We start from the raw sequence: 1,153,433 nt of genomic DNA, 5'->3' as shown, positions 1-1,153,433 counted from the left end.
AAATATGTTCCTAGATCCCTCCTCATCTAGATGTCCTTTCTGTCTGTCAGTATCCGTTGTAAAGAGTTAAACCCATGGCTGACCACTGTGCCACATCATTGGTATTGATGTGGAGTCTGCAGGACCCTTCTCAGTGATGACATGGAATCTCTGTTTCTCCACTCTAAGCCCACACATCTTTTTGCATCTCTTTATTTTCTACTGAGCTTGTAGTCAATTAAAATTCATAAGCCCTTTACACATTATGAAGTATTTTCCTATATCCTGTCAATCTAGATTTGGGTGTCATCTCCGATCTCAATATAAAAATTTGCATTAAATCTGTATTTTTAAATATTTTGTTAGACCATCTTATACTTTCAGCCAATACATTAGTTTCCTTTTGCTGCTTGTAATAAATTGTCACAAGCTCAGGGTTTTATAACAGCACAAATTTATATCTTATAGTTCTAGATAGCAGAAGTCCAAAATGGGCTTCACTGAGCTAAAATCAAGGTGTGGAGGCACTAGGATAAAATCGGTTTCCTTGCCTTTAGAACTAGAGGTTCTAAAAACCTCTAGTTTTTAGAGGTTTCCCACATTCCTTGGCTCACCATCCCTTTTTTCATCTTTAAGGCCAGTAGCAAAGCATCTTGAGACTTCACCTTGCCTCTATTTCTGTCAGCACATCTCCTTCTCTGACTCTGAAGGGTTCTTATCCTTACACCCAGATAAACCAGGATAATTTCCCCTTCTCAAGGTATTTAAGGTAATAACATCTGCAAGTTACCTTTTGCCACATAAGGTAACATATTCATAGGTTCCAGGGAATAGTAGCTGAACATTTTCTGGGGCGAGGGTCACATTATTCTTTCACAGCCAGCAAAGATTTTTTGTCCTGATTCTTTCACTTAATATCTTAATTATTCCCATTAATAGTATAGCATCTGTCAAATTGGATAACATCAAGTTATTGTTCTTATCCAAATTATTGATTAAAATGTTAATATAGATTGAACACTAAGATCCTTCTTCAGGCTGATGCTGATTCATTAATGTTAGGTAGTTAGAATAGGAAACAGGAGTCCAGAATGGCAGCGGCTAAAAGACAAGGAAGGGAAAAGCCTGTGAAAATAGAACAAAGGAAGGTCCGAGGACCAGAGTGAGGACCTCAGGTAGAACAAACAGCGCTCCTGGCTAGCCCAATTTACATAGGGCAGGCCCAGGGGGAGGAAAAAACATCAGAAGAGGAGCCACAGGGCCAGGGGTTTCTTCTCTCTCTCTCTCTCTCTGCCCGCCTCTCCCCCCGCCACGCGCTGGAGCACTCCCCCACTCTCTTCTCTTCGCCTCTTTGGGTCGGCATGCCCTCACACCTGGAGGATGGCTTTTCCTGCTATTTTCTAAATAAAATAGAGCTGTAAAACGGAGCTGTAACACTGATTTGTCTAAGAGCTATAACACGGTCTGTTGGAGACCTGAGAGCTGTGACGCGCCGAGGGCTTTAATGTCTGTCACTCCAAATCTTTGTTGTGATGAGACAGAACTGAGGAGCATACACTCGCCTGACAATTTAATAAACACTTTTTATGATTATTCAAATAAATAAAAGTCTATAGAGAGCTTTCCTTTTCCCCTTCCTTCCTTTCTGCCTTTCCTCCCTTCCTCATATAAATCCAATTTGTACGAGTACTCCACTAAGTTCCTAAATATAGGAAGGGAAAATATAGAAACTGTCCCATTCAAGTTGGATCTTACGGTATATTGGTGGAGAAATATTATTCAGAAATTATACTAGTTAATATTAGATGTGGCAGTGCCTGCAAGAGATCCAACTTCAATGTCTTAAACAAAAACCTGTTTGCTTTTTTCCCCAAGAGAGAAAACTAAAGGAAGGCAGCCAGAGATAGTAGATGCATATTTATTTTATTTGAAAGATACACATTTATTTCTGTTTTAAGAAACTTATTTTTTTTATATTACTACATAAAAAAGTCTAAAGTTACTCAAACTATTTACTCTTTTCTACGTATGATGATCAATCACACTCAAATTTTTATTAATACACTACTTTCCAAATTTTATTCCCATTGGAGGAGGTCGCCATTAACCCCACCATAGAGCTGCCAGAATTTACATAGGACTGGGAAATAGACTCTTGGAGGGCACAACAGATCCTTGTGCACCAGGACCCAGGAGAAGGGAACAGTGACCCCAAAGGAGACTTGGCTGTGGGTGTCCGGGGGTCTCTGGCAAAGGCGTGGGTTGGTGGTGGCCTGCTGCAAGGCTGGGGTAGGAGTACATGCATGGAATCTTTTGAGGGATAGTCACCATTATCTTTATTACCTCCACCATAGTCTGGCCCCAGGTAAACAGGAGGGAATATCTTTCCCTTTCTCCTTTGCTTTTCACTTTTCTCATTTTCACAGCTATTTGTAAGGCCTCCTCAGACAACCATTTTGCCTTTTTGCATTGCTTTTCCATGGGGATGGTCTTAATCCCTGTCTCCTGTACAATGTCATGAACCTCCATCCATAGTTCATCAGGCACTCTGTCTATCAGATCTAGTCCCTTAAATCTATTTCTCACTTCCACTATATAGTCATAAAGGATTTGATTTAGGACATACCTGAATGGTCTAGTGGTTTTCCCTACTTTCTTCAATTTAAGTCTGAATTCGGTAATAAGGAGTTCATGATCTGAGCCACAGTCGGCTACCAGTCTTGTTTTTGCTGACTGTATAGAAACTTCTCCATCTTTGGCTGGAAAGAATATAATCAATCTGATTTCAGTGTTGACCATATGGTGATGTCCATGTGTAGAGTCTTCTCTTGTGTTGTTGGAAGAGGGTGTTTGCCATGACCAGTGCGTTCTCTTGGCAAAACTCTATCAGCCTTTGCCCTGCTTCGCTCCATACTCCAAGGCCAAATTTTTCTGTTACTCCAGGTGTTTCTTGACTTGCTACTTTTGCATTCCAGTCCCCTATAATGAAAAGGACATCTTTTCGGGGTGTTAGTTCTAAAAGGTCTTGTAAGTCTTCATAGAACCATTCAACTTCAGCTTCTTCAGCATTACTGGTTGGGGCATAGGCTTGGATTACCAAGAGAAATATCAATAACCTCAGATATGCAGATGATACCACCTTTATGGCAGAAAGTGAAGAGGAACTAAAAAGCCTTTTGATGAAAGTGAAAGAGAAGAGTGAAAAAGTTGGCTTAAAGCTCAACATTCAGAAAACTAAGATCATGGCATCTCGTCCCATCACTTCATGGGAAATAGATGGGGAAACAGTGGAAACAGTGTCAGATTTTATTTTTGGGGGCTCCAAAATCACTGCAGATGGTGATTGCAGCCATGAAATTAATAGATGCTTACTCTTTGGAAGCAAAGTTATGACCAACCTAGATAGCATATTAAAAAGCAGAGACATTACTTTGCCAATAAGGTCCATCTAGTCCAGGCTATGGTTTTTCCAGTGGTCATGTATGGATGTGAGAGTTGGACTATGAAGAAAGCTGAGTGCTGAAAAATTGATGCTTTTGTACTGCGGTGTTGGAGAAGACTCTTCAGAGTCCCTTGGACTGCAAGGAGATCCAACCAGTCCATCCTAAAGGAGATCAGTCCTGAGTGTTCATTGGAAGGACTGATGCTGAAGCTGAAACTCCAATCTTTTAGTCACCTTATGTGAAGTGTTGACTCATTGGAAAAGACCCTGATGCTGGGAAGGATTGGGGGCAGGAGGAGAAGGGGACGACAGAGGATGAGATGGCTGGATGGTATCACCAACTCAATGGACATGAGTTTGAGTAAACTCTGGGAGTTGGTGATGGACAGGGAGCCCTGGCCTGATGTGATTCATGGGGTGGCAAAGAGTTGGACACGACTGAGCAACTGAACTGAACTGAAATAGTAGGGAGGGAACACAGCTCCACCCATCAACATAAAATTGGATTAAAGATTTACTGATGGCCCCACCCATCAGAACAAGACACAGTATCCCCCTCAGTCAGTCTATCCCATCGGGAAGCTTTTATAAGCCTCTTATCCTTCTCCATCAGAGGGCAGACAAACTGAAAACCACAATCACAGAAAACTAACCAATCTAATCACATGGACCACAGTCTTGTCTAACTCAATGAAACTATGAGCCATGCCGTGTAGGGCCACCCAAGATGGACCGGTCATTGTGGAGAGTTCTGACAAAACATGGTCCACTGGAGAAGGGCCTGGCAAACCACTTCAGTATTCCTGTCTTGAGAACCCCATGAACAGTATGAAAAGGCAAAAAGATAGGATACTGAAAGATGAACTCCCCAGGTTGGTAGGTGCCCAATATGCTACTGGGGATCAGTGGAGAAATAACTCCAGAAAGAATGAAGAGATGGAGCCAAAGCAAAAACAACACCCAGTTGTGGATGTGACTAGTGATGGAAGCAAGGTCCAATGCTATAAAGAGCAATATTGCATAGGAACCTGGAATGTTAGGTCCATGAATCAAGGCAAATTGGAAGTGATCAGACAGGAGATGGCAAGAATGAACACTGATTCAAATGAATCAGTGTTCATTCTTATCAGTTCTAATGAGATGGATGAAACTGGAGCCCATTATACAGAGCAAAGTAAGCCAGAAAGATAAAGACCATTACAGTATACTATCACATATATATGGGATTTAGAAAGATGGTAACGATAACCCTATATGCAAAACAGAAAAAGAGACTCAGATGTATAGAACAGACTTGTGGACTCTGGGAGAAGGCGAGGGTGGGATGTTTCAAGAGAACAGCATTGAAACATGTATATTATCTAGGGTGAAACAGATCACCAGCCCAGGTTGGGTGCATGAGACAAGTGCTCGGGCCTGGTGCACTGGGAAGACCCAGAGGGATCGGGTGGAGAGGGAGGTGGGAGGGGGGACCGGGATGGGGAATACATGTAAATCCATGGCTAATTCATTTCAATGTATGACAAAAACTACTGTAATGATGTAAAGTAACTAGCCTCCAACTAATAAAAATAAATGGGGAAAAAAAAAAGAATGAACACTGACATTTTAGGAATCAGCGAATTAAAATGGACTGTAATGGATGAATTTAACTCAGATGACCATTATATCTACTACTGTGGGCAAGAATCCCTTAGAAGAAATGGAGTAGCCATCATAGTCAACAAGAGTCTGAAATGCAGTACTTGGATGCAGTCTCAGGAACGACAGAATGATCTCTATTTGTTTCCAAGACAAACCATTCAATATCGTGATAATCCAAGTCTATGCCCCAACCAGTAATGCTGAATAAGCTGAATTTGAACGGTTCTATGAAGACCTACAAAATGTTCTAGAATTAACACCCCCAAAAGATGTCCTTTTCAATATAGGGGACTGGAATGCGAAAGTAGGAAATAAAGAAACACCTAGGGTAACAGGCAAATTTGGGCTTGGAGTACAGAATGAAGCAGGGCAAAGGCTAATAGAGTTCTGCCAAGAGAATACACTGGTCATAGCAAACACCCTCTTCCAACAACACAAGAGAAGACTCTACACATGGACATCACCATATGGTCAACACTGAAATCAGATTGATTGTATTCTTTGCAGTCAAAGATGGAGAAGTTCTATATAGTCAGCAAAAACAAGACCAGGAGCTGACTGTAGCTCAGATCATGAACTCCTTATTACCAAATTCAGACTTAAATTGAAGAAAGTAGGGAAAACCACTAGACCATTCAGGTATGACCTAAATCAAATCCCTAAGGATTATACAGTGGAAGTGAGAAATAGATTTAAGGGACTAGATCTGATAGACAGAGTGCCTGATGAACTATGGATGGAGGTTCATGACATTGTACAGGAGACAGGGAGCAAGATCATCCCCAAGAAAAAGAAATGCAAAAAAGCATAACAGTTTTCTGAGGAGGCCTTACAAATATCCGTGAAAAAAAGAGAAATGAAAAGCAAAGGAGAATAGCAAGGAGAGATAAGAAAGCTTTGTCAGTGATCAGTGCAAATAAATAGAGGAAAACAATAGGCTGGGAAAGACTAGAGATCTCTTCAAGAAAATTAGCAATACAGAGGGAACATTTCATGCAAAGATGGGCTTGATAAAGGACAGAAATGGTATGGACCAAACAGAAGCAGAAGATATTAAGAAGAGGTGGCAAGAATACACAGAAGAACTCTACAAAAAAGATCTTCATGACCCAGATAATCACGATGGTGTGATCACTCACCTCGAGCCAGACATTCTGGAATGTGAAGTCAAGTGGGCCTTAGGACCCATCACTACAAACAAAGTCAGTGGAGGTGATGGAATTCCAGTTGAGCTATTTCAAATTCTAAAAGATGATGCCATGAAAGTGCTGCACTCAATATGGAAGCGAATTTGGAAAACTCAGCAGTGGCCACAGGACTGGAAAAGGTCAGTTTTCATTCCAATCCCTAAGAAAGGCAATGCCAAAGAATGCTCAAACTACCGCACAATTGCACTCATCTCACACGCTAGTAAAGTAATGTTCAAAATTCTCCAAGCCATGCTTCAACAATACATGAACCATGAACTTCCAGATGTTCAAGGTGGTTTTAGAAAAGGCAGAGGAACCAGAGATCAAATTGCCAACATCCGCTGGATCATCGAAAAAGCAAGAGAGTTCCAGAAAAACATCTATTTCTGCTTTATTGACTATGCCAAAGCCTTTGACTGTGTGGATCACAATAAACTGTGGAAAATTCTGAAAGAGGTAAGCATACCAAACCATCTGACCTGCCTCTTGAGAAACCTGTATGCAGGTCAGGAAGAAACAGTTAGAACTGGACATGGAAAAACAGACTTGTTCCAAATGGGAAAAGGAGTACGTCAAGGCTGTATGTTGTCACCCTGCTTGTTTAACTTCTTTGCAGAGTACATCATGAGAAACGCTGAGCTGGATGAAGCACAAGCTGGAATCAAGATCGCCAGGAGAAATATCAATAACTTCAGATATGCAGATGACACCACCCTTATGGCAGGAAGTGAAGAAGAACTAAAGAGCCTCTGATGAAAGTGAAAGAAGAGAGTGAAAAAGTTGGTTTAAAACTCAACATTCAGAAAACTAAGATCATGGCATCTGGTCCCATCACTTCATGGCAAATAGATGGGGAAACAGTGGAAACAGTGGCTGACTTTATTTTTTGGGGCTTCAAAATCACTGCAGATGGTGACTGTAGCCATAAAATAAAAAGACATTTGTTCCTTGGAAGCAAAGTTATGACCAACCTAGATAGCATATTAAAAAGCAGAGACATTACTTTGCTAACAAAGGTCCATCTAGTCGAGGCTATTTTGTTTCCAGTAGTCATGTATGGATGTGAGAAGAAAGCTAAGTGCTGAAGAATTGATGCTTTTGTACTGTGGTGTTGGAGAAGACTCTTGAGAGTCCCTTGAACTGCAAAGAGATACACCAGTCCATCCAAAAGGAAATCAGTCCTGGGTTTTTATTGGAAGGACTGATGTTGAAGCTGAAACTCCAATACTTTGGCCACCTGATGTGGAGAGCTGACTCATTTGAAAAGTCCCTGATGCTGGGAAAGATCAAAGGTGAGAGGAGAAGGGGATGACAGAGGATGAGATGGCTGGATGGCATCACCAACTCGATGGACATGAGTTTGAGTAAACTCCGGGAGTTGGTGATGGACAGGGAGGCCTGGGGTGCTGCAGTCCATGGGGTCACAAAGAGTCGGACACGACTGAGTGACTGAACTGATGTAATACCCCAAAATTAGCCCTCAAAATAATTGTTATTTTATAGTATCAATTCTTGTTTAGATTTACCTATAAGTTGATCAATTTCTTTGCTCATTGTAGTTTCTTACATCCCATTACTAACTTGTGGGTTTAATTTCTTTTCTCCTGAAAATCACTCTTCAATATTTTTTTTGCAGTGAGGTCCTGTAATAGTATATACATCTTATGTCTTTTTGAATAGATTATTTAATTTTCAATTTTTAATTATATATTAGTTAGGTATAGAATTGTAGTTGATAAGTACCCTCATTACTTTGAAGATGATCCAATTGTCAACTGACATCTGTTGTTGATGATGAGAACTCTGATGTCAGTTTAAATGCTGTTCCTTTGTGAGTAACCTATTTTTTCTCTCTGGCTATTTTTCAGTATTTCCTTTCTATCTTTTTGGTTCTGTAATTTCATTATGATGTGTCTAGATGTGGATTTCTTTTTATATTTTATTTCCTGAATATGTCATGCCTTTTATAAAGAACATGGAAAGTTCTTAGCCATTATCTTCAGATATTCTCTCTCTCATTCACTGTTCTCCTATTCAAAAACCTGTATTAGAAATATGTTGTATTTTCTGGTTCTCCCCTCCACATTTCTTAAACTCTCATGTGTTTTTTCCAGTTATGTTTATTTCTGTCCTGTAATTTGGGTAATATTCTCAGAACTGTCTTCCAGTTTGCTAATTCTCTCTTCAGCTATATTTAAAGGGCTTATTTAAAGGGCTCATGCATTGAGTTTTTAATTTTGTTGATTCTGTTTATTTATTTCTAAAAGTTCTACTTGGTTTCTTTTAAGGTAATCTGATCATTTTTTAGAGGGAATTTTTGTTTTAGTCATATATTTAATTTTTGTGTTTTTAATTAAAATGTATATTTTATAGTATCAATTTGATAGTTTTATTACCTGAATTCTTAACAGTCTAATTCAACTACTTGTTGCTTTTTTTTACTACTTCTTGCTCATGACAGAATTTTTTCCTTTCTGAATTTTATTTTTAGTGTATCTTTATTTATAGGAATTTAGTGCTGGGTTGGAATCTATAGGAATCTATCTGGGTTGACTACTTGATCATCAGAGATTTTGTGTTTGCTTCTTCCAGGCATCTTAGGGATTTCATGGGGATGGAACTGCTTTTCATGAGAATCATTCAAGAGTGAATCAAGCCCAGATTTGCATAAAGGCAAGTGACTGATTAAACATTCTCAGAGATTAATTTCTTCCTGTATCTAGATCATAGATGGAGAAAGAAGGTAGTTAAGCCTCATTCTTTTCTACTCTTGCACTAAGGGTACATCCTATGATCTTGGCATTATGAAGAATGATAAATTCCAGCTCCCTAGCCTTAGGGGATAGTTTTCCTGGCCCCATGTGAGCATTAAAACCCTAGTTTCTTAATTCTTGAGTTTTAGAAACCCCTAATGTTATGAGACTATTCAAAACATATCCTTTAACCTTGCTGGAAATTCAACCAACTTCTTTCACATAATGGAAAAATAGATAAAAATAGAGAAACTTAACATTTTGAAGAAACTTAAGCTTTCTATTGAGTGTAACTGTATTTAATTCTCAGAGAAACTGTTAAGACAAATATAATTCTCATTTTACAGATGAGGAAAACAAAGCCTTAGGTTCAGTAATTTTCTCAAAGTTACACATTTAGTAAATTGCCTAGACAGACTTTAATCTTAAGTTTGATAGATGCCACAGTTCAAGCTTTCTTTCATTGTGTATATATTTTAACATAAAACCATCAAATATTGTAAAGCAATTATCCTCCAATTAAAATAAATAAATATTAAAAAAAAATTCTACTCTTTCCATCTTAGAAAATATGCCTTCCATCATCTGTGCTTCCCATCAACTAATGCCCTCATTCTCAACCTAATTACAAAACAAAGGTTTTTGAAAGATTGATGTATTATGACCCCTATTCAATCCTCTTTACTATCAAACTTCCCCTCCCATTGTACTCCAAAACCACTTCTTCTCTGGTCTCCAGTGAATGTCCTGTCTGCTACACCTATGGCCCTTATCCTCTTTGATTTTGGCAGATTTTTTTTTTTTTGTTGTTGTTGTTCCTTGACTTCTTATTGGAGGACTTCCTCCTTTGACTTCTTGAGTTCCACTGATCCTTCATTTGCTCCTTTGCTTTACGTCGCTTCTTCTTTTCCACTTTCAGAGCATCTTTTCCCACTTTTCCTCACATTCTCCTTGACCCTTACTTTACTCTTTTCATTTCCTGATGGTCTCACCAATCCCATGGCTCTGACCTCTACCTCTAAGCAGGTGACTCTCGAATTTCTGTCTCCAGCCTGGACCTCATACTACAACTTCAGATCCCTATGTTCAACAACCTACCAGACATCTCCACAGGATGACTCACAGATATCTCAAATTCAGTGTACCCAAACCTCTACTTCCTCCTAAAACATGCCTTGATCCCGTCAGAGAAAACACTATCAGTTCCCATTCATGCTTAGATCTCTGGTCTTCCCATACTTTCTACGGCTTGAACATCACCTAACAAAATTTCTCAGCCCATAACTTATTCTAAGTTTCCACTTAGGTCCTGTGGTCTTGCTTCCATGATTTTACTCTTACTACTGCCTTTTTTCTTGAATGCTCTTCTTGTTTTTGTTTTCAAATCTTAACCAATCTTCAAATTCCACCTCAAATTTAGCTCCAATATGCACCATTCCTGATCTCCGTCTCCTTGAAACAAACTTCTTACTACATTGTAACAGATGCTGTCCCTGCACATATCCTTTTGCCCTTTACATTTTAGTGCATTCTGGCTCAACTTCCAACCAACAGCACTCACACTTATTTTCCTGTGGGGTTTCTCTGATTACCGGTAGCTTTGTTCTCTGTGTTAGAGGCTAGAAGTATTGGGGTATTAACACTCCTTGAAAATAACTCTCAACCAATAAAATACCCAGATCCCTTACTCTTGGGTAAAATAACTGAAAGAGTGTCTTCTGTTGGCCCCCACAAAGCCCCCAGTAGAGTTAAACTCTAGTGGCCCACAATTGTAGCTAGCTTGTAAGGGCACCCAATGACTGCTCTCCATTTCCTGTCTCATGCCCCCCCCTCCAATACTGGCTTTTTCAGAAAACACCTCTCAAATAAACTACCTCACTTAAATCCTTGTCTCAGGTTCTGCTTCTGGGAAACCCCGATTAGGATGCATGTGGTCTGTGGCTCTTGTGGCACTCTTGACATTTGGAGGAACCAGGCTGGCCTTTAATTTCCTTCCCTAGCAATGGTTCAGCTTCTGCCCATCAAGGATGAGGAAACGACAGTTTAATAGAGGCTTTGGAGGTTACAGAAAAATAAGCTAGCTCCAATTCATGGTGTGTCCTGTATGTCAGAAGGAGGATGCCGGACTCTCACCGCAGGCTTGTGGGTACTGCTGAAGCCATATGTGCGGGAGAACACCCAGGGAAGAAGGGTGGGGGTCTGGTGATGTAGAGACCAGCCTGGAAAGGCACAGACAAAAATCAATGACAGAGAAATGGCTCCAGAAAGCCAAAATGAGACAGGTGAGTCTGAGAGTCAAGGGTAGAGAAGAGGGGAAGATTTATCCTAAAAAAGCAAACGATACACCTTAAAGAATCCTACCACAATCTGAACATGTCAGTTTCATCTCTGTCCCAAGTAAGCCCCACTTTACTACTGCAGCCTTGTAAGTTTTCTCCAGGCCAGTGGCGAGCACAGAGAGCTCCATGCCCCGGGCACTTGCCAGCCCGTCAGCACCTATTCTTGGTGAACCAGTGCCTCTCCTGGGACCCCAGGACTCCTCCAGGGACTAGATAGCAGGACTCAGCCTCCTTAATACCCCCCAAATCAGGCACTTTCTAAATGTCTGTTCTGTTGTTACCCCAATCTTCACCTCTGAGCTGTTCCTGACTCATGCTGGTCATCTCCTCTCTGTCCCTCCAGGACAGGCCTGGCAGTCCAGTGGGGCTAGAGACCTTCTGAATGAAGAGAGTATTTCAGGCCCTCAGTGCTGCCCTCTACTCTCCAGCAGTCTGGGATCATACACACTGCACACTCCTTCCAACAAATATCCCAAACTCATCCATATTCACCTCACCCGCAGTGCAGAGGCCCTGGTCCAGAGCAGGTTTGAAAAGTGTCAGGATTGACCAAGGGGATGGGAGCAATGCCAGAAGGCCAGGCCTTGGGCCAGCATTTGGCTGGGGTGCCTTCCTACTTGCCCCAGAGACAAGGATCTCAGACAACTCTCGCCCAGCCTGCCCAGGGCTGAAAACGTGAATGCTGCAGAAAAGTTCCAGCTCTATAATGATAAACGGTGTTGGAGGGAGGCAGATGGGGAGCAGCGTGGAGTAAAGACGTCTGTGAAGCTTTTGAAGAATTGGTCCCAGGAACGCCACCCACTAACCCAGAGCTTTAAACTACATAGAAGCTGTGTAGCTTCAAAGTAAGGCACCCAAAAGGACATTTCTGAAAGTCAATTTAACAAGACAGTTTTGGTCACCTGCTCTAGACTGTCTATGACAGAAACAAGGGAAGAAGACATCTTTACCACATGAGGGAGACATCCTTATTATCTTTTCCCTCCGGCTCCCTAGATCCTTCCCCCAACCCTGGGGTTAGAGGCAGAGGAGACCCTTCTCTTGGGAAAGGGTCATCTCTCCTTCCATGTCCCTTACTCAGACCCGGCTCCTTGTCATCCCTTAGGTCTCGGCTCTGATTCCATCTCCCCACAAGGACTTTCGGTCTTCATCAGGCCCCCCTTCATCGTGTCCCCATATCACTCCCGGAATGATATTATATATTTACTTGTCCATTCTCTCCTCTTCTTTCTTCCTGTATTCCTGCTAGAAGTCAGATCTCCTCTCTCAAGCCCTGCCACTAGAATGCACCTCAGGACTCAGGTCATGGCCAAGAAAGCCAGAGGGGAAGAGGCATCAGTGAGAAGTAGCAGGCCTGTGGGGAGGGTGGGAGGGGTGGAGGCTGGGAAGGGCTGTGGCAGGGGTGGAGCTGCGGTGAGTGACCCCACCCAGCAAACCACCTCCTTCCAGTCACTCTTCCTGGAGTGTCCCCTCGGCAGGGACTTGGTTTGGATGATAGGCCCCCTGGGAGAGGCATCTCAGGCCTCAGGTCCCAAGCCTCAATTCCACAGACCTGACTTGAAAACCACAGGCCTGGGAGAAGTTGGACAGTTTTCCCTGGTGCTGACTGTGAAGCTGTGATTACTCAGGGCTCCTGGCGAAGCTTCTGGCAGAAATCCTAGGAAGTGACTGGTATGGTAATTAGAGTGACTGAGCAGTCCAAGCCCCAGTTCAGATCTAGGGTGGAGTCATTCCCATTGTTCTGCTTCTCATCTCCTCTTTTTGGCCACAGGCAGAACATCTATCGGCCTCCGCAGGCCGGAGTTTGACCCCGATTCTTAGTGTGACTGGGATTCCCACTGTTCCCCAATATCTGGTCTCCTCACCTTCTAGGCAAATGAAGATTGAGCTTCCCCAACCCTTATAAATTAAGTGTGGTCACATGACTGGCTTTGGCCAGTGAAATGTGAGCAGAAGGAAGGTCCACCCACTTCTGGGTAGAAAATTAAATTAAACTCTCCATCTTTCTCTCTCATTGTTGTGGTGATCATGCAGTTGTCGTTGATAAGAAAGTGCAACATTAAGACGATATGTAGAAGGAAGACTCTGCCCAGCAGAGTCACTCTGACTTTTGCTATGTAAGTCACTGATATTTCAGGGCTATTTGTCACTGTATCATAATCTGGCCTGTTCTGACTGATACCAAGCTGAATCCAATGAACCTTCTAGGGGTATGGGGTGGGAAGGGAAGAAAAGATAGAAGAACCACTTCCAGAAGGTTTATAAAGCAGCTGGGAGAAATGGAATAGTTAGATTTAGTTCTTATCAGCAAGAAGAAACAAAGTAGAACATTGAAAGTGCGAATAATTTTGATGAATAGTGATGTGTAGCTAGAGAGATTTTGAAAAGCTCTGGGAAAAATATTCGTTCATTAATTCAGGCATTTGGTCTATTTATTTGTCCAACAGTTACTTACTGAGTGCCAGGCATGATGCTATGATGTAGGATGCCAACATAGAAGGTGAGGCTACCCCTTGAGAAGTTCATAGAGAACAGAGGCCTTTACAACTTAGAATCCCAAGGGAAATGCTGCCCAGAGAATCTTGAATGGCCATGATAGTGAAAGGAAAAAGAAAGAGCTCAAGGTTAGAAGAGGCAAGGACAGATGCAGAAGGTGGAAAGAAGCTCACAGCCCAAGTTGAGAAAGTTCAAAGTGGTCAGGGATTCTGCAGACACTTACTGAGCATCTGTTATGGGCTAGACATTGCTCTAGATGTCAGGAGGATGCAAAGGGAAGCAAAGCCTGGGGCGAATCAACATGCAATATTGGTTTAATAACGTATTGGTGAGCATCAATGTGGTAAGTATATGATAAAAAATATGAATAGGGGTTATTATGGAGTGAGTGACTCTATCCGGGCACTGGAAAAGGGCCTTGGTGTGTGAAGACTGAATAGGAGTTTACTGTTCACTGCTCATTTGTTCATTAAATCTCTCTTCGGGGCCCTGGTCAACCTAGATGCAGACTGCCTGCAAGGGGCTCCACCCACATGCAAGGGCCCAGGGCCAGGCTGAGTCAGGGGCATCTCGACAGCACTGCTGCCATACGACTCTGCATCCTGGTTACAGGGTGAAGCCACCAGCCAGAGTGAAAAATGGCTGCTTGAGGTGAGGGCTTTGAAAGGAGACAACACAAGGTCAAAATGTGAATAAAACCAGGGTAGGGTCAGAAAGGGGAAGCCTTTAGGGAGAGGCCTGAACCATGAACCACGGCAGGATGAGGGAGCGACTCTTATCACTCTGCAAATGGCCTGTGAGAGGCTATGTCCCAAGGTATAAGCTTGGGTTCTGACCATGGGTCTGGATGAGTATTAAGCAGTGACCAAGACCTGAGCTTCCCTGACTAGGGCCAACAGATCACCTGACTCACACCTTAAGAAGATCTGAGAGCTGCCAGGGCTTCCTGAAAGGCCTCAAAAGAAGCTGACCTCCAAAGGCCCAGCTTCTGGGGGCCCAGGAACCTTGTTCCCAGACTTCCCTACTCTTAGGCCAGGACTCCAAGGCTGTCAAGGCCATTTTCACATGTGTGTGTGATTTCTTGGTTTATGTTGGTCTCTTTCTGTCTTTAATTAAATTCCTTTTGGAAAAAAAAAATCCATCTTTGCAGAACCAAGGGATGAAAAGCTTTCAATTTTGTTTTTGAGTTTTGTTTTCACCCCCTCCATGCTATGGTTTCAGGGCCCTTCGTGACAGATTTTCATGCTTTTGGGGACAGCAGGCACCTGATTGAACTGTGTGTAGGGGGGAGGGGTGTTGAGCGAGGGAAGTACGCGAGGCCAGACAGGTGGACAAGCCAAGGAAAATCTCTTCCTCTCAGCTTTCCCAAATGCCCACCTCTGGGAGCTTCCCGGAGAACCTGAGCCCCAAACACCCTTTGCTGTCAGCCCTGACTACCTCCACTTAGGCCCCCACCCTCCCAGCCTCTCTCCTCTCCTCCTGTGTGGCCACGTCCCAGCCTGGACATTCCATCTTCAAAGGAAGAAGACAAAGCCTGCTTGTTGCTCTGTATTTGTCTTGGGAGCTCCTGTTCCTAGGAGAGCCTCCTGGTCTCCCAGGCCAGGAATAGCACTGAGTCTTCGGGGCCAGCCAGCCTGCTTGCCCCGCCAGACCTTCTGAATTGCTTGTTTTTATTAAAATTCTTCTGCACGCGCAATCCCGGACGGTGTGTGGATCTTGGATGAGGTGGTGTGGGGGGACCTGGGGAGAGCAAGGCCTCAGGCTTATTCGGCCTAGTGTTTATTTGGCCTGCCTTTCCAGAGCGGGAGAGAATGGAAGCCCATAAAAGCCCCCCGAGACTGGTGTCTCAGAGTGTGGTGGGGTGTGACAGGGGCCCTGGCAGGCCTCGGCCGGGATCTGGGCTGCCAGCCCCTGACGTTACAGGAAACGCTCAGGAGAGCTGTGGGGGCAGAAAAAGGACAGGGCCCAGCCCCGTGAGGCGAAGCTTAAAAGGACCATTCCCTCTCAGCTCTTACCTGCAGACTCCTGCAGGGTGACTGCCGGCCTGGCAGCTGTCCCCTGGCCACAAGCACTATTCTGAGGCAGGCGAGGGCTGCCTGGGACAACTTCAGCCATACGAGCGTGTTGTGAGAAACGCTGGGCTCCTGGCTTCCATTTCTTTCTCAAGTGCTGGCCCGGTCCCAGGCTCTGATCCCAGTACTCTGCAGGGCTACATGTGTCAGTTTCTCAGGCCCAGATATCCCTCAGTGTTCCCTTATCTGGTCTTGGAAGGTAGCACTGGTCCCCAAACTCCAGAGTCATTTGGTTCTGTGTGGTTGGAGTCGTGCAGAGAAAATTCTGTTCCCGTCATTCTAGCCCATTTACCTGGAGATTGGTTTCTTTCTCGCCCACTGATCTCTATTCTCCTGGGAGGGCCTTGGGGAGACAAGCTGGGGGCTTCTAGCTGAAGGGTGCCCTTTGCCATATCACAGGTGAAGACCTAGCATTATGCTCCCAACAGTCTGAACTCTGCACCCGTGCTGAGGTGACCACCCCATTAGACCTGCAAGGGGATGTGGTGGAGGGTGCAGGGGTGGGGGAGCAGTTTTTGAGTCAGGAAATTGCAAAAGTTCCAGTGTCTGCAGCCAAAGTCTCAGTGTGGAAAATTTCAGGCTCCAAGCAGGGTTCCAGAGGAGGGGGAAAGGAGCCTTGGGCCCAAGATGCTTGTCCCGGGCTTCCCAGACCTGGGCCGTCCCGCCAGGGGAGGAGGTGTGGTGAGGGCACACGGCAGTATACTCCGGGGCAGAAACCCAGGGAGTGAAGGACTGCTAACTCACATACCTTCCCTGCCCTTACACCAGGTAGAAAAAAAAAATACAGAAGGATCCTAGATCCTAAGGGAGGGCTATAGAGGAACCCCAGACCTTAATGTTCAAAGGGAAACTGAGGCACAATGAGAAATAATTTTCTCTAGACCAGACCAGGGTTTCAGTGTGGGGATGGCTTCTCCCATGTAAGGGGTGAGCATCCCAGCAGGCATAGGAAGAGGTGTAGTCCTGGGGGAAGATTTAGGGAGTGGGGTGGTCTGGGCGGAGGGCACTTCCCCTCTCCTTGGATTCACTGCCAGGCCCTCCACTAGAAAAAGCTGAGGCTCAGGATATCCAGGAAGATGAAAGGATGAAATGAAATGGGGAAAGGGGTGCCAGCCATAGAGGCCAAGAGTGGCTGCAGCCTTGGCCAAGCTGCCAGCCTAGACCCCAGCCCTGCCTGGCCCAGCCAGCAGTGCTGCATCCCCTGCAAGGGCCCTGCTCTGCTTGGTGGCCTCGCTCCAAGTGTCAAGGCTCCCACCTGTCATCAGGAATCACCAGGGCCCCACACGCACCATGCTGACCCTGCGTCCGGTCCCGGGACCATTTGACCAGACCTGGGGGGAGCCGCCCGCCGCCACCACCAGCATCTCCGCTGCCTGCTCAGGCCTCCTCAGGGCTCCTGGAGCCAGGCCGAGAGCGTGCAGCCTGCCGGCTTGCGGCTGGGGATTTCACTCGGAGCCGCTACATTTGGAACCCATTATTTAATCATTAATTTCCTCCTCTCATCGACCCCTTCCACCCCGCCTCAGCTCGGCGCCCCCGCCCCAGATTAGATCTCCACGTGGTGCTTTGCAGTGATCCCTGACAGGGGCTTCTGTGCTGGGGATGGGGAGGCAGGGAGGGGAGTGAGCCAGCGGCTAGGGCTGTCCCAGGCCTGCTCAGCGAATGGGGCAGCCCAGGCCCTGGATGTGTGGGACTAGAGGGTCCAAAGTGTCCAGACCCTGGCCCCAGAACTCAGGGTACAAGTTGTGGCCTGCCTGGGGCAGAGGAGGGAGCCTTCCCCAAGATTGAGGGAGTCTAGCCAGCCCTGCTCTGGCGCTTTTGCAGGCCAAGGGCTCCTGAAGCTCCTCTATGGGGGAGCCTCCACAGCTGGATGAGACTCAGCGTGCCTCTTTCTGACCCCAGCCCCTGCCCACTTCTCCCCCGGGGGCTTCATGGAGGTAGAGAGAAGGGGAGCAGGGTGGGGAGACCTATGCTTGGTAAGGCTGTGGTTAGGGACCTCCACTGTTCTAAGGACCATCCCTGGCCCCGAGTCCAGCCAGGTAACAGGCCCATCCCTCTCCCCAGGGAGCTCCCAGTCCAGGTGAGGAGCAGAGACTCACCAGGAGCCTAGACCTGGCAGGGCATGCGGAGCACTAGTGCAGTCCCAGGGAGCCCGGGGTCTCTGGGGCTAAACCAGGGAAGCAGAGCCTCTATTGGGCTTCTCGGGACATGAAAGCAGGTGAGGTTGAGGGTGCACAGCCTTCCCCTGCTCCTCCACATACCCTGCATTGTAGGCTGTAAGACCTGAGGAGTGGCCATGACCACAGCAAGTCCCATTCCTGGGGAGAGGCAGTCCTGAGGACTGTGCACCTTGGGAGGGAGGAGAGGCCGTGAAATCAAAGAAAGAGGGGAGGAGAAAGCATTTGCATGCATGCTTGCTTAGTTGCTCAGCTGCGTCCAACTCTGTGACACTTTGCACTGTAGTCCACCAGGCTCCTCTGTCCCTGGGATTCTCCAGGCAATAACACTGAAGTGGATTGCCATGCCTTCCTCCAGGGGTTCTTCCTGACCCAGGAATCGAACCAGCATCTCTTGTGTCTCCTGAATTGCGGGAGGGTTCTTTACCAGCTGAGCCACTGGGGAAGCCCTGGAGAAAATTTTAACGGGAGTCTACTCTGGGCCTTATCTATGTGCTAGGTTCTTTACCGCAATCATCATCCTGTCATCAGTAGTAATAGCATAGCTAACCTTATATAGTGCATTTATGTGCATCAGTGTTCTAAGCAATTTACATCTGGACCAGATGTAAATCCTCCCAGCAGACCAATGATGGAAGCACCATTATTTTGGTTACATTAAGGATGGGGACATTGAGGTTTAGAGATATGAAGTAACTTGGTCTAAGTGGGAAGAGGCAGGATGAGGAACTTAAGTCTGTGCTCACCCCAGCACCTAGAGAGTTTCTGGATGTCAAGTTATCTGGGCTCAGTCTGAATGCAGGTTGCCATTATTCTCCCTCTCCACCCCCCACCCCAGCCTTGGGGAAAGCTGGCCAGCCCAGGACGCACTGGGAGAGCTCCGCAGGAAATGGAGAAGGGACAGGGGCCTCCTCTTGCCCATCACCCTACTCACAGCAGCATGCCTTCTGCATCCCCCATCCCGAACCTTCTACCTTCTTCCAAGACCCAGCTCAGTCTTCTCTGTCATCCCCAATCCCTTCTCTGAAGTCTTCATAACTCTTAAAGGCTGAGACCCATCACTCTCCCCTGCTGTTCTAAAGAAGTTCCCGGTAGGTGAGATTTTCTTTACCCAGAAGCCCTTGAGAGCAGGAAAAACATCAGAAGAACCACCTGGGGCTGGAGGCCAGGATGCTCAGGTCCGGCTCTGGATCTCACTGCCTCACCACTACCTGAGGTGTATAAACAGGGGTGGGAACCCCAGGGACAGGCCTGTCTCTCTTTCTTCACATATTCTCTAACTGCACTAGCTGCACGTTGCCTTCTGAGCCTCTGGATGGACTTTTATCCTTTTTTAAAAAAAATTTTTTGCTTCTTAGCCTCTGAACACCTTTCCTGTGCTTGAAGGAATCCCTGACTGAATGAATCCTGGTGAAAGACAGGTCCTGTTTCTTACTGCAGATGCTGGAGTCATGTGCAACTGATTCCAGAGCATCTGACCTGGGCCTATTGGAGGCACCCTGCCTGGACTTGAAACCCAGGAAAGAGAAGAATTACTCTGGTGGTGGCTGGTGGCAGCAGCAGTGGCAGTTGTGGTACCAGTGTGCAGGGCAGCAGGTGTTAGGATTCCTTCTGCTGCATGCTTTGGGCTGTGCTATGGCTTTTTGACCTCCCCTGCTGCCTGTTGTCTTCTGAGTCTATCTTTCCAACTCTGGGCAATTCTCAGAAACCCTGAATAGACTTTCTCAGCTTTAATCAGTCAAACTAAGTTTTTGTTGCTTGCAACCAGAGCAGTCTGGATTCTCAGAGCCTTCTTTGCCCATCTTACACCCACACTGTGGAGTCTACTTGGTTTGCAGTCAGATATGTAAGGACAAGTCAACAAGCTGACATTATTTCCAGTATTGGTTTCCCAAATCAGACACCCTTTCTTTCTGAGAAGACTCTAAGGGGGTGGGGGCGGGGGAAAGGACACCTGATGTAATGGATGAGGAGAGGCTTCAGCATATTCAGACCTAGGGTTGAGATCCTGCCCTAGATTTTCACAAGTGATATATTGCTAGCCTTTTGGAGAAACAGATCTTTAAATCTACAAAGTAAATATAATAAAATATGCTTCATATCAGTTGTTTCAAAGATTGATTAATAAACTAACGAATTCATTATTAATGAACAAAAAGTGCCTAAGTGAAGCTTGACATATAATAGGCACTCAATATTTATTTATCCAGCTAGTATTTTCTAATCATTGGTTCCAATTTTCACTCCTCTCTATGTCCATGCACTTTGCCATGTGATTTTGTGGGTCCTCCCACTAGAAGTACAGTTTGCCGGCCCTCAACTGTTTGGGCTCTTCTACATGACTTGCTTTGGTTAATGGGATGTTAGCAGATTTGATGCAAATCAGATGTGATGCAGTTCAGTTCAGTTGCTCAGTCATGTCTGTCTTTTTGCGACCCCATGGACTGCAGCATGCCAGGCTTCCCTGTCCATCACCAGTTCCCGGAGCTTGCTCAAACTCACATCCATCGAGTCAGTGATGCTATTTAACCATCTCACCCTCTGTTGTCCTCATCTCCTCCTGCCTTCAATTTTTCCCAGCATTAGGGTCTTTTCCAGTAAGTCTGTCCTTTGCATCAGGTGGCCAAAGTATTGTAGCTTCAGCTTCAGCATCAGTCCTTCCAATGAATATTCAGGACTGATTTCCTTTAAGATTGACTGGTTTGACCCCCTTGCATTCCAAAGGACTCTCAAGAGTCTTCTCCAACACCACAGTTCAAAAGCATCAATTCTTCAGTGCTCAGCTTTCTTTATGGTCCAACTGTCACATCCATACATGACTACTGGAAAAACCATAACTGATACAAATAGAGACCTGAAATGTGCTTGTACAGTTGAGCTTGGCCCCTTGTGATTCTACTGTCATTATAGGAGAACATGCCCTGGGTTAAGTGCTAGTCATAGAAGGAAGAGATGTTTATGGAGTTGATCCATCTGCAGCTTGGAGCTAAGGTCAGCTGACCCTCAGATGCGCATGAAAATGAATGACCTTTTGTAAAAGCTGTTCAGTTTGGGGATGATTTGTTATACAGCCCAGTAGTGACAGTTGTTGACTGACACACTTAATAACAAGAAGTTTAAAGAAGCAATCCAGGAATGACAGAGTCTGGCCTCCAACGTGCTATTAGAGACCCAAGCTTTTGCTACCTCTCTGCTTTGCTATCCTTAGTGTATGACATTTGGCTTCATTGTTTCAAAGTATAGTTCCTGTACCTCTGAAGATCATGTCCATGTTCTAGGCAGGAAGAAAGATGAAAGGTGAAGTGTGAGAGTGAAGGGCAAAAGCTGAAAAAGAACATGCCTATTGAGTCTGTTCCTTCAATAAACTTTCCCAGAAGTCCTACCCACTACGTATTTTATATTATATATATTATGTGCATGCATGCTTAATCACTCATTCATGTCCTCCTCTTTGTGAACCTATGGACTGTAACCCGCCAGTCTCCTCTGTCCATGGGATTCTCCAGGCAAGAATATGGAGTGGGTTGCCATTCCCTTCTCTATATACATTATATTATCCCACTTATGCTTTATGATCCAAAACACTATTGTAATGTGACCCTAGATGCAAGAGATTCTGTTAAAGCTGAATATTTAAAATGCATCACAATGCGTCTTTGAACAGATTTGAGGTTCTATAGGGAAGATGAGGGGACTATCTGCCTTGGATTTGTTGAGAAGTTATTAATATAATGTGCCAGGGAGTATGCTAAGAGGTGGAGATGCAGCTGGCCCTGGGCTCCTGGCTGAGTGTGAAAGAGAGGTGAGCACAACAGGGATTCACATTCTTCCCTACTGTCCTGTGGGAAGGAACATCTTGGGTCTGTTCTGTCAAGTGTGAAATGGGTGTGAGGCGATTTCCTTCCCCAGCACCCCATCCCTGGGATAGTGCACTGTTTATGGGGGTCCAACTTTTTTGAGTTGGATGGGGATTGAGGACACAGAGCACAGAGGAGGCTTCCCTCTCCCTGGATGGCCAATAGGCAGTGTTCTGTCTGTTGCCCATAACAGGTGCTGTCCAGATAGCAGACAGCTCCTAGGAGGTCCACTCAAGTAGAGATCGGGGAGTTTGAGGTTGTACCAACTTGGCTCCCACATGGCTGCCTGCTGTTGGTAATGAATGTTGCCTACCAAGGGGCCAGCCATTTCTAGATGCTGATCCCACCCTTGGACACTCTGATCCTCTGGGTTCAGTGCACTCCTTGTGTTCAGGCCCCACTCCTTGCCTCATGCCTCCCTCTCACTCCTTTCGCTTTAGTCTGGCGCATCCTAACCACATTCATCACTTCTTCCATCCTCTCAAGATCTATGCTTTTAATTCCCTAAAGTCTATTTCTGCTTTTTCTACTGAAGCGGGCTTTCCTGGAGGCATACATGACTCACAATCTAGCTTCAGTGAGAGAAAGCCATGGAATGAAAATAAATACTGAGATAAAAGAGTACATCAATGCAGATGCTGAAATCCTATCATCCACATAAGCGATCAGGCTATTCCAGTATAATGTGACAAAAGCTAGGGAGGCCTAACCCAGCTAGAGATGCCTAACTTAGCCCATGGGAAGGGAGGGAGGGCAGAGACTGAAAAATTCATTCAGTTATCATTATTCATTGGCACCTATTCGGTGCCAGGCGCTGTCCTTGGTGCTGGTATGAGAGGAGTTAATCGGGTGCATGACAGAGGGTACTTTCCTGGCAGGAGGGACAGCCAGTGGGGGTGGGGGGCAGGGAAAGAGCAGGACACTCAGATAATTATGAGTGGTGTGAAGTGGGTCCAGGAAGATGGGTAAAGCGGGGGTGTTAGGACATGGCGTTGGAGCAGTAGGAAGGCACCTGGTCTGGTGGGACCTTTGGGAACATACTTGGAAACTTGACCTCTATCCTGAGAGCTGAGGGAAAATATTGGTAGGTTTTGATGTGAAGCAGGTATTAATATCTGAAGGGAGGAAGAGGGCTCTGGCTGTGATGTGGGGAGTGGCTCTGAGAGGTGCACACAGCAGGGCTGGTTAAGGGGTGTTGCCACGTGGTATTTCAGGGCTCCCACCCCGCCCGGAAGCATGGGCATGAGAGAGGGGGGTGGGTGAGCGAGGCAGTAAAGGCAGAGGAGCTCTGGTGTGTCTGCTCCTCCTTTTCAGAAAAGTCAATAGGGCAGCCTTTCTGCTCCTTTCGATACCCCCCTGCCGTATTTTCCTTCTTGGGACCCAGGTCCAGTGTTCCTCCGGGTGAGACTCATGCAGGCGTGGGGAGATGGGGGTGGGGGCCGAAGAGAGTTCTAGGCTAGAAGGAGCGGGCACACAGGACTGGGGAGCCCCAAGCACTGAGCTACTCCGCCCAGGCCAGTCGCCGCCTTCCCCCTCCTGCCCTCCGCCAGCCTCAGTGCCCTCCTGCCTCCTGGGGGTTCCTCCCCAGCCTTAGGTGTCTCCATTCAGCCATGTTCAGGCTCTAACCTCCCAGGAGCCCACTGTGAGGAGACCAGCTCTCAACCTGCCTTCTCCCACTGCTCTGAGGCCAGACAGGACGCCCTTTTCCTTGGCTCCCTAGTCCGGGGCCTCCTGCAGATCTCTGCCCATGGCCTCCTTCTGGCCTTCACGGCATCACTTCATTTTCTTTGGCTGTTGCTTTTTCCTCTTTCCACATACCTGGTTGGCTTCCAGGATCAGCCGAGGCTCAGACTTGGCTACGTGGAAATAGAGATAGACACAGTCTCTCTATTATTTAATTTAGTGAAAAAATTTTTTTTAAAGAAGGGAGAATTCTTGGCTAGGTTGGTACCTCTTAAGCCAGGATAGCCTACCAAAGACCCTGGGAGCTTGGACGGGAAGTGGCCGGCAAGAATCCCCTTTCCAAGCTTGAAGGGCCTCCCCGCCCCCGCCTCAGGTCTCCTCTGGCAGGCTCCAAGCCTCTCGGCTGCCCTCTGCCTCCCACCTCCTGAGCCTCTCTTGCTCCCAACCCCCCAGGGCTGCGGCCCTTGCCAAGGCCTGGCAGTGACACATTGCTTAGCCCCCGCCTGGGGCCCTCCCAGCTCCAGCGACCTCTGGATGCCCCCCCAGGCCCACCACACACAATGGGCTGTTCCAGCCGAAATTCCCTTGCACTCTGGAAAGAGGAAATGAGAGCAGGGGTGGGGGCAAGGGATAGCAGAAAAAAATTAAATGAGATGTAACCAAGTCCTGGAAGGAGCGAGAGATGAAGGAGGAAGGAGACGAGGATTAGCTGGCTTGGTTAGGGGCTATCCCTGGGGCCATGGCAGTGGGTCTTGTCAGGTCATACCCAGCCAAAAATGGGTACCCACACCACCCCTGGGACAATGTCTAAAGGCAGATCTTGCCTTGGTCTGGGCTTGCATGAGTCTTCAGCCCTGCCTCCTCTTGAGTAAGCACTACCATCCATGAGAGCTGGCCAAAGTACCTGAAGTGTCGGAGGCGCCCGAGGAAGCCGGGGATGTATCTGGGCTGCATGGCCCCACAGGAGGAGCTCTGGCACGGTGGCCCTTACCACAGTGTCCTAGCAAGCTTGGCATCCCTGGCTTCCCCTCACTCTCTGATCCCTGATTCCCAGCACTCCACTCTTGGGGCCTTTCACACTCCACTGCCCTCTCCCTTCCCCAACAAAAGCATTCCACCCTCTAAATTCCACAGCTCCTTGTCATTTTGCATCTTTATTAACCAACTATATCTTTCCAAAATGCATCATGGTGATTGGGTAACTACTATATTGTCTCTACAAGACTGCGGCTCTTGGGGAATGGGCTCTGTTCCCACCAGTGGGGCTCTCTGATGTCACCGCATCAGGGAGCAGAGCAGATGTCCTACTGCTCACCTGAGTGGAGGCAGAGGCACCGGAGAACAACCCAACCCCAGGCCGGGGGGCCCAGGGGACATCAAACCCTCACAAACCTTAACAGTGGTAGAGACAGTACTGGATTATTGCTTAATGAATTGAGTGAATTTATAAAAGCAGCGCATTAAATTAACCTATGCTAAGATATAAATGACTAAGAACCTAATTAGTCTCCCCAGACAAAATGCTCCTATTTGTGATGAAAATGCTCAATAAACTAGGGAGAGGGAAATTTCCCCAACCTGAGAAGCTTGGTAGGGGTGATAGAAATCTTCTAAAGCTGGGTTGTGGTGGTGATTGTGCAACACTATGAATTTACTAAAATCATTGATGATACTGTGTTACAAGTGAATTTTATGTAAAATGTACCTCAGTAAAGCTGTAAGAAAACCAGAAAGATGTTGCTGATTAATCTAGGTGTGTCCTCCATGGAGTAATTCCTTCCAGCACAGTAGAGACCTGTGGGTCAGATGAGGGCAGACTGGTGACACCCTGCTGTCCCCTGGATCTGTCTGCCAGGGCTCAGGTTACTGCAGGTAAGAGGTAAGACATCCTTCTCTGTTCCCGATCCAACGGCACCAGGAAATGCTGCTCTTGGGAATTATTGGGATTCTGACTCTGGGTGCTGATGCCCTTTTGACTCCCAGGAGATTAGAAATAGAGGGTACATGGGTGAGCATATGAGTGTGTGTAACAGTATATGTCAGTGTGTATGTGAATGAGTGTGGGTGTAGATGAGTGTGTGAATATGTGTGTTCATGTTTGTGATCTGTATCCCAAACCTCCAACAGTGACTACCTACTCTGCAGTTAGAGAAGCTCAGCAGAGGAAATAGCTGATCAGGTGAACTGGCCAGCAGGGAGGGATGACTAAGGGTTGACAGCAGCCTGAAGCCAGCTTAGGAGAAAAGGGTCGCTTGAGGTTCCTCTCCTGCCCCATTCACTTTGCCATCTCACTCACATATACACACACAGACACAGTCACATACACACACACACACACACACACTGTTATGGATGTTGAGGCCACAGTCATCAAGAGGGCCACAGCTGTTTCTGGATCTCCAGACACTAAGAAGAAGATTCTGAATTCTTCCTTTGATCCTCCTGCTACCATCACACCCTCTTTAAGGAAACAAAAATCACAAGCATATGATCCTCAAATTTTTTTAAGTTTGATGCAGGATACATCTTTAATCTAGTGTCTGGTAGAGAGAGAGGAGGACACACCATTTTGGGGGTCTTGGCCAGCATCTCTTGCTCCCTCCCCCATAATATTGGAGCATAAAAAAATATATTGGAGCATATATAACAAGGTCCAGCTATTTTGCAGGCATTCATCTCTCCACCCATCCATCCACCCATCCACCCATCTACCCATCCATCCATCCATCTACCCATCCTTCTGTCTACACATTCATTTGCTGAGTGAACTTTTTACTAGGCACCCACCAGATGCTGGGCGCCATGCTGGGTCCTGAGAACTCAGTGGTAGAGGATCCCAGGTTGCTTCCCTTAAGGAGCTCACATCTGCTGAAGAAGACAGAGAAACTAGATCTACACAGTTGCAGATGTTTATTTGTGTTTGCATATGTGTGCAGAGAGAGGGGTGGGTAGTACCCTAGAGGTCACAGAGCAGGGTCATCTGACTGAGCCTCAGAGAAGGGATGCTGGTTAAGAGAAGATTTCCACAAGAGGCGGTGCCACATGTATTCTAGTGTTCATAAACAGCACTATTTACACTAGGTAGGACATGGAAGCAATCTAGATGTCCTTGGACAGGTGAATGAATAAAGATGTGGTACATATACACAATGGAATATTACTTGACCATAAAAAGTAATGAATTTGAGTCAGTTCTAGGAAGGTGGATGAACCTGGAGTCTATTACACAGAGTGAAGTAAGTCAGAATAAGAAAAACAAATATATATTAATGCATATATGTGGAATCTAGAGAAAAGGTACTGATGAACTTATTTGCATGGAAGGAATAGAGACACAGATGTAGAGAATGGACTTGTGGACACAGTAGGGGAAGGAAAGAGTAAGATGAATGGAGAAAGTAGCATTGAAATATATATACTACCACGTATAAAATAGATAGCTGGTGAGAAGTTGTGGTATAACATAAGCGGCCCAGCCTGGTGCTCTGTGATGACCAGGGGGTGGGATGGGGGGAGAGGAGGGAGGCTAAAGAGAGAGGTGATATATGTATAATTATGGCTGATTTGTGATGTTGTACAGCAGAAACTAACACACATTGTAAAGGAATTTTATAACCAAATTGTAAAGGAATTTTCCTCCAATTAAAAAATAGATTAAAACAATAAGATGTGGTGCTAGCGGAACAGGACAGAACAGCTTCTGTAAACTCAACAGGTAAGATGAACCTTGACTTGTGGTGGGGACTATAGGCAGTTGGGGGATGGATGGTGGCCTCAACAGGCTCCTTGACATGCTGGAGGAAGAGACAGTCTTTGGGCTTGAGATTAAGGCAACAAAGGCACCCAAGTGCCCCAGTCCCTGGGAGTCCTCGCCAGACTCCCTGCTATATCTGCAGAGGCTGGAGCCACTCAGATGTGCTTCTGTTTATAAGGTTTAGGATGAAAGAAATGTGGAGGAGGAAAATCTTCCCTGGCCCTGTGCCTGTCGTGGACTGGTGGTTGGGAAATGCTGGGCGAGAGGCTCACTAACATTCCATCAAGCTAATGTTCTTGCCTTCCTGGTAGGGGAGCTGCAGTACTAAGTCCTTTTCTCCATAACGTCAGGGAATGGGGCTGGGGGGGTGAAGTGGACCGAAGAGTGCGAGAGAGCACAGACCACAGGCTTCCCTGGGGGTCCCAGGTGGTGGCATCACGGTCCCTGCCCTGGGGCATCACCATCTGAGGGAGAAGGCATCAGACCTTTTCTGGGTCCCTCAAAAACAGTCAAGAAGATCTAAGGGCAGGGGAGGTCCCACCTGGGAATTGTGAGGCCCAGGCCATACAGTGACCCTAAGGACTGGGCTCTGGGCTGCAGGCACCCACGCAGCTCCTCTCAGCCCCCGAAACGATCGCAGGATGTTTCAAATCCCTTAATCCCATCAAATAGGTTACCAAAGCTTTCATTTTTAAAAAATGTGCCTCAAACATGAGCACTATCTGAAGTATAATGGGATGTGAAACGCGGAGATGTTTGAGAGAAGAGGAGAGTGCGGGGAAGTTAGATACATCATGTTCTTTGCAGATGTCTTCAAGAAGGTGGACAGGAGGTAAGCCAAGATCCCTGTGATGGTGAGAGCACGGCCTCACCCAGAACAAGAGAATCTGAATGTCTGCCTTTCCAGTGAAGTGAAAGCACAGTTCAGTTCGGTTCAGTTGCTCAGTCGTGTCCGACTCTTTGTGACTGCATGGACTGCAGCATGCCAGGCTTCCCTGTCCATCACTAACAATCAACCTTAACTCTACACAGAGCTGTGAATAGACAGGGCTGTGTTCATTTCACTTCCCAAGACTTTGACCACATTACCAGTCCAGCTGGAGCTCCATCCCCGCTTTGCTCCCATCCACATGCCAAGGCCGGCTCTGGTCCTATTTTCTCCAACCCTCTGAGGGTCCACACGGCTCTCGTGTGACTTGGAAGAGTTGCCAGCTCCTCTCTAAGAGCTCTCAGAGGGCAGATGGCCATTTGTTCTTCATGTCCCTGATGCCCACCTATCACATGCCCAACACCAACACATACAGGGATGCCTAACTAATGTTTCTCTGATAAGATTAGATAGAGGCTTTTGTATTTCCTCCTGTATGACTCATGTCCCCCTCCAGGTGAGTTCCCCTAGGTTGCAAACATTATCTTCTCAGCCATCAGTCACTCAGTCGTGTCCGACTCTTTGTGACCCCATGAATCGCAGCACACCAGGCCTCCCTGTCCATTACCAACTCCCGGAGTTCACTCAAACTCATGTCCATCAAGTCGGTGATGCCCTCCAGCCATCTCATCCTCAGTTGTCCCCTTCTCCCCCTGTCCCCAATCCCTCCCAGCATCAGAGTCTTTTCCAATGAGTCAACTTTTCGCATGAGGTGGCCAAAGTACTGGAGTTTCAGCTTCAGCATCAGTCCTTCCAAAGAACACCCAGGACTGATCTCCTTTAGGATGGACTGGTTGGATCTCCTTGCAGTCCAAGGGACTCTCAAGAGTCTTCTCCAACACCACAGTTCACACTTCTCAGCCACAGTGGAAATAAAACAGGGCTATGCTCCTTCCTCTTTTGTTTCTTAGAGCCCAGGGCCGAGCTGGAAAGTTCTCTCAGAAATCATCTGTGGCCTCTTAGATTTACTCTGGAGAAAACTAGACCCCAGGGCAGGAAAGTGTGGTAGAAGGAAGAGTACCTGGGTGTGTAGTGTCAGATCTACTCTTAATCCTTCATCAAATATGCGATGCTTTCCAAAGCATCACACATCGTGAACCTTGCTTTTCTCATCTGTGAAAGTGGGTATTAATTCTAATCTCATAGGTGCTGGGAATAAAAACCAGGGAACAGCATGTGTTTTCCAGCTCCTACTAGTACTTCAATTTTGCACAAAGGCAAATATTTTTAACACTTTGATGGATTTTATTTCTTTCCTTCTGCCATGACTTTTTTTGTATGATAGTGACCATGTGGCATATATCAAGTTGGATATATTGATTTTTTCATTGTCATTACTTATTTAAAATCTGTCATTGCAGAATTTATTTCCTCTTTATCCCAAGAGTTATTTAGGAGACTACATGCAAATTCCTAGGTAGTTGCACTTTTTGTTATTAATATCCAATTTTATTGCAATGTTGTTAGAGAATGTGGTCTGTACAGTTTCTACTTTGAGGATTTTATTTGGAAGCATTCTTTGTGGCCAACAAATATGATCATTTTTTAATGTATTATGAATGTTTTAATGGGAAGTGTATTCTGTCTGTAGGATGTGATGCTTATAAGCATATTAATCTGACTTTATTAGCTGGGTCATTCAGATACTCTTGCTTTTGTAATTATTTTATTAGTTTGATGATGACATGTACATATTAAATCTCCCCTTTGGCCCCATTCCTATCAATCTTTCCTTGTTTGTTTAGCAGATATTGCTCTATCAAGTTCAATAGTGTGTTAATTGTGCATAAAGTTTTATGAATAGTGAAGCAGATGTAACCTTTAGCATTTATCAAGTGAAGCTTTGTCCAATCAAATTGCTTGGCTTCATACTCCTGTGGCTTTTGCATTTTTGCTGTTTCCTCAATTGTTTGGCATCCTTTTATTCATTCTATTAATGCTGGTTTTTAAAAAGTCTGTTTATTTATTTGGTTGCATCAGATCTTAGTTGCAGCGCACGAGATATTCATTGCCACATGTGATATCTCTGTTATGGCGTGTGGGATCTTTAGTTGAGACACCTGAGGTTTAGTTTCTCTGACCAAGGATTGAACCTGGACCCCCTGCTTTGGGAGTGTGGAACATTAACCACTGGGCCACCAGGGAAGTCCCAACTCACTCAATTACTTCCAAATCTTCTGTATCACTTTAGTATAGGTGTGTCTTTTGTGACTGGCATAAAATTGAATTTATTGTCACATTTTTGTTATCATAGATAGTCATACTTCATTCATGTTGTTTATAATTCCTCTTAGGGCTCTGTTCCATGTTGTTTTAGCTTTCATTTGCTATATGCACTATATTTCCTTGCTTCCCCCTACCCCTAGTTGGCTTCAAGTTTTTACAGGAAGAAAAGAAAAGAAAAGGGATGCTATCTGGGTAAGACAGCCCATATCTGGGGCACTCTTGGGAGATTTGTCAACGGTTTTGAATCCTAAGGGCAGTGTAATAAGGAAGAACACAGCTGATCACATATTAGAGCTGTTCCTTTTACTTTATTCTTCATATTCTATTGCTTTTGCTACAAGAATGTTGCATATAGCCTGAAATATACAGATGTCAGTAGCATGTCAGCATGTCTAGATGTCACTAGATGTCAGTAGCAACCCCCCTTCCTAGGCTGTGGCTACAAAGCACACCTCTGTCTTCAGTTACCCCGGTGTCCCTTACTTACTTAACCTAGTTGTTACCACAGACACCTATCGCGTGCTAGCCCCCCTCCTGACCTTCCTCCCTTCCCTCTTCCAAGGAAGGTCTAAGGAGATCTCTTCAACCCTGAACTTTTATGGGACCAGATGGACGCAGACGATTTTACACACACTTGCCATTTGCTTCAAAGTGGGGAAGTGCTCTGACTCTTTTTACAGCTTCTCTAGGGGCTGAAATTACTGGCCATGGTGAGCATCAGCTGCAACTCTATTATGTCATTTGAGGGCAATGAACAAGTCTCCCTATGTTCTGTAGCAGCAACATCTAACAAACTGACACAGTTTGAGACAGAGTAATTTCTCTTTGTAAAATTCACCTTTAGGGAAAAGTGCACATGGATTCTAGAGCCACTGACCTCTTTACAATAGAAAGCTGTTAAAGTTTGTTAATCTCATTTACTCTTGAGATAAATATATGAATAAATTCTATGATGAGAACTATGGGGCTTTAGCTGTCACGGCAAGTAAGTGCTACCAAATTCTACAGCTTGTGAGAACAAAGATGCCCTAAATTCTTGTCAATTAATTCAGAAAGAGAAAGAGATGGTGGTATCATTGGCTGCCTTTAGAAGACAGACAGAACAGTATGGTGGGGCAGGTGGGCCTAGGGCAGCCTTGGGGAGCTGTGGGGTGTGGGAGTGACCATTCTGGTCAGCAGGCTGCCTAACGAGTCCAGGGGTCCTGCGGAGACTGAGTCCACTGGTTTTCCTCCTATGTTAGGGTACCAGGTCACAAACAGGAGAGGGGCGGCTAACGACAGATTCATCCCTTACTCACCGGCAGGCCCTAGTATCTGTGGGGATCGATGTAGGAAAAGGCAAGGGATTTCTGAGCAGTGGTAAGAAGTGGAAGTTATCCACTCATTTCTGGCGATTGTAAACAGGAGTCTTTTGCCCAGCTTATGGCAAATCCTATGGCAAAATTTCCTTGCCTTGCCGAGGGAAGGTATTCCCTTTTCCCTTGCAGAGAAATCCACCATATTTCTCTAGAAACTAGGCTTGGTAATAAAGAATGGGCCAGGGTCAATGAACTCTGCAAACCAGGCAAGAAAATATCCCAGTAGCAGTTGGCTCTCACTCTGGGCAGAGGCAGAGGCTATGGAAGAAGGGTGGAAGAAGGCAGGACAGCAAAGTCTAAATCATAACACTGGGCAGGTTGTGCACTACACAAGTGCAACGGAGTCAAGGGGATATTATTTAATCTTAGTCGTCAAAGACAGTATATTTATTGCTAGAGTTTTTAAGAGATGGAAGTAAAGGCTCTTGAGATGTCCCTTTCTACCTTGCACTAAGATGTCACGTGGACAACACCCCCGAAGACACCCCTTTAATGGCATTTCTTCCTGGTGGTGGGAATTCCAGTGCTTTCAATATCAATGGGCTTTTTTGTCTTTTCACTTTATGTATTTTTAATGGAGGTATAATTTATATGTGATTAAATCTTAAGTACTAAATTTTAATCTTAATTTTTACTTTTGGATATACCTATATAAACACTACTTGTATCAAGGTAGCATATTAATGGCTTAGGGAGTTCTTTCTGGTCAAAGAATTAATGAATCTAGAATAGAATCTGTACATAGAAATGGCCACCTAGGTCCCAGAAGTTCACTCCAGTTTTAGAGAGGGACAGTCATTTTTCTCCAAACCATATTAACTGTGATTATTTAGATCTAAGTCTGTATTCAATAGTGCTCACTGTCCTTTCTTGAGTTCATTATTGGTTGGATTATACGTTCAGGTGAATTATATTTTATATATACTTGAAATAAATATATATATAAATATAATATATGTATATATATTTACATTGTTCTAGATAGGGTACATGGATGCAATACTCTGAATGCTTTCATATCTGACAATGGCCTCTACACATAAATGACAACTTGGCTGGTTTGTGTTTCCAATCACAGACTTTTTCTCTTGAAAGTTCATAAGACCTCGCTCCCTTATTTTTTTGCATTAAACAGAAAAGAAGTATGATTTTTCCTCTTTTGTAAGTAACCTATTTTCTTTTTCATCATGATGTTCTTCATCTTTCAATTTTAGAAATTTCATTGGGAGTATATCCAATGTGTCCTTTTCAGATCTTTCTTTAACCCAGGAAAGTCTTGTTTCTGTTGTTGTTGTAGTGGACTTATTTGGTTCTGATGAAATTGATTTCAGGATTATCAATTAATTTCATGCACATTGGATTCTGTTCTTTCCTTCCACAATGCCCTGTTCTCTTTTTTTTTCTCTCCTTTTAAAAAAGACTTTATTTTTCATAGCAGTTTCAGTTTCAGAGGAAAAGTGATCAGAAAGTACAGAGAACCCCCTCCTCCAGCGTCCTGCAGTATCATTACCCATACCTAAGTGGTACTTTTGTGACAATAAATGAACTTTCTTTGACACTTCAATATCACTCAAAGTCCATAGTTCACGTTAGGGTGCATTCTGGGTATTGCACTTTCTATGAGTTTTGAAAAATGTATGATGACATCTATCCACCATTTTAGTTTCATCCTACTATACAGTATCACAGAATAGTTTCACTGCCCTAAAAATCCTCTGTGCTCCTAATCAGCCCTCCCTCCAGGATAACCCCAGCAGCCACTAGTCTTTCTACTCTCTCCATACGTCATATGGTTGGAATCATACATTCTATTATCTTTTCAGATTGACTTCTTTCACTTAGTAATAAACATTTAAGTTTTACCCATGTCTTTTCATGGCTTGATAGCTTATTTTTTTAAGCACTGTATACTATTCCATAGCCTGGATATACCACAGTTTCATCCATTTACCTACTGAAGGACATCTTGGTTGCTTCCAAGTTGTAGCAATTATGAATAAAGCTGCTGTAAGCATTCCTCTGCAAGTTTTTGTGCGGACGTAATTTTTCAACTTATTTGGGTAAACACCACAGAGCAAAATTGCTGGTTATATAGTGGGAGCACTTTTAGTTTTGTAAGAAACTGTTAAGCTGTCTTCCAAAATGGCTGTTCCACTTTTCATTCTCACCAAAAATGAGAGTTCCTGTCACTTCACATTCTTACCAGCTCGCTGGTGCTGCAAGTGTTTTGAATTTTGGCCATTCTATTAGGTATGTAGTGATGCTTCATTCTTTTAATTTGAGCTTCCCTGATGACGTATTGCCAACATCCGCTGGATCATCAAAAAAGCAACAGAGTTCCAGAGAAACATCTATTTCTGCTTTATTGACTATGCCAAAGCCTTTGACTGTGTAGATCACAGTAAACTGTTGAAAATTCTGAAAGATATGGGAATACCAGATCACTTGATCTGCCTCTTGAGAAACCTTTATGCAGGTCAGGAAGCAACAGTTAGAACTGGACATGGAACAACAGACTGGTTCCAAATAGGAAAAGGAGTACGTCAAGACTGTATATTGTCACCCTGCTTATTTAACTTACATGCAGCGTACATCATGAGAAACGCTGGGCTGGAGGAAGCACAAGTTGGAATCAAGATTGCCAGGAGAAATATCAATAACCTCAGATATGCAGATGACACCACCCTTATAGCAAAAAGTGAAGAACTAAAGAGCCTCTTGAAGAAAGTGAAAGAGGAGAGTGAAAAAGTTGGTTTAAAACTCAACATTCAGAAAACTAAGATCATGGCATCTGGTCCCACCACTTCATGGCAAATAGATGGGGAGACAGTGGAAACAGTGGATGACTTTATTTTGGGGGCTCCAAAATCACTGCAGATGGTGATTGCAGCCATGAAATTAAAAGACGCTTACTCCTTGGAAGGAAACTGATGACCAACCTAGACAGCATATTAAAAAGCAGAGACATTACTTTGCCAAAAAAGGCCCATCTAGTCAAGGCTATGGTTTTTCCAGTGGTCATGTATGGATGTGAGAGTTAGACTATAAAGAAAGCTGAGCACCAAAGAATTGATGCTTTTGAACTGTGGTGTTGGAGAAGACTCTTGAGAGTCCCTTGGACTGCAAGGAAAGCCAACAAGTCCATCCTAAAGGAGATCAGTCCTGGGTGTCCATTGGGAGGATTGATGTTGAAGCTGAATCTCCAATACTTTGGCCACCTGATGCGAAGAGCTGACTCATTTGAAAAGACCCTGATGCTGGGAAAGATTGTGGGCAGGAGGAGAAGGGGATGACAGAGGATGTGGTGGTTGGATGGCATCACCGACTCAATGGACAGGGGTTTGGGTGGACTCCAGGAGTTGGTGATGGACAGGGAGGCCTGACGTGCTGTGGTTCATAGGGTTTCAAAGAGTCAGATATGACTGAGCAACTGAGCTGAACTGCTGACATATGATGTGGAGCATTATCTAATATACTTATTTGATATCTGCAGTGGTAAGGTGTCTGTTCAAGTCTTTTGTTAATTTTCTTAGTTTTGAGTTTTAAAAATTCCTTGCGTGTTTTGAATAACAGTTCTTTATCATAAGTGTCTTTTGAAAACATTTTCTCCCAGCTTGTGGTTTGTCTTTTCATTTTCTTAACAGTATCTTTCCCAAGCAGAAGTTTTTGGTTTCAAAGAAGTTGAGCTTATCAATTTCTTTCTTCATGGATTGTGACTTTAGTGTTGTAGCAAAAAAAAACCTCATTGTCAAATTCTAGTCATCTGGTTTTTCTCTTCTATTATCTTCTAGAGGTTTTATAGTTTTGCAGTTTTACATTAGGTCTATGATCAATTTTGAGCTCATATTTGTGAAATCTGAAGATCTGTGTCTGATTCATTTTTAGCTTGTAAATATCCAGTTATTCAGCACTATTTGTTGAAAAGACTGTCTTTGTTCCATTGTATTGTCTTTGTTCCTTTATAATATATCAGGTAAGTATATTGATGGAGGTCCATTTCTTGGTTCTCTAATCTGTTCCAGTGAGTTGTCTACTCTTCCATCAGTACCACACTGACTTGATTACTGTAGCTTTATAGCAAGACTCTTTTTTCTTTAAACAGCCCTATTTATTTGTTTTTAAAAAACTTTTGCTGTCCTAGGTCTTCACTGCAGTGGATTTTCTCTAGTTGAAGTGCACGGGCTTCTCACTGTGCTGACTTTTCTCGTTGCAGACATGGGCTCTGGGGCACACAGGCTTCGGTAGTTGAAATTCCTGGGCTCTAAAGCACAAACTCAATTGTTGTGGCGCATGAGCACAGTTGCTCCACGGCATACGGGATCTTCCTGGACCAGGGATCAAACTCTTGTCTATTGCATTGGCAGATGGGTTCTTTACCACTGAGCCACCAGGGAAGTCTATAATAAGTCTTGTCATCCGGTACTGTCAATCCAAAAGCTTTGTTCTTCTTCAATATTGTGTTGGCTCTTCTGGATCTTTTTGCCTTTTCACATCAACTTTTTACAATCAGTTTTTCAATATCAACAAAGCAACTTGCTTGGACTTTGACTGGGATATAGATCACGTTGGAAAGAACTGACCTCTTAACAATATCGAGTCTTCCTAGCCACAAAAATCCATGTTCTCTTTTGATCATTCTATCTTCATATTCTTCTCCTTGGCATTCATAGAACATTTCTCAAATATCCTTCACATTATTAATTCTATTTTATTCTGTGTCAAATACTCCTTTCCATTTCTAGTGATTTCAATTCTTTATGGCATTTCTAGTTTCCTTACTCTCTTTCCCCATCACCAGACTCCACTTCTCTTTAAACCCTTAGTCTTACGCTTTTCATTTCAGAGTAATATTTTATGATCTCATCTGTTACCTCTTCTTTCATAGAGTTTACCTTTAAAAAAATTTTTGAGAACACAAAGTAGCTATTCCATAACAGTTCTTTCAGTTCCTTAAGAAATATTTGACCCAAGCATATGTATCATCTGTATCTTGATTGTGGTGCTTTATTTTGCAGAAACTCTCTGGCCTGTGGTGCCTTCTTTAGCTTCCTTCTGAGGACAAAGAAAAATAAAATCTGGTGTTTTGCCAGTTACTACAACCAATGAGTGGGTTGTTCTCAGTTCTTATCACTTCTTTGGGTTGCTGTATAAATGATTCTGACAGATCTTAAGCTGGAGAGGTGGCTGGCAATAATTTACATAATCAATTCCGAGTGGCAGACAGGCAGAGCTGTGAGTGGTCCTATCAGGAATTGTGTGTCTTGGACCCTAGCTCAGGCTCTGGGGAAGCTATTTTCTACTTCTGTTTTCCTGTTAGATCTGGTCTTCCCACCAGGTGTAAACCACTGCTGGATGCACCCTCCTTCCGTGGGTCATTGCCCACTTTACCAGAGGTGAACTCCCCTGCAGGCTTTCTGTGAGAGGATGCTGCCACTCAAAACCAGGAGTCCCCCAGTGCTTCTTACGCAGGCTGCTGCTCTGAAATATGGAGGGAAGACACATGATGTTTGCCTCCTCTGCTCCCAGACCTTCTTCTCTTATAAACCTCATCCCTCAAGTCAGCATGTGGTGGTAGTATCTGCAGGCTCTCTTCTCCTCACTTCCGTATAAGTAAGTGTGCTGCTTCTTAGATGGGGCCACTGAAGGCTGGTTTTGCTGCTGTGATTCAATCTGCATTCACACAATCCCCACCCTTAACTTTCCGGATGTAAGGGGTGCTTTTCCATATTATCAGTGATCCTGCACATTTCCTATTTCCATATTTCTAATATTTTGATCATGTCAATGACAATCTTGGGTAAAGTGAGCAGGTGGTGAACAGAGATGAGACATCAGTACTCATATTATCGTCTTATTCAGATCTCCGTTGGTTGGTCCATCCACTCATCCATCCAGTTAACTGTCATCAAGTTCAGATCTCCGTGAATTTGGACCAAGTCTCATCATCTTGCTATTTCCTTCTGATTCAGCTCCCATGGTCTCATCCTCCCTTTCCCACACTGGGAAACTGCCCCGATAGTTCTAGACATGTCTTTTTGTGTCTCAAGATTATCAGATGTTATGGCCTTATATTACTGACCTAAAAAAATTGACTTAAAAAAATTAAATCAAGTTCAGTTAAAACCAAAATGTATGGATGGACCAGAGACTTTTCCTTAGAGAGGAAAAGGCACAGTCTTAATGAGGATAGGGTTGTGGTCAGGCTTCTAACTTCACCATTAATAGGCAAGACCGTCCAAGGAAATATCCTTCTTTTTATGGGATCTCAAATTTACTCCATTGTTAAACAAGAAGGTTGAATCTTCAAGGCTTCTCTCCATCTGGTATTTTTGGATTTTGCAGTGAGCCAAACTCTGCTGTAGAAAACACAAGAGAAAGTTCAGCTCATATTTCTGGTTACAGAGGCCAGACTTATGCTTGCAGGAGTTTGCGGAGCCTGTTAACATCAGGTGAAACTAAACTTTGCTAGGAAATATGGGATGTTTAATATTTTGTTGAGAAAAGGAAGAGGAAGGGACCAAAAGAGGGACACGGAGAAACTGGATGAGAAAAAAGAGAGATGATGTGAAAAAGTAGAGAGATTGGAAGTAAGAAAGTGAGAGGAGGAGAATGAGAGGGAGAGAAATGGAGAGAGAATGAAATGATGTGGAGAGAGAGGGACAGAGGAGAGCCACGCAAGGATGGTGTGGCTGTGAGTGAGGCTCTGGACTGGTGGGCGCAGGGGAAGAGATGAATTGAGGAGGGTTTCATTCATGCTGGTCACTGCCTGAGGTGACAGGCAGAAGCTGCAAAGGACATGTCCTAGTGGCTGCCTCCTACTCACATCACCACTCAAAACTGCCAGCTCATCTCTGAGCGCTGGAGATGCAGCTGGTGCAGTGACATCCGGGCCCCACTGGGTGGCCGCGGGCCTCCCTTGAACTCCAGCATAGAATTCCTCTCCTGGTGATCTGAGATCCATTTCCTAATTTCCTCAGTCCCCTGGAGAAGTTGGGATAGAACTGTGATGAAAGGAATCCTAAACAGAATAAAGGACACACACACGCACATCTTTATGGAAGCAGTTGCTGTATGTGAAAACGATAACCACCTCAGAGAGGCTGAGTCTGGCCTCCATAGCTTCTTAGTTGGTTTTCCTTAGCAACCAATGACTTTCTCTAAAAGCCAGCAGATAGTTTGGGGAGCTCAAACCCAGTGCTCTGTGACAACCTAGAGGGGTAGAATGCGGTTGGGAGGTGGGAGGGAGGTTCCAGAGGGAGGAGATACATATGTGCCTGTGGCTGACTCATGTTGATGTTTGACAGAAACCAACACAATACTGTAAAGCAATTTTCCTCCAATTAAAAATAATTTTTTTTTTTTTAAACCGCAGGTAGAGTTGGGTGCTGGGTTACAGTCCAGGATTAGAATCTACCCTTGGCTACAGTTCGATTCAGTCCACAGTCAGTGTTAGGATCAGTGTGAGGCCAGGCTCTGATTGAGGTGGGAGTTGGAGTTATTCTGTAACTGGGAATAGAGTGACTATAAGACAAATAAGTGACCCCATGACACTTTGAACTCTGTTCTCTAAGAGAAAAAACCAGGGATGATTTCCTAGAGAGAATAGATTTCTAGTGAGATTTTGAAGAAGAAACTTGAAACCCTGAGGGACGAGAGAGGGGCTGGACACAATTGAATGTAACGGTAGGAAAAGTCCCCAAATGATGGTGTCTCCTGGTCAGGGTCCAGCTCGTCAACAGATGCCTGGACTCCCAGGTCATCTTCTCTCACCTTTGGGAAAAGCAGACTCTCTACTGGCTTTGGCCAAGGGCACTTCTCCACACATTCCTAGCTCCAAGCACTACTGGTCTCCGAGTCTGCACTCCGGGTTGCCAGGGCAGGGGCTGGCGTCAGGCAGGGTTGACACAACCTGGAAACAGGGAGTGGCCATGGAAACAATGTGAGTCCAGCATGTACCCTCCAGACACTCCCAGGCTGGCGATGGGCAGGGTTGAGATTGAGGGAGCCAGAGCCCTAGGGCGGGAGCTGCGAGGTGGCCACTCGGCCCAGAGCCACCTTCTCCAGGCCACCTCCTTACCAGGTGGCCACCCCGATGTGGCAGCTGCAGCAGGCCAAGGGCCATTCCCCTGTTCCGTGGCACTTTTCACTGCAGTTTTCAGGACACATCTTAGCTCTGTTTTGTCAAATGAGAGCCTTGGTAAAGCACATCCATTCCTTAGCAGTTCCATTCCTTCTGCACCTGTTAGCAGCCTCTGACCTCCCTGAGGTTATGGCCTTTATCCCTTAGTCACAGGCCTACCTAAAGAGAGTCCACCTGTCAGAAGATGGCTCTCTGGGAAGGCCTTCCTGTCGACGTGGGGAGGGAGATTCCTGAGGAAATGCCTCCACCTCGGTATGGAGATACTTCTTCCAACAGTCTAGAGGTTCCTTAAGATGATATCTCCTTCAAGTCTCCATCTACCTGGGTAATCAATGAAGGATCTTCTCCACTGTGCAGCCCTTGAGAGTAGGTCTGTCCAGTAGTCTGGGGTCCGTGGGGATGTCATCACCCCCAGCAGACTGGACAGCCCCTGCAAGTTCCTGGACAAGAGCAATCATAGCGAGATGGAGGCATCAACCACAAAGCCAAGTCAGGCTCGAGTGAAGGTCAGGACAGGATGTCAGTCATGCCCAGGTAGAGGTTATAAAGGTGAGGGCAGACATAATAGTTCTTGTGATGTTGGTAATTGAGGGGATAGTGGGAGTCATGGAAAAAGGGATATGGCCTTGGTGGTGGTTATTGCAGTGGAGGTGACCATGTGATGAGGAGCCCGGGTAGTGGAGGGGGCAGAGGCTTCAAACCACCACCACTCTCCCCAGAGGGAAGGATCCTGGAGCAAGGAGAGTAAAGAGCTGGGGAAGGAGAAGGGTGATCTAGAATAGCTGGGAGAGGAACTAAAACATAACTTGTTTTTTGTTTTCTTTTGTAAAGGGCAAAAAAAGCACTTTTGAATGGAAGTGGTTCAAATTCAACCTGAAACAGGAACACCAGTTACAGAGCCCAAGGCTGTGGGTTTTACAAGACATGAGCTGAGAATGAGCAGAAGAAAAGCCCACAGGACCAAGACTATGGACCCGAGAGGGGAGAAGGGCCGCTTTGATGGCGACTTTGCAGGGTGAAGACCCTGAAGCCAAAGATGAGGAAGGCGAGGAGGCCTCCATGCCTCCGGAAGGTCCAGAGGAGGCCGAAGTGCCTGGGGCTGCCCAGAGCCGACTGGATGGGGAAGGACTGAGGCCAGGTGGCAAAGTTCTCTTGTCCTTCAACCTCTTTTGTTTTCCACTCAGGGGAAGGTGGAGCCGTGTGAAAGACATCAGAATCAGCTGGTGAATGTTAAAAATATAAACATACCTCTTCACAGCATGTCCTGGGTGTTCTGACTCAGTTTCCAGGGTGGGGCCTGGGCATACGTATTTTTAAGAAGCTCCTAAGGTGATGGTGATACACACACACGTCAAGACCGGTTACCAGATACTATATTCAGCATCCCCCACCTCTGTGGCTGGGGTATTTATAGCCGAAGGCAATAATATCTCCATATCATCACATTCTCACCTGCCCCACCCAAAACGCCTTGGAGCCTCAGGTGACTGCCTGGTATGAGAGGACAAGAGGCGGGGGGCAGGACTGCAGCCAGGCCCAGGATGGTCATTTCCCAATAAAGACCCGACGCCAGCCTCAAAGAGGAAAGGCAAACTGTGGGTGCCCAGACGTGACTGCATGCCGACCCCCTGGATTTCCCAGAGAGGAGACTGGGGGGCGGGGGCTGGAGGTTGGGGGAAGGATGCAAGGAGCCCCCAGAGGGTGAAAGCTGAAGGAAGAGGAGGCTAAGGCGGCAGTGATGCTGAGGTAGCTGGACAGGGTGGTCCGGGCTCAGTCCACCAGCCCTTTGAGGGAGCTGTGCTTTGCGCTCCTACCACTTGCCTGCTCTTCCAGGCCAGCTCCCACCTGGGCTGGTCCATGAAGCCCTCCAGGCCCCAGGGACTGCAGGGCACTTCTCCTCAACTTGGCGCCTAGGGCGTGTTCTCTGTATTTGAGATTAGACACATCCGGTTCTCATATTTTACTGGTCCTGACAGTTTTTCTGTGGTGTCCTCACAGATGGCTTTCCCCACTCCCCAACTGATTGCCTTTTCTGACCTTCAGGCACGGGTGCCCCATGTTAACTGTGGGGAGCATTTATTAAGATGTGATGTTTTGATGCAAGGGTGGGACGAGCACCCAATGGGAAGGGAGGGCTCTTGAGTTCTAGCCCCAGTCTGCCCCTTCCTGGCTCCTGGGGACTCACTCCAAAGGAAGAGACAGCAGTAGCTTGTTTCTGCCTCTTCTCATTTCCTCAAGCCTGGCAACTCTGTGTCCCTTGTTCTAACATTGAAGCCCCATCCCTGCAGTAACTGAAAGCTTAGCCCTGACTCGGGGCTCAACACTGTTCTGACTGCAGGCAGATGGGGAGACTGAGGCAGTCTCTGAGATGCTGACAATCCTAGTCTCTCCCTCTGAGGCTCTCCAAGGGGGTCACTTCAGGTCACAGGCCTTGTGAACAGAGCTAAGGTTGGCAGTTCAGGTTAAGGGAGGGACTTAAGCTGATCAAAAGACAAAAGGAGGACAGAGTGAGAAAGGCCTTGGGAGTAGACATCTCACTTTGAGGATGGGGAGGCCCTGAGTTGAACAGGGGGTGGCCTGTGGCAGAGTGAGCTGGGGAGAGAGCGGATCTGAAGATCGGCTTGTCCATCTGGTGACCCCAACTGCAGGGACAAGGCAGGGAGGGTCAGAGCGGAAGGTTTGGGCACAGAGAAATGCGAGGTCCAAGGTCCAGAGGGAGGGGATTAGGCTGCAGGTTTAAAGCAGCTCAGATACTGACAGGGTTTTTCAAAGTCCTCCACATCAGCTGCTCTCTCAGTGGCCCCACTGTCACCTGAAGTCTGGCCGGAGAAGCTGCTCCAGGGCAGGAACACAAGACTTTAGGGCAAAACCCACCGCCTCTGCCAGGAGGCCCATCTCTGAGGGCTTCTGCAGAGACACACACAGGTGGTGTTGGGCAGCTTTATCTGGAGTAGCCTCAAGATGGAAACAGTCCAAATACTCATCGACAGGTGCATGGATAAACAGCTCCTGGTAAATCAATCCAGTGGAACACTAGTCAGCAATAAAAAGGAACAAATGACTGATTCATTCCACAGCTTGGACAAATCTCAAGATAATTATGCTGAGTGAAAAAAGCCAGGCCACAAAAGGGTGCATGCTGTAGGATTCCATTTATATAAAACTCTAGAAAATGCAAACTAATCTATAGTGACAGAAGGCAGAGCAGAGGTTGTCTGGGGACAGGGAAGGTATTGGGAAGGGTGGAAGGAAGGAGGACAAAGGGTGGAGGAAACTTTTCAAGAGGATGAAGGTGTGCATTATCTTTTGAAGAGGACAGAGGTGTTCATTATTTTGACTGTGGTGATGGTATACAGATATCAGAAATGGTCCAACTGTGCACCTTGAATAGGTCCGTTTACTATACATTAGTTATACCTCAATAAAGACTTCCCTGGTGGCTCAGCGGTAAAGAATCTGCCTGCCAATGAAAGAGATGTGGGTTCAATCCCTAGGTCAGGGAGACCCCCTGGAGAAGGAAATGGCAACTCAGTACTCTTGCCTGTTAAATCTCATGGACAGAGGAGCCTGGAGGACTACAGTCCACGGAGACCCAAAGAACTGGACAAGACTTGGTGAAAACAACAATAAAAATGAATGCCTCAATAAAGCTGTTTGAAAAACAGCTTGGTGATGGTGACAAAGTTGACTCGAAAGTTGCAGACAGTCTCAGGCATGAACAAGGTCACCACTTTCTGTAGTGATAAACTGTGGGGATGGGCAGGGGATGGTGCTTCATCACTCCTGTCCCCAGCATTCTGCAGAGGGCTCACCATGCAACAGGCACACAATGAAGAGTCCATTTGTTCATCTTGGCAATGACAACTCAGCATGAGAAATGCTACAATACGAGAAGTCCAGGGGACTGTGGGAGCCCAGAGGAGCAACACATGGCCCAGGAAGGCTTCCTGGAAAAGGTCATGTCTGAGCTGAGACTGGATGGGCAAGCAGGGGCTTCTGGGGCCAAGAAGGCTTGGTTGTGGGGGCAGCGTTTCAAATGTAGGACACAGCTTGTGTCAAGGTCTGGAAGCTTCACAGAACAAAAAGCACTAAGGAAGTTCAGGGTGAAGGGAGTTGGGGTAGGAAAAGGGAGGAGCAGGATGTCAGATGAGTTTGTTAATAGATGGAAGGATGGATGGATGGATGGATGGACAGATGGATGGATGAGTTGGTCATGTCTGCAAAGCCATAGGGAGCTCCTACCATGAAGTGTGTATGGAGATTGAGACTGGGACGTGACAATGGTGCCCCAGAGGTTTCCTTCAGATGTCAGAGAGACCTCTGCCACTTCAAGTGAGCTTCTTGGGTCCAGCACTCATGTGCCCATCCTGGGACCAGCTTATCAAAAGCAGGGATAAGGATGTATGCTTTTGTAGAGACAACCTTCCCACCACACATAATCCCAGTCCTTACCTGCTATCCCTCCTCACTGGAGGAGAGAGGGTCTGTGACTCTGGGGACGGTTCTGAGCAGTGGATTTCCTCCTGGGTAGTGCTATGAGGCCCCCCTCAAATCCTTCGCCTGCATCCTGCCATGTTCAGATCTGGAACAGTGGTGTGAATAAGATAGGGCTGTATAGGGGTGAGGTGGGGGGCATCCTTCTCTGAGAGCTGTCAGCTGGAATGACCTGGGCTGGCCCTGCCGGTCCCTGGGGGCAACAGGAATGAAGTGAGAAGAATGCAGACTATGCTGGACTCTTCCAGGCAGCCCAGCTGTGCTCCCCACACAAGGGGTGGCCTTGGGCAGCACAGCCAGACCTGCTCTGAGGCCTGGGGTGAGCCAGCAAGGTAACCTCTTGCCCTGGCTCAAGCCCACCCCGTGTGTGGCCTCGCTTCCCCAGCACACAGCCTGCCTTGCACCCTGGCTCAGCCTCGTTTTTGTAGGGTGCAGCCACCCACCAGAGCCGGACCCTGCCACCCATCCTGAGGACCGATTTTCCCCAGCATCCTGTGACTGGGGGCTGCAGAGACCACCTGTCTATGGGTGAGGAGAGCCCAGAGGAGTAGATTTGTCTTGACATCCGTAGCCGCTCGCTCTTCCCTCTGGATCCATGGTTCCTGATCACCCTTCCTTCTACATAGCTCTCCCTCTTGTCCCTGACACTACCTAAAGCCCTCTTTGGCCCACCCCACTCCCACCCCGTGGCTTCTTGTCACCTCCCAGCTCAAGCCCAAGCAATGGCTACCAGCCACTCTCCGTGTGATGAGCCCTGACTGACTGGAGTATCTGTTCACACCCTTTGTGGATTCGTGGAACTGCCACCAGCTGTATCCACTAAGGACTGGAGCATTTGAAAGCCATCCTGCCCTGCTGCTTTCTCCTGGACTGGTTGCTTTGTCCAATTAGCCTTTGGGCTCCAGGGAGGGCAGGCTGTCCCAGGGATGCTGCGGCTGCAGAGAAGGCTCTCGGCCCTCCCTGGCCTCTGCCAGCTTTGCCCAGCGTGAGTCAAGGGGTGGAAGCAGTACCCATCCTCCCTGCCCAGGCCTACCCCCAGTGCCCCCTTGCTCCCTGCCTCCCTGGAGGAGAGCTTTCCAAAGGCCTGCTCCCCAGTGGCCCTTGTTGACTTCACCCAGTCCTGGGGAGAAACTGGGTCAGTCCGTTTCCATGGTGGTTCCAGGGGTGCCCATAAACTCATGTGTTCCAAGCCCCAGGCCCTGCAGACTATTCCATTCATGGTTCACAGCTCCTCAGGGCCCATGTCTCTGTGCATTCTCAGGGAAGAAGAGGAGAGAAGGAAGAAGGAGTGTTGTGGCTACCACCACATCCCTATGCCAGGGACTCTGAAGTCTTTGGGGACAGTGCCAACCAGAACCAAAGCCTGAGGGCAGCTGGGTTGGGGCCAGGGACCATCTCTGATGGCTGTTGGCAGAAATCACATGGTTTCACAAGAAATCAACCTCTCCCTTCCCCCTACTTCTTCTTTCCTGCCCTCTCTACAGTGCGGACCAGGGATGCTGGATGGCCTTTGCTCCCCTCTACAACTGCCTCCAGGATGCAGACTGGGAAGGAAGCTTCAGTTCAGTTCAGTCGCTCAGTCGTGTCTGACTCATTGTGACCCCATGGACTGCAGCACGCCAGGCTTCCCTAGCCATTACCAACTCCCAGAATTTCCTCAAACTCACGTCCATTGAGTCACTAATACCATCCAACCATCTCATCTTCTGTTGTCTCCTTCTCCTCCTGCTATTCAGTCTTTCCCAGGATCAGGGTCTTTTCCAATGAGTCCATTCTTCACATCAGGTGGCCAAAGTATTGGAGCTTCAGTTTCGGCCTCAGCTCTTCCATTGAATATTCAGGACTAATTTTCTTTAGGATTGACTGATTTGATCTCCTTGCAGTCCAAGGGACTCTCAGATAAGCTAAGGCTATGTCTGAAAGGGCAAGTGCACTTGAGTAGCTGAACTGGGAAAGCCAGCCTGAGGCTGAGACACTAACAGGCTGTCAAGTACAAATGCCCATCTTACAGATGGGGAAGTTGAGTTCTGCCAGCCCTGGTCTGAGATTTCTGAAGGCAGGGCCCTGGATCCCTATGAAATATCCAGACCTGTACTTCCCAAGCTCTCTCTCCACACACATAGACAGTTCATGGGACACTGAGCCCTTAGTGGATTTAAGACTGTGAAAGTGACATGAAACATACAAATGGTGCATCTCTTATTCTTGCATTGAGGCCATCATAACTCCAAATGTTCAGTGAAATCTGAGCAGCCATAGCAAGGCATGGGCAGAGCTGGCTGCACCCGGCCACCACCTGAACTGGGTTTCCCTATGAAACAGAAAGCTGGGTTTAAGCCATTTAGATGGGGAGGATGGATATTAATAAAATGAGAGAAGGTTTGGGGTACATCAGAGTGGACCCCAAAGAAGGGAATCCCCAGTCACTGTTGGTAGCCCAGGCTCTAAGCCTGAGAAATGGAGGGCTCCGCCCCTGCTCTGCATTGCCCAGTTGGTTAGGAAGCAGAGAGAAGAAGCTGGTAGCCAGGAAAACATCTTGGACCATTTTTTTCCACTGGTGAATCAGAGGAGAATGGTAATGGGAGCCAGGCTGACCTGACCCCAGTCACCTCCATGAGTCATAGCTGAGGTTGCTGTGCTAATCTTAACCCCTCCAAGAGAACTTGTTGGGACTTGCCATTGAGACTTGACTGCCAAAATACTCTTGGAGCTGATGTCACCCGGGGAAGGCCTGGCCCACTCTGGCAGGGTTGGAACCAGAGTTGGGAGGAGCTGGTTAGGGTGTTAGGTTCTGCCTCCAGCTCACCTGTGACCCTGACCAGGTATCTGTGAGGAGTTCAGCTCCCACAGCTCCCAGCTCTGACATTCCCCCAGAGCTCAGCTGAGCTGGGATCTGAGAGGGCCAGCAGGAATCCTTCAGGCCACTGTCCTCATCATCAGCAATTGCCCACTAAGGCCCTGACTCCTAAGGATGGGTGGCAAGTTATGGCCCATCCTGGGTGGGGGGCCCAGCTGCTCCCCAAATTTGTTGTGTAACTTTGGACCAATTGCTTCCCAAAGCCCTTTTCTACACTAGAGGCAGCACAGCTTGGGTTTAAGGCATTGAACTAGCTTGGGGCAGAATCTCTGTTATAACACTTAGTAGTTGGGTATCCTGGGGCAAGGCATTTAACCTTACCCAGACTCTGTTTTCAGGTTTGTAGAATGGGAAGAATGACAGTACATTTCTCAGGGGATTGTTGTGTGGATTCAGTTCAGCCATTCAATAGTGTCAGACTCTTTGTGACTCCATGGATTAAATAGATGTAAAATGCTCAGCCCACAGCAAATATTCAGTAGATCCTCATACTGTAACTGCCAGCTACTACCTCTGGGCCTCAATTACATCCCTGAACAAAAAAAGAGATGGTGAGAATGATTTCTACGACCCTTTCTCTAGTCATCCTTTTCTCAAATCAACTTACCTAGCCTGTGCCATCAGTCCAGGTACCAGGACTTGTGGGGAATGAGGAAGCCATGGGGTGTGGAAAGATCTCCAGAGCTGTAGAGAAGGGATGGGGAGGTGACAGAGGACCTGCGGCTAGGCAAGAATGAGCTCCAGAGAGACTGGGTGGAGAGAAACTCAGCACGCTTCCACCCTCAGGGGCAGGAGCACAGGTGGCCCTGACTTCTGGGAGGAAGTCTCCTCCTTAGCCGGCACTCAAGCTTCCCCTGCATTCCAGCAGAAGCATCTTCTCACAGTTTCTCTAGGTGGTCTTTTCATCATGCTCTTAACCACAGTTACATCAAACATGTGCTACTAGAGGAGTTGGTTAGGAGTGTGCTCCCCTACCTTACCTCCTGGCTTTCTGAGGTGTGTGTGTGCGCGCGCGTGTGTGTGACAGAGAGAGGTCTGGGACTATCCACCAATGTCCTGTTGGGTCATCTGAACAGACAGATATGGGCATCTTTGCCGTCTGTCAGGGAAGTGGGGCAGCCATGGAGCTGTGTCCTGGTGATCAGGTCAGGACACGGAGGCCTGGAAGATTGGGCCACAATCTCCAGAATCCTGTTCAGGCCCGTAAAGGGCCCTGTTCCTTTCCTAGCCAACAGTAGGACTGCCCCCCCAGCATCTTTGGAGACCAGGAAAGAAGAGAAGCCCCCTTCGCCCTGGAAGAATAGCTGTGGATGGGGTTCAGGGCCAGGGCCAGGGTAGGACAAATGGAGATAACCCTCCCTTGGGAAGATGAGGCCACATGGAGACCCTGGAAGGAACGTGTCTCTTGGGAGCGAGGAGGAGATGGGTCTGGAGCACCTCATCTGGGTGGACTTGTCTTATCCCAGTCAGGAGGATTCTGGAACACTTAGAGGGCCTGGGTACCTTTAGGGGGGTTGGGGGGAAACCAACCTGGAGAATCTGCGAAGCAGGTGCTGGGGGCACGATGAAGACATGGTGGGCATCAGTGCTGGAGTCTATAGAGGGTGCTAAGGAGCTGGAGGTGAGAGAAAACAGCAGTGAAAAGGCAGCCTGGGACCCTCTCAGTTCCCGTCCTCATAGGATGGGGGAGGAGAAAGAGAGGGTGGGGAGGGCCAAGGGCAATCCCTAGACATAGACAGCTTTGACCCAGGGGTCAAGGGAACAGCTGGGAAAGCCACGGGCACATCTGGCCGGGCTGGGCTGGAGGAGGGTTAGCCTGTGCCGGCAGGAAGCCAGGGACTGGTGGAGAGAGATAGGGCCGGTGTTTATTGCCCAGCCGGCGAGGTGTTGCAACAGGAAGAGGGCTGGGGGAGGAGAAGGCAGCTCAGGCGGAAACAATTTATCTGGAGCACGAGGAACAGCTGGGGAGGGAGGCCAGCTCCGCTGCTCTCCAAGGCCAAGTGAGACGTGAGGAACGGATGCCTGGTGCCAACGCAGCCAGCAGGCCCGTCTCCTGCCCTCTGCTTCCCTGCCGCCTTGGAATCCAGCCCCTCCGTCCTCAGCAGGGTCATCGTCAGCCGCTCCCCAGTCCTCATCCCCTGCTCCGGCTGCCTGGAAGCAGTGGGCTGCCCCCCCCAGACAGCAGGCTTTACCTACTGCTGAAAGCACAGCACCGCACAGTCCGTTACCGTGTGGCCTGTGAGACAGGCATGTGCTTCATTTTCCAGAGATGGAAACACAGGAGTCATAAGTGATTTGTCCAGGGCTACACAGTGAAGAACTTGAGCCCCAGAGTCTTGTTTCCAGAATCACTCAGATGCCACTGGGCACCTGGAGGTGGGCTATGGGCTTGACCTTGGTCCTCTGCGACAGCCTCTCCCTCCTCAGCCCAGTCTTGGGACCGCTTCCCCCCACCCAGCTCACAGCCCACCTCCTCAGCCCCTGTCTCCCCTCCGGGGACTGATCAAGCTATCATTTGCTGCTCCTAAGTCTCCATGCCCACAGCCAGACACATGGAGAAAGCAGCAACCTCAGAACCAAGATTTCTGGAGCCCAAGCAAGGAAGAGGACCCAGAGCTGGCAGAGTTCTCCTGAAACTCTCCCCCACCTCTTGAGATGGATGTCCAGAATGACATGAGCAGCTGGGACAGTCATGAACCACTGACTTCCCTCCTGGAGCAAACTTGGAGGATGGCAGGGCAAAGGAGCAAAGTGGGCGCCACTTAGGAAGGCTCCTTGAGTTACACCCATTTTTGAGATGAGGCAGGCTTGGGAAGCCCTGACAAATCGGGAAGGGCAGACCTTATCTCCTCTCCACTTTTAAGGCCCACCAGCCAAAAAACTGGGACACTACAGCCATACATTCAGCCAGTCCTTAGGGAATGTCATTTCCCACCCTCAAGGATATCACAGAACCCAGCTCACTTTGTGCCATGCATGAAACTGGACACCCTCCAGGTCAGGCTCTTTACTGCCTACCTCTTTATGTCTTATTCATGAAATGGAAGTGACATGAACAAGATTTGTCTGTGTCTCATACCAAGCCAAGTACTGCCACATTCAGTCCTTGCAACAATCCTATAAATAAAGCAAGTGTAAACACTCCCAGTTTTTAGATGGAGACACTGAGGCCTAGAGAGAAAAGGACTGGCCCAGGGTCAAATAACCAGTCAGTAGCTATAATTTAAATGGATGTGTATCAAGCACATACTGTGTACTGGTAAAAATATGTGATGTTATGCTGCAGTGACAAACAGCTCAAAATTTTTGCTATAAGCAGTTTTATTATTCTGTCACTCAAACTGCAGCTGGACTCTTCAGAGTAGCTGTCATCCACTCTTGTTGCAGGCTGCTTTGAGCTGGGGCTCTGTCATCTCATCATCAGCTTCACAAGGTGGGGGGTGAGATAGTTCATTGTTAGAACTAGACCCAGGGTCCTTCTTCCCTTTAAGGGGGTGAGGACAGTTGTGGGGCGAGTGGAATGCTGGTGAGCACCACTGCCTCCGCACAGACACCATGATCCAAGCTGGGCTTCAGTCATCAGTGCTGGATCCTACCCAGTTCCCGAGCCCCCGGGCAGTGCTCTCAGCATGAATGTTCTACATGGTCCCTGGGTTCTGCAATAGGCTCCAACCAGACTGGGCTCCTTCAGCTGGTTTGAGGTTAGGGCTCAGCCTCAGGTGAGCCTAGAAGAACGCATGATATGAACCCATCTTGCACAAGTCCATTTCAAAGTCCTACTTCCTCAGAGGCTGCTTCTCCAGGTAACCACCCACTGGGATCGCTTCCACAGCATGAGGTGAAAGTTCTTTCCTTCTCCATGTCCTCTAATCCCTTCCCTGCCACGGCCTGGCCAGCAGGTTTCCCCACCATGGGCATTGGCTATCCACAGAGAGGCCTCAGGGGAATGAGAAATCCGCCCCCTGCCTCAAGTCAGCTTGTCCTTAGCAAGAGGGGAACTCTCTCTCACACCTGTCTCCCTGGTTCAGTCTCAGCTTTCTCCCTTGACCAAGTACTGTAGCTATTTCTCTGGTGCCCCAACTCCCTGGGGAAGCACAGCTCTTTGCATCTGGGCTCCAGGTCTCCTCATGTGTCTGGGTTGAACTGTTCTCCCAAGAACCTCCAGACTCAGAGCTTCCATTTTTCTGCTTCCTGAATTTCACTAGATCAGACTCGAAGTCCACCTCCCACAGAGGGGCTGTAAAAGTCACCTGGTTGCTCTCCAGCCTCCCTTGCAGCTAAGATATGGACATATGACTTCATCCTGATCAAAGGACATAGGAAAAATTCTTCTCTCTACTAAAACAGGCTCATGAATGGAAACTCTGCTCTTCTCTGGCCAGAAGTTTGCATCCAGAGGTAGTGTCTAGACTTTCAGCAGCCTTTGTGACCATGAGGGAACAACTCTGATGTGCAAACTCTATTGCATCGTTAATTATTTGATTGGACAAATGAACTAATCCTGGGATCTCTGGGCTTATTGCTACATGAGTAAACACACATCTTTATTCTAAATCACTTCTGGCTAGGTATTCTGTTCCTTGTAGCTGAAATCATTGTAACACCTCAAAGTCAATAAATCCATTAATAAACTCATCAACTCCTTCCCAAATCACTCTTCCTCTAAAGTTTCTCATCTCAGCAAATGATGCTTTCTTTTGCCAGAAGCTCTAGTAACCACCTCGACTTCCTTTCCAAAGTCTCTTTGGTAGGTTGCCCCTGCCAGGATCATGGTGACCATGGCCTGCTGGTTCTCCTTGACTCTTATTTCAGTCTGCTGAGTGTCTCTCTGTTTTCATGGAGGAGCATGTGGGACCAGAAATATTGCTGTGACCATTTTTTGGAAAATGCAGTCCCACGAGCTGTCTATTTTACACATGGTAGTGTATGTATGTCAATCCCAATCTCCCAGTCTGTTGCTCCCTCCTCTTCCCCCGCTGTGCCCACACTTTTGTTCTCTACATCTGGGTCTCTGTTCCTGCCTTGGAAATGGGTTCATCTGCACCATTTTTCTAGACTTCACATAAGTGCATTAATGGTATTTTAAGTCAACTCTTTTGGCTCCCACACTCCCTAAACTGTCTTGAGTCTTCCTTGTGAGACCTTGTGTCCAGTCCTCTAGGATCCTCTCTTCGTGCTGTGCTTCTCTACACAATGTGGTTTAAACGTGGTTCAGCGGAGCGAGCAAAACTGCAAGAAGCTGGGTTTGTGACCCAGCTCTGCCACTGTCTGATTCTACGACCCTGGATGAGTTATTAAAATTCCGTGGGTCTTGCTTTTTCTCTCAGTAAACAAGGAGCTGAGGAGGCCTCCCCAGCAACCTCGAAGGACTGTGCTCAGGGTTAAAGGAGGGTGGTGCTGAGGGTGGCAGTCTTGGAGGCCAGGGCAGAGCACACAGGCAGCTCGTGTCCATCAGGGATCAGTAGGAAATAGATGATACCAAAGCGACATTAAGCGGAAGGGATGGAACACAGGTAATCAGGGGAGCAGGATAAAGGCTGACTTTCTGAGAAATCCTTCCTGGATGTGGCCAGGGGGCTCGTAGTCTGCCAAGACCAGGGTGGCTAGGAAGCTGGAGGCTGCTGAGTGATTGGGACCGAGGAAGTGCCCCGGCCACTCCACAGCTGCCCTGCAGTATTCTGGAAGCTGATGACTAGTGTGCTGGTCATTTGGGTTTCACCAAACGGCTCCACTTCTCGCCCCGTCACATGGTAGGATGAGCATTCTCTGCCCCCAGAGTTAAGTGATCACGAGACTCTGTGGCTTATGTGTCATCTCCTAGTGGAAGCTTTAAGTGCTGCGGTGTAATTTTCTGTACTCTTTGTTTCTCTTGTCACAGTGACCCATGTTCTCCACATTCTAGTTGCTTTACCAGCCTGTGTCCCTAAGCGGTGAAAGCAGTGGTCAGCTCCCCAGTCACTCCTGTGATGTGGTGACCAGTTCAGTTCAGTTGCTCAGTTGTGTCTGACTCTTTGTGACCCCATGGACTGCAGCACACCAGGCCTCCCTGTCCATCATCAACTTGTGGAGTTTACTCAAACTCATGTCCATTGAGTTGGTCATGCCATCCAACCATCTCATCCTCTGTCATCCCCTTCTCCTCCCACCTTCAATCTTTCCCAACATCAGGGTCTTTTCCAACCAGTCACTTCTTTGCATCAGGTGGCCAAAGTATTGGAATTTCAGCTTCAGCATCAGTCCTTGGAATGAATATTCAGGACTCATTTCCTTTAGGATGGACTGGTTGGATCTCTAGCTGTCCAAGGGACTCTCAAGAGTCTTTTCCAACACCACAGTTCAAAAACATTAATTCTTTGTCACTCAGCTTCCTTTATGGTCCAACTCTCACATCCATACACGACTGCTGGAAAAACCATAGCTTTGACTATATCAACTTTTGTCAGCAAGGTGATATCTCTGCCTTATAATATTGCTGTTTAGGTTTGTCATAGTCTTTCTTCCAAGGAGCAAGCATCTTTTAATTTCAAGGGCAGGTGGAGGAGAGGAAATCTGTATTAAATTTCCACCTCAAATAAAGACCACCACAGTACCAATGAAGACACACAGTGTGTGTGTTTGAGCGTGTGTGTGATGTTCATGTGTTTCCTGAGAACATTTAAAGTCCCTAAGCACAGCTGACAGAATATATTTTAGCTTTCTAAGTTTTGCTTTCTAAATTATTAAATGTTATGTGAAATCTGAACACTATTGATATCCCTAGGCTGCGACTTGACTCCCATGCGTGCCAGGAACTTGTCTCATTTATCTGTGTATCCTCTGCAACTAGCACAATGTTGGGCATGTAGTGGGCATTCAATAAATGTTTTATGAAGAAATGAGTTTGTCCGTGTTTCACTGAAAAACTGACTTAGAGAACTTGACTCGATGTTCCCATTGTGGTCTGATCAGAGCCTGGGAGCCTCCTCCCCTGGTCTTAATATTAGACTTCTCTTAACATGGCCCAACATTCTATTAGTCTCCTTGGCAGGCACACAGCACAGATGATTCATATTGAGCTTGAGGTCAACTGTAGTCTCTGGGTCTGTTTCACATGAACAGCTATTAAGTAAGGCAGGGCTTCCCCATCCTGTCCATATGCAGTTGATTTCTTTAACTAAATGCCTTATGTAACATTTCATCCTGCTGAACGATAGTCCATTCTTCTAACTTCTCAAGATCTATTCCAGTCTTGTCTTTTAACTCAGCATATTGTTCATCTCTCTAATTGGGACACAAGAGCAATCTGCTTCTTCATCCATCCATCCATCCATGGATCCATCCACCCATCATCCATTGTTGTTCAATAACAAAAATGCTGAACAAGTCAGGCCACCAAAGATCTCCTGGCTTATGGACATCAACTTTTAAATCAGTAGAACTGATGAATGCTAATTTAGCCATCTCTGATCCTATCTGTGTTCTCATCCATTTTGTCCTCAAAGTATGACCAGAGTGTGTGCAAGCTGAAACAATGACATATACAGAATCCCCTTGCCTCTGGTACCTATGAGAGATGAGAGAATGGAGACTTCCAGGTTTCCTTTGCTCTCTGCAAAGTGATGCTGGTTCCTAGGCATCTTCACTTTCTCTTTATAGGCTGTCAAAGTCATTTATTTTATTGCTACTTATTAAGAACCATGAAGTCGTTCAAATTCTTAGACCTGATAACCCCACCACAATGCTAACAGCTGTGTCCTAAGAGCCCAAGACTCAGGGAAATGGCAAAGTCGATTGTGATACATCCTCTCCATGGAAAAGCACTGGCAGCATTAAAGGAATAATATTTTTTTTAAACATTTGTGGTAACACAGGGGGAAAATATAGATATAATATGAACTCAGAAAAGAAATCTACAAAATTATGTGAAACTCATGAAAGTAAGCATCTTCCCTGGTGGCTCAGTTGGTAAAGAGTCTGCTTGCAATGTGGGAGACCTGGGTTCAATCCCTGGGTCAGAAAGATCTCCTCTAGAAGGAAATGGCAACCCACTCCAGTATTCTTGCCTGGAGAAGTCCATGGACAGAGGAGCCTGGTGGGCTACAGTCCATGGCGTCATGAGAGTAAATACGTAAAACAATGTGTGTACATGAGGAATTTCTCAATATTGTAGAAGTTGAGTCAGGGAGATAGGAATGGGTGACTTGTTTCTTTGTTTAGTTACCAAGTCATGTCCAATTCTTTGCAACCCCATGGACTGTAGCCCGCCCTGCTCCTCTGTCCATGGGATTTCCCAGACAAGAACACTGGAGTGGGTTGCTATTTCCTTCTGCAGGGGATCTTCCTGACTCAGGGATCAAATTCAGGTCTCCTGAATTGCTTACGTATTCTTTACCAACTGAACCACCAGGAAAGCCTTAGGCTCTCTGCTTTCTAAACTTTACATCACTCTGCAGAAAGCAGTTTCTGAGACAAAGGTTAGCTGAAGGCATCTTATTGAGGACTGTGCCCAGAGAGCGGGAGGGTGGGACAGGGAATGAAGTGGGCAAAAGAGAGCTGGCCTCTCCCACTGCCTGTCTCTGGGCTCCACAGGGCTGCCCCAGGAGCTGTACAAAACGTACTTCAGGGCTGCTTGCCTGTCAGGGGAAGCAGGAACACCCATCAGCTCCAGCTTCACCCTGGGAGTTCACACGCCTGCACTCCTAGTTCCACATTGGGGGGCACCCAGAAGGGGCCTGGGGGTGCTCCTGCTGCAGCAAGTGTGCCCCAGAGCACTCTGTGGGGTGTGGGAGGTTAGGGTTAGGACACCAGGTGGTGCCCATGTGAGTGTGGCAGGCAGGGCAGCACCAACCCTGCGGCTGGGCTGGGGGCAGAGCTAGGTGAGACTCAAGAGAGCCCAGGGGGCTGCACGGGGCGGGTCTGCCCAGCTGCATCCACCATTTATAATCACAACCTGCTCCTGTCTACTGTGGGACTTGCTTCATTATCTGCATCCACCATTTATAATCACAACCTGCTCCTGTCTACTGTGGGACTTGCTTCATTGTCTGCATCAACCATTTATAATCACAACCTGCTCTTGTCTACTGTGGGACTTGCTTCATTGTCTCCACCTTCCAAGTTCCATCTGGAAGATCAGGAGAATCTTCATCCATCTCTCATCTTCAGCTCTCCTCTTATCACAGGATTCCAGCAGCAATTTTTCCCAGAACTGAAAGTCATTTCACCTGGGCCCATGTACCTCTCACCTCTCTGGGCATCAGGTTGCTACCCCCATGTTCAGACTGTTCCCAGGGATGTTGACTGTTCAAGGAAGACCAGAATGATTTTAGAAGGCAAACGTTCAGCCACTCTATCAAAGGTCCTTTTCAGCTCTGACGCTTTCTGGCTGGGGTGTTCCTGACATACACTCTACTGTCTGATCTGAGTGGGGGGTGTGTTGTCTGGTTTTGTTCTGTCAATATGCTGCACTGCCCCTTCCCCCACCATCTTTTTCCTTGTTTGTTGCTGTCAGTCACAATCTTTGCCTTTCTTTTCTATTTTGAGTTTTTCAAGGGGCCACATTGATCTTTTGAGTCATCTTTTCAGGGCCACTATATTTTCTCTATTTGGAAACTATCTACTTTCTCAAGGCCCACCCTACATAACTGGTAGGTTATGAGGTTTTGCTCACCACTCCCTTCCTGTGACATTGTCAATGCTAGGATGATAAAGTCCTTTTCTTCCCAGGCTTCTATCACTTTTGTTTCACCACTGCATCCCTCTTAGCTGATTAGAATTTGGTGTATCCTGTCAGTTCTGCTTGTTTCTTTTCAAGAGATTAAATTATTAGCCAGGCAAGAATGTTGCAAGCATCCTGGCTTCAGCAGACGTCCTTGTAGTCCCATCACTCTGGCAAGGTTTGGGCTTCTCTAAGTTTCGGGGAACCTGATCTTGGATGTGGAAAAATGCTTCTTCTAAGGAGAGGTCTGGGAGAGGACAGTTGTTTAACGTGGCTGGTTCCCCAGAGTAAGTCTTCCAATTCATTGGAAGCCACTCATCGACTGTGTGACTTTGGGCAAGTTACTAAACCTCTCTGGGCACCAGTTTCCATATCTGTAGATACTGGAACTCTCTGGATCTTTTTAGAAAGTGTCAGTGTCAGGGGAAGTTTTTCCACACACAGCCACCATGACTGCTGCCTAACTGACAGTGATCAAAAGATGCCTTTGACTGTGTTCTGATTTCAGAGAAGCTAGTGTGTGAAAAGAAACTGTGCATCTTAGACCAGGTGAAACAGAGTAGTAATTGCTCATTAGGGTCATTGTGAGAGTTACATGATTTAAAATATGCAAAGCACGGAGGGCAGGCCAGAATGTAACATGTGTGTGTGTGTGCGTGTGTGTGTACATGAGTGTGTGTGTGTGTGTGTTAGCTATTTGGGTAGCGAGGAGGAGGATGGCAAGGATGAAGGCCTCTGGGGAGTGAATAGTGAGATGGTTTATTCTCCACTGTCCCTCTCTGTAGAACAGAGGTATTTTTTTTTTTTCTGGCTATCAACTGCCCAGTGAGGATGGGCCCCAGCCCTCCTTTCATCCAGATGTACTATCTGCTCTGTGACTAATTCTCACCAACAGTAGAGAAGTGATCACTTCCCAGTTAAGTGGTTTCGAAAGGCATGTGTGCGTTATCCACATTCTGCTCATTTGCTGTACATATGGAGAGGCCTCAAGGCCCTGAGGGATGATGAGGCCACAGATGAAAAAAGCCGTGTCCCTGAGTCACCACCTGGAGGAAAGGCACAGGCCTGCCAAGAACATCCATGTTGAACTGTCACGTAAGTGAGCCACAAACTACCCTGAAAGGGTGCTTTCAGCCACAAAGCACCCTGAGGCCACTGAAATTTAGGGGTTAATTTATGACAGCATGTAGCATCACCTTGACCAAACCCCTGGCTAGTGTGGGAGGCAGTCGGGGAAGGATGCCTGTGGAAGAGCCCTTCAGAGCAATCTGAGTCAGGCAGTCACTCATCCATCGGATGCTAGCGCCTCAGAAAACAGTTGACAACATCCAGCCCTCCACTCGCTGCCCCCACACAGCGCTGACCATATCGAAGTTTTCATCAATGGACCATTCATTCAACATGCCCTGTGTCCCTCCCCTGTGTTAGCACAGAGTCCCAGTGCACCAGGCTTGCTGGGTGTGGTCCCCGCACGGCCCCCATCCTGTGGTCAGGCCCACTCCTGCAGCCCATTCATCATCCTGACATCCAGAAGAGACCCCATCAATCACAACACCTCATTTGCTAATGTGATTTCCCTCAGTTGCATTCTGCCAGGGAGGGAGACACGCTGTCCTGCAGTGAGTGGAAGTCGGGGACAGCAGCCTGCACCCTGCAGACCCACAGCAGGGCTTCTGAGCCTGAGTTATGGACCTTGGGGATAGGTCCCCCTAAGTGTCTGTCTCTGGCCAGGTCACCACAGCTGAACTGCAAGCTTCCCCCCAGGCAGCTTCCTGGAGCCAGGGACAGTCCCACGTCCACCTGGAAGGCTGCAAAACTCCAGCACCATTACCTGAATTGAGCTGGGAGTTTTATTTCTTCTTTATTAAAAAAAATTTTTTTTAAAACGCAAACCCTTTTGTCTGTGTTTTCGTTCAGTATGTTAGGATGAAGATTAAATCGTCTGTGCCTGCTCCCCAGTTCACCTCTCAGATCATAAAACCTCTGTCGTGACTGAAAGCAGGAGGCCATCAAGTGACTTTCTGTTCTCCTCCTCTGTCCCCCCAGGGCTAGTTACCAGGAATCCAAGTTACAAAGTACAGGCGCCCCACGGCCTGGCCCCAGGGGACCTCAGAAGTTCCCCCTGCCTGGGATGAGGGTCTCATAACCCCAGGTCCGGAATTGGGTGTGACAGGTTGACCCAGGCTGACCCAGGGTTTCCCGAGGCACCTCTCTCAGACTCCAGACTGGGGTCTTTTCCCCCAGCCTGAGCCCTTGGTTCAGTGGCAAAGCTCTGGCTTAGCAGGCAGGGCAGCTGGAGGAAGGACCAGCCAGAAGAGCCTACCCCAGCCCCTCCCTCTAGGAAGCTCAGTCTCCCCAACCCCGCCACCCACCCCACCCCCGCTTCCCTGCATGGCTTGACTGTAAACATTTCATGGCAAAGCAAACCCTACAAAGTCAAGTATTTGGGACCCATAAACTCTACCCATCAAACTGTTGTGAGCTGGGAAAAATTAAGTTGCTCCAAAATACAAAAGAGCAAAATTGGAAATAGTAAATTTTTAATGAATACATTCAAACATCATTAATTGTCCAATTAGGTATCATGAAAATCTCCCTCCATTTGAAAACAATTTGTACCTTCGATTCCCTCGCCTTGTACAGATTTCTGAGTATGCGTGAGGAGGACTGGGAAGTCGGAGCAGATCATAAACTAAATGAGTAAACTTCAGCCAAATAATTTCAAAAGCAAAATTATAAAAATTCTTTCCAAGTATTTTATAGCAAAATAATTCTATTTAATGTGGGATGCGGGTACATTTTAATTCTTTTATACACTCTGGGGTGGGACCTACAAAAATAAGATTGTCTGGTACCCACAAAGGCCTTGCCCCTCCTTTCTTTCTCTCCCTCTTCTCTCTTCTTTATCCCTCTTCTCAGATGTCTTCTTCTCTGCATCTTCAAGGAAGTATTAACAGAATCTCCTGCTAAAAATATTGACTTTTATGAAGATACTGATTCCTTTTTTTTTCTTTTCCAATGTGGTCTATGACAGGATATTGAATATAGTTCCCTGTGCTGTACAGTAGGACCTGTTGTTTATTTTATACATGAAAAGTGAAAGTGAAGTCGCTCAGTCGTGTCCGACTCTTTTGCGACCCCATGGGACTATAGCCTATTAGGCACCTCAGTCCACGGAATTTTTCAGGCAAGAGTACTGGAGTGGGTTGCCATTTCCTTCTCCAGGGGATCTTTCTAACCCAGGGATTGAACCCGGGTCTCCCGCATTGCGGGCAGACACTTTACCATCTAAGCCACGAGGGAAGCCCTATTTTTTGTATAGTAGTGTGTATTTGCTAATCTTAAACTTCCAATTTATCCATCACCCATCCTTTTTCCACTTCGGTAACCATGAGTTTATTTTCTATGTCTGTGAGTCTGTTTTTGTTTTGTAAATAAGTTCATTGGTATCATTTTTTAGGTTTGGACCTAACAGAAGCAGAAGATATTAAGAAGAGGTGGCAAGAATACACAGAAGAACTGTACAAAAAAGATTTTCATGACCCAGATAATCGTGATGGTTTGATCACTCACCTAGAGCCAGACATTCTGGAATGTGAAGTCAAGTGGGCCTTAGGAAGCATTACTACGAACAAAGTCAGTGCAGGTGATGGAATACCAGTTGAGCCATTTCAAATCCTAAAAGATGCTGTGAAAGTGCTGCACTCAATATGCCAGCAAATTTGGAAAACTCAGCACTGGCCACAGGACTGGAAAATTTCAGTTTTCATTCCAGTCCCAAAGAAAGGCAATGCCAAAGAATGCTCAAACTACCACACAATTACACTCATCTCACACGCTAGTAGAGTAATGCTCAAAATTCTCCAAGCCAGGCTTCAACAATGTGTGAATCGTGAACTTCCAGATGTCCAAGCTGGTTTTAGAAAAGGCAGAGGAAGCAGAGATCAAATTGACAATGTTTGCTGGATCATTGAAAAAGCAAGAGAGTTCCAGAAAAAACATCTATTTTTGCTTTATTGACTATGACAAAGCCTTTGACTGTGTGGATCACAACAAACTGTGGAAAATTCTTCAAGAGATGGGAACACCAGACCACCTGACCAGCCTCTTGAGAAATCTGTATGCAGGTCAGAAAGCAACAGTTAGAACTGGACATGGAACAACAGACTGGTTCCAAATAGGAAAAGGAGTACGTCAAGGCTGTATGTTGTCACCCTGCTTATTTAACTTATATGTAGAGTACATCATGAGGAACACTGGGCTGGAGGAAGCACAAGCTGGAATCAATATTGCCAGGAGAAATATCAATAACCTCACATATGCAGATGACACCACCCTTATAGCAAAAAGTGAAGAACTAAAGAGCCTCTTGATGAAAATGAAAGAGGAGAGTGAAAAAGTTGGCTTAAAACTCAACATTCAGAAAACAAAGATCACGGCATCCGGTCCCATCATTTCATGGGAAATAGATGGGGAAGCAGTGGAAACAGTGTCTAACTTTATTTTTTGGGCTCCAAAATCACTGCAGATGGTGACTGCAGCCATGAAAATAGAAGACGTTTACTCCTTGGAAGGAAAGTTATGACCAACCTAGACAGCAGATTAAAAAGCAGAGGCATTACTTTGCCAATAAAGGTCCATCTAGTCAAGGCTATGGTTTTTCCAGTGATCATGTATGGATGTGAGAGTTGTACTATAAAGAAAGCTGAGCACCAAAGAATTGATGCTTTTGAACTATGGTGTTGGAGAAGACTCTTGAGAGTCCCTTGGACTGCAAGGAGATCCAACCAGTCCATCCTAAAGGAGATCAATCCTGAGTGTTCATTGGAAGGACTGATGTTGAAGCTGAAAGTCCAATACTTTGGCCACCTGAAGCAAAGAACTGACTCATTTGAAAAGACCCTGGTGCTGGGAAAGATTGAAGGTGGGAGGAGAAGAGGACGATAGAGGATGAGATGGTTGGACAGCATCACCAACTCAGTGGACATGAATTTGGGTAAACTCCAAGAATTGGTGATGGACAGGGCAGCCTGGAATGCTGCTGTCCATGGGGTCGCAATGAGTCGGACACTACTGAATGACTGAACTGAACTGAATGAAATCTAATTAAGCTTTTGAGCTTTTTTTTTTTCCTCAGTCAGACTTTTTATTGTTGTTACAAACCTCTGCCTCTACAGTGGGCTTTTGTAGTTTTCCTTTTTCTTTTTTTTATTTTAATTTTTAAAACCTATTATTATTTTTTCTTACATTTATTCCTTTGTTTGCTTTTCCTACTGTTATTTTCCCCTTGCAGTTAATATCTAATGTATATAAATCTTCTTTATCTACCTCTATTTAACTTTGCATATCTAGTCTTTCTTTCTTTTCTTTCTCTGCTTTCCTCTCAAAATATTTGTTAGTCTTATTTTCATTGCTTTATTCCCCAATTGGCACCTTGCATTAGTTTCATTCTCCAGTTTGTGCTTTAGTTAGTCTTGTTTTTAACTGGTAAATATAATTTTTTGTTTCCTTTGTTCTCCAGGTCAATCTACTGTATTTTATTTTTGTTGGATTGTTTTGACTTTGGTCATGGGTATACATGCATATGTGTATATTCCATTATTTTAATTATTATTTGCCAGATTTCATAACTGCCATTTGTTTGGAGTTCATCTCTGGTTTCTCATTTTTGGATGTTTGTTTTGATCTCACTTAATGACATAAGAAAACCACTTGTGGAATCTTCGTTCCTGACCAGAGATCCAGCCCTGAGCCTCTGGAGTGGGAGCATTGAGCCCAAGACCTTAGGAGCATCAGATCGTGAGAACTCACACACGAAACTCCTGAATACAAGACCCAGGCTCACCCAGCCACCAGCAGCACCCTCTGCAGGACACCTCATCTAAGCAACAGCAAAACAAAAACACAAACCCAGTCATCAGCAGACAGGATTGTTTCCTCACTCAGCCCTGCCCATCAGAGGAAAAACAAACAAACAACAGCTCAGCACAAATCTCACCCTACACAACACTTACACAAACCACTGGACCAGCCTTAGGAGGGAGAAACCAAAAGGAAGAAAGAATTCAACCGTCTTCAAGAAAAGAGCTCAACTTTCCTTGAAGCCTGGGAAAAGGAGACCTCAAACACAGTAAGTTAAAAAAGAAAGAAAGAAAGAAAAGGCGGAGAAACACTACACAAATGAAGGAACAAACTAGAAACACAAAAGATCAAATAAATGAAGAAGAAATTGACAAACTACCTGAAAAAGAATTCAGAACAATGATAGTAAAGATGATCAAAAACCTTGAAAACAAAATGGAGAAAATGCAAGAATCAGTTAACAAAGACCTAGAAGAATTAAAGAATAAACATACATACAGGGACAAACAACACAATTACTGAAATTAAAAATACTCTAGAAGGAATCAATAGCAGAATATCTGAAGCAAAAGAATGAATCAGTGAACTGGAAGATAAAATGGTGGAAATAACTTCTGAAGAGCTGAATAAAGTAAAAAGGATGAAAAGAACTGAGGATAGTCTCAGAGACTTCCGGGACCATATTAAACACACCAAGATTCGAATTATAGGGGTCCCAGAGGAAGAAGAGAAAAAGAAAGGGTATGAGAAAAATTTTGAAGAGATTATAGTTGAAAATTTCCCCAACATGGAAAAGGAAATAATCAATCAAGTCGAAGAGGTACAAAGAGTCCCATACAGAATAAACCCAAGGAGAAACATGCCAAAGCACATACTAATCAAATGAACAACGACTAAACACAAAGAAAGAATGTTAAAAGCAGTGAGGGAGAAGCAACAGGTAACACACAAGGGAAACCCCAAACGTTTAACAGCTGATCTTTCAGCAGAAACTCTGCAGGCCAGAAGGGAACGGCAGGATATATTTAAGGTACTGAAAGGGAAAAATCTACAACCAAGGTTACTGTACCCGAGGATCTCATTCAAAATTGCTGGAGAAATAAAAAGCTTTTCAGACAAGCAAAAGTTAAGAGAATTCAGTACCACCAAACCAGCTTTACCACAAATGTTAAAGGGAGTTATATAGTCAAGAAATACAAGAGAAGAAAAAAGATCTACAAAATCAACCACAAACTATTAAGAAAATGGCAATAGAAACATATATCAATAATTACTTTAAACAGAAATGGATTAAATGCTACAACCAAAAGACACAGATTGGCTGAATGGATACAAAAACAAGACCCATATATATGCTGTCTACAAGAAACCCACTTCAGACCTCAAGACACATATAGACTGAAAATGAGAGGATGGAAAAATATATTCAATGCAAATGGGAAGAAAAAGAAAGCTGGAGTAGCAGTCCTCATATAAGACAAAATAGACCTTAAAATAAGATTACAAGAGAAAAGGAAAGACACTACATAATGATCAAGGGATCAACCCAAGAGAAAGACATAACCATTATAAATATCTGTGCACCCAACAAAGGAGCACCTCAATACATAAAACAAACACTAACAGATATAAAAGGAAAAATTGACAGTAACACAATAATAGTAGGAGAATTTAACACCCCATTCACACCAATGGACAGATCATCAAAATAGAAAATTAATAAGGAAACACAAGTCTTAAATGATATGTTAGATGAGATGGATCTCATTGATATCTCCAGGACATTCCATCCAAATGCAGAATACACCTTCTTCTCAAGTGCACATGGAACATTCTCCAGGATAGACCACATCTTGAGTCACAAACCAAACCTCAGTAGATTGAAGAAATTGAAATCATGTCAAGCATCTTCTCCAACCACAAAGCTGTGAGACTAGATATCAATTACAAGAAAAAAAAAAGAAGAAAACTGCAAGAAACACAAACACATGGAGATTAAACAACACATTTTAAAATAACAAACAGGTTACTGAAGAAATCAAAAGGGAAATCAAAAAATTTCTAGAAACAAATGATAATGAAAACATGATAACTAAAAACCTATGGGATGCAGCAAAATCAGTTCTAAGAGGGAAGTTAATAGCAGTAGAATCCTACCTCAAGAAACAAGAAAAACACCAATAGACAACGTAACTTTACACCTAAAGCAAGAGGAAAACGAAGAACAAAAACCTCCCAAAATTAGTAGAAGGAAAGAAATTATAAAGATCTGAGCGGAAATAAATGAAAAAGAAATGAAAGAAACAATAGTAAAGATTAATAAAACTAAAAGCTAGTTCTTTGAGAAGATAAACAAAATTGACAAACTTTAGCCAGATTCATCAAGAAAAAAAGAGAGACAAATCAAATCAACAAAATTAGAAATGAAAAAGGAGAGGTTACAACAGACAGTGCAGAAACACAAAGGATTATAAGAGACTATTATGAACAACTATATGGCAATAAATAGATAACCTGGAAGAAATGGACATATTCTTAGAAAAAGTTCTTCAAGACTGAACCAGGAAAAAATAGAAATTATGAACAACCCAATTACAGCCACTGAAATTGAAGCTGTGATCAAAAATCTCCCAAAAAACAAAAGCCCAGGACTAGATGGCTTCACAGGAGAATTCTATCAAGCATTTAGAGAAGAGCTAATATCTATCCTTCTAAAACTCTTTCAAAAAACTGCAGAGGAAGAAACACTTCCAAACTCATTCTACGAGGCCACCATCTCCCTGATACTAAAACCAGACAAAGAACACACAAAAAAGAAAGCTACAGGCCAATATCACTGATGAACATAGGTGCAAAAATTCTCAACAAAATTTTAGCTAACAGAATTCAGCAACACATTAAAAAGCTCATACACCATGGTCAAGTTGGGTTTGTTCCAGGGATGCAAGGATTCTTCAATTTATGCAAATCAATCAATGTGATGCACTGTATTAACAAATTGAAAGATAAAAACCATATGATAATCTCAGTAGATGCAGATAAAGCCTTTGGCAAAATTCAGCACCCATTTATGATTAAAACTCTTCAAAAAATGGGCATAGAAGGAACTAGAAGGAACCTACCTCAACATAGTAAAGGCCATATGTGATAAGCCTACAGCAAACATTATTCTCAATGGTGAAAAACTGAAAGTATTCCCCCAAAGGTCAGAGTCAAGACAAGGGTGTCCAGTTTTGCCACTATTATTCAACATAGTTCTGGAAGTCCTAGCTACCGCAATCAGAGAAGAAAAAGAAGGAATCCAGATAGGAAAAGAAGAAGTAAAGCTCTCACTGTCTGCAGATGACATGATAGTGTATATAGAAAACCCTAAAGATAGTATCAGAAAATTACTAGAGCTAATCAGTGAATTTAGCAAAGTTGCAGGGTACAAAATCAATACACAGAAATCACTAGCATTTCTATATACTAACAATGAAAAATCAGAAAGAGAAATTAAGGAATCAATCCTATTTACCATTGCAACAAAAAGAATGAAATATCTAGGAATAAACTTACCTAAGGAGACAAAAGGACTGTACATAGAAAATTATAAGACACTAATGACAGAAATCAAAGATGACATAAACAGATGGAGAGATAGTCCATGTTCCTGGATAGGAAGAATCAATATTGTAAAAATGACTATACTACCAAATGCAATCTACAGATTCAATGTGATCCCTGTCAAATTACCAATGGCATTTTTCACAGAACTAGTACAAGAAATTTCACAATTTGTATGGAAACACAAAAGACCCTGAATAGCCAAAGCAGTCTTGAGAAGAATGGAGCTGGAGGAATCAACCTTCCTGATTTCAGATTATACTACAAAGCCACAGTCATCAAGACAGTATGGTACCAGCACAAAAACAGATATATAAACCAATGGAACAAGATAGAAAGCCCAGAAATAAACCCATGCACCTATGGGTACCTTATTTCTGACAAAGGAGGCAAGAATATACAATGGGGCAAAGACAGCCTCTTCAATAAATGGTGCTTGGAAAATTGGACAGCTACATGTAAAAGAATGAAATTAGAATACTTCCTAACACCATACACAAAGATAAACTCAAAATGGATTAAAGACCTAGATGTAAGACCAGAAAATATAAAACTCTTAGAGGAAAACATAGGCAGAACACTCAAAGCAAGACTCTCTATGACCCACCTCCTACAGTAATGGAAATAAAAACAAAAGTAAACAAGTGGGATCTGATTAAACTTAAAAGGTTTTGCACAGCAAAGGAAACTATGAACAAAGTGAGAAGACAACCCTCAGAAGGGAAAAAATAATAGCAAATGAAACAACTGACACAGGATTAATTTCCAAAATACATAAGCAGCTCATACAACTCAATACCAGAAAAACAAACAACCCAATCAAAAAGTGGGAAAAAGACCTAAACAGACATTTCTCCACAGAAGACATACAGATGGCTAACAAACACAAGAAAAGAAGCTCAACACTGCTCTTTATTAGAGAAATGCAAATCAAAACTACAACGAGATATCACCTCACACTGGTCAGAATGGCCATCATCAAAAAGTCTACAAACAATAAATGCTGGAGAAGGTGTGGAAAAAACGGAATGCTCTTGCACTGTTGGTGGGAATGTAAATCGATACAGCCACTATGGAAGACGGTATGGAGATTTCTTCAAAAACTAGGAATAAAACCACCATATGACCCAGCAATCCCACTCCTAGGCATATACCCTGAGGAAATCAAAATGGAAAGAGACACATGTATCCCATTGTTCATTGCAGCATTATTTACAATAGCTAGAACGTGGAAGCAAGCTAGATGTCCATTGACAGATGAATGGATAAAGAAGTTGTGGTACATATACACAATGGAGTATTACTCAGGTGTAAAAAGGAGCACATTTTTATGCATTCAGTTCTAATGAGGTGACTGAACCTAGAACCTATTATACAGAGTGAAGTAAGTCAGAAAGAGAAAGATAAGTATTGTATTCTAACACATATCTACAGAATCTAGAAAATAGTACTGAAGAATTTATTTACAGGGCAACAGTGGAGAAACAGACATAGAGAACAGACTTATGGACATGGGGAGAGGGGAGGAGAGGGTGAGATGTATGGAAAGAGTAACATGGAAACTTGCATTACCATATGTAAAATAGATAGCCAACGGGAATTTGCTGTATGGCTCAGGAAACTCAAACAGGGCTCTGTATCAACATAGAGGAGTGGGATGGGGAGGGAGACGGGAGGGAGGGTCTAAAGGGAAGGGATGTATGTATACCTATGGCTGATTCATGTTGAGGTTTGACAGAAAACAACAGAATTCTGTAAAGCAATTATCCTTCAATTAAAAGACAAACTAATTAAAAAAAATAATGGGTATTTCTGCATAAGGCACAAAAAGTTGCATTAAGAGAGATCTACTAGATGTTATAATTTTAAAAAAACACACAGTGGCAAGATGAGGGTGGTTTTCAAAGGCTTGTTTTAAAGGCATCTGCAGAGAAAAAGCAGTTCCTTCTATCCATCCATTATACTTGGCTGGTATTTCAAGGCCCTGTTGGTCCCCTACTCCAGAAAGCCTTCCCTCTGACTGTCCCAGCACACAGCCCCTTCCTCTCAATTCTTCCTGCTCCTGTCCTAAGTGCCGCATAAATAAGTGCAGTGACCAGGCCGAGGGTGGACATGGGGCCTGGAGCAGATACCCCTCCATGCTCTGGTGCTGGGCTCTGATGGTTCCCGTGGCTGAGTCTGGGCCTCCCTGTCATCTCTTATCTTGTCCACAGCATGCTCCAGGGAAGAACAAGAGGTCACCTGTTGCCAGCCCAGCTGGGGGCACATGTCTGGAATCACTTGTCAGCATGAACCAGCTGAACCACATGTCAGCTGAGCCAGTCAGGCTGGTCAGCCAGCTCTCCAGGTCTGCCGCTCATCTTTTCTCTGTTCACCTGGACAGGACCTCTCTGGCCTTGTGCTTGGAGAGGCTTGAAAAAGCTCCCTGCTCCCTGTCTCCCGAGTGCAAAATTCATCCACGCAGGACCGATGGGAGCCAGCCCATCTCTCCTTGACACTAGCCAAGCTCTTTGCCCTTTACCCACTTTACATTTGAAAACATTCTCTTTTCTGGCTCCTCAGGTCTCCACAGAGGTGGGGAGCAATGTTGTCCTCCTCCCAGATCTGCCCCCAACTCAGTGCCTTTTTATTCTCTCTCTTTCCTGAATCCCTGCTTCCGTGGCCAGCCTTCTCAGCCAGGAGGCACCCAAAGAACTCCACTGGTGTCTGAGAGCCTCTGTCTCCTCCCAGGTGAGAAGCAAAGGGCTACCCCAAAGCAGGAGGCAGTCACCATCCCATCTCACTTGGCTTCGGCAGCCTCATAGGGCACCCGTTCCCTCTGGAGACCCCACAGGCCCTGGGGCCTCAGATGCTTCTGAGGGGCATATGTCTGTCTTCACCTCCCTCTCTCTTTGCTTCTTCCACAGCCTTCCCCAATCCCTCCTCCTCATGCCACCCAGAATAAGGTTTCTGTCAAGGTTTCTGTCTCATGTGATGCATGAGGTAAGGAGTGGGGTTCCCTGTGATTCCCTCATAGGTTCTAAAGCCTAAATGGCTGTGGCCATCACCCAAGGCACTTGTTGTCCTAGAGGATTCCCTGGCACTCTGCCCAGTGAGTCCAGAGTAGGGCCTGGGGTTCTGAATTTTTAACCAGCCCCCAGGTCCCACCCTCTTGCCTCTAAGCCTCATGTTCAGTAGCAGCATGAAGGAGGAAAGGGAGGAAATGAGGTTGCTACACCCAGGGGTGCCCCTACTGCCCTGGTGCACAATAGGGAGCCAATCAGTCACTGGAACCTGGGCCCAGCATGGGGCAATGAATTTAATGTGCTTTCAGAGTGGGGCAAGATGAGGGAAGCATTTGAAGGTGGCTTCTTTGATGGAGCAGGACTTGGCTGTATTGAGGGCCTGATGGAGCTTGAATCTAGAGAGGAGTACAGAGGCATCCAGCACCAACTTGAGGAACGGTGGCTCCAAGGGAAGGAAGTACAACAGTGGTGTTTCAGACGCTCTGATGGGCTGACAAATCGACCACTTACGCCCTTTATCAGGATCAGACCTTGGAAGGATTAGCAAAAGAAGAGGGAGAGAGTAGAGAAGATAAAATGGATTCCAAGAAAGATTGTAACTGAGGGTTTTGAATATCTAGATGAGCCCTGAATTCCCAGTTCGGATGCCATGTCTGTCTTTCAGGCCCTTGCTGGGGTCAGAGTACAGAAGCAGCCAGGCCTGGCAGAAGGAGAAGAGCCAGGTGTGGTCCTGGGCCTGGGCAGGGGTCCCACGGCCCCACAGCACCCTTTCCTTGGTCCTGCACCCAATGTCAGACTTCTCTGGCCAACTAGAACGGCTGAGCTCTGATCATGTAAGTATCTTGGAGACCTGCTTTGAGGGTTCGAGACTGGCTGCGGCCCACCTCCCTGTCCTGCCACCAGCCTCAGGGACTGGCCTTAACTTCCTGATGAATGACTCCCTGCACCACCATCCCTCCTGCCCCCGTCCCATCTGTGTTCGAGAACCCCCTCCCCTGCACAAGCTCAGGGAGTGCTGATGAAAGCTAGTTCCTGCTCGAGGTGCAAGACAGTGAGGAATGCACCCAGGACCTCCAGCAGAAGGCACTCTGGCCAGGGCACCCCAGACCGAGGTTCTGGTCATGTCTCTGTCCTGTGGTCTTGGGCTGGCCTTGCCTCTCTGGGCCTCGGATCTCTTTTCTGTAAAATGAAGGGGTTGAAATACCTCATCCTGCTCCAGAGAGCTGTGTCTGGGGAAAGACTTAACAAGGAGAGCGCTGAAGACTAGACCTTGTGGAGTGCCCCTGGCTCTAGGGCAGCCATCCTGATCTCCCCACATTCCTGCCCATGGAGCCCGTCCTGTGGATGTGGAAGGTCCTGGGCCCCCCACACAGAGGCTCCATCAGCACCCCGGGCCAAACCATCACTAGCTAAAACACAGCTGGAGTGGTTCAGAATAAATTGGCCTCTTCAAGGAAGAAGAGTGGCAGGAGGGAGGCCCAGGATGGCTAAACTTGGTTCAACTTCTCGACTGACAGCTGACCTCTGGGAGAGGGACTGCTGGGGACAGGATCGTGCTTTGTGTCTTTTTTCAGGAATCGCTTTTCAGTGAGTGAAGCGTAAAATAGAAATTAAAATTCTATTTTAAATAAAACAGAATTAAATTTTAATTCTGTTTCATTATATTTCAAATATTAATTAACATTTTTGGATGCAGCATGTGCCAGGAACTGTTTTAAGTATGTCATATTCATAAGCCCATTGCATTCTCACAATAACTCTATGAAATAGGTATGACTGTTATTATCTCCACATTTGTCTAATGTAGAAACTGAAGCACAGAGACAAAAGTGACTCACCCAAGGTCATGTAGACAGTGAGAGACTGAGCAAGGACTCACGTGGAAGAGATGCGCACTTGACCAGGACCTCACAAGGCAGGTACAGCCCTTGGTGCCACATATTCTATGGGTTTCTGCAGAACCCAGGTTAGAACTGACTCAAATACATCCCTTTTTGTGGCTAAGTAATATTCCATCGTGTATATATATATATCACAGCTTCTTTATCCATTCATCTCTCGATGAGCATCTAGATGCTTCCATGTCCTAGCTGTTGTAAATAGTGCTGCAATGAACATTGGGGTACATGTCTTTTGCAATTATGGTTTCCTCAGGGTATATGCCCATTAGTGGGATTGTTGGGTCACATGGTAGTTTTATTCCTAGTTTTTTAAAGAATCTCCAAACTGTTCTCCATAGTGACTGTATCCATTTGCATTCCCACCAACAATGCAAGAAGATTTCCTTTTCACCACACCCTCTCCAGCAATTACTGTTTGTAGACTTTTTGATGATGGCCATTCTGACCAGTGTGAGGTAATACCTCATTGTAGTTTTGATTTGCATTTCTCTAATTATAAGCAATGTTGAGCATCTTTTCATGTGTTATTGGCTATCTGTATGTCTTGTTTGGAGAAATGTCTGTTTAGGTCTTCTGCCCACTTTTTGATTGGGTTGTTTTTCTGGTATCGAGCTGCGGCGTGAGCTGTTTGCATATTTTGGAGATTAATCCTTTACCAGTTGTCATGTATGTTTTAATAGCAATGCTACAGTGTATGTTCATAAATGATAAATGTGACATTGTTTTCCACACTTAAAGTTTTGAAACTTACATGAACAAAATTGAAATTTAGGTGTCCTATAATTTGCTTCTGGTCAACATTGTTTTTTTTTTTTAATCTACAGTCTTCATTTTTTTTTCCCATTTATTTTTATTAGTTGGAGGCTAATTACTTTACAACATTGCAGTGGTTTTTGTCATACATTGACATGAATCAGCCATGGATTTACATGTATTCCCCATCCCGGTCCCCACTCCCACCTCCTTCTCCATCCGATCCCTCTGGATCTTCCCAGTGCACCAGGCCCGAGCACTTGTCTCATGCATCCAACCTGGGCTGGTGATCTGTTTCACCCTAGATAGTACACATGTTTCGATGCTGTTCTCTTGAAACATCCCACCCTCGCCTTCTCCCACAGAGTCCACAAGTCTGTTCTATACATCTGAGTCTCTTTTTCTGTTTTGCATATAGGGTTATTGTTACCATCTTTCTAAATTCCATATATATGTGTTAGTATACTGTAATGGTCTTTATCTTTCTGGCTTACTTCGCTCTGTATAATGGGCTCCAGTTTCATCCATCTCATTAGAACTGATTCAAATGAATTCTTTTTAATGGCTGAGTAATATTCCATGGTGTATATGTCCCACAGCTTCCTCATCCATTCATCTGCTGATGGGCATCTAGGTTGCTTCCATGTCCTGGCTATGATAAACAGTGCTGCGATGAACATTGGGGTGCACGTGTCTCTTTCAGATCTGGTTTCCTTGGTGTGTATGCCCAGAAGTGGGATTGCTGGGTCATATGGCAGTTCTATTTCCAGCTTTTTAAGAAATCTCCACACTGTTTTCCATAGTGGCTGTACTAATTTGCATTCCCACCAACACTGTAAGAGGGTTCCCTTTTCTCCACACCCTCTCTAGCATTTATTGCTTGTAGACTTTTGGATAGCAGCCATCCTGACTGGCGTGTAATGGTACCTCATTGTGGTTTTGATTTGCATTTCTCTGATAATGAGTGATGTTGAGCATCTTTTCATGTGTTTGTTAGTCATCTGTATGTCTTCCTTGGAGAAATGTCTGTTTAGATCTTTGGCCCATTTTTTGATTGGGTCATTTATTTTTCTGGAGTTGAGCTGGAGGAGTTGCTTGTATATTTTTGAGATTAATCCTTTGTCTGTTGCTTCATTTGCTATTATTTTCTCCCAATCTGAGGGCTGTCTTTTCACCTTGCTTATAGTTTCCTTTGTTGTGCAAAAGCTTTTAAGTTTCATTAGGTCCCATTTGTTTATTTTTGCTTTTTTTTCTAAAATTCTGGGATGTGGGTCATAGAGGATCCTGCTGTGATTTATGTCGGAGAGTGTTTTGCCTATGTTCTCCTCTAGGAGTTTGATAGTTTCTGGTCTTACATTTAGATCTTTAATCCATTTTGAGTTTATTTTCGTGTATGGTGTTAGAGAGTGTTCTAGTTTCATTCTTTTACAGATGGTTGACCAGTTTTCCCAGCACCACTTGTTAAAGAGGTTGTCTTTTTTCCATTGTATATCCTTGCCTCCTTTGTCGAAGATAAGGTGACCATAGGTTCGTGGATTTATCTCTGGGCTTTCTATTCTGTTCCATTGATCTATATTTCTGTCTTTGTGCCAGTACCATACTGTCCTATGACTGTGGCTTTGTAGTATAGTCTGAAGTCAGGCAGGTTGATTCCTTCAGTTCCATTCTTCTTTCTCAAGGTTACTTTGGCTATTTGAGGTTTTTTGTATTTCCATACAAATTGTGAAATTATTTGTTCTAGTTCTGTGAAAAATACCATTGGTAGTTTGATGGGGATTGCATTGAATCTATAGATTGCTTTGGGTAGTATAGCCATTTTGACAATATTGATTCTTCCAATCCATGAACACGGTATATTTCTCCATCTGTTTGTGTCCTCTTTGATTTCTTTCATCAGTGTTTTATAGTTTTCTATATACAGGCCTTTTGTTTCTTTAGGTAGATATACTCCTAAGTATTTTATTCTTTTTGTTGCAATGGTGAATGGTATTGTTTCCTTAATTTCTCTTTCTGTTTTCTCATTGTTAGTGTATAGGAATGCAAGAGATTTCTGTGTGTTAATTTTATATCCTGCAACTTTACTGTATTTGTTGATTAGCTCTAGTAATTTTCTGGTAGAGTCTTTAGGGTTTTCTATGTAGAGGATCATGTCATCTGCAAACAGAGAGAGTTTCACTTCTTTTCCTATCTGGATTCCTTTTACTTCTTTTTCTGCCCTGATTGCTGTGGCCAACACTTCCAAAACTATGTTGAATAGTAGTGGTGAGAGTGGGCACCCTTGTCTTGTTCCTGATTTCAGGGGAAATGCTTTCAATTTTTCACCATTGAGGGTGATGCTTGCTGTGGGTTTGTCATATATAGCTTTTATTATGTTGAGGTATGTTCCTTCTATTCCTGCTTTCTGGAGAGTTTTAATCATAAATGGATGTTGAATTTTGTCAAAGGCTTTTTCTGCATCTATTGAGATAATCATATGGTTTTTATCTTTCAATTTGTTAATGTGGTGTATTACATTGATTGATTTGCAGATATTAAGGAATCCTTGCATTCCTGGGATAAAGCCCACTTGGTCATGGTGTATGATTTTTTTAATATGTTGTTGGATTCTGTTTGCTAGAATTTTGTTAAGGATTTTTGCATCTATGTTCATCAGTGATATTGGCCTGTAGTTTTCTTTTTTTGTGGCATCTTTGTCTGGTTTTGGAATTAGGGTGATGGTGGCCTCATAGAATGAGTTTGGAAGTTTACCTTCTTCTGCAATTTTCTGGAAGAGTTTGAGTAAGACAGGTGTTAGCTCTTCTCTAAATTTTTGGTAGAATTCAGCTGTGAAGCCATCTGGTCCTGGGCTTTTGTTTGCTGGAAGATTTCTGATTACAGTTTCGATTTCCTTGCTTGTGATGGGTTTGTTAAGATCTTCTATTTCTTCCTGGTTCAGTTTTGGAAAGTTATACTTCTCTAAGAACTTGTCCATTTCTTCCAAGTTGTCCATTTTATTGGCATAGAGCTGCCGGTAGTAGTCTCTTATGATCCTTTGTATTTCAGTGTTGTCTGTTGTGATCTCTCCATTTTCATTTCTAATTTTGTTAATTTGGTTCTTCTCCCTTTGTTTCTTAATGAGTCTTGCTAATGGTTTGTCAATTTTGTTTATTTTTTCAAAAAACCAGCTTTTAGCTTTGTTGATTTTTGCTATGGTCTCTTTAGTTTATTTTGCATTTATTTCTGCCCTATTTTTTAAGATTTCTTTCCTTCTACTAACCCTGGGGTTCTTCATTTCTTCCTTCTCTAGTTGCTTTAGGTGTAGAGTTAGGTTATTTATTTGACTTTTTTCTTGTTTCTTGAGGTAGGCCTGTAATGCTATGAATCTTCCCCTTAGCACTGCTTTTACAGTGTCCCATAGGTTTTGGGTTGTTGTGTTTTCATTTTCATTCATTTCTATGCATATTTTGATTTTTTTTATTTCTTCTATGATTTGTTGGTTATTCAGAAGCGTGTTGTTTAGCCTCCATATGTTTGAATTTTTAATAATTTTTTTCCTGTAATTGAGATCTAATCTTACTGCACTGTGGTCAGAAAAGATGACTGGAATGATTTCAATATTTTTGAATTTACCAAGACTAGATTTATGGCCCAGGAAGTGATCTATTCTGGAGAAGGTTCCGTATGCACTTGAGAAAAAGGTGAAGTTGATTGTTTTGAGGTGAAATGTCCTATAGATGTCAATTAGGTCTAGCTGGTCCATTGTGTCCTTTAAAGTTTGTGTTTCCTTGTTCATTTTCTGTTTAGTTGATCTATCCATAGTTGTGAGTGGGGTATTAAAGTCTCCCACTATTACTGTGTTACTATTAATTTCCTCTTTCATACTTGTTAGCGTTTGCCTTACATATTGCGGTGCTCCTATGTTGGGTGCATATATATTTATAATTGTTATATCTTCTTCTTGGATTGATCCTTTGATCATTATGTAGTGTCCATCTTTGTCTCTTTTCACAGCCTTTATTTGAAAGTCTATTTTATCTGATATGAGTATTGGGACTCCTGCTTTCTTTTGGTCTCTGTTTGCATGGAATATTTTTTTCCAGCCCTTCACTTTTAGTCTGTATGTGTCCCTTGTTTTGAGGTGGGTCTCTTGTAGACAGCATATATAGGGGTCTTGCTTTTGTATCCGTTCAGCTAGCCTTTGTCTTTTGGTTGGGGCATTCAACCCATTTACATTTAAGGTAACTATTGATAGGTATGTTCCTGTTGCCATTTATTTTGTTGTTTGGGGTTCACGTTTACACCACCTTTCTGTGTTTCCTGTCTAGAGAAGATCCTTTAGTATTTGTTGAAGAGCTGGTTTGGTGGTGCTGAATTCTCTCAGCTTTTGCTTGTCTGTAAAGCTTTTGAGTTCTCCTTCATATCTGAATGAGATCCTTGCTGGGTAGAGTAATCTAGGTTGTAGGTTATTCTCTTTCATTACTTTAAGTATGTCCTGCCATTCCCTTCTGGCCTGAAGGGTTTCTATTGATAGATCAGCTGTTATCCTTATGGGAATCCCTTTGTGTGTTATTTGTTGTTTCTCCCTTGCTGCTTTTAATATTTGTTCTTTGTGTTTGATCTTTGTTAATTTGATTAATATGTGTCTTGGGGTGTTTCGCCTTGGGTTTATCCTGTTTGGGACTCTCTGGGTTTCTTGGACTTGGGTGGCTATTTCCTTCCCCATTTTAGGGAAGTTTTCAGCTATTATCTCCTCGAGTAACTTCTCATGGCCTTTCTTTTTGTCTTCTTCTTCTGGGACTCCTATGATTCAAATGTTGAGGCGTTTCACATTGTCCCAGAGGTCTCTGATGTTGTCCTCATTTCTTTTGATTCTTTTTTCTTTTTTCCTCTCTGCTTCATTTATTTCCATTTTATCTTCTAACTCACTTATCCTATCTTCTGTCTCTGTTATTCTACTCATGGTTCCCTCCAGAGTGTTTTTGATCTCATTTGTTTCATTATTAATTTTTAATTGACTTTTTAAAAATTTCTTCTAGGTCCTTGTTAAACATTTTTGCATCTTCTCAATCTTTGTCTCCAGGCTATTTGTTTGTAACTCCATTTTGTTTTCAAGATTTTGGATCATTTTTATTATCATTATTCTAAATTCTTTTTCAGGAAGATTCCCTATTTCCTCCTCTTTTGTTTGACTTGGTGGGCTTTTTTCATGTTCCTTTACTTGTTGGATATTTCTCTGCCTTTTCATCTTGTTTAGATTGCTGTGTCTGGAGTGGGCTTTCTGTATTCTTGTGGTCTGTGGTTCCTTTTTATTGTGGAGGTTTCACCCAGTGGGTGGGGTTGGACGATTGGTTTGTCAAGGTTTCCTGGTTAGGGAAGCTTGTGTCAGCGTTCTGGTGCGTGGAATTGGATTTCTTCTCTCTGGAGTGCAATGGAGTGCCCAGTAATGAGTTTTGCGATGGGTCTATGTGTTAGGTGTGACTATGGGCAGCCTGTATGTTGACACTCAGGTCTATGTTCCTGCGTTGCTAAAGAATTTGCGTGGTACGTCTTGTACTGGAGCTTCTTGGCTCTTGGGTGGTGGTTGGTTTTTGTGTAGGTATGGAGGCTTTTGGATGGTCTCTTATTCCTTAATGTTCTGTGTAGTCAGGAGTTTTCTGGTTTTCTCGGGTTTTGGGCTTAAGTCTCCTGCCTCTGGATTTCAGTTTTATTCTTCCAATAGTCTCAAGACTTCTCCAACTATACAGCACTGATAATAAAACTTCTAGGTTAATGGTGAAAAGGTTCTCCACCGTGAGAGACAGAGAAGTTCACAGAGTTACATGAAGAATAGGAGAGGGAGGAAGGATATAGAGGTGAGCAGGGGGAGAAAAAGGGGACTCAAGAGGAGAGAGACAGATCTACGCAGTTATCTGTTCCCAAAGTGTTCTCCGTAGCCCAGACACCCACACAGATTCACAGAATTGGATTGGGAAAAGAAGGGGAAAGGAGGAAATAGAGGTGTTCTGAGGTAGAAAACAGAGAGTCAAAAGTGGGAGAGTAATCACCACACTCCTGAATAGAAATGGGAACTGAATATTGGATTCTTAAATGTCCAAAATTTATATCACATACTGAAAAACAAAGATTAAAAATCTAGTGTAGAGGTTAGACTCTTTGAAATACAATATTTAAAAACAAAAACACAAAAAAAATTTAGAAATGTATATGAAGTTCGGTTTAAAAATAGGGTTTTTCTCTCTCTCTCTCTTTTTTTGGCAAGGTTATAGTGAAATGAAAATGAAAATTAAGGAATAATAGAGGAGTATTAGAGGACTTTAAAAGGAAATAGGAGAGAAAAACAAGAAAAAGAAAAAAAGAAAAAAAATTTTTCCCCTAATTAAAAAAATCGTAAAAATATATGAAAATGAAAGTTGAGGAGTAATGGGGGAGTAATAGGGAATTTTAAAAGAAAATAAAAGAGAAAAAAAATAAAAAAAAAGGAAAGAAAAAAATTTTTTTTTAATTAAAAATATATATACATATATATGTAGGAATTTCTCTGGGGTTGTTGTGGTCAGTGTAGGTTCAGTTCAATTTCAGATAGCTCCTCTTTCCAGCTTACACTTCTCGATATCTATAGGCCCCTTCCGGTGTAGTCGGTGTTACCTTCAGGGATTTTAATCTGTTGCACCGGTCCTTTCTGAAGCGGTTCCCTTTGTTTATTTGGCTTCTGTTTGCCGTCTCTTCGGTGTCTAATTTCCGCCCTGACAGAGGCGGGCGGAGGTGATCTCTTATTTAGGTTCGCTAGTTCAGTTCAGTCCTGCTACGGGGAGGGCGGGGCGCTGCAGACAGATATCGCTGTGTGTGGACAGCACTCACCGTGTTCCGGCCACACTGGGTTTGCCCCGCTCACGGGCGTCAGTGCTTTCGCCGTCTACACTGCTCAGGCTCCCGGCTGCTCTATATGGAGCGGGCCCTGCGTTGAGTGCGGTTCCAGTTTTTGGGTACTCCACAAAAGCGCGGATTCGGTTGCACCTGCGTTTTGTGCCTTCCCCGGCCTGAGCGGCCCAGGCAGCCAGAGGCTTGGGCGCACTCTCCCGGGTGCAGCGCGCCTTTTCCCTCCGCGGCGAGCGGCCCAGGCAGCCAGAGGCTTGGGCGCAATCTCCCCGGGTACGGCGCGCTTTTTCCCTCCGCAGCCCCAGCGCGCGCCACCAGTCGGGTCTCAGGAAGTCTTTAGATAGGAACCGGGGGCCTGTTTGCAGTGTAGGAGGGGGTGGCTTCTCAGTGGCTGAGTTTACCCTTTTCCCCTCCCCCGTGCCTCCTACCTCCAGCGGGGATGGGCCGGCTCTTCTCTGGAGTTTCTCAGTCCCTTTGTTTTGCGAACCACCGGCAGTGTGTTCGGGTCGGTTAATTTTGTCCCTTGCTATCCCACAGTATAAAAAAGCTCCCTCCGATTGCTCTCAGGGTCTTCGGGCCGGTCCTTACCCTAAGCAATGCCGCCCACTCCCCAACGTTCCGCCCCCGCTTGTTGCTGGTGGGTACGAGCGTCTGGGGTACTTTTCTGCTGGGAGTTGCTTTTAGGCACGTAAACTGTGGGCCTTGTTTAAATTTTCCTCCCAGTTAGATTGCCGAAAACTTCCCTCAGTCCCGCCAGTGCGAGGGTTTCCTGGTGATTGGAAACTTCCTCTATTAAGACTCCCTTCCCGGGACGGGTCTCCGTCCGTAGCTCTTTTGACTGGCTTTTAATCTTTTATATTTTGTCCCACCTCCCTTTGAAGACAATGGGCTGCTTTTCTGGGCGCCTGATCTCTGCTAGAGATCAGAAGTTGTTTTGTGAAATTTGCTCAGCGTTCAAATGTTCTTTCGATGAATTTGTAGGGGAGAAAGTGGTCTCCCCGTCCTATTCCTCCACCATCTTGGCTCCTCAACATTGTGTTTTAGAAATATATTTGTATTGAAATATACAGCTGTATTTCATTCATTTTAATGGAGGCATACTGTTCTATTTTATAAATACATCACAACTTATTGCTGGGCTCTTAGGGTTTTTCCTTCTAAATTTTCATTATAAGAACATTTCATTGAATATTATTGCATGTGGCTCTTGTGTGTGTGTGTGCAAGGTGTGGACTTGCATGTACTTCTCCGCGTACATGCCAAGATGTGGACTGTCTGGGTAGCTGGTGTGCACGTTTTCAAATTCCCTGCGTGCATGTGTGCTTGCTGTCTCTTCAGCCTTGTCCAACTCTTCGCGACCCCATGGACTGTAGCCTTCTAGGCTCCTCTGTCCATGGGATTCTCCAGGCAAGAATACTGGAGTGGGCTGCCATGTCCTCCTCCAGGGGATTTTCCCAACCCAGGGATTGAACCCAGGTCTCCTGCTTTGCAGGCAGATTCTTTACTGCTGAGCCACCAGGGAAACCATTTCAGATTCCCTGTGTGTGTGTGCTCAGTCACTCAGTGGTGTCCGACTCTTTGTGATCCCATGGACTGTAGCCCTCCAGGCGTCTCTGTCCGTGGGATTCTGCAGGCAAGAATACTGGAGACCCAGGAATCAAACTGGGGTCTCCTGCATTGCAGGCGGATTCTTTACCGCTGAGCTGCCATGGAAGCCTTTCAGATTCCCTGGATGGTGCCAAATAGCTCTCCAAAGCAGTGTTGCCATTGTATCCTCACAAACATATTGTTTCCCTACTCCAGCTCACAGTATTATCTGACTTTTTGTTCTTGCTAATATTATGGGTAAAAATGTTATCTCGATGTTTATTTTTATATTTGCCTAATCCCGAGTCAATTTGTCTATCCTTGCGCACATTTTTTTGTACATTACGCTTCCTTTTTGTGTAAATCCTCATGCATTTTGCCCATTCTTCTATTTATTTTTCTAGTTCAATTGTAGTATTCCGTTCCTTGTTGCAGATTGTTTTACAACTGGTGGTTGGCTTAGTAAATTTGTATAGTGTGTTTTCTGAGAAAAATCTTCAACTTTAATGTAATCTTACTATCAGTCTTCCTCTTCAGGGTATGGGCTGTGTGTGTGTTTTAATTTTGGCTTTCCCTTTCCAAAGATCATAAATCTAGTGGCATACATTTTCTTGTAAAAGTTAAAAAGCTTTGTTTTTTATATTTGATCTACCTGGAGTTTTGAGTTTTTTTTTTTTTTTTTTTAACTGTGGTGTGAGATAGGGATCTAATATTCTTTTTTCCATATGGATAACCTAGTATTCCGGCACCATTTGTTAAGTCATTCATTTTGCCACTGGTTTGTTATTTCCCTTTTGTCATATTAACTTTCTGTATATGACTGAGTCTGTTTCTGTGCTATTATATTGCATTGGTCTCCTTGTCAATCCTTCAGCTACAACACAATATATTAATTATACCTTTATAATATCTTTATACACGGTCAAAAGAGTCCCTGTATCAATTTTTTTCAAAAGTTGTTTTGAAGTACAGTTAAGTATAATATTTTCCCCCTTGTATTTAGTCTTATATTTGTGAAAGCATGCCCATGCCAAGATCACAAAAATGTCAGAGGGATAATGTTTAAACATTTGATAGCTTCCCTACGTTCCTCCATACCAAAGATTATTCTGTCTGTTTATATTCCTGATTTGTGTGTGTGTGTGTGTGTGTTTACAAATGCTTCATAGAAAGAGCTGCAGAATCAGAAGGATGTAGAAGAGGGGTTGGATATGTTTACGTAGGAAAGAGAATTCTAGCAGAAGAAAAATGTATATCCATAGAAAAGAAGGAGTGGAAGAATTGAGCCATGCATTCTCAGTTTCAAAATGAATTTTGACTGAGTGGAACAAATACTAAATTTTGTAGTTACCAGCTGTTGTATTGGAGAAGGCAATGGCACCTCACTCCAGTACTCTGGCCTGGAAAATCCCATGGATGGAGGAGCCTGGTGGGCTGCCGTCCATGGGGTCGCTAAGAGTCGGACACGACTGAGCGACTTCACTTTCACTTTTCACTTTCATCCATCGGAGGAGGAAATGGCAACCCACTCCAGTGTTCTTGCCTGGAGAATCCCAGGGACGGGGGAGCCTGGTGGGCTGCCGTCTATGGGGTCGCACAGAGTCGGACTCGACTGAAGCGACTTAGCAGCAGCAGCAGCTGTTGTACATGTGGAGAACACAGAAAATGGCAGAGATGGGAGAGAATTTTTTTTAATGTTTCGTGGTTCCTTAAAAATGTGCTTCTTTCACACAGGCACACACTATCACTACAGCCCGCTGGTATTTACCCAAGAGTAAGGTCTAAATTCTTTTTAATTCCATTTTCTACAAAGGTTCTATTTAACTGTTAATCTGTGTTAAGATTGAACTATGAAACTACCCAGGTTTTATTTGGATAAATAATCACCTGTCTTTTCTAGTACTTTCACAATTCCATAATTTATTTATAAATGCACATGGTAGAAAGTAGATTTCTCTTTCATACTGTTCCCCAGTATCCAATTTGTATTCTTCAGAAGCAAATTGTGTGACCAGTTTCTTAGGTAACTTTCCAGAGATATTCTGCTGCTGCTGCTAAGTCATGTCAGTCCTGTCCGACTCTGTGCAACCCCATAGACAGCAGTCCACCAGGCTCCACTGTCCCTGGGATTCTCCAGCCAAGAACACTGGAGTCGGTTGCCATTGCCTTCTCCGAAATATACACTTAATGTTCCCTCAACCCTTTTTTCCCTACTTATGGTAGCACACTCCATAAAGTGTTCTATTTTTTGCTTTTGTCCCCACTGAATGTTTTATTTGGAGATCATTCCTTATCAGAACATAAAAAGCCTTCCTCATTATTTTTAACAATAGCATAATATCTTACTATATGGACACATAAGTGTATTTATCCAGCCCTTTTTGGTGGACTTTTAAGTTTTCCCAGTGTTTTACTGCTGTAACTGGTATGTTCAACAAGCATTCCTCATGACATAATAAAAATAAAATTTTATTTTTTCTTCCATCATCCCCTTAAAAGTATTTCTTTAGATTAATATTTCCTGTGTATATTTGAAAACACTGGAAGTTCTTGTAGGTTTTCAATTTTTGGTCAAACACGGCCCCAATTCAGAAATTATAATATCTATTCCCACATAATAAACCAACCCTCTGAACTTGATTTAATATTATATCTTGTTCCCTCCCCCAGACACTGGCCAGCTTCCAAAAGGAAGCCTGCAGTGGAGTAGGGGCTTCGGTCCATCTGCTTCTCTTCATCATCGCTCCACTAGTTGCTGCTTTATTCCCCATAAGAGTCAAAATGAAAGTAGGGGGAAAATGAACAAGGAAAAGTAAAGGAATGAGATGGCTGTTATCATTTGGCGGGGGTGATTTTGAGTTCTGTGCCCCTAGCAGATGGCTCATACTGCCTCTTTCTCTTGGGGAGCTTTGGGGGTGTCATTGAAGGCCCCCTAGAAAGCCCCTCTTCCCTGAAGTTTTCCTGGCCTGTCCCTCATGGTCACTTGGGCCTCATTCCTTGGTGTGAGCATATGGAGGTATTGCCGTCTTGTTCTACCTTGGTCTTCTGGGCAGCTTTACTAAACCAGACCCAGGGGAACCCCATGCTGGCCCTCTCTCTGGCACATGACCCATAACCCCCTTGAATCATTTGTGTATCCCTTGTCCTAAAAACCTCTGATCCCAACACAGTGGCAGTTGTAGGGCTTTGCCCCCATAACGAAGGCCTTCCTTGACTTCTGAATTTCTTGGGAAAGTCAGCCCCTGGCCCCAGGCCACATTAACATTTCCCCAATCCTGGGCCAGACATCGGTCTTCTGTGTCTCCCACTGCTGGCATATTCTCTGGAAGCTCTCCAAGAGGTTTCTTAAAACCCCTTCCCAGTCTTGACAGTAGCCTTCCTCACTGGTCCCCCAAATGTCAGTGAGGACCCCAAAAGACAACATTTCTCTCTAAAAAATGCCCTCCTGAAATGCCCCACCCTTGTAGTCTCAGAGCTTGTTTTCATCCTTGATGTGGCTGAGTAGCTGAAGAACCGTTGAACAGATTCTTGGCCAAATTTCTTTGTCAATTTATGGAGAGGGCAGAGTGTATGACACATTCAGTTTGGTGTTCTGAGCCAAGAAGAGTTCTGTTCTAATATTATGTTACACTATCATAAATAATGCTGTCACTAGTATTCTTGCCTGAGAATATTTATTTGTGTATATGGACCAGTATATCTATAGAGTACCAGATGAATTAACAGAAGAGGAATTGTTGGGTATTGCCAAATTGTCCTCCAAAGAGTTATACAAATTGCTCTTCACTAAAAATATATGAGAGTGCCTGTTTTCCACTCCCTTTAAGCTTAATGTTTTACATTTAAGCCTTTAATCTACCTGAATTTATTCTGACATAAATTATGCATTAACTCCTTACATATTCCTTGTCCCAAAATACTTTAGATAGTAAATTCAAATTTGTTTATTAAATAAATTCATCCTTTCTCCTCTGACTTAAAATGCTGCTTTAACTTGCAATACTTTCTTGAATACTTTTGGACGTTTTCAGGGCTCTGTTGTTTGCTCCAATAATCTATTTTGTATTCCTGCACTGGTTTCATATGATTGTGATTATTATAACTTTATTATTATACATTTTAATATCTGGTAGGGAAACTCCCATATCATTAACTCTCCTTCAAATCCCCTCTGGATCTTCCCAAAGTATTTTCTCGGTGGTTTTTAGAATCATTTTGTCTCTTTCTAAAAAAATCCCATATAGATTTTGGTGAGGATTTCAAACAATTTATAGCCTAATTCATGGGAAATAGACAGCTTTCCACTACTAAATGTTCCCAAATTAGAACATAGTGTTCTCCCTCATTAATTAAACATTCAAATTAACTTTGAGTTTTACATATATATGTGTGTGTGTCATTACATATATTTGTTGCTATTATAATCAAGATATTTATCCCATTATATTTTCTAATTAGTTAACATTGACATACAGAAATCTTCTTTTTGCAAAATCATACCATCTCCAGTCATTTTTAGTTTATTTTCTTGAGTTTTCTAAATAGGCAATCAATCATATTATCTGTACATAATGATAACATTTCCAGCTCTATTCCAAGATTTCTACTACTTATTTTTCTTTTATTTAATTACTAAGGCTTGTACACTATACTACAAAGTTAAAGTTATAAATCCATATCCATGAGTGTCACCAAATATAGAAAATAGTTGTGAAGAAACACATCAAAATATTAACAGTGGTTATTATGTTTGTCATAACTTCTGTATTTTGGTAATATTTATAGTAAATACACAAGAAATCAACAGACAATTTCTGCAACTTATTTAACTCTATAGTTCTATAATTATCCAAGTCAAGAAGGGAAAGAGTATCTACTCTTCCACTTTCAGTGATGATGGATTAACAGGGATAGGGCTTACCCTCCTACCTTAAACAACTAGAACCTAGAAAAATATATGAAACAACCACTTTCAGATTTTGAACAACAGGCAGCTCAAGACTGTGGCCCCAGGAAGGCAGGGAACAAATAAGGAGACCTGTATGATTGCCCTGGCTTCTGCTTGGAGGTACATTCTGGACTACAGAAGAGGGAGGGTTATCCCAAGCTGTGTATGGCAGTCTCACTAGGAAGAGAAAGCAGAAATTTGAGTTAAGGGAGTCTGAGGTAGCTGAGTACTGAGAAGAATTCCCAGATGGAGTAAGCAACCTAGAAAAGAGCTTGAGAAATTTGCATATGTAGGGCCCTCTGCGTTTTTGATGAATACTAAGATGGTTATGTGTAAAGTTCCATGAGCATGGGAAAAGAATAATCAGGAAGTCATACACTGAACAGTTTTAAGATATTACACAGGACAGGAAGAGTCCTTGTTGAACACGTAGAACATTTAGCAGAGAACCTAAGAAGACTCACACATTAATAGTAGGACTAAACTTAGATCAAAGGCTCAGTAGAAAAATGCTTAAAAATAAGTCTTGAGAGGATGAGCTAAGACACTAGGCATTTCACAGGTTACTGCAACAAAGCGCAGTGTTCTTTAAAGGAAGACAAACATCCAGCCTCCAGTATAAAATGTGATCCATGCTGGGGAAAAAAAACAAAACACTCAATAGAAAGAGATTCAGATGGTATAGATGATGGATGCTTAAGGAGATATTATTAATATGTTCAAGAATTTAAATAAAATGGAATAAACATATAATATATTGCTATCAAATGGAATATTTGAAATGAAATTTTTCCTGAATGAGATTAATAGTGTGTTAGAAACAGCAAAAGAAAAATTAGCAAACTTAAAGATTGGAAGCTACAAATGAAGCAGAGAGAGAAAAAAGATAGGGGACAGGGTTTGGAGCCTTAGTGCTGTGTGAGGTAATACTGAGGGATCAAGAGCATAACATACCCATATGCTAATAGAATCTCAAGGAAAAAAGAGGGGGTGGAAAAGTATTTGATGATATTATAATTTAAAAATGTCAAAAATTTGATGAAAACTATAAACCCACAGCCCTTCCCCACAATTTAACAGACTCCACAAAAGATTAATACAAAGGAAAAACCATTATAAAATTTCTAAAAAGTGATGTTAAAGAGGAAATCTTAAATATATCAAGTGAAAAAAGATACATTATATACAGACAAAGCTAATCATATAATCACAGATCTCTCATCAAAGACTTTCAAGCCAGAAAACAATGAAATGAGATTTCTAAAGTGCTAAGACAAAGTGTAAAACTAGAATTCTAAATTCAGTGAATATTTATTTTAAAACTGTAAGTACAACTAAATCTTTTTAGACAAAAGCTGAGATAATTCATTATATACTTCACTACAGGAAGTGTTAAAGGAAGTAGTTCAAGTGGAAGGAAAATGATACCAGATGAAAATTGTAATCTATATGAAGGAATGAAGAACAGTGAAAAGGGTATAAACATAAATTATTTTTCTTATTTTGAATTTCCTTAGGGTGAGTGGCCAAGATTTCAGAGTAGGAAAACCCCGAGTTTACCTCCTACCATTGGCATACCAAAATTACAACTTTTTTTTCATTGATTTTTATTAGTTGGAGGCTAATTACTTTACAATATTGTAGTGGTTTTTGCCATACTTTGACATGAATCAGCCATGGATTTACACGTGTTCCCCATCCTGATCCTCCCTCCAGCCTCCCTCCCCATCCCATCCCTCTGGGTCTTCCCAGTGCACCAGCCCTGAAGCACTTGTCTCCTGCGTCCAACCTGGACTGGTGATCTGTTGGTCTGCCTCTCAGTCATGTCCGACCCCTTGTGACCCCATGGCCTGCAACTTGCCAGGCTTCTCTGTCCATCACCAACTCCCAGAGCTTGCTCAAACTCCTGTCCATCAAGTCAGTGATGCCATCCAAGCATCTCGTCCTCTGTCGTCCCCTTCTACAACTATTTACAGAACAACTATTGATGGGGAAAACCAGAAGACTAGCAGAAAAGATATTCTACAACTAAAGATGTAAAGAAGGGTCAACAGTGGGGCTTGTAGGAGGGTCAGAGGCATGATACAATGAAACCTCATTCTCCTAGGTGGGAGACACACAAATAGAAAGATAATTACAAATGTGGAGGTTCTCCCCAAGGAGTGAGCAGTCTGCACCTTACACCAGGCTCTCTAAACTGGGAGATGTCCTGCACTGGAAAGATGAGCCCTTAGAAAATTTGGCTTTGAAAGTCAGTGGGGCTAACTTTTGGGAGAGCCAGAGAGCCATGGGAATCTATAGAGACTACACTCTTAAAGGGCACATACAAAATCTAACACACTCTGGGACCCAGGGCAGAGACAATAATTTGAAAGGACCTGGGGTGGGTGGAAGCAGAGGGAGGAGGAGAGGCAGGAGGCAACTTGAGCTCAGCCTGGGGACACAAGCGCTGGAGGCAGTCATTTTTGTGAACTCATTCTACCGTGAGAACATTGGCGCTGGCGAACACCATTTTGGAATCTCCCTCTAGCTTATTAGTGTCTGGACCTAGTCCCACTCACCAGGACTGGGATGCCTCAGATCAAGCAGCTAGCCAGGTGGGGACACAGCCCTACTCACAGGCAGACTGAATGCTTAAGATGCCTGAGTGAATAGAAGCCCTGCGACCTAGCACTATCCACTAGAAGGCCCAAGACCTGCCCCCCCACCAATGCATGGGCACTAGCCCTGGAATCCCTGGGGTCCTGCAGCCAGAGACCCTGGGACCTGACTCCTATACAGCAGCTGGCTGACACAAGCTGCAAGACCAGTTTCATCTACCAGTGAGCAGGCATGAGCCCCAGGATCATATCCAACCATCTCATCCTCTGTCGTCCCCTTCTCCTCTTGCCCTCAATCTTTCCCAGCATCGGTCTTTTCCAATGAGTTGGCTCTTTGCATCAGGAGGCCAAACTATTGGAGCTTCAGCATCAGTACTTCTAAAGGATATTCACAGTTGATTTCCTTTAGGATTGACTAATTTGATCTCCTTGCTGTCCAAGGGACTCTCAAGACTCTTCTCCAGCACCACAATTTGAAAGCATTAGTTCTTCAGTTAGTCTTCTTTACTGTCCAACTCTCACATCCCTACATGACTTCTGGAAAAACCATAGCTTTGACTATATGGACCTTTGTCAGCAAAGTTATATTTCTCCTTTTTAATACACTGTCTAGGTTTGTCATAGCTTTCCTTCCAAGGAATGAAGCATCTTTTAATTTTATGACTGGAGTCACCATCTGCAGTGATTTTTGAGCCCAGGAAAATAAAATCTGTCACCGCTTTCACTTTTTCTTCTTCTGTTTGCCATGAAATGATGGGACAGAGTACACACTCACAATGGGACTGCATGCCAAAATCTTAGGTTTTGAATGTTGAGTTTTGATCCAGTTTTTCCACTCTCCTGTTTCATCCTCATCAAGAAGCTCTTTAGTTCCTCTTAACTTTCTGCCATTAGTGTGGTATCATCTGCATATCTGACACTGTTGATGTTTCTCCTGGCCATCTTATTTCCTGCTTGTGATTCATCCAGCCTAGCATTTTGCATGAATTACTCTGCATAGAAGTTAAATAAGCAGGGTGATAACATACAGCGTTTTTGTAACTCCCTTCCCAATTTGGAACCAGACAATTGTTCCATGTCTGGTTCTAACTCCTGGTTCTTGGTCCACATATAGGTTTCTCAGGAGGCAGGTAAGGTGGTCTGAAATTCTCATCTCATTAAGAGTTTTCTGCAGTGTGTTTCAATCCACACAAAGGCCTTAGCATAGTCAATGAAGCAGAAGTTGACGTATTTCTGAAATTCCCTTGGTTTCTCCATGATCCGGCAAACGTTGGCAATTTGATCTCTGGTTCCTCTGTCTCTTCAAAATCCACCTTGTATATCTGGACGTCCTCAGTTCATGTACTATTGAAGCCTAGCTTGAAGGATTTTGAGCATAACCTTGCTAGCATGTGAAATAAGCACAACTGTGTGATAGTTTGAACATTCTTTGCCATTGCCCTTCTTTGGGATTGGAATGAAAACTGACCTTTTCCAGTCCCATGGCCACTGCTGAGTTTTCCTAATTTGCTCACATATTGAGTGCAGCACTTTAACAGTATTATCTTTTAGGATTTGAAATAGCTCAGCTGGATTTCTATCACCTCCACTACCTTTGTTCGTAATAATGCTTTCAAAGGCCCACTTGGCTTCACACTCCAGGACATCCAGCGCTAGATGAGTGACCACACCTTCGTGGTTATCTGGGTCATTAAGCCCTTTTCTGTATCATTTTCCTGTGTATTCTTGCCACCTCTTCTTAATCTCTTCTGCTTCTGTTAGTTCCTTACAATTTCTGTCCTTTTTCTTGCCCATCCTTGCATGAAATGTTCCCTTGATACTGCCAATTTTCTTGAAGAGCTCTCTAGTCTTTCCCTGAATATGTTTCCCTCTATTTCTTACGTTGTTTATTTAGGATGGCCTTCTTATCTCTCCTTGCTAGTCTCTGGAACTCTGCATTCAGTTGGCTACATCTTTCCCTTTCCCCCTTGCCTATCACTTTTCTTCTTTCCTCAGCTATTCATAAAGCCTCCTCAGACAATCTCTTTCTGTTTGGTATGATGTTGGTCACTGCCTCCTATACAATGTTATGCACCTCTGTCCATGATTCTTCAGGAATTCTGTCCATGAGATCTAATCTTTTGAATCTAATTCATCACCTCCACTGTGTAATCGTAAAGAACTTGATTTAGGTCATACCTGAATTACCTAGTGGTTTCCCCTACTTTCTTTAATTTAAGCCTGAAAATTGCAATAAGGAACTTATTATCTGAGCCACAGTCAGCTCCAGGTCTTATTTTTACTGACTGTATAGAGCTTCTTCATGTTTGGAGGCAAGGAACATAATCAATCTGATTTTAGTGTTGACCATCTAGTGATGTCCATGTATAGAGCCATCTCTTGTGTTGCTGGATAAGGATATTTGCTATTACCTGTGTGTTCTCTGAACAAACCTCTGTTAGACTTTGCCCTGCTTCATCTTGTACTTCAAGGTCAAACTTGCCTGTTATTCTGGGTGTCTCTTGACTTCCTACTTTTGCATTCCAATCCCTTATGATGAAAGGGACATCTTTGTGTGTGTGTGTGTGTGTGTGTGTGTGTTAGTTCTAGAGGGTGTTGTAGGTATTCACAGAACAAGTCAATTTTAGTTTCTTCGGCATCAGTGGTTGGGTCATACATTTGGATTACTGTGATGTTGTGTGGTTTGCCTTGAAAAGAAACAAGATTATCCTGTTACTTTTGCAGTTGCACCCAAGTACTACATTTTGGACTCTTTTTTTGACCATGAAGTCTATTCCATTTCTTCTAAGGGATTCTTGCCCACAGTGGTAGATATAGTGGCTATCTGAATTAAATTCACCTTTTTAGTTCACTGATTCCTAACATGTAAATGTTCCATCTTGCCATCTCCTGCTTGACCACATCCAATTTACCTTGATTCATGGAACTAACATTCCAGGTTCTTATGCAATATTGTTCTTTGTAGCAGTAGACTTTACTTTCCCCACCAGATATGCCCACAACTGAGCATTGTCCCACTTTGGTACAGTCACTCCATTCTTTCTGGAGCTATTTGTAATTGTCCTTCAGTGTTCCCCAGTAGGATACTGGACATCTTCTGACCTGGGGTGTTCATCTTCCAGTGTCATATCTTTTTGCCTTTTCATACTGTCCATGGGGTTCTCCAGGCAAGAATGCTGGAATGGATTGCTGTTTCCTTCTCCAGGGGACCACATTTGTCAGACTCTTCACTAAGAGCTGTCTGTTTTGTGTGGCCCTGCACAGCATGGCTCGGAGCCTCAGCGAGTGACATGAGCCCCTTCTCCACGGCAAAATCGCGATACATGAAGGGATAACAACTACATACCTATCAATAGTTACTTTAAATGTAAATGGCTAAATGCTTCATTCAAAAGACTACAGTGGGTGAGTGATATAAAAAACAAGATCTATATGTATGCTGCCTCCAGGGGACTCACTTCAGATCTAAACATACATACGGACTAAAAGAGAAGGGATGGGAAAAGCTGTCCCATGCAAATGGAAATCAAAAGAAAGATGGAGTGGAAATACTTATATCAGACAAAGGAGACTTTAAAGCAAAGACAAGGGATAAAGACGGACGTTACATAATGATCAAGGGATCAATTAAACAAGAAGATGTAACAGTTGTAAATATATATGCTCTCAACATAGGAGCACCTAAATACCTAAAGCAAACATTAACAGTCATAAAGGGATAAATTGACAGTAATGCAATAATAGTAGGGCACTTTAACACCATTTACATCAATGTACAGGTCATCCAGACAGAAAGTCAACAAGGAGACACTGGCCTTAAATGGTATATTAAACATAGACGTATATATATATATATATATATATATATATATATATATGTGAAATAGAAATAAATTTAAGAAAACTGATATCACATAAAGCATCTTTTCTGACCACAACACTATGAGAACAGAAATCAACTTTGAGGGAAAAAACCTGCAAATCCCACAAACATGCAGAATCTATAGAATATGCTAATAAACAACAAGTGGGTCTGTGATGAAATCCAAAATTAATTAAAGAAATAGTTGGAGACACACCAAAAAAATAAAAAAGAAATACAACAATCCAAAAATCTATGGGCTGCAACAAAGATGTTTTAAGAGGGTAGTTTAGAAGCACAAATCTCAAATAAACAATCTAAATTTACATCTAAAGGAACTAGAAAAAGAAGAACAAATGATACTCAAAGTTAGTGGAAGGAAAGAAATAATAAAGATCAGAGCAGAAGACAATTGGAGACATTTTAAAAATAGAAAAGATCCATGAAAGCAAAAGCTGTTTCTTTGAAAGAAAAAAGAACAAACAAACCCAAAGTTATTAGAAGGGAAGAAATCATAAAGATCAGAACAGAAGAAAAACAAAGATTTTTTTTTTTTAAAAATAGGAAAGGTCAATGAAAGCAAAAGCTGTTTCTTTGAAAGATATACGGTGTTCATGGATTGAAAGAATTAATATTGCTAAAATGACCATACTATCCAAGGCAACCTACAGATTAAAAGTTATCCCTGTCAAAATGACATTTGCATTTTTCACAGAACTAGAACAAATAATTCTAAAATTTGTTTGGAAATATAAATGATTCTGACTAGCCAAAACTTTTTTGAGAAAGAGCAAATCTGGAGGTATCATGCTCCCTGATTTCAAGCTTTACTACAAAGCTGCAGTCATCAAAGCAATATAGTACTGGCACAAAAATAGACACACAGATTAATGAAACTATTCTGAGAGGATTCAGAAAGGAACTCACACTTTAATGGGCAACTAGTGGGACAACAAACTGGTTCCAAATAGGGAAAGGAGTACGTCAAGGCTGTATATTGTCACTCTGCTTATTTAACTTATATGCAGAGTACATCATGAGAAACACTGGGCTGGAAGAAGCACAAGCTGGAATCAAGATTGCCAGGAGAAATATCGATAACCTCAGATATGCAGATGACACCACACTTATGGCAGAGAGTGAAGAGGAACTAAAAAGCCTCTTGATGAAAGTGAAAGAGGAGAGTGAAAAAGTTGGCTTAAAGCTCAACATTCAGAAAACTAAGATCATGGCATCTCGTCCCATCACTTCATGGAAAATAGATGGGGAAACAGTGAAAGCAGTGTCAGACTTTATTTTTTTGGGTTCCAAAATCACTGCGGATGGTGATTGCAGCCATGAAATTAAAAGATGCTTACTCCTTGGAAGGAAACTGATGACCAACCTAGACAGCATATTAAAAAGCAGAGACATTACTTTGCCAACAAAGGTCCATCTAGTCAAGGCTATGATTTTTCCAGTGGTCATGTATGGATGTGAGAGTTGGACTATAAAGAAAACTGAGTGCTGAAGAATTGATGCTTTTGAACTGTGGTGTTGGAGAAGACTCTTCAGAGTCCCTTGGACTGCAAGGAGATCCAACCAGTCCATCCTAAAGGAGATCAGTCCTGGGTGTTCATTGGAAGGAATGATGCTGAAGTTGAAACTCCAATACTTTACCAGCCTCATGCAAAGAGTCGACTCATTGGAAAAGACCCTGATGCTGGGAGGGATTTGTGGCAGGAGGAGAAGGGGATGACAGAGGATCAGATGGTTGGATGGCATCACCGACTCAATGGACATGAATTTGAGTAAACTCTGGGAGTTGGTGATGGACAGGGAGGCCTGGTGTGCTGTGATTCATGGGGTCGCAAAGAGTCGGACACGACTGAGTGACTGAACTGAACTGAACTGAATCTGTGATAAAGCAGGCAAGAATATACAATGACAAAAGACCTCTCTTCAGGAAATAGTGTAAGGACAAATGGACAGTTACATGAAAAATAATCAAAGTGGTCTACTGTCTCACAGCATGCACAAAGTTAAATTACAACAGATTGAAGAGTTAAATGTAAGACCTCAAACCATAAAACGTCAAGAACAACAGTACTCTCTTTGACATAGGTCTTAATAACATTTTCTAATATGTCTCCTCAGGGAAGAAAAACAAAGTAAAAAATAAGCAAATGGGACTATCTCAAACTAAAAAGCTTTTTCACAGTGAGGGAAACAAAATGAAAAGTAGCCTAATAAATTGGAGAAGATATTTGCAAATGATTCATCTGTTAAAGGGTTAGTATCCAAACTATACAAGCAATACAGGCAACTCAACATTAAAAACAAACTTGCTGTTGCTCTGTTGCTAAGTCATGTCTGACTCTGAGATCCCATGGACAGCAGCACATCCTTCACTATCTCCTGAAATTTGCTCAAACTCATGTCCATTGAGTTGGTGATGCCATGCAACCCTCTCATCCTCTATCGTCCCCTTCTCCTGCCCTCAGTCTTTCCCAGTATTGGGATCTTTTCCAATGAGTTGACTCTTCACATCAGATGGCCAAAGTATTGGAACTTTAACATCAGTCCTTCCAATGAATATTCATGGTTGGTTTCCTGTAGGATTGACTGGTTTTGATCTTGCAGTCCAAGGGACTCTCAAGAATGTTCTCCAGCACCACATTTCAAACACATCAATTCTTCTGTGCTCAGCCTTCTTTATGGTCCAACTCTCACATCCATACATGAGTACTGGAAAAACTATAGCTTTGACTATACAGACCTTTGTCAGGAAAGTGGTATCTTTGCTTTTTAATACACTGTCTAGGTTTGTCATAGCTTTTCTTCCAAGGAGCAAGCATCTTTTAATTTCATGACTTCAGTCTATCTCTGCAGTGATTTTGGAGCCCAAGAAAATAAAGTCTTTCACTGTTTCCCCATATGTTTGCCATGAAGTGATGGGACCAGCTGCCATGGTCTTAGTTTTTTTTTTTAAATGTTGAGTTTTAAACCAGCTTTTTTACTTTCTTCTTTCACCTTCATAAAGAAGCTCCTTTGCTTTCTGCCATTAGAGTGGTATTACGTGCGTATCTGAGGTTATTGATATTTCTCCCAGCAATCTTGATTCCAGTTTGTGATTCACCCAGCACTTTGCATGATGTACTCTGTATATAAGTTAAATAAGCAGGGTGACAATATACAGTCTTGATGTACTCCTTTCCCAATTTGAAACCAGTCCAATGTTCCATGTCCTATTCTAATTGTTGCTTCTTGAACTGCATACAGCTTTCTCAGGAGTCAGGTAAAGTGGTCTGGTATTCCCATCTCTTTAAGAATTTTCTGCAGTTTGTTGTGATCTACACAGTCAAAGGCTTTAGTGTAGTCAATGAAATAGAAGTAGATGTCTTTTTTACCATAGGAGATTGGAATGAAAAAGTAGGAAGTCAAGAGATACCTGGAGTAACAGGCAAATTTGACCTTGGAGTACAAAATGAAGCAGGGAAAAGGCTAACAGAGCTTTACTGAGAGAGCACACTGGTCATAACAGAAAACAAATAATCTGACTTTAAAATGGGCAGAGGCTCTAAATAGACATTTTTCCAAGAAGACACACAGATGGCCAACAGGCTCATGTAAAGATGTTCAACATCACTAATCATCAGGGAAATGCAAATCAAAATCAGAATGAGATATCACCTCACACCTGTCAGAATGACTACTATCAAAAAGATAACAAATAGCAAGTGTTGGTGAGGATGTGGAGAAAAAGAAAACCTCATGCACTGTTGGTGGGAATGTAAATTGGTACAACCACTATGGAGTATCCTCAAAAATTAAAAATAGAAGTACCACATAATCCAGTAATCCTACTCTTGAATATTTATCCAAAGAGAAAACAAAGACAATTAATTAGAAAAGATATATGCACCCTTATGTTCATTGTAAGTGAAGTGAAGTGAAACTTCCTCAGTCATGTCTGACTCTTTGCGAACTTATGGACTATACAGTCCATGAAATTCTCCAGGCCAGAATACTGGAGTGGGTTGCCTCTCCTTTCCCCAGGGGATCTTCCCAACCCAGGGATCGAACCCAGACCTCCAACACTGCAGGAGGATTCTTTACCAGCTGAGCCACAAGGGAAGTCCAAGAATACTGGAGTGGGTAGCCTATCTGTTCTCCAGTGGATCTTCCCAACCCAGGAATTGAACCAGGGTTCTACATTGCAGGTGGATTCTTTACCAACTGAGCTATCAGGGAAGCCCATGTTCATTGTAGTACTATTTATAATAACCAAGATATGGATGCAACCTAAATTCTCATTAATAGATAAATAGGTAAAGAGGATGTGATGCATATACACAATTGGCTATATAACTCAGCCATAATCAAGAATGAAACTGTGTCATTTGCAGAGATGTGGATGGACCTGGAGACTGTCATACGAGTGAAGTGATTCAGAAAGAGGAAAACAAACATTGTTTATTAACACATATGTGGAATCTAGAAAAGTAGTATAGATAAACTTATTTGCAAAGGAGAAATAGATATACAGACCTAGCGAACAAATATATATAAGGAACAAATATGTATATATCAAGGGGAGATGAATCGGGAAATTGGGATTCACATGTATACACTGGAACTAGAATGTGTGTGTTAGCTGCTCAGTCATGTCTGATTCTTTGCAACCCCATGGACTCTAGCCCACCAGGCTCCTCTGTCCACGTAATTCTCCAGGCAAGAATACTGGAGTGGGTGGACATTTCCTTCTCCAGGGGATCCTTCTGACCAAGGGATCGAACCCAGGTCTCTGGCATTGCGGGCAGAATCTTTACTATCTGAACTACAGGGAAGTCCCATGGCTCATACAAGAAAGTCCTACATATATACTACTATGTATAAAATAGATAATTAATGAGAACATACTTATAACACAGGGAACTCTACTCAGTGCTCCACGATGATTTAAGTAGGAAGGAAGTCCTAAAAAGAGGGGATGTATGTATATTTATGGCTGATTCGTTTTGTTGTAGAGCAGAAACTAACACAACAGTGTAAGCAACTATATTTCAATAAAAAGAAATTAAAAAATAAAATGGGAAGTCTCTGAATACATGTTTTCCAAAAAAGACACACAGATGGCCAGGAGGAACATGAAAAGATGCTCTACATCACTAACCAGCAGGGAAATGAAAATCAAAATCACAGTGAGATATCACCTCATACCTGTTAGAATGACTATTATCAAAGACAACAAGTAACAAGTGTTGGTGAGGATAAGGAGAAAAGGAAAACCTCATGCACTGTTGGTAGAAATGTAAATGTAGCATAGCATAGGTTATGGAGAGTCCTCAAAAAAAGAGTATGGAGAGCTCTCAAAAATTAAAAATTAAAGTACCATATAATCCAGCAATTCACTCTTGAATATTTATCCAAACAAAACAAAAATACTAACTAGAAAAGATACACGCACCCCTATGTTCATTATAGCATTATTTATAATAACCAAGATATGGAAGCAACCTAAATATATATACACACATATACATATATGTCTGTTATATGCATTATACATACATATATATATGAATATTAGCCTTAAAAATGAATGAAGTCTTGCCATTTGTGACAACATGCATGGACCTAGAGGGTATCATGCTACATGAAATGTCAGATGGAAAAAGATAAGTACTGTATGATTTTACTTATATGTGGAATCTAAAGAACAAAACAAACGAACAAATATAGAAAAACAGAAACATCATTATAAATACAGAGAACAAACAGGTGGTTGCCAGAGGTGCAGTGAGTGGAGGAGGAAAGAAATAGGTGAGGTAGATTAGATTAAGGGGTCCAGTTGAAACTCCAACTGAAAAACAAATGAGTCATGGGTATGAAATGTACAGTGTGTGTAATATAGTCAGTAACTGTAATATCTCTGTGTGGTGGCATATCATAACTACTCATTGTGATCATCATTTTGAAATGCATAGAAATATTGAATCACTATGTTGTGTAATGAGAAACAACATAGTGTTGTAGGTCAATTATACTTCAAAAACAAGTGAACAAATTGACAAAAAAAAAGATCAATTTATGGTTACCAGAGGTGGGTGTGGGGGAGGGGGGGGCGGTGGATGAAGGCAGTCAAAAAGGTACAAACTTTCAGTTATAAGATAAATTGGTTCTAGGGATGCAATGTACAACATGATAAATATAATTAACACTGCTGTATATTACATATGAAAGTTGTTAAGAAAGTACATCCTAACAGTTCTTATCATAAGAAAATCTTGTTTCTATTTCTTTAATTTTGTATCTATATATGATTATGAATGCTCACCAAACTTGTGATAACCCTTTCTTGATGTATGTAAGTCAACTTATTATGCTATACACCTTAATTGTATACAGTACATGCATACTTGATCACTTCAGGTATGTTCACCTCTTTGTGACGCTACAGACTGTAGCCTGCCAGCCTCCTCTGTCCATGGGATTCTTCAAGCAAGAATACTGGAGTGGGTTGCCCTGTCTTCCTTGAGAGGATCTTCCCAATCCAGGGATCAAACCTGAGTCTTACATCTCCTGCATTTGTAGGAGGGTTCTTTACCACTAGCACCACCCAGGAAGTCTAAGTGTATACAGTACTGTATATCAATTATATCTCAATAAAACTGGAAGGAAAAAATAAATTTCTTTAAAATATAATTGATTGGTTAAAAATAATAAGAATGTAATGTGGGGTTTATAACTCATCAGGTGGTAAAACTCATTAGGGGGCACCACTGACTCAATGGACATGAGTTTAAGCAAACTCTGGGAAACAGTGAAGAACTGGGAAACCTGGAGTTCTGTGGCCCATGGGGTCACAAAAAGTCGGACACAACTGAGCTACTGAACGACAACAAGGTGGTAAAATGCATACCAACAACAAGACAGTGAACAGGGAAATAGGAAGTATTTTGTAAGGTTTTATGTAATACATAAAACAGTGTAATGGTATCTTAGGTCTTCCCAGATGGCTGAGTGGTAAACAATCTCCCTGCCAATGCAGGAAACAGAGAAGATATGGGTTTGATCCCTGGGATGGGGAAATCCCCTGGAGGAGGAAATGGCAACCCAATCCAGGGTTCTTGCCTGGAGAATCCCATGGACAGAGAAGCCTGGCAGGCTATAGTCCATAGAGTCACAAAGGGTTGGACACAACTGAGCAACTGAGCACACACGGTATCTGAGGGAAGGCTGTGATTAAAGACGCATATTAAAAAACACTACAGCAATCTTTAAAAACAAAGAAGCATAGCTAATGAAACATAGTGGAGCCAAAGTAGAATTTTAAAAAATAATTAACTTACAGGAAGGTGAAAAAGTATAAATGGGACAAAAAGAAAAATGCTAAGGTGGTAGATTTATATACAACTGAATTGATAATCATATTCAGTGTAAATAGTCAAAACCAGAATGTGTAAACATTTATTTAAAGGGCCAGACAGTAAATATTTTAGGCTTTTGTGGGTCATACAGTCAATGTCACAGGTGGTCAATGCATAAAAGTAGTGATAGACAATATGTAAATGAATGATTACAATTATCAGGATGTAATTTGCTGACTTCTAATTCCAACAATTCCAATTTGCTGACAATTCCAACAAAAGACAGAAAATTTGTCTAGATGAAAAATCAAATTTCAACATTATGCTCTAACCATTTAAAATACAAATTCCACAGGGCTTACTTGGTGGCTCAGATGGTAAAGAATCTGCCTGCAATGCAGGAGTCCAGGTTCAATCTATGGGTCAGGAAAATTCCCTGGAGGAGGAAATGGCAACCCATTTTGGTATTCTTGCCTGGAGAATTCCCTGGACGGGCTATATAGTCCATGGGGTTGCAAAGAGTTGGATATGACTGAGTAACTAACACACCAGTTGCAGAAAAGTGAAAAGATATATGCCATATATGCATGAAAAGATATATGCCATACAAACATGAATCACAAGAAAACTGGGTTAGCTATTTTAGTAACAAGCTTAACTTAATAAGAAGTAACATTATCAGGCATAAAGAAGGGCATTTCATAATGATGAAAAGGTAATGCATAAAAAAGTTATGACAATCATAAATGTTCTGATGCCCACCAACACAGCATCAAAATAAATGAGGCCAAAACTAACAGAAATGAATGGAAAAATAGAGAAATCTATTACTAATTAGAATTTTGAACACATGTTTCTCAGTAACTGAAAGAACAAGGAGGGTGACATTACCAAGTTGGAGGGTAAAGAAGTTCCAATGCTCATCTTCTTCCGTGAAACCAATAAAGAAACAACTTCAAACTTATGAATATACCTCAGGACTACAAAGAACCATCAACAAAAATCCTGCAGAGCTCAAAAATTGAGGATAGACACATAGAAAAGTATAGCACTCATTATACCTGCATTACCCCTTCTCCTATTTCAGAGCATCTCATAGCCAAGAGGGATCCCCTTAGAGGCATTTTACCCCATGAGATAAAGAAGAGAGGCAAATCCCAGCAAATCTCACCTTGTGGGCATTTGCAGCCTTTGATTCTGAGCACTCTACATTCTTTACCAACACTGATACTAGTTGTTGATGCTGCCCGATGTTCCTGCCACTGCATCTCTTCCCAGGGACTGGAACTATTGCTGAAGTGATACCTGCACTCCGGAGCCCAGTTGCCTCTGTGCCTGCCTCTCCAGAATCAGGATGCTATAACACCTCACCATACATGGAAATGAAGCTGCTTTTGTTCTGTGCCCCACCACCACCACCCCCCACCCCAGTCCATGCTTTGTCCCACCATTACTACCCCAGTCACTGCTGCTCTGAGCAGGAATAAAATGAGAAGTTCAACAATGAGATAGAAATCATGAAAAGAATCAAATAAATTCTGATGCTGAAAAATACAATCAACAAAATGAAGAATGCAATAGAGAGCTTCAACAACAAGCTCAATCAGGCAAAAGAAAGAATTTGTAAACTTGAAGACAGATCAGTTGATACTATCCAGTCAGAGAAAAAAGAATTTAGAATTAAAAAGAGTAAATAAAATTTACATAAATTATGAGGCACCATCAAATAAAACAATAGATGCTTCTGGGAGTCTCAGAAGGATAAGAGAGAAAGAGATAGAAAATTAAAAAAAAAATAATGGCTAAAAACTTTGTAAATATGGGAGGAGATGTGGTTAACTGGAGACATGAAGCTCAATACTCAAAGAGTTTCAACCCGAAGAGATCTTCACTGGGACACAGTGAATCAAGGTCTCAAAAGACAAAGAGAATTTTGAAAGCAGAAAAAGGAAAAAGACTCATCACAAACAAGGAAATCCCAAAAAGGCTATCAGCAAATTTCTAGGCAGAAATCTTGCAGTCCAGGAGAGAATGGGATATTCAAAGCGACCAAGAAAAAAATCTGTCAACCAAGTATACTTTACTCAGCAAAGTTGTCCTTCAGAAATGAAAGAGAGGAAAAGACTTTCCCAGGAAATTATTAAAAATTATTAACACATCTGAAGAAAAACCCACCTGAAACATATCCCAGGATAAATCATACTATAGGTCACAAAGCAAGATTCAATAAATTTTAATATATTGAAATCATATCAAGTATCTTTTCTGAACACAATGGTATAAAACTAGAAATCAATAGCAGCAGGAAAGCTGGGAAATTCACGAATATGTAGAAATTAAATGAATAACTAATGGGTCAAAAAAGAAATCAAAAGAGAAATTAAAAAATATGTTGAGGAAAAACAAAAATGGAAACACAACATAATAAACTTTGGAGATGCAGCAAAAGTAGTCCCAAGTGGGAAGTTTGCAACAACAAATATTTAATTAAGAAAAAGTAAGATCATAAATAGAAAAGCTAAACTTACATCCCAAGAAACTAAAAAAGGAAGAAAAAGCTAAACCCAAAGTTAGCAGAGTAAAGTAAAGATTAGAGCAGAAATTAATAAATTAGAGACTAGAATGACAATGGAAAAGACCAACAAAAACTAAGAGCTGTGTTTTTTGAAAAGAAAAACAAAATTGACAGACCTTTAGCCAGACTAAGAAAAAAAGGATGATTCAAGTTAATAACATTATAAATGAAAGAAGAGACATTACAACTGACACCACAGAAATACAAAGAACCATAAGAAACGAGTAAGAACAATTATATGCCAACAAATGAGAAAACTTAGAAAAAATGAATACATTCCTAGAAAAATACAGTTTACCTAGATAGAAGCTTGAAGTAGTAGAAAAACCAATCAGATCAATAATGTACAATGAGATTGAACTTGTAATGAAAAATCTCCCAACAAATAAAAGCTCAGGATGAGATGACTTCACTGGTTGGTTCTACCAAATATTTAAAGAATAATTACTACCAATCCTTCTCAAACTTCCAAAAAATTGAAGAGAAAGGAATACTTGCAAATTCATTTTGTGAGGTCAGCACTACGCTGATACTAAAGCCAGAAGAATAATACAAGAAAATAAAATTACAGACCAATATCTCTGATGAACTGAGATACAAAATTCTCAACAAAATGTTAGCAAACCAAGTTCAAGAGCATAGTAAAAGGATCATACACTATGATCAAGTGGGAGTCATCCCTAATATGCAAGAATGGTTTAACTTAATGCAAGCAATGAGTATGATACCTCACATTAACAGAATGAAAAATTAATATAGTGTAGTAATTTCAATAGATGCAGGAAATGCTCTTGACAAAATTAAACATCTTTTTGTGATAAAAACTCTCAACAAATTAGGTATATAAGGGATGTTCCTCAACATAGTAAAGGCCACATCAGGCCACAGCTAACATCATACTCAATAGTGAAAGATTAAAAATCACTTCTCTAAGGTTAGGTACCATTCAAGAATATCCACTCTGATTTCTAGTCAACAGTGCTAGAAGTTCTAGCCAGAGCAATTAGGCAAGAATAAAGAATAATAAGCATCCATACTGGAAAGGAATAAGTAAAATCATCTCTGCTTTCAGGTGACAAGTCCTTATATACTGGAAATCCTAAAGACACCACCAAAAACTGTTAGATCTAATATATTCAATAAATAAAATTGGCAAATTTGCAGGATACAAAATCAACATATAGGAATCAGCTGTGTTTCTATACACCAACAACAAACTATTTGAAAGAGAAATTAATAAAGCAATCTCACTTACAATAGTACCAAAAACAATAAAACCCTTAAGAATAAATTTAATCAAGAAGTACACTGAAAACTATACAACACTGATGAAGGACTGAAAACAACACAAAACAAATGGAACAGTATCCTGTGTTCTTGGACTGGAATAATTAATACTGTGAATATATCCATACTACCAAAAGCAAGATATGGATTCAATACAATATCTATCAAAATTTCAATGACATTTTTTCACAGAAATAGTTAAAAACTATCCTAAAATTGGTATGGAACTACAAAAGATCCCATATATCTGAGGCAATTCTGAGAAAGAATAACAAAGCTGGAAGTATCATACTTCTTGACTTCAAACTACATCGCAAAGCTAGTTATTAAAACAGCATCGTACTGGCATAAAAGTTGGCACATAGACCAGTGGAACAGAATAGAGAGCCCAGTTATAAGCCCACTCATGTACACTCAATTTTTGGCAAGAGCATTAAGAACACATACAGGAAAATGAAGTGTCTTCAATAAATGGTGCTGAGAAAGTTGGATATCCAAATGGAAAAACTATAAATGGACACCTATCTTACACCACTCAAAAAAATTAACTTGAAATGAATAAAACACTTCAATGTAAGGCCTGAAACCATAAAACCCTGAGAAGAAAACATAGGGGCAAATATCCTTGACATTAGATTCAGTAATGATTTTTTCATAAAACACTATAAACACAAGCAACATAAACAAGAACAAACAAGTGGAACTACATCAAACTACAGAGCTTCTGCACAACAAAGGAAACAATCTATAAATTGAAAATACAAACTAGATGGAGAGAAAATATTCCCAAACCACATATCTGTAAGTGGTTAATATCTAAAATATATAAATAACTCATACAACACAAAAAGGAGAGTGAAGAAATAAGAGAGAGAAAAGGCTGGCTTAAAACTCAACATTAAAAAGAGCTAAGATTATGGCATATGGTTCCATTGCTTCAAGGCAAATAGAAAGGGGAAAAGTGGATGCAGTGACAGATTTCATTTTCTTGGGCTCCAAAATCACTGCAGACAGTGACTGCAGCCATGAAATTAAAAGGCACTTGCTCCTTGGAAGGAAAGTTATGACAAAACTAGACAGCATATTAAAAAGCAGACATAATTTTGCCGACAAAGGTCTGCATAGTCAAAACTATGGTTTTTCCAGCAGTCATGCATGAATGTGAGAGTTGGACCATAAACAAGGCTGAGCACTGAAGAACTGATGGTTTTGAATTGTGGTGTGGGAGACGACTTTTGAGAGTCCCTTGGACTGCAAGGAAATCCAACCAGTCAACCCTAAAAAAAATCGATACTGAATATTCAATCGAAGGACTGATGCTAAAGTTGAAGCTTCAATAGTTTGGCCACTTGATGCAGAGTCAACTCATTGGACAAGACCCTGACGCTGGGAAGGATTGAGGCAAAAGGAGAAGGGGATAGCAGAGGATGAGAAGGTTAGATGGCATCACTGACTCAATGGACGTGTATCTGAGCAAGCTCTGGGTGATAGCGAAGGACAGGGGAGCTTGCTGTGCTGCAGTCCACGGGGTCACAAATTGTTGGGCATAACTTTACAACTGAACAACAACATACAACACAATAGCAAAAAAGAAAATAATCCAATTTAAAAATGGGAAAGTTAGCTAGACATTTTTCCAAAGAAGACATATGAATGGCCAATAGATATGTGAAAGTCTGCTCAACTTAATTAGTTATGCATGTGTGTGTGCTAACTTGCTTCAGTCACATCTGACTCTTTGTGACCCCATGAATGATAACCCACCAGGCTCCCTTGTCCATGGGATTCTCCAGGCAAGAATACTTCAGTGGGTTGCCATGCCCTCCTCAACTAATCATGAGAGAAACGCAAAAATAAATATCACAGTGAGATATCATCTTACACCTGTTAAAATGACTATTTTCTAAAAGAGAAGAAATAATAAATGCTGGAAAGAATTGGATAAAAGAGAACACTTATACACTGTTGATGGGAATGTAAATTGGTACAATCGTTATGGAAAACAGTATGGCAGTTCCTCAAAGAATATTGACTACTCTATGGTCCAGCAATCCTACTCCTAGGTATATATATCCAAAGGAATTGAAACTAACATCTCAAAGAGATATCTACATACCTGTGTTCACTGCAGAATTTTACACTATAGTCGAGATATGGAAGCAATATATAATTCAGCCATAAAAGAGAAGGGTAATCCTGTCATTTGTAACAGTGTGGATTAATGTGGAGGGCATTATGTCAAGTGAAATAATCAGACACAAAAAAGCAAATATTGTATGATATCACTTATATGTGGTATTTTTTAAAGTCAATTTTATAGAAACAGAATAGGAAGGTTGTTACCAGAATCTGAGGTAGGGAGAAATAAAGTGGGTATATTAAAGCGCCCACATCTTTAATTACAAGAAGAATAAGTTCTAGATATCTCATGTATATCATGGTGACTATAGTTAATAACACAGTACTGTATACTTGAAAGTTGCTGAGAGTAGATCTTAATTATTTTCATTACATAAACAAAAGTGAGATGATGTAGTGTTAATTAATTTGACACTAGTAACATTTCACAATGCATGTGTGTATCAAATCATCACATCATACATTTTAAATACATAAAATTATTCTTGTCAATCTTTCCTCAGTTTAAAAAAACCAAGTAGGCAGGAAGTCAGAAAGTATATAGAAAAGCTGAATAACACTACTGAGCAACATGACCTAGTTGAAGTTATAGTGAAACATACATCAATGCAGAATAAGCATTCTTTTAAAGAGTTCATGGAATGTTAACCAAGATAGGCCACATTACATATACAAAAGAATAAAAATTATACAATGTCTGCTCTTTGATGACAGTGAAATTAAACTAGCAATTAATGAAAGAAAGACAATTAGAGAACCCCAAAATACATGGAGATTAAATGACACACTTCTAAATAACACATGTATCAAAGAAGAAATCTCAAGTGAAATTTAAAAATATTTTAAACTAAATGAAAACGCTAGTTATCAGGTTTTGTGGAATACAGTGAAAGCAGTACTTAGAAGGATACTTATGTCATTAAATGTATATTAGGAAAGAAGAAAGATCTAAAATAGATCATCTAAGTTTCCACCTTAGCAAAATAGAAGAAAGAAGAAAAAACTAAATCAAAAGCAGGCAGAAAAAGTCTTCAGGTTCAAGGTGGTGGAGTAGAAGGATGTGTGCTCATCTCCTTTTGCAATAGCACCAAAATCACAACTAGCTGTTGAACAACCATTGACAGGAGTGTGCTGGAAAAAGTCAAACCCCATACCCATCGGGTAGATGACCCACAAACTGGGGAACAGTATTACCAAAGAAACTCTCCCACTGTTGTGAAGGTATTGAGCCCCATGTCAAGCTTCCTAGCCTGGGGATCCAAAAATGGACTGGGAATCCCAGGGAATCTGGCCTTGAAGGCCAATGGGATTTGATTACAGGACTTCCACAGGACTGGAAGACTAGAGACTCCAGTCTTAGAGGGTACAAAGAAAATTTTGTTCTCACCAATACCGAGATGAAAGGAGCAGTGACCCCATAGAAGACTGAACTTAAACTACCTGCTAGTGTTGGAGGTTCTCCTATGGAGGCATGTGTTGGCAGGGGCTCATCTCAGGGACAGGGGTACTGGTAGCAGCACTCCTGGAAGATCCCCCTTGGTGTAAACTCTCTCGGAGGTCACCATTAACCCTACCATAGAGCCTGTAGACTCCAGGGCTGGGTCACCTCAGGCGGACCAACTAACAGAGAGGGACAATCTCACCCATCAGCAGATAATTGGATTAAAAGCTTTACCAGGCAAGGCCCTACCTCCCAGAGCAAGGTTTAGTTTTTTCCCATCCTGTCCCTCCCATCAAGAAGCTTTTAGAAACTTCTTAGCCTCATCCACCAGAGGGTACACAGAAGAAGCCAGAAAAACCACAATACCACAGTGGCTATAACAAAAACCACATTACAGAAAGTTAATCAGGATGAAGAAGCAGAGTTATGTTCCAGATGAAGGAGCAAGACAAAACCCCAGGAAAGCAACAAAATGAAGTGGAGATAGGCAATCTTTCAGAAAAGAATTCAGAATAATGATAGTGAAGATGATCCAGGATCAAGGAAATAGAATGGAGAAGATGCAAGAAATGTTTACCAAGGACCTAGAAGAACTAAAAACAAGCAGACTGAGATGAACAATACACTAGAACAAATAATAGCAGAATGACTGAGACAGAAGAAGGGATAAGCGACTTGGAGGACAAAATGGTAGAAATCACTTGACAAAGTAGAATATAGAAAAAAGAATAAAAAAAATCAATATAGCCTAAGAGACCTTTGAGACAACATTAAATGCACCAACATTCACATTATACAGGTCCCAGAAGGAGAAGAGAGAGAGAAAGAACCTGGGAAAATATCAAAAGAGATAATAGCTGAATACATCCATAACATGGGAAAGGATATAGTCAACCAAGCCCAGAAAGCTCAGAGAGTCCCAGGCAGGGTAAACCAGGGAGGAACGGTCCAAGACACACAGTAATTAAACTAACAAAAATTAAAGACAAAGATAAAATATTAAAAGCAACAAGTGAAAAGTGACAAATCACATACAAGGGAATCCCATCAGGGTATCAGCTGATTTCTCAACAGAAACTCTACAAGCCGAAGGGAATGGCATGATATATTTAAAGTGATGGAAGAGAAGAACCTGCAACCAAGAATACTCTACCCAGCAAGACTCATTCAGATTTGACGGAGAAATCAAAAGCTTTCCAGACAAGCAAAGGTTAAGGGAATTCAGCACCACCAAACCAGCTTTACAACAAATGTTAAGGGAACTTCTCTAGGCAGGAAACATAAGAGAAGGAAAAGACCTACAGAAAATAAGCCCAGAACAATAAAGAAAATGGTAATAGGGTCATGCATGTCGATAACTACCTTAAATGTAAATAGATTAAATGCACCAACCAAAAGACACAGACTGACTGGGCAGATGAAAGCATGTGCATGTATGCACTTCCACTTACCATATTAGTCTGCTTGACCCCCCAAATTGTATGTAATTATTTTATATTGTTAGGTTAATCATGTTCCCATTATGATTTGCAATTGTGATTCTCTTTTATTTTTTGTAAGGCTATTGATTGTGAAAACTGATAAGCATCTACTATCATGATTATGTAACTATTACTCACTTAACACCATCATATGATTGATCAACAGAAAATAATAGAATTCTGTATCACCAAAACCCAGACAAAAACATTACAGAAAAGAAAGAAAATTACATGCCAGTATATCTCAAGAGCATAGTGTAAAAATTCTCAACAATATCTTAGCAAATAAAATTCAACACTGTATAAAGAGAATTGTACACCTTGATCAAGTGGAATTTATCTATATATGCAAGGCTAGTTCAGCATTCAAAAATCAATTATGTAATCCATCACATCAATAGATTTAAAAAGAAAAATCACATGATCATGTTAATAAATGCAGAATAAGCATTTGACAAAATTCAGCACCCATTCACCATAAAAACTCTCAGTAAACTAGGAATATAGGGGAAATCCCTCAATTTGACAAAGAATATCTACCCCAAAACCCTACACTTAATGGTAAGAAACTGTAAGCTTTCCCATTAGGATCAAGAATAAGGCAATCTGTATGTCTTCCTTGGAGAAATGTCTGTTTAGTTCTTTGGCCCATTTTTTGATTGGGTCATTTATTTTTCTGGAGTTGGGCTGCAGGAGTTGCTTGCATATTTTTGAGATTAATCCTTTGTCTATTGCTTCATTTGCTATTATTTTCTCCCAATCTGAGGGCTGTCTTTTCACCTTGCTTATAGTTTCCTTTGTTGTGCAAAAGCTTTTAAGTTTCATTAGGTCCCATTTGTTTATTTTTGCTTTTGTTTCTAAAATTCTGGGATGTGGGTCATAGAGGATCCTGCTGTGATTTATGTTGGAGAGTGTTTTGCCTATGTTCTCCTCTAGGAGTTTTATAGTTTCTGGTCTTACATTTAGATCTTTAATCCATTTTTAGTTTATTTTTGTGTATGGTGTTAGAAAGTGTTCTAGTTTCATTCTTTTACAGGTGGTTGACCAGTTTTCGCAGCACCACTTGTTAAAGAGGTTGTCTTTTTTCCATTGTATATCCTTGCCTCCTTTGTCAAAGATAAGGTGACCGTAGGTACATGGATTTATCTCTGGGCTTTCTATTCTGTTCCATTGATCTATATTTCTGTATTTGTGCCAGTACCATACTGTCTTGATGACTGTGGCTTTGTAGTATAGTCTGAAGTCAGGCAGGTTGATTCCTCCAGTTCCATTCTTCTTTCTCAAGGTTACTTTGGCTATTCGAGATTTTTTTGTATTTCCATACAAATTGTGAAATTATTTGTTATAGTTCTGTGAAAAATACCGTTGGTAGTTTGATAGGGATTGCATTGAATCTATAGATTGCTTTGGGTAGTATAGCCATTTTGACAATATTGATTGTTCCAATCCATGAACACGGTATATTTCTCCATCTGTTTGTGTCCTCTTTGATTTCTTTCATCAGTGTTTTATAGTTTTCTATGTATAGGTCTTTTGTTTCTTTAGGTAGATATACTCCTAAGTATTTTATTCTTTTTGTTGCAATGGTGAATGGTATTGTTTCCTTAATTTCTCTTTCTGTTTTCTCATTGTTAGTGTATAGGAATGCAAGAGATTTCTGTGTGTTAATTTTATATCCTGCAACTTGACTGTATTTGTTGATTAGCTCTAGTAATTTTCTGGTAGAGTCTTTAGGGTTTTCTATGTAGAGGATCATGTCATCTGCAAACAGAGAGAGTTTCACTTCTTCTTTTCCTATCTGGATTCCTTTTACTTCTTTTTCTGCTCTGATTGCTATGGCACATGAAAAGATGCTCAACATCACTCATTATCAGAGAAATGCAAATCAAAACCACAATGAGGTACCATTACACGCCAGTCAGGATGGCTGCTATCCAAAAGTCTACAAGCAATAAATGCTGGAGAGGGTGTGGAGAAAAGGGAACCCTCTTACAGTGTTGGTGGGAGTGCAAATTAGTACAGCCACTATGGAAAACAGTGTGGAGATTTCTTAAAAAGCTGGAAATAGAACTGCCATATGACCCAGCAATCCCACTTCTGGGCATACACACCAAGGAAACCAGATCTGAAAGAGACACGTGCACCCCAATGTTCATCGTAGCACTGTTTATCATAGCCAGGACATGGAAGCAACTTAGATGCCCACCAGCAGACGAATGGATGAGGAAGCTCTGGGACATATACACCATGGAATATTACTCAGCCATTAAAAAGAATTCATTTGAATCAGTTCTAATGAGATGGATGAAACTGGAGCCCATTATACAGAGCGAAGTAAGCCAGAAAGATAAAGACCATTACAGTATACTAACACATATATATGGAATTTAGAAAGATGGTAACGATAACCCTATGTGCAAAACAGAAAAAGAGACTCAGATGTATGGAACAGACTTGTGGACTCTGGGATAAGGTGAGGGTGGGATGTTTCAAGAGAAGAGCATCGAAACATGTGTATTATCTAGGGTGAAACAGATCACCAGCCCAGGTTGGATGCATGAGACAAGTGCTCGGGCCTGGTGCACTGGGAAGACCCAGAGGGATCGGGTGGAGACGGAGGTGGGGGGGGGGGAACGGGATGGGGAATATATGTAAATCCATTAATTCATTTCAATGTATGACAAAAACCACTGCAATGATGTAAAGTAATTAGCCTCCAACTAATAAAAATAAATGAAAAAAATAGAAAAAAAAAAAAAGAATAAGGCAAGACTGCCCCACTTCCCTCTCCTTTTCAACATCATACTGAAACTACTAGCTAAAGATGAGAAAAGGTGGGGAAGAGCATACAGGTGGGGAAGAGCATACAGATTGAGAAGGAAAAATTATAACTGTTCACAGATGACATGACAGTCTATGTAGATAATCTGAAGGAATCAACAGCAAAAAATCCTGGAATTTGTAAAAGATTATAGCAAGGCTGTAAGATAGAAGATTAATATATCAATACAAATGTCCATTGCTTTCCTATATACCAGCAATAGACAAGCAAAACTTGAAATTAAAAACTTAATGCCATTTACATTTGTACCCCAAAAACTTAAATGCTTGGATATAATCTAGCAAATATGTATAAGATTTGCATGAGGAAAGCTGCAAAACTCTGAAGAAGAAAATTTTAAAACTAAATAGAAAGATATTCAATGTTCATGGATAGGAAAACTCAATATTGTCAAGATGTTAGTCCTTTCCAATTTGATCTATATATTCAATGCAATCCCAGTAAAAATCACAGCAAGTTATTTTGTGGATATGAACAGGCTATTTCTAAAGTTTATATGGAGAGACAAAAGACCCAGAGCACCCAACACAATATTGAAAAACAAAACTGGAAGACTGATGCTACTGCAAGAAGACTTATAAAGCTACAGTGATCAAGACATGTGGTATCAGCAGAAGAACAGACAAATAAAACAGAATAGAGAGTCCAGGAATAGACCCCTGTTGACATTGTGAGTTGATCTTTGATACAGAAGAAAAGGCAATGCAATGAGTTAAAGATAGTCTTTTCAACAAATGGTGATGGTACATACAACTGGACGTTCACATGAAAAAAATAATCTAGACACAGACCTTAAATCCTTCAAAAAAATTAATTCAAAATGAATCATAAAGATAAGCATAAAACAAAACAATGCAACTCCTAGAAAATAACAAGAGAGAAAACCTAGATGACATTGGGTATGGCACTTATTCTTTACATGTAACATCAAAGGCAGAACTCACAAAATAAATAATTTACAACCAGAGCTTCATTAAAAATGTCTGCTTTGTGAAAATCACTGTCAAAAGAATAAAAAGACAAGCCACAGACTGAGAGAAATTACTTGTAAAAGATGTATCTGATAAAGAACTATTATCTAAAATACATGAGGAATTTGTAAAACAATAAGAAAAGAAACAACCTGATTTTAAAATATGCCAAATACCTTAACATCTCACCAAAGAAGATACACAGATAGAAAATAAGCATATGACAAAATGCTCCATATCATATGCCATTACAGAATTGCAAATTAAAACAAGAAGATATCACTATATACCTATTTTAAAAGCCAAAAGTCAGAACACTGATATCAAATGCTGGCAAGAATGTGGAACAATAGAAACTCTTATTTATTTATGATGGGAATGCAAAATGGTACATCTGCTTCAGAGGATAGCTTAGCAGTTTCTTACAAAATTAAATATACTCTCATCATAGAGCCCAATAATTGCAGTCGGTGGCATTTACCCCAATTAGTTGAAACCTTGTGTCCACACAAAAACCTACACATGAATGCTTATAGAAGTGTTATTAATAATTGCCAAAACTTGGAGGTAACCAATATGTCTTTCAGTCAGTCAGTCAGTCAGTTCAGTCACTCAGTCATGTCTGACTCTTTGTGACCCCATGAATTGCAGCACGCCAGGCTCCCTGTCCATCACCAACTCCCCGAGTCCACCCAAACCCATGTCCATTGAGTCGGTGATGCCATCCAACCATCTCATCCTCTGTCATCCCCTTCTCCTCCTGCCCCCAATCCCTCCCAGCATCAGGGTCTTTTCCAATGAGTCAACTCTTCGCATGAGGTGGCCAAAGTATTGGAGTTTCAGCTTCAGCATCAGTCCTTCCAATGTCTTTCAGTAGGTGAATGGATAAGCAAACTGTGGAACATCTAGACAATTGAATATTGTACAGAACTAAATAAATAAGCTATCAAGCCAAGAAAAGACCTGGAGAAACCTTAAATGCATGCTACTAAATGAAAGAATCTAATCTGAAAAGGCAACAGAGTGTATGATTCCAACTATATAATACTACAGAAAAAGTAAAACTATGGAGACAGTTAAAAAGAATCAGTGATTGCTATGGATTGAGGAGATGCATAGGTACAGCATAGAGGAATTATAGGGCAGTGAAAATATTCTGAATGATAGTACAATGATAAATATGTGTTATTATACTTTTGCTCAAGCATGTAGTTATAAACAGCCAAGAGTGAATCCTAATGTAAACTATGGACTTTAGGTAATTATGTGTCAATGTAGGTTCATCAGTTGTAACAAAAGTAGCATTGAGGACAGGCTTCCCTGTCCTCACCATCTCCCAGAGTTTGCCCAAATTCATGTCCATTGAATCGGTGATGCCATCCAACCATTTCATCCTCTATTGCCCTCTTCTCCTAGCAAGTACAATAAGGCAATAAAAAGAAACAAAAGGGATATAGTTTTGATAAGTATTAGTTAAGCTCTGTTTATGGATGACATAGTTAGGTTCATAAAACAAGGAATCAATCTACAAAAATCCTACTGAAGTGAATAAGCAAATTAGAAATGTTTCAGAACAAAATGTCAATAAACAAATATACATTGTATTTTCATATATTAGCAGTGGATTACTTGGAATTAAACTTTTAAAAATATCATTTATATCACCATTAAAATATGAAATATTTAGACATAAAATTAAAACATATAGAACACCGCTAAGAAAAATTAAAGAAAATTTAAGTAAGTGGATAAAAAAGAGGTCATATTCATGTATTGGAAGACTCCGGATGTTAAGATGCATTTTCTGCCTAAATCAATTTATAGATTCAATAGGAAATTTAACCAAAATTCTAGTAGGTTTTAAAAATAGAATTGACAAGTTGATTCTAAAAGTTACATGAATAGATAAAGGAACTAGGACAGATAAAATGATTTTGCTAAAAAAAAAAAAAAAAGAACAAAGTTGGAGAATTTATAATATTTGATGTCAAACCTTACTAATTATAGTGAAGAAAAGAAGCCAGGTGCAAAAGAGTATATACTACATGATTCCATTTATATTAAACTCTAGAAAAACTAATCTAGAGAGATAGATAACAAATTAATGGTTTCCTGAGGTCAGGGAGGGGTAGAAGGTAGTGATTAACTGGGAAAGGCCACAAGGAAACCTTCTAGGCAAGTAAAATGCCTTACACCTTGTCTATGGTGGTGGTCATATTGCTTTATACATTTGACAAAACTCATTGGCCCATATACTTAAAATGTGTGTGTTTTATCATAACAAATTATACCCCAATGAAAACTATCTTTAAAAATAATATCTATTAAGATATCCCTATGAAAGATAAAGAACTGGTACACATTTACTTCAGATTTCCCTAAATTCCTCTTCTTAATATTTGTCAAAAGGATTTGGTAATTTTGCCTCAATTTTATCATTGTCAAGTCATTATTGTTTTTATATTGTTATCTTTTTAAAATCAACTAAGAAAGGAGTTTGCTTCAAAACAATAATGACAATAATTTAGACGGTTCTGTGTTTACATTACTTCAACAATCACCAGTTTCTTTTATATCATGACTTCCCTATTTGTGAAGTCTTGTTTTATCTACTTGTTAGCTGGTTTATATTTTTAAATAAGTAATTTTCCAGAAAACATAGATATGGTGTTTTTCCTGAATATGTATGTAACTGAGAATTTATGTTGACTGCCTTCATATGCAATGGCATCTTACCTTTTATATAGAATTCTTGAATCTCAACTTTCCTTTAAAAATTCTGGATAGATTACTTCTAGTTTCTTCTGCTCTCTAACATGGCAAAGAAATATGAGCCCGGCTTGATTACTGTCAATATTGAGAAATTCTTCTTCCTTTGGTCCCAGACCTCCTGATGTTCCATATTTCTCAGGATGTTCATTTTCACGGTCCTTTTTAATACTCCTTCCTCCTCTGATCTTGAATACTGATGTTCCTTCAGCCTCGGTCTCAGCTCTCTTTCCTTCTCATGCTGAGCCAAGGGTTGCAAACTCAGTCAAGTCGACAAGTTAAAGCACTCAATAAGACAAATTATTTTCTTGGGAAATACAAATTGCCACCAGGAGTTAAAGCAATATAAAGCCTTAAAAGACCAATAATTAAGGAAAAGGTGGAGAAGATTGATGTAGAACTACTTCCAAAAATGGTGCAATGACCTGAATGCTTTACCAGTTCATGGAATGGAGGATTTATATGCCACATAAACTTTGAGAGAAAAAAGAAAAAGATGCAAAAGATCACAGTTTATTCTATCAATGTAGATAATTATTATACAAAAACACAATAAATAAAGTAACAAACCTAAATTACTTAATAGCACTATAAAATCAAGTCCAGTATACTATAGTAAAGGAATAATATGAGACAATGGGCCTTACTCAAATAAGTAAATATGATTTAATAGGAAATAATACATTAATATGGACTTTCCTGGTGGCTCAGATGGTAAGGAATCTGCCTGCAGAGGAGGAGACCTCGGTTCAATCCCTGAGTCGGGAAGATCCCCTAGAGAAGGAAGTGGCTACCCACTCCAGGATTCTTGCCTGAAGAACTCCATGGACAGAGGAGCCTGGCAGGCTACAGTCCATGGGGTCACACGCAAAGTTGGATATGGCTGAGCAATTAACACACACACAATACATTAATAAAATTTACTGCATCCTTAGGCAACAGGAGAAAACCCTATGATAGATCTGAAAAGGCAAGAAAAATCTGCTTTCTCTTGGGATGCAGAAAATGACAAGGGAACACTGCTTCCCCTCATAAAAAATGGTTTAAGAAAAGCCAGATAAACTATAAGATTATCAGTCTACCTGAACCCAGCAGTGAACTGATGTCATAGGTGAAACATGAACTAGATATCAAAGAGTGAAAAGCCCATTTGAGGAGAAACAGAATATGCAAACTGTTTCCTTTTGGCAGAGGGCAGAAAGAAGGGGCAGTTGTACAAGTAGCAGTGGTCCAAGGCTAGAGGAATTTGCAAGATGTGACATTGTGAAGACAGCTATAGCAAGAAATACTCAAATCCAGCTCAAACAGAAATTAGATTAACTCAACAACTTCCCCTCACACACATACACACACACATATGTACTAATGGTCTCACAGAAAAAGTCACGTCCATCTCAGGCAGAAGAACTATTTGTCTCGGTCTGTGCTATTTTCTTCACACCATGTCCAACATTCAACAGAAAATTACAAGATGCATTTTTAAAAGCTATAAAAAATTGTCAAGAGATAAGGCAATCCATAGGACCAGACCAAGAGATGACCCAGATGTTGGAATGATCACCTTAAAATAACTGATTAATTCATTAAAGGATCTAGTGAGAAAAGCATGCTTAAATAGATGGGGAATTTAAACATAGAGATGAAAACTGTTTAAAAAATCAGGCAGAAATACTGAGGTGGGGAAGACATGATTATATCAGAGATGCAGAAGAATTTCTTTGATAGGTTTATCAGTAGACTAGACATAGAAAAGAATCACTGAACTTAAAGGTAGGTCAATAGCTGTTTTCCAAACTGAGGTACAGAGAGAACATAAAGAATATTCTAAAGCTTTAGGATAATATCAAATTGAGTTACAAAAGAAGAGAGAATGAACTTACAAGAAGACATATTTCAAGAGGTAGTGGCTGAGAACTTTTCCAAATTATTGAAGGACAACAAACCACAGAGTCAAGAAACTTAGAGGAAAAATATTAAAAAGAAATCCCAACAGAAATCCCAGTACGTTTTTGGTAGAAATTGGCAAGATAGCCCTAAAATTTACTGGCATGCCATGTTCAGTTGTGCTTTGCTTTATTGTGCCTTGCAGATATTGTATTATTTTTTTTTTAATAAATTGAAGGCTTGTGGCAACCCTGCACTGAGCAGGTGCAACAGTGCCATTTTCCCAACAACATTTGCTCACTTCATGTCTCTTACATTTTGGTAATTCTTGCAATATTTCAGATATTTTCATTATGATTGTATTTGTCACGGTGATCTGTAATCAGTGATTTTTGATGTCACTAAAGATCTAAACAGACATTTCTCCAAAGAAGACATACAGATGGCTAACAAACACATGAAAAGATGCTCAACATCACTCATTATCAGAGAAATGCAAATCAAAACCACAATGAGGTACCATTACACGCCAGTCAGGATGGCTGCTATCCAAAAGTCTACAACCAATAAATGCTGGAGAGGGTGTGGAGAAAAGGGAACCCTCTTACACTGTTGGTGGGAATGCAAATTAGTACAGCCACTATGGAAAACAGTGTGGAGATTTCTTAAAAAGCTGGAAATAGAACTGCCATATGACCCAGCAATCCCACTTCTGGGCATACACACCAAGGAAACCAGATCTGAAAGAGCCACATGCACCCCAATGTTCATCGCAGCACTGTTTATAATAGCCAGGACATGGAAGCAACCCAGATGCCCATCAGCAGATGAATGGATGAGGAAGCTGTGGTACATATACACCATGGAATACTACTCAGCCATTAAAAAGAATTCATTTGAATCAGTTCTAATGAGATGGATGAAACTGGAGCCCATTATACAGAGCGAAGTAAGCCAGAAAGATAAAGACCATTACAGTATACTAACACATATATATGGACTTTAGAAAGATGGTAACGATAACCCTATATGCAAAACAGAAAAAGAGACTCAGATGTATGGAACAGACTTGTGGACTCTGGGAGAAGGAGAGGGTGGGATGTTTCAGGAGAACAGCATTGAAACATGTATATTATCTAGGGTGAAACGGATAACCAGCTCAGGTTGGGTACATGAGACAAGTGCTCGGGCCTGGTGCACTGGGAAGACCCAGAGGGATCGGGTGGAGAGGGAGGTGGGAGGGGGGACTGGGATGGGGAATACATGTAAATCCATGGCTAATTCATATCAATGTATAACAAAAACTACTGTAATGATGTAAAGTAATTAGCCTCCAACTAATAAAAATTAAAAAAAAAAAAATAGAAGTATTTTGGGCACCACAATCCATGCCCATTTAAGACAGTAAACTTAACTGATATATATTGTATGTGTTCTTACTGCTGCACCCACTGGCTGTTCCTCTATCTCTTTCCCTCTTCTTGAGCCTCTCCTATCCTCTGAGACACAACAATATTGAGATTAGGTCAACTGATACCCCTACAATGGCGTCTAACTGCTCCAGTGAAAGGAAGAATCTTGTGTCTCTCACCTTAAATCAAAAGCTAGAAATGATTAAGCTTAGTGAGGAAGGCATGTCAAGGTTGAGACAGGCCAAAACCTAGGCCTCTTGCACAAGTTAATCAAGTTAACTTATGAATGCAAAGGAGAAGAAGTTCTAGAGGGAAGCCAAAAGTGCCACTGCAGTGAACACATGAATAATAAGAACGTGAGACAGTTTTATTGCTGATGGATAAAGTTTTAGTGGCCTGGATAGAAGTTCAAACCAGTCACCACATTCCCCTGAGCCACAGTCTAATCCTGAGTAAGGCTCTAACTCTCTTCAATACTGTGAAGACAGAGAGGAGAGGAGGCTGCAGAAGAAAAGTTTGAAGCTAGCAGAGGTTGGTTCCTGAAATTTAAGAAAAGAAACCATCTTAATAACATAAAATTGCAAAAGGAAGCTGCAAGTACTGATGCAGAAGCTGCAACAAGTTTTCCAGAAAATCCAGCTAATATAATTAACAAAGGTTAATTGTAGTTAATATCCACTAAATAACAGATTTTCAATGTAGATGAAACGTCCTTGCAACCACGTTGGACTTTCATAGCTACAGAGATGTGAATGCCTGGCTTTGAAGTTTCAAAGGACAGGCTGACACTCTTGTTGGGGGTTAATGAAGCTGGTGACTTTAAGTTGAAGCCAATGCTCACTTACCAAATGGAAAATCCCAGGACCCTTAAGAATTTTGCTAATCTACTCTGTCTGTGCTCTAGAAAAAAAACAACAAAGCCTGGGTGACAGAAAATCTGTTTACAATATGGTTTATTGGATATTTTAAGCCCGCTCTTGAGACCTACTGGTCAGGAAAAAGTATTCCTTTCAAAATGGTATTGTTCACTGATAATATACCTGACCACCCAAGAGATCTTATTGAATATACAATAGATTAATCTTTTTATTCCAGCTACCACAGCATCCACTTTGCAGTTCATGGATCAAAGAGTAATTTTAATTTTCAAGTTTTATTATTTAAGAAATACATTTTGGAAGACTCTAGCTGCCATAGATAGTGATCCCTTGGATGGATCTGAGCCAAGTAAATTGGAAGTCTTCTGGAAATGCTTCACCATTCTAGATGTCATTAAGAACATCTGTGATTCATGGAAAGATGTAAAATATCAACATTAACAGGAGCTTGGAAGAAGTTGATGCCAACCCTCACAGGTGACTTTGAGGGACTCAAGATTTCCATGAAGGAAGCAATTGTACATATGATGGAAATAAGCAAGCAAACTAGAATTAGAAGTGGGAGACTGAAGCTGTGGCTAAATTTCTATAATTTTTATAATAAAACTTTTCATGGATGGGGAGTTTCTTCTTACCAATGTAAGAATTGCACACACATAACCTAGGCTATAGTATAGTGTAAATACAACTTTATGTACACTGAGAAACCAAAAAATTCATGTGACTTGCTTTACTGAGATATTCACTTTATTGTGGTGATCTGGAATAAAACCTGCAATATCTCTGAGGTACGCCTACATATGGAAAAACAAAGGAACTAAAATAGCCTAAATAATTTTGAAAAAGAAAGTTGAAAGACTCACACTATCTGATTTCAAGATTCATATAAAGCTATAGTAATTAAGATAGTGATGTTGGTGAAAAGACAGAAACTATGATCAACAGAACAAAATAAAGATACAACCTCACAAATATGGTTAACTGATTTTTTGTGAAGGATTAAAAATGATTCATTAGATAAAGGATAGCTTTTTCAACAAATGGTGCTGAAATAATTAGGCATCTATATGCAAAATAATTTACTTCAATCCATACTTCACTCCATATGAAAATTAACTCAAAATGTATCACAAACCTAAATATAAATTCTAAAACTATAAAACTTCTAGAAAAAAATTTAGAGAAAATATTTGTGAGTTTGGGCTGAGTAAGGTTTTTTAGCTATAACCTAAAAAACACAATTCATAAAAGAAAAAAACCAATAAATTAGACTTCATCTAATTAAAATATTCTGCTATTCAAAAGGCACAGTTTAGAAAATGAAAAGCCAGGACACAGATTGTAAAGAAATACTTGCAAAACATATATACAATAAAGAATTTGTGTCCCGAATATATAAGGAATACTTATAACTTAATAATAGGAAAATAACCCAATCAAAAAATGTACAAATGATTTTTAAGCACTTAACCAAAGAACATGTATGGATAGCAAATAAGCACATAAAAAGAGGCTCAACATCATTAATGGTTAGGAAAAAGTAAATTAAAAACACAATATGGTACCACTACATTTCTATTAGAATGGCTAAAGTTTTAAAAACTGATAATACCAAGTGCTGCTGAGGAATATGATTAATCAGAAGTCTAAAACATTTTTTGGTGGAAATGCAAAATAATACAGCCTCTGAGGAAAATGTTTGGCAGTTTCTTATACAGTTAAAAGATACATTTACTCTTATATGTGACTCAGAAATTCTATTCCTAGGAATTTACTCAAGATGAATGAAAACATATGACTACTCAATGACTGGAATGTAAATTTTTAGGAGCTTTATTTATAATAGGCCCAAATTGGAACCGTCTTACACTGTTTGTGGGAATATAAATTGGTGCAGCCACTATGGAAAACAGTATGGTGGTTCCTCAGAAAATTAAAAATACAGTTGCCATATGATCCAGCAGTCCGACTCCTGGGCATATACCCAGGAAAAAACTATAATTTGAGAAGATACATATACCCCTATGTTCACAGCAATGCTATTTACAATAGCCAAGACACGTAAGCAACCTAAATGCCCATCAAAAGATGAACGGATAAAGAAGATGGGGTGTGTGTGTGTGTGAGAGAGAGTAATGGAATATTACTCAGCCATCAAAAAGAATGAAATAAAATGCCATTTGCAGCAACATGGATGGACCTAGAGATTATCATACTAAGCGAAGTAAATCAGAAAAAGACAAATACCATATGATAGTCACTTACATGTAGAGTCTAAAATACGACGCAAATCAACATATCTACAAAACAAAAACAGGCTCACAGATATGGAGAACAAACTTATGGCTGCCAAGCAGGGTGGATGGGAGTTCGGGATTAGCAGATGCAAACTAATATACATAGGCTAGATAAACAACGTGGTCTTATTATACAGCATTCAGTATCTACTTTCAATATCCTGTGAGAAACCATAATAGAAAAGAATATGAAGGAGAATATATGTATGCATGACTGAGTCATTTTGCTGTACAGAAGAAATTAACACAATGTTGTATACTATATTTCAATAAAATTTAAAAAATAATAGGCCCAAATTGGAAATAATACAAAGGTTTATCAACTAGTAAATGGATAAGCAAATTATGTTACATCCATACAATGGAATACTACACGGCAGTAGAAAGAAATGCAGTATTGATATATGAATGAATCTTAAAAGTATTATGCAAAATGAAAGAAGCCAGATACAAAACAACATGTACAATATGATTCCATTCATTTGACATTCTAGGAAAGGCAAAACTATGGGGATTAGAAATCTCCAACATATCCTCTAAGTTCATAAGCATAGATATTCTCCAAGTTAATTTTCTTCAGGCAAATTAACTTATACAAAAATAAACTTGTGTGACAACAAATCAAACTCAAGTTTGTGCCCTTTTAGAATGCAGAAGGATGTTCATCACTGCACTATTTATAATAGATGCTTAAAGGAAAAAGTTGGTCAAATAATGTATGATAAGAATACAGCCATTCAATCATGTTCTAGAGAATATTAATGATATATGGAAATGTTGATGTCATACATATAGGAGGAAAAGACAGGATACACAATAGGAACACTAAAAGCTAACAACTGTTGTGTAGTTACTATATGCTGGGACTCCTCTAAGTGCTCTATAAATGCTATCCCATTCATTTCTGGCAACTACCATATTATTATTGTCATTGTTGTTAGCAACTTGAGATTCAGAACCTGAAGTTTAGGGAAAGTGATCTAACATGCAGCAAGTGGTGGAGCTTGGATCTGAATCGAGGTTGTCTAGTCCTGGACCCCAATTCTAACCAGTAAGCTTTGTTGTCTGCATCCTGCATGACTCTCAATGTGTATTTTTAAAAAAACACACAACATGGGCCTGGAAGCAGCTGTACCAAAATGCTAACACACTCACATTTTGGTGGGGTTACAGAGAACCTTTATTTTACTTTTCTATGCTTTTAAGATTTACACCAAAAGAAAAAAAAAGTTTATAAAAAGAAGTAAAATAATGTATGACATTTAAATAGGTGAAGACCTGGTCTTGCCTGGAAAGATTGCCTCCTCATGAGACACCACACTCTAAGAGGGGGTCTAGTCCCTGTGTGTCCCTGGGAGCTATCCTATAAGGGCCTTGCACACTTCCTGGCTCTGCCCTCCCACCTGGGGTCACCCACCTCAGAAGTCTAGGATGAGCTGAGAAACACAGTCGTCTCCAGAGAAAAGCCCTCCAGCTGCTTCTGCCAGTCATCCTGGACGGCCGCCTGGAGGGAGGCTGGGAGCATCCAGATCTTTTTGAGTCTGACGCCGGCAGGGCTGGCCCCGGGTCCACCACTGAGCATGGGCAGCACAGACCCCAGCTTCCCACCCCTGGAGCTGGGATTGGGGAGATGGTGGAGGACAAGGAGCCCCAGGGCACTGGTGGCAAATGTTAAATGAAAAAAAGAAGACCTGTTTGATTAGACACGAAAGAAGAAAGAAAGAAAGACATGTCTTTCTTCCCCCAAGCTCCCCTCCTTTCCCCCACCCTACCCTCCCGGAGCTGTGTTCAAACCCCATTGCATTTGGAGGGAAATCCAACCCATGTGTTTCTGATTCATTTACACTTAACTCATCAAAACCCTGTTTTGAAAGAGACCATTGGATGGTCTACAAAGTCTGAGCAGAGCTCCCGCTGCTGCGGGCTGGTTGTGGGCTCACCAAACACCCCTTCTAATCCACCAGGCCTGTGCGCAGGCTCTGCCCTATGACGAGGGCTGTCTGAACCGCACTTCCTGGACTGGCCCCCTTGGAGCCCTTCCCCACCGCCTTCCATTTCTTTGGGAGCTCAGGCTGCCTGCGAGGGTCTGGGAAACTCACATGGCATGGGGAGGAGCCCCAAACGTGCCATCCTTCTTGGGGTAAGGCTGGGTTTGAGATGAGCTTGTAGAGGAAAACTCGAAAGAAGAACATTAACAGTGAGGTTCCAGGCAGAGAAATCACATTTGGGGGCAAAGTACCCTGTGTGGGATGTCCATCACAGTGGACCTGCACCTATCTCAGAGAAAGTGATGAGAGGAAGAAGGAGGGTGCCTTGCTGCCCACATCTGTCTCTCCCATCACTTCTCAGCCTCATACCAGCTTGCACTGGATTTGAATAAAGAGATCATCTTTCATCAAGAAGCACCTACTCACCATCACCAGGCCCAGAAGGTTTTCTTGAGTCAATGTGGGTGGTGCTCAGGGTCAACTATGAGTACGAAGGCAAGTTCTCCCAAGCAGACACTTGGGAGTCATTCAGACAAAAATGGTTGTCTCAGATGCAAAGCACACCAGAGCTAGGAAAGACCTCCAAGAACGTTGCGGTTCAGCCCCCACGTTTATAGATCAATTCCCATGAGATCCTCCTCCAGAAGGATTTTCAGTAAGCCAAGCTCCTTGCTCCACTCACTTGCTGCTTTGGAAGAGCACAGGGTGTGGTCAGAAGACACCAGAAAGGCTTGGCTCCTTCCGAACAACGCCTACAATGAAACACATGGCAGCGAGAACGGAACCAAGAGAGTGGAAACCGAGCTTGTGTCAGCATCACGACGACATCCGTTTGTGTCTCCATCACGACGACATCCGTTACGACTGATGCAGTAGCCCCCTTCTCTGTGTGCATGCCGCTCCCTCCCTGCTTTGGTACTGGCGGGAAGCAAGTAGTGCCCTCTGGGGACCTGAGGGGGGGCATCAGGGACTGAATGAGACAAGGGGGCAGAAGACAGATGCCACTAGTGACCTTTTATGGGGAGGTCCTTTAATCAGGAGGCTCAGAAAGGTTCAGTCATTCACTCCATGTCACCAGCTAGTAGGTTTTGACACCAGCCTCAAAATCTGCATCTTTCTGACTCTAAAACCCATGCAACCAAAGAAACAGGATGGGAAGATAGAGCGGGGAAGCTAGAGATGGCTCTGGGCTCCTGTTGTGCAGGGTTGATAGACAAGGAAGCTCCCAGAAGGAGGTGCTGTTATGCAGGCCCTGAAAGAAGGAGAGGCGGAGGGCTTACTGCGGAGGGGAGCGGGATGGTCCAAACGGATGAATCAAGGACCCTGCCAGTGGGGCGCTCAGAGGCTCTGGACACTGACGGTGCAGGGCAGTTGCACCAGAAACCCACCAGCAGGTGGCAGTATTTCAGAACAAGAAGGTGACAAGTTAAGACCATAGCAGAAAGAGGAATTACTGAGCTCTTACTATGTGCCAGGTATGGCCATAAATGTTTCATACAGAGCATCTCACTGAACCTTCACAACAATGCAGTGCAGGCAGTACTATTATTAGCCTCACTTTACACATGAGAAGGGTTTAGTAATTTGTTCAAAGCCGCAGAGCCAGGAAGTACTGGAACTCAGATTCTTACCCAGGCAGCCAACTCTAGATCCAGACCTAAACTCTATACAGATGTAACATCATGCCTCAGTCCACAGCATACGCTGAATTTTCATCATGGATTAAGTGTTGTGCAGGGGGTTAGAGACCCCAGAGTGGTCTAGACAGCATCCCACTCAGACTCTGATTCTCCGGGATGATGGAGGTAGGTCGCAGCTAAGGGGCCGGGCACTGCCTGGGTCCTCAGTTCTGGCTCAAGTTTGGCTCCTCCGCTCACTGTGGGGTGGCCTTGGTAACTGACAGATGTCTCAGGCCTTCAGGTTTTAATCTGTCTATAACTAGGTAAAATATACACCTCATAGGGTCAAGTGGGAGAAGAATCAGGCATGGAGTAGGCTGTGTGCTTTACTGAAACGACCGCAAATATCAAACATGAAAGGCACAGAGTGTCCACAGTGGGGGCCACGAGATGAGTTTCCCAGGTGCAGGTGACTGACAGGAGGATGAGAATCCCAGGGGTTGCCCTTCTGTCCCACGAAGCCAGGACTGGGAAATGTGATCATCAGAGGGTCTCACAGCGAGCCAGACTCTAACAAGGAAGTGGAGGGCTTGGAGCGCCCCAGTCTGCAGACCATGGTTTAACAAGCATTTTGTGGGCCTCGTAAGGGCCAGATACCAGTCTTGTGTTGGCTCAGCCTGGGTCTTTCCTCTGTATTATAGATGTGTCCTAACAGATGTGCACAGCACTGTCTTGCCATCATTTGCATCCAGGCCCATCTCCCATCTCTGCCCCTCACATCTGTGAGTAACCTGGACCTGTCAGAAGTTCTCTGCGTGCTCTGTACAATCCACTCCACCGTCACACCTGCAGGAGGAGAGGGGTATCCACCAGGGCAGGAAATGGCAAGATAGTTTCCACTCCCTGAGATGGCATAGGGCTTGACTCTGCCTCTCTGCCCACGGTCCCTCACCTGCCACAACGCTCAGGGGCAGGCATCCTCTGAATGCCTCCGCCATCCCAGGGAGTGGGAAAGAGGATGCCTTCCCCTCAGCATGGTGGGAGGTAAGGGACAGTGGGCAGAGAGGCAGAGTCAAGCCCTATGTACCTGTGAACACGGTGCCACCTGAGGCTGCCACCTGAGCTTGAAGAAGTAGGGAGGTGCTCAGACAGCAGGGCCTGCCACTCCTTCCCTCTGCTTCCATTTTTGACTTGCAAATATTCAGAAGCGGACATCCTCCCATCCGCTCCAACACGACTCTCCCACACATGCCCCGTGCTTCTAGCCTTCCTTCTCAAGATATGGCAAGAACAAAGGCGAGCGGCTCTTCAGGGTGGGTGGGGGGTGACGGGAGTGCATGTCTGGCTCTAGCGTTATCTGCACAGAGGCACATTCTTTCCCTGGCCCGCACCCCCACCCAGAAACATCATTATTCATTCCATCACACACACAGCTGGGGCTGGGGGAGGCCATGACAGGTGGGCCAGCCAGGGAGGTGAGGATGGGGCGCCTTGGTCTTCTCCCCACCCCACAAACAAGACAGATATGTCCCCTCTGAACATGCTGGGGGAGATTATTTTAACAAGCACTTTTGTACCAGGAAATCAGTGTGTTTAACCTAACAAGCAAAGAACAGCCCAGTGGGGCCCATAAATCCCGTTCCCACCTATTAATTTTACGGCCTACATAAAGCAGTGTTGAAGTCCAAAGTATATGTGACCTAAAAAGGCATTGCTCATTCTGACACATATACGACGTGGCCAGGACTCGAACTCTGACCCTGACCCTCACTCCAGGAAGCCAGCTCCCAAGCCTCACAGGGTGCAGGGGCTCACACTGCAGAAACCTACCCAGCCTCCTCTGGAAGGTCAGGACAGCAGGGGGAGGGGTGGACGATGCTGCGTCAGTGGGGGTCCCAGCTCAGAGACCCCAGGGCTGACATACACGTTGGTCACTGCCTGAAGGAACCCACACAAACAGAAGTGAGGGCTCAAGTGCACTCACGTTCTGTTCACCACACCTGTCCCCTTGGGCAGGGCGACATCTGCCCAGAGCAGGGCATTTTTAGAACCCACACAAAGGTGCTGTGTGATTGGCAGCCATGCTCACAGATCCCTTGGGTAAATCCAGATCTCTACCTTAACTGCTTCAAATACTGACTCCCAAATCCAGTGACCCACTGTACTCCCAAATTTCATAGCCCTTCCACCAGCAAAATCCATGACAACCCTCAAGTCCTGACATCAGAAACCGGCTGATCCCCTCGGTCCTAAGTGCGCTGCGATTGTCCACTCACCATACAAGGACCAAAACTGGTCATCCCATAGCGATTGCACATCGATTCCCACAAAGCCACCAGGATACAGACCACCCCCCCCAAATGTCACTGTTCTCTAAGCCGAGCCACCTCAGTCCCCGACTGACTTTATAGAAGAGGAGATCTCACTGTCACGCGCACTGTACCCCAGCCACAGGCCGACCCACAGACTCAAGTGCACAGCTGTGCTCAGAATCTTCCAGTCCCCCTCCCCTGCTGCCAGATTCCTGCCCCATCCTTCTCTGTGCTGTCTGTGCTCAGGAAGCTGACCTCTAGGGACTGCATTGTGGACCCCCTTGCCCTCTGACTTACAACCAGATTCTCAAATTAGAGTTCCTTTTGGTGAGGTGAGGGAGGGCTTCCCCGTTTGCTCAGATGAGAAAAGTTCTTCCTGCAATGCAGGAGACCTGGGTTTGATCCCTGGGTCTGGAAGATCCCCTGGAGAAGGGAATGGCTACCCACTCCAGGGTTCTTGCCTCGAGAATCCCATGAACTGAGGAGTCTGGTGGGCTACAGTCCATGGGGTTGCAAAGAGTTGGAACCACTGAGTGAATAACACTTTTCACTTTGGTGAGCCGCCAGGAGCATGCCCAACCCTCTATCCTAGTTTTTGCGTTACCTTGAAAAGTCATGTGAAATTCAAGCTCCATTACGTATCTTTGTTAGCTTTATTATAAAAAATGTTCCTCTTATGTTGGGTTCCCCAGCAGTAAACCCAAGACAAGGATATGAGGGCAAGGTGATCCTTGTGATCCTATGTGATCCTGGGAAGCACAATGGGAGAGTGGGGACATCAGATGTGAGCCAGGATGGGGAAGGAAGGCCACACATGGTGCTTCATGAGCAAGGGGCTCCTTGGGAAAGGGGCTCAGTCCTGCTGAGGACCCGAAGCCGGGGTATTTCTCTCTCAATTCCTGCCCATCATGAGTGCTGGGCTGTCACTGAGGGCACCTGCCTGCTGAGAAAAGATCCTGCCCCCACAGCTGGACCACACACCCAAGCAGGGCTGCAGCGCAAAAGCCATCAGTGTATAAGGAATGGTGAGTACCAGGGGGCGTGGGCAGGCAACGGTATAATTTATTACAGTAGTTTTACCCAAATATTCAAGTAAACTTGACGCCTATATATCCCCTGGTTTCTGCACGCTCTAAGAAGCTCAGTTTGAAAAGATCACACCCAGAACTCTCCACCCCAAACAAGGCAATGACTCTCCAAATACACTCTTTCTACCAACTCCTAGGACCCTTTCTTGCCCTCATAGTCACATGCTGACCAGCTGACCTGTAAACCCCACTGTGTGTGGAACCTATTGCCAAAATCACAAACTGATGCTGACACAGCCTTGGAATCTCTGCTTACAATTCTCCCTTCCTCTGGTAGCCTTCCTGGGAGACCATTCATCCATCCCCATCCCAACTTCCTCCATATCCTAACTACTCTCACTGGAACTCAAAATGACCAACTGATCCCCAACCCACACTGACCACCCAAATCTGCCTGCATCTTGTTCTTCCAACCTAATAACACAACTTGCAAAGACCCACACCCTGCAAGACCCACTGCGTGTTGAATTCTCAACCATGAATGACCCGAAACCACACTGATTCCCCCAATACCAACCACACATGAATGCCTCAGTGCCATCCCTGGCTACACTGACCCACAGACACAACCACAGTGGAATACCTAGCCCAGCCACACATTTATCTCTGAACGCAGTCACACATGTGGTACCCCAACCCCCAATACACACCGTAGGGAAAGAGCAAGTTAGCCAAGATGGCAGTGGTCAGGCTCCTTTGCCCCATGGCCTCTCGCTTTTGCCTCACGTCTGGTAGATAATGAGTATGTAACAACTGAGATCATTTGTGGCACTGCGCACGCACATCATGGTGTGGTCCTATGTAATCACCACCTGAAAAGCCCTTGTGGCTGCATCCACTTGCTCAACCACCAGGGAATACAGCATGTCTGCTGCCACAGCTGCTGCGCCAGTCAGGATGGAATGAACATGTTTGCAGTTCTCACAGCTCCTCGCATTTCCTTCCAGCTTCCCTACTTGCGCCTCGCCTACCCTGCGTTCAATGAACAGTAAGATACAGCAAGACAGTTGGCGTAGTTGGCAGGATCATCAAGACACACATAAGTTTCCCAGTACCAAACAGCACATGGCTTCCCTGATAGCTCAGTTGGTAAAGAATCCACATGTAACTCAGGAGACCCTGGTTTGATTCCTGGGTTGGAAAGATCCCCTGGAGAAGAGATAGGCTACCCATTCCGATATTCTCGGGCTTCTCCGGTGACTCAACTGGTAAAGAGTCCACCTGCAATGTGGGAGACCTGGGCCCGATCCCTGGGTTGGGAAGATTCCCTGAAGAAGGGAAAGGCTATCCACTCCAGTATTCTGACCTAGAGAATTCCATGGACTGTATAGTCCATGGGCTGGCAAAGAGTCAGACACGACCAAGTGACTTTCACTTTCACTTTCAAACAGCACATACACTAACCCTCTCAATGCAACATGACACTGATCCACTAAAGCCCAAAGAGGGCTGACTGCCAGCTTTCCAACCACAAGCTGACCCCCATCCCAATCACTGCCTGTCACTCCTATCTCAAGCCCCCCATGGATGCCCACCACCCAGTTAGAGCCACTGGCATAGACACCCCAACCTGAATATTCATTGAGCGCATGACCTTCAACCAATGACTTGAATTCCAGCCAGGACCATCAAGCAAACAAAGACCTCAATCCTAGCTACCTCAAACCAGCCATTCCAACCCCCAAACCCCAAGTGCAGAACTTCATCTCACTCTCAGCCCAACAACGTGTGATCCACCAAACTTAACCTCAAAGTGAACATGTCCCAAGCATACACTGACCCCCACTCTCCCTCCATGCTCTTAACCCCAGCACAAGCCAGCAAAGACTTGCTGACCCCAGAGCTAAACACCACCCTAACCCCCAACCTGGACTGATGCTGAAGCTGAAACTCCAATACTTTGGCTACCTGATGCGAAGAACTGACTCATTTGAAAAGACCCTGATGCTGGGAAAGATTAAAGGCGGGAGAAGAAAGGAATGACAGAGGATCAGATGGTTGGAGGCATCACTGACTCAATGGACATGAGTTTGAGTAAATTCTGGGAGTTGGTGATGGACAGGGAGGCCTGGCATGCTGCAGTCCATGGGGTCACAAATAGTTGGACACAACTGAGCAACTGAACTAGACTGAAGCCCTAACCTCATTACAAGCTGAACACACTATTCCAAACCTCACTGCCCCTCCAGAGAGAAAGGGCACTCTTGATAGCACTGTAAGTTCACACACTGTTCACTGGTTCCTCCAACCACACTGAACCTCCAGCTACATGGGGCCTTCAACTCCTGTCCACACACCAACCCACCACAAAACACTGCCAGCCCAGCCTCACTCTGTGCCCTTCAACCTCACTCACACCTGAAGGGGCCTGAGATTCCATCTTCACAGAGACCACCCAAGTTCAACTGTACCCTATTTTCCAATACAACCTGGCCCCATTGATTCTGTGACCCCACACAAGCCAGTACACACAGGGATGATACTCAGGGCTTCTCTCCAGACTCCTGTGGGCAGCAATGCCTAGACCTAGGGCCTTGATGTTCTTCTTATGGCCCAGCCCCATGACCCAGGGAAGGCACCAGAAGTTCTTACTCAGCAACACTGAGACCGCTGGCTACATTCCTCCTGTTATTTCTAATTCTAACTAGACCAAGTCTCAAATTTCTCTCCAGCTTTGAGCATACTGACCTCTTCTTTGGGCTACAATTTCCTGATGCTGAGCCACGTCTCCAGGGAGCCATCTCAGGCATTGCACTGATCTGGGTCACAGCCACCCCTGGGTGAGGGGTCAGGAACCTGGACAACCATCCTGCTCACTTGCCCACAGGTTGTGTGATCTCAGCTGATCACTTCACCTCCCTGGAACTCACGTGATGCCATTCCCTTCTCCAGGGGATCTTCCCGACCCAGGGATTGAACCTGCGTCTCTCACATTGCGGGCAGATTCTTTACTGTCTGAGCCACCAGGAAAGCCCTCCTATACTTCAGGGGTCAGCAAACTACTGCAGTTGGAGCAGACCCAGCCATGCCCTCCCTCTCAGGTACCTGTTGGCCATGGCTGCCTTCCCCCAACAGCCACAGACTTGAGTTGTGGCAATAGAAACAATACGGGGCTCAAAGTCAAAAAGATTTACTATCTGCTCTTGCAGAAAAGGTGTGCCACCTCTGATGCACAACCTCTACCTTTCTCCCAGAGGGTCTAATCACACTGGAGGATTCTGTGTGTGAGTGCAGGAGACCTCCCCTCCTGTTCTGCGCTTCTCAAAAAGATGCTCCTAAATAATGTGTGGATTGTTCATTATGCTGAGAGTAAAACCCGTGATTGCCTGCCCCCAACCTGTGGAGGAGGGGCAGAAGAAAGATCACAGGGTCAGAGAAAAAGCCTCAGGGCTTGGGTAGCAATATTGGGATGCCCCAGTCTCTGTTTAGTGTAGAGGCTCTTCCAACCTTATTGCTTTTGTTTATTGAAACCCAACCCCCATGGCACTCAGCACCCTTGGCAGTGGGCCCAGACCTGCCCAGGCCCCAGCCTGCCAGGCCTGGCCAAGAGGACTGGGGGTGGAGGGCGCACTGGCCAGGCCCCATTCCAGGAGCCCTGCCTGCTTACAGCCTGAGGCACTACCCCCACCCCCTTCTTAACGTCTTGCTTACAAGACAGCATTTGGAGACAATTTCTCATCAGAACTTCTTGTAAACATCCTCCTGGATGAAGCAAGCCTGAAGGAGCCCTTATTAGAAACACCTGCGCCAGACGGCGGGCCTGGTGAATGACAGCTTGCAGAGCTGCCACTGCCCACCCCCCATCCATCCTGGGGCTGGCGAAAAGGGTGGTACGGGAGAGGGGGGTAAGGGTTTGGGTGAGGTTGTGTCTTCCATCCCTCTCCCCTCCTCCCTAAGCCCCCACGGGGCCAGCATTGCCAAGGCAGCACCCTTCCTGTTGTCACATGGCACTCGGGTGTCAGGAAGGCTCAGTAACAGGAATCTCTCGTCAGCTGGTTCTTGCAGTGGCCAACCCTGCCCCCCACCATAAGTCATCCCCTGAGTTAGTCACTGCCCTCTTGAGGTTCTCTAAGTAAGATGGTAGCCACCCTTCTTTATCATCCTTACTTCCCAGAAGTGTCCACATAGTGAGTGCCTTACCACTTTAAGTCGATGAGAATTTTCAAGACTTTCGGCACTAAGTTGGAGTGGAGATATCTGGGGTGAGGAGGGTGGGAGGCTCCATACATGGAATTCCCATGTCAGTAATCTTGGCATGCCGGCAAAGATACAGAAAAACCAAGTCAGCTACCAAAGGCCACACTGTCTGCAATAAGGCAGGTTCAAGTTATATTCCCTGCTCCAACCAACCATTTTGGCTGACGCTGCTCTGAATCCTCATTTTGCTAAGAGAAAGCAGCAGGAGAAGGGGGAGGAGGGGAATGAAGGGAGTCTATATAAACTGGACCTGGAACTTGTAAGAAATCAACTCTTGTCCCGTGAGCATTCTGCCGTCAGTCTTTGATGGAACCTTCTAGCACTCTCTGCACTCCTCCCACCCCACCTCACCTGGGACTCCTGGCCAAGCACACCAAAGCTCTTCCTGCAATCCTGTTGGCAGAACCGCTTTGCCACTGTCTGCTGACCCATCCTGGGACCAGCCAAGCTCATCCTTGGCTTTCCACGGGGCCTCGAAAGGGATCGTCTTCTGCTTCTGGGCTGGCCACCCTGTTCCAGCATCCTTCCTAAGGTGGACTGGATAGTTCCAGAGTGAGTAAAGGCATGACCCCGACCTCCTAGCAGGCCATAGAGCTGCTCTGGGGCTGAAGTGGAGGAGACCCGAGTAGGGTGGCTGGAAGAAAACCTGTCTTTAATGAGTTGGGCAGAAAGAGGAAGCATGAGGCTCCATGAAATAAATTAGTGAAATCTCAATTCCGATAAATCCAGTTTCTTAAAAAAAAAAAAAAAAAACAACAGCAACTGGTAGGAAAAGAAAATGTAATTTATGCCCATTGAAAGGAGGCCAGGTTTAAATTGATGAAGTCTCCTGTTTATGTAATAAATCCATTTCCATTCATGTCACCAATATATTTATCCACACATCCTGGTCCAAGTCAAATCTTCATTATTTTATTATTCAACAGGGGGCAGAGGGGAGGGCAGGGGAACAGAGTTCTGTGTCGAATTAATAAAGTCTCACTCTCTCCCCCAGACCCCTCCTTACACAGGGACAATTTATTCCTAAGAAGGAGGCAGAAGAACTGGATGCAATTTATGTGCTTTGAAAGAGACCCAAACGTAATTAGGCAAAGTCTCAAGTTCACCGAGAAATAAATCCCAGAGAAAGTAGCCGGGGGTAAAATTTACGTTCCCTGAAAGTCTGAAAGCCTCTCTCCCACCGGCCTCCTCCTCCTCCCCCTCCCCCAGGTCCCCGCGCCGGGTTCCCAAAGCCGGCCTGGCCCAGGGATTCTCTCAGCTCCCCCACTTCCCAGGGGCCCCGACGTGTCCACACAGCACCCCCCCAGCCCACAGGTCTCTGGGGTGTTCCCTGCCTTTCTACGCCTCCTCTTGACACACACACACACCCCCTTTGGGACACAGTCCATTTTCTCTGCAGAGTCAGTCATGTCTGTCAATAAACCTATGGGACTTGGCCCGCAAGGGCATTTGCCCCAGAGAAATGAAGAATTCCTAGGAGCGCTGCGCCTCACCAGAGGGTTTGGAGGGGAGCAAGATAGATTCCCCAAGATAAACCACCACAGGCAGCTCCTCTGAAAGACCAGGGATCTCATGACGCTCCCGAGGCCCCAGCATTGTTCATTCGGGAGAGAAGGTGCAGAAGAGGCTTTTTTCCCAAGAAGTTGGATGTCTGGTGGTTGGGCCAGGGATGGTTCAGGATTTTCAAAACAATCAATCTGGAGCCTCGGGCGTGGCTGGGCTCGGGGACAGTGATCTGGGGTGGGGCCTGTGTCACTGAGGGGCTGCTGTGCTGGTGGGGGCAGGGCAGGACTCTCCACGCCTGGGGAGGCACGAGCTCTGTGTAGTGTGCATCCATACGAGGCCACAGTTGGGGACCCCGCCCCACTCCTCCACCCACCAGACAAGTCTCTTGCATGGCCATGGAGTGAAGACACCCCCAGGATTGAGTCTGCCTGGGTGCGAGGCTTCTGCACATATACAGTCAACACAGGAAGGCTCGCATCACTCTGGAGAGACTGTGGGATCTTAACCTGGGACCAGAAGTATTTCTTTGGGTTCCATTAGCAAGGAGCTAGGCTTGTGGCCCACTCCCAGCCCTGCCCTTTTTCTCTCTCAAGGAGCAGGCACCCTGCTCTGGGCACTCAGAGGCAAAAGCTCTCTGAGAGGGGTTGGAATGGGAAGATGGGGCCTGCGTGGAGCCCAGGCCCTGGCCACAGAGACTAAGGACAGAAGTGACGGGTCATGTGTGGGGAAACCCAACGGGGCTCGGTGCAGGGCCAAGGAGTGAAAGGGCAAGAGATGGGGGCAGTGTCCTGGGTTCTGCTGTGAGTGCCTGTATAGTCAGCGATGCTGTTAGCTGTGATGGGGATGCTGGGGGAGAAGGAGCCGGGTGGGTACAAAATATAATGGGCTTAATGAGGAAGAGTGGGTTTGGGGGAAAGTGGGGATAAGATGGGTTTCGTTCAGGGCAGGTGAGCTGGCCAAGACTTTGCCAGATTCCCAGGGGGATGTCCGGGAGGGGCACTGTCAGGAGTAAGCACAGGGAGCTGGAGTCACAGAGAAGGTGACTGGCGTCAGGTCACAGCCCAGCCCTTCATGTCCCGGGAGAGTGAGAACAGTGAGGCAAGAGGGGCCCAGGCCAAGAGCTGAGGACAAAGGGCCTGCAAAAGACAAGGAAGCACGGCCAGGAGGTGGTGGGGACAGGGAAGGTGGTGTCAAGACGGGGGACACGTCCAACAGCTTCCAAGACTGAGATAGGACAAGGCGCTGGCAACTGAGATGCCTCTCTCCCTGGTGGCAGTGGGCACCAAGGGCCTCTGTGGTGTGAGTGGACAGGGCAGAGGCCAGACCTCAGTGGTGGGCGGAACAGACTGGTCCCACGTGTCACTCTGGGGATGAGATTAACGTCACAGGCTGACGTGGGGTCACAAAACCAAGTGCTGGGACAAGGTCTCAGAGAAGACCCCAGAGGGCTGGTTCTCGGAGCAGAAGGCCCCTGCAGCCTTGGAGAACACGCTAGACAATTTTTCCTCTGAAATGGGAAGGAAGGTGCTTCTGAACTGGAGGAGGAGGGCTGTGCCCAGCTGGTGGAAGGGCAGGGAGTGGGTGGGGTTAGAATGTGTGGCGAGCCCCGGGCCCTTCTTTCCAAGCTGATGTTCTTTGTAAGAACCCTGGATTTTCTGCTTTTGCCGGCCAGTGACTGACAAGGTGACCAGCTGGCCAGCCAGCTGCCCTGCCCTTGGAGGATGTCAGGCACTTGATTGAGCCGGAAAAGACCAGTTTCAGGGTCTGTGTTCCTTTGTCGCCATTCAAGGGAGGCTCCTCAGGTGCACGGTCCCAGTTTCCCCATCCAGCTCCCTCCTGATTGCCATGCTAATTGAAAGTGACCTGGGTGTCAGGAATACTGGCTAAAAGGCCCAGGTTGAACCCCATCTTTGGGCAAGCTGCCTACAAAGACCGTCTCCCTGTGGGCCACACCTCTGAGAAAGTCATAGTGACTGAAGGTGGCCATCTGATCCAACTGACACATTATTGCTCAACACAGCCCATCACACACGTTGATGGGAAATGGGCTCACAGGTCAGCCAAAGGGCTGGTGTCTTTGATGGTACAATTGCCACATCTCTGACATGGGCATTCTAGAGGCTTCCAAAAAAAGGAGCCCATCTTCTCACAAACTCCTTCTGCACATGGGTGGACTTGGATCAATTCTGGGTGACCTGGACAGGCCCAGTCAGGTGCTCATGAAGACACTGGGGAGGTTGGGACCACCCAGCATCTGAGGGGCCAATGCGTGCTCACTGCTGGGCCTCGCCATGGTGCTTTCCCTGTGGCCACGCAGCACCAGTGGGGCTGCTTGATTGTCTGTCTGACTTCTCTGATCTGGGCAGCAGACTCTGGCTATAAAATTCTTGTTTTACGAGGTTCTCTGGGAAGCCAGAAGTCCCCTGGCAAGCCTACCAGGGCAGCCCCAGAGGAACCCAGTGGACGAGGCCAGAATGTGCTGCATCTCAGTCACTTGATAAGCAATGCATTTCTCAAAAGCCTCGACACCCAGCCAGTTGTCACAGGTCTTAGAGGAGGTCCTTGGCTGCATCGTGAAAGACTGGCAATTCATAGAGACCCCAGGATGCTGCTGCCCTTGACCCAGGCAGAGTGAGAGGAATGAGGTGTGGGGGGACAAGTCAGTGCAAGCCTAGGTCTCCTTCTTTCTACATCAGGCCCCAGAAAGGCCCCTTCGTGGACCTGCTGTCCCTCAGGATCAGAACCTGAGATGGAGATTCATGTGCAAGTGATTCATGAAGGTCAGAGAGAAGTTCAGTAACAGTGTAATTTCAGGTAAGTCCCAGCCTCTGCCTGATCCTGCAGGGAGCTCTAGGGCATAAATTACATCACAGAGTTTCTCCTCACAGAGATAAGGAAACCAGGCTGCCATATTCCTCAAGCAGTTAGGCAGTAGCTTCAGTCTGCCCCAGGGGAAATAGAAACTCAGCATATCCAGATCTCTAGGAGTCCTGCTGATGTGGCTCCAGTTGACCCACTGGTAACCTTCAAAGGTGCCAACTCTTAGAAGTGAAGCTCACGAGAGCTAGGAGACGGGCACAAAGAACGGGCAAAGGGCATGTGGGTGGAGCCCCAAGTCATCCTATTCACCTGGTGATGTCATCGATTAAAGATTGCTTCCTGGAGCTGAGGAATGCCACAGAAGGACCTCTGTGCTTTCAGAGTTCTTGAACTTCTGCCCTAAACTGTGGGGCCAAATTCCTGCAAACTGTCTATTCTGTGTGCTGGGTGAGTAACAAAGGCTGAGCCAAAAGCAGGTTCTCATGTCACCAAAGGAAGGGACAGCTCTTCTCTATGTAACAGAACTAACAGATCTTTCAAGTTTTCAAGCTGCTTTCAAGCTTAGCAGGAGGTGGATAGTCCTCTTCTGTGAGCTCCAAATCTGGGATGGCAACACCCTCTCGCTGATGCCCATCACCCTCTTCCACCCAACATGGGCAACAGCTAAAAACAGGGCATCCTCTTCCTAGTCTGGGTCCCACTGTCTCTGTCTTTAACTTCTAGGCAGGAACCACTTTGGGGCCAATTATGTAGTTTTAGTATGGCTCAGGCATGTCCTGAGAACCTCTCTGACCATCCTACTACACTGGGAATCCTAGGAGAAACCATCTGACAGAGAGTGTCCCTTTTTGAAATGCAATAAAGGAAGACTGATTTTGAGACACCTCCTTGCCCTGAACCCAGTATTGTTACAGCTTTTGTCTTGACCATTAAAAAGACTGAGGTAAAAGCACAAGGCAAGTACTCATTCCTCTAGGGGCTCCTAGCCTTGCTCACGAACCACCAATCTGGGCACTTGGACCATGGCCTAGATCTTTCAGAACAAATGTCAGTGAGCTCCTGTGGAGAAGAAATGTAATACAGCACTGCATGTGGTCACTGTCCATTTTCCCTTAGGCTGTAAGGAAGCTGCTATCAAAAGTTTGTGATTAGGAACCAGCCATAGCTTGCAGTTATGTGATTTCTTGATATAACTTTCCCTTATTTACTTATATCCCCTCTACACACCTCTGGCCTTTTATTTTGGCCTTTTATACATAGCAAAACTCAGGCTTAAACTAAAGAAAGCTAGGAAAAATAGTCCAGCCAAGTATGACTTAAGTCAAATCCCGTATGAATTCACAGTAGTGATAACGAATAGATTCAAGGGATTAGACCTAGTTAACAGTGTTCCTGAAGACCTGTGGACAGAGGTCTGTAATATTGTACATGAGGTGGCAAACAAAACCACCCCAAAGAAAAACAAGAAGGTGAAGTGGTTATCTGAGGAGGCTTTACAAATAGCGGGAGAATGAAGAGAAGTGAAAAGCAACGGAGAGAGAGGAAAGTACATTCAATTAAACACGGAGTTTCAAAAAATAGCTAGAAGAGACAAGAAGGCCTTCTTCAATGAACAGTGCTTACTAATAGAAGAGAACAATAAAAAGAGGAAAGACTAGAGATCTCTTCAGGAAAGTTGGAAATATCAAGGGAGCATTCCGCCCAAAGTTGGGCACAATAAAGGATAAAAATGGTAGAGACCTAGTAGATGCTGAACAGATCAAGAAGAGATGGAAAGAATATATGGAAGAACAGTATAAAAAAGATCCGGATTACTACGATGATGTGGTTAGTCACCGAGAGCCAGATTCTGGATTGTGAAGTCAAGTGGGCCTTAAGAAGCACTGCTGTTAATAAAACAAATGGATGTGATGAAATTCCAGCAGAACTATTCAAATCCTCAAAGATGATGCTATCAAAGTTCTACATTCATTGTGTCAGCAAATCTGGAAGACCCAGCAGTGGCCACAAAACTGGAAGAGGTCAGTCCTCATCCTAGTCCCCAAGAAGGGTGGTACCAAAGGATGTGCTGACCATCGGACAGTTGCACTCCTCTCCCATGCTAGTAAGGTCACGCTTAAAATCTTGCATGCTAGGCTTCAGGATTATGTGAACCAAGAACTTCCTTGTGTCCAAGCTGGGTTTAGAAAAGGAAGAGGAACTAGAGATCAGATTGTCAACATTCACTGGATTATAAAGAAAGCATGGGAATTTCAGAAAAACATCTATCTCTGTTTCATCAACTATGCTAAAGCCTTTGACTCTGTGGATCATGACGAACTGTGGAGAGCTCTAAGAGGGGTGGGGATACCAGACCATTTTACCTGTCTCCTGAGAAACCTGTATGCAGGCCAAGAAGCAACAGTTAGAACCCTGTATGGAACAACTGATTGATTAGGGTCAAGAAGGGAGTACGACAGGGCTGTCTGCTGTTGCCCTGTTTGCTTAACCTATACGCTGAGCACATCATGAGAAATGCCACGCTGGATCTGTTACAAGCTGGAATCAAGATAGGTGGGAGAAACATCAACAATCTCAGGTATGTGGATGATACCAGTCTAATGGCAGGAAGCGAAGAGGAATTAAAGAGCCTCTTGATGAAGGTGAAGGGGGAGAGTGAAAGAGTTGGCTTAAAACTGAATATTAAAAAAACTAAGATTATGGCATCTGATCCCATTACTGCATGGCAAATAGAAGGGGAAAAGGTGGAAGTAGTGACCGATTTCCTCTTCTTGGGCTCTAAAATCACTGCAGATGGTGACTGCAGACATGAAATCAGAAGACAATTGCTTCTTGGCAGGAAAGCAATGATAAATCTAGACAGTGTGTAGAAAAGCAGAGACATTATTCTGCCAATAAAGGTCTGTATAGTCAAGGCTGTGGTCTTCCCAGTGGTCATGTATAGTTGTGAGAGCTGGACTGTAAAGAAGGCAGAATGCCAAAGAACCGATGCCTTTGAGCTGCGGTGCTGGAGAAGACACCTGAAAGTCCCTTGGACAGCAAGGAGATTAAACCAGTCAATCTTAAGGGAGATCAACCCTGAATATCCACTGGAAGGACTGATGCTGAAGCTGAAGCTGAACCTCCAATATTTTGGTCATCTTATGTGAACAGACAACACATTGGAAAAGTCCCTCGTGCTAGGAAAGATTGAGGGTGGAAACAGAAGAGGGCCCCAGAGGATGAGTGGCTGTATGGCATCACCAATGCAATGAACATGAACTTGGGCAAACTCCGGGAGATAACAAGGGACAGGGAGGCCTGGTGAGCTGCAGTCCACGGGGTTGCAAAGGGTTGGACACGACTGGGCGACTGAACAACAACAACACACACCTTTGGATTTGGGGCTAGCTATCTAGACACTGTTCCCTCGAGGACTCCTTCATTTTTATGAAAAGACAGCCATTTTCTTGCTTATGTCATTAACACAGCTCATGGTTAGTGCCTTAAATCAATAGTAGAGGTTATCTTCACTCTGGTTGCTTGCCTGATATTATAACCTGAACTCTCTGCTATTTAGCTCTATTCAGAAGCTTGCTTTGAAGAAATGGTCATCATGGGGGCAGGGAGTGAGGTTCCTGGTAATACTAAAATTCTTATTCCTGAATTAAGCCAGGCTATCTTAAGCCACTGGAGAGCTCATACATGGACCACATGGCTTTGAACTCTCTCTCATAATTGCTGATACTGAACTGCCTTTTGAGCCTCTGCTTGAATTTCATTCTTATAATCGATAGTAAGTTTCACATGACTGCATATGTGCTTTGAAATTTAGTGGTATCCAATTTACTATTTATTATGGGAAGGTTGCATAAGATCTTTTCTATTACAGTGGACATTGCTCCCAGGAGCAATTCAGAGGATAACATTTTCTCCAACCTCATGGCCAAAAGCCAGAGCATTTTATTATTATATGGGCATTGAGAATCTTGTAGTTAATCATCTGCTCCTCTTTGCAATGGCAAGTAAGAAGTTCAGAGCCAGATTAGCATCCCTCCTGTATCAGTTGTGCATGTGTGAGAGTTTCTATAGTGCAGCTGGGTCCTCATCTTCAGTTTTATTAGATATTGTCAAATTGTTGTCCAAGGAGGTTGAAGCTATTAACCCTCCCATCAAGAAACCCAGAGTTCCTGTTTCTCCCTCTTTTCACCAACACTGGATATCATCACAATGTCTAGTTTTTGCCAAGATGAATAATTTGGCATTTCCTCGAAGGAGTGGTTATCTCATTCTTTATTTAAACTTCATTTCTCTAATTACTCAGGGGCATCTTTTTCATGTATGCACTGGCCTTAGAGTTAACTCACTTGGAAGATATCTGCTCAGAGCCTTTGTCTCATTATTCTATTGGAAATTATTCTTTTTCTGTAAGATTAGCAAGACTTGTTGACTTTCTTTTACTCTTGACATCATCTTATCTCCCTAGTCTGTTTTGCCCCCATCTTGATTTCCTTAACTGTTTATATTTCTATCCTTGGCATGCATGCATGCGTGCTAAAAGTCACTTCAGTCATGTATGAATCTGTGCAAATCTATGGAATGTAACCCACAAGGCTCCTCTCCTTTGTGGGGATTCCCCAGGAAAGAATACTGGAGTAGGTTACCATGCCCTCCTCCAGGGATCTTTCTGATCAAGGGATCGAACTAGCCTCTCTTACGTCTCCTGCATTGGCAGGAAGGTTCTTTGTGACCAGCACTGCCTGGGAAACCCAGGTGATTCCAGGCTGGAAGCACACATATGTATGCATGTGTGTGTGTGTGTGTGTGTGTGTGTGTGTGTGTGTGTGTATGCTGTGTAAGTACTCTTAGGGTTGTAATAATCAGCATAGGATCACCTTACTGAACGTGGTTTAACAGAAATTAGAGTTTCTTTCTCTCTACTATAGCAATCCAATCCAGTGCAAGCATTGCTGATTGGGTGACTCTCCTTCTATTGTGATTCAAGGACCTGGAATCTGCCAACTCCAGAGTTCCAGAGTTCTCTGCTGGACTCTCCATATCCAGCCAGGATGGGATATTGTCAGGGAGGTTCTCAGGGCCAGGCCTGGAGTGCCCTCCATCATGTCTGCTCATATCACATCAGTCAGAATTTAGTCTCTACAAGGAGGTGGGAGATGCCTGGTCCAGGAGGCAGAGGGAGTGAGGTCTGGAGAACATATTACCATCTCTGCCATTCTGAATATAAACACACTGACTTTATCTTTCACTCTATGTTGATGGCTCAGCGCAATTGGGGTAATTGGATGTGAAAGCAGGAAAGCAGAACATGCAGGCATGGTAGAAGGACAGCCATGTGGAAGGTCCACAAAGGGGGACCTTTCTCAGAACTGCCTTGAGTTGGAATCACCTTGAAGTGCTGTGAATTTCCATCTCTGTTACGAAGGGTGAAGAAAAGGAGTAGCCAGAGCAAGGGAAAAAAAATCTAGGAAAATAGTGACACAGACAAAAAGAAAAATTTATTTCTAGAAATAGGGAGTGGTCTGCATTATCAGGCATTGAAAGAGTGAGCCAAATAAAGAATAGCTATTAGGGTCACAGGTGGCCTGAGAGGCAGGAAGCAGGCTGTTGCGGGGCTGAGGAGGCCTTAAGGAAGCAGAGGGTCGAGACTAGAGGCCTTTCCTTTGACAGGAGGGAGCCCGTGGGCATGGCTGGAGGGCACGTGTCTGGGGACTGCTGGGAGCTGTCCCGACAGCTGTTCCCTCCTGAGCCAAGGTGGAGAAAGCAAACGAGGTGAGTAGAGGCCCTGCCCCCGGGGGCGTGCTGTCTGGAAGGACAGACATATCCTCAACTGATTACACCCAGACCTAGATAAATCATGCAATAAAGCTGTTACCAAGCTTCTAGCAGGACAGAAATCAGGGAAACAGATTCTGCCAAGAGGGATGAGAGGCATTTACACTGGGCTTTAAAAGATGAGTGGAATGTGCAACAGGTGGACAAGGGGAAATGGGGAGAAGCCTGCAGATAAGGCTCCCTGTACAAAGCCAGTCCACCTACAATATGCACTTCAGCATATATTACTGTACTGATTCTCTCACAACCATGATACACTATTGTTAGCCCCTGTTTATTGATGAGAAAACAGAGGGGTGACAACATGTGAGGACACTTGTGTGGAAGCTCAGTCAGAACGTGGCAGAGCTGGCAGAAGAAAGCATTGAGTAAGGGCATGAAGGGCAGAAAGCACAGGGTGTGTTTGCTCCAGGGTGTCACTCAATTCTCTTCTGCCTCTCAGACCCGGAGACTCCGCGGTGGTGTCCACCAGGACCAGACCCAGCCTCTCCTCTGATAGGGTCCAGCTTACCTCCAGGGCTGGGGTGTGGGACAAGACCCTCTGCCCAGCAGGTGCCAGACCCTCCCTAGGAGTCCAATCCCCATGCCAGCTCTGGGCCTGGAGGTGAGGGCTGTTCCAAGTATGGTAAATGGGGGAGTGTGGTGAAAGAGCAGGGGCTCTAGAGTCAGACAGGCAGGGGTTCAAAATCTGCCTCAGACCCTTCCCAGCCTATGACCTCCAGTTATGTTGCTAGCTCTTCCGGTTCACGAGATGGTGATAATGATGGTGTGTTGCTGGGCCGTGTGAGGATTCAATAGGGAAACGAGATGTAGATGCCTGTGGGCTTGGGGGTTACCGAGTCTCAGTTGTGTGAGATATTTCTGGGCAGAGGGGTCTCTCCAGGGCCCCTCTCGCTGCCCCTAGTTAGCAATTCTGGCCTTAGAAGGATTTTCAGCTCTACATGTCTACTATCTGCCCTGCAGTGGGGCTGAACCTCTGTAGCCAGTCAATCTCCAGGTCTCACACTCAGCACCCCCGGCTCCAGCTTGATTCACTGGAGTGGCTGCAGACCATCACGCCGAACCTCGATCACAGGCCCTCCTTGCTCACAACAGGCAATGACTCCCAGTTAAGACTGAGCCCCTCTCCCTGAAGCTGGAACTTTCACATCCCGTCCCATTACTATATCTTCACACTGCCCACCACCCCCTCTCTCCAGCAGGGACCTGAGCTCTCACCTTCCCGCTGCCACACCAATGTTCATGCATTTATCCATGCTCTCCAACACTCCTGTTGGCATGACTTAACTGGGCACTCCTTCCACCTGAGCCCAGTCCCACTGGGAGCCTGGCCCAAGCATCTGGGACCAGGAAGGATGGACAAAACTACCTGAGCCATCTCTGTCTCTAGCTTGCGGGGCCTCCCTTGCCTTCCGGCCAGAGAACAGGGCAAGAGGAGGCAGCAGCCGGCAGAGGGACTGTCATCCTCTCACACTGGACAGGAGAGTCCAATGTGGGGGGCACCTACTTTGAGTTCATTTGACCCAACCTCCTCTTTTTATTGGGGCAAGTGTAGCCCAGAAGGGCCAGTGGCTGGCTCAAGTCCCAACAGACAAGAGCTCTCTGCCAGGCCCACAAACCCCTAGTTACTGTCAAGGGAACACATGTCCGCAACTCCAGGGAAGATAAGATAGAGTGGATTGCAGGCTTCCTGTCACCAAATCTATTTGAAAACTGTGAATGGATCTGAGATGCTTAGGAGGAGGCAGAGGGAGGCCAGTAATGGTCTAGTCTTAGCAAAATAAAATTTTATGTTCCTTAAATACATGAAGTCACCCTGAACGGCCATTAACAAAACATGGTCAAGGAAAGGTGCTGGCTGCTTCAGAGATGAGGTCAGAGTTCACTTGTGATTGGCATGCTAACTGTTCCCTTTCAATCAGGTGTTGCCGAAGGGCCCAGCACTCTCTCTGCCATCTGGAACACAACCCGAGCTCGGAGGCTGGGAGCTCCTGTTATTATTATCTCGTTCCCACTAGGAGTTTGTTCAGCGCACATTCCAATCAGCAGGGTCCAATTCCTCTCTGGCCCTGAGAAAGCATCACAAATTCTAAATTAGAGGTGTCTGAGTGAACAAGAGCCTCTATACTCTTCTTAAGTTTCTTCCATTATGTGTTTCTCATCCCCACCACCATCCACCAGCCAGATCTTAAATTCCATGGAGACAGGGACCATGTCTTCTATTTCATCCATTCAACAAGTACTGATTGACCACCTGCTATGGGTGGTACCAGGCGCCCTGGGGAATATAAAACATGGGAAAACCAGTCTTTGCCTGCAAGGAAGAGGCAATGACCTTGTTGTGAATACATTGTCTTGCTTTAAGTAGCCATCAGTATTTTCAAGGCCATTCTAGACATGAGCTCATTTGGATGTCATGATAATCCTGAGGGGGAGACAGAGCTAGTATTGTTCCCATTTGTCTGTCAAGTAAACTGAGACCCAAAGAGGCTAACTCTCCCAGAGCCACTATTGGCAATGGAGCTTGGGCTATAACCCCTGGTTCCTCCTTCTGCCAACAGGGGCTGGTGGGACACGTGCGTGCTCACCCACACGGCCTTCTCTGTCTGCTCAGCCCTGCCCAGTATAGCACCAAATCCCCCACCCCCACCCAGTGCCTCCTGTAGGGCTCAGCCAAGAGCCCCACCAAATAGGGGCTCCAGGAAGGAGTGGCCCTTCAGTGGGCGACTATTGCTTGTGGTTTTAAAGAAAACAGGGACGCTGGTTGGAGTTAACATAGTCATACGTGCTCCCTAGGGGCAATGAAGCTGTCCCATCCCAGGAAGCAGCCAGCAGACAACTGATTTTGTCTGTGATGCACACCAGCCTTTCACCTCTACCTTACAGGAACCTAGCACCATGCCAATGGCTTGGTGTTGCCCCTCTCCAGGGCGAGGAGCAGGGTTCTGGGGAAGGGGGAGCTGGATAAACTGAACTGGAATGGGGCCATCGGGGTACCCCACTTCCCTTTTCACAAGCCATCTCATTTATTCCGCTGCCTGGAATGTTCTCCATGAACAGAGCTGGCTTCTCTGCGGACCCTGCATGGATGTGGCAGGACAGGCTGGGTGGGGTGGGTGGGGGGAGAAGGCGGCAGATGCAGCCACCTGGCTTTCACTCCCACAGCCCCGGGTGGGGCGGGAGTGGGCAGTAAACTTGAAGAGCTACAGAGTCCATATGGGCGGAAATGACTGCTGGGGAGGAGCAGGGTTAGGCCCTGGAGCTTCCCCTCAGGGGCGGCGGCAGAAGAGAAACATCCCCCCTTTCTAGGGAAGTTTTGTCTCAGGACCCCTGCTTCCCACCCCCAGGGCGTAGGGCAGTGTATGAAAACACTGATTCCAAGGCCCCACCCTCAGAGTCGCTGATTCAGCAGGTCTGGGGTGGGGGTCCGAGAATGTTTGCTTCTAACAAGTTCACAGGTTGCTGCTGATGCTACTGATCTGGGTCCACACCTTGAGAATCGCCGGAGCTTTCTAGAGGCATGGACCAGCTGACCTGCCATGTGGGGAAGCTCAGAACAGAAGGTCAGCAAATGGCTGTCTTCAAAGATCTTTTAGCTGACCCTCTGGGGGCGGTCTGGGATGGTGAGGCAGACAAGTGGACAACTGACTAGTCCATCTCCTTCCTTCTTCCCACCCCACTGGGGAACAGGGAGGCATATGGCTGAGGTGAGAAATCAGGGGTGGCCTCCTGGAAGTACACATGCTTGTGCATGCATGTGGGTGCATGCATGTGTATATATGTGTGTGTGTGAGTGGGAGAGAGAGAGAGAGAGAGGGCACACATAATGGAACTGGCACTAGCTTTTCCCTGCCTCAGGGGCTCATCCGAACTGCTGACTCTTCCTCCACTTCCCACTGTTTGACCTCAAATAAGTGTCCACAGCTTTCTAGGACTCTCTTTGTCTTCCATGGAAGTAATTTCATGGGGATTCCCCTCCTGGTCTCTCTGCTGCTCAGCTCACACCCATCTCTCATGCCAAGCCAAATACCTGCCTCCTCCAGGAAGGTCTCCCTGGCTGCTCAGTCCCTTCTCTGCCCGTGCCCCCAGCTGTCCTCATGCCACAATAGCTGGACCCCACATGCTCCTTCTCCTGTTTAGCCCACAGTGCCTTCATGTGGCTGAGCCACAGCAGGTGCTCGGTAAATAATTCTGAGGCAAGTTTGATTTAGGGTAGAGCTGGGAGAACCAGGAGTGGGAGGCAAGGAATGGCAAGGCCACGGGCTCCCAACTGCTGAGCTAAAAGTGGAAAGTACAATCACAGCGGCGGAGGCTTGGCCTTCTTCCTTCTTTCACCATCTGTTTTGCAAGGAAGGGAGCAGAGAGAGGCCACAGCATGTGTTACTCACTTGCTGGAGTCACGGGTTGCAGCAGAGATGGGGTTAGGGAAGGAGATGACCTTCCTGTCCCAGGGAAGGGCCCCTCCAGCTACCCTGCTTAGCCAGTCCCCAAACTTAGGACCCTCCTCACCCCACACACCCACCTTCAATCCCACAGGAAGTCCTGGTGTCTTTCTCCAGCATGTCCTCAAATCCACCCGCTTCTCTCTGGCAGTGCCCTTGTCCAGGCCACCTTCTCCACCCACCTGGGGCCCCGAAAGAGTCTTCTCTCACGATGCTCTGCTCCACTTGTTTCTCCCAACCCACTCCAGCCAGAGGGATGCTGCAAAAATGTCAGTCACGTCACTTTCCAGCTTAGAGCCTTTCAAACTGTCCCCACCACTCTTCACATTGAGTCCAGACTCCTGGCCACAGCCTTCCAGAGCCTTCCTGGGTCGGTCCCCGCTCCAACCTCACACCTCTTGGTTCCCCTGCCACCACCCTTCCTGCTGCCTGTGCCAGGGCCACATCCGACCCCTGCCGTCCAGCCTTTCCCCCTGGCCTTTCTGCTCTGACCCTTCCTCTGTCAGGACACCCACCCTGAGACTCCGTATCTGGCAGCCTGTTCACCCACAATTCAGGAGCACACTGCAAGGTGCTGGCCACCACTGGTTGGATGACTGAGTGACTGGTTGTGAGAGACACTCTCACCCCTGGAGGGATTAAAAATGAAGGATTTCCAGCCCCAGGGCAATCCAGAGGACAAAGTTTTCAAATATAAGTGGATGCCTAATTTTTTACCCCTCCTGTTAGAAGACCCAGACTCATCTGAGTCCCTAGATGAACAGGGCTTCCTCACCTCGCCCTGAGGAGGAGGAGGTCCCGCCTCCTGCATGTGCGGGCAGCAGGAAGTCTCTGTGAGGGGCTGGGGGTGTCACTCACATCACTGAATGCTGCCCCTGGGGCTGTTGGGCATAGGGCCATTCATAGCACCCCAAGGATGTTATTGCTAGAGTCTTTTTTGGGGAGCTGGGAAAGAGACCAATGATGCCTTTGTCCTGGGAGGAGAGGGCAGGGAAGAAAGAGAATGCATGGCCACTTTCATGTCTTCACACAGTGGTTTCTGCAGGGACAGTTTTATGTTTTTTTTTTTCTTTTTTCTTTTTGCTACAAAAAATCTCTGGTTAAGATACTAAATCTTAAGTGGTCAATAAAAGGCAAAAAGACAATGTCTGACCCCATCCTCCCTCCCATCCTGCAAGATGGTAAACTAATAGACCAACACTGCCCCCTTTACAGGTGTTGGGAGGACTTTAATAGCTGTAGAGATCCCCACCCCCCACCAACGCAGGGTCCGTCACAGGTATTATTGTTGTGTGTTCCGTGGATGGGGTGGGTGCAGGGTGGGGGATATTGGAAGAGGAGGACTTCCTGGCACCTCTAAAATTATACTGCAAAGAGAAAGAATTCAAAGAAAGGACAGAAAAAGGGGGGAAATGACAGTATTGCTTCTCGATATGCTTCTAATTTGGAGATCCTGGCAAAAGGCTGGGAGACAGCGTGGCAGGGTGAGTGGAGTGCTGACCCAGAGCCAGGAGACTGGGTCTACATGCCACCCTGTCCCAGCCTGGGGGCCTGCCACCATCTCCCTACATCTCCACATCCCCTCTGCCCACGAAGGGGCCAAGGGGAGAGCCCCCAGCCTGGCTCCCGCCTGTGCTGCGAGTCTGGGATTCTATTTAAGAACACGCAGCCCATCTGGTTCCCATTGAGCAGGCTGCGTTTTCTCAAGTGCTGCCCCCACCCCGCTCCCCCCCTCATTGCAATCCAGATTCCCACCATGTGACCCCATCTTCTCCCAATGGTGTTCTGTTTTATGGCTTGTTGTTCTGTGTGCGTGATTTGAGTTTGGGGACTTTTTTTTATCCCCCACACACAGATTTCCCTCCCTCTTCCAGAAAATGTGGAGCCTGAACTTTTGACTGCCTGCAACTCTCGAGGGGATGGCGAGGAGGACAGAGGGCAGGAGGAGATGAATGTCCCCGCCTGTCTCCTCCTGCCGATTTCTCAGCTGCTTCGTTTGTTCCTTCTGTTTGAAGCGCTGCTGCTGATGGCCCCTTACATGAACCAGTCGAGAGCTGAGGCTAGAAAGGAGGCTAGAGAGAAGGAATTGGTTTAGTTCAACAGTTCAATCAACATTTATTGAGCTGCCCGGGCCTGTGTGTGCTGGAGCTGCTGAGGGGAGAGGCTGGGCTCAGGACTGGAGGAGGCCACACACTGGTGGAAGAGACAGGAAGGCATGAAAATCACCCAGCTCCTGGTTGAGCGCTCCCACTGGGTTGTTTGCAGGGCCCAGGAAAGGGAAACAGTGAAGACCAGGATCTCAACCAGGGCCAGGAGGGGTCACAGAGATGGCCTCCTGGAAGCTGTAAACCAGTCGTTGGTTCCTTCAGTCATCCCATAGTTAATCAGGAGCCCCGGTGTGGGTGCCAGACCCTGTGCTGGGTATACTGTGTATGGAGTGGCGAGCAAAGCAGATGTGGTTCCGGTACTCATGGAAGGGGGTCCCTCTAGGAAGAGGGACATCAAGCAAATAGCAAACACATATATAGTTATAAAGTGTGAAAATGCTAACAGCATTTATAAAGGGGTCTCATTATTTTTTATTTTTTCATGTATAAATATTTAATAGATGGAACAAATACCACACACATCTCTACCCCTGGCCATTGGGCCACATGCAGTCTGCTTAATTCTAGGTACAGGGGTCTAACTGAAATGAGCTGATCCTAAAGGAAAGATTGAAAGAAAGAGCAGAGTTTGCAGGGAAAGTGTTCCTGGCAGGGGCAAGTATTTGCTGGGGTTCTGACTCCTGGAGGACCTTTATTCCTTGAAGCGACTGAAAGAAGGCTCATGAGGCAGGAACATGGGGGGATGGGGTACAAGGGGAGAGGCAAGCCAGGAGAGGCAGGCTGGGGCCAGTCCATCTGGGCTACGGCGAGGCCAGGGGTCATTCTGAGGTCAAGTTTAAGGGTCAGTCTGAAGCTGGGCTTAGTGAGCAGGCACCAGAGCAAGAGGCTGTGCTCAGGCTGTGGCCAGGGTTAGGCCTTCGATGCCAGAATTAGGGGTTGGTCTGCGGCCAAGGTTAAAGTCAGTCTGAATTCAAGGCCAGAGTCATTCTGAGGTCAAGTTTAGGGGTCAATCCGGGGACAGTGTTAAGATCAGTCATCTATTAAACATTCACTGAGCGTCTCCCTGGCTGACTCCCGAGGAGTGCAGTGATGTGCCTGACAGCATCCCCTGTCTTCCTGGAACTCAGAGTCAAATGGGAAAGACAGTTAAGAAATCGTCTGATAGTGGGGTCATTAATTACCATTGCACCCCGTGCTATGGAAGAGAACAAGGTATCGTGCAGTTATTGTGGCCGTGGAGCAAATGACCCCATAACTTTGTAGCTTCAGACAACCATTTGTTATGCTCACAGACTCTGTGGGCTGGGACTTGGAAAGCCTGGTGGGGGTGGCTGGTCTCTGCTCTGCGCTGTCTGGGGTTCATCTGGGCAGATCCCAAGGCTGGGAGTGGCTCTACGGCTGGGGACTAGACTCAACTGATGGCTCCTCAGTCACACGTCTGGCACTTGGGTCATGACCATTGGCCAGAGCACCTGCATGTGGCCTTGCCACGTGGCTTGGCTTCCTCCTGGAGTGGCGGCTGGCCTCAAGGTGTCTGGATTTCTTCCACGAGCCCCTAAGTTACAGGAAATAGGCAGAAGTTGCATCACCTTCTCTGACCCAGCCTCAGAAGCATCACTTTCACTGTGCTCTATTGTTCAAGCAATCAAGGGCAGGGGAGGAAATAAGAAACAAGGGAAGGGGAATTAGATTCCATGGTCCATGGGGGTGTGGCATGGTCATGGAGTAGGACAGGTGGATCAGAGATATTTGGAAGTCTCCGAAAAATACCATCTGCCACAGATACCAGCAGAGGGCAGGTCAGATTGGACTGTGGTTTGGGCTTTCTGAGCAGCGTTTAGAAAGAGGGCAAGAGAGTTTGTTTCTGGAATGTACACTGGCCTCTGACACAATGGGAGCCCCAGCCCACAGGACTCATGGGACTAGAGGAGAGGATTCAGACAAGGAGAAGCTTTGCCTGGACCAGATCCCCAGCACACCCTTCCCCTGCACAGTGGAGCCTGATCTTGGCTCTAATTCTTTACTCCAACATCAGTTTTTGCTTTATGAAATGGGGGTTATATTCTCCCAATTTGGGCAGATTGGAGGCTGGCATAGTCCAAATTGATTTGGGGTTCCCTGAAGCTTGAAGAACCCACAGACAGGCCTGGCTTTAATGAGATGCCACATTTTTAAAAAACTCTGGTGTCTTACAGATGGTAATTGTTAATAGCATTTTGCTGATGAAATTAGACGGTTTGTGAATCAAATTCCATATGAAATACACCAGGAACTCCTTGCTTTAATGAACTCCTATGGTAAAGTCTGCTCTAAAATGAAGAGTAGTTTGTGAAGTGAAGAATTTCTCCAGCTGTGGTTCTTTTTTTTTTTTTAAATACAGATTTGTGTCCGCCTGGTCAGGGGAACCAGAGGCTACCTTCCCTGGCTCCAGTTCCTTTGCTCACATGGGTTTTTTTCCTGCCATCTGGAGCTTTGCCGTCTGTCCTGGGGGGGTGAGAGGGAAAGAAATGGTTTCCAACAGCAGCAAAGATTTAAATCTGAAGTGGACAGAGCCTGAGTTATGTGGGTCTCTAGGAAAAATAGAAACAGCTGGAGCAAGCACCAACCTGGATATGGTGAGGATGAAATCTGGGCAAGACTGCCTCAGAGGTTCTGCATGTGGGGTGCAAAGGGCCTTCTACTGCAACCCCCAGTGCATATTGGGGCCTCTCTCTGGGTCTCAGTTCCCCGCCTCAGCTGAGATCCATTCCACGGCTCTTAGACCCTGACTCTAACAGCACATATCCCACCCACCTCCACCCACTTTGCAGTGGCTGGAGCACTACAATAGTCAGGGCATGACCCCCTTCCTTGCTGGCCTTGGAAACCCCCTGAACTTGGCCCCAGGGCCAGGGTCAGGCGGGAAGTGTGGCCCAGATGACCTCATGCTGGGCTACTGCTCTGTCATTCATCTGTTCATCTCTCGGCAGGCAGCTCGGTGACTCACCTCAGGGGGAGAGAGCCAAGGCCATTTGAAAATTGAAGCCCTGTGGGGCCCTTTCCATCCAAGGGCTTCAAGAGCAGACCTTTGGCAGCTCTGAACTCTTCCCTTCCCAGGGATGCAGAATGGAAGACTAGACGTGTTCCAGCCAGGGCTGTTGTTCCCCAAGGGCATATGGAGCATCCACTTTCCCCTTCCCTCTTCCCTAAGCCAGCACTTCGAGACTCCAGCCTGGCTGTGTGTACTCCTTGCCCTCTCTGGGCCTGCCTCTGCATCTCTAAGGTACAATCCCTCTGCACTATCTCATTCCACCCCCACCCTTCCTCTCCACCCAGAGTATCTCAGTCTTCACTCCCCGCAAAGTTGCAAGCATCTTAGCCTCGGAAAGTTTTGACTGCACTTAGAAGAGTTCTGTGGCAAAGCTATTTTTTGCTCTCTGAATATTCATGGGGTCCCGAACCTTTTCTAGAAGCCTTGCACTTAGGTTGGGCCTGGTGTCCAGTTGTGACCAACGATGACTCCTTGGCTGAGCACAGGCAGGTAGGCACAATCCTCCACATACTCTCTCCTCCTGAAGGTAAACACGGAGACCTCATAGAACAGCTCTGCACTGCCAAATGTGGTAGCCATGTGTGACAATTTAAATTACTTATAATTAAATGGAATTTCAAATTCTGTGTCTTAGTCACACTAGCCCCATTTCAAGTTCTTGATAGTTACATGCGGCAAACCGAGGTGCAGAGATGGCATTGCACGGCACATCCAGGACATCTCCATCCTCGCAGAAAGTTCTACTAGATAACACCACCCGAGGTGGTGAAGCTCCAAGATTTCAGTCACTATCAGCCCAGGTCCTCAAGTAAAAAGGGAGCAGAACCCCCCAGCAGCCCACAGGAGACACTGAGCATCAGCAAGAAGTAAACTTGCATTATGTGAAGCTACTGAGATTTCAGGGTGAAGGTTTATCTACCCTAAAGCCCAACCTTCCAGGCTAGTCAAACTAGCACAGCCCATTGCACAAAATGAACGGGGAGCAGCAAAATCAGGCCAAACAAGACCAAGTTCTAGCTTGTTGGGTAAATGCCATATGCAACCCAAACAATCCATGTGATCCAGAGTTGGGCACCCTCCTGGTCTTGCAGGGGGAGCTGGCTAAAGCATAATCATGGGAAAGCCCCTGGAGGAGGTGAAACTAGGGATGGGCCTTGGAAAATGGGCAGGGCTCGCATAGCCTTGTGGTTTTCAACCTACAAGAATTATCGGCTGCCCACCTGGGGAAGCTGAGATAAGCCAGGAGAAGGGAGCACATCCCAGCAGAAGCACCATGATGGGCCAAACGTGAACAAAAATGTGGGTGAGAACTTAAAGGACTGGGCCATGTGATTTTCCCTGGGGTTGCAAGGGAGCCTTAGGGAAGCTCAGGAGATAAATCAGATGGGATTTGAGAGGTGAGTTTCCCTGTATGTTTCCACCCAGAGCTGGAAGAGGAGGTAGACGTGTAGAGAATGAAGGATGAACTAATGTTGTTCTTACTGATAGTCAAGGGTGGGGTTGAGCTGAGGAATGACAAGTCAAAATTCAGTAACTGGGGTGGCAGGGCTTGACTGGGAAGTGTGGGAATTCACAGAGGAGGCATTTTGCTTGTAGGATAATAAGTTAATTGTTGATGAATTCATACCAGAAGCTAGTTAACCCCAGAATGCCTCCCTTTTGAGTTCCAGGCTTAACTTTCCAATTCTCCACTTGGCTCCTTGAGATTAATCTATTAGCACCTGGACCTGGTCAAATTGATCCACACCTCTTACCCACACGTGGACCAAACTCCACAATCATCTAAGAGTGTCCTGGGCCTTGGGATCCTTTAAGATTCACACAAGCACCAGCACACACGCACATACACCCTGCTCAACTCTCAACAAGTTTCACTGGGGCCTCTGCCAGCGGTGCCCCAGCCTCTTCTCCTCCCGAACCTCCCTGCCTCCACCATAATCACACCTGTGTTCCTCCTAGACCACAGCAGCCTTGGCACTACTGGCCCCGCCTCCTATCTCTCCACCCTGCCAATTCATCCTGCATTCCAGAACATATTGATGTGGGTCTGTTTGCTGAGAGGACTTCGAGACTCTCCAAAGAAATAGCATTACATTTCTGAGCCTCTTTTCACACACACACACACACACACACACACACACACACACACTGTCTGCTTTTTTTCCTCCTACGGCATTTTGCTCACAGTAAAGATTCACCAAAGACGCAGGTGGGAGGCACTTGAGGCCTCTGGGTGCAGCATTTCTGGCACCTCGAATACCCCGTGGGAGCTGAAAGCTCTCGCCTGCCTCCCACGTCAGTCTGTACATCCCTAGACCCACAGGAGGACAGCCCTTCACTGCACCTGGCATCTGCCTGCAGGCAATGCTGTGATCCTGCAGGGCAGCCTGAGAGCCCAGAGGAGGAAACCCGGGGTCCTTCTGTTTCCAGCTGTTCCCTGGAAGGCATTCCTGGGTGCAGAGAAACCAAATGGAAAGGGAGGCTGGGAGTGGTGGGGCAGACTTCTGTTTCCACTTCATGACAAGATGGGTCACCTTATCATTGCCAGGAGGAGGCCTCCACGCACAAACCTCTGCCATTCACGGCATGGCAGCCAAGAGCTTCCTATCTGCGCCCAGAATAAAACCCAAACTTTTTACTGCCACACACAAGGCCCTGTGTGGTTGGCCCCTGCCAGCCTCCCCCGTCTCCTCCTCCTCCACCCCTCTCCATCTCTGTGTCCTGCTGTCCAGGCGGCCCTCTGCTTCTTGGAACAGCCCACTTCTGGCTCCTGAGGACCTTCCACGTGCTGTTCCCTCAGCTTCGAATCCTACACAGCCCTGGTGAAAGTCACCTAGGTGTCAGGTCCCAGCTCCCCAGAGCCCCAGCCACTGCACTCTCCACACTTCAGGATCCTCGTTATAGGCTCTCATGATGCACAGTTGTCCCCCTCTGTAGCTCTTCCAGGGTTCCCCCTTACATACTGGCACACCTGTTTGTTTATGGTGTGTCTGTCCCACAGAATGTAAGCTCTGTGGGGCCAGGACCAGACCTATTTTACTCTGCAGAGAGCGTGCCATATATAGGTGCTCAGTAAAGATTTGGGGACTGAATGAATGGGAAAATGAGATAATTTTTTAAATCATGCTAAAGATCCTTACTGTCACAAGGGTCAGCCTTCCCTCTGGGCCCATCTCCCCAGATCCCCTCCACACTCCTGCCCTCACCCCTCACTTGCCCACACCTTGCTCATCCTCATGGGATGCAGCGAAAGGGGCTGCTCCACACGGCTTCAGTTGGCCTGGGCCCCACATGGAGCCCCGCCGGGCTGGCCTTGTGGAGAATAAACAGATCTCATCCAGACAGACCTCACTTTGCACAGGAGCTGGGGCTTAGACACGTCGACTTCTGTGAAGCTGACTTCCCTAGGCCACAGGGCCCTCCAGGAGCAGCGGCCGCGGCTCGCCCGGTGGGGCCGCTGGACAGGAGCCAAGCTCTGCCACCCTCAGGGGTCTTTCACCCTCCCACGGCTCTTGGGCCCCTCAGCTCATAATCTCTCCTCCAAGAAGTAAAAATATGTTTCAAGGCACTAACTAGGGAGGTCATTACTTCAAAGACCCTCTTGGCAAATTCTTTTATTGGCCCCAGTTTAAAGAGCCAGAGTCGTCTCACAAGGGGGCTCCTCACAGCAGGGCCCACCTGTGAGAACGGCTTCTCTGGGGACTGCCCCTGGTGGGAGGGTGGGCCAGGTCCTCGGCTATCCCCTGAGGAAGCATGGGAATAGGCTCAGAAGAGCTTCAGAAATGGTCTTTTCCTAAAAATGGGAAACTGCTCTTGGCCAAAGACTCTGGATGGGAATTAACACTTTCAAGGTCTAGTTGAGGGACCAGCAACATTCTGGCCTCAGGAGGTGCCCTCCTTAGGAAGAATTCAGTGCACTAGTGGGACAGGAGCCAAAAACATTCATCCCACCGCTGCCCAGCTCTCGGAGCAGATGGCCTTGGCTCCCACCTCCCCGGGAGGGGAAGCAGAGGAATGTTAATTCCCCAGAGCTCCTGTCCCCAGACACACAGGGCTCCCTGCACCAGCCTATCACGACCTTGGTCTTCTGCTCATTAACATGGGGGAGCTGTCTGGCCCAAGCCTCTGCTCCCTCAGGGCTCCATCCCCACTGAGAGTCACAGGGGTGTCCTCTCTGCCTCCTTGGAGCCATCCCTCTTGCAATTAGCACCTCAGCCCCCCTGCCTGATTTAATCTCTGCTCTCTTGGGCTTCCCTGGTGGCTCACATGGTAAAGAATCCACCTGCATTGCTGGAGACCTGGGTGGGATCCCTGGGTTGGGAAGATCCCCTGGAGGAGGGCATGGCAACCCACTTCAGTATTCTTGCCTGGAGAATCCCCATGGACAGAGGAGCCTGGCAGGCTAGAGTCCAGGGGGTCAGAAAGAATCAGACACGACTGAGTGACTAAGCATAGCACAATATTTGCCCCTCCCATCAGCATTTATGATGTTAAAGCATCTGCCATGTTAAAATGACACGGTGCCAGCTGCCACCCTCCCTGCTTTCTCCCTTTTACAGCTGACTTCCTGGAAGTACACACTCTTGCTGGCTTTCCTTCTGCAACTTTTCTTTCTCCTTAGTCCATAGTAGTGTGGCTTCTGTCCCCACCACTTTCCTGAAACTTCTCTCTGAACAGTCAAAGGCTTTCTTGCTGCTAAATCTGATTTCAGCAGCATGTGGCCCCAACCTCTCCAGCTCACTGTGCTGCTACCCCTATCTTTCTGGCACAGCACCCCTGATTTGGCTCTTACCTCTGGCTGTGTCTCCATCATGGGCCCTTTTCAGAATTCTGGATTTGACCCTCCTCCTTTTCCCTTTTCACTCCACACTCTCCATAGGGTGATCTCATACACTTCCATGGCCTCAGTGACTAGAACCTTCATCCACAGCCCAGAGCTCTCTCCTGAACTTACACACTCACTCATTCATGCCCTCACTCACTCAAACAGATTGTCCACCTACCATGAACCAGGAACTGCTGTCAGGAACAAAACAGATCAAGCCCCTGCACTTGGGGGCCTCACAGTGTGGCAGAGACACGCTTGATATGGGGAGACAAGACCAGTCCATGCAGGATAAGCGTCAACAGTGTGACTGGGGGCTGCATTCGTGAGGATGAATCAGGAAGCAGAGGCGCTGTGGGCATTAAGAAATGGGGGTACGCTATAGGAATAAGACACTACAATGGTGTGGGGAAATCTAGGGGGCAGCAGTCCTAAAGGGGGAGCTGGAAGATCAGAAGAAAGTCACCAAACAGTCCCCTGAATCAGGTGTACGCAGCCAGGAGAAGGCCCCAAGGAAAGTCCGTGGAGAAGCCTGTGGAAGGCTGCTTCTTCTACACATGGTGGGGAGCTGAAGGGGAGGAGACAGGTCAGAAATGCACCGGCTTTCACCGGAGTACTGCCAGGGGTCCTGGGCCTTCTCCCTGACTATTCTCACCCCACCCCAGTGTGCCGGTTACAGCACAGCCTAGGCAATCCTTCCACAGCGCAGCCCTAACCTGTCCCTCCCTTTCTTAAAGCCCTTCCTGCTCCCCATTGCCTTCCAGGCAGTGAGCACACTCCTGGGCAAGGCTGGCAGGGACTGCCGTGCCCCCTCCCCCACACTGGGCCCCCCTCTCGCTCCTCCCTCTTATGAAGACCGCCCCCATCTGTGCTCACACCCCGGCTCTCCATATGCTCCATAGAGCAAACTTTCTCCACTTGCTCATGCTCTCACTCTCTCCCAGACCCCCGGACACTCTTTTCTTCCTTCACCTTCTTTTCTTGGCCAAGTCTTACTCACCCTGCAGGACTCAGCTTAGCCACCGCCTCCTCCAAGAAGCTTCTGTGACACTCGTCCCACAGACATCTGCGCCCCTTGTACGGGCGCCCCCAGAGCCTGTGTTCCCTCCCTGGCCGTTGGCTCACACGGGCACCTGCAGCCTTCATGTCCTCATGCCTCAGTGCTTCACTTGACTGTTAACGCCACGAGGGAAGAGGCCTCACTGGGACTGGCCCATACCTGGGCATTGTAGGTGTTGGATGAATATATGCTGTGCAGTGGAGCATAAATATGACTATTCTGTAATACTCCAGTAAAAAGCAGAATACAAAATTTTGTGTCTATTAAGACTGCAATTTGAAAAATAAAAAGAATAAAAATGTATGTACAGTTAAAATAAGTGGAGTATGGGAGGAATTTGACAGTAATTGTTAATAAAGTTCATTTCTGGCTTGTGGGGCTAGCAGTGACTTTCCTTCTTTCTACATTTCAATTTCAAACTGCTCTTTAAAGTAAAAAAAAAAATAAACTTAACCATTAAATATTTTTCAAAAGCAATAAATTGCTCTCTTACCACCTGCTTCTATTTTTACATCCACATTCCTTTCTGACCACATTTGTTCTACACTTCCAAGAATGAAGATCTCTGTCTTGGGCAGAGAAAGCCAATTTTTTCCTTTCAGTAGGAGTTGACTGACCTGTCTTCTCTTTGTCATCTGTTCCCAGATACCATCTGTCAGAAAACATGTTCCTATCCCTTCCTTATTCCTCTTGCTTTGTCTGACACAAAGTAATCATGAGAGTTTTGAGTTGTATCAGAATGATATACTGATAAGCACATGGAGACAGAAGTGGCCTAGGTATGGCTTCCCTAATTTGGCTTTCAACAATATGCTTTCCCCAGACTCTCCCAAAGGGAAGATTAAGCACAAAGAAGACAAAATCAGGCAAAGGAGCCCTTTGTTTCCAGTGGGGACTTTGTCCCAGACCCCAGCGCACGGCAGAGCCAGGGGTCCCTTGTCTACCCTGGGACCTTTCCTCTCCAGGTGAGCCCCGTCTCAGATCCTGGAGCTGTTGCCATGCGAGGAAGGGCAATTCTGAGCATATCTGTCCAGGGAGAAGAGGAGGGTGTGCAGTAAAGAAGATGTTGGCCCTAAAACCCAGATCAGCAGTGATCCAGGAGGCCCACCCAGCGGTAGGAGCATCACCAGATCTACCCAACTTGCCATTTCCGTGAAAGTTAAATCACCACTGAATTCAAGAGAGAAAGAAGACCATACCTCTGGCCCTGTAGCGCAGTCTTAAACCTTGAGTATCCTCATTAAAGGGGGGGAAAAAATCAGATAAAACCCTGGTCCTTCCACTGAAGATCAATAATTAAGGTAGTGTTTTGCACTTTTCTTCAAGCTTGAGTCCTTCCTGAAATCTGGTTTTCCTTGGCTGCACTGGTCTCCATCTTGGTTTATGTCTTATTTTATCTCTGTTCATGAAAGAATTCCTTTGGGAGCTTGGCCATTTGAAATAATTTCTGAACACCTCCTACCCATCTTAGAACACCCTATTCTTATCATTTTGTCATTTCAGGCTATGTTAAGACATTTGGATTTAATCCTATAGGAAAAGGGTGAGCCTTGAAAGTTGCTTGAAAGCAGTAGATGAACTTGGCAGATTTAGTGTCCTGAAAAGTACTCTCTGACATCAATGTGGAGTATAGGATAGGCTGAGAACTTTGGCAGGGGTTTTGTTAAGAGGCTGTTGCAGTTTTTCAGTGAGAGATAACAAAAGTCTGACCTAGCATAATTTGAGGGGGTGTAGGTTCAAGAGAGTAGCAAAAAGTTTGAGAGCCATTTCTGAGATAAAATCGATGGGATTAGAGGGGGAGTTAAGGTTATGTCTAAGGTTATAGCTTGGGAAATCCAGTGCATGGTGACAATTCCATGCAAGAAGAAGTAGATATCTGAGGAGAGGATAATGAGTTTGAGACATCTGAGAGATAGCCAGGGAGACATTTCAATACATATTTGAAGATATGAGCCTGAAACTTAAGGCAGAGATTGGGGATACAGATGATAGAAATGTAGATGTGGATGTAGACATAAATACAGACACAGATATCAATGTAGTTATATATGAGAGACTGAAATAGATAGACCTAAATTGATCTCAACACATAGCACAAAGAACCCAATACAGGATGACTACAAGAATTTTTAAAGGAAGAAATAGTATTAATTGGTGATCACTTCACATTGACAGAAACAAAAAATACCATGTTGTTGGGGACAAATGATGACTGGTTTCAGAGTTTTTGAGCCTGGAATCATGTTGGGAGGTAAAACTGTGAACACTAGGTAGGCAGGTTTTGGACCAGAGCTTTGACTAGTTCAGCCTAGAGAGATAGAATTTGGAATCATAATATTTAAAAATGTTAGAGCTGGAAAGAATTTTGGGCTTCATCGAATTCAATTCTTCCTTTTATTGATGAGGGGATAGAGACCCACATACATTCAAGGCTATCCTCAAGTTCACACAGCTTTTGCTAGCTCTTTCTATCTGACAGTGGTAGAATCCTGGTCTCTATTCTGAGTCCAGAACTTCTGTACCTTCAGAGGGATGGGTACTGAGAATATGAAGGCCGATAAGACAGCTTCCAGAGGTAGGTATGCAAAGGACTATTGTAATGTTAAATCATGGGGACTCTGAGAGCTCTGGAATAGTTATATTAGAGCACTGGGTTGATAGTGTCAGAAATTCATTTCAAACTGATTCAAAGTGTTAAAGGGGAAATTCATGTAATCAATTCATAGTGAGGCTGGGAATGGAACTGGCTTTCAGGGAGAACTGGGTTGAGGGACCAAATACCATCTGACTGTTTCTTTCATGTGTCTCTTTTCTCTGTGTATGAACTAGATTCTCTCAGCCTGATTTTCACACAGGATGGGCTACCTGGCCACAGGCAAACTCCAGACTCCTCGTTATAGCTTTCGCCCACGAAGGAAAAGGGCGTTCTCAGAAAGAGGCTTTGATTGACCAACTTGCATCACATTTCATTACCTAACCAAAACACTATGGTATACATGACATTGCATGACTATGACGTCATAGGAAATTTGGAAGTAAGGATGGGGGTGAGCAATGCTGGGGAGAAAGAATCAAGAGCTCCTCTGATACTCTCAAAAAAAGCTTTGAGCACAGACCAGAAAGCCTGAGCATCCAGGATAGGCAACATGAGAGGAATGAAAGAGGGAAGGCTCAGGGAATAAACCATGTGATTTTTAGGTGGAGAGTCTGGGGAACCATAGAAGATGTCTGTGAAGAATGACATATGAGGGAGGGAAAATTAGGAAAAGGTTAGGTGAGCTTAGTCTCTCAGTTGTGTCCAATTCTTTTCGACCCCATGGACTGCAGCCCATCAGGCTCCTCGTTTCACAAGATTCTCCAGGCAAGAATATTGGAGTGGATAGCCATTCCCTTCTCCAGGGGCTCTTCCCAACCCAGGGACAACCCAGGGATTGAACCCAGGTCTCCTGCACTGCAGGTGGATTCTCTACCATCTGAGTTACCAGGAAAACCTAGAGCAGGATAAAAGAGGAGAGAAAATAGATAATTAGTGTGTCAAGCACCACTTGAAATTGTTGCTGTTGTTCAGTTGCCAGGTTGTGTCTTGAAATGGAGGTCACGCTAAATCCAGACTCTCTGCCTACAGAAGAGCCAGAAAGCGTTCTCTTCCTCAAGGACAGGAAGGCATAGAAAGTGAACCATGATTGGTCAGATGAGCTAGGTGAACTGAGGGGAGGAGCTGGTAGAGAGATCTAGACTAGGTTCTCTAGGAAATAAGTAGTCATCCTTAAGGCCCATAGAAATATGGCTCATTCTTTGATAGGGTTACTAGCTTAATAGACAAGGAAAATAGAGAAAACATCAAGGTGCAAAAAAAAAAAAAAAAAACCTGTTATCACAGTTGCCAGCAGTGATACTATTAAATTTCATATTACTTTTATTTTTTTCCCAATTATTTTTATTAGTTGGAGGCTAATTACTTTACAATATTGTAGTGGTTTTTGCCATACATTGACATTAATCAGCCATAGATTTACATGTGTTCCCCATCCTGAACCCCTCTTCCACCTCCCTCCCCATCCTATCCCTCTGGTCATCCCAGTGCACCAGCCCCAAGCACTTGTCTCATGCATCCAACCTGGACTGACGATCTGTTTCACACTTGATAATATACCTGTTTCGATGCTGTTCTCTCAGATCATCCCACCCTCACTTTCTCCCATAGAGTCCAAAGTCTGTTCTAAATATCTGTGTCTGTTTTTCTGTCTTGCATATAGGGTTATCATTACCATCTTTCTAAATTCCATATATATTCATTAGTATACTGTATTAGTGTTTTTCTTTCTGGCTTACTTCACTCTGTATAATGGGCTCCTGTTTCATCCATCTCATTAGAACTGATTCAAATGTATTCTTTTTAATGGCTGAGTAATATTCCATGGTGTATATGTACCACAGCTTTCTTATCCATTCGTCTGCTGATGGACATCTAGGTTGCTTCCATGTCCTGGCTATTGTAAACAGTGCTGCGATGAACATTGGGGTACACGTGTCTCTTTCAGATCTGGTTTCCTCAGTGTGTATGCCCAGCAGTGGGATTGCTGGGTCATATGGCAGTTCTGTTTCCAGCTTTTTAAGGAATCGCCACACTGTTCTCCATAGTGGCTGTACTAGTTTGCATTCCCACCAACAGTGTAAGAAGGTTCCCTTTTCTCCACACCCTCTCCAGCATTTATTGCTTGTAGACTTTTGGATAGCAGCCATTCTGACTGGCGTGTAATGGTACCTTATTGAGGTTTTGATTTGCATTTCTCTGATAATGAGTGATGCTGAGCATCTTTTCATGTGTTTGTTAGCCATCTTTATGTCTTCTTTGGAGAAATGTCTGTTTAGATCTTTGGCCCATTTTTTGATCGGGTCATTTATTTTTCTGGAATTGAGCTGCAGGAGTTGCTTGTATATTTTTGAGATTAATCCTTTTTCTGTTTCTTCATTTGCTATTATTTTCCCCCATTCTGAAGTCTGTCTTTTCACCTTGCTTATAGTTTCCTTTGTTGTGCAAAAGCTTTTAAGTTTCATTAGGTTCCGTTTGTTTATTTTTGCTTTTATTTCCAATATTGTGGGAGGTGGGTCATAGAGGATCTTGCTGTGATTTATGTCAGAGAGTGTTTTGCCTATGTTCTCCTCTAGGAGTTTTATAGTTTCTGGTCTTACATTTAGATCTTTAATCCATTTTGAGTTTATTTTTGTGTGTGGTGTTAGAATGTGTTCTAGTTTCATTCTTTTACAAGCGGTTGACCAGTTTTCCCAGCACCACTTGTTAAAGAGGTTGTCTTTTTCCATTGTATATTCTTGCTTCCTTTGTCAAAGATAAGGTGTCCATAGGTATGTGGATTTATCTCTGGGCTTTCTATTTTGTTCTATTGATCTATATTTCTGTATTTGTGCCAGTACCATACTGTCCTGATGACTGTGGCTTGACTGAAGTCAAGCAGGTTGATTCTTCCAGTTCCATTCTTCTTTCTCAAGATTGCTTTGGCTATTCGAGGTTTTTTGTATTTCCATACATATTGTGAATAAATTTCACATTACTTTTAAAAAAATTATATTTTTTGCAAAAATTTATTCTTATTTTACCTATTCTTGTATAACTCGCCTTTCACTTAATGACAATGTAAACATCTTTTCATGTCAATACTTATATTTCTATGACAATATTTTTTTTAACATATAATTCTATTGTCTGTATGTATTATCATTTATTTAACATTCTCGCCTTGGGCCATTTAGGAAACATCTAACTTCTTATAATTTTTCTATAGCTAAATCTTTTGCACATGACCCTTAGCTTACAACAAATTCTAGAAATATAACTTCTTAGAAAAATCTCTAAAAACCAAAACTATCTTTCAGGAAGGTTGTACCACTTTACACCCCATTGGCAGTAAATAAGTGGTCTGATTGTTTGGTTTTTTTGCTAGCAGTATTCCTTTTCAGCCATTAATGTTAAAAATAATATATTTGTCTAGTATTGGGAATGTACTATAAAGTACTCTGTTCAAATATTTGGGAACCAGATAAGGAACAAAAGAAAAATATTATATTTTTAAAGTTTTTATTAGGTTGTTTTCCTTCTAACAATTAGATCCTAAGAGTTCTTTGTATATTCTTGACATAAGTATTTTGTCAGATATGTGTATTGCAAATATTTTTCCCTGGTCTGTGGCTTTTGTTTTCATTTTCTTAATGGTATTTTTTAAAAGCAGTAGTTTTTCATTTTGATGATTAAATTTTCAATTTTTTCCTCCTATGGTTCATTCATGCTTTTTGCTTACCCAAAAGTCTTCTATGATTTCTTTGAAAAGATTTATCACTTTGGCTTTTATATTTTAGATTTCTGACCCATTTTGAGGAATGTTTTAGTACGGTGTGAGGTAAGGGTGGAGGTTAATATTTTTTCTACATGAATATCTGATTGATCCAGTGCCATTTGTTGAAAAGACTATCCTTCCCCATAGTAAATTAGCTTGTCCTCTTTGTTGCAACTCAGTTGGTCATATACGTATGGGTCTTTGGCTAAATTCTTTAATCTGTTTCATTAATCTACATGTCTGCTATTATGCTAATATGATACTGTCTTATTTTCTGTTATTGTTTAATAAATCTTAAAATAATTATTAGTTTTTACCTTCTTGAATGTTTAGCTTTAAATTTTTTACTTTTAGTTTTTCTTGGTTATCAATGAAAATATTTAGGATTACATATTTCTGCCTGAATATATCTTTGGGTATATCTTTGTTCTATAGGATGAATTTGTACTAGCAGGCATTAAAACTAAAATTTAAAGGATTTCTTAGAGCTAAAATAATGAAAACATGTTAATTGGAAAAAAAGATATTTGCATATAAAAAAGAATTTAGAAAGAGACTGATTTCTAAAGAAAAGTTGTAAGAGAATAGTAACTTTAATATAAAAAAGTCCCAGTCTTTGCAGCAGCAGCCCCACCTGTCAGGCATTCCTAAGACCCACCCATGGGTATCGTATATATTCCCATGAATCTGTTCAGGCCTCTGACCACTGCGCACCTGGGTTGCTCTAAACAACACAGCCGCTATTGGCCTGCATTATCTTTACAGCTTCACATGGCCCACACCCAGCCATGCTGTTTAAGCTACCACCTAGTTCTCTGAGCCACACCCTTCTGTCCTTCTTCCATTGTCTTCCTTCCCCTTCCTTTTCCCAATCACTCACTTACCCTGGCAAATAATGTGCTCAACATGAGCTGGGCCAAGACAGCTCAAAATCTCTTCCCGGGTGAGAAGAACGCTTCTTCCCAAGACTGTACTGTGTGTGGAGTGAAGAAGGTGGAAAGGGTATGTTGTACATCAGAATCACTTGGCTCCTGGGACATTATAGTGTTGTGGAAATGACTTACTTTTAAGGTAGCTTGGACCTTTCACTATTTTTAGTGAAAAATTACATAGTGTGATGAAAGTAATACTCCGTGTAGAGCAACTGGAACATGCAGAAAAAGGGAGAGAGATGTAAAAATTATCTGTAATTCACTACTTGTGTGAACACTGTTAATATTTTTATGCATATTTTAAACTTAAGAATCAAACTGTTTCTACAGTTTTATGTCTCACTATGATAAATTAATATTATTTGGGGATTATTGTCCTGTTTCATTTAACTTTTTATAAAACCCTAGTTTAATGTCTCTGTATTTTTCCATGTTGTTGTTTAGTTGCTGAGTTGTATCCGACTCTTTTTGTGACCTCATAGACTGTAGTCTGCCAGGCTCCTCTGTCCATAGGATTTCCTAGGCAAGAATACTGGAGTGGATCAAACCTGCATCTCCTGCACTGGCAGGCTTTACCATCAAGCTACCTGGGAAGCCCTTATTTTTCCATGGATATAACAAAGTAGCCATCAACTATTGTCAATTATCTAGACTATCCCCATTTTTCTCTTATAAATATGTGTGCCAAACCTCTGTACTATTTATTATTTCTTTAGAATAAATTTCTAGAAGTGGAATTAACCAGTTTGAAAGACTATAAATATTTATAAGGCCCTTGATACATAGAGGACAGATTTCTTTCTAGAAAATTTTTATCAGTTCATACACTCACCAGATGTAACAGTGTCATATCACACTCTTGCAAGCATTATTTTTTTCAGTCTTTGTTATTTTGATAGGTTAAAGAAGATACTTTATGCTTTAATTTGCATATTTTGATTACCAGCCATGTTAAAAATTTTTTAATGTGTTTATTAACCTTTCATAACTTTGTTTCCAAGTTCTCTGCGATTTAAGAACATTATATTCTTTCCATATTTATTGAACATATTGTTCAATGATCTAAATTGGTCTCCTGAAAATAGTACATATTCTTTTTATCTAAGATGCAAATTTTACATTACTCCTTAAGTTGTTTAGATGGATAATGGTTGGTTAAAAATAACTCAAAAAAGTTTGCTTTTATAAATCTTGTTCTATAATTCTGATAGATTCTTCTTGTGCCTTTTGACATTGTAGTGTTTGGGGCATTAAGCATCATTTGGGTTCTTAAAGGGAACAGATGGCCCACTCTAAGTGGGTAATTTGAAGAAGGTTTGATAAACTATATGCAAGGTGTGGTTCTGTGTAGAAAAACCACAGTGGTAGTATAGCACCCTAGGGCTAGAAACAGCAAGGACCATTATCTTCCTTAGGCTGGAAGGGGCAAGGGTGATGACCTGTAAGGGAACCTGGAAATACAGAGCAACCATATGGAATGAGCTCCCATATGGAAAAGGTGGGCTCAGGGGACAGACAGAGACTATCTGTAACACCCTTGCAGGGAAGGGTTTTGGGCAACTAGATGCCCAGTCTCAGCCTCCTACAACCCTTCAATCTCCTACTGATGCTTTCTATTGGCCAAACCCAAGTGCAACAAGGGCAAGGAAATTGTCAAGGTGGCCCCTACAGGTCAGTCTCCTGGGCCTCAGCACAGCAAGGAGATGAAGAGTGGATTCAGAGGGGAACATAGGTATCCAGCACAAAGACTCCACACTGTTAATAAATCCCTATTTGTTTTAGCTTTCATCAATAGAAATGACAGAAGCTTCTCTCTTAAATTTAAGCTACTGTATTTGGAGTGTTACCCCGAAAGCTAGTTTCAAACTATTGCAGATATCAAAGAGCAGAATTCCCATCATTCATTTAAAGAGGAAAAGCAAATAGAAATTAACATTTTCTGAGCACCTTCTCTATCTTTCCACCTGTATTACTGCATTTAATCCTCTCAATAGTTCTGCAAAATGGGTGCTATTATCCACACTGTTACTCATGAGGAGACTGAGGTTCAGTTAGCTTAAGAAGTTTGGTCACAGTCACACAGCTAAAACCCTGACTAGATTGAGGTTTGAAACAGGGTGTATCTATCTCACTCCAAAACCCAGGTTCCCTTCATGTCAATCTCCTGAAGATGAGTGAACAGAAAAGAGACTCCCAACTGGGCCAAGGGTAAGCTTATGTAAAGATCTTAATCACCTCATATTCTCTAGAACCTGTGTGCCTTTGGGAAACAAGTAGATAAACCATAACATCTTGTCATCACAGCAACTGCTGTTTACAACTGAACTTCATTCTGTGGCTCTGAGGAATGGCCGGGAGCTCTTGGCTTTGGGGATTTATGAGTAATAGGAAATCTAAGAACTTCAGCTTCATGCTGTCAAAGAAATAGACCTTGGAAGACTAAGGTACATCATGCACATAGTCAAATATTTATGACTCACATGCCATTGCCAGACACCCTCTTTACAACTCCCTTGATTCAAAGAAACTGACACTCCCCAATGGGATTCCTATTTCTCTCTGCATCCCCATGGTGAGCAACAGGAGAAAAGGACTGTTGAAACTTTGGACTGTTTTGATGCTTTTCAAGGATTGAAGAAAATGGATTGGATTAGTAAACGCATCCAGTTCTTGGATATCATTGGGTTGTCATCACTCAATGAGAGCTCCAATTTGTGCTTTCCTGGGCTTACTTTCAGAGGACTGCTTTGGACCAGCACTTTGAATGGTGCACTATGAAATTATCCCATCCCCCAAAACAATAAAATTGTCACTGCTGTTGTCCAGAATGAGCCCCATGCCAAGGTACATATTCCATGCATTATTGAAATGGCCAGTCCTTGGGGTAACAAAGCTTTGCTGGGTTTTATGTTAAAAAGAAGAGAATAACCTCTTCCATTGATTGCCATTTGACCCTCAAACAACTTTGGATGCTGGTGTTTCCTCTTAAGTTTCTCTTTGAGCTAATTGATGGATTTCTCTCTCTTAAGGTACAGGTATAGATTGAGGTTAATGTTTTGAATCTGAATACCCAGTTTTTACAAACCATTAGTTGAAAAGACTATCCTTTCTTCATAGAAGTGCTTCTGCACCTTTGTCAAAACTCAATTAACCAACCTCACCCCTTATATAAAAACTAACTTGAAATGGACCAAAATACCTAAATCTATATAAATTTAAGATTTGAAACTACAGAATTCTTAGAAGAAGATGACTGTATGTCTTTATAACCTTAGTTCATAGATGTGACAATGCAACAGAACCAATAGAACAAAACCTAAATTGGACTGCAACAAAATTAAAACCTTCTGTGCATCAAATAACATTATCAAGAAAGTGAAAAGGCAACCCACAGAATAGGAGGGAAGTATTTATAAATTATATATCTGATAAGGATCTAGTATCCAGAATACATTAAAAAAAACTCTCATAGCTCAAAAATAAAAAGATAACCGAATTTTAAAATGGTCTAAGCATCTGAACAGACATTTCTCTAAGGAAGATATATTAATGGCCTATAAACACACGGAAAGATGCTCAATATCACTAGTCTCATGGGAAAGCTAATCAAAACCACAATAAGATTCTACTTAAGTCTCAGACTAGGGCACCCATAAAAAGAAATGAAGCAAAACTAGAAAATCATATTTGTTGGTGAGGATGTGCAGAAATTAGAACCCTCATTGACTGATGGTGGGATATACAAAGTTATAACAGCTATGTAAAACAGTTAGTCAGTTCCTCAATAGATTAAACATATAATAATCATGTGACCCAGCAATTCCATTTCTAGGTATATAGTCAAAAGACTTGAAAGCAGATATTCAAACACCATTAGTGCACTAAGATTCATAGCAGCACTACTCACAACAACCAAAAGGTGGAAATGTCCATTAACTGATGAATGAACAAATAGAATGTGGCATATCCATACAATGATACATTATTTGGTCAAAAGAAGGAGTGAAGTACTGATACATGCTCCAACATGGATAAACCTTGAAAACATTATGTTAAGTAAAAGAAGTCAGACAGAAAAAGCTATATATTGATGATTCCATTTATATGAAATATCCAGAATAGGCAAAATCCACAGAGACAGAAATAGGATTAGTGTTGACAGGGTCTGGGGCCAGAAGGTAATGAAGAAAATTTAATGGGAACAGCATTTCTGTTTGAGGTGATTAAATTGGTCTTGAATTAGATAATAATGATGATTGCATGACACTTTGGATGTATTAATTGCCCATAAACTCTGCCCTTTAAATGATTTAAATGGTAATTTTATGTTATCCATATTTTACCACACACAAGAATAGCAGCTGACCACATTTGTGGTGGGTGATTTCTGAACTCTTCATTGTGTCATTGATTTTTATTAACTACCTATTCCTTCATTTCACACTATTGATTACTGTAGCTTCAGTAAATTTAAAGATTTTGTAGTAAACCTTAAAATTAGGAAGTGTGATTCTTCCAACCTCATTCTTCTTTTTCAAATTTGTTCTGGCTATTCTCTGGTTCTTTTGTTTTTCACATACATTTTTAACAACTTTATTGAGATATAATTTCCTTATCACGTCAATTCACCCATTTTGAGTGTCCGATTCGATAGTATAGTCACACATAGGGACAACCATCACCACAGTCAATTTTAGAACATTTTTATAACATCAAAATGAAATCCCTGTTTTTTAGTTATTATTTTCATCCTCCCAGCCCTAAGCAACCACAAATCTACTTTCAGTCTCTATAGATTTTGCTGTTCTGGACTTTCACATGTGAAATATTATAATATGTAATACTTGATGACTGACTTTTTTTAACTTAGTGTTTGTGGTCCCTCCATGTTGGAGCGTGTATCAGTACTTCTTTCCTTTTGATACCTGAATATTCCACTGTATAGTACCACATTTTGTTTTTCCATTCATCAGTTTGGATCAGTTGATGGACATTTGGGTTGTTCCGTCATTTGGTCTGGAGAAGGAAATGGCAACCCACTCCAGTATTCTTGCCTGGGAAATCCCATGGACAGAGGAGCCTGGCAGGCTCCAAGGGGTCACAAAGAGTCAGACACAGCTAAACAACAGCTCCTCTGATTTATTGTGAATAATGCTGCTATGAATGCTTGTGTATATATGTTTTCATTTCTCTTGAGTATATACTTACCAGTGGAACTAGAGGGTCACATGGTAACTTTATGTTTAACTTACTGAGGAGTTGCCAAAACATTTTAAAAAGTGGCTGCACCATGTTACATTTCCACTAGCAGTCAATGAGGATTACAAGTTCATCAAATCCTCACCAACACTTGTAATTATAGAACTTTTTGATTGTAACCATCCTAGTACATGTGAAGTGGAATGTCACTGTGGTTTTGATTTGTGTTTCCCTAACAACTGGTGATGTGATGCTGAGCAGATTTTCATGTGTTTATTTGGCCATTTGTATATCTTCTTAGAGAAATGTCTATAGAGATCCTTTGCCCATTTTTAAACTGGGCTACTTGTCCCTTTATTATTAAGTTGTAGGAGTTTTTGGTGTGTTTTCCAGAAACTAGACCCTTATCAGATATGTGCGTACTAAGTCTAGTGTTGTACTGTTTGCATCACAAATCAGTAATTTGTCTTCTATCCTTTTTTCCCTTGTAAATCTTGCTGATATTTTTATTGATTTTTTTAAACAATCAGATTTGAGTCAATTGGTTTTTGTTGTTGTTTTTGTAAATTTCATTGATATCTGCTCCTCTCTTTATCATGTCTTTGTTTCTGCTTACATCAGGCTTATTTCAATATAACTTGTTTTGGTTTCTTAAATTCATAAGGTTAGATTTTTTGATATAAGATTTTATTCTTTTGTAATATAAGCATCCGATGCAATGAATTTCCCTCTCAACACTGCTTTAGCTGCATTCTACAAATTGCTATGCTATATTTTCATTTCTATTCATTTCAAAATATTTTCTAATATCCCTGAGACTTTTTGTTTGACCCAAGTATTATTTAGCAGTAAAATGTTTAATGCCCATGAATTCAGAGATCTTCTTGTTATCCTTACAATATTGATTTCTAGTACATTCCATTATTGTCAGGCAACATATTTTATATGATCTCAATTCTTTGACATTTGTTAAGAGGTATTATATGACTCAGAATAGGCATATCTTGGTGAACATTACATGCATACTTGAAAAGAATGTGAACTCAAAGGGCAGAACAGTGGAGTAGGAAGTCCCTGAACTTGCCTCCTTTCATGGACACACCAAAGTTACATCTGTGTGCAGAGTAACTATCTACAAGAGCAATCTGAAGACTGGCAGAAAAAATTTTCCACAACTTTTCACAAAAGGTTTTCCATCCTTTGTTTCCACAACAAAGGATATAAAGAAGGAGCAACAGCAAGGTAAAGAGGAGAGGTGAAGATACGGTTTAGTCAAGACTCGTCCATCCAGGTTGGCTAATCACAAATTGGAAACGTATCACAACCACAAAACTCTCTCCCAAGAAGCAAGCAGTCCAAGCCCCATATTAGGTTTGCCAACCCAGTGTTCCTGCACCAGGAAAATAATATCTAGCTTTGAAAACTAGTAGGGTTTATGTTTGGGAGAGCCAGAAGGCTCCAGGAAAAAAAGACTCCACTCTTTTTTAAAATTAATTTATTTATTTTAATTGGAGGCTGATTGCTTTACAATGTTGTGGTGGTTTTGCCATATAGCAACATGAATCAGCCATGGGTACACATATGTCCCACCATTCTGAGTTGCCCTCCCCCACCTCCCTCCCCACCTCAGCCCTCTGGGTTGTCCCAGAGCATGGACTTTGGGTACCTGCTTCATGCCTCAAATTTGCACTGGTCATCTATTTTACATATGGTAATATACATGTTTCAATGCTCTTCTCTCAAATCATCCCACCCTCACCTTTGCCCACAGAGTCCAACAGTCTGTTCTTTACATCTGTGTCTCTTTTGCTGCCTTGCAAATAGGATCGTCATCACTGTCTTTTTAAATTCCATATATATGCATTTATATACAGTATTTGTGTTTCTCTTTCTGCCTTGCTTCACTTTGTATAATAGGGTCAAGTTTCATCTATCTTATTAGAACTGACTCAAATACATTCCTTTTTATAGCTGAGTAATATTCCATTGTGTATACATACCATAGCTTTCTTATCCCTTCATCTGCTGATGGACAGCTAAGTTGCTTCCATGTACTAGCTGTTGTAAACAGTGATGTAGTGAACATTTGGGTACATGTGTCTCTTTCAATTTTGGTTTTCTCAGGGTATATGCCTGGGAGTGAGATTGCTGTGTTGTATGGAAGTTCTATTCCCAGTTTTTTAAGGAATCTTCAACTATTCTTCATAGTGGCTGTACCAGTTTGAATTCCCACCAATAATGTAAGAGGGTTCCCTTTTCTCCACACCCCCTCCAGAATTTATTGTTTGTAGACTTTCTGATGATAACCATTCAAACCAGTGTGAGATGATACCTCATTGTGGTTTTGATTTGCATTTCTCTGATAATGAGTGATGTTGAGCATCTTTACATGTGTTTGTTAGCCATCTGTATGTCTTCTTAGGAGAAATGTATGTTTAGTTCTTTTGCCCACTTTTTGATTGGGTTATTTGTTTTTCTGGTATTGGGCTGCATGCACTGCTTATGTATTTTTGAGGTTAATTCTTTGTCAGTTGTTTCATTTGCTATTATTTTCTCCCATTCTGAAGGCTGTCTTTTCACCTTGCTTATAATTTCCTTCATTGGGCAAAAACTTTTAGCTTAATTAGGTCCCATTTGTTTATGTTTGCTTTTATTTCCATTACTCTGGGAGGTGGGTCATAGAGGATCCTGCTGTGATTTATGTCAGAGAGTGTCCTGCCTATGTTTTCCACTAAGAGTTTTATAGTTTCTTGTCTTACATTTAGATATTTAATCCATTTTGAGTTTATTTTTGTGTATGATGTTAGAAAGTGTTCTAGTTTCATTCTTTAACATGTGGTTGGCCAGTTTTCCCAGCACCACTTGTTAAAGAGACTGTCTTGTCTCCATTGTCAATTTTTGCCTCCTTAAGGTGTCCATAGGTGTGTAGATTTATCTCTAGACTTTCTATTTTGTTCCATTGATCTGTATTTCTGTCTTTGTGCCAGTACCATACTGTCTTTATGACTGTAGCATTGTAGTATAGTCTGAAGTCAGGAAGGTTGATTCCTCTAGGCCCATTCTTCTTTTTCAAGATTTCTTTGGCTATTTGAAGCTTTTTGTGTTTCTGTATAAATTGCAAAATTATTTGTTCTAGTTCTGTGAAAAATACTGTTGGTAGTTGAATCTATAGATTACTTTGGGTAGTATACTAATTTTCACTATATTGATTCTTCCAATCCACAAACATTGTATATTTCTCCATCTATTTGTGTCATCTTTGATTTTTTTCACGAGTGTCTTATAGTTTTCTATATATAGATCTTTTCTTTCTTTAGGTAAATTTATTCCTAAGTATTTTATTATTTTCATTGCAGTGGTAAATGGGATGGTTTCCTTACCATCTTTCTGTTTTTTCATTGTTAATGTATAGGAATACAATGTATTTCTGTATATTAGTTTTAAATCCTGTAACCTTACTATATTCATTGATTAGCTCTAGTAATTTTGGGGTGGTATCTTTAGGGTTTTCTATGTAGAGGATCATGTCATCTGCAAACAGTGAGTTTTACTTCTTTTCCAGTCTGGATTCCTTTTATTTCTTTTTCTTCTGTGATTGATGTGGCTAGGGCTTCCAAAACTATGCTGAATAGTAGCAATGAGAGTGGAAACCCTTTTCTTTTTCCTGATTTTAGAGGAAATGCTTTTCACCATTAAGGATAATGTATTCTGTGGGTTTTTCATATATGGATTTTATTATGTTGAGATATGCTCCTTCAACGTCTGCTTTCTGGAGAGTTTTTATCATAAATAAGTGTTGAATTTTGTCAAAGGCTTTCTCTGCATCTATTGAGATAATCATACAGTTTTTATCTTTCAATTTGTTAATATGGTTAACACCAATGTTTTACAAACTGTTCCAAAGAATGAAAAAAAGAGTAAGCACTTCCTAAGTTGTTTTATGAAGATAGATGTAAAAAATAAGCCAATTATAGAAAAGTTAATCCAATGATGTGTATAAAAAAGCAAGGTGGATTTAGTCCAAGAACTCAAGGTGAAAGGTTAGTTTAACTGGATGTTAAACTCAAGCAATATAATTTACTACATTAATTACAATATATAGGAAGAATCAAGTGATTATCTAATAGATGTAGAAAAATTATAAAGGTTAATATACATAGTCATGATAAAATAAAAGAAAAACTGTTAGAAACTAGGAGTAGGGCAGAATTTCCTTAATCTGATAAATAGTTTCAATGAAAGATTTATACCAAACATCATACTTAATGATGAAATATTGAAAGCTTTCCCAACTGAGATCCAGAATAAGACAAAGATATCTGCTATTACTTCTATTTAACGTTTTTAATAATTTTAGTTGATGAATTAAGGTAAGAAAATAAAAATAAATTCAAAGATTTGAAAATTAGAAAAGGAGAAATAAAGATGTCATTCACAAATGACATGATTGTGCTCATAAACAATCAGAAATAATTTGCAGGTAAACTATTGCAATTAGTAATAGATTTACCAAAGACATTAAAAACAAAATTAATATAGGAAAATCAACTGTACCTCCATATACTAACAGCATACCATTATAGAATAGAAATGACTATATGGTACTACTTATGATTGATCAAATAAATGAAATATCAAAGACTTAATCTAGTATAATAGATACATGACCTCTATAAGAAAAGTAAAAATACCACTGAGAAAAAATTAAAAGATTTAAATAAATGGAAGTATATATCATGTCAACAATTAGAAAACTCAATATTATAAAGATATCAATTGTCTGCAAATTATGTACCCATCAGAGACCCACATATACACAGTCATTGATTTAGATAAAGGTGACACTACCTTGCAGTAGGGACAAGATGGTTTTTTCAGTAAATAATGCTGAGTAAGTTGGGAATCCACATGGAAAATAAAGAATCTTGACCTTTACCTAATATCATTGGCAAAAATTAAATTTCAGGTGGACTGTGTACTTCTAGAACAGTGACTGGCAAATACTTTCTATAGTTAGATGGTAAATAATTAATGTTTTGCAGGCTATATGGTCTTTGTTGCAACTACTCAACTCTCCTATTGCAGCACAAAATCAGCCACGCATAGTTAATATGTTAAGGCACATGCATGGCTATGTTCAATAAAACATGTTTCCAAACTGGTGGTAGGTTTTAACTTGCTGATGCCAACTTATGCATTGTCAACAAAAGCAATACAGCAATATTCCCTTCAGGGGGTTGAAAATAGTTCTCTGGAAGTAAAAAAAAAAAAAAAAAGGCATTAAAAAAATAAGATACACATATAGTACATAATAGAATGGGAAAGACTAGAGATCTCTTCAGGAAAATTAGAGATACCAAGGGAACATTTCATGCAAAGATGGGCTATATAAAGGACAGAAATGGCATGGTTCTAACAGAAGCAGAAGATATTAAAAAGAGGTGGCAAGAATACACAGAAGAACTGTACAAAAAAGATCTTCATGACCCAGATAATCAGGATGGTATGATCACTCACCTATGGCCAGACATCTTGGAATGTGAAGTCGAGTGGGCCTTAGGAAGCATCACTACGAACAAAGCTAGTGGAGGTGATGGAATTCCAGTTGAGCTCTTTCAAATCCTGAAAGATGATGCTGTGAAAGTGCTGCACTCAATATGCCAGCAAATTTGGAAAACTCAACAGTGGCCACAGGACTAGAAAAAGTCAGTTTTAATTCCAATCCCAAAGAAAGGCAATCCCAAAGAATGCTCAAACTACTGCACAATTGCGCTCATCTCACCTGCTGGTAAAGTAATGCTCAAAATTCTCCAAGCCAGGCTTCAGTAATATGTGAACCATGAAAATTCCAGATGTTCAAGCTGGTTTTAGAAAAGGCAGAGGAACCAGACAGCAAATTGCCAACATCCACTGGACCATTAAAAAAGCAAGAGAGTTCCAGAAAAACATCTATTTCTGCTTTATTGACTATGCCAAAGCCTTTGACTGTGTGGATCACAATAAACTGTGGAAAATTCTGAAAGAGATGGGAATACCAGACCATTTGACCTGCCTCTTGAGAAACCTGTATGCAGGTCAGGAAGCAACAGTCAGAACTGGACATGGAACAACAGACTGGTTCCAAATAGGAAATGGAGTACGTCAAGGCTGTATTGTCACCTTGCTTATTTAACTTATATGCAGAGTACATCATGAGAAATGCTGGACTGGAGGAAGCACAAGCTGGAATCAAGATTGCCAGGGGAAATATCAATAACCTCAGATATGCAGATGACACCACCCTTATGGCAGAAAGTGAAGAAGAACTAAAGAGCCTCTTGATGAAAATGAAAGAGGAGAGTGAAAAAGTTGGCTTAAAACTCAACATTCAGAGAACTAAGATCATGGCATTTGGTCCCATCACTTCATGGCAAATAGATGGGGAAACAGTGGCTGACTTTATATTTTGGAGCTCCAAAATATCTGCAGATGGTGACTATAGCTATGAAATTAAAAGACGCTTACTCCTTGAAAGGAAAGTTATGACCAACCTAGACAGCATATTAAAAGGCAGAGATATTACTTTTCCAACAAAGGTCCATCTAGTCAAAGCTATGGTTTTTCCAGTAGTCATGTATGGATGTGAGAGTTTGATTGTAAAGAAAGCTGAGCACCAAAGAATTGATGCTTTTGAACTGTGGTGTTGGAGAAGACTCTTGAGAGTCCCTTGGACTGCAAGGAGATCCAACCAGTCCGTCCTAAAGGAGATCAGTCTTGGGTGTTTATTGGAAGGACTGATGTTGAAGCTGAAACTCCAATACTTTGGCCACCTGATGCAAAGAGCTGACTCATTTGAAAAGACCCTGATGCTGGTAAAGGTTGAGGGCAGAAGGAGAAGGGGATGACAGAGGATGAGATGGTTGGATGGCATCACCGACTCAATGGACATGATTTTGGGTAAACTCTGGGAGTTAGTGATGGACAAGGAGACCTGGTGTGTTGCAGTCCATGGGGTCACAAAGAGTCAGACACAACTGAGCAACTGAACTGAACCGAACTGCACTGATAGTACATAAACAGATGTATATGAATTTGAACAACCCAAGAGATGACTCTACACATAGACATCACCAGATGGTGAATACCAAAATCAGATTGATATATTCATTGCTGCCAAAGATGGAGAAATTTCATAGAGTCTCCAAAAAACAAGACCTGAAGCTATCTGTGACTCAGATCATAAGCTCCTTATTGCAAAATTCAGGTTGAAATGAAAGAAAGTAGGGAAAACCACTAGGCCATTCAGATATGATCTAAATCAAACCCCTTATATATACTGTGCTTGTGATTAATAGATTAAAGGGATCAGATCATAGACAGAGTGTCTGAAACAATAGACAGAAGTTCATAACATTTTACAAGAGACAATGACCAAAGCCATTCTAAAGAAAAGAAATGCAAGAAGGCAAAGTTGTTCCCTGAGGAGGCTTTACAAATTGCTGAGGAAAGAAAAGAAGCAAAAGGCAAGGGAGAAAGGGAAAGATAGAGCCAACTGATGCAGAGTTTGAAAGAATAGCAAGAAGAGATAAGAAAGCCTGCTTAAATGAACAAAGCAAAGAAATAGAGGGAAACAATAGAATAGGAAAGACTAGACATCTTTTCAGGACAATTGGAGATATCAAGGGAACATATAATGCAAGAATGGGCATGATAAAGGACAGAAATGGTAAGGAACTAACAGAAGCAGAAGGTATTAAGAAGAGGTGGCAAGAATACACAGAAGAACTACACAAAATGTCTTAATGACCTGGATAACCATGATGGTGTGGTCACTCACCTAGAGCCCGGCATCCTGGGGTGTTAAGTCCACTGAGCCTTAAGAAGCATTACTACGAGCAAAGCTAGTGGAGATGATGGAATTCCAGCTGAGCTATTTAAAATCCTAAAAGATAGGCTGCACTAAATATGTAGCCAAATTTGGAAAACTCAGAAATCCATTCCTGGTCACAGGAATGGATAAGGTCAGTCTTCATTCCAATCCCAAAGAAGGGCAACACCAAAGAATGTTCAAACTACCATACAATCATGCTCATTTCACATACTAGCAAGGTTATGCTCAAAATCCTTCAAGCTAGGCTTTAGGGGTATATGAACCGAGAACTTCCAAATGTACAGGATGAATTTAGAAAAGGCAAGAGAACCAGATATCAAATTGCCAACATTCATCGCATCATGGAGAAAACAAGGGAATTCCAGAAAAGCATCTGCTTCATTGACTACACTAAAACCTTTGACTCTGGATCGCAACAGACTGTGGAAATTTCTTAAAGAGATGAGAGTACCAGGACACCTTACCTGACTCCTGAGAAACCTATATAAGGGTCAAGAAGCAGCAGTTAGAACCAGATGTGGAACAACTGACTGATTCCAAGTTCAGGAAGGAGTACAAGGCTCCGAATTGTCACCCTGCTTATTTAACGTCTATGCAGAATACATTATGAAAAATGCTGGGTTGGATGAATCACAGGCTGGAATCAAGAATGCACAGAGAAATATCAACAACCTCATAAATGCAGATGATAAACTTTAATGGTAGAAAGTGAAGAGGAATTAGAGAACCTCTTGATGAAGGTGAAAGAGGAGAGTGAAAAGGTGGCTTAAAACTCAACATTCAAAAAACTAAGATTATGGCACCTGGTCCCATCACATCATGGCAAATAGAAGGGAAAAAGTGGAAGCAGTGAAAGATTTTAATTTCTTGGTCTCCAAAATCACAGGGATGGTGACTGCAGCCATGAAATTAAAAGACGCTTGCACGTTGGAAGGAAAGCTATGACAAACCTAGACAACATGTTAGAAAGCAGAGACATCACTTTGCTGACCAAGGCCCTTATAGTCAAAGCTATGGTTTTTCCATTAGTCCTATATGGATGTGAGAATTGGACCATAAAAAGGCTGAGGGCTGAAGAATTGATGCTTTCAAATTGTGGTGCTGAAGAAGACTTGCTAGTCCCTTGGACAGCAAGGAGATCAAACCAATCAATCGTAAAGGAAATCAACCCTGAATATTCATCTAAAGAACTGAGGCTGAAACTCCAAAACTTTGGCTACCTGATGTGAAGATCTGATTCATTGGAAAAGACCTTCATGCTGGGAAAGATTGAAGGCAAAAGGAGATGGGATGGCAGAGGATGAGATGGTTAGATAGCATCACTGAATCAATGGACATGAAACTGAGAAAACTCTGGGAAAAAGCAGAGGACAGAGAAGCCTGCATACTGTAGTCCATGGGGACAAGGAGTTAGACACGACTTAGCGAGTAACAACAACAAGTACTAAAGTTGCACAGTGGAGGAGCTGTAGTGATGATGAAAAAAAAAGTCAAAGTGGTCTCCTTCGGGGGTGTGATATTTTAGTTATCTATTCAAGCAGAAGCAGAAGATACTAAGAAGAGGTGGCAAGAATACAGAGAAGAACTACACAATAAAGATTTTAATGACCTGGATAACCACGATGGTGATCACTCACTTAGAGCCAGACACCCTGGAATGTGAAGTCAAGTGGGCCTTAGGAAACATCACTACAAACAAAGCTAGTAGAGGTGATGAAACTGCAGCTAAACTATTTCAAATCCGAAAAGATGATGCTGTAAAAGTGCTGCACTCAGTATGCCAGCAAATGTGGAAAACTCAGCAGTGGCCACAGGACTGGAAAATGTCAGTTTTCATTTCAATCCCAAAGAAAGACAACGCCAAAGAATGTTCAAACTACTGCCCAATCTCACTCATTTCACATGCTAGCAAACTAATGCTCAAATTCCTTCAAGCTAGGCTTCAATAGTATGTGAACTGACAACTTCCAGATATACAAGCTGGATTTAGAAAAGGCAGAGGAACCAGAGATCAAATTGCCAACATCCTTTGGATCACAGAAAAAGCTAGAGAATTCCAGGAAAACATCTACTTCTGCTTCATTGACTACTCTAAAGCCTTTGATTTTGTAGATCACAGTAAACTGTGGAAAATTCTTCAAGAGATGGGAACACCTGACCACCTTACCTGCCTCCTGCAAAACCTGTATGAAGGTCAAGAAGCAACAGTTAGAACCAGACATGGAACAATGGACTTGTTCCAAATTGGGAGAGGAGTACATCAAGGCTGTATATTGCCACCCTGCTTATTTAACTTATATGCAGAGTACATCATGCAAAATGCCAGGCTGGATGATGCACAAGCTGGAATCAGGATTAGCAGGAGAAATATCAATAACCTCAAATATGCTGATGACAACACCCTTACGCCAGAAAGCAAAAAGTAATTAAAGAGCCCCTTGAAGAAGGAGAAAAAGGAGAGTGAAGAGTCTGGCTTAAAAACTCAACATTCAAAAACAAAGATCATGGCATCCAGTCCCATGACTTTATGGCAAATAGATGGGGAAACAATAGAAACAGTGATGGACTTTATTTTCTTGGGCTCCAAAATTACTGCAGACGGTGACTGCAGCCATGAAACTAAAAGATGATTGCTCCATGGAAGAAAAGCTCTGACAAACCTAGGCAGCATGTTAAAAAGCAGAGATGTCACTTTGCCTACAAAGGCCCATATAGTCAAAGCTATGGTTTTTCCAGTAGTCGTGTATGGATATGAGAGCTGGATAATAAAAAAGGCTGAAGGTCGAAAGCCTGATGCCTTCAAACTGTTGTGTTGAAGAAGACTCTTGAGAGTCCCTTGGACAGGAGATCAAACCAGTCAGTCCTAAATGAAATCAGTCCTGAATATTCATTGGAAGGACTGACGCTGAAGCTGAAGGTCCAATACTTTGACCACGTGACGCAAAGAGCCGACACATTGGAAAAGACCCTGATGCAGGGAAAGATAGAAAGCAGGAGAAGAAGGGGATGTCAGAGTATGAGATGGTTGGATGGCATCTCAGACTCAATGGACCTGAGTGTGAGCAAGTTCCAGGAGATGGTAAAGGACAGGGGAGCCTGTCATGCCTCAGTCCATGGGGTTGCAAAGTGTCGGATACAACTGAGCAACTGAACAACAAGTTGCTACAAGACAATATTATCACAAACTCAGTGACTTAAAGCCATGCATCGGTCACAGTTTTTATGGGCCAGGAGTCTGGGATGGCTTAGACGGTCCACTAAAGTCTGCAATTAAACCGCTAACCAGACTGTTCATCTGAAAATTTATGTAGGGGAAAGATCAATGTTGACGCTCACAAGGTTGTTGGTGGAACTCAGTAATCTGCAGGCTTTGGGCCTGAAGACTTCAATTTCTTCCTGGCTATCATCTAGTGGGTACTCTCAGTTCCTGGGAAGCTTATAATACGGAAGCTTTCTTGTCCGAAACCATCAAAGAAAAGTTCCCTAGAAATCTTTGGTAACATAATAGCAGAAATGACATCCTGTCCCCTTTTCTGTTTTCTGTTGGCTATAAGTAAATCATAGGTCCCTCCCATACTCAAGGGGAGGAGATTTTATAAGGGCATGAGTACTGGGAGGTGGGAATTATGGGGACACCTTGCAGTCTACTCATCACAAGTGATGGGAAAAAAAGTTGAAAAACATTGTTCTAGAGAAAAGCACAGGAGAATGTCTTCATGATTTTGAGGTAGGCAAAGATTTCCTAAGCAGTATACAAAAAGCACTAAATCCAGTAGAAAGAAAAAAGAAGATAAATCAGACTACATTAAGAAGTTCTATTCAAGAGACTGCAATTTTGCTTTTTATTTTGTACCATTCAAGTATTGTTTGAGAACACAGAGTAGTAAATTCGATCAACTTTCCTCTTAGAAATAAAAAATGAGTTTACAAAAAAAAAAAAAAACAACAGAGGTTCTATTCATCAAAAAACCCATTAGGAGAAAGAAAAGACAAGCAACAGAATGGGAGGAGACATTAAAACATAGATATCTGATAAAGAAGACAAAGAACATTTTTCCAGAATATGTACAGAACTCTTGTAAATCATGGAACCAGAGAAATGGGCAAACGGCTTGAATAGGCATATCATAAAAAAGATGATCTAAATGTCCAATAAACATGGTAAGGTATGCTATATCATTCGTCATAAGGAAAATGCAAATCAAAAACACACCCAACAGGCTAAAAATAAAAATTTTTGCAAAGATACAGAGCAAATAAAACTCTTAGACACTGCTGGGGTAGTGTGAATTTGTAAGAATTATTTTTGGCAGTGGCCCTTAGCAGTAGATCCTTGCCAGTATTTGCTAAAAGTGAACACATGGATACATCTATGGTCCAGCAATTCCATTGCTAGATATGTATCAATAGGATATCATGACATACCAAAATACTCATGGCAGCAACATGCATAATAGTTTAAGTTGGAAATAACCCAAATATTCATTAACAATTGAACAGATATATAATGGTATATTTACATAATGTAAATCTTTATAGCAAAAAGAGTAAAAGATTTATTGCTTCATGCAACAGTAGAGATCTCATAAAATATTATTGGGCAAGAGTATAAACTATGAGATTTCAAAAATATATGTTTCAAAAATAAATTAATCTATGATGATAGCAGTCAGAATAATGATTTCCCTTGGAGGCACAGGGGCTAGTCACTAGTAGGGATCATGAAGGGACTTCTGGAGAGCTGGTATTGTTCTATTTCTTGATCTGGATGCTGGTTTTAAGGATTTGTTCACTGAACTGCCCACTAGGGTTTATGTACTTATCTGCATATTTGTTGTGCTTCTGTAAAAAGTTTACTTAAAATGATATTCATTGAATTACTAAAACCCAAATAAAAAATCTAAATCACCTGTAGACAGAGAAATACAGATTAAAGTAATAATGAAATGTCACTTCATTCAACAACATCTATTCCTAGAGGATATGTGGAGGAAAAGAAACTCTAACATATGGCAAATGAAAATTTACAGCTAGTATGAAAAACAACCTATGAAATTAAACTATATATATATATAAAATTAAAAAATATATATATATAAAATTAAAAAATATATATATATAAAATTAAACTCTATATATATACACACACACCTATAACCTAGTACTCTCACTGCTGGGAATCTGACCATAACATTAAGTGTATCTAAGGACATATATTCAAGGGTATTTATAGCAGCATTGTTATTATGGAAGACAAACTGGAAGCAAAATTAATGCCTATAAATAGGGGAATAACTGAGAAAATATGATTTGGCCATATCATGGAATATTCTGCAGCTTTTTTAAAAAAATTTATTGTAATTGGAGGCTAATTACTTTACAATATTGTGGTGGTTTTTTACATACATTCACATGAATCAGCCATGGGTGTACATGTGTTCCCCATCCTGACCCTCCTTCACACCTCCCTCCCCATCCCATCCCTCAGGGTCATTCCAGTGCACCAGCCCTGAGCACCCTGTCTCATGCATCAAACCTGGACTACTGATCTATTTCACATATGGTAATATACATGTTTCAAGGTTATTCTCTCAAATCATTCCACCCTTACCTTCTCCCACAGAGTCCAAAAGTCTGTTCTTTATATCTGTGTCTCTTTTGCTGTCTCACATATAGGGTCATTGTTACCATCTTTCTAAATTCCATACATATGTGTTAGCATACTGTATTGGTGTTTTTCTTTCTGACTTACTTCGCTCAGTATAATAGGCTCCAGTTTCATCCACCTCATTAGAGCTGATTCAAATGCATTCTTTTTTAATAGCTGAGTAATATTCCATTGTGTATATGTACCACCATATGCTATCTTTTCCATTCGTCTGCCAATGGACATCTAGGTTGCTCCATGTCCTAGCTATTGTAAACACTGCTGCGATGAACATTGGGATACATGTGTCTCTTTCAATTCTGGTTTCCTCAGTGTGTATGCCCAGCAGTGGGATTGCTGGGTCATATGGCAGTTCTAATTCCAGTTTTTAAGGAATCTCCACACTGTTCTCCATAGTGGTGGTACTAGTTTGCATTCCCACCAACAGTGTAAGAGGGTTCCTTTTTCTCCACATCCTCTCCAGCATTTATTGTTTGTAGACTTTTTGATAGCAGCCATTCTGACTGGCATGAGATGGTACCTCATTGTGGTTTTGATTTGCATTTCCCTGATAATGAGTGATGTTGAGCATCTTTTCATGTGTTTGTTAGCCATCTGTATATCTTCTTTGGAGAAATGTATGTTTATTTCTTTGGCCCATTTTTTTATTGGGTTGCTTATTTTTCTGGAATTGAGCTGCAGGAGTTGCTTGTATATTTTTGAGATCAATTCTTTGTCAGTTGTTTCATTTACTATTATTTTCTCTCATTCTAAAGGCTGTCTTTTCACCTTGCTTATAGTTTCATATAAGGAACTTGCTTATAGTTCCTTCATTGTGCAAAAGGTTTTAAGTTTTGCAGCTGTTTTTTAAAAACAGTATTAGAAATACACATTTTGCCCTAGAGAGACTTACATGAGGTTGTGTTGAGCAAGAGGTAGAAAAAATGACAGGGAAACAAAACCTTTTATTATGTATATGAATGTGTGTATGTGCATGCATATGTAAATGACCACATAGAAAAAAATATGAAAGGTTTAAATGTCTAAAATGTTTCTAATCATTTTAGACATTAAAAAAATTTAATCCAGGGTTGTGACTCCAATATTTACTTCTAAATATGATTGAGCTATTTATCTTTGCTTTATTTTTATTTAATACTTAAAACATTTTTACTTAAATTGTTTCTCTTTAAAATGTTCAATGCGATGCTTATGGTTTGCCCCACTTTTCCTTGCTTTATTTGAAAACATAGCATACATTGCCAACTGAGAGCTCAACCATCTGCTCACTTAGCTTCAGCTCTCCACACTGACTGGAATTTGCATGTGCTAAGGCAGAGCTTGGGTCTAGTGTTTACCACTGTGTCTCCAGTGTCTGGAGGGCTGTCTGGCAAACGGTAGGTGCTCAATCAATGCTTGAGTGAATTTAATTTAATGAATACCTTTTCTAGTTTGACTTCTCTATGCTTGAGTTCATTTCATTTGCTCAAGAATTTGTCTAGCACGTGTTTAAAAAGTGCTTACTATGCTAGAAACAGGAATAAACACGGAGGTAGAAATAGGAACAAAGAAAGGCAGAAGACATAACCCATTCTCCCAAAGTAGCAAACATTCCAACTGGAGAAGAGATAAAGTCACAACAATATGACAGTGCTAAGCATGATAGACTAATGGAGTGCCATGGAGGGGCACTTCATTCCTAATTCAGTCTATTAGGAAGTACAGGCGTGTGGAAACTTCCAGAAAGCAGTAATCCCATGAGGGAAGATGTCAAGGCTGGAAGGGAACAGCTCTGGGGGTAGTGAGCAGGGTCCCATGACTGGAGTCAGGGTGCTGAAGGGAATATCACAAGGAGCTTGGCTGGAAGCAGCTGGAGAGGAAGTCTGACAAGGATGAGCCAGGAATGGTTTCCAGGTCAGCATGAAGCTCAGTATCAAGTCGCTTCAGTACAGACATGGCTGACTGTCCATTGAGGGGTCCTAGTAGAATTACTGTAGATCTCTTGTTCTGCTGCCTCTACCAAAGTTGAGCTTGAGAAGAATGGGTCAGGGCAGCATGGTACTAAATCCTCAACACCCATTTCCAGCAGAGTTTTCTGAGTTAGCATTCTCTTTTAAATTATATTTGGGCCTCAGCAAGGAGAGTTTTGCTCAGGGAGGGTGAGATGCAAAGCCTTGAGATGCTGATACAGGACCCAGTTCTGTTGGTTTTCATCTGAAGAGAGCTTCTGAGGGCCATTGGTACATCAGATTCCTAGGTCAGGGTTGTTTTCTCATCTCTGAGTCAGTGATGAGCTGAGAACTCCTCTTCCTTATGTAAAAGTTCTATCTGTACACCTTATATGAATCCTGACAATTTAGTGGTAATGGCTTTTGCTTAGTGCACTAATTCAGCTTTCCCAGCCCTCTTGGGGTCAGTATTAATAGTTACTGTCAATTGAGTAACTACTGTAGGTCATTCAATTTTCACAAGAATCCTGTGAGGTAGTCTAGGTTATTATCCCCATTTCCCAGATGAAGAAACAGACTTGGAAGGATAAGTAACTCACATGAATCTATGCAGCCAGAAGGTCATATAGTTGCATTCCCTGACATCCTAGGCTTTACAAATTCAGGAAGCCACACCTGCTATGCTTCCCCTTAATCCCTGATTCATAGAACTCTAAGCTACTGTCCCTCCCCAGCTCTGTCTGGACTTCCTGGGGAATATTGGTGTGCTCACCAAATGCCTCCTGAGTTCTTCCCACCTCTAGGTGTCATCTGCCCCTGGAACACTCCTTACTCTTCTGAATGTTGTCTTTATAGACTCAGGATCTTCTTCCCTCAAGATGCTTCCCTTCTCCAGGAACCTACACTTCCCCAAGAGTGAAAAAGCCTTCCTGTCTTTCCTCTGTTGATTGAAATGTAGGCTGTGACAGGTGTTTCTGCATGAACGTCTTATACCCAATGTAAGTGATGGCTACCCTAAGGCCACAAGCCCAGGCCCCTTCACTGAGACCCACTACTGCCCTGCTCTTTCTCTTGATACTGGCCCTCCTTGTTAGGATAGAGGCCAGCCTCCCTGCCTTGCTACCTGGTACCAGGTCTATCCTAAAGGAAGTATTCTTGAGCCTCATAGCCCAACCCAAAATCCAATTAAGCCATATCTTGAGACCTACAGCCAGGAGGCAGTTTTCCCTCACTCAATTCTAGCACCCACCTTCCAAGGTCTTATTTTTTAACCCTGTGATTAACCTTTTGCAAGCATGAGTGACAATGAGAAATCAGCTTCCTTTGAGAAAAGCCCAACCCAACCCACAAGGATATGATCTTGCCCTTTGACCTTTAAAAGTATCTGAACCCAAGTTAGAAATCAAGATCTTTCCCAAATTCTAACTTATTTAGTGTTAAAAAAAAAAATACCATCTGTGAGCTATCAAAAGTCCAAACCAAACCATTCCTTTCTCCTCTTCCCCAGCAATGTGTTGACCAGACTTGCACAGGCTTTCTGTCATTTTCAGGGTCTCCTCCAAGAAATGCTTCCTGAGAACAAGGGATATTATACCAAGAAAGACAGCCTAATCCAGCAGTTGTGAAAGAGGTATTTCTTTAAAGGAAGTGTTTCAGCAGAGGTGTAACTCTGTCCACCCTCCCCACCTCCATCATTCTTGTTCAAGATAGCCTGTTAACATTGTTATGCAGAGACTTAGCTCTTTGGAAATCTATTCCTTTTGCTTTACTTAATCACAGGGCTATTGCCCAATAATTAATCCAAGAACCTACCTCTAGCAACAAAGAAAATCACCTGAACCTTAGAAACCACAGCTGTGTTCCAGCTTTGATCCTTTTTACCAAGACAATGTAAACTACAGGGCCAATCCTCAGCTTGAGAATCAAGCTTAGAATGTCTTGGCCTTCTCTTCCCTCATGAGAGGAAATCTCTGAAAGGAGGGCGTTTCCAAAGCAGATGGTCTCGAAGTGATGGTTGCTCACATCCCAGCATTCTATGTCCCAGGCACCATACCACATATACTCTCTTGTTTTTCAACAAAGAGAGTGAAACTCAGAGAGGTTAAGTGGTTTTTCCAAGATAACTTGGATATCCAGTAGATGAACCGTCAGTCTGACTCCAGCCCCCTTAACTGCAGCCTACAGGTGGGGAGCGAGAACCCAGACTGGGGCGGAGAGTCACTGAAGAGTCACTCTTGCTCGACAGTCGACTGTGGATACCACGACATTCTCCTGGTGCAGACTTAGAAGCCCAAGTGCCTCCATGGTTCTTAGAGATAGCTCTGTGATGAGTCCTCTATCTCCCCCACTCTCAAGGGGAATCACTGAGTGTGGTCCCTTTGGTTCACTTCTCAACACTCTTGATTCTTCTGGGTCTGGCTTATCCACCAGGGCTGCAGATGCTCACTCCTGATGGCTAAGTGGGTCCTGCCATCACTGCAGTTTCCTGTCAACGATGTCTCTCTGGAGCCTGCAGGAGCAAGTTGGGGAAAGGGATTGGTCACCAGGAAGAGGAGAAAGGAATTCAGTCCAACTCCATAGAAGTTGCCAGCTTGATTCATTTCTGTTTTGCTTTCTCAACCGTCTTTTCTCATTCCCATGGAGCTCTCCGAGTGTTCTCTTTTCCACTTGGTTTACCAAACATCTTGACTAATTGTTTTGGATACTGAGGTGGAGTCTGTCAACTCTTTATGGTATTTATTAATCAGGCCCATCAACACTGTGTTTATTAGACACTCCTTTCATCTGTAGTATTGGTTGAGTAAGTGTATTGCTGTGCTTAGTCGCTCCGTCGTGCCTGACTCTGTGACCCCAGGACTGTAGCCCGCCAGGCTCCTCTGTCCATGGGGACACTCCAGGCAAGAATACTGGAGTGGGTTGTCATGCTCTCCTCCAGGAGATCTTCCCAACCCAGGGATCCAACCCAGGTCTCCTGCATTGCAGGCAGATTCATTGCCATCTGAGCCACCAGGGAAGCCCAAGTTAGTGCCCCTTTATTTAATATCTTTTACACAAGAGGTAACTTTGAATGAATTCATGTCATAGATGAATTAAATCTCAGAACACAAAATACCATTGCAAATGTAATTATTAAGCTATGATCAATAAGGTTTGAGAATTCTTAGAAAACTAGAGATGGGCACAAAACAGGAGACCAACAGATGTTGAATATTTTTCATGTAGGAAAGATAGATGGTATGTGGGAATTGCAGACTGATAATTGTGACACCTGTTACCAGCAAAACACCAGAATGAACTAATAAACAGATTCTGCACACTAAATTACTATGCATAAACATGGGTTCTCAAGGAATGAATAGCTCACACCAAATGCATGGATGCTAAGTCACTTCAGGCGTGTCCAGCTCTTTGTGACCCTATGAACTGCAGCCTGCCAGGCTTCTCTGGCAATGGGATTCTCCAGACAAGAATACTCAAATGGGTTGTCATGGTCTTTTTCAGAGGATCTTCCCAATCCAGGGATGGAACCCATGTCTCTCTCTTTTATTTTTTTTAGTTTTTTAAAAATTAATTTCTTTTAATTGGAGGATAATTACTTTACAGTATTGTGGTGGTTTTTGCCATACATTCACATGAATCAGCCTTCGGTGTCCTGAACCCCCCTCTCACCTCCCGCCCCATCCCATCCCTCAGGGTCGTCCCAGTGCACTGGCCCTGAGTGCCCTGTCTCATGCATCGAAACTGGACTGGTGGTTTATTTCACATATGATAATATACATGTTTCAATGTCAAATCATCCCACCCTCGCCTTCTCCTCCAGAGTCCAAAAGTCTGTTCTTTACATCTGTGTCTCTTTTGCTGTCTCGCATATAGGGTCATTGTTACCATCTTTCTAAATTCCATATATATGCATTAATATATTTTATTGGTGTTTTTCTTTCTGACTTACTTCACTCTGTATAATAGGCTCCAATTCCATCCACCTCATTAAAACTGATTCAAATATGTACTTTTTAATAGCTGAGTAATATCCCATTGTGTATATGTACCACAGCTTTCTTATCCCTTCATCTGCTGATGGACATCTAGGTTGCTTCCATGTCCTAGCTATGTAAACAGTGCTGCAGTGAACACTGGAGTACATGTGTCTCTTTCAATTCTGGTTTCCTCGGTGTGTATGCCCAGCAGTGGGATTGCTGGGTCATATGACAGTTCTAATTCCAGTTTTTTAAGGAATCTCCACACTATTCTCCATAGTGGCTGTACTAGTTTGCTTTCCCACCAACAGTGTAAGAGGGTTCCCTTTTCTCCACACCCTCTCCAGCATTTATTGTTTGTAGACTTTTGGATAGCAGCCATTCTGACCAGTGTGAGATGGTATCTCATTGAGGTTTTGATTTGCATTTCTCTGATAATGAGTGATGTTGAACATCTTTTCATGTGTTTGTTAGCCATCTGTATGTCTTCTTTGGAGAAATGTCTGTTTAGTTCTTTGGCCCATTTTTTTTTTTATTGGAACCCAGGTCTCTTATGTCTCCTGCATCGGCAGGTGGGTTCTTTACCACTAGTGCCACTTGGAAAGTCTATTGATTACTTGATTTATGAGTTAGAGACCACTATGAGCAAGGCTTCTCCTGGCTTTAGTCAGGCATTTGCCAAAATCTTTCTGGAAATTTTAGTATGTGAGATAAAGAAATGTGAGTTGGTTACTGATCCATTAAGTAACATGTAACTGACTAAAGAACTATCCCAAAAGGACAACTCAAACAAGAGTATTTATGACATGCCTATCAGATTTGCACAAAATGCCAAATGGGAGGGATAACTAATAATTTAGATGACAAAATTGGGATTCTGAAGTCTCTTGATAGACTGAACATGAACTAAAATTCACTGACTAAGTGAATGGAAGTAATGAAAAGTTTTTCATTTAGGTAACAAGAAAGCAATCATATAAGCACAGTAAGAGCTGACATGAGTTAGAAGTAATTCCTTGTTTTAGATGGGCATGCTTTGGGCTGCATGTAACAAAAACATATGTTCAAGATGGATAAGGCAAGTTATCATTTCCTATAGCAAAGAAATAGAGGGAAAGTATCTGCAAGTGTGAAAGTTTTACTGCTCTGAAAGTAAAGCAATTCTCAGCCAATGGGGATGGGGTGGGCATGGTTTCCCCCAGGGAATATTTAGCAATGTCTGGAGATATTTTTGGTTGTCACAATGGGGGGTTGTGGGGGGGATGCTACTGGTATTTAATGGGGAGAGAGAGTTCAAAGGTGTAAACAATCCTACAAAGTATAGGACAGCTTCCACAACAAAGAATTATTTAACACAAATGTCAATACGGCTAAGAAACTCAGATTTAGAGTAATCTACACCTGGGGGTTTCCCCAGTGGCACAGCAGTAAATAATCTGCCTGTAATGGAAGAAACACAGGAGACTAGAATTCAGTCCCTGGGTTGGGAAGATCCCGTGGAGGAGGAAATGGCAACCCACTCCAGTACTCTTGCCCAGAAAAATCCCAAAGTTGGACGTGACTGAGAGACTTAACAAGGCCTGAGGGAGTTAAAGGATTGCCTTCCCCAATGTCACAGAGAAGGGGGTGGATATGTGAGCAAAACTGGGTTTGTTAGGAAGGGAGAGGGGACGAGATGAATATTGAGGAGTCTGTTACAGAGACTGTGAACTCATATTAAAAATATCTATTGCTTTTGTTGACTAATAATAATTGATCATAATCCAGGGTCATTGCTAGTCCATAGAAGGTCTCTGTATGAAATAGAAAAGGCACCCCCTTCCTCAGACACTTTACTGCCATCTGCTGGAAATTATTATAACAAATCTATAAATCTACAGTCTGTTGTAAACAGAGCCCCCTAGAGTTGTGCAGTATGTAAACTCACAATATATTAGAGCACCCCTTGTGTGAGTCTGGTATGATCCAGTTCTGTAAAATGGCAGTCAAAGAAGCAGTTTAGGTCTTCAAAACAGGACCTGTGTGTCCCAAGTAAGGAAACTGAAAAATCTCACTGTATTCTGTATTAGACCATAGCTGGAATTCATGGTTAAATTCTAGGTTTCATGGTTTAAGATTTTTAAAAAGACCAAAGAAAATTGGTCAGGATAAGTCAAAATACACTTAAAAAAAAAAAAAAAAAGGAACTGGAATTGTAGAGCCTGAGCAAGAAAACACAGGAAGTGAATTGGAGAGTCCTCCACAGTTAACCGAAGGGTGTAAACAGACAGATATCAGGTTAAATCTGTATTTCTCCAAAGGACAAAACTGCATCCAGTGAGTGGAACCATAGAATCATGAGATATCGAGGCTCAATGGTCAATTAACCAACTTCCACAAATAATGTCTACATTCCTTCTACAGTGTTTCCCAGGAGTCACCCAACTAGGGCCCCTTCAGTCAATCCTAAAGATTTTCTCCATTACACTGAACTCTGTCTCCTTTGACTCCCATCCATCTTCCCAGTCTCCTTAGCTGCTCTCTGATGACAAACAGGTTTCAGAGAGTCAGATTTGCTTTACCCAAGGAAGATTTTCTGCCACGGTCTCCAATTAAGGCCTTCAAATATTTGTCAGGATCAAATTCCTCATCTTGAAAAACAAAAATGTTTTATCTACATCTCCAAGTTCTTTCATAGTATCCAAGTGGAGTATGGTCTCTGGGTTGCAGAATCAAGAGTATGATGTTCAAACATAGAACTATTTCCTGCCAGGTTTTCCTTCCCAATTCCTAAACCGCCTTGTACATATTTGCATAATTTGGCACTTGAATTGACCTTAATTAATCAGTCCCCAATTGACAAACGTTCTGGTTATTTTCAATTTTTACTATTTCAAACCATACATATAAACATCCATATATATAAATTGTAGGCACTTATGTAAATATTTTTATAGGTTGTGTGTGTGTGTACTCAGTCACTCAGTCGTGTCCACTATTTGCAACCCCATGGACTGTAGCCTGCCAGGCTCCTCTGTTCATGGAATTTTCCAGGCAAGAAGACTGGACCAGTAGCCATTTTCTGCTCCAGGGGACCTTCCTGACCCAGGGATCAAACACACATCTCTTGCATCTCCTACATTGGCAGGCAGATTCTTTACCACTGAGCCACCTAGGAAGCCCATTTTTATAGGTTAAGTTTTCAGAAATGGAATTGCTGACTGTAAGGGACAGACACTATAAATTTAGTCTCCTTAACAATTTACATCAATATTCTTAATCCTTTCTATCAAACTGATAGATTTATATTTTAATTTGAATTATTTTGATTATTAGTACACTTGTGCATCTTTTCTTACATTTCCTGAATTACTTTTCATAATCTTTCCCTTTATTCTATGAGTTATCAATATTTTGTAAAACATTTATGTATTCTGATTGATATATTAATATTAATATATATGAGTATTAATGATTTTTCTGGTATATGTATTACAAATGTTATTTGCAGTTTTGCATTTATCTTTTAAAGTCTATTGAGGTCTTTCACTGGACAGAAATGTTTCATAAAATCTGACATTATTTCATTTTATAACTTTTAGATTTTAAGTTATGCTTAGAGAGGTATTTCAAATTAAAAGGTTATGTAAGTATTCTCCAAGATGCTTTATATTTAATTAATAAAATTTATTTTTGTATATGGTGTCAAATAGCTATGTTGTTGTTGTTCAGCCAGTAAGTCACATCCGACTCCTTGCAACCCCATAGACTGCAGCACACCAGGCTTCCCTGTCCTTCACTATCTCTCAGAGCTTGCTCAAACTCATGTTCATTGAGTCGGTGATGCCATCCAGCCATCTCATCCTCTGTCACCCCCTTCTCCTCTTCCTCTCAATCTTTCCCAACATCAGAGTCTTTCCCACTATATCGGCTCTTTGCCTCAGGTGCTCAGAGTATTGGAGCTTCAGCTTCAGCATCAGACCTTCCAATGAATATTCAGGACTGATTTCCTTTAGGATTGACTGGTTGGATCTCCTTGCCATCCAAGGGACACTCAAGAGTCTTATCTAGCACCACAGTTCAAAAGCATCAATTCTTCAGTGCTCAGCCTTCTTTATGGTCCAAATTTCACATCCATTCATGAGTACTGGAAAAGGCACAGCTTTGACTAGACAGACCTTTGTCGGGAAAGCATGTCCCTGCTTTTTAAAATGCTGTCTAGGTTTTTCATAGCTTTTCTTCTAAGGAGCAAGTGTCTTTTAATTTCAAAGCAGCATGTCCGCATTGATTTTGGAGCCCAAGAAAATGAAATCTGACAGTTTCCACTTTTCTCCCATCTATTTACCATGAAGGGACAGGACTGGATGCCATCATTTTCACTTTTTTGAATGTTGAGCTTTAAGTCAGCTTTTTCACTCTCCTCTTAGACACTATTTTTTCCTTTTATTATTATTACTTTTTCTTAATTGGAGCATAATTGCTTTACAATGTTGTGTTTGTTTCTTCTGTACAACAATGTGAAACAGCTGTATGTATACATATACCCCTTCTTTTGTGAGTCTCCCTCCCCCAGAGCCCCCAACCCACCCATCTAGGTCATCACAGAGCACTGAGCTGAGCATCCTGTGCTATTCGTTAGCTTCCCACTATGCCAGTAATGGGAACAGTGTCAATAGCTACTCTCTCAGTTTGCCCCACCCTTTTCTTCCCTCCCTGTGTCCACAAGTCTGTTCTCTACCTATGTGTCTCTATTCATGTTGTGTAAATAATTCATCTGCAGCAGATTTCTAGTTTCCATTATATATGCATTAATAATGATAGCTGCTTGTACCTTTCTGACTTACTTCACCCTATATAACAGACTCTAGGTTCATCCACATCACTACAAGCGAATGGATAGCTACATATTTTAGCATCATTTATTTAAAAGATTCTTCCCCTATTAATACGATTTCAACCTTTTCACACTTATTTCTTTTAATGTGTATGTACATCCATCTATTTTTATACTCTCTACTGTTTCTGATAAATCAAATTTTTCTGTATATCTGTCATACAATTTTTAAATCTACCCATCCAAAAACTTAATGTCTCTCCATTTATTAATTCAAATTTCTATACTCCTTTAAAAAGTATATAACTTGTTTCATGTACATCATATACATTTCTTGTTAAACCTGTTACTGTTAAACATACTCTTTGAATGACTTTTTTTTTTAACTTTTATTTTCTAACAGATTGTTCTTGATATTTAGGAAACCCACCTGAATTATGAGCAATTTCATCATTCTCAGAATTTAACTTTTGTCACATAATACTCTGCCATCTATTGAGATCATAATTTTTCTTTAATCTATTAACATAAACTATTGAATTATCTAATACCGAATCACCCTTGAATGTCTGGAATGCTTTGTTACTGTTCAGTCACTAAGTTGTATTACCCAGCTCTTTGCAACCCCATGGATTGCAGCATGCCAGGATTTCCTGTCCTTTGCTCTCTCCCAGGGTTTGCTCAAATTCACGTCCATTGAGTCGATGGTGCTATCCAACCGTTCCATCCTCTGCCACCCCTTTTTCTCCTGCTCTCAACCTTTCCCAGCATCCGAATCTTTTCCAATGAGTCGGTTCTTCGCATCAGGTGGCCAAAGTATTGGAGTTTCAGCTTCAACATCACTCCTTCCAATGAATATTCAGGGTTGATTTTCTTTAGGATTGACTGATTTGATCTCCTTGCAGTCCACTGGAGTCTCAAAAGACTTTTTCAGCATCACAATTTGAAAGCATCAATTCTTCAGCATGCAGCCTTCTTTATGGTCCAAATTCCACGTTTGTACATGACAGTGGGGAGACAGTGGAAACCATGTCAGACTTTATTTTTGGGGGCTCCAAAATCACTGCAGATGGTGACTGCAGCTATGAAATTAAAAGACGCTTACTCCTTGGAAGGAAAGTTATGACCAACCTAGATAGCATATTAAAAAGCAGACATTACTTTGCCAACCAAGGTCTGTCTGGTCAAGGTTATGGTTTTTCCAGTGGTCATGTATGGATGTATGGATGTGAGAGTTGGACTGTGAGGAAAGCTGAGCACTGAAGAATTGATGCTTTTGAACTGTGGTGTTAGAGAAGACTCTTGAGAGTCCTGTGGACTGCAAGGAGATCCAACCAGTCCATCATAAAGGAGATCAGTCCTGGGTGTTCATTGGAAGGACTGATGCTGAAGCTGAAACTCTAATACTTTGGCCACCTGATGCGAAGAGTTGACTCATTGGAAAAGACCCTGATGCTGGGAGGGATTGGGAGCAGGAGGAGAAGGGGACAACAGAGGATGAGATGGCTGGATGGCATCACCGAATTGATGGGCATGAGTTTGAGTAAACTCTGGGAGTTGGTGATGGACAGGGAGGCCTGATGTGCTGTGATTCATGGGGTTGCAAAGAGTCGGACACAACTGAGATACTGAACCGAACTGAACTGACTGGTAAAACTACAGCTTTGTCTCTACAGACATTTATAGGCAAAGTGATGTCTCTGCTTTTTAATACACTGTGTAAGTTTGTCATAGCTTTTCTTCCAAGGAGCAATCATTTCATATGTCTTCAGTCACCATTTGCAGTGATTTTGGAGCCCAAGAAAGTAAAATCTATCACTATTTCCACTTTTTCCCCATCCATTTGCTGTGAAGTGATGGAACTGGATGCCATAATCTTAGTTTTTTGAATGTTAAGTTTCAAGCCACCTTCTTCACTCTCCTCTTTCAACAAGAGGCTCTTTAGTTCCTCTTTGCTTTCTGCCATTAGGATGATATCATCTACATATCTGAAGTTGTTGATATTTCTCCTAGCAAACTTGATTCCAGCTTGTGATTCAACCAGCCTGGCATTTTGCATGAAGTACTCTGCATGTAAGTAAAATAAGCAGGGTGACAATATACAGCCTTGATGTACTCCTTCCCCAATTTTGAACCAGTCTATTGTTCCATGTTCAGTTATAACTGTTGCTTCTTGACCTGCATATAGACTTCTCAGTTCAGTTCAGTTCAGTCTCTCAGTCGTTTCTGACTCTTTGCAACCCCATGGACTGCAGCATATCAGGCTTCCCTGTCCATCACCAACTCCTAGAGCTTACTCAAACTCATGTTCATTGTGTCAGTGATGCCATCCAACCATCTCATCCTCTGTTGTCCACTTCTCCTCTGCCCCTCAATCTTTCTCAGCATCAGGGTCTTTTCCAATGAGTCAGTCCTTTGCATCAGGTAGCCAAAGTATTGGAGTTTCAGCTTCAACATCAGTCCTTCTAATGAATATTCAGGACTGATTTTCTATAGGATGGACTGATTGGATATCCTTGCAGTTCAAGGGACTCTTAACAGTCTTCTCCAACACCACAGTTCAAAAGCACCAATTCTTCAGTGCTCAGCTTTCTTTATAGTCCTCTCACATCCATACATGACTACTAGAAAAACCATAGCTTTGACTAGACAGACTTTTGTTGGTAAAGTAGTGTCTCTGCTTTTTAATATGCTGTCTAGGTTGGTCATAGTTTTCCCTACAAGGAGCAAACATCTTTTAATTTCATGGATGCAGTCACCATCTGCCATGATTTTGGAGCCCCCAAAAATAAAGTCTCTCACTGTTTCCCTTGTTTCCCCATTTTTTGCCATGAAGTGACTGGTTTCTCAGGAAGCAGTTAAAGTGCTCTGGTGTTCCCATCTCTTTAAGAATTTTCCAGAGTTTGTTGTGATCCATGCAGTCAAAAGCTTTAGCTTAGTCAATAAAGCATAAATAGATATTTTTCTGGAATTCCCTTGCTTTGTCTGTGAGCCAACAAGTGTTGGCAATTTGACCTCTGGTTCCTCTTCCTTTTCTGAATCCAGCCGTGCATCTGAAAGTTTTCAGTTGAAGCCTAGCCTGAAGGATTTTGAGCATGCTTAAGGATTTTGAACTGTTTAAACTTGATATTTCTCTCTATTTAAAATCAGTTAATATTTACTAAGCACTTAGAAAGTTTCTAGCACATAGAAATTTTTTAACAAATTTTAGAAGTTTTTATTATTGCTAGTAGTACTAGTAATACAGTAGTAATAGGTAGTATTCAGTCATCCACTGTGTGCACACCTCTGTGTTAGATACCTTAGACTTATTATCTTTTTTCCATCTCCACAGAAGTTCTATGATGAAAGTATTCCTGTCTCCATATTGTAGATAAAAAATTTGAGACTCAAAAAATAACTGACTTGTCCAAAGTCATGTAATTAATAAATAATGAAGCCAGGAGCCCTCTGTCCTCACCTTAAAATAAGTAAATTAGCAAGAATTAACAGAGGAAAGGGTTAGACATTGACTGCAGGATGAGAAGGGCATTAAATTCAATTTTTTTTTATAATTAATTTTTATTGTGGTGTAGTTGCTTTACAATGTTGGGTTAGTCTCTGCTGTTTAGCAAAGTGAATCAGCTACACGTATACATAAATATCCCCTCTTTTTTGGATTTTCCTTCCCATTTAGGTGACCACAGAACATTGAGTAGAGTTCCCTATGCTATACAGTAGATTTTCATTATTATCTATTTTATACATAGTAGCGTATATATGTCAATCCCAATCCTCCAGTTCATCCCATCCTTCCTTGCCCCTTATTTTTCTCTTTTAAGACAAAAGTAAAAGCTGGTTCTTTGAGAAGATAAATAAAATAGACAAACCATTAGCCAGACTCATCAAGAAAAAAAGGGAGAAGAATCAAATCAAGAAAATGAGAATTGAAAATGGAGAAATCACACAGACAACACAGAAATACAAAGGATCATAAGAAACTACTATCAACAATTATATGACAATAAAATGGACAATGTGGAAGAAATGGATGAATTCTTAGAAAAGTATAACCTTCCAAAACTGAACTAGGAAGAAATAGAAAATCTTAACAGACCCATCACAAGCACAAAAATAAAAACTGTAATAAAAACTCTTCCAACAAAGAAAAGCCCAGGATCAGATGACTTCACAGGTGCATTCTACCAAAAATTTAGAGAAGAGCTAACACCTATCTTACTCAAACTCTCCCAGAAAATTGCAGAGAGAGGTAAACTGCCAAACTCATTCTATGAGGTCACCATTACCTGAATACAAAAACCAGACAAAGATGCCACAAAAAAAGAAAACTGCAGGCCAATATCACTGATGAACATAGATGCAAATGTCCTCAACAAAATTCTAGCAAACAGAATCCAACAACATATTTAAAAGATCATACATCATGACCAAGTGGGCTTTATCCCAGGGATGCAAGGATTCTTCAATATTTGCAAATCAATCAATGTGATACACCACATTAAAAAATTTAAACATAAAAACCATATGACTACCTCAATAGATGCAGAGAAAGCCTTTGACAAAATTCAACATCCATTTATGATTTAAAAAAAAACAACTCCAGAAAACAGGCACAGAAGGAACATACCTCAACATAATAAAAACCATATATAATAAACCCACAGCAGACATTATCCTTAATGATGAAAAACTGAAAACATTTCCCCTAAAGTCAGGAACAAGACAAGGGTGCCCACTCTCACCACTACTATTCAATGTAGTTTTGAAAGTTTTAGCCATAGCAATCAGAGAAGAAAAATAAATAAAAGAAATCCAGATTGGGAAAGAAGAAATAAAACTCTCACTGTTTGCAGATGACATGCTCCTCTACATAGAAAACCCTAAAGACACAACCCAGAAAATTACTAGAGCTAATCAATGAATATAGTAAGGTTGCAGGATATAAAATTAATACACAGAAATCCCTTGCATTCCTATACACTAACAATGAGAAAGCAGAAATTAAAGAAACAATTCCATTCACCATTGTGACAAAAAGAAAAAATACTTAGGAATAAGTCTACCTAAAGAAACAAAGGACCTATATATAGAAAACAATAACTACTGATGAAATAAATCAAAGATGACACAAATAGATGGGGAAATATTCCATGTTCATGGATCAGAAGAATCAACATAGTGAAAATGAGTATACTACACAAAGCAATATATAAATTCAATGCAATCCCGATCAAGCTACCAACAGTTATTTTTCACAGAACTAGAATAAATAATTTCATAATTTGTATGAAAATACACACACACAAAAAAAACCCCAACAAACCTTGAATAGCCAAAGTGATCTTGAGAAAGGAGAATGGAACTGGAGGAATCAACCTGCCTGACTTCAGGCTCTACTACAAAGCCACAGTCATCAAGACAGTATGGTACTGGCACAAAGACAGAAATACAGATCAATGGAACAAAATAGAAAGCCCAGAGATAAATCCACGCCCCTATGGGCATCTTATCTTTGACAAGGAAGGCAAGAATTTACAATGGAGAAAGACAATCTCTTTAACAAGTGGTGCTAGGAAAACTGGTCAACCATGTGTAAAAGAATGAAACTAGGACACTTTCTAACACAATACACAAAAATAAACTCAAAATGGATTAAAGATCTAAAAGACCAGAAACTATAAAACTCTCAGAGGAAAACATAAGCAGAACACTCTCTGACGTAAATCACAGCAGGATCCTCTACGACCCACCTCCCAGAGTAATGGAAATAAAAGCAAAAATAAACAAATGGGACCTAATAAAACTCAAAAACTTTTGCACAACAAAAGAAACTATAAGCAAGGTGAAAAGACAGCCTTCAGGAGGGAGCAACGGACAAAGAATTAATCTCAAAAATATACAAGCAGCTCATGCAGCTCAATATCAGAAAAATAAATGATCCAATCAAAAAATGGGCCAAAGAACTAAACATACATTTCTCCAAAGAAGATGTACAGATGGCTAACAAACACATGAAAAGATGCTCAACATCACTCATTATCAGAGAAATAAAAATGAAAACCACAATGAGGTACCATCTCACACTGGAGAGGATGTGGAGAAAAGGGAACCCTCTTACACTGTTGGTGGGAAAGCAAACTAGTACAGCTACTATGGAGAATAGTGTGGAGATTCCTTAAAAGCTGGGACTAGAACTGCCATATGACCCAGCAATCCCACTGCTGGGCATACACACCAAGGAAACCAGAATTGAAAGAGACATGTGTACCCCAATATTCATTGCAGCAGTGTTTACAATAGCCAGGACATGGAAGCAACCTAGATGTCCATCAGCAGATGAAGGGATAAGAAAGCTGTGGTACATATACACAATGGAATATTACTCAGCTATAAAAAGGAATGTATTTGAGTCAGTTCTAATAAGATAGATGAAACTGGAGCCTATTATACAGAGTGAAGTAAGTCAGAAAGAAAAACACCAATACAATATATTAACGCATATATATGGAATTTAGAAAGATGGTAACAATGACCCTATATGTGAGACAGCAAAAGAAACACAGATATAAAGAACAGACTTTTGGACTCTGTGGGAGAAGGTGAGGGTGGGATGATTTGAGAGAATAGCATTGAAACATGTCTGTTACCATATGTGAAATAGATCACCAGTCCAAGTTTGATGCCTGAAATAGGGCACTCAAAGCCAGTGCCCTGAGACAACCCTGAGGGACGGGATGGGGAGGGAGTAGGGAGGGGGGTTCAGGATGGGGGACACATGTCCACCCATGGCTGATTCATGTCAATGTATGGCAAAAAACACCACAATATCATAAAGTAATTATCCCCCAATTAAAATTAATTAATTAATTAAAAAAAACTTATGTGGTTATATTGAAATTTTCAATGATTTATTTAAGATTTTTACATGTCCATAAATTTGTTCATGTTTTAGTCCTATCTTTGTCCAATTTTTATTATTAGGGTTAAATGAGTCTTATAAAACTAATCTGGAAGGGCTTTATCTCTAAATATAGATAAGAAATATTTGCCTTTTGGAGTTCTGATAGATACAATTCATTTGTAAAACCATCTGCCCTGAGGTTACATATTTTATTATATTTATACTTTCTTCAGTGCTTATTGAGCTTTTCAGTCTTCTGTTCTCTCTTGAACCAATTTTGCTATTTACATTTGCATTTACATTTTGTTATTTACATTTGCATGAAAAGTGCCCACTTCATCTAGAATTTCAATTTTATAGACATAAATCTATACATAACACTGATTTTAAAGAACTTTCCCTCCATATATGTAATTATATCTGCTTTCTTATTTATAAAATTGTGTTTGTATTGTTTTTCACTCTTTTCTTGTTTTCTTGCCAGTCTTAAAAGGGATTTTTTCTGTTTTATAAAACTTCTGAAAAAAAAACTCAACAGGAATAGCAATCACATCTGCTCAGTTCATCTCAGGATCCCCAGCTTTGTGCAGTACCTGGTGCAAGTTTGGCAGGCAAAAAATATTACTGACAAGGTAAATCAATAGAGTTGTGTTTTGCCTTTTTATGTCAATTCTTTTCTTTTTTCTTTCTCATGCACCAATTTCTTTCTCCTACTTTTATTGTTTGATGTTTTATTGCTTCTTTTCTACTTTTTGAAACAAAACTCTCAGACAGTCCCTTCCAATCTTTTATTTTTAATAAAATAATTAAGACAATGAATTCTACTCTGGGTACAGATTTGGCTTCACCTCATAAGTTCTGATATATTGGGTTTTTTCGTTGTTAATTTTTAGATGGAATTATCTTCTTCATTTCTTCCAGAAATCTCTATAAATGCCTTCTCTTTCCATAGCAACCTCCTCTGATTATCAGTGCTTTTATGGACTTTTCCTAACTCTTGTTCTCATTGGTCATTTCAACGCGTCTTTTGGAGTTGAGAAGTGCCATCTGGAGCTGCATCATGATGGCCCAGCACTCAGCTATGGAGATCAGGATGTGCAAAGGTAAGCCATATGAATGTGCATAGCCTATCAAGAGGAGACAGTAACAGCTGGACCATTGGTATCATTGGTTGAAGGGGTGTGGCCTAGTTTGGGAGATGCTGGTTGGTAGAGGCCAGATCTTGAAGAGCTGGCATAAGATGCCAAAGAGTCCAAGCTTTGTTCTGTAGACTGGAAGTTGTAGAAATGGCAGTGAGGTAGTTGGGTTTTGTGCTTTAAAATGTGACTGTGATGACAGGGTGGAGGACGTTGGATACATGCTAAGGAGCGGAGTCGGGGAGGAAACAACGGCACCAGAGGACGTAGGAGCTGCTGAGCACCTGAGCTAGGGCAGGGGCCTGGGACATTGACAGCACCAGATGGATTCCAGAGATAACAGGGAACTAAAATCACTCAAACCTGGAGACCTACTGCATATGAGGGGTAAAGCAGAGGGTAGAGTCAGAGATGACTCAGAGATTTCTGGTTTGGGCAACTCAGAGGATTATGTTTCTGTTCATCAAGATAGAGAATACAGGAGGAGAAGCAGGTTTGGGGGGATGTTAATGAGTTCATCCTTGAACTCAATGCTTTTAAGTTGCCTGTAAAGTGACAATAGGTTGGGCCAGCAGTTGGGTCTGCAACTCAAGAAAGAAGATGCATCAGGGAGTCATTAGCATGTGTTTTAGTTAATGGCAACATGAATGAGATTGTCCTGGGAGCACACAGAGTGAGCAAAGCTGGCTTCATGGCTATGTGGCCACACAGGACCCTGTGCTCAGAAGGGCCCCATGTTTGGTTTAACACTCTGCTGTTGCAATCTTGGATTTCTTAAGTTTTAAAGTAGGTGCCCCACATTTTCATTTTGCACTGGGCCCTGTAAATTATTGTCTTGCTGATCTTGCTTGTGACATGAATTGTCTTGCTGTATCTCACTATGTGCACTGTTCATTGAACCCAGGGAAGGCAAGGCATGAGCTAAGAGGCTAGAAGAAGACTCAAAGAGCCATAGGAACTGCAGACACGTTTAGTCTCTCCTGGCTGGCACAGCAACCATAGCACTATTCTCTCCTGGCTGATGCCACAGCAGAACCACAATTCTCTCCTCTCATGGCTGACCCAACAGACATAGCAGTGATGCAGCAGTAAAATGCTAGGTGGAGCTCACACATCCATAGAGCACAAAGTAACCCATGACCAAGCAAGTACCTCATGACATGCATGCGCAGTGCTATAAATGATCTCAGCTGTTATGTAGTCATTATTTACAAAACAAGGAGTAAGAGAGCCTGAACACGCCATCTTGGCTAGTTATCTCTCTCCCCACAATTATGTAGCAGTTTTTGCAGATAAGAGGGTCAACGACAAGATATTCTGAAGTACTGAGCTGAAAGTGGTGGTTGGTACAAGAGAAGCCCCTGTGCCAGGGGGAGGAGACGAAGGAGAGGTAGGTTGTAGAAACAAAAGAAGGGAGGACCCCAGAGCACCCATCATGCAGAGTTGTTAATGAACTGTGAGGGGCCAGGGACAGCGGCTGGCTCACACTGTTCAAGAACCAAACAGTCGAGAACATGTAGACAGCAAAAGTAGACAAGAATGGATTTCGAGTTTGGTGATACAGTGTGAAGAAAGATCCAGAATCAGACTACTTACCTATTCTCTCACTGCTATTGTAGTTCAAATGCTTATCAGCTCTCTTACAGTCCTCCTAGCTCTTCACCCTGCTTCAGCCTTGACCTGATCATTGTGCTGATTGTCTGCAACTTAAATCAGATCATGTCACACTTCTGCCCAGACCCACCAAAGTCTTTGCCTCTCAGAAGATTACCAAGTCTACTGTGGCCCCAGGTCAAGGCCCTGCTTTCCATTTCCTGCCACTCTCCTCACTGCTCAGCCCCCGGTACACCAGCTCACTTGAGTCCCTCCAATACCTTCACTTTGCCACAAAGCTTTGCACTAGCCAGTTGCTTGCCCTGGGATGCTCCTCTACCATGGATACCAGATTACCTCTGTCTGTTCCTTGAGCTCAACTCAAAATTCCTCTCTCAGAGAGATCACCTCTGGCCAGGCTCTATCAGCACCCTAGGCCCCCTGCCCTGCTTTATCTTCATCACAGCCCTTAGCATCACCTGACTTTGGGTCCTTACTTTTTTTGTTTTTGTCTCTCCATCCTTTGGGGAATTCATGCTGAGCTTCATTCACAGTTGATCTGTTTGGCTGGCCTTGTGGAAGAATGGTGGCCCTGGGGACAGCAGGAACTTTATGGACCCGATTTCCCAAACCAAAAAATTATACATTGTCCAGTGATGGAGAATATTCATTTGTTTGTCTGTTTGTGTATATATCTCTTTGTTTCACAGAAGGATTTAAGTCAGTTTACAAAGATGCATAAAATTCAGCAAGATGACATAAATTAGAAGCAGGTGAGAAAGAAAAAAAAATGAAAAAGCAAGGGTAAAGCCATAAAATGGAGCCAAGGATGGGACTAATACAAAATAAACATACCATAAACTTTGATCCATTTGCTAGGGGTGGGCCACAAATTTGGCTCTAAAACTTCTAACAGCCAGTGCCAAGATGAAACATGATCAGCTGCACAACTGCCAGGATCCTTGAGATTAAAGCAAGCTACTTGCCTAGGAGAAACACCAGCATTCCTGATGTCCCAGAGAACAGAAAGAAATGTCTCCTTAGCCTCTCCCCCAACACACACACACACACAAAGAGGACAAGTGATAAGGCAATGGGAAAAGCGTTCAGAGGCATCTCTGCAACAGGCACAGCTGTGAGCTTTATTTCTTACTTTCATCATTGGGGCACAGGAGAGTGCACCTAATGTGAAATGTAATTAATTGTGAGTCTAGGGATGTGAGGTTTGGTACAGCTACACATGTTCCAGATGATATGACTTTGTCCTGGGGTAGATGTTGGTGCAAACAATGGAGTGTGTTGTCTACAGATCCCCAAAATAGTGTTTTTGAAGGAGAATGTCTCTGGGCCAGATTCAGGCAGACAATGGGGACTAGAAGTTCTCTTTACTGAAGCCCTTCTAAGTGATAAAATTTTGCATGAGACCCAGTGACCCACCAGATGTCAAACTAGGAAAAGTTTGGACATCCTCTTATGAAAATTAAAGAGGCCTAACAAGGACCAAGATTCTTCCTGGAAAATAATGATGGATTCAATGAAACATGCTGCGAGTGACTTGAGCCTGGGAACATTTTAGAGCAAAATCAGTCAAACATCAACCCACATTTTTTTAAGAGTCAGTGAAGTCTCCTGGATGCATAGTTTTGAGCAGTCTCCTTCCTGCTAAACCTTCCAGGATAAACTGTTTGCAAAGTGCAACCCAAGGTAACTTGGAGGAGACCTGTGTGGGATGATCTGGCATTAAAAGCTGAAGGACAGAAACAAAAATGATGGTTTTGCTAATAAAGCATTTGATCTGAGGTCTTCCTTTCTGGCAACAATTAGAGAGCAGGCTAGCTGTCTCCCAAGCCCAGATGCTGAAATCAAGCTGCCTCAGAATATCTAGGCTCTGAGCTGCCGGAAGTTTGAACAGAGATGGGGTGGCCCCTCCGCAGGCCGGGGCCCCACCCCTGATAAGGATCCCAGCCACCTCCCTGCCTCCCCTGGATGTTGAAAGTCTCCAAGATAACAAAATGCCCCTCCTCTGAGTTCCTGGAAAGGAAGGCACTAGGCAAATAAAAACCAAGCCCTGGGTGAAGACCTCTAGGCAGACCTGAATGGCAGGCAGGCTCCGGGCTGCCAGGCCCTCTACACCCCTCGAGCCCCAGCTCCCAAAACAGAGATCTCAGCTCGCTCTGGGACCAGGTCAAAGAAATGGGTTGGTGGGCCTTCTAGGACCTTCACTGAAGCTTTCTTGACACATGAAAACATCCTATCAAATCCACAAATATTGAGCCCACTCACTGGCATAAGTCTGACATACCTGGAGCCCTGAGACTCCCCGGGCTCACTCAAGGCCACCATGCAGCTTCCAGGCTCTGCCTGAGCTGCGGCTCCACCTCCACCATCTTCTGCAGAAGCAGCCTCTACAGAGGCTCAGCCTGGCCCCTCTCAACCATCCCTCTGCCCGCTCTGTACTCTCCCCACCTTCTCACCTTCTCACTGGCTCTTTGGGGTTCGTCATAATAGCCACCTCACTGGCACTCTTTAGATCTGCCCCACAGCCACTGGAGGGTGGGTGGTTGAAGGCTAACTGTTGTCTCAATTTTCCAAATAAAGAATTAGGCTCAAAAATCATCCCCTGGTTTTCTCACAGCTATGCCATAAGTGAGTTTCTAGATGAGCAACAGAGCTCAAAACTCCAGATTCTCAGCCTGCAATTCACCACCCCCAGCCAAAGCCAGCCACTTTTCAGGACTGGTAAGCCTCCCCAAGGGCCACTGGAGCACACAGTGGACAGGTGTGCGTGAGGGAGGTGAGGCAAGAGGGTGGGTGAAGGGGTTCTCTGCGACACAAAACTACCACATTTCCTGCTTCACTGCATGGTGCCAGGGGGTGACCCAGCCAGAGGCAACACAAGAGTTTTCCTATTGTAACCCTTCACTTTACAGATGGGATGCACTGAGGGTCGCAGAGAGGGTGGGAAGCAAGGTGAGTGTTTCTACCCAGAGTGCCCACGCCATGAGCAAACTGCAGGACCCAGTTAGAAGCGGGGAATGATGGGATTTCCCTTCAGCCTCGCACAGCCACACAGACACCTGCCTCCCCACTCCCACATGTCTATGCTGCCCTGTATGAGTCCTGGCCACTAGGGCTTCTGGAAAGAACATAAGGTGGGGCATCAGTTCTTTCCAGCCTTGAGACCTGACCAACTGGATGGCCTTGGTCTTGCCCTTTCACCTTTGAGAGCCTATTCTCAGCCTTTACCGTGAAGGAGTTGATATGAGTGAATCCTAGGTCGTTCGGACCTCAGTTCATCATATGACTCCAGAATTTCCTTCAATATCTCCTTGGAGATATGAGATGTGGCTGCCTGCCCCTCCAGAGGTGTCAGAAGGAACAGGGTGGATTGAGGTGGGAGGCTCCCTTGAAGAGGGAGGAGAGACAGGACCCTGAGGGGAAGAGGAGCAGGAGTCCTGGGTCAAGGTGAAGACAAAGCAGGCCGTAGGCCGTGTGGGACTCTGTGAGGCTGCCACCCAGGCCGAGGCCTCAGAGTCCTCGAATATCCAGTCCCTCTTCCTCTAGACAGAGAAGTCAAAGCCCGCCTTTAACTTGAATCAACCTGAAATGACTCTTGCCAGACTTTTTTTACAGGTAGGTTCTGGTCACTGCTTTACAATCTACCTGTGTGATTGGGGTTGAGAAAATTTGCAGCCAAGAAAACGGAGGCAGAAAAGTGAAGTCAGGGTGGAAATGGGAGAGAAGCAAGGATGGCAGGGCATAAACCAGTGCTGTCCCCACTGTGTGGCTTGGCCCCAACAGACCCCCATCATGACTGGATCCCCACGCCCCGTACTTGACGGATACAAACACTTAGCTTCATGAAGAGAGACTCGGACTCCAAGACTTGTTTCTGGTCAGAAAATCAGAGGCGTTCTGCCCCAAATGTCCATATTTGTGTTCAGTACTAAACGCACCCACACGCTAATCTTTTCATTCATTTCACTCAAGAAACCCACAAGTAATAGGTTCCGTTTGTGCACCAGGCTCTGGGCTACACTGTAGTTTTACAGTTTCTCTAGGGCACAGGCATTAAAACTATCTTGCATGTTATTATTATGCTGCACTCAAGCATCGCTGGAATGTCTAAACACTCCCAAAACCCTCGTGTGAACCCCCAAGATCCTCAGGAAAACTGTGTCCTCAGTTCCTCACATCAGGGTAGGGAGGAACAGAGCCCTTCTCCAGATCCAGGAGAAGGAGGGAGAGACAGAGCCCGCAAGAGCTGGAAAAGCAAGGAGATAATCGCGGGAGAAGTCCCTCGCCATCATTAGAGAGGATCTTAATTAAGATCCCGGGAACAGAGGCAACTGCTGTGGGAACCAGGTCTGGCGGAGATGGCGAGCCGCCCAGAGAGGCCAGGTGTCAGCTCCTCACCTGTCATTAGAGAGTGGGAAAATCCCCACATCAAAGCCATCAAGGAAGGGATGTGACAAATGTCATTCACCTTAAAAACGGTGATGAAAACAAATGCCAGAATCTGCCAACCATTGTGTGTGAAAACTCCTGAGGGGAAGGAGATCCCCGGAGAGAGACAAGGTGTGTCCAGCCAGGAAGCGAAGGGAGATGGCTGGATCTGGGAACGGAGTCCTGCCTCAGGGTGGCGGTCTCATGCTGGATGCACCCCTCCTAACCTTTGACTTCTGTGTCACCCCTCTCCGTCTGCCATCCCAGCACCCTGCCTGGTTACGGTGACCTAACATGGTTCCTTCGCTCCCTGAGGCTGCCAAGTCAGAGCCACGGCAGGAAAGGCAGAGGTCAGAGCTTGGCCACCCCAGAGGCTGACACTGGGTCACAGTCCTTTGGTCATTTCCTGTCTTGGACTTCCTGGTTTTCCTCTCCTGGAAAGCAATGATTTTCTCTCTTTTCCATTTGCAATGTAGATGGTCTGAGACTAAAAAAAAAAAAAGAAAAGTAACCTCTGAGCAAGGGGGGACTTCACTTCAGCATGATCCAGAGTGTGGGGGAGCCATGGCAGGTTGGCATTTCAGGCTTAAGACTTTGCTTGTATCTACCTGGAAAATGGATACTGGGGGCCAGCTGGCCAGTCTCTTCTCTGGCGGTGTGCAGACTCAGTCTTAGAAGGGGGTCTGGGGGCGGGGTCAGAGGGGAGCAGAAGGCTCTTTGTGCCAAGCCTGGGTGTACACACTCCTCTGGGTGACACGTGAGGCACCCTTGTGAGCTTGTCCTAAGAGATGGCTGAGGAACAGTGACACACAGACTTGAGACACAGCAGCAGGGACAAGGGAAGATCAAAAGCACTCCAATGCAAAGCAGTCTTCACCAGACACTGGTGCTTCTCAGAAGTGTTCTCCTGGCACTTGTCTCCAAAACTAATGTGGGGGTAAGCCAACCTGTGTGTTCCTATCCTGGCCCTTAACTTTGAATCCTGTAAGCATTCCAACGCAAGTTCAAAGTGAGGCCCAGTGACTCTCCCCCCCTCCTCCGAGAAGCAGATGTGGCCAGGGCTCCATCACAGCCTTGTGCAAGGAAGATCCACCTCCCCAAGGGCAGGAATGCAGATCTGTTCCTTGGCTTCTGAAGAGATTGTATGGTGCTCTGTCACTTCATCATGGCTAGACTTCAGCCATCATGGAGGCATGAGGTGGGAGGGTGGCATAGAGCCTGATAAACCTTTGGCCTATCCCATATTAATTCCAAGAGCCAGAGGAATTCAACAGAGGGAGTCAGCACAGAGCAAAGAAAACACTCTTTGCAGTGGCACCTATATGGATGGAGAACTGATGTTTAGGAGAACATACCTTCCTTGAGCCATAGGTGAAGTAGGGAAAGTCACAGTGAAGAAACATCTGTGTGGCCCTTGCAATCAGAGGCTGCTCTGGGGTGAGGGGTGGATAAACAGTGAGGATCTGTACACAAAGCCCTTATGGGCATTCTCTCTAGGTGTTGGAGTGGCTGCTCTTGTTCTAAGGGCTGGATACAAGAGCCATAGATGTTGGGCTAGCAGGCTGGCATGCCCAGGGACTACTCTGGTATCATCCCCATCTTTTAGACTCTAGTCATGGGGCAACTCATAGCCACATGATACCTCATAGCCTGGGAAACTGGCTATGAGGAAGGGCCTTCCTCCTTCTCTACGTGAAGCACGAGGGAGGCACAGAGGTGTGGTTTGGCTGCAGCATGCAGGTTAGAAGTCTGATTCAAACGGAACTCCTGACAGGCGAAGGCTGAAACTTATTTGAGTTAAGGATGGTCCCAGAGGCTTTAACAAGATCCTTGTCTGCTGGCTGCGGGTAGCTCATGCCACACCTGTGATTCATGCATGCCCCGGTTGTGGGATGTGGGACTTGGAAAGGTAAGAGTTCAGTTCCTGCACTTTCACAACGATAAAAATAATAATGATTACTACCGCAGTTGACAGTCCACAGCCCAGGCCCTGTTCTAAATGTTTTTCCTACCCTAACTGATTTTATCTCCTCATTTTCCTATGACGTTATGTGTCTTATTCCCATCGTATAGTTGAAGAAACTAAGGAGTAAAGGTAAATAAGTTGCCAAATGGGAGGATCAGAATTTGAACTCATGTTCCTAGACTCTCTACATACCTGCACATCTTCAAATATACTCCAATCTCAGCAGCAGTTTCCAGAGGTGCTTTCTGTGCCCAGGTCTGTGTAGTCAGACAAGAGAACAGAACTTAATGTGAAAAAAAATCAAGTCTACAGCGCTTCATGAATGCTCATGGTTGCTGCACGGCATCTACATGTGTGACGCAGTCTGGTGTGGAAGAAGATTAAGGGGCCATTTCCCAAATTCTAAACATGGCCCAGTGCCTGACAAAGGGTTGAACACTGAGTCAAGATTCACAGGAAAGTTCAGGATGTGTGTTTCTACTAGGCTCACAGGGCAGGTTGTGGTTGTTCAGGAAAGTCAGTATCTGGGGGCCGAAGACCCCTGCAGGCTGGGAAGACATCACACATAGGGCAGGCAGCTTTGAACCAGGGCAGAGGCAAAGTGGAGGTGACTACTTCGAAAGCTTAGGAACGAGGGTTCAGATTCTGATCCTCCCATTTGAGAAAGTTATTTGCCTTCGCTCTTTAGTTTCTTCAGTTGTACAATGGGAATAAGAGATGTACGTTGTAGGATTATGAGGAGATAAAATCAGTTAGTGTAGGAAGAACATGCAGAATAGTGCCTGGACCGTGGACTATCAGCTACAGTAGTAATCATCATTATTTTTATCGTTGTGAATGTAGAGGAGCTGAACTCTGACCTTTCCAAGTCCCACTTCCCATCACCATCTTCTGAACCAAGTGACTATGAATACGGTTGCCTCCTCCACAGGGGAATTAGCAGGGTGAGAGGGGGCCCAGGGTACTGTGGTCTCAGGTTGGCACACGCTGGCCCATGCTCTTATCATCTTGCTGTCTCAGACCATCATAAAACAGAGAGAGGACCAAGAGCTTGAAATAAATACCCGGTCTGGACAACATCTACAAGCAAGTTATTGGCACTCTGATTGCCAACCCACCCTTTGCCTGCTGGAACTGTGGGGTGCTCATTGGTAGAGTCCTAAAGAGATTCCTTGAGCCTAACAAAGATACAAGTCAGAGTTGTGTTAACCCTCCCATCCTCAGCAGACAACTCTCAACTTAAGGAGAAGAGGAGAGTAAACCCACCATGCATTTTGTGGTCACCCAGGCGGCACATGAAGCATGGACTACTCAGCACACTCCAGGTGTGTGTGTGAGACAACAGGGCCAGGATAATGGGCCAGGCTTCCTGGGGGAGGGCTCGAGAACCTACATGACAAGTGGAATTTCCACTCCCATCTGGGGAGAAGGGCGCACACAGGCCTGATTAGCTCACCTTGTGTTAACAATCCCGACGTTTTCCCAGCTCAGAAATAACAGCTGGGCAGATCCCCAGCTGGGTGAGTGTGGGCAAGAGCGTATTTGTGGTGGGTGGAGGCCCTGTCCTTTCCCTGGTAGGGAAAGCCATTTATGACCTCACAGGATGAAAGGAACCAGCGCAGGCCCGCGGAGCTGTTATTATAACAATTATCAGGACCTATCACCTCCCTTTGGGAAATTCTCCCTTTCAAGTTGCAGCGCCCTCATGTACCCTGGCTCACCACCGCTGACAATCATCACCAGCTGCCCAGGGCAACTTATTAATAATGCTTTCTTTCGGACGTGGATGGACGTGAGCAGTTTAAAGGGCTGTAGCTTTGCTCAATTAAGCTTTTGCAACGTGGTGGGGAGGGAGTGTGTGCGTACTCTCACTGTTACATCCTTCAACGAAAGGCCTCCCCATCTCCCAATCCTCCCTGCCCCCCACCTCCGGGCCTGGGTGACTAAATATGCCAACATCTGTCCCTTGGAGGTGTGTGTCGCTTTGATCCTGCTCAGCCTCCCTGCTTGTGAGCCCAGGAGAGGGAAGGGAAGGGGACAAGAGGAATTTTTTCCTGCTTTTTTCCCTACTGGGTGACTCACCCCACCACACCCCAAGTGTGGAAGCCTCCAAATATTTGGATTTGGGGCCCTAGGGCATGCATGGATCCTAATTCCTTCTAGAAGTTGACTTAAGATGGGAGTTCTCCTATCTAGGCTGTTTTTCCTGGTTCCAGGCTCTTGGAAGGGGGCCTTCTTCTCATCCACTTCACCCCCAGCCCCCATTTGACTGTTCCCACTGCCACGGGCCAGTGACAAAAACACTGGATTCTTAAGGAAATAATGTCAACCTGCAGGAACCTGAGAGATATCTTTTACAGCCTCTTCGTTTTACAGATGGGCACATAGCAGGTGAGTGGCAGAGACAAAGTAGAATCCAGCTTTTCTGTTCGGGCGCTCCAGAGGACAGCTGGACTCCTGTGCAATTACTTGGAAGGTTGCTCACACTTCACTCAGAAATGTTTTTGAATTAGGAGACTTTTAAAAATGTCCTTCTTTAAAGTAAAAGTATGTTGAACCCTTTCAGTTGCTAAGCCTCACAAGAACACTGTGAGATGAGTCTGAACATTGTTCCCATTTTAAAGGTGAGAAAACCAAGCCCCAGAGAGTCACATGTTCAGGGTTACTTGTCCTGTTACAGTAGAAAATGGTAATGCTAGAACACAAATCCAGTGGGCCTTATGCCTGCTTCCCTGGCACCAAGACCCCCAGCCCTTCATGTTCCAGCGGCAAAAGCTTTTAAAAGATTTCACATCTCAATCTGTCTTCTCTCTACTGGGAACTGAGTTCTTCTCTCTACTGGGAACTGAGTTGTTCTCTCTCATACCCAGAAGCACTCTCGTAGCCCTCAGATAACCTGTCTCCTGGATGTGAGCTCGGAGGGACAGGCAGGTTGGCTGAGGCTCTCTCGACCACCCCGGAGAGCAGATCTAGCCTGACAAGACACATGAAAACAGTCTTCCTTTATGGCTGTGCCCAGGTTCCTGCCCCAATTGCCTTCTCTAACTCACCTCACTCACCATCTGGGTCACAATAAATTTAAATTTTTTAAAAAAATCAATGCTGTCCTCAAAGAGGGGCAGGAGATTTACGATAGGAAGACACACCAAAGAAAGTTCCACAGGCTCCCTCGGGTCTCTTAGCAACACTCGTCTCCTCTGCTGGGCTCCCCTGACCCCTCCAAATGTCCAAGACCAATGGCCGCTGACTCCTCAGTCCAGGTCCTGAGCTTCCTCCCATGTGGAATCTAGAAGCTTCTGTCTCCTGCAAGTGTAGACGTGGCTCTGGGCTGGGGGTGGGGGGATCCAGAACAGAGCAAAAGTCAAGGGGGGTGGGCAGCAGGAGACAGCGCTGTGAGATGCAGGGGAGGACAGATGGGGTGGGGGGCGTTCACTGTCAGGAAGATGGCTCGTGGAGCTGGGAAGGCAGGAAGAGGGAAGGAGGAGGAGAGAGAAGGGCAGCAAAGGTGGGAGGGGAAGGCAAGAGGCAAGGGAAAGGAGGGCCCAAGGTCCCAGGGAGGGATCGTGCTGTAAGAGGGGCTGCAGAGGTGTCTGGCACCCTGGGGCAGGAGGCTGTCCCTGGGAACAGCATTCCCAAGTGAGGCCTGGGAAAAGCAGGTTAGAGAAGGGGTGAGGAGAGATGGGGTGGGGGAGAGGTGCCCACCACAGGAAGCCAGGACACAGCAAAAGGAAGCAGAGAGCAGGAGGGAGGGAAGAGGGCTGAGCAGGGGGTGCCAAATGCAGCTGGGCCCTCACACGGGAAAGGGCCCTTCCTTCCTCCAGGCTCAGATGCACCCCCACTCCCAGGACCTGCAAGGGAGACCCTGGCAGACACAGGCTCCCTTCCATCCCAGTCCAGGACCAAGGAAGGCTGTGTCCACAGCACCAAGGAATCCAAGCCCAGAGCTCTCTGCTCCCACAGGACACACTTCCTTGTGTGGGAGCATGGAGACGGGGATGCCAAGGCTCCAAGAGCCACATCTTCCTGCCTGTCAGTGGCGAAGTTCTTGGAACAGAGCCTAGGCGCGTGCTGGGGCTCCATGGATATCGTCCCTGGTTGCTGTCATTACAAAGCCAGGCTCCTCTGCTGTCTGGAGCCCCCGTCCTCCAAGTGCGTGCCACCTCCATGCTTCCCCAGCCCAGACTCTGGCCCTTGCTCCAGGGAAGTGGGCATCTAGGAAAACCCACAAGGGCACCTGCCAGAGAGGTGGGAGGACAGATGCTGGGCTCCTGCTGCCCTGCGCATAGTCTGCATGTGGGCTTTAGGAACACAGGCCACAGGGGAGAAGGGAGGTGAGGCACTCTTTTGCCCAAGACCCAGAATGCACAAGATATTCTTTCCCTAGTCAGGTGCCTCCTGGGACCAGGCCAGCACCTGTGGTATAGGAGAAATCACAGTGGAGGAGGGCCAGAGTCCTTGAGTCCTACCCTCACGGAGTGCAACGTAGACGTTGGGTCCCCTTCTCCCAGATGTTGCTGGTGAAGCCGCACTTGAAACTTAGGGAATCTGGAACAAAGAGTGCCTGGGGCCATGTTTGCTTTTCTCTTGGGAAGAAGACATGACAGGGTGGAAATGACACAGGCTTGGGGTACAGATCCAGAATCAAAGTTCTTCCTGGCGTGTGAACTTGGGTTACTAAACTTCCCGCAGTCTCAATTTCATCACCTGTAGAATGGAGATGCTGCTATGTTCCTGGAGGTATTAAAGAGGTAACCACAGTGTCAGCACTGGCAGCTGCGGGTACTCAACAAACACTGGTTCCTTCCTCTTCCCTGAAGCGGTACCGAGGGCCTTCCTTCCCCGAGTTAATGGTGGGTGTGTCAATGAGTGGTGACATTGAAAGGCTGTGTGGAGCGCTGTCCCACTTCTAAGGGACTCAGTTAGGCAACTGGGCTCCGGGAGTTTCCTGAAAATGCATGTCAGGCTGGTCTTGGTCCTGTTCACAGACAGAAGGGCATGGCTCATCCAGAACACAAGAGACAGCAAAGTTGGGCTGCAGGCAAAGGACAGCCAGGCCTGTCTTGTTCCCCACGGTTCCCCAACATCTAACATGACTCCTGGGCTGAGATAAACACAGAGAGCCAGACAGGCTGGAGTGGAAGAGGACTTTGAGCACAGGGACTCCTTTGAAATGCAAGTTGTGAAATATCAACACAATTATGAGAATGCAAGCACAGGAACATTTACGTATGGGAACTAATGATTTTTAATGAAGATAATCAGCTTAGTTAAATTATTAGCTTTGACGATTGATGGTAAACAGGAACTTAATGAATCTGCTGATTGGTCTTGCCTACTAAAAAGACACTACAGTCATTGGTTTAACCTACATACATGTATCTGGACTCCCTTCCTCTGCTTAGACAATGCCTCCACCCTGCGTACATATACACACACACACAGCTCCCCTGCCAGAAAGTGTATCTCTCCCATGAGCTCAGAGGATTTCATAGGGTGGGGTTCTTCTTTCTTCTCCTTCCATTACTTGTGTTTTTGTTTCTCCTCCGAATATACTTTGGGCATGATTACAGCCCAGGAGACAGTCCTAAGGGAATACAGGACTGCTAGGACAGTCAGGAAGAGGAAGAATGTTAAGACATTGGACTCCTGCGTTCATCCCTTTTGCATACATGATCTCTTTTAACCCCAAAGGGACTCTTCATCTATTATTTCCATTTTACAGCTTGGGAAACTAAGGCACAGTGGAAGGGGTGGGTTGGTGGTGGTGGTTCACACAGCTGGTCGTAGGGGTCGACCCAGGCTGGGAACCAAGTTCTGTTAATGGCATTGTCCCCTTGTCTTCTCTTACTGGGGAGAGATTTGGGGCCAGGAAGAGGCCCTCTTTCACTGGCAGGAGCAGAGAAAAATCTCCCAGAATATGGATCTGGGAACCCACCAGTATAGGAAAGAGTGTTTAGGGGCCATTCAGGACTGGGGAGTCAGACCTCAGCACTCGTTGCTGGGACGTCTATAATGCAGAAGATGGAAACGAGGCCTCTCATCCCCAGAGACATTCTGGCAGCAGCAATGTCTTCAGAGCCTCCAGTGAGGGACTTATCAGAAGAGAGATCCTGGGGCTAGTTCAGGAGGACATGCAGAGAGGACTCTTCTCCCCTGAAACACACACACACACCAGCATCAACCAGGCAGAGATCTCACAGTGCTGGGGGCAGAGGCGCTGGGCCCACAGTTCTATGAATAATGCAGTAAGCTCAGGCAGGGGCTGGGGTGTGGGCCAGGTTGGGGGCTCAGATAAACAACAGGCAGATACTCCCAAAAGACAGCTTACCCAAACCACCCTCTGTGATACCATCAGGCAGTTACACCACAAACACAGCCACTTGCTGGGGCAGCCGTGGGAGACACAGCCGTCTCTCACCTGGGGCTTGCTTATGGGAGCATTAGTCAGACAGAGGGAGGGAGAGTGTGCTGAAACCGTCTTGGGCCCTGGCAGGTTTTCCCCCAAAACAGGCCACTCTGTGAGGCTCTGTGGGCTTGCTGCTTCTCTGGAGCTGGGAAGATGTGAAGGGCAAGGCCTCTTCCCCTGTGCTAGGCTGATGGAGCAGACACAGCCCCTGCCATTTGACCCCTAGGCCAGTGGCAGAAAGACTGGCTACACCATACAGCAGCCATGGGGTACCTGGTCTCTTCTGGGGGAATCATATTTCCTCCACTTTGATTCTGGACCCTGCCATTTGTTAGAGGCAAAATAGCCCCTGTCAGGATACTCAAGATTGAGAGGAGTCATTAATAAGAGACCCAAGCCAAAGGCCAAGCATTAGGCTGGGATCAGGGCAGCAGAGTAGAAGGGCAAAAGATGGACTTCTGGTCCAGTCTGCACTGCCCTAAGTAAGGAAGCAGTTCCCAACTGGGGACTGCACTACTGTATCCAAGACTTTGCCAGTCTAGTGGGTGGAGGTGGTGTGGATGCTGTCCACATCTCCCCAGGGAGTCTTCATGAGGAAGACAGCCTGTTCCCAGAGATGTTGACTATGACCTCAGGGTGCCTGGCCAGGTGTGGTAGGTTGATTAAACTCTAGAATTCCTTCCTAGAAGGAACAGGTCTCTTCTCCAGTTGTACCTGGTGATATACAACAAGGAAACTGAAGAATCAGCCTGCCACTGGACCCAGCCCTAGGAAAGGAATTGCCACCAGGGCAAAAGAATCAGACGCAAAGAAGGAAGGAGGAGACCTCCTTTCTAGCCCCTGGTCCCAGCCATAGATGGTTCCATCCTCTCCAAAAATCTCTTCACATATTGTACATTCCTCTACTAGCACAACATGTAGTCATTACACACGGTGTTCGTCACTAGATGATGAGCTGCTTGAGTGCCAGAAGGATGTTCCTGACTCAGAGTGAGTGCCTGGTGTTTATTGTAGCGATGGATAGATGAATAGATGAATAAATGGATGGATGGATGGATGACACATAGATGGATAGATAAATACATTTTATAGATGGATAGATGAATACTACATACATGTCCACCAATACCTCTAGTGGCCACTGTATGATCTGTCTTACTCTTAAGCTGGAAAGGGAAAGGCTACCCACTCCAGTATTCTGGCCTAGAGAATTCCATGGACTGTATATTCCATGGGGCCACAAAGAGTCAGACATGACTGAGTGACTTTCGCTTCACTTCAATTCACTTCATTGTGCCTCTGTGTAACTGATCCAAATGTCCACACGAGTGTCCCCACCCTACAAAATTTCCTTCTCAGAAGTGAGCTAAAGGGAAAGGCCTATTTCTTCCCACCCTTCTAAAATCCCACTAATGATTATGGTTATATCGAAGAACATCCACAGTCTGGTTAGTATACGGGCAAGGAAGAAGGATCAGGGTCAAAACTGGTTACGAAACGGGAAAGCTTCCAAGGGAAATATGGAGCCTCACTGCTCCCCCTTCAATCCCAAACTGGGCTCTAGAGAGGGAATGAGGGAAGGCCATCCAAGGAGAGGTGGTCTCAGCACTCACCACCTCCAAACCCCTCTTAAGTATGAGGTGGAGCTTCTAGTACTGGGTGGAATCATGAATTAGAAACCACTCTTACCATGCAACTAAGCCAGCCCCAACCCCTAGTCTAACCCCAATAACAATAGAGTAACAAACACTAATGTAGCAATCACCATGTGCCAGGCACCAATCCAAGTGTTTTCATATATTAACTAATTTAAACTCCACAACAACCCTATGAGGTAAGGGTTCTTGTTATCCTCATTTTATAGATGAGGAAGCTAAGACACAGAGAGGTTACATAACTTGTTCAAAGTCCATAGCTATTAAGTGGAAGAGCACAATTTGTACCCAGAAGTCTTGAGTCTTTGCTAACCACTGGATTGTCCTGCCAGATGTAGCTCTGCCCTGAATTTAAACTTCAACCCAACCCAACTCTAATGTCACCCTGCTGAATAAAACCCCATCTTCCAACCCCAGTTGTCACCATTCACCCTTTATATCCTGCATTGTGCTTAGTCATTCAGTCGCGTCCAACTCTTTGTGATCCCATTGCCTGAAGCCTGCCAGGCTCCTCTGGCCACGAGGATTCTCCAGACAAGAATACTGAAGGGGGTTGCCGTGCCCTCCTCCAGGGAATCTTCCCAACCCAGGGATCAAACCCAGGTCTCCTGCACTGCAGGTGGGTACTTTACTGTCTGAGCCACTAGAGAAGCCCAAGAATACTGGAGTGGGTAGCCTATCCCTTCTCCAGGGGACCTTCCTGAGTCAAGGGTCACGCTGGGGTCTCCCGCATTGCAGGCAGATTCCTTACCAGTTGAGCTACCAGTACCCCACCACTAATAGAATCCACTAGAGATAAATTCCACATCATTCCATGATAAATGATACCAGAAGGAGGCAAAGAGACAGAACACAGAATGTGGGACATTTCATAGGACAACTGGCCTGTTTCTTCAACAAATCAGTGGCATGAAAAAAAAATTCAAAGGGAAGGGAGAAGTGCTCTGGATTCAAAAACTTAAAAACAATAAAAACCAAATATGAGATGCTTGGATCTTGCCAAATTTGAATAAACCAATCATAAAAAAAACATTTTTGAGACAATTGAAGGAATTTGATAAGAGGCTGAGTAGTAAATGTTATCAAGGAAACTGTATTAATTTTGTTAGGTGTGGTTATGACATTCTGGTCCTGTAAAAAAATGTTCATTCTACATTAACTGTTGATTTTCTTTATCTTTGGAAGTTATGTTATATAAAGTCACCAAAACACAATTGAATACTAAATCATTGTTCCTAGGGTATATACAAGGTAGGTTCCTGTGAGCTTCTGGTCATATTTTCATTAACTGATCAATACATAGTCTTGTTTTAAGTGTGTTTCTGTTTAAAGACATCTTATTTAATATATTTATTTATTTGCATTAAATTTGACCAATAACTGTATAATTCGCAAAAGTGAATAATTCATAAGCCCAAATAAAGTTCATCTAACATACATTTTCTCCCTAAGGCACTTCAAAGCCTTCTTTAACTCAAAAGCACTAGACAGCGCTTTAGTACTATGCTTGGGGACCATTTTAAACAGAAAAGTCACCCCAAAAAAAGCACAAAAATGCAAAAAATGTGGCACCAAAAGATTGTGAAAAGGCCACTTGCCATGGTATGAGAGCCAAAACAAAAAGGCAGAACAAATTGTTAAGAGAGTAGATCTTAAGTGTTCTTCCCACAAAATAATGGTAATTACATGATGTGATGGAGGTATTAGCTAATGCTAAGGCTGTAATCATTTTGCAATATATAAGTATATCAGATCAACACCTTGTACACCTTAAACTTACACAATGTTACATGTCAATTATATCTCAATAAAGCTGGAAAAAAACAGAAAACAAAAAGGCAGGACATTGGCTTGTTTGACCTCAGCTGAGGACAGGTGGCAACTCAGATTTTTTACCACTCTTGTGCACGTTCATGAATGACCATGAAAGCCCAGCAGTATTGATTTTGGCCTTACAAATAAAATTTGGCTGTAAGTGAACTTGCAAATTCAGAATTCATGAAGAATGAGCCGTAAGTGTTCTAAGAGTGAAATGGCATATTGTCTAGGATTTATTGTAAATCACTTCAAGGGGGCGGGGAAGAAGATGAGGAAAGAGAAGATGAAGGAAGTATGGGAAAATACTGATAACTGTCGGCCTTGGAGGATGGACATATGAGATCTCAAGTCTGTTTGTCCAGGTCCTCCAAGGAGCAGACACCAAGATGGAATTAAAAGTTTTTATTTTGTTAGAGGAAATGCCAGTGAGAAAGAGAACAGAGAAAGGGCAGGGAGGTTGGGAGAGCTGTTACTCTACATGCAAGTCTGATCCTGAATGAAGCAGGCAGGAGAGAGGCTGGGGAGGTGCATCTGACACCTCAGGGCCGACGTGGAGCCTGAGGACAGGTGCACGGTCATAGGGAGCACTGATTGAAAATTGCTAGTAGAGGAGCCCACATGCCCCAGATGCAGTGGCCTTAGTGTATCCACCCTGGGGAGGCCCAGCCTCTGCACCTCCAGGCCCCGGGAGTTGAAACCCAGGGTCAATTAGGGCCCCTGCAGGAAGAGTCTGTTAAGCATGCTCCCTTGACTACCACATAAGGAGTTCATTAAACATTCACTTTTGAGTATATTTGGAATATTTCTCAATGAATATTAAAAGGAAAGAGCAGAAAATTTTAGGGAAAACGAACGTATAACCAAGTTACCATATGCAACAGGGCTGGGAAGCACAGAGTACATACTGATTGATGACAGGCAGTCCATGCAAGCAATCTTCCTCATTTTAATACTACAGATTTGTATCAAAGCTTGCTATGATACAATCAAGTTTGTTCCATGTTTGTCAAATCACTTCCACATCTCCACGTTGGATATTCACACCTACTTCAGGAGATGGCAAGTTCAGTTCAGTTGCTCAGTTGTGTCCAACTTTTTCCAACCCCATGAACCACAGCACGCCAGGCCTCCCTGTCCACCTTCAACTCCCGGAGTCCACCCAAACCCATGTCCACTGAGTCGGTGATGCCATCCAGCCATCTCATCCTCTGTCGTCCCCTTCTCCTCCTGCCCTGCGGTATCCATATACCCGCTGGACAGTTGCCAAGAGTCATCGAGTTGAGTAGGAGCCAGGGGAGAAGGCTGAGCCCTATTCTCAGTCCAGCGACCTTTCAGGCCATCCATAACCCACCCTCCAGGCATTAAGACTCAGGCTGTGGCCTGGGTCCCTCTGGAGGCCACACTGTTGGGCCCAATCTCCCTTAGCATAAAGGTTTGCTTCTAAGATGAATAGGGTTCAAAGGTCAGTCTGGAGAGGATGGAGGATTACATTTCTGGCTGAGGCCAGGGTCAAGGGTTAGTCAGGCTGGAACAGGGCTCCTCTGAAGTCAGGGTTAAGGGACTGCTCTGCACATGGACACTGGCTCTCCCAGCACAGAGCTGACTGCCCGTGGGCAGGAACCACCCCCTCCCTAACCCAGTCCTCAGCCTTCTAACCCTGCTGTCCTCAGTCCCTGCGGACCCGAGGACAGGAGGACTGACCTCACCCACCGCAGAGGAGCCTTGTTTTTGTCGCTCAGGCTTGTTTGCATCTGGTGCAGCTTGGGCTCACCCGCAGTGCTTTCTCAGGAGCGTTTCGCAAGCACCTGTCTGCATTTAAGCCCATTGATGGCAAGAACTTTGGGATGAGATCTGTCCGATCCCGCGCCCATTGCTACAGACTTAATTACAGAGCCCGGCCGCAGTAAGTGGCCACCTTCCGCCCCCACATGAAGCACAGGTGGGGGCAGGCTTGTGCTCCCCAAGGAAGTATCAAGGAGAGAAATCATGGAACATTTCCCGATAGTGGGACCTGCCTCAGTCGAAACCATGACCACGGAAGGGGCATTTTCTCAGGCTGCCTTGCATCCCCTTTCTGTGTTCCTCCCCCCATTTCAGCAACACTCTCCTATCTACCATACAGCCCCTTCCCTCACCTCCCCCTGAAAGGGAAGGACTGGATGTCCCACCATTCTGTGAAAGGATTCTAAAGGGGCAGCACTGAAGCCCAAGAGAGGTCTCTCTGCAGTGAGATTACTGGCCTTGTGACCAGCAGACGTGGAGCCTATTTCTGGCTGCGGGGTCCTCCTGGTACCCAGCAGCAGCTTGACCTCACTGTAGTAGGAACGGCATCCTTGTCTTCTTTGGTGTCTCGGCCCTGAGCCAAGGCTTCCGGATGGACTCCCCTGAGCCATCTGAGAGAAGGTAGGTGCTGGGGTACTTCTGACTTGGTGGGCAGGACTGCACTTCCCTGTGCTGGGTCATACCCAGACCCCACACTATCTGTGGGGCCCTCTCCCCACACCTAGCCACTTGGGAGCCCACGTCAGAAAGGTTGTTACCGAGTCCAAGCTTGCTCTACTCACTGCATGACCGGCCAATAAAATCAGAGATGAGGTCTTGAGGCAAGGAATACCAGTTTATTCAGAAAGCCAGCTGACTGAGAAGATGGCAGACTAATGTCCCCAAATAACCTTCTTTTCAGTGTCTGGATGCCAGTTTCCTTTAGAGAACAGAGAGAGAAAAGAGGTAAGGAAATAGAAATGGGGTTAATTTCCTCTTTACTGCAGCCATTCGCAGGTGGGCTGGGTCAGACTATCTCTAACAAAGGCACTTTATCAGTCAGGTAAAGAGGCAGGGTTCCTTGAGGCAGGCCATTATACATGATTGTAATTACACAAGCAATGAAAAGCAAAAGTTAAAGTAAAAGAAACAGATCCAACATGGATTCAGAATTGGCTCTTCCCTGCAACAAATGAGCAAATCTGTCCTGCCTCCCTACCTACACTGCCCTAGCCCGAAGTGGACCCCTGGGCCCTTCAAGTAGCTAGTGCACAGCTCCTCAAGGCCACCATCATTTCTCTATGCAGATCAGCCCTGCAACAATAGGTCCACACCAAGGTCCATGCCAAGGTCAGCAGAAAACGTGCAAGGCCAAGTCTGTGTTCCTAAGGTCCCATAAGCTGAGAGTGGATTTTACAGATGGAATCTGGTCCCATCACTTCATGCAAATAGATGGGAAAATAATAGAAACAGTGACAGACTTTATTTTCTTGGATTCCAAAATCCCTGCAGACAGTGACTGCAGCCATGAAATTAAAAGACACTTGTTCCTTGGAAGAAAAGCAATGACAAACCTAGACAGTGTATTAAAAAGCAGAGACATTACTTTGCCAATCAAAGTCCATAGAGTCAAAGCTATGGTCTTTCCAGTAGTCTTGTATGAATGTGAGATTTGGGCCATAAAGAAGGTTGAGCACTGAAGAATTGATGCTTTTGAACAGTGGTATTGGAGAAGACTCTTGAGATTCCCGTGGACTGCAAGGAGATCAAACCAGTCAATCCTAAAGAAAATCAATCCTGAATGTTCATTGGAAGGACTGATGCTGAGGCTGAAGCTCCAATACTTTGGCCACCTGGTGGGAAGAGACAACTCATTAGAAAAGACCTTGATGCTGGGAAAGATTGAAGGCAAGAGCAGAAGGGATTGACAGAGGATGAGATGGTTGGATGGCACCACTGACTCAATGGACTTGAGTTTGAGCAAACTCTGGGAGATGGTGAAGGACAGGGAAGCCTGGCATACTGCAGTCCATGGGGTTGCAAAGAGTTGGACGCAACTGAACGACTGAACAACAACAGCTTACAGTTAGATGATTGGGACCACTAACTTTAAATCCCAATTAAGCAAAATGTTCAGTTCAGTTCAGTTAGTCACTCAGTCATGTCCGACTCTTTGTGACCCTATGGATTGCAGCACACCAGGCTGCATCACCAACTCCCGGAGCTTACTTAAACTCATGCCCATCGAGGTGGTGATGCCATCCAACCATCTCATTCTTTGTCGTCCCCTTCTCTTCCTGCCTTCAATGTTTCCCAGCATCAGGATCTTTTCCAAGGAGTCAGCTCTTCGCATCAGGTGGCCAAAGTATTGGAGTTTCAGCCTCAGCATCAGTCCTTCCAATGAAGATTCAGGACTGATTCTCTTTAGGATGGACCATTTTGATCTCCTTGCAGTCCAAGGGACTCTCGAGAGTCTTCTCCAACACCACCATTCAAAAGCATCAATTCTTTGGTGCTCAGCCTTCTTTATGGCCCAACTCTCACATCCACATGCGACTACTGGAAAAACCATAGCTTTGACTAGCTGGATCTCTGTAGCAAAGTAATGTCTCTACTTTTTAATATGGTGTCTAATTTGGTTATAACTTTCTTTCAAGGAGCAAGTGTCTTTTAATTTCACAGCTGCATCACCATCTGCAGTGATTTTGGAGTTCAAGAAAATAAAGCCTCTCACTGTTTCCATTGTTTCCCCAATCTATTTGCCATGAAGTGATGGAACCTGATGCCATGATCTATGTTTTCTGAATGTTGAGTTTTAAGCCAGCTTTTTCACTCTCTTCTTTCACTTTCAAGAGGCTCTTTAGTTCTTCTTTGCTTTCTGCCATGAGTGTGGTGTCATCTGCATATCTGAGGTTATTAATGTTTCTCCCAGTAATCTTGAATCCACCTTGTACTTCATCCGGCCCAGCATTTTGCATGATGTACTCTGCATATAAGTTAAATAAGCACGGTGACGATATACAGCCTTGACATACTCCTTTCCTGATTTGGAACCAGTCTGTTGTTTTGTGTACAATTATAACTGTTGCTTCCTGACCTGCATACAGATTTCTCAGGAGGCAGGTCAGGTGGTCTGGTATTCCCATCACTTGAAGAATTTTCCACAGTTTGTTGTGATCCACACAGTTAGAGGCTTTGGTGCAGTCAATGAAGCAGATGTTTTTCTGGAACCCTCTTGCTTTTTCAATGATCCAACAGGTGTTGGCAATTTGATCTCTGTTCCTCTGCCTTTTCTAAATCCAGCTTGAACATCTCGAAGTTCATGGTTCATGTACTGTTGAAGCCTGGCTTGGAGAATTTTGAGCATTACTTTACTAGCATGTGAGATGAGTGCAATTGTGCAGTAGTTTGAACATTCTTTGGCATTGCCTTTCTTAGGGACTGGAATGACAACTGACCTTTTCTAGTCCTGTGGCCACTGCTGTGTTTTCCAAATTTGCTGGCATATTGAGTGTAGCACTTTAACAGTATCATCTTCTAGGATTTTAAATAGCTCAACTGGAATCCCATCACCTCCACTAGCTTTGTTTGTAGTGATGCTTCCTAAGGCCCACTTGACTTCACATTCCAGGATGTCTGGCTCTAGGTGAGTGATCACACCATCATGGTTATCTGGGTCATGAAGATCTTTTGTGCATAGTTCTCCCATGTATTCTTGCCACCTCTTCTTAATATCTTCTGCTCCCTCCAAAGTAATTCCATTCTTCAGATTAGTGGACCTGTATTATTTTTCTTATTTATAGGCTATTATTATTATTAAATTACATAGAAAATTTTGTGGGAAATTGTTTTCTCTCTAATTATTTAAGTACCTATGATATCCTCAATTTTTTAGCTTGACCTGAAAAGTCTAAAATATTTGACTCCTTACAGGAAAAGTTTGACAACTTCTGGCCAAACACTGGTCTAAATTCTTCCTCTGAACATTCAGGTCCCTTAGTCTTAAATAGCCCTGTTTCCCTCCAACCTGACCGGACTCCATGAGTTCTAATCCTGGCACTGTACTGTATCTTGGGTGGGTAATTTATACTATTTGGACCTCAGTTTTCTACTCTATAAAATGGGGATAGTAATAGTAAGATAATCATTCTAAATTGTTACAAGAATGGAATCAGTTAAAATTCATAAAGCACTAAAGCAATGCCTGTCACATAATAATTCTAGGTATGTGTCTGATAAATAAATAAAGCCTCTCTCAGCCCAGTGCAACTTTGAGGACTCCATAGAGTCTCCTCCATTCAGCTTTCTACATCCTGTCACTGGTACAGATGAGAGCAGTGATAACACAGGCTGGTAATCCCTCTCCTCTGTCCCCTGTAAGCTCCTTTGAGGGAAGGGATAATGTCATCTCTTCCTTACTTCCCAAATGATTACAGAACTGTATGTAAAATGAAGCCACACAAACCCAACAAGAAAACAGAAGTGATAATCAACATCTATTTAGAATTGGGCAAGAGCATTCTTAAAACTGAATGGAGCAGTTCTGAAGAAAAACATTTTAAGTTTGGTAGCTTAGATTGCATGTCTTCTCTATGTAAAAATATAAGCAAAATATAAAACCAAGAAGGGACATGGAAACAATATTTGATATAACTATGGCCACTAAAGAGAGAGTTGTGTCCTTCATATACTAAGAGTTCTTATAAATCAATATTTTAAAAAGCTAGCATCAAAATACATAAATGGTAAAGGACTTAAATAGAAAAAAAGTAGAAGTATAAATGGCTAACAAACATGTAAAATGTTTGTAATGATTAATAATTTACAAAAGTAAACTACAAGAATGACAAAAAATAATTTTGCACATGAAGTTAATAGTTTTTTAAATAAGTGTATCTGGGCTTGGCAAAGGAGTGAGCAGTTGTTGGTGGATATGAGCACTGCTGAAGGACATGTAAATTGATTATTTAAGTAAATTTGACAATATTTGTCAAAAGCATTTACAAAAATCATACCATTTTATACATCAACTATATCTCGATAAAATTGAGGGGAAAAGTCTTACCCTCTGACAGTATTGTGAATTGTGGAAATTCAGCCCAAGGAAATCATCTGTTAGATGGATAGAGATTTATGTACTGTCTTGTGAATAGCTGAAAATGATTGTGAAATGAAATGTGTTCAATAACACAGAATTGGTTTTAATAAATTATCGTCTGCTGACAGTGTGCTAAGTTGCTTCAGCCATGTCCAACTCTTTGCAACCCCATGGACTTAAGCCCTCCTGGTTCCTCTGTCCATGAGATTCTCCAGGCAAGAATACTGGAGTGGGTTGCTATTTCCTTCTCCAGGTATGTGACAGTAGATTATGCAATAATTTAAAATGATATTTTAAAAAAGTGTTTCATGACATGAGCTACAAAATCATGCAAACAGTTCAACTGCAAGTATGTTTTTTAAGTGTATAGAAAAGAGGCTGGAAGACCTGCATGACTGCTCACCTTCCTGAACAGGACTGGGGTAGTGGAGACTGGTACATGCATGCACCACTGCATGAAGTCTGCATTGGTGCACAGGAGCCTGATTGTGTCTGTGGTCACTCTAGAGCATGTCTTCATTTGTGGACGTTTATGAGGATGCACATACCAGTGGATACTCTCAGTATATTCACATGTTTTATGTAAAAGTCTTTGTCTTTAAGCCAATTAGTAAGTGATATGGACATCCTTCCGCCTGCCCACCCTGAATGTAAGGAGGCCAGCAACCTTGGCCCCCTAAACAGTATCTGAAGCACTCAGCTCTCAAGCTGGCCCTGGACAAGGGAGCTGTCACATCTAAGGAGACCTCAGGAGGCCATGACTGAAATTGGTCCAGGCCTACTGGTTAGAGGTGATCTTAGAGACTGCCCCCCCAAACCCCACAAGGGCCTAGAAGGAGGCTACAATTGCTTCCCAAGACCCAAGGGGACAGTCTGAGCACTGCCCACCTGTGTGTCCCACAGAGAGGAGGTCCACCTGCCTCCAGTTTGACAGGAGTCTGAGCGTCTTCCGCAGACCCCACACCTAATGGAGCCCACTGCCCCTGCGTCTCCTAGGTTCTTTCTGTCCCCATTCCCAGGAAGGGGCTGTGCAGTGAGGTGATTTTCCACTGAGGACTGCCAGGTGATTGTCACCTCCCCAGTGCCAGGCCAGCTCCGCCTGCTGGCCTGGTTGGCGATAAGTGGGCCCCACCTGCTGCCCCCGCCCCAGGAGCAGGTGGGGGCAGGCCGCTGGGGGTGTGCCAGGATCCTATCTGGAGCACCCAGCCCAGATCATGGGGCGTGGAGCTCCCCAGACTCCCAGGACCTGAGCCTGGGCCCTGCCACCTGACCCTGAATTGAACCCTGACCTCAGGCAGCTGTCCTGTCTGTCCTCTCTTCTGAGGGCCCACGCTCCTCCAACCAGGCCATCCTGTCCCACCCTCTGCCTCCAAGCTTGGCTGACACTCAACTCGGCACACGTTTCCTGAGCACCTGCCCAGTCTCCGGGGAGCTCCCTCAGAGCCAGGCCCAGCCACGCCAGGTGTGAGTCACTGGTAACCTCCTGCAAAACGAGTAAGCCATGCCCTCGTGGGCTAGTGGGGAAATATCCACGTAAGCCCAGCTGAGAGGTGCAGATTCTGAAGAGGTCGGGGAAGCTGTGAGCAGGCACGGCTCTTCCTGCCTGCTAGCTGGGAAGAGAGAACTCTCACGTCTGTCAAAAGTAACTGCTGAACTGTGCTGTGTGCCAGGCTCAGACTAGGGGCCAGGCACGGACACCATCTGGGCCTCCTCAAAACTTTTAGTCTGGGTGTGGAAATGATCTCCATCAAAGAAAAGTAAAATTGCAACTGCGTTAGGGGCTAAAGATCAAAGATCACGGTGCAAAGAGAGCCCACACAGGGGGAGCTTTACGTGGGCACCTTCCTCCCCTCTTCCTTGCAGGTCTAAGGGCCCGGGTTCCTAGGGCTCCACTAGCTCCTGAAGTTAGTATAGGCCTCGAGCCAGGGTTCCCTCAGTGTTGCTCAATCCCAGGTGGCAAGATGCTCCTGGTGCCTCCCTCATCACATCAAAGGACCTCCACCCATGCCCCATGTGAGAGATAAAACCATGTTACCATAATCTGGACTAAGTAGAGCAGCCAACACAGAACAGGGGCATTGCAGAGAGCAGCAGAGGTTCCTGGCAAAAGTCGCATCTGAGCAAGGAGCACCACAGGCAGAGGGAGCAGCTAGAGTTCCAGTATTCTTGTCTGGAGAATCCCATGGACAGAGGAGCCTGGCAGACTACAGTCTATAGACTACAAACTACAGTAGGGCCATACAGACTTGGACATGACTGAAGCGATTTAGCACACATGTAATACTTTACATACTTATCATTACTAAACCTTATTCACAACATATTTAAACATTTTTTTTTATTCTGGCTTGTGGTCATCCACTGGCCACATTCCTCAAGTTCTCAGACTGCCTTTTTCTAAACCAGACTTGCTTTTGAGAGTCATATCAAAAGGTTTAACTTTATATAAGAAAACAAATCCCGACTTCCCCAGAAGTCCTGCTGTATGCACCATGCATTGTTTGGCTGCGAGATTTTGGCTAATTGCAGCTTTGACTCTGACTTCTAGGTGAGAGGCGTGACATGCCAATGCAATATGTGCATACTTATTGCAGAAATACATATCAAGATAGGTTGGTATTTTTTCTTAATTCTGCTCAGGGGCACTGTCCATTTCAGTAGGAATGGAGCTAATTTGCATTGGGCAGTTACCGATGGGGTCACAGGTAGAAACCTGAGAGGGCATCATTTTACATCTTTTGTGCCCTCTACAGATTGGCTACCTGACAGGTTGCCCAGGTTTGTTTTCCCTGAATTAGCCTCTGCCTGCTAAGGGGCACTGGATTCCAAGACCCCTCATCTTGGTCCCCTTAAATCAGCCACTGTACAGCCCTATAACAAGGAAGACCAGGATCCACCAAGAGTCTTATTGAAGGACAGCAGAAATTGACATACCTGCTGGGGTATCAGTGAAACATGGGAATGGATTATTGCGAAGCCTCCCAACAGACACAGTCCTCCCACACCACAGGTCTGAAGTGGCCAGAGGTGCCTTTGCCACCAAGCCTTCCTGTGGGGTTCTCAGGTCACCCTCCTCTTCTCTGCTCCCCCATCCCACCCTCACCACCCAATCAGGGAGGAAAATGTTAAACTGTGGCATTTGTAGTGATGGGAACAATAACACCCTTCTCCAGGGAATCTGCCTACGATAAGGGATGTGGTTTCATCCAAAATAGTCTCCACATCTTGAATCCAGGCACATAATGTTTGGTTGGGGCTCTTTGGAGAGATGTCTGAATATACCTCTAGTAAAACACAACCCACCTGTCCTGAGGTTGGTCTTCCTTCTGAGCTTCACTCCTTCTTGGGGAAGTCTCTGGTTTCTATCAGTAACACGGGTACTCTGGGAGCTGGCCCATGCCCTGTTCCCTGAGAGAGAGGCCATGACCCAGGAAGCTTCATGCTCTCCTCTGAAGCACAGGCTATGCCAGGGAAGGAAGGAGAGCTGACTGGGGCAGAGGAGCTGGCAGAGTTTACACAGGAAGCCTTCCTGGGAGAAGTGGTGCTCTAGCCCCTCACCAGGATTGCCCAGAGCATTCCATAGGCATTCCGAACTTCTGTGAGTGGACCTTCCCTCACCCACACACATACCCTATGATCCTGGCTCCTGAATACATTTCAGTCTGTTCCTTTGGTTATTTCCCTCCCTAGAACGCCTTCTACAAGCTGGCTTCTTCTCTGATGTTCAGACTGCTTCAGTGGAGCTGCTACTGAGTACCGTCCCACCGAGACTTCTCCCAGAGCCTCTGCCCAGCCCCAGCTGTACAGTCATCCAAGAGGTTGTCCCTCACTGGCCCCTGTCTCCTTCTCCTACCACCCAAAGCACAGGGAGAATCCACAGACTCCCCCAAGGTCATGGTTTGCCTCCCAGAGCAGAGAATCAGGGCCGAGACTTGGACAAGGGCCGCCAGGCTTGGGGTCAGTAGAGAAGGGCTCTTGGAGTCGGGAAAGGCAGGGCTGGGCCGTGGCTCCCCTGTCAACTGTCTGGGCCTTTTCCTTTCTCTGAGCCTTGGTCTTCTCATCTGCGAAACAGGACAATTTGAAAGTGGTTTGTAACCTACACGATACTGAGCATTTGAATAGAGATGGTCACTCAGGATTTGCTGGCTGGCTAGTGAGACGAGTGAGTGAATTCCAGGCTGGGACAGGCATCCAGGGCAGGTGTGGGTGGCTGCCTGCCTCACACAGGACTAACCCCGGGCTCTCGTTGCCATTGCGCCCTCCAGGATTCAGGGATTTGCCCAACAGGCAGCAGCTCTCGCCTGGAAAGTGACTCAGGCTGCCAGGAGAATTGGAATGAATCAGGGAGGCAGGTACTGAGTGCTGGGCCCCCACCCAGGGGATCAGGCCTCTCCCAGCAGGAAGCGCAGGAGCTGGTTCTTAGAGCTCACTGGGTGAGAGGGCAATCCTGCTGAAATGCGCCCCTGGCCAGCCAATGGGGCAAATAATAATCACCATCGCACTCACTCCCACATTCCAGACCTGTTAGGGCGCTTCCACGAGTGCTATCTTGTCACGCACAGATCTCTGAATCCTGTGTCAGGGAGGCCTGGGGTCCGGCTCCGCCACCTGCCCTCGCCAGCCCAGGCGAGTTATGTGGGCCTCGGTGCCCTTCTGTGTCACAGGGCGTGGTGGGCTCAGCCAGCGACAAATCTTTCCTGACCTGGCGATCACTAGGAGGCAGTGAGTGAGGGTGGTCCTTTTCCTGGGGACAGCACAGGGCGACATCCCAGCCCTGCTATCTGCCTACTGCATGGCCTGACATCCCGCCGCTCCTGGTCCTCAGCAATTCCTAAGCTCTGAAGCTAGGACACCTGGGGATGAGGCCTCAACCTGGCCTCTCCCTGGACTCCAGGCCCCTAAGACCAGCTGCCAGCTCAGTAGCTCAGCCTGGGCTGCAATGTAAAGCAGCTCAAACTCAACACACCCAAGACTGAATTCTGGATCATCCCCCAAACCCCAAAAAAGAAACTTCTCCACCCCATATCTCAGTAAATGGCAACTCATCCCACCAGTTGTTCAGGCCACACATTTTGACTCCTGTTGTTCCCTTCTATCCACATCCAATCCAGGGGCAAATCCTTTGGCTTCCCCTTCAAAATAGACCCAGAATCCCATGGTTCCTCAGTGTACCTCCCCTTCCTCACCAGACCAGGCCTCAGAGTGCAGGAGCCCAGCTCTTGAACCCCTGCCCTCAGCTCCACCCCTCACTGTAGTCAGAGGGGCCTTTATAAACAGGAGGTCTGATCAGGTTCCTCTGGGCTGAGACTTCTGCCAAGGCTACCCGTTACTCTCAAAGTAGAACCAAAGCCCTGATGATGCAGGCATCCTCTTATTTGTATAATAAAACCAACTTGGTTTAAAAAAAAAAAAAGCAAAAGGCCTTACAATGGCCATCAGACGCCTGCACTCAGGGTCCCTGTCCCCCAGTCCCTCTCTGTCCTCAGGCCCCTCAGCCTCCCTGCACACCTGACCCCCTGTTGTCTTTACACACCTGTGTGCTCCAGGTTCACCCCCAAGGCCCGTGTGTCTTTCTCCCAGGGTTCCCTCCCTTGCCTCCTTCAGGTCATCCCAGAAGTGAGGCCTTCCTTAAATTGCAATATTCCCCCCACCCCCACAGCATCCTTAATTTGCTTTACTCTTCCATATTTTCTCCATACCACTTATTACCCTCTAGCATATTATACAATTTACTTATCTACTGTATTCTATTATTTATTGTCTTTTTCTCCACTCTGGAATGTCAGTTCCAGGTGGGCAGGGCTCCCAGCCTGGTTCACACATTAATGGATCATTACCACCTGGCACATGACAAGCACTTGATAAACACTTGTGAAATGAATGAGAGCCTGTAGATAGTAATGGTTAAGAGAACTTGGGTAATTCACCATTTCCTAACTGTGTGACATTGTTGTGCCTTGGTTTGTCCATTTGTAACATGAAGCTAATAATAATACCTGACTCATAGGAATGCTGTGTGGATTAAATAAGGTGTTCAGCTCAGCAGATGGCATATGATGTGGGCTAAGTAAATGTTGACTGTGTCCATGATACCATCTGCTCAGGATCATTGGGAGGCAGGAGGGTCAGAGTCCACTCAGCCCATTTCCAGGTTAGAGATTCTTGTGGAAGCTCTTGTCAGTCTGCTCAGCAGATTCCTCTTGTTCAGAGTCCCAGGACAGCACCCCAGGTTCAGAAGCCAGCTGTGGCTCCAAGGAATCTGGGGAGCTATGGCACAGGCCCTGGGTCACCATCAGATGCTGGGAATGTGACATAGAGGGATACAGGCCAGTGTCCCTGGGGAGGCAGTGGGCAGAGTGGACTAAGCCTCAGGTGAGGAGTGGGTCTTTCTGGTGCCGGAAGCAATTATTCTTAAAACACATGTATTCCTCCTCTAGGAGCTGGGAGTAGGGAGCCTTTCTAGCCCTGAAGTCTGAGAAAACCCTCCTTGTTCCTTCTCTGAGCAGCAAGGGCAGTGTATAAACCAGTCCTGATCAGGAAACCTGTTCAAATTGCCCGTTGGCTCAGGGGAGCCATGGAAAAGCACCATGAAAGCCAAAGTCCATCAGCCCCCACCGTAAACCAGATAAACGGAGGCCCACTGGAGCAAACGGAGCTGTCCCAGGTCCCACTGCTACAGAAGAGTGGGGCTGGAGCCAAAAGTCAGGGCTTGTGGCCCTGAACCCAGACCATTTTCCCTCTGCAGAGAGCCAAGGCCCTCTCTGGAAATTTGTTTACAGATTAGGCCACAGAAAATCCACTTTATCCAACTCTTTAGCTTGAGGTTACCTTCCATCAAGAATTAAAGATACAGGATCCCACAAGTCCCCCTGAATAGTTTGAGCTCCACTGGAGCCACTCTGATTTTCCATTTATATTCTACTTACTTCCAGAGAGGACATGAGGTAACTTATAATAAAATACATGCATAATACTATGCTTCTACTAATAAATAATACTAGTAAATAAAAATTCAGGAGGAAAAAGAAACAAATATGTCAGACACAGAGGCTGACCTAGATCACTGTGATTAAGGATTAAATTAATATCTGAGCTCTCCAACAGCCAAGGTAAAAGGGGAGTCTCTAGAAGTCATAGAGCCATTTTTTTTTTCACCTCCCCCCAAACCTGCATCTAGAAGACCATCAAAGAAATGCTTGTGGCTGATTGAAAAATTGGATTCCCCAGTCTCTGGGGTGGTCTGAGTTCATACCTTGCTTTGGCCAAGTGACCCCACTGGGTATCACCTCCTTGTTTTCCTGGTCTCTCCTCTAGAAGCCAGTCCTGGGGCATGCATGGAGGTGCCTGCCTTGCTCTTCTCTCTCCTGGGTAATGGTCTGTGGGCAGGAACCCCAGCCTGCCCACAGGAAGTATGCCCTGGGCTCATGAAGTCATGGCTGACCTTGGCACCTGTCCTGTTGTCTTAACGAATCAGGCTTCACTAAAGAGAAAGCCCCAAGTGGCTAACTAGAGTGATTCAAAATGATTTAATTGATTTGCTAAGTTAAAAAGAGAGAGAAAAAACCAAACCCTCCCAAGGACAGTTCGGGCACTTGTTTGGGTCACCAGTACTAGAGATGTCCGCCGCAGTGTCTCACGTTCAAGTGACTTATCCCGCCTCTACCCCAGACCTGTCCTGGAGTCCATGATGGGAAGGGTGGGCTTGGCCCCAGATCCTCACTGTCCCTGGAACCAGGCAGCTAGTGATCACGGCAAGGCCATCGGCAGTGGAGGATCAGCCCTGGCTTCTGCAACTTAGCCTTAGAGACCTAGGCCCTGGCAGATGTCAACTTCAAGAGGCTTGCTGAAGAGGTCAGGTTGGGCCAGCAACCCAAGAAGAATGAGTAGATGGAGAGGAGGGAAGCCAAGGAGAAGCCTTCTTAGGGCAAAGAGCAGTGACGAGCTTTGCAGAGAGGCTGGGCCAAGCTCTATAGGCCCAGAGTCCCCGAGGGAGGCAGGGAGGCCAGCCCAGACGCTGCCATCTGATCCCCCGCCAGGGACAAAAACCTGGTGTGATAGGTGGAGGCAAAGATCTCAGCTTCAGTGAGCCTGCCTGCACTTGCACATCCCCTAACATGATACAATATCCATGGCTTCTGATGTCCACTGCGCACTCACAGATGGCAGACACTTCCCGAAACTCATCTCATTTAATCCTCACGACCCTACGAGGTAAATAACATCACTGGCCTTGTTTTGCTGGTGAAGAAACAGCTGAGAGAGGTTAAAGGACTGGTTCAAGAACACGGGCTAATGAAGAATGTCAAGATTTGAATCCAAGTTTGTACAACTCCAGCACCTGAGTTGCTCTAATCCCCTTCTTGAAGACACCCCTCAATTGCTAGGTTGAGACAGAACTCTAGCTTTGAGGAATGCCCCAGTCTGAGGGAAGAGACATGGTTCTTCCTTATGAAACCTGGTCCAGTTGGGAGCTCCTGAGCTAACGGGGGTGTGGTATGGGTAGGGTGGTTCCCTTCCATCTGGGAGCTGTAGTCAGAAGGCGGAAGGATGTTCCCCGGCGGGTATCACTGAGAAGTCGACTAAAGCAAAAAGCCAGCATCTACTCCTCCCAGGGCGAGGTCCCTTCTCCGTGTGGCCACTCCCAGCAAGGGGGGGCCAGACATGCAGTCCTCACCTTCAGGGAGTCAGACTGCCCCGCAGATGGAGCATGCCTGCCCAGAGCCCAGAGATCAGAAGGGAGAGGCAAGTGGTGCCGGGAGAGGGACTTCATCCCAGGAGCCCCCTAACCATCTTCCATGCCTGGGAGATGGTTCAGGCCCGAACCAGGTCCAGAACTCAACCAAAGACCAGAACTGGAACTGCCTGAGCCTAGGAGTCAGTCTGTGCCCAGAGTCAGAGGTCAGTCAAAGGTCAGGGTCATACATCATTCAGAGCAGGATTGAGATGTCAGCTAGAAGTCAAAGTCAGTAATGTATCTGAGACTGGAGTTGGCTGCAGAAGGGAGGCGCTGAGGGGGTCCCATGCACTGAGATGCCTCAGTGAGTTATTGGGGTGACCCCTGGACTCTGCTGCCTGTGGGTCACCTGCTAGGGAGCAGGCACCAGGCGGAGTCAAGAGGGCCCCAGGGGGAAGCAGCCCTTTAGATTCTTCATTCCTCCAGGCTGAGGTCATTCCCTGGGCCCAGCCACCCCAGGCCTGGGAGGGGAAGCAGAGGTTCCGAGGTGGCTCCCCCAGAGTGCCTGTGAGTCATAATCCCATAGACTACAGCTCCTGGGCCCAGCAAAAGATGGGGGTACCCCAGCAGCACGTTCCTCTCAACCCTAGAACTTCATGCGTCAGCAGCAAGTCAGCTCATGGTGAAGTCATACTGCACCAGGCAGAGTTCTAAGGCTTTTTACACATTGTTTCTTTTACTCCAAATATAGGTTATTATACCATTTATAGATGAGGAAACTGAGGCCCAATGTGGCTCCTGCATTTCAATCCAGGCATTAGTTTTAAATCCAGGTGGTCGGCCTTTGCTCTTAATTACTATATGCCCATAATGCTGAGACTGACCCAACTTGAGCAAGCTGTGGCTTTGCCAAAGCTCTCCCCACCCCACCACCCCCTGCCCCACTCCATGATCCCCACCATCCCCCCCACACACCCCTGCCTCCCGAAAGAAACTGAGAGTCAGTATCTAAGTCTCCAGGAGTGAATCCCAGGGGAGAAGAGTGGATGCCAGCCAGCAGCAGTTGCACCATCTCCACACTTTCTGGTACCTGGAATTTCACCATCTTCATTTTTTCTTTTCTATGGAACACAGGGTTTGTCTGCGCAGTTCTGCTCTGGGGGGGCAGTCAAGTAGAGTGTGCCAGCCTCCCACGGAGCCAGGTCGAGAAACACCATGGGCTGGAGGATGCTGTAGTAACAGCTTTTCTTTTCCTTTGTCTTTCACTTGTTATCTTTTTTATGTTTTTCCAAATTAATTAATTAATTTTTAAAATTGAAGTATACATGATTTATAATGTGGTTTTATAATAGTTTCTGATGTATAGAAGAGTGGTTCAGTTATATATGCTGTGTGTGTGCAGTCACTAAGTTGTGACCGACTCTTTGCAGCCCCATGGACTGTACCCTGACAGGCTCCTCTGTCCATGGGAATTCTCCAGGCAAGAATACTGGAGTGGGTTTCCATGCCCTCCTCCAGGTTGCCATGCCATCCTCGACCAGAATCAGTTTTATATATATATATATATATATATATATATATATGTATATGTATATTTACATATATATGTATTCTTTTTCATTATGATTTATCAAAGCATATTGAATATAGTTCCCTGTGCCATACAGTAGGACCTTGTTGTTTCTTTATTTTTTATTGATGTATAGTTGATTTACAATGTTGTGTTAATTTCAGTTATGCATACATATATATACATTCTTTTTCATATCCTTTTCCCTTATGGCTTATCATAAATCTTTTAAAATAATTTTATCTATTATTTATTTATTTTTGGCTGTGCTGGGTCTTCGTTGCTGTGTGGGTTTTTCTCTAGTCGCAGAGTGTGCAGGCTACTCTCCACTGCGATGCATGGGCTTCTCATTGTGGTGGCTTCTCCTGCTGCGGAGCACGGGCTATAGATGTGTGGGCTTCAGCAGTTATGGCTCCCAGGCTCTAGAGTCACAGGCTCAGTAGCTGTGGCACATGGGCTTAGATGTTCTGCAGAATGTGGGATCTTCCCCGACCAGGGATTGAACCTGTGTCTCCTGCATTGACAGGCATATTCTTTACCACTGGGCTACTAGGGAAGCTCCAATCATAGAATATTTAATATAATTCCCTGTGCTACACAGTAGGACCTTGTTGCTTATTCTTCTATATATACTGGTTTGCATCTGCTAATCCCAAACTCCCACTCCATTCCTCCCCCATACCCATCCCTCTTAGCAACCACAAGTTTATGCTCTGTGTCAGGTAACAGCCTTTCTGTTTGACATTAATGGCACTAATGATTCTGGGTCTAAAATATGGGATTGTGAAGATATGGGCTCCTGAGGGAATGAACAGTGATTCATAAGACACAGCAGGGCCCTCCTAGTCTTCAGCACTTTACTCTTCTCCAGAAACCCTCACAGTTCCCTGCATTAGTTTTCCAAGGGAGAAGGTGAACAGAGTTGAAATTATCAACCTATTTCACAGATGAGCAAATTGAGGCCCCATGGGATAAGCACAGTTTCCCACCTGACTTTCCACCCCACCCCACAGAAGGTGTGTTGCTTGGAACTCCCAATTTTGTCCCGAAGTTTATCATCCCAAGTGCCCAAGGAGGATGCCCACTCTCTGCCTCAGGGACAAACTTCATTAGCCAAAGGCAACGGCTCACAACCCTCTCAAACCTCACACCCTCTTTGGAGAGCAGACACTTTGAGCCAGCCTCTTTTCTATCCCTGAAATGAAATCCATAGATAATACAGTTTTGAAGAAAAAAATCAACACAGTGCCATACCTAACATAAAGAAGGAACATGTGAAAAGAAATTTCCAAGAAGATAATTGTGTTTTGATACATTATGTGATCAAGCAGGATCACCGAAGAGAATGTACTGGGATAGAGGCAAAGGCAGTGACCCGAGGGGCGGTGGTCACTTGTGCCCATCCAGCCACACCTGAGTTTTGGGATCTTCCAAAGTGGTGGATGACTCTAAGTCATGGAGAATTTTCCCTCAACTTATGTGGTAAATCTTGGGCAAGAACACTTCTTATAACATGGAGTTAGGGCCTAGGCTTGAACAATAAAAGTAAGGTTTTTCACCTTCACAAATGACTCGTAAGACAGTCAAAAGTCACGGAGGATGCAAACCATTCCCTTCATTGCAGGCCATCTCCAACCCCCACCACCCACCTCCAAATGCCAAAGCATCCACATCACCAAGATGACCGCCATGCACCATGCTCTGCTTCTGAGAGCCAGGGGGGCAGGGTCGCATTACCCTGGCCTGAACGTGTCATCCAGTCTTAGTCAATAGGACCTGGGAGGAGGAGTGTAAGGGAAAGTTTTCTCACTACTGAAAAACGAGACATCATTTTACTACTTACCACCCTGAGGGAAACACTGCCAATGGCTGCTTTAGGCAAGAAAGTATGAGAGGTACCAGATCCCTGAGCGCTGGGGGACAGTTGCCCTGCTAGGTCAGTTGGCCTGGGGTCACCCTGTATATCAGATATATGTGTCAGAGACTCCCTGATGTGTAAGAAGACAAACCCTCTTGTTGAGGCTGCTTTGAGGCAGGCCTTCGGTTACTTGTTGCCATGGACGTTCAGATACAGGAGGTGTCTTTTAATGAATTCACAGGCGTTCTAGAAGTCAGAGCCTGGGTCTCTTGACCCTGCGCTAGGTCCTCGCTCCACCTCAGAAGCAACCAGGACCAGTGCCCTGCTCAGGGGTGCTTCCTGGGAAGAGAGTCTCCTGGGACCCTCCACATGGGTGTAGACCTTGAAGGGGCATGTCTCCTGAAGATGGAAAAGAAACCAGCCCAGAAGTTTCTTGGGACTGTCCCCTGCCCAGTTTGACCTCTGACTCAAGAAACACTGGGATTAGAAGCTGCATTCCTCACTGGTGTCATCTTTTATGTTTTCAAAGGCTTTACAGGCACCAATTAGCCACCAGACGCCCCACCCGAAGGTGCCTGTGGAGGAACCGGGACTCTCAAAGTGGGACACAGGGGCAGAACCAAGTTCATCTGCAACGGGTAGGGTAGGCCTCACTGCAGAAGCCCCTGGTGGGAAGGAGTGGGCTGAGAGAGAGTCCCTGCGGAGACGGTCTAAACATACGGGGGAGGCACAACAGGACTCCAGCTCCAGGCCAGGCAGGGCCTGTGACCTCTGCACAGAGTCTAAGCTTTATTCCAGGCCCAGGAGAAGCCACTGAAGGGCATAACACAGGAGACACAGCCATCACATTTCCTGACCCACCTGGGCCTACGCCCAGTGGTCCTCATACCTGCAGGCTTCCCGCTGGAGACAGACACTGTGGCCTTATGTTTGGGACCTGCACAGCTGCCTTTGTGGGCATGGTCCGCATGGACCCAGGGCCAAGCCTGTCCGTCGAGGGAAGAAGCAGGCTGCACACGGCAGTCTGGAGTTTCTTGCTGGTGGTCGCTTGCGGCCTATCAGCCCTGTGTTCAAGCTGCTACCCTGCCTTCCTAATGCCCAGTGGGTCCAGTCTGAGTCCACTATCTGGGCTCAAGTGGCCTGTCAGTTTTCCCCCATTTGTCCACAAACACCAACACCAAGCTCTCAGGAGGCTAACCTCAATAGGGCGCTGGCTCCAAGCACATTTCTACTTCTGTACCATTGTTCACGTTTCCCACCTTGGAATGGCCACCTCACTCCCCAGGTGTAGTCACATCATCTAAGAATTCCACCCAGCTCTCACAAGCTCCCTCAGCCTATGATGATTCCTCAGTCCTCAAAACAGTAGGGGCGATGGGCCTGCACGTTCCACCAGAAGTCTCATTATTGCTTTCAGCAGTCATTTTCATCGTAGATTGCTATTTCTCTCATCAGCACTTGTGTTCTTCACCACCACCTCAACTCTTAGAGGTTGGAGGTCTGTTTTACTAATACATTCCAACCCCCAGTAGAGTGCTGTAACCTGCCTGGTGAAGAACAGTCTGTGGTTTTGAATTCCTTTGCTCCAAGAAGTGAGTGGGTGATGAGGTTTCCTATATGGGGATCATTGGGTGGGGTGAGGTTACGGGAAGGGTCCCTCAAATGATGATCATCACCAACAGGTATTTGTCATATGCCTCTGTTGCCAAGTAATTGAGGATGAGACTTGCCCCTCCAATCTGATGATGGAGTGAAAAATCTGCAAGCAAGAGATACAGACAGAAAAGAGGAAGAACAACAAGATAGGGGCTAGAGCCCATTGAGGGATGGAGGTAGAGATATGGAGCGGGAGCAAGACGGCGACAGGGATAGACAGAAATAGGGTCAGGGAGAGTGGAGAGGGGCAAGCAGAGACAGGAAAAGGCCAGGGCCTGGGTGGGGCAGGGACCCAGAGAGAACAAACAAAGGCAACGGAGAGGAAGGCCAACCGAAGCCGAGAGAGGCAGAAGGGTAGCCAGAGCGTGGGCCCCTCCCTCCTTGGCTGCCTCAGTGCCAGGCTGGGCTCTGCATCCTCAAAGCCACTCCTGAAACTCCTGCATGTTGAAGCACGAAGGCCAGGAGGAAGGCAGCCAAACTGGAAGGCAGCCGAGGGCCAGAATGCCAGGGACGCATGCACCCAGAGGGGTGGCATTGGGTCAAGGAGATACTGCCCTGCCCTGTGGCCCCCACCATCACACCTCCACTCCACCCCAACAACCTAGCCGAGGGACAGTCCCTCACCCAGAGGGCAGAACTGGGCTGGATGAGGAGTCCTCCTCCAAGGTTGGCCTTGAGTGTCTGCTGGGGACAGGGAAAGGGAGGGACCTGACAGACCATAGCACTTGGGGCGGGGGGATCAGGAATGAAAGGAAAGCCGGGATTAAAGTTTCAGTAACCTGCCTCGAAAGCACCCAGGCATTGTGTGAACCAGGATTCCTGAGCCCTGAGTAAGGCAGGCGACTAGAATGATGAGGGGGGAAGAGCCACCGGCCGCAGGTTGGGGTGAGGTGGGGAGGCCAGCCTCCCCTTGCAGAAGACCAGAGCCCCGCCACCACTGTCCACCATGCAGACTCTTCCTTACAACACAGGCCAGGCACCCCCTGCCTGAGGGCTTGGACCCTAGCTAATGAGGACAGGCAGAGGTGGTGGGTTGAGACTAGGGTCACCTAGACCTGGGGAGGGTTGGGAGAGATGCCTGTGTGTGTGGTGTGGTAAGAGAGAGACAGAAAGCCAAAAGAAGGGGCAGTATGAAAAGCTTTGAGAAGGATAGCTGGCCAGAATCTGCAATTCATCCGTGAACTTAAGCAACATTTATTGACAGGGTGAAAAATGAGATCCAATCAGAAACCAGCATCTGCTGACAAACCCTAACAATGATCGCAGGCTGAACCCTAGAACTGGCCTCAGGCTGAACTTTACCCCTGGCCAAGACTCACCACTAAATCTGTCCTCAGACTTACCCTAATCCCAACTCCTCCAGCTTCACTGAACCTAATCTTGGCCACCAGCCACTTCAAAACTGCATGTTTGATCTCAAAGGTAGAGGAAAAGAGCATGTAGATGTTTCCAGAGAAACACCGCTGAGAACCCTGCTGCAGGGCCTGGTGGGAATGACACTTGCACCAGTCACCCACAGCCTTTGTTCTTCAGAGTACCCCTAACATCCTACTTGAATAGGTCTCTTCTCTTCACCATGCCCTCCCCCACCTGCTAAGCAAATGTGCCCATTCCTCCCTGACCCTGGGCTCCTGGTCTTCTTCTGGGCCTTTGATATCCCCTGTCCCAACTTCAGAGGCCCCTGGGCCAAACACAGACATCATCTACTTTCCCAAACCAAACACAGCCAGAAGGCTCTTTCTCTCTTCTGGAATCCTGCAACCATGTAACTTAACAATCAATCTGGCCATTAATCATAAACATTCCTTCTATTATCTTCTTCCACTGTTATTTTCCTTGGCAGAATGATTGCATGTAAGGTATATACTCAAATTATCTCCACAAATAGACAGTAATTTTTCCACTATCATAAACAATGCTGAGATGAATATCCTTATAATAAATCTTTATGCATTTATATACTTGAAAAACTTCTCTCCAACCAGAGAAATACCCTAACGTAATTTTAAAAGTCAAAAAATCTCATCATGAAAACCAGCAATGTTCTGTCTCATTTCTCCCCCTCCGCCAAGACATTCACAGTTCCTTTAGTGGTTTTCCTGGTTTTCCTGCATGCAGTTAAAGCATGCATATAATTTTTTAATATTCTATTTTCTTTAATTAACCAAGTTTAAACGTTGTCTCTTTAGTTCCTACTATGGGAGATGGGAAAGGAGTGCTCTTGTACTGCCAAACAGAAACATTTCCTGCTCCTCAATCTTCCAGTAGGGTTAAATTACAACATTCTTAAACTGAGCCATGTGGTATACTAGGATTACATTTCTTTTCCTGTAAAAGTTTCAATTCTTCCCAGTTAATAGGTTAATTGCCTCATTTAAAAAATTTACTTCACTTTCTCAATATGTATTGCTAATTCTTCTCAAGTTCTCTGACAAAACCATGAAAAATTTCTAAATAAGATCAACACCTCAAGTAGTTATTTACCTACTCTTCTCATCTGGTCTGGCTCTTGAGCACTTCATACCACTGTATGTACTTCTATAGCATCTAATACATTTCTTTTTTAGTATTTCTTTCATCATCTTGTGACCACTTTGCTTCTCTCTTATGTTGGCTAGCCTGGTTCCTAGTTCCCCTATTTTTATTTTCTTAGTTTAGTCTCTTATTTTGTTGGAAGACAATGTCCTGTGGTTTCTTCAGGAAAAATAGCAGATAAAATTTTTGAAAAAGTATATGTCTGAATTGCTTTTATTCTACCCTCAAGATCGATGAATAGTTTCTCTGGATATAAAATTCTAAATTTATATTTTAAAGTTGCCTCCTACTAAAATATAGACAGATCCTAGAAAAATTACTTTAAACACAATTTATATTTTATATCCAAACTCAAAAGCATAAGGAAATAAAAATAAAGTCAGGAAACAAGTCTCCCATCATTGAGATCTATAAGGCAAGTCAGATGTCTTCAATACTAGATTTACATTAGAATCACTGGCAGAGATTTAAAACATATATACTGTTAGTCCAGAACCTGATTTAATTGGTCTTCAATGAGGATGGGCATAGATTTTTTAGTGAGAAATTTTCCCTGGTCCAATGCAAAATGTACTTTCTTTTTCACTGTGGTAAAATATGCATAACGTAAGATTCACCATTTAAGCATCCTTAACTCTACAATTCAATGGCTAATAAGAATATTCACACTGTCATGCAATCATAACCATCATCCACTTCCAGAACTCTTTTCATCTCTCCAAACTGAAACAACCCCTGGCCACTACTGTTCTACTTTCTATTTCTACAAATTTTACTCCATTGTGTACCTCATATAAGTGAAATCATATAGTGCTTATCCTTTTGTAATTGGCTTTTTTTTCATAAAAACTATTAGTATAATGTTTTCAAGTTTCACTGATATCATAAAATGTGTCAGAATTTATTTTTCTTTAAATATTCCATTGTGTGTACAAAATTTTGTTTCCCCGTTTATCCATTGATGGACACTTGAGTTATTTTCACCTTTTGGCAGGGCTTCCCTCATAGCTCAGTCAGTAAAGAATCTACCTGCAAGGCAAGAGACCTGGGTTTGATTCCTGGGTTGGGAAGATCCCCTGGAGAAGGAAATGGCAACCCACTCTAGTACTCTTGCCTGGAGTACCCCATGGACAGGGGAGCCTGGCAGGGGGTCCATGGGGGTTGCAAGAGTTGGACATTACTTAGCAACTAAACCATTACCACCTTTTGGCAACTGTGAATAATGATGCTATGAATGTAGAGGTACAAATATCTGTTCGAGTTTCTACTTTCAGTTCTTTGGAGTATATACCCTAGAGTGAAATTGTTAGGCCACAGCTAATAGAGTTTACTATTTTTTGAGGAACCACATTATTTTCCATAGAACTGTGTCATTTTATATCCCACCAAGAATGCACAAGGATTTCAATTTCTTCACATCATTACCAATGCTCACTATTTTCTGGATTGTTGTTATAGAGGTCATGCTAACAGGTATAAATGATATCTCACTGAGATTTTGTTTTGCATTTCTCTGATGATTCCTGACATTGAGCATCATCTTATGTGTTTATAGGCAGTTTATATACCTTCTTTGAAAAACTGTTTATTGAAGTCTTTGGTTTTTTAGGAAAATTAATTGTCTGCTTTTTATTTTTCAATTATAGAAATTCTTTATATAATTTGGATATTAATCCTTTATCAGGGATACAATTTGCAAATATTTTCTTCAATTCCATTGATTGTCTTTTCACTAAGGTCATATTGTCCTTTGATGCATAAACATTTTTAATTTTTATTAGGTCCAGTTTATCTAATTTTTCTTCTATTACCTGTGCTTTTGGTGTCATATTCAAAAAATCATTATCAAATCAAGTCTTTTACTTGATGTAGCTTTTAGTCTATATTTTCTTCTAAGAGTTTTACAGTTTCAGCTCTTATATTTAGGTCTTTAATCCATTTTTTAAAATCCATTTTTATTAATTTGTATATACTGTGTAAGGTACAGGCCCAACTTCATTCTTTTGCATGTGGATGTACAGTTTTCCCAGCACTATTTGTTGAAACCACTGACATTTCCCCATGGTTTTGGCACCCTGTTGAAAACCTTTCGGCCATAATACAAAAGTTTATTTCTGGGCTGTTTATTCTATTCCATTGTTAAACATGTCTGAAGTGCCACATTTTTTGGACTACTGTAGCTTTGTTGCAAGTTTTATAAACACAAAATGTGAGACCTCCAACTTTGCTCTTCTTTTTCAAAATTGTTTACTACCCAGAGTCCCTTGCAATTTCATATAAATTTTAGGATGGGTGGTGGTGATGGTTTAATCACTAAGTCATGTCCAATTCTTGTGATTCCGTGGACTGTAGCCTGCCAGGTTCCTCTGCCCATGGGGTCTCCTGGGCAAGAATACTGGAGTGGGTTGCCATTTTCTTCTCCAGAGGATCTTCCTGACCCAGGGAGCAGATCCACATCTCCTGCATCGCAGTCAGATTCTCTACCACTGAACCACCAGGGAAGCCCAAATTTTAGGATAGTATTTTCTCTTTTTGCAGAAAACTTCACTGGGATTTTGATAGTGATTCACTGAATCTATAGAACATTTTGGGTAGTGTTGACATCTTCATGATACTGTCTTTTAATCCAAGTAAAGATTTTTGTGACTCACATTAAAAAGATTATGGAAGCAAAGAATTCAGTTTCTTTCATTTGCCTTTGAACTTATTCTGTCTGCCAAATCATTCAACTGGAAATCTCAAAACATCCTTATTAGCTAATTCACATACTAATTGGCAGGAATTGCAATTATTTTTCCTTATATTATTTACCAATAAATAATCCACAGTTCTTCCAGATCAATAGCTTATGCATCAGATCAGCTAAGAGAATTTTTTGTCTTATGTTAACTTTAAAAAGAGCTATTAATCCCATTCCTAGGGATTACTGAATCATACTGAATCATAATTTCCAAGGGTTTAAAAATAAAATGAAATCTCAGCTTGGTAAAAAAAAAAAAAAAAGCAACACCAAGAGTAAACAAAATATTAAAAATAAATTAAATGAACTTGAAAAGGAAAAGGAAGCTAGAAGAAGTGAAACATAAACAAAATGAAAGAGTGATTCCCAAGGGCAAATGTCAATATTGGCACTACAATAGGACAACAAGCAAATCAATCAAAACTCATATTTTTTAAAAAAGCAAAGAGAAAAAAATGCATAGAAAAACACAATACAAGGTTTAAAGATATCAATAATCACTATAGATTTATATAGACTAACATCAATACTAAAAATATGTATATGGTAAATTTAGACTTTTTAAAAGTTGTATCTGTTTTTTAATATAACATACATAAAATATGAAGACAGAGTTTGAAAGTAAAAGGTTAAGAAAATATATTGTAAGCAAATACTTGCAAAGAAAAAATAGCTAGTCAGATATATCAATTAAAGACAAATGTTAAGATGAGAAGCGCTATCATGGATAAAGAGAATAACTTCATAATTTAAAAAAAAAGCTTAATGTACTGGGAAGATACAATAACTACAATCCAGTCTATACTTATTATTGATAGAACAGGTGCTGGACCCAAGGAGAATGGGCAAATTCACCATCATAATGAATAATTTCAACATAACTCATTCATGAGTACTTATGGTCAAAGAAGACTAAGAATCAATAATGATACATTAGATTTGGACAGTTCACTATAGTAGCTGATTCAGTGGATATTCATTAGAATTCAGCATCCTATAATCAGAAAATACACGTACTTCTTAAGTACATGTGAATAACTTACAAAATTAACTACACACCAGGGCATAAGGCAAGCTTTAATATATTTCCAAAAATTGCTATAATTTCAAACCACAACCTCTTATCATAATGCAATTAAATTAGAACTCAATAACAAAAATCAATAACAATCCAAAAATAAATCATAATAAAAACTTAACAATGACCATAACAGTTGAGTACAGCTTCTAGCCAATTTAGTAGCAGTGACAGAATTTACTGTCTCAATTTAAACAGTTGGAAAACAAGAAAAATATATACAATAATGGGTTTTAGACATTGGAATAAGTTGTACAGGATTTAAATAACTGAGAGAAGGGAAACAAAGAAAATGGGCTCTACAATTTTGTCAGTTTACTGGCTATGCAAGACAGAAAACAAAGGTGAGACATAATTAAAGTACTGAACAAGAGAAAAATATGTCAACTTAGAATTTTTACTGAGAAACATCTTTTTCAGGAATCCCTAGTGGTCCAGGGATTAGACCTCAGCACTTTCACTGCTGGGGCTAGAGCTCAATCCCTGCTCAGCAAACTAAGATCCCACAAACCATGTGGCATGGCCACAAAAAAAAAAAAAAAAAAAAAAAAGGAAATATTTTCAAAATCAAAAAGAAAATAAAGAATTTTTTTTCAGGCAAAAGCTGAGAGAACTTATTGCCATCAAACCTGCACCATAAGAAAAGTTAAAGGAGGATCATAAGGCAGAAGGAAAATGAAACCAGATAGAAAAATGGGCCCACTGAAAGAATAAAATGCACTAGAAATGGTGAAAGTCACATTTGAATCTCTTTAGAAGATGATAGGTTATTAAAGGAAAAATAATAACAATCTATTATTCCATTTACAAATATGTATAAGGAAAATTATGAAAAATAGTATAAAGGATTGAGAGGGTAACGAAAATATATTATTTTTAGTTTCCTACAAATACATGTGAGGTTACGTATTATTTTTAATTATACTATTATATATTAAACTTAAGTTAAAGATATTTATAGCAAGCCATGGAGCAATAGCTAAAAAACAAAGCAAAAACGTAGTGTAAAAAGCCAAGTGGAGATAAAATTTTTTAAATTTAAAACAGAGAAGGAAGGAAAGTGGAAAAAAGAAATAAACAACAGTTGGAATTAGAAGAAAACAAGGAGGAAGTTGGTAAATTTAAGCTGAAACATATTGAAATGTAGATTTATTATAAATGATCTATGCATGCATGTTAAAAAGAAGAGACTATCAGATTTGATTTTTCTTTTAAAGCAAGACCTGATAATATATTCTCTTTAAGAAACCCACTGTAAATACAAAAACACAGATTAAAAGCAAAATTATGAAAAAGATATATCTTGCAAACACTATTCATAAGAAAGCTGGAATAGCTCTCTTAATGTCATATATAGTAGACTTCAGAACAGGAATACTACCAGGGATAAAGACAGAATAAAAGGACAAATTCACCAAGAGAACATAAAAATCTTCAAACCAGATGAAATAAAAGTATATAACTGAAACAAGAGATAAGTATAATTCTCCAACAGTCCTCATACAGTAACTGAATAGGACAAGTAGAAAATTAGTAATATGGAAGATTTGACTTAAATCAACTAATCTGAATTAATTGACATTTATAGATCACACCATCTAATATCAGTTCAGTTCAGTTCGGTTCAGTCACTCAGTCGTGTCCAACTCTCTGCGACCCCATGAATCGCAGCATGCCAGGCCTCCCTGTCCATCACCAACTCCCAGAGTTTACTCAAACTCATGCCCATCGAGTTGGTGATGCCATTTTGCCATCTCATCCTCTGTCGTCCCCTTCTCCTCCTGACCCCAATCCCTCCCAGCATCAGGGTCTTTTCCAATGAGTCAACTCTTCACATGAGGTGGCCAAAGTACTAGAGTTTCAGCTTCAGCATCAGTCCTTCCAATGACCACCCAGAACTGATTTCCTTCAGGATGGACTGGTTGGATCTCCTTGCAGTCCAAGGGACTCTCAAGAGTCTTCTCCAACACCACAGTTCAAAAGCATCAATTCTTCGGCACTCAGCTTTCTATAGCAAAATACAAATTCTTTTCAAGGGCATATGGAGTCCTGGAAGATAGACTATATTCTGGACCATAAAACGAAATCTCAATAAATTTAAGAATACATCTTTCCACCCAGAATTAAACTATAAATCAACGACAGAAAAACACTGGGAGATTTCCAAATATTTGGACATTAAATAGCATAGTTATAAATAACCTATCTTTCAAAGAATTCACAAGCAAAATAAACGTATATTTTGAATTAAATAAAAGTGAAAGTACAGTCAATCAAAATAATTAAGTTACAAGTAAAACATTGTTTTAAGGGAAATTTGTAGCATTAAATGATTATATGTGGGGGGGACAAGGTGGGAAATGGTTGCAAACTAATGGTTTAACTTTAAGAAACTCGAAGAATCAAACAAAGGAAAACCAAATTAAATCCAAGTTAAAAAGGGGAAGGAGATAAGAAGGAAGAGAAATCAATTGTTAGAAAGAAGTAGAAAAGCAACGAAGAAAAATCAATGAAACCAAAAACTGATTATTCAAAACACATGTAATGAAAACTGACATCACAACTATGATATCTAAACCTAAGAGAGAGTAAAGAAAGTTTTAGACAAATGTCCTTTGTGATAGCCATGATATTTGGCCTAGAAAACATCCATTAACATTTTTAGTAAATTGAACCCAACAATGTATTTTAAGAAAGGGTAATACAGTACAATCAAAATAGGGTTTATTCTAGAAATGGAAAGTTAGTTTAACATTTGCAAATTAATAGATTTAATTTAGCATATTTGGCAGGATGAAAAATTATCCCCTAAAAGATACTCACATCCTAATTCCTGGAATCTATAAATGTTACCTGATTTGGAAAAAAATAATCTTTCCAGGTGAGATCCTGTCAAGGATTCTGAGATGAAGCGATAATCCTCAGTTATTTAAGTGAGTCCTAGATGCTATCATGGTGGCTCAGACATAAAGAATCTGCCTGCAATGCAGGAGACCTGGGTTCGATTCCTGGGTGGGGAAGATTGCCTGGAGAAGGGAATGTTAACCCACACCAGTATTCTTGTCTGGAGAACTCCATGGATGGAGGAGTCTGGCTGACTACAGTCCAAGGGGTCGCAAAGGGTCAGACACAGCTGAGCCACTAACACTTTCACTTAAATGCCATCATAAGTATCCTTATGCAGGGGAAGACTGACACAGGAGAGGAAGAGGCAGTGTGACCACGGCAGTAGAGACTGGCAGAATACAGCCACAAGTCAAGGGATGCAAACAGCCTTCTCCAAGGAGAATAAGCCTCCAGTCATCTGCTGGCACAGGGGAGAGGCAGAACTCAGTGACACAGAGTTGAAGAGGGGGCATAGGGATCTAATTGCCTCTTAAGTGGCTTTCAAACAATCCTCCTATGTTAGTCACATACATTCCTTCCCCCACTTCCTTCCAGAGAAACTAGGGTCTCCAATTCTTGTGTCCTTTGAAGATTCTGTGGTATAAATCAGGTGAGTTCTCAGCTTTCTCAAATTCACCAAGTAAATTATGACTCATCCATTGACTTTCTAGCTTACAAAACTGTGTTCCTCCTTTCTCTTCTCCCATTTTCCCCACCCTTCTGGGTCCAATTCCTTTTAAACAATCCTTTTACTGTAGCTTTCGTGGGATTTTTGGAAGAAAGCAAAATTAAATGCATGTGTTCAGTTTGCCATTCTCTGTTCATTCATCCATTTTCAACTTCCAGAGCTATGTTGACAACTCTGTCCTACTGTCATCTCCTTGTTACTTTACACTTCTCTTTTAACTTTGTATCAGTCTAGTGTGGTTTCAGGAGAGGGGCAGGGACAAACCAATTTTTTTTTTCCAACCCATATGTTTAACTTGAAGTTCTCCAGTTATCTCCTTAGGATAAATTCCTTCCCAGAAGTGGAATTACTTTGTCAAGGGCTTGCTTGCATTTTAAGACTTTTGGTAGAGATGGTCTAAATGCCCTCCATTTTTAAAATACCCCAACGGGGTATGAATGTGACCATTTCTTCATACTCTGATAAGCATTGTGCAGTTCTGCTCCTTTTAAACTTTGGCAATCTGTTAGGGGAGAAGATATCTCATTTTGCATTTTAAAGTGAATATTAACTTTTTTCATATGTTTATTGCCTCTTTAAGAGAAGGAAATGGCAACCCACTCCAGTACTCTTGCCTAGAGAATTCCATGGACAGAGGAGCCTGGGGAGCTGCTGTCCATGGGGTTGCACAGAGTTGGACACAACTGAAGTAGATCATGGCATCTGGTCCTATCACCTCATGGGAAATAGATGGGGAGACAGTGGAAACCATGTCAGACTTTATTTTTGGGGGCTCCAAAATCACTGCAGATGGTGACTGCAGCCATGAAATTAAAAGATGCTTACTCCTTGGAAGGAAAGTTATGACCAACCTAGATAGCATATTAAAAAGCAGACATTACTTTGCCAACAAAGGTCCATCTGGTCAAGGCTATGGTTTTTCCAGTGGTCATGTATGGATGTGAGAGTTGGACTGTGAAGAAAGCTGAGCACCAAAGAATTGATGCTTTTGAACTGTGGTGTTGGAGAAGACTCTTGAGAGTCCCTTGGACTGCAAGGAGATCCAACCAGTCCATCCTAAAGGAGATCAGTCCTACGTGTTCATTGGAAGGACTGATGCTGAAGCTGAAACTCCAATACTTTGGCCACCTCATGCGAAGGGTTCACTCATTGGAAAAGACCCTGATGCTGGGAGGGATTGGGGTCAGGAGGAGAAGGGGACAACAGAGGATGGGATGGCTGGATGGCATCACCGACTTGATGGACATGAGTTTGAGTAAACTCCGGGAGTTGGTGTTGGACAGGGAGGCCTGGCGTGCAGGGGTCGCAAAGAGTCGGACATGCCTGAGCCACTGAACTGAACTGAACTGAACTGAACTGAAGTGACTTAGCATGCATGCATGCATTGCCTCTTTGGTAAATTGCTTGTGTAATTTGCCAATTTTTTTATAGTTACGCTATTCATTTTCCTCCTGATTTTTAAGAGTGTTGTATATAGAGAATATTAACTCTTTATGTACTTTTATTGCAAAAAAAAATCCTAGTTTGATAGCTTTTAATTGTTTCAGAATGATAATTTTACAGCACAAATTTGTACTTTCTATGTAAACAAATCTGTCAGTATCTTGTTTCATTGCTTTCACCATCAAGAGTAAAAAGTCTTCCCCATTCTGAAACAGTGAAAATAATATTCTACATTCTCTTTTAATTGTTTTATTTAGATATGTATTCATTCTGAAGTTTATTTTAAAGTAAGTAATAAGGAAAAGAATCCAACCATATTTATTCTTAAAAAAGAAGTCAATTATGCTGATAGCCTGTCCTTTCCTTATTGAAAGAAACCTCATCTTTATCTTATGCCAAATCATTATAAAGATTTGTTTGGGTCTGAACTTTCTATTTACTCCACTTTTTGGCTTTAATTTCTTTTAATTGAAATATAGTTGATGTACAATATTATATAAGTTACATGACCACAATATGTTGCTGTTGTTCCACCTCTAAGTCATGTCTGAATATTTGTGACCGCACGACTGCAGCACGCCAGGCTTCCCCATCCTTCACTATCGCCTGGAGTTTCTTCAGATTTAATCCGTTGAATCGGTGATGCTATCTAACCACTCATCCCGTTTCCCCTTTCTCTCCTGCCCTCAATCTTTCCCAGCACCAGGGTCTTTTCCAATGAGTTGGCTCTTCCCATCAGGCGGCCAAAGTATTAGAGCTTCAGCTTCAGCATCAGTTCTTCCAATGAATATTCAAAGTTGATTTCCTTTAGGATTGACTCCTTTGATCTCCTTGCAGTCCAAAGGTCTCTGAAGAGCCCTCTCCAGCACTGTAATTTGAAAGCTTCAATTCTTCAGCCCTCAGGCTTCTTTATGGATCAACTCTCACATCCATATATAACTCCTGGAAAAACCACAGTTTTGACTATCAGAAGTTTTGTTGGCAAAGTGATTTCTCTGCTTTTTAACACCCTGTATGGTACATAATAAGTTAAAGAAGCAGGGTGACAATAGACAGCCTGGATGTACTCCTTTCTCAATTTGAAACCAGTCAGTTGTTCCATGTTCAGTTCTAATTGTTGCCTCTTGATCTGAGGTTTCTCAGGAGACAGGTAAGGTGGTCTGGCTTTCCCATATCTTTAAGAATTTTCCACAGTTAGTTGTAATCCATGCAGTCAAAGGCTTTCGCATAGTCAGTGAAGCAGAAGTAGTTTTTCTGGAATTCCATTGCTTTCTCTAGGATTCAATGAATGTTGGCAATTAGATCCCTGGTTCCTCTGCCTTTTCTAAGCCCAGCTTATACATTTGGAAGTTTTCAGTTCAGGAGCTGCTGAAGCCTAGCTTGAAGAATTTTGAGCATAACTTTGCCAGCATGTAAAAATGAGCCCAATATTATGGTAGTTTGAACATTCTTTGGCACTGCCCTACTTTGGGATTGGAATGAAACCTGACTTTATTCCTGTGGCCACTGCTGAATTTTCTGAAGTTACTGACATATTGACTGCAGCATTTTAACAGCATCATCTTTTAGGATTTGAAATAGCTCAACTGGAATTCCATCACCTCCACTAGCTTTGTTCATAGTAATGTTTCCTAAGCCCCACTTAACTTCTCATTCCAGGATGTCTGGCTCTATGTGAGTGATCACACCATCGTGGTTATCTGGGTCATTAAGATCTTTTTTGTATAGTTTTTCTGTGTATTCTTGCCACCTCTTCTTAAAATCTTCCGCTTCTGGTCCTTACCATTTCTGTTGTTTATTGTGCCCATTGTTGTATGAAATTTTCCCTTGATATCTATGGTTTTCTTAAAGATATCGCTAGTCTTTCCCATTGTTTTCCTCTACTTCTTTGCATTGTTCATTGAAGATTTTCTTATTTCTCCTTGCTGTTCTCTGGAACTCTGCATACAGTTGTGTGTATATTTCCATTTCTCCTTTGCCTTTCTCTTCTTTCCTCAGCTATTTGTAAAGCCTCCCCAAACAAATAATTTGTCTTCTTGCATTTCTTTTTCTTTAAGATGGCCTTGGTCATTGCCTCCTATACATCATTATGAACCTCTGTCTATAGTTCTTTAGGCACTCTGTTTACCAGATCTAATCCCTTGAATCTATTCATCACCTGCACTGTATAATCATAAGGGATTTGATTTAGGTCATACCTGAATGGCCTAGTGGTTTTCCCTACTTTCTTCAATTTAAGCCTGAATTTTGCAATAAGGAGCTCATGATCTGAGCCACAGTCAGTTCCAGGTCTTGTTTTTGCTGACCATATAGTTTTTCCATCATCGGCTGCAAAGAATATAATCAGTCTTATTTGGATATTGACTATTTGGTGATGCCCATGTGTAGAGTCATCTCTTGTATTGTTGAAAAATGGTATTTGCTATGACCAATGTATTCTCTTGGCAAAACTCTGTTAGGGTTTGCCCTACTTCATTTTGTCCTCTTAGGCCAAACTTGCCTGTTATTCTAGGTGTCTCTGACTTCCTACCTTTGCATTACAAACCCCTATGATGAAAAGGACATCTTTTCTTGGTGTTAGTTCTGGAAGATCTTGTAGGTCTTCATAGAACCATTCAACATGAGCTTCTTCCACATCAGTGGTTGGGGCACAGACTTGGATTACTGTGATGTTGCATGGTTTGCCTTAGAAAGAACTGAAATCATTTTTTCTACTGAAAAACTCATAGCTTTGACTATATGGACTTTTGTCAACAAGGTGATGTCTCTGCTGTTTAATGCACTGTTGAGGTTTGTCATAGCTTTTCTTCCAAGGAGCAATTGTCTTAATTTCATGGCTGCAGTCACCATTGTCAGCAATTTTGGAGCCCAAGAAAAGAAAATCTGGCACTGTTTCCACTTTTCCCATGTCTATTTGCCATGAAATGATAGGACTGGATGCCATGATCTAAGCTGTTTAATGCTGAGTTTCAAGCCAGCTTTTTCACTCTCCTCTTTCACCTTCATCAGGAGGCTCTTTAGTTCCTCTTCACTTTCTTCCATTTGGGTGATATCATTTGCATATCTGAAGTTGTTGATGTTTTTCCTTGAAATCTTAATTCCAGCTTGTGATTTATCCAGCCCAGCATTTCACATGACATACTTTGCATATAAGTTAAATATGCAGGGTGACAATATACAGCCTTGACGTACTCCTTTCCTAATTTGGAACCAGTTCATTGTTTCATGTCTAGTTTTAACTGTTGCTTCTTGATCTGCATCCAGGTTTCTCAGTAGGCAGATAAGGTGGTCTGGTATTCCATCTCTAAGAATGTTCCACAGTTTGTTGTGATCCACATAGTTAAAGGCTTTCACATAGTCAATGAAGCAGAAGTAGATGTTTTTCTGGAATTCCTTTGCTTTTTCTATGGTACAAAGAATGTTGAGACTTTGATCTCTGGTTCCTCTGCCTTTTCTAAATCCATGTTGTACTTCGGGAAGTTTTCAGTTCACATATTGTTGAAGCCTACTCCAATTTTAGTTATAATAAAATATTTAGTTAAAATAAAATATATGTGTTTGACAATATATCCTTGTAGCTTATTTTATACAGGATAGTTTGACCTGTTAATCCCCTGTCTTTATATTACCCCTCTTCCTTCCCTCTCCCCAAGAACATACATTATATACCTGGATGAAAAAGTATCTTATTACTTCTCTTTTTTATAATATTCTTGACTATTCTATCTTACTGAACCTCTGTATAAATTTTAGATCTTTGAGTTCTGCTGAGAATCATATCAAAGTAATAGATTAATTAGGGGACAATAGAGCTATTTATGATACAGTGTTCCTGCAAGCTTGTATGTGAAGATGGTTGCCATTACTGCCTCTCTTCCTCATCCTTCCTGCCTCTCCAGAGGTGGAGGGAGATGGAGTCTATTCCTCCCTTTTCCCTGATTTATGAGGCAACATCATAAGAAGCCTTGTAACTTCTACCTAGTCACTCTAGAGTCCTCAGCCACTGCAGAAGTCCAACTACTCTGGGGCTGCCATACTGTGAGGAAGCCTAGCCCCATGGAGATAGAGAGAAATACCTGGCCAGCCCCTCACTGTTCCCACCCCCTGCTACTTGAACTCATCTCAAGGGACCCAGGCCATTGTGGAACGAAAACAAGCCCCTCTGTGCTCTGTCTAAATTCCTGACACAGAGAAGCATGAGGTATGATAATAACAACTGTTCTGTTGAGCCATTTACCTTGGAATGACTTGTTAGGCAATAATAAATAACTGAAATGGATAGTAAATTAGCTACTCAGTTGGTTATTTAGTTCTGATAATTACATAAGCATCTGTGAATACAACCAAAACAAAAGCTTGGGCCTTGAAAATAACCTGCATTTAACTACATAGAAGAGGAAATAAAGAACTTTTTGATGAGCATGAAAGAGGAGAGTGAAAAAGCTGGTTTGAAACTCAACATTCAAAAAACTAAGGTCATAGCATCTGGTCCCACCACTTCATGGCATTTAGAAGTGGAGAAAGTGGAAGCAGAGACAGATTTTATTTTCTTGGGCTCCAAAATCATTGTAGACCATGACTGCAGCCTTGAAAATAAAAGACACTTCCTCCTTGAAAGGAAAGCTATGACAACCCTCAACAGTGTATTAAAAATCAGAGACATCACTTTGGCAACAAAAATTCATATAATTAAAGCTGTGGTTTTTCAAGTAGTCATGTATGGATGTGAGAGTTGGACCGTAAAGAAGACTGAGAGGTGAAGAATTGATGCTTTCAAATTGTGCTGGACAAAGACAGAAATATAGATCAATGGAACAAAACAGAAAGCCCAGAGATAAATCCACGTACCTAAGGACACCTTATCTTCGACAAAGGAGGCAAGAATATACAATGGAAAAAAGACAACCTCTTTAACAAGTGGTGCTGGGAAAACTGGTCAACCACTTGCAAAAGAATGAAACTAGAACACATTCTAACACCATACACAAAAATAAACTCAAAATGGATTAAAGATCTAAATGTAAGACCAGAAACTATAAAACTCCTAGAGGAGAACATAGGCAAAACACTCTCTGACATAAATCACAGCAGGATCCTCTATGACCACCTCCCAGAATATTGGAAATAAAAGCAAAAATAAACAAATGGGACCTAATGAAACTTAAAAGCTTTTGCACAACAAAGAAAACTATAAGCAAGGTGAAAAGACAGACTTCAGAATGGGGGAAAATAATAGCAAATGAAGAAACAGAAAAAGGATTAATCTCAAAAATATACAAGCAACTCCTGCAGCTCAATTCCAGAAAAATAAATGACCCGATCAAAAAATGGGCCAAAGATCTAAACAGACATTTCTCCAAAGAAGACATACAGATGGCTAACAAACACATGAAAAGATACTCAGCATCACTCATTATCAGAGAAATGCAAATCAAAACCTCAATGAGGTACCATTACACGCCAGTCAGAATGGCTGCTACCCAAAAGTCTACAAGCAATAAATGCTGGAGAGGGTGTGAAGAAAAGGGAATCCTCTTACACTGTTGGTGGGAATGCAAACTAGTACAGCCACTATGGAGAACAGTGTGGTGATTCCTTAAAAATCTGGAAATAGAACTGCCATATGACCAAGCAATCCCACTCCTGGGCATACACACCGAGGAAACCAGATCTGAAAGAGACATGTGTACCCCAATATTCATCGTAGCACTGTTTATAATAGCCAGGACATGGAAGCAACCTAGATGCCCATCAGCAGACGAATGGATAAGGAAGCTGTGGTACATATACACCATGGAATATTACTCAGCCATTAAAAAGAATTCATTTGAATCAGTTCTAATGAGATGGATGAAACAGGAGCCCATTACACAGAGTGAAGTAAGCCAGAAAGATAAAGACCAATACAGTATACTAACGCATATATATGGAATTTAGAAAGGTGGGAATGATAACCTTATATGCAAGACAGAAAAAGAGACACAGATGTATAGAACAGACTTTTGGACTCTATGGGAGAAGGCGAGGGTGGGATGATCTGAGAGAACAGCATTGAAACAAGTATATTATCAAGTGTGAAACAGATCACCAGTCCAGGTTGGATGCGTTAGACAAGTGCTCGGGGCTGGTGCACTGGGAAGACCCAGAGAGATGGGATGGAGAGGGAGGCGGAAGGGGGGATCGGGATGGGGAACACATGTAAATCCGTGATTGATTCATATCAATGTATGGCAAAAACTGCTACAATATTGTAAAATAATTAGCCTCCAACTAATAAAAATAAATGGAAAAAAATAAAATAAAATAGACTCTCTGAATTAAAAAAAAAAAAAGTTTGTGAAGATACTAAATATCAGATCTTGTGGAACTTAAAAAAAAAAGGGTAGCTTTAGCTGTGTATGTAAGAAAACAAGACAGCCTCAAGTTAATGAGCTGTATGTCTAACTTAAGAAGGTAGGAAAAAAACAATAGAATAAAACAAAAGGAAGGAGAAACAGATACTATGAATGAAAAGGGAGGAGTAACTTCACATAGAAATTTAAAGATAAGAATATACTATCAGCAATTATATGCCAACAATTTTGAATCTGGAGACTAAATAGGCAAATTCTTGGAAAATTGAAAGTGCTTCATGAAAAGTAAAAACAAAGCATCAGTCCCAGATGGTTTTACAGATGTGTACTATAATGTTTTCAAAGAATTCATCATTCCATCTTATACAACTTTCGTGTAGTTGGAAAAGAAGGAATATAACTTATTTTATGAGGACTGCACTACCCTGATACCAGAGCCAAAGACATACTGAGGAAGGACGAAAGAAGGGAAAAAGGGAAATCTAATCTGAAAAAGTTATAGACAATATGGTTCCAATTGTATGATATTCTTGAAAAGGCAAAATTATCAAAACAGTAAAAAGATTAGTGGTTGCTAGAGGTTAGATTAGGAGGTGTGAAGAACAGGCAAAATACAGAGGATTTTTAGAGCACTGAAAGTAGTCTGTATGATAGCATAGTGGTAGATACTCATCTTTATACATTTATCAAAACCCATAGAATATGTAATAACAAGAGTAAATACTAATGTATATTTTGGATTTTGGATGATTGTGATATGTCAATGTAGGTTCATTGATTGTAACAAATGTACCACTCCGATAGGGGATGCTAATAATGGTGGAGGTTATGCATGTGTGAGGGGAGTATGTGGGAAATCTCTGTACCTTCTCCTCAATTTCACTGTGAATCAAAAACTGCTGTTAAAAAAAAAGTCTTAGAAAAAGAGAGAGAAATTAAAACAATATGGAAAAAAATTTTAGTTCTCTAAAAGATTTTTAAAAGAAAGGAGAAAGTCAGTCTAGAAGCTGAGAGATGATCTTTGCAATGTCTGCTGATGATAATGAGTTTGTATCAAGAATATATAAAGCATTCATACAAAGTAATAAGAAAAGCACGTGTAACCCAATAGAAAATTACCCAAAGATATGAAGAGACATTTCACAGAAGAGGAAACACATATCACTCACAAATAGATGAGGAAATGGTCAGCATCATTAGTGACAAGAAAATGCCAGTTAGCACCACAATGAGAAGCATTTAATATTCATCCAACTGGCAAAAATGAAAAAAATCTGACAATACAGAAAGTTGGAGTGGATATGATTCCAGAGGATCTCTTTCTTAAACATTGCCAGTAGGAATTTAAATTGATATAACCATGTGGTCCATGGGGTTGTGAGGAGTCGGACATGACTGAGCGACTGAACTGAACTGAACCATGGGAGAACACAATTCAGGATGAACTTCTTAAGTTTATCATCTTTTTTGAGCCAACAGTTCTACTCCTACCTATATACCTGAGACATTTGCATATGTACAACAAGAAGCATCCAGAAGAATGTTCATGACAATACTGTCCACAATAGCAAAAATCAGTGAATAATTAAATGGAGATACTTGGATGAAAAAGAAGTGCATGACCGACAAGACAAATGAACTAACATAATACACAACCATGTGGATGAATCTTAATAGTATACTATTAAGTGAAAATTGTAAGGCCAAAATATTACACTTTTTTAACAAAAATAAAATTGTGCAATTTTAATGAATATATATGCAACCAAACTATACAGAAAGAAAGTTTAAAAAGTGATGAATACAAGCTTATGAATGATGGTTAACTTGAGCTGGGACAGGAAGGGGAATAGAATAGAGAGAGATCATGCAATTTTGTTGTTGTTATTCAGTCACTAAGTTGTATCCCACTCCTTGCCACCCCATGGATTGTAGCATGCTAGGCTCTTCCATCCTCCACTATCTTCTGGAGTTTTCTCATGTCCATTGAGTTGGAGATGCTATCTAAACATCTCATCTTCTACTGCCCCCTTCTCCTTTTGCTGTCAATCTTCTCAGCATCAGGGTCTTTTCCAATGACTTGGCTCATCGAATCAGTTGGTCAAACTATTGGAGCTTCAGCATCAGTACTTGCAATGAATACTCAGGGTTGATTTCCCTTAGGATTGACTACTTTGATCTCCTCGCAGTCCAAAGGACTCTCAAAAGTCTTCTCCAGCACCACAATTTGTTTTTGGTTTTTTTTTTTTTTTCCATTTATTTTTATTAGTTGGAGGCTAATTACGTTACAATATTGTAGCAGTTTTTGCCATACATTGATATGAATCAGTCACGGATTTACATGTGCTCCCCATCCCGATCCCCCCTTCCGCCTCCCTCTCCATCCCATCTCTCTGGGTCTTCCCAGTGCACCAGCCCTGAGCACTTGTCTAACGCGTCCAACCTGGACTGGTGATCTGTTTCACACTTGATAATATACTTGTTTCAATGCTGTTCTCTCAGATCATCCCACCCTCGCCTTCTCCCATAGAGTCCAAAAGTCTGTTCTATACATCTGTGTCTCTTTTTCTGTCTTGCATATAGGGTTATCGTTCCCACCTTTCTAAATTCCATATATATGCGTTAGTATACTGTATTGGTCTTTATCTTTCTGGCTTACTTCACTCTGTGTAATGGGCTCCTGTTTAGAACTGATTCAAATGAATTCTTTTTAATGGCTGAGTAATATTCCATGGTGTATATGTACCACAGCTTCCTTATCCATTCGTCTGCTGATGGGCATCTAGGTTGCTTCCATGTCCTGGCTCTTATAAACAGTGCTACGATGAATATTGGGATACACATGTCTCTTTCAGATCTGGTTTCCTCGGTGTGTATGCCCAGGAGTGGGATTGCTTGGTCATATGGCAGTTCTATTTCCAGATTTTTAAGGAATCACCACACTGTTCTCTATAGTGGCTGTACTAGTTTGCATTCCCACCAACAGTGTAAGAGGATTCCCTTTTCTTCACACCCTCTCCAGCATTTATTGCTTGTAGACTTTTGGATAGCAGCCATTCTGACTGGCGTGTAATGGTACCTCATTGAGGTTTTGATTTGCATTTCTCTGATAATGAGTGATGCTGAGTATCTTTTCATGTGTTTGTTAGCCATCTGTATGTCTTCTTTGGAGAAATGTCTGTTTAGATCTTTGGCCCATTTTTTGATCGGGTCATTTATTTTTCTGGAATTGAGCTGCAGGAGTTGCTTGTATATTTTTGAGATTAATCCTTTTTCTGTTTCTTCATTTGCTATTATTTTCCCCCATTCTGAAGTCTGTCTTTTCACCTTGCTTATAGTTTTCTTTGTTGTGCAAAAGCTTTTAAGCTTCATTAGGTCCCATTTGTTTATTTTTGCTTTTATTTCCAATATTCTGGGAGGTGGGTCATAGAGGATCCTGCTGTGATTTATGTCAGAGAATGTTTTGCCTATGTTCTCCTCTAGGAGTTTTATAGTTTCTGGTCTTACATTTAGATCTTTAATCCATTTTGAGTTTATTTTTGTGTATGGTGTTAGAATGTGTTCTAGTTTCATTCTTTTGCAAGTGGTTGACCAGTTTTCCCAGCACCACTTGTTAAAGAGGTTGTCTTTTTTCCATTGTATATCCTTGCCTCCTTTGTCGAGGATAAGGTGTCCATAGGTATGTGGATTTATCTCTGGGCTTTCCATTTTGTTCTATTGATCTATATTTCTGTCTTTGTGCCAGTACCATACTGTCTTGATGACTGTGGCTTTGTAGTAAAGCCTGAAGTCAGGCAGGTTGATTCCTCCAGTTCCATTCTTCTTTCTCAAGATTGCTTTGGCTATTTGAGGTTTTTTGTATTTCCATACAAATTGTGAAATTATTTGTTCTAGTTCTGTGAAGAATACGTTGGTAGCTTGATAGCAATTGCATTGAATCTATAGATTGCTTTGGGTTGTATACTCATTTTCACAATATTGATTCTTTCAATTCATGAACACGGTATATTTCTCCATCTATCTGCGCCCTCTTTGATTTCTTTCATCAGTGTTTTATAGTTTTCTATGTATAGGTCTTTTGTTTCACTAGGTAGATATACTCCTAAGTATTTTATTCTTTTTGTTGCAATGGTGAATGGTATTATTTCCTTAATTTCTGTTTTCTCATTGTTAGAGTATAGGAATACAAGGGATTTCTGTGTCTTAATTTTATATCCTGCAACTTTACTATATTCATTGATTAGCTCTAGTAATTTTCTGGTAGAGTCTTTAGGGTTTTCTATGTAGAGGATCATGTCACCTGCAAACAGTGAGAGTTTCACTTCTTCTTTTCCTATCTGGATTCCTTTTATTTCTTTTTCTGCTCTGATTGCTGTGGCCAAAACTTTCAAAACTATGTTGAATAGTAGTGGTGAGAGTGGGCACCCTTGTCTTGTTCCTGATTTTAGTGGAAATGCTTTCAATTTTTCGCCATTGAGGATAATGTTTGCTGTGGGTTTGTCATATATAGCTTTTATTATGTTGAGGTATGTTTCTTCTATTCCTGCCTTCTGGAGAGTTTTTATCATAAATGGATGTTGAATTTTGTCAAAGGCTTTTTCTGCATCTATTGAGATAATCATATGGTTTTTATCTTTCAATTTGTTAATGTGGTGTATTATGTTGATTGATTTGCGGATATTAAAGAATCCTTGCATTCCTGGGATAAAGCCCACTTGGTCATGATGTATGATCTTTTTAATATGTTGTTGGATTCTGTTTGCTAGAATTTCGTTAAGGATTTTTGCATCTATGTTCATCAGTGATATTGGCCTGTAGTTGTCTTTTTTTTTATGGCATCTTTGTCTGGTTTTGGAATTAGGGTGATGGTGACCTCATAGAGTGAGTTTGGAAGTTTACCTTCTTCTGCAATTTTCTGGAAGAGTTTGAGAGTATCTTCACAATCTTTAAGATCTAAAGGAAATCAGTCCTGAAGATTCTTTGGAAGGACTGATGCTGAAGCTGAAGCTCCAATACTTTGGCCACCTGATGCAAAGAACTAACTCATTGGAAAAGATCCTGATGCTGGGAAAGATTGAAGGCAGGAGGAGAAGGGGACAACAGAGGATAAGATGGTTAGATGGCACCACAGATGTGATGGATATGAGTAGGCTCCAGGAGTTGGTGATGGACAACCAGGTGATGGACAGCCTGGCGTGCTGCAGTCCATGGGGTCACAAAGAGTCAGACAGGACTGAGCGACTGAACTGAACCAAACTTAAGATCTAAATATTTTTACACATCTATTATGACTTTTTCTTGATCTATGAATTAATTAGCAGTGTATTTTTTAAGTTTTCAAATATATAAGTTTTCTTATTTATCTTTTGGTTACTCCAAAATTACATGTACTGTGGTTAGAGATTATGTTCTGAGTTTTATCTGTTATTTGAAACTGTAAGTATTTCTGGTGTGCTTGAGAAAAATGTGTACTTTCCAATTATTTATTCAGAAAGTCATAAATGCCCATTAAATAAATTTAATCTTTTGTATTATTCATATTTTTATATCTTTGTTGATATAATTGAGAAAGTTGAGATCTCTCAGTATGGTGGTAGATTTATGACCTCTTTATTTATTGGTTTTTGCTTTCTATAGCTATTTGAGGTTGTTTTGTTAGATGCATCATTAAAATTGCAATATCTCTTTGGCAAAAAAGAATACTTTATCATTACATTATGTAGTGCCCTATCCATCCCTAATCATGCCCTTTGCCTTAAAGTCAATTTTATTTATTTGGATATGAATATATCATATTAAATATAGATATAGATAGATATATCTAGATACATTTGGATACCTATATAGCTATAACTATTGTATTTAGGTTAATATTTGCTGATGTATCTTTTTTCTCCCTTTTATTATTAACTTGGGCTTGCATTTAGCTTTTTAAGTATGTGTTGTAAATAACATAACATCTGAATTTTTAAATTCCACCTATCAACATTTGCTTTTTACTTGTGTTAAGTCCACTCACAATTATTTTTATTTATTTGGATTAGTTTCTACCATCTTAATTTTTCAGTTGTCTGACAATGTTCCTTTTCAATCCTTTGCCCTCTAATTTGACAAGCATTTTAGCACATTTTTATATTCCCTTAGTTCCCTCCAACCTAACCCCAATCATAATGATATATCTAGACTTGTGCTTCTCAAAGTCTCAGAGCATCTAGAATTCTTGTTAAAAGGCAGATTATGATTCTGCATGTTTTGAGGTGGGATGTGAGTTTTTCTAACAGGCTCCCTGGTGATGCTGATGCTGGTTCAAACACCACCCTTTGAAAAGCAAGAATCCATACCTGTGCTGTTCAATATGGTAGCCAAATCTGGGTTTGTATTTCCTCTTTATATACTTCATCCAAAACAGCTTTCAGTGTGGATCTTTTTGTGACAAACCTTGTGAAGCTTTCTGGGACTAAGAATATTTTTATCGTGCCCTCATATGTAAATGTCTTGGCTAAATATAAAATTCCAGAGTCTAAGTTCTTTCCTTCTAATATTTTTTAAATGATAATCATCTGATTTCCTGTACCTGGTGCTTAATTGAAAAATCTCTCAAGGTCAATTTAACTCTTGTTCTTTTGTGTGTGAACTATTCTTTCTCTCTGGAAACTTTTAGAATTTTTTATTCAACTTTGCTATTCTTAAAATCACATTAACTCCATGGACTGTCTAGTCCATGGGATCACAAAGAGTCAGACAAGACTGAGAGACTCTCACTCTCACTTTTACTTGCAATCCATCTTGCCTATCTATTCTCTGCAGTTTCTTTCAATCTAAAGACTTTCTTTTCCAACACCTTCTCTTCTTCTCCCCTTCCCCTTCCTCTTTCTCTTCCTTCTTCTTATCTTCTTCTTCTTTTCTCTCCACTTTGGAAAATTTATCATTATTATTTCTTCAAATATGTCTTCCTCTCCATTTTTTCTTTCTTCCTGGTACTTCTATTATCTGAATGCTAGCACTTCAGCTTTATTTTTCCATATGTCTTGGCTTTTCATTTCATATTTTTTGTTTGTCATTTCCCTCTTCCTTAAGGGAGGATGATCTCAGTTTAGCCTTCCACATCATTACTGTATCCCCTCCACATAGATCCTGTCTGCTATTTATCTAAGCTGTTCTATCATATATTTCAACTGCCACATTTTTCATGCTAGAATTTCTGCTTGGTCTTTACCTTCCTATTTTTATCCTAAGATGTTAGATATTGCTAATATCTTCCCTTATCACTTTTAGTTTATTAGTCTAATTCTAAATTATTTGTCTGTCTGTTCTAACACTTCTCTTTCTGAAGGAAACTATACTCCAGTTATATGTTATTTTTTGTTTGGAATGGCTATGATTCTAAACTGTAATATTTGGACCTCAACTTATGTTCTGCTGAGGATGTTGTGGTCTCTGAGTCAGTACAAAGCCAGATCCCTATCTATGTGAGTCCCAGTGAGCTGAGAGGATAAAAGAGATCTGGGTGAAAAAGAAATGCGCTAAGGAGAAATCCATCTCAATCACTACCCACATCACAAAACAGCTCTTTGGAGCTGGGCTTCATTCACCTTTTGCACCCTAGAAACAGCTCCTCACTTCCCACCCACCCAGTAGAGACCATCTGTCTTGGACCTTTGGAGAGGGTGAGGGTGGAAGCAAAAGTCCAAAGTTAATCTCTACCTATGTTTCTTAGTTCCTCAAACTTACAGTGCATGTCTGGAATGAACTCTAATTTAGTGGTGTTATTCTTCTTACACAGGAATGTACTTAATTTGCTAATGTTTTATTCAACTACATATAATTCAGTAGCTTTCTGCTTTGTGCAGTTTTACAGGTATTGTGTTAAGGTTAAATAAATTTTATTTAGAAAATGGAAAACTTTTCCTTCTTTATTTATTCACTAGAGCAATTTAAGTTGCATAGAAATTCTCTCAGGTGTGAAATAAATCACAATCAAGCAGATTTACTTCCTGTTCCTATGACGCAGTTTAGAGGATATTGGGAAAAGGAGCAAAGTTCTTCACAAACTTCTTGATTTATTCCATATTGATTGCTCCGTTCAAACTTTTTCTTCTTGACTCTATTTTAGTTATATTTTCCTTAAAACTCAACCAATTCATCTAGATTTTCAAATTTCTTGGCCCTTTAGTCTTTCTTTTTAAATATCAGCTTTAAGTACAATTTACACTTTAAAATTCAGCCATTTTAAGTGCCCTGTTTAATGGATTTTAACAAATAAATGCATTCTTGTAACCTCCACCAAAAAATGTAGAGCATTTCCATCATGCAAAAAAGTTTCATGTGGCATATTTGCAGTCAATATCCTCTTCCAACCTGTGCCCCATGAAAGCACTGATTTGATTTCTATCACCATAACGGCTTTTCCTAGAATTTTGCAGAAATGGGATCAGATAAAATTTGTGCTTTATATTTGATTTCATTTTCTCAGCATAATGTTTTTGAGATTCACACATGTAAATATCAGGAGTTTTGTCCTTTTTAAAAAGTGAATAGCATTTTATCATATGGATACACCAAAATACATTAATCAATTCATAAAACTTTGGATTATTTCCAATTTGAGATTATGGCTGGGAAAAAAAGGCCCTTTAAAAGATATTCAGATACTAATCCCTAGAACCTGTAAAAGTTACAAAAATATCTTTGCAGATGTTATTAAATTAAGGATCTTGTGGTGGGAAGATTATCCTAGATTATTAGGGTGGGCCTTAAATACAATCCCATTTATCTTTATAAGAGTGAGAGAGAGAAAGATTTAACACACACAGCAGAGAAGGAGATGTGCAGACTGAGGGAGAAGATGCTGGAGTGATGCAGCCACAAGTCAAGGAATTCCAGTAGCCTCTAGAAGCTGGAAGAAGCAAGAAATGGGTTCTCCCCTTGAGCCTCCAAAATTATTATGGCCATGTTTATACTTTGATTTTACTCCAGTGAACTGTTTGGACATCTGTCTTCTAGAACTGCGAGAGAATAAACATATTTTGTCTTGAAGCATCATGTTTGCTGCAATTTGTTAAGAGTGTTACCTAGTCCGGACTCTCTGCTTGCTGCACAACAGGCCAATGAATTGGGAGATGAGGCGATGAGGCAAGGAATAATGACTTTATTTGGAAAGTCTGTACACTGAAAAGATGTCAGATTAGTGTCGCCAAAAAAACATCTTATCAGGATCTAGATGCCAGTGTTTTTTTATAAAACAGAAAGGGAGAGGTGTTGAGGAATTAAAGTAAAAAAAAGGCCATTTATCTTGCAAAACAGGAAGGGATATGTGTTAATTTCTTCTTTTCTACATCCTTTCACAGATAGGAAAGGTCAGATTGTCCCTCTGTAAACTGAACAAAGCCACTTTAGTTGACCCCCTCAGGCAGAGGGGCTTCCCAGGTGGCACTAGTGGTGAAGAACCTACCAAATGGAAGAGGCATAAGATACAAGGGTTCAATTCGTGGATCAGAAAAATCCCCTCGAGAAGGGCATGGCAACCCACTCCAGTTACTCTTGCCTGGAGAATCCCATGGGCAGAGAGCCTGGATAGGATCACAAAGAGCTGGACAGGACTAAATCTGAAAGAGATGGGAATACCAGACCACCTGGCCTGCCTCTTGAGAAACCTATATGCAAGTCAGGAAGCAACAGTTAGAACTGGACATGAAACAACAGACTGGTTCCAAATAGGAAAAGGAGTATGTCAAGGCTGTATATTGTCACCCTACTTATTTAACTTACATGAGAAATGCTGGGCTGGAAGAACACAAGCTGGAATCAAGATTGCTGGGAGAAATATCAATAACCTCAGATATGCAGATGACACCACCCTTGTGACAGAAAGTGAAGAGGAACTAAAAAGCCTCTTGATGAAAGTGAAGGAGGAGAGTGAAAAAGTTGGCTTTAAGTTTACCATTCAGAAAACTAAGATCATGGCATCTGGTCCCATCACTTCATGGGAAATAGATGGGGAAACAGTGGAAATGTTATAGCCATGCTTTCCAGGAAACAAACTCACTCAGAAGGACAATGCAAATAGTGGAGTGCAGTTTATTACACCGGCAGGCCCAAGGCAGAGTCTCCTCTTAGCCAAAGGCCCCAATCAGCATTTGTGAAAATCTTTTATACCCCATGTGTACGTGTCCAAACCCACCAGCCCAAATCCCTTGAGGCTTTAAAAGGAAGGGTAAATACAATCACAATAACCCCATCATTCATGTGTTATGTGTTCAAACAGTTAATAATCAATAAGCCTGCGGTTATATTCCAATCAGTTAATAACCAATAAGCCTGTGGTTACATTCCGATAGATAGAGGCAGGGATGGTTAGTGTCTGTTTTCTCTTAACCTGGATGTGATCTTCAGGATTCCCCTGCCCAGAGGGGGCCTTATCCTTCCATTGTCATTCCCACAGGCGCTAAGCACAGAGTTCAGAGTCCACTGAAGAGGCGGCCTAGCACGATCAGCACAGACAGGCCTGAGATGGAGTCCAGGCCCTATGAATTCTTTCTTCAGAAACAGAGGCTGACTTTATTTTTGGGGGCTCCAAAATCACTGCAGATGGTGATTGCAGCCATGAAATTAAAAGATGCTTACTCCTTGGAAGGAAAGTTATGACCAACCTAGATAGCATATTAAAAAGCAGAGATGTTACTTTGCCAACAAAGGTCCATCTGGTCAAGACTATGGTTTTTCCAGTGGTCATGTATGGATGTGAGAGTTGGGCTATGAAGAAGGCTGAGTGCTGAAGAATTGATGCTTTTGAACTGTGGTGTTGGATAAGACTCTTGAGAGTCCCTTGGACTGCAAGGAGATCCAACCAGTTCATCCTAAAGGAGATCAGTCCTGGGTGTTCATTGGAAGGACTGATGCTGAAGCTGAAACGCCGATACTTTGGCCACCTCATGTGAAGAGTTGACTCATTGGAAAAGACCCTGATGCTGAGAGGAACTGGGGGCAGGAGAGAAGGGGACGACAGAGGATGAGATGGCTGGATGGCATCACTGACTCAATGGACATGAGTTTGAGTAAACTCTGGGAGTTGGTGATGGACAGGGAGGCCTGGCGTGATGCGATTCATGGGGTCACAAAGAGTCGGACACGACTGAGTGACTGAACTGAATTGAAAGTGACTGAGCATGCACAGAGGGGCAGGGTTCCCTGAGGCAAGCCATTATGTACGATTACAAGAACAAAAGGCTTCCCTGGTGGCTCAGAAGATAAAGAATATGCCTGCTGTGTGGGGGACCCGGGTTCTATCCCTGGGTGGGGAAGATCCCCTGGAGAAGAAATGGCAACCCACTCCAGTATTCTTGCCTGGAGAAGCCCATGGACCAAGGAGCCTGGTAGGTTATAGTCCATAGGGTCACTAAGATTCAGACACGGCTAAGTGACTAACACTTTCATAAGAACAAAAGCAACAAAATGCAAGGGTTAAAGTAAAAGAAACAGACCCAACATGGAGTCAAAATTGGTCTTCCCAGTTACTAGGGCCACCTGATGTGAAGAGCTGACTCATTAGAAAAGACCCTGATGCTGGGAAAGATTGAAGGCAGGAGGAAAAGGGGATGATAGAAGATGGGATGGTTGGATGGCATCACCAACTTGATGGACATGAGTTTGAGCAAGCTCTAGGAGTTGGTGATAGACAGGGAAGCCTGGAGGCTGCAGTCCATGGGGTTGCAAAGAGTCAGACATGACTGAGCGACTGAACCAAACTGAACTGTTACTAGAGCAGCTCAGGAGACCAGTTCAGAGGCTATTACTAATCAAGCTGCTATGTAAAGCTCTGTGTACAAGTCTCTATATGGTCACACTTATCATTTTTCTTGGAAAAAAATAGGAATGGGATTGCTGGGATATATTTTAGATTTATAAGAAATTAACTATTTCCCAAAGTGGATATCCCATTTCACACTGCCATCAGCAGTGTATGAGAATTCTTGTTGCTTCATGTCCTTGCCAACACTTGGTATGATCAGTCTTTTTAATTTTATTATGTGCATAGCAGTATCTCATTGTGATTTTAATATATATTATCCCTGATGACCCAGTATTGAGCATCTTTTCATGTGCTTTTTGAGCTTCATCTCTTCATTTTTAAGTCTTTATTCAAATCTTCTACTCATTTTATTCAGTTTTTTATTCTGCCTTCTTATTATAAATGAATAAGAATTATTTATTTAACAGATATATTTGCAAGTATTTTCTCCCAATCTGTAGCATGATTTTTCAATTTCTCAACAGTGTCTTTCAAATAGCAAGACTATATTGATGAAGTTGCATTTAATTTTTTATTTACACTTTGTGCTTTTTGTGTCCTAAGAAATCCGCCTAACTTAATAGCACAAGGGTTTCCTTGTTTTCTTGCAGAAGCTTATAGTTCTAGATCTTATATTTAGGTCTATGATCTGTTTCATGTTCATTTTTTTATGATGTGAGGTAAGGATCAAAGCTTACTTTTTTAACATATGGATATCCAGTTGTTTCAGTTTCATGTGTTGAAGAAAGAATCCCCATTGAATTACCATGGCACCTGTGTAGACAATGACCATATATGTTCCACTGATCTGTTCTCACATCAATACCATACTATGTTGATTCCTATTGGTTTATATTCATGAAATCAAATAATTTAAGTCCTATACCTTTCTCCTTTTTTTACCAGTTGCTGTCTAGATCTTTTGTATTTCTATATAAATTTTAGAATTGACTTGCCAATTTCTACCCCTCCCCTCCAAAAAATAAAAGCTTTCTGAAATTTTTGTTTGGATTGTTTTGAGTCTGTGGAAACTTTGGGGGACTTGCAAAATCTTAACAATATTGTCTTCCAATTCATGAATACGGTATATCTTTCTTTTTATTTCAATAGCTTTTAATTTCTCAGCAAGGTTTTATAATTTCAGTGTACAGGTCTTGTACAAAATGTGTTATATTTATCCTTAATCATTTTAAAGTTTTAAGGCTCTTGAAACTGGTGTTTTAAATTTGAATTTCCAATTGTATATTGCTGCACTTTTTTGGTAAATCATTCTTTCCAACATTTTATGCTATTTCTAATTCATAACGTTTTGTGTGCTCTTTTTTGTTTTATTAGCACTACTAAAGATTTTCTTATTTTATTAGCCTTTGCACAGATAAAAATTTTGGTTTGTGTAAAAGCCTGCTGTGCCTTCATTTCCTAACTCATTAAGTTTTGCTTTTATCTTTATTAATTTTTTTGTTTTTCCTTCATTAGATTTGTTTTATTATTCTTCTCTAAGTTTTTGAGCTAACTGTTGAATGCATTTTGTTTTCATTTGCTTTTATGTAATTATTGTGGTGGCTTTGTACTCTGACCACTTAGCTAAGCTGGAAGAACTACATTTCATAGAATTCCCTTCCTTATGTAGTTGAGGATTAGAATGGGCCTCAAAAAAAACTTACATGGGATTTCAAAGGCAGGAGTGATGGAGCAGTCATTTATTTTTAAACCAAAGTTCTGTGTAGGGCCAGGTGCTATTGCTTTTGCAAGTGCTGCATGCCTGCCAGCTGATCTTGGTGTGGGCAGCAGCCAGGCCCTCAACTTGACTGGGTCTCTTCTTGCTCCTCCAAATACTTTTTTATAATTGTAGTTATTTATTTATTTTTGACTGTGCTGTGTCTTCGTTGCTGCATGGACCTCTCTCTAGTTGTGGTGTTTGGGCTTCTCAAGGCAGTGGCTTCTATTTTTGTGGAACATGGGCTCTAGGGTGTTCGGACTTCAGAGCATAGGCTAAATGGTAGTGGTGCACAGCTTAGCTGCTCCACACCATGTGATATCTTCTCAGATCAGGGACCAAACCATGTCTCCCACATTGGCAAGCAGATTCTTTACCATGCAGGCACCAGGTAAACCCCTGTCCCTCAGAATTCTAACCCTGTTGCACATACAGTTGATGCCAGCTTGCTAGAGCAATGAGAGATAGACGCACATGTTCCTGTCTGTCTGGTGGGTTCAAGTTTGCTCTTATTCTTTCCTACTTTACCATCAATCTCCCTTCCTGACTTAACCTAATCCAAGGATTTTCATTGGAATAACCAAAGACTTCTTCCAGTAGTCATGAACAGATGTGAGAGTTGGACCATAAAGGCTAAGCATAAAACAACTGATGCTGTTGAATTGTGGTGCTGGAGAAGACTCTTGAGAGTCCCTTGTACAGCAAGGAGATCAAACCAGTCAATCCTAAAGGAAAAAATCAACCCGGAATATTCATTGGAAGGACTGATGCTGAAGCTCCAAACTTTTGGCCACCTGACGCGAAGAGCCGAGTCATTGGAAAAGTCCCTGATACTGGGAAAAATTGAAGGCAGGAGGAGAAGGGGATGACAGAGGATGAGATGGTTGGATGGCATCATCGATTCAATGGACATAACTTTGAGCAAACTCTGGGAAACAGTGAAGGACAGGGAAGCCTGGCGTCCTGCTGTCCATGAGGTGGCAAAGAGACATGACTTAGTGAATGAACAACAGTAACAAACCAGAGTCGTTTGGGTATCAGTTATTACTACAAATTTCTTTTCACTTTGGTCAGATCTCTAAAGAATTTTTCTCATTTTATTAAATTTCTAACTATGTTACTAGTAGTCATATAGATATTAACTCTAAGTCTTATGACTGTATTGCTTGCCACCATTTCTTTTATAGTACATCTTCCATATCAGAGTTCTTATTTGGATTCATTTCTTAGTTATATTTCTTGAAACAACTTTTCAGAAAGGGTAATAGATAGTTTTGGAGAAGGAAATGGCAACCCACTCCAGTATTCTTGCCTGGAGAATCCCATGGACAGAGGGGCCTGGCAGGCTACAGTCCATGAGGTCACGAAGAGTTGGACATGACTTGGTGACTAAACAACAACAATGGATAGTTTACTTTCTGAATCCCAGTGTATCTAAGAATGTCTCTGTGTTGTCTTCCACATGAACAGTAATTAGGTTGGGTAAGTGAGAAGTTGTTTCTGCTGGTCCAGCACCCATCTCTTCCTTTAAGGAAACACCTCTTCCTCCTTCTCCATTCACGTGGGCTGAGTGAATTAGACTCTATCCTCAGATTCTATGGGTGAACAAATATATGACAATAAAAGCATGGCAATTCTTTGGCCACCTGATAGGTAATGTAATAGGCATTGACTGATGCCAGGGCAATGAGATTGATTTTGCTGGAACTATTAGGTTGGTACAAATGTAATTGCAGTTTCAGTGTAATTGGCAGTTTTAAATCATTATAACTAGGCTCAAACACATCTTTATTAATCAAATTAGGAACAATTACAATCAACACATTTTTGCTAATGAGAAATAATTTTGTTTATTCCTGTAGCATAAAAATCCATGCTTTGGAATTCGACGAACTCTTGGAAGCATTTTCTGCCTCCTGCTGGTTGTTGAGATTCTTGAAGAAGTTGTAGTCAGTTGGTGAGTGGTCAGGTTAATGTGGCAGATGAGGCAAGAACTTCATAGCCCAATTTGTTCAACTTTTGAAGCATTAATTGTACGACATGTGTTTGGGTATTGTTGCGGAGAAGAATTGAGCCGATGCTGTTGACCAGTGCCAGCTGCAGGCATTGCAGTTTCTGGTGCATCTCATCAATTTGCTGAGCATACTTCTCAGATGTAATGGTGTTGCCAAGATTCAGAAAGCTATAGCGGATCAGACCAGCAGCAGACCACCAGTGACCATGACCTTTTTCTTTTTGGTACTGAGTTTGGCTTTGGGAAGTGCTTTGGAGCTTCTTCTTGGTCCAGCAACTGAGTTGGTCATCGACAGGCATTGTAAACAATCCACTTTTCATAGAATGTCACAATCTGATGGAGAAATGGTTCATTGTTGCATAGAATTAAGAAAAGATGACACTTCAAAATGATTTTTTGATTTGTAGTTAGCTCATGAGGCACCCACTTACTGAGCTTTTTCACCTTTCCAATTTGTTTCAAAGGCCAAAGGACCATAGAATGGTCAACACTGAGTTCTTCAGTAACTTCTCATGTGGTTGTAAGAGGACTGATCTGCTTCTATGATAGCTGCCAATTGTCACTGTCAACTTATGATGACTGGCCACTACACTACTCATCTTCAAGGTTCTTGTCTCCTTTGCAAAACTTCTTGAGCCACCACAGCACTGTACATTCGTTAGCAGTTCCTGGGCCAAATGTATTGTCAATGCTGAGAATTTTCTCTGCCGCTTTATGACCCATTTTTAACTCAAATAAGAAAATTGAATGAATTTGTTTTTTGTCTAGCATCAATTTCCACAGTCTAAAATAAATATAGTATCAGTTCAGTTCAGTTCAGTCCCTCAGTCATGTCCGACTCTGTGCAACCCCATGAACTGCAGCATGCAAGGCCTCCCTGTCCATCACCAACTCCCGGAGCCTACCCAAACTCATGTCCATTGAGTCGGTGATGCCATCCAACCATCTCATCCTCTGTCATCCCCTTCTCCTCCTGCCTTCAATCTTTCCCAGCATCAGGGTCTTTTCTAATGAGTCAGCTCTTCACATCAGGTGGCCAAAGTATTGGAGTTTCAGCTTCAACATCAGTCCTTCCAATAAACATCCGGACTGATCTCCTTTAGGATGGACTGGTTGGACCTCCTTGCAGTCCAAGGGACCCTCAAGAGTCTTATCCAACACCACAGTTCAAAATATAATATACACAGCAAGTAATAAATCATTAGCAAAAACAAAATAAAGTGAGAAATGAGCATTAAAATGATGTATAACATAACCACATTTATTTAGAATGTGTTCCAATATCAAATGGCAAGTTTCAACAGTGCAAAAACCACAATTACTTTTGCCTCAAGCTAATATTATAAAAGCAAAGTCTCAGAGCTGCTAACAGCCATTTGGGCCACCATGCAAACAGGCTACCTGAGAAATAAGCCATTCCAAAGTAACTGCAGAGCTGAACAATGACAGAAGATGCAATCAGGAGCACATGGATCCTGCCAAAAAAGAAAATGTATTGATTGCCAAGTAAAGAAAAACAAAAAAAAAAGGTAAAGAGAGATTCAACTACTGTTGGAAACTAATTTCAGACTCCATCTCCCTGGAAATATAAATATAGATTATTTGTGGTTTTTTAAGTTAGGGTCTAAAGGATTAAATTTGTTTCAGATTGTGTTATTTTTTCAATGAATCCCTTGCTGGGAGCTGCTGAATTTGTTCATGTATCTGGTGATTTTTGTTTGCCTATAGAAAGGATGTACATATTTGTTCTGGACTAGGACTTATAATAATAAGCAATAATTTAGGTATTGGATCCTATTCAAATTGTTTCATCCTGGTCAAAAAGATTATTTTCTTTGCTTTTATTCTGTTAGATTTTTGTTAAGAGTGGCTTCCAGTTGCCCAGGAGGATGCGGTAGCTGAGGGCCCTGCCCATTCATCTCTCCACAGTCCTTCAGCTTACTGAGACGTCAAGTACTAGAGCACCCTTGGAAGTCAATACTCAAGTTGGCAGAGCTGCCATCAGCCTGGTTCCCTGAATGATTGGATGGGGCGCTCATAGACCTCCACAAACTACCCTTACACAAGAGAAATAAATTGTTTTCAGTCCTATAAATTTGGATTCCTTTTTCCCCAGAAGTTTACCCTTTTACCTTAACAAATACAATGAGATTTTTGGTTAGTTAAAATCAATTCTTCCCCATTCCCTATCTTCCTACTACTTCCATGGCATGGAGAGAATACAGAAGAAGTAGCTCAATTGTGCAGAAAACTGAGAGAAATTTTGAGTTTTCATGGGTAGCTTGAGAAAGGGATAATGAAGCCACCTGAAAAAACGAGAGAAACAGAAGAAAGAAGACAGCAGTTAGGGAGCCAAAGGAGAAAAAGTAGTTAGAAATAAATTCTCAGTTGTGGAAAGAACTGAGTATTAAAATATCTAATGCTCAATATTGAGTTGTATACCCTGTGATGTACCTCTCCTCCCATTATTACCCTCTTGAGCCTTTAGCAAAACATGTTACACAAAACTATCTTATGAGAGATGATCCTTAGAGGAATGACCGAAGGGTGGGTCAAGAAACAGCACTAGATTTAGAACCAGATCTGGGTTCAAGTTCCTTCATTGTTTTTGTGTCTTTACACAACTCACATCCTTTGTGAGCTTAAGTTTCTTCATTATGCATGCATGCTAAGTTGCTTAGTCATGTCCAACTCTCTGTTACCACATGGACTGTAGCCCACCAGTCTCCTTTGTCCTTGGAATTCTCCAGGCAAGAATACTGGAGAGAGTTACTATGCCCTTCTCCAGGGGATCCTCCCAATTCAGGGATAAAACCTACATCTCTTACATTTTCTGCATTGGCAGGCAGGTTCTTTACCACTAGCACCATATAAAATGACTAAATAATGTGCCCTGGAACTTCCAGTTAAATATGGCAGACTTAGCCACTCTCTCGGAAGTCTCATCTAAAAGATGGTGCTGTGAAAGTGCTGCACTCAATATGCCAGCAAATTTGAAAAACTCAGCAGTGGCCACAAGACTGGAAAAGGTCAGTTTTCATTCTAATCCCAAAGAAAGGCAATCCCAAAGAATGCTCAAACTGCCACACAATTCCACTCATCTCACATGGTAGTAAAGTAATGCTCAAAACTCTTCAAGCCAGGCTTCAGCAATACGTGGACCATGAACTTCCAGATGTTCAAGCTGGATTTAGAAAAGGCAGAGGAACCAGAGATCAAATTGCCAACATCCGCTGGATCATTGAAAAAGCTAGAGAGTTCCAGAAAAACAGCTATTTCTGCTTTATTGACTGTGCCAAAGCCTTTGACTGTGTGGATCACAATAAACTGTGGAACATTCTGAAAGAGATGGAAATACCAGACCACCTGACCTGCCTCTTGAGAAACCTATATGCAGGTCAGGAAGCAACAGTTAGAACTAGACATGGAACAACAGACTGGTTCCGAAGAGGAAAAGGAGTACATCAAGGCTGTATATTGTCACCCTGCTTATTTCACTTATATGCAGAGTACATCATGAGAAACACTGGACTGGAGGAAGCGCAAGCTGGAATCAAGATTGCTGGGAGAAATATCAATAACCTCAGATATGCAGGTGATACCACCCTTATGGCAGAAAGTGAGGAGGAACTGAAGAGCCTCTTGATGAAAGTGAAAGAGGAGAGTGAAAAGGTTGGCTTAAAGCTCAACATTCAGAAAACTAAGATCATGGCATCTGGTCCCATCACCTCATGGGAAATAGATGGGGAAACAGTGGCTGACTTTATTTTGGGGGGCTCCAAAATCACTGCAGATGATGACTGCAGCCATGAAATTAAAAGATGCTTACTCCTTGGGAGAAAAGTTATGACCAACCTAGATAGCGTATTAAAAAGCAGAAACATTTTTGTCAACAAAGGTCCATCTAGTCAAAGCTATGGTTTTTCCAGTAGTAATGTATGGATATGAGAGTTGGACTATAAAGAAAGTTGAGTGCAGAAGAATTGATGCTTTTGAAATATGGTGTTGGAGAAGACTCTTGAGTCCTGGACTACAGTCCTGTAGTCCCTGGACTACAAGGAGAGCCAACCAGTCCATCCTAAAGGAAATCAGTCTTGAATATTCATTGGAAAGACTGATGCTGAAGCTGAAACTCCAATACTATGGCCACCTGATGTGAAGAACTGACTCATTGGAAAAGACCCTGATGCTGAGAAAGATTGAAGGCAGGAGGAAAAGCAGACAACAGAGGATGAGATGGTTGAATAGCATCACTGACTCAATGGACATGAGTTTGAGTAGGCTCTAGGAGCTGGTGATGGACAGGGATGCCTGCTGTGCTGCAGTCCATGGGGTCACAAAGAATTGGACACGACTGAGCAACTGAACTGAACTGAACTGAACTGAACTGGAAGTCTCACTAAAACAAAAGTGAATAATGTTTTAGGTATAAACCCACAAAGACAAATAGAATAGAAGAATAAACAGTCACAAAATATTGAATGGTGAAAGTGGATAACCAAATGGTAAATGACAATAGGTTCTATAAAGCTGAAGCTCAAACAAATTGTTAGAGAGATCAGTGATAGGTTAATCAGGCTATTGTTGTATAGCACTGTTGTTCTAGCATCTGTGTACTGATGCTTCATTCTGTACAGCTCCCTGATGCTGAAGCAGGTGGAATTTGCAAGTTTCTATCTGACTTGAGTCAGCCAACTTCAAATCTGCAAGAGCCAAGAGCCTGTGAATGAGAACTGCCATCATCAAAACAGCCCTCACCCTGCCCACTTTGACCAGGTGATTGTTGCCTCATCTGCCTGGGGGCCCAAATACCTGCTCCCTGACAAGGCTGCTGAGCTAAGATTTCATGGTACCATGATTGTTCCTGGTGTTTGAAGGAAAGATTATGGATAATACATGTCATTGACATGATGCTTAACCTATACAACTCATCTTCCAGTTCCTGAGAGCCTCTCCTGCTGTCTTTGTTAAACATCTGCTGGGTATAGCCTCTGCCTGCAGCACCTGGCCAATACCTCCCCTTCCTCCCTCCCTGGAAGAGTGCACAGCCCAGCTGGGAAAACCAAAACTATCAAGGACCTAGGAAAGAGTCACAGAGCAAAAGCTCATCTGCAAGGGCAAAGTGAGAGGCTTCAGAGCAAGACCTGAAAGATGTGCTGGTCAATGAAAGATGACTTGAAAGTCTCTGCTAGTCCCTGCATTGAGAGTGGGATCTAATCCCTCCTCTTGACTGTGGGCTGGCTCAGCTGAGGTTGTCACCCTTGAGACCACCAGGCTGGAGAGATGACCTGTAAGTGTTCCAGGTGACAACCCCAGCTGATCTTAGCCTGGTAGCTTCCATCCAAGTCTCTCGGAACACTCACTCTGGAACAAGTCAGCTGGGAGTACCAGATGTCTGAATGAAGCATTTTAGACCCTCCAGACCGACCATCTCATCAGCTAAGGACTGTTAAGAGATTTTAATCAACATCATGGGAAACACTGAAAGGATTGTCTAACTGAGCCCCATCCAAAAATTCCCGATCTACGCAACTGTGATGTATGACAAAACAGAGGTTGCTTTTGTTGTTTGTTACACAGCAGTAGATCACTGAGGCAGACCACTCAGGAAGAGGATAAGAGCAAAAGGCATTTGCGGACTGGAGTGAATGGAGACATGGTTCGTGTTGACGTTGGAGGGGCACAGGGGATTTGTGGGGGAGACAGAGTGGAATGTTTCTGATCTTGAGGGGAGAAAGGCAGGGTAAGGGAGAGGGCTCAGGAGAAAATGAGCCCTGAAGTTGATGAAAAGGGTTGCGGGGGCACAGTTGGTGGAGCAGCCCAGAATGCATGTGGGCCAAAAGAGCCTCCTTGAACCAGGGGTAAAAGGGCAGAGAGTTCAGAGGAAGAAAGCAGAAAGAAGGCAGAGAGGAGCGCTAGCTTCCTGCACCCTTGTGGGGTTCTAGGCATCCAGTCTGCTGTGTCCCCTGCCTGAGTCAGCAAGGGAGGAGAAGGACCACCCTCATTTGCCAGGGAAACCCTCCCAGAGCAATGAGCCACACACAGTGGGTCCCCCAGCTCTCCTCAGAGCCTTCCACCCTTCCAAGCTCTCTGAGGAGGAAAGAAGGGCACGCAAGGTTCCCGATTCCAGGAGAACCAATGCAGGGTGAACAAGAAACTGCCCAGGGCCACACACTCAGTCCACGGGTGGAGCTGGATGTAAAGCCTCTTGGATACCCAGCCCTATTCTTTCTCCCAGGTTACACCTAAGTAATCACCTCGGAGGAAGTGAAGGGTAGAAAGGAGAGGTGAGTAGAGATGAGGAGGTTCACATCCCAGCTCAAAGATGGTTTCCAGGAAGGACCATGATTATTCACAACTCAGGGAGGGAGTTTACTGTGCTGGCATGCATGTGCACGCACTCGGACACACACGCGCGCGCACACATGTACCGGACTGCAAGGAACTATGAATCACATACCACATTCTGCTCAGGGGAATGCAGACTCTGAAAAACTTTCCAAAAACACAGGAGCACCAGACAGTCAGACTCCAAACCAGCTCTCTGCCTCCCTTCATCATGAACACTGATGCTCAGTGCCCAGGAGGGATGCAGTGCCCAGATGGCTTCCTGGCAGTGCAGACCCACCCCCAGCATCCACCTCATGCCTGGACCACTGGTGAGCAGGGCTGTTGCTGGTCCCTCTGTGGATGCGGTGAGGAAAGTGAGGGTCCATGGAGCTGTTCCTCAGCTGCCCTGCAGCCACAGAGCACAGGAACCACAGGCACACCCATGCCCACCCACCAGTGCACGAGCCTGCTGTCGTTCTGAGATTTGTGGGGCTTTTCACTGGTCTGTGAACCCAAGTGACTCAGAGCTATGAGGTTTCCAGATCTCCCTCCCTGTAGCTCAAATGGCATTGCTGAGTAATCACAGAGAGGTTACAAGGATCAGAGCCACCATTCTCCCCACCCTCGAGCTGCTCTCTGGAGGATGGCAGAGTCCGTTTTCCCCAAAGGTCAGCTTTCTTCACCGTCTGCTCTCCACCCAGCCCCCAGAGCAATGCCTCGGTCCCACCTCAGCCCTGCACCCCATCCCAGTCGTGGTCTCCATCTTGGCAAGCCCGTGTGCCCCCACCCGTTAGAATTCTGGGAAAGGCAAAGAGAGGAATGGAACAATGGCCTAAAATTAGAACCCACAACAGAAGTGTGGGACTCTGAGTCATGCATTGTTCTGTTTCTGCTGCTCTGAGTGCTGCTGGTAACCACGGTGGTTCTGGCCCTGATGGAGTGCTGACAACAGGATTAGAGTGAGCCAGGCCTCAGGGGAGAAGGCTTGTGGGGAGTGATGGCCCATGGAGCCTGGGCTACTGGATGTCAGAAACTTGGTTGGAGGACAGAAGGCTGGCATCACTTTAGGCCCAAGGGATTTGGAGACCACCCTGCACCTACCTGGCTGCAGCCTCCCTCCAGCAGTGCACAGGGTGCAGTGGGGCTGTGCAATTATACCTGTTCACAGTAAATGACAGTTGGCTTGGAGGAGGAATCAGCCACCATCAGGAGCCACTCTGGAATCGCTGGCGGCTGGTCCTTCCCTCCTGAGATCCCATATGTGTCACCTTCTCAGAAAAAAACTGATTCATGGGTGTGTTCTCCAGTTTGCACCCCCAGGATGAGGACTGTGGCCTTTACATCTTTGGGTTGGGGACGTCAAAAGGTGGTGGCTCCCCACATGTATCCTGGCCTGGAAGATCTCTTGTCCATCTTCTCCCTTCCCTTAAAGGAAACTGGTGTTTTGAGGGTCCCTCCTATTGAAGGCCCCCCTCAGTCACTGCTGACTGAGGTGTTCCTACCCGCAGGCAGACCCAGCCCCTAGACGCTCAGGTCTCCTGTGGGACGATTTTGCCTGAGTTCTTGAGTTTGAGATTTTCCCTGAGTTTGCGCTGGGCTTTCAGGGCTAGAGCCAAGAGAAACAGCCGCTCGCCAGCCTTTGGTCTCCATCAGTGTCCACAGGGCTCTTCAAAGGTCTGCAAGAACCAGAAACACCACCAGGGCAGCTGGCTTGAGAGGTGACTCCAGAGGGTCTGAGTGTATGGGGCCCAGGGACCTTGCAGTCTGCCGGGTACCATGTCTTCCAGGAGAGTCCCGTGTGGGGGCTGGAGTGGGGTGCGAGAGAAGCCTGCACTTTGAGAACAATGGGCTGAGGCCTGGACATAAGACAGCCAGATTTGGGAGCAGTGACTGTACCAGCCCTCTGCCCCTTGAGAGGTTCGGGGTGTTTGATGGTCCAGAGGAGGATGCATGGTGGACAGCATATGGGGGAGCAGGAATCTTAAGTGAAAATTAGAAAGACTGTAAAGAGTCTTGAACACTAGCTAAGGACCCTGATTTTCTTCTCTTGAAGATGGGGACCCACATAGGCACAAGAACGCAATCAGAGCTATATGGGGCAGGGAGCCAGCAGAGTGGAGAACTGACCCGGGAGGGACGCCTTAGTGGGGGATCGCGTCCACTAACCTTGGTCCCTCAAGGGGCAAGGGCCACATAATCTCGCTTCCTAGCCAGCTGGCCCTGGAAGAGAAGCTGCTGGAAGAATTTCCCACAGCCGGAGAGTTCCCGGCACGTGGCTGGACTGTGGGAGGAGATGCACCAGCCACCGGCATCCAGACCTGGAGGACAGTCAGGTCTGGGCACTGGGGGGAGAGGAGTTTTCTATTTAGATGGAAAACCCAGAGGTTCAGTTCCAGTTCAGACTGGCTCATTGGTTTGTTCTCTTTTTAAGATGCCGTCTTTGTTTATAGAGAGGTTTTGGATTTGTTTCCATTTAGGATCCAGCAGATGAGTGTAGGGAATTCCAGGCTCCGCTTCACGGATCAGGTCTTCTTGGACACACGCACAGTCCTCCTCAGACAGAGCTGTCTCCTGTCTGTCTGCTCCCCAGGATGGGGGTGCCCTGAACATGCAGGGGACAGGGCTGTCCCAACAAGGGTACCAGGGGACAGAATACCATAGCACCCAGATTGTGGATCATCTCACTTAAATCCTTACATTAACGTTGTAGATTGGGTACAATTATTAACCCCATTTTATAAACAGAAACTGAAGCTCAGAGAAGTTTAAATTGCTCCATTGGCACCTGCACAGCTAGGATTTAAACTCAGGAACCCAAGTGGTCTGGCTCCAGAGCTCATCCTGGACCAGGATTTATTCTGCACTAGGTACTGCTGCCCACAGAGGAAAGTGGCCCCAAGGACCTTGTTCTCCCTTGTTAAGCGGATGTGGGCTGAGAGGCAGGAAGGGCTGACAGCCCCAGAGCTGGGGGATATGTCGTGCCCCACCCAGCAGGGCTGACCCCGCGATGACCTCCTCCAGACATGTGCCTGGTGGGGCTGGAGCATCAAGGGCTCCCCCAAGCAAAGACAGCTGCAGAAGCATGTAACTCAGCTAAGTCCCAGGCTCCAGAGGCAGAAGGTGGGACTCAGGGCCTCCATAGCCCTGAAAGTACAGCTCACCTCCCTTCAGTCTCCCTGATATCTCCTCATGAGAACTCTGCCCTGGAGTCTCAGTAAACCCCTGTGAGGTTGCCCAGACAGCCATCATCCAAGTCCACCTCCCTCCCAGAACATGCCTTGGGGAGAAAGCAAGCTCCAGTCTCGGGAGAGAAAACCATCTTCCCAGACAGACATCTATCTGCTTCAGAAATGCCAAGAGAAGAGCGCGGATCCCTGTGAGTAATGACACGAAGCAGTCAGGCCAAGGACTGGGGTGTGAGGCCTCTGGACAAGCTGAAGCTGTGCGGGAACCCACCAGCTCCCATCGACCTGGGAAGGCTGCCTGGAGGAAGTTGCCCTTTGCCCAGGCTCCATTCCCAGCACCACTGAGGGTCTGCTGGTCCCCTCAAGCCCTTGCAGCCCTCACAGACAGGGGCAGGAGGAGGAGAGGGGAGAGAGTGCACAGTGGGGGAGAAGGTGAGAAGAAGGTTCCTCTCGAGGAACCACCCCAACTTCTAAACCTTCAATTCTGTGTAACTTCACGCCACCTAGCATAGCTCCCTGTCTGTATCAGCAGCTTGCAGCCTAGAACTCCAGACCTCCTCCTACAGGAGAATTTTCAAGGGCCTGCTGGACCCCCAGTGCTACCTGACAACTCCAAAGAGACACCCCACTCAACTGTTCCAAACAAAATTCCTCTTCCTTCAGAGACTCCCCTCCTTGCCTGTCACTCCCTACAACCTCACCAGGCAGTCAGGAAGTTTCTTTACTCCTTCCTCTCCCTTACTTCCCACACCCAGTAGGGCACCAAGGCTAATCACCTGCCGCTCAAAGATCTCTCTCATCCATCTTCTCTTAGCATGCTAGGGCCAGTGTCCTGCCTCACCTGACCCTCTCTTCCCTGGACCACAGCAGTAGCCTCCCCCATCAGTCAGCATGCCTCTGCTTGTCAAGTACAAAACTCCTAGCTATCAGAGCCTCAATCAAGTGAAATGTTGAATACTGGTTCTTTCACTATTAGTTGTTGAATTCTCTGTGGCCAAGTCACTTTGGGCTTCTGTATCCAATACCTCATCTCTAAGGTATAGATAATAACCTACCTGTGCTAAATATATAGATGATAATATACATATATATCACCAAATATAGCAAAAGAGTTCCAGAAAAACAGCTATTTCTGCTTTATTGACGATGCCAAAGCCTTTGACTGTGTGGATCACAATAAACTGTGGAAAATTCTGAAAGAGATGGGAATACCAGACCACCTGACCTGCCTCTTGAGAAACCTATATGCAGGTCAGGAAGCAACAGTTAGAACTAGACATGGAACAACAGACTGGTTCCAAAGAGGAAAATGAGTACATCAAGCCTGTATATTGTCACCCTGCTTATTTCACTTATATGCAGAGTACATCATGAGAAACGCTGGACTGGAGGAAGCACAAGCTGGAATCAAGATTGCTGGGAGAAATATCAATAACCTCAGATATGCAGGTGACACCACCCTTATGGCAGAAAGTGAAGAGGAACGAAAGAGCCTCTTGATGAAAGTGAAAGAGGAGAGTGAAAAAGTTGGCTTAAAGCTCAACATTCAGAAAACTAAGACCATGGCATCTGGTCCCATCACCTCATGGGAAATAGATGGAGAAACAGTGGCTGACTTTATTTTTCTGAGCTCCAAAATCACTGCAGATGGTGATTGCATCCATGAAATTAAAAGATGCTTACTCCTTGGAAGGAAAGTTATGACCAACCTAGATAGCATATTAAAAAGCAGAGACATCACTTTGCCAACAAAAGTCCATCTAGTCAAGGCTATGGTTTTTCCAGTGGCCGTGTATGGATGTGAGAGTTGGACTATGAAGAAAGCTGAGTGCTGAAAAATTGATGCTTTTGAACTGTGGTGTTGGAGAAGACTCTTGAGAGTCCCTTGGACTGCAAGGAGATCCAACCAGTCCATCCTAAAAGAGATCAGTCCTGGGTGTTCATTGGAAGGACTGATGCTGAAGCTGAAACTCCAATACTTTGGCCACCTTATGTGAAGTGTTGACTCATTGGAAAAGACCCTGATGCTGGGAGGGATTGGAGGCAGGAGGAGAAGGGGATGACAGAGGATGAGATGGCTGGATGGCATCACCGACTTGATGGACATGAGTTTGAGTAAACTCCAGGAGTTGGTGATGGACAGGGAGGCCTGGAGTGCTGGGATTCATGGGGTTGCCAAGAGTTGGACACGACTAAGTGACTGAACTGAACTGAACTGAACTGAGGGAGTGGTTTCTGCCTGCAAGAGAAGGAAGACTGCCATGCTGGCTAACTGGATCACTGCCGTTAATCTGTGTCCTCTCTGGACCATCCTCCATCCTGCTACCAGTTCTCTTTAATCTCAGACTTGGTTGTGTTGTCCCTGCTCAAAAACTCTTAATAATTAACCTCAGGATAAAGACCACCGTCCTTGGCACACCATATGTAATGTCATTCACTGTGGGATCATAAATTCTTTTCCTCCATTCCCAAAACTCCAGCCAGTTTAAACTTCTCACCATTCAACTGGGATGACCTTCCCCTGCCCCCCACCTCCTCCTAAATCTGCTTGACTAAACGAAACTCCTACTCATTTCTCCAGACACAAACTTCTCTGTAAAACTTCTTTGACCTCTTTGTTCTCCTGTGAGACCAAATACCTATCATGGTGCCAGATCAGAGGTGTTCACTCAGTGTTTGATAAAGGAAGAAAGGAAGGAGAAAAGGAAGGAAGGGATGAAGAAAGGAAGGGAAGAAAGAAGGTTTAGAAGGTAAGGCTTCAGAAAGAAAGAAAGAAGGAAGGAAGGATTAGGAAGGAAAGATTAGGATGATGACCTGGGCAACATCAGCCCCTTTATCCCTCAGATGGAAAGCTCCACTCACTACTAGAATAGCCCATAGGGCCTCATGACATTTTGTACCAGGTGAAGGTTGAGCTAGAGACCATACTCTCATTATTATAGGATTCAAACATTTTGGTCTCCCTTTGGAGCAACTCCCTCACTCTGTGGGCTATTTTTCCGCAGCCAATGAGACACGCCGAGTATTTTTAAAGAGCTGTTCTGCTACCATGTGGGTGGGGGGAGAAGTTCCTATTTGTCCTTTGAGTGTCGTCGCATTGCATTTGGCCCATCTCTCCAACCTGATGTGAAGCCTCTTTGACCTTTGACCCTGACACCCATTCGCTGTCCCACTCAGTCCTGGGTCACACCTTCATTCGATAAGTATGTCATCTGCGTCTCATCTCTTTAGCTACTAGAATCAATAACAAGCCAGGATATTCTGCTGAAAACTCCCTCCATCTGACCGCAGTCATTTCCTCAATTACCCTCTGGGTGTGGCCATTCACTCCTGGAGAGGCTGGGTGAGAATAAAGCTTGGCTCAGTGTAACCCCGGGGAGTTGGAAAAGTGAGGAAACCTGCCCCAATGGGGTCTCAGTCATGTCTGGCCCCCAGGTGGAGGAACGGACTGCTATCTGATACCCAGGAAGGCTCAACATTGCTGCAGAAGGTATCTTCCCCACTTCGGAAGTAAGCGCTCTCCTGCACCTCCTTTGCCTTTGTTTCTCTTCTTCACTGCCTGACTTATATGAGCTATCTCACTTTCAAAATTCCCAAGAGAGATCTGATTGAGCCTGCTGGTCACTGTCTAATATGCAACTGTCCTGTAAGCAAAATCTTAACCACCAGTCTAGTTCATGGGATGCTAGTCTCCCCATGCCCAGCCAATAAATGGCTTCCTTGGACTCAAGTCCTAATTCCTGGGCCAATTCACATGGCCAGGGAGGAGCAAGGTCGCAGAGTATAACAGCCAGTATTCACTTGCAAGCAGCTGCCCAAGGCCAGTCTCCTCATAAGGAGGCAGTGGGAATGGCAGGCACTTGGAATCCCACAGACTGGTGCTTCTGGCTCCAACCTGTGAGAACAGGAGCAGGCTGTAGAAATGCTGGGATCAGAAACCAGACATGACTCTGGAATAGCCGTTTGCTTGGGACACACCAGCTGTCATGGGGGCAGGAAGTGCGCTTGAGCCAGTGGAAAGAGAGTGGACTGGCAGTAGATACTGCCAAGGCTGGGCCAGCCTTGGAGAGGCCTGGCAAGAAGAGGGGCCCCAAGAGAGGACCAAGCCACAGACGTTGTTGGCAGTCCTGGTGGACAGACTGTGTACATTTCTCTGGAAAGAGGGGATACAGCTGACTGGTAAGGACCAGACAGAGACCCAGCATGTGGATGGAACAGAGTTCCTAAAAGGTCTCAGGGACAAGAGAGACCTTATATTAGATTGAGTTTAAGGACATCCCTAATCTCTGAATCTTGAGTGTTTCGATCAGAACAAGTTGAAAACAAGAGGAAATTGTGCTGACTTAACCAAATCCATACTGAGCTCCTTACATTTCACAGGGAATTATTCCTAACTAAATATAAATATAGCTGGACATCCATCCACCTGGCCTCAGCTGTAAGAGAAGGAAAGAGGTGGGTCAGAGAAGGGCTAGGTCATCCCAGCCTCTGGGCCACCATTTGACCCAACAGGAGTGACCTGAAAAACTCCAGGTAAAATGGACATGCCTGTCCCTTCCTTTTAACTCATAATCCTTCAAAAAATGAACATGAAGGAATTTCACTGGATGTTTTTGAGCAGCGCCGAAGCAGTTCCTGGCACTGTCCACTTTCTTTTCTCACCCATCCACAATACTTTCTGCCGTATGCCGTTTTCTCTCCAGTTTTTAAGTTCAGGATGGCATTGGGCCAGGCTTCCTGATCCCCTCTCAGCTTCCATGATGACTAAGAGTTGTGCAATCCCACGGCTGTCTCTGGGTCTGCAGTCCTGACTGCCACTTACAGGATATCAGCACATTGATTGATTACCCTGGGGTGATGTTTGGGTATCATCTGAGTCATCAGTTCCAAAAGGCAGTGATGGAATTGAACATTTGCATTTGTTCTGGATGGTTCACCTAAGAGGAGAGAAGAGTCAGTCCAGAGGCAGCAGGAGAAGGCCTGCTTACACCAGGGGGCGGTTAGCATAGGAGCCAACTTCTCACTCATATTGTAAGATCAAGTCCAAACTCCTCCGCCTCATGTGGGGAAATGACTGTGTACTATAGGCTTTCAGTGTATTGACAATGCACATTTTGAAACATGGATGTAAAGCAAATGCAATAAATTTCCGGAAAATGATCTCACTCGGAAGGTGGGAAGCCTTGGGCACTGGAGAAGGATGGTGACTTCTGCTGGCAAGAGCTTGCTCATCCCTCGACCTCAGTTATCTCTTCTTCAAATGTGTGAGAAATTAGAGGCGTTCCTGAGCTGGCGAGAGGAGGCTTCAATCTCCTAGAGGGGTCATGAACTTGGAATAGGGCACTTCATTTTCTCCTCCCCTCCACTAACTCTTTCCCTCAACATGAAAGTTCTGGCCATCTAAATAAATGAAAATAACAGAGAGAAACAATTACATAAATTATAAAATAATTCAACATATACTAAATCTATAAGTATGTAATACATCCATAAATTACTCTTAATATAAATGATATAAATTAAAATTGGAGTTTTAAGTAACACATATTGCTTCCTTTTTTCTTTACTGACAAAGCAAGAGACTTTCTTGGAAAGGGGATCTCAAGTGGAGAGCAACAGGATAGGGGACCCAAGAGAACTACTCTCAGCACTACTTTTATATTAATAATAAGAAAATATTAGATTACATAACAAAAGCTAAAATTGTTGGCTTACAAGCATTGATTATCTTAAAGTCTGTATTAATGCTCACTTTTTTCCTTCAAAAGGAGTCATTTATTAATGCAATTTATCTCACTGTAAACGTTCTTAAAATTATTTGGTTTTTAGCTTTAATGAAAGCAGCTTTCAGGTTTTTCTGAATTCTGACTATCTGACTTTCCCTTCCTCCTGCCATCATCTCCTTTTGCTCCCTTCCCAGTCTAGCTTCTCATTAGAGGGATTTGGATTCACCCTCTCTATCTCCTCACCTTTCACCCTCTCCCCAGTGCTTTGCAACCTGACTTCCACCTCTATCGCTTCAAGAAAACTGGTTTCCAAGGTTGCCAGCAGCCTCCTGGTGCTAAATTCCACAGCCGCTTTCAAACCTTATTGTACATGATTTCCTGGTAGTGTCTGATTCTTGGCCACTGCCTGCTTCTCCCGAGTGTCTGTCCCTCTCTGACTCTCCTCCTGGCCCTCGTGCAGGCTCTCTGGCCCGGCCTTAGAAGTTCGCCTTCCCCAACTTTCTCTCCTGAGTTGCTTTCTTTTCCCCTTACACGCAATTCCCCTCCCACCAAATCAGTTCCATTGATTAGATGATGACCCTCCTGAGCTCCAGACCCAAATCCTAAAAGGCCCTCAAACCCAACAGATTAAAAACCCAATCTACCATATCTCCTCCCCACGTCAACACGCCAGTGTCTCCTCTGTACTCCGTCTCAGTTGGTTCCATCACCCAACCAGCAGTTTTGGTTAGAAGTGTGGGAGATATTCTTGACTCTTCTCTTACATCCCTCATTCAACCCATCTCCAAATCCTATAACTGCCTCCACCTAGTAGCTCTCAAACCCATGTCCTCCTCTCCACCTCCTTCTTGATTCCATGTGTCATTTGGCCCCACCCAGGATGCTGCTGTAGTCTCCTAACTGGGGACCATCCTGCCCACCTTATGCCCTCAACCTAATTCTTCCTCGACACAACGTGTGATGTTTACAAAAGGCAAACTGATGATGTCATTCCCCTTTTTAAAATTTTTATTTATTATTATTCTAGTGGAGGTGATGGAATTCCAGTTGAGCTATTTCAAATCCTGGAAGATGATGCTGTGAAAGTGCTGCACTCAATATGCCAGCAAATTTGGAAAACTCAGCAGTGGCCACAGGACTGGAAAAGGTCAGTTTTCATTCCAATCCCAAGGAAAGGCAATCCCAAAGAATGCTCAAACTGCCACACAATTGTATTCATCTCACTCGCTAGTAAAGTAATGCTCAAAATTCTCCAAACCAGGCTTCAGCAATACACGAACTGTGAACTTCCAGATATTCAAGTTGGTTTTAGAAAAGGCAGAGGAACCAGAGATCAAATTGCCAACATCCGCTGGATCATTGAAAAAGCTAGAGAGTTCCAGGAAAACAGTTATTTCTGCTTTATTGACTATGCCAAAGCCTTTGACTGTGTGGATCACAATAAACTGTGGAAAATTCTGAAAGAGATGGGAATACCAGACCACCTGACCTGCCTCTTGAGAAACCTATATGCAGGTCAGGAAGCAACAGTTAGAACTGGACATGGAACAACAGACTGGTTCCAAACAGGAAAAGGAGTGTGTCAAGGCTGTATATTGTCACCCTGCTTATTTCACTTATATGCAGAGTACATCATGAGAAACGCTGGACTGGAGGAAGCACAAGCTGGAATCAAGATTGCTGGGAGAAATATCAATAACCTCAGATAAGAAGATGACACCACCTTTATAACAGAAAGTGAAGAGGAACTGAAGAGCCTCTTGATGAAAGTGAAAGAGGAGAGTGAAAAAGTTGGCTTAATGCTCAACATTCAGAAAACTAAGATCATGACATCCGGTCCCATCACTTCATGGGAAATAGATGGGGAAACAGTGGAGACAGTGGCTGACTTTATTTTGGGGGGCTTCAAAATCACTGCAGATGGTGATTGCAGCCGTGAAATTAAAAGATATTTACTCTTTGGAAGCAAAGTTATGACCAACCTAGATAGCATATTAAAAAGCAGAGACATTAAACTTTGGTTTTTCCAGTGGTCATGTATGGATGTGAGAGTTGGATTATAAAGAAAGCTGAATCAGGTGGAGAGGGAGGTGGGAGGGGGGACCGGGATGGGGAATACATGTAAATCCATGGCTAATTCATTTCAATGTATGACAAAAACTACTGTAATGATGTAAAGTAATTAGCCTCCAACTAATAAAAATAAATGGAAAAAAAAAAAGAGAGAAAGACAAATATCATATGATATAAAAAAAAAAAAGAAAGAAAGCTGAACACTGAAGAATTGATGCTTTTGAACTGTGGTGTTGGAGAAGACTCTTGAGAGTCCCTTGGACTGCAAGGAGATCCAACCAGTCCATCCTAAAGGAAATCAGTCCTGAATATACATTGGAAAGACTGATGCTGAAGCTGAAACTCCAATACTTTGGCCACCTGATGCGAAGAGCTGAGTCATTGGAAAAGACCCTGATGCTGGGAAAGATTGAGTGAAGGAGAAGAAAACAGAGGATGAGATGGTTGGATGGCATCACTGACTCAATGGACATGGGTTTGGGTGGACTCCGGGAGTTGGTGATGGACAGGGAGGCCTGGCGTGCTGCAGTTCATGGGGTCACAGAGTCGGACACGAGTGAGCGACTGAACTGAGCTGAGCTGGCTGTGCTGAGTGAGGCTTTGTTGCTGCATGGGTTTTTCTCTAATTGTGTAGAGCATGGGCTACTCTCTAGTTGTGTGTGACGTGAGGGCTTCTCACTGTAGTGATTTCTCTTGTTGTGGAGCCCAGCTCTGGGCTACATGGGCTTCAGTAGTTGCAGAGCGTGAGCTCGGTACATGCCACTCTCAGGCTTCAGGGCACAGGCTCAATAATTATGGCACATGGGCTTAGTTGTTCCTTCACATGTGAGACCTTCCCTGATCAGGGATTGAACCTGTGTCTCCTGCATTGGCAGGTGGAATCTTCACCACTGAACCACTAGGGAAGTCCCTGTCATTCCCCTTTTGAACATCTCTCAAGGAATCCTTGGGGATTCCCAGGTAGTTCAGCTGGTAAAGAATCTGCCTGCAATGCAGGACACCCTGGTTCCATTCTGGGTCAGGAAGATCCTCTGCAGAAGGGATAGGCTACTCACTCCAGTATTCTTGGACTTCCCTTGTGGCTCAGCTAGTAAAGAATCTGCCTGCATTGTGGGAGATCTGGGTTCAATCCCTGGGTTGGGAAGATCCCCTGGAGAAGGGAAAGGCTTCCCACTCCAGTATTCTGGCCTGGAGAATTCTATGAACTGTATAGTCCATGGGGTCACAAAGAGTCAGACACGACTGACAGACTTTCACTTTCACAAGGGATCCGTATCATCTTTGGGAAAAGATGGCCATCCCCAGCCAGGCCTCCAGTCCTCATATTCTGAAGCTGCCCACCTCTACAGCTCTTCCTTTGCCCCAGAGCTCATCCCTAGACTACTCTCCCCAACTCAAGCAGGTAATCGTACCCAAGCCTCCAGCTCTTACTCTAAAATCCTACAATTGTGTAACCTGGGCTGGCCAAGGCCTCACTAGCCTCTGGGAACAAATGAAGTCACCCTATTAATAATCACCTTGATTCCTCTGGTCCATGTCATGCAAGAATTGGGCATCTTACAATCTCCATTCCAAGCACTTCTGCGAGGCCCCAGGAATGCTTTGCCCATGGCTATACACAAGTCCAGTGTCCACCTAGTGGTCCAGCAATGCTTGCTGGGGGGAGGGGGTAGTGGTATCATGCTGCCTTCTCAGCATCAATTTCATCCTTCCTGCATGCAACAGGCAGGTAGTTGGGAGGTCCTGACCCCACCTCGACTCTAAAGGGGATCCTGATTGGTCCAAGCCAGGGTTTCTCAACCTCAGCATCATTGACATTTTGGGCCAGATAGTTCTTTGTTTGGAGTGGGGCTGGCCTGTGCATTGTAGAATGTTTGGCAGCATCTCTGGCCTTTATCCACTAGATGCCAGTCACTTATACATACACCATTTGTGATATGCCTTCAGACTGTCAAATTTCCTCTGTGGGGCAAAAATGCCCTTGGTTGAAAACTGCTGGTTTAAGCCAATTGCATAATGTTATTCTTTTTCTCTCATTCTCACATTATTAGCTTGGATAAATGGCCTAAACCAGTTCAATTAGAATGAAGTTCTAGAGCTATATTCAGTGATTTTGTTTTCTCACCTACTTACGTGTGTCAACCAAGGAACTGGAGGTAGCCTAGCCAACTTGCAAATACAAGAGGACCCATTTGAAGGATGAAGCTAATCTCATCCAAAACAGAGAGATGAAAAGAAATCAAGTCCCAAGTAACTTGATTTCTAAATCTAACTGCCCTAATCTCACTGCATTGCTGGACATTTACATATACTGTCTATAAATATCCTTTATTGTTTTCAGTGTTAACAATCCTGCTACTTGCAACTGAGAACATCATTACTATGTCTTCCAACTTCCCTGATAGCTCAGTTGGTAAAGAATCCACCTGCAATGCAAGAGACCCCAGTTCAATTCCTGGGCCAGGAAGATGCGCTGGAGAAGGAATAGGCTACCCACTCCAGTATTCTTGAGCTTCCCTTGTGCCTCAGCTGGTAAAGAATCTGCCTGCAATGTGGGAGACCTGGGTCAATCCCTGGGTTGGGAAGATCCCCTGGAGAAGGGAAAGGCTACCCACTCCAGTATTCTAGCCTGGAGAAATCCATGGACTGTATAGTACTTGGGGATGCAAGGAGTCAGAAATGACTGAGCTACTTTCACTTTCATTTTCTGTATAGCACACATCCAGCATCTAACACACCCTACACAAGCACTGTACTATGCCTTTTCCCACCGGACTCTAATCTCCACCCCTGAACATGACTCCTATCCACAGCACTTCCCAGTGGGCACAGACACACGTGTTCTGGTACTTTTAAGATGCAAAGTCATCAGAGGATCAGGGAGAGACAGACTCTTTCTTCTGCCATTGTGCTGCACTCTGGGAGAGAATCTCAAAGCTCATTGCTCTGGTCACAATATCTTTTAGATTTTTAGTGAAACATTTTGCTTTTACTTGCACTGCAGCTCTCTTTCTCCCAGGGATAAGATGTAACTTCATGGGATGTGGCCAAGAACATATTTAAGTAATACACATCACCCTGTATTATACTCCCTTAGCCTCTTTAAGACCAACCAAGACATTTATAATCTTAGGGCATATTCTTTCCCCAAAACACCATTCAGTCTCTCATTCAAATAAATTCTGGTTTATTAGACCAATATTGGTGTATCAATTAGCTTGTGCTAGTTTAGCTTGCAGCAACAAGTAATCCCAAAATTTCAGTGGTGCTTGCAACAAGTTTTTACATTTTCAACATTATTTTATAACATTAAATATAAACATAATAATTCTATACATAAATTTATTATTAAATATTCATCACCCACCATCTAATATAATGGTTTCTCAATTCCATTGGGTTCTTTATTTGGACTCCTCCATTGATTAACTGAATTCCAACACCAGGCAGTTTTTCAAGAAGTACAGGATGTAATAGTCCTGGCATACTTTCAGGTTCATGAATGACTATTGCCCGTAGACTTGAGTGACAGTCTGGATGAGTGAAAATTTGTTGGGTCATACTTCCCTCAGAACTCGAGACAGAACTCCCCTCTCTTTTGCTACTGAATGTCACTAAAGATAAGCCTCAGGCCAGCTAATATCTTTTTCTCCTTCGAGTGAGTTGCTTTTTCTTCCTGGTTGCCCAAGTGATTCTTTAGCTTTAATACCTAATTACTTCGCTAGGATGTGTTCTTTCAGGAACATAAATGTGCCTGTTCAAACTGCACATTTAGGTCTTCCTTAATTGGACAGTTTTCACTTACTTTTGAATTTTTCCTATTCCTTTTACTCTATCACTTTTAATGGAACTACAATTGCATACACGCTGGAGTCCTTTGGTCTATTTTGAACATTTAATCTATTTTTTATATTTGTTCTTCTCATTTCATTTTATAAATTTTTCTCATACTTACCTACTATGTATCTTACTTTGCCTTCAAAACTTTGCTCAGTTTTTGTGTGTTGTCGATAAGATTTTTATCTTTATAACACATTATTTTCTTATATTTCTATTTTTTAATCTTCATTGACTCACTTTTTCTCTCTCTCCATTATCTTAATGTTGCTTCTTCAATCTTTTATCTCTTCTCTGTCTTCCATTTCCCTCTTAAGTGTTCATGTTCTCATTAATTTCTTCGAGTTCATGGACAGAGTATTTTACTGAAATGCTCCTCTGTTTCCAGGAGTAATTCTTTTTCTGATATGCCTTTGTCATCAACTTTTTACTTTTATGTGTCTTTTCTCCTTTCTCTGTTGTACCAGTTTTCTTGGTGATTCCTTTCTGTTTACTATTTCCCCTTCGAATGGGGAGAATTCTGTCTAGGCCAGCATTTTTCTTGACAATTATACTGGTGAGGTATGGCCACAGCTGACAGCCTTAATTTAGGCATTACTCTACTTTCTTACCAAAAGCTCTGTGCTCTCTGTCTCAGGATACAATGTCACTCAGGTTCCAGAGATCCCCTCCCACTCTAAGGATGAGCAGGAGGTCTCCTTGCAGTCCCTTCTTCTTTGAATGTCCTTCCTATTATTTTCCCCCCATGATTTTTAAATCAGCCTTATTAGAGTGTAATTTATACACATTAATGTTCATTTTAAGTGTAAAGCTGCATCAGTTTGGGAAATTATGTATAGTCATATAATCAGTGTTACAATCAAGATAAAAAGTCTTTTCATCAACCTAAAATTTTCCTGATGTCTCTTTGTATCAATCCCCTCCTGCAGCCCCACAGGCTCAGAGAGTCACTCATCTACATTCAGTCACTATAATCTTGCATTTTGTAGGAATTCACATAAATGGAATCACATAGTACATGGTCTTTTATGCTTTACTTCTCTCATTTAGCATAATTCTTTTGAGATTAATTTGTGCTATTGTATGTATCAATATTTTGTCCTTTTTATTGCTAAATTCACTACATAGAAATTCCACAATTTGTTTACCCATTTGCCAGCTGATGAGCGTTTAAGTTGTTTCTAGTTTAGGACATGTATGAGAAAAAGGTCCTGTGAACATTCACATACAAGTATGTTAGTGGACAAGTGTTCTTTCTCTTGGGTGACTATCTAGGAGTGGGATTATTGGATAGGTGGTAAAGAATCCACCTGTTGGTGGGAGATGTGGGTTCAATCCCTGTGTGGAGAAGATCCCCTGGGGTAGGAAACGCAACCCACTCCAGTATTCTTGCCTGGAAAATTCCACAACAGGAGAGCCTTGCAGGCTGCAGACAATGGAGTCAGAGTCAGAAAGGAATGGTTCTTGTGGTAAGGTGAACCATCCTGTTTACCAAAGTGGATGCATTACCTTACATTCCCAAGTAATGGATCTGATTGTTAGTTGATTGTCCTCAGCAATGTTTGGTATGGTCAATCTTTTAAATTTAATTCTAGCAGGCAGATAGCGGTCGCTCCCTGTGGATTTAATTTGCATTTCACTGAAGACTAGTGATGTCAGGCATCTTTTCGTGTGCTTATTGATCAGTCAGGCTTCTCTTGTGGCTCAGTAGTAAAGAATCCATCTGCAATGCAGGAGACACGGGAGACACTGATTGATTCCTGGGTTGGGAAGATCCCTTGGGAGAGGAAATGGCAACACTCTCAAGTATTCTTGCCTAGAGAACCCTATGGACAAAGGAACCTGTTGGGCTACAGTCCACGGGGTCACAAAGAGTTGGACACAACTGAGCAACTGGGGACACACATTGATCAGTCACACGTGTTCTTTAGTGAAATGTCTCTTGAATTATTTGCTTACTTTTAAATTCGGTAATTTGTATTATTATTAAATGGTAAGAGTTCTTTGAATATTCTGTATACAAGTCCTGGGCCAGACATGTTTAGTAAATATATCCTTTCATTGTGTGACTTGCCTTTTCGTTTTCTTAACGATATCTTTAGAAAAGCAAAATTTTTTAATTTTGATGAAATTCATTGTATTATTTTTCTTTTATGATTTGTGTTTGTCATATTCTGTTTCAGAAATCTTAACCTAAGCCAATGTCACAAACATTTTCTCCTGTGTTTTTTTCTAGAAACTTTATTATTTTAGGTCTATGACTCATTTAGGATTAACTTTTATGTGCGGTAAATGTTGAGATTTATTTTTTCCATATAGATACTCAGCTGTCCCAGAAACTCCTCTTGTTCTTTAATAAGTTTCTAGGTCATTACTCAAGTAATATGTGCTCAGTATAAAACCTTCAAAAATTCTTATAAGACAAAGAGAAAAAAACACATTCATAATCTCATTACCCAGAAATTAATACACTAATCAGTTCAAACAGCCTTCCTAAAACCAGCTATTTCATCATTTTAGTCTTTGCCAACATGAGAAGTAAATCTTTCCCTATTTTGGATTTATTTGATTGGTATTAAAGTTTTCATGTTTACTGGTCATTGTATTTCTACTTTGTGAATCTTTATCTTCTTGTCTTTCCTTGATTTTTTTCTTAGTATGTTCAAGTTTTTCTTAATGGTATATGCTGGCTCTTTATATTTTAAGGCTTTTCATTACATGTGATATTTAATATACTTATCATTTAGTTTATCATTTATCATCTAGTTTATTATTTGGTTTGTATTCATCTATAAATATTTGCTAAGAACCTATTATGTGCCAGACACTCTAATAGATACAGAAATATCACTAGTGAACAAAATAAGATTAAAAAGCCATGACCTCATGAAACTTATGCAAATGTCCTAAACTTCTTTTGAAAAGGACTAGATAATACTAAATACTTTAGGTCAGTAGACAAGTTTGAGGTAGGCACTTATATAATGATAGATAACTTTCCCTCTGCTCCCCAGCCCACCCCAGTTGCCAGGGTGACAGGCACGATGGGCGCTGGTGGACATCCTCTGCAGATATTCTTGGGAAGAAGAGTGACCATCTCAAGGAGGGGATGGCAGACAAGGGTGGGTGCAGCTGCAATGAAGCATTTCACCCTCTACTCCAGTGACAACCAAACCTCAAAACAGTTCATTTTTCCAAGAAAATCTGACATCTCAACCAGAGCAGTGGTTGGCAGAGGTCGGGGGGTTGCTGGCTGAGTCACTGTCTCCTAGGCTGATATTCTTTCCCCCAGTCAGTGCTTGGTTGTTGCCAACAGCACAGAGATGTCAACCAGAGGATCTCGGGGGCCTGGGAGGTGGGACAAGGGAGGCAGTCCTTGGATGTTAAGAGGGAAATGGGTGCAGGAAGTGCTCTGACTAGGTCTTCTTAGCTTACGGAGTGGACACATAAAAACACAGGCTGCAGGTGAATTTGACCTATGTGCTGTGGTTTGCTAACCTCTTCTCTAGAGGAGTGAGACATACAATGAGTACATGAAAATGTACATATATAAAATGTCAAATTATTGAGGCGCTAGAGAAAAAAAAAACACATAAAGCAGGGAAGAGGGACAAAGTGTACTGGAAGGGGACATAAGGACTGTAACTCTAAACAAGGAAGATCTCACTCAGAAAGCGCATGTCTTCAAGTCAGGGCAAGACTTGAAGAAAATGAGGCAGCCAAACCACTCAGATGTCTGAGGAAATAGGTTCCAAGCAGGAGGAAACAGCTTCTGCAAAGACCTTGAGGCAGGAGCATGTGTGGTGTGCTCAAGAACAGTGAAAAGCCAGCTCAGTTGGAATGGAGTAAGCAAGTGAGAAAGGAGAAGTTGTAGGAGATGAAGACAGAGAGGTAACAGAGCGGATGGCGAAGGGCAGGAGTTCTCCACTCCATCTGCACATCAGGACCCCAAAGGGTTTTCCTACACTCCCAGTGCTGATAATACTCGTTTAATTGGCCCTATTCCAAGCATTTCTACTTCTTTAAAGTTTCCAGATGATTCTAGCGTGTAGCCATAGTTAAGAACCAATGACACTGAGGCATGGAGGCCATTATAAGGATTTGGATTTCTCTTCCAAGTGGTGTAAGATCCAAGGGGCAATGGGGATTCTGATGGAGGGGTGATGGAGGGTGGGGTAGAGATGTTTGGGATCCATAGTGGACATCTAAGTGAAAATCCTGAATGTGCAGTTGAGCACCCAAGGGTGGGATCCAGGAGCAAGATCCAGGCTAGAGATGCAAATTTGTTAAGTATCAGAATATACTAATCCTTAAAGCCATAACGTCACATGAAATCACCAAGGAAAGGAGTATGGAAAGAAAAGAGAAGAAATCCAAGGAATGAGCTTGGGCCTTTCAATATTTGTTCATGACGACCTCCTAGAGAAGACCCTAAATTTATATATAGTTAAATCTATGCATTTTGGCTTTGATAGTACATTTAGAAGTTCTTTCTCACCCAAAGATTATATAACTCTTCATCTCTGGTTCTTTCATGATTTAACTTTTATATTTAATTATGCCCTGATCTTTATTTCTCAATACCACTTCCCAATAAAAAGAACCAAAGTTCCTTAGAGAAATGGCTGACTCCAAGTGTGGGACAGAGAGAGTACAAAATGAGCCTGGAACATCTTGTTGTGCCAGAAAGCAAAGGAGAGCTTTAAAAATGATGGGAACGGATCCCAAGGGCAAAAGACCCGCTGCCAAATAGGGGACAATTTCTGCATCAGAATGAATTATAATGGTAATAGATGATGGCCCAGTGAATACCATAAGAATCCACGAGTCCACACTGACAGAGGAGAAAGAAAGGAAGAAAGAGAGAAGAGAGGGAGGGAGGAAAATGGAGAGAAAGCTCTTCTATACAGTGAGGGCCAACTAATAAATACAGAAAGAATAACAGAATTGGAAAATCACCACCTTACAGCGACCCTAGCAGCAACTAATTTAGCCAAAATGAGTAGCAAATATTTAAATAGCTTCCAAGTATTGTGTCACAGATTTTGTATTTATCGCAAAAGAAGATAGAATAACTGCACAGTGGAGAAATCCATTAACCACTACTTCACCAAGTGATCAATCAAAGTTGACAGCACAAATAATGGAAAAACCTACATCATGTGCTTCCCAGAGTGCAGCATCGAGAAGGACATGACATACCTTGTGCAGCATTCCCACACAAATGCATAGCTTGATTCTAGTTATGAAGAAGTGCTGGATATACACAAATGGAGAGAGATTCTTCAAAACTACTGCTCTGTATATTTCAAAAAATATCAGCAGCATGAAAGACAAAGAAAGGCTGAGGAATTATTCCAGATCAAAGGAAACTAAAGACGTGACAACTAAATATAATGAATGACCCCAGATTCCAGTCCTGGATAGAGGAAGAGGGGTATCTAAAATGGATATTAATGGGAAACAGCAAAATTTGAACATGGACTAAACATTTTGTTGTTATTATTGTTTAGTTGCTAAGTTGTGTCAACACCTTGTAACCCCATGGACTGTAGCCCTCCAGGCTCCTCTGTCCATAGAATTTCCTAGGCAAGAATACTGAAGTGGGTTGTCATTTCCTTCTCCAGGGGACCTTCCTGACACAAGGACCAGACCCATGTCTCCTGCTTGGCAGGCAGATTCTTTACCATTGAACCATCTTGGAGTATTGCGTTAATGTTAAATATTCTGAATTTGATCATTATGTTATGGTTACATAAAAGGATACCCTTGTTCTTTGGAGAATTTCAGTCTAGGATAAAGGGTACATGTGGTCTGAAACTTACTCTCAATTGTTACAGAAAAAAATGTGTTTCTTTGTGTCTCTGTGTGTGTGTGTGCATGGCACACTCAGGAAGTGGGGAAAAAAGCCAGGATTTTAATTCATAAGATTTATAAGTTTATTAGCTTAAAGTTATAAACAATTATAAAATATTAACAATTGGTGAATCATCATGAAGGATAATGGAATTTATTGTACCCTTCTTGCACCTTAAAAAAAAAAATCTTGAAATCTTTTCAAAACAAAAGATCAAAACTAAAAACATACATAAGTAGAAGCTGAGATTTGCTTATTGGCTGGTTTATGAAATAATAAATTTCCATGCACATTTGGATTTGCTCCTACCTTCCTAGTCTGTCCCATGAATCCTGTCTGTTTTTATGTACCCATGAATTGGTTTTAATTGTTGGAGTCTTTAATTATATTTAATACCTGGTAGGGCAAGTCTATCCACTTTTCCCTCCTGCACCATTTTCCTCTTCACACTGTTAGTCTTCCAGACAAATTTACAACAATTCTGTTAAGATTTCCCTAAGAAAAAACAAAAACCTCATTGAGATTTTGATTGGAATTTGTTCATTTATAGATTCACTGGAACAGCTGAAAGCTTATATTGTTGGTTCTTCTTGGAAAAGAGTGTTTGTATCTCCTTTCAAGCTTCATCCTAAGTCTCTTTCTAAAGCTCTTTCTGTTTTCTTTGAGTAAATCTTGTCCATTTCTTGTTGAGTTAATTCGCATGAATTTTGTTGCTGCTGTAAATGCGAAATAGTTTCATGATAGGTTCCTAACAGCTTGCTCATTATCATAAAAAAGGTATTGGTTTTTATATCTCTAATTCTGTATTTTGTGACTGCTACCCTACTAAACTCATTTGTTAGCTCTATGACTTTTTCCATTTTTTTGAGAGGTTCGAATTACAAAAAAAAAAACCCATATCTCCTGAAAATGATGATGATAATATTTCTTCCTCGGGAATATTTGTGACTCTTATTTTATTCGCTGGTTAAATCCATTATTAGAACTTCTGGAACATTAATAAGTGATAGTGGGGAGACAGAGGCATCCTTATCTTGTTCTTGAGTTTAAGTACGATGTCACTAATGTTTCCACAGTTAATTATTGGTTTGGTTTGAGAGAGACTATCTTTGTAATACTAAACAACTCTTCTTCAATTCTTGTTTTATCTACAAAACATCACCAGGAATGGATGGTAATATCTTGGAATTTTTCTAAAATTCTCATTTACTAAGCTCTGCTTATTCATTCAGCACTGTGCCAAGAGTTATATTCATTATTTAATTTAATCTGTATATGACCTTGACTCCAGACAATATTTTCCAAACTTGAAGATAGGGAAAGTGTACAAGGTTCACAGCTGGGAATTGAAAAAAGACAGAATTTGTACTCAGACTTTCTGATTTCAAAATCTAAGTTCATAAGACAGCAATAATGTGATCATTTTCCTTGATCTACTAACATAATTGATCACATTAAGAGATTTCCTGATACTGTACAACTGTAGGGAAAAGCAAATTAGCCAAGATGCCGTGGTCAGGCTCTCTCACCGCATGGCCTCTTGCTCTGCCCCACATTTTGTAAATAAGACTATTTTTTGAGTGCGTTTACAGCACTGTGCATGCACATCATGAGGTACTCCCTTTGTCAGGAGTTGTGTGGTACTGACGTGTGAGCTCCACCTGAAAAGAGGTGGCATCACTGCTGCATCACGGCTGTGTCCATCGGGTCAAGAACAAGAGGGGAGAATGTAGCATGTCTGCTGCTACAGCTGCTGTGCCAGCCAGGAGAGAATAAATGTGTCTGCAGTTCCTATGGTTCCTTGAATTTTCTTCCAGCTTCCCGCTCGCGCCTTGCCTACCCTGAGTTTAGTGACTTGGCATCACAAACAGGATCAGTGATACAATAACATTTCTTTTGCTGATATTAGTCCTGCTTGTACAATAGTGTATTGTTATTTTACACATTTGGTTGCATTCAATTTTCTATTATTTTATGTCTATACTATGGAACTCGGCTGCAATTCTTTTCTCCATCTGATAGGTTGGCTTTTGTTGGAGGATAGGGGAGCAGTGTGCAACGCTGGCTTACTAAAATGACTTGGGCAGCTGCCCGGTTTTCCCACATGCTAACCCTATTTAAACAGCATGGAGATGATCAGTTTGTTGATTCACCTCTGGTGAAATGATCTGGGTGATACATTTTTGGACAACTTTCTCAGCTTCTTCTAGGATTATTCACCTATGCATCTTTTCTACCACTTGTTCAGTCAAATTTGATAATTTTTATTTTCCCAGAAAACTATCCTCTTCATTGAGATTTTCAAGCTTATTAATGTAAAGTTGTAAAACCTACTCCTCTACATTTTTCTTTAATGGCATACCATCTCTCATTTCTGCCCAATCACGTTTTCCTTTTCTTGATTAGCCTTGCCAATGGTTTCTCTAACTCATTGGTCTTTTTAAAGAGCAAGATTCTGAATGCGTTTATCAATTTATGTTTCCCATTTTCTAATTCATTAATTTCTGGGGCTTTTGTTATTAGCTTCACCGTCTTGTTTCTTTGGGTTGTGGTGGTGGTAGTTTGCTTTCATATCTTTTTGGCATCTGGAAATAAATGTTTGGCTCATTTATTTCTCTGTGTTGTCATCATGATCACTGGTTCTATACTTCATGTTAGGGTTGTCTGTCTGTATTCCCGCCTAGACCCAAGAGTGACTTAGAAAAGTGATATTTAATTTCTCAAGTGGTTCAATAATTTTGTTGATTGTTTATCATACAATTTTTAATTTCTGATTTTCTTAAATTCTAGTCAGAGTATGTAGCCTATACAGTTTGTACATTTTAGAGGTTATTGATAATGTGTTTGTGACCTGGAATAAAAATAATTTTTGAAAATGTTCTCAACAGTTTGAAGAGAGTGTATCTCCTGCTCAGATGACTCCTGAGCAAGCTTGAAGGACGGAGAAAACTTGACTTTCAATCCCCCCCAGGACACTCAAACCAGCTTTTTTAACACTAGAAAGAGACCAAGGGTGGGAGTCTGTGGATGGCAAAGGCACAGGAGGAGCTGGGAAAACCATCCCAAGCTGTCCAAAACCATCCCAACTTCCAGGGAACCAGCCAGACTTGCTGAGAACAGGTCTACTCTTCACTGGCCTCTCTCCCCCAAGTGTGACAGTAGGTAGTGGGGGATTCAGGAAAGAGAGGGGTCATTTAATCTTGACATGAACTCAAAGAAAGTGAGTGAAAGTGAAGTCGCTCAGTCGTGTCCGACTCTTTGCGACCCCATGGACTGTAGCCTACCATGCTCCTCCATCCGTGGGATTTTCCAGGCAAGAGTACTGGAGTGGGTTGCTGTTTTCTTCTCCAGAGGATCTTCCTGACCCAGGGACCAAACCCGGGTCTCCCGCATTATAGGCAAACGCTTTACAGTCTGAGCCACTAGAGAAGTCCAAAGTTCCAGGGAACTCAGAGAAAAGAGAACCTTATTATCCTTGGTTTAACTGCTTTGCCTTGCTTAGAAAAAGCCAAAGTGCAGGGACACGGTTGCAGACATCCAAACGTGCGTGTGTGTGGCCGGTGTGACTCTCAGAGCGGCGCACTGGGACACGCCCAGCGCGCAGGGCCCCCGGTCCACACCTCTCAGGAACCAGCCTGTGCCCTTGGCTTGTGCCTGAGTCCCTACTCCCAGCTCTCTCTCTCGGACCCTCACCCCAAGACCCCTCCTTCTGTGCCCTGTTACACTCGATTACATGGACGGATGTAGCCCTCTTTGGTGAAATCTCCCCCTTCCTTTCCAGACTGAGCCCTTCTGTAGCCCGCCCACTGGGCTGGAATTACACAGTGGATTCAGTAGTTTCCATTACTCCCATCTCCCATCATCAGCCCTTCACGCTCTATTCAGTGATGTTATTTAATCCCAAAGCCTTGGGTTAAACATTGGAGCGTTATTTTTTTTTTTCTGTATCCCACTTTCAAATAATAAAAATCACTTGAAGTTCCAAATACTGACTCAGTTGGAAGTGTCCAGGCCCCTGATTGAGAATAAAATCCTCAAACCTGATTTTTATTTTCACTACCATGCAGGGAGGGGGTGCTGTGCATAGGAGGCAACTGGGGATGGGCCTTAGGCATATGACTTGATCTCTCTTTCATTATCTGGTGCTCATCTACTTCCTTGGCCAGTACCTGTGGCATCTGCCCTTCCAGGACTGGGGGTCTTGAGAGGACAGAGAGGAAGAAGGAGTAAGGATACGAGCGAGAGCAGAGTACCCACCTGACAGGTACTGTTGCAAGAATGCTTTACACTGTGATTTAAAGGTGACTCTCTGAGCCTGCACCTCCATGGGAATCCCCTACTGCACTTGCTTTGAAGAGGAGATGCATTTTCTCCCACAGCCTTTCCAGTCACAATGAAAGTGGGAAGAGGCCGTGGGAGAAATTTTCCCTTAAGCCAGTTGGTGAGTTCTCACACTGAGGCTCACTCTGATTTCATGAGAAATGGCGCCCCTAGATCAGCCCTAGTGGAAGCAAGCTCAGTCCCCTTGTAGCCAGCCTCCCTCTGCTTCTTCTCAGGCAGAAGTCAGACCCCAGTCCACTGCATCCCTGCACCCAGGCCGCACAGATCAAGCTTCCCAGGCCCAGAGGTGAGGGGAGATGGAGGCTCACGCACGCCCCCATTCTCCAAGGAGACCCTCCCTCTCAAATCCCCTCTGACCCTCACCACCTGGCCCTCACCAGTGGTTTTTGTAAAGGGCCCAAGTCACAAAACCAGTTTTTTTAACTGTCTTTAGTCACTTCTACATATGACCCCTTCTATGCTACACTACTTGGGCGCACGCTGAAATCACCCGAAGTGTTTGTAGAAGTAGTAACACCTAAACCCCAGCCTCCAGACTTTCATTTAATTGGCTTGGGATGTGGCCTGGCCATTGAGACTTTTTTAAAACTTTCCAGGTGGTTCCAATGAACAGCCAAGAATGAGAACAGGGTCCTGGCCCAATGCTTCTCAAACTCATGTGCTTGTGATGGGCCCAGAACACCATTAAATAGTAAGCCTGGGGTCCAGAGTCTGCATTTCTAACAAGCTCACTCCCACGTGATGTAACATATCTGATCTGAAGACCACAATTTGAGCATCAAGGAGCTAGAATATCAATGTGTTTTGGTAAAACTCTGCTTTTTTTTTTTTAATAGGCTTTATATTTTTAGAGCAGTTTTACATTCACAGCAAAATTGGGTAGAAAGCACAGTATTCTCTCATGCACCTCCTGCCCCCACACATGCACAGCTTCCGCCATTATCAACATCCCACACACACGGTGAAGCTATGCTGACGCATTATAATCACCCAAAGTCCATAATCTACACTAGGGTTCACTCGTGTACAGTTTTGACAGAAGTATAATGACTAACACTCACAACTATCATAAAAGTAGTTTTGCTCCCTAAAAATCCTGTGCACTCAGCCTATTCTTCCCTCTCTACCTCCTAATCTCTTGCAGCCACTTAAAACTGATTTTTATTCAGTTCAATTCTGGAGAAGAAAATGGCAACCCACTCCAGTATTTTTGCCTGGAGAATCCCAGGGACAGAGGAGCCTGGTGGGCTGCTGTCTATGGGGTTGCACAGAGTCGGACACGACTGACGCGACTTAGCAGCAGCAGGAGCAGCAGCTGTTCAGTTCACTCACTCAGTCACGTGGACTCTTTGCGACCCCATGGACTGCAGCACGCCAGGCCTCCCTGTCCATCACCAACTCCTAGAGCCTGCTCAAACTCATGTCCATCGAGTCAGTGATGCTGTCCAACCATCTCATCCCCTGTTGTCCCCTTCTCTTCCTGCCCTCAATCTTTCCCAGCATCAGGGTCTTTTCCAATGAGTCAGCTCTTTGCATCAGGTGGCCATAGTATTGGAGCTTCAACTTCAGCATCAGTCCTTCCAATGAATATTTAGGACTGGTTTCCTTTAGGATCGACTGGTTTGATCTCCTTGCAGTCCAAGGGACTCTCAAGAGTCTTCTCCAACACCACCATTCAAGAGCATCAATTCTTCAGCACTCAGCTTTCTTTATGGTCCAACTCTCACATCCATACATGATTACTGGAAAAACAATAGCTTTGACTAGACAAACTTTTGTTGGCAAAGTAATGTCTCTACTTTTTAAAATGCTATCTAGGTTTGTCATAATTTTTCTTCCAAGGAGCAAGCATCTTTTAATTTTATGGCTTCAATCACCATCTGCAGTGATTTTAGAGCCCCAAAAACTAAAGTCTGTCACTGTTTCCATTGTTTCCCCATCTATTTGCCATGAAGTGATGGGACCAGATGCCATGATCTTAGTTTTCTGAATGTTGAGCTTTAAGCCAACATTTTCACTCTCCTCTTTCTCTTTCATCAAGAGGCTCTTTAGTTCCTCTTCACTTTCTGGTGTAAGGGTAATGTCATCTGCATATCTGAGGTTATTGATATTTCTCCCAACAATCTTGATTCCAGCTTGTGCTTCATTCAGTCCAGCATTTTTCATGATGTACTCTGCTTATAAGTTAAATAAACAGGGTGACAATATACAATCTTGATGTACTCCTTTTCTAATTTGGAACCAGTCCATTGTTTCAAGTCTGATTCTAACTGTTGCTTCTTGACCTGCATACAGATTTCTCAGGAGGCAGGTAAGGTGGTCTGGTATTCCCATCTCTTTAAGAATTTTCCACAGTTTGCTGTGATCCACACAGTCAAAGGCTTTGGCTTCATCAATAAAGCAAAAGTAGATTTTTTTTGGAACTCTCTTGTTTTTTCGATGATCTAACAGATGTTGGCAGTTTGATCTCTGGTTCCTCTGTCTTTTCCAAATCCAGCTTGAACGTCTGGAAGTTCTCAGTTCACATACTGTTGAAGCCTCGCTTGGAGGATTTTGAGCACTGCTTTGCTAGCGTGTGAGATGAGTGCAATTGTGTAGTAGTTTGAACATTCTTTGGCATTGACTTTCTTTAGGACTGGAATGAAAACTGACCTTTTCCAGTCCTGTGGCCACTGCTGAGTTTTCCAAATTTGCTGACATATTGAGTGCAGCACTTTCACAGCATCACCTTTTAGAATTTGAAATAGCTCCATCAGCTACACTAGCTTTGATAGTAGTGATGTTTCCTAAGGCCCACTTGACTTCACATTCCAGGATATCTGGCTCTAGGTGAGTGATCACACCATCGTGGTTATCTGGGTCATTAAGATCTTTTTTGTATAGTTCTTCTGTGTATTCTTGCCACCTCTTCTTAATATCTTCTGCTTCTGTTAGGTCTGTAAATTTTCTCTCCTTTGTTGTTCCCATCTTTGCATGAAATGTTCCCTTGGTATCTGTAATTTTCTTGAAGAGATCTCTAGTCTTTCCCATTCTGTGGTTTTCCTCTATTTCTTTGCCCTGATCACTGAGGCAGGCTTTCTTATCTCTCCTTGATATTCTTCAGAACTCTGCATTCAGATGAGTATATCTTTCCTTTTCTCCTTTGCCTTTAGCTTCTCTTCTTTTCTCAGTTATTTGTAATGCCTCCTCAGACAACCATTTTGCCTTTTTGTATTTCTTTTTCTTGGGGATGGTCTTCATCATGGCCTCCTGTACAATGTCATGAACTTCTGTCCATAGTTCAGGCACTATGTTTCTCAGATCTAATCCCTTAAATCTATTTGTCACTTCCTCTGTATAATTGTAAGGGATTTGATTTAGGTCATATCTGAATGGTCTAGTGGTTTTCCCTTCTTTCTTCAATTTAAGTCTGAATTTGGCAATAAGGAGCTCATGATCTGAGCCACAGTCAGCTCCTGGTCTTGTTTTTTCTTACTGTATAGAGCTTCTCCATCTTTGGCTGCAAACCATATAATCAATCTAATTTTGGTATTGACCATCTGGTGATGTCCATGTGTAGAGTCTTCTCTTGTGTTATTGGAAGAGGGTGTTTGCTATGACCAGTGCATTCTCTTGGCAAAATTCTGTTAGCCTTTACCCTGCTTCATTTTGTACTCCAAGGCCAAACTTGCCTGTTACTCCAGGTATCTCTTGACTTCCTACTTTTGCATTCCAGTCCCCTATGATGAAAACGACATCTTTTTTGGGTGTTAGTCCTAGAAGGTCTTGTAGGTCATCACAGAACCATTCAACTTCAGCTTCTTCAACATTAGTGGTTGGGGCATAGACTTGGATTACTGTGATGTTGAATGCTTTACCTTGGAAATGAACAAAGATCATTCTGTCATTTTTGGGATTGCATCTAAGTACTGCATTTCAGACTCTTGTTGACTATGAGGTCTACTCCATTTCTTCTTCTTCTTTTTCTTTTTTTTTTCATTTATTTTTATTAGTTGGAGGCTAATTACTTTACAATATTGTAGTGGGTTTTGTCATACATTGGCATGAATCAGCCATGGATTTACATGTATTCCCCATCCCGATCCCCCCTCCCACCTCCCTCTCTACCCAATCCTTCTGAGTCTTCCCAGTGCACCAGCCCCGAGCACTTGTCTCATGCATCCAACCTGGGCTAGTGATCTGTTTCACTATAGATAATATCATGTTTCGATGCTGTTCTCTCGAAACATCCCACCCTCGCCTTCTCCCACAGAGTCCAAAAGTCTGTTGTGGACATGGAAGCAACCTAGATGCCCATCAGCAGATGAATGGATAAGGAAGCTGTGGTACATATACACCATGGAATATTACTCAGCCATTAAAAAGAATTCATTTGAATCAGTTCTAATGAGATGGATGAAACTATAGCCTATTATACAGAGTGAAGTAAGCCAGAAAGATAAAGAACATTACAGCATAGTAACACATATATATGGAATTTACTCCATTTCTTCTAAAGGATTCTTGCCTACAGTTGTAGTCATAATAGTCATCTGAATTAAATTCTCCCATTCTGGTCCATTTTAGTTCACTGATCCCTAAAATGCCTAGGTTTACTCTTGCTATCTGCTGTTTGACCACATTCAATTTACCTTGATTGATAGACCTAACATGCCAGGTTCCTGTGCAATATTGTTCCTTACAGCATCGGACTTTACTTCCATCTCGTCACAGCCACAACTGGGCATTGTTTTTTGCTTTGGCTCTGTCTCTTCATTCTTTCTGGAGTTATTTCTCCACTTTTTTCCAGGAGCATATTGAGCATCTACCGACCTGGGGAGTTCATCTTTCAGTGTCATATCTTTTTGACTTTTCATTCTCTTTGTGGGAATCTCAAGGCAAGAGAAGGGAAGTGGTTTGCCATTCCTTTCTTAATCTTATTACATATTCATAATTTGTTAAATCCTAAGAAGGTATCTTCCCAAAGAAAGGCAATAATGGCTCTATAGCTGACTTAGCGATTAAAGAACAAGCTGAGTTTCCTTTGTGGTGGGGAGCGTAGCATCCCCAGTTTTTACCTACTAGTTGCTGGCAGGCAGCAATACCCTTACCAACTTATGACAACCAAAAATTTCCCTAGAAGTTACCAAATGTTCTGAGAAGCGGGGAGGGTGCAGAATCACCTTTAGTCAAGAACCATTGATTTACAGCAACACAAAGAACTTGAAGAAGTGTAAACTTTTTTACACTTGTAACTTCATTCATTTACAAATTATATTATTGAGCCAGTGCTATTGTATGCTAAACAGAATTCTAGTACTGTGGATATAAAAGTGAACCAACCAAATGTTTATATAATAATATAATGTCAAATAGTTATCTGTGATATGTGCAGAAAATAAACAAAGAAAGCACGATAAGAGATAGTGATAGCCTAGAGCCACAGGGAGAATCCTATCATGAAGAGAAGTAGAAGGCCTCTTTGAGGAGGTGGCTTTTGAACTTTCAAGAAAATGCAGTGAGGATGAGTCAGGTAAATACGGGTCAGGCAGAGGCCAGGTTTTTCCAAACTAAGGGAAAACTGGAGTAAAGGCTCTAAGGTGAAAGTATGACTTAATCCCAGAACAAAGTCTTGGGCTAGGCTGAGGGTGAAGTATTGGTGTTCCTTTCTCACCCAACAAACGCTAAAGGGAGCAGCGCAACCTTAAAAGGTGATTCTTCCTTATTCAAATGAAATCTCAGGAGCCTTCACTTACCCCCTTTACTGTCATATTCACGGTATTCAATTTCTCTATAGCTCTAAAAGTTTCCTCACTCTGTCAAATACCAAGACCATATGTTTTAAATCCCCCCTAATATGATGGGTTTGTGAATTTCTTCTTTTGTTTGTAATAGCTTTTGTCTTTGTGTTTTTAATGAGATGTTATTTGGCTCATAAAAGTTTACCATGCATCTTTAATGTATTGACACTTTGATCACCATTATTTCTTGTAATATTTATTTATTCACTTTTGGCTGTGATGGGTCTTCGTTGCTGCACGTGCTTTCTCTGGTTATGGCAAGTGGGGGCTACTCCCTCGTTGCAGGGTTGGGCCTCTCATTGAGGTGGCTGCTATTGTTGTAAAGGACAGGCTCTAGGTGCCCAGGCTTCAGCTGCAGCTCCTAGCCTCTAGAGCATTGGTTCAATAGTTGTGGAGCAGGAGCTTTATTGCTTCATGGCATGTGAAATCTTCCAGGATCAGGGATCAAACCCATATCTCCTGCATTGGCAGGCAAATTCTTTACCACTGAACCACAGGGGAAGTCTACTTTGATTACTATTAACACTCTCTTACTGGCATTTTCTCTTGATTTTACCTCATATACTTTCACTATCACTACTTCTGCTGTTTTTGTTTGCATTTCCTGAGTATAATACTTTTATATTCATTTATTTTTCATGTTTTCATAACATCCTATTTTTCTGATGAACAAAATACCTTAATTTTCAATACAATCTAAAAGTTTTCAACTATTAATAGTAGAATTCATACTCTCATATTTGAACAAAACTTTTATGTTTGGTAATATTTTTGTAACATGATTTTGCACTTTTTTTTTCTTTGCCATTTTCTTTTTTCTGAATTTTGGTTAGCTGATCAATTTTTCCTGGCTTGCTTTTCTGTAATAATTTGAAAGTTTTATACTTATCAGTTCAGTTCAGTTCAGTCGCTCAGTCGTGTCCAACTGTTTGCGACCCCATGAACCGCAGCATGTGGGGCCTCCCTGTATATCACCAGCTCCCGGAGTCTACCCAAACTTATGTCGATCGAGTCGGTGATGCCATCCAACCATCTCATCCTCTGTCTTCTGCTTCTCCTCCTGCCCTCAATCCTTCCCAGCATCAGGATCTTTTCAAATGAGTCAGCTTTTTGCATCAGGTGGCCAAAGTATTGAAGTTTCAGCTTCAACATCAGTCCTTCCAATGAACACCCAGGACTGATCTCCTCTAGGATGGACTGGCTGGATCTCTTTGCAGTCCAAGGGATTCTCAAGAGTCTTCTCCAACACCACAGTTCAAAAGCATCAATTCTTCAGCACTCAGCTCTCACATCCACACATGACTACTGGAAAAACCATAGCCTTGACTAGACGGACCTTTGTTAACAAAGTAATGTCTCTCTCTTTTTTTCTCTGCTTTTTAATATGCTCTCTAGGTAGATCATAACTTTTCTCCCAAGGAGTAACCATCTTTTACTTTCATGGCTGCAATCACCATCTGCAGTGATTTTGGAGCCCAGAAAAATAAAGTCAGCCACTGTTTCCCCATCTATTTCCCATGAGGTGATGGGACCAGATGCCCTGATCTTAGTTTTCTGAATGTTGAGCTTTAAGCCAACCTTTTCACTCTCCTCTTTCACTTTCATCAAGAGGCTCTTTAGTTCCTCTTCACTTTCTGCCATAAGAGTGGTGTCATCTGCATATCTGAGGTTATTGATATTTCTCCCAGCAATCTTGATTCCAGCTTGTGCTTCATCCAGCCCAGCGTTTCTCATGATGTACTCTGCATTTAAGTGAAATAAGCAGGGTGACAATATACAGCCTTGACGCACTCCTTTTTCTGTTTGGAACCAGTCTGTTGTTCCATGTCCAGTTCTAACTATTGCTTCCTGTCCTGCATACAGGTTTCTCAAGAGGCAGGTCAGGTGGTCTGGCATTCCCATCTCTTTCAGAATTTTCCACAGTTTGTTGTGGTTCACACAGTCAAAGTCTTTGGCATAGTCAATAAAACAGAAATAGGTGTTTTTCTGGAACTCTCTTGCTTTTTCGATGGTCCAGCGGATGTTGGCAATTTGATCTCTGGTTCCTCTGCCTTTTCTAAAACCAGCTTGAACATCTGGAAGTTCATGGTTCACATGTTGTTGAAGCCTGGCTTGGAGAATTTTGAGCATTACTTTAGCAGCGTGCGAGATGAGTGCAATTGTGCAGTAGTTTGAGCATTCTTTGGCATTGCCTTTGTTTGTAATGAAAACTGACCTTTTCCAGTCCTGTGGCCACTGCTGAGTTTTCCAAATTTGCTGACATATTGAGTGCAGCACTTTCACAGCATTATCTTTTAGGATTTGAAAGAGCTCAACTGGAATTCCATCACCTCCACTAGCTTTGTTCATAGTGATGCTTCCTAAGGCCCACTTGACTTCACACTCCAGGATGCCTGGCTCTAGGTGAGCGATCACACCATCGTATTTATCTGGGTCATGAAGATCTTTTTTGTACAGTTCTTCTTTGTATTCTTGTAGAATAAGACAAAATATTTAAAGCAAAAAAATTCAACCAATTTCAAGAATTTATATCTACAACTGCATTCAAATTGGATGAGAAATTGAGGGCACTTCCTTCTTTACTTTTCCCTCATCTTTAATTTTTGTCAGAATAATTCCCTTAAAGATTATTTCTGACGTTTGCATTTGGTTTCATAACCATGTTTCAAACAATGATTTAGACATTAACTATTCTTTACCGGCTTAATTACTCACGGTTGTTTCTTTTGTACCACCTCTTCCATTCCTGGTTTCTTTATTTTGACTCATTTCTCGGTTGATTGGTGGACTTTTGAGGGCATTATTTTTCAGGCAGATGATGTGAGTCCTTACATGTCTAAGAATGTCTTTCTCTTGACCCATGTATGAATGACATCATAGCTACTTGAAGAATTCTTCACATTTGTTGCTTCTAAAAATTCATTGTCTTCTAGAACTGAGAGTTACCTAATAAAGTCTGGGACAAGTCCATTCTTTTCTATGTGGGTAAACTGTTTTTCCTAAAAACATGAAAGTATTTTTCCTTTATCTTTGAAACTTGAGATTTTATAAAGATACAAATACACATGGGTCCCTTTACGTTAATTTCAGCCATTAAATCTGATGGCTTACACCCTCCACATCAGAGAAGTTTTCTATTAGTTCTTGATTATAGAAATAGTAAATTACAGAACGTATTTAGAACTTAAAAAAAAAATGTTTTTTCTGTTCAACTTTATTGAGATATAATTAACATACAGCACTCTGTAAGTTTAAAATATATATTATAATGACCTGATTTACATATATTGTCTTCCCTGGTGGTTCAGTTGGTAAAAAATCTGCCCGCAATGCAAGAGACCCAGGTTTGATCATTGGGTTGGGAAGATCCCCTGGAGAAGAAGAAGGCAACCCACTTCAGTAGTCTTGCCTGGTAAATCCCATGGACAGAGGAGCCTGGCAGGCTACAGTCCATGGGGTCGCAAAAAGAGTAGGACATGACCGAGCCACTAACACTACATTAATACAGCACTCAATAAGTTTAAAATGTACATTATAATGACATGATTAGCGTATATTGTATGATAATTACCACAGTAAGTTTAGTGAACAGCCATCATTTCACATTATTGCCAGAAAAAGAGAGAAAGAGAAAATGTTTTTCCTTGTGATGAGTACATTTGAGATCTACTCTCTTTTCAGTTTTCAAATATACCATACAGCAGTGTTAACTATAGTCATCATGTTCTATGTTACATCTCCAGAGATTATTTTTCTTATAACAGTTAATTTGTACCTTTGAAACTCCTTCCAGTCCCCTCACTCAGCAGCCCCACCTCTGGTAACCAGATCAATTTCTTATGAATTTGGCTTGTTTGTTTTTTTTTTAATCTCATATAAGTGAGATTATATAGTATTTGTCTTTATCTGTCTTGACTAGAAATTTTAAATGAGCATAAAAAGTCTCCACTAGTTGTTGACTCATGATAGACTCAATAAATAGACGTTAAATGAATGACAAATGGATGAATGAATGAATCTCTTTTTTCTCCTTCTTCTTTGTTCCCTTCATCTCCCAATTATATAAATGCTCTATCACCTGTATTTCCTTCATCCCTTTAGCCTTCTCCTCTGGTATTTAATAGAAATTTTCAAGCTAGCTTTCTAATAGTATTTGTTATTATGCTATCCACTTCTCATACTTTTATAATTTTATAATAGCATTTTTTCATATAAAATAAATTTTTGTAATTGTAATTACTCTTTTCTCACAGGTACAATGAAATTTGTAAAAACTATAAAGAAAGATAAAGTATTTTATTTCATTCCATTTTGTTTTCTCTTGTTTCTTGCGGTAGCTCTGCTCCACAGGGGAATATTTGTTCAGTTTCCTTTTTTCTAAGTGAAAGTAAAAGTCGCTCAGTCGTGTCTGACTCTTTGTGACCCCATGGACTATACAGTCCATGGAATTCTCCAGGCCAGAATACTAGAGTGGGTAGACTTTCCCTTCTCTAGGGGATCTTCCCAACCCAGGGACGGAACCAAGTCTCCCACACTGCAGGTGGATTCCTTACAAGCTGAGCCACAAGGGAAGCCCAAGAATACTGGAGTGGGTAACCTATTCCTTCTCCAGTGGATCTTCCTGACCCAGGAAATGAACTGGGGTCTCCTGCATTGCAGGCGGATTCTTTTCCAACTGAGCTATGAATAGCTACAATAATAAAGACTCTTTGCAACCCCATGGACTGTAACTCACTAGGCTCCTCTGTCCATGGGATTTCGTAGGCAAGAATACTGGAGTGGGTTGTCATTTCCTTCTCCAGGGGATCTTCCTGACCCAGGGGTTGAATCCAGGTTTCCTGCATTGCAAGTGGATTCTTTACCAGCTGAGCTATCAGGGAAGCCCTCTTCTTTCTAAACAGCCTTCAAAACATCTCCCAAAGAGACCCACCTCCTGCTATTCCTGCCCTTCTGTGTTCCCCCCACACAGTGAACCAGGGCAACCTGTGAGACCAACGGTGTCTCACCACAATGCAGACATTATTGTGCATGACTTTTAAGGCTAGGTTACAAAGGCATGTGATCTCCTCCTGGTCCTCTGGGATCTCTCCCTCTGGAGGAAGCCCACCATCATGTCATGAGGCTGTTCAAGCAACCCTGGGGAGAGGTCTACCCGGAAAAGAAATAAGGGGTCCTGCCAACAGCAGCCAGTGCCAACTTGCTAGCTGTGTGAATGAGCTACCTTGGAAGAAGATCTTCCCAATCTATCAAGTTTTCTGATGATAGCAGCTGATCAACATGTTGGAGGACCACCCTCATGACAGTCCCCAGGCCAGAACCACCCCTCCATGGGTCTCCCAAACTGCTAACTCACAGAAATTTCAGAGATCATAAGTGTTTATTATTGTTTTACACCACTAAGTTTTGGGATAATTTGTTAGGCAGCCATAGATTACTGATAGAGTCCCCTTCTTTTGAACTGATTGGTCATGTCAATAAATGTTACTTTTCCAGTATTGGGGCTTGAGATAAGTTGTGCTAGAAAGCACGTGGGTCTCTGTTCAACTCTTTCATCCTAGAGGAAAGAGAAGAGAAAGGCTGAGCTCTTCTGCAGCTTTACTTTTCCAGTCAAGAGGTCTATTTGTTACTGATGAATACAGAAGTTTCTATGGCTTAGTGAGCCTGGGGCCAGGAGTCTCCTCACTGTGCAGAAGGGCTTTCTGTATGGCTATGCTGGAATGTTAGTGGTAGCGAGGACGACCTCTCCCAGCTCTCAAACATTAGAGCCAACAAGCCCCCCAGCCATCCTTTTTATCATCTTGGCCAGTCACAGGGCCATTGTAATGGTCTTCTCTCTTGCTTGGTGTAGATCTCCCTGGAACCTATGTGGAATCTCTGAGGGGCTACTACAGGCCCCAACAAGTTCACATTCCAAGGCATTCAAGGGCCAAATGCCTCCCTCATTAATCTCCATCAAATTAACTCATCAGACCATAGCGTTAAACTATGGTCTCAATGGAAGCATGAGGACAGTATCAGGAAGGAACAACCACACAGGAAGAACATACTTTGGGAAACAGTCTTGGCATCATCTTGTAAAGCTGAACACTCCCACTCATGTATCCCACAACCTACTTCTTAAGAAACTCTGGAAGTTGTTCCTCAGGCCACACGAATATTCACAGTAGCACTGCTTAAGGTAGAAAAACACATGGAGATAATCCACTGTAGAATGGATAGATAAATCGAGGTATGTTTTTATATATAATAAGATATTATAGAGTAGTAAAAAAATTAATCACAACTCCACATATCAACATAATTTTGTGGAATCTCAAAATTCATAACATGGAGCAAAAGAAACAAGTAGAACAATGATTCCATTTACAAAATGGTCAGCAACGCTAAATATTGTCTTGCATAAGGCTACATTCCAAAGTGGGAAACAGAGTAATAAACTCAAAATTGAGAGGGATTGGAAAGGAATTGTGTGCAGTTGGGGTGTACAGTTGGTGCACTGGGTTGGTAACAGACCTGGCAGTTCATTTTCCCATCTCCAGTGGTGGCTCCACAGTATTTGCTTTATTGTTATTCTTTAATGCTCTTCCATATGTAAGAAATATCAATGCTTCACAATGTTACAAATCGAAAAGATGCTCACAACTTCATGACTCAGGCCTTTACACTGAGGGCTCCTTCCAGACTCAGGAACTGGGCATTTGCTCCCCTTTTCACGCCTCCCTCTTCAAGTCACACAGTAGTGCCCATCCCCCTGCCAGGAACCCCCACCCCCTTCCCTCAGAGGAGCTGCATTAGAAGATCAGGTCCTCAGGCTCAAGCAGCGCCTCCGTCCATCCAGATTGGCACCACCCTGACACCTCTAGATCAGTACCTCCCTGGACTGCCTCGAACAGGAGGCAATAGAGTCCTTGTGTATAAACTATTTTGAGTGGGGATTCTGTCACGTGCAACTAAAAGAATCCTGAATAATACACAAGTGTTTCCTTATTGAGTCTTTCTCAAAATGGCCCTTTGTGACATGTACAGTAAAGTCTGAGAATTTTTATTTGATCCTTCATGCAACTGGTTCTGAGGGGACTCATTCACTGAGTCAGTTCCCCAGGCGGCAGGGGCAGGTGGGCAGACACTGGCCTGAGACCCAAGAGAGTCAGGTCTCACAGACTGTTACAGGCAAGTTGCTTTTCTTGCCTGGTCCTCAGTCACTTCATCTGTCAAGTGGGAAGTTTGGACCAAGTGAAGCTCATGCCCATTTTAACCTCATGGCCCCTACTTGGTAAGCATTTACAGAGTACCAGTGTCACTGATGAGTGACCAAGTGACTTCAGTGACCAGGGTCACTAAAGAGGCTGTGTTCTCCTGGAGAAGACGGTACCACACACAGCAGGCCAAGAGCACTACAAGCGGAGGCCGACTCAAGGGCAGAGTCCCCAGCACAAATGCAGACGGGCGCTGAGACCAGCCACCGGGGAGGGTCCCGAGCAGGGGTCAGCCCCTGGAGCCAAGTGTCCTGGGGGCTCAGAGAGGTCTGAGAAGGTCGGAACCAAGGAGAGGTGAGTCACGAGTCCGGTCTAGAAGACCATGGGCCGAGTGCAGCATCAGGCCAGCAGGGATCGGAAACTTGTAGAGCCATGGGGTGGAGGGGTTTGTGAAGCTTCATGGAGGGGGCTCTGCGTCCGCTCCTTGAGCGAGAGGCCCTCCTGATGGCTGCAGGGTTCAGTGTCACCCTCAGCCACTCCCCAAGTGTTCAGTCTGCAGAAAAGCTGCAGGATATTCTAATACCAGGCCTCTGCCGGGTGCTGGATTTGACCCCATTCAGCGGCTGATAGAGCCCATGGCAGAACACTGAGGCTCCCAGCCACCTGACCTACTCTATCAGGCACTGGCAGGGTGTTTGGGAGATGATTATGCAGGACCTGGTGGTTTGTGCCTGGGCCAAGGGAGGGAAGTGGGAGGTGAGAAACATGCTGTGGCCTGGTCACCCAGCAGGGGAGCTGGCCTCCTTCAGGGCCCAGTGCTGAGGGTTAGCTCCGCAAGAAGACGGATAAGGCAGAGAGCTGCATTCCCCAGTGGGGATGGTCCTCACCCAAACACTGCATTTGGCCCTGCTGCGCCCCAGTGAGGTGAGTGACAAGAATTCCATCACCCCCGCTGGCCCTGGGGCTGGAGGTTCCCCACAATCATCTCCCCCAGAAGACCCAGCAAGTGTACATAGGTTTGCTGGACACAAGGGAAAAGGTTTCCCTGGGGGAGGCTGTCTGCCCAGGATTGGGTTGAAATTCTCTTTGTTACGGAGACAGCAGTCCTGCTATAGTCTCTCAGTATGTCCCCTTAGGTCTATTACCTCCCTGAGCCATTGGCCTCTCAGCAGGTCAGACCTCACTCAGGCACACAGCTAGAAAGGGTCAGAGCTGCAAATGGCCATGTGCACAGGACCAGCATCCAGAGAGGCTAGGAGAGACAGGCTTCCTGCCACCCCCTCAGTCATCTCTCCTCAGGCACTCCGGGTGGGGCCAACAGTCCGCACCCTCCGCCACCCCAAGGGGGCTATGATGTGACCCTAACCACAGACTCAGTCCCTGCCTCCAGCCAGAACCTTCCTTGCATTGTTGCATGAATAGCGAGAGAGCTCTTCTTCCATCAGGGCTGCATGGACCGGACCTGCAGGGCCAGCCTGCCCCCTACTTGCTCAGAATGGAGCCAGACGCAGATATTCAGATGTGGGATTCTATTTGAACCCCCGAACTCGTGTGCCTGAGCTACACTTGGAGCCAGTGGGTCCTATTTCCTGCTGCTTGTAAATGAAAGAGCCTTGACTGATGCAGCTCTAACACACAGGATGCCGCATACCTGGACCTTCACTCCTCAGCTGTCCCTGCAACACGCTGGCTCCTCAGTCCTACCCACCACACAGAACCTGTGACCTTGCAGCCCTGGCTTCCCCATGGTGAGGACCGTGGTCCTAGATTGGCCCTCCCTGCAGCTCAGAGCAGACGTGGCGCCCGCCAGTCCCAGGGGCTGGGTGGTACACCAGTATGGCTGCCGGGCCTCAGGCTGGAGCTCCAGGTCCCCACCTCGGGAATGCAGCCTGCTCTGAAAAGCTGCACCTGAGCACGTACACTCAGAGGCTCACTCCCTGCCCAAATCCTTCATTCGATTTGTCTCCTTAGCTGGCTAGCTTGGGAGTTATTTCTCATTTAAATAAAATGTGAAATCAGAACTAATGATGGGACTAATGTTAGGAAAATGTCTTTTTGGACCCTGGCACACAAATGCAGGTTTCCCACTGTCTGGAACTGAGGAAGCCGGGATCCACACGATCCTGAATGGGTGGAGTGTCATTTTCAGCCAGCAGTGAAGAGGGCATCACACATCCAGTCACCACGCAGGTTCTGAGCACGTGCATGATCTGTGTCGGGCTCTGGAGCGGGAGAAGCCCCCGCGGCGGGAGGGCCTCTCTTGCCGGCCATGTGCGGTCCCAGAGGCAGGGGGTGGTCCTGTCCGGGAAGCCCAGTGCTCCTTGCGGCCTGGAGGAGCCTGGAGGGGTGCTCCCCCGGCCCGCACCCCTCAGCGTGTCACGACAGGGAGGCGAGGAGGTGGGGAGATCAGTCAGCCATCCTCAGTGAGTCAGGCCTTTGGCAGGCGGCCCCCAGCCCCGGGGCACCTCTGACTCAGCCTGCTGACTGACAGACAGGGGACTGACAGACGAGAGGCAGTGAAAGTGCCGGGAAAGGGCGGCATCAAGCGCAGGCTCCTGACACAGGTCACCCTCCAGGCCCGGCCCCCGGGGCCCTCTGTGGCCCCCCTCACTGGCTCCTTCCCCTCGCACCCCTCCTCAGTCTGAGAGGCTGGGCGTTTGAGGGAAGCCTCAGGGACAGAGGAGGGCACCCCCTCTCCACACACCGGCAACAGACTGGTGGTCCCTCGACTCCAGGCCAGACATCAGCCTGCCCTTCAGCGGACAGGACACTCCAGGGAGGGTGGGGCTGATGCTGAGGGCTGAGGAAAGATCACTTCCTGGCTCTCAACTCGCCCACACCCTGCCAGGGGCCCCACCCCACCACCAGCTCTAAGTGCTGCTCACTGCCAGCGTGGGGCCAGCCCTGACCCCCAGGTCGTTTTCTTAAGCATGCGTGCCTCACCGGCTTCTCCCACCCGGTATTAGCGCTACGGGTTCGGCCCCTCCGGACACACCTCATGTGCTTCCCCAGTGTCAGCCCACACATGCCCTGACTCCTCTGTGTTCACAGCGCTCTTCCCAGCCTCCCAGGCGCAGAGCCCAGCCTGCCACTCCGAGGAGCCCCCAGGGTCACCGCCAGCCCCAGAGCCCCGTGAAGGTCAGAGAAGAGTCTGCATGGAGCCGTTCCTCCCCTGCTATCTCGGAGCCCTCAGAGGGGCCTACTTGCCCCTGTGTTTAGCCCTTTTTCAGCCGCCATGCAGAAGGGAAGGGAGGAGCCATGCCTGACGGCTTTGCACCAACCTGGAGCTTCTGCAGTAGCGCCCCAGGCCCGTGGGCAGCCATCCCAAAGTGGCGTCCGCGCTGAGCCAGGAGAGGCTCCTGCGAGCTGCACAGGGGCCCAGCCTGCTCCCCCGTCTCCAGGCGAAAGCCATGAGAAACCGCCTCTCTCTGAAGACTCCAACTTTCCAACAGTGAGAACCTGAACAAAGCGCCCAGCACTCTAAGCCTCAGTTTCCTCCTCTGGAAACAGAGAGAATGGGGCCTGGGACACAGAAGGAATTGAATAAAGATGGTCTCTTCTTGTTTTACTCTTACCAGCATAAGCGTGGAGCACTGATTCCTCACCTCTCTCTTGATCTGGGGCCCTCTGAAAAGCTCTGGAGGTTATGACCTCTCTCCTCTAAGAAGGCACCCCACACAAACACTGCACATACAGTGCTCAGGTCGGAGGGCGTCTGCAGCCGTCCACTGCCTCTGGGTTAGAAATCTGTTCCACGAGTGCAGTCTGGGTTGGGCTCGGAGCTCAGGGCTATCTGAGGCCAGCCTTAGGGGTCACGCTGGGCCTACAACAAAGTGCTTGTTGTGCTCCAGCTTGCCCATCCAGGAGCGCACTCTCAGGGGCGGGCAAGACAGAAGGAAGTTCATGGGGCTCTGCTCTCCATTCTAAGCAGGGCCTGGAGATGGCAGCAGCTCTCCTGGCAGAGCAAGGGGTGGCCTGCGGGATGTGCAGTGCCCCTCTCCCACCAGGCTCCTGCCGCCCCACAGCGTCTTGGCCCATGTGCCTCCAAGCAAGGTGGCTGTCCTCAGAAGGATGTGGCCCCAGGCCCTGCTCCTCACTCCTTTGTAGCTCTTACCCGGGACAGTCTCACATTCTTTTGAATGCTAAGTTTTCTGTGTGTGAACTCTGCCAGACCAATGAAAATAGCACACAGAAATATATAAATGTAAAGATAAGAGAGCATTAATAAATCAGACACCAGTGTAACTACCATTCCACCTCCTCCAGCGCCCAGCACAGTGAGAGGCTGGGGGAGGCTCTGCGGTTCAGACCTCTAGGGCGTGGGTACTAATGGTTACGTTAGGTTTGGTTTTTAGCTCTAGGTCCTTGATGCAGAAAAGATAGCTGTGCATCTGCCCAGATTAGAGACAAAGGAGACTGCACAGAGAGCCGGGGGAGAAGCCTCCTGCAGGGTATCTGACGATTTCTGTACTGTGAAGTGACCTGGGCGGTGAATTCCCCACAGGCAAACGGAGGGAGAATACACACCCTCCCTAGTCTGTGAGGTCTCTTGGGATCCTGGCCATATTCTTTGTGAGGACATCAGAGAGACATTCTGAGCGGCCAGATTTTAGCCAGTGCTCCTGCCTGGGTGACCTCAGCACGTCCCAGCACAGAAGTTCAAGAGGAGCAGTGCCTGGAGGTGGAGAGGCAGGGAGGTGAGGAAAGCAGGAGCTGCTTCCCAAGGAAAAGCTGTGAGGCTGTGGAAGCCGGCCCCTGGTGTCCTCGTGACGGGTGGGCCGGATCTGCCTGCCTTTCCAGGACACAGGAGGTTGGGTTAGCCTGGGTGCAGACTGGGTGTAGATTCCCCAGGAATATGTCCCAGGTGGGGATGCTCTGACCCTTGCTTTAGAAGGCAGCATTTTCCATCACACTCAATATCCTTCATCACTGAGGAATCCTCTATATTCAGCCAAACAGTGAGCCCCAGACGGGCTGTTCAGGGCTGCACCTCAGGTGGGTTAGAAATGACTTTCACAGCCACTCACAGAAATCTGGTTAAAAAACAAAAACAAAAAAACCTGTCCCCGTTTGCCCAGGACCAAAGTATTTCCTAGGGGACAGGACTTTTGACCTGGGCAAACAGGGGTTGGTGCTCACCTACACAGAAGCCAGGAGGACTGGGGGGACCCTACCAGAGAGCTGGGCCTTCTGTGTGTGTCTAGACAGCTACGCCACCAAGGGTGGCAGGAGCACCCCCTCCTGTGGCCCTGATTTGCTCAGCCACTGCTCAGCAACGCAGAGGAGAGTGTGTCCTGTGTCAAATGTGCCCGGACGCCAGGAAGAATCCGTTAAGCTGGTGACCTCTGCTTCAGGGCTCTCTGATTGCTAATCTCCACTTCTGGGCCTTTCTGCACTCAGGAAAGATTAGTTCAGGCCTCTCTCCCCACTATGCCAATCTTCCCAGGACCGCCTGCCTAGAAGCAGAGTGCCCAGGTGCCCGTGGATGGGGCCAGGCTTCTGGACTTTGCCCACCCACCCCCACAGGCCACCTGCTCGGGACTGCCCTGAATGTTGATGGGAGCGGGGAGAGGTACGCAGAAGGAGAGTTATGGATAGTGTTGTCTGGCCCTGCTCTTTTCTCAATCAGCACTGTCTCTGCCTATGAGCCCTGATAGCATCTTGACTGGCTAAAGAGTATATATTTGCATTTAGAAATTTGTAATGCTTTTTAGAACCAACTCCTGCACTAACTGGGGCATTGAGGTAGTGAGTTATTCATGAGTTGTGATGTGAATGATGAAATTATTCATAAGTTATGATGCTTATGGCAGGCAAAAGGGTACGGGTTATGTCACAAGAACATGGGGCAAGCTTGGCATCTGTTGGCCTGAACTTGGGGAGGATTGCCAGGTGACTGGTCTCATGGAAGGGGTTGATATATCTTCCAACCTCCATGAAAGGTAGAAACGGCAAGGATGTTCAGGCTTGAAGATGATTTTTCAGGCTTGTTACCAGCTCCAAAAGGCTCCCTCTGTCCCTAATAGTAATCATTTGGTTACATCTGACTTAATTTCACCCTCTTTTTCCCCATTTACTTTTCACACTAGTAGAAGACTAGTGGGGAATTTCCAATTCTGGTTGTTTTTAGAGAAGAATGGGAGCAAACCAAAGAGGTCAGCTAGCTTCCTCTGCTCTTGAGAAATAGGTTTAAAAAAAAAAAACCCTCGGTATCTCCCATCCACACTGGATTTATAAGTGACAAGCCCTGGAGTTCCCAGGGGCATACATTCTGCCTATCCTCTAACCTTGGACCCGGACTCCTGTTCCTACGTATCTTGCATACGTGCTAAGTCACTTCAGCATTTGACTCTTTGTGACCCTATGGATTATAACCCGCCAGGCTCCTCCATCCACGGAATTCTCCAGGCAAGAATACTGGAGTGGGTTGCCGTGCCCTCCTCCAGGAGATCTTCCCAACCCAAGGATCAAACCTGAGTCTTTTATGTCTCGTGCACTGGCAAGCAAGTTCTTTATGACTAGTGCCACCTAACACCTCTGTATTCAGAGACATTGATGTGAAACTCAATCCTGCTTTAATGTTTTAAACACACACACACAGAATCACAGAAAGCCCTTGGCACGTGGTAGACTTAATTTTGAAAGAGGAAGATTTTACATCATAATAACTCAAATAATTTCACATGCAGCAGCAGCAGCTTCATCTTAAAGCTTCTCTACCCTTAAAATGTCATTTCCCACTCCCAGCCCACTTGCTGTCTTTTTTTTTTTTCCACTCACTGTCTTGCTAGCTCCTTCCTCTTCCTCTGGAATAATGTTAGTTTCCAACTGTCCCTTTCCCCTATTCCACCCCATCTCGACCTTGGACTGCCAAGATGCACTTATCCTCACATTGATACGCAAATTTAGTGTAAGACCTATCAAAATCTTACAAGAATTTTTGTAGTTATATAGAAAAAATTATTCTACATTTTGTATGGAAAGGCAAAAGAATTGGAATAGCTAAAACAATGTAGAAAAAGAAGAAGAATGTAGAAGAAATAATTCTGCCCAAGTTTAAGTCTTATATAGCTACAAAGACTCTTTGCAACCCCCTGTACTGAAACTTGCTAGGCTCCTCTGTCCGTGGGATTTCCCAGGCAAGAATACTGGAGTGGGAAATACATTTCCTTCTCCAGGGGATCTTCCTGACCCAGGATTAGAACCCAGGTCTTCTGCTTGGTAGGCAGATTCTTTTACCTCTGAGCCACCTAGATAACCCCAGTAGACCAAAACAACTCTGAAATGTAAATTTTCAGTGAAGCTACAGCTCACAAAAGCAAGCCAAGACCTTTGTGCTAAACAGAGCGACTAAGTACTGAAACTGAAAATTTGTGTAAAACCCAGAGTCTCCTAACATGAAAGCCAAAACATACAAGATAGAATAAAAAACCACCCAGCATACCAAGAGTCAGGGAAATTACAATTTGAATGGGGAAAGACAATCAACTGACGTCCAAATAAGATGTTATCTGGCAAGAATTTTGAAGCATTAGTTGCTTCAACAAGCAATTATAAATTATCTTGAAACAAATGAAAAAATTTTTTAAATTCAGCAAATAGACACTATAAAAAAGAAGCAAATAGAAATCATAGAACTGAAAAATAATAATAATTTTTTTTAATCTCACTGTATAGGCTAAATAGTAGAATGGAGTTGAGAAAGAAAAGAATCAGTGAGCCTGAAGATGTAATAATAGAATTTATCCAGTCTGAACAACATATAGGAAAAGTACTAAAAAAATAATAAATAAACAGAGCTTCTCCTATGTGAAGATGACAAAAAAAGACCCAATATTCATATAATTGCTATCCAAGAAGCAAAAGAAGAGGGGAAGTGCTGAAAAGTCCTCAGAGAAATAATGGCTGAAATCCTAAATTTGGCAAAAGGCATAAGTCCACAGAAATCCACGCCAAGATACAAAATTAAATTTATGAAAACTAAAGAAAGGGGGAGGCTCTTGAAGTTGTCAAATATAATGGCACATTAACTGTAAAGGAACACCAATTTGAAAAACAAATTTCTCACCTTAAATCACTGAGACCAGAAGAAGGTGGCATAATCTTTTTCAAACGCAAAGACATCTGTCAGTTGTGGATCCTACACTGGGCAAAACTGTCTTTCGGGAATGAAGGAGATATACACCTTCTCATATGATTTGAAAGAGAAGGTAAGGCTAGCCTTCAAGAATGGGAAAAGGAAGTTCTCCAAATGGAAAGGAAAGGATATAAGAAAGAATCTTGGAACATCAGGAAGGAAAATAAAACAATTAAACAAAATTAATATGGGAATATACAATAAACTATTCTCTCCTTGTAAGCTTACTAAACTATATTTTATTACTGAAACAAAAGGTATAACACCATCTGAAACTCAAGCTAATAATATTTAAAAGTGAACTAGGTGAAAGGACTTACATAGATTTAAGGTCTCTATGCTTCACTCAAAGTGCTGAAATGTTGATAACAGCAGACCTTGTAGGTGACATATATATTAAAATACCCAGAGCAACCACCAAGAAATGCAAACCACAAAGAAATACAGTCAAAAACGCTATAGATAAATTGAGATGAGCGACCTCTTCTGAGGTCTCTTTTATATGGATCTCTCCCTGATAGCTCAGTTGGTAAAGAATCTGCCAGCGATGAGGGAGACCCTGGTTCGACTTCTGGGTCGGGAAGATCCAGGAGAAGGAATAGGTTACCCACTCCAGTATTCTTGGGCTTCTCTTGTGGCTCAGCTGGTAAAGAATCCGCCTGCGATGAGGGAGACCTGGGTTCGATCCCCTGGAGGAGGGAAAGGCTATCCACTCCAGGATTCTGGCCTGGAAAATTCCACAGACTGTAGAGTCCGTGGGGTCACAAAGAGTCAGATACGACTGAATGACTTTCACCTTCTCATCTCTTCTACTAACCCCCAGAAGAATTGACATTGCAGGTCAATGGGCTTATTTTCAGCTTCCCAGGTGGCATTAGTGGTAAAGAAACCACCTGCCAATGCAGGAGGCATAAGAGATGTGGGTTCAATCCCTGGGTTGGAAAGATCCCCTGTAGGAGAGCACAGCAACCTACTGCAGTAATCTTGCCTGGAGAATCTCTTGGACAGAGGATCCTGGTGGGTTATAGTCCATAGGGTTGCACAGACTCAGACACAACTGAAGCGACTTAGCATGCACACACACACAGGGCTTACTTTCAGAGAAGCCAGAGTATGTTGGGAAATAGAGAGTCCTCTTTTAAGGAGCATACACAAAATCTTACAAGCTCTAGGACCCAGGTTGGAAGGGGTAATTTGAAAGGTGCCTTGGTCAGACCCACGTGCTGATCTTAGAGAGCCTTTCAGAGAGGCAAGAGGCAATGGGAGCTCACCCTGGGGACACAGATACTGGCAACAACCATTTTGCGGAGCTCGTTCTACCACATGGACACTGGTGCTAGCAAGCACCATTTTGGAATCCTTTCTCTGGCTTATTAACACCAGAACCTGACTTCGCCCAGCAGCCTTTTGGCACCAGTACTGAGACACCCCAGGCCGAGCAATTAGCCAGGCAGAGACACAACTCCACCCATCAGCAGGCTGGCTGCCTTAGCACCTTCTGAGCCCCCAGCTGCCCCAGGATCACCTCCCACAAGTGCGCTGGCTAGCCCTGGGAGCTTGCCTTGTCCACTGCAGGGCCCAGAACCCAGCTCCAAACACTAGTGCCTCAGCACAGGTCCCTAGGCCTCTAAGGCCCTACAGCCAGATACCCTGGGATCAGTCTCCCTCTAACAGTAGGTAGGCACCACCCCCAGAACCCCCAGGGACCTGCAACCACAGGTTCAGGGGCCCAGTTTCATCCACCAATGGGCCAGCAGTAGCTGCAGGATCCAGCCTCACCCACCAGTAAGCAGGCACCAGCATGGGGAATCCCCCAGGCCCCAGTCCCAGGACCAAAGCAAGCTCTGCAGTTGGTCATATCAGGACGCAGCCCACCCATCAGCAGGCCAGCTCCAACCCTGAGAACACCTGGGCCACAGCACTGGCCACCAGGTCAACCATGGTCCTGCAGCCAGAGACTCAAGAACCAGGCGCTGCCCACCAGTGAGCCAGAACTAGCCCTGGGGACACTGGGCTCCAACCCTACCCACTAGCAAGCTCTGAGACACCTTGTACCACTCAGCCAACCACCTCAGGATCCAGCCCCAATCACCAACAGGGCAAGGCCAGCTTTGGGGCACCCTGGATCCCACAGCTAGCTGGGTCAGGAACCAGCCCAACCCACCAGCCAGCCAAGACTAAATCCAGGATCCCCAACCTTGCAGCCATGGGGAGAACCAGGCTCAACCCATCAGCTTACTGTCACTAGCCCCAGAACCTGCTGGGGCTCTGAAGTCAGCTGCCTGGTGACACAGCCCTACGAACCAGAAGCCAGCAGCCTCCACTCGGGGCAGGGCCTGGCACCAACCCGGCCAGGGCCGGCCACATCTACCAGCTGCCCATGGCAGTCAGCCCACCGCAGCAGAAGGGCCCACAACAGAAGCCCACGTAAGGGTCACCCCGATGACCAGATAGGAGTGTGCTGTTGGGACACATAGGGTGTCCCCGATAAAAAGCCACAACTCCAAGGCTGCAAAACATAACCAACCTAACAATACATAGAAATAAAAGCATCAAATGAGGCAAAATGCGGCAACAGAGGAATATGTTCCAAACAAAGGAACAAGATAAAACCCCAGAAGAACTGGGGTTCTCCTACACTCTTGGTGGGAATGTAAATTGGTGTACCCACTATAAAGAACAATATGAAGCTTTCTTTAAAAACTAAAAATAGTTACCATATGATCCAGCAATCCCACTCTTGGGCACACATCTGGAGTAAATTCTAATTTGAAAACATGCACCCCAATGTTAACACCAGCACTATTTACAACAACAAAGACATAGAAGCAAACTAATGACCACTGACAAATGAATGGATAAAGAAAATATGGTGTGTGTATATACACACACACACACACACACACACATACACATATACATACAGGGAGTTGCTGGTAGCTCAGCTGATAAAGAATCCGCCTGCAATGCGGGAGACCCTGGTTCAATTCCTGGGTTAGGAAGATCCTCTGGAGTAGGGATAGGCTGCCCACTCCAGTATTCATGGGCTTCCCTGGAAGCTCACATAGTAAAGAATACAGGCGCAATGTGGGAGACTGGGGTTAAATCTCTGGGTTGGGAAGATCCCCTGGAGGAGGGCATGGCAACCCACTCCAGTATTCTTGCCTGGAGAATCCCCATGGACAGAGGAGCCTGGTGGGCTACAGTCCAGGGGGTCGCAAAGAGTCAGACATGCCTGAGCAGCTGAGCATAGCACATACATACATACAGTGGAAGACGACTTTGCCATAAAAATAGAATAATGCCATTTGCACTAACATGAATGGACCCAGAGATTACCATATGAAGTGAAATCAGTCAGACAGAGAAAGACAAATATCATATGATGTGACTTATATAGTGAATCTAAGATTTGATATAAATGAACTTATTCACAAAACAGAAACAGACTCACAGACATAGAAAATAAACTTATGGTTACCAAAGGGGAAAGATGGGGAGAGGGATAAACTAGGAGTTTGGGATTAGCAGACACAAACTGCTGTATATAAAATACGTGATCCTACTGTATAGCACAGGGAAATATATTCAATATCTTCTAATAAACTATAATAGAAAAAATATTAAAAAGAATATATATAGATATATGTCTGAATCAGTTTACCAGTTTTCTTTACACCAGAAATTAACACATTATAAATTAACTATACTTTAATAAAAAAGAAAAAAACACGAGAAGGAAAACTAAGTTAAGTGGAGATAAGCTCTGTGAAAGAATGAGTTCAAGGTACTGATCATAAAGATATTTAAAGAACTTATATTTAAACATATATTGAGATACTTAAAGATATATCGAGAGGAGATTGAATGAGCAGTGAGAATTTACAAATTTTAAGAAAGAGTTACAAAATATAAAGAAGAAACAAACAAAGATGAAGTATACAATTACGGAAGTGAAGAATACACTAGAAGAAGTCAATTGCAGGTTAGATGATACAGAGGAACAAATCAGCAAGCTGGAAGACAGAATATTGGAAATTTCTGACAGAACAGGAAAAAATATAATAAAAAGAAATGAGAACAATTTAAAAGACTTCTAGGACAACATCAAGCCTACTAACATTAATATTATAGGGAGAGAAGGATAAGAGAGAAAGAAAGAACAGAGAACATTTTGAGGAAATAATAGTTGAAAACATCCCTAAACTGGGAAAGGAAATAGACATCCATGTCCAAGAAGTATAGAGATTACCAAACAGGATCAACCCAAAGAAGACTACACCAAGACACACGGTAACTAACAGCAAAAATTAAAGATAAACTATTTTTGTTGTTCAGTCGCTCAGTCATGTCCGACTTTGCAGCCCCATGGACTGCAGCACACCAGGCTTCCCTGCCCTTCACCATCTCCCAGAGTTTGCTCAAACTCATGTCCGTTGAGTCTGTGATACCACCCAACCATCTCATCCTCTCTCGTCCCCTTTTCCTCCTGCCTTCAATCTTTCAGCATCAGGGTTTTTTTCAGTGAGTTGGCTCTTTGCATTAGGGACCAAAGGATTAGAGCTTCAGCTTCAGCATCAGTCCTTCCAATGAATATTCAGTGTTGGTTTCCTTTTCGACTGACTGATTTGATCTTGCAGCCCAGTGAAAGTGAAAGCCACTCTGTTGCATCAAGCTCTTTGCAACCCCATGATACAGTGATACAGTCCATGGAATTCTTTAGGCCAGAATACTGGAGTGGGTAATCATTCCCTTCTCCAGGGAATCTTCCCAACCCAGGGATCAAACCCAGGTCCCACACATTGCAGGTGGATTCTTTATCAGCTGACCACCAGGGAAGCCTGAAATGTTAGTCATTCAGTCGTGTCCTACTCTTGGGACCCTCTGGACTGTAGCCCACCAGGTTCCTCTGTCCATAGAAATCTCCAGTCAAGAATACTGGAGTGGAGTGCCAGGCCCTTCTCCAGGGCATCTTCCCAACCCAGGGATTGAACTCCAGTCTCCCACATTGCAGGCAGGTTCTTTAGCACATGAGATACTGGGAAAGCTCCATGTGGTCCAAGGGACTCTCAAGAGTCTTTTCCAACACCACAACTTGAAAGCATCAATTTTTCACCACTCACCCTTCTTTATGGTCCAAATTTCATATCCCTACAATACTACTGGAAAAACCATAGCTTTGACTATATGGACCTTTGCTGGCAAAGTAATAGCTCTGCTTTTTAATACACTGTCTAGGTTTGTCATAACTTTTCTTCCAATGAGCAAGTGTCTTTTAATTTCATAGCTGCATTCACCATCTGCAGCGATTTTGGAGCCCAAGAAAATAAAGTCTGTCACTGTTTCCATTGTTTCCCCATCTATTTGCCATGAAGTGATGGGACCAGATCCCATGATCTTCATATTCTGAATCTTGAGTTTTAAGCCAGCTTTTTCACTCTCCTCTTTCACCCTCATCAACAGACTCTTTAGTTCCTCTTTGTTTTCTGCCATTACAGTGATGTCATCTGCATTTCTGAGGTTATTGATATTTCTCCCAGAAATCTTGATTCTAGCTTGCGCTTCATTCATCCTGGCATTTTGCATGATGTATCCTGTATATAAGTTAAATAAGCAGGGTGACAATATACAGCTTTGATATACTCCTTTCCCAATTTTGAACCAGTCCATTGTTCCATGTCTGGTTCTAACTGTTGTTTCTTGACCAGCATACAGGTTTCTCAGGAAGCAGGTAAGGTGGTCTGGTATTCCCATCTCTTGAAGAATTTTACAGTTTGTTGTGATCCACACAGTCAAAGGCTTTAGCATAGTCAGTGAAGCAGAAGTAGATGTTTTTCTAGACTTCTCTTAAATTTTTCTATGATCCATTGGATGTTGGCAATTTGATCTCTGGTGCCTCTGCCCTTTCTAAATCCAGCTTGTATATCTGGAAGTTCTCAGTTTATGTACTGTTGAAGCCTAACTTGAAGGATTTTTAGCATTACCTTGATAGCATGTAAAATTAGTGTAATTGTGTGGTTGTTTGAACATATTTTTGCATTGCCCTTCTTTGGGATTGGAATGAAAACTGACCTTTTCCAGTCCTGTGACCACTGCTGAGTTTTCCAAATTTGCTTGTGTATTAAGTGTAGCACTTTAACAGCATCATCTTTTAGGATTTGAAATACCTCAGCTGGAATTCCATTACTTCCACTAGCTTTGATTGTAGTGATGTTTCCTAAGGCCCACTTGACTTCACTCTCCAGGATGTCTGGCTCTAGGTGACTGATCACACCATCATGGTTATCAGAATCATTAAGACCTTTTTTTGTACAGCTCTTCTGTGTATTCTTGCCACCTCTTCTTAATATCTTCTGCTTCTGTTAGATCCATACAATTTTTGTCCTATATTGTGCCCATCTTTGCATGAAATGCTTTCTTGGTATCTCTAATTTTCTTGAAGAGATCTCTAGTCCTTCCTATTCTATTGTTTTCCTCTATTTCTGTGTGTTGTTCACTTAAGAAGGCTTTCTTATCTCTCCTTGTTTTTCTTTGGAACTCTTCATTCATTTGGATCTATTTTTGCCTTTTGCTTTTTTGTTCTTTTGCCTTTTGCTTCTCTTCTTTTCTCAGATACTTGTAAAACAATCATTTTGCCTTGTTGTATTTCTTTTTCTTTGGCATGATTTTGTTCACCATGTCCTGTACAATGTAATGAACCTCTGTCCATAATTCTTCAGACACTCTATCAGACCTAATTCCTTGAATCTATTTGTCACTTCCATTATATAGTCATAAAGGATTTGATTTAGATATTACTGTATGGCCTAGTGGTTTTCCCTACTTTCTTCAACTTAAGTCTGAATTTTGCAATAAGGAGCTCATGATCTGAGCCACAGTCAGTTCCTGGTCTTGTTTTTGCTGACTATATAGAGCTTCTCCATCTTTGGCTGCAAAGAATATAATCAATCTAATTTCGGTATTGACCATCTGGTGACATCTACACGTAGAGTCATTTCTTGTGTTGTTGGAAGAAGTTGTTTGCTATGACCAGTGAGTTCTCTTGGCAAAACTTTGTTAGCCTTTACCCTGCTTCATTTTATACTCTAAGGCCAAATTTGCCTGTTACTCCAGGTATCTCTTGACTTCCTACTTTTGCATTCCACTCCCCTATGATGAAAATGACATCTTTTTGGGGTGTTAGTTATAGAAAGTCTTGTAGGTCTTCACAGTACTGTTCAACTTCTTTGCCATTAGTACTTGAGGCATAGACTTGGATTATTGTGATGTTGAATGGTTTGCTTTGGAAATGAACAAAGATCATTCTGCCGTTTTTGAGATTGCACACAAGTACTGCATTTCGGACTCTTCTGTTGACTATGAGGGCTACTCCATCCCTTCTAAGGGATTCTTGTCCACAGTAGTAGTAGATATAATGATCATATGAACCGAATTTGCCCATCCCATCCATTTGAGTTCCTAAGATGTTGATGTTCACTCTTGCTATCTCCTGTTTGACCACATCCAATTTACCTTGATTCATGGACCTAACATTCCAGGTTCCTATGCAGTATTGTTCTTTACAGCATCAGATTTTACTTTCACCACCAGACACATCCACAGCTGGTGTCAGTTCCACTTCGGCTCTGCCTCTTCAGTATTTCTGGAGCTATTTCTTTACTCTTTCCCAGTAGCATATTGGACACCTACCAACCTCGGGGGTTCATCTTCCAGAGTCATATCTTTTTGCCTTTTCATACTGTTCATGGGGCTCTCAAGGCAAGAATACTGCAGTGGTTAGCCATTCCCTTCTCCAGAGGACCATGTTTTGTCAGAACTCTCCACCATGACCCGTCTGTCTGGGGTTGCCCTAAATCACATGGCACATAGTTTCATTGAGTTTTAAACCCCTAGCTAAAACTCAGTACTCAATGGTGAAAACTGAAACTATTTCCTCTAAGATCAGAAACAAGACAAAGATACACACTCTGGCCACTTTTATTCAATATATTATTGGATGTCCTAGCCACAGCAGTCAGATAATAGAATAAATAAAAGGAAATCAGATTGGAAAGAAAGACATAAAACTGCCACTGGTTGCAGGTAATATAACATGATACTATGGGTAAAAAATCCTCAATTCAGTTCAGTTCACTTGCTCAGTGGTGTCCAACTCTTTGTGACCCCATGGACTGCAGCACACCAGGATTCCCTGTCCATCACCAACTCCCGGAGCTTGCTCAAACTCATGTACATCGAGTTGGTGATGTCATCCAACCATCTCATCCTCTGTCATCCCCTTCCCCTCCTGCCTTCAGTGTTTCCCAGCATCAGGGTCTTTTCCAATAAGTCAGCTCTTCACATCAGGTAGCCAAAGTATTGGAGTCAGCTTCAGCATCAGTCCCTCCAATGAATATTCAGGACTAATTTCCTTTAGGATTGACTGGTTGGATCTCCTTGCAGTCCAAGGGACTCTCATGAGTCTTCTCCAACACTACCATTCAAAAGCATCAATTCTTAGATACTCAGCTTTCATTATGGTCCAACTCTCACATCCATACATGACTGCTGGAAAATCCATAACTTTGACTAGAGGGAAATTTGTAGCAAAGTAATGTCTCTACTTTTTAATATGCTGTCTAGGTGGTCATAGCTTTTCTTCCAAGGAGCAAGCATCTTTTAATTTCATGGCTGCAGTCACCATCCACAGTGATTTTGGAGCCCAAGAAAATAGTCTGTCACTGTTTCCATTGTTTCCCCATCTATTTGCCATGAAGTGATGGGACTGGATGCCATGATCTTAGTTTTTTAATGTTGAGTTTTAAGCCAGCTTTTTCACTCTCCTCTTTCACTTTCATCAAAAGGCTCTTTAGTTCTTCTTCGCTTTCTTCCATAAGGGTGGTGTCAACTGCATATCTGAGGTTGATATTTCTCCTGGCAATCTTGATTCCAGATTGTGCTTCATCCAGCCTGGCATTTCACATGATGTACTCTGCATATAAGTTAAATAAGCAGGGTGACAATCTTCTTCAAACCTTTCCCCAAAATTGAAGTGATGGAAACATTTCTAAACTCATACTATGAGACCAGCATTACCCTGATACCACAGTCAGACAAAGACACTACAAGAAAAGAAAACTATAGATCAATATACCTGATGAATATGGAAGTAAAAATCCTAACAAAATACTAGGAAACAAAATTCAATATCATAATAAATTCCATATGATCAAGTGGGATTTATTCATTGAATGCAAGGATAGCTCGATGTATACAGTTCAATCAATGTAGTACATCACATTAATGGAATGATTGTGGGGAAATGACAATATCACCTTAACTGATGCTAAAAAAGCATTTAACAAAATTTTACATCTTTTCATTGTAAAAACACTCAATAAACTAAGAATAGAAGGAAATAACCTCAACATAACATTTGTAACAGCCAAAAACGGGAAACAACCCAAATATCCTTCAACAAGTGAATGGTTAAACAAACTGTTATACATCCATACCATGGAATGCTACTCAGCAACAAAAAGAAATAAATTAATGATATATGCAGTAACTTGGATGGTTCTTCAGGGCATTGCGATTTGTCAGGGGGAAAAAATACAATCTCAAAAGATCACACACATGAATGATTCCACTTATTTAACCATCTTGAAATGACAGAATTATAAACATGGGAAATTAGTGGTGACCAGGGCTTAGAGAGAGTAGGGACTGGTGAGGCAGTATACCATGAGTGACTCTAAAACATTATATAGATCTTTGTGGCGGTGAAATAATTCTGTATCTTGATTTCACTGAGGACTATATGAATCTACAGTTGATAAAATGGCATCAAACTACACATAAACATTGTGCCAGTGTCAATTTCCTGATTTTGATATTGTACTATAATTATGTAAGAAGCCATTGGGAGAAACTGGATGCAGGGTATTTGGGACCTCTCTTGTACAATCTCTGCAATTCTCTGTGCATCTATAATTATTTAAAAATAAAATACCAACATGCACTGTCACACAAAGCCCTTGGAAACATGGAAGATTTTATTCTGACGGAGGAGGAGTTGACATCACAGCCGAACATTCTCACCATAAGTGGCCGAGTCTGCCACTTAAGCGCTTCTCTTCTCTTGAACTATCATTCATCACACATCCTCCTTCTACAGTCCTGGCACATCACTTCGGCAGCCAGGATCTTCCTCCATCTTGCTTGTTCCTTTCCCTCCCTCCTCGACTGTGTTCTGGAGTAAATTTTACTTCCATCTGTCCCCTCCGACAATTCCCTCACGCCTCCACCTTGGGCTGCCAATCATATGCGATGTCTCTGCTCCCAGGGCAAGGTAACCAATCAGAGGTAGCCATCCTCCTTGGATGAGCGTGTGACTCAAATTGGACCAATCAGAGCCCTCGCAGGGAGTTGCTATGTGGAAACTGCCCTATGGGCTCAGGGTGGAGCATTCTTGCTTGCTGCATACCTTTGAGGGCACCGCTCACAATGTGTTCTACAAAACATTTCTCTCAGAGGGAATGTAAGGGTGAGTCCCAGAGGAAAAAAGCTGTGGGAAGGAAGGACTTACCAAAATGTCAAGTCTAAAAAAAAAATCAAGTCTACACGAGGCAAGGCAAAAAGGGCTTCTCTGGGTGGAGACAAGCCAGGAAGGAGAGGACTATAGCCAAGCAGGTGGGCCTTGCCCAGGCACATCTGCCTCCCAGACCACCCACATTCCCTCACAGGAGCATGATGCCCTCACGTGGGCCAGCAACCTGGCCACATGGCTGCTGGCAGCCAAGGAACCCCCACTGTGCCTCTGACAGCCCCCCAGGGCAGACCCAGCTGCTTCCAAAATTGGTGTCTTAGAGCCACTCTCCCATGGAAGCCTTTGTGGGCTCACCCATCACTTCACTGCTGTGCCGGATGGGGGATCTGATGGAAGGGGCCAGAGGCTGAGAGCACCAGGTTAGGAGGAGAGGCATGCTCATCTCGGGAAGGCCAAGGTTGCAGGGACTAGAATAAGTATCTCCTGGAAGGCCAGAGTCCCTGAGGCTGGATGAGGCCAGTGAGGCAGACCAATCTGGTGAAAGGGAAGTGGGACAGGAGATAAGGAGCGGAACCCGAGTCCCAGCCTGCTGCTTCGCCATCACCGCCTCCACGCCGTGCTCAGAGCTTCAGAGCCTCTGTGAGGAACAGAGTCTGGCTGGCTCAGCTGAGGACTCAGGCAAGTCAGGTTTGTTTTTCATTTAGCCCCCAACACAGACACACACAGTCCTCCCCCTGCCCCAGTCCAAGGCCCAGCCCACAGACTGGCTCTGGCAGAGCACTGTCTCTGCCCTCACCTGGTCACCTCACTCGCTGGCCCTGAGGCCCTGCTTTCCCCTGCCCTGTTCCTGGCGCCCAGCCCCCGGCCACCCCAGGCAGCCAGGCCCAACCAAGGCAGGCTGTTTTGGAAAAGTGCTGGGAGGTGGCAGAATGTGCGGTCTGTGAGTTCCCTCCAACCTGGCGCCCCAGCCCCTAGACAAACAGCGGCCGTGTCGGCCTGTCCACAGCGGCCTGTGTTCTCCTTCCAGGCCAGGAGATCCCAGGGGCAGGCGGCCGTGCGGGAGACGTCACCGGCCCGCTGGGCCCACGGGGGAGAGGCCAGGACAGACTGGGTGATGACAGGCCAGCCACCCGCCCAGCCGGGCGCTTCCACCCCGTGGCAGCGCGGTCAGGCCGAGGGCAGCCCGAGGACCAGGCTTCCTTCACCTCTGCCGCCCCACAGGACATTCCACCGGGAGAGATGGAATTTACACTCTGAACAACTACTGCCTTCCATTGGCACATTTCCTGGTGGAAGCTGAGGGTGTCTGTTGCTGCTTCTTGCTGACCCTGGAGGCCTCGATTCTGAGAGAGCCCTTGGGTGGGGCCTGTGCTGTTCGGGCCAGGTGGCCCCCATTCTGGCACAGGACACCCTCTGCTTCTGCATGGCTCTGAAACATCCCTGCTATGCTGAGACTCTGCTTCAGCTTAAGGAAACAGGGATCACCTTGCTCTCTCCTCCCCAGGATGGAGGTTAGGGCTTGGGTTAGGGCACTGCCCAGGAGATGCTGGTGACGCCCCTCTGGGTGGCCTGGCTCTGTGACCCAGGTTGTGAGGGGCCCCGTCTGGGCTGAGGTTGGGTCTGCCTGACTGTATCAGAAAGAAACACTGCAGCCACAAAATGGGCCTTTTTCAGGCCGGCTCAGTGGGGACTTTCACTCCCCAGGCTCCGAGGAAGGGCCTGGGCACAGACAGGGTCTGGGACTGGCCTGAGCATTGTGAGGCTTGGCACTTGCCAGGGCTGGGCCCCCCGGTGCCTGGTGTAGCTCCAGGGGCCACGGCTTTCCTACTCACTGCCCTCCCTCCCTCCCCACCCACTGCCCCTCCGTTTTAGGGACTGCCCTGGACATTCATTGTCTGGCACTGGACGATGTACCTATTGCAGGGTCATCTCTGGGCTCTATGACAGTCACAGTGTGAGAACGGGCAAAGAGGGCATGGTTTCAGTCACCAAGTGGGCTTGGGGAGTCCTGTAGCCTGTGAGCTCTACACTGTCCAGCCCCTCAGCCCCTGAGAGAAGGAATCTGTGCCTGACTCTGTTTAAGCCCTTTCGCAAACTGATTTGATCCCAGAATCAAGGTGTTCCTGCGACACCCATGAAATAGCCCCGAGAAGTGCCTCGTGGGGTGTGAGACTGGAAGTCAGGAGAACTGAATTCTGATGGCTGTGAACATCCATGTCCTCACTCATGTAAACACGCTGGACTCTGCAGCACTCTGGTTGCCAAGACACCTGGCCCAGCCACGTGGCCAGGACTGAGCTTCCAGTCATTCCACTCCATGTCAGGCTTCTGGGGCCAGTGAGCATCCAAGTACAGCCACCCCTCCCCGGGGGACCTACTGCTCCCAGGACACAGCCACAAACCTCTCTGCGCCTTCACACAGGGAATCGGGGTGGGGGTGGGCTTTCAGGACCAACCCCGAAGGGAAGGCCTTCCTCCCTGAGAAGCAGGTGGGACTGGGTATCGTTGAAGGGACTGTGGGTGGCCAGGAGGACCCTTTCAGGGAGCTGAAAAAGCAGACCACAGAGCCAAACGAGGGTGAGTCTTCACGGTTTATTATGGAAGCCTATAAAAGAGCCACATTGAGTATTTCCAAAATCACAAAATGCACAACATTTTTTTAATATGCAACATGGAATATTATATACAGAGTAAAACCACATGACAGCAAAAACACTCACACGGCACCAGGTTCATATCAAAACAAAACACACAAGTGCTTTTTTTCAATATTAAAACAACTGTGATAAAAACATATTAATATTTTGAACCATGTTTACAATAGAGGAAACAATTCATATTTTACTAAATAACAAATATTTAACAGCAAAAACTTTATACTAAATATCTATTTTGAATTATAACAAAAATAGTACTTATAATAGTTTATAAAGACAGACACAAAATTATAACATTTATGAAAAAAACAAGTTTTGTGTATAAAATTAGAGCGATCTGGGCAGAGTCAAGATGATGCCCAGAACACAAATGCCAGCGCCCAACATTGAAAGTGCTTCAATCTGCAAGCCCATGGCGTGAAGAGCTTTGTGGGGTTCTGTCTCTTTAATGTCAAGTTACAATAGTAGGAATGGTAAGTGAGAACACATCACCCATCTAATGCTACCGCTATAAAACCTATAACAAGCACACAGACACGGATGGATGCAAAGAGGAGAGATGGATGAGTCTCGACATTGAAACCCTCCTGTCAGCCAGTCAAGAGCTTTCTTCAGTTCTCTTCTTAACCCCTTTGAGACCCAGTGGGGTAAGTAATCCTTCTTCCCTCCCTCACAGGGATCCTCTGTCTTGCCTTCTCTGCCCCTCCCAGGCTGGTCACCGAAACTGAAGGCCACTGAAGCTTCCCACAGCCCTCCAGCTCCCTGCCCCTTGCCAGGGCCAGGCCTGGCAGGCTTTCTGTCTGAATCTGCGCTTACTACAATCCTAGATAGCAGGCAAAAAACAATTGGCTCTGGGTAAGATGGGTCTGCGTGGAGGAGCATGGACCTTCCAGAGACTGGGCTTTTTGTAGGGGACAAATTCTGGTGTACCATGCAGCTGTTTCGCAAGCTTTGATGAGTCCTTAACACGTTTTTTTTTTTTTTTGGGGGGGGGTGCCTGTTTTTCAGAATGGGGTGGGGGGAAATTGAGAATATTACTATCAAGTTTTGTCAATAATGTCTGTGCTGCACTGGCTTTTTAAATGATGAAAAGGTAGGAACCAAATGAAATACTTGAGAATGGGTGTCACAGAACGCTCCGTGGGCACAAACCACTCCCGTAAGGCCCAGCACAAGGTAACTGTGGGTGGGCGCAGGCGTGGAGGTCTGCCACCTGCCCACTGAACACCACTGGGAAGCCACTAAGTCAGAGCTGCCGAGAGCCCACTGGGGGGACTGGTGTCCCGCATTATTCTTCTGTGTGTTTTTGATTTTCTCCTAAAGAGGATTCCCCGCTTTTATAACATCAAAAGCCAACAGAGAAACATGTAAAGCAAAGAGAAATTTGAAAACAGACAAAATCACTGAGAGACTCACCAGAGGCCCAAAACCATCCCGGGAGGCATCCCTAATTGCCAACACTCAAAATGCCAGTGGCAGGAGCTATTCCTCCTCCATCCACTGACCGCTCATTTCAACCAAATCACCTGACAAGTCGCACGTACCCTCCTCCTCAGCTCTCCGCTGCAGCGCTCCCCACAGCCGCTTGAGCCGCCTCCGGCGGGGGAGGGCTGCCTTCTGCGCTCACCTCCCCTGGCTTTCATCTGGTCCCCACACCCCTGAGCTGGGCTAAGCAGACAGTGGCATAGAGGTGGGAAGGGACTTCAAGGACACCTTTCCAAGGGCAAAGGGCAAAGGGGGTCAAGGGAGGGATGACGGAGGCCCTGGCTCCCCGTCAGAAGAAAGAACCCGTATCCTTCTCCATACTCACTAGCCAGAGTGGGGGGCACCGCAGTGAACAGGGACAAGTGGGAGACGGCAGCAGCCTCCAAAGCCCCCTGCTCCAGGTTTCCGACAGAGCGGGCGGGCAGGAAGGCAGTGGGCCGTTTCCCCATCTCCCCCAGGGACGAAGGCAGACCCACTGGATTTCACCTCCGAGGTTGAGCCCACAGAAGGTCTGGTGCCTGGGGGAGCCGCTCGACTCTTGGCCGGCGGGGGCAGGGGATGGGTGCTAGGTCACTTGCAGAAGTCCTGCCTGGGACAGCTGGGATGGAAGCCAGGGGACGGCGGAATGCTTGCTCCAGTCCCAGTAACACCAAGAGTCGGTTATATCAGTGAATAAATACGGGGGATGGGGTGCGGGGTCAGCCCGTGGGCAGAGGGCCTTGGGCGTGGGTGTACTGGGAGCAGGTGGGCTCTGAGCCGCCTGCTGGGAAGGTGAGGGTGTCAGTGCGCGTGCCCAGGGCCGCCAGGGAGGACGCTGGGAGGACAGGGCCTGGGGCTCCCTTGCCCCAAGGTCAGAAGAGAGAAAAAGTAGCAGCAATAGGTAATTTCAAATGTCCCAAATGGCAAGGGCTGGGCCTCCAGGCTGGGACAACCCATCGCCGCTCTGCCAAGGGTGACTGATGTTCTATTACCCACAATGCTGTTCCCCGCGGCGGGTGGCCACAGCGGGAGGGGCACTCGCCTGTCTGAGCCGAGGCAGGGCGCGGGGGTGCTGGAGAGAGGGCCAGCGGGGCACCTCTTTCTCTCCCTCCCCATGTCAACCACCTGACCTCAAACTAAGAGTCCAAAAGAAAAGGGAGGGGAGAGACCAGTTCAGAGCATCACAAGCACAGGCTGCAGCACAGCCGACGGTTAACACTGACGGGCACGCGGGGCCGGGGGCCAGGCCCTTCCCCGGGGGACTAAGCTGTTGGGAACCAGAGAGACTAGAGAGAAGCAGGGGTCGGGGGAGGGCCCAACCCCGGAGGATGGGCCCCTTTGGACTGGGGGCAGGTCTGCCAGGTAGGGGAACAGGGGAGAGCAAGGCCTGGGGGGCCCTCCCCCGTCCCCAGGCTCCAGCCCCACCCGCACACAGGTTTCTACCCTTCCATCGCTCCCACCCCGAGGCCTGGGGCCTTAGACCGTGGCGCTCAGCATGGCCTCGGTCTCTGGCAGGATCTTGTTCTGGTTGGAGTCCAGGCCAAAGAACTTGACACTGAGGCCATCCACAGGGTGCAGGACGGGCACCAAGGTGATGCGGGGGAAGGTCCGGGTGGCCAGCTCGAAGCGGCTGGTGCTGGCCAGCTCCACCGCCAGCACCTTCAGGAACAGCTTGGCCAGGTGCTTGCCGAGGCAGGTCCGGACCCCGCCGCCGAAAGGGAGGTAATGGAAGCGGCCGTCCTTGTCCTCGCTCCGCGCCTGCCCGAAGCGATCGGGGTCGAAAACGTTCACGTCCTTGAACACGGGCGCTGTGTCGTGTGTGTCCCGGATGCTGTACATGACACTCCAGCCTTTGGGGATCTGAAAACCCTGGAGGCAAGGCAGGGGAAGGGACGGGATGGGGTGGTGAGAACCAGAGGGGGTCTCAGAGGACCTAGGACCTTCTGCCTGCCAGCCCCCGCCCAGATGTTCCCACTGTGGTCCTGGGGGCCTGGCCAGGCTCTCCTTCGAGCATGTCAGTCCACCTATTTATAGATGTCTCCAGGCAGCTTCACAGGACACCCAGGGGGGCTGCATCTGACCCAGCATTTGGGGCAAGGACCCTCCCACCAGCCTGAAAGCTCCCTGAAAGTCAGCATCGTCTTCCCACGAGACTGAGACTGAGGTACCCCATGGGGAGCAGATCTTTCCCATCGGCCCACCCCACAGCCCATGGGAGTCTCACGTCGAGCTCGAAGGTCTGCAGCACGGTGCGGTAGCCGCCGGACACCGGCGTGAACAGGCGCATGACCTCCTTGATGACGCAGTCCAGGTAGTGGAGCCCGCTGAGTGTGTCGAGGCGCAGCGTGCCCTCGCAGGGGCAGCCGCCGCTGTGGAGGAGGCCCTTGGCCCGCAGCTCCTCCCGCAGCTTCTCCAGCACGGCCGGGTGCTTCAGCAGCTGCATGATGAGTGAGGTGCTGGCGCTGGCGGTGGTGGCGTAGGCAGCGAAGATGAGCTCCAGGGTCCCGTCCTGCAGCAGCGGAGAGGAGGCACCGCTTGCAACCTGCATTCAGCCTGGCAGCAGCCCCTCTCTACCCATGTCCCCTCGACCCTGGGGCCATCCATCTGAGCCCTGGTGCTTCCTCTGAGCCTCACATTGCTGGGCCATGGCCGACATAGGTCCAGTCCCCCCTGGCTGGGGAGAGGCACTAGCCTAAAAGTCCCAAGGGGCACGGCTGCTTCCCACTCACTGCTGGATTCCAGAGCTGGCCATCGGCCCTCATCAGTGCAGTGAGCGCACAGGAAAAGAGCAAATCCCGAGGGGCACGCACTGCTCAGACCAGTAGAGTGTGGGGCAGGGTCTCCAGCTGGGCCTCCAGACGGGCAGCCCCAGCTCTTCCTCCCTCCTCAGGAGAAGGAGGGAGGTGGAAGGTGGTTAGGAGAGCTGAGAGGGTAAGGAGGCAGGAGGACCTGGGATGGGACCCCCAGTGAGAAGGCTGAGGCGAGGTGGCCCCCTGATGACTTAGAGCCCCTCCAGGGCCCTCTGGGGAGCAATGGTGCCCCATGGAAAGGCCTCCCCAAGCCGTCTCATTCCAAGCCCTGCATTTTACAAATGTGGATGCCGAGCCCAGAGAGCGGATGAACGAGTATGTCCCTTACTTGCCATGGCACTACTACAAGTCACAACACTTCTTATGAAATGGGAAAGTCTTTTGAGCTCCTTCCTGGCTCATCAGAGATTAAAACAAACAAACAAACAAAAACTGGAGCTAGGATATGGGGAAGCAGAGGCAGGGATGGAGCAGTCGGCGCTAAGTGTCCACGGGCACCTGGGAAGCATGTGGGCAGCAGAGTCTAAGTGAGGATGAACATCCACCTCAAGAAAGGGTAGGCAGGAAGCCTTTCTTGGAGCCCAGTGAGGACAGTCTCGGGGCCGGCAGCCCAGCTGGGTTTGGCCAGTGCCAGGCAGGCTGTGCCTCCAACTTGAAAAGGTTGCTGCTCCCCAAGGGCTGAGGCCACCCTCCAGCAAGTGGCTTCTCCTTCTGGGCCTCATTTCCCTAGGTTAGCTCCTAAGGCTACTGTGACCATGAAATGCACTGAAATAGTGAATACTGGATGGGGGGAGGGTTGGCGGTGAGGAGCAGATGAGGGGTTCGACAATGCCCCTGACGCCACATCTGTTCGAGATTTCTAGGAGCCAATTTTCAGCATCTTTTCCAAAATGGTAGAGGGAATTGTGGTGGGATGGAGAGCATGGGGCCCAGCTGCTCTGGGACCAGGTCATCACCAGGACGGTGTGCACAGCAAGTCACGGGGAAGGAAGGGACGGCCCCACCCATATGGGTGCACATGCAGTCCCAGGGTGGAGTCCGGGCACTTGTGCTGCCTGGGCCGGGGGTGGGGTGCCCCACCTTCAGCTCCTGCATGGTCATCTCCTTCCCGTGCTCCTTGCTGCTCTCGATGAGGATGTCCAGTGCGTCCGAGTAGTCCTTGCCCTGCGTACACTGCAGCTTCTCCCGGATGGCCTTTTCCAGGCCCTTCTGCAGCGTCTGTCGTGCCTGAATGCCCTGAGGCAGGGAGGAGGCTGTCTGGTTACCCATGGGGACGGGCAGGGTCACCGAGGGCCTCCTCCCAAGGTCTGGCAGGGTGGGGTAGAGAATCCTCTGAGAATTTTCCAACTGAGCAGCAGAGACCCCAGGTGACGTGTCCACCATGCCCTCCCGCTGAAACCCCTCTCTGCCAATGTGACCAGTGACTGTCTTAGCGGCCAGCTGCCCCTCCCTGAGAGGGGCTCAAGGATGCCCATCTCATCTCTTCCCACGCCCTGGGTACTCACCCGCCGGTAGCCACTAAAGGGCAAGTCGACGGGCAAGGAGAAGACGTTCTCCACAAATTGCTGGTAGACCTCAAAGAGGTGCCCCAGGTCCTCCTCGGGGATACTGAAGCCCAAGAGCACGCGGATGGCCATACGGAAGGTGAGCTTCTGAGCTTCCTGGTACACGTTGATGGCCTCGGGGTGGCTGCTCCAGGCACGCAGCGTGTCCTGGATCACCAGCTGGATCTTGGGCAGGTAGCTCTCCAGGGCCTCATGGCTGAAGATCTTAGAGAAGACCTGCAGAAGAGTGAACTGGTCAGATGGACTCAGGCCAGCCCAACCAAAGCGCAATTCCCATGACCGCGATCGGGGAAACTCCAGGTCCTTACCCTGACTAGCCTCAAGCCTTCCCATCTCCAGTCACAGCCCCTCGGCTGGCTCTTCCACTCTGAGCCCCGTCCCACTGCCCACGTCTTGAAGGGAAGGCAGGGGAAGGACGGGATTAAAACAGTTCACAGAGTTGGGACATTCAACATCACTCACAGGGTGACCTGAGCTGTCATTCCTTACTAAAGCCCCAGAAAAGCATGTGCTCCAGACAATGGCAAAGCCGGAGACCCAGCAGTCCAGCTGCCAACAGGTCTGTAGGCCATGTGGCCATACCAGCATGAGCGGCAACACAAGAGGGGGCTGGGCAGGGCTGGAGGGGAGGCCCCTCCACTGCAGGGGCCATTCCCGAATGCCCAGGCCACAGCACAGACGTGCCCAGCCGAGACAGAACACAGGTGATTGGACTGGACAAGGAAGAGGTGGAAAGCAGGAGGTGGCTCTTTTATTCCACTGATGGGAGAACAAGAGACTCTAAGGCTAGACTGCAAGCAGAACTTCCTGAGACCCAAGGTTACTCTCACTCCCTGCAAAACACCTAGGGTGGAGATCCTAGGGGTCTCTTACCGTGCCATCCAGAAGTCTGCACTGTGACCGGGTCTGGAGGCAGGGGGATGGAGGTAAGGCTTTTTACCTCAAAAGATGAGAAAGCCAAACAGAAGGTCTTTTAATTCCCTGCATCTTCCCAGTTCATTTTAAGTAGCCAGTGAGTTTGCTTCCACCTCTCTTGCTTTCTGTCCTCCCAATTTCTAAGCAAAGAAGTCCATAGTCTCCCTGCCCCTTCTCACCCAGATGCCCCTGTGCAGAGTTTCACGTTGCTGCCCAAGGTGTAGAGAAGAGGGTAAAATGTGAGTTTATTTACTGATGGCCTGTGGGTCTCACTGGCAACCAACAATCTCTAGCCCCAACCCCTGGAGACAGAAAGAAGGGGTGCCCCCACCAATGCCTAGGGAAAGGTCATCAGGAAAGGCAAAGAGGGGAGGGGCAGAGCAGAGGAAGGAGACAAATATCCCTCTAGCCACCCCCAATCAGCCCCACGCAAACCACACACACGCGCCCGCCCTCCCCTCCTGCCCCCAAACACAACCACCGCACAAACTGTAAATGTGAGAATTTCCCCTGCAGTCAGCTCAAGAAGGAAAAGGTAACATTTTCCTGGCCTCGGCCCTGCATGGCTAATGGGAGGGCTGGTTTGCAGAAATAACAGTGCTGGCCCTTCAGTGGCCCAGCCAGACGTTCACAATAGCACTTTCATTCCGAAATTCCCGGTGGGCAGAGGGAGGGAGGGAGGGAGGGAAGGAGGCCTGTGAGGGGCAGAAAAACCAGCACTGTTTGGGGCTGCTCCTGCTACTAAGGGACAGCTGAAATGTAGAAGGATGAGGGGTGGTGGCCAGGGCAGCCCAGGCCTGGCCAGGTCACTCACACCTTGCTCAGCTGTGGGGGCCCGGGGAATTTCCAGGGCCACCTCCCTCCAGCGTGCTCTCTGCCTCAGCACCCCCTCCAACCCTGGTGTTCTTAGGATTCCAGGTTCCACTCCTGGTCCAAGAGTTTTATGGGTAGGAGCCGGGCACTGCCCCAGAACCCAACTCCAGCTGACTAGGGGCCCTTACAAAATAGCAAAGAGCCCACAGAAAGTGGCTGATGGGAGCCGAGCAGGCTCATGAGGGACACAGGATGGTAATTCTGTGGCTGCCAGGCCTCCGTGGGGAGGCTGGAGGTAGGGCAGGCAGGGACGGTGGGGAGCAGAGTCCAGGGCACTACCCTGAAGGAAAGGGAGCAGGGGCTAGCCAGGGCCCTCAGCACATGGAAGACCTGGGCACAAAGTGGGCATGTGGAGGGGGAGGGGCAAGCAAGCAGAGGCCCACGCTGACGAGGATCAGCCAAAGTCGAAGCCAGCTAGGCTCCTAAGATACAGTGGTGGTGGTGCTTTAGTCGCTAAGTCGTGTCCGACACTTGCGATCCCGTGGACTGTAGCCTGACAGGCTCCTCTGTCCATGCAGTGGGTGGTAGAAAAAGGCAGAGCTGGCACCCAGAAACCTGAGTTTTAATCCCAGATCATCCACCAACTCACTGTAGGATCATGGCCAAATCACCTCCCGGGCCCACAGTTTCCTCATCTGTAAACTGGTGAGGCTGAACCAGGTGACCTCTGAGGTTCCTTTCAATGTACAAATCACACAAACACCAATATCCATGTGTCCCTAAGTAGACACTATCCCCTCAAAGCCCGGAGTCTGGTATAATCACATGGTATAATTGCCTGCTGGGCCCCTACTCGCACACTCTGTATGGGCTACAGGGGCTCAGGAGGGCTCATTCCAGGACTGTCAAGCGGGGAGCTCTGAGGGACCCCACGGCACCCCGAGGAGTGACCCACGGACAAGCTCTGCCCTGTCCCAAAGGTTACATTCCCTGCGCCCTCTAGCGATGGCCAGCTGAATTGCTCCTACTCAAGCTTTCGGAGCCACGCACAACAGGAAGGACCCAAGAGGACCTGGGACTACTGGGCAGGGCGATTCCAGAGCAGGGGGTCCACACCTGACGTCCAAGGGGGAAGGGGCCCTGAGCAAGGCCAGAAGCGGAGAGGACCCCAGGATGCCTGAATCTGCAGGCTCTTTGAGGTGAGGCTTCTGAAAGAATTGCAGCCCCAACCAGGGCCCTTATCTTGACCCATCCAGGAGTCTAACTAGATGCTCTGGGGTCCCTTTCCTCCTGGAAGTCCCACGATTCTCCTTAGAGGCCCCTGAGGTGGAAAAACTACCCAAACAAGAAGCTAAGCAAAGGCAGGTTGCGGGCACTCCAAGTTCAGGGGGCTTTGCACCGTGGTCATTAAGACCACACTCCTGCCTCCTGCTCAGCTGTTCCACAGGCATCGGGGCCTCCCAGGCGCCGGGAAACTCCAGGGCCTCATCTCTGGGACCGTGCCCAGGGTTAACAACGCGGGCGCTTCCCAAAGCTGGGGCAGCCCAGAAACCACCGCCCGCCACAAAGCCCAGGAGGAGGCGGAGGTGCTGGCCAGGGCGGAGGGAGGCCGGGGCTCATGGGGGCGGGCAGGGTCAGCACTCGGGCACTGGGGAAGGCGCCGGCGGAGCAGCTCTGGGTGAAGAGGGAAAGGGTGTCCCGTGGCCCCAGAGCCCATGACCTGACCGCAGTTGCAGCGGGAGCCAGGGCTGCTTTGTTTCCCTCTGGGGCTTCCCTGGGAATTCCCACAAGTGAGCCAAGAATGCTGGACAAAGGTCACCGGGAACCGGCCGGGCTCCGCAGAGCTGGGCAGAGAGAGCAGCAGGTAGGGAACGCCCCATCTGGGTTGGCGCTGGGAGGGCAGGGCGCCGGAGACCTGGGAACTTCAGGCATAGACGCCTGAGCATGATGGGCTCCGGCCTTGAAAGATCCCCATCTCTACCGGCTTTCCCAGCAATGCAGTTGGCTCAAGAATCCCCATCCCTGGTTCTTCCTCTCCCTGGAATAAAAGTGGATTCCACAGCGGGGGCTGGGGTAACCACCAGGGGGGCTTGTGAAGGCTCAAATTCCCTGTGATTGTTTCTGCAAATGTCTCCCTCACACCCGAGGCCTCCCTCCCCATGTCTCACCCTGGGAGGGGAGTAGCTCACCGGGTCCCCATGGCCCTGTGCTGACACCCTCAGCCAAATAACTGCCCCCTCACAACTGGATGGATGCAGAGAAAGATGGGCAGCCTCAGGAGCTGGAAGAGCCGGAGAGGGAACCCACTCCCCGGGCCAGTGACTCAGACTGGGAGGAATGGAAGCGGCTGCCCGGGAGGGTGGGGGCCCGGGCAGGCCACCCCGCCAAGCCACCGGAGCCGCAGCCTGCGGAGTGGAAAGAATAACAGAGGGCGGGCAGCCGCCGAGGCAGCTGTCCGCACAGCACAGGAGTGACGCTGAGGTGTGTACTTTATACTCAAGGAAGGGGGAGGACAGGAGAGGACATCACCCCTTAGCTGCCTGGCATTTCCACTGGACCTCCACCTCACCCTGGCTGCCTCCTGAGTCAGACCCTCTGATGGGGAGGTGCTGGCCAGACACCACCCTCTCCCCCCGCCCTGCCCAGCCTGTGCATGCCCTTTCTGGGTCCTCAGCATCTGTGGGAACAGAGTTTCTGTCCCCTGTTTGAGTCCAGCTCTGACCATCTCCCCTACCTCTTCCACACACGGCAAAAGCACCCACTGGGTGAGGGGAGGGCAGCACTTGGTACATCCCTGCTGGGCCACAGAGTCTGAGAAGGTCTTCCCAGACCCTGCTATCCGTCCTCCAGCCAGAAATAAACCCCCTTGGAAAGCTGAGGCCCAAAGCAGTAAGAGCTTCCCAAGGTCACAGTCCTGGGCATGATGGGCCACACTCACCAGGGTCCCTAAATACCCAGCCTCCCACCACTCCGAACCCACTGAGCCAGCCTCTAGCAGTCCTGGGGACTCCAATGTATCTATGAGCCTGAAGGGGACGCTCCTCAAGGGCCCAAGTTTATCCTAAGGGTAAGGCCAGCTGTTGTGGCTACTCTGGTTTACTCTCAAACTTTGTCAGCCCCTCGAGGCACACCCCCAACCTCTGCCTTTCAGCCTGGGGCACCTGGAACAGATACAACTGGCAGAGAGGGCTCAGGGCCAGAGCAGACCCCAGCCAAGCCTCCCTGCTGCCAGCCAAGGCCACAACTGTCCCCAAGGCTGGGAGAGTGAGCACACACCTCAGCATCAGTCTTGGATCCATCCCACCCTAGGAGAAGGACGCAGAGGGGAGAGGGAAGGGAGAGGACAGCCCCCACCACTTGCCCCTGCCCGACACAAGGGTACACAGAGGGAGGAGACCACTCCCAGGGCCCTGGCAGCCAGCCGTGGGCACCCTCCCCCGCTGACCTTCAGAGACATCCGCTCCTGTCAACCGCCCCCTCAGAAGCCCCTGATGCTACAGTAACTTTTGGTGAAGGACCTCCGCTGGCCGAACAAAGGCTCTGCGGGGGCAGCTCCCAGGAGCAGGGCTGCCTGGCCATTCGCTGCCTTCCCATTCAACCCAGGTGGTAACGTCTGCCCTGAGCTGAACCTGGTGGACAAGACTTTGGAGCCAGAGGCTGTGCCTTGGTTCGAAGGCCACCTGGAGCCGGTCTGAGCTGGCCTCCCTCAGCATCCCGCAACCAAGGGACCGCTTGGCTCTGCCCTCCTGCCGAAGCACCGCCTGGTCTCTCTATCCTGACACAAATCCCAGCATACACAGGATTTCTGAGAGGAGTCCGATAAGCCTGAGCCTGAGCTCCATCCCCACCCAGGGGGCCGAAAGCCCAAGTCAGTGAGGAGCCATAGGTGGGCGGGCAGAGCTTCTTAATTCCTACCCCCAAAACCTATCTATCTCAGTCATGGCCACAGAAGTCCCTGAGCCAGGGGTCAGAGGAGGAGGGGCAGGAAGACCACTCCTAGGGTCTCTCCAGTCCAAAGTTACAAAGCTAAGTGCATCCCTGGGATGCACTCCAAGTTCTCTGGCAGAATCTCAGGGCCATTGTCTGAAATGCCCTGAAGATGCTGGCTCTTTGGTGTAAAGAAGCCGGGCCCTAGCTCCAAAGGAAAAGAGGAAATGTCTGATCCTGGTGTGTGGGGTTGGGCCCTGGATGCTTCCAGGACGACCCATGACAACTCCCTGTCCCCCTCCTCTGTGTCTCTGATAATCCTCCCCCGATTGATCTTCTCTACTTCTCTCCATGCACTCTTCCAGGGCAACCCCAGCCTCTCTGCATACACAGAGAGATCCAGTCCCTCCCCCCAAATCAGAGACGCCCCAGGCCCCAGGTAGGGGAGGCACAACAAAGGAGGGGGACGGAAACTGAGGTTGTGGCTATGACCACACTGGCCTGGGGTCCAGAGAGGATTCTGTCAGACTGGGCAAGGCTTTCATTCTCCCTGGCAACCCTACCCCTCTGGGCCCTAGACCACCAGGGCAGCCTGGACAAACACCTGGACTTCAGCGATGACTGTGAGGAACCCCTTCCCAGCACATCTGGTCAGACCTCCCAGAGAAGGGGTGGGGTACCAGCCCCAATGGAAATAGTGACGCTCCTAGTTCCCCACCAGCAGGGCCTCACTACACCTGGGCCCCACTTCCTGTGAGTACATCCTAACCTAAGCAGGCTAGGGTCCCTGCTTGCAGTGCAGGCTGGATAAGGCAGTAGGAGTGGCCCAGTGCAGCCCCAACCCTGGCCAAGTTGGGTCTACCAGGCGCTGGGCCCAGCAAACAGGCCATTCTCTCCAGGACCAACATGTGTGCCCCTGAGTATTCTCTTCTCATCCCTCCAGCTAGATTCCACTTTTCAAGGGCAAGGACCCTGCCTTTCTGTTTGTATACCAAGCTTCTATGTTTGTTTCTAGCCCAAGCCCTGCTATTTAACTCAGTAAACTTAAGCTGACGGAACACCAATGAATGATTTGGGGGAGGACCTTTTCATCTGTCATTTTAACATAAGACACACACATGCCACATAACAAGACCACCACCAGTACATACAGAGGGTCCCCAAGTCTCTGTCAGGATGATCTGGTCTCTGGCTGCTCCCGACCCCCAAGGAGCTAGAGGGCAAGGGAGTCAGGAAGAGACAGACTCTCTATGCCTCCTCTGTGGTCCAGCTTTCTGGCCTCTCCCAGGTCCCACCACCTCACCCTGCCCTCAGGCTTCCTTCACTGAGTATTCCTCCAGCAGCATTCATTGTGTGCCCCCTCCCCCACCCTCCCGCTCCTTCCAAATGGACCACAGAAAGCCAAACTCCCGGGGGCTTTCCAGGAGGGCCCTGCCCCACCTGAAGGCCCACAGCCAAGTCAGGCAGAGGGTGAATGGAACTGCGAGGCAAGAGCCTCCCCAGAAACCTTCCACACTCAGGTCCTGACCAAGCTTTCTTCCTCCCAGCACCGCCCCCCGCCCCCCGGCCCCCCGGCCAAATCTCAACCCTCAGCTTCCGGCAGCCCAGGGTGGGGCAGGGCTGAGTAGGCTCTCCTAGAAACGCTCTTCCCAGAGAAGCCAATGTTGCAGGCCCTGCCCTGCCTTCTCCTCCTTCCCGACCTGTTTCCCCACCTCTAGGAGTTGGTGATGGACAGGGAAGCCTGCCTGCTGCATGCAGTCCATGGGGTCGCAAAGAGTCGGACACAACTGAGCGACTGACCTGAACTGAACTGACCTGTTTCAAGTCCCTCAACCTCAGGGTCCTCTTCTGCGAGAGGAGGACAAAAATGGTTTTCTAAGACACATTCTTTGGAGCTGGGTTCCTGAGTCTCAGGCGCTCTCCTAACTCTTTAAAATAAACTTTGGGCGGAGTTACACCAAAAGAAAAGAAGTGTTTCCCCCCAACCCCGCCACTCCCGAGAACCCTCCCCATCTGCCCCCGGGCTCTCTTAGCTGCTTCCTGCTCCGGTGAAGCAGCTGGAGGGACTACTTCAGAAGCCCCTTTCCCAGCCCCCTAAAACGCTTGCTTTACAGGGGAGGGGGGCGGGGGGTGGGCATGTGCAGACCAGTCCCCTCTGATTTTCCTAGTTTTGTCTGTTACGAAGAACTACTCTTCGCGGGCAGTTCTCGGAAGACATCGAACTCTACGGGATGAATTCCTCCGTTCACACACAGACTTCCGGCGGAGGGGGTTGCCCACCGTGGCCTCTCCTGTCTCCCGGGCTCTGCCACTCTTCCCGGAGATCACAGGCTGCCTCTCCCTTTCCTCTAGGTTTCAAACCTGGTGAGTCCTCTGACCCAATGGAAAAAATGAAGGGAGGGGAGGTCGTGCAGCGCCGCCTCCCCCCGTCGCGGCTGCTTTAAGCCGGCGGGCCGGCGCCCCGCCCGCCGGCGGCTCAGCTTTCGGGTTACTGCAGTTCAAACAGCACGTGCCGCCCGCGCTCGGAGCCGCGGCGGCGGCGCAGCCCTGGGAGGGGGCGGGGAGGCTTGCTCCGTGCGCGCTGGCTCGCCTCCTCCTCGCCTCTTCCAGGCGCTCGGGAAATCCACAGGATAAACACCCACTTTCTCTTCCTCTTTATGGGAGGGGGGTAGGTGCGCTTTGATCCCCCGCCGCCCCCTCGGCTGTTACCCCACCCCTCGTACTTCCCCCTCGGCCCAGATCCGAGCGCGGTGGCCCAAATTTCACCTCGCCCCTCCCAGGCAAGGCCCAGCAACCGCTGTCACAAGGTGCCCCCAGCCGCCCGCGCCTGCTTGCGGCGCCCTTAAAGCAACCTGCAGCAGGGGAGGCTAGGTGTGCTTTTAGAATGAGCCGTTTCTAGTTCTCGGGATTCTAAGGGGCGATAAGGAGGAGCGCTGGCCACCGTCCGCCCTCTCTTTTTGTCCAGGTTTGTGGAGCACCACGAGGACAGGCTTTGGACGCCCCTATCGCCGCATGTTCAAGTTGTCCAAACCAACTCCCAATGACTCTCCCTTTGGGCCTGGTAGTGCGCACGGTGGGGTGGGCCAGCAAAAGGGCAGACCCGGAGGAGGCCTGTGCAGGCCCTGGATCTGGGATCGCCGCTGTCTAGGCAGGGAGCTTCGGGATTCTCCCGCATGGTGTGCAAATACGGGCGCGGATTCTGGTGGGGACGTTCCCGGGACGCCAAGAACTCCTTACTCCGAGGCGGTGGCACGCGAGAAGAGGATCAGAGCACGGTTGCGGGGCTCTTACCTTGCGCTTGTTCCGGTGGATATCGCCGATGGAGTTGGACACCGTGTTCGGGCCCAGCAGCATGCGTGTGCTACGTGGCCACTCGGTGCTCACAAGGTGGTGCTCGCCCATGAGGATCTTGCGTACATTCTCCGCGCCCGTCACACGGATTAGCGGCCGCCCGAGCAAGTGCGTCTTGAACACGTTGCCATACTTCTCCCTCCGCGACGACTGGAAACCAGAACCCTGCAGGGGCCATGCAAGAAATTTCTCAGGGCCCACATCTCCAGATGGGACGTCCAGGAGGCCCAGCCTCGAGGGCCCTCGGGGGAGGGGCGGAGGACCCCACCTCGGGCACCAGTTCCCTACCCTCCCTTACCCCACTCACACACATACGCACGCACGCACGTAGGTTTTATTTTTCATAGCTTGCACGAGAACTGGGAAGTGGGGCCTAGAGGAATAATAAATAATGCAAGGGGGCGAGAGGCCCAGGGCACCCCGCGGGAGGTTTTTTAGTAATGACTTGCGGGGGGGAAAAGGTATCACGGACCGCGAGACCCTAAACTAAAGTCTCCGCTTCCCCCCTCCCTCGCCTCGCGCTCGGGAGACACTCGGAATAAATATTTCCAGGCTCGCGGCCACGGGCTGGCGAGACCCCGCGGGGTGGCCGCAGGCCAAAGATTATTTATAGCGGCGAGCGGTCGATGCCCCGAGGCAATCACTACAGATGGGGGTTGGGGTTCCCTCGGTTCGCGGGTGTGGGCCTCGAAGGGACCCGGCGGTGCTCTGAGAGCTCCGCAGGGTAGAGTCACGGGTCCGTAGCCGCGATTTTCCGAATGCAATTTGCCCCGAAATAACTGAGCAGGACTTTCGTCGCTGCCTTGGAGTTTGGAACGCGAGCGCAGAGGAAGGCGCTTCCCGCGGGGCGGGGCGGGGCGGGGCGGCGCGGCCGTCACAGGTAACCGGATCCCCGGCGGCAGCGCGAGCCGAGCAGAGCCAGGCCCCGGCCCTGGCCGGGCGCTCGGAGGAGCTGGCTGTGCTGGCCCCGCGAGGGTACCGGAAACCGAGGGGACCTCCGAGGGGCGGGGGCAGGGGCGTCCCGCTCACCTTTGACGTCGTTGCTCGCCACCCAACCCCGCATTAACCCTTCTCGGGCCGCGGCTGCAACCCGGTGCAAAAGGGGAGGGGCGCCACCTGTCAGGCCGTCCCGCCTGCCCGCCAGCAGACGTGCGGATGCGGGCTCCAGACCTGCGGGGTCATGCACCCCCCGAAGGGACCCTCGGCTTCCTCTTTTCCCCGGTTGGTCCCCCTCCTCACTTTCCTTTCTTCGGCGGAAAAGTATTCGCCAGTTAGATGTGTACACACCCCAGCCCCGCCGAAAAGTGACTCTGCAGAACCCGGAGCCCTAATCACTTTTCCACATGTGCCTCCGGCCCGGGCGCGCGACAGGGAGCGAGCCCGGAGCGCCCGCGCCTCCAGGTTGGCGGGTGGGGGAGAACTCCCGCCACTCCGCGGCGGTTCTCGGCGGCGTCTACCCCTTTAAGAGAAATCAAGGCGAGGGTGGAGGTGCGACCAAACTGGGGTGAGGAGCGGGGCTCCCTCGCTCTGCCCGAGGTACCGGTCTCTCTCACTCCGTCTGACTCTCCTTCGCTCCTCTCCTGCGTTTCCTCTGTTTTTCTTTTCTTTCGACACAAAAGTTGGGTTGTGAATTTTCCGAGGTCGCCGCCGCCTTTCTCCCGCCGCACCCCCCCCCCCCCCGCCTCTGATCTGCCTAACTATAATTAAAGTGCGTTTTTTGTGGTATTAATAAAGGGTTATTTGTCCGCCGTTTCCACGGTCTTCACAAAGAGGACTTTCATAGGGGCGGCCGCTCGGGCCGCGAGTCCAATTTATACAAAAATGTTGTATTTTTAGCCCTGGGCTCTGTTTAGATGGCGCACGGTGGAAACGGAGAGCCCTTGGAGGTCCCCCAGTAAAATCTGATAAATGACTCCGAAAAAATAAAGCTGGGATTCAGAGGGTTCCCATTAACCCCTTCACTGCTCCTCTACACGAATCTCTCATTACCCGCCCGCCGGGAGGGTCAAGGGCTCCCCGGGGGCGGGCGGATGGGGAGGCGTAGACCTGCTTCCCCCTCCCCATCTTACGTGCGAGGTGGACGCGAAGCCCCAGAGGCCCTTGTGGGATTCGGCGAAAAGGTCAGGGGGACGTTGGTGGCCGGGGGAGGGGGGTAGGGAAGGGGGGCGGTGACAGACCGCGAATTCGGCAGATTGGCTATAACAAGGCAGGGGCCGACGCCCCTGTGAATTATTTTATTTCCTAAATTCTCGGCCAAAAGCCTAGACCACCGCTGCAGTTAACCCTTTAAGTGTGTTGGCACGGGAGAGGCTCTGAGGATTTCTTCACGGCGGTGTGGGCGGGGTGTGTAGGTCTCACTGGTTGAACCGAACCCCACCTTGCTGCATGAACCGCAGAGACGAATTGGATTCCGGGTCTTGGGAAGACCACTGGGCAGAGGAACCTCGCGTGCCCTCCCCGCCCCGGCTCTCCTGTCAACTGGCTCCGGGCGGGGCGGGGCTGCGCTGGGCGTCTGTGTGTGCACGCGCGGATTGCACGCGTCTGTTAATTTCAAGCCAAGCTTTCGCACTTCTAAACCCACAGGTCTCTGCCTTCACCTCCCGCCTCAGCTTTCCTGGGCCTGGGCTGTCTGTTTCAGTACAGACATCCTTCTGCTAATTCTCATTAGCTTCTGCCAGACAAACCCGCGTGCTTACGCGCACGCAACACACCTCCCGCGGTTAACCCAGAGGAGCCCCATCCCAAAGAAAAACCTGCTGTTTAACACACTGCAAAAGCGATTGTCTAGCGCCTGAGGAGGTTAATTGCAGATTAATTTCCCCATTACCTACCTGGGTCTGGTCCCCGACAGGCCCACTCCCATTATCGCCAGCAGTGTGGTTTGTGCGGCGTCTAACAACAAACACAAACGCTCTCTATGGATCTCACACACCTCTCCCAAGTTCCTCTCCCCTGCTAAACTGTCCCCACCCAGTAAGTAAATAGACCCTTTTCTCCGAAAGTCGCGAAACCTCGGGTCTCGGGCTTCTCCTTTTCCTTGGGGTGCCTCCTTCTTCCTACACCACAGCACAGTTTCTCGAACCGTGGACCAGGGCAGTAGTACTTGGCGTGGCCAGTACGGGACGCGGCGGGAACACAGCCCGGGTCTTTAAGCGGCAATCCTGGCTGCCACTGGCCCACTCTTTCTTTCCTTGACTCGGTTTTCGGGTCCCAGGTACACCGACAAAGACCGGGAAGTCGACGGCGACTGGGGCGGGAGCGCGAAGGAGAGGCGAAGGCGGCTCAAGACGGGACGCCCCCTCCGACTCGCGCGGCTCGGGAAGCCCCCGGGACGCTAGACGCACCCCTGCTGAGTCGCTCGCGGCCGGAAAAAGTCAGTCTTGGGAGCCCTCTGGGATCCGGGAACCTCTCTTACCACCCGCTTGAACCTGCGCACCCGGCGCCAGCGGGCTCAGAACCACGCCGCAGGCGGGCCGGGGAAGCCCGGGCGGCTCAGGCGGAGAGGAGGGAAGGGGCGGGGCGGGGACTGGTGCCTTCAGGCTCCCGGCGCCCCCTGGCCAGCCCGAGGCTCCATCCGCCCGGTGCTCGCCGCTAGCGGAACCTGGAGAGCAACGGAGTGAGTGCGCCCTTACCTGTAGCAGCCAGTGGCCGGTCTCTCCGATGAGCGGGAAGCCCATGGAGCCCTTGGGGATGGGCAGCTTGCAGCTCTTGTCGCGGGTGGCCGCCCAGCGCAGCTGCCACAGCTGCTGCGACACGGCCAGCAGCAGCGTCACCGACACCAGGCACGCGGCGAGGGTGGCCAGCGCCGACACCAGCTCCAAGCCTTCAAAGAGCATGTTGGCGGCCGCTCGGGGGATTGGCTGTGCGGGCCTCAGCGGGGGAGGGGAGGGCCAGACGAGCAGGGACGCGAGCGGCGGGGGAGGGGAGGCTGCGGCCGGGGGTCCTGGCACCTCCAGCCGAAATGGAGCAGGAGCAAGGGGCCGAGGGAAGGGAAGTGGAGGTTGTGAGGGGAGAGCGGAGGGGGGGTGGGAAATCGCCTAAAAGAAGAGAGAGAGGAGACACGAGGCGACTCGGAGTGTAACTTTGTTTGTTTGTTTGTTTGTTTGTTCTCTTATAGCGGGCTTAGGGGTTGCTCGAGGGGTGGCGAGACGAAGTCGTGAATCAGGCTGGTGGGTTAGCTCTCCCCGCAACCATCGCACTCGGAAAACTTGGGGAAAACTTTGTCCAGCGGGAGTCTCTCTCGTAAGCCCCTTCCCCTGTTCGGGAAAAAAAAGGAGAAGAAGAAGGGGGCCAGAGAACTAGCGGAGAGAAAGTGCGATGGATTTGTCAAAAGTTTTCCCCTCAAATTCCTAGGTTAAAAAAAAAATCCTGAATCCCCAAATTCCAACGAACCCAGAAACTTTGGGTGCGAGGGGGAAGGCTCCCCGGCTGAGGCGAGTGGAGAGGCCGAGCTCCGCGCCTCTGGGCTGCCCGGGGCGGCGCGCCGGAGCCCCGGAGCCGCCGCTGCACCCCCGAGGCGGGCGCGGCGGGCGAGGCGGCGAGGCGGACGCGGGTGCGGAGCCGGCGGCCCGCGGCCCGGACGGGACGCAGCCGGCGACAGAGCCCCGGGCGGGCGCTGGGGCGGCGGCGGCGGCGACGGTGGCGGCGGCGGCGGCGGCGGCGGCGGGCGGGAGGGGTGAGGCGGGGTGGGGTTGGGGGAGGAGGTGAAAACCCGAGCTGGGCTATTGTATCAATTAAGAAAAGGCAGTCCGTCCCGGGACGCGGTCTCTCGGCTCTGGAGTTGCTGCTGGGGAAAGAAAGGGGGGAAAAAGAAAGGAAGGCAAAAGGAATGAAAGAGGGGGGAAAAGCCGGAGGCAGGATTTCAGGGCTGATGGTTTTAAAAGCTTCCCTCAATGTGAATTTGTGCCTCTGAGAGCCAGGCGATGCGTGTGTTTATATAGAGGCGGGAGGCTGCGCCGTGGGCGCTTCGCCAGGGCCCCCCCCTCCCACCCCCACCCCCCCAAGCCTCCCAACCCTCCCCACCACCCCCCCGCCGCGCTCTCGAAGCCGGAGGCGTGGTGAGAGGCCGGCGGCCGGAGCGTGTGAGCGCCCGCCGGCCTCCTGCCCCGCCCCGGCCGCCCGCAGCCCGCCGCCCGCCGCGGACCCACTTGTAGCCGCCGCAGGATCAAACTCAGTTCACCTCTCGCCTCCTCTTCCTTCTCGCCGGCGTCTCGCTGAGCCCGGCACCTACAGACGGACGAGATGAGACACACGCGCGCGCACACACACACACATACACACACACGGTGAGCGCTCGCATGGTGCCCGCTTGGCTGCTAGGCTACTTCCCTCCCTCTCTCCCCCTCCCGGGCCCCCGGCCCCCTTCTCGCCCCCCAGGCAGTCCCGCGTGGGCTGTCGCCCCAGCAGCTGAGCTCTCGGGCGGGCCGCTTCTCGACTGAGGGGCGCCAAGAGCCCCTGAACCTGTGTGCTTAGGGTCTCCAACTCCTATCCCTCGGGACCCCGCCGGCTCCTGTCTCCCGGAGCCCCGGAGTCCTCTCATCTATGTCACTCCCAATTCCTCCTAGCGGGGAGTCCCCATCCTGGATCCCGACATCCTCAGACCTTGGAGGCCAAGGTCTCTTCCCCCCCCTCCCGTACGTCTCTTACCCTCCAGGACCCGAGGTGCCCGTCTCCCCGTCCGCGTCCCGGGCAGCTGGCGCTGCAGCCTTCCCCTCGGACACGAGACTCCCTCACTTTGTAGTCCCCTCCGCCCCCTCCTCGCCCCGCAGCGCCAGAGGAACCCCGATGCTGGTCTGGTGAATGTCCCGCGAAGAGGACCAATGCGGCGGCCCCGGCACCCGGGGGCGGGAGGAGTAGCGTACAGTCATTGATAAATTAGTATTAATAAATAAACATGCCAGGTGAGAGCGGCCACCTTCTCCCTGCCGGCCGCTGAGGGCCCAACGCGCGCGCCTGTGCGAGGTGTGCGTGTGGCCCAGGGCCGCATCTGTGCGCGCGCGTGTGTCCCGGGTCGGCCCGACGTCTGCGGAGCCGCGTGGCGTGTCTGCGCGTTTGTGTGTTCTCTCTGGTGCTGAATGTGTGTCTGTGCATCGTGCATCCGTCTGTCATCTGGTCTCTCCTCCTGCTGTCTGTGATACATAGAGCTCTGCGTGCCAGCCCCGACACGGTCTAGCCCGTGCCTGGCTCGCCCTCTCCCGCGCGCCCTGTTCCCCCGGCCCCCTTTCACCGTAGTTCACTCTGGCACTCCCAGAGCCAGACCTAACCTTTAGTTAGCATGATGTGTGTGTAAGTGGAACTCGACTCCCCTTTTCACACGTCCCCTGCACCCAATACGAATTCTGTTTTAGAGTTCACCGGAAGAGAATGTATGTGAGTGTCTAAGGGGCGAGCGTCTGTGCTGTCCTGTGCGAGCGCCTCCGAGGTTGATGTGGCGGGCGGAGATTGAAAAGCTCGGTCTCTTGCTTCTAGCGCTGGGTCATCTCAATTCTCTCTCTGCCCTGGAACCCCACCTGGTGGACAGTCGTAGCACTACAGACTCAGGGGGAAGCGATTCCGGCTCCCCCTTTCTTCTGCCTCCATTCACAGGGGAAGATTGGCTCGAAAGGGCCTGCTTGTAGGCTCCTAAGTGGCTCCACTCCTGCCTCAGGGCCCTCAGATTTCCACGTCAAGCAGCTTGGGGCCCAGACACACGGAGTCCTCGTCGGGACCGTTGTGACCCCAGAAGTAGAGAGCTGGGGCACATCCTCACATCAGGGAGGACAACCCTGGACTGGGAACACAGGAGCTGTGAGACCAAAACCACAATGTTCCCCGTGCAGGGAGGGGAATCCGGTGAAGACCGGAGCGGGGTGGATTATTGAGACCCTGCTGTTTTGGAGAGCCCTAAGAATCTAACCTGACCCTTAGACACAGCACTCCCAGAAGGTGGCAAAATGGGCAGTCACCCTGGGGAAGCCACCTGCAGAAACATCAACCTCTGAAAGGATGGACACATGGCCTTATAGCGATGCAAACAGATGCACAGGCAAATACTGAGTGTGCACGCAGAGAGACACAGACACATACACTTAGAGCATCACTGTCAACAAATTCACACAACACCTGCCTCCAACCTCAGGAGTAGGAGATGTCTGTTCTGCAGAGATCACAGCCTCAGAAGTCTCCAGGAGCCTACTGTCTTCCCCTCCCCTGGGCACTTTCATCCTCTCCTCCTGTTCAGGTGGGAGTTGGGAGGGGCCCCGGGGGAGTCATTCTGAGTCTTTATTGTCCAGCCACCAAGTGGGGTCCTGGGGAATGCCCATAGGGACAGCAAGGCTAGATAGCAATAGTTGCTGGATTTCCTAATTGGAACCATCTCTCTGTTCAAATCACAAAGAGTACTTAAGGAAAAAAAGGAAAAGAAAAGCCATAGTATTGTAATTCTCTCTGTTGCCAGAGGTGCTGGGGAGAGTAGGACTCCTAGGGCTGTGGAGCAGCCTCAGAAAGAGTGGGACTAGGACAGAGAAAGGTCAGCAATCATCTTCAACAGATAGGACTTGTCTTCATCCACTTCACATGTACCTCTGACCCTGGCTCTAGAACAAGCCCTGATCAGACCTCAGTCTGACCCGAAACCCTGACCTAAAACAGACCCCCAAGCTTAATCCCAGCTTGACCCTTAATCCTGGTCATAGAGTCAGAGGTCAGGACCCTGTCCCTGACCGCAGACTGAACCCCAGTCCTCTCAAGCATTATTCGACCCTGCATTTGGTGAGAGGAGTATGGCTGGCCCCTGTGGACTCCCCAACGATGGGACACAGCTCAGCCCTTGAGGCTGTGGGAGTGAGACCCGCCTGTAGGATAGAATATTTCCCTCCCACCTCCACCCCACCTACAACCCTTTTCCATGGGGCTTCAGCTATTGCCTGAAGTGCTCTGAAGCCTGAGTTCACAGCTTGCCTCCCACATCTCTGTAGCCTTCTGGGCACCTTGAAATCAGAACAGACTGGGGGATCAATCATGCCAGCTCAAGTGGAGCTTTGCCTGGATGAACTTTGCAATGCTTGGCACAGGGGCTGAGAACAGCGAGGGCAGACATCAGACACTCTTGGACTATGTAGCCAGTTGGGCAAGGCACAGCCTCGGCGCCCTCCTCCTAGGCTCAGGAAACACCCATCTATGGGGCAAGTCAGCTCCTCACAGGGCCACAGGGCTCCCCAGGAGTATCCCAGCCTTCCTATGCCCAGAGAAATAACAACATTGCACTTTCCAAATCCTTTACATGTGTGCAGCCCTGTAGGGCCAACATCTCTTCCAGAGCTATTTATTTCATCTCCACTCAGCCCTGTGAGAAAACACTATTTTTAGATATTAGATTTACATATAACTTTTGGTACTGAAGAAAAAGCTGAGCCCCAGAGTGGCCCTCCCCATCTCCATCGCATTCTCCTTGCCCCTCTCCCACCGTCAAGCACACAGCCCCCTGAGACTCCAGATCCTGTCCCACACGGCAGCTGCCTCTTTGTTTAACATCCATGCTTCTGACCATTAAAGCTGACAACAGAGGGAGTTGTTAGTTTTACACCTAATTTTGCATAGTTTCGGCCCTGAATTTTTTAAATTGAAGGTTATTTATTGCAGTAATTTCTTTTCCCTAAAACTGCCGCTGCTTCCTCCAACTGGAGCCAAATGGAAAGAGACAAAAAAGCCAAAAAAAAGCCCATGATAAAAGGGTGGCCAGTGTCCAGAGTGGAGACCAGGAGGCTGTGGGTAGGAAGCTGGGCTACTGTTCAGGGGTCGAAGAGAGGCTGCAGGGTTTTGCCAGCCTCCCCTTGGGTCCACGGTCATCTAGTCTGAGAAATAAAGCTGCCTTCTCCTGCCTTGCTGGCACCGAGGCACCCGTGGAAGTTAGCTCTCTGCTCCTCTTCATCCTCCCCAGGGCCTCAGGCTGGTCCCCATTTCATTCTGAGGCCTCTCCACAGACGCATGGCAGTAGCAGGCCTCCTTGCCCGAAAAACCTCAAGTCCCGAGGGGAAGTGACATTCTGTTTCTGAGGGGTGAAGAGGAGAGATTGCCTTGGGCCACCAGGCAATGCTCTTCCATTGCTTTCTAGACCTGGAGCAGAATGTGCCACCCCAGCACGTTAGCAGCACCCCTTTGGCCCTGGGTCCCAGCTGTGGCCCCAGATATTCATCCCAAGGACAGCTAACCCTTCTCCCCCTCCACGTCCTCCCTCTGTATCGGGCATCGCCAGGCCAGCCATGCCTCTCGGGCGCCCAATCTTCAAGGACAGCTTAGAGGACAGTCCCAGACTGTGCTGGTGATTCTGAGAGGGGCTGGGTTCCTTGCTGTCTGGGCCAGGTAGGGCTGTAGACTTAACCCAGCTCGATTTGAAAATCACCACTGTGCCGTGGATGCTGCCTTCCTAGAGCCCCCAGGAGCTGAGCTCCCCTTCACTTCCCATCCCTCCACCCCCCAACTTGGGCTCTGGACTATTTAGTACATTTACGGGCCCCTTCAAAACCACTAACTGCCAGAGTCCCAGCCAGGCCCCCCACCTCTTTGGAGCCACCATCCTGCTGCCTGTGGTGCTTCCAAAGCAGAGCTAGATTCTGGATTCTAATTATTTATTTCTTAAAGGTTTCCTCTTCTTCTTTGTCCCTCAGTGTGACTTGCTCCCACATTACCCCCAGTATCCTCTCATCATTAGCCCTTTTTGTTTTTGTTTTCTTTCATGGACAACACCCCCCACCCGAGTGTCTCTACCTGGCAGGGGCCAGATGCAGGCATAGCCCGGCGCCTCACTGCCAGCTGCTCCGAGACCCATGGCTGGGGCAGGGAGCCCCTCACCCACACCCTTGCAGCGCTGGGAAGCAGGCAGGCAGCCCTTAGGAGAGAACTTTGCCGCTTCCTCCTTTGCCTGAATGTGGAACAAGCCCCACCCCATACCTCATCTCGGAAATCGCAGCTTCGGACACTTGCCCCAGAAGGAATTTTTTCCGAGAAATGGAAATATCCCCATGTTCCTCTGTCAAAGCCCCACAGCCAGTCCCCTTCCTCCTGCCCCATACCCAACCCAGACCAAAGCAACCAAAAAAGGAACTTGCCGAAGAAAGGAGCGAGGTAGGGATGAGGAACGCAGCTGGCAGTGTCCAAGTCGGCACTGCCTGGAAAAGAGTAGCCTGCCCGGTGGCGATGGGACACGGCCGGCAGTGTCCCAAGCTGGCTGTGGCTGGCAGGGACCGTGCTGACGCGATGGCGTTCCCTCAGGCCCTGGGAGCCAAGAGCCCTTTATAGCCTGAAACCTGCCCTGGCACCGCCCACTGGGCGGTTGCAACCAGGCCTGCAACTAGGGGAGTCGCTAGGAGCTGGAAGGGCATGCGCCCCAGGACCCCAGGGCCAGGCCCCATGCACAGGAATCTGGGATTCAACCTCCTCCCATCCCAGGCAACTCCATGTCCTGGTTTGTGCATAAGAGTCGTGTGTGTGTGTGAGAGAGAGTCTGTGTGTGTCTGTCCACACACGCGTGCGCTCGTGCTTAAACTTCCATTCAAAGACCTCAGATCTCTTTCCCTCATCCTCTTTCTCTGGCGGTAACAGTTTTTGAAAGGATGGGGAGAGCAGTGTGTTTCTGTTCAGTTTATCAAATTACACTCAGTGACAAAGGACTGAAGTGCATTTTCTTGAAGGCTTGACAATTGGAGATCCAGGAGGAGAAAAGAAAGGCATGACAGAGAACCCAAGGCTTTTGTGGAGGGTAAAACACTGATGTCAAAGGCAGGGATGTGGTCGGGTGGCTCTAAGTGACTCTGCCTTCATGCTGTTGGTGTTAAAAAACTGTTCCCCCCACCCACCACCTCAGCTGCGAAAATCCCACGGATCCTAGAAATTGCAAGATTGTTGATTTTTAAAAGGGACACCGTTCATTTTCACATGGGCTGAGCCAGGCAAGCTGAAGCACAGCTTCCTCCCTCCAGGGCTGCCCTTCCCAGCCCCCCATGCCAGGGGAGGGCTGGGAAGCCTGCTCAGAGGACTCACGGAGGGACAGTGCCCTCTGCCCTCCTCGCATCCGGGCCTGTGCAGCCAGCTTCTCTCCCAGGGCCTGGTTGGGACAAGGATGGGGTGGGCTTTTTCTTGCCAAAGTTCTGCCCTGCACCTGAACTCTGAGGATTGCTAGATGGAGCTGGATGAACTGTCACGGCAGTTTGGGGCCTGAAGCAAAGTACACGGAGTCATTGGACTGCTTTCCCAAAGGTCTCCATTCTTTGGGGCTGGAAGGGAGAGCAGCAACCCAGTCGCCAGCCTCAGACACAGTCGAAGGAGCCAGGAAGAATATCCCCTCATCCAGAGAAATTGCCCACAACAAGTCCACTCCTACCGGCCTTCCCATTCCCAGCTGGCTTGGGCCCAGAAGCCACCCAGCAGGCCGGCCGACCAACTGACTGGCAGCCTTGCTCAGAAAGCTCAGAGAGCAGAGCTAACCTGAGAAGCTAGTTGGCAGAGCTCCCCAACCCTGAGTCCAAATCCCTTCCTCCTGCATGAGGCTGTGGCTCCTGTGGACTCTCTCTGGAGGAGGAGCTGGAGCAGACACAGAGCAGGGAGGATGTGCGGCTGCCCACCTGAAGTCCACCCCCTTTCTTCTCACACCTGCACCCCACCATCCACCCCAGCTCCCAGCTCAAGTGGTCCCAGATGCCACGGCTTTCCTCCTTTTCTTCCCCAGACACTGATATGGTGGCCACAGATAAAAGGAGGAGCTCCCAGCAGGACGCCCTGTGGTCTGCCGTTCTGAAGTCCGGGGCTGTGCTCCCACCAGGATTTCACCTTCCTGACCACTCTGAGGTACCAGAAAGTTCGTGGGAGGACTTGGGCCCCTCCGACACAGTCTCTCCACCAGCATGCCCACCAGAACTCTCTGCTTCCTCTTCAAACCAAGCTTCAGTACAAATCACCTGGTCTCCCATCCCACAACTAGATTGCCACCTGAAATCCCCTTCTGTGTGGGAAATCTAGAGCTCCTCTCTCTCTCTTTTAGTTTTCCCTCCATTGGTTTCATTCCTTCCTCCCTGCCCTGCTCTTCCAAACCCATTCACTCATCACACTTGCAGCAAATAGGCAGAGTGGCCTGTAACTCGGAATAATGGCTCTGGAATCCATGAGACCTGGGCCCTGAGCCTGCTCCACCTCTCATTCCCATGAGCACTGGTCATCTGAGCCTCAGATATGTCTCCAATGTGGTGACTGGATTAGAAGGGAAACAGGATTGAGGCAGGAGTCCTGTTAGAAGACTGGTGATAACTCAGGAGCAATAACAGTAGTAACAGTAGTGAGAGCAATAACACATGTGCCTGGTGCTTTTCAAAGCACTTCACGTATATTATTATGTTTAATCCTCACATCAACCCCAGGAGGTAGATACTTTATTCCCACTTCGTAGAGGAAGAATCTGAGGCACCAAGTGTTTTGACAACTTACCCAAATGAATCCTGCTGCACTTTGGGGGTTAGATTTAATCTCCTCTAGAATTCAAGCCCAGGGAATCTGCATTAGCCTGGGCTCTTAGCCAGCATACTAAGGACTAAACCAAGCTGGCTGCAGTGAGGATGGAAAAAAGTGGACTCCTCTGTCCATGGGATTCTCCAGGCAAGAATACTGGAGTGGGTTGCCATGCCCTCCTCCAGGGGATCTTCCCAATCCAGGGATTGAACCCAGGTCTCCTGCATGGCAGGCAGACTCTTTACCATCTGAGCCACCAAGAAAGGTGGACATATTTTAGAAGTGTCCAATTAAAACGTTGACATATTTGGCAACTGACTAGGTGGGGGTGGGGGGTGGAGGGAGGTCATGTTTAGGCTTTCAGGCTGGGTAGCTGGGAGCATGGCAGAATTACCTGCTGAGCTAGAAGCTCAGAAGAGTGAGGCTCAGGGACAAGAGGATGAGTTTGGTTTTGCCCTGGAAGTCCCAAGGTGACTAGGGGATATTCAAGTGGAGTTTTCTGGTGAGCTCTTAGAGATAATTTAAACATCATCTGCGTTCTGATGATAATGGAAAACATGGGAGTAAAGAAGCCTACACAAAGAGAGAAGCGGGCCTAGGACAGAGCCCCAAGGATACCAACATCTAAGGCACAAGCAGAAAAAAGAAGTCTGGGAAAGAGGGACCTCTTTTCTTTGCCCCAAACTCATGGCCTAGTGTTAACCTCACCCGAGACTGATTATCTGATTTGTTTCCACTCAGCACTTAGAATCTTAGGGTAATCAAGGTACTCAGGTTAGTAATTTCACCCCTGCCTAACACACATAGACACACAGAGCTTCCTGACCTATGGTCATTGGTAGGATTCGGTATCTAGGGGCTAAGTTAATGTTGACATCTTGTATATAAAGCCATCTATTTCACTGAGCTTTTCACCATGTTGTACGGGGACATAACACTTCTAGGGCCACCTCCTAAGTGGGTCTGGATCTTGCCTGCCACGGCCTGAGACTCCATCCAGGCTGCACGGCAGGGCAGAGCTCCCCCATTGCACTGCGTCGTCCAGCAGACTGTGGGATCCCCCTGGACAACACTACCGGACTGGGTAGCCTTCTGTTGTTTGTTCAGGGCTGAGACAGGAAGGGGGCCCCTGTGGGAGCAGGGAGTGTGAGGATCCAGTGAGGTCCAAAGAAGGACCAAATGCAGCAGATGGAGAGGCCACACTGAACCCATGTGGGAACCGAGTGGGGATGGGGAATGATGGAAGCACAGGATGAAAAGCAGGCAATGAGAGAGCGGGATGGACTCTCTCCCCACACGCTCTCCTGGTCCATCAGGGAGACTCCATGTGCTGGCCATGCAAGCGGGGCTGCCAAGCTCTCTTGGAGGGGCCTGGGCCAACCGGGAGAGAAGGGTGAGAGGCAGGTGAGCGGAGTAGAGGAGGACGGAGGTACTTAGACTAGGTCTCCTCACACTAGCTATGAAAGCACCAGCTCAGACAGCCCTGGCTAGGCCTGCCCTCTGGGGGCAGACAAGGCATTGCCCTCAGAGGCAAGCGGCAGCTGTGGGCAAGTTCCCCTGCACAACCATCCAGCAGAGAGCACGTGCTCAGGGAAACGTCAGCAGCGCTTCCTCTCGCGGGCGGATGCTCCCACTCCTGTCCTCACAGGTGCTCTTCCGCACTCACGCTCGCTCATGGAGACTCACACATTCTTCCGGCGCCCCCCACCCCTGCCCTGAAGCTTTGCATACCCAGCGAAGAGCTGGGGGCTTCAGGCACGGAGCTTCACGGCCTTGGCACCTCTGGCCTGGCAGCACCTTAGAACTCACAGGAGCAGTGACTGGCTTGGCCGGCAGAGAGAGGGACAGCTCGGAGCCTCGGTGGAGTGGGGAAGGCCAGGGGGTGAGGCTGGGGGCGTGGGGCAGGCCACACAGAGAAGGCAACAGTGACATGAGAAGGACTCTCTGCGGCTCTCTGCCTGGTCCCTTAACCTCTGAGCCCCCTCTACTGGGACCCAGCTCCACGGCATCCGAGTCGGGTTAGAGAAGCAAGAATAACTGCCCTAGGGCAGGGGCTCAGAGCACCCAGCTCTGGTCCCTTGGGGCTCTATGGTACAGGAGTTTTTTTCTACTGGCCTGTCCCTGTGACTGGTCCCTCCTCAGGATCCCCAGGGCACAGGACACACCCCATCTACAGCTTGAGGATGGCCTGGAACCAGCCAGCCAGCACGAGTACAGTCAGGGAGTCGTTCCTGCCGCTCATCGGATGCTGTGTCTTGGCCAAGTCACTTCACCCCTCAGGCTCAATCTTATAAGATGGGGAAAAGAAATCTTGCCTTACTGGGCAATTGGCAGTGATGACATTGATGAAAAGATATTCCATGTAAAACACTTGGCACAGTGGCGGGGTCGGATCCAGGACAGAGTCACAGTAAGGCTCGGGAAGCCAAAGCTTTGGGCTTCTCACTTGTCTAGGCTCCTGAGAAACCCTGGCATTTCATGCTTTGCATTATTTTCTTCAAGAGGGTCCCCAAGGTTTCGGGTTTCATAAGCCTTGTGACCGGAATGGCAGCTGTTCCCCTTCCCGCTCCACCCTGTCCTCAAGCCTCTCACTGTCTCCCGGGCACAGGAGAATGCCCCCATCTGGTGGGCAGAGCTGAATCAAGCCCCAGGCAAGGCCTGGTTCCAGGTGGAAGGCCCGGGCGCCGTCACCTTCCCTGAGTTGGTTGCCCTGGGACCGGCTACCTCCCTGAGCCAGGCTGAGGGCCTACTGCTCCCCATTCTGGCTCACAGCAGTTAACCCAGCTGGGACCCCTTTAAATGAATTCCCTGGAATCCTGGGCACTGTGTCCTAGTCCTGGCAGGGACTTTGCTCCAAAAATTATGAACTCCTAGGGAAGCTGGTTCTAGGGCTGTGCTAGGCAACCCCAGTGCTCAAGAATGGGCCTTCAGGAAAACAAAAGCAACTTGGCCGGCTTCTCTATTAGCACCCGTTTCCCTGAGGAGCCTTGGAGGGAGTGGGGACACAAGACTCCCTCCTCAGTGTCTGGGAGATGGATGGGGCCGATTTTTTCCAGGATTCCTCCCCATAAATCTGATTTGGCCCCTCATCTGTCTAGGCCAGTCTCCATGGAGGTGCGCGGGAGTGATGAATGAGCTGCCTGACTAATGTGACTGGGGTGGCAGGGACCTGGGGAGGGGCTCTGCTCTGATGGATGGTCCTCATGAGGGCATATTGCATTAGACACCCATAATGCGATCAGCAGGGCCATTATGATACCAATTTGTTGCTCCTCCTCACCAGGGCGGGGCAGCGGAGCTGGAAGATTAAGGAGGACTTCAGGTCTTTGGAGACACCTGGGGGGGATTTCAGAGGGTGGGGGCAAGATTTCCTTGTTGGGAGTTATTACTAGGGAAATCATACGGAACTAAAAAAAGTGCAGAATGGAAAGAAGAGAGGGGAAGTGAGGCCAGGAGAGAAGGTGTGACCTGTCTAAGGTCACTTCTGGGACCAGAGGGAAGAGCTAGACTTAGCACTGAGTCTCCTGCTTTCTGTGCAGCTGCAGCCAGAGATGGAGGAGGGAATGAGACTAGGAGAGGAGAGTAAATCCATGGCTAATTCATGTCAATGTATGGCAAAAACCACTACAATATTGTAAAGTAATTAGCCTCCAACTTATAAAAATAAATGGAAAAAATAAATAAAAATAAAAATAAAATATATCAGTAAGCAGGAAAAAGAAAGGCCACAATAAATAATAAAAATAAAATATATCAGTAAGCAGGAAAAAAAAAAAAAAAGGTTACTCTGGCCTCTCCGCTGCTCTCCTGAAAAGAGGAAGGCCAATGACTGCTTCCATTCAAAGAGGAGGTGGTCTGGTGCAGGTTCCCACAGGGGCCCGAGATGGCATTCACTCCAGACCACCCACAGTCCTGCAACCCCACCTACCCACGTTAGTTCTGATCTCCATGTCTCTCTTCTGTCATTTTAAAGTAGACTTCTAAACACTCCACTGTCTCCAATCTTTCCTTTAGATCACCAGAGGGGATCTTTTAAAACAAAATGTTCTTTTCTCCTTAAAAGCTGTCAGCAGCTCCCTGTTGCCCTCGGGATGGGCCTCAGGCTGGCACTCTGACTCCAGCCTCTCCCCCAGCCTCAGCTCCGGGGTTCCCTCCAACTTACCCAGCCTCTTCTGTGGCAAAGTCATGCCGTCCACTTTTACACTTCTAGATCCTTTATTTGGACTTTAGGGGCAGGAAATTGATCACCATATGCTCCAGTTCCTGGACATTTTGGTCAGTACAGCCTCTACTCATTTCCTTTTCCCCTCTGATCCCCAGCCCTCCTCTTGACCCCCACCCTCACCCCAGATCCACCTGCCATTGTGTTGGTATATCGCCAGTGATGTGTATGCATCTTTGAAGATAGTATTATCTTTTGTATGTATGTGTCTTTAACTAACACAAATGATCTTGCAATGTAGATCTTATTTCAGGTTTAAAAAATTTTTAACATCTTTTAAAAATTCTGTTTATGTTGCTTTATGTATTTCTAGTTTGTTACTCTATAACTGCTGTAAAATATTCCAAAATATGTATCTACCACATTTTACCTTGGTAACAGACACCCAGATTTCTTCCACCTTCCTATTTCTGCACACATCGTGCAGTGAATGTATTTTCTCTGGGCGTTTAACCAGGAATGAGCGCATCCTAGGGAATGTGCAGATGTAAATTAAGTGTGGTTGTGTGACTCCAGGCAGACTGCACTGGCTCCCTTCCATCAGCGGTGCACAGAGGTGCCTGGTTCCTCACACTGTAAACGACTCTTGCATTCTGCTCATTTCTAATTTTGCCAGTTTGATCAGAATGAAGTCTCTTAAGCCTTGATCTGGTGCAGTTACCACTGTTTTGACTACCCCCCTTTCATTGACTAGTAAACGTCTACTCATCTTTTAAAGCCCAATTTAAGAATTATATCCTTGTCTGGAGTTTTCTCATTTGTCACCCTTTCCTCGGTTCTCCAGAACATTCTGTACCACCCTAGCATTTACCATCTCACCATAGTCCTTCCTGTCTCTCACTCACGCACCACCCTCTGCCTCGGCCGCTAAGGCAGATAAGGTTCCTGCCTTTTGGAACCACTGGAGGAGGGGGTGGGCTGTATCTGTGAGAATGGGGAAATCAGGCAATCACGACACACTTCTTTTTCTGTCTGTACTCGCAATAAGTATTTTCCTAACTAAGTCCTGTCTTACGTACTCCAGAACCTCACTCAGACTTCAAGCAACTTTATTCTAGTCATTTCTAAATGTTTCTTTCCTTCTGCCTGTGACCAAACCAATATCTCTCTTAGCCTGAAAACTCTTTCCCTTGATGCCAATGAACTCTAAGCTGATATCTCATAAAGGATGCATTGAAAAGAACATGATCTTTAGAATTAAAAGAACTTGAAGAACTCAATCTTTCCAGACCTCTGGTTTACCAGTCTGTACATTCTGTGCCCAATCTCTTTCCTTCTTCAAATTCTGAAAGATATCTTCCACACACATCCAAAACTGAATTTCTCATCTTCCCTAAAACTAAATCTCTGGAATCTCTTGTTTCCAGCCATCCTGTTACTTTTTTCCAGTGAGTCAAGAAGACATTAACTTGCCATCTCCCATCTCCCTGGCTGTTTAGTTAGCCAAAGTCAATTGAGTCACCTTCCATGTTGGTTCTCAAATCTACCTCTCATCTCTATTCCCATTCCCACTGTCCTCGGAGTAGAGGAAGCTTCAGAATAGAGAAGAGATTGTTAAAAAACAATATATACAAATGAAGTTTGCTGGTAACCTATTTTCTCACGTTACTTCCCACCCTAACTAACTGCATCTCCGCATCCACACTCATCTGGTGTCTGATAGGAACCACAAACCTCAATGACCAGCACGCTAGCTACCTCCACCTGTCACAGATGGAGTTAATTTTACAAGTCATGTCAAGGAACAGATAACTTTTGATACACCAAAGCAAAAAAGAAGATAAGATCTCTCAAAAAATCTTCCTGAGGACCAAAGCAAACCTTTTGAAGGCAGTATAAACACAGTGTTAATACAGACAAATCTTATTTATGAATATTTATACAAAAATCCTAAAACAAAGGCTGCTAAATAAAGCCCAGAAGTTCAAAATAGTAAGACATCACGACCAACTGGGGTTGAACCTATAAATGAACCAAAATGTCAAAACATTAGTACTTAATTGTATGAATGGGTGAAGGAAATAGCTAAAAAAAAAAAAAACAAGCACTTAGTAAAGCTCAACACTAATTTCTTATAAAATCCAGGAATAGAAGAAAACTCCCTTAACTTTATAAGCCTACAACAAACCTCATAATTAATAACTAAACATTAGATGGATTTTGGTTAAAGCAAGAAAAGAGACAAATTCTTACCATTACCACTAACAGGCAACACTGTCTGGTTGTCTTAGCTAATTAAATGAAGAAAAAGTCAGAAATGCGAGGGTAAATACAAATTTTAAGAGTATAAATGCCAGAGATAGCTCTTGGACAATTTTTTCAGCTTCTTTCATGTTTATTGATTTGCGGGGGTTTCTCTCCCTTCCTGGGTCACTGTTGGTAATACACACTCTTCTAGAAGCATCAGTCATGTTTCTTTAGGTTTATGGACTTATTTCCACAAAATTACATTAATTATTCTCAACATTGCTTAAACTATAATTTTAAATTATTATTTAAGCCCTTTTCTGTGGTAATTTGCACTTTCTATTTCTTAGTTTTGTTTAGAAATCAGGATAGTAGTGTCTGTGCTTTTTTACATTGTTTTTCCTTGATTAGGTTTGCTTAGTGATTTGTGTGTTTCATCCTCCCACCAACAGACAGTTCTTTGATTTACAAAGAAACATGAAACTGTCATCAGCTGCAGATATTAGGACTGCCTATAATAGAATATCCCAGAGAATCAACTGAAAACCTATTCAGTCGAATAAAATATGCAGTAACTTGTTCAGATACATGACAAATATATAACCAATAGCTTTCATGTATGTTAACATTATTAAATTTGGAAATTTAATTTATAATATATAATAAATAATATGAATACTTTTGTGGATTTATGTAATTAATGGAAATAAAGTGAATTCATGAATTCAGTAGTTATGGGAAGAAAACACAAAACTTTACATAGGAAATAAAATAAGACCTAGATAGAGACTCACAGTGTTAGGAGGCAGTTTCTCCAATATTGAATAAATTCAGTGTAATCCCAATCAAAATTTCCATGGAATTTTAAAAATAAAACTTTACAAAATAATTCTAAAGCTCATCTGTGAAAATACACATACAAGAAGAACCAAGAAATTTTTAGAGAAGATCACTGATGTGAGACTTTTTCTACTAGATGTTAGAACATATTTTAAGATTACAAAAATTAAAATGTTTCCTATTGGCACAGAAATAGACAAATAGACCAGTAGAATATCAATAGACCCATGCATTACAAATCAGTAAGGAAATGATTGACTAATAATAACATGTGTTTATTATTTGCCATTTGGGAAAAAAAGATTAGATCTGCATCTTATATAATCCCAAAATATATAAAATTCGGAAAGACTGAATATCTAAATGTAAAACAAAACTAAAATTTTTTATAATCTGGGGGTGGGTGGGAAAATTTTTCTAGGCAAGATACAAAACTCAGGAGCTTCCTTTTTAAAAGAAAGAATCGACAATTAAACTATATCAAATTTCAAAATTCTGTATAAGGAAAGCTAGTATAAACAATGAAAATAGGTAAAAGTGAGTGTATGAGCTAATAATTCTGAAACTGTGTACTGGGGTTGAATAAATAAGTTAGCGGTTAGTAGAGGATGAGAGCCAGGTTCTCACTGTTGGAGAGAGATAAGCAATAAAGAAAAGTTAGAATTATTCCTATGGTACTAGAGTTTGATGTGTAGTATAAATAAATACAGAAGCCTCATATCTTATATATATATACAAACAGATGTATAGATGCTGGAACTATATATATATATATATATATATATATATATATATGTACATATATATATAACATGTGTATATATAAATATCATATATAATAAAGTATCTAGCTCTGTCTGCTGAGAGCCAAAAAAAAATGACATCTCAATAGCAATTAGCACACCAAGCACCCAAATCTTAGTTTCTAAATATCATTCTTTCATAAAAGGAATCAGGGCTCCATGAAAAAATGGTTAATTCTAGGGCTGGAACAGGGAAAAGAGAAGATAAACTTGTAGCATCTTGTAGTTTGATAAAGCAAGGAAATGTTTTTAACAAAAGAATGGGGGTTTAGCAAAGGTACTCTGGAGACAACCCAAAAGTATTGCCAACCTGAAATAATCTGAGCAATAAAAGAAATAAATAACATAGTATTGGATTATAACCTAAAAGGTGAAATAAATATATAAGCTCAAATGGTAAATACATAGATCAATGAAACAGAACTGAGAGTCTAGAAATAAACCCATACATCTATTGTCAATTGGTTTTAACAGGGGTGCCAAGACTATTCCATGGGGAAAGAATTGTCTTTTCGATGAATTGTGCTGGGACAACTGGATATCACACATAAAAGAATTAACTTGGACTCCTAACTTACACCACATACAAAAATTCAAGTCAAACTGGATCATTAAAGACCTAAACATGAGGTAAAATTATAAAATTCTTGGAATAGAGGCATAATCTTCATGACTTTGGATGAAGCAACATTTTCTTACATTCTTAGCTATCACATCAAAAGCACAAGCAACAACAAAAACAAAAGATAAATTTGGACTTCATCAACATTTAAAAATTTTTTTGCATCAAAGGGCAACATCACAATGTGAAAAGTTCCACAGAATGGGAGAAAATTTGCAAATCATGTATATGATAAGGGTCTAATATCCAGAATATATGAAAAACTTTTACAACTCAAAAACAAGACAAATGACCCAGTTCAAAAAGGAACAAATGATTTGAATAGACATTTCTCCAAAGATGATATACAAATGGCTAATAAGCACAAGCAAAGATTCTCAACATTATTAGTCATTAGGGAAATGAATATTAAAACTACAATGAGATATCACTTCATACCTACCAGGATGGCAGTTAAAAAAAAAAAAAGCAAACCAGAAAATACCAAGTGCTGGCAAATACATGATGAAATTTGAACCCTCTTGCTTTGCTGGTAGGACTATAGAATAATGCAGACACTTTGGAAAATAGTTTGGCAGCTCCTCAAAAAGTTAAACATAGATTTATCATATGGCCTAGCGGATCCTCTAGGTATGTACTGGGAGAATTAAAAACATGTCCAAACAAACTGTACACTAATGGTCACAACGGCATTGTCCACAAGAGCCCCAAAGTGGAAACAAGCTGTTTATTCTTCTATTGGACTTGTTTGTCTATTCACTGATGGGCAAAAGTCTATCAACAGATGAATGGATAAGCAAAATGTAGTAGTATCTATAGAATGGAATATTATTTAGTCATAAAAGGAATGAAGTATTGATACATGTTACAACATGTATAAACCTTGAAAGCATTTTGCTAAGTGAAAGAAGCCAGACACAAAAGGGCACATATGATTCCACTTACATAAAAATATACTGAATGGGCAAATTAATAGGAACAGAAAGTAAATTCGGGGGATAGAGAAAGAGGGAATTAGAAGAGATTGCTAATAAATACAGTGTTTCCTTTGGGTTGATGGGAATATCCTGAAATTAGATGGTGATAGCTGCACAGAAATTGAGAGTATACAAAAATCCATTGAATTGTTACTTTGAAATGATGAACTTTACATTGTGTGAGTTATATCACAATAAAAGATTTCAAAAAGAAAAAACCTAAATGAGTATGCATTTACACTGAAATACATAAATAATTTAAAATAATAAATGAGAATAAAAAGAAAAAAAATCCTTATAGAACTCCAAAGAATTTATTTAGATGCCCTTCCTAGGAGGTAAAAACACTCCACCTCTCCTGTCACCATTTTTAAGTGTGGGCTGTAATTAGTGACTTGCTTCTAATAACAGAATATGGAAAGGGATAAATAACGACTTCATTGTGAAGAAACATAGCAGACGCTGCCTTACCCAAGTGGTCAAGGTTCGCATCATTAGTGATCTCACATGGACATCGTGTAAGCTCTGATATGCAATGAGAAGTACATTTATTTCACCTCTGTGATATTCTTTCAAAAAACCCATTACTCCATGCTAATCAAGACAAAAACATCAGACAAACATAAATTTGAAGGATGTTCTACAAAATACTTGACCAGTACTCCTCAAAACTGTTAAGGACGTGAAAAGCAAGGAAAGACTGAGAAACTGTCATGGACCAGAGGAGACTAAGGAGCTAGGAAAACTCTTTTGGTTTTTAACATTTTCACACATATACACGATAATCTGTTAACAGAGGAATCTGGGTGAGTGGTATAAACTCTGTACCACTTTGCAACTTTTCTATAAACCTGAAATTATTTGAAAATTAAGTTTATTTAAAAAATAAGTGAAAGACTGGGAGACAATAGTTGCCCATGTATACAAACACATAGGTAGTTAGCATCAATTGGCTCAGTGGATCCAGGATATTGTGACAGACCCCCTCTGTTGAGAGTATTTATTCCTAACGACTTCTGTGGACAGGACTCAGATTGACTCCCAGCTCCATTTACCTTTTCATTCATGCATGCAGTTTATTCAGCAAAATTTATTGAACATATTCTATGTGGCAAAAACTCTTCTAGACACTAAGAATAAGTCTGTGAAGAAAACACTCTGCTCTGATGGAGCTTACAGGGAATGAACCATCGTTGGTCTAAACCATAGTCATACTGTCTTTGGCCATGATCTGTTTAGTGGCCACATTTTGACCAATATGATGTAAGAGGAGGTAACATGAAGAGATAGTGTTAAATAGCAATTTAAATAATTCTGAGAATGCATAATTTTAGGGTAATATTCAAACCCAAAGAAAGATGAAAATTACAGGTTTCTAAGAAAGGGACAGTCTTCTCAGGTGACTCAGGGTAAAGAATCCACCTGCCAGGAGATGCTGGATACACAGGTTGGATTCCTGTTTCGGGCAAGTCCCCTGGAGGAGGAAATGGCAACCCACTCTAGTATTCTTGCCAGGATAATCCACGGACAGAGGCGTCTGGAGGGCTACAGTCCATGGGGTCACAAAGAGTCAGACGTGACTGAGCATGCATGCACATATGAAAGGGAGAGATTTGACCTGAACAGGCCTTGATCTCTTTATTTTTTTTTCTTCCTCTATCCTGGAAGGTGGACATGATGTCTGTAGGGACACAGCTGCCCCGTGCCTATGAAGTGGTGAGCATGCTAAGGAGACAGGACAGGGAGACAGAAAGTACCTAGGTCCCTGCCACTCAGCTGCTCTGGCCTTGTACCGCGTGCGCTTAAGCCTCCAAAATTATTCTTAGTCAAAACAAAACATGGAAACCAAATGAGGAACAAAAAAATTCCTACCTTAATTCTTTACCAAACTCATTGTCCATTTTCAATTACTTGTAGCTGAACATACTTTGAACTGAAAACAGTATCAACTGGCAATTTCTTGAGAATACTGTAACTGACTAATGAGATAGGAAAAGATGATTCAGCTTAACAGAAACTGGCAACTGCAGATTAATAAACCATTTCTCCTGATTCCAGTTGGAGTCTCACTGATGATGTTGGGAAACTGACAATCTCTTATATTGCTGGTAAGAAAATAAATTAGTACAGCCTGTTTGAAAGACAATTGGCATCATCTAACAAAATACAAAATATATGTGTGCTAAGTTGCTTAGTCATGTCCGACTCTTTTCAACCCCACTGATCAAACCCAGAGATCAAACCCATGTCTCTTGTGTAGCCTGCATTGGCTGGCAGGTTCTTTACCACTAGTGCCATCTGGGGAGTACCTAAAATGTATACCCCTTATCTACTAACATCACTCCTAGGAATTACTAGCAATCTGAAAGAAATGTTTGTTTAAATGCAAAAAGATATCACATGTGCTTGATTCTGCAGTTTTGGTTATAACAAGTAGGTGAAAGCAAGTTAAATATCAATAAATAGTAAGGAAATGGCTAAATTAAGGAGTAGTCCCACCATGGAATACCATGCAGCCACAAAAAGGGTTAGGACCATTATGTAGACTACAAATTTATTTGTAAAAACATTTCAACATTTTGCCATGTTCGTTTCAGATTTTTTAAAAAGAAATTAGACTTTATAAAGTAAAAAAACCCTGTGTACCCCAGTGGACCTTATTTTGTTCCTCCTACTGCAGAAGGAACTTACTGTTTATCATTCTCCTTCATGTTTTCAGAGTTACAAGGCACTGTTATCATTCTTCAACTTGCTTTTTTACTCAACAACTTTTAAAAGATTTATTCATATTGACATATGTAACTATAGTTCATTCTAACTGCTGTGATATATCCTTTTAGATGAATATATCACAATTTATCTACTCACTGCTTGGTGGACCTTTAGGTAATTTCTAGTTTTTCATCATTACAAGCAATGCTAGAATGAACAGTCTTAGGTCTCCTTGTGCCCACAGGATTGATTTCCCAAGGGAATATTCTCAGAAGTAACATTGCTGGGTCTTAAGATATGTGCATCTTTCTTAGATACAGGCCCACAATGCATTGCTCAATGCCTTACGGTCAGATATGTTTCAGGATTAAGAATTTTTTGGATTTTAGAAAGGCAATATAGTATATATGCTATACATAACACTCTCAGTAGGGTTTGGGAACATATTCTATAACAAATGTATTATTTCTTCTGTGGTGAAAAATATAAATATTCACATTAAGTGAGACAAATAAGATGACAAAAAGCTTCACATCAGCTCAGGTTTTGCCACCAAATGAGTTAGGAAAGAGAGTTCAGTTTTCAGAGCTCTTTGGATTTCTGAGTTGTGGATGAGGGGTTTGGATCTGCATCATCAAACTACTTTCTAAAGTAGTTGTATTAATTTATCTTCCTACAAATGTTTCTCCATATCCTTACCAATATTAGGTAATATCAGACTTCAGGAGTTTTTCTAGTTTTATAGGTGTTTACATATTACTTCTGTAATTAAAAGCTGAAGAAAATATAGAACATGGAAGGAGAGATCTCATTTATAACAATAATGACAACATAAAACATCTATGGTTGTAGTGAATAAGAAATGCAAAGAATCTAAATGAAGAAAATGTTAAAAATGTCAGAGGAATATACATGTGGTGAGTAAATAAACATTTTCATCATTGCATAGACAGGCTTTATGTTATAAAGGTATCGTTTACCTGTAAATTATTTTATAATTCAGTGCAATTCCAGTCAAAATCACAGTATACCTTTAAACATTTTTTTAAAGATTAAAACTACTCTGGGAGAATACAACATTTTAAAGCAACTATACCTCAATTAAAAAAAAAAAAACTACTTGGGAAGAATAAGTTCCCAAAATATTGAAGACCATTTTGAAAAAAGGAAACCACAATGTAGGTTGCATGCACACATGCATGCTCAGTAGCTTTAGTCCATGTCCGACTCTTTGTGACCCCATGGACTGTAGCCTGCCAGGCTTTTCTGCCTATGGAATTCTCCAGGCAAGAATACTGGAGTGGGTTGCCATTTCCTACTCCACAATGTAGGTTAGATATTAAAACAAATTACAAAGACAATGGTAACTAAAACAATGTGGTAGTGGCTCAGAAACAGAATGATCATGGAACGTTGTAGAAAGTCCAGAAATAGACCCAAGAATAAATGGGAATTTTATATATGATAAAAAATAACATTTAAAAAGAAATCAGTGATGTTGGGAGACAACTGGTGAGCCATTTGGAAAAAGAGAAAAAGCTGGGTCTCTGCCATATTCTTCACCTCTAAGTGAAATTCAAACTGATAAATGGCTGCTATATTAAACACAAATATCAGAAGAAAACATGGGTCAATGTTTTTACAGTTTTGAAGAGGGGAAAATCTAAGTATGATGTGAAATCTAAACATCATAAATGAAAATTCTGATAAATTAACGTTCCAAAAATGAAAAAACTTTCTATATGACAAAAAAGCACCATGCAGTGAATATTGTGGCCTGTCTCCTCAATATTCCACCCACCTCTTCCCCATTGCACAGATGTCTTGCGGTTTGCTTCGTGGTGAGTGTTAATATCTCTTTACTCTAAATTCTAGTGGTAAGAACTGATTGGTTTAACCTACCAAGGTAACCCTGTTGCCTTTGCCACCATGATTGGTACAAGTCACTCTGGGCCTAAGCAGTAAACTCATGAATTGGTCCTGATCAGAAAGAATGACGTGTAATTAAATTTAGGTCTCCAAATAGGGGAGGCATCTGGGACAGAAGCTTCCTCACTCATCTCGGAGGGCCCATGGAAGTCAGTTTCCACACAGTGTGGTGTGGTGACCTGAAACCTGGAAAAATGACAGTCAGCCACCAGAAGGAAAGTGAAATTTAGGATGGCCTTGCTATTTGAAAAGATAGGAGAGAAGAGGAAAGAACCTTGGTTTTTTTCAGCCATTGAAACAAAGCAACCTTGAACTAACTTTGGACTTTCAATCAATAGATCTCCTCTTCTGAGTTGGTTTTTTTTTTACTTGTAGAATGAAGAGTTCTAAAAGATATGAACTGTGAACAAATTCAGAAGAAAAGCTGGGGAAAGTATTTGCTATGCAAAAGACAAATAATTGAAATCCCATATAGACAAAGAGTTACAAATCATATGAACAAGGAAACAACCTATTTTTTTAAAGGCACAATAAATGGATGGCTACTTAATACAAGAGGAAATACAATGAGCAATAAACAATATAAGTGATGCTTAGGCTCACTATAAGGAAGTATAAATAAAACAAAAGGAAATGATTTTTTACTTTTGCAAAAAATGAATCAAGAATATTGAAATTCCTTAGGGCTGAGAATACAAGCAAACTCATACAGTATTGGAGACAGTATAAGTTGGTGATTTGCTAGAAAGTAAGACACACTTTTATTAATATTTATGGTATTTATAGCCTTTAACCAATCAATTTCACTCCTGAAACTGTATGCTGCAGAAATACCTAAACAAGGCAAAGATGTATACAGATGTCTTGATATACTGTGAAATGCCTGTGAAATACTGGAGACATCCCAAATATCCATCAACTGGGAATTGGTTAAATAAACTCAAGGTATATCTGTGCACTAGAAATAATTATGAGCTTCACAAAGGATGAAGATATCCTATATGTTGCCACAAAAATGTTTAAGATACACTGTGTAGAAAAAAAACCTGTAGTTTAATACACCATAACTTTTTTGTGAAAAAAGTCAGTATATATGTAGTAAAATGAACATCACCATCCTGTGAGCAGTGATTAAATGTGGGGAATGGCCTTCGGGCCCAGTGGGGAAACCACCAGTAGTACTGTCGGATCTGTGTGCACATGTGCACAGGCATGTATGAACACATTCACCATCACTGCCAGGACCACATCCTGCCCATCAGGAATTAAAATGCTACTTTGATTTCTCACCTTATTCAATCTGTTTTCAACCTGTTCCTTATTCCGTGGCATACCAAGAGTGGAATGGAACATATCTGCAGAGAATTTTACACGGTAATAAACCTGGCTAAACGTTGGTTTGCTTTTTATTATCACCATATGCTTTCTCAAGAATGTCAGTGACAGAGAATTCCTCTTAGCAAGGAGAGCTGCTCTCACAGTCCCCTCTCTCGGTAGCGAATCACTAGTGTGACTTGATGTGGCCACGAGAGCCCATATGCCGTCTGCTGGCTGAGGTACTGCGGGGGCCTCAGACAGGCCTGTGATGTCCTTCCGGCCTTCGAAGAGCAGAGGCGTCAGCCAAGATCACCGCCACTAGGAACCACCAGCCTCTGAGGGGCTCAGCTTCCTGCTTGCATGACCTACCGCTACCACGGCAGTCTCTCTGCCAGCCGGCCTTCATGCGTCTTACCCTCACCTCCAGCCTGGATGTCCTCAAGCTGCCCTGCGCTTGAACCTTACTGTTTCTCCTCATCCTGGAAAAAAAGAGACTCTGACCCTTTGGTTTTGCTTTCTCCCATGCCCATCTTTACCTCCCAGATCACTTCTTAACCCTACACTTGGCTCCCGAGTGGTACCTCAAAATGTCTTTCCTAAAACTTTGGAAACACATTTGGGGGTTGGAAGGAGTGAAAAGGTAGCTCCAAGCTGGTTCTCTGAAAAGCTGGCCAGACGTAAGCCCCCTTTCCTGTGCCCAGGGAAGTGCCATTTTCCCAGCAGGCTTCTCTGGAAAAGAGGTTCACTGCAGAGGGCAGGGCATTACTCCATCAGCTTTAAAAATAAGCACTCTACGGAATAGAAAGAAAGAAAAGCCATCCGTCCAGCTTAACCTGAGCCCTGTAACAGAGAGGGGAGTGTGTGGGGAGAACAAGAGGGAGACGCAATTAATTACCCTTAGAAGCAAAGGTAAAAGTTGAAGATTACGAGACCCATTTACAGGAGGGAATAGACCCATCATTGAGCCTAGAGAATGGAAGGATTGTTTAGGGCCAGAAAAGCGTCTCAATGTTCAGATTTCATTCCTTTTCTGGAGCTTTGGAGAGAGGAAGGTCACAGCTTGGGCTTGGAAGGTACACTTAGCAGTGGGTTCAGACTGGGAGGGGCGCTGTTGTCTTGGGTTGGGTTCTGGGCCCACAGACTGCCCCCTCCCTGAGGGAATAGGAGCTGGGATCCTCCCCAGGAGCTGAGGTGGGCTGGTCAGTGTGGGGGTACCCCCTGTGCAGGGGCTGGGGAGGCTCCATTAACATCACAACAGCTGATGTCACAGACCCCACAGAGGAGCCGGGGCCCCAAAGGCAGGGTAACCCTAACCCTAGCAGTGATTGAAACAGATAGAGGGGTGGTGCTCCAGCACAATGCCGGGCCCCACCACTCCCCTCCGCCTCCCTGCACTTCCTCGAGAGCCTTTGTCTTCTGGTCTCTTGGGCCTGGAGGCTCTCTCATTCCCAGCAAGCAGTGTCCATTAAATCAAAGCTGAGCCTCTGGGGTAAAGGGACTGGCACTCTTCTCCTCCCTCCGGTTATCTCCCACTGGCTGTTCCCCACCCTCATCTGCCTGGTGAGCAGATGAGACAAGGGGCAAGCTGGAGACAGCTCCCATCTGTCCCTGGTTCGGGGCGGTTCCCCGCAGTGCAGGCACACCACAAGGGTTGCTGGGCCCTCTCTGGACAAGGCCATGGGTGAGACTTTGGAGCAGTCAGTGCTCAGGCTCAGAAGCTGTGGGAAACAGTCTGGGTTCAGTTCAGCTTCGACAGCCCAAGCCTCTAGACTGGACCTTCTTGCTTGCGATTCCCTCAACCAGTTGGAAGTCTCTCTTCTCAGAAGTACAGGGTGCTCGCGTGCCCCTGGGGACCCTAAACTGGTTCAGGGAGATCAAGCTAGGAATGGTGGTTGTACTGGTTTTTAGGTGTGACCCGAGGTTCATGTGGAGGCTCCCGGAAGAGGTGGGAAGCAGAGCTGCAGGTCTTGAAAAATCTCCTGCCAGAACTCTGTGAGGCAGGGAGAGGAGGTGACTGCTCAGCGTCTGGCTCTTCCTTCAGGGAGATCTATACTTCCAAAGGGATCTGGTTATTATTCAAGATTTCAGTCCTGAATCTTCCTTAGACATTGATGAAAGCCATATACCTTCTAGCCAGAAAACTGACTGGATACAAGCCTGTGTGTATGTACATATATTCCCCCACATACACACTTCAAGGGTTCACAGAATTCTGGTCAAGAACTCCTAAACTTTAGAAGGTGGTATAAGTTTTGGCAGAGGAGGTTCCAAGTGGAATTGAGGGGCAGATCCCACCTGAATGACTGGCTCTACTCTGAGCCAGGTAACTGGCTGTCTGAAGTGATGGCTTCTATCTCAGTGTCTACGCAGGAGTTTGGTGGACCCCAGTGCCATGAAGCCTGTGATGGGCTTGGGGAGGGGAAACTGGGAGGCAGAGATGCTCTGGACAATTCCATATGATGTTGTCACTGCACATTGTGGAATTGGAGGCAAGGGAGGGAAAGGCCTGGAAGAGCTTTTGTGTGTGGCTAGGAAATGGCTAGGCCTTTTGATAATCCATAGCCCAGTTACACTTCACAGCAAGCCTGTACATCAGGCCCGACTATGGTTCTGCTTTCATTGATAAGGATTATGAGATTCAGGGAGTTCACTGTTCAAGGTCATTCAGCTGGTAAGTGGTACAGCAGGAACTGAAGCCCAGGTCTCTCAGGCTTTGATGCCCAGTTGCAGTGGTCAGACTTGTTACTGAAGAAATTCTCTCCAGCCTATTCCCATTCCGTGCCAGCCTGGGGCCAGGAAGGCTGGGTGCTGTGCACAGACATTTCAGGCTTTACTCACCGAGGTTTCAGATATGCCTACCAGATTTGTGCACACACCAGACTTGTGCCAACTTTTCACTCTAATGTGATCTGCACCACATTGAATTTAATTCCTTCAAGGCCCAGCTAATTAACACCCCCATTTCTCTGTGCCCTGGTAGCTCAGCTGGTAAAGAATCTGCCTGCAATGTGGGATACCTGGGTTTGATCCTTGGGTTGGGAAGATCCCCTGGGGAAGGGAAAGGCTACCCACTCCAGTATTCTGGCCTGGAGAATTCCATGGACTGTATAGTCCATGGGGTCGCAAAGAGTTGGACATAACTGACTCACATTCCTCTGTGCTGCTTCCCTGATGAGAGCCATTCCCACAGCAGTCTGTGATGCTTGTCCCTCTCCCCACCAAGCTCTAAGACAGGCTCATTTCACTCCTTCTTCTAGATAATCCCTCCTGGCTCCATCTTAACCAGGAGCCTTTCCATGGCAGGGCCAGTGCTCAGAACAGTGAGCCCCAAGTTGCCTAGCCAGGTACTCCTCATAAATCAGGCAATTCAAGGGTTATTCCTCTTGATGACGATGATGCCAGTGTTAATGGTACAGGCAGGAAAGCCTAGGCCAGTGGTTTGGAATGTTTCCAAGGCCACAATTCAATTTCTTGCCTTGTCTCGAAGGCGGCTTTCTCCTCCCCAGCAGGCTTCTGCCTGCTCAGTCCCCAGTGCGGCTGAAGGGGTGCAGTGTCTGTATCCAGATCACCAACCATGCTCCACGGTGTGAAAGGGGTGGGAGAACAAAAGTCATGAGACAACACGGTGGCTTTTGAACAGGTACGTAGGCTCCCTTATTTAATAGTAATTAAAAGAGAACATACAGGAGGAATAGACATGCTCTTTCCACGTAAGAGGTTTTCTACTAACCACGAGGCCCATCTGAATCAGTAGCTTTACTGGTTGAGTTTTAAAGAAAAAAGTTCCCTTTAGAGTTAAAAACGGACTTTCCTAAATTTCCCTCATAAATGTGCAACTATTTGTGCAAAATAAAAAGGCCATTTCCAACACATTAGTGAAAAGTAATTGCAAACTCAGGCAAAGGAAAAAGATAAAAGAGGCAACAAAAGCAGCCAGGTGCAGCATCCTGGAAGAAGTGCGGCTCTGGTGACCGGGCTTCTGCAGCAGACCCTGGGGAGTGTGCTCAGAGGCCTCATGGGCAGAGTCATGGCCAATGCCAATCTTGGGGACAAAGGGCCTGGGTCTGGGACTAGCTGAGCAAGCACTTGTCAAGTGTGCAGTGAAGCTAGGCTGACTTGGAGGCCTGGGAGACAATGCAAATGCTGGGTATTGCTCCCTGGATGCTGTATATTCCATTGACCAATGGGAACTCTGCTGCTTCCAATTTTCACGTCCTGTTCTTCCCCACCATCAGCAGCGTCATTTAGTCTACTCAGAGATTTTGCCATGTGATACATTAAAACTATTCCAGCTGTCTAAATTACTACTTGCAACCCATTAGGGTCCCCAACCTGACTGTCCCTTCAGGAATATGGATCTGGTTTTCCCAAGAACTCAGCCAACTAGAAGATGGAAAGGCCTCCAAACACCCAAGTTCTCGACTCTTACTGAGGCCTCTGGGGCGTATCTACATCTCTGGGCACTTGAGGCCAGATCTCAGGATTCTGGGGGATGCAGGCACCCATGCTTTGTACAAGTCCTCTCCAGGGCTGACCTAGCTTGAAGCCTATAGACAAAATTGAAAACTCCGACTTCACCAATTTAAACAGTTTAGACATTGCCAGTCCCTGTTTTTCACCCATCCCTGGTCACCAAGGGTGTGTCTCCACAGACAACTCATAGGTGCATGTTGGTTTTGTTAGGGAAGGCGGGAGGCAGACCAAGAGGAAAGACGGGGTCTAACAAAGGATCTACCCTGTGAGTCTTGGGCTTGAGTAAGTGATTTTCTACAGAGGGACTTCTGTGTGCAAGGGGTAAGGTAACCCTGTTCTTCCACCCTGTTCATTTTCTCTTTGTAGCACTGTTTCTCCAGGGTACAGGTCTGAGACCAGACCAACAATGATAATGCTTGAAAGTGACATACTTAAGGTTCCCTCCATTCCACTTCAAAGTCTCAGCACTCAAAGCAAAAGAGGTCCTGCCGTAATTGGGGTCTAGAGAAGGAGGGTGTTTGGGGGCCCTTCTTAAGCAATAGGATTAGAGTGATCATTTCTTGCTCTTTTATAATAAAGTCCAGAATTTGAGAGATGCCATTTTAGGTCTCATTCCCGTGGACCCCTGCCTTCCCTTGGCTATGGAAGTTCTGAGTGGTAGCCTTCATCTCTGAGCCTCATTCTAAGACCCTGGACCAAGCCCTCAGGATGATTAGCCCCAAGAATGAGCCTCAGAAATCTTCTGCAGAGTCCACAAGCAGCCCGGTCTTTCCAGTTTTGAGGAAGTCTGTGTGTCTGCGTGCATATTTTCTTCCCCATGGTTTTTAAGTTGTGCCATAATATTTGGCAGGGGGGTGGGGGTGGGGTGAAAAGGAAGTACTGCCTTCCCTAGAAGCAACTCAGTAGCTGACAAAGGTAGTGAAGAATTCTGTTTGATGAGTCTTTCCTCCCACTAATCCTAGCTGGAAAGTCCTGTGTGGCTTATTTGTCATTGTTTGGTGATGCACAATTATACTCTCGCCAGTAGCCTTAATAGTGTCTTCCTGAAGTGTCTTAAAGGGCAGGGTCCGCTGACTGACCTCATAGCAAAGCCTTTGCATTAAGTCACTGGAGCCCATTTGCGACAGAGGACAGCCGGTTCAGGCTCCTCTGCAAACTCCAGAGCTTGAAGGATAGGATTACAGGCAATCTTTCTCAGACAAAGCCAAAAGATAGCTATGGGGACCTCAAAAGGGGACGGAAGCTTTAGGCTTGAGCAGGAGCTTCTTATCCAGGGTATGACTTGGTGAGGGAAGGCCGGGGTGACAAACCATTAGACACGGCTGACCTGCTCTACTTCACGGTGACAGTGGCTCCATCCCGAGGCATCTAGTCCAGCTAAAGCTCTCCCCACAGCACAGAGCTGGTGGCATTTCCTATACAGATGGTAGCCAGAAAGTTGGTTTTAAAACACAAAGGAACGATTCCAAGTAATCTTCAGGTTTTACCTAAGCGGAAAGCAAAAGGTCATTTTTCAGGCTTCTGCAATCTGACTATCCCAATGACACTGCTGGAGGAGGCCAAGTCTGAGATTCTCTGTCTATGGAATAACTGTGGACCTATGCCCTGAACCAAGCGCCTGACCAGGAAAGAAGGCAGTGAGAGGAATGGGGAAGGGGCTGGGGCTCTAATCCCATTCACACTGGCTTTTAAGACCTCCTCCTGGTGTGGGGGCAACCTACAGCTAGTCATAAGGTCTAGTTAGTCCCACTGCGCACTCAGCTCTTCCATGCCCCAGAAAAATCAGGAGTAAAAGCACTGGGGGCAGATCTAGGCTAAAAGACGCCACCCTTGGGGGGACTGTGGTGAAGCTGTCATCTGGTCACAATGGCATGCTTGTTGTCTGGTCAGGGAAAGTCAGTGGACTGAGGGGAAGAAACCTCTGGAACTCCACAGCTGTGTGTTGGTCTTTTATAGACCAAGTAGTAATGTCTTTCAGGCCCCTTCCTTGCGTCAGGAACAACCAGCCTCACCTATGCAATGAATGGGGAACCTAGGAGTGAACAGGATGTACTTCATTATCCTTCTGCCTACTCACCTTACCTCCCAGTGCCAAGTACCCATTTTGTTTGTTCAGTTTCTGAGCCCCAGACCTAAGCTCTAGAGCCACGGATGAAAGGTGGTTCCTCATGCTGGACTGACGACACCACCGTCTCTAGGAAAATACAGTGCAGCCTGACTTCCCCTGAAGCCCAGCCTAGCAACATCTCATGGACTTGCTTACTCTTGTGCCTCTTCTACTATAGGGAAAGGTTATGCGAATACTGTACATAGGTTATTATAAAAAAATACATTTGTTCTCTTTGAAGAAGAATGCACAAATGCAGGGCCAGCCAGCGCTGGGTCCCGGACTCCGGGGCTGCAGCCAGCAGCCTCTGTGGGCCTGAGGCCCGTCTTCATGAGTGGTGGCTGCTGATGAGTCCCCGGAGTTGCTTGGCCACAGTGTCAATCAATTTCTGCTTGTCTCGCTCATTTTTCCGAAACTGTGCAAACATGTTGTTCTTGCGGCTGGTGTCCTTCATCCTAAACAGAGAGGGGAAGAAAGAGAGCAAAGCGTTCGAGGCGGCAATGGTGGCCACTGTGTCTTAACCACCACCTGGAGTTGAGAGAGTCCAGAACATTTCCACTGTCAGGCCCATACTCACCTACTATTCAGAAAGCTGCCTGCCGGCACCTCCATCCCTCCCAACTCAGTCCCCTCTGGCCAGCCCCCTTGCTCTCCATACTCGCCCTACCTACTTCCTTCCTTCCTATGCCCAGGCATGAGCCTATTACAGGTATCTGGCACCTCCTGCAGCCTTGATGGACAACAGGATCTCAGAGAATGTCTAAGGTCTTCTCATTACCCCCTGAACCTACTAAATCCTGCTGGGACCTTACAGCTGGTATTTGAAAGGGAAAGCAGGACAATGCTCTTAACTAGCAATTTCAAGAGAACACAAGTAACTGAAAGCCACTATGCATTTCTAAACATTACTTTAGCTGGTAATTCTATCCTACTCCTAACAAAACCAAGGGCTTGACTGATCTCTTTTCCTTTGCCTCAGAATAGAGGCCCAGAGACAGTGAGGTGGTTCGGAGGGCATGGTGCTGAGGAAGCAGGTGCCAAAAGGCTGAGCCGTTCTCTCACTTGAAAAACCAGGACTTTATGCAAGAGAAGCCCCTGAGTTCTCAACGGTTGCTACACCTTCAGATCTTGACCTTTGGAAAGCTTTTTAACTGGCTCCTGCTAAAGCTCCCAAGATGGCATATTCCTAAAGCATAAACCCTGGGCAGTTCTGGCCATCAATTCTGCAGATGGAGAGACCTAACTGGAAAGCATGGATGGAGAAAGGCAAGGCTAGGCAGAGGTTCAGAGGAACCCCAAGCCTGACTTAGCCGTTGTGACAGATCCCAGGAATCTTTCATTCCCCTGAAAGGGGTCTCAGCCCCTGGTATTTGTTGGTGATTGTCAACTTTGGCCCCAGCCTCTGCACACTGGATCTCCAGCCCACAGACAGTTCTAATGGTACAGAAAGGACACTGCCCAGACTCATTTATCCCTGGGGTCAGCCGAGGTGGCTCCTCATGTCCATCCCTCAGGAGCTCGGCCAGCTCTCTGACCTCACAGCTCCCTGCCCTGCATGGAGATGGGTGAGGAGAGGGGATGGAAGGAACCTGGCACCAAGAAGTAAACTACTCCCAGGAAGACTTCCCAGGGGCCTTTGGCTAATCCTGGACCACTTTTTCCTTCTGGGAGGCCCCGTGCAGAGGGATGGACTAGAGAGGCCAGTAGGTCAGAAGGTCAGGGAGTCCGTAAGGACATTTATATCCATATGGTAGGGAGGTTCTGATGAGCATCCCAGCTTTATGGCTCTGGCTGATGGTGACAGCCACAAGCCAATTGAGACTACTCTCTCTGATCTAAGCTTTAGGGCCTTGAGCCTGGAATTACTCATCAAGCACACTTAGAGACGGCATATAAGGTACAACCACCCACATGTGGAGGTCCGTGCTTGAAAGGAAGGAAGAAGGAGAGATGACAGAGGTTTAGAGGTTTAGGTTGAAAAGAAAGCACAAAGGACCTCCAGGCTATCATGATTACTGTATCTGGTCCCTCAGACAGTAACTGTACCATGATGTTTGTGGAACTGGCTTGACTTAGGATTATTTATCCCAGACAGCAACTCCTCTGCTGGATATACTATAAATCTAAATAAAACCAACACTAAACAAAACAAAAAGAATAATAAAGGAAGAAAAGTACTTCTGACCTTTATAGGGCACTTAATTTAACATCCTATGTGATCATTAGTTTCATGACTCCTCAAAGCAGCCCAAAGACAGAGATGGCTTTCAACTCCCTTAGGGGAGGTCCAGAAATAAGGTTGGAGGGAACAGGAGAAGAGGGTAGTCTCTGGGCCCCAGAGGCCAGGATTTCTTAGCCATTGAGGCCGGCAGTGGGGATTACTTGAAGGAGAAACTCGGGTGCCCTGAGGGCTGATGGTGGCATGCTGGCTTGTATCTGGCAATGCTCTGAGACCAAAGGAGAGCCTCCACCTCATCACACTCTGTGCGCCCAGGATCTGGCTCTGCTTTGGCCCCGGACACCTCTCAAAGATGCAGGGGCCTCTTCTCTTTCCTGAAAGTCCTCAGGTCTTTGTATCTTTCCACATCTCATCCTGCTAAGTGTCAGGTTGGTGTTGTATGAAAGGAGAGAAGGTTAGCACTCCCCTTGACAAGGATGGAAGAGGCTCTCAGGCCTGACAACACGCATACGGTTAAGGCATTGCCACCTACTTCGTGGCATCTAACCACGGTTTTTTTAATGAGATGGATAAAACTGGAGTCCATTATACAGAGTGAAATAAGCCAGAAAGATAAACACCAATACAGTATACTAACGCATATATATGGAATTTAAAAAGATGGTAACGATAACCCTATACGCAAAACAGAAAAAAAGAAACAGATGTACAGAACAGACTTTTAGACTCTGTGGGAGAAGGCGAGGGTGGGATGTTCTGAGAGAACAGCACTGAAACAAGTATTATCAAGGGTGAAACAGACCACCAGCCCAGGTTGGATGCGTGAGACAAGTGCTTGGGCCTGGTGCACTGGGAAGACCCAGAAGGATCGGGTAGAGAGGGAGGCAGGAGGGGGGATCAGGATGGGGAACACATGTAAATCCATGGCTGATTCATGTCAATGTATGGCAAAAACCACTACAATACTGTAAAGTAATTAGCCTCCAACTAATAAAAATAAATGGAAAAAAAAAAAAAAAAAAGAAGTGTCAGGTTGGAAAGGAGAGAGTATTGAGCTCTGGAGGTAGAGCTGTGGGGAAAGCAGGAGAGGGTCAAGATGAGAGACTGATTCCTATGAGGCTGGGAAATGTGGATTTCAGTGATCTGGGTGGCCTCTGGCCCTACTGTGTTTGGAAGGGAGCTTTTAAATCCTGCTGATCACCTGGGGTAAGTACATGGCATTATCACTGGCTAGGCCTCAAGAATGCTACTGAGAGGCTGATTATTTCTGCCTGTTGTTGAGCCACAGGAAGTAGATAAGCCAGTACTTGCTGGATCCAGAGATTCTCAGGAACAGAGGAGTAAGAACTGTTGAGAGAGGCACCTGGCCGAAAGGAATCCCAGAGCCCATCTGAGCACATAATGAACAGGACTCCCGAGCAGCAACGCAAAAGCCACAGGGTGCTGAGAACGTGGGTGAGGCCTTGCCTCTAAGAAAGAGTCTTCTATGGGACATCTTGAAGCCCGGGCCTCACCACTGGGACAGCGGGAAGACTGCTGAGGAAGCTCCCTTGTGTCAGGGCTGGATTTCAGGCCCTGGACTAGCAAGAATATTGAGTGTGCCAGGAAGGTGGGCGGGAGCAACCTTTTACCTGGCACTGATGGGGGAAAATCCCTGTCACCACTCCCAGCCCCAAAGGAACTGGTAAGCCAAGGGTCACTTGAAGGACCAAGGAGAGAGGAGGCAGCCAGCCAGCTGGCACCGGGCTGGTTTAGCAGATTAGTATGTCAGGGTGGGGACAACTCACGGGGTAGGGATTTTAGTGTAGTCATTAGTGTCAATGAGGAAACCAGAAGGACTTGCCTCAAAGTAGTGGAAACGGCCCAAGTGAATAATATACTTACTCTCTAGATATCCTAGGGAAGAAGGTCATTGGGAGAGAGAATCATGGGAAACAGAGTTAAAATGGAAACATGAGTCTCTGTCTTGATCTGGAAAAAGTCAATTCTGGGCTCTTAGTGACTTGGCTCCAAACACACACCTCTGCCTCCTGCTCTACCTCTCCTCCTCCTCTCCTCCATGATAGCCTTCAGCAGGAAGGCGCCCCTCAGCCTCTCCTTCTGCCTAAGGCTTCACTCTGGCCTCCTGGACTCTGACCCTTGCCTTCTTAGGGTTTGAGACCTGCCTGACTGGCTATATATAAACACTACACTGTCTAGATGCAGGGCACTCTTCTAAGAAGCTTCTAAGAAGCTAAGAGTTTTATCTAGTTTGATGACAAGGGAAAACTTCCTTTTTACATGGGTCTTTGTCTCTGGTCTGCCAGCTCTCAACTAGGTAAGCTAAAGCCAGGGCCAGGCTACAACGCAGTGCAGATGCCAGCATCTGGGTGACACATCGGTTAGGGAGATGTTCTGGAGCTGGCCAACTCAATCTCAGCAGCAGCAACTCTGCTTCAGAGATGCAAGAGTCCTACGGCAACCACTTCTGCTGGCTAGTGACTACTGAAGGCAAGAGTCAGACACTTCCAGTGCAGCTTTCTTGGGCTACTCAGCATAAGAAAGCTCAATCTGACAGAGGCAAGGGTTGGTGGGGCAGCTGAAATAATTTCAGGAGCTTCTTTGCCAGGAACCAGAGAAGCCATCTGTTCTGTGGGGATGCTCTCCATCCATCATCACACCCCAGAATACTGGGGCTGGCTCACTGTTCACCAGGCTGATCTGAGCCCCAAGCTAAGGCATCTTTCTTTCTCCTCCTGTCATCTCTAGGTAAGCTCTGAGGTAATGTCACAGTTCCCCTGACCCACACTTTCCTTAGCTTGCTGGGGCTCAGGGATTAAGAGGCTCCAAAAGGAAGACTGAACTGCCAAATCCAGTGATGGAAACTGCTGACAGTACCTGTGGCGGCTTTAAGAGTGGGGCCTCTTTGCCATCTTTTCAAGGTAGGGGCAAAGAGAAAATTATCCTCTGTATCAATCTCCCCTTCCCAAGACCCCACCCTTCAAAACAGACCACGGGATGGGTACTCACTTCTCAAGCAGGGTCAGAGCTGTCACAGGGTTTACCCGGAGGTACTTGCAGGTGGGCTGACCATAGTCCGCAAGGTAGGTTGACCAATCCCACTGGATGAAGAGATCCAAGAGCTGTAAAATATCCAAACCCCCACTCCAGTAATTAATCAGACAGATAAGACAAATCAGGATCTCAAAAACTCCTAGCACCCTTCACTACCCACTAGATTTGAAAAATAAAATTAAAATTGTAATATGAGAAAGAGTATGATTCTTCCCTGATAGCTCAGATGGTAAAGAAACCACCTGCAGTGCAGGAGACCTGGGTTTGATCCCTGGGTTGGGAAGAGCATCTGGTGAAGGGAATGGTTACCCACTCCAGTGTTCTTGCCTGCAGAACTCCATGGACAGAGGAGCCCGACGGGCTATAGTCCATGGGGTTGCAAAGAGTTGGACATGACTGAGCGACTAACACACACACAACAGAAAAAATGGCTATAGTAACAAAACTAAGAAAACAAACAGGTAATCACTGCAAGGTAGAGTCATCTCTGCCGGAAGCACTGCATTGCTGATGCTGGCTCTGAGAGCTCTCAGAGGCGGGCCTGGAAAGAAACTGGCCCTGGGCTGAATCACAACACCAGGCTATCATAATAATCGCTCATTCACTTAATAAATACTTACAACATGTCTTCCATGTGCCAAGCACCATTCTAGGAGCTCAGAATTCAGCCATGAACAAATAAAGGTGGGTGTGTCCAGTGACCCATATGCAACTAGATGAGCTTTCAGGTTGAAAGGTCTGGGTTCAAGTATGAATTTCATGACTTGCTGTGTTGACTTTGCTAAGTTACTCAGTTGATACAGACATATGCCAAAAACGAACAGGATATGCAGACAGCACAGAAACACGCTGAACCAAGACATAAATGGACCATATAATATTTACATGAAGGCAATATACAACACCTGTGAGGACACTGGTTGAACAGATAGAAATCTGCTAACTAAATACATTTTGTCAAAGGCTTTCCTCATCAGTCAGCTTTAGCCTCAGGTATCAGTCTAACAAATATTTAAAACTCATAACTAAATAAAGCTAAAAAAGAAAAAAATCAGTGTCTTTCAAAGGTGGGGTAGGGGTGATGAAAGGGAAGCTCTTTGCTCCCCTGTATAAACTTCTAGGGGGGTCACTGCCCCAGACTCACATCATTACATAGAAGAAGGGCCTCAAGCAGTCTTTCTAGCAATGAGATACATATAAGTACTTCTGGACTCAGGGCATTTCCCTACTTCTCCTTTTCCAAGAGATAACAGTTGATGAAGATAAGTAGATGACAATCTCTCTGTGCAGAACTAATGCAGAGAAGCCAAGAGTCAAATTCAACGCCAGAGTCTGGGCTCTTAGGCGTACCTTCCTCCTCTGTCTTCCTCACTGGGGAGCTGGGCAAACAGGCAGTGTGGGCCTTGCTCTGTTGGCCGTCTCCTCTGCTATCCATTCTCTTAGAATAGATGTTAAGAACTTCCTCAGGATGGAAATTGGCTGAAGTCCCAAAACTAAAACAGAGAAAAGCCCCTACACCCTCAGCCAACAAAGGGATACTAAATATGAGAGGAGACGGGGAGAGAGACAGACATGTTGGTTGGCCTGGGTCAGCAAGGCCCCAACGGCCCTCTCAGGCCTCTTTTAGGTCATGCTTATTTTAGTTGGCAAGTAAAAGGGCTTCTACCACTTCCTTTCACTGCCCCAAGGCCTTACAGAGCTCTCTTTTAGAAGAAAAATTTCCCTGACTTCCTATCCTAATCTTGGTATTTCCAGCCCAAAGACCCCTAGAGACAGTTCCTCCTAGGGAACGTGATAGGCATTTGGAGTGTCCCTTGTTTTAAAGGTCTTCTACAAGTAAAATTGTGCTTTTCCCTCAAACCCCAAGGAAAGAAACTATGGAAAAAGATAGCATTTTCTTAATTAGTTTTTTTTCTCTTAGAAAATTAAACAAAAAATGTTGGGAGCTTTTTGCTGTTTGCATGCTAGAGACCTAGCAAAAGAAACATGAAAGAATAACAAATAAGTTTAATTGGAAAAATTTGAAAACCTGATTTCTTAAAGCTATTTTAGGTATTATTTCTCAGATGTGGACACACACACACACACACACACATATATATATATATATACATTTAGTAAAACTAATTTCATTTTGTTCTCTATTAACAGAATCCTAATTTCAGTGATGGAATTGATGGTATCAGCATTTTCTGATTTACTGCAAAGAACACCATGTCTTTCTGGATGATAAAACCTGGGTAAATCACCAATAGGGTGTAGAGGGCAGTTCATAACTTAGTTTCAAGGTTTCCTATTTTTAAATTCTTGCCAAAGTCTCTCAATGCCAGTACTGAGCCTACAACCTCTGGGATGACAAGCTAGCTAGTTTATCCCTCGCTTGGCCTGGAAGCCAAACAACTCTACTAAGCTCAACCAGCATAAGCCTACAGCTGACACTCTGGGTCTATGCTGCTTTCCAGTCCTTTTCAGTGGCCTGTACCTAGATCTGGTGGTCTCCTCTGAGACAGATGGACATAAACTAGAGTCTGGGTAAGATTTAGCTAAGTCAACCTGCTCTGGGGTGCAGCTCTACTGGATTCCTTAGATCAGAGTTAGAATAAGAGAGCAAGAAAATCAGTAGGCCTCTTTATCATGGCACTTTGATCTCCAGACTATGATATTCCGAGGTAAATTAGGCCTCTCAGCCTAGTTCGCTGCATGCAATTGCCTTGTAAGATCTCAATAAAGTCTCTTCCAGGATGAACATTCTGTCATCATTGAACGTGTGTCATCATGATCACATTTTAATTTTTTATTTCTAAAAGTTTTCATTTTGGAAATAATTTCAATTATCAGAAAGTTCTAAGAATGGGCATAGTATAAGGAGCACTATATACCCTCCTCTCAGATCCACGCATCATCAATATTTTACCCATCATGCTCCATCATTTGTGTTCTTTCTTTTTTTGCACGTATATAGTATTTCTTCTTGGAGTCTCTTGAGAGTAATTACACATATCATGGCCCTTTATCCCCAAATACGTCAACATTCCTAAGAATTAGGGCTATTCTCAAACATAATCACAGTATGGCTTTTAACTTTAATAAATTTAATTTTGATACAGTTCATACTCTAATTTTATAAATTGACCCAATAATGTCCTGTATAGCTTCTTTGTTTGTTCAGGATCATGTATTACATTTAGCTAGCTATTGAGTCTCCTTTAATCTGTGCTATTTCCACAGCCTTTCTTATATGATATTGACATTTTTGAATAATATCAACTCTTCAAAAGTTCCCTGCCTCCTTTTTCATCCTAAGTTTTGACTTTCCTAGTGCTTTCTCATCATAAGATATAAGATACGCCTATCTGGCCAGAATCCTACATGTGATGCTGTGTCCCCCTCAGGGCATCACATCTGGATGTGCACAATGTTCACACGTCTCTCAACGGTGACATTAATTTTGTTCACCCAGTCAAGATAAGCTGTTGTCTGATTTCTCCACTGTCCAGATATTATTTTTTCTTTTGTAACTAGGAAGCAATTTAGGAGATCATGTGAACATACTGTTCCTGATTAAAATTTTCTATTAGATTTAGCATCTATTGAAGATGCTTCTCCAATTTAGTCTTCACTACGATGGTTTCAAACTGATTCCATCCTTCCCTCCAAGTTTATCAGCTGTCACTCAGCATTTGACCATAAGCAAGTGCTCACTTCTGCTCCACTATTAATTCATCTATTTTATTACTGGTATGGATTCATGGGTTTCCACTGTTTAATAGTTTATATTCATTACTATACCTAATTACTTTGGTGCTCAAGTTGTCCCAGATTTAGCAGTGGGAGATCCTTCAAGCTAGAGCCTGTGCCCTTGTCGCACGTCCCCATGATTTTTTTCAGGACTTCCTTACTTTCTGGCATATTAAGGTGGTGCAGGTTCATCCTGTATCTACCATGCTCAGTTCTGAAATCAGCCCTGGTTTCTTTTAGTGGGAATGTTATTAGAGATCAAGATTTGGGTGCTAAGTGAGCTCATTGCTACTACGGGACAATCTATGGGGTATTAAGTCCTCTGAGGAGACACAGCTAGGAAATATATACATATAAATATATCCACAGATACACATACATATGTGTGTACATATGTACACATATTTTAGATATCATGAGTTTACACCAATACCTCCAATTCTAATCATTCTCAGAGAGTTCTTTCTTGCTTTTCTCTACGTCACATGTCCACAGTTAGAATTATCAACATCATCTCATCTACTAATTTGCTCAATAATATATCTAAAATTGGTTCAGAATTGTTTGTATAAGCCACTGCAAAATAAACCTACTAAAAAATAAGGTCAAGATTTGTTTGAAGTTCTCCCTCCAACCTGAGTGGGTACAATCAAAATCTATGTTCATAAGCCACTTGGGTTAGTCTTTTTTAAAATTCTCCCTTCAGTTTGGTTATGGTATTCATCTAAATAAAACCGGGTTCATTTGTTTCCATTTAGGCTCCTCCCTCCCATCCTTTGTAATTTATTTTTTTACACATGTAGGACACTAATATGCTTCCAAAAGTCAAACTATACAAAAACGTTAACTCAGAAGAAGTGTCAGTCTTTCCTTCTTGTATCCCTTTTACCCCAATATCTACCATGCCTTATAGGTGCCCAACTCCATTGTTTGTGAATTTGCCCTTACTATGTTTCTATTTGTAAAGACAAACAGATACACATTTTATTCCTTATTTCCTCTTCTTTCTTCCACAGAAAGTAGAATACTATATATGCACTTAAAGATAATTTATTTCTTCACATTTACAAGCAGGCAGGGGATGGAGAAGAAGAAAAATGAGAAGTGTCAAAAGCAGGAGACTGAACTACTCTTCAAACTTTACTGAGTATCAATTTGTAATTTTTACCACATTCTCATGCTACAAGTGTAATTATTAATTTAACATTTTTGCATTGATTCACATTTTGGTATTAAAAAATTTAAAAGAACACTTTACACCACTATCATAAATGGGAAGCCATTCTAACTTGTCATAAATAGAAGATAACTCAAACATCAGTGCAACAATGAGATATTCGCTTTATCATCACAAAGACTACAAAGGGATAGCTTTCTTACAACGGATTTCGTGTTTTTTTTTTTTTTTTATGATTTCGTGTTTAATGTGCATCTCGGTACTATCTAAACCTGTACTCAGTTTAGATATGCAAAGTACATCATGCAAAATGTGGGGGTGGATGAATTACAAACTGGAATCAAGATTGCTGGGAGAAATAACAACCTCAGACATGCAGATGATACCACTCTAACGGCAGAAAGAAAGGAGGAACTAAAGAGCTTCTTAATGAGGGTGAAGGAGGAGAGTGAAAAATTTGGCTTAAAACTCAACATTCAAAAAAAGAAGATCATGGCACCAGGTCCCATCACTTTATGGCAAACAGATGGGGAAAAAGTGGAAACAGGGACAGACTTTATTCTCTTGGACTCCAAAATCACTGTGGATGGTGACTGCAGCCATGAAATTAAAAGCCACTTGCTCCTTGGAAGAAATGCTATTACAATGCTAGACAGTGTATTAAAAAGTAGAGACATCACTTTGCCAACAAAGGTCCCTCTAGTCAAGGCTGTGGTTTTCCCAATAGTCATGTATGGATGTAAGAGTTGGACCATAAGGAAGACTGAGCATCAAAGAATTGATGCTTTCATATTGTGGTGCTGGAAAGGACTCTTGAGAGTCCCTTGGACTGCAAGGAGATCAAACCAGTCTATGGTAAAGGAAATCAACCCTGAATAATCACTGGAAGGACTGGGGCTGAAGCTCCAATACTTTGGCCACCTGATGCAAAGAGCCGACTCACTAGAAAGACCCTGATGCTGGGAAAGATTGAGGGCAGGAGGAAAAGGGGGATACTGAAAATAAGATGGTTGGGTAGCATCATGACTCAACGGACATGAGTTTGGGCAAACTCTGGGAGATAGTGAAGGATAGGGAAACCTGGCATGCTGCAGTTTATTGGGTTGCAAAGAGTCAGACATGACTGAGCGACTAAAGCAACAACTCAAGAGACACTTCAGATGGCCTGCTGTAACTCCGCTATTCCATCCAACCTGTGACAGTGAAAGTTGCTCACTCGTGTCAGACTCTTCGCAACCTCATGGACTATATAGTCCATGGAATTCTCTAGCTGTTTCTTTCTCCAGGGGAACTTCCCAACCCAGGGATCGAATCCAGGTCTCCCGCATTGCAGGCAGATTCTTTACCAGCTGAGCCACCAGGGAAGCCCAAGAATACTGGAGTGGGTAGCCTATCCTTCTCCAGGGGATCTTCCTGACCCAGGAATCAAACCTGGGTCTCCTGCATTGCAGGTAGATTCCGTACCAACTGAGCTATGGGGGAAGCCTTCCATCCACCCTCTGTTTTGGTATTAGTTTGTGGCTTTAGCCAAGAGTTGAGTGATGACTGTGTGCCTGGACCAGTGTTAAGTGGTGTATGGGCACAAAGAAGCACCTGTAACAGATGTTTTCAGCAAGAATTAGTCTCATCATGAGAGAAGATCAGAGCACACATGGGCCTTGTGTCCTGGGATGGTCAGGAGGGTCCACAGCCAAAGGTCTGGTTTGGTTGGTAAGACCTGGGAGGCTAGATGGGCTGGGGCAACATGCTAACACAACCACAGGAATCGTTCGTTCACTTCTCTCATCCCCAGGAACCCTCATTAGAGAGTGGGTTTCCATGTAATTGACTTTTGATGAATTCTTACTTCTGTGTCAGAATATTGTTAAAATTCTTGATTTTCCATGTGATGACTTCTCATTGAATTCACAGAACCACGTTGTGGGCCTGCACCATGTTCATTCTATTTATATTTCTTAAGAGTTGCATAAAAATTATAACCTTCTTAAGTTTAAAAAGTTCAAGTGAGTGGCTTCTTCTAATATTTACTATTAGGATTTGAAACATAAATAATAAAGCATATTTGTTTGTCTCAGATTGTCTTAATGAAAACATAAACCACTGAATTCAGCAAATGTTTTTAGAAGCATCTAGTATGTAGAAGGACAGGGACTGGCTTTCCAAGTGATGTTAAAATATGTGGTTTCCCCCCACAAAGGAGAATAAAAGAAAAACACAAATAACCATAATCCAAGTCAAGTGATTTAAATACTATTAAGTATTCCTCTTCTTTTTGAACTATCACATGAACATTTTACAAGGTTTTTCATTTACAACAAAATTTAAACAGCATATATAAACTGTGGTTCAGAATGTGCACACACACACACACATATGCATTGGGTTTAAATTTATTTTGATTACCAGACAGTGTTTGAGGTGATAAGAATCACATCAGCAAAAACAAATGTGTCATGATTGTATCTCTATCACTGAGTCAGATATGCAAATTTGCCTGCATTTTATTACCATCAGTCACAGACTTTGTTTTTAAAAAATTTTATTTTGAAATAATTTTAGACTTACATACAAGTTGCAAAAATAGTTTAGACAGTTCCTCTAATGCCCAGCTTTACCCAGCTTCTCTAATGTCCACGTATTATATTACAATGATAAGAACCAAGAAATCAATATTGGTACAATACTACTTAACTATTTCATTCTATTTTCACCAGATTTTCCACTAACATCCTTTTTCGGATCCAATTCAGTATCCCACTGCATTTAACCATCATTTCTTCTACAACTCTTCCAGTATATTTTCTCATTTTTATCTTTGAAGACCTTGACACTTATAAATTACTTAGTTATTTATTTTGCAGAAGGTCCCTTAATTTGAGTCTGCCCAATATTTACTTATGGTTAGACTGAGGCAGTAGTCCTCAATAAGGGGAGATCTTGCCTCACATGGGACACCTGGCAATATGTCTAGAGACATTTTTGGTTGTAACAAGGCTGGTGGTGGTAGTGGAGGTGATGTTTCTGGCATTGAGTGAGCCAGGAATGCTGGTAAACATCCTACAGTGCTCAGGACAGCCCCTACAGCAAAGAATTACCAATCCCAAATGGCAGTAGTGTCAAGGTTAACAAACTTTGGATTGAGGTTATCCATTTTTGTTTTGCAAAAGCACTATAGAAGTGAAACTGTCCCTTTCTTAGTGCATCATATCAGGTGTACATGATATCCACATATTTCACTATTGGTGATATTAACCAATAATGATCACTTAGTTTAGGTGGTTAAGTTTCTCTATTGCAAAATTATTATTTTTACCTTTGTAATTAATATTTTTTTGTGGGAGATATACTTTGATACTAAGAAAATATCCTGTTTCTCCTCAAACTTTTGTCCACTAATGTTAACATCCACTGGTAGATCGTCTGTAACAACATTTATGATAAATTAATAATGCTAATATATATAGGCTATTAAATGAAATCCTCCTGTGAGGAAAAGTGTTGTCCCTTCTCCTCCATTTATTTGTCCATTTCTTTATATCAGTATGACCTCACAGGTATTTATTTTGCGGGTTAAAATCTAATACAATCATTATTCATACTGTTGCCCAAACTGTTCCAGCTTTGGTCATCAGGGATGCCCGCAGACTGGCTCTCCTGTGTATTTTCCATCTGTCTATCCTTTCTTGAACAATTCCTTACTTGCTGGTGCTATAAGATGTGCTAAGCTCATCTTACACATTCCCTGTCCCTGCTTTGGAACCAGTCACTTCTCCGGAGCTCCGGTTCCTTGTATTGGAGAATAGTTTTTAGAAACCAAGATCTGGGCCTTTAGCATGCTCATTCCTATTGTGGTGTTATTGTTTCTAAGCTCTATCAATGGACATAGCTAGGAAACATGTATATTTATTAACATATCTATATTTACTTCTGTATCTCTTTGTGAATATATTTTAAAATCATGAGTTCATATTTTATGTCAGTTCATATTCCAGGCCAACACCACAGGATTCAGTCTACCTTTCCTTCTTTCCTTATTTATCACTTCTTTCCCTGACAATGAGAAACCTGGTTCTCATTGTATTTTACTTACTGGTTTCATCCTGGTACAGTCTAAAGTAGTTTCAGAATTGCTAATCCACACCCATGTGAGAAGAGCAAGTTTACTAACTGTAGTTCAGTACTTTATACAGTTCTTTGAGTCGTGTCTGACCCTTTGTGACCCCATGAACTGCAGCACACTGGGCTTCTCTGTCCATCACTATCTCCCTGAATTTGCTCAGACTCATGTCCATTGAGTCAGTGATGCCATTCAGCCATCTCAAAATTACTTAGGTTAGTTGTTTTCTTCCTCACTCCTTTCAGTATGATTATGCTATTCTTTCACAATTTAGTTAAGATTTATTTTTCACTGCTTGTGTTCCATTTTGGACCCCCTCACATTCTAGTTGGTTTAAATAACTTATTTTGGTGAATGAATCAGAGTTCTATAAAAAGTATACTCAGAAGTATCGTTCTTTCCTCATCCCAACCAAGCTGCTCTATTCTCTGCATTTCTTTCTACATCTTTTCTATTGACTCTTCACAGGTGACCAATATGGCTTCTGGTTTATCCTTCTTTTACTTCTTTTGTACAAATGAGAAGCTACATGTATATTTTCTTATATCCTCTTCCTTTTCACCGGGAGGGTAGCATGCTATAGATACTCTTCTGCACTTTTGCTTTTTTCACTTAATGGTACTCCTAGCACTCACACCAAAGATGCTAATTCCTTATTAATCATATTCTTGATTTATTCATATTAGTGCAGTTTTTATAAGCTATATAAGCCACTTTCAAGGATGGATCAAACATTATTTTGGGGGGCATTTTATAATTTAACTGGTGGAACAGGAGTATTGGATATTTTCAGAGCAGAACATACTGATAAATGTTACGGCTTCTTCAATCAAAAGCAAACTCAACCAATCATCAGTGACGCTTTGACCTCTAACACAGAGTTATTTGTTTATGGTATTTATCAGAAAAACTAGTGTAGTAGTTGATGTGACATCTTATAAACTACAAAGTTTAATAAAAAATTATAAATTATGTGATTATTGGTTATTATACAAAACTGTGTACAGTAGGAAAGGATATGACACGGCAAGATATCAGGTTATACTAAACAAGCTATTAATTCTAGGAATAACTTTTTTTTTTCCCTCTTCAATGGATTTTAGCTGTATGACTTCTAACTAGGGCTCTGACAATTCCAAAGCTGTCTCTAATACATTTTCATTGTTTCAGAACATGCTCATGGCTTTCTAGGACTCAAATTACAGTTCTGATTTCATGGGGTGGTGGGGGGTGGGCAGAGTGGGGAGGGCAAAGACTCAGAAAGGATGAGTAAATTGCTGAAAGTCACAAAGAAGATAAGTAGTAGACATGGCTTGATGACTTCTACTCCCCAAGACGCCATAGCTGTCTAGTTTTAAAAATCTTCATTGATTCTGGGTAAAGCACTTGCCTAAGGCTAGGTCAAAGTTCTGAACAGACCTTCATTTTTTGCAATGGTAGCTAGGAAAGACTAGCAAAATTCAAATGCGTCAAAGTGCAAACTAGTTCAAAGCCAGACAGTGAGTTAACTGGACAGAGTGTAGATAGCATCATAATAGTAGAACAAATGCAAACTTCTAGGAAAGACCTTAGAAATGAGATATCAAGATAAGCATATTAACATACATACTTGTTCATGCTTATCAACATACATACTTCTCCAACAGAACATGCAGAAGTGATTCAAATGGATGAGTTCTTCATGGGTAAAGGAGAATTACAGGTTAATAATCAAGCAAATGGTCCTGAGGGTGCTCTTGTGTTCATCCCCCTCAAGCTCAGAAAGTAAAAATGAAAAGATTAGTGAAGAATGCCCTGCTTGTTCCCACTGTTGTTGTTTAGTGCCAAGTCATGTCCACTCTTTGCGACCCCATGGACTGCAGTGCCCCAGGCTTCCCTGTCCTTCTATCTCCCAAAGTTTGCTCACTACTAGACTAGTATTTGTTACTAAACCAGTTCACACCATGCTTACTTTTGGTGAGGAGAATTGTTCTATATATTCTCACCTTCACTGCTAATTCTTGAGATATGAGTCTCATCTCCCATGTTGACGGGGAGCTTCACAAGGATGGAGATCATGTTTCCTCCTTCTGACTACTCCACAACAGGGACTGGCATAAGGCTAGATTACCAGCAGGTAGTCAGTAAAAACACGTTAAATAGAATTAAAATAGGTAAAACTGACACTTTATTGGAACAATATTGGTTAGATGATGGGATGGACTTATAATTTATTTCTCAGAACAAACTTTCCAAATAGACCAAACCTAGGCTCCTTCTGACCAGCACTAGAAAGAAGGTTGTCTGGGCAAGAAGGAAACATCAAATGGGAGCAATAAGAGCTATGACAGATGAGTGGGAATGAAGGGGAAGATCCTGTGACTAGTGATGGGAATTCAGCAGATGTTTGGCTTCAACGAGTTAACTGGGCTGGCTTCCAGCAGGCAGCATGGGGCCTACCTCACGTTAGGGAGAGCTTCCTCTTAAAGATTTCACAGGCAGCAAAGGACCACAGGAGTGAAGGTACACACAGACAGACACAAAGACATACTGACCAGAGCCATTTCTCTTTTGCCTAGAACTGATTTTCTTTACATGTTTTCTATTGAAAAGGCACACTGAGTCCTGTAGAGAATTGTGCTCCCAAAGTATGTCCTTAAAGTAAACTTGATACACGAAAATCTGAACTTGCACTTTATATATACTTCATGTTAAACAAGTTAGATGACAAAATGATTTCAAATAATACACTCCTCTGGAACATTCAGCATATAGTCTAAATGACAAAATTATAAATATGCTACCTCTTCAGAACACGGCTACCATATAAAGTGCAGTCAGATGGTAAAGAATCTGACTGTAATGTGGGAAACCCAGGTTTGATCCCTGGTCAGGAAGATCCCCTGGAGAAGGGAATGGCAACCCAGTCCAGTATTCTTGCCTGGAGAATCCCATAGACAGAGGAGTCTGGTGGGCTACAGTCTATAGGGTTGCAAAGAGACACAACTGAGCAACTAACACTTTCACTGTCATTTTTCAAACATATAGAACACTAAGCCAGGGTTTTTTTTTTGGGGGGGGGGCACTTCTAGCCTTTGACAGGATGAAACCAATCATATCACTACGAAGTATTTTTCATAAACATCAATGCCCCAGAGCCTTTTAAGAGGCAGTTTAGCACAATAAAAGACCCTCAGGGTGGAGGTCCCCCAACTGACAGTGTGACCCCAGGTAAGTCACCAAATCTGTTTTTCTCATTTGGATACAGAAATACAAGAGCTCCTATCAATAGCTAAGGGCAGATGAAGAGAACAATTGTAGAAAGTCCACCAAAAAGCACAGACTTGACTAAGGACTCATTTGTGTTTTTTGCCCAAGGTTCCCCCAGTTCCTTGGGTTCCCCCAGTTCCCTTGTCCTTGGTGCTGGGCCCCTCTCATTCACAGACCATCTGTCTGCCTCCCATACTTCCCGACACAAAAATCCAGGCAAACACAGGAAAGGGAAAGCAGCAGTTACTTTAACAAACACAAACTGAGTACCAACAAAGTATCAGGTACTCTTCCAGGCACATGAAAGGATGAAGCAGACACTTCTACTTCTGAGAAATCAGTCTAGTAAATAACAGATACAGAGTGATGTGAGCACTATGAGATGTACTCTAACAGGGTACAAAGAAAGTTCAGAAGAAGGGCATCTAAGCCTGAGCCAGGTAGGTGGAGACTGCCTTAGTGAATAAGCAGGACCAATGAAGCAAATGATAAATGGCCTCATATGCTAATAAACTAAGGAGATTGAATTTTAGCCTGGAGCCTTCTCTACTTGTTTTCATCAAAGCTGCTATCTGCTTTCTTCTAGATCATGGGATGGAAAACTACAGCCACCACTTGTTTTTGCAAATAAAGTTTTATTGGAACATAGCCATGCTCATTCCTTAACATATTGTCTATGTTTATGTGCTGTAACAGCTGAGTTAAGTAGTTGTGACAGAGACCATTATAGTCTAAAAACCGAAAATATTCACCACCTAGTCCTTCACAGAGAAAATCTGCCTCTAGATTCAGGCCAGGGAGGACAGAGTGGTCTGAAATTTTCTCAGGTGTAAAATACCTAATAGCCACCAAATTAAAAAAAGAAGGAAAGAAAATGGCTTCAGGGAGACAATTTTGATTATAATGTGATGGCAAAAACTTCATTCTCTTAACATCTGGCATAATTTTTTAAGGATAGAAAAATGTGTTTGGGTGAAACACCTTGCTTTGTGAGATCCCCAAGGATGCCAAGACATGCAGTGGAGAAAGTGGACAGAATTTGTTGCTCTGGTTTCTGAGAGGCAGGGAGCTAATCTAAAGAGAGGAGACAGCTAACATGTGTGAGAAGGGCTAAGAAGGGAATTCTTATTGTTATTGTTATTATGGCCCCAACCAAGTTTGGAAATCTGGGATGGCTGATTAACTGACTTTTTCAAAGCTGTTTGCTGTGTAGTGTATGATATAAATCGCCCCTAAAAATCTATACCCTCAATTCCAATCTTAAGACAATTCAGTAGATCTGTTCTTAGTTGCTTGGGTGAATGACTTTTTTTTTTTTTTTTTAAGGCTGAGTTTCATACCTAGAAAGCTGCATAGCTACACTGTGGAAAGGGGAACCCAGGAAACAAGAAGCCTGGAGGTATCTAGGGATCCACAGAAATCTGAAAGAGGTCTTTGGATTTTCCACAGGCTATGAAACTGGAGTGGGGAGAGGTTCCAAGTTTCTCTGGATCTCTATAGGTTCAAGGGCTCTGGCTTAAACCTGAGTTTTGCAACCATGGCCACTCTATAGCCTGGCCCTGGGGCCCCCCGGAAAGCTCTGCCTTCTCCCTCTCTCCCCCGGATGAGCGCAGCAGGCCAGGGGCAGTTGGTGGCTACGCAGTTCCCTGTTTTCCCTCCAGCCCAGCCGCCAGGTGGGTGGAAGCTCCACTCAGCTCTTTATCAGAAACCCATTACACATCGGCAGCTTCGCCTGGAAGGGAACGTCACTCTGGGAAATATTTATTTGCCTCATAAATATGGGTTATAGGTTTGCTATCTAAACTTTTCACCTCTGATAACACCCTGGTAAAGAGAAAAGGAGAGACAGGGAGGCTTGCGGCTCTCCCATTGTCATCAATTGGTGTCTGAGGGAAGATTCCCAAAATTCAAAAAATTTTAACATTAAGCATTCCTTTGTGTCTGAGACTGTACTGTAAGGCCATTTCTCATTCATGACAGCATCTATCCTGCCGCAGGGTGACAATAACCATGCTGTATATACATGTTCAAGGGGAGGATGGGAGACTGCCCTGGGCTGAGTTGCCCCTTGTTGGGATGGGGAAGGGGGAAGGCAGGCAGGTGTTGGTTTGGACGGACTGCTGCCATAGATGTGGTAGAAGGAGGTGGGAGCCATGGGCTAGTTCCTTTCCAGCATATTGTGATCTGTTAAAGTTTGCTAGGTAGGCAGATTGGGCACTATACTGCTGAGTTTTTAACTAAACTACTCTTCTTCCCTCTCTGGTCAAAATAAATAAGTGGTTTAAAAATACCACTGTAAAGACACCATGAATTGAAGATAATATTAACGATAAAGTGTAAGCAGCATCAAGAAAATGGCAGAGTATACAAGTTTGCAGATCATGTGCAAGTTCTTTATCATCCACACTACAAAGAAAAAACAATGATGACTTTGATAAAGCAGTTTGCCAAACCTGAAATTATAAAAAGGCTATTTAAAAAATGATTCATATCCACTATTGTGAACAATGAACTTAACTTAGCCTAAGTACATATTGTGCCTTGAAATATTAATGATAGTAACATGAGTGTGTACATGCACATGGGCATACACATAGACTTTCAAAGGTAATGCAATTTCTGTTTTTTAAACTGAGGTGGGGAAAAGGGTGTGTATGGGACTATTCTTTTGTAGTCATTCAGTATCTAATTACAGTTTGTTAATAAATTGTTATACATATACATATATTTGGGGTGAGTCCTCAAGATGTCTTTGTCAACAGTAGTGGCCAGTCAAAAAATTTTGGAGATACTGGTTAGATAACCTGTAAGAAAAACTATCAAAATTCATAATGAAAATGGTTTGGGTTCTCTTTTGTAAGTGGATAAATTAGAAACATTAGTTATAGAACACTATTTCTTGTCTTATACGAGTCATTACAAATTATAGTCCAGGAACTTCCTGATTGGCATAAGAAAAAATATCTGACATCAAAAGGGTAGTTAAGCAGGAAGCATCCTTATACCCTGGATAAGTTTAGAAAAAGCTAGAATCTCAGTGGTCTGGGAAATATGCATGGGTCTGGACAAAAGACTCAGCACTAGACGGTTAGCTTCTGAAGGCCCTTTGCCCAGAGAGGTATGCATTTAAAATCTATTTTGTTCTGTGTGTGAGGGGTTGAAATCGGGTAAAACTGCAACACATATTCCACTGCCAATTTTGGAACTGACCAATAGACCAATTAAAGAAATATTAAATGATAAATGGTTTTCAATCACCAAGGGATGCTTTTTGTTTGTTTTCCCTCTATAAACTCCAAGCCACAGAAGGGTTCTGCCTCCTAAAGATTGTGTGAAGTAAACACTAGTTCCTAGGAAGGCTAGAGGCTCAGTCCCACGTGGTTGGGGTATTTGCTGGTTCTTTTTCATTAAATTTCTTCCCTTCCTTTCAACCCTATTTTCCTAATTATATTTTATGTATCATTTTAATGAGCCACCTCAAGGTCATTTTGGAAATAGTGGAATTAAACAAATTTGATAAAAAGTGCTGTGGAGCATGTCACTTGTCCTTGGGAGCCAAATGAAGGCATTCAGGACAAGGAAAGACGGGAGAGGCCCAGATGATTTCAAGTTTCAGTCTTTCAAAAGGATGGGCACAGTTTAGATCAAATACAGAAGAGGATAGAGGGAATTTCAGACAAAAAGACTAGTGGAAGTCAAGGTGCAGAAAGGGGAGTAGCTAAGATGTGTTCAAGGGAAGAATGAATCGGACATTTCTTGAACACTTACTATGCAATAGATTCCACTGGGCCAGGCAACTTACTCATCTTATTTCCTTTAATTTCTAGGAAAATCAATCAGGGCCCAGCATCACAGCCCTGGATCTGCCAATAGCAGACAGTCCTACTACTAAGTAGGATTCCTCTAAAAATCACACTTACTGATGACCAGAAACATTAATGTCCCTTCTAAGTCTAAGATTCTAAATCCAGAAAATTCCTTATTGTGAAGTAAACAACTATAGTACACAGAGAGTAATTCTCATCACTTAGCAGGAATGAGCCTGCTAGAACGGCAAATTGTGAGGAATTGCAGAGAAGATGGCCATGTCTTTGTCTTGAAGAGGAGGAAACAGGTCAAGAAAGATTTCATGGTCACAGGCAAAGCTTCTGTGAACGCAGGCAGGATTAGAACATAAGCCCTTGATTTCTAGTCAACTTTTCTTTCAGTTATGTGGTGCAATTTAACCAGCTAGTGAAGAACCAAAATCTATGAGAACAAATGCCTAGATCAGGTGAATGAGAAGGAAAGAGGTTTTTTTTTTTTAATTAAAAAATAAAGTAAAAAAAATATATAAAGTCCATCTTAGCCCTAGTGAACGAACGTTAACAATTTGTCTAATTTAGTTTAGATCCTTTGTTTTCAAGAAATAAAACATAAGTAAAGGTGAAACCCCCTCCTTTATGCCTTCTTGGAGGAGACTACCATCATGATTTAATTATGCAATCTCCTAGATTTTTTTTTTTTAAGTGCTTCCCAGGTGGCACTAGTGGTAACAACCCTCCTGCCAATGTGGGAGACGTAAGAGATGCGGGTTCTATCAGTGGGTGGGAAAGAGCCTGGCAACTCACTCTGGTATTCCTGCCTGGAGAACCCCATGGACAGAGGAGCCTGAAGGGCTGCAGTTCTTAAGGTTGCAAAGGGTTGGACATGACTGAAGAGACGCAGCACACCCAGGAGTGACTGAAGCTGCTCAGTCGTGTCCGACTCTTTGCGACCCCATGGACTGTAGCCACCAGGCTCCTCCGTCCATGGAATTTTCCAGGCAAGAGTACTGGAGTGGGTTGCCATTTCCTTCTCCAAGGTATCTTCCCGACCCAGGGATAGAACCCAGGTCTCCTGCATTGCAGGCAGACGCTTTACCATCTGAGCCACCAGGGAAGCCCCTAACATACACATAGCCCAAGCTTCTATGCTTTTACTACTTCTGCTTCATTGACTATGCTACAGTCTTTGACTGTGTGGATCACTACAAACTGTGGAACATTCTTAAAGAGTTGGGAATACCAGACCACTTGACCTGCTTCTTGAGAAACCTGTATGCAGGTCAAGAAGCAACAGTTAGAGCTGGACATGGAACAAAAGACTGGCTCAAAATTGGGAAAGGAGTATATCAAGGCTGTCTATTGTCACTCTGCTTATTTAACTTATATACAGAGTACATCATGCAAAATGCTGGGCTGGATGAATCACAAGCTGGAATTAAGATGCTGGGAGAAATATCAACAACCTCAGATATGCAGATGATACCACTCTAATGGCAGAAAAGTGAAGAGGAACTAAAAAACCTGTTGATGAGGGTGAAAGAGGAGAATAAAAAAGCTAGTGTAAAACTCAACATTCAAAAAACTAAGATCATGGCATCCAGTTCCATCACTTCATGGCAAATAGATGGGGAAAAGTAGAAACAGTGACAGACTTTATTTTCTTGGGCTCCAAAATCACTGCAGATGGTGACTGAAATTAAAAGAGGCTTGCTCCTTGGAAGAAAAGCTATGGCAAACCTAGACAGTGTATTAAAAAGGGGACATCACTTTGCTTGCAAAGGTCTGTGTAGTCAAATCTATGGTTTTTCCAGTAGTCATGTACGGATGTAAAAGTTGGACCATAAAGAAGGCTGAGCACCAAAGAATTGATGCTTTTGAATTGTGGTGCTGGAGAAGACTCTTGAGAGTCCCTTGGACTGCAAGATCAAACCAATCAATCCTAAAGGAAATCAACCCTGAATATTCATTAGAAGGACTGATGCTGAAGCTGAAACTCCAATACTTTGGCCACCTGATGCAAAGAGCTGACTCACTGGAAGAGACTCTGATGCTGGGAAAGATTGAGAGCAGGAAGAGAAGAGGGTGACAGAGGATGAGATGGTTGGATGTCATCACCTACTCAATGGACATGAGTTTAAGCAAACTCTGGAAGATAGTGAAGAGCAAGGAAGCCTGGTGTGCTGCAGTCCATGGAGTCGCAAAGACTCAGACAAGACTTAGTGACTAAACAACAATAACAACTAGAGAGACAATATATGGTAATGTTTTGTGTTTTACTTTACATATATATTAAAATATTGTATGCAACATTCTGTGGCTTATTTTTTTTCATTCAGTATTTTGTAGTCACAAATAGCTAGTGGGAACGTGCTACATAGCACAGGCAGCTCAGCTTGGAACTCTGGGATGACCCAGATGGATGGGATGGGGGTGGTGGTGGGAGGATAGTCCAGGAGAGAGGGGATATATGCATACACATCGCTGATTCACTTTGTTGACAGCAGAAACTAATGCAACATTGTAAGGAAACTATATACTGGTGAAAAAGAGAGAACGCTTTCAGGATCTACCTATGCTGATCTATGTGAACCGAGTTCACTGATTTTTGACTGCTGAGGAGTATTCTCCACTGTGTAAGCATATTTAAATATACTATACTGTATTTCTCAAACTCATTAATTGATGGGAATTTGCACAAACTGTGTACCAGCCAGTGTTTCCGGCTGATAGGGAACCTGCAGTGCTGGCAAGGAATAGGCAGCATTCTAGGTGAGTATAGATAGAAAGGGGTGTCAGTTCATTCTTACCACCATACATACATGAAATGATAGCAAAGTGTCCGGTCACTTAACAGGCAATTTAAATACCTCCTGAACCTGACACTACAGCCAGTGGCACAGAGGAATCTCGGTCCAGGCTAAGGCTCTTAAAGAGTAACTGAAAGGGTCTCCATCTCTCCTTGAGAAAGAACATGCAGAGGAATAAAGAAAGAAGCACACCCACTCTGATGAGAATGAAGATAAACACAAAATAATTCTTCTCTGAATAGTAAAGTCAGGAAGTTACATTCTCATTTCAGAGCCTCTGGGAATGGACCAGGAAGTTTCTACAGTATTTTCAAAAATGAGGTTGACCTGGGGTAGCAGAGAATGGCAAACTCTGCTATTTTCTTCTGTCTCGAACTTGAAGCACCTAAATGCCCATTAGCTAGTGATTGACTTGGTGGGAAGGAGAAATTAGGAGAAGAAAGAAGCCTCCTTGGGGGAGAATTTAGTGTCATTCTCCGAGATCCTAGAATGAAAAGAATTCTTCTGTTATTTTGCAAAGATAAATCAACCTTCTGGTTTCTTGGATGGCCAAAGTAATAAGGTCTTTGATGGCACGGGAACCTTTATCTTACAGAAGATCTTCCTGTTTATTATCTCTGGGTTATAGTATGGCTTGTTGTAAGGTCTCAAACGAATCATTATGGTTTTCTGAATCAATCAGTGATGTGAATTTGTTAAAAAAAAAACTGCTCCAATTTATTGAATAAAGGATAAAGGTATAAAAAGAGACATAGTAAGTGAAACCACTTGAAAATTTCACATTGTTATTCTAGTTAATAACATTCTTATCACAGGGCGTCATTACTATTCAAAGATATTTCTAAAAAGCAACTAAACATTACCCTTCATGAACTTTAAAGCAACAAAAATTGTCCAAATTTTGTTTCAATGTAATATAGGCTGGAGCCCCTGGCTTTCATTCAAGCTACAACTCCCTTCTCCTGACCCCAGGGCTTTCACATCCATATTATTTGTGAGCCAGGGGCAGATGGACATTCTCCAGATTAGCATTTGTCCATGTGGCTTGTTTCCTGGGAGCTGAGTTCCTTCAAGGGCCAGATTATAAGCAGTGGCTTTCAGAGAAAGGGGACCACCCACACTTTAAATACAGTGGGTAAGCTGTGGGAGAAACAATCTAGTTTTCTACCTGAGACCTTTCATATGTCTGTAATAAAATAACCCCAAAGGAGCTACCACAGTGCCCTGGCAAATCACCGCCATCTTGTCATCCCTTAACTAGTCCTCCCCACAGACTAGCCCCGTTCCTGACTGAAAGTGTCCTCTTCAGCAGCTAAATTTTCCCAACATCTTCCCCCATCCCCATTATGGGTCTCAAAATCAAACATTTTACAACACTGGGCTGGGAGCAGAGGGAAGGGGATTAAGAGATCTTCAGAGTTATAAAGAGGAGTGGTGTTGAGCTAAATCCAAGTCAATTTACCTAGGAGCTATAGTTCAGAATTTCTACTGTGTCTCAACCTCTGTGGCCCTGGGCTCTCATGAAAGTGGAAATATTAATGCCTACCTTGGCAAAGTACTTAGCATAGTGCCTGGCACACAGTAAATGCTCAGCAAATATTAGTTATGATGATGATAATGATGAAAGAAGGAAAAGAAGAAAATGACAACGAAGCTGACTAATTCATCTCTGCCCTCACAATGCCCTCATGCTGTTCTCTCATGTGGAATACCTCCCCTTTTCTCTATGTCCCATCCAGACATAGATGGTCTCTTTCCCTTTCTAAAGAGACCCTTTAAGAAGCCTTGGTCACAATAGTTCATTTGGTAGTATCATTGTCCATTTTAAACTCCTAATTATTATTAGGTGCTCCGCGTACAATGGCTCACTTGATAGTATCAAAACCCAGCTTAAACTCCTAAATATAATTATTATTTTTTGTCCTGCCTCCTCGGGGAGATTATATCCTTAAGCACAGGATCTTTCCCTTTGCTTCTACCTGACACAAGCCTGGGCCCATGTTAGCTGTGAAATACTTGGTATTAAGAGTAGTTACAGAGGTTTCTATTTCCTCGGCACAGAGGGCTACCAAGAACAGCACACAGGGAATTTCCCAGCTGAAGGCTGTGTCTTGTTGGCGGCTCAGGATTTCTGAGCTTTTCTTACTGTCTCATACTACTCAAGAAGTCCTATGCTGGCTGAATGCTGGGAAAGCCCACATTCCCTAAATACTCCTCAAATGAGTAAGGGGTTCTAGAAGCTGGTTTAAGAGTTAATGCTTGCCATAGATAATTCATGTTTGTCTTTCATCAAGAGCCTCTTGATGGAAGTGAAAGAGGAGAGTGAAAAAGTTGGCCTAAAACTCAACATTGAGAAAACTAAGATCATGGCATCTGGTCCCATCACTTCATGGCAAATACATGGGGAAACAATGGAAACAGTGAGAGACTATTTTTTGGGGTTCTAAAATCACTGCAGATGGGGACTGCAGCCATGAAATTAAAAGATGCTTGCTCCTTGGAAGAAAAGATATGACCTACCTAGACAGCATATTAAAAAGCAGAGACATTACTTTGCCAACAAAGGTTCATCTAGTCAAAGTTATGGTTTTTCCAGTGATCATGTATGGATATGAGAACTGGACTATAAAGAAAGCTGAGTGCCGAAGCATTGATGCTTTTGAACAGTGGTGTTGGAGAAGACTCTTGAGAGTCCCTTGGATTGCAAGATCTAAACAGTCAATCCTAAAGGAAGTCAGTCTTGAATATTCATTGGAATGACTGATGATGAAGCTGAAACTCCAATACTTCGGCCACCTGATGCGAAAAACTGACTCGTTGGAAAAGACCCTGATGCTGGGAAAGATTGAAGGCGGGAGGAGAAGGGGGCAACAGAGGATAAGATGGTTGGATGGCATCACCGCCTCAATGGACATGAGTTTGAGTAACCTCTGGGAGTTGGTGATGGACAGGGAGGCCTGGCATGCTGCAGTCCATGGGAAAGAGTCAGACACGACTGAGCAACTGAACTGAACTGAATAGATAATTCACTAATTAGTAATTCCTGTTCTGGATATTGGAATACTAATTACATTCCCACATTCCCAAGAGAGCTGCTGAGGTACAGCAGAGGTATGTTCCCCAAGCATATCTATATTGGCCCAAGGAATTGGGTTTATGGCAAATGAGAGCTGGTAACAAATCATCAAATAACCACTGCTCTACTGTAAGCTGCTGATGCTTAGGCTATGGGTCCCCATACAGCCCAGAGATACTGCCTCCATAAGCAGTATCTTATAAGGAATATATATCTCATAAGGAATCCTCTAGCCCGGAGACATGTCTGTCCGCAAATGGGATGGAAACCAAAGCACAGCCCTATAATAGAGGGAACTTCTGACAGGGTTCTATCCAGAAGCTGTGGTCAGCCTTCTCCGGATACTGGCAATGTCCCCTCCCTCATCCTCATACCTCTAGGGCCAGATCATAGGTATCCTTGGCTTTCAACTCGAAAGCACCTTAGGGCCCATGCATGCTTACTTCTTAGTGTTTAGCACTGTGTAGTGGGGCAGAAAAGAAACTCAATAAATGCATGCTGACTGATGGTTGTCAGAAAGCATCACAGGAGGCCAATGTGCTGGAGGCCTTTGAATACATCACAGCAAAAACGTCAGTCTGCAGTCTTCGCCAGGGCCTCCCCGCTGGGCTCCTGGGGCTTCTCCGGGGGCACCGGAGTCTGCCTCCACAAGGTGCTGATCTGTGCTCTCTGCTGATGTTTCTTCATGTTCTCCAAAGGGCGGAGAATGGGTGGAAAGGCTCAGCCACAGGATATTGGACTGTTTACAGTTGGCCAGGCCAAGATTAGCGTGAGCACAACATATGCCAAGTTCATTGGAAGTTACATTTTCCCTTTGTTTACACATTAAAGGGGAGAAGACCAGAAGAAAAAAAAAAAAAGCAGGTGACCTCCTGTTAACCTCACCCGTCTGCAAGAGGCTGCTGCCCTCACCTCTGAATGAACTTTCAGATTATCTCAGACAAGATTCACCTTGCGCTGAACTTGTACGCCTGCTCTGAAGCCCCCAGTCACGTAGCTGTGATTAAACATTACAGAGTGGCCATAAATTTACAGAAGTATTATTGTGGCTTGCTTTCCTCTTTCTTCTTTGGGAGAGGAAGAGAGCTATGGGTTTAGGGTGGGGGGAGTTAAAAAAAGGGAAACTCAGAGTCAAACAAACAGTTCCTTTTCACAGCTCCGAACAAAAAAGAAAACACTGCATAGGTATCCAGAAAGAAGGGGAGAGAAATCTGCCCATGTGAGAGAAATTAAAGCTCTAGAAGACTCCCAAAGCCCCAAACTCAACAGAAGAGCTGAGCTGCTCTTGGTCGCATTTCCAGGCAGTCTGCAAGTTCGCACGTGAACCTGAACCTGTTCTGCCCTGACTCCTGGCTTGTCATTAAGGGTATTCCTGAAGTTACGCTTCTGCCTGTATGAGAGATGCTCTTCCTTGGGTTTGCTGTACAGTATGGGGCAAACTGAAGGGCAGCAGGCAGGAGAAAGAAGCCTGAAAGAAAACACTGCTTGCTTTGTTCTTTGAGCTGCTATGGGAGATGAGGATGCCCTGACATCTGGGACATTTAAACAGTGACTGGACAGAGACTAGACCGGACTCTAAAGGAAACACCCTGTAGCTGTACCTGGGAGACTGACCAGATGACCCAACAACATTTATTTCTATGATTCACTGTTTCATGCTTGAAGAAAAAAAAAAAAGGATATTCCACTGAAGTAAAGTTTGCTAAACCCTCTAAGATTCCAAAGCCAGGATACGTTTGCAAAAGGCCTGTACTGACCATTAAACAATGAGACCTCTATAACCAGAAAAGGCCACAGAGTACTCTGTTTGATCCAAAAGAATTGTAAAATGTGGTCAGGGAGCCCAGACTGAGGTGATAGGCTCTGGCCAGCAAAGTCACCTTTGGAAAGGAGTCATTCTGTCTCTGGTTACCCTGTGGCAGAGACACGGGTGCTAAAGAGGCTCATTGTTTCTACAGTTGGCAAGGCCTTGACCATAAAAGCAGCAAAACCCAGGGTCCATGACATGAGGGAAGCAGCTGGTGGCTTAGCTCAGCTTCCACTCTAGGCAAGACCTCTCACTGCTCAAAAGAATCAGGCCTTCAGAAACGCTTTGGCATTGCCTTTGACACTCAGAGCTGAATGGGGAAGTGAAATGGCCATGGAGCTAGGACAGTACTGGGGGATATCTAAGTTTGGCATGGGGATTCTGAAGTCAGCTTCTAGTCATGGGGGCAACTGGTGTCCATAGTTTTAGCCTGGACTTGGTGAAGAATGAAAACAGGTTCTTGCCTCTCAGTTCAGGTTCTGTGTTTGGTGGTGAGTCCTGGAGTCTGGACATATGGAGGCTGGGATATGAGAATCATGGGAAAGTAGAGTGAGCAAGCAGGAGGCTGTAATGAAGCCGACAGTCTGAAATCAGGCAAACAGTTGCATAACACATAGATACCAGCCAAGGGCAATGAGACAGACTCAACAGGTCAGTTAGGAACTGAAAAAGTAAACTCAGGGAGGAAAAAAGGCAACTATGTTCCAAGAGATAGAAAATAAGAAATTACACCACTGGGTGGAAACTTGGGGGTGAGGGTTTGGGAAGCATAATAAAAATTACATTTGTTGTGAGCTGAAAGTGGGCCAGGCATTATATTAAATGCTTTTTTGGCACTGTCTCATTTAATTTTATTCTAAGAGGAAGATACTATTACCATGCCCATTTTACAGATAAGGAAACTGAGGCACAGAGCAAATAAACAACTGCCTAAAAGCTCACTGCCAATAAAGAAACAAGTCAGAAGTTGAACTCAGGTTTATCTGATTCAATGCATCTTTAAATATGAGAGCAGAATCTTAGAACCAGGAAGGAAATCTATAAAAGTTCATGTTGGTAAGATTGGATAAAATGTCCTCCTTTTCCTACCATCCTTCAAGATCCTGCTTAAGTCCTTATCTCCTGTAGGAAAACTTGAATACTGCTATCGGCTTCTTAGATTTATCCCTTTTCTGAACTCCATTTGCACCTATTGTTTATGGGGCACAGGAAGCACTGTGTCACATACTTTTCTATTCTTCCAACTACTTGTCCCTCACAACCCAACAGTTGATGATGTCAGTAACCAGATGTTGATACAGAGAGAAACCCAAACCTAAGGAGATAAAGTCTCCCAGAATAGAAAGTCAGTTCTTTGCAATCTGAGATCCAGAACGCCTAACACGCCAAGGCACACGTAGTGGGGCCTCAGCACGTTTGTGCCTAAGCCCCCAGAAACCAATGAAATCTCTTATTGGACAAAGTGAGGGAGCATTTTATAACACAGAGAGTTGTTTATCAGCAGACTGCGCTGGAGCAGAGGGTGTAAGGGAGTAGAATGAGACCTACTTCTTTGGAGTATAATTTTTTTTCATAAATGATGTCGCTTTACTGTGTATTTCTTTACAAAAACAAAAAATGCTCTCTGCAAAAAAATTTAAGAAAAACTTCTTTAACTCAAAAAAAAAAAAAAAAAAGGACAGTGGAAAAGCTATCATCCATAATCTCATCTTTGAGGGATAATAACTGACAATGACTTGGTATCCAGCCTTCAGGACTATTTTCTTACCCAAACAGAGCAAATTATATGTACTTTCAAAGGTTGATTTTTTCACTAATACAGCACATCTTTTACTGATAGTAAAAAGAAGTTATACTGATGAACTTAATCATTGTAAAGACAACACAGTATCTGTTTTTAATGGCTATACACCATACTAAGTTGAACAAATGCCTTGTTGGCAGATATTTTGGGCTCCCCCTAATCCTTTCCTATGTTACTCAATGCCTTGATGAAATACTGAATATACATCATTGTGCATTTCTTCCATTGTTCTTTAGGAAATAACACAAGTCCTAATATAGTACAGTGGTTAAATGTATTGACTCTGGATCTGGACAGCCTAACTTAGATTATTAGCTCTTCAACTTACCAGCTTTGTGATCTTGGGCAAGTTATCCAACTTCTTTATAATTCAGTTTTTCATTATCTATATAACAGGGATAATAACACACACCATAGCAATGCTGTGAGGACTGAATAAATTAATTCATGCAAAGCATTTAGAACAGTGCCTTTCACATAGTAAATGCACAACAAATGTTAGCTATAATGATGTCGATAATGATACTTAATGACAGATTTCTGGGAGCAGAATTCTCAGTCACAGTTTTTTATATTCATTGATAAACTGTCCTCCAAAATGGTGTATCAACTTACTCTCCATTAACATATATCAAAGTGTTTTTGAATGGAAATAACTGAATAGAGCCTAGATGAATCAGGAACCTCAGTGATTCCTATCTACCATTAGATGCCATTCTTTCTTGCCCTGATGCCTAAATCATATATATGTACTGAAAATCCAGTGAATGCGCTGAAAATACCTGGGACATTCTGTAAGGAGAATGCTAACCTGCATTTATCTAGTGCTTTATGATTTGTACAATGTGTTCAAATATATTTTCATTTTGAAGTATAAACTTTTCCACACTAATAAGTTATTGGCTATGAAAACTCATACTCTCCAACTGGAACAACTGAGGGATGATTAAGTTACAAAATAAAATGAATGCCTAGTCTCCTCTTTACTCTTTTCTAGATCTTAGACCCAGCCCTGCACCTCACGATGCTATACACTCAGGGTGCCCGCACCCTTCACTGCAAATCATCAAAAATTCTCTAAAGTTCTCTTGTCTTCCACTGCCACTAATCAAGGATTTAGAGCCATCTTCTCTTTGGATTTTCTCTTACAATCATAGCAACTTCTGTCTATTCCATAGTAACTCCCTTCCTTCTTCATCTGTCAGGTCTCTAAAGAAGCCAAGTTCAGCCTGATGTCTTTAAGACTTCTAAATTTCTCCATCTTAGCATACTTTCCTGCTAATAGGAAGTGTAAGAATTCCACTCCATCACAGGCTATATATGTTTCAAAGAGCCAACGCAGACTTAAGCTCATAGAAGAAAAGAACAAGTGGCTCGTTTAAGAAATGGGGCTGTAGTTACATTTCCCATCGTTACAGTATTTGCCGAAGTAAAGGCTTATGTCTGCATCAGACAATGAGTGCTATAACCTGTGTCCTCAGTGTTAAAATCAAGCTAAGTGCACTGAAAATATAATTGTGAGCACCTGAATACAATGGCCATAATAAAGGCAATCCTTCTTTCTTAAAATAAATGGTATTTAATTTTGGTCTTCAGTGATAGCGTATTTTATGACTGCTCTTTACAATTGAATATGATGCACCCAATGATGGTATTAAAGTTACTATAAATAATAAGGCTTTCTTTTGGTGGGTATCTGTAGGTACCCTCTCTTTCGGATCCTAAACTTTTGCTGGCTATCCCTAATTCTCTTTGGTTGTTTACAGATATAATTTCTTAGGGATCTAGTCAGTTACCCTTTATTGAATATTTTCTCTGCATTCACCATCATGTGAAATGCTGTGAGGGCTACAAAGAAAAGAACCGATACTACCTCTGCCCTCAAGGAGGCTACAATTGAATTGGGCATCCAGACCAATGTATTTGTCAATAGAAGTACTATTTTATGGATGGCATGTTGTTAATTTTCTCTTGATGCTAAATAAGATAAGCATATTGTGCAGGAAGGTATGGATCACTACAGAAGGTTTAGAAAGGAAGAATAGTGGACAATAATACTATTTGGTTCATACTAGATACCTATTTCCTAGAACAGTGCCTGACACATAATAGACACCCAATAAATATTTATAGAATGAATTCCCCCCTCTCCTGACCAGCCATCTATTTCAAAGCTAAGGGACCAGGTGTTTTCCAGGACATCTACCTTTCCCAAAGGGCCCTCAAGTCATTACAGTTTCCATAAGGTTGTGCAGTTTTCTGGCAGCCGTCCCAGAGGGTGATATGCTTCACGTAACAAGTCAGTGTGCACTGCTTCTCCAGGGACAGTGCCCACAGGAGCTTGGTTTGCACTACTAATGAGAATTTTTTTTTTTTTTTTTTTTGGTGGTCTGCAATGGAGAGGCTTGTTTCCTCAGCAAAGCATGCACACATCCCTTTAGAAACCCTGTGGCTCGCACCCCTATCAGTTGTTTGCTGACCGGGAGAGGGCATTCAGCCGTGAAATCTTTGAGATGATGTCTGGGTTACAAGAGAGCAACCGAGTTTACAAAGGCTTTTTCTCAAAGTGTTTTCACTTAGAACTTATTTGAGGGTGCTGATGATGAAAGAGTAGCAGGCTGAGTCAGATGGTCTCGGTAGAAGGCAAACACACCACCTCTCACCCTCCCCAGGCAGCCGCTGTTTCCTCTTGCCAGAACTGATCCAGGAAAGGGTTAGCAGTTTTATTCTCCTCCTTCTCCACTTGAAATGTGTCCTGTCTGCACCAAATGCCTGGGCACCTGTGACCTCTAAGACTCGGTCCTCAATGAACCAGTTTATATGCCCCCCTGCCCCCTTGCAGAGATTCAGTTACAGATGTACTGACAGGTGATGCTGGGGAAAGTCATAGTATTTCTGGACTCAATTTCTCCATCTGTAAAATGAAGTTTTGGGGCTAATTGATTTCTAAGGGCCCTTTTCGAGCTCTGAAACTTAATCTTTAAATATGCCATATTCTCCAATGAGAGACTGAGGTGGGAAATTGAGCCTTCCTCTTCAACTAAAGCTGTACTGCCAGGGAAAGTAAAGCCTTTAGAGAAGTCAGGTACAAGGTCAGGACTAAGGTTGGCAGAATTATTTCCACACATGCATTCATCTTCTCATCTACTACTTAATGAAGACCCATAATGAAGACCTCCCACTTGCCCCAAAGAGCACAAACATAACAGAAACAAAAACTTGGTCACTGCTTGAGATGAAACATTATACCACACCCACCATAGGGCAGGTTTTATGAAGATTTTAATGAGGCACCATGCTTGGCAAGGTTACTACAAGGTGATGAGCAGAGTTATGAATGATTTTTAATTACCCAAGTTCCCACTTCTCATTGTGAATTTATTATGTGGTCAGGTAGCATTATCAAGGATTACTAGGAAACCAATGTGAGTTTGGATAAAAGTAGTCATTGTTTTGTTAACCTCAGAGGCTGTGTGAAGGATTTAGGAGGTTGTATATCAGTTTGGTTGACTGTTCCTTTGGTTTGGCTTTCTCTGCCATCCAGTGTTACCCTAAGCTATTTAAAGTTTTATTTCTGTGATTCTCCATAATGGACTTTTCCCAAACCACAAAGCCCTTCACTGCTCTAATGAGTCTCTACCACTGATAGGAGTGTGTGGAATCCCTTAGGTGTGCTGAGATGGAAAAAAAAAAAAAGGCTCCATTGCTTTGGAATATGCTGATGGTGTTTCTCCCTTTGGCCCAAGAACACTGAGTTAAAATGAGTGCTGTTTCAAAGGTAATGTCTGGCCTAGGTTGGTACCTCTCTTTGTAGAAAGGTGACATCTTTGCCTGAAAGGGGGCCTGAAGCATGTCTAGATGAAGGGAGCAGAAACTGTTTCAAATGATGTGATGGTAGGTGGATCAGCTACCACAGAACTTTTTATCTTCGTCTGATTCAACTTTTAGTCCCCTCCATAGTTCCAGTTTCTTGGGGCAGGGCAGGCTATTTTATGGCTTGTTGTAGAGATTTGCTTTAATTACTAATGTCTCATAGAAATAAACCCAATTTCTAACACACATAGGAATAGAATAACCCTAGAAAATAATAGCCCTATAAAAGAGGACTTGGAGTTGCTGGTACTGAGAAGGGATAAAAGAATAGGGTAATAAAAAAAATTAAATGTCAGTATCAAGCATATTAACTGAACTGAAAATCCCTGTGTGGATAATAAAACACCTTTAACTTAATAATAATAAAAACACATTTGATGTAGATAACAATGGGGGAAATGAAGCAGGAATCTGCATCTTGTTTCCTTCCAAGTTATTTCTCACAACTCCTAATCTTACTTAAGCAGAGTTCAAGTCTATTGGATAATCAGTCTTTCAGGGATGTATGGAGAAGCAATGACTACCATATTCTCCAAGCAAAAACGCATGAATGCCAATTGCAGTACATAACACTTTGGTTAAATACAAAACAGTTCTTACAGAGCAGAATCTGAGGCAGTGGAAGGACAGCATTAGGTGGTGTAGTAGACTGGGTTTCAAAAGATGATTGCAATGATATCTCCCATGCATGTGCTCTTTTGTGTATTAACCCTTCCACCCCCCCATATTCCCTTTTAGCCCTAGGACTTGTTTCCATCAAAAGACTATCATGAGCGATGCTGTGTATGTACCTTCTGTGGCTGGGCCTTAGATCATAGCTTCTGCTTCACTACTTGGAATACTCATTCTTGGAATCTAGGTGTCATGAAGAAGTCAGGCACTCCATGTGAGGAAGCAGAGAGACACCCTAGTCTCATAGTCAGCCCTCCCAAGGTGCCACTCTTATGAGTAAGGCCACTCTGGGACTCCAGCCCCAATGCCATCTGATTGCAGCCTCACAAAAGACACTAGTTAATACCACGTAAAGCAGAAGAACTGCCCAGCTGCACTCTGGCCAAATCTGTGACCTCCAGAATGGTGAACAAATAAAATGATTGTTGAATGAAGTCACTAAATTTGGGGGTAGATGGTTAACATTAGCAAATGATAATCAAAACAGGTGGAAATCTCCCTCCTAGATCACTTATAGGAACAAGTTAGATAGTCATTGTTTTGGGAACTCAGAGACAGTTTAAAGCCTCAAATTCACCTTTTTGGTTTTACCAATCCACTCAACATGGGGAAAAAGGAGGAATGAATTCCCTTAGACTCTCTGTAGTAAGTCATGTCAGGATTTCTGGGTGGCACTAACCTTCAAGGAAAAATTGACTTTATCTGTAGACTGGTAGCTCTTGAAACAGAAACTCTCCATTCATGCTCAAAAGAGGGCTCTGATGATGTTCTTTTGTCCACCACCCCCTCAAACGAGTCTCTTCCTGTTGTGGAAAGCCTAAGTGTAGAATGAGCCATTTCTGTTCATCCAGTCACTTGCTACTATTGAGAACTGTTGCTGGTGCCTCGGACACAGGACGTCTCACGAGTGCCATCCCTGACGACTATTTGTTACCACACACCCCTGTGGTAGCCCAAGCCCCTTATCAGCATCTGTTTCTGGCTAGGAATCCCTAGCCAATCAACCCTGCTTCTCTGGAATCACTTCTATTTCTTTTCTGCCATAATTTCCACCCATCAGCTGATGTGCAGTTAGACTGCAGGCACATGGAGAGGTGGCCATTTGCAAGCTTCCTTTAAGATCATACCAGTGCCACTAGTGGGAGATTCCCACCTACTATAAAGGGTTTTTTTGGATTTAATGAACAGAAACACAGGGTGAGGGCTCAGGAGAAGCTTTCCCAAAAGGTTTGATTCATGCTATGTTTTTCTGTATGTGAAAATTTTGCTTTGGGGTTGTGAACTCTTTAAAACAAACAGCTGAGGTCATTGTTAATGGGAGACAGGATGACTCGCATAGCTTCTGTCAAGACTGACTGCTTTTAGGGAGGAAATGCAGCAAACAGGGTTGGGCTTTTTCACAATGATCCATCTTTTAAAAGCATTGGTGAATGCCCCATCACATTAATCATAGGAGTCTGGCTTACATTGGAAATGGGGAGCAAGAGCTACTTATGAGGTGCAAACTCATGAGCTGGCTGAATAGTGACAGAGGGCCAAATAATCTCATCTTCTTCCCACCTGCCTAGCTGGGCACAGAAAGAGGGCAGGGACATTCAAGTTAATAAGTCTTATAGTATCATGTCTCTCCTTTGAGGTAAGATGTTGTAGAGAGAAATCTCGTTTCACTCTGGGATTGCCTTGGCCAGACACAAGTTTCATCATCTCTCTTTGATTTACTACCCTAACATCATCCAGGAATCAAGAAGGCTGAAGTAGAGGCATCTTCTGCCTCACATTACCTCTGCAACACAGCTCACTCCCTACTAAACACCATGCTTATTAACTAAACTTACGTCCAAGAAAGTAACCATTATACTACATAAAAATGCCCAAGAAAATCAAAGCAGAGTAAAAACGTCAAAGGAAGGAACAACTCTTGAATCTATCAGACAGCTGAGACTGCAGAACCAACCAGCCTGAATCCCAAAGAAAGACAGGCATCTTCAAGGAGATAGGGAAGACAAGCACGTGCTTACCTGCAGCAGATGCTAGGTGCCAGGCAAGCTGGTAAGACGTTAGCTAAAATTGTTAACACATTCCTAAAGGCTGAGTGTGGACTAGCAAGAGTACAGAACTTCTGGGAACAACATACACCAGAGGAATTTAGGAGACTCTTTCTCACAGATGTCACCACTCAAGAGAGACTGGGAGTAGAACGGAGAGACGAGAAAAGGCTTCCTTCACTGTGGAGGCCTGGGGAAGACGTGTGGTAGCCATTTCAAGAAAGGATCAAAGCTCTGCCCTAGGCACTTCTACCCTTTCTCAACTGCAAAAAAAAGCCTTGAGCCATTTAGGAAAGAAACGGCAGAATTCAGGGCACAGGACAAGATCTAGTACAGCTGGGGGAAGCAAAGAGAAAAAACCCTACCGTGTATCTATGAGGAGAGACAAAAAAAGGAGGGTGTCCAAGGTCTATAGCCCTTACTGCTAAGGGAGGGACAGGATCACTGAGAATAGGAAATGTGAACACTTTGACTCCTCACCACCAAACTAGCAAGAAACAAATAGCCAACATCAGTAGTAAACTGCTGGAGGAGAGACACTCGAAGATGAAGCACAAAGTGAAGACCCAAAACAAGAATGACCACCCCTACTGTTCTCTTCAACGCCATAGTGGCAATGCAATAAGGCAAGGGAAGAAAAAATGGAAGAAAGGGAGAAATAGCACTACTCATATATGATAAGATGATCTACGCAGAAAATCTCCCCCAAGTCTACAAAAAAAGCTACTAGTACTAGTAACCAAATTCAGTAAGATCACAGTACACAGGGTCACTCTATAGAAAGATAAACCTTCATGCTATATAAATAAATACTTGGAAATTTAAGTAAATTTATTTAAAAAACACCAAAACCCATGAAATACTTAGGTACCAGATCTGTATGATGAAAACTACAAAATGATGAAAGAAATCAAAGAGCACCTAAATACCCAAACTCATGGATTAGAGGACTCAAGGTTGGTAAGAGGTCAAAATTTCCCAAATTATAGATAAACACATTTCCAGTCAAAGTTCTAGCAGGAATTTTTTAGCAGAAATTGACAAGCTGATTCTAAAATTTATATAGAAAAGCAAAGAAACTAGAAAAGCCAAAACTATTTCAAAAACAAAACAAAGCAAAATTGGAAGATTCACACTACCTACTTTCAAAACTTACTATGGAGTTACACTGATCATGACCAAGTAGTATTAGTGAAATTACAGATATACAGGTCAGTAGATCAGAAGAGAAAGATCAGAAGTAGACCCAACACATGTGTGGCCACTGGTTTTTGATAAAAGTACAAAGGCAATTCAACAGAGAAAGACGAACTTTCTCCGCAAATGCTGCTAGAAGAACTGGATAGTCATTATACTAGTTTCTCCTATGAGTACCGTAATAAATTACCATAAGCTGGGTGGCTTAAAACAACAAAAATTTATTCATTCTCAGTTATGTAGACCAGAAGTCCAAAATCAAGATGCTGGCGTATTCCCCGGAAAGTTCTAGAGGAAACTTTGTTCCTTGCTTCTTCCAGCTTCTGGAAGCATCATTAGCCTAGGGGCACATCACTGCAGTCTCTGCTGCTGTGGTCATACCACCACCTCCTCTCTCTCTGTATGTTTCAAAAATTCCTACATGTGATTGCATTTAGGGCCAACCTGTATAATACAGGATAAACACCTCCTCTCAAAATTCTTAACCTAATCACATCTTGTGCCTCATAAAGTAACATTCACAGTTCTGGGGGTTAGGACGGGGACATACCTTTGGGGGGACCATCACTGAGGCCACCAAAGTTGCATGCAAATAGAGAGAGAATTCCAATCTATACAGTGTATCATGTATAAAAATTAACTCAAAATGGAGCACAATGCCTAAACAAAAAAATCTAAAACTATAAAACTTGCGGAAGAAAATCTTTGTGACCTTGGTTTAAAAAAAGATTTCTTAGACCTAATACAAAGTGCCTAATCCATAAACTCAAAAAAACTGATAAATCATACTTCATCAAAATTAAGAACTTCTGCCCTTTAAAAGAGAATGAAAAACAGCCACTAACTGGGGGGAAATGTTTTCAAATAATATATATGATAAAGGACTTGTATCCAGAATAAAAAAATAACTTTCAAAACTGAATAATAAGAAAAACCCAATTTTTAAAATGAGAAAAAGATTTATATAGACATGTCACCTAAGAAGGTACACAGATGATAATAAGCACATGAAATGATGCTCAACATCACTAGTCATTTAGGAAATAGAAATTAAAGCCACAACAAGATCACCATACACCTACTGAAATAGCTCAAATTAAAAACAAAATCATACATCCGTTGTGGAAAATACCTTTGCAATTTCTCATTAAGGCTTAGCATACAATCCATGCACACAAATCCTACTCTTAGGTATTTATAAACTCTAAATTAAAACTTATTTTCAGAGCAAAACCTGTATGTGAATGCTTACAATGGCTTTATTCATAATTGCAAAAAACTGGACATAGTTCAGATGTCCTTTAAATTATAAGTAGATAAACAGACAGGTACACCCATACAATGGAATACTATCCAGCAACAAAATGCATGAACTACAGATACATGTTACAACATGGATGAATCTCAAATGCATATATTTTCTTCTCCAGGGTATCTTCCCGACCCAGGGATCAAATCCATGTCTCCTGAGTCTCCTGCACTGGCAGGCGGATTCTTTACCACTAGCGCCACCTGGCAAGCCCCAAAGTGAAAGAAGCCAGACTGAAAAAGCTCTATATTGGATAATTTCTTTTTTTTTTTCTTTTCCATTATGGTTTGTTACAGGATATTAAATACAGTTCCTCATGCTATACAGTAGGACCTTGTTGTTTATCCATTCTATATATAACAGTTTGCATTTGGCAATTCCAAACTCCCAATCTATCCCTGCCACACCTGTCCTCCCTCTTGGTACCATGTCTGTTCTCTATGTCTGTGAGCCTGTTTTTGTTTCATAAATAAGTTTATTTGTGTCATAATTTAGACTCCACATACAAGTGATTTCATATGGTATTTGTCTTTCTCTTTCTGACTTCATTTAGTATGATAATCTTTGGGTCTATCTACGTTGCTGCAAAATGGCATTATTTTATTCTTTTTTATGGCTGAGTAGTATTGCACTATATATAGATACACACACAAACACACACACACACACATTGTATATACATACACGCACACACATATACATGCCTGCAGCCATGAAATTATTATTATTTTTTTTTTAGTTCTACCAGTTTATTGCTACCAACCCATCTCCCTCCACCCTCATGCACACATGCTCAGTCATGTAGCCCCATGGAGGCCCACCAGGCTCCTCTGTCCATGGGCTTTTCCAGGCAAGAATACTGGAGTGGATTGCCATTTCCTTCTCCAGCAGCCATGAAATTAAAAGACTCTTGCTCCTTGGAGGAAAAGCTAAGACAAACCTAGACAATGTATTAAAAAGCAGAGATATCACCTTGCTGACAGAGGTCCATATAGTCAAAGCTATGGTTTTTCCAGTAGTCACGAATGGTTGTGAGAGCTGGACCATAAAGAAGGCTTAGTGCCAAAGAATTGATGCTTTTAAACTGTGGTACTGGAGAAGACTCTTGAGAGTCCCTTGGACAGTAAGACAATCAAAGCAGTCAATCCTAAAGGAAATCAACCCTGAATATTCATTGGAAGGACTGATGCTGAAGCTGAAACTCCAATCCTTTGGCCACCTGATGTGAAGAGCCAACTCACTGGAAAAGACACTGACGCTGGGAAAGATTGAAGGTAGGAGGAGAAGGGGGCAACAGAGGATGAGATGGTTGGCTGGCATCAGTGATTCAATGGACATGAGTTTGAGCAAGCTCTGGGAGATGGTGAAGGACAAGGAAGCCTGGCATGCTGCAGTCCATGGGGTCACAAAGAGTTGGACATGACTGAGCGACTAAACAAGAAGAACAATATATACACATGTTCACATCTGTTGTCCACTTTTCTGTAGGCTTTTTCCTATTGATTAGTGAGAGCTCTTTATATGTTTTGGATGTTAATCTGTCAATTACAGGTATGAACATGTTTTCTTCTAGTCTGTTACTTGTATTTTAACTCTGGTTTATAAGTTTTCATTAAACTCCAATTAGTTTTAAATTTATTCCCATATGTTTTATTAGCAGACAATTACATTGTTTATAATTAAGGACAGTTTTTTTTCCTTTTCCTTGCCTCGTATTTCTGCTAGTCATATTCATTAACTGGAATATATAGTACCATGATACTGATGACAGTGGGCATTCTTATTTAGCAATTTAATTATCTTACTTATTGATTTTTCTATTTTCATCTACTGATAATGTGAAATATCCTTGTGTTTCTCAGATAAATCTTATTTGGTCAAGACAGATTATTCTTTTAAAATGCTGTTGAATTCACTCAGTAATATTTTACTTCAGATTAAAAAAAAATAAATGTTTTAATTTAAAATGTTAGTTTGCTTGTTTGTGTGTTTCTGGAAATGCAACTTTTTTGTAATTAGTCTAATTTGATTAGACTAAAAAAGGTGAACTGGGAAAACGTTCTGTTTTTCTTAAATTCTGATATAATTTAAATAGTGTTGCACAGGAATACATTAAATAAGATTATTCATTAAATACATGGGGAAAAAAACCACATCGGAGGACTGTTCAGCCCTCAAACCTCTTTCACTTATTTTAAATTCGTTTCTTTCCTTTGGTAAAAATCTTTGTTTCTAATAACATCGATCTGTTTAGTTGTTGACTTGTAATACACATAAAGTTGATTCAAAGTATAACATCAATGTTACCAACTATAATGAACCTATGAGCAAAAATTTAAAAACATTTTGCAGTCCTTTTGTGGAAAGAATAGAACTGTTTCCAAAAGTAACTTGAAATTACTATTTGTCTCACATGGTTATATTATCATTTTAATATACAATTAGGTTAATTTATTTTGGTTTTCATGTAATTTTTGAATCTTTTTTTTCCCTTTTTGAATTAATATTTTATACTTTGAAAAATAATCACAAATTTACAGAAAAGTTGGAAATACAGTACAACTTTTTTAAATTTCCTGAGCCATTTGAGAGTAAAATGCCAATCTGATTCCCTCTCTCTAGCAAATATGTTAATTTATATTTCCTATAAACAAAGATATTATTCTACATAAGCACAGTACAGCTATCAAAGTCATAAAATTACAATAAGTCACTATATCTGATCCTTAAATACCACTCAAGTTTCACTAGTCTCCATGTTTTTCACACCAGAAGCATTCAGTTGAGATTTATGAGTTGCATTTGTCATTTATTTAGACTTCTTAGATTTGGAACTGTTAGCTCCTGGATTTTATTTGATTTTTTGATGATTACAGATCAGTTACTGTGTAGAATGTCTCTCAGTCTGGATTTATCTGATGTTCTCCTATGACTAGATTCAGATAATTTATTTTGGTCAATAATATTATATCAGTGATCTTGCTTTTTTCCTCATTGCATCCTATCGAGAGATTTCAAATCCAATCAAATACTTCAAGTTGCCCTGTTACTGATGATGTTCACTTTGATCACTTGATTAAGGCACTATCTGCTAGGCTTCTCTGGTGCAATGGCATATTTTCCCACTCTTAACTAGTAAGTATTTTGTGGGGAGATACATACTTTGAAATTACATAAATATACCATTCATCAAACTTTCAATGTATTCAGTTTGTTATTTGTATTTGTACTGCCTTGTGATTTCTTATTTTTTCAACAAAATTTGTTACTATAACAATTTATTTTTAATTATTTAATTAACTGCTCAAATTGTTGCCAATTTAGTCAGTGGTGGCCCCTTTAGGCTGCTTTTGTATCATTTTGACATAGCTCCATATTCTTTGAGCACTTCATTTCTGGTACAAGAAGATGTTCTAGGCTCATGATGAGCCTAGAAACAGACTCATGACCCAGGAATTAGTCATTTGTCCAAAATGCACTGATTCCTTTTAGTAGAAAATTACATTGAGAGGCCAAGATATAGCACTAGACATGCTTACTCATTTCCATGGGGGTACTACTACTCCCAGACAAACTTAGGGAATGCATACATAACACATATACTTACTTACTTCTATATTTATCTATAATAAAAAACCATGAGTTCACACCATAGGGTTCATTTGACTTTTTTCCCTTTCTATATCTGTAAACCCCTTCTCTGGCAGAAACTGGCTTCCATTATCCTTAATATATTCACTTATTTATTTAGTACATCTTCCTTTATGTAAAAACTTTCATATTTTAGTTTCTACCTCCTCCACATGTGGATACCCTCCTTTTCCTGTCTGGCTCTGACCCCCTTTTCTGAGCAGCTCTCCCAAGGGCAAGCCCGTCTTACACTGCCCCTGTGCTCTGATGGCCCAGGCCATGGCACTCCCCGACGTGTGCACGCTCCTCTACTTGCGTGGGTTCTGACACCGGGAACCAGGCTGCCCCCAAGCACACATCTGACCTCACTTTACGGGCTCTGACAGCCCACCGCAGGCCACCTCTCTGTGGGCATGCTTTCCTCACCTCCTGGGCCCTGATCCTTGCGCCAGGCCACCTTCTACGCAGACACCCTTCTCATCCTGCTCAGACTCTGACATACCCGCCAGGCCACTCCTCTGCAGACGCCTCTTCACTTTTTATTTTTTGAATATATAAATGATTACGAACTATAATATATAAAAAATAAGAAGAATGATAGAAGCCTAGAGTTGACCAAATGTCTCAACTTTCACCAAAGGGAAGAAAACAGATGTTGAAAACGAAAATGAAACTGACATTTCGTATATTATCACTGATATTTTTTGACATTATAATTTTATTCTTGATAGCTGAAAGTACTGAGTCCCCTGACATACTTTAGAAAAAGCATATACCAAATTGATCATTATAGACTTCTTCATTATAACTTAAAATTAGCAACATTCAAAAATAAAGGAATGTTAATGTAATTTATAGTACACCCATAACAAGTTTAGCTATGTTTGTAAAAATATAGGAGAAAATATTCTTAAAATAGCATTAAAAATCAGCATATATAACTATATATATAGAATCAGCTCAATCATACGTATTCCATATCAGTGAGGAAAGAAGACACACCAAAATATTTGCAACGAGTCTCTCTGAGTTGTACAAAAATGGGTAATACTTTTTCTTTCTGAATTATACGTCACATACTCTAAGTTTATTTAATGAGCATTTAGAAGTTTTAAAATTGGAAAACTAAACCATAAGACATAAGTCAGCATCTATTTCCACAGCACTGTAAAGAACAAAGAGTTAAGTAAGGACAGATCCTGCTTTTAAAGAGTTGGTACAAGAGCAGGTACTCTCACCCATGACCAAGAATGAGTCTTCTTTACGCGACGGTCGTCACCTTAGAAAGCAAGCACAGTATACTAACACATATATATGGACTTTAGAAAGATGGTAACAATAACCCTATATGCAAAACAGAAAAAGAGACTCAGATGTATAGAACAGACTTGTGGACTCTGGGAGAAGGCGAGGGTGGGATGTTTGAAGAGAACAGCATTGAAACATGTATATTATCTAGGGTGAAACAGATCACCAGCCCAGGTTGGGTTCATGAGACAAGTGCTCGGGCCTGGTGGACTGGGAAGACCCAGAGGGATCGGGTGGAGAGGGAGGTGGGAGGGGGGGACTGGGATGGGGAATACATGTAAATCCATGGCTAATTCATTTCAATGTATGACAAAAACTACTGTAATGATGTAAAGTAATTAGCCTCCAACTAATAAAAATAAATGGAAAAAAAAAAAAAAAGCAAAGACCAAAAAAAAAAAAAAACAAACCAAAACTCAGTATTTCTAAAACAAAAAAAAAAAAAAGAAAGAAAGCAAGCACAGAACCTCAGAAGCCCTGGGGAAAAGCACTGTCCTCTGACTACTAGCAGCAGAGTAGTAGCAGCGGCAGTTTCATTTATAAACTATTAACTATATGCCAGGTATTATTTATGTATCTCCTTATTTGATCTTTGAGTGAGTGAGTGAGTGAAGTCGCTCAGTCGTGTCTGACTCTTTGAGACCCCATGGACTAATGTAGCCCACCAGGCTCCTCCATCCATGGAATTCTCCAGGCAAGAATACTGGAGTGGGTTGCCATTTCCTTCTACAGGGGATCTTCCCGACCCAGGGATCGAACCCAGGTCTCCCGCATTGCAGGCAGATGCTTTAACCTCTGAGCCACCAGGGAAGCTCCATTTGATCTTTAGTAGCTCTAAAAGATTCTATTATCATCCTCTTTTTATAAATGTGGAAACTGAGGCACTGAAAAGTTAACTCATGATCAGACAGCTAGCATGTGGCAGGGCCAGGATTTAAACAGAGGCAGTTGATTCCATAGACTGGTATAGACTGGGCAGTTCATAAAATAAAGAAGACTGATAATCAAAGAAGAGAAAGATATTGTAGGACAGTGACCTTGTAACTTTCTAATCTGGCAAAGACAGGATATTCACACACAGTTCTACACACAAGGTAGAAAGCAATAACCAGCAAAGGAGAGACCTATGGCTATGGGATCTTTGTGTAGTGAGAGATCTAACAGCAATATGGAGAACATCACCCAGTGGACAGTAAGACTGGCAGCAGGAAGACCATGAAAAAAAGTTGCAGCAAATGGTGTGATTAAGGGAATAAGGTGGTGTGAACTGAGATGTCTTCATCTTCTCCTATAGGCCTAACTTTGGGGGTTAAAGGCGTACATTGTATGATTTCCATGAAGTGAAGTGAAGTGAAAGTCACTCAGTTGTGTCTGACTCTTTGTGATCCCATGGACTATACAGTCCATGGAATTCTCCAGGCCAGAATACTGGAGTGGGAAGCCTTTCCCTTCTTCAGGTGATCTTCCCAACCCAGGGATTGAACCACGCTTCCCACAGAATCCTACTATTATGCCACGTTTTCCCACTGCAGGTCCGCCATTGACAACACCAATCTTTGCCTCTCAGTCTCTCCCTCTTGGCCACTTCCTGCCCCTTGCTTGAATTAGGATAAGGAACCAACACACAGCACACAGAGAGCAGGGTCAAGAAGTAGGGTTTCCTGAGTTGGGGTAGCATGGATATCCAGGGTGGACTTCCAAAGTCAGTGACATGGAGGGAAGGTATTGGTCCAAATGCATGTGGAGCCACATGCTCCCCAGCTACAAAATAGAGCTAGTGTGAAAGGAGTGGGTGCACTCAGAGCGCTCACTGTGTAAGACTCACCATGTACCAGGTGCCTGAAGCAGAGGAAGGAAAGGTTCTCCAACTGAGGAGATTCTGGTCTAGTGGCCAAGACATAGTCTTCCACCACTGGGGTATCCCTTGTTCAAGGTGGGATAGAGGGAACTTGCCTGCAAGAGGCTGGACAGAAGAGTGGGAGACAGGGAAAAAGAGACAGGAAAACCGCGGTATGAGTGTGGGTGCCTGAGTGTTTAGGCACATTGGGTCTGCTTCAAAGAACTGATATCAGGCATTTTTAGTTAGGAATTTCCAGGAATTGAAGAGAGGACAAGCATCTTGAAGCATCCTTGACTATGCTTTAACCTCCTTTGTGCCTCAACTGCCCTGTAAAGAACCTAGCCCATAACAGGCATTCAGCAAGTGATAAGTGCTAATATGGAAATGACATGCCAGACCTTGTGCTAAGCATTTTTATATATCATTTTAATCATCCTCAAAACACCCTATGAGGCAGGGTTTATTAATAAGCCCGCTTTATAGTTGAAGAGAATGAGGCCAGAGAGGTTAAGTAACTTGCTCTAAATCACCGAAGGACTCTTTGGAAAAGGAAAATGCATGCTACTGGGAACAATGAAGGAAGAAAACTTTGCCATTAACAAGTCAGTGTGCACTCAGAGGAAAAATATTACTTGCCTTGTGTCAATCAAAAAAATATCTCATAAATGTGTTTGTTTTTTGTGGATGTGTGCAGTAAGGTCTGCAGAGCGGCTACTTAGTGTTCAGCTCCTCAGTAAGGTGAATTTTTCAGGTTGCTTCCTGCTCCAGTAGCTATGGAGCTTTAATCCTAAGCATAAGACATTTTACACTTTAGCTTTTATGCATATGAATGAATTCTTTGTTTCTATCTTCATTTCTAGGGGCTCAACCTAGAATAAGGAGAGCATCTAACAAAGGTATCATAACATGGTGCACATACAAAAATGCATATGCATGTGTATGCATTTATGTCCATAACAAACAACCTAATTAGCAATGATTTATTTGTCCACTGTCCTCCAACACTGTTCATCACCTTGCTGAGTTTTCATTTGTTCCCAGGACCTCTTCTTTTGCATTAGTCCATAAGACTTACTTCAGTTTTTATGTTTACTTAAACCTTCAATTCTGCTCTTATATGGACCAACTTAAAAAAGAAAAAGGAATGAAGAAAAAAAAACCCAGAGAGAATGAAAAGAAGGCTCAAGTTTAGCAACTTGATTGTACCTTCAGTCGCTTGTATCTGGGGGCCTTGCTTTATACATGCAACAAGAGACACTTGCATTCACCTGTCATGATACTGAAAGAAAGGGCTGGTCTGGAATTCTCAAAGCCAGACTAGAGAGGGCTGAAGGGAACGCCAGCTGCAATCATCAAGTGGTCAGCCAGTGTGTGGACACTGACAGCCATGTAATGGTCTCGTTTTCTAAAGCTTGGCTTAGGCAGTGGCAGGAGGGAGTGAGGTGGGGAGTGGGGAGGGAAAGAGCGCAGGACTACATGATCTTGAAAGATCATTACCAGATCTGGGACACAGACCAATGGTTTAGACAGCAGAATCCAGCTAGTGTCCTCTGCTCTGGAATGTTAAGCCTCTCCCTGTATGCTGAAATACTGCCCAAGTTCAGACAATGATTCTTAGGCTGAGATTAGCAGTTCATTGCTAATCTTGGGAAGACTTGCAGTTTTAGCTCTTTCATTTCACTCCTCCTAGCATTTACTCCGGAGAAGGCAATGGCACCCCACTCCAGTACTCTAGCCTGGAAAATCCCATGGATGGAGGAGCCTGGTAGGCTGCGGTCCATGGGGTCGCTAAGAGTCGGACACGACTGAGCAACTTCACTTTCACTTTTCACTTTCACACATTGGAGAAGGAAATGGCAACCCACTCCATTGTTCTTGCCTGGAGAATCCCAGGGATGGGGGAGCCTGGTGGGCTGCCGTCTATGGGATCACGCGGAGTCGGACACGACTGAAATGACTTAGCAGCAGCAGCATTTACTCACTGTTTTTCTTCTCTTCCCTACTCTAATCAAGGCTGAGTTAAACAAGTAGGAGGACTCAGTTTTTTTAAAGGGTCAGCGATAGCTGGTCTCTTTTCCCATTTCTTTCACTCTGGCCCCAAACAAGTAGCACTCTCTAAAGACTAAGTAATGAAATTGCTGATTCTTTCTGCCTTAATCCATTACCTGATTATAACAAGCATTATAGCACTTTCAGTTTGCTGAATGATACAATGACTTATTTTTACAACTGTTCTTCAGAATAGGTAGGACGAAGATCATTAGTATCTCATACATACATGAAAAAACTAAGGCTCAGAGAGGTTAAGTGATTTATGCTGGGGGGTCACGGTTGTATACTGGCTCATGTTCTGTGGAATTACTAGGGACCCAACTCACACAACAGCCTCAGATAAGCCACTTAATCTACTTGTGTCTAATCTCTAAAATGGGGATGAAAGTACCAATTTATTTCCCAGGGAAGCTGCAGATTTTAATCAGCCAATACGTAACTGTAAAGGGTTTTGGAGATTTCAAGTGTTACATAAATGTTTTAATTAACTTTGAATGTTACGGCTCCATTAGGTACCCAAGCATGGAAATTATGTGAATTTATCTCTAAGTGTTCATACTTTCCAGGGTTCTACAAAGTATATCAACTGGATTGAGCTTATAGAATATGCCCAGCTCTTTCTAAACTGCTCCTGGTGATGGCCCTGCTGCTTGTAAGCCCTCACTCTGCTGGCCCTCCTCACTTGAACCAAAGCAGATGGGTGCTCTCTATCCAGCCAGGGGTGAGAAAATACTGCAGGAGGGCTGGCTCTTCATGCCCCCTGAAGCAGCAGAGATGATCACAAGCAGATTCCCTACAGACCTTCCAGATGGGCACTCTGACCTCTAAGAAAACATCCTAATAATTTCCAGGGCATTCAAAGCATGTACAGTGTGGCAACGCTGCTTAGAAATGACCTAGGCCTATGTCTAAGGTCTTCATGTTATAGTTCCCCACCCCTCCGCCACCTTTCACTGAAATTCATTTAACTTGCTTTACAACAGATGAAGGTACATCTTATCACATAGGGAAACTGATGAAAATTTAATACATCAAATAAAAGAACTGAAATAAATTTACAAGGAAAGAAATCTCTAAGCTCCAAGGAAGACAAACCTTGTGATGATATACTATTGCAGTGCTAATCTAAAAGACTGTGGCCTGTTTCATGTTGCTCAGTTTCATGACTCTAAGGAATTTGGTTCCTCTTTCCTTTCTATGTCTTACTTTTTCCCATCTGTAAAACCAAGACAATGGCCTCTAAAACCTATCTCAACTGACAATCTCTTCAAGCCAGAGCTGATATTCAGCTAGTATATCTAGTTTTGTCACTTGAAAAAGAAGAATAAAACAATCTATATCAAATTACCAAATTTAAAAATACCTGCATATTTTAAATGATAAATCATGGCTCTCCCATCACCTGTAAGGCTGCTCTCCTCTCAGGTACCTGCTTGGCTAATTATATCGTCTCCCACAAGTCATTGTTCAAATCTCACCCTCAATGAGGCCTACCTGATCTCTTTTAATATTGTGACCTGTATCCCCAGACTTCCACACTCTCACCCACCTTTCCCTTATTCTTTCCACAGAGCTTATTATCCGCCTACAAGTACACAGTTGATGGATTATTCTCCTTATTTATTTACTCACTCCTCCATCTTAAATTGTAAGCTCCATGAAGTCAGAAGTCTGTTTTGTTCACTGATAGATTTCAAGTGCCCAGCACACAGCAGAGGCTCAGCAAATATTTACTGAAAAAAATGAATGAATGAACCTCTAAGAATAATTTACTTTTAAGGTACTTTAGGGTAGAGGCTATCTTCTTCTGTGTGTCACTGTAATCAACTCAGAGCTTTGGCCCAGAAGATACCTGAAAACACACTTGACATACCTATCTGAAACCCATAAATACTGTGACTGCCTTCTTTCATCTGTCTTCTTGGTTTTGGAAAACCTGTATGAATTAACTAGCTGGTAAAAGGGTCAAGCTAGGGAGGTGAGGCTGGGCAAAGCCAAGGGCTGTGACTAAGCAGAGATTTTAGAATAACTGAGGAACAGTCAGTAGTCTCATAATAATGAGACAAGTCATTAAAGCCTCTCAGAACCTGGGAGATTCACTAAGGAAACAACAGCCAAGGAAGATGGTATTTCTTTTAAACATTTACAACTTCCATCCTTTTACTGGCTGCACCTTGCTGCCTGGTGTGTTCTAGGCACCTGAATAATGAGTCCTATAAGACACAGGGAATTCTATGATTTCCCCTGGAAGACAGAATCAGATCTAAGAAAAGGAGGGAAGTGCTATACGAAGCTGACTAATACCTACTCATTGCAGTAGAGAAACGCCATGTATGAGAAAAGTTCAAAAGGCCATCTTTGTGTTCACAGTTTATCAGAGAAACCTTTCTACAGGAAATGTGGGCCTTAAAGCATGGAAGGAAGTATCTCTGTGTAGACATGATAAAAACTTTGCAATAACTATATTTTTAAGGCATAGGACAATTTATTCAAGAAACTTCTCAATTGTTTTTAATACAAAAACTTGATGATATATTTGAGTGGCACTGTACCTAGTTACAGGATCTCAAAAACAAACAGCCCTAGGCTGGAAGCTGAGCTAATTATCAGCTGGGGAGAGCACGTGGAGCACACAGCCTTTCTTCTTGTGATGGAGGATTTCGTAATCGAGTCCTTCTGAGCTCACTGGTACCTTTCTCAGGAAATACCTGATACTGGCCTATGTCGGAGAGGGGTCATGGGGCTGCCTGGCTACATGAGTAATTCCCCTGGAAAATGCTATGACCACACAATGAGTTGTATATATCACTTAACATATGCACAACACTTTAAATAACTCATCACAAGGCACTTTGAACCCTAATTGGGCGGAAGGGACTTTAATGCTAGGGGTCCCTTCCCTTCAAGTATTTACCACTTCTTAGTAACTCAACCAATAAGGTGAGGCTGGTGGCTAAGATACCAGGAGAAGAAGAGACACTTACTTTCACGTGAGTCCTTGTAGTATACTCTCTCTCTTCAGAGACTGACTGCTTTCTATGTGAGTCACCAGGACTAAAAATGTGTGGTGGCAACATTATCTGTGTTCAGCATGTCTGAACTCCATCCCGTCTACCCTGCACCTCTGTCCTCAAAGAACACCACTGTCTCTTCCTGGGCCACTAGGTTCTACTCTAACTCGGTAAGAAGATAGAAAGAGCCTCATAGGAAGATGAAGGGATGAGGGTTAACTGATTTCAATAGCTAATAGCCACTGAGAAACCACTATTCAGGAAATGCAGTGGGGGGAAAAGACCCAAAACAAAAAGATTCCTTCAACTTGTTTTAAATCATTTGACCAAACATTTAGACATTGGGAAAGTGAGTACAGCACCAAGTTATGAGTGCAGTTTATAAAAGATAAAGATCTGAGTCATCCCTTTGTGGTTACAGATTATGAAACCATTTCAGGCTTTCCCTAGACAGTATTCCCCGTGAATGTCAGATTGCAAACAGAGCAAGCAGAAAGGATAGGATCTCTGATTAAGGCCCCTGTTAAGGTTTTCTCCTAAGCATCCTTGTATAGTTTACAATTTAATTTTTTTCCTTTGTAATCTTTAGCCCTTGTGTATATATCATATAATGAAAAGGCCTTTTTTGAATTAACATGGTATTTGGAAAAAGAACATGTGTTTCTATTTTATTATTAAATACATTTATAAAGAAAGAAAATGTTCTCAGATCTAGTAGATGCCTGCTTTTTGTATTTTAGGATTTTTTTTTTAAAAGAGCCAGAATCCTGTAACATGTCAGAAAAACAGAATCCTTAATGTAAACACTTAGATGGTGAGGGCCATGGTAAGTTTTTGGGCAGAGAATAATTGTGGAGCTTAGGAATTCAGATTTGCCTCATCTGACCACCTTGGGGGCAAACACACTGCTCTGCCTTTTCCCAGCTAGTTGGTAAGCTTGGCATCTATTAAGAAGGACATTCTAGGATACAGACCATTCCAATTACCACAATGGTCTTGTGTTTCAAGACTGCTTGTTTATAAACACAGCCACTTTCTAGTTTAATTTCTCTCTTTTGTTTTAGTTTGTTTAAGCTCCAAATCTTTTCAGAGTGCAAAAGCCTAAACGTGAAATTTTTTAGATTAATGCCTGGTGATTCTCATTAAAGGAATAAAAGATAGCAAAAATGTATGTTGTATAGACATTTGGTTTACACTCACTTGTAATTAAGGAAACTGACATTAAAACAATGGGACGCTGCCATTTTACACCTAAGAATTAGCTAAATGCATTAAATATTAACTTCATGCTTGCAAGGTTTTGGTAAAATCACTATACTCATGCATTGCAAATAAACCACTATAATATAGCAAATAATTTAGGAAGAAATACTACCTTATGTTTTGAGAATCACAAAAATATTTCCACTAGGAAATATTTCCACTAGGAGTGGCACAATTGATTCCACTCCTAGAAATTTATATTAAGGGAATAATCCACTAGACTAAAAATGTTATAGGTATGAGGATGTATATAACAGAATTCTCAGGGGGAAAAAAGAAACCAAGTGACACAAAATTGGAAAGAAGTTGAATCACTGGCTATCAACTAGGGTACCAGCACCACCCTTTTATGGAGGAAGAACGTATATCAGAATCTTCCCAGAGGGAAAGAGGAAAGAAACAAAATACATGTGTAGTTTGAAAAGGATATTGGAAATTACCAATGCTTTTATTGTCTTTTAGACATAAAATTGCTTTATCTTATCATTTTAAACAATACTAGACAGGATATGATATTTTTGACTTATTAAGAAGAGGTATGAGTAAAGAAAGCTTGATAAATATCAATCTGACATCAGTAGCAAGTCTGACAGCATCCAGAAAAGCAGCTCAACACCAACAGCTAAAGTTTATTGAGTACTTTGTGGGTCAGGTATTGCGCTAAATTCTTTGCATACATTATTCTTTATTTAATTTTCACATTCCTAAGTGGTAGTTTTTTACATTGATGTAAAAAGTCATTATCAAAGCCAGGTAGTAATGAAAAATTCATTTAGTTGTCCTAGAGGGCAGGGAGGTGCCTGAAGCTTGGGTTTTCAAACCCACATGGGGACTGGAGACAATGACTTGGACCTGTCTATGCAGCCAGGTTAGAACTGAGACTGCTGTGTGAAGACAAGGCTCTTCAAGAGCTGAAACTTCATAAAAGGGCAGGCCAGAAAGCAAATCTAGCAGGAATAAGGACATCTGTTTGTCAGAGCACATTAAGCACACTGTTCTGAATTTTGCTTCCCCTGTTCCCATTTAACAATAATATATTTGGCGTTATTTCCTATCAGTATATAAAACATCTTAATGAGTGTCCTATTAAACAATTATAAATAATGATGCAGCAAATAACCTATATATGTGCACAAGTATATAAATCTGTAGGACTATATTCTTGGAGAGGAACTGTTGGATTAAAAGATGTACACACTTTATTTCTTCCTTAGAAGTTGTACTAATTTATACCACCACAGGACCATATGTGATGGTCCCTCCATATGGAAGCATGGTGTGTTAGTAACTTCTAAAAGAAAACAAATAGAATGCAAAACCATCAGAGCAAAGGGAAAAAGAGGGAAAGGATATTTAAAAAAAAAAAAGACAAATAGAAGGTAGAGGGTCTAAGGAGAAAGAATGAATAAATGAAATGTAGTAATCTGGACTGGATCCTGAAACAGAAAAAGGACATTAGTGGAAAAACTGATGAAATCTGAATAAAGTCTGTAGTTAGTCAATAATAGTATGCCAATGTTGATATCTTAGTATGGCAAATATACAACAGTAAGAGGAAAGATGTTAACATTAGGAGAAACTGGTTAAAAGGCATACAGGAACTCTCTGTATTACCTTTGTAACATTTCTGTAAATCTAAAATATTCTCCCCCAAATTTTACATAAAACACTAGGGAAAGGGGAAGGATATTCCAGCAGGTAAGGAGGGTAGTGTAAGCAAAGACATAGAGAGGGAAATAGCATCATCCATGCAAGGAACTAGAGGCAGCCTGGTGTTACTGGAGAGTCAAGCTGCAGCTCTGAATGTATGAGTTAATTATTTCTTTTTCTATAATATTGCTTTAAAATATCTTAGTTGAGGTTCACTTGGGTTCTCACATTTTAAAGAAAAAACATGAATTTAGATTTTATGTTCACTTTGATTAGCTCTTCATACCATCATCATGGGCTTCCCTGGTGGCTCCATGGTAAACAACCCGCCTGCAATACAGGTGCCACAAGACGCGGGTTTGATCCCTGGATCGCAAGGATCCCCTGGAGGAGGAGACGGCATCCCACTCCAGTATTCTTGCCAGCATAATCCCACGGACAGAGGGCTACAGTCCATGGGGTCACAGAGTCAGACACGACTGCACGCAGGCATGCACAACGATGAGGACCATCACCAAAGCACTGTCATTCTGGTAGTAACTGCACAGGGACTAATTCATTCAATAAGTCAGGAGCCTTGGTTCATCAGTGAACTGGTGTGCAAATTATGTGAAAAGCCAATTGGTGATGATTATATTAAATTTGATAGCTCTGTCATTCAAATAAATAATGGCAAAGGAAAAAATGAATGCTTTGAAATTAGGGATGGCATGTTCTCTGCCTTCTTAATTAGAAGCAAATTGTCAGTTTATTTTTCAGGTAAATAAGAAGCAGTAGAATTGTCAGGTAAATAGGAAGCAGCCATTATATAAAACAAAAAAAAAAAACAAAAAAAGATAACTCTTGATATGTGTGTTAAAGACCAAAAGCAATTCCAAGGGTAAAATCATGTTAACAAAAATCTGCATTCTATAAATTCATATTTTTAATGCTAATATTTTAAAACCAAAATAAGAAATAGGATGCAGGAAAAAATAAAAGCAAAAAGAAACTAAGAAAAAGCATGGTACATATAACACAAATAAGATGTTAGAAACAAAAATGTGATTACAATGATCTAAATTAAAACAGTCAAAAGGTAAAAATTTTCATGCATTAGTAAGTAAATACAACTGTATGCTGCTTATAAAAGATAAATTTAAAAATAACCATGAGGACACAGAAAGCTCAAAGTCAAGCAATGGCAAAAGACATACTGAGCAGATACTACAAACAAAAGAGAAGGCATGTGCAATACAGACTATAAGACAAAAAAGCAGTCTTTAGGAATAAGGAGGGCTACAATACACTGGTAAAAGAAAAATTCACCATGACATAAAACTTCTAAACTTCTGTATACCCGGACCATAATCTCAGACTATATAATAAAATACACAAAATGAAAACTGACACTATTATAAGAATAAATTGATACACCACAATAATAGAGGGAGTTTTTAATATTCTTTTTTGGTAATTGGACAAAGCAGGTTTTAAACAAATTAGTAAAGATGCAGATTACTTAGAACAATTATTAAGTTTGATTCACTGGTTATATGACCCTGGATTCTCATAAATATGAGAAAATACACATTTTTTTCAAGGACCTGGGGGTGTTTACAAAACTAGGTCAGAAATAAACTATAAAGCAAATCTCAAAAATTACCACATTCTTTACATTAGGGCAATAGAATTATAAACAAATAACTTGAAGCTGCATGTATTTCTTTCAAACAAGACAATCTTTCATCAGGAAGCTAATGATTTTACTCAACTTAAAAAAACAAGTTGGTTGGGCAAAAGCTAAGGAGGTGATACCTTCATTTCAGCATTACATAACTAAGGTTGGCCATTAATAGAATCCATCAGGCCAACAAGGAGAGTATTACTGGTAGAGGAACAAAGGTTGTAAAGATAAAATGGTATGAAAGAGCAAGACATTCAGGGTGAAAGTATGACTAAAGCATACATAGGATGAGAGGGAAAAAGTAGAAAAGAGGGTATGAAAGCAGACTGGAGTCAGCAAGTTTGGATTTTATACCAAAGAAGGAAGTCTGGATTTTACCATTTAGATAAAGGGAAGTGAACAAAGGTGTCGAAGTGTGGAGTTGATAACATTGATCATTCTACTCCATTGTGGAGGATAGACTACATTGAAGAAATAATGAAGAGAGTGATAAATTGAAAGAGCTTCAGTTGGGTGGAAGTAGTGGAGATACAGAGCAAACAACTGGTTTGAGATGTGGTAAGGACATCGAGTTGACATCACTTGAAAATTTGCCCTATATCCAGGAGGATGAATAGTAAGTGGGAGAAAAAGAGGAATCAAGGGTAAATTAAAGATGTTTTAGTTTGAATGATGGATTAGGCAGTGATGCCATTAATGGGGAGAAGGAATAAGAAAAAAAAAAGTAAAAGAGCAAAAATAAAGCATCACATTTAGGACACACTGCATCTGGAGTACCAGTGAGATGTCCTGAAGATCTAGATCTGACAGTGATGGGAGAGTGTAGAGGAAGCAGCATTAAGCAAAGAGAAAGCAGGTGGACATTAGAGGTCAGACAGATTCAGGTTGGCAGAAACTGAGCATCCAGAGTCAGTCTGCCATTTGCAGTCTTTATGACAACACGACAGGTTTAGTCCAACCATTGAGGTCTATAATGATAAGCAAGACATCTCTCTGCAGGCCTGGAAGAAATCAAGTATATTTATCAGAGAGGTCAAGGTAGGGAGTTCCCCCAATGGAGGCTACAGAGCATCACACAAAGGGAAGAGAGGAGAGAGACAATTTACAAATTCAAATATGTTTCATTTTCGTTCTTCTATAGTTAATACTGCATGAAAGTGTGTATCATAGAGTCACTTGCAATAGCAAAAATGATAAATCACCTAAATTCCTAACAAAGATTTAAACTGGTAAATTTTGGTACATTAACTCAAAACATTTCTTTTAGAAAAGCTGCCTATTTCAAAGAAATAGATACCACATGCCATTTAATAACGTTCCTTAAAATGATAAAGCTTTGGCTATTTTTGTGTTACTAGATGTAATTATATCAAGACAAGGGATTCTTTCTGACAGGCATCCCCATCTCAAAGTATCTTTTAAAGGCAGGATCACCTTACTGTACACTATACCCTCTAGACAGGAACCAAAAAAGGAATATAAAAAGCAGGAAAGAGAGAAGTAAACGCCTAGGTAAAGGAACAGAGTAGCACTATTTCCCAAAGTATGTTCACAGATTCTCTGTGAAAAACAAAAAGGAATTCTGCAGTCTATAAGTTTAACCCACTATGTCAAGTACAGGATTTTGAGAAGTTCGGCTGTAAAGAAGCTCATTTGAAATTGAACTCAGTATGTCCCAAATTTATTTACTATGGAACTCGCATTGCAAAACACTTACTAGCATTCTAGGGAACTATGGTTCTATTGAACATACTTTGACAAATATAAACTAAATTAAAATAATCATTTGGTAACAAAGTAGCTTTGGAAAGGGAAGAACTAGTAGAAAGACAAGAAGATTGAATTTGGGACTTCTTACTTCTGAGTGATGTCTTTAAATAACTGATGGTACTTTTTTGCATTACGATTCTTTCTTGCATCAAGTAGGGAAAGTAATTTATTTTGCCTTGGTCTTATAGACACCCTGATACTAGCTGTATGAGGTGCTGGTGGAGAGGGTGGTAAATAGATAACACTTGATTCTCTGCATTCTAATATTGTAGTTATTGACCTGATCCATATATTAAAATGAGATTAAAAGAAAATCTTAGTGTTAGGTATTAAGGAAGATAAATAGTCTCTGCAAGAAGCCTAAAGTATCTGGTAAAACAAGATTTACATAGGGGATAAAATGAATGAAAGGGCTCAATCATTAGATATAAATTATCAATGTTACTGAAGTTTAGAGGACCAAACAAAACAAGCTGGAAGAATTAGGATTTGATCTGGGTATTGAAGTACTATTGGAAGATGACTAGAAAGAGGACCTTTCAGGCAAAAAGCATTATGAATGAAAGCAGTAAAAAAAAAAAAAAAAAAAAAAGACATATTCCTAAGAATGAAGAAACAGGCCTTGCAGGTATGCGTCAGAGAATAGAGGTTAAAAAAAATCAAAAAGGAAAACTTAAAATCTTTTTCTATCAATGAGAACAGCTGGAAATAAAGAATAGCCTTGATTTGACGAAATTAAATCCACTGAGAATATTTGATTTTAAAGTTCCCACTGAAAATAGAACTTCGTTTTGGTTTAACATGGTGGAATATTTTCCCAACTTTCCCAACTTCCTATTTTCCATGAAAACATCACACACACATTCTTTAAGTAAACAGCACTATAAATGTAAAAGACCAGATTGCCAAATCTGGGGAAATAGATTAATCAACAACGATGCTGGGAAAATTAGCTGCATGAGACAAAAATAAATCCTAATTTTAGGCCTTTCTCCAAAATAAATTCTAGATGTATTTTCAATATATTTTTTTTAAAAATGAAACAATAAAGAAGAAATGACAGTATTAATCTTATTTCTGATTGTGGAAAGACTTTTGAAGAACAGGAGAAATTACAAACTACTACTAATACATATAAATTTACAGCTTTAGAATACACATTAAAAAAAAAACAAAAGGCAAAGAAACCACAGAAAATGTCTTCAGTATATATGACAAACAAGTAATAACTCTACTATATGAAGAGCTATAACTGATAAGAATATAATGTTACTATGAAACATGGGTAATAAATATGAGGTTATTGTAAATTCCCAATAGTTTACCCATATTTTTCAAAATTTCTATAATAAACATGTACTACTTTTATACTCAGGGAAATAAACCCTACTAGATAAACCCTACTCTTATAAAAGCTAAAATGGGACCAAGAACCTCAAAAGATCACAATGCTGTGGAATCATATTTTCTGTGTTAAACAAAAGGGAGAAGAAAATTCAAGCAGAGTTGATAACTATAGTTCTAAATGGACATCTAGAAACAGGGTGAAACAAGGACACCCTCCACGGGGACAGAGGTCTTTCAGTTTCTCACTCCCTCACTCCGGTCTCTTTCCAGCCACGTTCTTGGGATGCCTTGCCCTTCTTTCTACAGCGCAGTCCTTGTCCTCCCCCTTGCTGCGTTAGTAAGGCTCTCTGTCTCTCCAAGCAGACTTTCTACACCATTGCAGCCTCTGCTATCATCTCCTCTTCCCAATGCTTGTACCATTTATTTGGCATTTACCATACACTACCTATTATTTTGGCTTATCTTTTTACAGGTATATTTTGCCACCCATATCAAGAAGATTGTAAACACAACCATACAAAAGCATACATACATACAGATATCATATATACAGATATCAACTGATGACAGAGCTTAAAACACCTAACAAATGCTAACATCTAACCATTCTGATAATTCTTGAGAGGAAAGGATTCCTACTCACATTTTATGGATATGCAAATTAACATCTACAAGACCTAACTTACTTTCCTCAGATTCTTGAATTGAACCTAAAGGGAACTAAGAATGCTTCTCTCCTGACCAGATCAGGCAGCCTCTTGGCAAATCAAAGTAACTAATTCCTTCAGTACCATTGCTTGCTTACCAGCATAGCTGATACTGTTTTCTGTTTGCAGGTGCATGGCAGTTGGAGAATAGGGCCATAATATTAGGGTACTCCATCCATAAGAGAAGATGAAATGATTTGAAATATTCAGAATCCTAGTTTTTTCTGAGCTTGGAAAATAAATTTCTGGATACACCATTTTGAGGGCAAAGGGAAGTAAATCAGATCCTGGCACTGACTCGTCAGTACTGTCTTGAATTTAGACTTCTAAAATCACTAAATACTTGGTTTTCAAATACACTCTAACTTTCCTCACATAGCTACCAATAAATTCAAGTATTCTTAGGTTCTGCAGAATGCCCTGGAAACTTCATTCCAGCATTGTCCCTGTCTTTGAATTGTTTTGACATGTTTGCCCCATGATGACTCAATCAATTAGTGATGCTATTCCACAGGCAAAGTGGTTGAGATTTCTATGACTCAGCAAAACAGTCTTGAAAGATGTAGCTACTTTCCTGGTAACTTTTGACTTAACTGTCATTTAGCCAAGATCTGGTACAAAAAAATAAATGGTAGAATTGTAAGCAAAGAGTGACATCAAAATTAAGGAGGCCACAAAGGGTCTCAATTTCTCCCAAACAATTTCAGGTGATTCCACTGCTCTTTAGCAAAGCAATGTTGTCTCTGATCACTGTCAACAGCAGATGACTAGTCTCATATTTAGACACAGAGAAGTAGTAATCATGTTTTTCTTTTCTTCCAGAATGATTTTCTACTTGCAGGACAGACAGATGACACAGCTATAAACTCTAAAGAGAGTCAATATTTCCTGAGACTTCAAGGTAGAGGTAGGCTTGGAAAAGAAAATGGCACCAGAGAAAGAAGCAAGTGGAAGCATCAGTACTAAGTAGAGGCTATGAGGTAGTTCATTCATGAATTCATTCATTCATAAATATTTATGGAGTGCATTAAGACCAGGCATTATGTTAAGTAGTGGAGATGCAAACTGTTACATTCTTAAAGTTAAATCTATCACTAAGATGAGTAAATGCCAAGACCAAATTAGGAAAGCACGTGTGCTATGTGGCAGGCAGCTTATAACTGAGATGCTGTCTCCTTTATTTCTGATCAATAGTTTTATCATTGGCCAAATACAGTTCTCTCTCTGAGAATACAATCATGATGCTGAAAATGTACACATACAAATTTCAACCATACATGTTTGCTAGAGAAAGAGGGACAGTATGACAGGGCACCAAGACTCACCAGATATGCATAATAAGAATATGAAAAGAAATCAACATGCAGATTATGAACGAAACACACAGAAAACTTGAAACGAGTATAAATGAAGTAAAGCCTCTAGCAGACAACATGAAACAAGCTATAGGACAAAGAGAACTTAAACACGTTCCAGAGTCAGCGTGTCCTCCTTCTTACCCTCGTCCCCTGCCTGACCTCTAAGTGTGCAATTGCCAGTTTGTGTTGAACTTCACATACGATGACTTTTTGATTTCTGCTCTGCATAACATATTTCTACAGAGTTTGACATTGTGGCAGCAGGGGCTGTAAACTGAGTGCTCCTTGGAGGCTACTGACTTGAAGTGTGGGTGGAGAAGAGACAGGAGAGAGTCAAGGCCAAAGAAAAAAGGAAGCAAAAATTTCTTTCACTTTTGGACCTGAGGAAGCATTTTTTTTTTTTAACAGTTTAGCTAAAATATAATTCACATACCATATAATTCGCCCACCTGAAAGTGTATAACTCAATGGTCTTTATTACATTCACATTAACTGTGCATCAAGCACTGCAATCACTTTTAGAACATTTTCATCACTCTAAAAAGAAACCCTGTAGCTATTTTCAGTAGTCAATTTGAAATACTCCCAGAGCATCCTGTTCTCAGCAAGGCCTGCTCTCAAGAAAAACTATTTTATAAGAACCTAGCTGGGGCTTTATCAGGGCCTAACAATCCTGGGTAAAGGAAATGCTCTAGGCTGTTCCAAGTATTTCCTTCCAGCCTGGGGGAAGGAAAATACTGGACTCCAGCCCTCCGCAGCCTTCCTGTTTCATCAGAGTGGGTGGGGGAGCTGAGATGTGCTTGTGAAGGTAATGTCTCAAGAGCAAAGGCTCACTAAAAGACTGAGACCAAATGCTAGGACTACAGAACACTTCCCCTCTCCCCACACCTTACACCATAATAGAACTCTTGCATGACAAAAGAGGAATATAACTGAATGAACAACATATCTCAGGTGTTATTTTTTTTTTAAGAAGTTTCTAGGGAAATCCAAAGACAACAAGGAAGACAAAAACAAGGACACCAGAGAAAATTTTAGCCTCTGACATATCTAAACAAATAGTAAACACAACCTGACTCCTATCCAGATATTCATAAAACCTTACACTAAAGACATTTTAGTGCCTCAGTTTTTTTTGCATCATGTCTGGCTTACAACCAAAAAATTACAAGACATACTGAAAGGCAAACCACACAGTTTGAAAAGTCAGAACAAGCATCAGAAACAGACTTATATATGACAGAAATTTTGAAATTACCAGACTGGGAATAAAACTACTATGATTAGAATGCTAAGGGCTCTAGTGAGGAATGTAGACAAAGAAAAAATCAAAAAATCAAAGAAAAAATCAAAAGCCCTTTGGAGGAGAAATGAAGAGTGCCTTTGATGTGCTCATTCCTAGATTGGACATGCTGAGGAAAGAATCAGTGAGCTTGGAGAAATGTCAATAGGAACTTTCAAAATTGAAATGTAAAGAGGAAAAAAAAGAGTAAGAACAGAACACAGGTCTCTCCCAGGACCTGAATGCAGAGCAAACCGATGAAAATGTTTACATGCCAAACTGGCATAAAGCAGACAGTATCCCACGTTTGCTAAAAGTTTACATCATGCCGTTTTACTTTCATGAAAGGCCAATGTTAGTATGGTAATAATGATTTTTTATTTGTTAAAAAATTCCCTTAAGATTTATTTTGGTTAGTGAAAAGAAGTACCAACATAGGTTTTTTGTAAAGGCAAATGGTGTAATGTGAAGTTTCAGAAAGTATGGGCTATCTTAGAACTGTGGGACAATCACAAAAGGTATAACATAAGTGTAATGGGAACACCAGAAGGAAAAGAAAGAAGAAAGAGAAGAAATACTTGAAGTAATAGTGATTGAGAACTTGCCAAAATCATAGACAGACCTCAAGTAACAGATACAAGAAGCTCAGAGAACACCTGCAGAATAAATATCTAAAACCACACTTACGCGTATCATATTGAAACTGCAAACAATTAAGGACAAAGGGAAAATCTTGAAAAAAGTAAGAGAAAAAAAGCCTTTACTTATAGAGTATGGACAAGAAATATTTCAAACTTCTCTCAGAAGACCATGTAAGCAAGAAGACAGTGAAATGAAATATTTAAAGCATTGAAAGAAAAAACCCTAACCTAGAGTCCTATACCCAGTTCTTTGCAAGATATTTTAAATGAAGTTCTTAAAAGGAAGAAAAATATACATCAGAAGATCAACTCTAAATAAAGTACATTAGAGAAGGAATAAACTAAGGTAATACAAAATTTATTTTCTTAAACTTAATTGATCTAACAGTTTGTTAAAACAATAATAGCAACATCATATTAGGGAATTATATATACACCTTATGGGTAAGTGAAATAAATTGACAGCAATGTTATAAGAGATTGCAGGGGAAAATTGAGAATACTTCGGTATGATGTACTTGCACTACCCATGAAGGGACACTGTTTGAAAATGGACTTGGATTCATAGTAAATTTATATTTCAAAATCTACAGCAACCACTAAAAAAATTACTATTATTGATATGATACAAGAGGAGAAAAATGCAATCTTTAAAACACTCAGTTATAACCATAGAAGACAGAGAAAAAATAAAAAATAAAAACAAACACAGAACAAGGGCAATGATAGAGAATATCGATATGGTAGATATTACTCTAACTATATCAACAATCATTTCAAATGTAAATGAATAACCTAAATATTAATTAAAAGATAAAGAGTAACACAGTGAATAAATTTAAAAGATGCCATTATATGTTACCCGTAAGAAACTCACTTTAAATATAAAGACACAGACAGATTAAAAGTAAAGAGTTGGAATAAAACCTATTAATTTCAGACAATGTGGATTTCAGAGTCAAGGAAAATTATGAAGAATAAAGAGGGCATCCAAAGCAATCTTCAGATTTAATTTGATCCTTATCAAATTACCCAGGGCATTTTTCACAGAACAAGAACAAATAATCCTAAAATTTATATGGAACCACAAAAGACTCAATATTGCCAAAGCACTCCTGAGGAAAAAGAGCAAAGTTGGAGATATAACCCTTCCAGACTTCAGACAATACTACAAAGCTACAGTAATCAAAACAGTGTGGTACTGGCAAAAAGACAGACATATAGATTAATGGAACAGAATAGAGTGCCCGGATATAAACCCACACACCTACGATCAATTAACCTTCAAAAAAGGAGGCAAGAATATACAAGGGAGAAAAGATGGTCTCTTCAACAAATGGTGTTGGCAAAGCTGAGAGAGTTGCATGCAAACCAATGAAGTTAGAATATTCTCACACCATACACAAAAATAAATTTAAAATGGCTTAAAGACTTAAATATAATACATGATACCATAAAACTCCCATAAGAGAACATAGGCAAAACATTCTCTGATAGAAATTGTAGAAATGTTTTCTTAGGTCATCTCCCAAAGCAAAAGTAAACAAATGAGACTTAAGCAAACTTAAAAGCTTTTGCACAGCAAAGTAAACCATAAACAAAATGAAAGGGCAACCTACAAAATGGGACAAAGTATTTGCAAATGACTGACAAGGATTTAATTTCCAAAACATACAAACAGTTCATAAACTCAATGCAAAAAAAAAAAAAGAAAAACAATAAAAATGTGCTGTGCTTAGTCATGTCTGACTCTGTGACCTCATGGGCTGTAGCCCACCAGGTTCCTCTGTCCATGGGGATTCTCCAGGCAAGAATATTAGGGTGGGTAGCCATTCCCTTTTCCAGGGCATCTTCCTGACCTAGGGATTGAACTCAGGTCTCGTGCGTTGTAGGCAGATTCTTTACCACTTGAGCCACCAGGGAACCCCTTGGTTTGCTTAGGACCTTTTAAAAGCTGCTAGTCTTCCTCGAGCTTTTCTCCCAGGGTTTCCCAAGGATAAAATACTGTGCTGACCTGATGATGTGCCTCTGGCCTTTCCAGCTCCATCCAGATGTCAAAGTCCTCCCTCTCAAATCTGCTATGAAATTGAGACACTTTTTGGCAGACTGAAGTCTGTGACTGTAACTACTCATGTAAACTCCCATCTCCTTTTCTACAGCTGTGTTGGAAGGCAAATATGGGAAATGTGTGAGTGTGTCAGAACATGATGACTGGCTCACAGATGAGACTCTTTTTGTGGGGGACAGGGGAAGGATAGTAGTTTTCTCAAAGTTCAAACTTTTGGTCAGTAATTTGTTTTGATTCAACTTATGAGAAAAGTTTGGAAAGCATACTAAAATGTTCTGAATCTAAATTTCAATCTCCTTAAGAATCTTGGGGATTTAAAAATGTTGTTATCTATCTTTTTAATGGTATAAGGAGAGGATGTCTAGAGAATGTGAGATGGGCTAATTTGTCCTGAAGAGCCTTTCACTAAAGATTCTATAACAATATACAATCAAATCAGACAGTGAGTCTATTGGTGGCTATGTTTGCCAGTGGCCTTGGGATACTGGCCTGTTCTCTAATCCTCCTGGAGGTATCTCCACATTACTCGACCCTCTCCTCCAGACTCTGAATTACTTAGATATCACAAAAACAATGACAACATCTAAAAATAGGTTAGAACATTTTTATTATTATAATTCTATATCCATGACAGATATAGGTACTACATTTTCAGTTAACATTAATCTTTGATTTCTGTTCTTTTTTACCAGCCAGATTGACCATCTTTGAAGGTAGGATGTAGGTGTGAGAAGTCATCATTTTATTGTAAACAGCACTTACAGACACTTAAGAAATAACATTATATCTGGATTTGTTGAATTTTAAGCTCTTTGTAGGCAGAGGCATTTTAGCTTAAAGTTGGCCCAATTTATACCAGTGCCATATGTAGTGTATGTTCATGTAAGGGTATTTGTAGAGTAAATGAGAAAGTGGTGTGTTGTGGTGGAGTTAGTTAAATTATTATTCATACCTTATTTACTACCAAAAATGACAGAAGGTTGCCTGCAACATTAAAACATACGTAACTGAGTCACTAGGTTGTGTCCAACTCTTTGCGACCTCATGGACTGCACGCCAGTCTCTTACACCCTCAGCTGTCTCTTGGAGTTCGCTCAAATGCACGGGCACTGAGTCAGTGATGCCATCTAACCATCTCACCCTCTGCTACCCATTCTCCTTTTGCCTTCGGTCTTTCCCAGCATCATGATCTTTTCCAGTGAGTTGGTTCTTTGCATCAGGTGGTCAAAATATTGGTTGACTGATTGACTGATTGATATAAAGAGTAAAAAATTAGATGATTTAAAAAGTAACAGAAAATAAGAAAAAGTGGAAATAAGAAAATTAACAGTAGAAATAATAAAACATTATGAATACATGTATATAGTAAAAATACTATAAATAATAGAATAACAGAAGTAATAAGAATATAATAAAATTTTAAAATACATATAAGAGAAATAGAGGAGTCAGATTTTTTAAAATGAAAAGATAGAAGTGAAAGTAAGAAAGATGAACTGGGAATCTGGGTAAATTTATCACTGTAATGGAGCGCTAAACAGTTTTACTGGCTTTCTAGCTGCCAAACAAAAAGAAAAATACACAAAATTTCTACTTTCAGTAGAATTCATCTGAAGAGTCAAATATTTTCCTGGTACTGATTTCTAGGAGAGACGTTTTTTTTTGTATGGTGGACAGAAAAGTATATAGGGTTCTTTAATTTTATAACTGGTTTGTAAAATTTTTCCAAATGGATATCTCTTACACCAGCATCAAAAGTCAAATGCAAATGGGTCTATTTTCACCATAAAACTAATCACTACCACCTGATAATTTGTTGTTTATTTGTATGGTCATTTGTTTGTCTATTTCCATCAGCTTGTAAACAGACTGGGGACTTACTCTGTCTGGTTCAGTAATATATCCCTGCCTAGCACAGAAAAGGTGCTCAATAAACACTTGCTGAATATACAGACAAATATAAATGGGTGAACTATTAGCCAATGGTTTTGCTTCTTTTAATCATTTCTAGTTTACACAAATAATGCTATATAAACAAATAAATAAAATTTAACTAAGTTTAAACAAATAAGAGCTTAAATAAATAAAGCTATGTTAATGGCACAGAAAGAAAATGCATATCTTATTCTTTGGCATGGGCACAATAAAGGACAGAAATGGCAAGCACCTAACAGAAGCATAAGATTCCCTGGTGGCTCAGATGATAAAGAGTCTGCCTGCAATGCAGGAGACCCGGGTTCAATCCCTGGGTTGAGAAGATCCCCTGGAGAAGGAAAAGGCAACCTACTCCAGTATTCTTGCCTGAAAAATCCCATGGATGGAGGAACCTGGCAGACTACAGTCCATGGGGATCACAAAGAGTCCGTCACGACTGAGTCACTTCACTTAACAACAGCATAAGAGATTAACGAGTGACAACAGTACAAAGAAGAACTCTACAAAAAAGTCTGAATGACCTGGATAACCACTTTCATGGGGTCATTCACCTAGAGCCAGACTCACCTGGAGTGTGAAGTCAAGTTGGCCTTAGGAAGCATTGCTACAAACAAGGCTAGTGGAGATGATGGAAATTCCAGTTGAGCTATTTCAAACTCTAAAAGGTGATGCTGTTAAAGTGCTGCACTCAATATGCCAGTAAATTTGGAAAATTCAGCAGTGGCCACAGACAGGACTGAAAAAGGTAAGCTTTCATTCCAATCTCAAAGAAAGAGATTGCAATGCCAAAGAATGTTCAAACTATTGTACAATCTCACTTACTTCACATGCTAGCAAGGCAATGTTCAAAATCCTTCAAGCTATATGTACCACAGCTTCCTCATCCATTCATCTGCTGATGGGCATCTGGGTTGCTTCCATGTCCTGGCTATTATAAACAGTGCTGCGATGAACATTGGGGTGCAGGTGTCTCTTTCAGATCTGGTTTCCTTGGTGTGTATGCTGTGGTACATATACACCATGGAATATTACTCAGCCATTAAAAAGAATTCATTTGAATCAGTTCTAATGAGATGGATGAAACTGGAGCCCATTATACAGAGCGAAGTAAGCCAGAAAGATAAAGACCATTACAGTATACTAACACATATATATGGACTTTAGAAAGATGGTAACGAGAACCCTATATGCAAAACAGAAAAAGAGACTCAGATGTATAGAACAGACTTGTGGACTCTGGGAGAAGGCGAGGGTGGGATGTTTCAAGAGAACAGCATTGAAACATGTATATTATCTAGGGTGAAACAGATCACCAGCCCAGGTTGGGTTCATGAGACAAGTGCTCAGGGCCTGGTGCACTGGGAAGACCCAGAGGGATCGGGTGGAGAGGGAGGTGGGAGGGGGGACTGGGATGGGGAATACATGTAAATCCATGGCTAATTCATTTCAATGTATGACAAAAACTACTGTAATGATGTAAAGTAATTAGCCTCCAACTAATAAAAATAAATGGAAAAAAAAAAAAACATAAAAAAAAAAAAAATCCTTCAAGCTAGGCTTCAACAGTATGTGAACCAAGAACTTCCAGAAGTTCAAGGTGGATTTAGAAAAGGCAGAGAAACCAGAGATCAAATTGCCAATATCTGCAGGATCATAGATAAAGCTAGGGAATTCCAAAAAACCATCTACTTCTGCTTCACCGACTCAGTTAAAGCTATTGACTGTGTGGATCACAAGTAAATTTTTAAGGAATTTTTGTGGAAAATTTTTAAGGACATGAGAATACCAGACCACCTTACCTGCCTCATGAGAAATCTGTATGCAGGTCAAGAAGTAACAGTTAGAACCAGACATGGAACAACTGGTTCAAAATCAGGAAAGGAGAACGTCAAGGCTGTATATTGTCACCCTTATTTAAATTATATGCAGGATACATCATGTAAAATGTTGGGCTGGATGAAACTCAAGCTGGAATCAAGATTGCTGGGAGAAATATCAGCAACCTCAGATATGTAGGTGACACCACTTTAATTGCAGAAAGCGAAGAGTAACTAAAGAGTCTCTTGATGAGGGTGAAAGAAAAGAGTGAAAAAGCTGGCTTTAAACTCAACATTCAAAAAACTAAAATCATGGCATCTGTTCCATCACTTCAAGGCAAACAAATGGGGAAAAGTGGAAGCAGTGACAGATTTTATTTTCTCGGGCTTCAGAATCACTACAGACAGTGACTACAACCATGAAATTAAAAGATGCTTGCTCCTTGAAAGAAAAGCAATGACAAACCTAGACAACATACTGAAAAGCAGAGACAGCACTTTGTAGACAAAGGTCTGTAGAGTCAAAGCTACGGTTTTTCCAGTCATCATGTACGGATGTGAGAGCTGGACCATAAAGAAGGCTGAGCACTGAAGAAATGATGCTTTTGAACTGTGGTGCTGGAGAAGACTCTTGAGTCAGTTGGGCAGCAAGGAGATCAAACCAGTCAATCCTAAAGGAAAGCAACCCTGAATATTCATTGGAAGGACTGATGCTGAAGCTGAGGCTCCAATAACTTTGACCACCTGATGTGCACAGCAGACTCACTGGAAAAGACCCTGATGCTGGGAAAGACTATAGAGATTGAGGGCAGGAGGAGAAGGGGCAACAGAGGACGATGTGGATGGCATCACTGGCTCAATGGACATGAGTTTGAGCAAACTCCGGGAGACAGTGAAGGACAGGGAGGCCTGCTGTGCTTCAGTCCATGGGGTCACAAAGAGTAAGACACAACTTAGTCACTGAACAACAAGAACAATGCACACATTATTACTCTGTCAAAAAATCAGGCTTCCTGTGACATACACAGGAATCTTTTCTATAATATTTAGGAACATGGTATCAGCAGAAACATTGTTAGGTTGAACTGAAGGAGATTAAGACAGGAGGAAGTGAAGGAAGATTGTTGCACTTCCATAATTCTACAAGCAGGAAATGTGCTGATAGGGCTACCCAACTGCAAACATGTGCTACCATTCAAGAAAAGGAAAGAATGACTTCCAGGACAGACTCAGATGCAGAAGCAGAAGCTGACAGAGATGCCATAGATGTGGAAGTTGGAGTCAGAGACCCAGAGGGCAGTGCTAAGAGCCAAAGAGCAAGTCCCAATCCTTGAAATCTAATGGGATTTTACTTAGTGTATTCCAAAGTTTCTGGGATTAGTAACCCCTTTATTCTCTCATTTTATCCTTGTGGAATGAAAATGTCTATCATGTGCCTGAAACATCATAGTAATGCTGGAAACAGATAACTTATTTTCTAGGTTCATAGAGCCATAAATAGAAAAGAGTTTTACCGTAGTATTGATCATACAATACTCTCACCTACATCTGACACAGATGATTTAGATGATAAAATTTGTGACTTTTGAGATGATAATATTTAAATGAGATTTCAGACCTAGAGAAAATGTAATGGGTTGAACTTTTATAGATGTTGGAACAGGGTGAAGGTGTTTTTCATGTGGGATGGATTTGGTTTTTTCAAAGCCAAAAAGTAAAATTTAGTGGATTAAATGATGATCCCGAAAAAGATATGTCCAGGTCCTAATCTCAAGTGTCTGTGTATATGACCTTAATTGGAAAAAGAATCTTTGCAGATGTAACTTGGTTAAGGGTCTTAAGAAAACATTATTTCTGGATTAAACAGATGAGCCTTAAATCTAACGACAAATATCCTCTGAGAGACAAAAGAGGAGAAGACATGGGGAGAAGAGAAGTCATTTAACACAGAGGCTAAGGAATTTAACCACAGCTAAGGAATCCCTGGAATTACCAGAAGGGGAAGAAGCAAGGAAAGATTCTTTCTGCTAGGCTGTGGAGGCAGCATGACCCTTCCTACACTTGACTTTGGAATTCTGGCCTCCAGAAATGTTAAAAAATAAATTTCTGCTGTTTCAAGCTACCAAGTTTGTGGTAACTTGTTACTGTAGCCACAGGAAACTTATACAACTAAGACAACATTTTACAGCTAAGGTAACTAAAGTTTAAAGGACTTCAGTGATTTCAGTTTAAAGAAGAAGCATGAAACAGATGGTCTCTGCAACTGTAGCTTCAGGGCAGGGTGAAAAGGCATTGGAATGAAAATGAGGAGAGGGGAGTTTTAGTTCCAGCGTTGGCCCGGTGGGACTCTGGACAAGGCATAACTTCCCTGGGCGTTAGTTGCCTCATTTGTAAAAGTGAGAGTGGGGATGATGAGCATTATATATATATATATATAGCTCAAAACTTGCTAATCATCTGAATCACATGGGAAGCTTACATAAAAAGCTTCCTATAGACTTACTATAGACTCCCAGCCTTTATCACACCACCCCTGTCCAACCTGTTAATTCAGAATCACTGCAGCTCTGAAATCTATCTATCTTTCGAAAATTTCCAGGTAATTAAAGACCACCAAGTTTGGGAATCACAGGGTGAGATGATTATCAAATCTCATTTGGTGCTAAATTTTATATTGGATTAGAGACCTATTCCCATAGTTTTCAACACTTAAATATATGCAGGGCATGGACTGTGTGTATTTGTGAACATAAAGAGGATGAATGTAAAAGCAAGTATCTGGAACCTATTTATTCCAGGTTCCAGGGGCATGGGATTTGGGCCTAAAATAACCCTTAATACCTTTCTTCTGCATAACCGGTCACTGTCCCTGGCTGACTCCTTCCTGTCGCATCTCATCGTGTTCTGTGAACAGGATGATTGTGTAAAGTGTTTTCTCTCCACAAAGGGAAAGCACATATGTGACACAACACAGGCCAAGTGAAACAGGTATCGTTCAAAGGGTCTGCATACAAGCTAGTGTTGCCAACATGGATTTGTCACATCTGAGAATAATATTCACAAAATCTTTTCCATCTTTCAGAAGTCACAAAGCTTTAAGAAGAGAAAAGAAAACACATCTTCCTTCTTAGAAAAAGGCCCAGCTTGACTATATATAGTCTTTTTGTTTGTGTTTAAATCCAGGCTTGAGTTATCTTCTTGGCTCTCACTTTTACCGTATTTTGTCTCCTAAATTTAATGTCTAACTGCAACAGTAGGTGTGGAAAAATTAAATGTGTATTAGAGCCTAAATGTTATCATTAAAACTCGTTGATCCTGAGTAAACCCAATCTTAGCAGAATTAAAAATCACTATGACTCACTGGTCATGAAGTCAACACAGAAGGAAATGTATTTTTCTGATGTTTACTATTTGCTGAAAACCATGTGTTAACAAGGCTTGTCAACACATAGAGCCTGAATTACATGTCTGTCAGCTGCAGAAGATCCTTATGGAGACAGGATTTGTGAATTTTGCAGAATTCAGACGACCTAGAAAGATCAATGAAACACAGATCCCCACTTATCTTGAGGAAGATCAAAGCAGGAGTTATTTTTTCTGTTTGTTCCAACCACCCCATTTCCCAGGGCTGAGCTAGTCTTCATAGACTACACAGTCACAGGGCAGTATGAGACTGTTGGGGGAGGAATCACATCATCCCAGATAGCATTCTAATTTCTACAACACCAGTCTCTTTAAAGACTCTTTGAAGAGCTAAAGGGGCACACAAATATCTCATTCAGGCAACTGGGACTCTTCCCACGGTTCTGTGTTATATCCTACACCCTCTGGGAACTTCTATCCTGGGATTTTCAGGAGGAGGCTGGTTCACTCACTAGATTTCACTTTTAGAGTCTTTAAGTACTTTATAACTAAAATCCTACATTTGATTAGGTTTTATGCAGTCTTTCAATTATTCATTTTTAAATTCTCAGATTACTAACACAAAGAAGCAAGGAAACAAAGATGTTTTTCTTTTGGGAAGTGAAGTATGAAAAGCATGGACAGTGTTAGTCATTCAGTCATGTCTGACTCTTTGCAACCCCACGGACTGTAGCCCACCATGCTCCCCTGTCCATGGGATTTTTCAGGCAAGAATACTGGGGTGGGTAGTTATTTCTTTCTCCAGGGGATCTTCCCAACCCAGGGATCGAACCTGGGTCTCCTGCTTGCAGGTGGATTCTTTAGGTCTGAGCTACCAGAAAAGCATGGAAGCATCTCTTAGCTCTCCTACCCTATTAGATTGTGAGCTCTATAAGGGCAGGGTTTATGTTTCATCTATCCTGTTGTTACCAGCATTAAGACCAGAACTTGCTGCAGAGTGGGTACTCTACGAATGCTTACTGAATAAGTGTATGAGTGATTATAATAATAACAATAACAGAAAATAATAACAATAGCAATATTAGAAGGCTATAATACATACAGACTGAGACAGTAATTAACTCCACTGAAAACTTCAAGCTTGGCTTTTCTTGTCATTGTGGTTATTAATGCTTCTCAACTATTCTCACTAACATTTTATAAAATTTTTCAAATGTACTGGAAAGTTGAAACAATTTAACAATAAACAACTATATACTCATCCCCTAAATTTTATAATTTACATTTTTATTATAGTTGTCTTTTCATACACATATTCATCAATTATTCTCTTTTTGGTGTATCTCAAAGTAAGTTGTAGACAATTTCATCATACAATTCTACTTTTTATGACATAAAATAATGAAATGCACAAATCTTAAGTGTACAGTTTAGATGAGTTCTGACAGATACATATTATCTGTGTAACCCCAATCCCTATTAAGATAGAATATTTCCATCATTCAGTCCCTTTCCCTCAGAGGCAACCAGTGTTTTGATTTTTTTCCCACCTTATTAGTATTGCTTGATTCATGAGTATTGTAATGTAAATAGTCATCTATTCTGAAATTTCACATAAATAACAGCATGCAATACGTTCTCTTTTGCATAGGTTTCTTTTAGTCAGTATTATCTTCTAGAAATGCACCCACATTATTGTATGTATCAGCAGTTATTACTTTTTACTGAAGAATGATATTCCACTGCATAAAATATATTATAGTTTACTCAATCTCCTACTGATGGACACTTGGGCTGTTTCAAGGTTTTACAATTATGAATACAGTTGCTATGAACGTCCTTTCTCAAGTCTTTTTGTGGACATATGTTTTCATCTTAGATCTATACCTGGGATTAGAATTGCTGGCTTATAAGGTTTACTTTCATAAGAAAGTGCCAAACCATTTTCCAGAGTGGATGTATCATTCTACACTTCCATCGATGATGTAGAAGCATTCTGGTTGCTCTAATCAGCCCATTTTTTTTTTTAACTGAAAAATTTAGCTCCAGCTAGTGTCATCCCAGCATGACATTCTGGATTCCTTTGTCTTAGAGGAGTAGCAGTGGTTGAGCTCCCCCTTAAGTACATAGCTAATAAAGTTTATAGATAATAATAAAGCAGTATCTTTCATTAAGGGCTCCCCTGGCGGCTCAGTGGAAACGAATCTGACTGCCAATGCAGGAGACAGGGATCAGTCCCTGGGTCGGGAAGAATCTCCTGGAGAAGGAAATGGCAACCCACGCCAGCACTCTTACCTAGGAAGTTCCACAGAGAGAGGGGCCTGGGGGGCTACAGTCCACAGGGTCGTTGGGGAGTGGGACATGATTTAGCAACTAAACAACCTCAAGCATCTTTAATCATGCCTTAAAGAAAAGTTAGATGTATGAAGGGAAACTGAACTGTGTGCATATCCAAGGGGAATGCTGTGGCCCATGGAGACTGTCAGGCTTTCATCAGTATCACAGGGTGAGTTGAGGCTGACTGGGACATTATGAAAGAATGGCAATCTATTTTTGAAAATTTGCTTTGGAACAAGTCTGTGGCATAACAGAAGTTATACCCAGTTTTGATTATGTTAAGCAAAAATTATGAGCAGAGGGTCACAAGCACAATCTCTGTGAAGTTGAAAGAGATTGTTTTAAAATATGTTGCCACACAGATCAAGTTCAAAGATTCTCTTTTCCTGCCCCATGGCCAATAATCTAGACGGGATTTCAAACACCCGGAAAGTGTAATGGGGAAGAATCTCATGTAAAATGTGGGCTCCAGCAGAATTCAGAAAGAGGAGTATGGGAAGTAAGAAAAAAAAAAAAAAAACCAAAACCCAGTCATCCAGATAATTTGATAAGAGAACAGAGAAGATCTTGGCAATTTCATTGTAATAGCTGCAATTCTCAGTAACTTAATCCTTGGGGGGGATGGTGAGGTAAAGATATTCCCACATGCAAGAGCATATTCTGACAAATTTCCTATTAGAGACACTGTCCATCAAAACTGAGGTCTTATTTTCTATCTGGTGATAATCTACAGATTCCCCCCCTCCCCACCCTGAACCACTGACTTAAAAATGTAAGTTACAAAATTTGTCCAGTTTATAAAGACTATTGTAATTCTGTTGACTCTGTATGTGTCTACTGCAGGACATCTGTGATATCACGAACCTCTTCTGTCTGTTCTTCAGAGATGGGAAGATGAATACAGAGTTTATGTTGACAAGGACTATAAACTAAGCAGCTCCACACACACTCCCCCAGGCTCCCAGAATACAAAGAAAAAAGTAATCACTCCAAATGACCCCCAACTATTTAGAATTTCATACCATCAAGTCAGATGAGCCAAAATTGCTACCACCTGTAAAGATTCAAAGAAATACAAAAATCACTAAAAAGGAGAAGAAGAAGAGAAAAAAAAACCACACAAAAAACGTGGCAGATGTGCTTGGAGGGAGGGAGAACCAGCAAAGAAGAACAAGCTTGGAGCACCCCCTCCAGGGAACTTATGATCATACCAGACTTCGAAATTCTGCCAGATTCTAAAGTAACAAAATAACATGCTTTACCTATTCTTCTCATGATTTTAAGGAAAGTTTGTTAAAATGTATAGATCCTCTAGCATCACAGAAGTGAAGGGTGTAAAGAATTTGAGTGTGTCTACTCACAGAATCATAGACTTTTAGCTTTGGTAGGGATCTTGGGAATCATTTAGTAGAGTTCACTACCCAATATAAAATATCCCCTTATAAATACGAATCTGTTTTCTGCTTGCACGCCTCATAGGAAACGTGGTCTGTTAAAATGTTTGAGTTCTCTAGCTGTTGACGAGTTTTTCTCTAATATTGAGGAAATCTGCTTCCTTTTAGCATTCAACCATGGGTTCTAGTTAGCAAAACAGAAGTAAGTCTACTCACAATTCTTAACAAGTGAGGTCCTCATATGCTTGAAACTGGGTATCATAAATCACCCAAGCCTACTCTTTTCTAGGTTGAAATATCCACAGTTCTTTAAACAGGATTTCCAGATCTCTTGATAATCTGATTAATTTTATCTTCTAAACATACTTTATCAGTGTCTTGCTCAACATGTGGTACTCCAAATCAAACGCAATGCCTTAGGTATGGGCTTATTATCATAGCTAACTGCCTCCAATGACAATTGACAAGAAAGGTTAGATTACTTGTTCACATTTAATCAAAAAGAAATAGAGACAAATAAGAAATGGATCTCTGTATTCTCAGGTCAGAATTCTTTCTCTATATCACGTTGAAAATAATCTGTTATATAGGAAAAATATGTTTCTTCAACATGGATAACAGAATTTTTGTGATTACAAAAGGAATGAATGGAAAGCAATGAGTCTTAGGATGAAGAACTTCCTTCTTACAGGTCAATTTAATTCCCTTACTCGGGTCTCTACTCCTGTCCACAAAGGAAAACAAAAATGTATTCTCTCTGGATACAGGTCTCAAAGGGTGTAGTAGCAAAGGATCAAAGTATATGAGTGAGCACCTCCTGGTCTTTGTTTAAGAGGTCTGGTGCAATCCAGAAGGGTTTCTTATACCTCCCAACTGAAATCCCAATACTTACTCCCCTGACATTAAAGACAAATTATAAATTTAAGACAATTAAATATCAGCCTGAGTGGTAGCAGGTGAAGCTCTGGTATAAACTATACTCACCTTTTAATCAGCATTTTGAATATAAAATATATAGAGCAAAGATGCAGAATGGTGTGATGTAAATATTACTTCTGGGCTAGTAGTTAAAATTGAGTTTGAGAGCATTGGGCAAAACAGCATTCTGTTGCACAATGGTTGGGTTTTGGCCTATGTGCTTTCTTTGTATCTTTCCTACCCCCCATAAGTTCCAAATTTACACCTGAAGATACATATGGAATTAATTCAATATCTACTTACTGCAAATCAACAAGACAGAAGGTATTGAGAATTAAAACTCACACACATAAAAAAGAATGAGGCCTGCTTTAAAGGAACTCAGCAACTAATGTTAAAAAGACAAACATGCAGATGACAAATAAGCTATGCTGATATAAGAAAAAAATGGATGCATAAAATAAAAATGCACCTATACTGAATCTTTTCCTCTGAAAGCAAGATCCAAAGTTGAGGGATAATTTAAAATTGGGATCAATTTATATTTGACAACATCAGATTGAAAATTACAGGAAAGTCTCAAAACACAAAAGATCCAGAAACTCCTCTTCTATCAGCATAATAAACATGCCCTGTGAAATTAACTGGCCCCTAGGAGGGGCTTTCTGTGGTTCAGACGGTAAAGAATCCTCCTGAAATGCAACAGGCCCAGGTTCAATCCCTGGGTTGGGAAGATCCGCTGGAGAAGGGAATGGCTGCCCACTCCACTATTCTTGCCTGGAGAATTCTATGGAGAAAGGAGCCTGGTGGGCTACAGTCCATGGGGTTGCAGAGTAGGACATGACTGAGGACAGAGTGACTAGGATGAGCCGATTAATTCTGTAGAATTTTGACTCTGAGATACCTGAACTTTCCATGACTGAAGATGAACTCCTGGGAAAGGACTATGCTCCATGGTCAAAGGTGACACCCAACTGTCATTTGTTTGGGAGTGGGGCACTGCTATGTTTGAAGTAGATATGAAAATCACAACTGAGACAGGGCCAGGGCAAGCCACGTTGTGCTTTCCCTCCCGTCACTGGGTAGACTAGTAAGCAAAAAGCTGTTGGCTGGACATAGGCCATTCTTATCCCCAAAGTGATGGATTTTACAAGACAAATAAAAAACAGAAACAAAATCTAGGAATGCTGAATTCACTGAGATATCCAAAAGAGAAATATCAATTGTCAATTGTTTCCGAAAGGGGTTGGAAGGAGAATCGAATAAAGCAATTCTGTAAAATGCAATCCAAAAGCCCTCATTGTTTACTGCATGGTAAATCATAATGGCAGGAATGGTCTTATCCTGTTACACTGGAAAATGAGCTAGAAGAAGATAAAGTCTCAGCCTCTGCCACTAAATAAAGTAAATAAATACTTAATAAATACAGCAGAACGTCCAGACAATGCACAGTCGTGCCAGTCTCAGCCACTCCTGCAAAGAAAAATCTTTCTTTCAGGTTCTGCTGCAGGCACCACAGTAAAGCATTCTGACAGACAGTTGGGATATTAAGAAGATTCTGAAAACAGTTTGCTTAGAATACCACAGAGCTGGCTGATGTTTGAATTTTGAGCATAAAACATTTTATTTCCTTTTTCTGAATTAAGGAACGGGCCTATCCCAGAGTGTATAGAAAAGGGGAAACACCCAATAAAGAGAAAATGACATATATAATCAGCTGAACCACAACAGTCTCTCCTGTCTGCAGAGCTGAAGACTGACATCCCCCTGCTGCAGGGGACAACGCCGCCGACAGCCACGAGAGCCAGCCCCTCGTTTCCGCACTCTGCACTGACACCACCCCTACCTTTCTTCTCTGTTACTGTAAACACACACTCACGGTTTCACTTGGGCTTACCTCAACATACAAAAATCTCCTGTGCATCAAGACAAGACAACTCAAGAATACATGTATATTCTCAAGAATACAACTCAAGAATACATATATATCCAACTCATGGATACATGTATATGTATGGCTGAGTCCCTTAGCTGTTCACCTGAAACCACCACAACATTATTAATTTGCTATATCCAAATACAAAATAGAAAGCTTTAAAAAAAGGCTAGACAAATTAATGAGTCAGTCATTTTACCCATAGGTATGCTTTTAGGAATAAACTTTCAAGAAACACACATATGTATGCACAAGGAAGCAATTAAGAATGTTCCATGAAATGCTATTTGGAAACAAAATAATAAAATGGAAACAACTGAAATGTTCATCAATAGCAGAATGGAAAATAAAACACAACATAGTAATTAATGGAAAACTATGTTACAGATAAAAGGAACAAATTAGATCTCACTGTAAGCATGAAGAAATTCTGAAAACACTACTGAAATGGAATTCTCCAGGCCAGAATACTGGAGTGGGTAGCCTTTCCCTTCTCCAGGGGATCTTCCCAAGCCGGGGATTGAACCCAGGTCTCCCGCACTGCAGGCAGATTCTTTACCAATTGAGCCCAAAAAATAATGTAACAGAATGATACACAGCATGACCTAAATAGAAAACACACAAAGCAACATTACATATAAGACATAGATACTCATAAATGGCTTTAAAATATTTTTAAAAACTGAAAGGATAAATGCCAAGCTCAAGGCAGGAATGGACTTGCCTAGGGATCAAGTAGGGTGTTACCTATGTTATAATGTTTTGCTTCTTTTATTTATTTTCATTTAACTATTTTTCCTTTGTCTATTTCTTGACAATGTATGAGTTTTAAAATAAAAAGATGAAACATCAAACAAAAATGTTAATTTTCAAGTCTAGATAGTGGGAATATAGTATTTGTTCTATTTAAATTTCTTAAAAAAATCAGACCTCAAAGGGGCCAATCACTTGACTGTATTTACTTTGAGGTATGGGAAAATGCATGTATGGGATGTTAGGAATTCTAAACATACGTAAAGACTTAGCACTGTTTAATGTTTCCTCTGAAACTTAAAGGAGAGAGTTCATGGCTATCCGAGTGAACAACTGCTACTACAGACATGAGCCAGCCATTCAGCAATACTGGTTCCAGGCAAGGACACTGGCAAGAGGAAGCAGAATAGTGTAACAATTAAGAAGCTTTGACATCACACAGATCTGGGCCTAACTCCTGATTCAGCCACTAAGTGTGACTTTAGCTATGCTGCTTAACCTCTTTAAGCTTCTGTTTTCTCATGTATAAAATGGAGATAATAATTCTTATCTCACATAGAAAGTGAAGAAAGAAAGTGTTAGTCATTCAGTTGTGTATGACTCTGCGACCCCATGGACTGTAACAGCCTGCAAGGCTCCTCTGTCCATGGAACTTTCCAGGCAACAATATTGGAGTAGGTTGCCATTCCTTTCTCCAGGGGATCTTCCCCATCCAGGGATTGAACCCAGGTCTCATGCATTGCAGGCAGATTCTTTACTATCTAAGCCACCAGGGAAGCCCATCTCACATAATTTTTGGAAAATTTCCTGAGCTAATGTATGAATATGCCACTTAGTTTAGCACATAGGAAACATTCAAAGAATGGTTAGTGAAAATGAAAGGGATGAGGAAGCATTTATTGTTACACATGGACTTTTAAAGGTTAACCATTCTTTTATTAATTCTACTGAGGGGTTTCCATCATAATAGTGTAAGAATATGAAGAGGTGATTAGTATATGAGGTGATGACTGGGGTCAGGAAACCTTCTAGATGTGCCCCTAACTCCAACACCCTCCCATCATCACTGAGCGTCACTGTTTCATGAATAGTTTAGTAGTATCCTGGTCTGGGAATTTAAGGTTTCTAGGACAACAGAGGTGTAGTTGGTAGCAGCTCTAGATCACTGCTTCCTCTGGGAACCTGGATTCCAGAGATCACAGAAGTGTGATACTTCCTGTTGGCAGCAGCTGGATCTCCTGGGTGGACAAAATTCTGGGGCACTGGAAGGTGATAGTGGCTCATACTCTATCTAAGCAGCTTAGTGTCTTAGGGGACCCCACCCTGAATCACAGGGGAGGAATCCCAAATAAAGGCCAACAGATTGTCCTAAGATATCTGTCTACCCCAAGTCTTGTCTCCCTCCTGAAAGGAGACAATAGTCTACATCTCTTCCCTCCAAATATCAATAAAGTTTCAGAAAAAAAAAAAAAAAGTGTGAGTTGTTCAAACATGTTAAATCACGAAGTTTGAAGAAACATTCCATGGAGTACATCTGACTACCTATCCTTCTGTTTCCACCTTCCCACCCACATTATCCGCACTACATCACAAGTCATTGTTGAAAACATAATGAAACCACTTTTCTTAGCTGTTTATGTTTCTCGACATTTTCGGTCAATGAATCCAACTTTACCCAAAAAGTGTCAGTAGCAGATAACTATTTTCCTTTAAGTTATTAATCTTCAAAAGTCACAACGATAGAAAATGAATAAAACTGACCTTCTTGGTATTAGGCCTCACCTAACTTTGTGGGTCAGCAGTAAAGAATCCACCTGCACTGCAAGAGACGCAGGTTCCATCCCTGGGTCAGGAAGATCCCCTGGAGAAGGGAATGGCAACCTACTCCTGTATTCTTACCTGGGAAATCCCATGGACAGAGAAGCCCGGCGCTCTACAGTCCATGGGGTCGTAAAGCAGTTGGACACAACTTAGCAACTAAACCACCACCACAAAAGACTCCTCCTTTCCTAGACAAATCTATGGCAGGGCATTTCTAGGCTAATCTAAATATTTCTTGCAGCAATTTAAACCTCTGCTCTCTTAACCTTCTTTGTATGTACAGAGTACTTTGGAGGGAAGAAATCAGCAACCCCAGCAATGTGTTTAATAGTTCTCAAGTACAAAATTGCTCAGGCAATACTCTCCAGATTTTCCTCTTAGTCCAAAGACAGTGCCTATCACTTTAGCAGCCAGGTGCTTTGACATGTTTCCTATTAGGTTTAGAAAATGAGCAAACATATGGTGAGAGGGATTAAATGACATGATTGAGGCCAAGAGTAAGGGTTTTAAAACTCTCTTTCATTTGTTGGGATATGTTTTTTCTGCACACTGGCCTGCATAATCTCAAGAGTTTAAATTAAGTAGGCAAAGATCATGGTAAGTGCTGACTACTTGGGAGAGACAGTTAAAGTCCCAGCCCTTTGAATTTCTTGCCTGTCACTGAGTCTTTGAGTGCATCTGCCTACATTAATCAGTATCTCCTGAGGAGGGTACCTTCAGATTCAAGAGTTGGTTTGTCAAATGAGGTTTTTCCCAATAGAGAAGCATAGTCTATTAAAGGAGGAAGTGAAGGAGGGAGAGAGTGAGAGAAGACAAGAGAAGTAGAGGGAGAGATTGAGGGAGAAAGGGAGGGAGAGAGAAAAAAGAGAAGGAGATGGGCAGGGGGAAAGAAGGAGATAGGCTACTCTAGCCTTCCATTTTTGGGAAAGAAAAACCCAGTTGTGTTGTTGGTGCTATTATAATGTAAAGTGGTCTGTATTATCTATGAGGGAAAGCTTCATTTTCATCTCAATAAATACTTCTGGGTTTGCACATATACACTTCAGATTATAGTTCAAGATCAAAACTGCACCTGCAGTTCACAATGACCTATTTTTTGCCCCAGTCCCCCAAAGTTGCTCTGTAGCAAAGCCAAGTCAAAACAATGCTCAACAAAAGACTGCAAGTTCCTGGCAATTTCCCTTCTACTCTACATGCTGCCAAGGTCACCCAGAGGTGAAGCTGAACTCTCCATTTGGCCTTTTTTGCTTTTTCCTCCCCATTTCCCCTCCCTCCACTTACGTACATACTGATATGGTTTATAGCCTGTACCTCAATAGCATTATCACCCTGGATTTCTATCAGACCTGGGGTCAGCGGAAGCAGAGAAGGAGACTGGATGTGAGTATGGGTGTGGCAAGGTCCTGCTGCCTTATCAGGGAGGGAAGAACGGGAATCCACCTGGTATGCTTCTGGCTGTGAAGTGTGGTGAGGTGAGCCAAGATGCCAGGGGGTCACTAGGAGTTCACTTTGGATAAGTGCCCAATATTGAAGGACTTAGCTCATCAACTTTTTTAATTTGCAAAGATGTATTTCCTGTTGGGTTTTGTCTCCCTGTCATAGAGGCAAAAGAATCCAGTATGCAGCTTGTTTGGTGTGTACAGGAAACATCCCCCTCCTGAATTAATCCAATTATGGTAATTCACTCAGAAAATCCATGGGATTGCTGGCACAAGTTAACCTGCCCAGGGTGGAAGAGTTGGGTATTTAGCCCGGGTATCTGTCAAGGATTCCTGGGTGTTTTCCTCAGCCCTGCACTGACCTGTGCCCGAACCTTCCCAACATCATTTCACAAACTGGATAACCTTGGTGTACCTTGCTGTACTCTCCTATAAAATGGCAGTTCTTACTCTTTATTCCTAAACTGCTTCTATCACCTGCTTACAGAGCCCTGGCAAATAGAACACCTAGGTCTCATGAACAGAAAAAGAACAGAATATCAAATTTCAAGTTTGTGCTTCTAGATTTGGGGACTGAGGGTTGGCTGATGGGGAAGCCCTATGGCTGGCCCTGAATAGGATATTAGCAGCATTGTTCTTTTATGTTAATTTTGGATAGAACTGGCCATTGCTTAGGTCTTATGTGAATTATTACAAAGCAGGTGGGAATATTGACTCATTCTGTCCTGTTAAGGTCTAGGTTGAAAATACTGCAAAACACTAAGGGATAGTATTAATTTTCTGAAGCTCACTTTGCAGTAAAGAGAAGGTAAAAGATAAGACTAAAAACTCTACCCTATTACAGTCAAATTGTCCTCACAACTATCTGACCTACTTTGGAATCTAGGTTTGATCAACAACAATAGCAATAATCACTTCTACTCAAACTAGAAAACTTTCTCCAATCAAAGAATTTGTGGTCAAGACATTTCAACAGACTGGATTCTCTGCTGAAAGACAACAGAGGGTATGCACCTAGGCTCCTCAGCAAGTAGTTCATATACTGACATAAAAAGAAGGATATTTATGGATATAAAATACTTTAAAGTATCTCTCTCATTGGAGAGTATTTGGCTTTTAAACTTTTTCTTTTAAAAAAGTTCATTTGTTCATTCATTCATTCTTTTGACAAACATTTACTGAGCAGTTGCTATGTGGCAGGAACTGAGCTAGGATATAAAAATGAGGAAGGTTTCTATCTTAAGTAGTGTACAGTTAGATGAGGAGACATATGGGAAAACAAAAATAGTACAATAAGATACACTGCATTGTGTATAGTGTTAAAGAGGCGCAGAAGGCAGGCCAGCTCCTGTCTGAAAGAGTCAGGGAAAGTTTCCAAGGGGAGGGACAAAACATCTGAGTCTTAAAAGTTGAGTAAATATTTGCCAGGGGTAGCTGGAAGAAACTCTGCTATGTCATGTTGGGTGAACAGCAACAAAGTGTGGATATACCAAAGTAATGGTAGAAGACACAGTTGGAAAGGTAGGTAGGAGCTGGCCTAAAAAGACAGCAATATGCAAGGGCTTTCTCTTTCTTTTCTGGAGATGATGGGCAGACCCAGAAGAATAATCAATCAAATTTATATTTTAGAAAGATCACTTTGGCAGTAATCAGAAGGGAGTAGCTACCATGCAAAAGCAAAGGGGACTCTGAGACAAGTATGTAAAATAAGTATGATTAAGTTTAAAAGTGTGGATATAAGCGTGGATACTTATTTAAGTTTTGTCATATATCTGCCACCATTATGAGTGTTATGGAAAATCAATATAATAAGAGTTCAGAGACTGGAATGGGATGATGAGGAAAGGCTTTAAGGAGAAGGCAGGCAGACAGATACAACAGAAGCTGTAACAGGATGACCATCTCAGATTGCAGAAATATTTCAAATAAAGTGTGATGCTTCTAAATACAGGATAGAACCATGATGCATCTGTGATGGAGAACATCTATCAGACTATTGGGGAAAATAAGAGAAATAAAATTATCCAAGGCCTTATTCATGTAGGCAGGTGTATCAAGTTACACTGAAGTCTCCCAAAATCTACATGGCACCCCAAATAGGACTAGGCAGTCAAGCGCTATTGACACTGAGCTGACATGATCATACCTATAACTACTGTGGGGGTTTAGTCCATTCCTAAGTTTGTGCATTAGACTGAGATGAAACATGCTGGGCAAATACAAAGCACTTACTTCCAAAAAGATGGATTTCTCTGGTCTGTCACCAATATTGAACCTTAGTCATCAACCAAGTGAAATGGCATTAAGTTGATATAAACCTGGATTACTGGTTAGTACTTTGTGAACTTTCTACTTCACTTAAGCGTTCTATAGGAAACAGAAGAGTACATAACGACAACACCTACTAAAAAAGGAGTTGGGAAGGCCAAGAGTGTTTTTATGTGTGTCCTAACTGAAACTTCTTTTCAAATAGAAAACCCCCCATATTACTTACACTTTACTGCTTAACACTATGCAGAGATGTGAACAATTAGATCATTCTATGAATGAGCAATTCCACCTAGTAATCAAACCCCATTTTGGATTATTATTCTTTGTTTATTAAATCAATAAGAGCATTCATTCCAGCCAGTCTGTCAAAAGCACAAAATGAACCAAACACTCTGTTTAGTCAAACAATAGCCAAAATAAGCAGGATCCCCAAACTTTTGCTTTTATGAAACGTGACTTTACCATGCAATGATATTAGATAATGAGAGGGAAGAGATGTGAAGACGGAAGCAGATGAATAATGCAGTTGTTTTTTATTCAGTGTCACAAGGGGTGAAACGGATTTCTTGTCAGCTTAAAGCTAAGACAAGGTATGGCTTATAACCAACTCTGTCAATAAATTGTTTATAGTATTTCCTTAACCTAGTACACACTTGATAACTGCAGTATCCATTATTCAATTTTGTTGATTCTGTAAGGCAGTAAGCTGCACACTTCCATTAAAATAATATTTCATGGACAAGAGAGAGTTAAAGTTTATCTCTGACTCATTCATTCTACACCATAAATGACCTCACCATCCTTCCTTGTCATTAACAATGCTAAGTTACTGCTGTATAATTTTACCTACCTCATTTTGAATAGTTCCATAAAGTTGTCCAGCCCATGTGTCAACAGACCACTTGGACTTCGAGCAACACTTCATATCTCTCAGCTGGTAATTACAATGTTTTCCTAAACAAGTAGATAATATATGATTTCCAAATTGCAATAATCTTCCTAGGCCACTATTCAGGCCTAGTAATTTCTCATCACTTCAGGAATCAATTCACAAAATGGGCAAGTAAACTCATTTTCCTCAGCAGTTTTAACCAATTTTATGTTTCATGTAGAAATGAATGGTCAAAACTCATTTTTATTTTCTGATTGGTGTTGCTCAATTAATCCTCAACTCTCTTATAATCAGCACTAAAAGAGAAATAACCTTCTTTCTAAAAGTACAATTGGCCTTGGACATATCCTGATTTCACCTGTTCAGGTCTCTGGGTATTCAATAAAGCAAGTTCAGCCGCTGTGCCAAGAGGCCACACAGAGTTCAAGGTAACACCTCACAGCCATCAGTAGGTTAATTATAATTTCATTTCAAACACACCGACTGCATGCTTGTTTCAACTCCAAATGACCTTACCTGCTTAATTTTTTTTTTGGAGGAGGGGTGTCTACATGGAGTAAATTTCTGTCAGCAAAGCTGAAAGGCCACTCAGAGTTCATGGTAACAATTCATATTTTTAACAGGTTGCCCAGACCTAAATCCTCATCTTCAAACATTCCAGAGAGAGCACTTAGTAGCTCTGAAGGAAGGAGGGAGCGGGGGAGAAGGAAGGAGAGGGTAGAAAGGGGAAGCAGAGCCATGGTTCCTGCCTTCTGCAGTTCTGAGGGGTTCACCACCAATGCCAATCTTGGCTGATTCTGGGTTGTGGGGGAACTCTACACTTTTGAGGTGGAGCCTTTCAGGAGTTTCTAGTGTTTACTTGATTACATCACTGCGAGAAACAAAACTGGCTCCAAAGCAGCCTTATATTTTCATTCCGAAGTGACCACAACGGTGGAAGCTTGATTCTGCATTGATGGCAACTGAGAGAGTGCTGATTTCCTTCTCTTTCTCAGTGGGCAGGAACAGAAAAGGGCTCCTCTGGTGGCTCAGACAGTAAAGAATCTACCTGCGATGCAGGAGATCTGGGTTCTATCCCTGGATTGGGAAGATTCCCTGGAGAAGGGAACGGCTACTCACTCCAGTATTCTTGCCTGGAGAATCCCATGGACAGAGGAGCCTGGCAGGCTAGTCCCCGGGGTCACAGAATCGGATATGACTGAGTAACTAAGCGCACACATACACACAGAGGAGCAGAGACGGAAGTTCTCAGAAGGGTAAATGTTTTCTACAGACAAAGGCTCTTTATCTAACAAATCAGGTCGAAGAAGCCCAGGTAACATTAATGAGAGGAATCATTTCAGATGTGATTTTTCTCATCTCTACTGCCTATACTGTATCACATGTTAGAATGACAAGCTTTGTGGGGATGTTTTATAAGATTCCTGGGTTGGCAGGATCTCCTGGAGAAGGGCATGGCTACCCACTCCAGTATTCTTGCCTGGAGAATTCCATGCACAGAGGAGCCTGGCAGTCCATGGGGTCCCAAAGAGTCAGACAGGACTGAGCAACTTTCACTTTCACTTTTTAAATAAGACCAACTGACCTGTTTTCCCACTTAAAAACCAAACCAAACTAAAAGCAAGTGGTCCTAAAGCTTTTGCCCAGGAATGCTTTTTGCATAACTCATCAGTCATTTGTATGGAAAACTCATTTTCCATTTCACAGAGCTTAGCCATGTTTTGTTTGTTTTGTTTTCTTTTATTTTTTCAAACTACCTAAATGACTCAGCTGCTTAGTATTTATGGTTCATACTACAAACTGTTTCGGAGAGATAAAAAAACAGAGAACCCATTTATTCTTGGCCATTTATTCCCCTTGAAACAATTGTTAGCTGTATGGTTCTTTGCCTCAAATTGTTTAAGAGCAGTCTTCCCTGGCATTTAGATCCCACTTGGCTGGGCTGCATCTGCTTTCTTACAGCTTGACTGTCTTGTCAATCCTTTTTGACAAAATGAAAGGACAATTTCTATAATGTTCACTCATTCCCTCTTCAGAGCATCCTTTCTTGGCAAATAAGTGGGTGGTATGACAACCCTTTTCACTCTCAAAACTTAACCGCACATTATTTCAATAGTGCTTTTCAAATGAGGGAGGTAATTTCTAGTTCCTGCAAGACCACAAAGCATTTAGATGAGTGCCCCACCATAAAGCCTGATGTTTTGTTACTGTTGCATAACCCAGTGATTTAAATTTTTTAGTTGCAGAGCCTGTTTGCTTCTCCCAAATGAATCTTATGAAGAAGCCCAAAATATGAAACGTGTAATATGAAAGCTGCTTAGGCAGATTTTGGATGAACCACCCAGAGACCTATCAGCTCAGCTCGTCTACCTCCCCAATTTCCCCCACTTCTACCACCACAGTGCAGAATCACACCCAAGGGAACTCAACAGAACCACTAGCTGCCACCCAACACTGCTTAAAAGCTTCTAAGACATGGTGCTGGTAGTAATTAGTATATAGGTGTTTGTAAGTGGCAAATCGTTTCCTCAAATTTAATTAACTCAGAACTATATGAATGACCGTGTTAGAACTTTTTTCTATTAAGACTATCTTTCGAAGACAAGAACTTTGGCTTGTTTATATTATACTCCCCACAAAACCTAGCTAATCCTAAATGTTTAATAAATCTTGCATTACAATGCCTTGCCTCAGATTTCTGTGTAGAACATTTTAAGGGGGCAGAAATGATCTCTCTCTCCTCCCTCACTCTGTATTTACTCAGAAATCCCTAGTCATCACATCACTACAGAGATCACAAGAGACAAGCCGCCACAGCAGTCATCACTGAGACACTCCATCTTATCTTCAAACAAGACGACAACAGCTCAGCTTTCCTTAATGAGAAATGCAGAATGACAATTGAAAGTTGAGGCCTTCAACAAAGCTTATTTGGTCTCAACTTAAAAATGGCAATAATGAAACTAATCATTTCCTTTGCCTGAAATTCAAAAGGAGGTATAATGAGCATTAAATCAAGCCAAGGAAGTCATTTAAAGTCTGCCTTCTATTTTAGGAAAATTGTTCCTTCTCAGTCACCAATTAACCAAGTATTTACTGATATCCTGATCATGTGGTGGCTCAGACAGTAGAGAATCTGCCTGCAATGCAGGCGATACAGTTCAATCCTTCGGTCAGGAAGAACCCCAGGAGAAGGAAATGGCAACCCATTCCGGTATTTTTGGCTGGAGAATTCCATGGAAGGAGGAGCCTGGTGCATTACAGTTCATGGGGTCACAAAGAGTCTGACACAACTGAGCAACTAGTGACTAAGACACTTTGTGTTTCTAAAAAGAGCACTGAACTTGAAGTCAGAACACTGGAGTCCAAATTTAAGCTTGCTACTTCATAGCAATAAGATACTGCTTAAGAGCACCTTGTGTCTATTTCCTCACCTCTTTAAGTTGAATAATAATTGCTACCCCACAAGATTATTTTCAAGATATAAAAGATAAGATTTATCAAGCACTGTTACTGGTATATAACTCATTCAGGATCCTATGTGTGATCCTAAGTATGTTAAGTGTTCAAAACAGAGAGAAGAAAGAAATATATTTTGACTTTGTAAATCAACTGCCATTAGGTGAACACCCAGGCAGCTTGTAATTTAGTATCCAAGGGGAGTAGTAGTGCAAGTTTAACTTCAGGGAATTAAAGTTGTGCAGTGGGGGTAGGGGGCGTCCAGAGCCCTGGGTTTGCTCCAAAGTAAGCCCCTATGCTGTGCTGTGCTTAGTCGCTCAGGCGTGTCCAAGTCTTTGTGACCCCATGGACTGTAGCCCGCCAGGCTCCTCTGTCCATGGGGGTTCTCCAGGCAGGAATACTGGAGTAGGTTGTCATGCCCTCCTCCAGGGGATCTTCCCAACCCAGGGATCAAACCCAGATCTCCTGCCTTGCAGGCGGATTCTTTACCATTTGCACCACCAGAGAAGCCCAAAAGTAAATCCCAGGATATATCAAACTTAATTGGTTTCAGAATATTACTAAGATTAAAAACATGAAAAGGACTTCCATTCCAATCACCACATCTTTCCTCTCACTATCCCTTACTCTCTTCCTCCTTCCATCTTTTTTCTTTTGGCCATGCCCTACGGCATGTGGAATCTTAGTTCAGCGACGGAACCCATGCTCCCTGCAGTGTAAGCACAGGGTCTTTACCACCAGACCTCTAGGGAAGTCCTTCTTCTTTCTTCTTTTATACCTGAATCAGGGCTGACCTGGAAGTAGAACAACAACTAGATACTCTTAGAAGTGTAGAAGTCATAGGCCTATTACCAGTGTTAAGATCTTTACCTTTAATTAATTATTCTCTGCCAAACTTTCAGGAGTCACAAAGTCACATTTTAGATTTCCCTAGGGGTATTATGATCCATACGTTTAGATGACAGTCAAGATGGCTAGGGTAAGGGACTTGGTGGTTTAGAAAATTTGGACCTTGATCCACACAAAAATTATATAAGGGTTCAAATGCTAAAGAACTCTTTTTTTTTTGTATGTGACAAAATATAATTCAGAGCTGGAAGTCATTTTTTATTCCTCTAAAAAGTTGTGATGACAAAGGAACTTCAGTTAAGCTAAACTTACCCTTTCCTTTTGGCTCAACATCAGTGCACTAGGAAAACAGATAATTTTTCTAAAGGTACATTGAGAAGCAGTCAGAGAGCTGAAGAACCACATCATTATCAACAACAATGATGACAACAACAACAAAATCCTGCTTTACTGAACCAAGTAATGCTTCCTAAAAGTACATCTTTCATTTGTCTCATAGCAACCATGTGTCAAGTACTCAATCTGCATAGGGTCTTAGTCATTCTAACCTCTGGTCATTTATAATTCCTTCTTATCATTCTAGCTCAATTTGGCTATTTTCTCCTTTTCTGTACTTAAAAAATGGCATTAGAACAAAATAATTTTTTATGACATAGGTTCAAAAATCATACCCTGGCATTTCCTTCTGTACTTTTACTTCCCTATTACATCTCATATTCTTTTCTGGGAGCCTGCATTGCTGATGACTGGTTCACAAATTCAAATACATTTTAAACATGGAAACTCTATATTTTTCTCTTTCTTTTCACATTTCTTTTATGCTCATAGCCCTTTTGAAAATAAAGAAACCTGAGAGAAAACAGATTTTAGAATTAAGCAAAAAGAAATGATCATTCCCTACACACTGATATAGGTATCAAAGTCCTTGATGTTTATATGAAAGAATCATTGGAAGTTAAAATTAAATATGCCTTCAGTATTCAGTATATTTAATTTAAAATTAAAAGTTAAAATTAAATATACCTGGGGGCTCATCTGGTAAAGAATCCACCTGTAATGTGGTAGACCTGGGTTCAATCCCTGGGTTGGGAAGATCCCCTGGAGGAGGGAAAGGCTACCCACTCCAGTATTCTGGCCTGGAGAATTCCATGGACTGTATTTTCCATGGGGTCACAAAGATTCAGACACAACTGAGCAACTTTCACTTTCACTCAGAAATCATGTAGTTATAAACATGTTTGAGAATTCCTGAGGTTTCAAATTGTTCAAGGTGGTAATGGCATCAGTAAGAATTTTTATTTTAAATCAATAAACAGGTTTTTGAGTATAATGAAGTAACTTGTAGCAGACCAATACTTCTGCCAAAAACAATCAGAAAGATTAGAAGCAAAAAATCAGCTAACAATTGAAGAATACAGGATTTGAGAAGACGAGATTTGGAAGAAAAAGAAGTTCTTTGAGATGAATCCAAAATTCTGTATACCAGGTTCTTGGTGTTGGGAGAAAGGCAGAGAAGCTAAGAGAAGTTCTAGAAAACTCAAAGGGCCGGAGAGGGACAGAAACGTGAGCCTACTGGTATGTGCTGATGCTAAGCTGTAGAAGGTAGGGCCTGAGAAGCCAAGTAGATAATGGCTAAAAAGTAGAGGAGTTTTCTACAAATTCTTGGTGCTGAGGAAACAAAAATTAAGAGTTCAGGTCCGCCTAGGAGAGGCCTTACTAAAATGCCCTGGACTCTGGCTGGGACACAAAGATGAATACATATAATGGTAGACATGAACAAAGTGTTGGCTGAACTATATCCCAGACACAAGTCTGCAAAGTTTCTGAGCAGACTGTGGTGATGTCACCCACACTCTTGATACCTGTCAAAAGACAAGATGAATCTCTGGAGTAAAATATCATCACCCAGAACCAGTAACATTTTTCATTCACAATAACAGGGACTCAATAGAAATTTAGATTTGAAAAAAATAGGAGCAAGAGAAAATTAAACAATAGAAACAGTCCTACAGATGAACAAAATCAGAAATGGGCTTTAAAAAAACTGTGACTTACATGACTAACAAACAATAAAATGCAAAGAAAATGCAAAACCACACCATACAACTGAAATATTTAAAAAAGAAGAAATTCTAGCATTGAAAAATATAACTAAAATTAATAAAATAGTGGATTGACAAGCAGATTGTACACAATTGAAGAGAAGATTAATAAATTGGAATGCGTACAAAATACCTAGACTGAAGCAAATAGCTAGATTGAAACAAAAAGACAGAACATATGGGACATAGTGAGAAGAGCCAAACATGTTTTTCTGGAGTCCCAAAAAGCAGAAGCTAGAGAATGGGGGAAGGAAAACTTGAAGACGTAATAGCTGCAAAATTTCTAAAACTTATGAAAGAGCCCTATCTACAGATTCAAGAGTAATTTTACACTCCACAGAGGAAAAATACAAAGGAAACCACACTATGTACATTAGAGTAAAATGGTCAAAATCAGACAAACTTTCAAAGGAGCAGCTATAAGACTTACACTTTACTTCATCAAGAAACATGATGAAAAATCAGAAAACAATGGAACTACACTTGATATGCTAAAAGAAAATAACTGGCAAATTAAAATTCATTACTCAGCAAAAAAACTCTTGAGTAATGAAGGGAAAAAAAAATTCAAGACAAAAGCTGAGATAATTTATTATTAGTAGACCTATACTAAAAGATGTATTAAAAATAATGTGCAAGGAAACATATAAGTTTATACATACAAGATACATATAAATAATTATCAGTAATAATATTAATGTTGATTTAGATTTAAAATACTTGTGAAGTGAAAATGTTAGCAATAATAAAAAAAGTAGGAATGGAGTAAATTAAAGTTGCTTTAAGGTCTAGCATTTTGTGGGATTTAAGTTATATCAGACTCTTATAAGTAAAAGGTGCAGGTTGTATTGTTTAGAGGAATCACTTAAGAGACTGTATAACAAACAAAATAATGGAGAAAAAAAGTAGAGTAATGAAATATAATTAATTTTTAAAAAGAAAGAGAAGGAAACAAAACAAAAACAAAAGAGAGGGCAAAAACAGAAAGCAAGTATAATGCTATGTATAAATCTCAACATATCAGTAATTAATTTAAGTAAAAATCAATTAAATACTCCAATAAAAAGCAAAATTTGTTTGAACAAACATTCTACATGCCACTTATAAAAGCACATCTTAAATATAACAATCTTGAAAAGTTGAAAGTAAACTGATGAAAAAACATATACTGTGCAAATCTAGCCAAAAAGAAAGCTGATGTGGCTATACTAATATCAGACAAAGTATACTTTAAGGCAAAGAGCATTATTAGATATTATAACATATTATATACATATAATATTATATTATAATGTTAAAAGTCAATTTAACAAGAAGATAAACAAATTCTAAATTTATATGCCCCTAGTAATATATGCTTATATTATATATAAAGCAAAAATGGACAGAACTAAGAGAAATAAATTCACAATCACAATTGGAGGGGTGCATACCACTCTCAACAACCAATGGAATAATTAGAATAAAACCAAAGAATTGATACAGATATAGACTATTTACCCATTGTAATTAACAAATTCACTGCAGATGGTGATTGCAGCCATGAAATTAAAAGATGCTTACTCCTTGGAAGGAAAGTTATGACCAACCTAGATAGCATATTTAAAAGCAGAGACATTACTTTGCCAACAAAGGTCCATCTAGTCAAGGTTATGGTTTTTCCAGTAGTCATGTATGGATATGAGAGTTGGACAGTGAAGGAAGCTGAGCGCTGAAGAACTGATACTTTTGAACTGTGGTGTCGGAGAAGACTCTTGAGAGTCCCGTGGACTGCAAGATCCAACCAGTCCATCCTAAAGGAGATCAGTCCTGGGTGTTCATTGGAAGGACTGATGCTGAAGCTGAAACTCCAATACTTTGGCCACCTCATGCCAAGAGCTCTCTCATTGGAAAAGACCCTAATGATGGGAGGGATTGGGGGCAGGAGGAGAAGGGGAGGACAGAGGATGAGATGGCTGGATGGCTTCACTGACTCGATGGACATGGGTTTGGCTAGACTCCGGGAGTTGGTGATGGACAGGGAGGCCTGGTGTGCTGCAATTCATAGGGTCGCAAAGAGTCGGACATGACTGAGTGACTGAACTGAACTGAACTGAATTAACAAATCTGATCTAACTGATGTTTATAGAAACACTGTAGACAGTAACTGTAAACACAACTCACATTTTTATTTTTTTTAATTAATTTATTTTACTTTACAACATTGTATTGGTTTTGCCATTCTCACAACTCACATTTTTAAAGGGCATATAGAATATTTACCAACACTGACCATATGCTGAGCCAAATGTCAACTCTCAACAAATTTCATAGGACTAGAAATCATTCTATTATGTTCTCTGACCACAGTAGAATCAAGGTAGAAATCAACAACACAAAGACAGCCAGGAAATAAAAAAATGGAAAATAATGCCCTACTAAAAGAACTCATGTGTCAAAGAAGCAATTAAAATGGAAATCAGAAATATCTGGAGATGTCAATGAAAATATGAGGTACAAAGATTTCTGTGATGAAGGTATCTCTAGGGAACTTTATTGCCCTAAATGAAGACCTTAAATGAGAAGAAAAACTAAAGAAGAAAAAAGACAGATCTAAATATGTATCTCAAGAAGTTAAAGAGTAGTAAACTGCTGCTGCTACCACTGCTTATAGCAGAATAAGAGAAGTAGAATACATATGCAAAGTGGAACCAATCAAGAAAAAAATGGCTTGTTGAAAAGGCTACTGAAAATGACAAAACGTTGCATTAATAATAATCAAAGAGAACAAAAAGAAGGCACAAATTACCAGTATTCAAAATGAAAAAAAGCATATAACCACATATCTTATAGATGTTAAAAATATAGAGAATATTATGAACAACTTTATGTCAACATATTAGGAAATTTAGATGAAACAAATTTCTAGGAAATCACAATTTTCCAAAATTGACACAAGAATAAATAGAAGATTGGACTCATCACTTGTGTATTAAAGAAGTTGAGTCTATAATAAGTTTCCCAGAAAGAAATTTCCTGGTCCATATGATGAAATGTTCGTAACATTGAAGGAAAAAAATAAAACTAATCTTACACAAATTCTTCTTAAGAAAGAAAATGAGGGAAAACTTACCAATTATTTTTAGTAGACTAGCATAACCTTGATACCCAAACCCCCAAGGCCATTATAAGAAAGAAAATCCAACAGAAATTTCGGCAAAATAGCTGAACTAGCATTTCACAAAAGAAGATATCAAAATGGCTAATTAACATACAAAGATTGCCCAATATCATAAATATTAGAGAAACATTACTAATAATCACATTACACAATATAATATATAAAATAAACTCACAAAAAATAGCAGTACACCCACCAGAATGGCTAAAATTAGGAAGAATACAATACCACATATTGCTGAAGATGTGGAGTAGGTTGAACTACCATCATTCTTGGTATAAACTGATTACAATCACTGAAAAACCAGTGGTATCTACTAAAGCTGATGTGTATATCCTAACATAACCAGCAATTCAACCCTAGGTATATATCCAATAGAAAATGGCACATCAAAAAGCATAAACAAGACTGTTTAAGGCAGTACTACTTGTAAAAACCCCAGTGAAGAAATATCCCTTATGTTCATCAACAATCAAACAGGAATGACTAAACTGTGCTCACTTGTATTTGTTGTTGTTGTTTAGTCCCTAAGTCACGTCTGACTCTTTGAGACACCATGGACTGCAGTGTGCCAGCCTTCTTTGTCCTTTACTGTCTCCTGAAGTTTGCTCAAACTCACGTTCATTGAGTTGGTGATGCTATCTAAACATCTCATCCTCTGTCGTCCCCTTCTCCTCCTGCCCTCAATCTTTCCCAGCATCAGGGTCTTTTCCAACAAGCCGTCTCTTTGAATCAGATGGCCAAAGTACCGGAGCTTCAGCTTCAGCATCAATGAATATTCAGGGTTGATTTCCATTTGGACTGACTGGTTTGATCTCCAGTGGACTCTCAAAAGTCCTCTTTAGCACTACAATTTGAAAGCATCAATTCTTTGGCACTTAGCCTTATTTATGGTCCAACTCTCACATTTGTACATGACTACTGGAAAAACCACAGCTTTGACTATACAGATCTTTGTCAGCAAACTGATGTCTCTGCTTTTTAATATGCTAATAGGTTTGTCATCACTTTCCTTCTAAGGAGCAAGCATCCTTTAATTTCATGGCTGCAGTCATGATTGGCAGTGACTTTGGAGTCCAATAAAATAAAATATGCCACCATGTCGACTTTTTTCCCATCTCTATTTGTCATGAAGTGATGGGACCAGATGTCATGATCTTAGTTTTTCGAATGTTGAGTTTCAAGCCAGCTTTTTCACTCTCCTCTTTCACCTTCATCAACAGGCTTTTTAGTTCCTCTTTGCTTTCTGCCATTTGGGTGATATCATCTGCATATCTCAAGTTGTTGATATTTCTCCCAGCAATCTTGATTCCAGCTTGTGATTCATCTAGCCTGGCATTTCACATGATGTACTATGCATCAAAGTTAAATAAGCAGGGTGACAATGTACAGCCTTGATGTACTCCTTTCCCAATTTTGAACCAGTCCATTGTTCCATGTCTGTTTTTAACTGTTGCTTCTTGACCGGCATACAGATTTCTCAGGAAATTCTGTCAGTAAGGTGGTCTGGTATTCACACCTCTTCAAGAAATTTCCACAGTTTGTTGTGACCCATGCAGTGGAGGGCTTTAGCATAGTCAATGAAAAAGAAGTAGGTGTTTTTCTGGAATTTCTTTGCTTTTTCTATGATCTAATGAATGTTGGCAATTGAATCTCTGGATCCTCTGCCTTTTCTAAACCCAGCTTGTACATCTAGAAGTTTTCGATTCACATACTCCTGAAGCCTAGCTTGAAGGATTTTGAGCATTACCTTGCAAGCATGTGAAATGAGCATAATTGCACAGTAGTTTGAACATTCTTTGGCACTGCCCTTCTTTGGGACTGGAATGAAAACTGATCTTTTCCAGTCCTATGACCACTGCTGAGTTTTTTGTATATCTGCATAACTATATAATAGAATGCTTTAGAACAATGAGAAAGGATAAATTATCACTTCATGCAACAGTTTAGATGAATCTCATAAACAGGTCAAACTATTCAGTGCTGATAGAAATAAGTATAGTGATTACTATTGGATGAGAAGGATTAGGGACTAGAAACAGGTACAGTGGGAATATTCATTCCCAAGAATGAGTAATTTTTTATCTAGGTATGAGTAATTTTTTATCTGGGTTTTATGGGTGCATCCACTTTACAAAGACAAATCAAGTTGCACAATTATAATTTACAGCTTTTTCTATTCTACAATAATCTTGACTTTAAAATGTCAATAAAAGGAGTATTTTAACTTTCCTCAAATTTTTTTCTTCATGGGTAGAATTTATTAAGAAGTAGACGTGAACTGTCTTTAAAAAATTTTTTTTTATTAAAGTATAGTTGCTTTATAATGTTGTGTTAGTTTCTGTTGTATAGCAATGTATATTTGTTTCATATATTAGTATACATATATATGTGTATCTCCACACATTTTTAGATTCTTTTCCCATATAGGTCATTACAGAGTATTGAGAAGACTGTGCTATACAGTAGATCCTTATTAGTAATCTACTTTATATATGAAAGTGAAAGTCCCTCAGTCATGTTCGACTCTTTGCGACCCCACAGACTATACAGTCCATGGAATTCTCTAGGCCAGAATACTGGAGTGGGTAGCCTTTCCCTTCTCCAGAGGATCTTCCCAGGACAGGGATTGAACCCAGGTCTCCCTCATTGCAGGTGGATTCTTTACCAGCTTAGCCACAAGGGAAGCCCAAGAATACTGGAGTGGGTAGCCTATCCTTTCTCCACTGGATCTTCCTGACCCAGGAATCAAACTGGGGTTTCCTGCACTGCAGGCAGATTCTTTACCAACTGAGCTCTCAGGGAAGCTCTGCTTTTATACATAGTAGTATGTATTTTATAGTCTCAGTCTCCCAATTTATTCCTCCTCCCCTACACACTCTGCTTTACTTCTGGTGACCATAACTTTGCTTTCTACTCCTGTGACTCTATTTCTGCTTTGTAAACAAGTTCATTTGTAAACTTTTCTCCTTTAAATCTGTATTGCTTCAGATCCTCTAAGTGGGTTTAGAGTAAGTCATGAATATGAATAGCCAAAGGAATTCAGAGGACTGTGTTCACAGGTCCAGTCTCTTGGTTGGTTTTCCCCCTAGCTGACACAGCTTGGTTCTGTGATACAAATGTGTGTGTGTGCATGTGTATTTTTACCACCATAAAATTTGAAAATGTTTTCATTTTTACTCATTGTGATGGTTAACTTTATGTGTCAACTTAACTGGGCCAGAAATTAGGTCAAACATTACCCTGGGTGTGCCTGTGGGAGTATTTCTGGATAAATACCAACATTTTAATTGATAGACTTAGTAAAGCAGATTGCTCTCCCTTATGTGAGTGGGCCCCATACAGTTGGGTAAAGGACTGAATAGAATCAAAAGGCTGACCCTCCTACAAGTAAGAGGAAACTCCTCCTGTCTAACTGCCTTGAGCTGGAACATCAGTCTTTTCTGGCCTTGACTGAAATGAAAACATGAGTTTTTTGGGTTTCAAATCTGCTAGCATTTTAAAACGGAACTTTACTTGCGTCTCCAGCTTGATGGATCTGCAGATCTAGGGAAATTTGCCAGCTTCCATAATCACATGAGCTAATTCATTATAAGTGAGTAAATAAGTATACATACATACATATACATACACATATATCTTATTGGTTCCATTTCTCTGGAGAACTCTGACTAATACACTCATACACTGCTTAATCCATAATAGATCATTTGTTAAAGGCAGAAAACATAATACTGAAAAAATAAAATATATGAAGACCATAAAATTATCATAATTTTGCAAATAAGTCTGAAATATCTTAAACAAACATGCAATCACATTAATTGATCAGACTCCTTACAATGTACACAGTCTTAACTTTTTAAACTTAATATTTAAAAAGAGGAAATATGTTTAATTTGCCTTTATATTTATCAGGCTTTAAGATTAGTTGTGTTGACATTTATTTCTGAGAATTACCTGCACATACTAACATGAAAGACCTTTTCTTATAATATTTAGAAACACAAGTTGAAATTAAATACTAAAAATACTAGCTTTCAATATTCGAAATTAAAAACTCCAAACAACAGGTCATATAAGTAGATTTGGATCTAATATCTACCTCCAAATATCACAGATACAGAAACCAAGACCCAGAGCAGTCAAGCAATTCAACTAAGAATACAGTTTTAGGTAGCAGCAGAGTTAGGGTAAGCATTCAAGTGTCCTGATTATTGGGCCAGAATTCTTTGCACCACCACATAAGATACCTGTCCCTTCTAGCACTATCAGTCATATTAGCTCCTCAAAGATCTTTTTTTACCTGCACAAAAAGAATCTGGTCATCTCTAGCTATTAAAAAGTTGCCATATCTGACTGAGAAATTCACAAATAGAATGGTTCTTTACATTTTCCTCCACCTTCAATAAATTTGGCTTTCACCAGCTAATGTCTGAAAACATCTTTGGATAATTTTCAGTGGAGAAACAATAAATCAGGGATGTCAGTGGTTGAGAGAGGAGAGTTTTTCCAATTTTCATAAACAAAAACTTCAGTGACAGCTGCTTTCAGGTTTTGGATGTAATTTTCCTAACTGATGTCTTCACTGTGGTGTGCCTTGGCTGTCTTCCACTTACTAGCCAATCTTGGGGGAAGCATGATTTACATTGACGCCACATCAATGTGAAAATCTGATCAAGTAAAGTAGAACTCTGTAGCCTAACTGGGGAAAGCTGGAAGCAAGTCACCATTCACACGTGGATAAGGCAAAGACAGGGTCGATCTATAAAAGTACTGCTGCCCTGCTTCTGGTTTACACTGGCAACTGATTAGGAGCTAAAGATACAGCACCAAGACACGTCCCACTGAAATGGCCATAAAAACTTCTGAAAAAAGTAGAAGCTCTTAACAATGTTAAAGTCTAAAATGAATGGTTAAACTATTGCCAAAATTCAGAAGGATTTTCAAACTAAGAAGAAGAGAGCAGAATTGAGAATCCCAATTCAGGGCTCAGGCAGAACAGACTCATCAGTCTTCTCCACTCCTATCCCCGGGTCAGAAACTAGGCTCTGCAACAGTACTTTTCAACACTGGGCAGTTTTCTGCAATACAGATTCTTTGGCTCCATTTGTAGAGATCCTAATTCATGGTCTGGTTTGGGTAGTTGTGGGGTAGGGGGAGCTGTCTATAAGTGAATATTTTTTATAAAACACAAAATGAATCTGATGATCTCCCAGGTTTGAAAACTACTGGTCTATCAGTTCAGTTCAGTTCAGTTCAGTTGCTCAGTCATGTCCAACTCTTTGTGAGCCCATGAATCACAGCACGCCAGGCCTCCGTGTCCATCACCAACTCCCAGAGTTTATTCAAACCCATGTCCATCAAGTTGGTGATGCCATCCAACCATCTCATCCTCTGTTGTCCCCTTCTCCTCCTGCCCCCAATCCCTCCCAGCATCAGGGTCTTTTCCAATGAGTCAACTCTTCGCATGAGGTGGCCAAAGTACTGGAGTTTCAGCTTCAGCATCAGTCCTTCCAATGAACACCCAGGACCGATCTCCTTTAGGATGGACTGGTCTATAGCAATTACTAAAACTGGGTGGATACTGCTCTGTTGCATACTTGCTGCTGTTTTTTAAAAAACGTAATTTAAAAATTTTGAAATACTCATGACAAGATTCAAAAAATAATACCAAGGGTTTCCATAAACCTTTCAACCAGCTTCCTCCAATGATAATATCTTATATAACCACACTACATTGTCAAAACCAGGAAACTGATTCTGGTACAATACCATGAGTTCAGGTATAGACCTTATTTGGATTTCACCAGTTTTCACATACATTTTTGTATATGTATATATATGTATATATGCAGCTTCCCTGATAGCTCAGTTGGTAAAGAATCCGCCTGCACTGCAGGAGACCCTGGTTCGATTCCTGGGTCGGGAAGATCCCCTGGGGAAGGGACAGGCTACTCACTCCACTATTCTTGGGCTTCCCTTGTGGCTCACCTGGTAAATAATCAGCCTGCAATGTGGGAGACCTGGGTTTGATCCCTGAGTTGGGAAGATCCCCTGGAGAAGGGAAAGGCTACCCACTCCAGTATTCTGGCATAGAGAATTACATGGGGTTGCATAGAGTCAGACACACACTTGTATGTATGCAGCTGCATAAAAATTTATCACATGTAGATTTGTGTCAAGAATGCAAAACTGTTCCATCACCATTAAGGAACTCCTCTGTTTTCTTTCTTACTAGTCAAACCGTTAGGTAGTTAGAATAGGGAAAAGGAGTCCAAAATGGCAGTGGCTAAAAGACAGGAAGGGAAAAGCCCTCGAAAATAGAGCAGAGGTAGGTCAAAGGAAGGTCCGAGGACTGGAGTGAGGACTTCAGGGAGAACAGCGCTCCTGCCTGAGCCCAATTTGCATAGGGCAGGCCCAGGGGGGAGAAAAAAAACATATAAAAAGAGCAGCCAAAGGGTTCTCTCTCTCTCTCCCACGCGTGCGTATGCTCTCACGCACGTTCGCTCTCTCTCTCTCTCTCCCACCCCCTCACGTGATGGGGTGCTCTTCTCTTCGCATCTTTGGATCGACGTGCCCTCACCCCTTGAAGATGGATTTTCCTGCTATTATCTAAATAAAATAGAGCTGTAACACTATTTAAGAGCTATAACACGGTCCAGTCGAGACCTGAGAGCTATAACACTGGTCTGCCCAAGACCTGAGAGCTGTGACCCACAGAGGGGCCTTTAATGTCCGTCACTCCAAATTTTTGTTGTGACGAGACAAAGAACCGAGGAGCATACACTCGCCTGAAAAAACCTTCCCCTGTCTCCAACACTAACCTCTTATAACCACTATTTGTTCTCCATCAGTATAATCTTGTAACTTAAAGAATGTCACATAAGTGGAATTAGACAGTATATAAAATTTGAATTTTAGTTTTGACTTAGCATAATGCCCTCAAGAGCTATCCTAGTTTTTGCATCCATATCAATAGATTAGTCTTTTTACTATTAAGTAGTATTCCATTGTATAGATGTATCACAGATTATTTATCCATTCATTCTCTGAGGTACATTTGGACTGTACATTGGAAGTACACTTTCAGTTTTGGTTATTACAAATAAAGCTGCTATGAACATTCACGTACAGGGCTTTTCTTTATTTTTGGTAAATGTTTTCACTTCTCTAGGACAAATGCCCAGGAGTGTGACTGCTGGTTTATATGGCAAGGATATATTTAATTTTGTAAGAAACTTCTAGGCTGTTCTCCAGAGTGACAGAACCATTTTATATCCCACCAGTAATATATACACAAGAGATTCAATTGTGCTGCATTCTCACCAGCAATTCATTTATCAGTTGCTACTTCCTGAGGTGCACAAAGCTGGATATCCCTTTTCCTGAGCCATTATGCCTTTATAACATGGCAGAAGGCAACAGGACTTAAATGATGCAAAATACTATGGAGTCAGGATGCGGGCACAAATTAAAGAGCCTAGTAAGAGGACACATTAGGGCAACAGAGTTTCCATTCATTCTCTGGTTAACATTAGAGAAAGATAAAATGAGGGTATAGGCTTATGATAAATCATGTTGCATTTGATAAATAACTGCTAATGGTGAGGTACTTGGATAGGAATTGTGCATATCAATGTACTCTCCAGCTATGGATCTGAGATGAGGCTAATCACACTCAAGAACAGGGTAAACAGATGTCTGGTTTTTAAAACTGAAAGTTTGGTATAAAAATGGCTTTTGGCCTAAAAATGGCTTATGGTAATGTAGCCTATAAGCCAACATTTTTTTTCTTCTCGGCTTATAATACATGCTACTGTGCTGACTCCTAACGTAGATACAAGAACATGAACTTTCTTTCCTGATATTTCTTGGGATACTATATGGCAAACAAACCCAAGAAACAGGACTATAGTGAACTACATATACTGTCTGTTGATACGCAGAATGCATCTAAATATTCCTTCCATGATGGATAATAAGGAAAAATAAAAACAAAACAAAACTATGGAAAAATACTCCAGGATCACAGAAGGGACTATTATTCTTTAAGGGAAAAGGCACATTTTTTTTTAAAGTATAGAAACCAGAAAAAATTTAAAAAATAAAAACTAATTTGCATTCTCAATACAATGCAAGGAAGCAGAAGTCCACAGTGAATGTTCATGTTAAGGGAGATAGTGAAAACAATGCAAAAAAAAAAAACTGCAATAGTAGAATTTTCAATAAATATTGAAGGTAATGATGATCACAACTTCAGCAACTTAAATAACAGATATGAAGGAAAACTTGAATAACTTTAATGAGTGCTGAAATGAAAAAAAAAAAAAAAACAGAAAAAGGAAATGATTTGTATGGGGAGTCAAGATCTAAGAGCTGAATGAACAATTATTTAGTGTTTACTCTCCACAAGGTAACATTATAGTCATTCTCTTCTGTCCTCAGTTTGATTCTTCAGAATAGAAACAGATCATTGAGAATCTGATAAAAATTGCTTAGCTCTGGGATTCTAATTTCAAGGCCTTAAAAATTAGGAAGGTACATGTTGAAGATAAGCAATAATCACCTGTGTCTGACTGTCTTTCCTCAGAAACTTGGATATACCTTAAACAGATTTTCTTCTTCTTTCACACATTTATACACTAATCCAAAAGACAATATATTCTAACCTCCAGAGAGTATATACATGTTTACTACAATGATAGAACCTTAACAATCTTGCTTTACTGTTAACTCAATAACAATATTCAGTGAAATTAAATGCAGTTGCACTGTAATTTCTTCAAGTAAAAATCAATATGGTGGTGCTGAGTTGCTCAGTCATTTGGGACTCCTTGTGGCCCCATGGACTGCAGCCCATCAGGCTCCTCTGTCCATGTAATTTTGCAGGCAAGAATAGTGGAGTAGGATGCCACTTCCTACTCCAGGGGATCTTCCCAACCCAGAGATCAAATTGAGTCTCTTGTATCTCCTTCATTGGCAGCCAGATTCTTTACCACTAGCGCCACCTAGGAAGCCCCATTAAAAAAATCGATATACTAACTCTTAACATGATTATCAAACTACAACTTATACTTTCCTTTAAATTGTATTTGCTTGAATTTTTGCCTTTTATTTGTATTTTAACATCTCAGAGCTATTTTTCATATTTTAAGATTTTTAAAAAGCCAATCTGAGCCTTTTAGTAGAACATTTACTCTAATTACATTTGTTATTATAATGAGTATGTTTGGTCTTGTATTATTTGTTTTTGTGCTTTCTGCTTTGTTTTCTTTTTTTTGCTTTGTTTTCTTCTTTGTTGTTTCCTTTGCTACATAGAAATTTTCTTTGATTAGTTTTTGATAATGATTTAGAATGTATACAGTCTCCACTCAATTTTTAAAATATAAACATAATTATCAGTGTCAAGACTAAAGGAGCATTATTAGCACTACACTTCTCATCTCTTCAGTATGGTTGATATCAGGGATTTTAGACCCAGTTTCTTATTTTTAAGTATTTATATACAAAAGTATCTTAAATATTAAAAACGTCTCTCAAAATCTACTAAGGCTTCATGTTTAAAAATAGCTTCATTTTCCCTACCAGTCCTTTTATAAAATCACATCCTCTTATTAAAAAAAAAATTCTATTGATCAAAAACATGAATGACTTGATTAGTATTATAGAGACTTTTATCTTATTTTAAGTTTGTAAAGATTTTCACTTTCTTGCATTTAATTCTGTTGCGCAGGAAGTGGAAAACTTTCCGTAAAGGGCCAGATAGTAAATGCTTCCTGGGCCATATATTTATTCTTTGTATTAAGTCTTCAATTCTGCCACTGTAATGTGAAAGCAGCTCCAGAAAGTAAGCAAATGAGTATAGCTATGTTCCCATAAAACTTTACTTCTAGAAATAGGCAGCAGGCCACAGATTGCCAACTCTTGCTATAGAGAAAAAGTGTGGGACCCGTGTGATTGAATTCAACCTTTTTCTAATGTTAGATGACAATACATGAATGAAGTAAGAGGCACAGCCCTAGGTTCTCCACTTTCCTACTCTCCTTATAAAAGAGACTGGACCATATATCTAGTAGATATTCAGTCATTATTTACTGTGATTTTTAAAAAACATAAAACTAGAGTGTCAATGAGTATTTTAAAACCAGAATGACTAAAAATGTGCTTTTTAAAGTATATAATCTATTTCCAGCTTTTTAAGAAATCTCCACACTGTTTTCCATAGTGGCTGTACTAATTTGCATTCCCACCAACAGTGTAAGAGGGTTCCCTTTTCTCCACACCCTCTCCAGCATTTATTGCTTGTAGACTTTTGGATAGCAGCCATCCTGACTGGCGTATAATGGTACCTCATTGTGGTTTTGATTTGCATTTTTCTGATAATGAGTGATGTTGAGCATCTTTTCATGTGTTTGTTAGCCATCTGTATGTCTTCCTTGGAGAAATGCCATATGACCCAGCAATCCCACTTCTGGGCATACACACCAAGGAAACCAGATCTGAAAGAGACATGTGCACCCCAATGTTCATCGCAGCACTGTTTATCATAGCCAGGACATGGAAGCAACCTAGATGCCCATCAGCAGACGAATGGATGAGGAAGCTGTGGTACATATACACCATGGAATATTACTCAGCCATTAAAAAGAATTCATTTGAATCAGTTCTAATGAGATGGATGAAACTGGAGCCCATTATACAGAGCGAAGTAAGCCAGAAAGATAAAGACCATTACAGTATACTAACACATATATATGGAATTTAGAAAGATGGTAACGAAAACCCTATATGCAAAACAGAAAAAGAGACTCAGATGTAAAGAACAGACTTGTGGACTCTGGGACAAGGCGAGGGTGGGATGTTTCAAGAGAACAGCATTGAAACATGTATATTATCTAGGGTGAAACAGATCACCAGCCCAGGTTGGGTGCATGAGACAAGTGCCTGGTGCACTGGGAAGACCCAGAGGGATCGGGTGGAGAGGGAGGTGGGAGGGGGGACCGGGATGGGGAATACATGTAAATCCATGGCTAATTCATTTCAATGTATGACAAAAACCACTGCAATGATGTAAAGTAATTAGCCTCCAACTAATAAAAATAAATGGAAAAAAAAAATAAAACATTATCATATAAAAAAAAATAAAGTATATAATCTCTGTGATGCTGCTCAATTTCTTTTGGCATGTTCATTCTATTAGTAGAAAACTTGGTTTTTCTGTAAAATAAAAGCAGGCCTAAATATCTGTCCCACATCCTATTCCATTGAATGTAAAAACAAAGATTCACTTTAGGGTGAATCTTAAAGGTTCTACAATTTTTGTGAGTATGACAAATCCAGTTGGTATACAGAACGAAGAGAATAACTTCAACCTTGTCTGCTTCCATAAGTTGACTGGAAAAGGTATAGAGAAAAGGCTCTCATTTTCAATAAATTGGAACTGTAAGAAAGAAATTGGAATTGAAATTATATCAGCAAACGTATGTCTTCCAGATGGTAGGAGGAGAAAGAAGGAGAGATAAGGAGTCAGTTACCACGAAAATAGAGCTTTGGGACTCCTAATAAATCCAGACAAAGATGCAGCATAATCTAGTGGGACCACTGATCACTGTGATCAGAGCCAAAAGGACAAAAAGTCAGGACAAGTCAATGAACCTTTGAGAGCAGACATCCTTGGTTTGCCTCTTTTTTCATCTCTCCTAAATTTATTGCAAATTTGCCAGAATAAAATCTTTATTAGGTGTTTATTTTTATGTATATATTTCTCTCTATATATTTATAATTACCTAACTATTTATATGTTTGAGGGGATGTCTTGGACCAATGTAATCTTGTAACCCCTCTCTATTAACCAAAAATAGAAAGGAAGATGAGAGTGAGGGACTGGATAAAATGGCTTGCAAACAAAAAACCAAAAATCACTTTTGTATGAAATATCTGTAAAATACCTGAAATTAACACTGTCAAATTCACAGAGAAAGAAAAAAAAAACTACATTAAAAACTCAAAGAAGGTCTTAAGTCACAAGGTTTAATAGAACATATGTCCTAGGAGAGGCTAATGAAGCTGGGGCTATTCGAACCTCAAGAAAAATGGGTGAGAGGAAAATTCCCTAAGTGTATGGTACCTGTTTATGTATACACAGTGGTTATATATGTCCATTTCCAATTGTAATCTAAAATTAATAATAGTTTTGAATGACTTGTGAACTCAGTCAAGGCCAGAAAAATAAGAAACAGGTTTCAAGTAAAGAGTTGAAAACACTGTAATAAAGCGATCATGAGAGTGCAGAACATATATCCTCAAAGACAGTGACAACCACTCCCTCCCACCTAATAAACCGCCACCTTAATTTCCCTGGGCTTCCCTGTTGGCTCAGATGGTAAAGTGTCTGCCTACAATGTGGGAGACCTGGGTTCAGTCCCTGCGTCGGGACAGTCTCCTGGAGAAGGAAATGGCAACCCACTCCAGCATTTGTGCCTGGAAAATCCCATGGATGGAGAAGCCTGGTAGGCTACAGTCTATGGGGGTCTCAAACAGTCCGACACGACTGAGTGACTTTTTTTTTTTTTTAATTTCCTAAGTGGGTAAATGAGTATGTCAAGGCTGTATATTATCACCCTGCTTATTTAACTTACATGCAGAGTACATCATGAGAAATGCTGGGCTGGAAGAAGCACAAGCTGGAATCAAGATTGCCGGGAGAAATATCAATAACCTCAGATATGCAGATGACACCACCCTTTTGACAGAAAGTGAAGAAAAAGTAAAAAGTCTCTTGATGAGAGAGAAAGAAGAGAGTGAAAAAGTTGGCTTAAAATTCAACATTCAGAAAACTAAGATCATGGCATCTGGTCCCATCACTTCATGGCAGATAGATAGGGAAACAGTGGAAACAGTGGCTGACTTAATTTTTCTGGGCTCCAAAATCACTGCAGATGGTGACTGCAGCAATGAAATTAAAAGACGCTTACTCCTTGGAAGGAAAGTTATGACCAACCTAGATAGCATATTAAAAAGCAGAGACATTACTTTGTCAACAAAGGTCCGTCTGGTCAAGGCTATGGTTTTTGCAGTGGTCATGTATGGATGTGAGAGTTGGACTATCAAGAAGGCTGAGTGCTTAAGAATTGATGCTTCTGAACTGTGGTGTCGGAGAAGACTCTTGAGAGTCCCTTGGACTGCAAGGAGACCCAACCAGTCCATCCTAAAGGAGATCAGTCCTGAATATTCATTGAAAGGACTGATGTTGAAGCTGAAACTCCAATACTCTGGCCACCTGATGCGAAGAGCTGACTCATTGGAAAAGACCCTGATGCTGGGAAAGATTGAGGGCAGGAGGAGAAGGGGACAACGGAGGATGAGATGGCTGGATGGCATCATCGACTCTATGGATATGGGTTTGGGTGGACTCCGGGAGTTGATGATGGACAGGGAGGCCTGGCGTGCTGTGGTTCATGGGGTCGCAAAAAGTTGGACATGACTGAGCGACTGAACTGAACTGAAGTGGGTAAAACTTCAGTATGACCTAGAGGGAAAGCATGTCCACTGCTTTATTTCTCAGGACTCCCCTTCCTTACCAAAACTGATGCGATTTGCTTTCTTTCATATGTACATCTTCCAATGGTAACTGCCTGGTTCATTATAGGTGATAACTTTCCGCAGGAGAGAAATAGGTCTAGCTTTCAACACATATTCACCTAGTTTAAGTGAAGATGTTTCATCATCTATATAAGGTTCTGTATTACTTCTAAGACACATATGCCTCAGTTCATCTTTTATCCAACCTTTTAGGTTTCAAGAGAAAAAAAGTAAGACATGAGGAGTATTTGGTTTCAAGGTTCTGTCAGGTGATTTCTCAATCAACCCCTAGTTTGAATCCTGGCCCCAGGTGTGAATTCAGCTGCTTACAAACTGGTGTAGATCTTAAATCTCTACAGCTATAGGTGAAATTTTTTGTTTTGACAGGAAACAACTGGATATTTATTATCACATGTCTGTACATGTCAGATCAGTTATTAGTACTTCCTTAAACCCAGACTAGAAGGAAAAAAGTAGAATATGGGGAAAGTGAGGGGATTCTGTGGTTACGTTCCAGAAGACTGATTTCTGTCTTGCTATTATACTCTGTTACCCATTCACTTGCTTGCTTTGATGAAGCAATTTGCCATGTTATATAAGATAGGTTAGAGAGACCCACATGTCAAGGAACTAAAGAAGGTCTTAGCTAAGAGCTCTTGAGGAATTGAGGTCTTAGTCCAATAAGGAAATGGATCATCCAACAACCAACTACTAAATAAGCAAGGAAGTAAATCTTTCCCAAGAGAGCTTTGAAATGGCTCCAGCTTTATGGGAAACTGAGTCAGAGATCCCAATTATTAGACCAGCTGATATACTGAAGTCATTTCTAGTATATTCACTGTAAAAGATAAGACAACTGAGCATAAAAACAAATTAAGTCTAGAAAAGCAGACTTAACAGTATGCAATTTTTTTTAATATAGAAAAAGATACTGTATAAAGGACAAGGACCATAAAGAAGTTGGACCAAAAGAAAGGCTGAGCACTAAAGAAATGATGCTTTCAAATTGTTGTGTTGGAGAAGACACTTGAGAATCCCCTGAATGGCAAGGAGGTCAATCCAGTCAATCCTAAAGGAAATCAACCCTGCATATCCACTGGAAGGACTGTTGCTGAAGCTGAAGCTCCAATACTTTGGTCAGCTGATGCAAAAGAATTGACTCACTGGAGAAGACTGGAGGCAAAAGGAGAAGGGGGTGTGAAGGCAGAGGATGTGATGGTTAGATAGCATCATTGACTGAGCAGACACGAATCTGAGCAAACTCCAGGAGAGTGGAGGACAGAGGAGCCTGGTGTGCTATAATCCATGGGGTCGCAAAGTGTCAGACATGACTTTGTGACTGAATAACAAGTTAAATCTTTATAAGGAGTTCTTATAGTAAGAATTCTGCTTCATAATTCATTTGTAAATACACAGATATACTTTTAAAGATGAAGAACTGAAGAACAGGGACAGTTATGGATTTGTCCAAGGGCACACAGAAAGAGAATCATAACAGACTCCTGAACATGTATGTCTCTGCTTTTCAGTTCAGTTCAATCGTGCCTGAATCTATGACCCCATGGACTGCAGTACCCCAGGCCTCCCTGTCCATCACCAACTCCCAGAGTTTACCCAAACTCATGTCCATTGAGTCAGTGATGCCATCCAACTATCTCATCCTCTGTCGTCCCCTTCTCCTCCCACTTTCAATCTTTCCCAGCATCAGGGTCTTTTCCAGGGACTCAGTTCTTCACATCAGGTGGCCAAAGTATTGGAGTTTCAGCTTCAAAATCAGTCCTTCCAATGAACATTCAGGACTGATCTCCTTTAGGATGGACTGGTTGAATCTCCTTGCAGTCCAAGGGACTCCCAAAAGTCTTCTCCAATCCACAGTTCAAAAGCATCAATTCTTCAGCACTCAGCTTTTACAGTCCAACTCTTACGTCCATACATGACTACTGGAAAAACCATAGCCTTGACTAGACGGACCTTTGTTGACAAAGTAATGTCTCTGCTTTTTAATATGCTGTCTAGCTTGGTCATAACTATCCTTCCAAGGAATAAGCGTCTTTTATTTTCATGGCTGCAATCACCGTCTGCAGTGATTTTGGAGCCCCCAAAAATAAAGTCTGCCACTGTTTTCCCATCTATTTGCCATGAAGTGATGAGACTGGATACCATGATCTTAGTTTTCTGAACGTTGAGTTTTAAGCCAACTTTTTCACTCTCCCCTTTCACTTTCATCAAGAGGCTCTTTAGTTCTTCACTTTCTGCCATAAGGGTGGTGTCATCCACATATCTAAGGTTATTGATACTTCTCCTGGCAATCTTGATTCCAGTTGGGGCTTCATCCAGCCCAGCGTTTCTCATGATGTACTCTGCACATAAGTTAAATAAGCAAGGTGACAATATACAGACTTGACGTACTCCTTTTTCTGTTTGGAACCAGTCTGTTGTTCCATGTCCAGTTCTAACTGTTACTTCCTGACCTGAATACGGAATTCTTAAGAGGTAGGTCAGGTGGTCTGGTATTCCCATCTCTATCAGAATGTTCCACAGTTTATTGTGATCCACACAGTCAAAGGCTTTGGCATAGTCAATAAAGCAGAAATAGATGTTTTTTCTGGAACTCTCTTGCTTTTTTGATGATGCAGCAGATGTTGGCAATTTGATCTCTGGTTCCTCTGCCTTTTCTAAAATCAGCTTGAACATCTGGAAGTTCATGGTTCACATATTGCTGAAGCCTGGTTTGGAGAATATTGAGCATTACTTTACTAGCGTGTGAGATGAGTGTAATTGTGTGGTAGGTTGAGCATTCTTTGGCATTGCCTTTCTTTGGGACTGGAATGAAAACTGACCTTTCTCAGTCCTGTGGCCACTGCTGAGTTTTCCAAACTTGCTGGCATATTGAGTGCAGCACTTTCACAGCATCTTCTTTTAGGATATGAGATAGCTCAACTGGAATTCCATCACCTCCACTAACTTTGTTCGTAGTGATGCTTCCTAAGGCCCAGTTGACTTTACATCCCAGGATGTCTGGCTCTAGGTGAGTGATCACAGCATCCTGATTATCTGAGTCATGAAGATCTTTTTTGTACAGTTCCTCTGGGTATTCTCGCCACCTCTTCTTAAAATCTGCTTCTGTTAGGCCCATACCATTTCTGTCCTTTATTGAGCCCATCTTTGCATGAAATGTTTCCTTGGTATCTCTAATTTTCTTGAAGAGATCTCTAGTCTTTTCCATTCTATTGTTTTCCTCTATTTTTTGCACTCATCATTGAGGAAGGTTTTCTTATCTCTCCTTGCTATTCTTTGGAACTCTGCATTCAAATGGGTATATCTTTTCTTTTCTCCCTTGTTTTTTGCTTCTCTTCTTTTCTTTCTCTTTTCTCCTCAGAGAGCCATTTTGCTGTTTTGCATTTCTTCTTTGGGGGATGGTCTTGATCCCTGTCTCCTGTACAATGTCACGAACCTCCATCCATAGTCCATCAGGCATTCTGTCTATAAGATCTAGCCCCTTAAATCTATTTCCCACTTCCACTGTACAATTGTAAGGGATTTGATTTAGGTCATACCTGAATGGTCTAGTGGTTTTCCCTACTTTCTTCAAATTATGCCTGAATTTGGCAATAAGGAGTTCATGATCTGAGCCACAGTCAGCTCCTGGTCTTGATTTTGGTGACTGTGTAGAGCTTCTCCATCTTTGGCTGCAAAGAATATAATCAATCTGATTTCAGTGTTGACCATCTGGTGATGTCCATTTGTAGAATCTTACCTTGTGTTGTCAGAAGAGGGTGTTTGCTATGATCAGTGCATTCTCTTGGCAAAACTTTGTTAGCCTTTGCCCTGCTTCATTCTGTATTCCAAGACCAAATTTGCCTTTTACTCCAGGTATTTCTTGACTTTCTACTTTTGCATTCCAGTCCCCCATAATGAAAAGGATATTTTTTTTGGATGTTAGTTCTAAAAGGTCTTGTAGGTCTTCATAGAACCATTCAGCTTCAGCTTCTTCAGCATTACTGTTCCGGGCATAGACTTGGATTACTGTGATACTGAATGGTTTACCTTGGAAACGAACAGAGATCATTCTCTCATTTTTGAGACTGCATCCAAGTACTGCATTTCGGACTCTTTTGTTGACTATGATGGCTACTCCATTTCTTCTACAGTTCTTTTACATGATGTTAAATAAAAATATATTAAAAACAATAGATATGCTTCAGAATAAATAAGTATGTACTAGTGAAGTGCTGAATATAAGATTATGTTCATTCTGGAAGTTTCCAATATAAAACAGGAAGTTTCTAATGTAATATAGTTTGAGTTAGCTGAAATGATACCTGGATATGTTTGGGGGAGAAAAAACATGGGACATTCAGATTTTTCCAGTGGAAAAGCTTTCTGAGTTGTCAAAACCATAAGGTCAAATTTCTTTGGCCTTCCTAATAACAATACCACTGTTCTCTTTAGAGTACACATGGACAGGGAAGAAGGGGAGTTCAAGAGAATCCCTTAAATATTTAAAGACAATTCATTCAGTATTTATCTCGGACCTCTTATATGTATAGTACACATTTAAATAATAGATGAGAATAGAGCAGATAGATGAAGATATTATGATTTATAATGATTATTTATCTGTTTTGTCTGCTCCCAAAAAAGTGTTCTAGGTATTTCATGATAAAAGATATGTGTACAATAATGTTTTTAAAATGGAAATAGAAAAGACATGATTCTATGATGATTCTCCAAGTATTTCAGGAATGTGACTATCAAGGAGACAAAAGTAGCATTTAAAGAGACTTTAACCCTGTGTTAAATGGGATGAAATCAGGCAAAGGAAAATGCAGGGTAAACAGAATGGTTTTCTGAGTTTTCCTAAATTTCTACTTGTGAACTAAATTCTCTGGGGAAGATGGTGCACAGTCATGTGAAAGACTGATCTTTTTATACTATGCTACAGAGAATACACCTGCAGAAAGAAGAAAAACATGAACAATATTATTCTACAGAATTTTCCACCTTTAAATTTATCCACCTCTTAATTGCATTTTGAAAAAGTATGCAAAGACTATGTGAAAACATTCTCAAAATTTTAAAGAAAGATATCGAGTAAAAGTTGAAATTCTCCCTTTTCTCCCATCTTCAAGATGAAAGAATAATTGTTAACATAGATAAATATGCACAATATAGACAGAGTTTTAGGTGTAGATGGGATTTTACTGTAAGTATTGTTTGGTGACTTATCTTTTTAAACTTGGTATGTCTGGGAGATCTTTTCGTGCCAATATGTATATGACTGCCTCAGCCTTTCCAAGGGATGTATAATATCCCAACTAGAAATGGTTCATCATTTAACCATTCTTCTTCTAATGGATATTTGTTCTAATTCCTCACCCTTGCATAGAATACTTTAATGAATATTTTACACTCATATTCTTGGAAACATGACAGTATCTCTTTCAAATAGACTTAGCGGTAAAATTACTAGAGATCAAGTAGAAAGTGTAATCTAAAACACTGATTGTCATTTCCAAAACTGTCCTCAAATATGCTGCACCAATTCACACCATAATTTACAGCTTCAAATAGTTTCAGTTTCTTCACTCCTTTTTGCAAAGCTAGATAATGTAAATTAAAACTTTTTTCTAATGTGATAATCAAAAAAATGGTACCTCATTATAATTTTAATTTCCATTAATAATGAAGGTAATTGTCTTCATTGTAGGGGAGGGGGACTTTTAGTTGTTTTTAAACAGTTGTTTATTTATTTATTTTTGGCTGCACTAAGTCTTCATTACTGCACAGGGGCTTTCTCTAGTTGCAGCGAGTGGGGGCTACTCTCCATTTATGGTGCAGGGGCTTCTCATTGCAGAGGCTTCTCTTGTTGCAGAGCATGGGTTCCAGGGCAAGTGGGCTTCAGTAGTTGCAGCTTGCAAGCTCTAGAGCACTGGCCCAGCAGTTGCGGCTCATGGGCTTAGCTGCCCTGTGGCATGTCGAATCTTCCCTGACTGGGGATTGGACCCATGTCCCCTGCATTGGCTGGCAGATTCTTAACCACCGGACCACCATGTGAGTCTTCAGTTCTTTTTTTAAAAAATTTTTTATTGGAAGATAATTGCTTCACAATATTGTGTTGGTTTCTGTCATACATCAACATGAATCTGTCACAGGTATACAAATACCCCCTCCATCTTGAACCTCCCTCCCATCTTCTGTCCCATCCCATCCCTCTAGGTTGTCACAGACCACTTATTTTTTAAAACTGCCTATTGATTATTCTCTGATCATTTTTTACTGGGTTGTTAGCAATTATTCTTATTGAGTTCTCAAAGTTTTAAATATGTTCTGAATGTTAATCAGTGTTTCATTATAGATACTACCATTATTCTCTCAGACTGTGATTGAACTTTATTTACACTGACTTGTACCATGTTAAAATCTCAAATCTTATCACTCTTTCATTGTATGGCTTTAGATTTTGTATTTTAGTCAGAAAGTCTTTTTCTACCTTAAGCATATAAAAACATTCTCCCATTTTTTTCTTAAATATCATCTACATTTAGGCCTTTAATACATTTGGAATTTATTTTGGACAGTGCTATGCAGCAGCATGAAGGAGTGATCTAACTTAGTGTTTTCCCCAAAGAAACAGTGAGTTGACTCAGCACCATTTACCAACATTTTTCTGACTGATTTTAAATTGTCTCTATATCATAAATAAGTTAAATTTCCATGGCCTATTTTATTCTACTGATTCTGTTCTTATTATAAATGGGATTTTTTACCCTCTATAGGTGTTTGTTATTATGCAAGAAAGCATTTGTCTTAGTATATTAATTTTATGCCTGACAGACTTGCTTACCATTTTTGATTAGAATATTGTTTTTTAATCGATTCACTTGAAATGTTCAGGTTGATGATGATATACACTGTTAATAAGGACATCTTCATTTCCTCCTTTCTAATATAGATATATTTATATATATATGTTTTGTTATATCTAGTCAAAAACACTGAGAAAAAACCATCATTCCTCCCTGTCTTTTGGTTAAGTGAAAACAGTCACAAAGTGAGATACTTCACTAGAACTTCTGCTCCATTTAAATACTGGCTCAAAAAACATACACACATAAACATTAAGAAATATATATGCAGTGCTTACTGTACACTTGGTGTTCTTCTACATATTTTAAATATATTAATTCATTTAATCCTCACAGCAACCCCATAAGGGATAACTGAAATCAGTCTCCCCAAATAGCATTTTCACAGAAAGGACATTCTGATGGTTTTCCCTTTAAGGAACTTTGTAATCTGTTAGTTATATCTAAACACCCCCACCTACAGTGAGTTAAGCAATTGCCACTTGTCCTCTAACCCCAAAGCTCCTTAATTTCCAAGTAAGCAAGTCTGATCAGTTTAAGCTATAGAATCTCATCATAAGAATCTACTTGGACAGCCACATGGACTAAGAGGAGCTGAAGCAAAATCCCTAAAACTTATCACCACTAAATAAATCTCTCAAGGTCATATATAATCCCATACTGACTTATTGCCAAGGAAGTCAGGCACAAAAAATCAGGCTATATTTCTGGCTCTGTACTCTGTAAAAAATTTATATACTCTTGAAAAAATATGATATTACAGAAAATTATACTATGAGCTACTTTATAGCTTAACAATATATTGTGGCCAATTTGAATGTAAATAAAAGTAGATTTTTAAAAATCATTTTTAGCAAGTGCATCACATTCTGTGGTTTGAATTTACCATTTTAAAAAAGCATAGTGATTACTATGTACTAGGCACTGTTCTAAGTGCTTTATAGATAACAACTCAATCTTCATTACATCTGAATGTACCATACCATATGGTATGTATGTACCATAATTTACTTAATCAGATTAAAGAAATCAAATTTTGATTCAATAATTTAACCCAAATTTGGATTAAATAAATCAAAATGGTGCCAAATATTTGCCATTACAAACAATACTGTGACAAACTTCTTGGTACACACAACTTTGTGCAGTTGTGTGATTACTTCTTTAGTCTAAATTAAATGGGTGCCTTCTCAATGGACTGAGATTAGTGGCAAAGAGAAAAGGCAGTAGAGATATGAAATCAGAAAGGCACAAAGTGTGCTTGGGAAACCATAACTGCAGAAAAGGGAAAAAATAAACAGTTAATGAACATTTACTATTTACCAGACACTATACGAGATGCTTTGACATACACTGACATGTTTAATCCTCACAAGAGCTATTTGCAGTAAGGTGCAATCCCTTTGTTATAATGAGGAAACTGAAAAACAAACAGGTTAGTTACTTGAGAAGTTTACACAGCCAGTAAGTAATTGAGGTTCTGCAACTATCAGCTTAATTATTTTAAACAAGTTGCTTAATCTTTGTGGCCACATTTTAATTCAACTGTAAAATGCAACTCAAAAGAGTCACATAAATTAACACAGTGTGTGTAAATTATAAACTAAATATAATAAATAATTCAACATTTTAAATAATTTAAGAAAGACTGAGCCCAAAATGGTATTTATAGTTAAACACTCTGTAAGATGTATGCCTTTATAAACCTTCACTTTACTCCACATTAGAGAGAGGGCTATAAATTGAACTACATGCAACAATAGGACTGCTCAATGATGATCTGCTTGGGTGGGAGAACCCCTCAAAGTTAGCCATGCAATCTTCTATCAGGGAGGAATTCTTCACACAGCATTCTCAGAAGTGGCCATCTGGCTTCTGCATTTTTACAGTGAGGGCTCCTTGTTCAATGATGGGAATGTTAACAATGCACTGTTAGCCCTTCCTCAGTTTTCCATTAAAATTCTCATGAAACTACAGCAAGTGATGACAAGTTTCAGCATGATTAGAAACTAAGAAACTTACTTGTCAGTATTCAGGAAGAATTCATATTATTCAAAGCATAGATAAGGTTGTAAAAGCATGGACAGGACATTTTAGGACTATGATTCCCAATGAAGGGAGTGAGAATATGCTACTCCAAAACATGCCACTTTAGTATTATCTAGGATTGTTTTGAGCTGAAGGCAAATGGAAACAATTTATACAGAAGAATACTCTGCTCTCCCACCTTTGGCCCAAGAGCAGGGCATAAATTTTCTTTGGTAAAGATTACATGAATTTCCATTTGTAAAGGTGCCCACCCTCCCATCTCAGAAGACAGATATGGCACCAGACAAGTCTGCTCTATCATACATTTCCCAATCACTGTCCCCAAATTCACCGCCCCTAGGATTCCCAAATCCCCTTTCCTTTACCTAGTCACTTCTCCACAATTTATCACCCTTTGTTAAAATGGTATACAGAATACAATGAATCTAGCTCCTTCTTTGGGTTTCCAATTCTTTTCTGTGAAGCCCCATGTATATGAAAATGCTGCATGACTCAAAGAGCTCAGACCAAGGCTCCGTGACAACCTATGGGGGTGGGATGGTGTGAGAGGTGGGAAGGGCGGGCCACGAGGGAGGGGACATATGTGTACCTATGGCTGATTCATGTTGATACATGGCAGAAACCAATACAACAGTGTAAAGCAATTATCCTTCAATTAAAAATAAATTTAAAAAGAATCAACATATTAAAAGAAAAAACAAAAATATATTAAAATTTATATGTCTGTTCTCTTGTTAGTCTATTCACTGTCAGTTTAATTTATAGGCCCCAAAATAGAACCTCATGGTATAGAATTAAAGTACTTCCTCTTCTACACAGGGAATAAAACATAGTTTGAGACTGAAATAGTAAAGGGATATAGCTTTATCTCTTAGTGAAAAAGCGTCAACAAGAAGATGAGCCTGGAAAATCCACAATAGTAGTGTATCCTGTAGGCTATTGATTCCTGCTGCTCCCCCAATTTTTATGGCTAAAGAAGAACTGCAGATTGTGATCCCATATAAAGATAATCAAACAATTAATCAAATGGGAATAGATGATGCTTCCGTCAATCACCCCTCTAACTTGAGATTATATGTATTCGAATAGCATTAATGTAGAATGGTGCTTTTTAAACTTTAATATGTATATCAGTCACCTGAGTATCTTGTTTAAAGGCAGATTCTGATTTAGTAAGTCCACAGTAGGGTATGAGATTCTACATGTCTAATAATTCCTGGATGAGAGGTGTAAAGACCCCACATCAGTAATTATATGACAACCTTTTCACAAGCAAGTGATAGATCCAAATAGATCTTTCTTTTCAGAGTCAGGTATATAATTTTAAGGAAAAGGAAGTAAAGAATCATGGGAGACAAGGAAAGGAGTTTATAATAAAAAGACAGTAAACTATAGAAATAAACTCAAGCATGGACAAAAATTTTAATATTTTCAATAGACTTCAAGGAATGATAGATTCTCTGGGGGAAAGAGTTGAAAGATAAAAATATTGAACAAAACAGTGTTAGTTTCATGGAACTTTAAAATGAGGTAGATGTCACAAGAGATGATAAAGAAATAAAAATGCAAGTAAAACTACAATCTGTCCTACAAAGTGAAGTGTAGAATCAATATTGAAAATTTTAAAACCCAACAGATTTAATCCTCTGATTGGAGATGCTTCCTCTGAAAATAGAGGAAAGGACAGAAAGAGGAACATAATAGTGAATATAAAGGTTTTATGACATATAGATTATTCATATCTAAGAGGAAGAAAAGAACACAGGAAATAAATTAATACAATAGCAAAAAAATTGAGCAGTGCAAAGACTGAAGCATACAGATTGGAAAGATTCACCAGATAACTAGAAAACTTAAGGAAAAGAGATCAATACCTGGATATATATCCTGGGGAATTTGTTAAACTTCAATGATAAGGAAATAAGTTTACAAATATATGGTAAATTATTAGTAACAAAAGATAAGAGGTAAATTACTAGTAACAAAAATCAAGCAGATCACAAAGCAATGTCCAAGAGGATAAAAAGGATATGACCTGAGAAATTTATATTCTTCAGGTTGTTACTGCCATTTGACACTAAAAAAAAAAAAAAAAAAAAAAAAAAAAAAGAGAGATTTTCAAGTATATAAAGACTTACAAAATCTACTTCAAATCACTCCTGAAAACATTACCCAAAGACACTCACTAGCCTATCAAGAATTCTGGAAAAATTATGTTGTCAATGTGTTCTGTGTCCTGGTAGTGAACAAAGAAATCAGCCAAACATATTAAATCTAAAAATTGTTATAATAAATATAAGACAGGACACAAATGCCAACACTATTCCCTGAGAGGACTCCCACCCCTAACTCAGGATAGGTGCGTACTTTATGCACTGTGATTTTCTTTTATAGCATTTGTCGTACTGGACTGTCATCTCCTGTTTAACTTCCCAGTCCTCTCACTAAACTGCTGTCACCTACTCAACCTTCCTCTTCTCCATATTTCTTACTGATAATACAGATACAGATATGTTTCATATATCAGTATACTACTATACGAGGGCTTCCCAGGTGGCTCTAGTGGTAAAGAACCCACCTACCAATGCAGGAGATGTAAGAGACGCAGCTTTGATCCCTGGGTTAGGAAGGTTAGGAAGATCCCTCTGGAGAAGGATATGGCAACCCATTCCAGTATTCTTCACTGGAAAATCCCACGGACAGAGCAGCCTGGAGGGCTATAGTCCATGGGGTTGCAAAGAGTTGAACATGACTGAGCACGTATGCACTCAACTCAATAATACTATATGTATACTACCATATGTATACTACTGTACTATATATACAAGTATCAACACAGCAAAAGCAATGTTGAAAGAAAAAATTAAGAGAAGAAAAATAATGCTTATTTACTCACATGGGAGTGGAGCATGAATAAATAGATAATTTCTGTCTCATATATGAATAACGAAATAAAATTAAGTATGGGAAAACTAAGAACCAGTAGAAATAAAAGTGTAACATATATCTTCTGTTTACCAGAGAAAATAAAAAACAATGAAAACATAGTAGGCCAAAGAGTAAAAGAGGGAAAACAAAAAGTAAAATAGCAAAAAAATATACAATAATACAACAAAAGCCAGTCACTCATGCACTTTCTTTCCGCTAAGGAGAGAAGAGCAAAGGACAGTCACGGCCCCCTCGCCTAGGAAGTTTTCTTTGTGGTTCAGGTATAAACTGAGTATTGGGCAAGAGTGCGGGTGGTAAGACAACTTCACCTGCCCTACTGTTGGCCAAAAGCAGCATAAAATCATAGACTCTTGCAAAGGTGGTTAAATTATCTAGACTTTGATAACTGCACCCATTTACTGACAGACTGTGACAAGGCTATGGAAGAACTGCTATGAGCCAACTTCTCAAGTTTGAGAGCACTGCTTATTGGAACACTGCATCAATTATCAATTACTGTAAACAGATTGTTTTCACTAAAACCTACAACAAGTTCTACATTGTTACTTGTAGAATTAATAAGACTGCTTGTCTTATTTTGCCTTGTTCCTTTTCTCTTCAGCCTAAACCATCCTGGGGAAATTAAATAAATAGTCTTGCTGAGGCATCAGAGACAAATCAGAGTGGGCCACTAACCTTGCTTCTAACCTGCCTGGATACTGCCCTGACTGTGAGCTGACTGTAGTAACTGCCTGCTGTGAGTACAAGACTTCCAGCACCACAGATAAGATGGGGGAGGAATCTTAAGATTGTGGAGACCCTGGAGGGGACCTGGGCAACCAAGCCCCAGGCTTAGCAGCATTCCAAGTTTTACACGACAAAACCAACAGCATTAACACGAAACCAGAGTGGCCATTTGGTCACAGATTGGTGATGAAATCAGTTTGGGTCCTGGGATTATAAACGGGAATCTTTGAAGTCTCACCCACAGAGCGGACGCGCTGCCTGGGACCTTTTCCCAATTGAGACTCCAGATGTGCTGTGACATGGGTCTTCCCAGTGCTGAGTAAGTCTGGATGTTGGTCAAAACCCAATTTGGTGATGTATACTCTGCTGTTTCTACTTCACTTTTCTTTTAATGTTAGTATATTGAGTAAGCTCTATAATCCTCTAAAAAATATTTGTATTATTTATTTTTTAAAAAGAAGAGTGGGGGTGGGAGGCAGTTCTGAGCAATAATTTTTGGAAAATATTTATGATAGAGTGTGCAGTGGAAATATCAGTTCAGTAACCAAGAAATTGACCCTTTATCTTCAAATTAAACCTATCTAGGTTAAAATAAAATACCAAAGCAAAGAACAAAATACCCAGCATAACTCTAGGACAGTTACACTTTATTTTATCGTGGATGAGGAGTATATCTCACTCCCTAATTTGCCAATAGCACTCTTTGAGTTCTAGACTACTATTTCTGAGAGATGCAGAAGAGAGAAATCCAGCTGATCCAAACCAGGACAAAACAGGTAACTTCTTATTTTTTTATGCAGCAAAATTAAAACAAACACACACCTTTCAGTGTTAGCTGATAATCTGTCTGTTGCCTACCACCCGTAGACTAGTTGTTGTAGTCTACCACAACTAGACTGTCAGTAAGTAAGGCTCTCAAAAGTTACACTAAACTAAATAGACTGGAGTAGATGGAGTGAACTTGACATAGCAGAGAGTCAACTTGAAGATGATCCCTCTAATACAAAATCCCTTTTGTGATATGAAAAGGTTAATCAGCTCTGCATTCAACAAGACTTTTTTGGTCATATCAGTTCTATTATTACTAACCTCCTTTACCCCAAATGGGAAACTAATATTTGGGAACCTGCCTTTAAGGTGCAAGGGCCCTAGACAACAAGGAAGAAATTCAGTAAGATTGGGGTTAGGTTATTTGAATCACTATCAGGCAGCTGAGACTGAGAAGAAGGTTTCTTAAGAAAAGTGGGCATTCACAGGCATCTGGGAGAGAGCCTGGGAGAACATGCATCATACATTTTTTTCTTTCAACAAATCCAACGTGAGCATACCTAAAGGATGAACGAGCTTCTGAATGGTACAATAAATCAGAACAAGTACAAATCACAAACATTTATTGAATCTTTATCATATGACAAGTAGTATGTTAAGGTCTCTGAATGGATTAGCTTATTTAATCATGACAACAAGCATATGAGGTTGAAGGAGGAAACAGACAGAGTTGGACTCATCTTAGGCCTGGCTGCGAACATTAGGCTACACGCATGGTCACCCTCCCAGTGGACTCTGAACTTCGTGCCCAGTGTCTACAGAAATGGCATACCAATGGAAAACCAGACACCCCCCACCTCCGCCCCGCCCCGGATAAAAGAGCCTCAGGACTTGGACTCTCCATTGCCTAAAAGAATATGCTAATTATCTCCATAACAGAACAAAGTCCTAAATTCCATTATGTTTATCGGGATATGACCACAGGTCTATTGATAAATATCTACTGTTTATCTAGTCTTGTGACACATGAATCATGGGTTAACTTTGATCATATCTCTCTTTTTCCTTGTCCAGACTAGTTTCAAGGAATCTGGGGAGGTGGGTTTGAGCAAGTACACTTAGGGTATATAAGGTTTTCACAAAAACTGGTCAGGGTCCTTGGCTAAGAGGAGACTCTGCCTTGGGTGTAATAAACTGCACTCCACTATCTGCATTGTCCTTCTGAGTGAGTTTGTTTCCCAGAACGCAGAACTCGTGGCTACAAGGTAGCTACTAAACAGCTACTGTTATTATCTGTGTTTTACAAGTGAAGAAACTGAGGCACAGAATGGCTATGAACTTGTCCAAGGTTATATTGCTAAGTTTATATAGGTAAAGCCAGGTTGGCTCTGGCTCTGAGGTTAGTGGAGAAATGATTTCACAGGAATGCCTAAGACAATTAAGTTGAAAAAAATATATGGTATAAGAGTGAGGGTGTGAGTGCATGTTTATAGGTGTGTATATGATGCTGTTTTTGTTCCTTTCTGATGTTTGATCAATTATACACTGAGCCAGTTGTTCCTTTTGAACCCTGTGAAGAAAGGTTAGAATATCTGTCTTCATGGAGTGTTAACTGTGTCCTTGTGGATACTAAAATTATATAGCCAAATTATCCACCTAAGACTGCAGAGTAAGTAGATTACAGTGCTAAAATAGATGCTGTGCTCAACATGAAGGATTTATAAGAAGATACTTCCAGCATACAGTTACGCAAAGTTTCCACCTCTAATGTATTCCACCAAATTCCTTGTCTGCTCTAATAAGTAGCAAGTTTCAATACATTATTATCTCCAGATGTTTAGGAAACTAATCTCTACTGACTTCAAATTAATTTAGGTTTGTTAAAACTCTGAACACTAGCTGGTAAGATTCAAATGATCTCAAGAAGCTAGTAAAATTAAAAGATCACAATTCTAAGGCTCAGAAATCTGTTCTAATTTACACAGTACATGGCTGGGGCCTCCTGTCTTGTTCTTCTGTTCCAAAAGGGGGAGCAAGCAGCATGGTCCCAGAGACCTAAAAATTCTGAATAATTTTTCCTCTTGGGAAGAGCAGGCTCAGTTGAAGGAAAGGAGGAAATTTCCTATTCTGAATAAGCTGATTCATCCTAAGACATATCTCAAGATATACTCATATATATTGCCCACTTAAACATATTTACAAAAAAGGGGACAAATAATTCATAGATCAGAATTGAAAAGAAAATGCATACATTTGTAATCCAACATCCTCATTTTACAGTGAACAAAACTGAATCTAAGGGGGCTTCCCTGGTGGCCCAGTGGCTGGGAGTCTGCCTTCCAACGCGGGGTCATGGGTTTGCTCCCTGGTCCAGGCAGAGCCCACCTGCCACGGAGCAGCTGTGCCCGCGCAGCAGCTCTAGAGCCCTCAGGCCACAACTACTGAAGTCCACACGCGCCTAGAGCCCGTGCTCCACAGCAAGAGAAGCCACTGCTAGTGACAAGAAGCCTGCACCCCACAACCAGATAGGAACCCCCACCTGCTGCAACTAGAGAAAAGCCCACACATAGCAGTGAAGACTCAATGCAGCCAAAAATAAAAATAATTGTTTTAAAAAACTGAGTCTAAGAAGCAAAAATGATGTTTCCTATCTTTACTATTAAAAATACATTTTATATAATTGTATCATATGGACATGTCATTTTCTGATTTTTTTAAACACTACTTTGTTGTACATTTTATATGTATTATTCTCCTCACATGCATTAACACAGTCAACAGTTCTGTGATTTTAATTACAACATTCAATTTTGATTAACATACAGCAGTCTAACACTTTTCAACTGCTAGATATTTGTACTTTTTCTCATTTTTATTAAAAACAGTGATGGTGAAGCTATAAATATGTAGTACTTTCTACCCTTTTTGGGTAATTTTATGAAAATAGTAGTTTTAGTTAAAAAATAGTGGCCATTTTATGGTCTTCATTGTTTATTGCTAAACTCCTCTCCAAAAAGACTGGCAATTTACTCAGTTACATCTAAGCTTACTTCTCCCCAAATCTCAGTCCTCTCTTGTAAGTGGTAGTGAGTTTCCATATGCTCTCAAAATCTGTAATTCTGGGAAATGTGATAATGGTTTCTTATTACTAGTCATGAGCTTCTAGATAATGCTATTAAAACTAAATTCTATTTTATTTAAGATACTTAAACCTCTTTTATGAATGAGATTCCTCTCATGTTGCTTTTTTAGGTGTTCACTCTAAGCTCAGATGGTAAAGAATCTGCCTGCAATGCAGTAGACCTGAGTTTGATGCCTAGGTTGGGAGGATTCCCTGGAGAAGAGAATGGCTACCCACTCTAGTATTCCTGCCCGGAGAATTCAATGGGCAGAGGAGTCTGGTGGGTTTCAGTCCATGGGGTCACAAAGAGTTGGGCATGACTAAGTGACTAACACTTTCACTTTAGCACACATTTTAGGATCAGGACTTCAAATGCATGCACCAAGGGACTAACCCTCCCTCTCCCAGCTAAATTTTACTGAGTTATTCTTAAATGTCACTAAAATCTATCATTAAGTTAAAGCTCCCTCACTAATCAGCTCACCTTATTCAAATTGCTTACTGAATGTTTGATCTCTCTAATGAACTGTAGAAAACTCTGTAAGAGCAGACTTTTTTCAGGTGAGCAGTAAGCAAGCCTTCTTTACCTCAGGAGTTTGAGAGCTAGATATTGTATATACTTCTCCCTACTAGATCTTCGTAAACCAAAGATAAGGACTGGTTTTTATATATCTCTTCCACCCAAAGTTTAGCACAGCATCTTACAACTCAATTATGAGTTCAGTGGATTTATATCAAGATGTAATACAAAGGACAAACTTAGTAAAGTCTGTGTCTGGCAAATACTCTGTAATATTTCACCATAAAACATTATAAATATGTTTATACAATCGAATATAAACTAGAAGAGGCAATCATACATCACAAAAACATAGCCATTGGGGCTTTCAGAGTCATTGTTGAAAATTTATCAAAACACTGTGCTAAAATAGTTGACTCATTTGAAAGACTTACAAAATTAAGTAAGTTGAGTCCTTTACATACTTTGAAGTGAAGAAATCTCCTCTACAGAAACTTCAAAGAAGGAAAACTCAGCAAAGATCATAGTACCTAAATATTTTCTGCTTTCTCCAATTACTTCATTAAGTCCAAATAATCCTAAAGTCTCTAGGAAATGCCCATGTGTCCACTGGAATCTGCTCAACCAGAACTATCAATCCTAAACACTAGATCCTTTCTACAACAGTGGATCATCCTTTAAACATCTCATCCTTGGTTTTTCCTGTTTTATGGCATTATTAACTTTCAAAATCAACTCTCTTTTATTGTAGATACACTGAAAGCCTAAACAAAGAAAGCAAAGAAAGGTAGAAAGAGGAACACCTGTGGAATAAATAAGTAACAAAATGGTTATGGAACAGGTAAGAAGGAATATGTTAAAGTAAAGCGATGTTTCGACCTGATCAACTTATACTACTGAGAGCACATCTGCAGTGAGTGTAACAGTAGTGTCCACCTCACAGAGGTATTGTAAGAAATGAATGAGTTAATCACAGGAAATGCTTAGTGCCTGGCACTATTATAATGTTATCTTTTTATTTCTCATTAGGCAGCTGGAAGTTAAGACTTTAAGTAAATAAAAACCTGGGCCAGCATTTTGGGTTAATAAGAGACGTCTTAGTTTACTCATGGCTGATGACAGTCTCTATACATGTGCATTTCTAGGGAAGTTTCTAATATCCCAACTTCGTTACTTTCCCCGTCCTAGTAGGAAGTTCTTCATAACATCTAAAACTATTTTAGTTAAAATTTTTTGTCTACTTTTATTTTTTACTAGTAGGAAAACAAAGGTGTTTTCTGTCATTTAATGAAGATGGTGACTCTAAATGAATAAGGGAAGTACTTAAGTCAAAATGATTTGTCATGAGAAAAAATAATTTCTACTAACATAAGAAGATGGCAAATCTGACAGAAAAGTAATAAAAACCTTAGGAAATAAGTTATCTCAAGCGGAATCATGGAGACGCAAGGGATAACCTTACATTGTACACTGTATATTTTGAGTCCCTGTTAATGAAGTGATGGTATTTGGAAATGGGGCCTTTGGGAAACAATTAGGTCATGATGGTGGTGGTTGCTGTTCAGTTGCTAAGTCATGTCTTACTCTTTGTGACCTAATGGACTGCAGCACACCAGACTTCCCTGTCCTTCAGCATCGCCCAGAGCTTGCTCAAATTCACGTCCATTGAGTTGATGATGTCTTCCAACTATCTCATCCTCTGTTGCCCCCTTCTCCTTTTGACTTCAATCTTTCCCAGCATCAAAGTCTTTTCCAATGAGTCGGCTCTTCATATCAGGTGGCCAAAGTATTGGAGCCTCAGCTTCAGCATCAGTCCTTCCAATGAACATTCAGAGTTGATTTCCTTTAGGATTGATCTGTTTGACCTTGCTGTCCATTAAATGGGATTAGTGTCCTTATAAAGGAGACATCAGACAGTTTCCTCATTCCTTCTGCCATGTGAGGAAACAGCAAGAAGACGACCATCTATGAACTAAGAAGCAGGCTCTCATCAGACATCAAATTTGCCAATTCCTTGATACTGGACTTGTTGCCTTTAAAACTGAGAAATAAATGTCTGGTGTTTAAGAGATCTAGTCTGTAGTACTTTTGTTGGGGCAGCCCTAAGAGACTGAGACTCCCTCTGACCAACAGGGGATGTTGCTTTCTATAGCAATATAAAACTGCCCTGAAGTTTTTCTGCTTTTACTTTTCTCTTTTTCTGTGATTCATCCTAAATGGCCACCTAAGAATTTTTTTCTATGAGAAAAAAGGGACACAAATCAGGTAAATAGGAAAGAGAACTTAAAAGGAGGAGAAAATGACCTGGCTGCTATAGAGGATTCATTTGGCTCCCACCATTTGGTGCCAAGTTAATAATGCTCTTCTAATCTCTTCAGAAACTTTGTTTCCAAGTGAACCTCTGGTTTTATACCCCTCACTAAAATGTGGAATTATTGAAAATTAGCCTGAACATTCATCCTTACATTTTCGGTTCCTGCTTCTTCTCTCTATGAATTTGGCTATTTTGGATATTTCATATAAATGGAATCATACACTTTGTGACCTACTGCATCTGACTGCTTTTACTTAGCATAATGTTTTCAAAGCTCCTCCATGTTGCACCAGTACTTCATTCCTTTTTCTGGCTGAATAATAATTCCATTGTATATATACTACCTTTTATTTATCTAATCATCAGTTGATGGACATTTGGGTTGTTTCTCCTTTTGGCTATGGTGAATATTGTTGCTATGAATAATCAAGTACAAGTTTTTGTTTAAACATCTGTTTTCAATTATTTGGGGTATGTGCTCAGGAATGAAATTGCTGGGTCATATGGTAATTCTTTTTAACTTTTTGAGGAACCACCAAACTATTTTCCAGAGGCAGCATCATCTTACACCCACCAGCAATGTACAAGGGTTCTCATTTCTCTATATCCTCACCAACATTTGTTATTTTCCATTTTATTGATTACAGTTACCCTGTAGGTATAGAGTAATATTGAACTGTAATGGTTAATGGTGCTGAATATTTTCTTGGGTGCTTATTGGCCATTTGTATACCTTCTCTGGAGAAATGTCTATCTAATCCTCTGTACATTCTAAAACTGGATTTTCTTTTTATAATTAAGTTGTAAAGTCTTTGGTATATTCTGGATACTAGCCCCTTATCAGATATATGATTTGCAAATATTATCTCCCATTGTATCAGTTGTCATTTACTTTCTTTGTAGTGTCTTTTGAAACAAAGTTTCAATTGTAATGAAGTTTAATTTATGTTTCTTTTGTTGCTTGTTTCTTTGATATCATATGGTGCTTCTTTTGATAGCTAAAATATGTCAATTTTGGCTTTAATTTTTATTATATTAATCACTACAATTTATCAAATTACAACCATATGCCAGGCATTTCATGTGTGCTCTTTCATTTCCTTCTCCCCCTCTCTTTCTTGCTTTTACTCTCATTCTCCCTCTCTCTAACCTAGATGGTAGTAGGCCATTTTCTAGAGAAAAAAAAAAGTTCAAAAAGGGAGTTTTCTCAAAGTCATTCAGTAGGAAACGATAGAGGCAAGATTCAAATCCAGCTTTGTCTAACTGTACAGACCACACTCTTTTTTTTCTCTGCTGTGCTGCATTCATTATTAAATAGCATAATATAAAGTTTTTTATTTTGGTAACAAAAGAGGGAATGTATGCTTTTTGTTGCTTCCACAATAAATTTAGTGGCCTAAGCAACACAAATTTATTATCTTATAGCTCTATATAGGTCAGAAGTGCAACATGGGTGTCCCCAACTAAAATCAAGGTGTTGGCAGGGCTGCATCCCTTTCTGGAGGCTGGGCTCCCTCGCTCATGTGGGTGTTGACAGAACTCAGAGTCTTGTTATAGAGGGCTGAGACCCCCATTTCCTTGCTGGCTGTCAGTTATTCCTAGCCAGTCCTAGCCTCTAGAGGCCACCTGTACTCTTTTGCTCATGGCCTCTTTCAAAACCAACAAGGTTCATCAAATCCCTTTCACACTTTGAATCTTTTTTCTTTCATCTCATCTCTCTGACCCACTCTTCTGCCTCCTTTTTCTGCTTTTAAAGATTCATGGGATTAGACTGGACTCACCCAGACAATTTCAGGATAATCTGCTCAAAGTCCTTAACATCACATCAGTGAAATTTCTTTTGTCTTAAAGGTAGCATGGACATGTCACAGGGATTAATATGTGGACATCTTTGGAGGAACAGGGCATTTATTCTGCCCCCCCCCCCGCACCCCAACACACACACCACACACCCTTATATTTTTACTTCAGCTAGGTAAATATATAGAGTAAGAAGGACAGAGGACTGGCAGATCTGATAGAAGACTGGTTGAGCCCTTGAAGTAAGATGCTGATTCTAAAGGATAAGCAGAAGAAAAGAAAACCCCTCTCCTCCCTCCTGCAAAAAAAAAAAAAAAAAAAAGCTTGGGAAACAGTAGAGAGGTAGATCCTGAGGTATCTTAAAGATTCTTATGTAAAGTTTTGTCTGCTCTTGACATTGATTTCCTCTTTAACTTGGAAACATCACTTAACATGCTATTTTCCCAAAGCTCTTTTGCCCAGTCTTTTACCTCCTAATCCAGTCATCATTAATGGTGCTGATTCTTGGGCAGTGACCAGACAAATTTCAATTTTGCACATAGTATCCTGAAATATCTCTAACACTGAGCCAATGAATTGCTAAATTGGCTGAACATTCAGAGACCTCTTTTCCAGGAACATCTTGCTCCAGGCAATAGAATAATAGATCATGCTAGAACTCTCTAAAGCAAGGTAGCTGTGGAAAGCTGCAGTACCTTGATGGCAGATTCCATTGCTGGCAAGCAAGATCCTGACCTCAGGTTTTCAAAAGGAGAGACCAAGTAGGGAATCTCCTGGTGTCAATACTTACTCTCCTCCCCCACCCCCACCCCCGCCCCCCAGCTCCCTGCAACTGAATCAATAAGTTCCATGAGATATAGACTTGTGGATTGATAAGTATTAATTTAACTAAAAGATTCGGTGGATTCTGTGTTATAAGCTGACGATTATCAGTGATAATAAAGCCAAAAAGCTTCGTATCAAATACATGTTATCTTCTAAAACTGAAATATAGGAATTCTAAACAAGTACATATGAGAAGTTAAGGAAGAAACCATCTTGAAGAGAAGTTTAAAGCTAGTAAGTATGATCAAAAGTCACAGGACACAAGAGATCAAAGAGAACATGAAGATTTAACCTAATCTTTTCATTTTACACTGGGGAAACTAAAATACAAGGAAGGGACTTTTCCAAAATAACCTAGTTGCTGCACCATCACAGCTATCCTGACTCCCCCTCCAATGTTCTGCATGCTGGGATGGTCCACAGAGGGTAGCTCTACTTCCGGCTCCTTAATGGACTCTTTTCCTCAGTTTCTTTACTCTGGGGCCTCAATGAGGAAGACCAAAACGTGGGTGAAACACTGCCACTCGCAATGCTTTAACACTGAGCAATTCTGGCCTCAATTTACTAGCAAGTTCAGTTCCAGGATATTTGAGCCTAAATAACATCTTTTCTTCTAGGGGATGACTTCTAAAAACCAGTGAACTCCAGGTGTCTCCCAGGGGCTAGTATGCCTAGAAAATCAAGAGACAGTACACAACTTAAAACTCAATAGCTCTGCATAAGAGATTTTGAGATGTGTGTGTGAATGTAAAACCACTACTGGATTCTGGGGAATGAAAATGGGAAAGAGAAAGTAGGAAAAAAGGTGAATGGTTTCACCTCACCTCTCCCACATTTGATTTTTGCCAAGACTTTTTTTTTTAGTTCTATTACCTCATAAAAAGTGGGAGCCACAATAAAGAAATCTCTGAAACTCATGCTTCCCAGCACATTACAGGATACAACTCACATAAAACCACAGCTATTTTCTTCTGTTCCAGACAGGGAAATGAAAAAAAAAAAACCAAACAAAACACCTACATCTTAAGGAGTCAGCTGGCCTATCTAGGCCACCCAACCCTAGCATCTATGCAATTAGCCAGTCACAGATTTAACAATTAAATCCTATGATCCCTGTCCAGGCAACGCACTGCTTAAGGACAGTAAACTGTGGCAGTTGCCATTTGTAAAAGGAGTGGGAGATTTCTGCAGGCTAGATCCTCCACAGATGACCCTTCTTTCTGGGTTTTTGTGAGCCTAACACCCTCCAGGACACTGACATATAACCATATTGAGAAAGGAGATGAAGAAAAAAATGGTGAAGAAAATGAAGGGATATCTGATTTCAGATTTCTCTGCCACTTCTCAGGATAAGCTACTGAAATTGTAGATTCTAATTATTGGTTACACAGTTTAAATCTCTCTTGCTGCTATTGTTGCTGTTACACAAAATAGAGTATGTGGATCATCACAGCGCAGGGAGGGCTTCTGCCTCTCTGTCTCCTTGGTGCAGTCATGCTGATTATCCAAAGTGTCATATTCACCCTTTGACTTCCCAAACTCTCCATATCTCATCATACTCCACCGTATTGTGTTGGAAAAAGAATATATAATGTCCCTATGTAACATTAAAAGTCCTCTGCAAAAGTCACAACACACTTCTGCAATCAGGAGTCAATTTTCCCTTTACGAAAACACTGCTTCTCATCAAGTTCTGCTGACTTACTTTGGCCACTGTAAAGTGACTTCTGCATTTCTTGATAAGCAGGGTTGCCTTAAGTTTCAGTGCTACCTTGTGATCAGAAATTAGGGCGCTTGGCTTACAGTTTACTCTCTCCAGACAGTATCATCACCATCATCATCATCCTGGGAATAGGTTATTAGAGAGAGACATTTATCAGCTGGTATCTATCAATCTATATTATGAAGCAAAGAAATCCACAACCAAGAACACTTTTAGGAAATATCATTTCTCTACTTCATTGAAAGAGTTTATGTCCAATATGTACAGCACACTTTTAAACTACTGATCAACAGCTTTTTGAAAACCCTATAGTATAAGGTTCCTTATAATAGTATAATTGTATTATATATATAATAGTATAAGGTTGCTTTGTAGAACAGTTCATGTCTAAAAGGATTTTAACCTGTCAGTACTTAAAACTAAAACAAACGTAGAGGTTACACTTTTTCGCTCAACAATACTTACTGAAGGCCTACTATGTATGAGGAATTGTTCTAGAACTAAGAATAAAGTTGTTCACAAAATGCGCCAAATCTCTACCCTCATGGAATCATTTTCTAATGAAGGAAAAATATATTAAGCAAGATATGTAAGGTACATCAGTTCAGTTCAGTTCAGTCGCTCAGTTGTGTCTGACTCTTTGTGACCCCATGAATCGCAGCACACCAGGCCTCCCTGTCCATCACCAACTCCCGGAGTTTACTCAAACTCATGTCCATCAAGTCGGTGATGCCATCCAGCCATCTCATCCTCTGTCGTCCCCTTCTCCTCTTCCCCCCAGTCCCTCCCAGCATCAGGGTCTTTCCCAATGAGTCAACTCTTCACATGAGATGGCCAAAGTATTGGAGTTTCAGCTTCAGCATCAATCCTTCCAATGAATACCCAGGACTGATCTCCTTTAGGATGGACTGGTTGGATCTCCTTGCAGTCCAAGGGACTCTCAAGAACCTTCTCCAACACCATAGTTCAAAAGCATCAATTTTTTGGCGCTCAGCTTTCTTCACAGTCCAACTCTCATATCCATACATGACTACTGGAAAAACCACAGCCCTGACTAGACAGACTTTTGTTGGCAAAGTAATGTCTCTGCTTTTTGACTAGAATATAATGAATTCTTCAGACAAAAATAAAACAAGGAAAAGGACAAAGTTTTAATTTGGTTTTGGTTTGGTGGTAGGGTGGCAGGGGTAGCAGGAGAGTGATATTATAATCTTAAATTAAAAAGGCCTCCATGTAAAGGTGACTTTTAAATGACTTGAATAAACAGCTGAAGAGAGAAAGGGGCAAACACTACAAGTACAAACACTACAACGAAAAGGGCCTTCTCGGAAGAGTTGATGTAAGGTGCAAAGGCCTTCGGCTGGGCCTGTACGTGACATGGTTGAGAAACAACAAGGAGGCTATCAGAGCAAGAGCCGGGTGAGGAGAAGAGCAGCAGAGATGAGGTCAGACAGTTAAGTGATGTGTTTGTGTGTGTGTGTGTGTGTGTGTGTGTGTGTGCATGAAAATTCTATACTAGCTTGTAGGCCATTAAAAGGGCTTCCCAGGTGGTGCTAGTGGTAAAAAAAAAAAACCCACCTACCAATGCAGGAGACATAAGAGTTCTCTTCCTGGGTTGGGAAGATCTCCTGGCAGAGGGCATGGCAGCCCACTTTAGTATTCTTGCCTGGAGAATCCTATTGACAGAAGAGCATGGTGGGCTACAGTTCATAGGGTTGCAAAAAGTCGGACACCACTGGAGCGACTTAACATTAAAAGAATTTAGGCATTTACTTAAAGTGAAATGGGAAATCATCGTAAGGTTTTGGACAGAGGACTGATGTGATCTGACTTCTGTTTTAACTGTTTCATGCTGGTTATCATATTGAGAATGGTCTACAGAGGGCAAAGTCACATCATGGAGACTAGTTAGGAAGTTACTGCAAGAATACAATGAGAAATAATTATTATTTGAATCATGAGAAAGGAAATGATAGTTCTAAATGGCTGGTTTCTGGATATATTTTGAAGGGAGAGAAAACACAGTTTCATGACAGACTGGATGTAGGAGGTGAGAAAAAGAAAGAAGTTAAAGATGACTTCAAGATATCTATTCCTACAAGCAAGACCAGAATTGCCATTAATTGAGGTGAAGAACAGGTTCCTTACAGAAGGAACAGGTTTTTTTGAGGGTGCCATGCTAAGTCGCTTCAGTCAAGACTAACTCTTTGTGACCCTACGGACTATAGCCCACCAGGCTCCTCTGTCTGTTGGATTCTCCAGGCAAGAATACTGGAGTGGGTCGCCATGCCCTCCTCCAGGAGACCTTCCTGACCCAGGGATCTAACCTGCATCTCTTACTTCTCCTGCACTGGCAGGTGGGTTCTTTACCACTAGTGCCACCTGGGAAGCCTGGTTTTAAGGGGCGGGGGTGAGGGGGGATCAAGAACTTAGTTTCAGGACATTTAAAATTATGATATAACATATTAAGAGTTTTTAAATTATTATATCAGATGAAGACAGTATATTTCTGGCTTGGAGAATAAGGCCACATTTACATTTTCAATGCAATAATCACTTTGATTCACAATTCCTCACTGCCTCAATAGGAATTATTCGTAAACCAGAAGTCATTCTAAAAAAAGATTTCAACATTGTGAATTGGTTTCAGAATTTGGATTGACATTCTGGCCTAATTTTGGAGCTCATTTAGGGGGGTACATGCATCTCAGAGGGATATAGCAAGGATGAAATGCTGGATGGACTCTAAGGGAGCATTTGCATTGAGAAAAAATGACACCCATCTGGGCACAGAAATACAAAGGCATCACCTGATCCTTGAACCGAGGTGCTCACTAAGGTTGGAAGAATATGACCAAGCGTTTCATCTAAGAAGCCATCGCCCACTGAAGTATAAGAATAATTGAGTAGACGAGGAGCTGTTCTCTTTCCTGGTAGGCTCCCCTCATGACTCTCACTACAGGAAGTGAAGTTCTTCCGACTTTAGGTCACAGCGACTACCAGCGACGATCCCTTTCCCTACATTTGGTCCTACCTTCCTCGGGGCTGTGACCTCTGCACTTCATTTAACAACACTAAAGTAAGGTGAAAATGAAGAGCATGGTGTGGGAGGAAAATAATGAATACTATTTATTTAAGGGAGTTTGAGTACAAATATCATCAGAAATTCAATCTGATTCCATTTACTTCTGAAATGGCACAAAACAATATTAAGTCAATGCATTCAGAAAGCAGTTATGAAAGCATAATACCTCATAGGAACTATGTTGCCCGCTGGAACAGGGGAAATTTGAGGATAAATAAAAACAGAGATCCTGCCCTTGGTGAACTCAGAATCTAATGGAGAAGGCAGATGATTAAACAAGTAATTACAAAGGAATTAGTAATGAAGGGACATACAAAATGTCAGGGACCCAAAGGGGGAACAATTAAATCTGTCTGAGGAGGTTGGGAAGAATTTATAAAGGAGATGACATTTGAGCCAAGCTGTGAAGGAAGGGAAGGAGTTTGTCACTTTATCAAGAGAGCAGTCTGTGATAGACAGAGGGGGCCTAAAGCTCGTCCAGTTTTTGGATCAGGGAGGTGTAAAGAGTGGTCCTATTAGAGATTACATGGGAAAAAGACAGGAAAAGGAGACTAGAGAGACAAGTTGGGACCAGACTTGCTTTGCTGGGAGTTTTTCATTTGTTCTCTGGGCAACAGAGCTCCTAGGCTTTATAAGCAAGCAAACGACATAATGATAACTGTGTTTTTAAAAAATAGTAGGTAGCAGAATGAAAGAAAAGAAATAAGAAATTTTCAATGGTAGCAGCATAAGACAGGTCAAGAGAAGAAGTAACAATAAAATAGTTTCATACTCAACAGAAAAGAACCATGAACATAACCACTATCCACTTATTTTCCAAGCCAATCATTACCTCCTCCAAAGAAATTAACTGTCTTCTTTCACTATCATGTAATCAGTCAGACAGTGAAGGAAAAGAGGTTCACACAGAGAGATATAGGAAGTTGGTATTCCCAAGAAAACACAAGAAAAACCACTCTCTCTCTTTTAATGATTTCTATCAGAGGTTATAAGGGAAAGAAAAATTAAATTAACAGCATCATATGGAACTCCATGTACAAAAAAGATCCAGATGAACCAGATGACCACAACGGTGTGGCCAGTCACCCAGAGCCAGACATTCTGGAGGGTGAGGTCAAGTGGGCCTTAGGAAGCACTGCTATTAATAAAGCTAGTAGACGCGGCAGAATTCCAGTAGAACTATTCAAAACCCTAAAGGATGATGCCTTCAAGGTGTTGCATTCAATATGTCAGCAAATCTGGAAGACCCCACAGTGGCCACATGACTGGAAAAGGTCAATCCTCATCCCAATTCCCAAGAAGGATAGTACTAAAGAATGTGCTAACCATCAAACAACTGCACTCATCTCCCATGCCAGTAAGGTCATGCTTAAAATATTGCATGCTAGGCTTCAGCATTATGCGAACCAAGAACTTCCAGATGTTCAAGTTGAGTTTAGAAAAGGAAGAGGAACCAGAGATCAAATTGCCAACATTTGCTGAATCATAGTTGAAATTAGGGAATTCCAGAAAAACATCTACCTCTGTTGCATCAACTACACCAAAGCCTTTGACTATGTGGATCATAATAAACTGTGGAAAGCTCTTGAAGAGATGGGAATACCAGACCATCTTACCTGAGAAATCTGTATGCAGATCAAGAAGCCACAGTTAGAACCCTGAATGGAACAATTGGTTGGTTCAAGATTGAGAAAGGAGTATGAGAGGGCTGTCTAATGTCACCCTGTTTTAGTCTATACGCTGAGCACATCATGAGAAATGCTGGGCTGGATGAGTTACAAGCTGGAATCAAGATAGGCAGGAGAAATATCAACAATCTCAAATGTGCAGATATTTGAGATACCACTCTAATGGGAGAAAGTGAAGAGGAACTAAAGAGCCTCATGATGAAGGAGGAGAGTGAAAGAGCCAGCTGAAGACTAAATATTAAAAAAATCTAAGATCATTGCATCTGGACCCATTGATTCATGGCAAATAGAGGGGAAAACGGTGGAAGGAGCAACATATTTCCTCTTCTTGGGCTCTAAAATCACTGCAGATGGTGACCGCAGCCATGAAATCAGAAGACGACTGTTTTTTGGTAGGGGAGCTATGACAAACCTAGACAGTGTGTTGAAAAGCAGAGACATTACTCTGCCAACAAAGGTCCATATATTCAAGGCTATGGTCTTCCCAGGGGTCATATAGGGTTGTGAGAGCTGGACCGTAAAGAAGGCAGAGCCCTGAAGAATTGATGCCTTCTAACTGTGGTGCTGGAGAAGACTCCCAGGAATCCCTTGGACAGCAGGAGATCAAACCAGTCAATCTTAAGGGAAATCAACCCTTAATACTCACTGGAAGGACTGATGAAGCTGGAACTCCAGTATTTTGGTCATCTGATGTGAATAGCTGACTCATTGGAGAAGTCCCTGATGCTGGGAAAGATTAAGGGCAGAAGGAGAAGAAGGGTCAGAGGATGAGATGGCTGGATGGTATCACCAATGCTATGGACAAGAACTTGGGCAAACTTTGGAAGATGGTGAGGGACAGAGAGGCCTGGTGTGCCACAGTCCAAGGGGTTGCAAAGAGTCGGATAGGACTGGGTGACTAAACAACAACAATGTAACTCAAATCACACTTGGATTTAGACCAGGGAAGCACACACACTACAAATGTTGTATGGACAAATGGTTAGCAATAAACACTCTACAAAGAATGACACACCTTCCCTTCCCTCTTAACATACATTCACTTTCAGTGATGTTGCTAATTCATTATTATTCTCTTAAATATAGCTTTGGTGCACCAGTAGCTCCTGAGAACCGCTTTCTTCCCATTGTTTCTCCAAGTCTCTTGTGGTCCCAAGTCATAGAATACCACAGACTATACTAGCAGTAGCTTTTAAAGTAGCCAAAACATTATGACAGAGAACCTGCTACTTGTCTTCACCAGGCCCAAAGCATCAGAACTCTGGGAAGAATCTGATAGGTCTTTTCTGATTGATGTTTAGCTTAGATAAATACCTGCACCTCAATCTTTAGATAAAAGTTCTGGAGCATACTGTTTTCTTAGCATGCTCTGGAAAATAGAGAAGTCACACTTTAGTTTTTCTAGCCAATAGCAGGCTTATTTGCTCTTTTTACTGTAACACTGGAGATAAGCAATAGTTTGAACATTTTTTATTATTAGCATGGAATTAAATTTCACACACAATTTTAGAGACACCATAAATATTGAATCTCAAATGCACTTGTCACAGAACACTTTTATAAAACTAAGTAAACAAAATAAAATTAAGAAACAAAATCATCTCCTACTGACCCATTAACCAGAAAGGCAAGAATCATCACTTCTAAAGGCTCAGCAATATTTCCCTTTTCAAATGCCTATAATGCTTGCACAATATTTAATTTGTCAATCATATGCTACTTTTTAGAAATATCAGGTTTATCTTTCTTACTAGATTGTAATAAGCTAAAAGCTAAATTGGAGAGCCATCAAATCAGATTACAAAAATCCTATCACAGGACAGGGCAATGAGAACTGAAAATCAGACAATGGTAAATTCATGCCCTTACTGATGTCCATGGGCTACTCATTTTTTTAATGTGCAGCAAAAAAAAAAAAAAAAAAGACATGGAATAAAAAAATAAGAATACCCTCTTATACCTATTGCGTTAACCAAACACTTAAAATTTATAATTTATAGACTCAATGCTGATGAGGGTGCTGAAAAACTAGTGCATGAATACACTGCTAGGTGTACTTCAAGTTACTTTGTTATATGAACCAGCAATATACTTAAAAGCCATAAAAATGTTTATATAACTCTTGCATAAAGAAATTGCCTTAAGGAAACATTCAGACTAAAAGAAGGTTTTATGTATGAACACATTATAATTTAAATATATAAAAAAGCACTAGTAATAACATAAGTTCAACAATAATAATGACTAATTAAATGATGAGATACTGAAATTAAAAGACACTTGCTCCTCGGAAGAAAAGCTATGACAGATCTAGACAGTGTATTAAAAAGCAAAAACATCACTTTGCCAACCAAGGTCCATATAGTAAAAAATAAGGTTTTTCCAATAGTCACATACAGATGTGGGAGGGGGACCATAAAGAAGGCTGAGCACCAAAGAATTGATGCTTTCAAAGTGTGGTGCCAGAGAAGACTCTTGAGAGTCCCTTGGACTGCAAGGAGAGCCAACCAGTCTCTCCTAAAGAAAATCAGTCCTGAATATTCACTGAAAGGACTGATGCTGAAGCTGAAACTCCAATACTATGGCCACCTGATGGGAAGAGCTGACTCATTGGAAAAGACCCTTATGCTGGGAAAGACTGAGGGCAGGAGAAGGGGGTGACAGAGGTTGGATGGCATCACTGACTCAATGGACATGGGTTTGAGCAAACTCCAGGAGATGGTAAAGCACAGGGAAGTCTGGAGTTGTAGTCCATGGGGTCATAAAGAGTCAGAGACAACTTAGTGACTAAACAACAACAAAACTCATATATTTTTTTATAATAAAAGCTCTAAGCAAATTAATAATTGAAAGAAAATTCCTCAACTGATGAGAAGCATAAAAAAACGTACACCTATCATTACATTTAATGATGTGAGATCAAATATTCTCCCACTTAAGATCAGGAATAAGCAAGGATATCTGCTCTCAGCACTTCTACGTAAGATTGTCCTAGAGGTCCTGGTGCAACTAGTCAAGTCAGAAGGCATCCATTGGAAAGGCAGAAATAAAACTGTCTTTATTCACAGATGCCATAACTGTCTACCTAGAAAATCCCAAAGATGCATAAAGTACTATTAGATATAATAAATGAGTTTAAAAATTTTTATATTTAAGATCAACATACAAAAACCAACTGGGGTTCTATATACCAGCAATGAACAATTAAAAATTGACATAAAATCAGCAGCATTTAAAATGAACATGAAGTACTTTGATTTATTCTAGCAAAGTATGTGCACACTGTCTGAAAAACTACAAAGCACTGATAAAAGAAATCAAAGACATAAACACATAGAGAGACAGGCTATGCCAATATTGTCTGACTCAATATTGTCAGACTGTCAGTTTTCTCCAAAGTGACCTATGAATTTGGTAAAATCCTAGTCAAAATTCCACCAAGCGTTTTTTCAGTAGGAATCGACAAAATGATTCTAGAATATCTACGTAAAGGACATAGAGTAGATAAACAATTTTGAAAAAGAAAAAATACACCTCGTGTGTGTGTGATGTAATGTGGAGGACACACCATATTACCTAATTTCAAGATAATATAAAAGCAAGACCAAGACAGAGTAAAACAGTAGAGTAAAACAACAGACACACAGATTAACAGAACAAGGTATAGAATCCAGAAATAGAACAGTACATCTATGGTCAACTGATTTTTGATAAAGGTTTCAAGGCAAATCAATAAAAAAGTATGGTCTTATTAACAAATGGTACTAGAAAAGTGTACATTCTATACAAAAATATGAACCTTGACCATATTTTACATTATATTGAAAAATTAACTCAGAAAGTGTCAACAGAGATGCAAATGTAAAAAACCAACCAAACAAACAAAATATACCCCAGCTGTATATAACAGTCCTAGAGAGAAAACAGGAGATAATTTTTGAGTCTTTGGGCTAGGTAAAAATTTCTTAACAAAGAACTCCATGTTCTATGTTATGCATGAGCCATAAAAGAAAAAAATTGATGTCACTGTGAACTATATTTTACTAAGGTAAAAATCTCAAACTTGTGAAGAAATACTGTTAAGAAAATTAAAAGCTACAGACCAGGGGAAAAAGTTGCCAAACATATCTAATAATGAATTGCTAATAAGAATATGTAAAAATCTTTTACAACTCAATAATAACTATTTTTAAAACTGGATGAAAGATTTGAACAAATGTTTCACAAAAGAAGAAACACAGATGTCACATAAGCACACAAAATAATGTTCAACATCAACAGTCATTGCATGAATGTAAATAAAAACCACAAGATAAACTATATATACACTATTAGAATGTTAAAAATGAAAAGAAAATTGACACTATCAAATGTTAGCAAGGGTGCAGAGCCACTGTAACTCTCAAATATTTTTGGTGAAAATGTAAAATGGTAAAGCAACTTTGAAAACAGTTCGATGGTTCCTTATAAAGTTAAACATATACTTAACATATGACTCAGTAATCCCACTCCTAAGCACTCCAGAGAAATGAAAACACATGTCCACATAAAAACTTTACACATATCTTTATTGTGGGCTTCTTTCATAATATTCCCCAAACTGGAAACAATCCAAATATCCACCAACTGGTGAATGAGTAAATAAATAATCCCCATTACAGAATAGTAGTCTGTAATAAAAATGAAGAAACTACTAATATATGTAACAATATGAATGAATCTCAAAAGCATCATGCTAAGTTAAAGATATCAAAATGAAAAGTATGGGTCCATTTATATGTATTATTCCTTTTAAATGGCAAAACTGTAGCATCAGAGATCAAAAGAATCATTGCCAGAATCTGAGAGTTAGAAAGAGGAGACTCATTACAAAGAGGTATAAAGGAATTTTTTGAGTAATGGCAATATTCTGTATCTTGATTTTGGTGGTAGCTACACAATTGCACGACTTTGTAAAAATTTATAGACCTGTATATCTAAGAAGGATGAATTTTTACTACATGTTAATTACACCTCAACAAACCAACAAACAAATAAAAGACTGTCACACCAAGTGTTGAAGAGAATGTGGAACAACCACAATGCTCATTCACTGCTGAGAGGTATGGAAAATGATACAACCACTTTGGGAAATAGTTTGATATTAAAAAAATAAAGTCAAGCATATACTCCAATAATTCCTCTCCGAGTATTACCCAAGGGAAATAAAAGCATGTATCTATGCAAGCACTTATACATGAATGTTCATCAGCCTTATTTACAATAGTGCAAAATTGGAAACAAAATGTTCATAAGAGGTGAAAAACCAAATAAAGCACAATATACCCATATAAAGAATATCATTCATCAATAATAAGGAATGAACTATTGATAAATCTACTCCATGGATGAATCTCAAACATTATGCTGTATGAAATTCCATTTCTGGAATTTTACATAAATTCTAGAATTGGATGTATCAGTAGTTTATTCTTTTTATTGACGAGAGAGATTTCTTTAATATAGGCCATAGCATAATTTATTCACCTGTTATATTTATGAAATAATCTACTGGAAACATTTCTTAGTCTATAAAAATGAAGATTTTAATTTTATAGCTTATAAGATTAAAAATGCTGGAGTAAGCACTAAATAAGATACTGTAATTACATCACAATATTTGATAAGCATATAATCAAAGATAGTTGGAAACTACATCTTAGTGAGGTCAAATAATTTGCCAATATCACAGCTAGAAACCCAGGTCTTCTTGATTCCAAATTTCTTAACCATTATGCTGTCTTAACAGCCACTATAAGGTTACCGTAATTTGCAGGTACAAGAATTTTCTTTTCCTGACGTTTAAGGAGTTGAAACAAAGGGAGACACTAGAATTTTAACAGGCCAAAAAAGAGTTTTCTTTCTCCATACTTCAGGGGTTTGGAAAACTGCTTATACAGCAATTAGAATAGACTCTAAAAGCTCTAAAAAGCTCTCTGCTAACCTACTGGGAACAGATCCCAAATCTTGGATTGATTTGGATCTTGCCTATATAACTAGTCAAGAGCCTGGTTTTCTTTTCCACTGGATATTCTCAGCAAACGTTACAGTATAAAATATCAAAGGGGAACATCAGAAGCTATACTACAAAAGTGAGCTGTCCTTTGACACCAGTACTGAATATTCAGAAGGGCTTCATGCCCAAATTTAATATTTCATATATAATAATCCCTTAGTCACATCTTAAAATACCTTATCATTTCTCTCTCTCCACATTCTCAATGGGTTATTTTGCTCCTGAAATCAACAAAGACCAAAATAAGAAATAATCCTGGCTAATCAAGGAGGGACTACTTCACGAGGTGAGCATCCCATTGATACAGCTGTGTGATTGTGTCTGAAACTCTTCTGCAGCTCCCTGCTTGCTGACAGGCGTCCTACAGAAGGCTCCTTCCTGTATGGCTGCCTGAGTCAGATGTTCCTGACTGCCCGTCTGCCTCCGCGCACTCACTCTGGCCTGCTTCCCACTGCAGTTGTTTCTTTAACTTGGTTCCTGTGCCATCTTGGTTTGCTTCATTGAACTTGACACTTGAGACAGCCCTTTGGGTTCCCTATCTTTAGTGATGTCTGGTTCCCCTTTCATAGTTCATTCTATTTCATTTCTTTAACAAATCCTGGTTTCTGAACTTGCCTAATAGAGGGTTTTAACCTTCAGATCAGGTTCTGGATGTTCTTTTTGTTCCTTGTTCACCATGGGCCTATGCTTGTAATGATGGCTCCCAGAGAGCTAATTCTCTTACACTGATGGGGGCTTCTTTCTTGGCAAAATGAAATATGCCCCAATTCTCCAAATCTAGCCCTTTGCTGTCACTCTCTGCTGCCCTCCAGCAGCTACCATTAGGATACATTTTTCGACCCCATGGACTGCAGCCCACCAGCTCTTCTGTCCATGAGATTTTACAGCAAGGATACTGGAGTGGGTTGCCATTTCCTTCTCCAGGGGATCTTCCAGACCCAGGGATCGAACCTGGATCTCCTGCACTATAGGCAGATTCTTTACCGACTGAACTACAAGGGAAGCCCTGATAAAAATTAGCTCCAAGAAATAGCAACCCACTCCAGTATTCCTGCCTGGGAAATTTCATGGACAGCAAAGACTGGTGGGCTACAGTCCATGGGGTCACAAAGAGTTGGACACAACATAGCAACTGAGCACGCATGCACTGGCTCCACTGCCCTTTGGCCTATGAGTATCCTCTAACAGGACACTAGATTGTAGTCAATGCAGGTGAGCTTTGTGTTTGGAGCTCATCAGGCTTCAACTCACCCAGTACTACCAACAGCAGCCTCTGATTCCACTGCTACTCCCAGGGAAATTCATTGGTGATGACTTTCCTGTCCTTTCTCTTGAAGATGTTATTATCTAAGAAATTCACAAATTCCAGGTTTACGCATATGCATATCCACACTCTGTTGGAGGTAAGGGAGAAATCTCCTGAGTTTCTGAGGCTTGACTTGCTGGGAAAGTAGAGAGTGATGCAGTGTCTCAGGTCAGCCTAGTAGCTAGTCTCACAGACTGCCTAGGTCTTTTATGATTTAGCATGAGGATTACAAATGTCTATGAGCCAACGTAGAATTAGAACTTATTTGCTCGTCACATAAGAGTTGAAAGGGAATAAAACTAGCCTCTGAACTGACATATTTCACTATGGGGCTATCTGGAGTGATGCTGGCACCATGCCCAAATTAAAAGTTACAGAGATTTTACTGGACCAAAGGAGTAGGAGGATTGTCACAGACTATGGACTCACACTTCCGGAAAGGCTATTCTATACTCTGGTAGAACCTCTAGCTGGCATATCTCTCTGCCTCCAGTTTAAAGTAGGAAGCAGTGGACAACTCTGTTGACCAGCTTTAGATTAGACGAGCCATCTAACCCAGGACTGTACCAATATGAGGTGCCAGTAACAATGGAAAATGTTAGCTTGGGCAGCTTGACTTATCTGAGGTCAAAAGTCTAGCTCAGTAGAGTCTATTCTTGGAAATGTTCCCATTTTTACTTTTTTTTTTTTTTTTTAACAGAACCAGACCCAAAAGGGCTTCCCTGGTAACTCAGCTGGTAAAGAATCTGCCTGCAATGCGGGAGACCCGTGTTCAATCCCTGGGTTGGGAAGATCCCCTGGAGAAGGGAATGGATACCCACTTCAGTATTCTGGCCTGGAGAATTCCATGGACTGTATAGTCCAAGGGGTCACAAAGAGCTGGACATGACTGAGCGACTTTCACTTACTTATACTTAGAGACCCAGAAGTGTTAAGCTTTCTCCTACTTCGGAATAGGAATTATTTGCTATCAGAACCTCCTTTAAGGTTAGAGGTATCACTGTGAAGGTTATGAGCAACTGTCAAAACAACATGGGTGAAAGAATTTTGTCAATACAATTAGAAAAACCTGCCTTCAAAAACCAAAGGACTACTTTTTGAAGTATTTCAAGTTAACCATCTTATTTGTGCCAGGCTGCCAACCATACCTAAATACTCTTTTGTGAAAGCCTGCTTATCAATATGCAGCAGACTTCACTTTGTCCTGGGGATATTTACAGAAAATTCTGCACAACTGACCAGTATAGCATCAATACCAAAAATAGATTATCTAGACAAAATGGCATTCTCTCAAAGCACCAGGGTAACATGAAGAGAGATTTTGGGAAGGGTAGAACATTAAAAAGGCTATTTTACAAGCATGGGCAAACTATACCAGAATGTAAGCTCCACAAGGGCAGGGACCATATTTTATTCATTATCCTGTACCCCCTACACCACTATAGCCACTATACCCGCTGTAAAAGTGTTTGGCATAGTGGTGAATGAATGAATGAATGAATGCTTCCTGAATAGAGGGCCTATATTAACATTTAAATGCTTGCCATACTTATGTCAAGACATGACTATAGCTGCAGGAACTTCTAGTAGCTCTGTATCAGCAGAGATTTGTGAAGGTGTTCCAATATATTATTAATACTACAACCTCTTCTAATCAGCAAATGCCTTTGGGATATGATAACCCTGGATTTCATTTCTGAAATGACATCTACCTACATTGTTGTTCAGTCACTCAGGTGTGTCCAACTCTTTGGGACCCCCAAGCAAGCCAGGCTTCCCTGTCCTTCACTATCTCCCTGAGTTTGCTCAAACTCATGTCCATTAAGTTGGTGATGCCATCCAACCATCTCATCCTCCATTGTCCCCTTCTCCAGCCCTCAATCTTCCCCAGCACCAGGGTCTTTTCCAATGAATCAGCTCTTCACATCTGGTGGCCAAAGTATTGGAGCGTCGGCTTCAGCATCAGTCCTTCCAATGAATATTCAGGGTTGATTTCCTTTAGGATTTACTAAATTTAGGATATACTGCTTTGATCTCTCTACTGTCCAAGGGATAGGTTACATACGCTATCATTGGTTGTGTAGATAATCTTTTCCTAGATAATGCAACTAACGGCTCAAACCGTTCCTTCCAACCCCACCATTCACAGCACTTATAGAAGTGACATCTTCCAATTTCATGGGTTATCAAACTGTTTGATTAATAACTCTGGTGCAGATGACTCCCAGTTTTATAGGTCATTATTAAATACCCACAAACTATTTCAACTGAGCACCTGGAGAGTATTTCTACTGACAACATTACCAATCCACACACTTCAATACTAGAGGGTTAATACACCATGGTCTCTACTTTCCTCCACCAAGAATATCCTTTCATAAAAACTTTCCCCTACTATCTACACCCACACCTCCCTTCTTTACCGTCACTCACTGACAACTGCTCAGTAAACACATGGTGAAACTACAGGCTACCACCCCTCCCTATTAAGAAGTACATGTGGGAAATGGCTTTCTCCCAGTTTAATACTGGAAGAAATGATCAGTGATGAAGACTGATCCTGAGGCTTTTCATGCTTCCCCGCTAGCCTAGCCTCCTATGTAATCATCTAGTTAAGGGTTGTTTAGTATGGTTAGTGTGAAATAATATAAAATAAATTCTATTAAGTATCATTTTGATACATGCTATATTAGACAAAAGCACTTTTTTTATATAAATGGATATTCTACTGAGGCTAAAATATAAGTGATTATTAAGCAAAGTTAGGATTTTTTTCCATAAGAGACAACAGCAGTCAAGCAAAGGGGACATATTACTCTTAATGGGAATACTGTTCATTAAACTTGGGGGTAGGCCAAAAAAGACAGAAAGTAAATTTAATAAAAAGACAAAATTTTATTGAACAGGATCAAGATAGGAGGGGAAATAAAAGGGGCAGTTCTACAAAGTAAGATTCTTGAGTGGTTCTCAGGTTTCCCTACCTGATGTTGGCTAACTTATTGATTTTGCCTATATCTCTCTAACAGGTATAATACCAGAATTTGTTCAATATCGCCAAAGAAATTTAGAATTATTTCTCTTAGATCCTATAGTTGTTTTTAAGGCATGTTAAGTGCCTGCAATGGAAATGCACTGTGTTTACTTTAGACAGAAGGTTCAGAAATTGGAGAATAACTGGCCTAGAGGGAATGTCACCAACTCAATCTAAAAAAAGCCACAGATATCTTGGGATGGCATTGCTGTTTAAGAATCGTTGCCAACAAGCTCCATTCAGGAGATCTGATGCAATGTCACAACCTAATTCATTCAGCTTTATAAAACTCTAGTATATTGGAAGTAAATAACTGTTGATGCCAAAGAACAGAAAATAATGTGACGTTGCTAAAGAACACATTCAAGCCTTTCCCTACTGGTCAGACATGGAAGGTGAACAGCTAAAAATTAACTAAATAATGTAATAATTATCAGGGGAAATTAAGACTCTCATAATGAATGGAATAACAGAATGTGAAATGTTTCAAGGTAACTTGTAATAAACAGCATTTGATGAGGAGTTATGGAACATAAAAAAAGAGGTCCAAGAAGAAGCTGAAAAGTAAAAGCAAAGAATAAAGAAGAGGAATTAAGAAAATGGTATTTAAAGAGATGAGCTTAATACTGAAAGGCAGAAAGACAGTTAGATCCTGCTTAACAACAAACACACAGATGCATACATACACATGCACACAAACATGCACAAAGATTTTCGAAAAAATACTTAAATCCAGCTATTCTCGATTTAACTCTCCTCTCGGTTTAACTCTCCACTTTTTCCATGAAAAATTTTATACTGCTCAGGCCTACAAAGACCTCTCTACTTCATGGTCTTTTTTTTGTACTTAGAGATTCAATCTTGCTCCTGACTTGCATTGTTTATTTTGCATCATTATATAAAAGTCATATTCCAACTAGACTGTAAGTTGGAATCAATTTCCCTATTCCTTGAATTTGGGCTGGCCCTGTCTGTGACCAGTTCTAGCCAACAGAATGCTGAAGAAGTGATATTTCAAGTGTAGACCTCAAGAGGTTTTCACGTTTCCTCTTGCTTTCCTGGAAGCCTGCCAGGATGCCATGTGGAGAAGCCTGGCTTGGGCTGTTGGTTAGAGAGAAATCACAAGGAGCAGAGAAGAGTCAGCTTAGCTAAGGCATCCTGGATCAGGCAGTCTGCAGCCACTCTAGTAGCTCATCTCAAAGTCTGATGAGCTCAGCTGAACCTATCTAGTCAGTAGAAACTTGAGCTAAATAAATGATTCCTGTTTTAAGCCAATATGTTGTGGGGTGATCTGTCATGCAGCATAAGCTGTTGAAATAACTGAAACATACACAATGGTTTTAGCCTTCCAATGAAATACTTACTCATAGTGTGCCTTATATTAGAATCAAGTATTTGCTGTTCACCTCTTTGCTATTAGAGTGTATTATATCCACTATGTATTCCCACAACACCTAAGTTGTAATTTGTTCATAGTAGGCACTCAGAGTTTGATAGACTGAAATGAAAATCAACTAAAGTTCAAATTCTGGTGTTCTTCGGCATTATTTACTTAAAGTTTAACAATAGAAGAAAATACCAACCACAGTACTGTCTGAGAATCAGATAACTACTGAGGACCTGCTAGTGGCCTTGAGTCGCTACTCTCAATTATGAACCATTAAGAGACAGCGACTTCTATTACCTAGAATATAAATGCTACTTCAAGACAGTTAATAAGTGAGCCCTTAGGCTGACCTTCTCAATACTTAGGATTAATCCAAATTTTGGATTTTAATAGAAATACCACACATTTGATACATGGATGTGAAATTGTACTGCAATCCTACTTTCATGAGCTTGGGAATACAGAAAATATAAAGTGTAAAAGGAGAAGATTTTGATTTGTACTAATTCCCACTAACAGGTGGTTTTCTAAACCCAGAAACCTGACAAATGACACATATATGTAAATATGCTTTAATTCTGAAGTGCTTTACAAATGTAAAAGATCATGAAATCCTGTGTATTCAGAATGTCATTTCACTTTTTTCCTTAAGAAGTAGAAAAATCAGAGTAGACAGAATGGCTCAGAAAGGATAAATAGTTTTGCTATCCACATCTAATTTGCTTCCTAATAAAATTCTATGGCTTTCAAATGACACTCGACTATTATAGTGTGTACAGAGATGATTTCATCAAATATTTTATGTTTTGAATATTTTCAAAATTATCATTCAGTTGATAGTGTGAAACACTCTAAAGCAAAAGGACATGAAAAGCATGATCAGCATGAATATATTCATAAACCAGTGAGCAAAATAAACTCAATGACAGTAAGAGAACATCCTTGCTGCACTGAATGGGCACAAACCGCCCTTTTCCATGGGTGCATACATGTATCCTATAACGTGCTTTAACTTTAACTTCAGACATTTCTGATCAATACTGTTATCTTTGACTTATAAGGAACATAATGGTTAAATCAAGCTGTAAGGTGGATAACTGAGCCAAGACATTAAAGGTTTAGACAGGCTAAATAAATAATTAAATGACTAATTATTAAATAATGATTTAATGATTAAAATCTGGTTTGTTAATAAAATGTCTTAAAAGGAAAACACAGTCCAAAGAGAGCGAAACCTTCAGCTGTGGTATATAAAATCAACCACATAAGAACTAGATATAGAATGGGTAACAATGTCATGTATGAAAAAGATTCAGTTTCTAGCAGATGGAAGCTCCATAAATCAGGATACATTTACATGATTTTTAAGATCAGCACCCAGTGTAGCCCCCAATTTCTGTAACTCTACTTTAGGATTCCAAAGAGTACAGGCAAAAGGACATATATTAAAGGACACCTAATCATGTCTTATTTGAAAACATACTTCCAGGCTTTCTATTTATAATCTGAACATCTCTTATACTTCATAAGCTGCTCCCTTTAAAAACAATGCTCACTTTAATTAATTTATGAGAATGACTAAGATGGACTACAAAGAGATATGCATTTTCAGCATGGGATGGGGAAAGATCATTTTTGTCACCCTGATTTAACCTACCTGAGGCCTGCTAGTAATGAGCTAGGGAAGTTTTTCATATGATCTAAGAATTTAAGCTGCCTTAATAGAGACAGACACAAATAGAAATTAAGTGATAGATTCAATAGGAAGAGGCATACTCTTTCCTGATTCAGTGAGTTTTAGAGTTTTTTCTACCACTAAAAATTTCATGCAAAGAACTCTGAGAACAAAAATGTAATAGAAAAGAGGAACTTAAGCATAAACAACAGTGTTCACTGAGAACTCACAAGTATTTCAGCACTCATCCCGGCTCAGACCCACCTTATTTTGGCTGTGCTTTCTAACTTACTCCTTTAGTTAACATTTTCTGTGAACACTAGTTACTTTCCATAGGGACCAAAACCACAAACTTGAGAGAATGGCCACACTTCCTTTTCATGAACAGTGAGAAGAGAAAATTTTTTCCTTGGATGTGTTTTTCCAATGAAATTCAATTTCTGCTTTCCAAGAAAAACCAACTGGCTCAGAAGTCTCTGAGAAGAAACAGTGAGGGGATACTCAAACAGATACCATACCACAAAACTCCAAAGCAAAATCCCAATCTTTCAGCCTTAACATCAAGTCAAAGGGTTAAAACCTGAACACCTCAGTTGACTTGCTGAATCCACAGGTGGAAGATCTAAAGGGTGGAAAGAGATACTCAGCTCCATTTGGGACCATGCTGAGAAAGCCTTTATGTTCCTCCACCTCAACTCCTAAATATTAAGTTGACACACGTTTCTGGGACGCGGCCTGAATCCTCAAACTTTGGTGGGTCTATAGAGACACAATTTTCTATTTTCTGCTTAACAGGGCTTTCCAGAATTGTCATCAGATGACAGATTACACCACCAATCCACAAGGATTCAGGGGTAGCTCAGGCCATCCATTATGGGTTAAAAGCTGTTCTAGCATGAATCGAGTCACAGTGGTAAGGAGACTACCAATACAAGGGGTCCTACAGCTTTAAGAAATACCCTGGGCATCTAAAAGTTTTCAGAATGCAAACTTTGTCAGCTCTGAAAACAAGAGGCACTGCATCATTATGGCAGGAGAAACAAAGCCAGCACCCTTTTAAAAACAGACAAAAAAAAAAAGATTGTTTTAATAGGAGAGAAGCATCAGTCATTGATTCTTACTTCATTCACACTTTCTATCCAACCCCATCCATCTTCAGAGTGAAGAGATGACAGAGCCCAGTTAACTCTCTCCCTCTTTCGGCCCCCACCCCTACTGCTCCTCTGTACCAAATCCACCAAGACCCACCAACCCGCCCTTTTCAATCTGCAAGCAACAGCTCTATAGAATGACTCTGTCTGATGGGCTTGCAAACCTCAGGTATACCTAAGTACCAGCTTTCATCACACTACTTTAGTAGGGTTACCTGTCAGGTTATCATGACTGGTTAGGGCCTTTAGTAATCATCTAAAATGACCACTCAGTCACTCAAGGCTGACCACATTCTACGAAGGTGGGGATGAGAAGACTTAAGGGAACAGAAAAAAAAAGTCAACAAACCAAACCAACAATCCAGAATGTAAAATATTTCATTTTCATTAACTGTTACTGCCCTCATTATCTGCACACAAAGGTTCTCTAAGCAGGCAGTCTCTGCATCGGTGCACCTGCCTAGCATCAGTTTGCCGAGTTATCTTTTCTGCTGTGTCTGCAAAAGCCAACTACAGCACAATGGGTCACATCACTTGAGGGTCACTTGAGTCCCGCTATATTCTGGGGCCCTCCTTCCACCTCCTCCCTTTCCTTCCATCCACAAAACCTTTAACTCCACCATAGCTAAGGATCCCAGATAGCTAAATAAAAGAGGTGGCCTCAAACACAGGGAAAAGCCCTTAGGTCTCCAGTGTGAATCGCCAATGCCAACGCCCCTCCCCTCTCCTTTTCCTTAAGACCTGATGGTCTTCAGTCACACATCTTAAAAGAAAAACAAAAAACAAAAACACAAAGACTTACTTGTCTCAAGTCGATGAAGGCCAACTGCAGCGTGTCCTCCTGGAACCCAGGCACCGGGCCGGATCTGGCAAACTCTGTGGGAAAGAAAAGAGGATAAAAAGCGCCTTTAACTAACCATGGACAGGGAGATTGGCAGACGGATGACAGGGAAGACAAGAGAGGCTGGGGGAGAGGAGGACCGAGCTTCTAAGGAGTCATGTCTCTCTCCCTTCAGCTTCTTTGTCTGCCCTTCAAAATTCGTGTCATCAAAACACCATTAATTCCAGCATCCTGACAGCAAGGAAACTGTACTAATTCGACCTGAAATTTATTCCCATGAGCTGTGCTGGGCTTCAGAGTATTTGTTTTGTGAATGGACAAACAACTTGCAAAGGAGGAGGGAGTGGGGGAGAGAAAAAAGTTTTTCCTCTCAACACAATAAAATCTTCAGCTGTGAAACTCTTTTCAGTTCCGAAAGCTATTTATATTTTAGATCGCTGAAGGAATTTTCTAATTTCACGCCTGTCACCTCATTCCCCAAGCATTTATCAAAAAATATTCCCTGCCACATCATTAATTATTCCCTCACTGATTATTTGCATTATCTCATGAGTTCATTATTGCCAACCCACACACAGACACACAAACACACACACCGGCAGCAGAGGCTGCCAATCCAGTGCTTGGCTCTTCAGTAAAAGAGTATTGCAGATATGAGAAGACCCATCTAAACAAATATCACTGCAAAAACTTAGGGAGTATTTGTATAAGTCCATCCTCCTAGGGTATTCTTTGCTCTTGACTTTTACTTCTATTCCACTCTCAAAAATTATTTTTCTCTTCCTCTACTCCAATTGAGTCTTAGGTCAAAGAGACACATGAATGCTATTTGCAATTTACAGTAGCGCCTTGGGTCCATGCTTAGTTTATGACTCTGGCTTCTACATCATTAAGAAGAAGGTAACTGCACAGGACTATAGGGAAATATACTAGTTAACAGTTAAGAATGTCAAGTTTTATTGTCCCTAAGCCCTGCTTATTACAAAATCAAAAGGTCTTGTTTAAGCCCCTATATACAGACAAAACACAGAGAAAATTCAAAAGCTGTACAGTTAGTATCCCTTGAATTCTCTCTGTGAAGTCAAACAAAGCAAGATAAACATTTAACATCAATCTACTATTTACCTCAAAAACAATTCAAATATCTGCTCAAAACAAATATGAAAAGGGATGTTTTCCTTTTGATTTTATTTTTCTCCAGGAATGAATTTAAGAAACTACAGGAAGTTGGCATCATATTTTCTCTTGAAATTAAATAAAATCTACCAGGATATTTGCATATATGTCTGGAAAATTCCTCCAAACAACTAGTAACTAGATAGCTTCAAGTGATGATTTATGAACAATAATAGGTATTCCTGTTCTTTAAAAATATTTTCCACCTAGGAAATGTCTAATGGGTTTTCATAAATTCCTTGCCCTACTTTAAGAAATAATGTTAACAAGTTAAGTTGAAGGGAATATAAAAACATTACATGAAATAAAACTTAAACCAATTTATTAAACTAGTTATATAGAGTACAAATGTGAAATAACAAAAAAACCTTCTTATCCTGGAGTTTTCACAAAATAGTCTTATTTTAGAGATTAAAAAAAAAATAACTCAAATGGAAGGGGATAAACTATATAGAATGATAGCACCCTAAGTTTCTATTTACTTTGGAAAGAAAATTTATACCCATTTATAAATTAATTCCATCATATGTTTAGCCCAAATAATTAAAGTTTTAAAAGGGTAAAGTTCTAAAACTGTACAAATACATCATGAAAGCCATGTTAATAAAAGCTTAAATAGTCCATCCTTCATATCTTACAATAGCAATCATCTGTGATACCCTTGTATACAACAGCTGCTCAATCACACGTATAACTTCCTCACATTATGCTCCTATAGAAAGCAGCTCTTTGAGTCAGAGCCACAGTCACTCTTTTTGACAGCCTTGATGGTCAGTCAGCTTAAATAAGCTTCCTATGTCTGACGACTTCATCCAAGGTTGGCAGATTATCACTGCTGCTCCCATATGACATATGCCTTATGCTGCATCATTTGAAGTACTGGAGTCTCTTCTGTCAGTAGGAACCCCACAAGCCAAGATGCAGCAGCTGTCAAGGTGTTCTGCTGAACCACACATGTTCAGTTCAACAGGACTGCCCTGTGATATATGGGTTGAATGCTTGAGAACTGGCCACACATTCTTGAATCTCGTTATTGGGCATGCTCCCTAGAGCTGACATGATGCTGATAAAACCACTCAGGTATCTGGATCTGATACATATTTAGTCAGTCACACTTTATAGATCTCATTTTATGACACTCTGAATTTGCCAGGTTCCCAGAGGACACAGTGGCCTTTTAGATCTGATTTTAATTTTATAAATCAGAGAACGACAACTGCATCAGGTGCAACAAAGTGAAGAGATTAATTTTATTGCATAGCTTATAGAAATATTAAATACTATATATTCAACTTCACATTTAAATTTTCTCATTATTTTATGAATGTAATTTTTATCCTCTCGGGTAGACAGTAAAATTCTTAGGGGTAAGGACCATATCACAGAACATAGCAAAGTGTTCAAAATAGTAGATGTCCAACAAATACCTATACTTTACTTTACAGAAATAACAAGATCAATTAATTACACATATTCTTTACTGCCAATGAAACTCTTTGGATTGCAATAGTAAGGTGTCCTTAACATGAGTATCAATAAGTAGGCTTTAGGAATATATGAGCTTCCTAAAATTAGGTGCACAATGATTGAGGGGATGGGCTCTGGGGTTTTAAAAATTAGAGTTTGAGTTCCACTTACTAGCTCTATGGCTATGTGCAAACTACTTAATCTCCTAAAAAGTTCAATATCTTTATCTCAAAAATGAGGGTGGCAGTGTATTCCTTATACTGCTGCTGTGAGGGTTAAATGAAATAACATGTAAAGCAACTGGCAGAGTGCCTGGCATAACATAATTGATTATCATTATAATTAGATTTTTGTGGGAATATTCGCTTCCCTGTGAAGAAGGTGGGTATCTTTTACTGAATTCTCAGAGGGTGAGTGACCAAACAAATGTAAAGAAACACTGTTTTATATCCAGGACAAAACATTAGAAAAAAATTCAGCTACCATTCAGTTGTAAGTTAGTGGGTTGGTATTGAAATTTATAGGCAAATATTTAAGTGAGTCACTTAAAGAAGGCTGATATGACTAATTAATAGTGTATTAGCCACAGCACAGGAATTTTTACTCGTATTATTTTAGAAAATCAATAAATATATTAAGCAGATCTCCTGTAATTTTGTGATTCAATATTTCCTTTAAAATATGATTGTTCCTGTAGAGTCAATTTTTTACATATATGAAAAATGTTAATAGCATAAAAAAGTGTGAATATTTTTAAATTTAAATTTGTATTTATCTTCAACTATGTAAAATACAATAACAGTAAAACACATGACAGTAAGCAATCGTTTCATAATGTTAACTGAGGCTGTTAAAGAAAGAAAGATTACGAGGGATTTTATTCTTTTCTACATTTTACAAACATTAAAAATGAGTACAGACCACTTTTATAATCAGAGAAAAGGAAATAGAAGAACACATACATCCCCAATTATTCAGTGCTATTTTCTCTAGCACCAAGAGCTATAACCTGTTCAATATTTAGCATTACAGGCAATTGGGATTGATTTGCACATCCATATTCTCAGAGGCTGCTTAATAGAGAGGAGAACAACTACACATGGGAAGGGTACAAGAAGCCCCCAGTCCATTGAGACATATAAAATTGGCTTCATGAACACACAGAAGCTTTCCTTTAGAATCATGAATAAAAAGGAGTATATGTCTCTACTAGTGGCCAAGTAGAACCAATGGAGGTATGGGGGGCAGTGAAGAAGCCTCTTTCTGGACTTGTCTCTGCATTCCAAGGTCTGTAGTAGGTTTTCAGTCTCTAAGAGGTTTAAGCCAGTGCCAGAGTTCCCCAAGGCTGGAGTTCTGCAGAGTGGCGCCAGCCTCACAAGAATATCAAGGTGCTTGTTCCACTTCATAGAGAACCAAATCCTACCTTTGACTATCTTATGTTATCTGGGGACTGAATCAAGGTTCCCCTGAGGCTGGCAAGAAAGCTTCCTCTTGAAAAACTCGTTTGGGTTACTGGAGCCTCTGGCCAGTACCAAGCCATCCTTTAGAGAGCGTGGCTCACCCAGTTCCTTTCCACTGCCCTTAATCATAGCACGGTCTCTCAAGCGTTGAAACTGCTATCAGAGCCTGACTCTCAAAGCTAATTTGCAAATATGAAAAATATTTTCATGAAATAAATATTTCATTAAAAAATTAAAGGGAGGTATACAAAATTATAGGAAAGAAGTCATACTGTTAAGTGAAGGTATAAACAGGGAAAGAAAATCACACACAAAAAACCTCTCACTTTTACTTAACAAATATCCAACATTTTTTCACATTCTCATAATACACACTTAAATTTATGAGGTGTAACAATATTTTTAAATCAATATTAATTTATCAAAAATATCCAACAGGTTTACAGTTCTAATAACCTTCATATTTTACTGAAATAAAAATTACCAAAGTAGAAAATAGAGGAATTCAACTAATTTCAAAGTGTTTTCTAGACTTCTTGAAGGCTTTTCTTAAAATGAACTACCACTTAGAGAGGGGAGGAAAAAATGTTTAAATAAACTTTAAAATTACTTGGTACATTCACATTTCACTGAGGAAAACAAAATAAACATTTGATAAAGAACACAGAACGCTAATTAAAAAAACAAGCATAGAACCCTAATTAGAAAAAATGGGAGAGTCACAGTTAGAAGAGGCAGAGAGCAGTATTGTAGTTTTTCAGAGTTCAAGGCCTTGAGAGAGTAAAGAAAAGTGAATTAAAAGTGAATTAAACTCGGAAAGGTTAAACCTTAAGTGACTATAGATGAAGTTGGCTGGTGGGGACCTGGAAAGGCTTGCCTTATGTGTCTCCTTTTTTCCCCTCCTCTTGCTTGAAGGGTTCCCAGGTTACAGCACTTTTAAGTTTTAACACCAGTATGGATAAAAACATGTTGCCTGCCATTTCAGTAAACAAGAATGTTGCCTGCCATTCTGGTAAAAACCACGTGTTGTCCACCATCAAGCCATCAACCATTGCAGCCACCCTAGACAGTATGCCCTGAAGGGATTTCAGGATGGAGAAAAACAGGATACTGGCCCAAGATATATATCAAAGGAATAAATTCTATGAGTCAGACTTTTGCATCTTTCCATCTGTAGACAAGAACCAAAATCATTAATTTGAGATGTCTGCCTTCTGTGATTAGCTGTAATCTACTGATGTTAGACTCTATGTTTTCTTTTCTTCAGCAAAAATTCCTATATATTCAGGCTCCTCCCTTACCTTTTTGGAACAGTTTTATCTAAGAGGTGTCTCCCAGGCTTTAGTTCTCAGTAGTCAAAGCTATGGTTTTTCCAGTAGTTGTGTATAGATGTGAGAGTTGGATCATAAAGAAAGCTGAGTGCTGAAGAATTGATGCTTTCAAACTGTGGTGCTAGATAGGAGAGTCCCTTGGACTGCAAGGAGATCAAACCAGTCAATCCTAAAGGAATCAACCCTGAATATTCATTGGCAGGACTGATGCTGAAGCTGAAGCTCCAATACTTTGGCCACCTGATGTGAAGAGCTGAGTCACTGGAAAAGACCCTGATGCTGGGAAACACTGAAGGCAAAAGGAGAAGGAGGTGACAGAGGATGAGATGGTTAGATAGTGTCACCAACTCAATGGACATGAGCTTGGACAGACTCCAAGAAGAGAGGGGCAGGGAAGCCTGGTGTGCTGCAATCCATGGGGTTTCAAAGAGTCGGACACAGCTTAGCGACTGAACAACAACAAGGTCACCAAATAAAACATAGTTCCCCCACCAAAAAAAGGCTGCCTTAGTATGTATATCCAGACAGGACATTTGAGAACTTATCAAAAGCAAGTTGTGGGAAAGAGAATATAAAAGAAATTCTTCTGAATCTTTGCAAATTGTTCATAAAACAATAATAATTTTCAAAGGAAGATGAGCAAGGTAAAATTTATTTCAAAAAATCAAAACTAGTACAATATCCAGGAAGTAGGTAAAATAGCAATTCTTAGAGGAAACGCTAATTTGTTCAAATAAGAGAAAACTGAAAAGGCAGAGGGCAAAATTTTAACCAGAAATTCCTAGTTAGCATAATATACTATTGCTTTCAGTTTAGTTCCAAGTTAGACAGTGGACAAGATAGCATCACCAGCCTTGCCTGAACAGATTAGGGTTTTGTTTTTGGCCAAAATGTCCAGTGAGAAAGGAAAATCAGTATTCTGGAGCTCAAACTATGTTGGGTACTTGTTTATATCTTGAGATCAGGTCAGGTCACATGCAGTTTTTATGGGATTAAAACAAATAAGCGCTGCTGTCGCTGTATTAATATAACGGTTTCCTGGTATCTGGGTCCCTGGGGCAACAGAGAAGGAGCGTGCTAGACTATGAGGTGTAGCTCTGGGGAAGTTAAAGCCTTCTTGCATCACTTCTCAGTGGTTCCACAAAGCTAATTACAGAGAAGAGTTGATGGACTCCACAGGGACTCCACTCAAGGCCCTGATGGTCAGAGAAAGGTAGGCCAGAACATAAGGAAGTAAGTACAAATGAGAGAGCTATCAAGGAAGGGAGGAAAAAGGAAGGGGGTGGGGGTAGGAGTGGGGAGGGGAAAGTTCCTTGAAGATTCAGCAGACTATACTTGTATAAGTGCGTTTGTATGAACATGTGATCATAAAAAAGTCACCTTTAATTACACAGAGTATAATCCTTTGATATAAATTTTTCTTTGCTTTCATATATTTTAAACTCACTAGACCTTCTGCCTTAAGAAGGGCAGAGTAAAGTACAATCTAACCTATTCTGAGTTTCTGTGTGAGAAACACAATTAAAACTGATAATAACAGAGTCTGATAGCAAATGTCAAAGCAGCACTCTAAATAGATTTATAAATTGTTTTCAAAGTTTAATTCTCCTAGCTCCTTTTGCTTTAAAAGACAATTGAAAACTAGGACAGATAAATATAGGTTTTTAATTAATAAGAGATTAATCCACTGTAAGAGAGAAAATGGCCACAAGCATGAAAGAACTTTCATGATGCTGCTGAGTAAATAAGCCAATCAGTTTCCCTGTATCTCTCCCTTACACTGTACCACTGAAAGGAAATGAGGTTTCAGATACTGGCAGAGACTGGTGTCAATGACAGAACACATTCCCCTGGAGACAGCTGTTTTACGTGGAATAAACCTAGCAAATTGGAGAAATTGATTTTTATGCCTTACTAACATCTATAACATAGAAGAAGAATCTATAAACAGTTTAATGAAATTAATTGGCTGATTTCTAGCAAAGCAAACCAGAAAGTCATAATTTTATTCAAGATTTAAAAGAAGGAGGTGACATAAATTCCTACCATGTCATGGAGTCCAGATGCCACTGGGTGGTTTTATAGACATAAAGTGGTGTTCTTATTTAAGGAAATAGTATTCTAAATGGTGGATAAGAACACATTAGATGTATTCACCAAATTAAACAGAGTATCTTTTGCATTGCAGAGGAAGAAGGTTAAGGAAAGCCAAGACCCATAACAAGTGGCAGAACAATGTCATGCCACATGGCATTGGATGTTTCCTTAATATTTCCATAAATAATTGCCAAAAACATAGCACAAAATGTCCCAGGACTTGAGTTTATAACCAAGAATCCTAAAGCTGAAAGGAGCATTTGTAATTGCTAAGGACTTTTACAGATGAAAAAATTAAAACCAAAAAAAGTAAGTTGGTGAACTAGTTAAAACCTAACCCCTCTATTATTTCAATATGCATCCCTGACCTATAATGTCTGAAAGCAAATATTTACTTTACATGTTCCTTTTATATATGTGCATATATATGTTTGTATATCTTTTTCATTTCAATAACAATGAAGTCATAAAAATATACATGTCTGTGTAAAACCACAATTTTCCTCTGAAGTTTTGCAATTTTGAAAAATAAAGGCCAATTTCATAATAGATATTTTTAATACTATAGTGAAAAGAAGCCTCTGCCAATTAGCAAACAGCAGTGCTTCTGTGAATAATCTTAAAGAAAGCTGAGAACCTGCAATGAAAGGCATGGGTTTCCTGAGAGATGAGAAAGATTGGTGTTCTAAAGTAGTAACTTTATATCCTTGATATTTTTACTGTGCTTTCAAGGACTTAATCTTATCCATGTGTTTGTTCAGCACTGATCATTCTGTTGTACGGACACAAGACAGAATTAAGTTTATCTGAAATTTTACATTGAGAAGGATTCTGTAGGCACTTAACATAATGATAATAAACTCTCCAGAAAAGCATTGTCCAAATAGAAACAAGAGCTACATGTATAATTTTGTAACTTTTAGTAGATACACTTAATAAAAATCAGTTAAAAATTAATAATAGCATATATTATTTTACTTAATATATTTAAATATTTTAATTTAAACATAAAATTAGCATTTTAAAATTATTCATGAGGTTTTTGTCAAAATCCAGGATGTGTTCTTCACTTAGAGTACAATTCATATTTGAGTTGTGTGTCAAATGCTCAAATAACCACTTGTGGCTGGTAACTATAGTTTTGGACAGCACAGCTTCAGATGATGTTGACTGTAAAGAATGAAAGCTAAAATGAAATGTGCAAAGAATGATTTCAGACTTTGAAATGACAAGGAAAGAGCACTCTCCAAATTCACAGCAATATGAATTGTTTCTACATTGACTATGAAATTAGGATTGAAACAAATGTTCCTGGTACTACACAATGGCTTCTCTTCAGCTCATATTTTAAAAATATGTCACCCTCTGAGGCAGCTATATACTTTGTAAATTCTTCACTATGTCTATCAATAAATTTTTATAGTACCTCTCTACTGATTTTTATGCTAGTATTCTTTCCTTTCTTCTTTTCATCTCATTTTCTTATCTTAATATCTAATTTACTAATTTTTTCAACTTATCCTACTGAAAGTAGTCTCAAATCATTTTGGAATGATTAAGGTATATTAAAAAAAACTGATAGTTGAGCAGTGTATGTTTCCAGACAAAGCTCTTTGACTCTCAGGTTCCCCAGCAAGTGATGACAGTAACAATCCTGACTTATAACTGCAAAAGCGGATAATGTTTCTTTGGTATAAATTTCGTGGATAGTCTCACAATTTGCTAGGAAAACTGAGTCTTAGTCTACATTGATTGGTGTTCACAGAAAATGGATATATCATTAGCTAAGGTAACTGGGATTCCAATATTTCTAGATTTTACTTATGTGTCTAGTGCCAGATGTCTCCCCTGTAAAATGAAGGCAATAATATTTCACTTGCTTAAAGCTATGGGACTGAATCAAATATACTCTTGAGGCCTATTACATAACAAGGAATATACCTGGTCTTAGGTCCTAGCTAAGGACCTAAGGAGTTTTATATCCTCCAAAGGTCCTGAGCAACAGGAAAGCTCCTGAGCAATTCATAATTGAATCATTTTGATCATACCTAAGTTTATGTTGAGAAGTTGACTCCTGAGGGCCCTTAAGTAGTATTAAGGGAGGTGCTGCACAAACCAGAACGACCAAGCCTGTGAAGAGAGGGTTGACACTTTCAGCCCACCCTCAATCTCCAGAGGGGGGAAGGGATGGTAGATTTCAATCATGTAGTAAGTTATTTATTCAATCATGCTTCAGGCTTCCTTGGTGGCTCAGACGGTAAAGAATCCATCTGCAATGTGGAGACTTGGGTTCCATACCCTGGCTTGGTAAGATCCCATGGAGAAGGGGACAGCTACCCACTCCAATATTCTTGCCTGGATAATTCCATGGACAGGAATTAATTAATTAATTGGCAGGCTACAGTCTATGGGGTCACAAAGAGCTGGACACAAATGAATGATTCACTTCACTACATAATAAAACCCTCACATGAAAACTCTGTGCACTGAAGCTCAGTGGATCTTCCTGATTTGGTGAACATGCTGATGCGCTGGAAGGTTGACATGCCTGATTCCTTAAGGACAGGACATGGAAATTCTGTTTTGCCACCTTCCTCCCCAGGATCCTGTCCTGTATATCTCTTCCATTTGACCGTTCCTGAGTTACAGCCTTTATAATAAAACTGCAATCATAAGTACAGCATTTTTGATGAGTTATGCGAGTTTTTGTAGTGAATTACTGAACTGAATGTACAGATGTGAGAGTTGGAACACAAAGAAAGCTGAGGGCCGAAGAACTGATGTTTTTGAATTGTGGTGCTGGAGAAGGAGATCAAACCAGTAAATCCTAAAGGAAATCAACCCTGAATATTCATTGGAAGGGCTGATGCTAAAGTTGAAGCTCCAATACTTTGGCCACCTGATGTAAATAGTCAACTCACTGGAAAAGACCTTGATGCTGGGAAAGACTGAAGACAAAAAGAGAAGAGGACAGCAGAGGATGAGATGGGTAGATAGCATCACTGACTCAATGGACATGAGATAGTCAAGGACAGGGAAGGCTGGCATGCTGCAGTCCATGGGATCCCAAAGAGTTAGACATGACTTAGCGACTGAACAACAACAACTGAACTGAAAGGGGATGTGGTGAGCTCAGTATCTGTGAAAGTGAAAAATGAAAGTGAAGTCGCTCAGTTGTGTCCAACTCTTTGCGACCCCATGGACTGTAGCCTACCAGGCTACTACATCCATGAGATTTTCCAGGCAAGAGTACTGGAGTAGGTTGCCATTTCCTTCTCCAGGGGATCTTCCCAACCCAGGGATCGAACACAGGCCTCCCACACTGCTGGCAGACTCTTTACCATCTGAGCCACCAGGGAAGTCCCCAAAATCTGTAGTCAGCTAGAAAGAAGTGGGAGTGGCTTGATGACACCTGAGGCTTGTGGCTGACATCTGTATAGGGGCAGCCTTGTGGGACTGAACCCTTAATTTGTAGAATCTGTACTAACTCCAGGTAGTCAGTGTTAGAACTGGATTGAATTGTAGAACACCCAGTTGTTGCTGGGATTCCCTGGTGGCTCAGCTGGTAAAGAATCTGCCTGCAATGTGGGAGACCTGGGTTTGATCCCTGGGTTAGGAAGATCCCCTGGAGAAGGGAAAGGCTGCCCACTCCAGTATTCTTGCCTGGAGAATCCCATGGACTGTTCAGAGTCGGACACAACTGAGTGACTTTCACTCACTCCCTCAGTTGGTGTTGGAGAATTGCTGTTGGAACACAGTTTCAATTCAGATCAAGCACAATACAACCTGATATCGGGCCCATGTGAGTATCTAGGTTATAGCCAGATATGTCCCAGCATAACATATATGAAATTTACTGGAAACAGATACAATGAAATAAAGATATGCTTTTTTTTTTTGCCTACATGGCCACTTCTTCAGTAAATCAAAAAACTTAAAGATATTGCATTAAAGTGAGTGTTCATTACAAGAGATCATTTTTGACACGGCAAAATAAAAGTTCTACAGATCTCTCTCAGAGAAAGATAACATCTTCTACACTTTCTAGCTTTGCTTCATATAATTTCTCAAGTGTTAGTTAGGAATTCCACCTCCTCAAATGGAATTATAATGTTAAGTATTAAAACAATGATCTACCTCCACACTAAATGTTTGCATTAGATCAATACGAACATAAATACTGGTCTGCCATTACAGTTATACAGACTAATGAATTTATTTTCTGAGGTCAAGATCTACACTTAGGATCTATCTTACTAAAGAATATAAACATTGCCACTAAGAGTTCAGTTTGAGGTGTGTTTTCCCTTTTCTTTTTTCCCCCTAAAACAACCAACCAAGCAAACAAAAACGAAAGAAGGTGAAGAAGAGAATCTCTGTCAGTGAAACCTGAGACCTCAAGCTGGTGGTTGTAAGACCAAAGACTTGAAGGCAGACACAACAGGAACTCCAGAGGCAGTGTTAGGCGTTTTAACTTGGAGGCACTGGTAAGACAGGGGGAGATCAGTGTTTTAAGAGAATTTAAGTCAGTTGGAAAAAAAGGAAATGGAAGTAAGTTTTTCTTCAGGTACACAAGCAACTTCTTTCCATGATAAACTGGTGTTTAGAAAGGAATATCCTAACCACTAGGAAGTATAGGAGACAAATGAGCATCTCAAGTATTAAAAGCACTCCTGTGTTTAAAACGTTTAAAAGCCCTTGAAATGCTTTTCTACAGGAGTGTACAGAACCTCATTCTTTTCCCTGGTTAATTGTCTGGGCAGGAGCTGATGCTACACCTTGTTTCCATCCACTGACAGGCAGACAGCTGACAAAAAGATTCTGTGAGCCAGAGGGAATGGCAGGCCCTTAAGCCTGACTGCTGGGATTTGGTGAAAAACTGAGGAGACTTGAATTTCTTCAGAAAAGCACATCATTCAGGAAGAAAGAGCAGAGAAAGAAGAGAGAAAGATTACTAGGGATATTTTACTGCTACCAACAAAATAATGTAAGAGCTATTTTTCTTTTATTCTTGGCTACATTATAAAAAATATTTGCTGTTATTTACAATTAAACAGTCCCAATTATTAGGCTTAACGGAGGCAATGAAATAAACAACCTTTTCTCTCTTCTCTTTCAATGTCAATTTCTGAGAGTCTTTCACAAGCACTGATTCAATTTCTTTGTCTTCCATTCATTTCTCAACTCCTAGCAATCTGGTCTATCACCTACTTCCACTAAAAGTGTGCTCTCTAAAACCTGCTTTGGCTCCAATAATAACAATTATATTTCCACATTTCCTTCTGGATACCCCAGTTCATTTCACTTTATTTTCTAGTCAAATGAATTAGCTTTATTTCCCTAATATGCCATATTCTTTATTTGCTCCCAGAATTTACAAAAATACTTGCCTTTGTCAGAACACCCTTCCCAATCTACCTCATCCTATTTGAATGGTTAATTCCTAGCCATGTTGTCCAATGGGATATCCTAGTCCAAATCACTCACATATAACAAATGAGTAAAATGGTTTTGGAAGAGATTAAGTGTGCTGTCCAAATTCACAGCTACTTAGTGATCAAACAAAGAGGAAGACACAGACCTCAATTTACCCATCCAATGTACTGGTAGGTGTACATTATCCCACCACTGACCCTAATATATACTACTTTCCTCCTCCCAGGAAAGGAGTAGAAAATAGAAGCAAAATATAGATCAACTACTATTATAGAACATTATAGGTAAGACTTTAAAAATGCTATACATTGTCTCACTAGTTTCTGAAAACTTCAGCTTTTCTAAGTGGAAGTGTTGGCATTCTTTTTACTCATATTTTCTAAATTCCAATCTTAGAAAAAAGAAATTGGGAGTGCTAAGGGAATTGTGTGGTGCCACTCTCTCATACACACATACATAAAAGAGAGGAAGAGAGACAGGATAAATTTCTAAAATTTGTAATACTAAAACTAGATCAGATAGATGGTTTAATTAAAATCAACTCAGAACTCAAATTAGAACTCAAATCAGAATCTGTTAACTCTTGAAATGTTACAGCAGGTGATAATGAAAAAGAATGAAAGTTTTTTTCTTTTAAAATGTTTCATAAAAATTAGGACTTTGATCAACTTTTTGAGATGTATATGGTAACTGTTCCACCTAAAGCCAGTAGGTGGATGAGAATGTTACAGGCATTTCTTGTGGGCCCAAGTCTGTCAATTTTCAACAATTAAAATAATTTTTAAATATACACTGTATTTAATATGATTTCCTGGTTTACACCCTATAAAATGGCCTAATTAAAATAAATAGTTTACTGGCCTCAACCCCAAAGACATGAAGTAAGGGCCAAAGAAAATAGAAAATGTACACAATGTCTCAGCATAATCACTTGGAGACAAGAATAGTAAATGCATCAGATGTTCTTGGGAGAGTCTGGTTTAGAACAATTATTAGAATTTTAGCCTATGTGAATAAAAGGGAGGTGCAAATGGCTTGACAGAATGAGGTAGCAGTGCTGAAGAAATAACTCTTCACCTGAGGTGATGTTTGTAGCTAGTTGATACAGGAGATGGAGATGGCCAGCCGTATATACACTGTCAAGCTCAGTGGCTCAGTCGTGTCTGATTCTTGGCAACCCCATGGACTGTAGCCCACCAGGCTCCTCTGTCCATGGGATTATCCTAGCAAGAATACTGGAGTGGGTTGCTATTTTCTCCTCCAGGAGATCTTCCCGACCGAGGGACTGAACCTGCTGATCCCCGTCTACTACGTTGGCAGGCAGGTTCCTTACCACTGAGTTACCTGGGAAGCCTCAGCCAAACATTGCTCTGGTGCTAATGGTGAGGTGAGGTCTCTGGTTTGCAATGATTAAGAAACATTGTTGTTTCAGTGGGCTCATTTCTCCATGAAAATGTTTCTGGGTGTTTTCAAGCAAATTATGAGGACTCATGAAAATTTTTAAATAATTGTTTTTAAAGTTTCTAGTAGAGAAATAGTAAAGTCTTTGGAGATTATGAAATTGCTATAACAAACTCTTTTAACCTTAAGAAAAATCTGTTTTACTGGGTCTGGAACTAGGGTTAGGTAACAGGAAAAAAAGAATAACCACAATATATTTTTAAATTTCTACTTCTTTGAAATGTCATTTCTTAATCTTTCCAGTCGCTGAAACTTCCAAAGTGCAGAAGGTCTCAAAGTTGAGAAAAAATAAGTAAAGAAATCTGAAACAGCTAAAATAGAAAATGTAGAAAAAGAATGAAGGAGCACCAAGTTTGAAATATCACTTTAAAAAACATCTGGTCGTCTTCTTTTCAAAATCATAGAGCAGGAAAATGGACTTCTGGAAGCTACCAGCTGATTTAAGTTAATTTCCTTCTACCACCTCTGTCCTCCTCCCTCCAAATATCCCTTGAAATAAAGCTGGGAAGAAAAATCCAAACAATTTCAAAGAGGAATCAGTCCCTGTCCTTATTTAGAGCTGGGATAAGTACCACATTTACCAAACAGAATTTATAGTATTAGGTTTTGCCACAGATAAAAAAGCTTAATTGCGTAGTATGATTCTTCACGTAGCAGGTCCTTTGTACTTCCTCATCACTTAAATGCTCACAAACAATCCAAGGTCACACTTGCTACCAGAAAAAGTATTTTGTCTCTGTTGGCCAATGTCTGGAAGCCAACAGCAGGGTTTGACAGTGACGCATAACAAGGTTAGAGCAGCATGATCCATCTCCATTTTCTTGACAAGGATGGCATCTTAGCCATGGTGAGGAAGAGCAGGTTGCCTGCCTTCAGTGCTCAGGTTGGCAGCACCTACTATCAAATGACTAGGTGTCTGGCAATGGGCTCACAGAGACAATGACTGCCTTATCTCCCGGAATTCAAGGAACTTCAGCCCCTAAACCAAAATAACTGCTGAGTGGGCACTACTCACTGATCCATGTCTGAGAAAAGTCCTTTCAGGGGATACAGGGTTCATCATCTATAGTCAAAGAGAAGTGACATGGCCCTTTAAATGGCAGTGAAGCCTTCTGTTCGGATTTTCCACGGCCAAGAAAGGCACATCATAATAGCACAGCACCTAGCATGACAAACCTTGCTGGTGTGGGAAGACAACAGCAAACAAAGCAGGGTTTTGTACTGCCTATTTTTGACAGAAGGAAGATATCTGCAGTTTGTGTTCTTCCCACACCATTTTAGACCTGAGAATCCAAGCTCAATCCTACTTTTAAAAAGAACTAGTAAGGGCCTGGGAAGTGGGAGAGAGACAAAGCCACACAACCTGTAAGTTTCTGGGGAAGCCTTTGTATAGGTTGATTGAGACCTGTGTGGCTGAGAAAGTACCTCTCAGAAAAATGGCCTCTATTTTTCGTCCTATACATTCCCACTGCACTTCAGTTTTAAATTTCATTTTTTGTATAGAATATCTACAGTGTTCCAGGTCTTGCAGAGAAAACAAGGAATGAAGAGAATGAATGCAATATTGCTAACTATAACTAACTATATATATACATATACATATATACCTGCCAACGTCATGATTTTTCCTTGCAAATGTGAGTTTCATTGCAAATATCGAGTCAAAATGAGAATGAGAAACAAGAATATAGAACAAAACTGAGAAAAGGGAATACAAATGATAGAACAGATAAAGATTTGTTCTAACAAAGACTGGCCACCCAAATCCCTGTACATTTCCAACAGAAAATGAAAGCATTTTTCTTAAGAAGAAACATAAAATATTTCTTTCCGATTCCATTAACCAGTCAATCAACCAAACGACAAAATTCATTAGCCATGGAGCTTGTCTCATAGAACAAGTTATTGTCTCCATCACATTAAAGCAATAACAACTAATTATCCTTAGATTTTCACATGTGCAGAACACTGCAAATTATAAGAAGCAAGTTTATTTTTCTGCATACAAACTCGAAGTCTATCATCAATCTTTCCACTGTGATGTTTCTCAGATGGAAGAGAGCAGAACAGGAAAGCTTGTTTTAAAACTGCAATTTACAAAGATGAGGCCGAGGATAGAAGCTAAGGGATCTGAAATTAATGATACTGAAACACACAAAATGTCCTTCAGTAGTCTCCAACAGGAAATTTGTGTCTTCAGGCATTACATATCCTCAAACAGGAGACATCTATTATTTTGATATAACTTAAGAAGATGAGGTTTAAAATCTTACTGGGCTCAAACTTTCTCCATTTGTCTCTCTTCAAGCCTTATATTCCTAAGAGGGCATAAGGGGGTTTTCTTTTTAAGACTTGAAGAGGTACAATTAAAACAATTAAGATACAATTTGAAAAGTGTCTTCTGGATAAAACATAAAACCTATGCTTTAATAGGAAAGGAAGCGAATTCAAAACTTTTCACAAGAATCTCATAATATGTAATGATACCATTTGCTACGATAATTAAACATTTCTAAGATTAAAGTAAATCTTATAGAAAGCCAATTTGTAAAAATCTATTTCTCATATCAGTACTATATTAGTACTCAGGTTCTAGTAAGTAAGTTCTCAAAAGAAATGTAACCATACTCTTTAGACTTCTGAAATTCAGGACTGCTAACATATTTCACCACGGCAACTCTGATTTTCCCCCAAACCACACTGACATTTCTAGGGGATACCCTTGTGGCTCAGATGGTAAAAGAATCTGCCTGCAATGAAGGAGACCACGGTTCGATCTCTGGGTCAGGAAGATCTAGAGAAGGGAATGGCAACCCCCTCCAGTATTCTTGCCCATAGAAGCCCATGGACAGAGGAGCCTGGCAGGTTACATAGTTCATGGGGTCGCAAAGAGTTGAACACAACGAGGGACTAACACTTTCACTTTTTCATAGTGCTTTAGGTCTTGACTAGACCACTTGCTTTCTTCCTAAACTAATATTATCCAAAAGTAAATAGCATAAAGCAGCCTGAGACAATCTTGTCTTAATTATACAGAAAGTTTCTTTGAGAAAAAAAGTTACTGACCCTATTCCAATGGTCATTAAATTTATAAGAGCTCTTGATGGCAATCACTCAAAGACTGCTTTCTACTTCCATATACGCTGTTCCCTGATGTTATCATACATAACTATATCATACATGTTATCATACATAACTATAATAAAAACTACAAGAAACATATTTAATATTTACTGATGCTTACAAATATGTGCGTATTAGGATCTATAAAGCATTTCATTACACTATCTCATTTAATTCTTACAACAATTTGCCATACACATAAACATATCCATGCAATCTGCCCTCCCATGATAAACTGTAATATCTTAGAACTAAATAGCCCACAGAAGACAGGCTCTTCTGTCCATGGAATTCTCCAGGCAAGAATACTGGAGTGGGTTGCTATTTCCTTCTCCAGGGAAACCTTCCCAACCCAGTAACTGAACCCAGGTCTCCCGCATTGCAGGCGGATTCTTTACTGCCTGAGCCACCAGGGAAGCCCACAGAACTAAACAGAAACTCAGAAACAATCCAGCCGAGTGTTCTCACATTATAAACAAGAAGCCCGAATTCAGATTTCATGAATTACCACGATCACACAGAAAATTAGTGGCAAAACAGGTCATAATACAACTTTCCTTCCAGGTTAATACTCTTTATAACAATGATAATGACACGGATGGCGAGGATAGTGGCTAGCAGTTACTGAGCATTTGTTATGTATTAATTACTCAATCAACTGAACAAGTCTGTGAGATAGTATAATTGCGAATTCATTTTGTAAGTAGAGAAACTGAGGTTTAGAAGAGGAATAAAATATGTCCAAACTACTAAACATAATATATAATGATAAATATCAGAAGTGATAGAAACAGATTGATGTCAAAGGCCAATCTGTTTGCATCACCTCTGATTTTAATTATTATATATTATACAGGTGATATATCAAAAAGTGACTGTTGTTGGCAAGAATGGCTTTATAATCCATAGAAGTTGGTAGGATATGTGTACTCAAGTTGCCAATTGTCCATTCTCCTAAGAGAATATTCCTTAGGGTTCCAACTACATCCCGGTTTGTTTTGTTATTCACATCACATGACATCCATTCTAAGCCACTTCTTACTTCTATTCCCTTCCTTCATCAGAGCTGACCAAAAAGATCCAGAAACTTGGGTAGCTGCTGAGTCATTTTTATTCATTCAATAAATAAATATTAAGTAAGTACCATATGTCAGGCACTATGTAAGAGACTAAGGAGACAGGAGTGAGGAGACATGATCCCTAACCTAAGTGACCTGCTATTTACCTTTTTCTGGAGTCCTATGAAATCCATGTACTCGAAATAAGCCCTCCTCTTTTTTTGAAGTATTTTGAATAAATTTTTGTTCCATGCAAATAAGCATAATTTAATTAAGACTGATTGAAGACTGAGCTGGTAAACCAAAGACTTTATTTAAAAAGTAGGATATTTAGAATTTATTAACAGGTGATGACAGGGAAAAGGGCATTAAGACATCCCTTCACTTCCTAGGATGAGAAGTTAATGGTCAGTGGAATATGGCAGCCAAGCTCAAAATTAAGATATTATCTTGGGAACAAGTTCTCATTGAAGATGAAGCTTTGGAGGACTAGGTTGTCCTAGAATTTAGCATTAGTTGCTTGGTCTTGTCTGACTCTTTGAGATCCCATGGACTATGGCCCACCAGGCTCCTGTGTCCAGGGGATATTCCAGCAAGAATACTGGTGTGGGTTGCCACTTGGTAAACTGAAGAATATGAAAAGTTTTCATGTAAAACTTTTAATAACACTGGGCAACTTACAATGAAAATGGGGCACAAACTGATCTTTCAAGTTATGAACTGATACACCAGCTGTCTTCATACTTTCACCACATTTCCTTGATAAATGCAAGGGTGCTAAGAGAAATTTTGAAACCTTGATCCCTTGGCCTTCTCCAGAAAGTTTTCCATTGTTTCTCCTTTGCCACAGAAGGGTAGCACTCTGCTCTGCTCTATCCCTTACTGAATATTGTCCCATGACTAGGATCTAAACACAACATGGTCTCAAAGGTGATATACAAAATAAGAGTAGCAGAGAATACATTCAGAAAGAAATGGAAGAGTTTTCTAAGGAATCTCTGGGGGGGGAAAAAAAACAACGGTGTGGATATGCATTTTGTACTACTTATTCAAGGACAACTAAACATAATTTTAAATGACAAGTTAATTACTATTAGGCATCTCACTAGAGAGGCTTGATGTAATATATGAGCTAGTAGTCACTTTAACAGTTTGGTTAGCTGCTGCAGTTTGGGTTTGAAAAATGTGAAAAGTCAAAGTGTTAGTTGTGCAGTCATGTCTGACTCTTTGCAACACCATGGACTGTAACCTGCTGGGCTCCTCTGTCCATGGAATTCTCCAGGCAAGAATACTAGAGTGGGTAGCCATTCCCTTTCCCAGGGGATCTTTCTGACCTAAGGATCGAACCCACGTTTCTTGCACTGCAGGTGGATTCTTTACCATCTGAGCCACCAGGGAGTTTAACACTGGCATACTTATTAAAGATCAAACTTCCTTTTGCAAATGTAAACTTCAAAGGTTGTAAAAGAAGAATGGATGTGAGACCTGTCACATGTGGTTCCGTGATGCTTCTGACCAGGGTCCTGAAGACTCACTTCTCTTCTGTCTCCCTCTCACCAGGAAAAGATTGGTAAAGGGATGCCTGAAGTTCTCAGACAGACTCTTGTGGGGAGTCTATGGGGATAATTAACCATACAGAGGTGGACAGTCAAGGATAGCTGGACTCAAGTAACAGAAAAAATAAAAAGTGAGTACAGTTACCTCAAATGGCAGGTATTTGGGCTTTGTACTTAAAATTCAGAAAGATCATTTTATAAAGATCCTTTAGTTCAGAAGCTCCAGTTGCAAAATCATAAGCAAGCCTATTAAGGTCTGCCCCAATAAGATTTGCTAAAACATCTCATACCTGAGTCAGAGGACAGCCTGCTATACCACAAGGGAACCTTGCAGCCATTTATTTTACTAAATATATACTAAGAGATAGAAAATCCAGACTTTTCAGTAGTGGGCTATTTGATCCTGACTTTGAGGTAAAACTACTTCTCTAGGAATATAGAAAGTGATCTGATCTTTCAGTTAGAGTGGGGTTTATGGAGTTAAGTGACAAATGGCGTTCTGCCAACATTTTATACCATAATTAGCTCAGTAAACTCATGAATCTAACCTGAAATTGTTTTATTAAGTCCTGAGTTTAGGCAGACACTCCACATTGGTTTCTTGGCCTGTAAAGCAAGGGCTATTATGGTAAGAAGGGTGAAATACAAGGCTTTGGAGTCCTTGTTCCTTTCCAAAATAGCAAACTGAGCTCTGGTTAACATGACCATCAAAGAGCTGGGAATTTGGCAAGATGCATACTATTAACTTTTCGGTACAGGGAGTTGGTCTATTCTGTGCAAAAGGCTGATGGGCCCGGGGAAAAGATGAATTATGGCAAATTTTAAAAGATGCAATTGCTGCTGCATTTCCTCACAACCAAATGTCCCCTGGATTTGCTTAAATTGTTATATTTTTTAACACACCAATCTTTCAAATAATTTAGGAACATGAACAGATTATTAAAATCTGAAAATATTTAACATTATAAATCATGTAACAGTGGAAGTGGGAAAGAAAACAAGATAAAAACATATGAAAGCATATGGATAAAGAAATGACAGTTATAATAAATAAAATTTCCATGGCTGTATACAAATGATTTTATGTATGGTATCTCATTTGACTTCATAACAATACTATGAGAAAAATATACAGGGATTAGCATTTCCAGTTTGCTGATGGACTCAGAGAGGTTAGATGAGTTGCTTCATTCACTCCAATGGCTTGAATTATGATGCACAAATATGCTGAAGCTTCCAAATCATCTCTATCATGGGTTACTGCAACAGCTTTACAACGGATCTTTGAGGCTCCTGATAAATTGCAGAGTTCCTTTTCAAACCACATATCTAATGAATTTAGATTCATTATTCTCCTCTTCAATTCAACATCAGTGGTTTCCCATTTTGTTTCAAGCCTCCAGGACGGTACTTTGCATGGAGTAGGGGCTTCACATGAATTTGTTGAATAAATGAACAAATTACTGAATTAGTGCTGTTTACAAGTAGTTGAGCCTGAATATGAACCTAGACCTCCATATTTTTAGAAGATACAAAGTAAAAGGTTTGGAAATTCCAAAGCCAGATACAGACTGAACATCCTAGCACATGAAAGCTATAATAGCCCAAGTTTGATCAAGGAGGTAAGTGTTAGGTCATCAAGACCTGCTAGTACTCAAAATCCAGTTTCTCTGTTGGGAACCCAGTGTTTCAATACCCAAAACTACATATAAGACATACGAACATATGGAGAATATAAGATGAAATTCAAACAGAGAAGAAATACCCAGAGGTTACTGTCAATTTTTAAAGGAAAAGGAATATTTTCTTCACATCTCCTAAGTCCTAATAATTGTCATCTTAAAGGTACTTGGTTTGACAGTCTGTCAGTAAGAAATCAACAATATTCCTAGATGGTGGTATCCAAAGCAGTAGGTACCATCTCTAGTAAACATCTGAGCTAACTAATTGATTTCTTGCAAAAGCATAAGCTAAGAATTAGAAAATTATCAGTTCTGGATGATAACTTTCCAAATAAATATGGAAGTTTGACAGATAGCTACAAAAAAGCACAATATAAATCAAATAAAAGGGCATCTCCAAACCTAACTGATTCACAAACTACAGATGAAGGTCTGCATGGTGTGCAAAGGACCTTCCAAGAGTTGCTGGATGTTCATTAACTGCTGTGGCTGCTGACAATGATAACAATAGGAGAAGTTATTCCTTACTGCATATTTAATGTTTTGCCAATCATGAAATAAACTCTTTCATGCATTATCTCATTTAATTCTGAACCCATTCCTGTAATATTAGGTACTATTATTGTACCTATTTCATAAATGGAGCTGAAAGAATTTAAATAATTTATATATGATCACACTAAAAAGAAGTGGTGATTCGAATCCATCTGATTGAGCTGACTCTAAAATTCGAGTTCTTAATGACCACACTATACTAACTGATTATCTCAGGCTTGTATGCATAAGTATTTGGGATCTAACAAAGTGGCAGGCCAGGCCTCAAAGTCAAACACTAAAGATACATTCATATTCTATCTTGTCCAAAGTTTTATTTCTTTTAAGACCTATCTATACACAGTTCTTCCAAGGACTCACAGACAATAGCAAAAATATCTCACGTACACACCACTGGGTAGAAAGATGTAAGTGTTAATTATCTTGTCATTTGGAGTTGCTTTAATACGCCTCTGTATAGTTATGTGAATCTTATGTATCATTTCTTCAAGATTTTTTATAGACCACTGAGCATCTAAAGAAGAAAATGAGGGGGATGGTATAGCAAAAGACATAGAATTCTTTCTTTTAAATTAAAATAAATGTCCATGAAAAGTTTTTTGACAGACAAATTAATGCCAATCAGAAATGAAACATTAAATTCTAAATCAATGAACCTTAGGGGCTCCTCAATATATGGAGAAAAAATTTCAGTGGTAACAGGATTATTAGAGGCACTGTCGTGCTTTACAAATGTTAGCTTCAAGCTGATCCCAATTACAAAAGGCTATTACAGATATTGAATGGCTTTTTAGATAAGACACTGGCCCCTGGAACTCCTTTTGCAAAATTAACAAACTATTTGCATAGCTTCCACCTTTTCATTAAATGGTCTCTCTTCTTCAATATTAACTGAAATATGGCTCTCTACTAAGGATACCAACTCACCTATAAATTGTCTAAAGTAGAAACTGCTCATTCTTCCATATAAAATGAATTTCAGAACTGGGCTATAAGATGGGCATTTTCCTTATTCTCTCAGTGCTCCTCCTCCTCGAGGCTAATATATTTTAGCTTATCACCCTTCATCCCTCTTTACCTTTTAGCTCTATCAAAAATGCAGTTACAAGTCATTCCCAATCATTCATCAGATTTTGCTATTCAACCAATGGTCCTGGTTGTTCATTTAAATAATATTCAGAGTACACCATGCAAAATGCCAGGCTGGACGAAGCTCAACCTGGAATCAAGATTGCTGGGAGAAACATCAACAACCTCAGATATGCAGATAATACCACTCTAGTGGCAGAAAGTGAAGAGGAACTAAAGAGCCTCTTGATGAGGGTGAAAGACGAGAATGAAAAAGCTGGCTTGAAACTCAACATTAAAAAAAAACTAAGATCATGGCATCCAGTCCTACCACTTCATGGCAAGTAGAAGAAGAAAAAGTGGAAGCAGTGACAGACTCCATTTTCGTGGGCTCCAAAATCACTGTGGATGGTGACTGCAGCCATAAAATTAAAAGACATTTGCTCCTTGGAAGGAAAGCTATGACAAACCTAGACAGTGTATTAAAAAGCACAGACATCACTTTGCTGACAAAAGTCTGCATAGTCAAAGCTATGATGTTTCCAATTGTCATGTATGGCTGTGAGCATTGGACCATAAAGAAGGCTGAGTGCTGAAAAATTGATGCTTTTGAACTGTGGTGTTGGAGAGGACTCTTGAGAGTCCCTTGGACAGCAAGATCAAACCAGTCAATCCTAAAGGAAAGCAACCCTGAATATTCATTGGAAGGACTGATGGTGAAGCTGAAGCTCCAATATTTTGGCCATCTGATTCAAAGAACCAACTCGTTGGAAAAGTCCCTAATGCTGGGAAAGATAGAAGTCAAAAGGAGAAAAGGGCAATAGAAGATGAAATGGTCAGATAGCATCACTGGACTCAATGGGCATGATGCTGAGCAAACTCTGGGAGACAATGAATAACAGAGGAGCCTGGAGTGCCACAGAAAGAGTCAGATACAACTTAGTGACTGAACAATGACAGCAACAACAATTGGTTGTTTTTCTCCCTTTTATTTATATCACAATGAGGTTCTACTATTCCTCAGGACTCAGAAAAGGATAACTTCATATTTAACATTAAGAATCAATTTTGATTGGTTTATCAAATCATGTTTTCATTCTCCTGGGGAATAACTGGTTAAGACAGAAGCAGGTGAAACGATTTTGGCTAACTAGATGCAAGGAATCCAGTGAATGACTTCTAGAAAAAATTCTATGGCTGCTGGATATTATCTTGCCTGGATGCAATCCCTGGAATTGTACTTATTTCTGAATGATGAGATTATGATAATTTTTTGTACTTTTTTACCCTGTAAATTTAAAAACACAGATATTACTTCCAAAAACATATAAATTAAAAAACAAAACCTTGAAAAGATATTCAGTTAATTCCACCATGGAATTTACTTAATGTCAGGACAGAATTCACCTAATTTCATGAAGGAGTAATAGGAAGAAGACTCATCTTCCCACTGCACACACATATACACACTGAAGCCTGGAAAACTGGCCAAAGCATCTGAAAGAATGGCTTTAGATATTAGACAACAATCAACGCAGGGCTGTGATCCCTGAAAGAAAGAAAACAAACCAGGAAGGCATGTCTAGCAGCAGTTTCTAGGTATGATGCACAGTGGGCAAAGGGAGGGAACCCAAACAAGCATGCGAGTCTGAGATCAAAAGTCAGAGACTGTAGTCCAGGATGCAAAGGCAACTAGTATCTGCAGTGCCAATGACCATGGGGAGGGAGCTGCAACAGGAAAACTACAAAAGGGTCCCACCGAATACCTGGCTGAAGATTAATATGTACCTGTATGAGAAGAAACTACCCAAGGCTGGGGAAAGAATTATAAGAAAGAAATAGGCAGAATAATTTGTGGAGTTCTTATACATCCAGGCATACTTTGGGTTTCCACCAGCCAGAGTTGAAATATCTTCAGACACTTGGGGTAATAGGGTAGAATCCTTCAAAGGGCATTGCTTTAGATTTGGGGTTAAATTGACTGAGACCAAAGGTTGCTCTAGACCCAATATAAATGAAAAACAAAGCTCAAAAGGATCTAAACAAGTAATGCGATTCCAGGTCAGAACAAAATCTAGCACTGTTTGAAGGAGTACAATAAAACAGAGTAGCAACAGCATAAAATTTTACGTGTCATATACCAGGTTCCTCCATGCGGTCTGTCCACATGAGCTGGTTTAGGCTTCCGCACAGCACGGACACCTCAGGGTAGACGGACTTGCTACACAGCAGCTGAGAACATGGAGGCTGCACTGTCTTTTATGATCCAGCCACAAAAGCCACTTTTGCCACATTCTGTGGGTTACAATCAAGTCACAAGCTTGCCCAGATTCAAGAGGAGGGGAATTAGATGTTGACTGTTTTTTCAATTAAATAGTTTTGAATATGCATACAATACTGTGCACTTTCCTCTAACAGACATTAATTCTTAGTAATGTCAAAATTCTACAAAAAGATGTGAGAAAAGAGATCCTGTGGTTTACATCTTTGAACAATGTTATCTTCACTGCAGAACTGGGATGACAGGTAGTATAATTTCCTTCCAACTTGAAAAACCAACTTTTAAATGCGGTGATCTTCTAGTGACAAATTTTTTCAACTTCCATTTGTTTGAAAATGGCATATTTTACCTTTATCTTTGAAGGATGTTTTTCACAAGAAAAAGAATTTTTGAGTTAAGGTTAACAGACTTTTTCTTCTTCTTTCAGTATTGTAAAGATGTTCTTCTACTGCTTTCTGGATTGCATTGTTTCTAACTCTTATCATTGTTCTTTATTATGTAATGTGTATTTTTTTTTAGGCTTGTCTCTTAGCTTTTTTTATTATTTATTTATTTATATTAGTTGGAGGCTAATTACTTTATAATATTGTAGTGGTTTTTGCCATACATTGACATGAATCAGCCATGGATTTACATGTGTTCCCCATCCTGAAGCCCCCTCTCACCTCCCTCCCCATCCCATCCCCCTGGGTCATCCCAGTGCACCAGCCCCGAGCACTTGTCTCATGCATCAAATCTGGACTGGTGATCTGTTTCACAATTGATAATATACATGTTTTAATGCTATTCTCTCAGATCATCCCACCCTCGCCTTCTCCCACAGAGTCCATAAGTCTGTTCTATACATCTGTGTCTCTTTTTCTATCTTGCATATAGGGTTATCGTTCCCATCTTTCTAAATTCCATATATATGCGTTAGTATACTGTATTGGTCTTTGTCTTTCTGGCTTACTTCACTCTGTATAATGAGCTCCAGTTTCATCCACCTCATTAGAATTGATTCAAATGTATCCTTTTTAATGGCTGAGTAATACTCCATTGTGTATATATACCACAGCTTTCTTATCCATTCGTCTGCTGATGGGCATCTAGGTTGCTTCCATGTCCTGGCTATTATAAACAGTGCTGCAATGAACATTGGGGTACATGTGTTAATGTGTATTTTCTTCTGCTTTTAAGATTTTCTCTTTTATTGCTATTTTTAGCAGTCTGACCATAATGTACCTCGGTGTGGCTATATGTTTATCTTGCTAAAAATTTGTTAAGCTGTTTAAATCAGTGAGTTAACACTTTTTTTTTATTAAACGTGGAAAAGATTTCAGCTACAGTCATTCCACCTTTTCCTTTATATTATTGACTATATTCTGTTTTCTAAAGGACCTGTCCACTATTTTCAACAATTGTATCATCAATGGGTCTATTTCTATTTTTCATTTTTTCCTGTTATAGGTCATATTTTCCTACATACTTGTTTGTCATATTTTAGGGTTTAAAATTTTTTTAATGTTTATCTTATTTTTTGGTTGCACCGGGTCTTCATTGCTGCTTTCTGTACTTGCAGAGTGGGGGCTAATCCCCAGCTGCAGTGTGTGGGCTTCTCACTGCAGTGGCTTCTCTTGTGCACAGGATCTGGGCACACAGGCTTCAGTAGTTGCAGCATGCAGGCTCAGTAGTTGCAGCCTGCTGGTTCCAGGGTGCATGGGCTTCATTAGTGGTCGTTTACAGACTTTTAGTTGCTCAGCGGAATGTGAAATCTTCCTGGACCAGGAATTGAACCTGTGCTTTCTGCACTGGCAGGTGGATTCTTATCCACTGTACCACCAGGGAAGTCCCAAATTTCAGTTTTTTGATATGAAATTGTAGATGCTAGATGGTGGGAATCTGAAAACTTTTTCATGTTCCTCTTCCTTCAAAGACTCTTGAATGTTTTGGCAGGCAGTTGTTTTACTGGCGGATTACCTTCATCTTGTCGAGTCTTGTTATTAGGCTTTATTAGGGTGGATCAAGATTAGCTCTTACTCCAGAGCTTGAGAAGCATTCTTAATGCCTAACTTCCAAGGGTATTCCGGAAGGTACAGTATGTTAAGGCGGCCTTTCCACTCGGTTGGTCCGAATTCCAGTGCTTCCCAGCACTCTGTGACATCTGGCATTCCTAGTCAGCTCACAGATCCTCAGTGTCTCAGTGGCGATTCTCTGCCAAGCTTCCCAGAGTTTTACACCACACATGGCAGCTTAGTTTTTGATCAAAGACTCAAGGGATCTCCAATGCATATTTCTAGAGCTATTTCTCTAAACAACTCTTTGCTCTATGGTACCTTGGTCCATAAACCTAAGCTAAGCTGTCTCAGCAGTCCTATATGCCAATCTCTGGGTATTCTCCTATGTAAAACACAGATTTTTATAGGGGTTCTACTTTTCTGTGCTGTGTCTGGATAGTGCCCTTAGACAGGAAACAAGAGCAAATGTCAAGGTTACCTTGTGCATTTCCCCTTTGAAGGATCATAGTTGTGTGCTGTCTGCTGAAAAAGGTTGCTTCATACAGTTAATCCAGTTTTAGAACTGTTTGGCAAAAGGGTGACTTTGATAGCTGTTACTCTGTGATGCTGGAACTGGAAGTCTTATTTAATTAATTAAAAATAGCATAGCCTTAATTTCCAGCCATCAAAAGTCAACCAAGAGGTGGAATTCCCTGGCAGTCCAGTGGTCACGACTCCACGCTCCCACTGCAGGGGGACCCAGGTACAATACCTGGTTGGAGAACTAAGATCCTGCTGTTGCGTGGTGCATTTAAAAAAAAAAAAAATGTCCACCACAGGAAACCACTAAGCAGTAGAAAAATTAAAAGGTGAGGCAGAAGTATTAGTATACTTATGTAATTTTTCACTATTTTAATTTTTCTAGAAACAGAAGTTTCCAGAAGTCATATCATTTTACTTCATTTTCATTTCTCACCGATGGCACAGTGAACACTGCAGCACTTTTCATCCCTTCCTTCTTTGCTAACCAAAGCCTGATTTCATGTTTAATTCCAAGTAGATGATTCATGATAAATGAACTATGTCAGAAATGATGCTCCTCTTTCACTCTGCCAGATACTCAGTCCCCCAGCCTCCCTGAGAGCTGGAGGTGACCATACAACTATATATATTTTTTGCATTTAATGAATAATTTATTTATTTATGAAACTAGATTAGAATCTGGACTGTGATAAATTTACTAATTACACATGAAAATAAGACTCATTCACTTCTTCAATATTATACAATTATATTTTGATCAACGAGACATACAGGAAAGTCTGTTTAGGGGTTTACTGAAAAGATTTTAATTTTTTAAATAAAAAAGACTAGGTGATCTTGGCACCTTTTTCGTCCATTGAATGTGACTCCTTTCTGACTATAATATATATGAGGAGAAAAATTCTATATTCCTAAGTATGACAGAGAAGAGGGAACAAAAGAGCCTGGGTCCTTGATGACATCACTGAGCAACTAAATTTGTACAGCAACCCACTGCCTCTGAGAAAATTAAAACCTATTTAACTACTCTGTCTAAGGTTTTCTCTTTCTACCTGTCATAGAAAGCATTTCTGACTGATAAATGCATACACCACTTGCTCTTTAGACTAAGAAGAGTTTGCACATAAGATGAAAAAATAATTTTAAATTATAAGATAAAAAGCAAATGGTTGAGAACTGCATTCTTTTGAAGTCTATGAACTAATCAGGTTTCCTTTGATGTGTATGAAATGCATGTCTGCCTTGTATTCCCCTTTAGACTTCCATGTGGCCAGGGGTCTTTTTTCTATATGTGGGCCTAGGCACTTTGGGGTGTTCAAATTAGCTTGCTGACAGACTCTTACTTTTAGACCTACAAATTATTTTTGTCACTTAGATATTCTTTGACTCCATTAAGACCACAACCCCACAGACCTAAAACTTTTTTCCTGCTGAAGTAAGTAGGCAGGTAAAACAAATAAAGAGATGGTTTACTGTCTTACGTTCACATTCTCTGACATCCAAGTTGAACTGCTGTAATGCTCCCAAGGTGAGCTGCCTTACTTCAGCTTCCAGCAAAAGCTGCATCAGAGATGTGGCTAAATGCTTGCAAGCTGACATACATGCTGTCTGGGCGACCTTTCCCTGAAACACAAGAAAGCAAATCTTAAGGTTGATGGATTAAAATGAAATTCCAACAAAAATTAAAATCATTTACTTTTCAATTGGGAAGTTCTTTCAAGGTTTTCTCCATCATGATAACCCTTCCTTTCAAATAATTTTGAAATTAATAGCACCTGATGGCAAACATCTTAAATATTAGCTCCATTACCATTAGTCATATCACTATAATACTCAGCTAAAATTCATAAAGCCCAGCTCTTCACTCACAACGTGTTTTTTCCCCTAAATCAACAACAGAGAAACAATACTCAAAATCTTAATTAAACTGAGAAGGAATGTTTCCAGAGAGGATAAATTTCAGCAATCCGTTCAAAACTACCGTAGTTCTTAAAGAGCAAATGAAAACAATTTCCTAACTTATCTGGAAACCAAAGTGTTTACTACTTTATGATTTAACACATATAAAATGAAAAGAATGGTTTAAAACAAAAAAGTTTTCTGAAAAAATTAACAAAAGAGTAAATTTTCTCAAAAAATAAGCACTGAAGTTTATGAGCACACACTCTAAGCTAATCTTTAAATCACTGATATTAAAATTAGTAATTTGCTATTTCTTTAAAAGATTCATTTTTACACTAGTGAATTATATTTTAGTCCCATGTCTGAGTTATACAGTATGGAGGACATATCCATTTCTTCCCCAGATGTATATTCATTTTATTTCTGCTACTTATCATCTGCTCTGAAAGACCTAATAAGTTTTTAAAAGTCTGACTCCTCATATTACTCAGTGGAGCCTTCTTTTTTGAAATAATGAAGTATTTCAGTCATACAGAAAAATATATATAATTTTATGACGAGCACACATATCCACTAAACATTAGAAATAAAGTCAACACCCCTATATAGCCTCCTTAAATCATTTTCTTCCCTCTCCCCAGAGGTGACCATTTCTTGTGTTAAGTATATCATTTGTGTTATAAAAATACTATAGGACAAGTATATAATAAGAAATGTCTTATTTTATGTATTTGGAATTTTCTATTATTACACAGGATATCCTTCTACAACTTGCTCTTTTGGTTCAATGTTATGAATGTGAATTTTTTTTTAAATGAAATACATGTGGTTGTAGTTTATTCCTTTAATTATTCCACAGTATTCCATTTTAGGACTATACCATAATTCATTTGTCCATTCTTCTGTTGTTGATGGTTTATGTTTTTTTTTCTTTTGCTTTTATACCAGATTCTGACTATAGTTTTCTCATATATATATATGTATATATATTTTTTTTTTTTTCCACATGTTTCTCTGGGCCAAGGCCTTCTACAAAAGTTGTTGCTGTTGTCTAGCCACTAAGTTATGTCTGATTCTTTTGCGACCCCATGGACTACAGCCCTCCAGACTTCTCTGTCCATGGGATTTCCCAGGCAAGAATACTGGAGAGGGTTGCCATTTCCTTCTCCAGGGGATCTTCAGAACCCGGAGACTGAACCCCTTTCTACTGCATTGGCAGGCAGATTCCTTACCGCTGAGCCACCAGGGAAGCCCCTTCTACAAAAGTAGCAGGCTTTAAATTGAACAAATAGAACAAACAATACCACAATGAAGTTTTAAATTTGCATGTCTTTTTATATACTTCGAATAATTCCTTTAAGGTTATTTCTTGAATCTACTAGAATGAGAGTGATTCATAATGTACATGTGTATATATGAAGAGGAACACGGGTAGAAGACAGATTTCCAAATACCTAACTATAAATAGCTCTGCCTACAGTATGTTCTGATTTACAATGTTCCTAGATATTTCTGAGTGTCACTTAGTTGCATAATCACCAGCATGAGTCCTGTAACAATTTTTTCCACAATTAAATAAGAGATATTTTATGATTTGTAAGTCTTGTTTCTACTTTTGAGAAAGTAAAAAAGAAAAAAACAGAAATTTTCTAAATTTTATTTGATTAAAAATTATTTTATAGAATAAAAGATAACTAATAAACAGTGACATTACACGATCTAAAAATGTTCCTCCTCTAGATGGTTCTGTTTGTACGTTCTGAAGACCCACACTCTGTAGGTGATTTAAGACAACAAATGGAAATACTTAAGTTAGGGAATAGAGACCAAGTCAGGATGAGGCAATGGAAGCATAAAGTAGCCTAAAGAGAAAAGTCACAAAAAGAAATCCACATTAAATGGCATGCTGGCAACCTAGAACAGGTGCCACCAAGAAGCCAGATAATTCAACACAGTTGTTAGGCTATGTCCCATGTGAACACTCAGAGGCGGCAGGTCAAAGTTGTGAGGAGCCCAGCGGCTTTTCAACAAGGACAGTGGGAGTGCAGTGAAGCAATCAGGATAGACTAAAATATAAGTCCAGAGATAACACTGCAAATCAGAAGGCAGAGAAAAGGGAAAGACACTCTGTCTTAGGCAGCTGACATCTTATGTTATTTCACTTAATTCTCCCAATCACTCCAAGAAGTTGGCATTATTCTTTTCTTGTAGATGAATAAACCTCACTTCTCTGTAAGGTTAAGAAATTTAGACAAACTAATACAGCTATTTGTTAACTTCTACCCAATCCTAAATCTGTATCTTTCCAGTAAATCATCACCTAAAAAGCAACAGTAAATCTTACACTGTCTTATACTGGAACAGCTGGGCAGAAACAGGTTCAGATAATGGCAGGGTTAACAGGCTACCCAAGACATAACAACTAGGTCCAAACAGGTAGGAGAGCAGTAGCTCAGGAGCCAGCTCTTCAAGTACTGGGTATCTGCTGGGCACGCTTTTTAACGTGAAGTCCAAAATAATTATCTAGGCCAAGACAGCTATTTAAAGGTCCTAACAAACTGAACAAGAAGATGTTGTAAAAATTAAAGAGCTAAAAGTCCAATTAAGCTGGAGGCTGAGAAGATAATATTTGAAAAGCTTGTTTCAAGCAGTCAAAACAGATTGCCAAAGAAAAGGAAAACGAACCTAATAAAATTAAAATAAGATAGCTTAAATCAGAAAGATAAAGGTTTGAATTTTCATGTCCATCACTGATTAGAAGTGTAATTTAGGACAAGTTAGTTGATATTTTAAATGCACTATTTATCTAAAAATATTAAACAGCTTCTCAACTTTAGCATTAACATGAAACAATCTATCAGTTTATATCAATAGAGCCAAAAGCACTTATACTTCACCATATGCTACATACTACCTTAACATACTGAATTACTTAACTGTCCTCCAATCACTTTCCACCATATTTCCTCCCACTCAAGCTAATTTCTTACTTCCAAACATAGTGATAATTGCAGAAATGTATATTTTCATTGTTAAACATTTTTCTAATTATAGAAAGCATTTTGGAGCTTTGCTAATTCACAGTCTGCTATTCATTCATTCCCCCATTCCCCTTTTTACTTCTGGTTTCCATTACTACCACAATATCCACAGGTTTTCTAAGAAAGCATAAACAGAGACTCAGGCAATGATAATCAAAGCATTAAGCAATAAAAATTGGTGATTTCACCCTCTTTATTAAGTAATCTGCTTATGAAGTAGATTCTTTCTAGGAATGAACTGCCAAACTCTAGGACAGGATAAAAATCTGGAACATAAGAAAACTTAATCTGACCAAAACTGCCTTTGGATACCCCCAGGAACAGTTTCAAATCAGTGATAATCAAAACTAGGTTATGTCTTATGAAGCTATGATAGTCTTAGTGTACAGAGACTACCCATGAATAGAAATAGAATGCCAGAGAAGATGAAAAATGACCTAAGCATTATCATCATAGTTTGAATATATGAGGAACCTGGGATGCAGGGAGATTTGAGTCACACAGTCATAAAAAGCTCTATAGGCAACATCATACTGCCTCTTAATACAGCTACAATATTTCCGTATTCCAAGACAGTCAATAAATATCAACTAAATGAACTGAAAGTCAATTACCAAAGGACTTAAATAGTTCATACTACTCAATTCAGTTAAAATACCTTTAAAAAAAAAGTTTTGGGAAACCAAGAAGAGTACATTGGTGAAAATTTATATTGTTAATTCAAAGTCAGGCTTATTACCATACTGAGGACCATCCCTGGGCATAAGTCAAGATCTGTGATAATGCGTTTTTCATTTTCACCATGGAGCTCTTTAGTAACCAAATCAATCCACTTACTTCAAAAATATATGCAGATTTACATAATCTAACTTGAATTATTCCATCTACCTCCTATTCTCTATTTACAGTCTCACTTGTACCATAAAACTTTGCACTAAATGATTTACTGCAGTGTCATTTATGCATCTACATTTCCTTGAAATTTATGTGATTTGCAAGGAAAGAAACTATGGTATTTAAAATTTTGGTATATCTAAATGAAGCAATAGTTCTAGACTGCAAAGTAGGTGCACACTGCCATCCAACTTTATGCTTTGGGGCTATTTCATTCTCTTCTACAAAAAGGGAGATACCATACACTGTTTCATACATAGATATAACTAAACACAACTAAGAAAAATGTATAGGAATCTCACAAATTTCAAAGAAATACAGAAAGCTTAGTATTCATAACTTTCAATTACGACGTACTTCAATTATACAATACTAAGTGCTATGTCATAGTAGTAAATATGAGTGAGTAGAGGTGAACAGTTTACAAAAAGCATCATTACCCACAGTGTCACCACAAACCCTACCACCATCACCAAGGCGGCTGCTTCCATATATTGAGCACTGACTACATGCCAAGTGTTTTGAAAATATTTTCTCATATAACTCCCACAAGAGCCCCATGAGGTATTTAACCCTCTCTTTATAGATAAGGGTAGAGAAGTCAAGCTATATGAAAACACCTTGTAAGTTGTGGACCAAAGATATGAATTCAGCCTTGTCAAACTCCAAACGCTCTTACCATTTGATTTTGCCTCCCAGTAAAAGTCCTTGTGATACTTGCTATACTGTCTTTCTGTAGTTTTGAGACTGTGGGTAAGGGAATAAAGAGGACAAGAAGAAAACTTTTTTTCCCTCCCTTCTCCATCTAAGAAAGCGTCCAAAGGACACCGGATTCACAGAGGTTTAGAATGAACCCCAAGCACAGCTCTCTGTCAACCTACTGGGATCAGATCTGAGCTCCGATCATCAAGAATCTTAACTACATGACTCTAAGTGGTCAAAGCCAAATTTCTCTTTCTGTGGATAATCTTAAGTTTCAAAGTAAGGAATGCTTAAAGAAGGCGAGGAACTATTCTGTGAAAGAGCTGTCTTTTCACATCAACTTTCTTCTCTGCTCTCTGAGTAACACTCCATTGCTTACAGTATGATGTGTCAAACTTTATCTTTCTCTAGTTATTTAATGAGCTATTTCACCATGAAAGAGAAAAGTTCAGACACAGAAACTGTTCTAGCAAGGCAAGTAAGAACTACTCAGAGAGAAGTAAACCCACCCTATACATTGCTCATTCTTTCTGTGTACCCGCACCTCTAATTCCTTAGCCTTCTGCCCTGACCACGACTGTAGACGGTTTCTTCTGGCTGTCCTTTCTTCACTGAACAAGGAAGCTGTCTTGTTTCCTTTCCCTCAATATCCCATAGACATGGGTATGGCCGCTTCATTCCCAGAGTACTACACTTCCTATTTACTTAGAATGGATATTCTACAAGCCAGATTCCAACAGCAGAGATCTGGATCGTCCCATATGTTCCTGTTATCTGATACCCATGTTTTGAACTGTGTTTCCTATGTGCTGCAGAAACCCTATGGCAAAGTCTTTACATCTAAACCATCTTAAAAATCACATATCCTGTCCAAGTAGTTTTTTGCACAATGGTATCCATGTCTTAGGAAGGATTATAATCCTATTTAAAGAGCATTCTCAAATTCAATTAGAGAATCTATATAAATATCCACTCATCAAAATATTCACAAAGCGCTATTTTAGATAAACAAATATTCCCTAACAACTAAAGAAAATGAAGCCCAAGGGTGACAGTTAAAATATCCTAGGCAAGGTAGGTGGTGTTATTTGATGACATTAGTAGAGTCTACAATGAGATGGTGAATCAAAAATAAGAAAAACACAACAGAAAGTAAATAAGGGGAAATAATCCCCAATCAATTTCTCATGAAAAAATTAATAAATTCAAATGAAAAAGCAGAGTCAAAAGAAAACTAGGATGTAGATGGAAGGAGGTGTCAGAGGAGGGATGTAATAGATGCCATAAACCTGGTTCTCAGACTCACCCACCTGTTTCACTCTTATTCTCAGTCATTTGTCAAGAAACACAAGAAACAACTTAAAAACACTTTTTGCTATCCATGGTTTTATTGAGGTATGATCACAAACAGTACATATGGAGATCTTAATAAACAGCTTGGTGACCTTTGTTATTCAGTCGCTCAGTTGTGTCTGACTCTGCAACCCCATGAACTGCAGCACACCAAGCTTCCCTGTCCATCCCCAACTCCGAGAGCTTGCTCAAACTCATGCCCATCGAGGACGGCCATTTCATCCTCTGTGGTCCCCTTCTCTTTCAGCCTTCAATCTTTCCCAGCATCAGGGTCTTTTCCAATGAGTCAGTACTTTGCATCAGGTGGCCAAAGTATTGGATATTGGAGCTTCAGCTTCAACATCAGTCCTTCCACTAAATATTCAGGATTGATTTCTTTTCAGTTCAGTCGCTCAGTCGTGTCTGACTCTTTGAGACCCCATGAACCACAGCACGCCAGGTCTCCCTGTCCATCACCAACTCCTGGAGTTCACCCAAACTCATTTCCATTGAGTCAGTGATGCCAATCAACCATCTCATCCTCTGTCGTCTCCTTCTCCACCTGCCCTCAGTCTTTCCCAGCATCAGGGTCTTTTCCAATGAGTCAGCTCTTCACATCAGGTGGCCAAAGTACTGGAGTTTCAGCTTCAACATCAGTCCCTCCAATGAACACCCAGGACTGATCTCCTTTAGGATGGACTGGTTGGATCTCTTTGCAGTCCAAGGGACTCTCAAGAGTCTTTTCCAACACCATAGTTCAAAAGCATCAATTCTGCACTCAGCTTTCTTTACAGTCCAACTCTCACATCCATACATGACTATTGGAAAAACCATAGCCTTGACTAGATGGACTTTTGTTGACAAAGTAATGTCTCTGCTTTTTCATATGCTGTCTAGGTTGGTCATAACTTTCCTTTCAAGGAGTATGCATCTTTTAATTTCATGGCTGCAGTCACCATCTGCAGTGATTTTAGAGCCCCCCAAAATAAAGTCAGCCACTGTTTCCCCATCTATTTTCCATGAGGTGATGGGACCAGATGCCATGATCTTAGTTTTCTGAAAGTTGAGCTTTAGGCCAACTTTTTCACTCTCCTCTTTCACTTTCATCAAGAGGCTTTTTAGTTATTCTTCACTTTCTGCCATAAGGGTGGTGTTCTCTTCATATCTGAGGTTATTGATATTTCTCCCAGCAATCTTGATTCCAGCTTGTGCTTCTTCCAGCCCAGCATTTCTCATGATGTACTCTGCATGTAAGTTAAATAATCAGGGTGACAATAAATAGTCTTGATGTACTCCTTTTCCTATTTGGAACCAGTCTGTTGTTCCATGTCCAATTCTAACTGTTGCTTCCTGACATGCATACAGGTTTCTCAAGAGGTGGGTCAGGTGGTCTAGTATCCCCAGCTCTTTCAGAATTTTCCACAGTTTATTGTGATCCACACGGTCAAAGACTTTGGCATAGTCAATAAAGCAGAAATAGATGTTTTTCTGGAATTCTCTCGCTTTTTCGATGATCCAACAGATGTTGGCAATTTGATTTCCTTTAAGATTGACTGATCTCTTTGCAGTCCAAGGGACTCTCAAGAGTCTTCTCCAACACCACAGTTCAAAAGCATCAATTCTTCAACACTCAGTCTTCTTTATGATACAAGTCTTACATCCATACATGACTACTGGAAAAATCATAGCTCTGACTATATGGAACTTTGTCAGCAAAGTAATGTCTCTGCTTTTTAATATGCTGTCTAGGTTTGTCATAGGTTTCCTTCCAAGGAGCAAGCGTCTTTGTAATTTCATGGCTGCAGTCAACTTTTGAAGTGATTTTGGAGCCCAAGGAAATAAAGTCTGTCACTGTTTCCATTGATGACCTTTACGTGTAAAACCCTCTAAAACTGACATCCAGATCAAGATATGAAATATTTCCATAAAACCTGAAAGTTCTTCATGCCCCTTTCAAATCAGTAGGTCCACTGACACCATGAGGTGACTTTTCTAAAACCCACTGATATGTTTTGTCTGTTTCTTAAACTTCATACATTAAAAAAAAAAAATACAGGTATGAATAAATCACAATTTGTTTATTCATTTTTCCTATTGATATAAATTTGGTTTATTTCTATGTAGGCACTATTATGAATTGTCTTTTAAAATATTGCTATGATTTATGTCAAGGGGTGTTCTTCATTTTTAAGATTTATTTACTTATTTATACTTGGCTGTACTTAGTCTTCATGGCTATGCATGTGCTTTCTCTAGTTGTGAGGACAACTCTTGTTGCAGCGGTTGGGCTTCTCATTGCAGTGGCTTCTCTTATTGTGGAGCACAGGCTCCAGGACACACAGGCTTCAGCAGTTGTGAAATAAGGGCTCAGTAGTTGTGGCCTGTGGGCTTTAGAGCACTGGTTCAGCTCTTGTGGCACACAGGATTAGTTGCTCCGTGGCATGTCTTCCCAGAGCAGGGATCGAACCTGTGTCCCCTGCATTGGCAGGTGGATTCTTAACCACTGGATCACCAGGGAAGCCCCGTGAATAGTCTTTCAAGTGGAACTATTTGTTTTCCTTGGAAAAATACCTAGGAGTGAAACTGCTGGATCATAGTTTGTTAGTAGTATGCTTAATTTTATTAGAAACTGTCAAAGTTCTTCAGAGTGATGGTATTATTTCATTCTCCTACCAGTTATGTATTGAGAGTTGTTCTGTATCTTCTTTGATATTTGGTATTATAAGTCTTTTTAATTCCTGCTATCTTACCAGCATATAGTGGCATCTTATTGCAGTTTCAATCTACAGTCCCTTGTGAGTAATTCTATTAAAAGCATATTTTCATGGGCCTATTGGGCAAGTGTATATCCTCTTTTGTAAAGTACCAGTTAAGTTTATTGTCCACATTGGGGGTGGGTGAAACTGTGAACTAACATTTCCTTAGAGATTTGTACAAGGTCTTTGTATTTTCTGGATGACTGATTTGTTACAAGTACTGAAAATATTCTCATGTTCTTTGGCTTGCCTTTTTGCTTTCTTAAGGGTGTTTTTTTATTTTTATTTTTGATGATCAGAAATGTATGATTTTGATAAAGTATTAATTTTCTTTTTATGGCTAATACCCTTTATGACTTGTCTAATAAATCTTTTCTTAAGCCAAAGTCTTGAAGATATTCTCATACATTTTTTAGACAATTTACTACGTTAGCTTTCACGTTTAGCTGTATAGTCCATCTAAATTTATAGTGTGGTGTAGATGTTAGTGGGCTTTCCTGGTGGTTCAAAGGGTAAAGCGTCTGCCTGCAATGCGGCAGACCTGGGTTTGATCCCTGGGTTGGGAAGATCCCCTGGAGAAGGAAATGGCAACCCACTCCAGTATTCTTGCCTGGAGAACCCCATGGACAGAGGAGCCTGGTAGGCTACAGCCCATGGGGTCGCAAAGAGTCGGACACGACTGAGCGACTTCACTTTCACTTTCAGATGTTAGTATTAATTTTCTTGTCAATTCAAATACTGAATTGCTTGAGCATATCTATTGAGATATCTTTCTCCCACTGGATAGGCACCTTTGTTGAAAATCAAGTGACCACTACATGTAGGTCTATTTTGAGACTCCCTATTCAGATTCATTGATCTTTTTGTCTATCTTTATGCCAATACTTCACTGTCTTTAACAGCCCAAACTTTAGAGTAGATATAGAAATCAGGCAGCATAAAGTTCTCCAAACAGTATTCTTCTTTTTCATGATCGTCTTCATTTTATTTTAGGTCCTTTCAATTTTCATATAAATCTTGAAATCAGCTTATTAACATCTATACTCAATTTCCTCTAGATTGGTATAGCTAGTATGATTTTACATGAACATAAGAAATATTAATTTATTATATATAATGGATGGCTTAGAGCATTAAGGCTTAATTCTCACTCAGAAGCCTAGAGAAGAACTGCCACAGATTAGTGGCATTTTAACAATATTGCATCCATAAACATAGTATACGCTTCCACTTAGATTTTTAATTTTGCTAATAATGTTTTGCAGTTTTGAGTGTGTAAGTTTTGTACAAATTTTGCCTATTGCAAAGTACTTCCAATTTTTTGATGCTATGGAATTACATTGATTTTTAATGTCAGATTCTAATTATTTCATTATTAGTACCTAGAGACAGAATTGTTTTGCATAGTGACTTTGTTATCTACGATCTTACTAAACTATTAGTTCTGCTATCTTTTTTTGTAGATCTCTTAGGATTTTCTATATAGATAACAGTGGGTATTTTGTTGTTGTTGTTATTGTTGTTGGTTTTATGCACTGCAAATCTTCTTTGATTTTATGACTTGATTTTTTTCACTTTGTGTACTGTGTATTTGGTAATGTAGAAATTTTAACTTTTTATGTAGTTCAATTTGTGAGTCTTTTTCTTGTGGTTTCCTTATTTTTTCAATAAATATACTGTAAGAATAAAAAGATAGTGTGATCTTTTAAAAAAAGAAAAAAGTTTAATTTCTCCCTGTTTTAAGTAATACGCTGCTTGCCATATTGCACTTACTAGTTCCAACAGGATACTAAATTGAAATGGTAAGAGCAAACATACCTTGCCTTGTTCCAATCTTGCTTTTTTCAGTCTTTCGCCATTAAGTAAAATATTAGCAGTAAGTTTTTCATAGATACCCTTTTTCAGATTAGATAAGACTAGATTAGTCTACTGAAAGTTTCTTTTTCATGAAAAGGTATTCAATTAAATGCTTCCTCTGCATTTATTGAGATGATCACATGTACACACAGACATACACACACATACACACACATACACACACACTGAATGAGCTTATTTCTAATAAAAAAATTTAATTTGTATTTAAAAACCTTTCACAAAGAAACTCCAATCCTTGATTATTTCCCTAGTGAATTCTATCAAATATTTGTTGAAGAAATTAAATCAATTCTAAACAAAATATTTCACAAAATAGATGGGGGGAAATATTTATAAACTTATTTACGAAATCAACATTACTCAGACAGAAAAATCAAAGGCAAAGATAAAATAAGAACAGAAAACTATAGAACAGTATCTCACGTAAACATACACAAAATTTAATATAATAATAACAAATCAAGTTCAGCCTTATATTAAAAAAAAAAGATGATGCGCTATAGCTATATAAATGTATCTGTTACTGATTTCCAATTTATTTCAGTTGCAGATGGCAAAATAGTCACATGATTTTACTCCTTCTGAATTTATTGAGACTTGTTTTATGGTCCAGAATATGCTCTTGTGTAGTGAATGTTCTGTCTACACTGGAACTATAAATGCCAATTAATGATTAAGTCAAATTATTTGATACTGCTGTTCAGGTCTTCAATATCCTCACTGATACTCTGTTTACTTGTTTTATCAGTTACTGAAGGAGTGTTGCTGCTACTGCTGCTGCTGAGTCGCTTTCGTCGTGTCCGACTCTGTGCAACCTCATGGACGGCAGCCCACCAGGCTCCCCCATCCCTGGGATTCCCCAGGCAAGAATACTGGAGTGGGTTGCCATTTCCTTCTCCAGTGCGTGAAAGTGAAAAGTGAAAATGAAGTCGCTCAGTCGGGTCCGACTCCCAGCGACCCCATGGACTGCAGCCCACCAGGCTCCTCTGTCCATGGGATTTTCCAGGCAAAAGTACTGGAGTGGGGTACCTGTTAACTAGTTGCAATTGTGAATTTGTTTATCTTTGCAGTCCTCAGTTTCTTTTTCGTTTATGAATTTTAAATTTTGTTCATACATTGCTGAATGTAGCCATGGTTAAGACTGCAATGTATCCTCAATAAATTGGTCATTTTATCAATATAAAATATCAATCTTTATCCCTAGAATGCTCCTTCTTCTGAGATTACTTTACCTGACAGTAATACAGAAACTCAATTATGATTAGTGTTTACATGGTGTATCTTAATTCTTTCCTGTTACTTTTAACCTATCTGTGTTTTTATAATACAGTTGAATAACTCCAGTTATCCAAAATAATCATTCTCTGCCATTTATTCATAGTATTGGTACAATATAAATAGCAGAATTGGTTGGATTTAATTTGATTTACTTAGATCTTAGCTTTCTTTTCATCCAATATCTTATTTTCCATTTTTTTTGCCTTCTTTTGAATTATCTGAGTATTTTTATGCATCTATTTAACTATTTTTGGCTTATTAGCTACAGCGCCTTGTTTTATATATGTAGTGTTATTTCAGGCTTTATAATATGCATCTTCAGTGTTTCACAGTCTTTCTTCTTTGTGAATTTCTTTAAAGAGCACTGACTTTTGTTGTAGCAAACAGTTCCATTTCTTTTCTTTCACTTTGAGATCTGGAGGTTTGCTGGCATACACACTTATGTAGGGATTAGAAATCATCTTTTCTCCAGTTACCTTGCTGTGTGTGTGTGCTCAGTCATGTCTTCTCTTTGTGACCCCCTGGACTGTAGCCCCACCAGGCTCCTCTGTCCATGGATTTTCCAGGCAAGAATACTGGAGTGGGTTGCCATTCCCTTCTCTGGGGGATCTTCCCAACCCAGGGATTGAACCTGTGTCTCCTGCATTGGCAGGTAGATTCTTTACCACTGAGTCACCTGGGAAGCCCCTCCCAAACATTGCTCTGGTGCTAATGGTGAGATGAGGTCTCAGGTTTTCAATGCTTAACACAAGCTGTGGTTAAACTTTAGAGTTTCTACTCTTCTGGCAGTTCTACTGAATGCTTCAGGAGTTCAGTGGGGTCTTTCCCATCTTACAAGTAGGAACTTGACCATCTCCCTTCCTTATGTGAATTCTGGCAATTGTGGTCAGCTTCTGTGCCCCAGAAGTTGTTTTTGCCTGACCTCATGGATTTTTTTTACCCTAGGCATGAACAGTTAATATTTAGCCAAAGCCTCAGGGGATTCCAATACCTGTTGATCTTAAAAAAATCTGTGGATTGATACAATTCTTCAGATATAGAAAATGCTCAAGCACTGTTTCTTTAAGTAGTGCTTCTGTACCATGTTCATTCTCTCCTCCCCTCTGACACTCCAAAGACATGCAGATTAGACCTTTCAATTATGTTGCATCTCTATTTTATGATCCTTACCAGTTTTAAAATTTTAAAATTTATTTTTTTTCTATGTGTTTAGGTTTAGATTTTTTTTTCATTTATTTTTATTAGTTGGAGGCTAATTACTTTACAATATTGTAGTGGTTTTTGCCATACATTGTCATGAATCAGCCATGGATTTACATGTGTTCCCCTTCTCGATCCCCCCTCCCACCTCCCTCCCCATCCCATCCCTCTGGGTCTTCCCAGTGCACCAGCCCTGAGTACTTGTCTCATGCATCCAGCCTGGGCTGGTGGTCTGCTTCACCCTTGATAGTATACTTGTTTCAATGCTATTCTCTCTGAACATCCCACCCTTGCCTTCTCCCACTGAGTCCAAAAGTCTGTTCTGTACATCTGTGTCTCTTTTTCTGTTTTGCATATTAGGTAATCATTACCATCTTTTTAAATTCCATACATATGCGTTAGTGTACTGTATTGGTCTTTATCTTTCTGGCTTACTTCACTCTGTATAATGGGCTCCAGTTTCATCCATCTCATTAGAACTGATTCACATGAGTTCTTTTTAATGGCTGAGTAATATTCCATTGTGTATATGTACCACAGCTTCCTTATCCATTCGTCTGCTGATGGGCATCTAGGTTGCTTCCATGTCCTGGCAATTATAAACAGTGCTGCGATGAACACTGCGGTACACGTGTCTCTTTCAGATCTAGTTTCCTCGGTGTGTAGATTTTTTTTTATTAATATTAGATCTCTGAGTTTACAAATCTTGACTTCTACTTTGTTGAGTCTGTTGTTAAACCCATTTAAAGCATTTTAAAAACTTCACCTAATGAGTTCTTCATTACAGATTTTATATTTTGCTATATATTAGAATATAGGCTTCCCAAGGGGCTCATTGATAAAGAATCTACCTGTAATTCAGGAGACAGGGGCTCGATCCCTCTGTCAGGAAGGTACCCTGGAGAAGGGCATGGGTGACCCACTCCAGTATGTTTGCCTCAGAATACCCTGGCAGGTTACAGTCCATGGGGTCACAAAGAGCTGGATGTGACTGAAGTGACTGAGCACAGTACAGCATGCTAGAAAACACATTTGCTTTTTAATATCTGTACAAAGACTGTACAATCTCTTTTTTTCTCTGTTTTGGCATTTTGTCCATTCATTCCTCTTTAACATATTAATCATAGTTACTTTGAAATCACTGTTTGCTAGCATAAATATCTGGATTATCTAATAATCTGCTTCTACTGACTGTTTCAAGTTTTTATTAAGGTTCAGTTTTTTCTGCTTATTATCTTGTCAAGAAATTTTGTTTCATATGGCAAAAAAGATGCTATAGAGGCTCTAGATTATCTTATCTTCCTAAATAGAATTTTAAGTTTTGCTTAGGCAGGCAGTTAAATTATTAGTGAATCATCTTGATATAGTCAGGCTTGTTTTAAAAATTACAGTGATTTTTCCCTTACACTTAGGACCTTGTCCTTAATCCCTTCAAACAACTTTACAGATATTTAAACTCCACAGGACAGGAAAAAGTCAGTTTTCATTCCAATCCCTAAGAAAGGCAATGCCAAAGAACGTTCAAACTATTGTGCACTATGTCCACTATGTGCACTACGAGTGCACAACTGCACTCATCTCACACGCTAGCAAAGTGATGCTCGAAATTCTTCAAGCCAGGCTTCAACAGTATGTGAACTAAGAACTTCCAGATGTTCAAGCTGGATTTAGAAAAGGCAGAGGAACCAGAGATCAAATTGCCAACACCCACTGGATCATCAAAAAAGCAAGAGAGTTCCAGAAAAACATCTGCTTTATTGACTATGCCAATGCCTTTGACTGTGTGGATCACCACAAAATGTCGGAAATTCTTCAAGAGATGGAAATTCCAGACCACCTGACCTGCCTCCTGAGAAATAGGTATGCAGGTCAAGAAGCAACAGTTAGAACTGGACATGGAACAACAGACCGGTCCCAAATTGGGAAAGGAGTAGGTCAAGGTTGCATATTGTCACCCTGCTTATTTAACTTACATGCAGAGTACATCATGAGAAATGCTGGGCTAGATGAAGCACAAGCTGGAATGAGGATTGCTGAGGGAAATATCAATAACCTCAGATATGCAGATGACACCACCCTTATGGGAAAAAGTAAAGAAGAACTAAAGAGCCTCTTGATATAAGTGAAAGAGTGAAAAAGATGGCTTAAAACTCAATCACTCAAAAAACTAAGATCATGGCATCTGGTCCCATCACTTCATGGCAAATAGGTGGGGAAACGATGGAAACAGTAACAGGCTTTATTTTCTTGGGCTCTAAGAAATCACTGCAGATGGTGATTGCATCCATGAAATTAAAAGAGGCTTGCTCCTTGGAAGAAAAGCTATGAATAACCTAGACAGCATATTAAAAAGCAGAGACATTATTTTACTGACAAAGGTCCGTCTAGTCAAAGCTATGGTTTTTCCAGTAGTCATGTATGGATGTGAGAGTTGGACTGTGAAGAAAGCTGAGCGCAGAAGAATTGATGCCTTTGAACTGTGGTGTTCAAGAAGACTCTTGAGATTCCCTTAGACTGCAAGGAGCTCCAACCAGTCCATCCTAAAGTAAATCAGTCCTGGGTGTTCATTGGAAGGACTGATGCTGAAGCTGAAATTCCAATACTTTGGCCACCAAATGTAAAGAACTGACTCATTGGAAAAGACCCTGACGCTGGGAAAGATTGAAGGCAGGAAGAGAAGGGGACAACAGAGGATAAGATGGTAGGATGGCATCGCTGACTCAATGGACATGAGTTTGAGCAGGCTCCGGGAGTTGGGGATGGACAGGGAAGCCTGGTGTTTTGCAGTCCATGGGGTCGCAAAGAGTTGGATGCGACTGAACTGACCTTAATTGAATCTTATGTTCATCTAGTTGCTCTGTGGGTTCAACCTGCAATGTTTTTGCTATGTAACTTCTAGAATATTTGTTCAGCTATCAATATCTTAGCACCTGATGTCTTCTAAAGTCCCATAGTATGCTGTATTCATGTGCAGCTTAGAAATGGGCCAAGGACTGAAGGAGAATTTTATATAGACACTGAGAGGCCCCTTTTCTATGTCTCTTTCTTCTTTAGTATTCTGTTTCTCAATAACCAATTCTTATTGGAATCCCAAACACTGATTCATTCTTTTGACAATATTATGATTTATATTTTGTCCAGTTTTATAATTTTTGATGGCTAGAGGATAAGTCTGATACTTGCTATGGCATCTCAAGTAGAATCCCCCCAAAATCTTCATTTAACAATTTATATCAACCAGAAAAAAACTACAGAAGTCAAATTATAGAATAGTAGAGAAAATAAAGAATGTCTCTCTGGTCAAAAATTTTATATGCCCTAGTCTTGATTTCCTTTATCATCTTGGCCATCATTTTTGCTTTATAAAGAAAATGCACACATATATGTTTCTTTTGAACTCAAATTTACAATAAGGGATAAAGGGTATAGCCAATAATCAGTACATGAATATTATTAAACAACAATACCACCAAAGGCAAAAATCTTAGCTTGTATGTTCTACTGCCATAGACCAAAACATTGTCAGAGCAAAATTAAGAAAAACATATAAAGGTAAATGGAGAAAGTACAGATATGTGTTTTAATGAAAATCAACATACAAATTAAATACAATGTACTAGAGCATTAACTTTATTCAATTTTTGTCTCAGTTTCATCACCTGCACAATATGATTGTTACAATGGTTAAATAAAAATAATTCCTATGTAGTATTTACTGTAGTACCTGTCTTATATTAATTACTCAGCAAATGTCTTGTGATTATGATTAATTTTTATTTTTATGATCCTGAATATGAAAAACAGTTGAAAAAGACAATGGGTATGTAAGTATTTTGTAAGGACATATTTTACTAATCACTTTTGCCTTTTATAGAGTCATATGATTTTTTTCTTTTAAACCAAAACTTGTCACGCAAAAACGTGGAAAGCATACTTCCTATTCTGAAGCAAATCAAGGAGAGCATACAATTAAGTGCTAAATAGAGCAGAATAAACTCTAAGTAATATATGATTTTAGAATAAAAGACTATGAGGCCAAAATAATCAGAGAAGACTTCACAAAAGTGGTAGGACTTTCTGTGTGACCTTCATTTCATCTCAACAACATGGAAATATTTAAGTGGCTTCCAATTTTAAATGAGGCAATACATTTTACAAATAACAACAATTATTACTATACAAACCTCTACAGAATGGCTTCCTTGGTGGCTCAGACTGTAAAGAATCTGCCTGCAATGCAGGACACCTGGGTTCGATCCCTGGGTTTGGAAGATCCCTTGGAGAAGGGATGGCTACCAACTCCAGTATTCTTGTCTAGATAATTCCATGGATAGAGGAGCCTGGCAGGCTACAGTCCATGGGGTTCCAAAGAGTCAGATATGACTGAGCAATTAACACTTTTACTTTTCACTTAAAGAGAAATAAAAACTTTTCCTTTCCCTTTTCTCAACTACTGTTCAGGTTAAAGTGCAACTTCATCAAGTCATCTCATTAACACAGAAATATCTTTAAGGGTATTTAGTTTTTGTCATGTTTGACATTTCACCAGACTGCAACCAAGATGCCAAAGAATCAGATTCAAATATTAATAAGCAAAAGGTCATGATGAAGTAATCTCCAGAGTTCTATTAGTTCTTGTTTTCTGACCCTATCCAATTCCTTCTCCCTTTCTACAGTCCTCTCTTACTACACACATTTTCAGTCATTGGCTTAGTTTCAAGATATACCCTCTAAACTATAATTTCACTGGAAGTGCATTTTAAGTGGAGGCCTCCCAGAAGCTGAATTCCCAATCCAAGGGTGATCTGTACAGGAATAAAGTTAAAATAAAAAGTAGAGTGGGAATGAGCTAAAAATTAAAGCCAATTTTGATATTTAACTATGAGAACAAAAAAAAAGGGGGGGAGGTAGAGAAGAAGAAAAATAGGAAAAGTAAAAAATAAACCTTCTCCTTCAAACTTTCCAATAAGCTATTTAATAATGTGACAAAGCAAAGCGTATTAAAATATTAACCAAAGCTTCCAGGAAAACCTCTATAATCTCAATTGTTTATTCAAGACCTTTACAAACCTCATAAAAAATTAAATGGGCCTGGAAAAAACACACCACAGCCATAGGAGAAAGTTTACAAAACACGATGCTACAGACGCCTGAATGTCTGCCAGCCAGTTGCTTTTAACTTCCACATACAACTTATTACTCAGTCCCTAACTGGTCAATACCCTAAATAAGAGCATTTCTCCACCCAAACACCTCATTAGCCTGTTTCTTTTTTTGCTTTTTTGAGCTAATGTATCCTGTAGGTGCTTTGGTTCATTATTTTCTGCCAATAACATATGCTTCATTTCAGAATATTTAAAACCTCAGGTTTCTCTGACAGAAACAATTTAAGATCTTTTTTATAAGAATTTAATTAGCTCTAATTAATTTCACTATTGGGAGAACAGTACATGAACCATTATATCCATTTTATGGTAAGTAATAGTGAAAACAAGATAGGACCAGAGTGGAAGTAAGACACAGAGAAAGAGCAATAACTTTGGTTCATACTAACGTAGGCTCAAATCCTGGCCCTATCACTTCTGTGACTGTCGGGAAAGTTTAATCTTCATTAGAATCAACTTCCGCATCAGCAAAATGAATATAGTGATATCGACTATGCAGAAAACATATGCAATATCTGAGGTCATATAATATAGAGCCCTGACCAGTGTCTGGCACATAGTAGAGGCTCAATGAATGGTAGATACTTTATTATAAAATATCCCTGTCATTTTGAGCAGTACTGCCGATACATCAAAGAAAATTTAAAGGGAAAATTTATTTGGGTCCCAGGGAAACGCGGTTATATAAAAACTCAACATACAAATTCTAATGTGAGTTGAACTTAATCAGTTTTCATACTCCTAGAAATTTACTCTGAGTTAATCATGTTGCAGGAAATTGAGCATAAAGCAAGACTATGTCTCAGTTTGAGAGGATAAATGCTCTTAAACCATTTATATCTCAGGGAAATATGCTGTACATTCTTCCCATCCCTGTCTTTTCCCCTTCTGAATGGTCTGACAGGAGCTATAAAGGAGGAAACTTTTCATCACAGTGTATCTATGTGAAAGCACCAAAACATGTTAACAATTAGAGAAGAGGAAATCTGAAAGACTGCCTTGTTAATTAAGAAACTTACTATCAAAAAGCTCATTAAACAGTAATGAAACCAAATGGCTATTAAAATAAGTACCCACTGAATAAAGGTTGCCTGGCTAACAACCTCAATATAGCTTTTTACAAACATCTGCAATAGTAAAGACCCAGAAAAAGATGAAAAGCCACAATAATGCTAAAACCATAATTGACAAACCCACGGATGAAGTTATACTAAGTAGAAGGCAGAAGCTGACTTAAGAAAAGCCTTTCTAGAAATTCAGAATATGAGACATCAAACATTCTTGTAAAGTGCTCTACCATCTATCCCTTGTTCTCACAGACCCTGAGCATTGCATAATACAAAACCAGGAGGCTGTTCCTCTTTACACTTTGCTATGCCTAGCTGTTAAGTTAAGATGTGGTTCTTCCTATTCCTAGTGGGTTCCTTACCTACTACTTGCTGCCTGGTTAGTTTCTTATTTAATCAGAAGCTGCAGATATTGATGAGATACTGGTATAGTTCCTTGAGCAATGTCCCTAAGTGGCCTTGTAGAAGGAACTCTACAACAGGACATACTAGATATTAATCATTCACATTATATTCCACAAGTTCAGATAATTTTAAGAGACCCAAACATTGGTGATAGGAAAAAGATGCTAGCATTGAAAAAAGAATATACTTGCAGAATATGTTAGCTGCCTATACATTATCCATGCTCCCATCTACCTTAACAAAATAATCCTTGGCTATATAAACAGTTGGGTTTCCCTGCTGGCTCAGTGGTAAAGAATCCTCCTGCCAGTGCAGGAGATGCAGGTTTAATCCCTGGGTCAGAATGATCCCCTGGAGAAGGAAATGGCAACCTTCTCCACTATTCTTGCCTGGGAAATGTCATGGACAGAGGAGTTGTGAGGGCTACAGTCCAAGCCAGTAGAATTAGGAAATTGGATGAGAGATGTACACATGAATAGTCTGAAGAAAGGGATGAAAGGCTATCTATTTACCTTGTTTTTGGACAAGTATACAGTGTGGAAAGACTTCTATATCTTCCTCAGGTAAGGAGGAAGGTAAAAATACTAACATACAACCCAAGGAAAAATACTACAAAACAAAGGACAGGGTACAAACTCTGTGATGGTTAATCTCATGTGTCAACTTGACTAGGTCATGAGCTGCCTAGAGATGTGGTCAAACATTATGCTGAATGTGACTGTAAAAGTATTTTTGGATGAAATTAATACTTAAACCATACATCAGCAAGATGATGGAGCAGAAGGACATGAGTTCATCTTCTCCTGCAAGAACACCAAAATCACAATTAGCTGCTGAACAACCATTGAAAGGAGGATGCTGGAACCCACCAAAAAAAAAGATACCCCATGTCCAAGGACAAAGAAGAAGCTGAAACAGGACAGTAGGAGGGGCGCAATCACATTTAATATCAAACCTCATATCCACCAGAGACTCTTGGAGGGCACAAACAAAACCTTGTGTGCCCCAGGACCCAAGGAAAGAAGCAGTGATTGCCACAAAAGACTGAGCCAGACCTGTCTGTGCGTGTTTGATGACCTCTCGTGTGGGCATGGGTCAGCAGTGGCCTGCCACGGGGACAGGGGCACTGGCAACAGAAGTTCTGGGAGGCACTGTGTATGGTGTAAGTCCTCTTGGAGGAGGTCACCATTAGCCCCACCACAGAGCTGTAGAGTGGACAATGAAGAAACTACAGAACATCTTTAATCCAACTTTCTGCTGATGGTGGGGCTGTGCTCCTTCCCTGTAGTTTGGCCTGAGGTGGCCCAGTTCTAGAGTCTGCAGTCTCTGTGGTAGGCTATAGGCCCTATGGTAGGGGTAGTGGCAACCTCCTCCAAGAGGACTTATGCCAGCACTGTGCCTCCCAGGACCGCTGCTGCCAGTGCCAGGAACCCCCACGCAGGCCACGGGCTTAAAGCTCAACATTCAAAAAACTAAGATCATGGCTTCTGGTCCCATCACTTCATGGCAAATAGATAGGGAAAAAATGGAAACAATGACAGAGTTAATTTTCTTGGGCTCCAAAATCACTGCAGATGGTGATTACAGCTATGAAATTAAAAGACACTTGCTCTTTGGAAGAAAAGCTATGACAAACCTAGGCAGCATATTAAAAAGCAGAGACATTGCTTTGCTGACAAAGGTCCATCTAGTCAAAGCTATGGTTTTTTAGTAGCCATGTAGGGCTGTGAGAGTTGGACCATAAAGAAGGCTGAGTGCTGAAGAATTGATGTTTTTGAACTTTGGTGCTAGAGAAGGATCTTGAGAATCGCTTGGACAGCAAAGAGATCAAATCAGTCAGTCCTAAAGGAAATCAGTCCTGAATATTTATTGGAAGGACTGGTGCTGAAGCTGAAGCTCCAAAACATTGGCCACCTGATGCAAAGAGCTGACTCACTGGAAAAGACCCTGATAATGGGATAGACTGAAGGCAGAAGGAGAAAGGGGTGACAAAGGATGAGATAGCTAGATAGAATCATCCGCTCAATGGGCATGAATCTGAGCAAACTCTGAGAGGTAGTGAAGGACAGGGAAGCCTGGTGTGCTGAAGTCCACAGGGTTGCAAAGAGTCAGACATGACTGCGCGACTGAACAACCACAATACTTAAAGCAGTAGACTAAGTAAAACATGTTACCCTCTTTATTGTGAATGGGCCTCATCCAACCAGTTGAAGACCTGAATAGAATAAAAAGGCTATCTGCTTGTGAGAGGGTATTCTTTCTGGCTAACTGCCTTGACCTTGCACATCAGTCTTTCCAGTTTTCAGACTCAAATTGAATTATGGCTCTTATTGGATCTTCAGTATGCTAGCTTTTGGTCAGGAACTTATATCAAATTCTTCAGTCTCAAGCTTGCCACTGCAAACCTTAGGACTCCCCAACCTCCGTAACTGCATGAGCCCATTCCTTGTAAGTCTCTTAAGATATATATAAACATAACTGACTGGTTCTATTTCTCTGAAGAATCTTGACTAATACAATATCTAAAATACTAGGAAAATTATAAAGCTTCATAAAATTACATATTAGAGGATCAAAAAAATTTTTTTCAAACAACTCTATGGCATCATCAGCTAGAGTGTAAAATAAACCATTTCCATGAAAAGAGAAGCAAGCAACCCCAAGATGGGCAGAAGATCTAAATAGACACTTCTCCAAAGAAGACTTACAGGTGCCAATAAACAGATAAAAAGATGCTCAACATCATTCATTATTAGAGAAATGCAAATCAAAGTTACAGTGGGGTATCACCTCACACCAGTCAGAATGACCATCATCAAAAAATCACAAACAATAAATGCTCGAGAGAATGTGGAGAAAATGGAATCCTCTTGCACTGTTCATGGTAATGTAAACTGATAGAGCCAGTGTGGAGAAAGGTATGGAGAGTCCTTAAAAAACTAGGAATAAGACAACCATATGACCCAGCAATCCCACTAGTGAGCAGATATCCTGAGAAAACCATAACTGAAAAAGACACATGTATCCCAATGTTCAGTGCAGCACTATTAACAATATCCAGGACATGGAAGCAACCTAGTGTCCACTGACAGATGAATGGATAAAGAAGTTACAGTACATATACACAATGGAATGTTACTCTGTCATAAAAAGGTCCAAATTTGTGTCAGTTAAACAGAGGTGGACAAACCTAGAGCCTGTTATACACAGTGAAGTTAGTCAGAAAGAGAAAAACAAATATTGTATATTAACACATATATATGGAATCTAGAAAAATGATACTGACAAACCTATGTGCAAGGCAGGAATAGAGAGACACGGATGTAGAGAATGGACTTATGAATCAGAGGGAGAGAGAGAGGGTGGGATGAATTGAGAGAGTAGAATTGAATTACATACACTACCATGTGTAAAATAGATAGCTAGTGGGAAAATGGTAGTGGGAGTTCAGCTTGGTGCTCTGTGATGACTTACAGGGATGAGACGGGGTAGGGGTGGGTTGGGGAGAGGCTCAAGAGGGAGGGAATATATGTATAATTATAGCTGATTCACATTGTTGTGTGGCAGAAACCAACAAAACATTGTAAAGCAATTATCCTCCAATTAAAAATAAAAAAACAATATCATTAAAAAAAAGAAGCACAAGATAATAAGAAGAGAATAATGTGAAGTGAAATAATAACATGGTAAATTAAAAAATCAAATAGAAATATAAAGGGAGAGGAATAAGATGAAGAGTTATTAAGAAAAGCCAAAAGCACAGTAACTAGTTTAAGAGTCAAAGGAGAGGGCATACGTTTAGGACTTATGCTATGAAAAATTACCCAAGTTATTTGGAAAACAAACATGAAACATTTTCCCAGAATTTAGAAAAGCAGTATGAAGCTAAAAATAATAACAGAGATGATCAATTTGAAGGCAGAAGATTAAGTTAATACAAGATCAACTGATGTTTGCAAAGGGGAGCCAAGAAAAATTAAACACTAAGACAGTTTTACCTCTTCTTTCTCAATTTTTTTCCTCCAAATAAGACATACAGATGGCTAACAAACACAGAAAGAAATGTTCAACCTCATTAATTGTTGTTATTGTTGTTCAGTTGTCTGGTCGCATCCAACTCTTTGCGACCCCATGGACTGCAGCACACCAAGCCTCCCTGTCCCTCACCATTTCCTGGAGTTTGTCCAAGTTCATGTTCATTGAATCAGTGATGCCATCCACTAATTATTAGAAAATTACAAATCAAAACAACAATGAGGTATCATCTCACACCTGTCAAAATGGGTGCCATCAAAAAAATCTACAAACAATAAATGCTGGAGAGGATCTGAAGAAAAGGAAACCCTCCTACACTGTTGTTGCGGATGTAAAGTTGCACAGTCACTATGGAGAACAGTATGGAGATTCTTTAAAAACTAAAAATAGAACTACCATATGACCCAGCAATGCCTCTCCTAGCCTTATATCCAGAGAAAATCAGAATTTGAAAGGATGCATGCACCCCAAAGTTCATTGTAGCACTATTTACAATAGCAAGGACATGAAAGCAACCTGAATGTCCATCTACAGAGGAATGTTAAAAGAATATGTGGTATTACATGTACATAAGGAATATTACTCTGCCATGAAAAAGACCAAAATAGTGCCATTTGTAGGGACATAAAAAGACCTAGAGGCTGTCACACACAGTGAAATAAGTCAGAAAGAGAAAAACAAATATTGGATAATATCACTTATATGTGGAATCTCGAAAAATGGTACAGGTGAACTTACTTGCGAAGCAGAACTAGAGTCACAGATGTAGAGAACAAACTTAAGGTTACCAAGGAGGGAAGGGAGGTGGGGTGAATTTGGAGACTGGGACTGACTTATATACACTACTATGTATAAAACAGATACTAATGAGAGCCTACTGTATAGCTCGGGGAACATAACTCAGTGCTCCGTGATGACCTGAGGGTCACCTAAAAGAGATCTGGAAGGAGATGGAGAAGGAGATCTTTTATATGGTGGATGCGTGTATGTAACTATTCACTCTGCAGCACAGCAGAAACTAACGCAACACTGTAAAGCAACTAAACCTCAATAGAAATTAATTTAAAAAACCTTCAAAAATGAAGAGCACTTTTTAAGTTTTGACACACAAAAGTAAGAGAATTTTCTGCCAGTAGACCCACAGAGACAAAAAATACTAAAGGGAATTACCTAGGACGTAAATAATACCAAGATGGAAGTAAGATAATGCAAAAAGAAATTATAAATGAGGTTAATGCATAGACTGCAAAACAGTAATAATAAGGTTTTAAAAGTTTTGAAATAAATGTAAGATTAATATATGTGACAGTGGTAGCACAAAAGGCAGAAGGAAGGTAATGGAATGGTAGTATTATAAAGTTCTTGCATGATTCAGGCACTAGCAAAATTACTTATTTGCAGTACATTTAAACAATTTTTAAATGCATGCTGTGATCTCTTGTGAAATAACTAAAATAATAAAGTTATATAACAAGCTAATATAGATCAAGAGAATAATAAGAATTGATTAAATCCAAATAGGCAAAGAAAATAATAAAGAAACAAAAAACAGATGGGACAAGAGAAGGCAAAAAGTAAGGTGGTGGATTTAAACAGAAATGCTACAGTAATCACATTAGAAGTATGTCATATAAGCAGCACAATTTAAAGAAAAAATTGTCAAAATAGTTTTTTAAAATATGTAATAGTACATGCATATGCTACTTAAAAGCAATGTACCTTTAAGTAAGGACACACAGATGGAAAAAGATACACTATGTAAGCATTAAAAGAAAGTTTGTGTACCTTAGCAAATATCAGGAAAAGATGATAAGGTATGAAAATATCCCCTTAGGTAAAAAAAAAGCTTATCTAATGAAAAGACATAATAAATCTAAATTTATATGTACTTACAAGCTTCAAATATATTAAACAAAAACAACAGAACTAAAAAAAGACTAACTCAAATAAACCAAAATAATATAGAATATTTAAATGTCACAATGAAAAAGTTTAACCTAACTGATATATATAAAATAATGCAGAACCTAACAACTTCAGAATATATATGTGCTTCAAGAGCTCATATAACTAATAGGTCACAGTCATAGTACAAGTCCTTATGAATTTGATAGTATTACAATTTAATACAGATTTTGGTTTCTGACCAGAATGGAAGTAATCTAGAAATGGATTTTGAGAAAAGACACCTAAAAAAGAAATCCCCTCCCAACAGCAATAGTAACAACAGAAACTGAAAATCAAGCAACAATAATCTATTGGCCAAGAAAGAAATCACAATGTAAACTAAAAACTACTTTCAGCTGAACCGAATAAAAATATAATGCATCAAAATTTGAGCAATGTAACCACAGATACGCTTAAGATTACAGCCTTAAAAATGCATTGTTTTAAAGGTTGTATGCTGATTATGTAAGTATCCATCTCAAAAAACTAACAAAAGGTAGGAAAATGTATTTTTAAACATATCAATAGGAAATAAAAAAAATAAGAGCAAAAATAAATGAAATGGAAAAATATACAATAGAGAAAATGATAAAACCACAATTTGGCTTTTGAAAGCATAAACCAAGTTATAAACAACTAACAAGAAAAGATTAAAAATTTTTGATGGTTAACATAAATAATAACAAGAGCACTTAAGAAATCAATACCATCAGGAAGACTGAAAAACAGGACATCACTATAAATGATGACATTAAAAAGAAGAATATATTATTAACAAATAAATACCAATAAAATTAACAAGGTAGATGAAACAAATGACACAACTTATCAAAAGTGACACAAGAAGAAGAAAATTTGGATAGCCCTAAAGTACATTGATACTGCGATTAAAAACTTAATTCCACCCCCCCAAAAAAACCCAACTTTATCCCAGGTCAAACTTTCCTTAAAAGCAAAGGCACAGGTGGCTTCTCTGAATCTTCCAACAGTAAGGAATCAAATAATACCAATCTTACACAAATACTTACGGACAGGGCTTCCCTGGTGGTTCAGACAGTAGTAAAGAATCTGCCTGCCATGCAGAAGACCTGGGTTCAACCCCTGGTTGGGGAAGATCCCCTGGAGAAGGGAATGGCAACCCACTCCAGTACTCTTGCCTGGGAAATCCCATGGACAGAGAAGCCTGGCAAGCTACAGTCCATGGGGTTGCAAAAGAGTTGGACATAACATAGTGACTAAACAACAACAACAAGAAGGAAACAAATAATAACAATCTTACACAAATACTTCCAGATAACAAAACATCTTCCAACTTGTTCTCTAAGCCAGAATAATTCTTATACCAAAGCCTGATGAAGACATTAAAGCAAAGCAGCATACGCCAATCTCTCACATGAATACAGAAACAAAATTCTAAACAAAATATTAGCAAATGAAATACAGTTTCATGTAAAAATGTATCACAATCAGTTTGTTCCAGGAATACAAGTCATTCATTGTAATTTATCTTGTAACAGAATAAAGGGGAAAATATCACATACTTTTCTCAATAAATGTAAGAAAAGAAAATGAGGAATTCAGTAACTGGTGAGAAAATATTCATAATCATTGGAATATCAGGAAATTTATTAACCTAATAAGTGTATCTACCAAAAATCAATCAATTAACCAATAGCTACAAATACATAGGAAATACACTGAGGGTGAAATATTTAAAGACACTATTATAAACAGAATTTCTTGCTTTCTTTTTTGGATTGCTCATTGTGAGTATACAGAAACAGAATAGGATTTTGTGTGTTTATCATGTACCCTAAATCTTTTCTGAACTTGTTTATTAGCTACAATAACTTTTCTGTGAATTCTTTGGTTTTTGTACATAGAGAATCACATCATCTGCTTTAGAGATACTTCAACTTCTTCAAGGCTTTTATTTCTTTCTCTCATCTAGAGACCTGGCTAGAACTTCTGGTATAATGTTGAGCAGTAACAGTGAAAACAGGGATACTTGTCTTGATCCTGCTCTTAGGAATAAAGCTTTTAGTAGCTCACCACTGAGTAAGATGTTAGCTGTGGAATTTTCAAAAATGCTCCATCATACTGAAGATGGTTCCCTTCTATTCCTAGTTTACTGATCATTTCTCCACAAAAAGGTGTTGCATTCTGTCAAATCACTTTTCTGCAAGAACTGAGATGATCATGTGGTATTTGCGCTTCATTCTATTAATGTAGTGTATTATAATTATTGACCCCCTTACAGTAAACCACTATTGCACTCCTAGGTAAGATCCCAGCTGGTCCAGGGACACAATACTCTCAATATTTTGTTGGATTCACTTTGTTAGTATTTTGTTGCCCTGATCCCAGGAGGACATGAGGCTGGAGTTAATTCATAGCCACATGGCTATACTACCCAAAGCAATCTATAGATTCAATGCAATCCCTATCAAACTACCAACGGTATTTTTCACAGAACTAGAACAAATAATTTCACAATTTGTATGGAAATACAAAAAACCTCGAAGCCAAAGTAATCCTGAGAAAGAAGAATGGAACTGGAGGAATCAATCTGCCTGACCTCAGACTCTACTACAAAGCCACAGTCATCAAGACAGTATGGTACTGGCACAAAGACAGAAATATAGATCAATGGAACAGAATAGAAAGCCCAGAGATAAATCCACGAACCTATGGTCACCTTATCTTCGACAAAGGAGGCAAGGATATACAATGGAAAAAAGATAACCTCTTTAACAAGTGGTGCTGGGAAAACTGGTCAACCACCTGTAAAAGAATGAAACTAGAACACTTTCTAACACCATACACAAAAATAAACTCAAAATAGATTAAAGATCTAAATGTAAGACCAGAAACTATCAAACTCCTAGAGGAGAACATAGGCAAAACACTCTCCAACATAAATCACAGCAGGATCCTCTATGACCCACATCCCAGAATTTTAGAAATAAAAGCAAAAATAAACAAATGGGACCTAATGAAACTTAAAAGCTTTTGCACAACAAAGGAAACTATAAGCAAGGTGAAAAGACAGCCCTCAGATTGGGAGAAAATAATAGCAAACGAAGCAACAGACAAAGGATTAATCTCAAAAATAGACAAGCAACTCCTCCAGCTCAACTCCAGAAAAATAAATGACCCAATCCAAAAATGGGCCAAAGAACTCAACAGACATTTCTCCAAGGAAGACATACAGATGGCTAACAAACACATGAAAAGATGCTCAACATCACTCATTATCAGAGAAATGCAAATCAAAACCACAATGAGATACCATTATACGCCAGTCAGGATGGCTGCTATCCAAAAGTCTACAAGCAATAAATGCTGGAGAGGGTGTGGAGAAAAGGGAACCCTCTTACATTGTTGGTGGGAATGCAAATTAGTACAGCCACTATGGAAAACAGTGTGGAGATTCCTTAAAAAGCTGGAAATAGAACTGCCATATGACCCAGCAATCCCACTTCTGGGCATACACACCGAGGAAACCAGATCTGAAAGAGACACGTGCACCCCAATGTTCATCGCAGCACTGTTTATAATAGCCAGGACATGGAAGCAACCCAGATGCCCATCAGCAGACGAATGGATGAGGAAGCTGTGGTACATATACACCATGGAATATTACTCAGCCATTAAAAAGAATTCATTTGAATCAGTTCTAATGAGATGGATGAAACTGGAGCCCATTATACAGAGCGAAGTAAGCCAGAAAGATAAAGACCATTACAGTATACTAACACATATATATGGACTTTAGAAAGATGGTAACGATAACCCTATATGCAAAACAGAAAAAGAGACTCAGATGTATAGAACAGACTTGTGGACTCTGGGAGAAGGCAAGGGTGGGATGTTTCAAGAGAACAGCATCGAAACATGTATATTATCTAGGGTGAAACAGATCACCAGCCCAGGTTGGATACATGAGACAAGTGCTCGGACCTGGTGCACTGGGAAGACCCAGAGGGATCGGGTGGAGAGGGAGGTGGGAGGGGACTGGGATGGGGAATACATGTAAATCCATGGCTAATTCATTTCAATGTATGACAAACTACTGTAATGATGTAAAGTAATTAGCCTCCAACTAATAAAAATAAATGGAAAAAAAAAATTCATAGCCACATACAGGAGTTTAAAATCAACAGAGCAATACGCCTTGGGATCTGCAGAAGGAATGGGGATATAAAATAGACTCCTGCTTAGTCACATCAGATTGCTACCACAAAGTACCATAGGCTGAGTGATCTGTAAACATCAGACATTTATTTCTAACAGTTCTGGAGACTGGAAGGTCAAGATCAGGATGCCTGTATGACTGAGTTCTGGTGTGAACCCACTGCAAGGCTGCAGACTGTCAATTTCTCTTTGTATCTTCAAATGGTGAGCAGAGAGCAAGCTAGCTCTGTGGTCTCCTCCTATAAGGGCATGCGTGTATGCACATGTCAAGTTGCTTCAGTCGTGTCCGACTCTGAGACCCTATGGACTACAGCCCGTTAATACTAATCCATTTTTATGTGGGCTCCACCTTCATTCCTAATTACCTCCCAAAGGCTCCCAAACACTATCATATGGTGTTAGATTTCAACATATGTATTTCACTGGGGCACAAATATTCAGTCCATAACACGTGTACTTTTGAGACCTCAAAAAGGCTATACTTTCAGTCAAAAGGAGTCAGATTAAAATGACATTTTGCACTGGGGAAAAAAAATAGCCTCCCATGAGAAATAAAAATCTAAGTACTGATATGCTGTCAGAATTTACAATACAAACGTAGTACAGGAAGCCCTAAGCTAAAATATGAACAAAAAACTAGTCCTAGATCAGTGAAGGTGTTTGATCAGAGTGTGTTTGCCATGACCAATGCATTCTCTTGGCAAAACTTGGTTAGCCTTTGCCCTGCTTCATTTTGTACTCCAAGGCCAAATTTGCCTGTTATTCCAGGTACCTCTTGACTTCCTACTGTTGCATTCCAGTCCTCTATGATGAAAAAGACATCTTTTTTGGTGTTATTTCTAGAAGCGTTCAACCTCAGCTTCTTTGGCATTACTGATTGGAGCACAGACTTGGATTACTGTGATAATGAATGTTTTGCCTTGGAAACAAACAGACATCAATCTGTCATTTTTGAGACTTAACCCAAGTACTGCATTTCAGACTCTTTTGTTGACTATGAGGGCTACTCCATTTCTTATAAGGGATTCTTGCCCACAGTAGTAGATGTAATGGTCATCTGAATTAAACTCACCCATTCCGGTCCATTTTATTTTATTTTTTTCCCATTTATTTTTATTAGTTGGAGGCTAATTACTTTACAATATTGTAGTGGTTTTTGCCATACATTGTCATGAATCGGCCATGGATTTACATGTGTTCCCCTTCCTGATCCCCCCGCCCGCCTCCCTCTCCATCCCATCCCTCTGGGTCTTCCCAGTGCACCAGCCCTGAGCACTTGTCTCATGCATTCAACCTGGGCTGGTGATCTGTTTCACCCTTGATAATATACATGTTTCGATGCTGTTCTCTCAGAACATCCCACCCTTGCCTTCTCCCACTGAGTCCAAAAGTCTGTTCTGTACATCTGTGTCTCTTTTTCTGTTTTGCATATAGGGTTATCATTACCATCTTTCTAAATTCCATATATATGCGTTAGTATACTGTATTGGTCTTTATCTTTCTGGCTTATTTCACTCTGTATAATGGGCTCCAGTTTCATCCATCTCATTAGAACTGATTCAAGTGAATTCTTTTTAATGGCTGAGTAATATTCCATAGTGTATATGTACCACAGTTTCCTTATCCATTCATCTGCTGATGGGCATCTGGGTTGCTTCCATGTCCTGGCTATTATAAACAGTGCTCCAATGAACATTGGAGTACATGTGTCTCTTTCAGATCTGGTTTCCTCAGTGCGTATGCCCTGGAGTGGGATTGCTGGATCATATGGTAGTTCTATTTCCAGTTTTTTAAGGAATCTACACACTGTTCTCCATAGTGGCTGTACTAGTTTGCATTCCCACCAACAGTGTAAGAGGGTTCCCTTTTCTCCACACCCTCTCCAGCATTTATTGCTTGTAGACTTTTGGATAGCAGCCATTCTGACTGGCATGTAATGGTACCTCATTGAGGTTTTGATTTGCATTTCTCTGATAATGAGTGATGCTGAGCATCTTTTCATGTGTTTGTTAGCCATCTGCATGTCTTCTTAGGGAAATGTCTGTTTAGATCTTAAGTTGCAGGATATAAAATTAACACACAGAAATCCCTTGCATTCCTATACACTAACAATGAGAAAACAGAAAGAGAAATTAAGGAAACAATACCATTCACCATTGCAACAAAAAGAATAAAATACTTAGGAGTGTATCTACCTAAAGAAACAAAAGACCTATACATAGAAAACTATAAAACACTGATGAAAGAAATCAAAGAGGACACAAACAGATGGAGAAACATACCGTGTTCATGGATTGGAAGAATCAATATTGTCAAAATGAGTATACTACCCAAAGCAATCTATAGATTCAATGCAATCCCTATCAAGCTACCAATGGTATTCTTCACAGAACTGGAACAAATAATTTCACAATTTGTATGGAAATACAAAAAACCTCAAATAGCCAATGCAATCTTGAGAAACAAGAAAGGAACTGAAGGAATCAACCTGCCTGACTTCAGGCTCTACTACAAAGCCACAGTCATCAAGACAGTATGGTACTGGCACAAAGACAGAAATATAGATCAATGGAACAGAATAGAAAGCCCAGAGATAAATCCACGAACCTATGGTCACCTTATCTTCGACAAAGGAGGCAAGGATATACAATGGAAAAAAGATAACCTCTTTAACAAGTGGTGCTGGGAAAACTGGTCAACCACCTGTAAAAGAATGAAACTAGAACACTTTCTAACACCATACACAAAAATAAACTCAAAATGGATTAAAGATCTAAATGTAAGATCAGAGACTATAAAACTCCTAGAGGAGAACATAGGCAAAACACTCTCCGACATAAATCACAGCAGGATCCTCCATGACCCACCTCCCAGAATATTGGAAATAAAAGCAAAAATTAACAAATGGGACCTAATGAAACTTAAAAGCTTTTGCACAACAAAGGAAACTATAAGCAAGGTGAAAAGAAAGCCTTCAGAATGGGAGAAAATAATAGCAAATGAAGAAGCAGACAAAGGATTAATCTCAAAAATATACAAGCAACTCCTACAGCTCAATTCCAGAAAAATAAATGACACAATCAAAAAATGGGCCAAAGACCTGGTCCATTTTAGTTCATTTAGTTTAGTTTAGTGGTTAGAATCAGATGCCTCTAACTAAATATAGAAAAGACCTTAGTTAGTGGCAACTGATTCTAACCACTACACAAATGACTACTACAGTACTGCCATTAAGAGAGTGTCTAGAACTTATACAAATGCCTCCCGAGAAGTGAAGATCACAAAATCAAAGAGACATCAAATAAAACTTTTGTCAGAAGGTTTTTCAGCTAAACCTCACCTTCTGGAGCTAAAAGGGCCCTTTAGCTAACAGAAGGCCACAATTACATGCCATAAGTCTCTAAGTGATCTTTTCTCAAAACTAAATAAACATCTTCAAATATCCCTATACAGTTTAGTTTCTAGTCCTTTCTACACCACAGTATTTTCTTTCAGAGGATTCTGTTGCTCAGCATCCTTTTTAGACTACAAAATAAAAGCAAAACAACTGATCCAGAAATGCTCTGGTCAGCATCAAGTAGAAGAGAATTTTGTTCTAGATCAGTAGTTCTTAAACTTTAGCATATATCATGAATTCCCTGGAGGACGTATCAAAATACCTATCGCTAGGGCAAAAGCCAAGTTTCTGATTCAGTATGTCTGGGGTGGGACCTGAGGTCATGCAGTTTTTTAACAAAATTCTGACACTGCTGTTTCAGGTACCACATTTTGAAAACAGATAATATTCTAACAGCTTAACAATTATGCTGTTTGGTAGATCTTGCTTACTTAACCTGAATTTGCAGTCAACTCAAATTCTCAAGCCTTTTTTTAACAAGCACAATTGATTTGAATAACCAACTAAACATTCCTATTCTTTATTTTCCATCTCTACTGAGAAAATCAACAAAATGCACATTACATAGGTAGGCCATTAGTGACATATTCATATATGAAAAGAGTGTATTATTTCTTATATTTTAGTTCATCAAGCTGAGAGGAGTTCCAGATCTCTGTCATCTCTAATTTAAAAGCAAGCCAGTTTTTAATATATCATGTTGTCCTTTCCCTGACATTAAGAGAACTTAAAGGCTCTGGACTGAGCATTCTACAAATTATTTTTTAAAATTCCCTAACAGAATTTCTAAGGATGTCAAAAAACAATGAATCAACTACATAATGCTTTCCAAAAACTCTTGAAAACTAAATGCCTCCCTCACTACTATATGACTAGTTTATTTGTCTAATTATGAGTCATCCAAAAATATAGTTTTATAAATACTTACCAAAAACTACAAAGAAAAAAAAGAATAACTTTCAAATTTGAGCACTTGACTCCAGTTAGCTAATGTGACAAGAAGACAGAGAATCCTACCAATTTCACATAATTCTGCCAGAGGTCCTCTTTGCAGGGATATATGCTCAAGAGCAGCCTTGCAAAGACCAGATGCACTCAGTGTCAACGGGTTAAACTTTAGAAATCAATGACCTTTACAGAGCTTTGCTTAGTTATTTTTTGTGCCAATTTCTTGAGCATTACATTGAATTCAAGTCCATCTGACAGACTTAAGATAAATCCTAAGAATACACTTTTCAAGTTTATAAAAATTTACCAGCTCATTAAAATTGCTCAGCTCTGCTCGTACTTACCTCAAGTTGTTCTGGTTAGCAGAGGATCAATAGTCAGACAATTTAGCAGATTACAATCTATTTTATGGCAGTCCTAATTTTCCTTGTCTAATTTAGGACTGCCCACAGCCTCAGCTGAATTAACCTGGTCAGAAGCATTCCCCTCTCACTTACTTGGTGAAAATGTTTTTGTAAAGGATATGAACAAGCGGAGTTTTTAATGTATCTTTCTTTTATTAAACACAATCAATGGCTGCAGCAATCCGGAAAGATTCTTAAAACTCGGGTACTCATTCATATTTTGAAGTCAGGAAAGATAATGAACCTTAAGTCTCTACAACTTAGCTAAATTAAACAAATTTCCTGACTGCAGTTTTTGCTCCAGTCTCCCAAATTTTGCTACAGAGTTCCGAAAGCTTACAAGTCAAAGAGCAAACAAAAAGGAAAAAGATGCTGAGCATAGCGTCCTCCAAAGAATACACTGATCAAAGGCCAAATCGTTGTAGCTGTGGCAAACAAAAAGCAGTGGGGGAAAGTAGCAAGGTCTTCTCAGGGTACAAAAAACAAAAACCTAAGTTTGAAAAGGATCCTGAAAACTCTTAAAAATGTACTGACACTGTAGTTTGAAAAGTATGGAGACATTTCCACGTGTTTTTTTTTTTGACTATATTCAATCACAGACAGCTGCTAAAACTCACTGTGTCCAAAGTATGATAAACCAATTTAGATTACAGCTTCTAGAATTAACCATGCCGAAGTAAGAGGTGAGGGAATAAAATTGCTGCAGGACACTGCTTCACTCTGCTTATAAGGGGAACAGGTAACAAAAAGTGAAATTTCTGATATTATGACAAAACAAGTAGGAGCTTAGAACTGTAAAAAAATAACAACTGGATATACAGGACATGAGCTTGGGCAAACTCCAGGAGAAGGTAAGGGATAAGGAGGCCTGGCGAGCTACAGTCCACGGGGTCACAAAGAGTCAGACCTAACTTACTGACTGAACACCACCACTACCACCAATATACAGTACATATGAAATAGTGCCAAATAGCAATAATACCTTTTACTGTATATCTTCTGTTAGTAAAGTGCAGAGAAAAAGTGATTTCTAGGAGATTTTAGAGTCTTAGCATCTTTAGGATTCTTGCAGTACACATAAAAAACTTCAGCCAAATACTGATTTGTCAGACAGCTTACACTATATGCTGCAATAACAAATACTTCCCAAATCTTTGTGGCTTACAACTACAAAGATTTATTTTCTACCCACGTTCCATGTCAGCTGCAGAAGTAGGCCCTTTCATGGACATGCTAACTTCATGGCAAAGGAAAGACAGCCATGGCAGGACAATGTAATGTTTCTAAAGATTCTGCTTGGAGGGGACATTCATCCCTTCTGTTCACATTACACTGGACACAGGCAATCACTGTGTGGATTGTGATTGTGGCAGTGAAGTGATTGTGGCAATCACTCCAATCACTGAATGGAGAATCATAATTCTGTCACAGGGAGAGGCAGCAAATAATTGGATAAAATAATAATACCACAGTCTGCTAACTGATAACCAATCAGTTAGCTTTGCTTTGCTTTGCTTTCTGTACATGAACTACATATACGCTGTTTCCCAGAAGGGATAACCTCAAAGTCCTTTCTGGACATGGCAATAGACTCAGTACAAACAGATGTAGCACCTCTTACTCTGTAGACCAATAAACTAAAAAAACAAGTGAGCTGTCCCTCAAATAGCCAACATATAATTGGAGAAGGGGAAAAAAACAACTGGATTAAATCTCCAGTTTGGAAAGGGGAAGAATGGGAAACACACAGCAGTCACTTACCCATATCAATTCAGAACTTGTGAGGGCCGCTTGCACTTGAAGTGGGGAGCACACCTTACTTGGGCCCTGGTTTTACTTTCTTGGGGTATCTTCCTAATTTACTGTTCTTTGAGGCTGCTGGCTCTGCCTGTAAGAGGCTGTTCATTTTCTTTGACCCTCATTAGATCTATAGATAAGATTGAAGGATATGACTCACTACTACTTCCTTGGTGATTTGAGCAGCTTTCTCAGGCTACTTCTAATTCACAGAAGGTAGGAGGCACACAAGTTATGAACAATCACAGTCTATTTTAGTGGAACCTACTAGCTCATTTGGCAGTACAACACTCTTGAAATTTTATTTATTTATTAATAATTGCGGTCATCTTGTTATGCCAGTACCCATATTTACAAATCTTTTCAGGATATGCCTCTTACTCTAGACTTAATCACAAGTTCCCTGAGGTGAGCAAGTTTCTATGGTATAACCACATACTCAGTACTTGTTTTGCCTTCTGAGATTTCAGTAAATGAAAAGATTTACTGGGTACCTACTTTAATTGAATCTAAGGTTTAAAAAAAAATATGCTGGCTTTAACCTTGATGTTATCTTTGACAGATGGCTGAAATAGACTTCTATCCATTCATATAATTTTTCAGTTATATATATTACCAAAAATTAGAAAATGAGACAAAGTTTCACATTTTGACTGTTATTCTTGAAATTTCTAGATTCTCTCCATTCCCTTTATCCTCTGATTATAAACAGGCCAATTCTTTCCTGAGCTCATCTCTATTTTGTAATCAAATGAAACCAAGAGAAACCAAAGAATATTGATCACATTCTGTTCCCAAACTCGTTGCTGGTACACTCATCTGGAATATTATCTGACTTCCAGTTATCTCAAGAGACAACTTCATCAAAAGTTTTATCATGGGAATCAACTTTTGCTTAGCCCCAAAGTCAGTGTCATATATTTTAGGTATTTTTGTACGTGTGTTTATCACATCAGTATCTCATAGAGTTTAATCAATTTCTGTATCCATTACCTTATACTCAATTATGATATGATAACAAAATAACTGCTAAATTTCAGTTTCTTACAACTAAGGTTTAATCCTCCCTCACTTATTGTTGGCTAGGGATCAGTTGCTCTGCTTCATGACATTTTTATTGTAGAACAAAGTTGGAAATGAAGCAGCTACTCTTTATGACATTCTATGCACACAGCAGAGGAAAAAGAGTGATGAAGAACCACAAAATGGCTCTTAAAGCTTATTCTGAAAAGTAATACAGGAAACATTTTCATTTCCGTAGACAAAGCAAGTCACATGGCCAAGCCTGAAACAGGGAAGGGAACTGAATAACTGGAAATAATACAATATACTAAAATAATGTATCAAAACAGATTGAATGCAGAAGGATATAGAAGAATTCAGCTGTATTCTATTAAGCCAGAAAGTAAAGGGATTTGCAAAAATGTAAAATAGTACTACTCAAAAGAGTAAATTTTTGCTTAGAAAATAGTAATTTTTCATAAAAGTGTTATTTATATTAACATATTAGATCTATTATTGCTCTTTGAAATAAAATAACACTTAGAAGATGTCTAAGAACATTTCTAATATTGCATATATCATACAGAGATAGCACAAATATGCAAAAGTTATTTAGGGTCCCTGATACTTTTTAGGCATACAAATAGATCCTGAAACCAAAAAGTTTGAAAATGCTACTATAAAGCACAAATAATGATTAAAGGATTTTGTAGGATTAAAATAAATGCTATTTGTCATGAGTAGTGCCTGACAAAATACACACTGAATAAATATTAGATATTATTGTTACTACTGATAACAAAGGGATGAAAAGTGAATAAAAACATGAGAAGAGTTTTGCTTATTCAACTCCTAAAAATCACAGAAAATTTTTTAAATAGGAAGACAGATTCTCTATAGCTCAACTGCCATATTTGTGGTTCGCTGATAAAACAATGTATAATTGTAGCTAAAAAAAATATCATCAAACATCATGGAAACTTTAAGGAAGAAAGAGCAAGTCCCTTTTCCTTCATTGCAGAGATTATTGATTTCAAACTTTTTACTTACCTTTAGAAGTTTTTTCCTAACCAAAATACCCTGCAGATACATACACATTTTGGAAAAACGAGATCACACTAGACATTCTTATTTGTAACAAACTTAAAAAAAAAAACCTTAATGTGTATCTTGTATAAATTTTGACATATGAAATGTGTCAAAATTTAAATCCCTGCTGATTATTTCCATAGCATTGTAAAAACTGAGTAACTGAAAAATAAAGCTTTAAAAAAATTTTTTAGAGATATACTGTTGCCTTTTGAAGAGGTGTCTTTAAAGTAATATATCAGAATGAGATTGCTAAATAAAAAAATAGAATTTTATTAGATGAAGTCAACTGACTTCATAATATGATAAGTCAAATTATATTCTAATCTATGGTGTATCAGGCCCTATTTTGGTCACAACCTTCCCAAGACTGAGTTCTTTTCAACCTTTCCTTATATGATAGATGAAAAATCTCACTGTTTTTACATGCATTTCTATAACTGTGAGTGCAAATAAGTTTACTTATTGTACTTTGTGTATCTTTTTGTCATTTGCACTTTTTTCTTCTAATTTTTCATTACACTGTCACTATAAAAGACTCAAAATAATTAAGAATTTAATAGAGCAAAATGTGTAAGTCCTTCTTCACATATACCCACTGAAAAAACTTTCTTCTAGAGAGGTCACTAACAGCACAGAATACATTCTTCCAGTCTAGCTTTTATACATTTTCATACATTTGCACAAGCACATGTATCTTTTCTTAAAACATAAAGTCATAATGTATCTATTGCTCTGCAACTTAAATTTTCAAATAGCAACTTATCACATCATTGCTTTATTTTAAAAGATTAAATATTAGTCTAAGTATTTACTACAGTACTCACTATAATTTACTTTACAAGCCCCCTATTAATGAGCAATTGGATTCTTTTCAATTTTTTATATAACACTGTTATGATGAATATTTTTATATATTGATCTTCATTTATGAGTATAAGATGGAATTGCTGACTCTGAGTATGTACTTAACAGTTTTGCTAGATACTGTTACATTGTGCTCCAAAAGAGCTTATCATCAAAAATATGAAAGAGTTGGTTTTCCTGTACTTTATCAATCTTTATCATTTATACTAGTATGACAGGAAAAATATGTATTACTATGATTTTAAACTCCATTTTTCTGAAGGACTGAATCTCTTTTCACTTATTTCCAATCATTTAGTAAAATATTCATTCATATACTTTCCCAGTTTTCTATTAAGCTTATTCTTAAAAATTTGTAAGATTTACTTATTAAGCTTTGTTATATTTATTATATTTTCTCAGTCTTTATCTAGAACTATCTTTATTATGTAGTATCTTATATCATACACAAACTTCAATTTTATGAGGCACTTTAAAATAATTTTGGTTCCCATTCTAGGTCATTGTTCTCTTTTCTATTAGTATACATTACTGTTTTAGTTATTACTGCTTTACACTCTAGTTATTTCATATCCCAAACCTTTCTGTCCAGGAACAATGTGTTCCTGTTATTAATCTGGTTTTCTAGTGAGCCCCTCATTAAACTTTCAGAGTTTCCGCCTATAAGTCTAACATACTTCTTGTCATGTATGAAGTCTCTCAGTCGTGTCCGACTCTTTGTGACCCCACGGATGGTAGCCTACCAGGCTCTCCGTCCATAGGATTTTCCAGGCAAGAGTACTGGAGTGGGTTGCCATTTCCTTCTCCAGGGGATCTTCCCAACCCAGGGATCGAACCTGCGTCTTCTGCATTGCAGGCAGACACTTTACCATCTGAGCTACCAGGGAATTCCCTTGTCATGTATATTTGAAACTATTTTACTATTTTTCTGGCAGTTGTTAATGCAAACCGTTTTCACTACATTTTTTAGTATGTTATAAGGCACAGAAAAGCTGAAGAATATGATTTCTAATACTGCAATCAGTCATTTTTATTAAACTCTCGTCAATTCCAGTAGGTTCGCAATTGTTGTCTTAGGACTGTTTTACATAATAACACTGTTTGCATACTGAAGCTTTCTCACTTGTTTTCCAACAGTCCTACTGCTGATTATTTTTCCTGTCTTACTGCATTGTTTGGATCCCCTGAAAACACTGATTGGCAGTGGTGATAACAGTCTTTTTATTTCTTTGGTCTGGCATAATGAGACTGATTCTAGTGTTTCATCATTAAAAATGATGTTTTTTCCAAGTCTCTGATAGACAGCAACTATCAAATTGACAAAAGTTTCAGTCTAATATTAGTTTGTTCAGCTTCTATTAGGAATGACTATATATTCAATGTTAAATTGTTAACTTCATGTTAAAATATTATTCCTTTCAATACTTATATGAATATATGGTTTTTCCCTTTTAATCTGCCTGGTAGTGTAATTTTTTATACTAATTATATACCTATTTTATCTAGTTTTCAGGTTGTCTGCCTTAACTTCTATTTTATATAATGCCTTGTAGGACATTTGGTATTGTCCAAAATGTCTGTAATACATTTGGTTGATGCCAGAAGGTCTCCGAAATTTGGTCCTATTTAAAATGCCCACAGGCATGCAAAGTGATTTTGAATAGAACCAAATATCAAAACCTTCTGGCATGAACCTAACTTCTTATGAACATTTCGGACAGGACAAAATGTCTGCTAACCATATAATGTTAATACTGCCATATATGCTTTGTTTGTCTTGGTGGTGGTGTTGAGTCACTAACTTGTGTTCGATTCTTTGTGATCCCATGAACGGCAGCACACCAGGCTTCCCTGTCCTTCACTATCTCCCGGAGCTTGCTCAAACTCATGTCTATTGAGTCGGGGCTGCCTTCCAACCATCCCATCCTCTGCAGTCCCTTCTCCTCCTGCCCTCAATTTTTCCCAGCATCAGGATCTTTTCCAGTGAGTGGGCTCTTCACATCAGGTGGTCAAAGTATTGGACCCCCAGCTTCAGCATCAGTCCTTCCAATGAATATTCGGGGTTGATTTCCTTTAGGATGGACTGGTTTGATTTCCGTGCTGTCCAAGGGACTCTCAAGAGTCTTCTCCAGCAACCCAGTTCAAAAACATCAATTCTTCAGTGCTCAGCCTTCTTTATAGTCCAACTCTCACATCCATACATGGCTACTGGAAAAACAACAGCTTTGACTATATGGACCTTAGTCAGCAAAGTTATGTCTCTGTTTTTTAATAAGCTGTCTAACTTTGTCATAGCTTTTTTCCCAAGGAGCAGTTTCATGGCTGCAGTCACTATTTGCAGTGATTTTGAAGCCCAAGAAAATAAAATCTGCCACTGTTTCCATTGTTTCCCCATCTATTTGACATGAAGTAATGGGACTGGATGACATATCTGTGGTTTTGAATTTTTTTTGAATTTTAAGCCAGCTTTTCCACTCTCCTTTCATCAAGAGGCTCTTTAATTCCTTTTTGCATTAGGGTGGGATCATCTGTACATCTGAGGTTATTGATATTTCTCCTAGCACTCTTGATTGCAGATTGTGATTCATCCAGCCCAGCATTTTGCATGATGTATTCTGCACAGAAGTTAAACAAGCAGGGTGACAATATATAGCCTTGATGTACTCTTTTCACAGTTTTGAACCATTCTATTGTTCCACATTCGGTTGTAACCATTCCACAGTTTGTTGTGATCCACACAGTCAAAGGTTTGGTGCAGTCAATGAAGTAGATGTTTTTCTGGAATTCTCTTGCTTTTTATATGGTCCAGTGGATGTTGGCAACTTGATATCTGGTTCTTTTGTCTTTTCTAAATCCAGCTTGTACATCTGGAAATTTTTAGTTCACATACTGTTGAAGCCTAGCTTGCAGGATTTTGAGCATTACCTTGCTAGCATGTGAAATGAAAATGATTGTACAGTACCTTGAACATTCTTTGGCATTGCCTTTCTTTGGGATTGGAAAGAAAACTGAACTCTTCCATTCCTGTGGACATCGCTGAGTTTTCCATATTTGCTGGCATATTGAGTGCAGCACTTTAAAAGCATCAATTTTTAGGACTTTTAAATAGTTTAGCTGGAGCTCCATCACCTTCAATAGCTTTGTTTGTAGTAGTGATGCTTCCTAAGGCCCACCTGACTTCACATTCCAGGATGTCTGGCTCTAGGTGAGTACCCACACCATAGTGGTTATCCAGGTCATTAAGACCTTTATTGTACATTTTTTCTGTATATTTTTGCCACCTCTTCTTAATCTCTTCTGCTCCTAGCCAAGACTACTGCTCACACTTATTTTGTATTTTTCTATTCTGCTTTATTTGTTTATTCTTGTAAACAACACAAAGCCAAATTCTGACATAAAGTCAATTTGACAATCTGTAAGTTGAAAAGGAAATTGTACTAGTTTCACATTTACTGTGATCTTTAATGTATTTGGACTTATCTTATTTTTCCTTTTCAATTCAGTAATGAAGGTTTTTAATATTTTATTTGGGCTTCTCAGGTGGCGTTGGTGGTAAAGAACCTCCCTGCCAATGCAGGAGACATTAAGAGACATGGGTTCAACCCCTGGGTCAGGAAGAGCCCCTGGAGGAGGGCATGGTAATCCACTCTAGCATTCTTGCCTGGAGAATCCCATGGACAGAGAAACTTGGCAAGCTACTGTCCATAGGGTCACAAAGAGTCAGACATGACTGAAATGACTTAATAACACACACACACTCATAGTTGACTGATAATGTATTATTAGTTTCTGGTGTACAGCAAGGTGATTCAGTTGTATACATACGTATGTTCATTCCTTTTGGATCCTTTTCTTATACAGGTATGTTATCAGAGTACGTTCGGTAGAGTTCCTTGTGCTATACAGAAGGCCCTTGCTGGTTTCCTATACTGTATAGAGTAGTATGCATGTGCTCACCCCAATTTCCGATTTACTCCTCACCCCAAAGGTTCTCCTGTGGTAGTCCTAAGTTTGTTTTTGATGTCTCCAAGTCAGCTTCCGCTTTGGAAATAAGTTCATTTGTATCTTTTTTTTGTTGTTGTTGTTGTAAAGTAATTAGCCTCCAACTAATAAAAATAAATGGGAAAAAAAAATAAAATGTATCTTTTCTTTAAACTAGATTCCATGTACAACCTGTATCATATGATATTTGTCCTTCTCTGACAACTTACTTCACATCGTATGATAATCACTAGATCCATCCATGTGTGCTGAGAGAAATGTCCGTTTTAAAAGGATTTTAGAAGAATTTCAGGAACTTGCACGTAGAAAAAAACTTTCCTTTAAAGATGACCCAGCAAGTAACTGCCAAGGAAGGATGACCAAGGACAGGTATCACTGTATTTTCAGATAAAGAAACTAAGGCAAACCAAGGTGAGTTAAGAGAGATCTTGCCCCAGGTCATATAAATTAACATTAACAGCAGACAGAGAAAACTAATTCAAGATTCCCTCCTCTGGGTCTGTTACTTGAGACAGTATTTCCTCTTTCTCAAGCATTTCTGAAAGATAATTATCAGAACAACAAGGATAAACTCTCAAAAGTTCTTACACTGAGCATGCAAAATGAGTAGCTATGTATGCAAGTGTAAATTATACAACTGGAGGCTGAAAAAATACTTGTTTTTACCTCATTGGTTAATTAAAAGGACACAGCAACATTTTAGAAGTCTAACTGTGGAAAATCTTACTATAACTGATTTGTGGGTGTCTCAAGAAGAGGTAGGCTGCTACTGCTGCTAAGTCATGTCAGTCGTGTCCGACTCTGTGCGACCCCATAGACAGCAGCCCACCAGGCTCCCCTGTCCCTGGGACTCTCCAGGCAAGAACACTGGAGCGGGTTGCCATTTCCTTCTCCAGTGCATGAGAGTGAAAAGTGAAAGTGAAGTCGCTCAGCCACGTCTGACTCTTAGCGACCCCATGGACTGCAGCCTACCAGGCTCCTCTGTCCATGGGATTTTCCAGGCAAGTGTACTGGAGTGGGGTGCCACTGCCTTCTCCGTGAAGAGGTAGGAGGTACCCACAAATCATCCCCAGATGGCTCAGTGGTAAAGAATCCACCTGCCAATGCAGGGGACTCAAGAGAGGTGGGTTTGATCCCTGGGTCAGCAAAAATCCCCTGGAGTAGGAAATGGCAACCCATTCCAGTATTCTCCCTGGAAAATTCCATGGGCTGAGGAGCCTGGTGGGCTACAGTCCATGGGGCCACAAAGAATCAGACATGACTGAGCACACACACGATACAATACATGTGAAAAGAGGTAAGCTACCTTGGTCATCAAAATTTCAATGAGACAATAGTTGCAAATTTCAATAATTTTCCCCTGATCATTCACCATTTAATAAATCTAATCTAGGACATCATCTCCCCTCCCCACCACACACCCAGTCAGTCACTGACACAACCTTTAGCTTTGTTGCTATTGTGGTGATAAAACACCTTTGAGAACTAAGAAAAACTGGGGATTTCAAAGTATAAAAGAACAAGACAGTCTTTGCTTTTTTTCTTTACAGTTCTTTCCATATCCATATTTCCTATCATTTAATCCCTCTTTGACATAGAGTCACTCTTGTCAGGGAATTTATTAAATGAAAAGAAGTATTTATATTTATGAAAAGACAAATGACTCTGGTACTTTCTCAGAAATATCTAGCTCCTTTCCTAGTTCCACAAAGAAGTTATCTAGCATGCTGGGAACACGAACATAAATGCGGAGTGATCTCTGTGAAAAATCAGAACAAGGGGTAGTTTTATAAAATCATACTAATTTGATTTTATTGAATACAAAGTTGGTCAGTATGACTAAGTTTTTAAAGTATGCCTTCAGAAAGACATCTCTATATTAGACAAGACAAAAATAGGGCAATTATGAAAGTGATACTGATGATTTAAGACTCTGAACTACCTGAGTTTAATTATTAGTGGTAAGTGGTAAGGTGATTATGAATAGTAGGATCAACTGAATCTACACTGAGAGGTTACTGTATAATATTTAGGAAGCAATGGTACCTCAGAATAAACAAAAACGAAAAAAATACCTTCTATTAAATACTTACAATATAGTCCTATAACAAACATTACAACTCCACAAGTGGAAAAAGTGTGTACTTGTAGTTAGACAAACATGAATTTAATTCAAAATACTACTTCTAAATGGCCTGGACATTGAAGTAAGTATGGTATTGACAAATGATAGTTACTGTATATATACAACCACTGTATTATATGGCATGTATGAACAATAACACTTAGTATAAGTTGTTGGTTACATTTTAAAAACAGAAAATGAAAAGAACTTTGAGCACAGAGAACACCTTACACCATGGTTTTGACTAGAAGTATTGTATTTTGGGGCCTTCCCCAGTAGCTCGGTTGGTAAAGACTCCGTCTGCAATTCAGGAGGCCCTGGTTCGATTCTTGGGTCTACGCTGGAGAAGGGATAGGCTACTCACTAGAATATTCTTTGGGTTCCCTGGTGGCTCGGACCATAAAGAATCCACCTGCAATGTAGGAGACCTGCGTTTGATCCCTAGGTTGAGAAGATCCCCTGGAGAAGGGCATGGCAACCCACGTTAGGATTCTTGCCTGGAGAATTCCCATGGACACGGGAGACGGGGTGGCTACAGTCCATGGGGGTCACAAAGAGCTGGACATGATTTGGTCACTAAGAACAACATGGCATATTGCATTTTTACCTTATGATACTCTAAAATCTTAGTCAAAGAATTGTATAATACTGGGGGAGACATAATGACCAAAATAATGCTGGCCACTTTCCTACTGAAATATGAAACACATTTAAAAATAATGTTTCATCAATAAAAATATTTTAATATAAATTAATTAGCAAAAAATAATCTTGAGATAGAGAATAATAAAATATATTGAGATAGATTCTAAACATGACCTTCCACCAACCCAGGATTATAAACGTTTCATGATAGGAAAAAAAAAAAAAACTTTTAATACAGATAAACAAAAGGGAAAAGACTATACAGAGTACAGTTAAACTAGAGAGTAATTTAATTCTAGGTTTTTATTACACATTAATATCAATGTATTTTATAACACAATAGTATCAATGAATAGTGGATAATGTTCCTATAATTATACTAATAAAAATGAGATCATATTGTTACAGTTTTTTGCTTATATTTTGGCAGTTTTTTTGGTCACCCTATGAGGCTAATAAAATCTTAGTTCCCTGAATAGAGACTGAAACTGGGTCCCGGCAAGGAAAGTGCCAAGTACTAACAACCAGACTGCAGAGATGTCCTCTCTTTTTTGATTATAGTCTTCTTTATCTAAGAATAAAAGAGTAATCTGGAGTTAAAATCAAAAACATCATTGGACTTCACCTTCTCTCCAATCAGTTTGAAAAGTAATCTCAATTTTCAAATTAAGAGACAAATAACATATTTTTAAATAAGTAAATATCATTTACATTAATTTAATGAATCACTGATATCACATTATGTGAATATATAATAATTTATTTAGCTAGTACATCTGTTACTAGATTTTTAATTTATTCCCAATTTTTTACTATACAAAGTGAGTGAAGTCGCTCAGTCATGTCCAACTCTTTATGACCCCGGGGACTGTAAACCACCAGGCTCCTCTGTCTGTGGGAATTTTCAGGCAAGAATACTGGAAAGGGTTGCCAATTCCTTCTCCAAGAGATCTTCCCAACCCAGGGACTGAACCCAGGTCTCCCACATTGTAGGCAGACGCTTTACGGTCTGAGCCACCAGGGAAGTCCTTTAAAGAGAATGCAACGGTGAACATATTTATATCTGAATTTTATAATACATCCATGATTATTTCATTAACTTTCTTTCTGCTGTTGTTCAGTCACTAAGTCGTTTTTGACTGTGACTCCATGGACTGCAACACGCAGGTTCCCCTGTCCTCCACTATCTCCCTGAGTTTGCTCAAATTCATGTCCATTGAGTCATTTATGCTATCTAACCATCTCATCATCTGCTGCCCCCTTCTCCTTTTGTCATCAAACTTTCCCAGCATCAGGGTCTTTTCCAATGAGTCAGCTCGTCTCATCAGGTGGCTAAAGTATTGGAGCTTCAGCTTCAGCATCAGTCCTTGCAATGAATATTCACTCTTGATTTCCTTCTCATTGCAGTCCAAGGGACTCTCAAGAGTCTTCTCCAGCACCACAATTCGAAAACATCAATTCTTTGGCACTCAGCCTTCTTTAGAGTCCAATTCTCACATTTATATATAATTTGTTGGAAAAACCTTACCTTTGACTATATTAAAAACCTTACCTCTGTCAGCAAAGTAATGTCTCTGCTTTTTAATATTCTGTCTAGGTTTGTCATAGCTTTTCTTCCAAGGAGCAAGTGTCTTTTAATTTCATGGCTGCTGTCATTGTCCACAGTGATTTTGGAGCTCAAGAAAATAAAATCTGCTATTGCTCCCACTTTTTCCCCTTCTATTTACTATGAAGTGATGGGATCAGATACCATGATCTTAGTTTTTTGAATGTTGAGTTTTAAGCCAGCTTTTTAATTCTCCTCTCTCACCTTTATCAACAGGCTCCTTAGTTCCTCCTCAATTTCTGCCATTAGAGGTATCATCTATACATCTCAGGTTGTTAATATTTCTCCCAGCAATCTCAATTCCAGCTTGTGACTCATCCAGCCTGGCATTTTGCAAGATGTACTCTGTATATAAGTTAAGTAAGCAGCCTGACAATCTACAGCCTTGTCATACTACTTTCCCAATTTTGAACCAGCCCATTGTTCCATGTCCAGTTCAAACTGTTGCTTTTTGACCTGCATATAGGATTCTCAGGAGGCAAGTAAGGTGGTCTGGTATAGCCATCTCTTTAAGAATTTTCCATAGTTTGTTGTAATTCACACAGTCAAAGGCTTTTGCATAGTCAATGAAGCAAAAGTAGATGTTTTCTTGGAATTCCCTTGCTTTTTCCATGATTCAGCAAATGTTGGCAATTTGATCTCTGGCTCCTCTGCCTTTTCTATGTACAGCTTATACATCCAGAAGTTCTCAGTTCATGTACTTCTGAAGTCTAGCTTGAAGGATTTTGAGCATAATCTTGCTAGCATGTGAAATCAGTGCAACTGTATGCTAGTTTGTACTTTATTTGGTATTGTTCTTCTTTGGGATTGGAATGAAAACTGACTTTTTCCAGTCCTGTGGCCACCACAGAATTTTCCAAATTTGCTGGCATACTGAATTCAGCACTTTAACAGCATCATTTTTTAGGATTTTAAATAGCTCAGCTGGAATTCCAGCTATTAGAATTATATGCTTTGTTCATGTTATTATTAGTCTTTGATTTTTCTCCTCTTCTGATTGCCTTAATACAACTTTTACAAATTCTTCTTCAAGTTCTATCTTCCTATGATTAAAACTGAAAGAATGTGCTATATTGTTATACATTATAGATATTAACCTTCGGGAATATTTACTGTAAATGTTTTTACTAATAATCTTACATTCTATTTTCTAACTAATACCTTTAAGGCACATTATAAACAATTTTCTGTAGTCAAATTATCAACCTTTTGCTTAATGATTTCAGTCTTTGGTGTCATCCTTATGATAGTAAGTCACTTTCAGATTATAGAAATGTTTGCTAATATTTTTATTGGTTTTCCCATAGTTTCTTTCTTTTTAAAAATATGAACATGCATTTGATCTAGGATTCATTTTGATATATGAGGTATAGACTTAATATTCTTTTTACCCAACAAGCAGACAGTATTGGTAACAGCAATTGCTAAATGCCACTTGTATCACATACTAAATCTTACTTATTCTTTGAAACATTTATAGATATTTTCTTTAAGTATTCCTTTATTCTATCAGTCCAGTCCTGTGCAGGAGGGATATTAATTATTTTCATTAATAATAATATTTCTATATTTGAAGGGACTGCACTCATTAATTTTCTTTTCCATAATTTTTTTGTCAAATATTGTCCATTTTTGTCTCTGAATGAATTGTAGAATTATTTAGTTAAGATAACCCACCACCATCAAATTTACTTGGTATTCACTAAAGTTAGATTAATTTTGGAAAAACTACTATTCTCATCCTTGTTGCTGTTCTATCACTCAGTTGTGTTAGACTCTTCATGACCCCATGGACTGCAGCATGCCAGGTTTCCCTGTCCTTCACCATCTCCGAGAGTTTGCTTAAACTCATGTCCATTGAGTCAATGATACCATGCTGCCATCTCATCCTCTGTCATCTCCTTCTCCTCCTGCCTTCAATCTTTCCCAGCATCAGGGTCTTTTCCAATTAGTTGGCTCTTCTCATAGGTGGACAAAGTACTGGAGCTTCAGCTTCAGCATCAGTCCTTCCATTAAATATTCAGGGTTAATTTCCTTTAGGATTGACAGGTTTGATCTCCTCGCAGTCCAAGGGACTCTCAGAAGCTTTTTCCAACACCACAGTTTGAAAGCATCACTTCTTCAGCACTCAGCCTTCTGTATGGTCCAACTCTCACATCCACACATGACTACTGGAAAAACCGTAGCTTTGACTGTATGGACCTTTGTCAGCAAAATGACGTCTCTGCTTTTTAATACACTGTCTAGATTCATCATAGCTTTTCTTCCATGGAGCAAGTGTCTTTTTAATTTCATGGCTGCAGCCACCATCTGCAGTGATTTTGAAGCCCAAGAAAATAAAGTCTCTCACTATTTCCATTGCTTCCCCATCTATTTACTATGAAGTGATGAAACCAGATGCCATGATCCTTGTTTTCTCATCATAGAACCCTGCATATATCTGATCATAATCAAGTATCTTTTAAATTATTCTGTGACATGTTTTCCACACTGATGCTATATATGACTTGTTAAATATACTCATAGAGACCTTATATAATATGCATCAATGGCAAATAGGATACTTTGGGGACAATATTTCCATGAAGGTATTGCAAAGGTAAGAGAAGATGACCTGTTTTCTTTGTGTACTCTGTAACCAAAAGTTTTATTGGTCCTGATTATTTTTCAGTTGATTTTCTAGAGTTTTCCAACCACACAATACTAACATAAGGATAATGTTAACATAAGAAGGATAATGATAACATAAGATACATGGCTCACTGTAAAATTTGTAATTTACTTTTCTTTTACCCTATTTATTTGATAGAATATCTAAAGTGATGGTGAGATGTCTTCACCATTCTTCTGATGTTGATGCAAATAAATATTCTCAGTGTTCCATCGTTAAATCTTTGATGGCTGCTGAATGTCATATACATTCTCTTTATCATGCTATTGAAATATAATATTGCTTGTATTTAAAACTTTTTTTAAAAATTTGAAAAGCAGGCTGGATGTTATACAATATATTTTTAGAATTATATAAAGATCATATACTTTATCTCCTTCACCTAGTATTATGATAAATTATATTACTTGATTTTTTTTCATTTATTCTTATTAGTTGGAGGCTAATTACTTTACAATATTGTAGTGGTTTTTGTCATATGAGTGGATAAGGAAGCTGTGGTACATATACACCATGGAATATTACTCAGCCATTAAAAAGAATTCATTTGAATCAGTTCTAATGAGATGGATGAAACTGGAGCCCATTATACAGAGTGAAGTAAGCCAGAAAGATAAAGACCAATACAGTATACTAACACATATATATGGAATTTAGAAAGATGGTAATGATAACCCTATATGCAAAACAGAAATAGAGACATAGATGTATTATTTGATTTTTAAATATCAAACCATCTCTGTATTTCTAGAGTAAATCCTACATGCTAATGCTAAATTACTTTCTTGAAACATTTTGAAATAGACTTGCTAAGTTTATTTTTTATTATTGTGAGATTAATTTGTAGTTTTGTCTTTTGGGCTACTTTCTCTGATTTTGGTATCAAGATAAAACTAGATAAAATAGATAAAATGGCCTAGTTTTTAATAGGTTAGTGCTTCTACCAAAAATGAGGAAAGGTAATAAAAAAAAAAATTGGAGAAAACCAGAAGGCAAGGAAGCAACGAAAACATAAGGGAATAAAATTGCAAAGAGGGCAGACCTGTTAAAGGTGAGCTGAGGATTTGAAGTTGTCCCTGGAGGCCTTTGAGAAACCTAGGAGTAGTAACAGACTGAGAATCTGGGTTAGGTCCAGGCAGAAAGTAACTACTGCCTGGTGGAAAAAAAAAAAAAAAAAATCACTGAATTTCTGTTGCTTCCATGGGGCTGAAGTGCCAAAATTAGAAATCTCAGGGCCAGTTTTCTCCTCAAGACATTTTCTGAATTCTAAAGCTATACAGCCGAGGAAAATAATGGTCTAAGCCAAAACCTTTCAAAAGCAAAGTAAGATTTCCTGCGGTTTCACAATATTTCAGAAAAAACAACTCACTAGTGGGAGTGTTCATAAGAATCACAGGTGGCAGCTTGAAAGCTCTTGAGGGATAAATGAATTGATACCGACAATCTCCAATCACAGTTTTTACTGTTAGCAATTGCTGATCTGGGTAAGACACCTACTCAGGATATTTGCCAAATTTTAAAACTGTAAAAAGCAGGAAGCTGAAGAGCTAAGTTTATATGAAAAGTGGAAATTTCCACAGTCCTCTTGGTACTGAAGAGACAATAATATGCCAGGCTCTCATTAAAAGCTCTGAAGAACCACATCCTAGCAACAAATGTAAACCAAAGGTACAATACAACTGCAACCCAAGCTCAATCCAGATCAGTTCATAATTGGATTAAGGTGATGAGGTTCAAACCACAAACGACCCACTCAGTTTAACTACTTAGTAAGGGAAAGGATGAAACAATTCTGGTGGCAGAAGATATTATCTGGAACATCTATTAAAATATATTTTAAAAATAATGTCTACCATATACCAAAAATTGATAGGAAGAGATAGGACCATATGACTGATAACAGCAACAACAATAAAACTGAGAAACAAATCTAACCAATATGTAGATGAATTACATGTAGTGAATTACATGTAGTGAGAAACAAATCTAACCAATATGTAGGTGAATTACATGTAGTGAATTACATGTACATAAGTATCTTTAAAACAACTTCAGAGGAGTAGGATCAAGACAGTGGATTAAGAGGACATGGAGCTCATATCCCCTCAAGAACAAATCAAAATTACAAGTCAAAAAATTCTCACTGAAAACAAACTGGAAACTGACAGAAGAAACCTAATATGAAAAAGGTTGGAAGAAAAATACACAAGTAATCAAGAAGGATGAAGAAAATGATGGGGTTGGGCCCTGTGTTCCTGGGAGGTGACTCAGAGTAAAAGAGAATACACGGGTGGACAGCTGCCCAGGGGAGTGAGCAGTGAAAGCCATAAATTAGATGCCCAAGTCCGGGGTCCTATGCAGGAGAGACAAGCTTTCTTGGCTGGTTTGAGGGCCACTGGCACTATTGAGAGGGCAGGGAGAAGTCCGCGGCCCACTCATGAGGAGCACATTCATACACCAATACAGGGTGGAAAGAGGTATGCTCGAGAGGCTGCCAGGTTTCCCACAACCACCTCAGTGCGTGACTCAGCCCGAGCTGAGCCAGTGCACCGTGGCTATTCACTCCACATCTCAGCAGGGTATTAAATCTGTTTAATTTAGCAGGGTGGTCATGACCAGGGAGAAAAGTCGATCTTGGGATGCAGAAGCAACCTGGTCTTTTGGTGGAGCCTGGTGGGGGGCGATCATTGTTGATGCTTACTCAAGCAGAACATCACAAGCAACCCAGATCTCTGATGGTAGCACTCAAGCATAGCTCACCTCCTGACACACACTGAGTCAACATAGGCAACAACACTATAATGTGGTTCCCGAACAGGGAGGGGGAGCTGGGACAGAGGGCAGTGATCAGCTGTGAGGGACAAAGAGGACTTGGACCTGTGGCTCAGTCAGAGCAGAGTAAGGGAAACAAATGTGGGATTGCATGCAGGCAGCGCATCAGAGACAGCTTAAGCCTCTGCCTGTAATCAACACAAGCCAAGGGCCCCCAAGGACCCAACTGACTTCAGTAGTTCCCACCACCTAGGTAAGGCTCCCAGGGTGGAAAAAAGGGGAAAGACACAGTTAAAGGGACAGAGCTGGGCCCAGGCCAGGTCCTCAGGGCTTCTGTTCCAGGAATTTGGAATCAGACCCCACCCCCATAGGGTGTTGATGGCCACTGGGCAGAGGGGAAGCCCCATTTCATACCCGGCACAGACTCCAGCTCCTCCCTCTGGAGCCCCACTCTCTACCAAGCTGATGCTATCAGCACACCCTGAGGAAAGTTATCACTGTGACTTGGTTCCCATCAAATGCAGCTCTCCCACCAAATGCACACGGCACACATCGGGTTGCTGCCACACAGAACATCTCTTCAAGATCACAACAGGTAACTGTTTCACCTAAACTCATAGAAACAGATAAGTTAAGCAAAATGTAAAGGCAGAAGAACCATTCTCAACTGAAAGAACAAGAAAACACACCTGAAAAAACAATAAAACATAAATAAATAATTCATCTGATAAAGAATTCAAACCATTGGTTATAAAAAATATTCACTGAATTAGGGAACAGACTGTATCTACACAGTGATAACTTTAATAAAAAACTAGAAACTGTTTAAAAAGACCCAATAAGAAATGAAGCATTCAATGGTTGAAATTAAAAACACACTAGGAAAAATGAAGAGCAAACTAAGTAATACAGAAGAACTTGTAAGTGACCTGGTAAAATAAAGACGATCACCCAATCCAAACAGTAAAACAGAAAACAAAAAAAGAGCAAATTGTAAAAACTCAAAACAGTCTGAGAGTTCTCTGGTATATACTACTACAGAAAAATCAACAAAACCACAAGGGAAGATACAAAGGGAAGAAAAAATGAACAGAGAAGAACTATAAGAACAATCAGAAAATAAGTGACAAAATGGCAGTAACTATATACCTATCAATAATTAAGTATCAGTGGACAAATGCTCCAATCAAAAGATATAGGGTGACAGATTAACTGAAAAGAGAAGACCCTTCTACATGCTGCTTGAGATTCACTTCAAAGTAAAATACACAGATAGAAAGAATGTGAGGAAATGAAAATGGTATTTCATGCAAAGAGAAATAATAAGAAACCCAGGGTAACAATACTTGCTTCAGGTGAAACAGACTTTAAAACAAAGGCTATAATAAAACACAAAGAAGGGTATTATTCCATGATAAGGGGATCGATACAAGACAAGGATATTATATGCATTAATATGCACACCCCAAGAGTACCTAAATATATGAAGCAAATATTTACAGACATGAAGGGAGAAACTGACAATAACACCAAAACAAAAGGGGACTTTCACACCTCACTTGTTCCCTTGTGGCTCAGTGGCAAAGAATCTGCCTGCAAATGCAGGAGACATGAGTTTGATCCCGTGTTCTTGCCTGGGAAATCTCATGGACAGAGGAGCCTGGCAGACTATAGCCCATGGGGTTGCAAAAGAGTCAGACACACTTTAGTGACTACACAACACCTCACTTACCTCAGTGAACAAACATTCTAGACAGAAAATTTATCATGTAACAGTGGTCTTAACTGACATATTTGAACAGTTAAAAGCTACTGACAGGACATTTCATCCAAAAGTACCAGAATATACATTTATTTCACATACAGATGAAACATTCCCCAGGTCAGATCACATGCTAGGCCAAAAAATATGCCAGTCAGGATGGCTGCTATCCAAAAGTCTACAAGCAATAAATGCTGGAGAGGGTGTGGAGAAAAGGGAACCCTCTTACACTGTTGGTGGGAATGCAAATTAGTACAGCCACTATGGAAAACAGTGTGGAGATTTCTTAAAAAGCTGAAAATAGAACTGCCATATGACCCAGCAATCCCACTTCTGGGCATACACACCAAGGAAACCAGATCTGAAAGAGACACGTGCACCCCAATGTTCATCGCAGCACTGTTTATAATAGCCAGGACATGGAAGCAACCCAGATGCCCATCAGCAGACGAATGGATGAGGAAGCTGTGGTACATATACACCATGGAATATTACTCAGCCATTAAAAAGAATTCATTTGAATCAGTTCTAATGAGATGGATGAAACTGGAGCCCATTATACAGAGCGAAGTAAGCCAGAAAGATAAAGACCATTACAGTATACTAACACATATATATGGAATTTAGAAAGATGGTAACGATAACCCTATATGCAAAACAGTCTGAACAATTTTAAGGAGAGAGATATTATATCAAGCATCTTCCCCCATTACAATTGTATAAAATTAGAAATCAATTACAGGAAGAAAAATGGGAAAAGCACAAATGTGAAGGCTAAACTATATCCTACTAAAAAACCAACTAATTGAAGAAGAAATCAAAGAGGAAATCAGAAAACAAGTTGTGATAAAGAAAAATGGAAACACAAAAGTCCAAAAATCTATGGCATGCAGAAAGCAATTCTAAGAGAGAAGTGTGCAGTGGTGCAGGCCTTTCTCAAGAAATAAGTAAAACCTCAAATAAAGTACCTAACCAATCACTTTTTAAAAAATTAGAAAAAGAAGAACAAAGTCAAGTCATCAGAAGGAAGGAAATAATAAAGATTAGAGAGAAATGAATAAAACAGAGATCAATAAACAATAGGGAATCAATAAACAAGAGGGAAAGAGGAAGGGGAAAGACAGAAGAAAGGGATTAAGAGACACAAACTACTGTGTATCAAATAGATAAGCAACAAGGATATACCATATAGCACATTTGGAATTATAGCCATTATCTTAGAGTATAATCTGTAGAAACACTGAAACACTATGCTGTGAAGTTGAAACCAATATAATGTTGTAACTTTTCTTCTGGCTAGGCTGTGAGAAACGTGGGATCTTTAATTCCCCAGTGAGGCATCAAACTCATGCCTCCTGCATTGGGAGCAAGGAATCTTAATCTCTGGACCACCAGGGAAGTTCCTAATATAATACTGCAAATAAATTATACTTCAGTTTTTAAAAGGCTGTGATACATATGCTCAAGAAAATAGAGAAAAGATAGACAAATTAGAAAAATCTTGGAGAATTTTACCAGAGAATTTGAGGATGTTAAAAAAAATTAAATGGATATTATAGAATTAAAAGATACATATCTAAAATTCTAACTCCTAATTTTCTATTTTATTTCCACCAAGGCATCCATCATGTGTTGTACTAATTACTTTGAAGTTAGGAGGGATATATAAGCAGACATAATATTATGAATCATTTCCAGAATAAACAAAATGCAAATGTCAATGAAAAAAAGAAGTCTTAGAATAAGATGGAAGCAGTCTGTAAATCTTGTTAAGGGATAATTACAATGTGAGATTTTATACCCATAGCTTCCTAGCTAGTTACAGCAGAAACAAACATCTTTCACCAAACTAGATTTTAAGAAATCTTTTTTCTATATGACGGACAAAATAAAAGCAATTGTCACTTACAGGAAGGTGTGTGAATACAGCAAAGGTGCTACGTAGAAAGGCAATGAGATCCACTAGATAATCACTGGCTTTGCTGCCCAAATCTCCTGTCATCCAGTCATAGTCAGCCAGCTGTAGGAACTGGTCAATCTTCTGATTTAAGTTGGTATAAATCTCTTCTTCAGCTGCATGTCTGGCATCCTATGAAATATGAAATTTTAATAATCATTCAGAATTGCATTACAAACAAAGCAGAAATTTCTGCTTGGAAACATCTCAAACTAAGTAACATAATTGAGAATATCAAGTAATATTACAGTCTCCATTAATTTTTCTTTTTTTCAGAAGCTCAGTAGAATCTTTTCTATTTTGTGTCTGCAAGACAAACTATTATTTAGATTTACCAAATAAGAAATTGCCTTCACTGCCCTCAGCTATCTGCATCCTTTTTACCTTCTTATCCATCCATCAAACTACACTCAACCATCTATCAAACAAACTATCAAAACTATACTCATTCTCAGGATCCTGTTCTCTTCTCTTCTGGGATTCCAAGAACCTCCCTCTTGACAATACCAACCCCTCTTAAAATTGCTATCTTCACTTTCCTTATCATAGGTTTCCTGAAGTTCCAAATTTAATGCTGTTTGTTTCCACTAGTTACTATCCCACCTTTCTAGATTCTTTATAATGAAGTTCCTTTAAAGATGGGCGCACATTTACGAAAATTATCAATTTCAGGACTAATTAACAATAGTCCTAAAAAGTGCGTAAACAATAGCAAAAAAATGTTCCTAAATCAAGTAAGTTTGAGAAACCCTATTTAAAAGAGTTGTGATGTACAGTGGCATATAAAAGGTGCTAAGAAGTGTCATGGAACTAAAGCTCCAAGAAAAACATTTTTAGGGCCAAACAGTCTAAACTGAAACGCTAACAATCCATCAATATAGATTGGTCCAGGGTAATTCGCCAGGCTACCATATCTAATACTCATTTTTCAGGCTGATCTTACTTGACCTTCCTTTGTTAAACATCCTCTGCTATAACCCTGTTCCTTTTTTGGCTTTCAGGACATAGTTTTTCTTTTACTTTTCTGGCCTCTAATCCTCTCACTTTTGCTGAGTGATTTCATCATCTCCTATGCCTTTCACTATCTCTGTCCAAACCCATTCTTGTTAAAGACACATATATCTGATTGTTTCCTGCATTATGGTTCACAGAAACTTTAAATATTATTTTAGGTCCAGGACTTGAAGAACTATAATCCCCACTCTCGTCTGTTCATTTCAGTTTAAGGCAGAGATCTAAGCAACATATTAGATTCCACTGATTCTTCCATAGTCGGTCACTATGTCCTATAAATTCTAGCCTCCAAATTTTACACTAATTCATAACCTCTTCTCCATTTTCACCTTTTAAATACCTGCATAATTTTGCAAGGTATTTACATATTCTGATATAGGCATTGACTATGTTTACTTATATGAACAGTTACAAGAACATTTCTCTGATTACTTGCTTATTTACTTACTTGTATGATAATCTAATATCCTTGAATTCCCATTTTACTACATTTTCTTTTAATAAACATTATTTTCTAGAAATTTTGGCTTGAAGAAAATTTGAGCAGAAAGTACAGAGAGTTTATAGATACTGCACCCCTGTCTCCCTCCTACTGTTTCCCCTATTTAAAAAAACCCTTGAGTTAGTGTGGAACATTTGTTACGACAGATGAACCAATATTGATATTTTATTATTAACTAAAGTCTATAGTTTGCATCAGGTTTTACTATTCATGCTGTACAGTCCTATGGGTACTTACAAATGGATAATGCCATGTATTCACCATTACAGTCAGAATCATACAGAAGAGTTTTCTTGCCCTAAAAATCCACTATGCTCTGACTATCCCTACCTTGTTTATCCCCCAAATCTTGGAAACAACTGATCATTTTACTTTCTCCGAAATTTTAACTTTCTTGAGTGTCTTATACTTAGAATCATGTATGTAGCTTTTCAAATTGCCTTATTTTATTTAGCAATGTGCAGTTAATTTTCCTCCAGGTCTTCTGTGGCTTGATAGTTCACTCCTTTTCATCACTGAAAAATGTTCCATTGTCAGGATGCATCACAGTTTGTCTATTCATTCACCTACTGAAGGACATCTTGGTAGTTTTCAAGTGCAGGCAATTATGAGCAATGCTGCTGTGGCCATTCATGTGTAAGTTTTCATGTGGATTAAGACTTCAATTCGCCCCTTACCAAGGAACATGACTGCTGAATTGCATGGTAAGACTATTTCTGTTTAGCCTTGTAAGAAACTGACAAACTGTCTTCCAAAATAACATTACCATTTTGCATTACCGTAGGAGATGGCTGGATGGCATCACCAACTCAATGGACATAAGTCTGAGCAAGCTCTGGGAGTTGGTGATGGACAGGGAAGCCTGGCCTGCTGCAGTGCACGGAGTTGCAAAGAGTCAGACACGACTGAGCAACTGAACTGAACTTTGCATTCCCACCAGCAATGAATGAGAAAGCTGCTACTGCCCCAGCGGTTGTTGTCACCATTTCGGGTTTCAGTCATTTTAAGAACTGTACATGGTATCTAACTGTTGTTTTAATTTATAATACCCTTTCCAGGCTCTGGTGTGATATCTGTTCAGATGTTTCGCCCATTTTTAGAGTGAACCCATATTAAACCCAGTTTTTAAAATTTGGTTATTGTTGAGCTTTACCAGTTTTTTTTTAATCTATTAGATATTTTTTTGGATTTATTAGATATGACTTTTACAATATTTTCTGATTGTCTTTTCATTTTCTTAACAGTGTCTTTTCTACAGCAGCAGTTTTTCATTTTAATGAAGTCCAACTTAGTATTCTCTTTGTTGGATCATGTTTTGGTTGTTGCACCTTAAAAGTTTCATAGTCAAACTCAAGGTCACCAACATTTTCCCTTATATTATCTTCTAGGAGTTCCATTGTGTTGTGTTTTACCTATAAGTCTGTGATCCCTTTTGTGTTCATCTTTAACTCAATTAACTCAAATTTTCTTGAGTTTAATTCAAACTGAAAATTTTTTTTCTAAGAGACAGGTGATATATATGTATACTTAGAGCTGATTCACATTGCTGTACAGCAGAAAACAATACATTTTATAAAGAAATCATCCTCCAATCAAATTGTTTAAAAATTTCAGGAGAAAAACCATCAAAATTTTAACCCAATTTTGAAGTGTAACACCTGTGTCTAGATTTCTTTCTTTTTCTTTTGCATGTGGATGACAAGTTGTTTCAAAACCATTTATGGAAAAGCCTTTCATTTCTCCATTAAACTGACTTTACTCCATGTCAACAATCAATTGATTATATTTCTGCGAATCTATTTCTGGGCTACCTATTTTGTTCCCTTGACTGAATTTTTTTTTTTTATATACCATTATCACATCATCTTGTTACTGTAGCTTTACAGTAAATCTTGAAGTCAAGGAGTGTCAGTTCTCGAACACCGCTCTTCTCTGTCAATATTGTGTTGACTGTACTGGGTGTTTTGCATTTCCATATAAAATTCAGAAACAATCTGTCAATATCCACAAAATTATATTTGCTGGAATTTGGACTGGGATTGAATCTTTAGATTAAGTTGAAAAGAACTGACATACTCATAAAATAATAAATCTACTTATCCATGAATATTTATAAAATAAATATCTCCATTTATTTAGATCTTACTTTTTTGACTACTTTGTATCAGGGTTTTAAAGATTTCCTCATATAGATACTGTTTATTTTGTTAGATTTACACATATTTCTATCCTACTTCAATGTTAATGTAAATAGTATTGCATTTTCAATTTCAAACTCGTTATTCATTACTGATACAAAGACAGACCAAATGACTTTTGTATATCACTTTTATAATCTGAACCTTGTTACAGTCTTTTATTACTCCCAGTAGTCTTTTTGTTGTTGTTAATCCTTTTACATTTTCTACTTTGTCAATTATGTCATCTGTAACCGAGATCAGCTTTATTTCTATCTTCCCAATCTGTAAGGGGCTTCCCTGGTGGCTCAGTAGTAAACAACCCGCCTGCCAATGCAAGAGATGCAGCTTCAATTCCTGGTTTGGAAGATCCCCTGGAGAAGGAAATGGCAACCCATTCCAGTATTCTTGCCTGGGAAATCCATGGACAGAGGAACCTGGTGGGTGACAGTCCATGGGGTCACAGAGTTGGACACTGCGACTAAACAGCAACATCCCAATCTGTAAATCTTTGATATCAAGGCTTACTGAGCATTGAAGAAGAATGGCACAAAAGAACAACCTTGCCTTCTTTTTTCATGATTTTAACAGGAAAGTTATGATGTTATTTGTAGGACTCATGCAGATGTTCTCTATCAAGTTGAGGAGATTTCCCCCCGCTCCTATTAAAGTTAGCTGAGATGTTTTATCATGAATAGTTGTTGGATTCTGTCAACACATTTTCTACATTTACTGATATGATTCTATTAATCTAATTGTTCTTCTGTATACAGCCCATTGATATGATGAATACATTACTTGATTTCTGATGCTGAATAAGTCTCAAAGACCTAGAATAAATCCCACTTGGCTGTCATGTATAATTCTGATACATCACTGGATTTAATTTAATAATGTTTCGTTGAGGATTTTACATCAATGTTCATGAGAACTACTGTTCTGTAGTTTTCCTCTCATACAACATCTGGTTGGTATTTGGATACTACTGAACTTATACAATGAATTAGGGCTTCCCAGGTGGCTCAGTGGGAAAGAATTCACCTGCCAATGCAGGAGCCACAGGAGATGTGGGTTCAATCCCTGGGTCAGAAAGATCCCCTGGAGAAGGAAACAGCAACCTACTCCAGTACTCTTACCAGAATAATCCCAAGGACAGAGGAGCCTGACGGGCTACAGTCATGAAAAGTTGGACATGACTGAGCAACTGAGCACACATGATGCCTACAGTGAGTTAGGTAGTATTTCCTCTGCTTGTACTTTCTAGAAAATATCATAAAGAAGGGGTGAAATTTTACCCTTAAATATTAGGTAGAATTCTTTCAGCTTAATTAGGATATAATTGAGAAGTTGCAAGATATTTAAAATGCACTACATAATACATAAATACAGGGACACACTGCAAAAAGATTCCCCACATCAAGTTAATTAACATATCCATCACCTATTTACTTTTTTTGTGTAAGAACATTTCAGTTCTACTCTCGTAGCATGTGTGCATGCTAAGTCACTTCAGTCATGTCTGACTCTTTGTGACCCTATGGACCATAGCCCGCCAGACTCCTCTGTTCATGGGATTCTCCAAGCAAAGAATACTGGGGTGGATTGCCATGCCCTCCTTCAGGGGATATTCCCCACCCAGGGATCTAACTCTTGACTCATGACTCTTGCATTGGCAGGTGAGTTCTTTACCACTAGCATCATCTGGAAGCCCCTATTCTCTTAGCAATTACCATTACTACAATACAGTGCAATCAACTACAGTCACATTGTTATACACTAAGCGCTCAAACTATTCATCTTTCAATTGAAAGTTTATATTCTTTTATCAGCCTCTACTTCTGTCACCCAACAGTCCTGGCAATCATTTTTCTATTCTCTATTTCTACGTGAACTCGATTCTACATATAAATGATACCATGAAGTTTTTGTCCTTCCCTATCTGATTTATTTCACTTAGCATAATACCTTCCAGGTTCCTCCATGTTTTGCAAGTGATCAGTACTTCCTTCTATTTTATAGCTGAGTAATATTCCACTGTGTGTATGGTGTGTGTGTAATTTAGCCATTCATCCATTACACTTAGGTTGTTTCCAATCTTGACTATTTTAATTAATGTTATAATGAACTTGAGAGTACACATAACTCTTCAAGATAATGATTTTGATTCCTTTGAAAAGACACCAAGAAGTAGACTTGCTGGATCATACAGTAGCTCTGTTTTTAATTTTTTGAGAAACTTCCATATTGTTTTCCACAGTGGCTGTATCAGCTTACATGCCCACCAACAGTATACAAGGGTTCCCTCTTCTCCAAATTTTGGCAACATTTGTCATCTATGTTTTTTTATTTTAATAAAAAGAAAGTTGATTTACAGTGTTATGTTAGTTTCTTATGTAAAGTGATTCAGCCAAATATGTGTGTGTCTTTACACACACACACATATATATTCCTTTCCATATGGTTTATTCCAAGATACTGAATATAATTTCCTGTGCTATGCAGTAGGACCTTATTATTCATCTATTTTATATATTGCAGTTTGTATCTACTAATCCCAAACTCCTAATTTATAGCTCCCCCAGCCCCTTTCCCCTTTCGTATCATAAGTTTGTTTTCAATGTCTGTGGCTCTAGTTCCTGTTTTGTAAATAAGTTCATACAGAAAGCTTTTAATTTGATGAAGTCCCACTTATTTTTTATTTTATTGCCTTTCCTTTTGTTGTCAATTCCAAAAAATCACTTCCTATATCAATGTCAAAGAAGTTACTAAGTTTTCTTCAAGGAGTGTTGTGGATTCAGTCTTACATTCAAGTTTATAATCCATTTTGAGTCAATCTGTGTCTACAATATAATATAGAGGTCCAGTTTCATTCTTTTTGCATATGGCTAACCAGTTTTACCAAAACCACTTATTGAAGACACTGTCCTTTCCTCATGGTATATTCTTGGCCCTTTTATCATAAATCACTCGACCATATATGTATGGGATCTCCAACCTATTTCATTGATAAATATGTCTGCTTTTATACCAATACCATATTGTTTAGATTACAATAGCTTTATAATATAATTTGAAATCATGAAGTGTGATTCTTCCAGCTTTGTTCTTCCTCATGATTGTTTTGAATTTCCAGAGTTTATTGCACTTTCATACAGATTTTAATACTGATTTTTTAAGTTTCTATAAAAATATCATACTATTAAAAATAATTATTTTGATAGGGATTGCACTGAATCTGCAGATCACTTTTGGTAGTTTGGACTTTTTATTGATAACAATATTAATTCTTCCAATCAGTGAACATGGAATATCTTTTCATTTATTTGTGTTTCCTACACCTTCTTTCAACTGGGCCTATTGCTTTCTATTTGAAAAGCCATTAACTTTTGATTCAATTTCTCTGATAGATATAAGGGTACTTAGACTATCATTTTTTTCAGTTTTGGTAAATTGTGTCTTTGAAATAATTTGTTCAATTTATGTAGACTGTCAATTTGTGGGTACAGAGTTGTTCATAATATGCCCTTGTTAATCTTAATCCACTGAATCAATAGTGATGGCCCCTTTTTTATTTATGATACTAATAATTTGTGTCTTCTCTCTTTTATTATTGGTCAGCCTAACTCAAAGTTTATCAATTTTATTGATGTTTCTAAAAATCTGTATTTGATTTCATTGATTATCTCCTTTGCCTTTCTGTTTTCAACGATTTCTATTCTAATTTTCTTTTCTTCTAGCTACTTCGGATTTAATTACTTCTTCCTTCCCCAGTTTCCTAAAGCAGAAGCTTAGACTACTGATTTTGAAATTTCTTATTTTCTGATTTATGTGATTAATGCTGTAAATTTCCCTATCAGCAGTGCTTTCACTGATGCCATAAATTTTAATAAGTTACACTTTATTCTGTGCCTCCCTGGTGGCTCAGATGGTAAAGAGAACGCCTGCAATGTAGGAGATCTGTGTTTCGATAGCTGGCTTGGGAAGATCCCTGGAGAAGGGAATGGCTACCCACTCCAGTATTCCTGCCTGGAGAATTTCTTGGTCAGAGGAACCTGACAGGCTACAGTCCATGGGGATCATACAATATAGTCTGAAGTCCTTCTTAATCTCTCTTGAAAAAAAAATTTTTGGACCTATGTGTTTTTCTGGTGTGTAGGTTCATCTCCAAATATCTGGGGATTTTCTAGCTACCTTTCTATTATATATTTCTAGGGTTTAATACCATTTGGTCTGAGAGCAAGATTCATATGATTTTTATTCTTTAAAATTTTTAAGATGTGTTTTAATACCCAGAACATAATCTGTGTTGGTGAATGTTCTTATGAGTTTTGAGAAGAATATGTATTATGCTGTTATTAGATGAAATATTCTATAAATGTCAATTTGATCCAGCTGATTGACAGCACCATTCAGTTAAACTACAGCCTTACTAATTTTCTGATAGTTATCTATCTGTCAATTGCTGATAGAGGGGTTTACTAAGAGATTTTACCAGGAAGAGATGTGGTCTTACATATGCTGTTGTTATTGTTCAGTTGCTAGGTCATGTCTGACTCTTGGCAACCACATGGACTGCAGTGAGGCAGGTTTCTCTGTCCTCCACTTTGTTTCAGCATTTGGTCAAATTCAAGCCCGTTGAGTCGGTACTGCGATCTAACCATCTCATCCTCTGTCGATTCTTCTTTAGTCTTCAATCTTTCTTAGCACCAGAGTCTTTTCCAATGAGTTGGCTTCTCACATCAGGCAGCCAAAGTTCTGGAGCTTCAGCTTCAGCTTCAGCATCAGTCTATCCAACAAATATTCAGGGTTAACTTCTTTTAGGATTGACAGGTTTGATCTCCTTGAATCCAAGGGACTCTCAAAAGTCTTCTTTGGCACCATAATTTGAAAGGATCAATTCTTTGGTGCTAAGCCTTCTTTATGATCCAACTCTCACATCTGTACATGATTGCTAGAAAAAACCATAGCTTTGACTAAATGGATCTTTGTCAGCAAAGTGATGTCTCTGCTTTTTAATATGCCTGTCTAGATTTGTCATAACTTTCCTTCTAAGGAGCAATGGTCTTTTAATTTCATGGCTGCAGTCACCATCTGCAGTGATTCTGGAGCCCAAGAGCATAAAATCTGTCTTATATATAAATAAATACCTTTTTAAATACTCATGCCTTTTTTCTCAGTTGACCTATTACAGTAGTGAATAATTTTATACAATTTTCTAGTACTAATCATCATTGCATTCATAACTTTAGTTTATCCCTATTTTCTATGCACTTCCAGATTTTATTTGATATTTTATTATTTATGATCTTCACATAATATTTGTCTTTAATTGTTCATGGCTTTTTGTGGTTTCTCTAGTTTTTGAATCATTGTTAAGTTGACATCACAAAAATTAACTGAGATATTTTCCCTTTTTCTCTATAGTCTAGAGCATTTTAAATTATATAGAAGTAATCTGCTTCATGAAAGCATAAATGAATTCACTTATAAAATTATGTGACTCCTTCCTGTTTTCAAGTAATACTTAACAATATTTTCATTTCTTTCATAGTTATGCCAACCTTCTGTATTTTCTTATATCATTTATTAATCACATATTTACTAATAGATCTAGAAATTTATTAGCAAAGAGTTATACAACATATTCTGGGGATATATTTCATTTCTTCTGATTATGAATTTCAAGTAATTGTGATTTATTTATTCTTTCCTTTTTTTTTCTTTTCTCCTTTCCTTTCTGCTCTTCATCCTTTTTTCAATCCTTCCTTCCTGTCTCCTTCTTTCCTTCCTTCCTTTTTTATTTTTTAACATTTATTTATTTATTTATTTGGCTGACTCGGGTCTTAGTTGTGGTGCATGGAGCTAGCTTAGTTGCTCCGAGGCATAGAGGACCCTAGTTCCCCAACCAGGGATCAAATTCGCATTCCCTGCACTGCAAGGAGGGCTCCTAGCAATTGGACCACCAGGGAAGTGTCCTTTCCCTTCCTTCTAATTAAGCAAAATTAACAATTATTTTTTAAATTGTGACATATCCTTGCTTAAAGTCTCTCAAAGACTTTATTAGGATGAAATCCAAATTATCTATCATTATAAAGCAAAGTACTTCACAAATTGATATTTAGCTACTTCTATAAGTCATTACTACCCTTATCTGACACAGAACATGTACAATTTTATTTCATTATTTCATCTTTGTACATGAAGTTGCCTCACCTAAAAATGTCCCTTACTCCCTCCTCATCCTTTCTCTGGATGCCTTCCACAGGTCCAAAGATACTCCTGTTGGACACCTCCTACTGAGCCTTTTCTGGTAAGTCTTCCTTGAAGGTTTCATAGCTGGGATAAGTACCACTCACCTCTTCTAGATATGTCAAAGTTGATTTTCCTTAGAGTTCAAACCTCATACCTTTTCTTTGGTTGTTGCTATTCAGTTGCTAAGTCTGACTTAGCAAGAGTCTGACTCTTTGCGACCCCATGGACTGCAGGCTTCCCTATTCTTCAGTTTTTCTCTATCTATATTCAATTCCCAGCAGAAAGCCCGCTCCATGGTATTAAATACCAGCTTTATATATATATGAGTTTTAAAGTTTTATGTACAACTATGACTTTATCCTGTCAATTTAATATCTCTATGATAAATGACACTAACTACTTCAAACATAATATATTAAAAATGGAAATCTTGATTCTACTGCTACTCTCCAAACCTGTTATTTTCTCGCTGTTCCCTATCTTAGGTAATGGCATCACCACTCATCTAGTTTGCTTAGTTTAAATATCTTGGAATAATTTTTGACTCCATACTTTCTCTTATAACCTCATACCCAATCTAGCAGTAAAACTTGCCATCTCTACCTTCAAAAATATTTCTTTACACTTCTATCCCTGCTACTATAGTCCAAATGATCGGTCTCTCTTACCTAGACTACTGTAATGACCTTCAAATTGGGCTCCTTCTTCTACTCTTACTGACCTATCCTATATTTTCCACATTGCAACCAGTGTTACCCATTATAAAATCAGGTTATCACCACCATTTCCAGTCTTCTTATAGCCTCATATTTCATTTCAAATAAAATAAAAAATACTTACTGTGGCCTAAAATCCAGAAGTCATATGATTCCTAACAATCTTGTCTCTTACAATTCCTACCACAAATGATACATACAGCATTGCCAGACTGACCCCTCTGCATACTGACCACCTTGAATACATAATACCTTCTACTACACTGTAACTTCCGACATGCATGCATGAGTGCCTGCTAAGAGTCACTTCAGTCTTGTCTGACTCTTTGAGACCCTATGAATTGCACCCTGCCAGGCTCCTCTGTCCATGGGATACTCCAGGCAAGAATACTGGAGTGGGTTACCATGCCCTCCTCCAGGGGATCTTCCCGACCCACTTCTACATCTCTTGCATTGGCAGGTGGGTTCTTTACCACTGAAGCCACCTAGGAAGACCTAGCTCTGACTAGAATGCTTATCTATCAGAAATCCAAGTGATTCAATTTCTGATTTCATTCAGATCATTTCTTTTTCTTTCTAGTTCTTAACACTACCTGATACTTTATTAAATTTTTTGTTTGTGTGTCATCTATCATCACTAGAATATAAGCTATGTAAAGCCAGGAGACTGGTTTACTGCCAGGTATGTAACAGATGCTTTATAAAAACTTTTAGAATAAGGGAGAAGTTTAATGTATTTATTGTATTATTCTAGCATTTTGTTTTGCACAGTTCTTTACAGAATTTATAGTGACTGTCTTCCCTATAGATTATAAACTCTAAACTAAAGAACTAAGTATTTTCTCTTCTTCTACCCCAAACTCTACCTTATTTAATAGTAGGTACACAGGCAATGTTTATGATGTAAAATACCTTCATTTTATTTTGTAAGTGAGTGAGGGAATTCTTATAAACAAGGAAAGCTAAGAATATCAGCTTGATTAGGTCACATATGGTAAAAACAAGAAGGAACTCTGCAAGAAAATACCTTGAAGACCTTCTGATTATTTTTGCCCCATTTTCAGCATTAAGGTTTCCATCTGCAAGGGGAAGTTTTCTGGAAACAGTAGCTTAGGAAAATACACAATATGAAGCTCTTATAATTGCCATGTTTATACTGAGTTCTGGGTTAGCTGCTTTGAACCAGTCCTGGTAAAAATAAGCCTTCAATGTGTTTTAAGAAATCAGTGTTTCCAATAAGCACTGTCAACATGACCTTTAGTGGTCTCCAGAAATTCTCCTTTACTAAGTATTTAACTGGCTGCTCAACCTCTATGCCTTCCTGTCTGCCTTTAATTTTCCCTCAGCAATTTTAATGCTGGAACAACAGCAAAATACATAAGTCATCCTCTGGGAGTATTTCTAACCATAATTTGAAAAGTCCTTGAAATAAGAAAATTAAAATGGGTTAGAGGAAGAACAGTAGTACATATTACATATTCGTATATACATATGTATGTAATTATATTACATACATAGAGTAAACAACTAAAAATGCACATCACATTCTCGCTCCTATTTTCTATTCAACACTCAACTGTAAGTCCCCACCTCATTTTCTTTCATGGAGAAATTTTGGATTCCACATGTAGAAATCATGTAGAAATACTTTTTGATAATATTATTACCCATGTTCCATAACAATGATAATATTTAAGAATACTTATAATTCCTATTAAATTACCTAAGGAAAGTCATCCTGAAACTCTTAAATTTCTTGTCATATTTTCATATTAACACTTGGGGCCTCTTGATAAAATAAGTCTATCCCTCACTAAAAGAGAATCAATATTAATACAATGAGACATTATTGAAAAGTTTACAAGCTACAAATATAAACCATGTATAATGAATTCTATTGTAAGTAATTTTATAGATAATTTGAAATAATCCAAGGTCACATCATAAATGTGTAACTCATCTAGCAGTCAATTTAATGATAAACACAGAGAAAGAATACATCGGTTGTTACACATCCCATTTTTTCCTTATTTTCAGCTTCACTGAAAACAAAATCATAAGATATTTAAAACTATACATTGTGGTGACCTAATATGCGAAGAGTTGACTCAATGGAAAAGACCCTGATGCTGGGAGTGGTTAGGGGCAGGAGGAGAAGGGGACGACAGAGGATGAGATGGCTGGATGGCATCACCGACTCGATGGGCATGAGTCTGAGTAAACTCCAGGAGTTGGTGATGGACAGGGAGGCCTGGCGTGCTGCGATTCATGGGGTCGCAAAGAGTCGGACACGACTGAGCGATTGAACTGAACTGAACTGAATATGCATATATATTGTGAGAGGATTTCTTTGCCATCATCTAGTTATTTAACACATTCATCACCTCACATACTACCTTTTTTTCTATAAGAACATTTAAGTTCTATTTTCTTAGCACCTATTATACAATACAGTACTATCAACTACAGAAACCATGCTTTACATTAGCTCCTTAGCTCTTTTTCCTCTTAAAGCTGAAAGTCTGTTCCTCCTTACCAACTTCTCTCTATTGCCTAATCCACTCTTCTAGTACCTGGCAACCACTTTTCTACTAATTTTTTAAAAACTTTTCTACATACAAAGGCAGTAATTGTCCTTCTCGGTGTGGCTTATTTTCCTTAGCATAATGCCCATCTACATTATCACAAATAGTAGGATGTCCTTATTTTTCATAACTGAATAATATTCATATATATATACATATAGATATCAATACATATACAGAGAATACATGTGTGTGCATGTGTATACATATATATATAACATTTCTTTATCCACTTATCTGAAGACTGTTTCCATATCATGGCTATTGTGATTATTCCTGCAATGAACATGAAACAATATATAACTCTGAAATACAATTTTCCAATTTCTTTGAATACACACCCAGAAGCAGAATTGCCAGGTCATATGGTTCCTCAAGAGATTACAAGCTCTATTTGTAATCTCTTGAGGAATCTCCACACTGTTTTCCATAGTGGCTATATCAATTTACATTCCCACCAACAGTGTACATGTGTTCCCTTTACTGCATATCCTTGCCAGTATTTATCATCTCTTGTATTTTTACTGATAGCTATTCTAACACGTGGGATGAATTATCACATTGTGATTTTGATTTACTTTTATTGAAAAGACCATCCCTTCCTCATTATACATTCTTGGCTGTTTTGTATTAAATTAATTGACCATATATGCATGTTTATTTCTGGGCTCTGCAATCTGTTTCATTGATCTTTATCTCTGTTTTTATGTCAATACCATACCATTCTGATCACTAGAGCTTTATAATACATTTTGAAATCAGACCGTGTAATGCTTCTAGCTTTGTTCTCCTCTCTCAAGATTGCTTTGGACAGGTTCTTTCACATCTTTTTTCTTAGAAAAAAAGTAGATCATACCAACAATTTTTATATCTCATAAAATATGATAAGCAACATGAATCAAATTTGATTTGTACTCTTAAATCTATTCTCAAGGGAAGGTACCAATAAAGAGAAAAAAAGAACAAAATTTCAACTCTATAACTTCATATTTAATTCATATCAACTTCTGGATTTCAAAACATATACTTGCTCCAAAACTGAAATCATCAAATAATAAGAATAACAACAGAATCCGAAAACATCATGTTCTAGTAAGGTTAAAAAAAAAAAGACCAAAAAAAAAAATTAAAAAAAAAAAAAAGACTAAAAATAGGACACAGAGAAGAGAAGATGGCTAAATTAAAATTTTAATTGCTGTTGATTTCAGCTATAACCACCATTTCCTAGACCAAACTTAAGACTTCTTGAATGCCAGGCAGTCAATAGAGGAAAACAGTCATTTTTATGTATGAAATATAAGGAAGACTCAGTGAATACAACTATAGACCCTTTTTAAACACCCCAAAACAAGCACTGGTATTTGTTTCCCTAAGGAAATAATAAGGACTTACTCTCAAGACCATGAGTGACTTATGGGCCAAACAAAGCCAGGTTAGGTATGATGCCCCGGCTCACCAAAAGCACTTCTAGAGCACTGCAGGGCTTCCTCACCTTAAAAGTCGTGGTGCCGTACAGCTTGGTAGTGTGGACTGTCTCTGGAAGGACATTAGTGATATTGGTGATAAATTCTTCCAAGTACTTACAGGATTTCTCCAAGTGTGTTGTATTGATAATAATCTGGACAAGCTAGAAAAGAACAAGAACATGTAAGGTCATTTGACTATTTAACCTTGGATGCATGGCTCATTATGAATCTGCTGGTACAAGAAAAACAAAAGGCATGATGACAGAGGCCATCTGTATTCTATAAAAGTTATTGTGAAAGCACAGGATTAGGTATCACTTCCTCTATGAAGACTTCCCTGACTTCCCAAAGAATCTAGCATTCCCCCTACTATAGGAGTAATTGTCACTATTTTAAACTCGTATCTTTGGTTCAAAATAAAGACTCAGTTCAGTTTCAGTTCAGTCGCTCCGTCGTGTCCGACTCTGTGACCCCGTGAACCGCAGCACGCCAGGCCTCCCTGTCCATCACCAACTCCCCGAGTCCACCCAAACCCATGTCGGTTGAGTCAGTGATGCCATCCAACTATCTCATCCACTGTCATCCCCTTCTCCTCCTGCCCTCTATCTTTCCCAGCATCAGGGTCTTTTCAAATGAGTCAGCTCTTCATATCAGGTGACCAAGTACTGGAGTTTCAGCTTCAACACCACTCCTTCCAATGAACACCCAGGACTGATTTGCTTGGATTTGTTTGGATCTCCTTGCAGTCCAAGGGACTCTCAAGAGTCTCCTCCAACACCACAGTTCAAAAGCATCAATTCTTCAGTGCTCAGCTTTCTTCACAGTCCAACTCTCACATCCATACATGACCACTGGAAAAACCATAGCCTTGACCAGACGGACCTTTGTTGACAAAGTAATGTCACTGCTTTTCAATATGCTGCTAGGTTGGTCATAACTTTCTTTCCAAGGAGTAAGCGTCTTTTAATTTCATGGCTGCAATCACCATCTGCAGTAATTTTGGAGCCCAGAAAAATAAAGTCAGCCACTGTTTCCACTGTTTCCCCATCTATTTGCCATGAAATGATGGGACCAGATGCCATGATCTTAGTTTTCTGAATGTTGTGCTTTAAGCCAACTTTTTCACTCTCCTCTTTTACTTTCATCAAGAGGCTCTTTAGCTCTTCTTCACTTTCTGCCATAAGGCTGGTGTCATCTGCATATCTGAGATTATTGATATTTCTCCTGGCAATCTTGATTCCAGCCTGTGCTTCCTCCAGCCCAGCGTTTCTCATGATGTACTCTGCATATAAGTTAGATAAGCAGGGTGACAATATACAGCCTTGACGTACTCCTTTTCCTATTTGGAACCAGTCTTATTGTTCCATGTTCAGTTCTAACTGTTGCTTCCTGACCTGCATACAAGTTTCTCTAGAGGCAGGTCAGGTGGTTTGCTAGTTCCATCTCTTTCAAGGCTAAGATAAAAAACTGATAGTATTTAGCATACAACCTGGAAATAAATAATTGTCAAATGAATAAAATAAACTCCCATTAAAAGAACAAGAATGACTGAAATGACAGTAAGTTTCAAAATAAGGCACAATGAACATAGGAATTTTGGAACAGTTGCAGTATATAAACAAACTACATCAGCTTCTATGAAAGAAAAAAACATGAGCACGGGAGTCAGAGAAACCAGGGAGCAACTACTTACAAATTGTTGATACTGACAAAGTTTCTTGTCTTCTCTAAGTCTATTTATTTAATTGTAAAATATTAATAATAATTTCTAACTCACACTTATTATGAAGACTAAATATTCTTTTGTTAATATTATTTTCCTTTCCTTACAGAAGAGATCCTTAAAGAAGGCAGTACTGGTAAGATAAAAAGCCATCTGTAAATTTCTTCGAGAGCAGGATAAAGAAGAAAACTGTTGTCAGTAGAATTAAACTTTCTAAACCACTTCACAGTTCATTTTCTTACATCACCCTCCTAGCAACCTGAAGAGGTAAGTGGGCATAATTATTACTTCCATTCTACAGTAAGAGAAACAAAAAATGAAATTAAACTGGGATTCAAATCCAAGTCATCAACCTTCAAATTATGGTCTCATCTTAATGATTTCAGACAGTGCCTCTTAGCATAAGCTAAGACTGCAGCCCTGGAATACTACATTGTTATGTATATTAGGCTGAAATATCAGATTCAGGGGCTGACATCAACTATACATCTCCATGCTTTGATTCTACCGTATGTAAAAAATTAAGTTAAATTTTTTAATGACTGATACCTACTATGTATTTCAGCTATAAAAAACTATTCACATTCCTGAGCCAAAAAGAAACACAAAGAGAAAGTAAAATGGAACCCTTTTTTACCTTTCTTTTCAACATCTTTAACTTTTCATTTTCACAAGAATATGTCTAGGGATAGGGTTGTGGTAGGCAAGGGAGTTTTGGTGTTTAAGGCTATGAAAGAACTTGTATCTTCTTTCAGTCTAGTGAGATAATAATTCAGAGAAGACTGAGTAGATGACAGAAGGGGAAAATTGGAGTTAAAGATGAAGGGAGGTACTACACATTTTTAAAATCAAATAATATTCCAAAACAATGTTTAAAAGACGGAATTGTACTCCAGTAAAAGTGACTGCATTAAGCTGTGGAATAATAAATTAAATTATTAATAGGACCATAATCAGAAATACTAAAGAGTTTGATTGTGTGGATCACAACAAATTTTGGAAAATTCTTAAAGAGATGTGAGTACCAGACCATCTTACCTGTCTCAGAAACTTGTATACAGGTCAGGAAGCAACAGTTAGAACCAGGGACAGAACAACAGACTGGTTCAAAACTGGGAAAGGAGTATGTCAAGGCTATGTATTGTCACCTTGCTTATTTAACTTATGTGCAGAGTACATCATGAGAAATGCCCAGCTGGATGAAACACGAGCTAGAATGAAGATTGCTGAGAGAAATATCAACAACCTCAGATATGCTAATGATAACACTCTAATGGCAGAAAGTGAAGAGGAACTAAACAGCCTCTTGATGAAGATAAAAGAGAAGAGTGAAAAAGCTGGCTTAAACCTTAACATTCAAAGAACTAAGATCATGGCATCCCATCCCATCACTTCATGTCAAATAGAAGGGGAAAAAGTGACAGTTTTTATTTTCTTGGACTGCAAAATCACAGCGGACAGTGATTGCAGCTATGAAATTAAAAGACACTTGTTCCTTAGAAGGAAACCGATGATAAACCTAGACAGTGTATTCAAAAGCAGAGACATCACTTTGCTGACAAAGGTCCATATAGCCAAAGCTATGGTTTTTCTAGTAGTCATATACGGATGTGAAAGTTGGACCATAAAGAAGGCTGAAGAATTGATGCTTTCTAATTGTGGTGTTGGAGAGGATTCTTGAGAGTCCTTTGGACAGCAAGGAGATCAAACCAATCAGTCCTAAAGGATATCAAGGCTGAATATTCTATTCATTGGAAGTACTGATGCTGAAGATGAAGCTCCAATTGAAAAACCTGCTTATTGGAAAAGACCCTGCTGCTGGTAGAGCTTGAAGGCAAAACAGAAGGGGGCAGTAGAGAGTGAGATGGTTAGATAGCATCACTGATTCAACAGACACGAATCTGAACAAACTCCAGGAGATAGTGAAAGACAGGAAGCCTGGTGTGTTGCAGTCCAAGCAGTCTCAAAGAGTAGGACATGACTCAGCGACTGAACAACAACCTCCTCAAACAGAACACAGCACAAGGCCAAATACACAATTAATTCTCCAAAAATACATGTCAACTCATAATGCTTTAGTCACAGATTCAAGTAAGGAAAAGGTAACTTCTACCCCCTAAGGATCAGCCAAAAACAGCTACTTTTGAAACATAATGGCAAAGATAAAAGACCCAGTTCTAAGAAAGATAAGTTAGGGCAACAATGGGACTAAGTCTTTGCACTATTTCCCACAATTCATCAGACAAGTTCATATTAATCATTAGGCTCTTTCTGGGCTTCCCTGGTGGCTCAGATAGTAAAGAATCTGCCTGCAATGTGGAAGACCTGGGTTCGATCCCAGGGTTGGGCTTCCCAGGAGGGGGCAGTGGTAAAGAACACGACTGCCAATGCAGGAGACATAAGAGACATGGGTTCAATCCTTGTGTCAGGAAGATACCCTGGAGTATGGCATGACAACCCACTCCAGTATTCTTGTCTGGAGAACCCCCAAGGACAGAGAAGCCTGGTGGGCTACAGTCCATGGGGTCTCAAAGAATCAGACACGAGTGAAGGAACTTAGCACACATCTAGGTCCCTTCCATCCATTCGATAGTTTGAATTTTGGAAGAAAATTCTGTCACCTATAAAATTACCCAAAACATCAGCTTTTTAACTTTAGAGTGCTTTAGAGAAAAACACCCACAAAAATAAGTGATTTCTCACCCTCTTCCTTTCAATGTGTTTCTTCTTCAGAGAAGGACTAAAATCAGTTTAAAAATTTTAATTTTATACATTAAATCATTCTTCTTCATGAGTGGGAATGTGGCTACTGGAAAGGTTGTCTTGATGTGGAAGCTAGAAAAGTAAGAGAGTTAATTTGGGGAACCAAAAATTTTCTATTTTAAAATGAGCATTACCAATAGGGAACACATTCTATCTATCAAAAGAAATCCTAATAATAAGGAGAAATCGTGTCATATTATAGAAATAAAAAACAGTGGCAGTCAAAGAGAAAATTGTCATGTTTTGCAGGATATTGACAGTTTTAAAAAAAAGGAGGCGGCTTCACTGGGTACAGTAGTAATTTCCCATGACTTTTTAAAGATCTGTCAACACAAAAGATCACCATGAATTACATCAATTGGCTGTCAGTCACTTTTGAAATGTTTCATTGCTGAGCATAGAAGAGACTATTAAAACACTCTAGGATTACAGTAGATACCATGTCATTTTCAAAGGGAATATCTGTCTGTTAATGAGGTCTAAGTGATCTCTACTTCTGAATGACAGCTAACCAAAATCCTTAAAAGGGCATTTACAAATGTGAAGCCAGATGCTTTGGGAGTTATTTTGAACTTAAGGGTGAAATGAAGCAATTTCTTATATCAACTTCCATCAGAGTTTGAGCTCCTTTGATATTTTTAACCCATACTACCCACTCTCTTTTAAAAATATATCACTGCAGCAATCTAAACTGTCCTATTGTTTCAAGAATATGGAACTAATACTGTATTAAGATATTGGTTATATCTCATATAAAGTGGAGTTCTATGAAAACTGTACACAAAACAAAACAAAACAAAACCACCAAAAAGTAAATAAACACCTCTCACAACTAAATGACAGAAGTTACTTAGATGAAAAACCATTAAGAAACAGGACATTATTTTTTTGTGTGTGGATGGGTGGGGAGAATCTTTCCTTCCTAAAATCAGAGCGAATCTAATAAAGAAGGCACAGAGTAGCCTATAGGTGTCACTTCTTCAACTTTGCTCCAAACACCACAGCAGAGGCCGAACTATGATCACAGATAGGTATTCATATTCCTGACAAACTCCAGGAAAGAAAATGTCTTCATAATCTTTAACAGTTCAAAACTAAGCCTTAAATTCCAAGAAGAGGTCTCCATTCCCGATTATAAGTTACTTCTGAAGTATACACATCTACTTATATTAGGATATATTACATTACCTTGTCCCCCAAAACAGATAATTTAGTATACTGAAGTTTCAAAAGGACTAATCCAAGCCAAGAAAATTACTGTTTTTACCCACCAATGCCTCTCAACTACTGATAGAAAAGATAAAAAACTAAATAACAGTCTTATTTCTCATTCACAAATATAAGCTATCCCTAAGACTTCAAGGAATTTTATCTCCATTTCACCTCAGTAAGGGTATAAAAAGCTGTGTCAGCTACCCATTTTATACCATCTCTATGGTAAATACCTAAACTATTAAAATACTTGGAATTACTGGTTTTGAATTCAAAGGACTAATACAAAGCTTATATTTGAAAAACTTCTGTATACAATGTTTTAACATAATATTAGCAATATCATTGCTATTAACAATAGGGAATGGAAACAAATGATACGTGGGAGATAACATAGGACAGAACCACATGGTCATCAATCTAAACTATATTAAAAAGAAAAGGAGAACGCAAAGCATTGGTCATTTATTCGGGTCCCCTAGGGCATGATTATAACCATAAAAATATGTGTTCCATATGGTATAACTACCAGCCCCTCTAAATTTCTTTAACTTTACACTGAAAACCTACCTACCTACTTTTTTTTCCCCCTTCTTCTCTCTTTCATTACTTAACAATTCCTATATGCCCAGGAACTGGGATAGGGTTGTACATAATTATACACAAGACAAAGTCCTTGGTTTCATGGAGATTATAGTAAACACATAAACATATAAACACATAGTATGACAGCAGGTGGTAGTAAGCACGGGGAATAGAAGAGAGAAAAAGGAGGTACAAGGGGATGGTATTAATCTATCTGAGCTACTTGGAGATAGGGTGGTCAAGAGCCCTCTTTAAGGAAATAATATTTGAGAAGGAATTTAAGTGAAGGTATATTGCTGTCATGTGTAATAAATAAATTCTTTTATGTCTAATTTATATTTTAAGCCTTTATATCATTAAATTCTTCATAAAGAAGCAGAGTATCCTTTCATTCATTGTAAAACCTGCATGGATCACAGCCTTGTCATGGCAAAGAGGCCTGCATAACTCAATGAAGCTATGAGCCATGCAATACAGGGCCACCCAAGATGGATGGGTCATAATGAAGAGTTACGACAATTTGTGGTCCACTGGAAGAGGAAATGGCAACCCAGTTCAGTATTCTTGCTTGGAAAACCCCATGAACAGTATGAAAAGGCAAAAAGATAGGACACTGGAAGATGAGCCCTCCAAGTAGAAAGGTGTCCAATATGCTACTGGGGAAGAGCAGAGGGCAATAACTAATAGCTCCAGAAAGAATGCAGCAGCTGGGACAAAGTGGAAACGATGAGCACTTATGGTTGTACCTGATGGCAAAAGTAAATTCAATGTTGTAAAGAACAATATTGCATAGGAACCTGTAATGTTAAGTCCATGAATCAAGGTAAATTGGATATGGTCAAGCAGGAGATGGCAAGACAGAATATCCCAGGAATGAGTGAACTAAAATGGACAGGAACAGGCGAACTTAATTCATTATATCTACTGCTATGGGCAAGAATCCCTTAGAAGGAGTAGAGTAGCCCTCACAGTCCACAAATGAGTACAAAATGCAGTACTTGGGTGGAACCTGAAAAGAAAGAATGATCTCAATTCATTTCCAAGGCAAACCATTCAATATCACAGCAAACCAAGTCTATGCATCAACCACTGATGTCAAAGAAGCTGAAGCTGACCAGTTCTATGAGGACCAACTTTCTAGAACTAACACCAAAAATGATGTCCTTTTCATCATAGGGGATTAGAATACAAAAGTAGGAAATCAAAAGATAACTGGAACAACCGGAAGTTTGGTCTGGGATACAAAATGAAGCAGGGCAAAGGCTAACAGAGTTTAAACAAAAGAATACACTGGTCATAGCAAATACCTTTCCCAACAACCAAAGAGATGACCTTACACATGGACATTACGACTGCTCTGCTGCTCAATTGCTTCAATCATGTAAGACACTTTGTGACCGTATGGGCTGTAGCCTGCCGGGGTCCTCTGTCCATGGAATTCTCCAGGCAAGAATATTGGACTCTGTTGCCATGACCTCCTCCAAGGGATCTTCCCAACCCAGCAGTCAAACCTCCGTCTCCTGCATTGGCAGGAGGGGTTCTTCGCCGCTAGAGCCACCTGGGAAGTCCCATGGGCATCATTAGATGGTCAACACTGAAATCAGGCTGATTACGTTCCTTGAGGCCAAAGATGGAGAAGCTCTACACAGTCAGCAAAACTAAGACCCGTAGCTGACTACTGCTAATATGATGACCTCTTTATTGCAAAATTCAGGCTTAAATTGAATAAAGTAGTGAAAATCACCAGGACACTCAGGTATGACCTAAATCAAATTTCTTACATTATGTTCAGTGGAGGTGACAAATAGATTCAAGGGATTAGACTGGGTAGACAGAGTGTGTGAAGAACAATAAACAGAGGTTTGTAATACTGTACAGGGGGCAGTGACCAAAACTATCCCAAAGAAAAAGAAATGAAAGAAATCAAAATGGTTGTCCAAGGAGGCTTTACAAATAGCTGAAGAAAGAAGAGAAGAGAAATGCAAAGGAGAAAGAGAAAGATACAGCCAACTGAATGCAGAGTTCCAGACAATAACAAGGAGAGATAAGAAGACCTCCTTAAATGAACAATGCAAAGAAACAAAGGAAAACAATAAAAGGGCAAAGACTAGACATCTCCTCAAAAACCCTGAAGAGATCAAGGGAATATTTCAGGCAAGAATGAGCATGATAAAGAACAGAATTGATAAGGACCTAACAAAAGCAGAAGAGATTAAGAAGAGGTGGCAAGAAAATACAGAATAATCTCAAATAATCACAATGGTGTGATCATTCTTCTAAAATCAGACATCCTGTAGTGTGAAGTGAAGTGGGCCTTATGAAGCATTACTATGAGGAAGCTAGAGGTGATGGAATCACAGCTGAACTATTTAAAAATCCTAATAGATGATGCTGTTAAAGTGCTGTATTCAATATGCCAGAAAATTTGGAAAATTCAGCAGTGTCCACAGGACTGGAAAGGGTCAGTTTTCATTCCAATCCCAAAGAAGAGCAATGCCAAAGAATGTCCCAACTACAACTGTGCTCATCGCACATGCTAGCAAAGTTATGTTGAAAATCCTTCAAGCTAGGCTTCAGCAGTACATGAACTGAGAACTTTCAGATGTATAAGCTGGGTTTTGAAGAGGCAGAGGAAAGAGAGATCAAATTGCAACATTCATTAGATCTTGGAGAAAGCCAAACAGTTTCAGGAAAACATCTACTTCTACTTTACTGACTATGCTAAAGCCCTTGACTGTGTGGATAACAACAAACTGTTGAAAATTCTTCAAGAGATGGGAGTATTAGATTACCTCACCTGTCTCCTGAGAAACCTATATGTGAGTCAAGAAGTAACAGAACCAGACATGAAACAATGGACTGGTTCAAATTGTGAAAGGAGTACGATCAGGCTGTAAATTGTCATCCTGATTATTTAATGTATATGCAGAGTACAACATGTGAAATGCTGAGCTAGATGAATCAAAAGCTGGAATCAAGACTGCCAGGAGAAATATCAACAACCTCAGATACGCAGATGATACCATTTTAGTGGCAGAAAGTGAAGAACTTGATGAGGGTAAAAGAGGAGAGTGAAAAAGTTGGTTTGAAAATTAACATTACAAAAACTAACATCACTTTATGGCACATACAAGAAGAAAAAGTAGGAACAGTGACAGATTTTATTTTCTTGGGCTCTAAAATCACTGCAGATGGTGACTGTAGTCATGAAATTAAGATGCTTGCTACTTGAAAGGAAAGCTATGACAAACTTAGACAGTGTATTAAAGAACAGAGCTATTACTGCCAACAAAGGCCCATACAGTCAAAGCTCTGGTCTTTTCAGCAGTCATGTATGGATGTGAGAACAGGACCATAAAGAAGGATCACTGCTGAAGAATTGATGTTTTCTAGTTGTACTGCTGGAGAGGTCTCTTGAGAGTCCCCTGGACTGAAAGGAGATCAAATCAGTCAATCCTAATGGAAATCAACCCTAAATATTCATTTGGAAGGACTGATGCTGAAGCTGAATACTCCAATACTCTGGCCATCTGATGTGAAGAGTTGATTCATTGGAAAAGACCCTGATGCTGCAAAAGATTGAATGCAAAAGTAGAAGAGAGTGGAACAGGATGAAATGGTTAGATAGCATCACTAATTCAATGGACTTGAATTTGAGCAAACTCCAGGAGATAGCAAAGGACAGAGAAACCAGCAAACAATGGGGTTGCAAAGAGCAGAACATGACTTATAAACTGAATAACAACAACAACAGGTGGTAATAAGCACTGGGGATACTATTAATAGAAGCAAGGATAAGGGGATGGTTCAGTTCAGTTCAGTCACTCAATCATGTCCGACTCTTTGTGACCTCATGAATCACAGCATGCCAGGCCTCCCTGTCCATCATCAATTCCCGGAGTTTACTCAAACTCATGCCCATTGAGTCAGTGATGCCATCCAGCCATCTCATCCTCTGTCGTCCCCTTCTCCTCTTGCCCCAAAGCCCTCCTAGCATCAGGGTCTTTTCGAATGAATCAACTCTTTGCATGAGGTGGCCAAAGTACTGGAGTTTCAGGTTCAGCATCAGTCCTTTCAATGAACACCCAGGACTGATCTCCTTTGGGATGGACTGGTTGGATCTCCTTGCAGTCCAAGGGACTCTCAAGAGTCTTCTCCAACACCACAGTTCAAAAGCATCAATTCTTTGGCACTCAGCTTTTTTCACAGTCCAACTCTCACATCCATACATGACCACTGGAAAAACCATAGCCTTGACCAGACGGACCTTTGCTGGCAAAGTAATGTCTCTGCTTTTTAATATGCTATCTAGGTTGGTCATAACTTTCCTTCCAAGGAGTAAGTGTCTTTTAATTTTATGGCTGCAGTCACCATCTGCAGTGATTTTGGAGCCCCAAAAATAAAGTCTGACACTATTTCCACTGTCTCCCCATCTATTTCCCATAAGGTGATAGGACCAGATGCCATGATCTTAGTTTTCTGAATGTTGTGCTTTAAGCCAACTTTTTCACTCTCCTCTTTCACTTTCATCAGGAGGCTTTATAGTTCCTCTTCACTTTCTGCCATAAGGGTGGTGTCATCTGCATATCTGAGGTTATTGATATTTCTCCCGGCAATCTTGATTCCAGCTTGTGCTTCTTCCAGCCCAGCGTTTCTCATGATGTACACTTCATATAAGTTAAATGAGCAGGGTGACAATATACAGCCTTGATGTACTCCTTTTCCTATTTGGAACCAGTCTGTTGTTCCATGTCCAGTTCTAACTGTTGCTTCCTGACCTGCATACAGGTTTCTCAAGAGGCAGGTCAGGTGGTCTGGTATTCCCATCTCTTTCAGGATTTTCCACAGTTTACTGTGATCCACACAGTCGAAGGCTTTGGCGTAGTCAATAAAGCAGAAATAGATGTTTTTCTGGAATTCTCTTGCTTTTTTGATGATCCAGCGGATATTGGCAATTTGATCTCTGGTTCCTCTGCCTTTTCTAAAACCAGCTTGAACATCTGGAAGTTCACAGTTCACGTATTGCTGAAGCCTGGCTTGGAGAATTTTGAGCATTACTTTACTAGCGTGTGAGATGAGTGCTATTGTACGGTAATTTGAGCATTCTTTGGCATTGCCTTTCTTAGGGATTGGAATGAAAACTGACCTTTTCCAGTCCTGTGGCCACTGCTGAGTTTTCCAAATTTGCTGGCATATTGAGTGCAGCAAATTCACAGCATCATCTTTCAGAATTTGAAATAGCTCAACTGGAGTTCCATCACATCCACTAGCTTAGTTCGTACTGATGCATTCTAAGGCCCACTTGACTTCACATTCCAGGATGTCTGGCTCTAGGTGAGTGATCACACCATTATGATTATCTGGGTCGTGAAGATCTTTTTTGTACAGTTCTTCTGTGTTCTTGCCACCTCTTCTTAATATCTTCTGCTTCTGTTAGGTCCATACAATTTCTGTCCTTTATCGAACCCATCTTTACCTGAAATGTCCCTTGGTATCTCTAATTTTCTTAAAGAGATCTCTAGTCTTTCCCATTCTGTTGTTTTCCTCTCTTTCTTCACATTGATCGCTGAAGAAGGCTTTCTTATTTCTCCTGGCTATTCTTCGGAACTCTGCATTCAAATGGGAATATCTTTCCTTTTCTCCTTTGCTTGATCTGAGCTATTCTGAGAGTAGGTGGTCAAGGAAATCTCCTTAAGGAAATAGTATTTGAGTAGGGATTTAACTGAAGATATATTTCTATCATATGTGATAAATAAATAATTTTAAGTCTAATTTATATTTTAAGCCTATCAGTACATTTTTTTTTTATCTCACCTAAACATGTCACATTTTATTTTATTTTATTTTTTTTAAATTTTTATTAGTTGGAGGCTAATTACTTTACATCATTACAGTAGTTTTTGTTATACATTGATATGAATTAGCCATGGATTTACATGTATTCCCCATCCCAGTCCCCCCTCCCACCTCCCTCTCCACCCGATCCCTCTGGGTCTTCTCAGTGCACCAGGCCCGAGCACTTGTCTCATGTACCCAACCTGAGCTGGTTATCCGTTTCACCCTAGATAATATACATGTTTCAATGCTGTTCTCCTGAAACATCCCACCCTCTCCTTCTCCCAGAGTCCACAAGTCTGTTCCATACATCTGAGTCTCTTTTTCTGTTTTGCATATAGGGTTATCGTTACCATCTTTCTAAAGTCCATATATATGTGTTAGTATACTGTAATGGTCTTTATCTTTCTGGCTTACTTCGCTCTGAATAATGGGCTCCAGTTTCATCCAACTCATTAGAACTGATTCAAATGAATTCTTTTTAATGGCTGAGTAGTATTCCATGGTGTATATGTACCACAGCTTCCTCATCCATTCGTCTGCTGATGGGCATCTGGGTTGCTTCCATGTCCTGGCTATTATAAACAGTGCTGCGATGAACATTGGGGTGCATGTGGCTCTTTCAGATCTGGTTTCCTTGGTGTGTATGCCCAGAAGTGGGATTGCTGGGTCATATGGCAGTTCTATTTCCAGCTTTTTAAGAAATCTCCACACTGTTTTCCATAGTGGCTGTACTAATAAACTCAAAATGGATTAAAGATCTAAATGTAAGACCAGAAACTATAAGACTCCTAGAGGAGAACATAGGCAAAACACTCTCCGACATAAATCACAGCAGGATCCTCTATGACCCACATCCCAGAATTTCAGAAATAAAAGCAAAAATAAACAAATGGGACCTAATGAAACTTAAAAGCTTTTGCACAACAAAGGAAACTATAAAGCAAGGTGAAAAGACAGCTCTCAGATTGGGAGAAAATAATAGCAAATGAAGCAACAGACAAAGGATTAATCTCAAAAATATACAAGCAACTCCTCCAGCTCAACTCCAGAAAAATAAATGACCCAATCCAAAAATGGGCCAAAGAACTCAACAGACATTTCTCCAAGGAAGACATACAGATGGCTAACAAACACATGAAAAGATGTTCAACATCACTCATTATCAGAGAAATGCAAATCAAAACCACAATGAGGTACCATTACACACCAGTCAGAATGGCTGCTATCCAAAAGTCTACAAGCAATAAATGCTGGAGAGGGTGTGGAGAAAAGGGAACCCTCTTACACTGTTGGTGGGAATCAGTACATTTTTAATACAGGAAGACTATCCTTTGATTCATTTTAACCTTCTTTCAAATTTATTAATTCTCTGATATATTGAGATTAACAAACTTGTGGTTTATTTCCTTTCTCTTTACAACATTGTTCTCAAATTTCTGTAGTAAAAAAGAAAAGGCTTAGAAAAAAAACCAACCTTATTTTAAAACTTACTTCAAAATTTTTTAAATTGAAATGAAGCTGATTTACAACATTGTGTTAGTTTCAAGTGTACATCAAAGTGACTGTTATAAACACACACATATATATATAATATTTTTCAGATTCTTTTCCCATGTAAGTTATTACACAGGATTGAGTAAAGTTCACTGGGCTATACCGTAGGTGTCTATTGATTACATATATCACATACAGTAGTATATATGTGTTAATTCCAACCTCCTAGTTGATACCCTCTGTTCACCATTCCCCTCTGGTATCCATAAGCTTCTAAGTCGGAACTTGTTTCAATTTTGAAAATAAGTTCATTTGTATCACTTTTTAGATCCCATGCATAAGTGATATATGATATTTGTCTTGCTCTAACTTATCTCACTTAGTATCATAATCACTAGGTCCGTCGTTGTGGCTACAAATGGTACTATTTTTTTTCTTGGCTGAGTAATATTTTGTACAAATATACCACATCGTCATTATCCATTTATCTGTTGATAGATATTTAGGTTGTTCCCATGTCTGGGCGATTGTATATAGTACTGCTATGAACAATGGGGGGTTCATGTATCTTTTCAAAGTATGGTTTTTTCTGGATATAAGCCCATGAATGCGATTGCAGGATAATATGGTATCTCCATATCCAGAAGGCATATACTTCTGCTTCACTGACTACACTAAAGCCTTTGACTGTGTGGATGACAACTGTGGAAAATTCTTCAAGAGACGGGAATACCAGACCACCTTACTTGCCTTGGACAAAATCTGCATACAGTAGCAACAGTTACAACGGGACATGGAACAATGGGCTGGTTACAAATTGGGAACAAAGATATCAAACCAGGCAATCATAAAGAAAATCAACCCTGAAAATTCACTGGAAGCACTGTTACAGAAACTGATGCTCCAATACACTGGCCGCCTATTGCGATGAAGCAACTCATTCTTCAAGGGCAAAAGGAGAAGAGAAAATATATGTAAAAAATAAAAAGAAGGGGGTGGCAGAGGATGAGATGGTTAGAGAGTATCTCTGACTCAATGGACATGAACTTGGGCAAACTCCAGGAGATAGTAAAGGATGGATGACCCGGGCATGATACAGTGCATGGGGTTGCAAAGAGTCAGCTAAGACTTAGCAACTGAATAACAACAACAACAATATAAAGTATCAAGTATAAAATATACCAATTTCATAGGAACTTTATTACTGATATGAACTTACTGCTTATTATATACAGATTCAGCTAAATATGGCTTATATGGCTGAATAAAATATATAACTAGGCTGGCTAGCCTCACTTTACTTCATATCCACTAGCCAAAGTGTGCACATAATGCTATGAAATAACCACATTACCGTTCATGAAGTAATTCTCTTTTCCAGTGCCCAGAGATAGCTTCTCTTCTTCAGAGAAAACTTAAACCCAACATTTGTACTAGAAATCCACTTTTAGCTGAAGACTGTCACTCAGAAAATTCTATCATAACATATACACAATTACCACCATCTGCAATCCACATACTGTGATTCTCATCTGTTGTCAGAGGTGAACTTCATACTACTTAAAACCAATTCCTTTAACTGTTAATGGGATTCTAAACTCTCTCTCCTACTCAAGTACAGTATTCTGGAGATTTTCCCCTTTCTCATACATCGTCAACTTTTTGCTTTCTACTGTATGATTCTCACCATAAATAACATGGTGTTACTTTTGCTATTACAATTTTTTTTTTAATTAACCGACTTCCACTGCCAGCTATGACCTCATTTCCTTACCTACCTTTGTAACAAAATTTCAAGGAAGAGTTGTCTTATACACACTGTCTCCAATTCCTCTCTTTCCATTCTTTAAAAATATTAATATAAATAAACAGTTTATGTAGAATAGTTTTATATTTACAAGACAGTTGCAAAGAGTTCCCAAATACCCCACACCCAGTTCCCCCTGCTGTTTACAACTCACATTACTACGGTACATGTGTGGGTACTCAGCTGTGTCAGTCATGTCCAACTCTTTGCGACCCTACTAACTGTAGGCCACCAGGCTCCTCTGTCCATGGGGTTCTCCAGGCAAGAATACTTTTCTCTTTTTTTCTAATTTTAATTTTTTAAAACCTATTATATTTTTTATACAATTATTGCTTCATTTGCCTTTACTATTGTTCTTTTCCCCTTGCAGTTAATCTTTAATGTATATAAATCATCTACCTCTATTTAATTCAGCCTATCTATTCTTTCTTTCTTTTCTTAATTTTCTTTCCTCTCAACATATTTGTTACTTTTGTTTTTATTCCTTTATTCCCCACTTGGCACCTTGCTTTAGTCTTGTTTTCTAGTTTGTGCTTAAGTTAGTTTTGTTCTTAACTGGTAAAAATAACTTTTGATTTCCTTTGTTCACTGGATCAATCAACTGTACTTGATTTTTGTTGGATCGTTTTCATGTTGTTCATGGGTGTATATGCATATGTGTATATTTCATTATTTTAATTATTATTTACCTGATATTGTAAATGTCATTGATCTGGGATTCATCTTTGGCTTCTTGTTTTTGGATATTTTTCTCTCCCTTAATACCATAACAAACAACTTGTGAAATCTTCGTTCCTGACCAGAGATCAAACCCCGAGCATTTGGAGTGGGAGCACTGAATCGAAGACCTTAGACGACCGGAGAAATAACCGTAGGGAGCACGCAGTGGTGAGAACTCACACAAAGAAAACCACCGAATGCAAGACCCAGCATCACCCAACCATCAGCAGCACCCCGTGCAGGATGCCTCATCCAAACAACACACAAAGCAATAATACAAACCCAATCAGCAGCAGCCAGGAGTACCACCTCACTCACCCTTGCCCATCAGAGGAAAAACAAACAAACAAACAAAAACTCAGCACAAATCTCACCCTATATGAAGCTCACACAAACCATGGGACCAAAGTTGGGAGGGCAGAAACCAAAAGGAAGAAAGAATTCAACTTTCTGCAAGTAAAGAATCAACTTTCCTTGAAGCCTGGGAAAAGGAGACCTAAAACACAATAACTTTAAAAGAAAAAAAATGAACAGGCAGAGAAATATTGAACAAATGAAGGAACAAACAAGAAACACAGAAGTTCAAATCAGGGAAGAGGAAATAAGAAAATAACCTGAAAAAGAATTCAGAATGATGATAGTAAAGATGATCAAAAACCTTCAAAACAAAATGGAGAAAATGCAAGAATCAGTTAACAAAGACCTAGAAGAATTAAAGAATAAGCATACAGAGACAAAGAACACTATTACTGAAATTAAAAATAGTGTAGAAGGAATCAATAGCACAATATCTGAAGCAGAAGAACAAACCAGTGAGTTAGCTGGAAGATAAAATGGTGGAAATAACTTCTGAAGAGCAGAATAAAGTAAAAAGAATGAAAAGAGCTGAAGACACTCTCTCTATATCAAACATACCAACATTTGAAATAGGGGTCCCAGAAGAACAAGAGGAAAAGAAAGGGGATCAGAAAATTTTTGAAGAGATTATAGATGAAAATTTCCCCATCATGGAAAAGGAAATATCCAATCAAGTCCAAGAGGCACAAAGAGCCCCATACAGGATAAACCCAAGGAGAAACACGCCAGGACACATACAAATCAAAGTAACAAAGACTAAACACAAACAAAGAAAATTAAAAGCAGCAAGGGAGAAGCAACAATATATAAGGGAAACCCCATACCCTTAACAGCTGATCTTTCAGCAGAAACTGTAGGCCAGAAGGGAATGGCAGGATATATTTAAAGTAGTGAAAGGGAAAAATCTACAACCAAGATCACTGTACCCAGCAAAGATCTCATTCAAAATTGATGGAGAAATAAAAAGCTTTTCAGACAAGAAAAAGTTAAGACAATTCAGTACCACAAAACCAGCTTTATAACAAATGTTAAATGGACTTGTATTCAGCAATACGTGAACCATGAAATTCCAGATGGTCAAGCTGGATTTAGAAAAGGCAGAGGAACCAGAGATCAAACTGCCAACATCTGCTGGATCATCAAAAAAGCAAGAGAGTTTCAGAAAAGCATCTATTTCTGCTTTATTGACTATGCCAAAGCCTTGGACTGTGTGGATCACAATAAACTGTGGAAAATTCTGAAGGAGATGGAAATATCAGACCACCTGATCTGCCTCTTGAGAAACCTGTATGCAGATCAGGAAGCAACAGTTAGAACTCGACATGGAACAACAGACTGGTTCCAAATAGGAAAAGCAGTATGTCAAGGCTGTATATTGTCACCCTGCTTATTTAACTTACATGCAAAGTACATCATGAGAAATGCTGGGCTGGAGGAAGCATAAGCTAGAATCAAGATTGCCAGGAGAAATATCAATAACCTTAGATATACAGATGACACCAGCCTTATGGCAGAAAGTGAAGAAGAACTAAAGAGCCTCTTGATGAAAGTGAAAGAGGAGAGTGAAAAAGTTGGCTTAAAGCTTAACATTCAGAAAACTAAGATCATGGCACCTGGTCCCATCATTTCATGGCAAATAGATGGGGAGACAGTGGAAACAGTGGCTGACTTTATTTCTGGGGGCTCTAAAATCACTACAGATGGTGATTGCAGCCATGGAATTAAAAGACGCATACTCCTTGGAAGGAAAGTTATGACCAACCTAGACAACATATTAAAAAACAGAGACATTACTTTGTCCATAAAGGTCCGTTTAGTCAAGGCTATGGTTTTTCCAGTAGTCACGTATGGATGTGAGAGCTGGACTATAAAGAAGGCTGAGCACTGAAGAATTGATGTTTTTGAACTGTGGTGTTGGAGAAGACTCCTGAGAGTTCCTTGGACTGCAAGGAGATCCAACCAGTCCATCCTAAAGCAGATCAGTCCTGGGTGTTCATTGGAAGGACTGATGTTGAAGCTGAAATTCCAATACTTTAGCCATCTGATGGAAAGACCTGACTCATTTGAAAAGACTCTGATGCTGGGAACGATAGAGGGCAGGAGGAGAAGGGGACCACAGAGGATGAGATGGTTGGATGGCATCACTGACTCAATGGACATGGGTTTGGGTGGACTCCAGCAGTTTGTGATGTACAGGGAGGCCTGCCGTGCTGTGGTTCATGGGATCGTAAAGAGTCGGACATGACTAAGCAACTGAACTGAACTGAACTGAACTGATAGTCAAGAAATACAACAGAAGATAAAATATCTACAAAATCAACCCCAAACAATTAGAAAATGGCAATAGGAACACATATATCAATAATTACTTTAAATGGATATGAATTAAAAGCTCCATCCAAAAGACATAGGCTGGCTAAATGGATACAAAAAGAAGACCCATATATATGCTGTCTACAAAAAATCCACCTTAGACCTCAAGACACATATATGAAAGTGAGAGGATGGAAAAATATATTCTATGCAAACAGGAAGCAAAAGAAAGCTGGAGTAGCAATCCTCATATCAGACAAAATGCACCTTAACATAAAGAAGATTACAAGAGATAAGGAAGGACACTACATAATGATCAAGGGATCAGTCCAAGAGGAAGACATAACAATTGTAAATATCTATGCACCCAACACAGGAGCACCTCAATACATAAGACAAACACTAACAGACACAAAACAAGAAACTGACAGTAACACAATAACTGTAGGAGAATTTAATACCCCACTCAGACTGATGGACAGATCATGAAAACAGAATATTAATATGGAAACACAAGTCTTAAATGATACATTAGATGAGATGGATCTCATTGATTTCTTCAGGTCATTCCATCCAAATGCAGAAGAATACACCTTCTTCTCAAGTGCACATGGGAAATTCTCCAGGATAGACCACATCTTGGGTCACAAATCAAACTTCAGTAAATTTAAGAAAACTGAAACCGTGTCAAGCATCTTCTCCAACCACAACACTATGAGACTAGATATCAACTACAAGAAAAAAATTGTAAGAAACACAAACACATGGAGATTAAACAACAGATTTCTAAATAACCAACAGGTTACTGAAGAAATCAAAAGGGAAATCAAAAAATTTCTAGAAACAAATGACAATGAAAACACGACAATTCAAAACCTAAGGGATACAGCAAACGCAGTTCTAACAGGGAAGTTTATAGCAATACAATCCTATCTCAAGAAACAAGAAAAATATCGAATAGACAACCTAACTTTACACCTAAAGCAACTGGGAAAAGAAGAAGACAAGAAAACCCAAAATTAGTAGAAGGAAAGAAATCATAAAGATCCAAGCAGAAATAAAAAGAAATGAAAGAAACAATAGTAAAGGTTAACAAAACTAAAAGCTGGTTCTTTGCGAAGATAAACAAAATTGACAAACCCTTGCCAGACTCATCAAGAAAAAAAGAGAGAAGAATCAAATCAACAAAATCAGAAATTAAAAAGGAGAGGTTAAAACAGATATTGCAGAAATACAAATGATCATAAGAGGCTATTATGAACAACTATATGGCAATAAAATAGATAACCTGGAAGAAATGGACAGATTCTTACAAAAGTTCAATCTTCCAAGACTGAATCATGAAAAAATAGGAACTATGAACAAGCAATTACAAGCACCAATTACAAGCACTGAAATTGAAGCTGTGATAAAAAAATCTCCCAAAAAACAAAACCCCAGGACCAGATGGCTTCACAGGAGAATTCTATCAAACATTTAGAGGAAAGCTAATGCCTATCCTTCTAAAACTCTTTCAAAAAATTACAGAGAAAGAAACACTTTAAAATTCATTCTATGAGGTCACCATCATCCTCATACCAAAACCAGACAGAGACAACACAAAAAAAGAAAATACAGGCCAATATCACTGATGAACATAGATGCAAAAATCCCCAACAAAATTTTAGCAAACAGAATTCACCAACACATCAAAAGGCTCATACAGCATGATCAAGTTGGGTTTATTCCAGGGATGCAAGGATTCTTCAGTATACAGAAATCAATCAATGTGATATACCATATTAACAAACTGAAAGATAAAAACCATATGATCATCTCTAGATGTGGAAAAAGCCTTTGACAAAATTCAGCACCTATTTATGACTAAAACTCTTCAAAAAATGGGCATGGAAGGAACCTACCTCAACATAGTAAAGGCCATATATGATAAGCCTACAGCAAACATTATTCTCAATTATGGAAAACTGAAAACATTCCCCTTAAGATCAGGAACAAGATGAGGATGTCCACTTTTGCCACTATTATTCAACATAGTTCTGGGAGTCCTAGCTACAGCAATCAGAGAAGTAAAAGAAATAAAGGGAATCCAGATCATAAAAGAAAAAGTAAAGTTCTCACTGTTTGCAGATGACACACTGTACATAGAAAACCCTAAAGATAGTATCAGAAAATTACTAGAGCTAATTAGTGAATTTAGCAAAGTTGCAAGATATAAAATTAATCCACAGAAATCACTTGCATTTCTATATACTGAAATGAAAAATCAGAAAGAGCAACTAAGGAATCAATCTCATTCACCATTGCAAAAAAAAAGAATTAATACCTAGGAATAAACTTACCTAAGGAGATGAAAGAACTGTACACAAAACTGTACACAGAAAATTATAAGACACTAATGAAAGAAATCAAAGATGACATAAACAGATGGAGAGATATTCCAATGTACTGGATTGGAAGAAACAATACTGTGAAAATGACTATACTACCAAAAGCAATCTACAGATTCAATGCTATCCCTATCAAATTACCAATGGCATTTTTCACAGAACTAGAACAAAAAATGTCACAATTCATATGGAACCACAAAAGACCCATATGAATTGTGACATTTTTTGTTCTAGTTCTATTTTTAGTTCCTCTTCACTTTCTGCCAAAAAGGTAGTATCATCTGCGTATCTGAGGTTATTGATATTTCTCCCGGCAATCTTGATTCCAGCTTGGGCTTCATCCAGTCCAGCATTTCACATGATGTACTCTGCATATAAGTTAAATATGCAGGGTGACAATATACAGTCCTGATGTTATCCCTTCCCAATTTAGAACCAGCCCATTGTTCTATGTCCAGTTCTAACTGTTACTTCTTGACCTGCATACAGGCTTCACAGAAGGCAGGTAAGGTGGTCTGATATTCCCATCTCTTGAAGAATCTCCCACAATTTGTTGTGATCCACACAGTCAAAGGTTTCAGTGTAGTCAATAAAGCAGAAGTAGACTTTTTTTTTTCTAGAATTGTCTTCTTTTTTCTATGATCCAATGGAGAGTGGCAATTTGATCTCTGGTTCCTCTGCCTTTGTCTAAATCCAGCTTGAAATTCTGGGAGTCTTCATTCACATACTGTTGAAGCCTAGCTTGAAGAGTTTTGAGTATTACTTTGCTAGTATGTGAAATGAGTACAATTTTGTGATAATTTGAATTCTTTGCCACTGCCCTTCTTTGAAAACTGACCTTTTCCAGTCCTGTGGCTGCCGCTGAATTTTCCAAACTTGCTGGCATACTGAGTACAAAACTTTAACATCATCATCTTTGTGGACTTGAAGTAGCTTAGCTGGAATTCCATCACCTCCACTAGCTTTGTTCGTAGTGATGCTTCCTAAGGCCCACTTGACTTCACACTCTAAGCTGTCTGGCTCTAGGTGAGTGATCACACCATCATGGTTATCTGGGTCATTAAGATCTTTTTTGTACAATCCTTCTGTGTATTCTTGCCACTTCTTCTTAATACCTTCTGCTTCTGTTAGGTCCACACTGTTTCTGTCATTTCTTGGGCCCATCTTTGCATGTGGGAGACCTGGGTTAGATCCCTGGGTTGGGAAGTTCCCCTGGAGAAGGGAAAGGCCTCTCACTCCAGTATTCTTGCCTGGAGAATTCCATGGACTATATATATATAGCCCATGGGGTCACAAAGAGTTGGACATGACTAAACAACTTTCACTTTCACTTTCTTTCACTTTGCATGATATGTTCCCTTGGTATCTCTAATTTTCTGGAAGAGATCTCTATCTTTCCCATTCTATTTTTTTCCTCTATTTCTCTGCATCTTTACAAATAAAGCAATATTATGCAGTCAGGTGGTTATAAACATAATTTTTATACTCCCAACGTTTAATCTCCAGGTCAAATCACTTTCTCACACTAAATTCATATATACATCTGTTAACTCAGTATCTCAAACTACATTTAATAACACTACAATTATATGTCCAGTACCAAATCCCCAATCTTCCTCTACCCCAAATTTCAGTAGTTCAGCTCAGTTGCTCAGTTGTGTCCGACCCTTTGCGACCCCATGAATCGTAGACCAGGCCTCCCTGTCCATCACCAGCTCCCGGAGTTTACTCAAACTCATGACCATCGAGTTGGTGATGCCATCCAGCCATCTCATCCTCTGCCACCCCCTTCTCCTCCTGCCCCCAAGCCCTCCCAGCATCAGGGTCTTTTCCAATGAGTCAACTCTTCGCATCAGGTGGCCAAAGTAGTGGAGTTTCAGTTTCAGCATCAGTCTTTCCAATGAACACCCAGGACTGATCTCCTTTAGGATGGACTGGTTGGATCTCCTTGCAGTCCAAGGAACTCTCAAGAGTCTTCTCCAACACCACAGTTCAAAAGCATCAATTCTTTGGCACTCAGCTTTCTTCACAGCCCAACTCTTACATCCATACATGACCACTGGAAAAACCATAGCCTTGACCAGACGGACCTTTGTTGGCAAAGTAATGTCTCTGCTTTTTAATATGCCACTAGGTTGGTGGCTCAGAGGGTAAAGAGTCTGCCTGCAATGTGGGAGACCTGGGTTCAATTCTTGGGTCAGGAAGATCCCCTGGAGAAGGAAATGGCAACCCACTCCAGTACTCTTGCCTGGAAAATCCCATGGACTGAGAAGACTGGTAGACTACGGCCCATGGGATTGCAGAGTCAGACCCCAAATTTAGCTCTACTTCAAATTTTTCCTATCAAAGCATATGTTATACGCAGCCTTCTAGTTGCTCACATGAAAATATTGAGAGGTATCAATTTCTCATTTACTTGCTTTCTTTACATCTAACCATCAGGAAACCATACTGATTTTACAGTCCAAATAGGACCACTTGTCATCACCTCTATCCCCAAGCTTCCATCAAACCTTGCAGGATTACTGTAATAGCCTCCTAACTGGTCTCCCTGTTTCTACCATACATTTAATTCTCAACACCATAGTCAATGTGGTCCTTTCTGAATATGCCAGATCATGCCACTATCAAAATCCTGCCATGGCATCCCTTTTCATACAAAACAACAGCCAAACACTTTTTAATGGCCTAACATGAATCCCTGGTCCCTCTTTGATTTAATCTCCTCTTTCTGTTCCCCTAGATCACTCCAGTCCAACTACTTTAGCTTCCTTATTATTCCCTACACTTGCCAATAACTTAACTACCTTCAGACCTTTGTTCTAGTTCTAACTTCTGCCAAGAATACCCTTTCCCCTTCAATGATAACTTACTGTCAATATGTTGCTCTTTCTGGTAAGACCAACCTTGAACCTCCACCAGATTTCCTTAACCCAGGTTCTTTCTCTTCATCTATAGAATTCACAAGCTTTCATCATACTAGATGGTTTACTTTTTAATTTACTATTTATTATCTGTTTTCTGCCACTAGAATATAAGCAAAAATCTCTTTTGTTGTTGTTCTTATTGTTCTTTACTTATTTATTCTTAAGACTTAGATCAGTGCCTGTCACAGAGTAGGAAATTAATAAAACTGTAAAGTTAATTTTAAAAATTATTTATCTTAATAGGACATCTTGCTCTAGTCTTCTGACTTTTCTTAACTGAAAAACTCCATTTCTGTACTAGCCCTAAGCATCACACTATCTGCCAGACCTCTTTTTTAATAATAAGCAATATGCATTGAGTATTTGCTATGAACCAGGAACTATTCTAAGTACTTTATCTGTTCATTTTATCTTCACAGAAATCTTATGAAATACATGCTACTATTGTCCCCATTTTTCACATAAACCCAAGTAATCTACCCAAGATCATATTTATTAAAGACAACCAAAACTGGGACCCATGCAGTCTGCTTTAGAACATACACTCTTGACTGCTGCTCAGCTGACCTTCTTCTCACAGACCTGGAAGAAGTATCCCTAGGAAACAGCTCTACGTGCTGACTGAACTGTATGTAGATCATCACTTAGGGTCTGAGAGTATAGGGCATTCAAGTTACAGTAGGGACTAGAAATGAAAGGTAATGTTGAGTTGGCTTAACGCGGGGAAGAAAAGAAGTCATGTGAAAGGTATGAAAGCTAGTTTATAGAGAGAAAGAGATAAAAGGATAGAGTATATGGACAGAAAAAAATTAAGAGATGAGATGGCATATAATCGCAAATCAAGATAGGCAGGAAGACATTAAGTTATGTGAGCTTGTAAATGCTAAATGAATTGTCTGTCTGGTAACCAGAAACAGGACTCTTGTGAGTTTTGAGTGCTTACAATACTTCTATCATTTGAGTGGATATATTACAAAATCATCTATAAGTAGAACAATTTCCATGTTACCACGGACCTCCTATAAAAATCTCTATCCTTGTTACGATAGAATAATTACATCAATATGGAAGGCAATACAATATAGTAAATATTAATAAGTTTGGGGAAAAAACAACCTGAACTCAAGCCTCATTTCTATCATTTTTCTCGCTTGGGCATTCTCCTTGAACTTTAATTATACCTTCTATAAAAAGGGAATAATAATATATGCCCAACCTGCTTCAAATGTTATTGTGCTAAATCACCTTATTTAGATAAGGTGATTATATGTGAACAGCCCCTGAGGAATATAAATTTTTACACAAACACTGCCTTATTATGATGATGATTTCAGATGTAAAAATCACTTCAGTTACCTATAAAGGAAGATATAATGTCCTCCCTTTCATAAAAGTTGAATAATACAGTTAGTCAAAGATTTACTTGGTAATGAAAAAATTCACTAGTTGTGTAAGCATCTATACAAGTATACACAGCCATCATAGCCAAAATAAATAAATATTTGTGGATGTTCCTTCATGCATATGCAAAGATTTTGATAACAAAAGTATTTTTGCCTAAAATGATCCAATGACTTAGCAATAACATTTAGCATACAGTGAAATAATGTCAAGAAATGTGATATAGTCCTTCTTGACAAGTTCCTGCTGCTTCTTCCTGTTGTTAGTTGATCTGTACATTACCCTTGAAAAGAACAATAGAGTCAGAAAAACTGAAGAGCTAAGGAGTTAGGTCTTCTTTTAAGATGCTACAGTAAATCAATGGCATAGTCACAACTAAATCCAGAGCCTTCTGTGGCCAAAGCTCTTTCTACTAGACCACATTCCTGCTGTGCTACTTGTTTAAAATGAATTTCTTTTTTTGGGGGGGGTACATGAAACTAACACAGTATTATAAATCAACTAAACTTCAATAAAAATTAAATAATAAATTAAAAGGCTTTTAAGAGACTGCTAAATCAAATGGCAGAAGCAGAATTATATCAAGAGCTTTAATGAAAAAGTAATTCATAAATAAGATTCTTGTCTTACTTGGGATTTAGAAAAGGAGAACAGAATAATTTGCAAAAGCAGAGGGACTGCCAAATTTTCAGTCAAACTTGGTTTTTTGTAGCGTTCCTGATTACAAAAGAAGTTAGCCTATTCTCAGACACAAATGGCAATAACTAACACTTCTATATCAGGCAACAGAAACAAAGCACTGCAAAGTGAAGGGATTGTCTAATAGTGTCAAATGTGACTTTAGACTATAAAAATAAGTTGGTTATAAGTAGAATTCAATCACTGCCAATGTCCCATGTTGTAATACACTATTTATATATTATAATACAGTATTTTAAAATATTAATACAGGGAAAGAAACAATCACTCCAAAATCAGAAATAACAATAGATGTTCACGTGGCTTCCAGCTATGTTTACCTATGGGTCAGTATCATTGATCACTTTCTAATGTTCATCCTTGGTAACATATACCTAAAAATGTCAATTTTCTAGACCAACTGAATTTGAAACTATACCACCTATATAGGTAAAACAGATGGCCAATAGCCTTTCCCTTTGCTTGTGAAGAAGATTCCTCCAATCTCTCACTTTTGACACTATGATTTCCATAAAATGGCAGGTTGAGACTCCCACACAAACCTGGGTTTATAAGAAAAGGGAAATTTCACATCTTTCTAAATTTTAGGACTTATGACAACGTATCAGATATTCAGTTTGCCAAGATACTGTTCTCAACATAAGTACAATATCCCTTCATCCTTTGTGAGAATGTGTAAGCTTCCACAGAAATGTGACAACTGCCTTTCTCTCACATTTCCTCAATCCTAAATTCCCAGTTACATGCTAATTAAGAGTAATTTACTATTCATATTCCTAATGTATCTCAAAAACAAAATCTGAATCTAACACTAACCAATGACTATGAATGCTAATATCCCTGACATCAATGACTTATGTAGGCAAAATGTGATTTCATACTGTATGTTGTACTCATCAAGTGCCATTATTTTAAACAGGATCCTGACATTGACTCTATTCTCCAATCAACAATTTTTAAAATATATAATCAATAGCAAATAATAGAAATTTAACGCAAACCTCAGAAAGGAAAACCAGTTAAATTAATGAAGATAATGAGAGAGAGAAAAAAAGTGACTTTTCCAAAAAAATGCTGGATTTCTCCAAGGCAACAAAAGAAAACTACAAGGAATTTGCACTTTCACCATGAGCCCATGAATAACATGAGAGACCACACAGAAAATTGTAATTAATTAACACACAAGTCCCAGAGCTTTGGAGATCTATTCACATATTGCCTTGACTGCCTCCAATAATAGCAGAGTTACCTCAGTAAGTCCAATATTCTTCCTTTTAATGACATTCTGCAGAGAGTTGCTTAGAGTCCTAGTTAGCAACAGGTTTGTTGATTTACGAATCATGTCATCAACTTCAGTTGAGCTAAAAAGGAAGTATCAAGAGTCAGTCATAGGTAGGAGAATTATTTTGCAAACAAGCCTCCAGTAGTACTTTAATAATAATAATAACTGCAGGAAATATTTATTGTACTTCAGAAATTATGTTCTAAATACTTTAATGTATAACCCTCACAATAACCATATGAAATAATTTTAGTATTGAGCAGATAGCAAAAAAAAAAAAAAAGATTTTAATAAGGCAGTCTAGATCTAAAGCCTACAACACTTAAACACTATGCTACACTACCTCTCATGAAAGAATCCTCTAACATGATTCTGTGTCCTGAAACCTTATTTCTCCCACACATTCAAATTCCTTCACAGTTAACATTCATAATTTTTCAAGCTGATCTCTTTGTAACCTTCCTGCAAAATTATCTGATAACGGCTCCTTAAAAACAGAAAAATATCTCGCTTCTATGTCATCATCTTTCATATTATGTCTTCTTGTTGTTCAGTTGCCCAGTCATGTCCAACTCTTTGTAACCCCAAGGACTGCAACACGCCAGGCCTTCCCGACCCTCACTATCTCCTAAAGCTTGCCCAAGTTCATGTCCATTGCACTGGGGATGCCACCCAGCCACCTCATCCTCTGACACCCTATCTTCCTTTTGCCCTCAATCTTTCCCAGCATCAGGAACTTTTACAATGAGTCGGCTGTTTGCATCAGATGACCAAAATACTGGAGATTCAGCATCAGTCCTACCAAGAATTCAGGGTTGATTTCCCTTAAGATTGACTGGTTTGATCTCCATGCTGTCCAAGGGACTTTCAGGAGTCTTCTCCAGCACCACAGATCGAAGGTGTCAATTCTGTGGCATTCTGCCTTTTTTTACAGTCCAGCTCTCACAGCTGCATGAGCCCGCTGGGAAGCCCACAGCTGTGACTCTATGGACATTTGTCGGTAGTGCAATGTCTCTGTTTTTTACACGTTGTCTAGATTTGTCAGAGCTTTCCTGCCAAGAAGCATCATCTTCTGATTTCCTGGCTGCAGTCACCATCCACAGTGATTTTAGAGCCCAAGAAGAGGAATTCTGTCACTATTTCCACATTTTCCCCTTCTATTTGCCATGAAGTACAGGGCTGGATGCCATTATCTTAGTTTTATAATACTTAGTTTTAAGCAGGCTCTTTCACTCTCCTCCTTCACCTTCATCAAGAGGTTCCTTAGGTCCTCTTCGCGTTCTGCCATTAGAGTGGTATCATCTGCATATCTGAGGTTGATGATGTTTCTCCTGTCTACCTTGATTCCAGTTTGCAACTCATCCAGCCCAGCATTTCTCATGATGTGCTCAGTGTATAGGTTAAGCAAAGAGGATGACAGCAGACAGCCCTGTCGTGCTCCTTTCTCAATCTTGAACCAATCAGTTGTTCCATACAGGGTTCTAACTGTTGCTTCTTGACTTGCAAACAGGTTTCTCAGGAGATAGGTAGGATGATCTGGTGTTCCCATCTCTTTAAAAGCTTTCCACAGTTTTTTTATGATTCACACAGTCAAAGGCTTTAGTGTAGTCAATAAAAAAGAAGTAGATGTTTTTCTGGAATTCCCTAACCTTCTCTATGATCCAGAGAATGTTGGCAATTTGATCTCTGGTTCCTCTTCCTTTTTTAAATCCAGATTGGACATCTGGAAGTTCTTGGTTCACATAATGCTGAACCTAGCATGCAAGATTTTAAGCATGACCTGATGGGAGATAAGTGTAACTATCTGATAGTTAGCACATTCTTTAGTACTACCCTTCCTGGGAACTGGGATGAGGATTGACCTTTTCTAGTACTGTGGCACTGCTGGGTCTTCCAGATTTGCTGGCATATTGAATGCAACATCTTGAAGGCATCATCCTTTAGGGTTTTGAATAGTTCTACTGGAATTCTGTCACATCCACTAGCTTTATTAACAGCAGTTGACTTTGAACTCTAGAATGTCTGACTCTGGGTGACTGAGCACACCACTGTAGTAATCCAGTACATGAAGATCTTTTCTGTACAGTTCTTCTGTGGATTCTTTCGCTTCTTGATCTCTTCAGCATCCACTAGGTCTTTACCATTTCTGTCCTTTATTATTGATTTATAAGATTTCATTACTTTCAGGTAGACAACAAAATGAATCAAAATTTGTAAAGATTATATTCCACTTAAAGTTATAAAATATTGGCTATATTCCCTGTGCTGTATAACATATCCTTGTAGCTTATTAGTTCAATCATAGTAGTTTGTCCTTCTTAATTCCCTACATCTATCTTGGCCCTCCCTTTTTCCCTGACTTTGAAAATAAACCAATAATGTAATTCTGCCTAAATGTTTTATAATCCTTACTATTCCAAAAGTGATCAATAATGACACTTTTTATTCAGTAAAGGAAACTAAACATAAAGAAAATAACTCCAAAATTATCTTTACAAAGTTTTAAAAATAAATCTTACAATCAACAAACAAAATTCTAGAACTATACATCTTTCACAAGCCCCTAGAAGTGTCACCCAAGATGTCTCTCTATAAAAGATACCTTTTTGAGACAAATATTTCTTCAAAATAAAGTCAGTATTGCACTGATACTTCTTTATCAAGAAATAAACATAAGTAGATTTGTAAGCAGTTATTTTTCAATAATTTATTCCTTGTGAGCAAAGGTCACAAATTTTATCTTATTGATTTCTCTTTCTACAGAATAAAATTATAGGCTTAGTACATAGTCCAATTAAAAATCTTAAATTACTAAGTGTGTAGGCAAACTAGATTGTCTATTATGCAGAAGACAAAATTATGAGAAATAAATAAGACTGTAAGGAATCCAGGTAGGAAATTCAGTTAGGAGAAGAAAAGATACCTCAAAATATTCTTACAGGATATATTTAACTGAATGATAACCTCTGGCCTATTGCCACCCTTTCCAAAAATTTTATTGAATTGCACAACAAGGAAACTATAAGCAAGGTGAAAAGATAGCCTTCAGAATGGGAAAAAATAATAGCAAACAAAGCAACAGACAAAGGATTAATCATAAAAATATACAAGCAACTCCTGCAACTCAATTCCAGAAAAATAAATGACCCAATCAAAAAATGGGCCAAAGAACTAAACAGACATTTCTCCAAAGAAGACATACAGATGGCTAACAAACACATGAAAAGATGCTCAACATCACTCAATTTCAGAGAAATGCAAATCAAAATCACAATGAGGTACCATTACACGTCAGTCAGGATGGCTGCTATCCAAAAGTCTACAAGCAATAAATGCTGGAGAGGGTGTGGAGAAAAGGGAACCCTCTTACACTGTTGGTGGGAATGCAAACTAGTACAGCCGCTATGGAGAACAGTGTGGAGATTCCTTAAAAAACTGGAAATAGAACTACCATATGACCCAGCAATCCCACTTCTGGGCATACACACCGAGGAAACCAGATCTGAAAGAGACACGTGATCCCAATGTTCATTGCAGCACTGTTTATAGTAGCCAGGACATGGAAGCAACCTAGATGCCCATCAGCAGACGAATGGATGAGGAAGCTGTGGTACATATACACCATGGAATATTACCCAGCCACTAAAAGAATTCATTTGAATCAGTTCTAATGAGATGGATGAAACTGGAGCCCATTATACAGAGTGAAGTAAGCCAGAAAGATAAAGACCAATACAGTAAACTGACGCATATATATGGAATTTAGAACGATGGTAATGATAACCCTATATGCAAAACAGAAAAAGAGACACAGATGTACAGAACAGACTTCTGGACTCTGGGAGAAGGCGAGGGTGGGATGTTCTGAGAGAACAGCATTGAAACATGTATATTATCAAGCATGAAACAGATCGCCACCCAGGTTGGATGCATGAGACAAGTGCTTGGGGCTGGTGCACTGGGAACACCCAAAGGGATGGGGTGGGGAGGGAGGCAGGAGGGGGGGTCGGGATAGGGAACACATGTAAATCCATGGCTGATTCATGTCAATGTATGGCAAAAACCACTACAATACTGTAAAGTAATTAGCCTCCAACTAATAAAAATAAATGGAAAAAAAAATAAATAAAACTTCATTACAAAAACGTGTTAATGGGTATTGAAATTACAATCGTGAAGGGATATAGAAGTCACACTTGTGTTGATGGAATACTGAATTTACAATGGTGAAGAAATATTCATGGTTCCTGCCTTCATATGTTAAACTCACAGTTATATCAATTATAGTATGAGTAATGAATAAGTAAAGGTTGCTATAAAAGTGATGAACACAGGGGCCCAAAATAATCTGATGACTGATAGTAATCACCCACCTAGCATCTCTACTTATATTACATATTTCTATTATGCTTTAAGATCTGGTAGAAATTCTACTCGTGGATACGATGTCAAAGATCAAGAAACACTGTCATTACCTTCCAAAGCACAAGAAAGCTAGGTCTGAGCTAAAAGTTGTATTTTCCTTTAATATTAATGAAGTATAATATACACGAAAATGCATAACTGAAGTAAATTGTACACTGAGATAAAGCTCTTGAAAGATGAACAAAAAGCGGCCGTCACTTTCATATCTAAGGCCACCTGTCTAATCTGGATACACAGAGATGAGAGAGTGAAATAGTCATATGCTGAGAGACTTCAGTGGAATGAAAAAAAAAAACAAACCACCACTCAATCCTTTAATAGTGTGGGCTGCGAAGTCAAAGGAATTCAGATAGGAAAAGAAGAAGTGAAACTCTCTCTGTTTGCAGATGACATGATCCTCTACATAGAAAACCCTAAAGACTCTACCAGAAAATTACTAGAGCTAATCAATGAATATAGTAAAGTTGCAGGATATAAAATTAACACACAGAAATCTCTTGCATTCCTATACACTAACAATGAGAAAACAGAAAGAGAAATTAAGGAAACAATACCATTCACCATTGCAACAAAAAAAATAAAATACTTAGGAGTATATCTACCTAAAGAAACAAAAGACCTATACATAGAAAACTATAAAACACTGATGAAAGAAATCAAAGAGGACACAAACAGATGGAGAAATATACCGTGTTCATGGATTGGAAGAATCAATATTGTCAAAACGGCTATACTACCCAAAGCAATCTATCGATTCAATGCAATCCCTATCAAACTACCAACGGTATTTTTCACAGAATTAGAACAAATAATTTCACAATTTGTATGGAAATTCAAAAAACCTCGAATAGCCAAAGTAATCCTGAAAAAGAGAATGGAACTGGAGGAATCAACCTGCCTGACTTCAGACTCTACTACAAAGCCACAGTCATCAAGACAGTATGGTACTGGCACAAAGACAGAAATATAGATCAATGGAACAGAATAGAAAGCCCAGAGATAAATCCACGAACCTATGGTCACCTTATCTTCGACAAAGGAGGCAAGGATATACAATGGAAAAAAGATAACCTCTTTAACAAGTGGTGCTGGGAAAACTGGTCAACCACCTGTAAAAGAATGAAACTAGAACACTTTCTAACTCCATACACAAAAATAAACTCAAAATGGATTAAAGATCTAAATGTAAGACCAGAAACTATCAAACTCCTAGAGGAAAACATAGGCAAAACACTCTCCGACATAAATCACAGCAGGATCCTCTATGACCCACATCCCAGAATTTTAGAAACAAAAGCAAAAATAAACAAATGGGACCTAATGAAACTTAAAAGCTTTTGCACAACAAAGGAAACTATAAGCAAGGTGAAAAGACAGCCCTCAGATTGGGAGAAAATAATAGCAAACGAAGCAACAGACAAAGGATTATCTCAAAAATATACAAGCAACTCCTCCAGCTCAACTCCAGAAAAATAAATGACCCAATCAAAAAATGGGCCAAAGAACTAAACAGACATTTCTCCAAGGAAGACATACAGATGGCTAACAAACACATGAAAAGATGCTCAACATCACTCATCATCAGAGAAATGCAAATCAAAACCACAATGAGGTACCATTATACGCCAGTCAGGATGGCTGCTGTCCAAAAGTCTACAAGCAATAAATGCTGGAGAGGGTGTGGAGAAAAGGGAACCCTCTTACACTGTTGGTGGGAATGCAAATTAGTACAGCCACTATGGAAAACAGTGTGGAGATTTCTTAAAAAGCTGGAAATAGAACTGCCATATGACCCAGCAATCCCACTTCTGGGCATACACACCAAGGAAACCAGATCTGAAAGAGACACGTGCACCCCAGTGTTCATCGCAGCACTGTTTATAATAGCCAGGACATGGAAGCAACCCAGATGCCCATCAGCAGATGAATGGATGAGGAAGCTGTGGTACATATACACCATGGAATATTACTCAGCCATTAAAAAGAATTCATTTGAATCAGTTCTAATGAGATGGATGAAACTGGAGCCCATTATACAGAGCGAAGTAAGCCAGAAAGATAAAGACCATTACAGTATACTAACACATATATATGGACTTTAGAAAGATGGTAATGATAACCCTATATGCAAAACAGAAAAAGAGACTCAGTTGTATAGAACAGACTTGTGGACTCTGGGAGAAGGCGAGGGTGGGATGTTTCCAGAGAACAGCATTGAAGCATGTATATTATCTAGGGTGAAACAGATCACCAGCCCAGGTTGGGTGCATGAGACAAGTGCTCGGGCCTGGTGCACTGGGAAGACACAGAGGGATCGGGTGGGGAGGGAGGTGGGAGGGGGGACTGGGATGGGGAATACATTTAAATCCATGGCTAATTCATTTCAATGTATGACAAAAAATACTGTAATGATGTAAAGTAATTAGCCTCCAACTAATAAAAATGAATGGAAAAAAAATAAATAGTGTGGGCTGCTATTGTGGACTGTAATCTTGGAAGAGCCTCTAAACAAAATAAACATACTAATCCAACAATTCTTCCCTAAAACAATTCTGTTTCATAAGAAATGGTGTGTGGGGGTGGGGAGTGCTAGAAATCAGAGAGAAATGTTGCACATTTTGCAAAGGGTTTAGATTCCAAGATTCTACTGCAATTCAATCCAAAGGAGAGCAAAAACCAATCAAAGCTGAAACCCACTCCAACTCAAATCCTGTTAAAATCAGAGATAAGCCCCTGGATAGAAACTTTGGAATTTCAGAGTCTTGAGGACAAAGAGACACTACAACAGAATTTTTAGAACTGAAATCATAAGAAATTTGAAACTAATAAAAATGAGACTCACATCCAGTTCACTCAAGTAATGATGAAATTTGAAGGATATATTTAGCAGTTAGGAGGCACAGGGAGGCCTGGCGTGCTGCATCCATGGGTCACAGAGTCGGACACGACTAAGCAACTGAACAACAACGAGTTGCAAAAGGAGAAATGAGAAGAGAGACACATTCAAGGGTAAACTGGCAGCATCATTTCCAACCCTAACAAAAGGTCTCAACCTACTGATCTCAGGAGTTTCACACAACCCCAAGAGAAGTGATGCAAATGAAATCTCACAAGAAAAACACAGCAAAATGCAAAGATAAAGAGGAAACCTTAAAGACAACCAGAAAAAAAAGACAGTACATTTAGATGAATAACAGTAAGACTACTGGCTTATCTCTCTTCAGAAACAATGAAAGCAAACAGAGAAATAACATCTTTAACAGGTTGGGAGAGGGAGAACTTTGAAAACAGATGAAAAAATATTTTTAGATAAACAAAAGCTAAGAAACTCTAAAACCAGCAGATATACACTAAAAGAATAACTAAAAGAATTCTTCACACTGAAAGAAAATGACACCAAGTCATAACAGATCTGTAAGAAAGAATGAGAAGGCCTGGAAATAGCAAATCTGTGGATAAGTATAATGAACTACTTTTCTTTCTTGAATTTTAAAATACAATTAAATGTTCAAAGCACAAACAATAACATATTTAGCATTTAAAAACAACTGTATAAGTATATACCAACAATATTAAAAAAGTAAGTGTAAAGGTAAATTACACTATATTGCTGTAAGATTCTTAAATTACATGTAAAGTTACATATCATTATTCAAGATAAACTAATAACAAGGATATACATTATAATCCCCAGAAAAAATACAAACAAATAATAAATAAAGCTAAAAGTTATACTCCAGTAAGCCAATAGGGAAACTAAATCATAATACTAAAAGACTGTAATCTAGAAGAAGGAAAGAAAACAGGGGGAACAAAAGCAGCTAAAAAGAAAAAAAAAAATGGAACAAATAGAAAAACAATAGCTAGATCCAAGGCTTAAATCCACATAAATCACTAAATGAGTTAATGTAATTGAATAAATATTCTATAGACAGAATGAATAAAAAACCAATACCTAGCTACTTGTTGATTCAAACTGACACATTTTAAATACAAGGACACATGGTCAGATCTTACTGTCAAGATGCCATTCAGCACTAAAAAGAACTGAGCTCCTTGAACAAATTAATGGTATCATGATTAAGTTAGGAAATTTGCCCAAAATGACAAAAGTGCATCAACACGTCATATGAGCCAGCCTGAGGTAGCTTACACCAGCTACATCTGGGACCATCTGAGCATCAAAATGAATAAGGTCATTAAAGGAACAACTTGACTGAATGATGTAAAAATCTATAAGTCTAATACAGTAAATAGGAGAGCATAGGTAGACAAATAGAAAGATAAATAGACAGGTAAATAGGTAATGCAGAAGGATTCCCTAATACAGAATGTGAAGTAATACATATTGACACTCTCAGTTGCTCCCCAGAGAAGAGAATGGCAACCCACTCCTGTATTCTTGCCTGGAGGATTCCATGGACACAGGAGCCCTGGAGGCTAGTTTATGGGGTCACAAAGAGTCAGATGTGACTGAGCAACTCACACATACACACACACACACACACACACACACACACACACAGAGCTGCTCAGCAGTGTCTGAGTCTTTCTGACTCCAAAGACTGCAGCCCACCAGGCTTGTCTTCGCTCCTCTCCCTCTCCATGGGATTGTCGCAGCAAGAACACTGGAGTGGGTGCCATTTCCTCCTCTAGGGGATCTTCCTGACCCAGGACTGAACCTGAGTCTTCTGCACTCCAAGCAGATTCTTTACTGCTGCACCAACAAAGTAGCCCCTTAAGAAATAAAAAATCCTATATTAGCTAAATTATCAGGAAAAAAACTGATTCAGGCAAGAATCACTAATGAACACTATAGTGAAAGACATCTAGTAACTAAAAGAATAAATACATGGTCTCAAAGTACCTTAACACAAACATTACTTATTACAAAAGGAAAAGTGGAAACTATACACAGAAAACAGAAAACTCTTGTTAATCAAAATTAATATGAACTGTGTAAGAGATTAAAATGCTAAACACACATAGGTACATATAGACAGTAAAGGAGGGAGAAAGGAAGTAATAAAGTCGATGTGGTAACATTTCAAAAACTGAAGAATTTGGGGAAAAAGCTTTCAGTTCAGCACAACATTTTAAAAATTCTTCTGTAATGTTGAAATTATCTGAAAATAACATGCTAAAAAAGGTTATAAGTAATAGAAGAGACAAATACATACCATAAAAGAAAGTGGTAGTTATATTAATACAAGGCAAGCGAGACATCAATACTATTTTAATTTTTAACACAAACAAGGACATTGACTACAACAAAAAGATATCACAATTCAAACTGTGCATAAACTTAAAAAGATATATTCAAATAAATGAAGCAAACTTGAGAGATCTCAAAAGAGAAATAGACAAAACTACAATCAGAAAAAGCAGACCTACAAAAGAAAGGATACAGAAAATTTGTACAATAACATTAACAAATTTAATCCAGTTGTCATTCAGAGAATACAACATTCAACAACTACAGATACAGATTTTATTCAAGTAAACATGGAACACTGTTATAACTGGATTTAAATTTACTGCTTCCTTAGTTGATCTCTATTTGTTCCACCTGTTCTATAGCCCATTTAACTCTTCAGTTGGTTGTTTCTGGATTGAGTATTCTTTCTACAATTCCTTTTCATTTTCATTATTGGCTTATTACTTTTACTTCCTTCATGTTTTTGACCATTTTTTCAGTGGCTCTTCTAGATCACACTACTTCATGCATAATGTAAAATCCTTAATTAGTAAATCAAATTCCTCTCTCATATTCTTTGTCCTATTACTATCATATATTTACTTTTATAGTTACATTTCTTTATCAGATACTATCATTATTTTTCATGTACACAAGCAATTTTCTATAAGACCAATTAAAAATAGAGGAATGACATTAGAAATAGCAGAACAGGAAGTCCTGCATTCATATCCCTTCTCAGCAACAATAATTTGACAGGCAAGCAAAGACAAAAGTACTTTTGTGAAACGTTGGATTGAAGAAAGAAGACTGTAAAACTCTGGTATCATCCAAGACCAAGGAGAGTTGCTTTTAGAAGGCAAGCATAAACTCACTCATGTGGCATACCTGCTAACCATAGTCCTACCTACAGACCTAGAAACAGACCCTGACCCTTGACACCTTATGGACATGGCCTATTTGGCCTTGCCACCATCACCAGTTGAAAAACGACCCAGGAAGAGTCATGCCAACCTGTGCTTTGGATAATAGGTCCACCAGTCTCAGTTCCAGCTGCAAACTGAATTGTTCCATGACCCAACTCCAGCTCCTATTAGCTTCCAACCCTGCCTGCCTATGACTGGGCAGAGACATGCTCATTCATGAATCTAGGCAAGTTCTCCAACCTCTGTCTGACTGCAAATACTAAAAAATCCCTGTAACGTGGCCCCATATACTCATAGCTACAGCCAGGAACACTCCTGCCTACTCAGAGACCTGCTGGAGCAGTAACCTTCCGTGCAACTGGAGGAAGGGCCGCCCATCATAAATCTGACTAGAGGCTGCAGGGCCCACACAACCTGGCTTTTGCCCACTTGTACCCATGGGAGGCTGCTGCGCCTGCCAGGGATCGAACAGGAGACATGCCTATACATGCCCCTAGAGATAGGCCCAGCGACCTCAGTCTCACTGTGGATCTTGATGTGGCTCTGGAATCTGGCTCCAGCCACTCCCAACTAGGATCTAAGAGAAACCCTACTTTCCCAGGAACCCACCAGAAGGAAACCCCGAAAGTGCCCCCAGATGAATTCCTCAGTGCAGTGCTCACTTCGGCAGCACATATACTAAAATTGGAACGATACAGAGGAGATTAGCATGGCCCCTGCGCAAGGATGACACGCAAATTCGTGAAGCGTTCCATATTTTTATATGGAATTTAGAAAGATGGTAACGATAACCGTATATGCAAAAAAAGAAAAAGAGACTCAGATGTATAGAACAGACTTGTGGACTCTGTGGGAGAAGGCGAGGGCAGGATGTTTCAAGAGAACAGCATCGAAACATGTATATCTAGGGTGAAACAGATCACCAGCCCAGGTTGGATGCACGAGACAAGTGCTCAGGCCTGGTGCACTGGGAAGACCCAGAGGGATGGGGTGGAGAGGGAGGTGGGAGGGGGGACCGGGATGGGGAATACATGTAAATCCATGGCTAATTCATTTCAATGTATGACAAAAACCACTGCAATGTTGTAAAGTAATTAGCCTCCAACAAATAAAAATAAATGGAAGAAAAAAAAAAAAAAGAATTCCTCAGTGCAGTTGCAGAGCCACAGTCTATCAGTCATTCTAACTGCGAAGCCCGAAGTAGACCAGTGGCCTGGCTCCAGGCCCCTGCCGGCAGGGAGCAGGAATGGTCCTGCCACCCTGGGACCTGGGGGAGACACGCATCTCCACGTCCGCGGGGAAGCACAGAGGCAGAGGCACCGATACAAAGCTACACGGCCCAGAGAGAATCAGACAGCCCGACAGCACCAGAGAAAGCAAACACAAGGGCCATAGTGACTCCCAGACACCTAGACGTACAACTACCCTAAAAAGAATCGGAAATATCACATCAAGCTCAATAATACGCACGAGAACACAGACAACAAAACGAAATCTGGAATACAATGCATGAATAAAATGAGAAGCTTAATATAGAAATTATAAAAAAAGAACCCAACTCAAATCCTGGAGCTGAAGTGTACAACAAAAGAATTGAAAAATTCTTAGAACATCAACAGCAGACTAAATAATGCAGAAGAAAGAATCAGGGCATTAGAAAACAGGCCATTTAAAAACAGAAAGAGGAACAAAAAGAAAAACTGTAAAGAAAGCATGAGAGACCTATTGCATACCATTAAAACAACAAAAACCCTGCTTATTTAATTTATATGCAAAGTACATCATATGAAATGCCAGGCTGGATGAATCGCAAACTGAAATCAAAACTACCAGGAGAAATATCAACAACCTCAAATATGAAGATGATACCACTCTAAAGGCAGAAAGTGAAGAGGAATCAAAGAACCAAGAAGGAAAGCTATGACAAACCTCACATTACAGCGTATTAAAAAGCAGAGACATCATTTTGCTGATAAAGGTCTGCATACTCAAAGCCACGGTTCTTCCAGTATCATGTACAGATGTGAGAACTGGACCAGAAAGACGGCTTAGTGCCGAAGAATTGATGGTTTCGAACTGTGATGCTGGGGAAGGCTCTTGAGATTCCCTCGGACAGCAAGAATTTCACATGCCACTCCTCTACTGGCCTAACATTTCATCAATATAATGTAAAAACTAGAATATTATACTACTCTTTTCTGGTGAATCTCACTATAAATGCAAATCTGTAAAGAAAACAGTAGAGAATAAGGTAAGTAATATAAAAAGAAATTATTCAAGAGTTTCCAACTTCCCTTTTTTTACCTGACCATATAAATAGGGCAGTGGCATACCACACAGGGCTAATATTAAGACTTCCAAACTTGGAACTGAAGGGAACATCAAAAGTATTCCAGAATATTTATGTATATAGAGCCATAATCTCAGTATCTATTGCACTTCCATGATTTCATACTATACCTTAGATGAAGATCTTCTGAAAACTTCAGACAGGCATAGATAAATTCTTTAATTTGGTTGTAAACTTTTGGCACAAATTCAGAAAATGGAAACTTTTTTGGGAATGGTTGCTGTAAAAGCAAGAATTAATGAAAGTTACAAATGAGCATACATTGAAAATACCTATTAACTAATTAAAATGCAAAAGAGATTTTCTTGCACACTAGGAACTGCCGTCTTAACTTTACATTTTAAAAACATATTTGTGAAAGTTTTCTAATGCTAAAAAGAGTAAGATTAAATTAAATAAACAATTCTAATGTCCTGTAAAACCCAATAAACAAATTCTGATACATACTCAGCAATAAAAAGGAATGAGTATTGATAAGTGCAACAACTTAGATGAGTCTCAAAAGCATTATCTTCAGTAAAAGAAGCCAATCTCAAAAGGTTACACACTATATAATTCCATTTATAAGGCCTTTTAGAAAAGGTAAAAGTAGATGGATAGCAACAAGATAGGTGGTTGCCAAAAGCTAGGGGTTGAGGAGCAATTGATTAAGAAGGTATAGCATGCTTTAATTTTGGGGAATCATGGAACTGTTCTGCAACATTGTTGTGGTAGTGCATACACCACAAAGCACAGTCAAAACCAATACAATTATATAGAATGGTAAATTTTACTGTATGTTTTGGGGATAAAATGTCCTCAAAGTATAAGAAAAGCAAATATTTCAAAGTGTAAATCAAAAGGAAACACTGCCAGAAATCTCCTAAACACTGCAGAGGTGGACAATACCCCAAAGCCATTTACTGATTGGTTCCCTAAACAGGAACTTCTGTTCCTCTAAGCCCAAAAATCATCCTTTGAAGCTGTTTTAGATTCCTAATTCATTGAGTTAGAAATTATGCCTTTAATGAGACTGACACAAAGAAAGCTTTAAGAGGACACCAAATCAGAGAAGTTTACTTTAGTGTTCCTTACCTTTTCCAGCTCTGTATCTTGGAATGGGAATTGTCCTATCACTTTTTTATACATCTCTTCACTTGTTACTGGTATAGGACTGTAGTTGTCCGAATCAAGTATGTTTCTATAAAGAAAATAAAAGAAGAAAGGAAAGGAGGGAGGGATAAAGTAAAAAAGGAAAGACAGGTGAGTTAATCAGTAGAGTGATCACAAATAACTTTCAGGAGAACTCAAAGGGTTGTATATTCACCACAACCTCAAATAAACATTTCTTAGTCCCTAATCTATTCCTTTTACAGTACAGCTATTTGGTCTTAGGTAAGGACATCTTAAAAAAAAAAAAAAAACACAGAAGTAAAATTGCATTCTAAAACAAATAGAACACAAGTATAAAGATGACCTCATAGTATTTGAGATTTATAGCTCAGACAGAAAATTTCAAGGCAACATGTTGAAGCCTTAAGGCAAATGAGAAGCAACCAAAAAAAAAAAAACAGTGAACTCTGGAGAAGGCAAAGAGGTTTTATATGTTTTCTTAAAAAAAAAAAATAAAGACTTTTTTTATTATGTTCTTTAATTCTAAACTAGATTTTCTATTTTATCAAACTATGTTCATGTACTTCATCTACTGCTCTATATTAAGAATGACTTTTTCTTCATCCAAAGATTCTGTGTCCTTAACTAGACTAGGAGTTCTCCAGAGCAGAGACCATACTACCAAAATCAAAAAAGAAATTTACTGAAGGCTTCAGATTAGATGTGCTTGGATATATCATGATACTAATTTTCAAAAGATAATCTCCCCTAAAGAAAATTATATCATTAATAAATAGGACTTTTTAGAAATACAAATATTTATATTTATACACTAATGAGTTATACTACATAATTATCAACTATATGTTTATAAAATGTGAAGAGTAAGATTAATGGGTCAATGTATGACAAAAGCCACTACAATATTGTAATTAGCCTCCAACTAATAAAAATAAATGAAAAAAAAAAGATTAATGGGACAGTGTAATACCGTAAAGCTATAAGAACTTGAAAACAAAGTAAGTTGATCTGGGGAAGTGGTCCTGCAGTAAGCAGAAAGATCACTTCAAAAGAAGAAACAAGTGAGTTGACATGAGTTATGTGTGAGGCAAACATGTCCAAGGAAATATTTGTAAGTGGAGTTGTAATACAATAATTTTCTTATTGTTGTATGCATGTTGCAGTAACTATTTAAATGATATGCTTCAAATATTAGATTGTAATAGATCTCTTTTTCGGCCATGGAGAATAAGAAGATGAGGAATAACATGAGCGAGTCTTCAAAAAAGTTCCAAAAAAGCTAAATTATTCAAAAGGGTTTAAAAGCCCTATCCTACAAGTGAGACATAGATTAGGCATGATTCCCAAAGAGAAAATAAAAAATCAAATTAAGATGACATAAGGTGATCTGGTTGGTATGAACCAAGGTATCTGGCATTTACTCAATGAAACAAATCTGGGGATTTGGGGACTCCTCACATAATAGGCACTAATATCCAGAGATTGAATGTCTTGGGAACTTTATTTGGGACACCATTACTATTAAATTGAATTCCCAATAATTGGAATCAGACCTAGAAAAAAATAAGCCACATACACTTGTTGCTTATTATACCTGAAAACCCTTAAGTATAAAGACGAGTGTACAAACACGCATGCCCACACACACACAACTATAGATAATTTCTCACCTGAAAATACCTGACCACTTCTTTAGCAAAGTTTCACTATACTGGTCTCTGATTTCTAATAGCATGTCAAAAAGCTGATTTACAGGAAAACCATACACCTGAAACAAAATAAGAAAAAAGCTCCGTTTTATAAGGTGATGTTTTTTAAACAACACAAGAGAGATTAGGCACTGAAAGATAATTTTGTTCTTTGGACAACAACTTAAATAAAACCATGATACAAGAATCTTCCATTCCCACCTAATATCTATTGTTTATCCTCAATAATTAAAAGATATATACCAAAATATTTGAGCCGGTCAGAAAAAAATAAAAAGATGAACATTAGAATTAATGTATATTGGATATAACTGTCAATGAAGTTTTCCCTATAACTCCTTCTGTAAGGAGCAACTTTCAGGAGTAAGGTCAGAAAATGAGAATGCTACTAATCTGACCCACTTCTAATATTATTCTATTGAATATAACATGTGGTTCATATCAATAATCATTATTCAAAATAGTAAGTAAGAAAATCCAAAATCACTCAGACACTGTATCTGAATTAGGAGCACTTTAAGAACTAATGTAGTGAGTTCAACTAATTGATTTGCTTTGAGGAAAAAAAGGGGGATGAGAATAAATTATGAGAACATAACAGACAAAGTTATGACCAGGAAATGCTACAAAAAGATAAAAATTATCTACCTCTAGGAAAAGAAGAAACACAACGAGAAAGAAAAAGGTACTTACTCAAGCTTAGATAGACAATCAAAGGATTTAGAGCTGACGAAACACTCATCTAAGTTAAATCTATATAAACATAAGCCACAAACCTGAAGTGTGTCAGCAAAAAGCACAATGAGGTTCTTCAAATCTAACACGAGGTTTGGATCAGAGCAGTAAGACTAAAGGAAATAAAAAACAATGACGAAAAACATATTTATTAAAAACAAAACTAACTTTTGATTTATTCAATTACTTAATGCTTCACCTGGTGCAGGCTCTCTGGAAACCCGTCCTGGTTTAACATAACACCAGATATAACTAGGGGAGAGTGAGTAATGACTCCAATAACTAATGATCTACATTTTTAACTTTTGGAAATTTAAAAACACACTTCTAAATAACTGCCTGGTTAAAGACAAAAGCAATACTGATACTGCATATTATTTTAAAACAAACAGTAAAAAAAAAGTTCATATCAAAACTTATAAAATACAGCTAATGCCATTTAAAACATCTTTATATGTGACCATTAGAAAACATAAAAGACTTATAATAAACTAGGAACTCAACTCATGAAGCTAGGCCAAAAAAGCCAAAATAAACCAGAAATGAGAGAACAAAATTGATAAAATAAAAAGCAGACATTAATGACACAGAGAAGACATGAAAGATGTGATTGATGAAACCAAAAACTCAAGTTAAATATAAAATCAGTAAGACAGACAAATCACAGGTAACTCCAATTAAACAACAACAACAAAAAAAACACAACAATGCAAGGAATACAAAAAATAAATATAATACAGAAGAAAATAAAATTTACAAATGAACTCAATGTATAATCTCTTAACAAATCTGAAAACTGAAATGACTTGGAAGGCATCTTCTTTACAAAGATGTATTATGTCACTATTTTTCAGTAACTTTTGATATTCAAATTCTCTTAAGTATAATTTGGTTACTTGCTCTCTACTTAACTGCTCAATCCCTAAAGAAGGCATGTTGAATTCTCCCAAAGTGGTGTGGCCTCTGTTTCTCGTCCCACTACTATCAGTTTTTGTTTATATACATACTGATGCTTGCTTGCTTCCAGTAAATGGGCTACTGCCTTTTTGATGGGTTAAAAATATTATCAAAACAAAATGTTGCTCTCTTCTCCCATTTAATGATCTTTAACTTCAATCCAGTGTTCTTGAAGAATATTGCCCTTTCTGCTCCCCATTCTTCATTTTTAATATTCCTATATATTCTTAATGTAGAAATCTCTCTTAGTAACCAAACTATAATACTTTCTGTGATGTTTCTCATGAATACTGACATATTTGGACCTATTCTAGCCAACTTATTTTAAGTTGTTTGTTTTCAATGATTTATTCTTTCTTTTTTTGTATCCTTTCATGTTTTTCATTGGATTAGTTTTTTCAAATTATCTTATACCGGTTATTAATAACTTACATACTTTCTGTCCACTGTTTACTTGAAATAATCTGTAGTGTCATTTTAAAAATGTTTTAAACTTTAAGCCACTCCTCTTGTAGGGATTCTTAAGAGCATTAAACTTTACAAACAATGGGCTTCCCTGACAGCCCAGTTGGTAAAGAATCCGCCTGTAACACAGGAGTTGGGAAGATCCCCTGGAGAAGGGAAAGGCTACCCACTCCAGTATTCTGGTCTGGAGAATTCCACGGGCTGTACAGTCCATGGGGTTGCAAAGTTGGACATAACTGAGCGACTTTCACTTACAAACAATTGATCAGTTATTTAGATTGATCTATCAGTTTTACTCTCACTTTTTGCACACATTTTATTTATTCTCACCTCATCTCGTATTTTGAATTTCTTTTTCATTTTTGGTAAGACATCAGTAAGATAGGATGGGTGAAAAGTAAACTTCATATCCTCATGTGTTTGGAAATGTCTTTCTTTCGCACTCAAACTAAAATATACAACTTCAGACATGAGAAAACTGCCTGTTTCATTTACTCTGCCTGATAAAAAGATGCATCCTTTCAGCTGTAATAATTTAGTCGTTTTCTACTGCAGGGAAATTTCCCCTCTTTCACTTAATTATTAAGGTCCCCTGCTTTGTGACTATATTTTATTTCTAAATCTCTACTATATACAACCAAAATCTACATCAATTATCCATGTTTCTTAACTTTTCATTCATATTTTCCATCTCTTTGTGTCTCTGCTCTATATTGGGGTTATATATTTGACTTTGTCTTCTTGATCACAGAAAGATATGCAGTTTTATCTATTTAATCTCAGAATTAAATTTCTCTATTATGGTAGTCATAAATCTCAAGGAAACAACATTAATCTTTTATTTCTATCCTTCTGTGGCTTCCTTCCTTGCTCTTCCTCCTTCTCACATTTTGTATAACTGTGAATATAGTATACATAAGGAAAATAATAAATAAAACCTATACATGTAATTTTACCAGGCAAACATAACTGAACAGCACCAGCATATCAGAAGCTCCAAAACAACTTCTTTCCGCTCCACTCAGGAAAACATTATCATGACGTTTATTATAATCATTACATATCTTTCTCTCATTCTTTTTTCTTCATATTTTTTAGCTTAATAGATCTTATTTTTTAGAGTAGTTTTGCATTTACAGATAAGTTGAACAGAAACTACAGAGTTCCCATATATCCCTTCATACAGACACTCATGCACAGATTCCCTTATTATAACATTTTCCCTTAGTGTGGTGAAATTTTGTACAGTTGGTGAACCAATACTGACACATTATTCAAATTACTATCATTAACTAAATTCCATAGCTTTCTTAGAGTTTACTCTCTATGTTGTATAATCTATGGCTTTTAACATAAGCATAATGATGCATTCCACCATTAGAATATCACAGAGAATAGTTTCACTGCCTGCCCTAAAAATTTCCTATCTTCCACTTAGATATACCTTAAGCCCTCTCCCAAATCCTAGCAACCCTTATCTTTTTATTGTCTCCTTAATTTTGCCTTGTTAAGAATATCATATAGTTAGAATCGTATGAATATGTAGCGTTCTCAGTTTGGGTACTTTCATTTAGCAATATGCACTTAGCTTCCTCCATGTCTTTTTGTGGGTTAATAGACTATTTCTTTTGTTTGCCATTGAGTAATCTTCAATTATAAGGATATACTAGAGTTCATCCATTCACCTATTTTTTTCATTTATTTTTATTAGTTGGAGGCTAATTACTTTACAATAGTGTAGTGCTTTTTGCCATACATTGACATGAATCAGCCATGGATTTACATGTGTTCCCCATCCCGATCCACCCTCCCCCATTCACCTATTAAAGGACATCTTGGTTACTTCCAGGTTTTGGCTATTTTGAATAAGCTGTTATAAACACTAGTGGGCAGATTTTTGCATTAACATAAGTTTTCAACACATTTGGTATATAGTGTATACCTACTTGCTGCATCTTATATCTATGTTGCATTTTGTATAAACTTCCAAATTCTCTTCTAAGCTGGCTATACCATTTTCCATTCCCATCAGCAATGAGAGTACCTGTTGTCCATATTCTCTCCAGAATTTGGTGTTTTCAGCATTATAGTCATTTTAATGGGCATGTGGTGGTAATTCACTGCTGTTTTAATTTGTAATTCCCTGATAACATATGACAGAGTTTTTCCAAGAGAACGCACTGGTCATAGCAAGCACCCTCTTCCAACAACAAAACAGAAACTCTATACATGGATATCACCAGATGGCCAACAATGAAATCACACTGATTATATTCATCACAGCCAAAGATGGAAAAGCTCTATACAGTCATCAAAAACAGGACCAGGAGCTGACTGTGGCTCAGACCATGAACTCCTTATTGCCAAATTCAGACTTAAATTGAAGAAAGTGGGGAAAACCACTAGACCATTCAGGCATGACTTAAATCAAATCCCATACGATTATACAGTGAAGTAAGAAATAACCAGATCTGATAGACAGAGTGCCTGATGAACAACAGACAGAGGTTCGTGACAATGTACAGGAGACAGGGATCAAGACCATCCCCAAGAAAAAGAAATACAAAAAAGCAAAATGGCTGTCTGAGGAGGCCTTACAAATAGCTGTGAAAAGAAGAGAAGTGAAGAACAAAGGAGAGAAGGAAAGATAGACCCATCTGAATGCAGAGTTCCAAAGAACAGCAAGGTACGAGATACGAAAGCCTTCGTATGAGATACGAAAGCTTTCCTCAGTGATCAGTGCAAAGAAATAGAGGAAAACAACAGAATGGGAAAGACTAGAGATCTTTTCAAGAAAATTAGAGACACCAAGGGAATATTTCATGCAAACATGGGCTCAATAAAGGACAGAAATGGCATGGACCTAACAGAAGCAGAAGATATTAAGAAGAGGTGGCAAGAATACACAGAAGAACTGTCCAAAAAAGATCGTCATGACTCAGATAATCACGATGGTGTGATCACTCACCTAGAGCCAGATATCCTGGGATTCGAAGTCAAGTGGGCCTTAGGTAGCATCACTATGAACGGAGCCAGTGAGAGTGATGGAATTGCAGTTAAGCTATTTCAAATTGTAAAAGATGATGCTGTGAATTTGCTGCACTCAATATGCAAATTTGGAAAACTCAGCAGTGGCCACAGGACTGGAAAAGGTCAGTTTTCATTCCAACACCAGAGAAAGGCAATACCAAAGAATGCTCAAACTACCGTACAATTGCACTCATCTCACAGGCTCATAAAGTAATGCTCAAAATTCTCCAAGCAAGGCTTCAGCAATACGTGAACTGTGAACTTCCAGATGTTCAAGCTGGTTTTAGAAAAGGCAGAGGAACCAGAGAGCAAATTGCCAATATCCGCTGGATCATCAAAAAAGCAAGAGTTTCAGAAAAACATCTATTTCTGCTTTATTGACTATGCCAAAGCCTTTGACTGTGTGGATCACAATAAACTGTGGAAAATCCTGAAAGAGATGGGAATTTCAGACCACCTGACCTGCCTCCTGAGAAATCTGTAGGCAGGTCAGGAAGCAACAGTTAGAACTGGACATGGAACAACAGACTGGTTCCAAATAGGAAAAGGAGTACATCAAGGCTGTATATTGTCACCCTGCTTATTTAACTTACGTGCAGAGTACATCATGAGAAACGCTGGGCTGGATGAAGCACAAGCTGGAATCAAGACTGCCAGGAGAAATATCAATAACCTCAGATAAGCAGATGACACCAGCCTTATGGCAGAAAGTGAAGAAGAACTAAAGAGCCTCTTGATGAAAGGGAAAGAGGAGAGTGACAAAGTTGGCTTAAAGCTTAACATTCAGAAAACTAAGATCATGGCATCCAGTCACATCATTTCATGCAAATAGATGGGGAAACAGTGGAAACAGTGGCTGACTTTATCTGGGGGGGGGGGGGGCCTCTAAAATCACTGCAGATGGTGACTGCAGCCATGAAATTAAAAGACGCATACTCCTTGGAAGGAAAGTTATGACCAACCTACTCAGCATATTAAAAAGCAAAGACATTACTTTGCCAACAAAGGTTCGTCTAGTCAAGGCTATGGTTTTTCCAGTAGTCATGTATGGATGTGAGAGTTGGACTATAAAGAAATCTGAGCACAGAAGTGATTCTTTTGAACTGCAGTGTTAGAGAAGACTCTTGAGAGTCCCTTGGACTATAAGGAGATCCAACCAGTCCATCCTAAATCAGATCAGTCCTGACTGTTCATTGGAAGGAGTGATGTTGAAGCTGAAACTCCAATCCTTTGGCCACCTGATGCGAAGAGCTGCCTCATTTCAAAAGACCCTGATGCTGGGAAAGATTGAGGGCAGGAGGAGAAGGGGACAACAGAGGATAAGATGGTGGGAGGGCATCACTGACTCGATAGACATGGGTAAACTCCAGGAATTGGTGATGGACAGGGAGGCCTGGCGTGCTGTGGTCCCTGGGGTCACAAAGAGTCGGACATGACTGAGTGACTGAACTGGACTGAGCGACTGAACTGAAGTGAACTGAACTGATGACATATGTTGTTAACCACCTTTTTCCATGCTTTCTTGATATCTGAGTATTTTCTTTGGTGAACTTTTGCCCATTTTTTAATTGGGTTGTTTTCTCACTGCTAAGAGTCCTGCATATATTTTCAGTACCTTTATTAGATATCTGTTTTGCAAAGATTTCCCCATCTGTGGCTTGTTAGTTCATTCTCTTAATTTCATTGTTTTGTAACCATCTAAACATTCAGCCTTACTCAATATTTTTTCAACATTATGTAAATGGAGAAGAATCTGTATGTATAATTTTCTGTCCTGCTTTTATAATTCAACATTATACTTGTGAAATTCATCTATGCTACTGTATATAGCTACAGGGTGGGCATTTTCATGCTGTATAATATTCCATGCTATGAGTTTAACTCAGACTGTTCATCTCATTACCAACGGATATTTTCTTGTCCAGATGCTCAGTGGGGTCCGATTCTTTGCAACCCCATGGACTGCAGCACACCAGGTTTCCCTGTCCTTCACCATCTCCCAGAGCTTACCTGAACTCATGTCCACTGAGTCGCTGATACCATCCAACCATGGACATTTAAGTCATTTCTAATTTTGAAAACTGAACAATGCTGGAATGAATATTCTTGCATGTTTATTATGCATTAGGGCAAGTTTCTCAAGGGAATATAGTTAGGAAAAGAATTTCTGGTTCATGAGGATCATCGATTTAGAAATTAATGCTATTTTTTTCAAAGGGTTTTATCAATTTAAACTCATTCCCCTTAGTAGTATATAAGTGTTCTGAATTATTCATATCTTTATAAACATTTGTATTACTAATTTTTACATGTTATCTCATTTTGTTTTCATCTGCCTTTCACCAATGCACTGAAGTTGAGCACATGTTTCTCAGCCAAGTGAATTCCTTCCTTAGTGAAGTACCTGTAAATCTTTTGCTTATTATTTCTATTGAGATGTTTGTCTCTATTGTAATGATGTGTAGTGAAATTTTTTATATATTTTATGTTAGTTCTTTGCTGATATTCTGTTGAAAATATCATTTCTCACCATATATCTTATTTTATCTACTATCTTTAATTTTTTTTCTTACAGTTTTAATGTAGCTTAACATATGAATCTTTATTGTTAGTGTCTCTTTTGTATTTTAGTTAGGAATTCCTTCCATATCATAAACCACAGAGATACTCTCTTATACTATCTTTGTAGAAAATTTATGGTCTTACATTTCACATCTCGGTATTTTATCAACCCGAAACATTTTTGGTATAATTATTTCCCCCATACTGATAATCAACTGTTCTAGTACTATTCATTGAAAAGTCTGTCCTCTACCCACTGACCAGCAACAATCTTTGATAAATATCAAATATTTTTTGAGGCCTATATTCTGTTCCATTATCTATCCAATGACAGTGCCAGATTGTCCGGTACTCATTTAATAAGATTTTTAAATTGAGTCTTCATATTTTGTAAAGAAAAACCACCTGCCTTCAGTCTTAAGGAGTCTCTTAGTTATTCTTTGCTTTTGTACTGGCTTAAAAATATTATAAATCAAATTGCAAAGGTACTCATCTTTCCAAAAATAAGACTATTGAGATTTTAATTGGCACTGGATTAGATTTATAGATACATTTTAAGACAGTTGATGTCTACAATAATAACTCTTCCAATCACTGAACATGCTATTTCTCTCAGTTTTATTTAGGTCTTCTTTAATTCCTTTCCATCTCTCAAAAATATTTTCGAATTTTCTCCATGTAGGTCTTGACATATTTTGTTAGGTATATTTCTACTACTTTTAATGTATGTTATTGTATCAATTTTTATCTTTTAAATTTTTTAATTTCTCAAATTTTACTCCTGGATATAAAATGACAATTAATTTTGCAACAGAGAATATGCTAACCTCTTCCACTTATTGTAATAATTTTTCTGCAAATTCCTTTGGATTTTCAATGTATTAAAATATATCATCGGCAAAAATGACAATTTTGCTTTTTCCTTTCAAAGGTTGATTTTTTAATTTATTTATATTTCTATCTTTACAACACTAAATACAACTACATTTATGAATGAGCCTGTTTATTTATGAGCTTATGAGTTATGCTATACTTCTCTGGCTTCATTATCAAGATTACTCACACCTCATACAACTCACAAAATGAGTTGGTGAGTATTTTCCTTTTCTGTTCCCCGAGAATTTATGTAAGATAACAATTGAAGATAAAACTCCCCAGACCTGAAGATCTCTTAGAGGGAAGAACTGTGACTGCTTTTCACTTACTTCAGATTCATTCTTAACCTGAAAGGAAGTTTTCTCCAGCTTAATGTGGGGAGGACACCATACTAGACTCTCCATCTCAGGTAGGCCCAAGAGACTATAAAATCTGAGTACAAATTGTCTGGACTAACAAGCAACCTCAAGGAAAAGGCAGCTTATGTTTTTCAGCATATCACTTTGAACTTATGGACTCTCAATTTCCCCTGGATTTGGCCTGATTAATTCCTTAATAACTTTATTAAGCACTCTGAGACTTAATGTCATATATGATGCATATACATAAAGCAGTACTTTTAGTTGTCTCAAGCTGAACAGTTGCTATGAATAATCTATCCTCCTATATTCCTAAAATGAGAAATGATTGCTATTTCATAAATTTCTCTCCTAGTCCATGAATTACTTGTTTTTGCTAAAGAATAGCTATTCATTTTGTTTATTAATGTCTTCTATATCATGTAAATGTTGTTGTTCACTGGCTCAGTCTTGTCCAACTCTTTGTGAGCCCATGGACTGCCGCACTTCAAGCTTCCCTGTCCTTCACTATCTCCCCAAGTTTGCTCAAACTCATGTCCATTTAGTCGATGATGGATCCAACCATCTCACCCCTTATTGCCCCCTTCTCCTCCTGCCCTCAATCTTCCCCAGCATCAAGGTCTTTTCCAATGAGTCAGCTCTTCGCATCAGGTGGCCAAAACATTGGCGCTTCAAGCATCAGTCCTTCCAAAGAACAGTCAGGGTTGATTTCCTTTAGGATTGACTGGTTTGATCTCCTTGCTGTCCAAGGGACTCTCAAGAGCTATCTCCAGAACCACATTTCAAAAGCAACAATTCTTTGGCGCTCAGCCTTCTTTATGGTCCAACTCTCACATCCATACATGACCACCAGAAAAACCATAGCATTGACTATGCGGACCTCTGTCAGCAAACTAATGTCTCTGCTTTTTAATATGCTCTCTAGGTTTGTCATAGCTTTCCTTCCAAAGAACAAGCACCTTTTAATTTCATGGCTACAGTCACCATTCTCAGTGATTTTGGAGCCCAAGAAAATGAAATCTGCCATTGTTTCCATCGTTTCACCATCTATCTGCCACAAAGTGATAGGACCAGATGCCATGATCTTAGTTTTTTGAATGCTGAATTTTAAGCCAGTTTTTTCACTCTCTTCTTTCACCTTCATCAGGAGGCTTCATCAAAGGCTCTTCACTTTCTATCATTAGAGTGGTATCATCTGCATAAATTAGGTTCCTGATACTTCTCCAAGCAGTCTTGATTTCAGCTTGTGATTCATCCAGCTGAGCATTTTGCAGGATGTATTCTGCATATAAGGCAGATCTCTAAATTATTTCCACCAAGATTTCTCACAGCCTCATTCCTGCTCATGATATTTGTTGATTGAATTTAGAGTGTTCCTAGATTCCATTTGGAACAACATTTCCTGCTTTAACAATACACTCTACTTCATACTTAATACAATATTTTCTTTCTTCAGGCTGAGTCATTATTCTGATTCCATCTAATTTTCTAAGTTCAGAGAAATTTTTCAAAATTTCTAGCCTATAGACATACGCTTTGAACTGTTTTTCTTTTTAGTTTTTCTTACGTTTAATTTCAGTGCCAATTTGGTTAGGAGAGCTGAATGACACATATTCTCAGTATACCCTCTGATTCAAAAATGGGTGTGTGGGAGGCTGAATATGGCTGTGGATGTGTACAAAACCACTATCATGGTACACACTCTTGTCTGCCTATCACATAATAAGAAAAGATGTCTAATGTTTAATAGCTATAAAACATGAGGATTTCTGCTTATAGATTACATTGTTGTATAATTTAAATCATAAAAAAGTATATTTCCAGTATTATCAGATGATCTGCCTATCATTTTACTAGCAGTCAGGCTAGCAATTATATTAACAGATCTTCTAATATGAAACCATTTCTGAAATGAACTCTTTGTACAGCATATTATTATTTTAACACATAGGTACTGCTAAATTTGAAGTCTATGTGAAATGGATTGTATAAGATTTTTCTTTAAATCAGCATTGAGAATATTATACCTTTCAAAATGCTTCCAATTTATGCAAAGATTGATAATTCAATTATAAAATATGAAGAGTTTTAATTAGTGACAGAAAGTTGGAAAAATATAGAATTCTTATAAAAAAATAACCACTCAGATAAAGTGTTTCCTTTTGAGATTTGTTTTGATGTTTGGCTTGTCTATATATCTTTTGTGCTGATAATACAATGCAGTAAATAGTACCATAGAATGGAACTGGTATATGTGGCATCAACTACACTATCTCATAATGGATAAATATGGTTCAGTGGGTAAATGTATGTAATGCTGAGTTATATTTTAATGGTTATGTTGAAATACAATCCAAATACCATGCAATTCACCCATTTAAAGTATATAATTCAATGTTTTTTTACATTTTTGAAAATGTTTTTGCAGATAGGGGCAAATATAACCATAATCAATTTTAGAACATTTTTATCACCTCAAAGAGAAACCCTGTGCCCCTTAAGCTATCACCTGCTTATTCCTCATACCCACTTTCAGATCTAAGAGACCACTAATTTCTTTATGCCTCTGTAGACTGATGTTGAACTTTTTAAAAGTATTTGTGTCATTTATCCTTCAGTTCAAAAGAATATACAGTGGACCTACAGATGAAAATTCCATTAAATTAATTTTCTCCACAGATATACACTTAATCAGCACACTTGTAATGTGTCCTGTTCGTAATGATAATAAGTATGATTATACGATGAAGAAAACAGTATATTTTCTTGCTGAGAGAGTTTTAAAGATTTATCATATTCTCAAATGTATCAGTTATACACAAAATGTGAGGAACCACTGCTTTACCAAAAAAAAAAAAAAAAACTGGAAGAAATGTAAGTTTTCTGTAAGAAACATAGCTTTTCCCAGGAAAAATAAAATTGGTGAAATTAGGGAAATAGACAGATACAAAATAAACAAAATCAAGGACTTTTCTCCCTTAGAATGACAGTAATACTGGTTAACAAATATGAGTGGGAAACAAATCTTCCTCAAAATAGTACCTGAAATAAACCATAAAATACCAAAATTAGGACTTAGATAGGAACACATAAAATATTCTATCAAAAGACATAAAAGCAAATAGGTGAGAAAAATACAAACATTCCCAGTGAAAAAAATACCAGATACTGAAATAAGTCAATTATCTCTATTTAAATTTGCAGATTTACTGCAAAATAACACTATGGTTCAGTTTTAGAGGGAGGTAAAAGATAGAAGGGATATGACAAAGTGATTCTTGAATTAGTCTAGAAGAACAATGAGATAAACAGTATATTTTAAGAGTATATTATAATATATATATGTCCTAAAAAAATTAAAGCATACTAACTCAAAGCCCTTAGTTCTTCATGTCTTTGCTCAAAAATTCCCTTGTAAGAAAGAACTTTCCATTCTATCACACACAAAATAAGATACTTTCCCCAATATTTCTTTTCTAGAAATGCCAACTATTCTTGCTTAGTTTTATTATACTTCATGGAATTTATCAGTATTTGATCTTACAGATTAATATTTATATTTACTTATTTAAGGTCTCTCTCCTTCTACTAGAATATATGCAGTGTGTGAGGAGGAATTTGACTATTTTATTCACTGTTGTATGCCCAGAATTTAAGAGGATGTAGTCAATGGTTGGCATTTAATATATAAATGAATGAAGCTTGTAGTAGACTAATGAATACACATGAAATCTCTATGAATATATGTTACTAAATCAGATATATATATATATGTGTATATTACATTATGGTAAAACTTTCTCCTTGCTCATCCTTAATTTCCATGAATTTTTCAGAGTTTAAGTTTACACTTCATATCTGTACAACACTCTGTGATACTTCCATTATTGAAGCTGCACTAGGCATAATGCTGTTTGCAGCACAGTGTAAACTGCAATCTGGAATACATAATATCTAAACTTCTGACTGAACTGGAACATATAATTTAGCAACATAGTAAAAATGTACAGGAACTTGGCGTGAAAAATGACAAAAAAAATACTATTACCAAAAAAAAGAAATTAAAGCATATTATATCAGATGTAGTAATCAAATAATAATAATATACTGATTCAAGACATACAGAGAGGGGCTTCCCTGGTGGTCCAGTGGCTAAGAATCCACCTGCCACTGCAGGGTCCTCAGGTTCAATCCCTAGTTCAGTAAGATCGCACATGCCATGGAGCAACTAAGTCCATGTGCCACAACTACTGAACCTCACGCATCTAGAGCCCACGATCCACAACAAAAGAATCCACCACAATGAGAAACCCAAGTACCACAACAAAGAATAGCCCCTGTTCACGGCAATTAGAGAAACACTGCATGCAGCAATGAAGACCCAGTACAGCCAAAAATACTAATAAATAAATCTTTTTTTTAAAGACATATAGACAGAAGGAAGGGAGTGGGCAGAAATCAGAGCTTAGAAGTAGATCTTAGTATATACATAATATTATATATGATTAAGGTGGCCCTTATAAATCAGAGCTTAGAAGTAGATCTTAGTATATACATAATATTATATATGATTAAGGTGGCCCTTCAACATATATTGGGAAAGGACAGATGTTAATGAACTGAACACTGTTACCCGCAAAATTCATATACTGAAGTCCTAGCACCAGTGTAGCCTTCTCCAAAGAGAAAAGGCCTTCGAAAGATAAAGTCAAATGAGGTCATAAGGGTGAGGTCCTTTTTTGACGAGACTAGTGTCCTTTTAAAAGAAGACACTAGAATACATGCTGAGGAAAGGCCATGTGAAGACACAATAAGAACATGACCATCTGAAACCCAAAAAGAGATCCCTTACCAGAAACCAACCATGATGGCATCCTAATCTCAGACTTTCAGCCTCTGGAACAGTGAAAAACTAAATTTCTGCTGTTGAAGTTACCCAATCTATATATTTTATTATGGCAAACCAAGCTGAATAAAACAACAGATTATCACAATACTGTAATTGGAGTTACATACACACACATATAGTAATGAGTTGTTTTACAGTAATTAGAGTCCAACCTCACATTCAATATTAAAATAAATTATTAGTTTGTGAATTATATGTTAAAAAAGAAACTATATAAATACTAAAATTAAATATAGACAAATAATTATATTTCTCTGGAATAAGGAAAACATAAATAGTAAAGATAAAGATCAATAAATTTAACTGCATAAAAAATTTTAAACTTTTGTAAAGCCATGATAAAGGACACCAAAGGTCAGAGACACATGAAACTAAGAAAATATTTACAATCAGATAACAATCTATTAATATATATCAGACTAGAGATTAATATTCAGATTAAAGTTAATGTTAAAAATTAACATCCATGTGTTACTAATAAATATAAAATAAAATGACTAAAATACAAAATAAAGGTTATGTATATGAACAGGAAATTATAAGAAGAAAAATGAATAAAAAGCATGTGAAGAGGTTTTTACTCTCAGTATTAAAGAAAAATATTAAATTAAGATATAATTTCTGACATTACTAGATTAGGAATGACTTTTTTTTATTTTTATAAATAACTTTCTGTGGAATAACAGGAATAGGGAAATGGGAATTCTCAAAGATGATGTTTAGTGTGATAAATGGGCCAGTGTTTCTATAAAGCAAATTAGCAATATACACCCAGAGCCTCAGAAATACATAGACCCTTTAACTCACTACATTCACGTCTAAGAATTTATCCTAAGAATAATCAATTGTCCAAGGATAAGTTAGTAAGAATATTTACTGCAATGTTAATAACAGCTTAAAAAACTTTTTTTAAAAAGCTTATCAAGTGAATTAATTTTTAAAAGGGTACATCCCTAAGGTGAATATTATTTGAATGCACATTAAAATTTACACAAATTCATTACCTATTAAGTGAAAAATACATCATGTTTTACTTAAAATATATATTGTATTATCATGTATTCATACATAGAAAAAAGTCACTTCAACTTTACATATAAGACAGATAATAATTATGCCAGGGACCATGGCCAAATTCATTACTATTAATAATCAATATTTCCTATCTTTCATTAATCATGGTATCTTTGTATAATTTTTTATGTATTAATAACAGCACACCATAAAATGGAAAAAAGTAAGACATTTAAAAAATGATCCTAGGACAATGGATATAGTATGGCAAAAAAATAAAATGAGATTGTTTAATCATCCCCTAAATGACATTAAGAACAGGTGGTAGTAAATACATAAATGTGTAAAAATCAAGCCATAAAATAGGTAAGAGTCTTTTTTAGTTTCAAACAGACAGAAACATTAAAAAAATACTTTTAAATATGAAAGATTTTACTATGATGCAAGCGTATAATGGTAAAAATGCCAGATAAAGTCCTTGGACACATATAAGCAATGGGAGAAATTTTTAAGTAAGATAAATATAAAATTAGATATGTAAATATTTAATATTTCTAAATACTAAAGAAGAAACTACCAAGAAAAAAGGAGAAAATATTGCGACACATTCAGTAACAACATAACCTCTTCAGTTTCAAACTGATACATTAATCAATAAAACTAGATTTAGAAAAGACAGAAGAACCAGAGATCAAATTGCCAATATCCGCTGGATCATAGAAAAAGAAAGAGAATTCCAGTAAAACATCTACTTCTGCTTCATTGATTATGCTAAAGCCTTTGACTGAGTGGCTCACAACAAACTGTGGAAAATTCTTAAAGGGATGGGAATACGACCACCTTATCTGCTTCCCGAGAAACCTGTATGCAGGTCAAAACACAATACAGTTAGAACTGGACATGGAACAACGGATCCAAATTGGGAAAGGAGTATGTCAATGCTGTATATTGTCACCCTGTTTATTTAACTTATGTGCAGAGTACATCATGAGAAATGCCAGGCTAGATAAAGCAAAAGCTAGATGCAACACTGCCAGGATAAATACCAATAACCTCAGATACACAGATGACACCACCCCTATGGCAGAAAGTGAAGAGGAACTAAATTGCCTCTTCATGAAACTGAAAGAGGAGACTGAAAAAGCTGGCATATAACTCAACATTCAAAAAACATGGCATCTGGTCCCATCATTTCATAACAAATAGATGGGGAAACAACAGAAACAGTGACAGACTTTATTTTCTTGGGCTCCAAAATCACTGCAGATAGTGACTGCAGCCATGAAATTAAAGGACGCTTGCTCCTTGGAAGAAAAGATATGACAAACCCACATAGTGTATTAAAAAGCAGAGACATTACTTTGCCAACAAAGGTCTGTCTAGTCAAAGCTATGGTTTTTCCAGCAGTCATGTATGGATGTGAGAATCATAAAGAAGCCTGAGTGCTAAAGAATTGATGCTTTTGAACTGTGGTGTTGGAGAAAACTCTTGAGAGTCCCCTGGACTGCAAGGAGATTAAACCAAACAATCCTGAATATTCATTGGAATGACTGATCCTGAAGCTAAGGTTCCAATACCTTGGCCACCTGATGTGAATAACTGCCTCATTTGAAAAGACCCTGATGCTGGGAAAGATTGAAGGCAGGAGGAGAAAGGGATGATGGAGGACGAGATGGTTGGATGCCATCACTGACTTAATGGACATGAGTTTGAGCAAGCTCTGGGAGATGGTGAAGTACAGGGAAGGCTGATGTGCTGCAGTCCATGGGGTCACGAAGATTCGGACATGACTCAGAGACTGAACAATAAAGACAGACTCTACTACTTTAACTGCACAAAGGCATCTAAAGTAATCATATCCAAAAGTAACTTACGACTTTCCCACTCCAAGCCATCAATACCAACACTATCATCCAAGGAAGGAAACCATAAACGTAGGCCCTGATACTTCTTTTAACCTTATCTCTTATATTCAGTCCATCACAAAAGTATTATAAATCTTACTTCCTAAACACCTCTCAAACTCATCTACTTCTTTCCATATCTACTATCACTTTTGTCCAGCAATCATTGTCTCTTGTCTGGAATACTAGACCAGCCTACTAATAGCTCTTCGCCCCATATCCATTCTCATTCCTCATCCATTATTTAGCTAGAATAATCTTTTAAAAATAGAAATCTGATCTTCTCATTCCAATTAACTCTACTCCCATCCCGAACACACATACTCCACTTACCTCACTGTTTAAAGGGTCAAACAGGCCCTAAATAATGTGCAATCTTCCTATTTTTTTTATTCTTACTTCCTACCATACTTCCCTAGGGTTCTATGTCTTATGTTCTAACCACTTGGAGCATTGTTCAGTTTCCTTTAAAGTGGCTACACTCCCTTCAACTTCTAGATTTTAGACATGATATTTACTCTGGAAAAGACCCTGATGCTGGGAGGGATTGGGGGCAGGAGGGGAAGGGGACGACAGAGGATGAGATGGCTGGATGGCATCACAGACTCGACAGACATGAGTTTGAGTAAACTCCGGGAGTTGGTGACGGACAGGGAGGCCTGGCGTGTTGCAATTCATGGGGTCGCAAAGAGTCGGACACGACTGAGTGACTGAACCGAACTGAACTGATTTACTCTGGAACACTTAATAATGAATAGATAGACACTTGTACGGTTATGAATGACTTTTAAGCTTCTGGTCAACAAAATAATATGCATACTAGAACATTTCTTGAAATTTTTAAAATACCAAATTATCTTTTATTATTAACTTCTCACTATTGTTCCTCACTTTCATACATAATAGTACCACAAAGTCCTTGCACTACTGCTCTTTATACATAGTATGATCTTTTAATTGATCTTTGCCCAAATACTGACTGCTTGATATTTAGATCTCAGAATGCCATGTCATATCAACTTATCAAAATCAGACACTTTGTTGTCCTAATATATCACTCATTTTTAATTGCACTGCATTATCACTGTCTGATATTATTATTGATTAGTTTATTGGGAATCTCTCCAATCATAATACAGCTCTCTGAGAACAAAGTCCTTAGTCTTATTTATTCTTGTATTGCTATCATCAACATGTAATCCTTGTTCAAGAAATATTGAATGAATGACTAAATGAATAAATCAGAGCCAGGATTCTCCACCTGTAATAAAGTAGATTATCATTAAAAATTGATGCTATCATAAAACAGATCAATAGAGCATGGAAACTGAAAATCAGGCAACTTATTGAAACGTTATGGAGTAAGAATAAATCTGTGAGCTCCAAACCAGTATTAACAGGCATTACAAAGGCAACATGGCATAGTGGCTAAGGACATGGGCTCTGCAGTCATACTGTCAAGGTTCAAATCCAAGCTCTACCACTTATTGGGTGATACTGGGCTAGTTACTTAACCTCTCTGAGGTTGTTCTGCAGTCTACATGACAAATATAAAAATAGTATCTGCCTGAGAAAGATGAAGTGAAGATGAAATATATATGCAGTACACAGTAACAATACAATAACAATGCCTGAGACATAGAGAACAATCAGTTACTATTAGCTGTTGTTTTCTTAATGCAAAGAACATCCACAAAAGAGGGCTTAGCATTAGAGAACGTGCAGTTTGAAGTGGTTACTTCCATACATCTTTCATGAGTAAATGATATTCATAGGATGATTTTAAAGCTGTAGAAGACTGAATACTGTAGAGACAATTAGCTTGAAGTAAAAATTCATCTTGGGTGTCTTACATACCGAGTGAGTACGGAGTGCTGCGACGGTTTTTGAAAGTGCCATTTCCCACAGTTCATCAATGTAGGCTCTATTTACTAAGCCTTGTGTTGTATGTAAAATGTGATCTTCAACCACAAAAAAACTAAGATTGAGGAAAAAAACAAAGCACAGCTGTCAGAAAATAGTTTGATTACTATTTTCAGCATGTCACAAACATTAAGAGCTGCCATTAAATTTGAAGGTAATTCTAGTGTTTTTTCTTAAAGAAAGCTATTTGGTATAACAAACAAAATCAGATTTATTAGACTTGGAATTATATCTTTGATCATGATATCACTTTAATCACTTCAAGAGGAACTGGAATTACATTTGCATTAAATGTTAACCATGCTACCCTGGAATTTAAAAGGAAGAAAAAATGTTTATAGATAAAGGAGACTAGTTTCACTACATTAAAAACACCAGGCCATTAAAGCATTTTACAAAAAACAACAAAAGTTAAAATACCCATTATTTTAAGACTCCAACACATAAAATATTAAAACAGTTCCCCTTATACAAAACTTTTTCATCAAAGTGTTGAAAAGATATAGACAAAGGTAAAAAAATACACACATATCTTTTAACATTCTGCTGTGGTGTCCTAATTTTTATGCATCTGAAATGTATCTTTAGCTATCTTACCTAAATATTCATACTAATTAAAACAATTCTTTAAATAGAGAATTGTTCATGATAATACTTTAATAAAGTTAACAATTACATTACAACAATTTGAATTTGAAAAAGAAAGAAATTTCATGGAACAATTCAACTTACTTCCCTTTTTTCACTACAAAGTCACTATTTTGCAATAAGAATAAGCTGCCTATATTTGGGAAGCTTATTGGGGAACTGCAATTCCAAACTAGTATATATTCTCAAGATGAAGGTGGCAAACTATACAGTCCATGGAATAAATTTGGCACACTGCTTACTTTTATAAATACTGTTTTACTGGAACACACCAATTGTGTCTCATGTACATATTGTCTATAGCTGTTTTTGTACTGCAGCAGAGCTGAATAGCTGCAACAGAAACCATTTGGTCTGCTGAACCTAAAACACGTTACCACGTGGCTCTTTTAGAAAAAATGTGCCGACGTTTTGTTGATTGCTTGGTTCTCTCTTAACAGAAATGGAAAAGCAAAATATCACACATAATAAGGTTACAATTCAACATTATTCTTCATTCTCCATAAAAAGTATTCTCCAACAATATAATGTTGAAACAAATAGACATTCCTTTAAAATCATCAGATATTCAAAACCTAACCTTGTTTTAAGAATTTAAATAAAGAAAAGAAGAATAAATTCCCAAAGAACACTTGTTATACTTTTCCAAGTCTCAGGAAAAGCGTACAAACTATTGAAAGTATATAAATTCAAAACATACACACAAATACCCACCCGACAATTTGATTAAAATACTTCCTGTAGCCATCTAAAGTTTCATGCTACAAAAAAGCAAAGAAGAAAAAAGTTATTGTTTTTGTTTTGATAAAGACACAAATCAGCTAATTAACTTCTTAAGGCTCAATTCCCAAGACTATAAAGTAAATACAATAAGAATACCTATGCATCTATGCCCAACCACTAATGCTGAAAAAGCCGAAGTTGAACAGTTCTATGAAGACCTACAAGACCTTCTAGAACTAACAAGGTGTCCAAAAAAAGATGTCCTTTTCATTATAGGGCATTGAAATGCAAAAGTAGGACAGCAAGAGATACCTGGAACAACAGGCAAGTTTGGCTTCAGAGTACAAAGTGAAGTGGGGCAAACACTAACAGAGTTTTGCCAAGAGAACACACTGATCAGAGCAAACACCGTGTTACAACAACAGAAGAGAAAGAGACGACTCTACATATGGACGTCACCAGATGGTCAGTACCAAAATCAGACTGATTATAGTCTCTGCAGCTGAAGATGGTAAAGCTCTATACAGTCAGCAAAAACAAGATCGAGAACCAACTGTGGCTCAGATAATGAACTCCTTAGTGTAAAATTCAGACTTAAATTGAAGTAAGTAGGGACAACCACTAGGCCATTCGAGTATGACCTAAATCGAATCCCTTACGATTATACAGTAGAACTGACAAATAGATTCAAGGGATTAGATCTGACAGACAGAATGCCCGAAGAACCAAGGACAGAGGTTCCTAACATTGTACAGGAGGCAGTAATCAAAATCATCCCCCAGAAAAAGAAATGCAAAAAGGCAAAATGGTTGTCTGAGGAGGGCTTACAGATAGTTGAAAAAATAAGAGAAGCAAAAGTCAAAGAAGAAAGGAAAAAACATAGCCAGCTGAATGCAGAGTTCCAAAGAATAGCAAGGAGAGATAAGAAATCCTAAAGTGAACAATTCAAAGAAACAGAGAAAAACAATAGAATGGGAAAGACTAGAGATCTCTTTAAGAAAATTATCAAAGGAACATTTCATGCAAAGATGGGCATAATAAAGGACAGAAATGGTATGGACCTAACAAAAGCAGAAGATATTAAGAAGAGGTGTCAAGAATACACAGAAGAACTATACAAAAAAGGTCTTAGTGGCCCAGATAACCACGATGGTGTGATCACTCACCTAGAGCCAGACATCCTGGAATGGGAAGTCAAGTGCACCTAAGAAAGCATCACTATGAACATAACTAATGCAGGTGATGGAATTTCCGCTGAGCTATTTCAAATCCTAAAAGATGATGCAGTTAAAAGTGCTGCACTCAATATATCAGCAAATTTAGAAAACTCAGCAGTAGTCATAGGACAGGAAATGTCAGTTTTCATTTGAATTCCAAAGAAGGGCAATGTCAAAGAATGTTCAAACTGCCCCACAATTGCACTCATGTTATATGCTAGCAAGGTAATACTCAAAATCCTTCAAGCGAGGCTTTAACAGTACATGAATTAAGAACTTTCAGATGTCCAAGCAGGATTTAGAAAAGGCAGATGAACCAGAGATCAAACTGCCAATATCAGATGGATCACAGAAAAATCAAGCAATTGCAGAAACACATCTACTTCTGCTTCATTGGCTATGCTAAAATCTCTGTGTAGATCAGAACAAACTGTAGAAAATTTTTCAAGAAATGGGAATACCAGACCACCTTACCTGCCTCCTGAGAAACCTGTATGCAGGTCAAGAAGCAACAGTTAGAATTGGAAATGGAACAATGGGCTGGTTCCAAATTTGGAAAGGAGTACATCAAGGCTGTATATTGTCACCCTGTTTATTTAACTTATATGCAGAGTACATCATGTGAAACACTGGGCTGAAGGAACCTCAAGCTGGAATCAAGATTGTCGAGAGAAATGTCAATAATCTCAGATATGCAGATGACACCACCCTAACACCAGAAAGTGAAGAGGAAATAAAGAGCCTCTTGACGAAGGCAGAGAGTGAGAAAGCTGGCTTAAAACTCAACATTCAGAAAACAAAGATCATGGCATCCAGTCCCATCACTTCATGGCAAATAGATGGGGAAACAGGGGAAACAGTGACAGACTATATTTCTTGGGCTCCAAAATCACTGCAGATGGGGACTGCAGCCATGAAATTAAAAGACACTTGCTCCTTGTAAAAAAAGCTATGACAAACCTAGACTGCATATTCAAAAGCAAAGACATCATTTTGCCGACAAAAGTACGTATACTCAAAGCTATGGTTCTTCCAATAGTCATGTACCAATGTGAATGGTGTACCATAAAGAAGGCTGAGCATGAAACAATTGATGCCTTTGAACTGTGGTGCTGGAGAAGGCTCTTGAGATTCCCTTGGGCAGCAAGGTGATCAAACCAGGCAATCACACCTGACACAAAGCACTCACTCACTGGAAAAGACCCTGATGCTGGGAAAGATTGAGGGCAGGAGGCGAAGGGGTCGACAGAGGACAAGATGGTGGGATGGCATCACCGACTCAATGGACATGAGTTTGAGCAAACTTTGGGAGATAATGAAGCCCAGGGAAGCCTGGTGTGCTACAGTCCATGGGGTTGCAAAGAGTTGGACATGACTGGGTGACTCAACAACAACCTACCTTTATAGGATTACAGTGAGGATGAAATGAGACAATACATATCTAGTACTTAGAAGAATGCCTGAAACATAGCAATCAAGAAATGTTAGTTGCTACTTTCTTAGTGCAAGTCACATCTACCAAAAGTGGTCCCAGAATGACAATTTGGTGTGTGTGTGGGGGGGGTGGGGGGGTGGGAATCACAAGTGGAAAATAATTAAAAGATATAAAAGAAAAATGGAAAAGGGAGAAAAATAAAAGTGGTTATCCTACCATGTTAGATGGAGGCTGGAGCACCAAACGAGCCTGTTTTCGCCTTTGTTTTCGGTAGTAGTTCTCAAACGTTTCCCGGGCCCCCTGTAAAACAAACGAAAGGAAATAGGTTGACACAATTGGGCCAACCACCCTAATATTTCATGGGAAAAGAGAAGCTACCAGGTCAGAAGCTAAGGCAGTCCCACATTTCTCACAATCTGTCATTTTAACAATAAAAACCATTGAAAAAACAAAAATAATTATTAGAACTTACTGAACCTTGTATACAAATCCCAATAGAAATGGACACAAGATTATTCAGAGGAAACTGTCAGAACTCAACCTCCAAAAACACCAAAGTTGGTTTCTGAACTAATTATCACAAATTTACAAGAAAAAAAAACAAACCAACATTCTTGTAGGTTATAATAACAGTTGAGAAAATGATCCTTTAAAAAAAAAAATACAGAACATTCCAGAAGAAAATTCCATAATAAAATCTAGTCTCAAAGAAATCACAAGCAAGAGGCCAAAAGAAGGCCAGAAAAAGGCAGAAGTTGAGAATAATGTCAGTCTTCTCAGACAGAAAGTTATCTAGCACAGGATTAACACCAAAAAGGAAGAAACAAAGGCCTGTAACTTTTCATTTAGGGTTTTTGGGCTTAAACTGAAAGGTACTCTAGAATACGAGAGCTGATTTATATGCTGTGTAACTAGGGTTCAACAGTGTCCTCTCGAAATTAATGTCCTTCCCCAGACCTCACAGCATGACCATTTAGAAAAGTCTTTACAGGTTTAATTAGTTAAATTAAGATGCAGTCATACTATAGCAGGGTGACCCTTAATCTAGCATAACTGGTGTCTTCATAAGAAGAGGAAAATGCTATATGAAGACAGCATGGGGAGAATTCACCATGGAGCCACAAGAAGAGACTGGAATGATACAACGCAACATCAAGGACTGCTGGCCACCACAGAAGCTGCGGAGAGGCAAGGAAGGATTCTACCCAGAATCTCAGAGAAAGGACAGCCTCCTAACATCCTGATTTTGGATTTCTACTCTCCAAAACAGTGACAGAAGAAATTTCTCTTATTTTAAGCCACCGAGTTGTGGTACTTGATTATAACAACCCTAGAAACTGATATGAGCTCAAAACTGTTAAAACATGATGCTCACCTATTATTAAAGTCTACTTGCAGCCCAAGACTTCTCTAAATAAACAAAAGTAGAAAGGGAGAGGCAGCATTGTAGAGTCGTTAAGAGTACTGATTTTAGAACCAGATGAATTTATTCAAATTATGGCCCAGCCCTTACTAACTGTATAACTCACGTGCTCCATCAGTCAGTTGTGTCTGACTCTTCCCAACCACATGGACTGCAGCTCGCCAGGCTTCTCTGTCCATGGGATTATCCAATAAGAATATTGGAGTGGGCTGTCATTTCCTCCTACAGTATAACTCATATGACTAGCTATATAATTTCCCTTTCATTAATTTAACTTCCACTGTTTAACTCTTCACCTTTCACTAGTAGACATGCCATGGCTTACTTATTTGTAGAGATGCCAACTTCCTATGTTTGTTATAAAGATTATCAAGAGTTATAAAGCTTTTAGAATACTGTCTTGATAAATAATAACCACTATTCAAATACTTATTTAAAACATAAGATGAAATCAGTGATGAAAGTGAAAGCCCCGCCCATGTGAAGATAGGTTTACTATGAAAGTGTTAGTCATTTCAGTCACGTCTGACTCTGCGACTCTATGGACCATAGCCCGCCAGGCTCCTCTGTCCAGGCAAGAATATTGGAGTGGGTAGCCATTCCCTTCTCCAGGGGATCCTCCCAACCCAGGGACTGAACACAGGTCTCTTGCACAGAAGGAAGATTTTCCATGTACTATCTACCTTCAGTTTTTTTCACCTTCCCAAAAGTCTGAAGAATCTTACTCAACATGACTTCTTTGTTATACCTAAACTGGAAAAGCTATTTAAGGTACTAAATCATGCACACTTGATAGTGTAGCTCAGTGGTTGGCAAATGTTTTCTGTAATGGGCAGAACTGTAAATAGCTTTGTTGAGCCATGCAGTTGTAGTATACTACATGCTGCTGTAATATAAGAGCAGTCATAAACAATATCTAAATGAGTATGGCTCTGTTCCAATAAAGCCTTATTTGTAGAAATTGAAATTAGAATTTCATATCATTTTCATCTGTCATAAAATATTAGTCCTCTATGGGTAAAAAAATGATTTTTAGCCCATCATTTGAAAATGCAAAAGTTCACAAGGTCATACAAAAACAGGCAGTATGATGGACTTGACACAAGAGTCATGGTTTGACAACTCGTGGTGTAGTTTAAATATTTTAACACACTAAGGTTTTCACGACAGTATACATCTGAATTTTTCTGTCTGAAAAATGAAAACAAACCTTAAGACAGCTATTTCAAGACTTTCTTAGTCCATAAGTTAGTGAGGTAGCAAATAATTATATTTAAGAAATAAGTGGAAACTGCCTGTTGGTTTGTTAAAGTTATTCCCTACTTGTCACCATTTTCCAGCATAGTGGTATTATTAAAGGTCAATTACTTTTTGTACACAGTGAAGGACTTTTCATTTTAAGGTTAACAGCCCTAAAAGGCCCTTTATTGTGTTAGTGTGACATTACAGTTTCAACATACTTTTGAGCCAAGATACACTTAATTGAGAATTTAGGGAAAGCCTTGTTAATTAGGACACAGCATACTAACTGGGACTTCCCGGGTAGCTTAGTGATAAAGAATTCACCTTCAATGCAGGAGCTGCAGAAGACACGGGTTCAATCCCTGGGTCAGGAAGATCCCCTGGAAGAGGAAATGGCAACCTACTCCACTATTTTTGTCTGGAGAGCCCCATGGGCAGAGGAGCCTGGTGGGCTACAGTCCATAGGGTAGAAAAGAGTCGGACACAACTAAAGTGACTTAGCAGTACCATACTAATTTAATTATTTGTCATAAATGATAGAAAATAAAGAAGATGAAATTCTATATAAAATCCAAATCATGAACTTCTACTTAATTCTAAACTACATACATTTTGTTTTTTAATAAAATTAAAACATAAGAAAAGACCAATTTATCTAACAGGTCTGGCTTCTCCATTTATAAAAGTGAGTTAGATTTTCCCTAGTGGATGTTAAATAAATTCATCTCTGATTTTTCTATTTCCTTGGCCAATTTTGTCAACTCAATGCTTATAGGAAGAAATTGAGAAATAGATGTCTGCCCAATACAGCTTAGTAATTGAGGAAGTGCCTGCCTATTCACAAATAGGTCAATAGACAATGCACAATAGAGTGCTGCCACTTCGGCCTCAAACTCCTTTAACCACTCAAATGAAAAAAACAAAACACAAACCAAAAAAAGTCACCTGAAAAGCTAATAAAGGTATAAACAAAAAGATACAAAACAATAGGAAGGCAAGGTAAAAGTTGTTTTTTTTCATTTTATGTTTTTAGAATGACAGTGCTCCAAAGACTATACAATAATTCATGAAATAATACATACAATGTCACAGAAAAATCAGTTACAAAGTATATAAAGTGCTTACCCTGTGAAAGACACTAAGAATCTCCTCACTGAATTTATAGTCTACAGTGGAAGACTAGAAATTAAACAAGCAATTATATTAAAATAAACTATAAAATCCTATGGATTGGAGTGGAATGTATAACTGAGTGTGTGTGTGTGTGTGTGTGTGTGTATGCATGCACATGATTGGGGAAGGGATAAATATTAGAGAAAGATTCTCAGGAAAAAAAATAACATTTATACTCATAATTGAAGAATGACTCAGAAGAATAAGCCAGGTAAATAGAAAGTGGGGAAAAATGTTCCTTGTAGAGAGAGAGAGATTCAGTGAAAAAAGACATCACACATTCCATGAACTAAAAGAAGTTCTTCACAATTGGAACTTCAGGGTGTAAGGGAGAGATATGACAGGAGACAAGGCCGGGAGACTTTGTAAATCATGATAAGATATTTGGACTTCAACTCTAGTTTTAGACACCTGGAACTGTAATGTAGTAAGCAGAATGAAGGAAGGAGAAATTAGCTACAAAAGGATTAGACTCTGACATGTACTTAAAGAGGCACAAGCCAATTGGATATATGTGGTAAAGGATATGAAGGAAAGAAAACTGACATGAGATTTCTAACCTAGGTAACTAGTTTGGCTGGTGGTGTCATTTAATAAGAGAGGAACCAGGAGGAAATACAGTCAATTATTATTCATAGATTCCTAATTTGCAAATTTGCCTGCCTGCTAAAATTTATGTGTAGCCTCAAAATCAAAACTCATGGCACTTTCATAGTCATCCACAGACATACACAGAGTGGTAAAAATTTTGAGTTGCCTGATACACATGTTCCTATATATACATATCCAGATCTGAAGAAAACAAAAATACTAATTCAAAAAGATATATGCATCCCATTTCACAGCACCACTATCTGCAACTGCCAACTTATGGAAGCAACCTAAATGTCCATCAACAGCTGAGTGGATAAAGAAGATTTGGCAAATATATACAATTGAATACTATTCAGTCAAAAGAAAAAAATGAAATTCTGCCATTTGCAACATGAATGGACCTAGAGAGTATTATGCTTACTGAAGTAGGTTAGACAAAGGAAGATAAATACTGCATGTTATCACTTACGTGTGAAATATAAAAAAATAAATAACTGAATATTACAAAACAGAAAAAGACTCGCAGATATTGAGAATGAACAAATGGTTACCATTAGGGAGAGGGAAGGAAGGAGGGACAAGACGTGTGTGGGGATTAAGTGGTACAAACTACTGCTGCTGCTGCCAAGTCGCTTCAGTCGTGTCCGACTCTTAGTGACCCCATAGACGGCAGCCCACCAGACTCCCCCGTCCCTGGGATTCTCCCGGCAAGAACACTGGAGTGGGTTGCCATTTCCTTCTCCAATGCATGAAAGTGAAAAGTGAAAGTGAAGTCGCTCAGTCGTGTCCAACTTGTCACGACCCCATGGACTGCAGCCTACCAGGCTCCTCTGTCCATGGGATTTTCCAGGCAAGAGTACCCGAGTGGGCTGCCATTGCCTTCTCCGGGTACAAACTACTACGTACATATAAAATAAACATGCTATGAGGATATACTGTACAACACAGGGAACACAGCCAATATTTTACAACAATTTTAAATGGACTATAATCTATAAAAATGTTTAATCGCTATGTTGTATACATGAAACTAATATATTGATAATATTATAAATCAACCTTCAACTTTAAAAAACCTCATTCATAATCCCCATCTCCTAGCGATAACTACTGCTTACTATTTCATGTGTGTGTGCTTAGTCACTCAGTCATGTCCAACTCTTTGCGACCCCATGGACACCAAGCTCCTCTGTCCATGGAATTCTCCAGGCAAGAACACTGAAGTGGGTAGCCATTCCCTTCTTAAGGGGATCTTCCTGACCCGGGATTGAACCCAGGTCTCCTGCATTACAGGCAGATTCTTTACCATCTGAGCCAACAGGGAAGATACTCCAAACAGATATTTCACCTATGCACATATGTGCACATAACACATATGTAAATAGGATCATATATCATATTATATATATTCTTTTCACTGATTTTTTCAGAACATCATAAACCAGTATGATCCACTTTTACTGCACAACACTGTTCCAACTGCCTTTCTTCAAACACATGCTACAGACTGTCATACAAATGCCAGAACAAACATGGGTTATGAATAAATGTTTCAAAATAAAAACACAAGTGAAGACTTTGAATTTCTCACGTGTCTAGACTTGTCTGAATATAAACATAACAACAACAACAAAAAAAAACCACACAGTATTGTCACTCACTGTAGGCAAATGAGTACGGCCTTTTGTTTTTGTATACAAATAAAAGCGATAAAATTCATTGCTAACAAAGCTCAAAGTCAAATTATAGTTGCTATAGTAGGTCACACCAGGAATCAAATAAATCAGGATCATGCGGTCCTTGCTCTTAGTGGAAAAAGAGAAGGTCAGATGAAAGACCTTTCCTGAATTTCTTTCCTTCATAAAAGGTAACAGTGTACCCTATATGCAGAAACATCTTGAACATTTCATACAATTACTGATCCCCAGGTCCCTAAACATTAGTGGAAACACGTCCAGTTTCATAGGAAAAAAACAGCTTATGCTGGGACAATACTTCCTCATGGGGCAATATGTCTACATAACAGAAAGAGGAAGAGATCTTCTATTTTCTTTATTAAATATTTACTATGCCATTATTTGGTTAAACAGCTCTTCATCTAGTGCATCTTCCATGGTAGAGACTGATATGAGGTTCACTGGAGAGTAGGCGGAATTCTTCCCATCCATCACAACAAAACAAAGTGAACCCTTGGACTGAGAAACAACTATGGACAAGTATGCAGAGAACAAGAGAGAGAAATGGAAGAAGGGAATCACATACAAGGTTCTTCCGGCTTTGCCTACAGGAAGCAATATTTCCATTTGGTCTTGAGCAAAGCCTATAATTTCATCGCCCTGAATGCAGCTGGAGAACACCCTTTTAAACTGTCCCAGCATCCAAGTGAAGACAGGTTTATTCAGAGTGTTAAAAAAAAAAAAAAACACCACCTGAAAGGGCTATTTTAATTTGCTTCCATGTGAAAAGGGGAGCACATATCACAGGGCACCGTAATGACATTCAGCGGGATATTACACTTCACCATATGGCTAATTTGCACAGCAAGCCCAAAGCAGGATTTTCTTTCATTAGAAGTGACTTAAAGATCAGACTACAGAAACACATGTAAAGAACAAACCCAAGATGTCCCCTATTTCTTAAATCTAGAAACATTCATTAGACCATTTGATTCTCAGATGTAAAAGCCCATTCACAGAGTTCTCATGGCAAGATCATTCAAGAGTTGTGAAGGTAGTATTGTGTCACAGCTCCACTTAACTACATTATGGCTTTGAAAAATGTCTAAAATTCAAGAACCGCAAATGTCCACAACATAAATGTGGAAAGGATAATTGCTCTGGTAGATAATTTACCATGAAAAAAACAAAAAAACATTACTTTCTAAATGCCTCAATTCTTGATATTACTCACTTAGCCTACAGAGTAAATCTACATAAACTTCTGACCCTTTTTGAAGAGCAACGGCAATCTGATGTTCTAACAGAATCCTGTTTATTTTTAAGATGCCCCTTATAACTTATGTTTGTCTTGGCATTTCCTCTTTCTGCCATACCCCAAGTCTGAGCCATAGAAAAGAACATCCCCTCCGGGAATGACAGAAGTCAACAGAATTTTAGAAAAGAAAGAAATCTAATGTCTAATGATTATGGATAGTTGGGTTTGTGCTTTTGAAGAAAGTAAACATTATGATTAACAATCTTGGGCTTTGTAATTAGCTTCCCCTCTTCCATGAGAGAGTGTTAATTTATTAAATATTTTAACAAAGAGTCTTTTATTATTAGATTCAGTTTGGCTGCCTCCTTTCATAGCATTACCAATTACAACCAATAAAGCTTTAATTGATGACTACTTTTTATAACCTTTGACCTAAGATGATAAACAGTTGTACCTTAGAAGCGAAAGGGTAAACCTCAAAGGGAACAGTGTCTTAATCATGCTTAGCAAACCAAACTGCTTAAAATTACAACCTACCTACCTGGCTAGAACAGAAACCCAGACTTCCTCTATGATTAAGGTAATTGATCAGGAAAAGACTTGGATTTCACTTTTAAGATAAGTGTCCTATTTTGTTACAAAAAACATAAGTTGAATAATCTGTATATAACTGTGCACAATTACATGCACAAATAATGTGCTAATTGTATACTATAATATGATTTAATCAATTTGTAGACAATCAGCAACAAAATTCTTTTTTTCATGTTTTTTTTTCCCAATTTTACCGAGAAATAATTGACTTACATCTTTGTATAAGTTTAAAACATACAGTATGGTGATTTGATTATGATGGTTAGAAGTCTCTTCTAACTCACAACTGTCAATCTTTTCAACTGCTGAAGTGCTTCAAAATTTAAAACTTTAATATTTCCCAATCTCTTAATCTTTTTCATGTTGCCAAAATGAACAGGGTTTTGAACAGTTACTAAAGAGCACACAGAAAAAGATACCATCTAAAAATGTAAATAAAAATTATATCATCATGTCACAGTTGTTACACACAAATCACTTCATGGAGATGAAAGGCAATGAGACATTATTAACAGTCCTCACTATTAACAATAAGTAAACAGAAACTGCTGGCTTAACACAAGGTACATTACAAGATTTTATACAAGAAGAACTAAGCATATAGATTTCAAGTGACTTCTCATGTATATTAGAGGAAGTCAACACCAGGAAAAGCAAAAAATCTGAGGCTCAGTCTAAGAACTTTATAAACTGATAGAACTATACACATTATTTTTATGATATATAAATGTATGTAATGGCTGTTTCATTAAAGACACATGGCTGCTCCCTGCCTTTCAAAATCAAACTTGCCAAACCACCTCCCAAAACAGCCCTTTATATAGTTAAGTGACGACTGGAGGAATTTTGTATAAATAAATCTATGCCTTTTCTCCCCCATTAACAGAAACTGTACAGAAACAGACAAATTTAGAATATAAGAATTTTAAAAATCTGTCATACTGAACTTCAGATATTCAGAAAAACAGGCAGAATATCTAAAAACAAAAAAAATATAAATATATTCAGTTGATGTTTGCTTAAAAATATAAGAATATAGGTTAAGAGAAAAAAGGAAACTAAAAGTTAAATAAACTTTGCTTCAATACCAATATTTAATTAAACTTTTTATTATGAGAGGCCTGTAGATTTACATGCAATTATAAAAAAAATTAATAGAGAGAGATCCCATGTGCCTTTACTCAGGTTTTCCAAAGGTGAACATCTTAGAAAATTACAGTTCCCTATCACAACTGGGACACTGACAGTGATACAATCAGTCAAGGATGCACAATTCCAAAACTACAAGGATCCCACAAGTGTCCTTTTTATAGCCATACCCACTTCCCTCCATCCCTACCTTCTACTGAACTTTCGGTAAGCACTAATGTTTTCTCCATTCCTATAATTTTTGTTATTTAAGACTTATGTAAATGGAATTTTACAGTGTGCAGCCTTTTGAGATTGACTTATTTCACTCAGCATAAATCTCTGAAGATTCATCTGCTGCTGCTAAGTCGCTTAAGTCATATCCGACTCTATGCGACCCCACAGACAGCAGCCCACCAGGCTCCGCCATCCCTGGGATTCTCCAGGCAAGAACACTGGAGTGGGTTGCTGTTTCCTTCTCCAGAAGATTCATCTAGGTTGCTGCAAATATCAGTAGTTCTTTCCTTTACATTGCTGAATAATATGTCATGATGCTACAGTATAAATGGACCATACTTTAACTATTCATCTCCTGCAAGATTACAGGGCTGTTTCCCATTTGCTGCTATTATGAACAAAGCTGCTATAAAGTATGTAAAATATCTGAAGTAAGCTTTCTTTTCTCTGGGATAAATAAACATGAGTGCAACTGCTGGGTTACATGATAGTTTCATGTTGAGTTTTTTAAACTGTCAAACTGTTTTCTAGAGTGACCTGCACCATATATGTGCCTATCAGCAATCGTAATGGTATTTGGTATAGTCACTATTGTAAAGGAGTGTAATGATGGCTCATGGTGGCTTTAATTCTTTTTAATAACTAATGATGCTAAACAAAAGATGTTACCAAGTGCTTAGTTTCCATCTGTACATATGTACTGGTAAACTGTTTATTGTGTGTTTTTTGTCCATACCATAACTGGATTGTTTACTTTTTTATAGTTGAGTTTGGAAAAGTCTTTATATACATTCGAGATACTAGTGCTTTTTGGATATGCCATTTGCTAACATTTTCTCCCACTCTGAGACTTGGCTTTTGACCCTGTTAACAGGGTCTTTTAATTTTGATGAGGTTCAATTTATCAATTATTTTCTTTTTGTGCTAAGTGCTTTTGGAGTAAAGTCTAAGGACTCTGTCTACCTCTAGAGTCTGAGGGTCTTCTATTTTTCTCAAAAGTTTTCTAGTTTTGCATTTTACATTTAAATCATAATACATTTTGAGTTACTTTTTGTACAAAATGTGAGAAGTAACTCAAGGTTCACTATTTTGCTGTGTGAATATGCAACTATTCTAGCACCATTTGTTAAATTGTTTCTGTAACTTTGTCACATATATTTATCTTTCTAAATTTTCTATTCTGTCCCACTGATCTATGTAGCCCTTTGTCAATTCAATATATCTTTTTTTTAAAGCTTTCTATTGAGCTATGTCTTATATATAACATAATTTGCTATCAGATTAGATAGTACACATTGTGAAATGATCACCACAATAAGTCCAGTTACCATTCATCACCACACAAAATTAATTTTTAGGATTTATTCTTATGGCAACTTTCAAGTATTCTCTACAATATCACTGACTATGGTCAATATGCTGTACATTACACCTCCAGGACTTTTTGTCATTATTAAAAGTTTGCACCTCTTAACCCTCTTCACCTAATTAAACTTTCAAGCTTTTGCACAGCAAAGGAAACCATAAGCAAAATGAAAAGACAATTTACAGAATGAGAGAAAATATTGCAAATGATGCAATCAATAAGGGCTTAATTTCCAAAATATACAAGTAGCTCATGCAGCTTAACATAAAAAAACCCAATAAAAAAAATTGGCAGAAGATCTAAATAGACATTTCTCCAAAGAAGATATGCAATGGGCACATGAAAAAATTCCCAACATCACTAATTATTAGAGGTGTGCAAATTAAAACTATGAAGTATCACTTCACACCAGTCAGTATGGCTACCATCTTAAACTCTAAACATAATATCCTGGAAAGGGTGTGCAGAAAAAGGAACCCTCCTGCATTGTTAGTGGAAATGTAAATTTGTGCAGCCACTACGGAGAACAATCTGGAGGTTTCTTAAAACATTAAAAATAGAGCAACCATATAGTCCAGCAATTCCACTTCTGGGCATATATCCAGAGAAAACTCTAATTCAAAAAGATACATGCACTCCAATGTTCAAGGTGGCACTATTTACAATAGTCAAGACAGAGAAACAACTTAAATGTCCATCAACAGAGGAATGAATAATGATGATGTGCTCTCTATATATATGTGTGTGTATATATACACATACACACACATAATGGAATATTGCTCATCCACAAAAAAGAATGAAATAATGCCATTTGTGGCAACATGGATGGATCTGGAGATTACCATACTAATTGAAGTCAGTCAGAGAAAGACAAACACTGCGTGATATCATTTATATGCAGAGTCTTAAAAAATGATAAACATGAACATATTTACAAAACTGAAATAAACTCACAGACATAGAAAACAAACTTAGTTACCAAAGCAGAAGAGGAGGTAAACTGGGAGTTTAGCATTAACAGATACACAGTGCTATATATAAAACAAGCAACAAGGACTACTGTATAGCATGTGTGCTAAGTCGCTTCAGTCGTGTCCAACACTACGTGACCCTCTGGACTTTAGCTTACCAGGCACCTCTGTCTATGTCCTGGATTTTCCAGGCCAAAATACTGGAGTGGGTTGCCATTTCCTACTCCAGGGGATCTTCTCAACCCAGGGATCAAACCTGTGTCTCTTATGCCTCCTGCATTGGCAGGTGGGTTCTTTACCACTAGCACCATCTGGGAAGCCCACTGTATAGCATAGAGAACTATACTTAATATCCTGTAATAATCTATAATGGAAAATAATCTAAAAAAGAAAATACACATGTGTGTATACACACATGTATGTATATGTATGTGTCACTTTTCTGTATACCTGAAACTGTTGCAACTTTGTAAATCAAATATACTTCAATTGAAAAAACTAAAAACATCTGTATGTCTTCTTTGGAGAAATGTGTGTTTAGTTCTTTGGCCCATTTTTTGATTGGGTCATTTATTTTTCTGGAATTGAGCTTCAGGAGTTGCTTGTATATTTTTGAGATTAATCCTTTGTCTGTTGCTTCATTTGCTATTATTTTCTCCCAATCTGAGGGCTGTCTTTTCATCTTGCTTATAGTTTCCTTTGTTGTGCAAAAGCTTTTAAGTTTAATTAGGTCCCATTTGTTTATTTTTGCTTTTATTTCCAATATTCTAGGAGGTGGGTCATAGAGGATCTTGCTGTGATTTATGTCAGAGAGTGTTTTGCCTAAGTTTTCCTCTAGGAGTTTTATAGTTTCTGGTCTTACATTTAGATATTTAATCCATTTTGAGTTTATTTTTGTGTATGGTGTTAGAAAGTGTTCTAGTTTCATTCTTTTACAAGTGGTTGACCAGTTTTCCCAGCACCACTTGTTAAAGAGGTTGTCTTTCTTCCATTGTATATTCTTGCCTCCTTTGTCAAAGATAAGGTGTCCATAGGTTTGTGGATTTTTAATCTCTGGGCTTTCTATTCTGTTCCATTGATCGATATTTCTGTCTTTGTGCCAGTACCATACTGTCTTAATGACTGTGGCTTTGTAGTAGAGCCTGAAGTCAGGCAGGTTGATTCCTCCAGTTCCATTCTTCTTTCTCAAGATTGCTTTGGCTATTCGAGGTTTTTTGTATTTCCATACAAATTGTGAAATTAGTTGTTCTAGTTCTGTGAAAAATACCGTTGGTAGCTTGATAGGGATTGCTTTGGGTAGTATAGTCATTTTGACAATATTGATTCTTCCAATCCATGAACATGGCGTATTTCTCCATCTGTTTGTGTCTTCTTTGATTTCTTTCATCAGTGTTTTATAATTTTCTATGTATAGGTCTTTTGTTTCTTTAGGTAGATATAATCAAGTATTTTATTCTTTTTGTTGCAATGGTGAATGGTATTGTTTCCTTAATTTTTCTTTCTGTTTTCTCATTGTTAATGTATAGGAATGCAAGGGATTTCTGTGTGTTAATTTTATATCCTGCAACTTTACTATATTCGTTGATTAGCTCTAGTAATTTTCTGGTAGAGTCTTTAGGGTTTTCTATGTAGAGGATCATATCATCTGCAAACAGTGAGAGTTTCACTTCTTATTTTCCTATCTGGATTCCTTTTACTTCTTTTTCTGCTCTGATTGCTGTGGCCAAACTTCCAAAACTATGTTGAATAGTAGTGGTGAGAAACAGACATTTCTCCAAAGAAGACATACAGATGGCTAACAAACACATGAAAAGATGCTCAACATCACTCATTATCAGAGAAATGCAAATCAAAACCACAATGAGGTACCATTACACGCCAGTCAGAATGGCTGCTATCCAAAAGTCTACAAGCAATAAATGCTGGAGAGGGTGTGGAGAAAAGGGAACCCTCTTACACTGTTGGTGGGAATGCAAACTAGTACAGCCACTTTGGAGAACAGTGTGGAGATTCCTTAAAAAACTGGAAATAGAACTGCCATATAACCCAGCCACTTCTGGGCACACACACTGAGGAAACCAGATCTGAAAGAGACATGTGCACCCAAATGTTCATCACAGCACTGTTTATAATAGCCAGGACATGGAAGCAACCTAGATGTCCATCAGCAGACGAATGGATGAGGAAGTTGTGGTACATATACACCATGGAATATTACTCAGCCATTAAAAAGAATTCATTTGAATCAGTTCTAATGAGATGGATGAAACTGGAGCCCATTATACAGAGTGAAGTAAGCCAGAAAGACAAAGACCAATACAGTATACTAACACATATATATGGAATTTAGAAAGATGGTAACGATAACCCTATATGCAAAACAGAAAAAGAGACACAGATGTACAGAACAGACTTCTGGACTCTGTGGGAGAAGTTGAGGGTGGGATGTTTCGAGAGAACAGCATCAAAACATGTATATTATCAAGGGTGAAACAGATGACCAGCCCAGGTTGGATGCATGAGACAAGTGCTCAGGGCTGGTACACTGGGAAGACCCAGAGGGATCGGGTGGAGAGGGAGGTAGGAGTTGGGGGGTCGGGATGGGGAACACATGTAAATCCATGGCTGATTCATGTAAATGTATGGCAAAAACCACTACAATATTGTAAAGTAATTAGCCTCCAACTAATAAAAATAAATGGGAAAAAAACACTAAAAACAATGTGATAATAAAAAAAGAATAATTTTTGTTAAAAAAAAAAGGCCAAAATCAAGTGATTTTTAAAATACAAATAAAATTCACCAATCTACCATTTGTTTTCCTGCTACAAAGTTAGCAAAAGAAAAAAGACAATACTCTATATTACTGGAAATATGGCAAAATCGCAATCCTAAATTCTTAAGGAATGCAAATTATCATGATGTTTTTGAGAGATTAAGTATCAGGAAGCTAAAAATATGTCTGCCCTGTAACTCACTTTAATATTTTACCTAAAGTAATCATCAGATGAGTGATTTTTTAAAAAAATACTTAACATGCACAGTTGAAAGAACTCAGGTTCACATTCTTACAGTATGGGTTAGAACCCTGGCTTATTCCTAACTCTGTGATCTTAAGCAACTTATTTAGTCTCTCTAAGTCTCAACTGCCTCACCTGCAAAACAGAAATATTAACACACACACTTGCTAGGATTGCTAGGAGGATAAAACAAGACGATGTATGCAAATCATACAAAACGATGCCTAGCATATACTAAGTCCTCAATAAATGGTAGACACTGACATCATCAGCATCATTATTACTGTTTTTTATTACTATCATGATTAATTACAACATTAGATTAAGGAAACCTACACATTGAAAACAAAAACAATAATGCTGATCTGTATTTACTTGAACATATATTTGTGATAATGTACCTATTAAGGGAAGGGGGAAGCAAAGTATAAAGAAAGGCACACAGTATAATTAAGTTTATGTAAAAAGTATATGAAATGTGTCCAAAGAATAATGTCTGTAAGAAAGTAGGCCAAAATTGTGGTGAATTACCAGTAATTTGGTTTCTTAAAATTTTTCAACTTTTTAAAACAATGAACAATGACATTTAGGTGAAAAATAAATATCAAAGGCATCACAGTGTCCATGATCTCACCAGGTCAGGGCAGAAAGAGCCTAGAACAGACAGACTGGAATGATTAGTATAGAAACTGTCAGATCCCGAGATAAAGAACATAAGAAGAGAAAAAAAATAAGTGCCTTCTTCAAAGTTGATAAGTGAGAATAAAAGTGGTTCCTGTGCTATGTCTAGAGTTAGACAGGGTTAGAGTAACAGCTGGCACCTGGAAAGGAACTCACCATCCTGTAGCAATAAGAAAACCATAAAATTGATACTTTGTGACCCTGCCATCTACCACTCTGCCTACAGACAAGGTGGCTGCCAATCTGAAGACTCCTCCCTATAAAAACCAAGTATGCAACTCTATAATAACTGTACAGGATGACTGCAGACAACAGAAGATATCTGGCATTGTAGAAAGTTTCAACAAAAGGTCTGTTTGAAAATTTCCTTGAAGAGAGTAAAAAAACTATGGCTGGAAAGAGGAAAATTCTTGCTCTTTTCTGAATGGGAGGGTCCAAGTGAAGCTTAATCCTGGAACAAACTGCACAATAAACTGGCATTATGAAGGGCTATTTGGCAACTCAAGGAAGGATGATCTATCCTAAGACCAGTCCAGAGTGAGCTTGGCTTTGCCTAACTTAGGGCTGGCAGTGATCCTTTTAAAACTATCACCAGCCTCTCCCCTCCTGAATTTCCCAAGTCAGGTTTAGAGTGAAGAGCAGAGAGCGAGCACAGGATAATTTCTAATTAAAAATAAACGCTTGGGATGAACTGTGCAGAACAAACCCAGCGAGGCTACAGTTTCACACGGTAGTTGCAGAACCCTGACATATCCAAAGAGACCTTGTATGACGACACTAACACATTATTAGAGTTCCTCATAAGCCAATACTCCTAATCCAAGGGCAAAATATTAAACATATTTGTCTACCTTCTTTCTCTATTGCAGTCATTTTTCTAAGCCAATACATATGTGGTTTAATATGACTGAGTTTCTCCACATCCTTATATCTGATTTCCAGGGCTTTGCTAACATAAGAAGGAAAGCCATGACTATTATTTTCAAAAAAAATTTGTCCCAAAACTACCAAGAGCATTGCTTTCTTAATTAAGAATTTTATATTTTTTTCTTTTTCCTCAAATTTTAGATACCAGATAAGAATGCAAAACAATGTCAATCTATTTTTTTTAGTAGTATGTTCAGAATGTATAGTTATATAAAAAGTTTTTTTTACTTACTGTACAACTTTTGCCCCGGCAACAGAAACATTAATAATCAGAAAAGCAATAAGAGGTATCAAATACAACACAAAAAGAAACTTAGCTGCTATTTTTGCCAATCACTAGCACTGTGATCCACTGTTGCTGTTCAATTGCTCAGTCACGTCCAACTCTGCGACCCCACAGACTGCAGCACGCCAGGCTTCCCTGTCCATCACCATCTCCCAGAGCTTGCTCTAACTTATGTCCATTGAGTCAGTCATGACATCCAACCATCTTGTCCTCTGTCATCACCTTCTCCTCCTGCCTTCAATCTTTCCCAGTATCAGGGTCTTTTCTAATGAGTCAGCTCTTTGCATCAGGTGGCCAAAGTATTAGAGCTTCAGCTTCAACATCAGTCCTTCCAATGAATATTCAGGATTGATTTCCTTTAGAATTGATTGATTTGACCTCTGTGCAGTCCAAAGGACCCTCAAGAGTCTTCTCCAGCATCAAAGTTCAAAAGCATCAATTCTTCGGCTCTCAACCTTCTTTATGGCCAACTCTCACGTGACTACTGAAAAAAACCATAGCTTTGACTATAGGAATCTTTGTTGGCAAAATAATGTCTCTGCTTTTTAATATGCTACCTAGGTTTGTTACAGCTTTTCTTCCAAGGAGCAGGCATCTGTTAATTTCATGGCTGCAGTCGCCATCTGCAGTGATTTTGGAGCCCAAGAAAATATAAAGTCTGTCACTATTTCCATTGTTTCCCCATCTATTTGCCATGATGGGACCAGATGCCATGATCTTAATTTTCTGAATGTTGAGTTTTAAGTCAGCTTTTTCACTCTCCTCTTTCACCTTCATCAGGAGACTCTTTAGTTCCTCTTCGCTTTCTGTCGTTAAGTGTGGTGTCATCTGCATATCTGAGGTTATTGATATTTCTCCCAGCAATCTTGATTCCAGCTTGTGCTTCATGTAGCCTGGTATTTCACATGATATATACAGAGTACATGTACATTAGGCAGTTCAATTAATCTTGCTGAACTTGCCTTCCCTCAACTACCAAGTCAATGTATGATGCTCACAATAAAACCTGTTTTTGTCAGACTGGTATCCTAAACTTGAAAGAATGCAGCAGTGTGGACACTGACTGTAGAATACCTTACAGCTATAGGTAATATTTGGAGAAGGGAATGGCAACCCACTCCAGTATTCTTGCCCAGAGAATTCCATGTACAGAGGAGCCTGGCAGGCTACAGTCCATGGGGTCATAAAGAGTCAGACACAACTGAGCAACTAACACACACATAGGTAATACTGTCAAATGGAGAAAAAAGACAAAAACTATCCTTCCTTCTAATGAGGATTAAAGTTCGATCCTTCTCTATTTTCATATTTGTAAGAACTTTGAGAAGATAGATATAGCTCTAAAAGTTAAACTGGATCTTCCATGCTTGCCATTTTCACAAAGTATCTTTCATATAAACCACAAGCAACAAATTATTTTAATTACTCTGATAAAAGAGAAAATAATCTATGCTTCAGGTTTTAAAAAGCCTACAACAAAATTACATGGTATAAGACTGTATATAATAAAGCATTTGTTAAGCATGCCTCTTTTACTTCATCAAATCCTAAATCCAACTCCTACCTTTTCAAGACTCTTAAGTGGAGCTTATTTTTATGAAGTATGGTGGTGCTAGTGGTAAAAAAAATCTGCCTGCCAATGCAGGAGACATAAGAGAAACGGGTTCAATCCCTGGGTCAGGAATATCCCCTGGAGGAGGGCATGGCAACACATTCCAGTATTCCTGACTGGGAATCCCATGGACAGAGGAGCCTGGTCAGCCACACTTTATGCATCGCAAAGAGTCAGACATGACTGAAGAGACTTAGCATGCAGGCAGGAGCAACCACTGTACCTAGTATATGCTTTATAAAAACAATTTTAATGTCCTATTTACTATTCTCAACAATTCTTTAAAGTATATTTTCTTACAACTATAAGAAAAGCTATGGGCTTCCCTGATACTTCAGTTGTTAACAGAATCCACCTGCAATGTGAGATCCCTCAGTTGGGAAGATCCCCTGGAGAAGGGAAAGGTTACCCACTCCAGTATTCTGGCCTATCTGCAAAAAGTCAGATAGGACTGAGCGACTTTGACTTTTCTTGGCAAAGTACACTGATAGTAAGACAAATCTGTCTGATACCAGCTCATGCTGTTTCTATTATACCCTTTTCTATACAGGCTTTTCAGTCTAGTTCCACAGTCTCTACTTCCAGAAACCTAATAAAGACAGCTTTTTTATTCTCCACCAATGAATGGACGAAGATTTTCTTATGGAACTCTCCCTTCCACCAAATCAAACTTTTTTTAAGACTAAGTCACAATAAACTAAACCACAGTGGATCTGTCTACCTACCAATCTGGTAGGTAGACAGATCCACTGCGGTTTCAGGGAACTTCAATCAAGTTGTTTTAATGAAAGAATGTTTTATCCATGGATTGGAGATGAAAAGCTTATATGAAAAACAAAAACTTGCTATCCATATCATTTACATTTCTTTCCCACTTTAAGAACAAGTAACTTCTCAATGACATTTATGTTTACAAAGGTGCTGAGACTTTCAGCAAGTAACTTTTTTTTTCCAAAGAACGAAATCCCTGATGTACCTCTTCAGAATCTGGAGTATTAACTGGTTCAAAACTCACCCTTAAAGAATGAAATGTACCAGCAATAAATATTTGTTGAATGAATAAAGCAGACTGCATTAAAGCATTACTTGAGTTTTGGTATAATTATTTTTCTTTGAAAGCTTGACTTTTAAAAAGAATGTATGGTGATTAAAATTCACTGTAGGAATACAAATGTGTACACACTCTTTGCTTTAAGTTTGACCAAAGTCTTTTCTATTTTGATTCTCTAAAGCAGATAAGGAAAGCCACTTTGTGTGGCTTGACACATACACCAAAGATCTTAAAAAGAACTACTAGTTTTCAAGTTGTAGAAGTTATGTGGCAACTTTGTCAAGATTGTCAGGGTAAATATAGCTCTATAGTAAATTCCCAGCAGACTTTTGATAAATGCTAATGGAATTTATCTGATAATGTGACAAGTGGGTAGAAGCAATTTAAGAGTATTATAATAGGGTATCACTTGCAAAGAACTGACTTTATAATACTACCCCAGTTCAAAATGTAACTGTTGAAGTATATAGTATTACACATTTTAATTTTTTTCTCTTTTATACTCCATTCCTAACTTCAGTTTCTTTATCAACGTAAACACCCATCTTACTATATATATGACCTGTTATTCAAATGAATCTTTCATAGTTATTTATATAAAAATGCATCTTTGAGGTAAGTATGTACAGTACTAGTTTATGCATTAATTTTAATTTATATAAATGATACTGAGCTATCAACTGTATTGTTTCTTACTTTGATCTTCAGCACTGTATTTCTGAAATCTTTATAGTATATTGTTATATATAAGTATTATTCATCATTTACAGTGCTTGGTATGTGTTTCATATTACATTCAATCATCTATAAGTACCAATTTTATGCATCTAGTTCCTGGGTAATGAATACCTAGATTGCCTCCACTATTTGCCACTCTCAACAATGCCAAAATAAAACCCTCATAAATGCATTCTTGTGGAAATGAAGGAGAGTTTTTTGTGGGATAGAGGCCATCACAACGTGGCAGCCTCAAGTCTTGACAGTAAGTCACTAGCCTATACCTTACAGCACAGCAACTTTGATGAATTAAAAAGAGGATTTTAATATTACCACAGTCTTTCTATTGTGATTACTATAGGAATTTCATTGACTTAACTAATAAAATTAGGGAGAAACTGACAATTTTGCAATGTTCAGACATTCTGTTAGAAGAGTATCTCACTATTCATTTATTCAGTACTTTCTACACCTACATGTCCTTTAATAGAAATTTGAAACTTTCATCATAAAGGACTTGCACATTTTTCAGGTTAATTTCTATCTAACCTATTAAAGGATTTATTTATTTTCAACTGTATCTTCTTGATGAGTATAATTCATTTAAAGAACTGCCATTAGGTATGTTGTATAATTTTTTTAATCTATCTTTTCCTCTTTTTTCCTTGGTCTAGAACCTTGGGAATAAGGATCACGAGGCTGGCATGTATTTGCCATGCCCAGTATTTGTCTTTGTCTTCTTCTTGACTTATCGGAAATCATTGTAAAGTTTAGTCATTAAATATGATATTTGCTGTGGATTTTTCATAGATTCCCTTTACCAAATTTAAATACTTCTATACATACTGGTTGGAGAAGGAAATGGCAACCCACTCCAGTGTTCTTGCCTGGAGAATCCTGGGGACGGAGGAGCCGGGTAGGCTGCCGTCTATGGGGTCGCACAGAGTTGGACACGACTTCAGTGACTTAGCAGCAGCATACATACTGGTACTCATCTCATGTCTTATCTATATCACTTTTTTTTTTTCAAGGAAGTTATTTTTATTTGACCTTACTATTTTATTCTAGCCTATTCTACTTTATGCTGTATTGCACAGCATGTGGGATCCTAGTTCCCATAACAGGTATCAAACCCACACCACCCTGCATTTGAAGCAGGGACTTTTAACCACTGAACCACCAAAGTAGTTCCAGTATATCAATTTTTCTTGAATATAAGAATATGTCTCATTTTTTTTAATCTCTCCTCAAAGTATAAGACATAGTAAAAACAATATTCTCAGATTGATTGGTCTTTTTCCTAATAAGTTCATTGCAAAGATGTGTCAGTACAAGGTAACAAAAAAAAGAGAGAGAGAGGGAAAGAATGATAGTTACCTTTCTGGCTTCCTATTGTGGAACTCACCTTATCCAGATGAATATGATTCTTCCTGGCTAAAATCCATGCTTCCACCCTCTGCTTAAGCAATTCCATAGCAGGAGATTTTTGTTTCTCTCCTCCCTTAAAGTTGCCCACAACTTCATTCCTCATCAGGACTGTTCCCTGACGGCGTCTCAAGTCACAGAAGTCCCTACAGTCCTGAAAAGTATCTATACCACAGTTGAGACTTCGAGAGATTAAAGACTTTCCCAAATTCAGGTATGCCACTAACACCAAATATGACTTACCTAATGAAAGGCAAACTAAATCCAAACCATGGAGATATGATGACGAAAGATGTTAATACTGCCACAATCACTTGCAGAGCTCCAACACTAGTATATACAATGAAGATTTAGCTTCAGGCTTCTAAAAAATAAAGCCATCTGTAGGGCACTGCAATATTTATATCTTGGCAGACTTCCCAGGGCATGAAAGAACCAATATTTTCAAAGATATAGCCAGACAGTCATCCAAAAAATTTCCTCAGTCTATTCTCAAAGCACAATGCACTGAAGATTTCAGCAACAAAAAGTAATCCTCACAAAGAAGTATTAAACATGCACTGCACCATTTTACACTTACTCAGAATTTTATAAATTATTAAATGTTCAAGATTAGAGATGAGTTCTTTCTTTCATATTTTACAGCTCATGCAACTACCATGACTTACTTCCCTGTAGCTAGAATAGTTTAAAAAAAAAAAATGGAAACTTTCCCCTAAGATTTCAGTAGCTTATATAAAAGTTCTAGCAGAATTCATGAGAATATTACACTCAAGATTTCTGACCAATAATCATTATTGTTACAAATGTCAGCTTATTAAGCATCTAGATGCTCAGAAATATTCATTAAGATTACAAATTTTTTCATAAATGATATACCACTTTGACACAAACTGATGGTATTTTTGACATGTGCTGATCATCATCAAAACTGAAAAAAAAACTGAAGGTATAATAATTGTGGTTGATTAGTTTTTATATAAAAATGTTAAACATACTAATACTAGAAAAGACCAAGACCGCTTCATATAAGAGAGAGGAGAAAAAATAATCAGAGTTCATATATGATGAGCAACAATGTTCAACAGAGATATAATGCAAGCAACAAATGTTAGTCACATATGCAGTTTTTAAATTTTCTAGAGGCAATAGTAAAAACGTGATGTAAAACTTAATAATGTGTTAATATGATATATATAATTAACATTTAATAATATACATAATATATCTAAAATATCATCTCAATATGTAATTAATTGGAACGACTGATACTGAAGCTGAAGTTCCAGTACTCTGGCCACCTGATGTGAAGAACTGACTCACTGGAAAAGACCCTGATGCTGGGAAAGACTGAAGGCAGGAGGAGAAGGAGATGACAGAGGATAAGATAGTTAGATGGCATCACCGACTCAATGGACATGAGTTTGAGCAAGCTCTGGGAGTTGGTGATGGACAGGGAAGGCTGGAGTGCTGCAGTCCATGGGGTCACAAAGAGTCAGACACAACTGAGCAATTTAAATGAACTGAACTAATTAATATAAAAATTACATATAAAATAATTTTCACTCCTTTGTTCACACTAAGTCTTTGAAATCTGATGCTTACTTTATACTTATATCTTGATTCAGCCTATCCATCATTTCCAGTGCTCAAAAGCCATGTGGCTGATGGTTACCATACTATACACCATAAGTCTAAATCATCCAAAATGAAAATCCAACTCAAAGGCAGAAGGCCAGATCATGTACTCTGTATACAATAAGTATGCAATAAATATTTATTGAATGGGTAAATGAATCAAGGGAGTAAAGTAAGACAAAAGCCCTGAAGCAACAACAACAAAAATACAACACAAGCACAAAAATGGAAAAATAAGCCATCAAAGAAGACTTGATTCTATGTGAAATTTTCTGCATCAAGTAGCTCTGGCCTGTTATACTATTATTATAGTTCTTAAGTTATAGGAACAGAGCTCTAGGGATAAGCCTCTTGAGCTAGGCTTAGACATTAGATGAAATAATGACTCTTAGGTCATGACCAGAAGAGCCAGTGAAATACAACAACGTCTCACTAAACCTCAAGTACCATTTTCCTATTAATGGGATAAACTCAAAGTATCTAATTCACTAGAACACACCACTATCCATAAAACTGAAGCACAAAAGCTGTACCCAAAGCCCAGAATAAGTGTAAGACCTCCAGCTGACAAAACAGCCTGCCCAAAACTGCTTGATTTACCAGTAAAGCAAAGAAAAGGGAAAAGGGGGCGGGGGGAGTGGTATCTAATATACTTCTTCTGCCATGTTATTTTTACTCCCCATGATGACAAGACCTTTGTGAGCAGGCAAGGGAGTTGAGAAGAGAGAACTCAATCTCTGCAGTCCAGGCTGCTTCACATTTTTCAGAAATTACTGCATGTTCAAACAATGGAATATTTGTCAAAGTACAACTTGATCACCAGAATTCATCTGTTTTTCATAACCACATTTGACCTAAACTGTGCTGACTAAACAAGGTGCCCTGTGTTTCATAGTCTGGAAAATGTGGCTCCCACCATCGTTTTCAGACCGCACTAAAAACCTCTGGCCCCTAGACTACAGCCACTTGGTAACTAAGTGCATTCAGATTAGGCCAAAGATGATGTCTGCTGGCTTCCCTTGTTACATCAACCACAGATTTTCATTTTCAATTCATGTGTTGGTTAAATGCTCTCTTTCTTTTTTAATAGGTATCAAGATAGTATAAAGAAGCTACCAAATCTTTTATATTTTTCTCTCCCTACGGGCTATGTACATGCATATAAGTTTACATACATAAACACATACACTCATTTAACTTTTCATTTGGAAGCAATTTCAATTTATAGAAAAGTTAGAAAGATAGTATCGAAAAACACCCATATATTCCACCCAGATTCACCTACTGTTAATGTTTTGCCCCATATTCTTTTTCATGTGCTCTTCCTGCATATATTTTTCCTTAGCCATTTGAATGTATGTAATATACAGATCTCTTTCCTTCTAAATACTTCATTGTGTATTTTCTGAGAATAAGAATAATTTCTTACATAATAATAGAACATTTATCAATTTCAGAAAAATATGACATTTTCCTAACCTACTGTCCATGTTCTAATTCTGTCAATGGACCCAAAAATGTTCTTTATAGCATGTTCTCCCTCAAGCACAAGATTGAATATGGGACAGGGATCAGTAAACCACAGCCCATGGGTCAAATACATCCCATTATCTGTTATGCAAATAAAGTTTAATTAGAATACAGCCACACTCACTCATTTACACAGTTGTGTCTGGCTGTTTTTGAGTTGTAACAGTAAACTTGAATGGTTGTGACAGAGACTCTGTGGCCTTCATAGCTTTAAATACTTATTATCAGGCCCTTTTGAGAAAATGTCTGCCAATCCCAGATCTAGATCATTTAGTTAGTTCTCATGTTTTCTTTAGCTTCCTTTAGTCTAAAATAGTTTCTAAGCATTTGTTTATCTTTTATGACTGATATTTTTGAAAATTTTTCTCTCTCTCACTTTCACTCTTTCTTTCTTTCATAATTGAATGCTCCTCACTTGAAGTTGCTATGACGTTTCCTTGTAAATGAGATTCAGGATATATACTCCAGGTCAATACAGTACATCCCTCTCAGGGCTTCTCATTCAGAGGCACTCAATGATCCTCAATTACGATGTTAATTTTGATCACCTGGCAAAGGCAGTGTCTAGCTACAATTTTTGTCTTGCTATTAATAAACAATCTTGGGGAGACAATTTAAGACCACACAAATAAACTGTTTTTACCAATTATCCCAATAAATTTAGTATCTATTAACGATTTCTACCTGAATAAGCCTTTATTATAATGACTGCAAATGAAGAACCATTAAGAATCTGAGATTTACCCACCTATAAGCCAATAAATTAGCATGCCACAGTTTCATGGATGCTACTACTGCTGCTGCTGTTAAGTCGCTTCAGCCGTGTCTGACTCTGTGCAACCCCATAGATGGCAGCCCACCAGGCTCCCCTGTCCCTGGGATTCTCCAGGCAAGAACACTGGAGTGGTTGCCATTTCTTTCTCCAATGCATGAAAGTGAAAAGTGAAAGTGAAATCACTCAGTTGTGACCAACTCTTCTCGACCCCATGGACTGCAGCCTACCAGGCTCCTCCATCCATGGGATTTTCCAGGCAAGAGTACTAGAGTGGGTTGCCATTGCCTTCTCCGTCATGGATGCTAGTAGAAGGCAAAAAAACACAAAAACAAAAAACTGGATCCCTGAAGCAGAGACAAAGGACTTCATTACTAGTATCAACAGCAGCGGCCAGGGTATCAACATTTATACTTGCACCAGTTCCCAGAGTCCCAATTTCCACACACCAATGGGAAAGAATCTAGATTTGTTCTAAAAGAGAGAATCCCTGAGTGTAGAGAACCCAGATATTTTTATTCCACAGAAAAACACTATCTCGATCTTCCAAACTTGGCAGCACACCTGCATTTTTCTCCGAGCAGAGACATTATCCCGCCTTTATAAATCTGTTGACTACACAAACATCCCCGAAAACACAGACCGGAACAAAGCCAGTGCCTCTGCTCACAAGATGTAGAAAGATACAAGACAACCATAATTGCCTCCCATCAGTCAAGATGCAGCATCCTATTATGAGTAAGATCACAGCCTTCTTCTCTATTTGTGTATGTACTTAATGTATATATGTAATAGTTTATTCATTTATATACCTGTTTATTATCAGTATAGATTCATGGTTTTCTGATATTTCCCCAAAGAAAATACTTATACTCATAAATTTTTCTATTTTTCACTAAGATTTTAAAGCCCAACTATACTTTATTGTATCATTTGATGGAATAAATTATGTTTGTGAATTTCTGAATAATGTAGGAAACTTCAGAAAGACAAGAGGCCAAATACAACTAAAACTTAAGATTTAAGTGTCCTCAGGGCCCTCCTAAAAACCTGAATAATAGCTAAAAAAAAAATCACAAGTAGCTGCTATTGATTGCTTAAGCCCAAAACCAGTTGCAGCCAACTGTGGTCTACTGTGGACTATTCACTCTCTCATAGATACTGGTTTCAATGGCATTTCTTATGTTACAAGAGAGGGATTTAAAAAAAAAAAAAAGGAGACATGATTTTCATGGAAACTGATCTTACTGTTTAAGAAAGGAAAATGTTCACTTCCCTACAACTATGGTCATTAGACTTCCCTGTAACATGGTTCTGGACAACCAGAGTAAGAATTTTGACAAACAGGGTCATACAAGAATTGCGAATACAGAATTGTTAAAGTATATAGCAAAGAAAATGCTGAAAAAGAAAAACAAATTAAGATAGACAATAAATACAAAAGGCTTTCCCACCACCATTGTTATTTGCAATCATTACTGACAGGAAATCAAGTCTAGTTCCTAACTGTAGTGGAATAAGAAAAACCATGGGTTAATTAGGTTTATAAATTTCACATAATTATTCTCTACCAAATTAGAGTACAAGATAATTTACTTAACACTTTTAAGTGCTTAGAATAGGGCATCACACAAAGTATGATAAATTTAGCTGCTTTAATGATAATGAAAACTGATGGAGGAAAGAACACAAGAGAGAAAACTTATTTCCAGTTTTTAGTCTCAATTCTGCTATTTAGCAATAGGTGACTTAAGACGAGTAATTCAACTGCCCTAGGCCAAGGTTTCCCCCTCTGTGAAATGAGACGATTAAAAGAAAAGGTATACAGAGGTCTTTCTCCTCTTATATAGCATGGCTTTTAATCTGTAGGATAGGATTTTTATAAAAGTAACATTAAATGGGGCTTACATGGCAGCTCAGTGGTAAAGAACCCACCTGCCACATGCGGGTTCAGTCCCTGGGTTGGGAAGATCCCCTGGAGGAGGAAATGGCAACCCATTCTGGTATTCCTGCCTGGGAAATGCCATGGACAAAGGAGCCTGGTGGGCTATTGTCCATGGGGTTGCAGAAGAGTTGGACATGACCTAGCAAGTAAACACCAACATTAAATGGGGATGGGCTGTGAGAGGAATTGCATGGGTTTTCTTGAATTGTTTCTTATATCTACTTATGTATTATACATGCATCAGTCTAGTTTCTAGTCCCTTGCTCCATCTGCATCACATCCTTATAAGAATTTGGTGATAGAAGATGGGGGTGAGCAGAACATGTACAAGTTAGAAGGAGAAATATTTCTTTTAAGATCTAGTTAGTAAAAAAAAAAAAAATCTAGTTAGTATGCCAGGTACTTTTTTTTAACATATACTCTTTCACTTCATTCTCACAGAAACACTGTGAGATAAACACTCTTATTTGCATTTTTAAATGGGAAACTGAAGCTGTAAGAATTTAACTAACACATGAAGATCAAGATCTAGATTCAAGCTTGTCTGATGTGCTCCCAATGTTTTGTTTTTAAATTACAAAATAATTCATCATTTTTGCATAACCTTTTATTGACTGAAGTTACTGTTTTCTTGACAACAGAAACAGACAGAGATGGGATGCAGCTTTTACACTTTGGCCTTCGCACCTGCTTTCTTTCTGACATATGAAAATGATCCACCTTGCAAAACTGAAGACACATATGTGCTAAAGAAGGAGAACTGCAACAACTAAAAGAACCTAAGTCTTAATGACAGTGTAAGTCACCATACCAATAGTGAATTGCCTACAGCTGGACTTCTTTATCATATATGAAGAAACAAACTCTATATTAATTTAAACCATTATGCTTGGGTTTTAGAAACACATTAACAAACACAATCTGTACTGCTACAAACATCATCATTAAACATTATAAATGACTTAGTTTTTCACATCTAAAAAATACGTTAACATATCTTACACTTCGTTTTAAGACAAGAAAAAACTCCAAATGTTCAATAATAACACTCTATATAATCAATTAATTTCAATTAAAACATCTAAATCTTACTCTATGGCATATTTTATTCCTGATCTTAGGGGGAATGCTTTCAGTTTTCCACCACAGTCCTTTTATTTTTTACAGTATTTTCTTGACATATTTTGATGATATTTGTTCATTTATTCATTCTAAAGTTATTTGCTAAGCTCCTTCTGTGAGGTAGGAATGACAGTATTCTGAGATTTTCAGAAGTTTTTGTTAAAGACACTGAAGAAAGAAACTAAACTGCCTACATTCCCTGAGAAAGTCAGGGGTATGGACAAGCAAACAGTCAGGTGTGTGGACAAGCAATTCCACACCAATATCAAAGTCCTAGACTACTTCACCTAATGATTGTGATCTGAGTTTTGGAACCAGAAAAAGAGAATCCACTTCCATTTCAAACTCAGGTTTTTGAATGCCCCACAATTCTCAGCAGTAAAGAATCTGCCTGCAGTGCAGGAGACAGGTTTGATCCCTGGGTCAGGAAGATCCCCTGGAGAAGGAAATGGCAACCCACTCCAATGTTCTCTTGTGAAATCCCATGGACAGAGCAGCCTGGTAGACTATGGTCCATGGAGTCACAAAGAGTCGGACATGACTAAGTAAGTGAGCCTATATAAATGGCCACACAATTTAAAATAAATCCATTTGTATTCCTGGTGGAAAACGAAGTCTTCATTACACCTGCTACAACCAATCACAGATAAACATGAGCTCCAGTATTTGCTTCTGATTAGAAGATCATTTTGGAACATGTAATTTACATAAATGAATGACTAAATTTCACCTATAAAACAAAAGGAAATTCCTCCCATACATGCCCTCTTACTTAGATCACAAGTTTCTGGCAACAATTATTTATGCCCCCCTCCAGAATTCCCAAATATTAGGGCAACATATTAAACTAAGTACCTAGTATAGAAGCCATTTTAGAGAAACAAACAAAACAAACTAAAAAATTTAAATTTAAAAACAGAAAAATACCTGGCAGTCACAACCAAGAAAGAAGGAAAAGAAAGAAAAAGATATAAGAGATCTGGATATATGAGATGAGGGAAAGAAGACTATAAATGCCAAATCGAGATCACAGCAATGAAGAAATTTGGCATAATTAATAGGAAGAAACATCAAAAGAGGAAAGAAAAGATGAAACATGTTTCAGGAAAGAACTGCTTGTGCAAAGGCATCGTTATGAAAGAACACTGGGGTCTGTACATCTGGAGCAGGCAGGAGGAAAAGAGCACTAAGAATGAGGTAAGAGAGATAAGCCAAGGATACAACAAGGAAAACTATACAGACCAAGTTAAGTAGTTTACTTTACTCTGAGAACAATGAGAAACTAACGTATTTAAAGCACAGTTTTTATATGATTTAAACTGTGCTTAGAAAGATGACTGTGTGTTATATGGAAAGTGAATTACTTCTTGTTCATTTTGTCAGGACTTAAAAAACAGCTACAGTATTGTAGTATCTAAAGCTGTTTAAGTGAGATATTCTTGTTTTAAAAAACGTAGGCACACTTGAGAAGTTCAATGTTCCCAAAGTAAGCATTCTGAAAAACAAACACAAGCATGTCTAGGAAAAAAAAAAGTAAATTTAGTCACTTTTTTTTGCCTCTTGTTTTACTCAAAGCCAAATGATATGTATGCCCATGGGTAATAAGGTCACCAGGTTAAAAGAGCAATATGACAATTAAAAAAGTTAGATTACAGCTACTACAAACCAGGACCCATTAGCCCATACTACAGGAAAGTTATCACGATACATGGCTTTTCCTGTGCCCTTATCAATGCAGTGCACAAAGTCTCACCCTCAGCTTTTCTCTATGGTCTATGTAGTGTTTACGCCTATCTACCCTCCCCAGGCACCGGTAGGTCAGTAAAACTAGGAGGCACTGAGATATGGCCGGAGAGTGACGAGACAATCTGTTACGTGTCAAAGATGGACTAGGAGTCACCAAGCATTTCAGGGCAAAACTTTCCACATTAAAAAATATCGCTAAAGAAAATACTTAAAATACATTCTTATTGCTTAGAAGTACTCAAGGTCACCATGGAAACAATCAGGAAAGCTTTCAGCTCTGTTCTAACAGTATAACGATTTGAAAACAGTACCTACTCATTTCAAATTATGGTTCTCAGGAAGGCATTTTGATTAAAAATTCAACTTTCTTTTCTTACTTCCCAAAGTAAGTATATATATTTCAACTAAACATAATGAATTTAAAAAACAAACAAAAAACAGACCTCTTCAGAGTCTCTTACATAGGAGCTTTTCTCTAGACCCATCAAATTATAAATTTTTTGATCGCCAAAAAGTTTGATGATCAGGAAACATCCTAATCATCTTTACATATTTCACTGAATTAGGAAATGCTTCCTTGAGTGAAATATAACATTTTTATTTTCAGATCTCAGAATATACTTGAATATACTAGTATGAACTGTGAAAAACCCAAGATAGAAATAAAGTACACAGAGTTTCAAAGACATTTGAAATAGGGCCCCCCTTCTTTTTTTCCAACAGGAAAAAAAAAAAAAAAGACAGATCAACTGATAAAACTGGGGTTCCCCAGAAAGACAGCTCCAGAAACAACTGTAAGGAGACTTAGATCCCATTTGCCTCTGACAAGGCTGAAATTCTATATCCACAATTTCTAATTCTGTGTGAGAGGCAAAATCAACTGATATTTCCCTCTCTCTGTACCACCATCTTTGTGAAAGTCAAACAAGGAGAAAAACAAAAACAAAAACAACCTTATCCACTAACTCGAAGCACCAAGAATTTTGCATATAGGCTTTATCCATTTATTTTTATTTCTACCATTGTAGTAATATTAATAAATGACTGTACTTGTATTTATATCCAAACCAAAACTTAAATGTTCATTCAAGTTTCTTTGTAAGAAATTGAAAGAGTTTAAATAATGGATTTTTACTAGTTATATAAATTAATACAAATCAATTGTCTTTGTTCAAAGTAGAATCAGGATTTTACAGACTAGGCTACAGTAAAAGTACAGTCAATTGTAATGAAAACTAAATAATCAGTCAGAGCTTTATTTATTAGGATTCACTGAAATGGCAACCCACTCCTGTATTCTTTCCTGGAGAATCCCATGGCTACAGGATCCTGGCAGGATTCAGTTCTTAAGTTTGCACAGAGTCAGACATGACTGAAGCACCTTAGCAAACACACACACACATTGCCAGGTCAATGATCTATGAGAAGCACTGTCAAAAGCTATGTGAGGTTGATACCTGAATACCTTTTTTTTTTTTCATTTGATAATCAATTATCTTAAAATCAAGGTGTAGCAAGGGGGTTTCATTTTTAAAAATAACAATTTAAAAATCTGACCATCAAAAATATACCCCATCCTTCAGATTTCCTTTAAGTCTATGTTCTAATTGTTTCTACTAAATTTGTTGTTACAAATTTAACAACCCCATGGATTGTAGCTCGCCAGGCTCCTCTGTGTAAGGGACTTCCCAGGCAAGAATACGGGAGGGGTTGTCATTTCCTTCTCCAGGGGATCTTCCCGACCCAGGGATCAAACCCATGTCTACTGCACTGGCAGGCGGGTTTTTTACTGCTGAGCCTCCAAGGAAGCCCTCTACTAAATTCACTTGGCAGTTAAAGTATCTTTTGATAAAAGTACAGAAATAAGAAGCATAAAACCTTACCTCTGGTAGCAATAAAAGAACTATTTCAGACTGAGCTTAGTCTCTACCAAGTGAGATATTTCCCTCATATTTACCATATGAATGAGTCACTTACTTGATGTAGTCAAATTTGCATATAGCACTATGAGACTGATGAACAAAGTATTAGATAAAATCCAAGATGATAAAATTATAAATACAGGCATAAGCTACAACACTTCAACGACCACTACTCAAAAGGATCTTTAAGTCTAACCTTGAGAATGACAAAACTAATCATTTTTCTTTAATTCAAAATTTCAGACTCTTCAAATATTTATTTCTCAAGTACTTCAAGTACTTCTATATAATAGCCAATTGATACCACAAAGTTCTTTAACTGATTTCATTAAATAATTCCCTTGAGATCTCAGAAAACTTGTGTCACTTACAACTGCTTATATCTTTTCCTTTTTCCACTCTCCAAATCCTTCCCTTACTATTAGTGTAATCTGTAGTTACATGACCGTGAATTTTTTAAGTTCTCCCAGCTGCCAGTACAGGCCATACCAGTAGAAATCCTCAGATTATAAAGAGAGAAACAGTTTTCACATTATTTCTAAATCTTTGCTCTGTATCCTTCTAAGTTGAAGAATTCAGGGGGATACAACTATCAGTTTAGATGCTGACGCTAACTTTACTCTTAACAGAAAAACAGGTCCACCCACTTGCCATGTATAATGGCTTCCCTGGGAATAAAGATTTATGACAAAGAAATAAGGTTACTTTGAAACATGCTTTTAAAGTTAGATTTTGGCAAGGTTTTCAAGTCTAAGAAAAAGACAAGGTGGCAGGGCGTCCTTAGGGGGCTTATAAAAGAGGGTACTCAAATGGAATTGGGATAAGCTACTCTGGGGCATAGGTCTGTAGTCAGCAGATACCTGAAATCTAACTCAACTTATAGTTCCCTTTAGATGAATTATTCTTTCTAGGTCTTTGGATGAGACTCAGGAGTTAGGGAAGCCTCTGAAATTCTAAGCAGAATACAAAGTGCATGGATATAAGCACATCTTGTCTGGCGAAAGGGTTCTCAGCTTTCATATAATTCTCAGAGGCCTCCTGCTGAAGAGAGTTTTTAAAAACACTACACTTGTAGTATTATGTTGCCTTTATAATAATGAATTCACTGCACAACAGCATTCTTCTCTCCTTATATCTTAGGCAGTTTTACAGTATCCTTTAGTGACTGAAGGACAATTATACGAAACTAAGGTTCTGATGATTTATGTAATACTGAGGGGTTACTGCCTACTAAAAAAATCCATATATTGCTATAATTGCTATCCCTGGACCCGAGATGTCAGAAATGTTTAAAATAGTTTTTTTCATTATAGTGTAACACACATGCAGAAAAGTACATAAGTCAAAGGTATACATTTGTCAACATTTTTTAATCTGGTAATTTCTTAAATTGTTAATGAGCAGATGATATAGATCACTGACAACCAGCATACCACAAGAAGATTATAAATCAGGCCCACCAACTAGGGGTTATGGTTATATTTACAGATTTGCTCCCCTAGTATCTTAATGATACCCAAGATCCTTGTTATGGGGCAAAACCCTTTAAGTGAGAGAAAGGTGAGTGAGCAACGAATCTGAAGAAGAGTCAGAAAGATGGAATAGTACATAGAGAAGCTTGAAGTACATACAAATCTTTGTCCAAGTTGATTGGAATTCAAGGCTTGAAGCCCATAAACATGGCAGACATCACTGGATTGATCAGATGTTTTTAAAAAAATCTGAAAGACAGACTGGTTTCTGTCTTCAGTAGACAACTATCCATCTTTTAAACTAAAACTACACCATGTACAGAATCTCAGATTATTATCATTCATCATTCTCCTTTCAGTTAAATTTTTAGTTTATGCTATTTTCTCTCCTCCTAAAAAATTATCCTTAATGACTGTGTGATGTCTTATATCCTATCCCTTACCTGCCCATTTCTAAACTGTACAGGAAGATTTAAATAGTATAAGCCATTTAAAACAATTCTATAAAATATACCTACCTTTGCTTTGTACACTTCCATTTGCATTACTACACCAGGGATCAAGTCTCAATTAACCACTATCTGACCCTTGTTCACTTTCTTCCCTCCCCTCCTCCTGCCAAAGTTTGCCCTTCCTGCCAAAGTTCAGCACTTCCTAGAAAAGTCTCACAGCCTGTTTGATATTGTACTTCACTTTAGTCACCAAAGGAAGAATTTACAGGTGCTTGGCCCCATCTATAAGACCATGACCGAAATCTGACCTCCTGTTACAATACGTGAACTCCTGCCCTACTGATAAGGCTGGCAGATATAAGTAGGATTTTTCAAATAATCCTTTGGGAATTTATAAGCAGCACAGCCATAAAAGGGGGGTGAATGGAAGGTCGGTTTCACTAAAAATAATAAATATTGCCATGTTTATTCAAAGTGTGCCTTGTTATCCTCCAGGCCAAAAGTTCAGATAAACACTATTGTAAATGACAAATATTAGAACTTTTTGTTACTTCTGTTATGATCCTTCCGTTGGACACCAATAGAACTGTTTTCCCTTGTATGAGCCCCAGCTATGATATTGTGTAACAGTGACTGAGACTACAATACTGGATTCATTTGCAGGTCAAAAGGAGGGTAGTCATATTTCAAAATAAAAAACTTTCATTTAGCATTATATTCTACTAATACTAAGTGCTATAGTATTATAAGTATTATAAGTATAGTATTATAAGTATTAAGACTAAGTATTACAGTCTACGGCAGAAAAAGAATGGCTATTTAGAATACAATGGTATAATACAGTAAGCACTGACGTAAACATGTACTAGGTTCTATAGTAGTGCAAAGAGAAAGAGCATCCACTGTGCTTCACCTGAAACATCAGGAAAACCTGCTAGAGGACTTGAGTAGAAAACAAATATGAATCTGTAAAATAGAAATGGGAACAGTAATTCAAGCAGAAGGACCAGCATGAAGAAAGGATGAGCTGTGTGAAACAGCATGGTATAGTCACGAACTGGAAGCATTTCAGTGTCAGTAAAGCAAGGTGGGAAGCAGCAGGAAAAACAGCAGACTGGACACGGAAAACCTACTATGCTTTCATATGCTGTGTCTTCTTCTATACTTCTACATTTTACTATACAGATGACCAATTATAGCATTTTATACAGACATCATTGATCAGATTTATATGATAGATTATTAAGACTACAGTGAGAAGTGAGTGAGGGGTTATGATATAAGGTAGGGAGAACAGTTAGGAGACAGTTTTCAGTAATCTTGATGAGAATCTAAACTAGGGTAATCATTTTAGGAAAGGAGAAGGTGAAGTAAAACTACATTTAAGAGGTAACACTTGCAAGATTTGAGATCTGGATATGTTACTAAAATAGGAAGGGGTTAGGTAGTTAACTTAGTTTTAAATTGTAAACTATCAACAAAGTCAAAAGCTGCTAAAAAGTCCAGTAAGATACAGATTCAGAGTAGTGGTATGAACAGAAGATAAATACACTGGGTTGATGAAAGAATGAAAAGTGAAGAAGTCGAGACAAGTATAGGCATGGAAAAGAATGAGAAAGAGAAGGTTTACTTTCTCCTCACTCCTCATTTCTCTATTCCTAAATCTTTTCCGAAAGCCTAACTCTTGAAAGTCCCTTGGACTGCAAGGAGATCAAAGCAGTCAATCCTAAAAGAAATTAACCCAAAATATTCATTAGAAGGACTGATACTGAAGCTGAAACTCCAAAATTTTGTCCACCTCATGTGAAGAGCCAACTCACTGGAAAAGACCTTCATGCTCGGCAAGATTGAAGGCAGGAAGAGAAAGGGGCAACAGAGGATGAGATGGTTGAATACTATCACCGACTCAATGGACATGAGTTTGAGCAAACTGTGGGAGATAGTGAAAGACAGGGAAGTCTGGCACGCTGCAGTTCATGGGGTTAAAAAGAGTCAGACATGAGTTAGAGACTAAATAACAACAAGAAAAATGCTAATATGAACTACATAAGGAAATAAGAAAATATTTATGTTACAAATATTTATATTAAGTAATCTATTTTTAAATATCATTGTCATTAACATTACGAGGAACTAGCTTTTATCACACAACAATATAAATTAGTAGTTTGAGAATAAGGAAACAAATACAGAAAAGTGACAAATTATGGCCCCCAAAAACCTGTGAAAAGATTCAACCCTAAAAGTTATACATGATTTAGCTCTTGCTTTAGCAAATGAGATCTCTGAGTTCTTATCTAAAGACACTGTAGGTCCAGTACAGCAACATCTAAACACCAAAAAATATACAGCTGACTTCTTACCACCCTAGTTGAGGGTTGTACCTTTTCAAAACTTGTAAGAAACATTATAAATGGGGAAAGAGGCCAGTTTCTGCCATATAAACAGTACATTAAAATTTACAAACACTAAATATTACATTATTGAATGTATTCTGAAATGTGCAGCTTAAGGCCCCCTTTTTTGTTCTCACAATTTAAGACTATATAGACTTTGTATATTTAAGAATGTGTGAATTTTAAATAATTGATAAAAATTGCACATTGGTGGCAGAAACTACAATCTCTATCAACATGTCTATACTTTGTCATATACTTTGAAAAATACCTATAACATGTCTCATGACTAGCATCAGAGACATATACTTCTTGATATATCAACTACCATTTATTAAATGCCAACTATGCACTAAGCCAGGCAATGTTCATACCATACCATAACTGCACTAAGTAGGTAATGATTGGGCTTCTCTGGTGTCTGAGATGGTAAAGAATCTCCCTGCAATGCAGAAGACCTGGGTTCAATCCTTGGGTTGGGAAGAATCCCTGGAGAAGTGAATGGCTACCAACATCAATATTCTTGCCCAGAGAATTCCATGAACAGAGGAGTCTGACAGGCTATATAGTTCATGGGGTCCCAAAGAGTAAGATGCAACTGAGCATTATTATCACATTTTATATATGAGAAAGCTGAGGTCTGCGTGACTTGCTTAACACCACTACTATCAAATAAATTACTTCAGTACTCTTATGAATCACTACTAAACTTCTCACTTGAGGAACTAGCATACACACAGTGATAAGATATAGTGCTGTCATATTATAGTCATTCAAATGTTGTAACTTATTTCCTGACAGAGTATAATTTTGTAAAAGCATAAGTCCTTGATTGAGCCACCAGGGAAGCCCTATCCATCTTCAGGTACCACTTATTTATCTGTTCATTCAACTAATATTTATCGAGTACCTACACCAAGAACTCTTGTTGGTACTGAGGATATAACATTAAATTAAACAAACTACCCATTTTCATATACTTTATGAGGAAATATTCACTTGATTTTACAATTGTGAGGCTTATAATAAAACTTAAAATTTTATATAAGCAAATATGGTTCTTTAGCCATATGTACTACTGAAGAGAGCAAACAAAATCATGAAATCACTCAGTCATGTCTGACCCTTTGTGACCCTGTGTACTATAGCCCAGCAGACTTCTCTGTTCATGGAATTTTCTGGATAAGGATACTGGAGTGGGTCATAGAAGTAAGATAATATGGGGAAAAGGAGGAGGAAGTACGTGGCAAATGAAAAATGCATATTACTGAATGTTATTTCTACTCAACTTTCAATAAATAGATAACTTTTATATTATGTAAATCATTTCATAAGACAGAAAAAAGGGAAGGATGTTCAACAATTCTAATAAGGTTAAAATAACACTGACTTACAAACCACAAAGGAAAATACAAAAAAAAAAGAAGAGTAAGAACAATACTAGGCCTGTGTTACTCATAGCCATACACATAAATACAAAAAAAGATTAAAAATAAAATAGACAAAAAGAAGTAAAATTAAACAGGGAGTTAAAGAAAGGCAGTGATTTACACCCTTAACAAGTTGGATTTATCTAAGAATAAAAGAATTAATATCAGAAGTATCTACCAATGAAAGCCATCACCTTCAGGAATTAAAGAATAAAAACCACAGCATTTTATCAATATATTTGGAAAACAAATTCAATAAAATTCAATACTCATTTATGTTTTAATAAAAAATTATAAGTCTAGGAATAACTAGATAAAGAATATTTACCAAAATCCTATTGTAAGCATCAGTTAATGGAGAAACTTTAGATATTCTCTCTTTGAATTTAGAAATCAGAGAAGGATGTCCACTATCACTTTACTGAACAGCAAAGTAATGATGATCCTGGTCAATACAACATCACAATAGAAAGAACAGAGATAAATGGTTACGAAGAAAAGAAACAAAGTAAATATCTGCATATACTACGATTAACCACACAGAAAACTTATCATAAACCAAAAAACAAACTATAATAACTAACAGAAGAATTGAGCAGGTTGCCAGATGGAGGGTAACTTATAAAAACCAGTAGTGTTTCTCAATATCAGCAATAATTTTAGAAATTAAAGCAGAAAATAGCAACAAAAACTAAGTGTTCTGCTAGTAACTAAACAAAAAGTGCCCAAGACTATTAACAGAGAAGAAGAAAGCTTAATTAAATAACTTTAAAGTCGACCTTTTCTTCCACAAATGGGATAACTTAGTGTTATAAAGTGATCACTTCTTCCTAAAACTTATCTATAAATTCAACTGATTCAAATAGAAATTCCAGGACTTATTTCATATAAATGCAAATTGATCATAAAATATACATGGAAAAATAAAGATCTATAAATAGTGAAAGCAATTTAAAAGAGGAAAAATGAAAAAGGACTTCTTTTACTATATATGTAGGTATATTACAAAATCAAATATAACAAATTAGAGAGCTGAGACACAGATTCATACAAACATGAATATTTAGTGGATGCCAGAAGTACTACCAGGAATTACTCAGTAAGGTACAGATTATGTAATAGATGGGATTAGTAAAACTGAATTTATCACACAGAAAAAAAATTAAGTTGGACCCCTACCTCATACAGTATACAACAGTGAAAACAAGATGAATCAAAATTACAATGTGAATTGGTAAAATGTTAAAGGTAATGGAAAAGGAACGCTCTATGACCTGGAAGAGAGGGATTTTTCAAGTAACTTTAAATAATAATAATTTCAAATAACAGTTTTATAATAATAATTTATAATTAATCAAATAATAACTACCAATAAAATGATTATTAATCAAATAATAATTTCTAATAATAATAATTTCAAAACTCAAAAAGTACAGATTATAAGATTACTACTGGTTGACTCAATTATATTAAAATCAAAGATTTATATTTCATAAAAGATAACACAGACATAGTTTAGAATCTGGTGGTGAACTGGAAAAAGGATATTTGCAATATCCTAAACTGTTAGTATCTACAATATTGGAAGAATGCCTGAAATGTCTCTTTCCAGCAAACAGAAAAGACAAAAACAAGATATCTGATAAAAAATTGAGCAAAGTCTAAAAGTAGGCAGTTCAGAGAAGAAAAATCTTAAAGGATTAGTAAGTTCAAAGAGGGAAGCATAAAGTTACCAGTAATCAGAGAAATGCCAATTAAAATGATATCAATATCCATCAGGTTATCAGAAATTAGAAATTGGTAAAATTAAATATTATACTATACCTTACAACCAAGAATTTCATACTTAAAGTATAGAAACTCACAAGTCCATAAGAGGGTATTTATTTGTTACAACAGAATATATTAGGCAATTTAAGAGTTAATTGAAGGGAATGGCAATCCATTCCGGCATTCTTGCCTGGAAAATCCCATGGACAGAGAAGCCTGGTGGGCCACAGTCCGTGGGGTCACAAAGAGTCGGACACAACTGAGTGACTAACACACACTAAAGTAATAGATAATTAAAACACAGCAAATACAAATGGGATCAATTAACTATCACATATAAGCAGGAGGCAATGAACTAAATGTACAAACTATAATGAGGAACAGATATAAAAAACAGTACTAAACAAAGATATAAGAAATAGAACTAAGTCCATAAGACAATACTATTTGAATAAGTTAAAATCAAATACAAAGTTACTATCTACTTTTCAAAAACAAAAACATAACCATGATCGTATGTTAAACATATTAAGAGTTAGTATAATTGGGGATGAGAGACAAGTGGAGTTATGGACAGGGGACGAATGGAAAAACCATGTTAAAATGCAATACAACAGGGGATCTTATATGAAATGACAAAAAAAAGCATGTGACAAACTAAAATGTATATAATTCTCCTGGTAAGCATATGACTGCAATGAGGGAGACCTGGGTTCGATCCCTGGGTTATGAAGATGCCCTGGAGAACGGAATAGCTATCAACTCCAGTATTCTTGCCTGCAGAATTCCACGGACGAAGGAGCCTGGCAGGCTACGGTCCACGTGGTCGCAAAGAGTCTGACAAAACTGAGTGACTTTCACACGCATGATATTAAAAAGAAGCAGTCAACTTATTTTAGACGTTTTGATACAATTTTATCTGTATCTTGCTTCAGTCATGTCCGACTCTTTGTGACCCAATGGACTATACAGTCTATGGAATTCTCCAGGCCAGAATACTGGAATGGGTAGCCGTTCCCTTCTTCAGGGGATCTTCCCAACCCAGGGATCAAACCCAGGTCTCTGGCATTGCAGATGGATTCTTTACCAGCTGAGCCACCAGGGAAGTCCCATTTTTATACAAAAGAATGATGAACAGAGAAAAGGAATAGAAAGTGAGAAAACAGAGAGATGGGGAGAGGGGGAGAGGGGAAGAGGGAAGCAGACAGCAACAAGTCAGAGGAGGAAGAAGAGCGGAAGAAGCTATCAGTTCTTTTCTCAAGCTATGGGAGGTTACCAAAGACACTTCCGGCTATAAAGTCCACCCAAACTATCTGGAGTAATGATACTATGGTAAATATATAAGGAAAGAATATGGATAACACACTAGGCAATAAGACATATTCAAATAGGCTGAAAACCTGATAGAAGATTCACTGAATTTTGCTATAAAATGTATTGATAATGGACTTTTCTCATCAATTTGTCTTTGATGATACTTTAATTTTTTTACTGATTGTATGTATCTGTGTGTCTGCATGTAGGTATACTACCAACAAGGATAAAGCGCCTTTCTTAGAATGATATTGATATCCACAGTATTTCTCCTCTGAGAGGTTCCTCTTTCCATATGTGTTACATGACAAAGGAGTAATTACCATCAGGAATAAAAAAAAAATCGTATTTTAATATTTAAAGATAGGCTATTGTTATATGAATATCACATTTTTAAATTAACAGTAGAAATTCAAACTTGTGTGTCACTATTTTCAGCTATAATCTAATAATCTGTTGAAGACTGACAGAAATTAATGTTACTAGCTACCACATATGACATGGCAAAGGTAAATAAAAGATTCAAGAAGAAAAGATTATTTTTTAATAACTGATACTCCTTAAAAAAGGAGAAGGGAGCAGCAGAGGATGAGATGGTTAAACAGAATCACTGATTCAACAGACACGAATTTGAGCAAACTGTGGGGGATAGTGGAGGACAGAGGAGCCTGGTATGCTACAGTCCGCAGGGTCTCAAGACTCAGACACGACTGTGACTGAACAACAATAACAATTCCTTAATAATAGTTTCTTATTGCTTAATAATAAGCAGAAAAACCATCAAATATGAGAAAGCAGAGATCTGAATTCAATATAGAGTTTTATTAGGCAAAGCCAAAGACTCACCAAGACAGAATATATGTGTAGACATCGATAAACAGGAGAGAAATCAACCAAATCTTGGGCCCCAGGTACCTGCAAAACAACCAAAATTGTCACAAAATATTCAAACAAAGCTATTAAGAGCAACAGCACTCATTTTTAATACTAAAGTGTTAAAACAAAGTATGCTTCAAGAAACCTAGCTTTAGCATTTCAGTTATAGATTAAAGAACAGTGAGGCTATCATCAAGGCTGGGACACAGAACTGAAGAACAGATAACAGAGAAGAGTAACAGGTATCTCTGGTCTTGCATATGCTTTTAGAGATACATTTGGAGGCTGCAGAAAAAAAGCAGGAAAGGGCATTAGAATCTGTGAATATTTAAGCCAGCATGCAGTCAAATACAGAAATACTCCAAGAAGAGAGGGGAGACGATATTTTTAAAAATAAATCAAACCTAGAGTATCAACAAATTATAGTATGAAAAATGCACACAGATTAATCCTGGACATCAAAAAAGGAAAGTAAAACAAAAAACTTCAGGTAAGAACTGCATTATAGTCACAGTGCTAAAACTGATTCATTACAATCATGATGATGAATAAGTCACATTTACTTTGACCTCAATTTCCTCATCCGAAAAAAGAAAATATTAGTTGACCTAAATAAATTTAATAAGAATAAAAGGAAACACTGAAAAGCGAGTATTAAGCAAAACAGAACAAAAAAAAAAAAGACAAAATTACATGAAGAAATACAGCAGTCAAAATAAAGACTAAAATATAACTAAAGACTAAAGAAAGACAAAGACTAAAGTTATTTTTTTTAATTTATTTTTATTAGTTGGAGGCTAATTACTTTATAATATTGTAGTGGTTTTTGCCATACATTGACATGAATCAGCCATGGATTTACATGTGTTAAGACTAAAGTTTTTAGTACAACACTAGTAACTTGTATGATTCATCTGAATACGAGTAGCAGGCACATCTAAATTGGTTTGGGCTGACTCGTGATTATAAGGTCAGTTTCCTTTACTTCATAAAAATAAACCTCATATCTTCTTTGGGCGAACTGATTCTTCATCAAGATGCTTTTTCTAATGAAACCTATTCATTCTGCAATTCAATAGTACAATATCCATTTTCTTTTCCCTTCAAAACCATCACATGTCTCTGTATATTGGTTCAAATTTATTGGCTGTTCTGTTTATTTGCTTTGCATGCAATCAGAAATTAAATCTCTATGTTTGGGAATCTCACTCAATATAGTATATATCTATAAGCACTCCACACAAACTTTTTTGTGACTCCAAAGACTGATAAGTGCTCAGGATCCTACACCATGGCCAAAGCATAGTTTTACTTTAAAAAAAAAAATCTAGAAGAGTTAGTGAGCACTGCCAAATTACTAAGAAAAGCATTTAATGGCACCATGTAGGTAAAGAAAAGTATGACTAAAAAGCATGTAAAAATTCTAACTTTAAGAATACAAATGGACATTCATTTTCATCTTAACACAGAGGGCAACAGGTGATCATTACAGACACTTCTGTGAAATGACTACAACATTAAAGCCCCTTGTTATAGTCGCTCCTCTTTGATTTCAAGGAAATTTATTTTATTTTTCCAGAAAATCAGAGCTTACCAGTGAAAACAGTAGCTAAGTGAAAAACAATTTCAAAGGAAGAAACAGAGAAAATTCCCATAAAATTATATTTACAATAGTATTCAAATTACCTAAAAAATTACATGTATACATGAAAAAGACAAGAAAAGAAATGCATAAAAAGAATTACTTTGATCCATATGGAAAATTAAACTTTTTCCTTATTTAGAATTAATGATTATAAAGTTATTTTTAGAAATATATCCTTTAAAAATATTAAGAATAATTTTAAACAACAAATTTCATCACAACTTTGTTCCTATGTTCTTCATAGAGTTTGTTTTGTTTTGCTTTGAACTCAAAGCCATAGTTTCATTCAAAAGGAACCTGCTTCTAGCCATTGCTCAGAGTCTTAGCCCTTTCACATGTCAGACCCATCCTTAAAGAATGAACATCCCACCTTAGGGGACAATTTCCCTAGAAATCTGTGACAAATAACCTAATGGGGCCCTTTACTAATGCATGAGAAGACGGGTTTTTCTGGACCAACTCAAAAATAGACATAATTAGAGAAGAGACAAAGGCCTTTCCTGTCATCTCCAAGGAAACACTGAAAAGCAAGTATTAAGCAAAACAAAATATTTCCTCCAAATATTTACAACCAAATGTATTCTCTGTAAGGCTGTCTTGACATCATCATATTCAGCTTCTAACTGTTTTAAGTACTCTGACATAGAGGACAAAGCTATTTCTGAGTCTCTGAAATCATAATCCAGTTAAGTCCTCCTAAGGACATGCTTTCCTGCCTTGAAGGTGCTACACAGAAATCAAGATAAAAAGGAACAGAATGGAGCTTAAGTTCACAAACTTTACTTCCACCCTCCAAATAGCCTACTATTTAGAAATCATTTTTCCTCCACGCTCCCTTCTGTGAGGAACACTAGGAACACTGTGAGGAAACCAGAAGAGTGCTGTGAGAAGAAAGGTATGTAAAGCATGCACTGACTCATGTTGCTTTGAGCTAAATGTGTTTTCTCTGCTTCCACTAATGAAAAAGAATCACATCTACAGAAAGGTGAAAGGAGGAGAGCAACATACACTGTACGTGAAGGAATGCTACACGTTTGGAAGGATAAGAAATGAACTTTCAAAAACCTCAATAAATGGGAGTGAGTACCAGAACAAAAGGCAGTGTTTCCTGACTCAAATAAACAGTCTGTTTCAAGGCCCAAGTTTTGCTCCCCATTTAAAATGCTAAATCTCTGTCAGAGCTGTCTTCATCTCCTCCTCAGTGGTCCCTCCCTCCCCTCAAGTTGCAAAGAATGATTCAAGCAGGTTTAGGTTTCAGCTGGGACAGAGGGAGGGGTCCAAGGACACTTTCCTAAGCTAACAATGACTGCCTTTAATGGTTTCTGTCTCCTAACAAAAGCCATGACTCCGTCCTTATCAGCTTCATCTAATTTTTCCTTTCCAAAGTAAATAACACAGCCCTTGCATTTTACACATGTCCAAGTTTGACAAATCATTATCGACTAAGACTATAACTGATAAGAGATAACTTTGTGGTAGGACGCTGTCATTTCCTTTCATAAGGGCTTTCTTTCTGAGATATAGAAACATGATTAAAATAGTTAAACATTTCCTCTGCATGGCAGTCAGGAACTCAAGACATTAAGATACTGCAGTCTGTATTTTTCTAGTTCAAACAGATCTATCTTCATACCAACAGTAGTCACAAACAATACACTTAAGATTATCCCACTTTTTTAACTAGTTGTTTTCCTTAAGAATTCACATGAAATAATTTCATCACCAAGGACAGCAGCTGCCTAATTCCCTATACAGTTTCTGAAGAGAGTCCCTTCAAATCTCTTTATTGTCAGGGAGGAACATATAGTATGTACAATTTTAGATTACGTAACTGAGAAATCCAGGCTTCCCAGGTGGTGCTAGTGGTAAAGAACCCACTTGCCAATCAAAGAGGCATAAAAGACATGGGTTCAATCCCTGGGTCAGGAAGATCCCCAGGAGGAGGGCACGGTAATCCACTCCAGTATTCTTGCCTGGAGAATCCCATGGACAGAGGAGCCTGGTGGGCTACCGTCCATGGGGTCACAAGGAGTCAAACAGTCAAAGCCTGAAATGACTTTACACACACACACAAGCAAGAAACCTATGCCCGAAAGCACATTATTTGTTGTTCAGTCACTCAGTCATGTCTGACGCTTTGCAACCCCATGGACTGCGGCACACCAGGTTTCCCTGTCCACCGTCTCCCGGACGATGCTCAAACTCAAGTTCATTCAGTGTGTGATGACATCAACCATCTCACCCTCTGTCGTCCCTTTCTCCTCCTGCCTTCAATCTTTCCCAGCAACAGAGTCTTTCATGAGTCAGCTCTTCACATCAGATGGCCTAAGTATTGGAGCTTCAGCTTCAGCATCAGTCCTTCCCTGAATATTCAGGACTGATTTTCTTTAGGATTGACTGGTTTGATCTCCCTGAAGCCCTAGGGACTCTCAAGAGCCTTCTTCAACACCACAGTTTAAAAGCATCAATTCTTCAGCACTCAGCCTTCTTTATGGTTCAACTCTCACATCCATACATGACTACTGGAAAAACCATAACTTTGACTTGACAGACCTTTATTGGCAATGTAATGGCTCTACTTTTTAATGCGCTTTCTAGGTTTGTCATAGCTTTTCTTTCAAGGAGCAAGCATCATTTAATTTCATGGATGCAGTACCATCTGCAGTGATTTTGGAGCCCAAGAAAATAAAGTCTGTCACTGTTTCCATTGTTTCTCCATCTATCTGTCATGAAGTGATGGGACCAGATGCCATGATCTTCATTTACTGAATGTTGAAAAAATGTTGAAAAGCCAGCTTTTTCACTCTCCTCTTTCACTTTCATCATGAGGTTCTTTAGTTCCTCTTCACTCTCTGCCATAAGGGTGGTGTTATCTGCATATCTGAAGTTACCGATAACTCTCCCGCCAATCTTGATTTCAGTTTCCTTCATCCAGCCCAGCATTTCACACGATATACTCTGCATATAAGTTAAATAAGCAGGGTGACAATACACAGCCTTGATGTATTTCTTTCCCAATTTTGAACCAGTCCATTGTTCCATGTCTGGTTCTAACAATTGCTTCTTGACCTGCATACAGGTTTCTCAGGAGGCAGGCAAGGTGGCAGGTAAGCAGAATACTATGTAAATTAAGAGAGTGCTAGTGCTAAGTTGCTTCAATCATATCCAGCTCTATGCAATCCTATGGACCACAGCCCTCCAGGCTCCTCTGTCCATGGTATTCTGCAGGCAAGAATCCTGGAGTGGGTTGCCATTCCCTTCTCCAGGGGATCTTACCAATCCAGGGATCAAGCCTACATCTCTAAAGTCTCCTACATTGGCAGGCGGGTTCTTTACCACTAGCATCACTTGGGAAGCCCATGAAATTAAGAAAACTTGGATATATTTTAAATTAACAGATAATAATAAGCTGTTAAAATAATCTATGGATGACTGGCCTACAACATCCACAGAGAGATATCATTGAGGCAACAACTACATTCAACAATTATACATTCACATACCCACCAGAGATCATATGCCATTAGATACCAATATATAAGGTTAGTTTGAGTGTTTCAATCTTACATACCTATGATAAAAATTAACAGCTTTAGTCAAAGCAATTATTCCTAATTATTGTGTACAGACTATTTGTTGTTAAATACCAGTACATCCATCAATACACCAGCTGTCACGTGATGCCACTACATAGATGGCAAAAAAGAGTCTGGAGACAGAGGATATTGCACAATAAAAAAAAAGCTAATTTATAAATAGGATTAATGAAAAGCACCTAGAAAAAAATAGTCTATGAATCTCTGTACACAACATACATTAGATAAGCTATAAAGATTCAGGGGAGAAATGGGAATATTAGATATCAAGAAGAAAAGAAAGAATATTTCTCATTATGGAAATTCTTGTAAAACATCAGAATCCGGTTTTATGATATGTTTTTCTTCTTTCTAATATATCTTAGTTCAAGTCAAAGGAAATCTCTGAAAATGGAAAGGTTAGTGGATAAGTTAGTCTATAAATGATAAGGAAAATGATTTAGTTTTTTAAAGGAGATTTTTATTTTAAAATAATGACACTCAAACTTTATCAGATATATTCATTTAATATTTTTATAACACAATCTTCCCCCTCAAAAAAAAAACAAAAACAAAAACAAAAAAAAGGAGTTAGAGCTTAGTTCTCTCCACAGTTTTAAAGGCTCACTAGTGAATGGAGGTGGGGGAAAGAGTATCTATAAATAACAGTCTGATAAATCTACCTGCTTTCCCTCTAGGTCAGCCCAGGAGATACACACACACAAACACACACTCCATTAATTTTTTTCTCATGAACTCTTTCAAAGCAGGTGGATCTTCCAAAAAGAGTATGGCAGAAGTTTGTAAAGAATTTAGATATGCTTCTCACTAATTATTTGGGTCATTCTTGATCTTGAAAATAATTTTTTTCCTCTCTTTTTCTTCTTAATTTTTATATTTTTATTGGAAAACATTCATGTTACAAAATTCACATTTTAGCCATTTAAAAACGTACAGTTCAATGTTATTGATTACCACTTAAAATAAAACAGAATTTTGGTACTTTGGTTTCTTGGTATTGATAAATGAACGTAGGGACTTGGTACCTATTTCTGAAAATTACTTGGATCTCAAGTCATTAAAATGTACCAGGTATTTTTCTCAAGAGAGAAAATAACAAATGATTAGCTAAAGGGGCACTGCCTTTGAATTCAGAAGATCAATTGTGACTGCCTATATTATGTCCAGAAGCCAAGAAGTACCTGGCAAACATTTTTTACCAGTGTGCATTTCTGAACTACTTGACTTAAAAATGTCAGAGAAAAAAAGGGTAGAATTCATTTGGACATAAGCTCTAATAGAGCTGGATTAACACCACAGACATACCAACAAACTAGAAGATAGGATTCTAAGTGACTAGAGTGAGTAAAAGTATAAAAAACATTCTAAGCCTTTGAACATACAAGAATACCCTGACCAAAGCCCAACCCTAAAAGTACAGTATTTTTCTATTGAGCATCTCACAAATTATTCAACTTCTTCCTGCAAAACCCCTAAGTAGATTACCACTTAATTTATTCAAGTGTTTGCACTAAACAGAAGAAAGTCGGGAAAGATAACAGCATTCCTCCTTATTGAGGCATTACAAAAAACTTGCAACCAAATCAAATGAGAGTCCTTTAAGAATTCTCTGCTTGAACCATAACACTTAGGAAATAAAAATTCAACTGATCTTTATTTAACAATGGTCTACTGTATGCTAGGACTTCCCTCATAGCTCAGTCAGTAAAGAATCTGCCTGCAGTGTAGAAGACCCAGGTTCGATTCCTGGATTGGGAAGATCCCCTGGAGAAGGAAAGGGCAACCCACTCTAGTATTCTTGCCTGGAGAATCCCATGGACAGAGGAGCCTGGCAGGCTACAGTCCATGGGGTCGCAAGAGTTGGATGCGACTTAGTGACTGAAGAGAGAGAGAGACTGTATGTTAAGAAACTCTAAACTATCAGGCAAAAAGGAAATTTAGCATGAATGTGATATTAAATATAAAAGTTCTAAGAGGAGGAAAGGTTAAGCTGATCAAAAGTAGATAGAAGAAAATCTTATGATAGGTAAAGAACTAATATCCCTAATACGTAAGCAAATCATAAAAATTGAAGGGAAAAGAAAACAAAATCAGAAAAAAATGGGTAAAAAAACAAACAGCTTACTGGGGAAAAAATACAAATGCCTCTCAAACTTCTCAGATACCACATTTCACCCATAGTAATAGGAATGCAAACTAAAACTATACAGAGATACTATTTTTCACTTATGCAACTGGCAAAAAATAAAAAACTCAACAAAATTCTCCCTGAAAGAAGCTGTAAGAAAATAAGCATCTCATACATGGCTGGCAGTGGGAAGGTGTAGAAAATGGTTCAACCTCTAAGGAGCAGAATTTCACATTATTCAACAAGACTACACATGCATTTATCCCTTGAATCAGCAATCTAGAAATCTACCCTGAAGAAACATCTCCAACTATGTATAAAACAATTCTCAGGTTTTGGGGTGTACTAAAAAACTTTTTTTTTTTAAGTTTTAAGGTATTTTGCATACAGGAAAATTCATCCTTTCTAGTGACAAATTTCTAGAACAACTTTATGTTCTAAAAAAATCCATCTAGTCCTATAATCACTGTCACAATCTAGATTTCAAAAGAAGGTTCCACCACCCCCAAAATTTCCCTCATGCCCCTCTGTAGTCAAGTTATTCCATAATGTTCAGCCCTTGCCAAACACTGATCCATTTCCTGTCCCTAGAGATTTGCCTTTTCAAGAATGTCATGTGAAGAGACTCATACTGTATGTAACCTTTGAATCTGTCTTCTTTCGTTCAGCATAATGCATTTGAGACTCATTAGTGTTGTTTTATATATCTATAGTTTACTTCTTTTTATTTCAAAGTGACACTCTAATTATGGATATACCATGGTTCATTTATCTCTTCACTCACTGAAGGACACTTGGGTTGCTTCTATTTTCTGTAATGTATGAATAAAGTTGCTATAAAAATTCAGGTAGATGTTACTGTGTAAACATAATGGGTAAATTCTTAGGAGTGAGACTGCTGGGTTATATGGTAAGTGTATGTTCAACCTTATAAATTCACTAACAGACTCTTTTCCAAACTGACTGAACCATTTTGCATTTTCACAGCAAATGCACAGCTGTTCTGCACCCTGCCAGTACCTGGTATTGTTAGTATTTTGTTGAGCTAATTAAAATAGCTCTATTACAGAAACACTAGACTTTTACAGTAAAAGACTGGAAATCATTAAATTCCTACATACAGAAGATTAGCTGAATAGACTATGGTACATTCAAAAATGGAATACAATTTAGTAGTAAAAATAGAATGAGAATGATTTCCAGGAACTGATATAAAAATTATTATTTTCAGGATATATTTTCAAATGAAAAAACAAAGTACAAAACATATATATGCATTATGCTATTAATGTTATATAAGGTATGAGAAAGAGTATGTACACACGCCACAAACACACTCACAATATTGATTACTTACAAAGCGGGGGTAAGATCAGGAGAGAGAGACAAAGAGAAGAGTGGGATTTCAGCGAACATACTGTCTTATATAATTCTGCCTTTTGAATTATGTTCATATTTTATATAGTCAAAAAATTAAATTCATAAGGATAGGGAACCTCCAAAAATTACACAAAAAGAAACAAATGAGTCTAAGAACATATAAATTGGATAATGAGCACACATGAGAAACTAAAATAGCCAAGAAACATCTGAACAAAACACTTTGAAGAATATAGCTCCACTGCATTTAAAATGAAAAGAACAGCAAAGAAATCTTGAACTTAGTAAGTTTACTGCTTTTAGTGATATATGCATAGAAATTCTGAAACTATTTTGGGCATTATGATTAGGCAAATGACTAAATATTTTAATACTCTGGGAACCAGAATTCTCAGACACACACATATGCAACAGAAGAGGAAGAACTGTGATATCAGGTTTAAATTAGAAGCATCAGATTTAACTTACAATTTATAAAACTATCTCTGTCAGTGCAGTACATATATTTCTTAATTCTGCCCACAAAAGGAGCATACCCAATGCCCATATCATGGTTTCTAAATACCATTCTCCAGTAAAAGGAACAAGAACTCTTTGACAAAATAGCTAATGCTGGAACTGGGGCAAAACCTGGAGTGAACCAATCCTGTGCAAAAAACAAATGAAATGCTCAGAATTGACAAAGACACATCAGAGGACAATGGATGAGACTCCCACTAGCCAAATTTGGAACAAATGGAGAATCAAAATGAAAGACAAGAATGGACTATAACCTGCTGTATATTAAAAAAATATATAAGTGCCAACACTGAGACAATTGAAAAAAAAAGGAAGGGAAGAAAAGTAAATTTCTTCTTTTAGAAGAATGCCAACCAATCAATGTGAATCAAATGGTAAGATAGAAAAATCACTATTTTATAATCACCATAGCAATACATGATTCAGGAAAGAATCATCAATCAATTTTAAAACCAGTAGGTGAAAAACAGTGAAGAAATCTGGTAGACACCACCTTAATCAGCTGTGTACTTCCTAATATGATGCACTGAAAAGAACATAATACTTCTTTTGTAATATTCTTACCAAAAATGATTAATATGAATCTAATCATGGGGGTGTACCATATGTACCTAAACACAGGAACATTAAAGGAGAATAAATATACATAAAAATTAAATGCAACGTGTGATACATGTCTACATGTGATTGCAGGAAAAAAAGTGAAAGAAAAAACTGCTATAAAGGACATTACTGTGACAACTGGGAAAATTTGTATATAAGTTATATATTAAATTCCTGAGTGTGATTATTTTATTGTGATAATGTCGAAGGATGTCATTTTCAGAAAACAAGTCAATGTACTGAGAGTTCAAATATGATGGATAAAATATAACACTTTCTTCCAAATGACAAATTTAACAGGGACAGTGGGGAAGAATGAAAAATAAAATTGACTTTCAAAATCATTTTTCTGAGAGAAAAAGCTCCAAATTTAATAATGGATATTAAGTGAAGAGTCTGTGTGTGTGTGTGTGTGTGTATTCAATATATCACACTGTACATCAATTATACTTTAATTGACATGTAACATATTTAATTAAAAATTCTTATAAATAAGTAAAAGATAAATAAGTACAGAAGACCTGAAATTCAACTAGTCCTCATGGAAAAGTAGAATTTGGTATTATAGAGACGGAATGGGGGAAAGTATATTTCCTATTCGGGGTTAATAGCAAGTTAGCACCTAGTTAAAGTGGTGGCTGATAAAGCAACGAGTACATAAAGTAGATATTCTAGAAGACCTGAAAAGATAGGTAGACCTTTATAATTAAGGCAAATAATTTCAAGACAAAACTTTTATACTATCAGAAAATGAAAAAAATTTTAACATCCTAAATCAATGTGAGCCATAATAAATTTTTGCCAATGGATAGACGTAAAAGATTAAACACTAGGAATGAGAAAAGCAAAATAGAATACCTAAAGCATGTCACACTGCTTTCATTCAACTTTGTCAACTGTCTTTATTGCCACTTGTTTATAAACATAGGTACTTACTTTTCATTTGACTACATTTATCCTTAACAGACCAGTTTTCATCAAGAACAGAAATGGAAAGCACAAAGCCAGCAGGGGCCAGCGGATACAGAGACTCAGCAAAGCAGGCCAGCACATTAGAGCGCATTCTCTTAACAGATGCACTGGACCACTGCTCATTTTACAACTAACTATATTGTCATCATTTTTTCCCAAACATGTGGTCCTGACAGTATCTCTTCCATCCTCCTATTTTTAATACACACTTGTTAAAAGTAATAATGTATTTCCCTCAGCACCTGCACAAATAAGATGATAAACAGTAATATCCAATGTGCAGATACAACAGGGATTGTGGATTAGTGGAAAAACCATATCCTTTTTGCAACCTTGCAGCTCAGTGCTGGAATATTACTACCATGCTTAGAAAGAGACTAGGTTGGAAATAAAAATTTTTTATATGAATTCAACTAACTTTTAAAAGTTGAAAACTAACTCTAAAACTTTTAAGCACTGCATAAACCAACAACCATTCTGGAAGCTGTTTCTGGCCCATGGGTTGCCCAAATGCAACTTCTAATCTAAACTATAAAGGTATCAATAGCATCCTTTATTACACTTGAACTTACTGAGAAATAACACTCATTTTGTTACCTTCTTGTCAAAAGAAAATTCTGAAATAAACAGTTTGAAATTTGGATCAAATATCATAATAACCACAATTTCACATAAGCATTTTAACATTAATCAATTATTGTCACTACTTTATAGGTCAGAAAAGAGATGCGTAGAGAAATTATAGGACTTCCTCCAATAGCACAAAAGCTGACAGAACTTAGACTTTCTAAATACAAATCTTGCATTTTTCACAATCACCTTGTCATGGACTGAACTGTGTCTCCTCAAAATTCATATGTTAAAGCCCGAATGCACAAAGTGACTGCATTTGAAAACAGTACATTTAAGGAGGTAATTAAAGTTAAATAAAGTCATAAAGCTGGATCCCTAATATAATAGTACAACATCCTTATAAGAAGAGGAAGACACACCAGAGGCATGCAAGCAGAAAAAAAGCTATGTGAGGACATAGCAAGAAGCTGTCCATCTGCAAGCCAAGAAGAGAGGCCTGAGGATAAAGCAACCCTGCTGGCACTCTGATCTTCAGAGTTTCACCCTCCAGAACTGTGAGAAAATAAATTTCTGTTGTTTAAACCATGCAACCTGCGGAATTCTGATGGCAGCTCTAGAGAACAAACAGAACTTGTTACCTCAAAATTAATAAAGTATGATAATCAGAAAGACATCTCAGAAGACTTTACATTAACTATACAACACTTGTATATAAATTAGCACTTGTTAAACACATGTTACAAAAAAGACACCCACCAACTCTTAAGAGTTAAACCTGACATGGATCATTTGGTCAAAAATATTTATTTGATCCACACTATATTAAGAGTTGTGTGGGTAACACACAACTGACCACTGCTCACTAACAGTATGCAAACAAATTAAGAGAAGTAACAAACAAACTAGAATATGAGATGTGCCAGAAATGTGGCACCAATGAAGCCTTCTAAGAATGCAGAAGCTCTAAGTAACCTTAGAACAAAGCAGAAATCATAGGCCCTGCTTCTTCAAACTATGTCTTATTCAATATTGCTTTATCTCAATAGATTTTTGTTTGTTTGTTTGTTTACATCACCATTTTTTGGTACATCATCAAAAAATATACCAAGATATATTTCACCTTTATTGCAAGAAAAGCACAGTCAGAATGCCACAATGTTAACTATTATATACTGGTAGCACTGTAAGTGCCAAGCACTATGACAAAACATCATATAAATTACTTCAGTCAATCCTCACAACAACCCTACTCTCTGTAGGTATTACTAGCCAATTTCTCACAAATAATATATCATCACAAATGGTTCTTTGCACTCTATCTTTCAATATTTCAAAAATAATATTTCTGATGACTCTAATACATTCTCAAACTAAACTATTCACAACTTCTAAAGATTTTTAAAGTTCTGTCTAGACATTTAGAAATAAGCAATAACATCTGAATATACCACAGTAAGATAAAAAGATTCAAAACAGATTTCTAACATCAAAACCAGGCCGGACAAGTGCTCCACACTCTACCCTCCCCACGAAGCAGAGAAGGTCCCATCACAACTAGAGGGCATGCACAGTCCACATGAAGGACAGCCTGTGAGCACCTGGTTCTGGTGGCCAGGGAAGACCATGCTTCCAGGCCACACAGACCATATCTTACAAAGAACACTCCTTTAAGACTGAGAGAGACAGCTGTTTCACCTAACACATTTAGACAAACAGAGAGTCGGGCTAAATGAAGAGACAAAGGAACATATTTCAAAACCAAATAATGAGACAAATGCCCTGAAAAAGACCTTGATGAGACAGAGATAAACAACCAACCTGATAAAGAGTTTGAAGTAACAGTCATAAAGATATTCACCAAACTGAGGAGTAGAATGAATGAATACAGTGAAATCCTCAACAAAAAGATAGAAAATATAAGAAAGTACTAAACAACAGTTATAGCTCACTGAAAAATACACTTCAGGGATTCAACAGAAGATTGATTGAAATATAAGAAAGAATCAATGAACTGGAAGAAAAACATGGACATCACCTAGAGAAAACAGCAAAATGAAAAAAGAATTTTAAAAAGTAAATATACCTCAATTGATCTCTGAGACTACATCAAGTGGAATTATGTTCACATTACAGAAGTTTCAGAAGGGAAAGACAAGAGAAAGGGTCAGAAAACTTATTTGAAAAAATCATGGCTGAAAAACTTGCCCAGGCTGGGGAAGGAAACAGACATCCAGGTCTAGGAAGTCAAGAGACTTCCAAGAAAGATGACACCAAGGAGAACCATACCAAGACACATTATAATTAATGGTAAGAGTAAGGACTAAGAGAGAAACCTAATAGCAATAAGAGAAAAAAAAAAACGTATTATACACACACACAAAAAAAACTTTATAAAGCTTCCAGCAGATTTCTCAGAAGAAACTCTACAGGCCATAAGTGAGTGGCATGGCATATTCAAACTGCTAAAAGGAAAAATTTTCCAACCAATATTTCTCTCATCAGCAAATCTGTCATTCAAAATTAAAGATGAGGTAAAGGTTTTCCAAATAAGCAAAGCTCAAGAAGTTAGCTTCCCTGGTGGCTCAGACTGTAAAGAATCTGCCTGCAATACAGGAGACCTGGGTTCGATCCCTGGGTTGGGAAGATCCCTTAGAGGAGGGCATGGCTACCCACTCCAGGATTCTTGCCTGGAGAATCCCCATGGACAGAGGAGCCTGGAGGGCTACAGTCCACGGGGTCACAAAGAGTCGGACACAACTGAGCGACTAAGCACAGCACAGCAAAGAAGTTTATCACCACTAAAGTGGACTTACAAGAAATGTTACAGGGAATTCCCTAAGTTGAAAAAAAAAAGCAACACTAACCGATAAGAAGAAAACACACGAAAGTAAAAATCTCATGGGAAAACGTAAGCAAGATACACCCTGAGGAAACCAGAACTGAAAGAGACACATGTACCCTAAGGCTCACTGCAGCACTATTTACAATAGCCAGGACACGGAAGCAACCCAGATGTCCATCAGCAGATGAATGGACAAGGAAGTGGTGGTGCACACACACAATGGAATATTACTCAGCTCTAAAAAGGAATGCATTTGAGACAGTTTTAATGAAGTGGATGAACCTGGAGCTTAATATACAGAGTGAAGCAAGTCAGAAAGAGAAAGACAAATACTGATATTTACACATATATATGGAATTTAGGAAAACAGTACCAACGATCCTACATGCAGGACAGCAAAGGAGACACAGATGTAAAGAACACTCTTTTGGACTCAGTGGAAGAAGGGGAGAATGGGATGACTTGAGAGAATAGTATTAAAACATGGGCATTACTATATGTAAAATAGATGGCCAGTGCAAGATTGATACATGAAGTAGGGTAGCCAAAGCCAGTGGTCTGGGACAACCCAGAGGAATAGGGTAGAGAGGGAGGTCAGAGGGATGTTCAGGATGTAGGGGACACATGTATACCTGTGGCCAATTCCTACTGATGTATGGCAAAAACCATCACAACACTGTAAAGTAATTATCCTCCAATTAAAATAAATAAATTAATTAACAATTTAAAAAGAGAAGGTAGCCAATCAAGCACTTATAAAGATACCATAAAGCTTAAGAGACAAAAGAAGTAAAATTAGCTAAAAATACAAAACTTTTCTAAGGGAACATAAATAAAAAGATGCAAAATGTGACATCAAAAGCATAAAATGTGGTGGGGGTAGTAAAAATGTAGAATTGTGGAATGTACCCAATATATATATAATTATGACTGACTTGTGCTGTTATATGGCAGAAATTAACACAACATTGTAAAGCAATTTTCCTCCAACTAAAAAATAAATTAAATGAACACATTTAAGAAGATTGAGATCTTATTAAGCATCTTTCCCAGTCACAATGCTACGAAAACAGAAATCAATTACAAGAAGAAAACTGAACCAAAAAAACAATAAAAATGTGGGAATTAAACAATATGCTACCAAACAACCAGTGGGTCACTGAAGAAATCAAAAGTAAAATTAAAAAAAATACATAAAGACAAGGAGAAACAGAAATATTACATACTAAAGTCTTTGAGATGCAGCAAATGTAGTTCTAAGAGGGAAGTCAACAGCAGTACAGGACTACTTCAAAGAAATAATAGAAATCTAACTTTAATTCTAAGGAACTAGAAAAAGAAGAATGAATCAAAGTCTAAAGTAGATAGAAGAAAATAATAAGATCAGTGCAAAAATAAATGAAATGGAAATTAAAAAGACAGTTGTTCAGTCACTAAGTCATATTGGACTCCTTGAGACCCCATAAGCTGCAGCACACCAGGCTTCCCTGTCCTTTACTATCCCCCGGAGTTTGCTCAAACTTATGTCCCACTGAGTCAGTGATGCTGACCATCCAACTATCTCATTCTCGGAAATAACATGATCCACTGGAAAAGGGAATGGTAAACCACTTCAATATTCTTGCCCTGCCCCATGAACAGTACGTAAAGGCAAAAGGACAATAGAAAAGATCAATGAAACTAAGAGTTGGTTCTTTAACAAGTAAAATAAAATTCACAATCCTTTAGACAAAGCAAGAAAAAAAGCAAGAGGAGTCAAATAACATCAGGAATCAAGAGAAATTATAACTGATACCACAAAAAAAAACAAAGAATGGTAAGAGAATACTATGAACAATAATATGCCAACAAACTGGACAACCTAGAAGAAACAGATAAAATATATAGTCTACCAAGATGGAATAGTGAGGAAACAGAAAAGCTGAATAGACTGATTACTAGCAAGGAGATTGAATACTAATCTAAAACCTCCCAATAAACAAAAGGCCTAGACCAGATGGCTTCACTGGTGAATCAACCTAAATATTCAAAAAAGACTTAATACCTGTCCTTCTCAAACTTGGGCATCCCAGGTGACGCTAGTGGTAAAGAACTGCCTGCCAATGCACAGACATAAGAGACAAGGGTTCAATCCTTGAGTCAGGAAGATCCTCTGGAGGAGAGCATGGCAACCCACTCCAGTATTATTGCCTGGAGAATCCAGTAGATAGAGACCCCAGCAGGCTATAGTCCACAGGGCTACAAAGAGTCAGACACAACTGAAGTGACTTAGCATACACGCATGCTTCTCAAACTCTTCCTAATAAATAAATAAATAAATAAATAAACAGGAAGGAAAGCTTCCAAACACTTTTTATGATGCCATCATTACCCTGACACCAAAACCAGACAAAGACAACATCAAAAAGAAAACCTGTATACAGGCCAATATCCCTGATGAACATAGAGGTAAAAATCTTCAACAACATATTAGCAAACTGAATTTGACAATACATTAAAAGGATTATACACCACAATCAATTGAGATTTACTCCAGGGATCAAGGATGGTTCTACATCTAAAATCTATGTGATACATCACACTAACAAAATAAAGGGTAAAAATATGATCATCTCAATGCAGAAAAAGCTTTTAATAAAATTCAAGATTCATTTACCATAAAAACTCTCAATAAAGTGGGTGTAGAGGGAATATGCCTGTTTGCTAAGTCGCTTCAGTCACGTATGACTCTTTGTGACCCTAGGGACCATACCCTGCCAGTCTCCTCTGTCCAAGGATAGAGGGAATATACTTCAACATACTAAAGGCCATATATGACAGACCCATAGCCAACACCATAGCCAACAGTTAAAAGCTTAATGCTAGTCTTCTAAGATCAGAAATAAAACAAGGATGTCCACTCTCACCACTCTTATTCAAAAAAGTATTCAAAGTCCTAGCTTTGAATTAGGCAAGGAAATTAAATAAAAGCATCCAAATTAGAAACAAAGAAGTAAAACTGTCATGGTTTGCAGATGACATGATACTATATTTAGAAACACCTAAAGACCCCACCAAAAAAAAAAAAAAAAAATAGAATCAGAGCTAATCAAAGAATTCAGCAAAGTTTCAAGATATTAAATCAGTATACAGAAATCCATGGCATTTCTTGTACAACAGTATTGAAATATCAGAAAAAGAAATTAAGAAAACAATCCAACTTACAACTGCATCAAAAAAAAAAAATATCCAGGACTAAATTTAACCAAGGAGGTAAAAGGCCTGTACACTGAAAAGTGTAAGACTGATGAGAAAATTAAAGAAGACTCAAGCAAGTGAAAAAACATTCCATGCTCAAGGAATAGAAGAGTTAAGTAACAGTGTTAAAGTGTTCAGAATATCCAAAACAATCCACAGATTCAATGAAAAGTAAAAGTGAAGTTGCTCAGTCATGTCCGACTCTTTGCAATCCCATGAACTGCAGCCTACCAGGCTCCTCCGTCCATGGGATTTTGCAGGCAAACGTACTGGTATGGGTTGCCATTTCCTTCTCCAGGGGATCTTCTTGACCCAGGGATCAAACCCAGGTCTCCCACATTGCAGGCAGACGAATCCCTATCAAAATTGCCATGGAACATTTCACAGAACTAGAAAAAAAATTCTCAAGTCTGTATGGAATCACAAAAGATCCCAAATAGCCAAAACAATCTTGAAAAACAACAGAGCCAGAGATACCATGATCTTGATTTCAAACTACACTACAAAGCTATAGCAATCAAAACAAAATGGTAGTGGCCCAAAAGCAGACACGCAGGTCAATGAAACATAATGAAGAGCCCAGAAAATAATGTACACATATGTGGACAGTTATCACATTATTGAACAGAGACATATTAAAACATCTTTTGTTACCCAAACATTATTGACCAAAGACTTTTCAATATTCACTTATATGACAAATCACTGGCCACAGGCATTAGTTTCTGCAAAACTCTCCTGGTCAATAAAGAGTTAACTTATGATGAAGAAGCAAGGAATATATAATACAATGGAGAAAGGACTGTCTCTTCAATAAATGGTGTTAGAAAAATTGGACAGCTTCAGACAGTGATGAAACTGAACCACTATCTTAAAGTACACACAAAAATTAGCATTAAACAGTTTAAAGACTTAAATGTAAGACCTGAAACCATAAAATTCCTGGAAAAAAACACAAGAGGTAATCTCCTTGACTTCTGTCTTAGTGATGATTTTTGGATCTAACTCCAAAAGGAAGGGAAACAAAAGCAAAAGTAAACAAATGGGACTATATCAAACTAAAAAGCTTTTGCACAGCAAAGCAAATCATCATTAAAACAAAAAAGCAACCTACTGGATGGAAGAAGATGTTTGCAAATCATATATCTGATAAAGAGTTAATATTTAAAACATATCTAGAACTCGCAACTCAACAACAAAAAATAAACAGTCCAATTAAAAAAATGGGAAAATAAACTCAATAAACAATTTTCTAAAGACATACAGGTGGCCAAAAATCACATAAAAAGATGTTCAACGTCACTATTTACTACAGAAATGCAAACAAAAGCCACAACATCATCTTACATAGGTTAGAATGGCTTTATCAAAAAGTTAAACAATAACAAGTACTGGAGAGGATATAGAGAAAAGGGAACACTCAAATACTGTTAGTGGGATTGTAAACTGGTGCAGCTATTATGAAAAACAGTACAGAGATTCCTCAAAAACTTAAGAATAGAACTACCACATTATCCAGGTATTGTAACTACTGGGTGTGTGTGTATATATATACCTACATATACATATATACATATGTATATACATATATGTATATGTATATATATGTATATAAAGAATATTAAAACCTAATTCAAAAATATATATGTACCCCTACGTTCACTGGAGCATTATTTACAATAGCCAAGATAGGGAAAATGTCCATTAATGGATGAAGAATGGATAAAAAAGTTCTGGCATACAGGTACAAATAAAGATAAAGATACAGATATACCCACAATGATACTAATCAACTAGATAAAAACAATAAAATCTTGCCAACTGGGATGACATGGATGGAACTGAGGGTATTATGCTGAGTGAAATGTCAGAAACAAAAAGACAAATAATGTATGAATTCACTCATATGTGGAATATAAAACTAAATAAAACAAAAACACATTTACAGATAATAGACCAGTAGTTAACAGAGGGGAAGAGGCCTAGAGGATGGCTGCAAGGCATTCAAGGAGTCAACAGTATGGCGACAGATGTGACCCTCTGGGGAGTGATCACTTTGTAATGTTACAGGTCTCAAATTATAATGCTGTATAATTGAAATATAAATAATTTTTAATTCTACAATTCATATATATTTCCATTGAAAACTAATTAAACTGTTGATCAAAAAATGGGCAAATACCAGCAATTTATATAGTTCAACTTTATACATATATGACAAGTTAAAATAAAAAAACTTACCTTAATTAAGGTGACCCTTTCATTAGCTTAGACAAAAATAAAATACAAATAGGGAGAGAATTTACAGGGGAATAGTTTTCTCGCAACTAGCAATCAAGAGACTGATTTTGCCAGTCAGTTCAACATTTAGTCATTATTTTTCATCCAAGATGACAACTTACTACTGTGACTTCATCTTCAGGCTATTAAGTTTTTCATCCCCAGGCTATTAAGTTTTTCCCATCTCTGGCACAAACTTTACTTCAGTTTAAAAATATACAATCTGCTTACTATGTGGATACCTACTTTGCAGGTATTCAGTTCTCCTTACCCATCTCATTTTATAGTCTACTATTATTATCAAACTAAAGACATAGTAAATAATGTACAAATGTCACTTGGCTCAAAAAATATATTAAGTATATTTCCATTAAAAACACAGGAAAGGTATGACAAAAACCACTACAATATTGTAAAGTAATTAGCCTCCAACTAATAAAAATAAAAAAAAAATAAAAAAAACACAGGAAAGGGCAAAACATTCTTCAGATATTGAAAAAAAACACCTAAACTGAAGTATGTTAAATCAGAATTATAAAATTTCATTAAAAATAATGCTCTAATTTATTATGTGTACATGCTAAGTCACTTTAGTTGTATCTGACTCTTTGCAACCCCATGAATTGTAGCCCACCAGGATCCCCTGTCAATGGAATTTCCCAGACAAGAATACTAGAGTGGGTTCCCATGCCCCCCTCCAGAGGATCTTCTCAACCCAAGGATGGAACCTGCAACTCACATCTCCTGCATTGGCAGGCAGGTTCTTTACACTAGTGCCACCTGGGAAGCAACAGATTTTAGAAACAAAAATATGACTTTCTATTCAACAGCTATTTCAAATCCTAAAAAATGATGCTGTGAAAGTGCTACACTTAATATGCCAGCAAATTTGGAAAACTCAGCAGTGGCCAAAGGACTTGGAAAAGGTCAGATTTCATTCCAATCCCAAAGAAAGGCAATGCCAAAGAACGCTCAAACTACAGCACAATGCACTCATCTCACACGCTAGCAAAGTAATGCTCAAAATTCTCCAAGCCAGGCTTCAACAGCCCTTGACCTATGAAGTTCCAGATGTTCAAGTTGGTTTTAGAAAAGGCAGAGGAACCAGAAATCAAATTGCCAATATCCGCTGGATTATCGAAAAAGCAAGAGAGTTCCAGAAAAACATCTATTTCTGCTTTATTGATTACACCAAAGCCTTTGACTGTGTGGATCACCACAAACTGTGGAAAATTCTGAAAGAGAAGGGACTACCAGACCACCTGACCTGCCTCCTGAGAAATCTGTATGCAGGTCAGGAAGCAACAGTTAGAACTGGACATGGAACAACAGATTGGTTCCAAATTGGGAAAGGAGTATGTCAAGGCTGTATATTGTCACCCTGCTTATTTAACTTATGGGCAGAGTACATCATGAGAAATGCTGGGCTGGATGAAGCACAAGCTGGAATCAAGACTGCCAGGAGAAATATCAATAACCTCAGATAAGCAGATGACACCACACTTTCGGCAGAAATTGAAGAACTAAAGAGCCTCTTGATGAAAGTGAAAGAAGAGAGTGAACAAGTTGGCTTAAGCTCAACATTCAGAAAACTAAGATCATGGCATCTGGTCCCATCACTTCAAGGCAAATAGATGGGAAAACAATGGAAACAGTGAGAGACTTTATTTTTTGAGGGTCCAAAATCACTGCAGTTGGGGACGGCAGCCATGAATTGAAAAGACACTCCTTGGAAAAAAAAGTTATGACCAATCTAGACAGCATATTAAAAAGTACAGACATTACTTTGCCAACTAAAGTCCATCTGGTGAATGCTTTAGTTTTTCCAATAATCATGTATGGATATGAGAGTTGAACTACAAAGAAAGCTGAGTGCCAAAGAATTGATGCTTTTGAATTGTGGTGTTGGAGAAGACTCTTGAGAGTCCCTTGCACTGCAAGAAGATCCAATCAGTCAATCCTAAAGGAGATCAGTCCTGGGTGTTCATTAGAAGGACTGATTCTGAAGTTGAAACTCTAATACTTTGGCCACCTGATGTGAAGAGCTGACTCATTTGAAAAGACCCTGATGCTGGGAAAGATTGAAGGTGGGAGAAGAAGGGGACTACAGAGAATGAGATGGTTGGATGGCATCACTGACTCAATGGACATGAGTTTGAGTAAGCTCCGGGAGTTGGTGACGGACAGGGAAGCCTGTCGTGCTCCAGTCCATGGGGTTTCAAAGAGTTGGACACGACTGAGCAACTGGACTGAACTGAACTGATTCAAGTCTGTATTCTTTGCTTGAAAAATGTTAGGACACATTAATGAAAAATCAGTAAGACACCTAAACATTCATGAGTTTGCTTGCTTTATGTACAAAAAATGCTTCCTCATGGTCCACTGTAGCCTTGTAACTCAAAGTACGCCCAGAGACCAGAAGCATAGTTCTTACCTGGGAGTTTGTTAAATATGCAGACTTTCAGATTCACCCCCAACCTACACAATCAGAATCTGCATTTAAATGTGATTTCAAGTTGATTTCTATGCAAATTTAAGTTCAAGAAGCACTCTCTCTACAACACAGGTTCTTAACTTAAGTCCTAGGGGCAACATTAGTTTCACAAATTCCCTAAAATTTTATACAGAATTTTTTGTAAGTGAATATACATAGATTTTACTTGGTAAAGCTTCCATATAGCTTATCAAACTCTCACAGAAAATATGACCTCCAAATAGATTAAGAACTACTCAATTCTATGCCACAGTTTAAAGTCAAAATATTTCAAAAACTATTTATGCTACTCTCAATGAGGTCTGTTGAAGAATGACAAGAATGAAGGTCAGAACGTCACAGTGGGTCATGGAAGACCTTATCTGAAGAATTTATTCACACCATGCAAGAACTATGCCAAGAAACCAGTTTGGAGACATCTAAATAAATAATTCTCTACATGAGGTTTGAGATTAAGAATGTGCACTTGAAGAAGATTCAAACTGAGAAGTAAATAAATATAAGGTAGGATTTTTTTTAAGATGGGATGCCATTAGATGACAGCAAAGTGCTGAATTCTTATTGTAAGAGCTCAATCAGCAAATCTCTAATACAAATTCTGTTTGATTTGGGATACATAACCATTTTAAAATGCTAACTTCCAAGTACATTCTTATAATACTTCCTTTATGAGGAACCCCAACATATTGTACTAGTCAGGCTTTCTTCATCTTCTCTGGACGTCAGAAGACAAAACAATGAAAAAATATGGCACAAAAATTAAAAAGGACTTGCCCAGCATCTTCAGTGAGCTAACGATAAAGAATGGCTCATATCCAGAAGCCTCTCACTAATACATGAGAACTGTGTACATCTTTCATTCTTTCATCTTATCACATAACCCTCTCTTTGGGGTGTGTATTATCCAGGGGCATACACTATGTTTAACTTGTTTCCTTAAGTCATAGTGCCTGACAGAATTTAATTTCCTTAATGGTAATCAAAAATGTAAATTTAAAATGTTAACTGGACCTCATCTTGATCTTGATTCTTTATTTTACTGCTACTAAAACTTCTCACTTGTGATGAGTCTAATCCCTGACAATATGGACTGCTGGGTGGATCCATATCCAACCATATGAGTCATTCCAGGCAAGAGAGAATGCTAAAAAATACTCAGGGGATCAAGTCTTCTCTGCCCCAATCTATTTCCATGGGTATCAGGGAAATGTCTGGCTTTTCCTTAGCTTTGTATCTTAGAATTATTAAAAGTTCTTTTTATCCAATTACATCAGGGATTAAAATGAAACTTTCACACTTTATTAACTATTGTGTAGTAGCTCAGTCCTGTCTAGCTTTTTGCAACCTGACGGACTGTAGCCCGCCAGGCTCCTCATTGCATGGAATTCTTCAGGCAAGAATACTGGACTGGGTAGCCATTCCCTTCTCCAGGGTATCATCCCAACTCAGGGATCGAACCCATGTCTCCTGCCCTACAGGCAGGTTCTTTACCATCTGAGCCACCAGGGAAGCCCAGTGAAATATTAATGTAGCCCATTCACATAGTAAACACAACCTTATAAACTGTACATAAAATTATTGATTTGTATTATAGAAATATATCCCATCAATAACAAAAACTACATAAAAGAATGTAGTACCTTATATATATGACAGTCTCTCAGATACGCAATGACAGTTAAATGCTAATGACTTAGACAAATAATTAAGTAATCCATTTATTTGCTTTTTAGCCCCATTTACATAGTGTCAATTTGATTTCTGAAGCAAAAAGAGTAATGATCATAAGGACAGGCACTCTGATAATAATGACATGAAACAAATCAGCAAGGAAGAGTACTGAAATTTGCTGACCACCTTGTATAGCAGAGGCACTTGTTCCAAAGACTCAAGTTCCAAACTAGTTTGGAAGACTAAGTGAGAAGACATAGTGAGAAGTTCCAAGCAATATCTAAGACGACAAAGTTAGTGAAAAGTTTGGGGCCGTAGTTTCAGCAGAGAGAAAAGAGTAAGGAGGGTAGTAAGGATATAACAAAGAACAGGGATGGGGAAGAAACAGAGAATCCAGTTTTATCTGGAGAAATGAAACAATGAAAAGGAGACAAACAAAGATAAAACAGGTTACTGAGAACAGTAGTAAATGGTTTCTTGCTCATTTCAGGGACATTTGAAAAGTAAATAATATGATCATTAATCATAATTTTTAAGTAAAATAAAATAGCAAAATCAATATCTGAATGGTCCATAAGTCTTCAAAGTTCATGCTCTGAACCACTATACTTACAAAAAAATGATCCAGTTTATGCAAATAATTAGTAGCTCAAAAATATTTTAACTGGAAATCTCAAATATCACAGTAGTTTTATTTTTAAAAATACATTAAATATACTTTTAACAACAAAGAAAGACATAAAAATATACTAGTTAAGCCACTTAATCTTATTCTTTACCTCGAAGTGTCACAGAACTAAGACCGCATGGACATGTCTCAAAATTCCTAGATACTCTATAATCACTTATACATTTATTTCTTCTAGAAATATGTTCTCGACTTTCTGGAACCATTTAATAATTTAAATCTGAACCATTTCTCAAGGCTAAGAAAGCTTTTTGTTTACATCCCACTGTTTAAAGTAACATCTTTTATTTGTCTCAAGTAATTTGTTCCAGCTTCAGTGGAGGTCATATAGATCTCTTTCTCTAGGTCTGGTAAACTCTATTCTTCCCTTAATGAAGTACTCAGTATATAATCAAAAACACTGAAACAAACAAACAAAAAATGGGTGAGTATATTTAAAATACAAAGATTTATAACCTAAGATATCTTAGTACATCTTCAGTTTCCTTAAATCAGACACCACTTGTATTTTAAATGATCTTTAATACCCTGAAGAACACACGAGCTATGTTACATGGATAAACTCCTCATCACATCTCAAACACACTACATTTAAAGGAACAATAAGTTCACTGCCCTGGTTCAAATGTTAGTTACCTCTTCATCGTCTTCCTCATCTTCAACATCCAGAATTCCTGAATCCTGTTCAGACTTGGGGCTAGTGCTTTCTATCTCTGTATCAAAAATTGTAGATGCTTCTTTCTTAGATTTTCTCTTGCTACCTTCCTGAGTTGTTGCAAGATGATGTTATCCAGGTTTCTTTGTTGTTGAGCCTAGGATAGAAATAAATACACACAAATAAACAAACAAAATAAGAAACAAAGCTTAAGCATTCAAAGAACTTTTAATTTTGAATTAATTGGTATCAAAAGAAAATACAATGAAATACCTTAAAATACATAAAGTTTTAGTACCAGAAATAAAACCAAACATATTAATGTAGCACATGGGGGGAAAAAAAAGATAATCACTTAGTGAGAGCTTAGTCACTTCAGTCATGTTCAACTCTTTGCAACCCTATGGACTGCAGCCCACCAGGCTCCTCTGTGCCAGGAATTCTCCAGGCAAGAATACTAGAGAGGGTTGCCATGGCCTCCTCCAGGGGGTCTTCCCAACCCAGAAGTCGAACCACGTCTCGTAAGTCTTCTGCATTGAAAGGAGGGTTCTTTACCAATAGTGCCACCTGGGAAGATTTTCTAAATACACACACTGTCATCACAAAAATGAAATCTATCAATTTGCCAAGAGATTGGGGCTTCCCAGGTGGCACTAGGGGTAAAGAACCCGCCCTCCAATGCAAGAGACTTAAGAGATGCAGGCCAGATCCCTGGGTCAGGAAGATTTCCCAGAGCAGGGCATGGCAACCCACTCCAGTATTCTTGCCTAGAGAATCCCATGGACAGAGGAGCCTGGCAGTCAGTCCACAGTCCATGGGGTCGCACTGAGTGGGACACAACCGAAGTCACTTAGCCTGGTACAGCAGCGAAGAGATTAGTGCAAGTGACTAAATATTTATCTCTTAAACAATAAGTGCTATACTAGAACCACTGCGGAAGTGACTAAATATTTATCTCTTAAACAATAAGTGCTATACTAGAACCACTGCAGTTTGGAGAAAAGGGACAGGAATCTTCAAGTTTAGGGTACTCTTAAAAACAGATATGTGGATATATGAGATCAATAAATTTTAATCAGGAGAATGAAATATCTTAATAGAGTAATATGAACTAATGAATCCAACAGAATTTCATGACCTTAGTCTGAGGAAAGCAGAGTTTTAAGCATTACTTTTTCTAAACTATAAAATAGAAAAGTAGAATTCCCTCAGCTTAACAAAATACACTCAAACAACAACGTGGTCTCCATACATCCAAAGAGGTGGAAAGTGTGACTATACAGAGTCAACATCAGAAGTTAGCCCAAAGTATCAGAGCTGGAAGGGATCTTAATCACCACTCAGGAAATATCCTGGAAGACAAAGGATTGTCTGAGGCTACAAGGTTAGTAAGTGGTAAATCAGAAGCATAAAGTGGGATCTCCTAAATTCCGTATGAGTCATCTTCCCACTACACCAACAGTCCCATAAAGCATGACAAAAACAGTCCCCAAAAAAAGAGTCCTGCAGTCAAATAAATGTGAAACACTCCACGCTATGCAAACCTTCTTGTAGACATATGATGTATAATACATTAACAGAATAAAAAATGTGAAAAGTCCTATTTTAAGAAAAGTTATTGTGTTTCACAATGGAACTTTTCTTTTTAAAAACAATAATATTAATACTTAGTATCATCCAAAGATATAAAGCTTAAGAAATGTGACTTCTTAGAACATACATTCCTTAATCACTATATGATGTTTCTACTCAGCAACAAGTAGAAATTAGTTCAAGAGAAAAACCAGAATCTCCAAATATTTTGAATGAGATTAAGAATTCTAGATAAATACTAATTATAAGGGTTAGTCCAGGTACTAGTTAAATAAGACAATTATAACAGGATAGAGAAAAACTTGAACCATGTGAGCTAGACTCTGCCAAGAAAATGAAAAGAATCTACATTCCAGAGATTTGAATCAATGGACTAACTTGTTTCTCTGCATAGTACTTGTTGATATTTTGATTTGACTTACATAAAATACATAGCTTCAGTAACAAAACTGAGAGGGAAGATACCCAATAACATTTACTTTATGTTTGTAAACAAGACATACGTATCCTTAAAGCATCTGAGATCCCAAATTAGACAAAACATTCTTCCTACTCCTCTCAAAAACAGGAAGTTCCCCTCTCTCACTTATTTTCAATGTAAACCACACAAAAAGAGATTGAGGACTCTAGAAAGCTAAAACTTTCATATTAAAAAAGCAAGCCCTCAACTAAAGAATGGTCACTTGTCTCTTTATTCTTTCTCTCAGTACAGCAGAACTAAAAGCTTTCATAAGTTGGTCTTATTTTATTGAATCCAAAGTTAAATATTTTTCTTTCACAATCAATAAAATACTATCAATGTACTGAAAGCAATCAAGAGGAGCCACATTTAAGTACTATCATTTATACTTCAAATAATACAAATCTGAAAGAAACCCTATGGAAGTAATTTTAGATCATCTATGATTTGTTCTTTTTGTGCCTGTTTTACCAATCACTTTGATGGAGCACAAAGTAGTTTAGGCCAAATCAACATAACCTATGCTAGAAATGAGAGCACTGCAAGTTTTACTCCAAGGCTCTATAATAACTTGGAGTCTCTGTAAAAATTATCAAGGCTTTTCCATTTATAACGGAGCAGTCAGGGCAGATCTGCCAAGAAAGAACTAATCAAGTTGGAAATACTAAAACAGGTAGAATAATGAAATAAATACTCAGATATTACCCATTAGAAAGCAAATTAAAACCACCATCTATTCAAAATTATGTTATGGAACTGGCAGGAAGTGAAAAGAGTAAATATAGATAAAAACATGTAAATACATGCAATATATGTAAAGATTCAAATGTGACCCTAAAGTCCACACAACAAACAACAGTTCTTCAGAGCTCTTTTCTAACATGCTAAGCCATCTCACCAGGACCATTTATTCTGTCCCTCCAAGGACAACCCTGGAGACAGAGAAGCAGCTGACTGACTTTTGCTGCCTAGAGTGCAGGTAACAGGGTATGAGGCAAACAAACTTTAGAAAACATTTAGGCTTTCTTTTAACTTCTTTGTTCATTCTCTTTGTGAATAATCTTTACACATTTAACCAGCTCTTCCTCAAGATCCCCTCACATATGTTCTTCTCTGTTTTCCTAATGCACAGAAATAAAGTAAGTTTATTCCTCAACCCCTACTCTTCTACCACTCTTTCCACTCTCTCAAAATTCAATAGCATATCTCTAGTTCCATATTACTACTGTGTGTTCTATCATCACTTCACTTTCTACATACCTAAAATGGAACTCATCACCTTCTCATTACAGTTAATGGGAGGTGAACCTGACTGTCCCAATGTATTTTCCAATATTCTCCAACATGAATTTCTCCTTGGAACAGAAACCACCTCATGATACACTAAGAATATTTTCACCAATATATCTTTGCTTAAGCCATTTCTCTTCTAGTTGACCTCCCCCTACCTGTACCCAATCTTTCCTCCAAAACCCAACTAAAATTCTTTTTTCTTTAGAAAGCCTCCTCTGTTTTAACTCACAGTGCTTTCCCCCTATATCCCTACTTTCAGTCCAACATGTACTGAACAACCACTTGAGTCCCAGTATTGTGTTGACTATACAAAGAACAAAACAGATTTTCTGATTCTTGAACCTCACATCATTTTAAGAAGTGGATAAGCAAACAAGTGGCTGAAATTCAGTGCAATACGTATAATGATAGAAATAAACATGGGTACGATGATCAGACAAAGCAGAAAGTAATCATATATGCAAGGAGGATTTCAGGAACTTGGAGGAAAAGGTAGCAAGTGGGGAGGCTCAAGAAGCGGTGGGATATACGTATACTTATAGATGATTCACTATGTTGTACAGTAGAAACTCACACAACATTGGAAAGCACTTATCCAATTGTAAAAAGTGAATATGATTTTTACAAAGGGAAGTAGATAGAAAGAGTAGCCATTCCAGAAGAAAGAAACTGCATAAGAAAAGACATGCGAGACAACATTATCCACCCAAGCAATACGTAATTTTGTTTAAGAACATAAGCTATGAAGGACTAACAAGAGATAGTCAAATCAGTCAATCATAATGGAAATCGACCCTGAACATTCAATGGAAGGACTGATGCTGAAGCTGAAGCTCCAATACTTTGGCTACCTGAGGTGAAGAGCGGACTCACTGGAAAAGACCTTGATGCTGGAGAAGACTGAAGGCAAAGCAGAAGGAGGCGGCAGAGGACGAGATGGTTGAATAGCATCACCAACTCAATGGACATGAATCTGAGCAAACTCTGGGAGATAGTGAAGGATAGAGGGGACTGGTGTGACAAAGTCCATGGGGTCACAAAGAGTTGGACAGGACTTAGCAACTGATCAACAATAAGAGACAAAGCTAAAGATGCCATACAAAGTAGTTTCAAGGTCAGCTAGCAGGCAATGGAGGAACAAGAGAAGAATGTAAGCAGGGGAAGAAAAAGATCAGCTTTACAATTTGGGCACATCCTCTGGGAGCTGAGGAATGGTCAACCAGGAGAAGATAAAGACTAGAAGCAGGAAAATCAATATAGATCACTAAAGGAGTCCAAATAACAATGATGAGAATTTGAATTAAGGTAGCAGCAGATACAGAAGAAGCAGAAGCAATATAGTTTACTGATTTAAATGTTGTATGTGGAAGAGGGGAAGAAAATAAAAATAACTGCAAATATTCTGGTTTTTAAGACGAGGTGATGGGATCATTCCAAAAAACAGGAACTGTGGAAATAGTAAGTTGAGGCAGGATAGAGAAGATGAGTTAAGTAAACTTGTCAGATATTCAAATAAAAAATGATAGTACAACACTTCAGAGTTCAACTCTTCTCATTTTCAGGATAGGAAACATACTTGCCCATTCTTAGAATCCCCCAAGTCCAGATACAACGACATATACACAGAAAACTCAGATAAATGCTTACTACATAAAGGAAAAAATAATAAAAGAAACCTATGTAAGAATGAGATTTGGCACAACAAAAGAGAGGGATATCTGTAAAAGACATAATTTGAATATTCTCCTATTTATTTAAGGGGGGGGGGGGGAACCATAAGAATTACCTAACTTGAATTATTCACCTAAAAATGTAGCTTTTAAAACTTTTACAATTGTCATTACATATGCCATTAAATAAAGTTTTATTGCAAATACAACTTCCAAGGGTACCTAGCAATAAGATTCAAAATTCTGTGAATCAAAAAAACAAAGGTTCCTTTCTTTATCAGCCCAATACTGACCTCTAGTGGACTAAAGGAATACATACAAATGAAGAGAGGCCTAGGCTTATAGCTTTGAGACCTAACATGGACTTCAATCACAGGGTGCTGTATCAGAAAAGAAAAAGAAGAAAAAAAAAACCTTCTTTGAGTAAGATATGTTTAAATCTAAGCTCTGCAATATATTAATTCTATAACCATGGATAGGTTCTTCTCAATGCAACATCCCATCTACTCAGAACTGCCACAAGGATTAAATAAGAAATACATGTAAATTATCTTTAAAAAAAAAATTTTTTTTTAAATTAATGCGCAGAAGTACTGTGTTTGGGAACAGGCTTTCAGCTCAATGGAATTTAATTTACATGCCTAATCATTCACTCATTTTTTTATAATTTTATTTATTTATTCACTTTTGGCTGTGGTGGGTCTTCTTACTGCAGGGGCTTTTCTCTAGTTGCAGACAGCGGGGCCTACTCTCTAATTGTGGTGGGTGGGCCTCTCATTGAAGCGGCTTCTCTTGTTGCAGAGCTAGCACTCCAAGGTGCTCGGACTTCAGCATTTGTGGCATGGAGCTCAGTAGTTGCAGCTCCCAGCCTCTAGAGCACAGGCTCAACAGTTTGTGGCACATGAGCTTTGTGGCACAGTTGCTCTGTGGCATGTGGGATTTTCCCGGATTAGAGATCAAACTTGTATCTCCTGTTGGCAATCACATTCTTTACCACTGAGGCACCAAGAAAGCCCCAAGTAAACGATCCTGAATTAAAAGATCAAAGCAAAAGTTTTTGACTTAACATAATCATGAAATAATTATCTCAATAAGGTTGGTGAACATCCATTATCTTATACAGATAAAAAATTTAGTAAATAGAAAAATTTTTTGCTCTATGTGATGAGACTTCTTGGGATTTACTATTATCAGCTTTATATAACATAGAGCAGAGCTAATTATATTTATTATGTTGAACATTTTTTAAAAAGATACATTAAAAGGAAAAAAAACACTAAAATTTTAACTTCCACCTGTCTTCCTCTGAATGTGAGATAGGAATCTTGTTTCACTCTCTACTCTGGAAGCATCAAAGATCTAGCAATATTTAGATACACAATGATTAATGTTATCTAATAGTTCTTCACACTGCCATTCAATTTTTGTATTTTACTACACTGCAACTATTAGATATCTGTACTGCACACTTCTTGTACTCTACCTCACATCCTCTCATGTTCAGCTCTTATTTCAAGTATAATATCAGCAACCAGTTCTGGGCAGCCTTGGAAGTGTCATATAGTGTAAACTGAAACCAACTTAGCATGTACCCCACACTTCCAGCTTCCTACCCAGAGGTTTTGCAGACATCACAGTGTGGAATCCCACAACAATTAATTAGCATTCATGATTCTCAACCCAGAAGTGAGGCAAACTTTGACCAAAGATGGACATATACACTCCCCATTTCATTCCACCCGCAGTGAGTTTCATATGGCTTCACAGAAGTTCATGGATGAAGGAAGCAAACTGCCCTACAAGTATACCACTGTACGGTTACAGTTCAGTCACTCAGTCGTGTCCGACTCTTTTGCAATCCCATGGACTGCAGCATGCCAGGCTACCCTGTCCATCACCAACTCCCAGAGTTTACTCAAACTCATGTCCATTGAGTCAGTGATGCCATCTAACCTTCTCATCCTCCGTTGTCCCCTCCTCCTCCCACCTTCAATCTTGCCCAGCATCAGGGTCTTTTCAAATGAGTCAGTTCTTCACATCAGATGGCCAAAGGATTGGAGTTTCAACTTCAGCATCAGTCGTTCCAATGAATATTCAGGACTGATTTCCTTTAGGGTGGACTGGTTGGATCTCCTTGCAGTACAAGGGACTCTCAAGAGTCTTCTCCAACACCACAGCTTAAAAGTATCAATTCTTCGCCACTTCTTTCTTTATAGTCCAACTCTCACATCCATACTTGACTACTGGAAAAACCAGAGCCTTGAATAGACGGACCTTTGTTGGCAAAGTAATGTCTCTGCTTTTTAATATGCTGTCTAGGCTGGTCATAACTTTTCTTTCAAAGAGTAAGTGTCTTTTAATTTCATGGTTCAGTCACCATCTGCAGTGATTTTGGAGCCCCCAAAAATAAAGTCTGCCATTGTTTCCACTGTTTCCCCATCAATTTGCCATGAAGTGGTGGGACTGGATGCCATGATCTTAAGGGTAGTGTCATCTGTTTATCTGATGTTATTGATACTCTCCCGGCAATCTTAATTCCTGCTTGTGCTTCATCCAGCCCAGGGTTTCTCATGATGTACTCTGCACATAAGTTAAATAAGCAGGGTGACAATATACAGCCTTGACATACTCCTTTCCCAATTTGGAACCAGTCTGTTGTTCCATGTCCAGTTCTAATTGTTGCTTCCTGACCTGCATACAGATATCTCAGGAGGCAGGTCAGGTGGCCTGGTATTCCCATCTCTTTCACTGGGTGGGAATATAAATCAATATAGCCACTGTGGGAAACAGTATGGAGGTTTCTTTAAAAACTAAAAGTAGAGTTGCCATATAATCTAGCCATCCAACTCCCTTGCATGGAATATTTGCACTTATATTCTTAGTTAGGAGATTGGAAAATTTTTTTCTAGAGAAATTAATAGAGAACTGCCACAAAGTACTGTTTGTATTTCCCAATCAAAGATGTGATTTCCTTTGTAGAATTCCATGAAGTTTGCTACTTGACAAGTCTTCTACGCCCAGACTTTCCTGTAAACTGTTAAGTAATTTATTACTAAATATGAGTGACTGGCCAAGGATCAATAGATATTTGAGGATAATATCCAACTGGAAAGAGATACAAAATACCAATATGAGAAAACAAATAACAGCAATAAAAAGTACTAGCTAGATGGAGCAGATAAGGTAGAAAACAAAATAATGCTTGAAAAATTTACTGGTATCCTAAAAATTAAAAATTTGGCTTATTATACAGAAATATTACAAAGATTGCCAGGAATCATACCAATGTTTTCTTCGGTCATCCCCCAAGGCAACAGAAATAAAAGCAAAAATAAACAAATAGGACCTTTTCAAAATTTAAGGCTTTTGCACAGCAAAGGGAACCATGTGCTTAGTCGCTCAGTAATGTCTGACTCTTTGGACCCCATGGACTTTAGCCTGCCAAACTCCTCTGCTATGGGGATTTTCTAGGTGAAAATACCGGAGTGGGTTGCCATGCCCTCCTCTAGGGGATCTTCCCAACCCAGGGATCGAACCCAGGTCTCCCGCATTGCAGGTGGATTCTTTACTGTCTGAGCCATCAGGGAAGCCCAGAGGAAACCATACACAGAACAAAAAACCTGCAGACTAGGAGAAAACGTCTGCGCATGATCCAAAGGACAAGGGGTTAGATTTCAAGACACACAAACAGCTCACACATCTCGATAACAAAAAACAAATAACCTAATCAAATAATGGACAGAAAGCCTCAATAGCAATTTCTCCAAAGACATATATGTGGCCAGTAGGCACATGAAAAGATGCTCAACGTCGTTAATTATTAGAGAAATGCAACAAAAGTACAATGAGGTACTACCTCATACTGAGTAGAATGGCCATAAACAAATGCTGGAGAAGGGAAAGGCTACCCACTCCAGTATTCTGGCCTGGAGAATTCCAGGGACTGTATAGTTCACGGGGTCACAAGAGTCAGACACAACTGAGTGATTTTCACTTTCACCTTTTTAAGACAACTTGTAACGTAAATTTGAGTGTGTTCCCTCTTCAATTTATTAGAAGAATTTAGAACTGATGCTAACTCTTCTCTAGATTTTGGGAGGCATTTTACTACTGTTTCAATCTCATTACTCAAAATTGATCCTTTCCAACTTCCTGTTCTTCCTGATTCATTATTGCTAAGTTGTTCAGCAGTGTGTTGTTTACTTTCCACACACTGATACATTTTCCAGTTGTCCATCTGTTATTGGCTTCCTTTCATACCACTGTGATTAGAAACATAGTATAATCATAGTATAGAAACATAGTATAGTTTTATAATAGTATAAAAAATATCCTTTTAGTATAATCTCAATCTTCTTACATTCGCTTAGACTTGTTTTGTGAACTAACATGTAATCTACCCTGCAGAATGCTCTGTGTGCACTTCAGAGAATATGTATTCTGCTATTGTTAGGTGGAATAAACTTTATATGCTTTTTTAGGTCTATTTGGTCTTAGGTTTAGTGCAAGACCAATGGTCCCTTTCTGTCTGGGAGATTTGTCCACTGTCCAAGCGGGGTATCTAAGCCTGCTATTACTATTGTATTGCTGTCTATTTCTTCCTTCAGAACTATTAGTAATTTGTTTAACGTATGTAGATGCTTTGACATTAGATGTACCTCAACTCTTGTTTCTGCCAAAGATTTATTATGCCCTGTTCATTCTCATTATAAACTAATGAAAGGACAGTAAATGTCATCAGAAAAATAAAAACTATGTAGAACAACCAAATGTAAATTCTATGACTGAAAAATAAAATATCTGAAATAAAGAATTCACCATTTAAAGCACTTAACAGTCCAAAAGAGACAGTCAGTGAACTTGAAAATACAGCAATAGAAATTATCAAATTAGGAAAAGAATAAATAAAAGATTAAAAAAGCAAACAAACATGAAAAACAAAGCCTGCATAATATGGAAGACACTATCAAAGACTCTAACCTAGGTAGTACCAGAGTTCTAGAACAAAAAGGAGAAATAATATACTGAAGAAAAAAATCTGAAAAAACAATAGGTGAAAATTTCCCACATTTTATATAAGACATAAAGTACCTGAGTCAAGAAGCTTAATGAATCCCAATGGGAACACCATAGTCAAACTACTGAAAATCAAAGATCAAGAGAAAAATTTAAAAGCCACTGGGAAAAAAATGCCATATTATATACTGCAGAAAAACAATACAAATGACTACTGATCTCTTATCAGAAACTGCAGAGTTCAGAAAGCAAGAGAAATAAAAATAAAATTGAAAAAATTGCAACTTTGAATTCTAAATCCAGGAAATATCCTTCAGAAATTTTAATGAGCTTAAATTTGCCCCCTAAAAGAAATGATGAAGTCCTAAACATCTCAGAATATGATGTTATTTAGAAATAGGATAACTGCAGATGTATTTAAGATGAAGTAATATTGCAGCAGGCTGAGTCTTTAACTCAATATGATTGATGTCCTTTTAAGATGAGAAGAAAACAAAGACAGAAGATATAGAGGAAAACATTAGGTGATAATTGAGTCATATTAAAGTGATATAATCGCAAGCCAAGGAATGCTAAGACTGCTGGCAAAACACGAGAAGCAAGGAAGACACAAGGAGACAGGACGCTGCTGACACTGACTCTGAGCTCATAGCACCCAGACCTGTGAGACAGTATGCTTTTTTATTAAGCCATGCAGTTCTTTGGAAGACAGTGAAAAAGCTGGCTTAAAACTCAACATTCACATCAAAAGATCATGTCATCCGGTTCCATCACTTCATAGTGAATAGATGGGGAAAAAATGTAAACAGTAACATGTTTTAATTTCTTGGGCTCCAAAATAACTGCGGACAGTGACTGCAGCCATGAAATTAAAAGACGCTTGCTCCTTGGAAGGAAAGTTATGACAAACCGAGACAGTGTGCTAAAAAGCAGAGACACCACCTTGTCGACAAAGGTCCACATAGTCCAAGCTATGGTTTTTCTAGTAGGCATGTACAGATGTGAGAGTTGGACCATAAAGAAGGCTGAGCACTGAAGAACTGAAGTTTTTGCACTGTGGTGCTGGAGAAGACTCTTGAGACTTCCTTGGGAAGCAAGGAGATCAAACCAGTCAATCCTAAAGGAAATCAACTCTGAATATTCATTGGAAAGACTGATGCTGAAGCTCTAATACTTTGGCCACCTGACGCGAACAGCCAACTCATTGAAAAGACCCTGATGCTGGGAAAGACTGAAGGCAAAAGAAGGGGGCGAGAGAGAGGATCAGATGGTTAGATAGCATCATTGACTCAACAGACATGAGTTTCAGCAAACTCCAGGAGATAGTGAAGGAAAGGGAAGTCTGACGTGCTGCAGTCCATGGGGCCACAAAGAGTCAGACACAACTGACTGAACAACAACAAAAATCCAGTTTTTGGTATTTGTTAAGGCAGCCCTAGAAAACTAATATAGGAATGAAAACAAAAGGAAAACATTTTCAGATAAAAGAAAACTAAGCAAAACAGAAAAAGAGACACAGATGTACAGAACAGACTTTTGGACTCTGTGGGAGAAGGCGAAGGTGGGATGTTTCGAAAGAACAGCATGTATATTATCTATAGTGAAACAGATCACCAGCCCAGGTGGGATGCATGAGACAAGTGCTCGGGCCGGGGCACTGGGAAGACCCAGAGGAATAGGGTGGAGAGGGAGGTGGGAGGGGGGATCGGGATGGGGAATACATGTAAATCCATGGCTGATTCATGTCAATGTATGACAAAACCCATTGAAATGTTGTGAAGTAATTAGCCTCCAACTAATAAAAATAAATGAAAAAAAAAAAAAAGAAAACTAAGGGAATTTAAGACCAACACATCTGTACTATAAAAGTGCTAAAGGAAGTTTTTCAGGCTGAAAGCAAATGATTCCAGTAAATGATTCTCAGAAATGAATGAATAGAACTGAAAATGCAAAATAGTTTAGCAATCATAAGAGAAGAGAGGCTGCTTTTCTAATACAGAGTGATCAAGGAAAGTATCTTTCATAAAGTTGCATTTGCATTTCAGACCACAGTACTTATTTATTTATTTCATAATCATAGAAGCTTAAGAAAAGATATGCATATGAACAACATTTTAATCTTGAATTCCTACATATATTTTATACTATTGAAAACATTATTACATATTCTAATATCTAAAAGGACAATATCTAACATGTTAATAATATTTCAAGAAACCTTTAGTCATTTTCAAACACGACGTTCTTTTCAGAATGCCAATAACCTGGATTCCCAGGTGGTGCAGTGGTAAAGAATCCACCTGCCAATGCAAGTCTCAAGAGACACGGGTTTGAACCCTGGGTCGGGAAGGTCCCCTGGAGTCGGAAATGGCAACCCACTTCAATATTCCTGCTTGAAAAACTCCATGGACGCTGAGCATGATGGACTACAGTCCATGGGGTCTCAAAGAGTTGGAAAGTACATTCCATCGGGTCACAAAAAGAGTCGGACATGACTGAGCAACTAAGCATGCACACACACACACACACACACACAGCCTGAAGACAGGCATACTATGGTAGTCTTGCTAAATGTCTAACACACTAAATGATCACTCAGTATCATTTACACATTATTCTAAGATAGCTGGTCAAAGGATAAACTAAATTTCAAGATAATCTTTAAGATTATTTTTGAAAACAGCATTAACTTTTCTCCACAATCTTTTTATCACAGATCAGTTTGAATTTTACATCTTTTTATCAATGTCAATTTTAGGTGGTTATAATAATGACCCCCAAACATAAAAAATATAAGTAAAGCTGGGAAGGAAAATAATTCAACAGTAGGAAGTAATGCCAAGCTGCTCAATGTTTTACTAACCTAGTCTCCCAGAAAAGATGGCATGCATAAGCAAGGTCTCCTCCAAGGAGCACCCCATATTTCAACAGAAAAGGGCCAGAAATAGTTATAATTTAAACTGTTGGTTCAATCTCTATTTCAACTGAACCAACAGTTTCAATTATAACTATCAACATAGACACCAATTTTTACAGACTAAATTCTCAGACTAAAATCAAAACATACAGAATGGCTGAATGGATTTTTCTTTTAGAGACCCATCTATATGTTGCCTACAAAAGACTCACTTCATGAATAAGGACACAAACAGAACTGAAAGTAAAAAGGATGAAAAAATACATTCTGTGCAAATGGAAATGATAAGAAAGCTGGTATAGCTATACTCATGTGAGAAAAAATAATCTCTAAAAGAAAGACTGTAATAAAAGACAAAGAGAGAAACTACATAACAATAAGGGGGCTAATCCAACAAGAAGATATAACATTTATTAATATGCATGCATCCACCATAGAAGAACCAAAGTATATAAAGCAAATGCTAATGAATTTAAAGAGAAGGTTAACAGCAATATGGTAATGGTAGGAGACTTTAACACCACACTTATAGCAATGGATACGTTGTCCAGACAGAAAATCAATAAGAAAATATCATAAGATCATATAGACGTAATAGATTTATACAGAACACTTCATCCAAAAGCAGCAAAATACACATTCTTCTCAAGTGCACGTGGAAGATTCTCCAGGATAAATCACGTTAGAGCAAAAATCAAATTTCAATAAATTTAAGAAGACTGACATAATTCAAGTATCTTTTCCTACCACTATGAAATGAAAATAAAAATTAATTATAAGGAACAAACTGAAAAAAAAAAACCCACTAAAACATGGAGTTAAACATGTTACTGAAATATCTGCCTCACAAAATAAAAGCCATATCTGACAAACCCAGAGCTAACATCATATTCAATAGTGAAAAGCTAAAAGCTTTTTCTCTAAGATGGGGAACAGGACAAAGATGCCCACTCTCCTCACTTGTATTCAACATAGTATTAGAACTCCTAGTAACAGCAATTAGGAAAGAAAATGAAATAAAAGACATACAAACTGGAAAGGAAGAAACAAGATTGTCATTATTTGCAGATGACATGATATTATATGTAGAAAAACCTAGACTCCACCAAAAGACTATGTGAACTAATAAATGACTTTTAGTGAAGTCAGGATACAAAATTGATACTCAAAAATCTGTTATATATAAATAATAAACTATCAGAAAGAGAAATCAACAACAATTCTGATGCAATACAACTGCATCAAAAAGAGTATCTATAAATGAATTTAACCATGGAGCTAAAAGATCTGAAAACTGAAGGGAAACACAAATACGTAAAAAGCACCCCACGGTCATAGATTAGAAGAATTAATATTGTTAAAACGTCCACACTTCCCTTTGAAAAAAAGGTCTATACTCCCCAAAGCAAAATTCATATTTAATGCAATACCTATCAAAACTCCAATAGCATTTTTCAAAGAATGAGAACAAATAATTCCAAAATTTGTATGGAAACATAAAAATTCCTGAATAGCCAAAGCAATCTTGGGACCTAAGAACAAAGCTTGAGGTATCATGCTCCCTGATTTCAAACTACTCTACATAGCTATAGTAATAAAAAGAGCATAGTATTTGCATAAAAACAGACACATAGATCAATGGAACACAAAAGAGAGCTCAGATATAAACCCATAGATATATGGTCAATTAATTTACACAAAGGAAGCAAGAATATACCACAGGGAAACTCTAGTCCCTTCAATAAAGGATGTTGAAAAAACTGGACAACTACACGCAAAAGTTATACCTTTTTATAAGGTACACCTAGTTACAAGGAACTTGTACAAGGTAACTTATACCTTGTATAACTTCACAGTGAAGTTATACCTTATACAAATGCTGATATTATACCATACACAAAAAATAACTTAAAATGAATTAAAGTTTAAATGACATACCTGAAACTGTAAAACCCCTAAAAATCAAGTACTAAGCTCCTTGATACCAGTCTTAGAGATGTTTTTGCACCTGATTCCAAAGGCAAAGGAAACAAAAGCAGAAATAAATAAATGGGACAACACTTATTAAAAGGTTTCTGCATAGGAAAGGAAATAATCAACAAAATAAAGAAGATATTTGTAAATCATATTTCCAACAAGGGGTTAGTGTCCAAAATATATAAAGATCAAATATATATCAACAACAACAAAAACAGCCCAGTAAAAAAAATGGGGAGAGAATATGAACAGACGTTTTTCCAAATAACATAAAAAGATGATCAACAGGCACATGGGAAAATGTTCAGCATTATGAATCATCAGGAAAATGCAAAGCAAAACCATGATGAGGTATCACCTGACAACTGTCAGAATGGTTTCTATCAAAAAGACAAGAAATAACAAGTGTTGGCAAGAATGCACAGAAAAGAGGCCCTCATGTACTATTGGTGGGGATGTAAACTGGGCAGCAACTATGGAAAACAGTATGAAGGTTCTTCATAAATAAGAAAAATAGACATACTGTATGATCTAGCAATTCCACAATTGAATACCAACCTAAAGAAAACAAACATATAATTTGAAATGATATATAACTTCTATGTTCACTGCAACATTATTTATAAAAACCAAGATTGGGAAACAACCTAACTGACCACTGATAGATGACAAATCAATGGATAAAGAACGCGCACGCACGTGTGTGTGTGTGACGGACTCAGTCATGAGGCTTCCTGAGTGACTCAGTGGTAGAGAAACCACTTGCAAATGCAAGAACCACAGGAGAAACGGGTTGGATCCCTGGTGGCAAGATCCCCTGGAGGAGGAAATGGCAACCCACTGCAGTATTCTTGCCGGGATAATCCCATGGACAGAGGAGCCTTGCAGGCTACAGTCCACGGGGTCACAGAGTCTGACACGACTTAGAAGCTGAGCCCTGAGCACACAGGCGCACACACACGCAGTCACACAAAAGAATGAAACCTTTCCATCTGTGACAATATGCATGGACCTTGAGCACAGAATTATGCTGTGGAATAAATAAAACAGAGAAAAAACAATACCACATTAATTCACTTATACATGGAATCTAAAAACAAAACAAACAAGCAAGAAAACAATACTCAGACTCTTAGATACCGAAGAAGACACTAGTGGTTACCAAGGGGTGGGGAAGAGAGGAATGACTGAAGATGAGGTTGGAGGATCATGGAATATCAACCTACAGCTATAAAACAAATAAGTCATGGAGATGTAAAGTACAGCATGGAAAATATAGTCAATAATATTGTATTAGCTTTGTATGTTGATAGATTGTATCCAAAGCTATGGTGTACATCTAGCAACGTATACAAAAGTTAAACTACTATGTTGTACACCAGAAACTAAGATTGCATGTCAATTATATTTTAATGAAAGAAAGTGTCACTAAGTAACACAAGGTCACAATATATGTCCAAGGTAGACAACAAGCTATTATTCTCAATGTCCCTTTCATTACTTCTATATTAGGCTTACAGAGAAAATGTCTTCTTTTTTCTGGTTCACTTAAATACCTATAGTTAAAAGCCAGGTAAGAAACAGAAAAACAGGATAAAATTAAGACATGTGGTAGAAAGTATAAATAAAATCAAGAGAACCTGGGGTTTACTCTTGAACAGGAAGAATTATTTCAAAATTATCTCTTCTACTGATTTACCCTTTCAGCAAAATAGTAATTCTATATGTATCTTTACCAGTCTTTATCCACTGCCTTCCTTCCAGGAAACTAGATAATTCATGACTTTTGCCCAAGCCTTTAAATTCTGGAGTAAATTTCTAATAAAATGAATATATTTTATTAGAGTCTCAAGAGCTATCAGAAGTAGAGGAGATACCGATCTTTCCAAAATGTCTACAAGTCATTTACACAAAGACAAGTATTGTTACCATATTTCTTCATCCCTTCCAAACTCTCATGATTATTTGTTATTTGTTTGAGTACAGGTGACAGTGAGAAGGGATCTGAGAAGGGTAGGGAGTAGGAGAAGGGGTAATAATGTTAGGTAAATCTAAAAAACAAAAACTTCTATATCACTACTAATAGAACCCAAAGGACAAAAGCTTCCCATTCTAACATTATATTGAAGATTCCAATCCAATATAACACTTCCCTTCAAATGTACAATTATGGTTTTCTCTCAGCAGTAACCTATCACAAAAAGAGAAATCCAATTAGGCCCCAGTTTTGAACTGTCTGTCAGAAATTTTTTTCAAGACAGATTTCTTCACAATGAAGTTAATACTAAGGAATTACTGTAACAAAACAAAACAGCATGACTAATAACAAAAAATACTGGTCAGAGTCACGAGATTTAATTTGTAGTTTTAAGTGCTACTCAATACTTACATGATCCTATATGATTTTGGTTTGCTGAAAAGAAAATGAAAATTTTGAGTCTCTAAAGATATATGGATGTGAGAGTTGGATTGTGAAGAAAGCTGAATGCTGAAAAATTGATCCTTTTGAACTACGGTGTTGGAGAAGACTCTTGAGAGTCCCTTGGACTGCAAGGAGATCCAACCAGTCCATCCTAAAGGAGATCAGTCCTGGGTGTTCATTGGAAGGACTTATGCTGAAGCTGAAACTCCAATACTCTGGCCACCTCATGCGAAGATTTGACTCATTGGAAAAGACCCTGAAGCTGGCAGGGATTGGGGGCAAGAGGAGAAGGGGACGACAGAGGATGAGGTGGTTGGATGGCATCACCGACTCCATGGACATTAGTTTGAGTAAGCTCTGGGAGTTGGTGATGGACAGGGAGGCCTGGCATGCTGCGATTCATGGGGTCGCAAAGAGTCGGACACGACTAAGTGACTGAACTGAACTGAACTGAAAGATATATATTGATTATTTCAACACCTGAAACAACAAGCTCGTTTAAAAAGGGATAGAACAAATAATTATCAGACTCTGAAAACAAAAAAGTAAAGGGATAAGTTTTCTAAGTACCAGAATTCTTTCCACCAAGATAGAAGATACAAAGTTAATAACTGCTATAATAATATAAAAGAGTTTAAATCAAAATAGTAACCATAGTTCTAAGTAAATAGCAAATTTTTCCCCTTCCATTTTCTTCTATTAAAATATTATAAAGTGCTCTGAATTTCTTAAATATTATCAAATGGAAAATATTCAACAATATACATTCAATATGTAAAACACTTAAGCACACTGACTAGATAAAGAAAACTATTCCTTTGTTAAAATTTTTAAATTTTGAAAAGGAGCAGAATATTAAGGTATATTTGTATACTTTGTATCTAATAGATCCAGTAAGACATACTGTCTACCTAAATATTAATATTTCCCTAGCAAAATTAAGAGGAGTCTAAAAACAAGTTGCTCTAAGTTACGGGCATTAAGTCACTAGAACTACTTCCCACGTCTACCTACATATACTTTTCTCTTCATGGCTTTGCATCAAGAAAATGATTTAGCAGATCCAACTCAACTTACTTGGCATAGTATTGAATGAAAAAAAAAATGATGTGTTACAAAACCACAATTAGATTTCAACATTCTGTTTCAAATAAAGATTTCTGTAAGAAGTACAATTAAGAGGAGAAATTCAAAGACCACATCAAAGTGAAGGGTAATACTCCAAACTGCCCTCTAAAGAAGGGAGAATGATGAAGGAAGCCAATTTTTAGTGGAGGAAACCCATACCTTTAGTGTGGTTTACTAGGAAAGACATGGTATGTTTCTCCTATCCTGTAAATTACCTTGATTTTTGGACACGATTCTGGGACTGCAGTAAGGTTACTGGATATAACTCACTGGCAAGAAGAGTGCTAATGAGATCAAAGATGGGGAAGTCAAATGTATGTAAGACAATTGCTCATACCAAAAAACTCCATACAAGGAAAAATTTAGTTATGATCCTAGTAAAATCCATACACAGTATAAACTATTGATAATAAAGCCAATATGGAAAAATAATACAGATAGCATTGTAGTTTATAATATAAATATGAAAGTTATGAAAACACTAAGCTAAAGTCCATATTCTAAGATAAAGATTGTTTTTTAAAAAAACTATAAAGAGAGCTAATCTTTGAAGAATAGGAATATTTCAAAAAAAAATTCCATAAATTACTATTCTGTGCTTCATTCACTTACTCAGGAAACAATGAAAATTACAAAGAAAACACTGCAAAAATTAACATTTCTAAAACTAAGCTTCAACTACTTTGACAATTTTTCATTAAAATATCAAAGGTTCTAAGCAAAACATTTCCTAGAGTTTACATGAGAGTCCCTAGCACTGTAACTGGCACAGGGTAAAATGAGCAATGACATTTGAAAAATAACAATTTATCTCTTCCTTTCATAAAATAATGTTTCCTTGCTTTATCAATTACTTTCTATCAACAAGAAGATATTATTTTCATGAACCACACTAGACAGGTATTAAGAATATCAGAATGGGCATAGAAGGAACCTATCTCAACATAGTAAAGGCTATACATGATAAACCTACAACAAACATTATTCTCAATGGTGAAAATTGAAAGCATTCCCCTTACGATCAGGAACAAGACAAGAATGTCCACTTTCACCACTACTATTCAACATAGTTCTAGAAGTCCTAGCTACAGCAAACAGAGAAGAAAATAAATAAAAGGAATCCAGATCAGAAAAGGAGAAATAAAGTGCTCACTGTTTGCAGATGACATGATACTGTATATAGAAAACCCTAAAACAGTATCAGAAAATTACTAGAACTAATCAGTGAATTTAGCAAAGTTGAAGGATACAAACTCAATACACAGAAATCACTTGCATTTCTATATACTAACAACGAAAAATCAGAAAGAGAAATTAAGGAATCAATCCCTTTCACCATTGCAACTATAAGAATTAAACATCTAGGAATAAACTTACCTAATGAGATGAAAGGAATGTACACAGAAAATTATAAGACACTAACGAAAGAAATCAAAGATGATATAAACAGACAGATATTCCATGTTCCTGGGTAGGAAAAAACAATACTGTGAAAATGACTATACTACCAAAAGCAATCTACAGATTTAATGTGATCCCTATCAAATTACCAATGGCATTTTTCACAGAACGAGAACAAAAAATGTCACAATTCATTTGGAAACACAAAAGACCCCGAATAGCCAAAGCAGTCTTGAGAAAGAAGAATGGAGCTGGAGGAATCAACCTTCCTGACTTCAGATTATCCTACAAAGCTGCAGTCATCAAGACAGTACGGTACTGGCACAAAAACAGAAATACAGACCAATGCAACAAGATAGAAAGCCCAAAGATAAACCCATGCACCTATGAGTACCATATTTTTGACAATGGAGGCAAGAATATACAATGGGGCAAAGACAGCCTCTTCAGTAAATGGTGCTGGGAAAACTGGACAGCTACATGTAAAAGAATGAAATTAGAACACTTCCTAACACCATACATAAACTCAAAATGGATTAAAGAACTAAATATAAGACCAGAAACTAAAAAACTCTTATAGGAAAACATAAGCAGAACACTCGATGACATAAATCAAAGCAAGATCCTTGGTGACCCACCTCCTACAGTAATGGAAATAAAAACAAAAGCAAACAAGTGGGACCCGATTAAAGTTAAAAGTTTTGGCACAGCAAAGGAAACTATAAGCAAGATGAAAAGACAACCCTCAGAATGGGAGAAAATAATAGCAAATGAAACAACTGACAAAGGATTAATTTACAAAATATACAAGCACCTCATACAACTCAATACCAGAAAAACAAACAACCCAATCAAAAAGTGGGGAAAAGCCTAAATAGACATTTTTCCAAAGAAGACACACAGATGGCTAACAAACACATGAAAAGATGCTTAACATCGCTCATTATTCAGTTCAATTCAGTTCAATTCAGTCGCTCAGTCATGTCTGACTCTTTGTGACCCCACGAATCGCAGCACACCAGGTCTCCTGGTCCATCACCAACTCCCGGAGTCTACTCAAACTCATATCCATTGAGTGATGCCATCCAGCCATCTCATCCTCTGTTGTCCCCTTCTCCTCCTGCCCCCAATCCCCCAGCATCGGGGTCTTTTCCAATGAGTCAACTCTTCACATGAGGTGACCAAAGTACTGGAGTTTCAGCTTCAGCACCAGTCCTTCCAATGAACACCCAAGACTGATCTCCTCTAGGATGGACCAGTTGAATCTCCTTGCAATTGCTCATTATCAGAGAAATACAAATCAAAACTACCATGAGATATCACCTCACACTGGTCAGAATGGCCCTCATCAAAAAGTCTACAAACAATAAACACTGGAGAAGGTGTGGAGAAAAGGGAACACTCTTGCACTATTGGTGGGAATGTAAATTGATACAGCCACTATGGAAGATGGTACGGAGATTCCTTAAAAAACTAGGAATAAAACCACCATACAACCCAACAATCCCACTCCTAGGCATACACCCTGAGGAAACCAAAACTGAAAAAGACCCATGTATCCCACTGTTCATTGCAGCACTATTACAATATCTAGAACATGGAAGCAATCTAGATGTCCACTGATGGATGAATGGATAAAGAACTTGTGGTATATATATACACAATGGAATAGTACTCAGCCATAAAAAGGAATGCATCTCAGACAGTTCTAATGAGGTGGATGAACCTAGAACCTATCATACAGATGAAGTGAGTCAGAAAGAGGAAGATAAATATCATATTCTAACACATATACACAGAATCTGGAAAGATGGTGCCGAGGAATTTGTTTGCAGGGCAACAGTGGGGAGACGGGCATGGGGGGTAGACTTGTGGACATGGGGAGAGGGGAGGAAAGGGTGGGATGTATGGAGGGAGTGACATGGAAACTTACATTACCATGTGTAGGGTGGACAGCCAGTGGGAATTTGCTGTGTGGCTCAGGAAACTCAAACAGGGGCTCTGTGTCGGCCTGGAGGGGTGGGATGGGGAGGGAGATGTGGGGGAGGTTTCAGAAGGGAGGGGATATTATGGATACCCATGGCTGATTCATGTTGAGGTCCCATAGAAAACAGAAAGATTCTGTAAAGTGATTATCCCTCAATAAAAAATAAATTAATTTAAAAAAAAATCAAAGGTGTACAGGGTGTAAAGGTGTATAGACTTCCCTGGTGGCTCAGATGTTAATGCATCTGTCTACAATGCAGGAGACCTGGGTTCAAGCCCTGGGTCAGGAAGATCTCCTGGAGAAGGAAATAGAGACCCACTCCAGTATTCTTGCCTGGAAAATCCCATGGATGCAGGAGCCTGGTACAAAGAGTCAGACACCACTGAGTGACTTCACTTTCTTGCTTCTTTCTTTCTTTCATAAGGTATAGGCAGAGTATAGGAGAAACCAAGCATAAGTTTCCAGGTTCCTCTACAAGTGGAATCAAACGGACAACCCATCATGGTCCCAGGAACAGTATGTGGCAATACGAATGAATTATGGTCAACCAGCAAAACTCCTTTGAGACTTAATATTGAGGGTTTTTATTGGGGGTCATGTAGGCAGGAAGCAACCATGTGACTGACCTTAGCTCTTCAATCTCCAACTCCCTTTTCCCCAAGAAGTCAAACTTATTTGGCATGGCCCAGGGCCCTAGGCAAACAAAAGCAAGCATTCCCAATAAATGGCACTGTCAGTATCAACAACTGAACATGGCCCCAGGCCTGCAAAGACTTGCTTATCAGGCTGTATATTTCAATGGCTCAGAGGTTTTCTTCGAAGAACTGATCAAAAGCCAGTCCTGAAGATTTAGAAGTTGTAGAATTAGGACAATGTAGGCCTCCTGGGTTAACCTTTTCTTTATTTTTCTTCTGCATGATGATTTTTTTTAATTGGAGGATAATTGCTTTACAATACTGTGATGGTTTCTGCCCTGCATCAGCGTGAATCAGCCATAGGTGACATGTTCCCTCCCTCTTGAACTTCCTTCCCACCTCCTTCCACATCCCATCCCTCTGGGTTGTCACAAGAGCACTGGCTTTGGGTTCCCTCTTTCTTACAGTGAATTACCACTGGCTATGTATTTTGCCTATGGAGTATATATGTTTCAGTGCTGCTCTCTCAGATCATCCCACCTTCTCCCTCCCCTACTGTGTCCAGGAGTCTCTTCTCTATGTGTGCATCTCCATTTTTGCCCTGTGGATGGGTTTGTCAGCACCATCTTTCGATAGGTTAACCTTTTCCACATGCATGCCATGACAGCTTCATCTACTGGAAAGCTGCGGGGGTGGGGGTATGGGCACGGTGCTGATTTCTAAACTCTTATGTTTTTCATCTTTATTGGGGAAAAAAAAAAATACCAGGACAGCAAGAGCATATCTCTATTACCCACTTCTTTAATAAGTGCAGCAGGAAAAGGAGCAGCATAATTACAATGTAGCCAACCTACGAAAGACTGCTAAATCTAACAACCATAAACTAGTTCATAAATGAATTAAAAACTTGAACACAATTTCTTGCAACACTGAGTTTTGATAAACCATAGTAGACAGTGTTACAGAATAAAGAGAATATATTTCTATTACCTATTCTTAAGTGCTACAGAAAAAAGAATAGCAATAACTGCAATTTAGCCAATCTATGAAAGACCCAACATTACAAATATAATCTAGTTTATGAAAATAAACTAAAAGGCCACTACAAATGCCACACAAAAATCAAGCAGTAAACTGTAAGATTTAATCTCAATGACATTATTAAAATTTCCAATTTGGACTCTCCATCAAAGAAATGTGATATTAAATGTCTCATTCTTATCCACGAAAGAAACTAGTGACGCTTGTTTAAAAAAAAAAAAAATTTTGCTCCTTGGTGATGATCATTGCCAAGTGACTGACTATGAAATAGCTAGAAGAAAGTTAAGATTAATTCTGTTGTTCTATTTACTGCATATATTAAGTTACAATGTTTTGAGTCTTTTTAATGGACTAAGATATACTATTTTAATATACTTATAATTAATATATAATTATATTATATATTATATTAATATATATTATATATGTTATATATAATAAACATAAAATTAATACTATTTAATATTTAATAATGTTACAATATATTAGAATTATTGCAAGAAGGGCTCAGGGCCAAAGACTGATTTGAAACTTATAAAATCATCCTTAGATCAGAAGGACATATATTATCTTATTGCAAGGTGTAAAACTATACATTTACACAAGCTTCTGTTTCCAGTTTTAATTTAACAACCAGGTGTTTTCCAAGATATTAAAGGTTCTTACGCATCCTCCCTCAAGAATTCAATTTTGTTATCACATCACATGTCTATTCCAGTAAGGATGACCAAGTTTATATTTATAAAATGCATAAAGCAGAGGAATTGTAAATAATTTTGAACCTAGCACTATGTAGCAAATAAAAAGAGGGAATATAAAATGTTTACTATTAGAGAATTGGATCAAAAAAACTAATGCGAAGTTATACAACATAAAAGAGGCTTCCCTGATAGCTCAGTGGGTAAGGAGTTTGTCTGCAATGCAGGAGACCCAGGAGATGCAGGCTCCATCCTTGGGTCAGGAAGATCCCGAGCAGCAAGAAAACAGCAACCTATTCCAGTATTCTTGCCTGAAAATTCCCATGGACAGAGGATCTTGGTGGGCTACAGTCCAAAGGGTCACAAAGAGTTAGACACGACTAAGTGACTAAGCACACACACATTCAACAAGAATGTAAGGAAATATTATCCAATAAATATTTTAAAGGCATGTCTTTAAAGGATATTTAGTCATATGGACAAATATTCTTAATATTAAGTATAAAAAATAAGAGATGGAATTAATACAGACAATATGATCAAAATTTTATAAAACATTTGTGAATATAAACAACTGTATGGGAATATGCACCTTAGACCATGGTAAGCTGGATAACTAGATATGAATAACTGAACAAAATATAAAAGGCAACTGCTTGAAGACTTCAGAGAGTTAACATGATGGAAAAACTTATTAGGTAGGCCAGAATCCAGGAAAGGGAATTGACATGAGGAAGGGACATCAACATTTGGAGCCATTTTCCTTAAGTGCATTTATCAATACTGAAAGGGTAACTACTTGAAATGCTGAAAAATTAGAAAACTGGAATAAAAGTCAAGTGCCACCAGGGAGGAATGGCCTTGGGTACACCTTTCTTAACAGGTTGAATGCTGCACCCTTTGAAAAGGTTAAGCCAGAATTAGACAGGCTCTTGTAGGGACCCAAATTAAGCAATTAATTGGATTAAAGCGATCCTAGAGTGCTACTTGTCAACCAATAACTTAGAACAATACTGCTTACTAGTGTCTGGTGAAAGAGAGAAAGAAGAGAATGAAAAAGCTGGCTTAAAATTCAACATTAAAAAAAACTAAGATCATGGCATCTGGTCCCATCACTTCATGGCAAATAGATGGTGAAAAAATGGAAACAGTGACAGATTTTATTCTCTTGGGCTCTAAAATCACTGTGGACGGTGACTGCAGCCATGAAATTAAAAGAGGCTTGATCCTTGGAAGAAAAGCTATGACAAACCTAGACAGCATATTAAAAAGCAGACACATTACTTTGCCAACAAAGGTCCATCTAGTCAAAGCTATGGTTTTTCCAATAGTCATGTACGGATATGAGAGTTGGACTATAAAGAAAGCTGAGCACTGAAGAACTGATACTTTTGAACTGTGATGTTGGAGAAGACTCTTGAGAGTCCCTTGGACAGCAAGGAGATCAAACCAGCCAATCCTAAAGGAAGTCAGTCCTGAGAATTTATTGAAAGGACTGATGCTGAAGCTAAAGCTCCAATATTTTGGTCACCTGATGCAAAGAACTAACTCATTAGAAAAGACCCTGATGCTGGGAAAGAGTGAAGGCAGGAGGAGAAGGGAATGACAGAGGGTGAGAAGCTGGATGGCATCACTGACTCAATGGACATAAATTTGAGCAAACTCTGGGAGATGGTGAAGGACAGGGAAGCCGGGCATGCTGCTTCCAGGGTTACAAAGAGTTGGACAAGCCTGAGTGACTGAACAACAACAAGGGTCTGATAAAAGGAAACGTGACTCCTCTCCAAGGAAGGATATCATCATCCTACATTTTAAATTGTTCCTATAAATAATTTAAAAACTCAATGCCCTGCACACAATCAAAAGTGAACAAGCACATAAGGAGATGAGACTACATGAATAAAAAATAACAGAGAGCGAAAAGACATGAAGAAAATATAACTGAGTTCTAAAAGTTATAATCATTAAATCATTTAAATTAAATTAAATTAAATTAAATCATATAAATCATTTAAAGATGCAAAAGCAGGACATCACTACGGATCTAACAGGCATTCAAAAGATTAGGCAATATTGTGAACAGCTTTGTGCCCAGATATTTAACAACTTAGACAAAATGGAAAAATTCAAAAACTACTAAAACTCACCCAAGAAGAAAAAGATGGCCTGAATAGTCCTATATCTATTAATATTAAAGAAATTGAGTTTGCAGAAAAAAATCTTCCAACAAATAAAACTGAAAGCAAAATTTAGTATTAAATTCAATCAAACATCTATATTGTATATGTGTGTCTATATCTATATAGATATCACACAATGTTTCTAGAAAATAGAAGAGAATAGAATATATCCAAATTCACTTTGAGAGGCCAGTATTATCCTGACACCAAAACCAAACAAAAACTATTCTAGAAAACTACAGCTATACATCCCTTGTGAAAACAGACAAATAAACATGTAACGCTAACAGCAAACTCAAACAATAGAAGCGTGTGTGTGTGATACTAATACTTCATAACCAAACGGGGTTTCTCTTAGGAATGCAATTTGAGGCCAAGATCCGTGTTTACTCACAACTGGTCTGACATAAAATGTACGAGTTTTTTCCACACACCAACTAGTTCTCCAGTTCTCTGGAGCTGGGTGTCCTATGACTCATTTCAATTTTGACATTAACTATCTGAAATTAGTACCAGACTTCACAGATTTAAGGTCTCAGTCACACACAACTGCCATCACTTCAGATGCCAGCCACAAATACGGGGTGCCCAGCAAACCCACATTTCTGTCCAATGTGGCCACAAATCAGGAGTTCCCATGATCCCATCTTCAGGTTCCAAAATTTGCTAGATTGGCTCACAGAACTCAGGAAAGTGTTGCCAACAGTCCCTGCTGTAACTGCATTTTACTTTCCATGGTTTCATTTATTATTGTTTTCCAGTTGCACAGTTGTGTCCAACTCTTTGCAACCCCACGGACTGCACCATGCCAGGCTTCCTTGTCCTTCACCATCTCCTGGAGTTTGCTCAAACTAATGTCCATTGAGTCAGTGATATCATCCAACCATCTTGACCTCTGTTGTCCCCTTCTACTCCTGCATTCTATCTTTCCCTGTATCAGGGTCTTTTCCAAAAAGTCGGCTCTTCCCAGCAGGTGACCAAAGTATTGGAGTTTCTGCTTCATATCAGTCCTTCCTGTGAATATTCAGGGTTAATTTCCTTTAATATTGACTGATTTGATCTCCCTGCAGCCCAAGGGACTCAACAGTCTTCTCCAGCACCACACTTCGAAAGCATCAATTCTTTGGCACTCAGCCTTCTTTATGGTCAAAGTCTCACAACCATACATGACTACTGGAAAAAACAAGCTTTGACTATATGGACCTTTGTCAACAAAGTTATGCCTCTGCTTTTGAATACACTGTCTAGGTTTGTCATAGCTTTTCTTCCAAGGAGTAAGCATCCTTTAATTTCATGACTACAGTCCCCATCTGCAGTGATTTTGGAGCCCACAAAAATAAAGTCTGTCACTGTTTCCATTGTTTCCCCATCTATTTGCCATGAAAGAATAGGACCGGATGCCATGATCTTCATTTATTGAATGTTGAGTTTTAAGCCAGCTTTTTCACTCTCCTCTCTCACCTTTGTCAAGAGGTTCTGTAGTTCCTCCTCGCTCTCTGCCATAAGCGTAGTATCATCAGCATATCTGAGGTTGTTGATATTTCTCCTGGCAATCTTGATTCAAGATTGTCCTCCATCAAGCCCGGCATTTCACATGATGTACTCTGCATAAAAGTTAAATAAGCAGGGTGACAATATACAGCCTTGACGTACTCCTTTCCCAATTGGAACCAGTCTGTTTTTCCATGTCCAGTTCTAACTGTTTCTTCTTTTTTCTTATTTTTATTTTTTTTATTGAAGGATAATTGCTTTACAGAATTTTGTTGTTTTCTGTCAAACTTCAACATGGTTCTAACTGTTGCTTATTGACCTGCATACAGATTTCTCAAGAGGCAAGTAAGGTGGTCTGGTATTCCCATCTTTTGAAAAATTTTGCACAGTTGTTTGTGATCCACACAGTCAAAAGTCTTTAACATAGTCAATGAAGCAGAAATATATGCTTTTCTTAAAGTCTCTTGCTTTTTCTATGATACAATGGATGTTGGCAATTTGACCTCTGGTTCCTCTGCTTTTTCTAAATCCAGTTTGTACATCTAGAAATTCACGGTTCACGTACTGTTGAAGCCTAGCTTGGAGGATTTTGAGCATGCCCTTGCTAACATATGAAATGAGTGCAATTGTGCAGTAGCTTGAACATTCTTTCGCACTGCCCTTCTCTTGGGATTGGAATGAAAACTGATCTTTTCCAGTTCTGTGGCCTAATGAATTTTCCAAATTTGTTGGCATAATGAATGCAGCACTTTAACAGCATCATCTTTTAGAATTTGAAATAGTTCACCTGGAATTCCATCACCTCCATTAACTTTGTTCATAGTGAAGCTCCTAAGGCCCACTTGACTTTCCACTCCAGGATGCTGGCTCTAGGTGAGTGATCACACCATCGTCATTATCAGGGTCATTAAGATCTTTTCCTATATAGTTCTTCTGCATATTCTTACCACCTCATCTTAGTATCTTCTGCTTCTGTTAGGTCCATACCATTTCTGTCCTTTATTGTGCCCATCTTTGCATGATACATCCCCTTGGCATCTGTAATTTTCTTGAAGAGATCTCCAACCTTTCCCATTCTATTGTTTTCCTTATTTCTTTGCACTGTTCACTTAGAAAGCCTTCCTAAGAGAACAATGGTTTCATTACCTGCACTGGAACAAGGTCTAAAATACTAAGTGTAAAATTCCAGAACAAGGTCTAAAATACTAAGTGTAAAATTCCAGAAATAAACAGTCCGTAAGTTTAAACTGCATGCCATTTTGAGTAGCATTATTAAATCTCTCACTATCCTGCTACTTTCTGCCCAGGACATGAGTTATCCCTTTTTCCAGCATATCCTGCCCACTAGTCAGTTAGTACTCATTTCAGTTATCATATTGATTGTTTTAAGGAATCAAGAGTGCTTGTGTTCAGTAACCTTTATTTTACTTAATAAGAACCCCAAACCACAAGAGTAGTATTGCAAACAGTTTTGAGTTTTGTAGCTCAAGTTCAAAAGGATGATTTCAATAGTATATAGTTAAAGAAAGAAGTCAGAGAGAACCTATTCACAATATTTTTTGGAAAATTACAGGTCTAGAAATAAACACTTCAACTCAAAGATAGTAAGTGGAGAAGACATGCATGGAGACAAAAAAAAAAAAAAGGAAAGACATAAAATCAAAGGATGGGCTAATAATATAATTTTTTTAATAAAAATAATATTGTTAAAAGAAAAAATTTTCAAAAAATAATTTGATGTAGCAAAAGGCAAACAGAAATTAAGAAAATGTCAGTACTATAAAATAAGTGATCAAAGAAAAGAAACAATATGCTAAAAAAAGGGAAAATACCAAAAGAATGCCTTTTTTTTAAGAGTTATGAGAGTTAGTAGAAGAAACTGGATAAAATATTAAACCATTACATTATTGAAGCATACTAGAAGCCAGAAGCAGTACAACAAGTTAGGCACAAGAAGCAGAGAGCTGACATCAATTAAAGAAAAAATACACATATACATAATAAGATAAGAGACAAAGATATGAAACAATTAGTGAAATGATACATATGAAGAAGTAACAATGAAATGCTTTCAGACTAAGAGAAAAAACAAGTAGAATTCAAAAATGTTGAAGGATAAAAAATTTTTAAATTTCTATATCAAAGAAAACTACCATATTCCTCCAAAATAATCAATATCAAGGTACAGCCTAAAATTTCAAAAGCTTAAGTCTAAGGATCTCATCATCATCAAGTCAAAAGAAGCACACTGCATCATAAAAGAGAAAAAAAAAGAAAAGAAGTCAAGTAGATCTTGGGCTTCTTCTCAATAACAAAAGATGTCAAAATATAGAGGGGTTAAGAAAGAAAGTGAAGGAAGGACTTGTTCCAAAGATAATATAAAAAGTTAAAATACAACAGACTTCCAATTGCAGCTCCAAAGAGCAAAGAGCTTGAAGTTGTCACTCCTGTTCTCAAAAGAAGAAAAAAACTGAAAAAAAGAAAGCAAACCAACTCTTCTAAATCCATTAGAGAACTGAGGTCAAAAGACAGACTGCCACCTAAAAATTAAAGCAGCAGACACAGAGAATCACAGCTTACCAGAAACAGAAGTGCCTAAAGCCAACCCAGTAACTGGTAGGAAAACTTAAATGATACATTGAATTCCTAGAGGCTGGGTCTGAGACAGCCTGAAAATTGAAACTCCTGAGGACCCAGTTATAGAAGGATCATTACATATCCATGAATTTCACCTCCAGAAGCTTTACAAGGTTCTCATGGAGAACAACCAAGAAAATTCCCCTTACACTTACAACAGGGGAAATGGAAAAGCAATCGTTTTGAAATATGACCCTCTAGTCTTCTTTATCACAGAAGACGATTAAAAAAGAAAAGTTAGGAAACTCTGAAGGTCACAGCTCTGAGGTTTTGTCCAATCTAAAACAAAACCAAAAATGGAGATATAATCTTAAGACTACAGACTACTTCCATTCCCTAATACTTTACCACCACATCAACAGGGTTCCAGTGTAATTACAGTGAATCACAGTTGAGAGAGTTACAAGATAAAGATTCTATTTTAAAAGGAGCAACTAGGGAAACCCAAAGATGAAAGGTCAAACAAAAGCAAAACAAAAAATTTGAACCTCTGACAACTAGAGTTAAAGCAAACATTAAATACAGCCTAACTCCTATGATACAGATAAACATTCACTTTAAAATCCTGTTTTCCTTAGTTTCTAGTATATGATACATGATGTCTGCTAGAAAAAGAGTGAAATGAGGAAAAAATGAGTATGGATTCTTTGGGGGATAATGGAAATGTTTTGGAAGTAAATAGAGATGGTGATTACACAACACTGTAAATGTACTAAATACCACTAAATCATTCACTTTAAAATGGTTAATCCTATGTTATCTGAATTTAACCTCAATTTTTTAAAATATTTTTTCAATTTAAAATAATAGCTAAGTGTACTGGGTTATCACAGTTTATGGGTAAGGGAAATATACAACAGCAATGATGATAGAAGGAAGACCTGGAATACTCTGTTTTAAGATATTTGCCCAACCTGTGAAGTTCTATTTGAAAGTGGATTTGATTCATTATAAATGTGCATTGCAAATGTTAGAGCAACCAACAAAAAAAAACTTAAGAGAAAATATAATTATTTGCTGAAAGAAGAGAGAAAATGGAATTATAAAATATTCAAAACTATAGAAGACAGAATTAGAGAGGCTTATTAAGAAAGAGACAAAGAACAAATGCAATAAATTGATGAATCACGAATATGGTAGATATTAAGCCATCTGTGTCAATAATTATTTTAAATGTGAATCTAAATATACCATCTAAAATACAAAGACCAAAAGACTTGATGAAAAAACAAGACCCAACTATATGTTACCTACAAGAAATCCACTTTAAACATAAAGTCACAAGTTGAAAAAGTAAAGAAATGGAGAAAGACAGACCACACTAACACTAATTCAAAGAAAAATGAAGTAACTATATATGTTCAGATAAAGCTAACTACAGAACGAGGGAAAGTATCAAGGATAAAGAAGGTATTACTTAATAACTTACTTCCTAGACTTAAAGAAGAACATCTATTAAAGACATTTATAGTACATTATAGTTAATGTTGAGAAACTACATGCTTTCCTCCTAAGATCAAGAATCAAGTAAGCATGTTCCCTCTTATTCAACATTATATTGGAAGTCCTGCCTAATGCAATATGGCAAGAAAAGGAAATAAAGTGAATACAAATTAAGAATGAAGAAATAAAACTGTCTTTGTTTGAAGATGACATGATTGTCTATGTAAAAATTTCCAAAAAATCAACAGCCAACAACAAAGAACCTCCTAAAACTAATAAGTGATTACAAAAAAGTTGCATGATAGAGGTGAATGTACAAAAGTTAACTGCTTCATTAAATTCTTGATCTGAACAATTGGGATTAGAAATTTAAAACACAACACTGCCTACATTAGCACCCAAAAGAAATGCTTAGGTATAAATCTCACTGTATAATACCTATAAGAGGAAATGACAAGACTATGATGCAAAATGATAGCTTCCCTGATAGCTCAGTTGGTAAAGAATCTGCCTGCGAAGAAGATCTAAATAAATGGAGATATATTCCATGTTCACTGATAGGAAGATTCAGTGATGGTAAGATATCTTCACAACTTGTTCTACAGATTCAATATAATACCAATAAAAAATCTCAGCAAGTTATTTTGTGGATATCACAAAACTGGTTCTAAAATTTATGGAAAGGCAAAAGATACAAAGTAGTCATTATAATACTGAAGACAAAGAAAGGTGTAAGAAGATTCACAGTATCCAACTTTAAGACTTAGGATAAAGATACTGTAATAATTACAGGATGATATGAGCAAATGAGCAGACAGATCAACAGGACAGAATGCAAATTCTAGAAACAGGCCCAGATAAATACAGTCAAATGATCTTTGACAATAAAAAAAAGGCAATTCAATAGAAAAGAAATAGTCATTTCAACAAATGGTGCTAGAACTACTGGATATCCACATGCAAAAGAATTAATATAGACACAAAGTTGAGTACCATTCACCAAAAAAAAAAAAAAAAATGTGTCATAGATCTAAATATAAAATGTAAAAATGTAAAACTATTACATGACAGAGAAAAATCTATTGTTATTTTAGATAACAATACCAAAAGCATGATCCATGACAGCAAAATTAGCATGCTGGAATTCATTAAAATTAAAAACATCTTCTCTGTGAAAGGCCCTGTTAAGAGAGTAAGAAGACAACTGATAAATTAGGAGAAAACTTTTGCAGAACACATATCTAATAAAAGAATTGGTATATAAAATATATAAAGAGTTCTTAAGACAATTAAAAAAACAATTCAATTTAAAAATGAGCAATGTTCTGAATAGACACCTCATCAAAGAAAATATACAGACAACAACTAAGCATATGAAAGGTTGCTCGACATCATCTCTTATTAGAGAATTGCTAAATAAAACAAGATACCACTACAGACCTATTATGACCCAAAAAGGGGGGAAAAAAAACTTAATTATACCAAATGCTGGTGAGGATATGGAGCAATCAGATCTCTCATTTATTGCTAATGAGAATATAAAATGACACAGCCACTCTGAAAGACAGTTTGGTGGTTTATTACAAAGCTAAATATACTTTTGCTATATGCACTTACCAAGTGCACTCTGAGGTACACCCAGAAGAGTTTAAAATTTACATAGATACAGATGTTTATAGCAGCTATATTCATAACTGCCCAAACTTGGAAGCAACCAAGATGTCTTTCAATAAGTAAAAGGATAAAGAAGCTGTGGCACATACATACAATGAAATATTAATTTGAAATCAAAAGAAATGAACTATCATACCATAACAAGACCCAGAGGAACCTTAAAAGCATACTGCCAAGTGAAAAAAAATCAGTCTGAAAGGCTACATATCATATGATTCTAATTATATGACAGTCTAGGTGAAAAGCAAGACCATGGAGGCAATAAAAAGACTAGTAGCTGCAGAGCCTTGGGGTTGAAGGAAGGAATAAATAGTTGTGAAGCACAGGAAATTTTTAGCATGGTGAAACTATTCGGTTCAATATTACAATGATGGATACATGACATTATGCATGAAACAAACTTGCAGAACTGTACAAAACAAAAAATAAGCCCTAATTTAAAGTATAAACCTAGTTAATAATAATATACCATTGTGTGTGTTAAGTTGCTTCAGTCATGTCTGACTCTTAGCGACCCTATGGACTGTAGCCTGCCAGGCTCCTCTGTCCATGGGATTCTCCAGGGAAGACCACTGGAGTGGATATTGTCACAAATGGTAGGATCTCCTTCTTTCTCGTGACTGAATATTCCTTTTTTATTTATACACACACACATGTACATACACATCATATCTTCTTTATCCATTCATCCACTGAAAGACATGTTATTTCCATATCTTGGCTACTGTGAATAAATGCTGAAATAAACATGGGAATACAATCACCTTTTTGATATCTTGTTTTCCTTTCCTTTGGATAAACCCTGCTATTAACAACAACATGGATGAACTCTGAGAACATTATTGCTAAGCAAGGTAAGTTAGAAAAAGACAAATACTGTATGATATTACTTATATATGGAATCTAAAAAAGCTAAATTCTTCAAACCTGAGAATAAAATGGTGGTTACCAGGGGCTGGGGGTAGAAGAATTGGGGAGATATTGTTTAAGAGTACAAATTTGCAATCAGTAGATAAGTAAGTCCTAGAACACAGGGATTATGGTCAACAATACTGCATTATAAACTTCAAAACTGCTTAGAGACTAGATCTTAAATGTTATCAGTGCAAAAAGAAAAAAAGAAATTATAATTATGTGACATGATAGAGGTGTTAGCTAAAGCTATGGTGGTAATCACACTATAATATTATAAAAAGATGAAGTCCACACACTACGCACCTTAAACTTACACAATTATGTCTCAAAAAATCAATACTGATTCATCAATTATAACAAATACCCCACAAATGGAAGATATTAATAATAGGGGAAACTGTACTAGGGAGAGAATCAGCATATGAGAACATTCTATTTGCTCATATTATCAAGGGGATATATGGGCTTCCCTGGTAGCTCAGCTGGTAAAGAATCCACCTGCAATGAGAGGGACCTGGGTTCAATCCCTGGGATGAGAAGATCTCCTGGAGAAGGGAGCAGCTACCCACTCCAGTATTCTGGCCTGGAGAATTCCATGGACAGAGGGGCTTGGCAGGCTACAGTCCATGGGATCACAAAGAGTTGGACATGACTGACAGACTTTTACTTTCAGGGGATATATTCATATTTCTTTTAATCCATGGGGGAAATATCACATTTTATGAACCCTTCTTGAAAACTCTACTTGAAGTTAGAAATGCAACTAGTCTTGATTTAAAATAAAGTACTTGTGACTGAGGAATCTGGCTATGAAAGAATTAGTAGAAACACCAATTCTTTTAAAATTGAATTGGCTCTAAATAATTTACCTCATATTCATAAGACTACATGAAACTGTTATAAAAGTAGAAGCTTTAAATTACATAAAGATTATAATATGTTGTAAAACTTCGTATCACATAAAATAACAATTAATTACAATTATAACCAGAACTCATGAACTCCAAAACAAAAAAGAATAAATGAGATGAAAAGAAAAAGGACACAGTATAACCAAATTAATTCTTTTATCCTCCATTGGGAGAATCATTAAGTAGTCAACATTTAGAGTGCTGTGAAAAGTGAAAAGCCAAGTTAAGGTCACACTGTGAATGCCAGGATAAACTCCTGTAGTGCTAAGTATGTATCTCTATTAAAGCATTTGCCACTTATTATTATAACTAGATCTACTCCTCTTCACCAAACCAAAATATACATAAACTTTCAGAAGACCGAGGCCAAAACTCGGTTATCTTTGTGCTGAGCACATAGTAGGTAGTCCTCTGTAAATACTGAATTGAATTGAAAAACATTAAAAATATCAGTGCTAAAGCATTACTACTGGGCATATACCATGAGAAAACCATAACTGAAAAAGAATCATGTACCCCAATGTTCACAGCAGCACCGTTTACAATAGCAAAGACACGGAAGCAATCTAGATGTCCACTGACACACAAATGAATAAAGAAGATGTAGTACATATATACAATGGAATACTGCTCAGCCATAAAAAGGAACACATTTGAGTCAGTTCTAGTGAGGTGGATGAACCTAGAGCTTCTTACACAGAGTGAAGTAAGTTAGAAAAAGAAATACAGTATATAAACACATATACATAGAATCTAGAAAAATGGCATTGATGAGCCTATTTGCAAAGAACTAGAGACACAGATACAGAGAATGGACTTGCTGACGAAGCAGGGGAGAGAGAGAATGGGACAACTGGAGGAAGTAGCATCGACATGTATACTCTATAAAGTGCAAGATGGACACATGGTGAGAAGTTGCTGGTGAGAAAGTATAGCACAGGAAGACCAGTTTGGTGCTCTGTGATGACCTGGAGGGAAGGGATGAGGGGAGGGGAGGAAAGCTAGGGAGGGAGGCAGTGTATGTATAATTATTGCTGATTTGCACTGTTGTATGGCAGAAACCAACACAACACTGTAAAAAAAAAAATTAGTTTAAATAAAAAATGATATACATGTTAAAAAAAAAAAGAACTATACAGCTAAAGTTTCATTCAAGAGGGAAGCATAGCTAGAATAATTTTTTTCTCTATTATTATAAACTACAAGACCAAGTTGGTGGCAAAAGGGCCAACTATGGGACTGAAAAGGTAAGAAAAAGAAAGATATACCACAGAAACAATGTTTTAGAAAAATTAGGAAGAACCAAGGTCAAAAAGCTTGTAGCTATTACCCTATGGAAGTAATGCACTTCTTTCTGTGAAACATCAAAGGGAGGTGATGACCCAGAGGGAATTTGAAACAGAAAAAAAAGGAATTTGAGACAGTTATTCTAAATGGCCTAGATGTCTTTTATACCTCTACCTAATCATCTCCGCTTTCTACATAAAGGATCATCTGCTGAAATATAGAATAGAGGTAAAGTTGTGGGACTGAGTAACATGAAAAAACATTTACAATAATCACCACAGAAAAATTAATCAGGACTTGTGAGATAATTAAGTATTTATAAGTAGCCATAAATGCTTTTCCTTATGAAATTTACTACCTAAATCTCTTGCTTCTTCAATAAAACCATCGTACTTCATGTGAGGAAAAGAGAACAACAATGAACACAGTGGTTAATAGTAATTAGAACATTCTCTCAAAACAGAATAGACAAACCATGTTAACAACTCCATATCCTCGTGCCTATCAAACAATTGAAATCTTACCAAATATCTGGTTGTTACTTGAGAACCCATTTGCTATAAAAGACTGGTTTATATGGTACAGCAATCGGATAGAAACTTTAATTCCCACTAACTCTTAGTAAATCCATACCCAATGTGCTTTTTCAATGCCCAATATATTTTTTTAATGCCCAGTGTGTTTTTATTATAAATACATACAAACTCCTGCTGTATATACCATCTTTTTATCACACAGATAACTGACTTCTGCTAACAAATCTGAGATATACAAACAGAAATGAACCCTATGGTCAAAAGGAATAGTCTATAGGAACCAAACAGCAGCCTTAGAATTTAGCATTCTTCCTTGCCATTCAACATCTTTGAATATGGATTAAACTAATCAGAGACATCAATGTATAAAAATGACAGCTTCTAAGACATGGTGACACAAGAATTTTGTGAAACAAATGACTTGCCTTTAAACTGAGTCTTTGAGCAAAAAGAGGGGGAAAGAGAAGAGGAAAGCAAGGAAGAGAAAAAGAGATGGGGGAAAGAAAGACAGGAAGGAAGGGAGGAAGAAAGGGAGAAAGCAAGAATGGAAATAATAATAAACAGCCTGAGTTAACTTGTGTATGAACAGATGGGGTTTTTTTTTTAAGCCCTTTCTTTTCCACCAGGGAATATCAATAACCTTTAACGCAGTCTCACATTTATTTAAATGTGTGTTCTGACAGTCATGTCAGAGACTGGGTAAAAGCTTTTTCATGGAAATCATTAAAAGGAAAAGATCCAGACAAGAAGCCTGTTCTTCTCTGGCAGTGAGGGTGGAACATAACTGTGTCAGTTTTAAAAGATGGAAGTATCTTAAACACCAATGAAATACATGAAGCACCTTCCTTCTCCCCCTCCCCTGCCCCTCACACTCCCACTACAACTGAAAATTTTCTACCTGCTGCTGGCTAGAATATACTCTGTTAGTAGGGAACCCTGGGGGTAGGGTTAGGAGTGAGGAGAAAAAGAAGAAAAAGCCTACGATTGTACATAAGCCTGTGATTCAAAGCAGAAGAACAGAGCAATCCCAGAAGTATTCCAACACAGCTGACCCTCCTGGGCCCTGTGTTCCCCACGTGGCAACTCGCAAAGCCTCACAACTCAACCTTAAACTGCTGAATCATTTCAGCAAGTGATGTGTACCTATCTGTTGGTGAGCAATAACAGTCATTCCCTGCTTCAACCATCATTTCCTTGTTTCCCACTGATAAGTGATCTGTTGCCCATTAACAAGCACTGAAGCAATGCTGACTAACTCTCCCTAGGAAAACCTGAGGTTGAGCCAGCCAGCCACAAAGGTCACTTTATAACTTGGCTCAAACACAAGGGCCTTTGCAAAAGATGTTTTTTGTTCCTGAAAGACCACAAAGATACTGGTATTTCCCTTACTCAAGTTAACAACTTTTCAAGGACTTCCCTCACTCACATTTTCCCCTTCACGGTCCTGGACATTTTTCCCCCCTTAATATCAAGAGTGGTTTCCTAACATGTTTAAAAAAAAAAAAAAACTTTTTTTTTTTTCATTTATATGTTCCATCAAGACAGTTTCTGAATTATTAATTGTGCCAGAAAAAAATCTTAGATTTATTAGTGCCTGGTCACTTGGGGTCGCACTAATCGTCCAGATTCCCCAAATGATTTACTGACTTTAACCACCTTAGGAGGAAGTATAATACAAAACCTAAAGTCATTGTTATTGAAATAGATCTCAAAGATGTCTGGAGATTTCCCCATGAGAGTTAGTATTATTCATAGTCTTAAATTCACTACAAAAAAGACCTGTGAATAAACTCAGGTTTCAGGTCCTGCAAAGATACTTTAATATTTTCACTTTACCATTAAATTGAGGAAAATCGCAACATTTTTTGCCTTAAAAATAATTATAAAAAGGAATTCTTAATAATAATAATGTTTATGTATACTCTTTATGCACCAAGCATTATAATACTAAATACATAAACTGGATATTTTGTTTAAACTACAAACAACCTTATAAAGTATTAATAGATACAGAGGAATCTAAAGTTTAGAAAGGCTATTGAAGTGACCATAGGTTACAAATTCCAGAGAGTGGCACAACTAAGATTTGAAGGCAAACTAACAATAATGGCTGTTACACATATCATTACAACTATATTCTCATTTGCATAATAATAGAACATCTGTTGCTGATCATATCAGGCTATCTTATATTAAAAGTATTTTAATCCCAAATCCTGGCCACCTGATGTGAAGAGCCGACCCTTTGGAAAAGACCCTAATGATGGAAAAGACTGAATGAAAGAGGACATCAGAGGATGAGATGGTTAGTTGTCATCACCAACTCAATGGACATGAGTTTAGGCAGACTCCAGGAGATAATGAGGAACAGGGAAGCCTGGTGTGCTGCAGTCCATGGGGTCACAAAGAGTCGGACATTAGTTAGTGACAGAACAGCAATTCCAAGCCTGGCATGTATTATACCAAAGGATGAAAGAAATTATTTTAAAAATTCTAGGAAAAAGTGTTTCTATACTGTAAAGATAAGCTTTTACACAAATAACTTTTTCAGAACCACTCATTCATTTACTCAGCTTCCCAGTTACTGACACCAAAAAAAAAAAAAAGTGGTGGCATTAGGTATTTGATTATTCAGTGGTGTGTACAAGAACACAAGCATCTCTTAATGTCCTTAAGAATCTCATAAAATCTGAAAGCAAAACACTATCTTACAAAGGTTGTATTTAAGAATCTCCAACTTACAGAGAGGAACACTAAAACCCCAAGATAAGAAGGCACTTAGTTTACATTGTGAAAAGAAAGCAAGGTGGGCTTCACAACTTCCAGTCCCATCTAGTAGTCTCTTCCCATTCTTATTTTGATTAGATAGTTGGGCCCTTAGGCCAGAGAAAAAGCATTTTGTAAGTTTTTACTAGTTATCACTAAATTATATTAACTTGTCTCAGAGATAAGAAGGACTAAACTCTTTGCAATTAAGTTCATAAAATGTCTGCAATAAGGGGGAAAAAAAAACCTTTATTCAAAAACCTTGTTGTTGTTCTAAAATAGGAAGGATCCCTCAGGTAGCATTTTAGGAAAGCTTAGACTAGCACACACACATTAAAAGCCTGATTCATTAACTAATCCATTCTAGGCAAACATATCTTAAGAAGTTTCATTTATATGTTCTCAAAATCCCTTCAAACACTTTTTTTTTTCATTTAGCCCTCAGAAAAAATGAAACACAGTTAATGAAAAATATTATTTTAATGAAAAATTCATGGTAATTAAATTAAGTTTCATAAATATTTTTTACCTCAATCCAATATCACTGAAGATAATGCTGATATTTATGGCATATCAAAGAAAGTGAATAATAACTCAGAATCTAGTCACCTTGTACAATGACTTCAGATGAAAACTGAAAACACAAAGCTATATTTACTATTCATGTAATGCCCTCTACAGCTCATCAGTGGAATGAATCAGAAAATGAGAATTAAATATTTTTCAGATTCAGAGTGAACACAAATTACAATATAAAAAACCTATTTCCCAAATACTGCTAGATACGCACTAAATCTAACTCTAAATCTCCAGTTATTTCCCCAAATAATTAGGACAGTCTTATGTCTCATAACCATTGAAAACATGACTATACCCACCCACCTAGAAACTCATAAGACATAATAATATTTTTACAGATACATTATAATGCTCAATCCAAGTCTTTAAGTGGATACTTGAAAAATGCATGCTATATCCTAGAGTCCAGTCAGTCATTCCCTAGTCCACAGATGGAAAAAAATCAATTTTCCCTTTTAATGAGGTTTATACAACAATTGGATAATCACATGATAAATTCTTCTAACTTCATAAAAATTTATATATAAATTAATTTTTCTAAAAAAAAAAAATTAATTTTTCTAAGATTCTTCAAACATTATAAGTCAAATAGCCATGTGTTGGTATCACTTATATGGGTAATTAAAAACACAAACACATATGGAAACAGAGTAGAAAAGTGGTAACCAGGGTGGGGGTGGGAGAAACAGGAGGGATTGTTGAAAGGGTACAAACGTTCAGATATAAGATGAATAAGGTCTGAAGACCTAATTTATAACATCATTGTGGCTGATAACACTGCGTTGTATAACTGAAACTGCTAGAGGAGTAGAATTTAAATGCTCTCAGGAGAAAACAAAGTAAATATGTGAGGTGATGGATATGTTCATTAATTTGATGGAAGGAATCCTTTCACTATATATGTATATCAAATCATCATGTTGTACACTTTAAATATCCTACAATTCTATTTATCAATTATACCTCAATAAAGCTGAAAAAATGTCCATTTGTGAAGAGAGAAATGTGTGTTTAAAAAATGAACCAACATATGATAAATCAAATATTTTATAGTATTCAATATGACAATCTAAGAAAACATCACTACAATACTGTTAGACAGCTAGCCTGCTAGCTGACAGATAATATCTAACATTATCCAATTTTCAAAGACACCAGATAGACCTATACTTAAGATTTTCTAGGGATGGTCAAGTAAATTACCAAAACTGAGCCAAAACAAAGGGAATATTATTTGGAAAAAATGAGTTTTATATATGTTTAATAAATATGAAGGAACATTATCATCAAAAATAACAAATTTAAATGAACCAAACAGTGCTAAATAAACGAAACACACAAAATAAAAGATTCTAAAAATCACCTCCCTGAATTCTTGTTTCATGGATCCCAGAGAACAGAATTAAGATTTAATACACAAAGCCCAGAGTTTTAAAAAACTTTTAAATCCCTTAAGAACTTAATAAGTTACTCAACACCATCACAAAGAAGATATTAAAGGGAAATAGTTGTAAAAAGCAGGTAATAACAGACAAACAATAAAGTTTCAAGCTTTCTAGATATTAAAGGTAATTAAATTCCAGAAAGTCAAAAGCCCAGACACGGAGAAAATGGCAGCATGGGTTGAAGCAGCGACCAAGGTGGCGGGTGATGGAACCCAAAATACAGGAGGAGCACGGCGTGCCCGGCATGCCAAGTGGCAACCTACTGGAGTTTCAGCTTCAGCATCAGTCTGTCCAATGAATATTCAGGACTGATTTTCTTTAGGATGGACTGGTTTGATCTCCTTGCAGTCTAAGGGACTCTCAAGAGTCTTCTCCAACACCACAATTCAAAAGCATCAATTAGTAATCAGACTAAACAAGTAACTGTTTAATAGTAAGAGAATTGGTTAACAAATTATCATATATCTATATATTATATACCTGTATCATGAGATACTGTATGTAACCTCAAAAAATGTTTAAAAGGAAATTTAACAATGTGGTAAAAGCTTAATAAATAATGTTTTAAATGTGATAATCAATATTAAAAACCAGTTAAATAATATTTAATTCTTGTAAAATGTATTCACAACACTGGCAGTAATGCAATAAAAAAAAGGAATGTAAATTAAAGAATTTCTGATAGTTTTTAAAAATTCTCCATGAGAATTTTTAAAAACTCTCTTCTTGTTGCACCACGTAAGTTGAGTATCACATGCCTCAAGGTCAAATTTTTAATTGTATGACCTTTTTTTTGAAGTTTCTACAAAAGTAGCATCCTAAATGAGGCAGATGCTGATATTTGCCTATCCGAGATCAATTCTCTCCTTCCATTCTAAAAGATTTTCATTTTTTAAGAGTTTTAATCATAAATGGGTGCTGAATTTTGTCAAAGGCTTTTTCTGCATCTTTTGAGATGATCATATGGTTTTTATCTTCCAATTAGTTATATAGTGTATCACACTGATTTGCATATATTGAAGAATCCTTGCATCCCTGAAATAAACCCAATATGATCATGATGTATGAGCTTTTTGATGTGTTGCTGAATTCTATTTGCTAAAATTTTGTTGAGGATTTTTGCATCTATGTTCATCTATGGCCTGTAGTTTTCTTTTTGTGTGTTGTTTTTGTCTGGTTTTGGTATCAGGAAGATGGTAGCCTTGTAGAATGCACTTGGAAGTGTTCCTTCCTCTGCAATTTTTTGAAAGTTTCAGAAATGCAGGCATTAATTCTTCTCTTAATGTTTGATAGAATTCTTCTGTGAAGCCATCTGGTCCTGGGCTTTTGTTTTTTGGGAGAGTTTTGATCACAGCTTCAATTTCAGTGCTTGTAACTGGGTTGTTCATAATTTATACTTCTTCCTGGTTCAGTCTTGGAAGATCAAACTTTTCTAAGAATCTGTCCATTTCTTCAAGGTTATCCATTTTATTGCCATATAGTTTTTCATAATACTCTCTTATAATACTTTGTATTTCTGCATTGTCTGTTGTAACCTCTCATTTTTCAATTCTAATTTTGTTGATTTGATTCACCTCTCTTTTTTTCTTGATGGGCATAGAAGGAACCTCCCTCAACATAGTTAAGGCCATATATGATAAACCTACAGCCAACATTATTCTTAATGGTGAAAAGCTTAATTACCCCTAAGATCAGGAACAAGACAAGGATGTCCACTTTCACCACTAGTATTCAACATAGTTCTGCAAGTCCTAGCTACAGCAATCAGAGAAGAAACAAATAAAAGGAATTCAGATGAGAAAGGAGAAGGAAATTGCAACCCATCCAGTATTCTTGCCTGGAGAATCCTGTGGACAGAGGAGCCTGGTAGGCTACTGTCCATAGAGTCACACAGAGTTGGATATGACTGAAGTGACTGAGCATGCATGAATGCATTGGAGAAGGAAATGGTAGCCCACTCTACTATTCTTGCCTGGAGAATCCCAGGGACAGAAGGCCTGGTGGGCTGCCGGCTATGGGGTCACACAGAGTCGGACACGACTGAAGCAACTTAGCAGCAGCAGCAGCAGATCAGAAAAGAAGTAAAGCTCTCACTGTTTGCAGATGATATGACACTGTACATAGAAAACCTTAAAGACAGTATCAGAAAATTACTAGAGCTAATCAGTGAATTTAGCAAACTTGCAGGATACAAAATCAATACACAGAAATCACTTGCATTTCTATATACTAACAATGAAAAATCAGAAAGAGAAATTAAGGAATCAATCCCATTCACCATTGCAACAAAAACAGTTAAATATCTGGAATAAACTTACTTAAGGAGGTGAAGGAACTGTACACAGAAAATTATATAAGACACTAATGAAAGAAATCAAAGATGGCATAAACAGACAGATAGTCTATGTTCCTGGGTAGGAAGACTCAATACTGTGAAAATGACTATACTACCAAATGCAATCTACAGATTCAATGCAATCCCTATCAAATTACCAATGGCATTTTTCACAGAACTAGAACAAAAAATTTCACAATTCATATGGAAACACAAAAGACCCTGAATAGCCAAAGCAGTCTTGAGAAAGAACAATGGAGCTGGAGGAATCAACCTTCCTGACTTCAGATTATATACAAAGCTGCAGTCATCAAGACAGTATGCTACTGGCACAAAAACAGAAATACAGACCAATGCAACAAGATAGAAAGCCCAGAAATAAACCCATGTACCTATGGGTACCTTATTTTTGACAAAGGAAGCAAGAATATACAATGGGGCAAAGACAGCCTCTTCAGTAAATGGTGCTGGGAAAATTGCAAAACTACATGTAAAAGAATGAAATTAGAACACTTCCTAATGCCATACACAAAGATAAACTCAAAATGGATTAAAGACCTAAATGTAAGACCAGAAACTAAAAACCTCTTAGAGGAAAACATAGGGAGAACACTCAATGACGTAAATCAAAGCAAGATCCTCTATGACCCACCTCTTACAGCAATGGAAATTAAAAGTAAACAAGTTAGGCCTGATTAAACTTAAAAGCTTTTTGCACAGCAAAGTAAACTATAAGCAAGGTGAAAAGACAACCCTCAGAATGGGAGGAAAAAAATAGCAAATGAAACAACTGACAAAGGATTAATTTACAAAATATACAAGCACCTCATACAACTCAATACCAGAAAAACAAACAACCCAATCGAAAAGTGGAAAAAAGACCTAAACAGACACTTCTCCAAGGAAGACATACAGATGGCTAACAAACACATGAAAAGATTTTCAACATCACTCATTATTAGAGAAATAAAAATCAAAACTACCATGAGATACCACCTCACACCAGTCAGAATAGCCATCATCAAAAAGTCTACAAACAATAAATGCTGGAGAAGGTGTGGAGAAAAGGGGACACTCTCGCACTGTTGGTGGGAATGTAAATTGATACAGCCACTATGGAAGACAGTGTGGAGATTCCTTAAAAAACTAGGAATAAAACCACCATACGACCCATCAATGCCACTCCTAGGCATATACCCCAAGGAAATCAAAATTGAAAATGACACATGTATCCATTGTTCATTGCAGCACTGTTTACAATAGCTAGAACATGGAAGCAACCTAGATGTCCATCGACAGATGAATGGATAAAGAAATTGAAGTACACACACACACACACACACACACACACACACACAATGGAATATTATTCAGCCATCAAAAGGAACACATTTGAGTCAGTTCTAAGATATGGATGAACCTAGAACCTATTATACAGAGTGAAGTAAGTCAGAAAGAGAAAGATAAGTATCATAATCTAACACATATATATGGAATCTAGAAAAATGGTTCTGAAGGATTTATTTACAAAGCAGCAATAGAGAAAGAGACATAGAGAATAGACTTATGGACATGGGGAGAGGGGAGGAGAGGATGAGATGTATGGAAGGAGTAACATGGAAACTTCCATTATCATATTTAAAATAGACAGCCAACGGGAATTTCCTGTACAGCTTAGGAAACTCAAACAGGGGCTCTGCATCAACCCAGACGGGTGGGATGGGGAGTGAGATGGGAGCGAGGTTCAGAAGGGAGGGGATGTATGTATACTTATGGCTGATTCATGTTGAGGTTTGACAGAAAACAACAAAATTCTGTAAAGCAATTATCCTTCAATTAAAAATAAATTAGTTTAAAAAAAAAAGATTTCCAATTTTGTTAGAAGTAGTAGTGTGCTTAGTTTAAAAAACTAAGTTTTGAAATTGTATACAAAAATCATCTAGGAATGCTCTTTAAAAAAGTAAAGATTCAGCTCGGTTTGCGTCCCCCTTCACCTCTTCACCCCCTTCACCCCTCTTCACCTTCTTCTTGACATAACACTGGAGAGATAAATTATGAGAAGAAAACACATATGGATAAAAGCCACATGTTATGGATTTCTGCGTAGAAATATAGAAGAAGACTGGGCCCCAACTGCATCAGCCCTGAACTGCCTACCTCCATACTTTGCATGGAAGAGAAATATAACCCTCTTTTTTGAAATGCCATTGTTATCTCTTTGAACACATGTATACAATCCAAATAGTAAAGAACTGATGGCTATATGCCAATTTTTCTTATTAGATGTCTTGAAAAGAGGACGAAAATCTACTTTTAAGAAAGTCATTCAAATCGGTTGTATTTGGTATTTTTCAAGCCATAATACCTACTGGATTTGGTTCCCTGGGACAGGTAGAAGAGGAACTGTTGCATTCTTGTTTGGGGGAAAGGTAAGGAGAAACAGCTTGAATTGTTTTATTATCATTAAAACAATGACAATACAATCAGAGGTAAGCCTCTCAATTTACTCTCATGTAATGATTTAGTGTTCATGTAACAAAACATTTTATTGAATAGGCATTTGCTGTGCAGAGGTTATCTGGAGTGAAGAAAGAACAAAATAAGATCCCCTCTTTAGGAAACACCTTCCTTTAAGTGTGTTAAACAATCTTAATAAAATGAATCATGATGGGAAACAAAAACCTTTTCTACTTTATTAATTGCTATAGTACTCAGTTATGGTGGTGCTAGTGGTAAAGAATCTGCCTGCCAACGCAGCAGATGCAAGAGAGCCGGTTCAATCCCTGGGTTGAGAAGATCCCTTGAAGAAGGAAAAGAAAACCCACTCCAGCATTCATGCCTGGAAAAATCCCATGGGGTTATAGACAGTCAGACACTACTCAGCACTTGTCAGCAGAAAGTCAGTTGCAATCAACAACAAAAACAAATACCTGAAGGGGGGGAGCGGGGAGAAACCTCCACAATTTCCAAATAAGGAAGTAAATTAAGGAAATTGTAGTATGACAAGACAAAGAATATTATATACTCAATAAAAAATAAGTATGGAGACTGTTATGCATACAAAAGAACATTAATTGAAAGCACAGAACAAAAACAATGTATATACACTCTTACAGCTTTATAAAACAAAGAATGCAAAACAAGGATCAGACAGGGTCATAAAATGAAATGGAATGTTTGGCCTTTTTGTTGATATTTTACTATATATTACTTAATATGAAATGATGAAATAAACATGAGCCTGGCAACATATGTGTGTATTTGGAAATGTTCCTACTGCAAAACACCTAAAATGCTGGATAAAATAGAAAATTTGCTTTTTTAACTTCATATTAAAATGAGTATTAAGCTTTCCTAAGCTTGCATGGAAGTGAGAAAAGTTCTAAAAGGGCCAGGAATGAGAGCAGCAAGGAGGAAAGCTATCTCAATGGCCTAAAGCAGGAGTCGGAAAACTATAATCCACAAGCCAAATCCAGCTTATAATCATAAGCTAAGAATAGCTTTTAAATTTTAATAGTTGAAAACAAAAATGAAGAAATCCTAACAAATGAAAATTATATGAAACTCAAATTTCAGTGTCCATAAATGAAGTCCTTTACAATACACCTATGCTCATTCATTTAAGTCTTGTCTACAGACATTTTCATATTACAACAGCAGAGACTGTGTGACCTGAAAAGCCTAAACTATGTTCTATCTGGCCCTTCACAGAAAAAGTTTGCCAACTCTTGGCCAACAGCTTCATTTTTAATGAATACACAAGGGGGACAGGAAACAAAGCCTCTGGCTCACACAGGGCAAGGAATTAAACTGGAGATGTGGTACAAAGGCATAAGAACAAATGGATACACACTTAATCAAAAGCAAACTAGAGAAATATATATCCCTCAAAATCACATAACATAGACCCAGGCCTACTTACACAATAAATATTCATGGGCAGGGGACCAGGTAAAAAGAAGACTTTCCTTGGGCATTTGTAGCCACTACATAGTCTACATATGGGTCAGGGGCAGAAAAACTATCAAAGTGAAAATTTAATTTACACTGATATCAAGTAATCAATGTTCCCCACCCCATGCACAGCTACGAATACAATTTTCTCATAAGAACAATAGCACCCATAAATAAAGTTCCAAAGAAACTAAGTTAGCACTAAAAACAATAACAAATCATACAGTTACTCAAACCAACATTTTTTCTTAAAACAAGTGTTAGCTAAAACATTAAAGCATCACATAAAAAACAGCGAAGTGTTAATAAGCTACTGTGAAGACACCAGGACAAGTTTCAGAAGAAACCTGATACCCAGAGAAGTAAGGAGAATACTAGAGCACCAAACTGATTTTGAACTGAAGATATTTCTCAATTACAATTCCAAAAATGTGAGGTTCATCTTGGGAGCCTAAAAGGGCAAAGGCGGCAGAATTTAAGGCTCAAATCCATCCAAAAATCCAAGATTCTCTCCCATATGAAGTTTCAAAGAATAACTACACTCTAGAAGTAGGAATAGATCACTAAATCCTTACCATCCAGAGGGGAGTCCAATGCAAGTTACCTTGGTGCAGAGCAGAACACAATATTACAAAAGAAAAAAAAAAAGAAAGAAAGAAAGTCAGGGGGCTGGATTAGGGAGTAGAGGAGTTAAAATAAACAACATTCTGAAGAAGCTGTATTCATACCCAAAGCCTCAAAAGAATTTGCAGCCCGTATCTGGGTAGACCACATGAGTTTGGTTTAAAAAGTCCTTTATTGCCAGTGTTACTAGGTAGTTGACAGAAACAGACAAAATTCAGTCCTGGAGAAAGAAACTTTCATTCAAGATTTCAAGGAATACACACAAATACACACATGCACACACATTTTTTTTCAAAGGTAATAGGCAAGACAGAGTCAAAGAACGCTAGGCAAAAAAGAAGATAAAGATCCATGAGTATGAACTAGCAGAAAAACACCCAGAAGACTTCAGCTGTTAGAATTAATAAGCAAAGATACTACAACTATTCTTTACCTGTTTTCAGAAAATAAAATTGTTGAAAATACCTTATAAAAATAAACACTATTAAACTGGTAGATATAAAAAGGATAAACAACAAGGTCCTAGTGTAGAGCACAGGGAACTATATTCAATATCCTCTACTAAACCACAATGGAAAAGAATATGAAAAACATACATATAGACAGATAGATATGTAGATTCATACACACACACACACAGACACACACACACACACACACAAACCCAGATTTGAGAACAGAACAGAAATCCTAGAAATGGGGGAAAAAAAATGAATTTTAATTTCAATGTACATTACTGATAAGGAAACACAACAGAAGAAAGAACTAACTGGAAAATAGATTGGAAGAAATTACACAGAATCAAGTCAGAGAAAAATGAAAAATATACAGCTGAAAATAACAAACATGGAGTTTAGAGTGAAATTAATCTAATACACATTTAATTAAAGCTCCTGAAAGAGAAAACAGAAAGACTGAGGCAAGAAAAATAATTAAAGAAAAAATGGCTGAGAATTTTCCAGAACTGATCTAAGACCTTAATCCACTGGTTCAAACATGCAATAAATCCAAAATATATAAACAAAAAGAAATCTACTCACCAACATCTCATAATGAAGCAGCTGAAAGTCTAGAACATGGAGAAAGTTTTAAAGGAGACAACTGAAGAAAGATAAATTACATTCAAAGTGGGAATCAGATGTATAGCTAATTTTAAACCATCAAAAACAAAGCTAGAAGACAGTGAAATACTGTGTGTAAAGTACTACAGGAAAATAACTGCAAGCTCAGAATTACAAACCTAATTTTAAAAATAAGAGTGAAATAAAGAAATTTCAAGCCAAACAACAGAATTAAAAAAAAAAAAAAAACCTGAAAATGTTAGCTGCAGAGAGACTTCCATCATTGGAAATTACAAAGGACATTCTTCAGGCAAAAGATAAGTGATCTCAAATGGAAGGTCTGAGATCGAGGGAAAGAAGGAATAAAAAGCCAAAATACAGGCTGCTAATATAAACTAACACTTATTTTGTGAAACTATAATAAGGTCTAGTAGGAACAAAAAGAAAATTAAAATGTAGAACAATGATATCACAAATCATGTGGAGGCTAAACAGAATTTTGGTGTTCTAAGGTCTTTACCCATGAGGAAAATAAAAGTTTAATCAGCTTTAGACTTTCATAACTTAAGGACATATGCTGTCACTTATAGGGTTAGCACTGAAAGAACAGAAAGTGTGTATAACTTTCAAAGAGGGAGAAATAATTGAGAGATAGTGGATAAAGGATTTTTAAAAATTAAAGACAGGCAAGAAAAGGAGAGGAAGAAACAAAGAAGAGCCAAAAAACAGAAAATAAAAATTAAGATGACAGATAAAAATTCAAATGTAATAACAGTAAATTAAATGTAAACAAACTGAATGCCCCTGTTAGTAAATATAATAACACTAATAATGGATCCAACTGGATTGTTTTAAATGCCCAGCCATATGCTCTTCACAAGAGACACATCTAAACATTTATTTTCAAAAAAAACCCAGAAAATAATAAAAATACTAACCATACATACGCAAATACTAGCATAGTTCGTTTAATATCACACAAAATATCAGGCAAATGATTACTACAGATAAAAGACCTTACAATAAGATTCAAACACCTAAGAACACAACTTCAAACTATTAATAAATAAAACAAAAAGTGATAGTAATACACTTAGTATAATACACACACATAACCTTTATATATATAATTTTATATACCAAACTATACTATACTACATTCAGGTCATCAAACTTGCCATCATTAAATGTCCACCTTCAGAAGAATGGTGGAGTGTATACCTTAATATTTTCCGAGAGCATGAAAATAAATGACTCACAAAGACATAAATGATTTGTAGCAACATAATGTTGAGAGTAAAATACAAGCCTCAGATATGTTACCCTTTTCATAGCAGTCAAAAGCAAGGAAAAGTAAACAATACATTATATATATTTAGACATAACTACAGAAAAGAGAAGTAAACTATATACACCAAATATAGCATACTAGGTATTTCTTGTGGAGGAAAAGGCAGGGATATGATGAAATTGATCTACTCAGAGGACTTCAAAGTTGCTCATAATATCTATCTTAAGCTGGAGAGTAATACAAAGATACTTATTTTTATATTTTACAATTTTCATATATTATATATTTTAGTACATTTTCTATTTTATAACAAATGAAAAACATAAATAGCAAACTATGCCCAAGAGTCTATAAATATGATGCCAATGTTTTTGATAAATAAATGTGTCCTGAAATATCTTTCAAAAAAGTAAAACCTGTCAAAATGTTAACCTCTTTCTTGGCAACAACACATCATTGTTGATGTGTATTTCTTCATTGTACCTCAACATTCTCCAAGTTTTCTAGACTGAACATATATTACTTTTATTATCAGGAAAAAAAAGTTAGCTTCCATAAAGTTAAAAATAGAAACAACAGCTCAAGGCAAGTGTTTGGAAAATTTTCTGACTTACTCTTCTCTGGAATTGCAACTGATTTTAATTAAAAAATATGGCTGCAATTTTAAAAACAACAACAACACTTTTATGTTCTACATAAGGGAAGTTCCAATAATGTAACTTTTGGAGTACCTTAGAAAATAGTGAAATACTGAAATGGTCACAATGTTCTCAGGTCAAGAGCCCCAACAAAAAACAAAAGATGTGGGTAACAAACTATTCTAACTACCCACAACTGGAATTGAATGTAGAAAAAAATTAGATATAGAAAAAAATTTACTGCTGCCTTTTATAAAGGCAAAAACATATGACCCCAAAAAACACACTGTACAAATTTGTAATTAACTGTCTACAGAAGTTACATAGCATTGACCATTTCCATGCAAGATGAACAAAGGTCAACAAACAGGTAGGTAATTTAGTAAACTAAGATATTCTCAAGAGATAAAAGGTTGATATCTTCTGGTCTTTATTCCCTGGAGTATGCTATATTCTCATAGTTATGGAAGGTGATAAAATCAAAAAACAATCATTTTAGTATCAGCTGTCATAAGAAGACTAAGTGTGAGGATGAGAAAAACCATGTAAAGAAAATAGGGGTAGGGGATTAAGGGGTACAAACTATTATGTAGAAATTAATAAGTTACAGGATATATTGTACAGCACAGGGAATATAGTCAGTATTTTAGAATAACTATAAATGGAGTATAACATTTAGAACCTGTGCATCACTATGTTATACACCTGAAACTTTACACTTTAAATCAACTATACCTCAATAAACATAGATAGATAGTAAAAAGAAAAAAAAAAGACTAAAGGGGAAGTCACGTCTTACATATTGTCATCCGAATATCTCAAAACACTAAAGATGAAGGAAAACTAAAAAAATTGTCACCCACAGACTTACCCTAAAGAATGCCTAAAGGATATTCTTAAAAAGAAAGGAAATGATAAATAAGTGAGTCCTAGAATATCAGGAAAAAAGGAAAAATAATAGAAAGAGAAAAAGCATGAATAAGTACAATAGACTTTACTACTCTTGAATTTCCTAAATTATATTCAATGATCAAAGCAAAAATATAATATTGTCTGGTAGAGATTTCAACTTATAGAGAGAAAAATTTAAAGACCATTATATAAGTCCAAACACTTATGAATAAAGCTTCATTAACAGTATGGCAAATCAAAACTTATATTCAGAAAAAATAAAAATACCACTCATATAGGAAATACAAATGATATGGCTAAAAAAGATATCAGAGTATCAAATTTTAGGCAAATTTCAGTAAGTACAGAAGACTGAAAAATGGAAGGACTCCAACCTGAGAAAATTTGAAGAACACTCATAATATGATAAAGCAGTGTCCTGTTACATAAAAGCAGTAATACCCCTAGAAAGCATGTAGCATTAACCTTTTCTTTTCCCCATGTATCTTTTACATGCATGCACGAATGCTAAGTCACTTCAGTCATGTCCAACTCTACAACCCTATGAACCACAGCCCACCAGGCTCTTCTATCCATGGGATTCTCCAGGCGAAAATACTGGAGTAGGTTGCCATGCGCTCTCCCAGGGGATCTTCCTGACCCAGGGATTGAATCCCTGTCTCCTCACTGGCAGGCGGGTTCTTCACCACTAGTGCCACCTGGGAAGCCATGTTTCTTCTACATATGTGTCCAAATGATGAAAATCTCAAAGAAGAAATATCAAAAAACAATAAATATTTTTAAATAATTGCTGTTTTTCAGTAACTAAGTATCATCTGACTCTTTGTGACCCCATGTACTACAGCACACCAGGCTCCTCTGTCCTCCACTATCTCCCAGAATGTGCTCAAATTCATGGCCATTGAGTCGGTAAGGCTATCTAACCATCTCACCCTCTGCTGCCTCCTTCTCCTGTTGCCTTCAATCTTCCCCAGCATCAGGGCCTTTTCCAAAAAGCCAGCTCTTCACATCAGGTAGCCAAAGTATTGGAACTTCAGCTTTAGCATCAGTCTTGCCAATAAATATTCAGGGTTCCTTTCCTTTACAATTGACTGGTTTGATCTTTTTGCAGTCCAAGGAACTCTCAAGAGTCTTCTCCAGCACCACAAATCAAAAGTATCAATTCTTCAGCACTCAGAATTCTTTATGAATTCTCACATCCAGACATGACTACTGGAAAAAAAACCATAGCTTTGACTACACAGATAGTTTAAGGATATACAAGACACATATACATATGTCAGTAAGGTGACATCTCTGCTTTTTAATACACCGTCTACTGCTGCTGCTAAGTCGCTTCAGTCATGTCTGACTCTGTGCGACCCCATAGATGGCAGCCCACCAGGCTCCCCCATTCCTGGGATTCTCCAGGCAAGCACACTGGAGTGGGTTGCCATTTCCTTCTCCAATGCGTCAAAGTGAAGTCGTTCAGCTGTGTCCAACTCTTCAAGACTCCATGGACTGCAGTCCACCAGGTTCTTCTGTCCGTGGGATCCTCCAGGTAAGAGTACTGGAGTGGGTTGCCACTGCCTTCTCCAACACACCGTCTAGGTTTGTCATAGCTTTCCTTCCATGGAGCAAGCGTCTTTTAATTTCAAGGCTACAGCCACCATCCACAGTGATTCTGGAGCCCAAGAAAATAAAATCTGTCACTGCTTCCACTTCTATTTGCCCTGAAGTGATGGGAACAGATGCCATGATCTTAGTTTTTTGAATGTTGAGTTTTAAGCCATCTTTTTCACTCTCCTCTTTCACCCTCATCAATAGGCTCTTTAGTTCCTCTTCACTTGCTGCCTAAGGTATCATCTGCATATCTGAGGCTGTTGATATTTCTCTAAGCAAACTCGAATCCAGCTTGTGCTTCATCCAGCCCTGCATTTCTCATGATGTACGCTGCACAGAAGTTAAATAAGCAGGGTGACAACATACAGCCTTAACGTACTCCTTTCCCAATTTGGAACCAGTCGGTTGTTCTATGTGTGGTTCTAACTTGCTTCTTGACTCACATACAGGTTTCTTAGGAGACAGGTATGGTAGTCTAGTACTCCCATCTCTTTAAAAATTTTCCAGTTTGTTGTGATCCACACTGTCAAAGTGTAGTCAGTGAAGCAGAAGTAGATGTTTTTCTGGAATTCCCTTGCTTTCTCCACGATCCAACAAATGCTGGCAATTTGATCTCTGGTTCCTCTGCCTGTTCTAAACCCAGCTTATACATCTGGAAGTTCTCAGTTCCACAAACTGCTGAAGCTGAGCTTGAAGGAGTTAAATAATTCATTGCCTGTTGCTATTTTCTCAACTGTGCACTTTGTTTTTTGACTCAGTTTTTTTAAAATCTAAGGGGCATTTGAATATAAACCCATAAAATTTTCAAAGGATAAAAGAAATGAAAGTTCTTTGATAACTAAAAGAAATTAGGGTGATTTTTTTAAGTGGTTAAAAAAACCAAAGGGCAAAAAGGTCTAAGCTAGAGATCAATAAAGATGGTGTTATCTGTCAATGTTTAATAAATGTTAATTAATACAAAGACACAAACATTACTCAGGGTAATGGGCTAAACTAAATTTTATTGGCTGAGGTTCATATAGCAATTTAACTTTCACTGTACCTAGACTCAAAAATTAAAAATGAAAATTTTAGGAAATGTTCTAATCTTACTGTCTCATTTATGGGAGTGGAAACTGTGATAATTTACTATTTAAATGAAATCTGCTTTAATATTTGGATACATTCCAGAAAGGAGGCATAAAACCACAGTTTCATATATATCCTCTTCTTTAGTCTTTCAATCAAAAAAAAACATAAATAAAGTGTCCACAGGAGAAAACTATAATTTGTTTTTTAATTTTGCACTACATTGGCTCTCTCAAAAACCACAGTTCATTTCTGAGAATAAAGTTCAATAGGATAAAATAAGGTAAAATCAGATATTCTTAAGGTTAAGAAAACTGATTTTTACTCAATCTCAATGAAAGCCATCAGAGATATTTTTAAATTAAAAGCATATCTGTCTAACTATTAACGCTGGATTCAGATTCTTTTTTTTAAAAAAAACTTTGTAATATATACATAAGATCTTTGAAAAAGTCATTTGACCCTAAGATTTAGGTTGGAAACAATTTAAATATCCAATAGTATAAAAATGGTTCCATAAACTGTAGCACATTACTATAATAATGACCAAATCACTTAACAATACACTGTGTTCAGACCTCAGTAGAAATGAAGAACAAAGATGTAAAGAGTAACTCTATTATATTTTCTCCCCACAGATCAAGGTAAGAAAACTTTATTTACTCTATTTTACTATAAAAAGCATTTATATAGTACTGACTGTCTGCCAGGCACCATTCTAAGTACTTTAAAGTATTACCTGATTAAATTTTCTTATCAGCTGAAGAAACAGACACCAAGAGGTTAGGAATGTTACCCACAGAGGGACAGAGTTAGGGTCTGAAACATGCTGTCTGGCTGCAGAGTCCATTATGTAGTATTAACCACTACACTCTTCTACCTGCTAACCAATGATTATAGCCTGGTGGTCTGTCTTTCCACATCTTTTTCCATGCTCAGGAACACACAGTTTTTCTTTTCTATAAAAAGAGACATTAAAAAAAGACTCAATACTGTTCAAAATTTGTTCACTTATGAAATTTCAAACGAGACAGTTTTTTCATATTTGCCTGTAATCATATAGTCAAATATATGTCCAAAACTCTTAAGTACAGCTCTTCTGGGTTCACTAATATCAGTTATCTCTCACACAAAATTTATTTCCAGACTCTGAATGAGAAGAGACTGGCCCCCTCTCCTGTCCATCAAATGAAGACAAGGAAACATCAGTTTCTTGTTTCCTCTATTGTCCTCATTCCAGAAACTCTCCCATGTAACACATCTGGAAAGAGAACATTTTTTTTCCAAAATTTGCTAACATATACCCAGAAAGGCTCCAGGCTATACCAATTACCTCCAAATTCCTGCAGTCTTGTTACAGATCCTAAATGTTATGCATTCTCTTGGGATCCTTAAGTCTTTTACTGAATCATATAAGTATCAGTGGGTATTCCTGTTCTCCTTCCATTGCTACAAGACCACCACAACAGATCCATTACAAATTTAACTTCAGGAATGCCCTAATCTCCAATTCACATTTCATCATCATTTACAGAAAACAATGGTTTCAACTGAATTTATTGTGGATTTTACCAAATTATTTTAACTTTCCTATGGTTTCAGAGTCTAAACTTAGATGTTCTGACTATTCTTCAAAGTTTCTGCTTATACAAACCTCTCTTCTGAATTTACCTTCATTCAAAATTTAAACAGTAGACCTTCCTTTCCTATATCAGAACGACAGCAAGATATGCATTTCCCCATTTCTCAGAATACCTCATCAACTCTAGAAAAAAAATCATTTAAAATTCCAAAACACATATTTTTCACTAAAAAAATAAGATGATGAAATATAAAGATATCCTAAATTAATTCTTACCGATGAACTCATTCATATTCAACTACAGAAATGATCGGGTCTTTCAACTGACCTACCTGGATTTATCAAGGTGAGAATAAGCACTAAATGGTTATCTAGAAGAGACTTCCAAAGACTCCTAATAGTATATAGTTCTTCTTAAGATAATAAATAGATGGCACAGTAGCTCCCAAATATATTTTGAGGGATATTTTATGATTTTGTTGTTGTTGCTATTTGTTTAGTCACTAAGTCGTGTCCGACTCTTTTGTGACCCCATGGACTGTGACCCGGCAGATTACTCTGTCCATGGGATTTCCCAGGACAGAATCCTGGAGTGGGTTACCATTTCCTTCTCCAGGGGATCTTTGTAACTCAGGGATCAAACTCGGGTCTCCTGCACGTGCAGGCAGCTTCTTTACCACTGAACTACAAGGGAAGTCCTATTGTATGATTTGACCTCATCCAAAGAGGTAAGTTTTCAATTTTTAGAGGTATTTGACTGTAGACTAGTCAACTCTTAAATGGATTATTAGACAAGATGATTTTTGTAGGTCCTTAAAAACTATGAAGTTCTGATAATTCTCCAATTTAGCTTTCCTTGACCATTCCACCAACAGTGATCTCTCCCTGCACTGAAAACTTTTACTACACATTGCCTAAAATATTTACTTGCTATTTATATACTACCATTTTTGTTTCTTTCTACACATAATTGTTTTGTCTTCCCACATAGACTATAATAATACTAAAGGCAATATCCTAAGCTTTTAATAATTTTTTGGCATTGAATTTGCACAGTACTTTCAGTTCAGTTCAGTCGCTCAGTCGTGTCCGACTCTTTGCAACCCCATGAATCGCAGCACGCCAGGCCTCCCTGTCCATCACCAACTCCCTGAGTTTACTCAAACTCATGTCCATTGAGTCAATGATGCCATCCAGCCATCTCATCCTCTGTCGTCCCCTTCTCCTCTTGCCCCCAAGCCCTCCCAGCATCAGAGTCTTTTCCAATGAGTCAACTCTTCGCATCAGGTGGCCAAAGTACTGGAGTTTCAGCTTCAGTATAAGTCCTTCCAATGAACACCCAAGACTGATCTCCTTTAGGAGGGCTGGTTGGATCACCTTGCAGTCCAAGGGACTCTCAAGAGTCCTCTCCAACACCACAGTTCAAAAGCATCAATTTTTCAGCACTCAGCTTTCTTCACAGTCCAACTCTCACTGTGCACATACTATTAAATATTTCTAAGTATAATGAGGAGTTTTTTGCTTTCCTGATACCCCCATGATATATTTAAATGTGAGAAACCTCTTTTAACTTTTTTATTATTTTAAAATATGTTTAAATATGTGGGCTAACATTTGCTCCTTACTGAGCAATGATCTTGGGATGATTCTGATCTATACCTTATTGGATAGATATTAGTATTCAGAAGCAATTTTAATTTTCTATTTAATGAGGCTTATACAGTATTCTACTGCACAGAGTGGATTTGTTGATGATTTAAGGAAGAAAGCAGTATCAGATGAATATCATATGTTTTGTAGTTGAGCAAGGAGGGACTGCCCTCTTAGCTATTATGAAGACAAGGGGTGAGGACAGAATTCATGAAAAGCCTTTTAGTAAGCAAACAGAAAAATCAAAGTCCTATTATTTTTCTTTAGCTGCTCTGAATGCTGTTCTGCATGCAGAATTGTTTCTTTCTTCATCCCTGCTTCTCAGGTTACTGAAAGTCAGGGCAAACGATAAACCAAATTCCTTCTCTAATTGAGTTGAAGACCCTAAAAAGTACATATTAAAAACACTCTCCATTTCAGCAGGACTCCCTTTACTGGTGCCACATTAGAGATCACTGCCCAACTGTATTATAATTTACACTCACAGAACAGAACTTCGATAATTTAACAGACTATGCTGTACACTCTTATGCAACCAGCATACCATCCACAGAAATCATTTCTAAGGTGGAAAAGCTTTTGGATGGAGACAGCCACAAGCAGAATACACTGTTTTTATATTCAAAGAAAAAAATCAATAAAGTTACCAGTAAAAGTTCTTACATGAGTTGTTAATAAAAAAGTATTGGTTGTTTCTGTTTGTGTTATTCAACTGCCACACACAATCTGGCTACCTAGGAAGCAAATGTACTCTGCAGAGGCCTGGCAAAAGCCTATCTTTTCTTTTTTTTTTTTGAAAGAAAATGATATAGTGTATCCCTGGTACTTTACATCCCTATAATCAGAAAATGCCAAATTAGGAAAATCTGCTCACAAGAAACAGAAAAATGTAGTGTATAGAAGGTTCAGGTTGCATAGTTTCTCATTTTTTATTGTGGTATTTTGTGATAAATGTATTTTTGTAGATGCATTTGTTATTCTTCATTAGTTTTGCAAATGCGGCATACAGAAGTCATCTGAACTACTAGCTTAGCTTTTAAATGCAGTTTTAAGCAAATATGGAATCAGCAAATTTATAAAAATATTTTATAATTAAAAATGTTTATAGATAAAATTAAATTCTTCAAGTAATATTTAATGTATTGAGTGTTCATAGGAGAATATGATATAATACATTTAAAGTGTGAAATGTTAGCTCCCATCCTGCACTTATTCTCTTTACCCCAATCTATACCCAACCCCAAAGCTTTTATCTATCTAATACTATTATCAGCGCCAAAATATTACAATTCTAATTAATTTTCCATGTTTAACCTTTCAAAATATAAAGTCATACAATGGCCCCCAAAGTTCTGTTTTCCAAATTAAAAACGTTTTTCAGCCCTTCAACTACTCATCATAGCCAGTGGTGTTCTGTTGAATAGTTACTCTACTTCCACTTCCCTGAAGGTGTCATGCTTCACTGGCAGCCTATTACAGTGCTGCACCAAAAGCTAAGTATTACATTCCACGTGTATTCCAAACAGAATACCCTCATTCAGTAATCAACTATTCATGCAGCCTTTTTTTTTTAAATGACCAGATTCCTACACACACATACACATACACACACGATGCTTAGCAACTTTTCTCACACTAAACTTAACAGTTAATTATTATAGATTTAAAAGCAGCACAATGTACTCAAGATAAAATTTCAACTCAAGGCAAAAATTTACTCTATTGGATGAAGCCAGATTTATCACCCTATAAAGAGTATTCAGAATCTTGTTTCAGATATTCATCCTATTCATTACATCTTTAGTCTGATTTAAAAAGTCAATATTCAACACAATAAACTCTACTATACAAAAGCAGCAATCTTCTGTTTGTACAGATTCATTTATCACTGTACTCTATATTCAACCAGTTTCTACTTATTGGTCTTTATACTCAACTAAAACTTCTTCACTGTGTATGAAAGCGTTAAGTCGCTCAGTCTTGTCTGACTGTGAAACCCCATGGACTGTAGCACATCAGGCTCGTCTGTCCATGGAATTTTCCAGGCAAGAATACTGGAGTGGGTAGCCATTGCCTTCTCCAGGGGATCCTCCCAACCCAGGGATCAAACCTGGATCTCCCACTTTGCAGGTAGATTCTTTACCATTTGAGCCACCAGGGCAGGCTCACTGTGTATAAACAGTGACTAAAATGCCAATCAGGGCTTCCCTGGTAGCTCATTTGGTAAAGAATCCCCCTGCAATGCAGGAGACCCCAGTTCAGTTCCTGGGTCGGGAAGATCCGCTGGAGAAGGGATAGGCTACCCACTCCAGTATTCTTGGGCTTCCCTTATAGCTCAGCTGGTAAAGAATCTGCCTGCAATGTGGAAGACCTGGGTTTGATCCCTGGGTTGAGAAGATCTCCTGGAGAAGGGAACTGCTATTCTCACATAGTGGGATCTCCTAAGTGATCACATATGTATGACTTCCCAATATTTAGAAATTAAGAGAATTCACGCAAAATCCGTATTTCCAATATCTCTTGGGAAAAAAAATTAAGGTCTAGTAACATTGCACCCCAATAAAATAATCAGCTACAGCTGAATAGTAGCTAATCCCTTTAGAACTGCACAATCCTCACCACACTTATTTACCCACCTGCTCAATTCCTGGAGTTAACTGAATATGTGACGTCTGCCCCAAGACTAGTCTGCCCCCAGACCTAGTCCTGTCCATGTCCATGACCTCATCCTCCAACCTTTCCACTGAGACCTCTGAAATCTTCTTCTGTGATCATCAACTCTTACATACTCTTCTGTGTTGTATGATAAATGTGTGTATATATTTCCAAGCAGAAAAAAAAAATTTTTTTTACATTTTTGAAATAATTCTTTCAGAATTTAGGAAATACAGGATTACTTCTCAAGCTAAGTAAGACAGAAAAGAACTCCCAAGCTAGCTAATTAAACAATTACAGTAGGAGAAAAGGCAATCTAAAGCATATTAACTATATTTTTGCCCTAGAAAAAAAAATTCTAATGCTCAAGTGAAACTCTCAGGAGGAAAGAACAATATGAGTAACAATGCTACACCAATCAACCCTAAAGGAAAAATGCTGGCACCACATCAAATCACTAAATGAAACTAAATAATCCCAAAGTGATGTCCTAACATAGCAAACTACACAATAGCACATTCATCATGACTATGCAATACTATCACTAATCACAACATCCTACAAAAATCAACTTTTTTTATAAAGGAAAATATATCAGTGTGAAAAAGCAAAATAGCATGGCTAATATTTCTTCATAGTTCTAAAGCATAAAATTATGTGTTTACAGATGTATGTGCATATATATATGTGTGTGTGTGTATATATATCTGTGTATAAAACAATGTAACTTAAATGAGTCAAAGGTTTTTAATTATCCATAATCCCACATCACTATTATATAGAACTTCTACTGCTCTACTCCTCACTATATCCAATTGTAATATTTAGCTCTAACACACAAACACGGCATGTACAGGAGTCAAATTCATAATACAATATAAGGATTATCCAATAAATGGTGATGCTAACGTGGAAAGCAATTTAAATTTTTACTTTACAGTGCACAACAAAATAATTTCCAAATGGATTAAAGAGTTAAACTAAGGGATAAAAACACTCAAACTATTTAAAAAATCAGATCAAATATAAATATTCAAACATAAAAACAAGACTAAATCACAAAGAAAAAAGAATAGAAGATACACTGTGAAGTAAACACAAATTAATGATTACAAAAAAAAAAAAAACCTAGGTACCATCTCCCAACAGAAAAGAAGCATGAACAAGGGAAATGAACACACAATTCACAAAAGAGAAATATAACTAGTGGATAAACACATGTTAAAATGTTTACTTCTAACTAGCAATTAGAGAAATGCAAAGTAAAGCAACGCCTATTAAATTTTAAAATGCTGAAAAAACAATAATACATGCTACTGGCAAGAGCACAATGAAACAAACTCTGTGAAAATATCAGTAAAATGTGAAAAATCAATTTAGAAAACAATTCTTTAATGTGCAGTAACAGTTTTGAAGATATTTATGTTGTTTAACTCAATAATTCCACTTCTCAGTATCCATCTTAAAGAAATGATCTTAATATGGAAAAGGCCATGGGCACAATGTTGATATTTTAATATTAAAAAAACTAAAAACAATCTAAACATCCATCATTTAGTAAAAATAATTAACTTATAGCATAATCACTCTCTCCATGAATAAAAAACACTCATTAAAAGTGATGTTTACATGGAATAGATAACATGAAAACACTTATAATTAAATGTATCAAATACACAACTACATATATAGTATAATTGAGAATGTTTATAGAAGCATAGCCATGGAGACCAAAATTCTTGAGGAAAACAAGCAAAACTTTAATAAGAGTAGTCTTTTACATTCTTAGTTTACCCTCTACTTCTTAGTACCCACACGTTACATCTGGTAAGAGTCTATACTAACTAACCCCTGCAAGTATATCCCAAGCTTTATAATTAATTTACACCCTGGCTACCCAATGAAGGAAATGGGATGTGAACAAACTTCTTTAAACTGTCCAACTAGAATGAATTGTACTCTCTTTGGTATATCTGTTGATATGTCCTTTTTTATTTTATAGCATTGATTTTATGCCTCATTAACTTATTAGCTCAATAGCAAATTATAAAATACAAAATTTGACTCTCAGACCAAATATTAAGGCCCTTAACAAAAAGTACTCTGTCAGCCAGCAGGTGGAGGTTCAGGGATTCTAAACACAGGAGGACATTCCTGGCCACCTGTCTTACTGCCCGCAAACTGGTAAAGAAAATAGTTAGGATCATATACCATTTCATTTTGCTGTTGTGTTATTTTAATATCACTCCATTCCTGTTGCCATTAAGATTCTGAGGCCTCAGTGAGAATCACTGGTGTAATTAAAAACAAAAAAAGTTTGGATTCAGACTACCACCTGACTCTGGTCCTTTCTAACTCTCCAGCATTAAATGTCTTTAGCTCTTAGAGCTTCAGCATCCTCACCTATAAAAAAGGAATAACAATGTTTGCCTTACACATTTCTATAAACATAAAATTAGCAAACATAGGTAAAACACCTAGAACAATATCTTGGAGCTGACCCAAATGAAAATTTCAACTTTCCCTTAATAAATTGCTGAGGTGTCACCCACTGGGTTAAGCACTGAAATATTGTTCCAGGGCAATGTAAGCTGGTGAATAAAACAGGGCATACGGGGTCTGTTCCAGTGAAGAACATACAATTTTGTAAGAATAAAAACAAAGTTTAAATAAATAGTCACACTTACAAAATTTAGAGTAAGATATCATCATAAACATTATAAAAGAAAAGTTGACAGTTTTATTAAATAGTGTAGGGAATCTAACTTAGTGTCAAGAAAGACTTTTAAAAAGATGATATTTAGGCTAAAGTCTAAAGGACAAACAAGAGACATGGAAGGAGACAAAAGATAAGAACAATCTCCACCAAGAAAGTGTATGATTCACCTATGGCTGATTCATGTTGATGTTTGACAGAAAACAACAAAGTTCTGTAAAGCAATTAGGCTTCAATTAAAAAATAAATAAATTTTAAAAAAATGAAAGTGTATGATTGAAGGTCCAAAGACAGGAAAGAATTGGCAGATTAAAAAAATAATAATCCAGTGGCTGCAATATACTGAGCAACCACGAGAAAGACTCAAGATGAGACTTTAAAAATAGAGACAGCTATCACATTGGCAAACTACAGCCCATGATCCAAATTCAGTCCATAGTCTTTCATACAGTCCTAAAGCTAAGAATTTTTTTTAACATTTTTAAGGATTGTACAAAAAACATGATAAAACAATGAGACACCACTATCCACCTATTAGAATGGTCAAACTCCTGAACAATGACACCACCAAATGCTGAGGAAGATGTGGAGTAATAGAAACTTTCATTCATTACTGATAGGAATACAAAAGGGCTTCCCAGGTGGTGCTAGTGGTAAGGAACCCACCTGCCAATGCAGAAGACATGAGACATGGGTTTGATCCCTGGGTCAGGAAGATCCCCTGAAGGAGGGGATGGCAACCCACTCCAGTGTTCTTGACTGGAGAATCCCATGGACAGAAGAGACTAGTGGGCTACACAGTTGATAGGGTCACAATGAGTCAGACACAGCTGAAGTGATTTGGCATGCACACACAAGAATACAAAATGGTATAGCCACTTGGAAAACAGTACGGCAATTTCTTACAAGACTAAACATATCCTTGCCATACAATTCATCAATTGTACTACTTAGTATCTATCCAATGGAGCTGAAAACTTATGTCCACATAAAACCTGCACAAGTGTTTGCAGCAGCTTTATTTATCACTGCCCAAACTTGAAACCACAGTGATGTCCTTCAGTAGATAAGTATACTGTGACAAATCCAAGCGGCAGAACATTATTCAGCACCAAAAACAAATGAGCTATCAAGCCATGAAAAATCATGGAGGAAACTTAAATTCATATTATTAAGTGAAAGAAATCAATCTAAAAAGACTACATACTTTACAACTATATGACATTATTCTGGAAAAGGCAAAATGATGAAGTTAATAAAAAGATAAGTGGTTTGCCAAGGGTTGCAGGGGTGAGTGAAGAACAGGCAAAGTACAGAGAATTTCCAAGGCAGTGAAAATATTCTGGATGACACTATAATAGTAGATATATATCATTATACATTTGCCCAAACCCACAGAATGTACAGTAGCAAACTATAATGTAAACTATGGACTTTGAGTGACATGATGTATTGACATACATCCATCAGTTGAAATGGTAGAGGGTAATGGAGATGGCTGATAATGGAGGTGGTGGCTATGCACACTGGCGATAGCACAGATATGAGAAATCTCTGTAGCCTTCTCTCAGTTTTGCTGTGAACCAAAAACTGCCCACCAAAAAATCTTAGCAGAAATTAATGTAAAACAAAACAGGCTTTTACTTTCATAGAGACAGATGTATTTTTTCCTATTCTTGCTGCTAACTACAGCTATAAATTCTAAACATTACATAGAGATTGTTAGAGGAGGAAAGAATCCAGTAGACCAATCAGGGACCCAACAAACAATGTGGCAGTACGTTCTCTGGGTTTATTTTGACTTCTATATACCATACTGGTACTAGGGAAGCCAGCAACCTGGAAAAGCCAATGAAAGCTGACCAAAAGAAAGCCAAAAAGTCCCCTGTCTCTAGCCAGAGGACCAGGAAAGGAGCAGTCTACCAAGACAGAAAACTTACACAGTAACCACTCTATTCTAGCCAAACACCACAGAAGAAACTGCAGCCCCACTCACCACCACCTCATCAAAAGCCTACCGAGGAGCCAAGACTTCCACCCCTCCAGACTATAATGAGGTGCTCTAACTCCTCCCTCATTTACAGCTGCTGTCAGAAAAGGCAGAGTAGGGAGCCAGGGCAGTTACAAGGAACCCCTGCACGGTGTCAATGGAGACCATATGATAGAATGGAAAAGAGAAACAATTCACAGTCATATGTTGAGATTCAACACCTCAACAACTGATAGAACAAGTAGACAAGAAATCAACAAGGATATAGAACAACTCAAAATGACATCAACCAACAAGATCTAATTGACATTCATAGAATACTCCTTACAGTAAGAACAGAATATTCACTCTTTTCAAGTACTCACAAAACATAGACTAAGGCAGACTATATTCTGGGTCATAAAACACATGTAAACAAATTTAAAATAACTGAAATCAGAGGGTGTGATCTCTGAAAATAATAAATCTCCACACATTTGGAAACTAAGCAAAACACTTCTAAACAATACATGAGAAAAGAGGAAGCCTCAAAGGAAATTCAAAAATACACTGAGCTGAATGAAAATGTAAATAAAATGCTTCAAAATTTATGGGATACAGCTAAAGTAGTAGGTAAATTCATAGCACTATATGTATGCATTAGAAAAGAGGAAAAATCTCAAATCAATTAAGTTCAAGAAACGAGAAAAGCAAAATAAACCCAAAATAAGCAGAAGGAAGAAAATAATTGCAAACACACAAATGGACTAAATTGAGAATAGGAAAATAATTGAGAAAAATCAACAAAACAAAAAAAGGTGGTTCTTTGAAAATATTAGTAAAATTGACAAACTTGACAAATTTCTAACAAGATTGACAATGAAAGAGAAAAGGCATAAAATCAGGAATGAACTAGCGGATATCATTATCGATTATGTAGGCCATACTGCTATACAAACAACTCTACACAACTTAGATGAAATGAACCAACTCCTCAAAAACTGCACACAAGAAACAAAAAGTGGTACATCATAACATGATACACTGTCTCAACAACAAGTAAAAGAAGTCAGTCCCAAAAAGTCACATACCATATCATTCTATTCATAGAAAATTCTCAAAATGACAAAAATACAAACAAATTAGGAGTTAGGAATGGTGAGATAAGGAGAAGAATGAGGTTCTTTGCAATTGATGCAATAATTCTGTATCTTGATTGCAAATTGAGGTGGTAGGTACAGGAATCCACTGATATGAAAAAATACCATATAATTTTACACACATATACCAATGTCAACTCCCTGATGTAAAATAATTATGTAAGATGTAATCACTGGGGAAAATGTGTGAAAAGTATATGAAGCCTCTTTGGATTATCTTTGCAATTTTCTGTAAATCTATATCTCAAGAGTAAGAAGTTTATATATATATACTATATATATATATATAAAACATACATAAATGACACTATGTGGCCCCCAAAGCCTAAAATATTTATAATTAGTATTTGCCCTCTTGCCCTTGAAACAAAATATATGTCCACACCTGATGTAGAATATATGGAAAATGGATAGAAGAACGACAAAAACAGAAACAAGAAAATAATTTGAGACTATTTCATCTTTCCTGAAAATCCTACACATATGCTAACATAAGCTAAGTTAATAAAATCAAAAATCTTTAAATTTAAGAGTCAATGTGATCTAGAGACTAATATTGGCTTCCCAGATGGCACTAGAGGTAAAGAACCCACCAGCCAATGCAAGAGACATGAAACACATAGGTTCGATCCCTGGGTTGGGAAGATCCCCTGGAGGAGGACAAGGCAACCCACTCCAGTATTCTTACCTGGAGAATCCCATGGATAGAGAAGCCTGGAGGGTCCATAGGATGATCGCAAAGAGTTGGACATGAGTGAAATGACTTAGCATTCATGCACAGAGACTAGTATTACCCAAGTATTCACTGAAAAAGTGAATGAAGAAAACCAATGATTAAGTACATGGATAATAATAAAAACAGCCATTCTTTACTCAACCTTCAATTAATAAACCTTAAATTAAGTTTATCATCATAAACTGTGGATCACAGAAGTTGCTTGCCAAAGCCTCACTACTAAGAAGTGGAAAACCCAGGACACAAAATTCAGGCAGTCTGATCAAATCTGCAGTTCTATTCCATTCCACTGTTCCATCCAAGTTCAGTTCAGTTCAGTCACTCAGTCGTGTCTGACTCTTTGCAACCCCATGGACTGCAGTACACCAGGCCTCCGTGTCCATCACCAAGCCCCAGAGTCCACTCTAACTCATGTTCATTGAGTCGTTGACACCATCGACGAACCATCTCATCCTCTGTCAGTCCCTTCTCCTCCTACCTTCAGTCTTTCCCAGCATCAAGGTCTTTTTAAATGAGTCAGCTCTTCACATCAGGTGGCTAAAGTACTGGAGATTCAGCTTCAACATCAATCCTTCCAATGAACACTCAGGACTGATCTGCTTTAGGATGGACTGGTTGGATCTCCTTGCTGTCCAAGGAACTCTCAAGACTCTTCTCCAACACCACAGTTCAAAAGTATTAATGCTTAAGCACTCAACTTTCTTTATAGTCCAACTCTCACATCCATACACAACTATTGGAAAAACCATAGCCTTGACTAGATGGCCCTTTGTTAGCAAAGTAATGTCTCTGCTTTTTAATATGCTGTTTAGGTTGGTCATAGCTTTTCTTACAAGGAGGAAACATCTTTCAATGGCTGCAATCACCATCTACAGTGATTTTGGAACCAAAAAAAAGAAAGTCTGCCACTGTTTCCACTGTTTCCCCATCTATTTGCCAAGAAGTGATGGGACCGGATGCCATGATCTTAGTTTTTGAATGTTGAGCTTTAAGCCAACTTGTTCACTCTCCTCTTTCACTTTCATCAAGAGACTCTAGTTCTTTTTCACTTTCTGCCATAAGGGTAATGTCATCTGCCTATTTGAGGTTATTGATATTTCTCCCAGCAATCTTGATTCCAGCCTGGCTTCTACAAGCCCAGCGTTTCTCATGACGTACTCTGCATATAAGTTAAATAAGCTCAGGGACAATATACAGCCTTGACGTACTCCTTTTCCTATTTGAAACCGGTCTGTTGTTCCATGTCCAGTTCTAACTGTTACTTCCTGACCTACATACAGATTTCTCAAGAGGCAGGTCAGGTGGTCTGGCATTCCCATCTCTTTCAGAATTTTCCATAGTTTATTGTGATCCACACAGTTGAAGGCTTTGGCGTAGTCAATAAAGCAGAAATAGATGTTTTTCTGGAACTCTCTTGCTTTTTTGATAAGCCAATGGATATTGGCAATTTGATCTCTGGTTCCTCTGCCTTTTCTAAAACCAGCTTCTGGAAGTTCACGGTTCACATATTGTTGAAGCCTGGCTTGGAGAATTTTGAGCATTACTTTGCTAGAATGTGAGATGAGTGCAATTGTGTGGTAGGTTGAGCATTCTGTGTCATTGCCTTTCTTTGACTGGAATGAAAACTGACATTTTCCAGTCCTGTGGCCACTGCTGCGTTTTCCAAATTTGCTGGCATATTGAGTGCAGCACTTTCACAGCATCACCTTTTAGGATTTGAAATAGCTCTACTGCAATTCCATCACCTCCACTAGCTTTGTTCGTAGTGATGCTTCCTAAGGCCCACTTGACTTCACATTCCAGGATGTCTGGGTCTAGGTGAGTGATCACACCATGGTGATTAACTGGGTCGTGAAGATCTTTCTTGTACAGTTCTTCTGTGTATTCTTGCCACCTCTTCTTAATATCTTCTGCTTCTGTCAGGTCCATACCATTTCTGTCCTTTATTGAGCCCATCTTTGCATGAAATGTTCCCTTGGTATCTCTAATTTTCTTGGAGAGATCTCTAATCTTTCCCATTCTATTGTTTTCCTCTATTTCTTTGCACTGATTACTGAGGAAGGCTTTTTTCTCTCTCCTTGCTGTTCTTTGGAACTCTGCATTCAAATGGGAATATCTTTCCTTTTCTCCTTTGCTTTTCGCTTCTCTTTGTTTCACAGCTATTTGTAAGACCTCCTCAGACAAGTAGGGATGCAAGAAATTAAATTTAAGATCAAGGTGAAATAGCTGGACCTGAATTGATATAAATTTAGTTGACCTTCAAAAAGGAACTAAAAAGGAAAATCTCTCAAGACACAGTTGTTCTAAGTATAACTAATTGAAGAGTAGAAGATGTTATAATTTCATAGTTATTGGGCATTACATAACAGTTAGTAATCGGAATGCCTACACTTATGAAGTCTAAAAATACTATGATTTCATTTTACTCAGAGACAAAATATAACTATGACACAAATGATATATAAATCTAGTTGTAATTTGGGCTGCCTCTGACAAGGGTATGAATAAATACTTTCTAAAAACCTCTTCCTAAGTAACCTAAAATCTCTAATTAGAAATTGTTAATTTTATAAGTGAGTATCTGTTACTTTTGCAAACTTCTCTAAAACAAAACTACACATTGTTAGGAAGAGAATTTTGATATACACTTAAATTTCAAATTTCCTCCCCAAAATAAGTAAACAAAACTGAGTGATTATACCTAATAGACACAGTAGTGGGAAAGTCAATCTTTAAAAGAACAAAGGGGGTGGGAGGCTAAAATGAAGTGTAACCATCTGGCAACCATACAATATTTTAGAAACTGTTAATGTTCTAATTGAGATCTAACTGAGTTTGATTTACTTGTCAAGATAATTGCTTCAGTATTAATTAAATATGTCGCCAACAGCTGCAGAGAAAGCTAAACCTTACATTCTGTTGATTATATAGGACACACATCACTCACTTCTTCAAGTCAACATTGCTAGGCTCATGTTACTCTCAAAATAGCTCTTCATATATTGATTATTAACATCTCAGATTTTGACAGAATTTTCTCCATAGATTTAAGGCTAAACTTTCTTAAATCATGAGGGGAAATTGGTGAGGATATTCCAGAGATTAGTCAGAAAATTATTTGGTATCAACGATACTCAATTCTGAATAACTTTTTTGGAGAAGAAATTTTAGTTTTACATTTCCATAATATTTAGACACTATTATCTGTATTTATTGACTGACAAAATGAACATCAGAAACCACCTTTATCTATTTTTCTCAACAAGGCTTCTCTACTTACAAGGATTTTTATTAATTAAAACAAAAGTTGGCACATCCCATAGCTTCATATTGTAAAATAAATTCAGGATTTATTGGCAGCCATTAAGTTTTCCCCCATATACTGAATGTAAATTCTGCTATAGAATCAAATTATCTTTTCTCATGAAAAGGTGGAGAATAGCTAGCTAATCAATATATTTCTAGAAAATTAACTGTGCATGCATATATTTATATATAGCTTTATATCATACTGCTAACTTTCAAGCTACTCATAATTTTCTTAGTTCCTTTAACTTTGTTTCATTGTTTCTTCTTTCTAACTTATCGTTAGCGTAATTCTCCAAATTCTTTCCAAGTTTAACTTCTGGTAACACAAAGAAGTAAGAGAATTTCAGTCTAGCCAGAGCAGGTTACATGAGTTATACTTATTTATACCTCAGTGCATCTCTACACCTCATTTTCATGTTTCATTCTTCCTTCATTTACTCAGTCATGAACAATTAATTATTTCTGAAGCTCTCTCTCTATACCAGGCACTGATCTCTACCCTCTGAAGGTTTACAGTCAAATGAACAATACAGACAAGAAGCAACTAAAATGCAATGTGGAAGGTCTTCTGATAAGAATGCCATGTAAGTACACAGAAATGGTGCTTAATAGAATTAGGAAGTAGTATGGTGAAGAAACACCTTAGAAAAAACTCAACAAAGGAAACAACATTTATGCTGAAATCATTAGGAGTTAGTTAGGTTAAGAGTGGAGTGAAAGGATAAGACCCACAAAGAGAGGGGGGAAAAGTATTCAGACCTGAGCAGTGAAACTAAAATACATCTTACGTGATCTAAAATAAAAGGAGCTCAAAATCCCTGGAAAGCAGAAGTGGAGAATTATGAAAGATAAGCAAGAGAGGTAAAGTAAGAGTCTGGATTTCACTCTAGCAACTAAAACACAATATATGCATAATCCTTCAATTTTTAATGTTATAAAGATTATTCTGGCTGCTGAGTAAAGAATGGATTTGGAAAGGAATAAGAATGGAAGTAAGGGAAACAGATCAGGATTCTATTCCAGAAACCCAACAGTGAGATTATAGCAGACTAAATAAAGCAGTGGCTGAAGGAATGGCAAAATAAGAAAAGATTAAAGAAACATTTATAAAGTAAAATTGATCCATCTTTACAACTAATTGTATGTGGGAGATGGTAGAGAAGACAAGAATCACTTACAGCTTGAGAGTTTAGTTCTCATGTTCAACCTGAAAAGAGTTAAATCTTCTACCTCATCTTTTTGTTTTTTAAGTTGTTTCAATTTTTCTGTTATTTAAAAATTTCTTCATTATGAAAGTTTTACAAACACACATTGACAAAAAGCAGAAAAAATAATCACCCATATCTCCATCATACAAAGACAACCATTACAAATATTTTGGTGTATATTATTTCAGCACTTTTACAAATGAATGTTATTTACTTCACTTAGAAGAGTGGAATCACATTATAAACACTTTGATAACATGTGTTTTTTCCTTAAATATTTCTCTTTAAAAAGTGGCCCTCAAAATATGGTCCTCAGATGAGCAGATGTTGATCAACTGCAAATTCATGGCCCGACCTCAGACCTGACAGAACAGAATTTCTGATGATGGGGTTCTAGTCATTCTGAAGCACATTTAAGTTTGAAAACTCACTTGTCTATAAAACCATTTCAGCATATTTTTCTACTGTGTAAACACACAATGACTTATTTAATGGTGGAGATCTAAGCAGTTTCCAATTTTTATTGATCTAGGGCAGAATATATCTTTATAACCAGACCTTTGCACACACCCTTGATCATTTTAACTCGGATAATCAGTCAACCTTCAAATTCTAGGGAAAGGCTTTAAAGTTTTGATGTGTATCCTCAAATTTTCTTTCACTCTCTAATACTTTCTCCAATGTAAAAAAAGGTTGTTGCTCAATATTCTGGTCACAGTACACTATCACTTTTTGAGTATCTCTGCCATTTTCACAGGTGGCAAATCACATCATATTAGAGGTTTTTCTTTTTTTAGTGGGGGGGAGCTGTGCTGGGTCTTGGTTATTGCGAGGGCTTTTCCCTAGTTGTGGCAAGTGGGGGCTACTCTTCGCTGCGGCACGGGGACTTCTCACTGCAGTGGTTTCTCCTGTTGTGGAGCGCAGGCTCTAGGGCACGCGGGCTTCAGTAGCTGCAGCACACAGGCTCAGCAGGCGCAGCTCGGGGCTCGAGAGCACAGGCTCGACAGTTGTGGTGCACAGGCTTAGCTGCTCCATGGCACGTAGGGTCTTCCCAAACTAGGGGTGGAACCTGTGTCTCCTGCACTGGCAGGCAGATTCTTTACCACTGAGCCACAAGGGAAGCCCATATTAGAGCTTCAAGGCACATTTCTGTTATTTTTTACTATGCTTGTCTTCTTTTGTTCATGTTCTTCGCCCATCTTATGAGGCCCTTTGTCTTTAGCGTTCTCTAAAACTAAAGTATTAACTATTTATTTGCATTCCACAATACAAATGTTTTCCAGTTGCTCTGCCTTTCACTTTAGGCTTTTTTTAATTGAAGTATAGTTGATTTACAACATTGTGTTAGTTTCAAGTGTACAGCAAAGTGATTCAGTTATGCATACATACTATTTTTTTAAGATTCTTTTCCTTTATAGGTTATTACAAAATATTTCCCCATTGCTATAAAGAGATTCTTGTTGGTTATCTATTTTACATATAGTAGTATCTATCTGTTAATCCCAAACTCCTACTTTATTCATCATCCACCTTTCTCCTTTGGTAACCATAGTTTTGCTTTCTATGTCTGTGGATCTATTCCTGTTTTATATATAAGTTCATTCATATTTCTTTTAGATTCCACATATAAGCAAACTCATATTATATTTGTCCTTCTCTGTCTGGCTTACTTCTCTTAGTATGATAATCTCTAGGTCCATCCATGTTGCTATAAATGGAATTATTTCATTCTTTTTTATGAGTGAGTAGTATAGATGGGGAGACAGTGGAAACAGTGTCAGACTTTATTTTGGGGGGTTCCAAAATCACTGCAGATGGTGATTGCAGCCATGAAATTAAAAGACACTTACTCCTTGGAAGGAAAGTTATGACCAACCTAGATAGCATATTAAAAAGCAGAGACATTACTTTGCCAACAAAGGTCCGTCTGGTCAAAGGCTATGGTTTTTCCAGTGGTCGTGTATGGATGTGAGAGTTGGGACTGTGAAGAAAGCTGAGTGCCAAAAAATTGATGCTTTTGAACTGTGGTATTGGAGAAGACTCTTGAGAGTTCCTTGGACTGCAAGGAGATCCAACCAGCCCATCCTAAAGGAGATCGGTCCTGGGTGTTCATTGGAAGGACTGATGATGAAGCTGAAACTCCAGTACTTTGGCCACCTCAGGCGAAGAGTTGACTCATTGGAAAAGACCCTGATGCTGGGAGGGATTGGGGGCAGGAGGAGAAGGGGACGACAGAGGATGAGATGGTTGGATGGCATCACCAACTCGATGGACATGGGTTTGAGTAGACTCTGGGAGTTGGTGATAGACAGGGAGGCCTGGCATGCTGCAATTCATGGGGTCACAAAGAGTCGGACACGACTGAATGACTGAACTGAACTGAACTAAGTATTCCATATATACCACTTCTTTATCCATTCCTCTGTCAATGAACATTTAGGTTGTTCCCACGTCCTTGCTGTTGTAAATAGTGCAACAATGAACATGAGAGTATATGTACCTTTTCAAATTATGTTTTCCTCTGGGTATATGCCCAGGAGTGGGACTGCAGGATAATATGGCAACTATATTTCTAATTTTTTATGGAACCACCATACTGTTCTCTCTAATAGCTGTACCAATTTACATTCCCACCAATAGGGTAGGAGGGTTCCCTTTTTTCCACAACCTCTCCAGCATTTATTATGTGTAGACTTTTTATGATAGCCTTCTGGCCAGTGTGAGGTGGTATCTCATTGTAGTTTTGATTTATATTTCTGTAATAATTAGCAGTGTGGAGCATCTTTTCATGCTCCTTTTGGCCATCTGTATGTCTTCTTTGGAGAACTGTCTATGTAGATTTTCTGCCCATTTTTGTATTGAGTTGTTAGGTTTTTTGATATTGAACTATATGAGCTGTTTATATATTTTAGTGATTATTAGTCACATCATTTGCAAATATTTTCTGCCATTCTGTAGGTTGTATTTTTGTTTTGTTTATGGTTTCCTTTGCTATTCAAAGGCTTTTTAGTTTAGTTAGGTCCCATATGTTTATTTTTGTTTTTATTTCTGTTACTCTAGTAGATGAGTCCAAAAAGATATTGCTGTGATTTATGTCAAGGAGTTTGTTCCTAGATAATTTTTTAAAAACTAATACTTTGTGTTGGTGGGGTACACTTGTAACTAAAGTCCAAAGATCCCATTAAGGTTCAACTCCTTGTGTTGTACAGTTGTTGGAATGAGTTGCTGTTTCCTTCTCCAGTAATGAGGGATATATGTTATACTTTTGTCAAAACCAACAACTGTACAACACAGGAAGTTGAACCGTAATGTGATCTTTGGACTTTAGTTAATAATAATTTATGATTACTGGTTTATCAGTTGTTATTCATTGCTGGTAGGGATACAAAATGGTTTAGTCACTCTATAAGACAGTTTGGCAGCTCCTTATAAAGCTACACGTACTCTTACTATATGATCCAGCAATCATGCTCCTGGGTATTAACTCAAATGAGTTGAAAACTTGAATTCACCCAAAAAAACCTGCATGCAAATTTATGGCAGCTTAATTCATCCTTGCCAAAACTTGAAAGCAACCACATTTTCCTTCAGTTGATGAATGGATAAATAAACTATAGTACATCTAGCCAGTGGGAAAATTATTTAGCACCCCCCATCCCCCCAGAAAAAGCCTGTTAGGTCATGAGGAGACATGGATGAACCTTAAATGCATATTGCTAAGGGAATGAAGCCAGTCTGAAAGGCTACATATGATCCCAACTATAATATTCTGGACAAGACAAAATTATGGGAGAAGATCAAGGGTTGGAGTTGGGGCAGAGGATGACTAGGTGGAGCACAGCAGAATTTTAGGATAATTAAACTATTTCTGCATGATACTATAATGATGGATGCATGCATGCATGTATGCTGAGTCATGTCCAACTCTTTGCTACCCTATGGATTACAGCCTGCCAGGCTCCTCTGTCCATAGGATTTCCCTACCAGCAATGAATAAGAACTCCTATTATTTCACATTACCACCAGCATTTGGTATTGTCAGTGTTTTGGATTTTGGCCATTCTGGTAGGTGTGTAGTGGGACCTCATTGTTGCCTAACTTTGCAATTCCATAATGACATATGATGTAGAGGATCTTTTCATAGGCTAATTTTCTTATGTGAATATCTTCTTTGGTGAGGTATCTGTTCAGCTCTTCTGGAATTTTTAAACTGAGTTTTATGTTTAAATGCTGAGTTTTAAGAGTTATTCGTATATTCTGGATACAAGTCCTTCATCAGATATGAAATATTCTCCCTTAGTCTGTTTTGTCTTTTACTTTTGATTTTAATAAATAAGACACAGGTTTTTAATGTTATAATGAAATTTACTAAAATTTTCCCAAATACTGGTATCAAGTTTAAAAGTCCCTTCTGGCCCCAAGACTAATAAACATATTGTCTAATACTTTGGCAGATTTTATATTTACTTTTTAATCCACTTGTAGTGTTTATAAACCCCTTCAGTCTTCCTACTAATAATTTTAAATGTTTCCTATCACATATTAACTTCTTATATGTACTAGGATTTATTTATATACTTTTTATTCTAGTCTTCCATTCTGTCTGATATTATTGTATATTATAGAATTATATATTTTCCTAGTAAAAGTGAAAGTGTTAGTCGCTCAGTCATGTCCGACTCTGTGCAACCCCAGGACTGCAGCCTGCCAGGCTCCTCAGTCCGTGGGATTCTCTCCAGGCAAGAATGGGTTGCTATTTCCTTCGCCAAGAGATCTTTCCACCTCAGGGATCGAACCCAGGTCTCCTGCATTGCAAGCAGACTCTTTACTGTCTGAACCACCAGGGAAGCCCACATATTTTCCTATATTAGCAACAAATCACAAATTCCACAGAAGCCACACACCATTATTCACAGTAACAACTGTAGTTACTCCAAGTGAATTCTGAAATTACTTTTTCATTTTATCCAAAAGAATTTCACATTTCACTTCAATCTTCATAATAACTATGTTAAATTTATTATTTCCCACCCATAAACTTTGTGTCTTCATTTACTAATCTTATTTTATGTCCCTTAATAATATTTCATTATTTTCTTCACATAGATTCTATATCTTCTGTGTTAAATTTAAGTGTTTAACTGTGCCTTATTTTTTCCGAGGAAATATACACTTGAGTACACACAGCTGTTGTCAGTACTCTTGGAAATGGGATCTTTCTTTGCATTTTATTTTCCTGTTATTTCTTGCATATGGTAAAGTGTCAGGGAATGTTTGATGGGAGGACTCCTACGTGCTGTCTCTCATGAGTCCTTTGTCCCTCTTCAAGTGGAACAGCACGCTGCTCTCAGGGACTGAGGTCATTGTGTGAAGCAGGCTTGGGTCTCCTTTAGTAAACATTCTCTTTAGGACAAAACTGCTTAGTCTTGCTCCCCTTTCTTGAGATATGGATTGTCTCCTGACCTTGTGACTAACATTACCCCTTGTTCCTTTGGTAATGGTTGCTGTACATTTGGTTTTCTGATCTCTATCATTCCCGAAAGAAGTTTCTTGTACCACAGCCTATATATATATTCATAGAAAAATCATTAAAGCACCTTTGCTCCATTAGAGCTTAGGTCCCTGTGTCTTTTTTTGTTCTCTCTCTCTCTCTCTCTATCTTTTTCTGGCTGACTCTCTGGAGCGTGGAGACCCATCCTGCTCACTTTCCTGCCTGGGCTCTAAGATCCTCTCGAGAAAGCACTTTGTGCCTTCACCCCCTCGAGAGGGCGCCTGGTGCCTTCGTGAGCGATGCAAGTCCTGTGTCAAGGGCTTTATTGGTCCTCTGCGTAAATCAGGGAATATCAGCCTCTTTCTCTCTTTTTACTTTCTTATCATCGACTCCGTACCACCAGGTTCCGGTCCATTAAAGGACCCCAACAATAAAGCACTGAGTTTTATGTACATGCAGCTAGTTACTACTTTCTATTACTAATTCAAATACTTTTCCAACTGATTTTCTTGGGTCTTTCCAATAAATAGCATTACATTTAAGTTAAATAATTCTGTTCCTTCTTCATTTTTTATACAACTCATTTTCTATTATTCTTTTACTGGAGTGACAGTATTTCTATTAAATGTTGAACAGTGATAATGATAAATGAAAAAATGACAATGACAGTGAAATAATGATAGTCTTATTTCATAAAATTAAGGATTTATATTCCATAACAAACCCTACTTAGTTATAATGAAATCATCTTTTAACAAATCACTGAATTTGTATCTCCCTTATACCTAAAGCCTAGCCTACACACATTCCATTCCCTCTATTCTTATTAAATTTGCATCTATGTGTCTTTTTAGTTTACTCTGACTTTATAATAAATTCAAATTCTATTATTCAGTAATGACCCTGCCAGCTTCTTCAATGTGATGCCAAACTTACTTATTTAGCTAAGTAACAAAATTACCCAACAACCACAGAATCCTTACCAACTCCTTGCCACCCCTTGTTCTGCAAAATATTAAAGTTAGAAAACTAATGGAAATTAAAAGTGGTAACCACTTTATAGATAGGAAAGGCCCATTGACTTTTGTGCTAAGACACACAAATCCCAACTTTTCAACAGATTTTACTGCCACAGTGCAAACCACATTAAAAATCCGTCATAGTGGCTTCAACAATAACTCAGGTCACTAACCAAAATAATGTCACTTTTCCTAGCAAGTAACACAGAGTAACAGTTTTGATAGAAAAAGAATTCCTCCTACCTATGGTTTTTCCTGATTACTCAAATGAAATTGCAAATATCAGCAATGACATAGTGATAAAATTTTTTTCTTACTTGTTGCTATACCAATCTAATTATAATTTTTATTGCTTACCTAAATGAAAAAAATTCCACAAAAATAAGCTACATATATGTACATATAGTTCATATATATTCTTTAAACTTCTAGATTTCTTAAAGATAAGCTTAAAGGAAAAATCAAGCAAACATAAGACATCTACCATAAATGCAAGAAGACAATGTGTGTGCACGCTCAGTTGCTTTAGTCGTATCCAACTCTTTGCAACCCTGTGGACTGTAGTCCACCAGGCTCCTCTGTCCACGGGGTTTTCCTGGAAAGAATATTGGAGTGGGTTGCCCTTCCCTCCTCCAGGGGAATTCTCGCAACCCAGGGACTGAACCCACGTCTCCTATGTCTCCTGCACTGCAGGTGGATTCTTTACCACTAAGCCACCAGGGAAGCCCACAGAGGAAGATAAATACATTATGAGGTGGTAAAAACATGTGACACAAAAATTCTATTTTCAAAAAAGTTGTTATTTGTGAGAGAAGGAAAGGGGGTAGGTTGTGTGTGTGTGTGTGTGTGTGTGTGTGTGACAGAGAGAGAGAGAGAGAGTATGTGTGTGTGTGTAGAGAGAGAAACAGTGAGACAGAGATGGGGAGGGAGGTATCTGTTTTCACTAACTGAAAGAAATCTCAAGGTTTTCACTTTAATAGAAAAAAGCCATTATCATACTTTCCTGAAAAGCAAAGTGGTGTAATGTGAACTTCAGAAAGCAAAGTATACTCTTCACTCTATGTTATTGAGGCTTACAAAGGTTTCATAGGAACACTGTATTTTCAGACAGTGGGGAAAATATTATGCACATATCACATAAATTATAAAATGTTTCATATATATAATTCTATGGAGAAAAGGAAAAATTACTCACTCATTTGTAATTATTTTGCCTTTTCTAGAAGGCCACATAAGAACCATATCTTTCAACTGATATTGAGTTGACAGACATTAAAAATCACCTGATTTTACTGGCTAATACTGAATTATAAATACTCTCTAAAGAAGAAACAATTTTAATTGGCTGAGAAAAGTTATTGATTTGATACCCAACATTTGAGCCTAACATTTAGCAGAGGCTTTATCAAATACAAATCTTCCCACATATGTGTTTCAATAGAATCATCCAAGCTTCTATAAGCAATGATGGCAGCATTGCTAAAAATGAATCTAAAAGGATATTATATATTCATAACATCCAAAGGATTGCAGGGCTATCTCTGATAACACCAGTGCACAACATCCTTTTTAATTTTTTAGAAACACACTTTTAAAATTAGGTTTTCTTTCAGTTTTCAATCCACAAAGAACTCTTTCATATGTCTTCTAACAAGTCTTATTCCCAAAAGATTTATACATCGAATTCTTAAGTCAGTTTCCTAATTCCTCTCATGTTTAATTGAATGGGTTAACCAAGAAAAACCCAAAGTTTTTAACAACAATCATTTTGGTTGATGGGGAGATTAGATTTTAAAACTGACATGTAGATTTTCTGATTTTGTCTTACTATTTTTGATTCCTTTAGAAATGTAAGTTAAACAACCAAGTGGCTTTTCTTCCTTTCTGAATACATGAAATACTTACACGTCTAACACAAGGATAAATAATTTCTTTTTCTTTCTCTTTCTGTCTTTCTCTTCCTTCCTTTCATCATTCCTTTGCTTCTTTCATTTTGCCTTTCTTGACCACACAACTTTATGGCAGGATTATTTTTTTTTGGGGGGGGGCAGGATTATTTTAAATTCAAAGTCCCCAAATACAATTCTCAGCAGCTGTTATCACCCACATATCAAGATAGCCTAAATGCTCCAACCACAAAAATCTCTCAGCAAGATAGCTGGCTGTATGCTTTTACATGTTAATTAAGCAGAAAACAGGTTGAACATGCTTTCTTGGGTTTTATTCTACATGCACTACCTTAAATAATTCCCACAAAACAGACAAGACTATTGCTTGAAAACAAATAACGCCATATATAAGTACTAATAAAGAATTAATTCATTGTTTTTACTTACAATTCTATTTATCTTTTGAAAAACAAATCTGGTTTTCTAACTGACCCAGTGTCCAGAATTACTGAATCAATGACTCAAACAAATATATAGAGTTTTAGTAACCACTCTACACAAAGCACCACTAGGAGCAGTGAAGTTTATGCAGAAATATCTGTAACTATGTTCACCTTAATATCTGGGGAATATAAAGGTCAATAAAAATTTATAAGTACATATTACAAATAAAGATGCTAACTGATTAAAAACTATCAAGGTTTTTTTCTTCCTTAATTCTTTAAATCCATAGCTTTTTTTAGAGACAAGCTAAAAGGAAAAATCAAACATATATAAATAAGACTTTTATCATAAATTCAAGACGACAATGAAGGAAAATAGATACCTTCTAGGGTAGAAAAAATGTATGACACAGAAATTCTGTTTTTAAGAAAGTTGTCAATTGTGAGAGAAAACAAAAGGAGTAAAAAAAATTCTTCAGCTATACAACAGTTCCAAAAGATTTTCATCCACATACATGCCACTTCATGTAAACTTACTGAAAAAGTATTCAAAGATGCACTCACATAAACAAAAGCTAATCATAATAAGAACCCCAAAATGAGTATTTAACATCTGAATATAAACACCAAAATATTTAACAAAATAGATTCCAAAAAATTAGTGAAAGCACAATGACCAAAATTATAAATTTAATTTTTATGTAGAAAGTGCCTTTGTAATTTAGTTGAAGCTGAAGCTCCAATACTCTGACCACTTGATGCAAAGAGGCAACTCACTGGAAAAGACCCTGTTGCCTGGAAAGACTGAAGACAAAAGCAGGTGGCAGAGGATGAGATGGTTAGAGAGCATCACCAACTCAATAGACAAGAATTTGAGCAAACCCTGGGAAATACTGGAGGACAGAGGACCCTGGTGTGTAGCAATCCATGGGGGGTGCAAAGAGTCAAACATGACTTAGCAACTGAATAACAATACTGAACTAGTTAACTATCCTTGAGATATTTTGCAAAGGTTCCCAGTTTAAAATTACATATTTTCTGATAATATATTGGCCTACAAAACTTAATAGACATAAAAAAGACCAGAATAAATGAAGATACATACCATATTCTTAGATGTGATGCCTCTATTGCAAAATGTCTATTCACCCACAAATTAAATTGGAAATATAAGGTAATTCTTTTCAAAGTTTTAACAAAGTTCTAGTGTGAAATGTGACAGTGTTTTCTAAGATAATTTTGGAAATGAAGAAACATATAAATGAAAATGTTCAAAATCAATTTGAACTGAAGAATACTGAGAGGTATCAGATGGTAGGGTATACTTAAAGTGATAGTAGTTAAAAATAGTGTGCCTTAGGCAGAAGAAAAAAATAGTCTAGAAAGTCCAAAAACAGCCTAAAATTATAAAGGTAGTATTTCAAATCAGTCAGGAAAATATTAATTGTTTAATAAATGGCATAAATGAATAAACTTGGGTGAAAAATACAATGCCAGGTTTCTATCTCATACTAAAATAATCATACCATAAGAATAACGATTTAATCTTATAATGGTGAAAGATTTCACAATAGAAAACAAAGGAAAAGCTCATCAAATATGATTACGTAAAACAAAATGCCTATAAATAAATGCAAGGGACAAGAAAAGGCATTTACAAAAGAAGAAATAAAATAGTCAAAAAAATTATATATCAAAACAGTAAGATATCATTTTTTTTCTATCAGTAAAAAGTTTATTGAAAAAAGCAAAAACAACCCAATCGAAAAATGGGCAGAAGACCTAACCAGACATTTCTCCAAAGAAGACATACAGGTGGTCAATAGGCACGTGAAAAGATGCTAAACAAGGCTCATTAACAGAGAAATGCAAATCAAACCAAAATGAGGTATCATCTCAACATCAGAAAGAATGGCCATCATCAATAAGTCCACAAACAATAAATGCTGGAGAGGGTATGGAGAAAAGAGAACCCTCTTACCTTGTTGGTAGGAATGCAAACTGATACAACCACTATGGAGAACAGTATGGAAATTTCTTTAAAAACTAGGAATAACACTACCATGTGACCCAGCAATCCCACTACTGGACATATACCCTAAGGAAAACATGATTGAAAAAGACATATGTACCCCAATGTTCACTGCAGCACTATTTACAATAACCAGGACATGGAAGCAACACAGATGTCCATCAGCAGATGAATTGAGAAGGAAGATGTGGTACATATACACAATGGAATATTACTCAGCTATACAGAGTGAAGTCAGACAGAGAAAGACAAGTATCATATATTAACCCATATATATAGAGTCTAGAAAGACGGTACTGACCGATCCTACATGACGGGCAAAAAAGGAGACACAGACATATAGAACAGACTTTTGAACTCACTGGGAGGAGAGGCTGGGATTATTTGAGAGTCTAACACTGAAACATATGCATTACCACATATAAAATAGATAGCCAGTGGGAGTGTGATGTATGATGTGGGGAAGCCACCAAAGCTGGTGCTCTGTGACAACCTTGAGGGATGGCATAGGGAGGAAGGTGGGGAGGGGGCTCAAGAGGGAGGGGGCACACGTATGCCTATGGCCAATTCATGTGGATGTATGGAAAAAATCTTCACAATATTGTAATTATCCTTCAATTAAAATAAATAAATAAAACTACAGTGAGACGCTACCCCACACCAGTCTGAATGGCTATCATCAAAAACTCTACAAATAACAATTTCTGGAGAGAGTATGGAGGAAAGGGGTTTCTTCTACACTGCTGGTGGGGATGTAAGTTGGTGCAACCACTAAAGAAAATAGTACGCTGGTTCCTAAGAAAACTAAAAATAGAACTAAAATGATCCAGCAATTCCACTCCTAGGCATACATGTGGACAAATTTCTAATTCCAAAAGATACATGCACCCCTATATTCATTGTAGCATTATTTATAATAGCCAAGACAGAGAAACAACCTAAATGCCCACTGACAGAAGAATGGATAAAGAAGGTGTGGTAAATATACACAGTAGAATACCACTTAGCTATAAAAAAAGAATGAAATAATGTCATTTGCAGCAACATGGATGCAACTAGAGATTATCATACTAACTGAAGTAAGTCAGAGAGAGAAAGACAAACATCATATGATATCACTTACATGTGGAATCTACAATATGACACAAATGAACCTATCCACTTAGCAGAAACAGTCTCACAGACATATAGAACACACTTGTGGTTGCCAAGGGGAAGGGAGGGTAGAGGACAGATGGACTGGGAGTTTGGGGTTAGTAGATGCAAACTATTACACATAAAATGGATGGATGACAAGGTCCTACACCGAGAACTGTACTCAGTGTGCTGGGATAAACCATAACAGAAAAGAAAATAAAAGAGAACGTATATACATACATATAACTGAGTTACTTTGCTCTACAGCAGAAATTAATACATTGTAAATTCAATAAGAAAAAAGGCAGCCAACAGTGTACATAAAAAAGCTGCATCAATCACTACTAAGGAAATTTAACATCTTCATTCAAGGATGTTAATCACAGAACTGTTTTTAAATGTTTTTAATACATAAAATTGCCACCCAGGGATGACGACAACCATCATTTTGGTATATGTCCTTCCAGACCTTTTGAATACATGTGTGTGTGTATGATCACCTCTAGGATGGACTGGTTGGATCTCCTTGCAGTCCAAGGGACTCTCAAGAGTCTTCTCCAACACCACAGTTCAAAAGCATCACTTCTTCAGTGCTCAGCTTTCTTCACAGTCCAACTCTCACATCCATACATGACTACTGAAAAAACTAAACTATAAAGAAGCACAGGTTTGAGAGAATTGACTCCAATTTCAAAAGAAGTTCTACTGTGGGTAAAATGCTATCACAAAGCACTACATGCTAGAGAAATCTGAGGTGAAAGGAAAAGTCAATCAATGCAGCAAACTTCATTACTGTCTTATATTAAGAAATTGCTATAGCCACCCCAAGCTTCAGTAACCACCACCCTGATCAGTCAGTAGTCAACAAAATCAAGGCAAGACCCTCCACCAGCAAAAAAGTTATGATTCATGAAGGCTCAGATGATAGCATTTTTAGCAATAAAGTCTTTTTTAATTAAAGTATCTACATTTTTTAGACATAATGCTATTTTTACACTTACTAGACACAGTATATTGTATAAACATAACTTTTATACACACTGGGAAACCAAGAAATTTGTGTGACTTGCTTTATTGTGATACACCCTTTACTGTGGTGGTTTGGAATTAAACCCACACCACCTCTGAGATATGCCCATATTTTAGATTACTTATTATACCTAACACAGTGTAAATGCGATATAAATAGTTACCATAGTATGGCAAATTCAGTTTTGTTTTTTGAAACTTTCTGAGTTTTTTTCCCCCAAAGTCTTTTCAATCTGCAATTGGTTGAACTGGAAGGCCAACTAAATATACACATATTGTCTTATAACCTGATATTTTAAATTAATAATATGCATCAATATCTATTTTATTAACTATTGAGCCATATTACTATGACTGTTCAACATTAGGTCATTCTCTTTTCTTCATTTCTTTTTTGTTTTTTTTTTTGGGGGGGGGGGCAGTGAGGTATTTTGAACCTCACCTCCTCCTGGCTGGAATATGGCTAAGACAAATAGAATTCAAATAGTTATCTTCAACCTAAAGTAGCACTGAAAAATGACAGAGGAGCAAGCTAAAAACAGACTGAATCTCTGATGCTTCTGTAGGCTAAAGCCATTACATTAATCTTGAAAAGCCTGCCGTAAGAATTTTACATGAGAAAAATAAAGCATTCAATAAATATTAGCTATTATTATTACTGAAGAATATTTTCTTACATTAAAAATGTTCACAATATGCCACTAGATTTTAAAAGCTGGACATATGAAGAATCACAAGAAATTACCAGAATATTACCAGTGATAATGTCTAAGTATTAATTATATGCAATTTTTATTTATTTACCTGATATGATGCACAAAACAACTATTACTTTTATCATTTGAAAAAATATGTAAAATTAAAATAAGGCAATAGGTATTGGAAAACATCCAAAGAGCAGTTTAACTATTCAGTCCTGCTCTTTAGTTCTAACTTTTCCTGCAAAACTATATAAGGTCACACAAAAACATCTTTAATGAACCAACTTAGATATGTTCTCCACCTTTAAAAGATGAATGTACACTGAGATAACTGAAGGGAAGGAGCAGAAGATGGATAAAAACAAAGATAATTATATATCACATTAAAAGTAAAACTAATTTAAAACACACACACACACATAATCAACTAAGAAATTTTAAGCCAATAAAGGTTTGATAATATAGAAAGACTGAAAAATAAAGTTCTTTTTGGCAAAGTGCAACAAATGTTTCTGCCTGTCAAAATAATTTGCAATAGCTGCTAGTTTCTATGCTGAGTAGTCTTTTTTCCAAATATTTTAATAGATTCAGGGAGGAGCTAAGATTTGGTTACAGTTGCAGTGTTCCCTACCCTTCCATTGCCTTTACTACATCATCTTGGCCTTTATAGCCTATAGCCCTAACACAGAGATACGAGAGCAAAGAAAGAGTTTCATTTGCCCTTCCTATGTGAATGGCCATCCGACTGTCACAATTCTGAAGGGCAAGAAAGAAAGAGATCAAGACATTAAAAAAAAAAAAAAACAACTTTCTAATAAGTGTATACATTTTTACTGAGTTAGTAATTTTCATTTTTTCCACAAACATATTTTTAATATTTTTATTCCCCCATGATCAACAGTAAACTTAGTTTAAAAACAAAACAAAAAACTGCATTGTCTTAGAAACTTCCAGGGAGAAAAGTTATACTTTTTAACCTGATAATGATGAAAATTATGCAATCCATATTGTCTTTTTTAACCTTAGCTGATATAAAACTCAGAATAAGGTTAAATATAGAAATATCAAGTCTCTGCAGAACAATTTCCTGGTATAATTATTTCTTCTTCCTCTGCATTATGCATCCTACTCACTATCACTTTCATTACTATGCTACAGTTCATTTAACCCCAGTATTTGTTCAGTTCACTTCAGTCACTCAGTCGTGTCCAACTCTTTGCAACCCCATAGACTGTAGCACGCCAGGCCTCCCTGTCCATCACCAACTCCAGCAGTTTACTCAAACTCAAGTCCATTGAGTCAGTGATGCCATCCAACCATCTCATCCTCTGTTGGCCGCTTCTCCTCCTGCCTTCAATCTTTCCCAGCATCAGGGCCTTTTCAGATGAGTCAGTTCTTCCCATCAGGTGGCCAAAGTATTGGAATTTCAGCTTCAACATCAGTCCTTCCAATGAATATTCAGGACTGATTTCCTTTAGGATGGACTGAATGGATCTCCTTGCAGTCCAAAGGACTCTCAAGAGTCTTCTCCAACACCACAGTTCAAAAGCACCAATTCTTCAGTGCTCAGCTTTCTTTATAGTCCAACTCTCACATCCATACATGACTACTGGAAAAACCATAGCCTTGACTAGACGAAGCTTGGTTGGCAAAGTAATGTCTCTGCTTTTTAATATGCTGTCTAGGTTGGTCGTAACTTTTCTTCCAAGGAGTAAACATCTTTTAATTTCAGGGCTATAGTCATCATCTACAGTGATTTTTGGAGTCCCAAAAAATAGTCTGTCATTGTTTCCACTGTTTCCCATCTATTTGCCATGAAGTGATGGGACCAGATGCCAGGATCTTAGTTTTCTGAATGTTGAGCTTTAAGCCAACTTTTTTCACCCTCCTCTTTCACTTTCATCAAGAAGCTCTTCAGTTCTTCACTTTCTGCCATAAGGGTGGTGCCATCTGCATATCTGAGGTTATTGATATTTCTCCCAGCAATCTTGATTCCAGCTTGTGCTTCCTCCAGCCCAGCATTTCTCATGATGTGTTCTGCATGTAAGTTAAATAAGCAGGGTGACAATATACAGCCTTGACGTACTCCTTTTCCTATTTGGAACCAGTCTGTTCCATGTCCAGTATTTGTACGTCCTTCTTTTTACAAACATACCTCAATTTTTTTGAAAGTAAGTAGAAACATACAATAACTTAATAAACAAACCGGAATATATACAATATGAAAACAATGCAGTCTTTTGACTATAGCCCAAGTTCTAAAAAACAACCAAAAATGAGATATTATCTTCCCATGAAGAAGATAAAGTCACACAAGAAGAAAATCTCTTCACAGGATATCTACTCCTCAATCAGGTGACTGCTAATCTCTTACCCACTCTATAACAAGCAAAGATCCGTTCCACCTACCCATAACTCACTTTTCACTGAATTCCTTCAACTTTTATTTCCAATTCCTAATTATTTTACTATAAAAAAGAAAGTGAAAGAATTGTGAGAACATCTATATCTTATTTCCCTGAGTCTACATTAGAGTTCTTTAACTTGTTACTCAAATGTAAACAGATTCTGTGAGGATTTTTTTGCATCCAAAATTTCACTATAGCAGTGACCACAATGCTGGCAAAAGCCTTCTAAGCTGGAAGCAGAACAAGATTTCAAATAATTTATAAATAATCATTTCAAGAACATAATCTTTTCTTCTTTTATCCCACAAAAGACAGTATTTTGTTCAAGACCCACCAGCTGTCAACTTCTCAGCATACCCAAAATCCCACTTAGTTCTCTATTGTAAACAGTGTAGTATTTCGCTACCACATCAATAAATAAAATTCCTGAAAGAATCACTTTTGTGTTTGATTCACATTTGTTCTGCATATGCCAATGAACCAAAGGTATTTGTAATGTTAAACTCTTAAAAGCCTTAGCTTACTAAGGACAATCTGAAAACAGGTCTGTCCCATGTAGATCAGTCTGGAGAAACCCCCAAATGAGGAATCGCAGCATAAATCTGACACAATGGTCCCCTTTACTACACTCTCTCTCACTCTTTTAGGTAAACATTTCTTAGAGGAGGAGCGAAGGATTGCCTTTTAAAACTCAGTCTGCTGATAGCCAGTACTATCCTAATTCTTTAAAACTTTGATTTGTCTAATCAAAAAGCTGGAGAAATAAAAGCCTGTAATAAGTTGATTATCTTGAATATATATATCTCCTTCTAATGGCACAATAAAGATGAATTATCTACAGTATCCTTGAAATTCCCTTCAGGAAAAATATACAAATATTATTATGATTCAATGCCTCCTAAAAACAACTTTGTCATGCTGCTTATTTAACTTATATGCAGAGTACATCATGAGAAATGCTGGACTGGATGAAGCACAAGCTGGAGAGACTGCTGGGAAAAATATCAGTAACCTCAGATACGCAGATGACACCACACTTCTGGCAGAAAGCGAAGAGCTAAAGAGCCTCTTATCAAAGTGAAAGAGGAGAGTGAAAGAATTGACTAAAAACTCAACATTCAGAAAACTAAGATCATGGCATCTTGTCCCATCACTTCATGGCAAATAGATGGGGAAACAATGGAAACAGTGACAGACTTTATTTTGGGGGGCTCCAAAATCACTGTAGATGGTGACTGCAGCCATGAAATTAAAAGATGTTTCCTCCTTGGACAAAAAGCTATGACCAACCTAAACAGCATATTAAAAAGCAGAGACATTACTTTGCCAACAAAAGTCCACCTAGTTGAAGCTATGGTTTTTCCAGTAGTCATGTATGGATGTGAGAGTTGGACAGAAAGCTGAGCACCAACAAGTGATGCTTTTGAACTGTGGTGTTGGAGAAGACTCTTGAGAGTCCGTTGGACTGCAAGAGATCCAACCAGTCCATCCTAAAGGAAATCAGTCCTGAATATTCATTGGAAGGACTGATATTGAAGCTGAAACTCCAATACTTTGGCCACTTGACTTGAAGAACTGATTTGTTGGAAAAGACCCTGATGCTGGGAAAGATTGAAGGTGGGAGGAGAAAGGGCTAATAGAGGATGAGATGGTTGGATGACATCACCCACTCAATGGACGTCAGTTTGAGAAAACTGCTGGAGTTGGTGATGGACAGAGAGGCCTGGCGTGCTTAAGTCCATGGGTTTGCAAAGAGTCAGACACAACAGAGCGACTGAACTGAACTTAAAAACAACTTTGTCTCCATCAGTGCATTTGCCTATTAACTGATCTACCACAGAATATTTTCAGTTATAACTACAGCAACATCATGAGCTCATTCATTCTTGATTATTTAAATCTATACAAAAGAGAGATGGTTTGACTCAATCTCTGTAAAATTCCATTAATGGAATTTCAGGTAAAACAGAGTAAACATGCTCAAACCAATCTCTCCTATTGAATATAACTATAAAATATGGACATAAAGCATGGAGCAGCTACTTGAGGACTTTAAAAGGTAAACAGTAGCAGACTGACTGGAGAAGATGATCAGAATTTGAAGCACCACCAAACTGACAGTAAATTTACTTTTTTTTTTCTCCTGGTTTCTCCGAGCCTGAACTCAATGTAGGCAGAAACTTGGAAGTAAGCACGAAGTTTCAGGACCTGACCTCTGATTTTGGGTCAAGAAACAGGAAAGGGACTATCTAATGTTCAGAGAGCACAGAAGTCTCTCATCTTTTTTCTCTTTCCCTTCTCCATCCCACCAAAGCCTATAAGCAATTTCTAAGCATCAGTGGCACTGGTCACTAATGGGAGCTTACAGGAGCTAAAGCTCTTATGGGTATTACCTTTCCCTCTGTATAGTAAGGCTGTGGTTCCTAGAGGGTTGGACCAAACCCAGGGTTGCTTTCTTCATATCTTTCCACTGTTTGTCTCAGGATGAGGGGGCAGGTGGGAAGTCCCACAGCAAAGCAGAATAATAAAAGCCCAAGCTTTCTAACCAAGAGGATTTTTTTTTTAAAGCCAGGAAACTAAAAAATACCTAGTCAATGCAATAAGACAAGACTGGGAAATTAAAAACATACAGCTTAGAAAGGAAAAATCTTGCTATTCACAGGTGACATGACTATCTACCTAGACAGTATCAACAAATCCTTCAACAAAAAAAGTCCTACAACAAAAAAGTGAATTTGTCAAAGTTGGAGAACACAAGTCAATATACAAACATCAACTGTACTTCTATAAACTATAAATAAATAAATGGAAAACAAAAACTCAATATCATTTACAATACCTTAAGTGAAATATGAATTGGTAAAAATATAACAAAATATATACAGGATCTGTATGTTAAAAACTACAAAATGCTAATAACAGAAGTCAAATGAGACCTACATAAATGATGAGACATACCATATCCATGTATTAGAAGACCCAACATTACAAAGACATCAATTTTTCCCAAATTGAACCATAGATTAAATGCAATTGCAATTAGAATCCCAACAGGACTTTTTCTAGATATTAGACAAGTTGGTTCTAAAATTCATGTAGAAAGGCAAAGGAAGTGAAATATTTTCTTGATTCTGGAAAAAGAGTAAGTGAAAGGAACTATATTACTTGATTTTTAAGACTTACTTTAAAGTTACAATAATCAAGACAGTATATTATTGGTAAAGGGATGTATGTACACATACATCAATGGAAGAGAAATGACAGAAATAGATTCACATCAATATGGCCACCTGACTTTTGAAAAAGGTGCAGAAAGAATTCATTGGAGGAAAAAAGTCTCTTCATCAAATGACGCTAGATCTCCCGGACATTCATATGTTCCCCTCTGCCCAAAGTGGTGGGGATGGAAGGGAAAACTTTGAACTTTTTATTATATACAATAATTAACTAAAAATGAATCATAGTCCTAGTTGTAAAACCTAAAACTATTAAATGTTTTACAGAGGAAAATATTCATTCAGTTTTAAGCTGGCTTAAAACTCAACATTCAAAAAAAAAGATCATGGCATCCAGTCCTCACTTCATGGTAAATAGATGGGGAAAATATGGAAACTGTCAGATTCCATTTTCTTGGACTGCAAAATCAATGTGGACAGTGACTACAGCCATGAAATTATAAGACGCTTGCTTCTTGGAAGATAGTTATGACAAAACTAGACAGTGTGTTAAAAAGTAGACACATCAAGAACAAGATGGCAGAGGAGTAGGTAGACATGGAATACATCTCTCCCCACAGATACATCAGGAAAACACCTTCAGACACATAAGTGCATGCAGAACACCAGCTGAGAGTGGACAGGAGTACCTGACCAGAGGAAAAGAATATATAGAACCATGCAAAACTCAGTAGGATGAAGGAACTGGGGGGAAAGCAGGACTGGACCTGTCCTCGGCAGGTGGGGGAACTAAAACAGGGGTCCGATCCCCACAGCAGGGCAACTGTCTGAGTCAGAGGAGAAACATTTAAGGCTGAGAGTGAAACAGCTGATCTGTGGCAGTCTAAATGAATGAGAATCAGACAGTCCTTGCCACAGCCCTATATACTCCTGATAGGGACACAGGTGCCCTGGAAGGCGCAGCAACTGGGAGCTGGAGGTTAGGGATTGTGCAGCAATCCCAGGGCGAAGGGTTGCTATGGACTGTGGAGAGACAGATTGAGGGGATGTGAGGGAGGAGATCGTGGTGGGAAATGCCCATGGAGGAAAGCCAGGCAACCATGGAAGCAAGGCGATACTGCTGAGTCACGTGTAGGGGTTGGACCCATCACCATAGCCTCTCTCTCCCTACACGTCAGTATTGGCAGCTGAACAATAGACAGGCTGGCCCATCAAATGCCTGACGCACTGAACTACAGAGTAGGAGCCCACCTAGGGTGCCCCTTTAAGTGTCTGATGGCCGATCTAAAGAACAGGACCCCAGCTAGGGGGGTGCCCTCTGTGTACCTGACAAACAACAGGGAAGGGAGTCCTCTAAGTGCCTGAACAGGCGAAGCTACAGAAAAAGACTGGCCAAAGAGGTCTTCTGATCGCCAGCTACAAGAGGCTCAAAAAAAGACTGATAGGGCCATTACTCTTATGGCAGAGGCAGTCCATGTCCCTGCACACTTGGTACTGCCAGGGTTCCCACAAGCCAAGCAGCTGTGCCACCTTCATGCTCAACCCTCACTGGGGCAGAGCTACCACAGGCAAAAAAAGCCTTGTGTCTATGCACAAAGGGTCACTTCAGTTGTGTTTGGACTCTTTGTGGCCCTGTAGACTGTGGCCTGCCAGGCTTCTCTGTCAGGGAGGGGGGTTCTCCAGGCAAGAATACTGGTGCATATTAGCCAGTACTGGTTGCCATACCCTTCTAGAGCACTATATTTTCTGCTGCCCTAGCCGCCAACTCCCCTGAGTACCTGGTGCTGCCAGAACCCCTGCGACCCAAGCAGCTGTACCATCTCCACACCTGGCCCTCACTGGGGCACACCCAAGTCCTCCAGGGCAGCCTCAGGAGCAAACCCTGCTGAGCAACCCACACATAGAGGTGGAAAGAAAATCACAATTGAAACCCAGGGGCAGTGTGGATGAAGAAGAAGACCCAAAACCTTTCCCCCAGCTATACAAGCTGGCAGATTAAATCCACACAATCAACTAGGCAGATTCTGTGTCTATGGGATATACAAAAGACCATTGAGAGCTCCCACAAAAGAAAACACACTATGGGAGGGGGGACCGGGATGGGGAATACATGTAAATCCATGGCTAATTCATTTCAATGTGTGACAAAAACCACTGCAATGTTGTAAAGTAATTAGCCTCCAACTAATAAAAATAAATGAAAAAAAAATTAATTTGATTATGATAAAAAAAAAAGAAAACACACTAGTTCTGATAGCTGTGGACATTGGAGGCACAGGAGTAGGACCAGATTAGAATCTGAGCTGTGCCCACAGCAGGTCCAGAGATCAGCACAGCGGTGGAGGGCATTCTAGGGAGGTGAGGTGGACTGTGACTCCCAGGAAGGGAAAGGACTCTGACAGCAGTGACTCAAGAAAAACATTTATTATTCTTATATTTTTACTTGTTCTGTAGATTCTTTTTATTTTTTTTTATTTTTTGGCCTTTTTTCCCCCATCTGTTGTAGTTGTCGATTTTATTGGCACTATGAAATCTAATTAAGCTTTTGAACTTTTTTTTCCCTCAGTCACATTTTCTGTTGTTGTTATAAACCTATGCCTCTACACTGGGCTTTTGAAGTTCTGTGAAGTTTTCCCTTTTTATTTTTTTTCATTTCTCTTTTTTAAATTTTTAAACCTATTATTACCTTTTCTACATTTATTCCTTTGTTTGCCTTTCCTACTGTTCTTTTACCCTTGCAGTTAATCTTTAATGTATATATATCTTCTTCATCTACCTCTATTTAACTCTGCATATCTTTTTTTTCTTTCCTTTCCTCTTAACATATTTGGCAGTTTTGTTTTCACTGTTTTATTGCCCACTTGACACCTTGCTTTAGTTTTGTTTCCCAGTTTGTCCTTTAGATAGTTTTGTTCTTAACTGGTGAATATAATTTTTTATTTCCTTTGTTTGCCAGGTCAATCTACTGTACTTTATTATTGTTGGACTGTTTTGACTTTGCTCATGGGTATATTATGTATATGTGTATATTCCATTATTTTAACTATTATTTGCTTGATTTTTTGTAACTGCTATTTGTTTGGGGTTCACCTTTGGTTTCTCATTTTTGGATATTTGTTTTAATCTTACTTAATGCCATAACAAACCACTGTAGAATCTTTCTTCCTGACCAGAGATCAAGTCCTGAGCCTTTGGAGTGGGAGCACTGACTCCAAGACCCTGGACACCAGGGAACTAACCCTCGGGAGTTTCAGACAGTGAGAACGCACACAAAGGAAACCACCTGAACACAAGACCGCATCACCCAACCACAAATACCACCCTGTGCAGGACACATCATCTAAACAGCAAACAAAACAAAAAAACAAACCCAGTCATCAGCAGAAAGGATTACCACCTCACTCAGCCTTGCCCATCAGAGGAAAAAGAAACAAACAAGCAAAAACTCCCCACAAATCTCACCATATAGGAAGCTTACACAAATCACTGGACCAACCACAGGAGGGCAGAAACCAAAAGGAAGAAAGAATTCAACCTTGAAGTCTGGGAAAAGGACACCTCAAACACAATAAGTTAAAAAAAAAAAAATGAGAAGGCAGAGAAATACTACACAAATGAAGGAACAAACTAGAAACAGAGAAGTCCAAATAAATGAAGAGGAAATAGGCAAACTACCTGAAAATGAATTCAGAACAATGACAGTAAAGATGATCAAAAACCTTGAAAACAAAATGGAGAAAAATCAAGAATCAATTAACAAAGACCTAGAAGAATTAAAGAATAAACATACAGAGGCAAACAACACAATTACTGAAATTAAAAATACTCCAGAAGGAATCAATAGCAGAATATTTGAAGCAGAAGAACAAACCAGTGAACTAGAAGATAAAATGGTGAAAATAATTTCTGAAGACCAGAATAAAGTAAGAAGAATGAAAAGAACTGAGGACAGTCTCAGAGATCTCTTTGGACTATATCAAACCCACCAACTTTCGAATTATAGGGGTTCCAGAAGAAGAAGAGAAAAAAAAGAAAGGGCATGAGAAAAGTTTTGATGAGATTATAGTTGAAAATTTCCCCAACATAGAAAAGGAAATAGTCAATCAAGTCCAAGAGGCACAAAGAGTCCTATACAGGATAAACCCAAGGAGAAACACACCAAGGCACATACTAATCAAACTAACAAAGACTAAACACAAAGAAAGAATATTAAAAGCAGCAAGGGAGAAGCAGCAAGTAACATACAAGGGAAACCCCATACGCTTAACAGCTGATCTTTCAGCAGAAACTCTCAAGGCCAGAAGGGAATAGCAGGATATATTTAAAGTACTGAAAGGGAAAAATCTACAACCAAGATTACTGGACCCAGCAAGGATCTCATTCAAAATTGGTGGATAAATAAAAAGCTTTTCAGACAAGCAAAAGTTAAGAGAATTCAGTACCACCAAACCAGCTTTACAACAAATGTTAAAGGGACTTATACAGTCAAAACATACAAGAGAAGAAAAATATCTTCAAAGTCAACCTCAAACAATTAAGAAAATGGCAATAGGAACATATATATCAATAATGGAAATGGATTAAATGTTCCAACCAAAAGACACAGACTGGCTGAATGGATATAAAAACAAGACCCATATATATGCTGTCTGCAAGAAACTCACCTCAGACCTAAACACACATAGAGACTGAAAGTGAGAAGATGGAAAGATATATTCCATGCAAACAGAAAGCATAACAAAGCTGGAGTAGCGATCCTCGTATCAGACAAAATAGACCTTAACATAAAGAAGATTACAAGAGATAAGGAAAGACACTACATAATGATCAAGGGATAAATCCAAGAGGAAGACATAACAATTGTAAATATCTATGCACCCAACACAGGAGCACCTCAATACATAAGACAAACACTAACAGATATAAAACGAGAAACTGACAACACAGTAATAGTAGGAGACTTTAACACCCCACTCACACTAACGGACAGATCATGAAAACAGAAAATTAATATAGAAACACAAGTCTTAAATGATACATTAAATGAGATAGATCTCATTGATTTCTTCAGGACATTCCATCCAAATGCAGAAGAATACACCTTCTTCTCAAGTGTACATGGGACATTCTCCAAGATAGACCACATCTTGGTCACAAATCAAACCTCAGTAAATTTAAGAAAATTGAAGTCATATCAAGCATCTTCTCGGAAAACAAAGCTATGAGACTCGATATCAATTACCAGGAAAAAATCCTAAGAAACACAAACACATGGAGATTAAACAACACGTTTCTAAATAATCAACAGGTTATTGAAGAAATCAAGAGCGAAGTCAAAAAATTTCTAGAAACAAATGACAATGAGAACATGACAACTCAAAACCTATGGGATGCAGCAAAAGCTGTTCTAAGAGGGAAGTTTATAACAATACATTCGAGAAAAACATCAAAAAGACAACCTAACATTACACCTAAAATAACTGGAAAAAGAAGAACAAAAAAAAAAAACCCAAAATTAGTAGAAGGAAAGAAATCATAAAGATCCGAGCAGAAATAAATGAAAAGGAAATGAAAGAAACAGTGCTAAAGATTAATAAAACTAAAAGTTGGTTCTTTGAGAAGATAAACAAAATTGACAAGCCTTTAGCCAGACTCATCAAGAAAAAAAGAGAAGAATCAAATCAACAAAAATTAGAAATGAAAAATGAGAGGTTGCAACAGACAATGTAGAAATACAAAGGTTATAAGAGAATATTATGAATATATATGGCAATAAAATGAATAACCTGGAAGAAATGGACAGATTCTTAACAAAAGTTCAATTGTCCAAGACTGAACCAGGAAGAAATAGAAATTATGAACAACCCAATTACAAGCACTGAAATTGAAGCTGTGATCAAAAATCTCCCAAAAACCAAAAGCACAGGACCAGATGGCTTCACGGGAAAATTCTATCTAACATTTTAGAGAAGAGCTAATGCCTACCCTTTGAAAACTCTTTCAAAAAATTTCAGAGGAAGGAACACTTCCAAACTCATTCTATGAGGCCACCATCACCCTGATACCAAAACCAAAGACAACACACAAAAAAAGAAAACTACAGGCCAATATCATTAATAAATATAGATGCAAAAATCCTCAACAAAATTTTAGCAAACAGAATTCAGCAACACATCAAAAAGCTCATACACCATGATCAAGTTGGGTTCATTTCAGGAATGCAAGGATTCTTCTATATACAGAAATCAATCAGTGTGATACACACCATATTAACAAACTGAACATAAAAACCATATGATAATCTCAATAGATGCAGACAAAGCCTTGAACAAAATTCAGCACCCATTTAAGATTAAAACTCTTCAAAAAATGGGCATAGAAGGAACCTATCTCAATATAGTAAAGGTCATATATGATAAGCCAACAGCAAACATTATTCTCAATGGTGAAAAACTGCAAGCAATCCCCCTAAGATCAGGGAACAAGACAAGGGTGTCTGCTTTCACCGCTATTATTCAACATAGTTCTGGAAGTCCTTAGCTACAGCAATCAGAGAAGAAAAACAAATAAAAGGAATCCAGATCAGAAAAGAAGTAAAGCTCTCACTGTTTGCAGATGACATGACACTGTACATAGAAAACCCTAAAGATGGTATCAGAAAATTACTAGAGCTAATCAGTGAATTTAGCAAAGTTGCAAGATACAAAATCAACACACAGAAATCACTTATAGTTCTATATACTAACAATACAAAATCAGAAAGAGAAAGGAATCAATCCCACTCACCATTGCAACAGAAAGAATTAAGTATCTAGGAATAAACTTACCTAAGGAGACAAAAGAACTGTACAGAGAAAATTACATAAGACACTAACGAAAGAAATCAAAGATGACATAAACAGATGGAGAGACAGTCCATGTTCCTGAGTAGGAAGACTCAATATTGTGAAAATGACTATACTACCAAATGCAATCTACAGATTCAATGTGATCCCTATCAAATTACCAATGGCATTTTTCACAAAACTAGAACAAAAAATTTCACAATTCATATGGAAACACAAAAGACCCCGAATAGTCAAAGCAGTCTTGAGAAAGAACAATGGAGCTGGAGGAATCAACCTTCCTGACTTCAGACTCTACTATAAAGCCACAGTCATCAAGACAGTATGGTACTGGCACAAAAACAGAAATACAGACCAATGCAACAAGATAGAAAGCCCAGAAATAAACCCATGCACCTATGGGTACCTTATTTTTGACAAAGGAAGCAAGAATATACAATACGGCAAAGACAGTCTCTCCAGTAAATGGTGCTGGGAAAATTGCACAACTACATGTAAAAGAATGAAATTAGAACACTTCCTAACACCATACACAAAGATAAACTCAAAATGGATTAAAGACCTAAATGTAAGACCAGAAATTATAAAACTCTTAGAGGATAACATAGGCAGAACACTCGACATAAATCAAAGCAAGATCCTCTATGACCCACCTCCTATAGTAACAGAAATTTTTTAAAAAGTAAACAAGTGGGACCTGATTAACTCAAAAGCTTTTGCACAGCAAAGGAAACTATGAGCAAGGTGAAAAGACAGCCCTCAGAATGGGATAAAATAATAGCAAATGAAACAACTGACAAAGGATTAATTTCCAAAATATACAAGCACCTCATACAACTCAATACCAGAAAAACCCAATCAAAAAGTGGGAAAAAGACCTAAACAGACACTTCTCCAAGGAAAACATACAGATGGCTCACAAACACATGAAAAGATGCTCAACATCACTCATTATTAGAGAAATACAAGTCAAAACTACCATGAGATATCACCTCACATCAGTCAGAATGGCCCTCATCAAAAAGTCTACAACAAATTAATGCTGGAGAGGGTGTAGAGAAAAGAGAATGCTCTTGCACTGTTGGTGGGAATGTAAATTGATACAGCCACTATGGAAGACAGTATAGAGATTCCTTAAAAAACTAGGAATAAAACCACCATATGACCCAGCAATCCCACTCCTAGGCATATACCCTGAGGAAACCAAAATTGAAAAAGACACATTGTTTATTGCAGCACTATTTACAATAGCTAGAACATGGAAGCAACCTAGGTGTCTATTGACAGATGAATGGATAAAGAAGTTGTGGTACATGTACACAATGGAGTATTACATTACATTACAATGTATATAGAATGTGTGGGTGGAGATCACTTTTTCCGCAAACTGGCCAAGGAGGAACTAGAGTTTCTCTTGAAAATGCAAAACCAGCGTGGTGGCTGTGTCCTCTTCCTGGACATGTAGAAGTCATCACAAGATGAGTGGGGTAAAACCCAGGACACTATGGAAGCCGCCCTTCTGGTAGAGTAGAACCTGAATTCAGGCCCTTTTGGATCTGTATGACCTGTGTTCTGCCCGTGCAGACCCCCACATCTGTGACTTCCTGGAGAACCACTTCCTAGATGAGGAAGTGAAACTCATCAAGAAAATGGGTGACCATCCCTGACCAACCTCCGCAGGCTGGCTAGTCCCCAGGCTGGGTTAGGCAAGTATCTCTTCGAAAGGCTCACCTTCAAGCATGACTAGAGAAGAGAGACCAGTGGCCTTTGAGGAGCCTGCCTAACATCAGGGCTGCCTGAAGCCCCGCTCTGCAGCCAACTTTCAAGCCTTGGACCCCTCTCTCAAGCCTTGGACCAAATGGAAACAATAAAGCTTCTTGCAGAAAAAAAAAAAAAGTTCCAACCACTCAGTTCAGTTCAGTTCAGTCTCTCAGTCGTGTCCAACTCTTTGTGACCCCATGAATCACAGCACGCCAGGCCTCCCTGTCTATCACCAACTCCTGGAGTTCACTCAAACTCAAGCCCATCGAGTCGGTGATGCCATCCAGCCATCTCATCCTCTGTCATCCCCTTCTCCTCCTGCCCCCAATCCCTCCCAGCATCAGGGTCTTTTCCAATGAGTCAACTCTTCGCATGAGGTGGCCAAAGTACTGGAGTTTCAGCTTCAGCATCAGTCCTTCCAATGAATACCCAGGACTGATCTCCTCTAGGATGGACTGGTTGGATCTCCTTGCAGTCTAAGGGACTCAAAAGTCTTCTCCAACACCATAGTTTAAAAGCATCAATTTTTCAGTGCTCAGTTTTCCTCACAGTCCAACTCTCACATCCATACTTAACCACTGGAAAAACCATAGCCTTGACCAGACGGACGGACCTTTGTTGGCAAGGTAATGTCTACTAAAGGTAGTCAAAAAATCCTCACAATGAACATGTAGGAGGTTCACTGTGAAGTTTCTCTTATCCAAAATGTAACTGCAATCTAAGCTAACAAAGATCATTTATTTTTTCCTAAAATAAGAGTGAAAAACCAAGTCAAACTATGATTCTGATTTATAAAGGGGGTGGATACCATTTTTATCAATTTGTTTTTATATGCTTCAGAGTTCAAAAATATGAGGAATTAACACCACAATAATACTACAATTAATACTATAATACTACAGTGCAGGTAGGAGCCCCACTGAGTAAGCTGCTTAGTAAACATTTTTTTAAAAGACATAGGTTCAGTTCTATTTTCTAGATTCACATCTGTAAGAATTATATGGTGTTAATGGTGTCTGTTTCAGATTCACTCGTGCACACACGGATGGGGTGTAATAGCACTTTACAAGTCAAATTATATAATTTTTATGTTATAATATTTTATTGTAACTTACTTTCATTTCTCCTTTATACTAGAGTTAGGGTACTATCTTAGTTTCTAAATCATGTACAGAAGTAGATTATATTATCTATTTATTTTGTTAAGAACTGTAAACAGGGGCATTAAATATTCCTTAGAAAAAGGAAGCATTGGGTCTGACTGAGCTGAACAGGTACATTAAACTGTATCACCTCTCCCCTGAAATTTTGCAATCTCTCCCTTTTCATTTAACCAGGCCATCACACTGTTAACCAGCAAGCCTAACTAAAACACAAACTTGATCATGCTCCCTGATGTTTATAAATTATCGGGCCAAAGGAAGAAGCCTAAATTCCTCAAAATGACATTCAAGATCCTATATCACATGATACTATTATTTATTCTATAATATTTCTTTCTCCAAACTTTCTTTTCCTTCATACTAAGAGCTTTCTTCATTATAAAAAACAAAACAAAACCTGGAACACCTCTCTCTTCTAGGAAATGGCAATCCACTCCAGTATTCTTGCCTGGAGAATCCCATGGACAAAGGAGGCTGGTGGGCTACAGTCCATGAGGTCGCAAAGAGTTGGACAAGACTGAGCAACTCACACACACACACACACATTCTTAATCTGTTTTGCTAGTTACACTTCCTTTCCTCATCCTCTCAGTTTTGGAGAGGTTCCTGAGCTTAGGCCTTAGATGTCTTCTTTATCAACGCTTACCCTTTTAGGTGATTCCATCCAATTCTGTGTAAAAGTTGCTCAGTCGTGTCTGACTCTTTGCAACCCCATGGACTATGTAGTCCATGGAATTCTCCAGGCCAGAATACTGGAGTGGGTAGCCTTTCCCTTCTCCAGGGGATCTTCCCAAAACAGTAATCGAACAGGTCTCCCACATTGCAGGTGGAGTCTTTACCAGCTAAGCCACAAGGGAAGCCCTTCCAGTTCTATAATGAGTCTCAAAATTAGATTACAACCTGATGCCTCTCCCCTGAACCACAGACTCATAAATCCAATCACCCTACTAAACACTGTACTTACAAGTCTTATAGGCATCTCTGGCGTAGTATGTGTGTGTGCACTCGCTCAGCTGCATCCGACTCTGTGTGTTCCCATGCACTGTAGCCCACCAGGCTCCTCTGTCCATGGGATTTCCCAGGCAAGAATACTGGAGGGGGTTGCCATTTCATACTCTAAGGGATCTTCCTGACACAAGGATCAAACTCCTGTCTCTTACTCCCCCTCTCCCAATCCCTTCTCCTCCACCAAAACCTACTCCACTCACATTCTTCTCTTTTTTAGTAAAGAGCAATGCTATTCTTCGAGCTATCCAAACCAAAGGCCTTAGAGTCATTCCTGGTATCTCTTTATTCTACAACCCTACTTAATCCACCCATTGGTTCCACACTGAAAATATACTAAATCCAGAATGTAAGCTTTCTCCACCAGTACAGTCTTATCTAAACTATATCCTCTCATGCCTGCATTATTAAAACTGCCTCCTACCTGGTCTTCTTACTCCATTTCTACCCTCTTTGTCTGTATTCCACACAGCAGTAAGAGTGATCTATTCAAAGAGTCAAAAAAGTGATCAATTCTTTTCTAGTCAAAACTCTCCAAAGGCTTCCTTCTCATTCAAAAGTAAGTCTTTGTACTAACTCAAGGCCTATATTAGCATTAATCTAGACTGGATACATAGAATTAGTTGGGAAGCTTTTAAAATATACCATTGCCCAAGCCCCATCCTCACTGATTCAGGTTCAATTGGTCTGAAGTGTATTCATTTATGGAATGAATGAATGTGACTGTCAGTGATCTTCTCTGTCTTCCCCACACAAGGTTGCCCATATAACAGGGGTCCCCAACCCCTGGACTGCTCCTCATCGCTCTTAGTACCACCTGCATCTCTCCTCCCACCAGCCCCACCCTCTACCCCATCCCTGGAAAAACTGTCTTCCACGAAATCCATCCTTGTTACCAAAAAGGCTGCAGATTGCTGCCAAATGACACTGGCTAGCTAGAGTATCCCGTTCGTATGGTCATATCATAGTTTAAGATTAAGCACGTGACTCAAGCTGAGTCATTTTCTGCACTTTTACTGAAGTCAGCTGGAGCAGTACTGACTGTTTAATATTATGTAAGCCCAGAGGTGCTCACGGCTCTCCTTGCCACCTGGTAGAAAAAGTCTCCTTAAGTCATCACAAAGAAAATGAGCACATTACATCCATCTGTAGATCCATTCTTGGAACTTTCAATTATGTACACCAGCAAGTTCCCCTATTCTTTCTGTGAAGGTAATTAGAGTTAGGTTTCTATAACGGTAAAGAAAATAATTCTTATCACAAAGTTATAAGTATGTATTTCGTTTTTAAGCCCTTAAGATTATTCTTCCTCTACCATCAACTCTCAATTAGACAGTAAAATTCATGACCAGAAGACTGTATCTATTTCCTTCATATCTGCATTAATAATAGTACAGTGTGTGACACACAGCAGACATTCAATAAGCATTTATTGACTGACCAAAGAGTTTTTTAAACATTTAAAACTTCCCTTCAATTATTAGTGGGCTTCCCTGGTGGCTCAGCTGGTAAAGAATCCACATGCAATGCAGGAGATCTGGGTTCGATCCCTGGGTTGGGAAGACCCCCTGGAGAAGGGAAAGGCTACCCACTCCAGTATTCTGGCCTGGAGAATTCCATGGACTGTATAGTCCATGGGGTCGCAATGAGTCGAACACAACTGGGCGACTTTCATTTCTTCACTTCAATTATTTGTAATACTGAAGAAAGACTTTTACACTGGCGGAAAGATTAGATTATATGACTGAAATGATATCCTTTACCATTTTCATTTTACAAAACTATGATTTCTTCATTTCAGTGAGTTTCACTAGGAAGTCCCATTTATCCCAATTCCCTATTTCCATAGTTTGGTCCTTTGTACCTCTATCAAACAAGCATATTTCCAATCTCCCTTCAACAACATCACCTTTCTTCTGAGATTTTTCTCAGATCTTGATCTATAATTAGGAAAGTCCTGTCTTATTATAGACTATCAAGTTCTCTACCTTTAATAATCTTTCAAATCCAAAGTTCCATGTCTTATACAAAGCATTTCATTAATTAATAGTCTTGGAACCAGTGTTAGCTCAACTCTCAATGTTCTTCACTTACTTTTCATACTCTTGTACACACAAAGATGCATTTCTGCAGATGTCCATTTATTTCAATCATTTATATCTATCCAGTAGTAACGATTTATGTACCTTTAAAAAGACTGTGCATCTGACTGAAAACCGATGTTAAACAAACAATGTTTATCTGGTTTAACATATAAAGGCCTACAGAGCAGACAGTGTCAATTTAACTATCTAAATTGCCCAATACACAACAATAAATGTGTTTAATAATGATGCTGGAATGCTTCTTAAATATATTCCTTTCGTATCTTTAGGTTAAGTGCCAACTCCATTATATAGCCCACCTACAAAATCAGATTGACTTATTTCTTCATATACCACTCAAAACAGGCAAAATTAAAATATCTTGCTCTGCCATGATTTATACAAGTATGTACATAGCATAGTCCAATCCCAAAGTGTGTTACTGATAAATGCTATATGATCAGGGCATATCACTAAGTTCTTTGAACTTTGCATTGACTTTCATATCTGGAATTCTGTGATGCAAAATTTCTATAGCTGATTAAAAAATTAAAATAAAATGCTGAAAATGATCGCTTCCCAGTTTAAAGACAGCGTTTAAACATTCCTCTAGTCTAAACAGAATGCCTTAAAAAATTCACCATTAAAAGCTGGGATTCTCTGTAAGTAACTGATGATACAAACTGAGCCAATTACTTAAATACTTATGTTGTGGAATTTTTATAGCTCATAAGCTTCCCTGAGGCAGTTTCAAGCAGCTAAATGTCTTCAACTCACATGCCAAGCATCAGGATTAGAAAAAAACAACTTCCAAAACACAGATCTCTCCATGTATACTATCTTTGGCTCAATACAGACACTTACGTAGTACTTTCTTCTATGTTCTACTAATATGTCCCTGATATCTGAATCAAGCTATAATGTCCTCTGCAGTAGAATTTAAACACACACATACACACACACACTCTGAATGGCTTTTTCTAAAGAAATTCTCATTGAATGGCAGGTAGACTCTACACACAGCCCTTATGAAAGGGCTGACATGAATAAAAAAGCTCTGAACCAATATGTATGCATCTCATTCTAGTTAAAAAAGAAGTTGCTTTTCTATTTTTGAGGGAAGAAAATTAGTTTTGCTCATGATAAGCCATTCTTAGTCTTTAGAGAAGGACCTGGCCATTTTCTGTCTCTCAACTCAACCTTTCAAATAATTTTTTTTAAAGGTTCAAACAGTACAAAGCATCTGATTCAGTGAAAAGCACTTTAAATACCTCACCAAGTACTCCCCACTGGATCAAAATGTCATAGAAATGTTGTAAACACTATCAGTCATGTTCCAGAGAACAATTTATACAAACATTGTTTTGCTCTTCTGTCTGGAAAAGTAATTTCTGAAGTGAAGAGTTCAAAACTTTTAGCCCTACATACTATGCAGTAAGGAAAAAAAAAAAAAAAACACATCTTTTAAGTATCAGAAGCAGAGTACACAATAGGCTTTGTCTTGTTAAACAAAAGAACATGCTTTTCCTTTCAATCATTTCCAGCTGTATGATCTGGCCTTCATGGAATCAGAAATTAACAGCATATGGCATCTGGCTACCTGCACAGGCTGCATATAAAATCTCAAGACTTCAATAAGATTAACAAGTCTAGTGGTTGAGAGTGGAGGGGGAACCACCAAATGCTATTTCCAAAACAGAGGCAAAAGTTATAACTAAAAGAAGGTAAGAAAAAGCATTCTTGTCTAATCAGATGTCAAATATATTCTTGATAAACAATCAGATCACAAGATCTTTTGCCTTCTAAACAACTGAAAAAGATACTACCAATGACTGAAAAACTATTTTCGTTTTCAAACAAGGAAGGAATTATACACACACAAAAAAAAGACCCAAAACAAAGAAGTTCTGTGTTAACCCACATCATGATACATCAGAGTGATGCTCTGGATCCAAATGAGCCAGAAACAAACAAACAACAACAAACAACAAAAGCCCACAAACGACTCACTGTTCCTCCCATATGATCCACTAAGCTTTAGTTTAAGAATCTAAATCTTAGACTGAAATATCTTCAAGGGTCTTCTAAAATAAACCATTCCAAATAAAACACTAAATTTACCTTTCTTACTAGCATCACTGGACCAAAAACCTGCTAACTTTTGAAATATACTTCAGTGTTTCAGAATCCACACAGTCCTAATCTATAACCTAATTCTCAGCGATCAGAGACCAAACCCTAGACCTTCCTTTCTAAAGTTCAACAAAATGGGGACAATGAGTGCATAACAGTAAAGAATAACTAAATACTTTCAAATTTATAAGAAATAGATCCTTACTGGGACTGATCCTTTTCAGCTCCTCCCCAATTCTCTCTTTCACAGCTCCAAGCACTCAACGCCTTCAAGCCTACTCTTCACACTTTAAATCCTGCTGAATAGTTTTATCTGGACCCTCTCCAAAACATTACACATTGAGCTTCAGTGGACCCAAAAGTCAAACAGTGGTATATTCCTTGACAGTTTATTTCATAACTCCTAGAGGAGAAAGAAAAAATAATTTATTAATAAATATTATGAGAAGTGAGTTTAAAGTAATTTTTATCAATAAAGTTTAATTCAGCCCTCAAGCATTTGGATCTCATAAAAGAGTTCCTCAACAATGCCTTAAGTGAAGACAGAAGAGGAAACTCAAATAAATTCAAAGCAGAATTAAAAGCTCATAAAGGAACACAATTTAGAACAGACAAAATTTTAAAACGGCAATCTACAAGACAGATAACTACTTTAATATTTTTAAGGCATACACAGTCTGAGGACAATCAACTATTGGAATTTCTATATCAAAAGCTCTTTCACTGACTGTGGGAATTGCTAGATTCCAGTAGGTCTATCTAGATTTTAAAACAAAAAAAAGTAAAAGCTTAAAAGAATAACAAACCTATTTTCATCTCTTAGATTCTCCCTCTCTCCACACTTCTCACCAGGACCCTGACAGTCTGATGACATCAATGTGTTACATACCCTGAGGCACTAGGTCAAATGCAGGAATCTAACTATCACAGCTGCTAATGTTTTATCCTCACTTGAAATTTCAGAAATGCAAATGCAATGTACCAACAGCTGTTCACACTTTCAATATTTTCTTGTAAAGTTGGTCATGAAATGTGACTTACTGAACATTTGTAATACGATTACCAATTTCTATTTCAATGCCTGTAAATGCTGCTGCCACTAGTGTACAGTCTGATTTCACTGCCCAGTAGTAAAATAGTGTGACTGGATTGGCACTGGTTCCCTCGAAGAGGTAGCAATAAGAAGTAGATAGGGCTGTTACTAAGGAACAGAAACAGGCTAATAGCTAAAACATACACAATAGCAGTCTGTTTAAATTAGGAACAAAGATATACTAACATGTGCACGTGCACACATCAAATTAGTGTACAGTATAAATTTTCAAAAAGTGCACTTGATTAAAATTTGGTAGGACCTACTGTTTTACTGTCTACTAGGATTTCATAAGACACACATACACACAAAACCACTCAAGATATAATTTCACCATTCTAGAAATTAACAAACTAACTGGACAATTCTTAAAAATCATGCTGGGCTATCAATTACTTTAAGATTCCACTGAAAGATAAGATCACTCTCTCCAGAAATATCTGCAAAAACAAACTATTGCAGGTTAATGGGCCGCAGGTTAAGAATTCCAATAGGCACATGAAAAGATGTTCAACATCTTTTTACTAATTACTAGAGAAGTGCAAATCAAAACTACAATGAAACACCACCTCACATCCAGCAGAATGACCATTATTAAAAAGTCTACAAGTAACAAATGCTGGAGAGGGTGTAGAGAAAAGGGAACCCTCCTACACTGCTGATCAACGATAAATAAATAAAGAAGACATGGTATGTATATGTGTGTATATATGTATATACATATATATGTATACATACACATATATATACACAATGGAGTACAACTCAGCCATAAAAAAGAACAAAAGTAACGCCATTTGCAATACAGATGCAGCCAGAGATTATCACACTAAGTGAACTAAGTCAGAAAGAAAAAGACAAATACCATACAACATCACTTATATGCAGGATCTAAAATATGGCACAAATGAATCTACTTACAATACAGAAACAGACTTATGGACATAGAGAACAAGACTGAAGTTGCCAAGTGGGGTGGGGAGAGAAATGGACTAAGAGTCTGGGGTTGGTAGATGGTTGGTAGATGCAAATTATTACATTTAGAATGGATAAACAAGTTCCCAATGTACAGCTCAGGGAATTATATTCAATACCCTGTGATAAACCATAATGGAGAATATTACAAAAGAATGTATATCTGTGTAAAACTGAGTTAATCTGCTCTACGGCAGAGACTGGCACAACACTGTAAATCAACTACAGTTCAATTAAAAGCAAGAGAGAATTCCAGTTCTAAAAAAAAAAAGACATCTTAAGGTAAATAAGGGACATGTGGGTCCCTTAGATATAATGGTAATATTACAGTTTTGGAGGTTTATTGTTAAGGAGAGAAGAAAGGAAGTTTAGAAGAAAGAATGAAATTTCTAACATTCTAAAATTTCTGAAATATTGGTGATGTCATGGGACTTCACTGATGGTATATAAGCTGTAAAATGAATTGGGAGAAAGTGGCAGAAAAGGTAGAGTGTATACTTAAAACTGGAGAAAAAATTCTGAAAAAGAGAAAAACAGGATCCACGATTATTAAATCTTTGAGCTGACAAAAATGGTGATAGAAGATTTAAAAAAAAAACATAGAACATAATCCGTGCTTAGCTAGAGACAATGATTCTGGCAGTATTTAATACTAGCAGTGGTGACCAGCCTGTGGGGAGGCTGTACAATATAGAGATTAAGAGCACAAACTCTGAACAGGTGATCCTGGATTGGATCTGGGGACAAAACAATTTTTTTTCTTTTATAAAATCTTAGGTCTTGTCTACATGTTAGATTGGATGCTGCCTGATTCATGAATCACTGAATAAAGCCAATAAGATCTTTAAATTGTTTCAATTAAATAAGGTTTATAGATTAGATAATATGGATATAGGGGCTTCCCAGGTGGCTCAATAGTAAGGAATTCGTCTGCCAAGCAGGAGATGTGAGTTCAAAACCTGAGTCAGGAAGAACCCCTGGAGAAGGAAATGACAACCCACTCCAGTATTCTTGCTTGGGAAATCCCATAAACAGAGGAGCCTGGCGGGCTACAGTCCATGGGAAGCAAATGAGAGACGACTTAGCAACTAAACAATAACAATAAGAATATTAATTCCCTGACTTTATAAAAGATAATATATGAGAATATATATCATATAAGAGAATGCATTATTTTAAGAGAACGTATTTTTTAACAATGCATTTTTTAAAGGGGGAATTATGTCTGTAACTGTTTGGAAAAAAAACTAATATTATGTGTAATTATATGTAGAGAGAGATGGGTAAAGCAAATATGGTAAAATGCTAACATTTGGTAACCTGGATAAAGTATATATAGATTTGTTTATACAACTTCTGTAAATTTTCAGTCTGATATTATTTTTAAAAGTATTTAAGAATATGTGCTCTGAGCATGGCTGTCTAGGTTTAAATTCTGGCTCTGTCACTCTGTTACATTAGACAAGTAAGTTTTTTAACTTTGCCTCTGCTTCTGTTTCCTCATTTATAAAACAGGGATACTATAACACTACCTCAAGTTGTTGTAAAGAATAAAATGATAATGAGATAATTCATGTAAAGCAGTTATTAGAATAATGTCCGACAAATACAAAGCACTCAAATCTTACTCATTATTGCTATTATTATTCCTTTCCAAACATCATTCTTACTCCCATCCCATTTCACCCCACTACTCTCTGCCTTAGACTAAGCTATTTACAGAAAAAAAGAAACAAACAGTGGGATAAGTAATGATGTTTCATCTTTTAACTTCGAAGTTATTGATCCCTGTTTCCAGACTGGTCATTCTTTAACCTATTCTCTGATGGCTGCCAAGGGGGTCTTTATACATGTACTTCTTTATACATACAACTCTGTTGAGAGCTTCCTTAAAATTTTCAATATTAGCTTTAAGAATAATACCCTATATCTTTGAAGTGAGGGCACTGTGACCCACCTGAGTGGTGGCTGTGAGATTCTGACTGGGGAAGAATTTGTTTCTTTGCTTTCAGTAAATCAATTTGACTGAGCTTCAGAAAAAAAAAGAATAAGATTCTAACTTCTTAAACTTATTATAAAGCCCACAATCATTTAGTTAGAGCATACTTCCTTGTTCTCATTTCTCAACATACTTCCACAAATATACCCTTCACTCAGGCCTCAATGTAGTTCTATGAATACAAATCTTCAATCCCTATACTAAGCCCCTTCAGTCATGTCCAACTCTTTGCAACCCCATGGATTGTAGCCCATTTGGTTCCTCTGTCCATGGAATTCTCCAGGCAAGAATACTGGAGTGGGTCGCCATTCCCTTCTCCAGGGGATCTTCCTGACCTAGGGACTGAATGTGGGCCTCCTGTATTGCAGGCAGATTCTTCACCATCTGGGCCACCAGGGATTTATTTACCTTCAATCCCTAAAACAGATGATTTTCTTCTGTCTAGAACAGGATCTCACCCTTATTCATCTAGCCACCTCATTTTCACTCTCAGAACATCTCAGTATGATGGAAGTGCCTCTCTGGGAGCACAAAACCCTACATGCATACCTCCACCATGGTAGTATACTATAATCACTGACTAGTCTATCATGCTCATTAGGTTCTACACTGCTTAGGGGCAAGATCTATGTATTTTAAGTCTTCAAATTTCAAGCACAAAACCTGATATGATATAGGCTTTCAATAAGAGCTGAGTGAATGAATTGATAAGAATCTTGACAAGAGATTCCAATATAATTTCCAATGTTGACATAAATTTCAGTGGAGACACAAGATAATCTATTGTGCAGCATATGAAAGGGCTTCTCCAGTAGGTCAGTGGTAAAGAACCTGCCTGCCAATGCAGGAGACACAGGTTCAATCCCTGAGTCAGGAAGAAACCCTGAAAAAAGAAATGGCAAACCACTCCAGTAATCTTGCCTGGGAAATCTCATGGACAGAAGAGCTTGGTGGCAGGCTACAGTTCATGGGGTCACAAAAGACTCAAGACACAATTTAGCAACTAAATAATAACAGTATGTGAAAGCATTTGTCCAAAGCAGAGGGCTAATGTTTACAAGAAATCTATACTTTTAACCAAGTATGTAAAATGTTGGCCATGCAAGTTTCCATCTTAAAAAAAACCAGCTCCATGCCTCAGAGCTAGAAAAAGTAGATGACACTGTTATTTGGTAAGAAAGGGCATTTACTCCAAACACATGTTCATTGATTGCCTAATATACACCAGTCACAACAATATTGTGCTCTTAATCTGCTAAAAACAATATTAACAATTGAAAATGCTTTTGCTGCCAGAGGCATAGACCATAGAAAATGACAACTTTCTAGGTCCCTTCTCTCTACTGGCAATGAAACAGGACAGCCTAAATTCATAAAGTTATTTCTAACTAGAGTATCTAAAAAAAAAAAGGACTAATACAATCTGTCTGTGAAGGCTTTTAATTTTGCTAGTCACAATGCCTGGTTAATTCCTATAATCAAAGTCTTGACCAGAGTTCGTTTTTGCACTATGCGTTGGGCAAAACACATGGCCAAATAAAAAAGGTGCTGGAAATAGGCCCTTGAGCCATATTAAACACAATGGAAATAACATTTGAAAGTAGTATCTTTCCCAGCTGGGTAAGAAACACAATGGTTCCAACCATCTGCTCTTTCTTCCTAAGATTCCATTTTCACAAATGGATAGGCTGACATTATTTATTCAAGAAACAAGATCCCTGGAGTTGAAGACCACAATTTAAACCAGATAAAATTCAGAGAATAGTAACAGCAAAAATGCACAAACTCCTAGCCATATTTTATTGTTTTTCTATTTATATTATTTTCTCCATCTTCTTTGCTACCCCTTCTGTAAGAAAACTCTGCAAAAAGATTCTTGGAAGAAAATATGTTTTAGAGTACTTTTGAAAGGAAAAATGATGGGCTCAAAAATAAACCACAGGATAACTATAAGAGATAAGGAGAAAGCACAGGAGAAAACCAACTGTTCACTCATTCAATAATTTTAAAACATTTAAGTCAGATGGTAACAAAGTTACCAAACAATACTATTGAAACTGATTTTGTTCTGACTTTACAAACATAACTAATAAGAAATCTATAAGGAAGAAATCCAACTTGATTTCACATTAGTTAAAGCAGAAACTATGAAGCTATTCCGTGGTCTTGTTTTATAACCTACTGAAATCTTACTGTGGGATTACATGTAAACACTGGTAAAGACACACTCTCTAAAATTTTTCTTTCTTTCAATGAACCCTCATAAAGATATCATGCAATACTAAGGTTCTGTGGAGTCAAACATGAAAAACCGCAGGTAGAGTTTTTTATTACTAAACTGAAACTTGTTTAAAATACTTCTTAGAATAGCAAACTTTATCAAAATTTGGCAATCTCGTTGCCCAGGTACATGACGAAGGACTGACAAGCAATAGTCATATTAAATCTCACTTAAGGAGCTTTTACACAAACCACCACACACTCTCTGCACACTCAAAGTTAGAAAAACACGTACTTTGAAAGCTTTTAGCATCTGATTCAGTTTCACTGGCTTGTGAGTTCCTAGAAGGCAGAACTATGTCTTTTTCATTCTTGATTCTTTGCTTTTCTCAACCCTGCCCACCCAGTGCCTAGTATAAAATTTTACACAGTAAAAAAGAGCTACTTTAAAAATATTAGAAAGAAAAAAAATTAGAAACAATCCAATGTCCATAAATACAGGAAAAATTATATATTATACCATAATATAATTTATATAATTATATAAATACCATATAAAACATATTAAGTGATTTGATATACTTATGTGCACTATGTCTAAGATATGAATGAAAGATTATATGGCTTACAAAAATTTTTGTAAGTTCATTTTTGCAAATATCTATATACTGACATGTATACATACATAAGTGATTCTTCTTTATCCATAAAGAAAATATAAAATTTTTTCACCAAAATGTTATCTGTGAGCTGTGGGATTTTGGAATGATTCCCACATTCCTCATTACATACACCATTATATAGTGTATGAAATTTTTAAATAATGAATATTAATCCCTCCCATGGATATCAAAACAATTAAAATGTTTTTATGTTGGAAAAAATCAATTAAATTTAACTCTCTAAGCTAACATCTATACTTTTTTCCAAATTACTGAAGTGCCTTCAGCCCTGGTGGCTATCCAGTCCTTTTTCATCCATCTTATCACTCCACCTGTCTGTTTTATTGTTCATTGTGTATTCCTCACTCCACATCCAACATCAGGGCAGAAAATTCACTATTTGAGCTTATACATCTTGGTTTTATGTCCCTTCCATCTCTTATTTATCATTCTGATATTAAAACAAAAATAAATGTTGAACACAATGAAAACACAAATGTTAGCAAGGAGGAAAAGTAATTGATACTTTCATATATTAATAGGGTATAAAATGGGACAACCACTCTGCAAAAAGGAATGTCAGTCTTATAAAACTGTGACCCAGAATTCCACCTCCAGGTATATTTACCCTGGGAAATGAAACAAATGTTCACAAAAGACTTACATAAGAGTGTTCAGAGTACCTTTAGTCATAACAGCCAAAAGCTGAAACATCTTGAGTGTCCATCCATTGGAAAATGAATAAACAAACTGTTAATTTCATGTAAGAGAATAAAATTCAGTAATGAAAAAGAATGAACTATTTAAACATGTAACTATATAAATGCATGTCTAAATCATTATGCTGACTGAAAGAAGCCTTATAGAAAAGAATACACATTGTATGATTCCACTTATATGATGTTCTACAACAGGCAAGATTAATCCGTAATGGAAAAAACGGTGGTCTCTGGGAAGAAGAGAGTAGAGGACCAAGGAGAAAGAAGCATGAGAGAAGTCTCTAAGGAGATGGTAATGTCCTGTATCTTGACAGGGGTTAGGTTAAACACTGTATATACTTACTAAAAACACACTTCAGATTTGTACATATTATGCATGCATGCATGCACAGTCACCTCAGTCATGTCCAACTTTTTGTGACTCTATGGACTGTAGCCCGCCAGGCTCCTCTGTCCACCGGGGATTCACCAAGCAAGAATACTGGAGTGAGTTGCCATGCCCTCCTCCAGGGGATCTTCCCGACCCAGAGATCAAACCGGCATCTCTTATGTCTCCTGCACTGGCAGGTGGGTTCTTTACCACTAGCACCACCTTTTACCTCAAAGAAATAGTCAAATGAATACTGAACTCTAGCTGATGTTATACATGCGAGAGTATTTAGAGATGAAGTGTACTGATGTCTCAAATTTTCCTTGAAATTCATTTTTTAAAAAAAGATGTGATGGGTTGTGGAGTAATATTAACAGTTTAGATGACAAAACATCTAAACATGTAGAATGGTAACTGTAGAATCTAGGTGGTAGATAAATATGAGTGCTAACTGTACAATTCTTTCAGCTTTTCTGAATGTTTGACATTTTTCAAAATAAAATGTTAAGAAAAAAGCAAACTTTGACCTCCGGCTCAGATTACATTTTGCTTAGTCTCCAGAGACAGACACAGTTCTGGGGAGAAGTGCAGTCCAGTTTCCCTCTACTGACACCACTAGACAAGCACACTCAATATGCTACTTAGTAGTGGAGTCAAAAGTGGTAAATCAGCAAGCCTGCCTGGAGGGAAAACTGGTCCCAAAGGATGAGCCAAACAGGAAACTGACTGGTGCAAAGCAATCAAAGAGCTGCTACACTACGACTAACTCTAACAGCACCTTTGGTGACTTCTTTCTTGAGCTAAAAAATCAAGAGCCCTTTTAACCAATACAAATCCATTTTAGGGGAGTCTGCCACCACCACCCAAATATTCACTAACATTCTTAGGCAGCTTTTCTTCCCTAAGTACAACCAGAAGTACCTTCTAACAAAAACACACACAGCTTTGAATTGCAGCATGGGACAGATTTATGGAATATGGAAGACATTAAAGTATTCGCTTTCTCTCTGAAAATAAAGAGAGCAGACTCATAAACAATGCCTGAGAGGCATTTCAGCAGCTTAATCCATGCAGGACATGTTTTGCTTTTTGAGACAATCAGGAACTGTTGGGTACAGGAAGCCATAAACAACAAGAATTTGGCTTAAGACAGAGAACAAAATAAATGTTTTTTATGAAAATCACTTAACATTTTTTGAAGGGGTTTATTTATGTGTCACAGTCTACAAGACACAACTTGTACATAAGCAGCAGCTCTTACAATGCATCTAATGCTGATCGACTTCTTACAACAGTGGCACCAAGCAAGACCAGTATGTCAGCATTTCCATCAGCAACTACATTTGCTGGGCTTAATAATTCCCTTTTTCCAATTTTCTCCAGACAGAGAAAACCACTTAGCCGGCTCTCAGCAATCAAGCTCAGCCAAGAGTTTTTCTTTTAAGTTCCATCATACGTTAAGTCTGGAGTTTTGAAAAGTGAATTTCCTTAGGTAGGCTCAGGCTTTTAAGTCTAAGAGGCAAAAGAGTCATGATAGAAAAACCACCCACAGAACTCTGTAACTTAACAAATATGCTACGTACAAAATTAACTGAGTTAATGCAGTTTAAGATACAATAAGATAGACTCTACCATGGGTGATGGGAGAAAGACATTCTTTTAGGGAAAAATCACTAGTCAATAGGAATCTTAGAATGTACAATTATGATCTGATAGTCCTACTGAAGTAAAACTATGACTACGGCACAGATTTTTTGCCAAGGAGTAGTACCTGAAAAAGTCCAGGTTTCAGAACTGAAGGATTAGTGTTCTGTTTGGAGACTTCTGTGTAACCATAGCAAGATTCTTAATTCTGTATTCATCCCATCAGTAAAATTAACCAAACTTTCTAAGTTATTTATATTTAAAGACTGAACTTCTCATAGGGAAAGTGAAAGTGTTAGTCACTCAGTCATGTCCAACTCTTTTCAACCCCATGGACTGTAGCCCGCCAGGCTCCTCTGCCCATGGAATTCTCCAGGCAAGCATACTGTGGTAGGTAGCCATTCCTTCCTCTAGGGGATCTTCCCAATGCAGGGATCAGACCCAGGTCTCCTGCTGTGTAGGTAGACTCTTTACCCTCTGAGCCACCAGGAAAGCCCAAAGTCTCTCAGTCATGTCTAACTCTTTGTGACTCCAACTGTGGCTCACCAGGCTCCTCCGTCCATGGGATTCTCCAGGCATGAATACTGGAGTAGGCAGCCGTTCCCTTCTCCTGGGGATCTTCCCGACCCAGGGATCAAACCCAGGTCTCCCACATTGCAGGCAGATATTTTACCTTCCAGAAGCAGTAGTAAATAAGTACTATTGCTATAGCCTTATTTCATCCTACTATAAAAGAAGAGGACCTGTACAATACATACATATAGTACTTACATCTCAAACAGTGATACTCAGCACAAATACACTACACAAATAGAGATTATATATCTCATGCCACCAAAATCATAAGATGTTAGTTTTTTCCCCAACTTTCATTTTTGTCTATGTTTTTCTTACTCAACACCATTTTATGAATAATCCAAAAAGAAATAATCGCATGGAATGTTCTTCCTCAGATGCTCAGAAATAAATAAATAGTTAACTACGGGAGCACTATACAGTCTACTTTATTAATCAATACTGCTGGCTATACAGCCTTCTTTTGTTATGTTTTCTTTGGTGAAAACTAACTTCTATGATTTCAAGTTAAAGATGGCAGATTGAGCATGTGAAGTGAAGTGACAGTGATAGCTGCTTAGTCATGTCTGACTCTTTGCAACCCCATGGACTATAGCCCACCAGGTCCCTCTGTCCATGGAATTTTCCAGGCAAGAATACTGGATTGAGCATATGCACTGAGCTAACCTCTTCCTCAAAACTCCACTAAAATAAAACTAAACAGCCTTTTTTTAAATAAAAAAAAAGCATAAGCCCACAAAAATCGAGGTGTGCAGAAGAACCAACAGCACAATATGTTGGAAGCTGCAAAGTAGAGGGCCCAGTTGGTAAGCAGACAAAGCAAGCAGTGGGGAAGACCAAGTGGCAGCCTGACTTGTACCACATCGGGAACACTAGGTATTTCTGGAAGGGAGAGTAGAAAAGGACGCATGAATAAGCTAAGTTGAAAGTATGTCTAAGATACAATTAGACTCTCAGACTCCCCTTTGTAACTTCATCTGGGCACCACCTATCCTTCCCTTCACCACAGCAAAAAGACAGAAAGACTCTGAACTGGAGAATATGAGTATCATTTTGAAAATGGGAGATTAAGCATGAGAGTCTACTTACTAAATGCTGGAATTCCCAGTCTTTTCCTTCCACTTAGACTTCTTAAAATGCTGGAAAGCAAGAAGGATTCTAGAAGCTCCTAATTGGAATAATTTGAACAGCAAAAAAAAAAAAAAAAAAAATCACCTAAAGATCCTGACAAAGGAAGTTTCTCCCCAAAGGAACTGTCCGTCCGGATCACTGTACAGGTAGGAGAAGGGAAGGGGTTATAAGGTCAATGGGAGCTGGAGTTAGTGGCTGTGTACACATTCTTTGTCGTGGACTACTAGAAACTCACATTTACTGATGAGTATGTATAGAAACAGGGTCCAGACTTTTCATTGCTATTAATTATTGTCTTAAGTTCCCCCAGAGACAAGCTTTTCAGTCCAAAGAATTCATTTTGGAGATGACCCCAGGAAGGGCTGGTAGGGACATGGAAGAAGTAAGTGAGACAATGAAAAGAAAGAAGCCAATTAAGGGTTTGTTATCAGGAAGGGCTGGTAGGGACATGGAAGAAGTGAGACAATGAAAAGAAAGAAGCCAATTAAGGGTCTGTTATCAAGCAAATTAGGTCACCTGAGACAATTCCAAGGAGTATACAGAAATAGTATAGAATACTTGCCTCAGAAGTATTTTATACCATCCTACCCCCTGATGGGCAGGGGAGGTGAAGTATTTACACATCCATTTCCATGAGTTATTGGTTGAGGGTGTGGGGAGTGGAATTAATTCCCTATTTCTGGCATCCAAAGAAAACTTTTAGGCAAAGAAATGCAGGTGCTGGAACTGGAGATGCAATAGGCACATACTGAAAGGGTAAGGTCTAAAGGGATGTAAAACAAAACACAACGGCATTTGCTACACTCATTATGATAACTGAGCTACTTTGTGTCACTATTTTATCCAGTGTAAAACACTGTCCCTTGGAGGTTCTGTGTGGATCCTTTCCTTTACTGTCTTTTAGAAAGCTAATAACTTAGTAATAAGTGGTAAGGGTCCCAAAATTACCAAGCACTTTTACAAAATGATCTAGTCAAAGCTGTACATTATTTGGGTTAATGATATTATCCTTATTACTCTGTATCATAGATTAACCATCCTTATTTCACCAATGAGAAAATGAGTCAAAATCAACAAAGTAATGTAGTAGTTCCAAAAGTAAACTAAGGTAAAATTAAAAGCTAAACTCATGGTGCCCATTTTAAACTTTCAAATGTATTGCCTGCTAACTTTCACATTCACATTAATTATGCCAATTCCCAGCTCTAAGAATTTTAGCCCAGAGCAGCTGGCCAGAAAGGTACATTACTTTATTTCACAATTAGGTAACCATAATTAAAACACATACATGGCCATAATATTAAATTTCCAAAAGGTAAATGCAACCTGAATGTCCTTTAGACCCAGCAATCTAAGTATTCTAGTAGCCTATTCTAACAATATTATGTCTTTAAACCCATTGGCTCAAAAACTTACCAAAGCAGCTAGACCTCAGTTCCCCCTCATACTCTCACTTGCAGTCCACTTTGTAGGAGTCTCTCTCTATTCGTTATAGAATTGCCTTTTCTTTTGTTGTTATTCAGTCATTAAGTTGTGTCTGACTCTTTATGACCCCATGGACTGCAGCACACTAGGCTTCCCCGTCCTTCACCATCTCCCAGAGTTTGCTCAAACTCATGTCCATTGATTCAGTGATGCCATCCAACCATCTCATCCTCTGTTGCCTCCTTCTCCTGCCCTCAACCTTTCCGAGTATCAGGGTCTTTTCCAATGAGGCGGCTCTTTGAATCAGGTGGCCAAAGTAATGAAGCTTCAGCTTCACCATCAGTCCTTCCAATGAGTATTCAGGGTTCACTTCCTTTAAGATGGACTGGTTGGATCTCCTTGCTATCCAAGGGACTCTCAAGGGTCTTCTTCAGCACCACAGTTCGAAAGCATCAGTTCTTCGGTGTTCAGTCTTCTTTATGGTCCAACTCTCACATCTGTACGTGACTACTGGAAAAAATCACAGCTTTGACTATATGGACCTTTGTCAGCAAAGTGATGTCTCTGCTTTTTAATATGCTGTCTAGGTTTCTCATGGTTTTTCTTCCAAGGAGAAAGTGTCTTTTAATTACGTGGCTACAGTCACTGTTCACAGTGATTTCGGATCCCAAGAAATTAAAATTTCCCACTGTTTCCACTTTTTCCCCATTTACCTGCAATTGCCCCTCATATTCTCACTTGCAGTCCACTTTGTAGGAGTCTCTCTCTATTCTTTACAGAAATGCCCTTTCTTTAAATACTTTGTTTAAAGATGGGTATCTCATAGGTAGAAGAATTGGGATTCCTAATGATATAATCTCACAGTTTTATATCCTGAGGTATACAACTGCTTGGCTCTAGAGTGAGGTTAGGAAGAAGATTAGGTTAGAAAGGGCAGATCAGTGTTCCTTTCTAATATCTAGCTCCTGTGCCAAAGTGTGGCTCACTCTGCCAGGAACCTTGTACATATGCTTGTTTCTCATAGGGGCTCCCACTGTTTCTCCTTGCAATCTGACCACCTTATTTAAGTATGCACAACTCTGCACAGTGTTAACTGTCTTTCCAAAGTGGTCCATGATGTACCGAACAAATAGGGGACATAGCTAGTTGCTGCTTAAGTGTCCCTGAGATTTCTGGTACAGTTAAAGAGACTGTCTGACCAAAACACATATAAGACATTCAAGGGAATATCAAATAACTTTTCATTCCAGCTCTGATCCTGCCAAGACAACCCGTTCTACACATTTGAACTCTTCACAAAAGGGTGACAGAGATGGTTTATTAAAACCCAGGAATTAAACCTTCACTTCAAATCAGTTTATCATAAAGTTTCTATAGCCAGCCTGCCCAGAGATGCTGCTTTTCTTCATAGTCTGTAAGGCAGAGAAGATAAAACACTGACCTACTTCACAAAAATGTCAACAGTAACTACAAAACCTCTAAACAGATGTCTCATATCATCAACAATCTTTTTATCATTGGAGTATCTTCTGGGTACGTGATAGCCAAGGATAGCAACATTACAATTAACTAATGACAAATTAACAAGTGGCCTTTTTCATATCTCCATGCATATACCAATAATTCTATTTCCATAGGGCAAGAAATAAAGGAGTATCTTATATTCTAAATAAATATTCTTATATTCTTATATAAATATTCTTATATAAATATTCGTATATTCTAAACTAACCTAATCATTCCTTTATTCCCAAGGGGCCTCAATAGTTTTACCAGTTGATCATAGAGCAATTCATATTTCCTGAAAAGGTTCTCAAGGGATTCTTTCTTTTGAGTTTTTTGACATCATCTAACATGAGACCTTGTACTTAATGGTCATATAAAAAATATCAATGACTAACCACTGTTGACTTGTTGACAAATACTAGTAACAAATCATGAATCAGTCTTTTTAATCAATTTGCCAACCTTGTGTATACTGACATAGACTGAGTTTCTGAATACAGAATCTGTTATACCTACTTATCAGGGCTTCCCTCATAGTTCCGTTGGTAAAGAATCCTCCTGCAATGCAGGAGACCCCAGTTCTATTTCTGGGTTGGGAAGATCCACTGGAGAAGGGATAGGCTACTCACTCCAGTATACTTGGGCTTCCCTTGTGGCTCAGCTGGTAAAGATTTTGCCTGCAATGTGAGAGAGCTGGGTTCAATCCTTGGGTTGGGAAGATCCCTTGGAGAAGGGAAAAGCTACCCACTTCAGTATTCTGGCCTGGAAAATGGGGTCACAGAGAGTCAGACACAACTGAGCGACTTTCACTTTCACATCCTATTTAGCTTTTATCAGTTTTTCCTAAGGACAAGTTTCTTACTCTAAAATTTTATAGGGTATGTAAAGCTCAATTCTATATTTTCTTTGTGGCATGACAATACAGAGAAAAAGTTGCTAAGAAGGGCATGCCAGGCACTCAGTCAACTTAAATTCTACTGTTGAGGGTCAAATTGTGTCCCATGCAAAATGCATGTTGAAGTCCTAACTCCCAGAACCTGTAAATGTGACCCTATTTTGAAACTGTCATTGCAGACATAATCAAGTTAATATGAGATCATCAGACTGGGCCTTAATCCAGTATGACTGGTGTCCTTATAAGAAAAGAAAAAGGGACACAGACACACAGAGAGAATGTCATGTGATGAAGGATGCAGAAATTGAAGCTATACTGCCACAAGCCACAGAATGCCAAAGATTTCTGTCAACTACCAAAAACCAGGAGAGGCATATAACAGATCCTCCAAGGCTCCAAGAAGGAATCAACCCTGCCTGCACCTTGATTTCAGACTTCTAGCTTCCAGAATTGTGAGAGAATGAATTTCTGAGGTGTTTTTTTTTTTAAGCCACCTTATTTGTGTTACTTTGTTATAACAGCCTGAGGAAACTAATACACCTACCTTAAGAAATTTAACTATAAACTGAAGGATCACATTAAAAAAAAAAACTTTTAACACACAACATGGTTTAGCTACAAAGCTTATCGAAAAACTATGATGAATATGCTCTTATAGAGCTCTTAAAAGAATGTCAATCAATAATATGTCTTGAGTAATTTGTATTAATTTCTGATTAACATTTCAAGAAACTTAAAAATACAAAGGTAAAGATAAACAAATTTTAACAGGAATGCTTACAAAAATAAAATATAAACTAGCAAGGCTTCCTGGGGATAAGTACAATGTTCTAGAGCTTTTGAGAAGTGTTTCTAGATATGAGTCCTCTGGGATCCAAAGAATCCTTTAGTTCCCACAGAATGAGGGTCAGTAAACATGCTCCTAAAGAGCCAAAGAGTAAATAGTGGAGGCTGTGCAGGCCATACAGTGGCTATTGCAACTATTTAACTTCACCTTGGCAGCACAAAAGTAGACAACATGTAAACAAATTAGCAGGCTATGTTTCAATTAAACTCTATTTACAAAAACAGGTGGTCTACCGGAAGGCTGTAGTTCCAAGCCCTGCTATAAAGTAATGGTTCTTAATTGTCCTGGAAACAGACACATAAGTTATGAGTCACCCTGGCTAGGCCAAACTACAGTTCCCACAATTCCCCTCCCTATGTGTTTCTAGTTAAGATGAGGCACAAGAGATATTCCAATGCAAAATGTAGAGAGAGGAAATGAAGCAGCAGCCATTCTGTAGCTCACAGGCTATGTTTTACCTGCTAGTTATGCTTTTTGGCACAGAACAAAAGCCAAACCTGCCAATTACTCCACTTTCCCCAGGATCTGCCTTCAGCTTCTCCTAGGCCAGGTATGTGTTTAGCTCCATGAGGTAGGGCACCATTCTCCTGCAGTATGCACACATCATCAAAATCAGAAGCAGTAAGAATGAGTTTCAGTCGACTCTCTTTGGTTCTCGCTCATGCCTGTGAGTTCTGTCTTGCTCCCCTACTCTACTCTCCTTTCTCTTCCTTTCTCTTCCCTTTCCGATTTCAAACTCCAGTATCAGACACAAAGATAGCAGTTCTGCTTAGGGGCTGACTTATGCAATTGTAGGAATTGGGCAAGACTCTCCTAGTGGTTCTACTCCTCTGACTAAACCTGGTCTGACACATGGACCACTTGGCAAGTACATGAAAGTTAGGAACCAAGATAATGCACATACACACACAAAGACAAAAAATGAAGGCGCTTCAAGGAGTTCAACAAATCCATCTCAAAAATCCTACTGTAGAGGAAAAAAGTAACAACAGCAGTGTCAACCAAAAGACTGAATGGTTTGAAATTTCCCAGCCCTGAAATAAAACAGTACAACACGAATGTGTCTAACAACCTATCTAAAAACTACAACAAAAAGAGGAAGCACAGCTTTGGTTCAAGATGGCAGAGTAGAAGGACGTGCACTCATCTCCTGCGAGAGCGCCAAAACTGCAACTAGCTGTTGAACAACCATCAGCAGGAGGACGCTGGAACCCACCAAAAAAAGATAGCCCATGTGCAAAGGTGAAGAAGCTGCAACAAGACAGTAGGAGGCACACAATCATGATAAAATCAAATCCCATACTCTCCAAGAGGGCGGCCCACAAACTGGAGAACATTAATACCAAGGAAGTTCTACCATTGTTGTGAAGGTCCTGAGCCCCACACCAGGCTTCCCAGCCTGGGGATCCAACAAAGGGACTGGGAATCTCCAGGGAATCTGACTTTGAAGGCAAACAGGACTAGATTACAGGACTTCCACAGGACTGGGGGAAACAGATTCTATTCTTGTAGGGCCCAAAGAAAATCCTGCATGCACCAAGTCATGGAGGAAAGGAGCAGTGACCCTGCAGAAGACTGAACCAGCCCTACCTGCTAATGTTGGAGGGCCACCTGTAGAGGAATGGGTCAGCAAAGGCTCGCAACAGGGACGGGGGCACTGGCAGCAGCAGAAGTCTTGGAGGCCACCACTAACCCTCCCATAGAGCCCACAGACCCCTGGGCTGGGTCACCTCAAGCTAAGCAACTAACAGGGAGGGAGCACAACCCCACCTATCAGCAGACAACTAGATTAAAGCTTTACTGAGCACAGCCCTGCCCACCAGAGCAAGACCCAACTTTTCCAGGAAGCTTACACAAAGCTCTTAGCCTCCTCCATCAGAGTGCAGACAGAAGAAGCAAGAAGAATCATAACCCTACAGTGGCTAGAATAAACACATTACATAAAGTTAATCAGGATGAAAAAGCAGAAAGTTATATCCCAGATGAAGGAACAAGATAAAACCCCAGAAGAAAACAATCAAATGGAGACAGATACCCTTCCAGAAAAAGATTTCAGAATAATGACAGTGAAGATGATCCAGGATCCCAAGAAAAGATGCAAGAAGCATTTACCAAAGACCTAGAAGAATTTAAGAACCAACAAACAGATATGAACAATATACCTGAAGGAATCAATAGCAGAATAACTGAGGCAGAAGGATGGATAAATGAGCTGGAGGACAGAATGGTGCAAATGACTGCCACAGAACAGAATATAGAAATAAAAACAAACAAACAAAAAAAGAAGACAGCCAAAGAGACCTTTGGGACAATAGTAAATGCACCAACATTCCCATTATATGGGTCCCAGAAGGAGAAGAGAGAGAGAAAGGATCTGAGAAAATATCTTAAGAGATAATAACTGAAAAATTCCCTCATCCGGGAAAGGAAATAGTCAACCAAGTCCAGGAAGCACAGAGAGCCCCAGGCAGGATAAACCCAAGGAGGAATATACCGAGACACTTGGTGATCAAACTGACAAAAATTAAAGACAGATTAAATATGAAAAGCAACAACAGAAAAAAGACAAATAACATACAAGGGAACTCCCATCAGGTTATAAGCTGATTTCTCAACAGAAACTATACAAGCCAGAAGGGAATGGCATGATATATTTAAAGTGATGAAAGAGAAAAACTTATTATCAGGAATACGTTACCCAGCAGCTCTAGTTCAGATTTGACAGAGAACTCAGAAGCTTTCCAGACAAGCAAAAGTTAAGAGAATTTAGCACCACAAAACCAGCTTTAAAACAAATGCTAAAGGAACTTCTCTAAGCAAGAAACACAAGAGAAGGAAAAGACTTAAACAAAAGAACCCAAAACAACTAAGAAAACAGTAGTAGGATCATATATATCTATAATTACCTTAAATATAAATGGGTTAAATGCATGAACCAAAAGATTTAAGACTGGCTGGGCAGATGAAAATCTGTGCACACATGCACTTCCACTGACCACATCACTGTACTTAACCCCTCATATTGTATGTAATTGTTTTATATTGTTAGGTTAATTATGTTTCTATTATGGCTTGCAACTGTAATTATCTTTGATTTTTTTGTCTGGCTATCAATTACAAAAAACTGATAAATGTCTTCCACTATTGCAATTTTTGCTTAATAAAATAACTGTATCATGACTGGTCAACAGAAAATAATAGAATTCTGTATCACTAAAACTACCATTTAATAGAAAAACCTGTAATCACTTTTTAAAATCCAGATGCATATCAGAATTATCTTGGAAATTTTTTAAAAACACAAATGCCCAAGTGTTGCTTTTTCTCCTCCAAAGCTCCAGGTGTGTAGCTAACGAGCAACCATCTTTAAAAACAACTAAACTATATGATGATCTTTTATCTAGCTTGTTTCACTTTTTCTATTTCACATTCAGTGCTTCCATTTCATTAATTTGTTTTTCAATTTCTCTATCTTTATATTTAATGTTCTTTTTCAAGTCTTTACCAAACACAGTAGAAAAACTTTGTTTTATATATATATGCAATATAAATAGTATGTATAATATATATTTTAGAAAACTTATGAATCTTTGCCAGCTAAAAAAATTATGACATTTTGATTCTACTTGTTTGACTTAGTATGCACAGAATACTAGATTATTAACTTATATTCACTCAAAATTTTGATAAAGTTCCATGTATTTTGGCATCCAGCATTAATCTGCTAAAAGTCTAGAAAGTCTGTTACCTTAGTGATTAAGAAAAATTTTGAATTAAGTTTGAAACTTCTAATCCAATTCTGAGAATATAAAAAATATTATGTTGTAAAAGAAAAACTACAAGAGGAATTTAACGTGTGACACAATATTATTAACTAAAGTACAGATACTGTTCAAATTTCACAAAATTTTATGCTAGTGTCCTTATTTGCTTTGAATATACGTCATTCAAGACTTGAATATACCTTATTCAAGATTCTACACTGTATTTAATTGAATTGAGCAGCTTCAGCTACACGCAACAAATTCTGGTAAATTCTCTTTTCATTTTTATTCCATTACAAATATTTTCTAATTTTCCTTGCTATGGCTTCTTAGATATGCCCTTCATTTAAAAGTGAACATTTAATTTCCAGATACATGGAATTTTTTAAAGTATCTTTTATATTAACTTCTCATTTTTATATTAATTTCTCATTTAAATGCTTCCTTCTCTGCAATCACCCTCTGTGTTTTTTCAGCTTTTTAACTTTATTGAGGCAATCAATGGCTAAGTCCAAGATCTCTCCTGGTTACTATCACACTGCAATTGAAAATATATGGGTTATTTTCAAATATCTTTTGATATTGATTTCTAACGTAATTCCACAGTGACAAGAGAATAGACTCTGTATGATTTTAGACCATGAAATTTCTGTCTTATGTCTGTGTGTATGTTCCAGTGTCTCCCAGTTTATAGTCTATGGAAACTTTAATAGAATTTGTATACTACTGTTTTGTGAAAATTGTATAAATCTTAATTATAACAAATTGGCTTATAATGCTTTTCAGGTCTACTATATTCTTCTACTTCTCTGTACATTCATTCTATCAATTTCTGAGAGTCTGATAGTGAAACTCCAACTAATCTTAATTTATCGACTTAAAACAAAAAACCATAACATACAGTGGAACCATATGTAACTTTGTTCTGCAGTTCCCAAGTCTCCTAAAAATGTGTTATCATATTTTCATAATTTAAAAAAGAAAAAAGACAGAAAAAAGAGTAAATATATCCAAATTCATTTTTGACCGAATATACAAATTCATAATGCATAAAAACTTCTTTAAAGTTTCAAGAACTTTTCTAAAAATTGGATATTATTATTTGGTGATCTGCTGTTGTATTTGGCTTTGTACTAGCCAAAGATACTATGAAAAACAAAGAAAAATACAAAATTATATGCCCATTTACTTTATTTTTTTTTTCCATTTATTTTTATTAGTTGGAGGCTAATTACTTTACAACATTGCAGTGGTTTTTGTCATACATTGAAATGAATTAGCCATGGATTTACATGTATTCCCCATCCCAGTCCCCCCTCCCACCTCCCTCTCCACCCGATCCCTCTGGGTCTTCCCAGTGCACCAGCCCTGAGCACTTGTCTCATGCACCCAACCTGGGCTGGTGATCTGTTTCACCCTAGATAATATACATGTTTCGATGCTGTTCTCTTGAAACATCCCACCCTCGCCTTCTCCCACAGAGTCCGAAAGTCTGTTCTATACATCTGAGTCTCTTTCTGTTTTGCATATAGGGTTATCGTTACCATCTTTCTAAAGTCCATATATATGTGTTAGTATACTGTAATGGTCTTTATCTTTCTGGCTTACTTCACTCTGTATAATGGGCTCCAGTTTCATCCATCTCATTAGAACTGATTCAAATGAATTCTTTTTAATGGCTGAGTAATATTCCATGGTGTATATGTACCACAGCTTCCTCATCCATTCGTCTGCTGATGGGCATCTAGGTTGCTTCCATGTCCTGGCTATTATAAACAGTGCTGCGATGAACATTGGGGTGCACGTGTCTCTTTCAGATCTGGTTTCCTTGGTGTGTATGCCCAAAAGTGGGATTGCTGGGTCATATGGCAGTTCTATTTCCAGCTTTTTAAGAAATCTCCACACTGTTTTCCACAGTGGCTGTACGAATTTGCATTCCCACCAACAGTGTAAGAGGGTTCCCTTTTCTCCACACCCTCTCCAGCATTTATTGCTTGTAGATTTTTGGATAGCAGCCATCCTGACTGGCGTGTAATGGTACCTCATTGTGGTTTTGATTTGCATTTCTCTGATAATGAGTGATGTTGAGCATCTTTTCATGTGTTTTTTTGCCATCTGTATGTCTTCCTTGGAGAAATGTCTGTTTAGTTCTTTGGCCCATTTTTTGATTGGGTCTTTTATTTTTCTGGAGTTGAGCTGGAGGAGTTGCTTGTATATTTTTGAGATTAATCCTTTGTCTGTTGCTTCGTTTGCTATTATTTTCTCCCAATCTGAGGGCTGTCTTTTCACCTTGCTTATAGTTTCCTTTGTTGTGCAAAAGCTTTTAAGTTTCACTAGGTCCCATTTACTTTAAAATAGTTGCTTACAGTCAGAATCTGGGCTATTGAAGAAGCAGAAGCATTAAGTGCTGCCTCCCAAAGGTAGCCTACTCTAACAAGATGATGATTTGGTTGATGTGAAGTCATTGAATATTTAAATATATAAAATTAATTTTTAAGTAGCTATCGAACATTGAAGGACTGAATTCTTTACCCAACCTCTAAATAAACAGCTAAACCTTTTCCCTTCCATGCTTGATTTGTCTGCATAGCAAATATCACCACCTGACAAACTAAACTGACTTGTTTTAACACACACTCAATAGGTATTTATTGACTGAAATAACAAATGAAGTATAAAACATAAAGATATTAAACTTGACTTTTTTTAAACTATATTCAAATTCTGGGATATTTCTAGACAAGTATAATCTCTGACACATGAAACAGTGAAATGAATGTGTTACATAAGAAGAATACTACGTGATTACTGACAAGTTCCAAATTTCTTCTCTATTATTCCTCCTTCTGTTTTACAACTTTGACTACATAAAGAACTGTGTAAACCTTCCTCCTCTGTTTTCATAGTATTCTTTATCATTTTACTTTATATAAAGTGAAGCTTCCATTTGGTAACTGACCCATTTGAAGCCCTAAAATGATAGTTGGAAAGAAGTGGCTATTCACTGCTAAGATTGGTGGCTAACTACATTCCAGCTGCATTTTTCTCTCTGCAAAATATTCTACAAAAACCCAGGAGAGGAAACTAAGGGTACTCTTAGGTTTCAAACTTCTTTTACATGAAGTCAATACTAATATCCTCAGGGCAAATCCTATTTGACCCTACCAAAACTCTAGCAGAGAGAAAAACAGATTACCAGTCTCCCACCCCCGAAACAACTCTTACACAAAAGTTTAATTGAAAATACTCTTTGGAAATAAGTATCTTCATGACTGAAACTGAGTTTTAAAACCAGAGGAAAACAAACTGTATGAAATTCAATAAAAGCTCCAAAATAGCAGGCAAACAGCCAGCATATTCTTTTTCTGTTCCCTGTACATTCTCCACCCTTGTTTCAAGAGTAAAGACAAAAGAGGAGAAATGAGAGGAGAAGCAAGAGGAGGAGGGGAGGATGCAATTTGATTTAACAAAGAAATGGGATACATCATAGAAAACAGTTAAAAGCAAAACAGATCTGATGGTCTCACCTTGAAAACTGGAATATATCCATATGTGCAGTGTTTGCTTTTTCATGTTTGTTTTTTACATAGCATTTGTAAAAGCAATCTGAACAACAAAATGTAATTGTTTTCCCAATTCAGGATCTGCTGTACACAGTACTACTCTTTTCCTGTGAAATCGTTCAAGTTATCCTTCCCCACCTCAAATATGACCTGCTGCTGCTGCTAAGTCGCTTCAGTCGTGCCCAACTCTGTGCGACCCCATAGACGACAGCCCACCAGGCTCCCCTGTCCCTGGGATTCTCCAGGCAAGAGTACCAGAGTAGGTTGCCATTGCCTTCTCCGCAAGTATGACCTAGGTGATAACAAGTTCTATAGTAAGTCCCCAAGTCATCTTTGGGCCACTCTGAAAAACAAAAGGATACTGCAAAGGATAAAACAATTCTTCATTTTCCAAAGAGAATGAATGTGATAAAACACATCAATGTTTAGTGGCATTATTTAAATCCATAAATCAATATAACTGTGGCTACTTTTCGTTGATTTTTCATACCGACTCCTCATTTTATAATCCCTAATAATTGTTTCCTCTGATTCACCCATGAATTGGAAGCCTGACTGATCTCTTTATTCATCCACCTCTTTCCACCAATCTCTTCAACTCTTCCTGCAGTTCACCACTTACTCTTATTATGCCTCTAAATTCCTTACTTTGTCCCTAACAAAATGCCTAAGTCTCTTTAAAGAACTGATGGTCTCTCTAGCCTAACTCTGTCATAAAAGCAGGGCAAGATGTCTAAGGAAACATGACCTGCAATACTAATGTCATTTATGTTCCCTCGGGGAAGTGCTGATCTATGCACATGATAAAAAATACATACTCCTTTTTAGAAAGGAATCCTGAGGAGACCTTGAACCTAAAAACCTCTGGACACAAACTTATCTGCTTTGTAAAAGCTTGCTTCCTTCAACAATGACATTCATGGATCTCATTCCAAAAATCTAGCTTCAAATCTAGCTTCAGAAAGTAGATAGTTCTTCCATCTCTGTGTCTTTAGTCCAAGTTAGGTTTTTAATAAATGTTCAATGGAAATGGAGAACTGAAGGACATGGTAATATGAACTATTATTTCCATATGTGTTTTGCTGTTGTTGTTTAAAGGAGAACAAAAATAAAAAGGCTTTTTTCCCCTGTTAGAATGTCACAGGAACAAAGGAGTTACTAAAGAAACCTGCATGCTCCACAGGCTGTATATGTACACATGCCCAGAGTCACCTTTTCTTCTGTAGGCTTACATATTGCTAAGATAGACAGAATTCAGGCCTTCCATTTGTAGCAAGACATTTCTTTGTATGTCATTTGGCAGATGCAGTTGTGGGGCTCTGCCAATTCACCCTGGAGCCCTCTATTTTAATCAGTATCACATAAAGTTTAACACATGCTTTGAAATGTGCACCAGATCCAAAGCTTTGCCTGTGGACGGGGGTGGGGGTACTTGCTGCAAAAACACATACCATCCCAACCACTACTCCACAAGCAATTATCTTTCACCTTTGGCTGAACCAGGAGAACTGTCAACACCAGCACACTGCCAACCAGAGGAGAGGTTATGGGGTCAAAGCAGGAAAAAAGGCTGAATGCTTTAGGTTCAGCTTGGCTATTTGTTAATCCTGCTGGCTGCATGGAAGAAGCATTCTCCATAGTCACCAGGACACAGAAAACCACACTATAAGAGAAGTAGCTGTGAGTACACCAGAACTGTAACAAAGCTTTTCAAGTAGTAAACTCCTTAGCAAAAGCACAAAACTCCAGCAGCACAATATGACAATCATATATCAAAAGGTAAACTCTCAAACATCAGCAAACTCTCAAACATCAGTAAAGTGCAACTGTGAACTGAGTTTTGTAGACACAAAGGATTAAAACAAACCTCATATTTTGGAAATAAACACTTGTTTCCAATTCCCATCTACACACAAGTTTAAAATATATTAAAATACTATTAAATTTCTTTGAATGTGGAAACCAAAGGAAAGTTACCATTGATGATTGAACAAAAAAGAAAATTACTAAAGCAGAGATGGAAGGCATTATCTCCACAACTTACTGAAGCAAACCCTCAAAAACACACACACATATTGTTGAAAAGATCTTTTCCAAACACCAACTACAAAACATACGAACACATTACCTCTTCCACAAGTGCAATTAATCTCTTATAACCAGAATAACAAACACACTTTATCTCATGTGTCATCTATGATCTATTTGTGAAAGCTGGCTTGGTCCACTGAGACGGACTCTGCGGTTTAGTCTAGTGCAGTGGCAAGGCTATCCTGCTGAATCACTGACTTCTGTCAGGGTGAACATAAACAAGTGACACAGACTTGTGACACATAACTGTTCCACATCTGTTAGACCGATGGTCTCCAGGGTGGGGTGGTGTCTACTGCCAAGGTTATGCAAAAACAATACATTAGTACTTATATTTGTATTTGTTTTAAAAGAACAAAGAAAGAAACTAAGTTACTAACATTTAAGAAATGACACTGATACCCTCTTCCTCTGATAGTCAAGTACCACATATGGAATTCAAAATATATATATTAAGGAAAAAAGAGGACAGAGTGGTTGATAGTAATACTGCCATTTGTTGATTTTCTCTCAGTTTATTGTGATATGTTATAGATTACATATGCTGTATATGAAAATTAGGTTATATTACCTAGTTTTAGTTAAACTTGTAGAAAGAGTTTGAGCATATTCCTATATATACACGGTCCTTTGACATAACACTAATAAACAAGGTTAACAACTATCTGCATCCTAGTGCGGTAAGACCATTATAATATTGCAAGCTATGCATGTTAAGTCACTCCAGTCATGTTCAACTGTGATCCTATGGACTGTAGCCTGCCAGGCTCCTCTGTCCATGGGATCCTCCAGGCAAGAATACTGGAGTGAGTTGCCCTGCTTTCCTCCAGGCATCTTCCCCACCCAGGGATCAAACAGGTGTCTCTTGCAACATCCTGCATTGGCAGGCGGGTTCTTTACCACTAGCACCACCTGGGAAGCACATTTAATACTGGTCCCCAGTGAATCAAGCCTGCCTGTGTGCATGTCCCTTAACAATGTGATTCTGCTGCTTCTATCAAGATATAGAGACCATTTCTCCACTCTCTTCAATCTGGACTGGCTTTGTGACTTGCTTTTGGCTAACAGAAAGTGATGGACATTGCCAAATTCTGGAGTCCAGGTCTAAGAGGTCTTAAGAGGTCTGGAGTCCAGGTCTTAAGACAGCTTCAGCTCTTTTTCTCTGTCTGAACCCATGCTATGAGGAATGCTACTGGGAAGACCACCATGCTATGAGGAAGCACAGTTTAGCCTACTTGGTGGCGGGGGTGGGGGAGGGGGTGGCAGGGCAGACAGAGTGCAGTTCAAGTACAGAACCAAGACAACAGCTGGCACCAACTGCCAGCCAGCCACATAAGTGATTTCCAGGTGAAGACAGCAGATAAATTCTCTTGCTGTGCCCAGTGTGAGGTGCTAATGCACGGAATCATAAGAAAAAAATACATCAGGGAATTCCATGGAGGTCTGGTGGTTAGGACTCCACGCTTTCACTGTCAAGGGCACAGGTTCCATTTCTGGTAAGGGAACTAAGATCCCAGAAGCCATGTGGCTCAGCCAAGAAAAAAAAAAAAGCCAAGAATTAGCATGACCCAATCTCTATTTTAAGCATCAGCTCCACCATGATGCCACTCAATAAACATTTAAAAAAAGAAAAAATATGTAAGCATTATTTTTAAGTCATTACATTTTGAGGTAGTTTGTTAAGAGAAATAGATAACTGATACACCGGGTAAGACCTCCCTGTCAAATATATTATGTGGCAAATGTGCATGCAAGCATGCTCAGTCGCCTCAGTTGCATCCAGCTCCTTGCAACTCCACGGATTGTGGCCTGCCAAGCTCTTCAGTCTATGGGATTCTCTAAGCAAGACACTGGAGTGGGTTGTCATGTCTTCCTCCAGAGGATCTTGCCAACACTAGGGACTGAATCCACGTCTCCCACATAGCAGGCAGCTGCTTTACCACTGAGCCATCAGGGAAGGCCTGTGGCAAACATAAGGATGATCAAAGTAAATCTGACAGAAAATAACACCCCAAATTTTAAATTATAATAATGACTATCTAAAAAGGGGATTTAAACACATTGTTAACAATGAATCTCTCCCTAACTATATATCCTGCCTAGAAATAGTAGCTAATAAGAGTAGTACATATGTATACCACTTATAAATAAATAACATATACATGTATAATGCATACATACACAAAAAGTTTTACTGGAGGTATATAATCATAATCAAAAAGTTTAGAACCATATGTATACTACTACTGAAATTGATATATACATACAATTTATATTTACAAATATACAGCTAGTGGATATAAGTGTTCTTTCTTTTGAAGATGATGGTACCAAATTTGTTGAAAACCCTTCAGTTAGCTGTCACACACTAGTACATGTAGTAAAAGTTGAAAAAAGAACTCCACTATTTAGTCCACCACTACTTCCCAACATTACAAGTTCCAAACTATCCCAACAAGTAAGAATTTCCATAGTTCCAATATTCTGCTTTTACTAATACAATGCATTTTTACCTTAAAATATATGTATACTCCCCTCATCCCACAATATTTTACTTACTATACTAGTGATTACACTTAGATCACCACCCAGCTATCAAAATCCTTAGCATGGCAAATTCCTTTCTTGGATGAACAATGGTATCTTTCAACAAGACAGGAAATATGGAAGAAGAGCACTGACTGGTTTGGCGACACGAAGAGGAAATACAGTGGTACGGCCAAGGAAAGGAAGACCTGAGCACGTCAAATGTAAAATGAAAGCAGTCATTGGAAAGGAAAGATTGGAGAAAAACAGAAAAAAGGAAGGAAGAGAAAGTCAAAACATTTGACAGAAAAAAGAAACAGGACTGAGCACAAGTGGAAGGAATAGTCTTAAACAGGAGGAATAGCCTCTTCCTCTGAAACTGAAGTTGAAGCAATGAAGAATGGTGGAGACACATAGTTAAGAAATAAGAGTCATGAAAGTCAAGACCGTTTCTGCTTTGAAAGTCCTCAGTTTCTCTACAACATTGGTTAAGAAGATCACCCGTACAGAAAAAGGAATATTTTCTCTGTGAAAAAAAGGTTAGTCTTCACCAAAGTAAAACACCTTTTCATGTCATACAGAATATGACCAATTTTAAGTCATACTGAACATACCAACTTTAAGTTCACTCATACTATGCTATCTCTAGCTGTTTCAAGTCAAAAATTGATTTTTTTCCACTGTTATTCTGCCCTTCTCTATTTCTTCTGTACTTCCTATACAACAGAAGAAAGAAAAAAAGTGACAGAAACATGAGAAATCATAGGCAAACCAAAGTCTGAAAACATAAGTGTATCCAACTTTCACAGTATACAATACAGATCAACTTATTCTCAGAGACCTATCTACTGTCTAAACTGGGCAACTCAGAAAAGTATACCAACATCTTGAACCTACTTGTCAATGTTTTACAGTAAAAATAGCATCCATTTCACAAAGGACATAAAAATGAACTGTGAGACTGTTACAATTTTATTCAAGCTTTTCCACTATGTATTCTTCACAAACCATGATGAAAATAAACATGGAGCATCTCAGAATATACTACTGAATCTGATACAGGTACTGGATCTTAATAGTCCAGATGGCTCCCACAAGGATATATTTCACAGAGTATTCAAATCCTCTGACACTTTATGAAAAATTTGTGTTCACTCAGTAACTTTTCTGAGAAGAGGGTTCATGACTCCCAATAGATTCTCAAAAGGTAAGCTTTTGTCTCTAAAATGTTTATGAACTACTGCTATAGATATCTCTCTTCTCCAATGTTAAAAGACCAACTCTGCTCAAAGACTTACCAAGAAAAACAAAACAAAAGGCGTGCCAGCTAGACCACAGCCTCTTCATCAGGGAGGCTAGGAGATGCCTGTTTAACAAACTGAGGACAGTTGAAGTCATTCTGTTGGAAAGTAGGCTGTACTATTTTTTGACATTTGCTTGTTTGCATACTTAGAAAGCAAGGGAAAGGTAAAAATTAATAACAGACTTCAGCCTAAGTCAACAAAATAAGATTATAGTACCAAAAAATAAGATCCTCCATATCCCTAAATTCTCTGACACCACAGTAAAGTCACCATATTCAAGGGCACAACCCTCAAAAGTAGATGAAGACTACCATGGTTCAAGCCAGCCAGTGACAACACTAAAAACAAAACCTAAAGTAAAACTATAGCTTTCCATGTCTTGTTAGATACAAAGACACACACTCACACAACACATAAACACACAAGAGACTGGGAATACTTTGAAAGAATAAGAGTTACTCCCAGTAGTTGCTTCTGAACAAATTTCTTAAGTAAACTGAAGAAGAGAAAATTCTATCTATAAAAATTCAGGAACTATAATCTACTTCTTATTAAATTAAAAAGCTACTGTGTGAATTCAAGATTTGCTTTTTGCCTCTTTTTCTTCCCTGCAAAGAGACCACAGGTTCCTCAGTATATATATAGAAGACTTCATTTGTTCCCTCAGTACTAAAGCACAAATTGTAAGCTTTTAATTCACTGGTTACAGAGTTTCAGTTTCAGAAGACAGAAAAGTCCTGAAGATGGATGGTGGTGATGGTTGCACAACAATGTGAATGTACCTTTTAATATCACAAAACTGTATATTTAAAAATGATTTTAGGAAGGTAAATTTTATATCATGCATATTTTTCCAGGAGGAAAAAAGCACAAAAGTGAGAAATGTTCACTGGCAGAGAATCAAGATAAAATTACACCTAAGTGAAAAAACTTCACCTGGGACTTCAAGACAATTTGCATCCTGAGATATCGAAGTTGAACATAACAGTCAACGGTTTCATCAGCAAATTAAGAGTCTAAGACAGGGAAAATATTAAAATTCTTACAATATCCATGAAAATTCTCTGTCCTTAAATGCATAAGTGTCCTGCCAAAGGGAAAAAAAGTGTATGTATGTTTAATATAATAAAAATGTGTAGAATACCAAGTCTATACAATGCAGTGTACTAGGTTCTATGGGAACAAAAAGATGAAGCTAACTAATTCAGACACACGCCCTCGAGAAAATGCCAGTAAATGATTATCATCTTAGTTCCACTTCCTGGACTCTATCCTAGCTTTAGGTTCCCCTCCTCCAAACACCTGTCCCAGATCCCTTTTATTACCTAGTATTCTGCAAGTCAATCCCCTGTGATTTATGGTGGTGTGCCACAGAACACATCTTAAGCATTGGCACTGTAAGACTTTTTAAAAATAAGAGCTCTTAAATTCCCTACTTCCTTCCCAATCTCATTAACATCTCACTGGTATAGAGTATAATCATCTCCCCTGACAACCCACCCTGATTTTCTCTAAAGCAGAATTTTCTCAATTTTTAAAAATTTCCAAATACTTAAACATTTATATAAAGATCCATTATCACTGTTCTGTTTTAATAGCTAACCACACTAGAGGCCTCAATGGTTGGCTGACTTCTGAGTTTAAGCAAACACACACATAGGCATCACAACCTGACAAGGTCTTTTCTTTCTCCCCTCAAACAACTTCCCTAATCTATAGAGCACTGTCTCCTCTGCATGCATACACAGAAGTAATCACTGAAAACTGTTCTAAATTTGCGGTAAATGTACAATTAGAAAGTTATGCCAGGAAGGTAAAGTAGCCTGAACTCTCAACAAAATAACTTTTTTTGCAAGCTTTCAAAACAAATAAAATGTAGTCAGTTGAAAACCTTCAGCTTATAGTATAAAACCTTGCCATTGCTTTGTTCAGGAGCCACTTACAAAGAACAAAGAGTCTGAGTGAAAAATTCAGCTCCAGTGATCTAACCACTTTCCATAATCCCAGTCCAGTGTTTATTCCCTAGCCAGCTTGGTGCAGTCATGCAACCATTCACCTTCTAATGAAGACAGAAAGAATGCATCCCACTACAGTCAAAGGTCAAAAAACCTCTAAAGCATAGAATCACATAGACCTAGAAAAAGCAACAACTTAGATGGTCACCTGTCACTATTCAATTACAAAAATTTCATTTTTCTGTGTTTTTGGTTTGGGGTTCATTTCTGTGCTGAGACCTTAAACAAGAAGGATTGAGAGATGCCACATTCTCAATCAGTGAGATAAAAATCAGCAATAATTAATTAACTAAAAAGTTTCTGGTAGTCTCATTATCTGTTCCATGTGCTTCCTACCCTGTACTTTTGATAAACTTCATGAACAATGGCCAGGAATTAAGAAGACAGAGATTTGAGCACAAAGGAATTTGGAGAGATGACGGAATTGTTCTGTTTGTCATGGTGCTTACATCAATCTATGCTTGTTAAAAAAACTTATGGACAACAACAAAAAAGATTTTATTGTACGTTAACTTTTTAAATTGTAAAGCTACTTGAGGTTTACTTGCTAAAACTTTTCAGCAGGGAGATTTAGAAGGATGTGACAAAATATATTCCTCTTGTTCTAGAACATCCTTAGGTCCACATCTTGGCCCTCCTGTATAAATGTGAATATTTCTTTCCCTTCCTGTCTCCTCACATACCAGTTCCCTTGCCATTACTTTCTATTTCCTCACATACCAGTTGCCTTACCATGATTTTGAAGGAGTTTTCATGCTCAGTAAAGAGAACATCTGGCAGAGGATGCCAAGAATAAAGAACTCACTGAGAGCACAACAATCCTAGGAATTCTTAACTGGATTTCTCCAGGGCCAGTAAGACTGATCCTTCAGGTCAAAGGGCACACTACAGGGATTTGGGAAGGGCTCTAAATCCAAACCTCAAGCTTGGCTCTACCACAGGCTGCACACGTGGCAGACGTCTAAATCGTCAAAAAGTCTTTGTTTTAAAATGTATATTCTGTGCTTCAATCATGCAGTTGTTATATCTGCCTTGAGAAAACACCATCCATACATAACCTAGACAGCACATTAAAAAGCAGAGACATTACTTTGCTGACAAAGGTCCATCTAGTCAAAGCTATGGCTTTTCCAGTAGTCATGTACAGATGTGAGAGTTGGACCATAAAGAAAGCTGAGTGCCAAAGAAGTGAGGCTTTTGAACTGTGGTCTTAGAAAAGACTCTGGAGAGTCCCTTAAACTGCATGGAAATCAGACCAGTCAATCCTAAAGGAAATCAGTCCTGAATATTCACTGGAACGACTGACGCTGACGCTGAAGCTCCAATACTTTGGTTACCTGATGTGAAGAACTGACTCATTGGAAAAGACCCTGATGCTGGGAAAGACTGAAGGCAGGAGGAGAGGGGGATGACAGAAGAGGAGATGGTTGGACGGCATCATTGATTCGATGGACATGAGTTTGAGCAAGCTCCAGGATTAGGTGACGGACAGGGGGGGTCTAGCATGCTGCAGTCCATGGGGTCACAAAGAGTCAGACACAACTGAGTGATTGAACTGAACTAAAGTGATACATAAGCAGAGTAAGCTTATAAATAGATATAATACAAGAATACTAGTTCATTCAGACTTATAATGAGGGAACACTGCCTGTTAAACATAAACTTTAATAGTTCATTCCTATGAGACGAAAAATGTATCTTGCTTCCATTCATCTTTTAGAAAGGCAGACAGAGGCTGTGTCTGACCAGACCTAAACTTAATCTGGTAATGGAAACTCCCACGCAGTCCAGTGCTTAGGAATCTGCGCTTCCACTGCCAGGGGTCTGGGCAAGCTGTGTGGCCCAGTCAAAAATAAGTAAACAAATAAAGGCTTTTTCAAAAAATAATGACAATAAATAAATTTAATCTGATAATAAAGATAATAAAGTGGCTGTTCTTGGCCCCCTGTATAGTAATATTTAACAGCTGTATATTTTCATATTATATTTAAGGCATCATTTTAAATAACTTTTCATATCCTTGCATGTTTCAGAGGCTAAATTATATAATAAAAACACAAATAGCAAACATCTTATTTATGTCAATGAGATCAGTTCATTTCTACCTCATAACTAAAGATCTAAAGGACTGCTCTCAAGCTCAATTCAAAAGTGAATTGATTTGAAATTCAATGATTTGAATTTTATCTCCACACTAGTGCAGCACAATTATTCACAATACCTGGAGGCTGTAGGAAATCCCAGGAGCATTGTAATGGAAAGAAGTTCAGTTACTGAACAAACCCTCCAAGAAAAACTTCACAGTGTAGGTCATTCTCCTCTATTTTAAATTTAGCAGAAAGTTTCCCAATGAAATATTGATAATAATGAGGCTACTGGCTCTCTCCCACAAGACTCTGAGGCCAAGCCAAATTATATGTATGCTAACTTATCAGAAATACTTTCCCTCACTGCTCTCTTAATTCCCTCTTGGCCCATCTTTTCCTGCAGCAGCACAGGGACTCTTCACTCATGAGAACACATAACCAGGTATGAAATGCATGTGCGCCTGCAACAGTGGCAGGGGCGGTAGTGTGACATTGTGCAACCAAAGGGGAGTGCTGCAGACCTCATATTCTCTTCTGAACAAGGGTTAATTTTTATCTTAAGAATTCAAGGCAAGGGGAAAGGATCATTCTGGTTATCTTTATCATCACTGAAGTTCATGGGGAAGCAAAGAGAAACAACATAGCAACTCAAAAACAATCATCACTTTTAAACTCTCCAGAAAGCAGGAATAGAAGGAACATACCCCAACATAATAAAAACTATATATGACAAACCCACAGCAAGCATCACCCTCAATGGTGAAAAATTGAAAGCATTTCCTCTGAAATCAGGAACAAGACAAGGATGCCCACTCTCACCACTACTATTCAACATAGTTTTGGAAGTTTTGGCCACAGCAATCAGGGCAGAAAAAGAAGTAAAAGGAATCCAGATAGGAAAAGAAGAAGTGAAACTCTCGCTGTTTGCAGATGACATGATCCTCTACATAGAAAACCCTAAAGACTCCACCAGAAAATTACTAGAGCTAATCAACGAATACAGTCAAGTTGCAGGATATAAAATTAACACACAGAAATCTCTTGAATTCCTCTACACTAACAATGAGAAAACAGAAAGAGAAATTAAGGAAACAATACCATTCACCATTGCAACAAAAAGAATAAAATACTTAGGAGTATATCTACCTAAAGAAACAAAAGACCTATACATAGAAAACTATAAAACACTGATGAAAGAAATCAAAGAGGACACAAGCAGATGGAGAAATATACCATGTTCATGGATTGGAAGAATCAATATTGTCAAAATGGCTATACTACCCAAAGTAATCTATAGATTCAATGCAATCCCTATCAAACTACCAACAGTATTTTTCACAGAACTAGAACAAATAATTTCACAATTTGTATGGAAATACAAAAAACCTCGAATAGCCAAAGTAATCCTGAGAAAGAAGAATGGAACTGGAGGAATCAATCTGCCTGACTTCAGACTCTACTACAAAGCCACAGTCATCAAGACAGTATGGTACTGGCACAAAGACAGAAATATAGATCAATGGAACAGAATAGAAAGCCCAGAGATAAGTCCACGAACCTATGGTCACCTTATCTTCGACAAAGGAGGCAAGGATATACAATGGAAAAAAGATAACCTCTTTAACAAGTGGTGCTGGGAAAACTGGTCAACCACCTGTAAAAGAATGAAACTAGAACACTTTCTAACACCATACACAAAAATAAACTCAAAATGGATTAAAGATCTAAATATAAGACCAGAAACTATAAGACTCCTAGAGGAGAACATAGGCAAAACACTCTCCGACATAAATCACAGCAGGATCCTCTATGACCCACATCCCAGAATTTCAGAAATAAAAGCAAAAATAAACAAATGGGACCTAATGAATCTTAAAAGCTTTTGCACAACAAAGGAAACTATAAGCAAGGTGAAAAGACAGCCCTCAGATTGGGAGAAAATAATAGCAAACGAAGCAACAGACAAAGGATTAATCTCAAAAATATACAAGCAACTCCTCCAGCTCAACTCCAGAAAAATAAATGACCCAATCAAAAAATGGGCCAAAGAACTCAACAGACATTTCTCCAAGGAAGACATACAGATGGCTAACAAACACATGAAAAGATGCTCAACATCACTCATTATCAGAGAAATGCAAATCAAAACCACAATGAGGTACCATTACACGCCAGTCAGGATGGCTGCTATCCAAAAGTCTACAAGCAATAAATGCTGGAGAGGATGTGGAGAAAAGGGATCCCTCTTACACTGTTGGTGGGAATGCAAATTAGTACAGCCACTATGGAAAACAGTGTGGAGATTTCTTAAAAAGCTGGAAATAGAACTGCCATATGACCCAGCAATCCCACTTCTGGGCATACACACCAAGGAAACCAGATCTGAAAGAGCCACATGCACCCCAATGTTCATCGCAGCACTGTTTATAATAGCCAGGACATGGAAGCAACCCAGATGCCCATCAGCAGACGAATGGATGAGGAAGCTGTGGTACATATACACCATGGAATATTACTCAGCCATTAAAAAGAATTCATTTGAATCAGTTCTAATGAGATGGATGAAACTGGAGCCCATTATACAGAGCGAAGTAAGCCAGAAAGATAAAGACCATTACAGTATACTAACACATATATATGGACTTTAGAAAGATGGTAACGATAACCCTATATGCAAAACAGAAAAAGAGACTCAGATGTATGGAACAGACTTGTGGACTCTGGGAGAAGGAGAGGGTGGGATGTTTCAGGAGAACAGCATTGAAACATGTATATTATCTAGGGTGAAACGGATAACCAGCCCAGGTTGGGTACATGAGACAAGTGCTCGGGCCTGGTGCACTGGGAAGACCCAGAGGGATCGGGTGGAGAGGGAGGTGGGAGGGGGGACTGGGATGGGGAATACATGTAAATCCATGGCTAATTCATATCAATGTATAACAAAAACTACTGTAATGATGTAAAGTAATTAGCCTCCAACTAATAAAAATTAAAAAAATTTAAAAAAAGAAAAAAAAATTAAAAAAAAAAAAGAAAAAAAATAAAACCATGAAAGTAAAAAAAAAAAAAAAAAATCATCACTTTTAAGATTTTTATATTATTTTTTAAAAAACACTTGCTTTATTGTCCATTATATCAGACTTATCTGTTCACTCCTTTAATAAGGCACACAATACAACAGAGAATTGGATGGAATCATTTAATTTATATCTAACACATAATTCCTTTTCCATCTTGCTATAGCTATGATTCTTTAGACTCCTCAATTACTCACATAGAGCAGAAAGGAAAATCAATAATGCCATAAATAAGTGTAAATAATCCCTTAAATAAGGGAACACTTCCTTTGTACCTGACAGTCATAACACTTACTATCTCATATCCAGTCCACCAAAAATCCTAACTATTATCAGTTCAGTTCAGTCGCTCAGTCAGGTCCGACTCTTTGTGACCCCACGAATCGCAGCACGCCAAGCCTCCCTGTCCATCACCAACTCCCAGAGTTCACTCAAACTCATGTCCATCAAGTTGGTGATGCCATCCAGCCATCTCATCCTCTGTCATCCCCTTCTCCTCCTGCCCCGAATCCCTCCCAGCATCAGGGTCTTTTCCAATGAGTCAACTCTTCGCATGAGGTGGCCAAAGTATTGAAGTTTCAGCTTCAGCATCAGTCCTTCCAATGAACACCCAGGACTGATCTCCCCTATTATACACATATACCAAATCTGACTTAAGTTTCTGTTCTTTTTTTTTGTTCAATATATCTTATCTAAGTTATATGTGCAAATTTGTGCATAGTTAAATTATACACAAAGACTTATTATGAAAAACAACTGTTTTCTCCTCTCCTCTATTCCCCAAACCCAGCTCCCCAGAAGCAACCACTCTTTATCTCTATATACCATGCTTAAGTGTGCTACTGCCTGTTTCTTTAGATTCTTTTTCATTGTGGTAAGATTTATGACACAGAATTGTCCATTTTTACCATTTTTAATTGTATACTTCTGTGGTATTAAGTACATTCACATTGTTATACAACCATTACTACCACCATCTTTAGAAACTCTTCATCTTCCCCAAGTGAAACTCTGTACCCATTAAATACTAACTCCTTATTCCCTTTATTACTAGGCCCTGGAAACCATCATTCTACTTTCTGTCTGTATAAATTTGACTAATTCGAGAACCTCAGATAAGTGGAACTAAACAGTATTTGTCCACTCATGCCAGGCTTATTTCACTTAGCATAATGTCTTTACGGTTCATCCATGTTGCAGCATGTGTCAAAATTTCCTTTTTTAAGGTGAAACAATATTCCACCTTTTTTTGCTTATCCATCTGTCAATGGATAGCTGGGTTGTTTCTACCTCTTGGCTATTACAATTTAGTTTTAAGCATTATCATTGACTTTCCATCATGGAAGAACGGGGTTTAGGTCTCTTTCATGTTAACACACCAGTACCACATACCTGGGCAGTGTCCATTCACCCATCCCTCTACAACACAGATAAATCAATGGATTAATTATATATGCTAACTTTCAGCTTTAGCATTTAACTATTATAACTGTATGAATGTAATTCACAGGCATGTAAGATACTGCCTATAATCTCTAAAGACACCTATGACTTTCACTTTGTCCTCTGGTTTCTGAAATTTTACAATATGCCTTGATGTAAGTCTACTTTCATCCTTTTTGTTGGATACTTGGTAGGTCATTTAATCTGCTTGTTTGTGTCTTATTAATAGAATTTGGGGAAATTTCCTGCATTATTTCTTTTTTTTTTTTTCTTTTTTTTTTCCATTTATTTTTATTAGTTGGAGGCTAATTACTTTACATCATTACAGTAGTTTTTGTCATACATTGAAATGAATTAGCCATGGATTTACATGTATTCCCCATCCCAGTCCCCCCTCCCACCTCCCTCTCCACCCGATCCCTCTGGGTCTTCCCAGTGCACCAGGCCCGAGCACTTGTCTCATGCACCCAACCTGGGCTGGTGATCTGTTTCACCCTAGATAATATACATGTTTCAATGCTGTTCTCTTGAAACATCCCACCCTCGCCTTCTCCCAGAGTCCACAAGTCTGTTCCATACATCTGAGTCTCTTTTTCTGTTTTGCATATAGGGTTATCGTTACCATCTTTCTAAAGTCCATATATATGTGTTAGTATACTGTAATGGTCTTTATCTTTCTGGCTTACTTCGCTCTGTATAATGGGCTCCAGTTTCATCCATCTCATTAGAACTGATTCAAATGAATTCTTTTTAATGGCTGAGTAATATTCCATGGTGTATATGTACCACAGCTTCCTCATCCATTCGTCTGCTGATGGGCATCTGGGTTGCTTCCATGTCCTGGCTATTATAAACAGTGCTGCGATGAACATTGGGGTGCATGTGGCTCTTTCAGATCTGGTTTCCTTGGTGTGTATGCCCAGAAGTGGGATTGCTGGGTCATATGGCAGTTCTATTTCCAGCTTTTTAAGAAATCTCCACACTGTTTTCCATAGTGGCTGTACGAATTTGCATTCCCACCAACAGTGTAAGAGGGTACACCACAGCAATCAGGGCAGAAAAAGAAGTAAAAGGAATCCAGATAGGAAAAGAAGAAGTGAAACTCTCGCTGTTTGCAGATGACATGATCCTCTACATAGAAAACCCCTAAAGACTCTACCAGAAAATTACTAGAGCTAATCAATGAATACAGTAAAGTTGCAGGATATAAAATTAACACACAGAAATCTCTTGCATTCCTATACACTAACAATGAGAAAACAGAAAGAGAAATTAAGGAAACAATACCATTCACCATTGCAACAAAAAGAATAAAATACTTAGGAGTATATCTACCTAAAGAAACAAAAGACCTATACATAGAAAACTATAAAACACTGATGAAAGAAATCAAAGAGGACACAAACAGATGGAGAAATATACCGTGTTCATGGATTGGAAGAATCAATATTGTCAAAATGGCTATTCTACCCAAAGCAATCTATAGATTCAATGCAATCCCTATCAAACTACCAACGGTATTTTTCACAGAACTAGAACAAATAATTTCACAATTTGTATGGAAATTCAAAAAACCTCGAATAGCCAAAGTAATCCTGAGAAAGAAGAATGGAACAGGAGGAATCAATCTGCCTGACTTCAGACTCTACTACAAAGCCACAGTCATCAAGACAGTATGGTACTGGCACAAAGACAGAAATATAGATCAATGGAACAGAATAGAAAGCCCAGAGATAAATCCACGAACCTATGGTCACCTTATCTTCGACAAAGGAGGCAAGGATATACAATGGAAAAAAGATAACCTCTTTAACAAGTGGTGCTGGGAAAACTGGTCAACCACCTGTAAAAGAATGAAACTAGAACACTTTCTAACACCATACACAAAAATAAACTCAAAATGGATTAAAGATCTAAATATAAGACCAGAAACTATAAGACTCCTAGAGGAGAACATAGGCAAAACACTCTCCGACATAAATCACAGCAGGATCCTCTATGACCCACATCCCAGAATTTTAGAAATAAAAGCAAAAATAAACAAATGGGACCTAATGAATCTTAAAAGCTTTTGCACAACAAAGGAAACTATAAGCAAGGTGAAAAGACAGCCCTCAGATTGGGAGAAAATAATAGCAAACGAAGCAACAGACAAAGGATTAATCTCAAAAATATACAAGCAACTCCTCCAGCTCAACTCCAGAAAAATAAATGACCCAATCAAAAAATGGGCCAAATAACTCAACAGACATTTCTCCAAGGAAGACATACAGATGGCTAACAAACACATGAAAAGATGCTCAACATCACTCATTATCAGAGAAATGCAAATCAAAACCACAATGAGGTACCATTATACGCCAGTCAGGATGGCTGCTATCCAAAAGTCTACAAGCAATAAATGCTGGAGAGGGTGTGGAGAAAAGGGAATCCTGCATTATTTCTATGATGAATTCCTTCCCTTCTTTTTTGCTTCCTTTTTCTAAAATACCTAGTATTCAAATGCTATTTTAGATCTCCTGGACTGACTCCCTAATATTCTTTTATCTTTTCTATTTCCCATGTTCTCTTTTTCTTTTTACTCTTTTCTCTAAAAGACTATTTCAACTTTATTTTCCAAACCCTCCTTTAAGTGTTTTCAGCTGCCATATTTTTAATTTTTAAACATCCTTGTTGTTCTCTGCTCTTCTCCTTTTATGTAGCATTTTGATCTTGCTTCTACCATGTAACTTACTTTCTCTTATCTTTCTAATGCTACTGATGATGGTTTCTTTCATTTTGCCTTTTAGGTTTTTCTCTTCTTGCACAGTTTCTATCTTCTTCATGCTGCTTCTTTCTACATCTGTTCTGACTATATTTTCACATCAGAATCTTTTTTCAAGTATCTGGTGATCCTTAGCCATCTGCTCAATTTTTAATTTGGGATACTAAAAAGCCTAACTGAAATTTCTCTGGCTGTACATTAGTCTAATCAACTGTGACCTTCAAAGTGATCCGACTTGCCCTTTTTATTGGTGAATGCCCAGTGGACATATCTTTAGGGCACTTCTTTTGGGTTAATTATATTATTCAGAGTATTCAGATTATCTTCCAGTCTCACACCTGAAGGGTGTAAGTCTGGTTCTAGAAACGAAATCAGAAAGGAGGGCTGTGAGATTTAGGATAAATCTCAATATTTAGGATATAAACTTGCTGTTTTCAGTTTGTGTCTATTGTTCTCTAGTCTTCTGCTAGAGATGGAAGCAGGTAGTCAACTGGCAAGAAAAGTTAAGGAAGGAATCCTAATTGATTCTGAAATAGACACTCAACCAACGGTTGTGTCTAACTGATTCTTAAATAGACATTCAACCAGTCTTTCTTTTTGGGCATCAATTTTTTCCCCCTTTCCTAGAGGCCAGCAATTTCTTAAACACAGAGGTTCTGCAAAACCCTAAAACTAGATTGTTCTCAGTTTCTTCTACCACCGATTTAGGACTGAGTTTTCTTGGATATGCTAGGACAATTTTCACACATCTTTTTACTTTCCAATTTCCAAAAACTGTGCTGTCACCTTCTCTTCTATGTTCTTCATGTTTGACAGCTTGTGCTTTTTTAAAAAAATTTCCTTGGCTGTTGTTTTTATGAGAGGCAGAAGACAGAAATGTATGTGTTCAACACACCATCTTTATTAAGAAGTTAATTTGATCACTCTAACATACAGATGGCACAAAAACACATGAAAAGATGCTCAACATCACTCATTATCAGAGAAATGCAAATCAAAACCACAATGAGGTACCATTACACGCCAGTCAGGATGGCTGCTATCCAAAAGTCTACAAGCAATAAATGCTGGAGAGGGTGTGGAGAAAAGGGAAGCCTCTTACACTGTTGGTGGGAATGCAAATTAGTACAGCCACTATGGAAAACAGTGTGGAGATTTCTTAAAAAGCTGGAAATAAAACTGCCATATGACCCAGCAACCCCACTTCTGGGCATACACACCAAGGAAACCAGATCTGAAAGAGACACGTGCACCCCAATGTTCATCACAGCACTGTTTATAATAGCCAGGACATGGAAGCAACCTAGATGCCCATCAGCAGACGAATGGATGAGGAAGCTGTGGTACATATACACCATGGAATATTACTCAGCCATTAAAAAGAATTCATTTGAATCAGTTCTAATGAGATGGATGAAACTGGAGCCCATTATACAGAGCAAAGTAAGCCAGAAAGATAAAGACCACTACAGTATACTAACACATATATATGGACTTTAGAAAGATGGTAACGATAACCCTATATGCAAAACAGAAAAAGAGACCCAGATGTATAGAACAGACTTGTGGACTCTGTGGGAGAAGGCGAGGGTGGGATGTTTCAAGAGAACAGCATCAAAACATGTATATTATCTAAGGTGAAACAGATCACCAGCCCAGGTTGGATGCATGAGACAAGTGCTCGGGCCTGGTGCACTGGGAAGACCCAGAGGGATCGGGTGGAGAGGGATGTGGGAGGGGGAATCAGGATGGGGAATACATGTAAATCCATGTCTAATTCATTTCAATGTATGACAAAAACCACTGCAATGTTGTAAAGTAATTAGCCTCCAACTAATAAAAATAAATGGAAAAAAATAAATTAAAAAAAAAAATTTGATCACTCTATAGCACCTCCACAGAACTTTCAGATAGTTTCAAAATCCATCCATTTAGGTATTTTCATATAGTTAAGAATATAATTGAAATAAGAGAATATACCTTAGAATATCAAAAAGGGTAGCTTTCCTGAAAAATGTTAAGGTATAGGTACATTAAATTTAATTAGATACATAATTAAGAGTAATCAATTGATTTATTAACTATCTCCTATGACCAAACACTATGCTGGAAAGGTGCTGAAGATACAAAGCTAAAAAACCCACCTCTGTCCTTACAGAGACCATAAACTGCTTGGGAAGACAGATACGTAAAGCAGCAATCGCACTAACGGCATTCCTTCCTGCTGTGAGATGCCACCTTGGGGGCCCAAGTAGCTCTCTGCCTTTCCCATTCTCAAAGCTTAGCAATGAACTACTTCAGTCGACTGAATAAGTTCATCTGAAGAACACTAGGTCTCTTTAGCTAATCTAAGTGGCATTGATATGAGAATTCTCCTAGCCAAATCATTTCTCTGACCAACAAGGAGCCATCTAGTACATACTGATTGGTGTCCCCCTCTCTCAGCTTCCCTATCAATAATAAAAGAGCAGAGCCCTTCTCCTGAGGCATATGCTGTTGCTTGTAGTGCAAGGTAGAACCCATCAGAGTCCTTCATAAAATGACAGGACGATGGTAATTTTGTGCACTGTGCTGACCTCTCTGCCAATAAGGCTTACTGAGGAAACGTACTTTACAACTTTATGGCGTAATGCTAACTTGTTTGTGTCTATGCCTCTAACACTACCTTTATCACTTATTAAATCCATATACTATATATTTGGGTCAATTTCTATGTTTCTATTCTACTCAGCAGTTTATTCTTATGACACCATACAGTTTTAAATTAAGTATTACTGCTCTCCAGTATAAGCCAAGGCTCAGTAAAAGGAATATTTTCAAAAGAATTTAATCTTAAAATAACTGAAACATATATATGTGTGTATATATATGTATATATGTAGCATATTTGTGAGAGATGGTATAAACATTGCAATAGCTGCTGTTTTTCTAAAGTTATGGTCTATTTATGATGAGCACTGTATGAGGCCATGTTTACAAATTATATTGAGAATCCATATGACAATTTGCCTTTGATAACAGAAAAATTTCTCCTAATAAGCTAGCATGCTTTGCTTAGTCAAAGCAAATAAATAATACATTTATTATATTTACACACACATACACACACCATAGTTTCCTTTTTATCCTGAAGAAAACTCAAAACCAAGCCTCAATATTGTCCTCAGATGTAAGAAATAAATTCTCCATGTTCTTTCATGCAACATGAATCGAGTCACTGCCCTTTTAAATTTAACATTCATCTTTTTAACTGAAATCAGGTGCAAAATATTTTAAAAGTATACATAATAGAAATAATTTTTATCAGAAGGAGAAAAAAATGTTTAAAGTGAAATCTAATTCGAGGCTGACAATTGTGACAGAAAACTGAATTTTAGGGATAAAATTAAAAGTATTTCAATCATCAAGTTTATCTTCTCTTTCTCCATACTCTTAGAATCTATTTACATTCACCATTCATCTAGGACGGTTCTTTCTTTTTAACTTAACATATATTATAAGCCTAGGACTAATCTAAGTCCTTGATTTCCCTAAACATTTCCACATCTTTGAAGAGGAGATTAAAAATTCTAACTATAGAGCTGTGAAGGCTGAATGTTTTGTTTAGTAAATTGCCCACTGTTATGCAGCTAGCAAATGGCAAATCCAGGAGTCTAACCCAAACTGCAAAGTCTATCTGTTAATTATCATATTACTGAACAGTAAACTTAAATGCCTACTATCCTTTTCAGATTCTAACATTGTACGATCTAGCATAAGCTACTCCGATTGGTTCCGACTTCAAGAATCCCTGTTTTACAGGTCCATATTCCCCCATCCTACCCTAAGGCCATCTGTATTATCAAAGAGTAAGGAGCAAGAAACTGCACAAATACATAAATATCAAAATCAAGAAGAAAAGAGAATAAAAGTAAATCCAGGAACACCAACCAAGTGAGCATCATCTTCTTTGACTCCAAAGACCATATTCTGTGGAAGCTTTGCCGAGCACCCAGCACAAAAGAGGTTTCAATGGCAACACTTTTACTTGGCAGGCGTTACATGGCCTATATGAACTCAGCTGGTAGTACCATGCCTAATCTAAATCAAAAGATGTTCTACACAATAAATAAAAGAGCTCATTTTGCTACAGCCAAGATTTAACCAAAGGAAGTCAAAGGCTGAAATAATTGTGCAAATGCATGTGCTCAGTCACGTAATCATGTCCAATTATTTGAGACCCCATGGACTGCAGCCTGCCAGGCTCCTCTGTGCATGGGATTCCCCAGGCAAGAATACTGAGAGGGTTGCCATTTCCTTCTCCAGGGGATCTTTCCTACCCAGGGATTGAACTCACATCTCCTGCATTGCAGGTGGATTCTTTACCACTGGGCCACTTCGGAAGACCACGGAAAGAGCCATGGTGAAAACTAATCTTATCCAAGGATCAGTTTCTTTAAAACCAGTTACTAAAGGAAGAATGCCTGGGAGCCTTCTATTTCTTTTATGAGCAACCAGTTCCTTTTCTAAGCATCAGTTATATAACCCATATAATTTGGCAAAGCCAAGTTAGAATTTTAAAAGTAAATAAATTCTTCCTTTTGTTAAAGGACTTCACATAGAAATCAACCTAGCCAAGAATGTTTATGTTACAAATGTTATTTAGTCCCACAAAGCCTAAGGCAAACTAATCAAAATAACAAATATAGAACTTCCCTCCTGCACAAATCAATTCCATAACAAGTGAATTACAGAAATCAATTTCATAAAGAAAACTAAAAAACAGTATACAATTAACAAAGAACTACTTTAGACATTTTTTATAAAATCAGGTCAAGCTAAATTGATTATTCCAAAATAAGACATACACAGTATTCTGGAAGCACACTGTAAGAATATCAACATAGAAGATGGGATAGGACAAAAGGGAAGGTTTTTCTACTTGCTTTAAAGATAGCTCTACTTCTTGCAGCGGAGCTCACAGGAGGGTCCATTAAATGCTTTCAATCTAATTCATGTTAAGAGATATACAGGAAGATGAACGTGGTTTTTTTTTTTTTTTTTTAATAAAACTGCTTAACTTAAAATTCAAAATGGCAATAAACAGTAGAATGAACAATTTCAAAATTCCTCCTCAGATTCCGGTATATGATTGAACTTCTATTCTAGGTTTTGTGGCAGGAAGAGGAAACTCTTCCAGGGCCCAAGACTGGTTCTTGTCTAATACTCAAAAGTGAACTGCCCAAGGACATACACATGCTAACAAAGCAAGAGACTTTATTGGGAAGGGGCAACTGGGCAGAGAGCAGGAAGGTAAGGGAACCCAGGAGAACTGCTCTGCCACATGGTTCGCAGCCTCAAGTTTTAGGGAGATCAGATTAGTTTCTGGGTTGTCTTTGGCTAGTCACTCTGACTCAGGGTCCTTCCTAGTGGTGCACACCTTGGGCCAAGATGGATGCCAGTGAGAAGGATTTCTGGGAGGTGGTAGGACACGTAACATTTCCTTTTGACCTTTCCCAAACTCTTCCAGTTGGAGTGACTTAGTAAGTCCGTGTTCCTTACCAGGACTTCCTATTGTAAAGTAACTGATGCCAATGGTTACTATGGAGCCTGGCCAGGGTGGGCAGTTTAGTCAATGTGCTTCCCCTAACAGTTTCATACTTATACATTCTCTAGATTTTCTACAGCTTCCCAGGTATATTGGAAGACAACTGAAAGACTCAGAGACTTCTAGCTTAACACATTTTAAACCAGACTGACTATACCATTGTTTCCTAGATCCAAAGGCAAAATTAAAATGAACAATTCAGTAAAAATTAATTCTATTCAAGACCAAAATAAAAGTGTATTAATTTTCTATTGCTGTGTAATATACTACTATAAACTTAGTGACTTAAAAGTACACAAAAATATTACCTGAGTTTCCATATATCAGAAGTTAAGCATGTTTGTGCTGAGTCTTCTGTTCAGGGGTCTCACCAGACTGAAATCATGATGTCAGTCAGGCCTGTGGTTTCATTTAGAGCTCAGGGTCTTCTAAGTTTACTCATATTGTTGCCAGAATTCAGTTCCTTGTAATTGTAGAACTCAGGTCCCCATTTTCTTGCTGGCTGTTGGCTAGGGATAGCTCTCAGCAACTCAAGGCGGCCTACAATTCCCTGCCACATGGCCCTCTCCAAAACAATGGCAATCTGTTTCTTCAAGATCAACAGTTAAGCATCAAATGCAGTTTTTAATCTAACTTCTGTATCTAATCTCTCAGTTCAGTTCAGCTGCTCAGCTGTGTCCGACTCTTTGTGACCCCATGAACTGAAGTATGCCAGGCTTCCCTGTCCATCACCAACACCCAGAGCTTGCTCAAACTCATGTCCATCAAGTCGATGATGCCGTCCAACCATCTCACTCTTTGTCGTCCCCTTCTCTTCCTGCCTTCAATCTTTCCCAGCATCAGGGCCTTTTCCAATGAGTCAGTTCTTTGCACCAGGTAGCCAAAGTATTGGAGTTTCAGAATCAGCATCAGTCCTTTCGATGAATACACAGGACTGATTTCCTTTAGGACTGACTGGTTTGATCTCCTTACAGTCCAAGGGATGCTCAAGAGTCTTCTCCAACACTACAGTTCAAAAGCATGAATTCTACGGCACTCAGCTTTCTTTATGGTCCAACTCTCACATCCACACATGACTACTGCAAAAACCACAGCTTTGACTATATGGACCTTTGACTGTACCTCTAGACCTTCTTTTAAAGCTGCCCACCTTATACACTAGGCTCACACACTCAAGGGAGAAGATTTTATAGGGTGTACAGACCAGGGGGCAGGAATCCTGGGGACTGTCTCAGAAATTTGCCTACCACATGAAACCAAAGCAAAGATCTTCCTACAGATAAAAATCCAGAAACAATATAATACTTGGAATACAGAAAAATTGATAAAACTACATATCCCTCAAATGGCATTTTTTCATCATCCTCAAATAGTAATTTTTGCATCATATATCTTGACAAAATTGAACAAACACTTTGAGATTATAATCTCAGATAACTGTCTGGAGCCTACTTTGCTCATTAAACCCCAATTTGGTGGAGTCCTTCTGGTGACTTAAATGGTATATCCCAAAGAGAAGCGAGTCTACCAACTGCCTTCAACATTTGATTTTACAAAGGACAACGTTCAACCATGGATCAATGCAGCAACTCAGGATAGGGTAAGTAGAATAAGAAAAAGGGAGATGTCCACCAAGAAAAAGCATAAAGTACTATATAATTGCTAGAAGCACCTAGATCAGCTATCAAAATTGATACTTTCAAATCTGTTTTCTTGTATGATTCTAAAGAAGACCACTTAAATTTTTCTTTAAAGGACAAGAACATATTTTTAAGGCCAAAACTACAGTTGTTGAACTAAAAATGATGATTAGCGGCACAGACAACGCTAAAAACTGGATCAGTAAATTATAAGGCAAACATACGGGGGAGAAATGTTAAAGAGATGAAACTGTGAAGAAAAAAGGGAAAAAACATGGAGATATGTATTTTTCTAGGCTATATAATAGTAGGTTGTAGCAGAGTAGCTAGCTATTCACCAAAACTATTTCCTCTTTCTCTCGGTCACACAGATAAACTGTATTTCCAATCCTCACATGCAGTGTGTGAGCTTCAGCCAATGTAATGTAGGCAGTAGTCATATGTATCATTTACAAGTTGGTCAATGAAAAAAAAAAAAAAAAAAGACCCTAATGCTGTTACTGCTTTCCCTACTGCTATAACACTGAAAGTCACATGTTGAAGTGATAGAGCCACAAGTCCTAGATCCCTTCATAGTCACTTGAAGAAGAGCTACCCCACCAGGAATACCCATTTAAGACTTCACCTAAGCAAAAAAATAGAATTTCTAGGGTGAGATTTTAGAGCTTAACTATTGTAAGAGGTAGCATTACTTAAAGAAACAAGCACTAGAGTTGGAAGAATGGTGTTGATAACAAAAAATAACAAAAAAGCCTAAAATAAATGGCATCAGTTTAGAGGTCAGGCAGTAGGCAGTAAGAATATATATTTAGCAAGCCAAAAGCCTGACGAGCCTATGATATTCTGGCAAAAAAAAACCAAAAACTGGTAAGATGGGAACCAGTAATAAATGAAAAAGCATACCACATGGCTACTGGGCCTGTAGCTTTATAAGTAAATGTAGAGAGTTATGGTGTATATTGGCATTTACTTTCTGCTTTTAGCAAGGTTTCACACAAAAGAGATGAGCACAGAATTTCCCAATTTGCAAACTAAAATTTGGGCCATATTTCTGAGGCCAGAAACTTGGGCCTCAGAGGGTCAGAAAGCTGAACACATACAGATCCCAAACAGTAAAAGAAAAAGATGGTAAAAGTTTGAGCAATTAAGTCCAAAGAAAACCTTGTTGAACTTAATTCTGAGGCAATAATTAGATTCAGGTATGATTTTCTTACTCATTATTTCATATGGCCTCCAAGTAGGGCCATTAAAATAAGAAAAAAGACATGAGGCAAGAGTTATTCTCCCCCAGTTCCACTACCTCTCCAAACAGGGAAGAAGAAAAAAGTCATTCCCAAAAATTATATTTAGAAAAAAACACTGGGTACAGTATCTAAGCAGAACCTACTGAAAACAAACAGATCGGAGGTCGACTAAGTTTTGAGGTAACTATAACGCCAAAACCCACAAATCTGGACTAAATAAATCTTTGTTCAGAACATTAAAACAAACGTTGGGCTCCTAAACTTGTAGAAGCAGAAAGCGGGCACTGAGAGATACACAGAGATATAAATGTGGTTGTAGATATACATCTAGCTATATATGTATATCTACAGAGAGAAAAAGAAGTATTCAAATCAATGACAATTCCCCAGCACACACTTCAGAAATGTACACAGGAAAAATAAAATAGGCAAAGAAAAACTACGATGCAGCAAAGGAGTTCTTTCCAGAGAGTCAACATCTAAGCAAGGAAGTTCCCCTATTACTAATTCAGAAAGATTTCCCAATGATGACCCAAAAAGATGAGATGATTTGATATGAAACAGGGAATACTGTACATGTCCTGTTCTTCCGATTTCTAAATGGAAGTTTTTCGTTGTAGCTATTCTGTTCGAGCTTCTCCATGGTCATCAGCTCACTGAAGAGCCACATCTGGGTCTGATGGAGAGTACTGAACATCCCTGGAAAATACCATTCTTTGAGATGGATGTAGTAACTAGATGGGATATTAGGTTGTATTCCTTAGGGAAGGGACAGACATGTTGTATGGATGAAAGGAAGAGTGAAGACATATTTGATGAGCAAAAGAGCAGACTGTGCCAGAGACTAGCTGCTATTCACCAAAACTGCGTTCTTCTCTTAGAGTGAAATTATATTCCCAGTCTCCCTTGCAGGTTGGTATGGCCATGTTTTTAAGTTCTGGCCAATGAAATCAGTGTAGTAGTGATGATGTGTCACCTCCATGCCTAGCCCAAAAAAACCCTACCACAGGGACTTCCCTGGTAGTCTAGTGGTTAACATTCTGTACTTCCAGTGCAATGGATTAGGGTTTGATCCCTGGTCAGGGAACTAAGATCCCACATGCCACAGGGAACAGCCAAAGAAACAAACAAAAAATAAATTAAAAAATGTGTGCTAAGAACAAAATAAACAAGCTTATTAAAAAAAAAAAACAAAAAACAAAAAAAACCCCTACCACATCCAATACTCTTTGGTCTTTCCCCTTCTGCAGCAATCTTCAAAACCATATTAAAAATGACAGAGCCATATAATGGAGACATTTCTTAAATATGCATTGCAAAGAAAACCATCACAAATAAGAAACATCATTTTGGACTTGACATAAGAAAGAAATAAACCATAACCTCTCCCTTTAATCCAACATCCATGAAATTAAACAAATATTTATTGAACACCTACATGTACAAAGTATGTGGGTATGTGGTAGTTTCTCTCCCTCCCACTTTCCTTACTTTTTAGGGACTACAGAAGATTTTTAAATGTGTAAGATATCTTTACTCAAGGATATTATAGCATAAGATAGTAATACATGCAATAAGAGCTATACTTGAGATGAAAAATATTATAGGAGGAATAAAGGGTCCTCAATTAATTAAAAAGTTCCGAACTCACAAAAGATTTCATCACCATTTCTTTAAATGACAAAAATACAGCCAACAGCTAACAGTTTACACAGACTGAATGACACAGCAGATAAATTCACCTCAATCTAATCTGAATTCTATACTACAGTAACTGACCTTTATAAACTGAACTTGAGCAAATCACTTCCCTGCCCTAGACCATAATTTCTTCAGATAATTAGGGGGAGAGACAGATAATCTCATTAAATGAAATAATAATACTCTTCACGGAATCTCTTTTACTTCAAAACCAAAGGAATTTCTCAAGCAAAGGCCTAGAGAAAGCAACTCTACTCTTCAATATTTTGAAAGGTTAATAAAAAATTTTCAACCACAATTAAGACTTGTCTTACAAGATATTTTCATTCCTGTACTCAAAATATACACAGCAAAGCAAAAGCATATTTCCAATGATTAATTTTTTCTACATCATTAAAAAAAAAAAGACATGATATGATTATTTCCATCAAAGTTTATCATCAACTAATTTTAAACTTTCCACTTTGCAAAGTACAATAATAAAACAATTTTAAAGGAGAAAGGGGAAAAGAATATCTGTATTCTCTTAGGAAAGGGATTTCCAACAGGCAGATCTCTTTTACAGAATCAAATACCTAAAAGAATAGCTCAGACCGAAAATCTGACCCAAAATATGACCTACTCCCACCTTCCTCACAGAATGATATGAACTACAAATGACTTACTCAAGAACATAGTTGTTTACAGAACCAAACAAGACTTCCCATAAAAAAAACGAATGTACTACTTATTATTGTAGGTTATACCAAGGTATCCTGAGAAATTTTAATAAAATCAGCATGACTTAAGTTTCAAAAGAGCAAATAATACTGCAAATTACTACTGTTCTTTATTCATAACAACAAAGTACTTCTGGATGTTCTGTGTGACTTTCATAAATTAGAGACGAAGATACTGAAAGAAAAAAATCTAAATATTTTGTTATTTTTTAATAAGCTATAAGCGAATTCCTTTCTATGATCATAAATCACAGCATTTCCCAACAGGCCTTTTTTCATCAATACCCACTGATATCCGAAATAACAATTACAGAAATACTCATATATAACATTTTGCTTGCACAGTAAATAATCAACCAGAAATATGCAGCACAATTTAGCTCATTAACTAGACGTAGTACTTTTTAAAACCCTGGGCTTTGAATCATACCCAAAGTCAAGAGAAGTATTCAAAAAATAGAAAAGTCTCTTCAAAACAACAGTATAAACCATAATAGCCAATTAATATTTACTGAGCATTCACAGAGCAAAACAATATACTAGGTAAACAATTCCCTGCTCTGTTAAGAAAATAAAAAATATTTTAAAACCACGTGTTCCCATAAAGATGAAGGACTTCCCTAAAATGACAAGAAACAATTAAGACACTTAGCAAAATGAAATCTGTTTAACAGAATACTCGCAAAGTCATTGGCCAACCTATCACAAACCCCAGACCTACTTGCTTCATGGCAGTCTCTCCAATTTTGTCTGAATGTTTGCGGATACTCTCCAGAAAGTCTTTGAGATCGGACATAGACACATCCTTAATTTCTTCTCGAAGCTTAGGGATATTGTCCACCATCACCTTGCAGAATCGATAGTGGCTTACTTGAGGAAGATAGGTATGCTCTAGATGTTCCAGAGTTTTCAGTGCAGGATAATGCCTATAAAAGGAATTGCATCACCTTTAGCTCAATTCAGTCTTCTTTAGGGCCACAGATATATTCCTCAGGGAAAATTTCTAGCCTGAATTAGTTTTCACTTACATTAAGACAAATGCAGGACTGTTTCAATAAAAACATCAATGGAAAAATAAATATCAAATTATTAAAAACTAACATATGTATTATAGGACTTAATAAATTATAATCAAAAAAGATTTTATCCCAAGAATACAGAAAGCATAGAAATCCACCAATGAAATTCATTACATAAGGAATAAAGGCCACAGGAGATTTAAAAAAGAGAGTGAAAATAAAGAGAAATACAAAATGATTCTATCAGTGCCATAAAAATCATCCTATAAAATAAAGTACCCAAGGACAGATAACTGTGGCACACAGAAGAACTTAGCAAATCTTTTACTCAAAAAGCAAATATAAACTGGACAAAACTTTGCAAACAGCCATTTCAGGACTCTGGAAATTAGAAAGGACTCGGAAAAAAAGAAAGGAGAACAACAGCTTGAGAAGGGTTTATTCATGAAAACTGATAAACAGAGAGGGACTTCATGGTGTTCCTGCCTGGGGCTACCTCCATCGTCCTCTTCAGCTTCCCTCACATCACTGGTTATAACTTGTCAGGAAAATGAGCAACTTCTCTGCCATTAGGGGTTGACATGATTTGGAGCAGAGGATGAAAACCCTATACTGACTAGTGCTGTTAGGAAAAGTAGCAAACTCAGTTACAAAAAGGAGGTGGGAACTTCCAAATCTACTGGCCTGATGTTCATCTTGGTTGGGACAAAGTGCAGACTAGAGGACTAATCAAAAACTTAACAAGGAAGTCATAAATAAGAGACCCACAGAATAACCAGATCAGTTCAGTTTATTTCAATTCAGTTCAGTCACTTAGTCGTGTCTGACTCTTTGCGACCCCATGAACTGCAGCACACTAGGCCTCCCTGTCCATCCCAACTCCCAGAGTTTACCCAAACTCATGTCCATTGCGGAGAAGGCAATGGCACCCCATTCCAGTACTCTTGCCTGGAAAATCCCATGGATGGAGGAGCCTGGTAGGCTGCAGTCCATGGGGTCGTGAAGAGTGGGACATGACTGAGCGATTTCACTTTCACTTTTCACTTTCATGCATTGGAGAAGGAAATGGCAACCCACTCCAGTGTTCTTGCCTAGAGAATCTCAGGGACGGGGGAGCCTGGTGGGCTGCCATCTAAGGGGTCTCACAGAGTCAGACACGACTGAAGCAACTTAGCAGCAGCAGCAGCAGCATGTCCATTGAGCTGGTGATGCATTCCAACCATCTCATCCTCTGTCGTCCCCTTCTCCTCCTGCCCTCAATCTTTCCCAGCATCACGGTCTTTTTAAATGAGTCAGCTCTTCACATCAGGGGGCCACAGTACTGGAGTCTCAGCTTCAACATCAGTCCTTCCAATGAACACTCAGGACTGATCTCCTTTAGGATGGACTGGTGGGATCTCCTTGCAGTCCAAGGGACTCTCAAGAGTCTTCTCCAACACCACAGTTCAAAAGCATCAATTCTTCGATGCTCAGCTTTCTTTATAGTCCAACTCTCACAGCCATACATGACTACTGGAAAAACCATAGCTTCAACTAGACAGACCTTTGTTGGCAAAGTAACGTCTCTGCTTTTTAATATGCTGTCTAGGTTGGTCATAACTTTCCTTCCAAGGAGTAAGCATCTTTTAATTTGATGGCTGCAATCACCATCTGCAGTGATTTTGGAGCCCAAAAAATAAAGTCAGCCACTGTTTGCCCATCTATTTGCCATGAAGTAACAGGACCAGATGCCATGATCTTAGTTTTCTGAATGTTGAGCTTTAAGCCAACTTTTTCACTCTCCTCTTTCACTTTCATCAAGAGGTTCTTTAGTTTTTCTTCACTTTCTACCATAAGGGTGGTGTCATCTGTATATCTGAGGTTATTGATATTTCTCCCAGTAATCTTGATTCCAGCTTGTGCTTCTTCCAGCCCAGAGTTTCTCATGATGTACTCTGCATATAAGTTAAATAAGCAGGGTGACAATATACAGCCTTGATGTACTCCTTTTCCTATTGGAACCGGTCTGTTGTTCCATATCCAGTTCTAACCATTGCCTCCTGACCTGCATACAGGTTTCTCAAGACAGGTGGTCTGGTATTCCCATCTCTTTCAGAATTTTCCACAGTTTATTATGATCCACACAGTCAAAGGCTTTGGCATAATCAATAAAGCAGAAATAGATATTTTTCTGGAACTCTCTTGCTTTTTCAATGATCCAGCAAATGTTGGCAATTTGATCTCTGGTTCTTCTGCCTTTTCTAAAACCAGCTTGAACATCTGGAAGTTCACGGATCACGTATTGCTGAAGCCTGGCTTGGAGAATTTTGACCCTGATAATCACAATGATGTGATCACTCACCTAGTGCCAGACATCTTGGAATGTGAAGTCAAGAAGGCCTTAGGAAGCATCACTACAAACAAAGCTAGTGGAAGTGATGGAATTCCAGTTGGCATATTTCAAATCCTGAAAGATGATGCTATGGAAGTGCTGCACTCAATATGTCAGCAAATTTGGAAAACTCGGCAGTGGCCACAGGACTGGGAAAGCTCAGTTTTCATTCCAATCCCAACGAAAGGCAATGCTAAAGAATGCTCAAACTACTGCACAATTGCACTCATCTCACATGCTAGTAAAGTAAAGCTCAAAATTCTCCAAGCCAGGCTTCAGCAATACGAATAGCCTGATAGCTCTCTGCATATCCCTAGCTGACTCAGAGGCTGTGCACAAACACAGGTAACACCTAAAAGGGTCTAAACACCACACACAGCCCTGGCTGACTAGTAGGCTTCAGGCTTAAACATAGGAGAAGGATATAAAAGCTCAGCAAAGTTGAAAACTGCCTGAATTATTAATGTAGTCCCTAATCCACAAACAAATCCACTGACAAAAGGGTAGATATTTTTATCGGCTCAAGTTTCTTACAGCACCCAGGACCAATCATTAGCTGATGACTAACCTTTAAAAATGAAAAGGAAATATATTCCTAGAAAAACAAAGACTGAGAGAATTCCTTGTTAACAGATCTTCCTTATAAGAAATACTAACGAAAGTCAGAAAGGAAATGACAGCAAGTAGTAACATGAATTCACAGGAAAAAAAAAAGAAAGAACAAAGGAAACAATAAATATCTGCTGAATATAAAAAACTGAACATAGTTTTTTCTCTTTTCTTCTTTTAATATAGTAAAAGACATTTATAAAACAATGATTATAATATTGCCTTGTTGGCTTTATAAAATATATAGATAAAATATAAATAATAATAATAGCACTAAAGAAGGAGGAAGAAAGGGAGCTAAGTTGAAGCAAAACTACTTCTATATACTACATTAAAACTACATCAAAAAAAAAAAACTACAGCAGCAATGACCTAAAATAGACTATGACAGTCTATGACAAATGAAAAAGCAGATTATAATCCATAGATAGAGTAACCTCTAAAAAACAAGCAACTCAAAAAATACATTGTTAAAAAATTTACGGTGCTTCCCGAGTGGTCTAGCGGTTCGACTCTGCCTGCAAGTGCAGAGGACACAGGTTCTATCCTTGGTCCGGGAAGATTCCACATGCATTGGAGCAACTAAGCTTGTGTGCCACAACTACTAAGCCTGTACACCGTAAGGGAAGCTACTGCAGTGAGAAGCCCCCACACCACAGTGAAGAGTAGCCCCCACTCGCCGCATCTGCGCTCAGCAAAGGCTGTGCACAGCAACGAAGACCCATCACAGTCTAAATAAATAAACAATAAATAAATTTTTCACAAAAATTTATGGAAGAATTAAAATAATATACTACCAAATATTTAATACAACAAAGGAGTAAAAGATATATAAGAACAAAAAAGACATGAAAATAGAGAGTAAAACCCAACCATATTAATAATTATACTAAATGCAAATGGACTAATAAGCTCACTAATCAAAAGGCAGACACTGTCAGACAGTATTTAAAAAGCATGATCCAACTATATGCTGCCTACAAGAAACCCACTTTAGAGTCACAGATACAAACAAGTTAAAGTAAAAGCTACAATAATTTATACCCAAAATGTAACCATAAAAGTGCTCAAATGGCTATATTAATATACAATAAATATTGCTGGAAACACAGAAGGAGATTTTATAATAATTATAGGGACAAACTGTACCTGTTAGGTAGGAAAGCTTCCATTAGCATAAGAGAACAAACAAAACTAAGATTGATACAGTTGACTAAGGAAAAACAAAATAAGTATATATAAAAAGAGCATAAGAATAAAGAAGAAACAACCTCGTACAGATTATTTGCAACATACAAATTTGAGGGTTTTTTTTAAAGCAATGAGCAAAGGAAAAGTCAAAAGAACACCCCAAAAGGCAAACATGAAAAAAGAAGCTGGACTGATATGAAGACATCAAAGTCAAAAATATGATTGTCATTCATACTGCCAAATATTTCTTAAAAGGTAATGGATATTATTATCAGAAGTTTCAATAAATGATAATTCACAGCCTGCTGGTAAACAAATTTATATTACTGATACAAGTTTTCAATGAAAAATATTACCAAACACATATTCTAAACAGTTGTATTCCCCCCCCAAAAATTAGATGCACAAAAATATGTTTAAGTCTCTAGAATTATAGTTATTTATATTAGCAAATAAAATACTAAACTAGAATTCTATTAACAAGGAATTGGTTAAACAGATTATGATATATCCATGTAATATATATGCACATCCAAAGAAAAATAAAATAGCAAAATGTTCACAATATTGTTGAATGAAAGTTAATTCAAAAAATAGAACAAGTATAATCATGTTTTTCAAAATTACAAATACATATATATGTGCAAATTATCAATACATATCTATGTATAGCTACATATACTAAATATAAGCCCACACACAAACAAGTACATAGAAAATGACTAGGAAAATACATACAAAAATGTTAACTGTGACTTTTTTCTTTCCTTCAGATAGAAACATTAAAGGTAATAAATTTCTTCTTCATGCTTTTAATTTCCACATTTCCCATAATATACTTAGTATAGGAAAAATCCTTGGACCGCTAAGAGATCAAACCAGTCTATCCTAAAGGAAATCAGTCCTGAATATTCATTGGAATGACTGATGCTGAAGCTGAAGCTCTCCAATACTTTGGCAACCTGATGCGAAGAACTGACTCATTAGAAAAGACCCTGATGCTGGGAAAGACTGAAGACAGGAGAAGAAGGGGATGACAGAGGATGAGACAGCTGGATGGCATCACCGACTCGATGGACATAGTTTGAGCAAGCTCCAGGAGTTGGTAATGGACAGGGAAGGCTGGCGTGCTGCAGTCCATGGGGTTGCAAAGAGTTGGACATGACTGAGCAACTGAACTGAAGTGAGGAAAAACTCAGTTCTGATCCTTTAAGTGAAAGACTTCTGGTTCTACTTTAGGTTTTAAGAATGAATTTCATGTTAGATACTTAAACTCTTCTTACTCCAATGCATTTAATACCACAAACACTAAAGTCTAGAGGTTGGATTTACTTGTTTTCTTTGTTTATGTTTTCCCCTCCTGTACTCCAAAAATTAAAATTTTAATCCAAATAAATGAAGGGAAGAAATTAATTCCCCCTAAATTTAGAAATAAAACTACAAATATAGTTTAACCTGAAATGGTTGCTTTTATCAAAATGTTACAGTCTCAAAAACAGTACAGTGTACATGGTTTAGTGTAAACATAATGGTGTTTATACTACAATTAGGTATGAAGAGCTATGTGCAATAAAATGCATTTCCTCTAGAGAGAAACTTTAGAATGGATATAAACTCAGAAATTAAGCCAAAAGATAAACACACTTTAGGGTCTAGTTATATTTTGGAACACTGTTTACAGAATGAGAAAATCTAACAAAGCTGCCTGCGGACACAGGCACATTCACTGATGAGACACATGGCTGTATGCTGGAAACATCTGGTCTGTCAAATAACGCCACATTTTTCAAGGCTAATTAGTATAAAATCCAGTGATTTCTGGCAATAAAGAATGTTACTTTATTTCTCCATTGTCCTTTCCCCAACATATTCATATTTCATCAATAATAGATCAATAGGATTCATTCAAATTTCCATGATCCTCCAAGTAAACTCCTCTATAGCAGACAACAAAAGAAAAAAATTCTATTTCCAGGGGCCATGGAAATCTAGAACACAACTTTGACATTACTTTTGACAACCTCTAAACATTATTAAAATGGAATCAAAAGCCAGTTCCTAAGTTTTATTTGCATGTGTGCTAGTTCTCCCCTTCTCCCCACTTCATGCAGATTCCCTAGTAGAGATGTGAGCAGAAAGAACATAAATGAAATAAAAGCAAAAAACTGTTTAAAAAATGAGGCAGGAAATGAAGTCAAAATAATCCTAAAAATTGGATAACTTAAGGTCATAATAACTTAGACATGGTTGAATGCTATTCTAAAAAGAGGAATGTTTATCATAGGCAAATACATTTTGGTACTTTTGTGCCATAGCATGGAATCTTTCAGGCTTCCCGGGTAGCTAAGGTGGTAAAGAATCTGCCTGCATTTCAGGAGACCACAGTTCCACTCCTGAGTTGGGAAGATCTCCTGGAGAAGGGATAGGCTACCCATTCCAGTATTCTTGGGCTTCCACGGTGGCTCAGACAGTAAAGAATCCATCTGCAATGCAGGAGACCTGGGTTCGATCCCTGGGTTGGGAAGATCCCCTGGAGGAGGGCATGGAGACCGACTGCAGTATTCTTGCCTGGAGAATCTCCATGGATAGAGGAGCCTGGTGGGCCACAGTCCATGGGGTCTCAAAGAGTCAGACACGACTGAGCGACTAAGCACAGCACATGGCACTCTAGCAATGACAGGCTTTAAATTTCTAATCAGTGAGCTTTTAAAGTGGATTACAACTACCCATCGGAATTTTTTTTTAATTCAGAGTGATAGAATATGAAATAAAAGTTTTCACCACAGAAAACACTGGTGTCTTTCTTAATTAAAGATCATTAATAAAAAATACTTAATCCCTTCTATGAACTAATGATAGAAAGATGGTCAGATAAATTTCCTCAGGGAGCGCAAAACCTAGTAATATAATCAGTACTTATAGCTTTAAAAAAAAAGTAACTAAGCTTCCAGTCATGAAGGAATAACAAGGAAGAGAATGAACTCCCACTCTTAAGAAGTAAAATACTGACTATGTGTGTGCTAAGTCACTTCAGTCATGTCCAACTCTATGCGACCCTATGGAATGTAGCCCTCCAGGCTTCTCCGCCACGGGATTCTCTAGGCAAGAACACTGAAGTGCACTGCCATGCCCTTCTTCAGGGGCTCTTTCCAATCCAGGAATTGAACTCATGCCTCTTATGCCTCCTGCATTGGCAGGCGGGTTCTTCACCACTAACACTACCTGGGAACTAGCTAAAATTCATAAAACAACTGCTTTCAGACAGTGAACATCATAATACAGAACTGTGGTCTCTGAAAAAAGGAAAACAAGAAAGGTGAATTTAATAGTTACCTGAATGTGATTTCTAGATTATGGACACAGTCAGAGAAAACCCAAACAGAGCCAAACAACTTAGCAGAGTTAGCATCAGAGATGCAGTTCAGGAATAATGATACACCTTAAGGTTGTGCAGAATTTCCTCAAAAAAGGGAAGCAATGCAGAAAAAAGTGCAGAAATTTATACAAGAGTTCCCTTGAGTCTCTGCTGAGTACTAGGCCAGGCATAGGAAAAGTAAAATTCTGCATGAACAGGAATAAAGAAGGGAGGGAAGGGGGAAAAAAGGAAGGGAATGAAAGACTGGAAGAACAAGGAAGGAGACACAGACAGAAGGGAGATGTAAGACAAATACTTCAAGGAGCTCAGACAAGACAGAGAAAACATTTGAACTCTGAACAGCCCAAGTGCAGAGGCCTTGGGGATTTCAGAGCTTTTCAAAGGAGATGAATTCTACTCCAAGCGACCCTGGAATAAAGGAAAAGTTGTGCTTAGTCTCTCAGTCGTGTCCAACTCTTTGCGATCCCATGGACTATACAGTCCATGGAATTCTCCAGGCCTGAATACTTTCCCTTCTCTAGAGGATCTTCCCAACCAGGGATCAAACCCAGGTCTCCCACATTGTAGACGGGTTCCGAGCCACCAGGGAAGCCCCAAGAGGAAAAGTTAGCCAAGCTGAAAAATGGGGTCTGATGAGACTGGGATTCAAATGGATCTGCAAACAACCGAACTATTTGCCAAAACAAAGACCAATATCCTGAAAGAAAGAAAAGTCCCCCAAAATTCAAACACTCAGCAACATAATATAATGGCCATTATCTAATCAAAACTTACAAGACATGAAAAGAACCAAAAAATGACCTATAATTAGCAAAAACAATCTTCAGAGAAATCCAAAATACCAAAAATGACAGAACTAGTAAAGAAGTACATAAACAGAGAAATTAGAGCACTGTAACTTGTATTTTTAAAAGATGAAAAATAATAAATGAAATTAAACATAAAAAAACAAATAGAACTCCTAAAGATGAAAAATATATCATCTGAAGTGAAAATGCCACTTGATGAAATTGAAAGATTTGACAATGAAAAAGAACACAGCAATAAAACCTATCCCATATAAAGTACAGAGAAAAAAGACTGGAAAAAAAGATCCTCAAATCACCTACGGGATTTTGTGAAGTTGTCCAACATAGATAAAACTGAAATCTCAGAATGAGGATGGAAAAGGGACCAAAAAAAAAATTGGAAAAATAGTATCTGAACATCTTTCAGATTTTATGAAAATTATAAACTCATAAAAACCAAGAAACTAAACAAACCACAAGCAGGACAAATACACACATACATGAATACATACATACATATTTACACAAAAGCACATCAAAATCAAATTGCTGAAAACAAATTTTACAGAAAAAAGTTTTGAAATAGCTGGAGAAAAGACAAAATAAGGAGAGTGATCAAAAAAAGCTGTTCATATACTTCTTCCTCAGAGATTATAAAAGCCAGAAGACAAAAAAAAAAAAAAAAAAAAGACATCTCAAGAACAAACAAATCTATAAACTTAGAATTATATGTCCATCAAAAATAGATTTCAAAAATGAAGGTGAACAATATGATACCATTTCACACCCACCAAGATGGCCATAATCAAAAGACAACTCTAAGTCCTGGTTAGGATGTATAGAAAATCAAATCCTCATATGCTGCTGGGGGTAAGGTAAAATGGCACAGCTGCTTTGGAAAACAATCTGGCAGTCCGTTGAATAGTTAAACTGAATTACCATGATCTAGCAAAATTTCATTCCAAGAAAGCCAAGAGAAATGAAATGAAAATATATTTCCAAACTACAAATTATAAACAAAAATGCATAGAAGCATTATTTGTAAAACCCTAAAACTTAAACAACCCAAATGCTCATCCACTAATGAACTGATAAATAAAGTGTGGTACATCCATGCAATTGAATATTCAGCAATAAAAAGAAATGAAGTACTGATATATGGTACAACATGGATTAACCTGGGAAATATTATGTTAAATGAAAGAAGCCAATCACAAAAAATCATATATTATATGATTCCATTTATATGAAATGTCCAGAATAACTAAATATGAAGAAACAGAAAACATGTCAGTGATTCCCAGTAGCTGGCAAGAGAGGCAAGGGACAGGAAAAAATTGAATACTGATGGCCAAGGTACTCAGAGTTTCTTTTGTGAAGAATAAAAACATTCTACAACTGACTGTGATGATGGTCACACAACTCTGAATACACTAAAAGCCACTGAACTGTATGTTTTAAATAAATGAAGTGAAAAGTATATGAACTATATCTCAATGAGGCTGTTAAAAATATTTTAGAAAAATGTATATTAAAAATAGGCAATGTAAAAATTAAGCAAAAAGATAGCAGCAGTGGCTGGCTATATTAATACCAAACAACATATATTTCAGAAAAAATATTACCAGGGATGAAGAACTTTCCATAATAATAAATGGGTCCTTTCACAGAGAAGATAAAACAATGCTTAATGTGTATGCAACCAATAAGAGTTTCAAAATATACATTGCAAAAATTGAAAGAATAAAAAGAATACATATGTAAGTCCAATCAAAATAGGCAATTTCAACACTCCCCTGTCAGCAAATAACAAATACAAAATCATTAGGATGTAGAAAAGCTGCACAATGCTATCAACCAGTATGTCTAAATGATAGTTAAAGATGCTCTTCTCAATAACAATATATATTGTTTTAAAGTGTATATGTAATTTTCACTAAAACAGACCATAAAATTGGGCCATAAAACAAGTCTCAAAAAATATAAAAGATTGAAATCATACATTTTACATTTATGAACACAATGAACTAAAATATAAATCAATTTTGATACATCTGGAAAATCCCCTAGTATTTAGAAATTAACCAATGAATTTCTAAATAGTTTATGAAATAAATTTTAAAAATCACAATAGAAATTAGAAAATATTTTAAATAAGTGTAAAAAAAACCTGCAAGATTATAAAACATGTAAGATTCAGTTAAAGCACTGTTAAAGAGAAATGTACAGCTTTAAATAGCTACATTAGAAAACAGAACCAAAATCAATGCCCTGGGCTTCCACCTAAAAAAGCTAGAAAAAAAGAGCAAATTATTTACAATAGCCAAGATACAGAAGCAACCCAAGTGTCCATCAACAGATGAATGGATAAAGAAGACATGAGATAGATAGATATAGAGAGAGTTGCTGTTTAGTCGCCCAGTCGTGTCCTACTCTTTGCAACCACATGGACATGTTTGCAAGCTAGGCGTGTGTGTGTGTGTGTGTGTGTGTGTATGACTGGATCATCTGTGTGTGTGTGTGTGTGTGTGTGTGTATGACTGGATCATTTTGCTGTGCACTTAAAACTAATACATTGCAAATCAATTATACTTCAACCGAAAAAAAAAAAACAAATCAGACCCCAATTAAATAGGAGAAAGGAAATAGTCAGTTCAGTTCAGTTTAGTCGCTCAGTCGTGTCCGACTCTTTGTGACCCCATGGACTGTAACACACCAGACTTCCCTGTCCATCACCAACTCCCGGCGTTTACCCCAACTTATGTCCATTGAGTCAGTGATGCCATCCAACCATCTCATCCTCTGTTGTCTCTTTCTCCTCATGCCAAAAATCAGTAAAATAGAAAATAAGGAAAAAAAATAAAACCTAAAGATGCTATTTTCAAAAAATTAATGAAACTGACAAACAACTAGCCAAAATAATGAGAGACAGACAGAAACAGAGACAGAAAAGACAAATCATCAACATAAGTAATCAAAGAGAAAGTATCACTATAGATTCTACATGTTAAAATAATAGAGTAATACAATTAACAATTTTTGTTAATGAATTCAATGATTTGGATAACATGGACAAATTACTTGAAAGACACAAATAAACAAAATTTTCTCAAGAAACACAAAATGCAAACAGCCATGTATTTATTTTTAAAATTAAATCTGTAGTTAAGAACTTTCTTACCAAAAACATGCAAATCTCCTGGTTAAGTGGTTTCAATGGTAGATTCTACCAAGTATTAACGTTTAAGGAAAATAATTACTAACACTATTATAAATTCTTCCAGAAAATCAAAGACAGAAAACTTTCCAAGTTATTCATAAGGCTAACATGAATCTGATTCCAAAAAGATATAACACAAAAAGGAAACCACAGATAAACATTTCTCATGAACACATATACAAAAATCTTTAACAAAATTTTAGCAAATCAAATACCACAGCATATTAAAAAGGACAGTATATCATGACCAAGTGGGATTTATTCCATGAATGCAACTTTAACATTTAACATTCAATATGAATCATCATATTAAGAAACTAAAAGCATTTTTTAAAAAACATATGATCACCTGGCACTAGTAGTAAAGAACCCGCCTGCAATGCAGGAGCCAATGCAGGTTCTATCCTTGGGTCAGGAAGATCCCCTGGAGGAGGGCACGGCAACCCACTCCAGTATTCTTGCCTGGAGAATCCTCATGGACAAAGAAGCCTGGTGGGCTACAGTTCATAGTGTTGCAAAGAGTCAGACACAATTGAAGCAACTTAGCATGCATGATGATCATCTCACTTACACAGAAAAAGCATTTGACAAAACCAATATTCATTCCTAATAGAAAGTTTCAAGAACTAGAAATAGAAGCAAACTTCTTCAAACTTATAAATTACATGTACCAAAAAATTACACCTAACATGTGATTTTAATGGTTAAATGCTTTCCCCCTAAGATCAGGAATAGGACAAAGATACCTAGCCTCATTATATCTAACACTGTACCAGAAGCTCTAACCAGCTTCCCTTGTGGCTCAGATGGTAAAGAATCTGCCTGCAATGCAGGAGACCTGGGTTCTATCCCTGGGCTGGGAAGATCCCCTGGAGACAGCAATAGCTACCCACTCCAGTATTCTGGCCTAGAGAATTCCATGGACTGTATAGTCCATGGAGTCACAAAGAGTCAGACATGACTGAGCGACTTTCACTTCACTTTCAGAGACTCTAACTAGTTCAACAAGACAAGAAAACCAACCAAAAAAGAAAGCATCCCAATTGGAAAGAAAGAAATATACCTGTCTTTATTTGCGGATGAGATAATCAGCTACATAGAAAATCCAATGTAATATACAAAAAAGCTACTAGAATTAGTAAAGGATTTTACTAATCATTTACAAAATAAAAGATAAACACACAAATTTAACACTATACTAGTAATAAGTTACTGAAAATTAAAATTTAAAAAGTAATACCATTGAAAATAGGCATCAAAAAATATCAAATAATTAGGGATAAATATGACAAAAGATATATAAGACTTGTTCACTGAAAAGTAGAAAACTGTTAAAGAAGATCCAAATAAACGAGAGCATTCATATGCTGGTGGATAAGGGGTAAGATGGACCAGCATGGGATTCAAGGGACCTAGTGAGGTAAGACTGTCTGTATAGGAAGGCAGCTGTGTCAGGGCCAAACAGGGATGGGAAGGGCATTGAGGCAGGACAGAAGCATAACACTGGGTATTAGGGCCCAAGTAGAGTAAGAAGGATACCATACAGGAGGGCAACTCAGTATGTGGTGTTGATACAGCTCAAGGGAGCCCCCAAAATATAATCCTACTCTGTGCACCAGAAAAAGGCTGAGCTGGAAATACTGGTCAATAGCACTTATGACAATCACCTGAATTAAGAGGAAAAATGCAGATTGTTCATATAATGGACTACTATAAAGCAATTAAAATAAGTGAACTATATCTCTACACATAAGTTTTAAAAAGCTCTCCACTAGTATGTTAGCCCATGATTGCAGATATTATTGTCTATTTTTTTCAGAGCTATATCCCCAGCACTAAGAGCAATGCCTAGCAACACAGTAGGTACTCAATTCATTTTTATTGAATGAATGAATCTCAAAAAAACAAAGACCAGAACCTTTCATGTAAATGTTTTTAAAAATACAATGTATTATTTTTGGACATTAAAAACATGGACTAGAAGGAAATACCAGATTTATGATACTGGTTTCCTCAAAGGAGAAAGGAAAGGAATAGGACTGAGGAAGGGGATGAGTTCTACCTGAATTTTTCAAAATGTACATCTTTACCTCTCTCTGATCATATATGTTTATATATGCCATAAATATTTATATATATGTATGAATTAAAACCAGAATTGTTACTATTTGTTAATTCAGAGAAGTTGATACAGAAGTTTTGTGGTTTTTTTTTAATCTCTGTAATTCTCTATAATTCTAGAACTTCATAAAAAGGTTATCAGGTAAATAATACTACTTTCTATCACACTGAACAGAATTTCTCATACTGTTCAATCTGTGTTCACTTATATGAATATGTTCTCCTGGGGAAAAGACAGTCTGGAAAGTAGCCCTAAGAAATTAAAAAAATACTGATGCCTCATGTTTTAACTTTAAAAGTCTTGAGGATTTATAATTTTATTCATATTTTTAATCTTCTTTCAGTATTAATATATTTTAATTCTGTACTTTTTCCCTCAAAACTAGGTAAAATTAACATTCCAGGAAGATGTGTCCTGTTTATCTTAAAGCTTCACATATCCCCATCATACTGCACCAGGGCAGAGACAGTGGGGATGCTTACTCTAGTTTGGGAAAAAGAACCAAAGAGTCACTCTAAAGTTTCCTCTGGAATAAAACCAGATTAAAATAACACATTGGAAAGCAATCCTCTGAGCTTAACCTTGACTTTGCCCCTTGTGATGGTTAATATTACATGTCAACTTGGTTAGGCCATAGTACCCAAAGATTTGATCAAACATTTTTCTGGATATTTCTGTGAAGGTATTTTTGACATAAGATTATCAGTGCTTATATCAGTAGACTTCGAGTAAAGAAGAATAATCTGCATAATGTGAGCGGGCTTCATTAAACCAGTTAAATGCCTTGATAGAAAAAAGACTAAACTCCCCAAGGAAGATAGAATTTGGCCAGCAGACTATCTTCAGACTCAGGCAATAGTATTCACTCTTCCCTGACACTAACTAGCCTACTAATCTACTATGCAGGTTTTGGAGTTGCCAGCCTCCATAATCATGTGAACCAATTTGCTAAAAAAAAAAAATCAATCTCTCTCTCTCTCTCTCTCTCTCTCTCTACACACACACACACACACACACACAAATATACACATTATTGGTTCTGTTTCAAAGGAGAACCTTCAGAACTAGTAACTATTTTTTCTAAACCAAAGCATATTTCTGAAATTAACTATCACTAAAACAGTTATATGCCTTTCCCCTATAAAAACTTGGTCTTCTAAAAATCAAACTATGTGTAGTATTTTTTCTTAAACATAATACATGACAAAATACATCAGCATACCACTGCTGCTGCTGCTCCTGCTAAGTCGCTTCAGTCGTGTCCGACTCTGTGCGACCCCATAGATGGCAGCCCACCAGGCTCCCCCATCCCTGGGATTCTCCAGGCAAGAGTACTGGAGTGGGTTGCCATTGCCTTCTCCAATGCATAAAAGTGAAAAGTGAAAATGAAGTCGCTCAGTCATTTCTGACTCCTAGCGACCCTATGGACTGCAGCCTACAAGGCTCCTCCATCCATGGGATTTTCCAGTCAAGAGTACTGCAGTGGGTTGCCATTGCCTTCTCCACTAGTATATGTAAATAATAACAACTCTCAGGATGAATCAATAGATATACAAAAGGCAAGAGAAGATGTCTCATGGACTTAATAATTTTTGAAAGGTTATGCTAAATATGGACTTTTTAAAAAAAATTCTAAATAACAAATTTTAGATAACACAAAGTATTCAATAAAAAAAAATTTACCTTTTAGTTTTCATCTGGTCCCGCAGTTTACTGTACATCTCCAGAACTTTAAAGAGAAGGGAAAAAGAGCACATTAGCATAATTTAGAGAAGGTGAAAGACTAATTAAAGCTAAAGAAACTGCATCAAGAATTCAACTCTATATCCAGTTTCTCACCTGGAAGACACAGCATTAATTTATCCACAGTGGCAGAAATATTTCTCTGTTGTAGTCGACACTGCTTCAGCTCTTCCATTGCTATCACCAGCTTGGCAAGAGGGAAAAAAACTGAATTATGCCAACAGCTGTAAATAAAAAGTTTTCAGTCACATTTTTCCATCCTATGTTCAATTCATCAGAACATCCCAGACAGTTTCAGAGTAAGACCTGCCAAGTGAACTAAGGAACTGCCTTTCTCAACCAGTAAAACATCCCTGCATGGTTTCCCCCTTTCTCCCCAAGATGCATACATACTACACCAGGAAAGGCTAGGTGAAATGAAATCTTAAAATTCAGGGGCTATCCAGGAAAAAAGAAAAAACTTGCAGATTTGCTCCAAACCCTATTCAGACTTTTCATGATTTATGATTTCATCAATATAAGAAGATCCTATATTTCTTTCATCAGTGCTAGATGCCTAGAGGAAAACAGTCCTTCTTATACAGCTTCGAATGAATCTTGAAAATAATCTTTAACTAAATTTCTATTTCAATAGAGAATAAACCACACACTTAGAAGTTGTGGCTTTTCCAAGAGTTCCACTTTAGTGAAGAGTAACTCAAGTACTTATCTTCTCATAGAGTTTTAAAGTCTTCCATCTGAAGTCATAGACAATAAAAAGAAAAGAAACTGTGCTCTTTGCAAAAACTTAAAATATGTGAGACAAACTTTTAAAAAGCAATAAGCTACATGGCCTCTTATAGAATTCATCCCATATCCATACCTTAAAATGTTAGGTACTTAGATACTATGCCAAAAAAAAAAAGAGAGAGAGAGAGAAGTGGTCATGATTAAGTTATTGGTAAGATAATCAAAGGTTAATCTTAAAGATTATTAAATATTAAATAAGCATTAGGCAATAAGGAAGGTACATGATACAGAGAACAGTAATAGACTATAAGTCAGAAGACTTGGGTTTTAGTCTCAGCCATACCAATTACTATGCAAACTTTTGCTTTATTTTCCTAGTCAATAAAATACTAGTCCTAATTTTGTCACAGGTCGGCCATGAGGATTAAGTGAGAAAATGGGCATCAAATGATCTTATAAACTATGATTTAAATGGTGAATATACCAATTAATAGAATCAATGATTCACTTTTTTAACAAATACTTATGGCACATTCATGTTGTGCCAGTCATTGTTTAGGCAGGTAGAGGGGATATGGCAGTGTATTAAAAAAAAAAAAAATCCTGACCTCATGGAGCTTAATTTCTACTGGAAGGAGACCAAAAAAACAAACATATAAGGAAAACAACATAGTATCAGAGCATGATAGGTGCAATGGAGAAAAATTAAGCAGGAAAGGCAAAAAGAAAACAAAAGGTGAGAAAGTGAGACTGCAATTCTAAATAAATTGGTTAATAAAGGCCTCATTAGGAGGTAACATATGAGCAAATATCTGAAGTACATAAACATTGGAAAAAGAAGATTCCAGAGGAAACAGCACTGGCCATATTATGACTACTCAAGTGATTTAAAAAATACAACTAAGGAAGGCTACATACTCTCATTAAGCTTTCTAGTGGTTATATTCATTTACTTCAAACAAACATTATGAAAAGCAATGATAATGTCCAAGTTCCTCCAACATGCAGCTTATGGTCTCACAAGCCACTAAATCAGGAACACAGTCATCAAAGAGAATGACAGGAAACAGAAAAGATTTTTTCAAAAGGTAAACTGGTCTTACTTCCTTTCCCTCATGTTGTAGTTTTCTATTAGTATCCGTCACTTGATTCTGTGGAGAGAAGACAATTTAAACTTATAATAAATACCTAGACAATAGTTTGATTAAGATGAAGATTTTAAATGACAAGATTTAGAGTAGGTATTCAGATCGTTTCCATACTTCACCACATTTTGGTTCAGTTGTATTCTCCTGGGATTAAACTGTATTAACTTTTCTACTGAACATCTATCTATATGACTTTTTGAACAATAAAAAAAATTACTAAAAATTATGTTCAGTTTGAAATAGTACAAACTAATATAACACAAATAAAGATCACACTTTCATTTGAAACGGAAAGAAAAACTGTAATAGAAAAAAATAACCTACAAAGAACCTTACTCGAGCATAAATTGAACTTCTTACCTCGGGGAGTTTGAGTAAAATTTGGGAGTTGATGATGGACAGGGACGCCTGGCATGCCGCAGTCCATGGGGTTGCAAAGAGTCAGACAGGACTGAGCGACTGAACTGAACTGAACTGAACTCAGGTCAAATGTTTCTACTTATAATCTAATTTTAGAAAACACTTTATCTTATCTTAATTTCTTGGATCATTAATTCTTGATAGTTCCTAACACTTCCATATGCCCTCTTTTCTAAATTAATTTATCCATCAGATAGTAAAAAAGATCAGGTAAACAAGCTTTAAATTTACGTAGAATTCATAATTAAAATGAATTGGCACGACTCATTTTGGTAGCCACTCTTGAAGAATCAGTAGATATAAAAATTAAGTTTATAGAATAGTAACTTCCCCACCTTCTTAAACATTATCAAAACATGAGCAATATTAACTTCTAAAGCTTTCTTTAATAGAGGCTTCCTATACTTCCAATAACTGCCTCTCCTTATGTTTAAGATACTTCCTTAACCCAGCATTTTCTATCATGTCCCTCAGAATGCCAACAAATTTTAGTTAATAGATACTCTGCACTCTGTATACACACAAACATAGACACACACACACACACACACACATAATATGTATGGGAAATAATACTAAAAAGGTTCGTTTACTGGGGATTTCTGAAGCATTTAATATTCTATAGCACTATAAATGCCTAAGGATATATCACACAGTGTTTTCCAACTTATTTTACGTAGCATCCTTTCACTGAGGATCATCTCAGGAAATCAGTTTTTTAGGAACACACCTTTGAAAATTTTGCCCAAAACTATACACTATACCTGGACTATCATTTTCTGAGCAGATTACGATTACGACATGCACTGCCACTGAAGCAAAAATGCAACCATATACATACATAAATGAATGGATGTTTCTATGTTCCAATATGTTTCTACGTTAATTTGCAAAATTAGGAGGCAAGCTGGATTTGGCCTGGAAGATATACTTTGCTGATTCCTGGTCTAGAATAAGTGAGACTGAAGGGCTTATTATTCAAACCAATACATGGATGTTATTCAAAAATGGGATTAATATCAGTTGAATATAAGAAAAAGCTTTTAAACAATGTGAATAAAGGTGGTGTGGGCAGCCTCTGAGTGATCATCATCTAAGAATGATCAGATTTTTTTCATGTAAACAGGAGAGCTCATAAAATTCAACCTTCCATAAATACTACTAATTTCAGCATCACACTCTCTACTAGAATGCCTTGTTTACTTTACAAAGATATTTCTGAAACTTTTTTTTTAACCTCAAACTCATTGCAAGAAATATATTTTACATTGCAACCTGGTACGCAAGTATAGGGAATACACACACACACACACACACACATAGAAACAAAATTTTCAAGAAACAATTTTGTCTTACTACATGTAACACACTTTATTGTTCCCTTTTCCATTCTATTTCATTTTTATTAAAAATACTGATCATGGCCCACTAAACCAATTTCATGCAAACCAGAATTCTAAAGCACCCACAGAAGCCTAATCAAAGCTTTTGATAGAAAGATAATTACTATTTCAATACTATTTGAACCTAACAATGAAAGGACATCTACACAGCTTATCTAGGGGTTCAAGATGGCTGAGTGTAAGAACATGTATTCATCTCCTCCTGTGAGAGCACCAACATCACAAGTAGCTGTTGAACAGTCATTGACAGGAGGATGCTGGAACCCACCACAAAAAGATACCTCATATCCAAAGGCAAAGGAGAAGCTGCAACAAGACAGCAAAAGGAATGCGATCATTCTAAAATCAAATCCCATACCCACCAGGCGGGCAACCCACAAACTGGAGAACAGTAATACCAAAGGCCTTCTCCCACTGTTGTGAAGGTTCTGAGCCCCACATCAAGCTTCCCAGCCAGGGGATCCAGCAAAGGGACTAGAAATCCCCCTAGAATCTGACTGTGAAGGCCAGTGGGATTTGATTACAGGACTTCCACAGGACTGTGGGAAACAGAGACACCCACGTGGGCACCATAAACAAAATCTTGAACACACCAGGACCCAGGGGAAAGAAGCAGGGACCCCCCTCCCACAGGAGACTGAACCAGACCTACTTGGTAGTGTTGGAGGGTCTCCTATGGAGGTGTGGGTCAACAGTGGCTTGCCACAGGCACTGGCAATAGCAGTCCTGGGAGGCGCCCCTTGGTGAGCCTTCTTTGAGGTCGTCATTAATCCTACCATAGATCCTGTAGACCCCTGGGCTGGGTTGCCTCAGGCCAAACAACTAACAAAGAGGGAGTGCAATACCCTACCCATAAGCAGACAACAGGATTACTTTTTTTTTTCTTAATTTAAGTATTCATTGAATTTGTTCAACATTGCTTCTGCTTTTTATGATCTATTTTCTTGGCCAAAGGGCATATGGGATTTTAGCTCCCCAACCGGGGATCAAACCTGCACCTTCTGCATTGGAAGGCGAAGGGTTAACCACTGGACCAGCAGGGAAGTCCCCAGATTAGTTTTACTAAGCACAACCCTGCCCACCAGGGCAAGATCCAATTTTTCCCACCACTAGTCCTTCCCATCAAGAAGCTTACACAAGTCTCTCAGCCTCATCCACCAGAGGGCAAACAGAAGAAGCAAGAAAAACTGCAATCCTGCAGCCACCAGAAGAAAAACCACATAACAGAAAGCTAATTGAAATGAAAATGCAGACAATTATGTCCCAGATGAAGGGACAAGATAAAATCACAGAAAGACAACTAAAAAGGGGGGAAACAGGCACCTTCCAGAAAAAGAATTCAGAATAATGATAGTGAAAATGATCCAGGATCTTGGAAAAAATGGAGAAGATACAAGAAATGTTTACCAAAGACCAAGTATAACTAAAGAACAAACAGACATGAACAATACAGCAGAAGGAACCAATAGCAGAATAACAGGCAGAAGAAGAGGTAATTGGTCTCGAAGACAGAATGGTGGCTCTCACTGCCACAAAACAGAATATAGAAAAAAGAACATGAAAAAAAAAAAAATGAAGACAGCCAAAGAGACCTCTGGGACAACATTAAACACACCAACATTCGCATTATAAGGGTCCCAAAAGGAGGAGAGAGGAAGCATCCAAGAAAACCCCTAAAAATAGAACAGCTGAAAATTTTCCTAAAGTGGAAAAGGAAATATTCAACCAAGTCCAGGAAGCACAGAGACTCCCAGGCAGGATAAACCCAAGGAGGAACACACTAAGACACACAGTAATCAAACTAACAAAAATTAAATACAAAGATAAAATATTAAAAACAAGGGGAAAATGACAAATGACATACAAGGGAATTCCCATAAGGTTATCAGCTGATTTCTCAACAGAAATCAAAAGGGAATAGCATAATATAAAATGCAAAAGGAACAAGGCAGAAGGGAACACAGGATATAAAATGAAAAGAAACTTCTCTAAGGAGGAAAAAAAACAAGGAAAAGACCTACAAAAAAAAAAACTCAAAACAATTAAGAAAACAGTAATAGGATCATATATATCGACAGTTACCTTAAATGTAAACGGATTAAATGCACCAATCAAAAAACATAGACTGGCTGGGTGGATGAAAACACTTGGAATTATGCACATCCAACTGGAAGTATGCACTTCCAATTACTACATCACTCTAGTTAACCCCTAAAATTGTATGTAAGTATTTTATATCATAAGGTTAATCATGTTTCCATTATAGCTTGCAATTGTAAACTATCTTTTATTTTTTATCTGGCTACTTATCATGAAAACTGATAAAATATTTTTTACTACTGTGATTATGTAACTATTATTCATTTTAACACCATTGTATCATGACTGGTCAACAGAAAATAGTAAATTCTATATCACTGAAACTGTCATTTAATAGAAAAACCTGCAATCACTTTTTAAAATCCAGATGCACATTAAAATTATCTTGAAATTTTTTTGTAAAATACAAGTGCCAAGGTATTGTTTTTTCCTCCAAACCTTCAGATGTGATTCTAATAAACAGCCATATTTAAAAATAACTGGACTATAGTATGACTTTTTAATTTTATCTAGTTTGTTTCACATTTTCTATTTCATAGTCAGTGCTCCCATTTTATTTAAATGCAATCGATAAATGCTTGAGAAAGAACAACAAAAAGTAAGAGGGAGAAATTGGAAAGCATTTAAATAAAATGGAAGCACTAACTATGAAATAGAAAAAGTGAAACATGTATAATAAATATATTTTAGAAACATGAATTTTCACTTAGCTAAAAAAATATATGACATTTTGGTTCCACTTGTTTGCTTAAGCATGAATGGAATCCTAGATTTCTAACTTATATTCACTCAAAACTTTGATATAGTTCCACTTACTCTGGCATCTAGTATTACTGCTAAAAGTCTAGAAAGTTTATTATCTTTGTAATTTTTTTTCAATTTGAATGAGGCTTGACATTTTCAATCCAATTCTGAGAATAGAAAGAAATACAATGATGCAAAAAAAACAAACCAAGAAAATTAATATGTGATACAGTATTATTAACTGAAGCACAGATTTTCTTCAAATTTCACAAAGTCTTATGCTAGTGTCCATTATCTTTTTTCATAACTTATTCAAGATTCCACATTGTATTCAGTTGCACAGAGCAGCTTCACCTGCAATTTTCCTTTCATTTTTATTCTATTACAAATATTTTCTAATTTTCCTTGTTATGGCTTCTTAGATGCATCCATCACTTAAACATACACATTTAATTTCCAAATACATGGTTTTTTAATTGTTCGTATTAATTTTAATTTTAATTAATTAATTAAATTAATAAATTTCATATTAATTTCTCACTTTCATATTAATTTCTCACCTAAATGTTTCCTTCTCTACAGTCACCCTCTGTGTTTTTTCAGTCTTTTAACTTTAATGAAACTAACAGATGTTTGCTCCTTGGAAGAAAAGCTATGATCAATCTAGACGGCATATTCAAAAGTAGAGACATTACTTTGCCAATAAAGGTCCACCTAGTCAAACCTTTGGTTTTTTCAGTAGTCATGTATGGATTTGAGAGTTGGACCACAAAGAAAGCTGAGTGTTGAAGAATTGATGCTTTTGAACTGTGGTGTTGGAGAAGACTCTTGAAAGTCCATTGGACAGCAAGGAGATCAAACCAGTCAAACCTAAAGGAAATCAGTCCTGAATATTCATTGGAACGACTGATGCTGAAGCTGAAGCTTCAATACTTTGGCCACCTGATGCAAAGAACTGACTCATTGGAAAAGACCCTGATGCTGGAAAGACTGAAGCCAGGAGGAGAAGGAGACAACAGAGAATGAGATGGTTAGATGGCAACAACGATTCAATGAACATGAGTTTGAGTAAGCTCTGGGAGTTGTTGATGGACAGGGAAGTCTGGCATGCTGCAGTCCACGGGGTCGCAAAGAGTCGGACACAACTGAGCAACTGAACTGAACTTTATTGAGGCTTTCAACGGCTAAGTCAAGATCTCTCTTAGTAAATGTCACATTGTACTTGAAAATATGTGGGATATTTTCGAGTATCTTTTGATATTGATTTCTAACATAATTCAGCTGTGATAAGAGAACAGATTCTGTATGATTTCAACACCTATAGACCACTAAATTTTTGCACCATTTTTTGCATTTGTGCATGTGTGTGCTCAGTCGTGTCCAACTTTTTGTGACCCTAGGGACTGTAGTCCACCAGGATCCTCTGCCCATGGGATTTCCCAGGCAAGAATACTGGAGTAGTTTGTCATTTCTTCCTCCAGGGGATTGATCCCAACACAGACTGAACCTGAGTCTCCTGTGTCTCTTGCATTGGCTGGCAGATTCTTTACCACTAAGCCTCCTGGGAAGCCCTGTTTTATGTCCCTGGATATGTTTCAGTGTCTCCGACTTTATTATAGTCTATGGGAACTTGAATAGAATTTGTATCCTGCTATTGTGTGAAAACTGTGTAAATCTTAATTATGTTGAATTGGTTCATACTGCTTTTCAGGTCTATCCTTCTACTTTTCTGTTTATTCATGCTATGAATTTCTGAAAGTTTGATATTAAAACTCCAATTAAAAATCTTCAACTATCTACTTAAAACATAATTGTAATATACAATAGAACTATATGTAACTTTGTTCTGTGTTTTCCAAGTCATCTGAAAATTGTTATCATACTCTCATAATTTAAAAAAAATTTTTAAAACCTCTTTGATGGATTTTAAATAATTAAGATCTAAATAAATGGAGAAACATATCATGTTTATTTAAATAAAGGCTACGATATGCTGCTTGTCTAGAATGCTACTTCTTGATTCAGAGAATATATGCATGGTATGTGTATATATTTATACACACCTACATACACACACACACACACACACATACATATTGTGAATTTAAAAAAAAAACTGACATCCTAGAGAACACAGGAATTTCATTGCTATGTTCAAATAATACTGATAGTAGGTAATATTTAACCTTTTCCATTTTCTAAACTGTTTTCTAAAGTTCAAGAATTTTCACAGGCTCTTCACACAAGTTGAGAGGATGCCTCCTAGGGCAGTCTCCCATGTGTTAACAGAGAACATTATGGATAATATTCAGGTATCCCACTACATGACTACTTCAGTAACCAGAGACAGAGCACCCTTTTGCCTATAATGGACAAAGGGCCTGAGGAAGAGAGAGAGGTTTTCGAACACAGGCATCAAGAACAGCATAAGGTGAGGTGGAAGGGAAGCTGGGATGAGCAAGCTGAGTGAGGACAAACAGCACATACAACTCCTGGCAGAAGTTGTGTATCTTTGTTTTCACATATTTCAGATACTTTTGTCCACTTGAGGCTTTTCAGTCCCCTAAAATTCAGTATAACGTTTTAAATAGAACCAAATTGTTCATACTTTTTAATCTGTTTTTAAACATTAAGCAAACATTCTCATATCAGATATCCTTCTACAGTAATGTAGTTTATTACTCCTTTAAATGGATATGCCATGATTTATTTTACTAATCTTCTAGTACATGACTTTCAGGGACATTTTAAAGTTTTAGCCATCAAAAAAAAAAAATCACATGCACATCATTGTACATGCACCTGTAGCTTTAGAATAAATGAAAACTATGTTTTCATTTTGGAGCCCCCAAAAAATAAAGTCTGACACTGTTTCCAATGTTTCCCCATCTATTTCCCATGAAGTGATGGGACCAGATCATGTATGGATGTGAGAGTTGGACTGTGAAGAAAGCTGAGCACCGAAAAATTGAGGCTTTTGAACTGTGGTGCTGGAGAAGGCTCTTGAGAGTCCCTTGGACTGCAAGGAGATCCAACCAGTCCATCCTGAAGGAGATCAGTCCTGGGTGTTCATTGGAAGGACTGATGCTGAAGCTGAAACTCCAGTACTTTGGCCACCTCATGCGAAGAGTTGACTCATTGGAAAAGACCCTGATGCTGGGAGGGATTGGGGGCAGGAGGAGAAGGAGACGATAGAGGATGAAATGGCTGGATGGCATCACCGACTCGATGGACATGAGTTTCAGTAGACCCCGGGAGTTGGTGATGGACAGAGAGGCCTGGCGTGCTGCGAATGATTCATGGGGTCGCAAGGAGTCAGACATGACTGAGTGACTGAACTGACTGAACTGACTGATGTTTTCATTTGTTGCTGTTTGCAGTTTTCAGTTGTTGTTGTTCAGTTAGCAAGTCATGTCCAACTCTTTGAGACTCCATGGACTGCAGTACGCCAGGCCTCCCTGTCCCTCACCATCTCTCAGAGTGTACACAAGTTCATGTCTATTGAATCGGTGATGCCATTCAACCATCTCATCTTCTGTCGCCCTCTTCTCCTTCTGCCTTCAGTCTTTCCCAGCATCAGGGTCTTTTTTAATGAGTCTGTTGTTCGCATCAGGTGGCCCAAGCATTAACATCAGTCCTTCCAATGAGTATTCAGGGTTGATTTCCTTTAGGACTGACTAGTTCAATCTCCTTGCGGTCCAAGGGACTCTCAAGAGTCTTCTCCAGCACCACAGTTTGAAAGCATCAATTCTTTGGTGCTTGCTTTCTTAATGGTCCATCTCTCACATCAGTACATGACTACTGGAAAGACCATAGCCTTGACTGTATGGACCTTTGTCAGCAAAGTGATGTCTTTGCTTTTCAATACACTGTCTAGGATTGTCATAGTTTCCTTCCAAGAAGCAAATGTCTTCCAATTTCATGACTGCAGTCACCATCTGCAGTGATTTTAAAGCCCAAGAAGGGAGGGAGGTGGTAGGGGGGTTCAGGATGGGGAACACATGTACACCCATGGCAGATTCAAGTCAATGTATGGCAAAACCAATACAATGTTGTAAAGTAAAATAAATTAATTAATTAGTTAAAAAATAAATAAATAAACAAAGCCCAAGAAGAGGAAATCTGTCACTGCTTCCATGTTTTCCACTTCTATTTGCCATGAAGTGATGGAGTCAGATGTCATGATCCTAGTTTTTTTAATATTAAGTTTTAAGCTTGCTTTTTCACTCTCCTCTTTCACCCTCTTCAACAGGCTCTTCAGTTCCTCTTCACCTTCTGCCATTAGAGTGGTATCATCTGCGTATCTGAGATTATTGATATTTCTCCTGGCACTTGATTCCAGCCTGTAACTCATCCAGCCCAGCATTTCACATTATGTGTTCTGAATATAAGTTAAATAAACAGGGTGACAAGATACAGACTTGTAGCACTCTTTCTCAATTCTGAACCAGTCAGTTGTTCCATATAAGGTCCTAACTGTTGCTTCTTGACCCACAAACAAGTTTCTCAGGAGACAGGTAAGATGATCTGGTATTCTCACATCTTTAGGAATTTTCCAGTTTGCTATGACTCACATAGTCAAAGGCTTTAGCATAGTCTAAAAGGAATCAGAAATAGATGTTTTTTTCTGGAATTCCCTTGCTTTCTATATGATTTAGTGAACGTTGGCAATGTGATCCCTGTTTCTCTGCCTTTACTAAACTCAGCTTGGACATCTAGAAGTTCTTGATTCAAGTACTGCTGAAGCCTGGCTTTAAAGATTTTGAGCATAACCTTACTAGCATTGGAAGTGAATGCAACTGTCCAGTAATTTGAACATTCTTTAGTACTGCCCTTCTTGGGAACTGGGATGAATATTGGCCTTTTCCAGTCATGTGGCCACTGCTGGGATTTCCAAGTTTGCTGACATATTGAGTGCAGCACTTTAATAGCATCATCTTTTAGGATTTGAAATAGCTCAACTGGAATTCCATCACCTCCACTAGCTTTATTTGCAGCAGTGTTTCCTAAGGCCCACTTGACATTCCAGGATATCTGGCTCTAGGTGAGTGACCACACCATCATGGTTATCCGGGTCATTAAGACCTTTTTTGTATAGTTCTGTGTATCCCTGCCATCTCTTCTTGATCTCTTCTGCTTCTACTAGTTCTTAACCATTTCTGTCCTTTATAATGCTTATCTTGGCATTGAAATTTTCCTGTGATAACCCTAGTTTCTTCAAGAGACCTCTAGTCTTTCCCCTTCTGTTGTTTTCTTCTATTTCTCTTCACTGTTCATTGAATAAGGCCTTCCTGTCTCTCCCTGCTATTCTCTGGAACTCTGCATTCAGTTGGTTATACCTTTCCCTTTCTTCCTTGCCTTAAGCTTCTCTTCTTTCCTCAGCTATTTGCAAAACCTCCTCAAATGACCACTTTGCCTCCTTGCATTTCTTTTTCTTTGGCATAGTTTTGGTCAGTACCCAAGCTCTGTCCATAGTTCTTCAGGAACTCTGTCTACCAGATCTACCAGATCTACTTGTAATCTCCCTATAATTGTAGGGGACTTTATTTAGATCATACCTGACTGGTCTAGTGGGTTCCCCACTTTCCTTAGTTTAAGCCTAAATTCTGCTATAGGGACCTGATGATCTGCGCCACAGTCAGTTCCAGGTCTTATTTTTGCTGACTATATAGAGCTTCTCCATCTTCGGCTGCAATGAATGCAATCAATCTGATTTTGGTATTGATCATGTGGTGATATCCATGTGTAAAGTCTTCTTTTGTGTTGTTGAAAAAGGGTGTTTGCTATGATCAGTGTATTCTCTTGGCAAAATTCTGCTACCCTTTGTCCTGCTTCATTTTGTACTCCAATGCCAAACTTGCCTGTTACTACAGGTATCTCTTAACTTCTACTTTTGCACTCCAATCCCCTATGATGAATAGAACATTTTTTTGGTGTTTGTTTTAGGAGGTCTTCTAGGTCTTCATAGAACTGATCAGCTTCAGCTTCTTCAGCATCAGTGGCTGGGCACAGAATTAAGATTACTGTGATGATGAATGGTTTGCTTTAGAAATGAACCAAGATCATTCTGCTGTTTTTGATGTTGCAACCAAGTACTGCATTTCAGTCTCTTTTGTTGACTATGAGGGCTACTCCATATATTCTAAGGGACTCTTCCCCACAGTAGTAGATATAATAATGGTCGTCTGAATTAAATTTGCCCATTCCTGTCCATTTTAGTTCACTGATTCCTAAGATGTCGATGTTTACTCTTGCCATCTCTTGCTTGACCATGCGCAATTTACCTTGATTCATGGACCTAACACTCCAGTTTCCTCTGCAATACTGTTCTTTAGAGCATTGGATTTTACTTTCATTACCAGACACATCCACAAGCGAGCATCATTTCCACTTTGGCCCAGCTGCTTCATTCTTTCTGGAGCTATGAGAAACTGCCCTCTGCTCTTCCCCAGTAGCATACTGGACACCTTCCAATCTGGGGGGCTCATCTTTTGGTGTCATATCTTTTTACCTTTGTATACAGTTCATGGGGTTCTCATAACAGGAACACTGGAGTGGTTTGCCATTCCCTCCTCCAGTGGACTACATTTGTTCAGAACTCTCCACTATGACCCGTCCATCTTGGGTGGCCCTGCACAGCACGGCTCACAGCTTCACTGAGTTATGCAAGCCCCTTCACCATGGTGATCCATGGTGATCCATGGTGATCACAAGGCAGTGATCCATGAGAAGTTTCCAGTACTGCTATATAAAACAGCTCCCCTTAAAAGGTGTAACACTCTCCACTCCAACCAGGCATGCCCCAGTTGATAGGTATCATCTCCAACTTTAATTAACATTTGTTTCATTTCTGTTATTTTATTAGGTGGCACTTTACTGTTTAAATCTGTATTCGTTTAACTACTTCTAGATTGTAGAGCTCCCTCCTATTTCTTTGTAGGTAAACTGCAATTAGCAAGCACTTCTGCCTCCTATTAGTGTTCATAGTTTTCCTATTAATTTATAAAGATCTTTTCTGTTAGGGTGTCAATCATTTGTTGTATGTATTTATAAATATTTTATTATTTACCTTTACATTTTTAACTTGTATGTAGAAAGTTCTTTCACTGTACTGTCATCCTATCTATCAATATTTTCTTTCTAGCTTAGGAATTGGGTTTAGAAATGCATTCCTCACTCCCCAAAATCACATAAATATTCATCTCTATTTTCTAATTGTTTCTTTACGGTTTTGTGTTTTGTTTTTTTTTTTAGGGTTTTATTTTTTATGTTTCACTTTTTAGTTCACCTGAAATTAAATTTGGTAAGCTGACTGGGAAAGGACTCTAACTTAATTTCAATTAAAATAGTTAAGCACTAAAGAACATTAACAACAAATAAGAAGATTTGCTATTTTTGAAGGGTAGAGTGAAGAAAGCCACTGAGAAGGGTAAAAAAGAGAGATTTGATTTTCCTTGTAACATTATATTTCTTATGATTACTGGATAGTTGCTATACATGTCCATAAATTCCTATTTGAAACCTTGCAGCCCACTGTGATTTAGACTTCAGAATTTGGGTGATTTTATTGAGCTAATAGGGTACATATTGTTTATTATATAACACCCCCCAAAAGGCACTAAGACAGCATCCCATAATCAAACACAGTAGTATTTCTGTAGCAAAATCAGTTACCCAAGATAAGGAAATTTGCTATGCCAGGAACAAAACCAATACAGCTACCCTCTCTCCTGAACTTGAATTAGTCCTATCAAGAAAGAACTTCCATACTTTGGTAGAAGACCCTCCACGACTATCACAGTTTTCTCTTCCTCTGCCTCAGATGGCTACGCCTCAAAGCCGTCTGCAGCGATGGCTTGCAATCCTGTCATTCAATGATGATGGGTTTTATCTAGCAAGGAAGTAGATAGATGACTTAAAGGATCAATTAAGTTTCTGTCTGGAAGAAACTGATTCTTATTACTAGCTCTCATCCACATGTAGTTATCCCCAATAAATCTTAACTTAAAAGAGTATCCTTTTCAGCTAAAAGCTGTAATCCCAACTATCTATGTTTCAGTACAATTCCCTTTCTTACTATTCAAAAATCTTTACCACAAATATGTAACCTGTAATGCATTCCCTACTCTTTTAATGTTAACCAAAACCCCAAGACAGAGAGAAAGAGTCTCCTTACTTTGAGTTTCTGGGCTTCTCCTCTCACTTTCAGCAGTTCTGTTATAGAGTCCACAAAGCCCTGATAATGAAAGTTGCACATTTTCTCAATTTCTCGGTCATGATTGCGGATGCGAGTTTCAAGCTTCTCCATGAATCGTCCATGTTCCTCACCATCATAGACAGACCTTTCACAAAAAAAAAAAAAAAAAATGCCATGAAGATTACACACAGATTTATACCTTAGAAAGACAAAAAAAATTACAAACCCAGAAGCAAATATATTTGGAAAACAGATGTTTAAGTTACATAAACCACAGAGTAATTCAATTGTATTAATGTTATCCCAATGCTTGATCAATTTTTTTAGGAAAATTTAAATTTTTACTTCCTTATTTATTGAAAAATATTTAAGTGTTTGACAGTAATCATCATAGAATTCTCAGCATAAAAGGACTGAATTTTAATTCCTCTGTACCTTTCTTTCTCAGTTAAACTAATCTAGAAAAACTCAATTTTGGAGAAACCCAACTATACATTTACTCCAAAATTATACTCAAGAAGCTGACATTGCTAGAGAGAAATCACATAGCTGTGCTGCTAAACTCAGTTCAGCTATATCTGATGACAAATTTAAATTGGGCAGCCAAACATCAGTAGATAATAATATTAAAATTATCCCACCCAATACCACCACCAAAAAAAATCACTTTGTAGTCTCTAAAATGTGTGAAAACCTTACTTTCTCCACTCCTGAAATGTCCACCTCTCTGTCACTTTCAGTTGTATTTCACAGAAATGTATATATATGTTATTTATATATAACATATATGTATTGTTTCATCACCTCTCAACCAACCTGCTTACATTTAAAACGCCTATTCTGTTCACCCTCTTGTAACAATAAAAATTCAAGTGTTTATCTAGTCATTCGTGTTGTCCCTAAGAACTTTACTCCTGCAATTATCCCCTTTTATTCCTACCCTGAATTATATATCTCTTCCACTCTATCTATAAATCATTCTCATGAATATATAAACATGACTTTACGAAATCCATCTTTACCTACTCATTTCCCTCCAGCCACCATCTTACGTCGCTGCTCCTCTTCCCAGTAAAATTTCTTTCTACCTCCGCACCTCCAAATAGTTAGCATTCATCTTACTGCACCTAATGGCAGCATTTTCTATGGTTTAATATGTCTTCCTTCTGGAAACACTCTTTTCTCTAGACTTCAGTGATGCCACACTAAGTGACTTTCATCATTTTACTGGCATGCCTTCTTAACCTCCTTCCTGGGCTCTTCCTCCTCTTTTTCTAAATATTCCAAAAAGCCCTTCTCTCACCTACCTGTGCTCTCTCACCAAGAAATGGCAGCTAATCCCATGTCTTTATAACACATGCCATCTACTACAGTGGTAGACTTCCTACTCTATACCTTCAATTCCGAGCACTTCCCTGAGCGCTAGGCTCAAATGCCTAGCTACTATTTAACAACTCAATCATCTTGAATTTTAACATAGAAAAAAATCATCTATCACCAAACTATCTCCACTCCCAGACTTGACCCTCTCAAAAGCTCCCTACCACTCAGCTACCTGTCACAGCTAATGGCATATCCAGCTGCCCAAGGCAAATATCCAAATCCAGGAATCCCTCCCAATGCAGCTCTTTCCATCAAACACCTCATCCAATCCGCTAGTAAGTCCTGACAACTTAACCTCCAAAGCATATCTTAAAATTAACCACCATCCCACCATTTCCAATAAAAACCCTAGTCTAAACATCTATCCCTGGCTCACTGGACCAAAGCAATAGCCTCCTAAAACTCTCCATTCGGCACCCCTCACTCCCGCTACTTCTTGTTCCAAAGGAGATACTCCACACAGCAGTAAGAATGGCCATTATGAAGCAGTAGTTCAGATGTTACCCTACTGTTTGTATTAGTCAAGGGGCTTCCCTCATAGCTCAGTGGGTAAAGAATCTGCCTGCAATGCAGGAGACCTGGATTTGATTCCTGGGTTGGGGATACCCTCTGGAGAAGGGAATGCCAACCCACTCCAGTATTCTAACATGGAGAATCCCATGGACAGAGGAGCCTGGCAGGCTACAGTCCATGGAGTCGCAAGAGTCGGACTCTCTGATTCCTTCTCTTTACAAAAGGAATAAAAGTCATAAATCCCTTATCATGGCCTATAATATTCCAAATGATCTAGCCTCTGATTATTTCTCTAACCTTATTTCTCCCTAAGTCACACCTCTAGCCTTGCCTTCCTCCATCCTCTATGCTCCCGCTACAGAGGATTTTTGTAGTCTCTTCCTGCCTCAAGAATTTTGTTTTTACTGTTCATATGCTAGTAACACTCACTCCCTATATCTTCAAACAATTTTCTCCTTCTCATCATCCAGTTGTTATCTTCCCCCCAACCCATCCCAATTAGACTGTAAGCACCAGGGCAACAACTTTGTCTGCCATATTCACCTCTATCTCTAAAACAATGCCAGATAGGTAACAGGTAGTAAGTAAACATTCACTGACTAAATGAATGGCTATTATTGTCTCTGTTGTTGTTTAGACGCTCAGTTGTGTCCAATTCTTTGCAACCCCATGGACTGTAGCCTACCAGGCCTCTCCATCCATGGGATTTCCCAGGCAAGAGCACTGAAATGGACTGCCGTTTCCTTCTTCAGGGGATCTCGTTGACCCAGGAACTAAACCTGTGTCTCTGGCATCTCCTGCATTGGCAGGCAGATTCTTCACCACTAGTGCCACCTAGAAAGAACATTATCCCTAAGAACTCTTCAATTTCTGACATTTATTCAACAAATACACTTTTGCTCATTACCAACATTTTCTGGTTCTATAATCATTTGGGCTTCCCAGGTGGCACTAGTGGTAGAGAACCCGCCTGCCAATGCAAGAAATGCAGGTTCAATCCCTGGGCTGGGAAGATCCCCTGAAGGAGGGCATGGCAACCCACTCCAGTATTCATACCTGGAGAATCCCACGGACAGAGGAGCCTGGCAAGCTATGGTCCATAGGGTCACAAAAAGTCAGACACAACTGAAGTGACTGAGCACACACAGCACATAATCACTTGTAGGTACCAGATCACCAATCTGATTCAGCAAATCAGCTCCACTGCCCAAAACTCAGCAGTAATCATAGAACATAATACATATACAAGTTTGGATTCCAGTAAAACTTCTGAACATTTATTTATTTATGAATAAATAAAAGGAAGAGATCTTCAAATAAATTATAAACAACCCCTGCTTTGACAATTAAAACAATTAAAATGCCTAAAGGAGCTATCTGGAAAACACATGACAGAATCAACTATTGTCATTTCAACTAACCTCAAACAAGCCTAACTGTTCCCCTTCCAAAGGAAAGAAAAAGAAAGATTTCCATGTAAAGGCACCAGTGTTCCTTGCCATTTGAAGAAGAGAAATAATCACTGAAAATCCAACCATCTAAATGGCGTAAGAAGATTATTACTCAATATTGAGACAAGCCTCTTGGTTTCAAATTCAGTTATACCTTGACCAAACAATACTTTTAAGTAGTAAGTATACTTCCTTATACAATGTAAAACTCCTTTCTATTGTTCTCCCTCCAAAGATCTACATTAATATGCAAAGAAAACCTCAAGGAGAAGAAAATCTCAAAGTTAGGAAGTTCATAATTTATGTTAATAGTGCCTCCCTAGATCCCTGAACTTTCTACTTTAAAAAGTATAAAGAAAAGAAAGGAAAAGTGGATTTTAGCTGCCTTGACTCTGTGGTCTTGAAGTTTAGCAATGTGATTAACTACGAGTTAATTCTATGACACTCAGCTTTCTCATTTATTAAATAGGAAACAATCAACCAGAAATTCTTTTTACCATCAGCCTAGCTCTAAATTTCTACAATTCAATTCCACTTTCAAGTCCAGTCATAATAACATAAACATCAAACATTTTTCAGAACAATGTAAAGAGTTAATGTATTTTCTACATCCTTATCACTAGGGCCCCACCAGTTTCTCCTACTTTAGGGCCTTTATGAGTCTAATACTCTCTTAATTATAATAATGTTGAATAATATGAAAGACTTATATAGTGGATCTCCTGAGTATCTTGAGAATTTAAAAAGTTAGAATAAAATGTAAAACCTACACTTAAAACAGGAGTTTTAGACTGTGTTTAATTAACATGTGTTCCATGAGTACACAACTGAAAACCACAATTTCCAGATTTTATGTGGATTTTGTGTGTATAGGAAGAAGCACATATATATAAGTTTTTAGGGAAATATCCATAGTTTTCATCTGGTTATCAAAGGGTTAAAAACCTAAGAGTTTGTTTCAAATTGCCTAACATAGGAAAAGGCAATTAAAATTATAGATCAGTACCTAACAGTTCAGCTTACATCAGCATTTCACACATATCTCAGACTTAGTGCTAATCAGCCATCAGATATAAAATGCTGAAAACAAAAATAACAATCCTTAAATTCTGGAAAGGCCATAGATTACCTGAAATTAGCCTAATACTGGTAATCAACATTGAACTTGAACAAAGAATATTTCCCTTCCGTGCAATAAATGAATTAAAACTGGAGAAAGACTGCCATCTAGTGATGGCCAATTTCTAACATTCTTTAAAATTTGATGTGACCAAGCAAAGGACTGCTTAAAAATCTAAAGCTATATTCTATAATACTTGCTAGCCATAAGTCTTATAACTTGTTATTAAATGATATTGTATATAAAGTACTCTAATGTTTAAATGTCCATTTCTAATAGAAAGTAGAATCTTAAGAACAAAGTTATATGCTTTTGACATGTGGGCCTTAGGTGTGTCATAGTTAAATATGACTACAAAATAAACTGCACCACAGGTTTAATCATTTCTGATGATCCAACAAATATTCTGGTACCTGGTGAAAGTTAAACAAGAAGATATGCTTGGAAACTAGCAACTTTGTATAGCCTAAATTTTTATTCAACTTCATAAACACTGCCTTGTACAGTCATTTCCAAAAAATCCCAAATAAACCACAGGCTTCTGCAAAAACTAAAATGTTTCATCCTAATATCCATATCTGACACATACTTCTAAACACTGTACCTAAATTAACAGAGATTTTTTAACTTATAAATAAAACACTTTAGGAATTCTATTCAACAAAAATATTTATTCCCAAGTACTGAATCATTAGAGGATTATATCACTTGTGAAAGCCTATATCAACTTCCACTCGTTTGTCAAAAGATAAAAATAAATACAATGTACTGAGTATATGTTATCTCATGTAAATCCTAGGCACCTTATAAATTAGACTTTATTCTATTCTGAAGAACCTAAAATCCAAGAAGATGAAGTGACTCGCCAAATCCACACTCCTAGAGAGTATTCTCTGTAGTACATCAGTCTGTCTCCTTTTACAGCAAAGGACAGCAAGAAAGTCACATGGACCCCTAAAACATTAGAGCTGAAAGAGGTCTTGGAAATAGAATACAAAGCCTTTATTGTACAACAGAGGAAACTGAAATCAAGAAAACTTAAACACCTTAATCAAAATTATATTGCCTGTTACTGATACACCTGGGCCTGACTCCTCCCAAAAAAAAAAAAACGGAAAAACTAGTGCAATACGAAGCCTGACAATGCAATATGAAGCATGGTTTTTAAGAAGACACATACACACTTCTACTTTAAGATGAGTCAGATGTGTATTAGCTGTGCCTACACAACAGCTATTCCATTCTTCTTCCTGTTGGAAGAGTCCCAATTTGTTCTGGTATTTCACCTTTCTATCCTACTGCAAGAGGTGCGTGCACACACTCTTAGTCACTTCAATTATGTCCCATTCTTTTGCAACCCTATGGACTGCAGCCCGCCAGGCTCCTCTGTCCTGGGGTTCTCTAGCCAAGAATACTGGAGTATGTTGCCATGCTCTCCTCCAGGGACCTTCCCAACCCAGGGATCGAACCAGTGTCTCCTGCGTCTCCTGCATGATAGGCAGATTCTTTACCCACTGAGGCACCTGGGAAGCTCACTGCAAGAGATAAATACTATTAATAATTTAGACCAGTACAGTAATTTAATTCCCCTAGTCAGTGACCCAATTAACAGATGACACAACTCACTGATGGGAGTAAAAGGAAGTTTGGGAGTGAGCATACAAAAGAAAGGCTTCTTTCCTGAAGGATGCAGGAAAAGAAACTGCTTTTTTCTACTTTGAAAATTGTTCTGTATAATGCTTTGGGATGCAGTAACCATCCTGAGATGAGAGGAGATACTGCCAATAACTTGATAATTCCAAAGAGGAAAGATAGAAAACAATTGGTCCTTAATGATGAACCTGAAATAGTCCTATCTCCAGTCTTCATGTTATGTGCGATAAGAAATTTTCTATTTTAAGGAAAACTTCCTATTTCCACTTTGTCTTAATAGTCTGCTACTTGCAAAGGAAAGTATCCTAAATGCTTACCACTGTTCATTTTTCAAAGGTAGCAGGCAAATCAAAGAAAACGACCAGCAGCCAAAGTCTAAATATGGCTAAGGAATCCTGTTTCCAGGACCTAGACTGCTCTTCCCCATTTTCTTCTTAGTTAAGAGTTAACTCCCAATTCACTCTTCAAATCTCAGCTTGCACCTTTCTTCTACTGAGAAACATTCTCTAAATCCAGACTCTGTTATGTGTTTCTCTTTTGTTATTAATGCCATTTCAGAACTTGTTTAATTATACTCTGATTACCCATTCACTTGTCAATTTCCCCATACCAAAAGGTTAATCTCCTTGTCCGCTGAGTTCATGTCTTAACCACTTTTTCTCCAGCTAATAGCACAGAGAACTGGCATAGAGGAAACCCTCCATATATGCTAAAAACAGAGAAGAGAAAGAAGGGTGGGAAACTAAGATGTAGGTTTCTGATTGCCTCAAAGATGGATACAAAAGAGTACCATATCAAACAAAATTTATCTGTTGAGATGTTTTCAGAACCAAAGAAAACTTCAAGACACAAAGGACTAAACATATTGCTTTTGTTTTTGATTAATCCAAGAAAAAAATTCAGAGTTTGGTTTGTTCTTTTCTTTTTCATATATATGTGTTTTAACTTCTGTCATGGTTTTAGTCATGAAACATTTTCTTCTCATTAAGCTCCATAAAAGCATCATTAGTATTTCTTGTTTATTCCAAAAGTTAAAAATAAAATGGAAAAACAGATCTGAGCATGATGTTGCAAGAGAAACTGCAGGAGGTCAAGAGGAGTTTAAAGTTCCTTCCCTTCCTTACTTCAGTTTGTCTATCAATTTAATTCAGACCTTACTAAGGTAATTTGAATGCCCTGATTGCAAAAGGTGAAAGAAGATCACTGTATATTATCATCAATGACAGGGGAAGGATATGCTAATAGATGAGATCTAAGTTGAAGGCCACAATCAAATGTTTCTGTACATCCACAGGAGATCAAATACATTCAAATCCTTTTCCCACTCTTGCAGATACCAAGGTATACAACTGGCTTCACCAAGATAGCCCATGCAACCAAAAGAAGTTGTGATGGAACTCTCCCGCAAGGCAGGAAGGAAACCCACTTCTATGAAGGCTATTTTCAAAGGGATAAAAACAGGGTGGAGAACTTTCAAATGGCACTTAGCCATAGAGCCTACTAAAAACCTGGTATTGGTTAAACAGCACAGGAAAATGGAGAAAGGGACCTTGTCACAAAACATCAGTCAAATCAACAACAGACTCTTAGGAAATAAACTAATGAAAGCAGTTCAGTTTAGTTCCTCAGTCATTTCCAACTCTTTGCAACTCCATGGACTGCAGCACACCAGGCTTCCCTGTCCATCGCCAACTCCCAGAACTTGCTCAAATTCATGTCCATTGAGTCGGTGATGCCATCCAACCATCTCGTCCTCTGTTGTCCCCTTCTGCTCCTGCCTTCAATCCTTTCCAGCATCAGGGTCTTTTCCAATGAGTCAGTTCTTCACATCAGGTGGCCAAAGTACTGGAGCTTCAGCTTCAGCATCAGTCGTTCCAATGAATATTTCCTTTAGGATTGACTGGTTTGATCTTGCAGTCCAGGGGACTCTCAAGAGTCTTCTCCAACACCACAGTTCAAAAGGATCAATTCTTCAGCAGCTCAGCTTTCTTTATGGTCCAACTCTCACATCCATATACGACTATTGGAAAAACCATAGGTTTGGATGGATGGACCTTTGTCAGCAAAGTAATGTCTCTGCTTTTTAATATGCTGTCTAGTTTGGCCATAGCTTCTCTTCCAAGGAGTAAGCATCTTTTAATTTCATAGCTGCAGTCACCATCTGCAGTGATTTTGCAGTCCAAGAAAAAGTCCAAGTCTGTCACTTTTTCCATTGTTTCCCCATCTATTTGCCATGAAGTGACAGGAAGAGAATGCCATGATCTTCATTTTTTTAATGTTGAGTTTTAAACCAACTTTTTCACTCTCCTCTTTCACTTACATCAAGAGGCTCTTTAGTTCTTCTTCACTTTCTGCCATAAGGGTGGTGTCATCTGCATATCTGAGGTTATTGATATTTCTCCCAGCAGTCTTGATTCCAGCTTGTGCTTCATCCAGCCCAGCATTTCACATAACGTACTCTGCACATAAGTTAAATAAGCAGGATGACAATGTACAGCCTTCAAATGTAAGCAAGGAAATTCCAAAGTAAGGATATGAAGAATGCTCTAACTACTACCAGGATGATGTCACACTGTGAGAACAATTAATCAGCACAAGTAACTGAAGACATAAAGGCACTATAGGATATGTTAGTGCCTTCATCTTGACCTCTGTATCAACTTGTATTAAGTGTAATAAGATTTATCCCATTGTAATTTTCAGTGGTGGTCATAAAATCTGGCAACTAAAAGTCGGATTTCAGATATGGCTGTCAAATGAAACAAATACTCCAACTATGGCCTGATTATACTGATTGAATCTAAACTGGAAAGCTGCTGAAAGTAGAGTGGTAATACAGTTGGTAAATAGAGAGTTATAATTAACATCAGTAGATAAGCTCCAGTTTCACTGCATGGAATTCAAAGTGTCAAATTTAACACTTAAACATGCATAGTTTGAACTAAATAAAACTACTGACTCACTCACTGTCTACCACTATCATAAGTGTCTGGATTTAGGGTATATTAGTAAAACTCTTCAAGATCCTTTACAAAAGATTTAAGTATTTAAGTAATTACTCTGAAGAGCTCTGAAAATATTTTAAAAGACTGCCTATTAATTGAAGAAATGCTTCAGCTTCTCCACACTTAAAATTATCATTCAATGACAAGGATCATAAAGGTATTCATACAGAAAAACAAATTAATGCAGGGTGGGTATTAGAAACACTCCAGTGAATAGTCCTGGTCTCCTTATGCATGTAGATTTACTGTGGGCTAACAAAATTCAACCAACCAAGTTTCCCAGAAAAATTTGAAAATTTGAAAAATTCCATGAGTTAGTGATTCTGGGAAACGTTGTTGGTTGAATTTTGTTAGGCCCACATTAATAAATCTGACATCACTTGTAAATGTGTATGTCATCTGTAAATATTTATTATACCTACATAGGTACACATCATATACACATATAGGTATATTACATAGTGTGTATGCTATATGTATGAGTGTGGTCATACACACACACACACACACAACACACACACTTATCTGATTTTCTAAGAAAAGAACCTGACTTGGCAACATAACATTCAATTCCTGGTCCAATTTTGCACACCATGGCCAAAACTGATCACAATTTAAGACTCATTAAGCAAAGAAGACCCTGAAAGGAAGATGGATAAAAGGTATCAGAATAGTTTCCATCCTAAAAAATGATGGCGACTAAGAAGGCAAAACAGGATAAAATTCCATGAACAATATGCAAGACTAAATATACCATGAAGAACGTCTCTACTACCAAACTTCTAAAACTGCTGGATTAAGTTTCTAAATCTTTTCTAGTGCATGACTAAGCAAAAAAAGAAAATAAGATTTCCAGAGACTGAAACAAAACTGGAACAAGAATCCAGATTCCACCAATCCCTTATAACCTAATGCTTCTACTTTATAGCTATCTAGAGAACAAGAGACAAAACCTAGGGCCCACAAGAGACAGAGAGTCCAGTAAGAGGCCTCCAAATTAACAAAGCCAAGATACCCAAGGGCTACACCCTTAGTTAAAGGTGTAGAAAAATTCTTCCCCATAAAAGAAGGTTGAAAGGAAACTAACTTGCTTTGGCTAGGGAAGTGGGGGGATGAACTCCTGGGATAATTTGAAGGGATGAACTCCTGGGATAATTTGAAGCCACAAGCTGGCCCTTCTCACCCAAAGGGAGGGCTCATGTTCAGACTATTACCTGTGTGGTCTAAGATATCTCAAACTGAGAATTTATTTTAAAAGTAGTCCCAGTCTGGTTGTCAGTATCCCCAGAAAACTGACTGAAGAAAAGGAAAAGCTTAGAGGAATACATCTTAAGTCATAGTTTAATTAGTGTCACAAATAACATTCCTTTGAGCTGAACTCAAATATCAAAAACCATGAAATACACAAAGAAACAAAGCATGATAAATAAGAATCAATAACAGAATTAGACTTTCAAAGACTTGAAAATAAATACGTATAAGTTAAAAATAAACATTTAATACATTTAAAGAAATATGAGGGAACTACCAAAACAAAAACACACACTGAAAAAGATAGAACTTTTGGAATAAAAGTTATAATTACTGATATTTAAAAATTTAATAAGTGGAAAGGGATAATATTTAACTAGAAAGTATATGTAAAACCTACACAAAATGTAGCACAAAGACAAAAGATGTAAAATGTCTTAGTCTGTTGGGTGGCTATACAAAATATCACAGACTGGGTAACTTATAAACAAAAAAAATTCCTCTCTCACATTTCTGGAGGGTGGAAGTCTGAGATCAGGGTGTTAGCATGGTCAGGTAAGGGCTCTCTCTTCTGGGCAGCCAACTTGTATCCTCACAGAGCTGAAAGGGCAAGTAAGCTCTCTGGGGCCTCTTTACAATGGCTCAAAAAACTAATCCTGTCCATGATGTCTCCACTTTCTTGACATAATCACCCCTAAAGGTACTACATTAATCCTCTTAATACCATCACCTTGGAGTTAGAATTTCAACATATGAATTTTGATGGGAGACACACTCAACCTAAAACAGAAACATTAACGAAAGCTTAAGAACATGGAGAACAGGATGGGTTTAATGGGAGCTCTCGTAAGAAATAACAAACAGGTAATATTAATATCCAGAGAAACAGCTGAAGATTTCCCACTGTTGATAAAAGATACAAAGAAGTTATTATTCTAGAAATAAAAAAGACAAACCTATACACCTCACCAAAATCAGTCTCCCAACAGAGGAAAGGCACTCCTCTCTGTTGAGCTCTACCTATCAACATTTAGAACTGGTTGTCATTCTCTTCAGGATTCAACTATAGTAATATATACAACTTTATACTGATGGAGCTAATCCTACAAATAGATGAACTGTTAGCACCATTCAAACATTTGGTGTGTCTTTTATCAACTCATTCTTCCACTTTTACAATTTACTCTCACAGTAAATGACTTTGCCATCTATTTCATAAAGAAAATTCAGGCATATTAGGCATGAATCTTCTTAATCTTCTGCATTCCAATATACAAGTCTATCTCTGTCTCCATCTACCCTAACATTTGTACACTCCTATGTCAATTAATTGAAAGAAGAGAGTGAAAAAGCTGGCTTAAAACTCAACATTCAAAAAATGAAGATCACGTCATCTGGTCCCATCATTTCATGGCAAATAGATGGGAAAACAATGGAAAAAGTGACAGCCTATTTTCTTGGGCTCCAAAATCTAGGCAGATGGTGACTGCAGCCATGAAATTAAAAGACACTTGCTCCTTGGAAGAAAAGCTATGACCAACCTAGACTGCATATTAAAAAGCAGAGACATTACTTTGCCGACAAAGGTCCATCCAGACAAAGCTATGGTTTTTCCAGTAGTCGTATATGGATGTGAGAGTTGGACTATAAAGAAAGCTGAGTGCTTAAGAACTGATGCTTTTGAACTATGGTGTTGGAGAAGACTCTTGAGAGTCCCCTGGACTGCAAGGAGATCAAACCAGTCCATCCTAAAGGAAATCAGGCCTGAATATTCATTGGAAGGACTGGTGTTGAAGCTCCAATACTTTGGCCACCTGATGCAAAGAACTGACTCATTGGAAAAGACCCTGATGCTGGGAAAGAATGAAGGCAGGAGCAGAAGGGGACAACAGAGGACAAGATGGTTAGATGGCATCACCGATTTGGTGGACCTGAATTTGAGCAAGTTCTGGGAGTTGGTGATGGACAGGGAAGCCTGGCGCGCTGTGGTCCATGGGGTCGCAAAGAGTCGGACACGACTGAGTGACTGAACTGAACTGATCTCAACAAAATAGATGATTTACCTTACTTTAAGACTAATACTACATTCTAAAAATCTCCTTTCTCCCCTACCTCATCAATACATTTTTAAATGTCTATAGTTTTCATGTTTCAGTTCTACAGACTTCTTTTTCTTAACACACATGCCACCTCTTAATAAAACAACTGGGCTCTCCCTTTTTTTTTTTTTTAAGAAGTACTATTAAATTAAAATCTCTTTCCCAATAACTTTAATCTGGTATCCTTTCTCTTTCCTTCTTTCTCCTTTCACAGTTAAGATTCTTTAAAGAGCAGTCCATACTCATTGCCTCCGTTTCCTCAAATTAGATTTGCTCTTCAACCCAGCATACCTGTTTCTTACCACATCACCCCAAAGAACCTATTCTTGCCAAGGTCAGTAAAAGCCTACTAACTGTCAAATCAAATATTCATTCTTCCATTCATCATTTGCTTGATTCCTTCTCTGTATGTGCCACTGCTAACCATCTCTTCTTTCTGAAGTATCTTCTCCCAGAGTTTCTATTGTAGTCCCCTTCTCAGTTTTCAATAATTCTTCTTCCTTCTGGCCCTCAGTTATCTGCTCAGACTTCACCTCTTCTCATTCTTCAAACTCCCTAAGAGATATCTATCAATACTTTAGCTTTCACTGTTAATTAAACATCTTTGGTTTCCAAATCAGGAACAAGGCATATCTGTCAAATCCCACAAACCTGAATATTCAACCACCATTCATCCTCAAATACATCTCAAACTGTGCATCTCAAAAGTCAGACCATTAGCTTTTCTTCCCAAACCTACATGTCCTTCCTATACTCACAATCTCAACTAAAACAAACGCCAGCCAACCAGTTACCCAAACTAGAAATACATAAATTAATCTTGACACTTCACTCCACCTTGCACCTGCCTCCAACTAATCAATCCCTAAGGCCTCCTAATATAATTCCATAATAGCTTTTCTATGCTTCTCTTCCTCCCTATCCTCCCCTGCCATCGCCTTGCCTCATGTCACTATTTCTCTTCTGAGCAACTGTTTTCACCTCCCTCTTCATCTTTCCCTAAAATTCCATGTTTAATACTTCTTTCACAGTAATCTTTAAATGAAATATGATCATAAAACACACACCACAATTTAGGATTAAGTCCTGCCTCAGGATCAAATCCAAATTCCCTAGCATAGAATATGAGACACCTCCATGTACAGATTTACCTCTGAGTACTCCCCACACTCACTTTACAACTCTGCTTAAAGTTCCTTGAGTGTACTATATAACCTCTCTGCCCACAATCTCCTTACTATGACTTTAGCTGGCAAACTCCCCCTTATCCTTCAAGATTCAGCTCATAACACCCTCCCTCTAAAACCTCCTTTCCTGCTACAACTACTCTAACCCGATATAGAAACTCCCCTCCTTACAAACTAGGCAGAACCTAAGAAACTCTTTATAAAACCAGAAAGAATTTAAACTTGCACTCTCTCGAGACATTTACACCAAACAGGATTGTGAGTCCATTCTCTGAAGATTCATACTGAAGGTTACTTTTCTGTTACTTTCCCAAAAAGAAGCCAACTTCTACTACATTAAAAGCTTGTTATAGCATGTAATAGCCTACTTTTAAGAAATATATTTAAAATTCAATTTTAAAAATGAAGAAACAAAATCTGTTGAAACACCCAGACCTATCCTTGGTAAGAAGTGATATAAGTGGCTCCTTAATAGCCACAGTATCCTCACTGACCACCTCGTTTTGACACTGTGCAATGTGAACTGTCCTTGATCCTATTAACCCATGTGTGGTCTGAGGTAAATTTCACCAGAAGTACTATCATCCTGTTTTCTTCTTGAACAAATGCATAGTATGATCCTAGAAATTAATGGGCACCACCTCTAATGACATTCACCAATGGAAAGCTGAGTTGATATGCTTTTGTTTTGAAATGTTTATTTGTTCATGTTTTTGAACAGGCATTATATTGAGCAGTCTACACAGTAATGCAGTCTATACAGTAATGATTTATTTACATGTCTATCTCCCCTACAGGACCACAAGTTGCTTGAGGGTTTATACCTGGAACAATGCCCACCTCCCACAGAGAAAACATTATAAAGTGACAAAGGGCCTAAAGCAATGCCCCAAAATGTACTGAATATTTAGACCTTCTCCAAAGCACTAGAGTTAATAATAAACATTCTTGCTTCAAAAGTAAATTCAAGTTCTGGCAGTGCGAATAATTTGTACTTCAGCTAAAATGCTTAACAGAAAAAGGAGGAGTTAGAGGAAGAAAAGAAGGAACTTAGAAGGTTCAAGAAAATCTACTCTAGAAGAGGTGTCTGGGCATAATTTATTTCCCCAGCTTTCCTCAAACCTCCTCTGGAAGCCGGGAGACGGGAGATGACCAAACTGCAACAGAGCCTGGCTCTGAGGGACCTGGCGCCTCTGGCCCCTGCTGCCAGCAGCGGGGGTGACAGCAGTCCCTAAGGGCGTCGGAAAGCAACTGCTTCCAGGTGGGAATTCTTTACTCTGCAGCCTGGAGCCGTTTCTTTTGTTTGTTTGTTTGCTTGCTTGCTTTCTTAACTACTGATGATTCAACCATGGACAACCAGATTGCAACAATGGAAATAGACAGCTCTCAAACATGGTTATATGCTCCAAATTACAAAACTAACTCTCAAAGGAGAGACAAATCTGTTGGGAAAAACTTTCTTTTTTGAAGGAGGAGGGCAGGATAGAGTCTGTTAAAGATTTGTATCTGGTAGAACATAAAAGTAGTCAAGAATTCTGTATCATAATGATAAACATCAGTCTCATACCCAGAAATAGACACTATAATGTACAATCACAGAAAGCTGAACAGAGCAATGCTAAATGTCCTGCTATTTAGCAATTTTTCATTACTCTATTTTGACCTGGATAAAGTGTTTGATTTACTGGTTATCATAGGAATATGAAGAGAAATCCTACCACACATCATATGGAACAACTAAGTTGATTTATGCCTAATTGTGGTTGTGAAAAAAGTCTGAAGTATATGTCTAAGTTTGTAACGATGGCTCAAGAATGTGAGTGAAAGAAGTCACAGTACCAACTCATAAAGAAAATTAGAAGTCAGTCATTCAACCACCCAGCAATTGAGTCTAGGAAATCTTATTACACCAATATCACCCAGAACATTAAATGATAAATCCAGCTCAAAATTATAGTAACATGTATTACTATATGTTACAAACATAAATAAATAAATCTTTTAAAAAAATAATCCCACTGTTATTATCATTATTTCATACACGAAGCAATCTTTCTGATATTGCCAGGAAACAAAAACATTTACCTTTCCCAGGTTGCTACAATTATATCAAGAGAAAGATAAAAGAAAAAGGAAGAGAAGGAAGAAAAGGAAAAGGGGACACAGGAAGATGAGGACAAGATAGAAGAGGCAGAAGAGATAATCACCAAAATAATACAAAAGGCAGTGTGTGAATAAGGCAAATGTGACTTTCTTCTTTTCTACATTTTTTATTTTGTAAAACATATATTGCTTTAAAAATTTTTTTTTGGCTGTGCTGGGTCTTGGATGCCATACGGGCTTTCTCCAGTTGCAGTGAGCAGGAGCTATACTTGGGTTGTAGTGCACCGGCTTCTTATAGTGGCTTCTCTTGTTGCAGAGCACAGGCTCTAGGCACACAGGCTTCAGTTGTTGTGGCTCATGGGATTAGTTGCCCCAGGGTATGTGGAATCTTAGCTCCTGGACCAGGGATTGAATTTGTGTGCCCTGCATTGTCAGGCAGATTCTTAACCACTGGACCACTAGGGAAGTCTCCATGCATTGCTTTTACAATAATTGCTTTTACATAATTGAAAAAAAGGAGGTGTATTTTTAGAAGTCTACAATAGTACCTGTTCCATAGCAGATGCTCAATAAAATATTAATTGAAATAAAAAACAAACAAGAACAAACACTTCAGAGCAACTGGGGCCTAGTTTTTAATAGTTATTTCAAAATATGTTTAAAAAAAGAACAAGAATTTCTTCCCAAAATCTATCACCTACAAACCCAAGAAGCAATCACCACAGATTGATTTTTTTTTTTTTGGCTGTACTGCTCAGCTTATGGAATCTTAGTTTTCCAACCAAGGATAGAATCTGTGCCCCCTGCAATAGAAGCATGGAGTCCTAATCACTGGACCACCACAGAAGTCCAGAATTGCTAAAATTTAGTATCTCTTCTATATTCTAATCTTCTCATAACTGATCATCACCTCAAAATACACTTAAAACATAGATATACTTGATACCCTGAAATTTTTAATTTGCAAATTGACATAGCAGTTTCCCAGAGCCCTTCCATCACAACTATGAACTCCCACCAATTAACCTTCTTTCATAATCCTTTACATGGCAGGGAAGAAGGGAGCCTCAAAGGTTACTATGATGGAACCTCTGATCTATTACTCAATTTAAGAAACTTGATTTGTGAATTGGAAAAGTAGGCCATTTTCTGTTGTTTCCTATACCACTAACAGATATGCAAAGAACTTCCTACCAACATCATAAAGCTATTTGCAACAAACCTTCATGTTTTAGACAAAAATAAATGAGAACATAGGCAGGTTCTCACACCATGTTTCCATCAGGAATCAATATTGTGTCTTTTTTTAATAGAAGCATTTGCTAAGGACAGTATACACTAGCCCATTTGAAAGATCCCTATTTAATAAAGATACATAGAAATGTACAGAAAAAAAGGAACCTCAGAAATGACTGGCCTTAATTCACAGACACAAGTTCAGTTTTTTCTAAACGTCTCTATCACATGTATGCATGTGTGCTAAGTCGTTTCAGTCATGTCCAATTCTCTGCAACCCTATGGACAACAGCCTACCATGCTCCTCTGTCCATGGGATTCTCCAGGCAAGAACAGTGGAGTAGGTTGCCATATTCTCCTTCAGAGGATCATCTCTAGTAAAGGGAAGCTCATTACAAGGTAAGCAATTTCATCTCAATAGGTGTTGCAAAGTTCCTATAAAAAATAAAATTTGCCTTCCTGTAATTTTCATTATATATCTTATTTTTACACTCAAAGGACCACCAAAAATGTGTCCTTGGTCACTCCCTTCCCTTCTCCAAACTCAACAATCCAAATTAATCAACTGTTCTACATAAGGCCTTTCAATTCAGACTTTTACCCTCTGGACACATTCGAGTAGTCAACATTCTTAAAAGGCAAAAATACAGACAGTGTTTATAGTACAGTAGTCAAGAGCACAGGCTTCAAAGCCAAACTTCCTGAATTCAAGTCTTGGTTATTAATTGTGTGACCTTGGGAAAGTTATTAAACTTTTCTTTATTTCAGTTTCCAAATCTATAAAATGCAGATAAAAATAACAACCACTTCATACAGTTTTTATGCAAAGATTAAATGGCGTAAGTAAAACATTCAAAACAGTACATGATACACAGAAAGTACACTTCAAATACAAACAATTTTCAAATCAAACATGGTCAAACTAGGAAGTTAAAACTTAGCACCTTTAACTTCTTACCCAGCCTCTATTAAAACAGCCTAAAAATAATGCTTGAGTGTTTCTGGCAGGTATATCATGCTGTACACTGAGCTTAAAGTCACATAAAATCTTCATTTTAACATATTGCTATAGTCATTCAGTTGATATTCTGAATCCTACTTACTACCTGTTACAATCATAATCCTTTTTCTAGTCTGAGGTCTTTTGAGATATGATTTTGTCACTGAATCCTCCATTTTCATGTTTTGCTTAGTTAAGTAGGTATATGAATATTTTCACAAAAGTAATTCAACTATGGGGAAGGGCAGAAACCCAAGCAACTCTAGGATCTAAGAAAAGAGAACTCCGGAAAATACCACCATATGTGACATTTCTAATTCCATTTTAAGATGGAAGAAAGGATTGTTAAGCACATAAAGTTAAATAGAGAGCTCAAAAAAGTAAATGTTCAATTTTTTTTTAAGTCCAGGATATAGAAGAAATCATCAACCCCACTTCCTTTAGCCCTCATTCAACTCCCCAACTGTGACCAACTTGGAGAGAACTTGCTATGAGTCAAAGCTTTTAATGTCCCTCGCTTTTGAAGGCACAGTGGAAACAATTCCCCAGAACAAAAGAGTTGCGTCAGCAAGCTCTCTGCTCTTTCAAGTTGGAAGGACAGTTGATTCACAACATGTGTCAGAGAGAAACACCAGTTAGAACCAAGTGAGATAAATTTTAGGCCTCCTGAGCTGTTTAATATTAAACTGTAATAAACTATCTTTATAGCAAATTATTAACAAAATATTTGCTTACCCTCCCATTCATATACTTCCTTCTCTTGAAAAGAAATTCTAAGACAACTCATAATTCCAAGGTCACAAATGCTCCATCAAGAAATCATTCTCAAATGTTAGCATCCAGAACCAATGATCTGGATCATAATCCCAAAACACTGCTCTGGCATATCACAGTCAGCCTTGCTATACAGTCCTTTGTGTTCAAGACAGGGTTAATTTAAATGCTGGTCATGGTCTTTGATTAAGACTTTACTTCAGTCATTAACTGTCTCTTTATGGAGTCATTTTAGTACCCACTCTAGTGAATAAATTAACTTTATACCTAGACCAAGAAATAAAATATATGTTCAACTACATAAATGATACTAAAATGATGTTATTTTTAATACTTTGAAAGATGAAAAGAAAATCTGAAACTATCTGATCTATATGGACTTACATGGAAAAATGGTTCCAATACAAAATAGTTTAACAGAATGACTGATAAGGAAACTTACACAAAGTAAAGATTAGAGATGGACTAATTTAATATATTAAGAGACATTTTTCTGAAAAGAGAGGTCATTAATGTCACATTATTGGTTCAATTTAAGGGATGTACAATGGGTAACTATGGAAAAAGTAAACTGCCTTTTTTTCAGAAATGATCCTATGATTAAAGTTTGTTATATAATTCATTAGCTATCTACTAGTGCATATTTTCATTACTCATCTATTATCAATTATATATTACCAACCAATCTGGTCTAGATTATATAACTTCTTTGAAGTATCAGATACTTACAGAGATCAATTCTGCAGTCAACAAAAATGACAATCTAATATGGCCTCAAAAATCACTGAAAAAACAAATGCTGCTTACCAGTAAACTATTTCTCCATAGGATTACGTTTAGGTCACTCTCCAAAAACTATGGAATATCACTATAATACTCTGGTTGTCCAATCTAAGGAGTAACTTGATTGTTTACTTAAGGGAAATGGGAGCAATTTTTTTTGTAATGTTCATGATACACTAAGCTAGAAGAAATAAACTTTTAAAAAGAAGGAGAAATTTGACTACAAAGAAATAAAATTGATAAATAATAAAATGACCACAGCAAGTTAAATTGAAACTGGCTCTACCAGGTGGTTTAGACATTTTACACCATAGGCTCATTTAATAAGCATTTATTGAGAATTTACTAAAAAGGAGACAAGAAGCACATACTCTTTGTGGGAGCACATCCTTTAATTAGTAAAGAAAAGCACAAGGAAATACACTTGAAGGTAATTAGGTAATTATAAACTATAAATCTGTACAGAAATTAATATCATGTTTAAATCTGTACACTTAAAGCTATATACCTAAATCTGTACAGCATTATAGCAACATAATGTTTGGTGTGGAACTGGATGAATCAGAAAAGGTTTTCTGGGAATTAGTGAAAATCAGTTTAAAAAAGGAGAGAAAAGAAAGCTTAAAGGATACAGAGGAGGAAAAAAAACACAAAGAAAGGAACAGAAAAAAAGACTGCAGATCTGTCATCCAAATTATGTAAGCAAGAATACAATACAAAGATATCTTTAAAGTGTTGAAAGAAAAACTACAGACCTACAATTCGATATCCAGCAAACATATTCTCCAAAATCTAAGGAAAAATAAAATTTTTTTCAAAGAAAATCTTGGAGATGTTGTTGTCAATGTGCCTGCACTACAAGAAACATTAAAGTTTAGTTCTTTAGGTGAAAATAAAACAAAGCCAAGTCAAAATATGGATCCATACAAGGGAATAAAGATCACAGTAATAATAAATATACATATTTTTAAATTTTTTTTAATTTATAAAAAAAGATCTTCACAACCCAGATAATCACAATGGTGTGATCACTCAACTAGAGCCAGAAATTCCGGAATGTGAAGTCAAGTGGGCCTTGGAAAGCATCACTATGAACAAAGCTAGTGGATGTGATGGAATTCCAGTTGAGCTAATTCAAATCCTAAAAGATGATGCTGTGAAAGTGCTGCACTCAATATGCCAGCAAATTTGGAAAACTCAGAAGTGGCCACAGGACTGGAAAAGGTCAGTTTTCATTCCAATCCCAAAGAAAGGCAATGCCAAAGAATGCTCAAACTACTGCACAATTACACTCATCTCACATGCTAGTAAAGTAATGCTCAAAATTCTCCAAGCCAGGCTTCAGCAATACGTGAACTGTGAACTTCCAGATGTTCAAGCTGGTTTTAGAAAAGGCAGAGGAACAAGAGATCACATTGCCAACATCCTCTGGATCATGAAAAAAGCAAGAGTTCCAGAAAAACATCCATTTCTACTTTATTGACTATGCCAAAGCCTTTGACTGTGTGGATCACAATAAACTGTGGAAAATTCTGAAAGAGATGGGAATACCAGATCACCTGACCTGCCTCTTGAGAAACCTATATGCAGGTCAGGAAGCAACAGTTAGAACTGGACACGGAACAACAGACTGGTTCCAAATAGGAAAAGGAGTACGTCAAGGCTGTATATTGTCACCCTGCTTATTTAACTTATATGCAGAGTACATCATGAGAAACGCTGGGCTGGCAGAAGCACAAGCTGGAATCAAGATTGCTAGGAGAAATATCTATAACCTCAGATATGCAGATGACAACACCCTTATGACAAAAAGTGAAGAGGAACTAAAAAGCCTCTTGATGAAAGTGAAAGAGGAGAGTGAAAAAGTTGGCTTAAAGCTCAACATTCAGAAAACTAAGATCATGGCCTCTGGTCCCATCACTTCATGGGAAATAGATGGGAAAACAGTGGAAACAGTGTCAGACTTTATTTTGGGGGGCTCCAAAATCAGTGCAGATGGTGATTGCAGCCATGAAATTAATAGACGCTTACTCCTTGGAAGGAAAGTTATGACCAACCTAGATAGCATATTAAAAAGCAGAGACATTACTTTGCCGACAAAGGTCCGTCAAGTCAAGGTTATGGTTTTTCCAGTGGTCATGTATGGATGTGAGAGTTGGACTGTGAAGAAAGCTGAGTGCCGAAAAATTGATGCTTTTGAACTGTGGTGTTGGAGAAGACTCTTGAGAGTCCCTTGGACTGCAAGGAGATCCAACCGGTCCATCCTAGAGGAGATCAGTCCTGGGTGTTCACTGGAAGGAATGATGCTGAAGCTGAAACTCCAATACTTTGGCCACCTCATGTGAAAAGTTGACTCATTGGAAAAGACCCTGATGCTGGGAGGGATTGGGGGCAGGAGGAGAAGGGGATGACAGAGGATGAGATGGCTGGATGGCATCACCGACTCGATGGACATCAGTTTCAGTAGACTCCAGGAATTGGTGATGGACAGGGAGGCCTGGCGTGCTGCAATTCATAGGGTTGCAAAGAGTCGGACACGACTGAGCAACTGAAGTAAACTGAGAAGATAACTGAACGGTTTTGTCTTTTAATTTACTTATTTGGCCACAGTGGATTTTAATTGCAGCATGAGAGATCTTTTTAGTTGCGGCATGGAAACTTTTAGTTGTGGCACATGAACTCCCTAGTTCTCTAACCAGGGATCAAACTGAGGCTCCCTGCATTGGGAAAGTAGAGTCTTAGCCACTGGATGACCAGAGAAGTCCCTAAAAGATAAATGAATGTTTTAAACCAAAAATTATAGCAATGAATTGTGGAATTCATAAGATATGCAGAAGTAAATTACATGTTAACTATAACTCAAAGGTCAATGGTAGAAATGAAAGTATACTATTGCAAGTTTGTGTTATACATGAACTGCCATGATATCATTTGAAAGTAGACTGTTGTCTAAATCAGTTCAGGCTACTATAACAAATTACATAGACTAAATGGCTTAATAAAAGATTATTTCTCACAATTCAGGAGACTGAGACCCAAGATCAAGGCGCTGGTAAATCCAATGTTTGATGAGAGCCAGATTCCTGGTCTACCAGACAACCATCTTCCCACTGTATCCTCACATTGCAGAGAACAGAGGGAGCTTTCATGTCTATTCTTACAAGGTTACAAATCTCATTCAAGAGAATTTCATTCTCACAACTTCCTCATGAATTAATTAACTCCCAAACACCTCACCTCCTAATATCATCACATTGAGGGGGAGGTTAAGATAACAACATATGAATTTTAAAGAGATACAAAACATTCAGGCAATAGCAAATAGTAGAAATGCATATTATAAACCCTAAAGGAATAATGAAAACATATAAATAAAGTTAAAAGTTATACTGAATAAGACAATACTGGAGAAAATTGGAATCCTAAAATGTATTCAGTTAATCTAATTTAGTCAAGGAGAGTAAAAAAAGAGAGAAAAGGGGGACAGATGGGACAAATGAATAATAGCAAGATAATAAATTTAAACCTAGTCAAATAGATAGTTATATTAATATAAATAATTCTTTCTTTTTCTTTGTAATTAATTGAGTATACTTTCATTTTCCCTTTATCTTTTGAGCTATTGTTGAGATCCTTTTGATGGTGCCTTGGTATAGTTTTGTTGCTTGTGTTTATTATGCTTAAGGATTTTTAGGTTTCTTGGACTTCCATTCTAATATTCCAGAGGAAATCACTTTGAGCTTTTCAAAATTTCTGATTTTAATTTTGTGGAGGTAAACCCATATCTGTAAAAAAATATGACAATACTACTTTCTTTCTATCAGCTTGTGCTCAGTCAGTCGTGTCTGACTCCCTGCGACCCCACAGACTGCAGCCCACCAGGTTCCTCTGTCCATGGACTTTTCCAGGCAAGAATATTGGACTGGATTGCCACTTCCTCCTCCAGCAGGTCTTCCCAATGCAGGGATCAAATCCACATCTCCTGAAGTCTTCTGCATCGGTAGGTGGAGTCTTTACCACTGAGCCACCTGGGAAGCTCCTTCTATCAGCTTAGATACTGACTACTTCCTGCTGTAGTCAGAGCAGACTTACCTCACCATATCATAACATTCCCCTCCTCAATATATATATATACCACTGTTAGTTTTTCTAAAGATTTTTTGTAATTAATATACTATGCTTAATACTGTGCTTTTATTTCTTAATAATGTACTTAAGCTTTTAATTCTTACATTATTATCTCTAGATTATCTCAACCCCCTACGTGTGCAAAGTGAGGCATTAGCTCTCCATTACTTTCTTTTGATTTCTTTTCCTCACCTTCTTCCAATTGATAAAGTGAATTATACACTGACTGAGTTGATAACATAGATATTCTTTACCAGAATCAAGAGTGACTTTTATGGTTTACCAGTACTTCATCTTTGAAAGTCAATAAACAATATTTGTATTAGTTTACATAAATATTCTTTACTGTTAAGCCAGATTGTAAACTAAGATTACCAACCCTTTCTTACTGGAACTCCCCCTTTTCTGGAAAACTCTTGATGACCCCATTTCCCCTGCTCCAATCTGAACTAACACCTGTTCAGGCTTTCTGCATACCATATTTATGATGTTCTTTCTTGGTTGACTTACAGAGCTGCTAGACAATCAGAAATTAAGGGAACAAAATGCTGGAGACCAGGGGAAGAATGAGAAGGGGTGTACCAACATTCTTTATTCACTTTTCCCCAAGATATTTACCAAATCTGCACACAAGAGGCTGATTCCATTAAAGGAATCTAGTAGAAGAGGTAGAGAAATCAGCTTATGACAGTTTTGTGGAACTGAAGTGACATAAATTAGAGACTTAAGAGGTGAAGTTCCAAACAGACATTTCTCCAAAGAAGACATACAGATGGCTAATAAACACATGAAAAAATGTTCAATATCATTTATTATTAGAGAAATGCAAATCAAAACCACAATGAGGTACCATCTCATGCCAGTCAGAATGGCTGCCATCAAAAAGTCTACAAACAATAAATGCTAGCGAAAGTGTGGAGAAAAGGGAACCCTCTTACACTGTTGGTGGGAATGCAAACTAGTACAGCCACTATGAAGAACAGTGTGGATATTCCTTAAAAAACTGGAAATAGAACTGCCATACAACCTAGCGATCCCACTGCTGTGCACACACACCGAGGAAACAAGAATTGAAAGAGACACACGAGCCCCAATGTTCACTGCAGCACTGCTTACAATAGACAGGACATGGAAGCAACCTAGATGTCCATCCGCAGATGAATGGATAAGAAAGCTGTGGTACATACACACCATGGAGTATTACTCAGCTATAAAAAAGAACACATTTGAGTCAGTTCTAATGAGGTGGATGAAACTGGAGCACTATTATACAGAGTGAAGTAAGCCAGAAATAGAAACACCAATACAGTATATTACCACATACATATGGAATTTAGAAAGACAGTAACAACAATCCTATATGGAAGGCAGGAAAAGAGACACAGATGTAAGGAACAGACTTTTGGACTACGTGGGAGGGTGGGATTATTTGAAAGAACAGCATTGAAACATATATTACCATATGTAAAATAGATGACCAGTGCAAGTTTGATGCATGAAGCAGGGCACTCAAAGGCAGTACTCTGGGACAATCCAGAGGGATGGGGTGGAGAGGCAGGTAGAAGGAAGGTTCAGGATGGGATGACACATGTGCACCCGTGGTTGATTCATGTTGATAGATGGCAAAAACTATCACAATATTGTAAAGTAATCATCCTCCAATTAAAATGAATTATTAACTTTTTTTAAAAAAAGAGGTGAAGTTCCTAGAGAAGAAAAAATAGTAAAAAAACACAACATTCTTCAGTTTTTCCTTCAACACATGTGCTGAACTCTTAATCCACATTGGGCAAGAGGCTAAGGAGACAAGCAAAAAGCCTCTGAGAAGCAAAGCAGAGTTTTAGGTAGCCTCGAGGCATGGAGTAAAGCTGGAAAGCAGTGTCCATCTGAGGAAAGGGAACTTGGTCATCACTTCAAGGCTCTTTAGAATATGCGAAAGACTACACCAAAAGGCAATACTGAACCAGAGATAGCCATAATTCTGTCCCTGGCTGGACTGACATCACTGCCAGTATCTACCTTAAAAAGGGGGTAAGGGGAAGACAGCTTAACCTTAAGCAAGAGAAGGTTATTCATAACCTCCATGACTTTTTAAATTCCCATTCAGTCCAAAATTACCAGGCATGCCAAGGAAGAAGACCATAAACCTGAAAATCAAGATCCAGATGACCTAGATATTGGAAGTTATGAGAAAAGGACTTAAAATGTCTAAGAATAATACGATAAGAAAAAGATGAACAAAATAGATGAAGAGATGGAAAATTCACCAGAGCATTGAAATGTATGTTATTAAAAAACTGAGAAAAATCAGAAATGAAAATTGTAATTTTTAAAGTTGAGTTCAAATAGAATGGTTTTTCAGCAAGAGAAGATTAGTGAAGATAAATTAACAGAAAATATTCAGATTAAGGCATAAAGAAGAAAATAAAAATATGTAAAATACAACACACACGTGTGTGTGCTCACTCATGTCCAATTCTTTGTGACTGTACGGACTGGAGCCCGCCAGGCTCCTCTGTCCATAGAATTTTCCAGGCGAGGAAAATGGGAATGGGTTGCCATCTCCTACTCCAAGGTTCTTCCCAACCCTGGGATGCATCTCTTGCACCACCTGAGAAGTTCATAAAATATTTAAGACTATATGAAATACATGAGAGAGTGTCAAAATATCTACCCCAGCGGTTCTCAAGCTATTTGACTTAAGGATATTTCCATGTTCTTAAAAAATATGAAGATCCCCCCAAAATTTTGTATATGTGGTTATTTTTATTGACATTTATCACATTGAAAATTAAAGTTGAATAAGAATTTAAATATAACAATATACAAGCACATATTACATTACCCATTAAAATAATGATAGTCCTCACATATTATATAGCCTCTTGGATACTTCACTATATTCTCCAACAGAAATGTGAGTAAAAAAAGTAAATAATATATTAGTGGCTACCAGGAAATAGTTGTGAATTTGTGACTGCAGAAAGAGGTCTACTCTTTCTATAATGGGGTGGTGGTAATACTTAAAACAACATAGTCAACTGTTTCCCAAAACTAATGAAAGACATCAATCCACAGTTTCAAGCTCTACAAATCCCAACAGGATAAACACAAAGAAAACTATACCTCAATACCTCATAGTAAAACTGCAGAAAACTAAAAACATAGTAAAAAATATAAAAGGAACAACATTAAGAGCTAACTTTTTAACAGGAAATATATGTCAAACAACAACTGAATGATACAGTAAAGTGCTGAAAACAAAAAATAAACTGCCAGCTTAAAATCCTAAAACTAAGTTTTAAAAAAAGTCCCTTAAAAGTTAAAGCGGGCAATGTAAAATGGTACATCTACTATAGAAAACAGTTTGGCAGTCCCTCAAAAAATTAAAAATAATTTACTATATAATCCAGCAATTCTACTTCTGGGTACATACTCCAAAAAAGCGAAAGCAGGGACTCAAAAAGATATTTAAACATCTATGTTCATAGCAGCATTATTCAGCAGAGTCAAAAGCAGGAAGCAACAGATGAATGGGTAAACAAAATGTGGTACATATACAATGGAATATTATTCAGCCTTAAAAGGAAGGAAATTCTAACACGTACTACAACATGAGTGAAACCTGAAGACATTATCCTAAGTGAAAGACAAATACTGTACAATTCTACTTATATGAAGTACTCAGGATAGTACTTCAAATACCACTTAATATGAAGTACTCAGAAAAGTACTTCGTATTAGAAGTAGATCAGAAAAATAAGAACCAAAAGACATCAAATGAAAAAATAAGGAGTCAATAATCAAGTAAACAAAAGCCATCGGACAACACTGAACACCAAGAAGTCAATACTCAGGGAAACAAAATATGAGTCAAAATTTTAAGATCAATGAAACTTTCCTCTGAATATACAGTCTACAGGGCAGTCATTCTGAAAATATGATAACCCAAAAATTATTGTTTGAGTCATTCTGAACTGGTAGAGAAGAAACTCCAACCAAACTAAACGATACGAGAAACTTCAACAAAAAAGACTGGAAGTAATGAGGGAACATATTTAACTGCAACCCTAAGACAAAAAGATCAGATTAAGAGTGACAAAATATGGTATATAAAAATAGTATGTGATAACACAACACTGTAAGTCAACTACACTCCAACAAAAATTTTTCAATAGCATGTGAAAATTATACAACTAATTTTAAAAAAGAGAAAAAAGATAGAAAGTAGTATAAACTGGTGATGCTTTATACATAGTGACTGGGAGTCAAAGCTAAGCAAATCAGGTACAAGTCTACAATCCCTAATCTAAAATACTTGGAGCAGAAATGTTCCATAATTCAGATTTTTGCAGATTTTAAAAAATAATTATACTGCGTGCATCATATATAACATCCCCAGTGAGGTCTTAAGAAACATTCCCTAATCAATCACGTCAGTAAAAAAAAAAAAAAAATCACATCAGTAACTCTGCAGCAAAATGCAGGAATATTCATACAAGTGGTAAATATAAAGAAAGACTATCACTATCTCATATCAACTCACATAAAGTTTTCTCACCAAATAAATTCAGATAGCTTGTAATAACAAATGATTTCAAAATATCTGGTACTTTCAAACTGCAAATGAGAGATTATGGGCTAGCAGAATTCTAAACATTTTAAGGCTATAAAGTAAAACACTAAGATAATATTATTGACGAATATCTGTGGTCACAGAAAAGAAAACACAGGAAGTTTTACTATTTCTGTCAGATGTTGCTGTTCAATTGCTAAGTTGCATCTGACTCTTTGCAACCCAGGCTTCCCTTTCCTTCACTATATCCTGGAGATATCTTTGTCAGATGAGGAACTAACAAATACTATCTTCAAAAAAGAGAGGTGGGAGGGAAGAGGGACTAAGGATATAATAGAAAGGAACTAAAAGAACAAAAATATAATTTTTTAAAAATTAGAAAAAAAAGTTCATGAGATGTGGCTTCACAGTAGTATCTTCCCCAACCTACCCTTAAAAATTATTTTGCTTAATTAAAATTAATAAAGTACTTTTAAATGATAACTACAGTGATCTCTTATAAATTCCCAACTTACTGTCCTTGCAGAATGAAATGCTGATGAACATAAGTGTCACTAGGGGGCAGCAGAGCACAAGGCGTGTCCTCTGAAAAGCCCTGACAACTCCAAAGGAGTTTCCAGCCAGTTATCAACTGTTCAGCAAGATCAAATCAGTCAGTCCTGAAGGAAATCAGTCCTGAATATTCATCGGAAGAACTGATGCTGAAGCTGAAGCTCCAATACTTTGTCCACCTGATGCAAAGAACTGACTCACTGGAAAAGACCCTGATGCTGGGAGGGATTGGGGGCAGGAGGAGGAAGGGGACGACAGAGGATGAGATGGTTGGACGGCATCACCGACTCGATGGACATGAGTTTGAGCAAGCTCTGGGAGCTGGTGATGGACAGGGAAGCCTGGCACGCTGCAGTCCATGGGGTCGCAAACAGTCAGACACGACTGAGCAACTGAATTGAACTGATAAGCTGCTCAAAACCTCTCAGTCATTCACAAGCACAATAAAACTCTCACCAGTTAATATGTAAAATCTGCTTCTAAGAGATTCATTACATTACTTCATAAGCTTTTAATTTCTATTTTGAAATACTTTCACATTGTACAAATAATAGGGAACTCTTGTTTAGCCATATACAGAATTCACCAATTTGTAACATTTTTGCCACATTTATTTTTATCATTTTCTCTTTCCACACATATGTACATGTATGTACATCTATATATGTACATCTGTACCTGTATTTGTACATTTATTTTTCTAAACCATTTGAGAATATGTTGTATGTATTAAACTCTTAAGACTACTATGTTTCCTCTGTACCTAACTACAGTCCATAGTCCAATCCTGTTAACTGTCCCAATAATCATCTTTTTTGTTGTTTTCTAATCAGGGGACCATTTCCATCTCTTGGTCCCACTTTTTTTTTTTTTGCTACATCAGTAATTACTTCAGGTACATGGGCTTCTCTCTACTTGTGGCATGCAACATACACACACACTTAGTTGCCACATGGCATGTGGGATCTTAGTTCCGCAAACAAGGATTGAACTCACATCACCTGCATTAGAAGGCAGATTCCTAACCACTGGATCACCAGGGAAGTCCTCCAATAATGGTCTTTAGAGTGGTTTCATTTCCTCCTAGAGAGTATTCAATCCAGGACCATGTATTACATTCCGTTGCCACATATCTTCAGTTTCCTTTCATCCAAACTAGCAGTTCTCAACATTTTAAACACAAGAGCCCTTTACACTACTAAAAATTCTTAATAATCCTAAATAATTTTTGTTTACATTAATTTTATATACATCAATATTTACTGTATTAGAAATTAAAACTAAAAGCTAGAAAATACTAATTAATTCATTTAATATTAACAACCAACAATATTTACATGTTAAAAATACATTTTAGGAAAAACAACTGTATATTCTGAAAAATAGTTGGAAGAGTATGTTCTGCATTTGTGCAAATATCTTTAATGTCTGGTTTAAGAGAAGACATCTGGACTCTGTACCACTTCTACATTAAATCTAATAAATGTCATGTTTTGGTTACAGTATATAGAGAAAATCCAGCCTTGCACAAATGTAGTTGGAAAAAGGACAAGTATTTTTAAAGGCCTTTAAGGAAACTTTATATATATATGCAAATTTATGATACAACCTCAAAACTTGATGAGTTTTAGATTAAAATCCATTGATCTTAAACTTCAAATGAAACTTTTACCCATGTATGATTATGTAACATCAGACACTGGTCATTTGAAGAATACTCATTCTCTGAGTTTTGCAGGTCTTCCAAATGCTGACATAATTCATTATACAATTCAAAAAATCACATTCATTATATCACTATTCAGTCCCATTATAAAAGTACTGGCAATCTTTAGGAGGGTAACAGAACTTATCTGAAAATATTAAACAGGCAGCAACAATAGATCCCACATAGGGTGCAAATAACAAATCGGTCATCCGATTTGCAAAAAAATAAACAGAAACGTAAAATGTAATCACAATATGGTTTATACTACTATTGAAAACCTGTCATTTTAATCGCTGATAAAAAGTCCCTGGCTGATCTTTTGACTCTTTAGATTAAAAATAATCTTTTCAGTTCATGAAAGGGATATACTAATCTCGCTAACCAACACATTAAGGCAACAACTGTAAATCATAACTAAGACTTGGCTTTGGTCATCTCCCATTCCTTCTGAACACATCACATCTCTGGGTGTTCTCAAGTAGTTTTTCCCAAAATGCCATGTTTCAGAGGAACATTAAGATCACCAAGGAACTCCAAATATTCTCTCATTTAGGTTTATAAGTTTTCCAAAAGGTGTTAAAAGTTCAAAAATATAACACAGAAAACAAACGGAACAGTGGAGAAAGCACCATACAAAACCCATATGTATCTATCCATTGTTGTTTACTTGCTCAGTAGTGTCAGACTCTTTTGCAATCCCAAGAACTATAGCCCACCAGACTCCTCTGTTCATGGAATTCTCTAGGCAAGAATACTGCAGTGGGTTGCAATTTCCTTCTCCAGCGCATCTCTCCAACCCAGGGATTGAACCTCGGTCTCCTGCCTAGCAGGCAAGTTCTTTACCACTGAGTCACCAGGGAACCCCACTGTTGTTATCCAGCTGTGTGTTGTGTCCCACTCTTGGGGACCCCATGGACTGCAGCATGCCAAGCTCCTTTGTACAACACTATCTCCCAGAGTTTGTTCAAATCCATGTCCACTGAGTCAGTGATGCTATCTAAGCATCTCATCCTCTGTCGCCCTTTTCTCCTTCAGCTTTCAATCTTTCCCAGAATCAGGTTCTTTTCTGATGAGTTGGCTCTTCACATCAGCTGTCCAAAGTATTGGAGTTTCAGTTTCAGCATCAGTCCTTCCAATGAATATTTGGGGTTTATTTCCTTTAGGAATGAGTGGTTTGACCTCCTTGCACTCCAAGGGACATAAGAGTCTTCTCCAGCACCACCATTCAGAAGCACCAATTCTTCAGCACCCAGACTTCTTTATGAAACAACTCTCACATCCATACATGAACGACTGGAAAAACCACAGCTTTCACTATATGGACCTTTGCAAGTAAAGTGATGTCTTTGCTTCTTAATACTCTGTCTAGATTTGTCATAGCTTTCCTTCCTAGAAGAAACCATTTTTTAATTTCATGGCTGCAGTCACCATCCACAGTGATATTGGACACCAAGACCCATTACTTCTATTTGCCATGAAGTAATGGGGCTGGATGCCATGATCTCAGTTTCCTGAATATTGAAGTTCAAGCCAGTTTTTTCACTCTCCTCTTTTACCTTCATCAAAAGGCTCCTTAGTTTCCTCCTCACTTTCTGCCATTAGAGTGGTATCATCTGTATATCTGAGATTGTTGATATTTTGCCCAGCAATCTCAATTCCAGGTGGAATTTATCAACCCTGCCATTTCACATGATTCACTCTGCATAACAGTTAAATAAGCAGGGTGACAACACACAGCCTTGCTGTACTCCTTTCTGAATTTGGAACCAGTCAGTTGTTACATGTAAAGTACTAACTGTTGCTTCTGGACCCACATACAGGTTTCTTAGGAGACAGGTAAGGTGGTCTGGTACTCCCATTTCTTTAAGAATTTTCCAGTTTGTTGTGATCCATACAGTCAAGTCCAGTTCACTCACTTAGTCGTGTCTGACTCTTTGCGACCCCATAGGTTGCACCTGCCGGGCTTCCCAGTCCATCACCAACGCCCAGAGCTTGTTCAAACTCATGTCCATCAAGTCGGTGATGGCATCCAACCATCTCATCTTCTGTCATTCTCTTCTCCTCCTACCTTCAATCTTTCCCAGCATCAGGGTCTTTTCCAATGAGTCAATTCTTCACTGCGCACCCACATCAGGTGCCCAAAGTATTGGAGCTTCAGTTTCAGCATCAGTTCTTCCAATGAATATTCAGAAATTATTTCCTTTAGGATTGACTGGTTTGATCTCCTTGCAGTCCAAGGGATCTCAAGAGTCTTCTCCAACACCACAGTGCAAAAGCATCAATTCTTCAGCGCTCAGCTTTTTTTATGGTCCAACTCTCACATCCATACATGACTACTGGAAAAACCATAGCTTTGACTAGACAGACCTCTGTCAGCAAAGTAATGTCTCTGCTTTTTAATATGCTGTCTACGTATGTCATAGCTTTTCTTCTAACAAGCAAGCATCTTTTAATTTCATGGCTACAGTCACCATCTGCAGTGATTTTGTAGTCCAAGAAAATAAAGTCTGTCACTGTTTTTCCATTGTTTCCCCATCTATTTTCCATGAAGTGATGGGACTGGATCCATGATCTTCATTATTTGAATGCTGAGTTTAAAACTCAACAGGTTTTCTACTCTCCTCTTTCACTTACATCAAGAGGCTCTTTAGTTCTTCTTTGCTTGGGCTTTAGAAAAGTCAGAAAAGCAGAAGTAGATGTTTTTCTGGGATTTCCTTGCTTTCTTCATGATTCAATGAATGCTAGCAATTTAATCTCTAATTTCTCTGTCTTTTCTAAACCCAGCTTGTACAACTGCAAGTTCTCAGTTCACATACTGCTGAAGCCTAGCTTGAAGGATTTTTAGCATAACCTTGCTAGTATATGGAATAAGTGCAATTGTATGGTAGTGTGAACATTCTTTAGCATTGTTTTTCCTTGAGATTGGAATGAAAACTGACCTTTTCGAGTCCTATGGCCACTGCTACGTTTTCCAACCCATGGAAAAGTTATGACAAACCTAGACAGCATATTAAAAAGCAAAGACATCACTTTGCTGACAAAAGTCTATATAGTCAAAGCTAAGGTTTTTCCAGTAGTCATGTACAGATGTGAGAGTCGGTCCATAAAGAAGACTGGATCCCAAAGAACTGAAGCTTTCAAATTGTGGTGCTGGAGAAGACTCTTGAGTCCCTTGGACCACAAGGAGATCAAACCAGTCAATCCTAAAGGAAATCAGTCCTGAATATTCATTGGAAGGACTGATGCTGAAGTTGAAGCTCCAATACTTTGGACAGCTGATGTAAAGAGCCAACTCATCAGAAAAGAACCTGATGCTGGGAAAGACTGAAAGCAAAAGGAGAAGAGGGTGGCAGAGGATGAAATGGTAGATAGCATCACTGACTCAATGAACATGAATTTGAACAAAGATAGTGAAGGACAGGGAAGCCTGGCATGCTGTAGTCCATGGGGTCAGAAAAAATCAGACATGACTTAGTGCCTGAACAACAACAACAAAAGTATAATATAAACATCACAGTATTTATAATAACTAACATTTAGCTCATGTTCACTATTTAAAAAGGATGCTTCTAAACACTCTTTATTATCTTATTAACCTCAAAGCCACCCCATTATAGAGAATACTATTATTTTCATTTTTACATACAAAGACTCAAAGATCAGACAAATTATTTACCAAGTCACAGAGCCATGATAAGGTATATGTATACTGATACAGAATCCCACACTCAGTTATTTCTCTATCCACCCATAAAAAAAAAGAATACATAATATACATATATGAAATGTACAGATTACAACTTGCTGTCTCATGACAAAATAAACATAACATTACAAATACACAAGTTATATAAAAACCTGTTCGTGTTGTGCTGTGCTTAGAGGCTCAGTCGTGTCCAACTCCTTGCGACCCTATGGACTATAGCCCACCAGGCTCCTCTGCCATAGCAAAAATATTAAAATGGGTTGCCATGCCCTTCTCCAGGGGATCTTCCCAACCCAGGGATTGAACCCAGGTCTCCCACACTGCAGGCAGATTCTTTACCATCTGAGCCACCAGGGAAGTCCATGTATATATATATATATAAAATTTCTGTATGTATGTACATTTTTGTACATGTATTTTTCAACTACATTGAAAACATTTCTTAAAAATGTGAAACACATCATCAGTAGAAAAACACAAGGGTCTCATATTGCAGTCTTACGTAACACCAGCTTCACCCTGTGTGTTCACATGCCTGCTCAAAGGAAGCTAATAAACTGAACTGTTTTGCTAAAGTTAATTCACAGTTTCTATGGCTTGCAATCAGAGTCCCAAACAATATAAGTATGTATTATTTTCATAATCAATAAATATGTAAAAAAGAATTTCTATACTAATAATTTCTTTTAAAGAAATGGTCTGTGTGAAATATATTATTAAAATATCAGCCCCAAGAGAAAAGGAATGATTAACACCTTAATAAAAACCCACAAGACCAAACAAATGAAGAGGTGATAATCTACCTGAAAAAGATTTCAGAGTAATGATAGTAAATATGATCCAAAACCTTGAAAATAAACTGGAGGCACAAATAAATAGACGAGAGGCATGAATTGAGAAGATGCAAGAAATCTTTAACAAAGACCTTGAAGAATTAAAGAATAAACAATTAACAATGAACAATGCAATAACTGAGATTAAAAACACACTGGAAGGAACTAAGAGGAGAGTGTCTGAGGCAGAAGAGTGGATGAGAGCTAGAAGACATAATGGTGGAAATAACTAAAACAGAACATAATAAAGAAAAAAGAATAAAAAGTAATGAGAACAGCTATCAGACAACAGAGCTCACTTCATGGTGCAGGACAGGGAATCCCAGTGTGCGGCAGTCCATGGGGTCGCAAAGAGTCAGACACGACTGAGCAACTGAACAAGAAAATGGGACAACATTAAGCATAACAACGCTCAAATCATAGGGGTCCCAGAAGAAGAAGACAAAAAGAAAAGCCATGAGAAAATACTTGAGGATATACTTGAGCTTTCAACTGAAAGCTGCCCTAAAATGGGAAAGGAAATAGCCACCTAAGTCCAGGGAGCCTAGAAAACCTCATACAGGATAAACCCGAGGAGAAACATGCCAAGATACATGTCAATCAAACTAACGAAAATTAAACACAAAGAACAAATATTAAAAGCAGCAAGGGGAAAGCAACAAATAACATGTGAGAAGATCCCCCATAAAGCTAACAGCTGATCTTTCAACATAAACTGTACAGGTCAGAAGGGAATGGCAAGACATACTTAAAGTGATGAAAGAGAAAAACCTACAACCAAGATTACTATCCAGTAGATGGGGAAACAGTGGAAACAGTGTCAGACTTTATTTTTTGGGGGGCTCCAAAATCACTGCAGATGGTGATTGCAGCCATGAAATTAAAAGACGCTTACTCCTTAGAAGAAAAGTTATGACCAACCTAGATAGCATATTAAAAAGAAGAGACATTACTTTGCCAACAAAGTCCGTCTAGTCCAGGCTATGGTTTTTCCAGTGGTCATGTATGGATGTGAGAGTTGGACTGTGAAGAAAGCTGAGGACAGAAAAACTGATGCTTTTGAACTATGGTGTTGGAGAAGACTCTTGAGTCCCTTGGACTGAAAGGAGATCCAACCAGTCTATCCTAAAGCAGATCAGTCCTGGGTGCTCACTGGAAGGACTGATGCTGAAGCTGAACTCCAATACTTTGGCCACCTCATGCGAAGAGTTGACTCACTGGAAAAGACCCTGATGCTGGGAGGGATTGGGGGCAGGAGGAGAAGGGGACGACAGAGGATGAGATGGCTGGATGGCATCACCAACTCGAAGGACATGAGTTCGGCTAAACTCCGGGAGTTTGTGATGGACAGGGAGGCCTGGCGTGCTGCGATTCATGGGGTTGCAAAGAGTCGGACACGACTGAGCAACTGAACTGAACTGAACTGAAGGGTCTCATTTAGATTCAAAGGAGAAATCAAAAGTTTTACAGATAAGCAAAATTAAGAGAATTCAGCACCACCAGACCAACTCTTCAACAATCACTAATGGATCTTCTCTAGACAGAAAACAGAGAGAACAGGCCTACAAAAGCAAACCCAAAACAATAAAGTAAATAATAACAAGATCATATACCAATAATTACCTTAAATGTAAATGGGCTAAATGCTCCAACCAAATGATACAGATTGGCTGAATGGATACAAAAACAAGACCTCTATATGTGCTGTCTACAAGAAACCCAACTGAGACCTAGGGACACATATAAACTGAAAGTGAGAGGCTAGAAAAAGATATTCCACGTGAATGGAAATCAAAAGAAAACTGGAGTAGCAATACTCATATCAGATAAAATAGACTTTGAAATAAAGTCTATTACAAGAGACAAAGAAGAATACTATGTAATGATCAAGGGATTAATCCAAGAAGATATAACAATTATAAATATATATGCACCCAAAATAAGAGCACCTTAATACATATGGCAAATGCTAACAACTACTAAAGGGGAAATGAACAGTAACACAGTTTACTGTGATCCACACAGTCAAAGGCTTTGGCGCAGTCAATAAAGCAGAAGTAGATGTTTTTCTGGAACTCTCTTGTTTTTTGATGATCCAATGGATGTTGGTGATTTGATCTCTGGTTCCTCTGCCTTTTCTAAATCCAGCTTGAACATCTGGAAGTTCATGGTTCATGTACTGCTGAAGCCTGGCTTGGAGAATTTTGAGCATTACTTTGCTAGTGTACGAGATGTGTGCAATTGTGCAGTAGTTGGACATTCTTTGGGATTGCCTTTCTTTGAGATTGGAATGAAAACTGACCTTTTCCAGTCCTGTGGCCACTGCTGCGTTTTCCAAATTTGCTGGCATATTGAGTGCAGCACCTTCACAGCATCATCTTTTAGGATTTGAAATAGCTCAACTGGAATTCCATCATCTTCACTAGCTTTGTTCATAGTGATGCTTCCTAAGGCCCACTTGACTCCACATGCCAGGATGTCTGGCTCTATGTGAGTGATCACACCATCGTGATTATCTGGGTCATGAAGGTCTTTTTTGGACAGTTATTCTGTGTATTCTTGCCACCTATTCTTAATATCTTCTGCTTCTGTTAGATCATACCATTTCTGTCCTTCATTGTACCCATCTTTGCATGAAATGTTCCCTTGGTATCTCTTATTTTCTTGAAGAGATCTCTAGTCTTTCCCACTCTATTGTTTTCCTCTGTTTCTTTGCATTGATTACTGAGGAAGGCTTTCTTATCTCTCCTTGCTGTTCTTTGGAACTCTGCATTCAAATGGGAATATCTTTCCTTTTCTCCTTTGCCTTTAGCTTCTCTTCTTTTCTCAGCTATTTGTAAGGCCTCACCAGACAGCCATTTTGCCTTTTTGCATTTCTTTTTCTTAGGGATGGTCTTGATCACTACCTCCTGTACAATGTCATGAACCTCCATCCATAGTTCTTCAGGCACTCTATCAGATCTAATTCCTTGAATCTATTTGTAACTTTCACTGTATAATCATAAGGGATTTTATTTAGGTCATACCTGAATGGTCTAGTGGTTTTCCCTACTTTCTCCAATTTAAGTCTGAATTTGGCAATAAGGAGTTCATGATCTGAGCCACAGTCAGCTCCCAGTTTTGTTTTTGCTGACTGTATAGACCTTCTCCATCTTTGGCTGCAAAGAATATAATCAATCTGATTTCGGTGTTGGCCATTTGGTGATGTCCATGTGTAGAGTCTTCCCTTGTGTTGTTGGAAGAGGGCGTTTGATATGACCAGTGCAATCTCTTGGCAAAACTGCCTTTGCCCTGCTTCATTCTGTACTCCAAGGCCAAATTTGCCTGTTACTCCACGTATCTCTTGACTTCCTACTTTTGCATTTCAGTCACCTATAATGAAAAGAACATCTCTTTTGGGTGTTAGTTCTAGAGTGTCTTGTAGGTCTTCATAGAGCTGTTCAACTTCAGCTTCTTCAGCATTACTGGTCAGGGCATAGACTTGGATTAATGTGATATTGAATGGTTTGCCTTGGGAATGAACAGAGATCATTCTGTTTCTTGAGATTGCATCCAAGTACTACATTTCAGGGCTTCCCTAGTGGCTCAGAGGATAAAACATCTGCCTGCAATGTGGGAGACCTGGGTTCGATCCCTGGGTTGGGAAGATCCCCTGGAGAAGGAAATGGCAACCCAGTCCAGTATTCTTGCCTGGAGAATCCCATGGACAGAGGAGCCTGGTGGGCTACAGTCCATGGGGTCGCTAAGAGTTGGACATGACTGAGCGACTTCACACACTGCATTTTAGACTCTCTTGTTGACTATGAGGGCTACTCCATTTCTTCTAAAGGATTCTTGCCCACAGTAGTAGATACAATGATCATCTGAGTTAAATTTGCCCATTCCAGTCCATTTTAGTTCACTGACTTCTAAAATGTCAACATTCATTCTTGCCATCTCCTGTTTGACCACTTCCAACTTAACCTTGATTCATGGATCTAATATTCCAGGTTCCTATGCAATATTGCTCTTTACAGCATCACACTGTACTTCCATCATCAGTCACATCCACAACTGGGATGTGTTTTTGCTTTGGCTCCATCCCTTCATTCTTTCTGGAGTTATTTCTCCACTGATCTCCAGTAGCATATTGGGCACCTACTGACCTGGGGAGTTCATCTTTCAGTGTCCTATCTTTTTGCCTTTTTTTTACTGTTCATGGGGTCCTCAAGGCAAGAATATTGAAGTGGTTTGCCATTCCCTTCTCCAGTGGACCACTTTTCGTCAGAACTGTCCACTATGACCAGTCCATCTTGGATGGTCCTACACGACATGGCGCATAGTTTCATTGAGTTAGACAAGACCGTGGTCCATGTGCTCAGTTTGATTAGCTTTCGGTGATTGTGGTTTTCATTCTGTCTGCCCTCTGATGGAGAAGGATGTCTTATGGAAGCTTTCTGATGGGAGAAATTGACTGTGAGGGAAACCGGGTCTTGTTCTGATGGGTGGGGTCATGCTATATACCTACTAACAGGCTGCTAATTAGAGAAAGGAAACGTCTCAAAACTCAGAGAGTGGCACCACGCCCCTCACCCACAACATGCATTTTGAGATTACATTGGCACAAGGTGAGTCATCACAGGCCATAAAACAATTGACATGAATCTTGAAGAAGGGCAGGTTTCCAAGCAAATACATATTAAAATATATTGGAGAACAATTGTATCAGTAAAACACATTAGTCTGTTGAGCCATTATCGGTTCTGAGTCTTAGGTGGAATCAACTTGAAGAAAGACAGAGTCTAGGGTAAACACACAGTACATTAACACAGCTTAAGAAAAATACTTCTGTAAGAAAAATGCATTGGTTAGCTCAAGGTTTGAGAAAACTTAAGCTCTGGTGAAACAAAGTGTCATCAAGGCAACACAGAATTTTAAAAGAAACCTCCTTTTAATTTTGTATACGAATGGGGGAAAAGAAATCTGACACTTGTAGTGTGTTTCCTCCTGCTGCTTAAGAGAGAGAGAAAAATATCTGATACTTGTAGCCTCTTTCCTCTGTTTGGGGGCCCCTAGCCTTCCTATCTGTTACCCTCTCACTTGTTCCTCCCCAGACTAGCCCTGTTGCTTGTGGCTCTACCTGATCCAGCATATGGCATGACTGGCTCCTTAAACTAAAGCAGATTATGAACAACACCCAAATATCTGTCATGATCATGTGGAAAATTCTTAAAGAGATGGGAATACAGAGACCACCTAACCTTCTCCTGAGAAATCTGTATGCAGGTCAAGAAGCACAGTTAGAACTGAACATGTAACAACAGACTGGTTCTAAATCAGGAAAGGAGTACATCAAAGCTGTATATTGTCACCCTTCTTGTTTAATTTATATGCCAAGTACATCATGTGAAATGCTGGGCTGGATGAAGCATGAGTTGGATGAAGAACAAGCTGGAATCAAGATTTCCAAGAGAAATATCAATAACCTCTGATATGCAGATGACACCACACTTATGGCAGAAAGTGAAGAACTAAAGAGCCTCTTGATGAAAGTGAAAGAGGAGAGTGGAAAAGTTGGCTTAAAACTCAACATTCAGAAAACTAAGATCATGGCATCTGGTCCCACCACTTCATGGCAAATAGATGGGCAACAATGGAAACAGTGACAGACTTTATTTTGGGGAGCTCCAAAATCACTGCAGATGGTGACTGCAGCCATGAAATTAAAAGACGCTTGCTCCTTGGAAGAAAAGCTATGACCAACCTTGACAGCATATTAAAAAGCATATTAAAAAATGTTGGCATATTACTTTGCCAACAAAGGTCCATATAGTCAAAGCTATGGTTTTTCCAGTAGTCATGTATGGATGTGAGAGCTGGACTACAAAGAAAGCTGAGTGCCAAAGAATTGATGCTTTTGAACTGTGGTGTGGGAGAAGACTCTTGAGAGTCCCTTGGACTGCAAGGAGATCAAACCAGTCAATCCTAAAGGAAATCAATCCTGAATATTCACTGGAATGACTGATGCTGAAGCTGAAACTCCAACACTTTGGCCCCCTGATGCAAAGAAATGACTCATTGGAAAAGACCCTGATGCTGGGAAAGATAGAAGATAGGAAGAGAAGGGGACAACAGAGGATGAGATGGTTGGATGGCATCACCAATTTGATAAGACACAAGTTTGAGTAAGGCTGTGAGTTGGTGATGGACAGGGAAGCCTGGCGTATTGTAGTCCATGGGGTCGCAAAGAGTCAGACACAACTAAGTGACTGAACTGAACTGGATAGTAACACTGCAATAGTGGGGGACTTTAATACCCCATTCATACCAACAGACAGATCATCTGGACAGAAAATTATTAAGGAAACACAGGTTTTAAATAATACATTGGACCTGTTGGACCTAATTGATATCTATAGCACATTTCATCCAACAACAATAGATTTCACTTTTTTCTCAGGTGCACATGGAACATTTTCTAGGATAGATCACATCTTGGGCCACAAATCACGCCTTGGTAAATCTTTAGAAAGTGAAATCATTTCAAGCATCTTCTCTGACCACAACGCATAATCTCTGACCTAGATTAGATACCAACTACATGAAAAAAAAAAAAAAAAAAGAACTATGAAAAACAAACACATGGAGACTAAACAACATGCTTCTGAATAATCAAAAAGGAAATCAAAATATCCATAGAAACAAATGACAATGAAAACAGGACAAGCTATGGATATGCAGCAAAACCTATGGAATGCAGCAAAAGCAATGCAGAGGGAAGTTTTATACAATATAAGCCTACCTCAAGAAACAAGAGACACATAAAATAAACAACCTAACCTTACACCTAGAGAAACTAGAAAAAGAACAAAAACCCCATAGTAGAAGGAAATAAATCATAATGATCACAGCAGAAATAAATGAAAAACAAAAGAAGGAGACAATAGAAAAGATCAATAAAACTAAAAGCTGGTTCTTTGAGAAAAACAAAATTGACAAACCATTAGCTAGACTCATCAACCTTGAGTTGTATTCATGTAACATGGCAAACTGACAACGGTTTCCTTCAGCAGATATATAGCAGATGAAGTTACAGGAGATGCAGTAAGATCTAACTCTAAAGTGACTGTTTTTCCATTTAAACTACCTTTGGCTACCTGACGCCAAATTTCATTGAGTTGACAGCAGTATTTGATGTTCGTTTTACCTAAAAAGGAAATCAAAGAAAAAAGGAAGAAAATTTTTTTTAAAAACTTGCCCTCAATTATCACAATTCCCTTTACAATGAGGCTTCCTCACTTGTGTAACAGCTCAAATTTCAGAAAATCTGAGGTTGCTATTAAGCGTTAAATAGGACAAGAAACTAAGTCACTGCAAATTGTTAAATTAAAAAGAAAAAAACTTCATTTAAACCACTGTCAGTCCAGTTTGCAGGAACTTTTGTTTTACAGAGATTAAATTCCTGATTCAACAAATCCTCCCAACCTTTTGATAACTATTTGCAGATTAAGCTTTTTACCATAAAGTTCCCACCATACTATTCTTCTGTCCATTGAAAAAAATCATAAGTCTCGATTCCATACTGAGGATTCTAAACAAAATCTAAACAGTTGAGCTCAACAGTCTCATACTTTTATAACATTACCATAACACTGCTATCCATCTTTGTTCCACACTACTACTATCCATAAGGTTTCCTCCTCTCTGAACCACTGAATCATTTTTCCTATAAAGAGCCCAACTGTCAGGATAGGCTGGATTACACCATTGTAACAAACAACTCCTAAATATCAGTGGCTTAAAAGAATAAAGATTTATTTCTTGTTGATGGCATATGCATATCTCCACTGTGGGTCAGCAGGAGTCTCTGCTCTACAAAATCCTCATTCTAAGAAGGAGCCAACATCCAGAGAAGCTGTCAACAAAACTTTTCTGTAAATGGTCATACAGTAAATATATTCAGCTTTATAGGACATATGGTCTCTACAATAACTATTTAACATTGCTACTGCAGTGCAAAAGTGGCTATAGATAATACATAAACAAATAAGTATGGCTATGTTTCAATAAAACTTTATTTAAAAATACAGGCAGCAGACTATATTTGGCCCACAGCCTTATCAGAGAGCTCTAGGTCACTGTGGCATAGACTAAGATGACTTCAGCTCACACATCACAGGTCAAAACAACTCACATGGCCACATCTAACTTCCAAGGACCAAGGGCATGTAATCATAACATGTGACTGGGGAAACATAGAGAAATTTTGGGTGGATAACATGGAAGAATTGATGCTTTTGAACTGTGGTGTTGGAGAAGATTCTTGAGAGTCCCTTGGACTGCAAGGAGATCAAACCAGTCAATCCTAAAGGAAATCAGTCCTGAATAATCACTGGAAGGACGATTGCTGAAGCTGAAACTCCAATACTTTGGCCACCTGATGCGAAGACCTGACTCATTGGAAAAGACCCTGATGCTGGGAAAGACAGAGAAGGCAATAGCAACCCACTCCAGTACTCTTGCCTGGAAAATCCCATGGACAGAGGAGCCTGGTGGGCTGCAGTCCATGGGGTCACTAGGAGTCAGACATGACTGAGCGACTTCACTTTCACTTTTCACTTTCATGCACTGGAGAAGGAAATGGCAACCCACTCCAGTATTCTTGCTGGAGAAGCCCAGGGGCAGGGGAGCCTGGTGGGCTGCCGTCTACGGGGTCGCACAGAGTCGGATACAACTGAAGCAACTTAGCAGCAGCAGCTGGGAAAGACTGAAGGCAGGAGGAGAAGGGGCCAACAGAGGATGAGATGGTTGGATGCATCACCAACTAGATGGACATGAGTCAGTATTAACACAAATGTGAAAGCTAGTCATTTAGCCTGTGCAGGAGCCCAGGAAACTACCCTGCACCTACATTTAGCAGTGTTCTGGAGCTGCAGATTCTTAACATATTTCCTTCAGGAGTATCAAGACTGTCCCATATTATTAATGCTACCACCAGCAAATGAGCAAGAATCCCATCCTTTGCCTGACTTTCCTCCTGAGAGCTTAATGTCAGCTTTTTTCTCCAAGATCCTGGGATGAGTCACAACCTCTCCACTAAATTCCTGATTTAGACTCTTTAATCGGGTGTGCCTGGCTGATTCTGGGTGTGGTGCCATGTTTGGCACCATCTCCTCTGAGAATGCTGATGTGATGGAATTCAGCTGTATTTAAGACTAGTGTAACTTGTAATTTTCCACCATTTCTTTATCAGGGTGAGGAAACACACAAAACATGTCAACAAGTTCTTTACTTAGCACTGTCAAATTCCAAAAGAACTAAAACCTTTGTCAACTACCTTCCACAAAGCAGTATTAACAAATCCCACCCAGACTGCCAATCATGTGAGACAAACAATTTACCCAACTACAAGATGCTCATGCATGTGTGCTCAGTTGTATTCAACTCTTTGCGATCCTGTGGACTGGAGCCCGCCAGGCTCCTCTGTACATGGGATTATCCAGGCAAGAATGCTGAAGTGGGTTGTCATTTTCTTCTCCAGGGGATCTTTCCAACCCAGGGATCAAATCCAAGACTGCAGTGCCTCCTGCATTGGTAGGCATTTTCTTTACCACTGAGCCACCTGGGAAGCCCCAGAAGATGCTAAATGAACCATTTTTCATCTGAGATCTCTAATTCAAATATACCTGATATACTGTCACCACAGTGACCTAAAAACAACATAGTTGTTTTTTTAATTCAAAAATACTTCTCCTCTACTTACTATGAGTATGTGACTTTGAGCAAATTATTTAACTTATCTGAACCTCAGTCTCCTCAGTTATAAAATGGGGATACTAATATCTATAAGAACATTGCCGTTATTATTCAATGAGCTAAGATATATAATACATCTAGCACCAATCAATAAATGCTAGCTTCTTTCCTACCTTCCTCTCCCAACTTTATCCCCACCTCCAGAGAGTATGCAATGTAAAAGTCTGGAGAGACTAGGATGGGTGTGCCTGCTTCACTTGCTGAGGCACAGCTTGGAGACACTAGGGTTCTTGACAACAACTCATTATCTTCTTTTTTTTTTTTTTCCATTTATTTTTATTAGTTGGAGGCTAATAACTCTACAACATTGCAGTGGTTTTTGTCATACATTGAAATGAACGTGCCTGACTTCAGACTATACTACAAAGCCACAGTCATCAAGACAGTATGGTACTGGCACAAAGACAGAAATATAGATCAATGGAACAGAATAGAACTATACTACAAAGCCACAGTCATCAAGACAGTATGGTACTGGCACAAAGACAGAAATATAGATCAATGGAACAGAATAGAAAGCCCAGAGATAAATCCACGAACCTATGGACACCTTATCTTCGACAAAGGAGGCAAGGATATACAATGGAAAAAAGACAACCTCTTTAACAAGTGGTGCTGGGAAAACTGGTCAACTACCTGTAAAAGAATGAAACTAGGACACTTTCTAACACCATACACAAAAATAAACTCAAAATGGATTAAAGATCTAAATGTAAGACCAGAAACTATAAAACTCCTAGAGGAGAACATAGGCAAAACACTCTCCGACATAAATCACAGCAGGATCCTCTATGACCCACATCCCAGAATTTTAGAAATAAAAGCAAAAATAAACAAATGGGACCTAATGAAACTTAAAAGCTTTTGCACAACAAAGGAAAGTATAAGTAAGGTGAAAAGACAGCCCTCAGATTGGGAGAAGATAATAGCAAATGAAGCAACAGACAAAGGATTAATCTCAAAAATATACAAGCAACTCCTCCAGCTCAACTCCAGAAAAATAAATGACCCAATCAAAAAATGGGCCAAAGAACTCAACAGACATTTCTCCAAGGAAGACATACAGATGGCACAAAAACACATGAAAAGATGCTCAACATCACTGATTATCAACTCATTATCTTCTGAGCTGAAGGTAAATTAATGATATCCGTCTCCTACTTCCTCATTTTAGCTGTGCCTCCCAAGTTCCTAAAAGGTGGGTGTGATTATATGTTTAATGTTTATGTCATGATTAACATCAGAAAGAAAATTGTTCTATTTTCTGATTCAGAAGTCAAATGTCCTACATTTCAGGAAGAATGTGAAAATCAGAACTACTAACTACCTAGTGAATACCAACCTGAATTTCCTCTCAACTATATAATAAAAAGCCAATTTGATGCTCAAAGAGGAAACTGTAGAGTTAACATGGCAAATGCTGATAATTAATTACTAAATCTACGTGGTTGGTCTTTTGCTTAATAAAAGTTAGGGCAGCAGAGGGCAGAGTGGCAGAACTTAACACACTCATACACTAACACTCCCTGAAGTTGGGGGAAAAACCTATACCATCTAATAGAAGGCAAATTCTTTCTGGTTTTTTCCTATTTTTATAAATTTTGTTGTCTTATACCAATCTACCTAAATGTTCATAGACCCCCTTAAGATGGCCACACTCAGAGGAATAGCACAGGCTAATTAGGAAAAGGACTTTCCACCTGGCAGCCATAAAAACCCCCTTGCTCTCTAACACAGTCAACTGAAATGGATTGGTCTATTGAGTGTATTCCCAGCTTCTACCACAAAAACTCCATTAAAGCACTACAAACCTTTATTAACTTTTTAAACTTTTAAATCCAAGAATGAAAATACTAAGTTAAATTAAATAAGCCTTAGAAAAAGCAGTTACATAGAGGCAGTAAGCAGTGAGTTTCTACAACCTAAGTAGCAAAAGAGATTTTTTTTTTCCAATTAAATAGAAGTAAGAAAAGAACAGTGTATTTAGTAGCCATCAATGCCACAACTTCAGGGGGGGCCTAATCCACCATATGCACTTCAACAGGAAACAAAAATAATGTAAAAACAGGGATTTTTTTTAAAGTTCAATAATGAGCTCATTAAAAGGTCTCTCAAGCAGTTTCTGGGACCCAGAGCAGTCCCACCTTAATAAAAGGTCTCTCGGGTAGTTTCTGGGACACAAAGCTATGCTTTCAGCTTCCTCTGTTCTCCAAAAATTTTTAAGCTAAAGAGGGAACAAACTGTTCATAGCTCCTTTCTTAAGTAATGTAGGAGATAAGACAAAAGTGGTCCATTTTATGAAGTCTCAAGAAAGAGAGGACATATGTACACTTACGACTGATTCACACTGCTGTATGGCAGAAACCAACACAACACTGTAAAGCAATTATCCTCCAATCAAAAAAAAAGTGGCCCATTTTAACTCAAAACTTCTCAGTAGAAAACAAGAGTCTAGAAAATTAGATGAGATGATTACTACTGGCACTAAAAGCAATCTGGAGCTGGGGATATTCATCTTGATAACACAACAATCTCTCTGGGTGGCTTCTGGAAGCCACTTAACTTTATCTACTTAAAATGAAAGCAATACTAGCCATTCTTTCTGAACTGAAAATAGGCCAATTAAAAATAAATTTAAAACTAAGGGCTATATACATGCTCATTAAGAAATAATAATGAAGAGAGAACAAATACAACTGAGAAGGAGTCAATACCCAAAGGATATATCCCTAGTAGACAAGCCATTCTTGATTAAGTCATCTTTTTAATCCTTGGAGTATACTGTAATCTGATTGCACACTATCACACTTGGCTTCACTGCAGTAAACATCCAAGAGAGTGAGCACAATAATTCAACATGAGATATTCTTTAGCAACCAACCCTGTAAGTTTCTGCCTTCTAATGTTGAATTCACTGAAATTTAGATTCCAAATAATTTCTACAAAACTAAGCTTCAGCATTCCAGAATTGATCCTATTAAATCAGAATTAATCCTGGAGGCCCAGAATAAACTACAGTAGTTTAATCAGACTCTGTTGCACAGCCATAGAAAAATGGAGTCCCTCTCTGGAAATGAATATACTCTAACATTCCAAGAGAAATCTCTCAGGATAAACTTCAGTTAAATACTTCTGTGAGCATTTACAGGTACAAGGAATATAGACTATCTTCTGGCAACTTACAAATTTAATCATTATAACAGCACAATGGGAAAATTTCTTGCTTTACATTCCAGCTCTGTTATTTATTGGTTGTAGAACCCTGGGAAAATAACCTAACCAATCTGACATGAAATGGTAATGAGCAAGTTAGTGAGTGAAGTCACACAGTCGTGTCGGACTCTTTGCGATCCTGTGGACTGTAGCCCACCAGGCTCTTCCATCCATGGGATTCTCCAGGCAGGAATACTGGAGTGGGTTGCCATTTCCTTCTCCAGTGAAATGGTAATAGTGACACCTAAACCACAAGATATGGGTTAACTCTGGCTATTGTAATATAACTGAATCTGGTTTCAGGGTTATTTTGAAGATTAAACAATGTACTCACCTAGCAAGACATATGACACAGTAGTTCAGTAGTTCCTAAATGTAGTTTCCTTGTCCTTTTCATTATTTCTAGATTTTCTTCTTATTTCAATTTCATCCACATTTTTTGAACTTTATCCTCCGTACCAAAAGTCTATAGCATCTACTTCAAGTCATGGTGAGAGAAACAATATAATAAGGAAAATATTATCATTTATTTAGTGTTAACTATTAGCCAGACACTGAGCTAACTGCTTTATATAGGTTATCTCTCTTAATCCTTACAACCTTCATAAAGTAGTTACATTATTCCAATTAAAGAAACTGAGGTTAAAAGGTTAGATAATATGCCCAAACTCACTTGGTTACTTATAATGATTATTTTTGCCCTACCAAGAATCACTCCCTAATCACTATCTCACTTTCCTTCCCCCAGAGGTAACCATTACCCTGAGTTTGTGATAATCATTTTCTTGTTCTCCTCTATATCTTACCATATACATATGCACCTATAAACAAGATTGGTTAGCTTTGCTCATTCTTGAATATTACACAGACTGAATATAAGGCATTCTATTGTGCCCTGTTTCTTTCAATACTACATAAATAATGAGCTGAATCCATGTTGTTCTACCTTACCTATGAGTCATCCATTTTCATTATTATATACTGTTCTACAATTTGAACATATAATTTGAACATATAATAATTCATCCATCCTATTGTTTTTGTACATCTAAATCATTTCCATGTTTTAACTATTATGTACATTGGTGATGTGACCATTTCCTTGACATGTAATCTGATGTATAAGCAAAAGATTTTATTTAGGGCAGTGATCTTCAAACAGACACATATCTACACAAAGGGTACACAAAGAACATACACAGAGTTTCCAAACAGTAAATGGGCATACAGTTTCTCAAGAATTGAACTCAGACCCATAACTCCCATATATATACTACTTTCTAAAACTGATCTGCCTAAGAACAGGCTGCACTTGTAGTATAGATAAAGGCTTATACCTCACCCATCCCAAATATTCACAGAAGGGTAAAATATTCAGTCTTGAGGGGAAGAAGGAATTGACAGGCAAGAATAATGTTATAAATTCCATAACAGAGATATGAACAATGTTGTTTTGAAGTAAAGAAAATGAACTACTTTAACTACCTGAAGGAGTTAGGAGAAAAGAGATGACAGACACCTAAAGTGGGCCTTGAAGAGTAGGTATGGCTCTGAGGTAGAAAATGGTTGGAAGGACAACCCTTACAAACAGGTCAATGAGATGTAAAAAGAAATCATTAGGTACAGCGTCAGGGAAAAAACTAATAAAGTGGACTACTTCAACTAGGAGATGAGCCCCTTTTGCCACTGGGAAGGCTAAGATGCACTAGAAAGAAAAGAGTATATTAGACAACAAGATACTGGAATAATATGTACCTAGAACAACAAATACAACACGGGCAAAAAGCTGGTAGATAGTATGTTAGACATATTAATAAATGGAAGAGAAAGAATGCTGGGAAAACTAAATTGAGCCTCAATCTCTGCTGTGGAGCCATGGTGTGCCAGCAGGAGCTGCTCTAAACTTCATTTCAAAAGGGAAGTGCTCCTTGGTATTAAGGATGAGAGATGAACACTGATTATCAACAACTAATTGCTTTCGCAAGGCTATGGTTTTTCCAGTGGTCATGTATGGATGTGAGAGCTGGACTGTGAAGAAAGCTGAGTGTCAAAGAATTGATGCTTTTGAACTGTGGTGTTGGAGAAGACTCTTGAGAGTCCCTTGGACTGCAAGCAGATCCAACCAGCCCACCCTAAAAGAGATCAGTCCTGGGTGTTCATTGGAAGGACTGATGCTGAAGCTGAAACCCCAATACTTTGGCCACCTCATGTGAAGAGTTGACTCATTGGAAAAGACCCTGATGCTGGGAGGGATTGGGGGCAGGAGGAGAAGGGGACGACAGAGGATGAGATGGCTGGATGGCATCACTGACTCAATAAACTTGAGTTTGAGTAAACTCCGGGAGTTTGTGGTGGACAGGGAGCCCTGGCGTGCTGCGATTCATGGGGTCGCAAAGAGTCGGACACGACTGAGCAACTGAACTGAACTGAATTGCCTTCACACTAAGCACTGCCATATTGCTAGTATACTCATTAATCATTATATAAACAGAGAAATTCTGTTTGATGCAATACAGAGCTGCCCCTGTTAGGAGGAGCTCAATTCTGATAAAACACATATATAATCCATCATTTGACCTTTCACTTGGAGCCAGCATTTGAAACTACTGTTTCTCCATCTATGGCAGCTTAACCATGTATGGCATGACTCTCCAAACTGGCAGCCACATGGAGCATCAGCTGCTCTGCAATGATAACTGTGTAGTTTTGGGGTAATCCTCCCTCCAGAGCTCCCCAAAAGCAATGTCAAACAATCCTAAAGGTAATCTTGAAATTTGGTGAACATAACCCAGATATTTAGATGAGATGTAGAGCTATAAACAGAAAAAGAAAATTTACTCATATAAAGCACACTAATAATCAAAAACACTTTAATCAGTTCCTACCACTTTATACATATCTTTCCTTTATTCACTTCTTACAGAAGGTGCTGAAATGCTACAGCCTAAACATAAGCAGATGAATGAATTCAGTGAGTTTACTTGACAAATGATCAAAATAGACACTGAGTACCTAACATGTGATCACTCACCTAGAGCCAGACATCCTGGAATGCGAAGACAAGTGGGCCTTGGGAAGCATCACTACGAACAAAGCTAGTGGAAGTGATGGAATTCCAGTTGAACTATTTCAAATCCTGAAAGATGATGTTGTGAAAGTGCTGCATTCAATATGCCATGAATGTGGAAAACTTAGCAGTGGCCACAGGACTGGAAAAGGTCAGTTTTCATTCCAATCCCAAAGAAAGGCAATGCCAAAGAATATTCAAACTACTGCACAATTGCACTCATCTCACACACCAGCAAAGTAATGCTCAAAATTCTCCAAGCCAGGCTTCAACAGTACGTGAACCATGAATGTCCAGATGTTCAAGCTGGATTTGAAAAAGGAAGAAGAACCAGAGGTCAAATTGCCAACATCCACTGGATCATCGAAAAAGCAAGAGAGTTCCAGAAAAACATCTATTTCTGCTTTACTGACTATGCCAAAGCCTTTGACTGTGTGGATCACAACAAACTGTGGAAAATTCTTCAAGAGATGGGAATACCAGACCACCTGACAAGCCTCCTGAGAATCTGTATTCGGGTCCAGAAGCAACAGTTAGAACTGGACATGGAACAACTGACTGGTTCCAAATCAGGAAAGGAGTACATCAAGGTTGTATATTGTCAACCCTGCTTATTTCACTTATATGCAAAGTACATCATGAAAAATCCTGGGCTGGAAGAAGCACAAGCTGGAATCAAGATTTCCGGGAGAAATATCAATAACCTCAGATGTGCAGATGACACCACCCTTATGACAGAAATTGAAGAACTAAAGAGCCTTCTGATAAAAGTGAAAGAAGAGAGTGAAAAAGCTGGCTTAAAACTCAACATTCAGAAAACTAAGATAATGGCATCCGGTCCCACCACTTCATGGCAAACAGATGGGGAAACAATGCAAACAGTGACGGAGTTTATTTTGGGGGGCTCCAAAATCACTGCAGATGGTGACTGCAGGCATGAAATCAAAAGATGCTTGCTCCTTGGAATAAAAGCTATGACAAACCTAGATAGCATATTAAAAAGCAGAGACATTATTTTGCCAACAAAGGTCCATCTAGTCAAAGCTATGGTTTTTCCAGTGGTCATGTGTGGATGTGAGAGTTGGACTGTGAAGAAAGCTGAGCTGAAGAATTGATACTTTTGAACTGTGGTGTTGGAGAGACTCTTGAGAGTCCCTTGGACTGCAAGAGATCAAGACAGTCCATCCTAAGAGAAATCGATCCTGAATATTGTTTCAGTTTTCAGTTTCAGCATTAGTTTCAGCATCACATGCTGAAGCTGAAACTCCAATACTTTGGCCACCTGATTTGAAGAAATGACTCACTGGAAAAAACCCTGATGCTGGGAAAGAGTGAAGGCAGGAGAAGGGGATGACACAGGATGAGATGGTTGGATGGCATCACCAACTCAATGGACATGAGTCTGAGTAAGCTCCAGGAGTTGGTGATGGACAGGGAAGCCTGGCATGCTGCAGTCCATGGGGTCACAAAGAGTTGGACACGACTGACGACTGAACTGAACTGACCTAACAAGACTCAATGAGTGTAGCAGGTGCTAGAAACAAGGAATTCATAACCTGCTCAGAATACAAATGTGAACAACTAAACATAATGAGCTAACTGTTATAACAGAAATTATAAAAAGTGTGAAATCTAAGTGTAAAGAAATAACAGAAAAGTTCCAATAGGATTTGAGTCAGGGAAACAGAAGAAGCACCATCTCACTGAGAACTTGAAAAAAATACTAGGAATTTATCTAGCGGAGGTGAGTAAAAGAAAGGGAAGAGATTAAATTCTCCAAGAATATATCAATCCAATATGTCTGTATCAGTGGTTCTCAACCTTGGCTGAAAAGGGAAGGAGTTAATTATAGATACATAATTTTATGTACATTTCTGAGGTACAGCCAGGTTTGAGAAGCAATAACTAAAAAAAAAAAAAAAAAAAAAAAACCAGAGTAATTGGGTTAAGAGATAGGGTCGGAGCAAAAGGAGAGCTAGATTATGGCTAGACTGAAAAGGTCTTCAAAATCAGGCTAGCCCTCTAAAAGGCCATTCTAAAACTATTACAAAATTTCTATGTGGTCGTTATTACTGGGAAAGGAACCATACCTTTCATCATATTCAGATTCTGCCCCCCCCAAAAAAAAACTCTTTTTTTTTTTTTTTATTTTTTATTTTTTCATTTATTTTTATTAGTTGGAGGCTAATTACTTCACAACATTTCAGTGGGTTTTGTCATACATTGACATGAATCAGCCATGGAGTTACATGAATTCCCCATCCTGATCCCCACTCCCACATCCCTCTCCACCCGATTCCTCTAGGTCTTCCCAGTGCACCAGGCCCGAGCACTTGTCTCATGCATCCAACCTGGGCTGGTGATCTGTTTCACCATAGATAATATACATGCTATTCTTTCGAAACATCCCACCCTCGCCTTCTCCCACAGAGTCCAAAAGTCTGTTCTGTACATCTGTGTCTCTTTTTCTGTTTTGCATATAGGGTTATCATTACCATCTTTCTAAATTTCATATATATGTGTTAGTATGCTGTAATGTTCTTTATCTTTCTGGCTTACTTCACTCTGTATAATGGGCTCCAGTTTCATCCATCTCATTAGAACTGATTCAAATGAATTCTTTTTAATAGCTGAGTAATATTCCATGGTGTATATGTACCACAGCTTCCTTATCCATTCATCTGCTGATGGGCATCTAGGTTGCTTCCATGTCCTGGCTATTATAAATAGTGCTGCGATGAATACTGGGGTGCACGTGTCTTTCAGATCTGGTTTCCTTGGTGTGTATGCCCAGAAGTGGGATTGCTGGGTCATATGGCAGTTCTTTTTCCAGTTTTTTAAGAAATCTCCACACTGTTTTCCATAGCAGGCTGTACTAGTTTGCATTCCCACCAACAGTGTAAGAGGGTTCCCTTTTCTCCACACCCTCTCCAGCATTTATTGCTTGTAGACTTTTGGATAGCAGCCATCCTGACTGGCGTGTAATGGTACCTCATTGTGGTTTTGATTTGCATTTCTCTGATAATGAGTGATGTTGAGCATCTTTTCATGTGTTTGTTAGCCATCTGTATGTCTTCCTTGGAGAAATGTCTGTTGAGTTCTTTGGCCCATTTTTTGATTGGGTCATGTATTTTTCTGGAATTGAGCTTCAGGAGTTGCTTGTATATTTTTGAGATTAATCCTTTGTCTGTTGCTTCGTTTGCTATTATTTTATCCCAATCTGAGGGCTGTCTTTTCACCTTACTTATACTTTCCTTTGTTGTGCAAAAGCTTTTAAGTTTCATTAGGTCCCATTTGTTTATTTTTGCTTTTATTTCCAATATTCTGGGAGGTGGGTCATAAAGGATCCTGCTGTGATTTATGTTGGAGAGTGTTTTGCCTATGTTCTCCTCTAGGAGTTTTATGGTTTCTGGTCTTGCATTTAGATCTTTAATCCATTTTGAGTTTATTTTTGTGTATGGTGTTAGAAAGTGTTCTAGTTTCAGTCTTTTACAGGTGGTTGACCAGTTTTCCCAGCACCACTTGTTAAAGAGGTTGTCTTTTTCCATTATATATCCTTGCCTCCTTTGTCGAAGATAAGGTGTCCATAGGTTCATGGATTTATCTCTGGGCTTTCTTTCTGTTCCATTGATCTATATTTCTGTCTTTGTGCAAGTACCATACTGTCTTGATGACTGTGGCTTTGTAATAGAGTCTGAAGTCAGGCAGGTTGATTCCTCCAGTTCCATTCTTCTTTCTCAAGATTACTTTGGCTATTCGAGGTTTTTTGTCTTTCCATACAAATTGTGAAATTATTTGTTCTAGTTCTGTGAAAAATACGGTTGGTAGCTTGATAGGGATTGCATTGAATCTATAGATTGCTTTGGGTAGAATAGCCATTTTGACAATATTGATTCTTCCAATCCATGAACACGGTATGTTTCTCCATCTGTTTGTGTCCTCTTTGATTTCTTTCATCAGTGTTTTATAGTTTTCTATGTATAGGTCTTTTGTTTCTTCAGGTAGATATACTCCTAAGTATTTTATTCTTTTTGTTGCAATGGTGAATGGTATTGTTTCCTTAATTTCTCTTTCTGTTTCTCATTGTTAGTGTATAGGAATGCAAGGGATTTCTGTGTGTTAATTTTATATCCTGCCACTTTACTATATTCATTGATTAGATCTAGTAATTTTCTGGTAGAGTCTTTAGGGTTTTCTATGTAGAGGATCATGTCATCTGCAAACAGTGAGAGTTTCACCTCTTCTTGTCCTATCTGGATTCCTTTTACTTCTTTTTCTGCTCTGATTGCTGTGGCCAAAACTTCCAACACTATATTGAATAGTAGTGGTGAGAGTCGGCACCCTTGTCTTGTCCCTGATTTCAGGGGAAATGCTTTCAATTTTTCACCATTGAGGGTGATGCTTGCTGTGGGTTTGTCATATATAGCTTTTATTATGTTGAGGTATGTTCCTTCTATTCCTGCTTTCTGGAGAGTTTTAATCATAAATGAGTGTTGAATTTTGTCAAAGGCTTTCTCTGCATCTATTGAGATAATCATATGGTTTTTATCTTTCAATTTGTTAATGTGGTGTATTACATTGATTGATTTGTGGATATTAAAGAATCCTTGCATTCCTGGGATAAAGCCCACTTGGTCATGGTGTATGATTTTTTTAATATGTTGTTGGATTCTGTTTGCTAGAATTTTGTTAAGGATTTTTGCATCTATGTTCATCAGTGATATTGGCCTGTAGTTTTCTTTTTTTGTGGCATCTTTGTCTGGTTTTGGAATTAGGGTGATGGTGGCCTCATAGAATGAGAAAAACTCTCTTTTGTTAGCAATAATTTAACCAAGTTTTTAAACAGGAGAATGACATAAAAGCTACTCTTTCCTGTGGTAACCAAGAATACATTCGTGCATGTGTGCTCAGTCACTACTCCAGGCAAGAACACTGGGGTGGGTTGCTATGCCCTCCCAACCAGATCTTCCCAACACAGGGACCGAACCAGCATCATAGACATTAAAAATTAACACAAAATACAGGACTTCCCTGATGAATTGGTCATAAAGGTAAAAAATCTACCTGCAATGCAGGAGAGCTAAGTGCTAAGTTACTTTAGTCATGTCCAACTCTGAGACCCTGTGGACTATAGCCCCCCAGGCTCCTCTGTCCGTGGATTTCCCAGGGAAGAATACCGTAGTGGGTTGACATGCCCTCCTCTGACCCAGGTTCAAACTCTGAGTCAGAAGATCCCCTGGAGAAGGAACTGGCAACCCACTCCAGTATTCTTCCCTGGTAAATCTCATAGACAGAGGAGTCTTGGGCTAGAGTCCATGGGGTCACAAGAGTCAGACACGACTTAGCGATTAAACCACCACCGACACTTTAAAAATTAAAAATTTTTTAAGTATTTAAAATATATTTTTAAGTATCTGTAAAGGATAAAATATATAGATTTCATTAATCACTCATTATATCCAAGCATTCTCCTAACCTCTACACATTCATTTAATTCTTACAATGACTTTACGGGATAGGCACTATTATTATCATTCATTTAAATGATGAGAAACCAGAGGCAAATATAAGTTGATTTGACCAAGGAGGCATAGCTAGTAAGTAATAAAACCAGAGTTCAAACCCAAGCAGTAGAACTCCAGAAAGATATTTCATTTTGTCATAAAATACTGAAATAGCTGGTAGGAGACTTACAAGTGAAATTTTTCAGTTTTAATTTATATTAAATATTCCATTTCATATTTCTTTGAAATTAATTTAATAACAATGAATGAATAGTAGTAATAATAGCAAACATTTAGTAGAAGCTCTGACTACAACAGAGACATTGTTTCTCACAATAGCCCTCATAAGATGAATGGTCTTACAGCCCCATTTTACAGATGAGGAAAGTAAGGCACAAAAAGGTAAAGTAACTCACCCAAGATCACACAGTAAATAAGGAACAGAGCCTGAAATGGAGCCCAAGTAGTCTAACCCCAGGGTCTAGGACTGGATTCTAAAGTACCACACTAAAACTTAGATAATAAAGAAAAATAAGATGAGATGATTTCTACAGTACTTTTTTAAAAGAGTTTTTTGATGTGAACCATTTTAAAGTCTTTATTGAATTTGTTATAATATTGCTCTTGTTTTACTTTTTGGTTCCCAGGCATGTGGGATTGTAAGCTCTCCGACTAGACACTGAACCCATGAACCCTGCACTGGAAGGCAAAGTCTTAATCACTGGACCTCCAGGAAAGTCCCTACAATAATTTTTATAAATTCTATGATTCTGAATAGAACTGGATCTAAAGTCAAAGTAATATATGCTCTATAGATGATTTTTAAAAGAATTTTTCCATCTACCTAAAGGATCAAATAAAATCCTCTTCTTCTTATTCTCCACTGTAGTGGAGATTACAAGTAACTTGAGTTGGATTACAAGTAACTTAAGTTTTCCAGAAGTTGCTAAAGAAACATAAAGTGCATTATCATCAGGAACAAAATAGCAAAATAGGTACTTGGGATTCCTAGGACTGTGACAGATATAAAAATTCAGCTCATACAGATGCCTCAAATCAGGAACCCCCTTATTCTCTGTAGAAAATTATGCTTAAGAAACAAACCCTGAATAGAGCAGCAGTTTCTACTGAAGTACAAAAGAAAACATTTGTATTCTTATTATCAATCTCTTAATCTCATCCATTTAAATTTCTATTTTCCAATGTATGTTTTATAAAATATATAATATTTTAGTACTTGCACATAATTTATAAATTAAGATACTTTAAAGAGGATAAGTGTGCCCATTGTTTACTGACAGGAATATATGGTCAAAAAATAGACAACTTAGCAAAAAAAAAATTACATCACTGTAAAGATGGTTTGACTTTTATTTTAAAGGTTTCCTTTTACACCCTAAAGTTTCAGGATATTTTTAGCTGTTTAACTGGTCACCAGATGAATTCCAAAAACACCATGTTGACTGTTCCTACCCTGCAATAAAGGTCCTTCTCAGAAACTTTCAACAAAACTTGAATGAAGGACAAATAATGCATCTGTCATCCCAGAAGGTCCTTTCAGTATCATGAATATAAAGGTAACATCTGGGACAGTGTTTTGATGCTCACCAAGATTAAATAATCAGAACTATGATGAAATCTGAAGGGAAAGAGAACTAAAGACTCTCAATCCCAGAACTATTAGAATATTTATTTGCTCCAAGAATAGTCACTGTTCATTTTAGAAAGTCCATCTCTCTGGTGGCTCAGATGGCAAGGACTCTGCCTTCAATGCAGGAGACCCAGGTTTGATCCCTGGGTCGGGAAGATCCCCTGGAGAAGGGAATGGCAACCCACTCCAGTATTCTTGCCTGGAGAAACCCGTGGACAGGGGAGTCCATGGGGTTGCAGAGTCGGACATGACTGAGTGACTAACACTTATCTTAGAAAAAACATTTTCTACCATACAAAGATTGGAAATTAGAATAAAGGAAGTTAATATCTTTAAAACCATTTCACTTCCCAGGAAAAATCTGTGAAAGCTTGTTGGAAGTGTTAATTCACTACCTTAACTCAAGAGCAATTTGACAATATTTATCAAAATTTTAAATGTACATCTTCTTTGATCCAGCAATACCATATCTTGTAATTCATAAGATGATTAGAGATATGTACAAAGATGTGATATAAGAACTTATAATTGCTAGAAAATTGAGACAATCTAAATGTTTATCATTTTCATTGATTAAATAAATTGTGTAATCTATATAATGGAATACTAATCTGATGTACTTCTGAGTCAATGCATATTTTTGAATTTTAGAAATAGGTTACAAAATATCAGGTATAAACTGAATTGTTTTAAGTGAGATCGTAAATGTATATAAATGGATTGAAAAACATCTGGAATGAAGTATACCAAAATTAGCTTCAGTTCAGTGCAGTTCAGTTCAGTCGCTCAGTCATGTCTGACTCTTTGTGACCCCATGAATCGCAGCACGCCCGGCTTCCCTGTCCACCACCAACTCCTGGAGTTTACTCAAACTCATGTCCATTGAGTCGGTGATGGCGTCCAGCCATCTCATCCTCTGTCATCTCCTTCTCCTCCTGCCCCCAACCCCTCCCAGCATCAGGGTCTTTTCCAATGAGTCAACACTTCACATGAGGTGGCCAAAGTACTGGGGTTTCAGCTTCAGCATCAGTCCTTCCAATGAACACCAAGGACTGATCCCTTTTGGGATGGACTGGTTGGATCTCCTTGCAATCCAAGGGACTCTCAAGAGTCTTTTCCAACACCACAGTTCAAAAGCATCAGTTTTTCAGTGCTCAGCTTTCTTCACAGTCCAACTGTCACATCTATACATGACCACTGGAAAAACCATAGCCTTGACCAGATGGACCTTTGTTGGCAAAGTAATGTCTCTGCTTTTTAATATGCTATGTAGGTTTGTCATCACTTTCTTTCCAAGGAGTAAGCATCTTTTAGATTCATGGCTGCAGTCACCATCTGCAGTGATTTGGGAGCCCAAAAAAATAAAGTCTGACACTGTTTCCACTGTCTCCCCATCCATTTCCCATGAGGTGATGGGACCAGAGGCCATGGTCTTAGTTTTCTGAATGTTGAGCTTTAAGCCAACTTTTTCACTCTCCTCTCTCACTTTCATCAAGAGGCTTTTTAGTTCCTCTTCACTTTCTGCCATAAGGGTGGTGTCATCTGCATATCTGACGTTATTGATATTTCTCCCGGCAATCTTGATTCCAGCTTGTGCTTCTGACAGCCCAGCGTTTCTCATGATGTACTCTGCATATAAGTTAAATAAGCAGGGTGACAATATACAGCCTTGACGTACTCCTTTTCCTATTTGGAACCAGTCTGTTCTTCCATGTCCAGTTTTGTTTTTTTTTTTCCATTTATTTTTATTAGTTGGAGGCTAATTACTTTACATCATTGCAGTGGTTTTTGTCATACATTGAAATGAATTAGACATGGATTTACATGTATTCCCCATCCCAGTCCCCCCTCCCACCTCCCTCTCCACCCAATCCCTCTGGGTCTTCCCAGTGCACCAGGCCCGAGCACTTGTCTCATTCACCCAACCTGGGCTGGTGATCTGTTTCACCCTAGATAATATACATGTTTCGATGCTGTTCTCTTGAAACATCCCACCCTCGCCTTCTCCCACAGAGTCCACAAGTCTGTTCTATACATCTGGGTCTCTTTTTCTGTTTTGCATATAGGGTTATCGTTACCATCTTTCTAAATTCCATATATATGTGTTAGTATACTGTAATGGTCTTTATCTTTCTGGCTTACTTCACTCTGTATAATGGGCTCCAGTTTCATCCATCTCATTAGAACTGATTCAAATGAATTCTTTTTAACAGCTGAGTAATATTCCATGGTGTATATGTACCACAGCTTCCTCATCCATTCGTCTGCTGATGGGCATCTAGGTTGCTTCCATGTCCTGGCTATTATAAACAGTGCTGCGATGAACATTGGGGTGCACGTGTCTCTTTCAGATCTGGTTTCCTCGGTGTGTATGCCCAGAAGTGGGATTGCTGGGTCATATGGCAGTTCTATTTCCAGCTTTTTAAGAAATCTCCACACTGTTTTCCATAGCAGCTGTACTAGTTTGCATTCCCACCAACAGTGTAAGAGGGTTCCCTTTTCTCCACACCCTCTCCAGCATTTATTGCTTGTAGACTTTTGGATAGCAGCCATCCTGACTGGCGTATAATGGTACCTCATTGTGGTTTTGATTTGCATTTCTCTGATAAAGAGTGATGTTGAGCATCTTTTCATGTGTTTGTTAGCCATCTGTATGGTCTTCCTTGGAGAAATGTCTGTTTAGTTCTTTGGCCCATTTTTTGATTGGGTCATTTATTTTTCTGGAGTTGAGCTGCAGGAGTTGCTTGTATATTTTTGAGATTAATCCTTTGTCTGTTGCTTCGTTTGCTATTATTTTCTCCCAATCTGAGGGCTGTCTTTTCACCTTGCTTATAGTTTCCTTTGTTGTGCAAAAGCTTTTAAGTTTCATTAGGTCCCATTTGTTTATTTTTGCTTTTATTTCTAAAATTCTGGGATGTGGGTCATAGAGGATCCTGCTGTGATTTATGTTGGAGAGTGTTTTGCCTATGTTCTCCTCTAGGAGTTTTATAGTTTCTGGTCTTACATTTAGATCTTTAATCCATTTTGAGTTTATTTTTGTGTATGGTGTTAGAAAGTGTTCTAGTTTCATTCTTTTACAGGTGGTTGACCAGTTTCCCAGCACCACTTGTTAAAGAGGTTGTCTTTTTTCCATTGTATATCCTTGCCTCCTTTGTCAAAGATAAGGTGACCATAGGTTCGTGGATTTTTCTCTGGGCTTTCTATTCTGTTCCATTGATCTATATTTCTGTCTTTGTGCCAGTACCATACTGTCTTGATGACTGTGGCTTTGTAGTATAGCCTGAAGTCAGGCAGATTGATTCCTCCAGTTCCATTCTTCTTTCTCACGATTACTTTGGCTGTTCAAGGTTTTTTGTATTTCCATACAAATTGTGAAATTATTTGTTCTAGTTCTGTGAAAAATACTGTTGGTAGTTTGATAGGGATTGCATTGAATCTATAGATTGTTTTGGGTAGAATAGCCATTTTGACAATATTGATTCTTCCAATCCATGAACACGATATGTTTCTCCATCTGTTTGTGTCCTCTTTGATTTCTTTCATCAGTGTTTTATAGTTTTCTATGTATAGGTCTTTTGTTTCTTCAGGTAGATATACTCCTAAGTATTTTATTCTTTTTGTTGCAATGGTGAATGGTATTGTTTCCTTAATTTCTCTTTCTGTTTCTCATTGTTAGTGTATAGGAATGCAAGAGATTTCTGTGTGTTAATTTTATATCCTGCAACTTAACTGTATTCATTGATTAGCTCTAGTAATTTTCTGGTAGAGTCTTTAGGGTTTTCTATGTAGAGGATCATGTCATCTGCAAACAGCGAGAGTTTCACCTCTTCTTGTCCTATCTGGATTCCTTTTATTTCTTTTTCTGCCCTGATTGCTGTGGCCAAAACTTCCAAAACTATGTTGAATAGTAGTGGTGAGAGTGGGCACCCTTGTCTTGTCCCTGATTTCAGGGGAAATGCTTTCAATTTTTCACCATTGAGGGTGATGCTTGCTGTGGGTTTGTCATATATAGCTTTTATTATGTTGAGGTATGTTTCCTTCTATTCCTGCTTTCTGGAGAGTTTTAATCATAAATGGATGTTGAATTTTGTCAAAGGCTTTTTCTGCATCTATTGAGATAATCATATGGTTTTTATCTTTCAATTTGTTAATGTGGTGTATTACATTGATTGATTTGTGGATATTAAAGAATGCTTGCATTCCTGGGATAAAGCCCACTTGGTCATGATGTATGATTTTTTTAATATGTTGTTGGATTCTGTTTGCTAGAATTTTGTTAAGGATTTTTGCATCTATGTTCATCAGTGATATTGGCCTATAGTTTTCTTTTTTTGTGGCATCTTTGTCTGGTTTTGGAATTAGGGTGACGGTGGCCTCATAGAATGAGTTTGGAAGTTTACCTTCTGCAATTTTCTGGAAGAGTTTGAGTAAGATAGGTGTTAGCTCTTCTCTAAATTTTTGGTAGAATTCAGCTGTGAAGCCATCTGGTCCTGGGCTTTTGTTTGCTGGAAGATTTCTGATTACAGTTTCGATTTCCTTGCTTGTGATCGTTTTGTTAAGATCTTCTATTTCTTCCTGGTTCAGTTTTGGAAAGTTATACTTCTCTAAGAACCATGTCCAGTTCTAACTGTTGCTTCCTGACCTGCATACAGGTTTCTCAAGAGGCAGGTCAGGTGGTCTGGTATTCCCATCTCTTTCAGAATTTTCCACAGTTTATTGTGATCCACACAGTCAAAGGCTTTGGCATAGTCAATAAAGGGTATTGATCATGGGATTTTAAGTATTTTTTACTTTTATCTTTAAACTTTTCCTTTTAGTTTGATTTTTTTATGATATATATATACACACACACACACACACACACACACACATATATATATATATAATTTTTACAATCAGAGAGAGGAAAATATCCCTTTTCATCTCATAAAACAAAGAATTCTAAGATTTGGATCATCTTATCGAAGACCTGAACCTATTTCTTTTCACGACAGATGCTAAGTACTGTTAACTTAGACAAGAATAAGATAATTTTATCTTAAGAGCAGTGGTTCTCAAAGTGACCAGCAGGTGATCAGCATAACTAAAAACTAGCTAGAAATGCAAAATCTCAGGCTCTACTCCAGACCTACTAAACTAGAAAATCTGAGGGTGGAGCCCACAACCTGTATCCAGTTGATTCTGATCCATTCTCCAGTTTGAGGACCACTGTTTAAGATGAACTCACAATCTGGTGACCTGAAAGACCAATTTAAACACCTCCTGGTATTGTTAGTGCCACATAAATCCAAACAAATGTAGGTGACATCTCCACTAGGAGAGCCTTCTTTCTGATAAATGTAGGGGATAAAGGCCTCAAAAATATTCAAAATATCATTAATGAAGGAGCAATCCCACCTGACCTGTGACTAATCCTGGTGCAAAGAGAACAAATAACAAAACTGCCAAGTCTAACATTACAAACAACAACTCCAGATGGTGAATCCTATCCAAAGCCTGGTGCTACCCAGGGCAACCTTCTGAAAACTCTAGACAGTAACAAACAGAATCCCAGCTGATCACATACTGATAGAACAGACCTCTGACAAAGATGTAAGGTTTATACAACATACAATGGAACTATTAGCAGGATCCAAGCATTAAGTCATCTCAAAATGTCAAGAACATCCATATTAAAGCTCAGAGCTGCTTAATTATGAACAAACTAAATATGCCAAAAATAAGTCCAAAAGTCTTTCATAGCAAATTTACTTGAGTTCATTTCTCCAGGGGTTCAGGGGAAGAGGTGAAAAAAAATACATAGTATTAAAATAAGGAAAATGTGAGAGACATAATAAATACAAGAAAGAGGCATTAAATATATAGACAATGCACTTAAAATTACTCCATCTATGAATACAAATTTTAAAAAGTTCTCAGTAACAGCTTTGCAAGAAATTATTATATACTCAAAACAAACAAAAAAATACATTTGCCCATATGTTATCTCCTCTTCAAGATACTCGCCTGCCATCTGCTGGAAAACTGTCCTCAGTTCAGTTCAGTTCAGTTGCTCAGTCGTGTCAACTCTTTGCGATCCCATGAATCGCAGCACACCAGGCCTCCCTGTCCATCACCAACTTCCGGAGTTTACCCAAACTCATGTCCATCTAGTCGGTGATGCCATCCAGCCATCTCATCCTCTGTCGACCCCTTCTCCTCCTGCCCCCAATCCCTCCCAGCATCAGGGTCTTTTCCAATGAGTCAACTCTTCACATGAGGTGGCCATAGTCCTGGGGTTTCAGCTTCAGCATCAGTCCTTCCAATGAATACCCAGGACTGATCTCCTTTAGGATAGATGGTTGGATCTCCCTGAAGTCCAAGGGACTCTCAAGAGTCTTCTCCAACACCACAGTTCAAAAGCATCAATTCTTCGGCTCAGCTTTCTTCACAGTCTAACTCTCACATCCATACATGACCACTGGAAAAACCATAGCCTTGACCAGATGGACCTTTGTTGGCAAAGTAATGTCTCTGCTTTTCACTATGCTATCTAGGTTGGTCATAACCTTCCTTCCAAGGAGTAAGTGTCTTTTAATTTCATGGCGGCAGTCACCATCTGCAATGATTTTGGAGCCCCAAAAAATAAAGTCTGACACTGTTTCCACTGTTTCCCCATCTATTTCCCATGAAGTGATGGGATCAAATGAAGTGATGGGATCTTAGTTTTCTGAATGTTGAGCTTTAAGCCAACTTTTTCACTCTCCTCTTTCACTTTCATCAAGAGGCTTTTTAGTTCCTCTTCACTTTCTGCCATAAGGATGGTGTCATCTGCATATCGGTGAAGTGAAGTCGATCAGTCGTGTCTGACTCTTTGCAGCCCCATGGACTGTAGCCTACCAGGTTCCTCCATCCATGGGATTTTCCAAGCAAGAATACTGGAGTGGGTTGCCATTTCTGAGGTTATTGATATTTCTCCTGGCAATCTTGATTCCAGCTTGTGCTTCCTCTGGCCCAGTGTTTCTCATGATGTACTCTGCATATAAGTTAAATAAGCAGGGTGACAATATACAGCCTTGACGTACTCCTTTTCCTACTTGGAAACAGTCTGTTGTTCCATGTCCAGTTCTAACTGTTGCTTCCTGACCTGCATATAGGTTTCTCAAGAGGCAGGTCAGGTGATCTGGTATTCCCATCTCTTTCAGAATTTTCCACAGTTTACTGTGATCCACACAGTCAAAGGCTTTGGCATAGTCAATAAAGCAGAAATAAATGTTTTTCTGGAACTCTTGCTTTTTTGATGATTCAGCAGATGTTGGGAAATTGATCTCTGGTTCCTCTGCCTTTTCTAAAACCATAAACTGTCCTAATGAATGTATAAACCTACATTATATATGCTATGAATGGCATACCATTGATATGGCCCAGCTATGCACTAAACAACCTGCACAAATGTGCAAAACAAACACACTTAAGAATTAACCTGATTTAGACCATACCTGAACCTCCCAGTAAGTTAGAAATCTTTAAGAGGTCTGATCATAAAGTTGACAGACATTAGACTGACAGGAGTCTCCCTGCTACATACATAACCTATAACCTCATCTTTCCAAGTAACTAGTGATAAAACTATATAGCTCTGTACTTGCAGCCTCAAGCACGTGAAGACCAGCAGGTTTTCCTCTGACTCTTGGCTTTCCAATAAACAGGATGATGCTGCTTTGACTATGGATCTAGTATATAGGAAAGCAAAATTAGTTTAAGAATTTTGCTGCAGATTAATATCCTTCATTTGACTGAGTCAATTTAATTTTTATGTTTTTTAATGGATCTGATTTCCTATTGTATCTGTTATATCTCAAAAACAAAAACACCACAATAGACAAATGTCTGATACAGCCCTTCCTAAGGCCATGAAGAGGGGCGTCCCTGGTGGTTCAGTGGTAAAGAATGTGCCTGCAATACAGGAGACGTAGGAGACATGGGTTCGATCCTTGGGTCAGACAGATACCCTGGAGGAGGGCATGGCAACCTACACCAGTATTCTTGCCAGGAAAATCCCATGGACAAAGGAACCCTGGCAGGCTATGGTCCATGGGGTCACAAGGAGTTGGACACAACTGAGCACGCAAGGCCATGGTGAAATGAGTGGTCTGATTACTAGCAACTAATCATTTTATTCACAACCTATTAACTTGAGTTAGTTAGAGCAAAACAGTCTTTAAATTTTTTATTTGATGAACAGAACCTAATGGTGCAAAACAGTAATACCAGAAATATATCTGCTCAGGTATAGAGCAATTTGTAGCATTCTGCAGTCCCTCCTCACTCCTGGACCAGACAGATGACAATTTCTCCTTCATCTGACACTTAAAAGAGCTATTTCAGAGCTACCTCCATGTATGACTGGCTTTTGCAGACTAGCAAACTGAGGAGAACCAGAAAGATTAAAGGAATTTCAAAGTCTTTCTAGCAACTTGCAATGCAGTGATATACTTTTACAACTCTACTTCAAGTATCTTAAGAAATTTCTCCCTGCTTCTTTGATCACTGATTAAGACTCTGTGCACCCAAGAAAGGAGGCCCAGGCTCAATCCCTGGTCAGGGAACTAAGATCCTGCAGGCTACACAACACAGCCTAAAAAAAAAAAAGAAAGAAACCTGATTGGAAGTGACATGGAATTTGTCCTCCTACTTTGTCAAAGACTGCCAGATAGCAAAAAATAAAACTCTTGACCAAGTTTATGTAATAACATAGGAAATAAAACCACAAGAAAATGAGACCTGGGAATTACTTTAAGAATTATTATATAACTCTTTTTTTAATAAGTTTGGTTAACAAGGGCAAATTCTAGGTCATGCTGTCCAAATCTGACAAAGGAGAAGATGACATTTTAAGTGTGGTATACCTTTGGGAGGTTATTTTCCCAGCTTTATAAACTCTCAGAACTTTGTGTATTGAAATAAGGCCACTTTAAAATACTGATCACAGGCCCCCACACTGTACAACCGATTTAAAAGTTCAAGCTAAACAAAGCCTTAAAAAGACTTCCTCACTGCTGCAGTATTTAAGAATCACTTTGCCAATTTACCTCCTCCACATGAATGGTCTTTTCTGATTGGAGAGGATGGCCTGAGTCATTATTTCATTTTATTTTTATTTTATTTTTCTTATTGAGTCATTATTTTAAAGAACCTTTTGCTCATACTGTTTAAAAAAAAAAGGAGTACATTACTAAATAATCCATTAGTACATACTAAGTAATCCATTATAATTACATGCCAACATCCTCAATGAATGCAATGAATCATAACAAAGAATATCAACTGTATGAGGCTTCCTTACTTAAGATTCTCAGTAAAAAAATTATCAACTCAAAGTCTTTAGAGTCAAATCCTAAAATTTGGTGCAGGAGCTGGGAACTATAGGCAAACTCTTCTGAAAGATCAGATGATAACTCAGTGAGATAAACAAAGACTTCTTTTATTGTTGTTTAGTCTTACACCCTAAAGATTTAAACTCTTTTGGTTGAGCTGAATGTATGCTTTTCTTCCCCATTCCACACTCCCCATGCCTACCTGCAGAGAATGGAAACAAAAGCTACATATTATATATTGATTATACAGTTTTAGGTATGACCTTAGACAACTGGCCTTGCTGCCTAATTATTGCCAGAAAGGATAACTTCAGACCAACTACAGGTAGTCCCTGATTCATTCAATAAATACGTTGCTAGGAGTCTATGTACGAAGCAAATATTTGTAAATCAAACCAAAATTTTCCAGAAGTAATACAGGTATTTCTGAAATGTTTACGGAAGAATTGATATGATGTCTAGGACTTACTTCAAAATTAGCCAAGGTTGGCATGGGGAGAAGGAGTAGGCAGTTAGAGAATTAGATGAAACAAGATTTGCTGTGTGTTGATAACTGTTAAGACTGTAAGAAGGGTATGCAGGAATTTACTATACTGTTTCTCCAATTTTGTACCCTTTAAATTTTCCACAGTAAATTCATTTGGAAAGAAAAAAGAATAGGGCAAGAACTGGCTGTACTTATCAAAGTTTTAAATTTACAAAGCTCATATTCAACAATCCCACGTTTAAGAATCTATTCTATAGTACTGATATATAAAGAGATATTGATAACAAAAATTTTTGTAAAAACAATGTGGGGAAGGAAAAGGAGACCATCTAAATGTCCATCAAAAGAGGAATATTTAATTCTACAACAAAGTATTCTGCAGTCATTAAAAGGAATGGAAGTAGAGTGAGAAGTTTCAATTCATAAAGATACCTGACATATTTACATATTGCTAAATAGAAAAAATATATATACAACAAAATGCAAATGATAATTCCTAGCTAAAAAAAAAGAAAGCTATAAAACTACGTATGTACATACGAATGCAAGAATGTATATATATACACATGCTTATATAGTCATAGAAAAAAGTCTGGAAAACTATACATCAAGTTAATAATGCTTTGAAGAGACAACTTTAGAGTGGGGGAAAAGAGGGAATTTTACTTATATACTTCTAAATTGTTTCTTTTCTATAATAAACATAAAATTTTTAATTATTTAAAAGCCATTACTGTTTAAAATAAAGTACCTGGAACCTAAAGGTTACTCAATTAACAAAAGAAAAATTTTAAAGAATTGCCTAGGGGCTGTCACACACTCACAGATATGACATAAAATTTTACATAAAATAGAAAACAATAAAGTTTAAAGGAAAATCACTTCAACCAATACACTTTTTATAAAACATGAAAGAAAAAGAAGAAATGCAAACACTGGAACACATATGTAAATAAGATATATAAATAGGATAATCATGGATAGAGAAATCCGAGGTATACCGGATAAGAAAAGACTAGCAGTATAAAACTAGGGAAGAGGAGAAAAAGACACAAAATATGCGGAAAGAAAATTAGGAGATAGTGAAAAAGTTCCATACATGGGAGAGGTCATCACGTCACACGAAAATAGCACTGATAAATGAGGGATGGGGAACAGGACAGCCAGTTAGTTAGCCACAGGAAATCTTTAGAGCTTTCCTTCATTTTTAAAACTCTAGTGAATATCCACTCTTTAATGTATACTGGCTTCAGCCTAGAGGGTAACAACTTGAGCAGTGTGAGTTCACTCTGGCTTTCAGACTTCTATTTCAATTTGATGAAACAACAACATACATTTATCTTCCTCCCTCCTAAGACTCCACTAAAGGAAAAGGTAAATCTATTACTCCAAAAATAATTAGGAAAGCACCTGTAGCTAACAAGATATAGCAACATTTTCTGGAAGAAAAGCTGCTAAAAGGCAATAAGGATGAAGCAGATTAGTACAAAAAAGAGTCTATTTGCCAAGGGAATGAAATCCAAAAGGGAGTCTAGGTACCAACCATAACCATGGAGAAGGTCAGGATTTAGAATGTCATGAATAACAGAAGCACTGAAAACAAACAGATTAATTGAAATAGTTAATACAGAACAGTCAAACCCATAAACATGTACCCCATACATGGAGATTCCAGCAGTCAAACACCTAACAAGGTATCGGGGTATTCTTTTCTGGAGAAATTATGTAGCCTAGAATATACTAAAAACCACTTAATAGTACAGTTTAAATAAGTAAATTGTATAGTACAGGAACTATTTTCAATAAAGCCATTGGGAAAAAAGAAAAAGCACTAATTTTCCTTTTCTTCCACAATGGAAAATTAATTACCATTGCCTAAAATTGAATGGAATTCAATTTGCCTAAAATATGGAAACTGACTTTTTACCTTAAGTTTAAAGTATCTTTTAAAAATGAACATCATTTGTTATGAAAATATATTTACCTAAAATTCAATAATTCTGTAAGTTTCATTTCAGTTTCCTTTCCAAGTAAAATTAAATGTAATACTTTTTATTAGAAATAACATTATAGTATATCCAATTGTTATGAAAATTATTTTCTTCTTCTCATCCTCCTATTTGTATATTTGAGGGAAGTGATATTGATCTGGAATGATGATCACCTAAAGTTAATGATGGTTATATCTCATAAATAGATTTCTGCCTGATATATACTTGTAGCATCTTTATACTCTCTCTACTGCTTAACCTCATTTTTACTAATAAGCATGCATCATACTTATAAAAAGAAAAAAAAACTGAAAATCAAAAGGCTTATAATAAGACTTCCACTTCTGGAAAGATGTAGCAGACACAGTATTTTCTATTTCTCCCAATTAGTATAACTAAAAACTCTAGACATTACATGTAAAACAAAATAAGAAAATATGAAAGGTGGAAAGAAGGTAGCAAACTGGCTTGGATCTCAAGACAAAGAGAATGACACAATGATGAGTTTCCTGTGCTTTTTTTTGCCTCATATCTCAGACTTGGAACTAAAGAGACTGGCAACCCAGAAACACAAACAGCTGCAAATTTTAAAAGCCCCCACAAAAGCTTGCTCTCTCTAGTCAAAAGATGATCAAAGAGGCAGTCAACCAAGACAGAAAACATTTGTACAATCACCCTTCTATTCAAGATAAACACCACAGGGTTGGGGGGAAGAGAGGGTGGGGAAAGTGACCCACCCATAACCCAGACCACCACAGTCAGAAGGAAAACCTAGAAATCTACCCTCACAGGTGATGACAAAGCACCCAACACCCCAGTCAGGGTGTTAGAGAAGGCCAAGAAGGGATCTGGAACTTTCATCCCCGCCAAACGGTTACAACATCCTCTCCCACACCACAGTGTCAGCAGAGACCAAGTACAGAGTCAGAACTGCCATCTCCGGCAGTAATGAGAAACCTCTCTCAGATGTCAACAGAAACCAAGTGGGCACCCTACCTCCACCTAGCAGTAATGAAGCAGTAACCCACACATTCTCCTACCAAAGTGGTATCAAAGAAAGCCAGCTAAAAGAATAGGTTTAAATGAGAGCCAGAGTCATTTAACATAATACAAAAATGTACAGATTTCAATTAAAAATCATTCTTCATACCAAAAACAAGGAAGTTGCCAAACTAATGAAAAGGACAATCATTAGGTGCCAAAACCGAGACAACAGAAGAGAATTATCTGATGAAGATTACAAAGTGGCCATGATAAAAATGATTCAACAAATAATTATATACATGCTTGAAACAGAAAGAGAGCCTCAACAAAGAAATACAGGAAATGATAACCAAATGGAGAGTTTAGAACTGAAAAATACAATAACTGAAATTAAAAACTCAGTGAATAGACTCAAGAATAGAGTGAAAGGGACAGAGGAAAGACTCAGTGAAATAAAAGAATAGGAGAAATCATATTATCAGAACAACATGAGAAAATAAGCTGAAAGAACGAACAGAGCCTCAGGGGCCGTTGGATTGTACCAAAAAATCTAACATTCATGCTACCAAAGTCCCAGAAGGAGAGTAGAAAAAGGGTGAGGCAAGAAAGTTCTTGAAGAAATAATGGCTAAAAACTTCCCAAATTTGGCAAAGGATACAAACCTACCAATTCAAAAAGATCAGCAAATCCCAAACAGGATAAACCCAAAGAAATTCATGCCAAGACACATTATAAATTAAACTCCTGAAAACTAAAGACAGAAAAAAAATCTTAAAAGTAATCAGAGGAAAAATGACATCTTTCCTCTAAGGGAAAAATTACTTGAATGACAAAAAACTTCTCATCAGAAACCATGGAGGCCAAAAAGAAGTGGCACAGTACTTTTCAACCAGAATCCTACACCCAGGAAAAATATCCTCTAGGAATGAAGGAAAAATTAAAACATTCTCATGTGAAGGAAAACTCAGCCATTCCCATGTAAAGAGAATTTGTTGCCAGCATGCCTACTCTAAAAGAATGGCTATAGAATGTTCTCTAAACAGAAAGGAAATGATTTTTTTTTAAAAAGGAAAGCTTGGAGTATCAGAAAGGACACAGTAAGCAAAAATACGGATAAATAAAGGGACATGGGGGGCGGGGGGTAAGGTTTCTACACTTCACTCAAAGCAGAAAATGATGACACTAGTAAAATGTTAGGAAGTTAAATAAAAACAACATCAACACTAGAGAAACCACCAAAAAGGGTATGCTCAAAAACATTAGATAAATAAAAATGAAATTTTCTAACAATGTTCAAGTAATTCAAAGAAAAGCATAAAAAGAAAACAGAAAAACAAAAGAGAATAAACAGAAAACAACAATGAAACAACAGAATTAAGACTTAGCATATCAATAATTATATTAAATGTAAATGTTCTAATTACACCTGACAGAGACTGAAAGGGTAGATGAAAAAATGCAACTATATGCTATCAGCACAAATTAAAATACAATGAGGCAGGTTAAAGATAAAAGAATGGAAAATGATATATCATGTAAACAGTAAAAAAAAGGAAAATGGGATAATCTATTATTATCATCAGATTTAATATTTAACATATCAATCAATATTAATTTAATATTAATCAATAATTTAATATTTAATATTATCATCAGATAAAGTTGACTTCACAGCAAAGAAAATTACCAGGAAAAAAAAACAATGAAATGCTCAGTCCACTAAGAAGACATCACAATTCTAAATTCATATGTACCAAACAAAAGAGTTGATAAAGATATGAAGCAAAAATGGACAGATCTGAAAGGAGAAATAGAAAATTCCACAATTATAATTAAGAGACTTCAATACCCCTCTCTCAACAACTAAGAGAAATAGAAAATCAGCAAGGATATAGAAAAACACAAATTAATGGAAATCTAATGAACATTTATCAAATACTCTGCCCAACAGAATGGGCCTCCCAGGTGGCGCAGTGGTAAAGAAGCCAATGCAGGAGACGCAAGAGACATGAGTTCAATCCCTGGATAAGGAAGATCCCCTGGAGTAGGAAATGGCTACCTGCTCCAGTTACTGAGTGCAGCACTTTAATAGCATCATCTTTTAGGATGGATGCTGAAGCTGAAGCTCCAAACACTTTGACCACCTGATGTGAAGAGCCAACTCATTGGAAAAAACCCTGATTCTGAGAAAGACTGAAGGCAGGAAGAGAAAGGGATGCCAGAAGGCGAGATGGTTGGATGGCATCACCGATTCAACGGACATGAGTTCGAGCAAACTCCAGAAGACAGTGAAGGACAGGGAAGCCTGGAGTGCTGCAGTCCATGGGGTCACAAAGAGCTGGACATGACTGAGTGACTGAACAACAACCCACCCCGGTATTCTTGCCTGGAAAATTCCATGGACAGAGGAGCCTGGTGGGCTACAGTCCATGGAGTGGCAGAGAGTTGATCATAACTGAGCACACGCACTCAACAAAATACACATTCCTTTCAAAAGTTTGTCGAATATACATCTAGAAAGACCATATAGTCCATAACACAAACCTCAACAAATTCAAAAGACCTGAAATCAACACAGTATCTTCTCCAACCACAATAGAATCAACCTAGAAATTGATGACAGGAAATATTAACATCCTTAGATACTAAACAACACACTTCTAAATAATTCATGGGTCAAACAGGAAGTCTAAAGGGAAATCAAAAATACACTAAACTAAATGAAAATACAACATATCAAAATTTGTGGACCACAGGTAAAGCAGAGCTGAGCTGTTTATAGCACCGGAGGTAATTTACAGTATAAATATAGAGACAGGTAGCACTAGAGATGGGCTTACCAGGTGGTGCTAGTGGTAAAGAACCTGCCTGCCAATGCAGGAGGTGCCAGAGATGCAGGTTCAGTCCTGGGTTGGGAAGATATCCTAGAAAAGCAAATGGCAACCCACTCCAGTATTCGTGCCTGTAAAATTCCAAGGACAGAGGAACCTGGCAGACTACAGTCCATGGGGTCCCAAAGAGTCAGACACGACTGAGCAGCTGAGCACACGTTAGCACGAGAGACAGTTTACAGTTTACAGTTTAAAACTCAAACCGTCATTTGAAGCTGCCATATACCTCAAGAGCCTACAGAGCAAAAGCAAACCAAAGGACAGACAGTAGGAAGGAAATAGTAAAGATGCGAGCAGAAATCAATACAAAAGAAAACAGGAAAACAATACAGAAAATCAATGAAATCAATGAAAAAATGATTCTTTGAAGATACCAACAAAATCAACAGATATCTAACAAGTTGCCGAGATAAGCAATAAAACCACAGATATCATTACCTACCCTGTAGCCATCAAAAGGATAATAAAAAAAGAGAACTATAAACTCTTTTGACATAAATTTGATAACTTAGATGAAATAAGCCAAGTCTTCAAAAATCAGAAATTACTACAATTTACCCACTAGAAGACAGTAATTTAGCCATACAACCATGAAGGAAACTGAATTAGTAATCAGTTCAGTTCAGTCACTCAGTGGTGTCCAACTCTTTGCGACCCCATGGACTGGAGCACGCCAGGCCTCCCTGTCCATCACCAGCTCCCGGAGCTCGTTCAAAGTCATGTCCATCGAGCTGTTGTTTAGTCACTAAGTCATATCTGACTCTTTTTGCAACCCCATGGACTATAGCCCTGTTGTCCTTGGGATTTCCAAGACAAGAATACTGGAGTGGGTTGCCATTTCCTTCCCAGAGGATCTTCTCAACACAGAGAAAGTGAAAGTATCAGTTGCTCAGCCATGTCAGATTCTCTGTGACCCCATGGATTGTAGCCTGCCAGGCTCCTCTGTCCATGGGGTTTTCCAGGCAAGAATTCTGGAGTGAGTTGCCATTTCCTATCTGAGACACCAGGAAAGCTTCTCTGGACCATGGGATCGAACCCGCACCTTCTGCACTGAATTTTTCACCACTGAGTTACCAGGGAAGCCCAGAATTTGTAATATTGATGTAAGATCTCCCAAAAAATAAGTCTCCAGGCCTAGATAGTTTTAATTGGAGAATTCTACAAAATGCTTAAAGCAGAATTAATCTAATTATGAATTAATTCTAAAGCCTCTTCTTGAAAACAGGAGAAGAAACACCTCCTAATTAATTTTTAAGAAACTACCTTATCATCAAAATCAAAACAACAAAAATAAATAAAACTGCATATCAATATCCCCCATAAATATAAACATAAAAATCCTTAAGAAAAAATGGACAAGTAGGTATATAAAAAGAAATATATACAATGACTAAGTTAGATTTATTTCAGGAAGGCAGGTTCATTCAGTATTCAAAATCAATCAATGTAATCCAAAAGACTAAAGAAGAAAAACTACATGATCATATCAACCAATGAAATAAAAGCACTGGACAAAATTCAACACTTTTTCAAGATTAAAAACTCTCAGAAAACAGGAGTATAAAGAAACTTCTTCAATTTGATAAAGAGTACTTGCAAAAAGTCATATTAACTTAAACACTATACTTAGGGGAGAGACTGAATGCTTTCTAAGACTGGGAACAAGACAAAGATGTCCACATTCTCTGGTCTCATTCAGCATAGTCCTGTCCAGTCCTGGACAGTCCTAACAGCATACTTCTAGACAGTAAAACAAAAGTTAAAAAGGGTACAGATTAGAAAGAAAAAATAAAACTGTCCATATTGCACGTGACATTATTATCCACATAGAAAACTACAAGGAATCTACAAAAAGGGTCCTAGAATAATAAAGAAAGTTATACCGATACAAGGTAAACATCCAAAAATTAACTATATTTCTACAAGTTAGCAATGAACTTGTAGACATAATGACACTAAAAGTAAAAATACCATTTACAATCACTTTTAAAAAAAGAAATACTGAAGTGTAAATCTAACAAAATATAGGCTGAGTTTGTTTACAAAAAATTACACAATGGTGATGAAAAGAGCTAAACAAATTGAAAGGCATACCAGGTTTGCGACTGGAAGACTCATGAAGTAAAGATGTCAATTCTCCACAAATTGATAACAGGTTTAATGCAACTCCTATCAAAATCTCAGCAAGTTACTTTCATAGATGTAGACAAAATTATTCTAAAATTTATTTGGAAAGGCAAAGGAAATAAATGAACTAAAACTATTTTGATTAAAAAAAGATTAAAGTGGGAGGAATCAGTCTACCCATTATCAAGACTTATTCTATTTAGTTATGGTAACCAAGACTATGATACTGGCAGAGGGACAGACATATAGATCAACAGAAAAATGAGACCTCAGAATACACAAATATACCCAAGTGACTTTTGACAAAGGTGCAAAAGTAGTTCATTAGAGGAAAAAGAGTCCTTTCAATAAAAGGAGGTAGAACAACAGGATATCCATGGTAGGTGGGGGAGGGGGGTGGGGAGGATAGGAGGAGAGAGAGAGAGAGAAACTTTGAAGTCTCACTCCTTATACAAAAACTACAAAATTACAAAAATTAACTCAAAATGAATCACAGACTTTACATTTTAGTAAAACTATAAACTTTTAGGATTAAAAAATAACACAGGGGAAAATCCTCAAGATCTCGGGGTAGGCAAATAGCTCTCAGAATTGAGACCAAAAATATACTCTATATGAGGAAGAAATGGTAACTTGAATTTCATCAAAATAAAAAACTTCTGATCTGCAACAGACTCTGTTAAGAAGGTGAAAAGACAAGTCACAGAGTGGGAAAAAATGTCTATAAATCACACATACAATAAAGGACTAGTATCTAGGATATACAGTTTTCAAAACTCAACAATTAAAATAAATCTAATTAGTAACTGGGCGAAACACATGAAGAGGCAGTTCAACAAAGTATATACACATATGGCAAATATGCATATGACAAGATATTCAGCATCATTAGCAGTTAGAAAAATGCAAATTAAAACCACGAAGCGATATTACTACACTCATATAAGAATGGCTAAAACAAAAAATAGTGATACCAAAGGCTAGCAAGGATCTGGAAAAATGGAACCCACCTACATTGCTGGTGGGGATGCAAAATGGTACCACCACTTTAGAAAACAAGTTTAGTAGTTCTTCAAAGGTTAAACACAGAGTTGCTATATGACCCAGCAATTCCACTACCAGTTATATACCCCAAAGAAGTGAAAATGTGTGTTCAACCAAAATGCAAAAACCTTTACAGATGTATTTATAGCAGTTTCATTTTAATAACCAAAAACTGTAAACAAGCCAGATGTCCTTTAATGGGTAAACAATCAAACAACTGTGGTACAGCTATACCATGGAATACTATTCTGCAATAAAAAGGGACAAACTTGATATAACACATCAATTTGGATGAAATCTCCAGGAAATTATACTGAGTGAGTAAAGCCAATTTCAAAATGTTACATTCTGTATGGTTCCATTTATATAACATTCTTGAGATGACAAAATTATAGAAATAGAGAACAGTTTACTGGCTGTCAAGGATTAAAGAGCATATAGGGACAAAAGGAAAATAGGGATGCTTGTGATGGTGGAAATGTTCTGTACTTTGTAACAATGCCAGTATCTTGGTCCTAATATATTGTGCTACAGTTTTTCAAGATGCTACTAGTGGAAAAAAGTGTGTAGAAGATACAGGGGATCTCTGTATAATTTCTTAGAACTGAATCCCCGATTATCTCAAAACAAAGTTACATTTTTAAAAAATGCAAATAATAAATGTATAAAGTCAGTTCCACATTTATCATTTAAAATGCTTCCTATAGCCTATTTTTCTTTAGATTTCCAGAGTTCGTCTCATTCCATTTTCCTCTTTCTTTTGCTACTCCAATGCCAAAAGATCTTTGTTGTACACTTCTCCCTTATAAATGTCAAGTAATTCTTTTATCTCATCAAAAACAAAACGTTTGGCTAGCCCCCTTATTTCTTTTTTTTATAATGTGTTATACAAACACGTCTTTCTCGAAATCAAACTCCATACCAAAATGTTTCATAACATGGATTCAGTCAAGCTCAGTGTCTGCTGTTTCTGTTCATTCACGCTGTATGCTCAGTTGCTTCAGTCGTGTCAAACTCCTTGTGGCCCTGTGGCCTGTAGCCTGCTAGGCTTCTCAGACCATGGGATCCTCCAGGCAAGAATGCTAGAGTAGTTGTCATGCCCTCCTACAGGAGATCTTCCTGACCCACAGATCGAACCAGCATCTCCTGCATCTCCTGCATTGTAGGCGGATTCTCTACTGCTGAGCCTCCAGGTAAGCCCTTATTCATTCATATTTCTTGGTAAGATCACATTTCATATCACTACCCTTAAAATTTTATTGTTTATTGGCACCAGAGCTTCCCCAGAAAGTGAAAGTTAGTTGCACTGTGATGATTCTTGCTTGCTTTGATGTTTCAGGAAGCAGAAGAGAGATACAAAAAGCAAGCACAAATAAAAGGAAAGAAACAAAACCAAAATTTGCAAAAACATTAAAAAGGAGAAAAACATTAAACAGCACTTTTCAAATGTAGAGATATTGAGAACAATAAGAGCAAAGGCTTGGACAAGAAACAAGATGTCAGTGCTCCACTAAACAAAATTACAGTGCCAAAAGATGGAGTTTCATCCCAGTCTGTCATGTTCCAAGTGCATAAAAACACAATCAAAACTGAAAGTCTGTGTTACTCCACAGCTTTTTATTCAAAAACAATTATAGCAAAAGAGCCTCATTTTAATCCAAATTATCACTTTTGGCAAAAGGCCTATCACTTATCTAATACACAAAAGAATATTTATCCAGCATCCTAAACACTGGAAACATCTAAATACTCAAAAAATTATAGAACTACTCTTTTAAAAAATCTGTTATTACTGTCATTGTTTTTGCTTTTGCTTTTATCTAGTCTGATTATCAAATTACCGTATAACTGAAGGTAAATTCATTATAGTGCAAGATACATGTCGATGAGATGATCATCAACTCTCTGAATGGGGGACTTTCCTAGCAGTCCAGTGGTTAAGATTTCACTTTCTAATGCAGGGGGTACAGGTTCATTCCCTTGTGGGGAAGCTAAGATCCCACATGCCTCAAAACCAAAAAACCAGAACATAAACAACAAAAGCAATATTGTAACAAATTCAATAAATACTTTAAAAATGGCTCTTATAAAAAAAAATCTTAAAAAAAAAAAACTGTGAATGGGAGACACGTATTAACAGAGTCCTAGTCCATATACATCATCACAAATCACATCAAGGTAATCTAGCTGGTTGTACTGTGACAGTTCTTATTTACTTAGATGTTTAATTGGGCAATGCATGTCTTTTAAAGTTCTAAGTCACAGTTCACAGTTATGCAAATACATATTACATGGTTAAATTTATTTTGTCAATCATTGTGCTCTTGAGACTTATACATCTCAGTTTTTTAATTATAAATCTAGAATAGGTTCAACAGTACATGAACCATGAACTTCCAGATGTTCAAGCTGGATTTAGAAAAGGCAGAGGAACAGGAGATCAAATTGTCAACATCTGTTGGATCATCAGAACAGCAAGAGAGATCCAGAAAAACACCCACTTCTACTTTATTGTCTACACCAAAGCCTCTGACTGTGTGGATCACAACAAACTGTGGAAAATTCTTCAACAGATGGGAATACCAGACCACCTTACCTGCCTCCTAAGAAATCTGTACGCAGGTCAGGAAGCAACAGTTAGAACTGGACATGGAACAACAGACTGGTTCCAAATCGGGAAAGGAATACATCAAGGCTGTATATTGTCACCTTGCTTATTTAACTTATATGCAGAGTACATTATGCAAAATGCTGGGCTGGATAAAGCACAAGCTGGAATCAAGATTGCCGGGAGAAATATCAATAACTTCAGATATGCAGATGACACCACCCTTATGGCAGAAAGCAAAGAACTAAAGAGCTTCTTTATGAAAGTGAAAGAGAAGAGTGAAAAAGTTGGCTTAAAACTCAACATTCAGAAAACTAAGATCATGGCATCTGGTCTCATCACTTCATGCCAAACAGATGGGGAACAATGGAAACTGTGACAGACTTTATTTTTGGAGGGCTCCAAAATCACTGCAGATAGTAACTGCAGCCATGAAATTAAAAGATGCTTGCTCCTTGGAAGAAAAGTTATGACCAACCTAGAGAGCATATTAAAAAGCAGAGACATTACTTTGCCAACAAAGGTCCATCTAGTCAAAGCTATGGTTTTTCCAGTAGTCATGTATGGATGTGAGAGTTGGACTATAAAGAAAGCTGAGCATCGAAGAATTGATGCTTTTGAACTGTGGTGTTGGAGAAGACTCTTGAGACACCCTTTGACTGCAAGGAGATCCAACCAGTCCATCCTAAAGGAAATCAGTCCTGAGTACTCACTGGGACAACTGATGCTGAGGCTGAAACTCCCAATACTTCGGCCACCTGATGCAAAGAAATGACTCACTGGAAAAGACCCTGATGATTGAAGGCAGGAGGAGAAGGGGATGACAGAGGATGAGATGGTTGGATGGCATCACCAATTCGATGGACATGAGTTTGGGGGTAAGCTCCAGGAGTTGGTGATGGACAGGGAGGCCTGGAGTGCTACAGTCAATGGGATCTCAAAGAGTTGGACACAACTGAGCAACTGAACTGAACTGAGAATAGGTTAGGTTCCAGACATTGTAGATAAATAACCTCCATTAATTAATAAGGCATACATTTTCCCAAGAGTATATTTTAAATTACACAACTTAAGACAAAATATCTACAATTACTTTATTTGCTGGCAATTTTTTGAATGGCCAAGATGGGTTGGTCTTTTTTAACACCAAATTTAAGACTATTAGGAATAAAATTATTATGGCTTTAACAGCATTTATTTCACTCTAGAACACAACCCAAATAACTTCCAAAGACCTTTGGCCCTATCCTTAAGTACTCTCTCTCAATTTCTTTTGAAGGAATAAAGTGGTTTAGTCAGGTTCTTCAACTTTCATAAAAATATTCCAACCCACAGATGGTTTACTTTTAAAGCACATGTGGGTCTTACTTAACTAAGAACATAGGCAAGTGATACATTCAGAAAGAAAGGCAAGTATATACATGTATAATCTTGAACTCATTGATAATTGTCATTTGTCAAAAACCTTGACTACTAAAAGCAGTACTTAGGAAGAATTAACTAATATACATGCAACGCATACACTCTTCTAGATTAGAAATTATAAAGATTGGTCACAAGCATTTTACTAAGGAAAGGGTGTATAGCATTCAAAGATTCTCAAAGTGATCAATAATCAAAAAAAGGAGGTAAGTGGGATAGTGCACAACTTTCACTGTAGGTATTATCAAATCTATGCCTTGATTAAGGCAAGACAAGCAGACAACTGCATTCCCTTGACTCCCTGCAGAACTGCTTTTACTAAATTGTGCTTTGGTTATGCCATATGTTTTCACTAAAGGACAATGTAAGAAACAGCCTGTCACATATTGCTGCATTTACTATACGGATATTAAAGTTACATTATACAGGGTCTTCTTTGTGAGGACATATGGTATAAACAGTTCTCCGGTCTTACTCAAAACCAAGAATAGCTGTGCTTCTCCAAAGTAACTACTTTTTAATTTTACACTATAACTCAAACAACAAAGCATATCTCATTTTGCACTAGCTGCTGGAAACCCTAGAGCCAAACTGATGGCTACCTTAACAAACATAATCTTTTTTACAGCTCTCTTAATTTAATATTCTTTCCTACCTTTGCTTTCCCTTGCTCTAATTTGCTCACCACCTTTGACTGTATCTACTATGTGTATTTTTGTAAATCACATATATTTTTGGAAATCATCTAATTCCTCTCTACAAGGCAAGGGGAAAATCAGAGAAAAAGAAAGGGAAGGAGAGAATAGTCAACTGTCAACCAGAATAAGAGGGGAAGGAGATTGAGAATAACCACAAAACAAAGTTAAAACAAAATTAATCACCCTTTGAAAAATCAGTCAAAATGTAAAGGAAATATTAATGCTAAGTTACCTGCAATTTGAAAGAAAACATTTAACATCCTTAGGATATCTATAAATGTAAAATATAACAAATATAACCTTACAAATTTACATCACAAATTGCTTTTTAAAATAGCCAAAAGATTAACATATTTCATTATCATTTTCTATTTCTTAGCTAACCTCTGCTTATTCCAAATATGCGAACAAAGTTCATGCCACATCAGTTAGTCAGCAAACTGTCTTCTCTGTTTCCTATTACATACTCCAGCAGATACTACTATACTAAAAAAAAAAAAGTTTTACTCTTTTTTCTCATAGCCTTAGCAGATTATCTCTAAGAAATAAGTTATTAGTCACAACAGGTCACTAGTGTTTAAGACCAGCTCTGTTTTTAATTCAGTTTTTACTAACTCATCCCCCCTTATTATTTTTGGTATTTCTTCCAAGCAAATATTAAATATCATAGATGCTCAGCATCTCAACCTAGATTCACACATTTCATGGGTAAGCTACTCACAAATTTAATTTCTTCAGGCTATTTTCAGCAGGAAGCTGAAAACCTGTATGTGATTTAATCAATTATTACATCATTAGCAAATACTAAAAGCTATCAAATCCAATGATGGAAAGAATCAAAATATTATTTTCCTCAATGACATAAAAATATTCATATCCCAAACTATATTCATATTCCAAACTATGCATATCATATTCCAAACTAAAGCAAAATCATGTCATCTAAAATTCTAAACTACTTCTGAAATACCTGTCCTTCTAAATAACTGTCCATACTAAATAACTGTCCTTCAAAATAATTGTCCATGCTACACAACTGTCCTTCTCAATAATTTTTTGCAACTAATTCATATACAAATTATGCAGATGCTGGAAATTACATAAACATATTAATATATACCATAACAATTTAAAGAATTTATTAAAATGTTGACCTCTGATTTGCTAAGAATTTTATTCCTATATGAAGCAGCATTATCTAATAACATTAATGCATTCCCCCAAAACCTTTTGATTTCAAATTATCATAGCCTACAGGTATAAGATTTTTGTAATTTTAAAGTCTGTTTATTCATGTTCCTTTATAATTAAAACAATAAAAAGGCAGGTTTGAAACTTTCATTCCATAAAAAAACAATAGTTTCTTTGTGTTAGTAATCACAACCCATTTTCGTTTGTATACTCCTAATGCATTTAAGCAAAGTATAACTATCAAGGGCTCTTCAGTTCAGTTTATTTGCTCAGTCATGTCCAACTCTTTGCAACCCCATGGACTGCAGCACGCCAGGCCTCCTTGTCCATCACCAACTCCCAGAGTTTACTCTAACTCATGTCCAAAGGCTCTTCACTGGTGCTCAAATCAAAAAGAAAAAAAGCCAACCTTATAGAAAATTAGGCAAAGGACATGGACAAACAGTACACATACACATATACACACACAGCCTTTATATATAGGAAGAAACGTTCAGCCTCACTCATAGAAAGAAATACAACACAAATAAAAACTACACTGAAATACCATTTTTCACTTATCATATTGGAAAAATATCAAAAGTCTAACACATATACTTTGTTAAAAAAAACTATGGGGAAACAAGCAATCTCATAGGCTACTAAAAAAAGAACAAAATGATATAACCTCTACAGAGAGTAATAACCTATGAAAGTAGAGATATTTAATACATTAATCATTTTACCTAGCAATCCTACTTCTGAAAATCAATCCTACAGATACGGTACAATGTGTACAATAGGAAATGACAGATATTCAAGATTATTCACAGTTGCATCATTTTGTCCAACAGAAGACTGCAAATACCCAAATATACAGAAATAGGGGACTGGATGAATAAGCCATAATATAGTCACACTCTGTAGCTGTAAAAAAGAATAAGGAAAATCTCTACATACTGATATGGACAGATCTCCAAAATATACTGATGAAATAATACAAGAAGTACAAGACACTAAGCTACATAACTGTATATACAGTATATTATTTATTATGTAAAAGGAGAGGAGAAAATAAAATCATATATGCCTATATTTGTAATAAAATGCAATGGAAGAATAAACAACAAATTAATAAAACAGAGAGGGAATAGGAAAAATACTAGATTTATAGTTCATATCTTTTTCTTTCCACTTTTTAAATATTTCTAACTCATAGAAATAAATTACCTAATCATTCTCTTATTTTCAGAATATAATTCTGGTAAAACTAGGTAAAACTTCCACGTGAGTTTCACCAGCATCACATATTTGATCTGATGATACCTAATAAACTCTTCAAATTCAATATAGGAATGATTGCCAAATGTTACTCTCCCATTTAATTTCCCTCTGTGACTACTGATTTTTCCATGGCTTGAATCTAACTGATCAGATAACACACTAGAATAACCTTCCACTGGAAGAGCTGCAATGAAAATTTGTGTTTAGCACAAATAAAATCAAACTTGGAGCCCACTGCTGATAGAACCAAACCAGCACTGTCTTATCAGCTACAAGGCTTTGTTCATTTTTCCAATTTGCTTGACAATTCAATAAAGTTATTAAAATAAAACCTAACACTATCAAACTACAAAAAAATTCATTATCCTACTTCATACTGTACTGAAAGCTCTCAATGACCCAGATAACCACAATGGTGCACTCACCTAAAGCCAGACATCCTGGAGTGTGAAGTCAAGTGAGCCTAAGGAAGCATCACTATGAACGAAGCTAGTGGAAGTGATGGAATTCCAGTTGAGCTATTTCAAATCCTAAAAGATGATGCTGTGAAAAAGCTGCACTCAACATGCCAGCAAATGTGGAAAACTCAGCAGAAGCCACAGGACTGGAAAAGGTCAGTTTTCATTCCAATCCCAAAGAAGGACAATGCCAAAGTTATGTTCAAATTACCATACAACTGCAATCATTTCACATGCCAGTAAGATTATGCTCAAAATCCTTCAAGATAGGCTTCAGCAGTACGTGAACCAAGAACTTCTAGATGTACAAGCTGGATTTAGAAAAGGCAGAGGAACCAGAGATCAAATTGCCAACATGTGCTGGATCACAGCAAAAGCAAGGGAATTCCAAAAAAACATCTACTTCTGCTTCACTGACTATGCTAAACCCTTGGACTGTCTGGATCACAACAAACTACAGAATATTCTTAATGAGAATACCAGACACATTACCTGTCTCCTGAGAAACCTGAACAAAAGCAATAGTTAGACCTGGAAATGGAAAAATGGACTAGTTTCAAATTGGGAGAGTATGTGAAAGCTGAATATGGTCACCCTACTGATTTAACTTATATGCAGAGTACAACATGTGAAATGCCAGGCTGGATGAAGCACAAGCTGGAATCAAGATTGCAGAGAGAAATACCAACAACCTCAGATATGCAGATGATACTCTTTAATGGCAGAAAACAAAGACAAAACAAAGGGCCTCTGATGAAGGTGAAAGAGGAGAGAGTAAAAAAGCTGACTTGAAACTCAACATTCAAAAAATGAAGATCATGGCATCCAGTCCAATCACTTTATGGCAAATAAATGGAGAAAATGTGGAAACAGTATCACATTTCATTTTTTCATGGTGACTGCAACCATGAAATTAAAAGACACTTGCTCCTTGGAAGAAAAGTTATGACAAACCTAGACAATGTATTAAAAAGCAGAGACATCACTTTGCTGGTAAAGGTCCACATAGTTAAAGCAGTGGTTTTCCCAGTAGTCATGTATGGATGTGAGAGTTGGACCATAAAGAAGGCTGAGCACTGAACAATTGATGCTTTTGAACTGTGGTGCTGAAGAAGACTCTTGAGAGTCCCTTGGACTGCAAGAGTCTAATGGAAATCAACCCTGAATATTCATTAGAAGAACTGATGCTGAAGCTTAAGTTCCAATACTTTGGCCACCTGATGTGAAGAGCTGACTCACTGGAAAAGACCCTGGGAAAAAACTGAGAGCAAGAGGAGAAGGGAGGCAACAGAGGACAAGATGGTTGGATGGCATCACGGACTCAATGAACATGAGTTTGAGCAAACTCGGGGAGATAGTGAAGGACAGGGAAGCCTGGCATGCTGCAGTTCATGGGGTCGCAAAGAGTCAGACTCAACTTGGTGACTGAACAACAATTCCATAATGTAACTGAAACTTATTTCTATCCCCTTTTCCCCAAATCTATAAATATTTTAACTTAGAAAATAACATTTTACTCAAGTTATACTTAAATTTGAAAAATGTTAACAACACTGCAAAAATACTGAAGAATGACAGGCATTAGAAGCCAGTTATTTTAGGTTATGCTTTTGATGAAGAGAAAAAGAAACTCTAAAATTATATATAATTCCAAAAAATAAAAACCTCTGATGTCAAGGTTTTCAAGATTTTCAGTAGTTTTATTTTTTCTCAAAAGCCTAGTCATACTTTTTTAAAGACAGTTAATCTGCAAATCAGTTAATTAATCCCCCAGATAATTAACAGCTCACGGTACAATTATTTTATTCTTCTATTCATTCAACATATATTTACTGAGCACCAACTGTTTGCCAGGCCCTCTTTTAGGTTCCCAGGATACAGTAGCAAACAAAAGGAACAAAATTCCTCCCCTTCTGGAATACAAATTCCAATAGAGGAGACAATCAAAAATATGTGTCAGGCAAAAGTAAGTGTTATAAAGAAAAATAAAGTTCCTTCCCCTTTATTCTCTATTCCACTAAATGGCACCATGGAATCATGCTTGGTTCCTCTCTTTCTTTAACCCCCATAAGTAATCCCAAAAGTTTGACTGTTTTCAAAATAATATTCTAAATCCAACTACTTCTCATCACCTTCTCCCCAACATCTCACTGCATGCTATAATCATCTCTTAGCTCTTATAATTCCAAATATCCCTTGACTGGTTAGGGCTTCCCTGATAGCTCAGATGGTAAAGAATCCGCCTGCAACGCTGGAGACCCTGGTTCCATTCCAATGCAGGCAACTTCCCGGTTCTTCCCACCGGGAAGATCCACTAAGGAAGGGATAGGCTAGGCTACCCACTCCATGATTCTTGGGCTTCCCTTGTGGCTCAGCTGGTAAAGAATCCGCCTGCAATGCAGGAGATCTGAGTTTAATTCCTGGGTTGGGAAGATCCCCTGGAGAACGGAAAGGCTACCCACTCCAGTATTCTGGCCTAGAAAATTCCATGGACAGTCCATGGGGTCGCAAAGAGTCGGACACAACTGAGCGACTTTCACTTTTCTTTCACTTTCTCGACTGGTTTGTCTGTTTCTTCTCTTACTTCAATCTCCACAAAGCAGCCAGAATAGTCTTTGTTTAACTTAAGTTAGTGCATGTCACTTCCCTGCTCATTGCTCTTCTGTACCTTGACATGACACTTAGAAATAAAAACAGTCTCTTTCTCAGTCTATGCTGTCTGGACCCTCACTGATTTCCTGCCATCACCTCCCACGATGCTTCTCCTGAGGGTCTTCATACCGTGCCTGCTGTCTGAAGAGATATATGGCTTGCTCCTTCAAACAACTTTTTCTAACCACCTAGTCAGAAACCATATCCCATCATATGTAACATAACCACTAAATAGCACTATTATTTTATGTGCCTATGTGTTTGTTTATTCTGTAAGTGCTCTAGTAGAATGCATGGTCCAAAAGGGCAAGGATGTATCTATTTTGTTCTCTATTATACCCCAGAGTCTGGAAGAATAACTGACACACAGAAGTTGTTTCATAAATATCTGCTGAATAAATGAATATATTAATTCATGAATGAAGTCACTAAGATGATATGGATATATAACAATGTATAAAACTGTTACATGAAAAAGCAACACATAACATGATATTATTCTTCTAATATAATAAAATTAATATGGAAAAAGCTTAAAAGAAATATACAAAAATAAGAGTTGTGACAGGGTGATAGGATTAAGTTTGCTGTTTGTTTCTTCTCTTTAAAAGTCACTACATTACAGTTATAAGTTAAAATATAAAAATGTTACTTTTAAAAGGAAGTTACTACTAAAAAATAAACAATCAGAAATGGGAGATCATTTCTTTCCCCTCATTGACTGTCAAGGAAAGAGTATGTCAGAGTCACCTAAACTGCTTTTATAAAATTGTTTCATATCTCCTCCTCCATTCTCCAATCTATCTCAATATTACCATTTCCAGGGTCTGATTATTGAGGAATATTTTATCCCTCAGATATATGAGTAGAAGGAAAAAAAAGTCAAGAATCACTCCAACACAAAGTTTTGTAATTAACACCAGCTCAGTGGTAAAGAATCTGCCTGACAAGCAGGAGACACAGGTTCAGTCCCTGGGTGGGGAAGATCCCTTGGAGAAGGAAATGACAACCCACTCTTGCCTGAGAAATTCCATAGACAGAGGAGCCTGGTGGGCTACAGTCTATGGAGTCACAAAGAGTCGGACACGACTTAGCAACTAAACAACAATGAAACACCTAAATCCTCATTACAAACTGAAGGGTAAAAGGAAGAAAATGACTTACACTATCAGAGTTACTACTACCTAGCAGGTACCGTGAAGAATGCTTTATATCCTTTTTTTTAATGCTGTTCCTGCAATGTAGGTGGTATCCCCATTTAAAGATGAAAAAAATTGCCCACTCAGGTGGTAAGTTGCTTATAAAAATAAATAACTGCTTAAAGAGGTCCATACAGGGACCAATAATGAGGAAGTGTCATCAACCAAGGATTATGATTATCTGAATTTTGTACAACTTAGGTAATGGGAGGCCAAATGATGGAAAACAAAGCCATATGGCCAAAGGCAGAGAAGCAGTAAGTGGGGAGGTCGGTTCACCATATTTAATTATCAAACGACGTTCAGCAAAAGAGCCTTTAAAATATTCCCCACATTTGTGTTCTGGAAGAGGCAGCTTTATACACAGTTTGGGCTTCCCTGGTGGCTCAGCAGTGAAGAATCTGCCTGCAGTGCAGGAGACATGGACAGGGACAGAGGAGCCTGGTGGGTTACAGTCTATGGGATCACGAGAGAAGGTCACAACTTAGCAACTAAACCACCTCCACCACCAAATAAGCAAGAGAGAAAGCTGTTGCTATACCAAGAATATAATTTTTTAACAACAGAATAAATAAAGCAAGCATCTAGAAGGAAATGCACCAAAACAACAGCAGCTATGTTATAAGAGTACAAGTAATTCTCAATATAGCTTCCAAAATTTTTATAACATTGACATAATTTTTTAATGTTTTAATAATGATAAAGATCAAATAGATAAGATTCTATCATTAATACAGTTTGTTAATCTTAACACTAAGCAGTATAACACAAAACCATTCCGTATGGTAAGACAAGATTCAGTCCCGACAGTAAAGTGCTTTACCAGGATCAAATATTGCAATCATATCATCCTTACAAGACAGGCCCCTTAGAAATGGAAGGCAGCAACTAAGCTAAAAAGAGAAAATCATTAGCTGAAAACAATAGAGCAAACTTCTTCCCAACTGAGAACACTCAACAAGGGAGGTCAAATAAACACAATGACAAGGTCTTGAAGGTTACACTGCTGCTACAAATAAGGAACATAAATTTCATGATAAAAAGACAAAATAAGTCAACCAGAAATATACCTGGATAAGAAAAAATGGCACTCAACAAATGATGCTGGAAAAACTGCACATCAACACGCAAAAGAATGAAACTGGACACCCTTCCTGATGTGATAGACAAAAATTAACTCAAAATGGATCACAGACCTTGATGTAGAAATAAAATTATACAACTCTTAGGAGCAAATCTTCATAATCTTGGGTTAAGCAAAGGTTGCCTAGATATAACACCAAAAACACAAGCAAAAAAATAAAAACTAGATACACTGGCATCATATCAAAATTTAAAACTTTCATGCAGCAGGTGATACCATCAAGAAAAATGAAAAAACCACCCGAAAGAATGGAAAAAAGTATTTGAAAATCCTATTCCTGGTCCAGAATATATAAAGAACACTTATAACTCAACAATAAAAACAATCCAATTAAAAACTGGGCAAAGGAACTGAAGGCACTGCTCCAAAAAAGATAAACAAATAACTAATAAGCACATGAAAAGATTAACCATTAGAGAAATGCAAATCAAAATGACAGTGAGATACAATTTCATATCCACTGGATTGGCTAAAATAAAAAAAGATAGCAACAAGTGCTGACAAGGATATGGAGAAACTAGAACCCTTATACATTGCTAGTGGGAACAAAAAATGGTGCAAGCATTTTGTTACACAGTTTGGCAGTTCCTCAAAATGTTCTATGATTCCATTTATGTAAAGTGAACAAACTACACAAACCCATGAAGACAGAAAGTAGTAACTGCCTGGGGAAGGGACAGAATGAAGAGTGACTGCGAATGTGTATGGGGTTTCTTTGAGGGCTGACGAAAATGTTCCAAAGTTAGATCATGGTAACTGTTGCAAAATTCTGTGAATTTGCTAAAAAAAAATGAATTGTACAGTTTAAACTGCTAAACTGTACAGTATATGAATATCTCAATAAAGCTATTGTTTTAAAGGCAAGGTATTTCACTGCTAAGTTTAAAAGACTGTTTTAAAATCTTAAATAACAATTAAAACAATATTAATTGCTCGTACCCAGAGAGAAAAGTGAGGAAATAGCTTATTTTGAATAAGTGATATGAAAGAAGACTAGAGATACATAGACGTGATTTGAAAAATGAGAATATTGAGCTATTGTTCATGAGTGATTTGGGACCAATATTCTGTGATCAATTTTTGCAGTGTATTAGCAGCACAATATTTTGTGATCAATTTCTGTAGTGCATTAGCACTACAAAGCAAGAATCAATATTATTTTTAAAATAAGACATGCCCCTACAAGCAATAAATGCTGGAGAGGGTGTGGAGAAAAGGGAACCCTCTTACACTTGGTGGGAATGCAAACTAGTACAGCCACTATGGAAAACAGTGTGGAGATTTCTTAAAAAACTGGAAATAGAACTGCCATATGACCCAGCAATCCCACTTCTGAGCATACACACCGAGGAAACCAGATCTGAAAGAGACATGTGCACCCCAATGTTCACCGCAGCACTGTTTATCATAGCCAGGACATGGAAGCAACCTAGATGCCCATCAGCAGATGAATGGATGAGGAAACTGTGGTACATATACACCATGGAATATTACTCAGCCATTAAAAAGAATTCATTTGAATCAGTTCTAATGAGATGGATGAAACTGGAGCCCATTATACAGAGTGAAGTAAGCCAGAAAGATAAAGACCATTACAGTATACTAACACATATATATGGAATTTAGAAAGATGGTAACGATAACCCTATATGCAAAACAGAAAAAGAGACACAGATGTACAGAACAGACTTTTGGACTCTGTGGGAGAAGGCGAGGGTGGGATGTTTCAAGAGAACAGCATCGAAACATGTATATTATCTAGGGTGAAAGAGATCACCAGCCCAGGTTGGATGCATGAGACAAGTGCTCGGACCTAGTGCACTGGGAAGACCCAGAGGGATCGGGTGGAGAGGGAGGTGGGAGGGGGGATAGGGATGGGGAATACATGTAACTCCATGGCTGATTCATGTCAATGTATGACAAAACCCACTGAAATGTTGTGAAGTAATTAGCCTCCAACTAATAAAAAATTAAAATAAAATAAAATAAGACATGCCCTTACATTTAGTGGGCTTCTTTCCTCATCTGCAAAATTAGGACTTGTAGCTAACAAAATAATTTTTGAGATGAAGACAGAGAAGAGATGGCTGCTTCCCCAAAAGAATCTTCTAGGCAACAGCCTCTGTATGCATGGATAAGCTTGGGACTTTTAGAATTACAATGAATAAGGAAAGTCACTCCTTACGACAAACAGTAATCAATTAATATTGCAAATACTGTTTCAAGATTAAAATAAGGCTAGTTATATAATGAAAAAGTCAAGCCATTGTGGCTCCTCAAACAAAAAGGGATAAAACTGGAAGAATAATTTGGTACCACAGATTATTATTATTTAGTTCCTCTTCAGTTAGAACACCTATCTCAGGGAGAGGTAAGAACCAAGAGCCTTAAAAATGCCTTAAAAGACAGAAGAAATAGGAAAGACTATGAACAGGGATAGAGGCTGAGATTTACAGTTGAGGGTAATGTTAGGAAGGAAAGCCTATTGCCTTTATCATACCTGTTTACTGAGTGTGATGGAAAACCAAAAGATAATGATTATGAACATGCATCGAGGGTAAAGCATGAGATCTGAAACACCAAGTCTATACACGCTACTGCTTCTGCATGGGATAAGGAAGAAAGATGAGATCATCTCCTATGAATACGGGCAGGAACAAGCTAGACTGAAGACAAAGACAGTGGATATTACTTGTATTATAGGATGTTCATATGATTGAATCTTGGGTCTGATAGTTAAGATTTAGGGTTATCCATCAAAGACAGGACAATGCCAAAAATGAAAAGCCCCTGATAAAAATAAAAGACAGTCAACAAAAGAAAATAAAACTAGTAGGACAGTGCAGCGGTTCTCAAAACTTTTCTTACCATGTCCCCTTAGGACAAAATATCTCTACTTCATTTAGCCCAAAAAATCCCCACTTTCCAGTGGAATTCAGTGATAATGCAGCAAATTTTAGGGGAAATGGATAACATTTTAAACATAACGTATATACTCTTCAGTCAACATAATGGAAAATTATAGGCCAAACTGCAGCTGAACAAATATGCATTATTATTCAGTGGAGAGCTAATACAATAAATCACAGCAATCTAAATTGATAACACTAAATTAAGTCATTTATCATATAAACCAAAAACTGAACTGAATAGCAACTGAAAACAACCAACTCAAGACAATATTAATGGTATTCTGATGAAAAATCCTTCCTAAAAACTCTGGTAATCCCAACTATTCCAGTGGGAGCTTTGTTTGGCTGCCAACTATATAACTCAGCAGCCAAATTTCTTAGTAGAATACTCAAACAGCATCCTCTGTAAGTCTAATAATATTTTGTTTTACAAAAACCAATATTAATAACCAATAGTACTGCACACAGATTACCAGTACGTAGTCTTAGTTTTTATAAAAGTAAAGATAATGAAATGAGGGTCATTCACCTTTAAGAGCTCAAGAAAATACGAAAAGAGAGGAGCATGTCATGATCATAGTGCAGTCAGGGACAAAAAGCAAACTACTAAGGATGGTCATGTCCCATGTCCAGGTCTGGCACTGGGAGAACCACGTGCCCTGGAGAAGGAAGCTGTGGAGGTGGAGATGAGAAGCGAAGTTCGCAGCCTGCCCCTCTTTCAACCACTTTCATGAGGCAACTTCTCCCCATGAAAAAAACAAGCAGTGAGTAATAATCTCTATGAAGGGAGGAAGAGCGACCCAAGACTGTACAAGGTGGGTAAGATCATTCTCTCTGTTGGCTGCATGGAGATCAGAAGGTGCCACAGGAAGGACGATGTGTTGGCTCTAATAAACTGAGGGGAAAAAGAAAGGTAGTTTGTGCTTGGTTGAGTAATTAACAAAAAGTACAAATAGATGGTGATCCCCAACTGAGGCGGAACAAGAGGGGTTAAGAACGCATACTCTGGATCCAGAATGCCTGAGCAGGAATCTCGACTCTCCTACTTTATTTTCTCTGTGACCTTGGGCAAGTCACTTAACCTCTACGGGCTTCATCTGTAAAATGAGGGTAATAACAGTACCTACCTAACAGGGCTGTTTTGCGGTTTGAATAAGTTATACTTGTAAATCTCTTCATAAATGTCTTGCGCTGTACACAGTACGTTGTACCTAAGTTTGTTAAACAGTTGAGGTAAGTGGCGGCTTAGTTTGACGTCTCCAAGTGAAATGGGGGTGTGTGGGCAAAGTAAGGGTCACGGGGAACGGAGGGAGACAACGTCTTTTCTGCGATGAGCACCAGGAATCCGACCTTTGGGGAGGTCGTCCTCCTGACAGGGCTCGACAAGTACCCGCTCCCAGGAGAGGGGCGCGCGGGTTGAAGGAAACTTCCTTCCTTCCAGGCCTAGGATTTTCAGGAACTCGTTTCTGAGAAGTAATTGTGATTTTTTAAAGAGGCAAGAGTTTGCTCTCCGAGCAACAGACCGTGGGGTGAATTCTGTTTTGCCTGAAGAGTAGGACCTGCGTCTGGGGCAGAAGGGTGATGTCCTCAGGGGGACCCTCTGCTAAGAACCACCATCTGTCGGGCGCGCTCCGGCTGCCCGCGCCGGGCCAGCCTCGGAGGGAGAACGAATGCTGCCCAGCCCTGAGGGAGGCAGAAAGAGCCTACAGGGTAACGGGGCTGCCGGCGCCGACGGTCGGGAAGGAACCCCACGTCGGGTCCGCGGGGCTACGGAGGGGGACCTGCCTCGCCGAGGGTGGAGGTCACTCGCCGGGTTCTCCGAAGGGAGGGGCCGGCGCTGGCCCTGCAGGAGGCCGGCCGGGCGCACAGTCCCGAGGGAGCCTGCTCCCGGGTCCCGCCCGTGCCCACCCGTCTGTGGCCCCGGTACCCAGGGTACCTGAGCGTGGGCCCGATGCAGGCCGTGTCGGTGCTCTCGATCTCTCGAAGAATCCGTTCGTGCTCCGCCGCTGTCTCTAGGCTCTCCGCCTCCGCCATCTTAACCCGCTCCATAGACTCGGGGAGCCCCGCAGCGCGTCCCCTCCCTCAGCTTCCCTCACCTTTCGCTCTCAATCTCTCTCTCTCACTCCAGGCTCCCGGGGATCGTAAGCCTCCGGCCACCCGCAGGACGACCCCTCCCTCAGACTGGGCACGCCCCCTAGCATCACCACGTCCGTGGACGTTCCGCGCGATGCCCGCTGGGATTTGTAGTTCTCTGGGAGAAATAGCCTGGTTTCACACATTATTCATTGAAGCTACAAACTTGTATTAAAAGCTCCACTATATCCAGTGGCTAATTGAACTGAACTGAAGATTCCGTACTCCCAAGGCAGGATGCCAGGGTTCAATCCCTGGTCAAGGAATTAGATCCCATGTGCTGCAAGCATAACCCGGTGCAGCCAAATAAACTTGTTTTTTAGAGGGGAAAAAAATGTTCTACTGTAAGGCAGAAACAATTGAGGACTCCATATGCAACGACGACTGTCAGGCAGTTCTTGTTTAAGACCCTTGCCTCAAAGTGCAAAAGCCTCTTTAGGCGCGAATATTAAGAAAGGATTAACTAGGTTTCTCTAAACAGAGATCTTACAAGTTATGAAGGAGGAAAAGCCCAAAACTAAAAAACTCAAAACTAACAGATAAGGTGTAATGTACCTCTAAGCAAGTTCTGAGAATCAAACACTGCAAGCACTTCTGTCTGCGAAGAATTCATTGACAGACTGTGCCTGAACATTTCAAAAGGTGTGATTGGAAGGTGTGAGAAGCACCTAGAAAACCAGAAAGAACTTCATTTGCACTGGTGTGTAGAGAATTAGCAACAAGAGATGGTGCTAGAAAAGCATCTTGGAAAAGGAATACCAGGAACAGAAATTTGAACTTTATTCTAATGGTTCAATGGGGCCAATAACCACCTGCATCAAAAGCATCATGGATTTCTTTTTTATTACAAATCAAAGACTAGAGATCTCTTCAAGAAAACTGGCAATATCAAGGGAACATTTCATGCAAGGATGAGCACGAAAAGGACAGGAACCGTAAGGACCTAACAAAAGCAGAAGAGATTAAGAAGAAGTGGCAAAAATACACAGAACTATACAGGAAAGGTCTTAATGAGACAGATAACCCTGATGGTGTGGTCACTCATCTAGAGCCAGACATCCTGTGGTGTGAAGTCAAGTGGGCCTTAAGAAGCATTTATTTTTGTTTATTCATTAAGTTTTATTCTGCTCTTCTACAGCTCCAATGCCTGGAGCCTGCCAGGCTTCTCTGTCCATGGCATTTTCCAGGCAGTAATGGAGTGGATTGCCATTTCCTTCTCCAGGAGATCTTCCGAACCCAGGGATCAAACCCACATTCTCTTCCGTCTCCTGCTTGAAAGGTGGATCCTTTACCACTGAGACACCTGGAAAATATTACTATGAACAAAGCTAGTGAAGGTAATGGAATTCCAGCTGAGCTATTTCAAATCCTAAAAGATGATACTGTTAAAGTTCTGCACTCAATATGTCAACAACTTTGGAAAACTCAGAAGTGGCCACAGGACTGGAAAATGTCAGTTTTCTCTCCAATCCCAAAGAAGGGCAATGCCAAAGGATGTCTAAACTACAGTGTAATTGCATTCATTTCACATGCTAGCAAGGCTATGCTCAAAATCCTTCAAGCTAGGCTTCAGCAGTATGTGAACCAAGAACTTCCAGATATATAACCTGGGTTTAGAAAAGGCAGAAGAACCAGAGATCTAAATTGCCAACATTCACTGGATCATGGAGAAAGCAAGGGAGTTCCATAAAAGCATCTAGCTCTGCTTCATTGACTATGCTAAAACCATTGGCTGTGTGTTCTTAATCCTGTCTGACTTTGAAACCCCATGGACTGTAGTCCACCAGGCTCCTCTGTCCATGGAATTGTCCAGGTAAGACTAGTGTAGCAGGTTGACATTTCCTGTTTCAGGGGATCTTCCTGACCCAAGGGTCAAACCATCATCTCTTGTGTCTCCTGAATTAACAGGCAGATTCTTTACCACTAGCACCACCAGAGAAGCCCAAGTCTATTAGGATATTTTCCCTTTAAAAGATTTACTGTTGCAAATTGGATATAAAATACTCATATATGGTTCTGTCCATCCACAGGAAGAAAGTAAATATGAACTTGGTGTTTACAGTCAGAATATGGACCCTAAAGTACATTTACTGGGAACAAAGGTGAAAATGAGAAAGAAACTGGCCATTGTAAGTTCCTGGACAATACAAAGGATGTTTTCAGTGCAAAACATTTTCAGTGCAAAAAGACTGATTATGTTTTGTGAAAAGTTTATGCATCGGTCTTTACTACTATATTTTTTAAAAGAAAAGTTATTTCAAGTTTTAAAAAGGCAATAGGACTTTAATTATTTCTTATTAAAGCAACTTTTCATAAACATATATATCATGTTTAAAAGGTCAGATTCATTCCAGACCACCTGAACTGCCTCCTGAGAAATCTGTATGGAGGTCAGGAAGCAACAGTTAGAATGGGACATGGAACAGCAGACTGGTTTCAAATCAGAAAAGAGTATGTCAAGGCTGTATATTGTCACCCTGCTTATTTAACTTATATGCAGAGTACATCATGAGAAACACTGGGCTAGATGAAGCACAAGCTGGAATCAAGATCATTGGGAGAAATATCAATAACCTCAGATATACAGATGCACTACCCTTACAGCATAAAGCAAAGAAGAGCTAAAGAGAGTCTTGATGAACATGAAAGAGGAGACTTAAAAAGTTGGCTTAAAATCCAATATTCAAAAAACTAAGATCATGACATCTGGTCCCATCACTTCATGCCAAATAGATGGGGAAGCAATGGAAACAGTGACAGACTTTATTTTGGGGGGCTCCAAATTCACTGCAGGTGGTGACTGCAGCCATGAAATTAAAAGACACTTGCTCCTCAAAAGGAAAGTTGTGACCAATCTACATAGCATATTAAAAAGCAGAGATATTACTTTGCCAACAAAGGTCCGTCCAATCAAAGTTATGATTTTTCTGGTAGTCAAGTATAGATGTGAGAGTTGGACTATAAAGAAAGCTGAGCACCAAAGAATTGATGCTTTTGTACCGTGGTGTTGGAGAAGACTTTTGAGAGTCCCTTGAACAGCAGGGAGATCCAACCAGTTCATCCTAAAGGAAATCAGTCCTGAAATATTCATTGGAAGGACTGATGCCAAAGCAGAAACTCCAATTCTTTGACCACCTAATGAGAAGAACTAACTCAATGGAAAAGACCCTGATGCTGGGAAAGATTGAGGGCAGGAGGAGAAGGGGAGGACGAGGATGAGATGGTTGGATGGCATCACCAACGTGATGGACATGAATTTGAGTAAACTCCAGGAGTTGGTGGTGGACAGGGAAGCCCGGCGTGCTGTAGTCCATGGGGTCTCAAAGAGTTGGAGATGACTGAGCGACTGAATTGAACTGAACTGAAGAACCAATTAGAACAGATTGAGACCCTAAATCTGATTTTTGCTATAGATTCTTTCTGGTGAAGAAATTACACCACATGTGATCAGTATAAAAAATACAATATTAAAAGAGCATAAACCTTAACGAGTTAGAGAAGGCTAATGCAGAACTGACAGGAAATTACCAACTTATTTATTTTCCAACAAAAGTTCTAAGTTTTGTTTTTTTACCTCAACTTCAGCACTATTCTACTTATATTAAATATTGTTTCTATTTATCTGTATTAAAAGGTGATAGAATGTTTCAGTGAGTGTGTGGATTACAACTGTGAAAAATTCTTAAAGAGAAAGGAATACCAGACACCTTCCCTGTATCCTGAGAAACCTGTATGCAGGTCAAGAAGCAACAGTTAGAACCAGACATGGAACATCTGACTGGTTCAAAACTGGAAAAGGAGTACATCAAAGCTGTATATTATCACCCTGCTTACTTAACTTATATGCAAAGTACATTATGCAGAATGCCAGACTGGGTAAATCCCAAGCTGGAATCAAGATTGCAGGGAGAAATATTAACAACCTTAGATCCAGATTGCAGATGATACAACCAGAATAGAGAAAATGAAGACAAACTAAAGAGTCTCTTGATGAAGATGAAAGAAGAGAGTGAAAAAGCTGGCTTGAAACTTAACATTCAAAAAACTAAGATCATGGGAGGGGGGATCAGGATGGGGAACACATGTAAATCCATGGCTGATTCATGTCAATGTATGACAAAACCCACTACAATATTGTAAAGTAATTAGCCTCCAACTAATAAATAAATAAATAAATTTAATAAAATAAAATAAAATAAAGCTAAAAAAAAAAAAAAAAACTAAGATCATGGCATCTGGTCCCATTACTTCATGGCAAATAGAAGGGGAAAAAGTGGAAATAGTGACAGATTTTATTTTCTTGGTCTCCGCGATCACTGTGGACAATGACTGCAGCCATGAAATTAAAAGATGCTTGCTTCTTGGAAGGAAAGTTCTGACAAACATAAACAGCATATTAAAAAGCAAAGACAAAAATAAAAAATAAAAATCAAGGACATAACTTTACGGGCAAAAGTCTGTATAGTCAAAGCTATGGTTTTTCCAGTAGTTATGTATGGATGTGAGAGTTGATCCATAAAGAAGGCTGGGTGCTGAAGAATTGATGCTTTCACATTGTGGTGCTGGAGAGGACTCTTGAGAGTCCCTTAGACTGCAAGGAGATCATATCAGTCAATCCTAAAGGAAATCAAACCTGAATACTCATTGGAAGGAGTGATGCTGAAGCTGAAGCTCAAATACTTTGACCACTTGATGTGAAGTGTGGGCTGATTGGAAAAGACCCTGATGCTGGGAAAGATTGAGGGCAAAAAAAGAGGGGGACAGGAGAGGATAAGAGGTTAGATAGCATCACCAACTCAACGGACCTGCATTTGAGGAACCTCTAGGAGATAGTGGAGGACAGAGGAGCCTGGCATGCTGCAGTCCACGGTTTGCAAAGAGTCAGACACGTCTTAGCAACTGAACAACAAATATTTGATGAAAAGTGAAAGACAAAAACAAAAATTTTACTCTATTGCACAGTTGAAAATTACTAAGTAACTAGGTCTTAAAAGTTCTCACCACGAGAAAAAAAAATTCCGTAAATACGTATGGTGACAGATGCTAACTAGACTTATTGTGGTGATCATTTCACAACATACCTAAATATCAAATCATCATGTTGTATACCTGAAATTACTAATGTAATGCTGTGTGTCAATTATACCTCAATAAAAAAAATTACAAAGAAAAAAATCATATATATGCTTATATATGTATAAAATACTTCACAGAATATTTCTGAAAGGGTATCCAAGAAACTGTAAACGTTAGTGACAACCGAGAGAGATATTGGGAGGAAGGGGCATGAGGTAGGACGAAGATATTTTTTATTATGCATGCAGTTTTGGAATTCTTTCCCTTGTGTATGTGCTGCTTTCTTAATAAAGAATAGTAATTATTAATTAAAAACATATTTTATAAATAAAGCAATAGTGAGGAGAATGGGTTACAAGTCTGGGTTTGCCAGGAACTAAGAAAGTTGGTAAACCTGTCTGTTTCTAGATATTCTCTGGCTATCCTCACCTTGTTTCATTACTCATGCTTAAACAATTTCAGACACATGTAGGCGGGGCAGGAAGAGGCTTTTGTATTTCTAAAGATCTCTGGCCCCTTCAATCACCAAATTTAACAACTAACTAAGCAAAAAGCTTTTTATACATCACAGGAAAAAGATGGGTATGTAGACTAAATGTGTATAGTAGTGATTAAATGAGCTTCCACTAGTGTCAACAGGTTTTTTCCTAGCCCCCCTCAGTAGCCAGAGAGCTCACATGAGTTCTTACCAGCAACAGTGTGAGTTTGGAGTGACTAGTGTAGAAAACTCCAGTGAAGATGGCCTGCCTGACATTAATGCCCTCTCAATAGACAGTACATCAGGTGATGTGGAATGACCCAGAAAAGTACTGGACTAAAATTTGGGGGCATTTAGTTCAGTTCCAACATTAGCAGTTAACATATACTGGCACTTCCTGGTGCAAAGCACGATACAGAAAGTAAGCAGTTCATATTCATCATTAAGTCCTTACATCAATCCTTTGCTATAAATGTTGTTGCTGTTTAGTCAGTAAGTCATGTCTGCCTCCTTGTGACCCCATGGACTGTAGCCCACTAGGCTCTTCTGTCCATGGGATTCTCCAGGCAAGAATACTGGAGTGGGTTGCCATTTCCTTCTCCAGGGGATCTTCCCAACCCAGGGATCAAACCCCAGTCTCCTGCTTGGGAGGCAGATTCTTTAACCACTGAGGCACTGGGGAAATCCATGCTATAAATATTATGTATCTCATTTTGCACATATAATACCTCAAGTTTCACAGTGATGATGCTGGTAATCAAACTCAAGTCCATCTCATTTCAAGCCCTATTTCCTTACCAGTTTAGCCACTCCGTCCCACCCACCTTCTCATTGCCACATTTATCGTATGAACTTAAAACTATAGTTCTGCCTCTCAACATCTGCTTTCACATTGGTGTAACAGGTTGAATCATTTCATAGGCCCTTTCCAAATCACTTCAAAGACCTCTTCACACAACTACCTCTTTCCACTTATTCCCTTTAAATGAGCTGGTTTTTGGTCTCTTGATTCAGTAGCTTTATAACTTCTTGTTACTCCGCACTGACAATTTTAAAATGTTGTTCTGACACCCTAACTCCTCAACCCTTCTGATGAAGTAAGGCACTAGGTTGTGCTGTGGTCATCTCCTAATTTCCATATCCCTCAGAAGTTTAACAACTTGTCTCACAGATTTTCTATCCATCTCATTCTCTGCCATCATCTTGAAGCACATCAACATCAACATGGATGTTGTTCTTCAGTCGCCAAGTCATGTGTCACTCTTTGTGACCCCATGAACTGCAGCACGTCGGGCATCCCTGACTCTCACCATCTCCCGGAGTTTGCCCAAGTTCATGTCCATTCCATCGGTGATGCCAGTCAACCATCTCATCCCCTCTCACTCTCTTCTGCCTTCAGTCTTTCCCAGCATCAGGGTCTTTTCCAATAAGTCGGCTCTTCTCATCAGGTGGTCAAAGTATTGGAGCTTCAGCTTCAGCATCAGTCTTTCCAATGAGTATTCAGGGTCGATTTCCATTAAGATTGACTGGTTTGATCCCCATGCTGTCCAAACATTCTCAAGAGTCTTCTCCAGCACCATAATTCAAAAGCATCAATTCTTTGGCACCCTGCCTTCTTTATGGTCCAGCTCTCAGAACCATACATAACTGCTGGAAAGACCATAGCTTTGACTATATGGACTTTTGTCAGCAAAGGGATGTCTTTGCTTTTTAACACACTGTCTAGATATTCATATCAATATGGATAACCCATCCAATATCCTGACTTCATGGATCCCAACCATGCCAGCCATGTTCCTTAGGCCACAGAGGCAATGCATTCACAACCTCACTTTTTCCTTTACGTTCAATTAGCACAGTTCCACCCCCAAGACTGCAAACTCTGAAATTCCTCTCAGTGCTACTTTTCCATCTACCTCTTCCTCTTTCTAATTTCTACGGAACTCACACATTACTCTGATCCTTGTTTTCCTTTCTGATTTTAATGAAACTTACTGGTATCTTTCCCATTTATCCTGAATTTTCTTCTATCCAAGCTTTTAATTCAGAGAGATCTTAGTCTGATTCCTGGCTTCTCCATTAATCAGCAGTTGAATTTGAATAAGTTATGTGGTTTCTGTAAGCTACAGTTTTCCCAGGTATAAAATGGAGTATATAATATAAACTCTTGGCATTTGTAAGAATTAAAAATTCTTAATATAAGGGGCCAACCATAGGCCTTAGCAGAATAAATGTTAGAAGCTATTCATACTCCCATGAACCACCAATTTGACTAAACCGTTTCAAAGGGACCCTCAAGGGTCTTCTCCAACACTACAGTGCAAAAGCATCAATTCTTCGGCACTCAGCTTTCTTTACAGTCCAACTCTCACATCCATACATGACTACTGGAAAAACCATAGCTTTGACTAAATGGGCCTTTGTTGGCAAAATAATGTCTCTGCTTTTTAATATGCTGTCTAGGTTGGTCATAGATTTTCTTCCCAGGAGCAAGCAAGTCTTTTAATTTCATGGCTGCAGTCACCACCTGCAGTGATTTTGGAGCCCAAGAAAATAAAATATTCCACTGTTTCCATTGTTTCCCATCTATTTGCCATGAAGTGATGGGACTGGATGCCATGATCTTAGTTTCCTGAATGTTGAGTTTTAAGCCAACTTTTTCACTCTCCTCTTTTACTTTCATCAAGAGGCTCATTAGTTCTTCTTCATTTTCTGCCATAAGTGTGGTGTCATCTGCATATCTGAGGTTATTGATATTTCTCCCTGCAGTCTTGATTCCAGCTTGTGATTCTGCCAGCCTGGCATTTTGCTTGATGTAGTCTGCATGTAAGTTAAATTCACAGGGTGACAATATATACTCCTTTCCCAATTTGGAACCAGTCAGTTGTTCCATGTCCAGTTCTAACTGCTGCTTCTTGACCTGGGTATAGAAACCTATAACGCAGGTAAGGTGGCCTGATACTCCCCTATCTTCAAGAATTTTCCACAGTTTGTTGTGATCCATACAGTCAAATGCTTTAGCGTAGTCAATGAAGCAGAACTAGATGCTTTCTCCATGGTCCAACAAATGTTGAGAATTTGATCTCTGGATCCTCTGCCTTTTCTAAATCCAGTTTGTACATCTGGAGGTTCTAGCTTCACATACTTTGAAGCCTAGCTTGGAGGATTTTGAGCATAATCTTTCTAGCATGTGAAATGAGTGCAATTGCACAGTAGTTTGAAATTCTTTGGCATTGTCTTTCTTTGGGATTGGAATGAAAACTGACATTTTCCAGTCCAGTGGCCACTGCTGAGTTTTCCAAACTTGCTGACATATTGAATGCAGCACTTTAACAGCACCATGCTTTAGGATTTGAAATAGCTCAGCTGGAATTCCATCACCTTCGCTTGCTTTGTAGTAATGTTTCCTAAGGTCCACTTGACTTCCCACTAAAGGATATCCGGTTCTAGGTGAATGACCACAAATTGTGACTATCCAGGTCATTAAGACCTTTCTTGTACAGTTCCTCTGTGTATTCTTGCCATTTCTTCTTAATCTCCTCTGCTTCTGTTAAGTCCTTACTGTTTTGGTCCTTTATCGTGCCCATCCTTACATAAAATATTCCCTTGATATCTCTAATTTTCTTGAAGACATTCCTACCTTTTTCCATTCTATTGTTTTCCTCTATGTCTTTGCTCATTTAAGAAGGCTCTCTTCTCTCTCTTTGCTATTCTCTAGAACTCTGCATTCAGCTGACTGTATCTTTCTCTTTCTTCCTTGCTTTTCATTTCTCTTCTTTCTTTAACTATTTGTAAAGCCTTCTCAGACAGCCACTTTGCCTTCTTGAAGTTCTTTTTCTTTGGAATGGTTTTGGTCATTATCTCATGTGCAGAAACTGCTAGACTACTAAAAGAAAACACAGAGTGAAAGCTCTCTAACATTGGTCTTCACCAACAATTTTTTTTCTGATATGATGTCAAAAGTGCAAACAAAACAAGCAAGAATAAACTAGTGGGACAATATCAAACTAAAAAGCTTCTGCCCATCAAACACACACACACACACACACACACACAAAACAAAGAACATCAATGAAATGGAAAAACAACCTATGAAATGGAAGAAAATATTTACAAATCATATATTCAATAAGAGAATACTATCCAAGATAAAGACTTCCCTGGTGGCTCAGATGGTAAAGCATCTGCCAACAATTCAGGAGACCCGGGTTCAATCCCTGGGTAGGGAAGGTCTCCTGGAGAAGGAAAAAGAACTCATACAACTCACTCAATAGCAAAATAATCTAGGTGAGAAATGCATAGAAGATCTGAATAGACCTTTTTTATTCCAGTTGTATTGAAATATAATGGATATACAGCACCATTTTAGTTGAAGGTATACAGCATAATGATTTGCCTTACATATATCATGAAATGATTATCAAGGTAAGATTAGTAAATATCCACCATACCAAATAGACACAAAATTAAAGAAATAGGAAAAAAACTCTCTTCTTGTGATTAGAACTCTTTGGATTTATTCTTAACTTTTATATATAATGAACAGAAGTGTTAATTATATTTATTATGTTGTACATCACATTCCTATTGTTTATCTTATGACTGGAAGCTTGTACTTTTTGACTGCCTTCATCCAGTTCCCCTTCCCCCATCCCCTACCTCTAGTAAAAACATATCCAATTCTCTTTAATATGAGTTTGGTTGGTTGGTTTTGAAGTGTAATTGATTTACAACACTATATTAGCTCCTGTTTGACAATATAGTGATTTGGTGTTTTTATACATTTCAAAATGATCACCACAGTTTAGTTGCAACATGTCATTATAAAAAGATACCACAAAGATTTTGACATATACCCCACATTGTTCATTTTATACTGTGACTCATTTATTTTGCAACTGAAAATTTGTACCTCTTAATTTCACTCACCTATTTCTTTCCTCCCACACCTCTCTCCTCTGGCAATGACTTGTTTCTTTTCTGTATTTCTGAGTCTGTTTCTGTTTTCTTATGTTTGTTCATTTGTTTTGTTTTCATATTCCCCATATAAATAAAATCATACAGTACTTGTCTCTAACATATCACTTAGCATACTACATTCTAGGTCCATCCATATTATCACAAATAGCAAGATTTCATTCTATCATATTATATAAATATGTGTATGTGTGTCTTTTTTATATTCGCTGCATATTCTTTATTCTTTGTCCATTCATCTATTGACGGGAATATGGGTTTCTTCCATATCTTGGCTATTGTAAATAATGCTGCAATGAACATAGGTATGTATGTAACTTTCTTAATTAGTGTTTTTGTTTTCTTCAATTAAATATCCAGGAGTAAAATTGCTATTTTTAATTTTTTGAGTAATTTCCATACTATTTTCCACAGTGGCTGTACAATTTGCATTCCCATGACAGTGTACAACAGTTCTCTTTTTTCTACGTCATTGCCAGCACATTTTATTTCTTGTCTTTTTGTTAATTCTGCCCAGTTTTTCCAACACCATTTATTGAAGAGACTGTCTTTTCTCCAGTGTATATTCTTGCCTCCTTTATCATAGATTAGGTAACCATAAGTGTGTGGATTTATTTCTGAACTTTCTATCCAGTTTCATTGATGTATATTTCTTTTTTGTGCTACTACCACACTGTTTTGATTGCTGTAGCTTTGCAGTATAGTCTAAAGTCAGGGAGCCGGATTCCTACAGTTCTTTTTCTTTTCTCAAGACTGCTTTGGCTATTTGTGCTTGTTTGTGTTTCCATTAAAATTATAAAATTATAATTTTTATAATAAAATTATATATAATATAGTGTATATTATATATTATAATATATTATATATAATATTATAATGCATTTATATACATTATATTATATTATATATTTTATATATTTTATAATATTATGTATACATTGCATATGTATGTTATATACATAATATTATATATAATATATATAATAAAATTATTGTTCTAATTCTGTGAAAAATGCCATTGGTAATTTGGCAAAGATTGCATTGAATCTGTAGATTAGAACACTCTCTAACACCAAATGCAAAAATAAACAAAATGGATTACAGACCTAAATGAAAAGTTGGCTACTATAAAACTCTTAGAGGAAAATATAGACAGAACACTATTTGACATAAGTCACAGCAACAAATATCTTTTTTAATCCACCTCCTAAAGTAATGAAAATAAAAACAAAAGTAAACAAATAGGCCCTAATTAAACTTAAAAGCTTTTGCACAGCAAAGGAAACCATTAACAAATGAAAAGACAACACTCAGAATGGGAAAAAACATTTGAAAATGAAGCAGCTGACAGAGGAACATCTCCAAAATATATAAGAACTCATGCAGCTCAAGATAAAAAACAAAACAAAAACAAATAACCCAATCAAAAAATAATGGAAAGATCTAAATAGACATTTCTCCAAAGAAGACATACAGATGGCCAAGAGGCATATGAAAAGATGTTCAAAATCATTAATTATTAGAGAAATGCAAATCAAAACTACAATGAGATATCACTGATAGCAATCAAAATGGCTGCTATAAAAAATATCCACAAAAAATAAATATAAGAGAGGTTGTGGAGAGAAGAAACCCTCCTACAATGTTGGTAGGAATGTAAACTGATACAATCACTATGGAGAACAGGATGGTGGTGGTGGTTTAATCACTCAGTCATGTCCAACTTTTGCAACTCCATGGACTGCAGCCCACCAGGCTCCTCTGTCCGAGGAATTTTCCAGGCAAGGATACTGGAGTGGGTTGTGATTTCCTACTCCAGGGGATCTTCCCAATCCAGGGATCGAACCCTAGTCTCCCACATTGCAAGCAGATTCTTCACTGTCTGAACAACCAGGGAAGCCTGGAGAACAGTATGGTGGTTCCTTAAAAAACTAAAAACAGAGCTACCATATGATCTAACAATCCCAATCTTGTGCATATATCCAAAGAAAATTATAATTCAAAAAGATACATGAACCCCCAATGCTATTGCAGCAGTATTTACAACAGCCAGGACATGGAAGCAACCTAAATGTCCATCAACAGAGAAATAGATAAAGAAGATGTGGTACATTTATGCAACGGAATATCAGTCAACCATAAAAAAGAATGAAATAATGCCATTTGCAGCAACATGGATTGACCTAGGGGTTGCCATACTGAGTGAAATAATTCAGACAGAGAAAGATAAATATCAAATGATATTGTAATCTTAAAAAAGAGTACAAATGAGCTTATCTACAAAACAGAAATAGAGTTACAGATATAGAAAAAAAAAAAAAAACATGGTTACTGGGGATAAGGCAGTGGGGGAGGGATAAATTGGAAAGTTGGGGCTGACATACACATACTACTATATATACAATAATTAACTTATAAAGACCAATTGCATAGCATGGGGAACCTGACTCAATACTCTGTAAAGAGAAAAAAAATCTAAAAAAGAGTGACTATATGTATAACTGATTCACTTTGATGTATACCTGAAACTCACACACCACTGTAAATCAACTATACTCCAAAAAGACTTTTTTTTATGGCTTAGAATAGACAGCACTTAGTTCATGTAGCTTGAGTGGAGCTGAACTGAACTGAAATGAACTGCTGGTTGCTTTTTTCGGGTTTTGCTTATGCTATTCTGTTCCTTCTGAATGAAATACTCTTCCCTTTCCTCCTCCTTCCTCACTTGCTGAAATTACACAAGATTCAGCTTTGTGTGACCTTCTTCTGTGAAGATAACCCTTTCTTTCCTAACACAGGCAGTTGGACGGTAGATCCTTTGTCAACACCTCTATCTTGCATTAATACATGACTCTACATTCTCCCTGTCACATATGTGACCTGGAGTAGTAGCAATAACAACAGCTTCTGCTTATTAATACCTACTAGGTTCCAAGAACATAATTTGATTTCTCTCATTTCATTTTCAGAGTTACCCTGCTGTAGGACAAAAGTTGTTGTCGCCATTCTATTGAGGAAGAAACTGAAGCTCAGTATGGTTAAATAACTTGCCCAGAGTCAGAGGGCTAGCCTCTAAGCGACAGACAGAGGTTAGAAGCCAGGCCCCACCTCAAAGCTCATACGCTTTCCGTTATTGCTTTAATTAGTTTTCATTCTATCTCATCATCTGTACCATGAGCTCCCTGCAGACAGGAGCCTGTCTCAGCGGATGGCTTTCTTTTAAGGGAAAAAATATGTCTCCCCACAGGTCTAAAGCTTACTGGGAGCAGAGCATCAGTACTCCTTCCTTCTCCCTCACCAGTGCTGAGGTAAGCTTCTCTGCTAGTGGAGCTGTGAAGCAAAGGACGATAATTGAACAGCAGATGGAAGCAGCTCAGTCCCCAGGGTCCCTTTGGGTCATGTTTGCTGCTCCAGCATCTTTGGGGGCTGTGAGGAGGCCTCCCTGGAGTCTGAGCTCATTGGATCCCCTGGGCAGTGATGTCAGCCTCCTGCTCTGCCAGGCCCCAGAGGCCACAATCACACTGACATCACCCTTGGTTCCACGGAACTTCATAGAAACTCAGACCTACATGCTCCTGCCTAAAACAACTTCTAACCGTGATATTGGAGGTCCTATTCTTTGCCCAGAAGTCTCTTTCTTTTCTTTTTGTTTTTCACCATAACTTGCCTTTCCCCTAAAATCATAAGCCTCACTCATTACTTTGCTATACACATGCACACACACACACACACACACACACACACATGCACCTCCTGGAATCTCTGACACACCAATATAAATTAGGAAACATGGGGAATTATCAAAAAAAAAAAAAAACAAAAAAACCCAAAAAGCACTCCTCAGTGGTTTTTTTCAGATCGGAAAAGGGAGAAGCTGAGCAAGAGGAAGCTAGGACAACTTACCAGCTTTTCCAGGTTCTGACTCTCACAGACTTGGAGACTTAAAAAGGCTTCAACACTGAGCTTTTTCACTTACTAGTTTTTGTGAACCATAAGGAAGTCATTTCCATAAAGCAATTCTCCCCCTGCATCTACCAACTCCTAGTTTAATTCGTCAAGGAATTGTCAAAAAACAAATAGACCATCATTTCTCCTAAAACCTAGCACTGTGTGATACGGTTTAAAAGAAAAATTAGACAGACACTTCTCAACTTAAAATCTGCATGTGGCTCCCACTGCAGTTAGCACAACATTTGAGCTTAAACCACGGCCCGGTGCACCTTCCCCCACAGTTAGCACCCTGTTTTATTATGCCCTGTTCCCTCCAGCGCCACCAGCTATTTCTCAGTCCCTCAAAAGACACTGAAACCTTGACAACTTCAGGCTTTGCAATTTATGTCTGAGACCCGCATGATGAGTCAGATTTAGTAGTTACTCCTCAGAGTAGCAAACAGGATGTGACTGATGATTTGATTATGGCATTTGAATATTAAAAACTCAAATTGAAAAAATCTGGCAGGTCATGTAGTTGTTCAGTTGCTCAGTCATGTCTGACTCTTTGTGACCCCCCCTCCCTGGACTGCAGCACACTAGGCTTCCCTGTCCTTCACTATCTCCCGGAGTTTGCTCAAACTCGTGTCCATTGATTTGATGATGCCATTGAACCATCTCATCCTCTGTTACCCGTTTCTCATCCTGCCCTCAATCTTTCCCAGCATCGGGGTCTTTTCCAATGAGTTGGCTCTTTGCATCAGGTAGGTGCAGCCACTACAAAAAGCAGCATCAGGCCCAAGGACTTGGAGTTTGGTGAGGTACTGCTCCAGCAGAGGAGCGAGGTGTGGGTTACATTAGTGCCTCAAGATCCCCCCGCTGACAGCACTGGCTTCAGGGCCAGCTTCTGTGTTAGGTCCTCAGCTATAAGATGAACAGCTGGTTCATAGCATTCAGCCCAATTTACATTAATATACTTGCTTGGGGTTTTTTTGTTGTTGTTTATTTTCTTTCTCCCTGATGAGTCTGTAAGTCCAAGGGATCAAGAACTGTGTCTGAATTATTTAATGTATACCTGGTACTTAGATCAGTGCCTACCACATAGAGGTTCCCAATAAATCTTTGTTGACCAAATGAATGATAAAAGGTAAGCTCTGCATTTAGAGAGTGTCTAATCTATTTAAGAAAGTTGACTAGTACACTCAAAGCAGCTATAAATTTTGCTTCACAAACTGGATATGCAAGAAATGGGGCATTACTTTAATTCCCTTCAGTCAAATTAAATCTACTTCCAAATCCTCAACCATCCAGTTAATAAAAACTCAGTTCAGTCAAGGCTTGAGCAAGGCCCAGGAGGCCTTTCAGGAGCAGCACTAAGATGCTCATTGGTCCAGCCCTGGGGGATGTGTGAAGTAGCTCCACAGCCTCCAAGCCACCCTTCCGCCTAGGAAGCATCCCCTAGGAAGTGGGGATGGCAACCAGGGGGCCTGGGGTGTACTGTGTGACTCTTCCTTTCTACTATTTCACCACTTCTGCTGGATGTCTCAATGGGACAGGGCTCTCACATGTTTGGGAACCCCTAAGTTACCCTCTTAACCTTACGGAACTCTTCCCCCCCACCCGCCTGCCCTCGCCACTCTTCAGATGTTAGCATGCTCTCTCTTTCTAGGGGCTTCCCTGCTGGCTCACACAGTTAAGAATCCACCTGCAATGCAAGAGGTTCAGGTTCCATCTGTGGATAGGGAAGATCCCCTGGAGGAGGGCATGGCAGTCCACTCCAGTGTTCTTGCCTGGACAGAGGAGCCTGGTGGGCTACAGCTCATGAGATCGCAGAGTTGGACACGACTGAGTTACTACTGCTACTCCTCCTCCTCCGCTTTCTGTAGTCCAGTATCAACCCATCAAGGACCTTAGACTTCCCTCTGACTACTCTCATCTCTGTCTTGACATGAAAATGGCTCTAAGGCAGAGATAATCAAAGTCAGGCTATCCCCTTGGAATGGGAAAGAAAAAAATCAGAAAAATGAAAGACAAGCTAGAGGGGTCACCCAAGACAGATGAGTCATAGTGAAGAGTTCTGAAAAAATGTGATCCACAGGAGGAGGAAATGGCAAGACACTCCAGTATTCTTGCGTAGAGAACCCCATGGACACTATGAAAAGACAAAAAGATATGACACCAAAAGATGAATCCCTAGGTCATAAAATGTCTGGGGGAGACAGGCGGGCAATTATTAACAGCCCCAGCAAGAATGAAGCAGGTGGGTCAAAGTGAAAACATTGCTCAACTGTGGAGTGTCTGGTGGTGAAAGTAAAATCTGATGCTATAAAGAACAATATTGCATAGAAACCTGGAATGTTAGGTCCATGAATCAAGGTAAATTGAACATTGACAAGCAAGAGATGGCAAGATTAAACACAAATATCTTAGGAATCAGTGATTAAAATAGATGAGAATGGGTGAATTCAATTCAGATGATCATTATACTTACTACTGTGGGTAAGAATCAATTAGAAGACGTGGAGTAGCCTTTGGAACTCAGAAAAGACCCAGGAGACTAAAGTCTGTTTCCTACAGACAAGAAATGGGAGACACAGAGGGTCTTTTGTACCCAAGAAGGCCACACAGAATCCTGCTCAGTCTCAACTTCACACTGGACCCACCTACGATATGCTGGACAGCCTCCTATCTAAGACGGTTAATAGTATCTGCGAAGTCCCTTTTGTCACATAAAATAACACTCACAGATTCTAAGGATTAGGATGTGGGCACTGGAGAAGACTCCTGAAAGTTCCTTGGACAGCAAGATCAAACCAGTCAATCTTAAGGGAGATCAACTCTGAATATTCACTGAAAGGACTGATGCTGAAGCTGAAGCTCCAGCATTTTGGTCTTCTGATGTGAACAGATAACTCACTGGAAAAGTCCCTGATACTGGGAAAGATTGAGTGCAGGAGAAGAGGGTGTCAGTAGATGAGATGGCTGGACTGCATCACTGATGCAATGAACATGAACTTGGGCTAACTCCAGTAGATAGTGGGGGACAGGGAGGCCTGGCATGCTGCAGTCCGTGGGGTCACAAAGAGTTGGACCCAAGTGGGTGACTGAACAACAACAACTAGGAAGGCAATTTCACTGCATTAGTCAAAAATGATAACTTGGAATAATTTTAGATTTACAGAAAAAATTGTGAAAATAGTGCAGTATTGGGGAAGCCCAATACTGGTCAGGTATCTCATAGGATACCACTCAATTTAGGTTTAGCTGATGTTCCTCTCATAACTGGACTGGAGTAGTGAGTTTCAGGAAGGAACACCACAGAGATGAAGTCATTTCTCTTTGCATCACAGTAGGGGGCACATAAACCCGACATGGAACAATGACTGGTTCAAAATTGGGAAAGGAGTGCTTCAAGGCTGTATATTGTCACCCTGTTTATTTAACTTATATGCAGAGTACATCATGAGAAACACTGGGCTAGATGAAGCACAAGCTGGAATCAAGATTGCTGGGAGAAATATTAATAACCTCAGATATGCAGATGACACCACTCTTATGGCAGAAAGTGAAGAAGAACTAAAGAGTCTCTTGATGAAGGTGAAAGAGGAGAGTGAAAAATCTGACTTAAACCTCAACCTTGAAAAAACTAAGATCATGGCATCCAGTCCCATCATTTCATGGCAAATAGATGGTGAATTGACAGAAACAGTGACAGACTTTATTTTCTTGGGCTCCAAAATCACTGCAGATGGTTACTGCAGCCATGAAATTAAAAGACGCTTGCTCCTTGGAAGAAAAGCTATGAAAAACCTATATAACAAATTAAAAAGCAGAGACATTGCTTTGCCAACAAAGATCCATATAGTCAAAGCTATGGTTTTTCCAGTAGTCATGCATGGATGTGAGAGTTGGACCATAAAGAAGGCTGAGCACCAAAGAATTGATGCTTTTGAACTGTGGTGTTGGAGAAGACTCTTGAGAGTCCCTTGGACTGTAAGGAGATCAAACCAGTCAATCCTAAAGGAAATCAGTCCTGAATATTCATTGGAAGGACTGATGCTGAAGCTGAAGCTCCAATACTTTGGCCGCCTGATGTGAAGAGTCGACTCATTAGAAAAGACCCGAATGAAAGAGTTAATTTTTAGGTAGGTTGATAAGGAGTCTGGGGCCCTTGTGGAGGAGAAAGGGATAAGCTTTTTTTTGTGTGTGTACATTCCTTCATCTTAGTCACACAAGATATTTTTCTTAAGTTCTGAGTTGTTATAGGAACAATCTATTTATTCTAAGACTAACTTTCTTTAAGTCCAGAGCTAATGATTATACAACAAAACAACACATCTTGCTCAAGGGTATGTTTTTTCCATAAGCTCTGTACTAACAAAAAAAAAAGTGAAAGTGAAAGTCACTCAGTCGTGTCCCACTCTTTGGGACCCCGAGGACTATACAGTCCATGGAATTTTCCAGGCCAGAATACTGGCATGGGTAGCCTTTTCCTTCTCCAGGGGATCTTCCCAACCCAGGAATCAAACCCAAATCTACCACATTGTAGGCAGATTCTTTACCAGTTGAGCCACAAGGGAAGCCCTGTGATTATACTAATAATTATATAACAACAATGTATCTTGCTCGAGGCTTGTTTCTCCTTCTTAACAGGAATCTTCTGACTAATTTTGTTGTCTTAAGTATGTTGTGGGAGTGGGTCTGGTAAGACCTTTCCATTGTTAGTAACCAGTTGAAAAAGTTTATAAAGCCCCACCCAAACTAATGAGTGGGGCACTTTCCACCCATGTCTGATGTCTGTCAGAAGCTTTCTTTATCCCTTTTTCACTCTAATAAGACTGGCCACACGGAAGGTCTGAGTGACTGAAGACAAGTCTCTGCTCCTGAAGCAAAATTCTCTCCTTTGGAGATCATGAATCCAACAACATTCACTGTAAGGTATCACTGATGCTGGGAAAGATTGAAGGCAGGAGGAGAAGGGGACAACAGAGGACAAGATGGTTGGATGGCATCACTGACTCAGTGGACATGGGTTTGAGCAAGCTCTGGGAAATAGTGAAGGATAGGGAAGACTGGTGTGAGTTTTAGTCCATGTGGTCACAAAGAGTCAGACACGACTGAGTGACTCAACAACAACAAACCCACCCAACATCACCTGTGAAGTTTACTTTGATCACATGGTTAAGGCAGTGTTTGCCAGGCTCTTCCAGTAATAGTAATGTTACTGTTTTTCCCTGTCCAAACTCTGTTCTTTGGAATACAGACAGCATCAAGTCCACCCTTAGGTGTGGAAGGGAACGAAGCTCCAATTTCTAGATGAAGGACTATTGACATAAGTTAAAAGAACTTTGGGGGACAAGATTTCTGTCCCCATCCCCATTTAATTATTTATTCAAACATATTTTTCTGACTATGAACACATGTACATATACGTTATGTTTTTAGATAATAAGCCAATACTATATTATTCACTTTATTGCTCAGATTGTTCCAGCTTTGACCATTGGAAGCTCCTTCAGATCAACTGCTGTGTTCTCTTGATATACTCTTATTCTCTTGTTTTTTTGAGCACTTTCTTACTTTTGATTCCATTACCTTGCAGCCAGTGGCCAATCTCCCTCTCTTGGTGCCTGGCTTCTTCCTCCAAGGTCTCCAGGTTTTTTCTGACCTTTGGCCTGTCGGCCCCATAAACTCTTCCCTCTGGCTGGGCTAGACTAGCCCCTGTTGAGGGCTAAAGTCAGAAAACACCGCATCTCAACGTGTCTGTCACCAAGACAATTAAGAGGCCCTGCATGAAAACCCAGGGGTCCTGCTCCCAAACCTCCTTCCAACGGTGGTGCACTAGGTCCTTAGGGGCATGGAGGTAAGGGCCTACGTCTGTCACATGATTACTGTAGCCATGGCACTCTTGTGCAACTTCTCTAGAGACTGGGACTCAGGGAGCTTCTGGGTCTACAGGGAAGCAGCTGGATAGCTTTTCTCCAGGGTTCTCAGTGAGGGCCTGGCTAGATGAAATTGAACAGATTTGTTGACCTAGAGTGATCCACACCTTGGGATCCCACTCTTCCCATCTCACCTATTGTATGTTTATCTCCTTACCCAAAGCTCCCAGTTCCCTGAGTTCTCCCTCTGAGATGAATGACAGAGAAAACCTTCCCTCCAAAGTGAAGTGAAAGTATTAATGTAGATGTGAATGTATAAAGAAAGGTAGATATGATCACAGGAAAATAACCCTATCTTTGTGCTGTGAACATATCTTTCATTCCTCTCCCTCCAGATTCTAAATAAGTCTTCTCTCCATCACCATCATCTCTCACTTGGGCCATAGCTATATCCTCTTGACATGCTCCAAATTATTTTGCAGACAGATTATTTTTAAAGCACAAATCAGGTTGTATCACTTAATTTGTTTCAAAATATTGAATGGCTCTCCATCACTATCATGATAAAGATCAAAATGTTTAACCCCAGCAATCCCTGACCTTATCTTGCACTGGTTACTCCTCACTGTCCAAGGGCCAGTCACCTCAGCTGTCCCTCACATTGGCCCCTTACGCTGGGATGTTTCTCCCTTCACTGCAACACCAATCTCTTCACACCTTTTCATCCTTTAGACCAACTAAGGGGTCTTTTAAATGAATGTAATATTTTGGGATCATTTGCTTTGACCATCAAATTCAGAGGGAAGAACTTCCCTGGTGGTCCAGTGGTTAAGAATGCACCTGCCAATGCAAGGGTTCGATTCCTGGTCCCAGAAGACGCCACATGCTACGCAGCAACTAAGCCTGAGTGCCACAACTACTGGAGCCCACACATGCTCTGGAGCCCATGCTCTGCAGCAAGAGAAGCCACTGCAATGAGAAGCCCACACACCACAACTAGAGAGTAGGCCCTGCTTGCCACAACTAGAGAAAGCCTGCATGCAGCAATGAAAATCCAGTGCAGCTAGAAATAATAAGTTTTTTAAAAATAATTATATATACACATACATCTATATGTGTATATATATGTAAACAAATTCAGAGAGGAAAAAATCTAGAGGCTTGTCAGGGGCTTGGACAATTGGCTATGGGGAGATTATGGTGGTAGAAGAGGCTGCCATAGTAGGGACCCTCCTTTTTCAAAGTGGGGTCAGCCTTTCTGTTGAGCCCACACTGCAGAGCATAAGTTCCCAAATACTTGTCTGAGATGTCACGAGAGGATGGTTGCAGTAACAGTAAGAACCTTTGTAGGGTGCTAGCTTCACCCAGCTGTGAAAGAGCATCATGGTCAGGAGCAGAGACCTAAAGGGGCCCTGGTCAGTAAGAGCACCATGAGTGAGAAGGGGCCACAAGGAGACTTATCTTCTGCCCTAACTGAACGTAAGGGAAGCAACAAATTATTTTTTATTGGCTATGCCTCGTGGCTTGCGGGACTTTAGCTTCCTGGCCAGGGATTGAATCTGGGCCCTCATATGTGAGAGCACGGATCCCTAACAGCTGGACAGCTAGGGAGTTAAACAGATTTTTAAAAAACAAAACAAAACAAGTCTAGATAATCCTTCTGGCTTTTTTTCCTCCCAGTGCTACACTCCTGAGAGTCTCTTCCAGAGCCACAGACACTTGATCTAGCCCAGACCTCATTTTCTTCCTGAAGATGGTGAGAAGTGAGCACAGTCGGGAGGGCTGGAGGAGGGGGGCATTCCATTGCCCCTGGTGCCAGCTCCAGGAACCTTCAAATTCAGTATCTGGTTGTTCTACAGGACTGTCAACAGTTCAGCCCCATTGTGTGTTATAAGGATGTTCTGGCTAGCGGTCTTCAATACAGCTTCTTTTAACTTCCCCATAACAAGGGTTTCCCTAGTGGCTCAGAGGCAAAGAATCCACCTGCCAAGCAGGAGACTTGTGTTCAATCACTGGGTTGGGAAGATCCCCTGGAGAAGGAAATGGTCTCTCACTACAGTGTCAGACACAACTCGGTGACTAAATGACAACAACAGCAACATGCCTATGAAACATACAACAAAAAGAAAAGGCACAAACTACTGGAAACTCATGCCAAATCTCAGAGGAAATAGACCTCAGCAACACCAAGACAGCTTCTAGGAATTATAGTCTTCTCACCCTTGGGATGCTCTCCCAATCCTAGATTTGGCTAATACTAGGGAGTCCATGGACTTCACTTAAGACTAGTTGCCAAAATTTGAAGAAAATGATGAAGTGGCAAATTAGGAACCTTATAGAATTAAAAAACCAAAATTAACACATTAGGAAAGAATTAAGCTTCAACAACACTCATTATAGTGGTTTTATATAAGTTACAAAATCACTATGTGTTAACAGCAGTGGTATTTTAATGCAGGCCAGGAGTGTGTTTTTTCATACTGTTCAATGGGTTCTCAAAGCAAGAATACTTAAGTGGTTTGCCATTCCCTTCTCCAGAGGACCATATTTTGTCAGAACTCTCCAACGAGGACAGGAATGAGAAAATTTAATTCAGATGAACATTATATCTACTACTGTGGGCAAGAATCCCTTAGAAGAAATGAAGTAGCACTCATCATCAACAAAAGAGTCTGAAATGCAGTATTTGGGTGCAATCTCAAATATCACAGAATGATCTTGACTTGTTTCCAAGGCAAATCATTCAACACCACAGTAATCCAAGTCTATGCCCCAACTACGGATGTCAAAGAAGATGAAGTCGAGTGGTTCTATGAAGACCTACAACACCTTCTAGAACTAACATCAAAGAAAGATGTTCTTTTCATCAGAGGGGATTGGAATGCAAAAGTAGGAAGTCAAGAGACGCCCAGAATAAGGGCAAGTTTGGCCTTGGAGTACACAGTGAAACAGGGCAAAGGCTAACAGAGTTTACAAAGAGAACACACTAGTCATAGCAAAGACCCTCTCCCAACAACCCAAGAGATGACTCTAGATGAGCATCACCATATGGTCAATACCAAAATCAGATTGATTAAGTCTTTGTAGCCAAAGATGGAGAAGCTCTATATAGTGAGCAAAAACAAGACCATCAGCTGACTGTGGCTCAGACCATGAGCTCCTTATTGCAAAATTGAGGCTTAAAGTAGGGAAAACTACTAGGCCGTTCAGGTATGACCTAAATCAAATACCTTATGATTATACAGCAGAAGTGATAAATAGATTCAAGGGATTAAATCTGATAGAATGCCTAAAGAATTGTGGGTGGAGGTTTATAACATTGTACAGGAGGCAGTAACCAAAACCATGCCAAAGAAAAAGAAATGCAAGAAGGCAAAATGGTTGTCTGAGGAGGCCTTACAAATAGCTGTGAAGATAAGATAAGCAAAAGGCAAAGGAGATACGGAAAGATATACTCCACTAAATGCAGAGTTCCAAAGAATAGCAAGGAGAGACAAGAAAGCCCTCTTAAGTGAACAATGCAAATTAATAGAGGAAAAAGTAGAATGGGAAAGACTAGAGATCTCTTCAAGAAAATTAGATATACCAAAGGAACATTTCATGCAAAGATGGTTAAAATAAAGGGCAAAAATGGCAAGGACCTAACATAAGCTGAAGAGATTAAGAAGAGATGGCGAGAATACATAGAATAACTGTACAAAAAAAAGATCTTAATGGCCCAGATAATCACGATGGTGTGTTCATTCATCAAAAGCCAGACATCCTGGAATGTGAAGTCAAGTGGGCCTTAGAAAGCATTACTACAAACAAAGCTAGTGGAGGTGATAGAATTCCAACTGAGTTATTTAAAATCCTAAAAGATGTTAAAGTGCTGCATTCAATATGCCAGCAAATGTGAAAAACTTAGGAAGGGCCACAAGACTGGAAAAGGTCAGTTTTATTTCAATCACAAAGAAGAGCAATGCCAAAGAATGTTCAAACTACCACACAATTGTAGTCATTTCACATGCTAGCAGGATAATGCTCCAAATCCTTCAAGCTAGGCTTCAACAGTATGTGAACCAAGAACTTCCAGATGTACAAGCTGCATTTAGAAAAGGCAGAGGAACCAGAGATCAAATTGCCAACATTCTTTGGATCATGGAGAAAGGAAGGGAATTTCGGGAAAACATCTACTTCTGTGTCATTGATCATGCTAAAATCTTTGACTGTGTGGATCACAAAAACTGCAGAAAATTCTTAAAGAGATGGGAATACCAGACCACCAAACAGTGGTTGCGAAACCTATATACAGGTCAAGAAGCAACAGTTAGAACCAAACATGGAACAATGGACTGGTTTCAAATTGGGAAAGGAGTACCACAGGCCTGTATATTGTCACCTTGTTTATTTAACTTATATGCAGAGTACATTATGCATGATGCCAAACCTAATGAATCACAAGCTGGAATCAAGATTGCTGGGAATCAACAACCTCAGATACAGAGATGATACCACCCTAATGGCAGAAAGTTCAGTTCAGACCCCATGGACTGCAGCACCACAGGCTTTCCTGTCCATCACCAACTCCTGGAGCCTACTCAAACTCATGTCCATCGCATCGGTGATGCCACCCCACCATCTCATCCTCTGTTGTCTCCTTCTCCTCCTGCCTTCAATCTTTCCCAGAATCAGGGTCTTTTCCAAAGAGTCAGTTCTTTGCATCAGACGGTCAAAGTATTTGAGCTTCAGCTTCAGCATCAGTCTTTCCAATGACTATTCAGGACTGATTTCCTTTAGGTTTGACAGGTTGGATCTCCTTGCAGTCCAAGGGACTCTCACGAGTCTTCTCCAACATCACAGTTCAACAGCATCAATTCTTCAGCACTCAACTTTCTTTATAGTCTAACTCTCACATCCATACATGACTACTGGAAAAACCATAGCTTCGACTAGACAGACCTTTGTTGGCAAAGTAATGTCTCTGCTTTTTAATATGCTGTCTATGTTGGTCATAACTTTCCTTCCAAGGAGTAAGCGTCTTTTAATTTCATGGCTGCAGTCACCATCTGCAGTGATTTTGGAGCCCCAAAAAATAAAGTCTGACAGTGTTTCCACTGTCTCCCCATCTATTTCCCATGAGGTGTTGGGACCGGATGCCATGATCTTAGTTTTCTGAATGTTGAGCTTTAAGCCAACTTCTTCACTCTCCTCTTTCACTTTCATCAAGAGGCTTTTTAGTTCCTCTTCACTTTCTGCCATAAGGGTGGTGTCATCTGCACATCTGAGGTTATGGATATTCCTCCCGGCAATCTTAATTCCAGCTTGTGCTTCTGACAGCCCAGCGTTTCTCATGATGTACTCTGCATATAAGTTAAATAAGCAGGGTGACAATATACAGCCTAGATGTACTCCTTTTCCTATTTGGAAACTTCAGGAACCAGTCTGTTGTTCCATGTCAGTTATAACTGTTGCTTCCTGACCTGCATACAGGTTTCTCAAGAGGCAGGTCAGGTGGTCTGGTATTCCCATCTGTTTCAGAATTTTCCATAGTTTATTGTGATCCACACAGTCAAAGGCTTTGGCATAGTCAATAAAGCAGAAACAGATGTTTTTCTGAAACTCTCTTGCTTTTCCGATGACCCAGCAGATATTGGCAATTTGGTCTCTGGTTCCTCTGCCTTTTCTAAAACCAGCTTGAACATCTGAAAGTTCACAGTTCACATATTGCTGAAGCCTGGCTTGGAGAATTTGGAGCATTACTTTACTAGCATGTGAGATGAGTGCGATTGTGCAGTAGTTTGAGCATTCTTTGGCACTGCTTTTCTTAGGGATTGGAATGAAAACGGACCTTTTCCAGTCCTGTGGCAACTGCTGAGTTTTCCAAATTTGCTGGCATATTGAGTGCAGCACTTTCACAGCATCATCTTTCAGGGTTTGAAATAGCTCAACTGGAATTCCATCACATCCACTAGCTTTGTTTGTAGTGATATTTTCTAAGGCCCACTTGACTTCACATTCCAGGATGTCTGGCTCTAGGTGAGTGTGAGTGATCACACCATCATGATTATCTGGGTGGTGAAGATCTTTTTTGTATAGTTCTGTGTATTCTTGCCACCTCTTCTTAATATCTTCTGCTTCTGTTAGGTTCATCCCATTTCTGTCCTTTATTGAGCCCACTTTTGCATGAAATGTTCCCTTGGTATATTTTCTTGAAGAGATCTCTAGTCTTTCCCATTCTGTTGTTTTCCTCTATTTCTTTGCATTGATTGCTGAGGAAGGCTTTCTTATCTCTCCTGGCTATTCTTTGGAACTCTGCATTCAAATGGGAATATCTTTCCTTTTCTCCTTTGCTTTTTGCTTCTCTTCATCTCACAGGTATTTGTAAGACCTCCTCAGACAACCATTTTGCCTTTTTGCATTTCTTTTCCATGGGGATGGTCTTGATCCCTGTCTCCTGTACAATGTCACAAACCTCTGTCCATAGTTCATCAGGCTCTCTGTCTATCAGATCTAGTCCCTTAAATCTATTTCTCACTTCCACTGCATATTCATAAGGGATTTGATTTAGGTCATACATGAATGGTCTAGTGGTTATCCCTACTCTCTTCAGTTTAAGTCTGACTTTGGCAATAAGGAGTTCATGATCTGAGCCACAGTCAGCTCCAGGTCTTGTTTTTGCTGACTGTATAGAGCTTCTCCATCTTTGGCTGCAAAGAATATAATCAATCTGATTTCGGTGTTGGCCATCTGGTGATGTCTATGTGTAGAGTCTTCTCCTGTGTTGTTGGAAGAGGGTGTTTGCTATGACCAGTGCATTCTCTTGGCAAAACTCTATTAGCCTTTGCCCTGCTTCATTCCATACTCCAAGGTCAAATTTGCCTGTTACTCCAGGTGTTTCTTGACTTCCTACTTTTGCATTCCAGTCCCCTATAATGAAAAGGACATCTTTTTTGGGTGTTAGGAGGTCAGGGGCCCAGCCCTAGAGGAGCTACCCCACCTCCAAGGAGCAGCTGCTGCGCAGGCACAGGAGGGCCGAGAGGAGCTACTCCACGTTCAAGGTCAGGAGGGACGGCCATGAGAAGGTACCCCACGTCCAAGGTAAGAGAAACCCAAGTAAGACGGTAGGTGTTGCAAGAGGGCGTCAGAGGGCAGATACACTAAAACCACAGTCACAGAAAACTAGCCAACTTGATCACAGGACCACAGTCTTGTCTAACTCAATGAAACTAAGCCATGCCATGTGGGACCACCCAAGACGGTTGGGTTATGGTGGAGAAGTCTGACAGAATGTGGTCCACTGGAGAAGGGAATGGCAAACAACTTCAGTATTCTTGCTTTGAGAACCCCATGAACCATATGAGAAGGCAAAATGATAGGATACTGAAAGAGAAACTCCCCAGGTTGGTAGGTGCCCAATACGCTACTGGAGATCAGTGGAGAAATAACTCCAGAAAGAATGAAGGGATGGAGCCAAAGCAGAAACAATACCCAGTTGTGGATGGGACTGGTGATAGAAGAAAGGTCCAATGCTGTAAAGAGCAATATTGCATAGGAACCTGGAATGTTAGGTGCATGAATCAAGGCAAATTGGAAATGGTCAAACAAGAGATGGCAAGAGTGAATGTCGACATTCTAGGAATCAGCGAACTAAAATGGACTGGAATGGGTGAATTTAACTCAGATGACCATTATATCTACTATGACTATTATATCTACTATTGCAGGAATCCCTTAGAAGAAATGGAGTAGCCATCATAGTCAACAAAAGAGTCTGAAATGCAGTACTTGGATGCAATCTCAAAAATGACAGGAGGATCTCTGTTCGTTTCCAAGGCAAACCATTCAATATGATGGTAATCCAAGCCTATGCCCCAACCAGTAATGCTGAAGAAGCCAAAGTTGAATGGTTCTATGAAGACATACTTAGGAATATATCCACCTTAAGAAACAAAATACTTCATGGATCGGAAGAATCAATATAGTGAAAATGAGTATACTACCCAAAGCAATCTAAAGTTTCAATGCAATCCCTATCAAGCTACCAACCGTATTTTTCACAGAACTAGAACAAATAATTTCACAATTTGTATGGAAATACAAAAAACCTCGAATAGCCAAAGTAATCCTGAGAAAGAAGAATGGAACTGGAGGAATCAACCTGCCTGACTTCAGACTCTATTACAAAGCCACAGTCATCAAGACAGTATGGTACTGGCACAAAGACAGAAATATAGATCAATGGAACAGAATAGAAAGCCCAGAGATAAATCCACGAACCCATGGTCACCTTTTCTTCGACAAAGGAGGCAAGGATATACAATGGAAAAAAGACAACCTCTTTAACAAGTGGTGCTGGGAAAACTGGTCAACCACCTATAAAAGAATGAAACTAGAACACTTTCTAACACCATACACGAAAATAAACTCAAAATGGATTAAAGATCTAAATGTAAGACCAGAAACTATAAAACTCCTAGAGGAGAACATAGGCAAAACACTCTCCGACATAAATCACAGCAGGATCCTCTATGACCCACATCCCAGAATATTAGAAACAAAAGCAAAAATAAACAAATGGGACCTAATAAAACTTAAAAGCTTTTGCACAACAAAGGAAACTATAAGCAAGGTGAAAAGACAGCCCTCAGATTGGGAGAAAATAATAGCAAATGAAGCAACAGACAAAGGATTAATCTCAAAAATATACAAGCAACTCCTCCAGCTCAACTCCAGAAAAATAAATGACCCAATCCAAAAATGGGCCAAAGAACTAAACAGACATTTCTCCAAGGAAGACATACAGATGGCACAAAAACACATGAAAAGATGCTCAACATCACTCATTATCAGAGAAATGCAAATCAAAACCACAATGAGGTACCATTACACGCCAGTCAGGATGGCTGCTATCCAAAAGTCTACAAGCAATAAATGCTGGAGAGGGTGTGGAGAAAAGGGAACCCTCTTACACTGTTGGTGGGAATGCAAACTAGTACAGCTGCTATGGAAAACAGTGTGGAGATTTCTTTAAAAACTGGAAATAGAACTTCCATATGACCCAGCAATCCCACTTCTGGGCATACACACCAAGGAAACCAGATCCGAAAGAGACACATGCACCCCAATGTTCATCGCAGCACTGTTTATAATAGCCAGGACATGGAAGCAACCTAGATGCCCATCAGCAGACGAATGGAAGGGGAAGCTGTGGTACATATACACCATGGAATATTACTCAGCCATTAAAAAGAATTCATTTGAATCAGTTCTAATGAGATGGATGAAACTGGAGCCCATTATACAGAGTGAAGTAAGCCAGAAAGATAAAGACCATTACAGTATACTAACACATATATATGGAATTTAGAAAGATGGTAACGATACCATCTTTCTAAATGATATATAATGATAACCCTATATGCAAAACAAAAAAAGAGACTCAGATGTATAGAACAGACTTGTGGACTCTGTGGGAGACGGCGAGGGTGGGATGTTTCAAGAGAACAGCATTGAAACATGTATATTATCTATGGTGAAACAGATCACCAGCCCAGGTTGCGTGCATGAGACAAGTGCTCGGACCTGGTGCACTGGAAAGACCCAGAGGGATCGGGCAGAGAGGGAGGTGGGAGGGGGGGTCAGGATGGGGAATACATGTAAAACCATGGCTGATTCTTGTCAATGTATGACAAAAACCACTACAATATTGTAAAGTAATTAGCCTCCAACTAATTAAAAAAAATGCTTAACCTGCATAATAAATTTAAAAAAGAAAAACCAAAGATCATGGCATCCAGTCCCATCACTACACGGCAAATAGATGGGGAAACAATGGAAACAGTGACAGACTTTATTTTCTTGGATTCCAAAATCACTGTAGACAGTGACTGCAGCCCTGAAATTAAAAGACACTTGCTCCTTGGAAGAAAAGCTATGACAAACTTGGATAACATATTAAAAAGCAGAGATATCACTTTGCTCGCAAAGATCCATATAGCCAAAGCTATGGTTTTTCCAGTAGTCATGTGCAGTTGTGAGAGTTGGACCATAAAGAAGGCTGAAGAACTGATGCTTCAAATTGTGGTGTTGGAGAAGACTCTTGAGAGGCTCTTGGACAGCAAGAAGATCAAACCAGTCAACCCTAAAGGAAATCAACCCTAAATATTCATTGGAAGGACTGATGCTGAAGCTTCAGTACTTTGGCCACCTGATGCAAAGAGCTGACTCATTGGAAAAGACACTGATGCTGGGAAAGAAACAAGGCAGGAGAAGGAGACAACAGAGGATGAGATGGCTGGGTGGCATCACTGACTCAATGGACATGAGTTTGAGCAAACTCTGGGAGATAGTGAAGGACAGGGAAGCGTGGCATGCTGCAGTCTATGGGGTCCCAAAGAGTCAGACATGACTTAGTGACTATACAACAAGTACTGTGTTTGCTCACTTGTGAGAAGCAGCACAGCAAGTAATGAAAAGCAAGCTCTAAAACCAGACTAGAGACCAAAGGATTATCAGGACAAGGAGGGCTCCTGTACCTGGACAAGGCAAGAAAGCCTGGACTGCACGTCAGTGAAAAATCTTCAGATTTTGCTGCCATCTTATGGCTGTCAGACCACAACATGATGTCATAAGCTCTAGTGCTGGGGCTCCTGATTTTAAGTTTGAAAAGATCAAGGTAGATATACATATTATTTTGTATATGCATACTATAAGGATGGAGAAAAAACACTTTTAAAAGTATAGGAGAAAATCACTTTAAAATACTTTTTATTATAAAAATATTTATAATACTTTTTGTAGCACAATGATAACTCCAGTATCTTTCAGTTCAGTTCCGTTCAGTCGCTCAGTTGTGTCCGACTCTTTGCAGCCCCATGAATTGCTGCACACCAGGCCTCCCTGTCCATCACCAACTCCCGGAGTTTGCTCAAACCCATGTCCATCGAGTCAGTGATGCCATCCAGCCATCTCATCCTCTGTCGTCCCCTTCTCTTCCTGCCCCAAATCCCTCCCAGCATCAGGGTCTTTTCCAATGAGTCAACTCTTCACATGAGGTGGCCAAAGTACTGGAGTTTCACCTTCAGCATCAGTCCTTCCAATTGACACCCAGGAATGATCTCCTTTAGGATGGACTGGTTGGATCTCCTTGCAGGCCAAGGGACTCTCAAGAGTCTTCTCCAACACCATAGTTCAAAAAGTATCAGTTTTTCGGTGCTCAGCTTTCTTCACAGTCCAACTCTCACATCCATACATGACCACTGGAAAAACCATAGCCTTGAACAGATGGACCTTTGTTGGCAAAGTAATGTCTCTGCTTTTTAATATGCTATCTAGGTTGGTCATCACTTTCCTTACAAGGAGTAAGCATCTTTTAATTTCATGGCTGCAGTCACCATCTGCAGTGATTTGGGAGCCCAAAAAAATAAAGTCTGACACTGTTTCCACTGTCTCCCCATCTATTTCCCATGAGGTGATGGGACCAGATGCCATGATGTTAGTTTTCTGACTGTTGAGCTTTAAGTCAAGTTTTTCACTCTCCTCTTTCACTTTCATGAAGAGTTCACCTTCACTTTCTAGTTCACCTTCACTTTCTAGTTCACCTTCACTTTCTGCCTTAAGGGTGGTGTCATCTGCTCTCTGAGGTTATTGATATTTCTCCCAGCAATCTTGATTCCAGCTTGTGCTTCTTCCAGCCCAGCATTTCTCATAATGTACTCTGCATACAAGTTAAATATGGAGGGTGACAATATACAGCCTTGACATACTCCTTTCCCGATTTGGAACCAGTATCTTTAGAGTCTTATAAAGGTTATTTAGGCTTGTATGTTAAGAGGTTAACAGAGACAATGATTGTTTGAAGCTAAGTCCTTGTATATGGTGTCACTTGTTACAAATGATTGATATAGGTGGCCAGGAAATCAGAGTAGTCCTTTAATTTCAGATGCACAATTAGAATTAATCAAAATCCTCGGTCCAAAATATGGGTTCATCAGTGGTGATGGGACACGTGAAAAATGTATTTCTGTGTTGGGTTTGGATGCTGAGAGTATCTGATTCAACAACTTAGAATAATTCAAATCAAAGAAGCAGATCTAGCATGTAACAAAAACATTTGCCCATATATCTTAGGCTTAATATGTTGTGCTTTCTTACTAATTCTTTCTCTAAAGAATCTTATATTGTAAACTTAATTTCTCTATGACTCTAGTGCTGTTTTGGATAATTTTCCCCTTTTTATGATTTCCAAGTGACTGGGTTTTCTTGTTTTGTTTTGGCATGTTTATTGATTACATTGTGGCCACAGAATGTAATCTGTACAATTTCTGCTTTTGGAATGTATTAAGGTTTTTTCTATTCATTCGATTTTTATGAATATTTGTAACTGATATTCATTTCACAGGCTGAAGATTCAGGTTTTGTAAAACAAAATGTAACTTTATTTTTGTTACAAAAATTTCCCTCTATTTTGAGTTATCTTTTTACTCCTAATGACCAAGAAAAACAAAACCCACAACCAGACATGAATGTTAGTCACTTCCAGATAAATTAAGCCATTTCTGCCTTTTCAGGGTTTTCCCAGTGAATTATAATTTCCCACTTCCCATCTTCTTACAGGAGGCTGCATCTAAGTCAGGGGGAGTTTTTGCAGCATTAAGGGAGAGTCATATGAATGTTATGTGGTCATCACCTGCCAACTTTGGCATCCCTTGAGATGTAAGTCAACTTCCTCTTCCCGGTCTGTCACCTGCCGCAGACTATGCAGGACTAGGTGGGACTATTTTCCACACTTCGCAGTTTTAATACATGCACTTCTGGCCCGGGGCTCAAGGTCACTTCTATTCTGCTAGTCCTCTCCCACCTACTTTTGTGAAACCTTTGCATTCTCAGGCCCTCTAGTCCTTTGATGATCTTGGTACCTTGCCAGACTCCCTGGACTCACTTATGCAGGACTTGCTTCCTCCCTCTTCTTCCCAGAGAATATCCACTTTTGGATCCCACATCCCTAACAGGGGGCTTGTGGGAGAGGTTCATATCCCCTTAAGGGAAGTTTCAACCCTGAGGATTGGGGTCAGAGGACAGAAAGGACCCTTTCTCAAGAGACCTGCATCAGTATCTGATTCTGCTTTCCTGACTGTCCGGTCTGAGGCAGCTAAATCCGAATGCATGAGGTGTGATTGCACTTTGGTGCCACCTGGTGGTGGTGTGACAGGCTGGGCTTAAACCCCTGCCTGGTAGATGCTGATTCTGCAAGTGATCCCCCACCTGCCTGTCACACGGCTGAGAGTTCCACTCTTCCTAGAATAAACCAGGTTAGATGGCACCTTCTTTGGGCTTCCCTGATAGCTCAGTAGGTAAAGAATCCGCCTGCAATGAAGGAGACTCCAGCTCGATTTCTGGGCCAGGAAGATCCACTGGAAAAGGAATAGGTTATTGTTCTTTGCAGCATCAGACTTTACTTTCACTGCCAGACACATCCACAGCCTAGCATTGTTTCTGCTTTGGTCCAGCCACTACATTCTTACTGGAGCTATTAGTAATCATCTTCAGCTCTTCCCCATTAGCATATTGGGCACCTTCTGACCTGTGTCATATCTTTTTGCCTTTTCATACTGTCCATGAGGCTCTCCAAGCAAGAATACTGGGGTGGGTTTTCATTTTCTTCTCCAGTGGGCAATGTTTTGTCAGAACTCTTCACTGTGACCTGTCTGTCTTGGGTGGCCCTGCATGGTGTGGCTCATTGAATTATACAAGCCAAGCCCCTTCACCATGACAAGGCTGTGATTAATGAAAGGAGCAAATTTTTCAATGCATGAAATATTGAACCCTAAAGTTCTAGGACATAGAACTCTTCTTTTAAAAAATTATCATATTGAAGTATAGTTGATTTGGGGCTTCCCAGGTGGTGCTGGTAGGAGATGCAAGATACAGGGATTTGATCCCTGGGTTGGGAAAATCCCTTTGAGGAGGACATGGCAATCCACTCCAAGAATCCCATGGACAGAGGAGCCTGGCAGACTATGGTCCATAGGGTCACAGAGTCAGACACAACTGAAGTGACTTAGTATGCATGCATAGTTGATTTACACTCAAGTGTTAATTTCTGCAGTACAGCAAAGTGATTTAGTTATACCTATACTTACATACTTTTTCATTTCTTTTCCATTATGGTTTATTGCAGAACATTGAATATATTTTCCTGTGCTGTACTATTGCACTCTGTTGTTTATGCATCCTGTGTATAATAGTTTGGAGCTGCTAATCCTGAACTCCCACTTCTTCCCTTCCCACCTCACCCCTCAGCAAGCACAAGTCTGTTCTCTGTATTTGTGAGTTTGTTTCTGTTTCATAAATAAGTTCATTTGTGTCATATGTTAGATTCCACATACAAGTGATATCTTATGGTATTTGTCTTTCTCTTTCTGACTTAAGTCACTTAGTATGATGATCTCTAGGTCCAACCATGTTGCTACAAATGGCATTCCTTTTTATGGCTGAGTAGTATTCCCTTATATATATGTACCACATCTTCATTATCCATTCATCTGTTGATGAGCATTTAAGTTGTTTCCATGTCTTGGCTATTGTGAATAGTGCTGCTATAAACATAGGGGTACATACATCTTTTTGAATTTTAGTTTTGTTGGGATATATAACCAGGAAAGAGATTGCTAGATAATATGGTAGTTCTATTTTTAGTTTTTTGAAGAACCTCTATACTGTTTTCCATACTGGATGCACCAATTTACATTCCCACCAACAATGTATGCGGTAGAACATGGAACTCTTGATTTTTAGTATAGCTGGAAATCTTCTTACTTTATAAATAAAGCAAATTAAAGAAGATATAGTTAGGCAAACCAATCTTTTAAAATTATTTAGGCAGCAGACCAGTTCTTTATGAAATTAAAAGGAGCCATCTTTGTCTTGCAAATCTCTGCAAATCAGAAATAAAGTACAGCCCATAGACTGACCTGAGACTGAGCCTTGTTGGTTCAACCAGGTAAACCTGGAACCGAGGGGAAAAAAATGCCATTTAAAACTCAAGCCACTGGAAAGACTCCCTGTTCCAAAAGCTAATTCATTGCCTCTTTAAGGATTTATCAAGACCAACACAAATTTTAAAAGTCTTTTCCACAGATAGTAAAACTTTAGTCATCTGAGCAAATAAATTTCACTTATTCTGTTATTTATAAACCAGTAGGTTTATATTGTAATACTAGATTCAAAACTAAGTTTTAAAGTGACGTTATGAGATCTCCAGTTATGTCTGTTTATATGTCTGTGTATACATAATACATATGATATGAATAGTATTATCAAAACTAAATGATAAAAAGGCTCTATTTAACTGATTTAAAAGTAATCACTTAGAAATTAAATGCTTCTAAATATAAAGAAAACTGGCCAGAATGAATTTCAGGCTCTCATGATCTAGGAAATATTGAGTGTTAATTATCAGTATTAAATCTGGCTTAAGCTTGTTGGCTTAATCAATAGAGACATGTCTTTTATTTTACCTAGGTTATGGAAGGTCAGGAAGTTCATGTGATTTCTGTTGCAGTTTGTTAACAAAAATAAATAAATAAATAACTTGTTACAATGATATTTTCATAAGTTACAAAATAGAGATAAATGAAATAGTTTTCAGGTGAACTCTTTAGAAATAATTATGTTTGGGGGTAAGAATATCTATCAAAAATGCTTTCTCCAGTTTTTTTGTAAGTTAAAATTACAAAGTTTTGCCATATTAAGTTAAATATATTAATATAAATATATTAAATATATTTGCCATATTAAGTTAAATGAGAATTCACTGAATATCCAGATAATTTCCATTAGGATAAAATATTGGACCGTCAATTACTAAACAGGTCTAAGTTTACCTACTTTCTTCTCATGAGAGGAAAACTAGAGATGTTTGGGTTTACTAGACATATGACGTACCACATTGAGGAAAGAAGTTATGCTCTGACAAGGTGAATATTTGTAGAGGTTAAGGAATATTTCTAAGTTTTCCTATCAAGAAATGCTAGTTTGGCAAGCAGTCCACAATTACCTGCTTCTCAGTTTTCATTAGATAGGAAGGTTTTTTAAGAGTTAGAATTGTAGTATATGCCATGAAAACTACTGTAATAATAAAGGAAATATTTTAGTATGAAACAAAAAGTAAGATGTGTATTTTCAACAAAAGAAGATATGAGCAATGTAAGTGCATTTTGTCATGGGGGAAAAGTGATTTTGTCCTAAAGCTGAAAAATACAAAAGATAAAACTAATATAGATATGGAAAGTTGTGGAAAGTTTGCAGAAAGGGAGCCCTGAGAAAAGAGTTTTGTGCATGGTCAGGCTGGAACTGAATTTAATTTAATTAAGTAGATAAATTTTGTTATTGAGGGTGAGCTGGTGCAGGACAGAAGTTTGGTTTTCTCTATTAAGAGAACAATGTTTTCTTGGAAAATTGTGCTACTTTTGATAATAGATTATGAGCTTCTTTGCCTTCTAAATGACCTGTATTTGCCTGTATTTTATTGCCACTTTGGTTAAAGGAACAGGTATTGCTTCACAGAGACCTATGATCTTTTTTGACAAATGTTTTTCTGTTTGCTTGTTTTGGCTGCACCATGTGGCTTGTGGATCTCAGTTCCCTGGCCAGGGACTGAACCCGAGCCCTGGACAGTGAAAGCACTGAGTCCCAGCCACTGGACCACGAGGGAATTCCCTTGACCGAGTGTTTTAAAATCTTTGATATTGCTAAAAAATTTCAAGCCAAATTTTTAAAATTTTAAATATAGTTCTTTATTAATAAAATTCTCTAGCTAACTTTGGGATGCTCCAAAGGGCTCTGAAACACCCTGAAGAGAGATTTTAAACTAATTAGGTTTATTTGGTATGTTAAATTACATGGGAAACTTTATCAAAGAAGCGGTGATAAAACCATCTTAGGTTATACCGTGTGGGTAAATATTCCAAAATTTACATGGAGTTCCTAAAAAATCTGTTATGTCCTAGTGTAATAATAATTACACATATTCATGATTCTAGTTATTATCTTAAAAAGTTATGTCACAGAAATAACCAAGTTTCTTGTCAGTTGCTTTGTAATCACATCTTTATCTGGGCCATTTTAGGTCTTTTGTCATTTACAACCAGTCATTGTTTTACTCTGATGCTTTCATAAAATGAAGACCTTCAAGAAGATTCATTAAAAGGACTTTTTGACAAATACAAGTTTCTGACTTTTAGATCATACCACTGAACTGGGTGGGCTTCCCTCGTAGCTTAGCTGGTAAAGAATCTGCCTGCAATGCAGGAGACCCCGGTTTGATCCCTGGAGAAGGAAGATCCCCTGGAGAAGGAAATGGCAACCCACTCCAGTATTCTTGCCCAGAGAATCCCCATGGACAGAGGTGCCTGGTGGGCTGCAGTCTATGGGGCCACAAAGAGTCAGGAATGACTGAGCAACTAGGCATAGCACTGAGCTGGGTAAGAAGTTACAAAACTCTAAAAGTCTGATGACTTCCCTGATCAACAGAAATTAACTAAATGGGACTAAATGAACTGATAAAGACGATTTATAATTTTATGACTTGTTTCTGAAATATACTGATATTTAAGGTTTGTTTAAAAGACCCTGATATTAAATGCAGGAGAAGGGGATGACAGAGGATGAGACGGTTGGATGGCATCACTAACTCAACGGACATGAGTTTGAGCAAACTCTGGGAGATGGTGAAGGGCAGGGAAGCCTGGCGTGCTGCAGTCCATGGGCTGCAAAGAGTTGGACATGACCAAGTGACTGAACAACAACAATAAATGTTTGTTTTCCAAAAAACATTTCCTCCTATGCTAACCATGACTTACAACCAGTTGATAAAACATACATTTGTTAGCAAAGATGAAACATTTCTTTTTTTCAATACCTGATCCCTCCAGAATTTGGTTTCTCCAGTTGGTTCCCATGTGGAATTGATGGCTTATTGCAACTGTATTACAACTATTTAAACTAACCCTTGTTTTAATTTGTTCCCTCACTGTTTTCCAATTATTTATGCCTTGGGTCTCTCTGTGTTATAGATGACTTTATTAATATTGCTAGTTTTATTACTTATATCTTGTCTGTTTTCTAAGATTGCTGTCTCTTGCATTACCCAGTATGTAACTAAGCCTCCGACAAGATTGATGATGTCCAAATATCTTTAGACAATTGATCAGATATATAACTCTACATAGAATAATTATAATATTATTATGCAACTTTAGCCATGGGAAGAAGCAATAAAGGAAAACATTTCCTGGATCACAGTAGACTAGAAGAAACAAGTAATCCAGAGAATTTTAGATTATTAACAGGGTCTAATCCAAAAATTAACACATTAAGTGGATTAGGAACAGAATCCTCTCCTGATCTAAGAGTGAGTCTTTCTAGCACTGTGGGACAAATTGGTCATTAAATGCTCCCTAATCCTTCCTTGAATTTATGACCAAGACGAGGTGTTGTGGACAAAAAACGTTGCCTGACATTTTAGTAAACAGAGAATGTTGTACAGTATCAAGCTGTCAGTCATCCAGTCATCAGCCACTGCAGACACCCTGAGGGAAATCCAGGATGGAGAAAAAACCAGGATACTTGCGCTTGATAGTTAACTAACAAGATATGCATCTGAAGATGCATATCAAAAGCATAATTTCAATATGCTCAGACTTCTGCATCTTCTCTTGCATAAAAAGCACCAAAATCGTTAAGATTTTTTTGTGTGTGTGATTAGCAGTAATATTTTGACATCCAAATACAATTCTTTTTAAGTAAAAACTCCTAAATATCCTATTCCTCCCTTCCCTCTTAGGAACAATTCCTCAGAGCTATTTGAAAGGCTACATTCCTGGGCTATCGTCCTGACTAAGATCCCAGAGTAAAACATAACTTCCAATATTTAGGTTGTATATTTTTTCTTTCTGTCTATAGCAGGGCTGCACTCCTTTCAAGAGTGAAGAGAACAGTTTCGTGCTTCTTCCAGCTTCTGGAGACTCCAGTTATTCTTTTTTTTTTTTAAGTAAAATCAATTTTATTAATAAAGATATTTCCATATGTCCGGAGTAAATGATTAATTAATTCCAAAGAAAAAACCTACATACAATGAAATTAGAAGTATCCCGGATGACAAAAATAAATTAAGTATGTAGAACCATAATCACCGCCGCCTCCGAAAACCTTTCTTCTTCCGACCCTTCTTAGGTCTCTTCTTCCGCTTCTTAGTAGGATTTTGATCCTCGTCAAGATGAGGGGTTCCTCCTGTCAGAGCACTGATGTCACTGAAGTACGTGAGGGAATGAAGCTGCGAGCTCATGACATTTGCTCCTTTTCGCCGTCCTTTCTCCCGCTTGCTGACACTTAAACACACCCTCATGCTCCCCTCATAGTTAATCCTGTGTTGATCCTCCTGACTCTGGCGAGTAACAAGAGGATGCCGATCATCTCGGATTTCCTCTGGAGCATCTGAATACTGCTCCGTTAGCTCACGAATGACAGAGCTGCTCAACGCCCGTCTCTTGGCTCGTTCTAGGCACTTCTTCTCCCTCTCAGCTTCTGTTTCATCATAATGCACTGGACCAAGCGTGGTGGGACATATTTCTTAGCTGTTCCTTTTCCAGATTTCTTCCCTGAAGCCCCAGACTGGCCTTCCTCTGTTTCATCTTCCTCCTCATCCTCAGAGCTCAACTTGCTCATCATATTGCTGGGATGAGGCTTAAAACGGAGTGGGTCATTCTCACTGAGGCTAACTGTCACTGCAGTCTTCACCAGTTTGTCAATCTAATACTTCAGTTTTTGGTCCAAAGGACGAAGCTTTTCCAAAACCGTGCGAATCTCCACCAGTCTCAAAACTGCAGATGTCCCTGAAGAGAACCTCCTGAGGCTTTGTCCAGGATGAGATGGCTCAGATCCATAAGGTACATGAGCAGCAGCTGATCTTTTACTTCCAAAAGGCTGAGACCCTTCTCTATAGGATAAGCTTTAGCTTGAACTTTTTTGGTCAGACTTTGCACTTGTGCCGTGACAGCCATCACCTGCTCCTGGAGGTTTTACAAAAGTGCCACAGCATTTGGCAGGTCTGACTCCAACACTTCCGGAGCCGCCATCTTCACAAAGCCTCGACTCCAGTCATTCTTATGCTTGTGGTCGCACTACTCTAAACTGTCTTCACATGGCCATGTCTTCTTTGTGTCTGTCTTGTCTTCTGTCTCTTTTAAGGACCTTGGTCATTAGATCTAAGTCATGAGGACAATCTAAGATGATCTCAAGATCATTCATTTAATTATGTTTACATCTACAAAGCCCCTTTTCCCAAATAAGGTGACCTTTACAGGTTCAGATGTTGGTTTATGGATACGCACACACATATTTCATATTTTTCTCAGGAGTTGGTTACATGCATAAATAAAATGCTTTAACTAAATTTAATCCATAGACTCTAAACAGATTTTATTCTACTTATCTTTAGTAAGTTTTTTCTATTCTTTATGTATTTGTTCAAAACATAGTTATAATGGCTGTATCATAGATGATCTTAAATACTTTGTATTTATCAGTTCATTTAATATTGAGATCTCATAACTTTACGGTGAGATAAATGCTTTTTACCATAAAGATAAGTAACTTTATGATACTATAAATAAACGCTGTAGTGAACATCCTAGCAAAAATCTAGCATCAAATGGTGCATAATGGACAATTTGTTGTTTTGCCATACCGTATTCATTGCCCCTTCCTCTGATAGCACCATTCCAATTTTTCTTGAGGAAGTAATGTCCCCATTAGGTACTGCTTGGTGAAACCATCAATGAAGACACTCTGAACTTTTCTAGATTAAGAAATAGACACGAAACCTGACCTAGGCTAATTTTATGTGCTCTCCATGGCAACTAAATCTTAAGCAAAATCAAAAGATTTGAAACAGCTGTAGCTGATTCATCTAGTAATTGATTCATCCTGTACTGATTCACTGCTTTCTGTTTTCTGGTTCAGAAAGCAACCCCAGAGCCACCTGCGATTTCTGCCCTTTATAGACCTGTGTTTTTCTAGCTGTTTCTTTCAGTGCTGAATTGAACCAAATTTTTTTCTATTTTGTCCAAGGTAATTTCTGTTGTTTGCAAACAAAGATCCTTAACTCAATGAACTCATTTCATTCATTTCTTTTCTTTTTTGCTTTCTAATAAAAGCCACTTAGTAATATAAATTTTCCTCAGAGAAGGGTTTTGCTAGTATACAAAGTAGGGCTGTCATTGTTATTATTTAATGAACAGATTTTTATTTCTACTTTGAACTGAATTATCTGGAAAGATGGTTTTAGAAATTCAAGTGATTTTCTTAAAAGCCATTTGTTTTTAATACTGGAGAAGGAAATGGCAACCCACTCCAGTATTCTTGCCTGGAGAATTCCAGGGACAGAGGAGCCTGGTGGGCTGCCGTCTATGGGGTCGCACAGAGTCGGACACGACTGAAGCAACTTAGCTGCAGCAGCAGCTATTTATACATTGTGGTAAGAGACTTTGGGGGATTTATAGAAATCTCTATGTTCTTTGAGTAATTAAAAGATTAGTGTTGCTTAGTTGTGGATACAAAATATTCTCTCTCTCTTCACAAACAAATACACACAAACACACATATATACACATGCAGGTTCACAGTATATACCTTTTAAGTCAAACTTGTAACTGTGTTGCTCAAATCTCCTTTACTATTACCCTAAGAACAAAGCAAATGACACTACAAGAAAACTACAGACCAACATTCCCTTATGAATATAAAAGGATTGATTTAATCATTACCAGTTGGGATTTATCCCAAGAATGGAAGGTTGGTTTCACATATAAAATTAATCAATTCTATATATGTCATTAATAGAATGAGGGGGGAAATGACCATCAACATCTCAACTGATGCAGAAAATTTATTTGACAAAATCCAATATTCTTTCAAGATAAAAACCCTCAACAAATAGAGGGAAATTCTTCAACATGATAATGGCCATGTAAAAAAATCTAATGTGAAAGACTGAAAGATTTTCCTTGAAGAACTGATGCTTTCAAACTGTGGTGCTGGAGAAGACTCTTGAGAGTCCCTTGGACCACAAGGAGATAAAACCAGTCAATCCTAAAAGAAATCAACCCTGAATATTCATTGAAAGGCCTGATGCTGAAGCTGAAGCTCCAATACTTTGGCCACCTGATGCGAAGAGCCAACTCATTGGGAAAGACCCTGGTGTTGGAAAAGATTGAAGGCAGGAGGAGAAGGGGACGACAGAGGATGAAATGGTTGGATGGCACCACTGATTCAATGGACATGAGTTTGAGCAAGCTCCAGGAGACAGCGAAGGACAGGGAATCCTGGAGTCCTGCAGTTCATGGGGGTCACAAATATTTGGACATGACTTACTGATTGAACATCAGGAAAATATCAAAAGATGTTGATTTTTGCCGCTTCTTTTCAACATTGTAGTAGAAGTCTAGCTAGAGCAATTAGGCAAGAAAATGTTACCAGGTTCAAGGCTGTACTACCACACCACAGGCCAGTAAATCAAGAGAAGAAGTATTGAGGAGAGGAATTGTAACTTTATTTAGAAAACCAGCAGACTGAGAAGATGGTGGACTAGTGTCTCAAAGAACTAGCTTACCCAGGTTAGAATTACAAAATAGTTGCTGAAAGAAATTAAAGAAAACCTAGATAAATGGAAAAATAGCCCATGTTTACAGATGGAAAGCTGATATACAGATTCAATGCAATTCCTTTCAAAATTCCAATGGCTTTTCTTGCTCTTTTTTTCAGGAATGGAAAAGCCCATCCTAAAATTTATATGGAATTTCAAAAGACCCTCAAGAACCAAAACAATCTTGAAGAACTCAGTTTCCTAATTTCCTAAAGTACAAAGCTATGCTAGTCAATACAGTGTGACACTGGCATAAAGATAGACATATAGAACAGTGGAATAAAGTTGAGAGCCCAGAAATAAATTCTCATATCTATGGTCAATTGATTTTTGACAAGAATACCAGGTCCATTCAGTGGGAGACAAGTCTAGGTCTTCTCAATAGTATATTTTTGTGAAAACAGGATATGTGTGCACGTATGCTAAATCACTTCAGTCATGCCCTACTCTTTGCAATGCTATGGACCATAGCCTGCCAGGCTCCTCTGTCCATGGGATCCTCCAGGCAAGAATACTGGAGGGGGTTTCCATGCCCCATTCGAGAGGATCTTCCCAACCCAGGGATCGAACCTGTGTCTCTTGTGTCTCCTGCACTGGCAGACTGGTTCCTTACCACTAGCACCACCTGGGAAGCCTGAAAACAGGATATCTACAGGCAAAAAAAAAAAAACAAAACCATAGTTGGACCATCACCTCACACCATACACAAAAGTCAGTTCCAAATGTATCAAAAACATAAATTTAAGAACTAAAACTAGAGAACTCTTACAGTTGTGCAAATATCATCACAATCCAGTGTTAGAACATATCAATCACTCCTAAAAGTTCCCTTGTGCCTATTTGGAGCTAATTCTTGCTTCTACCCTCAGTCTTAGGTAACCATTGGTTTGCTTTCTGTCTGTTTTGCTCTTTCTAGAAGTTTCATATAATAAGTAGTTATTTTCGCCTGGCTTCTTTCATAAAGTTTACCTGTGTTGTAGCATATATCAGAACTGTTCCTTTTTATTGCTTAGTGGTATTCCAGTTTATATGTATACCACATTTTATTTATCCATTCACAAGTTGGTGGACATTTAAAATGTTTCCAGTTTGGGGCGACTGTGCATAATCCTACTGTGAATATTTGTATGCAAGTTATTGCAGAGACATGTGTTTTCATTTCTCTTGAGTAAATACCTAGGAATGGAATTACTGGTCAACAACTTAGATTTTACTATTAACAAGTCACTATAGTCTTTTTTTTTAATCACATACCTGTCTATCTAGATAGCCCTCTGTCCTTCCATTAATCCATCCAATATTTTGCATGCCTTTTAAGTAATAAATTGTAGACTTAAAACTTATCTATCAGGACTCCCCTGGTGGTCTAATGGTTGAGACTCTGTGCTTCCAACACAGAGGGCACAGTTTAAATCCCTGGTCAAGAAACTAAGACTCTACATGCTGCATGGTAAAGCCAAAAAATAAAAATAAATAAAATAACAATAATAATAATAAAGTAATTTTAAAATATATCTACCTAAGTTTGATACTTTTTTAAAAGAAGAGAAATTTATTGAGTGGCTCTTTTTTAAGAGTAATTTTAGATTGACAAAAAATATTGTGATGATATATCTACATGTAGCTTACCCCTACTAATATTCTAGATTAGTGTGGTACATTTGCTCACAACTAATGAACCAATATTGATGCATTATTATCAACTAAAGTCAACACTTTATTCAGATTTCTCTAGTTTTTACCTAATATTCTTTTTCTGTTCCAAGATCCCTTCCAGTATAAAATATTACATTTAGTTGCTATGTCTCCTTAGTGTCTGTCCTTTTGACAATGATAGTTACTCAGACTTTCTTTGTTCTTGATAATCATGACATTTTTGAGGAGTATTGGTCAAATATTTTGTAGAATGTCCTTCAATATGGGTTAGACTGATATATTTCTCATGATTATTCTGGGATTATGGGTTTGGGGGAGGATGATCTCAGTGGTAAAGTGACATTCTCATCACATCATAATTTCTCCGCTGTAACGTCCTCACCCCCTGGCCCTTATATACTATACAATTTGAAGGAATTCACTCTGCACAGCCACAGTTAAGAAATGGGGAGTTATGCTGTACTCCTTACGGTGATAGTATCTACATGAATTCTTCGGACTTGTTCTGTGTGAGAGGTTTGTCTGTTCGACTCCTTTTGTTTATTTACTTAATCGTTTATTCATAGCATGCAGATTCATGGGAAATTATTTTATGCCTCGGGTCACAATCCAGTCTACTTGGTTTTATTGCTTAATTTGTTCCATTTTGGCCACTGTGAACACTTTCAGTTGCCTCCTGTATCTCTTACAAGTACCCCTGTCATTGTGGATGCTTTTATTTTTCAAGCACTTTCTTACTTTCTGGCACTGCAACATGCTTCAAGCCATATTTTGTACCAGTTCTAAAATCAGCCATTCCTCCAAGGAGCCCTGGTTCTTTTTACCAGAGAATGGTTTTACAAGCCAAGATTTTGACACTTACTATACTCACTGCCACTGGGGTAATCTTTGCCTCTGACCCTCTCAAAAGACAGCTTATATATATATGTGTGTGTGTGTGTGTGTGTGTGTGTGTGTGTGTGTATGCACATATCTATGATTATTTGTCTATTCTTCTGTGTCTATATTAATCTAAATACGAGTTCATATTAATATCTCCAATGCCAATCCATTATCACATGGGTCATTCTAGCCTTCCCTCCTGCTCATGTTTATTGTTAAATTCAGACAGAGAAAGGAACATTGCCTTCACAAGACAACTGAGTTGATTACTTCAGCGATTCAGCATATTAACTGCTTTATCTTGAAGCTACCAGGAGTTGTTGCTGTGTTGCTGTTGTTATCTGCAAAGAAAATGTCAAGGCTTTCTTTGGGTCCAACAGCAATTCCAAATATCTTCTGTATCACATTGTTTGCTTTGTCTGGAGAAGAGTATGGAAAAGGTCTACTCTGTTTATTTCCAGAAATCCATAGTTCTTATTTTTTAAAGAATTTTAGTTATTTCTGCATTTTCAAATGTTTTCAAGTTTCTTCATTTTCAAGATGTACAGGATACACAAGTAGCACATTTAATAATATCATTAACCTTTTTACACACCAGAGCCTTTAAGTCTAAGAAATGTTTTTAGTAACATTTTATTTTATTTTTTTTCCATTTATTTTTATTAGTTGGAGGCTAATTACTTTACAATATTGTAGTGGGTTTTGTCATACATTGACATGAATCAGTGTAACATTTTATAGAAGGATTTTATTTTTTCATCAAACGTCAAAAATCCTTCATCTTCGAGCACTAAAAATAGTTTGTGGTCTATAGCAATATTTTGTCAATCTTTCTGTTTAAATTTTTGCATAGACTCAAAAGTAGAAGGACCTATTTTCTTGAATTATTTTATAAAGTCTGTTGTTTTAAAATTTGATTAGTTAAGGAAAGAATGGGCATGGGATATCACATTTTTCTCTGAAACTTTCTCCTTTTATTCATAGCCTATATTCTTTGTTCTATCTGGGTCAGAGTTATTTCAGCATAGATTATTGCTTTACAGGATTTTAGAGTTTTCCTTCTTACAAACTTTTATGATGGCCAAGTTGATGTTCTCCTTGTAAGTCATTCTTACAAGCTGTGAAGAATTTCCAAATAGGCCTTTTTTTGAAAGACTCAAAGCTAAATAAAATTTAATAACTAAAAATTAAATTCTTAAAGATTATTTTGTTTCATGTTATGAATGCTAAAAAGCCAAGGAAGTCTACAAAGATTAAAATTGTGATATAATCTTTCTTTATTCTTCTTTTAGTACATTTTATTTTCATTTAAAATCTATTAATTTAATTCTGAATAGAGAATACATTTACAAGCCTTAAAAAATCAAAATAATACAAAAAGGTACACTCTGAGTATATTCACAGTCTCCTTTTTCTATAGTTAACTAATTTTATAATTTATTGGGGATCTTTCTAATATTTAATATGTGAGTGTAAGAAAATCTAAGTGTATATTTTTATTCTCCCCTTATAATGCACAAAAGGTAGCATAATATACACTTTTTTCTGTTCCTCACTTTGCCTTTTCCAGTCAGTATATTCTGGAGATCCTCTCACATCAGTACATAAAGTCTCATTCATTTTTACACATGTGTATTATGCCACTTTGTAGAGGTACCATAATGTACCTAACCAGGTCACTGTTTATAACATTTAGATCTTTTCCAACCTTTTGTTGTTATAAGCAATGCAAAACCTTTAACATAAGTTATTTAATACATACGAAGTCTGAGGTAAAATTCTGTAAGTGAGATTACTGGTCAAAGAATAAAAACATTTGTAATTTTGAAAGATATTTTCAAGCTGCCTTCCATAGGGTTGCAATCAACAATGCATAAGAGTTCCTTGCCATAAAAATAAAAAATAAAAAAAAGTTCCTTGCCAAAAATATTTTATTAAATTTCAAATTTTTTGGTCAATTTTGTTTTAATCTTTAGTTCTTACATTATAAGTGAAATTGAGCATCTTTCATGTGCTTAAAATCACTTACATTTCTTTTTTCTTGTAATCATCTGTTTATGTTCTTTGCCTATTTCATATTTCTTGATAGCAAGAAGTTTTTTTATATATTGAGGAGATTATCCCTTTGTCAGTCTTCTGAGTTGCAAATATTTCCTATTTCTCTGCCTTGTAACTGACTCTAGGTGACCCATGGTAAAGAATCCTCCTGCCAATACAGGAGCCACAGGAGATGAGGGTTGGATCTCTGGGTCAGGAAGATCCCATGGAGGAGGAAATGGCAATCCACTCCAAGATTCTTGCATGGAAAATCCCATGGACGGAGGAGTCTGGATGACTAGAATCCATGGGGTCACAAAAGAGTTGGAAACAACTGAGCATGACTATGTTTCTTGCCATCAGATTTTTTGGTGGTAAATATATCAATCCCTCTTATTTGGCTTTTGGACTTTGAATCATAGAAAGGCCTCTTTCACTCCAATTTTACAAAGAAATAGCTCATCTTTCTTTTACTACTTTAATAGTTTTATTTTTCCATGTAAATTTTTGCTCTATTTGAGGTTTGTATTGATGTATATAGTGTATGGTATGGATCCAAATTTATCTTTTCCAGAAAGATATCTAGTTGTCCCAACATATTATATAATATACATGGGATATATATATATACTTAGGGCACCAATTTTATTTGACCAAGAAAGACATGGAAAATGACTGTCTACAGTTTCCAAGCTTTTTTTTATTATATGAAAAAATTTTATTATTACTTTTTTTCCTGAGTGGGTATGGGTGATGCCACCTCTATTGCAGGGGTTCCCGATTATAGATACCATGCTACAAAATGCCTTAGAGAGTCGTCTGTTGAACTAGCCAGCCGAATTCTACCCTCAGTAGGTCTAGAGTGTATGCATGTGCCAATTCCCTTCAGTTGTGTTCGACTCTTTGTGACCCTATGGACTGTAGGTTCCTCTGTCCATGGGATTCTCCAGACAAGAATACTGGAGTGGGTTGCCATGCCCTCCTCCAGAGTATCTTCCTGACCCAGGGATCAAACCCGTGTCTCTTAAATCTCCTGCATTGGCAGGCAGGTTCTTTACCACTAGTGCCACCTAGAAAGCCTATCCATCTTCATCCATACTTACTCTCTAAGTGAGCTCAACCTGCCTTGAGGCTTTCAAACTATCTGCTGAAGACTCTTAAATTCATATCACCGGTGCAGACCTCTCTACTTTACTCCAAACATTATCCACTACTTGATGTCTACCTCTTGGATGTCTAGTAGACATCTAGACTTAGTATATGCAAAACCAAGCTCTTGATTTCCCCTGGAAGAATCCTGTTCCTTCTGCAGTCTTCCCCATCCCAGGAAATGGCAATTTTTATCCTCCCAGTTTCTCAGGCCCCAAACCTTAGGGTCACTATTGATTAGTATCTTTTTCATATGTCCAAATCTACTTCCTCAGCAAATGCTTTTGGATTTTTCTTCAAGATATATCCCCATATGGATCACCTCTCATGACCTTCCTGCTATCACCCTGGCCCAAAACTCCACAATCATTCATCTGTATTACAGAAATAATATCCTAAATGGTCTTCCTGCTTCTCCCTAGAAGATACAGTTTATTCTAAAAACTGAAGCAAGAATGATCCTAAATCAAAGCAGGTCTCCTCTGCTCAGATCCCTCCAATGGTTTTCCAAAGTTCTCTTATTAAGAGGAAAACCCCACATGATCCTATACAAATCTGGCATTCCGTGATTTCTCCAATGTCTGCTCCAAATTCCCTCTGCCTTTCTAACACTAATAAAACCACCCTGACTTTTTCCTGTTCTTCCTACAAGCCAAGAACACTCCCCCTTTAGAGCCTTAACACTTACGTTCAGAAATACTTATGCTTGAAATATTCCTCCTCTGGCTATCTTCATGGATCACTCTCTCTCCTCCTACAGTTCTCAAGTGTTGTGCTTCACTGTGGCATTCTCTGGCCACTCTATATTAAATTGCAAGCACCCTCCAGCCTAGCACTCCATATTCACCATTTTTGTTATATTTTCCTTTGAAGTTTATAGCCATCCTCAATATACTACAGGTTTTACTTTGTGTGAGTGAGTGTGTGTGTGTGCATGTAGTGTGTGTGTTTTTCCCTACCAGCTTGCAGGAAGTTTTGGGAAGACAAGAATTTTTGCCTTTTTTAAAAAATTGAAGTATAGTTGATATATAGTTGGTTTACAATGTTATATTAGTTTCAACCTATTTTTTACACTGAGTTATCCCCAGTGCCTAAATGTAGGGTAGATGTGGTATCCTGGAAGCCTGATACTTCATAGGTACTCAATAAATAGTTGTTGAATGAATGTACAAATGAATGAAAGAAACCAGAGAATACACATAAGGCAATTGTCACCAGGTGACAAACTGTTGAGGAATCTTAGGTCAAAGGAGGCAATAGAGAAAAGTAAGTTAAAATTTTTATTTTATTTTCTATTGGAATATATTTGAGTTACAATGGTGTGTTAGTTCAGGTATACAGCAAAACAGTTGAGTCATGTGCATACATATACCTGTTCTTTTTCAGATTCTTTTTTCATTTAGGTTATTACAGAATATTGAATAGACTTCACTGTGCTATATAGCAGGTACTTGTCAATTACATGTTTTTTATATAGTAGTGTATATGTTAATCTGAACTCCTAATTGATCTATTTCCACACCTCTTCCCATTTGGTAACCATAAGTTTGTTTCCTATGTCTGTGAGTCTGTTTCTGTTTTGTAAATAAGCTCATTTATATCATTTTTTCAGATTCCATATATTAGTTATATCATATGATATTTGTCTAGAAAAGGTGAGTTTTGAGGAGTAATAAGTACGGTGGCAGGAGGACTGGCTCTGATTTCTTTCCCTTTTTTCTTAAGCCACTAAAGAAAGACAGGAGCTATTGGAGGTTTGCTGTAGGGAAGGAAAATCCACTTCCATAACCCAGCTCAGGAACACGTGATTTCCATCCTTCCCAGCATATATATATCATGTAATCAATTCTGGGTAATGGTATATGAGTGGAAGCTGCTTGCCCTCTCCTTCCTGAAAGTTGGAATGTAAATGGAGAGTTGGTGAGCCAGACTGGACCATGTAAATAAGTCTGGACCATAAGACTTGGACCATGTCATCAACAACATCCTAGTTGATGACAAACCAATAGAATAGGATTTGGGCCCCTGAACAGTCTTATGGAAGACAGAGCGATTGACCTTCTCAGGAGAGCACACCTACTTTCGACAGAGAGAAATACAACTTCCACCTGCCATCCAGTAATTCAGCCATTATCATGGGATCCTATTGCCCCTCTCCTGTGTTTTAGTTCTTCTTTTCTATATCCTAAGCCTTTTTTTCTTTGGTTTGTCTTATTTTAGTGTCATAATCCTCAGGAAATTTCTTGATATATTCAAGAGTATGTAAGAGACATATTTTGAGATTTGTATACCTGGAAAAAGGTGGGCATGGCAACTCACTCCAGTATTCTTGCCTGGAGAATCCCACGGACAGAGAGCCTGGTGAGCTATGGTCCATAGGGTTGCAAAGAGCTGGACACAACTGAAGAGACTTACCACGCACGTGTACCTGGAAAGGCATATGATTCTACCCTCATGCATAATTAATGGGTTTTGTGAATATAGAATTCAAGGTTAGAAATAATTTTCCTTCAGAATTTCTGATGTGACTGTCCAGAAGTCCAACAACATTCTAATTACCATCTTTTGTTTCTATATAATCTATTATTTTTTGTTTTTACCTCTCTCTCTATAAATTAGTAGGATCTTTTTTTTAACCTCAAAATTTATAATGATGAGCCTTTGTGTAGTTGATCTTCATCCCTTGTGCTGAGTACACAGTAGAAATTTGTGTCCTTTTTGTTTTAGAAATTCATGCTGTTTAATTCTGGACATTTTTCTTGAATTGTTTCACTATCGATTTCCTTTTATTTTTTTCTCCTTTTCCTCACTTTCTATCTCTCTTTATAAAATTGTTCTCATCCAGATTTTGGATCTCCTGAGTTGGTCCACTAGCATTCTGCTTTCTTTTTGCCTTATGTTTTTTGCTCTACTATCTGGAAAAATGTTCTCAAATTTATCTTCCTACCAGTCTATTAATTTTTATAACTATTCTGCTATCCTATTTTTAATTTCTAGCAACTTTTTTGTTCTTGTATAGTATCTTCTTGTTTCATTCATAAGGTAGTTTCTATTTGGGGTAAGGGAATTAAAAATTTATTTGAAAGCCCTGAGGAAGTGAATGGAACTTGTTGACTTTGGACTTCATTATAAGGTGATCTCATTAAGCCATTTGATGGTAAACTGATGTTAGGTCTTTCCTCTTGGGGTGGTCAGATTCTTCTAATGTGCAGTGTGAAGGATCAAGGTCTTGCTGCCATCATTCTTAGGGCTCAGTGGGGGAGGAAGCCTGGGGGTGGGGTGGTGTCCCAGCCTTCCGTCTTATTTTTCCACTTAATCCTGCCTTCTCATTCCCTCCTCTCCATTTATTAGGGTGTTCATGGCCTCACCTGTACTTGGTATTCTCTAGCTCAGAGATCTTATGTTTCTCCCTTTCCAGAAAATAAACCTTTACTCTTTGTCTTTGACAGTTCAGGCTGCTATATCAAATTACCATAGTCTGGATGGCTTAAACCACAAACAGTTCAGGAGGCTGGGAAATCCAAGATCAAGGTGACAGCAGATCCAGTGTCTAGTGAGGGTTTACAAACAGCCACCTTTTCATTGTATCTCACATGGCAGAGAACAAAGATAAGCTCTAGAGTTCTTATAAATGCACTAATCTCATTCATAAGGGCTCCACTTTCGTGACCTAATTACCTTCCCACCTCGAATTGGGGGCTAGGATTTCAACATATGAATTTTAGGGGTAAATATTTAGTCCATAACAGCCTTCAGATAATCTGAGGCGAGAGAGGATTAATCAACCACGAGTGTAGACTGAAGGAGGGGATTTAGATTCTCACTGGCTTTTACTCACTTGCTATCATAGCCTTCCTCATTATCATTCATCTAGAGATAGTTGGTGTTGCCAATTTCTGATCCTTTTTAGAATTTTGCCAGTAGGTTAAGCTGGATCTCAGCTCTCCCCATTGCTACCAATAATTTGGCTTCTTTGAGTCTCCTAAGTCATCTATGTTATTTCTAGCATCCAAAATTTTGTAATTACCTCTTTCCCATCTCCCAAACCAAGTATGTTTGTATCATTAAAAGCAACAATAACAACTTTATTGTTGTTGTTGTTTCAGGAGGAAGCAAGGTTAAATGTGTGTGCTTAACCCACTCTTTGTTCAGAGGTTCGGAATGCTTCCTTGTACATGTATTATATCTGTGTGTTTTGCTATTAAGTCAAAGGATTATGCCTTTGCAAGCAATCAGCATCTTCTCTCCATGGCCAACAAAAACAGACTTAGAGACCACCTTCTAGACATACACACATTCATGCACACAGGTGCGCACACACACACATAACTTATAACCCTCCTGTACATGGAGCAGGTGACAATAATCCATTCTGCAAAGCGCTAAGCTTGACTGCTACACAGAGCCCTATCCTTACACCTTAAAGCAGTCTGAAGCCCTGTATTCAACAAGGGAAACAGAAGGAGGCAATGACTCACAGATTGATGCTCCAGTGCTTTAAAAGGCTGATTTAAGAAATATTTATTGAGTTCACATAAAAGTGATAAAAGACATCAATATGATGGTTGTTGTTCAGTCACTAAGTCATGTCTGATTCTTTGTGATCCCATGGACTGCATCACACTTCCCTGTCCTCCACTATCTCCTGGAGTTTTGCTCAAACTCAGGTCCATTGAGTCAGGGAGGCCATCCAACCATCTTATCTTCTGTCGTTGCCTTCTACTCCTGCCTTCGATCTTTTCCAGCATCAGCTTTAGCATCATTCTTTCCAACGAATATTCAGGATTGATTTCCTTTAGGATTGACTGGTTTGATCTGCTTGCTGTCCAAGGGGCTCTCAAGAATCTTCTCCGGCACCACAGTTCGAAGGCATCAATTTTTCAGTGCTCAGCCTTCTTTATGGTCCAGCTCTCACATCCCTACATGACTGCTAGAAAAACCATGCTTTGACTATATGGACTTTTGTCAGCCAAGTGATGTCTCTGCTTTTTAATACAATGTCTAGGTTTGTCACCTAGGTTTCTTCTTTAATATGCTGTCTAGGTTTGAAACCTATGTTCATTCCAAGGAGCAAGCGTCTTTTAATATCATGGCTGCAGTCACTATCTGCAGTGATTTTGGAGCCCAAGAAATAAGGTCTGTCACTGTTTGCATTTTTTACCCATCTATCTGTCATAAAGTGATGGGGACAGATGCCATGATCTTAGTTTTCATTTTGTTTTTTTTTTTGACATAAGAATAGTATATTAATGAACATATTTTCTTTGTATTTACAATAAATCCATCTGTTAATACTGTGATAGAAAAAATAATCAGTCCACATTATACAGTAGAAACAGGCTTTGAGGCTGATCATACCTCTCACAATAAAAACATACAAGGATTTCTTCCACAGCTAAAGTACTTTTCAACATGACAGTCTTGGGTGAAGGTAAAACTGACACAGCACTTCATGTCCTAGAATCAAGGAATCGAGGGTATTACCATTAAGGAAGCAGCAAAAAGCTGTTTGGTTTTTCCAGGACTATTTGTAGTTACCATATGAGAATTTAATTGTACTTTGAGATATAAAAAGTAAAAACCCTAAATAGGGAAACTGCATTAATCAAAAGCAGCCCCAAACAATAAAGCCATCAATAGAGAAATGAAACAAGGCATTCTTATGTATCATGCATAAAAAGGATAATTACATAATACATACTTTAATGACCAGACTAATAAATAAATGTGATAAATTTTACAGTCATTGGAACAAATAAACTATGTTCAACCACTTAAGTGTTATACTGCCACTGCTTTTGTTTCAAAATATTAAGTAATATAATTAATCTAACATCTAAAAACTGCATACTTTGAATGTTTGCTTTTTTGATCCCCTTTTGAGATAGTAAAGGGGAACCATGTAATAAAATATTATCTGAATATAAATTATCAACACCAATATGATACAATTGGAATTGTGTATATGCACAGTGTAAATAGTTTGAAAACTAGAAAAAAGATGAAAAGAGACTGGTCAGAATTTTAAATTTCAGACTAATCCATGATAATCTAGAACAGAAGATAAAAATAAAGTTTACCAAATAGATATAACTTGATATATAACTTGAATGTTGAGTTTTGAGCCAGTTTTTTCACTCTCCTCTTTCATCTTCATCAAGAGGCTCTTTAGTTTGTCTTCAATTTCTGCCATTAGGGTGGTATCATCTGCATATCTGAGGCTGTTGACATTTCTCCTGGCAATATTGAGGACAGAAATGGTAAGGATCTAACAGAAGCAAAAGAGATTAAGAATAGGTAGCAAGAATACACAGAAGAATTGTACAAAAAAGGTCTTAATGACCCAGATATCCACAATGGTATGGTCACTTGCCTAGAGCCAGACATCCTGCAGTGTGAAGTCAAGTGGGCCTTAGGAAGCATTACTACAAACAAAGCTAGTGGAGGTTATGGAATTCCAGTTGAGCTATTTGGAATCCTAAAAGATGATGCTGTGAAAGTGCTGCACTCAATATGCCAGCAAATGTGGAAAACTCAGCAGTGAAACAGGACTGGAAAATGTCAGTTTTCATTCCAATCCCAAAGAAGGGCAATGCCAAAGAATGTTCAAACTACGACACAATTTCATTCATCTCACATGATACCAAGGTAATACTCAAAATCCTTCAAGCAAGGCTTCAACAGTATGTGAACTGAGAACTTCCAGATATACAAGCTGAATTTAGAAAAGGCAGAGGAACCAGAGATCAAACTGCCAACATCCATTGGATCATAGAAAAAGCAAGAGAACTCTAGTTAAACATCTACTTGTGCTTCATGAACTATGCTAAAGCCTTTGACTATGTGGATCACAACAAACTGAGAAAAGTCTTCGAGAGATGGGAATACCAGACCACCTTATCTGATTCCTGGGAAACTTGTATGCAGGTTCAAGAAGTAAACAGAACCAGACATGGAACAATGGACTGGTTCAACTTGGGAAAGGAGTACAAGACAGATTAAATGAACCAAACATTGGGAATTCTACTTGAAAAGACTGTAATGAGATAAGTTAGAGAAAGATGTCCCTAAACTGACAAAAGAGTTGTCTTCCTAACAAAAGTGCCCACTAAACTACCATGAAAACATGGTAGATGCCCAATAAATTTTTGTGCAATAAGTTAATAAATGATTAAAAATGAGACCTACACCTAAACATGCCAAGTAGACTCAAGATTTGTAAATAAATAATCCTGTATGAACCGTCAGGAATAGAATGAGTTACTCACAAAATAAAAAACATTAACACCAGGCTTATTTGGGGAGGGGGGCGGGTAACACTGAATATTAGAAAGGTGATAGAGTATCATTTCAGAATATCAAATAAAAAATATGATTCAATAATTCTATGTCATATTTTGGTCTTGTTCATAAGAGAATGTAACAGAAGATACTTTTATTTATTTAAGGGCTCAAAAAGTAAACAACTTATATATCTTCTCTGAAAAAAACAAATTCAAGGTACTCCAGTTGACTGAGAAATGAGTCAAAATCAGGAAATGATACAATATCAGTAATAACCTACAGAGCTTATTAAAATTTCACTAATTTTTCCTTTAAATGCCTTTATGAGGTTTCGGCTTTTAAATCTATTTTAACATATGACTTTCCTTTCAGGCATTTATACTCTTTAAAAAATGTTACTGCCAATTGCTACTGCAGTGGTTTTCAAGCTTGTCTGCACATTAAAATCATGTGGAGAGCTCTTAAAAATTCCTAGAGAAAATTCTTGAGAAAAAATAAAGCTGAAGTCATCATTCTCCCCAATTTCAAAATATATTACAAAGTTTTGCAACTGAAATAGTATGGTATTGGAATAAAAACAGACCCATAGATCAGTGAAACAGAATACAGTCCAGAAATAAACCCAGAAATTTGGTTAAATAATTATGACAAAATAAAAATAAAATGACAAAGGGGCCAAAAATATGAAATTTTTTGATAATTGGTCCTGGGAGAGTTGGACAGCCTTTTGCAAAAGAATGAAATTGAGCCACTATCTTACATGATACACAAAAACTGAACTAAACATGGATTGCAGACTTGAACATAAGACCTGAAACCATAAAATTCCTGGAAGAAAGCATAAGCTGTAAGCTCCTTGATATATCGGTCTTGGCGATGATTGTTTGACTCTGACACCAAAAACAGTAAAAGCGAAAATAAACAAATGAGATGGTATCAAACTGAAAAACTTCTGCACAGTAAAGGAAACCATCAACACAACAAAAAGGGAAACCCACTGGATGAGAGAAAATAATTGCAAATCATATATCTGATAAGGGACTAAAACAAACAGTATCATACAACTCAGAAGCAGAAAGCCAAACAATCCAATTAAAAATGGAGAGAGGATCTGAATAGACATTTTACCAAAGAAGACACACAGATGGGCAACAGACACATGAAAAGATGCTTGACATTACTAATCATCAGGGAAGTGCAACTCAAAACCACAATGAGATATCACTTCATACCTGTTAGAACTGCTGCTATCAAAAAAATAAGAAACGAGTGTTGGTGATGATGTGGAGAAAAGGGAACTCTTGTGTACTGTTGGTAGGAATGCAAATTGGTGCAACTACTATAGAAAACAGTATAGAGGTATCTCAAAAAATTAAAAATAGAACTCCTGTGTGATCCAGCAATTCTACTTCTGGGTATTTATCCATAGAAAACAAGAACACTAATTTGAAAAGATATATGCACCCCTTTGTTCATTGAATGAGATGGTTGGATGGCATCACTGACTTGATGGACATGAGTCTGAGCAAGCTCCAGGAGTTGGTGATGGACAGGGAAGCCTGGCATGCTACAGTCCATGGGGTCGCAAAACATTGGACACTACTGAGTGACTAAACTGAACTGACTGTGTTCACTGCAGCATTATTTACAATAGTCAAGATACAGAAACAATCTAATTGTCTAAGGATGAATGAATGGACACAAAAATTGTGGTATATATATATATATATATATATATATATATATATATATACACACACACACATACATACATACAGTGGAATATTATTCAGCCATGAAAAAAGAAAAGTGAAATCTTGCATTTTCGACCACAAGGATGGACCTAGGGGACTTTATATTAACACTAAGTAACATTAGTCAGACAAACACCATGCGATCTCTCTTATATGTGGAATCTAAAAACAAAACCCAAAAACCAAGCAGAGAAATACAGAGAACAGATCGGTGGTAGTAAGAGGTGGGGGTGAAGGTGGGAGAAATGGGTGAACTAGGTTTGTTTGCTTTAGTGAAAATAAAATAAAAAATTACCAAACCAAGGCCTATGGGACAGAAGCATAAGTGTACTGAAGTTCCCCAGTGACTCCAATGTGTACACAAATTTGGAAACCACTGTACTACTATTAAATGAATTCTATGAGCTGTGTTTGCCCATGAAGTATTATTCATAAATTACTGAAATATTACTTGAAATAAAACAGGTGGGAGGACAGTTATAGCAGATAACAATTTCTCTCTGAAAAGAAAAATTTTCCAGGCTCTCTTCCAGTCAAGCAAACCATACTCTCCTTGGGCACTGTTTCCAAATAGTTTCTCTTAGAAGCTGCTAAGTTTAGAACAGGTTAGGCCATCCCTTTATTGTTCCCTCCTTTCTTCAAAGCCTGGCACATGGTAGAAATTCAATAAATGCTGAATGAATGAATGGTTGGGACTGTGCTTTCACCAACCTGTTTTCTGAGGCCAGGAGAGCAGGGGGAAGCTATTAAAATTTACTTAAAGAGTAGGCCTTTGTGTCAGTAAAAGAGAGTTTAGCTTTGAAACAGTCAAATCTAACCTCTGTATCTTCCATACTTAATAGATAAGTGAAAAACAGGGGAGCTTCAAATGATATACAGGTATACAGACTCCTGTCCTTGTTAAAGTCTCAAAAGCCTCCTCATCTCTCCTGAGATCCACTTCTCCACAATCCAGCACAATGCCCTGGCTTTTAATGTTTTGACCATCACCACTGAGTAAGAATTCAGCTATGTGTCATTAGTGGGAAACAAATGTTTCCCTACACCTGTGAGCGATGAAAATCTTGGCAAACTGGAGCACAGTCTTCTTTCCAAGAGGTGCTATTGCTCACCTCAGTCAGAACCCAGCTTGCCAGGCATTCCCATTACTCCAAAGAAGCTGGAAATTCTGATACTATGTAAAATCTTCCATTTTAGAAATGTCACCTCACATTTTAAAAGGAAAAAAAAAGCCACATTGGCCAAACAAAACCCAAGTGCAGACTTTATCTGGGCACTGCTTTAATCTCTGCCACTGTTGCAGGGAGAATTCTTAAAAAGGAGTGTCACAGTATTTCTAGGTGCAAGCTTGTGCTGCTCACAGTACAAGAGGCCAGTAAATTGAGAGACAAGGTTTTGGGGCAAGAAATGGTAACTATTCAGAAAGCCAGCAGAATGAGAAGATGGTGGAGGAGTATTCCAAAGAATCATCTTACCCAAGTTAAAATTCAGGTTTCTTTTATACTAAAAGGGGCAAGGTGGGTATGGCTAGTTGCAAACTTCTTGGTGCTATTATCTTTTGTCCTTGTAGGTCTCCAGTAGATAAGGTCTAAATGTTCCTATAAGCCTCCAACAAGACAAATGTTATCCTCTGTTCTGAAACTTTTCATTTCTATATGAGTAAAAGTGTTACACTTTTAAAGGTCAGAGTCTAGAGAATGCACAGTCCCACATATTTCAGGCTATGGACAACACTTTTTACAAAAGGTACAGAGCCAGTGTGACAAAAGCCCAGGCACCAGAGCACAAAGGTTAGAGCTAAAAGAATAGGTTCAGTACGGAGTCGGGTTTGTTTTTATCTGTTGCAATAGGTGTTGGAAAATGAGCACATCAAAAGGAAAAAAAGGTTTTTGGTGTTACTGTATAAATGCAAAAGTAACTGCAGTAAATTCTACAATTTTCTGGCTTCCAATTCAAACTCAATTTAGAGATTATTCCCTTAACTAACCTGGTAATCTTGACTCCCAACATCAGTTAGCATAAATACTTATTTTATTTATCCTATTTTATATAAAAATATTTCAAAATAATGCTATGCTATATACACAAATAAATCTACTAAAATTTCCAGTTTCATTTGTTCTTAGAATAATTTCCATAGTGATGTGCTACAGTCAGGGGTGTACATTTTACACAGAGTCTGTGGTAAAGGCACCTAAGTGGAAAGTGAAAAGCTTCTCCCAATTTGTTCTGGTGTTCACAATGACAGCTCAAAGAACAAGGGAGCAAAGTGCATTTTTCTAGGAGCCTTGAAAGGCAATTTTGCTGTCTGTCCCTGGGGTAGAGAAAAGCCCTGTGTGGACCTGGGCTGAGCTATGAGGATTGCCTACCATGCTTGCTAAACTCTCAAGAGACTGCTTTTTAAGGAGATCTGGGGCCATCTGCCAACTTTCCCATTTTGCCTCTAAGAGATGGAATACTTCCTGCCATATCAGTAAACAAGGATGTCACAGTCACCAGCAGCCACCACAGATAGGGAGCTGGTGAGCCCTGAGGGAACTCAGGGTTAGGGTTAGGGTTTAGGAAGGAAAGACTACCTGCCATCCAGGGGCCATCAGACTGCAACCACTCCCTGTGGTGAGCCCTGAGGAACTTAGGGATGTGAAAACAGGATACTGGCCCCTGAAAGCTAAGGCATGTATCAAAGCAATCATTTCAGTGAACCCAGACTCTTGCAGCTTCTCAAACATAGAAAAGTGCTAAATTCCTTGACTTGGGTCATCTGGTTTTCTTTAATTAACAATAATCTTTTGATGTTCAGATGACCTGTCAAGTTTGTTGCAAAACATCTATATAACCTGGTACCTCTCCTTGCCTCCTTGGAGTTCTCTCAGGGTTTCTTGAAGTGCTATCCCCTTGGCTTGAAGTCCTAAAAATTCCCACCAAATAAAATAAAACTTATAAGTTGTGAATATTTTTTTTTTTTAAGTTGAGACCTCTTTTTGAAAAAAAAGCCAGAGACTGGGATGGGAAAGAAAAAAAAGGAAAAAAGGAAAAAATAAATAATTAATTAATTAATTAATTTTTTTAAAAAAGCCAGAAATGTGGGTTTTCTGAAGCACAGGCCTGGTCATTTCTGAAAACCTGAATGTGGGAGTGGATGGAATTGCCTACAAGGAAGAGTGTGGCATGAGTGGGTGCAGGATCCCAGCAAACACAGAGCTTTAGGGACAGGAGTGAGAAATCTCAGAGAGGCAAGGGGAATCTATGTGAACACAGTACAGAGAAGACTCTGTTCCCCCAGAGGTTGTTCCTGGGGTGGCGAGTTTCCCCTATAGTAGGGACCCCAGTTCCTAAACTGTGGCACGTGCAGAGATGTCTAGCAAGAAGCATGCTGGCTTAACCTGGAGGTAACCACTTACACACTGTAGATAGTGATTGCAGCCATGAAATTAAAAGATGCTAACTCCTTGGAAAGTTATGACCAACCTAGACAGCATATTAAAAAAAAGAGACATTACTTTGCCAACAAACGTTTGTCTAATCAAGGTTATGGTTTTTCCAGTGGTCATGTATGCATGTGAGAGTTGGACTATAAAGAAAGCTGAGTGCTGAAGACTTGATGCTTTTGAACTGTGGTGTTGGAGAAGACTCTTGAGAGTCCCTTGGACTGCAAGATCAAACCAGTCCATCCTAAAGGAGATCAGTCCTGGATGTTCATTGGAGGGACTTATGCTGAAGCTGAATACTTTGAAACTCCAATACTTTGGCCACCTCATGCAAAGAGTTGACTTACTGGAAAAGACCCTGATGCTGGGAGGGATTGGGGGCAGGAGGAGAAGGGGACGACAGAGGATGAGATGGCTGGATGGCATCACCAACTCGATGGACATGAGTTTGGGTAAACTCCGGGAGTTGGTGATGGACAGGGAGGCCTGGCGTGCTGCGATTCATGGGGTCACAAAGAGTCGGACACGACTGAGCGACTGAACTGACTGAATCACTTACACTGGGCTTTCCTTGTAGCTCAGTCGGTAAAAGAATCTGCCTGCAGTGCAGGAGACTGGGGTTCGATCCCTAGGTTGGGAAGATCCCCCGGAGAAGGAAATGGCAACCACTCCAGTATTCTTGCCTGGAAAATCTCATGGACAGAGGCGCCTGGTGGGCTGCAGTCCATGGACTCGCAAAGAGTCGGGCACAACTGAGCGACTAACAGTTACTTAATCACTTACACAAGGAAGTTAGGTCTGAACTCGGGAGACTGAGTTCCATAGGGGCACTGATGGGTTTGCAGGGCAAAGGATGAGGCCCGCGGACTGCACTGGGCTAAGATGTCCTGTGGGGATCCTGCCGCGGATTTAGTCTCTTGGCGCTCCAATTTTGCCGTCACCTCCACTTTCACCGCCTGCGGCCAAGGAAAGGCCTGCTCCGGCTCTCTCCTTAAGTTCCCGCCCTCGCCCAACGCTGCCTCCTCCTTCTCCCTCCGCGGCCGCCCCGCCCCTGCCGGGCCTCGGTAGCTGCTCCAGCTCGCAGCTAGGAGGCATGGAGGCCGGCGTCAGCCAGGCTGGCAGCCTGGGCCGCACTATATGCGTGCTGACTGGGGCTTCCCGGGGCTTCGGACGGACGCTGGCCCAACTCCTGGCCCCGCTGCTGTCGCCCGGCTCCGTGTTGGTCCTAAGCGCCCGCAATGCCGAGGCCCTGCGGCAGCTGGAGGCCGAACTGGGCGCCGAGCGGCTGGGTCTGCGCATCGTGCGGGTCCCCGCCGACCTGGGCGCCGAGACCGGCTTGCAGCAACTGCTCGGGGCTCTGTGCGACCTCCCCAGGCCCGAAGGCCTGCGGCGAGTGCTGCTCATCAACAATGCGGGTAAGACGCCCGCGGGCCCGGGAGCGCTTGGAATACTGCTTGGCGTCCCGTTCTGTTTTCCCTCTCTTTCATCCCCCTCGCTTCTTGGAACTTTAAAGGTGACTCCTAGGACTCAGAAAAGACGCCTGGAAGTCCTGGTTTCAGCGAGGTGTGGAGGCAGATCTAGTGCTGTCCGGGCGGCGCATTCTCCCCACTTCTCCCCTGTCCCTCTTCCTGTTTCAACGCCATTTGTTCCAGAACGCCTGTAGAACTTTTCTGAGCCTCTTGTTCAGCGCCCTCTGGTGGAGACCTGAGTTAGGGCATGGAGTCTCCCCGAAGTTGTAAATTTCCCCCACTTATCCAAATGGCCCCCAGAGTTCCCCTGAACCCAGCCCCAGAGCAGAGCATGCGCCTTCTCAGTTTGAAGCGTCAGGTAAGGGGGTTCCCCACGTATGTCAGTCTGCAGGGCTGGGAAGAGGGAGGCGTCTTCAGAAGCCCTAGAGAGCCTCCTTTAGGTGTGGTTGGGAAGCGGGTGTCTGAATGAATTTGAAAAGGGCTGGAAGACCAGAAAACCCCGCCTTGCACTGGTTGATTGATAAGGTCTGGTTTTTCAGCCACTCTTGGAGATGTATCCAAACGTTGGGTGGACCTGGCTGACCCAACTGAAGTGAACAACTACTGGACTCTGAACTTGACTTCCATGCTCTGCCTGACTTCCAGTATCCTGAAGGCCTTCCCGGACAGTCCTGGCCTCAGCAGGACTGTGGTTAACATCTCGTCCATCTGTGCCCTGCAGCCCTTCAAGGGCTGGGCACTGTACTGTGCTGGCAAGGCTGCCCGTAACATGATGTTCCAGGTCCTGGCGGCAGAAGAACCTAGTGTGAGGGTGCTGAGCTATGCTCCAGGTAGGTGAGGCTTTACTGCCATCCATGTTCTCAGAACTGGCTGGTTACCCTTTGGGGACCTGGCTACGAGCCTTCTCTGTCTCCTGTGTATAGAATATATTGTCCTTAAATCACGACCCATCACTCCTTAAGGGAAATACAGGCTCCAAGGAAGTTAGGGCTGGTGGGGGCAGGAAGCTGTAGTTAGTGGATATGGACTGAGAGTGGGGAGCTGCCTGGAATTGAGGGTGGGGACAGGAAGTCTGATATATTAGTCTGAGACACGATTAGGATTTTTGGATTTGAATTCCAGGCCTGTGCCTCATTTTTTCATGTGAAATGGGGAAGATGTTACCTGTTTCACAGGACCGTTTGTAGGACTGAATGAGGTAAAACTTGTGGAAGTGATCCCAACTGTGAAGGACTGTCTAATTGTTAGCGTTTGTAATTGTTAAATAGGACTTATCATACTGTATTATCTTAATGTGTATATGCCTCTCTCTGCATAGGAAAGCCTTGAAGGCAGGGATTATGCACTATTGATCTTTCTGTCCCCAGCTTCTCCACTAAGCCAGTCTGCAGTGAATCTTAGCTGAATGAAGAGCAGACAGACATTGTTGACTGCTGGTCATCTCATGCTGAACTGTGCTGGAACGCTGGGGGATGCTGTGATAAATAAGATAGGGCCCCATTCTCATGAAATTTAAAGGAGGGGGTGTCTTGTGACAGTCGGCCTGGTTTCTCATATCTCTACCATGATGCTACTGTACCCCTTTCTTAAGATTGAGGCTTCTATTCTAGGCTTGAGGTTGCTGGAATTAGAAGATGGTTTATGATGTCTGAGCAATTTAGATGAAGATCCAGTAGTCTTTTCCCCTAGGAACCCTAGGGGCAAAGAGGTAGATTAACCTGATCAAAACCCAGATGCAACATAGCCCGGATCAAACCTTCCCTCCAAGGTCCTGATCAGTGCAAATTTCTACTTCCTCATGCTCTCTAGTACCCAGTCCTCCCTCTTTTCCTCCCAAATATATACAGTTATTCTTGCAGCTGACATTCAACATAGCACCCACTCTGAGCTCAGCCTCAGACTCAATCAACAGAGAGCAAAAGGAAACCATAGTCAGGAGCAGAACAAACTCCAGAATACCATGTGACTGGTTTACGTCTCAGGGAGCTGCCGTGGACATTGTGAGAAAGTTGAACTTTTTTGTGAGGCTCTTAGGGCCTGAATGAAGTCTGAGACCAGTTGAGTTTTTGTTTAAGTCTCTGAAAGAATGTCCTAACAGGTGTCCAAAGATGGAATGGACTTTTTGGAAGGATAGTAAATCCCTTCTTACTGGGGATGCACCGATATTTGATTGAAAGATATTTGACGATCAGGAGGGTGCTTCTTCAAAGTCCAAGATCCCTTGATTTTCTGCCCATGAGGTCCATTGACTCCAAATTCTGGGGCGCTGTGGTTCCCCAGGTGAGAAAGTACTTATAGGGATTTCTGTGGTAGTTCAGTGGCTAAGACCATGCTCCCAATGCAGGGGGCCTGGGTTTGATCCTTGGTTAAGGAACTAGATCCCATATACCACATGAGAGTTCACATGCTGCAACTAAAGATCACACCTGTCACAACTAAAAGATCCTACATGTCACCACTAAAATATCTAGCATGCTGCAGTGGAGATTGAAAATCCATATGCCACAACTAAGACCCGACACAGCCAAATAAATAAATAAATATTTTTTAAAAATAAGAACAGTGAACTTGTAAGAGTTCAAGAAGGAAACACTTTCTGGTGGTATGACCAGGGATGGCTTTATTGGAGGCAGCTAACCTGGACATTGATCTTGAGGGCTGCTTCCGTATCAGCAAGTGGAAGGCACGCTAGACAAGTGGATGTAAAGGTGGGAACACTCTCCAAACTCACTTTATGAGGCTAACATTATCCTCATACTAAAATCAGACAGGGACACTACAAGGAAGGAAAGTTATAGGCCAAAATCCTTGATGAGCATAGATGCAGAAATCCTCAACAAAATTATTAGTGAGCCAAATTAAAAAATACTTTAAGAAGATTGTATACCATGATCAAGTGGGATTAATCCTAGGGATGCAAGGATGGTTCAACATCTGCAAATAAATCAGTGTAATATACCGCAATAACAAAACATAAAATTTGTATGATCATCTTAATAGAGAAGACAACGTGAAAAATCAGTTACATTTCTATACTAATAATGCAGTATCAGGAAAAGAAATTAACAGTCCCATTTACAATTGCATCCAAAAGAATAAAAACTGAGGAACAAATTTAATGAAGGAGGTAAAAGACTTGTACACCAAAAACTATAAGACACTGATGAAAGAATCTCAAGAAGATATAAAATGGAAAGATGCCATGTTCATGGATTAGATGAATTAATATTGTTAAAATGTCAATACTGTCCAACCCAATCTATAGATTTCATGCAATCTCTATCAAATTTCCAGTGGCATTTTTCACAGAAATAGAACAAGCAATTCTAAAATATATATGGAACCACAGAAAACTCTCAATAGCCAAAGCAGTCTTGAGAAAGAAGAACAAAGATCCCCAGCATCATGCTCCTTGATTTCAAACTATATTACAAAGCCACAGTAATCAAACTGGTATGGTATTGGCATAAAAAATAGACACAATTTACCAGTGAAACCATCTAGTCCTGATGTCTTGGAGAAGACAATTTGAGGATGAAATAATAGCTTCATAAACTTGGATGTACAGATCTCCTCAGAGATTTGGGAAGTTGTCAGCTATCGTTTCTTTCTTTTTATTAGTTAATTTTAATTGAAGGATAATTACTTTATAGAATTTTCTTGTTTTCTGCCAGATATCAACATGAATCAGCCATAGGTATACATACACCCTCCCTCTTGAGCCCCCCTCCCATCACCCTCCCCATCCCACCCCTCTAGGTTGATACAGCGCCCCTGTTTGAGGTCCCTTAGCCACACAGCAAATTCCCATTGGCTGTCTATTTGACACATGGTAATGCAAGTTTCCATGTTACTGTCCATACATCTCACCCTCTCCTCCCCTCTCCCCTTGTCCATAAGTCTGTTCTCTCTGTCTGTTTCTCTGTTGCTGCCCTGCAGATAATTCATTGGTACCACCTTTCTAGACTCCATATATATGCATTAATGTATGATATTTATCTTTCTCTGACTTACTTCACCCTGTATAATAGGCTCTAGGTTTATCCACCTCATTAGAACTGACCCAAATGCATTCCTTTTTATAGCTGATTATTATTCTATTCTATATATGTACCATAGCTTCTTTATCCATTCATCTGTTGATGAACATCTAGGTTGCTTTGATGTTCTAGCTATTGTAAATAGTGCTGCAGCGAACATTGGGGTACATGTGTCTTTTTCAATTTTGGTTTCCTCAGGGTATATTCCTAATAGTGGGATTACTGGGTCATATAGTGGCTTTATTCCTAGTATTTTAAGGACTCTCCATACCGTCTTCCATAGTGACTGTATCAATTTACATTCCCACCAACAGTGCGAGAGGATTCTAACCCTTTTCTCCACACCCTCTCCAACATTTATTGTTTGTAGACTTTTTATATATTTATTTTTTAATTGAAGGATCGGAGAACAATGGCAACCCACTGCAGTACTCTTGCCTGGAAAATCCCATGGACGGAGGAGCCTGGTAGGCTGCAGTCCATGGGGTTGCTAAGAGTTGGACACAACTGAGCGACTTCACTTTGACTCTTCACTTTCATGCATTGGAGAAGGAAATGGCAAACCCACTCCAGTGTTCTTGCCTGGAGAATCCCAGGGATGGCGGAGCCTGGTGGGCTGCCGTCTATGGGGTCGCACAGAGTTGGACATGACTGAAGCGACTTAGCAGCAGTAGCAGCAGCAATTGAAGGATAATTGCTGCACAGAATTTTGTTGTTTTCTGTCAAACGTCAACATGAATCAGCCATAGGTATACATACACCCCCTCTCTTTTGAACCTCCCTCCCATCCCCTCCCCATCCCACCCCTCTAGGTTGATACAGAGCTCCTGTTTGAGTTTCTTGAGCCATACAGCAAATTCCCATTGGCTGTCTGTTTTACACATGGTAATGTAAGTTTCCATGTTACTCTTTCCATACATCTCGTCCTCTCCTCCCCTCTCCCCATGTCCATAAGTCTATTCTGTATGTCTGTTTGTCCATTGCTGCCCTGCAAATAAATTCTTCAGTACCATTTTTCTAGATTCTGTACATATGCGTTAGTATACGATATTTATCTTTCTCTTTCTGACTTAACTGCACTCTGTATGAGAGGTTCTAGGTTCATCTGCCTCATTAGAATTGACTCAAATGCGTTCCTTTTTATGGCTGAGTAACATTCCATTGTGTATATGTGCCACAACTTCTTTATCTATTCATCTGTCAGTGGGCATCTAGGTTGCTTTGATGTTCTAGCTATTGTAAATACTGCTGCAATGAACAATGGGATGCATGTGTCTTTTTCAATTTTGGTTTCCTCACGGTAGGAAACCAACCTCGGAGTGGGATTGCTGGGTCATATGGTGGTTTTATTCTTAGTGTTTTAAGGAATCTCCACACTGTCTTCCATAGTGGCTGTATCAATTTACATTCCCACCAACAGTGCAGAGTGTTCCCTTTTCTCCACAGCCTCCTCCAGCATTTATTGTTTGTAGACTTTTGGGGAACACACAGGGAGCCACCTAGGGCCATGGGAGTTGACGTGGTGCTAGGGTGGGCTGGCTCGGGAGCACTTGAGAAGTTGGCTGCTCACTTCATTCTCCTCCCACAGGGACAGTGTCTGTCTCTGCTCTGGGACTTTGCGGAGTGGTGATGGGGTAGTGTGAATCTGTAGATTTGGTAGTCTAAGGGGACTGTGTTCAGTGGACATTGGATGAGTCTGGAGCTTAATAGTGACAGTGTGGAGCCTTTGGTGATGCTGACCACGTGTCAGCCAAGGTGAGGTATTGCCTCTGGCCAGACCTGACTCCACCCAACTCCACACATAGATCAGGGGCCCCTGCCTCAGCCGTGTCCCCTCATCTTCTGCACTTCATCTCCTAGGTCCCCTGGACACTGACATGCAGCAGTTAGCCCGGGAGACCTCTGTGGACCCAGACTTGCGAAAACGTCTGCAGGAGCTGAAGAGAAAGGGGGAACTTGTGGATTGCAAGATATCAGCCCAGAAACTTCTGAGCTTGCTGCAAAACGACAAGTTCAAGTCTGGAGCCCATGTTGATTTCTACGATGAATAAGACCATGCCCTTGGTTTTAGGGGCTTTCTTCCCCCTCTTACAGGCCCACCCAGGAGCCCTGTGCCTCCCCACAGTGGCGCTGCCAACCCTGCCTTACACAGATAAGCACTCATGCTTACTGCCCTGCCCTCAGATCCAGCCAGCTGCGAGGGCCCTGGGTGGCTGGAGTTCCCAGTTTTCAGGTATCTGTACTGATCACCGTGAGTTAGGAGTGGACTTGGGAGAGACAAGTTATGGCTGTTGGTGTTCCTTCTCCCTAGAAATAGAATTTTAGGGATGGAAAAACTAGGACAGGAAGCTAAAAACACTGAGAAAAGGAGGATGGGCCTCCGGCCCGTGACCAGTCCATGGGGAAGGGGGATGGACCCACACAGATTGACAGGTGGCCTGGAGGGATAGGAGGACAGGGATGCTCTTTGCCCAGGGTAGCAAGACCTTCACTTGAACTCTGTGTCCTCATTCTGATTCCTCCTCTTTCCGGAATCTGCCATCTATCCACCAGATGGGGGAAGGAGCCTGAGAGTTTCTGTACATATTAAAGGCAGATACAAATAAAATGTGGATTGTCCTTTATTAATACCTGTTTTCTCTTCTGTTACAGGCCCTATGACTAACTCCCTGGTTTCCTCGACCCAAGGGGTGTACCTGAGGCAGTTAATCCAAACTTGGGGTGTTGCCCTCATGTCCTGGGGCGTCTTGGGGCTGTTTACCTCTTCTCACAGAGCCCCACTCAGTAGCAAACCCAGGTTCAAACAAAGTTGTCCTAGGTGACTTGCCCAGACACCTGTGCCTTCCTTATGCCTTTGCTTATTCTTACCCCAGTCTTATACCCTTTCCTCACCCTTGACCTATTCAGAGAGTATCCTGCCTTTAGGGCCTGACTTACAGCTTCCCCGCCCTTGGGGAAAGGTAGTTTCCCTGGCTCTCTTAGATTCCAAACTCTGCCCTTTACCCACATGGCAATGCTCTGGATGGATCCCAGATCTTTTTTTTTTTTGGATCCCAGATCTTAAGAGGACCTGTCGTGGGCCTTCCTGGTAACATTCATCTGCCCCATGGCCCTGACCCTCAGAAGGTTGGGCATAGGACCAACATGCCTTTTTGGGAGGTAGACAAGATTCTCAGAGGGAAAAACCCTGAGAAGCCAAGGGTGCGATCCTTCTGCAGATCAGTAGGTGTGGGCCAGGCCGAGATCTCTGCAGTGGTGGTGGTCTGCAGCCAGCCAGCCCTTTGCCCCTGTTCCTTATTTGGTCAGAGAGCCCATGGGCCTTGCCAGCCATCTCGGGACTCAGCCCTGCCTCTGATTGCCGGGCAGATCTCTCTGTTCCTCATTGTGCACAGCAGAGGGCGCGCTGAGGCCATGCCTCCTGGGGAACCGGAGGCGGCTCCGGTCACTGTGGAGGCAGGCCCTGAGCTAGAGCTGGCATGCCATGCCCTGCTGGGTCCCCTAGGAGGGAGGGGGCAACTCATGCTCCTTCTTCACCCAGCAGAGCCTTTGCCCTCGGTGGAGTCAAAGGCACTGTGCTCAGATCCCTGCTCTGCCACCCAGAGCAAGTTACTCTTGTTTCAGTTTCCCTATCTGAAAAAAAGCAGATTATAATGGTGCCTCCCTCAAAGGGGCATCATGAGTATTAAATGACATAATGTTTGTAAATGTTCAGCACAGTAAGTGCCCACAGAAGCTGATATTATTTATTGCCTTTTAATATCAAGATGGGGTATCCCTGATGGGTCCTCAGTAAAGGAGCACCTGGGTTTGATCCCTGGGTCAGGAAGATACCCTGGAGAAGGAAATGGCAACACATTCCAGTATTCTTGCTTGGAGAATTCTATGGACAGAGGAGCCTGGCAGGCAACAGTCCATGGGGTCACAAAGAGTCAGACATGACTTGAGCAACTAGCACTAATAGTATCAAGATCCAGACCATCCTGTAGCCTCATCTCCATGTGGCTCAGATGCCCGTCCCCTCGCTGATATGTGGCAAGAGTCTTCATTGCATCCCCTGTAATCCTGGCCTCTTGGGCTGGGATTCTGTCTGGACAGCTTGTCCTGGATTCACCAGACCCTCAGGAAAATGCTGAGTCTTGGGAGTCGAACCCTCGGTTTCACTTTCCGCTATGATAGAGATGCTGTGGACCTTGGGCAGGGGCTTGTCTCTGGGCTTCAGTTTCCTTAGAATAGACGAGCTCTAAGATTCTTTCCTGCAAACTTTTCTCTAAGGTGCTTCAAGTGTGGTCAGGCTGCATCTGCAGTCATCAGATTGGCCTCTGTGGGTGGGGCTGGGCCAGCCTGGCAGTGAGCCAGCCTACTTCTGTCCTGGTGAGTGTGGGTCAGAGCTCCTCTCCTGGCCTCTTGCTCCCAAGGGAATGTAAGGGCAGTCGGCACCAGCAAAAAGTCTGATGTCCAGTGGGGCTGCCTCCGTCCCCAGGAAGCTGGTTGGCCAGGACTTAGGGAGAAGTACCACATGTCCCCACAAGGTGGCAACGCACTCCCACGCCTGACATGGCCTCTCTCAGCTCAGAGTCGGGGGATTTAAGAGCCTTGGAAACGACCCTAGACCTTTCTCTCTGCCTGTACTTTTCTGGACTCTCAGGGGCCCCCAGGGAGCTGGGGAGGCAGAAGAGCCGGGATCACTCTCCCCGGCGGGTCCTCCTGGCCTCTGTAGTGACCCCTGTGCTCTGCCCGTAGGGATTTCCCAGGCCTTGCTTCTTGGCCAGGACTCGGCCTCCCCAGGTCCTGCGCCCCTGGGGCAGGGAGGCCTTCCGGCCACCTCCGGGGCAGCCCTGTGTGTTCTCGGAGTGCACAGCCTGCCCTCGGCTGCCACACACATGGGCGCACTCGGACACACACAATACACGCCTGCACGTGCCCAGAGCTCAGCTGCTGGCCGTGCGGGCCTCAGATTAGCCTAAAGACAAACAAGCTTTCTTTGTCTGTGGCGTGAATGAGCTGGTAGTTTTTCGGTTTTGTGTTTAATACCCCTGAGCTGGAGGCCAGCAGCTGGCCTGTGGGAGCGGGGGAGGGGGATAGTCCAGGCGCACCCCAGGGATCCCCAGCACCCACCTCTGTCGGTGAGCATGACCAGCGGGGACTGAGTTGCTCAGAAGCTCCCTCCCCACCCCCAATTCCTCTCCTTCACCCCCTGAATAAAATACAGGCTGGTGCCTGAGTCCACTGTTTGGCCAAGGCTGGATGTGAGCAGCTGCTCCTACCTGGCCTCTCAGGACCACTCCTGGGGCAGGGTGCCCCCAGCTCTCCCCAGGGCCTCACCTCAGAGCTGGGCTCGGGGTTGCTGCCTTCCAGCCTCCTCTCGCCCAGCCTCTCCCCGCAGAACACGGCCTCCTGTGCAGACGTGTGTGCAATAATTCCTGTTCCCAGTGCCCAGCGTTGCGCCCTCGCCACAGGAGCTCACGGGGGTCCTGTGCGGTGACAGGGATGTGGGTGAAAGCACTGCCGGTCACCGGGGTGGGCCCCCCACAGCATCACCCAGTGATGGGGTGGCGGGGAGGGGAGTGGGCCTGAAGACACCAGGCAGCTTGCAGGGAGGTTAGCTGAGGATTCACGGTGAGCCTCGGGCCACTGAAGGGGGGGTTAGAGGGTAGCTGGACAGAGGAGAGAGTGAACTGTCCTTGCTTCTCTGCCCCAGCCCCAAGGACTTCTTCCTGCAGTGCTGGGAGGCAGGGCTAAATGCTAGACATTCCCTCAGACTTGAAGTAAAGCCCACCTCCCCACTCCCACCCCAAATTATCCCACTCCAGTAAGACTCCCCTGCCATCCCCTCTGCCTCCCATTTCCCCCAACCCCACAGCTCTAACTGCCCTTAGTGTGAGCTGAGAGGGTCCTGACCTTTGACTTTCAGGAAGCAGTTGGAAAAAGGAAGGAAGGGAAAAAGAAGTCTCCTTTTTCCTTTGAGGGATCCACCTCTCAGGGCTACCCCCAACGGACTCCAGGGGCTCAGACGATTCCTCAGCTGACCGACCTGCAAGCTGTCTAGTGGTCTCTTAGCCCACAGGCCCATGTCCCTCATCCCCAACCCCAGGGCAAGGAAAGAGGGGCTTAGGTCCCACTTTCGAGACCTGGTGCCTCCTCTTGGGGCCGCGGGAATCTGTCTGGTCCATACTCTGGTTCAGGTCTTGGTCCAGCTGCTGAGGAGTCCTTTCCTGTCAGGTCCTGCCCTTCAAAGGCCCAGTTTGACCCCAGGGATCCAAGGCTCAAAGGGCTGTGTGCATCCCACAGACCTTACGCAGACCTAATTCTTTGAGGCTTTGTTGAGTCTTTGATGATAAATGAGTGAATGGATAAGGGATACAGGAGTGAATGGATGAATGAATGAGTGAGCAAGTGAATGCCATAGTGGCCCACTGCCAGGTATATAGTGAAGCATTTAAAAGGGCTTGGGTGTGATGACTGGTGCCTGGCAGACAAGCCTCCACCCACCCCAGCCTTCCCTGTGTGGGGGGTTAAACCCCACCCCCTTGGATTCCCCCTTGGAATCCCTAAAGGCAAGTCCTTGTGTGTGTATTTTGTACATGGGTAGGACTGGCCTGTGTCAGAATCACCAAGAAAGTTAAATAAAAAAAAAAAATCACTCTTCCATTGTTCCTCCTTTACTGCAGAGTCCCATTCGGTGGGTCCAAGTATGTCCCCACTCCAATGCTACAGTACTAAAAAATGAGCTGTGAAAATTAATTAATTAATTTAAAAAGTGAGCTGTGAACCTTGTAAACTCAGGTGATACTGGCAGAGATCAAAGGAGCTAACCCCTCAAAGAAAGGGAGGTTCAAGAGACAGAGTCAGGCTTAAGAGTTGGGGTTAGTCTAGGTCAGAATTAAGGATTAATATGCGGGCAAGGTCAGGGTCATTGTGAGTCCAAATTTGGGGTCAGCCCAGGGCCATGGGCAGGCTGAGCTTGTGCTGGGAGTTGGGAATAACAAGAGGGAGATGGAACATTTGGGAAGCAAGGGAGGCCTGCACATAAGTGATGAGCAGCGGGTGAGCTGGCTCAGTAGGAGAAGAAGGCCAAGCCTGAAGACAGTGACCAAGGTGAGGAGTCGGGCAGGGAGCTGCTCTCAGCCTCGTGACCATCCCAGCTTCCACCACCCGCATCGTCCTCTGAGACAAAATGGGCTTTCTCTAAGAGTCCGTCCTTGAGGCCTGCTGGGTGTGGCAGGAAAGGGATGGGCTAAGTGAGGGAGTCGAGGGGAGGCGCGTCTTCTCTCTTCTCTGAAGCATCCAAGTCAAGACGACAAAACTCAGACGGCAAGGGTGAATGGCTGAGACACCTTGAACAGGACAGAAGAGGAAGACAGACAAACACGGAGGAAAACAGAAAGATTTGCAGCATAGTGAGACAGATTCAGATGGAAGGAGAGAGAGTAAGAGAAACCACATACACACACACACACACTCTCCCTCCTCTCTCCCTCACACGCACTCACACCCTCACACACACCCAGGCCTGCGCTCATGCAGCCGCCCTGAGCCTCGCTGGAAATAATCCCACTCTGACGTGGGGCCTCAGCTGCACAGGCGGCATGGAGCTGTTACCTTGCACATCTGTCAGCTCCAAATGTAGAAGCTGTCATAGGGTTGTGTGTGTGAGTGTGGGAGTGTGTGCATGTGTGCGCCTGTTCCTCCCAGAGAATGCTGAGGCCTTCAGCCCGGCAGAGGGAGATCCCCGGAGACCCGGAGGCTCTCCCGGAAGTCCACACCCAGGGAAGCAGGCCCACTCCCTCCCGGCCTGCACACAGAGAGGCCTAGTACCGGACTTGGCTTCTGTGGCCTGGTTTGGCCTCTTAGAGCCATGCAGCCCCGGGCAACTGGAGCCGCTGGGTGTCCTCATCTGTCAGTAGGGAGGAAGGGTGGCCAAACTGCCTGGATCCCGCAGGGGTGGTAATGTTGGCCTCCTGTATGGCTGTCCTTCCCTGACCTCAGGGGTTCTTCGCAGCCTTTGACTAGAGCCAGGATCCCCTTGGTGGCTGACTCCTGACCTCCGGGGACGCACCCAGCTTGCAGCTCCTTCTGGGAGCGCCAAAGCCATGGCCTTCCTCTGGCTGGCTCTTCTCCCAGCTGGATTCCCCACTGGGCCTAGGGATGGGCTGGGACACTGACTCTGAGCCATAGAGGTCTGAGAGTCTCAGATCCTGAGCAGGGAGTGTGGGCATACGGCCCAGGGTGCTTGCCTTTTTCTGGTGAGAAGCAGGGGAGGCTGGCTCCCTTCTCTTCACTGAGCCTTTCCAGGTTCTTACCCCTGGCCCCCTGTGTCAGGAAGTTCTTTTCCGTGTGTTTGCACTCCTTCCTGCTTTCATCTACACTTATCATAAAGGGATGTTACAGTCATGAGGAAGAGTCCTCCGAATCTGTTCAGAAAGGAGGGCAGCCTTCTCTGTCTAAGTGAACAAAAGCCCTGGTGGAAGGCACCCCGCCCCAGGTCAGAGCTCTTCCCACAGTGCCAGGCCCAGTGGTGGAAGCCTCCCCACACCCACATAACTGACCCCATCAAGATAGGGAGAGTCCAGAGGCCCTGCCACCCATCCCACTCACCAGCAGCCTCACCTCCGCCCTGCCTCCTCAAAGCCAGTCCCAACCCCCAGGTCATCTCTCGCTCCTTCCCAAGATCCACCATGCTTTCTGCCCGAAGGTTGGATGGGCCACTCTAGGCAGGTTGTAGGTGTCTGCATTGCTCAAAGCAGTGAAAGCGGACATGAGGCCTAAGCGCTTGCTGCGGTGACACCGGCTCTGTGTTCCCGAGAAGGTGAGTGGTCATCATTCAGGCTGTGTTCTTTCCTGGGGCCGGAGTCTCTGTGTGCACATATGTGGATACATATGAATCATACATAGGCCTGCCCTGGCCCCCAGCCTAGTATATGTCGGTCACTGTTTGCCACCTTAGTATTAATAGTTGGCTCTGCTTAGGCATGAAAAATGTTAGCCACTTAGTCATGTCTGATTCTTTGTGACCCCGTGAACTATAGCCCGCCAGGCTCCTGTGTCCATGGGATTCTCCAGGCAAGAAAACTGGAGTATCCATTCACTTCTCCAAGGCATCTTCCCAACCCAGGGATTGAACCTGGGTCTCCTGCATTGCAGACAGATTCTTCACCATGTAAGTCACCATAGTATACCTGTGTATAAAACTTTTCATGTAAAACTTGCCAGGTAACAGTATATGCATGCAAATGTGGGCCTGGGTATCATCTGTGCATATCTAGAAGACAATTGTGTGAATTTGAGTGTAGGTATAAACTACCGTGAGTGCACAGCCATATTCATATCTGCATAACAGTTGGTTTGTATGCTTAAAGCATACATGCATAGAACAGTGTGCAGACATGATTACCTGGGACTGTGTGTCACCACATGTCCCTGGGTTGCTCTCAGGTTATAACTGAATGTGCATGTGTATAATGTGATAAGCCTGAACCTGTGCAAAGTTGTGCAAGAGATTTAACCAGTCAGCATATGTGGGAGTGTGTGTGTGGGGGGTGTGTGTGTGCGCGTGTGATTTTGACATGGTGCAAGTGTGCTTGGAAAAAGGGGTGTGCTCAGGCCTGGGGCCAAGGAATGACAATTGTGTGTCGACAAACTCCAGCCACCCCTTAAACCACGTCCAGGGAGAAAGAAATGTGTAAATGTGTTTGTTAAATACAGAACAGAAAGCCACCAAACGCCAGGCCCTGCAGTGGTAAGAATAAATCCAGTAAGTTTCTGTCTCCCTCTCCCTCTCTCCAGTGTCTCAGCCCCTCTCTGGCGTTGTTCCCTCACACCTAAGCCCAATGGTGTTTTGCAGTCTTTCAGCTGTTACCTCGGTCCCTCCTCGCCTCATTCCCGATTCACTCCGTTGCTATAGGTATGTTTGAAACCCCAGCGTGGTAGATTTTAATTAGTCTTCCTACAGATGGCCAATTAACATTCATTACTTTTGCCTTGAGCGATTAATTATGAGTTTGGATAGAAAAGGAGAGAAGAGGAGAGGAAGATGGGCAGGTGAATGAAAGAAGAAAGAGATGGGGGTTTGATTGGGAGTTTGGAATTTTTACACAGAGCAGGCTGGTGGGGGAGAGGGTGGGAAAGAGCCGTTTGAATCCCCTCACTCCCAGCGGCCTCCCTCTGCCCACAGCTGCTCTGGGGCCCTAATCGGCTTGGCTGGCCCAGCCCTCCAGGGAAATAGCGCTCACACCCTCCTTTGGGCATCCTTAAGCCTTTGGTGTTCCCTGACCCCAGCTTCTTTCATTAATACTGGCCCTCTTGTTTTTCGTGCCAGAGCTGGGTGGGAACTGTGTCAGGAATCACCTAAAATGCAGCCAATAACCCAGAAATGAAACCCTGCTGGCATTCACTCATTCTTCGAAAGGTAGCAGCTCATTGTACAGATGAGGAAACTGAGGCTCAGACAGGAAATGACTTCTCCAGCTCGTGCATCTCTGGGGAGAAAGCCCAGCTCCTCTTGCACTGCCACTGGGGTGTTTGTAAAGACTTTGTGCAGTGTTTAACCTTACAGTCTGTAACAAACTCATCTGCCATCAGACAGAAGTGTTCTTCAGGGTTTCGAACATAACTCACATCCTCCAGTGTGTGCTCATGCGGCTTCCCAGCTCATTAAAAGGCTCCCTGGGTGATGTTGCCTATTTAGGAGCTGCAGCTATGTCCCTAGTTCTAAATTCATTCCAGGAAAGGAGGATAGATTCTAAATGTAAACGGTGGTCTTTTGGGTGGGAGGATCACAGATGATTTTTGTTTTCTTTGTTACAGTCACTTGTATTTTTTACTTTCTCCAGCACAAATATATGATTGGACCTGTATAAAGTGCATTAAGTATGACTATGTTTTACTTAAAATTTCTTCAAAGTATATTTGTAAAAAGAAACAGGAGCCCATATTTGTTTATGATCTTTTTTTAAGATCAACAAAAACGGAACACTGCCTATCATTCAGCTTGCTTATCACCTGCCCTGATTCATGATGCAGTCTGCCTTCTACTTAGACCATGCCTCAGTGTCCTCCTCTATCTGCCAGGTTGAGTTGCATGAGTGTCATGAGGACTAAATAAAATAACACATGGTAAGTCTCAGTGCCTTGTATCTAGAAAGAGCTCAACAAGTATTAGTTGTAATCAGTAACACCGAGTTTACAATAATCATATCTGAGTGGTAGAGCTTTGAAGAATTTTTATGTAGCTCTTTTTGCTTTATAGTGTACTGAAAAATTTTCCGTCGTGAAAATTCCTTTCCTTGGCAATTAGAAGAAAATTTAATAAGAGAGAGAATAAACTGAGAAATAAAAAGAAGGAAGGAGGGATGGGAAAATGTACACTGTTCAAACCAAACGTAGCTCTCCTGATTTTTTTTAATCAAATGTCTACTGCTTTGCTCATGCGACAGTGAGTGCAGCTGTGGGGCCTAGCCCCCTGGAAGTCTCACTCACACGGGGACAAACGCTCTTACTTCCAGGAGACTCCCTCCTGCTCCTCTCATGGTGGTTGAGTCTGCTTGATCCTTCACATCCCCAGTGGCTTCCCCTGGCCAATCCCAATGCGTGCTTAAGCTTGACCTAAGGGCCTGTTTTGTCGGGTCTGCTTTATTCTGGGGTTGTGTGGCTCATACAGAATATGGCTGTTTGGACCAAAGATTCCTCAGATTAGGGTTTGGGTGGAACAAGAAACGGTTGGCATCTCTGATATTGTGCTTTTGCCATGTTGCTCCTAAAACCTCCTGCCACCCACTCAACACCATTCACACTGTACCAAGCCGGGCTGCTTGCTCCATCTCGCCCAACATGCTACTGGGTAAGCTCCATGGCAGGGCAGCCATGCTTCGCTCTGCTCACTGCTTTGTCCTCAGCACCAAGGACAATGCTTGGCACAGCATTGTAGGTGATCATTGTAGTAGGTGATCAGGAAATATCTGCTGAATATTGGGGAAGCACATAACCACACTGTTCTATACATACACAAAGGATTTATAGAGAAGCAAAAGTTGAACACATTACAGAATCACTTGTGAGCTTCAAACTTTTCTAGAAGAGAACTGGCAGATCCAGGGGAGTTAGAATTAGTGTAGTCGGGGAGGCTTCCCGGAGGAAGAACAAATTACACTGAAGGCGGTAAGATGGGGATTCCACTGCAGCCAGAGACAGCTTGGCTTAGCATGTCCTGGCCTTTCTCATGGTTCATGTCTAAGCAATCAAAAATTCCACCCATCACTGAGAACATCAGACTCCGGGCCTGGAACCAGCCTCTCATACTACAGGGAAAGGGAGCGGCAAGGCTGAGGCCTGAGCGGCAGGGGGCAGCAGGGTGGGAAGGGCAGCAGAGACTCAGCGGTGGCCGAGGGGACCAAGTCTGTGATCCCCTGAGAAAGAGAGGAGTCTCCAGGAGAGCTGCCAGCTTACCAAGCTTACTAAGAATCATGGGCTCGACACACCTGAGCGCTAAATGTGTTGTTAAAGGGTGGTTGGCTACCTGGGGGAGACACGGGAGTGTCCCTGGGGGTGGGTGGAGGTGAGAAGCATCCTGTACCTTTGCGGAGGCAGAATGAAAGAGAACAGCTGAAACCACCAGAAACTCAGGCATGGATGATGGAGAAAAGACTTCCTGTGGCTCTCCTTTCTCATTGGGGGATGGGTCATGGGATGAGGCAAAAGATGGGGTGAGGAGGGCCTACATGCCTGGTGTGGGGATCAAGGGCAGTGGCGGTCCTGTTCTTTTTGTGCTGTGGCCGCGGGGAGTCCTGGGTTCAGGCCACATGCCTTTCCTGAGTTAAGAAATGCAAGAGTGAATGGAGGCCCAAAGCCTCCAAAGGTGGGGAAGGCTGCCTGGGAGAAGTGAGGTTAGAAGAAGCCTTGAAGCTTGAGCAGGGCTGGCTCTGGTGAGAGGTAGATGGCACAGCAGTGAGGGGTATGGTGTGTGAGGACATGTACCCCAGCCAGCTGGGTGTCCCGAGGCCTGTCAGGAGTAGATGAGGCCAGATGGTGGGAGTCTTTGAAGCACTGGGACCGAGGCACTGGGCTCTCATGGGGATGCTCTCCTAGGGATGACTGTCTACACTAACAGGCCCCTGTCCTCAGCCCCTGGCTTCTGAGGCTTCTCAAGGCTGTCTCAGTTTTCTTCAGGCCTCTCCCCACCAATACTCTGGCCATCTTCCGGGAGATCCAGAAAGAGGCCAAGAGTCCTCTCCTGCAGTACCTACCATGCTCATCACATCTGGCATCCAGCAGATACTTCCTAACTGTCCTCTGATCCTAATTAACCCATTTATCAGGAAGTCTGGCAAACATTACTGTAGGACAGGAGACAATGCAAGGACTGCTCTCAAAGACTAGGGGAGACAGACAGGGGTGGAGAGCACTTCCATGCTCCAGGCTGGGCTCCTGACCTTCAGCAGAGCAGGCTTTTGGCCTGAAGCCAGGATGGCCTTTCTGCATGGGCTGGGCTTCCCTGGGCTCGCTTGGAGGCCCAGCCCTCAGGGCCTCCTCCATCCCCACCTCTCGGGTTTGCAGTGCTCTCTGCCCCTCTGCCCCTCTAGTGGTAGAGGGTCATTTCACTGTAAGTCACTTAACTCAAATGCCTGAGAGAGAATCTCACTGTTTGAGCCCAGCCCGAAATCAAGGTGATGGGCAAGCTTACGGTACCCATCTCAGTCCAATCAGCTGTGGCCAGGAGGAGGGCACTGTGGTTCACCCAGGACAGTTTGGGTGTGTGGAGGTCTGGGCATGGCAGGCAGGAGCACTGAAAATTCTTGTACATGTTTCGCTTCATTTAATATACTGTTCCACAAGATAGTGTTTCTGAAATTTCTTTCATTTTATTAACCAGCTATTACTGGTTTTTGAAAATACAAGTTTAGCAATATGACTACTATTTATTCAAAATAAAGGTTTATTATACCTTTTTTATGTAATAGGGGAAATGTTTTATCTGAATCAACATGAAAACTTTTTTTCTTAAAACAATTTTTTCCCATGTTGCAATCGTTAGGGATTACTTTTTGGCATAATTTCTCTATTCTGTCCCAAATGATTTTGAAATAGTTATCACTTCTTTCAGATGATAAACCATAAAATTTTGCTTCTAACTTTGATGGCAAAGAGAAAAATGTCTATAGCTTCCTTGGAAGCTCTTTAGGAAAAAAAAAAAAAAATGCCTGCAGTGCTTATCCTTTTGTTTAAAATTTGTTAAAATTTGTAAACAAAGGTGAATTCAAATTTGGAAACCAGAGTCTGCCTCACCGCACCAGCCACCTGTGCATCTCAAGAATAGCTTGATAGAACTTCCCATGTTTGAATAATCTGCAAAATTCCCCCAGACACAACCAACAATCCAAGATGTTTTCAACAACCTTGGAGCTTCCTGTATGTTATGCCTTCACTCCGCTTACAAATGTTTTGAAAATTTGCCAGCTTTTCAGAGATGCATGAATAGTGTCGTACAAAGAATTGACAGTACTGAGATCACTGCGGAGTTCTTTCATATCCCAACAAACCTCAACACCATTAAATCCCCAAGATGTGCATGACAATGTGTGTACAAAGCTCTTGGCTCATCCTCCGTAAACGTTGCAGCAACAACATTAAATCTTTCACTTGTGTCAGCAGCTCCCATGTAGATATAGCCATGCATTTTATTAAAATCAGCTTCCATAATAATTTCACATAAGAGCCTCCCTGTGAACTCATCCATAGCCATGGCACCCAGGAATATTTGCTTAATTAGGATGGTCTGAGACATTTTCTGCAAAAAAACTTGCACAGAGTTTAGTGTTATTACACCATCAGTTGTCTTTTTGTATCTGATGCATAATTTAAGGAAACAATGTCTATATTATATTATTAGTAATTCTAAATACTTGCTATGTGCTGGACACAATTTTATGTGCTTTGCATTTATATACTCAAAGCAAGTTCTATGATATATTACCATTGCAAAAAGGAAACTGGCACTGAAAGATTAAGCAACTTGCCTAAGTTTCATATTGTGTAGAACAATTTGTAGGAACCAACTTAAATTAGTTGATATTTCTCTTTGCTTTCCAATGCAAAATACTTCCTTTTGTTCACAAATTAGATTCCCTATCCCCTTGATAGACACAGTTTTCATTTTCAGCTGTAGATACAGTCTGCTTTCCTCATTAGGTTTCAGTTAATCAAATCATAGTTTACAAAAGACAATGTCACCAAAAAGTAGATGTTTTCTATAAAATTATACCAATATAAATGTATTTCATGTTGTTTCTGGATGTCTGAAATTTCCAGTAATTTTTTTCAAGTACTTTCATTCCTGAAATCTTGTTAGCAGAATAACAAAATACCCATTCCATAGAATGGATTGAAAAAAACAGCACATCTTTTACAATGCTCTGTCTCATCCATCAGTAATCTGAATATAACAGTTTTAAAAGAATATTTTAATTCTCCTTGAAGTTTTTGTGCAATAGTCTGAAGGTAGTTTCAGATTGATAAGGCCTATTACTTTCTTTCATAAATTTCAAACCACATACAGAATCTTGGCTTGAAATGTGTTACTCTCTATACCAATCTTCACATCAACCCTGATTAACTCTTGATGGTGAAATATGTGATTATTCCTCACAATTCTATTTGGCATCATAATTTGATGGTAAACTCTTAGAAATTTTTGTGAAAAATAGAAACTCAAACTTTTGTTTTGACATCATGTTTTAAATTTCTGTGATTTAAGTATTTATTTAGAATTGCTCAGTGATTGTGTTCCATCTCCAGGAAGAGAATGCCAATGACAGATTCTCTAACACTTCTTGTTATGACACTTTCCATGTTTTCTCAGTTATTTTCTAACCAGATTAATGTCCCAAAGCAGGGCTCTTTCAGCCTAGTGGCATTCTACTGTATAGTATAGAAACCATGAATTTCAGATTTTTCCACTGGACTACAGTTTTTATTAAGAAGATATTTTATTGTTGTTTAACTATCTTTCATTCTAGATTTTTAAAAATCAATTTGTTCCTCTTTTACTAACGTGGAAATAATATCCTGTTTTTGTTCTTTTGGTCATTACTCTAGACATCTTATCAGGCACATGTAACTTCCAAAAATCTAAAGTTAATCACTGTCTTTACTTTCCTTCAGAAAAATATGCAATTCAGATATGCTTTGATTCAGGTGTCTCCAGCCTCCAGAATTTAATGCCTTGATCTTAGGTGGTGTTGATGTAATAAGAATAGAAACAAAGTGTACAATAAATATAATGTACTTGAATCATCCCAAATCCCCCCACCCCGGTCCATGGAAAAACTGTCTTCCATGAACCTGTCTCTGGTGCCAAAAAAGTTGGGGACTACTGCTTTAATTGGTCACAGCTCCACCCCAACTATGTGCTATTGTTCAATATTTAGTGGTTTTTTGGTCCTACAAATTATACAAGAACATTGAGGTTTTACAATCAATATGTATATTTTAGATGGATATGTTGCAAAGTTTTTACTTTGCCAGAAATATATATTTTAGGATATATACATATTTCTTGTTATTGCCGTCATTTGTTTACATTTACTACTCATTTTTAAATTATTTTTATCATGGTGGAATACACATAACATAAACTTTACCATCTTAACCATTTTAAGTGTACAGTTCCATGGTATTATGTGTTAGTCACTCAGTCATGTCCAACTCTTTGCAACCCCATGAACTGTAGCCCACCAGGCTTCTATGCCATGGGATTCTCCAGGCAAGAATACTGGAATGGATTGCATTCCCGTCTCCAGTGGTATTAAGTATATTCAAACTGTTGTTCAACCATTACCACCATCCATCTCCAAAACTCTTTCCATCTTGCAAAACTAAAGCTCTCTACCCATTAAAAAAATAACTCTTTATTCCCCCTTCTTCCCAGTCCCTGGTAATCACCATTTTATTTTCTATCACTATCATTTTGACTGTTTCAAGTACCCTCAAAAAGTGAAATCACGCAATATTTAATTTTTGTGATTGGTTTATTTCATTTAGCATAATGTCCTCAAAGTTCATTGATATCATAGCATATTGCAAAATGTCCTTCATTTCTGAGGCTGAATAATATTCTATCACATATGTACATACAACATTTTGCTTATTCATTCATCTGTTGATGGATATTTGATTTGCTTCCATATTTTAGATATTGTGAATAACGCTGCAATGAATATGGATGTACAAATATCTCTTCACAATTATGCCTTCAGTTCTCTTGGGTATTATACCTATAAGTAGAATTGCTGGATCATACAGTACTTCTATTTTTAAGATTTTGAGGAACTGTTATTTTCCACAATGGCTACCCCATTCTACATTCTTACCAACAGGCACAAGCCTTTCAATTTCTTCACATCTTTGCCAGTACTTCTTATTTTCTGTTTTATTGATAGTAGCCATCTTAGTGAGTATGAGGTGCTGTCTCATTATAATTTGGGTTTGCATTTCCCTAATGATTAGTGAAGTTAAGCATTTTTTCATGTGCTTCTTCGCCATCCATGTATCTTCTTTAAAGAAATGTCTGTACAAGTCTTGCCTATTTTTGAATCAGTCAATATTTGTTATATTAACTTTACTCACCATTTATCCTTTCATCTCAGACTTTTCTTCTGCCTGAAATTCCTTCAGTGAGGATAGGTTGGTAGAAATTTTCATTTTTGATTTGCCCAAACACGTCTTTATTTCACTCTTATCTTGAAAAACCCGTTTTGTTAACAACACAATTCTGTATTGTACGTTACTTTGAAGATACATTCCACTCTCTCCTGGTATCCACTGTTGAGAGTCACTTGTCAGTCCTATCGTCATTGCTTTGTAATAATCCGTCCTTTTTCTCTGGCTGCTTTTAAGATCTCTTTTCCCTATATGTTCTGCAATTACACTGCCTATGTGTGGATTTCTTCTATTTATCTTGTAGAAATTTGGTGGACTTCCCTAATCCAAGGATTGGTGTCATTCATCGATTTTGGAAAATTCTTAGTCATTAGCTCTTCAAATGATGCTTCTGGCCTCTGACCTCTATTCTCTACTTTTAGAATCTTGATTAGATATAATCTTTCATGGACAACCCTCCATATCCCTTAAACTCGCAAAAGTTTTTATATCTTTGCCTCTCTTTGTGCTGTATTTCCTCAATTCTTTAGATCTTTCAGGTTATAATTTCTCTCTTGTGCTGTCTGCTCTACTAACTTTCTGTAAATTGAGTTTCTAGTTTCAGTAATTTTACTTTATATTTCTCCCTGGTCCTTTTTTAAATTGGCTAGTCCCTTTTGTTTATATGAGGCATAATTTACATAGTAAAACACGTAAATCATAAGTATACTCATGATGAACTTTTATGTTTGTGTGTATCCATATAAACACCACCAAAGTTAAAATATAGAGCATTCCTAGGACCTCAGCATGTTCCACTCTTCCACTTTCCAGTCTACTGGAGAATTCCTCAGGGATGACCATTATTCTGACTTCTATCAACCCAATAGTGCATCTGAGATCTCTTCATGTTGTTGCCTGATTCATTGTTCATTATTACTGCACTTCATTGTATGAGTCTAATAATTTATTTGTTCACCCTACTGTTGATGGGCATGTAGATTGTTTCCAGGTTTTGATGATTATGAATAAAGTTTTGGAGATATGCACTCATTTCTCTTGGATATATACCCAGGAGTAGAATGACTGAATGGGTAGATTATAATTTTAATTAAAACTACCAAGGGAATTTCCTGGCAGTCCAGTGGTTAGGACTCAGTGATCTCACTGCCAGGGCCCAGGTTCGATCCCTGATCAGGGAACTAAGATCCTGCAAGCCACATGGCACAGCCAGAATAAAAACCAAACAAAACCCTGCCAAATAATTTCTGAAGTTATACCATTTTCCACACTCATGTTAGGCATTTTTAGTTTCTTTTTAATACTCTCTTTTATTTTAAAAACATAATAGACATAATTATTTTATATTCTGTACCTGATAGTTCTAATATATGCTACCTCTGCAGGTCTGATTCATAGTTTATAGTATCTGCTGACTTTCATGGTAGTTTATTTCCCTGTGTATTTTGTGATTTTGATTGTGAGTTTATCTTCCTTGGAACTTTGTCTGGGGAAGTTATTTGAAGTTTGACTTTTAAATAGAAACAGGCTCACAGACTTAGAGAACAAATTTATGATTGGGGGGGGGAGGGCGGGGGCAGGGGGAGGGGTAGATTAGGCCTTTGGGATTGACATGTACACACCGCTATAGTAAAAACAGATAACAAACAAGGACTTACTGTATAGCACAAGAAACTGCTCAATACTCTGTAATAACCTAAATAGGGTTTATATATATATATATATATATATATATATATTTAAAACCAAATCACTTTGCTATACATCTGAAACTAACACAACACTGTTTATCAGCTATACTCCAATATAAAATTTAAAAAAAATTTTCAAGTTTGGCTTTCAGGTGTATTCCTCTAAAGAAGCTTGCTTGCTTCTTCCAGTGGATACTAAATTTCAGCTTGGACTCTTTTAGGCTTCCTAAAATTTCTGGCCCCTAATCGAAGTAGAGCGGGCTATGATTAGGAACTCTCAAGAAAACATGTTTTCTTTTTTCCCTTCCACACAGAGCCAAAGCTAAGCCAGATACATATGTCCACCACCTCCTTTTGTGGCAGGTGAATTATTTTCTCATTCACTCAGCCAAGATGTCATCTTTTAAGGTCTTTGATCTGACTTCCTGTCCCATTCTTTGTCCCCTGTCCTTCGAAACTGTGGCCCTTTAAAGCCCAAACTCTGGACCACCAGTGAACTAGGATTTGTTCCAACACAAACTCTAACTTCAGAATATACTTCCTTGTCTCAATTCAAATTTCTATAATTTAAGGGCAATTATTTTTCTTTACTTTTGTGCCAACTCAGCAATCATTCAAAAAGATGTTTTTAAGACTGGCAAAATACAGATAACTGAAGGTGAATGATAAACATGTGGAGATTCATCATATCATTCTCTCTACAAAGGATGTTTGAAATTTCACACGCTAAAAAGTCTTGGTTTTTCAAAAAGAATTCCCCAAGGAGATTCACAGTGAGATATCTAGAGGTGAAATATCATGATGGTTGTAATTTACTCTAAAATACTCCAGAGAAAAAAGGATGAAGCAAAATGGAAAAATGTGAGTAAAATCTAAGCAACAGGGAACATGGATAGGCATTATACGGTTTTGTCTACTTTGGGGTATGTTTGCAAGTTTTTAAAATAAAAAGTCAAAATATTCCTTCTGGACTGACATTCTGAGTGGGTATTCAGCGGAATCAATAACTTGGGGTGGGCTTTGGCACTTCTGGTCAAGACCACACTATCAATGGGAGGTGAAGGGCTTGGCCTTCCCTACCCTTCAATTCCATAGAAGTATTTGAATAAGAGCACGTCTACACTCTTAAGAAAGAGTTCTAATTTTCAGGGAGAGAGTCTAGATCCATATGTTGAAAAGAAATATTTCCCTGAAGTAATAGTAACCTACAAAGATACCATCCTATTAGAGAGAAGATGTTTGTATAGTTATGCAGAACACTGATTCATGGGATCTCTAATTGCTCCATTTAAGAACTGAGTCTTTTGTTTGTCCTTGCAAAAGTGGTCTTCCCAGAAGAAAGAGATGTTTGCTCCAAGTTCACACATTTTACAATATAGAGAGACACTGGAAAATTTAGTCCTCCCCACTCAAGACTTTAGGTAAATACAGGGCAGGGTTCAAGTTCAAAGTGTCTGGGTTTCCTTTCCCATCTGTTGGAGGCTCTGCAGAAGAAATCTCCTAAAATGAGGCATAGGTCCAATTCTCATCACAGACCTCACAGAGCATGGGATCATCTTTTTATGTTCTATGGTGATGAAAATTTACACTTTTACACTGTCTCAGAACAAACATAACCTTAAATTATGTTTTTCAAATTGGTATATTCAGTCAACAATCTTGAAGCATCTATTATATGCCAGGCAATTATTCTCCGTATTGGGAACACAGCAAGGAACAAAATAAATGCCAGTTTTCATGAAGTTGTCATTCTATACAGTTGACTTCATTCACTTTTGACAATTTTCCTCCTCTCAGAAAAGGGACTGACATACGCTCTAGAGTAACATTTTTTGGGAGGAGAAATGGGTAGAGCAAGCCACAGAGAATAAGGGATGTCTGGATAAATGCCTTGGGCAGCAGGAGTATTGTGCAGCGCAGTTTATTCCTAGGTGAGCAGAGGACATGATCTAGTAGGCACTTGTTCATGAAGGTCCTTGAATGCCCAGCTAAGGGGTTTGAACTCTATTGGAGATAGTGACACTAACAGTTGATGCTTATTGAGTTTGTAAAGCTATACATGAATCACCTCATTTTAATTCTTTCAACATTTCTCCAGGTACTATTATTATCTGAAGATTGCAGGTGAAAAAACTGAGTCACAGAGAGGTAAAGAAGCTGCCCTGGGTCTCACAGTTGTGTGAAAACATCTTACTGAGATAGAGTTGTGTTGTAGAAATCTGGCAGCCACATATAATATGAATCGTAGAGAGGAGAGGCCGCAAATTATTACTGTAGGAGGATCACTGGGACAGGTAACAAGGAGGAGGTGCGCCAGTGGCAGAGGGCACCGAAAGAAAGGAATGGATGCAAAGCCTGACTGTGCAGGGTGCTGGCCAAGAGGAAGACATCACAGATGCTTCCTAGCTGCTCAGTGTCTTGGGGAAAGATGGGGCCGTTTCAGAGGAAGCTGATCCAGGGAAGGGCGCAGATTTGGTGGGCAAGATGTTGAGCTCAGCTTGAGGGTATTATGAGTGTCTCGGGAGCCTGTGGGAAGGCATCTCACAAATATCTGAAAAACTAATGACTTGATCTGGGGAAAAATAAAGAGCTGGTATTACAAACCCATAAAGGGGTCTGTATCAGTTATTGGTTGAAGCTGCAGGAGTAAATAATGGTATATAGATAGATAGATCGGAAAGTTGGAATAGACAGGGAAGTCTCAAGGACACACACAGTTAGGAAAACAAAGGAAAATCCACGAAGGAGATATTCCCAGAGGCTGCAGATCTAGGCAATTACTCGTTAGGAAAACGAAGGGAAGAGAGAATTTCCAAAAGAATGGAAGTTGAAGGTAGTCAAATATTGAAGAGCCCACTGACAATTATAACTAGAAAGACTTGGGTTTGGAAATAAGGAGTCCTGATTAGCATTTCAGAAGATGAAGAGAAACCCACAAACTCTCTCATGGGAGAATAAATGGGTACAACATTTCCAGGGCCAAATTAGCAATGTGGCTCAAAAGAATCAAAATGCTGCATATCTGAAAATTAATGTACAATGGACATTGCACAGCATGTGGCACTTCATATAGAACTTATTAAATGATAGCAAGTTTATCTTATTTATTCTGTCCATTTTCTTCCCCCAAACCATCAAGATACATCTGGAAATTACACTTCTAGAAATATGTATAGAAAAGTAATACCCATGTACATGTATTGATAGTAAGACTGGCTCAAAATTTTGTTTAAAATAGTGACAGCATAAATGTCCCACAACAGAGAATATTTAATGGATACAAAGATGCTTGTGATGGTTATAAAGAAGCAGTTTACAAAAGTGTGTACAATATGATTCCCCCCTTTTAAGGGAGACACATAGAGACAGAAAGAACTGGAAGGGATGTACTGCAAGAATTCCATAATGCTGTTTCTGCGAGGGAAGACTTGACAATTATAAGACCTCTGTTTTCCCTTCCCCCAAACCCATTTACTCTTCCTCTCTTTTTTGGATGACTTGTATTTTCTACAGCAATTCTGTCCAATAGAAATGTGAGACACATAAGTACTTTAAAATGTTCTAGTAGCTACATTTAAAAAGTAAAAAGAAATTGATAAAAATAATATATTTTGTTTAACCTCAAAATATCCCAAATATTATTATTGTAACATGTAATCGACATAGAAAATATTAATATAGTTTACATTTTTAATACTCAGCCTTCCAAATCTAGTGTGTATTTTATATTCACAGAATATCTCAATTCAAGCCATCCACATTTCGCGCACCCAACAGCCACGTGGTTTCCATACTGGAAAACACAGCTCTATAAAATAATTGCTGCTGCTGCTGCTAAGTCGTGTCAGTCGTGTTTGACTCTGTGCGACCCCATAGACGGCAGCCTACCAGGCTCCCCTGTTCCTGGGATTCTCCAGGCAAGAACACTGGAGTGGGTTGCCATTTCCTTCTCCAATGCATGACAGTGAAAAGTGAAAGTGAAGTCGCTCAGTCGCTGAGACTCTTAGCGACACCATGGACTGCAGCCTACCAGGCTCCTCCATCCATGGGATTTTCCAGGCAAGAGTACTGGAGTGGGGTACCATTGCCTTCTCCAAAATAATTGCTAACATTTATCAAGTGCGTAACACATGTACTGCTTCAAGCCCACTGGGTGAGGATTATAACTAATTCAATCTGACAATAACATGATGAGGTTGTTTTGCTTATTATTGTCTCTGTAAGCACACATTACTGTTGTAACATCACCATGATAAAAGTTTTGGAGCTTTTACAAGGCTTATTCCTAATATGATGGGGATGGAAGCCAGGTTATAAAGGCTTGCAGTGTCAAGAAGGAAATGAGGGAGCTGAAGAGGGACAAAAAGTTATTTAAGACTTAGCTGGTGGTGAAGAAAAAAAGTTAACAGGGTGAGGGAAACACGAGGGCAGGTAGACATGAAGATGAAGTAGGCTGAAGAGGAAAGAGGAAGATGGAAGGCCAAAGGCAGATGACTGGGGATGTTTTGGACCAATGTCTCCACAGACAACTCCACCCTCCAGGGGAATGCTATGACTGAGTGGCGAGAGGTGAGGGGGGGGGGGTGGCGGTGCGGGGATGGTTCTCAGAGAAGTTGAACTGAGTTACGAAGAATGAAATCAGCCAGCAAAGAAGCAAAAAGGGAGAAGATATAGATTTGAGAAGTACTTG

At 39.9% G+C, this 1,153,433-nt stretch overlaps 3 protein-coding genes, 1 long non-coding RNA gene, 2 other non-coding genes and 1 pseudogene across 7 annotated transcripts; 3 read left to right on the top strand and 4 right to left on the bottom strand.

Moving 5' to 3' along the window:
- Positions 1-288,907: 288,907 nt before the first annotated feature.
- On the bottom strand, positions 288,908-314,713 carry LOC110143001 (uncharacterized). The gene is made up of 3 exons (XR_002315466.2): positions 314,583-314,713; positions 289,420-289,653; positions 288,908-289,190 (listed from the first exon to the last, which is right to left on the bottom strand). It is a non-coding gene; the product is annotated as an uncharacterized lncRNA (long non-coding RNA).
- Positions 314,714-340,301: 25,588 nt separating this feature from the next.
- CYP26B1 (cytochrome P450 family 26 subfamily B member 1) lies at positions 340,302-361,218 on the bottom strand. Of its 2 annotated transcripts, XM_070476364.1 has the most exons (8): positions 360,877-361,218; positions 360,378-360,456; positions 358,863-360,016; positions 355,171-355,395; positions 346,165-346,440; positions 345,740-345,895; positions 344,074-344,358; positions 340,302-343,718 (listed from the first exon to the last, which is right to left on the bottom strand). In XM_070476364.1, exons 3-8 carry the CDS (start codon positions 359,064-359,066, stop codon positions 343,326-343,328), a joined length of 1,539 nt encoding a protein of 512 aa, XP_070332465.1. In that variant the 5' UTR covers positions 359,067-360,016; positions 360,378-360,456; positions 360,877-361,218; the 3' UTR covers positions 340,302-343,325. The 2 variants fall into 2 exon arrangements, with proteins under 2 accessions (XP_070332465.1, XP_020758153.1); XM_020902494.2 differs by lacking the exons at positions 360,378-360,456; positions 360,877-361,218 and having other exon boundaries at positions 358,863-360,194.
- A 25,721-nt stretch (positions 361,219-386,939) lies between these two features.
- Positions 386,940-1,062,720, bottom strand: EXOC6B (exocyst complex component 6B). Its single transcript, XM_070476359.1, is given in 23 exon segments — positions 386,940-390,348; positions 395,082-395,194; positions 543,271-543,344; positions 573,061-573,202; positions 630,375-630,554; positions 645,161-645,295; positions 672,610-672,721; positions 685,651-685,760; positions 686,615-686,720; positions 688,324-688,421; positions 689,139-689,210; positions 707,031-707,151; positions 708,459-708,505; positions 711,336-711,419; positions 752,859-752,927; positions 778,153-778,280; positions 778,283-778,328; positions 937,368-937,572; positions 953,026-953,071; positions 953,182-953,272; positions 954,918-954,965; positions 967,806-967,971; positions 1,062,481-1,062,720. Coding segments are annotated over 23 exon segments (2,433 nt in total). The 5' UTR covers positions 1,062,594-1,062,720; the 3' UTR covers positions 386,940-390,221.
- On the top strand, positions 392,505-392,630 carry LOC139031760 (U6atac minor spliceosomal RNA). Its single transcript, XR_011484236.1, has one exon. It is a non-coding gene; the product is annotated as a U6atac minor spliceosomal RNA (small nuclear RNA).
- LOC139031809 (U6 spliceosomal RNA) lies at positions 683,845-683,951 on the top strand. Its single transcript, XR_011484327.1, has one exon. It is a non-coding gene; the product is annotated as a U6 spliceosomal RNA (small nuclear RNA).
- Positions 1,062,721-1,102,047: 39,327 nt separating the features above from the next.
- On the bottom strand, positions 1,102,048-1,103,137 carry LOC110131015 (neuroguidin pseudogene; annotated as a pseudogene).
- A 21,786-nt stretch (positions 1,103,138-1,124,923) lies between these two features.
- Positions 1,124,924-1,132,011, top strand: SPR (sepiapterin reductase). Its single transcript, XM_020883357.2, has 3 exons — positions 1,124,924-1,125,309; positions 1,125,903-1,126,193; positions 1,131,264-1,132,011. The coding sequence occupies exons 1-3, from the start codon at positions 1,124,988-1,124,990 to the stop codon at positions 1,131,452-1,131,454; spliced, it is 804 nt and encodes a 267-aa protein (XP_020739016.2). The 5' UTR covers positions 1,124,924-1,124,987; the 3' UTR covers positions 1,131,455-1,132,011.
- The last annotated feature ends 21,422 nt before the right edge of the window (positions 1,132,012-1,153,433 follow it).

This window comes from Odocoileus virginianus, chromosome 2 (genome assembly GCF_023699985.2).
Source record: "Odocoileus virginianus isolate 20LAN1187 ecotype Illinois chromosome 2, Ovbor_1.2, whole genome shotgun sequence".
Classification (NCBI taxonomy): Eukaryota; Metazoa; Chordata; class Mammalia; order Artiodactyla; family Cervidae; genus Odocoileus; species Odocoileus virginianus.
The sequence above is the reverse complement of the archived record's forward strand: the minus strand, read 5'-3'. Positions and strand labels throughout refer to the sequence as shown.

What these genes read in the sequence shown, in the direction of transcription:
- CYP26B1 (XM_070476364.1), bottom strand. Translation starts at nt 359,066, where the DNA reads ATGCTCTTTGAAGGCTTGGAGCTGGTGTCGGCGCTGGCCACCCTCGCC. An exon ending in CCTTTAGTGGCTACCGGCGG is followed by an intron (nt 345,896 to 346,164) that starts GTGAGTACCCAG and finishes TCCCTGCCTCAG; the next exon opens with GGCATTCAGGCACGACAGAC. An exon ending in TGCAGACCTTCGAGCTCGAC is followed by an intron (nt 343,719 to 344,073) that starts GTGAGACTCCCA and finishes CCTTGCCTCCAG; the next exon opens with GGTTTTCAGATCCCCAAAGG.
- SPR (XM_020883357.2), top strand. Translation starts at nt 1,124,988, where the DNA reads ATGGAGGCCGGCGTCAGCCAGGCTGGCAGCCTGGGCCGCACTATATGC. An exon ending in GCTGCTCATCAACAATGCGG is followed by an intron (nt 1,125,310 to 1,125,902) that starts GTAAGACGCCCG and finishes CTGGTTTTTCAG; the next exon opens with CCACTCTTGGAGATGTATCC. An exon ending in GGTGCTGAGCTATGCTCCAG is followed by an intron (nt 1,126,194 to 1,131,263) that starts GTAGGTGAGGCT and finishes TTCATCTCCTAG; the next exon opens with GTCCCCTGGACACTGACATG.